The sequence below is a fragment of the Ictidomys tridecemlineatus genome, chromosome 8 (genome assembly GCF_052094955.1).
Source record: "Ictidomys tridecemlineatus isolate mIctTri1 chromosome 8, mIctTri1.hap1, whole genome shotgun sequence".
Classification (NCBI taxonomy): domain Eukaryota; kingdom Metazoa; phylum Chordata; class Mammalia; order Rodentia; family Sciuridae; genus Ictidomys; species Ictidomys tridecemlineatus.
This window is the reverse complement of record NC_135484.1, coordinates 84,467,913-85,621,345: the sequence shown is the minus strand read 5'-3', so window position 1 is coordinate 85,621,345 and position 1,153,433 is coordinate 84,467,913. Positions and strand designations below refer to the sequence as shown.

The window sequence follows — 1,153,433 nt, the reverse complement described above, 5'->3', positions numbered from 1 at the left end:
TTCATTCCTACTTTTAGTATATTTAATATCTTAGTATAGTCCTTTATATTTATTTTATCTGCCTTAAAACCTTTTTTTTTTCTAGTTTGTTTGTGTATACTCTTCACCTGTACTTTTAAAAGAGTGAAAATCTATTGGGGTTTTATGAAAAATGTCTCCCTAGTATTTACTGAGAACTGGAGGGTTGGATTCATACAGATCTGGATTCTTAATCTGCCCCTCACTATGAAAAAAACACTCCCATATTAAAATAGCTTATTTTGTTATCAGAACTCTTAAATATGCTCCAACATGTGATCATCAGCCATGTATATTTATATTTCTTATTCAACCATAAAATCCAAAGGAACTTCTAGATTAAAGAAATAAAAAGAACTCTATGGTTAATTTAATGTGTCATTACTGCTGCCAGCACAAATCTCTCCTGACAGCTGAAGTTTGGTTCTAAGGGTTTTGACAACAGAATGTCAGTGTGCTGTTTCCCATTTTTCTTAGTTTAACTATCAAGAAATTTTAGTTAGCAGAAATACTGTCTGTCCCTCATGTAGTTTGAAGATATCATTTATGCACTGAGTCCTCCTTTGTTTCTTTTCCCCTTCTCTTATGAATTAGCCTGTAAGTAAGTTAATCATAAAACTTAAATGAGAAAAATGACAGGAAACACTCAGTAGCTTCCCAATGTCTTTTAGTCTGTTATATCTGAATACTGAAACTTCTTTCATCAACCCATGGCACTAAAAAGTGCATTTAGCTGATCTATGATCGAGTCACTGGTAACCACCAAACTTTTGGGTTAAGCATTTAAAAAACAAGGATAATGATTTCAACATTGCCCTCTTCCCCAAATTGTGGCATAAGATATAGTACCTTGCAGGCCTGTCAGCTGTAAGTTAGGTTCAAAATGCTTCGAGAGAAAAGTTGAATTCTAAATGATTACACTTTCCAGTTGGTGTTCTTTTCAGAAATAATACCTGAAATTTTATTATAGTACAATTTAAATGTTTTCTTTAAATATAATTTTAATATTATTTAATGTAAAAATTTATAATACTTCCTGATTTTTTTTTCAAATAATTCCTTTCTGCATTGCTCTTAGGTGAAGCTGTGGTATGATAAAGTGGGACACCAGCTGATTGTAAATGTTCTGCAAGCAACAGATCTACCCTCTAGAGTAGATGGCCGTCCCAGGAATCCTTATGTAAAAATGTATTTTCTTCCAGATAGAAGGTAGTGAATAATTTTAGAAAAAATGCTAAAATATGTACTAACAGAAGAGATAGAATATTTTCTTCTGAAGTATATTTTCTAAATGTAACAGATTATTTTTTCAGAGGGAGCAAACTTCATTATATATGAAAAAAGTCCCTCAAGTTTTTTGTTTACTTGAAAATAATCTGGCAATTTTTAAACATGTCTATTACCTTGTTTATCCATGTCTTTGATAGCAGCACATCATTTAGAATATACCTTTGTGTGTTTGTGACTATAATCATAGCTACTGCTTACATTGAAGTTGAAATTAGAATTCTATCTAACTCTATAGTGTTTTCAGACTTTTATTTTATACACTAAAAGTAGTAAAAATACCAATGGCAATATTACATGTAATTGCAGTAGGTGGCGGCATATACTTGTTTTGCTTGTTCATTTACAAAACATCCTTATTTTTCAGTGATAAAAGTAAAAGGAGGACCAAAACAGTAAAGAAAGTACTAGAACCAAAATGGAATCAAACTTTTGTCTATTCACATGTACATCGTAGAGATTTTAGAGAGCGAATGTTAGAAATAACTGTGTGGGATCAACCAAGAGTACAAGAAGAAGAAAGTGAATTTCTTGGAGAGGTGATGTATATTGTACAGATTCAAGTCAAATGCTCAATGAGGTTTTTTTTTTAATACATGTTAATTATGATTACTGATATATTTTGTTTTGGTAAAGGTGCTTAAATTAATTTGAGAACCACCCTTTCAGATCCTCATAGAATTGGAGACAGCACTTTTAGATGATGAACCACATTGGTATAAACTTCAGACACACGATGAATCTTCACTACCTCTGCCTCAGCCATCACCTTTCATGCCAAGGCGACACATTCATGGAGAAAGCTCTAGCAAGAAGCTTCAAAGTAGGTCAAGATCTTTTTAGTTACCAGAAAATAATCAAGTTGTAATGATCTAATTGGAGATTAGCATGGAAGATACTTTTAAGGGTTTTATTACAGATTAAACTATTGGAAAATTGATCATCTATATAAAGAGTCTGGACAAAACTATTTTCTGCATTTTCACAATAAAATAACATATATATCATAGCAGAGGAATTCCAGAGCTAAGAGCTAAAATACTATGAGTTATAATTCTTATGCAAGACTCTTGAGTTGCTAATTGGTTAAATGATAGAGTAATTTCCATCATTATTAATGGGTTGCTACATGTCAGGTCTTAATAACTTTATAGTTCATGGATATTTTTAGTCTTTTATTAATAAGAAATATGCTTTTTAAACATAAAGTTTAAAAAGTAAGTTTATTGTTATACATTTGATGGTCAGGAAAATTTATTTTGCTGTAGTATCTAGTAATTTTTTGAGTTATAAATAAATTTTTTATTTAACATCCGGAATTAGAAACCTCATTTTGGTAATCTGGAACCAAATATTTTAGGTGTGATTGAATATTTCATGTTAGTCCTTTCTTTCAATCATTTCCCCACAATTAATGTTTAATGCCGTATAATGACAAATTCTAGAAACTAAACATAAATGTTTTAAAAAGACCCTGATGTCCTTTCAATAGTATGAGCTCCACAGAACTTCATCCAAGGGAGGTTATTTGAACTTTTCCACTCAGCCCCATCTTTCCTGAACTGCCCAGGAAAGTGATTGGCTGTGTGGAAAACAGTGCATATACATTGCTATTGGATTTAGTGTAGAATTTTAATTAAAGAGTAATCTGAAAGGTCAAAATCTTATCTTACAAGGTCCCTTTGCTTTTATGTCTTCAGTATGATGGTATAGTGAGGAAATTCTTAGAAAATATCCTTAGAAAACAAACATTAATTTCATAAAATATCAGCTCAAGTCTTTATACTATTCTTGTTTGAAAGTATTGAGTAGCAATGTATTTAGTATAAAAAATTGACTGTGTCCTTTACATTTCATAAACCAATCAGACACAGAGGTATCTGTTTGCCTTACTGTTGTGCAGGATCTCAGCGAATCAGTGATAGTGACATCTCAGATTATGAGGTTGATGATGGTATTGGAGTAGTTCCTCCAGGTGCGTTGGTGAAGAGCATGGCTCAGCTTCACTGTGCTTCCTTGCTTGTTTTCGCTGTTAACTTCTAGACTTTTTTGGGATACTGAACTGGAGATCTGTAGCACAGAAAAATCAGTATTTTATTATTCCATGGTGACTTGCATTTCAAATTGTTAAGAAAGTTTAAAATATAATAGTATCTTAATAAACATCCCTATTGACTTAATTTAGGTTCATTCATCGAAGTTTAACTAGGTGAAATCAATCATTATTTCACAATGCTCTTAGCAAAAGTGAAAATATGAATTTCATTTTGAAAGAATATGATGAATTGTATTGCATAAAATTCCATTCTTCCATGTTTCATATTGTATTTCTATGATTCTCTTTCCTCCATTTCTGAGAACACAGTAGCCTTCCATGGAATATACTGAGAAAGGTGCATGGCAGGGCTTATAACTGCATGTGGCATGGCTATAATTTTAATGCTTTTGTGATGTGTACACTACCGATTATACCTAGAATGTGTGTGTGTGTGTGTGTGTGTGTGTTGTCAAATAGAAAGTGCCTTAGAAAGATTCGATACTCATTTGAAGTCTTATCTTTTATTCATTGTATAAACTGGTGAGATTTTTGTGATATTGTACAGTCCAAATTTATGTTTTCTGTATGACTTTTGTCAAGGAAGTGTGTAAAACCAAGTATTAATGGTTTACTTTTTGGGGCACTAACACTATAGTGCTTTATTAATTTACTATGGAAAGTAAATATTCCAATAAGAATATATTAAAGAGCTAATCCTGGAACATATACATGTGATTATTAATAGCAGTTTGTTGGAATAATATTGTCTTAAGTCCCATAGATTTACATAATTTCTCAGATAGGGATTCACTTAATTTGAAGGCAATGATTTTGGCAAAATTCATAGACTCCACACCAGTAACTAAGTTGGCAATTTGGAGAGATGCATATAACTTAATTAAACATAGGAGAAAATTATGGAAAATTCTCTCAAATCAGATTTCATTTGCTGTCTACAAACCAGAGAAAATATACTATTTAATCATGTATAAAAAGTAGTCAATGTTGTTAAAACAATAAACCTAGTGCTATATACACCTACATACATTTATACTACTTTAATATCAGAGTATCAGTGAGAATTTTGAAAAAGATTGGATGACATTTTCTATTTGCTTTCTTTTTTATTTCTGTAATGATCATGGAAATTATGAACATTCTTGACAGAAATGTTTACATGAAGTATAATAATAATTTTCATACAATTGAAGGTACATGTGGTTATCAATTTAAATCCGTTGACTTATTCAAGTAGAATCAGATGATTCCTTTTGGGAAAGTCATCAAATATAACACAATTCTTGGCTATTCATCAGCGTTAATGGTATTGTTACTACTTATATAAATAAAATTTACTTCTAAGAGTGGTCCCCATATTTTACTCACCTGTAATTTCATATTTTTATAGGGAGGCAGGAGAGAATTAAGGAATAAGTTAATAGATAATGAAATAAATATTTACTAAAATAATGCATTTCTTCTCTTTTCTGTGACACATCACATAGATATCAGCATCTAAGAAGTAAAAATGAGTTATAGGACCCACTATAGATGGGATCAGTGCTTGGGTACCACCAAAGAACACTGAATTCTAAATATTCTTATATTCAGTACTGAAATATATTGCTCATACTATGTGTTTGTGAACACATAATCACTTGTATCATACAGAAGCAGTGTTTAAATTTCTTTTCAAACAATATTTTTCATTTTTCTTTAGTATTTAAAAATATAATATGCTGAAATTTGAAAGAATGTAATTAGTGATTTACATAGTAGCTAGTGATTTACATGAAACATAACCAATAAATAATAAATTATGTTTCAGATGTCATTTTATAAATTAGTAAATTGGATCATGATATTCATTTATAGTTTCAGATAACTCTTCATTGATCTAATGATCTAATATATGAATATATGGTACCTTCTAAAGATATATGTGGCAGAAGTAATATAATAAGCCACAGAGTGATAGATAGTATATTTTAAATAAAGAGGAAAGATGAGGCATTGACAAAATGGGCAAGAAGTTAAAATGAAGTGAGGGAGTAAGTTAATAAACACACATAATGTATTCCCCTATCTTTTAGCAGCTGATCACAAATTTGCTTCTATATTTTCCAGCATGAGTATGAAGAGAACATTTATGTAGATGTGGATGCTAGTTCTACATGTTTAATGCACTCTGTAATTCCTGGTTGCATATGACCTGAAGAAGCTTAAAATCTTAGTTCAAAGTGTTTTACCACAGCCAAATCTTAAGCTTTCCAATACCTTAACTTTTCTAGAATGTCTCCCACATATTTGCTATGTTTTTTTTTTAATAGAGAAGCATAGCAGATTCTGAAAGCAGTTGATACCTCCATGGCTAGAATTCTCAACTCTATAGCTTTGTGTAATTTAAAATAAATAATTATAGTGCCTTAAAAAGAATAAACACCATATAAAAAAAGGCCCTCATTTGAGAAGAGGCATCCGGTAACTTAACCTTTTGAATGTTACAATAAATTCATAAAATGAAAAAGAAAACCCTCTAATTTCTAACTCTGAGCCAACTAAAACATTGGGATGAACACTAAATAGCAATCCCCCCACTCGTGTTTCTGAAGGTAGAGCACATATTTTCAATGCTCAATTAATCACAACAAGAAAGACATGTTACTTTTAAAAGCAAAAAACTACAAATGCATATTTATCTATGATGATTTAGTATAGAGTCAGACATTCAGATTTTGAATAATATAGCATGTAAATGAAACTGAGAATGACTTTGAATCACCACAGTAATGTATGTTGCCTTCAATATCCTCTCTGTATAAAATCGGAACTTTCTAGTGAATTTTAGAAAAAGTTATATTAAATAATCTTAGTGTATGAAAAGTTTTAGGGTAATATTTTGTTCTCTAAACTCTTTTGTTGATGATAGTATAAAAGAGGCATTGCTCTCTATATAAACACCAAACCCTGCAAAAATTAATTATATATTTTAACAGCAAAATTCTTTAGAATTTCTCTCTTAATATTTAACTATACTACATCTAGTATATACCTTGAATATTAATTGAAATCTTGAAATTGATCATGTTTCTAATTCAGTATTGATGTTCCAAACTATTGTATAATTGATACCAAATGGTAATTTAAAATGTTAAGTAAGTCTAACCTTGGATTCCTTATCCATGAAAATTGTGACCATTTTTATAATGAGCTGTGAAGTTTATTCACTACCTGTTAATTTAGTTGGTCTGTTTCTCATCTTTATGTTACAATTTATACATCTGAATACCAAAAATATTTTCTACATAAAACTAAAAAAAAAAATGGATAGCCATTTATTTGACAACAAACTGAAATATATGCATTTACAAATTATGCCATTTATGGTATCATTTTTGGTCAGTATAATAATGTTTTTAACATTATAACAAAGTAGTTTGGACTTGTTTTATCTCAGTGTTATCATATTTCACTTTATGAGACATTTAAAAACCATAGTGATGTTTTAAAATTTAGTCATGAGATGATGTAGTCACAACAGATAAACTGCTGAGGAATTATTTGTAAGTGATGTTTTATGGCATATTTTTAAAAGGATGTGGGAGTTATCAAATAAAAAAATGAACAAAAGCATGAGCTCTGTCCAGTTAGATTTTCATGGTTCATGTACGTTTTATGTAGTTGTTGTAAATAGAACTGTAGTTGTAAATAGAACTGTATTACTACACATCATATTTTTAATTTTTCTTGCTCTGATAGGAAACAGTGATGCTTTTGAAGAACTTTTAAATTCTAAACCATTATTATGGATTTGAGATAACTATTTTATTTTAATCAAACCAGAGAAGATATAAACCTTTTTGCTTCATGGGAGAAATGGCCATTAGAATTTATTTTAATTGTATTTGTCTTAATTATATTAGCTTATGATAATAATTAACAAAATTATGGAATAGTTTTATATGTCATCTTATAGATTTGATGATTTGTTAAGGTTGATTTCTCTTCATTGCCATAATCATCTCTACTCATATAATTCTTAATTTGACAATTATAGTCTTATCTCTGGTTTGCAAAATTCACAATCAGTATTTGTAATAATAAAGAGCTGCTACCCTTCTTCATAAATTAAAATTGGCATGATATTATTTTCATTTTTAAATTAAAATTGATATGATAGTTTCATTTTTTTTAACTAGGCCATCTATAGTCCAACTAAAATAAAATAATTTATTATTTGGAAGAAAAATTTAAATGAAAAACTTAAATTGAAAGAGACATAAAATTTCTAAGCATTGATTTGTGTATCAACTATAATTCACTGTCAAGTTCTTCATTTATGTTGCTGAAAAGTAACTAATTCATTTTTTCTTTAAATTAAATAGTATCCCAACTCATCCTAATGTCTGAGGCATCATCTGTCATGTTTACATTCAGTTTCTTAATGGTAGCATAGAACCAAATTGCAACCTGTTCTTATGCATGTATTTATCACATTCTGTGTCCATATACTTAGTACATTTGAGAATAAGGCTAATGATTGCATGGCATTTAATATTAATAGGTCAGTAAATGCTTTAACATAATTTAATATGTCCATGTTAATGTGTGCATTATAAAAAAGTACTAACAATTTATTTGTGTATACTTTTTGCCAGTGGGTTATAGGTCTAGTGCTAGAGAAAGTAAATCAACAACATTAACTGTGCCAGAACAGCAAAGAACAACTCATCACCGCTCACGTTCAGTATCTCCTCATCGCGGCGATGATCAGGGAAGGCCGCGTTCACGTTTACCAAATGTGCCATTACAGAGGTAGGCTTAGTGTCCCTGTATTTTTTAATTAAAAACACATTGTGAATTTCTGCAAGACTCTTAACTGAAATGAAACATGGTTAGGTCAGTCAAATTATTTTTTTTCAGAATTGTTTGCAGGGAAATGCTTCTTTATTCTTTATCCAACCTATGCAGCAATCTGTTCTTTAATCTTAAGAAATTTTTCAGAGAGTGAAAGAAGTTTATGTTCTAAGGATAAGTTTTGAGAAACTGTTTATATTTGTGAGTTTTCCCTCTTTTCAGGAGAAATTTTATAGTAATCAATAAGAACTGTGCAGTGAAGTGACAAAGGATAAGGTTAGGAGACAGAATGTATTTTTAGGAGAGTTATTATTATTTCCTTGAAGCACTTTAAAAGCTTGGAGAAGTAGATGAAATATCTGTAATATATACTGTGTTTTATCTCACCCTGCAATACTCTTCAGTGGATTTAGTTAAGCAGATGAAAAATTGTGGTCCTTTTTTGATAAAGATGCTAGAGAAGGTTGAAGAAATGCAGCACAGCCAAAACCTAGAGAATAAATACTTTTAACTCATTGATTAAAATAGATTTGGAGAATCATGGCAGCACTTTTTAAGCCATGTCATTTGTTTACTATTGCTATCAGTTCCTTCCTCTTGGTCTGTCTGTCTGTCTGAGAAGATGATGCACTTTGACTAATACATTTTATCATCATTTTAGGAGCTTAGATGAAATTCATCCAACAAGAAGATCACGTTCTCCAACCAGACACCATGATGCCTCCCGAAGTCCTGCTGATCACAGATCCAGAGATGTGGATAGTCAGTATTTATCAGAACAAGACAGGTACTTGTCTAAATTATGATCTCAACATTACAAGTTTTTCTTTTTTCTGTTTTAATGTGCACAAATATTGTGGCATACTACATTAAAGAGTAAACATATGTCATCACTCAAAACACAACTTCTCTCAAGGAACAGCTGTTAAGATGTTCTTATAAAAATGCAACTCTACAAATATTTGGACAACAATATATTGTTATAAAACTTTTTTTCCCCAAAAGTTACACTTCATGTCTATCTAGTTGTAAAGGCAAAATTTGTTGTTGAGTTAGACACCGACCTAAATTTTAGAAGGGAGCCTACATGAACAAGTTTCAGATATTCATCTTTTATGGGTTACAATGGTTGGGATGTTATTTTTCTAATTATAAAGATTGTTATTTATGCAATTAAAAACTTTTTGGAAATGGGTCATCTGGAAATTAATATTGCAGAGTGTTGGAGAGAACTTCACTATTAATGTTTTTATCATATACCTCAATTTTTCTGAAATATTATTCCAGAAATGTCTATAAAATATTAAATGTTGAGATGGAGTCTTTTGAATAACCATGTAATTTAGTTCTGCACTTATTTATGTACATACATTTCTTGGAAATTTATTATAAGTCTACATTATGAATTTGTTTTCCCACACATTCACAGCCTTTCTCCCCAGAGTAACCACGTTTGTACTATAACTTGACCATAAGTTCAGGGTCTGATTTTTATTATCCCCCTTGTTGAATATTCTCTTCTGGCTTTTCAAAGTAGAGAAACTTTCCATGAGGAGTAGGGAAATGATGGTAGTGCTGAATGATTAATTGCCATGAAGACAAGGACCAGAGGCCAAGTTGAGCTTCTCACCTCCTAATTGTTACCCTGCTGTGGGATATGGTGCCATGCCCTACAAGAGGGGAGTCACCCTGAACACTGGGACAGGGAAATGCTCTGAGAAATAGGATTCCAGACCGTTAAGCTTGAACTGAGTTGATTGAAGGCTGCTTTGCTTTTTTGACATTGATTTAGCACTCAGTGAATTTTACTGAGGAGGAAAAACAAAGGGTCACCTGACTAAGGAAATCAATATAGTGAAACTAATTTGGGTAAAGAAAAAAAGTGTCAATTTTAAAAGAAAAACTCCTAATCAAGTACCTTCCTAATTGTTTAAAAAAAAAAAAAAACATATGGTATGGCATTTTCTGTGGCTATTAGAGCTAAGAAAACTATCTTAAGTTGCTAAAAATAAATAAAAGTTTTAGGGTTCCAATTAGAATCATAAAATCAAATTTTGTATTTTTTAATAAATATTTAAATGTCTACACTTAGAAATCACTTCCTTATCTTATTTGGGTAAGGTTTATTTTTGTTTTGTTTTTATAGTCTGTGAAATCATTTTGAAAGACAATAGCAAGTCAGTAATAGCTAGGACTTCAACCACAATGTTTGTACTTTATTGTTTAACTTTTTTAAATGCTGTCATGTTTATTTTTGTTTAACCTCTCAAGCAAATATGCTAGTGCAGACAATCTGGTTTCTTCCCCTTTCATGTTTCCATCTGCATACCATTGGCATAACCCATGTCATTTAATGCTTCATAATTTATCTGTTTCACTCACCACCCATCCTGTCTGTGCAGTGAGCTTCTTATGCTGCCCAGAGCAAAACGAGGACGAAGTGCAGAATGCCTACATACTACCAGGTAAATACAGGGAACTGGTAATGGTGATTGTGTGTGATGACTCTCTCCATTCTACTATTCTTCCATCTCTCCCTTATTGTTATTATGACATACAGGTAAAATAAATCTCCCAAGTATCCAAAAATTGTTTTCATTTTATATGGAGATTATGAAAAAATTTCCAAGCATATTTCAGTTCTAATCCAGGCAAACAATATTGCCATCTGTATATTTCAAAATCCAGAGACTGTTGAGCCTCTGTGAGACTATTTTCATGTTCATAAAACTGAGGGAACAGTTTCTAAAATGAAAATTCTAAATGAGCACCCCCACACACATACCTGTCTAGTCACAAGAGTTCTGATTTGTGCATGGCAATGTTACTGTTTTCATGATTATAATTTTGCTTTTTAAAATTTTCTTTCAGAATATACTGTTATTTAAGTTCTGTTTGCTTTTATTGCAGTGTTTATCCGTTCATTTAAAAAAATTTTTTTAGTTGTAGTTGGACATATATCTTTATTTTTTATTTATTTTTATGTGGTTCTGAGGATGAAACCCAGTGCCTTGCACATACTAGGCGAATGCCCCACTGCTGACCCATAACCCCAGCCCTACCAGTTCATTTTTAATGGCTGAGCTTCTGCTTCTTTCTTAAAAAAAAGAGTGACAATGTTTGTCATGTCAACTTCGTAACTACCCACCCCTGCCAGTTGGAAGTTTGTTTGCAATTTTAACTTTCCCTTAAAGGCATGCAACAGTATGATACCTCTTTAGAAATTAGGAGAAAAAGTATGTAATACTTGCCTCTAAATCGGAACTAAAATCTTGATGCTCATTATATCTCATTATATCTTGAATTTCAAATCCAAAAAAAAAAAAACTTCCATGTTGCTCATGGATTATAGTCCATCAATATTTATTATCAATCTAAGTCTTTAACAGAAAAATAAGAAAGTAATCAATCAAGAAACACACACACATACACACACAAAAAAAACATGTTTCAAATATTTTAGCCAATTAAAAAATAAGAGGATCGAGAAAGAAAGGAGTATAACTAAATGCAAAGACAAGTGCCAGATTTGTTGTGTCGGGCAAATGTTGTTCTGTTCAATCCAAATTAAATCCAAAAATTAGACACAATTTTTATGTGTCTGAAATTATTCTACTTTTTGGAGTGCCACAGGAAAAAAATATGGAAGTAATTAGCTCTGCTTGCCAACTGAGGAAAAATATAAAATTATAAATATTATAAAAATCACCTTAAATTACTTATGATAAACCATTCATGTTTATTATTAGATGTCCTTCCAAACAAATAGTTTGCTAATAGGTATGTTTTGTTTGCTAATTCTGGAGGTTTTCTCTTATTTCTGTTGGTGTGACTACAAATGTAAAAAAAGAAAAAAATAACTCAAAACAGATACACTCACAAACTCTTTATGTTTATTAATAAATATTGTATCTGCCTGACACCCAGTGTGTATTCCTAATATATTCATACCTGTAGTCTAAAGAGAATTGCAAAAAAAAATTTCTTATTTTTTTTCTGGTGAAAGTGAAATATTGGGATATACAAAATACGATATACTAGTAGTTGCATCATTTTACACAATCTATCCTTAAGATGGATGCTTTACTAATAATTCAGAAATCCATATATAATATCTGTTTAATACAATTAGTACATTCATTTTGCATGTTAGAAGAAAAGCTTGATGCTTTATGTTAGCCTCATTATATCGAATATACATATAACTGAATGTTCAACTGAGGCAGATAAAGCCCTGCTATGAAACACTGTTACAAAAAAAAAAATACCAGGAAGTAGAAGTAGAACTAACCAAATGTATAGTTCAGAACATGTCACTAATATCTCCTCTTTTCCACCCCTTCCTGATTTTTTAAATAGTAGCAGTAATTGTTTCATTTAACTGATTCCACAACTGTCAATTATATTTTTTGTTATAAAGTTGTAACCACTATCATTTTATTCCTTAATTTTCAAAAACTACCCTTTCTTTTACTTCCTTATGTGTAATGCTAAAAATATAGAGATAGAGAAAACATGAGTTTGAATATATGTATGTAAATGGAATCTCTTCTGCACTTGTACTCATGTATTTATAAAAGAATTTTATCTGTATTTGAATAAATGCATATATGTGCATATGTGCACATAAATAACCACCAATTTTTTGTGGATATAGCAATAATGTAGTTTGATTTCATAATAATTACAGAAATTTATTATTAATATAACTTTCATGGATGAATCTTAACTAGTGGTATAAAAACTGTCCATAACATGTTCACTTAGAACTTTAAAAAAAATAAAATCTAAGGATTTTATTATCTCCAATATACATAAGAAAAATAAAATTTATTGCATACCAAGCACAATGTTAAATATTTAATTTACTTCATCTCAATTTTCTACAGCACTTAATGTGCATATTATCTTCATTTTACAGATTAGGAAAATAGCTAAATTTGATACATAACAGAATAAGGATTTGAAATCAGATTGACATATTTTCCAATTAACTAGTTTTTCCAGGTATACAATAATTCTTCTTGTGAGATGTTCTGTCAATAAAAGAGTTAAAAAACTTTACAAAGTCCCTCCTTGGAGATTTATTAGGCATATGGTATTAAAATCATGTACTAAAGAAACCTCTCTCATGTTATTAATCCATTTCCCCTAAATTATTTATCACCAAATACTTGTTTTCATAAAACCTTTACTCAGGAAGTGCTCATGTAGAGAGTGTCATATCAGATAGAAATCTTTATATCTATCATCATATTTAATGCTCACCACATTTTGTTAAATAGATATTATTTTCCTCTTTGTAGATATAGAGATAAGCTTAGGGTCTTGACCTGAATTTTTCCAGTCTGAGCTAGTAAGTGGCAAAGTCAAGGTGTTTGTGCTCATGTTTTTATAAAAGATTAAGCATTCAGACTACAAATTTTGTGCTATTTTCCATTCTGTTTTTCATTCCATGTCAATCTCTGATTAGAATGATCCTGAAAAAAAATAACTTTTGAAACAATTGCTTAGAAAAATTTTGTAGCAACCTATTACAAAGATGTTTGCCCAATATTAGGGTTAGCAAAGACCACTCTGTAAAACTGGTAGAATCCTTTGTGTCAATAAACTTTTCCTGTAGTGTGTACTTGAAAATGGTCTTTTGCTAAATTTTCAAACTGAAGTTTTCAGGGGTTCCCTCTGATTTGACCATTGGCATAACCACAATTAAACCAGGACAGTGTTTGATAATTAGTATGTCCTTGGCAAATGTTTACTCCCTGCCTATTCATCATACTTTAAACTAAAGTGGGTCCTAAATACTCATAATGAGTAATTAACTTTGTAGAACATTATTATTTACCAAAAAATTAATTAATGGACTGAATTGCCCTTCATGGCTTATATAGTCCAGAAGCACTGATATATTTTAGGGGATTCAGGCAAAGTTGTGCCTTGTTTCTACCATTTTATGCCAATTCAATATTCAAATTCGAATTTATATCAAATGTCTACCTCACCCAATTTCCAGTGGTAAATTAGATTTGGATCCAGAAGCAGATAAATGAATCTTTTTCCTTGGCAGTCACTTCTTGGTTGCCTTTTTCTTTTTCTTTGTTTTACTGAACTCAGTTCCAAGTCCAGCCTTATTCCTGTAATGCTGGTCAATTCTTTGCTTGTTTTTAAAACAGAATTTTTACTTTCTTAGTTATATTTTAACTCCCAAATTACATAAACTATTTGATTTGTATTTTTAGCTATGAGATATTTACTTTCATAAAGGAACCATAATTTTAAGATTGGTTAATAAAATTCATAGAACTTAGCTAGCAGTTATTTTTCTAAATAAGACAATTATAGTTTTGAGTATGGTAAAGTCAGGTATCTATAATTTCACATTTTATTAATTTTGATCCTGGCTTCAAGTAATTATTGTGGTTCTTTGCAGAAAAAAATAAATTCATCTACATAACTTTGTTGGCCTCCTACTTTCTTTATGTCCTAGTAAAATTTTGCTTTATAAATATTTTTCTGTTCCCTGCATGTTTGTGTTGCCACTTTGCAGACATCTTGTTAGGCACTGTAAAACATTACCACCCAAGATGCCTTTATTACAGAACGGCTCTCACTGGGATATCTACAGGTAAGAGCCATAGAAGTGAGCCCTAGTTGTAGACTAATCTCTAATCCCTTGCCTACTAAAACTAGAAAGTTTACATTCTTATAAAGCATTAATATTCTCTTTTGAAATTATATAGTGAGAACCATTGATAATATCTACATTGTTTTAGTTATAAAACATTAATTATAGAATAATTCTCTAAATGAAATCTGAACACCCGTGTCAGAATTCTAGTTTGTTTCTTTGTCATTTATTTATTGTTTTACTTGTTGATTTTAATTACAGTAATTAATTTCATTTTGTTTTATTTGTGTGTAATTTTAATTTGTGAAGCTCAATTCTGCCTGCATATTCTAAGACCAAATCAGTGACTAGACAGGACATTCCCCTTCATCATGAAGGCTTTAACTCAAGAGTATTGAGATTTACTGATGAGATATTGGTTAGGTAAGAACATCTGGAAGTGCTGCCTTCCACTCACTTGTCTATCGTTGTGAAACCAAAAAGTTGAGCTGTATGATTATTTCTCCTCTGATGTCCTTCATTTTGTTTTGGTGTGGCATTTGTTCTTGGTAATGAAATTTTAGGCATTTTTGTTTTAGTGCTTCCTGTATCCAGTTTTTTCATAAGTAGGTGTGATTTAATGTCATATTTCAGTCTGAAATCCTCTTTTAAAATTATGCAAATCAATTTAAGCATAATCTTTGTTTAGTTTCATTTTCTAAACAAAATTTTGCACTGTCATCCTATCAACTATCTCACACCCTTATGAACTGAATCACAGTGATTCTACATTTTATGTAAAGAGAACATTATTTTATGCTTTACTCTCTAACATGGTCTTCCTTTCTTTGTTTTCTCTGTCTTTCTCTTCTACCACTGGATGCAATGCACTGGCACTAGTGAACTGCAGCCCTCCCTTGACAGGGCTAGGAGTGCTAGTACCAACTGCTTGAGACCAGATACTAGTTTGCATTCACCAGAACGAGAAAGGTATAAAATAAAGACTTTCTTAATTTCTTATAATTTGTACTGGTGATTTTTTTTTCAATCACTTTGTTTTGTTTCATGTGAGTCTCACAGGATTATTCATTCATGTTCACTGTGCTAATTGTCTACATCTCCTCCCCCCCTTATTACACATGTCTATACAGAGATACGCGTATGTGGATACAACTAAGAGTGCCCATACACGTATTTCTATGAATGTTGAAAATGGTGTGATGTAATTTGTAATTGCTTCTGGCTGCTGCTTTTCTACTTTTGTTGCTCCTCAGTCCTTTTATTTATATACTACTCAGGGATCCTTCAGTATGCTGATACTATTATAAGGTCCAGTCAATTTCTCCAGGGGTGGATCACCTTCCCATGAGTTAAGAGCAGTCTTCCATAAACTCAAAATAGGAATTTCCCTTATGCATCTATCTTCATTTTTGAATCAATGTGCTCTTTTATATATATCATATTTTGCATTAAATTATATTTTGACAAGAGGAGTCATATGTTAATCAGATTTCTTGATGCCTTACCAAATAAATACATACAATATATAATGTATGTATGCACATGTACTTTTTAAAAATTTTTAATTGCTTGAGTAATAATAATTCTGATTTTAATTCAGACTCACTCAGTGATTGTGTTATACTGTCTTTTAATTGTATCTCATTTTCCCATTGTAATAGAACTTTCTATTCCAGTAAATTTAGTTATAATTGGTAGTCTTGATTATAATTGCTATCTTTTTTATTTAGAAGTCATTTAAAGGATATTTGCATGCTACCTCTTTATAAATCCTGAAGAAAAATTATTTAGTGACGCTAATGAAAGCCACTTATTCTTTAGATGGTGCTTAAAGTTTTTCCTTAACAATTTTTGTACTCTATCAGTAATTTATTTCTGGTATTAAAAAATTGGTACAAATATTCATTTCTATTTTATAGCATCTTGATAAGATTTTACAAAAAACCTTCTTTTATTCTGTAATATTCATATTTGTAAAATTAATCATAGAGAGAAATTATTTTTTATTTTGTATTCCTTTGCGTTTATAATAGAAATTTTAGTTGAAATGACTATAAACTCCTAAAATCACAGTTGAAGTAGTTTTACCATTCTCTCTTTTCATATATCCCCCTCACACACAATAATTACAAGGGTAGTGGCAAAAAACTTACTATTTTTTCTATTATTATTTATATGTTTCTTATTAGCCTTATAACATGGGCAGAATTGCTCAGGCCAGTGGAGTCTTGTGATTATAAACACATCTAACATTTTCACCATCATCTAGGTCAGTGCTGATAGAAATATAATGCAAACCACAGGTGTATTTCAAATTTGCTAGTACCCATGTTGAAAAGGTGAAAGTAACACTTCAACTTAGTGTATTAAAAGTACTGTTATTTAAATATATCACTAATATAAAAGTATTAATGAAATATTTTGCATTCCTTTTTCATAACAAGTCATACATGCTAAGTGTATGATGTATTTATGGTACTCTCAAATTTGGACTAGCTACTTTCTTATGGCTACTGTATTTGGAAAGTGTGAGTCTGTTCTTATGGGGAAGCATATCTAGCATATGTATCCTCATTGAAGCCACAGAATTTACAAATCTGTAGGTTGCTGAATTTAACCTCTCAAATAATAGCCCTTGAAATGGGTCAATCTCTACCATTAAGCTGGCCACACATATTAATTACATAGATTAACATGAAGTTCCAGTGAGCATAATTACCATTAATATAAGAGGAAAAATTGGATTGAAAATATACTTACTCTCTATATTGAATAAGAAGAAATTTTCCATTAAAAAATCAAAGACAATATCAATGATTCTTAATTTGTTCAGATCATTTTGTCACCATGAAAAAAAAATGAGACAAATTTTCATCAAGTAAATTACAGAAATTATAAATGCTTATTGGTTTGGAAAGTTGGGACTACAAATGCCTTCTTGTGCATGCACCTATGAGAAGCTTTGAAGCAAAACATAACAGTATTGAAAACAAGACTCTTCCTTTTGGAGAACAGTTAAAGTCCTAGGCATGATGTGCAGAGAATAGGAAGAAAGCTATATAGGACTTTCCCAACTGCTTAATTTCTCTGATTGATCATGAGACTTGTGGTATTAATGTCTAATATTTACATAGTGGATAAGTGTCACCTCTTTGCCAAAATTAATTTTATATTTTTAACATAGTAACATCCTTATGAAATATTAAGTGTTAAGTTTCAATGATTTGAGGGTTCTGACTCATTTTGATTGCCATTTAAATTTTGTTATACCAACTCAATGGCCATTTTTTGAAGTATCCTCACTAACTTTTCTATTTTTGTAGTTATAGATGGACAGCATGCCTTTATTTTATTTACTTATTTTTATGTGGTGCTAAGGGTAGAACCCAGTGCTTCACATGTGCTAGGCAAGTGCTCTACCACTAAGCTACAGCCCCAACCTCCTCACTAACTTTTAAAACAAATGGTTTAATATTAGCACAAAGGGTGAAATTGTCAAAACAAACTCAATATCCAAGACTATACTTTACTGATGATTTGAAAGATAAAGAGGCAGCATCCTTTTCCTGAAGGAACTGGAAACCCTCAGATCCTCCTCCTCTTCTCTCTTATTAGATGTATGGCTCAAGTTAACATAGGTATTTTGAGTCATATCTGTAGAAGCATTGTTTGGAAGGGAAGTTTAAAAGCTCCTCTATTTTATATTTTGTTGGTTATATAAATAAAAAAATGCTGTTGATTACTACAGTTCTGTAAATTACACTAATTCTGCCCTTGGGGTGTGTTATAGGCATGCTATTAATTTCTCCAGGATTTTAAGCAAATTATTGCTTAAATGTTTAAAAACATTGATTTTTAGAGCCACTGAAAAATAGTTACTTTATCTTGAATATTTTTTATTCTCATTACCTTTCATAACAATTACAACCTTACTGAAGGCTTGTAAAAGGTTAGTCTGTACTTACTGCCTCCATTTTTTTCAAGCTTCCAGTAAATCCTGGAGTCTCACTCCTACCCCTACTACATTATTGCTACGGAGAAATTCCTCTGTGTGTTACATTACCTACATATTACCTTGTTCTCAGCATGTTGCAGCAGTTTACATTAACCACCCTGCCACTTGAATCGCTGCTTCCTTGAGTACCTCTTTTTCTTATGCCTGTCTCTTTTGTAAGTTTCTCTTCCTCCTCTATCTCATAATGATAGGTATTTTCCTACTTTCACCCTGTTTCCCCTTTTTATCCCACCTAAGCTGTCTCTTACATTGTATTTCTGTCAAAGTCTCTAAAACCTATGAAGACAGCTCTCTATTGTGACTCACTATGCCAGACCTTCCCTCCTGAACACTGGGCCCAAGTTTCTAACTGGGTGACAGACACTGAGTTCATAAAAATGTCCAACACTACTAGATTATTTCCTTTTCAATTCCTTTACAACAAATGCCTTCCTTTCCTAAAATTTCTTCTCATTTTATGGCTTTGACATATAACTAACTGCATAGTCTGGAAGCATTGATATTTTTGCTTCAAATTCAGTGAATCAGTAAACCCTATGATTTCTTCAAAGTAGATCCTCACCTTCATTTTAGCCCTTCTCCAGTTCCCTTATCACTTCTGTCCTGACTAAATTTCTAATAAGCTCTAGTAATAGTATTCATGTTTCAACTTTTATTCCCATTAAAATTTCTAAAAAAATTTTTTTCTTTTTTCATCTTTTGTCTGCTAGAAAATTCTACTCATTCTTCAAAAATTCAGGGCAAGTTCAGATATTTTGCAAGACCTTACTTAATCCACTCTCCACCCTTCCCTTCCTTTTGCCAGTCACAGTTTTTTATTTTCTGACGCCTACATAATTTTGTATACTTCAATTAAAACACATTGTATTTAATTTGGTATTGTATTTGTTTCTTCCACTATATCATAAACCTTCTGAGGGCAGGGATCCTATCATGTTTGTATTTTTCATGTCTAGTAAGAGTAATATTATTTTACTTAGTAAGAGTTTAAGTTGGGAAGTGGGGGACTTAGGCACTTTCTCTTTTCCAATCCCAAATTTGGATCTAATTGTGAGCTAGACCCAAGGCACTAGATAGATAGGGTATCTAATTATTACCATAAGTACAGTGAATAAGTTTGAAACCTGTGGCTTTAGGTCTGTGAGCCTGCAAGTTACTAATCCCAGCACTAGCCATTTAAATGAACCACAAGATACTTCTGCTACAAGGTCAGGCCTCATATCTCATGGCTGCATTGCAGGTTTATTTGCTATTGTCTTTTGTAGGAAGATGAATCAAGAAAGAGCTGAGTCACATGTGGCTGATTCTTTAATGTAAAGTCACCTATTGTACAAGCCACTCCTCCTTCCTTCTGGTGCAATGCAGAAAAGTGTTACTTATTTCCCTCAACATGCAAACATGGGCTGAAGGGAAACAAAGTTCCCACCTGAAAATCAATTGTAAAATTAATTAAAATAAATATTATTAGTCTCACTTCAAAGTATAGTATCTATATTAATTAAACTAAGTCAAAGTCAGTTTAACACAGTATTAAGAGAAATGTCTTTGAAGGACTGATGTGTTAAATAGGAATACACAATAAAATACATGTGTGTGTAGTCAGTTATCTCATTTGCTTTCAATTTGTATTATAATACCTCATAAGTATTTTTGATTTGTGCTATTTATGGAATGAATGATTCCCATACATTTTTTCTTTTAGATGATGAAGCTGCTACATTTTAGATAATGAATGTACTGCTAAGAAAAATGCATCAATAAAGAATGTGTATATTTATGCAAGCATGGATTAGCATATTTAAATATGCATTCACTGTAATGTTTATCAGGGCAAGGGTGGAAAGCCACAATATAACCATCATTTAATTGCTTACAGGGGCCCATGAGTTGTACTTCTTTATATCTCATCAGTGAGTCTCCAATGTATATCATCACTGTTATTTTTTTACTTACGGGTTCTCATTTCTTGCCTGGATTACCACAAAGCTTAAAGTCTTATTTATTGTCTATTTAAGCATTTTCAAATAATCATTCAACAAGTAGGTGTTCCTGTATTAATGAATTTAGCACACTTGACAAAAAAAGTACTAATAATTTACTAAAAAAAAGTAACCAACATAGATGGAGGATGGTTTGTAAAAGGAATCAGGAAAGGGTTCAACATCATGATTAAAATTTCCAACATAAACTGCCATATATGAAAATAGAAACTGAACTTGAAGCTTTGTATATTTATCAATAACTAGAAAGGAGGAGAGAGAATGGCATAAAGGTACTACTTTTGGACTTTCTATGTGATAGAAGAAAGAGAAAGTTTCACACATTTTAAAAGCATATAAAATATACTAGTATATTGGAAATTCCCAACTATGTGATATTAAAACTTAAGTGATATCTGTTGTTAGGACAAAAAATTAGGTATAAATAGATCTTGCCCTCATCATATCCACTATATGAGGGAAAAACAAAACATTTGTTATATGGTTTCTATATATCAGCATATTCAGAAGGACTTTGGGTATAGAGATATATGTATTATGCTAAATACTATTCAAAAATGACCTCTTAGTAGTTTGCCTTCACAGTTTCACAGTTGCTTGTTTCTGAATGTTCACCTTCCTCCTCCATAGCTTGCACTGCATGTTTCATAACTATAGCTGTGGTTTTTGTTAGTTTTGTTTTTTTACTATCATGTTTAAATAAACACAGGACTGGAATTTTGCCTCAGGAAGGAAGGTTACTAATAATCCTGTTAAGTTAAAATTACTACTTCACAGAAAAATATTAACCATTTTTATATTTTCAAATAATTTCGAAACACAGTTGAACATAACAGTATAGAAGGCACTGTAGTTATAATTATTTTCCAATTTTCTTAGAAGCATTTTGCTTTATTTCATCCCTAAAATAAAGCCAGTAAATTGCAAAGAATCATTTTAAAGCATTCAGATTGAAATAATTTAAGTAATTAAAAATAATTAAAAAATTAAAAATGAGTGCAGAATGTTTTAAATTTAACAAATACATAAAACATTTAAGAGTACGTGTGGCATAATTTTCTCTTTTGCTCTAATTCTGTTATTGAATGTTTCCACTTTCCTGAAGATTTCCTCAAAGCTCAGCTTGAATTATGCTGAATCTTTACATCTAAGTATGATTAAGTAAAGGCTTCCAAGGGGCTTTTAGAATTGAGTACCTGCTGAGCTCAAATATCCGGGGCTACAAGTTGATAGTCCTTTGCTGCTTTTATCCTATAGTTGAATAAATATAGTAAGTCAAGGTATAATGACATAAAGATGACTTTTTCTTTTTTTAATATTTATTTCTTAGTTGTAGTTGGACACAATGACTCTATTGGATTTATTTATTTTTATGTGGTGCTGAGGATCGAACCCAGATCTTTACACGTGCTAGGCAAGCACTCTTCCACTGAGCCACAACCCCAGCCCTAAAGATGACTTTTTAAAAGAATCATAAGGACTAATCTCCTTTTGTTATTATAGAATCTTATATGTAAATGAGCCCCTTGTTGTATATGGAAAAGACAATATCTAGAGAAAGTATCCTAAAATAGTTCTTATCTAATACATTAAAAAAAAAGAAATTTAAGCCTGGCTTAATTTGCCCTTAATTCCCTTTTTTTAGTTTTCAAGTAGATTTTCCTAATTATGGTTATAAATCTCATGGTACTTTGATAAAAGAATCAATGAAGTTTCAAACTTTTGTCTACCTGTTAGTCACAAAAAAATGTTGGTGTTAATATGAAACAAAATACAACTGTTTAACCAATTGAAAGACATTTTTGCACATAAAGGTTAGCAGAATTTTTAAGCACAATGCTAATTTGCCATTTTTTGGGGTCTGTATTCCACATTTTAATTTATCAATGAGTAATTAGCTGCAGTTTGGTACAAGAAAATTTGTTAAAACTTCCCTCAGAATCTTCCCATGAATTATTTCATGTCATTATTTCTATACTTAAGAGTATTTTTATTTCTTCCATGTAACTGTGTTCCTGTGTTAAATTCACATACCTGACATTTGCCATCAATACTTTCTCTTCTGGTATCAAATAAGCAGTGGTGGCATATTAAACTTATTTTATACAAACATAAGTGAGATTCTTAACAATGCATCTTTTGAAACAATTATATTCATATTTATGTATGAATATAGATATGTATACACATAGGTACATTTTTATGAAACAAAATTACACTTGATGGGTCCTAAACATCTTCCCAAACATGTTTTTCTGTATTCACTTGTAAGATTACAGATTTTATTTCCTTATAATATTATAACTAATCTTTCTGAGCTTGTAAAAGTGAAAGTTAAATTATAGAGCAAAGTATAAACACTTTGTCTTTTTGGGGTGTTATTCCAGTCCTGTTGTTCCATATATTCTTTTATTTTAGGAGTTACTAAATGTCCTGTTTTTTCCTGTCTTGTTCACTGGGCAACCAGGGGTAGATGGTCCCCCTCCCTAGATAGGAGACGACCTCCTAGCCCCAGGATTCAAATCCAGCATGCATCTCCGGAGAATGACAGGTACTAGTCATGTCCTAACAGACAAGTGGCTACTTGAGTCTCCTAGGCCACCAAGTGAAGGATAACCAAGAAAAATGTTGGTTGTGACATATTTGCTTTCCAGAACCAGAGTTAGATATGTTGCGATTCCGTTGGTAATTGCACCCAGCTCTAATAAAGCACCTCAGAATATCTTACTAAAATGAGAGTGGTATAGAATATGATATCATTTAAACACAGTAAAGTTGGGATCCATTTGAAAGAGTTCTATCTTGATAAGCATTTATTGCAGCATATTTATTGAATATTGACTATTAAATATTGATGTATAATTGTATATTATTTTTGCTTTTATGTAAATAAATAAAAATTCTCAGGTGCTTTAGAGTGTATTAGAATTTGTCACCCAGCCTATTCTTAGTTATATTGGTTGACAGTTTAATTTCAGTTTTCTTGATTTGTTATTGTATAAGCTTATTCAAGAAGTTTAGGCTGTGGGGTGTATTTAAAAAATGTCTGGTTTAAAGTAGGACACCCAGTTCTTTTAAGTTTTATGTATATCGTGTTTTTAAACAAAATATTTTCAAGGACTAGGGTCAGTCTATCAGGTAGGTCTTTAAAAATAGCATCAGTGCTTTCAATACACTTCAAGATAATCTTTAAGAGGTATCAAAATATGTACTTTTCCATTGCTTCACTTTTCTCAGTTTGCAGTTAACGCAATTTTCATATTTTATTGAGCTTGTTATGTATAGTTTTTACCTTTCAACATTTTTCCCAACTGATGGCTCAAAGTTTCTGAGATACTTTTCTGCAGTAGAAATTCAGTCAACACATGGGTAGTATTTATTTAGTAGATAAACAGATATGGTATCTCTGAAACAGAACACCTAGCTAAATGACATCTAGTCATATGGGCATACAGGGTCTGTTAAGTGTTTGAATATATATGGTGGTGTAATTGTACCCTTAGTGAAAAGTTGTATAATTCATTTTCTGTATTTCTACACAATCAAGGTAACTTGGGGATTTCAATTTGATAGAAAAACTAAACATTGTCACTTAGCAAAATTTACTGTCATTTTACAAATGTTGGAAAAGACCGAAAACTGATATTTTATGAAGGTTTCAGAATATTGTAGCATTTTAAATTTGTAAGACATTTACCTGTTCATGTGATTTATATTTATGTATTTGGAGTTTAAAATTAATTGCCTCTGCTACTATCTGGTTTAGAATTTCTGGGACTAGAAGAATTAGTAAAGTCTCCAATCTAAAATTTATTGTAAGTGTAAAGTCATTTAAACTAAATATAATGCAGTTGTATAAATTAGCTCTATATTGCTACTCATTTATTCAATAAATACTTGTTATTTCTTCCTATTATGCACACTATTTTAATAGCAGAGCAGTGATTAAGAAAGATAATATCCTATCCGGGTCAAAGAGGAACTTAGAATTTCCCTCTAAAAAATATAATTCTGGAAAGTCCTTGAATTTATTTTAGAACAAATAAAGCAACAGTTTCATCTAATGTAATGAGCAAGTATAGGACAATTACGTATGTTGGTCTTTGTAACATATATAAATGTAATTTTATCTGGACATTGATTGAGAAAAATAGAAACCAAATAATAGCTTCAGCTTTTACATATATAAGATATACATTAGCTTCATTTATGGTACATGAATAAATTGTGTTGCTTCCCTAGATTGTGTTTGTGTGTGTGTGTGTGTGTGTGTGTGTGTGTGTGTGTGTGTGTGTGTGTGTTGTAAGACTAATTTTTAGGAACAGAGGTGAACATTTTAGATAAGATTATTAAAGGGAACATAAAATGTAAAACTTTATACATTTTGTTGTTTTTTGTTTTGTTTTGTTTGTACCTGGGATTGAATCCAGTGGTGTTTAACCACTCAGACACATCCCCAGCCCTTTTTGTTTTTATATAGAGATAGAGCTGAGGACCTCACTAAATTGCTGAGGCCAGCTTTGAACTTGGAGTCCTCTGCCCTCAGCCTCCTAAGCCACTGGGATCGCAGGTGTACTCCACCACACTAGGAACATTTTGCTGTTTTTTTTTTATAATGACTTATTTGTAAATAATGCCTATTGTTCAATGAAAAGAAATATATTTGTGTGTGTGTGTGTGAGTGTTTGTGTGTGTGTGTGTGTGTGTGTGTGTAGTGCTAGGAATCAATTCCAGAGCCTCATGCATGCCAAGCGAGTGCTCTACAATTGGACTACATCCTCTGATATTTTTCAATTTTTATTTTGAGACAGGATCTCACTAAATTTAAGCCTGTGATCTTCTTCCCTCAGTCTTCCAAGTGTCTGGGATTACAGGTGTGCACCACCAAATCTGGCTAAGAAATGCATTTTAAATGACTTGATACCATGATTTATTACTGTAGAGAGTAGAAAATAGTTTAAAACAAAGTTTTATTAAGTTAAAATGATACATTCCCATAAAAATAAGAAATCATAATCAACTAGTTGTAAATTCATAGGTAGCCCTGCCAACCACATGATAAAGCTTAAGGAGCACTTACTTGCATGTCACCTCCCAGAAGCATTTTTACTCATTCATTCAGATCCTGCCAATTTTTAAATAAAATGAACACAGAGTCAGATTTTGGTATGCTGAATATTTATAAGTAAAATGAACATTAGTTGAAATTTATCCTGGGAGACTTGGAAGCCAGGGAATTATATATGCAGAATTTGAGTGTTTTGTATCATGACCACATTTGAGTATTTTGAAAATAACATTCCAATATTAGACTCTTAACATATTAATTTTTACGTGAATTTTAATAACTTCAGAAAAGCTTTAGTTACCAATGTATTCAGGAAATTACTCTAACTTAAATTAGTTATTGAAGAGAAAAGGAAAGCAGCAACAGCTTTTAATAATTATCTCTTTGGTACATGTTAAAAATCTGCACAATTAAGTTTACATAAAGAGGAATAATACTTTTAAATGGAGTTTCAAAAGAATTCAGTTTTAATTAGAAACATTTTCATTTTCTGATTATTACTCTTACTTTAATTTAACCATAAATTTTACATTTACATTTTAATGTATTTTCATAGCTTTTAAATAAGTTCATCAGTAACATATAAACTAGTAAGCATAAAGCTAAAATCATATAGCTGTTAACATTTTGAATGAAAAAGGAAATAAAAAATTCTGGTTCTTGTGTTTTTAAACCAAAGAAATATTATTTATGAATAATAAAATATTGATAATAATAGAACAAAAACATTTTTTTAAAGAACAGAGAAATTAAGGACATAAAGACATGAAGGCAGTGTCCTTACCAACTAATTAAGGCCTATATGACCTTGGATCAGTCACTTAAATGTTATGGAACTCAGTTTCCTTATCTGTAAATGTACCAAGGTGTAGATGGACCAACTGAATTCTAATATTTAATATGATCCTAAAACTAAGACTATGCTGCCTTGTTGTATTATGATTAAAACATATATTAGAGCCTAAATAATGACTGAAAATTAGTATGAGTAAGACAATAAACGAGAGGTCATTCATTATTCGTGGCATTTTATATTTTCTTTAGCCCAGAGAATGATGCATAGCTTTATTTCTAAACTGATCAAATGGGGCTAGATTTTATATTCCTAGTTTATTTTATGCTAATTATAATTTTTAAGTGTCAAATTCCATGATAATATACAAAATAAAACTTGTTAATATGTAAATTTAATATATACATAAAAACATAAAAATGCTACTTATTTGTGGGGTATCATGTGAAATTTTAATACATGTATTTGTTATATATATATATAAATGTATGTGCATATATATATGCATATGTAATAATATGTATATATTTATGCATGTAATATATAAATCAGAGTTAACATTTATTTCCTCATTTCTCACTTTTTATGGTGAAAACACTCAAAATTCTTCTAGCTTTTTGAAATATCATTTTCTGTGGTTATATAATTGTACAATAGCACACCTTAATTTTTTTCTGTCTAGCTATAACTTGGTACCTGTTGATCAACCCTCCCCATACACACACTCCCCAGCCTTGGACCCCACATTTGTTGAAACACTATGAACAGTAGCCAAGTAATGGAAACAAGCTAAGTGTCCATCAAGTGATGAATGGATAAAGAAAATGTAGTACATATATACAATGGAGTACTATTCAGCCTTAAGAATGATACCCTGTCATTTGTGACAATAGTGTTTGAACCATTCATTCATCTTTCATTTGAACTACTAAGTATTGATATCATGGTAATAACTCAAAGAGACCTGGTTCCGGACTACAAGAAACTTATGAGGAATAATATTAAGTGTAGGAGGGAGTTCATTCTACTATGATACCTTGTGTGTTTACATGATCAGTCTTTTCACTTGTATAGTACATGAATATAATGGATTTTTCTGACCTTTACTATTATTCATAACTTCAGCCTTTATTTACTCCAAGGGATAGTTGTGTTTTAAATGTACAATATATTCATAGCTAGGATTTAGGATTTAGGGTAGAAAAGACGTTAGAATTTCCTATTTTCTTCTTTGGTGTTGCTTGACACTCAATTCCTGCAATTATGTATCTATCATCTTAGTTCTATTTGAGGAATTCTTTTTAATGCTTAGAAGAATTATAAAGTCATGTCCTTGGTATGAATATTTAGAAGGATCTTTAATGCAATAAAATTTTAATGACATTTGAAGAATAAAAAGGAGTATCCTTAACTAGAAGATTAAAAAATAAATGTAAAAAGGGTACATGTATGAAACCCTATTTATTAATGCTTATAGATTAATAAGTGTCTTTACATTCAAAACCAAATATATATTATAATAAAAAACAATACTTTGAGCACTCTTAATCACTTGCTATTTTAAGGAATGCTGAAAATACTACAATGTCGATTCTGTGTCAAATTACAAAAATGACAAATAATATAATATAAATATAGGCAATATTGGACTATTTAGAATTAGCAAACCTACCACTTTGCATGTGGAAAAACAGAGAGGATAAAAAGCCACCCAGCTGAGATTAAATCTAATCTGATCAGAGTCCATACTTTAGTCAGCATGTTCCTATTTCATTTAAGCCAGAGATGCAATGTGATTACTTCTATTGAGACTCTCAGTTCACCTCTGACTTGACATTTAGTGACCATGTAAAAATAAATCATTTAACCTTTGCAAACCTCTATCTCATTATTCTTCCAAAGATAAAAGTGTTACCTGTCTCTTTGAGTTGGCAAGATTAGATGAGATAATGCAGTTAAAAAAAAATCATAATCCATCTAGTATATGACTCCAATAAGTTGTAGGAGATGAGAAGAGGCAGAAGAGCCTGAAAATTTTACCAAGGAAGTGAAATTTCAATCCAGTCTAGAAAATGAATAACATTTACCAGCATAAGAAGAAATGCAGGCAGCTTCTAAGAGATGTGAATAGCCTTTTTACTGGGCAGAGGTAGATTCACTGTGTTCTGTCCAGTCCCTCTCTCACCTCCCCCAGACTCTTCTCATCTAACTCATCTCCCTCAAATCCTGCTGTACTGGTTAATGTACTAGTCTCACATCTGCTTTAGCACCTGCCCTCTTGCTGTTGCCTTTGAGATTTTCTTTCCTTTAATATAAACCATAGCTAACTTCTTCATCTTCAGGTTTGCTAAAATGTCACTAACTCAGTGGTTCTTTTGTGGCCACTCTGCTTACAGTTGTAAATTGTAGCTGCTCCCAGTCCCCCAGATCACATTTCTGATTCTCTGGGCCTGGTTTCCATTTTTGTAGTTGTTATCATTTATTACCTTTTCCCACACTGTATTACAGAATTGTATGTGATTTTGTTGTTGTTGTTTACTTTTTTATCTTCTACAAGTAAAAGGTAAATTGCTTGAAATCAATGCTTTGTTCTCAGACATATTTCACACACATAGAGTAGACCCTGGCCCATATACATACTCAACAAGCATTTTTTTGCATTAACAAAAGACTGATTGAAAAATCCTTGATGATAATGACACCTGCTTTCCTTGTGCTGAAGATGAGAAAAGAAACATTTTTTCTCCCAGACAGTTGTCCTGGGGCACTGTTGGAACCAAGCATAAATTACCCATAAAGACTATGCTGCCTTTTCTTTGAACTCAGATACTCCTGGGCTACAGACCTACTTACTCTGCCTCTCATCCCCTTCTTCACAACTTTGTGCTGTGTCTATCCCTCCTTCGCTCTGCTTCAGGAACAAGCCTCCCTTGCCAGCAATGATAACAGGCATCCCCTGTTGATTTCAGCATGTTCTATGCACTTCAATTGTCGCAAAGTCTCCTCTCCTGACCATACACCAGTAAAGTAAATTCCTTTTACATTTCCTTAATGTGAGAAGGAGAATCATCTCTTTGTGCTTTCCCAAACCTTTACCAGATTTCATGGGTTCTTCCCTTCTTGAAGGATGCAACCTTAGAAAATGCATCAGAATTTACCTCCTCCACACACTTTTGGATGGAACCAGATAGACATGTTCCCAGCTTTGCTACTTTATTATTGAGTGGCCTTGCCCTGTGCCAGTTGCTTCATCTGTGATAATGGAGAAAATGGAGATGACACCTTCTTAAAGGATTGTTTTGAAGGTTAAATGAGTTCATACTCCTTCAGTGCACCTGGCATACCATTATCTTCCATTATATCAAACCCACTCTTTTCCAACTAATTTTTCCAACTTTCTCCTCTATTTTGTCCCTTTTTTCAACTCAGAAATGAGATTTCAGAATGGTAGCAGGTGAAGAACACATAGCTGAAACCCTGAATTGTAAGAATAAGATAGTGTGAAAGAGGAGCAGTCTCAATACTACACACATTGTGAAAACTGACTTCATTCTTTGACTCATTTAGGATGTCTGATACTGATAAGCAAAGACAGATATTGGTCTCGACATTATTGGAAGGAAGGTGTATCAGGAAAGAAAATAAGTATAAATTATAGTGATTCAATAACCAATGTAAAATGTATATTATGTTTTGTCTGATTTTTTAAAGGCATAAGTTCTAGACTACAGTATTTTGTATTTGTAGTTTTCTGCGGGTAACTGTGATATGATGGATATGTTAATTAATTCCAGTATAGTAACTATTTAATATGTATTTAATTTATAACATCATGCGTACCTTAAGTGTACATAATAAATTTTACATAGCTAGATTAGTTCAGACATTTTGGTCTAAATAGGCACATGTAAGTGCTTTAGGGATGTAGGATATATATTACATATATATATATATATTATTTATATGAAAAAACTTCAGATTCCAAATATTGAGTGTATATGTGTACTTTTATAAAATATATTGGGGACTTTATTAATTCTTTGATTTGTAACATATGATTAACTTTTTAAAATGCAACAGTATTACCAAGAAATCCCTATGACAATTTTAAAAATGCTTTAAATGGTAGATTTAAATACTTTCACTTATGTCAAAATCTTACACCTTAGCATTTTCCTTCTCTTTTCTCCATAATTTTGAGGCAAAAAAAGAAAAAAGAAAAGAGAAACTTTGTAGTAGCAAGTTTGAACCTTTAAGAAGTAGAGGGCACATCACCCCTCTTTGGTCTTTCAGCACCTAACCCACCACCATGGTCACATTTATCATCATTGTACTTCACCATTAAATCTGTTTATTCATCAAGGGGAGGCAGAGTTGCTAGCAGGTATCTGTGTTAGATCATTGCTGTAGACCTGTTTGTCTAGACTAATGAAACATCAGTATCTAGTGTCTCCTGTTGGCAACTCCTGTCTTCCATCCAGCATCAATTCTGATTTTTTTTTAATTTTTATTTATTTATTTTTTAATTTGAAAAGTATTGACTGACAAAACCATTTAGGTAAAATAGTTGTCATTTTCATGTCTATTGTTTCTATCATTGTATGATGTTGATGTAGCTTTATTCATCAGATATTTTGTATTTCTTTAACATTTCATTCCACAGGCACTCCAGAAAGTCTGAAAGATCTAGCATCCAAAAACAGACTAGGAAAGGCACTGCCTCTGATGCAGAAAGGTAGGCTCGGTGTTGTGCTGTGCTGCGGTCCTTCCTTCTTACAGTCAGGGCATTCCTCTCTCATGTCACTTATGCAGTTCTTAAACACAGGTTGTGATGTTTAAAGAATTTCATGTAAATAATTTTGCCCCTTTGTGGGAATAGTCTCATTGAAGAAATAAGGGGTATTTTGGAGGTTTAAAAGAAAATCACATTCTTTTAATGGTCATTCTGATTATTAATGAGGATTAAACCCACATTCATTTTTATATACTATTGGGACTTTCTTGTTTGAGAGATTATATTAAATATTTCCACGAACATAATGCCTGGAATATGCAAATCTGTTAAATACGTGTTATGTATATGAATAATGTCATCTTTGAAAAAGTCTCTTTTCTTCAAAAGGATAATCTGTGACTCTTGTGTTTTGTAACCATAGACAAATGCTGATTTCATGCAAAAATTATAAGGAATTACTGACTTGTGTACAATTCATCACATTCCACATATTTTTTTAGTAGTTTTAGGAACAATATTGCAGAAAACACTTATAAATCCCAAATAACACATTCGTTTGTTCAGATTAATAAAAATATGAAGTATTATAATATTATATAAGAATAATATAAGAATATGTTTAACAATAACATATTCAGTTTTTCATTTCATTCTCAATAATTGTTGATAGCAGGTATGGGGACATAGATTTAGAAGAATGAATGCATTCAGACATCACAGCTGTTACTACAGAGGTATGCACAGGTAGAGTAAAAACAGATATGTAGGGTCAAAATGAAATTAAACTGTTTGATAAATAGATATCACTTGAACTAAGTCTAGATAGATAAAAGCAGATGTGAAAAGTAGACTGTTTCATGACAAAGAACAATGTAAAAAAAAAACTAAAACTTGAAATATCTTTTTGAGTTTATAGAAAATGTACCAGTTTTGGAATGGAGAACAGGATCCTGGGAGTTGAAAATGGATGCTGAAAATAAAAATAGAGATATCCTGAGAGTTTAAATGAATGACAGGACTGCCTTGTTAATGGTGTACCAAAGAACCTCAACAACTTTATGAGCCATTGATATGCTTTAAACACAGGAGGGTGGAGATTGATTTTAACTTACAAAATTATAGATCACCTTAGGAACATTTTGGAAGGTGGATGGAAAGGACCAAGGTTGGTTTCAGGGCACCAGCTAGGTTATCATATCAGGCTTATTTGAGATAGAATCTGTATAGTTCAGGGATTTGTTCATTTAACAAGCATGTGCCAAGTTATGTGCTAAGTTCAAGGATCAATGTCCTAAGCAATAACAACAACAACAGCAACAGCAACAACAGAGAGAGAGGATGTAGAGGATATTGCCACTGAGTTAAGACCCGAAAAGTGAGAAGATATGGGATATGTCAGGTGATGAGTAAAGGAGTTGAAGTCTACTCCTAGCAGTGGTACATGGAGATGTTGAGTATTTAGGGGACTCAAAAAAGTCTTAAATTGGAAAAGGAATTGGACTTTGGGAAGAAAATGAAGCACAGAGTTCTGACAGTTACATAGACAGCCTGAAATTAAATAATACCAATTGCTTTTCTGTTTTCACATTCTTTAATCTCAGCCCAGCTCTCTCAAATAGGTAACACTAACCTTTTATACATGTAGGTTTGTTTGGTTATAATTAAATTTCTTAGTTGAATTTTAGTAGAATATTATGAATTACATAGGTAGCTTTAAGTGAATTATTGAATAGTTAGGTACAGAAGAATTAATTTGGATTTTCTAGGTTATATTTGTTTTCATTTCTTCAGAAGACAACATAGTTTCCATCTAACTACAGGTTAAGTAAGGTCATAGTGCTTTTCACATTCACTTTTTTTCCCCCTTACTATCCTGAAGATCAAACCCAGGGCCTCATGCATGTTAGGAAAGCTCTCTACCTCTTAGATACACTCCCCACCTGGACAGTGAATCTTTCCACCTTTGGGAGTTAACAACTTACAAACATGAATCATGCCACTCCATCATGCATTGATTTTTGGCAAAAATTACTGTGAAAATAACATGGTTTAAAGACCCTTTGTTGGCATGAGCAAACTGGCCCCATGAGGAATAGCTCATAAGAAAATATTTTGAAAAATATAATGGTCAGTTACAGATAGAAGACAGGCAGAACTGATTTCTGTCTTCTGTGCTTGGGAAGCTCTTTCATAAAAGTCTAGCTTTTCTCCTCCATGTAAATTCACCTCTGAGAACTGCTAGCATCCTTTCTACATTCTATTCTGGTGACTTTTCTTCTTTTGGAACCAACACTCTGCATCCTGACTGTGGATGGTTTGTTTAGACATCTACTTAGCCTTGCTTAAATGTATGCTTTATTTTGTGCTGTTGCTTTTGGAAAATGCCTGCACTGCTCTGTAAGGGGTCATCATAGGAGGAGTTATTTTGATGACTTCAAATACCACATGTATGTGGTATACCATCCTTTAATAAGTCATTAAAACAAACAAACAAACAAAAACTAAAACTGGACTTTTTTAATGTCAATAGAAGCAATTTCTGCAAGTCCTATTTTCAGCAATAGAAATATCTGACTAAGGCTTTAAAGTTTTGCTGAGAAATGTGTATAACTTAAGTCCAAGTTTTAGGTGAAGAACATAGGCATGGAACAAATTTTGTAGTTAAGTATTTAGATATGCATTTGAAGATAGTAAGATAGAGTATGCAGTATACATGTTTATATATTTGGCACAATGGGTTCTCGTTAGATGCCGTTTTCCATTTGTTTCTATCCTACAAATATCAAAACATAATTCTTTCAAGTCCTTCCAAACAACTTTATATGTGGGAATATATTTTATGTTTTGTACTAAAAAATTGATAGCATATCTGAGATGTGAAATTACTGTTTTTCATTTTATGGTATAGAAACAAATACTATCTCAATAAGCAGAAAAGAGAGCAAATGTTGGAGCACAACAGACTTGTGTGGATCCTAACTCCAACACATTCCATCTCTGTCTTTTTGCAAGTCACTATGATCCTCAGTTTTTCATTTGTATAATAGTAATAATTATAGTTCTCAGGGTGTAAGAATTTTAAAAAAGTATACATAGATAAGTATGTGTGTGTATACACACATAGCATGCACACACATTCAATGCCTGGCATTTACAGATGCCCTGCATTGATGATCAGTAAAGTTCTTACCATTTTTCTTATCCATCATTCTCTCCCTGCCATGTTCACTGACATGGTTGTTCTAAACCTCTGTCATTCTTTTTGCTTCCTCAAGTTCTTATCACACCCCATTTCATGGAAAAGATCAATGCATTACAGCCTGGATTCTCCAAGCTTTTCACTCAAATACCTTGGAATTTCTTGATTAATTTTCCTAAAACAAACCATACTTATATCCATTATCTCTCCTCTGCAAAATCCTACTCATCTCTCTTCAAGTTCTCCATTTCCTCTCTCCAGTTTCCCTTCCTATGATTCAGCTTGCTGCCACATCCCCTCTCTTCCTCAGGCAAAGTGGCTTTCTATTTATTCTTTGTTCTGTACTCTCCTGCTTGTCCACACTGGCTAGTTTCAGGAACTGCTTCATTATTGAGGGGCTTTTATTTCATGTGAAAGATAAACCAAATCTTACTAAATGATTAATCTCAAATATCATAGGCTATTTTCAGGCTCTGCAAGCCTCCATGTGGCTCAACAAATGATGCATTAAGTCACCTATTCTGGAACTGTACAATATTCAGCCAGGAAATTTACTTTCCCCTGAAGTTGCTTTTTGTATCTTTGCTATTTAGTTTGGTTGCATATCTAAATTATTCATATCTCATGCCCCACTCAAGTTGTTCTTTGGTACTTATAAATTGCATAAAGAAAGAGCACAAGATTTTATTGAAATTGTAATAATCATGAAATTTCTCATTACTTGGGTGAAAAACTGTATGACTGAATTTTAGACCACATTCAGTATGTGTAGTTTGAATAGGATTGTTAAAATTTCTAATCATGATGGCTTCTAAAGGAAAAAATAGATAAAACTCACTCAGTGTCATTCAAAAGGACTTTGTCATGTAATCCTTCCCTTATCAAATTTATACAGTTGAGTAATGTGAAAGTCAATTCAGAATGAATGATTTAATATTAAGTATTAATACTAATATTTTAATAAAATGGAAGATTGTCAGTTCCTTTTTATCTTCATTTGGAAATGGAGGTAATAATCCATGTTTCAGGATATAAAATAGGATCTGATAAAACATTAATCTATAACTAAAGAAGATGAAAGACCTGAGCTGTACCTTTTTGTTCTCTTCATCCTGATATTTGCCATTTTATTGTTCTAAAATGCAAGAGATACCCTGAATCAAAATTACTGTAACTATGAAAATTATTTTACTTAAAAAAAAGATTATAATCTAAATACAGATTGAATAAAGTACTCATTAATATACTTTTGGTAGCCAATATGTATTCTTTATTCTTATCCACTTCAAGTTACTTAGTATGTCAATTTTATAGCATTGCTTTAAAAGAATGAGATGTTGATCAGATGCAGTGGCACACGTCTGTAATCCCAGAAGCTCTGGAGGCTGAGACAGGAGGATTGCAAGTTCATAGACAGCCTCAGCAACGTTGAGGTGCTAACCAATTCAGTGAGACCTTGTCTCTAAATAAAATACAAATTAGGGGGATGTAACTTAGTGGTCAAGTACCCCTGAGTTTAATCCCCAGTCCCACCCCCCAAAAATGAGATGTTATTTAATTTCTTCCGGCATAATAGGTATTTTAATTATGAATTTTATTTAAAGTGTACTGAAAATTATGAAAAAGGCAAAAGTATCTGTTTTAAATATATCTTAAACATAAGTTTTTAAATTTTTTTTATTCTTAATCCTTAATTCAGAAATTGGTTCCATAAAAATTTTGAACACCATTTGGAGATAGTTGTCAATATATTGACAGATATCTTTTTAGATACTGTTATATCCAAAAACATGTTTTCCTCACATGTCAACCACTGGCACCTAATTATATAAATTAATGAGACATTCTGCATTTTTAATATTAGTCTATTTTTAATCTCCTTAGATTATTCTCAGAAGACATCCTCCTTTTGCTGTTTGCCATGAACTTGCTTATTGCAAAGAAACATTATGAACTTTGTAAAAATATACAAAGATTTCTACTGTGCATTATTTCTTCTTGAAGGCATGTACTTGAAGTATCCCCATGTTCATCATTCTAATTATTCTGACATATTCAATCAACATATCGGTGTCTAGCTCTTGCTGTCCATACAGCTATGTTTTAGCACTGGAGATAGAGCTCAGAAAAAGATGAGAGACAGAACTCTGTGTCCCTGTGGAACTTATAGGAGGTTAATTATTTCAGAGCAACCTAGACTTACCCTTTAAAAACTATATGACATTCACATTTGTAATAATAACTTGTCAGTTTGATTTGAATTTCATTTCAGTAATTGTGTGATGGGTTTTCTTCTGGTTCTTTAAAAATCACTGTCTTATGAGAGTAACCAGGTTTTCCTTGGACAGATGTGTTGGTATAAAGTTAATGTGAACCTGCTGACTGAAGATCTTTTTTGGCCCTAATGTTTTAGGGTTCTCCCACCATGTCTTTCTAGAAGGGGACACGCAGCCCCAAGAGCGACTGATCAACCAGTCATTAGGGGAAAACATCCCGCTCGCTCAAGGTCGAGTGAGCACTCTAGTGTCAGAACACTGTGTTCTATGCACCACCTTGCCCCTGGAGGGTCGGCGCCACCTTCTCCGCTTCTGACAAGGTTGCTATTCAGTGTCAGCCCAGCATTCATGTCCTGCCTCCGGGTGTTGGTGTGGTGTTGTATCTTCCTGAGCACTCGAAGCTTTCACTCATTATGACACCATAATTTTTAATTCTTTTTCTGTGGCACTTAAACCTCTCCACATCCTCTACTACTTGCATCTATCTTTAATTCTGCCAGTTAGCTATCATTGAAACTTAAATTGACTGTGTTATGTCCTTTCATCTGTTTGTGGCATATTCATATACAATTTATTAATTATGTGAAATTCTGTATGATAAATTATTTGGAATTAAATATGTATTTGCTTTTTAAAAGTGTAAGAGGAATTAAAAAACATAACCTTCCATGTGTTCAGTGAAGTCTTAGAGCATCTTAAAGTTCTTCAGTTAAACAAAAAGTTTGAATGCCAACAGATAGAGGTCAGCTTATTCCTGGACAGTAGTAATGTATCTGCATGCTTCTCAAATTCTCTTTTGTAATTTCAGTCCTTGTATCAATATATTTCATAGCATGTGTCCAGGATTATTTTAAATACCTTTCAAGGTTTTTTCTACTTAAAGTACAAGTGAGTGGTAATTTTGTAAAAGTATCTCCAATTAGAAATATGTCTGTCAGTTTTAAGTAATTCTAATATCAATTTAATAGGAGCACTTTAGGCAACAGCCTCTCATAACTAATTTTTCTATATTTTAAGATCTAAAGGCTGTAATTAGATATGTTTGTTTCAGCACTACCAAACAGGAATAACTTGCCCAGAAAGCACAACTTCATGGAAAGTTAAAAAGAAGTGAATGGATTCAGCTCCATTCAGGAATTTATTATCAAAGCTGTGTGTAGAAGACATTGATCTGTTCTTTTGAGCTCCTTTTGTATTATTCCTTTTACACATAGCATTAAAAAGAACTTGATTTTGCTTCCAATGACCCAGTTAGAGGTTTTATATCTGTTTTAGTAACAGGAAGAAGGGAAAGATTTTTTGTCTGGCTGAATTGGAATTTCATCCCTCCCTCTGTTTTATGCCTGCAGAATGCATCGACAAGGAAGTCCAACCCAGTCTCCTCCAGCAGACACATCCTTCAGCAGTCGCAGGGGAAGACAGCTCCCTCAGGTGCCAGTGAGAAGCGGCAGTATAGAACAAGGTATCCTATATGGAGAGATCCTTGTCCAAAAATCTTGGATTTGAGAACCTCCTCTTTTTATAATCCTTTTATTAAATGAATAATATTTTGGGGTAATATGTAGTTTGCTGAATCCTAAGAAGTTAAATTTCTTAGAATTTTATCCCCAATACCCCAGTGGTTCCTGGTTTTGTTGACCAAGTAAACCAACAAGTTTTAGCTGGTCACATGTCAGAATGGGTGGAGGCCTGCAAACATGGTTTTACAAAGGTAAAATTAGGAGAACCCCAGTGTGATATGGTATTTTACATATTAAAAGAAGATTTGCCTTAACCTATTTTTAAAACATATTTTAAAAATTAAACAGTCATTTTGAATGCTTTACTAGTATTTTTTTAAATTTTACCTTGATTAACAGTATTTTATATTTTTTTATATAAGTTTAAAGATGGAAAGCTGTCTTAGAGCACTTCCTTTAAAGATTCTCTCACTTTGAGCATGTATACATTATTTTCCTAACGGGAGGAGCGAGTGCACATGTGTGTGCATGTGAATGTGTGTGTGATTTGATAGCAGAAACTAAATTTTAAACTACATGAGCCAGATGACTTAAATAGTGGGTTAAAAGAATCAGTATTTATTGTACGCCCCATGTCTCAGTAAGTGACAAGATTTATTAGCATTCATTATCACATATTTCTTATCAAGGATTTAAAAATTATTGAAATAACTTTTATTGAGTGGTAGTGTAAATGCAGTGAACTGATATTTGAACATGCATTGAGAATCTTCCTCCCTGTGAAACAACTGAAAGGTTAACATTTTGAATATTTTTTTTCAACAGTGTTGATTGTTGCTGATATAAAACTTGCATTTCACTCCATATTGAGTGTGCTGGATACATTTCTCTCATTACTCGAAGTGCTTTACTGAATGTGTCACAGAAATGTTAAAGATCTGTGAAGATAAATACTTTGTCTCAAAGACTGATGTGGCATAGTTTGCCATGCAGAATAGTTGATTATAGAAATATAGTGTTGATTTTAAGAGGTATCAACTTATTAATAGAGTAATGCTGGTACAATAAACTCTGAATTTGTATTTTTTTTAAATCATACTTCCTGTTGATATATCATGCTTTAGTTTTTAGGGTTGTTTTAAAGGCATCAATTAATCTGGAAAATATGATACTTTGTGAAATCTGACTTTCTTTTCTAAAATGGCAGTTACTTTATTTAAATTATGAATTTACATGTTTAACAAACTTTTTTGTCTCTTTTCTGGGAACATTTTGAGAGAACTATCTATAATTAATGTTATTAAAACTAACCCAGATGAAATTATTTAACTTTTTAACAAATAAAAACTGGTGTTTATATAAATTATTCTTCCTGAACTCCTGTTGCACAACTGAAAGACTACAGATTTTGGTGTTTGGCTACAGACTTGTTGTTACTGGTTATATTGATACTGAAAAAGTCATGTGCTCCTAAAATTCTTTGCATTTCCTCTAGTTGCAAGTAAAACACTCTACAGGTTCAAAAGCATATAATGGTACTGCATATAATTCTCAATGACAAGATTATAGTTGTGTTACTTCCATAGAAATAAGAATTGCTTCTGCAAAATTGGTTGGATTGTATGTTGGATTTTTTTATTTTTAAAAGTTCATGTTTTGTTAAAATCAGTGTTACTCTTTATGATATTTATATTCACAGTTGTCTTTCAGAGAAATCATCAATATTTAAGGATTGAGATGAGGTGGGAAGAAGGGAATAATTGAGAATGACAATTACTAATTTTTTTGTTTTGCTGTTTAATATCACAAATACACTAGTGAACACTTTTGGTCATTTGAGGTTCTTGAAATATAAGATCTTAAAAGTCATATAGATATAGTTTTTGTAAAATGTAAAAAGAAGTATGTATTATATATAAGTGTTCTTTTTCTACAAACATATTTATGGTGTACTTTATGATGTTAATATATGTATTTGGGACTTTTGGTACATAATACCATACTGTCTGCCACCATATTATTATGGATTTATGTCAAACTGAACAGCTCATATGATAGCTATATTTGTCCTAAAATATATTTTCAAAGGTAAATTTTTAATTTGATTAATAACCTAGGTAAGATTTTAGCACATGCTATTTAAGATTGATTGCAATGTTGTTCTTGAGGCTATAGGATTATTGTTATTTTTTTATTTTCCTATTATTTGTTTAATTTAGTTTTATCTTATGTGAAGATCGATATCAACTGCAGTTAATTTGTAATTGATTAATTTTCTCCTGCATTTGACTGACTTTTTGTCTCTTTTTAATTTTTTTTTTTATTTTTAACAAAGAGTGGTTTTCTGATTTCGTTTTTTGTTTGTTTCTTTCTTTCTTTTAGTGGAGTTGATTAAAAGCTGATTGTTATGACCCAATATTTCAAATGGTTTATATTCCTGGATAGCTATACAACTTTTTGATGCACTTCTAAAATAACTTTTTTCATGTGGTTTCTGTATACTGTTATATATATATCATTGTTTCTAGTATGTATGTCAGGAAAATTTGATTGACTTGGTATGTTTTTTTCTTATAAATAAGATTTACTTTACACTCCTTGTACCCTAAAATCAGTATCTCTTATTTTAAAAGGCCAAAATAACATTTGAACAGATTGCTTAATTTTTAAATAAAAGCATTTTTAAAGTGTCTTTTAAAAATGGGGCAGTGGAGGTGGGCGTGGTGGCACATGCCTGCAATCCCAGTGGCTCAGGAGGCTGAGACAGAAGGATCTCAGGTTCAAAGCCAGCCTCAGCAACAGCAAGGTGACTCAATGAGACCTTGTCTCTAAATAAAATACAAAATAGGGTTGGGGATGTGGCTCAGTGTTGAGTACCCCTGAGTTCAATCCCTAGTTCTCCCCATCCCCAAAATGGAGAATGTTAGCCTACTTGCTACATGAAATGTCATTGTTACAATAGATTTGGGTGAAAAGCAAAGAGATGATTACAGTACATGTTTTGAGATAAAGATAAAGAAAATGTAGGTTGTAATATAGAAACTCTAACTAGTATGTGAAAATACAGTGGGAAGACTTCAATAAAATTTCCTCAATTGTATTTCAACATTGTATTCTAATATACTGAGAATACAATGTATTCTTATGTAAAGGGACTAATGCCAACATAATCAGTTATATAAAAATATATAGTTCTCTAGCTGATTTTGGTGGTGTACACCAGTACTCCCAACTGTTCAGGAAGCTGAGGCAGGAGGATCGTTTGAGCCCAACAATATGAGGCCAGCCTGGGCAACATAGAAAGACCTTGTCTCCAGGAGGAGAAAAAAAAAATGTATGGCTTTCTAAACCCAATCAAGTGATTTTTTTTTGCTTGTATGTTTGCTCAAATGGATGTCTTTAAAGACGTATTTAAAGATCATTCATAAATTAAGAGTGGTGTGCCAATTGTTTTATGTTTCATTATTACATCTGCTACCTGAAACTCTTATGATATTTCCTTTTATAAATCTCTAGATAGGATAGTAAATAGTGTACTGACAGTGAGATAACTTAGATATTATGAAATATCTGACAATAGTTTCTAAAATCCAAGTAATTTCACTTTGGGATATTTATATATAATTAATTTGAGAAAGAAGAAAGAATTACTTAAATTAGAATATATTTTTCTATGTAGAAAATGTTACAGAATAGTTTCCATAGTACAGAAAAAAGCATACTTTTAGTAGAACTAAGTTTATTTTACCATATGCAATTTCAAATCATATGAATTTATATCATTTTGTGATATAATTCTTATGAATATTAACTATGCTTTTAAATACATTTACATTAAAAGACAATGTAAATACATTTACATTAAAAGTTAAGAGTATTTTAGTAATATTGGTGCTAACGTGCAATACTTTAAAGGCAAGAGAAATACTGTTGCATATACTTTTCAAGTTATTGATACATACTTTTCATGAAAGCATATTAATATCCCAATTTTTTGTTTCATTTAAAATCTTTAAATTGCTGTATTCATTCTTCCTTTGATTGATTTTAGCACCATATTTGAGGTTTCCTCATGGTTTATCATTGCAATTGATCATGTCACATTATTTGTTATGCATTTTTATTATTCATGCCATTGTGTTAATTCACATTTCCATGTCTAACTATAAATTTGCTGATTTCTTTCTTTTGTTTCCATCATTATGTGCATGTAATTCATTGAAGAACAAGAAAAATATAACTCTTCCACAAAAGGTAAATATTAATGTAACTTTTTAAACATTTAATATTTTTACTTTTCTTTTATAATATACCAGAGTTATATAGCTGTATTAATGGAAATAATGAGAAAATTATTTAGTTATTTCCCTGAAATGATTTTGTAAGGGACTTGGTATTATTTTATATTATGTGCTGTTCACATCAAAGAGAAAAACATTACTTTAAGAACAGTTTTATCTACATTGACAACTAGAAAACAATTCTCTTTAGAAAAAATAATATATAATATTATATATATTGATATTATATAACCACATAATAAATTTTTTATTTGCTTATGTTTTTTTTTTGTTTTCATTTCCCTCTTCTCATAGACAAAGGATTTTATTCTTACCTTCTCTTCAGATAGTATCTGTTGTGAAGGAGCAGCAAATCCCTGGATTTTACCTTCCAGGTAGCAGGAACCTTAGTTAGTATTCTAACCCCACTGCAGTCCTGCCTCGGAAAAGCTGCTACCTAGGTAGGAAATATCATTATGATACTCATTGATTCCTTATTTCTGAGAGATGGAGGAAAGAAAACCTAGTTAGCCTGCTATATTAATATATCACTGACCTCTTTATTGTCTTTTGAATCACATTTTATGTTTAGTATTTGCACTTGAGTTTCAAAACCAACCAGTTGCAGGCCTCACCCACACTTAATACACAGCCCACACCATGTCTTGCTCAGTATTATGGTTGGCCTGAAAATATAATATTCAAATATGAGTTTTTAACCTAATGTAATAATGTTATAGTAATGCCTAAAATTATATAATGCTGCATAGTTTAATAAAGGTACTTTTATTCAGTATTTGAAAGGGGATTGATTTAATTTGTTATCCATAGTAATCCTCAGAGCTGGTGCTGATAATAGCATCATCTCTGTTTTGTGAATGAGGAAACTGAATTTCAGAGTGATTAAGCAATTTTCCCATTCACATTACTGATCAGTATTAGAATACAAGGGTGATGTTTTATTTTGACCTCCTTCCATTTCACATGGGTACATACAGTTTTAATAAGCACAAATTCCAAATATATTATCTCTAACTCAGTGAATCTGAGACTGTGTTATGTGACTCACAATTATAAAGGGAAAATTGCAAATGATATTCAATTACCTATTTTAGTTTGAATTCATTAAAATATAATTATATCTATTTTCAGACACATAATACATGTATGTATTCTGGCATAAAGTGTAACATACTAGACAATAAATAGATATTAATAAAAATAAAATATTATTCAATGATATCAAGATGTTTTAATACCTAAATGTCATAGACTTATGGCTAACATCTTAAGTTTTTAATTGAAGTGTCAGAAAGAATTTCATATTTAGTAATACAAAAGTGGGCAATGTATTTCTTCTTAGATTCAGAAGTTAGATTTCAAAGATAAATTTTAGTGTGATAAGAATTTTATATTGTAAATAGGTCACAAAGTAGTTTATTTATCCAAAAGAAAGAAAGTCTATAATTATTTATTCAGGGCTTTTTCTTTATTATTAGCCCAAAGCTATAATTAGCCAGTCAAAACAAAAGTTCATAAGTGATATGAAATTTGCATGAAATGTGCATATTTATGACCTTGCTATAGAGCATGGTAAATTGTTAGTTTTTTTATTCATAAATAAGGTAAGTATATTCTGTGTGAGAGGAGCTGTCACCCTGCCAAGTCTTCCTTGGAGAGAGGATGTAGCAGTGCCTCATAGAACAGACCATATAGCTGGAAGCAACATAAAGGGGCACATCCCAAATGCATATAGCAAGATAGAAAGCTGCAAAGAAGGCTGTACTTTCCCTCGGAGATTTAAGGCTACACAGTTAGTCACCAAAAGTGACTTTTAAAGCCCAGAAAGGGTACGAGAAAGTTCAAAAAAAATGTTCACAGTCATATTTTAGGCTCAGATATCTAAAGAATGAGAAGGTTCACAATATAGAAATCCCACTGCTATGAGCTGTGTCCCTCTTTTCTGACACTATCATTTGGAAAATTCAGGTTATTGTGAGTGCTTGCTCCCTGGATAAATGAGATTGGGACACACCATTCCTAGCTGACTGTATGGGCCAAGAATTTCAATAGTTTGGTTTGTTTTCGATGATATATAGATGAACTTGTCAGACAACCAGTGGCTCCAGTTTGTCAGTGATAGAAAGGTTTCCTGGGATGCAGGATAATATCAGGCAAACTGGATACCCTGACCACAGGGGAACAATTTTTTAATTTTCCAGCATATATTTGTAAGGTCACATAAAGAGAAGTATAAAATGCCATTAACATTATCAATATAGTATTCATTATTATATTAATAGATAGTATTGAGTATGTTTTATAAGTTGATGTCTTAGCTGAGAATATTATATATTTTTCTATTATATTTTCTCAGGAACCTGAGACATAACAATTAATATCAACATTTTCTAACTAAGAAATAAGCCTTCTAAAGATTAAAAACTTGGCCCATTATCGGTCATTCTTTTGGTAGATGGTAGGACAGGGAACTAGAAATAAGCCTCCCTCCAAAGGCTTCCTTTTTAACCACTTTGCTTTAGAGGCTCTCCAGCATGAAGACAGAGTTTAATGAGTACTTACTGTGCATGCATCACAATGTAATTACGGGAACACATGTTTTACAGAAATAGAGTCAAAGGGGTTTAGTAGATTGCCTAGGGTAATAAAGCATCTATGTGGAAGAATCAGATTTTGATGCCGCAGCCTATATTCTGTCCCCTGTACCATGTTGCTGTAGCATCCGCCTCTCACAGCACCAGGATTTTGGAGAAGGCCACTTAATCCTTACCTTTCCCTGATGACCCAGTTTTTCACCACTCAACACAATCTATACCTGAAGTGCCCTTAAATTGCCATGTAGCTTGAGAAACAAATCCAATGTATTTGAATAGACAGTACATCCTTGGACTTGATGAGTTAACTGAGGACCAGTCAACATTCACACAACTTCATTTACTTTTAACTTCTTTTATGGTGAAAATTGAGAGACCATATTATTTTAGGCTTCACAGACTGCTTTTAGGCCTATTTTAAATTATGCATTCTAAAAGTAAGCCAATTTTTCCATCTCTGCTACATTTCTTGGACAGTTTTAAAGAGCCCATGAATGTAGTTTGGGGGCATCGAATTAATGATATAAGAAGATCAAAACTGAACCAGAAATTAAATGACTTCAAGGTGAGAAAAAATGTTATTATCATAATGAATTTCTAATTTATATGCCTTAGATACTATTTCTTAAGTTCACTAACTTTTTGGCTTTTGGAGGCAATTTTAAATTCTAACAAAACATATTTAATTATCTTTTCTACAAATGTGAATTTCCTTTATTATAAAATATGTGTAATATGAATATTGACAGTCAGTTAGACTTTAAATTATTTTAAAAGGACAAATAGTAAGTAGCGTTTTGTTGCTTTTTGTTTTCTTTTTCACAAATAAAATATGTAATTGTAATCAGATCATAGGGGCTATTTAAGAATTGTCTCTAGTTAATTCTATTTTTAAGTACCAGCTTTCTATAATAGATGCTCAAATAAATAACATGTACTTTTCCACTTTAAATGTTGACCAAAACTGTTGGAGTCTATCTTGTGGAAATAAATTATCAGACTATGATCATTGACTTCAATTAGATGCATTTTATGTTAAAAAGTGAAAAACATGAATTTTATTAATTTTATGTTACATTAGTTATTATATAAATGAATTTGAACATTTATTTATTTTAATAGTGTACTGTGATGGTGAAATGTATAAAAACATATTATATGCTTGACTTTTGCTTAAATAAATAAACTAATTTGTGTGCTTTTAGCATCGGTATTGTCTAATTATCTTCAAATAGTACCAAAGTGTTTCAATTTAAATTACATTTTATTATTATTATTATTTAGTAGTAGAATATTGGACCAGGGGAATCATTTCTTTTTATTGTAAGTTAAGTCTTCCAAGGTTTAGGATATAGCTCTGTGGTAGAGTGCTTATGTAGCATGCATGAGTTCCTGGATTACATTTACAGCATAAAACAAAACTAAACAAAAAACTGTTTTAAGGTTCAAGTTTTTTATTCTTCCAAAACATTGCTTTTCTTGAACAGTGAATATGAATATTTTTGAAAAAATATTCAGAGCTCTACTGTTTAGAAATTTATTAGTAAAAGACTGTCCCTTTCTGTTTTTTGTTTTGTTTTGTTTTGTTTGCCACAAACCCACAAACACAAATGCAGAAATCATTCTAGCCTTCTCTTTAAGCATTGAGGCTCTTGTGTGCAACAGCCCATTTTGGAAATTATGGTTTTGATCTTATTTTCCCATTCTGCTAATTGAAACATGTCATAGTCTTTAAAGCTAGTATCATAGTATCATAGTCTTTAAAGCTTCCAGGATTTATCATGTGACCAATGACCCTTAACTTACAAGATACACCCCAAGAGGGATTTCATGACTTTCCCTTTCTTCCTGAGCTTTGTAGAGAAAGTACAGAAGAAACTAAATGGCAAGCAGGCAATCATTAGATGGGTAGGTTCTTTGATGTATTTTCTCTGAAATCGAATGTGTCCCCTAATTAATTTAAAATATGGGAAGAGATTGTCAAAAGTCAAAGTTGAATATAGCAAAGTTATGCCAAATGAAAATTTTCAAGATAGATCCTGTTGTCATTAATGTTAATGAAATAATAAAAAGTGATGGATAAACATGGTAGAGATCCCTTGGGTGAAAGGTGACTTCCTCAGTGTTCCCCCAGGGAAGCCTAATTACACAGGCCACTCTTTGTCAAAATTATATTAGGACTGTCTCTTAAGGAAAACAGTGCTCCTTCTCAAAACCTAAATGTGTTTTGAAGAGCTATTTAACCCAGAAAAGCACAACAGGTCAGGTAAATGACAGTTTCATTTCATTTTTTGTTTTTTTAAATCTACAGAGGACTAGAGTTTTTGGTATTACTCTGGACTTTGACAGTTTTAACAGGAAAATTGATACTTGGAGGTGGAAATTGTGAGCTTTGTTTAAGATAGCTTAGTTGAAATAAGTGTGCTAAAACAAGGCATGGTCTTGTAGTTCTCGCTGAAGTAAGATTTGAGTAACTGTGTATGCAAATATCCTCTTTCACATGTGCCATGTTCCATTTTCAGTTGTCTATTCCAAACTGACTATTTTTTAAATGTGCTATATTTGCTTAACATGTGTTATTGTTGCAATTTGTGTTCCTCTTACTGGATAGATATATCTTTTCTTTTATTGTTTATAATACTACTGCGTAATCCTTAATATCCAAGAGAATATGCAAGGGCACAAGGGTAACAACTTGAAACATTTCTTCTGCAAATTGAAATGTATTTGATTCCAAGAAAATGACCCAGTATGTGGAAATTTGAACATAGTAAAAATATTTTTAACATTTGATATTTATGTATGTGTAGGGGTTTATTGTCTTGTGGAAGTTTGAGAAATATATCAAAGTTGCTTACTTACTTGTATGACTTCAAAAATAATGAAAAAATATAAGGATGAGCGTTCAAGGAATATGTTACTTCTTAAATTAAAAAAATACACAATAGGAATAGTGGCATAAAATGTAAATGGTGAATTTTCTTCCTCTATACCTATAATTTTGGTAAATCATATATTGATGCTGGAAAATTAGATAATAGAGCAAAAGATAGTCATTGTAATTTTTCATTTTTGCAAATGTGAAAAAAATTTAAAGACTTTAATAATGCCTATTAAAATAAGATAGACTACAACATCAGAAATTACTCTTAAGAAATGTCTTCTCTTGAGAAATAAAAACTCTGAATGGAAGGATATAGCAGGAATTAACTGAAGGAATATGAACTAATGGATGAAAGATGATGAGCCTAGGAGTGTTAAAATTTAGACACAATTCCCATTCCTAGGTTCTTGCATTTTGCAACATTGTTTCTAGATGTATGGAGAATTGGTCCATATTAAAAATACTTATTCTTCTAAAGCCTAAGATAAAGTAATCAGAGACTAGTATTATCTTTAAAATTTTTCAAATATCAAACCATCTTACTGGATAGAATATTTCAAGATCTAGTTAATAATTAAATTGTCTTCATATTAGTCTTTGTACAGTTTATACCAACTGCAATTCAGTGAATTACATCTTTTTCATCTTTTATTACATTTTAATCTCTACATTAATTTATGCCTTATATCCAATTTTCCACTGTCATTGAGGTTATTTGTTAAAATATAGTACTTCAAATTATGTGGGTTTTTTTCCACTGCTGTCAGTAACTAAGACACTTGGTGTTTCATACAAATACTTCACTCCACTTGACAACTTCCATTGCTCTTCTTAAGAGATGCCTTGCGGCAAGGGTGTGGCTTTACTGTCACAATACTCTCATTCTATGTCCAAGCAGAAAGGAAGCAAGGATGTTAGTTTTCCTATTTTTAAATATGGTAGGTATCATACCTAACTAGATGGACTTAATTATCCTGCCCAGATATTATCATGAATCTCCTTTGACCCATGTATTAGCTAAAGTTCTTAAAATGTCAAATGCTCATAATCTTTTTACTGTAATGTAACTACTAGTATAGAAGTTTGTATTATTTCTATTCTCTTTAAAATTGTATTTTACCAAGAATACTTGAAAATATTAGGATTAACAATATATTGATACAGATTATTTTCCATTTAGATACAAAAGTGAAATTTTAAATTCATGTTAATTTCTCAATACATAGAGAAATTTGAAAGATATAGGAATTTTGAGATTAGAGCAAATTTATTTTTATACAAGTAAATTCATGAAAAATTTTAATCAAGTTTATGCAAATTTAATATATAAATTACAATGGTACTACATTACACTTAACTATGATATTTATAATATTTTTAATAAAGTTGTAAATGTCTAGCAAGTCAAAGAAGTTTCCTAAATAATAGTAGTTTCTTTGGATGTGATATTATAGAAATTTTTTGATGATTAGTTAAGGTACATTTATTAATTATGGTTAAGCTATTTAAAACTAAATTTTTAGTCATAGGCCTCTTTAATAAATATTATGAAAGACATCTGGAAAATGCATTATAGACACAAAATTTGCAAATGATAACAGCTTGTTGAAAAATTCATCAAAGAAAATCCATCTTTGACCATGGATATTTGCTAAATATATTAACAGGATGAAATCATTTACAAATTTTCTATCGATTAAGAATTCTTAGCAAAGTGTTTGACCTGAAAGGAGAAATAATTATTTTAATATGAGTCTTTTTAAATGTTTACTAATGCTTTCCATTATAAAATTAAATGAATTAAAGTACTCTATTAAATTATAGTTAATTTTCTTACCTTGCCTGCTCCAATCAGAGTTCTTTTTGTTGAGTTTTAGAAGATAAAAGATATTTTCAGGAGAGTGGTTTTAATTCGTAAAAGTTAAGTTCCAGTCTCATACTTTATTAGTTGTAGTGTGGAGTTGATTTTTGACATATGTAGATGATTATGAAAAAATACCAGCATTTGTAAAGAACAATGAATAAAATTGCCTTGAAGAAAAGGAATTTTGTTCAATAAATATTTTTGGTAAATTAATATGTGATTTTTTAAGGCACAATTTATTCAACATAAAGCATTTCATTCAACTGAAGGCTTATAGTAAATACTTTCAGTTCTTTAATCTTCTAAATATATTTTTATAAAATTGTGTTGTTAATTACATTTTAGGGGTTAGGGAAGCTAAAATGTTCAATAAAATATTTTGCTTTCTGGGATTATAATTGAAATACAGTTTATAATAAACATTATATCTTTTGACTGTCATATATAAGCTAAATTTTTATTAAAAAAACTAAATGAAATTACATTATTGTAGAAAATGGGAGGGGTTATTTAACTATGTATTTTCTACATTTATGAATTTTTTTATAAATGAAAGCCCCAAAGTCTCCAATTTTTTTAGTCTTTCTATAAGGAATAGTGATAGGCATTTTAATAACTTTGTTAGAATACTACCAGCATTCATAGTGCTTCTAAAGTGGGAATTCAATGCCAAGATGTAGGAGAGAATTGGAAAATATTTTATATTTTAATTTTGCTATTAGAATTAAAATTGATAAAATAAAAAAATTAAATGATGACCAGTAATCATTCTTCTCAAAGTAAGATATTTTAGCTCTCTGGTCTTGTGGTTAATTTTACTTATAGTAAACATACCAGGGATAATCACATTCCAAGGTTCTAATACATCTTTAATCATTACTATTTGTATAAATTATGTAAATTATTGGAATTATATCTTCTGATTCAAATTTATGATTTTGTGTTTTACTTGATATATTTGTCTTAATATTTAGCTTGACACACCTATAATTCAGAAATAATTTCATTTTATCTACAGTAGGCAGCTGAGAGATAAAATGGAAAACCACCAAAATCTTTGGCAAAGTTAGAGCTTCCACATTCCTACTGAAGGTTCTTCAATGGTTATGAAAAACTTTTTTCCAAAACATGATAACTTTTTAAATAATTATATCATTAAATATGCACTAAAAACATGCTGTCAGGAAATGAGAAATACTACAAAAATGTGTATAATATTATGTAATTATCTGGCCTTCTGATATGAATAAGTAAATGATAATGTATTTGCATTCTGCTTCTATTGTTAGAATTGGAGAAAAAGCACTAGGATAGCACAGCAACTGCAATTTTGCTGGAGAGTCAAGAGATCCACTCTTGATTTTGAGTCATAATATTAATTTAGAGGGGATTTTTGTCCTTAATATATTTAAAAGATGTCAGCTTCAACTCCTTTGGGTATGAATATAGTATAATAATCGTGTCTGGAAGGTAAAAATGAAGTCATTTAAAACTATTCTTAGATTCGTTTTAGTATACACTACTGTCTTATGATTTGGTCTGGAGCTTTGCAAAACGAATATTTAAAATCAACCGTATCACTAGCTAAAACAATCTATTTAGAGATACAAGGTTGTGTTTTGGCAAAATTCAATCACTGGAACAATTTCAAACTGCTTCAGTCCAGAAGCTCTTGGGAAATAATCATCATTGTCCAAGCAGTCATCAATCCTAAAAACTATATGATACTAAAAGTGCAGGTTACAAAGCTGTAAACTAATAAATGTCAAAACATTCTTTAAAAAATTTAGTATCATTTGGTGAGAATAGTTAACTTTATTAAATTTGTTTTTATTGGAAGTAGTGGTTACTTCAAATTGCTTTAAACTTTAATTACAAAGTAAAACTGAATATAGTTCATTTGATTTTCTCAATGATTAAAGTAAATGACTGAGTGTATATCCATAGGTATTCACACCTTGGGAAGAAAGCAGAGAGCAGATATTTGCATATTTTCTATATTGCTAGTGGCTTTCTATAAATATAATGAATATTTTTAATAACTCTGTCTCAGTTTCTAATTACTCTCACTTAGCACTTTGCATTATGATTTTTCCTTTTGACTATGTGTTATAAAGTAATAATTTTCTAAACTACTTTTCTCAAGCTCTCTGTTGAACCGTCTGAATTGTAATGGTAGTGACCATTAATTGTCTGAAGTCAGCATTTTCAAAGCAAGTGTGTGTCATTGCTTAATTCACATAACTGTAATGATAGAGATTAAGATTGTCTAATTTATTGAATTTAGAAAAGTGAAACATTTAATGATTTGGTGCTAAAAGTATGATTGAAACACTTAGGCATAAATTTCAGATTTTTTTATATTTATATCTTGGACTATTAGTCTGTACCTGGACACATAATAAAAGTTATCTGTTTACTTAATTTCTAAAGTGGGTGTCATGTCATTTATCAAAGATAATAGGCCACATTTAAGCACTTGCATTAGAAAAATCTGTCAGCATGTGCTTTTGTAAACTCTGTCAAAGAGATGAAATCAGCAATCAACTCAATCAGATATATCAACATTTCCATTAACTTTTCCATTAACTTTTAAACCATTAAGGTCACTTGGCAGAAACCTCACCACATTGGCCATCAAAGAAAAATTCTCTCTCTTTTCTCACCCCCCCCCTCTCTCTCTCTCTCTCACACACACACACACACACACACACACACACACACACACACAAGTTAAAAACAAATCTTAGCACTTGTTTCAGATATTAAGTAGTCTGGGAGTTTAACAAAAGAGAATTTGAAAAAGAAATTATTATTTCTCCTCAAGTGCAAGTATAAATTTTAAGTAGTTTACCCTACATATAACTATACCCTTAGGTCTTTATTCCCCTTTATTTATAAAACACACAAACATTAAAGACAATGCTTTGAAGCTAGGCTGTTTGTGATGGATTCTGACTTTAAAAATAACTCATACTTTTTTGAAAGTTGTAATTCTTTCTCTCTAAACAGTCACAGTTGCTGCTTAGGAGATTGATAAAGGCTTAATTGGAAAACATTACTTTGCATATTATAAATCAAGAAGCTAAAATAGTATATCTCACTTTCATAACATGAATTTTATGCATGTGGTTCAGACATAGCCTTCAGAAACAGAGCTAATCTTTTATCTAAGTCAGTCCATTTGTAGGAGTTGCAAATATTCATGAGAAGCTGTCAAAATTTATGAATTACTAAGAATGCCTCAAGATTAGATAATTAACAGTTAAGCAGTGTGTTTAGGTGACTACTGTTAGCTGAGGATGTTAAGTGAGTGTGTGCATGCATGTAAGCATGTGCATATATGTGTGATGTGTTAAGTACGCATATTTGTTTTCCCTATATATGTACATGCAACAAACAATTGATTAAATTGAAAACATTTTCACAATTAAATTTAGTTTCTTATAATCAGTTATGAAGGGAATTAAAAATAACTTGTGTTAGATAAAGACATAGACTCAGCTACTTATCTTTTGTTACTAACATTGTGTTCCCAATTCTGTGTAATTTTAATCATGTTCATCTTTAGATTAACAGTTGCTGGTATTGTATAGTTTACATTTTAATTTATTTATCATGTTATTTCTAAATTTCATTTAATTGAAGTCATTTCAAAAGCATTGAAATCTTAAACCATTCAGTTCCTTAAAGGTGCTTCATGTGTTTTAATAGGCTTCCATTGTGTGTTTTTGCAGCAAGCTTAGTAGTGGAGGAGCGAACAAGACAGATGAAAATGAAAGTCCATCGATTTAAGCAGACAACAGGGTCTGGTTCTAGTCAAGAACTTGATCGCGAGCAATATGCCAAGGTAAAATCAGTAGTATCCAACCAATAGTCTCCCTTATAGAAATTTGTAGTTTGTGCATTGGCCAGGATGAGCCAGCACTGTTACATGAGTTGTCACGGAATGACAATCTTACTACGTCATTTCTCCTAAAGACTGAAAAAACTCTCCCTCCTCTTGATATTTTCACAACATATAACTTTCTTGAAATATATTTTTAACTTGGAATTAATAGTTTTCTGAAATGAAAACATAAATACTTGATATTATAAGTCACTTATGGTTGACATTTGTCAAGTTTACAGAAACAACAAGATATGTGAAGCTGTTTTGTTGCTTGAATATCATTTAAATATTGCATTTAAAATATCAAATACATATTTATAGTCTTAACCACTTTTTCAGGCTGGTGTTGATTATAGAGATTTCTTAGTGAATGACTAAAATTATGTTGTGAGGTTTCTTACTGATTAGTCTTTTCAAAAATTTTTTAGTTGTAGATGGACACAATACCTTTATTTTGTTTATTTATTTATTTATTATGTGGTACTGAGGATAGAACTCAGTGCTTCACATGTGTGAGGCAGGTGCTCTGCCACTGAGTCATAAACCCAGCCCTTGATTATTAATCTTTAGTAAGGATAAATTACTGCTTTCAAACCCTTAGAAGCTGAAGTCACACAAGTGCCAGTAGTATTTATTCTACATCAAATATTATTTTCTAAGGAGTCTATGAGATGCTAATTACTATCTAGTAAGTTTAATTAAAATAAAAATTTTATACTTTAGGAGGTAAGTTTATGTATATTATCTGGTTTACTTAAAAATCTTTCTAAAATTACTGCAAAAGTAGCAGCATCCATTATAGGTCAACCTTTGTTATCATTTGATATAAAGAAATCTTTTTGGAAAGAATTACTGATTAGAAAGCAAAGTAAATAATAAGAAAACACACTAAATTAATACAGTTAGCCTGAAATAATAACTAGATAAACCTATTTATTTTTAAAGCTTAAAATATGAACTAGAAAAACCAATAATGCATTTTCAAAACTTGAAAGCTAGCCAATAAAAAACAAAACACAGTTTTTTTTTAAAAGAAACAGATATTCAGTGACTAATATAAAAAAAGTAAATATAGTTATAAAATGTAATTTGCTACCCATACTAACACAGTGTTATTCATGCTATAAAGTCTGTCACTTTACACTTTATGTTAGATGAAAAAGGGTTTTCAATATACAATGCATAGGGTCACTGTGATCCAGGGATGCCAATTCCCAAAGAGTTTATAACAATTTTTTAAAATGTAGATTCAGTAAAGGTAAAACACAAAATTGTTAAGCAGAATATCTTCATTTTGCATACAATTGCTGATTCCAGCTCTGTACATCTTTTCTGCAGCTTATTCTTTATGGTATTACCCCCAAGTCAGCTTACTTATCTGTCACTTTTATTTTACAACAAATGGGATAAGAACTAGAAGACAGAGTAATTTAGGGGTTTGGTTTCTTTGTGTTTTGTTTTTTTTAATCCTTCTCTACAGTTACAAGAACTTATTCAAAAGGTTTTTTGAACTGGAAGGACTTCATTAAAGCCAGAAATACTTTATTGATTTCTTAGCATTATGTCAGAGGTTAAGGTCAAATAGAACTGCAAGGGGAGTTTGGGCCCCCATAGCAAGCAGGAAGGAAGGAAGTAAAGAATCAGTAAAATACTGACAGCCTTTTGGATCATTCTGAACTAGGACTCCAATCCTTAATGAGTTCATCAAAAAATTTGCAGAATATAGAGCTCTAAAAGTCCAAATCATCACTAATATTTGTAGTCATGGTAAATCCAATGTAGGTTTTTCTTGTTTGGGAGCTACCCATTCTGTGGCTCATAGCAATTTAGAACTTGAAAGAACCTCAATATAATATTTTATTTCAACTTACTTATTTACCAAAATTTTGAACACTGAGGCTGTGAAGATAGGTGACTTACTGAAATTGATAAAGCCTCTCTGTGGTGTGATTTGGGACTTAATTTTTTATGCTTCTTATATTGCTAAAAATGCATGTTACTCCTGCTTGATTCACAGTTCCCATTGACTGCTAATTTACATTTGAATATTCTATCCTCCCTCCCCCCTTTGCATAGGCATCCTCTGTCTTTCATTGCATTTGAATATTTTAAAAACATTGCTTTCAAGTATATTACTGTTATTCTTTAGGAATATATTGATTAACTCTAGCACTTAATAAAATTACTATAGCTTTTAATGCCAGTAAATATGAGATCTAAGGTATAGTAGCTTTAAGAACTTGTAAGAATAGATGATGGGAAAATATGTAAAATAAAATAGCAAATGATTAGCTCATTTTTTACTTTATATGTCAAGTAAAATATACATATTCATATTGGACTAATACTTCCAATATTATTTTTATTAACTTTTTAATTGATACATGAAAATAAAAATTGTACATGTTAATGGGATTTAAAAGATGGTTTTAGTAGCCATTTCAGCTAGTTCAAACCTCCCTCATATACTTGAGAAATTATCTTTTTTGTTTTTCAAACTTTTGCACCAAGCATTTTAATATATTCTGAAATTATCTGTTTTTACTGCTTTAATTGAGTGTCAGTATTATCATAAATATAATAAATTAAATTTTGAACTTTATTCCTTTAATACCATTTCTATTTATTTGACATTTTAGATGAAGCAATACACCTTTGTTGAATGTATTGCCAAGTTAAAATAGTTAACTGTTCTTAAAATACTTTTAATTAAACATCAGAACTATGTATTTTTTCAGGGCATAAAATAATCTCATGAATATAATTCCTGAGATTTTTTTTTGAAACGTGGCACCTCTTTAAAAATATTAAGTAATGCTAACATTCGTCCTGAGTAAGGAATTATCACTAACTTTGCTTTTGAAAAGACATAAAACTGCTTTGGCATCCTTAAAATGTGTCTCCAGGTTATTTTTTCATTGATGTTAGTCAGAGTTGCATGCTTTAATGATGGGTTGAACTCATACTTGGAGGGTAATCACATTTAGGCATTCACATTTTGGAAACTGCTTATGTTTCTGTAACCCAGGAACAGTAGCCAAAACTGATGGGATGTGTTTTGTAAGGTAGCTGCCAAGTATTTATTATTGCTTACTTCTAAAAACAGCAGCCCTATATTTAGAGCCTTCCTTCTCATTAATGACTTATTTTTCTGCTCTGTGATCAGTAAAAATTCCTCCTGGGAAGATCCTGTTCTTCAAAATATAATTAATATATTTCCACTAAAATACTAAATTGTTTAATAAGAAATTTAACCATACTCCATGCAAAGACCTATATAGCAAATTGAGTAAAGAAATGGTTTGTAGAAAGGGAAGGTTTTGTTGGAGAAATACTTCTATTTACACTCACATATACTTGCTCTGTAGTCTTATTACTTAATGTTGGCATTTCCAAATAAAGGGAGCATTTCTTCTGGGTGTCAATACAATGCTAGAAAATCTCCTATAACTGGATAAATTCTTAGGGTATTAGGTCCCATTTATTTCCACTTCTTTCATGGAGAAGCTATCATTCTAATACATTTGGAAACATAGTCATTACATCTCTTTTATCTCATGATAATATATTTTTAAAAAATAATCTGAGAGCTTAGTTTGTACCTCAGCATATATTAAAACTCAGTTTGTATTCTACAGTGACATAAATTGTTACCATATCTACTCTACAAATTAAAAATAGTTCTGGTCAAAAATCAATCATGTCAGTCAGGATTGTATGATGAGATATGAAAGAACTTGCTTGGTAGATTGAATTATCACATTAATTTCAAAACATTAAGCCATATTAATTTCAGATCAAATAAAATTATATAATTAGCTTAGTTCAGAAAAATCATAGCATATGTGAATTTCCTTTGGATTATAATCTACCAAATGGCTTTTAAAGGTAAATACAATTATGAAAATACTTTAGAAGAATAATTTTATGCATATTTTATAATTTGGGAATTGTACTCATACCTGATGTAAAATTATTTGACCAATATATATACATGAGATGTGAAGAATTAAAACATATGTATTTTAAAACTAAACTACTCTTATATAAGGAATTATGAAGTAAATGTGAATCCTTTATCTAAGGTTATTTTTATAGTTTTTTAAATACATTTTGTATATATAAAGCCAGGTTTTAGCATGAGCTTATGTAGTATATTCTAGCAAGACAGTTGAGATTCATTAAAACTCCTGATATGGATTATCAGATGATAGATGACTTTTTTCTGAGGGTTCAATGAAGATTGATAGATAACAACATTATTGCTTATAAATCTAAAATCAGATTGCTTAGCAGGAAACTTAAATATTCAAGTGTTTAGTTATGCTTTCTTTTATTTTATATAAGAATTTATAGTATTTTACCTTCTAATACCTAAGAAAACTCATATATGTTTTTAGTTTTATATAATTATATTACCTTACCATTATAAGTATATTGCTTATATAATAATAAGCTATTTACTGTGTGGTTCATTGCAATAAGAGAGTAAAGTAGAAAGAAGAATAAAATGCCTCTCTTGATAAATGCACGTTTTAATCTTTTACCTGATGACTCCTAAAATCTTAGAAAATTCATAAAAGACAAATATCCAATATGTGTATATTGAAATAGTAATAGGGGTCACATTTTACTTTTAATAGGTAATAATTTAAATCCAAAAATACTTTAAAAAACAATAGAAAGAATGGTAAAGTCCAGTCATTGCTCTGTTGCTTTACTCAGTTTTGTCATGTCCCCTCAGCTTTAATATCAGCTTTTGTGTGTGTGTGTGAAGAGAGATATTTGTTTGAAGAAATTTGAAAGGTAGAGTATAATGTCTTAGAAGAAAAGTACACAAGTGAATTGAGTAGTTTTAGAAAGAATGAACAAATATGGGCAGATGAAAGCAATCTGTCCCATGAGTAGAGTGGAAAATGAACACAAGAGGCAACAGTGAAAACAAAAACAAGAAACTGATGTTCAAGAAAAAAGTGAATAATACAATTTTAGATTTTAATCATATACAAATAATTTACTGAATTGCCCATCCAAACTTTTGAATTTTGTGTTCAATCTTCATAAGCTATTTCTTATCATTGAGAGGATAGTAGATTTTTATATTGGAAATCATGTTAATGTTTGGATTATTTTAGATTCCACGCCTGCTTTTACAAAGGTACACTTTTATTTGATGTGGGTTAAGTAGTCATTTACCTCACCATCTGTGTCTCTTTTTTTCATGATCTCATGATGGAGCTCACCCTTTCTTGTTTTTAATCTTTAGTATAACATACATAAAGATCAGTACAGAAGCTGTGATAACGTCTCTGCCAAATCATCAGATAGTGATGTCAGTGATGTGTCCGCCATTTCCCGAACCAGCAGTGCCTCACGCCTCAGCAGCACAAGCTTTATGTCAGAGCAATCTGAGCGCCCCAGGGGTAGAATCAGGTGAGTTGGCAATGCTGTTTGTATTAACTGGATCTTTATCCATGGTATAAAATGTGACTAGCTTCCAGAATATACTTTCTTGGATAGAGTTTAGTTCAACTAGCAGAAACATCTCATTAAAATTTTAACTTGGTGGGTTGAACGTTTTCTAAATTCTGTGTAGTATGACTAACAAAATGTTAGGTTCTATCTATTATCAGTTACACTTCATTATTATAGTCATGAGTTTAGTAGTTTCTCAGTCACATTTGTACGCATTTCTTTTAAGATGATGAAATCCATAGAATATTCTTACATCCATTGTCAGGAACTATTTCTGTTAAGGACCACATGATAAATACATCAAGCTTTGCAAGACAGTATCAGCCATATACATAACTGTGTCATCCTAATGTGAAAACCATACAAATAAATGGATGTGGCTGCCTTCCTTCCTATCTAGCTGTCTGCAAATGCAGAGAGCAAACTATATTTTCCCCGTTAAGTGTAGTATACCCACCTCTACTTTAATCCCATGATGATTGGTCTATTTTCAGGATAGGGTGTACTGGATATGATAACAAAATACACATTCCTAGTTCATATTATGTGAGTTGTATATAAGAAATTTGCATCAGCTTCATTAATCACCCATAGTGCTCTTATGTTATCACAAGGCACATACCCTACATGAAAGGGAATAGACCTCAGACTTCAGATACTGTCTAAAGTAAAGCAGACTGATTGTAGACAAAGCATATTTTATATTTGTTCTTAAAAAGTTTTCAAAAATATATTTCATGCAAGGAGTTTTAGGACTGATGAGAATTCCAAATACAGATGTTAAAAATAGGAACAAATACATATTATTATTATTATTATTACAAATACCTGATATTATTGCACATTTTGATGTTCAAAAAAATATATTCCTAAGACTCTTTCTTCCTGGATTTCCCTACATGTATGTTGTCCATTGAAACAAATTAAAAGTAGCCGTCTTCCACTTAGTTAGCAGTTTCATAGTCTTATAAAAATCTACTTGAGAAGTTTCAACTGAGTTTTTAGGACTAAACAATAAAAAGGAACTTTAGGCAGTTTAACAAAAAGGGCCTATGATTTTGCAAAAAGAGAACAGGAAGAAACTACATGCTGGTGTATTGAAGCCTGTTTTACTCTGTGGAGAAAATGACAGTTTAACAAATCACGCTCTGTGTCATGACAAGAAGCAAAAGGTAGAGTACCTCTCACTTCTTTGATTCATAAGAATTTTTTTATTTGTTGAAAGTAGTGGAGAGAAATGCAGACCTAAAAAAGGGTACAAATGAATTTTTTATTGATAAGCCCATTTTCTTTAAGCATGTTCCTGTTTTCTACATTTCCTTTTCTGTAGCTTAAAATCCTCAAGAACTGTGAGTTTGTTTTATGTAAGTGGATTATGTATATTTCCACACTAAAGCTGGTAGCTAAACAAGTTTCCTCTTAAGGGAGATAGTTTTCCTGTAATCCCATTCTTTGTCATTGATTCTCCATGTATGTACATATTTGATCCTCTAAGAATAATGAGGATGAATAGAGGGAAAGTGAGATACTGGAAGAGATGAGTCAGACACTCAGAGGTTAGTTATCCTTTCATATACATTCTTCTCCCTATATATGCCCATAGGAGCAAAAGCATGGGCATGCACACACACACACACACACACACACACACACACACACACACACACTCACACACCCAACACACTTTACATAGCTATTTTCCTTCCAGCATCCACATTGTGGCAAAATACTGAGAGTTAATGGTTTTGGAATGGGGAAAAGAAGGCATAACAAAGTGACCTCAGTATAAAAACATCAAAATACTATGTCTCAGTGTTATTGAACCAAGACTTCAGGCCTTTCAGCTATAAATATCTCCTACTTTCCTAGCTAACACCATGAAGAATGAATGTCCTCAATGTATTACTTTATATTTTAGTACTTAACATCTGCATAGGTTTTATGATTTTGTAAATTCAAGTTTGTGGTTAAAATGAACAAAGTTGAATGTATTTATTTGTCATAATAAGTATCAGCACATTTTGAGTTGTCATCCTATGTAAGGACTTTTTTTAAATAAAATTACATTAAAATATAATATTTAGGACACATAGTAAAGCAGATTATGGCTTACTTAAGAGTTTAAAACCTATTTTTAAACTTTTTATTGGTGCATCATAATTATACATAATAATGGGGCTCATTGTGACATTCATATATACATAAAACATCTTGTTCCATTTCATTCTCCAGGACTTCTTTCTTCCTCTCTTCCTCCTTTCCCCAATCTCCTTTCTACTCTGATGATTTCCTTTCTGTTTCATGAGATCCTATCCCTCAGTTTTTTGTCTAGTTTCCACACTATGAGAGAAAACATGACCCTTGACCTCCAGTTCTATTCGTTCTCCTGCAAATCACTTAATTTCTTCTTATTTTGATACTTTTTAAAATTTGTTCTAGTTAGTTATACAATACAGCAGAATGCATTTTGCATAATTTCTTCTTTATGGCTGAGTAAAGCTCCATTGTGTATATATACCACATTGTTTTTATCTTTTCATCTATTGATGTTCACCCAGGCTGGTTCCATGACTTGGCTATTGTAAATTGTGCTGGTACAAATATGAGTATTCATGTATTGCTCTAGTATGCTGACTTTAGTTCCTTAGAATAAATACCAAGAGGTACTATAGCAGGGTCAAATAATGGTTTCATACCTAGTCTTTTGAGCAACCTCCATACCAATTTCTGTAGTGTTTGTACTAATTACAGTCCCATTAATAGCATACAAATGCTACTTTTTCATGCATCCTCACTAGCATTTACTATTATTGTATTCTTGATGATTGCCATTGAAACTCTCATGAGATGAAATCTCAATGTAGTTTTGATTTCCTGATTGTTAGTGACATTGATCTTTTTTTAAATATATTTGTTGACCATTTGTATTTCTTATTTTGAGAAATGTTCATCTGTCCATTCATTGGGTTCTTAGATTTCTTGTTGTTGTTGTTTGTGGTGCTAAGTTTTTGAGTTCTTCACATATTCTGGATATTAATTCTCTGTCAGAAGAGTGGCTAGCAGAGGATTCAGGCTGTTTTGTTCTAGCAGTTGCAGAGTTTCTGGTCTAATTCCTGTGTCTTTGATCCACTTTGATTTGACTTTTGTGCAGTATGAGAGATAGGGATTGGGTTTTATTCTTCCACATCTGAATATACAGTTTCCCATAACCATTGGTTTAAAACACTGTCTTTAATATACACACTAAAAAAAAAAAAAACCCTATTTTTAGTGTTTGGTTCCTTGTATATATCTGACATATATCACAAATGAAATAACAAGTGTTTTATTATCCATTGCTTTGAATGAACATTAATTTGGAAGACAATGAAAGTATTTAGAATATGGTATAGCATTCCCTAAAGCTGAGGTTTAATGCTTTAAAAGTTAATATGGTACCCAGTGTTCTCAGGAGGGATGGTAAAAAAAAAAAAAAAAGTATGACATGGCCTTATTCTTTTCTTATAATATCATGGTATGTAGTCACTCATAATACCAGTATTTTCCAAATAGGGCTTAGTACATTTTCCTCTTAATAGTTCACCCTAAATATTTTTGTTTTTAAGGTTTTGTGTTTTGTGTTTTGGATATTGGTTATTACATCAAACTTGTCCATTCAGGAAAGTTTTGTTTAAATTTAAAAATGACATCCCTTTTCTCCAGAGGCACCCACCCAGGGTGAACTGCTTAATTTGAAGTGGTTCAATGTTTTCCCCCGCCTTTTTTATTTATTATTATTATTTTTTTTTGTATTGGGAATTGAACTCAGGGGTGCTTAACCACTGAGCTATATTTAGCCCTTTTTTATATTTTATTTAGAGACAGGGTCTTGTGGAGTTGCTTAGGGTCTCACTAAGTTGCTGAGGCTGGCTTTGAACTTGCAATTCTCCTGCCTCAGCCTCCAGAGCCACTGTGATTGCAGACATGCACCACTGTGCCCGTCTTGTTTTTCACTCTTGGTTGACTGAATAGTTCGTTTAAAATGGTCCAAAACATATCTTAGGTTTTCAGTTTTAAGTTTACTGAGAAAGTTGTAGTATGAAAATACAAAAGAGCATAATGTTTGCATAGAGTAAGTAAACTTTAAATTAAAAATTATTCTGTAAACTTGTTGAAATGGAGTAAAAATGATTCACACAAACTTAAGAATGATTCTTACAATATATAATCAACCCTGGGTGCTTCAGAATAATAAGCATAAGTAAAGATTTGAGATTCTTAGTGGGTTTTTTTTTCAGATTTGTTCTTACAATTTGAATTCAATATTTGCTTAAATAAATATTTCTAAAAGAATATTTTTGCATTCAAATATAAAATATGTAGTGTATATTGGTAAATATGGCATAATTGATAATAAAAATGCATGTGTAATAAAAGCCAGAAATAATTATATTGTGTTTCTGTTTATTTTTATATCTAAAGAAGATTAAAAAAAAGATATTCATCTCCAAAATGAGCTTTTCATGGCATAGGTCTGAATTTTTCATCTTCATCATTTATCTTTTTCATTCAAGGCAGACAAATTTCAGGTTTTTAATAAAAAATCATGCCTTAAAAACAAATGTAGGCATAATCCTAAACTTGCTCTCAGACAATTATTTTTGAAGCTTTATCCAAAACCAACAATTTTTCAGCAGCATTTAAGTTTATAACACATGTTCTCCAGGCTTTAGCAAATTTCACTTGTATTCCTAAGTGAATGTCAGTAAATAAACTCATAAGACAAGTCTTATGCCATTAGTTTCATTTTCTTTTATCATATCCTTTGGAAGGAATATCATCAAAGCAATTACTACACTCATAATTTGAAAGATATGAAAGGATTAAGAGAAGTTATCTTCCATGGACAAATAGTAACCTTAAAACTATAAATTTACTAAAATGTGGCATTTGATGTCAGTAGGTATAATAATCTGTAATCATATGCTAGCAGGAATGTTTTATTTATTGGGGTAGTTTTAAACAGCATAGCTTACATTTTTAAAAAATTTTAAAGATTGTAGAAAGAAAATGCAATGGTTAATGTTAATGAAAAATGTTAGTTATGTTTGAAAATGTTATAAAAATAATTTCATATGCCCCTTATTTCATTATAATTCTTTAATGAAGTAAGAAAACACCAAATAACCTTTAAAATAATCTTTAGATGTTTTATTATTGTATATGGAATGAACTTAACTATAGAATCACTTGAAGTTGGGCCTTATACATGCTAGTCAATCACTCTACCACTAAACTAAACCCCAGCCCCTTTTTTTAAAAAAAAATTTTATTTTGAGGCAGGATCTCTCTATGTTGTCCAGGATGGCCTAGATCCTTCTGTTTCAGCCTCCTAGATAACTGGAATTACAGGTGTGCACTACTGTGCTTAACTATCATTTACCATTTTAATTTCTCAAAATGAATAAATGAAAATTTTATATGCCAATTAGTTTGCCTACTGACATCAAATGTCCTCAAGAGTAAACAAGAGGGGTTATGTTATTTTATTTTACTTTATTTCAACTATCCAGACTTAACTTTTCATGCATGCCTGTTATACTATGGAAAACAAAGTTTGTAAAGATCTGCAAAGTACTGAAAAGGAGAGGGTAATATTATGGAAGTTAGATAAGAAGAACATGAATCTGAACACAGTAAAAATATTGCATAATTGAATATCTAAGAAAAAATATATTTAGTGATCTTCTGGTGTCTTAATAGTTTAAGGTTGTTAAGCCATTGCCACCTTAATTTCCTGTGAATAGATTAAAGATGGAAAGAATATCATATATACCCTCTCAATTGAGGTAAACAGAGAAATAATTCACTCTACCATACTTATTGCTATATTATACAACTAAATCAATTATTGTGCTGCATACCTAAATTATTATACCATACCATATTCATGACAAAACATTGCTTGAACTATGAATATAAGTAAATAGTCTTGATAATAATTGGTTACAGAATATTTGAAATAGGTGAGTAACTTCTGGTTAAGTTCTTCCTTGCTAACAATTTACGACTATTTTGAAGTGAAGCAGAGCTGGTACAGTTTGAAACAGCCCCATCAGATTTTTTTTTTTTTTTTTAGTTATACATGGACACATCTTTATTTTGTTTATTTATTTCTGTGTGGTGCTGAGAATTGAACCCAGTTTCTCACATGTGTGAGTCAAGTGCTCTGCAATTGAGCCAACAACCCCAGCCCCAGCTTTGTTTTTAATCCTCGTATTCTGCCAGTTTATTATAGATTAGCTAACATGGTGATAGAAAAGTCAATGATTGTCGGGAACAGTGGTGCATGCCTGTAATCACAGCAGCTCAGAAGGGTGAGGCAGGAGGACTGCAAGTTCAAAGCAAACCTCAGCCAAAGCGAGGTGCTAAGCAACTCAGTGAAACCCTGTCTGTAAATAAAATACAAAATAGTTCTTGGGGTGTGGCTCAGTGGTCAAGTGTCCATGAGTTCAATCTCCAGTAACAACAACAACAACAACAGAAAAAAAGAAAAAAAAAGCTAGTGACTTACTTACTATACAGTACATATTGAAAATGGTCAGTTACATGAAGTTTTCAAAATTTGAAATAAACCAGGAATATCTTATCAATATGGTGTTATTTGCAGAAATAATAATTATATCTTAGTGACTACTTCTGCTTTTTAGGGGGAACATTGCTATAAATTGTTTATGGGATTTAAAAAATACATTGTAATGTTTCACTGTTTATAGAAATCTGCCTCCCTATAGCTTTATTTCCTTTGTTGCAAATGGAATTATATTATTTTTGTAACAATTTGAGTTTCCCATAAGCCAGTCATCCTGCCATAGGATAGTTAATAGGGTATCAAGCATCCTTAATATAGCTGGTTTGTGGTATAATTATAATACATTATAGATAAAGGGCAAATAGTGGTTCTTAAGGAAGTCTTTATGGGATTTGAAAGTTTATTTATACATTGGAGAACTGATTGCTAATTATAAACTAGCAGTATTTCATCAATTGATAAGTCATCATTTTAATGGTCCTATGCATGAACTTAAATTATCAACATTAAATACTTAATTCTTAGACAAATATTCATATTCCTGCAGCTATTAACCTATTATTCACAATGGCTAGAATATCCTTTCACTCTGAACCAGTGCTTTAAAAACTTCACCTGTTTCATTTGCCACTTTCATATTTTTCAGTAACATATATATTTAAAATATTGTAATTTATTAAATTTATCTTATACGTACTATTATGATAAGTGATTTATATGTGATTTACATTAACATTACATTAACAATATCATCTTTCTTAAAGAGTACTATCATATCATTGTTAATCTCATTTTCCAAATAAAGTTGAAGCAATAAAAAATAAAATTGAAGCAACCTATTAATTCACAGGGCCAGTAAGGAGTAGAGCCAAAATTGATAGCCTGCCAGCCCATTCCAAAACACTTTTTTCTATTTAACCTAAACTTTTTTGACAATTTATAGTATAACATTTAAGATACACATAAGGTATAAAAAATATAAAATGCTCATGTACCTATTGTCATCCCTAAAATGGCAAATATTACCATTATGACTGCATCTCTATTACTTCCTCCAGCCAGACCCACCTCCCTATGTCAGGAAAATCGGCCAGTTCTGTTCTTTGTTAAATCTTCATAAACTCAATGTCTGTATCTGGCCTTCATTTATGGGTCTAGCATCTATTTCAATACCAATAACATTACAATAATTACTAGTGTTTATTGGTAAAATTATAATGGTACCACAGTAGGTATGACAGTTTTCTTCATCTCATTCTCACTATCATGAGTAGTGTTATTTCGTTTTTGTACTTTAGTCTTACATAAATTTTACAATAAGTACAATAAGTTTTACAATAAACCCTTGGTCTGAACTATATTAAATGTATAAATTTGATTTGAGGAAAATTGTTATCTTTAGAAGATTGAGTCTTTCAATGTATATTTCTTCATTAATTTTTACTTTCTTTAATGTCTTTTCATTAAGTTTTAAAAATGTTCTCTAAAAAGTTTATATGTGAGTAACTGTTGTGGTAGTTTTACATACCATGTATTTTTATACTGTTATGAATATCTTTTTTTCATATTTTCTGCATAATACTCTTTTATAGGAATAAAATTATTTTTCTGTATTTTCTAATATTATTATGTAAGTCTTTTTTCTTGAAATATTGTTTTTTCTGTCTCTCATCAATTTTGATTTATAACATGTTCATTTTTGTATAATTCTAAGTATATTTAAATTTCATCACATTTTATTTCCTTTTTCGTTAATTATCTGGAAGTCAGTCTCAGTTTCCAAAGGTATAGATTTTTGTTGCTTATCTCTAACTTGATTACCTTTCTGACATTGTAATCAGTGTTTTGTCTGGCACTGATTATTTGAAGTTTTTGAAGTTCTACTTATTACCTTTGATCATTTTTGTAAACATTATATATATGCTTGAGATAAATGGCTATCTCTAATTGTTAAACATATGGTTATTTATATTTTCAATACAAGAAGTTCATTTACATTGTTCTAAATTTCTGTTGCTTTACTAGTGTTATTGCCTATTTCATCTGGTATTTACTCAGAATGCTCATTTAAAATCTTTTCAACTATGATTGAGAATTTGTTAACTTCTCTTTTATTCTATCCATTTTTCTTTACATAAGATTATATAATCAGGTTCGAGTTCAGAAGTCTTCCATCATATTTTAACTTTTTTATCATCACCTAGTAAATCTCTTTATCCCTAAGAATATTTTTTTGCCTTAAGTCTGTTTTGTCTTCCAGACAGAAACAGAAGCTTTTTAAATGTATTCAGTATAATTCTGCACATCCATCTTTTACTTCAACCTTTCTGTTACCAAATGTTTCAGTTTTATCTTTTAAACAACATTTGATTGGATTTAATTGTTTCCTTCAAATTTCACATTTTCCAATTGTGTAGTGGTCTAGTTTATTGATTTGTGTTTATATTGATTTCCAATGGATTTGAAATTATTTTTGCTGTCTTTTTTTTCTGCTTTCATTTTTTCTTATTATTCCAGTATTTCTTCTTTCCTAGTTGGTTTTTAATAGAATTATTATTTAATTTTTCCCCTTTATTACTCTAAAACTATAGTATTTCTAAGTTTTACTGCCTAATTTAGTGTCTCAAGTACTATATTTAGGGAGGTAGTAAATTCAAAGTTAATAAATTTCTTTACATCCTCCTAGAGAGGAAAAAATATGACTATCATACACTTTAGTTCTACTGGTAGCCCTGCACTATTTACATATTTTCTCAGTGTTTTAATTATAAGTTGTTTTCTTTCTTCCATTATTGCCTACTGTTTTTCTTTCAATTGTTTATATGGACCCACGTACTTTCTACTTTTTTCCCCCAAAACTGTTTCTGATGTATCTTAGACATTCATTCTGGGATCATTCATCTTCCTGAAAAATTGTTCATTAGAAATTCTGCCAATGAGGGTTCTGAGACTTAGTTCTTGGACTGAGACACATGTTTTTCCTTATTGTTCTTTAAGGTTCTGGCTCACGCAGGGATTTTGGCTGTAACTCCTCACAAGACATGGACCCAAACTCTAAACTTCCTATCTGAAAATTCTACCAAGATATTTATCATTCACTTACCAACCTGTTCTCAACTCCTTTTTGCTCTTTTGGTTAAGGGGATATGCCTTTCTTTCTTGTGTGCTCAAGTTTCTATTTTAACTGAGTCTATTTGAAATTTTCTTTCTTTCTTTCTTTCTTTCTTTCTTTCTTTCTTTCTTTCTTTCTTTCTTCCTTTCTTTCTTTCTTTCATACTTTCTTTCTTTCTTTCATACTTTCTTTCTTTCTTTCTTTCTTTTGAGAGAGAGAGATAGAGCTTTTTAATATTTTTGGTGGACACAACATCTTTATTTTATTTTATTTTTTATGTGGTTCTGGGGATCGAACCCAGTGCCCTGCGAATGCCAGGTGAGCATGTTTCCGCTTGAGCCACATCCCCAGCCTGTATTTGCAATTTTCCCATCACTTTTAGGCATCTGGGGATGAAAGAATTTTTTTTTTTTTTTAGAATATGTCATCTTCCGCCCTGCTAAAAATACAAGTTCATATTTAAAGTGCTACTGTTTTCCTGATTTTTTATAAGAACGTATTCACTTAAAAATTTTACTTATTTAAAAAGGAAATTAATACATAGGAAAAACATGTAGGTTTTCATGAAAAGTAAAAAGAGACACAGCCCAAGAGGCTTTATCTCAAGTTAGAGAATCAGTGCCAGGGCAGCACATGCAACTTGCGTCTTGAACTGGAGATGAGATCTATAGAACTAGAAATGAGATCTGTAGAAAAATAGCAATCAGGAACATAGAGTGGGTAGGTGAAGGTAGCTGGAGGTTCAAAAACTCCCAGGAAAGAAGGATGCTCCTGCAAAAAAAGAACAGTTTGAGTCATGAGGAGTAATAGAAGCTAGGGAATGGAGAACTAATGGGAGGGGGAAAAGTAGATATAGCTCATACTGAGGAAGAGATTCTGGGGACTCAGAGGATGTTGAAATTGAAAGTCAAAGAATGGAAGGATGTCTGAGACTAAAAGAGTTGTTAGTGATAACTGAATAAAGAGCATGATGCAATCAAATGTCCCATGACAAGGCAGTTCAAGGTCTGCCAGCTTTCTCCTACAAACTGCTCCTCACCTGGATGCCAATCTTTGGTTTGGCCAGCTATGACTTTGTACTATTAGAGTTACCTTAGGGACAGGGAAAAAGAACCCATGGAGGAAAAAGAAAATGCTACAGGATGAGAAGGACAATTAGATTGCAGTATTTCAGAAACTCCAACTAAAGCAGTTCTATTAATATTTGTTTTACATATCAAAGATTGGTGAAATATCTTATTTTTAGAAAGGGCAGTAATTGCTGCTTTAAAAACATAATTTCAAACCAGAATCTGGCACAATTAATTTTAGTGCCATGATTTTTAAGGAAAAAAAGTAAAATATGAGTTGTGGTTCTAATTTTTAATTTTCAACTTGAATTCAGATAGCATCATAATTTAACTGAAAGATAATAAAGTATATAGTGAGTCTTCAATATACTACACAACGTAACAACTATAATTTCAAAGAAGAAGAAATCTAGTATACGGGTCTGTATTGGTCTCAGTTGGTCAGTTTTCCTGCTATGTATTTTGGTGCTTGAGGTAAATGAAATAATTTTCACTCCCTTTTAAAAGTTTTAGTTTTACATAGTATGATGTAGATTGTTCAGAGAAATATATTTTATTTCCAAGCTCATTGCTTCAGCTTTCATAGTTAATAGACTTCATACCACTCTTGGAATCTGCTAATTTAAAGCAATACAGTAAAAGTTTTAGAATATCTTTTCTTTATCATTTTATTTATTAAGAAAATCATCATTTAGAGCTATTTTTTTTACTCATTTCAATATATGATTACCTTGATCTCAACTAGCCTGTCTTAAAGCATAGGTGTTGTAACCAATCACAGTTTAATTAAAATTCATTAACTGAATACATATTATAAATACAGCAGAATCAAAAAGGCAGAGACCCCAAGAGGATATAAATACTGCTTTCCTATAATTAGTGGAAATATTTCTATAGCTATCTAAACCATCCAAAATAATTACTCTTTTTCGTTCCTTTGTATGCTATAATAGATAAACTAAGAAAGCATTGTGTGTGTTCATCTTTAATTTTATGACTTTATCATTTGAAAGTCACTTATACAATTTGTGATGTATATGTTATTTTTTATGATTGGTTTTCACTGAATATTGTACACTGGCTTTTGAAAACCTGTATTTATGTGTATGTGTATATACATATGTATGTGTGAGTATTTGTAATAGCATTTATATTGGAAATACATGACAACATATATATTCAACTTCTGTAGTTATTAAAATTTCTAAAAAAACATTTCTTAGGACAAATATAAATGTAATATTGGCTTGTTTAGGACATGAACAGAATGATGATATTCTTTCCATGTCATTATCTATTTAGTTCCCAATTCAGAAACCTGGAAGTGAACTTAATTTTCAACTTTGCCCCATTTTCCTTTTAATTCAGTGTTTCTTAGTGTCTCTCTCTCTCTCTCTCTCTCTCTCTCTCTCTCTCTCTCTCTCTCTCTCTCTCTCTTTCTCTCTCTCCACCCCTCACCTCCTGCCCTCCCTTTCTTTGTTATCAACCTCATAAGGAGCATGTAGATTTTTTTTTATGATTGCCCTCCCCATCTGAAATTTAATACCATGGATTCACCATATCCATTCTGTACTGTAACTCTTTGGAGGACCACTAACCATTTCATTAGCAAAGATTTTTCATTTCCCTTCTCCTACCATGAATCCATAGTTAACATTTTGGGGCAATATTCAAGTATACAAATTCACTTGAGTCATCAAATCTTGTTGATTTTACTTCCCAGACAGACCTCATGACTACAGATTTAAGATTGCAAATGAGCAGTGTTTTAATCCTCTCTAATTTTGTAATAAATATCAAAAAACATCACTAAATGTGAAAGTAGGAGCCAGACACATCCCTAAATTGCAAATGATATAAAAAATAGTTTTCAAATTCAGTGTAATCTAAATCAAAGTAAGTGGAAATACCATTAGTAAATGATGACTTAAAGCAGCTATTTATGAATAGAATGTTCAGTTTTCTAAAATAAATGTCATCACCTTGAAAGCCCAATGAAAAATGCCCAGCTAGAATCTGTGACGACTGCGAAAAGTTTTCAGTCCTGGATAACCTTGAAACACACTTGTACACTTTGAATATCAAACACCATGGACTCTAACAGAAACATCCCAGGTCTGCCAGTCTGTGACAGAAGCACTGGAGGACTGTACATAGCAATTGAAGAGGCAAGAGTTATTCAACATAGATTGTAAAACAATGAATTGCTGTAACACAAATATAGCACATGCATCTTCATTACATTATTAACCATATGAATATTTTGATAACAATGTAACTAATAGATTTGATATTTCTATCTTTATTTAAATATAAGCAATTTTATGACAGTCTCGCAGATCCAGGCATGGCAGTATAGCTTGTATAAGACTAACTTTCCCAGGTATCAAACTACAAAAGACAGTTGAGATCAATAAACAAAAAAACTGTTGGAAGGTATTCGAGAGCAACAAAACAGGCAGGAATTTGACGAACTCCAGTCACTGAAAAAAAGGGGAAAACTTATAAGGTAAGTGTTAAGTTTACCCTAGTTTTCTCTGAAGGTACTTTGCAATTGTGAGTATGGGAAAACTGAAACAGAGAACAGTGGTACGAGACTGAAATGACTGAGTAGAAATTTTGAGTGAAGGGCTTCTAATTTTGCCAGATTCCCCTAAAGTACTATGTTGACTAATGAGTTAAGCACACTCAGGGAAAGATTCCAAGAAACCAAACAAAAACCAACTGCCAGAAGGCTGAGGAGCCAGGCACAGATTCCAGCAGCTCCCAGGTGCTATGGAGACATATTGAACTCCAAGTCCCACAATGTTAGAGAGGCCTGATAAACACACCTTCAGTTTCATGTACAAATCTGAGAAGAACCAAACTCTGAGAGTGACACTAATCCTGCAGAACTTTAAACCAACTCTATACAGAAAGAAGATTAGATCCATCTGTTTTTGGTACTGGGGATTTATTTAAGGAGCACTTTTACCACTGAGCCACATCCCCAGTCCTTTTTTTTTTTAATTTTTAATTTTTACTTTTAATTTGAAGTCAGGGCCTCAGTTGGTAAGTTTCTGAGGCTGTCCTTGAATTTGCGATCTTCCTGTCTCTGCCTCCTAAGCTGCTGGGATTACAGGCATGCTTCACCATGCCTGGCTTGGAATCAGGTTTTTTTTTTAATTAAATGACAATTATAAAATTTAAAAGTACAAAATAATTTATAATTTAATCGATGTCTTTGATGGAATATTATAAACAGCAAAAGAAAATTTAGCTGGTCAGTAGAAAGACTATAAATCAAGACACAGAGAAATCAGGAGACCAATTGGAGAAGACAGTAAGATATGGAATTGGTAAAAGGGTTCAGGGGGGGTCCCAGAAGAAAGGAAATCATAGATAGTACACCTGAATACTGAGAAAATGGCTGAGAATTTCCAAGAACTGTTAAGACATCATATTACAAATTAAAAAATAAACTTTAAAAGCCCCACAGTATATGAACAAAAGAAAATGTTACAGTATCACAACTGAAGCACAGAAAACTGAAGAAAAAACTTCTTAAAAGAGTCACATGGATTAAAAAGAGATATATTATCAGGGTAGCAACGAGAAGACTTTGGCTGAAATTTTATCAGATATTATGAACCCCAAAATTCAGTAGAGTAACTGAAAGAAGACTGAATGGAAAAAAAAACCCTCCAATTTATAATCTTATGTTTAATAATTATTATTCAGCAAAAACATCTTTCAGATAATAAAAGAATACATAGGTTGATAGATCAACTAAGAAATTTTATCACCACCAGACCTGCACTACAAATATTCCTAATGGGGGAGTTCTTCATGTTGAAAAAAAGTCTCCTGTTGGAAGCACTAAACTTGAAGAAAAATGAACATTGGGAAAAATTAATAATGATAAAAACATTTTGTGATAGTCAAAGCTTAGGTAAAGGTAAAACTATATAAAAACACCTGCATGAAAGGTGAAAGGATTATAAATGGGAATTAAATAATTGTGAAGATATTGCATTGTTCTGAAAATGATAAAATTACTATTTTTAAGATTATAATAAGTCAGGATGCATTTTTAAATCTTTAGTCACCTATTAAATGATAGTAGAATTCATAACTCAAATATTAATGGTGGAGCAATGTAAAGTAATAAAAATACCAAATTAACCAGTAGTCAAGAAGGAGAAGTAAAAGAACAAACACATGGGATAATTGAAAAGTAAACAGCAAACATATATAATATATCAGACATATAGTAACTATTTTATATACACACACACACACACATATGTGTATATCTAACACTAGAGAAAGAAAATAGAAGACATTAGGACCAAAAATGTTTGGATTTTGTTCCATACCCACAAGATTGGTTTACACTTTCTTTATGTAATGCATTATAGAATGAAAGAAGTCATAAGCTTGTTTCAATGTATTCCTAATACCTGATTAATCTGGTTAAGCAAAAAATATTTAACACTCATTTATGACTTAAAAAAAACCTTAGCAAACTGAGAATATTCTTAACATGAGGTTGAATGTTATCTGAAATAATCTTACAAATAACATTGTACCTAATAGTGAAATAGTGAATTAATGCTTCCTCCCCAAAGTCACTGGCCACTTTTACAAATTCTATTCAACAGTATTCAAATAACCCTTCTGGCCAGCCAGTGTCAGACCTGGCAATATAAAAATATAGTAAAATGAAATAAATAAATAAAATCTATAAAGATTGGAAATTAATTAAAACCATTATTATTTACAGTTTATATGATTATGTATATAGTAAACAAAAGGTTTTCAAAACAGATATTAGAATAGATGAATTTAACAAACTTATTGGATACAAGGTCCAACATACAGAAAATAATTTTATTTTTATTTACAAATAACAAGCCTTTGGTAATTAAATTTACAAAATGACATCAATCTAATGTAATTAAAAACATGAAATATCTAGAAACAAATCTAAGACCTAGGAATAAACTAGGAAAATATGTGTAAGACCACAACATTGAAGACTACTTACAACCTCACATAAAATCAACACATGTGTATTTGTTAGCATGAAGTTCAATAAAAATTACACACAGCCAATGGCTCCTGAAGGTCTGGCCTATTTGAAGGTATTGGATATATATAATGGTCTTATTTGAATAGGTTCCTCAGTTTTAACTGATGCTTATGTATCACATTAGTTCTACCAGACACCTATAGGAGTATTTGATGCCATCTTGGTTATCAATCCCCTGTCCTTGTATTATAAATTATGGAAATTGTGAGAAATTATGAGATGTATACCTGAGAGTACCTTCTTAATGTTGACCAGAAAGTTTCTGTCCTTATCTTCCATGTATGATTAGTAACTTGTGTCGTGATCCAAACTAATGAGTAGGACTAGCAATATCATAAACAGAATTATGAACCTACTGTATATTTCACCCTCTGTTATTATGCCCTATGTTACTTCTCCCCTTTTAGATTTACATGATAGAAGTCTAGGTTTCTTGGATGGGCTAAAAGTATAAAAATGGATTGGAATTGATTTTTAGCTGAATTTATCACTAATATAGGAGTAGTACAAATCTTTACATAGTCCCATACATCTCTCCTGAAACCCTTCTAATTTTCTGAAATAAGATATTTTAAGCCCATATATTTTCATCCTGTTTCATAATTTTATGCCAGCCACCTTACATTGGAATAATGGACTATATCTGTCAACTAAAGGTGCAGATTGATTGTCTTATATAATACATCAATTGAATATCTCTAATTAACAAAAGTCTTTTTAGTCTATGTTGGGGAAAGTGAGCTTATGTTGTTTTAATTTTTTTACCAATATTTTAGAAACTGTTTTTTGAAGTTAGTTTCTAGTGTATTTCCATAATATAATTCTAATATATGCAATAATTATTTTATCCTACCATCTAAGAAATAGTATGCATTTTACCATCAATGGCATGTCATAGTTGACTTAGTATTTTTTTCTTAAAAATGTACAAAATAACGACTTAATACTAATGACATATTCAAGATTATTGAATTTGCATAGATTTTCTTCTACCGTTGTCATTTTGTGGTTCTCTATATAATTGTACATATAGTTTACAGGGGGCAAGATGTGGCGGGTGCAAAATGTTATTATCACCAGACTTCCCTTCCACCACATATCAGTATGAGATCCCCCAAATTCTACTAAAGTTCAGGATGATAGACCTTCCTTACCACTTGTAGTTCTAAGATCCAGTAATCCATGAGACAAATGCTTAGCCAGTTTCATGTGCAGGTGTTTTAAGTGTTGCTTCTACATATGAGGAAGTACATTCCAACCAACTCAAATTAATAATGGAGGATGTTTTTATTTTTAGAATTATGATTCAATTTAGTTGCTACATCATTTTATATTTTCCATTATATTAAACATTATTGGAAGAAATGCTAGCTTATCCATTAAATAAAACAAGTGTAGATGTTAGGAAGAAATTCCAGGTTAACTTGTCTATAAATCTTCAGAAAAATAATAAAATTGTATGGTTATGTATGCTACACTGATAAAATCTAGGAAAAGACATAAAATTCTTTTTTAAAAGAAATTGAGTCAGGTGTGATGACACTTGATTGTAATTGTAATTCCTGCTACTCAAGAGGCTGTGGAAGACTGCAAGTTTGAGGCCAGACTGGGCAATTTAGTGAGTCTCAGTCTCAAAATAAATTTTAGAAAAGTCTGGACATGTAGCCCAGTGGTAGAGTGATTACCCAACACACATTAGGGCCTGGATTTAATCTTTAGTACTTAAAGAAAATCACTCTTTTAGAATATTTAATCTAGGCCCAGCACAGTAGCAAATGCCCAGTTGCTTGGGAAGGTGAACAGGAGGATCGCAAGTTCAAGGCCAGCAACTTAGCAAGACTCTGTCTCTAAGTAAAACTAAAAGATCTTGAAATGGAGTTCAATGGTAGAATGCTTGCCTAATATGCGCAAGGCCCTGGGTTCTATCACCACCGACTCCCCAAGAAAGCGTACAATACAGTAGTTTTCAGTACAGTCACAAAGTTGGGCAATTATCACTACTACCTAATTAAGTAACATAATTCTCATTCCCCCAGAGAATCATGTACCTATTAACAGTCATCCCAGTTTCTTCTCTAGCTGTCAACAACCACTGATCTTTATTCTGTCTTTATGGATTTGATTCTAAATTATTTCATTTAGATGGAATTGTGCCATACATAGGCTTTTATTTCTGGCTTTCACATGTTTTCAACTTCCATCTACATTGGTAACATCAATCTGTATTTCATTCCTTTTTATGGTTAATGTTCTAGAGTATGAGTATACCACATTTTGTTGAGTGGTCATTTGGGTTGTTTCTACTTTACTACTTTTATGACTAATGCTGATATGAGCATTCATATTTAAGTGGGAAAATACCTTTTTTTGTTATCTTGCACGTATCCCTAGGGATGAAATTGTTGGATCATATGATGACTGTATGTTCAACTTTTGAATGTAATTGTTGGATCCTCTGGCAACTCTGGGTTTCAATATATTTACATTTAACTAAACTGCCAAAGTATTCTCCTAAGCACTGGCATTGTTTTACACTCCAGACAGCATTGTTGAGGGTTCCAGTTTTTTTCAGATTCTCGACACTTGTTAAAGTTTCTTTTATGATAGGTATCCTAGTACATGAGAAGTGAAATCTTATTTTGGTTTTCATAATGACGCTCAGCCAAAATTATGAAAGTACTTGGATATGTACACTTTGTGGTTTTAGATTTTTTTAATTTTTTATTTGTTTTAATTAGTTACACATGACAGTACAATGACCTTGACATATCATGCATTTGAATCAGATGGGATATATTAAAGTTCTTCTAAGTTAGCAATTTTTTTAAGGATAGATTTTTCTTACAAATTAATATCAAAGTGGGAGATTTAGTTTCTTCTCTGAGGATCTTTTAGTTCTTCATAGTGGAATTATAGTGAATTTGTTAATCTATATAGATCAATCAGAATAGGAGCTTGTTAAATATGAGGTACATTGGGATCTATTATTTGTTCACTCTGATAGCTATCCCTAGAATACACACATAGTAAAAGATTTTTTTATCACCAATTAAAAAACTATTTTTAGTAAAGAGAACTAGAAGCTTCCGTTTTATCACTCAGCCATAGGATCAAAATTAACAAGGAAACCTAATCTCAGACTTTATAGGACTGTGCTCTTTTCAGTGTGTGCAAGACTTTTTCCGGAGTGATAGGATCTGAGCTTTTAGTAGCATACAAACAATCAGACATTCGAAGAACTAACAAACCAAATTTTCTGTCATCTGCCACCCGACTGTCAACATATGTCAACATATCCCTGATGTCTGTCATCCAAAGAGACTTCATCTGCAGATAGATTTCCTATTGTTGTTGACACCAGTTGGGAATGTATTATTAGCACAAGCAAAGCAAAATCAGAGCCAAAGTTACCAACCAGAAATAGAAACAAACACAACAAAAATAAAACACACATTATAAACCAAAGTAGGAAATAAGAAAACATAAACAGGAAACCTTTCTGTTGCCTTTTAAGATTAAATCTAGGCCAAAAAAAAAAAAAAGGGCAAGTGTGGGCTTGGAGACCTGAGCCCATGAAGACAACACAGCTTAATTTACTGCAGAAGGGAGTCCATTTGAACTGTTTTAATGGGACTTCCACAACATCAAAGCATAGTTCTCAAAATCAAAGCATGATTATCAGAAAAAAATAGCAAATTCTGAAGTTTTACTGAACATATTAGAAAACTACCAGAATGACAAGGTAGTCCTAAGGATGATTTGAGAAACTCACGTAATTATATACACAAATAGATTTAAGAATACTAATATAAGGTTGGTAAGATTCACAACTGGATAATGTGCCTTAAATCAATAAAACCTATCTGTTGGTCATTTTCTCTACTAGATTGGTGGCATTGATGAAAAGTAGTTTTAGTGAAGTGATAGAGACAAATGTGACTCAAATTAGTGCAGAAGAGAAAAGGATGAGCAGATGTATCACTAAAAGTCTCCTTAAAGAGACTTTTCAGCAAAATATTAGTAACTCGAAGGAAAAGGGAGATAAAATAATGACGATGGGATTTTTGTTTGAACTTAAAGTGAACTCATCTCAGAATTATATTTACGTACTAATAAATCACTTTATTACCTATTCTGAAATCAGCTAATTGAGCAATGGAAAGGGTGCTGCATATAGGTTATGATGTTGCATAACCTATATATACCGACATATATTAATCAAATCTTAGTGTTACTAGTAAACAAATAAAAAAGAAAGGGTTGGGTGACAATAGTCTTGATGTCAGAAAGACTGGAAAGCTTTATAAAGCAGAAGGCCTTAATTTTCATCTGAAAGGTTCACATAAATGATAGTAATAATTTTTCAAGCAATAGAAGCAGAAAAAAATTAAGACTAAGAAATGGATATACATTAGTGCTAAAATCATGACCTTTGGGTTATTAGATGAATCAGACTAATTCTTCTGTCTAGGTAGACAGAAGAAGTGAAAATGCTTTAATGTCTTATTATTGAATATCATAATGTGCAAAATTATTTAGGAAGTCATACTTGTCCTCATACCATATAAAAATGATTTCAAGCATCTAAGAGATATCTTATTTTTTGAGGAAAAATTATATCTCAAAATATATTCACAAAAACATTTTAATATAACTTCTTAATTCAGCCTCCCTAAATGGTAATGCTTGCTGCATAGATTACTCTCATAACTTTTATTTGTCATAATATTAGGATTTATTCTGACTCACACCTTGACTGCCATCATCACTGTTAAAGGTTCTCTGTTTGCTAATGTGTATTTTGCACTTTGAAACAGGAAATAGAAAAGGAAAACATGAGGTGGTGGTAAGGGTCTTATGAGTCAGTATTTGCAAGTATTTTAAGGAAACTTAAAAATAAGAGGTTCACTGGTCAGTAACACTTATCTCCCCACTGATAGCATTGGTTATTTCTGTTCACTGTTTTTAAAATGTCCATAGTTCACTCTGTTGAAATGGCATTGTCACAAGCTGTTCTTTAAACATTGCGGGGATGGTGATTTGATCTCAGAGTATCTGTGGCTGTAGGTCTAGTACTTGACTGGCTTTTCCCCATAAAACTGTGCCTGGATTATTTCAGAAATAAATAGATTTAGAATTTCAGTTATGCTGACCTGTAATTTATGGACGCATATATGTTTTTACTTTGTAAATATAGTTCATTTACCCCCAAAATGCAAGGCAGACGGATGGGGACTTCAGGAAGAGCCATCACGAAGAGCACCAGTGTAAGTGGAGAGATGTACACACTGGAGCATAATGACGGCAGCCAGTCAGACACAGCTGTGGGAACCGTTGGAGCAGGTGGGAAGAAGCGGAGATCCAGCCTGAGTGCCAAAGTGGTTGCCATAGTGTCTCGGAGAAGTAGAAGCACATCTCAACTCAGCCAAACAGGTAAGTGAGGTGCGTTCCACTTAAGCATCTCAAGTTTTTGCTGGAGTGACAAAAATTGACCTTCGTGCTACAACTGGTATTGGGAATATAGTGTGTATTTGTTTCTTCTTTGGCAAAGAAACTTTATTTTTTTTAACTCTGAAAATCTGTTCAATTCATGGGATTTTTTTTTTCTGCACAGCTCTCTGAAGAAGGTATCATTTGTTAATCTGCAAAGTGATCAGATATTTTCCTGTAAACTAAAAAAAAAATAAGGCCATGTCTACAAATGTGCAAGGAAATGCAAAGAAATATTAGAGATCCAAATTGAATTATATGCAAGAAAAGCAACAGGATTCTCTTTTTCAAAATGTTCCATAATTCAATTATCTACAATTCAGACTATATCTATATATTTTTATAGAAAAGAAGGTCAGTTGTGCAACTTGAAATATAGTCTTCAAGGTACTGTATGAAAATAATTGGTCTGTGTTTGGTATAGTTTCAATGCAAGTAAAAACCCAGAAGCGGTTTTACTTTAGAAAAATGGGTCAGTGAATTCCTGCAAAGAAAAATGTTTTAATACAAATTTGTGTTTCACATGTTTTCTGCTGTTTATGAATCTTAAAAGCTTTATGTCCTGAAGGTATATATAAAAAAAGCAAATGCAGAAGTTAGAGTGACTATTTGTTATTATAAAATATAATAAAAGACTGCTTTAAATTATGTAATATTTGAACACATGTATTACATAATTTATTACTGTCCTCAATACTTTGTAAAACTGAAGGTAAGTGAAATAGTGAACCAATTTAAATTGTCAGAACTCATTTCTCCTCTTGTAACCAATGGTTCCATTTTCTGTTCCTTAATAGCAAGCTCCCTGTTGTTACAAAATTTACTTGTGAGAAAGCCTCTATGAAGTCTTTTATATCTCACTCAGTATTCTGGGAAGCACATATTTTAAATTATACACTCTACTGGATATATTGACAAGTAAACAGAGTAGGAAATTTTGAGCCATTTATAAATTGAATTAGGGCATATGACATTTTTATCTGTATAAAATAAAAATGGTTTGTCTAAGGTTAGAATTAACCTAGTATAACTAGCATCCCTGTGATAGGTCTGCCTTTTTGCTACCCAGTAATATAAGGTGTTCTTCTCTTTTTAGTGTTAAGAAGATTCATTTGTCTTCCTTAGGGTCAGGTTTCTTTAGAGTAGGAGTAGGAGGTGTTTTTCCATTAATGTTGTTTTGTTGCTTGATTGTTTTTATGACCAGTGGTTCCTGGTTACTGGTTTTGATATAATTATGCTCTGCAGTATAGGATGTGGGATGTAGAGAAAACTTAGACTTCAGAATTCAAAATACGTTATTACCTGGATGAAACTGGGATGTTCTTCGATGTCACTTAAGGAAACCTAGGCTTCCTCAGTGAAATGCTGCAGGTTGAGATGGCTTATCTTCTTCCCCCAATACACACATCTCTGTTTCCTTTCTAGTTGTTTAGGGAAACAAATAACTGGTTTGTTCGTTGAGTATTGGATGAATAGAATAAAGTTCTCTTAGAGTTACATAGGAAGTATACTTGTGGTACAACTTTGTAGGTAAAAGGTTTAAATAATTACTATGGAAACACTCAGCTCTCTTTGCTTTATTAGTTTACACTGTATCTTAGTTATTTGACTTTCAAATAAAGTCATCTTTCCAGAAATTGCATGGCTAAAAGCTTCCATACTTTCAGAGATTGGGTTGCCACATGTGAGTGTAAAAAGGCCAAAGTAGCAAAACGGTTCTACCCTACAGTGACTCTGGGAATGAAGTTCAACCTCTCTCAGAACACAGTTTGCTTATGTAATGATGGATTAACTTTCCAAATGTAAAATTTTATGATTCTCTTTCTGCACCATAATTTTTACCTTTTGTCTGATAACCTGTTCATTCTTCTGATTTTTCTAGAGCAGATGACAAATGTTGATAATCTTCAATTATCATTTCCCTTTGTTTCAGAGAATAGCCTGATTTTTCTCTCTGTTTTCTCTTCTACTTGTGATTTTAATTTATTTTCCTCCATCTGTGATTATATTTCATCACTCCTGTAAATATTCACCAAAATTCAGAATTTCTATGAGGAGTCTTATTTTTTACTGCTTCAGCTTCTACATGTGGCCATCAAATCTGTATTTCTGGACTCTTCATCATTCAAGAAACAGTCCTTCATTTTTATTGCCCATTAGGAAGCTCCCCTTGAATGTCCCAAACTGGTATTTCCACATCTCTTAATTTCTAATTTGCTTTAAAATGTTTCAACTATAAATAATATTATTTTTTAAATCTCCTCTACAGTTCATAATGGAGGTGGGAATAACTTTTCTTTTTTTTAACGTAAGAGAGTGGAATAAGCAAGTAAGTCTCCAAACATTGACTCTCGTTGTTGATGTTAGTTAATGTCAGCCAGTCAAGCACATAGCTAAAATCCTATCATTAAACAGTAACTGGATTAGGTTGAAAGTATGAAAGTAGTGAGGGAAAGGGAAATTCTAAGGAAAGGCCCTTGAATCAGAAATATTTTGGAATTGCATGAGACTTTAGGTAAAGTTTGGACTGAAGAATGTACAGGAGAATTTAGTTTCGAATAGTTTAGTGACCCAACCTGTGTATGCAATATGAGAACTTGTCCCCTCGCTTGCTCACTAATTGTGTGATATTCCACCAGTGGTACTTCTCTCTTCACTAATGAGTGAAGGCATTATTTGGAAGGATCCACAGATCTGTGAAGAATCATCCCTAAATTCACTCTAGAAATTATGGTAATAAATATTATAGGAATGACATATTCAAGTGTCTATGTGAATAAAACTAATAACATGTCTATATTCCTAGACCTTTCACTTGCACTCTTAAGTTATGTATATGGATATGTGCTTGTAAGTTCACTCCCTTATTGGTCACAATAAACTTATGATCACTATCCCTACTTTGAAATTGAAGAAAATAAGACATAAAGACACTAGGTAAATTGGAAAAGGTCCAATAATAAGTGATTGGGTCTGGATTTATTCACTGTAGGTGTAGTTTTTTGTTTGTCTTGTTGTCATTGTTTTGTTTTGGTTTTCAGACTCACCCAGGCTGGCTTCAGATTGGTAGGTGGATGCTCTAGCAGTCCTTTCGCCTCAGCCTCCCTAGTAGTGGTATGCCACCATGCCTGCCTTGGGCCTGAATTTAAATCCCAGATGCCAGTGCCAGAGTCCATGCTCTTAACCACTATGATAAGAAATTTCAAATCAGGTTCAACAAATATTTATGAAACACCTGTATGGTTAGTATGTAGTGGGCACCATGTCAGGCCCAGGATTAAGAGCTGGGAATAAAAGGATGAATGAAATACTGTCCGTGCTCCCAAGGGTACACAGTATAATAGGGCAAGTCACATATATTATTCCAGGTGGAAAGGGAATTGTTCAAATGTCAGAGAGATGCAGGGGAAGCACATAAAAGGAGGTGATTCACTCTCTCATATAGTTCTGAAAGACCTTCCTGACAAAATGAGGCCTAACGAAAACATAAATAAATCAGGAAAATGACACTTGGAAGTACCTTCCAGGGCACAGGAAATAACACCCTGATTATATGTTGAAATTGTTGAGTGATTACTTTCCTGGGATATGGGAAATAAATCTGTGTGAATAATAAAACTATACGAAAGATTTCTGTAATTCTAATGGCTGCTCCTCCTATATACAAAGGATAGGTCATGTCAGGACAGATCTTAAATCAAATTAACACTGTACATCTGAGACCATGATTTCTGAATAAGGTTTTTTAGCTTCTATGAAGAAAATACCTATCGGTATAAAATATAATAAGTTTCATAAAATAGAAATTATTCAGTTTACTTTGTATTATGGATAAACCATAACTCTAGTACTATACCAGGTATGCTGAGTATTGAGAAAACAGAAGTACCATCAAATCATTCACATATGAGCCACATATGAGCCAAATAACTAAAGTGAGAAAATGTAAAATAAAATGCCAAACATAATAAAATCCAGGGCTGTTTATGTACACTTCCAGAGGAATTTGGAAGACAATTGATCAAGGACCTGAGTCTCCCAGGAGGAAGGAACATACAGAACTGATAGATGATTGTGCTCTGCCCACAGGCCAACCATCTGACCACAAGCTCCTCATTGCTTAAGTCATTATATCCAAGGATGTTTTTTGTTAAACGATTATTTTTTCTACATATTGGCAGGATTTGGGCAATTATACTCTAATTGTGGAAAATGTTACAGGACTTATTTATAATTTTCAAACCATCAGGAGTCAATTATGATATGCCAAATAAGAATGTACTAAAATTGCTTCTATGCATATTTAATAATAGATATTTTGTACCTTTTCAATATTTTTTTCTTTATCAACTTTTTTTTGCCTGTATTCAAAACCTTTTCTTTGAGACCATTCTTGGGATCCTCTAACTCTGTAAGTTGTCCCCTATTGTTTTGACACTCACCAGAATCTTGCTTTTCTTCCACATAGGTAGATTGAGATCTCAAACTTCATTGTTCACCTAATACAAACAAAATTTGGGGGCTACTTCCATGAGCAAAATAATAGGTACACATTTAAAGGTAAAGAAAAAAATCTCACATAGGCACAGATAAACAGAAAAGTTCCACATTCCCTCTTGGTAAAAGAATCTAAACCTAAAAGACATCTTTCAGTCATAATCCCTGATGTATGTTTCCTTTTTTGTGTGTTACCACAGCTGCATGGAGCAGGGCCTAGGTGCTTGCTCAGATGCCTGGAAAAGCCTTCTCTATCTGTTTTAGAATTGAGGCATTCAAAAAAGATCAATTCTGCCTTCTGGCTGCTTCTGTTTTCCTGTAAAAATTCTTAAAACAAGGAATAATAAAATAAATTTATGGAAACTATTAAAAAGCTAATAATCTAATGGAAAGAAGAAGGAATTATACTGGGAGAAAACCACAAACATAGTTCAATAAATTAATCCCAGTCCATTAGTACATTTTGGCTAGAACAAAGAAAAAATTATAATAGAGTTATACTGGGAAATAGGTTTGGGATAAGGATTTGAAAGCCCTTTAAGGATCTTTGTTCACCATTTGATAGGATACCTTTAATTAAAAGAATAGAAGAAAAACAGTTGCACTTCAGAAGGCTTGAACTAGAGGCAGTTGCAGAGAATCAGTGAGAAAGAGCATGTGGAAATAAGAAGGGGAGGTGAATACTAGTGGGTGAAATGCCAGATGGTTGTGTAGTGAGCTGAAGAAGTCACCACAGAGATGGAAAGAAATGGACTCACTTAGGAAAAGGAATGAGTCCAAGGCAGACCCAGCAGAAGACTAAGTGGAATACAGTATTCAGGGACAACTGATGAGGAAAGAAGGAAGACTATGGAGAAAGAGATGGGACAGGATCTGAAAAGAGACTGAGCCACCAAAGACAAGGAATAGTTCCAAGGGATATAATGATTTTAAAGAGAAGGTATTAATCCTACAGAAAGGTTGAACAGTAGATGTTTGGATTTATGAACTGAGTATTTTCCTGACCTTGGGTTTAGATAGACAGTGAGGAAGCAGCATAGGACTTAGCATGGCTGGAGCCCATCCCATTCTCCATCCTGTCATTTGCTTCAGCTCCTGCTCTAACCATCTCATCCACCTCCACATTGGAATCAGGATGAGGCCCTTGTCATGGATAGAAGGAACTAAGACACAGATGCTAAGCATAGTAGCTCAGTAACATAAAGTGTGTCTGCCCCACCATCTCTAAAGGCTCTTTACATGGATGGGGCTGGGGCTGAAAAAAATGGATAAATAGAGACAATTATTATGAGTTTCTTTTCCAGAAGTTTAACATTAGGAAGAACTGAGATTAACAGTGACCAGTACTTCTTTCTTCCATTCTAAAGACATTTACTAAAGAGGAATTTAAGGAGTAAGTGGTGTGTGTGTGTGTGTGTGTGTGTGTGTGTGTGTGTGTGTGTGTGTGCGCGCGCGCGCATGCGCGTACCTCAGAAAGAATGATGTCTGAGAATGTTTTCAGGATGAAGTGTAGGAAAAAACACCTCTAGATGGAGAGATTGAATGATGCAATACAGAAAGTTTTGGTTAATGGTGTAAAGTTCCAGACAGAGATAATTTAAGAGCACAAGTTTATTCTTAGAGAGTGCAAAGGATGATTCTTTTCCTGGGTTTGATGGAAAAGGAGAAATGTTTAAAATATAGACAAGTATCAAAATGGGAGTATTGAAAACCAAAGGAGCTTGAGTCAAAGACCCTTGATCTTCCCAATGCACATAAAGTAGAAGCAAATAGACAGAGTAAGGACATAGCATGAGAAATGTAAGAAATTAATTGAAACAAACAAAAATACTGCTGAGCCCCAGCATAGAGACACACACCTGTAATACCAGTGGCTTGGGAGCTGAGGCAGGAAGATGGCTAGTTCAAAGCCAGCCTCAGCAAAAGCAAGATGCTAAGCAACTCAATGAGACCCTGTCTCTAAATAAAGTACAAAATTGGGCTAGGGATGTAGCTCACTGGTCAAGTACCCATGAGTTCAATCCCCAGTAACCTACCCTCACCACACACACACACACACAAAAAAAAAAAAAAAAGTACTGATGAGAAGGCCTGAAGTTTCCGCTGATTTTGGATAATGCAAATTATCTGAAAAATAATTTTTAAAAAGCATTTTCTAGGGATCAAGGCCACCCTTGCAGATATCCAGTCCATATTAGCTTCTCTTTTCTTTCAAGAGTATCTTCCCTGCTTCTCTGAATCCCCAGTATCTGATATTCCTATGATCTTCTAGAGACTTTATATATGTATACACACACACACACACACACACACACACACACACACACACACACAATGTGTTAGGGATTGAACCAAAGGACTCACACATGCTGAATACCCACAGCCACTGAGCTATATCCCTAAACGATGGTCTAGGTCTTAAGCTTAGTTTAGAAGTTTGCCTGTCATGGGCTCATGGAATGCTATTTATTATTTTGACTCTTTAGATCATAAATATCATTCTCCTTGTTACAGAAATTTGATGCTCTGTCCTAGCTTTCTTTTATCTACTGATATTACCTTTCCCAATGCAATGAGCAAATTCCCTACTTATTTTGAATGTGGCTTTTATAAGATTTTTTCTTTTTCCTTTTGCATTTTTATCTCTATGAAGCATTTCAGGAGGTCTGACTTAAAAACTGTATAGTGTTCATTTTCCTACAAGGCTACATTAGGAAAAAATATATAAATATTCTAATTTTGAAGTACACTAATAAATGTTTTATTTCAAAATAGGTTAATAAAGAGTTTCTGAATTTTCAAGTTATGTCATTGACTTCTCAAGATTAAATCATTGGTGGAAACCAAAAATATTACCCTTGTTCTTCTGTCAAACAATAACATATGCTGATAAAACTATATAATTCACTTACACCTCAAGGGAGAATGCTTAATTAAGCTTATTTCCCCATGAGTTCAAGGCATTATTTTAAAATTATTGTTGTTCCTGTATAATAATTATGCCTCCAAATGCCCAAAATCCTAAATCCTCTTCAACTGTTCTCTTTTCAGTTTTCTTACCAAAAGTCACACAGGTGACACAAACCATAAAATAAATTGAGTGAGTACCTGCTGGGAAGGCACGTTTACCTCAGGGAAATGAAAGTCTTACATTTCTTATTTCTTCCCCTTCCAACCAGTTCACTCTACCAAGATATTCTCTATGTTTTAAGTGTAGAACTGTTTGTGAAAACTCTCTACCTTTAGCTTTACAAAAATAAGTTTATAGCTGCTGGGAAACAAAACTTAGGCAGACTCTGAAGATTTTAAGAAAATTTTCTTAGATCTGCTGATTATTAACAATGGAAGTAAAAAATACTTAACAAAGGATATGTGTCCCCCAAAATTTTCAGAAACTGTAAGCTACTGTGGATCGAAATCTTGCTTAGATCTAAATTCCTTATCTGTGCCTCATTTATTTGATTTATTTAACAACACAAGAAAAACATTCTGAGGAACATAATGTTTCATGTTCTTTGTTTCCTGAGCACAAAATAACGGTGCCAGAAATGATTCTCCTGTCTGCAAAGCCATCAAATGAATGTAAGCATGGGTTCTTTTATTTACTGTTTCTGTCTGGTGTTGGAATTCACTACTGTTAATAGAGATTCAATTCAGCTATAGTAACTCATCTTCTGAGCAGATGCCCTAATAAGGAGTAGTATTTTCAAACATACTCCAGCTGCTATTTTTGTTCTTCTGCTTGCTATGAACTATAAATCTTGAGTTTGGCTGACTAAATTGTACATACACTTTTAAGTTGAGTCGAAAGAAAAAAATATTGATTTGAATAGAATTTTTAAAAATTTTTGTAGCTTAGGATTTAGAGGAAGAAAGTAAATTTATCAAGTGTGCCTTGAAAAAGGCACAATACTAAGAATTCAACTGATTACATGTGGTGATAATTAATTTAACTTACTAAGATAATTTTTAAGTATGAGAGCAATTTCAGAATGGGTGTCATAAGATATCGTAGCAAAATATGGGACAAGAAATGTTTCTGATTATATATAAGCAGATGGCCAATTTTAGTACACCTTCATTTAAGTACATAGTGATTTTTAAGATATTTTCTTGATTGTTAATGTTTTCATATTTTTAACACAGAAAAGCAAATGGAAGATAAAATTCACACAGTCTTACCTCTAGTTGCAAATTCATTGTGATTGTATATTAAGGCTACACTTTTTACGAGTTTATATTAACAATGCTGATAACACCATTAGCAATAATAGTTATAAGTTATTGAGCAATTGTCATATGCCAGCCAGAGTTTTAATTGCTTTGTATATATTAATTATTGCAGTCCATAAAACACAACCACATGGCACCATTATTATTGCCATTTCACAGTTTCCATGACTTGTCTGAGGTCCCATAACTCTTAGAAACTGAAGTAGAGCTTTCATTTTTAAGCACTTTACCACAATCCCATTCAAGTGTATGTACACACAGAAATACCCTTTTATATGGATTTCTAAAACAACCATAGATTCTTATTTATTTATTTATTTATTTATTTTTACTTTTAAAGAGTAAACATTAGCCTGCTCTTTTTTTTTTTTTTTTTTTTTTTTTTTTAAAGAAGACTACTTAGGACACCGTCACAGGAGACTTGTGCCAGGAATTGGATGACTTTAAGATAGAGACTTAGGTCTTAGAATGAATTCTTGGTATGGGAGAGTTAGTGGCTAACAGGGTAGAGGGGAATGTCATATGTAAGAGGGCATGATGTTTCATCTACTAAAGAAAGTGATTACTGAGAAAAGACTATATAATTCTGTAAATTCTGACTAGGTGGAAATTGGAACAGTCAATGGAAAAGACTTTTCCAAGCAGTTTGAGAATCACTAGCCTATTAAAGGAAAGTGAAGTCAATGACATTACCTAGTAAGTATATAACATAGAAGGAGAAGATGATCCAGAAGAGACTCCTGAAGAAAAATAATTCAAGTCCTTTTTGAGCCCCATTTCCCCTACTGTAGAATGGAATAATACTTCAGAAGACAGTTGGGAAGATTAAATGAAACTGTTTACAAACAGTTTAGCAAAATACTTGCCACATAGTAATTGCTTAGCATTAGTAATAAGAATAAGCTCTTCTAATAATTCCAAGGAACAAATAAAAGGGCAGAAAAGAGCAGGTGTCAGTGACATCTTTTCATTGAGGGAAGTCCAGGTCATGTTAATCTGGCTGATAGTTTTATCTGTTCATTAGATGTCAGGTAATTAGTAGAATACAGATTCTTGAGATCTAATATTTGAGGTGTGTTTTTTTTTTTTTTAATCAGTAGTTCTCAAAGTTCTTCCTGGCAAGTCTCTCATCGAGGACCTGGTGAAATGTTACCCCTGGCCTCAGTCATTTGCACTTGCTGACATACTTATGGATTCTTGAAATATGTTCTTCTCTAATTAGGCAAATCTGCAAGAGCTTGATCTAGGCCCTCTCTTTACCAGCTACCCCACCCTGCCCTGTTACCCAGACTTTACTGTATTAGCTCAGAGGTAAGCAAACTCTTAGCTTAAAACCCATTTTTTATGGTCAATGAACTAAGAATAATTTGAGGGGTTTGTTACGGTTTAAGATAATCAAATAAAGAATAATATTTATGACGTGAAAATTATGAAACTCAATTTTGTCATCTATAAATATAGATTTATTTGAAATACAGCCATATCCACTCACTTACATGTTATCAGTGGCTGCTTTCATGCTGCATGCAGAGACCCCAGAGCCAAAATTATTTAGTTATCAAGTCCTTTCCAGAAAAAGTGTTATAACCTCTGCTTCTGGGCAAGGACTTTATACCAGCAGTGTAAAAGAAGATATTAATGAACAATGATCATTTCTGTCATTGTTCTCTGCTTCTCAGAGTTAGGAGCTAATTTACCTAACACTATGACTTTATTGTTCTTCCATTTACATATCCATGTTTACTCTTTTGCCATGTCCCTGTTGACATCATCTCTTATGATTCTCCAGAGTGAAGACTTATGCCCCCAAAGAAGACACTTTTCAACTTTGCTGTAAAATTTCAAGTGGCCCACAAAAAGTAATACAAGGAGTTTCCTCAACGCTGTTAGAAAAGGGAATCCAGGGACTATGTCTTTCATTTTATCATCCCTAGGGCTTAGCACATTGCCTGGATGAGACACTTAAAAGCTTGTTTGAATGAAGAAAAAAACAAAAATTAACTTTTGCAAGAGTTTTCTGTGTTCTTATTCTTCAAAAGCTGTTCAGTCCTCCTCTCACTCCAACCTGTTCCATCGAGTTCCTCCCAATTGTTCTTTAAAGTTCACATAAAAGTCCACAGAGATGAATTTATTGTGTAAAATTTAAGTTATGGTATAGGTTGCAGGTATGGTGCACTTGGGAAACCAATGAGATGTATAACAGAACGTTGAAAAGATATCTACTTTTTTAACATAAGCAAATAATTCTTACCTATTTCTTATTTCTCATACATGTAGATTTATTTCTCATTTTGTTGCAGTCACGTGCCTTCCTTGGGTTCATAAAGCATGCCTTAAATCTATTTTAAGTGTTCTTTCTTCGAACCTTTGAAAGTATCATCTTCCACCTGAGAAGTTCTTAATCTTTCTTCTTAGCTATCAAAATCCATCTTTTCATTCAAAGCCAAATTTTAGCTCTCCACTAGGGGAAAAATAAACTATAAGACTTTTTTTTTTTAATTCTCAAGTGAAAATACTTCCTTGTTTATAAAATAAGACCAAGTAGTAACCATGCATCATGCATCAGATTCCCCCCCCCCGTGGGGTTTTGTTTGTTTATTTGTTTTGATTTGGTTTTGGTTTTGGTTTTGGTTGTTGTTTTCTGATCTTGCAGGACACCTTATTGCTTATAAGTATTAACACTTCTATAGACAAGAGTAGATAACTACCATTTTAAGATTTTGAGGCAGTAAATAAATTGTTGATAATGGTAGCTATCATTGCATTGAAAGTCAAATAAAATAACATTTAATTAGAAAATTTGTGAAAGATAAAAATTTTCACTTACCAGAATTGATAGATAATTATTGATAAGGGTATTTCTGTATTCTTAATCTTCATAAGCTGTTTAGTCCTCCTCTCACTCCAACATCCTTTTACATTACATTTATTAGTTAATTTATTTACTTATTTTACTACATGTGTTATTTTACATATGTTACTTTATTTAGTGAAGGTTTTCCTAAGTTTAATAAAGATATTAACTGAAGCCAGGTACGATGGTGCACATTTGTATTCCCAGCTATTTGGGAGACTGAGACAAGAGGACCACAAGTTCAAGTTCAAGGCCAGACTCAACATAGCAAGATCCTGTCTCAAAATTAAAAAGAAAAAAGACTGGGATTGTAGCTCAATAGCAGAGTGCCCCTGGGTTTAATTCCCCAGTATTGTCCCGCACAAAATATATATATATTTTTTCATATATATATATATATATATATATATATATATATATATATATATGAAAATACTTACATAAGACAAGCAAAAATATCCAAATTTTTTGAAGATCATTTATTGGTGGGTAGAGGCAGAGGATTCTTGTGGACAAGGACTCTACTACAAATTGCTTTTCAAGTAAGCTTGTGAATTCTTTTTTGGGAAGTAAACCTCTGATATCAGGCCAACATATTGGGATACTTATTACAAATCATCTACATTGTTAGCATATTTTTCTTAGAACCAAAGAATGTAGTACACACAATGATTAGTCTTAGTTTGGTGATGCTTAACAGACTTGATTTTCAAGAACTACAAGACAATAAAAACATTCAGATTCCAGATTCAAACTTAGAACCTTGGAATGTTTTTGTAAATGCACATTCTCTACTTCTTTTATTTTGAAACTATAAACCATCTTAGAAGCAATCAGACAGCAATCAATCATTATACTTGGAAAAGTTTCAAAAGAAAAATATTAAAAATTGTGTATAACTAAATTTACTTTTATAAATAAACATATAGTTGTATTGGAACCCTTTGTAATGATTCAGTGATATAAAAGTAGAATGAATTGGGAAATATTTTCAAAATCAATATCTTAATTTTTTATCCCTCTGAATTTGAAACTGTAAGAAAGAATTGTTGATTGTCTACCTGCATTATAGACACTAAAAACAGAAGAAAATCCTTTAATGAGGGCTATTTCTAGAGAGGAAATGGTATTGATTAGAAATCCACAGGAAAATTATAGCTCAGAGATAATCAACTCCAGGTGATCCAGCCTGCTGCTAAAAATGCCAATTTCTATTTACAGCTTCTAGCTCAGGACATATAGCCAAGCAGTTGCTCAATTATTTTTACAAGGAAGAAAAATAAGAAAAAGAATCAGAAAATATCCTCCTGAGAAATAATTATATGAAATTTCATGCAGATTATTTTCAGAGTAGTGTAGGATTCTGTGATCTTCTATAAATCACTGAAGTAAAAATACTAATTGTAATATGTACTGGAGACCTACTGAGAAGATTGATATGAATAGCAAAATCAGAGGAGGAAAAATTTACCTTCCAAGTAATAATTTTACTCTCACTGAAGTTTTTTGACTTTCCTTACTGCTTAATAATAAAATTGTATCTTCCCTTGGATCATTCTTTATTGTCTTTTTCAAAATAAAGACTCAAAAGCATCATGTTGTTTGAGGAAATCATAATTAATATAATTAATTTAAATTGTTATCTAATTTTTATACAGAAAAAGAGGAAGAAAAAAACATGGAATTTAATATGCTATTTCATTAAATGCTATGATCAGGATTCTAAAGCAAAATTTATCCAGAAGTGTTTGAATTTAGTCCTAAATTAATTGCAATTATTGATTTTATTTATTTTTCTGATTTTTAATTAGAATATCATAATTTTATATATTTATGGGATACAATGTGATAATCTTATACATGTATGCAGTATATAATGATAATTTCAGGGTAGTTAGCATTTCAATATTCTTAAACATTTATCATTTTTTCACTAGGAACTTTCAGATTTCTCTTTTCTTTGTATTTTCAAGTATGGATGGATGTCTATATGTGTTTTTGTTTCCTAAGAATTGAACTCAGGGCCTCTTGAATGCTAAACACATTCTGCGTGACTTAGTTGCACCTCCTAGCCCAAATTTCTCTATGCTGGTTCTTTATAAAATATTTAATAATCCATGAGCTCTAGTCATACCAATGTACTGTAGAACATTAGAACTTACCCGTTTCAGTAACACCTTTCCCCTATTGCCCTCATCTCTTTCCTTCCTGACTTCTAGTGACCACCATCCTGCTCTCTACTTCTATGGAATCCACACTTTGGGCTTCCACATATGATTGAGAACATGTGACATTTGTCTTTCTGTGTCTGACTTATCTCACTCCAGTACTATCCACACTTGCCACAAATGATAGGATTGCAGTGCAACACTGATTTTAATTTCCAAGGTGTACCTGGCTTTGACAATGGATCCCTTGGTGAAGGTGTAGAATCAGAATAGCTGTGCAGTCCCTGAGCCCTGCTAGCCCCCTTCAGCAGATGGTGCTGGATGCACATGTGTGTCCACCAGAAGCCCCTGCCTGTGCTTTTCCCTTTATGCTCAGGACGTCCTAGATTCACTGGCCCAGATAGCAGTTTCCTGCACATCCATTTACTCTGTAAATGGCTTGGTGATATTGTTAAAGGCAATGCCAATTGTCTGTTCTTTTGTTCTGCTTTTACATTTTTATAGTTGTGACTCATTGCGAACCCTTTAGCTAAGCATTTAAGAGCCTGTGCCCTTAAAACACGGCCCTGAATTCTCTTCACGGTACACAGGAGTAGAAAGCATTTTCCTTGCCTGGAGTTGTTTAAAAGCTCCTTTACTAAACATATCAACAGGCAGAGAGCTGTCCTTTTTCCCTGGGACATTATAGTTTATAAAACCCTTTCATGATCAACTCTTGAGTGCAAAATTATTGAACACTTTTAAAATAAGAGCCTGATCAGATTAGAAAAGATTAAGAATGCATTATTGAGGAAGGTTTAGTAAAGAAGATGAGTTTTAAAGTTAAATGTTATATGCATGTATGTGCTCTTTATTCCTCAAAGTTTCCATAAATTTTTATATGTTCTTCATAATTTTTTTCCTCACACAAAAAGTAATTGTAATAACAATTCTTAAGGAGCACAAATATTTCAAATTTTACATGGATGGCACCTGAAATTTTGATTTTTTTAAGGATATATTTTCAGTGGTGTATCATATAGCATTTTCTTACTCATTCTTAGTTATGTTCTTGCTGCTTCCTCAAGGTATTAAAAAAAGTCATCATTTTATGTTTTAAGCTTTCCCTTTCCCTGACTACTGAATCTTCATGTGAGTAATGGCTGAAACCAGCAATTATTCACTACTAAATTTAAATGACTACTGCTTTTATTCCCACTTATCAATAATTTGTACATGATATCAATTATTTGTCATTCACTGAAGATATTTGTAAGGCAGCTAACAAAAGCTATTAAGAGGGGCTAGTACTAGTACCAGCCACATCATGTGACTAGGCCTATATAAAGCACATCAGGTGTGCTATCATATTTAGTTCTGTCAGAAGACGTATGAGGTTATTGCAGGAGCAATGGCTTGATGCAGCGATTTTCTCTGGATTTTCAAGGGAAAAACGGAAGCTGAGAGAGGTCATCACTTGGCCAAGGTCTCACAGCTAGTAAGTGGCAGAGAAAGAATTTGAATCTCTCTGTGCCCAGATTCAGTCTTAACCACCCTACCATGACCCAGGTATATTTAAAGTGCTGTTAGTTGCTAGTTAAGTGTATGATTATAAAAATCCATATTACTTAGTGCCAAAGATCAACATTTACCCTTTTCTACAGAAGTTAGTACAATAAGAAAAAATATTTCATTTGAACAACTTTTCCTTTATAAGGAGAAAATTAAATTATAAACTATATTCACATAATTTTATACCCTAAGACAGAGCTTAGAACACCTTTGTATTTTTTTTCTTTTTCAATGATAGGCCTCATTTTATTACTCTCATTTTACTTATGAGGAAACTGAAATAGCATTTAAATGACTAAGTTCACATAGTAAGGGCAGATCTGGAATTTGAACCCAGCAGTTGGGGTGCAGAGTCTAAGTAGGGCATGCCATCAAAGATGGCCTGGGAAGGGGCAGCGTCAGCCGGTGTCTGACTCTGACCATTTTGCTGAACTGCCACCCCCACAGCTTCATGGACTAGCTTAGCTTTTGCCATCCTTAGAATGTGCACAGACTTGAACACAACACAATTGCATTTCCTGTACATTTAACAAAACTGATGTTTTTTTGTCCAGCATTGGTGAGTTTATTAATTTCTACTAGGATTTCCTTTGGGAAGGAGATATATTAAAAAGAGATCATCCCTCAATTTATACAGTCTACACTCTTTAAAATGGGGCTGGTGTTTTCTCTGCACCAGGTGGCTCCTTCCTGAACAATGAGGAAAGACAAGATTCCCCTGGGTTACATGGGAAGGAGTTGGAAAGGGAAGTGAAGGAAGAGAGTTAAAAATTGTGTGAGGATGTGAGAGGTTCCCTTGGGTTCATTTGTGTGAACTGTGTAGTCAGGCACCAGGAAGAAGGTGTCGGGGATGTGGGGAAGACATTAGGGAGTTATTCTGAAGGGTCACCTAATATTACTAAGCTAAAAGCAAGTTGGCTATGTTGGAGAGAAGGAACAATATCTAAACAAGCCATTTCTATCTTGAAGAATGCATTTGTTTATGTGTAAGAAAACTGGATTAATTTGTTCTATTTGACTGATCTATCCACAGGGACAAACCTAATTAGAGATATTAATAAAAGCTAGGTTTATTGTGTATTTACTATGAGCCAGATGGGCACAATTCTAGCACTGTACTGTAAAACAGGAACCATTGTTATCACGTGACATTTTTTACATAAGGAAACTCAAGTTCAGAAATATTAATTTCCCCAGGGTCACCCAACCAATAACTGACAGGTTCAGTAATTGAGAGCTAGAATTTTTATCCTCAGCCATTATACTGTACTGTCATCCTCAATTAATTTGATGTATGAATTAACATAATTCTAGCTTTTATAAAAATTAACCTTATTGTGTACAAAGCCTCCAATACAATAAAATTCTGTTTATTGTTCATCTAACAATTCGGGACAGTGTTCATGGATGATAGTTCTTCCTCTCTGTGGTTGTCCAAGTACCTGGGTTCTTTACATTTTATATATTTTCTATTATATCAGAAGGGCACAAGAAGAACAAAGAATAAATAAAGAATGGAGAAGGTACCTTTAATTCTTTTTTGTAAGCTTTCTTTTAGTGTTACCAGTGTGTTATTTTTTTTTTTTAATTTTTAAAACATTTTGTCAGTGCATGATACCAGGACTCATCATGCATCTTTGTACATGCACATAAGATAATGTCATTAATCTCATTTCCCATACCTTCCCTTTCTCTCCTTTCCTCCCTCACCATGATCTGCTTGGTGAGGTACCACTAATTCCTAAAAGCCTTGTTATAGAAGTGCCACACAATGTGTCTGTTTATGTCCTTATTGGTGACAGTGACTCATACCACATGGCTGGCTATACTTAGATGCTAGAGTTGAGGGCTGGGAGATCACAATCTCCAGTTTAACAGGGATTAATTTAGTATCAATTCTATACAATGAAAGGAGGTACACTACCATCTCAATCTTATGCACACGACATAATATCTTTCATTACAATCAATTAAGTCATTGAGAGTTTATATTATTTTCTAAAATAGAGTCTTAAAATACTGGTGCTTTCTTAAGTTATTGTAAAATTTGTGCACTGTCAATGTAATCTGGTGGCCTCTTTATCATAGTTTCAAAGTCTATCAGATTTCAAAACTGGTCCAAGTTTTCTTTTCGTTCCTTTGTTTTAAATTTTCCTGGCCTCTCTGATCCTTGAAATCTAGCTTCCTGGGTTTCAACCTACATTGACTGGCTGAAGCTCAGCCATTTCTTTTTGTTTGTTATTTGGTTTCTTTGCTTAAACAAAACAAACAAATGAGTTCATTAGAAGTGGATGTGACTGAAAGGAAGTAGGCAATTGAGACGTGGTCCTATCACAAAGGACACAATATTTTGCTATCTTTTTTCACCTCTTCCCCCCCCCTTGCTGGTTATGTATCTTTCCTGACTTATTTGTTTCTGCAAAGAACTAGCACATATACTTACATATTATTGTACTTTTCCAAGTTGTTTTATTATTATTAATTTATCTAACCTTTAAAATACACCTATGAGATAGGTCCTTTGTCATTTTCCTGTTTACAAGTGAGGAATATAAGTTATGAAGATTAAGTAACTGGTCATCATGGACAGAGCTGGGATTGGAACCCAGTATGTTTAGCTATAGTCTGACCTCTAAGCCCCAGAGTTATTCTGCCTGTCAATGGGGGGTGGTTTTCTCACTAAGAAAAATTCTAGTGCCAGCTCAGGAGGTAGAACTCTGTTTCATTAAGTTTTATTTCTGATACTAGGCCAATTTTTCATTTAGCTGTTAAGTATCTGCTGTTATTACAATAATTATAATAGCTATGTAGCACTTCTTTAATAGAAAAGTAAAATGCGTTATGCAATCTAGCACTGGCTGCTGCTTACATTCTATGTCTTAGAAGCTCTGAATCCCATGCTCAGTATCAGTTCTTGAGAAAGAAAGTTTCCATTGATAGTTTAATTATAGGGGATTTACTCATAATTTTCTAGTTTTCTTTTGCTATTTAGAAAATAAGGATTTCAGTGGATATATTTAGTTTTTTTCTGTTCATATTTGTATACTCATAAAACATGTATCCACATCCCAGTGTACTTGGCAACCTCTTTAGTTCTTTAGACCTTTTTGGGACTTGTTACAAAAGGCTGGGCCAAGAAATAAATCCTACCATCACCTGCAGGCCGCCCTGCTGCTTTGTACACAGATCCCAGCTGCCAGTACTGGCTTGTATGTAGACATGCTCACTCTCTCTTTCTCCCTCTTGTTCTGTCTCTATATATTTCTATATCTCTTAAATCCATTATTTTGTGCTTAGTAGCATGTTCAACTATTAAACGTGAGAAAGGTCATAGACCTACATGGCCAAATTGGGGTGAGGTGGAACAAATGTGCCACCAAAGGGCTGCCAGCCAATCAGGTAGACCATATAATGTGGAACTAAGAGTGAGTACTTTCATTCTGTATTATTAGCTTAATTTTATTTTTGCTGTTTAAACAGTAGTCATGTCACTTTATAATTTTTGACAAAAAGCTAATGTGGAAAAGTACTGTAAAAGTATTATAAAAAATACTGTAAAGTAACATGAAATTATTTTCTGGTCAATCTGTAATGGATTTTATGTTGTCTATAAAGTTTACATATTTCAACACTTACATAAATTGGCTTTAAGTATTAGAATTTAGCATACACTTTTTTAAAACCCAGTCTATCATAAAGGATTTACTTGATGCCAATTTTATGATGAAAACTTAACTTTTCAAAACAAGAAAAATATATGTATTTGCATGCTAAATTACTAAAGCAAAAATAACCCAGAAAATAGTAGTGTCATAATATATTTGAACATGAAAATATTATTTATTTATTTATTTGTCTATTTATTTATTGGTACCGGGAATTGAACCTAGGAGTGCTTAACCACTGGGCCACTTCCCCAGCCCTTTTTATGTTTTATTTTGAGACAGAGTCTCACTAAGGTGCTTAGGGTCTCACTAAATTGCTGAGGCTGGCTTTGAACTCAGTAACCTCCTGGCTCAGCCTTTTAAGCCCCTGGGATTACAGGCCCACTGCCATGCCCCACCCTTAAAATGATTTTTTAATTTTTAAAATTATTGTTGCTTCTTTTTAAATTATATGCAAGAGCCTATTTATTATTCTTTTGAGCACATGAAAATGATGAAAAATACTTTCATAATAAGCAATTAAATTTTCAAACTTGTAAATTGTGCAGCAGTTATGTTCCTAGGTTAAATATTTCTACCTCATTGACTTCATGACATATTAATAAATAAGTCTCCCATCTATGGTTTCACTTTTTTTGGCTAAATGAATCTTGGAGCTCTCTGCTTATAGTTTTCTTATATCTTCATTTTTATACCCATCTTTATACATCTTTCCTTCCTTGCCCCATGAAACAAAAATGAGCAATAATGAGCATAATATCAGATTTGCTGATAAAACACACTTTCGGCATTCATGTCATATACATAGCTACTCCCAGTAGTGATTCTACAAAATAACATTGTGTTTTAGTCAGCTTTTGCAATGCTGTGAATAAAACACCTGACTAGATCAATTTTACAGGAGGAAAAGTTTATTTGGACCTCACATTTTCAGAGGTCTCAATCCATAGAAAGCCTGTTCCATTCTTTGGGGCTCAAGGTGAGATAAAACATGGTGATGGGAATGGTGGAGGAAAGCAGCTCACAGGATGATCAGAAAAGAGAGAGAGAGAGACTCCTCTTGCCAGATACAAAACTGTATCCCAAAGGTGTGTCCCCAGGTACCCACCTCTTCCAGCCACACTCTTCCCGCCCTTCTTTTCTACTCAGTTAATCCCATCAGAGGGATTGATTCACTGATTGGGTTAAGACTCATATAACTGAATCATTTCTCCTCTAAACATTCTTGCATTGTCTCACACGGGAGCTTTTGGGTGATATCTCAAATGTAAACATAACACATTGATATGTTCTAGATACCTTTTTGACTTAAATATCTCAAAAAGATCTAAAGAATATTGGGTTTCATCATTGATAGAATTTTTCCATGCACTCTGGAAGGTGATCCAAGCCTAGTATATTATGCTGTCCTGTGATACCCCACAAATGGGTTAACATTCTGTATTCAGTCAGCTGACACAGGGACCACTGACATATGTCCACTTTATTCTGACTCCAGACCTAAATGCTATCTTTAGAACATAATGGATTTGCATCAACAGAATATATGAACTAAGAACTACTTTAACCCCAAATAACTTGAATATTTTCAGGAATTAGGAAGTATACTGCTGAGGTAGGCTTAAAAAATATATTCTGTTTCCCAAACTCTGCCACTGAAGGGCCTATAAAGTGGTACAAGTCTTCAGGAGGACAGAGAACATAGTCTGAAACAGCAGCCAAATGAGGGCTGTATTAAATCTTGAATCAAGTCTTTAAAAACATGAGATAAAAAGAATTTTTCCACTTATCATATGCTCATGTTTTACTATAAACTTCTCTGGAATCTTTCAGTGCCTGTAGAAAAGTATTCTTAATAATCACTAAAACACTTCTTAATTCATCCCATGAATATTAACCAGATTTTTAAAGCCAGAATACCTACCCGGGGGTGAAACAGGAGGTTTTTCAGTGCCATCTGCAACTACAGAGTGATGTGTTCAGCTAATGGGACAGCAGAGATAGCAGACTTTTCATCTAGCACCAAAATCTGACTGGCTGAACTAATTCATTAATTCACAGAGTTCAGTTTAGCCTGTAAGCTAAAGAATAAAGATAATAATAGAGGCTCCATGGAGTCTCTAGAGCAGAGGTTTCTCTTTAGGCTTTCTTGTTGTAGGTCACTTTGATGTTCAATGCTCATCTAGGCTCAGTTGAAGGGCAAGCAGAACCAGCACTTTGAGCTGGAATGTTCTCATAGCAGCCCAAGGGCATCTTACAAAGCTGCCCTCCCTTTGCTCAAATGAAGGATCAGCTGTGCTACTGAATAGTGAGTGCATATTCAAGGAGAACCATGCTAAGACTCTGCACTGGGATAGGAGGGCTTTGTGCATTGAATATCTTAAAGTATAAAAAGATGCATGGGATTGTTCTGTAGATACGTCTGTTAGAATTTGTTCTGTATGTGGAGGGTCAACTGACCTGGGTTCTAGGCTGTCTGCCCAAGGCTGCTATGGGACTTCAGCATTGTTTTTCACCCTTTTGGACTTGGTTAGTATCAGCAACAGTAATAAGATTATGTTATATAAGACCTTTAATACTCCCAAGCTTTACAGTCTGTGTGTGGTTCTATAACTTGTTTTACATAACAATGACTTTGATCAAAATAACTTTGATCAAAACTCCCTTTACTTGACATATATAAATATATGTGTGTGTATTCATAATACATATATGTAATATTCAATGCTTAGCATTTCTATAAATTTAGAGCTAAATTCGCTAAAAACTATATCTCAGTTATAATCCTACGTTTATGAAATTGGTAATTGACAACCACTAAACAAAAGGTATAATTTAGATCTTAATTTTTTCTAAATAGAAAAATATATTGAGTCTGATAATTTGTAGAGATTGAGAAATAAAAAGAAAGAAAGAAATCATTAACAGAATTTAAGGGTGATGCTCATCTCCTTTATGTTTCACTGATACACAGCCCTGACTTTCACACATTGTGTATTGATTTTTCTAAAACACAGCAGCTGCCTGTTGGAAAACAGCTTGTTTTCAGCAGAATCATCCTCTTGTCTGTGCAGCACAGTAGAGTACAGAAGTAGTCGCTAGTTTTGTACAATCATATGAATTCATCTTTCCTTTGCCCTTCATAGAAGTAAGTGAAGGACACGGGGGAGAGGGCGGGTGGAAAGTGCTGATGTTGAGATGAGAAGTGTAGGTTTAATAAAATATGACAACAAAATACAATTCAAGACTATATCTAAGACTCAAGATGAATGAATGGAAGTGATGTTGAGATCTTTACAATTCTGATGTGAGAATTATTGTCTCTATAAGTTCTCAGTAAGTCTTTTCTAATGCAAAGTAAAGCTATAAGTGTATATGAGAACTGGTAGAAATATTTGGAAGTGGCTGCTGAAATTTCAGAATTTCTGATTAGTAAAAAGTCTTCTTGGATAAATTCAAAAGTAATTCATGTTTGCAAAATATTTAGTTTACTAGAGACTATGTGAGGACAAATAAAGAAAAAAATATTTAAGTATTATTCACAGTAGAGTGCCTAAAGCTGGTCAAGGAAGAGTGTAGGTCTTGAAATACTTAAAATCTAGAAAGGGAGATTTTAAAATGAAAAGATGTAGGAAGAGTAATTAATAAAGTAAAAGGCAGGAGTTACCATTTTGCATTGGGACAGGAGAGGAGGAGGGAATGGATGGATGTGGGCAGTTTAGGGATCTTAGGTTTGGATGATCTTTGGTCACATCTGATTCAGTCTAATGTTCTACCTAAATTAGTAGCAGGTCTTCCAAAAACACACTACTTCCTGCAGGTACATAACAGAGCACCAGCCAGGAGTACCGGAACAGAGAAGGCATCACAAACATAAAAGAGGTCACCTAAGGGTCCTTCTCACTACCAACTCATCTCTATTCTCTAAACTTTCCTGTCCACTTGAAGTTACATCATTGGAAAGCAGTTTACTCCCTCCCAAAGGAAGTGACCTTCCCTATGTCCCAGAGATGGTTAGACACATCTTCAGTGGTCCTCCTTAATATTGAGCATTTTTGGCTGAAGCAACAATAGCAAAGCTCATTAAATTATCATTTAGCACCCATTGAATCACCAAAGCTTCCCTAAAACAGGAGAATTTATTGAGTATTGTATTTAGACATGCATTTATTTTTATTAATATGTAAAATAACCAATGTTTCCTGTCCAATCAACAGAAATTTTCTTTCAAGGGTTACATGAGAGAAATAAAATTTATAATAGGTAAATCACAAAGTACATCCCAAGATTTTTTCAAATATATGTTACTATTGTTAGTATATTTTAAACTAACTTTTTTCCTATGAGTACATATCTAAAATATTGTCAAAAATCATAAAAATTATCCAACATATAAAATATTTTTTACATAACTTTCTAGAAGCATTTTGAATCCTGTCCTTTAAACTATATAAACCTTTACAGAGATTTAATGTGTACTATTTTTCATGGATTTCTAATACAAGCTGTATAAAATTTATCAGGTAGATTTGTTTGCCTTAATTGGAGTGAATGGGCTAAAAGAGAACAATTTACAAGTTAGAGTTTTGTTCATCCTCCAAATTCAAATTTTATAGCCATTCCAGATTCCCAAGCAGAGAATTATTAGTTCCTACCTAAGCACTGAGCAGCTCTCCTACATTTCACCTGCCTCCTTGCCATACAATGAGAAGTAACGGGTAGCATCACTTTGTTAGGTTTTCCAACTACTTATGTCATATATTGGATTTAAGCACCCTATCAGTAATCATATTTAATGCTAATTTCAAGTTCTGTTTCACATAGGATTGCTATTTATCACCTACCTTCTGATCAAACATTATTTTCATCTAAAATAGTCATCATACTACTTTCAAGCATATGAATAAATACTACTAGTCAGAATCCCTATTTGTGAGAAGGTGCAGTGAATGTGCAGTCAATGCTATTTAATATATAAATCTATAAGTATTAAGTTATTATAATATAAATGGAATAACTGCTGCTCTTTAGCTATTAAATTCTGTCCTGAGGATATTTTGTTATGTCATTTTCATTCACCCCAACAACCTGAATAATTTCTACTTTATTTAAAGTAAACTTAACTTACCAAAAGTCTTATTGGTGTTCATGTCTGGTTTGTGTAGAGTCTTAGTAAGGGGTAAAAATGTATGTATATGTGTATGTATATACCCAAATATACTATAATTTGTATTTACTATATGTAAAAATGTATTGTTGCTTCGTGTGTGTGTGTGTGTGTGTGTGTGTGTGTACACAGAGGGGTAAGATATTAAATAAATAAACAAAGTAAGGATAAAGATCATTTTTGTGTACTTCTAAGGTACTTAATGAATGTTTGACTCAATGGATTCAAATTTCAAATGTCTATTTATAAGATGTGAACTTAATCATGTTTAGTAGGTATGTTTCCTGGAGTTAGAAATATCCATTTAAAAGGTAAGGGTTTTTTTTTTTTTCAAAATTATCTGCAAACTTCTTTTTATTATTATGAAATAATCTTGAAAGTAAAAGAATTTTAGGGAAGTCCCTTTTGTAAAATGATGACTTTCTGTGTAATATCCTGTCAAGGGCATTGTATTAGTTTCTTACTGCTTCTATAATAAATTAGCAAAGATTTAGTGGCATAAAACAAAAGAAATTTTTCACTGTACAGTTCCAGACATTCTAAGTTCAACAGAGGTTGAAGTGTCAGAGGTGCTCCTGCTGGAGGTTCTAGGGGACATCCATTTTCTTCCCTTGCCAGTCTCTAGTGCCTATCTGCCTTCTTTGGCTTAAGGCACTTCCATCTTCAAAACCAGCATATCCCATCACTCTGACTCTCTACCTTTATTTCTCTTATAAAGATCCTTGAGATAATATTGTCCTTCCCCAGAACATCCAGGACAATCCCTGGATTTTAAAGTCAGCTGATTAACAAGCTTAATTCATCTGCACAATCCCCCTGGCCATGTACCATAGCACAGCATATTCACACTAACAGAGATTAGGGCATGAACAATTCCAGGGGGAGATAGGTTTCATTTTTACTTGCCACAAACAAATTTAGGTTTTGAAAATAAGAAGTTATGGGAAGTCCTCTTTAAGAAAATGAACAGTGATAAAATTAGACATTAAAACTTATGCATAATGATAAAAAATGACAACAAAATAAACTTTATAAAAAGAAAGTACATAAATATGTCACACTTTATCTAAACTGATTTTATTTCCATTATTTAATATGCCCATTAATAAACTGATAAAAATGTGTTATTCAACACATCCATAAGTATTTTGAATAAATTAAAAAGAAATAGATACACCTCCTTCCAAAACTTATGTTTTCAGTTTGGTTTCTAAATTCGTATGTATATCATTTTTACCATTTTTATGTATATCATTTTCTTCAATTGTCCATTTCCTTTTGTTCTGAAAGATAAAATGAATACACAATTTGGGGCTAAAAGACTTTGGATCAAGTTGCATATTCACTCATTCAAAATGATAGATGGATGGATAGAGATCTGATGGGTTAAGTATTATGGTATTGTGTTAAGTTTGAAGAAATGAGTAATGAGCAAGTTAGATGTGCTCCTTGCCTTCATAGTAATTACATTGTAACAAAAGGACAGAGATAGGATGATCATCTCAACTACACTGAACATTATGATGACTGAGGAGCCCAGTGAGAGTCCTAGACTAGTGGCAATGAGGTTTACCCTGGACTTGGGGGTTGAAGCAGTGTGAGCTAGGTAGAAAGGTGAAGCACAGGAAAGAGAGGGGGATCTCAGACAAATATTATGGACAGTATCTAAAATGGGAAAGCTGATAGTAATTTTGAAGAAGTAAAAGAAGGCAAGAAGTATAAGGAGAACAGGAGTCACTGATGCCAAACATTCATGAGAGAAAGTGGGACCAGGTCCAGGAAGGCCTTGTGATCATGCTTAGGATTTAGTTTTCTTCTTAAATGCAGTAGGATGCCATTAAAGGGTTCTGTGCAGAGAGCTGACTTGATCTGATTAGCAGATTTAAAACTTTTCCTGTCTGTTTTGGAGAATGGGGCTGGAGCAATGGGGAATAAAGCAAGAATGGATGCAAGGAAATTAGTTAGCAAGAAGGGGAGTGCTCAGATTTGAAATATAAAGACTTCAGTTATTAACTATCTTTTCCTCAGAAAGATGCTGGAGTGTGTGCCTTTTCATTGACAGTGACACCTTTAAAAAAGTGTTTACTCATTAAGCACTATTTAATACATATAAAAAGGAAAAACACATACCTGATTGGTTGCTTGTGTGCTGAGATTCATTTATACTCGTTTCTTTGACCAGGTGTTTGCATTTTATTTCTCACTGTGTAAGGAACCAACTTCCCTTCATACAAACATTTCAGGCATCAACAAACTGGTTAAGAGAATAATTTAGGAGTTAAAGCTTCTTCTCAAATCACACCAGTCCATCTTTAGCCAGTTGTAAAGGTTCTCTGATTCTGTATGTGTTTTGTTGGTGTAGGAGAGGAGGCGCACTCCTACCCCACACAGCTTCTCATTCCTGTAGGCTTCACGCTCGCTCGAAGACTTGAAGGCCGTGGAGGTTCCAGGAGCCTTTCTCAAATATACCTGTTTTTAGACCAATGTGCTGGCATCAAGTCCTGTACTCGAGTACTTTCCTTCTGCCCTATTAAGCCTGGCCATGGGCCAAGCTCCTCTCGTACTCCTGGTAATATAACTCAATTCTGGCTCTCCTGTTTTTCTGCCCTAAGATTGCAATTGGCATAGTGTGTGTTCCTTGTATGGTTTTGCTTATCTTTAAGTTGTCATGATCCATTTGTACTAGTTTAGTTGCCCCTTCTGACGTTGTTTCTACCTCAATTTGCTACATTAGGAGAGGGAAATGTATTGCAATGTCACACTGATAGATCTATAATTGCACCTTTAAAAATAGTCAAGATGGATAGTAACATAAGAATTATCACTCTGCCAGGTGTGGTGATGCACACCTGTAATGACCCTGGCTTGGGAGGCTGAGGACGGAGGATCACGAGTTCAAAGCCAGCCTCAGCAAAAGCGAAGTGCTAAGCAATTCAGTAAGACCTTGTCTATAAATAAAATACAAAATAGGACTGGGGATGTAGCTCAGTGGTCAAGTGACCCTGAGTTCAATCCCTGGTACCTGGTACACCACCCTGTCAAGATGCACTTCTGAAGGAAGCTCTATGATATGTGTATGTTCCCCTTGTTATCTGTGAAATATTAGGATTTTATAGTTTGTCAAGTAAAATGTATGTCATTTTAATCTCTATAAGATACTAATCAATTGATGTGATTAATTACATTTGTTGATTTCCGTATGTTGAACCAACCTTGCATCCCTGGGATGAATCCCACTTGATCATGGTGCACGATCTTTTTGATATGTTTTTTTAATTCAATTTGCCAGAATTTTATTGAGAATTTTTGCATCTATATTCATTAGAGATATTGGTCTGAAGTTTTCTTTTTTTGATGTGTCTTTGCCTGGTTTTGGAATCAGTGATATTGGCCTCATAGAATGAGTTTGGAAGGTTTTTTTTTTATTTCCTGAAATAAATTGGAGAGTATTGGTATTAGCTTTTCTTTAAACGTCTTGTAGAACTCGGCTATGTATCTGTCTGGTCCTGGGATTTTTCTTGGTTGGTAGACTTTTGATGGTATCTGCTATCTTGTCACTTGAAATTGATCTATTTAAATTGTGTATATCATCCTGATTCAATATGGGCAAAGTATATGACTCTAGAAATTTGTAAACTGTGAAACCAACCTACATGCCCTTCAATAAATGAATGGATAAAAAATATGCGGCTTATATACACAATGGAATATTATTCAGCAATAAAAGAGAATAAAATCATGGCATTTGCAGGTAAATGGATGGAGAAGATAATGCTAAGTGAAAGTAGCCAATCGCAAAAAAAAAAAAACAAATGCCAAATGTTTTATTTGATATAAGGAGGCTGATTCATAGAGGGATAGGGAGAATGGAGCATGGGAGGAATAGATGAACTCTACATAGGGCATAGGGGCTGGAGGGGAAGGGAAGGTGCATGGGTTTACTGATGATGGTGGAATGTGATAATTATTATTATCCAAAATACAGGTATGAAGACACAAATTGGTGTGAGTATACTATGTATACAACCAGAGATATGAAAAATTGTGCTCTATATGTGTAATAAGAATTGTAATGCATTCCGCTGCCATATATAAATTAAAAAAGAAAAAGTAAAAAAAAGATATTAATCAATTGGCTAATAAAGAAAAAAATTTTCTACATTTCCCAAACTACATAGCTCTCTGGCATTACAAAATGGAGTAAGCTTCTCCACAGAAATTTGGTTGGGATCCTCTAAAAACCCTAAGACAAAGATTTGAACTACTTTATTTAAGTTGTAGTGCAAGGAAAGGATGTCAGTATTAGGTGCTTTATATAACATTGTCCAAGTTACTACTGGACAATTGGAGTTTGATCCCTTTGGAGGTCTATGGGAAACTGCAGAAGTGTTTCCCTTGGGGTTGAGAAGGCTTTAGTGACTCCCATTTGCCACTGGCTGAGGAGTGCTCATGGAGTCATGAACTCCTGACATTTGGGCCGGCTTCCTTTGTGGGCCTAAGTGACTACAGTTGGAAGGAGCCCTCAATAGAAAGCTGCAGGTACCTACAGTCATTCAGCATCCTTACTTACAGGAAAAATAAGTGCCAAAAGGATATAGCCAGAGCACCAATAGCATCTGCCTCTGTAGCTTTCTAACCAGGGCCTCCACCTAGAGTTGTGTAGTCTGGGTTCTGCACAAAAGTGCCCAGCCAGTAAGGGAGTTCAATACTATAATGGTGCTCTTAGCTAAGCCACGAACAGTGAGGTTATTTTCATTTTTAATTTGTCCAAAGCCTTTCTTTTACTTCCTCTTGTGGAAACCCTTCTTTTTCACCTCCTTCTCTTTTCTGTGTGTGTGTATATATATATAAACATTTATGCACATTAAATGTGTGTGTATGTGTCTGTATACATACTATAAAATTTATTATCCAAACTGGAATATTTTAGAGAATATAAAGAAAGATAATTAATAATATCCCAGAACAATAGGCATAAAACAGAATTGTCCTGAAGTAAGCATTTTGTTTATAGTGGGTATTTGTTTTTCTCGTAATAGTCTTGCTGCCTACTACTACTGAACTCTCTGAGCCTCAGTTTCCATCCTTGTAGAATACAGCAATACCAATAATATCAATAATGAGAATTATGAGGAGGGTCACTGCAAGTGTCTATAAAGCATGGCTCGACCGACAAAGGTTGGGATTCTTACTTTTATTGCTTGGTGCCTGGCAGGATGGTGGGGATGTGAAAGGGCCTGAGGAAGGCAGCCAAAATACAGGAGTGTTTACTAAATTCTCTTAAAAGTGATAATTTTGACAGTTTTAAGTGTATTAAATATTTACGCAAATGCCAAGTGGGTTTGATGCAAGAAATTGATATGAAACCTTCTTCTTGCCTGTGGATAAGTACTTTAAACAGGTTTACACTGGAAATCATATATTAGTCCTTCACTTTACTTCTCTGAGGGATCTTACATAATCAGAGAAGCTATATGGTATTTAATAAAGTAAGCAACATATTTTTATTTCATTTGGTTTAAATGTGTCTTAAATTTTGTGGATGGATAGCAGTTTTCAAATTGTGGCTCTTTAGCAGTTTTAAAATTTATGAGATGATACATGGCAAATTCACTCAATGATTTTGCACTTCATAGTTTTATACTATAATAAGCTATAGAAAAAAACTCTGACAGAAGCACTTTAATCATACTGTGTGTCTCTGTGAAAAAGAGAGGGGGAGGGAGAGGGAAGGAAAAGAAGAGGAAGAGAGAGAGGGAAAGGCAGAGAGAGACTTCAGAGAGCCCTGATAAGTGTTCCACCCAGAGACAGAACAAGTTATTTAAACCGGGTCAAAGCTTTGTTGGCGTTCACTTTTCCCTGAGAACAATCTAGTGCTGATTCTTATTTTCTCAAGATAAACAAGGTAAGTCAATGTTCCATGCATGTATTTGGGAGATCTTAACAGGAATTTGTTGGTTAATTAATAACTTTTCATAAAATTAAAACAAAAGCCAAATTTCTTTATTATTTCAGTGATGTGCAGCAGTTTTGAAAAATGGTGTTATACTTGAGATTACCAACTATTGAATCAAAAATGAAAAATGTAAAATTTGTTATGCAGTGAATTAAGTGCTTATAGAAGAATTTTGCAGCTGCAGGTATATTTGCAAAATTGTAATGTCCAAATATGATTAACTTTAATTCTAGACTATAGGATTTTGAAGCTGCATTTGTAGTTGAGCACTTCTTGAGCTTATTAGTACCAAAACATAGAAAACATCTTAACATTATCACAAGGTTGAATTTCTCTTTAAAGCCATTTTATTTCTATTTTAAAATGTGAGGTATATTTTGTACAATGTATCACTTTTGTATTCATTTAAATTTAAGAACTTTATATGGACATTTCTTTTGGAAATTCAAAAGTATATGTACTTTGCATTTGAAAATTATAAATCACATTTTTCTAGCTGAGCTTCCAGATTTTTGCCTTTCATTTTGTTATGTTCAGACAAGGACCAGAAAAATATAACTTTTAAGAGCACAAGAAAATACCCATAGTAAGAGTTTGATGAAACTTCAAAATACAGATTTATCTTGTGCTTTTAGATCATTTATGGAGAAAAGTGTACCCAGTTAGTTTCTTCTGATTCCTGTTTTATTTTATTCACTCAAACACTGATGCGACATTCTAGGTGAAAAGGAGGATTTTGTTATCATCATAAGAGTTGTGACAGGCACTCTAAGAACCTTCTGTAAAAGGACAGTTTCACATTCAATGACAATATTACCCCCTAAGTGATAACATCAATATTTATCAGTAATTTCCTTTCTTACTTCTTCCTAAGAGTACACCAAATCAGAATCTGATGGAGGACACTTTGCATATGAAGGGTTTTTTAATATCAAAGAATCTTCTGCATGTAGCTTGTATTTTGTTTCTTTTTATTTTATATTCTGAGTAATTCTTATATGGAATTTCTAATTTTTAGTTTAACACTTAATATTTAACTTCAGAAGCAGGGATTATGCATGGAATGATGGCATAAATATACTTAGGATGACTGTAATACATTTGTGATTTATTTCTTTCCTCCCCTAATTCCCAATTTAGTTTCAGTCATTTGTCTTAAAAGGAATCTCAACATCTGTTTAGTTTTATGCCATCTTCGTGCTTAACCAAGTCAGTGAAATGTCCTCTTGCTCCTTATCTGTGCTTATTATTTGTAGGCAGCAAGAAGTAAATTTTTTTTACTTAAGTAAATAAATTCCTTTTTTTGTCTCTCCCATACTTTGAACTTAGTTAAAGAGCAATGGTACAGGACCAATGCTGTTGAGAATTTTTTCTTTTACCTAAATAACCAATTAGTAGCCACTTTGTGCATCTATGAAGATAGACACACAATTAACACACTAGGTTTAAGTTACTAAAATTCGTTCACTAGTTTACCCAGAAAACATTGTTGATGACCATGTTGATGACCACAAAACTTTGACACAAAAGTACAATGGAGAGAGATATAGGAGCATACATATTCAGTTTAAAAGTTAAAAATAAGTAAAAGAGTTTGTTATAAATCTATTACATTAAGCTAAGTATTTTCATAGAATAGTTCATAGTCCATTATCAGTGTATTTGCAGGGGAATAATTGATATAGGAGTTTAGAGAACAGAGTTTAGGCTGGTCAGACTAGGTGGCAAGAAAAAGTACTTTAAGCTAATCATAAAGGATTGGGAAAAGACAAGAAGGCTCTCCCAGGTAGGTAGGATGAAGGGGAGTCCTGAATATAGGAAATGTCAACAGATGAAGAAAGAACCAAATGTGATCAGTTTGGCTGGAGCTGAGGATTTCTGGCAGCCTCTTGGGAGAGGTAAATGTGAATCAAATCTAGAATCCCTGTAAATGGCATGTTAGACTGTGAGAAGGCCAGTAAAATTGGCACAGGGAACCAATAGGGCATCTCTATGAAAATATGTTCTGGTAGCATAAAACAAGTTGAAATGACAAGAATCTCTATGTGGGGAGATTAATTGGAATAATAAAAAAGAAATAGGTAGAGGAGATAAGGCAGCAAAAATAACAATCACATTTTCACAATGAAAATATAGCAATACCTTTATCAAATTGGGAAATTAGTAAAAGGCCAGTTTGGGATATAAATCTCTATTAGAGTTCAGCCAGAGAAGCAGAGTCTGCAGGAGATATATATTCTAGAGATTATTATAAGAAATGCACTTTACGTGATTCTGGGAGCTGGCTAGATAAGTCTGATAAGTCTGAAATCCATAGAGCAGGGCCTGAAGGACCTGTAGTCTAGTTCTCTCAGACACTGGCAGAAATAGCAGTCCAGGGTGGAAGATCTAGTTCACCAAGGAAGTCTCGCTCACCTCTGCCCTTTTCGGCTTTCACCTGAATGAATGGATCTTACCCAGATGATCTGAAATAAGACCCCTATTTAATACCAACTGATTTATGCACTCTAAGCACATCTACAAGTTGTCTTCCCAATTTGTTTTTGATAGAACAACTGGAGACTGTAGCTGACACATCCTAAAAATCTCAAAGTGCTATTAACTTGAGCATGCTGATAGAAAATTTACAGGTAAAAGCGGTCAGGAATCTATTGGACATTCAGAATTGAAATTTGGGAAACTTTATAGAGACAAGGAGTTCTCTGTGGAGAAATGATATCAACATGGTCAAGAGTGTTGAGGAGATCCTCAGAGAAAACTATAGAAATTTTCCATTGAAGATAAATTTTGAGGAGAAAACCTTTTTAAGGGGCAGAAGAAAGAAAAGTTAACCAAAAAATAATGACCAAGGAGCAGGCTAGAGGCATAGAATAGTTTTGAGGGTAATTCTTAGATACAAATAAAAGATAATAATATTAAGGGAAGAAGATTAAAGATCTAAGGAACAAACTATAGTAGCATAGAGCCTTTGCTGACCTCTCACCATGCTTTCTCACTAGCTTTCCAAGATTTCCACTGGAGCAGGGAACATTGCTGATGGTTCCCCTGATTTTCATCCTGGGTCTGGGGATCTTGCTGCCAGAGATCCCAACAGTTTGAACTGAAAGAAAGCTAGTGGTTTTTATTGTGAACTTTGAAAATGCAATTGAAGTGAGATGGATTAGAAAGACTCTGGTGTGCAGATATTTTAGGAAGGAGTGGAGAAGGAGAAATTAGAGGAATAGCTGTTATTATTGTGTAATGAAAAGGTCTCTTGTGATCTTTGTGTTAGAGTCTTGAATGCCCTTTACCTTCCTCATCTGTCTGCAGATGAGTTTGTACTCACAAATGCAGATTATTATACTCACAAGGGGTAGCTCAAGCATCTCCTCCTCTGTGGGAAGTTCTTTAACCCTACCAGAAGTGCCAACTTAGTCCTTTGTCCCATTACTCCCTTAGGCATATTTTATGCTTCTGATCCTCCTGAAATAGTATGGCTCACAAGTTTTCCTACCCCACCAGGTCGTCTGCTACTTTTAATTTTGAATCTACACTAATGTACAGCACCACCATTTAAATGCTTAATATGTATTTGGAAAACGAAGGTATGCATATTTATGCATGTATATGAGAAAAGAGTGTGTGTATGTTTATAGCTTGTGGAAGGAAGAAGGAGAAATTTGGAGATTCTGGAGTTTAAAGAGTAAAATTAATGAGAATAAGGCAGAGAAGAGAAGGAGTTTAAGTATGAGAGGAATGCTGCAAAAGAGGAGGAGGAATTGCATCCTCCCCGTATAGAAGATGGGGAGAAGAGGTTTGATGAAGATAAGCACGTAGTTGCAAGCAAGACTGGATGGAAGAAATCCGTCTTCCCAGGAAATGAAAGACAAATGAGTGTGAGAGAAAATGTACCATCTCCTAAGAAGATGAGATTTTTTTTAAGGCAAAAAAAAAAAATGAAATTTTGGAACTCTGTTTGTTAACTGTGATCTAACACATTTAAAGTGCTTGTAAAAATACAACACAAGTAAACCATAGTTAGGAGATGGACTTCTCTGTTGAGGCCGTGCATATCCTGAAGCACTGGATAGCATCAAAGGTTCAGTAAAAGGTGATGAGCTAGACTGAACTAATGGATATGTAGATGGACAAGCCCTCTAGCAGTCAACTGGTGAGGGTATGGTAAAGTGCAAACCATTTGCTAACTTGGCGCTAAAACCCCTGGGCTTAAGTTCTGGTCGTGCCACTTGCTAAGTCTGTGATTATGACAAAATTATAAGCTGTTATTCTTTTTCTTTTCTTGTGTGTGTATTGAGTGTGTGGTGTATAATCTGAAGAACCTTTTAGGGGCCTACATGCAAATTTGTTTAATTGCTATTTCACCTCTGCCCCTGGCCATATGCTATCCTACTGCTGATTACAAGTGCTAGTAAGTCAAAAAAAATGTGTCCTAGCAAAGGGCTCAAGGTTATTTTTTGTGATAAACTTCTGTTAAAACATTTAGGTAAGAGCATTTTCCTGGGGAAGAGTGTAATTCTGCACATGCTGGGGTATATAAACAGATGCTCCTTCTGTCTGTCCGTCCAACAGAACATTTTTATGACAACTTTAAGACTTGAAAAGTTTACACATATTTGAATTTTACAGTATCATGATTTGGGTTTTGTTTATTTGTTTTTTGTTTTTTGGTTTTTTTTTCTTTTTTTTTTTTTTTTTGGTCACAGGGAAAATACCTTGATCCCTACCCCACTGCTCAAAAATGTGTCTTTTCACAAGAAAGATTAAAACTTAAGCATGAATTAGCATAAATCTACTCTTATATTATTTTAAGATATTAGTACTGAAAAAGACATTCCATAACATCTAGTTCAGCATCCTTATGTTAAGGTTAGAGAAATTAAAACTCATAGATGACCTGTTTCAAGTCAAAGAGCTATTTATAGTAAAACCAGAACTAAATTTATTGCTTTTAATTCAGAGATTTAGTTTTGTATGTAAAGAAACTACGTATCACAGTAATATTTAAAGCATCTATAATTTTGGTCAGTATTCTGTCTTTGTTTATTCAGTACTTATAAGCACTAAATTACATACTATAAGAAATAAAAGATAAAAGAACTACAAAATCTTCACTAATAGAAAAAGTGACTGGTAAAATTAAACATGTACTCTATAAATATAATAATAGTTACCAAGGGGGGCTGGGGTTGTGACTCAGCAGTAGAGCTCTCACCTAGCACGTGCAAGGCCCTGGGTTAAATCCTCAGCGCCACATAAAAATAAATAAATAAAATAAAGGTATTATGTCCAACTACAACTATTAAAAAAAAAAAAGAGTTACCAAGGGAATAGCAAAGCTCACTTTTGTTCTGTACAAGATTAACATTTTTTATTGATTCTTTTTAGTTATACATGACAGTAGAATTCATTTTGATAAATTGTATAACTATGGAATTTATCTTATTCTATTGGGGCCTATCTGTATATATATTTGAAGTTTAATATTGGTATTCCCAGTGGTTGACGAATTTTTCTGTTAAGGCTACTAGAGAGCTAGAAGGAGTCAGAAATCAGGTAAAGCCTGGATTAGTAGAAGATAAACATCTCTGTTGAGGTCATGCACATCCTGAAGCACTGAATGACTTTCAAGGTGCAGTAGAAGACAATAAACAGGGTTAGGGCCGCAGCTCAGTGGCAGAGCGCTTGCCTAACGTGTGAGGCACTGGGTTCAATCCTCAGTACCACATAAAAATAAACAAATAAAGGCATTCTGTCCATTAACAGCTACAAAAAAAAAATCTTTAAAAAAATAATAAGCAGGACTGAACCAATAGGTGTATAAAGAGATGAGCTCCTTAACTGTCACCTGGTAAGGGTCTAATGAAGTACAAAGCAGTTAGCAACTTGGAGCTAAAACCTCTGGATTTGAGTTCTAGACCTGCCATTTACTGTCTGTAATTGTGGCAAAACCTTTTAACATTTCTCATCCTTGATTTGCTCATCAACAAGTTGAAAATATTTTTTTAATAGTAGTATTCTTTCTGAATAATATAATTGTTATTTTATTGTGGCAACATAACCAGAAAACAGTCTAGACTGTCCCAGGCCATAGCCTGTGAGCCAAGTGAAATGTTAGGAGAAGGGCAGCAAACTCAATAGCTGCTCCAAAACAAGCAGCTAAAATAGCCAGACCTAGGATAATGACCCTTATGGCTCTCGAAGCCAGTTCAAAATCACTACAGCAGACCTCACAGTTCATCTTGGAAGTGCTGTAGATATGTTTTGGTGATAATGATTTTCCATATCAATATTATATTGCAGTGCCCTTGAGAGAACACATGAAGGTTAAAGAGAAGGATCTCATTCTATAGTTGAAATTGCTGGTTTATATTTCTGTGGTATTTAACTTTTACAAAATTAGCTATTATTTCTCATCAGAATGCATTCTTGAGATAATTCTTTCCTTCTGTACCTTCTGGGGTTCTATCTTTAAAGTTTTTTTGTGTGTTAACGTACCAAATGGTAGGTGATACTTTCAAACCCATAAAAAATGCTCTTTTTTTCCAGATTGATTTAGAACCTGACTGCTTATTTTCTTTCAAAAAATCTGAACTTATTTTGTATAGAAATACAGCTGAAGTCCACTTGCCAAAAATTTAAAGTACCAGCACTTACAGTACTTCTCTTCCTTGTGTGCTTTTTAAGGGCAATTTCAAGAAGCATTATTGAGAGGCTTTCACTATCATACGCCAAGTTTAGGTTTGTAAGCAAAGTCTTCCTGCTCCACAGAGACAGCAGAACTAAGGGGCTTCTTTGAACTGTGTCAACGAGCAGCTATTGGGTTCCTGTTCATTGCAGGGACACTATGGCTGCAGCCAGGTTGCATAATGATTTTATTGAAGCAGGAAGATGCTGAAGTCAATAGCAGTCAGACTTGGCCTGTTAAAATGTGAGCAAATGGAGCATGACAACTTGTATTCATGCTGGATAAACAGTCCACTGCTTACATAACGAGACTTTCCTTATTAACAAAATGGGAAATCAACTTTCATCTACAGTAAAGGCCAGAGACTATGGAATAGAAAGATTTAGCCTTTAATTATCAATGTATTAGTAAGAATTTGTGGAACCAAAGGCAAAGGATTTAACTTTACTGCACCTTGGATCCTTTAATATTTTGGATGCTGTCAAACAACCCAGGGCTAGGTTTCAGATGTGTTCTACTTTAAAGTGTATCAATTTAACTTACCTATAATTTGCATTTCAGATTTTTCAGCATGGTATTTTTAATACTGCTTTAATATAACATAAGCCTCCAAACACATTAAGTAAATAAAGCCACTTAATATTCTTATAAATTTTAATCTGCTCTAGTGAAAAAAAGTGCCGAGTCTGTTTTTAGCTTGCATCTTAGTGTTTTCCTCCTTTTTAAAATTTTTATTTATTTATTCATTTTCAGTACCAGGAATCAAACCTGGGTGGTCAACCACTAAGTCACATCCCTAGCCCTTTTTGAAAATTTTTTTGGGGGTATCCAGGATTGAACTCAGAAACACTCAACCACTTAGCCATATCTCCATCCCTATTTTGTATTTTTATTTAGAGAGACAGGGTTTCACTGAATTGCTTAGTGCCTTGTTTGTGTTGAGGCTGGCTTCGAACTTCTGATTCTCCTGTCTCAGCCTCCCGAGCCGCTAGGGTTACAGGCATGTGCCAAGGCGCTTGACCCTTTTTTTTTTTTTAAATTTTTATTTTGCTAAATTGCTTAGGGCCTCACTAAGTTGCTGAGGCTGGCTTTGAACTCATGATCCTCCTGCTTAAGCCTCCAAAGCTGCTGGAATTACAGGTGTGTGCTGTCATGCCCATTCCTAATGTTTTCCTTCTTTAAAAGAGTTACCAGCTCCATAATCTGAGCCTTATTTATTTGCTCGAACTGTCAGTCAAATCAGGACAGTGTGTTAAGACTCATAATCAAAGTGTGGAAAGAAGAAAGGCAGAAAACAGTTGAGACTCCTCTAATGTCAAATTAGCATCAATGACATGTGCATTACTCATTTTGTTAACATTACTGTAAAGCTTCACACCTGTTTAGGCACATCCCTTCTTCACCCTTAGAATCATTAAATACTGTGTTATTTCATTAATTCCCTAAAATATAAGTGATACAGTTCTGGAGATTGATGACTCTTAATCCATCACGTTTCCTTTACTTTTTAGGCTTTTATAGTATTTCAAGTTCTTGTTCATATAATTTTCAAAAATGAAGTTTGCAGGACTAAAATTAAATAGCTAATACTTTTTATATTCTGTCATACCAGTTTTCACCACCAAGTGTTTTCTTCTTGCTTCCTGAGTTTTATTTCAGTCTTTGGATATGCAACTTTGTGTTTTATCACTTCACAACTGTTCTTACTATTGGCAGTGAAGAAGTAATAGCCAGCAGCTCCTCACATCTCATAGACACACAGGCACAAATCAACCCCTTTTATCAACCTTTTACGTGAGGTACCTTCTTGCCAGTATCAGAATCATTCTTCCTAGATGGCACACAATCCACTGCCAGGCCTCCAAAGCAGGGTTTTCTCCATGTGTGTTCTCATTGTCATATCTGTATTGAGGTGAGTTTGAGCTCGGTTCCAACCTGACATGAGTAGTCAGAACATTTTGCTTACTTGTCAGAATCACTAGGTGGTAATAAGTACCCTTGTGTTCTTTGCCTCTTAAAATTTGCTCTCTGTCTCTAATTCATTGTTCTCTTAGGTTCTGCAAAATTTCTCCTGAATTTACAAACTTAACTCTTTCTAGGTATGCTGAACAATCTTGATACCTTTTCCTTTCTCTTAAACCATTATAATATTTCTGATAGCTCAGTACTACTATTTTTTTTTAATTTTCATACCTTTCAAATAGGTATGTCTGTTGGATGTTAGAAATTCATTTACTGAACTAACTTGTGCAACCCATGTAGCTAATAACTGTAAATCCACATAAATATCCAATTGTGATAGAACAAATGAGAGTGAAACATTTCCAAGTGATAATGTTTTAGGAAAATGTTTTGGCCACCTAGTGTAGTTCTTCCTTTTATCACTTGAATTTGCTTCTTCTACAATCAACCAAAATCTCTCAGGGTTGCACACCAAGTCTTTGGAGGATGGAACAAGGTTTGGGTAAAATAGGGTAGTAAGTTTGGATTGTTTTGTAACTAAGATTTGGCCCAAATGGGATTTCTACAGTACTTTTTGTCTTGCTCCTGTTCATTGTGTCTTCCTCTTGTTCACTGCACGTTTGCTAGTGAACATGTATGTAATTTTTGTTTACTCAATTGAAAGTATTCTCTCATAAAAGCCTCAAAGTCACTCTTAAGAGAAATGTCACTATTATTATGGAAATTGGATTATTTTAAAGTTACAAGGATAAAGATATTTCTTTGACCTGCACTTCTTACCTTTTAGTTATATAAATGCAATATAAATAAGATAGTTGTTAGACAATTTACTCTTTCTCCTGAAAATTTCGAAGTTAAAAAAGACTATAGGGCTGGGGTTGTGACTCAGCAGTACAGCGTTTGCCTAGCACATGTGAAGCCCTGAGTTCGATCCTCAATGCCACATAAAAATAAATAAATTTTAAAAAGGTATTGTGTCCAACTACAACTAAAATTTAATATAAAAAAGACTATAATATTTTCAAATTTAAAGTTTTGAAATGAGTGACCTACTACCTCAATTTTCTTTGCAGTCCTTGCTCTAGCAAATTTTGTTTTCACATTCTACTAAAGACATGTAAAAGAGACACTCCATTATATGAGGATCATAAATGAGTCAAAACAATGTGTGCTAGCACATTTTGATTTTGTGCAGTAGAAATTTTGTTACACCAAATTTATCCGGCTGTTATGCTACTCAACTTCCATGAGGAAAGATCTATCAATTTCTATGGGTTTTGAGGTCCTCAGTGTACCAACATGGAAAATTGTCCCCCAGAGAGACAGCAATGACTGGGTCCCTAAGAGATATGTGAACTCAGTAGAACTGTTACTTCTACACATCCACTCCCTTCCTGGTCAGCTCTTAAATTTCTTGACCTGATGGGAGGAAAAGATCTATAAAAGAGAATAGGATTTTGCTATTCCTATAGGATTTCCTTGAATTTTCATCATCAAAATGTGTTGAAAATTTTCAAACCTCATAAAAGCTCCACACAGAAACACCCAACAGATTTGTTCTTACGATAATTCCTTTAAACTGATCAAAATAAAGGACTTAGTGATTATGAAGCATGGGGAAGTTATATACATGAGAGATTCTAGGCTTGCCCAAGGCCCTAAACAATACATGGAAACCCACACATTATCACATACTAAAGAAAAGGTCTTATAATATTCTTCTACCTGCCGAACTATCTTTGTGTTTGTCTCGCCCCGTCTCATTACGACACTCTCACTTACCCTCTGTTCCCATGCTTCCCCTCTCTTCTGCAAGTCAGCATCCCTTGCACATGTGTTTCAGATCTGTTTGATGCACCAGGACTTCAGCATGTGAATGTTGATGGTGCTACCTAACTTCAAGAGTGTGGTCCCTAGAAAGACAACTGATCCAGTCCGGGATATTGATCCAGTACCATTTGGGTAGGAATTTCTGTGATCCTAGGAATTTAATGGCTAGTTCAAAAGAACAGTAGGATCTTTGGGTGGGCATATTTTTTTAGCCCCTTCTTAGTTCATGAAAATAGAAAGGCTACATATTATATGAAGAACTGAGGCCTAATGAGAGCAGAGCAGGCCCTTTCAAGCCTGAGCAGAGTAGAGCCCTAGACATACGCTTAAGGGCTGTACAGAAGCTATCTTTTCATAGTACCTTGAATCTAACATGTTCTTATTAACTGTCTGTTTTGACTCATTAGCTCATTTGGTGATTTTATTTTAAGTACACTTCATATCTATCCAATCTTAAACTGGCCAATACTGATATGATACATGTGTACAACTAAAAAGTGGGGAGTCATAAATTCTTCTTGACATGAACTTTGCCTTTAGGAGATAATAAAACACATTTTTATTTTATCCATAGAATAAAATATCTGAAAATTACATCAAACCATAGTATTTATTCTTATCTTTCAGTAAATGTTTTTCCAGGTATCTACTTCTTTCCCCTGCACCACCACCTACAAACACTTACCCATAAGTGTTGACTATGGTCTAGGAAAATCATAAGCCCTCATAGAATAAATAAGTTCCAATTCTGCTACTGGTTCAAGCTATATTGAGTACCCCAAGCAAGCTCCCCCACTTCCCCCAGCCATTTAAAGTGCTTGATGCTGTGACTTTGAGATTGGGTGTGAGGCCTTCATCAATGGTGACAAATGACATATGCCAAGTCTCTTCTGGATTGGTTGTTTTCCTGTTTCAGGTTCTTCTTAAAATTTTCTGCCTGTCTCTTGGTTTGCCTTCTGGATGTCCCAAAAAGAATTTCACATGTACCACTTATATTTTAAATCAGATCATCCTAATTTTGTGGAAAGGCCATTTGGTTCATTTCAGAGAATGTGATGAGAAGAACAGAGAAACTACTTCTCTATTCTAAAATTAATTATTTTATTAGAGAATTATAATTATACATAATATTGGGGTTAATTTTGATATAATAGTACATGAATGGAATATAATTTGCTCCATTTTAGTCCCCAGTACTTCCCCTTTCTATTCCCTTCTTGCTGCCCCAGTTCCCTTTTCTTTTTCTCTACTGATCTTCCTTCTGTTTATTTATACCTTTTTAACTGGCATTTTATAAGTATATATACAGGTGAAATTCACTGTGGTATATTCATTTATGTACATAGCATAATTTGATCAGATTTATTCCATAGTCCTTCCCTTTTTTAAATCTATCATTCCTTCTTTAATTCACTGATCTCCCTTCTATTTTCATGGAATATCACCCTTTTATTCTACTTATTTTGCTCTAGCTTTTACATATGAGAGAAAACACTCGACCATGGATTTTCTGAGTCCAGCTTATTTCACTCTGCATCGTGCTATTTCCAGCCATTTCCTAGGAACTGCAATAATTTCATACTTCTTTTTTGGAAGGAGGAGGGTACTGGGGATTGAACTCAAGGACATTCAACCACTGAGCCACATCCCCAACCCTATTCTTTATTTTATATTTAGAGACATGGTTTCACTGAGTTGCTTAGCACCTCACTCTTGATAAGGCTGGCTTTGAACCCACAATCCTCCTGCTTCAGTCTCTGGAGCCACTGACATTATAGGTGTGTCCCACCACACCCAGCATACCATTTATCTATATCCATTCATCTGTTGATGGACACCTGAGCAGGTTCCATAACTTACCTATTGTGAGTTGCACTGCTATAGACGTTGATGTAGCTGTATCACTATAAAATGCAGATATTAGTTATTTTGGCTAAATACCAAGCAGTGGAATAGCTATAGAAAAAAATTTATTCATTTTCTTTGTTATCTAAAACTCTTCTGTCTGTAATCACTTGTACAGTACAGTCTTTGCTACACCATAATTAGAAATTTCACATATGCATGCTTGTTTCAGAACAGTGAACTACTAGGAAATGATTTTTCTTTATTGTACTCTGCATTGTACTTTAGACATTGAGGTTATTTAGTAAAGATTATTTGTTGCTAAAAATCTTCTCTTCTAACCCTACATTCTCTGAGACTGTATGGGTAAGAATAATTTTCTTTGTTTCTATTGCTAAAGAAGAAACTCAGTCTTCCAAATATGAACCTCTAGAGCACAAATTAGATAAAAAAATTGAAACAAAAGAATCTCCTAGCTAAAATTTAGAAAATTGAGACTACTCTTAGAAAAGCTACATTTTTTACTTTTTAAGTATGCATTGGATTTTGTTAGAAATACTGTCTACTGTGATATATGATCGACTATTATAACAAAACCCCTGCAGATACAGTAGCTTAATCAAGACTCTCACATAGCTCGATGCAGTGGCACACACCTGTAATCCCAGCAGCTCCTGGTGCTGAGGCAGGAAGATCATGAGTTCAAAGCCAGCCTCAGCAAAAGCAAGGCACTAAGCAACTCAGTGAGACCCTGTCTCTAAATAAAATAGAAAATAGGGCTGGAGATGTGGCTGAATGCCCCTGAGTTCAGTCACTGGAACACCCCCTACCCCCTGTCAAAGAAAAGACTCTCAAATAATTATCCAAGTCAACAGTCCAGTCCAGAGTTGTTCTGGTGACTCTTTCATGTGAAGGGCCCCAGCTCTTCCTGTTTCAGTAAGTACTTTCAGCCTGAGACCTGAAGTATCTGCTGCAGCTCCCACCATTATGCCCCTATGCCATCAGAAAGAGAGGCAGGAAGTAAATGGTGGTTAGAAACTCTTCCACTAAAAGGAAAATGTGAGAATGCCTGTTGGAAACACAAATAGTCTCTGTGACATGTTCCAACTCAATCTTACTGCATTCAATATTGTATTTTAAGTTAAACATGATACACAGAAGAAGAGCTATGAGTAGAGCAAGGTGAATTGGCATGATTCTGTTTGAAGACCTCATCTGTGCAAAATAATTTGAGTTCTTATTGTGTGACAATAGACAACTTTAAACAGGATAGATTATATAATTTAATATTCAACCCTATGATCTAAGCACCACTACCCACCATTTTCACAGGAGAGGAGAGTGAGGCAGAGTGGAGCCAAGCTCCCGCAGACACAGCTAGTAAGTGATGGAATTGGCACCTGAATCCAGACGTTCTGATCCCAGAGTTGCCTTGATCACTTCCTATCCACACACTTGGGATATCAGGCTACCTTTTAAGATTAGATAAGGAGGAAGGAGTCCCTAAATAGCAGTACATTGAGTTTGAATAATTTTTTAAAAATCTGAAACAGGCTATAAAACATTGTTGTTTTCCTAGATTTCAGTCTGAAGTATTGCTTTGATTTTAGTCACAGTGGTAGACGATAAGGATATATTCCATGTTTATACTTAATAAATGGAATCCAGCTGCATTCAAAGTAGCAACTTACACCAAAGGAGATAAAGAAAACAGATTAGAATGAAGTATGATTTATTTACTCCTGGGTAAATAAATCTGAGGCCTAACTTTCTGAGCATCAAGAGTTGGTTGTATGATTTAGGTATACCTATGTAATAATACTTCAGATCATCTGTAATCAAAGCAAGCTGAAAAACAAGGCTTTCCCAGCCCATGAGCCTGGGCCTCATCCTCAGACCACATAGGTGATTGTTCATCCTCACATATTTTAAGTTGTATTTCAATCATCACATTTATTAAATAAAATGAGAACTTCAGAATGTTAAAATAACATATTCATCCCCTAGATGTATTAGTCTGCTAGGGATGCCATAATAAAATGTGACTGTTACAGAAAGGTATATTCACAGTTCTGGAAGCTAGAGGTCTGAGATGGAATGTCTGCTGGGCTGGTTTCTCCAGAGGCCCTCTCCTTGACCCTCTGCCTATTCCAGGGCAGTCCCTCAGTTGCCCCTCTCTCTGGTCCTAGTCTATTCCTCATGAGGACATCAATCAGATTGGATTGGAGCCACACTAATGACTTCATCCTGTTCGAATGCAGTTCCATTCTGAGGTACTAGTGATCCAGGCTTCAACATGCATGTTTAGGGGACACAGCACTAGAAACACTCAGGAAATGTGGAGGCTGTGAAATTCACAACCAGCAGGAGTGAGAAGTCCATCCCATTAATGTTTCCTCCTCCCTGACTTGGCTTTGGCCAAAACTTAATGTGGTACAGGTGTGTATTTCAGCAACTATAAACCACTTTACTTGGATGTTTTAGGGCAGATTTATTAATTCAATATACAGATTATTTAAAACACATAAAAGGCCATCTTGAACTTGCCGCTGCTTATATTTTCACCAGCTGGTGGAGAGGAAAAGTCAAGATCATGTTAGCAAATATTTTGCAGAGAAGATAGGTATTATTGAGTGGTCAAAGAAGACATGACTGACCAGACATTATAGACACTTAACAATATCTGACTGCTACCAGAGAGCAGCTGTTAGCCGAGGCAGAGCGGGAATGAGTGGATATGGGTGTTCAGTACTTTTCTCAAGCAGTCTACGTAAAGAATTTAATGTTCATGACAGCAAAAGAAAACATCTCTTCTAGGTTACAGGAGAGGATACAAGAGCATAAACACATCATTGAAAAAGATTTGAAGTATTCTATTAAAATATCAAGGGAATTTATGTCATGCATCTTACAAAGATATTCTGAATAAAACTATTTTTTGCTACTTCTCCACTATATTTCTTCAATTGTGGATCTTTGTGGAACATGTTTAGACAAAAGCAAAACAGTGGGCTTTATGGTTTGTAGGAATAACCTGGAGAATAAGTAAGAGAAAATGAGAAAAACCATAAAACTCAAAGGACTCATGAAATTTTCTTAAAATAATCCTTAGACATATGAAATTTGTGTAAGTTGTATTTATCTGGCTTAGAATGAAATGTAGTAAAAACAAAACCTTGGCACAACACAAAAAGAATATTTTTGTTTATTTGTTCAAATGCCAAAGAAAATTGTGGCACCCTTAAGGCACCACAACATTGAAAGCACCTGACACTAGCAAAAGAGAACTGCTGGCTTTTTTTTTTTTTTTGTCCTCAGTACTTTCTGTGAATTATCTCGTTTAACACTAAAAATAACCTTATGAGCTAAGCATCATCATCATAGTTGGGGAAAGTGAGGCCTGGACAGGCTCCGTAAGCTGTCTGCAGGCACAGAACTGATGTAAGGTGGAATAATATTACTATACCATACTGCACATAATATGCACAATTTTATAAGGATAGTATTGGTATTAGTAGGACCAAGACCTCGTGATCCTCATTAATAATGATACAACAGCAGCAGCCCAGTGATAGGCCACCACACACCCTGGAGCGTTAGATAAAAGGTTTCATAGGGTCGGTCTCTCCTTTGCTTCCTTCCCTGGCTTCACATCTTACTGACTTCACTCACAGTAAACTAACTCTGGTTATTCAGGAAATGTAGTTTTCTCAAGGGACAGTCCTTTTTCTCATTTCAGGGCCCTTAAGTGTGCCACTCTCCTGGCCTGAAATACAGCCACACAATTCCCCTTTCCCTTCATTATCCACACAGTTAAGATTTCCTTTGAAAAGCCCTTGGATGCAATCTAGTCCCTCAGTAAACCCAATACTGTAGAATTTTATAGTTTGGCTCTGTTGCTGTTATTTTGTTTGAACACAAGACACAGTCATTAGTTTGCTTTTCGATGTTCCATTTTAGAAATCATAAACACTGAGTCACTTTCAGGAACTGAAGCCAAAGAAGGGAGGAGAAGATCTGCAGTTTGCACCTCATGATTTCTACCTGCTCCTTAAGTGATGATGCAGGCAGCAGTTTCATACTTGCTGTTCGAAATGTTCTCTCTTCCCTTCTCTTCCTGTCTCTGTAGGATTATTTTAGGGTAATCAGAAGATTACATAGTCTAAGTAGGACATTATTGCATTTATTTTTTGAACCTAATTTTTAAAATTTAATCAATTAGGTATAATTCTTTTAGAGGGAGAGTCCCAGGAGAGCTTTACAGTGAGCTATATCCCCAGGCCATTTTATGTTTTCTTTTGAGATAAGGTCTTTCTTGATCAATTGCTGCAGGTCTCACTTAAATTGTCTGGGCTTATCTCAAATCTGTGATCCTCCTGCCTCAGCCTCTAGCTAGGTGTTATTCTTTTACTGATTTTTCTAGTTAATTGGTAATATTGGCTAGTTATTATCTTTCTTTAACTTCCTCCCCAACTAACAATATTGTTCTCAATAATGTGTTTTTCCCCATCCATCTACATAGAATCAAACTTTGCTAACACAGAGCCTAAAAAATACACAACCTCTTGTAATACAATGTGGCTTTCCAAACACTGTCTTTCAATCATAACAAACTTTTTCAAAATAGTCATAAGAGCTATATCCCTTTACTCACCTCATTCACTCTTTTGACTAGCCACCCCTTTTAGGCTCCTAACTATTACTTCACTCAGTCTGTGATCTGCATGGTGTGAAGTACCAACATCACTACTGTGTGCACTACTTGCCAAAAAAAAAAAAAAGAAATCCAAGTGATAATCAAGCATTCTTTTTTTCACTTCTTAAAACACTTTCTTCTGATTTCCCCTCCATACCTTAAAAGGTCCTCCTTTTCTTCCTCCTTAATTCTTAATTCTTTTCAGAACCTCTAAACATGGTAATATTTTAGGATTTATTCTGTCTGCTCTTTTTATTTCTATCTCCATTTTCTCCCTAGGTGGTTACATTTAGCACCATAAATTATAGTTACATCTGCATGTTGCTGTGTCCTATCTGTCTTCTATCTGTCTGCCTATCTCTAGGTCTGAGCTTTTCCTTATGTCTTGATGCATACTCACATGTTTTGTATGCCCTGTTTCACACTCTTACTATTATATCTCTAGAATTATGTATATTATATTATAGACTTTTGATGCTTAAGGAGTATCTTTAAAATGAATTAAGTCACTGGAATGTTTCTAAATATAATAAATGCCTTCAACTATGCAGAGTGAGAAATAGTTCATATGTAACTATGACACCTTTTGGAACATTATTTTTAAGTTTGCTCTTCGACAACATAGGTAAAATGTTGCCCCCAAACATTATGGATTTTACTAATTTTTCATGTGTTTGTGACTATAAAATATAAAATGCACTATTTTGTAATTTTTCAGTTATTCGTAGAATACTTGGTACAGCATTTTTAAATCATATTTCATATCATAATTTGATAGTAGACTCATAGTCTACTATAAGGTTACTGATTCTTTGATTTTTACATTTAATTAATAAAGGTGGTATTCTTAAAAACAATATTTTCCAAATATTAACACTTTAACACCTTATATCACATTAATTTTTCATGTGTAATGTATTCATTATTATTATAGCACATGGAGACATGCTTAACACCTTATATCACATTAATTTTTCATGTGTAATGTATTCATTATTATTATAGCACATGGAGACATGCTTAACACCTTATATCACATTAATTTTTCATGTGTAATGTATTCATTATTATTATAGCACATGGAGACATGCAAATAATCACATACATTATATGTGATTTTTCACGAAGTTTGCAATGAGCTTGTAATTGTAAGTTTGTATATGAATGTATACATGAAAATATCAGTATGACTAAAACATTTTATGTTTGCTAAATAAATAAGACCATTCTTGTGTTTTCTTGAACTGTGGTATATTGGAATGATCACAAGACTGAGATTCAGAAAGTCATGTTTCTCATCCTGCTTTTGCTGCTGACATGATGTTGAGCCGTATTATCCTCTAGAATGTAAGCTCCACTTGGGCAGGTAATTTTGTCTGTTGGGATTACTGCTCTATCACCAGTATCTAAAAGAAACTGGACCTAGAATCAGTGCTGAACAAATATGTTGCATGAATTACATTTATCCAGATTTACAGTTTTCAAAAATATAAAACATGTGTAAAACAGAACTTCTGCCAACCCTCACATTCCAATTTAATATTAGAGCCCTTATGAATTTAAATAAGACATATTCAAAGCTGGGACTGTTTATTCAACCTCTACCTGGGCCTTGACATTGCTTAACCTGTCAAAGCTCTTCTCATTGAATATCTATTTATATGAATAAGACAACAGCTAGATAGCAGTCCATCTGCTGTCTCCCATCAGACTAAAACAAAAACTTTACAATTATGAAGGTACTCAAATTCACAAACTTAGGTAAGTACAATAGAAAGTTTAATAACTAACCTCTCAAATGGTGTTTATCCAGTGTGTGTAGCGTGTACACTTTGGAAAATATTAAGGCATAAAACCCAACCTAAGAATTTTGGGATGCTCTGTAGATGTACTCCTCTTTAAAAAATCTGGAAATCTCAATTTAAAATTACAAACAAACTAATAAAGATCATTCCATTTTAAAATGTTTCTTGTCATTCATTGAACAAATATGTAGTGAATGACAACCATTTGAAACCTGTGTTAGTAAATGCAAGAAAAATCAGGTCTTGACAGTCTGCAGTCAATGGTCATCTGGACAATCAGCCATCCATAGAGCCCTGAGATCTTTGGCAACAATCTCTGGGCCAGAGTGAACACCAGCAGTCATTAGGAAGACTGGAGAGGAAGCTTGGGAACCTGTGCACTACTGTAAGACAACCACCGCCTCCAGACCTCCAGGCCTCTCTACCAGTCGCCACGACTGTCCTGCAGCGCGCTGCTTGCCTCTTCCCTGCTTCAAGGCTTGTGTCCTCACTTCCTCCATACTCCTACCTAATGACACCTGGTTCTTTTTAAATAAAACCGTTGCTGCTTTACCCATCATACTCTACCCCCTCATACTGCCTAATATTTTTCCATAGCAATTATTACCACCCATATTATATCTTTAATTGTTCATTGCCTTTCCTGTAGAATGTAAGCTTCATAAGAGCAGGAAATTTTTCATTCATTAATATATCCCCAGTATCTAGGATGCTAATGACACATAGTAGGTGCTTCATAAATAATTGTTGGATGGATGGATTTTTCTAGCTAAGATTCTCATTATTTTTAGTAAGAATTGATATTCCACCATGTCTGTATTGCCTCACACTGGCTTTGGTAAACATTTGTTATAAGTGTATCTGGTTCAGTACTTTGGTGATGTACGTTAAGCATCCCTTCTCTGAAATGCTCAGGATCAGAAGCATTTCAGCTTCTATATTTTTTCAGATTTTGGAATATTTGCATACATATATAAAATGACATACTTGGAGACAGGACCCACATTTAAACACAAGTTTCATTTATGCTTTATATATACCATATATTCATAACCTAAAGTTAGAATACAGTATTTTCAGTGCACCTGCATTTTGATTGCAACTCATCACATGAAATCAGGTGTGGCATTGTGTCAGCACTCAAAAAGTTTGATATTTGGAGCATTTCAGATTTTTGGATTAGGGATGCTCAATCTGTATACACATGACCTTTGCCCTGTTGCTCACTAGAGTCTAAACATTGTATTATGGACATGAATGTAATGTTGCTCTGCCCACAGTGACTTCTTAAATGAACTACATCTAAGAAGAAGGAATAACATAAAAATGAATAACCACCAAAACTAAACTAAATTCTCTTAAAAAAAAAATGGCCATATCAGGCTGGGGCTGTAGCTCAGTGGCAGAGCACTTGCCTAGCATGTGTGAGGCACTGGGTTCTATCCTTAGCTCCATGTAAAAAAATAAATAAAGACATGCTGTCCATCTACAACTACAAAAGAAAAAAGAAAAAAATAGTTTTTTAAATGGCTCTAACTGAAGCAAGGCAGGAATTTCCTTGCTTTCAATAAGTTTATGTGATCTACCATAGCAAGTCAGATGGGCAAGCCGCACCAAAAAGGATGAACGGAATTCTTGAGTCAGAGGTGGGGAAAATTGAGACATCTATGTGAATATTGGTAGGACTGTAAATTGCTACATTGTTTTTAAACAACAACTTAGAAATCCCTATTAATATTAAACATTTCTGCCATTTTATTAGCATTTCAACTTCTAGGAATTTATTCTATAAAAACTCTCCTATAACAACTGGAAACATCAAAATGCCCATCAACAAATAGGTGGCTTAATTTTGAAACCACATAACTGTAATGGAGCAGTGCAATCTTATAAAGAATAAATACAGAACTGTTATACTGAATGGAATGAGAAAATTTGCACAGTAGAGTTTATAACCACTATTCTGGGCATACTCAAGTTAACAGGAAGAAATACTCAGAATGCATCAGCCTCATGGAAATTAGATTCTAACTGGGAAACATACAACAAACAGATGGTGGTTTGATGGCAAACAAAGCAGTGCTATGAAGAAAAACAAAGCACAAGGGAACAGAGAGTGATAGGGATCAAAAAGTTATTCTCAGGAGGTGACATTGAAGCAGTGGTCTGAATGAAGTGAGGAAGCAAGGCAAGAACAGAAGGGACAGCCAGTGAGTAAGAAGGGCCCTGAGAAGGCATGCTGGAGTGTTCAAGGACATGCAAGGAAGGTTGTGTGCTGGGAGAACAAGGACATGGAATGAGAGAGAGAAAGTGGTATCTGGAGCCAAATTATTTAGTACTTTGTGAGCCAACATAACAATTTGAGGTTTCCTTAATTTTGATGATGAGCGGTTATAAGATGTGCAAAGGAGTGACATGTTAAGATTCGCATCTTTTGAATCACGGAAACTATTTTGTGGACAATGTTCTGAGTAAGAAAAGAATGCAAGCTGTGAGGGTCGGATGGTGGATATTGCAGTTGTCTGAGTGACGAGAGTGGCTTGAAGTGGGACTGGAGCAGTGGTCTGAATGAAGTGAGGAAGTGGAGAGGAGGGAGAGTATCAGATTTATGATCTATTTGAATAAAAAAAAAAAGCACATGGATTAGCTGATTTATTGGACATGGGTTGTGTTACGAAGAGAAATTGAGGATGACTACAGGGATTTGACCAGAGCAATTGAGTGGAGGTGCCATTTGCTGAGGGAGTAGTTGGTGACAGAGGTGGGGAGCAGTCCCACTTTGTCTATGTTAATGTTGGAATGCCTGTCAGACCGCTAAATAGGTACTAGGCAGTCAGATTAATGACTGGCATTTAGGAGAAAGGGTAGGACTAGACTGCAGACACATTTGGAATGGCTAAAAGTTCTTGCTTGGGATTACTTGGGAAGCAAGTGTAGAAAAAACTGCAAATGTCTAAATGCTCAGTCCTCCTAAATCTGAAAGTCTTGTAGAGGAAGAGGTTCTCATATAAGATACTGAAGTGGAGCAACCAGTGAGAAAAGACAAAAAATTAGAGTACTGATCACAGAAGCAAAGTGAAAAGCAAGCATGGGCATAAAGAAAAATAGCTCCTAAATTATTAACCACCATCATCCTTTAGAGAAATGAAATGAGAAGGAATTTTCAATTTATGAAATACTTCAATATTTGATACCTATACTGATCTTGGAAACAAAAATAGCAATAAGAAAGTTAAGAGCAATAAAGCAATAAAAATTTAATCAACCTGCTAAAAAATATATAAAAAGCATCAATACTGAGTCTGTTATATATTTGACTAGACAATTTACAAAGGGATTTCACTGACCAAAAATCAGAGGAAGAAATGCTGCCTTTCAAATGGCATATCTAAGAGTGTACCTACTCTACAGAGGATTTCTGAGGAAAGACATTTATGTTTGTATTTTGTAGGTAACATTTATAGAGCATTTTCATATATTATTAATGGATATTGGATGATACTATACGGAAAACAGAAAGTAAACCCAAAATACTTATAGAATATGCAGATGGAAAAAAAGTCTTTTTGTTTGTCTGAAGTATTGGTGCTGCTCATATGTATAATCAAAGGTCTTAGTTTCATTTCCATGCTATGAATAGAATATTGGCTAGTGCATTTCACAGGGGGGCTCGAGGAAATTGCTCTGAACCTAGAGTGTATCAAGAACATGAACATGATGGGCCTGCATAATTCACAGTGCAAATGGAGACACACCCCAGAACTGCCAGTCAGAAGTCATGCAGCTGCACCAAAAGGCCATGAGATAAGCTATGTTGCCTTAGAATTAGGATGGTACCTTGTATCTACTCATGTTATCTATATGCATATGTAACTAGCATATGTTAAAATGTTGTGAAAATCATCAAAGAAATTACTACTGCTTCACTTTATGAGAATTTCCAATACCTCATGGTACCAAATCTGTTATTTTTAATACTTGGAAGTGTCTCTTTAAAGGACATGACCTGTTCCTTTAGGTCTGTTCCCACAAGCTTGGAGAGTTCCAGACTGGGAGAAACCCATTGGTTTGTTCAATATTATCTTTTCACCTAACCTGTTCGGTGATAAATCTGAATTTTCCCTGATGTTTTCAGCAACCATAATACACTGAGTTCATTTTGATATATTGACATTTGGGTTCTGTCTGGAACTATGGCCATGGTTCACCTTCTGCTGTACTTTAGCCAAAGCACCCTTTAGTAAAGAGATTCAATTCAGCAAATTCTTCTCTGACACTACTACTTTCCTGATTAAATGAATAATTACAAGGAAAATTCACTGTGGTATTTTTAGGACCTATTGACATTCAGGGCAAAATCTATCTAAAAATAGAACTTAGGGTTTCTTTTACTCTCTCCTGTCAGAGTCGGGCCACAAGAAGTTAAAAAGTACCATTCAGAGAAGCACAGAAACAGGAATGGCAGCGGAAATGAGGAAGATGGTGAGACAGCCCAGTCGGGAGTCCACTGATGGCAGCATCAACAGTTACAGCTCTGAGGGAAAGTAAGTGAGTCAGCAGTCCTATGAACTGGGGACCAGCCTATGTGTGGTGATCAGCAGAACAACAAAGTCCCCTGGGGTTACTGTGCTGCTGCTTCTTGTAACCTGAGTTTCACCATCCATTTCCACCAGTGTGACCTCTTTCAATCACCATTCTGCACCTGGTCCCTCAAAGGCAAAAAAAAAAAAAAAAAAAAAAAAAAAGCCAAGTTACTCTAAATAAGCCATTTACATTATCTAGTAAAGCTAATCTTTACTAGATGAATCTTCTGATTATATGGTATAGAAATGCTACATTTAATGGATTCTTTTGTAAGGAAAATTCATAGTATGCCCTGTCACCAAAATCTCAATTAAAATTCAGAAGTGAGGAACTAATTTCTGATTTTCCTAGATTTCTCCAAATTATTCGGACTCTATGTTGTTGTAAGCAACTTACAATTTCTTGATTTTAAAACATTGTTAACTCATTTTTATCCTAGGGGGAAAATACTCCAGGATCTATCTACCTCATTATTTTGATGGTTGAAGTTTTAGTTCTGAAATTAGCTAATTATGAAAAAAATGTATTTTGAGTTTATTTATGTAGTTCTTAACCATTTTATATGGATCATAAACAAAATCTGCATTTTCCTATGCTTAAGAATTTTTCTGGTAAAACTGAACTTTCATTTGGGTAGTAGTACCCGTAAATAAATAATTATTAGGTTCAGTGGGTTACATGGAGATTCTCCATGCACAAATTTTTTTATAATTATTCATCTATTACTACTAGAATTACTTGTATCCAACCTACTATTAAAATTTCATTTTCTTTTGCTGGAAACTTTCTATATTGCTTTTACAATGAAATAAAATTATGCAAGTTAACGATTATGATACTCTTTCCCATTCTTGAAACTAGTTGGCCCCTGTTTATTTGATCAAATGATTGATGTGCATGCTTCAGGCAAGGTATAGCTAAGAACATAAAAAAGCAAATGTGAAAGTTACTGAGATAAACTTGCTTACAAAATACCAAAATTTGATAATGTAGTATAACCCAATGTGCAAATGAAAGATGAAAGACACTATTTTCTGATATGAAAGAAAGAAAATTTATGTCTACCGCGTATAAACCACTTAAACTCTCAGAGATTTATTTTCTTAGTCTGAGTGGGATAATATTCTGTATACTGTTCAATTTTTTTGAACAGTAGGAAATTAATGTGTAAAAGCACAAAGAAAAAAGAAAGCCATGCCATAAAGAAATATGTTACTTCAAAAAGAAAGCCAGCTATGTAACAAGCATGGTTCTTGTTCCTCAGAGAGAGTTGCATTAATAAACAAAAAGAACACAGTCACCCCTTTTGTGTGGCTCATACACTTAGGCTTTTAGTCAGCCATATTGTTGAAAGAAATAGACATGTTTTAGCCAACTGATTTTCATTTGGATTAAATAAAATCCTCAAATAATTTGAACATTTAATTCATTCAAAGAATAAATTATACATTTTATTTGTAAAGAAGGACTCAAACTGTGATGTAATATTTATTCAAGAAATTATTAACCACTGTTTTAAATTTTTATATCATGTTACTTAATGTCCATGAGCAATTATCTATGTAAGATTGATAACATTAAAATTTACATCTTATATGTCAGTAATACATTTGTATAGAGATGTGGATATGGTTTTAGAAGTGTTCACTTAATATATTAAAAACTCTCCTGCCAGGTGTAGTGGCGCAAGCCTGTAATCCCTGCAGCTCAGGAGGCTGAGGCAGAGCATAACAAGTTCAAGGCCAGGTTCAGCAATTTGGCAAGGTCCTAAGTAACTTAGTGAGACCCTGTCTCAAAAAATAAAAAGGGCTGGAGATGTTGTGCCCAGTGGTTAAGTGCCTTTGGGTTCAATCCCCAGTACCCAAAAGAAAAACAACTCCTGAATCTGATCTTAAATTTAACTTTAGACCTTTTCTTACTGACGATGCAAATAGTAAGTAAACAGATTGTCTAAGTAGTGTTTATGTTTCATGATCAGAATTAGTCAAATGGAAACTAACAAAGAGAATCTAGATCAACTCAGGACTTTAGCCTGCACAAGGTCCTGAGTTGATCCCAGCACCACAGAAAAGAATAAATGTGGGAGAACTAACATTTTGTCTTTCGTTTTTTTATTTTGTTTTGTTTTTTTTGTTTTTTGTTTTTTTGTTTTTTTTTGGTTTTTGTCATTTTGCTAATAGCTTAATATTTCCTGGAGTGCGACTAGGAGCTGACAGTCAGTTCAGTGATTTTCTTGATGGACTGGGACCAGCCCAGCTTGTTGGCCGCCAAACCCTTGCCACTCCTGCAATGGGTAAGAATCATTCTCCTACAGAAAAGCTGATGTGTCATGGTTGACAAAATCGTATAAATTAGTGTAACAGTAATACAAATTAGAAACAATACTTTAGGGTGCTCCTGGTTACAAATGACTATTCTAATTTCTAGTGCACTTTTCTTATTTGAGAAATTAGACAAAATAAATAAAATGAGCCATAAACCTTAAATGACCATAAAACTCTATCAAGACAGATTCTATGGTAGATCCAAATATAGGATAAAGGTGCCATTTCACAGCATGCAGAAAAAGAGATGGAATACTCATAAAAATATGTTGGCATAACTGTTTATGTGGAAAATAATTAAAGAAATTGCCTCCATACTTTACAACTTATTAAAAAATGTGTAATATTTTAGAATCAATTGTTTAAAAAAGGTTAGACAAAGATTATTGGAAAAAACTTCATCTTGGAGTGAGCAAGAACTTCCAAAGGATCAAACTGAAGTTGGAGAGTTAAAAAAATTGAAAAGGTAATGTTTATGCTAAACAACAGATATTGGTATTGTGTTCATTCTTTTTATATGGTGGTCTCAGCACTGCCACAGTGGTTTAGGTAGTCCTAATACAAATTTTAGGTTTATGTACTCAGAGATAATTAATTACCTTTGGTTGCAAGGAGGATACATACATGCTATAGAAGATGGCATTAGACAATTATGGTTTAATAATTGCTGTTCCTAATAGAAAAGTTGAAACATATGTGTTTATAAATAATTGTGGCCTACTGTGTATATTTTTAGGTTTTTGTTTTTCCTCAGTTAAAATATTCAGGCTTCAAAAAAATAAAAATAAAAGGAAAGAAAACATAGATATCTATAAGTTGAGCATCTCAATATCTATAACAACTTCCAGATAAAACATAAGCAAAGTAAAAATATTGTATAAAATTACCTTCAGGCTATATATATATAAGATATACTTGAACATAAATGAATTTCATTTATGAAATAATATGATATATGTATATCATACATATGGTATACATATGCACACATTTCAAAATCTGAATATATATGAAATCTGAAACACTTCTGGTTCCAAGCATTTTGGATAAAGATCATTCAACCTGTATTAGCATAGTATACTCTGAAGTAAACTTTTTTTAAAAAGATGATAAATGGAGAAAATTATATGTAACAACTACAACAAATATTTTCCTGGGTGACATGAGATTCCAGCCCGATAGGCTCCATGGAATACCCAACAAACTGGATGAAAATAGATTAACTGAAAGATGTACATCATCGTGGAATTTTGCAACACTGGCAATTAACAGAAAATCAAGCAAGTTTCCTGAGAGACAACTTAATGCTATACAAATCTACCAAAAAAATCAGATTCTTATTGGACTTTTCAATAATAATACTGAAAACAGAAGACTGTTAAACAATACCTTCAAAATGCTGAATAACAACTGATTTCCAATCTAGAACATAAGATCCAGCCAAATTATCAAATAAGTTTGAGGATAGAATAATGCATACTTGGACAAGCAAATTCTCGAGTTATTCTCCTCATATCCAGCACTGATCAGAAAGCTATATAGAGGATTTACTTCAACAAAATGAACTAAGTGAACTTTTTAAATTGTGAGCCAAAAAAGAGGAAGATAGATCCAGTGAATAAATTCCTTTTCTCACAAAAAGGAGAAAATTATGGGATACTCAGCATGACAGTGCAGAAAGATCTAAAGATAACAGCATAGAAAGATTTTAATCGAATCTGTACAAACTGTAGCACGTCAGGTTTTATTAGGCAAAATCTATAGCCTACTTAACATTTTTGCTTTATGGAAGACAACAAGGAGAGAATAAGGATTTGAATTAGTGATAAAAATGTAAGAAAAGGCTTTTATAAAATGACACTTATTAAGTATGGAAGAAAGGAGAAGTAACCGTAGTGTTCTGGTTCATACAGCTATAAATAAGGTTACATAATCATAATTATATAAATGTTAATATTGGGATAACTGGAATGATAGAAATTGTCAGGTATGTGGCATAGGTAGGAAGACAGTTGAAAGAGATCAAAATTGGGAGTTAGTAATACTTAAAACTAGTGTTTAAAAACAGGAAAATGCTAAAAAAAATTAGATAAAAATATTGAAAATTTTGAGAAGTGACTTTTAGAAGGCCAGAAGTTGAGAGGGAATTGTTATCCATTATTTATACTAAAAATAGATCTTATACAGCTGTTTGGCCATGTATACTCTGTGCATATGATTAATAAAAACCTTTTAAAAGTTTAAATGAAAAAAATAAGAGACCTCTAGGAGCTAAAGTCTAAAACAGAATCATGAAGCTAATGAGAAAGTCTGGAACAATGAAGTTAATCAACTGATACATACGGCAAATAGAATTCACACCTGAGAAGCTGGTCAAGCCAACTAAAAATAACTTAGAAACTTAGTTATAATATCATTTTCAGAGATAAAGTTTCATATGTAATCCAAAGGAAACAAAGACAAAGAGATTGTTAAACAAAACCAAGAATATAGTTTTAAGAAAATGAATTGGAGAATGAAAACTATGATTAATATTTACAACTTGGTTCATGAACTAAATGATGTACTGAATGTAGCTAAAGATTGAATTAGTGAAATGCAAGGAGGACCATAGAAAAATCACCCCAATTCAGCCTGAATTTAAGAATTTGAAATGTAGGGAGAATAAACTAACAAATTCAAACTTTTGCTAATAGCATCCCAAAGAGAGAATAGAGAAACATTTTAGAAAAAACACAATAATGGCAGTGGAGCCACTCAAGAAAAATATTTCTAGAGGACTGGGGTTGTGGCTCAGTGGCAGAGCTCTTGCCTAGCATGCATGAGGCACTGGGTTTGATCCTCAACACCACATAAAAATAAACAAATAAAATAAAAGCATACATCTACAACTACAAAAAATAAAAATAAAGAAAGAACCTACTGAGTGCTGAAATGAAGATTATTGCAAAACAAAAAAGGATAATGCACTATTGAGATATTTTAGTACCTCAACTCAAGTCATGAAGAAGAGTCATAAGGAAGGTAAGAAGATTGCTTCGCCAAGAAACAAAGTAAATCAACAGGTTTTTATTTTTCAGCAATGCAAAATAAATAAATGAATAAATAAAAAGCCTTTAAAAGAACTGATTCTCAAAACGCTGAAGAAAAGAACTACCAACTTTTATTCAGGAATAAAGATGAAATAGAGGCATACATATTTACACACAGACTCAAAGTTTAGCACTCTTTACTAAAAGATATACTTTACCAAGAAGAATAAACTAAAAAGAATGAAATATAAGGAGCAATGATGAAAGAAATGAATGAAACTTGGTTCATTAATAAAATGAATTAATAATTATTATTTAACCTAAACAAAACAAGAAAAAGCACCCAGGAAAAAAAGCAATATAGAACAAAATAAAATGAAGATGCTGGTTAAAATCTACATGAGAGTTCTAAAGATCTTTCTCTTTTTTGGGAATAAGTAGAAACACTAATTTTGGATTTTGGTATAAATATAAAAATAGGAGTCCATGTGTTAAATATTTAATAGCCTCTAAAATAAAATAAATAAAATATTCCAATTCTATGCTAGTAAAGGGATGGACAGAATAAATAAATTAATGTGCTTATATGACAAAAGAAAGGAACAAAAATAGGTCAATTAAAAACAATACAAAATAATAAAAAATAATTTACTTTTAAAATTAATCTCAATACATGAAATAAGTTTTTCTCAAACATTAAAGGATCAATGATATTGAAGAAACAAAACAGCTATATGTTACTATTCACCAGACATATATATAAAGTCAAAAATAAATAATAAAAAGGTTAACAAAAAAGATACAGAGAATTTGGCTATACTGATGGTGAAGTAGGTAATTCATACCAAACCGCCTACTGAAAATACCTAGAATATCTACATGTTTGCTTCCGTGCCTGGCTCCTGGGGAGTACAGATGTCTTGGATAATGGTGAGCCTATGTCCACAGCTACTCTTGTACTTGAGGGATTTACTGTTTTGTGTTTCCCTGCAGAGGATCTAAGGAGCTGAGCTGTGTATCTTCTTACTTGTAAGGCTTAGGCCAAGAATTTAAGTTAGCCTATTGATCTGTCCTTGCTCTCTGTTAGGATCTGAAAGATCTCTATCCTGAAAATCTGTGCAAATTGGAAGTAGGTGGAACTCTGTAGAAGCTAGAGCTCTAATTACATAAGTCCTTGATATTGATTAAAGTGATCCAAGATTGCAGACACCTTGCAAAAGCAAAAATAAATCATTTCTGATAAAGACAACATCCTAAGTAACAACTTTCTTTTTTCTAAAAACAATTTTCAGACATCAAGCACAAACACCAGGCACACATGAAAGGAAAACCAAAATAATTTTAAATGTAGAAGCAGCATACAATGGAGAAAAAACTCAAATGATTCCAGATATTAAAGTTAATATTTAAACTAAAAAGACATGTTTCAAAGAGCTTTAAAAAAAAGATGGTGAATGACATTAGAAAATAAAAACCACTAAAAAGAACACAATGACAATTATAGATTTGAAAAACATAACTAAGCTTAAGAACTGAATGGTTGAGTTTCCAGTAGTTTAGGCAGAGCTGGGGAGAGAATTGAATAACTAGTGAATAAGCCATAAGAAGTTATCCAGAATTTATCACAGATGTAGATGAATGGAAAATATAAATAAGAAGTTAAGAGATGGGGATAAAAGGTGAGGTTTAATAATTGGGCAATTAAAGTTCCAGAACAAGGGAGGAGAGTATAATGCAGAACACACAATTAAAAATGCAATGATTAAGGCAGTAGCACACACCTGTGATCTCAGTAGCTCAGGAAGCTGAGGCAAGAGGATTGCAAGTTCAAAGCCAGCCTCAACAACTTAATGAGGGCTTAAGCAACTTAGCAAGACCCTGTCTCAAAATAAAAATATAAAAAGGGCTGATTTTATTGCTCAGTGGTTAAGTGCCCCTGGGTTTAATCAACAGTACCTAAATAAATAAATAAATAAATAAATAAATAAATAAATGTAATGTAATGACTGAGAAATTTTCCAAACTGAAATAAACATTAGTCATACTTTCCAAAGTCCCTATGAACCTTATGCAAAAATATCCAGCAATATTAAAAATAATAATATCACAACCAAATAGTATTTTTTCCACAAACACATAGCTGGTTTAATATTTGATAAACTGATATAACTTGCCACATTAATCTAATTGAAGACTAAAAGTGACCATCTTCATATATGCAGAAGAAATGTTTGATAAAATTCAATATTCATTTATGATTTTAAAATTTCAAGGCTTGGGTTATGGCTCAGTGGTAGAGTGCTTGCCTAGCACATGTGAGGCACTGGGTTTGATCCTCATCATCACATAAAAATAAATAAAATAAAGATATTGTGTCAATCTACAATTTTAATAAATTCGAGAAAAAAAATTCAGTAAATTAGGAATACAATGAAGCTTACTTAGTCTGATAAGAGTTTATACAAACATGTATTTATACATGTGTACACACACCAGATTCTACCAGGAAAAAAAAATGTTTCAGTATAAAGACAAATGCTTTTAGAAATACACATCCTCACACACGATTGTTGGAAGTTAAATATTGATTCAGTCCCAGTTTTTAATTATATGCCAATATTTAATAAAAATGAAAATGTGTATGTGCTATGACCAGTCAGTTCCACTTCTAATTATGTACCCTCAAAACTGTCTTTAAAGCACTTTTTTTTAGTTGTAAATAGACACAATACTTTTATTTATTTATTTATTTGTTTGTTTGATTGTTTATTTGTTTGTTTGTTTTTATGTGGTGCTGAGGATGGAACCCAGGGCCTCACTCATGCTAGGCAAGTGCTCTACCACTGAGCCACAGGCCCAGTCCCTGCAGCACTTTTTATAATAGCCCCATATAGAGGGGAAAAAAGACCCCCCAAAGGGAGATTATTTAAATAAAATATGGAATAGTCACACAATAGATTACCATATAGCTACTGAAAGGAAAGATCTAGATGTCTATACATCAACTTGGATGGGTGTCTGAGAAACATTAAGTGAAGAAAGAAAGTTGCTTACACAAGTGTCTAAAATTTGGAAATCTGTCTCGGGATCTATATTTTCAAAAATATAACCCATTAAATAATTTAAGAGGAAATAGAAGGTAGAAAAAACATGGATAGAAGTATAAGCATGGATAGGAGTATAAGAATGAAATATTCTACCCACTAAAAATTAGCAGAGGGGTTGGGGGATAGGTCCAGATGTTTTCACAGATGAATTCTAAAAAAATGTGAATGCAGGATACATGAAAATTCTGGAACTAACATTCCAAAGAAATAAAAATGAGGGACCTATCTCCTATTCTTTCTAATTGCTAACCTAATTTCATATCAAACTATAGGGGGCTACATAAGCCTCTGCCTCCCGAATAACCAAAGAAATGCAAATTAATATAAATTTTAAATCATCAGATTGACAAAACTTAGATATATTCCTCATACCAAAATGAGGATGGGAGGGGCTGGGATTGTGGCTCAGTAGTAGAGCGCTTGCCCAGCATGTGTGAGGCACTGGGGTCAATCCTCAGCACTGCATATAAATAAATAAAATAAAATCCATTGACAACTAAAATATTTTTCTAAATGAGCATGGGAAATTGGCAGATAGCTATTTCTAGTGATAGCCTTTCTAAAGAAATGTTATAGCTTTCTAAAGGATGTTTGCTGGTGTACATGAAATTTATGAGTGTCCATAGATATGTACACTTAAAATCCAGGAACATAATGTTCAAGAAATAATTGATCAAGTGTACAATAACTCTTCTAAAATTGTTCGGCAGAATGCTTTTATAATCATAACAATATAAATAACCCATATTTTCATCAATAGGGGACTGGTTAAATAGGTAAATACACATCCATTCAGTGGCCTGTTTGTCAATAAAATGAAAATGTATGATACAAAGATGATGATACATAGATGCAAAGACAGAAAAAGGTACTTACGAGATTACTATGATATTCACCAAAATATTAATGATAGTTTTCTATAAATAATGGAAAGACAAATAATTAAATATTTCACCAATAAGCAAATGGATCACAATAGAGGAAAGAGCTCATTAGAGTAGACTCATGCAAATCCTTCAGTGTTGTAGTTGGTGATTTTTTTTCAACTAATTCATGAAGCTTTTAAAATGGATTAGTACAGAGAAAGATCAAAATTTGATTTGAAAACCAGGAAGGAAAAGTGAGTTAGAGCAGGCCCTCCTAAAATTAATTTCTTTATAAAGATCATAAAGATAGTTGGAGTTTGTTAGGGGCCTCTGCTTTTTAATTGCTCATAACTGCAAAGAAGCTGAGACATTTTCCTTTGCCTCCACTTGCAGGTGATATACAAATTGGAATGGAGGATAAAAAGGGCCAATTAGAAGTTGAAGTTATTAGAGCACGAAGCCTGACGCAAAAACCTGGCTCCAAATCGACACCTGGTGAGGGAAAGTTCTGCTCATTAATAAGTACACAGACAACATCAGAGCATGGTCCAGTGAATATTAGGCAGAACCCTGAGACGTTTGCTGCATTTGGATTTTATATGCTTGCTTGTGCATCATCCAACTGATTAAAAAGACAGCTCCTCTGTGAACTCTGATTGTATAAAAGTGGACCTGAATTTTCTTTGCATGATTATTCTGCTAGAAGATACTAGAAGGGGTATCATCATATTTTTAAAAGTTTAAATACAGTTCATTCTTAAGTTGTATCAATTATTTTCTTTCCATATATTTGTAAATAAAAAGAAAAAAGAATTTAGTTCTAATTTTAAAGTGAGCTTTAAAATCTTTAAAATATAAACCTGAATTGTAATGCCTGCCATAAACCAGGCAAGTCAAAAGTCTTCAAGATAACTTTGTATACATTCGTTTAAAATGAGGAAAATGACAGCAGTGCTAATATGTAGGTGTTTAGATTTAGAGCAATGGATATTTCAAGTGATCTAAATAGTTAATGGGTCATAGTCAATAAGCATCTCTAATTCTCTAATAAGGTATTTTCTAATTTAAAAACAAAAAGTGCATCCAAATACTAATTTCTTTTTGTTAATCTACCTTTGTTTAGCACCATATGTCAAAGTTTATCTTTTGGAAAATGGAGCCTGTATAGCCAAGAAGAAGACAAGAATTGCACGGAAAACCCTTGATCCTTTGTATCAGCAGTCCCTGGTTTTTGATGAAAGTCCACAGGGTAAAGTTCTTCAGGTCAGTAATAATTTGGCCTTTGACATTATAATTTCTATGTTAACCATATAAATACCAAAGGCATGGACAAACATGAAAAGAATAAAATTCAGTAAAGGTAATATTATATTCTTGCACAGAAAAAATAACCACAAGTAATTAATTTTCAATACACAAATATATAGTATTAACTATCTGATGGATTAAGTGGAAAACAAAATTTTTATTTTTTCTCTCCCTTTTCTCCATCCTCTCCTTCTATCTTTGCCCTGACTCATCCTTCTCTTCTCCTCAACGGATGGATGAATAGATGGATGGATGGATGGATAGATAGATAGATAGATAGATAGATAGATAGATAGATAGATAGATAGATAGATAGATAGATAAGAATTACTGTGTACCAGACATGAACTAAAAAGAGGAAGAAAGGAGAATAAAAAGATAAGCATATAGGCACCGTGGTGAACCCAGGATAGATTTGATGGGTGCTCATATACCATTCTCTTTTGAAAGTTTGTAACTACCATGTACAATAAATATTGTTATCATTTTAAAGACTATGTCTGAGGAGCACAGAGATTAATTTGGGAAAGTTACTCAGTAAGTTGCAATGGCAGGATTCACCAACCCTTTTTGTGTAAAGCAGTCGAATGCATTCAGTAGAGAACCTTGATGGATAACTGAAGAATGTTCATAGAGCCTGGGCGTTACATGTGATCGAAAGCTTACCCAACAGCAGTGGGAGAGCATCCAGATTGCAATACCTATCAATGAGCCAACTACTTATTAACGTCCTATCAAATCAAAATTGTTAAGCAAATCCTCAAAAGGTACCACCAGCTCACAGTCATTTTTCAACCTTTCACCTTACTACCAAGTCTATAATATAAAAAAGTGAAGTAAATAATGTTATCATTTTTATATACCGATGGTGCATGCACTCATTGGTACCTTGAGTTAAATTGTTTGCTTTGCCCTCCAAGGTTAAAAATTTTACTTTTTAGACCTATATAGTCATTTACATTGCTTATTAGATAGTATTTATACAAGAAAGATGTTGAATTTACATAATTTTATATTTTTATTTGTTCTTATTAGTTATACATAATAGTAGAATATATTTTGACATATTTTACATATATGGGGTATATCTTCTCATTCTTCTGGTTGTACATGATGTAGATTACATTGGTTGTGTAATCATACATGCACACAGGATAGTAATGTCCAATTCATTCTCTATCTTTCCTATTCCCATTCCCCCTCCCTTACCTTCATCCCCCTTTGTCTAATCCAAAGTACTTCTATTCTTCCCTACCCACCCCCTTTATTGTGAGTTAGTATCCACATATCAGAGAATTTGGTTCTTTGGGATTGGCTTATTTTACTTCGCATGATATTCTTCAGTTCCCATCTGTGTACCAGCAAATTTCATTCTTCTTTATGGCTGAGTAGTATTTCATTATGTATATATAGACCACATTTTCTTATCCATTCATCTGTTGAAGGGTACCTAGGTTGGTTCTATACTTTAGCTATTGTGAATTGAGCTTCTATAAACATTGATGTGACTGTGTCACTGTAGTATGCTAATTTTAATAGATCTTTATTTCTTTAGCACAGCTTATATAGATAACACTTCTCACTGACTAGGATAATAATACTCTGATTCTTTCAAATTTGAAATTATTGCCAAGTGTTTCTAAGCACCATAACATTAGTAATTCTTCTTATCTATGCTTCCTCCTTGGAGTTGAATGCATTTCTTCTCCTTCACTGACTGGCCCATGTTTACTGAATAGATGTGTTGAACCCATCAACCATGTGAAAGAGAAAAAGTTCAATTATGTTGCATTTCTGTGTCTCTACAGGTGATTGTGTGGGGAGACTATGGCAGAATGGACCATAAATGTTTCATGGGTGTGGCTCAAATCTTGTTGGAAGAACTTGATCTCTCCAGCATGGTCATTGGATGGTACAAATTGTTCCCACCTTCATCACTGGTGGACCCCACAGTCACTCCCCTAACCCGCCGGGCTTCTCAATCATCTCTGGAAAGTTCAACTGGGCCTCCCTGCATTCGATCATAGTGAACTCATACCAGAGTCATTCCAATAAAACTCTACCTTTCAGGATACCAGATATTTCATGATCAAAAGCATTGTTGGAGACAGACAATCAACTTGTGTTTTGCTTGTAGTAGTTTTTCAATAATATGTCCCAATTGTTGTTTCAAACATGGCTTCATATGACAGAACAAGGCAATCTATCAAATTACAGTGAGAATCAACGTGCTAGTGAGAGTCACTGATGCTTCTAACAAATAGAAAAAGAGGAAACTTCAAGTTCATACACACACACACACACACACACACACACACACACACATACACACACTTGCACACACACATGCACATACACCAAATTGAACAAACTGGAAACTCTCACTCTGTGAAAAGTTGTATTTTACACATTTCTGCACAGACCACATGCAGTGTTATTTCCCTGGTGTTTAAGAAGGTTTTTTGTTCTTTTGTATGTTTTGGTTATTTGTGTGTTGTTTGTTGGTGTTGGGTTTCTTGAGTTATTGTTTTGATTTGTTCTCACTGTATTTGTTATTTCCACTGTTGTTGTTGTTTTTTTTTTTTTTTACTATATCCAAATAGGCTTTGTAATGCTAACAGAGACCCTTCCTTTCTTTTTCCAAAAGTATCCAAAAAAAGGGCTGAAGCAGTCTCTGTAGCATCTCCCCAAAGTGTTCAAGAGATAGATGAGGTGAGGCCAATTAAGCTTTCCATTGACTTTCATTTTATAGTTCTTCAAAGTCTTACGTGTGGAAATCCAAAAGACAAAAAGTTATCTTCCAGAATAAATTATCACAGAATTACTTTTTAAATGAGGAACATATCCGTTTGCATTCCAGAAAATTAATTTATGTTTTCCTTTGTTTCGCATGGAAGACTTTTAAGTCAATCTGCAACTAATGCTGGGGACTAAAACTTACCACATAATTGTACTTTGAAAACCCTCCTTGTAATGCCTTTTTCTTCCTGATATCAAAAGAAAATATGCTCATGTGTACAAAACGTACTTTTGACTTCCCAGAATGGTGACTAGAAATAGACTTGAGCCTAAGACACTGTCAGTTACACCCAGGCTTCTCAGCCATGCCTCAGTGTAGACACCTTCATCTGCCCTGGAAAGAGCACGGTATGAGCTGTTCAGTATGCCACTGGAAATTCCAGTTGAAATATTCTGCACTAAACTAATGTTTTTATTGAATTTTAGTTTACATTTCTTTGAGGTTGATGCAAGCACAAAGCTTGATTTTTTTAATGCAAAGTATCTTACTTTTTTGGGAGAAAATAAAACAAAGTCAAACTTCAACTTGCATTTCCTTCATTTGAGTTTTCCTTGGCCTTGATGTTCCCCTGTGACATTCTGTATATGTGCTACAAACTGCAGGCTCTGCAGGTGCATTGATATGTTCTCCCTCCTTTTACGAGTCATTCAGTTTTGTGATTACACAAATAGATCAGCATGACTTGGAACTGTTCAAAGCTGCATGCACGTTTTGTAAAAAAAAAAAAAGAGAAAAAAGAAAAAAAAAGAAAAGAAACAAAGGTTATTTAATAACGTATGTTAGTTCCACATAGGCCAGCTTGTATGTTGCATGTACTTGTACAGTTTGCTCGTTAATTACTATACTAAAATAACCAAGAAATCTAAGCCATCCATTTTTGTTATAGACATTTTGCAGGTTTTAGCAGACTCAGTCTGGGTCTGGGGTGAAATGTCTATAGATGGACTTTATTTTTTACCCTCTGGAAAACGTGATGTAGTATGGACCAAATTCCTTCTAATAAATATTTTGGTGTAGATTCCTACTGTGGGGCTGTAACACATGTAGACACTGTGTACACACTAGGTTTTAATCCATAGACATACTGCCTGCACCAAGTGAATTATTTATTATTATTTACACATGCCAGAATTATCTGCCCATCATTCCACAGGGCACAGATTGACCACTGCTCACCAGGCTGAGCAGGAGGAGCTGAAGCATTGGTGCACTTCTACTAGATTCCGTTCTGTCTTAGTGGCCAACAATCAAATGATTATAATTGGATAGTATCTTTCTATTTTGACCACTTGTCTTAACACTCCCCTGTGCTTTTAAATGAACTTCCAACTCATGTATGTAAACATGTTTAATAAAATTTACTTTTCATGTCAGTCGGTAGCCATCTGTGTTCTATGTTTTGCCAGGTTTCCATTGTGGGTTCAATGGTGCAAAATGGGAGCCAGAGCATGGGAAGGGGAGGCTGGGATTTGTTGTCTGCTGCGGGCATTTGACTTGACTTGTCACTGCACTATCTATGTCTTAATCTACGGCCCAAAAGGTACTTTGCATCACATACAAGTTTTCACTTTGTCAGCCTGTCTACGTGAGCACATGACTATAAACTTCTGAAAAGTGGCATTATTAAAAACAATAAATCTCAGTAAGAATCAAATGGAAGGTTGTTTTTCTGCTGCTGTCTGAATGTGTTAATAAAAGAGACAACTCTGTTGTCCAATTGCCAAATCATTTCTGGTGATGTGATATACCAGAATATCAATGCCTGCACCTCTCATCTTAGTACCTGGTTCCCTTTTCCATCTGTTCCTTCTGGGTCCTAAACTAGTTTATAGAATCCTGCCTTATAGTATGCCAGCTTAACAAGATGACCAATGCATTCACTCAGTCATCTTCAATAGACTCTTAGGGAGTAAACATATCTGCAAAAGTAGAACAATAAATTATTAGTTTTATTAATTTCATTTTATGACCTCTAGATTTCTCTAAAAGTGTATTCAAATGTTTCATAATCAAAAAATCTTGGTAAGCACTAACTTTATGTCACATTATAATAAAAAAACCTTGAGATCTAGTATCCACTTGCTATAGACCATACTTTATCTTCATAAAGTGAAATAAGCCAAATTTGAGACAAGGCAACAATTTAAGATATGACACCACCCACGTTTATAGTTTTTAAAACAATTGATTGACTTTTACCTATGAAGTCATCCAATTGTTTGATCTATAAGGTGTGAAATTGTCTATAAGGCCAGGTCAATGGGAGGCCAAAGCAACTGATGGTTTGTTTAAAAACTGTCAAGAGTAAATCTGTGAAATATGTATGCATTAAGATGGCACGTAACTGGGAGGGTGAGGGCATATCACTGAAATGGGGGGGTAACTACAGGCAGTTCCAAAATGTCTAGGCAGGAACAGAAAAGCAGTGATCTCATCAAATCAGAGAAAGCTGCACGGTGTTGAGATTTCAGAGTCTGTACCATGGAAAGGCAAAGCAATTTGCTAGGTCTTCATAGTTTCTTGCTCACTCTGGCAACTCAGTTCTTGAAATTTCAGCCTGAGGTACATGATTTGATTATAGTTAGCCAACATTATTAAGGGCTTAAGTGCTCAGATTATTTAAAAAAAAAAAACATTGAGCCTGTCTTTAAAAAGCTCCCTATTAAAAGATATCACTATAAAAGAAATAATTAAGATGACATATTTCATTTGTATATAAAGGATAATGATGTTATATTTAATCCTTCACATAAATTCCATGAGATCAGCACTATTCTGACCCCTACTTTACACATAAGGATACATAGCATAGAGAAACTGAGAGAAGATCATAGCTCATACTGCTGGACTGCAATAGCTGGTTTGACCAACTCAGAAGCCTGCCTGCTACACAATCTCTGTGTCCTCCCCCAACTGCTGACAGTTGAACTAGAGCTAAAGATTGAAGAGCCTGCCAGGTGGGAATAATTTTCAGGATAATTAATCTGAACTCAACACCAATCCATTCTTCTGCCACAAGGCAACTCTGGCCTTATCTGGTCTCCTATGTATATTACCTGAATGGCTCTACCATCACCATGGTGGTGAGAAGGGGGCTGATGGGCTCTTCTTCACCTCTTGAACCCCATTCCTAAGGTTTTTCTCTTCTGTCCACCTCTCACCATATTGCATTTCCAAACATCAAAAACATCAGAGCCGGGCACAGTGGTGCACACCTGTAATCCCAGCAGCTCAGGAGGCCTAGGCAGGAGGATCACGAATTCAAAGCCAGCCTCAACAAAAGCAAGGCACTAAGCAAGCCACACCACCAGTCCTATTTTGTATTTTATTTAGAGACCCTGTCTCTAAATAAAATACAAAATAAGTAGGACTGGTGATGTGGCTCAGTGGTCAAGTGCCCCTGAGTTCAATCCCCGGTAACCTGCCCCCACCAATCCCCCTAAAAGAAAACCACATTGGATGCAGGAACAGCATGAATAAAGGAGATGAAATTTCCTTTATCAAGGTCCCAGACTTATCCTTTGGTTTAAGTTCTAATTGTCTTTTGAGTACCCTTATGTGACTCCTTGTCCCAATGCAACAGTACCCTTCCATTTTGTATCTCTTACAAATCTACATCTGGGTTTGAACTGATCAGGCTGGAATTCTAGTCCAGTAGCATTCTGAGTATTTATTATGACTTTTATGTTGTTTGCTTCCAAAATACACTTCACCACTCTTCATCTCTGCACAGCTTTCCTTGTCCTCAGTGGCACTGAGACACCATCAGGCCTTTACACAGCCTGCCTAGTATTCCATCTGAGGCCTCTCTAGAGGAAGCAACACACCCAAGTCTGCACACTTCCCATGTGTAAGCAAAACATGACCAATGTCATAGCCATAGCATCATGACAGTTCTATAATTTTTCCTTATTTATGCAGGTTACTTTGAACTCAGACCTTGGGTCCAAATCTTCTTGTTGCTATTTAATCATCACAAAGAAGAAAAAGATGCTATTGTGCTACTGTGCCCAATTGTAGCCGAAATTTTATGTTATAAGCTCTCAGTATGGGAAGTGTTACACACACTCACACACCTTGAATATGTGGGATGGTCTCTGGCATTCAGAGCCAGGTCTTCACTGCCAATAGAACTCTTTCTAACTATTTAGACCTTCCAGCTTACCTCTCTTCTTCCTTCATCACTGACTTCTCCAAAAGGGTCTTTCCTACCCTGCAGCCAGTGCCCCACCTGCATCTCATTTGTTCCTCAGCATTAAGGTTTGCCAGATTAAATACAGGGTGCCCATTAAATTTGACTTTTAAACAAACAACAAATTCTTAAATTTAAATGTAATTTTTAATTAACTGTTTATCTGAAATGAAAATTTAACTGGTCATCCAATATTTTATTTGCTAAGTCTGGCAATGCTACCCTATTGCCATCTGGTCTGTGTTCCCACCATTTGCTGAAATGATCTCCTAAATGCTATCTTAACTGCTGACAAATGCCAAAAAAAAAGTCTTTTCTCAGCCTGGTTATTGACTCTTCTGTGTTTACTATGGAAGGTTTCCTCCTTAGAAAATTTTCTCTCCTCATTGTCCTATTTTCTAACTTTGAAGGAGGATGGATTTTGTTCTGAATCCATACTTCTTCTAATAGGATTCTACACCCATACCTGTCGCATGTGGTTTTGCAGTACCTCAGTAGAGCACACACTTAGCCACATGGTGTATTTCAATAAGTTAGTGGATGTGACATAAGCAAAGGCCATTCTCCATGGGAAGGACTTTGGGCAAGTAGGCACTGCTCTTCAACCTGGACCTTGAGTGAAGGACACGTAGGACAGACCTGAACCTAACTCCCAGCCTAAATCAGAGCTGCCCCAGTTGACCTCCAAATATGAGGACAAGATTTAAAAAAATATATTGTGTCAAACATCACTGAGATGTGGAGGTTTGTTACAGAGCTATACTATAGCAAAATTATTACGCCATCCTTCTTTACCTCAGGTCCTCTTCAGCAACCACGAGGTGTAATTATTGTGGGAGGCACTGAGTAAAATACCAAGCTGAGTAAGTTGCAGATTCCTGAAAAATCCTTGTTTTTGCTTACCACAAGATTCTAACCTTTTCGCCTTTTTCTTCTCCTTTCACATTTTATTTATCTCAAGACTTCAATTGTTGCCTCTATCTTCATCAGTAGACCTACAAATTCTCCACCTAACAGACTTAAGTGCCAAACCGTTTCGACATCTCCCAATGATCCAACACCTCAAACCGAACAAATACAAACAAGCTATGGATTACATACACCCAAAGTGACTTTATTTCTGCTGTGTACCACCATTTTCCAGGTTTCAAAAGATAATCTTGTGGCACAAAACGATATTTTAGATCAGCAACGGATTGCAAAACTGACAGTGTATACCACACAGCCTAGGTGTGTATTGGGTATACCATCTAGGTTCATGTAAATACACTCAATGATGTTTGCACAAAGAAGAAAGTCTAATAATTGCGTATCTCAGGACCTATCCTCATCATTAAGCAACACATAACTGTGTTCAGTTATTCTTGAGATGGATGATAAAAGTAGTGACAGAATAAGTAAGGAAAGTCCAGGAGGAGTTGGGTGAGGATGGATCCCCTTTAGAACTTATTTATCCAAAAAAATTGTATTAAATGTTTTATACTAATAAATCACCAAGTAATCAACCCTATAATGTCACAGAAAATGAAAAGGAGCCCTGCCCAAAAAGGGACCTGCAATTTGAGATACTGGTGTGGCTAGGTTGTGAAAGCTTTCTTAAAGAAGTAAAAATTGGAGTTGAGAGGAGTAAAGAGGAGTATAAGATGTTCCTAGCAAAGGAAGCCTGTGCAAAGGCGAGAGAGAGGAGATAATGTAGCACACTGTGAATGAATGAAAGAGGAGTATAAGATGTTCCTAGCAAAGGAAGCCTGTGCAAAGGCAAGAGACAGGAGATAATGTAGCACACTGTGAATGAAATACTGAGATCGAAGCTAAAAAAGCAGGCAGGGACAGACCATGTAGTGGTGGGGGCAGTTTGCAACCTTCTATAGCTCTTACCACTTATAACTCCTTTAATAAATGTGTAAACCTATCTTCTCACATACTTGGTGCTTGGTACTTTTTAGGAAGATGTATTTGTTGGGGGGAGGGTAACCACTATAAAAAGTAGGGCCCCGAATGTATCATAGCCCCAACTCAATAAAATTCACTTCTTCCTGGCAAACCCAATTGGAACAGTGAATAGATGAACAGAAATGACCCTTTTTTACACACTATTTGGGGACTCAGATGGAAGGTGACCCTGGTGTCCCTAATACATGACTTCTAGGCTCTGCACAGATTGGCTTCAGTGTAGCCATCTAGACTAAGAAAGCAGAGGAGCATGCTCCAAGGTTGATTACCCGCCAGCTCTGAAGCGACATATGTTAACATTCCATCAACAAGAATTCAGTCACGTGGCTTCACCTCATTGTGAGGGAGGGTGTGAACTCCCAGAAAAACGAACATGGATTCTAATGAGCCATTAACAGTGTCTGTCCCAGTGAATGAAGGAATGAAGGAAACAATGTACCAAGTAGTAGCGTCTGTCAGAGCTCACTTTGAGTTGGAAGGTGTTTGTGCTCAGGCCTAAAAAGCAGATACTTGTAGTTGCCATCAGAGACTTTCTGTCTCCCAAGAGCAACACACAGATGAAATCAGTCATGTTTTTCTATGCATTTAGTTTTCTGATTCATTTGATGAAAATTGATAAGTTATTACCCCTTCGGTAAACATCTGAGGAACTCATTTATTTTCCTTTGAAATACTTTTTTTTATTGGTTGTTCAAAACATTACAAAGCTCTTGACATATCATATTTCATACATTAGATTCAAGTGGGTTATGAACTCCCATTTTTCCTCAAATACAGATTGCAGAATCACATCGGTTACACATCCACAATTTTACATAATGCCCTATTAGTAACTGTTGTATTCTGCTACCTTTCCTATCCTCTACTATCTCCCCCTCCCCTCCCCTTCCATCTTCTCTCTCTACCCCATCTACTGTAATTCATTTCTCTCCTTGTTTTTTTTTCCCATTCCCCTCACAACCTCTTATATGTAATTTTGTATAACAATGAGGGTCTCCTTCCATTTCCATGCAATTTCCCTTTTCTCGCCTTTTCCCTCCCACTTCATGTCTCTGTTTAATGCTAATCTTTTCCTCCTGCTCTTCCTCCCTGCTCTGTTCTTAGTTGCTCTCATTATATCAAAGAAGACATTTGCCATTTGTTTTTTAGGGATTGGCTAGTTTCACTTAGCATAATCTGCTCTAGTGCCATCCATTTCCCTGCAAATTCCATGATTTTGTCATTTTTTAGTGCTGGATAATACTCCATTGTGTATAAATGCCACATTTTTTTATCCATTCATCTATTGAAGGGCATCTGGGTTGGTTCCACAGTCTAGCTATTGTGAATTGTGCTGCTATGTACATAGATGTGGCAGTATCCCTGTAGTATGCTCTTTTAAGGTCTTCAGGGAATAGTCCGAGAAGGGCAATAGCTGGAATACTTTTGATGAGAGTTTTCCAAATTACATTCTAAAGAACTAAGAAATAGTCTTTGAGCCTATCTTTAGCAGTGGTGAGAGGAGGAGAATGGAGGTAACAGACAGATCCCAGAACCTTTACTCTTGCTCCAACCACAGTTCTGAACTTTAATTTGCTTGGCATTTTTATTGAGTTTTGGGAAAGGTAGAAGTAGGTATGGGTCAGTGAGGCAAATTCCACTTTTGTGAAAAGTTACGTGGAGACTAAGGGTGATTCTTTTAATCTAGTAGTATCCACAGAACCAATCTGACTCTGGCTTATATAAATCTCCTTTCTCAGGAAATTAGACAATCAGAAACTTAGTTGGTAGAGAGTTAAACAATTAAACAAAAATCCACACATTGGAGGTAAGGTGGCCTTTTTTCTCCAAAGGTATTAGGAAGCCAAACAGCAGGTTGGTTATTAGCTAGCATCCTAAAATTATGACCCCCATCATCCCCTCACCCCAGAAGCCTTTCAGCTACCAGTACAGCACAGGGTGAACAGAGACTAGAAGAAAAATTACAAATTCAAAATAATATATCTAGCAGCATGTTTTCACCTCCTGGAGGTTGCATAATTTTTGTGCATTTCCACTGCTATATTAAGAGGCAAATAATAGTTGTATTGTATGGCTTTTCTCAATTTTCTGTTTCAAAAGAAATCTGTCTCTCTGCCGCACTTAGTAAATGCCAAAAGCTCAAAATTATACACCAGGGTTTCTGAGTCCCGGCCCTCTGTTGGTGAAAACTAGTACCATAGGAAACTAATCGGTGTGGTGATGCTCCCTGGCCACAAGATGGCAGCAGTACTTCGTGCAGCCCCTGGATGACTCCAAAGACTGATTAACCTCAGGGGGAAATACTACTGTGGAAGTCTTGGGTGTGGAAAAACAGATAGGACTAAGCCTTAAGGACAAAACTTACAGGAAATAGTGTTCTGCGTGATATAAACCATATGCATTAGAGCCTAGATATTTCGTGATTATGAACATGCCCAAATATTCTTCATCTTTTTCTCCATTAAGAACTAGAAGTCCTTATTGTTGAATGAATTCTTAATTTTGGCTCTCCTTCCTTAAGACTAGAGCAGTTCATTTTCAGTCATCAAATGTGCTTTGTCAGAGAACCCCTATCAGTTCATATATGTAGTTGTAAGTTATTCCTGTCCCCGGGATCAATGTCACTTGCCCCAAACACCACATAGCCCCATCAAGCAGAGGCCAAGTGTCTGGACACTAGCAGAGTTCAAGAATTAGCAGCACTGAGGAGGATTCTCAAGGCCAGATAATTTTAACTGTTAGAAGTTTTGTGAGAAGGAAACTAGTATACTAGTTTCCTAAGGTTGTAACAAATCACCACAAAATTTGTGGGGTAAAACAGACTTTTATCATTACATTTACATTTCTGGAGTCCAGAAATCCAAAATCAAGGTGTCAATAGGACCACATTCCCTCCAGCTTCATTGTCTTGTGGCAGAGTCAATCCAATCTCTGTCACCATCTTCATGTGCCTTTCTGCCTGGGCTCCTCTGTCTTCTCCTATTCGGTCTCTTAGAAGGACATTTGTCATAGGACATAAGACTTGCCCTAAATCAGGATGATCATATTCCAAGATCCTTGCCTTAACTATGTCTACAAAGAATCTTGTCCCACGTAAGGTCGCATTCTGACATTCTAAGTAGACTTATTTGGAAAGAGGCTATTCCCTGACATCTCTGTTCTCCTCAGTGTTATAGAATGTCAGTCATTCTGGACAAAAGTCAATAAATATCAGGTCAGAGCAGCAAAGTCTACTTGAGTATGAATGTGGAAGTTTCTGGAGATGCATCATCGGTAAAGAAAGACCCTTTCCACAGGTATGTCTTGTTGAAGCCTTTTGCAACTCCATAACTTCTAATGTATGTGCACTCATGCATTAATAAGAGTCATAACAATAATATTCTAGCTTGAACTATAATAATGACATTCTAATTAGATTAATATCTTGTGGGGAACAGAAATATATGTATGTAAAAGTGCTTTAAAGTATATAAAACCCTACAAGAAGGAAAGATGTGCTTTTCCTTCTTGTTCACTCAGAACCTGAGCCCTTCCTACTCAAAGCCCAGTCCTCTGAATAGCTGAGAAGCAGCAGCAGCAGCAACCATAGCAGCTTGGGAACTTTTCAGAAATACAGAACCTCAAGCCCCACTCCAGACTGACTGGATCAAAATTCACTGTTTAACACAGTCCCTGAGAAGACACTAACAAGTAGAGATGTCCTACTCCAAATGAGCCTTGCTTGGCAAGTTTTATTTGCTAAACAGGACCCTCAATTTTTCATTCTTAGTGCTTCTTAAGAATACCCCAGGTATGAACAGTGGTTGGCACAGGGAACAAAGTCCTGACCCCTTCTTTGGGCATCAGTCGGGTTCAGCTCAGATGACTATGGGAGATCAGTGGGGCCGCACTGATTGGAGAACTGTATAAAATCCTGTGATCTTGACTCTGGCTCTTTGGTTGTGTCATTTTCAGACAACTGAAAAGAGAAACTGCAAGAGGATGCCAGGAGTATTGGTTTAAAAAGAAAAAGACAAAAGAAAGGTGGGAGGAGATAAGGAGGACAAAGGAGCCCGTTGCAGAAATCCTTTGATTTTTTCTTCAGTGGAAATAACGATGACATTCATCTCAATAAGCTAAGACCCATGCCATGTGTGAAAGCATTCCTGCTTTGAGGCATCCAGATGAAAGGTGCTCTACAAATACAAAATGATGGCAGCAGGGTTGATATTTGTCCAGGACACGGAGTCTCCAGTGTGGTCTCTTACTATTTAAAAGCCAAGAGCTTCACATGGTCCCACTGCGAGTTGTTGAGCTCTCTGGACGGGCCCTGGTTGCCAAGGAAACTGCTGCAGGAGCGACCGGGGCTGTCTGGGTTCTTGGTTGACTGGTGGAGCTGAAAGCAGAATCTCACATGAAAGATGTGTTTTCGGTGACAAGGACAAAAGCAAATCAGGGTTCCTGGAAGGGATTCGTGTCTATCTTCTCCTCCAACGGAACTCATTGGGATGGAATCTCTTAGCAAGGAAAGAAGTAGCCTCAGGAACAGCAAATAGAAGTTAGAAACCTTAAATCTGAACGTGTGTGCTCTTTAGAGAGCTGTTATCTTTTGGACAGAGACATCTTGCCATTTCTCTTGCAGATGAACCTGGGAATGCAATGACTAGTCCAGCCACAGGTGACATTCCTGCTTTTAGCTGGCACACTGCTCATTAAGGACCAAAGAAATGCTGTCCTGTGCCCTTTTCCCTTGAGAAAGGGATACAGGATTTGGTGTGCCTTGCTCATGCACATCTGTAGAGCTTTTCTTGACAGCTTCCCAGTAGAATTTGTTTTTTTTCTTTGCTCCCATGGTACGTATGATATTCAGGCCTTTATTATCACATTCTATTGTAGTTATTTTGGGGGTATTTGATACTATTACCAGTCAAATAATCTCCTTGGGATCAAAGATTGTCTTTATTTTTCTACTGCAAGTGCCCAGCATACTGCCTGACATAGCAGGCCCTCAATTGTTATTTGAGTAAATTGCCCTCACTCGGTGAAAGCTGAGAGAAGGCAGGACAGACAGAGCCAAGCAACCATAAAATTTTCCAGAAAGCCCCATTAAAGACAAAACAATAAAAGACAATTAAAGACTTACTGGTTGCCACCAATTTACAGAGTGACTGCATCCGGTTTTAATGTTTCCTCCACCCTCACCTGATAGATGATGTTGCCCACAATTACAGAAAAGAAACTGAATCCCAGAAGTTAAATAAGTGACTTAGAAGTCACAACCATGAGTCAATATTTCAACCTGATCTGTCTGATGCAAAGCAATGTTCTTAGTCATTGCACTAGACCATCTCACAGCTGTACGGTGGACCATGTAGCATCTTGCATAAGGTGTTCCCTAGATCATGAAGGACACAGATCTCACATGGGGGTGAAACCATTCTAGGTGAGAAGACATAAGCTTAGGTTCCAGGCTGATCAGGATTCAACCAGAACCTAGTGATGTGTGCACAGCATTGCCAGCTTGGATGCCTTGGGGGCCAAATCCAAGCTCCAGCAATCACTAGCTTTGTAGCCTTTGAAGTAACTTAAACACTTTATTCTTCAAATAGCTCATCTTCAGACTGAGTTAAATAATATTAATTTTCTAAAAGTACAAATTTTGAGAATTAAATTAGACAATATATGCAAACTTGCTTAGTACAATTCCCAGCACATGGTAAGTGCTTAATGGAGTATCATTATCATCTTTATTACCAATACATCCATTCTAATTATATTCTTTTTATTGTAAAAGTGGTGTTTTTGTTTTCTGCTAATTTGGAGTGTGTGTGTGTGTGTGTGTGTGTGTGTGTATGCGTGTGCGCACAAGGGCGCCTGTGCATGCATACATGCATGGTGCTGGGGATTCAACCCAGGACATAACACATGCTAGTCAATGCTCTACCCCTGAACTATATCCCCAGCTCCAAAGTGGGTTTACCTTTTAAGATTTAAGCATCATGAGTATCATTTCAGAATCACTTCTTTAGAAGCTTACAAAAGACACAAAGGTGGTACCAAGAGAAGAGAAAGGATTCTGTCTGGTCAGTTGATATTCTCATCACAGCCTCCAGCAAATCATGGGATTTGCACAAGCCATTTGGCATTTTTTTTCCACCTTTGTGAAGGAAGGTAGTAAAAGTGAAGGAGAATTTGTAGAAGCACTTTGAAAATGAAAAGGTATCATGCAACAAGCTCTTTTTCTATGTTAATTAAAATTCACAAGCAACCATAAGATTTTCAAGAAAATCTCATTGAAGAGATTCACTTCAGTTTTTCTTCCCTATTTAACATGAACAGCTTGGAATCCTTTCGAGTAGCCTTACCTTTCTACTGTTCCTACCAGGTTCTCAGGGTCCCAGACGGGAGAAAAACTGTTATTCTTTCCATGGGACTCATTTTCAATTACAGTTTTTTAAGGACACAATTTGCATTTAATGTTTTTTGGTGTCTTTTCTAGTTCTATGAATTCATTGCCGTATGCTAATCCATGTCTTCCTAAGTAGAAGATTCTCCGTGGCCTGGGAAAGCCTTGGATAACCCATGAAACACACTTTGCTGGTTACTCCATAACCACTAGTTGCTAGAGGTCATGGTTCGAGCTGATCAGCAGCTGCTGAGCAGGAGCCTCCTAAGTGCCAGTCTGTAGTATTTGCCCCAGTCTGCCTCCTCTTTGATGAGGGTCTTTTGTTCTTACTGCTCAACAGCCACCTGTAGCAGATCAATAGCTCTCCAGCAACTATTGTTTTCCTGGCTATTATAAGATCATGGTGTTGGGATGTCACTGTAAATGTTTGTTTTAATTGGACTTCTTGGTAATATCCACAGAACACAATTTAATTCCCCTGTGGAGTGGTGGCCTCCTGATAGCTCCTTGGCCACCACTATTCGAGACTGCTGATTTTTTTCATTGTGTAGCATGAATGCAATTTGCTCCTAAATGTTCTTCAGTTGATGAATCTGTGTAAACAGAGATACTTCAGCTCAAATAGTCATTCATTTCACTCAATTAACACAACCTTTATCTTTCCAGTTATCCAGTTATTAAGATTAGAGTCCTGCTTGAGATTCCTGCTGCTTTTCCATAGGCAATTCCAGAAGGGCTGCGGTCATGGACGGAATTGTCTGAACATGCTCAGCATACCCAGGCTGTGTAGCTTTGAATCAAACAGGCTCATCTTGGCTTAGGGAAAGAACCATAAACAGAGACAGAAATGCAGTTAAAGCATTATATTTAGCATTGCATATGCTTAGGTCAAAATCAGACTTCCAAAATAGCAGTGCCAGAAATCTAGCTTAACTCCCTGAATGCAATTGAATCCTAAAATGCTGAAATCTAGAAGGAGATATTCATTTTAGAGTAAATAAAAAGGTCTAAAAAGGTAACATGACATTTGAGCTCATAGTTTGTGGCAGAGGCATGTACAGGACCCAGGTGTTAAGCCCAGTATGACTGTCACCATTGTCTTACGGCCTCTTGTCTTTTTGTGTGTGCTTTAGAATAAAGAAACTGCTCAAACTGTTCACAGGCATTATCTCATTAGATTTGCACACACGTTGAATTGATTTGTATATAACAACCTATTAAGGGAAATGGAAGCATCCTGAACTGATTTACAATTTTCTGTCCTGTGCCTCTGGAGTTCACTTCTCAACTGGAAAGATCTCAATTTGGGTCCATTCCGGAAACAACAAAATGCCAAAAGTCACCTCTCCATGTGCACAAGGTAGCTTTGCGCGCGCTCTCTCTCTCTCTCTCTCTCTCTCTCTCTCTCTCTCTCTCTCTCTCTCTCTCTCTCTCTTTTTTTTTTTCTGACACCCGCTCAGGGATTCAGAGTAATCTGAGCAGACTCAGTAAGAATTATTCAGTGACAGATACACAAAGGAAACAAAACAAAAAGAAGACAGCACATGAGAGATTTGTTTTGGAAGAGATTCTGTTGGTTGTTTCTGGCTTCTGCTGATATTCAAAGGGATTAAGACAAAATGAAGGAAAAATGACTAACATAGCAGCCTGCTCACCTCAGAGGGTGCAGTTCTTGGGGGTCTCTGCATTGCAGGAGGGAGCGCTGGCAGAGTCCCTAGGGAGTTCAGCCAGCAGAGCCACAATTGCCTGGACTGCTGGTGGTGAGGAGGTCTGGGTTCCTATCCAGCCTGCTAGAAGCTTGGCTACCTCACTCACTCCTTCAGAATCTCTCTCCCCACCATGGACATGAGAGAGCTGAACCACATCAGTGGTATTAAACATCGTTTTTATTATTGTTGCTGTTGTTACTGTTGCCATTATTATTGTTTGCAGAAGCAAAGGACTTTCTTCAGTGGAAACGAACAGCTTAACCTATCAAAGTCATTTTTTTTTTCTAATGGAATGATGTTCATGGTAGGTGGGTGAAAAATATTTCCTCTGCAGGCCCTCCCCTGCCCAGGCTCTACATCCTCTGTTGAGTAAGTCTGAAGGCAGAGGTCTGATTTCTTAGGGTCTTTAATGTCTCATCTTATGATTTTTCCTTCCATGTCAGTTTGTCCTCTGTGCCAAGTGCCTTCTAACACATTACCAGGAGGGTGAACAGAATCCAGATGGTTCACCTCATCCTCTGATCTCCAGAGTTAAAATGAACATTGCTATCCAGATGGCACGGAAAAGAAGAATACTGTGCCAACCCTACTACTGAGTGGTTTAAGTGGTTTAAGACTTATGGCTGACAGGTAGAACTTAAGAAGATTTTTTAAAATAGACCTGTAAATGCCTTGAACTTTCTAAGCAACTCTATTTAAAAAGGCTATTTCTCTTAATAAATACAAAATGTGAGCTACATGTAAATTGACATAAAAGTCCTGTTTATTAATAAGAATGATGTCAAATACGTGCATCTCTGTTTCATCTCTTGCCAATAAAAGTGCCTGGCCATTATTAGGTCCTGCATTTTCTGTGGGGACAAGAACCTTGTTGAGTGCGGGGTACTGGCATTTACCCCACCAATCCTTTTATTTCTATCCTTGTTTTCTATATTGGGTGTGAAAAAAGTTGAGTTCTGTATTGTGACTTAACAAAGATTTTTCTAGGCGATAATAGGCCGAGTGATAACAGGTAGCCTTTCCCCAATTCCCACTGATTTCTTTGGCTCTCAGTCCTTAAAATAACCTTGAGGCTAATAATTTGTAGATACAAATTGTCAGTCTTTTTCTGTAGCATCCCATGTTTCTCTATCAGCGTTGCATGTATAATGTTTGTTATCACCTAAAATGTGATTTTTATTGATTTCTAAGAGGTTTGACAAAACAACCAATAACACCATTTTGTAATATATTTGCCTTTTTTTCCCATGAAATGTCATGGGTAACATTGCCTTAAAATGATTGCAAATACAAGAAGAACTAACTGTGAATTCCCTGTTCTTTAGGATTTTGGCAGAGGCTCCACAGCTTGTAGGAAAGGGTGTTAAATATCCGTATGTATATTCTAAAAGAAGATACCAGAGAAAGGAGGCAACACTCACTGAGGGGTAATGCAAAACAGTTTGGTCACATTTAACCCCACACTCTTCATCTAGGGTATTTACCAAAAAAAAAAGGAGATTGACTAGGGGAAATTTAGGAGTAAAGATTTTCTCTGGGGAGATTGTTGCAGTGTCACTCTTTCGGAGTAAGAAAAGAGAATCTTTTTTTTTTTTTTTTTTCAACAGCAAGGCAGGTAAGGAGAAACGTCTAGAGACCCACTCATAGGACAGCAGGCACTTGCCAAAACTGGGGAGACCAAGTACCCATCTTGGAGTAATGGCCCAGTAATTAGCTGACATGTAGGGACCTGACTGTCCCCTGGGGAATTCTGCAGATTCCCTCAAGGTAAGGAGACAGAGAGTGCTCCATAATTCACTCCTGCTATGGGTCTCCCTGCTCTCTACAAATTTATTGGTCTTGAATTGCATTGTGTATTGACAAGGTCATTAACGATCCCTCAGACATGTCATTACTTCCCCCTGGGAATTAGGGCTTCAGGATTCTGAAAGCCTGTGAATCCCTGAAAGTAAACAGAGTTCTTCCTTTGGATACCTCCCACATGCAGGAGAGCAACCCCTGCCAGATTGCACCCTTCTCAGGCCCTTCCTTCTTCCTTCTCCTCCCAGCTTTTAATACAGCCCTGCAGCAGCCAGAAGCAACATAGAGCGAGGAGGAGTTGAGAAATGAGTGGAAACAAAAGAAAAACGAACCATCTGACCACGCTCCCCATATCTACTATAGATTTCTGAGCCTGCATTAGGGCCACATCAGCAAAGAGTGAGAAGCATAAACCATAAACCGGAGGAGAGGTCTCATTGTTAGATTGGGCTGAGTTTTTCAAAGACTTATGGAATTTTCAAACATAGCAAGAGAATGGTATAAGGAACTTCCTTGTCCTTATCACCCAGCATAAATGTCTATCATCTATTTATAGCCCCCACTCACACCCTTCCACATACTAAGTGAAAGCCAAAACTGCACTATCTCTTTTAACACCTAAAAATGAAGATTCCATTTATATGTCAGTGCACTGGCCATGTTCAGGCCCTCTGTTCCCCCCAAGTATCAAGCTTTGCTCCATCCAGTAGCAAGCATGAGATGTTCCCTCCTATGGTCGTTCAAGTTCCCTTTTCTAGTTTCTATTAGGCACTAGCAAATAGTATTGTTTCAGTGTTTTGTGGATGCCCAGTTAGGAGAAGACTCAATCCCCTACTCAAGCCAGTTAGGCCATTCAGATGAATGGTGACATTCATGCACCCAAAGGATGCGAAAGGTTTATTACTCATATAATTGCACTTTCTGGGGAGACCATGGCAGGTATCCAAGTTGTTCTAGAATGAATTGAGCCAAGTGAAGAGTAAGTGATCCTAATTTTTATTGTATTGGGGTGGAGGCAAAGCCTAGGTGAGTTTCATGCAGCTCAAAGAAGATCTCCGTCCCTGTGAGTCATCTCAGGATGTCTATGCACCCCTCCAGGCTGGCTGAGACAGAAGTTGTTGCAGACACCTTCCAGTGAGGGGCGCTGTGCCAGGATGCAGAGGCTGTCAGTGGTGTGGCACTCTTGCCAGGATCAGCTCTCACTGGGAACACTTGATGTACATCATGTATTATATCTCTTCACAGAGGAGTTTCTAGGAATTTTTAAAAAATATTTTTTAGTTGTAGGTGGACACAATACCTTTATTTTACATTATTATTTTAATGTGGTGCTGAGGATTGAACCCAGTTCCTCACAGATATTAGGCGAGGGCTATACCACTGAGCCACAACCCCAGTCCTCTAGAAATATTTTATTCCCTATTTTTTACTATGTGTTCTTCCCTACCAATGGATGTTAGAAGCCCTAATAGGATAAATAATTCAGCAAATCATCTAGTAACAATGTCAGAAATCTACCCTTAGTCTCTCAGTGTTCAGTTGGATAGACTCATATTCAACCCCCGAATTTTGAAATCAATTCATAACCTGAGGAACTATTTAGGTCCTCTTAGGTTTTGAATGGAATACTGTAAATTCTACCAAACAAAATTGCTTCTTCTCTTCAGACTTTTTTTTTTTTTTTTTTTTAGGAATGAGACTCATGTACCAAAAGTATTATGGAGCCTAAACATCTCAAACTTCAAAATAGTTTCCCTCTGAAATTCATGATTTCTCAATGACTAAGTGCCCACTGTGATGGGACACAAGAGGTGGTGTGCTGGAACCAGTTAACAAGAACTTGTGATTCACTCCTCTTCTCTGAGGCTCACTGAGAACACTGCATCCTGCAACAGATTGTTTTAAGAAGATGATGAGTTAATTTTGATCACATAAAAATTCACTACGTTTTCTTTCCTTCCCTTTTATGTTTTTGATGTCATAATTTGGTGATTTGCTGTCACAGTTATATCACATATTCTTTAACCAGTTATGATGGTAATAGTTAGTTATAATAGTTTTGTCTGAACATTTATACCAGAGATATAAGTGAGTTGTATGTCAACATTATGTAGTATTCTCAATTTGACTTTATTTTTTACCATTCTTATCATTGAGTTTTGTACTAGCGTATGTTTTCATGTTAATTAGCATCCTTTCATTTCAACTTAAAGAGCTTTCTTTAGCATTTCTTGTAGCGCAGGTAGAGAAGTGTTGAACTCTCTTAGCATTTGTCTGGCCATGTATTTTTTTCTCCTTATTTTTGAAGGAAAACTTCCCGCTTGTGCCAGTTTTGATTGGCACATGCCCTCACTGCCCCCAGCACTTTGAATATATTATCTCTACTCCCTCCTGGCTTGGGACATTTCTGTTGAGGAGTGAATAATTGTCTTCTGCAGTGGAGGGGTCTCTTGTCGAGTGCTGCTTTCAGGATTATTTGTCTTTAACTTTTGACAATTTGATTAGAATGTGCCTTGGAGTATTCTTCTTTGGGTTGATCTTGCTTGGGATCCCTTGGATTTCATGAATCCGAATATTCAATATTCCTCCCAACTCACATGGGTACTTGAAATTATGGAGTATATTTACCCAACAGAAAATGGCAAATGACAACTGCTACTAATCGTGATTTTTTTTTTCTTAAACCAGAGAATCAGTAACTCAAAACTTGTTAAGGTAGAATGGGGAGAGGGAGAAGTAAATGAAACTTTATTTTACCTAAACACCGCAAAAAAAAAAAAAAAAGCATAACTTTTAAAATGGAATGACTTGATTTTCTTCACTTTCTTTAGCTCTCACTTGACTTATCTTATAGCCTTGCTCTTTCCATATATGAAAATAAAATGATGAATTGTGATATATCTTCATAATTCTAGGTTTGATATCATATATGAAGCAGTATGACACATGATTGGGATTTGAGTCAGAATTCTGGCTCTGACACTTTCTAGTTATTTGCCCATTGGAATTTCATTAAGCTTGAAAAATCTGAGAGTTTCCTTATCAGAAAATGTCAATAATAAGAACCTTTAGTTCGTGGATTTATAGTGAGAAACAAATAAGATAATGCCTACCAATTGGTGGGCACCCATTAGATATTTGTTAAATAAGTGCTGTTGGTATGCATGTAAACTCATTTTGTCAATATCTGGTATATACCAAGTGCTTAATAAATATTAAATAATACAAATTAATTTCAGTTGCCTAAAATACCTTCAGTAATAATTTATTCATCTTCATAAATCTTTCCACATACATATTAGTCTCTTAAAATGATGAAAGTCAGGATCTGTTTTTAAAAATTTGATAAGTTGCCTTGAGATAAAATAACACATATTCATCTCTCAAAACAAAAGTCCATTCACTACTCAAACTTAAGTTGGAAAAGAAGGAGAGGCTAGATGGTAGAGAGCAGACAAAAACTGTTGTTACCCACATGTAACAGCTTGCAAATTCTAGGCATGCTATAATATATTTTCAAATAATATTCATTAGCCCTGCTGTGACTATTGCTTTATATATTTTGATCACATGCTCTTTTGAACATACCCATGGTAATATTCATTTTTATATTTAAAATTTTAATTCATTTGAGTACTCCAATGACTATTTTAGCCCTTGTTATCTTCAGCTATCCTAGCAATTTAAAAAATAAATTTTAAAAATTAGCTAAAGACTAAAACTCTGCTTAAAATTGCAACATTTTAAAGTATCCACATATTTCTTTGAGTGTCTGTCTTATCTGGTATTGGGGTAGATTTATGCCTCTCTATAAAATTCATTGGAGAGATTTGGAGAGATTAATGGTAGCAATAACAGTTACAGGAAATAGAGACAATAACAACTATTTGCTTTGGCCAAAAAGACGGGAAAATAGAAGCAAATTGAAAACTCAATGCACTAGTAGTCAGCTGTCAGAAGCAGCTGTTCTTTCATATACCAGTGAGTATATGGCATCTTATAAATCATATTTAGAACAGAAAGAAACTTCAAAAGGAAAAGTAACCAGAATTAATGAAGATCTATACAAATTTTTTTCTGATTGATTTCCACCACCACCTTCATTTCCTGTTTCTTCTCTACTAATTTAAGTGTCAGCAAATGAATTGCCTGAGCAGTTAATAGCCCCTTGGGCATGAAGATCTCAATTAATTTGTCAAGGTCATGCCCTCACTATGTTCCTCCTTCCTCTTTAACAGGCCTGTGGGAAACTGTAGGTAAGTAATATGCATGTGTTGAACATGTGCTCAGAATTTTCTTGGGGTGAACACTACAAAAGTATAAAACATGGTGTCTGATCCCCAGAGTTCACAATCTACATAGGAAATAGACTTAGAAACATGCCCTAACACTAAACAATATTGTATTACACATATTTAAATACTAGTTATACACAATTCACCAATTAGTGAAGTAATTCAGACAGAAGAGAAAACATTGAGACTATAGACTATCCCAGTTAAGGTAGAATTGAATGGGACCATGAGTAAGGGATATTATTTTGATATTCTGAGAAAAATAGAAGAGTTGTGACTTAGGGTGGAGGAAAAGTGCCTGTCATGGAAGGCCAGCAAGGTTCCTGGAAAGCAGAAAGACAATTTATTTGACCTAAATTTCAACCTTCTGGTGGGTGTTCTGCAGAATAATTCCGTGTCTGCATGGGGTTCACATCTCACTTTCTCAGTAGCTAGCTGATCTCTTAGTCTATATTGAAACTCCTAAGTATTGAGTTTTCTAGTGCCCTTCTATGTACTTAATACAATCTGATTACATTGCATTTACATCATTTTTACCTCTGTTAGGTGTGGATTTTCAGGAGACAAAAGACTAGTGGAAATCTGCTCTAGAAAATTAGCCATTTCAAAAAGCACCCATATTTTTCTATTTACTACTTAAGATGTGGGGGAAAAAATCAGAAATCTCCTTTTACCTTTTATATAATAGAGTGCTAGTAAATATTCTGATTGCTTCATTTAAATATATTATTTTTAATAAATATAATAGTAGAGAAAATAATTTCAAAACATGTAACCACCAGCCCCTACTGAAATATCCATAAAGGTGACAGTGTGTCCTTCCAAACCAAATTCACAGTTGGTGGACATTAAGATGCTACAATCAGGAGTATGTTCATAGTTAGAAGCATCTCCTTTTTATCATCAAATCTAGCATACAATTTTCACAATGTAAAAGAGACTTGGGGTTTTCATTTGCAACATCAAGGAACATTAAAACAGTGGTAAAGCTGAGAATATTGGTATAAACCATAAAACCAAGGATAGTTGGCTTGGACAGAAAAATAACCCAAAATAAATAAAAATAAACTTTCACAAGTGAGTGAGCTTTTAAAGCAGATTTAATAACAAAATCATTGGGAAAACTTTATTCTACTTCATTATCACAGTTCACTTAACAGATGGCAATTAAAGAAATAAGTAGAAACTTAAGGGCATATTAAAGTGGCAACATTTTGAAAGTTTTTTTTTCTTTTTTTTTGTAAAAGCTGTCCAAAATTTTAGTGCTTGCCAAGTTTACATTTTAATTAACCCCTGTTCAGCATATTTTGTTCCTCGGCTTCTTAGTCACATATTCACATTCACGTGTGCTAAGACTGACTCACTCAACCCATCCGCTCAGAATCCTTGACCAATTTCTCAAAACTCTTAAACTACACAGATCCTGAGTCCAAACAGCTATTATTGTTCTTAAGTCATTTGTGGGATATTTTGACTTCTTCTTTAGCCATTCCAGCAATCATAAGAACAAGGGCCGGGAACAGTAAAGATCTTCTGGTGTCTAGATCTGGGACTCAGCTCCAAGGGTCTTTTTTATTTTTAATTCAGCCATTTCTGGTTTCATTCCCATATGCCCCTAAGTTGCTATTCCAGTCCTCCTCATGCCTCCTATGCTAGTGCCACAGGTTCTTGAATTCTTGCTATTTCCATATTGACATGGACAGAGTTTTTGTCCCACCTATGTTGTTAACCCCCTAGGGCCAAATGAGTGTGACACCATTTTCACCTAACACCTCGATGGCCGTAACTCTTTTTATTTTACTTTAGTCTATCAGGTCATGAAATCTCTTCTATTGGAATTTATCCCATATTGGAAGCTGCCAGGAAAGATTAAGAGCCCTCAATTCCCCAGTCTTTCTAAGGTTCTCCTGTGTCCTGTCATCCTTCCTCCCAGAACATATCTCCAGAGGCTGATGATCTCTTTAGCCATTTCTGCCTTGAGAACCTCCACTATTAAGGAACTTAGTTTAATAGAACAATAGTCATATAAACCAATACTTAAACCCAGCACAGTAAACACTTACAGAAGTAAAGAGTGTACTATGGGAACAGAGGGCAAGAAAGTGCTGATTGTATCTAAAGGTGTCAGCAGAGGCAAGTGAGGACATTCACCATAAGGGAGAAGGAGCACAGGATCTAAGCAGAGAGGGAGACGTGGGCAAGCTTTGGCAGCCCCCCAAAACACAAAGACCCCATAACTGCAAGTGAGAAAGTTGAAATCCCTTCTATATTCAGGGAAATATTGTGAGAAAACACTAGGAAAGAAAAAGACCTCAGATTTTAAATTTTTTTTGTTTGGTTATGGAATTTGGGTTTTATTTTTTTTTATTTTTTTATTGGTTGTTCAAAACATTACAAAGCTCTTGACATATCATATTTCATACATTTGATTCAAGTGGGTTATGAACTCCCATTTTTACCCCAAATACAGATTGCAGAATCACATCAGTTACACATCCACATTTTTACATAATGTCATATTAGTAACTGTTGTATGCTGCTACTTTTCCTATGCTCTATAATCCTTCCTCCCCTCCCCTCCCATCTTCTCTCTCTACCCCATCTACTGTAAGTCATTTCTCTCCTTTTTTTTTCCCATTCCCCTCACAACCTCTTATATGTAATTTTGTATAACAATGAGGGTCTCCTTCCATTTCCATGCAATTTCCCTTTTCTCTCCCTTTCCCTCCCACTTCATGTCTCTGTTTAATGTTAATCTTTTCCTCCTGCTCTTCCTCCTTTCTCTGTTCTTAGTTGCTCTCATTATATCAAAGAAGACATTTGCCATTTGTTTTTTAGGGATTGGCTAGCTTCACTTAGCATAATCTGCTCTAATGCCATCCATTTCCCTGCAAATTCCATGATTTTGTCATTTTTTAGTGCTTGGTAATACTCCATTGTGTATAAATGCCACATTTTTTTTATCCATTCATCTATTGAAGGGCATCTGGGTTGGTTCCACAGTCTAGCTATTGTGAATTGTGCTGCTATGAACATCGATGTGGCAGTATCCCTGTAGTATGCTCTTTTAAGGTCTTCAGGGAATAGTCCAAGAAGGGCAACAGCTGGGTCAAATGGTGGTTCCATTCCCAGCTTTCCCAGGAATCTCCATACTGCTTTCCAAATTGGCTGTACCAATTTGCAGTCCCACCAGCAATGTACAAGAGTACCCTTTTCCCCACATCCTGGCCAGCACTTGTTGTTGTTTGACTTCATAATGGCTGCCAATCTTACTGGAGTGAGATGGTATCTTAGGGTGGTTTTGATTTGCATTTCTCTGACTGCTAGAGATGGTGAGCATTTTTTCATGTACTTGTTGATTGATTGTATGTCCTCCTCTGAGAAGTGTCTGTTCAGGTCCTTGGCCCATTTGTTGATTGTGTTATTTGTTATCTTATTCTTTAAATTTTTGAGTTCTTTGTATACTCTGGATATTAGGGCTCTATCTGAAGTGTGAGGAGTAAAAATTTGTTCCCATGATGTAGGCTCCCTATTTACCTCTCTTATTGTTTCTCTTGCTGAGAAAAAACTTTTTAGTTTAAGTAAGTCCCATTTGTTGATTCTTGTTATTAACTCTTGTGCTATGGGTGTCTTATTAAGGAATTTGGAACCCGACCCCACAATATGTAGATTGGAGCCAACTTTTTCTTCTATCAGACACAGAGTCTCTGATTTGATATCAAGCTCCTTGATCCATTTTGAGTTAACTTTTGTGCATGGGGAGAGAAAGGGATTCAGTTTCATTTTGTTGCATATGGATTTCCAGTTTTCCCAGCACAATTTGTTGAAGATGCTATTCTTCCTCCATTGCATGCTTTTAGCCCCTTTATCAAATATAAGATAGTTGTAACTTTATGGATTGGTCTCTGTGTCCTCTATTCTGTACCATTGGTCCACCTGCCTGTTTTGGTACCAGTACCATGCTGTTTTTGTTACTATTGCTCTGTAATATAGTTTGAAATCTTGTATCGATATACTGCCTGATTCACACTTCCTGCTTAGAGTTGCTTTTGCTATTCTGGGTCTTTTATTTTTCCAAATGAATTTCATGATTTCTTTATCTATTTCTACAAGAAATGCCATTGGGATTTATAAATGAATTCAGCAAAGTGGCAGGATATAAAATCAACACGCATAAATCAAAGGCATTTCTGTATATCAGCGACAAAACTTCTGAAACGGAAATGAGGAAAAACACCCCATTCACAATATACTCAAAAAAAATAAAATACTTGGGAATCAACCTACCAAAAAGGTGAAAGATTTATACAATGAAAACTACAGAACCCTAAATAGAGAAATAGAAGAAGATCTTAGAGGATGGAAAAATATACCCTGTTCATGTATAGGCAGAACTAACATCATCAAAATGGCGATATTACCAAAAGTTCTCTATAGGTTTAATGCAATGCCAATCAAAATCCCAAGGGAATTTGGGTTTTAAATATCAGGAAAGACAATCTTTCTGGAATAATTTAAAAAGATAAATGAGACCAACCTTATGTATTTCAGAAAGATAACTTCAATGGCAGTGTTAGAAATGTTATAATTTAAGGGTGTTTTGATTTCAAGCAACAGGAACAAATGGACCACAATGAACTAAAACAGGAATTTGTTGCAAAGTTCTGCATGACCTCACTTCATTGGAGAAATTGTTAGCTAACAACGGACAGAACAAGAAGAGCTACAGAAGTCCTGGACAGTCTTCCTTATGGGATATCACTAATGTAAGTTAGTTCTACCAATTCTTGATCACTTTGTCTTTCTATTCCAAGAATGAAAAATTCATATTGTAGGGAAAAATTTTGATTTTTCCAGCTTGGATCAATCATTCATGTACAAGAAATGGACTAGCTAATAGTGAAATGACCATTAATTGTCCCATGAGAGCTGTTAAGATACTTTCTATGAGATGAGAAGCCATTTACCAAAGAGAATTAAAAGCAATTGTTCTATACTAATATGAAATGCTTGAAATCAAGGAGGAAAATATAGAACATATTTTACATATACTTGCTAGAAGCAGTATAATTTGGTAAGTAATCAGATATAAGAAGCAAATTAAGTAAACTAGAATAGCCCCTTGAGTTTAGATAGGATAATGGAATTACTAGTCATTCATATAGAAAACAGAGAAAGAAGAGAAGGTTTGAAGGGGGAGAAGAGAGGTCTGCCCTTAACCTTTTGAATTTGAGATGCTCAATGCCTGTGCAGCACAGGCAGGAGAGAGACATTCATGGAGTGTTGAGATCTAATTTGAGAGCTTAAGTGAAATACCCACTCTGGATCCCTGGATGTCCTCAGTTTTGATGGCATACCTGGAAGCCATGGAAGTGGACGTCATCTTCCAGAGAGACCATGTAGAATAAGAGGAGAGTGAACATAAGAGTCATAAACTATGATTCATGACATAAGGAAGGGGTGAGTAAGAAAGAGGAGAAAGGATGTTGCATTTGTTATTTAGAAAATAGTGGTGGCTTATGAGTAAAGGGATGGCACAGTTGGACACAGAGATGGAGACACAGGACTGAATATAAATTAGAAGTGAGAAAGTAGAAGTAGAGGATGTAGAATGACGTCATTATTTCAAGATGTTTGCCTAAAGAGAGAGAAAGAAAGAAACTTCACATTGTTTTTGTATCTGGTGTCAAAGGCAATACATACCATCACAGAAAGGGTAGAAAATCATAAGACACATAAGCTGTAAACTTTAATGATAGCTCAGAAGAAATGAACATAAGCATATTTACTAAGGGAGGAAGAGTCATTTAAAAAAAACACAGAAAACTGATGACAAATATTTGGAGGAAACAGTAGTGTTAATGAAGGATTATAGGGGAAAAAAATACCCATTCTTGTGAAGAAGGCGGTCAAGGGAAATAGATGATTCTTTTCAATAAAGTTAGAAAGGCCATCTGCCAGGAAGGATGGGGTGAGGGGCTTAAAGTAAGGTGTTGAGTTGAAGAGAGTGGAGCCCCGAAAGGGATCTTTTCAAGAGTGAGGAACACAGAGCAACACAAAAGGCTCAGCTGACATTGAAATCAGACATTTGTGCAAACTCCAATCTGAAGAGCTTTGAGACTTTAGCAGGCTTCTCAATCAAGTCTTCATGCAGGAGGAGAAAAGAGAAATGATTAAGGCAGAACTGTGCTTTCTCAAATCAGGCAGGACAGAAGCACAAGTTGACAAGGCTTTGAGTGATTAGGAAAGACAACTAAAAAACATAGTCTTTAAGCCACAAAAGGAAGGAGGGAAGCTACTCTTCACTGATCAATTGGAATTAAAGAGAACCATCAAAGACCTATAGGACTCATTAATTAAACAGCAGATTTAATGGAAGTGGGAGAGAAAGAGGAGGGTGTGGTTGTAGAGAAAAATATCAAAGTTGTTGTTTTTATTTTAACATTTCAGAGGAAACAATATTGATTAATATCAAGATAAAGATAATTTCATTTAAAATGATCTTGATACTGAGCTTCATCTATGAGATGGTTTATTTCCCTTGGAAATTAAATTCCTCCACGTTTATGGAAGGAGTTGGGCGAGGCATAATATTAAAATCCTCAAAGTGTGTGCAAGAGAGACTTGAAGGATTGTGCATGATTATGTTGCTTGGACCAGAGAGTGATAGAGTTGCATGATACCATTCCAGAAATAAATCTCTGATGTTTAAAATAATGTGGGAAAGCAATGATCCCAAAGGATTAAAGAAGAACAACATGAATGTCTTTAAAATGCTATGTAATTATTGACATTCCCTATTAATAAACACAGCATTATCAAGTACACTATTTTTATAACTCCAGTGTTTCATTTTATATGTCCATTTAACATGTGGAAAATAGAGTAATAAGTAAATAAAACTACTAATGGAAAGTTTGCTGTCTTATAAGGAAACATATTTATTCAGGTTAAAATGGGGAGTTACGTTAGCAATAGAAAAATATTCTTAAAATTGCAGAAGACTTGTAGTAAGAGATTGTAAAAAGGAGGGGGAACAGAAAGAGCAGGAAGAGAAGAAAAAAAGAATGACTTCCAGAATACTCCTAAGAGCAGGTGGCGGTTCACTCTCCTCAGGTCACCATTTCACTTATTAGTTCCTTTGAGATTTCTGGGAGATGCAAACTGGGGCAAAATAGAACACCAGGCTTTCAAGAATTCCAAGTCCCAAAGGACCACAGCTCAACAGCAGCCGTGTGATTTCAGCCTGAGAAGGGCTAACTAATGTTTATATTGGTTATGTTTCATACTAAAATTTTCAAAATATTAGGAAATCTCTTGATCAAGTACCCAAATATTAGGAATCATTTTTCAGGAAAAAAAAAGGAAAATAACACATGAAAATGTCAACAAAAATTATCTCTGACTAGTGAAATTACAGGTGCTGTTTTCAGTAGCTTTTAAATTCTCTACAATGAACATCTATAAATAGCTTCTGGAGGTCATTCCCTCACATTTTCGTGAATAGAAACCTCGGGTAATATATGTACAGAACAGATACTGCTTGAATTACAATGGAATTACATCCCATTGAAAATATCTAAGTCAAAAATGCATTTAATTCACCTAATCTACAGAACATTGTGGCTTAGCAGCAAAGTATACTGGAGAGCATTGGTTAACCCTCCTGATTGCATGGCTGATGGACACTGTGGATTGCTGCCACTGTCCAGCATTTCAGGGCAGTATTTTTATTTGGTTTAATTAGTTACACCTGACGGTAGAAAGCATTTATGCACTTTGATATATCATACATAGATGAGGTATATATCATTAGCACAGGGAAAAATAAAAATTCAAATTTGAAGTGTGGTTTCTACTGAATGCTTATCACTGTCACACCACTGTCAAGTTGAAAACTTGTAAGTTAAACTATCACAAGCCAGGGAATGCCTGTATTCCTTTGGTCATTGGAATAAAAAATAAATGCTCCTATAATTAAAAATAACAATAAAAAATTAATGTATGTATGTAGAAAATTGTTCCTGGATCAATAGGCTGATTTTGCAATATCAGCCAAGATTTACCCTAACTTTAAAGTGTTTATAATACTTAATGGAAAAGAAAAAAACCTAGTTCAACAAACTAGGAGATATCTATGAATGATAAAACTTCTTCATTGTAAATATATGGGACTGGAGTTATAGCTAGACATGTTGAATCTTTATTAACATCTCTATGAGCACTAATAAACATAAAATTTACATGACCTGATAATTTAGCAAATAGATCTAGAAATTAAAGTATTGATTTCTTTCAATATAATTTATCAATTATCTGCAAATACTGGCATTAAGAAAAAGAAAAAAATGGGTGCTGGGGATGTAGCTCAGTGGGTAGAGTGCTTGCTTTGCATGCTTGGTTCAATCCCCAGCATGGCAGGAAAAGAAAGAAAAGGAGGAGGAGGAGGAGGAGGAGGAGGAGGAGCAAGAGGAGGAGGAGGAGGAGCAAGAGGAAGAGGAGGAGGAGCAAGAGGAGGAGGAGGAGGAGCAAGAGGAGGAGGAGGAGGAGGAGGAGGAGGAGGAGGAGGAAGAGGAGGAGGAGAAGCAAGAGGAGGAGGAGGAGGAGCAAGAGGAGGAGGAGGAGGAGCAAGAGGAGGAGGAGTAAGAGGAGGAGGAAGAGGAGGAGGAGGAGGAGGGAGAGGAGGAGGAGGAGGAGGAGGAGAAGGAGAAGGAGAAGGAGAAGGAGAAGGAGAAGGAGAAGGAGAAGGACAAGAAGAAAGGTTCAGCTGGACTGTTGCTAGGATTGTCATAAGTGATTCCTCCTCTTCCTGCTCCTTAGCCCTTGAGGAAGTGTCAAGGGGATCTTTATGCAGATACTTTCCCAAGTTCTACATGTGCTCACACACTTCCTACAACACTAGGAGGTAGGTTATAGTAATATCCCAGATGGGCAGAAACATAAAGAAACTGAGACCAAAGGGGTACAGCAACTTGCTGGAAGGTGTTGTAACAGCCTGTGGAGGGTACTAGGGTTAGAAAACCGGCAACCCTACTACTGACTCCAGCGCTTGATCTCAATTTCTGTTGTCTGAAGAATGATTTAGACTTTTTCCCCCCATTATAAAAGAAATTATGGGGCTGAGGTTGTAGCTTAGCAGTAGAGCGCTCACCCAGCATGTGCGAGGCCCTGAGTTCAATCCTCAGCACCACATAAAAATAAATAAATAAAATGAAGGTATTGTGTCCAACTACAACTAAAAAATAAATATTTTTTTAAAAAGAAATTACATACTCATGAAAATGCATATGTAAGCAAACATAAAATTTTAAAATATTTGGTTATATTTCTTCAGTTTAAAAAATAGAAAATACCTAAAGTAAAGCTATCTTTAAGCCCTTAGTTCTTTCCTGGCTCATTTTTCAAGGCCAATTTTGTCTCTCTTCTTTCCAGGACTAATTCAATTTGTTCTCAAATCCTGGCTACACTATGGCCTCAAATGTATCACTTAATTTAGCATTTAAGACTTGTGTTATTTTTAAGGGTAAAGGGTTTATAAAGCCACATACTCTTCTAGGTAGAAAATTATTCCTGGATAAATAGGTTGATCCTGCAATGCCAGACAAGATTTACCCTAACTTTAAATTGCTTTTAATACAAACATGGGAAAGAAAAACACAGTTCAACAAATAAGATACATCTATAAAATTATATGACTTCTTCATCATAAATATAGGGGGCAGAATATATTTACACACATACACATGCATGCACACATACGTGCACACCCATTTACATGGCACTCTGTTCTTCTTGACATTTAACCAGACAAAATACTTTCTGTCATCTACTTCCACTTCTGGGTTCTGATCATTACCTTTAAAACCATAACCAGCTTAGGACTGCCTCTGAGTTGAAAAGGGCCTACAGGAGGTTTTCCCCAAAGGTTTAAATGAATATTTTGCTCAGGAGAAATATTTTCTTATTTGCAGAGTTAACTCATTTACAGGACTAAGTGAAGATTTGTAAAAACGTTCTTTTTTGAAAGAAACCTGTAGATATGCCTGTATTTCTACTTAGATATCAATTTCTTTAAGACATCAAGAAAGGGATAAATTTTACAGGTTTTACATTCAGTATCAATCAGAACATTTTGAGAACCTGTTTATAGGATAAAATAATTCTTTCTAGGGAACTTGCTGAAATTCTTTCCCTTGATTGGGCAACCAAAATAATCATCCTACGTATATGTCTTTTTGGCAGTCTGACATAAGAATTGAGTTTTTTTATCCTCCCAAAAGAACAACATGGTGCCTTGTTACTGTGCACAAGCATGTTATTTTATAAAGGAAATATGGATTCATTAAACTTTTGTCTTTCAAATCACTTTCAAAAGGAGTAAGTATTCATTGCTTAGAAGATGTTTGGGCATTTAATTTTGTTGACTCATGTAGTCTCTAGAAAAGAGACATTGAAAGAGACATTGAAAGTTTAGATGGATCTGTTTTAGAATGGAGGAACAACATTTTTTAAGAGCTCAAGTAAAATAGTAGGAGACATCCAGCCTAACATGGACATGGTTCAGTTACAGCACTGGGGACTGGAGAAAGGAAATTTCCCAACAGCTTGTGTCCCTGATTAGATAATTGGAGAGAGATGGGGAAATGGTCTTGGAAATTCTCTTCTGTTTGATATGAATGTAAACCCTTTTTGACACTGTAGTGAGCCATTGCAGTAAAGATTTAAATTGCTTTTCAATTTTCCAGGATCTCAGATTTGTGGAGGTTTTTAATTTTTTTTCTGCAATGGCTTATTGAAATTGGCTTATAGGCTGCCTGGCTTCATGCAGGTGGTACCAAGCCATCAACTAGGAAAGCTCTTCCACTCATATGAAACTAAACACTGGAGAAGATGTCATCCTGCAGATAATGACTCTGATGGCACTTCCACCAAGAAGCAATTTTCCAATGAGGAATTTCACTGTGTGTGGCTTTCTGGGGCAGATGCAATGGTGGAAAGGTCTTAGGCAAATATAATGTATAATTCAAAGGTGGGGCACCCTACCAGAAAGAAACAGAGTAGATGGCTTCAGCCCAGCCTCATCAGCAAGGAACATAAGCTGAAACTGAAAAATCACATCCAAGGGAGGCCAGAGGATGGAAAACTAAAAGTCACAGGGAAGTGCTGGCTTTCTGGGAAATGACCAGGTTCTTTTTTGGTACAATGAATTCCATTCCTTAATTGAATTTAATTAATCTTGATTCTCTCCTGCTGTCTTGTTGGCATCTTTCCATAGTAACAGATAGTTAAATTTCACCAAGGCTGTGTCCTTGTAAGAGGTGGCCATTTTCTCTTATCCTTCTTGTTATTGAACCACTGAAGACATAGATGACATGTTACAAGATAAACTGAAATTCTTTCCCTTGATTGGGCAACCAAAATAATAATCCTACGTAAATGTCTTTTTTGACAGTCTGACATAAGAATTGAGTTTTTTATACTCCCAAAAGAAGATGGTACCTTGTTACTGTGCATAAGTAACAAAAGTAACTTTTCTCCATGGTCCTGTGATATTTCTTCCCTAACTCCCTAGGATGTGGCCTTTGTATTTTCCTATCCCAAATGACTAACTCATATCTCTGCTTGTCCATTTTCTCTACCACACAACCCTGCCCAAAGGAAGACTGCTGACATTCCCCATAAGGTAACTATTGACATCCTCACCTCAAATGAAGAATGGGTTCTTTTAATTTATCCAAATAGCATGAAATGATTTTTAAACATCACCAACAGGTCTTGTTGGTTTTTTTTTCCCAGAATACATATAATTTGGATAAGAGTCATAATAGAATTATCACAGATCATTAGCAAGAAGAGCATTTGGGCAAAAGACCCATCTTCAAGGACATCAGCAGTTTTTCACAGGGTGAAAATAAAAGAAATACTTCTAAAGAAGGGAGAAAATCAAATGGAAGTTATTCCAAAAGAGCACCATATGGCCTACAAGATGCGTGGGTATGGAAGACTCATGTGCTGAGGGAAACACAGATTCTGGAAATCCAAAATGAAACCCCTTACAAAGTAGGTCATTCCCATCATAATCAAAATTTAAGACCAAATTTCTCATCTCATACTTCTAATTTAATCTACTTCAATTGACATAAGTGTGTTTTTTTAAAAAAGTGAATTCAATTCTCCCCTCAGCACAGCTTATATTTCAGTGTAGCTAAGTGACTTCATCCTAAGGATGACATCATGGAGCATATGGTATTCAATTATAACATCATATTTTCATTTGAAAACAAAAAAAGATGCACTCACTTTGGAAGCAATTGTATGCAAAATTACTATCCTTTACAATAAATGTCTAGCATTGGCATAAAAACTGTGACTTCCTCAAGGTAAGGTTTCTCAAATTTGGAACTACTGACATTTGGGACTAGGTAATTTTTTAAAATAGTCTAGATGGTTTTTTTGTTTGTTTGTTTGTTTGTTTTTAGAGAAGCTTAAAAGTTGAGCAGAAAACACACAGGGTTCCTTTCCCTTTTACCATTGTACTCGATAATTCTTTCTGTAGGGATCTGTCATATGCATTGTAAGATAAACATTTAAGAGCCTCCCCGCCCTCTATCCACTAGATGCCATGAGTATCTTTCAGTTTTGACAACCCAAAATGTCACCAGACATTGCAAAATGTCCCCTTGTGGTCAAAATCACCTCTGGTTGAAAATTCTTATTTCAGGTTGGCTTTACCCCCATAGGAAAGATGGAGGCTACATGTGTCTTCCAGTCTCTTCAAGAGTCATCTTTTTTTTTTTTACACTTATTTGACCAAAATGAGAACTCAGCTAGATATTTTATTAGTGTATGATTTCTTCAGATAAAACTGTTACCATTGAAGAGTTCAGTTTAGGTCCTGGTCCTGGGTATTCCAAACAACGAATTGAGCAAGACACAAACAAGTAACAGGAAAAGTACAGATTTACTGAAGGTGAAGGTGAGAGTACCACTCTGTAAGGTAGACTACCTGTGGTGGGCTGAGGGAGAAAGAGAGGCTAAAGGCCTGTGACTTATATGCTGAGCTGTGAAACGTTCTCTTTCTTATAGGAACCAGATTGAAGACCTTACCCCATTTGCTCCATTGGTCACCTTGTGATACCCGATTAGAATATTGTCCAACTCCCCTCCCCCCATTAGAATACTGCTGAACGGGATTGTCATGGTAATAGGACTTACCATAAACAGGTGACTCCCCTTTCTGTCTTGTCCTCCAGAGGCATCTTTCTTATACTCTGCCTCCACCATCTTGGCATCTCTGAACTCCTACCTAACAAAACCATGATAAACTTATGAATGTTTTAGAAAGATGAGGCAATTGGGGCAGGGGAGAAGGGATTGGAAAAGGAGACCAGAAATATTCCTTAAGAAAGATCCTCAACAAGGTAATCCAACATGTTCAGAAGCTCAATATATTTCAAAGAATTATTAAATAATTGATCAGATTCAGAGTCCCAATTCAAGGAACAAAGCTCACAAAGTATTAAACAAGAACAACCATGGTAATTTGTTAATTTGCAATGAGATGCAATATAGTAAAAAGAAGCACAGTCCAGACTGGCTCTCTCTGCAGGTTTCTCCAGTGGTGTAGCCACAAGGAAGCTAAATTGCCTGAGAGCACTTGTGAGCATGGGGTGAGGGTGTGGGGGGGGCAGGGGGGTCAAAGTCAGGGAAGTAAAACTTGGGATGTGATTTTTTTTAAAGTGTTTGTGTAGCCTGATATACCCCTCTCCACACTGACACCCGTCCCCTTCTCTGAGCAGCTGTGCAGGTTGTCATGTCTGAATTAGTGCTGCAAATTAATGGAGCTTGTTAAAATCAGATTCATGGTATCTTTCCCCAGAGATCCTGATTTAGTAGGATTGAGGCGGAACCCAGTCATCAACAGTTTTAACAAACATTCCAGGTGCTAGTGAAACATTGGCCCATTGGTACCTTTGCATCTAGTTTTGCACTTTTGCTTCCCTGGGGCTCTGAGCAATCCTGAGCTGGTTAACAGACTTTCTCTGTACTTCCAGGCATTGCAGTTGCAGCCTGCAAGCCCGAAAAAGTCAGTTTCTGTAGGTAAAATGATGGATACATGGTTATTGATTTTCACTTGAACAAAACATCAGCATATATCCTCCACTTCCTCATTGGGAATGGAAGGCAGAGGGGAAGGACACCACAGTTCAACCCCATGTGATATGTGCAAATACTAAAACGATGTTTATTTGTTTTGTTTGTTTGAAGTATTGTTGAAGGAAATTAACTTGAGAAGACTTTTCTTTATTAAGAGAATTGAGACATTTTTGTTGCTGGTTTTAGGTTATTGTTTTTAGTGAAATTACCAAAGAGGAGAGCAGAATACTGAGTAATAGACATCCCCACTTCTCTTCCAGTCCCCCAATTACTAAACTGAATGTCCTGTTCTTCATATTATAAGCCCATCTGTCCATTCATTCTGTAAACACTTATTGAGTGTTTATTATAAGGCAGCTGTGATTTTCAGCTTTTCAGACATAAAATTTCTGCTCTGGGGTGCAGAGATGTAGGACTGGGGCTCAGGAGGGGGCAGAAAAATAAAGAGTAAAAAGGAACCTAACTCTAATAAGGTAAGGTAAAGGATGGGAGTAGAGGGGAAGTAGGCAAGGTTTCTCAGAGGAGGTTATATTTGAACGGAATAGAGAGGATAAGGAGATGCTCATTAAGCAGAACAAGGAAGATATGACATTCAACAAGATTAAATAGGATGTGCAAAGACTGGGTGATGTGAGAGCCTAGTGCCTACTGAGATCTCTCAGTTGCTGGTTTGGCTGGAATATGGGGTACATATGGAGATGTGGGATGTGATGGGAGGTAAGCAAAAACTACTCCATGAGGGGCCTTGAACAAAAGGCAGAGGATGTTTGACTTTGTGCATCAGTGTGAAAATGAGCCCTTAGATGCATTTAGGCAGGGGAAATGACATGAGTGGGTTTATGCTTATGAGAGATCATTTTGTAGCATAGTGGGGGTTTTCTAGAGTCAGACACTCAAGCAGAGGCTGAGAGTCTGGCATAAAGAAGGAACATGAACAAGGATAAGACATAGGATTGTCAAGCAGTGTTGAACATCTTGCAGCAGTTTTAAAACTTTCATGCTTTAAATAATCCATTTGCTTTGAGGACTTTTTTCTAGCAGCTCTCAGAAACAAGTTGCATAGCAGAAAAAAAGATGATAGTTGAATTAATTCACAGTTGTCATGTGAAAATTATTTAGACAAAAGGGGTGAGTATTTTTATAGGTTGAACAAGAGATATAGTGGAAGAGAATGATAGATGGGAAGGAAGAAGAAGACTTCAAATAATATGAAGTCAATAAATTTGAAGAAAATATTTGCAATGGTAATAATGAAGTGAAAAAGCTAGGGAGATAAGCTGTGATAGACACTGGAATATGGAAGATTGATATTTAAGAGGCAGAGCGATCCTAAGTGATGAGTCAGCATTGTAAATGACCATGGTAGGAAATCCCTGCCATAGATAGATGGCATTTCAAGTATTTTTCTATCCACTACTTCCCCCCTTTATTTTTACCCCCCTTTATTTTTATCATAGTAGGCAGGATGATATTCATATAGATAATGTGTGGCCCCCTTGACCAACTGGACCAAACCATTTTCTTACTCTTGGGGATCTAAAATCAGAATATCAGATACTCCATCTTGCTTGAATTTTGGTACTCTGGGGCATCATCATCTTTGCCTTATGCCTAGTTCAACAGAAAAAAAAACCTAGTAGAAGAGGAGAGGAGAGAAAAGGGAAAGAGGGCAGGGGGAGAGGGAGAGAATGCAAACGTGCAAAGAGAAACAGAAACAAGAACTGTTAAGTTGATGGAAGAGAAAGTCTGATTTTCCCAATGGTTTTCCAGTTCTCAATTCATTTTCTTGGACATTCTTCTAAGAATTTATTTTCTTGGTCTAGTCCTCCAAGAGTTCTTTGGGGAAAAAATGTGCACTTACATTCTTAAATTAGGCAGTTCAAATCTAAACGTTATTCACTTATGGACTGGCTAAATGTTATTGTTCAATAACTGTCAGCTCCCAGGAAGAGGTCGAAGTACTCTAATATTCATTTGGTAAGGAATATGTACGGGCACTTGGCAATAACTGTGAACATTTCATATATATATATATCTCACAGAGACGTGGTGTTGCATACCATCAAAAGTACACAAAATTATATATGTATTATTCTATCCCTTATAATATTGTTTGTAATAGCAAAAACAAATTTGAAACATGGTACATACCCACAAATGGATAAATAGTTAGTCATATTAAGATACATACATTATGATGTAATATTTGTACATACTACACAGTTCAAGGGTGATAAGGATCTCTATTTGCTTATATGTAAATGTTTCAAAGACATATAAATGAATGAAAAAAGAAAAGTACCCAAGAGTGAGTATGCCACAATTTTGTGTTCATTTTTAAAGTGTATATTTATTTGTGCAAATGTACTTACAACACTTTCTGACTGGATACGCCACTATCTGCTTACAGTGATCAATTTGAGGAGAAGGATTTGAGTGAACTAGGGGATGGAGGAGAAAAGAAAATTTTCTGTTCATTCTATGCCTTTCTGTACTGCTTTGTTCATTTGTTTAGTATGTCCATATGTTACTTTGGCTTAAAGAATAAAATACGCCTACTTTCTAATATGTGTCGGTTAGTCAAAGTACTGATCCATGGCAAACTCAGGTAAAAGTGTCAGAATGTAAACCAACACATTGCTCCCATTCCTAAATAGTCTTCCTATGAAAACATAATGCCTGCTGAACTACACCGTGTTTAGTGATGAAGTCGATTTACATTCCAGGGCAAGCTTTTTATCCCTCTCTGGCCAGTAGCACACAGTTCTCATGGGTTTTACACTGATTTATACTTCAATATGATTTTAGGACAAATTCTCACTTCTGCTAAGTATATTGTATGTTATGATTCTTTTCTTGCTTTGGAGAATAATAAATTTTTAGAAATATGTTTAAGCTATTTTCTATAGCAGAATGTTTTCTGCCCCTAATCCAACAGACAGGGACCCATGCTGACACTGACTCTACCATCTTTAACAATAGGTTTTAAGAGTAGTACTGGGTATCAGGATTGGCAAGAATGAGGATACAGTCCCCCCCTAGGGCAATCAGGCCTTAGATTTTCAGTCCTTTAGTTGACAGCTCTTTCTTAGCAAAAAAATCACACTATATGCAGTGATATAATATCTGTCAGAGAAATTTATATTCTCTTCTCCAGTACTGAAATGCAAAGAAATGGAAACTAAATGTGCTGTTCTCAAATAAGGGTTGATATAATAAGAGTTACAAATCTGACCATTAACTTTAAGTACATCTTTTTATACACATGGATAAAGTGCCTTCCTTACGAAACTGTGAAGGGAAATCAGTCTATGACATTTTCTAAAGTGTATTTAGCTTGAGAAAATAGGGTAATGTGAAAACTGGATGATGATGTCATGTGATACAGTTTGCTAACTTCCTCTTGAGGTTGACATGTTTTCTGATTACTTCTCCAGTCTATTCTAAGACCCGCACACCCGCCCAAGTGGTTGAATCCTGAACTCTTATTTAAGTTCCATAACCCAAACTTGTCCATTGCCTGAGGAGAATCTGAACAATCTGAGCCACTTGCAGAGATGAAAACTAGTTATTCTGTACTAGGCTCTTAACCAGGAAATGAGATAGGGTTGGGCGAGGAAGACAACGTTGGCCTCATACACACAGAGAAAAGAAGTCATTGGGCAAAGAGAAGAGAATAATAAAGGTGTCCCATAGAAAGCAGTGATAAGGAGAAGCTATGTGCACTCTGACAGTGAAGTCCACTGAGGAAGTTGTGTCTGCATAGCAAGGAATCTCCTCCTCTTGTTTCTATATCCCAAGATCTCATATTCCTTAGACCCTAATGATCAATTATCCCTTCAAGTTTCATTTAATAAGCTCATTGTAGCTCATTTATGTTATTTGCAAAGGGTCTTAGGATCACTGTTTATCATTCATTCCTTTCAAATTTCTTCCTCTTATGAATTAAGGGGTGAAGGAAAGTCTTCCCTGGCCCCATACAATCTAGATGTCTATAACTTCTTCAAGTTAGGAACTCGTGATTGATTTTTTTGAGCAGTTATCATATAGTGGTCTGTCTCTTTATATTTCTTATACAGACCTATCTCTTGCAAGAATGTGTGAGGCATAAAACACACAGTTGACAATTCCACTTTTAAAAATACATTTTCTGCTTTCTTACACTTTCATCTCTTAAGGCACTAGTAGCTTACCTAGTACTTTGCTAGTACTTATTAGTACTTTGCACATAACTCTCAATAATCATCCTAGACTTTAAAATGCATGAGCATGTACTTAATTTTTCATCTGAGGCTCTCTGCCAATTGTAGATTCAGAGTTAAAATGTCCTCCACATTTTTGCTGGAATGATAACCAAAATCAAATTGCTGATTTTTTTTTTAATCTGTAAGTCATAATATCAAACTTCTTTCCTTCCTAGGCTAACTTCTATAAGGGAAGAAAAATGTATGAAAAGCAATAACTTTAATTCTGTCATTGTCTGAGATCAATTCTTTTATATGAATCTCAAACATGAGAACACTTTTCTGTGACCTACTTGCCTAACTAGAAGAGTATTGTCCTAATTGCTTTCTTAGGAAATAGCTTGTACTTATTTCAAATATGCATCCAATGATTGAAAAGAGCATCAGTTTCATGACTTGATATTATAGACAAACTCCTCCTATAAAATAATATTCTCTCCTTATTTCATTCAGAACATCTATTTCCTCCTTTCCCACTCATAATTTCCAGGGAGCCTTCCTTTTAGCTTGAGAGACCCTGAGAAGGTAGCTATCATGTGTATGAACAGGCTGATTTCAAGTCATAATATGACTTGATAGAAACAGTCCCATCAGTAATTGGCCTCTACAGATTCCTAGCCTGAGATTAAGGTGTTAAAGTGTGAGCTTGGGAATGAGGCTCACAGAAAGAGGAGTTTCAAATCAGCATTATCCAAAGATGTTCTCAGTTCATGCTAATCCTTCCCAGGACTTTTCCATTTCTCCCCATTTATGAAAATATGGTAGTGTTATCTTTTCTAGGAGAACTAGAGATTTTGTTAAGAATAGAAGGAAATCAGAAGTCTCTGGACAAGGCAGGAAACATGAAATCAGCCCTCCTTTAGCCCATAGCTCATTCATTTTTATGATGCAGAAAGACCATTGTTGTTGTTCAGCATTCTTACCTTACATGACTTTTTTTTTAATGACATGAAACCCTCAACACTCATGGAGAAAGAGATTCTTATTTTCTTAGTGGGATTTTATATGAATCCATAAAATCCAGCCCTATGGTTTCCATCCTATTCTCATCTTTTGCCTCTCTGTCTCTTTCTCCTGATCTTAATAGCAATTAGTGCAATTGTCTCTTCCTTTTCAGTCCTTTGTGATGTTCTCTCCTTACATATCTGCAGAGCTGCAGCAACATGGAGATAGTTGTGTGGATATCAAATTCATTTATTCTAATAAAGGCTTTAATTAGAATGTCACTTGCTCTCAATCTTATGCTAAGTGACACAGTTCTCAATTTCTAAATTTCCTCTCTTCCAAAGCTGACTCTTTCTAGTCTTTTATATTTTATTGTTTTGTGCAATTGACATAGCCTATTTTAAAAATTTAAACTCTTAAAATAAACTTCTTATTGACCACTTAAATGTGATGGTAATATGCTTAATAATTATCTTCTGTCATTTATTTGCATCTTTAAAAATTAACTGGCATCCTAATTATTTTTTTGAAATATTCTTAGAGGATTTGAAGTACTTCAAGATAGATCTGGGCTTAGGGTTCATTCTCCCAGCCCATTTTACACTTCTATCATTCTTCTCATATCTTCTGATAATTCCTGGTGTGTTTTTCTTCTTGTTATTGTTTTAACTTCTTCAAATCTCAGTTTCTTCACCTGAGAAATCGAGGTTATTGTGAAATAATCGAGGTTATTTCACAATGCCTATTCCAATCCCACAATGCTCTTCACCTTGTTAGTAAATCAATGTTTTCTTCTTATTGCAAACATCTTTGGAATTGTCCCATAGAGGACTAGCCAAGAATATGTGTAAAGATTTTGATTGATTATTGATTAATTTCTCTAAATGTCTGTTTTCACATAGATAGAATTTGATGGTTTGTGGACCAATGTGGGGACCTCTGAGGCTGCTGTACATAGGATAGATTGTTACTGCCATATTAATTTAGGTTATTTTTGCTAAAGATGAATATATACATATTTTATTATCACCAGTAACTCTATAACTTCAGTGCCTCTCCTGCACATAAGAACATGTAGAGCCAAATTCATAGTCCAACATAATATGCCAGATGCTAAGGCTAAGGAAAGTATCTGTTTCTTTTCAGATGGATTTTGTTCTCTATTATCTTCAAATGTCTTACTTGAGAGTTTTAATTTGTAGGTGTGAGCAGAATGCAAGACGGAAATTCAATTCACAGTACAATCTTGAATTTCAAGCTGATAAATTTTCAGATTCTTGGTTGCAAATTAATCTACTCACTTGCAGTTGTTCATCTCCCAGTCTGTTGGCAGAAGCTATGAGTGGAAATTTCTTCTCCCCTATAGGCAGATCTGTCTGAGGACTAAAGAGCCATTTGGAGGTATTGAAGTGTGAGAACATGATCTCATAGAGGCTGCCCATGGGGAACAAACGTGGGCAAACTATCCAGAGGCTGTAGCAATTTATGCAAAAATCACCTGCTCACCTGTGCTAACATGGAACTGCTTTGCATAGGCAGATCCTGCAGATTTCCCAGGCCTGCAGAGTTCCCAATCTTCTACACTCCAGGGAATATCCCCAGTGCTGAAAAATATATTCTTATGTTGAAAACTGCAGCTATTTGGTTTCTTTCTAGCTCTGCAGGCTTCTTTCTCGGGGCAAGAATTCTGATCAAGTCAAAGAAGCTATATACAAGTTAATAACGCCCTAAAGATCTGCAGTGAACAACCTATACAACTGACCTATAGAGTGCTTTCCATAATCTGATTCAGGAAAGCTCATTTGGGTTCCAACTTTCACTTTGATAAGTCTCACCATCATCCCCAGATGTCAATAAACGTTCAGAATATTGGTGCTAACTACAGAAACTCTTGATAACTTTCAAAATCACACAATAGACAATATTAACTGAAATTTGTAACCACAAATTTCAAATTGAATTACAAATCTCCCATACAAAAAAAAATGAACTTGAATCAGTAAAGAGAATAAGGTGAAGGAGGAGGGGACAGAAATGGGGGCAGGAAATGGAGACTGAATGGAGTAAACAAAATTTCATGTATGTATGATTTTGTCAAAGTGAACCCAACTACTATGTATAACCATAATGCTCTGGGGGAAAAAAAAAAACCTTGTTAGGTAGCTCATCAGACATAAATGGTGGGCAAGGAAAGGATAATAAGGGTCACGAAAACCACAGGAAGCCTAAGCCTATCTAACAGACTTGGAAGATGGTGGGCTTGTTATGTCAAAACCTACCCAGACATAATTACATCTCCTTAAGAAACCTCTTGTTTCAAGATCACATCACACCTTACTGTGTGTCCTAGAAGCTCCCTTATGCAGAATCTATGTCACAACCCCCAATCATTCTGGCCACCAAAACATCAAGACCCTCACAAAGAAAGTTTTCTGAGGACTATTAAAAGGAAAATAAATCAATGAAGGGGGTAGAAGAGTGAGACAAAAACAGAGGGACTCAATTTCCTTAAAAACTCCAAACTCTGAACAGCACACCACGCACACCACTTGCACTTATACAAAAGTATAAGTACACTCTTCCAGGCAATCAATACAGTTCCTCTGCTATTGAATAAGGATTATCAACCATCAAGAATCAGAGAGATGGGCAGCAACTGAGGTCTTGTTCAAATTGCAGGGACCACACCAGGGGAATAAGGGTAGAAACATTAATGGGCCCCTTCAAGGCCATTTTCATGTGTGAAGACCAGGAGTCTTACCTGTGGGAACATTCCAGCCAACTCTTCTTCCAGAGCAGCTGGGGGAAAATGGAAGGTGGGGGTGAAGCCAGAGAGGAGTTATAAGAAGAATTAAAACTCAGAGACTGAAGCACCAAGCCAATAGCCTTAACACTTTTCCATTGCATGTTTAACAGAGATTTTTGACCAATGGCCTTGGTACTTTTTCAACGCTTCCTTAACATAGATTTTGTTCAGTGCTCATACTCAAAATCCATATGAATCCCTAGGCTAGCACACCAAACTGGATTTTCTAGCTATCAGTTTCCCTCCCACACGGGTCTCTTCTCACTCAAATAAATCCTACTGTGTTTACTCTTCCCTTCCTTATTGTTGGATTTTAGTCTTCAAATTTGCAAGACAAGAACCCAGAAAGAAAGTGGTGAAACAGAGACTCCAGTCTCAACTCAAAACTCTTATTTCACTATCAGTCAAGTTAAAAGGTGAATCTGGGTGAGACTGTGGAAACTGCCTTGTGACCCCATTAAAACTGAAGGGTGGGAGGGTTGTGCCCTCCTTCTCTCTGAGGACCCAATCTCCCTTGAGAGCATGCCCCTTCTCTTTTTCCTATCCCTTCTAATAAACTCATCCCTGCTACTCTGAGCAATACGTCTGAAATATTTCTGTCATGATCACAATAGGGCAACAAAGGAGCACTTCATCTGCCTTGGCTCAGCATAGACCCATACCCTGTAACAAACTCAATGGCTAAAAGTGGAAACCAAGTAATGTTGATTTGGGGATAACAATTAACAAAATAGAAATTAGTCATCTTTAAAGAATTCAAGAATCTACTGAATTACTATCAATTTTTAAAAATAATTTCCTAAAATAAGTCTTCATTAGTATCAAAAAAGCATATTTAATTTAATTCATAAATTTAATTTCATCTGGAAGAATTTAGTTTAGTTTAGATTCAGTCAAGCTATGGAAACATCCGGGGAAGATGTGGGAATGTCAATCTGGATAGTCCTTAAAAAGCAGATCAGATCTAAAAGGTGATTAAATGTGTATATGTATTACCTCTAAGGCTCCACATCAAGGTTAAACTTAGGGCTACAGAGATCTCTGCTAAATTAGATTTTCAAAATACTTATGTTCATCTTTATATTTTTTATATTTTTGTTTGCAATATTATAGTTTTAGGAGAAAGGACTACATTATCAAAGAGATCCTATTGGTGATTTTCAGAGGAAGTCCTAGGTCCATTACTCATTGAACTTACTGCCCCATCATTCCAAAAGATAAAGATTACTGAATGTTATTTGAAGCAGTAATGTTCTAGCATATGAAGGACTTAAACACCCATAAAATAGTCAGCTGTCTCAGTGTACCATTCTTTTTCAGCCAGGAACAAGAAAATGACTTGCCTTATAAGGAGTCTCAACAGTGAGAATTATAACAAAATAAACATTTTATCTGACTTCTAAACTGCTTTCCTTGTAACATAAGAATTTTGTGACTTTATGTGAACATATAAATGAAGCCTATGATCTCTGATTTGAAACTACTTAATGGAACACCTGAACTGGAAAAGAGGGATTTGAGGAGTTCACAGAAATATTCCCCACTTGCTGTTCTGAAGCTGCTCTAAACCTCAAGATTGCCCAGGCTTCTATATTCTGAGCAGGAGTCCAGCACTGAGAAATCCATTCGCTTTGTGAGGAATTTTTCCCGTCCACTCCACAAATCAGCGAACTGACCACATGGAGACCAGTATTCGGCAGTGCATCTTGCCTGAGTTTGTACACTCTCTGTCCTCCACGTTGCCTTACATATCTTCACAGCATTTATCACTGTCTGACAAGATTTAACTATTTGTTTACATCTCTCTTCAAACTCAGTATGGAAAAACTAGGAAGGCATCGATTTATTTTACTGTTGTGTCCATTGCTCCAACCGTAGCACTTAGAATTCTGAGTGCAGGATACATAGAAGTCATTGAATACTTTTTGAATTAATGAATACATGAGCTTTGGTGAGTTCTACTTGTGAATAGTCATTCACTCAACTTGATTAAATATCTGGGAAGAATCAGAAAGCTAGCTGAAGTGATCTAGTTTTCATGGCACTTTGGGTAAATGCCAATGAATGCTTAATACTTACTTTCATTATTTAAAATATCTTCTGTTTTCATAAGCATTTGCTAGTGCTTGACTTTTTGTTGCTTTTTTCCAAATTATTGTCAAGGTCCTAATTGAAAGATTTGAATCGAGACTATTAAAACCTTAACTTTTTTAAATAAAATATTTTATTTCATTTATCAATTTGGCAATATTATTAGCACTTATCATCATAGACAATCCATTACCAAAATGGAAATATTCAACAAAGCTAGACTCTGGGATTCAATTTCATTTTTCCTTCATTGGACACTAAACAGTATTTTTATAAAGTGCAAAGAGGTATTAAAAATTGGCAAGGTAAAGTTTCTGATTATCATTTTAGCAGATATAATGAGCATTCTTTCCTAAATTGGCATTTATTTAATATGAGATTTTATTTTATTCATCAGTTATTATATTTTAAGAATTTTGGTGAAACAGAATAACATACCTAGGAGTACCTATAGGATTAAGTAGTGGTTTCTTAAGACAAAAAAATTCCCTATAAACCTAGAAATTCCTCTATGTCCCTTTCCTGTTATTCTTATACCCAGTAGGAGCCATTATCCTGAATTTTATTATAATCACTTCCTTGATTTTTCTTTAAAACTTTATCAAATTTTATATCCCTAAGCAATGTAGCTTATTTTTTTCAAATTATTATAACAATAGAATCACACAGTATACATTCTCTTATGTACTTTCCTCAATATTATACCTTTAAGATTTAAAACTGTTGTATGGATATGTAATTGAGTCTATAATTTATCAATGAAAAATATATTGCATTTTATAACTGATGGTAATTTGAGTTGTTTCTAGTTTGGTTCTATCAACAACAGTGCTGCAATGAATATTCTTTAACAGGTATTTTATTGTCCTGAAGCACAATATGTACTGGGAATTAAATTGTTTATTATGGATTTGAATAATATAATTAGCTCTCAAATATTTGTCCAAATGGTTTTGCCAATGTATAGTTCCTTTTAAAAACATTTAAATTCTATTTTAACTTATATAAAAACATATAATTTGTAGTATTAAAGGTTACCATGTTATGTTTTAATACATCTACATATAATGCAATGTTTAAATCAGGTTAAACATATTATCTTCCTAAATAATAATTATTTCTTTACAGTAAAACTTTTCAAAATTCTTTGTTCCAGAAGTTGTTACTCAGTTTTTCATCACTATGATCAAAATACATGACAAGAACAACTTAGAAAATGAAAAGGTTACTAATAATCTCTAGACCATGCCCCTAGGAACCTGCTTGCTACAGCCATACCCCATCTGCCTACAGTTACTACTCAGTAGTCCAAATTATTAATCTATCAGAGGATTGATTAACTCATGAGGTTACAACTCTCATAATGTAATCATTCCACTTCTGAACATCCCTGCATTAACACATGAACTTCTGTGGGGACATCTCATATCTAAGCCACAGCAAAAGTATAAGTACATTATTATCTATCATCCCCAACTGTGCAAAAGCACACCAGAAATTCTTGCTTCTAACTCTAACTCAGTACCCATTGCTCAATATTCCCCTCACACTCTCCCTAGACTCCAGTAACCAGGATTCAATTCTCAACTTCTATGAGATCTACATTTTCAGATTTGACACATGAGTTAGATCACGAGGTACTTGTCATTATATGTCTGTCATATTTTATTTAACCTAATCATCTTCAGATCTATCCATGTTGTCATAAAATTTCAGATTATCTTCTTTTTTACAGCTTAATAATAGTCCACTATACCACACTGGACACATTTTCTTTATCCACTCCTCAGTTGATGAACATTTGGGTTATTTCCATTTCTTGACTATTGCGAATAAGGCTACAATGAACACAGCAATGCAAATGTCTTTCTGACATCAGTTTCATTTCCTTTATATATATACCCAGTAGTGGCATTGCTAGATCACATTGTAGTTCTATTTTTAATTTGGTTGAGGAACCTCCATACTGCTTTCCATATGACTGTATTAATTTACATTCCTACCAACTTCCACCAGCTTTAGGAAAGTATTCCTATTTGCTCTACATCCTTATCAACACCCAGGAGTATATGGCTTCTTAAAAGCTTTCAACATTCTGGTTGTTGGTAGTATATCACTGCAGTTTTTATTTGCATTTTCCCATGATTAAGGAGAATGGGAACATTTTTATTTGTTAATTGGGCATTTGAATTTCCTCTCTTGTGAAGTGATTTTTGCCCATTTTTCTTTGTTTTTAATGAATTCTATGTCAATGTATTCCTGGTATGCTGTTTTAAACAATTTTATGTACTACATATATATTTCCTTTCTTGTGTTTGCCTTTCAATGGTGTTTTCTGATGATCAGGTGTTCTTAATTTTAATGAGGTTAAATTTATCAGTCTATTATAAGGTTAGTAGATTTTTTGAGTCCTATTTAAGATCATTCCTCACTCTAAAGTCATAAAGATATTATTCTTTTTTCTTTTAAAATCACCTTTATTTAGTGCTTATTTTTCTAAAAAAATCATATTTCTGAGCATTTGTTTTCATTGCAATAGAATTAGTATTACATTCCATAACTGCATGTTAATACTTTGCAAGGCAATTTGCTTTGCATATTACAGTGAAGTAGATTGTTCCTTGATAGCAATAATTAAGAATATATTATAGTTTTATAAAGGAAAATTTCAACTTAGTTCTCAATTTTTGGTACATTATAGTCATAAATAATAGTGGGATTCATTTGACATATTCATAAGTGCATATAGAATAATTTTCTCCATTGCAATCCCCAGATAGTCCCTTTCTTTCTGTTTCTCCCTCCCCCAATCTTCTTCCTCTATTCTATTCGTCTTCTATAACCTATCACTGAGCTACATCCCCAGTCCTATGAAGATTTTATTCTACATTATTTTATAAAAGATTTGTGATTTTGGTTTTCACATTGAAATCTATGACATACCTACAATTTATTTTTGTGTATAGTGTGAAGTAAGGAGCCCAATTTTTTGCCCACATATGCTCAATTGTCCCAACTCCATTTATTGAAAATGTTATTTCCAACAACTCTGGGTGCTGCTTTATTATATATCAGGCGAATTTCTCTTTATCTAATCTTATTTCATATTTTCTTCCTTTTTTTCTTTTCTTTTTCTTTTTTTTTTTTCATACTGGGGATTGAACTCAGGGCAATAAACCCCTGAGCCATATCCACAGCCCTATATTTTATTTTATTTAGAGACAGGGTCTCACTGAGTTGCTTAGTGCCTTACTTTTGCTGAGGCTAGCTTTGAATTTGTGATCATCCTGCCTCAGCCTCTGGAGCTCCTAAGATTACAGGAGTACATTACTGAATCCAGCTTATTTCATACTTTCTTAGTTGCTATTAATTGCTTAGTTCTTAATTGCTAGAACTAGTGGAAGATCTAGGCACCGAGGAACACAAAGTTTATAAAATTTTATGTTCTTTAGAAGAAAAAATTAATAAATAATGATGAGTTTAAAATTAAGCACAAAAATGAGAAACTACAACAAATTATTTATTGTAGAAAGCTTATGAAAATATGAAATAATGAGATACATGAAAGCAATACATTTTTATTAATTGTTGCTTCATATATATAGATGATTTTTCTCTAAAATTTTGGCTACATTTATTTGTCTTCATATGTTGACAATGATGGTTTTGTAATGCAATTTTCTATAGCAAAAGATAAAGTTCTGTAGCAGAGTTAATAAGTTAATAAAAATTTATTTTTAATTTTTGTAAATTTATAAAAGTTTTGTTCATCTTTTCAAATCATCATTGGTAAAGACTGGAATAATTTAAAATTTCTGTCAAATTTGTACTAATTTCTACCCATTTTTTTCATATATGAGGTATAGATATACTCACTATTTGTGTACTGCTGCAAATGATGTCCTAAAAACATAATAATTTTTGTAATTTCTACTTGGCATAGTTTCCATTTAAAAATACATGCTGGATTTTCCAGTATACTGCTGTAACAAGAGAACTTTCATTTTAACTTGAGCATCAAAACAAACGAATTTCCCCCTTAATATTTTATATATGTTGTTGGAAAAATTCCAACAGAGTAGCTCTGGTCTCACTTTAACTCCTCCACCACCTGCACACTTCTAGTGCCAGATACCATAAGGCACATTCCTGGAGTGTTCTGGCCCACTGATCCCAATTCCTCAGGTCACCACACTGGGTGAGTCAGCACAATGGACTTCGGAGTATTCCTGGAAGTCATTCTTACAACTTACAACTGAAGGCTAGGAATAAAGTAACCAAATATGAAAGTGACTCATAGCCACAAAAGTATGTTACAATTAACTAGTATTAAATAAAAATCAGTATTCCAAAGTAGGAAACAGAACTAGGCAGCAATTCCTAATTTCCTTACAATAGAGAAAGGAGGCAGTGAAAGAACAACTGATCTTTCAAAATAAATGCTCTAAGACCCAATGTCACAAAATCTGAGACCTGGATAAGCTTGAAGATTGATGACTAGAATAGTTATCTGAAACTGGAACAGAATATGGAAAGTGGGGAGAGAAAACAGAGAAAGAGGGAGTGAAAAAGCATATAAGTTCATCCCCTTAACAACAAATGCAAAGAAGAGTTGACAAAATTAAAGCATGACAAGAGCAGTGGTATCCTTAAAGTAGATCAAGCAGTTTAAAACGAAATCCTGAATAGAAAACCTTGCCAGCTCCACAGCTAATCAGTCACCCTCTAAATCAATACGGCATCTTCTCACCTCCAGATATATGTAGTGGGATCTCTTAAGAATCCATCAAGAAATACCTAGTAGGGAGATTGCTATTGGCTGAAAGTTGATGAAATCTCCTCCCCCTTACCAGGAACAAGGGGAGCAAGGTGAAGCAGCCCACCTGGGAAATGCTCACCTAATCTAGTGCTCTGCACAGTCTCTGCAGGAGCCTCGGAAGACATGGAGAAGAAGCCCACAATTCTGGCATAGAAATGAGAGCTCAAATCTAGGGTGGGAGGAGTTTTGGACCCAAGCAGAGGAAAAGAAATTTGTCAGGTTTGCTGCCACCACTGATGATTGACACTAAGCAGAGACACAGTGAGAAGCTGCCTGAATCCTAAGAAGCATAGAGCAACTGTACCCCAGGTCATGGCTGCAGTCTGTGTGGGGCTTATCCAGGAAGGAAGCTGCCAAGGATATCCAATGACATAGAAGGAAAATCTCTGAATTGTGACAGCAACTGGTGGAAGGCCAAGACCAAGAATTTGCCTAAGTCCCAGGAAGTTTACAGGGAAAGTGACTCATCATTACCATAGTCAATGGGAGGTTGGACTAAGTAAAAATTTGTGTGGGTCCAAGGCAACAGAGAGCAATGGTACTCAGTCTGACCCATGGCCACAACTGCTGAGTTTTAGAGTACTGTTTGGACACGGTTGGATTCTGTCTCAGTCATCGCAGAGGGAAGTAGAGCCTATAGTTTACAACCTAGGGCAGTGGAAGCTAGAACCCAGGCAAACCAGCTGAGTGTCAGCCAGGGGAAACAGTTCTGCACCATACGTCACCCACAGAGAATCCACAATCATAGGACCTGTGCTTATAGACAAGTATCAGGCTCTATACCACTGTGAAAAAGATACTATAGAGAGGAGTAGTGATATGGTTATCCACAGGAATACAGACAGCCCAGAACTCTGCATTCTGAACTCCTTCACACAATAGAAACGACAAATAGACAAATAGGAGTCAGCCATAGGCTCCTAAACTGACAAACCAGAAACAGCTGGTGGGACATCCATAGCAACTTAAGGGAATGGCTTCTGTGTGTCGGCATCTCTGGAGGGATTCAGTGCCAAAGAATGAATGACATCTTCTAAATGTCCAAAATCCTAATGAAATCTAAACCAAGATTGAACAAGAATTTTCTTTCCTTTGGCATGGTTTACTATAAATAAATCTAATGTTAACTTTGATCATATATATTAGTCTTGATTGATAGTTGTTACCCTAATAACCAACATTGTACATTTAACCCATTGGAATGTATTTCTTCTAGTGGTTTAAAGCATTAATTGAAATAACTTTCTCTACCTTTGTTTTCCTAGCTCTGGTTTATATTTACTCCTTTTACCACTATTCTCCTTCTTACAGTGTCTGCTACTACTTGAAATCCTACCAGCCATTTTATTGTTCTTTTCTACCTTGGACTGTATTATTGTTTTCTATTTTTCTTTTCTATTTTTTATTTCTTTCTTTTTTTCTCTTTTGCTCCAATCTTGCTCTTTTCCTCCTTTCCTCCTCCATATAATGTTGTAGCAACTTTACTATTTTTAAAAACATTTTTTTGACTTATTCCAGAACTTCACTATAAGCTTTTACTTGGACTAGAAGAATTGTGAAGAACAACATCAACAAGTTTTTCACTTTTCATAAAGTTAATTAGTATGTGTCTAGACTCTGAAATGATTGTAGTAAATACAGTTCAGTGGAGCTTCTTTCAAAGTGGTGTTAATACTGGAATCAGCAGAGGCCACACATTGAGTTAAAGTATCGGTATTCACTCAATACAGGACTCTTCAAAGAAGCTCATGAACTAGTCCTTTGCTTAAAAGAAGTGGCAATCATCCAAATATATGGGTAGATATACAAGCAATATGAAAAATCAAGGGAACAAACCACACCAAACAACCCATAACACTTCAACAACTGACTCTGTCAACATTGCAGTGGATGAAATGTAAAAGAACGAATTTATAAACTTATAGTTAAAATTTTCAGTGATCTAAAAGAAAATGTAAGTAGTGAAATTAGAAATACAAGAGTGAAAGATCACTAAATAAAGGGATAGAGATTCTCAAAACAAATCAAATTAAAAATGCAATGTAAACCATCACCAACAGATAAGAACACTTTGAAAATAGATTTTCAGGCCTTGAAGACAAAACAAATAATCTTAAAAATAAAGTTTATCATAAAGAAAAGATATTAACAGACCATAACCAGACTGTTCAAAAACTCTGGAATAAATCAAGAGACTGAATTTAAGAATCACTAGGGTAGATGAAAGCTCTGAAATATAAAATGAAGGATGCATAATATTTTCAAAAAATAACATTAGAAAATTTTCCAAATCTTAGGACTGAGATGGAATTTCAAATTCAATGTCCATAGAGAACTCAAAATAGAATCAGAATAGGTCTTCTCCAAGACACTGTATAATAAACATGCCTAATATATAGCATAAGAATAGGATTTTTAAAACTGCAAGAGAAAATGACTGGTCACATTTGGATGTAAACCAATTTGGATTTCAACTGGTTTCTAAACCAAAACCCTAAAAGCTAGGAGAGCTTGGAATAATATATGCCACACTATTAAAGAAAATGAGTACAAACCAGATTATTACACCCAACAAAATTATCCTCAGAATTTAAGATGAAATAAAAACCTTCCATACAAAATAAAAAACAGAAACTAAAATAATTTATACACATAAAACCTGCATTACAGAATATACTCAATGAAATATTTCATGAGAAGAAATAAAAAATAAAAATGAAAACCAGCATAGGAATGAATTTTAGTAGAAGAATAGCCAATTAAAGGAGAGTCAAGTCTGAATTAAATATTACAAATAAATAAACATGGCCAGAAATAAAAATCATCTTTTTTATAATAACATTGAATGTAAAAGGTCCAAACTTTTAATCAGAGATATAGATTGGCAAATTGGATTAAAGCACAAGACCCAACAATGCATTTTTTGAAAGAGACACACCTTACGAACACATCCACAGGCCGAAGATGAATGAATGGGAAAAGTTATGCAATGCAAATGGTACCCATAAACAAGCAGACATAGCTATTCTCATATCAGAGTAAATTTTAAGTCAAAATTAATCAGAAGAGAAAAAGTCAGTCACTTCCTACTGATTAAAGTAGTCTTCCAATAAGATATAATCTTTGAAAATATTTATGGCCCAAACAATGGCGCATATACCTACATTATACAAATCCTTGTCAATATTAAGAATCAAATATACCATGATATATTAATACTGAGTTATTTAAACATACCTCTCTCGCCATTAGATAGATCATCCAGACGTAAATTAAGTAAAAATTCTTCAGAACTAAAGAATACTATTAATCAAATGATATAATAGACATTATTTTATTTACTAATAGACAGCTATAGAATATTTCATCCATCAAAGACTGAATTCACTTTCTTCTCAGCAACACATCAAACATTTTCTAAAATAGATCATCTTTTAGGTCACAGAAAAAATCTTAACAAATACAAAAAATATAGAGATAATTTCTTACATCCTATCAGATCAAGATGGAATGAAATTAGAAGCCAATGACAAGATAAAAAACAGAAACCACTCTAACACCCGGAGATTACATAACACATTTTTGTATGACTAATAACAGAAAAAAAATAGGAGAGAAATAAAAATATTCTTAGAAAGACATGAGAATAGTGAAAAAACATATCAAAATCTCTGGGACAGTATGAAGGCAATTCTAAGAGGACACTTTATAGCACTGAGTGTATATGTTAAAAAAGTGGCAAGATACTAGCTGGAAATTCTGGCACATGCATGTAATACTGGTGACTCAGAAAATTAGACAGGAGGATCACAGGTTCAAGATCAGTCTCAGCAACTTAGTGAGACCATCAGCAATTTAGTGAGATCCAGTTTCAAAATATTTAAAAAAGGTCTGAGGATGCAGCTCAGTGGTAATGTGCCTTGCGAGTAAATCCCTAGTACCAAAAAAAAAAAAAAAAAAGAAAAAAAAAAGAATAGGTACCAAATAATAAATAATTAATATAGTATTACACTATTACACCTTAAGGACCCAGAAAGATAAGAAAAAACTAGCACTAAAATCAGTAGAAGACAAGAAATTATTAAAATGAGAGCTTAAATCAATGAAATTAAGAATAAAAATAAATACAAGATCAGTGAAAAAAAGAGTTGACTTTCTGAAAGGATAAACCCTTAGCCGAACTAACTGAAAGAAAGAGAAGACACAAATTGACAATATTAGAAATGAGAAAGAAAATATAACACAGAAACTATTGAAATTCATAGGATCCGCAGAGACTACTTTGAAAATTTTAATTCTAATAAGCTAGAAAATCATAAAGATATTGACAAATTCATAGATATATATGACCTACCCAAATTGAACCATGAGGATATAGGAGACTTAACAGATCAATATCATGTAACAAAATTGAAGCACCTATCAAAATCTTTCCAACAAAGAAAACCCCAGGACTGGGTGAACTGTCAACAGAGTTCTACCAGACCTTTAAAGAAGAACTAATACAATTCTTCTCAAATTATTCCATAAAATAGAAAAGATGAGAAGACTGTGATTTTCTTTCTATGAAGCCAATATCATCCAGATAATAAAACCAGACACAACAAGGAAAGAAAAGGTGAGGCCAATATCATTGAAGAACATAGATGCAAAAATTCTTAATAAATATTGGCAAACTGCATAGAAAAACACATTAAAGAGATAGTGTGCTATGATCATGTGGATTTCATCCTAGGGATACAAGGTTGGTTCTACATATGGAAGTCAATAAATGTAATTCACCAAATCAATAGAGTTAAGGATAAGAATCACGTGATTATCTCAAGAGATGCAGGAAAAACACTCAACAAATACAGCACCTATTCCTGTTTAAAACACAGAGAAACTAAGAATAGAAGAAACTTACCTCAACATTTGAAACACTATATATGACCCACACATGATAATAAATGGAGAGAAATTTCAAGCATTTCCTGTAAAATCAGGAACAAGACAAATATGTCTGCTCTCACTACTACTAGTTAACATAGACCTTGAAACTAGCCAGAGCAATCAGGTGAGAGTAGGAAATTAAAGGGAAAGACCTCAAATTATCTGTTTGCTGATGACATGATTCTATATTTAGAAGACCCAAAATATTCCACCATAAAACTTCTAGAGCCATTAGACAAATTTATAAAATAGCAGGAAACAAGATTAAATACATAAATCAGTTGCTTTCTTATACTCTAATGATGAATTTGCTGAAAAAGAAATTAGATAACTACCCTATTTGCAATAATTTCAAAAAAATTAAAATACTTGGGAATTAATCTAGCAGAAAAGGTGAAGGACTTCTACAATGAAAACTATAAAATTAAAGAACACCTTAGAAGATGTAAAGACCTCCCAGGTTCTTGGATAGTCAGAATTAATATTGACAAAATTGCCATACCACTAAAAGCATTGTGCAGATTCAGTGAAATCCTCAAAGTATGAGTGACATTCTTCACAGAACTAAAAAAATCGTTTGAAAATTCATTCACAAAAATAATAGCTAAAGCAATACTGAACAAAAAGAATAATGCTGGAGGCATCACAATAACAGACCTCAAATTATATTAGAATTATGTTAGCAAAACCAATGTGGTATTGGTACCAAAATAGACATGAAGACTAATGGAATAGAATAGAAGACACAGTTGCTATTGACAAAGTCACTAAAAACATGCATTGGAGAAAAGTTAGGCTTTTTTAACAAATAGTGCTGGGAAAAGTGGATATCTATAAATAGATAAAACGTGACCCCTCTCTCTCACCCTGCACAAAGTCAACTCTAAGAGGATCAACACCTAGGAATTAGACCAGAAATTCTACAACTGCTAGAATAAAATGTTGGCCCAACACTTGGATATGTTGTCATAGGAACTGGGATTCCTTAACAAGACTCCTAAAGCTCAAGAAATAAAACAGAAAATCAACAAGTGGGATGGCATGAAATTCAAATGCTTCTGCGTAGCAAAGACAAGTAAGAATGTGAACAGAGAGCCTACCAAATGGAAGAAGATCTTTGCAATCTGCTCCTCTGGGCATTGATGTTCAGAATGTTAAAAGAACTATAAAAACTAAATATTAAAAAGTGATAAAGGGGATAGAAAACTAAACAGACCCTTTATTTTTATGTCTAATGATTTCTGAACCTTTATTGGTCCCTTGTTCCCTGGGGGTCCCCTTCTCCTGCTGACTCAGTGCCTCAGCACTTGGGTGTCATTGGTCTCAGACACTATTTTGCCATCCACAATCCTGCTGGTGGTGGTCTTTTGGATGGTTTGCACTGAGTTGCTGCTGTCCAGGGCATCATTGAGATTGAAGTCCTCTCCGTCTTCCAACAGGTGGCGGTAAGTGGCAAGCTCAGCCTCCAGTTTGGCCCTGATGTTCAGCAGGGCCTTATAGTCCTAGGCCTGGAGCTGCCTCTCTGCCTGGGTCTGTACAGCTTTGATTCCAGGTGCAACAGGACCCCATGGAACTTCTCCATCTGCATGGTGTAGCAGGCCTCCACTTCCTTCAGACTGTTCTCAAAGCTGATCTTCAGATTTCTCATCAAGTCCAGGTTAATCTCCATGGACTGGACTGTGCATCTCAGTTCTGTGAGTATCATCTCAGCAGCTTCCATCTCAGCTGGCTGCAAGGTGCCCACTCTGTGCTCTCTTCAATTTGCTGGGATCAGTACTTGTCCAGTCCCTCTCGGTTTTTCTGAGCTAGTTCATCATACTGGGCCCAGATGTCTGCCAGGATCTTGCTGAAATCCTAAGATTTGGGGGCATCTATCTGCACTGTCAACCCAGAGCTGGCAATCTGGGCTTGAAGGCCTTTGAATTCCTCCTCTTGGTTCTTCATGAAGAGCAGTTCCTCCTGGGGGAGACGAGGGTGGAGGGTGGAGGAGAGATGGGTACTGAGAATTGAACTCAGGGCACTCGGCCACTGAGCCACATCCCCAGCCCTATTTTGTATTTTATTTAGAGACAGGGTCTCACTGAGTTGCTTAGCACCTTGCTTTTGCTGAGGCTGGTCTTCCGGAGACACTGGGATTACAAGCCTCCCCCATGGCACCCGACTTGCAGCTCCTCCTTGAGAGTCTCAATTTCCATCTCTAGCTGTGACCAAGTGATATTGGTGTCATCAATGACCTTGCAGAACCCATGGATGCTGCTCTTCACAGACTGGCATATGGCCAGCTCTGTCTCATACTTGACTCTAAAGTCATCAGCAGCAAGATGAGCATTATCTGCAGAACGATGCGGGCATTGTCCATAGAATTTGCAAAGATATGAGCTGTAAGTTCCTCCATGGTCTTGAAGTAATGACCCTAGTCTTTGATCTGGGGTCCTTTCTTCTCCAAATGTTCTCGGATTTTGCCCTCCAGCCTCTCATTATCAGCCTCCAGTCCCCTCACTCTGTCCAGGTAGGAGTCCAGATGATCTTTCAGGTCTTGCATGGTCTTCTAGCCCTGTCTGCTTCCCATTCCTGCCAGACCGTCAGCCATCCATGCTGTCTGGAGCTGGTGGAGCTCCGACATCTGGAAGCCTAAGCTCCTGGCACCTGCATATATGCTGGTCGTGCTGTTGGTGGGTGGGACCCAGTGGCTGGGTGACTGGATGGACCCCAGGGACAGATAGTTGGTGGAAAAGGTGATGGAGTGGGTGGTGAAGCTCACTGCTATCCAGTAGGAAGGTGGGAAACCAGGACTCAGGTTCCTGCCCTAAACAGACACTTCCTAAAAAGAAATACAAATGGCTCATAAATATATGAGAAGTATCTACTATCTCTAGCAATTAGATAAATGCAAATCAAAACTACATTGAGGTTTCATCTCCTATCATAAGGGCAATTATCAAGAATATAAATAATAGGAAGTATTGGAAAGAATGTGAGGAAAAAGGTACACTCATACATTGGTGGTGGGACTGCAAATTAATGCAAGTACTCTGAGAAGCAGAGTGGAGAGTCCTCAAAAAACTAGGAATAGAACCCCCTAATGGATCCAGCTATCCCACTCCTCAGTACATAGCCACAGAGTCTAATAAGGGGATGCAGCCAAATCAATATTTATAGCAGCACTATTCACAATAGCCAAGCTATGGAACCAACCTAGGTGCTTTTCAACAGATGAGTATATAAAGAAAATGTGGTATATTTATTTACACAATGGAGTTACTCAGACATAAGGAAGAAGGAAATTAAGGCATTTGCCTATAAATGGATGGAACTGGAGAGTACCATACTAAGTGAAATAAGCCAGACCCAAAAGTCAAAGGTCAAATGTTTTCTTTGATATGTGGAAGTTAGTCCAAAATAAGGGCCAGGGTAGAGGTGGAAGGAGAGGAGTTGAAGTCCATCAAAATATAAGAAAGATCAGTGGAGTAGGGCAAGAGGATTGACTGGGAGGGAGGAGGGATGGAATAAGGCAAGAACAGTAGAATGAATACAATTTAACTTTCCTATGTACATATATAAATATGACACAGTGAATCTCACTATTATGTATAGTCACAAGACATTAATTATTTTAAGAAAATACAAGAACAGAAAAATCAGTGGAAAGAACGAAGGAAATAGTGGGAGTCAAGAGGGAAGAGAAAGAAGTACTAGGAATTGAATTAGAGTAAATTATATTTCATGCTTTTATAATTGTGTCAAAATGAATCTTAATGTTACATATAACTAAAAAGAACTGATTGAAAATGAAAAGCATAGGCCAGAGTTGTGGATCAGTGGTAGAGTGCTTGCCTAGCACATGTGAGACATTGGATTCAATCCTCAGCACCACATAAAAATACATAAATAAATAAAAGTATTGTGTCCATCTACAATAAAAACATATTTTGAAAAGCATTTTAAAAAATAAAACCACAACTTGACTTTTCCTCATTCAAATTCCTCAAATGCCTGTAGCCCTTCCAAAGTTGGCCAGTTGATGTGGATCTAAAATGGATGTTAGTTCAGTAAGGAAAGACAAGGCAATCTTAACTGACTATGATTAAATTATCTTGTTTAACAAATTTTCTAAAAGCACATTATCATGTAAACAAAGTATTAGTATATCTCAAGGTCTGAAAGAAGGAATTTCAAGCTCCATGGTAAGTCTGCTTTTAACTGTACCTTGCAATAAGATTTAATAAGCTTTAGAAGCTAACCTTACAGTTTGCTATTTGTCTTCAAGAGTGTCTGTACTACTCTTGGCACTCTGAATTTCTATGGAAATTTAGATTCAACTTGCCTTGTCCAGAGATACATATATGGCCTTGGACTGAGATTACATTGAATCTATAAATCAGTGTTAGGAGAACAATATTAAATCTTCCAATCCATGTGTATATCTTCATTTACTGTTAAAATTTTTTCTATTAAATGTGCATGAATTCTTATAGAGAGGTGTTAGACATATTTTCCTCATTTCATTACTTTGTGATATATATATTAATTTATGATATTTTTAAAATAATTTAATTTCCTTATATTTGTTGGTGGTATAGAAATATGCAGGTATGTGTATGAAGCCATTTTGCTAAATTCTATTAAAACTGGAAATTTATCTGTATATTCAACTGAATTCTTTCAAAATTATATACTTTGTTTAAAAACAACATTTCCCTTCTGATTCTTATATTTACATTATTCACAATAACATGTATATAATAGCATATGTATATATAATAATGCTTATATATATTTGTTTGTTTGTGTCTTATTTAATTTGCTTAGCTCCTTAGTACCCAGAAGAAAGGAAGTGGCATTTTTCCTCAAAATATACTATTAAGTACAATGTTTCCTGTAGAATTTTTCTTGGAGACATTCATTTCAACTTGAAGAAGTTATCTTTTTCCTATTTTTAAATTGTGAATTAATGAATATTGAATTTTGTCAAATGCTTTTCCTGCAACTGTTGAAATGATATCATAATTTCCCTCCTCTAAGGTCTTAATATGGGAAATTATATGTTGATTGATTTTTGAACATCAAACTAATCTTTAGCTCCTGGGATTAGCTCAATTTAATCATGTACATTATTCTTTTTATATATTTTCATGCCTTTGATAGTTTTTGTAAAGGATTTTTGCAGTCTATGTTTATTGGTGAGATTGGTCTATACAATTTTGTTTCTCTGTATATATATATATATATATATATATATATATATATATATATATATATATATACACATACATACTAGGTGAGTGCTCTACTGCTGAGCCACAACCCCAGCCCTCTCTGGTTTTATATTCAATGTTATATCATTCTCATAAAGTGTCTGAGGGAGTCTATAATCTTTTCTTTACTACTTAGAAAAGTTTTAGCAACATTCATGTTACTTCTTTTAATGTTTGGGAGACCTCACTAACAAAGCCATTTGGCTCAGAGTTTTCTATGTGGAATTATTTTTATTTACTATTTTTAAATAGTTGTAGATAATATTCAGGTTTGATTTCTCATAACAGGTTTAGTAAGTTATATTGTACTTTTAATAGGACCAACTTTTGAATCCTCTGATTCTCACTGTTGTGGTGGCTTCTATTTCATGACCTGCATTTCCTTGGCTTAATTTGCTCTTCCTCCTAGGACTTCTTGAATAGGCTGTTTACTTCACCTATTTTCAGCATTATTCTTTTCTAATAAGTGTATTTTTAATAAATATATACATAATTTTTGCAAACATCTAATAAGGGGTTAGTATTTAAAATAAATAAGAAACAGACAACTCAATAGCAAGCAAATAGCTCAATTTAAAAATGGACAAAGGACCAGAATAGCTTTTCTCAAAAGAAGACATACAAATCACTGACCAGTATATGAAAAAAAAAATGTTCCACATTACTAATCATGAGAGAAATGCAAATTAAAACCATAGTGAAATATTATCCTCTTAGAATGGTCTTTATAAGCAAGCTGAGAGCTAAAAAGTGCTGGTTAGGATATGGAAAAATGGAAACACTTGCGCACTGTGGATGGAAATGTGAATTTACGCAACCATTATGGAAAATAGTATGGAAGTCCTTCAAGAAACTAAAAATAAAACTGCCATGTGATCTAGTAGGTCCACTACTGGTTATATGTCAAATAAAATTAAGTTAGTATGCTAAAGTGATATTTACACTATCATGTTCATTGCAGCACTATTCACAACAGACAAGAAACAGAATGAACAAAAGTGTCCATCAATGGAGGAATAAAGAAGATGTAGTATGCACAAGGGAATACTATTCAGTATTAAAAATGCAGAAATCCTGTCATTGATAACATGGATGAACCTGAAGGACATTACATTAAGGGAAATAAGCCAGGCACTGAAATGAAAATATTCTGTGATTTCACTGATATGTGGAAGCTTAAATAATTGAACTCTTAGAAAAATAGAGTAGAATGGGAGCTGGGGATTGTAGTTAAATGATAGGAAATTTCAATTAGAAGGAATAAATTTAAAAAATCTCTTGTGCAATGCAGTGACTGTAGTTAAAAATAATGTATTTTATTCTTGAACGTCCCCAAGCCAGTATTTTTTCAAGTATTCTCACCACACAAAATATTATAAATATATGAGGTAATACACATTAGTTTCATTTAACAGTTCCATAAGATTACATATTTCAAAACATATTGTACATGATAAATACATACAATAAAAGAAAATACAAAAATGTTCTCCAGGGAATGATTTAGCAGCATACCCTATGTTTTGTAATGTTCTATTTTCATTATCATCCATTTGAAAACATTGTCTAATCCATTATAGTGTCTTATTTTAGCCATATACTATTTAAGGATTATTTCTTAGTTTCCAAACATGTATATTTCCTAGTTTTATGATGCTTTCTATTTCTAACATAATCACTTTGAGATAAAAAATACAACTTATGATATTTCCATTAATTAAACATATTAAGCCATGTTTTATGAGCAATATATGCTCAACTTAGTTCTAAGTTTCAGTAAATGCTAGAAGAGACTGAATCCTGCAGTTAGTTTTATGAACAAAAAAAATAATGGACTATCAAATATATCCTCATGTCATATAATACTACCAAAGATGGGAAAAAAACTATTCTAAGTCTTTCTTGTTTTTACTGTGCTATGTTCCTACAGTCCTTTAAAGAAGCTGTGGATTAGATGAGAAAGGAGCCAATTGTGTCGACATATCGTTTTTTCAAATTTTCTCAGCAGAGAGGCTCACAGCCCTGTAGTTATGTCCGATTTATGTTTTATTTTTTTCCCATGCGCCAATAGACAGTTTATTTTTTAGAATTTCAAATGTCAGTAAATAATGCACCTGGGAAAGAAAAGTTACTTGTTAGTAACACACACCAATTAATCCATAATGAACAACTCTAAATTTGAAGCTGTTCCTCAGGAAGGCATCTCAAAGGGTAGTGTTTGATTTTATACTTAACCTGGGCATTCACTTTTAGTTTAACACTATTTCAAAGAGCATGTTTTACTTTCCACCTGATATTCTAAGAATCTTTCAAAGGAAAATTCATTTCATTTTGTATTGATAACATTTCAAGAACACAGTGGTGTCAAAACAGTGAGAATGTTGTATTAGAAAAAAAGCCCAGAAAATCAAACCACCCTCCAACATTGAATTTTCAAGGAATTCATAGAACCAGAAGTACATGAAACACATGACCCTCATTGATGTCCGGGCAGCTCAAAATATAGTGATAGAACAAGGTTTTCTTTAAATGTTGTTTTAAGTTGTTCAAGTTCAGGTAGGAATCCCTGAAGACTGTAGCTTCACTTTTTATTATGCTTCCTATTATTTTGAATGAAAGGTCTTGAACTATATCCACCTAGGCAGCTGGTAGTAATTGAGGGGTGAAGACAGAAAAAAAAAAAGTGAAAAGAGCTATTCCTATTCCTTCCTTTCGTGGCTGTATGACCTTGAATAAGAGATTTAACCTCTTTTGCCTCAGTTTCTTCTTTTGTACAAAAAAATCATACCTACATTGCAAGACTATTATTCATTTACATGTGAGCATTCCTATATATTTGGCTCATTCTATGCACAGAGCTTTGAAGATCAATTATTTCTGTGGTTTCTAGATTAGTATTAGATTTTGGGGGAAGCCAAGCCTGTGACATAAGGGAAGGACTTACAAGTATTAAGAGGCAGGGATCTGAGCTTTTAAACACAGCCAAATCTCTCCTGATAGCTGTTTCCCCAAAGCAAAAATTTCCATTTAAATCTTCAGAAATACAAGGTGACGTGCTTTCCAAATGACAAGGTCCACTTCAAGACACTACTGACTATTACACAGACAATATCCGGATAATCAAAATAGCATCCCAAGCCTCCAGTCAGACATCATTCTTTCCTACTGTGGTTCATTTTATTTCTGGTACAGACATTGTGGTGTCATTGGGTGGTCTGGTTCTTTTGACATGTCTTTCACCTGGAAAGGAAGATTATTTTCAGACAAGGAAAAGCAAAATGCAACTAATTTATTCATAATTGTGTTCTGTTCAACTCAGTGAGGATATTTTTTAGCTTTGTTCTAGAAAAATAAAAATATGGCTGGCTCTCTTTGACAGAAGGATTTGAGAATATTGTTCGAATGTCATCCAATCAATCATTGTGTTACTTGAGGATGAGCCACTTAAGTTGTCTGTAGCTGACATACTTTTGTAGAAAAACTGATAGAAATGATCAGATTCTTCTCCTCAAGAAAAACAGACAAAAGCAAAGTCAGGACAGTAAATAGTAGCTAATATGTATAGATCAATACCTATGAGCCAAGTACTATTCCAAGCATGTCTCAGGTAATTAATGTTCCATCCTCACATCAACTTTATAGGGAGGCTTACAGAAGTCTCCCCATTTTCTGGTGAGAAAATCGAGGCACAGGAAAGTCACATAATGTGCCAGGAGTCACAGAACTAGTGAGTAGTATTCAAACCCAAGTAGTCTATCTCAGGTCCACACAATCATACCTTGTATGGTATGATTTTCTAGTGAAATGACAAATAAAAGTGTGTCAACAAAGGTGCCAAACTTGTGGGTGGTGGTTTAGTCATCTTTTCCGCTGCTATGACTAAAGGAACAGACAAGAACAATCTTAAGGAGGAAAAGTTCATTTAGGGGCTCATAGTTTCACCGGTCTCAATCCATAGACAGCTGGCTCCATTCCTCAGGGCCTGAGATGAGGCGGAACATCAGGATGATAGAGTGCGGCAGAGGAAAGCAGCTCAAGACCTGATGATCAGGAAGCAGTGTGATACTCAACTGGACAGACACAAAATATATACCCCAAAGGCATGCCCCCAATGATCCATCTCCTCCAGCCACACCCTATCTGCCTTCAGTTATAACTCAGTTAATCCCTATCAAGGGATTAATTTACTGATTGAATTAAGGCTCTCATAACCCAATCATTTCACTTCTAAGTCATCTCACACACAAGCTTGCGGGAGACACCTCACATCTACACTATAACAGGTGGGAATTACTCTACCAAATGTTTTGTTTGTTTTAAGGTAAGCTATTTTCCTCACGTCAGCAAAGGTGGATATATGGTTGCTTTCGTCTTCAGACAAGAAAATATAGTTCTCTGGACTTATCATGACCTAAAGAGGCTATATGCCTTACAATATAACTCCTGTGTGGTCCATCCTTTGAGGTCTAAGGCTGTATTTTGTACCCCTTCTCATAAACTATTTTTTCTATGTCTTGGTTCAGATTGACTTGCCCACATTTCAGCATTACCCACCCACATAGTTAGAATCTTTACAAAGCCAATTCCAGCTATGCTTCATAATATTCTTGCAGAACTCCCCCTACCACACACACACACACACACACACACATAAACACAGCACATCTTGCTTTAGGTTGTTTTATTCAACTGAACACAAAGCACTAACTTTTGAAACAAGTCTGCCAGGGCTGCTATCTCACTTGAGTCTCTTTTTCTATTTCATCTCTCATTCTGCTATCAGAGTAATTTCTCTTGAGTATCAGTTGGCTTTATTGATTTTAATTTTCTATCACAGAAGCTGAATGGATCATTTTCTTACAAGTCTCCTTAATCTCTGTTCCCTGATATCCAACCTTGCCATGCCATCACTGTTTTAAACCCACTTTTCATATACCTTGCTTCTCTTGCTCAATTTCTCTATAAATTCTTCTTGAGCACCCACTATGTACCAGGTTCAGAGATAGAGGCTGGTCAAGAATGAATTACCATTTGTCAGTTCTTACCAATATTTCCAAAAAAACTCACACTCACTCCTTCATTTCTACTAACATCACCAAAATTCAATGGTCTTTATTAATTTAGATCTATCTCCTCAATTGGGTCATAGCCACTTTAGGCTTTTAACCTCTGTGTCTGTCATCACCCTGAGTAGACGCTAAGTAAACAAAAAGAACTTTAAAAAAAAAAAAAAAGCCCTTAGCCTTATTAAAACTTCTATCTAACCAAGGTCTTCAACCTTTACTTAGAAAGTGATGATGAATTGTTTGGAAACTGATGAATTATTGTTGCCATCTGTGCAGATGTAAGTGAGGAACATGGAGTCACTTTCGCTCTTTAAAAACGGATGGTGTTGATGTGTGTCTGAGGACAGCGGGGGTGGGATACAAGGAGAGGAAAGGAATGTACTTTTATGTTACACGACCCAGTCCAAATCCTTTGGTTTTCTACCTTAGTATCTTTCCTCCAGTACAAAACTTTTCTGACATATTGTAGTTCTCATTTTCTGCATTTTCTCAGCACAGATTTGAGTATTCTTTCTGTTAGAATTAGGAATCAACCCAGCTCTCTGGCCCCTGCATTATAACTATAAAATCATACCTTCTAAAATTCTCATTTTATGCTAGCTCAATCCTAGCCTGGTATGCATGTGTTTTTTTTTCATTTATTTTATGATTTCTCTAGTCATTTCCAACATATTATCATACTGTAAACACTTTGGCTCACTCATTTAATCAGAAGCCCACTTTGTTCATTTTACTTTGTAATTCAGTCTCAACACATCTTTTGCAGCACAATTGTTATGAATTTTCAATTTATTTTTTTATCTATTTTTATATCTGCCACTTCTACAGTGTGGCAAGATTTTTTTCTTAACTTTAAAAACATCATTTCCGAAAGAAAGCTGTTCTAAAATCTGGCTTTTTCAGCAAACTGCACACCCACACAATGAAAATGAAATGACAGAAGTTAGAGGTGGAAAAGATGCATAAGGTCACCTTGCCTTTTTTTTTTAAGCAAATACAAAGATGTGTGTGCAATAATGTTTGAGTTTACATAACTTCCCATTTAAGCCTAGAGAATATTGTTGCCCCTCATTATATGTACTCTTATCTATGGGTTTTTCTAGAAACTTATACTTTGGTACAGTTCACATTTTCATTGAAATCAATTTGTATCTGTGTGGTAGAATGGGAGGCTGATTCCAAATTTATTTTGCCTTTTAAAGGATAATAATCACTTTGCATTTTTCTGTTTTTTTGGAGTCGTGTTCTCATCTATTGCTTCATAACAAACCAATTCAAACCCTTAATAATTTAAGATAGCAGTCATCACTTGTTTTTATTTTGTTGTTACTTGTCAGAGAAAGTAGCTCAGCTCCCTGCAGCTACAATCAGCCAGTGGCTGCCGGAGTCGTCTTAAAGGACATCTCACACACATGGCTCTTCTATAGAAGCTGAGCAGGGCTGCCGGCTGGAACACCTGCAGTTGGCGTCTCTAAGTGTCCTGGGCTTCCCTCACAGCACCATGGCTTGTTCCCAAGGTAAGTATCCCAAAATAAAGGTGGAACCATAGAGTCCTGTATGTCAGCCTCAGAGGTTACATAGCACCACTTTCACCAAACAAAAAGGACTGCAGGGGTGCAAGTGGGATGGCAGTAGAGGTTAAAGGTGAGAATTAGGAGAAGTGGGGAAACAGGTCCCAATTCTAGAAAATTCTGTAAAGAACACATGGGATAAAAGATACTCTTACTGCCATCTTTGGAAAACACAATCTTCTACAATATAATCAGCTCTTTGTTAGTTTTAAATGGATAAAGAATTCAAACTTTTACCTACATTCCAGTTTCAACCTATTTTCACACGGAACTACTCATAGCTGCCACTAATAGATCTATCAAACTGCAGAGTCTTTCACATTACTTATTTTGTCTTAACGTTTCCTGATTACGCCTTTAAGGTTGGATGCTGCCAGTGAAAAGCAATAAGAAGAAAAAGACTTGCTAATTCATATTTTGAATGATGGGTCCTAATCGTATCATTCAATGAGTCCACATTATTTATCTACTAGCTATGTGAACTTGAACTTCAGTTGATTTCCCAGGGCTTCAGGATGGTTAAATTATCCCAAATTTTCTTCAAGCTCTAAAGTTCTAGAATTCTGAACTCTTACATTCTCAGGTCTGAAACTCTATTTTCATCTGCTAAATAAACATCATTACCCAGTACTACTAGATAATTATCCAAATGAATGTGCATGTTTATTTTCTATTTTGAACCCCTTGAAAAACCATGAAATCAATTATTATCGCATGCTGCCTCTTCACAAATAAAAGGATTATGTTTCTACTTCAAGTTGAGTTTATCCAAATTATACATATTATTTTTCTTCTCCTTTTTATCCTAGAATGCTCCTTGAATCCTCAAAAATTTCCCATGAAAATAATAATACTATTCCAGCAATATGTCCCCAATAGGCTAGTTGATAACATCTTTCTCTATCAAACACGAACCTCCGCTAACACAATGAAAGAAAAAATCTGGATTCTTTCAGAAGCATGAAACTCACACAGGAAACTATCTGGTAGTGTGTGAGACATTCACAACACAAAACTAAATTGAAGGATTTATAAATAAACAGGAAATTCAAATCTCCAAAACATCTACCCAAGCTGTCTAAATCAGTGTCCCGCAAAAGTGACAAAATAGTGATCAACATACATCCTAGTATTCTTTGTCAGTAATAGCTCATTGTTTTCAGTCTTTCTGAATAAACATTTGATTAAGTATAGATCTCCTCTTTCTCTGTCAGTTCGATTGAGAATTTAATTTACACTTTCCTGCAATTCCTAAGAGATTTTCTCCCTCCTCCAATTCAAATGATTTCCCTTCCCTGTGGTTATCAACAAGATAGTTTTTCTAGTCTCACTTTTTTTCCCTCCCAATCAATAAGTCCTCGCCCCATCTTTTATACAATGTATTATTCTAACAGCTTTTTTTCCCCTTAATTTTACTCTGAATTCAAATTACAATTCCAGATCAAATCCTTTGGGAATCCTCTTCTTGTACGTTTAGCTCTACTTACAAACACGTGTACTGACATGTGTTAAACACTGCGGGGAATATTGCTTATCTTCCTATCATTGTCTTTTGGTAGTTCTAGCATCAGGCTTGACCATGTCTTAGTACTGACTTGTGGGAGCCAAGCCAAAAATGGCTGAGGAGATCTACAACCTTGGGTCTCCAGAAGCTGCTGATGGAGGCCAAGTGTGCTGCTGGAGTGACACAGGCACTCAGTTGAGAATACTGGCTATGAGGTCTCTCTTCCTTTGCACCACCGTGACTCATGCTCTTGAGGGAGAAAGTCAAAAGACTTGCTGGCATTTCTCTCCATCCCATGTGTGTCCACACTCCTAGTAACCACAACATTTCTAAAAGCAACTGCAGATTTAGGGGACAATAGGGACCCATTACTGAAATCACCACTGTGCTCATCAAAGCGTGTCACACAAATGAGCATTCGGAAAGTGGTTGAACTCAACACCCTATCAGTGAATCCTGTTTACTTAATGACCTTATCCAGAAATATGTGGCCAAGAAAAGGAGGAGAAAGAGCAGGGCTGCTCTGACTCCAGGAATCTATCACATACTGCACAGGAAGGCCACCTACCACAGCTGCCACATACTGCACAAGTCCTGCTGCAGAAGGTAGGCCAGATGCCCTTGCACACCACCGCAGCCCTAAAGCTGCATTTTTTTTGCTAGAAGAGACTACTTACTGAGAAGCTAACCAGGGAAAATGCAGAGTTCCCCCTTTCCTTACTTAGCCCTTAAAGAAAAATGACTGTTTTCAACATATAGGGAAAAAGGTTTAAAAATCATAAAAAATCAACTTTCTTCTTTATACTTCTTTTCTTCCATCTCCCCAAATTACTCTATATAGAATGACCAAGGAGAATACATAGATATAACAGGATTAAAAATTTGTTCTTCAAATGTAAAGAGAATACTCACAGTGTGAGAATCTGTCAAAAAGAAAAATAAACAAACAAACATGATCTTCCCAAAAAGCATGGTTAAAATAAAAACAGAGCGGAAAAATAGAAGACATATGCAGCATGTATGGAACCTAATTAAAATTCAAGTCAAAAGTATATTGGAATAGGCCAATAGGTCTGGCTAGTGGGTATCTTCATCTTATCATTAGATGAATAGTGGCAAGAAAATGGAAATGAAAAGGCATTTAGGAGCCTTGAGAAGTAGCTACATTTTAGATAATTGTCTCTTCTTCTATAAAACAATATGCTGCATAGTCAACATGTTTGCCTTGGTGGGAGGAAGGAAGGGTGGAATTTTAAAATAATTAAAATTGAGTTGTCATTTTATTGTTCCTGATGGGGATAGAACTTTAAAACCAAGATATGAACTTGCAGATGGGGCCCTAGGCTGTTGGTAACTTCTTGGCAACCCAAGATGTTTCTGTCCGGCCCACCCTACCTGACCAATGCTGTGAGCTAAATCGATGCTTTGTTCCTTAGAATTCCTGGTCTGCACTTAAGAAGGCAGACAAGGGCTGGCTGTACCTTTGGCCAAACACATACTCACTCACCCACAGACTTGAGTACATACAACCTCTATGTGTGCAGGTGGGATGGGGTAGAGTATAAATTCACACATCACAAGTAGTCATTACAGCACTTCTCTTCCTAGTACTAAGAGCACTTTATTCAAACTTTAAGATTTAAGTAGGGTATGATATTTACTTTTCAAATGTCAAAATCGCCTAAGTTTGTATTCTTGGATGGGTTTGAAGATTTCAGTTTTTAAGCTAAAAAAACACCCCTTAACACTAATAGTGTCTCAATAGTCTGTCTTAACATGATGAATGAAAACTTCTTACACAAGACAATTATACTGAAATGATAATTCTGTTCACTCAGAATTCTAATCAATTTGAGAAAATTTTATTAAGTAAAACTTCTTAAATAATGTCTAAGTTCTGACCTATGTTTACAAGATGATTTCAGATTAATTTTTAAGACCCAAATGTCCTATTTCATGATAACACATGTCAGCCTCTTCAGAGGGCCCAATATATAATGGTTAGAGTCTCTAAAAGAAGGCTGAGTATGAAACTGAAGTTCATCTGTCAGTTGCATCCATATTTGATGTCTTCTATCTCGATCTTCAGCCGCAGCTTCTATTATCCATTGTATTTGGCTACGAATCTTCATGCAGACCAAGGAAAGCTGACCATTACGAAAATATTTCTATAAATAACAGAGTGTGTTGCTCGACGTTTCCAAAGCTGCCAGTCTTTAGAATGAGGGAGTTATCTGGATTCTCTGAAGAGTTATGGAAAATGAAATACTCTTCCACCATCTACCTTTTCCACCAACTCAAACTTAGCTTTGTTGTAAATAGTTTCTCTCCAGTGCAGTTATTTTTCTCTACAAGAAAAATGTGTTGTTGTTTTTTTCCCTTAAAGTGAGAAAGGCACTGGGGCCTCCATTTCAGCTGTATGCTTTCCATTATCTGTGTGTAAACCAAACAAAGCAATTCAACCTTCTCAGAAGACTGCAATTTTTTATCAAAATAAAACATCCAAAGTAAAGGAGATGCCCAGTCTTTATCACTTTTACATTTAGAAAATAGTCAGAAGTTTTGAAATTATAGGTTCCCCTCTAGTTCATACCCCAACCCCATCAAGGCTCTTGGTCTAATTAAAGCTATTTATAAGCTACTATGTATTTATCTATTCACAGTACCTGCTAACACATGGTTTCAAATAAGAACCTAAATCTTTTCATGTTGACTTTGGATTCTGACATGATAGATCCTCCTGTAGGAAATCATAACTCTTTGTTCCAATGTTTGCAAAAACATCATGTTATAGAGAGACTTATCCTTCTCATATGTGAGAAAAAAGATACTTATATACAGATAATTCATTTCCAAGACATTACATGAATAATTATGGTTATCTGAGGGAAGAAAAGCATAACTTTGAGGTTTTAAGGAGAATTCTTGGACAAACTGAGTTTTTACTTAGGCCTTGACAGGCAGCTACAGAAAGGAAGAGCATTACAGGCAGCCCTGACATAATTTGGTGGGTCAAAGTCATGGAGGAGTTGAGAGTGAGAGTGAGTTAATAATTATGAAAGGACAATAAGAGAGGGATATTGTGAAAATGAAAGTGTTAATTGGTAAATCAAGTTACTGAGACACTGAGCAACTCCTAAAATATATGAACTTTATCTTCATTTAAGTGATTGCTTAATTTTTGGAGCAGAGGAATAATATGGTCAAATTTGGGTTTTCAGGAAAATATAAAACCTATGAAAAAAATAATTTATTAAGTAGAGAAAATGGGAGGGGAAGAATGTATAATAATTTTCCACTAAAAGAAAGGGACATTTGGGTGTTGTGGCCCATAACAACAACAATTTGGAAGGTTGAGGCAGAAGGATTGCAAGTTCAAGACCAGCCTTAACAATTTAGCAAGACTCTTTCTCAAAATAAAAAAAAAATATTAAAAGGACAGGGGGTCTGGCTCAGTGGTAAACCACAGACAGTTTCAGTCCCTAGTCATGAAAAAAAAATTCATTGATTTTTAAAAAAAATGTCCCCTTACCTTATAGAAGAAGGGAAAAAAAATGATACATATCACAGACACATAGACCATCTTGGTTGGCCACCACATGACACCCAATAGCAATGGCTTTTACTAGGAAATGGATACGCATCCCTGCTCAAGTTTAAATATCAATTCCTTTTTTTCCCTCTCTTGGGAACAGAGCAGAGACGATATGTTGTGCAAATTACAAAAGGTTAAGTAAACCCCATCTAAAACCAAACTGCCTTTAATGAGTCTGTTTTCTCCAAATGGTCTCATTATTTGTATAATAACAATCATTGTTCTTATTTGATTCAGTATGGACTTGTTTTGAGGCATATTATTTTGAACTGTATTATAGCACTCTAGAAATATTTTCAAAAGTATTGCCCCTTGGAATCAAGAAATATGTCACTTGGCCATAAACTTTGAGACCAGCTGAAAATTATCAATAACATGCATGCTATTATTCACAGGAATAATTAGGGTAATCATGTTGTAATCAAGCAGTCAGTCTTTGAGGTAAGCCTTTCCCCTGATGGTTTCATTATATGGTCAAGTAAGATAAAAGATGCCATCAGTGAAAGGTATATTCCCTTCCCCTAAAGTCAAAACCTTGGAAGTGAGGATACAGGAAGGCCAAAATAGCCAATTTATTGACAGGAAATTTTCCTCCTTACCAAATTATTATGGCAGGACATAACTTCAGATTTGATTTTAAATCAAACTTCCAGTTTGATTTTAAAAGCACTTCTCATAATAAAGTCACTCACTAGTTTTAATCCCATAAATGATGCCTACTGATTAACTCAAGCTATGCACACTCATCATTCACATAGTTCAAGAGACTGAAAGTATTAGTTTCTTGATATCCTGAAGATAATCCTCAGGCATTTATTGGTGATTTTATGGCTTTTCCATAGCAAATACTTTCCCCATACAGCTGCGGTGTTGTGTCTCTAATGCCTTCATATATTGCAAGCTCTATATAAATGAAAAACAAAACAAAAATCTTAAACTCACAGCAAGAGTCATCCAGCTGTGGTCTACTGCCTATTTATGTAAGGATTAAAAATAATCTAAAATAGTTTTTAGAATTTTTTAATTGTAGGAAAAATATCAAAAGAATAAGATATTGTGACATGTGAAAAAATATGAAATTCATATTTTAGTGTCCATAAGTGAGGTATTACTGGAACATAGTCACACCCATTCATTTATGTGGCAGCTTTTGAGCTACAACAGCAGTCAAGCAGTTGGAACAGAGACCAAATGACCCACCAAGTCAAAAATATTTACTATCTGGCTCTTTATAGAAAAATGTTGTTGAACCCTGATTCACAGCATTCCTGAAACAGAAACTCAAGAGTTATTTCTTTTCTTTTCTTTCTTTCTTTTTTTTTTTTTTAAGCCTGAAAGTATCCGACAGCAAAAAGTTTCCTTTAACAAGGTTTTGGGCTGTGTGACAGTAATGCCAAAATTCTCACATGGGTACCTGAAAGAATGTGATTTTTTAAATTATGCAGAAAAATATGGGTAAGTAAAATAATACCTGAAAGGACATAGTGTGGGCCTGAAATCCCTGCAAGGCTTGAGGAAACATACTGAATTACAGAATGTGTGCCTCTCTGCGTTTCTTTCTGGCAGGCATGTAAAACTGAACTATTTATAGTGAGGCAGGCAATGGATGAATGCATGTTAGCTAAAGAACACCTTAGAGAATAACAGGAACTGTTCTTTGAGGGAGAAGGGGCAGAAAAGGCTACCTTAAACGACCCAGAATAGAAAATAATTATAAAAATTTGAAAACATGGGAGGGCGTGTCTTGTGCCCCAGTTTGCAAACGCTTTGTTTGGATTCATGCTGCTGATCCAATGTCCCTTTCAGAGTTCAAGGAGCAGTGGTTACTGTTTCCATGCCCTAACCTGGGACCTTGAATACATTCTAACCCTCATCGCTAGTGTTCCCAATGCCTTTTTCAAGGCATGTCTCTGACAGATTGATGATATTTTCATTCAGACAATGTCCAATTAACAATCTCAGTTGGTAAATATATGAAGTTCAGTTTACAGCACAAGAGTGCTATAAACAGAAGAGGAAAAAAAAAACAACCTTGTGAGGTGTCTGGTTTTATTTGCGATTCCCTACAGATCAAGAAAACAGAACCAATCTAAATGGCTTTAGGCTTCCATGGCAGCGTGTAGTATTTATTGGCATCACAGTACAAATCAAATGAGCAAATAAAACCACTGCTGCTGTGAGAAGAGATGCAGAGCTCAGAGAGAACCATTCCCTGTCCTTCAACATGACACCATCTCTCTTGGGCTTCTAGAGTCCTGTGGATGTACTAATTTGAGCATATTTTAATATACATTACTAGAATTTATCTTTTCTTCTTTAAATCAAGGGACCAGTTCTGCACCTTGGAAATCAGACCTCCAGATGTCTGAGCCATGCCTCTATGGGGTTTACCTGGCATTATAGAATCAGAACATGCTGCTTTGGGGAACAGCTAGAGCTCTGGGGCCAGCAGCACATTATTGCTTTGCTCCCTTGGCCTATCCATTGCACTTTCACTACCTTAGCTTTGGGTGTTTTCTGGTTTTTTATTTGATTCCCCTAATTCATTGTTTTAGTTTATTGAATCTGAGCAGCTGCACCAAGTTTCACTCAAACTTTTCTTGCTATCTTCTATCCTTGCATATAGCTCTTTATTTCCTGAATTTGGAAAAAAAAAAGGAAAAATATTTTCCTTTTGATGAAATAAGTAAATTGTTCTGAACTAACTGCATAGGTTTAACCTGATAGATCTTATTCTCACATCAGCACTTTCCCTGACCTTGAGTCTACTATTATTCTGAGGTTTCTTGTTCCAGTTTTCACAACAGTTTACAGTAATTGAGCAAGCAACACGCTATAATTTAGGAATTCACTTGTAGCTGTGGGTTAACTTTTCTTCAAGTGTAATCCCTCAAAGTCTTAATTTCCCACTCACATGCTCAGTTAGAGCTTTCACTTAGAGCCATTATTTCATTGTACGAACCAGTAACATTTTTAGAAATGTCAGAAATTTGATAATCACTACCTAAAATGTAATGAAGATGAAAAAGGAGGCAGTCATAGGAGATGAAGTAAGTGCCAGAAGTTAGCAATCGATAAAAAGTACTCAGAACATCATTTGTGTCTCACACAAAAGCAGACAGAGTCTGAATAGAGAGAAAGAATTTTGTATCTATTGGGAGCATTAGATAATATGTAATCCTATAGAATGCTTAGAAAGTATATCAATCTTATTTTAGAAACACTTAAATACAGTTTTTTTTTAAAGTTGAACTTCATCTTTTTGCACTGTACACTCTAAAATAACACCTAGAATAGGCTATTTTAGCAAAATATCCAATACGTGTTGATGGGTAAGAATTAAATTATCTCTGGGAAAAGAGGGAATACAACATATTGAAAGAAAGTCATTAGAAAAATCTCTCTTCAAGTAATCAGTTTAAAAGTGGCAGACAGTGTGGAGGAGGGCCTATCTGGACAACTGCCATGCAAGGTCTAACCCATAGTAAACAGGTACTTGAAAACAGTCATGGTCATGGAAGCCAGAGAACACAGAATTTGGAATGCCTGTGCAATTTTGGACAAGTCACTTAAATTTCCAAAATTTCAGTTCACTCACCTTTAAAAGCAGAGGTATAAATACTGGTCTCTCCAGAGGACATTTTGAGAAAATGAGATAAACACATGCAAGGTTTTTAAACAAGATCAAATTATACTTTGGGAGAAAGCACATGAAGGCGATTTTGGTTAGATAAACTTGGATCCAATGCTATTGATATTAGTCATACATAGTCTTTACTTCTTGAGCACATGCTATATACCAGGCCCTCTGCTAACAACTTGTCATACATTTTCTCTAATTTATATGACAACCTTATGAAGGTGGATATTGTTATTACTATTCTGAGATGGCAGAACACATTTTCTATTGTCTTATTTTCTACTTATATCTATTTTCTACTTATATGTCTCATTCTCTACTTATATCTGCTGAATTACAGTTGTAGGACTAAGTCCTAGGCTTTATCTCTTTTTTTTTTTTTTAAATCGGTTCATAATAGTTACACAGAACATTAGGATTCATTTAGACATAATTATAAATGCATGGAATATAATTTGTTCCAAATCAATCCCCAGTACTTACCCTTACCCTCCCCCTCCTCAATCCCCCTGTTCCTTTCCTCTACTCTGTTGATCTATTTATTTACATTTATTTTTTTCCAAAAATTAGTGTCTTGTGGATAGACATAGTGGTAAGATTCACTATAGTGTATTCCTAGGTTATCTTAATCATATTTCAAAAACTGACTTGGAGCTGCGTGTGCTGGTGTGTGTCTGTAGTCCCAGCTACTTAGGACTCACTTCAGTCCCAGCTGAAGTGAGAGGACTGCTTGAGCCCACTAGTTCAAGATAAGGCTGGCAATATAGCAAGAACATGTCTTAAGAAGAAGAAGGAAGAGGAAGAAGAGGAGGAGGGGGAGGAGCAGAAGGAGGAGGAGGAGGAGAAGAAGGAAGAAGAACTGGCTTTGTTGTCACCTGTAGCCCCAGGACAGGCCCCCTTACCTTTTGTGAGAATTTTGATTAATCTCATAGGGATTTGTGGAGGGAGGGAGAAGTAGGACCTCTTCTGATTTCACATTTGTTTGTTCTAGTGTGAAAGTACTTTGCTGAATGCTTCACAGACTTAATTCCATAATTTTCAGGAGAAAGATTTTTTAGTAATTTTACTTATTTATTTATTTACTCTAATTAGGTATATATGATTCCCTGTACATAATTGCAGTACAACTTTTCATTTCTCTGGTTGTACACAATGTAGTATTGCACCATATGTGCAGTCAAACATATACCTAGGGTAATAATGTCCATCTCATTCCACCATCTTCCCTGCCCCTATGCACCCTCCCTTCCTTCCCTCCCCTTTGCCCAATCAAAGTTCCTTCATTTTTCCCATGGCTCCTTCTCCCCATTATGGCTCAGCATCCACTTATCAGAGAGAACATTTTGCCTTTGGGTTTTGGGGATTGACTTATTTCCCTAAGCATTATATTCTCCAACTCCATCCACTTACTAGAAAATGCCATAATCTTACTCTTTTTTATTGCTGAGTAATATGCCATTGTGTATATATACCAAAGTTTCCTATCCATTCATCTGTTGAAGGGCATCTAGGTCACTTCCACAGTTTAGCTATTGTGAATTGAGCTACTATAAACATTAAGGTGGCTGCATTACTATAGCATGCTGATTTTGAATCCTTTGGATATTGATCAAGGAGTGGAATAACTGGGTCAAAATTGTGGTTAATTCCAAGTTTCCTAAGGAATTTCCATACTGCTTTCCAGATTGGCTGCACCAATTTGCAATTCCACCAGAAATGTATGATGAGTGTGCCTTTCCCCCCACATCCTCTCCAACACTTATTATTGTTTATATTCTTGATAACTGCCTCTCTGACTGACATGATGTGAAATCTTAGAGTAGTTTTGATTTGCATTTCTCTAATTACTAGAGATGTTGAACACTTTTTCATATATCTGTTGATCAATTGTATATCTTCTTCTGAGAAGTGTCTGCTCAGCTCCTTAGCCCATTTGTTGATTGGGTTGTTTGTTTTTTTTGGTGTTAAGTTGTTTGAGTTCTTTATATATCCTGGATATTAGTGCTCTATCTGATGAGTGTGTGGTAAAGATTTGCTCCCAAAATGTAAGCTTTCTCTTCACCTCATTGATTATTTCTTTTGTTGAGAAGAAGCTTTTTTAGTTTGAATCCATCCCACTTTAGTAGTCTTGTTAAGGAAGTCAGGATAAAGATTTGGGCCTACTTTTTCCTCTATTAGGTGCAAGGTCTCTGATCTAATTCCTAGATCCTTGATCCACTTTGAGTTGAGTTTTGTGCATAGTGAGAGATAGGGATTTAGTTTGATTTTGCTGCATGTAGGTAAAGTTTTCCCAGCAACCTTTGTTGAAGAGGCTAAGAAAGAGAGATCTTAATGAAGACAGGGACACCATGCCTTAGAACAAACAACAGGTAGTGAGAGGTGCTCTTTCTGTGGGTGTGCTGGAGCAGGATTGAGGACACAGCCTCCAGGCTTTGCCTTGTAAAATGTGCTAATTTGATGCTGATTCAGGAGTCTGCACCTGAGTCCCCTACCTCAGGCTGCAGAATTTTGTTATGAAACAGAGCAGAGGCATACTGTGTTGAAGATGAACACCCTCGTGTTTAAAAGAAAAAAAAAATATGTCAGTCTTCAAAGAGACATGACCAGATGTGTAGAGAGAATAATAAATTTGTGAATGAGAAAATAAATCCACAGATAGGTGTTATTTTTCTCACAAATTACAGAGGAAATTTCTCAGGCTCAGTTCTGATAAAGCTAAGCAATGCCACAACTGTTATCAAGGCATCACTTAAGCAAGCAGGGCCCATCATGACATCCATGAACTTTCCAGTTTTGTGATCATTGGTCCTTCCCTCCACAAAAAAAAAAAAAAAATCAAAATCAAAATTACATTTCATGGCTGTATTAATAGAAAGACGAGTAAATTAAAATTGCATATTAAAATACTCTGTTTGATCTAAAAGTTCTTTTTCTTCTGATTGTAAAAGAAATAAAAACATTGTCAGAGGCTTCTAAAAATATGGTGGCTGCTAGCAACTCTCTTCCCTATGTCTACTCTTGCCCTGATATAACTCGCTTTTTAAACGATGAATATCTCTAACTATGTTTATAAAACTAAAGTGGTCCCTAGATTTCTTTTTAATTAAGTTGCTTTTATCACATTTTAACATTAAGATTTTACAACTTTGGTAAAAGGTAGCAAAATATGGGAATTTTCCTTTTATTTCTATGTTTGGGAACTAACCGTTGCAAGAATTTTCTTCCTGTTAAATTAAAACCTACCTATAAAGTTGTTTGAGCCTCGTTGTTTGAGGAAGAAAATATCAGGTTGTTCCCATTTCTTTCTTGGTTAGTAATCTATTCTGTGTTTTTTCTTCTATGTAAGCCAACTTTCCTAGAGAAGTTATCATGTTCTTAGTGTCTTTACTTTTATTAGCTGGAATTCATGCTTCTAAAATTTTTATCTGCTCTTAATCTGTGATTGTCTAAGACTTTTCATTCTTAATGTCCATATGTTTTCTTTCTTTTTCATTTCATTTGCTGTGCCAGAGAGGCAGTTATTTTAATTTTCCATCAAGTGAGATCTTTAAGGTTTTTTTTTTTTTAATTTCTGCTTTTAACGTTTTAAAGAAGTCCTTTCTTTTGTCTTGGGTCAGATGGTCTAAGGATGTGACTTGATGATCCAGGTTTTAGAAAAGCCTGAGATAATGAGGCTAGTTTACCAAGGAAACTGAAGTGACAGATGAAAAGAGAGTCCTGAAAGTATCATCCAAAGAGAAAGAGAGATACTACAAGCCAGGTCCCCATCTTTCCTTACATCACATAAGCTATTAAATTCTTTTAGTTAAACATGCTGTTATGATAGGTAAATACACCATTTGAATATCCATGTTTTCATTTTGGGTACTTAGTATAGTACGTGGTCTGGAAATCACAGATACTCAATAGGTGTTTGTTAAAACAATAGATGTTGTTAGTCTTTCAGCTTCTATAGGTGGTTACATATGTCTCCTTATCTCAAAACTCCAGCATTCAACAATTGATCTGTTTCATTAATTTTCTCCTACGTTATCAAATAACAAATAAAGATAGCAGTTCTCCTCAAAATTTCACTACTACAAAAGTTTATAGGATTAAATTAAGAAAATTAAAAATGTGTCTAGGGCCAGTTCAGTATTGGCCACCTATCTGAAGCCTGATATCTATTCTGTTCTTCTTTATATCCATCCCTTGCACAACTTACAACTTGAAAAGAGTGGAAAATATTGTGGCATAAAAACCAGACGAAGACATCTTATGGCATAGTTTCTGCCATGAGCCCTGGAGGCCGCTGGAAGCCATATAGACGGTGTGTCAAGTTCCGGGTACAGACTTAATTCCTCTATGAATTTACTGTAGGGCCTGAATGGTTGACTTCCTGTGCACGTTTATAATTTTTTATTAGGGAGTATAATGCTATCTGGAATAGGGAACTTTTAAAATTATTAGTTCTTAAAAAAGCAGAGTGAAAATGGCAGGACCTACAGATCATCTTGCTTTTGGTTGTTCACAATTTTCTTATTTGAAGAAACAGAATTTTAGTCAGATGATTTCTAAGTTTAGTATGTTTTGGGAATCTGTAATGAAAAATGTTTTACCAAAATGAACCTCATTGTGTGATAGTTATAGGACCATAGTATTTCTTCTATTTGTAAAGATGATTTGATATGATATGCATTCTGAAATATTTAGTACATTCTCTATCTATATATACTCTGATGTTTGAATGGCTAAGAGTACTAATTTCATACATTGCAAAGGGAATATTAGCTTGGAAAAATCATTCTTTTCCTATAGACATCCACATTAAAATAAAGGACTTGGCTTCCAGGAAGACATCACTCAATAACATGTCAAGAATACTTTTGGCAAATAAGGAATTAAATGGTGGACTATCACATACACAGGACAAGAAACCACTCTATCTGGGGTGTTTTCATTTTGCTTTGAATAAAGGTTCCTTTCTCTACTGTTAATAGTGCAACTGTGCCCTCAGAATTCCTCTCATCCCCGGAACCAGATCAATCTTTCTCTTCTTTTTACTATATCTGGAAAGTATTTTATGAAGAAAGATATAAAAAAAGAGGATATGTGCATGTGCAATCCTAGGCACTCTTATCAATTATTTTATTTAATGTTCACACAAGCTTTCTGTTCATGTTATTGTATAATGAAAGAAACTGAACTTCAGAAAATTTAATGGGCTAATAAATGACATAACAAGAACTGAACTCCAGGTGTGTCTGACTTAATTGTATGTCACATGTAAGATTCTAGAAGGTAATGGTAATAGATCCTTCCTTTGTAATTGGGAAAGATCAATACTTTTCTGCATGCTTTACAGGACATTTAAGAACCTACTACCATATCCATGTAGGGAAATAGCATATTGAATCCAATTAATATGTACAATTAATACACATTTTAATCCTTTTATTAAAAGAACCAACACTTGCTTAAAAATATATTTACAAATTGATTTTTGTTTTGTGAATTTTTACTCACAATAAAATAGTTACAATTTAGCATTTAATGATAGCCATACATCATACAAAATACTATATTGTGTGTTATCTTATTTAATCTTATACATAATTGTGCATTAAGAAATATTATTACCTTGGGCTGGGGTTGTAGCTCAGTGGTAGAACACTTGCCTAGTGTGTGTGAGGAACTGGGTTCAATCATCAGAACCACATAAAAAATGAATGAATAAATCAATAAATGGATAAAGTATTGTGTCCATCTACAACTAAAAAATTTAAAAAATAAAAAAATAAATATTACTATCCCATTTCTAAGACTCTGAGAAGTTAAGTAATTTGATTTATTCAAGAAGTAAAGTTAGCAGGTGAGCGAGCTGGAATTTGAATTCAGGTTCTCTGACTCAACAGCCCAATTACCCACAATGCTATAATGCCAGGTACTAGATTAAAAGGAGAGCTGAGGTCTGTGCTGGTCTTCTAAAAACTCACTGAGAACTTCGTAACAATTTAACTTCTTTTGACCTCAGTTTTTTCCTCTAAAAAATTAACTAGTGGAAACAGAGAATTTTGAAGATGCCCTTTTATTTTTTTTAAACATTCTAGAATTTCCCCAGCCTGAGGCTATCTCAAATGTACAAGGTCAATACTGTACAGATTTGTCTACCTTTTATTTTTCTTTGAAAAATAAGGTATCCAGCAGCTCGGGAGGCTGAGACAGGAGGATCACGAGTTCAAAGCCAGCCTCAGCAATGGTGAGGCACTAAGCAACTCAGTGAGACCCTGTCTCTAAATAAAATACAAAATAGGACTGGGGATGTGGCTCAGTGATCAAGTGTCCCTGAGTTCAAGCTCCAGTACCAAAAGAAAGAAAGAAAAAAAGAAAAAAGAAAGAAAGAAAGAAAAGAAAAAGATATGGTCATCAATCTCTGAATTTAAAACCTTATATGGAGTTTTAATTTGGGAAGTACCATGGGTTTGACACCTTCTGTGAAACAAAGATTCATAGAATTCCTGACTCATTCTGAATGGTTGACTTCCTGTGTAAGTTTATAATTTTTTATGAGGGAGTATAATGCTATCTGGAATAGGGAACTTTTAAAATTATTAGTTCTTAAAAAAGCAGAGTGAAATGGCAGGACCTACATCAAACTCAGAATGTTCCTTCATATATAAAAGTTTGGATAGGAAGTAGAATAGTTTCCTTCTATTCTCATTATCCAAATTCTTGGATGTTGGTAGAAATCACAAAGCATAATTTTGTATATTTCTTCTTGCAATTTTATTCTTACAAATTATGAAATATAAACATGAGCTTTGTGTATATATGTGCTATGTGTGTGCCTTTTCCATCTTAAGATACAGAATATGTTAGTAGCACCTCTGAATTCACCTGTGCCTCTCTCAGATCACATCCCCCTAACAGCCTCCCATCTGACTAATAAGTATTGAGGGAGTATGTATTAATTATTTCTTGTTCTTCCATTGTATGAACAAACAATGTACTGTTTAGGTTTGCTTGTTTTCAAACTTTATAAACTATATGAATGGAATAATCATACTGTTTTCTTTCTCCTATGACTTGATATTTTTATTCCCTTTTATTCTTTTAAGATCCATATACATAGAGTAGGTAATGTTGGCATTTCGTCACAGGTCAATAGTATTCCGTGATGTTATCATACCATAATTTATGTATCCATTCTGCTGTCAACTGTGAATGGATCTGTTATTTCTGTTTTGTTTGGGGCATTTTATTTTTATTTTTGTTTATTTATTTTATTTTATTTTATTTTTTGTGGTTCTGGGGATTGAATGAACCCAGGGCCTTGTGCATGCAAAGCAAGCACTCCACCAACTGACCTATATCCCCAACCCATTGTTCTGCTTTTACAAACTATTTTTTTTTATCTACTTTCTAGTATATACATGCAATAATTTCTCTACCACTTCTCTAGCACTTATATATGGGAAAGAATTCATGTATCTCATAACACTTCAATTCTGTTGTTAGATTTATTTAATTGATAATTTTAAAAAATTTAGAGCCTGACATGGTGGCACACTCCTGTAATCCCAGTTGCTCAGGAGGCAGGAACAGGGGATCATGAGTTCAAAGCCAGCCTCAGCAACAGCAAGGTGCTAAGCAACTGAGTGAGACCCTGTCTCTAAATAAAATATAAAATAGGGCTGGGGATGTGGTTCAGTGGTTGAGTGCCTCTGAGTTCAATGCCTGGTGCAAAAAAATTTTTTTTGATTAATCACTATGAATATTTTACATTCTATAACAGAAACAAAGGCATAATCCTGTTGTACTATAAAGTCTGGATTCCTGAGTGTAAATTAATCATAATAAAAGTTTATTATGGTCTTTGATTGTGGCTCAGTGGGACACTGGGTTTGATCCTTAGCACCACACAAAAATAAATGAAATAAATTTTTTTTTTAAAGAACATTGTACAGTTTTGAATCCATTCCATTTATTGATTCTTGGTTTTAGTTCTTGTGCTACAGGAGTTTAATTAAGAAAGTTGGGGCCTAATCTGACATGATGGAGATTTGGACCTACTTTTACTTGCATTAGGTGCAAGGTCTCAGGTTTAATTCCTAGGTCCTTGATCCACCTTGAGTTGAGTTTTGTTCATGGTGAAAGATAGAGGTTTAATTTCATTTTGTTAAATGTGGATTCCCAGTTTTCCCAGCACCATTTGTTGAAGAGGCTATCTTTTCTCCAATGTATGTTTTTGGTGCCTTTGTCTAATATAACTGAAGTTATGTGGGTTAGACTCTTTCTCCTCCATTCTGTACCATTGGTCTACAGGTCTATTTTGGTGCCAATACCATTGCTGTTTTTCTTACTATTGCTCTGTAGTATAGTTTTAGGTTTAGAATAGTAATGCGACCAGCTTCACTCTTCCTGCTAAGGATTGCTTTAGCTCTTCTGGGTCTCTTATTTTTCTAGATGAATTTCATGATTGCTTTTTCTATTTCTATGAGGAATGCCATTGGGATTTTGATTGGATTTGCATTGAATCTGTTTAGTGCTTTTGGTAGTATGGTCATTTTGTCAATATTAATTCTGCCTATCCAAGAGCAAAGTAGATCTTTCTATCTTCTTTAATTTCTTTCTTTAGCATGTTGTAGTTTTCATTGTAGAGGTCTTTGACCTCTTTCAATAAATTTATTCCCAAGTATTTTATTTTATTTGAGGTATTGTAAATGGGGTGGTTTTCCTAGTTTCTCTTTCAGAGTATTTGTCACGGATGTACAAAAATGCCTTTGATTTATGAATGTTGATTTTATATCCAGCTACTTTGATGAATTCATTTATTAGTTCTAGGAGATTTCTGGTGGAATGTTTTGGGTCTTCTAGATATAGAATCATATTGTCTGCAAATAGTGATAATTTTAGTTCTTCTTTTCCTATCTGTATCCCTTTAATTTCTTTAATCTGTCTGATTGTTCTGGTTAGAGTTTCAAGAACTATGTTAAATAGAAGTGGTGATAGAGAGCATTCCTGTCTTGTTCCAGTTTTTAGAGGGAATGCTTCCAATTTTTCTCCATTTAGAATGATGTTGGCCTGGGGCTTAGCATAGATAGCCTTTATAATGTTTAGGTATGTTCCTGTTATCTCTTGTTTTTTAAGTGTTTTGAATATGAAGAGATGTTGTATTTTAGCAAATGCTTTCTTAGCATCTATTGAGATAATCATATGATTTTTATGTCTGAGTCTATTGATGTGATGAATTACATTTATCGATTTCCGTATGTTGAACCAACCTTCCATCCCTGGGAAGAATCCTACTTGATCATGATGCACTATCTTTTTGATATGTTTTTGTATTCAATTTTCCAGAATTTTATTGAAAATTTTTGCATCTATATTAATTAGAGATATTGGTCTGAGGTTTTCTTTCTTTGATGTGTCTTTGTCTGGTTTTAGAATCAGGGTGACATTGGCCTCATAGAATGTGTCTGGAAGTGTTCCCTCTTTTTCTATTTCATGAAATAGTTTGAGGAATATTGGTGTTGGTTCTTCTTTAAAGGTCTTGTAGAACTTAGTTGTGTATCCATCCTGTCCTGGGCTTTTCTTGGTTGGTAGGCTTCTGATGGTGTCTTCTATCTCTTTGCTTGAAATTGATCTGTTTAAATAGTGTATATCATCCTGATTTAGTTTAGGCATATCATATGCCTCTAGAAATTTGTCAATGTCTTTGATATTTTCTATTTTATTGAAGTACAAAATTTCAAAATAATTTCTAATTATCTTCTGTGTTTTTATAGTGTCAATTGTAATATTTCCTTTTTCATCATGGATGTTAGTAATTTGAGTTTTCTCTCTCCTTTTCTTCATTAGCATGGTTACTGAATTATCAATTTTATGTATTTATTCAAAGAACCAACTTTTTTGTCATTTTTTTCTTCAAATTGTTTCTTTTTTTCAATTTCATTGATTTCAGCTCTAATTTTAATTATTTTCTGTCTCTACTGCTTTTGTGGTTGATTTGTTCTTCTCTTTCTAGGGCTTTGAGATGAAATGTTAGGTCATTTATTTGTTGACTTTTTCTTTAAGGAATGAACTGCATGCAATGAACTGTCCTCTTAGCACTGCATTCATAGTGTTCCAGAGATTTCCATATGTTGTATTGTTGTGCTCATTTACCTCTAAGAATTTTTTAATCTCCTCCTTGATATCTTTTACAACCCATTATTCATTCAATAACATATTATTTAGTCTCAAGGTGTTGGAGTAGCTTTTTAAAAATTTTTATCATTGATTTCTATTTTCATTCTATTGTGGTCTCAGAGAATTCAGGGTAGTATCTCTACTTTTTTGAATTTACTAAGATTTGCTTTGTGGCATAACATATGGTCTATTTTAGAGAAGAATCCATGTGCTAAGAAGAAAGTGTATTCACTCATTGATGGATAATATACTCCATTCAAACTAAAAAGCTTCTTCTCAGCAAAAGAAACAATCAGAGAAATGAATAGAGAGCTTACAGAATGGGAGCAAATCTTTACTACAAGCACATCAGATAGAGCACTAACCTCTAGGATATAGAGAGCACTAAAAAATCTTAACAGCAATAATAAATAAATAAATAACCCAATTAAGAAATGAACCAAAGAACTAAACAGACATTTCTTAGAAGAGGATATACAATCAACCTACAAACATATGAAAAAAATGTTCATTATTTCTAGCAATTAGAGAAATGCAAATCAAAACTACTCTAAGATTTCATCTCACTCCAGTCAGAATGGCAGCTATCAAGAATACAAACAACGTAAGTGTTGGAGAGGATGTAGGGAAAAATGCACACTCATACATTGTTGGTGGAACTGCAAATTGGTGCAGCCAATCTGGAAAACAGTATGAAGATTCCTTGGAAAACTGGGAATAGAACCACCATTTGACCCAGCTATTCCACTCCTTGGTTTATACCCAAAGGACTTAAAAACAGAATAGTACAGGGACACAGCCATATCAATGTTTATAGCAGCACAATTCACAATAGCTAAATTATGGAATCAACCTAGCTGCCCTTCAGTAGATGAATGGACAGGGAAACTGTGGTATACACACATAATGGAATATTACTCAGCAATAAAAGAAAATAAAACCATAGCATTTGCCAGTAAATGGATGAAGTTGTGAAATATAATGCTAAGTGAATCAAGCCAATCAAAAAAAAAATAAAAACCCAAAGGCCAAATGTTTTCTTTGATATGAGGATGCTGATTCATAATGGCAGTTGGGAGGGGGTGGAGCATAGGAGGAATGGAGTAACTTTACATAGAACAATGGGGAGGAAGGGGAAAGAATGGGGCAAGGGAGTAGGAATAATGGTGGAATGAGTTAGAAATCATTACCCTAAATACAAGTATAAGACACAAACGGTTTGAAAATATTTTGTGTACAATCAGTGTATTGAAAAATTGTGCTTTATATGTGTAATATGAAATGAATTGCATTCTGCCATCATGTATAAGAAATCAGAATAAATTAAAAAATAAAATAAAATTTTGGCAAAAAAATAATATTGTACATACTCACACCCAAATTGCTTTAACTGCTGGGCATGGAGACATGCTGGTAATCTTAGCAACTCAGAAGGATGAGGTAGAAGGATCCCAAGTTTGAGGCCAGCCTGGGCAACTTAGTGAGATCCTGTCTCAAAATAAAATATAAAAAGGGCTGGAAGATTTAGCTCAGTGGTAGAGAGCCCTCTGCATTTGATACACAGTCAAAAAAAAAAAAAGAAAAAAAACTTTGGCCAAGATATTAGCAAACCTGATAGATAATTTGTATGAACTATAAGAAAATCAGCAACAGGGTGGGGTGGGGGGAATATGAATAAAGAATGAAGAAGGTAGCAATGGGAGGCTATGTCTACACAGTGCTGTAGTCTGCATATGGTTGTACTGTGTCCTCCCAAAGGTTCATGTGATTGGAGTCTGGGTCCCAAAGGTGATAAGTGTGCAAGGTACCTGGAACCTTTAAGAATTTAAACCTAGAGAGAGGTTCTTAGGTCACTGGGATGTGCTCTCTGGAAGTGGTTCTCCCTGTGACTTACAAGAGGGTTGTAATTGAAGGGGCAAGTTGGCCCCTCTGTCCTCACTCTGCTCTGTTTCAAGATGTAATCACTTGCTTGATTCTCCACATGCTGCCGCTATTGCTATCTACCCCATGAGGGGATTAAAACCAAGGGTAGGCACTCACTGAGCCTGCACATGCCATTTGGATATTCAGCATCCAAAACCATGAACTAACTAAGCATTTTTTGTTTGTTTGTTTTAAGTAGCTGGTACCAGATATTTCATTATAGTGACAAAAAGTTGACTAATACAAATGGGCATGTATCATTTCTTTTCTATTAAGAATTAGGAATTTGTGTTATTTCAGCCCTTGGAAGATGACTAGCATTCTGTGAATTCTCTATCAATAATGTCAACTTACAAACCAGGAACTCCACGGAAGGGATCTGTATTAACTTTGTCTCAGTTATTCTTCTCCCTTCTCCCCCATGCCTCATCCTTCCTCCTTCCCATCCCTATTTCCTTCTGTTCCAGTTCAGTCATTATCAGTTCAAAGAATAACTCTCTACTCATACTCTTGATGGAACTCCACAAGAGTCATAATGTAAAAAAGAAAAAAAAAAGGAAATCTCAGGATTTTCTAGGTAATTGACATCCTAAGGAATATATTCTTAGAAATATAAAAGAAAATACAGAGTTCACATTTATTTTATGAGTGTATACTTTTTGTTTCCATTATGAGATCTTTGGGGATTCATTTGAAATGGGGCTCAAAAAGAATTCCATGAATGTTCCTCCTCAGTAGTTGTCCCTACCTCGTATGCCATGGACTTCCATGAGCACTGAGAGCTCTCTCAAGCGGACAGTGACCCCATGAATGAATGGTGAAGCACAGTGCATCTCAGGGGCCTGTAGACAATGGCTATTCAAATGTGTGCAGATACTGTGGCGATGAGTAGAGGACAGTTGTATTTAATACCACAAGTTAATCCCATTTGGTTTCTTTATCCTTTTAATCATGATTATATAGATTTCAACTACTGTCAAGAAAGTGGGTGAAAGGAAATTTTTTGTATTAAAAGCGGTTTTAAGTTCTGTAAGTTTGGTAACGTCATAACATACATCTGCATCTCTAACATTATGTGTGTGTGTGATTAGTTACATAAGCATACACACCTCTCTCTCTCTAGATATATTTTATATCCACCTCCAGAATGATAGGAGGATATAAACAAATTTTTTTCTGTGAAATGTGCATTCCAGCTTACTCTGAGACAACATTTTAAATTATTAAACAGAATATTTAACATTTGTACTTGAGTATCTTATTTGTAAACAGATAAATTAGACAGCACCATCCATTATTCAACAGAATTTTTCACATTGGAGAAAGGACATAAAGTCCCTTTCAGTTGCATCTTTGTAAACATTACTTATAAATCACTAAATAAATAATAGAAAGAGAATCAAAAAGCCTAGCTGATTAAATATGAATCAGAAAAAAGGGACGAAGCAACAGTTAAATAGTAGTAAGTATCTCCTCTTGATTATTGTTCAGGTTTTGAAAAAATTAAAGTTCATTTAAAAAAAATTGATGACTGTTTCATTACTCAAAACAGTTTCTTCCAGACCAAAGTAATTATAAGCAACCCTGAATATACATGTGAGTGTACTTATTTTTTCTTTGTTCAAACAAAATTTCCTTGAGTGGAAGAGACTTTTTAAAATAGCATAAAAATGACACCCCCTACATACAACTCAATTTTATAATTGAATTCTTCAAATGAAAATAAAAATAACAAGAATTATTCCTCACATGGCTAAGACTTAGAATAAGGATTTCTTGCTAACTCTCCTCAGAGAACTGTTATGGAAAATAACTAAACTGGCTTCTGACAGTGTTTTCATATATAAAACAAAAATATAAATGACAGTATGTTCATTACTGCTAATAATGAAAATATTGGTGTCTAAATATTTATACTCTGGAAAAACATGAAATGTGAGCTTGATTGAATATTTAAAAGTAGGGGATGAAAAATAAAACATATGCTCATCACTGAAATAGGGTTTTTAAAAAAAATTCATAAAACAATCAGAATCTAATATCCTATGTGTGGTTTCATCTTTTTTTTCTAATGTTACTTAAGGAAGAAAGTCAAGTTGAAAAAAAGTGAAACAAATATACCAAGGAAAATGATGGATTTAATAAAATTCTTAATTAGATGATTTACAAGATTCCTATTTCCATACCCCCTCATGGGTCAGTCAATAAATAATATACTTGAGAGAGTTTGCATAAATAGTGTCTTGGCATCAGGGAAAGGTAAGATTAGAACTAACTCCTGGAATAGATCCTGGCAACCTCACTGAGGCTGAGAGTAGTGTGAGTTGATACAAGAGATTCTGTGCAGGACAGTTTATCCTTTGTATCTGCTGTGTTTATAGATCTGAAAATATAGATACTGTCACGTACATACAGAAGAACAACCACTTGAGAACACCAAATTTTTTCAAGCTTGTAACACAATTATTTCTTGCTTTTGCCCTTTGGTGGAAACTTTCCTATTACCATATGGAAACAAAATGTTGCAATGCAAAGACAGGCTAATGAGAATTAGCTTTTGCCTCTTGGCTGTTTGGAGAATAAGTGTGGCCTCTGTAGAAGCCTTTGGAGTCTTGGCAAACCCTGTTTACTATTATATAGCAGATATCCATAAGGTCAGACACACTATAGGAGACTAATTTTTAATCTCAGTGGTAATTCCTCTAGAGGAATTCATGTATTCAGAAAAATGTAATTTCCTTCTGAACAGGCTATTCCCAGACAGTAATTATTTCTTATTCTGAAAGAACAATTGAAATCCATCTCTTTTTTCCTCTCAATGCTTCCATATTACCTCTGCATTGCAACCAGACCCCTTTAGCTATCAGATATCTATCTAGATTAAATTTATTTGTACTCTTTTATCTACTGGATTAAATTTGTCTTTCTCTCCTGAAGCAAGAAGATGTATCTTATTACACATTCAGATTTTGCTTGTACTTTAAAAAATATAACCTTGATTTACTCATCATAGATTTGAGTAGGCATAATGCACACCAAGACTAGCAATGCTTCACTTACACTTTCTGGAAGAGTATAGACAAGCAAACATCAAACCATTTCTGGTTGTCTTTGGCATTTGAGGTACTTGAGTATTAGTTTTGACTTCTTTATAGCAACCATGCAGATTCATGGCATTGCAATTTAGAATTTGTCTAAATATTATTTCAAATTGTACCATACAAAGCTAATATGAGCAAAATAATTTTATTTGGTTTAATTGAATGCACTTGGACAGAGAATTCTCTAATTAAAATTGACTCATGTTGTACAGTCCAGTAACTCTTCTGAAGTGATAAAAACTTTGTTTCTTAGAAAAATTATTCCCAAAGAATTTATTCTTAAAAAATTATAGAGATCTTCCACTGAGCACATGGAAGGGACAACTTACAAATAAAAGAGGTCTCCTTAATTGGTGGATATTTTCATAGTATGGATTCAGCTCCTCCTAGGAACTCTTGAAAGAACTTCCATTAGAACTTTGGATTACATGTGACAGAGAATCTGCTCAAAGGGAATCCCTCAAAAATAAATAAATAAAAAGGAATTCACTGGTTCATATAACTAAAAAAATCCAAGGAATGGGGACAGTTTCAGAAGTGGCATGGTACAAAGGTCAGTAGACATCTCCAAGACCCTCCCTCTGGTTCATACTTCCTGTGCATTTTTTTTTCTTGGAAGCAAGATGCCTATAGCATCTGTAGCCTCACATTCTTCTAACGTCAAGTCTAACCGAAGAGTACTGACTCTAGTATTCCCAGCTGAGCACTCTATTGTGTTTGATTGGCTCTGCTTGTGTAACCTACCCAATCAATTACTGTGACCTGGAAAACACAAGAATTGACACACTGTTAGCCTTAACCACATATTCCATACCTAAAGCTGAAGATGGAAGCCCATTCAGAGTAAAGAGAAGAGAATGGTGGAAATGGAACTGTAAACTAAAGCCCTTTGCCAGGAAAAGAAACTATAGGATTCACTAATTGACATTGTTGGAACCCTATACCATCAGATCATTTCACACAATCTCATCTCATCTAGATCCCGCTATCAAGGATATCTAAAATGTCAGAGATGGAAGTATAACATTATAGATCTAATAAGCCATCCTCAAATACAATGTATCATTGGTAAAATGATTGACTATACTAAATTTAGTGTTAACACTCCTTAAATGAGTTCTTCATACAGTGCACAAATATTTACAACTTGAATTCAGAATTAAAATTTTATTTTATTCAAGTTTAGACAAAAGCTAATATTTGGGTAATTTGTAATTGCATTTATGTAAGCAAAGTCATTAAACTCCTCCCTTCCTTCCATAGAAATAAGTATATGATGTTAACATTTAATTTCTTCTATTAAAGATAATAACATAGGAAAACCAAGGATTCATTTACAAATATGAGTGAAAGTAAATGAAGCACGTTACTAGGTACAAACACTCCAAATATTGCATTAAAGTATTATCATATTTAATATCATATAAGTACTAATTTTTGTGAACAAAAAGAACTATAGAGATCATTTTAATGCTAAAGTTTCCTAATGAACATATTTTTGTCAATACATTGTCACCTTTTTCTACAAAAAATAGTGCAGCCAGGAAGATATCATTCACATCAGCATATCTCTATGAAATAGATTAATTTGGGGCTATTCTATAAAGAACTCTCTGCTCATCCAAGTAGATGAAACTGCACTTTGACTCAGCTAATTCCTTCACAGGCTCTTCATTGATTCCAAGTGTCATTGAGTCTCTCCACATCCCAACACAGTGTGAAGTGCAGAGATACAATGATGGACAAGATAAGTGACCCACAGCCACATGATACTCTAATGAGAAAAACAATCCTACTATTACATGAATGAATCCACTATTGCATTCATCAGTACAAACTGTAATTGATTTTTAAAGAAAATTTTCAGTACTCCTGGTATATTCAGTACACTCTGGAGACCTAGGGAAGTTGCCTTTGAGCTAAGAATAAGAAAAGGAATAAGAAAGACTCTGATAACAGCACACCTATAGCACAGAGCAAGAAGAAGGAGTTTTGATGGGGCCAGGTCATGCAGGTATTTAGATTGCAAAGATTTTAGTCTTTATCCTAAACTTCATCCTAAAATTTATCTTAAAATATCTTCAAATAAAGGGTGACATATCAGATGTGCATTTGAAAAGTCACACTGTTTTATGTGTAAAGAACAGCTGTGAAGATGGTGTAAAAATGATATGGGAATGTGTAGAAAGCCAACAGAGTGGTCCCAGTAAGAAAAGATGATGGTGGTGGCTTGTCCTCAGTAGGCACTGTTGGAGTGGAGAGGCTTCATGACTGGAGAGGGAGGCAAAAACAAAATTAAGAAGACATATTGGCACTAACAAAATTTTAAGAGTTGTTGAGTTCCAGAAAGGTTGGTTTTTGTTTGTTTTTTTGCCTTAGTGTGCTTTCTGAAAGATCTCACAACCTGTGTCAGTCTTCCTAACAAGACTCAAGAAAGACTGCCATGCTTTGACAGCCGTGTTCCTTGTTTACTGTGATATGTAAATACCTCTAGGAACATGATGCCCATGCCCTAGAGCCTTTTGCTTATTCCAAATGCCTTTTGGAGGGTAGCCTGAATTTCCCATCTTGTAAATTCAAGTCTCTTTACCCTTGAATGAACCCATAGACACTTCAGATTTTTTTTTTTAACATAACAAATCAGGGTGCCCATGTGCTTTAAAATTTTCTCAATCATATCATAGTTTATTTCTAAATTTGTCATCCTAACCTGATCTGGAGTACACTAAAAGCTGGCAAATTTAGCGGATTTGACTTAACATCCTACGTGGATATTTTTCCTTAAGTAAATGCAATGTCCTGAATTTAAAATTCTAATTTAGGCTGAAATGAGGTTGGAACAATTATATTTTTTGAAAACCTCTCCTCCCTTCCTGTCTCTGATTTTCCTTCCTATCTCCTTCAGTTTCGGCTTTCCCTGTCTCATCATGGGCCAATGTCTCTTATTCCAAAGCAATGGTCCCCAAATCATGATACAACCTTTGGGCCTTTTGCCTTCAGTTAACAAACATCTCTGAGAGCTTAATTCTATCCAAATTCCCATTAAATATCACCAAGGCATCATCCTCCAACAATTCAAATCCACATATCTGAAACCAAGTTAATCATCAGACCTCCCCAGATCTGAAACCCTTACTTTCAGTGTTCAATATTTCAGTCAAGGTTACAAAGATGGACCTCCTTTAGCCAGACAACTCATTGCTTCACTCAGTGCCTGCTCCATCTCCCCCAGCTCTTACTATCCAGTCACAAGTTTTATTGCTCTGCCTGGTAAACCTCTCTCCAATCCATCCCTTTTTCCTGCCTTCACATATAAAGACTAAGTTAACACCTCCTGAGTTCTGGTTCACCAAGTTCCCATTGGATTCCTTTTCTCTAATCAGGCTTCCCTTGCCAATACATCCTTCCCATCTAAACCATCTGTTAGGAAGACTGGTCTAATTATGTCACTTTTGGATAAAACAGTATCCTTAGAAACGTAAATGGTGTAAAAATGATGAAGTAAGGGTTAAGATCCTTAGAAATGTGCTCTTTGACCTTTCAGTTATATGGCACCACCACCACCATTCTCCCCTGGAATCTACTTATAAATAAGTCCTTACTCTGCAGTTAGATAACATGTTCATATCTATGCATCTGCTCTTGTTCTTCCTCTACTATGACTCTTCACTTTCAAAAGTTGATACTAATTTCATTTCTCAGCATAGGATTTTCAGCATCAAACCCACATATATTCCTGCCATTGTACTTTGTCCATTTATATACCTTTAGGAACCCTCAGATCAGCTTCCTGTCAATATTTGTTCATACTACATTCTCAACCAAGCCTTCCTGCATGTACTATCTTTTTGTCCTCTAGGAATTACCACAGAGCATGGCATGCAATAAGTATTCAACAAGCATTCAATTTGTGCTGATAATTGTAAAACTTAAAAATAGGTAGTGATATAATGAGTCCCACTATTATTTATATTTATACAGCATCAATAAAAATAATGCAAATTTTGAGTAGTACTTAGTATGTGTTGCATGTTTCAGCAAGTTTAGAAGAAATGCAGACATATACATACACACAAACAATTAAAACTTGAGTGAGAAAACAAGTAGGTAAATGTAAAAACTCACTATGGGACTTTGCAAACAAAATCACTTTCAAGTATTGTTTTACAGGACCAATAACAAAATACATTTCATGTCATAAACCTTCACCATTCAATCATACATAGTGGAGGTAAACATTTTACAAAAATCAGTCTTTACCCTTACTTTATTGATGTCTTCTGGCATTTTCCCACAGTTATTTTATTTCTAAAATACTAGCTGAAATCCGTTAAAACTTATTTGGGGAAACACTACTTTAGTACTTTGTACCATATTTGATATGTATAAAGGTTTTAAGTCATACAGTTTCTGTAAATAATTAAGTATACTTGAAAAGCAAATAAGCAATTTTGCTAATTTTAGGGCTATTCTCACTACCAATCTCATCACCATATTTTAATAATAACAAATGACTTGTTATGATTGGTTCTGACATATCTCACAGAAATTGAAATCATTGGAAGTAGGCTGAGTGACTCTGAAGAAAGATTTGTAATCACTGACTGGACAGTTCCCATTTTCAATCTTCTGTGTTGAGTCTAAGTGTTGAACTCCCATTTCATATTGTAAAAGAGTTACAGCGGTCTGAGAGTGCTGTTTCCACTAGGTGTGGTTTCTTTTATGTTTGTTTATTTGTTTATCTTTCAAAAAACTGCATAAAATATAAGAAAGGGCCAATTTTCTTCAAGTGAATGGTAAAAATCAATTCAATATATACACATAAGGAATCATTCCATAATATTGTTTCCTTTCTTTCCTATTTCTGGATAATTCTATAACTGTGAATAAATTACAGATAGCTCTCCCATAGCCACAGCATTTGGCAAAGAAATTTGCAACATTTCAAAATCAGTTTAGTGAGCATATATCTGCCAAATTTTATGTTGCCTCATGAAAAGTAATAAATATTACACTTCATATGTCAGCAATTCAGTGCCCCATAAAGGAGAGCCTGTTCATTGTTTTTCAAAATGAAAGAGCAAAAAAAATTTCAGAGGGATTCAGAAAAATGGAGAGATATTGCCAATGTTTTGCTATAGAAACATTCATCTCTTTAAAAAAAAATCTGTTACAGGAACTATACCAGAAATGAGGATATTTATCATGATATATGCCTTCACAACTAAAGTTGTGAATATTTTAAATTGAGATTTTGAAGAGCACGCTTATATAAATAAGTGTTTTGTTTTTAAATAATTCATTTTTCAAAATAAGATTTAAGCTGTGTTGAGAAATTTGTCAAAATTAAATTTCTATCCCTACCCTCTGCTAAGTATAGTAGCACAGCTGCCATGAAGCCTATATTTGAAGGCCCAACTTGTATAAGTGGGACATGGAATGCCGCTTCTCAAGTAGAACTCGGGGTCCTCTTGACATGTTTCATGGCCATGAATATCCTTCCCACATTTAGTAGTTCCACTAAAACCGAAATCTTGAGAATGGTGCAGAGGAAGGAAGTTATGAAATATCCATATTCATATGGGTATTTTTCTAAAAGCATTTGATGAATTGGAGGATTGTTTAAACCAGGAAATGTCAAAACTATTTATTGCAAATTTTCCATTTTGTTTGATGTACTAAAAAAAAACCAAGTGAGGAAGACAACCCCACATGGGGTGGGGAGAACAAGTAGGATGAGCAGCATATCCACATGGGGAAAGGGGCATAAATCTTCACTGGTACTGCCCAACACAGAATACAGGTGTCTAAATTGGAAGCGACATGGGGGGATGGCAGCCACAAGGATGTAGGGGACTGCTCAGGGGACAGCAGGGACAAGGGCCTGGAAAGGGGCATCAGAGCCTGAATGGAATATGGAAGGCATCCATGCAATGCGACCAACAGTAGGATTGGTTATATGTTTGCTGACCAAATAAGAAAATGTGCTATGATTGACAGGAAACGGGTTTGTCATGGTCAGAGAGGGGAGGTACAAATAGGGAAAGAGAAAACTAGGATGAATCCTGAGATAACAGCAGAGATATAAATGTGAACTTTTGTTTTTCCATATATTTATACATAGAAACAAATGTAGAAGTATATGTGTTTTTATCAGAGTGCTCCACAGAAACAAAACCAAGAAAGTTTATCATAAGGAATTAGATTATGAGATTATGGAGATTGACAAATCCCACAATCTGCAGTCAGCAAGGTGGAAACCCAGGAGAGCTGATGTGTTTTTAGTGCAAAGACCAGAGGCTAAGAACCCAAGTACAGCTGATGTTTCAGTTACACTCTGAACGCAGAATTAACCCAGCTCAAAAAAAAAAAAAAACATAGGAGAGGATCAGATTATCCCATCTTTATGGAAGAGTAAGAATAGTTGTTCTACTCGGGTTGACAAACTGATTGGATAAGACCCACCTGCATTCAAGATGGCAAAATGCTTTACTCTGTCCACCAATGTGAAGTCTACTCATAACCAGAAATACCCTCACAGAAATTCCCGGAATAATCTCTGAAAAAACAGATGAGAAAGCCCTGTTATATTCAAATTGACACGTAAAATTCAGTATAACAATGTGAGTGATCTTGTGTTCATGTTTCAAATGCCTAGCACCCAGATCTTGGTAACTAAATACTGTTCTACCTTAAAAGGAATTAGAGAAATGGCTTAATCCATGGCTGGGCAGAGAAAGTACCAGATGAGCCTGAAACATTTTATTATGCCATAAAAACTGCTTGAGGAACGATGAGGACATGTCAAAAGGACACAGGAACCAGCTCCAAGAAACACCCACTGGCCAAATCCAGGACAACGTGAACATCAAAGCAATTAATAAGAGTAACAGATTGTAACATCAAATGTAATAAGAACCACAAGCCCATACTAAGTTCATTAATCAATTAAGAAGTTGATGGGAGATGAGATATTTACATAATCTCAAAGTACGTTCCCACTAAATATGAATTGATTACAGTAGGAAAAACAGTAACTTTCCAATGGAGAATCCTGGCAAACACTACCTTGAACAAGTGACAAACATTGACATCAACAGTTACAGAACAAATCAAATCATGTGCTAGCTGATTAAATGCAAAGAAATAAAGGCAATATCACTTCTATGGTATTCCCACGAGAAATAAAATACATTATGGAGAAACGCAAGACAAACTCACATTGAGGGATATTCTACAGAGTGAAAACTGATCTTTATCTTCAGCAAGATTAAGGTCATGAAGCCAAGGAAAGATGGAAGATCTGTTCCAAATGGAAGGAGAACAAAGAGACAAGCCATGGTGACTAAATGCAACATTTCATTCTGAACTGGGTATTTTTGTCCAAAAAGGACATTGTTTGAATAATTAATATAATATAAATGAGGTTTGTGAGTTATGGGAGTAATATATTTGTGTTAATTTCATGATGTTGACAGTTTGTGGTTATGTAGGTAATGTCTTTGTTTATAAAAATACGTATTAAAATACTTATTAAAGTATTGAGATTGATGGGCTGATCATCATCTCACTCTCAAATTCAGGGGAGGGAAATCTTTGTTCTGTTTTTTTGAAGTTTTCTCCATATTTTAAGTTTTTTTTTTAAAAAAATACGTGAGTATTTTATTGCATTGGCAATCAAATATCACATTTCTTTAAGAATATAGTTCTTTCCCTATATCATCTTCACTCTCACATCTGTTCATCTTGATGTGAAATGGCAATAGTTACTACAACCCCATTATTTTTTAAATTACTATATATATTTTTAAATCTTAGAAAACATTCTCAGATTTGGATTTTTATTTTGCCCAAACCTTAGCAAATAATGGTATCTGAGTATACCACGTCATAGGGAGGACATTCCCATGTGTCCTCCTTGGATGAGTCTCCTTTATTGAAACTTTGTGTGGTGAGCACTCCCTACCACCTCAGTGAAACTGCCTTAGCAATTGTTATCATCTCTATGTTAACTTTCGTATTCTTAATCCTTAGTTGAGGTCTCTGCAGTCTGATATACTCTTGGCCTCTGCCTCCATAAATTTTATCTCACTTGACTCTATGACCAGTTCCTTGCCCTCCTCCAGAAATTCCTTCTCAGTGGTATTCATAGACTCTTTTCCTTCTGACAGCCCCTAAAATATCCATGTTCTTCTGGGTTCTGATCTCATGTCTTATCCGGTCCCCCATTGCTCACATTTCCTAAGTCATCTCTTCAAAGTCTTTATCATCACCCACGTGCTGGAATCAAGTCTTTATAGCAGGAAGGCCCCACTCCCAAGCTCAGACCTGAAGAGCCCACTGCCTAATAGATGCATATACATTTGAGTACCTTGGGTGTCTCAAAATGAGTACAAAACCGAATCCATCGCCAAATTCTGTCCTCCTGGAAACTCTCCAAATAGTGTGGTGCTATTTTTTTTTAAATCCCTCTCAGTGAACTGAATCACCATTTACCTAGCAGCCAAGCACACAACAAGATCATTTTTAACTTCCTTACTATTTATCAGATCCCTACATTTCTTTCTCTCCTCGCCCACTTATAATGGTTCAGGCCACCATTATCTCTTCTCTAGATTTCAAATCATATTTGGTGCCCTGGATCAAATTAGAGATATTTTCGCCTTCTCCAATCTGTCACCATGATAATGCAATGACAAACTGTCAGTTGTGCCATGAAAACTTCTGGTTGAAATTCTGTGTTGTTTTTTCATCTTGCCTTTGGGCAAAAAAAAAAAAAAAAGTAAACTTCTTTGCAAGGTAGACCAAAATAGATTTTGGTCTTTGCATAATCCCATGCAATCCCAATACTCCTCACCTTTCTAGCTTCATCTCTTCTCATTCCCTCTCATTACTGCCAAGCCCCATGCAGTTCCATGATGAAGTCACGCTTCATCCAGCTTCCAGACTGGAGCACACTTCAGGCTTCATTTGCTTTCTCTTTATTCACCTAATTACCTGTCAGCCTAATTAAAAGGCAGCACATTTTCCAAAGAGCCTTCACTGACAGAGCCTCTGTCACTAGGTCATTTCTCGGAATCCTGACTGCCTCTTATTTCTATCTGAACACTTATCATACTATATTATTATTTTCTGTTCCCATCCTCTAAACAAGCCTAAAACCTTTCTGAGAGCTTTGCACAACTCAGAATAAAATCTAATTCCTTACTATGATCACAAAACTAGCTTATCTGACTCCTCTCTAAATCTCCCACCTCATATAGTACCTTTCTACTTCCCCCAGGGTCCTGAAGTGAAGCTAGCCTCTTAGCCCTCAGGAATAAGGTGTTCATTTTGAGGACTGCCTGCATCCCTGGTCTTTGTGTAACCAGCTCCTCCCTTTCTTCCATAAATATCATCTTAGCAGAAAGGCTCCTTGACCACCCAGTCTATAGGCTTCTCTGCCACTCCACATTCTTTTTGTTCTTTGCATAGTGATCAGCACTGTTGAACATTTTTTCTTAATTATTAATTTATTTTATTGGAGTATTTCAGCCAGAGGATAAATTCCAGGAGAAAATAGATTTTGGTCTGCCTTTTTCTTCATGTAGCCCAAATGCCAAGAAAAACACCTCAATAATTCCTTGCAGGAATGACTTCCCATAAGATTACAAGATTCCAAAGAAGAGACACTATCTCATTAATCTCTGGTTTTAGGGTGCCATCCTTGGCATATCAAAGCTATAATTCTATTAATTTACTCAACAAGTATTGCTATGTCCACATCCATGGCACTGGACTATGGGATACAAGTAAGAAGAACACAGTCCCATAAGAAAAACTCACTCTACCAGGAAAGACTCCAAACATAGAATTGTGACCCATTTTTCCTGAGTTGCCAACTTTTCAGGATCCCTATTTATTTTGTTCATATAATTCTAATGCCAAAGAAAATCTAGCACCTTGCTGATTTTTCTAGGAATTCATCAGGTGATAGCAGTGATTGATTTCAGAAGGCATTTGTCACCTCTTTCTCCAAATCCTGCTCTAAGCTCCACTCCTGGTCTCTTTGTGTTGTCTTCCTTTGGCTGTTGCCCCACTATCCCCTACAGAAGAATATCCTCGCCTTCTACTAAACACAAAGGGGGTATGTATAACTGACCTGTAGTGGATATTTGGGAGTTTCAGTGAAATTATATTTCAGAAGAGAACGCAGTCTATTATTGAACAGCAGTTCTGAATGGTCACAGACTTTCCCCAGCTAGAAAGTTCCCACTGCCCTTTCTCTCCAGCCTGCCACTACATTTCTAGACCCCCTACTCCTACCTACAGGGATTTTTCTTTCAGAACATTCCCATTTTTATAATTAAAAAAAATGTTGCTTCCCTTGAAGCACATTTTCTTCCCTAAATAAGTTCACATATCTCATTCATAAGGGGTCACTAATAAGTTTGGCTTAAAGCAAGCAAGTAAATAAGTAAGTAAGTAAATAAATAAATAAATAAATCTGTCCACTCCCCCTTGCTGGGCAGTCACCCATTTGAACAGAAGAGAACAATCATTTCCATTAAAAATGCCTAAAATTGTATTTAGTTTAGATTGAATGCACTGCACAATTGACTCATTGAAACTGTTCAGACTGAAACTTTTAAGTCTTTCACAAAGGTTGCCTTTCAACACCTCTCTCTCAGTCTGCATCTATTTAGTTGGAATTTTGACCAATGTACAGACACGTATCGCTGGGAAGTTTCATCTTATTACATTTGGCCCATCATTGCAGCCTGTCAAGATCTTTTAGAATCTTGATTCTGGCATGCAGTCTATTCACTCTCCCTGCCAAATTCATGTCAAGTGCAACTTACTTAAGTATGTTCTCCATCCTCACATAAGCCACCAAAAATGGCTAACAGGCATGTGCTGTTTTGTTACAGGATTCCAAGAACTAAAAAGAAGTTAAAAAATCACCAAATGAGACACGTAAGGAAAAATATCTTTAGATTGAGAATTAAGGTCTCATGTTCAGGCATGTGTCTTATTTTCTTCTTGCCACTTCCTTTACTGTTATTTTGAGATATGGGCTGATGTGGTGGGAGAATATGGCCTGAAATAAGTGGATGCCATAAAACGTTTTAACATAGCAGGGTCAGAGTGAGGGCAAGGCAAGGGAGAGGTTGAAGACAGAAAAGTTCAGGAGGTCTTGCAAGAGCAGGGTGGTATTTGCAGATGCTGGGAGGGGGTGCCCTCTTAAATTTTGTATCCAAGGTTTCTCTCTTGCCTTATCCTAGTCCAGGCCCCATAACGTTTAACTTCTGAATTTCTTTGTTAGAATTTGCTCCTTCAATCTGCGCCTGAGCTGGCATTTTACCACCTTCCTTGTTGTTAGCAGAAACTCCACAGTTAAAACCCTTAGCAAACACAGGTCATGCTTGAATTTGTTCTCAGTTCATTCCTCTAGTGAACCAAGACCAAGATTACTGAAGAGAGTTCTAAACATCAGAAACAATAAAGAATAAGTGTAACCACTCTTTTCTGTTAAAAGCATAAACCAAAAATGCCATTTTATTATTTAATATTTTGTAGCCCTATATTATTATTGTTTTCTTTGCTCTGCTTCCCTCAGTGATTTGCAATTTGGTCCACCAACACTGTCATTTCCAGGAAAACCAACTTCAAACTGATTGTGGCATTATTAGAAGGGGTCTTGAGATTCTCCTGGCAACCCTGTGATCCACATACTGTGGAGATATGTTCAGTCATGCTCTCTGGGGGGTCTGTGCTGCTACTCTGTATCCACACCTCTGCTCCCAGGACTGAGCCTAGTGGTCCTGTATCCCCAGGTCCTACCCTTTCTTGACCCTTATGTGCCTCACTGTCATACTGAGTGCTTGTGCTGTTTGTGGTCTCTGCTACAAAATTAAATGTTGCTTTGCCTATGCTGTTTTTATATAGCTGTTTGCCTGGCTCAGTACGCACAAATCCTACCTAAATTCTGTTCTCTAGGAATTCAACTTCTTTAGAGAAGTCCCTGCTGCCTGGGGAACAAAACCTGCTTTCCAGAATGCTTCACGGAGGCTAGAATGCTGAGGGCCATTGCCAAGTAGGACATTGCAAGAGAGGTGACCTTGCTGAAGGACCAGGGCTGATCAGGTTTTAGGGAGTATCCCGCTCCTTGGGTTTAGAGCGGTTCCAGGTTTAAGGTGTACCATGCCGGGAATAGGGCGTATCCTGCTGCCTCAGGCACGCCCAATCCTTGAGTTCCCCTTGAGTTCTGGTGGGATTCAGAAAGCATTTGGGATTAAAAGCCTGGTGGAGTACGTGAATTTTGGGAGAAGAACATGGATTTCCCCAGAACGTGTTTGTAGAGGGCCCGTGTGAGTTCTGGAATAAAGAATTGCTGTTTGAATCTGCAAAGCTGTGAGTGGCTCGTGATCTTGTGCCCAGCCAGACTGTGGCACTAGAAAGTATATGTGTGTGTGTGTGGGGGGGGGATCCACTGTTCCCAAACAGATATCCTGTTATCCCCCCTCCTCTTAGTCCCATGTCTGACTTTGCCCTTAACTGAATCTAGCATTTTTCAGCTCCAAATTCTTCATAAATTCATTGTAGATAAAGCTAGACGTAAGCCTTTCTATGTATTATTGGCTGGAGATTTCCTCTGAAATAATTCACCAGACACCACTTCTTTACCTCTTTCTTTGTTTTTGTTTGTTCAAATTAGTTATACATGACAGTAGAATGCATTTTGAAACATCATACATAAATGGAGTATAATTTCTCATTCTTCTAGTTGTACGTGATGCAGTTACACTGGTCATATAATCAGATATGCACATAGGATAATAATGTCTGATTCATTCTACTATTCCTCCTACCTGTACACCCTTCACTCCCCTCTGTCTGATCCAAACTACTTCTATTCTTCCCCAGGCTTTCCCCAACAGTGAATTAGCACCCACATATCAGAGAAAACATTCACCTTGGGTCTTTGGGATTGGCTTATTTCACTAAGCATGATGTTCTCCAACTTCATCAATTTTCTTCATCTCTTTTATATATGCTAAAATCACAAATATTCTAAAATTTTTTGTTGATGACCTATCTCCTTTTTCTAAAGAGTGGCTTATTAAAGTTTTCACAGGAGTCTTTGTTTAGAGATGGGACTCCATGAATCTTTGACCAAGTGTTTTGTTGTTGTTGTTGTTTGTTTGTTTGTTTTTGTTTGTTTGTTTTAAGTACAGGTTAATTCTATCCTACTAGTTCATAAACTCCAGAAGATAGGGGTTATGCATGTTTTCACTGATGAAGCCCTATAACCTATTTCTGTAATATCTAATAATTTCTGGCAGTATAGTTGCTGAAGGAGATATAAGGACTTGTGAAAATATCACAAGAAAATGAAAAAATACAAAAATTAAACCATTAAGTTGTAATTCAGGTGGATTAATTTGAAGGAGAAACATAATCTGCCTTACATAAACTAATGTAATTGATTTTCTCTGAAAATCTTCCTTGGTGGCTTGTTTTTGAACAATGGCAGGGTGATATAGCAGCAGATGAAAGTGACAAGGTGACTTGTTGTGGGACTTGCTGCCCTTCAGACTTCACATTTACTGTATGTTTGTTCTTGTGCACAAGGAAAGTGATAAAATGCTGTATAATTTTATAACAAGTGCCACATTTACTGTTTTTCTCTGAATCCCTGTTTTCCACTATATTTTAAACTTATGAATCATGATTTTTGCCAACTAAAGCACTTAAATAAATCACTGCTTTAAATGGTGAGGAGTAGCTGTGTATTGTTGCCATCTGCCTGACTCCCAGGTACTTGCCCCTGGTTAGTTAGGTTAACTGTTCCTGTCATCATTAAATGACGGATTCATTAACAACCTTTTAGGAGGAACAGTTCCCTAAGGGCAGGTAACCTTTGTAAGGGTAGAGGAGGAGGGGTAAGGGCTCAGTCTACATTTTTCCAGACCCAAATCAGCTTCCATCTTCTGGATCCAACCCAATTATTTATCATTTATACTGACTGTCTTTTTGTTCCTTGGCCTCGCTAATTAAAACAACAGTCACCAAAAATACTCACACATAGCATTCTTTCTTCTTTGAACATGCCATGATTTTTTTCTTCTCTGGTTTTAATAACTTGTCCACATATTTATGGCTCAAAAATTTCAGAACTGAGGAATCCCCATGTCATCTGCTTTAATTAATTGTCTTGATTTTCAGTAGACTCTTTCAATTTGGAGACTTTAATCTTTTAACTCTGAAGATTTACCTTTAACTGGTAATTTGATCCTTTCTCTCAGCTATTTTTACATGTTATTGATCTTTAGAGACTCTACTCTAGTAATCAAATGCTTAGCCTCCTGGACTGTTTCCTTCACATCTTTAGTACCTTTGTTTTGTAGGTGCATGGTCTCACAGATTATTCTTTTTTTCATCTTTAAATTCATCAGTGGTCTTTTTGATAGTGATGTATTTCACATATTGTTCCTTTTGTAGTTTCCTATTCTTGTTTTGTGCATTCCAAATTTTCTTGATTCTCTGAGGATAATAGAAATATCTGGGTAATTTATTTCTTTTTTTAAAGTTAATTTTGATGTTAATTTATTTTGGTCATTGTTTCATATTGAAAGTTTTCGGTGCTTTCCTGGTGCCTTTTTTTAAATTTATTTTTTAGTTTTTGGCGGACACAACATCTTCGTTTTATTTTTATGTGGTGCTGAGGATTGAACCCAGCACCCTGTGCATGCGAGGCGAGCACATTACCACTTGAGCCACATCCCCAGCCCCATTCTGGTGCCTTTTGGTTGTTTATTTTTCACAAATGAGCTGATAAAAATCTGGTATTTTTATATTTGTGGACTGTGGTAATTATTAGGCATACACTTTAGAATAGGGGATGGGAAGACATGGAGAGAACTCTACATTCAAGAGCCTTATGTTCTGTTTTCCTCAGTCTGTTGCAGTTGGTTCATCGTCATCTCCAGGAAAGTCAAATTCAAAGCCCATTGTGGCATAGTTAGAAGGGTCCTGGGGTCCACCTTCTGGCAATCCTGTGTTCCACATGCCGTCCACACTGCTCATCTGTGCTCTGTGGGCATCTGTGCTGCTACTCTGCATCCACACCTCTGCCCACAGGACTGAAGCCCAAGTGGTCATTTAGCCCAGGTCCTAGCACTTATCCCTTTCTCCTCCCTCACACTCCTCACTGTCCTTCCAGTGCTACTGAGTGCCTGTGGAGTTAGTGGTCTCTGTTGCAAAATTAAGTGTTGCTTTGCCTAAGCTATTTTTATACGGCTTCTTACCTGGTTGTACATTTGCAAATCCTACTTAATTTGCTTTTTAAAAGGTATTTCATAGATATTTAATGAATGGATGGTGAATTAATGAGAATGAACCATAAAAGAACTAGAGATACAGCACTCCAGAATCCATGATTTAAAGACATGAACAGAAGATGGGGATTCAGAGTAAAACAGTGAACATAGTAAAGCATTTTATCACTTTCCTTGTACACAAGAGCACACACACAGTAAATGTGAAGTCTTAAGGGCAGCAAGTCCCATAACAAGCCACCTTGTCACTTTCATCTGCTGCGGTATCGCCCTGCCATTGTTCAAAAACAAGCCACCAAGGAAGATTTTCAGAAAAAATCAATTACATTAGTTTATGTAAGGCAGATTATGTTTCTCCTTCAAGTTAATCCACCTGAATTAAAACTTAATGGTTTGATTTTTGTATTTTTGCATTTTCTTGTGATATTTTCACAAGTCCTTATATCTCCTTCAGCAACTATACTGCCAGAAATTATTAGATATTACAGAAATAGATTATAGGGCTACATCAGTGAAAACATTCATAATCGCTACCTTCTGAAGTTTATGAACTAGCAGGACAGAATTAACCTGTACTTAAAAAAAAAAAAAAAAAAACTTGGTCAAAGATGCATGGAGTCTCATCTCTAAACAAAGACTCCTGTGAAAACTTTAATAAGCTACTCTTTAGAAAAAGGAGATGGGTCATCAACAAAAAGAGATTTTAGAATATTTGTGATTTTAGCATATATAAAAGAGGTTAAAAAAATTGATGGAGCTGGAGAACATCATGCTAAGTGAAATAAGCCAATCCCAAAGACTCAAGGTGAATGTTTTCTCTGATTTGTGGGTGCTAATTCGCTATTGGGGAAAGCCTGGGGAAGAATAGAGGTACTTTGGATCAGACAGAGGGGAGTGAAGAAGAAGGGGGTGGACACATAGGAAGAATGGTAGAATGAATCAGACATTATTACATTATATGCATATCTGATTATATGAGCAGTATAACTGTATTATGTACAACTAGAAGAATGAGAAATTATACTCCATTATGTACGATATTTCAAAATGCATTCTACTGTCATGTATAACTAATTTGAACAAATAAAAACAAAGAAAGAGGTGAAGAAGTGGTGTCTGATGAAATATATCAGAGGAAATTTTCAGCCTATAATACATAGAAAGGCTTATATTTAGCTTTATCTTCAATGAATGTATGAAGAATTTGGAGCTGAAAAATGCTAGAGTCAATTAAAGGCAAAGTCAGACATGGGACTAAGAGTAGGAGGGATAACAGGATATCTATTTTGGAACAGTGTACCCCGCCCCCCCCAGGTCCCGAGACACACACACACACACACACACACACACACACACACACAGCATCTGCTTGAGAACAAAGGAAATCTAAACTGTATAAAAGAGGCAGGACACCCCACACTCATTTCTTTGGATATTCAGCTCTGGGGTCCCTTCTTCGTGGAGAAGTCTATTTCTTCTATCCTTTAAAATAAAACTTGCTTTCTAAGCTTGCCTTGGCATTTCTTTGGTGTTTAATCTTCACATTTGGAGAAACAGAACTAGGCCCTGATTGATTTTCTTTCTTTCTTTCTTTTTAAATACCTTTATTTGATTTATTTATTTTTATATGGTGCTGAGGATTGAACCCAGTGCCTCAGACATGCTAGGCAAGTGCTACACCACTGTGTTAATTCCCCAGCCCTCTGATTGATTTTCATCACTGTCAGTATCATTAGCAGCAGTGAACACTGGAAGATAATGAAAAAATGTCCTGGGAGCTCCAAGAGAGTGCTGTTTCATGACTATAGCTCTGAATGCTTAAGTTGTATAAAATAATTCAACAGAATTTTATAAATTTTCAGACATATAAGCAATAAAAAAAAATAATATTGCCAAACGAGAAGGTGAAAAGAAGTTCCGTAACACCAGATATGTATCAGATTCAGAGAACAAGTGTGGACAGGAGCTGAAGGATAGACATAAGTATGTATCTATGAAGAAAATAATTAAAATGGGTAGTGACATGGGATGTTTAAATAAATCATGGTTCATCCATAGAGCTTGATAAATGTCATCCAAGACTATTTCTTGATATGTTCATAGTGTCTTAAGTTTTTTTAAAAAAACTGATTACAAGATAATTTACCAATATGTATAAGAATGTGTGTGTGTGTTCTCTCTCTCTCTCTCTCTCTCTCTCTCTCTCTCTCTCTCTCTCTCTCTCTCTCTCCCTGTCTCTTCATTTTTATGCATAGAAACATTCTGGAAGATGGACTCTAAATTTTAAATATCAATAGTACAATGGTATTTCCTTTGGAATTATAAGTGCCCCTCCATCTCCTAATGAATATACATTACCTTTTATGGTAATGACACAAAGACACATTTGGTAGTAGTTTAGTTTGCTTTTATGTAGCCTACATATGCTGCCTCTATTTCTTTATTCTTTTCATATCCTTTTTAACCCTCTGCAATTTAGGTTTGTTCTCCAAGTCTTCATAAAAATTATTGTCCACCGTGGTAACAAATGGTTTTCTAGGAACAAAAGTCAAAGGATACCTCATTATTATTCAATTTTGTCTTAATATTTGATTTATTATTAGTTACTCTCCTATTATTTAATTTCTCTCTTACTTTGGCTTTCCTGACCCTACGTACCCCTTCCTTCATTCCTGATACATTATAACTGTCTCTATAATGGACTTTCCACTTTTGCCCTGTTCCTTTGGTATTAGGGACATCAAATAGTGTCATGGGAACTCTGAGCATTATTTCAAGCCTACAGCTATGTAAGGAGCATCTGCCTTAGACATGCTGGGACTCACTAAGTTGCTGGCCATAAGGAACAGCAGCCATTGAACTGCTTAATCATGACTTTTTGCAATTAATAAAGAGCTGTGAGGGGTGCTAGTCATAGGCATGCTTAGCAATAACTGGTTACAGTTGATAGAGAGCACAGCTCTATGGATATGCACAAAGAATATACACAGTTGCAATTATATCACCTCACTGGACATAACCAATGGACATTGAAATTCACTGGGTGTAACCAATCACCAGCTTGGAACTGTATTTAAATTTCTGGTTCTGCCATATTGAAGAGTTTTGATCCAAGGACATCAGTGAGACTGGCTGCCTTACTGTCCATCCCTGGACTGACTCCACCATTCCCTGATGTCCAGCCATCAGCTGGAGAGAACCACCAGACAAGGACAAAGTCTGCTCTTTTGCTAAGAGAAGCCACGTGGCATTAGAGGTATTTTGGGGCTTGAGTTTCTCTAGAATTGTGTGATTTTCTTATAGTGTTTAATTAGTGTGCATTGAATGCTAGTTGGGGTGCTCCAGAACACCCAACACTTTTGCATTAATTGTTTATATGTGATGATTGGCGTGATCCAATATACGCTTGCATTTAGAGACAATCTGCCTCTGAGTAATTATTAATAGTGCTGCTCGAGACAAGCTATTTCTGCAAAAATTGTACGAAGTGAACCAGTAAAAGTTTTTAAAATTTCAAACATGAAATTTTAAAATGAGCAATAGAAAAAATAGTCTTCCCATCCTAGCAAGTGAAAAGAAGTTTCCACTCTTCTGGACAGCCTAACACCTCCCCACCCCTCCCACCCCCTTACCCCCATCCCATACATAAGCTGAACCATTCATATGCTGTTTCCCATGAGCTAAAATTTACCTACTGTATACCTCTGATTCTGCATATGTAATTTCAGTTCTGATTTCTTTTGTGGTCTCCAATGCCTAATGGAAAATCCCAACCAAATATGTCCCTGTGGATGTGTGAAACTGGACTTATTATCTTCCTCTTTGCCTCCATGCAGACATAATTCCTCTTCATTTTCTACCTTAGTTTTACATATAGTTTCCCACATCGGATATCTCCATCTGCATTTCTCTCTATAACCACTTTACACAGGTGAGTATGGTGAAAACACTCCTAATTTCCCTGGGGTTGGCTCCTCCTCACTGTTTGTAAGCCATTGTTTTTGTTTAGATCTTTCATTACCTCCTGCCTCTTGCAATGTATTAGCCAGCGTCCAGTCAGGTCCAAATTCTCATACACCTCCCCAGACACTGCAGCCCACATATGACTCTAGAGTGTTCTTCTCCCACCCCAAAAAGATTTCCTATTCATTCTCTTGCTCTTTAGCATTTGACATTTCTCAATTGCACTCTGTAAAAATCTCACACATGAGAAACTTTTTGGTTTTATTCTTCTCTCCAGTCAAGACTCAACATATTCCCCATTGTCTTCTAGCGTCTAGATTTCTCTGGGAATTCTCTACCTGAAAAGTTCTGCTTTCCTGTGTGCCTTGTCCACTGGGCTCCTCTTACTCATCCTTTTAATATCAGCTTGAGCACTTCCTTAAGGAAATCTTCCCAAATCTTCTAATTTATGTTTATTGGAAAGTTTCTTTTACTAGATTATGAAGTCTTCATGGAAGAATCTGTATTTTCATTGTTAGATTGAATACAATGAAATGGTTGTTGGCTTAAAAATATCTATGTCATGTACTAATTTTGTGTAGCTGGATCACAAACACAATTTTGGGTAATTTGATATATCCCAACACTAAACATAATACCTTGCACTTGAATGCTGATTATATGTTGTTAAAAGAATGAATACTTTCCCCAAAAGGGAAGGAGGTTGTTACTCTTGATGTTTGGGATTGAGATTTACCTACATGATTTAAAAATGTAAGAAGGGTTCCATTATTATGGTATAAGACAAAAAAAAATTAAGATCAGAAACTAAACTGTCAGCATTTAAGTCAAGCACAATAATGATTTCATCTATATGACTGTGTTTAAAGCTCAATCACAAAATCACTCTTAGCCAAAAATCATTAGTTGAATATAGGACCCACTAAAAATCAAACAAAAAATGTACTTAAGCTCTTAATATCTAAATTACAGAGTTCTTTTTATTTCTATGGTCTACATGAAGAGAACTTACTCATATGAAAGAGAGAGATAAATTTGCTCTTGAATAGTCTATCTTTTGGCTTCCTGTTGCTAATTTTCAACTAACAGGATGTGGTAAAAATCAAACACTGTTTTTAGTCATTCTTCACTTACATGGATGTTTAAAAGAAGACTACCTGCTGAATTGGGAATGAAAAAAGTATTGATTGAACATACTGAAATCGATTGGACCTTTTAGTGTTTCACATCTGTTTTTTTTCCTATTAACTTTCAAATGGATTGACTGATTTTGATCAAATTTCCTGCACTACAATTTTAAGTATCAAGATGAAGGCCAATATTAGGAGAAATTTTCCAGTATATAAGATTTGTTTTCAGGAAACCCCTCATCTTTGCATTAGATGTGAGCAAAATCATAAAATGGATCCAGTATGTCTCAGATAACCATCTGTCTTTATCTACATTTTCCCCCTCTGTATGGTGTCTCTTTTCCTTCTTTCATAAGATCAGACACATTTCTAGTCAGATGTTCTTAATACCAACATCAAAAGCATAAGCATCGGCCATGCTTAGAAGAGGTATATATGCAGAGGCAGGAAGGCTTTCCCACCATTCCTGAGAGCATTACAAGTTTCACTGTACTCTGTGGGATGTGGCACTGCAGGACTTATGAAAACATAGGAAACTGATTTAACTCCAATCTTCTATTTTGTCACCCCAAAATGAACTAAAACTCTCCTATCTTGTCAATTTTTTAATAATGTAAGAATCTATAATTATATATCATAGCAGAATACCTGACATAGTTCATACTTGATAGCTGTTGATATTACTTTTATCTCCAAAAGGATGATGTCTGCCTTATCACTTAAAATGAGAAACAAAGCTTCCACACTCTGACTGAAGTCTTTTAAAACTTTTTTATTTTGAAATAATTACAGGAAATACATAGGAAGTTAAGAAAAAAAAAAGGTCCTGTGAGCTTTCACTCAAATTATAATGGTAATATTCTAACTCTTCACTGTGAAATCCAGGAAACTGACATTGGTACAATACACAAGATGTGACTTAGTTTTGCCAGATTTACTTACACTGATGTGCGTATATGTGTTTATGTGTGCATGTCCAGGTAATATGAGGGTCAACAGTACATCTTATTTTAGCCCTTCTGACAGGTATAGAGGGAGATCCCCTATGGTTTTATCCACTTGCTGTCTTTGGGTTTGAAGTAATATTCCTTGGTCTATTCATGATATTAGTGATTCATATTCTATTTTTTATCTGTCTTGCCAGAGGCTTGATCCTATTATTCTTTTTGAAGAAGTGACTTTCTGTTTCATTGATTTATTAAATTGTTTCTCTGCATTTAATTTCTTAGAATTTATACTGTAATTTTATTGTTTTTTCCTTATTCTTGATTTTAGTTTATTTTCCCCTTCTTTTTCTAGTTTCTAAATACAGGAGCATAGATTATTGGTTTGAGATATCTCCGTTTCTAATGTAAATATTTAGTAGTAGAAATTTTTCCCATAGGACTGCTTTAATTGCATCCCACAATTTTTTTTTCTTTTCATTCATTTCAGGGTACTTTCTATCCATCAAGATTTCCTCTTTGACCAAATTATTTTAAAGGCCTACTAACCAAGAAAAGCCCAGGATCAGACAAATTCTCAGCCAAGTTTTATAAGACCTTCAAAGAAAAATTAAAACCAATACTCCTCAAATCATTCCATGAAATAGAAAAGGAAGGAAGTTTTCCAAACTCATTCAATGAGACTAGTATCTCCCTGATACCAAAACCAGACAAAGACATATCAAGGAAAGATAACTTCAGATCAATATCCCTGATAAACATAGACACAAAAATTCTCAATAAAATTCTGGCAAATTGCATAAAAATATATCAAAAAGACGGTGCACCATGATCAAATGGGGTTCATCCCAGGGCTGCAAGGTTGATTCAACATATGAAAATTAATGAACGTAATTCTTGACTTAAAGACAAGAATCATATGATCATTTCAATAGATGCAGAAAAAGCATTTGATAAAATACAGCACCCCTTCATGTTCAAAACACTAGAAAAACTAGGGATAGGAGGAATATACCTCAACAGTATAAAAGCTATCTATGCTGAACCCAAGGCCAACATAATTCTAAGTGGAGAAAAACTGAACGCATTCCCTCTAAAATGTAGAACAAGACAAGGATGTCCTCTTTAACCACTTCTATTTAACATAGTCCTGGAAACTCTAGCCAGAGCAATTAGATGAAAGAAATTAAAAGGATACAAATAGGAAAATAAGAACTCAAACTATCACTATTTGCTGATGACATGGTCTGACTCCACCAGAAAACTTCTAGAACTAATAAATGAATTCATCAAAGTAGCAGGATATAAATTAAATACCCATAAATCAAACACATTCTCATACATCAGTGATGAATCCTCCGAAATAGAAATTAGGAAAACTACCCCATTCACAACAGCCTCAAAAAAAAAAAAAAACTTGGGAATCAATCTAACAAAAAGTGTGAAAATACCTCTACAATGAAAACTATAGGACATTAAAGAAAGAAATTGAAGAAGATCTTTAGAAGATGGAAAGATCTCCCATGTTCTTGGATAGGCAGAATTAATATTGTCAAAATGGCCATACTACCAAAAGCGTTATACAGATTTAATGCAATTCTTATTAAAATCCCAATTACATTCTTCACAGAAATAGAAAGAGCCATCATAAAATTCATTTGGAAAAATAAGAGACCCAGAATAGCCAAAGCAATTATTAACAAGAAAAGTGTAGCAGTAGACATCACTATACCAGACCTTAAACTATACTACAGAGTCATAGGAACAAAAACTGCATCATATCAGCACCAAAATAGGCATGTAAACCAATGGTACAAAATAGAAGACACAGAGAAAAACCCACAAATATACAGTTATCTTATACTAGACAATATTGCCAAAAAATCATTGTAGAAAAGATAGCCTCTTCAACAAATGGTGCTGGGAAAACTAGAAATCCACATGTAGCAAAATGAAATTAAACCCCTATTTTTCAATACACACAAAAATCAACTCAAAGTGGATCAAAGACTTAGGTACTAGAATAGAGACCCTGCACATAATAGAAGGAAAAATAGGCCCAAATCTTTTCCATGTCAGCTTAGGACCTGACTTCCTTAATAAGACTTCTAAAATGCAATAAGTATAATTAAGAATCAAAATAAATGGGATGGATTCAAACTAAAAAGTTTCTTATCAGCAAAGGAAACATCAGTAATGTGAAGAGAGAACCTACAGAAGGAGATAAAGTCTTTACCACTTGCATCTCAGAGCATTAGTCTCCAGTATACATAAAGAACTCAAAAAGCTCAACACCAAAAAAAAAAAAAAAACCAATTAATAAATTGGATAAGGAACTAAACAGACATTTCTCAGAAGAAGAAATATAATCAATCAACAAATATATGAAAAATGTTCAACATCTCTTGCAATTAGACAAATGCAAATCAAAACTACTAGAGATTTCATTTCTAGTCAAAATGGCAAAATCAAGAATACAAGCAACAACAAATTTTGACCAGTATGTGATACACTCATACATTGCCAGTTAGGCTGCAGATTGGTGCACCAACCTGGAAAGTGGTATGAAGATGTCTCAGAAAACTTGGAATGGAACCAGCATTTAACCCAGCTATTCCACTCCTCGGTTTATACCCAAAGGACTTAAAAAAACAGCATATTACAGGGACACAGCTACATCAATGTTTACAGCAGCACAAATCACAGTAGCTAAATTGTGGAACCAACCTAGATGCCCTTCAATAGATGAATGGATAAAGAAACTGTGGTATATATACATAATGGAATATTACTTAGAAGAATGAAATTATGGCATTTGCCAGTAAATGGATGGAGCTGGAGACCATCATGCTGCGTGAAATAAGCCAATGACAAAATATCAAAGGCCAGATTTTATCTCTGATATGCAGATGCTAATTCACAACAAAGGGGAAGTTAGGGGAAAATAGAAGTACTTAGGATTAGGCAGAGGAGAGTGAAAAGAGGTATCTGGGTAGGAAGGATAATAGAATGAAGATAGTAGAATAGTAGAAAGGACAATAGAATAATACATGTACATTATTACCCTATGTACATATATAATTACACAACAAGTGTGATTCTACATCATGTACAACCAGAAGAACGAGAAGTTATACTCCATTTAATTATAATGTGTCAAAATGCATTCTACTGTCATGAATAACTAATTAGAACAAATTGTTTTAAAAAAGAAACACGTTGCTTAGTTTCCAAGAGTTTGGGAATTTTTTGTTATATTTTTTATATTGATGTCTATTTAGATTATATCATGACAGAATACAAATTTTGATATTAATTATTTTAAATTTTTGAAATCTGTTTTATGGCCTAGATATGACCAATCACAGTAAAGGTTCTTTGGATTTTTCAAGGAAAATGAATTTTGTTTTTTTTGTTAAGTGGAGGATTCCATGAAAACCAATCAGATTCTCTTGATGGATGGTGGTGTTGAATAGCCTTACAGATTTTCTCACAAATTGTTCTATCCTTATTTAAAAAGAAGTGTTGAATTCCCTAATAATAATTATGAATTTGTCCCTTTTTCATTTCAGTTTTTATCAAGTTTTCTTCATGCACTTTGCAGTTCTGTTATGTAGTACATACACACTTAGGATTCATTAGTCTTTTTGGAAGATTGACTTCTTTATCATTATGTAATGCTTGTGTCTCTCCCTGGTAAATTTTGTTGCTATGAAGCATACTTTATGTGATATTAATAAAGTTATTCTTGCCTAGGTATTTTTTCCTTTTCTTTTTTTAGCAGTGCTGTTAATCAAACTACAGCCTCATACATGCTAGGCAAGTGCTCTACCACTGAGCTACACCTTCAGCCCCAACTCTGCTTTATTTTGATAGATGTTTATATTATATATTCTTCTTTTCATTTACTCACAACTTACCTATAGTGTTGTTTTTTAAGATATTTTCTTGCAGTTAGCATAAAGTAATGTTTTAATCCACTCTGCTAATCTTTATCTTTTAATCAATTTATTTATGTGTTGATATTCAATGTTACTATTAACATTTTAAGGCTTAAATCTGGCATTTTGTTTTTTGTTTTGTTTTGTTTCTTATTTCTTTTTATGCCTTCTTGAAGGTTACTTTGAACATTCTTTAGAATTTAATTTTTATTTACCTGTAGAGTTTTTAAGTGTATTAATTTCTATAATTCCTGCAAGAAGTAAATTATATATAATAAATTATCTGTCTATTTGTGTCATGCTTTTACCAGCTCTAATAAGACTATTAAAATAGGCTTTCCTTTATTCTCCTCCATCTATAATATTCATATCTTGAATATTTTCTTTCTCTTCATTACATACATTCAATATTATAGTTTTTCTTCAACCATCAAATACAGTTTTGAAAAGTTAAGAGGAAAAAAAGCCTATTTGAATTTTACTCTTTCTTTTTTCCTTTGTTTCAAGGTTCCTTCTTTTATCATCTCTTTGTATTTGAAAAAAAATAAATCATTCTTTTAGGTTAGGTATTCTGGAAAGAAATTCTCCTTGTTTTTATTCATCTAAGATTATTTGTCTTGCAATCCCAAGTTATAGGTTGACAGTCTTTCAGCCGTTGAAAATATTGTTTTACTTTTTTCTAGCCTCATGATTTCTGAGGAGAAATCCATCATAACTTGAATTGTTTCCTATAGGTAAGATTTTTATTTCTTGATATTTTTAAATTTTTTCCCCTGCATCTTAGTTTTCAGAGGTACGGTTTTTATTTCTTGATATTTTTTAAATTTTTTCCCTGCATCTTAGTTTTTAAAAGTTTGATTATGATTTGTCCTGGCATAGTTTTCCTTGGATTTTTCCTGTCTGGCATTTTCTTAGTGTCTTGAATCTATAAGTTTATGTCCTTTGCCAAATCTGAGAAAATTTCATCCATTATTTATTTGAATACATTTTCAACCCGACTTTTTTCCTCCTTCTCTGGGACTCTGATAGCATAAAAGCTATATCTTTTAATATAGTTCCCACAAATTCTGAAGGCACTGTTCATTTCTTTTCATTTCATATTCTCTTACTTTTTCTTATCATTTCTCTATTTCTACATCCTGTGTTCAAGTTCTTTTCTCTGACACATCTTTTCTGCTGTTAAGTTTACCCATTGACTTCACTTATCTTACTTTTTTAGTTATAAAATTTTAATTTGACTTTTTAGTGTTTTCCTATATTTGCAGTCTTTCTATTTCTTGACTGAGACTTTCTATTTTTTCAATTGCTTCACTCTTGTTGAAATATTTGTATGAGGACTGCTTTAAAATCCTTTTCATATGATTATAGGTTTCATGTTGGTGTTGTCTGTGCTTGTCTTTCTCATTTAAGGTGAGATTTTTTTTTTCAGTTTCTGTTTGACACATGAATTTACATTTTATCTGGAAATTTTGGTTATTATGTTATGAGTCTCTGGAGCTTATCTAAATAATTTGCTTTAGCAGGTGCCCTCTGTCATTGTAAATCAGCAAAGAGGTGGACGCTACCTTAGTATCATCAGGGAGCAGTGAAAGTCAAGGTTGCCCACCTAACTGCATGATACACACCAAAGGAGGACCATTTCTTGCTTTGGGGTTGGTGGGAAGTTCAGTGTCCCTGCTTTACTTGTGCTCGTGCCACTCTAATTTGGTGGGCATATAATGTCCCATTACTGCTCGTGGCAAGACTCACACTGCCACTGTGAGGGTGGGGTGGTGAGGAGCTTGCTAACTCTGGGAGGGAAGGAATATCTGGCTTCCCACCTATCTTCCCTGATTCCAACCCACTGTGAAGGGAGCACCTTGGCTGCAGCTTCACAAGGGCAGAGATTAGCGCTCCACTCCATCTTTGCTATTGGTGGTATGTATAGTTATAATTTGTCCATGATGTTTGCTGATTTAGAGAGGGATAATACTGTCTGAGAGTTGTTGGGTTTTTTCCCCCTTGCTAGGCTTGTCCTTTTCTTGTTCTTTGACTGAAGAATGGAGACATTTCTTGGGTCCAAGAAAAAAAAAAAAACTCATTGGAGTTTCCATGTTCCTTTTCTCTAGCACAGAGTGAGGGATGTGAAATAAACAGGGAACTCATCACAGTCTCATTTCTCAGGACTCAAACTCATCTTCTCTCGTCTCCACCTTTCAAATCCTTTCATATTTGTCAATACATACATGCATGTGTTTATATATAGACACATGAAATTGACATGATTGTAACTATATGTATACATACACATAAAACCATGTATGTATATATGTGGAGATATCTATTTATATATAGATATATATGTATATATATAAACCTTCCCATATATATATATATATATATATATATATATATATATATATATATATATATATATATATACTTTCCCCAAAATGTTTAACTTTTACTTATGAGGAGGAATAAGGAGATGTGAATCTATTCCATCTTGTCCCCACAACTTAACTGTATTTTTCATTATACCATTAAACTGTGTTTCTCTAATTGTTAACAATGTAGCACATCACTTTATGTATTTGCCATCTGCATAGTCTCTTTAGTCTCTTTGGTAAATCTGCCATGTCTTTTGTTATTTTCTATTTGAATTATTTGTTTTTTTTCTTTATTGCTGAGCATTGTCAAGAAGCATAGCTTCTGTCAAATGTGTGGTTTGCAAATGTGTTCTCCCAGTCTATAGCTTGAATTCTCATCCTCTTATCAGAGTTTTTCACAGAGCTAATGTTTTAAACTTTGATGGAGATAATTTTATAACAGTTTTAAATACTTAGACTATTAAAAAATTCTTCTACAAATGTTCTTTAATTAAACACATGTCAGGGAGAATTGTTAGAGATCTTTTTAATTGCCCTTGCTAAGAAATCTCTGGATTAAAAAATAATCATTAAAAGATCAGTCTCCTAAAAGAGAAGATAAACTATGAAACTGCGCACCTGGACATCCATCATTTATTAGATACATGGCCTTCGGAAATTACTTATTTAGATCTCAATTTCTTCATTTCTCAGAGAAGGATAATAATCAGAACTACCATATAGCAATATTATAAGTTAGAATGTTAAAATATGTGAAGCACTTTCTGGCACCTAGTAAGTACTTAAAAAATATTAGCTGCTATCATTTCAGTTGTTAACCATCATCATTGCTTCTCAGTCTACTGCTTGGTGCTGTACAATGGACCTTGAGTTTCAAGGAGCCCCAGGTAGTCCTTCCTTTGTCTAAAACATTCCTCTTTGGCAATAACTTTCTTTTATGCTATTTAAGAATCTGTACAGACTGATAAAACCCAATTAAACTTTGCTATTAAATAATATTTTATATATTGGAGAAAACTCATGTTATTTGTATAGGTTTCTCACATCAACAATGTTTCATACTTTCTATTTTCTGGACTAAAAATCATACCTGATACACTTAGAATATATATATGTTTGTGTGTGTGTATATGTATGTGTGTGTATATATATATATATATATATATATATTCTAAGGATATCATATATAATATATATGATACACACACATGCATATAATTCCAAAGTCTTAATAGCAAATAAAGAAAAACAATTAAAATGGGCAAGGATCTACATAGATGTTATCTATTTATCAAAATAATACATACAAATGATCACCAGGTATATTAAATAATTGCTCAAAATCACTAATCATCAAAAAATGCAAAAAAGATAATGACATATTGCATCATTTTAGTAATAATGTCTATTATCAAGATGAGTAATTAAAACAAGTGTTGGGGAGGATGTGAAGAAATGAAACTCTTGCCCACTTTTGGTAGAAATGTAAATTAGTCCAGCCACTATGAAAAATAGTATGGAAAAAATTAAAAATAGAACTATCCTGTGATCCAGTAATCATTCCATTGTGGAGGAATATCCCACTCCAAAGGAAATAAAATCAGTATGTTGAAGAGACTTCTGCAGTTCCCTGTTTATCACAGCACTATCCATAATACCCAAGACACAGAAACAACCTGAGTGTCCATAAACTGATGATTGGGGAAGAAAATGTGATATATAATCAAATGCTATTCAGCCATAAAAAATAATGCCATGTGTGCAACTTGGGTGGAACTGGAGATCATTATATTAAGTGAAATTATCCAGGCACAGAAAGATAAATTCTGCATGATCACACTCAATGTGAAATCATGTAAGTCAAGAGTAGAATGGTGATTACCAGAGACCAGAAGAATAAGATAGGGCCATGAGAAAAGGTTGATCTATGGATACAAATTTACAGGTAGATAGGAGCACGTTCTGATACGCTACTGCACAATAAGGTGCCTACAGATAACAATAATGTACTGTGCATTTCAAAAACTAGAAGAAAATATTTTGAAAGTTTTCACTGTAAAGAAGTGATAAATATTTGAGATAAATGTGCTTAATCTGATTTAAACATTATACAATACATACATATACTGAAGCATCATAATGTACTCCATTAATATGTATGAATTTAATAGTTTTATAGATCACTTTAAAATAAATAAAATCACATATGATATTCTTAACTTTTCATTAAAATCTTTTTATAATATAACAGTATTAAATTTAAAAAGTCATTATTATCATAACTGAAAAATTAGAAAATAAGAAAATCAAGGAGAAAAAGTTCCCAAACCCCATGACCTAAATTCTGAAAATACTTTTAGCTATTTGCAAATTTTTTGGCCTCCTAAGCAGAATTATAACTCATTTTTAAAATTATTTTACAACATAAGCATTTTAATGTCATTAATAGTAGTTTAATAAGATAATTTTATTGTATTATATTAATCCTCTGTGAGAAAATAAACTAAACAAAGTGACATGAACAGTTTAATGTCTCTTCTCTCTCTTAAACACAATACACACAAAACGAAACATAAACATATTGAATTGTCACACTGTACTCCATAAACATGTATAATTATTATTTTATGTTAAAAAATAAGTAGTTAAATTTTAAAAAATAATTTAATATAAAATCATGTAGGTTATGACAGATGAATAAATTTCAGCATTTTAATTTGAAAAATGTTTTTAAAGTGGTGTGGTTGAATATGTTTTCTTATAATAACTACCCATTGTTTTTACTCTTGTGAATTGACTTTTCCTATTTATTTTTGGAACCTTGTGGTCTTTTGAGTAGGAGGCTATAAAAAAATACACTCACTCTTCATCAAGGTCATAGGTGCAGATATTCAGGTTGTGCCCTGAATTAGAACACCCTGAAGAGAAGGGGAACAGGGAGGGACTGAAGTCTAATTAATTTATGTATGCACCTGTAAGTCTGTGCCCAGGTATATTTTTTTCCTAAACTGCATTAAGATATTAGACATCTACAATTAAGTATTAGGCTTTTCTATTCCAATTTCAAGCTTATATTTTCAAACTAACATGTCCTTTCTCCTCTAAATGTTTCAAGAACAACAACTTTAAATATTTCAACACTCTTTTTTTTTCCATAGAAACAATGTGAGATAAAAATGTTGATAGTTAAGTCTTTAATTCATGTGGATTTATTCTGATGTGGTATGAGAAACTATAAATAAGTTTTCTTCCTATGTCAATAGTCACTTGTTCCTGAACTATTTAGAAAATAAACCCCTTTTCTTATTCATTTTTTATTTTTGAAATTCCTTTTTATGTTATACAAATGATAAAATATCTTTCTGAGACATTTTCACTCAAGCACCACTGTTTAATTATTGAAATCTATTTTTTTAATATTTGCTATTAATACACTTATAATACTCATCTTTTAAAAATTGTCTTTAGTATCGTATTCATTTTTTCAGAGAACCTTGAAATCATTTTGCAGATGTGAAAACACAAGCTAATTAAAAATTTAAAATATAAATTAATTCAATAATTCTCCACTTTAAATATATTCCAAACTTGCTAGAAATGAGTATGTCACTTCTCTGATTCCTTCATGTTTTTGTCAGTAAGCCATTATACATGTGCTATCTAGTCTCCTCCATTAAATTTACTTCTAGAGGTTTTGTGTTCTTTAAGTTCTCCCAGCAATGTCTCTCATTGCTAATAATTTCTTCCAATGAGAGGAATGGAGTGACACTACCCTATGAAATAAGCCTCTCTTGGACACAATTCTCAAAGAAGGGAGTGATGACTGGTTTTCTCCTTTCTGTGTACCAGAATCTTATTATAAAAAAATACTCATTTATGTATATCTGAATATGACCCAATGAAACCAATCATTCTGTATAAACAATATGCCCCAATAAAAATTAAATAAAAAAGAATGAGGAAAGTGCACTGTTTCAGATAGCTACTTGCCATAATACCCAGAAATGCTATTTATCTTGAAAATATATGAAGCAATTAACATTTTGAAGCTTGTTGGACTCTCTACATTAGGAATTTACATAAACAATGTATTCCATATATGTGTATGTTATGGTTTCCAGATATACATTGGTTTTAGCTATGTGTCTTCAACTTTTCTTCAGTAATGGTGACAAACGGAATGGCTAAAATAATCTCTCTTCTTGTCCCATTTGTTTTCTCTATTTTTGCTCTGGTAGTCTGTTCAATTCTAGTGTACATTGTTGTATTCATTTCTGCATGTGCAATTCGCCCTTCATACACAACGAGCTGTATTGTGTGGCAATTCTGAGTGCTCACCCCAACTTGCCTTTCACCTTCCTGTTTGCTGAATTCTTTGGGTGGGGCTTTCTTCCTTATTCCAAAGCTGCTTCTCTGGCATGTTATAACAATTTAAACCAGCCCAGGATCTAACCAGAGACCTCTATTTGTATAATGCCATAAAACTTTCTCTGTTTTTCTATTAAACATACCCTTGAAATAGTTGCTCATATAACATTTTATTATTTTATATACAAGATCATGAGGATGGGACTATACTGTTATCATTTAATGAATAATATATGATTTGGGGATAATTATTAAACTACTTAATAATCAATCATTAAATATGACTTTTTCTCTATTAAAATGATAAATAATAAGTACTATATACCAATAAACATTAGGATTTCGTTGATTGGTTAATATACAGAATCATGAATTTTCTAGTAACCATATTTAAGAAGTAAAAAGAAAGAGATAAAATTAACTTTTAAGCTATGTTCTGTTTAGCCATTTTTAGGTTTCCAAGAAAGAGAATCAAGTTGGTCTCATTTGTCCCAGTTTGAGTAGTACTTCTATGCTAGGCCATTTAGCAGGCAATTGTTAAATATATTTGAAACTGATTCTTCCAAGGTACAGATTTGATCTTGGTGTGGTAAGACAAATTTATTTGTCTTTTCTCCAAAGTAGCTTTACCTGGGTAAACTCCTACCTTTCCAATCTGTTATATGTAATCCTTCTGCATTTTAACAGTTACTGAGAATAAAAATTTATTTCTGAGATGAATAAAAATTTATTTGCAAGGTGCATGAGTCAGTACTTATTCAATTTATACCTAGTGATATTTTATACAGTGAAGTTACACTCAGATGAGAGGGGGAAAAATCCATATGAAAAGTTGGTATCTGTCCATTATCTAGATTTCAGACTTCCATTTACCATCCTGAGATACGGAAATGAATTGTCGATTGTGAAGTCCTGGCCTTTGCTTTGCTTTACTGCATCATAATACTCCAATGGATGGAGAAAGAAGGCACTAATAAATTCAAAAATATAGGTTCTTGAGAATTTGTCTTACCAAACCAAGATCAAACTTGTACATTGGAGAAATCATTTTCAAACATGTTTAACTTGACTTCTGAAATTAAATTAGGACAAAAACCCAGAGTATTCTACTAAATTAAAACACATTCATTTGATGTAAATGTTTGACAATTATTTTACACAATTTTATCCACACTGTAAGACTTATCAATGTATATAAAGCAAAACAATGTCTGTATGGATTTTTAGGCCTTCTTATTCATGCTGGGCTAATTTTTTTTTAATCTTCTGCAAGGTTCACAGAAAAGGGAACTCAGGTAAGTAATTGTCACACTTAAATATTGAAGTCATTCAAGAATGATAATATGATTAAGGTGGTTTTAAATACTTTGCTATTTAAAATTAATCAGCTTATTTTAAAATAAGACTTTATTTTGGAGAACAATAGAATAACAAAAATGTATCCAACAATATAATTTCATAATTGCTGGGATAAATACATCAATAAGTTTTAAAGGCCAAAGTAATATAAATGCATCCTTTTAAAGGTCTCAAAATATATAAATGGAAACTAAAACTTAGTGAATTGATAAAAATAGTGAATTGTCGGAAAAAGTAAACCAACAAATTCTGGGCTCAGGGTAGCAGGTAGAAGAGGAAACTGTTGTCCTTTCCCCTGATGGCTCTTCATATCTCGAGAGAATGCCTGCATATAACATAGCCCTTAGTCAGGAAAGTGTAAGCTTAGACAAACTGACCCACCCCAGAGGAGAAACTTACAGACTCAAACATCCCAAGATCTCTATTGAAAGGGACAGTCTCTCTGATCACACTCATAGAGACCTTCCAATTCGCTCTTCTTCCAACTAACACTACCTTGCAGAGATCTGATTTCCATTTTCCAATGTTTATTGCTAATAAGATCCTTGGGTTACCCATCATTTCACTCCTAGGTTTTGGATTTTTGGATTTCCCTGGAATTTCTCACTATTTCCAAATATAAAAGCACTATTTACACCATGCTTGTGTAGACACCCTGTAGATTACCCATAGAATTTAACCCAAGGTCACCTTTCTCTATCCTAGAGAAGATAACATCAATGAAGAGAGGGAAGAGGTCCCTTGAGTCATTCAGGACCTCTTGAAGGTAGATTAAAATGACAAATTAAGACAGACAGAAGTGTTAGGGTCAGAATTCAGTCATCAGAAGCATCCTGTCCTTTCTGTTCTCTCTATAATTTCCTCCTAAAGTATATGTGGACATACAAGCCAGGCAAAAAGAGGACATAGGACCTGGAAAAGCCAAGGCCAGAACTCTACCTCCAGCTCTCCCAAAGGAATATGGATCAAATGAAATTCAGAGCCAGGCCAGGTTTTCCAATGGAAATATATGAAGTCTGAATATGGATCTTCTTCTAGTCCCTGTCCCTGGTGCAAATGAAAGAGGAGATCTGAGCTTGTATGTTGTACACTACCGCTATGGCACTCCCCCTGCAGAACACTGGTCCTGTTAGAGGCAGTAGCTCTTTCCAACCATAACGGAAAGGTCATCTTCTTCATTCCAATTTCTGGGAATGGTTCTTTCAAACCTCTCTGGGTTAAGATTATTTTTATAGATGTTTCAATGAAAATGTAAGGAAACTTTTGTTTGAGGGAACTAGTGAGCACCTGTCCATCTTGCTGGTGGTCAGAGAAAATTGAGTTATCTTATTGTACTGAATGTGTTTCAGGTATTTCCAATTATGTGATTTCCCAGAAAGTGAAATTTGTTGTGTTCTGGCTCTTAGAAGGTAACATGTAAATGAATCCACTAATTGATTTTAAAACTTAAAGGAACAACAACACAAAGCAGTCAACAGGCCCAGTTGGAACTAGCAAGGAGATGACAACCCAAAGCCCTTTGAGTATGCTTAGCCTGGGCTATGGAGTTGCAACAAGATTATTATTTCTGTCTAGAGCCTAACCACCTGTGTGAAGGGGAGCTACTTTGAATGCCAGCTTACTGAGCAAGTCCTACATATAAGTGAGCCAATACGGTCAAGGACCATGCTGAAACCAAGAGTAGGGGACTCACACACAGAAAACCTTTGAATCTACTCTTAGAAAAACAAGGGGGATCAAAAACTATGTAATGTTTTGAACAACCAATAATAAAAATTTTTAAAAAAAGAAAAACAATGGGGAAACACTTCAAGGTATAGGTATAGGGAACAATTTCCTGAGAAAGACTCTGATACCTTAGGAAATGTTAATAAGAGTTGACAAATGGTATGATATCAAATTAAAAATTATAACTAATTAGAACAAATTAAAAAAAAAGTTTCTGCCCAGCACATGAGAACAATCAACAGAGTAAAGAGACAACCTACAGAATAGAAGAAAAATCTTTGCCAACTATTCATCTGACAAAGGATTTAAAACAGAGAATATATAAAGAACTCAAAAATTGAAAATCATAATAATCCAGTTAATAAATAGGTTTGGAACTGAACAGCCATATCTCAAAAATGAAGAAATATGATTGGCAAATAAATATATGAAAAAATGTTCAACATTTTTAGCCACAAGGGAAATGGCAAATCAAGACTACATTGAGATTCCATCTCACTCCAGCCAGAATGGCTATTACAAAGAATACAAATAATAACAAGTGCTAGAAAAGGTGCAGAAAGAAAGAAACCCTTGCATACTGGTGATGAGAATGTAAATCAGGTCAGCCTCTATGGAAAACATTATAGAGGTTTTTCAAAAGATAAAAATAGAACTACCATATAATCCAGCTATTCCACTCCTGGGCATACAGATGAAGAGAATCAAAGTCAGCATTCTAAGAGATACCTGCATATCTGTATTTAGCATGATGCAACTCACAATAACCAAATTATGGAATCGATGAGGCTAAATGTTCACACCAGTGGAAGAATGAATAAATAAAATATGATTACATACACACACACACACACACACACACACACATATATACATACATACAACATAGAGTATTATTCAGACATACAGAAGAACAAAAACATGTTATTTGCAGAAAAAACAGATGAAACTGGAGATTATGTTATGTGAAATGTGTCAGACTCATAAAGATAAATATCACAAGTTCTCTCATATGAGACCTAGAGAAAAAAATAAAATAGATGACATGAAATAGAAGGGAAACTATTAGGGAAAGGTAAGGGAAGCAGGAGCAGTGTGGGAGAAAGAAACAGATCAAAATACATCATATGCATAGATAAAATTGTATGCATGGATGAAAAGTTACTTTTTAGGATTAATATACAACAATAATACAATTAAAAAATAAAACTCTTTGAAAGTAGAAAACACAACAGTTTCCTTAGTGGGTGAAAAAAGCAAACTCACAGGTGAAATGGGCACAAACCCTACAATTGCTGTATGGGCTGCAGGCTGCTAAAGTGTGGTCAGCCACCAGGGAGTTATGTCTGCTCTAGAATTGAAATATATCAGAAACAGGTGTCCCACCTGACTTCCTGGAAGGAGCATTTTTCATACTCCTAGACCTAGGTTAGCCCCCATTAGAAGGTGATTTATGCCAGCAATAATTGCCCAGGAAGGTGTATTGTGTATTAAGAATACCCCAAGACTTAGTGACCTCATCAGACATCCATGTAAGGACTTGAGGGTGGGAGGGATTAGTAAAATATAAATAAACTTCAAACCTTTTGAAAAATCATAGTCATCACCTAGTCCCTCCATGTCTTATCTGGTAGAAGAGAATAAAGAGCCTTGTTGTCATTAGTTTTTTTTTTAATTGTTTTGATTAATGCCCTTCATCCTACACAAGGAACATGTGCGGGGTTAAGAAGCTCCAAGGCATTCATAATGCCAGTGTCATCTCAGTTCGTCACTAGCACCAAAATATAGGCTCACCAACTCAATTATCTCTTTGCTGAATTAGGCAGGAGCCCAGGACTTCCTCAGTCTAAACCAGTGTCCTCTGCTCCCTGAACTGTCTCCAATCCAGGGGTTTATGTAGTAATTCTCATCCAAGAGTCCTGTGGACTTTCAGCTGGATGCTACCTACCCACTTCTGCAGCCAATACAAGGTATCATACAAATGTAACCCAAAATTTACATTCACACATTTTTCTATCTTCCTGTCTGTCTCTCTCTTTCTCTCCCCTATCCTCTCCCCTACATTGAGCCTGCCTGTCTCTGGGGAGACATGTTCACTGTCCGTAAGTTAAGAAAGGAAAATATTTCACTGGTATAAAGTTGCGAGTCGCCAGGGACTTATCAGTTCAAGATTCAGCACAGTGACTCAACCTAACAGTGAAAACAAAACCAGTGTTCAGTCTTCCCCAGGTAACAGTTTACTTTTATCTTTGGTCACACTGCCTGCTCTTTACATTTTTCCCAATGACTTGAATCAAAGACTGTATGCTGAGGCAAAATACTGAATATAAACAAACTGTCTTGGCAATAGGCTTTTTTTTTTTTAAAGAGAGAGAGACAGAGAGAATTTTAATATTTATTTTTTTAGTTACCGGCGGACACAACATCTTTGTTTGTATGTGGTGCTGAGGATCGAACCCAGGCCGCACGCATGCCAAGCAAGCGTGCTACTGCTTGAGCCACATCCCCAGCCCTTGGCAATAGGCTTTTATCTTCCAAAGGATTGGTCACCAAAAGGTTATTATTATGGGTATTAATTTGCAGTGAGAACTGAACAAATTTCAGAGTGATTAGAGGATGTGACTATGATTAACAGAAGCTAGAAAATATGTATGAAAAAGAATCTAGTGTTTCTATATACTTTTTCTTTCACTTTTCTTGGTCTCTTGAGAAAGTCATAGTGGAAATTATGAAGAGGAAGCTATTACTGAGCAGAATATTTCGGGGGAACATTCTGATCTATGGTCCCTCAGAGGAATTGATTACTAACAGCCTTTAAGTGAGAGTGACATTCAGTACATTTAAGACTCCTAAAACCAAAGTTTCTCTTCCATTTTACATATAAGAGATCTTATGATCACTCTGTTCATCTAAGCAATCATACTTCATAAGAGCCAGACCCAGACTTTTAATTCAAAGTATATCCCTCTTGGAAGGGAATCTTGAAAGGCGATGAGGAGAAAGCTCTATCTCCTGGCTTAAGTGCTGTTCAGCTCCTGGAAGGATTTCTTAATATTTTATTTTGTGCTTTACTGAGTATTTCTTGGTTCTCCTAATTCCAAAGAAGTGTTTATTTATTTCTTTTTTTTTTTTTTGTTCACCCTCTGCTTTTTCTTCCCTTGTCAAAAAGAAATATCACTCCCACAGTTGTTTCCTTCTTTTCTGCAGGGAGAGGGAATTCTAAAATTGTTTCATTGTGCCAGGTGGTAAGGTCTTTTCAACCTCTAATGAAATGCTGTTCGTGGAAATTAAGCCATTGTCACAAGATGTATACTACACAGATTCTTTCCCATTTGTGAAGTTGACTTTATTCTTACAATGTACCTTTCAACACTCTGTTTCTAGTTGAGCATAGTTACAAAAAGTCAAATAATGTTCCGATGGTGTAGGAAGAGCTCAGTGCTCTGGCACAGAAAACTGCAAATTTTTTTTCAAATGCTAAATATCTATATATATTTAGAAAAATGTAATTGTACATTCAAATGTCAAGGAAAAGCTTATTTACACAGAGAAATTATGGTCACTAACTAGATCAAAATTGGGAGGTGAATGAAAAAATTACACAAAAGGGACGTTTACTCTTTCTCTTTCAAAGGAGTCTAGCTATTACCTATTTTCAGAATTTATCATTGGTGAGCTTCATAAAAATTAAGGAAGCAAAGGCTTAAGTACTCCCAGATCCCTCAAAACTGGTCTTCCATCCAATTTTAAAGCACTTTTAGCAATTGAGAGCACTGTTTCCAAAGACTGCCTTTTTCTTTGGATTTCTGGTGTTCCCATGATCACTTTCGAGTCTCTAAGTATAAACATATCAAATAGCTGCTGCCGCCACCCAAAATGCCCACACACTATCTAATCATTCTTCATAGCCAATATGGTTCTTCTTAAACTTGGACCCATTGGTTCTAGCTTTGCCTTATTAAACTACACCAAAGAAATCTAATCCATCTTCTGTGTAAAAATATTATATACCAAAAGCTCACCCATCATGTAATTTTAAAGCATGATTTATCCTTCAGGTTTTCTCTCTATAAAGTAAACATCCCATTTCCCTACAGCCATGTGACATGGTTTCTAGACCCCTGGCTATTCCAAATACCTTACTCTGGGTACACCTCAGGAATCTCTTAAACTATCATTGGGCAGACGATTCCTTGTGAGGTCTAATTAACAAACAATCCAGCAAGACCACTTAGACACTTTCTATAAACCTAGCCTAAACCACAGGAGCTTTCTTGGCAGACATCTGCTCCTTATTCGTTGAACTCATAATCAGCTAAACCAAATGTCCTTTACCCAGAATTGTGCAATTTAACTTGTGAACCCAAACATGTAACTTTGCATTTAAACCTCTTACATTTCTTCATACTATACTTATTTCAGCATTCTAGTTTTTAAAGTAAATTTTTATTCTTTATGCTTTGCATCTTCATCTGACATATTAGTTATTCTTAAATTTTTTAATCTTTGAACTTGACTGATATGCCATATATATATTTTCTGAGTCCATTTATGTAAACTGTTGAATGGAGAATGAAGGAGTATTTTGTCTCTACAGAAACCTAATACATTGACATCAATCTAGTGGTCTTTCTCCTTAGGTATTACCTTTGTGGCCTAACTACTCCAGCCTGACCTTTATAAATAACCACTCCTCCCTGTTGATTCCTTTTATTAGGGAAGAAATAGAAAAAAGTCCATCAGCACTTTACCAAGTTTTTATGAACACACTATACATTACTCCAGGTATTCAAAGCCATACTAACCTACACAACAATGATTAAACCAATTCATACCATTTATGAAGAGCAAGATGAATACATTTAGGATTTTGATGTTGTTGTTCCAGAGTGTTTTGCATGGTGTATCCTGTACCTGTATTATCCCAGCTAGCCTGTAGTCTGTATGAGGAAAAAAAAAAGTGTATATTTGACCTTAAATCAAATTTCATGTGGCTTAAAGGGGTAAAGCCAGAATCACTGATTTCACGTTTTAGGAAAAAAAATACTGGCTTACTAAGAGGTGTGATCATTGATAATATGATGCAGTGTCCTTAGTGGAGACAGGTATAATATAATATTTTTATACTTAGATAATGAATTATTTCAGAGAAGGCAGACAACATATATCTCAATGCATTTTATTGTATATTGTATTAATGGTAGCAGCTATTCCATGTCCAAGAAAATAAAGAGGAATCCTCATTCTAAAAACAACCATTCTACCATGGTGTCTAACCTTGATCCCTCAGCATCAGATACTGTCATACACCAGACCTTATATTCAAATCAAGTACTTATAGCTCACATATGATATTCTCTTAAAAGATGAGCATTTTACTAAGCCAAACATATATACATTTGAATTAAGATATTTATGTTGACAATTAAAATACCAATATACCAACTCATATTTGCATTTTAACAAAGTCTGTCAATGTCCTAAACCAAACAAACAGATATTGAAAGGTTAGGCTCCCCCAAGATTCCTTTACATTATATAAGAAAAGAGTGATATTCATTTACTAACATGCAAAGCCAGCAATGAAACCAGAGTCATGAGAGGCTGGAAAGCCAAGTTATATATAGGTGACTCTTCCAAAGTAAAATTAACTGTTATTTTTATTTTCACTTAATGCATTAATAACCATTCCTGTTAACCTTTTTCAGTTAGATCTAAATAGAAAAAAAATAGTTTAAAACCTGCCTGGTTTAGTAAAGAGCTATTACACCCAAGGTTCAGTTTTCATCTATACTTAAAACATTCTAACTGAAAACAAGATGCTAGAAAGATTTCAAAGGCAATACTCAGAAAGCAATTATCCACCAAAACAATAGTAATAGCACCAATATTACTAAGGTTCTGTAGCAACCCTCACTGAATGTCAGCTTTTGTTTATAAATCTCAACTACTGCCTCTGAAGCTACACCCATCTCTATGTTAAAATGTAACCGTTTCAAACTGGCACAACAATGTGTGTTCCCAAATAGAAATTTACCAAATATGTATTAAATGGTTTTAATTATTTTATTTTTAGTGTATGCATTATAGTTGCATGTAATAGTGGATACATATTCTGTTTTTGTGAGATTCCCTTTTATCATTGCTTTTTTCTCTCTAGCTTCTACATATGAGAGAAAACATTTGCCCTTGACTTTCTGAGTCTGGCTTATTTCACTTACCATGATTTCAATAGTTCCATCCATTTACCAGAAAGTGACATAATTCCATTCTCCTTTATGTCTGAGTAAACTTCATTGTGTATATATACCACATTTTCTTTTTTTTGTGCAGGATTAAAGGTAGGATCTAGTTTGTTCTCCTACATATGGCTATCTAGTTTTCCCAGCACCATTTGTTAAAGAGACTAACTTTTCTGCCACTTATGCTTTTGACATTTTTGTCAAGGATCAGATGACTGTACTTACAATTTTTTTCTGTGTCTTCTAGTCTATTCCATTGGTCTTTATATCTGCTTTTATGCAAACACTATGCTATTTTTGTGACTATAGCTCTGTAGTATAATTTGAAGTCAAGCATTGTGATGCCTCCAGCCTCCTCCTTTTTGCTCAGGATTATTTTTACTATTCTGGGTCTTCTATTCTTGCATATAAATTTTAGTACTATCTTTTCTCATTCTATGAAGAGTGTTATTGATATTTTGATGAGGATTGAATTGAATCTGTAGATTGCTTTTGGTAATGTGGACATTTTTATGCTATTAATTCAACCTGTTCTATCCATAAACATGGTAGGGCTTTTCATCTTCTAGTATCTTCAATTTCTTTCTTCATTTTTTAATGACTTTTTGTTGTTGTTGTTGTAGAGATCTTTCACCTCCTCAGTTAGATTTAGTCCCAAGGGTTTTTTTTTAAATTTTTTATTGTGAATGGAATACTTTTCTTGATTTCTTTCTCAGCATATTCATTATTAGAGTGTAGAAGAGCTATTTATTTTCATGTGTTATTCTTGTATCCTGCAACTTTATTGAATTTGTTTACTAGCTCTAAAAGTCTTCTGGATGAGTTTTTTGGGTTTTTTTTTTTCTGGTTTTCTAAGTTTAGGATCTTGTCATCAGCAAACAGAGATAGTTTCTAAATTATTTATTTATTTTAATTAGGTATATATAACAGCAGAATGCATTTTGATTCATCGTACACAATTGCAGCACAACTTTTTATCTCTCTGGTTGTAAAACAGAGATAGTTTGACTTCTTTCTTTCCTATTGGTATCCTTTTAATTTTCTTCTCCTGACTGATTGCTCTTGCTAAAGTTTCAAGAACTAATGAATAAGAGGGGTAAAAAATGGACATTCTTGACTTGTTCCTAATTTTAGAGGAAATGCTTTCAGTGTTTCTCCATACAATATGGTGTTGGCTACGGGTTTGTCTTGTATACCCTTTATAGAATTCAGGTGCATTTCTTCTAAATCTAGTTTCTTTGGTGTTTTTAACATGAATGGGTACTGGATTTTGTCAAAGGTTATTTTTCTTCATGTATTGAAATAATTGTGTGATTTTTAAAAAATTGTTAATTCTATTTAAGTGATGAATTACATATATTGACAGAGAGCAATATCAAGCAAAGAGATTAAAGTAGTAATAAAAAAAAAAGCCTTCAAAGAAGGAAAAGCTCAGGACCAGCTGAATTCTCAGTTGAGTTCTAGCAGACATTTAAAGAAGCACTAATTCAAATCCTTCTCAAAATATTCCATGACATAGGAAGGGAAGGACATTCCCAAATTCAATCTATGAAGCTAGTAACACCCTGATTCCAAAATCAGATAAAACTGTAGACCAATATCTCTTATGAACATACATGCAAAAATTCTTAATAAAATATTAGCATAACACATTAAGAAGATTATACATCATGATCAATGGGTTTCATCCTAGACCTTGAATGTGTTATGATAGTTTTCACTTAACTGAATCACAGATGTATACTTGTTCACATAAAATTTTGGGAAAACTTTATTAGTTTCTAAAAAGTTTTGTAATGTAAGTAAGTTTAACAATGAAAATACTTGTTTTCGAGGCTTGGCATCAGGAGATTTTTTTTTTTTTGTACTAGGAATTGACCCAGGCTCCTTTACCACTGAGCTATAACTCTTGTCCTTTTTATTTTGAGATAGGGTCTTGCTAAGTTACTTGAGGTCTCTCTAAGTTGCTGAGGCTGGTCTTGAACTTGTGATCCTCCTGCCTCAGCCTCCTGAGTTACTTGGATTACAGTCTACAATTCTTGGTGCATCAAGTATTTGTTTAAAAAAAATTAGCATTAGAAATGTGTAGTATCAGGCTGGGGATATAGCTCAGTTGGTAGAGTGCTTGCCTTATATGTACAAGGCCCTCAGTTAAATCCCCAGCCACACACACACACACACACACACACACACACACACACACACACAATGTGTAATATAACTACAGTGATGCAGCCACATTAATGTTTATAGCAGCCCAATTCACAATAGCTATACTGTGGAACCAACCTAGGTGCCTTTCAACAGATGAATGAATAAAGAAACTGTGGTATCTATACACAATGGAATATTACCCAGCCTTAAAGAAGAATGAAATTCTGGCATTTGTAAGTAAGTGGATGAAACTAGAGAATATTAGCTAAGCAAAATAAGTCAATTCCAAACAACCAAAAGGTGAATATTTTCTCTGATATGAGGATACTAATTCACAATAGGTATGGTGGGGCAGGGGGAATAGATGTATTTTGAACTAGATAGAGGGAAGGGAAGGGAGGGGAGGCAGTATAGGGGTAGGAATGATAGTAGAATGAATTGGACAATATTACCCTATGTGCATATATGATTACATGGCGTGGGTAACTCTACAGCATGTACAACCAGATGAATAAGCAGTTATAATCCATTTATATATGATGTGTCAAAATGCATTCTACTGTCATATATAAATAATCAGAACAAATAAAAATATTTTGTAAAAAAATTAAAAAATGTATAGAATCAGGGCTTGGGATGTAGCTCGGTTGATAGAGTGCTTACTTAGCATGCACAAGGCCCTGGGTTTAATCCCCAGCACCATACACACACACACACTTAAAAGTATAATATCAGAGTGTTATGACTATTTAGAAGGAATTTTGAAAAACCATCTTAAGCTATTAACTCTATACACTTAATCAAAGATAAACTCATTGAGATGAGTAGTCTATCCTCTGTATGCAGACTTATACAAAAGATTTCACAATCAAGATCTCCCACAGGTGTCTTTATCCTTGCTTTTTAGAAAGAATTCCTTAGTCAAGATGGAGAATCCCAGACCTCCCTCTCTGACACTCCCGTCTGGTTATCCTGCCACTGGTGGACAGAAAAAGAGCAGCTCTTCTCTTCTAATGCATCACATATGTGGAAAACCTTATTAGACTATCCTGAACAAGGTTTTCTCAAACTCACTAGGGATCCAAAGAGAATTAGAGAAAAGATTTTCACAATTTTTACTCCCCAAAAGCTCTATTTCTGTGGGCTATAAGGTCTGTTTGCGATAATTCACTATGTCTCCAGTCAAACATTGTGTTTGACAGTGACCTTGGAGACTCCCCCTAAGGGCAACAGGTAAACAAGAATTTGGAAGCACATGTGTGAGTTCCAGTTATTAACTGTTTATAATACTGGTTAATTTACCAAGTCACGTAAACTTTCTAAGTTTATGTTTCCTCACTTATGAAATGGGGAAGATAATAAGGTTGCTCTGCAGACTTGATAATGGGATTGTGGGAGTTAGCCCCTGTATGTGAGAGCATTTCAGAAAGTCTATTCTTTATTCTCATCATTATCATTATCTACAGCAGCTAAATAAGTAACTCACTTGGGTCATAGACCCTTTCACTCTCAACTCCACACCCTTTCCCATACCATGCCGCTTCCATCACTTGTAAGCTTGAACTCCATAAATACATTAAAAAAAAAGGACAAAAGATAAAATAAGCCAAGCATCACTGAAGAACCCTTAAACTAACAAATGGAAAGCACCATTGGTCAAGAACTAGCAACGTCTAGTTAAGTGATTCTACTATTATGCTGCCAATGCATCATTTCATTACACATGGAAAGACAATAAAATCTCCAATAAAGTGATTTCTCATCCAACCTTCACAATAACTTGTCTCAGATAGAGCTGGTAGCACGAGCCCTTGACCATAGGTGGAGAAGTCAAATGTCTTTCCAGCTCACTGAGCTGAGAAATATAAAACTCTGGTCTCTAATTAAGATCTCCAAACTCAGGCTTGAACTTCAAGGCTTTTATAGCCACTCATTACTTTTGTTTTTTTACCACAAATCACTTATTTGAAGCCTAGCTTTACTTATTTTGTTTCCACAGTGTTGTGTGCATAGTGGGTTGATACTATTCAGTGAAATAGGCTCATTACATTTCTCAGAGGAGGACAGTATGTATGTAGAAGATTTTATTTTTTAGATAAACAAGACCAATTAATTTTAAAATTGGTTGTCAAAAATTGACTTTTATTGGTTGAAAATCATTTTAATGATTGAAAGCCATTTCCCCATTCCAAATAAAGGAAACCCTTCTGAGTTTTATGCTATCTGTAAGTTTTTAGCAGGTGCTAACTTGATGATAATATTAGCCTTACTGCTGATCATGATGGATTTGGCTCACAATTTACCAGATATGCAGCCACAGCATCATTTTAGTCAGCATCCCATACTACTGCAGTCTTGGCCTGAACTGTGAATTTCCTAAATAGCTATTATTTGGCTACATGCCATATTCAATTTCATGTCTACACCATGACAATTGATTATTTTTTTCTGCTACCTTTAGCAGCCTGTGTTTACAGTACATGCCACCCTCAGTAATTTTTTTAGTACAGGAGATTTGCCTATATAAAGACTCTGTAAACTTAGTAAAGACAGATTTTGTACAAAGTCAGATTATTTAGAGACATAAGTAAGAGCGTTCACAAATGCATTTATTAATATTTGATGCACTTAAAAAACCAGAGTAGGGGAAGCATCTGTGGTGAGATGAACATATGTAGCAAGTTTGTTCACTGCTTTCTTGAGACTTTTGAAATATATATATATATATATATATATATATATATATATATATATAGTAATTACTCAACTTGTGTTAAATCAAATGAATATGTTAAGAAAAGAAGCTCAGTGAAGTAGAGTAAGTTTGTATCGAATAATAGAGACTATATATATGTATAGAGAAATGTGTTCCCAAGGCAGTTTATAGTTACCCTTTTTCAACCATGGGGAAAAAAATCTATAGATATAAATTGTTTTAGTCATCATTAGAGTTTGCAAGAAAAGAAGGGGGAATAGATGATGTTATCATTCCTCATGACAAATCCTTCCTGATAAATTCTAATGTTAGTTTCCAAATATTATGCAAATGCACTGTGATCAATTTTGCAAAGAAACACAAAGTGCTATAGGACTATGCTAGGGGGAGAATGAACAAGGTACGGAAGCAAATATAAAAATCCATTTGGGGCTTAAATTAGGACAGTAAAAATAGATGTATGGTTATTTAATATCATCTTTATTTAACAGAATGATGATATCATAACCACATGAGAAATGTGCCTCTCTTAAAAATCTCTATTTTGACTATAAACTACCCAAATTTTTGGTTTTCAAATCAACCCATATACATGCACCAATAGCAACCCTATCTCTCCAAAGCCTATCTCTCCATCATCATATAAATTTGTACTTTATATCTAGTTATTTTTTAGAAAAATTTCATTCTTTGGCAGCATTGTATGGAATGATTCTTTAGTTAATCTTAAACTTTCTGTATTCACCCTAAGTGTTACTCTTGTGCAAATGCTTTGCAATTATTCTAATAGAATATGTGGCTATTTTTCAAGATGCTCTATTAGACCAATTACTCATAAAAAAATCTTTGTTGGCTCATTCCACTTCACAAGTGGGAGGCAGTTGGAAGTCTATCACTACCAGATGGAGTGGAGAATATACGCCCAGCTTGGGTAATGCTACTCTGACATGGAGGGATAGAAAAGTTTCTAAGAGACTTTCTAAAAGTGGAGGAAAGTGCTCACTCTCCAATTGTTATCATTTGTTTTGTCTTTCTTATATAGATTTTGTAGAGGAGATTGTATTCAAGCAATGTTTCCCACATTACCATCCCTAACCAAGGGGTGGCAGTAATACTGCACCAACAGTACTAATCAGTGTCCTGGCATCCCTCTTTTGATAGTGGAGCCCATGGTGGCTCACAACGGCATCATACCTGTTGTAGATTGATCCTGCTAACCCCTGTTGCCACAGTGATAATTTAGAAAAGCACCTCATTCCTGCTCTTAGTCCCCTTTGGCTTCTTATTCTCTCTATTGGTACTTTTACTGCCTCTCACAGTGTTCAAAAATGAGAGGTGCTGAGGGATCCATCTGGAGTCCCCCAATCCCTCCTCAGAGCTTCCCCATCTCCTCATGAAACACTGCTGACACCTGACCATTTGGTTACTCGCCTTCCTCTGATAACAGTGAACTTATTCTTGTATCACTCTCTGGACCACTCATCAGGGGTAAGACCTGAATTTCATCCTGAGTCTGCCTCACTAGGGTGATGCCTCTTCTGGACATTGCTCCAAGATGAATTTGCACCTTTTGAAGATTCACACATCATTTCTCCTCTTACATTTTAGGGGTTGTGCCTCCTCTCTACTGAAGAAAGCTAGGGAGAACTCTTCTTCAAAATTGACCTCAAAATTTGAAATGGTTGTTTTTTCTCATGCTTCTACCATGAGGTTACTTTCTATGACTTTCTGATTTCCTCTTGCTGCTTCTCAGCATCATAATCTAATTGTGCTTTTTGTCTTTTGAATTTGTTTCTTTCACTGGAAACCTAAACTAGACTTGCTGAAGAAAAGCGAAGTTAATTCAGCTACTTAGAGATAGAATATTAGCAGAGAAGTGGAAAGGAGTGAGAAATGAGAAAGAGATGGCACAGTGAGACCTCTTTTGACAGCTCTTGGGAATTAACTTTGAATGGTCCAAGGCCAGCCATAGAAATGTCTGTCTAGGCTTCAGAACCCACGTCTCCCTTTATTGTGTCAAATTTCTCCAGAAAAATAGGTTGTAGCATCTTCCCTTCTGTATTTTAAAGTGTGAAGCAACTGCCATTCCTGATATTGCAGAAGTCTCCAGTTGGTATATGGTGAGTTACTACTGATCTGCAAGTGTTTGCTTTGCCCTCACAGTGTTGCTTAATAATCTGAACTTTACTGCTTTTGGACAGAGGGTCAGGTTTTATAAATCTCCAGCAATTCCTATGATAGTTCACCTTACTAACTTCTCTTATTTGAATGATCTGGTTTTTTGACCTCTATAGACCACTGAGGTCCCATGAAAATCACAATTGCCTTTTTCACTGCAAAACCACGAGTATGGGCACACCAAAGACAATCAATATCAAATGGATGAAAAAAATTTGAGAAAATATCATGGGAATGAAGAAATAGATGTAATATATATCATAAAATTTACTTCAATAATAAACTGTACTAAGATTTGACAGCAGACAACTTAGACTCCCATGCTATTGCAACACCAATACATTCTTCAGCATCTCTGTGAAATTTAGTTCCTCTCTCAATATTACCATATTTTCTCATTCTGGTTCAGTTAGTTGTTTCTTATCTGTGCTCCTTCAATACTATATTCTTAAGGCTTACAGTTCATAGTACATACAATAATAGCTTATTTAGTTATCTGAATTCTTTACCGATTCAAGTTGCAAATCCATGGATGAACTGATCAAGGATGGATTGACAAACATATAGAAGGAAAATTTTTGCAATATTCTGAGTGAAACAGAATGAGGACATAAATAAAAGCAGAGGTTATGGACCTGAAAAAAAACAGTATTGATAATCTGAATTTGGCACTAAATTGCTTTCACTGATCACTAACCAAATTCTTGTCTTCAGTATCTGTCCCTTGTCTGTCAACTTGTGAACCCAGAGATCCATATGGCTCAATTCCAGGCAATGTTTTGATCATAAAAAGCTCAAAACTGTGAGCAAAGATATCTTTAATTTTAATATTGACACAAGGCACAAGAGTTTGCTTGCATCTTTCTACAACCATGAAGACAATGCAGCTGTATAGAGTTTAAAGAGCATGTTTAGATTCCACATCTCTCTTGCTCTTTTCCTCACACTTGGCTGCAGTCTTTCCCTTGAAATTCTCCAAATCCTGTTCCTGCAGCTCTTTCCACAGCCTGCTCTGCCTCTTGGCCTTTGCAATCCTTTATTTTGTTCCTTATCCCCAGCCCTTGACTATCTCCCCTACCACCACCCCTTTTTATTGATCACATGATTTCCTAAAGCTAGTTGGGCATCTTTAAATACTTTTTCAGAGAGTGAAGGAAAGGGAATATTTACTGGGTAAAGGACCAAGTTCCCTTTGGAGGCAGATTGTAAAAGCAGAGCTGGATTCAAATTTCTGTCCCAACAATGTAACCAATCTCTCTGACTTTCATTTCTTGAAGATTAGGTAGTATAGAGTAAAATAAGGTGGTGGGAGAGAGAGATGGTGGGAGATTGCTCAGAAAGCTAGTAGAACCAAGAGCATGATATTGATGCGTGGCTTATGATATTTGCAAGTGTAAACAAAAAACTTTTTGAATCCTTGTCTCTTGTCTCTCTTCCTAAGAATATTGGAACCCCCTGCAATTCTCTGAGTGTTTACTTGCATATTATCTTAAGTATCCATTACATTTCTCTCATTGAGATTATACAGATTTTTTTTAATATGGCTTCAGTATCAGTATGAGGACTCCCTGTAGATATTCTGAATCCAACATTGGTTTTCACTACCTGTGTTGTTGGTAAGACTGCAGACTGGCACATTTTCTCTGGTATCCTTCTAATTCTTTCCTGACTTGAATATGCATCCTTAATCGCTACAATTACTTAAATAATGCTTATTACATATCAGTGATGTTTTTAGAACTACACATTTATTAACTTACTGAATTTTCACAAAAATCCTAGAAAATAGATAAAGGCATATTTCTATAATACAACATATGACTTGGGGGTGGGGGAACCTCATGTTTGTAGAGTTACATAGTAATAACAAGCTTTATTGGAAAAATAGAGGACAGAAAAAAAATATGTGCATTATAGTAATATTATCATAGCAAAATTATCAGTATTGTTATATATTTGCACCTGCCTAACTGGTTTAAAAGATTTGTAATTATTTGCCTTAAGGGATTGTGATGATCACAGAACCCTTTTGAGTTGATGGTTTTCCTACAACACCAAAGTATCCAAACATCAGTAGCTAGGACCAAGCCTTGTCCTTCAGCATGGCAGATGTGAAGTCTTTTGACATTTCTCTCTCATTTATAATGTCCAATAAAAGTCCATAAAAATTCCTGCAGAGAACATTCTCTCCATTCCTGAAAATGTTACTGAGTTTTTCCGAAGGCTGCAGGAAGTTTCTTCCTGACCATGACAGCTCATCACTGAATCCTGGCATGTTTGCTAACAGGACACCAGTTGTTTCAGTGATTTTTATATTTTCAGAAATATCTTCTCTTCTATGAAAAAGACATCTTCCCTCTCTGATGCAGACCAAAATCTATGATGTTCTCACTTTTACAATTTCAGGCCTAGAAGTCAGAGCTGGTTTGGCCATAATGACTGCTTCAGACTCTGCACCCTACTCTTACACAAAGATTTCTCTTACTGATCAATAATAAATCTTGGTCTTGGCTTCTGCTTGTAGTTTGTTTATAATAAAGTTGCCTTAAATCAAATTTTGAACATTCACAGGTTTCATGAAGACTTACTAAATTATGTTTTTTATAATTTTTGAGTCACATGTATTTCATTCCAGAAAATGGAAAACAAAAAAAAAATATGCTTGGAAAAAATATTATCCTTAATAACCTCAAGCTCTTAAATAATGCTTATTACATACCAGGGATGTTTTTGTTGCTTCACATTTACTAGCTTACTGAACCTTCACAAAAATCCTAGGAAATAGATAAACGCATGTTTTTATGATACAACATATGTCCTAGAGGGAAAAAGCCCATGCTTGCAGAGTTACACGCTAATAACAAGTTTTATTGGAAAAAAATAGAGCTAGGACTGTCAAAATCTGTGTTTCATAGCACTATGTACTGTAACAGTAAGAGAAATGGTAATTGGTACCTTTGGGGACAGTTTGGCCAGCCCAGAAAGGCAGTGCTGCGTGGCTGGAGGGTCTCTCAGAGGAGAATTGCTGACTTGCAGACACTGACAATCCAGATAGACATGAAGCTCCCAGCAAACAGGGTGATGTGTAAAGGCATAGGAGGAAGTGTAACCTGCCAGGAGCCAAAAACTACACAACTGGGTACATGCCAATGATGTCAGCAAGGTCTGGGAGTTTCAGTGGGAGAAGTTTTTGATCACTAATTCAAACATTTTACTTGGTACAGGGCTGTTCAGACTTTCTTTTGAGCCAGTGATAGATAACTTGTGTCTTCCTGGAAGTTTGCCTATTTCATTAAAGCTGTCTAATTTGCTGGTGTGCCCTTGCTTGTTGTATAGTTTTAACTTATAATCCCTTTGTATTTCTGGAAAATTAATATTAATGTTCCCCATTTCACTTCTGATATTATCATTTAATAATTTCTCTCTCTCTCTCTCTCTCTCTCTCTCTCTCTCTCTCTCTCTCTCTCTTTCTCATGTCATCCTAGCTAAATGTGTGTTACCTTTGTTGATCTTTTAAAATAATCAAATTTTGGTTTCATTGATTTTTCTGTTTTGCTTTTCTGTGCTGTACTTAATTTATTTTCATACAAATCTTTTTTTTCTTCTTTTTACTTGCTTTGATTTAGTTTGCTTTTCTTCTTTTCTTTCCAACTTATTTGTTTGTTTGTTTGTTTTGTATTACTGGGGGTTGAACCCAGGAGAACTGTACCACTGAGCTATACCTATACCTCTCACTCTTTTTTTATTGCCATCCTCCTGCCTCAGTCTCTGGAATTGCTGGGATTATTATTATGCTCCACCATGCCTGGATTACTTTTATTTTCTTTAGAAAGTTAAATCATTGATTTTTTTCCCTTTTAATGTGTGAATTCACAGCTACAAATGCTCTAATGTATACTCATTTGGCTCTATCATAAGTTTTGATATATCTAATGTTTTCATTTTCATTCATTCCAGATTTTTTTTCCTTCTGATTTCTTCTTTGACCCATTTAGGAGTGTGTTATTTGCCTTCTGTACATTTGTTTGTTTCTAAAATATCCTTCTGTTAATGGTTTCTGTTTTTTTTTATTTTAATCAAAAATTATACATTGCATGATATCCAACCTTTAAGATGTATTGACACTGTGACCAAACTTATAAATACCTTGCAGAATGCTGCATGTACACTTCAAAATATGTGTGCCTGCTGTTGTTGAGTGCAGTGTTCTGTAGTTATCTGTTAATTCTGGTTAGCTTAGAATCCTGCCTAGTTGTTCCATTATTGAGAGTGGATTATTGATGTCTCCCAACTCTGACTGCTGAATTGTCTACTTCTCCTTTCAGTTTTGTCAGTTTTTGCTTTTCCATTTTGGTACTCTGTTGTTAGGTGAATATAGACATCATATCTTCTTGATCATTTTTCATCACTTTTATCTTAATAAATGTCCTTAGTAACATTCAGTCTACTTTGTCTGGAGTTAGTATACCCACTAACAGTTTGCATGATTCCATCCTCTACTTTCAACCTATTTATGCCTTTGATTTTAATGTGCCCAAATATGTCTACATGTCTATAGTTGAATCATGTTTTCATTGTTGTTGTTGTTTGATCTTTTCTTTTTGGTGTTGAAAATTGAACCCATGGCCTCACATAAAACTTTACCCCTGAGCTATAACTCTACCTTGAATCATCTCTCTAATGAATTCAATCTGCCAATTTCTGCCTTTTAGATTTAATGTGATTTTTCTATGTGTCTTATATCTTTTGGGTTCTACTAGTTCGACATTACTGCTTTATTTAAAGTCATTTGTCATTGGGGAATGACAAATTAAAATATCAATGAGATACTACTGCATACCTATTAGAATGGCTATACCCCAAAAACCTGACAATAGCAATTGCCTGGCAGGATGTGAAAGATCAGGAACTCTTACTCTTGCTGGTGGGAATTTAAAATTGTATAGCCACTTTGGAAGACAGTTTGGAAATTTCTTAAAAGTTAAGCACAGTCTTACTAAGTAATCAAGCAATCATGTTCCCTACATATTCATCTAAGTGTCTGGGAAACATGGATCCACACAAAACCTGACATGAAAGTATTTACTGAATCTTTATTCATAATCATCAAAATCTGGAAGCAACCAAAATGTCCTTCAATAAGTGAATAAATAAGTAAACTGTGATGTAACCATACAATGAAGTTGCTGTTTTTAATGTCCCCTCCGAAACTCATGCCGATATTTAATTGCCAATGTGGTAATATTGGAAAGTGGGGCCCTTATGAGGTGAGAAGGTCAGGAGAACCCTGGAAGTGGTTTGGCTCTCATGGTCGCTTGTTCCCCTTTATTCTTTCTTTATGTTGTCTATGTTCACTTGTCCTTCCATCAGGTTTTGATTAAGCATGAAGGCCCTCAACAGATGCTGATGCCATGCTTGAAGACATTTTAGCCTCCAGAGCCAAAAGCCAAATGAATTTCTGTTGTTTCTAAATCATTCAGTCTGTGGTATTCTGTTACTGCAGCAGAAAATGGATCAAGACAGGAATATTATTCAGATACCATATTTAAATGTCTAATAAAACTTAAATCACAAAAAGAAAGACATGAGTAAGTCTAAAATCAAAGAAGCCAACCTTAAAACACTATATATGACATAATTAAATCATGAAATTATATTATATGATATAATATGTCAATATATGACATAATGAAAAAAGACAAAATAGAATGATGGTAAAATATCAGTGATTTCCAGGAGTTCAGGGTAAGGTGGGATGGTTGAACAGATGAAGTGCATGGGATTTTTTAGGGCAGTGAAACTACTCTGTATGAAATTGTAGTGGTAGATTTATGCCACTAAACATTTATAAAACCACAAAAAGAGAATTTCAATGTATGCAAATTCCAAATATTTCAGAGGTCAAATGATCCCAGGGCATTTAATACAAAGTTATTGAACTAAAAATGTAGGAAACAACCCTACTGAAAAAGTAGGGAAAGAAGAAAAGGTGCTGACTTATGTAATTTTGGAAATGAATAGTGTCTTTAAAACTAAACACAAAGAAATTGAGCATATGCACTGTATTTGATTCAATGAACTTGTTTCCCATGAGGCATTGGTTAACAATTCTGAGACCATTCTGAGACCAGTATATATATATTGAACATTAAGAAAAAAGATGGTAGATGGTAGGAATTAGATTCTTGTTATTGGAATTAGAGGTTACAGAAAAGCAAGAAAAAAAAGGTTATCATGATCTATGTGGCAAAGGATCAGTGTTAGAGATTCATGAACATGAGCTCACATTCAGTTTAATATGCATACAGATGGTTAAACCCAGAAATATTTGTATACATTGAAACACAAGTCCGCATATATAGATTTTTTTGTGCCATAATATAAGAAGTCCTAGAAAAAATACTATCCCAGAAACTTTTATTGGAGGATGGTAACTTCAGATTCTATTATCAGTTTCCAATAAAGGAACCCAGTGCTCCAGGGAGAAATGGCTGAATCTAGGACTGGGGAAAAGCATATGCCAGATGATAGTGAATTATTCTAAAATGCTCCAAAACTCCCACAATAATTTGAATGTAGTTGGTTTAATAGAGTCCCTTCTGAATTAATGTTTCCCTACTACCTAACAATGTGACTTTATTTGGAAGTAAAGTTTTGCAGATATGGAAACAGTTAAGATGAAGTTATAGTGGAACAGGTGAGTCCTATACCCTGAATGGTGTCCTTATAAGAAACTATGAACACACAGAGAGAAGAACACCTTGTGAAAATAAAAATAAAGTTTGGAGTTATTCATCTATAAGCTAAGAAATTATAGCAACCAAAAGAAGCTGGAAGGGAGAAAAAGCACTTTACCAGCAGTCTTCAAAGAGAACCTGGTGGTACCAACACCATTGTATTGGACTTATTATTTCAGCATCTCTAGAAAACTGACCTAGGTGGTATGTCAAAAGGACCTGGCCAACTAAAAGAGATAACAACGGCCAAAACTGGGAAAACCTAAGCCACAAAATAAATAAATTAGTATTAGAATACAGACTAAAGTATTAAATAAATAAGTAAATCAATGACTGAATAAAATACATGGGAAGAAGATACAAATCTCCAAATGATTAAAGTAGACACTGAGGCCGAAGGACAAAGAGACAATCAGTGTAGGTAATAAATGATGGGGTCAGAAAGATGAAAGCTGATTCAGGAGGAAATAAAATATTAATACCGTCAGGACACTTCCCCCTCCTCCACCTGTTGCCAAGGTGACCTGTCTCCTGGGATTATTCCTCCCTACAAAGAGTTGTTAATGATTGAAGCCCATTGGGCCTCTCCCTTCCTTTCTGTCCAGGATCACTCCACCTTTGGCCCAATTTCTGGTCACTAGTCAAGCAGGATGGGGGAAGAAAGGCCATGAGAACAAAGGAATTTTAAAAAGTATAAAAGGGGCAGGACATCCTCCACTTCCTCAGACACTCAGATCTGGGGTTCCTTCTCTGTAGAGAAGATTATCTCTGTCCTGTCCTTTAAATACATCTTGCTTTCTACACTTGCCTTGGCGTTTCTCCAGTGTTCAACCTTCAACATCTGGAGAAAGAGGACTTGGCCCTCATTGATTCTCATCACCAGTATCAATACTACATTTTCAAGGACCTGGATCACAACTCCCCACTCCTTAAATATGGGATATGCATAAGATTTTATTCATTAGAGTACAGTGTAGAAGTGTGCATGTGCATGTGTGGGTGTGGGTGTGGTGTTGTGTGTGTAACTTTACAGTAGGGAACCATAACAAGTAATTCTTCAACTAGGTGGTTAAGTTCAACATTAACAGATGTAGATTTAATGTGATATGGTGAAACTGACACTTTTCCTTTGTGACATTCCTCCGAAGAACATAATTCCAGTCTAATTAGAAAAACATCAGATAATTGACATTCCACAAAATCCCTGATCAATTTTCTCAAAACGTACAAGGTTACATAAAAACAAGGAAAGTCTTGAAGATCAGTCATAGCCAAGAGAATACAAGGGAGATATGACAATTAAATGTAATTGGTAGTGTGGCCAAAAGCTCAGTCCTTGTCCCCAATGCCAATCCAATAATGAGGACACAGTTTTGAGAAAAAAAGAGAAAAGAAGTTTTATTGCTTTGCTAGCAAAGGAGAAACATAGGGAACTCCTGTCCCAAAGGCTGTGATTCTGCCCATTAGCAGGAACAGGGGGCTTTAAAAGAGGTGATTCAAAGGCTACTTTCCATGTGTTCTCTGTCTGGAGCTGTATTCATTTGTTAATATCAAAGACAGTCATTTCTGAGATCTTCTGGTATCATCCCCAAAGCCTGGATAACTTCTTTCATATAGTGGTTGTGTACTCAGGGACAGATGACTCTGCTTAGGATGGGGAAGAAAGGGAAGGCTGTTTCCCCTGAGATTAGAGAGGGGGAGAGATTAGTGAGGAGCAAGGAGAAAGAAACATGTCTATTTAAAAAATAAGTTGTAGTGGCAGAGGAACAAGGGTTGTATTCAAAGCAAAAAGTAGACCACTGTTACAGTAGCCCAGATGTTATACTAGAACAAGAAAAGGACACTAGGTAAAAGCTAAGGACTAGACAAAGGAGAATGAAGAGAAGAGAGGGAGGATGGGAATAGAAAAGACAGTAGAATGAATCTGACATATCTTTTCCATCCTTATATATGAATATACAACCAATGTAACTCCACATCATATGCAATCACAATAATGGGATCCTAATTGGAATAAGTTATACTTACTCTATAATGTGTAAAGACACACTCTACTTTCATGTATATTTACAAAGAACAAACAAATAAATAAATTTTCAAAACTAAGGAAATCTTGGGCTGGGGTTGTAGCTCAGTGGTAGAGCGTTCGCCTATCACATGTGAGGCACTGGTTTCGATCCCCAGTACATCATGAAGATAAATAAATAAGTAAGTAAAAGTAAAACAATCTTAATTAAGTATGGATTTCAGTTAATGATAATGTATCAATATGGTTAAATTATTAAAATAAATATATTTATGTGAGTTTGAAATAATATAGAAAAGTATATAGAAACTATAGGCATTACCTTCAAGATTTTTCTGTAAACCTCAAAGTATTCACAAATTAAAATGTATTTTAAATATTTAAAGGGCATAGAAAAATCAAAAGCACAATAAAATTAATTTTAAAATAAGATAAGTCCTAATATATCAATGATTATATTACATAAGTATTATAATGTAACCACTGAAGGAAAAAGACTGGGAAAGTAGATCTGAAAACATGACCCAAATATATAACTCAAGAAACTCATTTCAAATACAATGATATAAGCTGTTTAAAAGCAAAACAAAAGAAAAATTACACCATGTAAATATTAATCAAAATAAAGAAGTAGTGGCTCTAATAAAATTACATAAAGTAGACTTTAGAGGAAAGAAAAGCATTTGTGACAGAAAAAAAACCAAATTATATAATACTAACAGGTTCAATGCACCCATACGTCACAATCCTAAATATGTATGCAAAAGTAAAGCTGCAAAATATGTGAAAGAAATTGTGATAGAACTAAAAGAAGAACTAGACAAATCAATAGCTACAAATTACAAATGGAAACTCCAACACTCCTCTTCTAACAATTGATAGCACAATGAGAATCAAGGATATAAGTAAAAACCTCAAACAAAAGCAAAACAACCAATAACTAAAAAGGTAGAATGTAGATTTACAGAATACTCTACCCAAAGTAATAGGTTTAAATTCACTCCAGTGGTCATAGAATATTTGCCAAGATGAATTACGTTGACTGTGAGCAAAACTCAACAAATTATAGAGTATGCTTTTCTGACCACAAAGAATTAAATAACAGAAAGATAATAGAAAAATTTGAAAATTCAAAAATGAAGCTCTAAACAATCTTGAGTCAAAGAAATATCAAGAGAAGTTAAAACATTCAACTAAAAGAAAAGGAAAATAATACATCAAAACTTGTCATTATGTAGCCAATGCAGTTCTTAGGGACATTTATAGCCCTCAAATAAACAAATTAGAAAAGAAGAAAATATCAAAATAAGTCTTCTAAGTTCCCACATCAATAATATAGCAAACTAGCCAGGTGCCAGGGTGCACACCTGGAATCCAAGCAGCTCAGGAAGCTGAGACAGGAGGATTGTGAGTTCAAAGCCAATCTCAGCAATGGTGAGGTGCTAAGAAACTCAGAGATTGTGTCTCTAAAGGAAAATACAAAATAGGGCTGGGAATGTGGCTCAGTGGCCAAGTGCCCCTAAGTTCAATCCCCACATCCCTCACCAGACACCCCGCCAAAAAAAAAAAAATGTAACAAACTAGAGATTCAAGATGGCAGAATAGAGGAAGACTGCATGTTCAGTTACTACGTGGCTCAAGATTCAAGCAGTGGGAGTACTGCTTCTCAGCAAAGTAGGTGAAAAGAGGATTCATTGAAATTTAATATTGGACAGTCAGAGTTCTAGAGACTCAGAAATTCAAGTGCATTTAATAAAGAAAAAGAAAGAGTACATTGGAGCTAAAGTAGTTGCAACAGCAATGGCAGCACTGGTTCAGCACAGAGGGAGGAACAACAGAGAGAAACAGAATGAATAAATTTGTCATGGAAAAAACCTGTAGAACAGAAAAGAAACCTGAACTAAAATGATCGATAGGCTGCACAATGAACTGTGCTTGAAAAGTGCTCTGTGTTTCTCAGATGGCAAGCAGAGAGCTGAGAGAGGAGCCATCTTGAGTAGGTCATGCTGTAGCTGCTACTGCAGAAGCCCAAGAGATCAGAACAAATACTGCCCTACCGTCCTGGTAAGTATGCCTACCATGTCACCTAGGGGTTACTTAACAGAATGTGAATGAAACAGGCACAGATAAGATTGTACCCAGAAGGATTCAAGTCAAAGATACAGAGGGGACAGCAACTTACTTTCCCTTCAAGTCTGTCAACTAATGTGACTGGCTAAGGAGGATTGAAAAACTGAATAGGTGGGCCAGAAAACAGTCAGAGACTAAGCCTTGGAAGGCTGTATTCCTGGACAATGTGTGAGATTTATGGAGGATTGGTTCCTCTGCCCCAAAAGTAGAATTTTCAAGAGGTTAGTGAGATCCGACTCCCAAACTCCCAGAAGAGATCAGCAACTGCCCAATGCTAGGTGTATGTTGATCTAATCTCTCTAGAGAAGATATCATGCTACAAAGTCCCAAAGGCCTGATTAGGCTGAGCCCCAGATGCTAAAACCCCCACTTAAAACTCTGTAACAGTCCCACCCTGGGAGTGCATTGACCTGGTGTATCTGGAAAAAATTCCATTCGATGGTACTTCCCACTTCATTCTACTTTATACTGATGAGAAGGGAAGTTGAAAGCTATTTAAATCAGCTTCAATTTTAGTACACTCATCTGGTAGTGTATAACAATACCCAGCCCTTGTGTGTGTACTCTCTTTTTCAGTACATAGCCCAAGAAGAAATTAAATGAAAGACAGTTGGACATAAATAATAACCACCCATCCTCATTAACAGTTTGACTACCTCAGTGAAGATAATTCTTTCATTGTTCACTAAGAATATTTTTCTGAGGGGTGTTCTTTCTGTGCTGATTGGTTTGTAGTATAATGAATTAAAGACTCAGATCCTGATATAATAATACTGCATGATTTCAACACACCTCTTTCACCAATAGATACGTCATCCAGACATAAACTCAGTAAAGACTCCTTGCACCTAAAAAATATTATAAATAAAATGGATGTAACAGTCATCTATAGAATATTTCAACCAACAAGAACTGAATTCACTATTCTCACTTGCTCATGAAACCTTCTCCAGTATAGACCGTATTCTAAGCCACAAAGTCACTCTTAGAAAATACAAAAGAAATACATAATTTCTTGCATTTTATCTGATAATAATGAAGTAAAATTAGAAATCAACATTAAAAAATCATACTGAAACTATACAAAAATATGGAAATTGAACAATACATTTTTGAACAATGATGGGTGATAGAAGAGATAAGGGAAAAAATTCAAAATTCTTAGAATCAAACAAGAATGGTAATACAACATACCAGAACCTCTGGGACACTATGAAGATGATTCTAAAGGAGGTTCATAGTTATGAGTGCCTACATAAGAAAATCAGAAAGATCCCAAATAAACAAGCTAGTGATGAACTTCAAGGCCCTGGGAAAACCTGAACAAACTAAGTCCATAACCAATAGAAGGAAGGAAATATTTGAGATCAGAATCCAAAAATCATGAAATAGAGCATTAAAAAAAAAACATACAAAGAATTAATGAGGGGCTGGGGATGTGGCTCAAGCGGTAGTGCACTCGCCTGGCATGTATGCGTGCGGCCTGGGTTCAATCCCCAGCACCACATACAAACAAAGATGTTGTGTCCACCAAAAACTAAAAAATAAATATTAAAATTTCTCTCTCTCTCTCTCTCTCTCTCTCTCTCTCTCTCTCTCTCTCTCTTTAAAAAAAAGAATTAATGAACTGAATTGGCTTTTTTCAAAAGATAAAAAAGATTAATAAACCTTTATCTAAACTAAAAGAAAAAGAGAAAACCCACAGTAGTAAAAATAGAGAGAAAAAGGAGATGTTGCCACAGACATCACAGAAATACAGTGAATCATTGGAGTATAATTATTTTGAAAATTATACTCCAATATAGAAGGAAAATATAGAAGGATGGATCCATTTCTACACATGTATCACCTGCTAAACTTGAGCAGAGGACATAGAAAACCTAAACAGACCAATAATAAGCAATGAAATCAAAGTAGTAAAGCAAAGTCTTCCAATAAAGAAAACTCTGGGACCACATGTATTCTCAGCTGAACTCTACCGGACCTTTAAAGAACTAATTGTAAAGCTCCTCAAATTATGCCATGAAATAGAAAGAGTTGGAACATCATCAAGGCTATATATGACAAACCCAGACCCAATAGTGAATGGAGAAAAGCTGAAAGTGTCCCCTCTAAATTCAGAACAAGACAAGGAAGTTCAGTCTCACCACTTCTATTTTATGTAAAACTAGAAACTTTCTCCAGAGTAATTATACAAAAAAAAAAAGAAAAGAAATAAAAATGGGCAAGACGTCAAATTATCACTATCTGCAGATGATATGACCCTGTGTTTAGAAGATTTAAAAAAAAAGCACTCCACTATAAGCTTGCTAGAGTTAATAAAGAAATTTATCCAAGTAGCAAGATACAAAATCAACATACAAAAATAAAGAGCTTTCCTATACATCAATGAGGAATTTACTGAAAATGAAATCTGGAAAATAATCCCACTCACAGTAGTCTCAAAACAAACAAACATAACAAAAACCAACCAAGGAGGCAAATGACCTCTACATTGATAATAGAACACTGAAGAAAGAAATAGAAGACACATGTTCATGGATAGGCACAATTAACACAGTTTAAATGGTCATATTTCCAAAATCAATGTACAGATTCAGTGCAATAACTATCAAATTACCAGTGATATTCTTCACAAAACTAGAAAAAAATGGTTATTAAAATTCATTTAGAAGAATTAAAGATCAAGACTAGCCAAAGCAAGCAAAGCTGGAGGCATTGCAATACTTGGCTTCAAATTATTTTGCAGAACTGCAGTAATGAAAACTACATGGTACTGGTACAAAAACAGACACATAGGCTAATAGAACAGAAGAGAAGGCACAGACTAACACACACAGACACAGTCATCTGATCCTTGGCAAAGATACCAAAAACATATTGGAGAAAAGATAGTATTTTTAATAAATGATGCTGGAAAAACTAATTATTCTAGTGTAGAACAGCAAGTCTAGATCCCTATCAGTCACCCTGAACAAAAGTCAACTCAAAATGAATCAAAGACCTAGAAATTAGACCAAAAACATTTCAACAGCTAAAAGATAGAGTCAATATTCTAATACAGAGGCATGGGCAGCATCTTCCTTAACAGAACCATAAAGCTCAGGAAATAATACCAAGAAATAACAAATGGGACGGCATCAAATTACAAAGTTACTACACAGCAAAAGAAAATTAAGAATGTGAAGGGAGGACTGGGACTGTCAGTTCTATCCTCAGCACCACGTAAAAATAAATAAATAAAGATATTGTGTCCATCTACAACTAAAAAAAATTTTTTTTTAATGTGAAGGGAGAAGAGAGAACATATATAATGGGAGAAAATCTTTGCTAACTACTCTTATGGTAGAGGATTCATATCCAGAATATAATATATTAGTATCCATTAATATCAGGAACTTAAAAAACTTAACTCCAGAAAAACGAAAACCCAATTAATAAATGATCAAATTAACTAGACAGACATTTCTCAAAAGAATAAATACAAATAGCCAACAAATATATAGAAAAATATTAAAGATGCAGACCAAATCTACACTGAGGTCTTATCCTGTTACAAGAGTAGCCTTCAAGAATGTAAGCAATAATAAATGCTGGAGAGCATGGGGGAGGAAACAGAACACTTTTACATTGTTGGTGGGATTGTAAATTAGTATAAGCACAATGAAAATCAGTATGGATGTTCCTCAAAAGACTAGAAATGAAACTACCGTATGACTCCAGGTATACCCCGTTATATCACGTGTATGTACATGATATGTTGCAAGGAATATGTTGCAAGGAATCTCACTATTAGGTAAAATTATAATGATTCAATTAAAATATAGAGGAAAAAACTACATGATATCATTTGATAAGTCTTTCAGGCTATTTAAATTTTTACCATTTCCTCTTGGTTTTCCATGTTATTATTTCTATTATTTCTATAGCTCTAATTTCCAGGTTACTCTTACTTCTGCCATTTCCAATTCGTTGTTAAACTCATCAGTGAATTGTGTTTAGATATTGTTTTTTTTCAGTACTCAAATTTCCATTTAGACTTCTTCTTCAATTTCCCTTTCTCTGCCAAGATTCCCTATCCATAAATTCATTGACTGATTTCCTTTTCATTCTTAAATTTGTCTATTTTAACGTCTTCAAAGTTCTACTTTACTAAGTCCAACATCTGCATCATACTGGAGACTTTCTCTGAACTGTTTCCTCCCTTCTCTAGGAGTCACATTTTTCTATTCCTTCATAGGTAATTTTTAAATAATTTTTAAAACTTACATTGAATACTCTGGATAATCCATCATAGATGGATTCTATGATTGGCCTCGGAAGAGTACTGATTTCTGTTTCGGCATGGGGCCAATTAAGCGGGACTCAAATACAAATTTCATTTTCCTTGCATTGTCAAAACTGAAATAACACACTTTTCTCAGACTTGTAACTCATAGGCTCCTTGAAATCTCTCTCATGCTTGCACAATTCAGAGTTCAACCAAAGATTTGGACATATTTTTTTATTGTATATATTTTCAGGACTCCTCGTCTGTGAATCCTTCCTTTTTAGCATGTTTCCCAAATTCTCTAGTCATGATGGCAGTATCAAATTCCATCCTTTCACCCTGTGGCCAATGAGTGGGTTTCTGTTCCAGTTGTATTGTAGCCGATCACTAACCCAAGCCTGGATGCAAAATAAACTAGGAACACTGTCCTGAGAATTAGTGCCTGGGGAAGGCAGAGTTCTCCTCCACTTTCTAGTCAGCTTCTCCTGGAGAAACATGATCAGCCCCCTCCCCTCCTACCTTTTGGGTTATAAATGACTTCCCCTAGGATCTAACTGCTTTTCTTTAAAGTGTAAATGCTCCTGTCAAGGCTCCAGGCCCAAGGCTAGAGATTTATCAAAGGCCTTGTAAAAGGAGACAGTTCTTTCCTTTATCACACTAAATGATTCCAGTTTGAAACACTGTGTACAACTATGTATCCTTTAGACCAGAAAATTTATGACACTAGATAGGTTATAAATGTTGTAAAAAACTGATGATGGGCGCTCAGAATCTGGAGTCTGATCTCCAATCCCCCCACCTACCCCAAATGTAAAACAGAGTTTGGGGGTTCTCCTCCTCTCCTGCTTGCTGCTTCTGGACCAGGCTGTTTCCTGCAACACTATCTACCCAGCATTACAGCTCTTCAGCAGATAAAGAGGAACTTTTCCCAGTTTTCTTTTCTCACACATGATTCCCCCTCGAGATTTTGCCTTTTCTTTTACTTCTGTGCCTTCACATAATGGTTTTTAACAAGTATTTTATACAGTGTTTTTTTTTTATTGGTTGTTCAAAACATTACAAAGCTCTTGACATATCATATTTCATACATTAGATTCAAGTGGGTTATGAACTCCCATTTTTACCCCAAATATAGATTGCTGAATCACATCGGTTACACATCCACAATTTTACATGATGTCCTATTAGTAACTGTTGTATTCTGCTACCTTTCCTATCCTCTACTATCCCCCCTCCCCTCCCCTCCCATCTTCTCTCTCTACCCCATCTACTGTAATTCATTTCTCTCCTTGTTTATTTTCCCATTCTCCTCACACCTCTTATATGTAATTTTGTATAACAATGAGGGTCTCCCTCCATTTCCATGCAATTTCCTTTTTCTCTCCCTTTTCCTCCCACCTCATGTCTCTGTTTTATGTTAATCTTTTCTTCCTGTTCTTTCTCCCTGCTCTGTTCTTAGTTGCTCTCATTATATCAAAGAAGACATTTGGTATTTGATTTTTAGGTATTGGCTAGCTTCACTAAGCATAATCTTCTCTAGTGCCATCCATTTCCCTGCAAATTCCATGATTTTGTCATTTTTTAGTGCTGCGTAATACTCCATGGTGTATAAATGCCATATTTTTTTTATCCATTCATTAATTGTGGTTTGCAACACAGTCAGAACACATAGGACAAATCCACTTTTACCAGAAGAAGCATTTGTGCACATGAATGTCTGATGATACCTTGACCCTTTTTTTATTTCTTTAAACATCAAGCACACAGATTCTCCATTTTCACTTGATCATTATGATTCTTGAATATTTTATAGGTCTTCATTTTCTTATGTTACCTTTTTTCTTTCTTTATTAATAAATTTCTTAGTATGCACAATAATTTATTATTACTTTTTGCACTTGGAGTTTTATCTGCTTTTAATATTCTTTTCCTAAAAAGTGCGCTGAGCAAAAAAGATCCTTTTTAGGAAAAGAATACTCTTCTTTCACTTTCAGTTCTTTATTTGTTTGGGCTAGACATAGAAAATGACTTTCCAACTCAACTTTGTGGTTTGTATTTAAACTAAATAAATTTAAACTAAATTTGAATTTAAACTAAATTCTTACTTTTTTGGAGAAACTAAGTAGTAAGAATTTTGGTCTCAAATCATTTGGGAAGTTTTCTTCCATTTATATAGAGCTAACTCTGTGGGAGACTGGTTTATTCATTTATATGGTTCACTGCTTAAGCAGGGGTATTTGCCTTCAGGGGTTCTAGTGTTAGAGTAGGGAATCTTGTAAAGGTGTTAGTATTCATTTCCATGAAAAAGAAAATTGAATGATTTTCAAAGCAGTCATGCTTCAGTGATTGCTTACTATACTAAATTTATGCTTTACCATAGTTTTTGACTTTTTACTTTTCTTCAATTTCTGCTTAGCTCAACTGGTCATTTAGAAAGATACATTTTTTTTAAAAAGCCAGTTATTTAAATGCTTGATAAGTAAAAAGTATTTCAGGATACCTAATATGTAATGTCAGAAAAAGAAGTCCTTTATTCTAGTTCTAAGTAATTTATTTTTTAAAGGTTTTTAAGTTATGAGTTGTAGATGGATATAATATCTTTATTTTATTTATTTATTTTTGTGTGGTTCTGAGGATCGAACCCAGTGCCTCACGTGCGCTGAGCAAGCACTACCACTGAGCCACAGCCCCAGCGTGAGTAATTTATTCTTAATTATCTATTTACATTTAGATTTAATCCAAGTGTTGATAAGGTTGTGGGAAAAACAATTTATTGTACTTAGAAGAAAAAACCTTGGAGGTTTTCTTCAGGCTATCAGCCTTTATTACTGTGCAAAGAAAAAATTTAGCACTATGGATGTTTCCGTAGTTTCCCAGGCTGATGCTAAATTTTATGTTCTTCTCTGAAAGATAAAATGTGCTTATCAAGTATAGTCATGTTACTGGTTTTCTTGGAACTATATTAATGGTACCACCTATCTATAAAAATGGCTAAAATTAAGGCAGATTGTTAAAGGATTAAATTACATTTCTCTCAAGAGCACTTCTAAGATGTATGAATTCAGAGAGGGTTGTAATCAGAAGACCATGATTCAACTACTTCACCTAAATGAAAGAAAACTTGAGTGGTCATCTAATCCAGTCATTTCTCTTAAGCAAAATGACAATGAAATCGTGCTCTATACTTAAGAATATATTCTATATAAAGGTTTCCAGAAAAAAATCACACTTAAAAAATGTGGTTGTAAAAATTATTTTCTCTGATGCTAAAAGAAGCTTCTTTCATAGATAGCTTCAAGTCCATTTGTCTTACCTCTTAGTTACCTCACTCATCTTCTGAACTACCTGGAAAAAAAAAAAAGATAGCTGTAAATATTTAGGAAAATCCCTTTCCTGTCTTTGTCCATTAAACATTCAAAATGGCTGTGACTGTAAAAGATAAGTATAGCAGGTTTTGTTTTGCTTTTTTTTCTATCTGCTACTGTCATAGAATTTACTAACGAAAACCCCTCACATTGCTCAAATTGGCCTGTGCATTTTTAAAGAAGCTTACTAAAATGTGTCTGAGAAAAAAGAAAATCAAGATAGACACAAAAATCCGGCTTTTATTTTTTAGCACTTTTATTTCCCCCAAGTTGTTACCTTTAATAAAGTACCTGACTTCAGCTATTAAATCAGTCTTTAGTTTATTCTTCACTAGGCAAGTTGATTCCTATATTTTATTTCGTCTCTGCTCAAAAATCCAGTCTTCTTATCCTTTAATAATGTCAGTGGCTTTTCTCTAAAATCTCCTCAAGACTTGCTCCTCTCAGGATGAGTCGTCACCAGCATCCCTTTCAATCTAAAAAAAAAAAAAAATTATTTATGTTATTTGCTAACTCAAATTTCAGTTGGTATAGATTGCTGTTGCTGGAACTTTTAATTCTAGGCTTAACTTATGGATGGATAAGTATTTCAATGTGTTGACAGCAATAAGCTGAATGTTTTCTGATACTCAGAAGTGTTCCATCTGAGACAATACCAAAATGGAAATAGGCTGAATTGTACAAGTTTGGAGTTGGTAGAAACATATGCATGGGGTTTTCTTAATTATGCCATCTTTTTTTTTTCCTTCTTTTTAAGCAAAGTACACGTGATGCACCATTTAAACCACTTTAGGAGAGTTGTGCAACTCTCACCACTGTATGGTTCTAGGACATTTCTATTGCCCCAAAAGGAAACTTGTCCTGGATGTCACTAATCTGTTGGGTCTTATGGAACTTATTGTTCAATTATTTTAACTTATTGAAGAGCTGCCTTCTTTCCACGGCCACAATATCATTTACACTGCCACCTGTGATGTACCAAGATTCCAATTTCTTGACACACTCATCAGCACTTGTTATTTTCCTTTTTAAAAAAATTACAGTCATCTTAGTGTGTGTAAAATTGTGCATCCTTGTGGTTGGCATTTGCACTTCCCTAGTAACAAATGACATTGGGCATCTTTTCATGTGCTTGTTCCCTATGTGTATGTCTCCCTTAAGAGAAAGTCTACTTAAATCTTCGCCATATATAAATTGGGTTGTTTGTCCTTTTGCTATTGACTTTTAAAGTTCTTTATATATACTAAATACTAGACTCTTATCAGATATAAGATTTGCAAATGTTCTCTTCCAAACTGTGACTTGTCTCTTGATGGTGTCTGATAATATACTAAAGATTTAAATTTTGATGAAGTTAAATATATCTACTCTTTTCGATTTTGCTTTTGCTTTTGGTATTATTACTAAGCATTCATTAGACCATCCAACATCATAATGCTTTAATCCTATATTATCTTCTAAGAATTTTAGAAGTTGAATTCAGAGTTTTGATCCATTGGGGGGAGTTCATTATTATATGATATGACATATGAGTCCAACTTCATTCTTTTTTTTTTCTTTTTCTTTTTAGGCAGTGCTGGGGATTAACCCCAGGTCCTTGCTCATGCTAGACAAGCACTGTACAAATTAGCTACACCCTCAGCCCCCCAATTTCATTCTCTTTTGGGGAGGTATACCAGGGATTGAATTCAGGGACACTCAACCACTGAACCATTTTGTACTTTATTTAAAGACAGGGTCTCACTGAGTTACTTAGTGCCTCACTTTTGCAGAAGCTGGCTTTGAACTCCCAATCCTCCTGCTTCAGCCTTGAGCTGCTGGGATTACAGGAGTTTGCAACAGCATCCCAACTTCATTCTTTTGCATGTATATATCCAGATGTTCCAGCACTACTTGTTGAAGTACCTATTTTCTCCCCCACTGAGTAATCTTGACTTGTCAAAAATCAATTGGCCAAAGATATATAGTTTTATTTCTGAATTTTTAATTCTGTTCCGTTGATTTATATATTTGTTCTTAGGTCAATATCAAATTGTTTCAATTACTATGGTTTTGTACTAAATTTTGAAATTGAGGTGTATGAAACTTCTAATTTCATTATTTTTCAAAATGATTTTCACAAGGCTTTTAATGTGGACTTTTTTTCATTTTTGCAGAAAAAGAAAGCCATTGAAATTTTCTCAGGAACTGCATTGAATTTGCAGAGCACCTTGGATATATCTTAATTATGTTAAATTTTCCAATCCATGAATGAAGAATGCCTTTCCTTTAATAGTTGTTATTTAATTTCTTTTAACATTATGTTTTAGTTTTCAGTGTATATGCATTTTACCTACTTGGCTGAATTTATTCCTAGGGATTTTATTCTTTATGATGCGCTTGTAAAAGTAACATTTTCTTATTTTTTAAAAACCATTCCTTACTAATGTGTTAAAATAAAATTTGTGTGTGTGTGAATTGATTTTGTATCTCACAACTTTAGGTAATTTATTAGATCTGATAGTGTGTGTGTGTGTGTGTTCTTTACAATATGCTTTGTATAAGATCATTCATTCTATAAAAATATATTGTTTCACATTTTTCTTTCTAATCTGAATACCTTTTTTAAAAAATTCACCTTACTGTTCTAGTTAAAACTTCCTGTAAAATGTTACATAACCCTGGCAAAAGCAGGCCTTCTCTTGTTCTTGATCTTAGAAAGAATGGATTCAATCATTCAAGTATGATATTAACTGTGGGTTTTTTAAAAATACCTATTATAATTTTGAGAAAATTCTCTGTATTCCCAGTTCATTGAGTATTGTACTCATGAAAGTTTGTTGTATTTTTGTCAAATTTGTGGGTGTAATAATTGACATTATTGTTTTTTCTTAATTCTGTTAATGTGATGTATCATTTTGACTCATTTTTATATGTTGATAAATCCCATATCATTTTAATTCATAACCCTTCTATGTGATACAGATTTGATTGGCAAGCATTTTGTTGAAAAATTTTAGATCTATATTTATTAAAGTTATTGGCCTATCGTTTTCTTTTCTTCTGATGGCTTTAGTTTAGGTTTCAATGTAATGTTGGCCTTGTGGAATTAAGAAATATTTTATCCTCCTCTGATTTTTTATTAGCTTTCTAAATTCTTTTTACATTCTACTCCTCTGACAAGATAATTTCAACTATCCTATCTTCAAGTTTGGTGATTCTTTCTTATATCTGCTCAAACTTGTTGTTATCTTCCCATAAATTTTTCATTTTAGCTATGAATGTTTTTTTTTCAGCTCCAGAACTTCTCTTTGATTGCTTTCTATAATTTCTATCCTTTCTTGATACCCCCACTTGAAAATAAATAATTTCCCTAGTTTTCTGGGGTTTTCTCCCATTGTTTTATTTAGCTCTTTGTATTTATGTAAGACAGTCAATATAAAATCTTTGTCTAGTAAATTCAATATCTGGGCTTCTACAGGAACAGATTCTATTAATTTATTTTTGTGCATATAAATGTGTGATATTTCCTTCTTTCTTTACATGTCTCAATTTTAGTTGACAACTTAAAGTTTTAAAGATTATGATATAGTAAATTAGAAAGTCAGATTTCCCCCTCTCCCCAGAATTTATTATTGCTGTTTGTTTAATGACTTTTCTAGACTATTTTTTAAAGACTACATACTACGTTACATGAGGTTGCTGAAGTCTCTAAATGCTTGGAATAGGGAAGAGAGAGAGATGGAGGAATAAAGAAGAAGGGAAGGGAGGGAGGAAGTGGGGAGGAAGAAAGACAGAATTCTCCTAGTCTTAGCAGCTGGGCTCTATGTGTTTGTTGTTGGGACAATTTACCTGCAGCCCTGCCTTGCTTAAATAAATAGGATATGTCACATTCCTCATCAAACAACATGTTATTTGCAAGAGAAATGAAGACCAAAATGCTAACAAAAAGAACATAAGTTACTCCAAAGAAGGTAAATGTGTGATCCTTCCACAGACAGGTTCCTGATCTCATGGAGATAAAGGTAATTCCCACTAACTATAAAATCTCTAAGAACAAATTCCTATTAGAATCAGTCAACATGAACCAGTGGGACCTTGGAAGTTAGATGCAATTCTTCTGTCAGTCCAAAGTCAAGAGGTGGAAACCTTCCTAGGAGCCCCAATAAAACCAGAAGGCAGTGGTGGCATGTATGCCATCCTTCTTCTCTCTGTGAGAGTATACCATTTTTTCTTTTTCTGTCCCTTTTAATAAACTAATGCCTGCTGCTCTGAGTGAAATCTTTCTGGTATGATTACAAAAACATGTGAGAGAGAGCTGCTGTGACTGTCTTGGCTCCCACAGTAGGCCCTCACTTTGTAACACTTGTCATTTTCTTCCAATTTGCATGGAGTTTAAAGTCAAGGTGAGACTAAAAAATGACAAAATCATGGAATTTGCAGGGAAATGGATGGCATTAGAGCATATTATGCTAAGTGAAGCTAGCCAATCCCTAAAAATGAAATGCCGAATGTCTTCTTTGATATAAGGAAGGCAACTAAGAACAGAGCAGGGAGGAAGTGCATGAGAAGAAGATTACCATTAAACAGGGACAAGAGGTGGGAGGGAAAGGGAGAGAGAAGGGAAATTGCATGAAAATGGAAAGAGACCCTCATTGTTATACAAAATTACATATAAGAGGAAGTGAGGGGAAAGGGAAAATAAAAAAAAAACAAGAGAGAGAAACGAATTATAGTAGATGGGGTAGAGAGAGAAGATGGGAGAGGAGGGGAGGGGAGGGAAGGAAGGATAGTAGAGGATAGGAAGGGCAGCAGAATACAACAGACACTAGTATGGCAGTATGTAAAAAAGTAGATGTGTAATCAATGTGAATCTGCAATATATATACGGGGTAAAAATGGGAGTTCATAACCCACTTGAATCAAATGTATGAAATATGATATGTCAAGAGCTTTGTAATGTTTTGAACAACTAATAATTAAAAAATGTACTTTGAAGTAAAGCACAATTCTTCCTTTCACGCTGTTCAGGGGAGACTCACTCATCCAAACTGACTGCTGACAACAAACACATGTGATATATAATCATTGGAGAGTGCCTACAAAACCCATTGGTACTCATCCAATTCCAGTTCAATTAACACATAGGGAAAACCTACAGCATATTAGGTACTATGCTGATTTCACAGTAACCATCTCATTCAACCCTATTGCCTTTGTCAAGCAAATATTCTCTCTATTTTAGAGATGAGAATATTGAGAGGTGGAAGTTGACCTATCTAGGTTCATATAGTTTGTGAGTAGTAGTACTGGTATTTAAATCCAGGTCTCCAGATTCTAAACCCAGGTATCCAGATTCTAAGTGTTTTCTGTAAACATAATAAATGGCATTTTTTAAATAAAGAGTACAAGTCTGTGAAAAATAAATAAATAAATAAATAAAAATAAAGGTATTTTAAAAATAATTCTTAAATAAAAGATTAACCTTTAAAAGGAAAAAAGATAAAGTCAAGGTGAGAGCTTAGGGTCTTTTTCTTTTTTCTTTTTCTTTCTTTCTTTTTTTTTTTTTTTTTTTTTGAACATGATTCCAATCTTGGGCATAAACATGACCTTGTAGACTCCTGTATCACATTAGAATTTTTCAAAGCCCTTATTTCTCAAAGGAATCTCTGTTCCTGCCTTTCCTTCCAAGCTTTTACTAGACCTTTCAACTAATATTATTTGTCTTATGAGGCATCATGAAGCTCATTTGCCTTTGACTGTTTTGATCAGTGCCCATTGTATAGCCATGTTGCTGTTCCTCTGCCCTGAAAGCACTCTCAGTTAAAGAAACAAAGGCCATTCCTTCACAATAGGCTTCAAGGAGATGCAGGACAGTTCAAAACAGACAACCACAAGTCTTAGGGAAGGAGATCTGCTCTGCTGCCTCCAGCCTCAGAATCTCCAGTGTGAATGTGAGCTGTCATCTTCAAGACCACCGGGCAAGTGGAGATAGTCCAAGGATGAGTTAAAATGTCTCAAGATCTTCCCCCAATTTTCATTTGTCTTTTTTCTTTATTTAAATTTAAATCTTTCACTTTTTTGCAGAGTTCTGACAAAGTTGATTTTGGCAGTTTTTGCCACATTTTCCAATGTTTTGGAGACAGGATGTGTTCTTGGGGTTCCCTACTCCTTCATTTTGGCTGACATCATTTCTACCATATACTTTTAACTGCTTTTCCCATGTGAATAAAGTGAATTTGATTAACTATAGAATAGAAGCGTTTTTTTTTTTAACTCGGTGTACTTTTATTGTATACTATTAAATGCTAAAAAAATATCCTTAAAAAGCAATATATGACCATTAATAAGATAGCCTGAAACTTCATCTGAGGAGTTTATATGCTTCTGAAAACATGGCAAATACCAAAGCTACTAGATCAGCTAACTAACGCCCCATAGACTAGCATCAGCTTTTGTAAACAAAGATTTATGAGAACACAAATACACTCTTTGCTTTGTGTGTTGCCTGTCGCTACTTTTGAATTAGAACAGCAGAACTGAGTAATTACTACAAAGCTGAAAATATTTATTATTTGACATTTACAAAGAAGTTTTCAAGCTCCTGAATTAAAGTATAGATATTGAATTTTAAAAAGAGAAAAACAGTCCCTCTTGTATGAGAAAATGTGTATGTACATGTTATGAATATGTTGCACTTAAAATACATAGAAAAGAAAGAATAAATTATTAAGGGATACTTACTCGACTTAAACATGGGAATGAAATTTCTTGATATAGGAGCCCATATGGGGAAATATTGAAGAATTTACTTTCCAATTAAATGTATCTACAATTCAACCTTTGTATATGATTCTGAAATTCTTAATATCATCTGCGCATCATTCTAAAACTTTCCATATTGAAAATTATAGCCTTTTGGCAATACCATGGCCCTAAAATTTTGCAGCACCAGAGAAGATGTGTTTCAAGTTTACAGGATAGACTTAACCACAGTGAAGAGAAATTATATGTATTGCCCAGAGAATTACATAGTTTATTGAAATTATTTTAGAAGCATAGCCACTTGAGAGCAGTCTAGATATTGACTGCTGTACTCAAAAATATTAAAAATAAGCAAGTCCACCCAGAAAGACAAGGAAACTGGTGAGGATTATCTCATTGACCTCAGGAAAGAAAAGAATGTCATGCATATTTGTCATTAACATCATGTACTTCAGGGAGACACAGTTTCACTTATTGAAAAGAAGACATCAATATTATGATACTACAGGTGCAAAAATTGGATTTAGGAAACTGAGAAAATTAGTACTAGAAAAGTCATTTTAGCTGCAATTCTCTTCAACACACCTCTCTAATCACAATATTTTTCACCTATGGGCACAGAAATCAGAAATAAACATTATTTCTTAGCACCCTAGAGAATTGGTACCAGCACTAAACAGTTTCCTAGATGATTCTCAAAGTCACTCAGCTAAAATCTAAAAGCAATTACTGGAAAAATATCTGAGCTTTATATTGCCACAAACCTCTAGGAGCATAAAAAGTCACAAACTAATATGTTTCATACTGTCTTCCTTAAGCTCAAAGGAATTGCTGATTTAATTAAAACAAAACCTGTCTTTAGAACAAGACTCAAATAATCTACATATATAAAGCAATATGTTTCAACACCTAAGGATACTACATTAACTTTGTCTTTGAACACCCTGGAAGAATGTCATGTAAAATCAAATTAAATCTCAAATGAGCATATTAAATTCTCATCGGCTTGAAATATTTCATTCTGTTTATGGACATGTTCCTTCTTGAGATGTTTTGGTAATTATTAAATAATTCTTGTGCCTCTGAAGGTGAATCTTTTCCTCACATGTCTACACTGCTTTCCAATCATTTTTGTGTGGTAAAGTTGTAACTGGAAACCACGGGTGATATAAAATTGATAGAGAAGCTGGTCGAAGCAAGCAAAATACTGACACCTGTAAAATTAGAGACAAGATACCTTAACTAAGTGGCAACCGACAGTGGATACATATAAATGTTATTTTTGTGGTCAAATATTATTCAGGCCTATTTTGAAAACCTCTGGTTAATTGGCAGTTTAGCTGCTCAAATTGCTAATAATAACATACTTACAACGAGTTTACAAATTTACAGAAGGTAATTTCCATTGGACTTTTAAAATATAAATGTATATTTTTCATGAAGTTTATTTCTGTTTACTTTTGTATTTGTCCTATAGCTTTGAAACCAACAACAGTGAACTTGTACTGCATTGTTCTATGTTCAGCTCTCTGCATGAATCCTTCACTTCACTCTGCAGGACCACTTATCTCATCAGGCTTCATTTGATGTGGGAAGTAATAGCAAACCTGCTGGGCAGGGAAACTTAAGAAATGTAAGAAAATAATAATAAGTACAACAATGTCTTCATGCTGTTGATGCAGGGCCAGGATGCAGAGCTTAGAAAGGTACACTGTTGCTTAGATAATAATATCATAATAATTTATCGGATAGAGAACATAAACTGATCAAAGTTCACCTTCAAATGAAAGAGAAATCACAGACTTCAAAGGTGGTTTTAAATCACTTACTGATGATTTACTAAGAATAGCAGTGAATTTGCAGAAATAGAATTTGAGATATTAGGGGAAGGGATATAGATACTAATTTATTTGTGGCTCTAAAATAAGAGATAGCAGAATATCATATACAAGTTATCTACATTGCTCACCGAATTTGGAGTGATGGGGAATTTCAATAATACTTAGAACAATTAAGAAAAGGTGAATTTGATGTGAGTAAATACACTTGAGTTGCACAAAACTCATAAGGAATAAACTTGAGATGCTATAAAAGGCTAACTAACATTGTTGGATCTTCCCTCCTGGCCTATTTGAACCAGGCATGAGATTATTCATTTTAATCAGCTTTCACAAACAATAGTAGTTTGCATTCACAAAAATTATAACTAAATATCATAGAGAAGGACAGAAATCCTGCAACTGTTACATTAACACTAAAAATAATACATCAATAGAAACTGACAGCTAGACAAAACATTACTGATGTTTTTAATGATCACATTCTGGGTTGCAGATAAGAAAATCAAGGTGCAAAGTGGCTTGTGAACATTTTGAACCAAATTTACACATACATTCAGGACACACATATGCACACACACATATATCTTAGTCCTGAAGTGTCTCATCTCTTACATAAATTTTAACTTTGATTGATAAACCCAGTGAAAAAGATCTTTCAGAAGCAATTGTTTTCACAAATTCAGCGGGTTAATCTTGTGAGAACATATGCAAAAAGCAAAGAATCAAGTTTCTGTGCAAAAATGCACTTAAAATTATCTGAAAAATAAAAATTAAAATTAAAGATTAGTATTTTAGTAGATACATAAGTTAATGTTCACATATGTACACGCCATTTTTTCTTTCTCAGATTAATATTTCTAAAAACAAATAAGATAAAGATACACAATATGATAGAGAACACATATTATCATCTCCTCAATAAATATTTCCCAGATAAATTTTGTAATTAAGCACAGTAAGGGTCAGTTCTTTTTCTTTCAACTTTTACACAACTTTCTATGTTTTTTCCCATAGATTTAGATCCAAAGAGAATCTTTGAAATATTCTAATTATCTTACTTAAGGTGAACCAAGAATTTAAAGGTAATTTTATTGACTAAAAGTCACTTAGCAAGGTTGTGATGACTTCAACTGGTACAAATGTGCTGATTGGCATATGTAAATGTATTTTCTTACATGAAATCAAGAAGAAAATTAAAATTGTTGTGAGAGAGGTAGCCATCACAGGAGTTCGTTAAGTATTTTAAGATACACCAAAACAAATGCTTGCTTCTAATATGGAACTTTTTATATTTTCCTGTTTAACAAACCTTGCTTTCTCTTGGTTAATTCTCAGCATTGCCCAGTGCTTCCTAATTATAACTACATTTCTAAAGCTATTTCTTCTAGGTAGAGAAATAACTGAACAACTAGTCTCTTGTCAATTTCCCAATCACTCATTTTGTAAAATTTCTATTTTTTTGCCCTCCTCCTATGACTAAATCAAACCTATGAAGTTCTACTGAAAAATTCCCCTTCATCTTATGCTGAAAAGTATTCTTCTTCCTGTAACCCAATGTACAATTGAAAAATTCGAACTGCTAATAAACAGCATGGATTCCTAGGTTGGAAAGCAGACCATCTGTGCACCAAATACCTGGACGTAGAATGAAGCCTCCCTTTATTAATGATTCAAAAAATGAATATAAAATTGGAGAAACCTGGAATATTATCAGACGATCCACTGGAAGGTACTAATAAACTGAAAACCTCACACAGTGCCCTGTAAATGTTGCTTCAACTTCTCTTCAGTTCTTCTTTGCATTCCCTTATATGTAGATTTGCCAGAGTTAGCAAACAAATGTATAAGATGTCCTATATTGTGTGGGACATATTCCTATTAAAATTTCCTTTAATATTTTTCTGGAATTAAACTTTAGCTGGGTATTCCTATATTTTATCTGGCCAAACTGCTTATGTGTAAATGTCTTTGAGCTATTTCTAAAGACAATCTGGACTTTCCTATGAGTCAATGTGTAATTTTCACGTGTTTGGAGGAAATATTCAGTGAGTCACCATACCTAAGCTTTACTTCAAGACCTGACACAGAAATTTGCCCAAGAGTGTATGGATTACCAGTAGGCAAACATTTTCTCAAAGGATGAGACAGCAAACAGTTAAGTCCTTAAAGACCAAACAGCCTCTGTGAAACTGTTCTACTGTTCTTTTGTAGTATAAAATGAATATGGCTGTGTTTTAATAAAACTTTATTTACAAAAAGAAGTGTTAGACTGAATTTGACATAGAGGGTTTAGTTTTTCAACCAATATCACAATTGAACTGGTATTTAGATGATATTCCAGTAACATTAAATTGATCTTACTAGAAAATCAGTCCAACCTTACTGAATATAACTGTCATCAAAATACCAAGAATATTAAGGAGATTGGAAATCAGAATTTTTAATAAATACTTTACTGAATCCCTCTGCTATTAAGGAAAGATTAGACTGAATATAGGATAACTTGAAACATTAACTAGAACTAATTAAATTTAGCACATTGTACTATCATATAGTTGATTAAACAGAGAAACATTTGTCATTTAACCAAATTATAACATAAAAATAATAAAATATTTAAAATTTAAAAAGGTGGTGAGGGCTATCAATTCAAAGATAAGAATTTGAATGAGAAAAATAAAACTGAAGAAGGCAAGTATAAAAGCATCTCATTACACAAGGGCAGCTGAAAGGCAGACGAATAACAGGATCTGGCTGGAAGGATAGATAGACAAGACTTGAGTAGCTTCCATGATTCATTACTGAGCTGCAGTAACCAGAGAGGCACCAAGACTGAATCAAAATGGATACAAGGAAAGTGGATATGGCATGCAAGAGGAAGGACAAAAAGAGTCAAAAACCAAGAAAGGAGGAAACAGAGTGATATTTTGGGTTACCTCCCTGGTGAGATGTATGGAAAAGAAAGACACAGATTTGTTGTTTCTGATCTCTTGCCAGCTGCTACTTCTTTACAATATGAGGGTTCAGTCAAAGATGACAGTGTATCTGACAACAACAGGAAAGCCCTTTTTGCTGTAAATGTGGTTTGCTTTCCTAGAGGTTTAGTCTGGTAGAAGAGATTCAAGTACACATTTAAAATCAATCATGCATGTGGCAGCCAATGATGGATATCAGCTAATCCATTGAAACAAATGTTTCTCTTGCTAAATTTGAGACACAGATACAGAGATGCAAAAGCAAATTGAGCAGAAAAAAATCACTTTATTAAATTTTTTTTCCCTTTTCATCAGCGTCTAATCCAGAATAAACCTGATACAACAATAACTGTGCAAAATATTGAAATGAAGAGGATATTGTAATTGGGTAGATATCCTCATGGTAATAGGAACAGACCACAAGCAGTGAAAAGAATGACTGAATAATGAATAAACACAGTACGAATTCTGAGAGCTAAGAATCAGTCTGATGGCAATGAGGTGCACCAGAAGAGACACACAGGAGTCAAGTTATTAGAAATTACCAACATTTGATTTTGCTAGAACTCTATACTTTGTGAGATAAAATTCTACCCAAGTTAGAATGCAAATTTAAAGTAATCGTTCAAGATACCTTTAGCTACTGCCTAGCTATCAAAATGTAAATTGGTAACTGAACTATCTTAACAGCATAATCTGTATACTGCGATCAAAAAATTTTCAAGGAATCTTCAACTCCTATGTGATTTTTTTGCATTTATCATACTAAAATATGTAAGTATATCTTTATTCTAATGAAGTTCACTAAGTATCCTCAAAGGAAAAAGTTATCTTGTTGGACTTATAATCACTAACTTTTACTGAGCATTTTTTAAGTATTAGGTATAGTGATAAGTGCTTTGATGTAAGTTTAACAACATTTTTGGGGAAAAAATACAGAATTATTAATCTCTCTATTTTCATATGAAAAAAGTATGGCCCAGATATGTTAAGTATTTCCAAGATGTTAACAGTTCAGGGATTCTACCATAAGCTGTCTTACCCGTAAGCTTGGGTCTTGATCACAACTGTTTATGAAAAGATTTTCTCTATGCCCAGATTGAAATTTTTGGTCACACACAGCCCAAAAGAAACAGCCAGTGGCTGTTCATTAACTGGCTTTTGTGAATGAAATTTCCTATTCCAGGTCACAAACATCTCTCATCTCTCTACTTGAGGTACCAGCTTCTACCTAGGAAAGGTGATCCAACTGTGTCAGCTACCAGTGCATGAATTTCCAGAGGTGATTGCTGAGCTTACTGGTGAGGCAGATGTGTCCTTTCTCTCTATCTTCAGTCTTCGGACAGCCCTGGAGAGATCCATTCTTTGGTCATGGATATTCATAGAAAGTATTCCAGTTTCTGGATTTAATTAATAATTGATTAATCATAACTGCTTAGAACTGTTCTATTCAAAGTACTGTCCTCAAAGTTATAGAGCAGCAATATCTAGGAGCTTTCTAGAAAGGCAGCTTCTTAGGCTCCATCCTAGACTAATAATCTCAAAATCTTTGGAGTAAAAGACCAAATGCAACAATAATATAAACAAAACAAGATATTGGACAAAATCACCAGTTAGTTATACGACAAGCTGTGTGGAAGCCGAACCTACACAGAAGCTGGGTATTCTTATTCATTACCATGTCCCAGAAAATAATCCACGATTTAAAAAAAGAAAATTTAGCTTGAATTTCAGTCATCTAGAGCCAGGGATCCTCAGTATATATTGCAGACTGATCCAAACTCTTGATGTCTCAAAAAAAGGTTAATATAGATTTCCTTTAAATTAAAAATTAACTTTATTTGCATTATTTATCTTATACTAAAGATTTACCACCACCTGTCTCCATATCTCACTTTTTCCTTGTCTATCTCTGTATTGGTCACTCTATCCTTGAAGGTTTTGCAAATCTCTCTTGTGATCACACAATTTATTTTAGATCTGGCCACAGTTTCTTCAGAAGGTTCCAATCTGGACTTCTAGAACCCAGAACTTAAATTCATTCCACATCCTGAACAAAACAGGAATGAGAAACTTGTACAGACATACGTGACATGAAGGCAGATGCCAAACAATAGTGAGTGTAGGAATGATAGATGTCAAGAGGAGCAAAATCCAAGTAAATGAGAAATGAATCAATACATACATAAGCAGAAATCAAACTGATCAGGAAGAATAAAAATCCTGTAAAAAAAAAAAAAACTATAGGGCTTTACAAGATTTAGAAAGAGGACCTCAGTTAATAAAGATCCATGTACCTGAAATTTAGTACTTACATTTTACAGTTAATCACTTATAAATAAATACAATAATTATACTTTATAGTCATTTATAAATAAATAGAATAATTATGAAGGTATATATCTATACTTTTAAGTAGAATGGCCAAAATCATTATCTCAACACTTGAATTATATTTTATTATATATTATATTATATATTTTTTATTCATTAATATTCTGTTAACATCAGCAAAATTATTGCATAAACTCTAAGAATTTTTCAAAAAGCAAAGATAAAGAAATGCTTTTTCAAGTGGTTATTATAGAATAAATGGTCCTTAATTTAGTTTTCAAAGGCATTCCTACATCTAATGGTTGATCTCAGAAGAAGTAGATCTGCTAGTGTGCAGCCTGGTGATCTTCTAAGGGAAACCAGCCACAGAAGTCTCCATTTGGGCCCTCATGAGAGATTAAAGAAGTTTTATGTTTTGCAATATGTTTTCTTACTGGTTTGAAAGCAGAGAAGACATCACTCTGCCAAAGAAGTCAAAGGATACCTATCCCTTCTGTTTCTTGGCTATTAATGAATCTAAGAATGATAATTTTGACTTTTTCAAAAATAATTCATAATTGAGCTTCCCTAGAAAACACATAAGTTTTATGGATAGTCTGGAATTTACTTCAAAATGTAATGCTGGTCTTAGGGTACTATCTGTTTTAATTCTGTAATGTGACCAGGAATTAAAGAAGGAAATAAAAAATTCCTGTAAGGTGTTTTTGTTTTTGTTTTTTGTTGTTGTTGTTTTTCTTTGGTAACTAGGGATTGAACTCAGATGAACTCTGCCACAGAGCCACATCCAAAGCCCTATTTTGTATTTTATTTAGAGACAAGGTCTCACTGAGTTGCTTAGCACCTAAGTATGGTAAATACTAGCGATTGAGAGAGAGGGAGAGGGTGAGGGAGAGAGAGAGAGAGAGAGAGAGAGAGAGAGAGAGAGAGAGAGAGAGAGAGAGAGAGAGAATATTAGTAAAAGTAATATTGATGAAAAGATTACTCCAAAGAAAAATCAAGTATGATTACCAGGATGGTCTTAAAGTTCCCTCACGTTGACTAAATTTTAGATAGGATTCATCCTGACTCTGACCCCTGACCTTTTCTTAGAACATTTACTTGAGAAAACTTTCAATTGTGACTTCTTTCACTGCCCTTTTGAGATATAAAATTTCTCCCAGCCTCTGGTCAGTTTTACAACCCAGGAATGTCTTTTTCAAGAACCTGGGAGTAATCCCTGTGGAACAGAGTCATCAAGGAAGATAGTGATGTTTTCTCCCTGTTTTGGAGGGAGGGGGAACCCTGGGGTACCAACTAGCAAACAGAGGTGGCCTAATCTTAGAGCCTAATTATAGAACATTTGCAAATTGAAGAATAACTAATTTAATGTGCACAACATATCCCATTGATCAACCTCCCCCTAATATCCTCCAGTACTTTTCCTATAGTTCACTCCTGGGCCTAAAACCCCTCCAGCTTTTTGATTTAGCAAAATGGAATTCAGACTGAGGTCTCTCTTATATTACAATAATCTTGTATAAAATTTTCCATACCTATTTAACTTTCTCTAGTGCAACTTTTGTTTTCCCAGAGGCCTCAAGCTAAGACCAAGGAACAGAAAACCAGGCAAGAAACCAAGGTCTGGGAAGATGCCATCAACAAATACACATTTCCAAGTGCCTATTAGCAAGAAGCATAGCATTTACAGTCTAATGTAAATGTACAATAATGCATTGCCACAAAATTACCACAAATGACTTTAGTTCAGAGTTGAAAATGAAAAATGGCTTGAAAAAAATCATCAAGTTCTATCAAAGAATTATAAACCTTTATGATAATGTGAGAAACCAAAGGTCCAAGAAACAACAATAAGAGTAAGACAAGAAATTTTTGACATAGCTAATGAGATAGGAAGATAGGCCACCCCTAGGCAGCCAGGAAAAGGACTCAGAGAAGAAAAGGAGGAGAAAAGGATTCGAAAATCAAGCTTTTTTTTCCTATATTTTTTATTGGTGCATTTAGGTGTACATATTGATGGGATTTGTTATTACATATTTGTACATGCACATGATATAACAATATCATTTGGCCAAAATCACTTCCCAGTATTTCCCTCCTTCCTCTTTACCTCCCATTCCCTGGTCCCTTTTCTCTACTGATCGCCCTTTAATTTTTAGAGGATCCACCCCCACCTTTGTTTTCCTTTTTTTTCTTTCTAGCTTGTGCATATGAGAGAAAACATATAATCCTTAATCTTCTGAATCTTACCTGTTTCACTTAATATGATGGTCTCTAGTTCCATCCATTTTCCTGAAAATGTCATAATTTCATTTTACTTTATGATTGAACAAAACTCCATTGTGTATATATATGCCACATTTTCTTTATCTATTCATCCATTTGATGGACACCTAAGCTGCTTCTGTAGTTTGCTATTGTGAATTGTGCTACTATAAACATGGGTATGTGTGTATGATGACTTTAATTCTTTAGAGTAAATACTGAGAAGTAGTATAGCTGGGTCATATGGTGGTTCCAAACCTAGTGTTTTGAAGAGACACCATGCTGATTTCCATAGTGGTTGTACAAATTTACAGTTCCACTAATAGTGTAAAAGTGTTCCTTTTCTCCACATCCTCTCCAGCATTTATTATTATTTGTATTCTTGATTGTTATTGGTGTGAGATGAAATATCAGTGTAGTTTTGACTTGCAAGGAAATCAAGTTTTTGACCCCAGCTATTCCTAGCCCGAGGGACAGTTTCTTAGCCCTTAGATATGACCAACAGCAAAAGGTGCTGCTTCCTCTTGTGCCAACAAAACTTCACCCCTACACTTGTGCTAATGAAGGCTTAGAAAACACTTTTCTCCAAATTTTACTGAAGAACAAAAAATAGAGAGAGTTGATTGGCCCCTTTGTTAAATCCTGTATTTATATTTCATCTCACCAATCAACTATAGAGACAAATTAAGCCCATAAAATCCCATAGACAACAGATACCCATTGCACCCTCTCTTGGGGCCCCTCTCAGGAGCTCAGCTTTCTATTTTTCTAATAAATCCTTTTACTTTGTTCTCATTCTTGTATCCATGGATTTCATTTTCAAATATGTGAGACAAAGAACCCACCTGACAACACCATTTCCATGTTACGCTAATAGAGTGGCAAGAGCCAAATACCAGGCTTACATATTAGCAGAACTGTTGAGTAGGCAACATGGAATATTAAGCAGTGCAGAGACTAGCAGAGCTTGACTATCTTCATCTCTTATTTAGTATGTGGTCACTACAGGGAATACACACACACACACATACACGTATGTGTCAAAGAACTGGAGGAGCCAGGCCCAGTGGTGCTCATCTGTAATCCCAGCAGCTCAGGAGACTGAGGCAGGAGGATCACAAGTTTAAAGCCAGCCTCAGCAACTTAGTGATACCCTGTCTCAAAATATATATATATATATATATGTGTGTGTGTGTGTGTGTGTGTGTGTGTGTGTGTGTGTGTGTGTGTGTATATATGAGTTAGGGATGTGGCTCAATGATTAAGCTCCCCCAGATTCAATCTCTGGTACAAAGAGAGAACTGGAAGAAACAAGGACATCAACTACCTACTTTAATGATATAAAACTAATAATATCAACCCATAATTGCCATAATAAATGCTTCACATACCTTATACCATTTAGTGCTTCCTAAAATTGGAAAGATATTATTGTGCCCATTTATCTGATAAGGAATTTCAAGCTCAAGGAGACGACACAGTCAATAGAAGGTGAGACTGACGTTTAAACTACAACTGATGAGAAAAGTCATATACTTGTGTGATTAATCTAGTGTTCTCAATTCTAGCTAAATATTAGAATCTCCTGGAGTGTGATTTAAAATACCAATATCTGGATGCTATCCCTAGACAATCAGATTTAATTGGTTCATAATAAGTCTCAGGCTAGATATTTAAAAAGTAAAAAATAAAATTAACTCTTCTCAAGGTGACTGTAATATGCAGCCAACTTTGTGGCCTATTGTACTAAGCTATTCTGTTTCTCTTCTTACCCTTTGTGGGTAAAAATAATAGCATAAATCAATACCATCAGAGACAAAGCTGGCTTTTTACTACCTCCTCACCTCTAATTCACCTTAGAAAGTAGCAGTCTGACTTCCACATTCACCATTCACTAAAACTGCAACATGCTAAGGCGACAAATTAACTTCTACCTGACAAATCCACAGTCCTTTAATACTCAATCTTCCTGTATTATTTGACATGGTGATTAGAGGTTTCATTCCTGAAACCTCTTTTCCATTTTTAAAACATTCTACTATGAAATTGTCCTGTTCTCCCTGCTTGATTTTCTTCCTTGGCTCCTCCTGGTCATTCTGTGTTTCTCACCCTCTGCCCTTCTCTTTCAATACATTTACATTTCTGCAATTATCTCAAACCACTCCTCACATTATCAACTCCCTCCTAAGGAATTCCAGGTTTTCATCTCCAGCCCAGTCTCTCTCCTATACCTCAATTCCACATATCCAGTGGAGTATTCAGAATATCTTCACCTGCTTTGTTGGAGACCAAGGGTTCCTGGATCTTTGGGGTTACTGCCCAGGAGCAAGGGGTTACTTTTCCATACCATGCCTGTTGTCCTAAGCATAGTGTGTTTGGGATGGGGGGTGGCAGAGTACTCACCAACACGTTAACTCCTGAGGATGTGGTGAACCCATCCAGCCTCCCAAACTCACCTCCTGAGGCTCAGAGGGTGTTTATCCTGCAGATGTTAAAGCAAAATCATTTCTTAGAGCATTATTTATGGAACACTGAGAAAATAGAGCTTAAGAGAATTTTATTCTGGCAAGTCCTTTGACTGCTTCCGAGTTTCTCTATGCACAACTCCTCTACTAAACCACAAGCCCAAGGTGAAATTGCTCAGAGTCCGAGGTTGACTTGGCTGTTTTTCCTTATTCCAACTCTGTTCTCGCTCATTCCCTGCGTGGGTGAGGGAACGGGTACCTATCTGAGGGATGGGCTAGCTGCAAAATAAAAGCTATGAAAGTAATATATCAGAAATAAAGACAAAAGACAAGAATATTTTTAAAGAAGGGGCATGACCTGTTGAGCGGCCAGAGGGGACTAGCTTCTAACAAAGAAGATGCCTTCACTTGCTTCAAAGGGGATCCATAATTATAAGATTTCAGTGTGGGAGAAGTCTTGTTTTGGTGCTTGCTTCTAGGTGTGGCAGGGGTCTTGCTGTAAACACATTGTTTTGTTATTGGCGGATCACTCCCATCTGGAGGCTGTGTTTGAACTTGAGGTGTGAACTAGATCAGAGTTCCAGAGTGAGTTGGGCATTCTCAAACCAGGGAGTTCCTCCTGGGAGTTCCCAAAACAGCAATTTCCCTCCCTAATGGCTAGAACATCACTCAGTTCACACGTGGCTCATAGATGACCCCCAGCACTTTGTACTGCTAACTAAAATTTGTGCATTCAGTTTTCTTCCACTTTAAATATTTATGTAAGGAAATATAATTTATTTCCCAATTAGTTATGTATAGCTTGTGTCTTTTCCCTCATTTCTGAGATCACACTTGCTAAAACGTGCTGCCTTCAATAATGATAAATCTCTAGTTACATATTCCAATTTTGTGATAATTTAATTTTCATTGATTTTACTAAATAAGGTTCTACTACTCTGAAATGAAACACTTTATTATTAGTTATTTTTAATTTTATAGCATTATGCTTTATGGTTATAACACTGGTGATAATAGTTATAATAACAGGTAAGCTAATTTCTTTAGTGATTTTTTTTTAGTTTATATTACCTATTATTAGGACATCATTAAAAATTTTATGTAATTATCAATAAAATGTCACAGCACAAAACTATTATAGTATCCCATTCTTTATTTTTACTAGAGTTAAGGATGAGTAACAACTTGAAGATACATAAATTAAGCACCTAACTCAGTAATTGAAGTCCAAGTTTATATGAATTACAAGCACAGGAGGTGCTTACTAAATATTAAGTGAAAATTATATGAATATATGCACCATTTCATTTGCAGTAAAATGAAAGTTTTCTTGCAATTTATGCTAGACAAAAATCCAATTAAGAAGTTTGCAAATCTAGCCATTTCATTATGGAACATATAAACTTTGTCATATTAAAAGTATCTCCCCTAGGAGAGGTCAAATTTTTTAAATCAATGTCTGTCATAATTTTTTCTTGCTTACAATTTAATATGCAAAGTGTGCATCCTGGATACAATAACATTCAACAGATTCCACCTTTTGCTTCATGAGATTAATATAAAACAGTATTTTCACATTGCTCCATGTAAGGCTTGCTAAAACTTGCCTTTGAAGACAGAGATTCTCAAGATACTTTAATTTTTTATTTCCAAGTTCAAGCAAAGTCTAATTAGACTACAAATTATCTTATCTAAAATTTTCAGTTAAAAGTTAGAGATCGATTTTTACTTGTCTTTGCAAAGTGGAAACACAGTCTAATATGTAAAATAAAAAAACCTTGTGATAAATGTGACTGACTAATGGGGTTACAGTTATATTTCTGAGTAACAGTTTTAGGAAAGAACAAGAATTATCTATCGTGTGCTAGCTCTGTCAGTCTCAGAAGTCAGGCATTTGGCTCTTGCCCACCTGAATTTCTATGACTCACAAACATTTGCATTCACTACCAAGGAGTCTGTCACTTTGTTTTCTTGCAGACTATGGGCCACAGAAATGCAAGAGGAGACAGAAATTCTCTGAGATGTCATTGAAACTTCCATCTTTGGTTATGTAGCAGGAATTCGCATCTGAAATTAATAGTTTCTCATATCTATCCCAGTCTCACATTACCCCATTAATGTAATCTGAAGTTAAGAATGGAAAATTTTTAGTTTGATACAGAGAGAAAATATTAACAACAAAATAAAATAATTACAACAACAGAATTTTAAAGGTTAAGGCTAGGAATGTTGGTATTCATGTGTATATAGATTAGAATCTTATAGTCATGTGCTAAGGAAATAGAATATCAGAAGATGGTTCTATGGCTCTAACCAAAAGATGTCAGGCATAATGTGCCCCTTATTTATGAAACTGAACCTTGAGATTGCTAAGGTCTTTGTTTTCTGTGAGGAAGAAAAGTATTTGGAGACTTCTATTAATTAAAAAAAATAATCTATCAAGAAGAAGGTGAGTGCTCTGCATTCAATCTCTGCAGATTCCCTCCATGCTAAGCCCCCATCCTAGGTGCTTCTCCTGCTAGGTTGGTACAGGGGGTTTTGTTTGTTTTTGCTTGTTTGGGGTACCATGGATTGAAAACAGGGGTGCTTAACCCCAGAGCCAAATCCCCAGTGCTTTTTTGTTACTATTTTTTTTTTTTAATTTTGAGACAGCCTCTTGCTAAGTTGTTCAGGGCCTTGCTATGTTGCTGAGGCTGGCTTTGAACTTGCAATCCTCTTGCCTCAGCCTCCCAAGTTGCTGGAATTACAGACATGTGCCACCATGCTTGGCTGATCTAGGTTTCTAGATGTTCCTTACAGCAATTTTTTATACAATGGAGTTAGTATGCTATAGTGGCTAAGAACATGAATGAACTTTAGAGTCATTCAACATAGAACCCACATCATACTACCTATTAGTCAAGTAACCTCAGGAAGTTCATTTATATTTTACCAATCTTCGGGGTTTTTCCCCCCATCTCTAAAGAGGAAATAATAATGCCTAACTGTAAGAGTTGCTCACAGAATTGATTCAGAGCTCATGTGCAAAGTAAATTATGTCTTGCATATAATAAATATGTACATAGTAGATAGACTGCAATATTTTTGTATTCTTTGATGATTTTTATACTCTTTAGTAAACAACAGAGTTGGGAAAGAAGAGACTGAGCCCTTTTACCGTAATGTTCTAAATTATGACTTATTTTCTATCCCTGTTTGATTTTATAATGACCATTAGAGGGTTCTTCCCATTCCAAGTGGTTGATTTTGTAAGTTCAAAGGTGTGCTTGAGGTTGTCTCTTTAGTTCAGCCTCACTGCCCCCTGCAATTTCTATTGTGGAATATATTCAATCATCAAAGGGGAAACTTTAATCACACTTCAACTATAAAATATTTCTAATCCTTTCAGAAGAATTACTAGTGTTCTTGCTAGTAGTCTCACAAAGAGCACAGTATGCAATTTATTATCTTTGGTTGCTTGTGTATATGTCTCTCTCCTTTGAGAGCCTTGTAAGTTCCTTAAGGGAGCAGACCATGGCCTACTTGTCTTTATTGAACTTAACAGTGTAAAAACAGTTTTAAAATACATACTTTGGGAAAACAAATACTGAGAATCTTTCTGCCAGTGATGTCAGTTGGCATTTGGAGAGCCACCAGGGACAGAAAAGTATGGTCAGACATTCTGTTTGATTTTCTATAGAAATGCCACAGTGAAAAGTGGCAGGGCATTTGAGAGCCCTCCTGGAGTATTGCATTTTGAAACAGCAGTTTTTGAGTGTTCTTTTAGGACACATATTTACTCTTGATATTTTGTTTTTTCAAAGACTATGCATAGAATATTGTAAAATATCAGTAAGCAGTCAGTCCTTCAATTCATTTCTTTCTTTCCCCCCCTGAAAAATAGCAAAAAGATATCTTCAGTCTTTAAGATGTTAACAATAAGATTCTCAAAATACAAAAATAAATTAACTCAAACCCACCTTATATTTCTAAAATATAAAAACAATAAATAATTCATAGTAATCATGTTCATATAATAATCATAGTGCAGTCAATTCCATTAGTGATAGAAATTTGAATATTAATTCATGCTTACTGGATATGAAAAGACCAGCAATCCTTATTTTTGATAAAACTTGTTTTTTAAAACATTATTGGTGATCTTGCCACTGACTCTAATAAATACTTTGTTTACAGAAATAAAATCTTTATGGAGAAATAATAAGAAAATAAAGTTCATTAAAGCAATTAAAGTAACCATTTCAAGAAAGAATGTAGCTTGTCTCTTCAAATTTAGAATTCAAAGATCATTCTGCTCTCAAGCATAGCTTAATATTAATACAGAAACAATGTAGCTGGACTGCTAGAACAGGTTAACAGTTAAATATAAGACAGGGAAGCCTGTACTATCTTCATCTCCCCTAAATACAACTTCTCTATCACAATTTAAATGAACCTACAAGTGAACATTCCAAATTAAAATTGAAATAGCTTTTGAATTTTAACCCAAATAAGCCCAACCTATCAGTACATAAAAATGGTGGAGTATGAAATATGATATGTCAAGAGCTTTGTAATATTGTGAACAACCAATAAAAAATAAATAAATAAATAAATAAAACAGCAAAAAAAAATGGTGGAGCAAAATGTATGGTGCATAACTCTGAAGACTAATGACTTGCAAAGATGAAAATAAAACTTCTAAGGTTAAAGTTCCATAAATTTACTGGGCTTAGAAAGATCTAACCAAGCTTCATGTGAACAAGTCATTTTCTGCAAATAAAAACTATACTGAGGTTTCATCTCACACTGTTCAGAATGTCTGTCACCAAGAATACAAATAATAATAAATGCTGGAGAAGATGTGAAGAAAAAGAAAAAATCTTGGTGAGATTTTATATTAGTACAACCACTATGGAAATCAGTATGGAGGCTCCTCAAATGACTAGAACCACCATATGATCCATTTCTTGGTATTTATTTAAAAAATTAAAGTCATCATATTATAGTGATACGTGCATATCCATGTTTTTTTTTATTTTATTAATCCTAATTTGTTATATATGACAGCAGAATGCAATTCAATTCATATTACACAAATAGAGCACAATTTTTCATGTCACTGGTTGTATACAAAGTAGAATCACACCATTCATGTTTTTATACATGTACTTAGGGTAGTAATGTCTGTCTCATTCCACCATAATTCCTACCCTAATGCTCCCTCCGTTCCCCTCCCTCCCCTTTGTGATATCTAAAGTTCATCCATTCCTCCCATGCTCTGCACCTTATCCCCATTATGAATCAACATCCTTATATCAGAGAAAACATTCAACATTTGGTATTTGGGGATTGTCTTACTTAGCATTATATTCTCCAACCCCATCCATTTACATGCAAATGCCATGATTTTATTCTCTTTTTTTTTCTTTTTCTTTTTAAAAATTATTTATTTTTTCTAATTTATTATACATGATGGCATAATGCAATTCATTTCATATTACACATATGTAGGTCACTGATTGTATACAAAGTATTTTCACACCATTCATGTCTTCATAAGTATACTTAGGGTAATGATGTCTAACTCATTCCACCATCATTCCTACTCCTTTGCCCCCTCCCTACCACTCTCTCCCCTTTGCCTTAACTAAAGTTTCTCCATTCCTCCTGTGCTCCACAGCCATAACCATCTTGAGTCAGCATCTGCATATCAAAGAAAACATTGGCTTTTGGTTTTTGGGGGGATTGGCTTACTTCACTTAGCATTATATTTTTCCAGCTCTATCCATTGATCTTCAAATGTCATGATTTTATTCTCTTTTAATGCTGAGTAACATGCCATTGTGTATATATACCGAAGATGCCTATCCATTCATGTACTGAAGGGCATCTAGCTTGTTTCCACAATTTAGCTATTGTGAATTGTGCTGCTATAAACATTGATGTGACTGTGTCCCTGGAGTATGCTGTTTTTAAGTCCTTTGGGTATAAACTGAGGAGTAAGATAGTAGGGTCAAATGGTAGTTCCACTCCAAATTTTCTAAGGAAACTTCATATTGTTTTCTAGATTGGCTGCACCAATTTGCAGTCCCACAAGCAGTGTATGAGTGTGCCTTTTCCCCCCACATCCTCACTAACATTTATTGTTGTTTGTATTCTTGATAGCTGCCATTCTGACTGGAGTGAGATGAAATCTTAGAGTAGTTTTGATTTCTCTAATTGCTAGAGATGTTGAACATTTTTTCATATATTTGTTCATTGATGTATATCCTCTTCTTTGAAGTGTCTGTTCAGTTCCTTGGCCCATGTATTGACTGGGCTATTTAGTTTTTTTGGTGTTAAGGTTTTCGAGTGCTTTATATATCCTAGAGATTAGTGCTCTATCTGATGTGCATGTGGTAAAAATTTTGTTCCCATACTTTAGGCTTTCTATTCACTTTACTGATTGTTTCTTTTGCTGAGAAGAAGCTTTTAAGTTTGAATCCATCCGGTTTATTGATTCTTGACTTTAGTTATTGTGCTATAGGAGTCTTATTAAGGAAGTTGAGGCCTAATCCAACATGATGGAGATTTGGGCCTACTATTAAAGAGGACTTTAGAAGATGGAAAGATCTCCCTGTTCTTGGATAGGCAGAATTAATATTGACAAAATGACCATACTACCAAAAGCACTATACAGATTTAATGCAATTTCGATCAAAATCCAATGACATACCTTATAGAAATAGAAAAAGCAGTCATGAGATTCATTTGCAAAAATAAGAAACCAGAATAGCTAAAGTAATACTTAGCAAGAAGAGTAGGTAGTATCACTATACCAGACCTTAAACTATACTACAGAGCAATAGTAATAAAAACATCAAGGTATTGGTACCAAAATAGACTTGTAGACCAATGGTACAGAATAGAATACACAGAGGCAAACCCACATAATTACAGTCATCTTATATTAGACAAAGGCACCAAAAACATATATTGAAGAAAAGATAGCCTCTTCAACAAATGGTGCTGGGAAAACTGAAAATCCATGTGCAACAAAATGAAATTAATCCCCTATCTCTCACCATATACAAAACTCAACTCAAAGTGGATCAAGGCCTAGGAATTAAACCAGAGACCATATCCATGTTTATAACAGCATAATTCACAATAGATTAAGTATCCATCAATGGATGAATGATTAAAGAAAATGTGGTGTGTTTACACAATGCAGTTTTATTCAGCCATAAAAAATTGAAATCATATTATCTGCAGGAAAATGGATAGTACTATAGACCATTATGTTATATTAAATAAGCCAAACTCAGAAGGTCAGGGTTCATATGTTTTCTCTCATATGTGGAAACTAGAGAGGAAGAAGAAGAAAGGTGGTGGGGAGGTGAGGATCTCATTGAAATCAAAAGGAGATCAGTCAAGGAAAGGGACCAAGGGGTAGGAAGTGAGGAGGATGGGGTAAGTTCTGGGACTGATATTGGCCAAATTATAATGTTATATTGTGTGCCTGTACAAATATGAAACAACAAATCCCATCATTATGTACCACTGTAATACACCAATAAAAATTAAAAAGTGAGACAGAAAAGATCATTTTTATTTTACTTTTGTTCCTCAGGGAGATCTGTTAAAGCATGGAGTTTGAAAACCAACTTCATTTTGCTTTAGGAAGAATTCCAACATATTCTATATTTTTAAATAACTAGAGAGAAACTGATACCTATTTCAGATAAAATGTCTTTACCTTAAATTCTTAGAACCAGGATTTCTTTCAAAATTCTTATGGCTGGTGACATTCTTATCAATCTAGATTTTTTTCCTTTAAAACAAATTCTGATATTGAGATATTTAAACAAACTATTAAGTCTAAATATTTCCATAGCATCTAAAATTTTGCCATGAAGAAATAATCTCCCCCAAAAAAATTATGCCTAATGCTTTCCAACAACATTTTAAAAGCATCATATTATAGAAATAGTGGCATTTGGCAGCTTAAAAAATCATTAAGGGCAAACAATAAGGGAAATCAATTTTAAAAAGTACTAAATATGGTCAAATTAAGCAAACTATGTAAATAATTGTTTTATTTTATGTTATTTTTAAAAATTTAAGTTACTCAGGCTGACCTTGAGCTCATGCTCCTTCAGTCTCAGTCTCCTGAGTAGCTGGAATTACAGACATGTGCAACCACACCCAGCTCAATAATAATTTTAAATGTCAGTGATCTAAATACACTTACTAAAAGATCAATTGTTAGAGCAACCCAAAAAACAAGAGGCAGCTAAATGCTGTCTATGAGAAACCCATTTAAGATTTAAAGAAAAATAAATATTAAAAGTAAAAGAATAAAGAAAAATATATCATTCTAACACTGATCAAAATTAAGTATGAGTAGCTATATTTATTTAAGATACATTAGACTTCATAGCTGTTAGAGATAGGAAGAAGCAGTATATAATGATACAGGGATAAAAACTCCAAGAATAAATAGCAATCTTTAATGTGTGTGAATATAAAAACAGAGCATCAATATATATGAAGCAAAAACTGCAAGGAGAAATAGATGAATCCATTATTATAGGTCCTTAATCATCTCCCTTAAGAAGAGCAAATGAAATGTCTTTATCTTAAATTCTTAGAACTATGATTTATGTGAGAAGAAAATTAGGAAAAGAAGAGCAAATTAAATCCAAAGTAAGGAGAAACAAGGCAATAATAAAAATCAGAACAGAAATCAATGAAATTGAAAATGGAAAATAGAGAAAATTCAACAAATCAAAACCTGCTTCTTTTAAAAGATCAATAAATTCAGTAAGCCTGTACAAAGACTAAGAACACAAGAGACTTGACATGTACTATCAGAAATCATAATGAAAACACTACCAGAAATACCATAGATGTTAAAAGGGTAATAAAAGAACATTATGAATAGATCTATACCCATAATTATATAATCTAGATTAAATGAAACAATTCCTCGAAATTCCATTTTTGCCAAAACTCATATATGAAGAAACTATTGGAATAGGTTCTTCTAGTAAAGAAACTGAATCAATAATCAATAAGATTCCAAACAAAAAAGCACCAGGTCCAAATGGTCCATTGGTTAATTGTACTAAACATCTAATGATGAAATTACATTAAAATTCTACAATCTCTTCCAGATGAAAGAATTAGAGAAATACTTACTAATTCATTACACTGAGCAATACCAGAAACTAGAGCTCATTATAAGAGAAGAAAATTATAGATCAATGTCTCTTATGAAATATATATATATTATATATACAGATATATATATAATATATATATATCCTCATGAAAATAATAGCAAATCAAATTTAACAATGTATAAATGAGCAGGAGTCCATTCATTAGGATGTGAATAAAAAATGGTACAACCACTTTGGAAGAAATTTTTCAGCTTCCATAAAATTAAACATACTTGATCAGGAAATCCAACAGCCACACTCCTTAACATTTACTCACATGAACTGAAAACATATTTCCACACAAAATCTTGCACATTAATACTGATAGTGTCTTCATTCATAATTGCCAAAACTTGAAAGCAACCAATATGTCCATCAGTAGGTGAGTGATAAACTATGTTACATTCAGACAAAAGAATAACATTCAGCAGTAAAAATAAATGAATTATCAAATCATGAAAAGACACACCTGGATTTTAATGTATATCATTAAGTGAAATACACCAATCTAAAAAGGCTACATGCTATGTGATCCCAACTATATGTCACTCTGGAAAAGGGAAAACAAAGGAGACAATAAAAGGATTAAAACAGGTTGCACGACATTTAAGTTGGAGGGAGGGATGAATATGAGGAAAAAAGAGGATTTTCAGGGCAGTGAAACCATTCTGCACAATATTAAAATGGTGGATACATTTCATTATTCTTTTGTGCAAACCCATAGTAGGTAAAACATTACAAGTGAAGATTAATGTATACTATTGATTTAGGGTAATGATGTATCAGTGTAAGTTCATTGATTTCACCAAATGTACACTGTGGTGGCACATGTCAATAGTGGAGGAGGCTGTGCATGTCTAGATCTTTTCAGTTATTCTTTGTAGACTTGCACTTAGGAATTGAAAATTTTATCAAATCAATTGTAGAAAATTTGAAAATGATGGCTTTAGAAAATGTATACAAATATGCTTCTCACATAAGATATAAAATTTATACACACATTCCTCTCTTTCTAGTTTGCAGAAATTTTATTCATGGACCAATGACAACTACAAAATTGCTGTCCAGATTTACATATCTCAAACTTATTTGATACTGAAACTATTTAAAGCTGTTATATAATATCAGATCCCCAACAGGACATTATTGGTCTCTATAACCCATTAATCATTATATATTGGCAGATACCCAATGGGAACTCTTTAATCTATACATGTTTGATATGTTTTAAACATTCAAAAGATTATCATTATGTGTTTAAAGGATAAAAGCAGAAGATACCACATGAGCAGACAGGCAATGTCAAATCTTCCAACCCCTGGGTATTAGTGACTGCTGCCTCTACCTTAGCACATAGATTAAATGGTATGGTTAGGTGCTACCATCTTTTGTTTCCTTAAGAATGTTCATTCCTAAGAACATTCTAGGGAAGTTTTCTTAGAGATCAATGCAATGCAATTAATTCTTCAAAAATATAAATAGGATTGATACACCCTTAACCAAACTAACCAAAGAAAGAGAAAACCCAAATAAAACTGGATATGAAAAAGGAGATATCACCACAGACATTTCTAAAATCCAGAGGATCATTAAAAACTTCTTTGAAAACTTATTCTCCAAGAAACTGGAAAATTTATAAGACATTAACAAATTTATATACACACATAACCTACCCAAATTGAACCAAGAAGATACAGAAACTCTAAACAGACAAATATGGAGTAATTAAATTGAAATAGCAATTAAAAGCCTTCCCACCGGGCTGGAGATGTGGCTCAAGCAGTAGCGTGCTCACGTGGCATGTGTGCGGCCTGGGTTCTATCCTCAGCACCACATACAAATAAAGATGAAAATAAATAATAAAATTCTCTCTCTCTCTCTCTCTCTCTCTCTCTCTCTCTCTCTCTCTCTCTCTCTCTCTCTCTCTCTCTCTCTTAAAAAAAAAGCCTTCCAACCAAGAAAAGGCTAGGAGCAGATGAATTCTCACGTGAGTTCCACCAGATCTTTAAAGAAAAACTAACATTAGTTTTTCTCAGATTATTCCATGAAATTGAAAAGGAGGGAACACTCTGAAATTTATTCTATGAAGTCAATATAATCCTAATACCAAAACAAGATTAAAAACACATCAGGAAAGAGGACTACAGACCAATATCTCTGATGAACATAGATGCAAAAATCCCTAAAAAAAATTAGTAAACCACATTCAAAAACATATCAAGATGATAATACATCATGATGAAGTGGGTTTCATTCTAGGGATGCAGGATTTGTTCAATATATGCAAATCAATAAGTGTAATTCAAAGTACTAGAATCATATGATCATCTCAGTAGAGACAGAAAAGGTCTTTGATAAAATCCAGCACCCATTCATATTAAAAATTCTGAAGAAACTATGGTCAGAAGGAACTTACCTCAACATTATAAAAGCTGGATATAACAAACCCAAAGCCAACATTACACTTAACAGAGAAAAACTGAAAATATTTCCTCTAAAATAAGGAACAAGACAAGGATTTCCATTCTCATCACTTCTATTCAGTAGAGTTCTCAAAATTCTAGCCGGAGCAATATGGCAAAGAGAAGGAAATTTTTAAAAATAGAAATAAGAAAGTAGTCAAATTATCTCTGTTGATGACACAATTCTATATCTAGATGACCCAAAACCTCCACCAGAAGACTTCTAGAGCTGATAAATGAATTCAGCAAGAAAAGAAGAATACAATATCCATAAATAAATAGCTTTCTTATATTCCAACAGTGATTCTACTGAGAGAAATCAGGAAAAATATTCCATTCACAATAACCTAAAAAAAACTTGTGAATTACTCAAATCAAGGAAGCGAAATAGCTCTATAATAAAAATTATAGAGCACTTAAGAAAGAAATTGAAGAACTTAGACAATTGGAAGACATCACATGTTCTTGTGTAGGCAGAATTAATATTGTCAAAGTGGCCACACTACCAAAAGCATTACACAGACTCAATGCACTCCCCATCAAAATACCAATGACATTCTTCACACCACTAAAAAAAGTTCCTAAATTCATTTGGAATAACTAAATAACTAAAGCAATCCTGAGCAAGAAGAGCAATACTGGAGGCATCACAATGCCGACCTCAAATTATACTACAGAACTGTATATAAAACATGTTTTACATATTTTACTTATTAGGGTTGGCTAAAATTATTTAATCTCTTCTTATTAAAGATGAAGAATCTTCAAGAAATGAAGACTACTAAATCCAATGCTCGATATTCCATTTGTGTTATATTTGATAGCTGGGGTTCTCAGGATCTCTAATCCAATCAACTAATGACTGCCTTCTTCCTTCTCTACAATCATCCTGGAGAGAATATTTTCCACATGATTCAGAAAGGGACAAGATTTACTCTGTATCTCTACAACAAGAGTCATATTTACTTCCATTCATATTGCATATAAAAATTAGTTTGATTAAAATGTTCAAATTAAGACAAAAATCATACAAACCATTAGTTTTAGAAAATATGCATGACAGTTCCAGGGGGTCAAAAGAAAACAAAGCGTACTGTGACCACAGATCATTCATAGACACAGAAGGTCAATATATGATGCAGGGTCATCAAAATGCTCATGGTTTTGTATATCCATGTCCTCCAATTAGTAGACTATCTTTAAATAAAATTTCAAGTCCTGAAAGAGGGTTGTAAAAGCTATCTATCTTCCTGTCATGCAATAAATAATTTCAAAAGTACTCACGTTCTTTGGTTTTGATTTAAGTGTATGCTGTTGATGCGAGCAAAAGTATATAAACATTGTGGACAAAAAATTGATGTAAATTTCCACTGTGGATACAAAAAAAATATTTTCATAAAAGCAGAGCACTAATTTAGAAATTTGTTTGATTTTTAGTTTCCATTGCACACCTTAGACTTGTTCAGTCTTTTTCTATGGTTTAATAATATATAATTTGGTACCCAAATACATCATACTTAAACAATCCAATCTTACAACAAATATTAGTTTGCTGAAGAAAAATCACAAGGTAGAGACTAGTGGTCTGTGTTGAAAAATTCTCCAGTACTGCTTCAAAGGAAATACAGAGAAGGAAGCTACAAAATGAAAGCAGGGACAACACACTGACAAACAGTTACTTTGCCGTCTTTTGTGTGAAGCAGTTCTTTTCTCCAAGAAAATTACATCCATTTTATTTTATGCTTTCAAAAAATTAAAACAACGGAGTGCATTTACTCTCAGAATTTTAAAAAAAAAGTAATTATTATGGTAACTCTCACTTCAGAAAGTTTCACAACATCCTAATTCCTGGAAGAGGCTCAACATGGTGTTATCTATATGTTTATCCAACATAATATTAACTATAATGTTTATTTCGAAGATTGAGTGTTCTTCTAAGTGGAAAGTAATCTATGTGGAACTTGCGGTTTCTATTGTGTAGCTTGTCAAGGTGGTATTTATTTAATTAATGCATCTCACTTTTAAGGCAATTTTCTGACCTTGTGGAGCAAGTATGGAAGACCTCTTGGCTGCTTTGCTGAATGTTATTAGTGCCATCTGCTGCATGTTTCCGGCTACTGTAGGGGACTATTGTAGTTAATAGGGGTTCATGGAAATAGAAAGAGCTGATGTCATATTTATTAATTTTTAGTCCATATGTGGAAAGAAAACAGTAACGCTGTAATAGCTTCTGACACAGAAAACTTTTTAAACTATTTTGAAACAGTTACCAATAATGATTAACTATGTGATTCTTATGCTAAAAATAAATCATTAATGCACTCTATTTTTCTGTGTAAAATGTCTATATGTAATAATTTCATCTGATAAGTGATTTGGCATTAACTTCAGCTCTTCTAAAATGAAGCTTTTATCTTTCAGATTCCTCAGACAAGTAATGAATCTATTGTATTTGGAAGCAGCAAAAATAATTTAATGGTACTAATAATAAAGTTTATTAAATGATATTCACATTTTTAACTAAAAGACTTCTTCTTACTTAAAAAAGAAATAGGACAGGGCTGGGGTTGTTGCTCAGGGGTAGAGCACTTGCTTAGCACATGTGAGGCCCTGGGTTGATTCTCAGCACCACATATAAATTAATAAAATAAAGGTATATTGACAACTAAAGAAGAAGAAGAAGAAGAAGAAGAAGAAGAAGAAGAAGAAGAAGAAGAAGAAGAAGAAGAAGAAAAAGAAATAGGACATATATAAAAGGACATTAAAAAGCAGATGAACCCATTATTCTGAAGAGCATTTCCAAAGATACCTGTTGATAGCTAAACTATGACCCAAGTGGGGAGAAAAGATTGCTTATGATTAGATTATTCTTAAGAGTAGTGGAACTTGTACCCAAGTGTGCAACCCTAACTCCTTAGGCAACCACACCACTTTGTAGACATGTTCTTCAACTTTGCTGAAGACTGGTACAATTTTACTTCCTTATTTAGGCTTTCTTTTCCTGATATCACATCCATTACTATAAGATCTTGTGTGTAACTGGGCACGGTGGCACACACTTGCAGTTCAAGGGGCTCAGGACTGGGATGTGGCTCAGTGGTTGAATGCCCCTGAGTTCAATCCCCAGTACAAAAAAAAAAAAATCTAGTGTGACAGTTGTTGTCATGCTCTGTGTATGTCTTGGTTCCAATCTGTCTCTTTGTCCTAATTCTGAATCCTAAATTTCCTTAAGATTAAAGAAACTGGGTGGCCTCCAGTAACTTCATTGTTCAATGAGTGCTGCTACACTATTACCACTATTACCTCACCTTCTGTGTGATTCTTTAGATTACTTGCAAGGGGCATGGCAATTGCAGCTACATTTTCTCCTTGTTGTAATAAGCATGATGAAGTATATTCTGTTGAGATATTTCATCATTTGATCCTAACAGTCCAGTTTATTACTTAAAATATCTAGGTATAAAATGCCTGAAGAGGATCGCCCTTTTGTCTCTTCTTCCAGCTGTTACTCTATAACAACTCCTGAGCTAGTTGTTCTTTTTGTCCCCAAGAATTGTTTACCCCTATCTACTGACTGTTCTTATCTGGCAGACAATTATAAAATTTTCAAAAATTCTATTCCCCGTAGAATTCTAAGATCAGAGCTTCCTAAAAAATACACAAGTCATTTCCTCCACATTGAAAATGAAGCAGACTCTGTGGTAATGCAAAAGGTATTTAATTATGCATAAAACAAATAATAGTCACAAAATCATGAAGAAATTAGAAGCATTGGGGTAAAAGATTGCAAAGACAAATATGAACAAAAGCACAGCAACCTAATAACAAGTACATTGCAAAAGTGCTCAGAGTGTTAGGATTCTTGAAAGTATTAGTCATTTTTCCTAAAACCAATTGATTGGGCTTGATCAAAATCACTGTGAAAATAAAAATAGTAGATTTTTCTTCTTTAATCACTAAAAATAAATGTTATTTTGTGTACAAAGATATTTGCAGTGTTTAATGCCAATGTGAAGTGTGTTCCTTCCTAGAAATTCTTGTCATACATACCCTTAAATGATTAGGAAAGGAGCTATTCTCTTCCTAGAATGTCTACAATATCTACTTTGCTTCTTTCCAAGATCCCCCCTTTTATTAGAACTACCAGATAAAACCATTAGTTAATTATTGCTTTCTGTCCCCAATTTATCTTTCTCAAATTGCATCCAGTGTCCCAGGCTTTATGCTCTGCCAGTGCCTCTTCTTCTAGGTGCAGTATCTGATAAACTTCTTTCTCTATGCTGTGGAGACTTGATGTCTTTTCTTTCATGGGAAACTACACTGTAAGAAGCAGCTTACAGAGAAATGCCTTCAAAACGCTTGCACATGCAGAGTAAATCTGGCCAGGGGTATGCAACAGGCCAGTCTACTTCCTACTAGGATTTGTTTTGATTGAAGAATGGAGTTGGAATGTTTAAGTAACTGGCTCACCAAACCAAAAGTACTCTTGAAAACCACCAGGAGTACAGGAGAAAATTGCTTCTGAGAGAGTCTTTCCAGTATGTGTGCTGTATGTATAATAATGAGGTCATTTCTCTAGACATTATTTACCCCAATAATTGCTCGTGAGAAATTAAGAGTTAAACTGATAATTTAACCCAAATCTCCCTGGCTCCAAAACATATTCCAGTTTTGTAGAACTGAATATGAAGAGAGCTTTATAAAAACCAGGGACAGATCCAGGACATCTCATGGTTTTGTCAGTGAACTATCCTCTTATAAGAGTTTAGGTACTTGGCCAAGTCTTTTTAAAAAAACCTACCTTTAGTTTTATTTTTCCACCTGCATGTTCATTAACTCTTTAAAGCTATCCTTCAACTCAGTCACCTGCCTTCTTTATTGACATAATTCACATTTAGTCTAAATTGATGTGCATATTATCCAAGAACATTATTGTTGTAACATTAATGTTCTAGGCCCCATCTTAATATTTAATTCAGTCTTTCTTTCCTGGCCCCCCTTCAAGGCCCTCCCTTCTAGAAACTCTTTACTACATCTTTTATCATGCCAACTCCTCATTTACACTTCTTTTCTACATATCAGAAGAGGGAAATCTTAAAACCTTCCAAATACAAAAGACCTAAAAAGTTCTAGCAACAAATTCAGTCAAGTGAGGTGAATACAAAATAAAATTTGCAGAAATAAGTTGGGATAAAATAGAAAACAGGTTTGGGATTTGTTTTGATTGAAGAATGGAGTTGGACATTTCTAAGTAACTGGCTCACCAAACCAAAAGCACTCTTGAAAACCACCAGAAGCAGAGGAGAAAATTGCTTCTGAGAGAGTCTTTCCAGTATTTTATCAAGCATAAGATATGTAGTATCTATCAGCAAGAAAGTAAAAAGGTACTCGAAAAGATCTTCATTCTTTGCTCAATCTAAAGTTGAAAATTGAGTTCTGTCTCACAGGATCCTACACTCAGCTCTACTCAGAGGATTTGCTGGAAGGAGTCTTCAGCCCTCAGGAGAGACTGGTAGATAATCTCAAACTCTTCTGTGGCCACAGGATCAACCCTGCTAGTTAAGTATCAAACTCTGCTGTCAGTCTGTAGCAAGATAAATATTCTTTGCCCACTAAACGATGTTGAATCACTCAACATGCCAAAGGTGAGGACTTCTGTATATTTTTTCATCTATTGATTATAGAGAATATTATTTCAGGGTAGTGTAGTTGCTTTGGTTTCCTTTATGATACATTTTGATCACAATATTCATTCTTTTATTAATCAAAGTGGATCAGATTTTCATGATATAAGCAGTAGTATGGAACAGAAAACTACTTGTCCTGTTTTGTTGTATTACACATAACCCAATAAAATTTAGTATTGAAAGACATCTATAATCAGACTTTTAAAATTATTAATTGATATGCCTAAAAATATAAGGAATGCTTCCTGTATAAACAAGGGTATGAAAATCAGAGTTTTCACTTTCCATAGGACAACTTTTAAAAGCAACAGAAATAAAAACAAAAACCTAAATTGAGGTTTTTAATGAAAACACGGGATGAATACATTTGAGACTTAAGATTCATGTAAATCTGCCCCCAAACAAATATTTTACAATATTATAAGCTGTATGTAATAGTTTCATTTCTTCCAAAACTTCACCAATACCTGATATAGTAGGTCTTTTTAATTTGAGACATCAAATAGAGGTATACTAATTTGCTATCTCAATATAGTTGGTGAAGTGTCTATTAAAATATTCTGCTCATTTTTAATTAAGTAATTTTTCTTCTAATTGGGCTTTTTGGATTCAGATTTTACAAAACCAATGATAATAAAGTCTTGTTATCTCATGAAAACTTTAGCACTTTTATAACTATACATGAGATTAAACACTTTTTCAAATGTGTATCAGTCATTTTTACTTCTTTTTTAATAAAAGTGTTTATTCTTTTATTTTGTTCATTTTTTCTTTTGCATTTTTCTTTTCATTGTTGATTTGCAGGAGTTCATTGTATTTTACAGGGTTGCATCTTTTATTTTTAGCAAATACTTTTCCCATTGTGTGGATTATCTTTTAATAATTTTATAGTATCTTTTGATGAAGAAAATTCTTTTAACATAATATTTATTGATCTTTTCCTTCATGGTTAGTATTTTTGTGTCTTATTTGAGAAATATTTCCCTTCCCAAAATAAATTATCTAAACTTACTTCTTAAAGCTTTATCTCTTTGCCTTTGCCTATGCCATTTGGGTACCTCATCCACCTATGACATGCTGTGATATAGAAATCTACTTTATTTTTTTCCACATATAATTATCACATTGTTTATTTTTGTCCTTTTACAGTGCTTGCTACTGCTTAATCTGATGTCTATAGATGCTTGACTCCATTCCCTTTTCTGTTCCTCAGGCTATCTTAATTATTCTATGTTGTATAATGTTACTAAGCCTTGATATCTAGTAGAGACATACACTAACTCATCACATTGAATAAACTAATATTTGTATCACTTTGCTAACTTTTTATACCCTTACTCATATCAAATCTTCCATGTGGGGTCATTGTTATTAAGTAAATCCTTTAGAGTTTCTTTTTAGTGCAGTTTTGAGGTGGTAAGCACATTTGACTTTTTATCTGAAGATGTTCAGTTTGGAAAATATCATCACTTTCTCTCTTAGACTTTGGAGGATATTAGTATTCTTCTGACTTTTAGCATCTTTGGTTGCTATTATGGAGTTGGCTGTCAGTCAAGTTGTTCCTTCTTTGGAGACAATCCACCTTTATTTTCCTGTCATGTGTAAGATTTTCTCTTTGCCTTAGGTATTCTGCATTTCCACTATCATGTGTCTACATGTTTGTTTCTCCTTTTAGTTCAAATTTTATTAAGGTCATTATCCAAAGTGCATGTATGAAGACACAAATTGGTGTGAACATACTTCATATACAACCAGAGATATAAAAAAATTGTGCTCTATATGTGTAATAAGAATTGTAATGCATTCTGCTGTCATTTAATTTTAAAAATCAATTGAAAATTAAAAAAATAAAAAAGATAATTGTAGATTCACATATTATAAGAAATAATAAAGAACATGTATGCTCTCCCTAGTTTTCCTTAATTTAAGAACAATTTTTAAATGACAGTATAAAGGCACAACCAAGAAATTAACATCCATATAATCCACTAATCTAATTCAGATTTTTCAAGTTTTCCTTGTAATTATTGTATTATTAGTTTCATAACATTTGATTGCATATGTAAATTTCCATTTTCATTACTCCAGTTACAAAAAAATAGTTCCAATACCACAAAAATATTTCATGTTATACTTTTGTAACCACACTTCTCTCCCTCCTGTAGCCCATTGGGGAGACAAACTACAAAAATCAGTTTCTACCTATGTTATTTTGGATCTTTTCAGCCTATTTCTCTCTCTCTCTCTTGGCATTGACTTTTTAATTTTCAATCTTTTTGTCATGTTCATGCTGCATTCTGAAAATTTCATTCTAACCTATCTTATAGTGCACTAATTTTATTTTTTAACTATTTTAATGACTTTTTAAGATAGAGAGGGAGAGAGAGAGATGAGAGAGAGAGAGAGAGAGAGAGAGAGAGAGAGAGAATTTTTTAATATTTATTTATTTAATTTTTTTTTAGTTTTCGGTGGACACAACATCTTTGTTTGTATGTGGTGCTGAGGATCAAACCACACACATGCCAGGTGAGTGCACTACAGCTTGAGCCACATCCCCAGCCCTCTTTTTTTTTTTTTTAACTATTTTTAGTCAATTGTCAAATTATTCCATTTAGTTCTTCATTTATAGGTTAGGGTAAGAAGATTGATTTTCTTTTATAATCATTCTCTCTCTGTCTTTACAATTTTTTTGTTTCTCAAACTTGTTTTTTAAATATATTTATGACTTACATCATAAGTTGTTTTATAATAAGTCTGTTAATTCCAATACTTGAATTTATTATGGATCTCTTTCTATTGCCTATTTTCAAGAAATGGCTTCTTCTGGTTCACTTTTCACATGAGAATTCTGCTCTTTTCAGACTGCAGATGGGTAGAAAATGATTTTTTGAAGTCTTTCCAGGACCCAGGAGGCTGCCTGAAACATAGTTTGATTCCATAGCTGTTTCTTTCAATAGACAAATACCCTGTGGGAAAAAGCTGCTTTAGTTTTTTACTTAATCCTTTGAAAACTAAGATTTATTCTAGGTTTTGTCCAGGTAAGAACTGACTCTCTGATTAGTTTACTTATTTGAGGGGGAGGGGATGTTTTAAAGAGTTTATTTGGCTTTGTTAACTGTTATTTTAAAATGCTGAGAGCTCACTAAATATTTTACATTCTTTGAAAGTTCAAATCACATAAAATACTACCTATTTGGATCTCTCTCTCTCTCTCTCTCTCTCTCTCTCTCTCTCTCTCTCTCTCTCTCTCTCTCTCATACACACACACACACACACACACACACACACACACACACACCTTGTAGGATTCCAGAGATGCACTTGTAGGAGAGTAGTAAAATTGTGGAGAACGTTTTTCAGAGTTACCCATGTATGGAGTCTGTGTTTTGTTATTTACTTTTGAGATTTTTAAAAAAGATGTACAGATTGCCAAAATGTCTTGGCACAAATACAAGTAAAACAGAATGGAGCATGGGGTGAACTAGAACAGATTTATTTTCCATATTAATCACATAAGTTCATTTACTACTGAAAGTTTCTAAGGCAATTGAATTTTAAAATAGATTAACGGTTATTTTTTGCTTTAGTTTTAAAAAATTATGCCTTCAAATTAGCTAAAAGAAAAGGTGATAATGGCTACTGTCATGTTCATCTTCAGTAGCATGCTGAGCTCCAGAAAATTATCAAATGGTATCTGTGGAGAAGAGAAGAGAAAGAGGATTGCCCAACCCCAGAAAGTTCATGGTTTGATCTACAATTAATTCAAGGCAGATCTTTACAAGGGACCAGTAATAGTGTAGTTGAACAGCAGTAGTTTAGTGGATGCTAAAGGAGGCTGCTTGGTCAGCAATTATGCCTTAAGCAAGGAGTGATAGATCATAACTTCCTTAAGAGGAAAAAACTAAGACAACACTAACAAGAAAAGATATGAGGATCACATGAGATGGAGGGAAAAAACCCCAAGGCTATGTACTTGACAAAGATGTTCCAGTTTAAACTCTGTCAAATAAAATAGGAATGTTAGATAGTTAACAATGCTTACTTCAAAACACTAAGGCATTTTCACACAAAAGAATTATGATTAAAAATTAAGGCAAATAATGATGTGAAATGTCTATAAGGAAATCCCATTTAAAGTAGCACAAGACAACAAATCAGATCAAATTATGCTTTATCTTCAAAACCTTTTAACTTTACTCTTACAGAAATATTTAGATTAAGAAGATCAAGAATATTAAGATAATTATCCTGTTGTTTACCTTTTCTCCCCTATCAAAAATGATATAGTAATATCTCCTTTTTCATCTGCAGTTTTGTTGATTTGGTTTTTCTCTTTCTTTCTTTTGGTTAGATTGGCTAATAGTTTATTCATCTTGTTTATCTTTCCAAAGAACCAACTCTTTGTTGCATTGATCCTTTACATTGCTTTTTAATCTTAATTTCACTAATTTCAGCTCTGATCATAATGATTTCTGTCTTCTACTGATGTTGGAATTAGTTTGCTTTTTTCTAGGGCCTTTAGCTTTAACATTAAACTATTTATTGAGGATCTTTTATTGTTTTAACGTGCGGAATCAATGCGGTAAACTATTCTCTTAGAACTACTTTCATACTGTCTCAGAGATTTTGATACATTGTATCTCTATTCTCATTTGTTTCTAAGATTTTTACTTCTCTCCTGATTTCTTCTACAATCCATTCCTCATTCAAATGTATATTGTTTAATCTCTCCAAATTAAAATGGTTTTTGTTTTTTATCTTCTTGTTGATTTCTAATTTCATTCTATTGTGATATGATAGGATGCAAGAAATCATCTCTATTTTTCTGCATTTGTTAATTCTTGCTTTCTGCCCTAAGATACAACTTATTTGGGGGAAAATTTCATGTATCACTAAAAAGATAGTGAATTCAGTTGCTTATGAATGAAATAGTCTATAGATGTCTGTTAAGTTCATTAGATTAATAGTATTTTTGAAATTCAGAGACTCATTAGAAACTATTTTGAAAATTTATACTCCAAGAAACTGGTAAATCTAGAAGACATTGACAAATTTCTAGACACATATTACCTACCTAAATAAAACCATGAGAATATAGAGAACTTAAGCAGATGAATATCAACAAATGAGATTGAAGCCCAATTAAAATCTTCCAACAAAGAAAACCCCAGGACCATATTGCCAGTTGAATAATACCAGACATTTAAAGAAGAACTAACACCAGTATTCCTCAAATTATTCCATGAAATTGAAAGAGAGCTAACACTCTCAAGTATATTCTATGAAGTTGGTATAATCCTAATACCAAAACCAAAGGCATATCAAGGAAAGAAAACTACAGACCACTACCCCTGATGAACATAGATGCAAAAAATCCTAACAAAATTTTAGCAAACTACATTCAGAAGCACATCAAGAAGATAGTTCAGCATGATCAAGTGGGTTTCATTCCAGGGAAGCAATATTGGTTCAACATATGCAAACCAACAAATGTAATTCACCATGTATACAGAATTAAAGATAAGAATAACAGGATAATCTCAATAGCTGCAGGAAAGTGCTTTGAAAAAAAAATGTAGCACTTACTTATGTTAAAAATATTGGCAAAACTAAGGATAGAAAGAGGCTACCTCAACATTGTAAAGTCTAGATATAACAAATCCAAGGTCAACCTCATACTGAATGGAGGAAACTGAAAGCATTTCCTCTAAAACTAGGAACAAAATAAGCATGTCCACTCACACCATTCCTATTCAGCATCATTCTTGAAAGTCTAGGCAGAGCCATCAGGCAAGAGAAGGAAATTTAAAGGAATACAAATAGGAAAAGAAAAAGTCACATTATCTTTGTTTGCTACTGGCATGATCTTATATTTAGAAGGCTCAAAGAACTTCACTGTAAGATTCCTAAAGCTGATAAATAAATTCATCAAAGTAGCAGGATACAAGATTAACATTCATAAATCAATCACTTTCCTGTATCTAATAATGAATCTGCTGAAAAAGAACAGGAAAACTATCCCATTCACAACCTCAGTAATATAAAATAAAATACTTGAGAATAAATCTAAGCAAAGAGATAAAAGATGTCAAAAATTAAAACTATAGCCAGGCACGGTGGTGCATGCCTATTATCCCAGGGGTTGGTTCTGAAGGCTGAGATAGGAGAATCATGAGTTCAGAGCCAGCCTCAGCAAAAGTGAGGTGCTGAATACCAAAGAAAGAAATTGAAGAAGACCTTACAAGATGGAAAGACCTCCCATTTTCTTGTCATGGAATTAATATTATCAAAAAATCCATATTACCAAAAGCATTATGTGGGTTCAATGCAATCCTGATCAAAATATAAATGGCATTCTTCACACAATTAAAAAAAAAGTCCAAAAATTAATTGGAAGAATCAGACCCCAAATAGCCAAAGCAAACTGGAACTGGGAGAGTGATACTAGAGGCATCATAATATTCTGATCTCAGATTATACTATAAGTTCTATATTAACAAAAACAGCATGGGATTGTCATCAAAATAGACATGAAGATCAATGGAATATAACATAAGACACAGAGATAAATTCACATAGATACAGTCATCTGATACTTGGCAAAGTTGCCAAAAACATACATTGGGGAAAAGACAACCTTTTAAACAAATAAGGTTTTCTAACAAAAATTTATCAAAATGCTTCATCTAGAAGAATGAAACTGGATCCCTTTTACCTTACATAAAAGACATAGGAATTAGACCAGAAACTTTGCAACTCTTAGATGAAAACATAGGCTCAATACTCCAATATTGGCACAGAAACTGACTTTCTTAACAAAATTCCTGAAGCATAAGAAATAAAACCAAGAATCAGAAAGTGGGATGGCATCAAACTAAAAAGCTTCTGCAAAGCAAAGCAAAACAAACAAAAGCAAAAAGCCTACAGAATAGGAAAAGATCCTTTTCAACTGCTCCTCAGAGAGGGGATTAATATTCAGAATATATAAAGAAGTCAAAAAACTTAATACCAAATATAAAAACAATTTCAATTATTTGGCCAAAAAACCAGACAAACACTTCTCAAGATAAGAAAAACAATGACCAACAAATATATGAAAAAAAATATTCTACATTTCTAGCAATCAAGGAGATGCAAATCAAAACTACATTGAAATTCCATCTCACTCCAGTCAAAATGACAATTATTAATACTACTACAAATAAAAGCTGGTGGGATGTGGATGAAAAGTTACATTCATACATTGTTTTGTGGACTGCAAACAACCAGAGTACAACCACTCTGGAAAGCAGTATAGAGATTTCTCAAAAGACCAATAATAGAACCACTATATGACCCAGCAATTCCACTCCTTGGTATTTATCCAAGAAACTAAAATCAATATACTATAGTGCTACAGGCACATCACTGTTTATAATAATGAGATTGACAATAGCCAAATACTTGAACCAGCCCAGATGCCTGTCAACAGATGAATGATAAATAAAATGTGGTATATATGCACATTGCTATAAAAAAGAATGAAATTATGGCATTTGTGGTAAATGGATGGAACTGGAGAACATCATGGTAAGTGAAATAAGCCAAACTCAGAAAGTCAACGGTCAAATGTTTTTTCTCATATGTGGAAACCAGACCAAAATAAGGGGAAAGGAGTTGGGTGTAATACCATGAAAATAGATGGGAACTCAGTGGAGCAGAGAAATGAGATTGAAGGGGAGGAAGAAAGAATGGGGAAAAAGAGGAATTGTGGAGCTAAATTTGTACATATATGAGTATACCTATATGAATATCTACAAACCACTAAGAAAAACTATCAATAAATAGAAGAGAAACTAGTAGAATAGGGGAAGGAGAAGAGGAGGTGGGAGGAGAGAAGGGAAAGAGAAGTACTGGGGACTAAAATGGAGCAAACTATATTCCATGCATGTATGATTGTGTCGAAATGATTCCTAATATTGTCTACAACCATAATGTACTAATAAAAGCATTTATTTTTTTTATGACATAGTGAGATCCAAGGGTTTCTACATTGAAAAAATTTAAGAAATTACATTAGGGTTGACATACAAAATCAGGCCTACTCTGATAGCCCCTAGTGTGTCTTATAGGACACAAAGTACTGGGTTTCTCTAGTTATTGTATTATAAATGTGACTTTTCCCTATAGTACTTATAGAAGATAGTTTTTCAATTATTTTCATTACATATTGAGTAGATACAAAAATTTATGTAAAATATAGATAAAATATAAAAAATGGTAAAACAACACCTCAAAAAACAAATGTTTATCTGCAACCCAGTTTAAGAAATGCAACATTTCTATCACTTTGACTTGTAAAAGTCATTCTCCCATCTCATCCTGTTTCTTGGCCCTCATCCCCATCCCAAAAAACCATAATCATATTTTCTGTATCATTCCTTTGTTACTGAATATGTTTTTTTAAATAATTACCAAATATGTTTGTATATGCAAACAGCACATTGTTTACTTTTGGATGGTTGAGTACTGTATATAAAAGGAATTTTCAAGTACAACAAAATCTTGAATTTGGTTTTCTTTTTTTTGCTCCTGAGTTTTGTCAATGTTATATATGGTTTTAATTTATTTGTTTTACTGCCATTTACTGTTCCATTGGAGGAATATTTATTCAGTCTACTATTGGGTTGTTTCTAGTTTGGGGCTATTAACAACTGGCACTTCTAAAAACATTCTTGCACATATTTACTGGTATCCATGAGCATACAGTTTTCAGGAATATGCAGGAGTGAAATTGTTAAATCATAGGATTTATGCATATTCTTCTAAATTGGAAAACTTCAACTACTTTTTAAGTGATGGTTCTTATTTACATCTCCACCAAGAACACACAGTGGTCTGATGGCTTCACACTCAAGGCAAAATATAATGTTCTCAGATTTTGAAATTGCTGCCATTATAACAGGTACAAATTAACTTCTCATCATGGTCTCAGCTTCCATTCTCCTAATTCTTGTTGAGATTGAATGTCTTTCTATTTTCTTTCTGTTTCTCCCAGGTAAAATGACTATTGAAGTGAATCCTCTCCTACTTTGTTCTTTTAGTCCCATTTTATTGGATTGTTTATCTTTTTTCTTGTAGATTTTTGTGATATTTTAAATATATTCTAGACTTGGTTTTTATCAGTTATATACACTGAAAATATCTTCTTCTAAAATTAGTGTGACATTATTTATTTTACAGATATTTTTAACAGAAGTTCTTTATTTTAATATACCATTAATGCATTTTTGAGAGGTCTTGTTTTAGAAAGCTCTCTCTATATTATTGGCATAAAGATAATCTCCAATATTACTTTATTCAGATTTTTTGTTTGTTTATTTTAAGCCACTAAGTTTTAATGCAAAAAAAAAAGAGGACCAAAACAAATTTCACTGAGGTCTCTGTGACTTCATCTCCATCATTTCTTAACAATTATAGAGGTATTTTTTTCTTGACAACCATGAAGTGTGCTTTTTACTTTTCTCACCACTTGACTCTTTTGCTTTATGTTCTAGCTATTTGTATTTGCATTTTCTCTCTCCTTGAGGGTTGAAGACTCTAGCATTCTTAACAGTATGTACCCAGGAACTTGCTTTATTTGAGGATATGCTGGGGAATGACATTGGGGAAAAACTGCAAAAGATCCAACACCCCAGTCAACCAAGATGTCCTCTGACCTCCAGCAGTTACAAAGAACCTTGTACTTTTCTACTTTTTCAAGGTTTTTTATTTTTATTTATTTTTATTTTTTTACTATTCTTGTGTTTGTTTCCTCACATGCCCCAAGAGCAGAGATTGTTAAGGCACTATGAGGTTCTACATCATATCTGGCACAGGGCAGGGCTCATGAAATCTACAGTTGTCTGATAGAGATGATTCAGCACTGTGATATGAATGACAGGCTAGAGCAAGTTTTATAAGAGGACGCATTCTGAAGGGAGAGAGGAAAAAAGCAAACATAAGAAAAATTCTGGATTTAAAATTAACGTAAAAAAATGACGCTTCTGCAGTGGACATTATATGCAACTAAGAGTATCAAAGTTACCAAGGAAGTGAGCAACCTTATGTAGAGTTTATAAGGAGATAGGCATGTATTTGGGAATAAGCAGAATGATGTGTTGGATGGAATAAATTGAATGTAAAGCAATGCCTAGATGTTAGACTGGGAAGTTCCCTTGGAAAACTTGTTCAGTGTTCTGGACCTAGCTTGTTATTTTGGATTCCTCTTTATCACAACTACAAAATATATGTACCACTGCCATTTGCACAGGTGGCTTTGCTGCTGTGAGACTAAATAAGGCTTCTCCTCAGTGTCCTGGGATCCAGACCTGCTAGTGGATGACGATGACGGGAAAGGTTGCTAGGAGACAGATAAAAGGTCGCTTAAAATTCAGTAAAGCAATTCTTTAGCAAAAATGGTTCCTGAATGATAAAGAAATAAAAGTCTTTGTAGAAGTGTTATCTTAAACCTTGCCATATACTTGCTAGAAGGACCAATCATGAAACCTGTCAAGATTTCCAAATTCTGGCTGGGCACGGTAATCGACAACTGTAATCCTAGGAGTGAGGCTGACACAGGAGGATCACAAGTTCAAAGCCATCCTTAGCAAAAATGAGGTGCTAAGCAACTCAGTGAACCCCTGTCTTTAAATAAAATACAAAATAGGGCTGGGTATGTGTCTTAGTGGTCAAGTGCGCCTGAGATCAATCCTTAGTTACCTACCCCCACCAAAAAAAAAAAAAAATTCCAAGTTCTGGATTGGCAAAAAGATTGTTCCTCTGGTATTGCCATGGATTAAGAAAAATCCATAGTAATTCATATCAACAGGAATCAAGATGAGTAGATCTTGTTCAGTGTTGAGATTTAGTATTCTCATTTTTGTTCTCTGTTCTCTTTTTGTGTGTGTGTGATAAATGTTAATCATTATTATTTCAAGGAACTAAGTTTTGGAATCATTTGTTTCACAACAATGGAGGATGGAAACAAAAAGAAATCTCTACTTTTTCTCTGGCCACTTTTATAATGCAAAAATTATTTTTATGGTTAGGTTTAGGTCCAATACAATTTCTCACATAGTCATTCTAATGCTTTTTTCTTAAAATATATCTTTATCACTGTTAATATGAAATGCCAATTCATTATTTGAGTTACATATGTTTAATTCTGTTTCAGGGTACTCTTTGGATTTGTTGACTAAATTATTACAGCTTATAGCTTTACAATTATTCTTCATGATTTATTTACAAAGGCACATTTTTTCAGCAGTGTTTCAGCTATTTCGGGGCTTTTTTGCTTTTTAATACAGTGTTGTATATATTTTGGGTTCAGTGAGTATGTCATGCTCCTTAACAGAATAAAAAACAAACAAACAAAAATTTTAGCATTTCCACTAAATTTGTATTAAATTTAACTAAAGAGAAAACTGTTGTCTTTATACTTTGTTTTGTAAGAAGGTACTTTATCTTCTTATCCATAAATATGCTGTGTCTCACATTTAGTTAGGTATTGGTCTAACTTGGTGATGTTCAGTTAGTTCCCATTAATGTCTTAGATGTTTTTGTGTAATTCATTGTTGGTAATTTTTAAAGTATCACGCTAAAGACTGTGTTTGATTTCATTTTCTAACTCTTTGTTGCTAATGTATAAGACATGAAGTTTTCTTTATTGATTTAGGTATTTAGGAGTCTTGATAAATATGCAAGAATTCTTTAGAGGTTTCTGGCTTTAAAAATATTATACTATCTTGTGCAAAATATTAGTTTTACTTTTTACTTATAAACATTATACTTCTTTTTTCTTCCCTTGCTGCCCTGATGGAATGCCCAATAGAAGTTATCAGAACAGAAATGTCTTATCTTTTTTTTTTTCTGGTATCTTATAGTATCCTTTCTTTTTTTTAAATTTTTATTGTTGGTTGTTCAAAACATTACATAGTTCTTGATATATCATATTTCACACTTTGATTCAAGTGGGTTATGAACTCTCATTTTTACCCCATATACAGATTGCAGAATCACATCGGTTACACATCCATTGATTTACATATTTCCATACTAGTGTCTGTTGTATTCTGCTGCCTTTCCTATCTTCTACTATCCCCCCTCCCCTCGCCTCCCCTCCCCTCTTCTTTCTCTACCCCCTCTACTGTAATTCATTTCTCCCCCTTGTATTTTTTTCCCTTTCCTCTCACTTCTTCTTGTATGTAATTTTGTATACCCCCGAGGGTCTCCTTCCATTTCCATGCAATTTCCCTTCTCTCTCCCTTTCCCTTCCACCTCTCATCCCTGTTTAATGTTAATCTTCTTCTCATGCTCTTCGTCCCTACTCTGTTCTTAGTTACTCTCCTTATATCAAAAAAGACATTTGGCATTTGTTTTTTAGGGATTGGTTAGCTTCACTTTATCTTAAAAGAGAAACTGTCAAAAGTGTTACCATTAGGTACCCTCTGGGGCTTTAGATAATATCTCCAATTAGAGAAGTTTTTCACTTTAAATTTTTAGTATGATAAGGATTTTAACACAAATGAAAGTTTCATTTTATCAAATTCTTCATGTGTATCCACTTAGATAATTATCTATGTCTCTTTAATTTATTAATATGGTATATACTTGAAACTAATCTTATATTAAACCACCTCATATGCCCAAATGATTGCACATTTGTCAGAACATTAATCACTTTTAAGCAATGCTCATATTTTCTTTAAGATGTTAATATCTATATTTGTAAGTTAGTTTGGGCAGTAATTTCCTTATACTGTCCTGGAACATGATAAAATATCAAAATACTTCCTCTAGTTCTATATTTAAGGAGAGTTAGTTGAATCAAATTAATTCTTCTATTGAATGTTTGATAGAATTTACAAGTTTTTGAGCCATTTTGGAAGGATATATAAGAAGAAAGACTTAACTACAATTAGTTTCCTTAACAGTGAAATTAATATTCAGATTTTTTTCTATTTCTCCTTAAGTAAATTTTCTTTATATTTTAATTAAGTGTTTTTCATTTTGGCTAACATTTTTAATTCATTGGCATGATATGATAACAATCATAATATATCTCTTAAAACTGCAAAATACCTACTTATGTATTTTTTCACTGCTCAATCTTACTAGAGTTTGTCAATTTTATCATTCATTTCAAATAATTTTTTACTTTGCTGATCTCTCTATTGTTCTCTGTTTTCCTTTTACTGTGTTCTTTTGTTCTCTGCCTTCTACTTTTAAGGAGAGTGAATTCAGTTGTAGTTTTGTTTTTTATTTGCTCAATTTCTTAAGTTCATCATTTTGAGTTGGTAAAAATATTTCCAATACAACCATTCAAAGCTAATTCCTTCCAAGAATCACTTTAGCTTTATCACATGTTTGATACGCACCAGTTCCACTATCCTTGTGTTCTCAGCACTTTCTAATTTTCATTGATTTCTTCTTTGACCTATGTGTTCAGAGGCACGAGATGGGAGGGAAAGAGAGAGAAAAGTGGAATTACATGGAAATGGAAAGAGACCCTCATTGTTATAAAAAACTACATAAAAGAGGTTGTGAGGGGAATTGGAAGAAAAATAAGGAGAGAAATGAATTACAGTAGATGGGATAGAAAGAAAAGATGGGGGGGAGGGGGATAGTAGAGGATAGGAAAGGTAGCAGAATACATCATTCACTAGTATGGCATTATGTAAAAATGTGAATGTGTAACCTATGTGATTCTGCAATCTGTATTTGGGGTAAAAATGGGAGTTCATAACTCACTTGAAACTATTGTTCGAAGTATGATATGTCAAGAGCTTTGTAATGTTGTGAACAACCAATTAAAAAAAAAATAAAAAAAAATAAAAATAAAAATAGATATTCAAAAAAAAAAAATAAAAAAAAAATAAAAGACTCCAACGTGAATTTACATTAATTCTGTTTAAATAATTATAACTGCTTAGTTAATTTTAGTTAATGTATAACTATATATCAGGAGAACAATATTATACAGTGAAGAGAAATCAACTATATACAAAATTTGAAGCTAGCAATATAGTAAAAACAACGCCATTAACTATTATTTGTGTATTGTTTCACAGAACTTTATGATGAAGTAACAGAAATTATTGATAATAATAAAATAAATCAGTTTGATTTAAAAAAAAAAGAAATATTTAATTTCCAAAGAGTGAGTTTTGCTGAGTATTTTTAATCGCTTCTAACCATTTCACTGTAGCCAGAAAATGTGTTCTGTAAGACAACAGTAATTTTAAGTTTGGTAAATGTTGCTTTATGGTAACAATGTTTGGTTAATTTGATAAAGGACATAAATGTCCTTTGAATGGAATGAGCATTTGCTCTTGAATCATTAGGTTAAATTTGTTAATTGTGTTATTCAAATCTACTATATCCTCATTGCCTTTATGTGTCTGTGTCCTCAGCTACTAGACAAATATGCTAGAATCCCCCACTTTGATATGGTATTCATCTTTTCATTCTTTTGGTTCCATGCATATATACATAAAAGCTATACTAAAGTAGATGTCAAAATGAGTGAGAATTCCTAGATATTTCTAGTAAATTGGATTTTTTTCCAGCATATGCTCTCTTTCATCTACACTATGATTTTTGTACTCAGATAAAATAGCTGATATTTACACAATTTTACTGTTCATTTTATACTATTATTGAATCAATGTAGCTTTTATTTTATTGGCACATATCAGTTATACAGAATGGCAGGATTCATGGTGATATGTGTGTGTATGTACATATGTGTGTGTGTGTGTGTGTGTGTGTATTTTTGTTTTGTTTTTACTCAATCTCACTCCCCAATATCAGCCCCACTCTCTTCTATTCCTCACCCTGAACACCATCCTCTACCCTAATTGTTTGCCGTCTACTTCCATGGCATCCCCCCTTTTCTCTCTCTAGCTTCCATATATGAGAAAATAAACTTATTTTAATCAAAATTATGGTCTTTAGGCCATTCATTTTTTTCCTGCAGATGATCTGATTTCATTTTTATTTGTGGCTGAATAAAACTCCATGGTGTATTTATACCATATTTTCATTATCTGTTCATCTGTTGATGGATACCTGTGCTGTTTCCATAACTTGACCATTGTGATTGTGTTGTGATAAACCTGGGTATATGTGTATTTCTAAAGTATGCTAACTTTAATTCTTTTGAATAAATACCAAGGAGTTTTATAGTTGTGGCATAGGGTACTTCTAATTTTAGCTTTTGGAGTAACCTCCATACTGATTTCCATAGTGGCTGTACTAATTTACATTCCCATCAACAGTGTATAAGAGCTCATTTTCCTCCCACATCCTCACTAGCATTTATTGTTATTTGTATTCTTGATGATTGTCATTCTAACTGAAGTGCGATGGAATCTTAATATAATTTTTCTGATTTATATTTTCCTGATGGCTAAAGATGTTGAACACATTTTCATATACCTGTTGGCCATTTGTATTTCTTCTTTTGAGAAATGTCTATTTAGTTCATGTGCGCACTTATTGACTGAGTTATTTGTTTTTTAAATGTTGAGTTTTTTATGTATTCTGTATATTAGTTCTCTGTTGAAAAGAGTAACTAACAAATATCTTCTCCATTCCGTAGGTTACTTTTTCACTCTTTTGTTTCCTTTGCTAAGCAGAAGCTTTTAAATTTGTTGCTCTCTCATTTATTGAGTCTTGCTTGCTCTTATCTCCTGAGCAATAAAGATCGTATTTAGGAACTGTTTGCCTGTACCAATAAGTTCAAACATTTCCACTACTGTTTCTTCTAATAGTTGCAAAGTTTCTGGATTTGTACATAGGTCTTTGATTCATTTTGAGTTTACTTTTGTACAGAGCAAGAGAAAGGGATCTGGTTTCCTTCTTTTACATGGGGATATCCAGTTTCCCCAGCACCATTTGTTAAAGAGGCTGTTTTTTCTCCATTGTGTTTTTTGGCACCTTCATCAAGAAACTGATGATTGTACCTGTATTGGTTTGTCCCTGTATCTTCAATTCTGTTTCATGCCAAAAGTGTTTTTGTTTCATCTTGCCATTTTCAGGCAGTAAACTGAAATTTCAGATGCAGTTTTCATGTTTTAATCAAGAAAAAAACTCTTTGTCTTTTAACTGGGTCATTAATTATATTTTTTTAGTTTTATAAATCAAATTAGGAAATGAAATAATAATCATATAAAAATTCAGATCAACTTCTCCAAATATCACAAAAACACTCTAAAACTCACATAACAAGCCACCAAACACTTCTGCATTATATAGAGCATCGAAAACCCAACTTATCAAAAGTTTTAATGCTTTTCTTAATGATCTCTTTATGGAGATTACTGTGTCTAGTGTCCATGAGTATTGGATGCAAATTAACTTGGCTTTCTATACGTAATAACAAATATGTACTATTCTACAGGCAAAGAAATTGTATGCTAAATATGATAGGGGTATTATTTAAATTTGATCTAAGTGCTAATGCCCCAAGATAACTGGCAAAAGCAAATATAGAAATTTAAACAAGGAAAATAACATTAGCAAAAGACAAAACACTATCAAGAAAACAGCTGAGATCCTTCTGTAAGAATTTTAAAACCTCCTTACTGAACATACATAAAACTTAACATTTTTGCTTATGCATAAAGAAAGTAAATCTTTAGCAAAACATTTGCAAGTCATTATTTTAAATATCTAACTATTTAAATATTAAGAGCTCAGAAGATAGGGACATATCTATTTGTATTTTATATCTTCTTTTCTGTTTTTATACTTTCTATATCACCATCTCTCTTTGTTTTTTTCTTGGTTTATTATTTGTTTTTTTTTATAAGTATTTATTGGAGTTTCTCGTATGAGGAATTGAAAGTTAAACTTTCTATTTATATTCTTTAATTGGTTACCTTAATATTGTCAGAATACTAGTTAATTTATTAAAATGTGAAAATATAAATTTTGCTTCATTGCACAAGGATTATATTAAACCAGTGCTTCCTAACTTATATGTAATTATTGGATAGCATAGTTCTACCCTATTTTAAACCAAAAAAGAAGTATTTTTGTGTATTCAGTGTTGTTAACATTTACCCACATATTTACCACTTTCCTTATTCTTCAGTCCCTTTCGCATCTTCCCTGTGGAATTGGATTCATTTTGCCTGAAGTACATCTTTTGAATTTTTTTTAAAAGGAGTATCTTTCTATTACAAATTCTCTCCCTTTTTATTCATCTGACAGCGCCTTTTTTTTCTTTTTTTAAATTTTTCAAAGTTATTTTTGCTAAGTATATAAATCCAGATTAACAAGTGTTTTCTCTCATCAAAATATTCCATTGTTTTTTGGCTTTCTTTTCTATAGCTGAAAGGGTGATTATCAATCTAAACACAGTTTCTTTCTCTCTAGTGTTTGTTTGCAAAATTTTTTTGGTTAGTCTATAGAATTCCTTAGTTTAAATGAGAAAAAGAAATTTATGTTCACTTATTTTCATTTATTCTGTTATGATTCATGAGTGTATCTGATGTTTTTATCAGGTTACCAAATTTCTTTTTCAATTTCAATAGTGCCTTTCTCTGGTTCTGTACTTCTAAATTACTGATTATTTAGGTTCTGTTCTATTTATCACTTTTCTGCCATATTTTCTCTTTTTTTTTTCTCACTGTGCCACATTTCAGATCAATTTTTCAAATCCTTCACCAGGTTCTTTACACTTCCCATAATATATAAAATCATCCCTTAAATCTAACCATTATTTTTATTTCAATATTTTTTCCATAACTTCCATTTTATTCTCTTCCAAGTTGTCTAGTATAATTTTATACCACCAGTAATTATATTTTATTCCACTTTTTAAAAGCAATTGTTTTTAAATTGCTAAGTGTAGTCATTGTATAGTCTGATAAATCTCATATCTAAAAGTCTTACTAGTTCAATTCAGTTGTTTATTTACCCTGCTGGTGCTCATTCATGTGGACCTGTTTCTTTGGGTGGTTGTGATTTTGGCAATAAGTTCCCATTCACCAGAACTTTATCTCCAAGTATTCCTTGAAGCCTGACTTGATATTGAATAGAGTGTTTTCATTTTCCTCTTTTAAGTCCCTGAGGATAATATCAAACTCAGACACCTTCAAACTAAAATACTACTGATAGCCTTAAAAAAACAATTAAAATGTTCTTTACTGAGTAAGAATAAATATATAAAAGATAGTCTTAATGAAAAATCATGGGGTAAATAATAGATGATAAGTCTTCCTTAACCTTCAAGTTAACTGATTCTAACCAAATGAGGTTTTCTGTAAGGACATTAGAGTTCATTTAAATTCAGAGAAAATCACATATGGGTTCTTTTTAGTTATACATAACATTAGGATTCATTTTTACATAATTATAAAAGCTTAGAATATAATTTGCTCTAATTCAGTCCTCAGTATTTTCCCTTTCCCTCCTCTCCTCCCTCCCCCTGTGCCTTTCCCTCTACTGATCTTTCTGCTATTTATTTACAGGGTTTCTTTTGTAATTAGTATTTTGTGGATGTACATAATAGTGAGATTTACTGTGGTATATTCACATATGAACATAGGAAAGTTAGATCAAATTCATTCCACTGTTCTTCCATTATTCTATCTCTTCTCCCTCCCCATCAATTTCATGTCTCTACTCCTCTGAACTATCTTCTATTTTTATGAAATACACCCTTTTCTTTTCTTTTAATCCCCTTATTATGGACTAGCTTTAGCATATAGGAGAAAACAGTCAACCTTTGACTTTCTGGATCTGGCTTACTTCACTTAGCATGATAATCTCCAGTTCTATCCATTTACAGGCAAATGCCATAATTCATTCTTCTTTGTTCATTCATATATTGAAGTGCACCTTAGGATGGTTTCATAGCTTGGCTTTTGTAAATTGTTTTGCTGTAAACGTTGACATGGATACATCATTATAGTATGCAGATTTGGGATCTTTTGGACATATGCTGAGGAGTGAGATAGCTGGATCATATGGTGGTTTTATTCCTAGGTTTTTTTTTTTTTTTTTTTTTTTTTAGGTGTAGTTGAACATTTATTTATTTATTTTTATGTGGTGCTGAGGATTAAACTCAGTGCCTTGCATGTGCTAGATAAGCGCTCTACTGCTGAGCCACAACCCCAGCTCCTCATTCGGAGTTTTTTGAGGAAACTCCATATAGCTTTGCAGAGTGGTTGCACCAATTTATAGTCCCACCAACAACGTATGAATGTGCATTTTCCCCCCTTCCTTGCCAACACTTATTATTATTATTTGTATTCTTGCCATTCTGATTGAAGTGAGATGAAATCTCAATGTAGTTTGATTTGCATTTCCCTAATTGCTAGGCCCAGATGATATGAAAATCTGCAAATGTTTATTTTCTTACCTATTAAGAATAATTAGTATATATCACTCCCCCATAAATCTAGTGCAGTTTAATAACAGGAAATTATTCCTTCTTTCTTTTTTCCTTTAATTGAAGATCCAGTCCCCTGGAATTCTATACAGGGAGAATCACTCATTAGATTCCACCTTGAATAGCTTTATCTCCCACCACTATCTGCCCCCAGCCTCAACATTCTTTGAAAATTAAATTTTACATTCTTCTAATGATTAGTAAGTATTTTCAGGTGCTTCATTTACCTGTCAAAATTATCTTTTTCATTAGTATTTTTTGCTTCTAAGTGAGAATAGATTATTACATTTTATTCGACAATGCCAGAAACAGAATGCCAGTAGTATTTTTTTTATGTTAGTTAGATATGTACCTTTAATCAGATATATATGTGTGTGTTTATAAAAATATTTGCTCTCTACTATTCACTTAGAAAGCAAAATTATCCAAATTGCAAGTAATGCCTATATCTGTGCATAAAATTTTATATGTGTGTTCATTTAACAAGCATTTTGAATTACTTATGTAAGCAATACATCCTTTTCTGGCATTACCCACTAATAACTTTATAATAAAATAGACCTTTTCTTATTTTTCATCAATGTTTTTGGTAAATTATGATCTTCTGGTCCTGATTCCAAGAGACTGATGACATTGAATATGATTTTGTCCTTAGGCTTTAGAATTCATAGTCTGAGATTTGAGCTTTTTTAAGGAAGCATTCATAAGGTGTACCTCTCACTATTTGCAGTGAAAATTGATCACATGTTCTGACATGTAAATCTCTTCTTAAATTTCTTACTTTCAGGAACTCCTTAATGTAATAGTGTATGACACCAAGATAGAGGCAAAAAAAAAAAAAGAATTAGGATATTCCAATTTAAAACTTTGATTGAGGGGTGAACAACAGCAAAAAAGAGACCCAACTAAGAGTGACTGGACTTATGGAGTTGTGTTTGTTTTAAGATCAGCAGCTAGCTAGATGAAACAACATGTTGTTGGCAACTGCAGTACATTAAAGAAAAGTTCATCCAGGCATGGCGGAACACTCCAGTAATCCCAAGGACTTGGGAGGCTGAGGCAGGAGGATTGCGAGAACAGGCCTGCCTCACTACCTTAGTGAGACCCTGTCACAAAATAAAAAGTAAAAGGACTAGGTATATATCTCAGTAGTCAAATGCCCCTGAGTTCAACCTTCAGAGGAAGGGAGGGAGGGAGGGAGGGAGGGAGGGAAGGAAGGAAGGAAGGAAGGAAGGAAGGAAGGAAGGAAGGAAGGAAGGAAGGAAGGAAGGAAGAAAAGATAAGGAGGAAAAGAAAAGTCTCATAAAATACAGATTTTAACTATGGCATATTAATAGACAGACCAATTTTGCATGGTTTGGGTATTGTCCCAATGATTAGTCTTGGGCCTGGTACCCCAGTGATGTCTTCAATAATGTGTATAATACAATATTCTCTAAATTGACACCTTTTAATTAATCAGAGAGAGCTATTGCTTTCTTACCTGAGAACCAAATCTGAAAGAGATTGCTACCAGGAACATTACAAGTAACAGAGGGCCCAATCATGCACAGCCTGGAAATGATGAGTGATAGTTAGCTATTTGCATGCTTGACCTGGGATGAACACAGTTTGCCAACTGAGGTCTGAAATGTTAAATGAAATAAACCAAAAATTCATAATAGTCTGTGTTGTGTGGCCAATTTTCTACTTCCAAAAAAGTCCTATGAGAGATGAGGTCAGACTAGGGCTAGCAGGTCAACAACCAGAAGGAAGAGAATTCTGCTTTTCGAAGGAAGAAGCTCTCTGTCTGTGCATGAAAGGCTTTTGACAAGGTTCTTGGAAGTTTATCAAACCATCTTCTTTGGTACCTGAAATGAAAGCTAATGGAAGAAGATAGACCAAGCTCACAGTTCTTTCTGAATCAATTCTAGTAGGAATTTTCAGCTACATAACCCAGGTTGGCCGCTGGCAAAGATCACAGGAAGGATTTTTATTATTTTAAACTGCCTCAAAGTATTGACCAAAGTGTAGCCAAAGGGCTGGAGAGATGATAGAAAAGTTTCATGGTTTGGGGCCTTATAACTAATGCTGTAGACCAGATTTCTGCCTTTGGTTTCTTTCACACAGAATTCATTAGCAGCTAATACACTGGCCACAGTAGTTATGCTTGACAATAGCCTGAGGTTGTTCGGTCCTTAATGCAATCCCAGCACCCAAGTTTATATCAACAGGAATCAAATTACTAGAGTGGAGCAGCCTTCCATGAGTACATCCTCCTTTGAGTGTGACATCCCTAAATGTGGCTGTGCTAATTAATTAGAGAAGTGACATTCCTCCAGAGGCCACAAGCCAGGATAATGAGAGTTACTGTAGTTACAGAACAAGAAATTTTTCTCTTCCTGTCCAATTTTACTTTATTCTACTTCTGCCACTCTGTTTTCCTTCATCCTCTTTCCTTAATGGAAGATGATATTATTATTATTATTATTATTATTATTATTTTGTCTCAACACTTCTATATGATGTGCTCATGGCATTTATTTTATTATTTTATTTTTAAAAATATTTTTTAGTTTTCAATAGACCTTTATTTTATTCATTGATACGTGGTGCTGAGAATCAAACCCAGTGCCTCACACATGCCAAGCTAGTGCTCTACCACTGAGCCACAACTCCAGCCCTGCTAGGACATTTATTTGGAAGCATCTAACTTACCAGTCTACCAGAATCCAAATTTAGATCTGATAAAGCAGAGTTCACCTCATCCAGAAGTATCCACTTTGAGGTTGATTCAGTACTTTGATGAGCTTTGGCCAGGAGAGTAGAGTGTGTTCTGTGGTCATGAAGAGTTATACAGATGAAGTTGGGTAGTCAAAGGGTGAACAACTGTAGGCACGACTTGTTCTGTATTCCTCACTTCTTTTAATTAGGTGTATCAATTCTTACTTTTCAATGAATTCAACTAAAATAAGTTACAATGCATTTAAGACTGTACATGTGGTAGTTCTGGCCAATGAGAAATCCCACAGGAGGACATCATTTCTGAATAAAAGGCAAATTGCATTTTGCCCTTGAGCCTTCCCTGTTATTCTGATCTGGAAATCAGAAACAGTGTCTGGAGATAGAAAGGCCATGATTATGAGCATAAGAAATCAAAGACACATGCTAAGAAGGCAGAAGTGCCAGACAGAAAAGTTGAGGCCTTAATGGTTTAGCAGAGGGTCACCTTCTCTACTAAAGACTTCTCTGCTTGAAACAAATAAAATGTACTTAAATTAGTGTTTCAGGGAAGTTTTCTATTTGCAGCTAAACACATTCTTTTTTATTATTTGTCCTAATTAGTTGTACATGACAGCAGAATGCATTTGACTCATTGTACACAAATGGAGCACAACTTATCATTTCTTTGGTTGTACATAAAGCAGAGTCACACCATTTGTGCATGTACAAAAGGTAATAATGTCCATCTTACTCCACCATATTTCCTATTCCCATACCTCTACCCTCACTCCCCTCTGCCCAATCCAAAATTCCTCCATTTTTCCCTGTCCCCCACACCTATTATGGATCAGTATCCATTTATCAGAGAAAACGTTTGGCCTTTGGTTTTTGGGGATTGGCTTATTTCACTTACCATGATATTCTCTAACTCCAACCATTTACCTGCAAATGCCATAACTTCATTCTTCTTTAAGGTTCAGTAATATTCCATTGTGTATATATGCCAAAGTTTTTTTATCCATTCATCTATTAAAGGGCATCTAGTTTGGTTCCACAGTTTAGCTATTGTGAATTGAGTACAGCTAAATACATTCTTAATAGATATACTCATCATTTTAAGGTACAGAATCCCCCAGGAGCAAGACATCTATACTGAGAAGTGACTAATTCTTCTCTCTTGGTTTTTAAAGACCTTCATCAGTGTTTTTGTGTCTTTGCAGTTGTGTTCTTTGTTCTTTCAAATGTGGCTATTAGTAAAATTCCCAAATAAACAATACTGTATTCGTAAGAGCATTTACATGGGGGTACATTATGATTTCATTGTTAAGATCACAGTCTCTGGAGTCAGCCATTGTTTAAGTTCCTACTTTCCCATTACTGTTTGCTAATCCTGAATAATTGATCAACATTTCTGAGCTTATTTCTACATCTCAAAAATAGGAAGAACACTAATACTTCACATAATTTTTGCAGGACAAAATAAAAGAAAACATTTAGAAGGGTGTATATTGACTTTTTCAACAAAGAGTTAAAATTTCAAATGTCGAATAAATTTTAAAATGTATGCATTGATTCAAAGGGTTCTAAACCCCATCTCAACTCTAAAATTCAATGGCTATGTTAAATATATGATGTGTTATAGGAGTAGGAGACTTGGAACAAAAAGTTAAATGAAAAAAAAACAGCATAAGAAGTGAAGATTATTTAAATTCATGTACATAAGTATTTTTATATATTTATGTTAATGTTTACTTTAGCTTTGGAACTACTAAAAACATGATAATTTGTATGTCTAAGTAATGTTGAATTTGCCAGTTAATCATGTTCCTTCACACACACAAAAAAATTTAAATAAATATACAACCATATAAACATGTTGTAACTCCAAATTTTTTTCCTAAAATACTCTCCTTCTCCCACCAATAGCAAAACTGTAAAGGCTTCTTTAGGTGTTATTTAGCATTTTCAGAGCACCTACTGGTGTAAGGTACTTTGCATGTGTTATATAATTTAATTCTTTTCTCAGAAATCCTTTTTATTGTCTTCCATTTTGAAAAATGAGAAAATTGTGGAGCAAATAGACTAAACAATATATCCAAGTTTATTAATAGGTTAAATAGTTATTAGATAATAAGAAGGTAAAATCTCTGATTTTTCCAGTAGAATTCATAACAGAAAATTATCTAACACATGTTGAATCATTTTTGTCGAAAGCAAAAATTGGAATGTCATTGAAGGAATATTAAGGAAGTAGAAATATTAAGGAAGAATTTTTAATTCTAATTTGACAAGTAATTTATTTTCCTTAAAATAATAACTTTCTTTTCTAGAACAAAGAAGCTTAATGAGTGTGGTAAGCAAGTGAAGGTAAAAATAAAATCAATATTTTGGAGGTTCTATGTGCTCATATGTCTATATGTGTATATACATAAAAAAATAAAGAAGTCCAGAAAATAATCATAAATTTAGCAAAAGAGGTTAAAACATACAACTATAGGTAAATTTATTCAGTAAGAAAATGTATTAACTCACTTTTTTCCTTCTGATATTTTCTCATTCTAACAGATTTCCTTCTAGCCCAGAGACCATTGTTATGTGTGAAAATTACTTACTATGATACATTCATATATTATTAACTGAAGAAAAAAACAAATAATGTGGGTTTGATATAACTTGTGATTGCCACAAGAAATGTGTTTTCATTAAAATTCTCAAAAAAATACAGTAACCAAAATGGAAATATTTGCATTAAAATTACACTCAAATCAAATGTCCAATGATTGAATCTCTCAGAATACAACTCTAGTGAATTGGGGAATAGTCAGCTATATATCATAGTTATTCTAATTTGATGATTGGCACTTTATTACCATTCTTATCTCAAGAACTATTGTAAAAATTTATATGGAATTAGATAAAGCTTGAATAAAGCTATGGAGTTATTTGAAGGATCTATATTCTAATGCAATCAAGAAATAATGCTTCAAGGAGCCCTCAAAACCCTTACCAACTGTCTGTTCATCTGTTTCCCAGATGATCTGCTTCTTTCATTTATATGAGAATGAAATTTTTAGGTAAAAAGAATATTGATACTTTCTTAGCCTTCTAGAATAGTAGAGATAGATCTGGGACTTGTCAACCTTTTCTGGTATCTTACATTGAGGGATTTTTCTCTGAGTAAGAAAAATGTTTTTCATATGTTTTATATCTACCATCATTTCCCAGGCATATACTAAAATTTAAAATTCTAAATGCAGAAAATAATATTGTACTGACCAAAATATTTTATGAAATAACAGCAAGAAAAACTCCCCATCTCAATACCTTTAAATGTTATCAAGGTTGTTCAACTTTGGCACTATTGCCATTTTGTGTAGGAAAACTTTTCTTGTGGAAGATGTCCTATATATTGTAGAATGTTTGGTAGCATTCCTGGCCTCCACCCACTGAATACCGGTAGTATTGCTTTCCCACACTCTCCTACCTACCTAGCATAGTGCTAAATAAAATCATCTCTAGACATTACAGATATTCTCTGGGGACTCAAATCATCACTGGTGTAAAGAATTAATTCTAGATGAATGAAAGTTTATAAAACATGCAAGTTGGTTTTGAATTATCAAGTTTGAGGCCATCTTTTTAAAAAATCATTCTGTATTTTTATCATTATGTATTTACGTTTGCTTTGAAAAGGGGTTCAAGCTTTTCAAAAATTACAGTAAACAACAGACTACATTAGGAATAATGTTTGTTCTACACTTTTGAAACACAGCAGGACCTCAACAATTTTTGACTGAATTTATCAATGGATAAATGAATAAATTTTCACTGGGAGACTGAAATATGAGTCTGGTCTAAACTGAAGCAAAATTTTTCATGATCCAGCGAACCACTGTAGAACTGAACTTTGACAGTTCCATCTTTAGGAGCCCAAGCCAGGGTTGGGGAGAATAGCCCCATTGGCAGACTTCAGGGAGGAAACAGTCTGCTAAGCAGAAAGATGGGTTTTATTTTTGACATAGAGTTATTCAGTAGGTTATCCAACACATACACACACACACACACACAGACACACACACACACACACACACTCACTCACTCATATAAAAAACATGATGCTAGAGTCAAGATGACATCCTGAGATTCAAGTGGGTGGGTAGGTAGACAGCTGGCATTGCGAAAGCCAATAAATCAGTAGTAGGACTCCATCACCAATGTGGGACCAAGGGCCAATTCTTGAGGATGACTGACAAGAAAAAAGATGAGTATTTTCCATGACAGTGAAGCAGTCATACAACAGTGGAAAGAATTTAAGCATAGAAATGACTATAATCCATTTAACAGAGATGAGACCCTGGCTGGCCCATAATCTTCCCTCATACTGCATGGACAGATTCCTGATGCTCTGTAAGTTTTGTTGGACAATATTTTAAAGCACTGAACTTCAATTATGTCAATACATATGTTTATATGTTTATACACTAAACTATACATGCACACACACACATACACTTGAATTTAAAATATACAAACTTTGGAAGATTAATTTGGAATAGGAATATCATTACTCTGAGTGAATGTGCTCCTACACTGTAACCATATGAAGTGAGTAATAAGAATTCAAGGACTCATTTTAGTAGGAAGAGTCATAACAGAGATCCAGAATTTCATTCTATCAATTCAAGGACTTTATGATGACCACCAAACTTGTTGTTTTAAAACCCCTTGATAGAAGTGTCAGGAAAGTATTCCTAATTGAAGTTGGGGAGAAAGAGCATTGGCTATTCCAGGGAGGTGAACGAAGTTTGGACAGTCATTCATGCATCATACTACCTTCAAAGAGATAAGGAAGCTGGTGCTTTATTATACTAGCACCCTATGCCTGGTGCTAGTATAATAAAAATAAAAGATGCATTGAAGAAGAGAGGAAATATAGAGTTGCTGGCACTACTACTCTCTCAGCTCCAAACAGCTTGGAGAAAGATATCTTTTACTTGGGGGATGTTATGGTTTGAATATGAGCTTTTTGTACCCCCAAAACGCACATGTGAGACAATGTGAGAAGGTTCAGAGGAGAAATGATTGAGTTGTGAGAGTCTTAACCCAATTAATTAATCCTCTGATAGGGATTAACTGAGTGGTAACTGAAGCAGTAGGGTGTGGCTGGAGGAGGTGGGAATTGGGGCATGGCTTGGAGATACTTATTTGTATCTGGCAAGTAGAGAACTCTCTCTCTTCTTCCTGATCACCATGATGTGAGCTGCTTCCCTCTGCCACACTCTCCCACCATGAACATTATGATGTTCTGCCTCACCTGGAATATCAATGGAGTTAGCTTTTATGGATAGAGACCCCTGAAACTATGAGCCCTCAAATAAATCTCCTCTACAATTGTGTTGGTGGGGTCCTTTAGACACAGCAATGAAAAAAACTGAATTAAACAGGGGAGGAGGGGGCTGGGGTTATAGCTCAGTGCTCGAGTTCCATGTGGAAGGCACTGGGTTAGATCCTCAGCACCACATAAAAATAAAATAAATGTATTGTGTCCATATACAACTAAACAAGCATTAAAAAAACTAGAGAAGAGGAGAAGGAAATTAAGTCTATGCCTTAAGCATGAAATTGGGCATTGAGCCATCATGATGAAATTCGGTGCTGGACAGAGACCAACCTTTCCCTCAGGACAATACCCAAAGACTGAGACCCTAGAACTGATTGGTGAGATAGTTGACTGTCTCCTCCAACCTCAAGCAGCAGAGCAGGGAACAAGACTCCACCTGATGAGGAGCAGGGCAAGAATGCAAACATAGGACTTTGTCTTGGAGCTCAGAGACACACCTGCTTTGGTGCCAGACAGGATCAGGAAGAAGCCAAAGTCCTCTACATTTAAGTCAGATTACACAAACAAAACTTTTAGATCTGTTCCAGTATCAGGCAGAGACTTGTAACTCAGTAGGTACAGGTTATGCTCTACATCATTGCCAGCCTTGAAGTTGAGCTGGAGCATATCCCTCTTCCCCAGACTATACAAACACTTGGGACTATGAAATTCAGGTGTGACCAAGCTTAGCATTAGCCTTGATGACCAAGTGACTATTTCCACCACTAGTCCACCAACTGTGGGTAGCAAAGCTACCCCAGCCCTATGCTTGTAAATGAAGGCTCTAGACCAGCCCATAATTGGTGGAATGGACTTATGTTTTAGCCTGCATCACTACCAGTTTAGTTATGGTGTGGGTCTATTGTACCACTGAGACTGCAGGTTCTTGCATTTGTGAGACTTGAGCATAACCTGGTCCAGCATATGTTATGAAAATAAATAAATAAATAAATATATATATATATATATATATATATATATATATATATAGAGAGAGAGAGAGAGAGAGAGAGAGAGAGAGAAAGAGAGAGAGAGAGAGAGAGAGAGAGAGAGAGAGAGAGAGATACCTTTGCCATCACTACCCCAACATTAGGCAGCAGGCATGGATTAAGATTCCATTTCCTGGGAATAGGCTGGGGTAGTCATCCCAAGACTTTGCCTTGTAAATCATTGCCAGGATAGTAAAACCTAACACTGGGCAGATCCTAATGACTCCTACACCCAGGATAATGCTTGTAGATGTAGTCTCTGAAACATCCCTGAGCCAGGTAGAGACAAACATCCCTAGTCCATTGGACTTCTGTTCAGCCCCAGTCCATTGGACTTATGTGGCTGGTTGCAGGGGTCATTGGCCATTAGTCCACCTCAACAGTGGGCACTCCTTAGCAATGTGGGCCTTGGTTCTGCCCCAGAGCAATTTATGTCTTTGTAAGTTGTGAGCTCAGGATGTAATACAGCTTTACAGCATTGCTGGCCACAACAATGGCTCAGGAGCTTATGGCTAGTCCATATATGGTGATTCTGCCTAGTCAAGCATAATATCTCAGTGTCTACCATAGGCCATGAATGTAGATGAGTCACGTAGGCCAAATTCAATCCCAGGGAGAGGCTTGAGGGTATCAACTACTCTTTTCTAGGTACTCCCTCAGGTCATGTTGTACAGCACACCAACTATGAACTTTAGATAAACCCGGGCTTAAGTCATCCTTTAGTAGTGAAACAATGACAACATTCCAATGGTGAACTGATGGCAAACTTGGACTTAGGTGTGATCTAGTGCTGAAATAGCAGAAATATTTACAGGTTCAGAGAAAATAAACAGCTTGCTTAAAATTTCTGGCAAGACAGGCACAGAGAGAGATTACAAAAACTGCAATGAATACATAAATCCTTAAATGCCCAAAGGACATTGCATACCAAGCAAGAGCTTTCAGGAGACCATGACCTCACCTAATGGTAAAAATACAATGCCAGAAACTTAACCAGATGGTAACCAGTAGAGATGAATCCTCAGATGGAAAATTTAAAATGCTGTTTTATGGAAACTTAATGCATTTCAAAACACAAATAATTCATTACTCTGACAGAGAAACTTTTAGAAATGGAGAAAAATTCATGTAATGATACTGGAATCCTTAAACTAAATACATGCTCAGTGAAATTTGAAACAGAAAATATCAATAGCAGGTACAGGAAGGTCCAAAGTCAGTCAAATGTAGCTCAACCAAGACAGGTGCTGTGGTGCATGCCTATAATTCCAGCAACTAGGGAGACTGAGGCAGGAAGATTGCAAGTTCAAAGTCAATCTCAGCAACTTGGTGATACCCTGTCTCCAAATAAAAAGGGCTGGGGATGTGACCCAATGGTTAAGCATTCCTGAGTTCAATACCTGGTAGAAAAAAAAATTGCTCAATCAAGTCTTCTCCACGATATGTTATAATCAAGCTCTCAAAGATGAAAGGCAGAGAAGATGCTGAAGGCAGCTAGAGGTAAAAACAAAACATAGGGGTGTACCAATTTGCCTCACAGCAGACTTTTCAGAAGGAATTTACAGGCCAGGAGAGTGGCATGAGATATTTTGCAAGACTTAAGGGAAGAAAAACCCTGCCAACCAAGAATACTATACTCAGTAAAGCTATTTAAACATGAAGGACGAATAAAGACATTCTCAGACAAACAAAAATTGAGAGAATATGTCTCTAGCAGATCTGTCTTAAAAGAAATGCTGAAGGTAGTGCTTCAAACTGAAAAACAAAAACAATCAATAAGAATAAAACATTGGAAATTGTAAAGCTCACTAGTAAGAGTAATTATGCAAAAAAAAAATTCAGAATGCTCTTATAAACATGGTACATAAACCTTTGATATCTTTAATATGAAGACTAAAAAACAAAACTATTCAAAGTAATAATAATGACTACACTGGCAATATGGAAAGATATAAAGTAAGATATTGAAAATTTAACATGTGGGAAAGAAACGAGTACATGTCTAGAATTTTTATTAGAATATTTTCTGTTTCTTTTTTTCTTATTTTTATAATCACATTAAGTTGCTATAATTTCAAAATAGTTTGTTATAATTCAAAGATGTTTGTATTCAGCCAGACCAAAAAAAAAATGAAATCCTGTCATTGTAACAACACAAATAGAAATGGAAATCATTATGTTAAGTGAAAATAGGCTCAAAAAGAAAAGTACTACATGATCTCTCTCATATGCAAGATATAAAAAAGTTGGTCTTGTGGAAATTGACAGTAGAATGAATGTTACCAGAGGCTGGGGAGAATAGGGAGTAGAGAAGAATGGGGAAAGTCTGAAAAATGGATACTAATTTGTAATTAGAAATAAGGAAGTTGGGGGCTGGGGATGTGGCTCAAGGGGTAACACGCTCCCCTGGCATGCCCAGGGCGCTGGGTTTGATCCTCAGCAACACATAAAAATAAAAAAAATAAAGATGTTGTGTCCACCGAAAACCAAAAAATAAATATTAAAAAATTTCTCTCTCTCTCTCTCTCTCTCTCTCTCTCTCTCTCTTAAAAAAAAAAGAAAGAAAGAAGTTGAGTAACTGTAGACCACAATTGTGTCATATAGATAGCAAATGCTTTTGGATGTTTTCATCATAAAGAATTAATAAATGTTCAAAGAGATAGATATGTTTAACCTAATTGTGCTAATATACATTCAAAACATCACATTGTAACTTATTAATATGTATAATCTTTGTGGTTTTCTGTATCAGCTAAAAATTTATTTTAATTAAAATATATATATATATATATTATATATATACACATACTTTTTAAAGAGGTGGGCATGTGGCACATGCCTGTAGTCCCAGCTAGTTGGGAGGCTGAATCAGAAGGACTGCTTGAGCAAAAGAGTTTGAGGACAGCCTGGACAACATATGGGGGCCCTGTCTCATGTGTTTGCTAAGGCCCTTACATAAAATATTACACATAATTCTCACAAAATCCCGTGATCTAGATGTTATTACCCCCATTGCAAACATGAAACATAAATAACTAAATTAATATTTTTAAGAAAAATATAATAATACTCTCATAATCTAAGAACCACAAATCTCAGGTTTTACTAATTATTTCCAAGGGTCAGTGACTCTTCTAAGTTGTATGCAAAATTATAAGCATGCTTTTTTATTTTTCTAAGAATTACACCAATTCTCAAACCTCTGTCATCCAGAGACACTCTAGAATCATAAATTCACAGATATTCTGGATTAATGAATTCAACCATATTGTCAGATATCTAAAATATATATTTTAAAGGGAAAGGATTACCACTTGAATATAGTTGTTAGAAGCAGAGTAACATCCTAAAGCTATATACATTAAGGTTTCCTTTGTTGGTGCAGCCAATTTGGAAAGCAGTATGGAGATTTCTTGGAAAGCTGGGAATAGAACCACCATTTGACCCAGCTATTCCCCTTCTCCGTCTATTCCCTAAAGACCTAAAAAGAGCATGCTACAAGGACACTGCTACATCGATGTTCATAGCAGCACAATTCACAATAGCAAGACTGTGGAACCAACCTATGCCCTTCAATAGATGAATGGATAAAAAAAATGTGGCATTTATATACAATGGAGTATTACTCTGCATTAAAAAATGACAAAATCATAGAATTTGGAGGGAAATGGATGGCATTAGTGCAGATTATGCTAAGTGAAGCCAGCCAATCCCTAAAAAACAAATGCCAAATGTCTTCTTTGATATAAGGAGAGTAACTAAGAACAGAGTAGGGACGAAGAGCATGAGAAGAAGATTAACATTAAACAGGGATGAGAGGTGGGAGAGAAAGCGAGAGAGAAGGGAAATTGCATGGAAATGGAAGGAGACCCTCAGGGGTATACAAAATTACATACAAGAGGAAGTGAGGGGAAAGGGGAAAAAATACAAGGGGGAGAAATGAATTACAGTAGAGGGGGTAGAGAGAGAAGAGGGGAGGAGAGGGGAGGGGAGGAGGGATAGTAGAGGATAGGAAAGGCAGCAGAATACAACAGACACTAGTATGGCAATATGTAAATCAATGGAAGTGTAACTGATGTGATTCTGCAATCTGTATATGGGGTAAAAATGGGAGTTCATAACCCGCTTGAATCAAAGTGTGAAATATGATATGTCAAGAACTATGTAATGTTTTGAACAACCAACAATAAAAAAAATTTTTTTAAAGTAACATTTAATAAAATATATATCCATGAATGTATAGCCTGATATATTATCAGGTATAGTTGCTTTCATTTGTTTTTAAACTTTCACAATAGTAAATACATGCTTGGTTAAATTTAAATACAATAGTACCCTGGAAGCAATCATCTGCAAAGTTTTAAGTTTCACTTCTGCATTATCGCAAGGTTTACTCTTTTTTTTTAAGTTCATATTTCTAATCTTTTGTGACTGTCCAGTGTTAACATTTAGCCAAATGTTAACAATTAGAAAATCTGATGCTTAAAAAATTAATCAGCTATCATTTCAAATTACAGGCTACTCACAGGTTGGATCTAAAATAAATCTTGATAAGCATGAATATAAGTAGCAGTAGTCAACATTTACTCAGCACTTAGCATGTGTCCACATATTTATTTATTTATTCGCTTATTTGTAGTTGTAAGTAGACAGCATACCTTTATTTTATGTGTTTATTTTTATGTGGTGCAAAGGATTGAACCCAGTGACTTACACATGCTAAGCAAGCGCTCTGCTGCTGAGCGACAGCCCTCTCCCGCATGGGTCCACATTTTGCTAAGGCCCTTACATCAACTATTACACTAATCCTCACAAAATCCCTGTTGTCTACATATTATTATTGTCAAATGCATATTTAGTCAGATTTAGGAACCAGGTCCCACAGTTTATGCTTTTCTGACTCCAAATTCTGAGCATATTTAAAAATATCTTTAACGCACTAATTAAAATAATAATAAGGTTAATACTACTATTACTAACAATGGTGATCAGTTAGAGTCCATGAAGCAGATCAGGTAAAGGCAAGAAGAGAAGGAAAAGGAAGGCACTAAGAATGAGATAGACCAAAATTATGTTATGTGCATGTACAAATATGGCATAATGAAACCCACTATTATGTAAATTACAATACACTAATACAAATACATTTTTTAAATACCTAAATACTTATTGTTACTTATTCCTCCATTTTCAATTCTCATTACCCAAAACAATATTGTGTCTACTGTTCCCTAGCTTCTTCCTCATTTTTGATCTTCCTATTCACATTAGGAAACATCTTCTTCCTTAAAATAATTATCAGCTTTGTCCCTCTATTTCTCAATATGCTTCAGCCTCAAGTGCAAAATATCATGCAAAAGCAAAAACAATTACCTTGAAAACACATTCAAGTAACATTCTCTCTACTTCATTGAACTTATCTTGTTATATCTTCTCAAAATTTTACACCAGTCAGGCAAACTGCAGCTTGGTGGCAACCCTACTTTCCTCTGCTCTTCCTGCTAGGCACATTAGCCTCTTGCTCTAAATTAGCTCTTTTAACTAACAAGATTCCTACCAGAAGTTTGGTATGTTCTTGTAGCATTTTGATCCTAACTCTTGCCATAATCTACAGTCCACCCAGAGTGCTGTAGAACTCAGGATGGCCAGAATCTCAAGCCTGTCACCTCTGTCACTGGCCTTTTCCTTTTGCTCCAGTAGGCTATTAATCCTTTCATTTCGTTTATGAGCCAAGTCTCAAAAGGACAGGATGTGCTACTCTAAGAATCCCAACAAAGAGGCATATTCTTTTGTTGAGTGGTTTTCAAACATAATTTTTAACAACCTTTCTATTAATATAATTTTACACAGAAACCTCATATACAAAAGAAAAAAAACTAAACGTTGAAATTCTAAGAACTTGAAAGTCTCTGCTTTTGCCAATTCCTGACCTACCTGAGGGACTCTGAGTATCTCTTCTAGCTCTTAGCAACACATTTTGATAACCCTGTTGAACAATTTTTTTTCCTGAATGATCCAGTCAGTTCCTCAGCCTCTTATTATAGCTAAAATTAAGCAAAAAGGTATAGTTTATCCATCACACATCTTTATTCATGATAATTTAAACATAATAATGTGTTTTTATCAACTTGAACTTTTTGGAAAATGTTAGGTATAAAATGGTGTTTTTTGTTAAAAAATATCATACTACATATACTCAGAAGATATTTAAGTTGTCTCAGACCTCACAATTAAAAGTGAAATAGTGTAAATCAAAATTGTCACTCAGTTATTCAAATGCCTATGCTAACTCAGCCAGGACCTATGAGAGGGCTGAAGCAGCCATTCAGGTCTTGGGTGGATGAACATTGTATTTTTTGTCTAGAGTCTTCCTCAAACCCAAGCGCTCTGCTTGCTACTTCCTCTTCCTTACCTTCAAAATAACTATCCTCCCTCCCTCATCTTCAAATTTTTCCTCTCTCCATTCAAACCTGATTTGTATTTCTATAATTCGGGAATAAAACAAAAGCAACTTCTTCAAATTACATTTTTCTTGATAAATCCAAAATGCCAAATTCTTTCCAGAATTTTTCTTTTAAGCTGGAGCTGCTAGCTTCCATATCTTAAGTACTTGTGTTCATCAGGGATGGGCCTTCAGGTTTCTTTTTAAAAAAAAAAAAATACTTCCCCAGGTAATCTTATCTCAACCTATTGATTTCATCCTATAAATATGTTAATGATTCTCAAATTTAAACTCACTTCTCTGCAAGCTGCAGATCTGTTTATACAACCATCAATCCATCATCTCAACTACCAATTGGCATCAAACTCAATGCCAATTCAACTCAGTATATTTTCCTTCCCCAGATGAACTCCCCTTGAATCTTTCCTAATTATGTATGTGATACCACTACCCACTCAGACACTCATGCCTGAAAATTGGAAGTTAGGTTTAGGATATGGGCTTGGATTGTTAGGGAGCTCTCACTAACTTTCAACATAAACACTGTACCATTTTATCTTTGATTCCCCTGTCTTAGAGAAGTGTGTACCTCTCATGGGTGCTCAATCCACATCAACATTTTTCTCTGAAAGTAGAAATAAGAGTGTGACATGTCTCTTGCTTAAGATTCTCCAGTGGCTCTCAATTTGTCAGGATAAAATCCAAAGTTTTGCCCAGACCCTTAGCCATAGAGTCCTGCCCTACTTCTCCTGCTTCTTCCTTACAGATACATCTTAAAAACGTAACTGCACTCCAGTAGAATCCTACTACTCATCATTCTCAAAGCATGATCAGCTCTCCAGATTGCATGTTTCCTCAAATGTCTTCTCTTTGAGTGCTCTGTCTTCAGTATTTATCAAAGTCTAGTTATTAAGACTTAGCTCATTTATTACATTCTTCAAGAAATGCTCCACAGGTTCCTATGAGATTTTGTATGAACTTTTCTGAACTCATCACCAAATTATGATTACTTACTTGTTTATCCATCTCTCACACTAGTCTGTGAGCATGATGAGGTATATTTCCCACCTCTATATACTATATACTAGCAGGACTGTTCCTGCTAGTATTGCACCTGATGATTACCGATTGCCCATTGAAGGGATGAATATGTTTTGGGAGCCTCATAAAGGATGCTTCCCTAACTTGGAAAAATAATGGTAAAATGTAAGCACCACTAGAGGGCACAGAATTATAACAAAATTTTCCAGGACACTAGCTCAGAGGAGATCTTCTGTTTCAACTTACTCAGTTTCTAAATATATGGATCTTAAAAAGATCAAGTAACTTATTCAAAGTACTTCCTGAATGATGTGTTTAAATAGCTGACTAAAAGATAGTCATACTGTCATATGAACATGCCAGAAAAAAATTAAATCAGGTACAGACAAATACAATAAATAGGGTTTTATTAATAAAACAGAAAATAGTATTAGGAAAGATAAAATGTGAACATAATCTCAAGAAATTCATACTGTGAGGCCCAGGACTGTTTTTAAAATATCAATAAAAATAGTATAAACACATTGAAACCCTTATAGCCACAAGAACAGTGAAAAGGAAATTGAAGCTATTTCTGTGCTTGAAATGAAACCCCCAATTTTGCTTTAAAACAACACAGAGAAACTTTCCAATACTTTTTCATTTGTAAAGAGAAACTACAAAGATGCAGTTATTTATGTTTTAATTTCAAAAGTTTAAAATAAGATCACTAGTTAAAATCTGGGTTTTATTTTTGTGCTAAAACTTTGCTTTGTTTTTGTACTAAATAATAATGATAAGAAGAAGAAGAACAAAAAGAAGTTTGTATAGTCTAAACTCTTGACAGTTTCAAAAATCATTAACTATCTTAACCTGAGTTTCTTCTCCTATAAATTGGGTATGATTGTAGTTTATGCTTTTGAAGTTATTGTCAGAAACAAGTGAAATAATTATTTAAGCCAAAGTACCCACCACGTTCTAAACAAATACTAAGTGTTTGCTATTATTTTGCTTTGAAAAAAGTGATCAGCATAATATTTTAGTAATTCTTAGACAAATAAATTTTGGTAGCCACTGAAATAAAGAAGAAATTTTGAGGCTCTTTTCTTTCCCTCCTTCTTCTTCTCCCTCCCTCCTTTCCTTCCTCTTTCCTTCTCTCTCCATTTCTCTCTGGATCTCTCCCTTCCTTCCTTCCCTCCCTCCCTCTGTTCCTCTTCCTTTCTTATTTTTAAAGAAAATTTTGTTATAGGTGATTGTGATTTAATCCAGGCGCACTTTACCACTAAGCCACACCCTGAGACCTTTTCTGGTTTTTGTTTTAAGACAGGGTCTCACTAAGTTGTTGAAGTGCTTTCTTTTTGAAGCACTATTTCTCTGCTCTCCTACCAGCATTTTCTTTACAGCTACACACATTCACACACACATTTTTTCTGTATCCTTAGTGAAAATGCTGTTCTGAAGGGGCCATACCTCATTCGCTGTGTGATGTAGGCCCGAGATTCTGATTGTGTTGCCACCTTTGTTCAATCTAGCCAGCCTCAGATGATCTCTGAAATTGTCCTGGATTCTCTGTTTGAGAGACTTCTTGTGAAGCTTGTATCATATCTCTTAAAGATAACAATTCTTGATTGACAAAAAAAAATGGTACTGTGGTACATTGTACTGATACATTTAAAATATTAGGAGATGAATATGGACTTCTAAGCAAATGGTTACAATAAGATACCTATAAAACATAACATAAGAATCAACAAGTGGGACAGCATCAAATTTAAAAGCTCCTGCACACACAAGTAAATAATTAAAAGCATGAAGACAGAATCTATGGAATGGGAGAAAATCTTTTGAAGGTTAATCCTCTGATGGTGAATTAATATTCAGAATATAAAAAAGAACTCAAAAAACTTAAAACCAAAATAAATAAATAGACAAATAACCCACAAGATCAATAAGTAGGCAAAGGAATTAAACACATTTTGTGAAAAAAATAAACACAAATGACTAACATGAAAAAAATGTTCAATTTTCCTAGCAATCAGGGAAATACAAATCAAAACTGCACTGAGATTTCTTCTCACTCCAGTCAGAATCAACAATACAGGCAGTCATCAACAATACAAATAACATGGGGAGAAAAGTAAACTCATATATTATTGGTGGGACTGCAAAATAATACAACTACTCTAGAAACAGTATGGAAATTCCTTAAAAAACTAAGAATGGAACTGCCATGTGATCCAACTATCCTACTCTTCAGTATTTACCCCAAAGAACTAGAATCCATATACTATAGTGATACATCCATATCAATGTTTGTAACAGCACATTCCCATTAGCCAAGTTATGAAACCAGCCCACGTGCCCTTCAACAGATGAATGGATTAAGAATACACACACACACACACACACACACACACACACACACACACAATGGAGTTTTACTCAGCCATAAAGAAGAATGAAATTATGGCATTTGGGCTAGTAAATGGATAAAACTGGACAACATTATGCTGAGTGAAATAAGCCAGACTCAGAAAGTCACAAGTTTTGTCTTTTATTTAGAAACCAGAGCAAACTAAGGAGAAAAAATAGGGAGTGGGTGGATAAGGGTAAATGAAAGACCAGTGGAGTTGAAGAAGATGAATGAGGGGGAGGGAGGAAAGACAGGAAAGGGGAGGAAATGTGGAATGAATTTGACAAAATTACACTATGTGCATGTACAAATATACCACAATGAATTCCACCTTTATGTATATCTATAAATCACCAATTAAAAATAAATAACTAGATGGAAGGAAGACCAGCAGAGTAGAGGAAGGAGAACAGAGGGAGGTAAGGGAAATACTGGGGACTGAAATAGAGCAGATTAAATTTCATTCATGTATGATTAAGTAAAAATGAACCAAACTATTATGCATAACTATAATACACTAATAGAAGCATAAAGAAGAAAGTATAACTGCTTTGCTTATTGGTTTATGATTTGATGGAAGGGTAATAAAGACTAACAAGAATGATGTAGCTTAAAGGACACTCTAGTTAGAAGTTTAGAGTCTTCAGTTCCACTCCAAGACTACATGGCAAATTGTTGAATAGAAGCCAACCATGAATTTTCATTTTTGCAACAGTTAATTATTTTTTTGCTCTAAGGTTTAATGATTCTGTTTATTCTTACTGCTTTGATTAGCCCAGGAATCTCACACCATAACAAAGTGCCCCTGTATTACTTAAAAGCGGCACTTACATAATTCACCTGTTCATCAGAATCATGAACATCACTTGATGGTAGTGTACATTCTGTTGAAAGGACTGGGGGAAATTGGAGGACATGGAGAAGAAAGAAAGAGAGGAATGGGGTCACTGACATTTTTGTGAACCCATACCAGATCTAGTTATCCTGTCTCCTTTGCAGGCACTGAAAGTCTTTGTGTGCATCTCTAGCTCATGTATTGCATTTTCAATATTACTACTCCAGAGTACCTTTCAGAAGATAAATACAATAGGGTACGAAACACAATGAAATCAAATATTTCTAATCATTATGCTCAATTGAAATCACCTTCATACAGACTTCAGAGAGTAAGTTTCCAGGATCATTAATTTCAGGAAGGCATCACACAATTTGTAGAAAAGGAATGGGCAAAAGTAAATCCCTCTCAAAGGATGGGAAAGGCCCACGTAATCACAAACTGTGTAGTAACAATTAACATATGCCTTTGAAAAATCTGGTTTTCATTACCTTTACCTTTACTTCTTCATAATGCTCTAATATGATTTTTTATATGAATAGACTATATACTATATTGTTTTACTCATGGATCACTATGCCTATCCTCTTTACTGATATTTCAGCAAAAATAAAATAAATAATAAAAATCGGTTTCCTAGCAACATCTGTATTCAAAGGAACAACAAAAGCTTAATCACCAACACTTTATTTTCCCCCAAAGTTAATTCCTGTCTATCCAGGAAAGTTAGTGGGTGGCAAAGAAAATATGGCACAAAGAATCTCTCAGAGAAGCAGCCTCACTTGGCCTTTCTTTCCTGGGAATGAAAAGATAGGATGGTAATGGTTTGCAGCTAGACCAGTCTTCCCTAGTGGGAGCAGGCAGAGGTGTTTGATGCCAAATTGTGTGCTGTTTTGTCTGACCACCTCTTTTGAAGATGCAAACCTAATGGAAGGAACATTTAAGGGGGAAGCGAGGTTTCTGGGTTCCTAGCAACCCTCACACTAAGTATTGGTGAATTCGGTGAATACATGGGCGGATCCTCATCTCTGCGCTGTGTGTCTAAGCTCTAAATCCCTATCAATCAGCGGAGCTAATTTTTTGAAGGTTTATTGGCATTTACTCAATCAGCATCACAATTTCACTAGTATTACTGTTGCGCCCCAGGAAAGCATTATTTGAAAATTAAGCAGCTGGCTCTCCTCCAGAGAAACATGTCCCTGTGCCTCGCGTTCCTGAGACTTCCTGCCCAACTGCGACGTGAGATGGAAGTAACCTGACCGCTGTAGTAGAAGTCTAACAAGGAAAACAGCTTGGGTTTAGAGGAAGTGGCTTTCATTTTACTGCCTGCGAAAAACCTTGGTTTTCAAGTTTAAAGCGGGTACACGAGTCATTTTAAGTCTCTAGATCCTTCACCCTGAAAGCCCCTGCACAGAAACTCCATGGGGAATCTAAATATAGGAACAGCGAACTCCCCCCGCCTTCAGCCTGGGTCCCCGCGCAGCTCTAGGATTGGAAAGCTCGTTCCAGAACGCGATCTGCATCTGCCCAGAATGGCAGGGCACGGAGCAATCTCTCTCGCACCTCCACAGTGCGTGGGTGTGAAGTGTATTAGGGGAAAGCAAGAGTGGCTCTGAGTGTTGGTGCCTGGCTCACAGTCACGTGGCACCGCTGCCAGCTGCACGGAGCTGGGAGCTAGTGCCTGCTGCTCAGAAGCTTAGGGGGAAAAGCGAGGTCCTGAGGTGACCAGGAGCGATAAGAATAAAAAATAAAAGCAAATCGTTTAAATGAAGCGATTACCAAAAGCAGAAAATAGTTGCCGCAGGCGTGGGTGTCTGTACCAGAGGGAGTTGGTAGAGTATTTATCTCGAGGAAGGGCGGGGATAGCTGAAGTAAGACTTTTGCCTTATTATTGGTTTAGATTTAAGGAAGGAAGTCACACGGAACAACCCACCTTGCAACTATCTGCCATGGCGTTGTGGTGGAAGCTTAGTTGGGCTTAACTTGGTGATTGTTTTCTTTCATATTTGAAAGGAAAGCTACTCTCTTGGAAGAAGTCCCCAAGCCTGGCATCCTTACGCTGAAGGCGATGTTTTATTACCGACACTGTTTTTGAAAGCCAGAGAAACTGTGGCGTCCCACTCCACCAAAAGCGTGGGTGTTGGGCCGCCCAGGTGCCAGAGGTGGTGGGAGACCCAACCGGTGGCTTCTCACTACACGTCTCTAACCATGTAAAATACAGCATATGGGGGTAAGGTGGCGCGCCCTGGGCTCCCACTCTCTGAAACTCCTCTCCCAGACACTGGGGCCACTGTCGCCACTGCCGAGACTTAGCAGTTTTATGACTTTCTCGGATTAAAATGGAAATTTCTTGACGGAGAGAACTGAGTTCATTCTCCCAGCCTTGGCTGTCAGGCGGAGCCCCGGGCAACTCGCTCACCGCCTAGAAGAAGCCACTTTGGAGTTTCACGCCCCCCCCCCCCACTTCCACCCCACCCCCGAGATGGGAAGGATGTTCAGTTACTCGGGGGCATGCTGTCGGATGCTACGATGGAAAGTCACAGCCTGCAGGCTGGAGTGAGCCGAGGGAAGTCGGGTCCCCGACTGGCGGACTAGGCAACAGCTTCTTTCGGTTGTGCCCACTGAAATACCGAAGACTTGCTCCCTGCGCGGGAACCCAGGCGCCACTGCCCGGAGCGCTGCCTCGCTCTCTTCCAACGGGCTAGCTAGTACCTGGAGGGCAGGACAGGGCTGTTCCTGTTCACACCCCCTGAAGAAGGATGTCAGGACTTGGCACGGCGGCGGCTTAGCGGCGGGTGAGCGCAGCGACCTGCGTCTCCAGTTTCTCCACAGGGCACACGGCAGACTTAACCTTCCGGACAGCTCCAGATCCCTGGGGAGAACCAAATCAAACTCCTGCCCCGGAGATTGGCTCAGGAGGCCGGTTCTCCGTGGGGGGAGGGGGAAGACAGTCTGGGCGTGGGGAGTGGAAGGAGAGAAGAAAGGGGGAGCCTGCGGCCGGGTGTGCGCGCGTGGGAGCGCGCCTAGGAGCGCCCCTCACACCCCCGCTCCAGGCCTGGGGCCGCTTCGGGAAGGAGGTAGTGGTAGCCGCGGGAATGAGAGGGAGCAAGATAAACCCTCTCAAAGTGACGCCCCAAACACTTCGGATTTCGAATTCGAAGCTAAAGGCTGCTAGAAATTGAGACTCTTCGGCCTCCTCCGAACACCCCCCTCGGCCCCCGCCCCAAAGACCCGGTGGTTTGCTGGCTGCCTGCTTCCCGCCCCCGGCTCGGAGGTCTCTGGCACGCGGGCGCCCCGTCGGCCGCCGGCTTCCTCCTTCAAACCCGCCGGCGCACATGAGGCCACTGCCCCCGCCGCAGGCGCTGGCACCCCCCTCCCGGTGCCCGTGGTGATGCCATGCCCCGCCACCACGCGGGAGGAGAGGAGGGCGGCGCCGCCGGGCTCTGGGTGAAGAGCAGCGCGGCGGCGGCGGCGGGCGGGGGGCGCCTGGGCAGCGGCATGAAGGATGTGGAGTCCGGCCGGGGCAGAGTGCTGCTGAACTCCGCGGCCGCCAGGGGCGACGGCCTGCTGCTGCTGGGCACCCGCGCGGCCGCGCTCGGCGGCGGCGGCCTGAGGGAGAGCCGCCGGGGCAAGCAGGGGGCCCGGATGAGCCTGCTGGGGAAGCCGCTCTCCTACACTAGTAGCCAGAGCTGCCGGCGAAACGTCAAGTACCGGCGAGTGCAGAACTATCTCTACAACGTGCTGGAAAGACCCCGGGGCTGGGCGTTCATCTACCACGCATTCGTGTAAGTACCCGCGCCCCCCGCGCGCTCCCGCCACGCCTGCTCCGAGAAGCCCCTGCGCCTGGCCCCCTGCGGCGGGTTTGGCGCCCGCGCCCTGACCTGACGCGCGCGCACGCGTGTACACACACACACACACACACACACACACACACACACACACACACTCGCGCGCGCGCACACGTGGTGGTTTTTATTTCTTTGCACGTGTTTGTGGTCTTCCTCCTGGAGCCTTCCACCTCCCGCAGCTCCACCTCTCCCACCTCCCAGTTTGAACCTTCTCCCCGAGGGCACCCAATGAAGTGCCCTGCAGCTTCAGGCAGGCATGGGGCGGGATCCTAGCGGGTGCGTGACTTCAGCTTAAGCAGTAATTGGGAGTAATTAGGTCCTGAGATACATAAACTTCAGCTGAGCCAGGAGCCCAGGAGTTGGGATATGCACCGGGGGAACACGAGTCCGTGTGAGGCTTGAGTCTATGGGAGAGGTTAGGAGGTGATGGCAGGGTTGGACCCCGTTGAGAGAGGAGGCAGCCAGGGCTGGGTCCTAAGTCCTAGGGGCGGAGCAGGGGAAGCTGCTACTTGGAGAAAGCTGCTAGGTTTTAAGTGCGCCCGGAAACACGCCTTACCACCACTACAGCTACCACCAACGGAAAATCTGTCAGTGTGTGTAGCCCTTCTTGCCTCAGAGAAGGTGGTCAGGGCCTAGAAGAGGCTAGCGGCTAGCGGGCCAGGCGAAGCAGCGCTCCCGCGCTGTGGCCAGGGCTGGTGGCGCGGGCGATGGGAGACCAGCGGCGAGGTAGTGGGGCCAAGGTGCTATTAGCTGAAGCGCAAATGAGCTGTCTTTGACCGGGATCAGGCTGTGGGTTAGGTCGGCGTGTAAGGCGCCAAGTCAAAGCCTGGGTTTTAAGTTAGCGTTTGCCATCTAACAGAGAATGCTTAATGAGAAAATGATTGGAAGCAAATGTTTATTTTTCCCTTAGGCATTTAAAACCTTTCAGTGGCTTTAAAAGTTTACTACTGTTTTTCCCACAACGTCCATTCATTCAATCTCCTGTTAAGAGTTAGATTTATCTGGACATTTTATGGTTGTTTTAATGCTTTCACACTCTGTCTAATGCATTCCTTTTTTTCCCCTTCTTTTCTTCTTTTTTAGTGTCCCGCCCTGATCCTTTATGTTAAAATGATATATAAACATGTCAGCCTTAGGAGACCCATAGGGAAAGTCGCAGGCACTCACTGATTTGTTCATTGTTTCCTAATAAAATATGTTTGGAATACACGAACTATGTTTCTTTTAGAATGAGGTGTGTTATCTATATATATATATATATATATATATCCCTCATCTGGGATGAAGCATTGGCACCAATATTGGAATTTTTTTTAATAACGTGGAAGAAGGGAATGGTTTTGTATATAGGTGAACCTGAAATTTGACCACGTAGAAATCAGGAAATTGGTTGAGTCTACAATCTGTGGGGCCCTGGTGTCTGGAAAATTTTACAGTCCCAGACTGATATGAATGTGTAGGATTAGGTAGAATATTCCAGCCAACTTTCCATTTTACAAAATACACAAGGAGAATGTTGTGTTGCATCATTATTATATTAAAAGATATAACATTATTCACTATCTCGCATTGATTCAGATGTGGATACTGTAATTAATGATAGACGTAAAGAAACACTCCTGACACTTTACATGTTCATCACCTCTGGTTTGATATATAATTAATCCTGTTATTTAATTAGCCTAGTAAATTATTTTGACGTGTCAAGATACACTAAAAATGTTTAGCAGTGATGATGCTTGATTTGGCAGCAAATATACACTGTATGGAAATGATTTTTTTAACAATAGGCTCAAAATATTCATTGCTTTGAATTCTCAATATGATACATAGCATGTATAGCCTTTCAGTTTTGGTAAATTATACACTATATAATTCAGAGAGGGTTAGAGACAACTTTGATTGGACTACCTACTTTGTATCTCCTAAGCATTGTTCTACAACATGTATGAGAATTTCTCACAGTGCAACATTTTCTGTTTAATATCCTGGTGCTTAACAAGTTTTTGTGGGCTTACAGAAATTTTACACATTTTGATGAATTATTTTTTAAAAGATTAAAATTTGGACACTTCTCTACTCATCAGGCTTTATCAGTCTAGCTGTGTCTTTAGTGGTAGGTAGGGAATAAATTGTTAATATGGTGTTGCTGATGTAAACTTTAGTGTTATACACCTCTAGAGACTGAAGCTGTAATTTCTGAGCAGTTAGATAGGGGTGCTAGATACACATCAACATACAAATAGAATGGATAGTGTCATATTCTGGGAGATTGTATGCAACTACAGCAGACCCTGAAGAAAAGAGGCCATCATTGGCAATTGCTGCTTATGAGTTTGAAATAACTGGACTTTATACATATTAAATTAATAAAGCAAAGTTGCTTTGATCTGTAAGCCTAATAAGATCATTAATTATATAGGAAATTATAAGAAAATACTTTCTAGAGAGGTGTAACTAACTAATTCTTGCCAGCCTGGGAATCCCCAAATCTTACTTTAATAACAGTGTTTGTAGCATATTAAGGTTCCTGCCAAGAACAAGTGCATTGTGATTAATGAGGTACTTCAGGGATGACTTTACTTGGTAGATCAGTGTTTTCATTGCCAAGAAACAAGGGTATGTTTAAAGTTATGCTTCAGGTAAAGACAATTTCTGTTAAATATACAAAAATCATCATTATTATTCTATTTTAATAATATAGAGTGTGGTTTCAAGAATACATTCCTAGCCTACTGACGGCATGACCATAAAAGATTACTTAATTTAAATATGTTTTTTTCAATCTATAAAGTAGTGGAGTGTAGGAGATCTGTACCCTTACTGCTGTTTAGTGGTCAGCCATGTTTTCTATCTGTTCCTCATAGTTGAGCTATTGAACTATGAGGTTCTTTCTTTGAATGTTGTTTGTCCCTTTTTAATTTCCCCCTTTAAAGGAAAGTTTTAGAATTATAACTGTGGAGGCAGAGAAATACATGATGGGGTTCCATATATAAATTTATATTGATACAGCAAAGGTGGTTCTGAGAAATTACAAAGCAAACAATGTTGTACAGATATATAACTCATAACTTTGTCAAATATATCTTTGGCTGGTTTTATAACATGATAGTAATTGTGAGTAGACTAGAAGAAATAGTTCAGCTACTCAAGCTAGGCACCTGAAGTCATCATTTTTTTCTCATATTTCTCATATCATTTTTCTCATATTTGCTCTTGCTAGCCATCCAAACAGACATTAAATTCTGTTTCTTCACTAATATTTTTGAACATATTTGCCTCCTTCTCTTGCTATTTCTACTATTTCTTCCTGTTTCTCTAAGCCTTTTTGTAATATTAATAATTTATAATATTCTCCTAATTATTTGGCATATGTTCATAGCTTGCTTTCCCTCTGATACCACAGTCTTAATTTTAAAATGCAAATCATATCATATCATTGCCCTTCCTAAAATATTTCTGTGACCCATGTTATTTACTTATTCATTAATCTATTTATCCATCTATAAATTTTTGAATGTCTAGTGGTGCTAATTCACAAATTAATGATACAGAGGCCTCCTCTCTCAAGGGAAAAATTTCACCATGGGGCAATTACAAACATAAAAACAAGTTTGAAACAGTATTACTGGTGGTGTTACAGAGGAGACAGGTTAGAAAGATTTGTGGGTAAAATAGAAGTGTAGGAGAGAAAGAAGAAAGCTCAGCATAGTCATTGAAGGGGAAATGAGGTATGAGCCAAGTTTGTCCAAATGAGTTGTTAATTTTCAAGTGGATAAAGCAAGGAGGAAATGAGCAATCTTGATGGAGAAGAGATATGGAATTGTGAACCAGCATATTTACTGTTTTAAGTATGTGCAAGCTGAGGACAGCAGCAAGAAAAGAGGGTTTAGGGAAAGGCATGTATGTGATCTTTGATAGTCTCAGATGCTGTCCATAGAGTCTGGTTTTTATCCTATAGTCAGTACTGGTCAATGAATGGTAAAGAAAAGTTTACCATGGGAACAATCTAATTGAATATGAATTTTGGAAATACCTCCATTTTACCAGTTTGGAAACTGAATTGGAGGATTCAAAATGGAGTTGGTATGGACTATAATTAGGTGGTAGCAGTTCTGAAATTTCCATTCATTCTTGCATTCTTTTATTCATAAATTTGTTCTTCAAATGTGTCTTGACTCTCTAGTATGTGCAATGGACAGTTCTAGAAAAATGAGAGATGATTGCCTAAGAACTAAGGCAGTTAACTGTGAAAAAAAGGGTTTAATAAGAAAAATGTTAAAGATACAGAATTGGCAGATTGTTTTCACCAGTTTGATATGTGGTATGAGCAGGATGACTCTGACCTGGATTATTTAGGGAATGGAAGCGTGCCCTTCACTAACATGGAAGGCACATATTCATGAAAATAAGAGTTCACATTTGGGCATGACTTGAAGATATTTTTGTGTTATTCAGGTGGAGAGTATTAGTTGCAGGAATATAGCAATGAACTAATCTCTTTCCAATGGGTCTTGGATCAGCAACCAAAACTATTCCTGCATAAAGGGTATGCAATAAAGATAATTTTGAATGAATGAATGCATCTAAAATTGGAGGTTAATCTAAATGCCTAATCACACATTTAGATTTAAAAGCCTGTAGCAGTTTCATGGTAATTAAAGCAAGGAGCAGAAAATATGAAATAGTCCAGGAAATGGACTGGTGGAGGACAGTCTTGGGAACATTAACATCAAATAGTGAATGGAACAGTGAGACTCCAAAGAAAAACCTGGAAAACCCATGATAAAGCAACCCAAAGGCCAAGAAAAAAAGCCAGGAGATCTTATCTTTCTAAAAATAATGGAAATTTTGGTTAACTTTTCATTGTAGTGGCCAAAATACCTTTCATAAACAACTTAAAGGAGAAAGACTTAGTTGGCTCATGGTTTTCAGAGACTTCAGTCCATGGTTGGCTGGCTCCGTTGCTTTGGGCTTAAAGTGAAACAGAACATCATGGCAGAAGGGCATGGCAGAAGGGAGTGGCAAAGGAAAGCTTCTTGCCTCATGGCAGCCGGAAAGCAGAGAAAGAAGAAGGGAACAAGGACAATATATTCCTTCCATGGGTATGTCCCCAAGGACCCACTTCCTCCAACTAGGTCCCAACTACTATATTTTCTACCATGTTCCAATAATACTATCAATGATGACGTCCTCAGTGGATTAATAATAAGAAAAATGTTAAAGATAGAGAATTGGCAGATTGTTTTCACCAGTTTGATATGTCCTCAGTGGATTAATTCATTGATGAGGTCAGAGCACAGCTGATATTATAATCACTCCCCAAAATACCACCTCTAAAAGTTACTGCATTGGGGACCAATCCTTGAACATGCGAGTCTTTGGGTGGCACTCATATCCAAACTAAAACAGAAGATCATACAAAAAGGAAGTTACGGTTAGTAGTTTCTGCTGCTGAAGAAAGGACTAAAAATTTGGGTAAGACTTCATTGGACTGTTGACAAAGAAGGCCACAGATGGCCTTTGAGACAGCAGCTTCAGTGGAGTGGTGGGGTAAAAAATATAATTTTAGTGGGCTGAGGGGTGCTTAGAGGTGGAAAAATGGACACAGTAGTGTCAGTTGAGCTCCAGATTTCTTGGAACAGCTCAGGAGAACCTCTGCCCATCTCTTTGGCCTCATTCCAGCCACTCCTCTCTAATGTGCACCCTGGTCCCAAGACTTACTAAACTTCTTCCTCTTGTGTCTCACTACTATTCCTTTATTCATCTGTGTTCTTGGACCTTTCTCACTTCTTGCACTCTGGCTTTCCATCTCCTACTGGTTTTCGTTTGTTTGCTTGCTTATTTAAAAACAAAATGCAGGAGTGGCTTCCTTTTGGGTACACTTCTAGACAGTCTTACAGGATGGGTTAGGTGCCTCTTGACTCAGATTCCATGGCACTCTAGAAGTGTCATCCTAATGATGTTTCCTACCTACTGTGTTATTATCATGGGATACTTTCTCTGTCCAGCAGGAGGGTGAACTAAAATTTCCTACTTATCTCTGAATCTCAAGTACCTAGTAAGTTCTCTAGTATCTAGTAGATCCTCAATAGATGCTTGTTTAATGAATAAGTAAATAATTTTCCTTGGAAATCTTCCACAAAAGAGATTTGGGTGAAGGATAAGATGAAGGAACTATCAAGTGTTTTCAGTTTAGTTAGAGGTAAGCTACTGATGATTCATTTAAAGGGAAAATATATGGGGCTAGAAATAGGACACTAATGCTCTTCTCCCAGATTTTCAACTAAGTAGCTTTGTGACTTGAAATAAGACATGTTAGACTTTTGGTCCTCCTTACCTTCACTTGTGCATGGGCACAACAGTGTTGTGATCCAACCAAGATGGTGGAAGATATTGTTGAGTCTAATATGCTATCAAAAATGAAATGAGTATTTGGAATAAAAAGTTTGTGTTTCCCCTCCTCATCTCTGAGCTGGAGGTTTGCTTTCTAACCAGTTGCTCTCACTTCACTCTGAACGCCCCAAGATCTATGTTGCATAGTAGCCAAGGTGATTTTTCCCAAGTCTTCCTTAAGAACACATTTCTCCTCTTCTTGGGGGGAGAAAGCTGTTTATTGATTCTCCTCTCCAACACACACAATCATTAAAAGCAGGGTTTTTCTGTTCACTGCCATATTACTGTCACCCAGAGCAGTGCCTGCCACATAGAATATACTTCATGCGTGCCTGCTGATTTACTGAGGGACACCCCAGATCTCCAAAATACACTATTGGTTCTCTCGTGGAAGATGGAATTTCACCCTATTGGCCACTCTACCAGAATGCATTAGATCCAATGAATTGCTTTATTATTTAGATATATATTCTGTCCTGAGTTATGTGTGTATCTATAGAAATTGATATTTGCATTTTATTTTTGCCCCTGCATTCCTTAAAAAAACACTGATTTTCCTTAAGTGCAGAGAAATCTTATATAATTTATACAGCTTTCTATTAAGCTCAGAATAGGAACATAAGATACTCCACATCCTTCAAACCAATCAGTTTTTAGAAATGCCATAATATTTGGGGACTACATTGAAATTATTAATGTTGAAAGTGTTAAGATGTTAGTATTGGGACTATTATGGCCTAAAAGAAAAAAATGTGAAGAAAATTTCAAACTGGAATAAAGTCCTGATACAAGAAACAGTATAAACAAAGAAGACAGCCAGTAGCTTTTGATAATTACTTGCAAAGAAGTAATGCCAGTTTTAATTTTTAATTGCAAATGGCTATTTTGGCAGATGAAAAATGCCAGCAGAGCATGTTTTATCCTAGCCCAGTGGTGTGAAACTACTAGAAGCCCAATTGTTGAATAACCATAGCTCATCATTGTGTTTAATGATTTGTCAATGTTTCCATTTTAATTCCTTTTTTCTTTAACCATTTATGAGTATGTTATTTGAAGTTTTATTTGGTTGCAACCTGGGATACAGATTGGCTGTACAACTGTATTTTTTCATAATTATTGAAATTATTTGATGGGTCTCAGAGGTTCCAGGTGATCTTTTAAACGCTTTGCAATGATTCTGTCTGATGAATGAGTTTCCTAAATACTATTGAAGTCATCAATTTCTAAATTTAAAAATAGTTTGAGCATTTCCATTGCATATATATATGATATTAGTGCATATATCTTTCATAATCACACACAAATATACAATATAAACACACACTATATACTTAAATGAGAAATTATGTCAATGTAAATACTCATATTTCCCTTTGTTTTGCTCCTCTTAAAGTAAATAAAACACTTGAATAAGGTATTCAAATAAGAATTAAAAATAAAAGGAGTCTTAAATGTACTTTTGATAATATGAAAATTATATCATTTGATTATATAATATATTTAAATATAAATGGATAAAAAGAGACACATTATTTTTCAAATTCAGCCACAGGGGCCATTATTTCTATTTATAGTTCCTATGAGGTAATTCTGCAATCTCTATTTCTTCTTCAGTCAGCGGCAGGGTGATTCTTTTTATAATTATAATGTTGTAATCCATCTTTTCTCCTGTTTTTCAACAGTCAATTCAGTTTAACATTTAATTGACTGCTATTATATGTACCAAGTAATGTGTTAAATGCTGGTGGTTCTAAATAGGGAATGAGATGGACTGAAGGAAATTCCATTGAGAAATATAATTAGGTTCAGATTCAATTATCAACTTCATTTCTATTGATTTGATTTCTATAAGCAAGTTGAGTCCAACGCCAGTTTCTTAATTTTCAAAGTATGAATAAAATATTACATCAAGATATTACAGTATTATATATGAGAACTATGCAAATATCTTTTATATATACATATTCCATAATTACCATACTGGCTGTTGATTGAAAATGGAGAGAAAAATATAGAGATAATGTGGTAAAGGGATAAATTTCCAAGTTAAAGGATTAGAATTTTATTCTTTAGGTGATCTTGGAGAAAGACAGGACTTAGGTTATAATGTCATTTATGGTCAGCTCTATGAATGATGGCATAGAGGGACCAAACTGGAGGTTGGGGATCAGTTTTGAAATTGTTGTTCCAGCTTAAGCAAGAGATGATTAGAACATAGACTAGGGTGATGGTAGTAAAGAAGGAGAATAAACACAACAGTAGAGTTGAAATGTACTAATGAATGATTGAATGTAGAAGAGGAAGAAGAAAGACAGATTGTTATTTCCAGTTTTTTGACTTGAGTGACTATATGTAGAGTGGAGCCATAACTTACATCAGTACAGGTAAAACTGAGGGGAACAGTAGCTTGAGTTTAGCTTTGGAGATACTGAACTACTGAACTGAACTAAGTGCTTGTGGAACTTTCAATTGTACATGTTCAGCAGCTTGTGGATGATGATTTGAAATATAAGAGTTAAACCACAAGCAAAGTATAAAAGAGAAAGGGCCTTGGGTCAACAATGGATACCTGAAGAATACCAGAATTTAAGGGGTGAACACAGGAAATGGGGAATGGAATGATGTAGACAGCAATATATAAAGAAACACTAGACAAAAAGAAGGGCAGGTGGTTATGGAAACCAAATGTGCTGAAAGTTTCACAAAATAGTCAATTATGAAATGTAGAGAGTAGGTTAGCATGATAAATGCAGGGGTCTACCATTGCATCTGACAAGATAAAAATTTTCAGTTATTGTTTGACCTCACCAATGTTAATCTTTAGTGAAGCCAGACTGCTGTTAGTTCAGAAATAAGTCAGAAAAAAGGTGGGGAGGGGAATAGTGAACTTAGGCCATATATTCAGATAATGTGAGAATGATAAAAGAGTGATTGGACACCAGCTAGAAGATAAGATTAAGAGGAAAATCAAGAAAGGATAAGGCTTTATTACCAGTATAATAGTCATATTTATTCTTGATTTTATGTTTGATGTGATTCTAAATGCTTTATAAACATCAACTTCTTTGATCTTCAGAATAACTTAAAGATGTACTATTATTATCCAATTTTTCCTTAAGGTTTTCCCTGATTTATTACATGATTTATTGCTTTCCTTTTTAATTTTTTAATCTCCTGTAGTTTTTATTAACTGGATCATGTATTTTAGTCCTTATTTATATTATTGCATTGTTCTCTAATTGGATTTTTTAAGGGATGAAGGAATGAATTTCTTTTATATACCTTTATTTAATTTATTTATTTTTATGTGGTGCTGAAGATTGAACCCAAGGCCTTGCACATGCGAGGGCAAGCGCTCTACCACTGAGCTACAACCCTAGTCCCCTTTAATTGGATTTTTATCTTAGTTTGTGAGTATCTAAATAAACTAAAATACTCTTTTTGTGTCTTCTATGATGTCTAGCTAGAGTTGTATGCTTTATTTTTAACCAAAATTCAATCTTGCCACCAGTTGGACTGCTGTAATGTTTTAACATTTTCTTTTCCAAACAGGAATTTCCTTACATTCTCCAAGTTTAAATTCTAAGACAACTTGTATTGATGATCCAAACAATAGTTTTCTTAATGCCATTTCCATGAAGATTAAATTTCAAATGTATACCTTCGTTTAAAAATATCTAGGATTCACTTCAAAATAGCAGCAGTGGCTCTAAGTATGTCTCAAAATGACTGAATTTAGGACATTTTTGCTTCAAACTAATTTCACAGGGTTTTCTGTCTTTCTGTAAAATGATAAATAGCTCATGTTTTGTTCACACTAGTAGAAATATATTCCATTCACTTTTCATACTCTCTTTCCTCCCATATATATATATATATATTTTCCTGACCATGTCTTTATTTTTCTCATTTTTTAAGATTCCCCCTTTCCATTAAAGTAGTCCTAGTTTTTTTTTCTCTTCCTTTCTGTGCATCTGTCTCGCTGGAATGGTATTTTTCTTTCTTTATTTTTGTTATGTTGTATAATTTGATTTCTCTTCCTCTGGAAGCTGTCTGTTCTTAGTCATAAGATGCATTGATCCTCTAATTACTCATGTCTTCTAAGTGTACTACCTAAGTAGACTGATACCTAATTTACACATTACTCTGTAGTAATTAACAGAGATTTCTAGAAAGTTGTGGGAGTTAGAAGTAAAAGGAGAGGCCACTACTTTTTTTGTTGTTGTTGCTTTTGGAGTTTCATTTAGGCTAAATTTTCTTATTCTCAATTCATTATTTCTAAAATATATGAGTACTTAGATATTTAGCAAGTAATTTTTTAAAAAAATAATTCTTCCCATTTTGAAAGTTCACTAGATGGTAGAGAAATAAATTAGAAATCAAATTTTATTTCAGATGGAATTATTTTAGGAAAAGGTATGTTAAAAGTCCAAATATATTTGTAACATATAGATAAATAGCACATACTTTAAAAATGTTTATCACATAAACTTTTCTAGTCACTGGGAGTTTCCTTGTTCACTGAGTCAAGAAGTAGATTTGTGATCTGGCATTAAAGAGGTGCATTTTTTTTTCTGTGTAATTGGAAGGTTAAAGCATGACCTCAAAATGCAAGTATAATATAGGAAAACCTATGAGATAGAAAGCCACTTGTCCCCTTTTCTAGTTGGAAATTTTTCAAAACATAGACTCTGTGAAAGCTATTCCCATAAGCTTTTGTAGATAGGAAAGAAGTTTCAGGGCTCCTATTCCTCTTACCTTATTATTTTTCACACCTGAATGCATCAGGAGGATTGGATGGGATTGAGATTTTAGAGCCTTCTCTCCATGTTTTGAGACATTGGATACATTTTGCAACTTTCTGATTTGTAAAATCAGGATGCACATCTTCAGTGTTTGTTTAATAACCTCAATTCAGGATATGTTTAGACCCTGTGGTAGGAACTATAGGGACTTAACATTCATAAGACATGGTGTATTCCCTTGAGGAATTTTTATTCTGGAAGTATATTAGTTAACTATTTCCTGAGCCACAGAAACCATCTCTATGAATTGACTTAGAATAAAAGGAAAAATGGGCCTTTCTCTAGCGATATTTAGCTACTGCTTCTATTGAAAGGATTTATAAGGTAGACTCCAGGAGTGCCACACACATTACCATTGGTTGCCAGTTCTCTTGACCCTTGGGGAACTTTGAAGCTGGGTGTTGAGCTGCTGGTGCAGGTGGGTGTTCTACTCAGGGCATTCCCACACAGACACCAGGCACAGGAGTTCCCACTGATCACAGTAATTTTTAAAGAGTAGTAATTAAACTAGTTAAACTAAATGTTCTAGTTAATAAAACATTCTGAGTATGTTCAATTTGCTCCAAAGTATTTTGAAAATAGAAAAGAAGCTCAGGCCACATCATAATAGTGTGTTGGGGATGTTATATTTTTTTCTCCCCGAAATGGCTTATGAACAATAATAAAAACAAAAAGGTTGTTTTTTTTTTGGAAAAAAATCAAATCAAATGGCTGTTTATTTTCAGTGCCTACTTTTAAAGCTTCTGATATGGTGAACATTTTTATTCTTGCACACAAAGGAAAATATTACCTAGTCTTCCTGAGGGCCTAGAATTCACACATTTATTTATTTAATAGTTGAGTGTCCATGTCCTTGGAACACTTTGGAAATACTCCTCCCCATTTGTTCAGCTACCTACAGGGATATGGAAAATGGCTTTTTTTTTTCTCCAGCTAGACAGTGGTACTTCCCAGTATAGCTAAGGTCAATATCAGGAATGTGTGTTCATTGAAAACCCTAATGTGTACTTTCTCCATCTCTTTAAAATTACCTTCTTAACCTAGTTTTTGAACTAGATCATCATCAGTCAGCTTAAAAACACGCAAAGTAAGGTTGGTTTTAAATTTTTCATACCAGATGATAAAATTCTATATGTCTATTATGCTGCATTAAATGGATAAGGAAAAGAAGTTGAACAACACAAATAACTTTTGGGTAATACATTAGCTTCTTCAGGATAGAGTTGTGAACCCAGGAATAGTTTGTTATTATTCATGTAATCCTTGAAAAGAAATGACACATTGTTAGAGACAGCAATTTTAGCATCCTTAAATGTTCAGTCAGTCATCCAAATATTTTTCTATAGAAGAAAGCCAGGTAGGTTCCTTTAGATTCAGATCCTCCAATGGATAAACAGAAGGAGATAGGTTTGAATGTTCTCAAAGGAGCCAACTACTCTAGTTTAACACAGCCCTACGTTAGTCTTGTACTGAGATAGATGTACTTGAAGTTCTTCCAAAATTAGGACAGTCAAGAGAGTAGAAAAGGAAAAGTATCCAGTTGTCATATTTGTGCCGATCCTATTGACTTCTAGACACTCACTAAAGCCACCAGTTTGGTTTGCGCAGGCTCAGTAGTTCCTATTGTCTTCTCTGTAGAATGGCCTCAGTCATTCCCTTGAAAATGGAAATGAGAGTTTCATAGTATGTCTAGCAAGAAAGGTTCCCTTACATGGTTTCAATTGTTGCTTCCAGTGTTGGCCTTGATGAGTTACTTTATAAATTACTGTTCTTAAACTGGTTGGGTCATGCTGCAGAGAGCTTGTGGTATGGAGTTTTATTCCAGGCTTCAGGGCAGGAAGTAGATAATAAAAATAAGTTTATAGATGGCACTAAGCAAGGTAGCCTAGACAACCATAAAAAAAGAATAGTCAATAAACTCTCACATTATGCAGGAGAAAACAGAATATTCCTCTAAGTCAAAGACAGATAACACAATTCACAGTTAATCACCAATAAGAGATCATAGTCCCTCCAAAAAAAGTCAAAGACAAGTACCTGTTCTTTGTTGTTGTTGTTGTTTCTTGTTGGTTTTAAGTCCCTTTCCACATTGCAATCTTAATATAGATGTTCAAAGCACATGGTATTACACTTAGGAGACTTACCCATGATCAATCTATTATGTGTTTTTATACTTGTTTCAAGGGCTGCATGTAAAGTTTGTGAATGGTCACTCTAGAATACCATCTGACAGTGGGGTAGTGACATGGCATGACAAGAGCCTGGCCTGGAACATTCACTCTGGGAATGTGAAGGAAGGGAGAATGGGAAAGAGTTAAAATGGAGAGCTGGACTTATTTGCCCTTGACTGGCTTCTCATAGGCAGAAGTGAGGAAAAGAATAAAAATTGTTAGGGTTTCAAGGAAGTGTAACTGTTACCATGCAATAGTTGCTTAATCCTGTTTTATGTATAGACAGGATACACAGGTGAACATGTAGTCTGTTTGGGCTTTGAAAGAGGATGGACGGTCATCAGTTATCAAGGTAGAGGTGATGAAAGAAGAGATAATAAAGGTGCTGGGCGAAGAGTGTAGGATAGAAGTTTAGTGAACACCAGCATTTGGGGATGAGAGGAAAAGAGAGAATAGAAAAACTAGGGCAATACAGCATCTATAGAAAGACTTGATCTTGATGGTGTGAAAGCATTACGGAGAAGGGAGAGAAGATAAGCATATAAAAAGATATGCATATACTAATGTAGAAAGCCAGGATTAAAGAGGAGGAGCCAGAACTTAGAGGAAAACTTGGCCATCTAGGAGTGGATAGCCTCTGTAGTCCCATATGTTAGTAGAGCATCCAACTTCAGAGAAAACAAACAAACAAACAAACCTGATGTCCTTAGGGTGGGGGGATGGAACAAAACAACTTAGCAAGTAGGTAGTGTACAGATAAAGCAACCAGGTTCTCAAAAGGCACCTCTAGGCCGAAGGGTGTCCCCTAATGTATAATTGTATAACTAGAATAGGATTTCAGGAGAGGGGGTGATAAGGAAACTCCCCTGCAAGCTGGGAAATCTGGTGAGAAAGCAGTCCCACCCCCTCCCCCCCCAGTCTGAAAGAGAGACACTGATAAGTGCAAAACACTTCTAAAAAGTTTGAGATAAGGCACCAAACAGTGTTGGAGGGAAGAAGGAGGAGACTGATTAGGCTGCATAATTGACAAATGGATGAAGAGAGGAGAATGGTAGATTACGAAGTTATCACCAATGAGAGTAAAGCTGCAGAGAAAAGCTAAACCTTTTTTTTTCTTTCCTCCAAGCAGCTAGGGGTCTTTGCAAACATAAAATCCCCAAAGAGTGCTGCCCTATAAGGGGAAAGATTCGAGTAATTGAGAGGAACAAGATACTGGACGAAGAGAGATTGGGATTTAAGATATCTAAAGGTTTGGAGTGGGAAAAAAGAAAAAAAAATGGGATGGCAGCATTGGGATGTGCCTAAAAGTAGTGCTGGGTAATAACAACATCATACATTGATAACAGCAAAGACCCTGGTGGAGCTTTGGCATCACCATGTAGAAGACCAGTGTATGAGATCCTGAGAATTTCTCTAACAGTGGTGTGTGGGAGAAATTTGAAAAAGCAGACGGAGCCACAACCTTGGAGTCACAACTCTGCAGCCATCAAGGGAAAGAGAATGTCATGTAAGTCACACACACTTAACATGTATGACCTTGGACAAATTGTGAACCTCTCTAAATTATGACCATCTGATAAATGTAGAAATAAAGAGACAAGGTATTAAAGCTCATTAATATAATTGCAGATGCAAAAACTGTTAGTTTTTCTACTCCGTAACCAAATAGTCTTAATAACCAAAGGAGAAAATACCACAATAATAGGCACATGTAAAAAAATGCATTTAATGAATAAATGAGTGAATAAATGAATAAACATCACAAGTATTTTTACAACAGCATTATATTTGGCACCAAGATTATATAGCCACACATTTACTGTTGTGTGTACAAACTCTCTGAGCTTGAGCACATATTTTCCCCTAGAAATCTGGAAATATAATCTCTATTTTTGAATGCATGGATAAGAACTCATTCTTAAGGTTTAAACTTGAAACCACCGTCAGGGACTCCTGCTTCAACACATTGAAGCAAAAGGAATGTAGAGCTGGAAGGATGCTTGGGGATTCTACCCTAACACTGTCCCTTTTTATATGGAAAAAATAATCTGAAAAAGTGATAAATAATTTGCTCGGGATCAAACACTTACTTGGAACCAGAGTTGGTGGTCAGGGCTTCCATTGCCTGTAATAGAAAGGAGTTCACTTGTAGTTTTGTGACTTGCTTTAATCTTCCTCTCCTCTCCTTGAAGGTGTTGTATAGTTTTAAAAATGAATACTTACGTTCATTTAAAATACTATTGTTTGTTCAACTGCTGTATGAAGGACATTGTATAACAAATGTATTGGTACCTCTACACTATGTATAATAGGAGGAAAAAAAATTCTCCCTCTATGAAACTCCTAATAAGTAGCAGAAGATACTAATTTCTATGACTTTTCTTCCTTCTAACGAAGTTGAATTTTGAACAAACAACTTCTCCTTGAGTTAAAGCATATATTGACTTGGTCTTGAAAGGCTTTAATAAATGAATAGATCAAAGAAGCAGCAAGTCAGTATTCAACCCATTCAGTCACAGCACTTTGATTTGTTTTTAGATATGAAAATTTTGTGAGAGTTAGCTCCAGAATTCAAACAAGTAGGAGTGGGAAAGAGTTTTATAAACACACACACACACACACACACACACAAAAAAAAAAAATTTCATTACACTTTGTAAACTCATTAGGGCAAAGCAAGTGAATTTATCCAGAAATTTAAGTGAGTACAAACATGTATATTTACATGTGTCATAATAAATAACCCTAATATCCTATTTACAGGCTCTCAGAGCCTAGGTCAGCACAGTTAGACATGGGCAGGAACAGCAAGAAGAACTATCTTGCTTGTTTGCTTTCTTCCTTTCTTTCTTGCTTTCTTTCTGTATGTGGTTAAAATTAATTTGAATTTAGTTTCTATGCTTCTGATTTTTCATTTTCTATATCTAATATGCTTTTCATTGTTAATATTGTCATTAAAAGGTAATGGTTTTATTAATGAATTATGGGGGAGAAAAGAGTTAGGTGGTGGCTTTAAATTGTTAGTCTCTAAATGCCATTTTCTGCCTGGGTCTTTTAGATGCATAGACAAATTGAAGTATACGATAGATATATACTTCAGGCATTATCTTTTGATCTAGGAAAATTTTGAAGCATAGAAATGATTGGAGAAATTAGAGTGCTCCTGTTTGTTCATGTGAACAATTCAGCATGCCTTATTTCTCCCTTGATTTTTGAATACCTGTAAGATTCTCTATGTCGTCATAGGCTCCACACTGATAGTCCTGAACTACCCCATTACTCAAATAGCATTGGGGGCAGGTAAGATGTAAAGAAGAACCTCAATTCCTATTGGCATGTGGCCGTTACTTTTTACATTAAGGAAGAGGGTTAGTTTGACACTACTAGATAAGGAGCACTTTAAAAGAGCCTCCCTTCTTCAACGGCAGATTTGTACTCACAGAACACTTACCACTGGCCAGCTGAGACAAAGAGGAACCCTGCAGTTATTAAACCTGACCTTACCCACCAAAAGAAAATCTATTTGACCTTTGTTTGACGTCCTCAGCATGGTGCTGCTGTTGCACAACATAAACTCACAAGCCAAATCTATACCTTGTGTAGTAATATTAGTCTAATGAAAATCTTCAATGGTTCCTAAGACAGCTAAAGCAGTTGGATATTTGTTAAGGTCAGAATTTTCTTTAAATCAGAGACCTGTATATATAGTTACAAAAAGCACAAGAATCTTACTTAAAGCATGATTTTGTTGTTTAAAACATCCAGAAACTATGTAAAACTAACATCATTAGCAAGTAGTTAAGTCAATAGTGGCAAAATCATCCAAGGGATAAGTGCATCCTTTGAAAAGAATGAGATAGATATGCATGACATCGTGTAGCCTGGTTTCTAAAATGAGTCAAGGTATAACATAGTGTATAACATAGTATACAAAAACAAGTACCCACTTTTGTAAATGAAACATACATACACACAGGAGATTCTTGTTATTTATGGTAGTTAGTTACTGTAAGATCATTGCAAATACTGAATTAGTGAATGCTGAATCATTGCTCATAGTGGAAATACAGGATTAGGTCTTGAAACTTGTGATCATAACATTTTCAATCATCAACGAATACATAGGTTGTTTTAATTATGTTTCTGTTTAAAGACACATTATTTAATACATATTGTTAACTTTTTAATGTAATTAATGCCTGAATAAGAAGTTTAATTTACATGTATTTTCTCTGTAAGACACATCCCAGCCCTCTTGTGATTTGGAACATTGAGAAGCCTTTCAATGGTTGCACATGTTCCCAAATGTTTACTTTTAAAATTTTAACTGCTCTGCACATGTCTACAAATGATTTCAAAATCACTATATTGAATTTCAGGGCTACAAATCAATTTTTAATAGACAAAGATGCAAATAGGAATCTGTGAATAGTGAGTATTAGTGTGGGTGCATGCATGCACGTGCACCCGCTCCCATATATACATGTACATAAGTGAAAGATTTTTGGAATGAATACAAGAAATCACTCCATAAAAGTTACCTTTGGGGAGTAGGACTGTGGGCAGGAGTGAGATAAGATGTACCTGTTATTGTCCTCTCTGTTCTACATGACTTGTTTACCATGTATGTACCTTCTTATTCTTTGTCCTCTCCCACCACCACCATTGAAACTATTCTTAAGCAAGACATTTACATTTTTCTGGGGTGCTACAATGACAAGGTTTTATTTGAGCCAAATTGAGCAGAGTGACTACATACTGAATCAACTCTTGAAAAATCAGGTTACAAAATTTTGCAAATGAAGACTCTTTTATAAGTACTAAGCTTGACATTTTAGAACATGAGCTCTTGTGGTAATCTGTGTCAAACAATATTTCCCTATCTCCCAGGACCTTGGAAAGTCCTGAACTTTGGTATACTTAAGGTCTTTCAAATATACTTCCTTAAATTCTTACCACTGGTTGTCAGTGGTAATGATATAGTAATAATGGTGAAGTAATATATAAAGTATGGCATGGAAATTATTCCTGGTAGATTCCAGTGTCTGGGTTCCCTGCACCTCCTTTATAGTGGCAGAAGAGGTGATCATTCTCTTGGTTTGGTCCCTGCTGGCTTCATAAAGGATTCAATTAAGAGTTTTTGAGTCCCATCTCTCCCATGATATCCAGACTCAAGAACATCCATTTCTAGCCTCAGCATATGTAGTGTCTTGAATTATTTTTGAAATACTGTCATTCATAACTCATAACTTTAGAAAATCTTTAATTTTTGTTTAATGTTTCCCACCTTGCATGTGTCATGGTGTTCTTTTCTTTTGTTGAAAGACAAGCCTGAATAGAAAGCAAATTCTGGCTTCCCTGAAAGACTTATTTCCCCCATCCAATGCATACATTTCCACATCCCTCCAAGTACTTTCTGTGATGTACTATATCCCTGGCTAAAAGCAAGACAAAGCTAAGCTGACAGTGAATAAAGAAAAAAATACATAAGAACATGTCAATATCTAAACATAGCTTATATACACATTAGTGTTAATGACTTTCTCTGGACTGTCAGCTAGATTAGTCTGTAATCTGAAATAATTCAATTGTTTGTATAATTGGATTTTGACAGCAGTATTCATCTATCATTCTATCTCTTATCAAATATTGAAAATACTGTCTTTTAAATATGTTTGCATGCATATACACATACATAATCAAAATGTGTGAAAACATCCCTTTGGAAAAAAAAAATCAACAAGACTTGTAAAGAATAACTTTAGCAACAAATGGCGAGTTTATTTTAAGAATGCATTTTGTAAATGTATGTTCCTCTAAAAATAAAAATAGTAAAATTTCTAAAACATTTACTTTCCTAACTAAATACAACAGTACCCACAAGTAACCCAGATTGTAATTATTGTTGATCTTATCTCTGAAAAGCCACAAGTGTTCTTGGGGAAAGCATATATGTGTCCGCATACTTCACTGTTGCGCCTGTATAGAGAGTCTTAAGTAAAACTAAAGGGAACTTTTATGATCAAAATCTGGGTTGGATGCCTCACCAGTTCAGGTTTGCTTTAGATTGAAGGTACCTTCTAGCTGGGACCAAATTCTCTGTGACTGATTTTGTGTCAGTTGCTCTATGAGTATGCAATGTGAGGCGCACTTTTGCCCAAAGACAAGTGCCCATCTTCAGTGCATTGTTTGCTTTACAAACCACCATCTTGCCATGTCTGTGAACATTAAGATACAAGTGATTATTACTGTGTATACTTTACTCACATTTGAAATGGTTCTTTTTTTAATTCATCCTATAACATTCTTAAATGAGTTACAACCCTTGAATCCATGTGACTATCCTATTTTTTCCCAGGAAGAAGAGCTATCTACAAAACTGAACCATCACCAGATAGATGATGACTGGGTAAGCATAGCATAGATTAATCAGGCTCTGGTCAAGTCTAATAGGCTTGGGGTCCATTATAAATAGTTGTATTGAAATACCATCATCCACATTTATTTATGTGTTTTCTTGACTGTTCTCATGCCACAATAGCAGGGAGGGGTAATTGCAATAATGACCCATTACTCCCAAAGCTAAAAATGTTTACTATCTGACTAAGGCTAGAAAACTACATTTTATATCATGTGTCCTTGTGCTGTAGGCAGGTGACTTATGGAAAACTGGGATGAAAAATGAGCATGGTGAGTTAATCATCAGTAGAGTTGAAATAGGAAGGATACCACTAGTTGGATTAGATACTTGGTTACGTGAGGGAGAATGCAAGGAGAAGTTATGAAGGTAATAATTAAGCAGAAGAAACTTGTCTGGAGACAGTAGGATGTAGAAAAGATCCAGAAAAAATGCAGTGGTACCTCAGGGAGAGATCAGATGGCCCTGAGACAAAGATTAGCTTGTTTCTCAAGCTCCCTGGGTTTCTGACAGTTGTCCAGCCCACAGGTGTACTTACACAACTCTCCTCTGTCTCTAGAAAGCAAGAAGCTCTTTTGTGAAATCAAGAGAGTAACTAAAATGAACTTTATGTTTTTACCATCATGGGGCAAATTTATTTCTCTTATTTCTAAGTTCCTATGGGAATAAATGACTATCCCCATTAGATCTCAGCATGGATAATAAGCATGAATAAACTCTATGGGTAGAAAATCTACTTGGTGTAGTAGATAAAGAATCATGGCATTTGAAAACTTAAATACATTGTTGACTAGAGTTAAGATACTGCACACACACACATCATGTAATTAAATAACAAATAACATTTTCTTTTGATTTGTTCATTCACTCTAAAATATTGGAACCCCACTAAGTGCACAGAACTTATATAAGATAGCTCAATGGATAAGAGCATATATATAACAAATTCCATTCCCAGAAAACAAACAATTTCCTAAGAAAGTTGAGACCAGCATACTGACAACTATTAATAAATATTTATAACAGATTCATTTTGTACTGAAGCATAATGAAAGGCACCATGGATACCAAGATGGATGAGGATGAATCTTTGACATTGGAGACACTGTAATATTGTGCATGAGAAAAATGGAAGATCACTTTTTGCCATTGAGATCAGGCAGGCCATCATGGGGCAGTGGGTAGATGGGTACATGAGATATATTTATAAAGCCCACTGCAACATTGTTGATTATAGTGAAAAATGTCTATAAAAATAACAGGTAAAGAACTTGCAATTCCATGTAGTAAATCACCATACAGTAGTTGAAAGGAATGAACTAGAACTGCTTGAATCAATATTAATACATATCAGACCTAACATTGAGTAAAAAATAAAGGTCCAAAAGCATTTTTATAGTGTGAGAAAACAATATGATGTTCAAAAACATAGAAATCAATACTGTGTATTGCTTAGATCAGTATGTATATGCTATGTAAGTATTTTTCTTAATATTAAGAATTGATAGATACAAAGATAATTTAAATTCAGGAGTGGGAAGAGAAAAATGAGATTAAGGAAGAGTAGGCAGTGGTTCCAACAACATCAGAAGAATTTAATTCTTTTTTTTTCCAAAGATGATTTAAGCCTGAGGCAATACTGCAAAATAGGTGGGGGTACATGGAAATTCATTTTTATTATTCTCAGACATTCTCTGAAATATCTCAGAAGAGAAGAAAAGAAAAGCCTACATGTGTTTGTATGGTGGCAATCCCAAAGAAAGAAGCATGAGTGATTTTACTCAATCACCTGAACTAGATGATACTGTTTTACTTCTGAGTGCCCAATTTTATTGTGTCCTGAATTGTATCAGTCAAGGTTAGCTTTATAATGGAGCCAAGGCAGCACATCCTGTGGTCAAACTAATAATCAAAGACTGAAGATAACTTTATTTGAGCACTGACCATGCTCTGTTGACTGGGGTACAGCGGGATACGTGGACAGCAGCAGATGGATGCTGAGAACTCTGAGTGGCACATAATTCAGAAATCTCTGGACAGTAACTATTGGTGCAAAGACTAAGTTTACAAAATCTTTTGGGGTCATATCCCCTTTAGGAGAAGTAAAACACAACCATGAACCTTAGACAATCATTCACACATGTGTGCATCTGGATGCTGGTGGCATATATTTCCATAAGTTCATAGACCATCAAATCTGAGAACCTTGGTTTAGAGCCTCATGTATAGACATTGTCTTGGTTAAATTTGGTCAAGTCTTCTAGTGGAGATAGCTAAAGATGAAGTTTCTGTGTATATACTCAGGACTCTGGAGATGGACCCTGCAGACTCAATGAAGTCTGTTCAACCCAAGGAGACTTCATAAGCCAATTGATTTAGATACCCAGTTAACCACTATCCATCTTAGAGCACAAATGACCAAAATGTACAGAATCTGTCCTTACTTACTACAGTGGTTTTGTAATACTTGAACACTTTTTAAGGAATGGACATGTTGGGCATAGAAAATCCTTCAACCATTTTTGTCACCTCATGTGCCGCCATTTAGGATGGTGTAATTTAGCTGAAGCATTTTATGTGAAAAGGAAACTCAGTCAGATGACAAGTAAATTCTTGGCTTTAAACCCGACCACCAATACAGAATATGACTAAGGAATGAAACTTTTAGTGAAAGGTCACAGACAACATGGACTTCACACATTTTTATTCACCAGGTGGCAAATAGAAATGAAATCCCAGAAGCTTGGTTTGTTAAATAAATACTGCACTGACTGACATACCCAAGTATATTTAATACAGACCTCCTTTCTCTGCAAGTGCTGTGCCTTTTTCCTGACTTACCTATTTTTTTTGTTTTTGACTCAAATATTTAATGACTTTTCTAAAATAGTAGACTTAATTTTCCACTCTTCTGAAAGGGTATTTTTGTTGTTATTGTTTTGATCAGATGACTAAAATGTACTTACATGAGATAGAAACTTCCTTTTGTGGCCTTCTTGTGATCCAATGTGCATTAGATCATTCAACTAGTAACTGTTATTCTAATAATTTACCCTAACCATATTTTGTTCTCTGAACTGGCTGACTAGCTAGCTAAAGTATATAAAAATAGTGATTCATGGATATTTTGAAAAAACCAATATAAATAGGTGCAGTCTGGTTATGCCATCTTTTAAAACAACTTCCTAGTCAAGTGAAATATTAAAAAAAGTACTGCAAATACTTTGAAGTGTGTGTTTCAAGCTGACTTTCAGATTAGGTCCACATTTATATAGCTGTGTGAAAAACAAGGAAAAGAAACCAGAAATTCCAGAATATTTTCAAACTGGCTAAGACATTTTGACACTTTATTGTTTTTCTCTGCCAGGAGAGTAAATGAGTGGTTTGCCCTCTGGGTAAAAATCCATTTAAAAGAGAAAATACTTTAAATTCTTACCTTTGTAGAGGAAAGATAAAAGAGTACTTCTTAGGAATTGGGCGAGCTGTTATGTGTGTACATGGGAAAGCACAGTGCAAGATGCTGGTCTAGTGTCTTCTGTATGGGTAATTAGTTGTCCTAATTACCTGGAGATTGATTAATCTACTGGAGATTGATTCCAGGAATCCCGTGAATACCAAAATCTGCTAATGCTCAAGTCTCCTAGTGATTGTATATAACCTATACACATCTTCCTGTGTACTGTAAATCATCTTTAAATTACTTGTAATACCTAATACAATGTAAATGCTCTGTAAATTTTTGTTGCACTGTATTGAGAATAATGACAAGAAAAAAGTTGATCTTATTCAGTATGGATGCAATTTTTGTCTAATATTTTCAATTGGTGATTAATTGAACCCAATATGCAGAATGACATTTGGAGGACCCACTGTATTTTCTTTCCTTTTTCCATTTATTATTAATTTACACAATGAGCATTGGTGATATGAAGCTGAAAGAACCAATCCTTGCCTTCGAGTAGCTTCAGTCCTAAGGGAGAAACTTCAGGACACAACACTGTGGTGTCACCTTAGAGGTGCTGGAGAATGCAGTGTGCAGTAACTAATTCCATGGAGCATGAGGGAAAGAATAGACAGCCTGGTTGAGGGGACAGTGAGAAGGAACAGAAACAGATGGAAGAGAGAATATTTTGTCAACTGCATTTGTGAATTGTAAATTTTACCTTCTGTGTGGAGGTGAGGTAAGAGGCATGATTTCTGCCCTTATAGGCTCTTGTTCTCTTACTTTCGTTCATATATTTAATGTAACTGTTTCTTTATTATACTGAAATCACCTGATTACCTTTTAATCTGTTCAAAAGTAGGAACATTCTGTCTGTCTCTATTCCCTAGTGTTTAATATAAGACAAGGCATCTGGTGGGTGAAAAATGACTGCTTTTTTGGTTGAACTGAATACATGAATGAAAGAATGAATGGATGGACAGATGGATGAATGGATAGATATTCTGTATTTAGAAAGAAATGTACTTGGGCTGTGACTCCTTCAGTGGAAAAAACAACATAGGAAATAGGAAAAAACTATAACAAATGAGGTGTGGCAGAACATAAAAGAATTTTTACTAGAAACACTCTGGGACTTTATTATAAATTAGAAACTTTTTCTTCCTATGTCTGGACCTTCCAAAATTTCACATTTATGCATACACAAATATACTTGTCAAATTATTGGATCAAAACCTCGATTGATTTAGAAGACTATTCTTTCAATTGAGATTTTTTTTTAACTAGTAATGAAAGTTTTCTGATTAAAACACTAATTTTGTGATGTGAAAATATGTTGCTTAGTCCATTGGAGAAATCTTAATTTCTGTTAATCCCCTTAAAATGCCATCATATATCAAAGAGTACACCAATGGAGGAAAAATAAAATAGCTCTGGAGACACAAGGAGAGCAAGCAGACAGCTGGAATTTTTGGGAAATGTCTGTGGTATTTGGGTTTACTTTTAAGGGAAAGAAAATTTTTCCATTAAATTTTATAACACAATAACATTTTAAAAACTTACACTCAATAAGAACCTTTATAGTGCTGATGTAAAATTCAGATTATATTTTACTCACGAATTACAGATTTACTTTTTGATGAGGGTGGATAGTGTAAGAAACAGGCTTTTATATGCTTCTTCCACCTCCTTTAATTACCTCCTCCTCCTGTCTCAATGCACACACTCACACACGAACACTCACACCTTTTTATTTTTATTTTTCATGGTATCTATGTGTAAACACCACCACACCACATATAAATTAAGAAACACTCCGAATATCCACTGGGACATTAAAAGGAAATCAAACAAAACATTCTGTAATGTGTAGGCAATTTTAAGTGCGGAGATAGAAGCAAAGAAGAAAAAGGGGAAAAAAAGTGAGAGAGGCTGTCTACTCTTGTGTCTTTTTAGTTAGATGTTTCAGAAGATGAAGAAGTTTTAATTATGTGCTTCCTTAGAAGAGTGGGATAGTGATTCCTCTGAATCATTCTCTCCAACTTTGAGTCCCACTCTTATTTTTTTCTCCTCCTTCTTTGCACCCCAATTCCCCCTTTCTTTTTCTCTTTTTTCCCCCCTTCTTTCCCTTATCTCCTTTCTTCTGTTTCTGCCTTATTCAACCTGGGTATTATTGGATCCTTACTGATCGGTGTCATAGCTCACATCTCTCCTCCCCCTGAACAGCGTCAGGGGCTTTAGAAAGGCAGAAAACATATTTGTTAATATCAAATATGCTGTATTTCTGTATTATGGTTAAACCCTGGGCTATAGAGGAAAGAACACTCAATCCTAGTCAGAAAAAGAGTTCATTTCAGCCTCACAAGTTACTTTGTGATTTTTAACAAGGAAATCTTCAGGTCCCAGTTTCATCATCTATAAAATGAGAATGATTAGAGCCACATCCCTAAAGTGTGGTGAGGATCACACGAAATGTGATATAAAAAGCCAGACTCCCCCAAGTGGAGCCTAGTGCAGGTTCCAGCCCTCCGTGCTCTTCACAACAGCATTCTGGGTGTGCTCCCTCTTTCAGTTGGTACTATTTATTCAATCACAGGTACCCATAGATGCTAAGAACCACATTAGCAGCTGCATACTGCTAGTTTGTTTATTCCCCAGGAGTGGCTTTGATTTATTTTGAAGAAAGAAGTGTCCCTTGGGTTTTCATTACAATGTGTTTCATCTGCCACATTTTCTGAAACTTCCATGTCTTGAAGCCCTTGTGTTGGTGTTTCATAACCAACCTGCAGGTTGTCAGAATCAGTGGAGCAAACCATTTACTCCTTGTCTTAGATACAAGAATGATTCCTTCTTTTCCTCGTGCTTCAATTTTCTGCTGTAAGGATCCTCCTTTGTTTGAGTAGATTCTTCATCACTGCCTGCATTTATAATTTTTATCTCCACTTCTAGTTATGATTTTTTTTTTGTAGATGTGAATTTTCTTTCAGTACTCTTCAGAGAGGAAAAGATAATGGATGACACTCCAACGAAGAAGCTAAAATAATGCCTTTTTTCATTATTATCATATTTTGGTGATTTTAGCAACCTCATTAGTTTATAGTTGTGGTAATAATTCATAATGTTTATTAAAAATAGTTATTCAAAATTATTGCACTGATCTCAACCTCTAAATAACACTTGCCAACATAACCTTTTCTTTTAAGAGAACAAATATGTTCTAAATAACAGTTTATGTTACTAAATGTGGTTAATTCTCTTGCTAAGGATACCCATTTATCAAATTAAAGTAATATTATCTTAATATTTTTCGGATACAATTATTTCTAAATAAGTTTATTAGAGAAACTACTAGGGTAAAATTAAGTTATAGATATTATGTACTTAATTCTGAGATGGAAACGTCTAGAAACTTGGACACAAGACAGTTTCATATATAATTATATATCCTCATATTCAATAAATATTTGAAGGGCTTCTCATTTGTAAAATATGAGTAAAAGTAGCATCTTCTAATTGAGTTACTTTGAAAATCAATAAAAATGATGCATGTAAAACTTAGTGCAGCATCTGGCATATGGTGAGCATTTAGTGAATAATAAATATTATGTTATAAACATAGCCCAGAATAAGACCCTAGGGACATAATAATGGGAATAATTAACATTTAAATAAAAGAAAACAGAAGGAAATAAACAAATAATTTCATTGCATATATCATGCGATACAGAACAGGAATAGAAGGGAATTGGATTTCAGGGGAGGGAAACTGGAAGATTTTGGAGGCTCAGGGTAAAAACAGCCACACTAAGTTGTGTTCGATATAGACTGAATTTAAAGTGATGGAGGTCACTGTGGTGAAGACATACTGTAATAAACCTCATGGATTGAAATAGATCTTCTTTGCTGCTGTTGTTGTTCATCTGATTTTTCAAAAGATTTCTATAGTGGGCCAACTATTTACCAGATACTGTGCATAGGTGAGAAACCTAGAATGGAAACAAGTCAGTTTGCTAGTCGATTTTCTGAGGGAAAGTTAGACATAGGGAAGAATGTGGTAGGCATGGCTAATGATTTCCAATACAAGAGAAAAAGGAAGAAGTCCCCAAGGAGGTAACGTAAGAGGCTGTGAACATACCAAGAGAGTGCAGTGTCAGGGCAAAAGACAACTTCAAATAATTGTAGCTGTTCAGAAAAATCACTTTTATATGAATTTATTTATTTTTTAGAGTTTATATCATTCTTCATATAGAAAATGAAGACAAGTAGATTTTTATTGGCATTTATATACCTTAGTTACAGATGAAAACAACTACAAGTATTTATTCCAGCATGAAATAATTTCATAAAATTAAAGGTATTGAAGCAGTTACTCAATTAATAATGAAAACTGTCTCATTATCTAAGTACTAATTAAGGATGCTTGAATACTGGAAGATGCTTAGTTCTGCAATTTTTCTGCACAATTTGTAACAATCCAGACATATTTCCGAGAAATAATGCTTTTATCTTTTTTGTTGTTATGGTTAATATCCAGGATGCTTTTATTTGTTTATTTTTTAAGAAAAAACTGGTTGTGCTCCCTCTTTCAGTTGGTACTATTTAGTTTGGTGCAAGTGTGCAAACAAAAGGGGGAAAATGGGGGAAAGTCTTCGAATAAACAGTGACAGACCTCAAGCTTTAGAACCCCACACCCAGTCACTAAAGGAAACCTCAAATACTGCTAGATTCAGTTCAAAGTGACAAATGAGTATTGAGCACCCATTTTTGAGCAATATGTTAGGTTCTACAAACCACAAGCTCACAGTCTTTAAGTGTAAGGAGATAACTATGTAAAGAATTTATGACACAAAGGAGGGTTTGTGGATCGCCATAAGACATTTCTGAAGGACTGTGAAGATTCACAATATGTTGACAGACCAAGGAAAGGTTCATGGTGAAAGTAGAGTTGGAGCGGAACGAGGAGTAGGGACGCAGAGGGGTGCCATGCTCTCCACCATGGGAAGGACATCATGAGTGAAGATGTGGAGACACATGTGGTGTGCAGTGTTGGGAGGCAATTATCATTCTATTGGCTAGAGAAAACCAGACATGAAATTGGGGGGTTAGTAGGAGATTGGGATACAGCCTGAGGTGTGAGTACCTACTGTTAGTACTGTCGTGAGGGGATTCTGATTGATTTGGTAGGCAATGAAAAGCCATTAATGGGTTCTAAGTGGGAGATAATATTACCAAAGCAGGGATTCACAAGACTGATATAACAGCAATGCATAAAATGCTCTGGAATGAAGACAAATAGGAATTTGGGAAACTGGAACCTTTTGTTATGGCTTAGCATTTAACGAAATGGAGTGGGATGGAATGAAAAGGAAAGAATCTATATATGGGGCTTCCCAAATGCTAATATTTGGAATCATTCCATATATTTAGAACATATGTCTGTGTTTTCAAAGTTTTCACATTGCCCTCGGATATTTGGCAGATTGAGCTGTGGTGTGATTTGGCACAGATGATGTCAGCTGCAGAACACTACTTTTGTCCTGTATTGATGGTGTCTTCTCAACTTTATAAGGCCACCAGAATGGATGCATAAGTAAAATTAGTCACTGTTTCTACACTGCTTGTCTTGGACGCTCACACAATCAAATTTCATCAGGGATTCAGGACCATACCAAATAGTATAGTGTCATGAATTGTCTTTCCCGGGGAATTTTAGAGGCTTCTTATTTACTTTAGAAAGGCAGCTGCTCTTCTCACCCACTATGAGTTGGACATTCCGTGCTTGTCCTCTGGGCCAGTCTTCAAGTGCCTCTCTACTTGGTATTCCATAGGGAGCAACTGGTATGGTTGAAAGTGTGTTGCTTTATTTATTTTTCATAAGGCTCAGTTTCCTACTCAGTTAACAGAATAAGCTCTGAGTGAAGAATATTTCAGTTACTGTTATCATGCTGTCTATTTATCTATTACATATTTTCAACATTAATATACATTCAGTTGTGAATAAAACTTTTAACACAAATAACTATGAAATTAAAAGTCTATGTCAACCATTTTAGCCTTGATTTTCCCCTCCTTTTCACCTACATCTATTCATGTAATAAATATCATAGACTCAATTTCCTGAGATTTATACTCCATGAAATTACCTCCACCATACAAGTGTATAAAGACTGTGGGTTTATATTTCTTGCTGTTACACATTTTGGCCTGGACCTAATCATTTCCATTGACTACTGTATCTAGAATACATATGGCTCTGTCACTAGATGCTTCAAGACATTATTACACAATATCATAAAAATATTATTTTATTTTTAACCCAAATCCTGTGATTGAAGGTACATTTTTTAGCCTAAAGAATAATGGGAGTGGGGAAGACCCTGCTTTCTAAAATCCATTCCACAAATTAGTCTTATTTTCTATTCAAGTACAATAAGAGATTAAGTCATATTTTTTAATTAAGTGAGGTCTTAGAAATGTGGTTATAATTCTCAGTATTCAAAAGAGAAACTTCCATATTTGCTTATCCTCGGTTGAAATCAATCCCCTGATTAACTCACCCACTTAATAAATAGGGCTTTTTCAGTGAAATAGATTTCAGTATTATAATGTACTTTCTCAGAATGAAAGAGGTTATTTTACTTCTGAAGGTGTTGGAGTTTGCCTTATGGACTGTTCATTCCTAAGGAAAGAAACAAGGTCTTGTTCACCTACAGCAATTCCTGGGAGATGCTAGAGAAATTTTCTCAGTTTCAGAATGTTCCAGGACTATTAAAATTCTTTCCTCATATTAAAGCCCATATTAAAGCCTTTGTAGATCGAAATTCATAGCTTATTTCCAAATTATGTTATTATATAGTTACAGTTAACTTTTATATTTTATATTTGTCAAACTTATCTAAGAATTTAATGCAGTCTCTAAAGTAAAGTAAACATTGGTTTATCTTTGATATTCTTAAGTCTGCTCATGGTCAGTTATTATTTTTGCCTCACAACTTGTCCAAGTACACATTTTGGGGGAAGGTCCTCAGAATTTGATACTGTCAGGCCACATTAAGATATAAATGGTCATCAGACTTCTTGCAATGTTTATTTATATTTTAATCCACAACTTAGGATTCCACTGTCATGGCTATTTCTGGTATCCTGGGCATATGAAGACCAGAAAGAAGGATGGACAGCAAGAAGTTTTCCTGAAATGCCCCAAATCCTTTTCTTTTTCCTTAGAAATGGATGAAGATCCAGTCTACATTCCAAAATGTCTGTTTCTAAAAATTGATTTAATTTTTTTAAAATTCATGATGGCAGAATGCATTATAACTCTTATTACACAATTTTTCATATCTCTGGTTGTATATAAAGTATGTTCACATCAATTCATGTCTTCATACATGTACTTTGTATAATGATATCCATCACATTCCACCATCATTGCTAACCCCCTGCCCACTCCCTTCCCCTCCCACTCCTCTGCCCTATCTAGAGATCATCTATTCCTCCCACACTCCTACTCCCTACCCCACTATGAGTTAGTCACCTTATATCCAGAGAAAACATTCGGCATTTGTTTTTTGGGGATTGGCTAACTTTACTTAGCATTATCTTCTCCAACTCCATTTACTTGCAAATGCCATGATTTTATTCTCTTTTATTACTGAGTAAAATTCCATTGTGTATTTATGCCACATTTTTTAAATCCATTCACCTACTGAGGGACATCTAGGTTGGTTCCACAGTATAGCTATGGTGTATTGTGCTGCTATAAACATTGATATGGCTGTCTACTGTTTTTAAATCCTTTGGGTATAGATCAAAGAGAGGGATAGCTGGGTCAAATGGTGGCTCCATTCCCAGATTTCCAAGAATCTCCATACTGCTTTCATATTGGCTGCCCAATTTGTAGTCCCACCTGCAATATATGAATGTGCCTTTTTCCCCACATCCTCACCAACACTTATTGTTGTCTTCTTAATAGCTGCCATTCTGACAGGAGTGAGATGAAATCTTAGAGTAGTTTTGATTTGAATTTCTCTAATTGCTAGAGATAATGAACATTTTTTTCATATATTTGTTGACTGATAGTATATCCTCTTCTGAGAAGTGTCTGTTCAGTTCCTTGGCCCATCTATTGACTGGGTTATTTAGGTTTTTTTTTTTTTTTTTTTGGTGTTTAGCTTTTTGAGTTCTTTATATACTCTACAGATTAGTGCTCTGTCTGACGTGTGAGAGGTAAAAATTTGCTCCCAAGATGCAGTCTTTCTATTCGTCTCACAAATTGTTTCTTTTGCTGAAAAGAAACTTTTTAGTTTGAATCCATCCCATTTATTATTGATTTTAATTCTTGTGCCATAGGAGTCTAATTAAGGAAGTTGACTAACCCATAAAGTTACACTTATCTTATATTAGACAAAGGCACCAAAAACATGCACTGGAGAAAAGACAGCCTCTTCAACAAATGGTGCTGGGAAAACTGGAAATCCATATACAACAAAATGAAATTAAACCCCTGACTCTTACCATGCACCAACTCAACTCAAAGTGGATCAAGGACCTAGGAATTAAATCAGAGACTGCATCTAATAGATGAAAAAGTAGACCCTAATATTTATCAAACTGTCTGTTTTGAAAAGAGGGAATCTTTGGAAATAAAGCATGTTGTTCTATAGATTAGATACATTTATTTTTGTCAGTTTAAATCTTCAATTGCATCATGTTAGTGTTGCAAAAACAGCTCAATTTTTAAAAATAAGAATATATGGAACTGAATTGGGGGCTGGGAAGGAAGTAATGAGTTCCATGAGGAAGTGTCTTTCCTTGTATAGTTCTTGCCGAAGTCTGGCTTGGCACAAATCAGGAGCCACTTGTCAAAAAGAAACTAACTTTATTTTTAGAACTACAAACGCCAAACAAAACAGCTCCAGAGAAAAACCCTCAGAGCCCAACTGCCACCACCGGCTTCCATAAGCCTCTCCCCCACACACCAGCCTCTCAACCTCCCACAATCCTCCTGCTCTTGAGGCCGATTGGCTGGGTTGCGTGGGCAGAGCCAAAGAAGTCACCCAATGAGCAGCTCCATGGAGGAGCCAATCAGCTAGATGTTGCTGGGGCCGCTGTGAGCCAATCATCAGCTGGCAGTCTGAAGGGCAGGGAAACAGCCCAATGAACATCATCGCAGAGGAGCCAATCAGCTAGATGTTGCTGGGGCCACTGTGAGTCAATCATCAGCCGGCAACTGGAAGTTTGCTGGCAGCTGGATCATCAGCCGGCAGCTGGAAGTTTGCTGGGGCCCCTTTGGCTGTGGCTCTCAACAGTTCTTCTTCCAGTGTGCTTCCCCATTCCATAGTCTCAATCTCCTAAGTACCTAGATTCCTGTAGGTCCATCTGTAAAGTCACCTCTTTTCCAAAGTTTATTCAGAAACTTCATTTAGCCTGTCACTGGTTCTACCCATGTGCTTCTTCAGCACCCTGGGAAAGTGGTTAGTAGAGCATATGGTAATTTCTCACTCAACAATGTTAAGTAAGCTCCTCAGGACTCAGGCTTTGTCTTTTCCTCTTCATTTCCAGTGTCAAGTGACTGAATATCCAGTTGAATAAATACTGAGTTATTAGAGAATATAACTGTATGCCTACTTCAAATGCAAGGAAGTTATTTTAATGTTTTGAATCTTGCAATTAAGCAGTGAATGGTATGTCTTAGAGATAGTCAATATCTGTACACTAAACTGTTTTCCCAAGTATTGGCCACTTCCTGTAATCTTACCCAAATATATTTCATGACAAACAGTTCTTGGAATTGTGAATTAAAAAAAAAATAATCTGTGTATTCAAAGAGTGTGATTTTTCTAAACATGTAATAACAGCCAGACAATGTCAAAGTGTGATGCACTAACAATGTAGCAATTATTCACATATTTAAGAGTTTTTAAAAAATCTCTCTTGGGGAAAATAGCTTATGTTATGATTAACTGTTGATTTGGAAGTGTCTTCTTTCAACTTGCCATATCACATTTGAACCCCATTATGCACAACATAATCAATACCAACTCTGCTTTTAAACCTCTTTACCTTTTGTTTTTGCAACTACTTCCTTGACATCTCCAAGGATATCTGATAGGAATCTCTATCTGAATGTGTATGAAACCAAATTTCCAGTTGTCTTCATTTCCTTATTACAAACCTACCACTGTATTATTGTCCCCATTTAAGTATCCTGTCACTCCAAAATCTGTCCTCCAGTCACTTAGGAAGACAAAAAAAAAAAAATCTTCCATTAAAAAATTAACGAATATATTCCCCCATCTTATTTCATTTCTACTGCTATATCAAAATAACACAGCCTGGGTAATTTGTAAGTAATTGAAATGTATTCCTCACTGCTCTGAAGGCCAGGGCAATCCAAGACAAAGGTTCCAGCAGATCTGATGTCTGCTGAAGGCTGTTTTTTTCCTTATAAGATGGTGCTTTGCTCCTGAGTCCTCGGGAGGGGATTAAACTCCACTTCTTCATGTGGCAGAAGGAACATTGGAGCAAAAAGGGAACTGGAGTTTCCCACTAGGAAATCCAATTTTGAATTATCTTGTGCCACAGTCTGGCTGGGCACAAATCACGAGCCACTGAAGCAGGAACAAACTTTATTTCTGAACTCCACCAGCACACTCCACACACACTCCCCGGGAATCCTCCTGAACGCCACGTGTGGCTTGGGAACTCTCTGGGAATCCCAGGGAGAGCTCAACTGGAACTCAATGGGAACTCTGCGAGAACTCACTGGTGTCACCTCTCAACCACTACTTCTGGCAAAAATGCCATGCATCATCCCGACTTGCCTGTGGCCCTCAACAATCTTGACTCTTTCCTACAAAATCCAAGTCCAGTCAATAAAGCATCTTTGATGCTATCTTTCTAGCATTTTCATATGTCACCGCTCCCTGCACTCTTATCTTGGTAGTTACTGTGATGGTTGCCTACCCAGCTTTTCTGCTTCCATTCTAGTCTCCTACAATTTGTTCTTAATACTAAAGCTAGGGTGTGCCTTTTGAAACCCAAGATAGATCCTATACTTCCTCTGTCGGAAACCTTGCAGTATCACTAAAATGTTATGAGTATTGGTAATAATAACTTAGCTAATGTGTTGATCACTAACTATGCAGCAGATCCTATGTTAAAAGTATACAAACCTATTCTCATTTTATCCTTACCACAACCTTTTATTATTCCTGGCTTATACATGAGAAAACTGAAATATGGCAAGATTAAATCACTTTCTCAAGATCACTTGGATAGTACAGTGGCAGAACTATGCTTTGTCTCCTTCCTTTGTAACTATTTAACTTCTTAACATATTATAAACAAAGTCTATCTTATAATCCATTTTTATAGAAGAAGAGCCAAAAAGAATATGCACTATATATATATTCCTTAAAATTTTCGAAATTCAAACATAATAAGTGTACATATTTGTGGGGTATAGTGTGATAATTTGGTACATGTATACAATGTGTAATGATCAAATCAGAGTAATGAGTATTTCTGTCTCCTTAAACATTTATTATTTCTTGCATTTTCATTACATTGCATTTGTAAATTATGTTTTTCAAGAGAATCAGCAGGAATTACAATGAATGTAATTATAGGCAAAAAAAGAATTTACCAAATTAGAAAGCATAGTATATTTGGTCAGACTAATATGATGACTGTAACCAAAGTCATAATAACCTTAATATGAAAATATAACAAAAACACTATTAAATGTATAAAAGCCCATTTTTGTGGTTGACAATTTTTTAAAAAAATCATATTTTTTAAATTTAAACAGGTATAAATTTCATTTACCGTCCAATCCTAATATATTTCTTCATTTCCAATATTTTTAAGGTACCTGGTCTAAATAACTGTCCAAAGGAAAGACATTGTAAATAGTGAGAAGAACATTTTATATATATATATATATATATATATATATATATATATATATATAATAGAGAGAGATATTTAATACTCTTACCAAAAACTAAGCCACTACTATGTTACTGAGTCCTTATTTTCTTAGGAATATAAAATTCTTCATGATTTATTATAATTTATATTAAAATTATAATTATCATATATTCTGAGGTTACTAATTGTCTAACAAAATAAAGTTGGCATGACTTTACATATAAAAATATTTCTAATACTTGGATAATGTATTTTTAGTCTTTCTATACAGGCTTACCAGCTTTGTTAGCATGATCCCCATTTCAGATTTATATAATCAAACTCATCAAAAGAGAATGCCTGCCTGGAGGTGCTATTTGTAAATCAAGTGTTGCTTTTAGAAAAATGCTAATTTACTTACTATCCAAAATATTATCAAATTATTCTAACATAGTTAAAAGCACATAAAGGATTTTTTACCCCATGGGAGTTGGTTTCTTTACATATGTTTCTTACTTAGCTTCATTGTTTTATATTGACTTATGCTTGGAAATTTAAAAAATATCGTTCTATATTTTGAATGATTCACACACCATTGTGGGTCAATCAATTGAATAGTGATACAATGAGCTTTAGAGATGTGAAGATTTAAAAGGCAGGTGTGTGATGTGGCAAGTTTTGTTGGCATTTTCATTTGGTCAGATTATTTAATCTCTGTATGCTTGTTCTTCCTGGGTTCATGTATGTAGAGTACTCAGCATACTACTTGGCTAATAATGAGCTTTTTTTTTTTTTTTTCGGATTAGCAGAATTGTGTCATAGTTTGGAATGAGCTTCTTAAGATGAAGAACTGAACTGCTCCCAAAGTACTTATTTATTCTTACCATCCAAAACCTGATGTAATACAGAGTGCCATGTTCCAAACAGGCACACGACAGAAGTACCTCCATGCATGTGGTTTCCCTTGCATTGGACCTTTGTTCATTCAGTGCTTGCTTCATATTTCCTTCCCTTTTATAAACCTCTCCTTTTGTATACTCTTTCTTCCTATTTCTCTCCTCATCTCATGTCTAATTCCTACTGAAAAAGTAGTCTTTATTATCACATCTTTTCCTCTCCATACAATTTGTACACTGAGCCTTATTTTTTGGGGTGAAGTTGAGAAGAATAAGTTATTTTATTATGTAAGCACATTTACTTTAGTCACAATCACCATTGAACATTTTTAATGATTAAAAGTTCTAGGCATGAATATAGATATTAATATTCTAGGAATAAGAGAACAATAAAATTTTGTAACTTTGTTTTGCATAGAAAGACATCTACAGTTTGTTTCTCTTTTCTTCTTTTAAGTCTCAGTAGCGTGGCAGTGATGTGATAACATAAATAACTTGTCTGGAATGTTTTTATTTATTGAAAAGCAGGTGTGCAGCAGCTACTAGATGGATAATCTTACACTATGCCCATGGGAAACAAAAAAAGAAATTAAAAATTAAATAATGCTCACAAATAATCAAACTGCACTATCAAAGCTATCAGAAACATGGGTTTCCTCCTGGGAAATAACATTTTTTTTATATACCTAAGGGGATATTTTTCTTTTACCTTTAAAAAACTCTCAATGTCATTAAGTAAATGTAAAATTTTGAACAATTTAAAAACTGAATTGTTCTTCATTTTTCTAGGGGATTACTTTGTTGTTATTGCTGTCATTGTTCTGGTTTGTTTAAACCCCTCTACTTATTAGTAAAAGAGAAACAAGGAAAACAAATTTTGACAGCTCAAACCTAAAACTAGGATGATCTGCAATAATTACCAAACAATTTCTGAACTTATAAGGGCATCTAGAGTAACATCAGTGAATTTTGTGTTGCTCTTTTAAAAACCTTTCAAGATGAGATATTGTAAAGGTCTTCAGGAAACAGCATGCATGGAACAGTAGTAGTTGCCTAATCATTAAAATAGTCGTGTTTCCAAGGAGGCTTAAAGTTTCATTTCATTAAGATTTGTCAAGGATTGAAGCATCACATACTGCAATTATAATCATAGTTGGTATTTAGCATAATTTACTTCTTAAGGGATATCCTTTTGGGTCAGTAGTTTAAAAATATTTTATCTTCTGCATATAAATGAGGACACGGAGCTGTGCCAAACTGTATTTCTCTTGAGTCCTCTCCCTATTCTGCTATTTACCACCCATGGCTTCCACTCTGCCTCTGTGTTCTCCCATCAGCATTGGCTGTTCCAAGCATGGAGGTGATATGATTCCCATGCAGAAAATACAGAACAGCAGAATGGGGACAATTTCAGGATGGCAAGTTCTCAGCACCTTCAAGATCAAATAACATTTTTTATTTAGTTTAACCCTGCTCCCCGCCCCCCCCGCCCGTGCCACTCATTTCTTTTTAGGTTGCTCTAGATTCTCCTAGAAGTATTCTGTAACTACTAATACTGACCAAAAATGTCATGGCTCACCAAGGAATCTTGCAACTTCACTCTTGAGAAACTTTTCCTCTTGGTCTGAAGAACAAAGAGCTCTCATTGGTGGGCTGCCTTGCGTTAATTCATCACAGTCCAAAAGTGGAATCAAAAGAAAGCCTCATGAGCCATCACCACACCTGAGTAGTGTAAGAAGGCAAGTAAGGGATGGTCTAATGGTGGGTCCTGTGGAAAACACTGCTTTGGGTTACATGGAACAGTAATATTGCTCTTCAGGGAGCAGTGTTGTTTGAACACTTCTTGTGTGGCCTGGAAGAGGAAGCCTTGAAGTACATGGCAATCAGTTTTGAATGTGGCTTAATATTACACTATAGGTAGTTGGCGTAAGACAGCCAAGCATAGTTTGGTTTTGTACTTGACACTTAAGAATTTATAGAAGACCATTTTTGTAGGGAGAAAAATAACAGAATGTGTAAAGTTTCTAAGTATTTATATGAAGGCAAATTTACCACAAAGTGAATGAAACTTAGTTTTATGGTTCCTCATATGCACAGCCCCTATTATTTAAAACTCAGTGGTCATTATTATTATTACACATATTATTAATTTCATAAATTTCCCCTGCTGAATGCATACAACATGAAGTAATTAGATATATACTTTATCAGGGAGATAACCAAATTGTGCTTTACTATGTGCAAATATATTTTTAGAGTAATTTTTAGAATAAAACAGTCATTTTAAATATCAGACCATGTATTGTTTATAAATAAAAATATGATAGTATTTGTATATTACCTGCGGTAACAAACTTTCAATTTTTTGGCTATGATTTGAGGATAAAATTCAAAGGTTGAATGTTCTTTCTGATATATGGATACTAACTCACAATAAGGGGGGTGGGTAGAAAAGAATAGAAGTACTTTGGATTACACAAATGAGAATGGAGGGAAGGGTGAGGGAATGGGAATAGGAAAAATGGTAGAATGAATCACACATTACTTTCCTATGCTCATGTATGAATACATGACTGATGTAATTCCACATCGTGTACAGCCAGAAGAATGGGAATGTTTGTATAATTATGTTTGCATAATACATTCTACTGTCATGTATAACTAAAAAGAAAAAAATTAAAAAATCCATATGTATAGTAAGTAGTTTGAAATTACCAGTCTAAATCTCTGTTTTCATCATTTAGATCCACACAGTGATTGCAAAGAATTTCATGAGAGACTCAGAACCATTTTTTTAAACCTCTAGCTACCTTTATGTGAATTATTCAAATTGCATATTGCCAGTAAGAAATCACTTTCCAAATCAGGATTCATATGAAGTCATCTGAACCATGTTAACTTCACCCAGAACAATCAAGCTGCTTCCTTTTCATGTAATTATATTTCTCATGGATAGTTCACCTTTCACATTTCTACTCATTTTTCCTCCTTGGCACATATCACTAAGAGCTGCCTGTGTAGGGGTGGTTATGGTATGCCAGAAGTTATGTAACCCACACCCTTGAGGTAATATCCAGGCAGCCACACTGGTATATACTGTCAATTGGGAGACTGCTTCTTAACCACATTGAATTGCTTTCAGAGTCACCTCATGAGTTATGTAACAATTTCAATCCCTGGGCTTCTGGTCATGAATGAAATTAGCCCAAACCTTTGACCCACTATACTTAGCACTCTTGGCTTTTAATGATTTTATATTTCTTCCCATTATAAAAAAAATTGAGCTACAAATTCCATAAATGGGTTCAGCTGTGGGAGTATAACAGGAGTAATTTCACATTTTCTCCATATGATAGTGCCTTACCCATGAATATAGAGAACATCGTTCTTTAAAGATTGATGAAGTTTTTGCTACACTTCAAAACATAAAATTACATATTCATTTTTCAGAAGTAACAATAAATAAAAAGTAGAGGCATAATCATGATATTAAAAAGGACTTTAATGTTATTAACAAAAAAGTTCTAACTCTAAACTTGTATTTATTTTACCAGTGTATAAAAAGAAAATTACAAATGGATAAATGTATATATTGATTTTGTGAAAAGTCATGCCTTAGCTCAGTGTCCTTATGTTGTCAACTCATCTTTACCAATGACATAAAACAGAACCCCTAATGAAATAGTTAAGCTGGGTGTGGTGGCACACTCCTGTAACCCCAGTGGCTTAGGAGGCAGAGGCAGGAAGATGGTGAGTTCAAAGCCAGCTTCAACAACAGTGAGATGCTACGCAACTCAGTGATATCCTGTCACTAAATGAAATACAAAATAGTGCTGTGGATGTGGCTCAGCGGTTGAGTGCCGCTCAGTTCAATTTTTGGTACCCCACTAAATTAATTTTTTACAAATTTAATTGGCTGATAAGTGATTTACTTCTTTTTAATATTCTTAAATTTGTAATCTTGGATTTCATTTGTGCTTTTTAAAAAGATTCTTTAATTTCCTTTGAATAACTTAAGTATTAAAATTGTACATAATGATTAATGTATAATTACATGATTCAGAGTGTTTACAAATATTGCCAGGAGGTGATCTGAAATATAGATTTGTTCAACATTAATATGAAGTCATGAAAAATATGTTAATAAGGTAAATATAATTATTTTATTATGAATATTTGCACTTAATTTTTAAAGTGTATTATTATAAATTTAAAAATATAGTGAAAAGCCCAATAAAAAATTTTGTAGGTGTATTCATGATATGGAGATGAACTCTTAGTTATATATATATATAATTAGTAAGTTTTTATTTCTGTTTTCAATGATAATATATTCCATTGTTTATAGATACTGCAATAAACATTTTTAAAATATTGGTCATGATCAACTATTAAATATGTTGATTAGACAATTTTTAGAAAATATACACTATTATAATATTAGTAAAGAAATTAATATGATACAATTATGAAAAAGATATCAAAATAGCTTCTCATTAGAAATATTCGTTGCTTGCTCTACAACCTTCTGCTCCACGTCAGTTTTCAGTTATGTGTAAAGCAAACCTTTAAGCAGGCTAAGCTCAAAAACTGATCTCATCAAGTAAAAAAAGTGAGATGGACAACCTGTCAAGTCAGACATCAAAGCTGATTGAAGCCTGACATCTGCCTCCATGCTGGATTTGGGCACCATTAAGTATACTATTGTAGAGTTGTATTGTTCCTTCAGACTGTTGTCCCAAATTCACCCTTCATCTCATTATCCAGGGAAGTCTGGCTTTGTTTTGAAAGCTGACAATACAGGCATAAGAATTGAAAATCAGAATTAGGTAAATACCACCAAATTAATATTGGTAGTAAAACCTGCCAATATATGCTAAAATAAGTGGATAGAAGGTGGAGGAGAAACAACATTTGAATAGTCTCTAAATATCTCCCCCAAGATATTTTTTAATTACAAAGGAAAAAACAGAGACTTTACAGTAGAGAAATTCAACAGAAACCATGTGGTTATCTGGATAATATCACCAATAACAAGATACACCTGTGTGAGATGATCAACATTAATTTATAAGATAGCTCTATCATGCCCCTGATATGATGTAATAAGACAATGAAATCATGTATCCTAACATATGAAGGCATCCATGTTAGTTATGTGTAAGTTAATGAGAAAATATCAGAAAATAAACCAAAAGTGAGCAACTTTCTACAAAATAATTGATCATTAATATTCACAACTTTCAGAGTCATGAAAGGCAATGAAAGACTAAGGAACTGTCACAGATTGGAGGAATAAATGCAATGAGGAATTTTATTCTGAAACAGATGATCATTAGCAGAAAAACTGAAATTCAAATAAATCTCTAATTTAGGGACTGCTAGTACAATAATTTCTGGGTCTGATAAATGTCTAATTATATAAAATATATTAGAAAGGCTAGGTGAGGATTACATAAGAACACTCTTATATGCCCTATGATATGGGGCATATTATTTTTGCTTCTGTAATTTTATTTATTTACTTACTTACTTACTTACTTACTTGCTTATGGTAATGAGGATTGAACCCAGGGACTTATACATGCTGGACAAACCCTTTACCACTGAGCTACAACACTGGCCCTTTAAAAAAAATTATGTCTGACACAGGATCTCTTACAGGGTTGCTAGGGCTGGTCTTGAACTTACAACCTTCCTGCCTCAGTCTCTTGAGTAGCTAGGGTTGCATTATACCTGGATTTTTTTTCTGTAATTCTTGAGTAAATGATCTCAAAATTTAAAGGGTTTTTTTTTTTTGTCGTTGTTGTTTTGTTTTGTTTTGTTTTTAATAAGAGAAGTTAAAATAGAGAATAGGCCCTATAGCTGTCCCTAAATCTGTCTGTGTTAACTCAGGACACCTTAACAAGATACCTTAGTGGTAATAAATAATAGAATCAATGGCTTAAACAACATAAATTCATTTTCTCACAGTTCTGTAGGTTAGAAGTCCCAGATTGAGGTGCCCGCCAATTCAGCCCCTGCTTTCTTTTTGGCTTGTAGACAACTTCTCATGGTATACTCATATGGCAGAGAAAGAGTATGATATCTTTCATATCTCCTTTATTAGAACTTGATCAGATTCCCCACCTTGTGACTTGGTTGAATTATAATTTCCTCCATAAAAGCTTTTATATTAAGTTTGTAACAGCAGGTAGCCTTTACTTTGGAAAAGTGGGATGAATCATTTGCTGAGAGAGTAAGGAATGGGGGTATTGCTGAGTCTCATAGGGAGTCTAGGTGAGGGCTTGTAGGACTGTGGAGGGCTTAGAGGTTTTTCTTGTCAGAATAATCAGAAGTGTTTCCCACAGTTGTATCACCAGGGTTTAGATAGTCTTAGTATTTAGGAATACTCAAGTTTTCACAAGCCTTATCCCAAACCAAATGCCTTGTGTTTTTTCACTGGGTTTTGTTTTCTAGAGAGAGAAGATAACAGCACTGAATACATTTTTATTCATCACTTTAAAATTGTGCTGCCTCTTGAGCTTAAATTTTCTAATATCATTTATTCAAGAAATTGCATCAATTTTGTACAAATGTAGTAATTTCATCTTTATACATAACAAAGTATATGAGGATTATCAAAAAAGTAACCATGACAACAGGCTTTCTTGCAACAGCCATGCAGATCTTTAGCAGAAAATATTTTTCTGTGGTTCTATGTCTCACACACACACATGCACATCACCTGAAAATTTTATATGTACATGGACATATGTTAATAAGTTTTTTTAACATAAGAAAGGCTAACCAAGGTTCATAAAGATTGTATCATAGACATGAGTATGCAGTCTAGTAGTTTTAGAAATAAATGAGAAAAGTTTTGGTGTTTGAGTTCTGGCTTCTAGTTTGAAGTTATTCATGTTTCTTTTTTTTAATTTTTTTTTTAAAGAGAGAGACAGAGAGAGAAATTTAATATTTATTTTTTAGTTATCGGCGGTCACAACATCTTTGTTTGTATGTGGTGCTGAGAATCAAACCCGGGCCGCACGCATGCCAAGCAAGCGTGCTACCGCTTGAGCCACATCCCCAGCCCAAGAGTTATTCATGTTTCAGGAAACTAGGACCTCCTGAGCTTTCCATTTCCTCATCTGAAGAAAATGTATATTCCATCCCCTTCCATACCTACCTTAAAAACTCACCAGAATCAAAATACATTGTGCCCAAGAAAGGATTTTGTGAAGTGTTATATTTATTTCACTTGTTATTTCATTACCACACTAATTATTACTTTCTAATATTTGTTACTTTCAAGTTCCATAATTAAAGGTGATAGGAAAAAGTCTGGAGATATCAGTGTTATAATAAAAAAAAAAAAGAACAAGTGGCAAAAAACACCTGTGAAAGGTTAAATGAGCTGTAGCAATTATGCATGAGGAAGAGATGCCAACAGGTGATCTAATAATTGTGTTCAAGCACTCCTGAGAGATAATAATGATGAGCAGAATGGGAAAGGTCGGCATGAGCTATTTAGGCTAATTTAACAAGATAACTTTCCAATAGTGAAAGAACCCTTCTGGAGAGGCTATAGCGTGCTATTTTGTGACAGCTCCCCCTTGAATGGGAGCAGTTCAATATCAGCCTGAACTGGAGTCAGGGACTTCACTCCTCAGGCCCAGAGCTGCCTTTCAGAGTTGTGCCCTATACTTCCATATGGATCTCGGGTGCTGTCATAATAGAAAGGGGACTCTTATTTTCCGGGTATGATTATTTAAAGAAAAAGAAGCAAATGATGGAAACCCACAAACAAAATACACAGCATCAACTGCATTTCCTTCCTGGAGAAAGTGTCTAATTTTTATTTTAAAATATTGAAAACAATTTTATTTAATGAATATTTTAAATAGTAGAACATACTTCTTTCCAAGATTATGTTCATCTAAGGTGATTGAGATGGGAAAGAAGACAAGAAAAAGGGAGCGGACCAGGAAGAGAGGAGGAAGGAAAGGAGCCCGGGGCAGGGGTGGGGATACAGATGGGCAAGCAGGATGACATGGAGGGGAGGGGAAGGAGGACATGGCATTGGGAACAGTTCCGGTTTAATGCAGGGCTCACCCCACTGTCCATGTATACAGTGGGGCTGGGCAGTGTCACCCTTCATGTCCTGCCTCTGCAAACAGGAGTTAGCTGATTAACCTCTGACACCTTTACTTGAGTTTAGTAAAACTTAAGAGGGCCACTAGAGTGGATACTGGAAATTGTTTTTCTAGACCGTGTCAGCGGTGACAAAGCAGTTTTATCCAGATTCCATCAAACCAAAGGTTCTCCAACCAGAAGGAAGTTCTCCATTTCATTTCCAAGGAGAGGAGAGCATGATTCACTTTACACATTATTTACTTTATCCTAATGAAGCATCATCTTATTAATTACGTTTCTAACCTTAAAGACTTAAAGATTAAAGCTATAGAATGCATAAAATATCATCACTGATCCTTTTTTGAAGTGAGGGAAGAAAAATCTGTATATATCTATTCAGCAATGTGTCACCTACCTACCTATTTATCTGTCATCTATCAGCCATTCATCTATTTATCTGTCTTGTCATCTGTCCTGTCATGTATCATTCAGTGTTTTATTTTTTCAGAAGAAATTATTTTTCACTTTCCCAAAGTCTTGATAATAATTACATTTCTTAGGTAGATGGATTAGAGAATGGATTCAAGAGATGACGCTTGATGGAAATTCTTAACAAGGTTGGAAGTGGGAGTGGCACATTGTCTTTTGATAATCTGAGAAAAGACTTTGCTGTCCACTAATTTTGACTCCAAGGAAGAGCTCTGTCTTGTTTAGTGAGGAAATAACATGTGTGAGCTCAACTGTGTGGATGCCACTAATCTCTTACTTTACGTAATGCAGTTATTACATAACGGCTATTTTGTAGAAAGTTCTTTGCTAAGTTGTGCTTTAGATTTTTCATTACCACTATAGGTCAGTCTTTAAAAAGCCCAGTAGTTATTTTTGCTTTGCTCAGATCTTTCTGAGGCAAACAAAAAACAATGTTTTAAAACCTTCTCTGTTTATATTTCCCAGAAGATGTTATATATTGATACCTGGGGACCACTTGATTTTCAAAATTGAGTATCCAAAACAATCTTAGGGATCCATAAGGCTTAGTCATGAACTTACTTGTTAGATTATCAAGTTAATTGTACTTTCTATCCAAGAGCTTTCCAAGAAATTATAAAATTGTTGTCTGTGTAAATGAAATTTTAATTCCCAGAGAAAATTAGAGAAAGCAGTCTCAATTATTTTAATTTATCTTGGAATTGAAATAATGTTTAAATTAAAACATTGTGCCCTTGATTTCTATTGTAGAAAGCCAGTGTTTATCTATGGCCCCTGATTTCAATTTTCAATTCTGGCCCTGATGTCTGCAGTCTTGCTTCTTATTTAGACAAACAACGGCCATCTGAGATTAACCACCAGTGGTTAGGATGGAATGACTGGACAATAGTGAGAACTGCCAGGGAGATAATAACCATAAACTTCCTTGGCATGCTTCTCATACCAGATTTGTGAAGGAATATGTCACAGTTTTCCAGAATGACCCCTAGTGAAACACTACCTTTATGGAATTCATCTCCTTTATTTCACTAAAGGTTGCACATTAACCGAGCCTTTGCATTTTATGTTCCTGAAGCTTCGTACTATTAATTTTCAGGATTTTCCAGTGATTATATGAGATTAGAGCAATGATTTAGAAAAATTGATCCATTCTAGAATTAAGGGAGTAAATTACTGGACATTTTCACCTAGTTTACTATAATAGTCTTTTCTTTGTTTATAACATATACAAACTCTGAACCTCTTACTGATTTTGAAATGGTGTGCTGCTCCTATTTAACTGAAAATTTTAAGTAAACAGAATTTTAAGTAAATTCTGAGAATTTATCTTTGGAGCTATGACCAGAAGATCTAATTTCATTAATTCTTACATACATCTTCTGACTTTGGGAATTGCCTCTGTGAGACAACTAAGCTGCCTTCATCTGCTGTTCATCCTACTTACCAGTCCATGAATAGGACTGGTTATTCTCTACTCTTATCTTGAATACAAAAATACCTCTGAGAATGTGATCTAGGAGTAGGAGACTTGTGTGGGAATGCAGTCCTTCCAGAAAAACTGGAAAATTTGTCTTTTTTTTTTCCAAGATTGTTTAAATATGGTTTGTTTGCCCTCATAAAATAATAGAATAAAAGTCCCATCATAAAGTATTTCACCCTAGTATTAACTCTGTTTCACCAGTCAGAATGCATCCATGGCTAATATGGAGGGACCGCGTCTTCCTGTTGTATGGTCAATCTATAATGAGTCAGGTTGATAACCACATCCCAAGATTTGAAGTAAAGTTTTGGAAGAAGCATTCTCAAACTTTTCTAAATGAGAGAAGAATATATAGATTCCTATTTGGAAATGATAGAAAACAAGACTTGCAATTAGAAAAAAATTTCATATTTCTTTGTAGTTGTAACATCAATTGACCATCATCATCATTATCGTCGTCGTCGTCATCATCATCATCATCATTATTTGCATGTTGTATGGTGCTGGGGATGGAATCCAAGATTTTGTGCATTCAAGGCAAGCACTCTACCAACTATATCCCTAGCCCAACAATACTTTTCAAAAATGCTTTCACTTAATTTTTTTATCCTACTTTAGTTTTTTTCCCATAAATTTGACATTATATTTGCAAACTAGCTATAATGCTTGTTATACTAATTTTGTCCTGATTCTTGTCTGCTTCCATAACAAACTTTGGATTTTAAGATTATCCTCTTAGATTACCAAATCAAATTAGTACAGTAATTGTGGTCTCAATTCATTTCACTTCTTAAAAATGGGTCAGCAAAAACTCAGTTCACAGAATCAATGCACATCCTGTCACAGGAGTCTCTGACGCTGCCATTACCCTGCTCCCTGTGTGATATGCTGTCAAGTAAGCCAGGGCTTGCTCACACCACTCACTCCTGTCCAACACATCAGTAACCAAGGTGAAACTCCCGGTCTTTCAGGTGCCTTCTCTCACAAACAGGAGCACCAGCCTTCAGCCTTAAGATCACATATGAGATTATCTCCAGGAAAGGAATGGTGCTTGTGGGATAGTGCCCAGATGATTTGGGAACCTCAGGAATGGAAGGTTTATGACATAAAGGAGGTTTATGACATAGGTGACATAAAGTAACATTTCCCCAGGGGATGGGGGGATGTTGTGTTTAAGATTAGTATCAGTGCTTGCCATACCATGAACTTTTCTAAACTATTTATCTTAAATGTAATCTGTGTTTAATGTCAGAGAGAATAAGTATATCTGGTATTAATGTTTTATTGATAGTAAAACTTACTTTCACTAAACCTTATCTTATAATTGAGGAGCTTGTATATTTCTAATTCTAAATACAATATGTCTCAGAATAAGGTTTTCAGGTTTAGGTTCCATGAGGTTTAACCTTCATTTGTGTCTGTGACACCTTGCACAATGTTAAAGAATTCAACTGAATGGGAAATACATTCTGTGTAACTATGTTCAAAACATTAGGGAGTACCCAGAATTACTTACAGAATAGATGTAATGTCACTGAACAGTGAATCAAGCAAAGTTGAATGAGCACACTGTTTGCCTCTTTTCATTTTTCATTACATTGATGGATGCCACATGTCTATTGTAGGTGATTTTTTTTTTCCGGGTGACTGACAATTATTGCCATTATTATCTGTAATATAGCAGTACTCAAATAGCAGCTCTTCTGCTTATAAGCAGCTGAATAAGATATTATGTTTGGCTTTGTTTATGGAAAAATAAGATATTTTATGAACTTGTGGTTAGAGGCCTGTTAGCAAAAAGGATGAATGATTTCTTGGAATTATAATTTGAATATTTTGAGAGAAACTGACAAAAAGTGTCTTACTATGGGCTGCATTGGTTTGTGACCTTGCTTCTCTAGCTGAGATCCATGCAATCTATCAAAAGCATCCATGGAATGAGAAATGATCCTATAAAACTACATTAAAAATAACTAAAAAAAGATGATGATGATGATGATTTTGATCATGGTGATAATAATAATGTCAGTTTATCATGTGCCTAGCATTATATTAAAGCACTTTAAATACATTAAAATATTGAATTCTTAGAACCCTATACTATTATGCTTATTATAAGAATGGAGAATTTGAAACCCAAGGAGATAAAGAAACTTTCTCAAGGATGTAACTAGGGAAATCAAGATTCAAATCAGACAGTCCAACTCCAAGTCTTGTGGTCTTAGCTACCACATTGCTACATGTTATTGTCCAATTATTAAATAAAATCTTTCATCAATGCCACTTCCACATGCATGATTTTGAAAAATAAATAAAAAATAATGTTGGCTATATGAATGTGTACATTGTTTATAAAAATTACATTCTTTTTCTTTTGGAATTTTCCATGGCATTAAGTTATTAAAATATCAAAATATAAAGCTTGGCATTTTTGCAACAAATGTGTATTATGTTCTAATAAATGTTTACAATATCTTTGGAACAACATTTAATTTGCAAGTTTTTCTTTTATTAATGTGCTCATTTAAGTAATTATCTCTTCACTACTTTGGGTGTATTCCATGTTTGATATTCTGCTGGCTTCAAGGAACCACACAATATAGTTCTTATTTAATCCCATTTTGCCTCCACTTTGTCACAGAAACAAAGACAAAAATGAAAGATGTGAAACACTTCTTTTATCTTATTAGAAAACCTGATAAAATAAAAGAATTATCTAACACAATTTTTTTTTCAAAATTTAAAATTGACAGGAAATGTTGTTTAGAAGTCTGTGGAAACCAAACTGAAATTAACTTACAGGGATTTCGAAACTTATTTTGCTAATGTGGTGTCACTCAGGAATTCACCGAACCTCACAAGGTAAACTCACAGGCATGTTTGGGAAATGATGATGACAGGCAAGAATTTTCTAGATAGAAAATTGAGATATAATCCACATAGATACAGTCCATCCTTTTAAAGTATAAATCTCAGTGTGTTTTCCTACATTCAAAGAATTGTACAAGCAACACTACTGTGTAATTCCAAGATATTTCTGTCACCCCAGAAAAGAAGTCCTAGATCCATAAGCAGTCACTATTCATCCCAGACCACCAGTTCCCCAGCCCTAGGCAACCACCAGTCCATTTTTCATCTCTATGTGTTAGCCTATTCTGGATAGTTAATAAAAATGGAGTCATAGATGTGTGGTCTTTTGTGCCTTCTCTTTTAGATGATTATTAAGAATTTTTAACATCTGTTTTAATTGTTATATATGACAGTAGAATGCACTTTGATACATCATATGTAATGGAGTATAATTTCTCATTCTTCTGGTTGTACATGATGTAGAATCAGGCATATATATGATATAGCTTAGTATCCATTGTGTAGACATACCACATTTTTTATTCATGAGTTAGGTGGTGGATGTTTGGATCAATATATTTCATTCATGTTAAAATTCTAAAGAAGGGTAGATAGAATAGAATTCATGCTAGTTTCTTACTGGAAGGAAAAATTAAAATTCATGACTTCTCTCTCATATTAAACAACATTAGAGCCTATTTTAAAAAGGATACTTTTAGAAAGAAAACCCCTGACTTCTGTGGACATTTAGCAAGTAGCAATAGAAGAGAGGTCTCTAGATTGCAATTATATACTGCCAATCATAAGCTGCTAGAAATACTGTTTACTGATTGTACTTTAAAGAGCTGAGTGGAAAAGTGTGAAGTGGCTGTGAATAATTTGCTCAGCCTGTTACTTGCTTCTGTAAACCATGATACATGTTGAGTGACCTGTGTGTTTATCACAGGTCACCCGGAAACACACAGGTCCTGCATGTTGGGGAAATTACAGCACTGAAGATGTGAGAAACGAACATGGGACTTGCTGTGTGATGATACTTGTCACAATTCTTATGATAACAGTAACAAGAATGTATGACAGCCTGGTGCAGTGGCACATGCTTTTAATCCCTATAGCTCAGGAGTCTGAGGCAGGAAGATTGCAAGTTCAAAGCCAGCCTCGGTAAAAGCGAGGCACTAAGCAACCCTGTCTCTAAATAAAATACAAAACAGAGCTGGAGGGGCTGGGGATGTGGCTCAAGTGGTAGCGTGCTCGCTTGGCATACTTGCAGCCTGGGTTCGATCCTCAGCACCACATACAAAAACAAAGATGTTGTGTCCGACGAAAACTAAAAAATAAATATTAAAAAAAATTCTCTCTCTCTCTCTCTCTCTCTCTCTCTCTCTAAAAAACAAAACAAAACAAAACAAAAACAAAAAAAACCCAAACAGAGCTCGGTGGTTGAGTGCCCCTGAGTTCAATCCCTGGTACTCCCCACCACGGGGGGGGGGAGGGCCCGGAAAGAAGAGTGGCTGTCATTACTTGAATATTTTATTATCTGCTAGGCACTTTGTGACTATGCTTTACCTCTTAATTTCACAACTCTCCAAGATAAGTTTTATTTTTACCATTTTATAGATAAGGAAAATGTATCACTGAATAGAGAAGTGCTTTCCCCTTGTCTCAGAGAGCTAATTAATAGCAGAGTAGGAATTCCAATACTGATCCAAAGGCTCTCTCTCTCTGTTTGAACCAGTAAAGATCTGGGCCAGGAGTGTTTGATGTCAAGACTATAGACACCACATAATGCAACATTGACGATATCACAGCTGCCCCTGTAAGCTTATCACCATATCTTATCATCATCATGCATGATCTTAGGACAGTCACAAAATGTGATCGAGTTTTAACAGAATTAACTCATGAACCATCTTCTTTCAGTAGCTTCGGTGCCCTTGTCTGACTTATAGAATCTTGAATCACTCTACAATATTTTAAATTTTTCTTGAGGAGTCAGTCTTCAGATGTACCTTGGACTTGCTCCTTGCTTGCCTTGGAGAATGAGGGATTTCTTAGCTAAGGGGGAAACGGGAAAGTTCCTGGAGTTCCCCAGGATTTCAGGATTTCCTTGAGTGTCAGGAACTAACCTCCTTCAGATTCACTGACCCAGATTTCTAGTCTTTGGAGAAAAGAATCTCAGTTGACACATAGACACATTTTAAAATGTCACCTTATATTTTAATGCTTAAGCAATTCCATCTATAACATTAAAGGAATTAGACAAATTCCTCCCATAATTATGTTCTTTAGCTCAGGACAGTATTTTTTTTTTTTTTAAAGACATTAAACCTAGCGCAGTGGTGCACACCTTTGATCCCAGCGACTCAGGAGGCTGAAGCAAGGATCACAAATTTGAGGCCAGTCTTGACAATTTAGCATGATCCTGTTTCAGAATAAAACATAAAAAGTGTTGGAGACAGCCATCTTGCTCCTTGGTATTTTCCTAAAAGATCTAAAAACTTTTTAGATTATCTTTTTATACAGCAGTGATTCAGTCACCTCATTGTTCACACCAGCACAATTCACAATAAATTATGGAATAAACCCAGGTGCCCATCAATAGAAGAATGGATTAAGAAATTGTGGTATATGTGTACAATGGAGTTCTACTCGGTCATAAAAAAAGAATGAAATTATGGCATTTGCCGGTAAATGGATGGAAATGGAGACTATCGTGCAAAGTGAAATTAGCCAAACTCAGATACTTGAAGCTAGAGTAAAATAAAGGAAAGGTGGGGGAGGGAAGAATAGGACAACATAAAGATAAAGTGCAGATCAGCAATGTAGAAGAAGGAGATCCAGAGGCAGAGTGGAGGGATGGGTAGGGGGAGGAAATGCAGAATGAATTCTTAGAAAATCACATTTTATGCATATGTAAATATACCACAGGAAATTTCACCTTCATGCATAAGTAAAATGAACCCATCAAATATAAATAAATAGTTGAGTGAAAGGAAGTCTAGGAGAGTAGAGGAAGGAGAATGGGAGAGAGGAGGGAGGCAGAAGGGGAAAGGAGGAGGGAACTGAAATCGATCTCCATTCATGTATGTTTGTTGGGATGAACCCAACTTCTGTGTATAAATATAAAGCTCTAATTTTAAAAAGTGGGTGGGGCTGAGGAAGCAGCTTAGTGGTAAAGCCCCCCTAGGTTTTAATCCTCAGTACTTAAAAAAAAACAAACGTTGTTTTTAGGTATGAAGCATGTTTATTTTATCACATTGGCCAACTTCCCTGATTAACATTGCCTGTCTGATCCCTGAAGGCAATTGCTTTTCAAGCCTCCTGTCCTGATAATCTTCTAAATTTCTTCCAGCTCTACCATTTCTCTGATTCTCTTATTATTTAAAGTTTATATAACAGTGCAGCTGGGTTTTCCCCATTGGCCCCATGCTTGGACTGTCCCTGCTTCCCCATCCATCCCATTCTTCCTGTCTTTCCTCCAGTGTTCAGACATCCAGTGGCTGCTGGCTATTTGAGGGAATGTCCATAGTCCTTCACACACACCTTGTCCTCTCTCAATGCCTCAGCCTTTTTATTAAATGGACTTTAACTATGAAGAATCATGAAAATAATCGTTTCAAACTGATTCTTACTGAGAGTAGACAACTCCCAGTACCTCTTGTTACCAGCAGGAAGAGAGTTGGATATGGGAGAGGAAATGCATCTGAAGTCCAATGAATCTTGAATCATCTGAAGTCCAATGAGTCCAGAAAGAGAGAAAAAAGAGGCTGTGGCCCCTCCCCACTTCACCTCCAAGAGGCTCCTCATTTTCTGGGTTGGAAGGAGGAGCTGATCAGTGCTTCACTTACAGACATCTCACTCCCTTTCTCTCTGGCGCACGCATAGCCCCTCCTGGAAGAACTGATCTGCTTGCCACGGTGCATGACCTCAGTGTCTGCCTTGTCCTAGATGCAACAGATGGAAAATACTGTCATTGACATACTTGTAGTCAGAAGAGGGAGAAATCTGCACACATATTCCTAAGCACTCCTGGCCTCTGGTCTTTATGTGAGCTTGAAGCAAGCTCATTATACACATGTGTCACATGCCCAGGGATCGTTCCTGCACATGCGTTTGCTGTCTCTTAAGAATGCTCTTAGAGATATGGAAAATTGTGCTGTATATGTGTAATATGAATTGTAAGGCATTCTGTTGTCATATATAACAAATTAAAATTTAAAAATTTTTAAAAATAAAGAATGCTTATACTGTACCTGCTTACCAGCTTACCCAGTTAGGATGAGTGATTATGTCAGAGTGTTCAGATTAACACTGTTTGGAGCTTAATTATATAATTATTAACAGGCTTTTCTTTAATGTTTCTATATAAATAATCCATTTTCTGTTCTCAGAAAATTTTACTTGTAAGAGAAACTTTAGTATCTCTATTTTTCTAGTAATGAGACTGAGTCTTAGGGTTTACTGTTCTACGTGATCATTGTCAACACACAGGCCTCCCAGTTCCAAACCCTTAACTAAACTTTGTTCATATATGTCTGGTGTCATCATCTATTATGTAATGACATGATCACCTAGTCTCTATAAAGCAAAGAAAATAACCCCACTGTGGCTCTCTCAGCACTCCTGTTCTGAATGACCATGTGCCCTCCAGCCATATGCACCAAAGTCGTTATTTATTTAGCATCCTTCTTAGGTCACAACTTGGATCTTTTGTTTGCACTAACAGAGACCACATCCTATACACCCCAACACGGGAGATTACTGACAAGCTCCTAACCACTCTCCAAACCAAGTGAGAGCCTGTACTTATAAAGTATTTTGGTTTCTTCCCAATGTGTTACTTGACATTTGTCTGGAAAATTTCACCCAGTGTGACAGTAAAAGTGTACAAAAACTTCTAACAGTGTCTTTTGGACAGATCTGCCTTTCCCATACATGTTAATATAAGGATTCTAGATATTATTCTATTTTTCCTCTACATAATTCTTTAAAAGCATTTCTACTGGGCTGTGTTTCTTGACCTAGAACATGATCCTTCCCTCTGAAGATTGTTTTTACACAGGACTCCAAACAAACAAGCACAGCAAACACACAGAACAACAACAACAAAAAGATAAAAAAAAATGATGAATATGAGATGAGGTAGGGGACTATAAGGTGAACATTGTGCAGAATAACTGAATTCAGACAAATTCTAATTTGGCTTAAGAAAATCTATTTTATCTACTTTAGGAATATATCTTTTTTTTTTTTTAAGTAATGGTGCTGGGGATTGAACCAAGGGCCTTGTGCATGCAAGGCAAGACTCTACCAACTGAGCTATATCCCAGCCCCCTATTTTATCTACTTTAGTAACCTGTACTTAAAAAAATCTGGGCCTAAAGAGTTGAAATGAATCTAGTAATTTCTGAGATACACAAAGTTTCTGACTCATCAATAAATAGTTTTCTTAGAATAAATCCCTCAATGAAGTAAAATATACTGTTTTAAGTTAAACTTAAAGTTTTTCATTAGCCAGATGATATACATTCCATCATATATACTGCTCTTTTGCTTTGACTTTGTGTATATATATATACACACAGATACCCACACACATAACATGAAATTAAAAGGAACCCATTAGTTAATATTGGGAAGTCATCTACTCATTACTGTCCCTCCTGACAACTGGTTTCCTTCCCATTAGTACTACTGTCTTGGCATTTTTGGTGTCCTTCAGACATGCTACATGAAAGCCAGGTGTGGTGGTGCATACCTATAACCCAGAGACTCAGAAGGCTGAGGAAAGAGGATTGCGAATTCCAGGCCAGCCTCAGCAAGTTAGCGAGGATTCCCTAAGCAAATTAGTGAGACTCTGTCTCAAAAAATAAAAAAGGACTGCAGATGTAGCTCATTGCCAAGGTGCCCCTAGGTTTGATCCCCAGCACCAACCAAACAACCAACAAACCAACCCCCCCCCCAAACATAGGTTATCTGTATTATCATTAGAGATATAAATTCTACTTCTTATCATAAATGTTAGCATATCACAATATCATATATACTGTTCTTTTGCCTTAGTACATATAACACTGCTTAATTTATTTTTATACTACACAAAATTTCATCAAATATATATATATATACACACACACACACACACACACACACACACACACACACATACTAATTTATTTAACCAGGTTTCAGTATTTTCAATATTGCATATCCTATTTCTCATAAAATACTTAGATGAATGTATATCACTTGTGTGTTAGTGTGTTGAGAGGAGAGCTGCATATAAGTGTCTTAGAACAAATCAAAAGTGTCTTAGAACATGATAACCAAATGCTATGGGCTGGAAGGTTTAAATAACAGGGCATTTATGGCTCATAGTTCTACAGACAGAAAGGTCCAAGATCAAGACACTATTGTGTATGAGCCTTCTTCCTAGCTTGTAGATGGCCATGTGATAACATGCATGCTCACATGTCCTCTCCTTTCTGTGCACTCAGAGAGAGCCCTGATATCTCTTCCAAATCCCACTACAATGACTCCACCCTCGTGACTTCATCTAAACCTAATTCCTCTAAAGGTCCCACTTCTTAATATTGTCTTATTGAGGGGACTTTGAGGATTTTGAGGGGATGCCAGCATTGAATCCATAATACAACTGGATCAAACAGTATAAAATGTTAGTTTTTTTCCATTGCTCCACATTGGGTCCTACCCTTTTCCAATTTAAGGGTAAGCTTTTGAACCTTTCCAACAAAAGTGTGTTATCAATTTTGGGGTGTTTCTTGAGCTGACAGGTCAAAATGGTAGGTCAGTATAGTTTTAATGTATATTTTCTTGTTAATATCTGAGGTTGAAAAACAATTTTTATGTTTAGTAACTATCAGTACTTTCTTCTCTGAGAACCAGTCTGTTATAGTCTTTGCTTATGTTTCCATTGTGTTAGTGATCTTTTCCTTATTTTCTAGGAAACATGTATTTACTAAAAATGTGTCTTTTGTCACTGATACAAACTTTTCAAGTTTTTTGTATATTTTGATTTTTTTATAATGGTGGGATTTTTTTATGCTGAATCCAAAAAATTATTTTCTTGTATTGAATATATCTAGGATGAGATTACATATTACTGCTCCCATCTTTACTTTTAGAATATTTATAACTTTATTTTCACTTTTAAGTCTTTAGTACATGTGGGATAATTATGCTATGCATTCTGAGATAAGAAGTAACATTTTTGTTTTATTTTATTGGTCTTTTTTTCTTTTCATGAGCCATGTTGTATGTTCACTTACAGCATTTCTTCACATCTATCTTTTCTTATTTGCTGTTTTTTATTGCATATTGTTTGGAGAAAACAGATGAAGCAACAGGTCAGAATTATACCTAAAAAAATAATTTATAGAATCTCTATGGTAGTATGGAATTTCCTCTTACAAATAACAAAATGAGCATTCGTGACAGAACATGTGCAGGCAGTTTTAATTGTCATCAAATCTGTTTAAGTTGTTGATTTCTTAGCAATGCTTATATAGTTGAATTTTCTGGATAACTTTTCTGGGTTTAGATGGGGTATGGTCATACATAAAAAAATAAAATATAAAATGTTTCCAGAGACATTCTTCATACCCTGATTAAGATTGCATATTTATTGATAGACAATATTCATCATAGTTTTCCAACTTTTTTAATGTTATTTAATACTATAAAATGTCTATAATTTTAAAAAATGCTAGTTTATTTTAAAGTGTCAGTTTGTGGTGAATTGCTTTTTTTTTTTTTATATTCAAGTTGCCCAAAATTATAAGATTAGTGACCTCCCAAAATACTTCATGACAAAATGGTGCACATTTAAAAGTAAAAATTTTAGTTGGATGAAATGGCATATGCTTGTAATCCCAGCAATTTGTAAGGCTGAGGTGAGAGGACCACAAGTTTGAGGCCAGGGTGGGCAACTTAGCAAGACCTATCTCAAAATGAAGCTTACAGGGTGGGAGGATCTGGAGGTGTAGCTCAGTGGTAGAGTGCTTGCCTAGCATTCACAAGGCCCTGGGTTTGATCCCAAGAACCCCTCCCTCACACACACACACACACACACACACACACACACACACACACACACTTAGAGAGAAAGAAATTTTGTAGAAATAAAGAGTTTTGACCAATAGAAATGTCTCATTGTCATTAAGTATTCTTTGCTCATTTAAAGTTCTTGCATTTGAGAACTGAATTTACTTATGGTCTGTCTGCAACTAATTTTGTAGTTTAGAAGGAACTTCATAGAGACAGCTCTCTGGAGTCCTCTGGTTAGAATACAAACCACACAACAATTCTCTCTCTCTCCAAATGTGTGGAACTGTAACGTCAGCAACAGGAACAGAGTGAGTGAGGGCAGTGATGGGGAAAGTGACTAATGGAATGGACCTTCAGTCACGATTCTAATTCCCCCATGGTCAAAGCTGGCCTTCACACAGGAAAAACAAAACAAAAAAAATCTCCAACAAAAAGAGACATTCCACAATCTCAGGCAACGTCCCCAACTCATCCAGTCCTCTCACAAACATGACCATTCATACAGAGAGAACTGGGTGAGAGAGCATTAACCCAGGAGGTCAAGGAGCATCCGGTGGATGGAGGTCCAGAGCAGTATCCTTGCTAAGAGTAAAATGCATTTGTGGCAGACCCACACCAGATTCCAGTCCCCTCAGAAAACACTTTTCAGAGGTGATAGACTTTCTCAGAACTGAGAATTTGTGTTTAAATAAAACTGAACATTAAACATACTCCTGCTTACATGTCAAGTATTAAGCAAATGTTAGTCTGTTTTCATTGCATTAAGTATTTTTGTGGGAAGCAGTAAAATTTACATTCATGAAATACACTGCAACTCAATTACATTGCATGCAGTTTTAAATTGGTTTTAATTGTGTTTAGTTTTTCTAGTTAAATATAACAGGTTCTGATAGAACCCCAGTGTGGCAGGAAAATGATAAAGAAAAACAAAACAAAATCACATAGTAAGTTGTCAGTATTCTGGTTCAGTAACTGATCTTCTTTTTGAAGACTTCATTAAGAGTAAAGAGATACAAGATTAAATTTATAATGTGAATTTCAAAACTCAATTGGAATAGCTTATAGAAGCATGAAAATAGGCTATTTCCGCAGAATCTTTTCCTCATACAATCATATATAGTTGCTGCCCCAGGTCTATTAATATAATTTAAAGATCATCCTCATATTTACAAATTACTTTCCATATATTTTTGACCTGTTTTTTGATTCTCTGTGCTTTGGTTCCCACTCTTCTATAAGATAAATAACTCTGGATAGAGATACATAAAATAATCTCCCTGACTAAATTGTGTATTCTATGAACAAAAGGTTTATATCCTATTTAGAGTTTGGATAGAGCACTAATAAAATTTCATTGTCGAACTGAATTGACTTAAACAATGTAAAACATTGGTGTTACCAATTACTTGGCATCTTCTTACAAAAGAGTTATAATGAAAGAGGCAAATCTTGTGAAATATCAATGTAAGAGATGCTGTTAATGATCCTGATGTCAGCATTCATTTCTCACGCACACACAGGGCTCTGATACTGGTTAGCCTGTGACATCTACAATCTGTTGTCAAAGAAGCCTAACATTTCTTAAGGTACAACATTAGTGGAACTGTAGGTATTTTTCTGTAGTATTTTCATTCTTCATAGGAAGGATATTAATGTTTATGGTACATATGAAATGTTAGAGTACTATACATAAATTATTTAAAAATGGGGGTTTTTTAGTTGTAGATGGACACAATAACTATTTATTTATATATAGTGCCAAGAATAGAGCCTAGTGCCTCACATGTGCAAGGCAAGTGTCCACAACTGAGCCACACCCCCAGCCTCTAAAAGTGGGTTTTAAAGAACATAAAGAAAGCTATATTTATCCTTTTTTTTCTCAATAATTTTCCTTAGCAAATGTTATTTTCATATAATAATTCCAAAATATTCATAGTCATTAGCTTTTTAGTCATTTCATTTACTACTTTAAGAATAGATAGCAAATTTGCTCTGCCTCTTAGAATCAGTTCTTAGAAACTTGAACTCAAATTAAAAACCAGTGAATTAAAAAAGAGCTACAGTTTCAAAGTACTTGGCATAACATTTGAAAAAATTACTATTTCCTTCACCTATTTTTCTGTCTATTTGTGCCAATTAAGTAGTTCATCACCATAGCCTCAATAATAAGGATATTTAAAGTTGGAATGCTTAAATCCTATTTTTGCAAATGTCACTTAGAAACCTCAATTTATAAACCCCATGAATTATGAAATATTGTGAACAAAACTCCTAATGTCATTGGTATAGTACAAATGAAAGAGGGTCTTATATTGAGCAATTTTCCAGTTTAAGACCTGCCTTTTACAATTGCTCTGCAGTTGACCCTTCAGTCCTATTTTGAGTAACCAGATGAAAATAAAGTTTCCATTCAAGTTGTGGTTGCTAAGAGCAACTAGTACTGATGCCAAAAGATGAATACTGTACCTTCTTAGTATAATGCCTACTTTGTAAACTAAATAAAGAACTAAATTATAGAGAAGAAAGTTATATTAATGTGAAATATCAGGGAAGGAATAGAAACATGAATATTAGAGATGTGGAAATAAGAAAAAGAATTATTATTGGCACATTTTTGTAACTGCTAGGAAGTTTGGATAGATGTCCTAATCTCTAGGGCACTCTGTATTTCCACCTGTCATGCCTGTGAAATTAGCATTGTTCACTGGGGCAAGTCTCTCTTTTTGTAACAAGAATTTATGTCCTTAGTTCTTAGGGGATTTTGAAAAATGGAAACAAGATTGCTTTGAGATTGCATAGGGAAATATTTGCCAACTTTTTTTAGCTTGAATTTTCAAGCAAAATTATTTTTGCCATTACAACTGCTTTATGGTGTCTGAGAACTTGTAGTGGATAGGGTCAGTTACCTCTAATTGCATTTTACGAACATGTCATTTTAATGAGAGAGACTTCATAATGTTATATCAGCAGTCATAATTTCTGTGACCAAATAGTGCTATTTTTAATATAGTCATCTCTATGATTACAAGAATTCTTTTAAAAATCAACCTTTTCTTCATTGTATCCTAGGCATTGCTGTTCTTGAAGGGTGAGTTCATTACTTCTTTATTGGCATCTGCTGTATGCCAGGTGTTCTGCTTATCTACAAGGAGTTCACAGACTGGGAAGATGGACAGAAAATCAAGTAATTACATATAAATATGCTATGAGTTACAGTCAAGCCATAGACTAGATTTTATACAAACATAGAGGAAGAAAATATTCATGGAATAAGTCAAATTTAGCTTGCATAATGAGCTGGATATATGAGAACCATTTGCCTGCAGCAGAGTTGCTTCCTCGATGACCAGGGTTCATGCGATTGGTCTGTTATATTGCACGTCTCTTTCCTCCCTCTCCAGGTCTGAAACTAATTTGTTGGTTAAAGAAAGTAATTCAACTTGAAGAAGAGTCTTCCTCCTGAAGTGAGGATCCTAGAATGTGGGTTCATCTATACAAGGCTTTGTAAATGCATACTACATGATGAATGGTTTTTTTTTTTTTTTGACATTTTCTAAGATGACAGAGAATGGACTCTGTAGGCAGTTTGGAATGGCTTCTTCAGGAAGACAAAAACTCTACGTTCCAGACTTGTCAAGACAGTTTTGACTGAATGAGACCTTTTACCCTGGTTTTAAAAAATCTGCCTATCAGACTGATGAGGTCTTAATGCACTTGATCCTGGAAATATGGGCACTACAGCAAGAAACAGATGAGTGAAGAAGGGTTGAAGAGGTACTGCCGTGATATGCTGCAGGGTTATGAGATTAGAAAACCATATAGGGACATACAATAGATGGATATATATATAACACTAAGAAATTTGGACTTTATCATCCAGGTCAGAGGAGCCATGATATTTTCAACAAGTGGCAGATTTTTTTTAAGTGAATAATTCTAGTAGCAATGTGAAGAATTGGCTTGGATTTTTGAGACAGAGACCGAATTTAGAGATATACATTTATGGGCTAGTAACTTATAGGTCATAATTAAAATTATGGGAATGAATGAGAGTACCCAAGAAGAACATGTAGAATAAAGATAATCAGGAAGAAGGGAGTAATTCTCAGAAGTTTATGTGATTGATGAAAACAAAAAGAGAAAGAACATTCAAAGGAGACTGAAGGCATATTTAGAGAATTAGAAGATGTTTTAGGAGTGAAATGAGAAGAGCATGTTAAGATTAAGGAATTTATAAGGAACATTAAATGCTGCCAAGGGTTAAGCATAATGAGAATTGAGAAAGTACAATGGATTGGAAAGGTAGGTTGTTTGAACCCTTGAGCTGTTTGGGTTTACTTCATGACATTTTGGGGAGACATTTGCTAGAAGAAAAAAACACTGCTACTGTCAGGGTAAAGGATTCCTTGAGAGTCAGAGTGTGGAGTAAAAGTTTTTCTTTGGAGGTATAAAAAGAAAAGATTACAGAAAAATGAAACTAATCATATATCAGTTAAAAAAAACCCTAATCATAGAATTGTAAAACTGGCTATGACTGGTTGCTTAAATTATGCCATCACAGGCCAAGACTCTGCCTAAACTATTCTAGAGAGGTGGCTATTTTCATTGCTTATATTGAATTGTAATTATAAACTAATAAGAAGAGGTATTACAACTAGCACCCCACTGATTTCATTTTGAGAGAAACATATATATTAACTGTTTTAAGACTTTTCTTTCTGCCCTCCCCATACCATAGATATTTTACAATTGGCTCTCAGATTTGAAAGTAAATTGAAGTAAAAAGAAATATAGCTTCAGAAGTTTTAGTTTCTGAAGATGTCAGAAATTCATGTTTTCTTGTATTTATCCTCTTCACTGATTTTTGTAGAACATTGATTAACTTAAATTTTTAAGATTTAATTTCTTCCTTTGGGCCATTGCACATAAATGCCAGCTGCCTTCTGCCAAGCAAAAACTAGGACAGCCCCATTCCAGACTACCTTGTTTTAAGCTGCAGGGTTACTAAGGAAGTAGTGAGAAATTATACATTTTGATTGTGTAAAATATGGATAATTTTTCTGGTGATTACCCTTTTCCAAATTTTGCAGACTATCATTTCCATGAAAAAGATAGAACCCCAAAAGTATGCAGCATCTGTGCACCTTAGATGGAGCATCTCCACTGTGACCCTCAGAAAGGCCAGCACCAATTGTGTCCCCTACATGGACAGGAGGAGTCTGTCTGCAGATGCACTAGCTGCATACCTTAAAATTTCTATTATTTTGTTCTAAAGGCTTGTCATGGTCACAACTTCATACATCCTCCTTATGTGTCTGACCTTTCATCTCATGGATTGAGAGGTATAGAGTTTTTGTGACAGAGTTAGGTGAGAGAGCCTAGACCTAGGAAGTATTCCTGGGTTCTGATACTGACTTGGACCCAGATTAACTCTGTAGTTGCTCATGGGCACATCAGTGAAGCTTGCTGAGTCCAATTTCTTCACTTATATGATGGATTCATGCCAGTCTGTCTCAGAATGGCTGTGAGGACCCAAGGAGGGAACACCTGGACATTAGATCTACACTGTTCTCTGTTCTAGGACAAGTGTTATTGAGGTCGTTGTACACATCAGTGATCATTGTTTTAAAACATGAGTTTGCATTTCATGACTTCAATACCATTTCAGAAGGACATTAATTTCTATATAAGTTCAATGTTTCATTTCTCACTTTCCACTAATTTTTAAGCTCAATTACAGAAAATAATAATTATTTTTCTACTCTTCTCTTATATAAAATGAATTAACATTTACCACATTTTCTCCAGATTTTCTTACAAAGAACTGAAATTTATAGATGGTGTTGGGGGTCCCATATCCCCATTCTATTCCCATTTCCCCCTCTGTAATGCCATTTTCTTTAAGTGGATGTCTGTTCCACACATGCATGTTTTTGTATTGTCACTACATGTGAGTTTTTCTATAAACTATATAATAAATATAACATGCATATCCACCTGGGTACACATACACTTGTTTGGGGGGGGATTTAAAATTGTATTTATTTTTGTTTCATTCAAGAATAATGTTTTGAAAGATTTATATATATATTGATACATATAGTTTTAGTTTATTTTAACTTGAAAAGAGAATGCGGGTTTTCAAGTTGCCACTACAGATGGGTATTATGGTTTGGATCTGGACTTTCCCCCCAAAGCTTATGTATTGAAGATTTGGTGCCCAATGCAACAAGTGTCCAGAGGTGGGTCTTTTGGAAATTTATTGGAACATGATGGCTCAGATCTCATTAGTGGATTAATCTATTCGTAGTTGAATGGACTATTGGGAGGTTGGAGGATGTAGGTCACTGGGAGCTTTCCATTGGGACTATATCTTGTCCTTGGCTCTTCCTCCCCTCTGTCCCACTCTCACTCTCTTGTTCCTGGCTGCCATGAGCTGAGAAGCTTTTCCACTATGCTGTTCTGCTTCACTTCAGGCCCAGAACAATGAAGCTGCAACCATAGACTAAAACTTTTGAAACTCTGAGCCAAAAATGAACCTTTTTTCCGTGAAGTTTTTTGTGTCTAGTATTTTGGTCACAGTGATGAAAAGATGGCTAACACACAGAGTCAACTTACAGAGTAATTTGCAAATATAGGACAAATTTGAAGGAATGTGTATCCTATGACCCAGCAATTCCACTTTTCTATGTAATCTTGAAAATTTGTCATGTATTTGTACAAAGATGTCTAAAAAATTGTTCATAGCAATAGCTATAAGAGTAAAATGTGGAAATAATCCATGGGTCTTTCATGAGTGAAATGGACAAATAGCACAACACTGTGCAGCAGCTAAAATAACATTGTTATAAAGCAAATTATGATAATTTTAGAAAAATTAGCAAAACTATTAACAACATATAGATCTGGTAAAATGCTTGATAAAATCTAGGTGTGAAAATTTTAAATATTAGACACTTTATAAATCTAGTTATTTTCTTTTATACCCTGTTCATCATAATTTAAAACAGAAATAGATTTATTATTTCTGTTTTAAATCAATGTATTGGGCTTGTATGAGATAATTACAGTAAAAAAAAGAAGACATCTTCAAAAGTGACTCACATTAATAAATAGGCAAGATCTACTATTTTTATGCAATGCTAGGTGGTAACTCTGTATTATCTCTTAGTGGATCACAATCAATATCCTTTGAATTAATGTTTAACCCAGCCCCATTTGTGGAAGAAGCTATCTTTTCTCTGATGTATGTTTGTGGTGACTTTGTCTAGTATGAAATAACTGTTTATAGGTGGGTTTTTCTCTGTGTCTTCTATTCTGTTCCATTGGTCTACATGTCTCTTTTAGTGCCAAAACCAAGCCGTTTTTGTTACTATGAGTCTGTAATATTATGGAAGGTCTGGTATGGTGCTGCCTCCTGTTTCACTTTTCTCACTAGGGATTGCTTTGGCTATTCTGGGCCTCTTATTTTTCAAAATAAATTTAATGATTGCTTTCTCTATTTTTAAGAAGAATGTCATTGGAATCTTAATAGGAATTGCATTAAATCCGTAATAAATAAATAAATAAATCTCTTATAGATGGTCTGCCATTCTATTCCTAACAACTATTTCAATAACTTTATCTGCATGCCAGTCTTCATTCATTCATTTGCTCAATGAGTAACTATTGAGAGATCTTATCAGAGCCAGAAACCCTCAAGAGTGCTGGTTCTATTGTGGATAATGTGGTCCCTGCTCTTGCTGAGCTCCAGTCAGGGTGAGAGACTATTTGAGGCTGCTTGAATTCTGAAGGGTCAGTGATGTGCAGTGGAGCAGCAACAGTACTAATCATTTCTTAATTCTTACTGCAAAATAAGATTGGTGCTCTAAGATGTCAGATAGTAACATTATATAGCATGTTATAAACTATTCTCCATTACTATATTAAATACAATCTAATGGTTGAAAAATAAATAAATAAATAAATAAATTTGTGTTATCTAGGGCATTCTCTGCTTTAGAAAAATCTGCTGTGTTAAAACATGTACTTAACAATACAAAGCATATTTTTAGGATTTTCTAAAATAGGAGTATATTTGGATTTACATTGGGAAATACTTTTACTTAGGAAAACCCATAGCACCTTAAATATGATTCAGTATGGCAAATTTATTTTTTTTTCTCAATCTTTAAAAGTACATCTACTGCATAAAGAGGAAAGATATATCTATAGGTCAAAAGGTAATAAAATTGGCACTGAACACTGATTGACACTTCAGTACCAGATAATAATTAATAACTTTATGATAAGATGTACTGAAGCTGAGGATGCTGAGGATAATCAGGTTACCATTCAGTCTTCCAAAGCTTGATACCTATTTGTAGTCAAGCATGGCATCGTGATTTACTTCCATATTTTGCCAAGATCGTCACTGTGAAGCTGAGGTAATATTGTTTTAACTTATTTTTTGAAACTGTTAAATCAGGTAATCATTAAAGTCAAACAGTATTTAGGTTTTTTTCCTTGTCACTTGCTTGCTTGAGACAGGGTCTCACTATGTTGTCCAGGGAATGAGCTTAAGCATTCTCTCAGCCTCCACAGGTATGCACCCGCTAACTGTCTGGTGTTTAGTTTTTTGATTCCATTTAACTCAGAATCACTGACTCACATTTTCCCTGTAAACTAGTATTTCAGAGAGCATTGATTCCATAGCTCTAATAGGATGGTTGTTTTAACAGGTCATTCATTTTCACCAAAGATCTTACCAATTATGCATTTTTAGGCACTATTTGAATTGTGGAGGGAGCAAGTGGGATGCCGGGGTCGGGGAACAACCATGTAAGATAGTTATACAATCTAATAACTCATGGTGGGCCACAGCTTGGTTTATTTCAGTGGTTTCTTCTGCTGAGATTTGAAATAGAAATTCTAATATTTTTTTTCACAAAAGCACTTTTCTCTAAACCATAGGCAAAGAAAGCCAAGGGACGTTGATAAAATAAACTAATCCAAGATGAATTTAAGAATCACAAAACTTATAACAAAATAAGATTTCTTAGACTTGTGTGAAAAATAAAGCAGGAGGTGATTAAGAAATATTTGATGCTGACTGCTAAAATTATCAACACAAAATAAAGTTTTAAGACATGGATACAGTTACTTCAGTTTTACATTGAGGTTTGCATTTTGAACCATTTTATTAGTCACAGCCGTCACCTTTTATCTGTTTTATTAAAGGGGTTCTTTTTAGTTTTATTGAGGAATAGTTGACAAATGAGCATATTAATTGTTTTTTTACGGTGATTAATTTGCAATGTGTACACATATCAAAATATGAAGATGTACCACTAAATATGTATAGATTTTATCAAAGATGTTGATAAAGCAAAATTCTTTTTAAAAGTGTGTTCATAGATATCTGTAAATCAATTTCTTCTCAAAAATTACTGAAGTCGGTATTTTTAGGAAAAAGTTAGTCTTTGTTTTAAAACTCTAATGTGTAAAGCATCGCTAAAAATGAACACATTTACATATTTTTTGTTTTTGTTTATGTTGCAATTAGGGGATTCTCAAAGCACTATCTGAACATGTTGACAGGTGTTAATATAAATGAAAGAACAAACGTTCCATGATATTCAGGGAATAGAATTCTGGTTGTTTTTTGTTTGTTTGTTCTTAGTTTTTATTATAATTAAAAAGGCCAAATAAAATTAATGATAACACAATGTCATAATTAAAGAGCATATTGATTTCTTATTGGAAGTGGCAGAAGGCACCCATTTAAACACTGTTTTGGCTAAAACTTGTATATAAGGATAGCTCTTTGGAAAAACTAGAGGTAAGAGTGCACATTAATGGGCAAAATCTAGATCAAGTATTAAGACAGAAATCAGGTAGATTCTCTGAAATTTTAGATTCAGATCCACTTTTAAGGAATAAGAAGGGAAAACAAGGAAAAGTTGCTCTGGACTTCTTTTTCATATGAGGTAGTATTTATCAGATAATATGAACTTGCATTTAAATTAACAATGATTAAATATGCGATCAGTGATTAAATGCTGACAAACTGTCATTTAGAAATTTACAAAATGCTCCAGTGAACAAAGAAAGTGTAACAATTCTTTTATTCATGTCAGCTGAGTAAGAACTTCCTTTTTTTTTTCTTGATTCCCCCAAAATTTATGATTTAGGTCAAAAATTTTGTTTTTGCTATGGGAGTTATATTATCCTCCTTAGCTACTTATATCAAGTCAATTAATTAGAAGATTGCCAAACCTCCCACTTTGTTGTGAATTATATAAACACCCCAACTGAAGAATAGATGATGGCTCTGTTCATCTTAAGAATTTATAATTTGATGAGTTGAAGTTTTATTTAATTGAAGAATCCTTAAACCACATTATTTTCATTCTTACCACTTACTTTGGTTTATGTTGAGATGAAATGACTAATTTGAACTTTCATTAATTTGAAAATTTAGCTTAATTTTGATCAGGCTTAAGTATTCTTATTTTGGAGTACTATTCATTACTTACACCATTGGTTTAAATTTCTGTAAGCAAAATAGTTAACATTTATTAAATCTGTGTTTTAGACATCATGCTTTCCATGCAACCCACTTTAATTTTCATGCATAATTAGTTATTTCTTAATTCTTCTTCTTCTGTAAAAAGGGCATAAGAGCCACATCCATCTCAAAGGCTTGTGGACTAAATGAGTTCATTTATATAAAACACTTGAAACAGCATAAACACTCAGTAAATGTAAGATATTAATACCAGCTATTTTGATAATCAGGGCAGTTATATTTTGTCATATTGTTATTATGTTTAGACATAACTATTCTTATCCTAATTCTCAAAAGTACCGTTACCTCAGGCAGCTAACTGGCGGTAATTGGCAGATCTGAGGTGCAAATTGATTTCTGTTTGGTTTTGGGGCCCAGTTCCTTATCTGCACCCCAAAAGCTAAATAGATGTAACAATTTTACTTCAGTTTAACATATTCCAAATTTTTCAAACAATTTCTGCCATGATTAACCTCATTCCTATGATCATAGTTCTTGCTCAGGCCCATTTAACTCTCTCCCACTGAGGTTTTTTTGTTTTGTTCTTTTAAGACTTATCAGGTTTAAGCAGTGCCTGCTTTTACAATATCTGATTATGTGGTTTTCAACCAGTGCCAATTGCTAGGTGTCTCTTAATTAACTTTACTCATAACAATAAAATAGTACAATAAAGAACTAAATTTTTAAAATGGCCTTTTAAATATACATTCTAGCAGATCCAAGATTATTCCTAAACAAACTTCTATTCACTTTTTACAATCATATGTGCTTCCTTGAGAAGGAAAGCAAGAGTGGAGTTGCAACCAGTTCTCTGGAAATCTTACACAAAGCACAGCCCAATAGTCTGCACATGCCCAAGAGAGGGTTTTGCATGTCATCCATCATGACTGCCAGGTTGAAAAACTGACCTACCACCCCTCAGCTAAACCTCTGTGGAGGTTTTCAGGTACGAACTAAGTAATATCCAGAATTACATTCTGTAAATTCAGGAAAAAAACATTGTTTTTATTCTTCTATTATGTGACTACCTTACTATTTCCTAAATTCATTCATGGTTTCACTCATTTCAGACAGAACAATAGCAGCAAGGACATCAGCAACAAAATTTTGAGGTTATACTCTGATGTCAAAAATATGAAGGGAAATTTTAGTAGCCTCAGTTACTAAAATGACTCTCTGAAAGATAAATAAATTATTTTTGGTGCACTTTGTAGAGTGGGCTATTTGTTCAATACCAGATCAAGGTTAAAAAAAAATCTACAATTAAAGCTTTTGTATTATGAATTTTTTTCATTTTTTTTATTAGTTACACATGACAGTACAATGATCTTGACATTTCATACATTTGAATCAAATGGGGTATAATTTCTCATTCTTCTGATTGTATGGGTTGCAGAATCACATTGTTATACATACAGCAATAATAATGTCTATTTTATTCTGCTGTCCTTCCTTTCCCCCTTTCCCCTCTCCTGCCCTCCCCTCCCATCACTTCTCTCTACCCAATCTAATGTGACACACTTCCCCCCCCCCTCACAACATCATACATGTATTCTGTATAATGTTGAGGGTCTCCTTCCATCTTCTGTGCAATACCCCTTTTCCCTCCTTTCCCCTCCCACCTCTCTTCCCTAACAAAGCAATTACTCAGGGTTTTTTTTTGTTTGTTTGTTTGTTTGTTTTTTAATGTAGTAGAGCAAAGGCCGAGTGAAGAGTACATAATGTTTAAGGCTTTTTACCCCAGCTTCAGACACTTCTTTTTAACTTTTGAAAAGTTAAGTTCCAAATATAATAATATCACATTTACAAATAAAATACTCAAAATTAGTAAAAAAAATTTGGTAATTTTATAAATAGTAGTATACATTTTTTAGCTAGGAATCATTTTGTGCTTCCTGCATAGCAAGAAAAAAAAAATCTTGTAGGCTGGTTTTTGATGAAGCCAGTAAATTCTGTGTTACATTACACTGTTTCAGAGAATGTTCAACAAATTGTTAAAATTTTTCCCACAGCACATTAATATTATAGAATACAGTAATTCAAAGGAAATACAAATTATTTTTTTTTGTCATTTGTCTTAGTTTGTACATGTCCTAGAATACCCTTTCAGAGGAGAGTTAACATGCACAAAACAAATGACTTTTCAATAAAAATACATTATGAGGGTGAAGTTGAGCAAAGATGAGATTTGAAAATCTGTTTAGCAGTGTGAAGGGCTGCTGGGATAAAAAGTGGAAGCCAAATACAATCACCAATTCATGTGGCTCAAGGGAAATAACATGGGCATTTTTGAGTTATTGGCTCAGCTTCAGGAAATACAGGTTCCTTTTTCTTTTTTTTTTTCTTCAGGAGCATATGAAAGGGTTTAGGAAACAGGTACTTTTTTGCAATTGATAAAAAGTATTAAATTCTTGGAATGTTGCAATAAATAGCTATGGTTCAAGTAGAGAAAGATGTGTTTTCAAATTTCAAAGAACAAAACTCCCTTTGTTTGGTTCTACTCTCTGTGGAAATACTTTAAAACTCAGCCTGAGGACTGCACAGCATCAGATAAGCGGTGATGTTGTTCTCCCCTGTCCTCTATGTGTGACCTGTTCACATAGAACTTTCAACACAAACATAGGTTCTGATTATCAGGTTGTGTACAATTCCCCAGAATTTACTGCAAATGAAAAAAAAAATGTGGCTTTGCAGAATGATTTCACTCCATGAAGCAACACTTTTGGCAGATCCAGGTGAAATCATTCATATTTATTATCATTTCAAGTGTCTCTTCCCTTCCTTGGGTTCAGTGTTGATTTTTCTAAAAAATATTTTACTAATCTTTCTCATCTTCTCCATCATTGCCATCTCTGACCTGCCTTAGGCCCTATTCAACTCTCTCCCAGTCTCCTCCTGGATTGTTCCACTCCATTCTGTCCTCTGCACAACCACAGGGTGATCTACTTAGGATGCAGATCTGCAGATGTCACCCCCCTGCTGGAGACCTGCATTGGCCCCCTGCAACCAGCAGGCAAGAGGACAAGCTCTAATCAGGTCAGATTACACCCCTTGTGGACAGGAGCAGTCCTCATTTCTCCATGCACTCTACCTCAGACTCTAAACTCCATTCTAGCTACCTTTGAACTTGTTGTGTTGTCCTGCTCTTCCCAGCCATCTGCCTTTGCCCATGCTGCCCTTAAATCTCTCTTTGTATTTACTCTAACTTCTCCTTTTAATCCCAGCTCCATATCACCTCCTGAAGAGATTGCTTAGGTAGCACTTGCCTCTGCCCTGGGCATCTCTTGATTATTGCACTTATGCCTTGTTTTGTAATTATTTGTTAAATGTCTGTTTCCCCCAGGAGATTGTTAATTTTTGAGGGATAAGAATTATGTCGTACCAATCCAACAAAACCAAAAGGACTGAAAATAGCTAGTTAAACCATTACTTTAAAAATATTTTATTTGGCCAGAGCTAAGGTACCCAAACTTAAAATTCTTACAAAGAAGCATTTGCAGACAAATCAGCTCAGTCTATAAAGCAACAAATTCAGGTGGTTTAGATGTACTGTATGTGAGCATTTTTAGATATTTTCTCATTTGGTCTGATTTTTTAAAAAAAAAAACCATGTTTTCCATTTATCCAATTCTGTTTGTAATATGTGCTTTAATTTTCAGCTAAATTTTAAGATTGTACATGGGTCTGAAAAGGAAGTCATTATCTAGGATGAGGACATTTGATGTATTTACTGTTCCTATGAAACTTTTAAAACTGCTCATTCTAGGAGACTTCCTCTCAAAATAAGGTTTAAAAAAGGAAAATTCAATAAATGATTTTGTGCCTGCTTTTAAATGTTAATATTTATGCTACATTTTTGCATGTCTTAAAATAGGCCCCAAACATATTTTCTATGAAAATAAAAGTGAATTGTAACTTACTTCTCTGAATTCTTATAATTGCACATGAGGTGTTGTTTTAAATTTTTAAAATTTTTATTCAATAGTTTCAGATATATTTTAATTAGGTTTTAAAAGAAGATTATTTCCTGTTTACTTATTTGTACATACATAATCACAAATGTTAGAAAATTATTTCTTGATGTTTATGGAGTGATAGTGGAAGCATGTGAAATTTAATTTTTTAAAATGGTTTCTAAAACTCATAAAGACCAAACTGAATTATTTTCAAGTTCATTATTTAAGCTCTTACATAATACATTCACAACATTCATGTTCTTTTTATGCCTTTATAAACTTCTTTTTTCCCCCTAATTTCCCAGTGAGAAGCCTGCAGGAATTCATGCAAGATATGCTTAATAAATTCTTTTAGGCAAATGTAATAATGACTTTCTTCACTTAGTATAATATATTAAGAATTTTTCAAAAAATAAAATCACATGTAAAATGAAATCTGATAACAATTTTATAATTTGAGGGTGCCTTCTTAATTAAAATAAAATATAATATGAGCTTAAATTGTCCATACACCTTGTTTTTGCTTTTTAGAAATATCATCTTAGCTTTTCTGAAAAATTATCGTAAACAATGAAATGTTATTTCTTTTCGTATGATATGTAAAATTCTTTCTTTTGGGCATAAGAAAGTATTTTTTCAGAGTTTCTTTTCATAATTTTCACTTTTTTAAAATTTATACATGACAGTAGAATCTATTTTGATATATTTATATAAGCATTTAATATATCTTATTCTAATTAGGACCCCAGTCTTGTGGATGTACAGGATAGTAAGATTCATTGTGGTGTATTCATATATGTACAAAGGAAAGTTATGTCAGATTCATTCACTGTCTTTCCTATTCCTATCCCCACTCCTTTCCCTTTATTTGCTTTTGTCTAATCCACTGAACTTCTACCCCCACTCCTTATTGTGGTTTAGCATCCACATAAGAGAGAACATTCGCCCTTTGATTTGGGGGGATTGGCTTACTTAGTATGAGAGTCTGCAGATCCATCTATTTACTGGCAAATGTCACAGAGTCATTCTTCTTTATGGCTGAGTAATATTTCATTGTGTATGTATACCACATTTTCTTTATCCATTCATCTGTTGATGGGCTTCTAGGTTAATTTCATACCTTAGCTATTATGAGTTGTGCTATTTTAAACATTGATGTGTTTGTGTAGTGTGCTGATTTTTAAGTCTTTTGGGTATATACTGAGGAGTGGGATAACTGGGTAAAATGGTGGTTTCATTCCTAATTTTTTGAGGAATCTCCTTACTGCTTCTCAGAGTCGCACTAATTTGCATTCTTCAACAATGTATGAGTTTTCCCTTTTCCCCACATCCTCTCTAACATTTACTATTACGTGTATTCTTGATAATTTCCATTCTTGATGGAGTGAAATCCCAGTATAATTTTAATTTGCATTTCTCTAATTGCTAGATATGTTGAACATTTTTTCACATACTTGTTGACTGTGCATATTTCTTCTTTTGAGAAGTGCCTTCTGGTTTCTTTGCCCATTTATTGATTGAGTTTATCCATTCTGTAACTAGAACTCTTTTAAAACATGAAATGATATTATTTGATCTTTCTGTATCTTTATCCCATTGTACATCTCTGGATTCAGTAATAATAAATAGAACATGCTATTTCTTTTCCTTTTTCTTTTTGATTTTAAAATGATTATAATGCTATTGCATTAAGTCTATAAATGACTTACAGAAAATGTATTACAGTAGTTTTATCATGTACCCCTCAGTTCCAAAACTTAGAAGCAACCCACTGCCTTCATAATAGCTTAGCCTGCCTTTCATGTTATTTCGGGATTGACTTTTTCATGGTGTCTTTGTTCCAAATAAACTGAACTAGTCAGTATTTCTCCAGGGATTTCTGTTCCTTACTGTATTTGCTTGATTTTTTTCTCTCACCAGATATTCTTCCCTTGGTTTTTGTTTAATCCCATCTCTCAGCCTCATAGGGAGTAGGTGGTATTCTTGAGACATGCTTTTGGAGGTGTACTGATTACTTATTCACTTTAATCGATAGGACAAATTGTGACCGCAGATATTCTGCTTCATCAGAATTCCTTGTGGGACTGTCATCAATTAGGCCAAACAGCGGATGCTAAAGCTAGAATATAAATATGCTTGTATACAGTCAGTTTACTGCTTTTCTCAATGTTTAACAAGTATGAATAGGACAGACTGCATTTGCCAAGGTATAAATGGTAGAATTGCCTCTACAGAATAAAAGAAACACTAGTTACTTCCTTGTGGAGACTACTTTCTTAAAAAGAGGAAAGTTTAGGTTCTTAAAAAGAGGAAAGTTTAGGTTCAAACTGAAGTATTGTTGCATTTTTATGTAACAATTCTTAAAAATAAGCCTAGAGGTTTTACTGTCAGAGGATTTTTTAATAAAATGTAGACAATAAGAAATGAAAATTTGTAAAATCTAATTTTTTCTCCTATAAGATTTTGTGTTCCTTTAAAAAAAATAAGGTGAAGGAGAATTTTCAAAGCAATTATCAAACTTAGTTTGATAATTGACATAAAGTACCTGTCAGGTTTTATACCTAAATTGCTTCAATCTGGGAGGTAATTTGTTATATTGTTTAGTGTCCACAGGGTCAAATTCACTGAAATATATTATCAAAATACAGAGTCTAGTTCAAGGTTTTTTTATTTTTTTAGGCATTGTTGTCTTACCAAAAAAAAAAAAAGGTTGGTGTGAAAAGTTGAACAAAAGAATAGAAAACTATTAAAATTAGCTATTATGTTTCCCTAAATTGATTTGAAATACATATTTGACAAATGTTTACTGTGTGAGAAGCTTGTTTAATTTACTTTGAAATTTAGGTTAAATGTGACAGCAGAAATCAGAAATATTAAAAATTATAAAAATTAAGTTTAATTAAAATGCCACTCATAATACAGTTGCATTTTTTCTTTGTATATGAATTGTTGAGTGGTTCAAAACAGAAACACCTTATTGGTCATTGTAAACATAGCTATTATGATCTTATTAAATCGGAAACATAAATGCACCAAGTAAAAACTATGAAATGGAAAGGATATTTCCTGCATAAGTTTCAGGAATCTGGTAAATTTCATATATTATCAAATATCTTATTGCAATTGAAATTTAAAATATGTCTTTTTTAAAGTAAGATAAAAATGATGTTATCATTCATCTGTTAGAGATTTCTTTGTGTTTCCTCTTTCCCAGAAACTGTGGTAGACACTCAGAATGAAGAGATGAATTATAGCTATCAATCCTCAGAGATTCACAGTACAGAGAGAGTAAAGAGAGCTATAAGTGAATAAATGCAATAGAAGTATTTAACATGTAGAGGTGTATAAGGAATATAGCAAAAGCACATAGAGATCAGCCTTTCTTTGCCCATGAACTTCTGGTGGATTCTAAAATATTTATATACATACATACATATGTATGTATGTATATATGTTATAGTCATATGAATGCATATACTTGTAGTTAAAAAATATGAGTACATACCTGAATACGTATGTGAGTACATATATAAACAAGTTTTAATCAGTTTATGAATATCAGTATATAACCATTTTTTTTCTTATTTTTTCTATGCCTGAATTACTTTTTGATATTAGATTAAGTTAATGAGAAAGCATTATTAACTCCTATTAAGCAATAGATTCTCTATTTTAGTTAATTCCTCATGTGGCAACCTAAATTGGTGTCATGATAGCCTTGAAAGCATCAAGGTGCCTTCCTCTTGATGCATTACGCCAAAGCATAATTCACCAAGGGAAATATGACTACTGCAAATGCTTGTAAAAAGAAAAATACAGAATAGCTTTCTACAGTAATCCACACCACCATTAATTGTAAAGTACATATTTATCTGTTCCCTTGTCAAAAGAACAACTCTTAGAGCCACATGCAATAATTTCCTATGTTCATTCATATTCATAATATGAAGATACCTACACCAACATAATCCCTCTACCTGTATTATACTTAGGATACTTTTAGGAAAATTTGTTAACTTAATTGTTTCTTGACTTCCATGCCAAGGACAGAGATGTCTAGTTAACATAGTCATATAAGGTCTCCAGTGGGAATGACAATTAGCTACTTCATAAAAACTTTTAAGATTTTCATGCATATTACCAAACCCACTGGCTTTTTAAGTGTATTAACCATTTCCATTACTGAATGCAAATTTTTGCATCTCATGAATGTGTCCTGTCCCACTAGAGAACTGTGTTGATGAATATTCCTTTAAATGTAAAGGCAGGAGGTCTTAATTAAATTAAGAAAGATCAGTATCAATTTATCTTGGTAAAAGAAGTGTTCTGTATGTGACTGTTAATCTCTATCTTCAGGTTTTATCCAGTTCTGGGATATATCTATGTTTATCTATATCTATCTAGGAATTATTTTAAAGTGACATACTTTATACCTTGATTCAGTAGGATATGATATGAAGTTTATGTTTGTTAAGTGAAATTAAAAATATTGAAAATCATCGAAAAATAGCTCTTGAGAAAAATTATAGCTAAGATAAAATGCTTAAGTGTTCAATTCATTCCATGATCCTTGAATCTCCTAGAATTTAAATTATACATTTGTCTGATAATAACTAATTTAGGATAGAATTTTAGCTAGATATCAATTATAATTTTATATGTGCATGTTTAATCATTAAGCAAACACAGAATATCTTAATAAATCTGAATGAAAAAGATTTTGTTTCCACTAGAGCAGGTGGACACGTCTTCAGGGTCCACAGTCGGCATTCGACTATGCTGGCTTTGTGTAATCAGCCATCATATTCAAGAATCTGGCCCTAACCTGGCCTTTTATCCAAACTCAGCTCCCAAGTTGTAGTTCTTCTGTCTTTAAGATTCAGAACTTCCAGGTCAGATCCAACCATATAGAATGAAATTACGGCATTTTCTGGTTTATCAATGTAAACAGGATAACAGCACACTAAGTGAAATAAAATCAAGGGTTGTATATTTTCTCTCATATGTGGAAGTTAGACCAAAATAAGGATGGTGGGAGGAAAAAGAAAAAAAAAAAAAAACTAAGGGAAAGAAATCCCATGAAGATATCAGAGAGATCAGTGAATTAGAGACAGGGGATTGAGGGGGAGGGAGATGGGACAGGAAAAGTGAAGAACAGTGGCATGAATCTGACCAAACTTTTCTATGTACATATGTGAATAGAGCGCAGTGAATTCACTTTTATGTATATCTACAGGGCACTAATTAAATAATGATGAATAAAGAGAAGGAAGACTAGTAGGAGTAGAGGAAGGGGAATAGGGAAAGAGGAAGGGAAAGAAAAGGGAGGTATTGGGGATTAAACTGGAGCAAATCCTATTCTGTGTTTGAATAATTACATCAAAATGAACACCGATATTATGCATATCTATAATGAAATACTAAAAAAATAAATTAAAATAGAAAAAAATTTTAAAAGATTCATATCTTCTCCTCCATTTCTCTTTCGTCAGTTCTAAAAATATAATTCCCATCCTTAATTCTTAATTATTCCCATCATCTGTGGTCCAACTGCTAAGGGCTCCTCACTACTCTGGACAGTCTCTGAATCACTGAAATATCTATTATCAATAGGGGACATTTAGATTCATTGATAAGGTCTTCCATTGTAGTCTGATAATATTGTTACTTACCATGGACTCCTTTTTATTTATACATTGTTGGACCCTTCTTTTTAAGAGAAGAATCCATGACTTAGTCTTCTGTTGCTGCCCACATAGAACACAAAGAGACACAGGTGCTCAGTAATGCACATTAAATTAGTAGATTACAAAGATCATTACGAAAATTATATGTCAATGGTTCTCAGTTAGGAATGATTTTGACTCCCCCAGGGCACATTTGGCAATATTTGAAGACATTTTTGATTATCAGAACTGCAAATGAGTTTCTACTGGCATCTAGTGAACAGAAACCATCGATGCTACTAAAGGTAACCGTCTGCCAGTGCACAGGGCAGCCTCACAACGGGACAGTTATCCCCAACCTCCAAAATGTCAAGAGTACCAAGGTTAAGAAATCCTGCTTAAATGGATGTGGAATTTGAGTGTAAGCAATGGAAGATCTTCTCCTTCTCCTCTTCCTCTTCCCCATTCTTTCCCCAACCCTTTCTTTTCCCCTCCCCTCCCCCTCCCCCTCTCATCTTCCTCCTCCTTCTCCTCCTTCTTCTCTCTTTCTTCTTAAGGAAGATCAGAAAAATGTTCCAGAGATAGCTAGATGTGATTTGAAAACTTAGTTCTTTAAACCTGCATTTGGCTTCCAACAGAAAAAATTCAAACTAACTCTGTACTGTATTTGTCAAAACATAGAGGGACCACCTTAATCCTGTGATCTGTTCTTGCTAAATTTACTCTATAATCTGGGTTGTTCTTCAGTCTTTACTCTTTCTTATTCATACAACTGCCTGCTCTAAGGTTGTGGTTTTGTTTTGTTGCCAATGTATTTACTTAAATTCTAATTACAACTAAATGACAAAACATTTATGTATTTTATTTTTTCCCAAATAGTTGTTCATATTAAGGCATATTTTGTATGTATTAAGACATGAAATGGAAAGAAATAGAGAAAAAATTTGGAAAAAATTTGAAACTTCTTTTATATGTTCTTAAAGATAAGAACTAATTTGGAATTTTACCCTTTGGCAAAAAGAAAAAAAAAGTTATATTTGAGCTAATTTGTTTAATAAAGCAAATACTTTTCCCCCTTTTCTCTAGGTTGAGAAATAAATGAAAAGGCAATAGGTATTTTTACCTTTTGGTTCATGCACTTTTCAACAAGTACTCAGATTCCTGTGAGGGTCTTTGGAAGAGAACAAACACAATTCTGTAAGGATGCAAATGTAACATACACAGTTTTAATTGAATTGCATCTCTTTTTGACCAATACCAAATAATAAATTAATTATAATATTGATTAGTTTTCCTTATTTTTAAGATTCTTTAATAATAATAATAGGCATAAAAACATCTACTTTCTTAGTAATATTTAGTTTAGGGTAGGAAGCTTTCCAAATTTGTGCTTTTATTGCTTTGTTTTTAACACATTTATTTCAATCTACACAAAACATTCAAATAATTTGGTCCTGGTATCCCATTCATTGGTGAACTTCAGTATCACCCATATAAATAATAATCTGGGATTACACTTGGTCCTTGAAGGGGAAATATTTCTAGAAATAAAAATACTGTTATTCTGTCTCTCCTATAATTTTCATAGCACTTTGATGGCAGTTTTATGGTCCCTAACAGAGATTTGGCCCAGAAAAAAAATATGCTTAAACTGAGGGCGTACCCCTGCTAAACCAAAATGAATTGTGAAATAGCTAGAAATGCTACAACTTCTCTTCATGTTCTGCAAATTATTTCAAGATGTTTTCTATAAACTTTCACTACTTTTGCTTTTTTGAAAAATTCATTCAGCAAATATTCACTGAAACCATACTATGTATTTGACACTAGGTCTTATGTGCCTGGCACTGATGAGCAAACCAGACATTCTTCTTGTGCTATGAAATTAGAATCTGGTGAAGCAAACAAATAGGAACCGACTAATCATACAAATAAACACATTTGTTAATTCATTCAAAAAAATAAGCATTGAGTGCTCCCTGAGTTCTGGATCTGGTCTAGACTTGTAAGACACACTGCCTGAACCCATTGAGATGGGCTTTTATTCTGGTAGCAGATAAGGTGATATGCAAATACAAAAACAGTAGAAATTATCATGGCATGGGATACTGTGAAGAAAAATAAAACCGTGCAAGGACATGTAGACAGTTTTAGTATTTAGGATAATATGTTTGAAGACACAGTGGTTGGGGAAGGCCTCACCAAGGGGTGATATTTGAACGTAGACCTGATTGAAAAGCTCTTGTCCTGCCCAGAGAAGAGGCAGGAAATACCTGACATGTTGGCACATTAGCAAGAGAAATGAAGTGAGTGAGGGTAAGAATGGAAGGAGATTAGATCATAGAAGTAGGAAGGGTCCAGATCTTATCCATGGTAAATACTGTTGATTATTACAAACTCAGGAGACTGCACAGCAACAAACACTGGATGTTAAGAGAAAAGATAACAGGGATTATACCCTCCCTCACCTGGGAAGCTAGGGAAAGGTTCTCTTTTGGAATGAAGTGTGTCTCCCCCACAAAAAAAAAAAAAATTTAAAAATTCATTTAATTCCCAATGTGAGTATATTTGGATATAGGATGTTAAATGAAGTTATAAGGTTGTAATGGTAGCGCCCTAATCCAATAGGACTGGTCCCTGCTTCTAAAGAGAAGAGGTGTGGAGGATGTGTTTATATATAGAAGAAGCTACATGAGGACCAGTGACAGGAGGGTCATCTGCAAATCAAAGAAAGAGGCCTCAAGAGAGACTAATCCTATCTGCACCTTGATCTTGGACTCCCAGCCTCCAGAACTGTGAGAAAATAAATGTGTGCTTTTGGGGGGCACCCAGACTGATTTTTGTTTGTTTTTTGTTATTATTGTTGTGACACCAATAGCAGACAAGTATAATATCTCTGAGGAGGTGACCTTTTGGCTGAAAACTAAAGGTTAAATGGGAGCTAATCGCATGTAAAGAAGTTTAAGGGAAGAGCATGTGTATAGGGTCTACATTTGGAAAGTGTTCAGCATATTTGAGAATTCAAAAGAAAAACTTTTGTCTAAAACTGAAGAGTAATCGTGAGGGCAGCATGTGGAAAGATGAAAGAGGTTAAGGAAGCCAAGTCCTGTCAGGCTTGATGGGCTCTGTGAAGGGTTTTGTTCATTAGCCTAAAGGGGTTGACAGGATCATATTTGCATTTTAAAAACATCTTCTGGCTGTGAAGAATTGGAGTAGAAAAGAAGTGAGTTCAGAGAGCTGAAGCAATCTAGATAGAGATGATGGTGGTGGAATTGGATCAGAATGGATTGGTAACTATGAATGAAGCTGGCAGAAGAGGGATTGCTCCCACATCTGTTTTTTTTTTTTTTCAAATAGAAGGAAGTCGATGTCATTTTTGAGGTGAAGAACACTACTTATAATTTTACCTGCCACCTGATCAGTTCCATTTGGAACACAGTAAATTTGAAGTGCATCTGAAACCTCCAAGTGGAGAATCTGGAACTCAGAGAACAGATTGAGACTAAGGATACAAACTTGGGAGCTAAAAGTATATTTTAGTCATCAAAGCCTGCTACAGTATAAATTCTTCATAGACAGGAATTTAATGTTTTGTTCACAGATTTAGCCCAAATGCATGGAACAATGCTGACATACAGAAGGCATTTATTCTATACCTATTTGTTGAATGAATGAATGAATGAACAAACGAATGAAACAACTACCTAAAGAGGGCTTGATATGGAGAAAGAAGCAGACTTAGAATGAACTGGGGGGATGTCAACATTTATAGGCTGGGTAAAAAGGAATGAGCTTACAGAGGAACAGCAAAGGAGCAGTTAGAGAAAGAAAGCATTACATTCTGATATTTGGAAAGCCAGAGAAAGAATGTTTTGAGAAAGGAGAATTTGTCCTTTCGAGTGAGTGACATACAGCAGCAAGCCTAGCACATGAATGAACACTTCTGAATCCTAACAGCTAGATGGGCTTTAAAACACTTGAACCTGTTTATCAGAGTTGTCAATCTTTGAGTCTAGGAAGATGTGATTTCTTGTGTGTAAGATTTATTCACATAATAGCCATTTGGAACTACCTTTGAAAACACATCTCTGACACATTCCCAGCATGGGTGCATACATAATTACATCATCATTCTTTGTATTAAATTATGGTTTCAGTGACAGTTGGAAAAAATGTGCTCAACTAATAGAATACCGATCGTTTTTCTTGGCAAGTTCACTTGGAGTATTCTCTCTGGACAAAAAGGCAACGTTTTATTTTCCTCTCCTGTCCTTTCACTTAACTCTGTGCTTCCCTGCGTTTTGGCACCTGAATTAACTTTGTGTATAACTACACAATAAATCATAATTAAGATCTTGCTGAAAAGTAAAAAATAATCTTATTTTGCCACCCTTATAACTGTTTTTCTTTTAAAAAACAGATGAACTGATTAAAAGAAAAAATGATTTTCTGGTAAGGACTGTAATTAATTCTCAAGGTTTTGAATGTAAATTGTCTAACCCTGGTTGTTCTCATATGGTTCTCTGCCTTGCAGCACAGCTGTGGGTCCTTCTGGAGACTGTTCTGCACACTCATGAGCATGCTTATCTTATAAATAAATTGGGGTCACAGCTCTCAACCTAGAGATTAAGGGTGTTTACTAAAAAGTCCTGCCAGTCTCTCTCATCTGAATGGCCTTTTCCTTGAGACAGATAATCCACTTGGGGTTTTAGATACTATTATCTGCAGTGGAGACACTAGGAGAAGAGCCATTAATTAGTCCTTGGTTTAAACCTCAATTGTACCATAAATATTTAGTTTAAAGAATACTACTTCCTCTCCCTCCTTTCCATATTTTTCTTCAACGAAGTTATTCTACTTGATATTTTATTACATGTTTATTACTTATTTGGCTTTGGTAAGTCTTCCCTTGCAAGATAATCTGCATGAGAACTGGAATACCGTCTCTTCTCATTTGCTATCTCCCTGGACCCAAAATGATGCCTGACATATTGTAGGTGCTCAGTAATATTTATAGAACAAATAAATGAATAGATGCTTAAAGTCTGATGGCAAGAGGTAAATATAAAAATGTTGATTGGGTTTGCAATTTAGTTGGAGATGCAGCTCCTGAAAACAAGTCAAAGCCAAACAAACATCTTTGCTTGCTAATCTCTAGCTGACTTGCTCCAGCCTCAGATTGGATGTTTCCACATGAAAGTCAAACAGGTACTTCAAACTCAAAGTATTTGAAATGCAGTTCTTTAATTTTTCCTTTTTTTCACCTCAAACCTTGACATCAGTTCCTCCTCAAGGCTTATCCTTATCTTTGAGGGACGTGTCACTTTCACCTGCTCATTTGAGTTACAAAATTCTTTTCTCTCCTCTCCATCACATGTCCAAAGAGTTGCCAAATTCTGTTAGTTCTGCTTATACAATGTGTTTCTATCTACCTTCCAAGCTACTTGTCTTGGTTCACAAGGTGACTTCCCTTTCTGATGCTTTCAACCTGTCTTTCGTCCAGTTAGTATTCCATATTGTCAGCCAAGATTTGTTACAATGATATGATAATTAGTCAATGTGATGTTCACTGATCAATAAGCAAGTCTCTTTTATGTGTCTATTCTAGGCCTAAGCAATAAATACTTCAAGTCCACATAGGGCTTCTTGTCTTACACAGTAGTGCAGAGATTTGATAGGCTTATGTCAATGCCCTTCTCAAAGTTGTTCAAAGACTTTTTGTCTCCAGCAGAAGAAAACTTAACCCCGATATTCCCAGACCATTATGTGTGAATCCACTTACTTTATTATCTTCATCTCAGACCATTCTCAAAATCCTAAACACAAATGTTCTGTAGACACCTACTGTGTCCTTTCCAGAGAGATATGCGCTTCATCCTAGGTTGTTCCTGTTTTCTTCTCATCCCCCTAACTGGAATGAACTTCCCTTTTTCTGTACACACAAAAAAATCACTTTTATTCTTGGAAGTCCAGCTCAAGTGTCAGCTTACCTATGAGCCCTCACTCTGCTACCCTAGGCAGAATTAAGCCTTTCTGTTTGCTTATTGACTCCATTTATTCCTCCATGAGATCATTTACTTCTGTGGAATAGATTTTAAGTGCCTTAGAGAGATGCTCTGAGTGAATTTTTGTTGTTGTTGTCTTTAAGGCCTCTTATTACTAAGTCTTAATCTCTACCTAATTACCTGTTTGAGGTATCCAGGTCATACCCATGACTGCATTTCTAAGGAGTTTCCAGATTCCCTTCAGTATGTTCTATGAAGTGCAAGCCATGGTTATGCAATGCTATATAGTTGTTTTGCTGTTTTTCTCTCTGAAGTCCTCTGTCTCTGATCTATAACAAGGAGGGAGTTTTCTGCAGCACATTTGGTAGGAAGGTTCACACCCTCCTTGGAGTTCAAAATGGAAATGAATCCTCCACTAAACTGAAAAAAAAACCACTTCATAGCACAGTCATGTAATATCATTAAATGCTTTGCTTTCCTTTTCTCTCTGATACAGCTCAGGAGCAGTCACTTGTGTATTCCATGCTTAATATAGTGTGGGTTACAAAAGGACATGAAAATATCTTTTTATGGATATTTATGGATAGTGGTTGCCTTGGGTATTGTTTGAGAGCTACTGTGCTTTCACTAATGACCATCAGACTCAGAGTTTAATTGTCAACTGCTACATTTCAGAATTCCTTCTTATACTGGCTAATTTCCATCAGTTTCTAAATGATAACTGCTAATGTCAAGTCAGTTCAAAAATAGCAAAAACTCTATTTCTCCTTAATATCCTGAGAATCATATTCATGGGCACCAGGGAGTCTAGGCATAATTCTGATAGATTTTTTTGCCATCAGATTTAGAATAAACAAATTAATGCTAGAAATAGTTTTCTAACAGGAGATAACAAGGAAATGGGCAAACAAAAAGTCAACGTTTCAATGAGGAAAAATGCAGTCTCAGTGACCAGATTAGTGGTTTAATTTTTTTCTTTTGTAAACTGGATGGAATTTTTTAAATGTAGGCAAGAATTTAAAAATCATGCAATCTGACTAAATATTTGTCCCTATCTTTAAATAGTTGTCTTTCTATTGGGGCCAAATTTGATATTTAAATGTGTTTTATTACAAAGTAACACTTGCAAGATTATTTGCTAGTGACTATTTCTTTAACTGGACTGAGGTAAGTGTGATTCATCTCTAGAGGAGCTAGTTTCAGGCAGGTCATTACAGGGTAGGTGTGGAGGATTAACTCCAATCCCTAACCCTGCAATGAGATCACTGAAGAGCTCACTTGGTGGATTGTGGTGCACAGTGTGGCCATGTGCCAGAGTATGTTCATGGTGCAACACACTTCCCAAATCTCTGGGCCTGACAAACTTTGGCTCTTAAGCACAGTTACAGAGCCTTGTACACTGTGTGTATATTCTTAATAAAAATTTTTGTCTTTTGATTATTACAAAGACTTTCTTGGTAAGGAGATTCAGAAAAGTTCATGATATGTAGGTTGAAAACCGAGACAGGAGCAGAAGGAGCCAATTCTAAACTTGATTGAAGTCAGCTCCTGCCTTCATATAACATTGAACATCTTTGGTTCCTCATTAAAACTTAAAAAGGACAGATATGTAATTTACTTTGAAATATAGTAAAAACATTTAAATTTTTAAAAGTCATAAGATTACATTTATAAAGTATCTTTAAATAACATTTGGTTTATAAAATACTGTTATATTTTAATGATGGTAGGCTAATAATCTAACAGCATAAAGTTCTAGTGATATTCTATATGCTAACAATGTTCTTGAAAAGAATAATTATTTCACAATATCTCAATCTTCTAACATCATCTTATTTTTTATCTGTGTTAAGAAATCTCACATCTAAATGACTTTTTCCAGTATATATATCAAAACTTAAAATTTTGTGATTGATTTTTAGGATATAATTACTTTTTAAATTATGTGTAAAATTTTGAACATATATTTGAGATCTTAACATTTTTAGTTTTATGGGAACTGGTTTGTACCATGGACAGGTGATAAGCTCCTTTTAATGTTCTCACACACATTTGTTCTCAAAACTTTTGTGCTCCTGAACTTACCATATCCTTTCTGACCTTCTTTTTAATACAAATCCTTTGTAACAGATAAGCACCTATTTGAAGACAACATTATCATATTTTTAATAATTGATTACTATAATTCTGTAAATGTCACCTAAAAAAGAAAATTATTTTCTAAGGAATATACAAATGATATTAAACATCAAGGAGATGTGCTATCTGAGATTTGATATAAACAAATTACATAACAAACTATATATACCTATTTGGAAGAAAAGACTTCCAGCTTAAAGAAAATGATATAAAGACTTAACTTTGGCCCAAGTATTACTACATTAAATTTAAAGACACAGATGAGATCAAATGGATCAAATCTTCCTTCCTGTTAGACCATCTAGAAGATATAGTTTCCATTGTGTTTTACATTTTGGCATATGGTATCTGCTTGTAGTGTATTTTAGTACTATCATTAAAATTATGTTTCTTTTCAAAATGTAGAGTTTTTTTGGCAACATCTTACATGTGATTTCTTTAGGAGATAAAAATAATATAATAATAATTTGATGAAATAAGATTATTCTTTAGAAATGTATCTTTAAATGGTAAGTACAAAATACTGAGATCCTAGAGCACATACTTTTAAATTAGACAATGGGGATTTATCTTGACAATGACCAACCTAATAAAATTTCCAGTTGTTCAAATGGTATTGGTATTATTCAAAGATATTCTGAAAGTGTAGCTCAGTGATAGAGCACTTGCCTAGCATATGCAAGACTCTGAGGTCCATCTCTAGCCCATCAAACTCTTGTTTTGGATTTGTCCTTCCGATCAAATTATGAACCACATAAAAACTCCTAAGATGTTATAGCTGTGTCTTATTCTTAGCCCAAATGTTGTTGTCCATCTTGATTATTTATATTATTTATCATAAAGGACTCCAAATGAACGTTACAGCACCCTAGAAATGAAATCCATCCTTTAAATTTATTCAAAAGAACAGAATACAGTTTTGAAGAAAATTAAAATGTGATTTTGAAATATTTAAATGACTTTTTATGAGAATAAATGTATAATCTCACAAAGTAACTGTTTCATGATACATGTAGGCTATGGTATGTGTGGTGTTATTGGTTGTACCCATTGATTTTGAATGAACTACTATGGTAATATGAAAACTATTCTTAGCATCAAGGAGACATTTGAAATTTTTCTATTTTGTTTTAAGGTAATTTGGTGGAGTATTCATTTGGCTTTTGTAGACATGAAAGCAGTGGATAAATCCCTGTTTTAGGGGCTTTCCTTGATCTTTAATTGCTAACTTCATCATAAGCTTGTTTTCTTTTTAACCAGTTGATCTGGGGTGTCATATTTGTAAAGACTGATCTAAGCCACAGGATTAACTTTATTTTCATATCTTGATGTCATGAATAAGTCCACATCTGTTTGCTTCACTAGCTGTATATAGTAGGTGTTTAATTACTGACTGTTAAGTGGATATTAGGTGTCAGACACTCACCCAATCCTGTTTAGATTTCCTGAAATTTGAGAGAAGTGTTCAACTTTGTTGAGAGGAGAGAAAATTGCATTTTAACAAAAGCAACCTTCAGAGAACAGATTGTAGGGTTATTCATAAGTGACACATAGACCTCTTTCCACTTCAACCACTGTTATCCCAGTGCCATCTCAAAGCAGCAACTTAAATCCCTTTGTGCATTTGATTATTGCAATGTTTAGTAGGCACATACTACATGTAAAAGAGTGTTCTAGGGACTGGGAAAATAACACTACACAAAACAGAACTCCTGTGGGCTTTGCATTCTGTAGGGGAGAATGACAATGATTCTCAAAGATCCTATGAATAATTGTGAGCATTGTTTCTGATTATTGACCAAATGTGAGTAATGGTCTCTGTGTGGTGGAGTCTCACTGGCATAATTTGATGAGCTCCCGTAACTATGTCATAGCAGGAAGTACTGATTATCCAGATTTGAGCAGATCTAGACAAGTTGGATGCCTAATACCTAATATTCTTTTACTGATATTGTAAATGGACTGTTAAGAGGAATAGTTGACCACCCTAGAAACTCCTAGATTTCCCAGGAGTTATTAAATAACATAGGAGAATTTTTTTGGATGATATGTGCTTTAAGAATATAATATGCTGGGCTGTGGATGTAGCTCAAGCGGTAGCGCGCTCACCTGGCATGCGTGCAGCCCGGGTTTGATCCTCAGCACCACATACAAACAAAGATGCTGTATCCGCCGAAAACTAAAAAAAAATATTAAAATATTCTCTCTCTCTCTCTCTCTCTCTCTCTCTCTCTCTCAAAAAAAAAGAATATAATATCTGTGAAGTATCAGTACCTATTTAGGGGTTCATCTTTAATAAAGACAGTAGGCTTGGGAGCTGTTGGTTTTAGCATTAACTACATATTCAAAGGGTAATAGGAACAACATCAATTAAGTCATTACTTAAAAATTCCTCTCTGTGAGGCTGCCTATAGATTTTTTACCATTCATCTAAACCACAGAAATAAAAATTTAGTAAATACTTTTGTTTGTACTCTTGAATGAGTTTTCACAAAAGCATGAAAAAGATTCATAACACTCAAGAGATATTTCAAAATTTCATTTTTTATTTCATTTATTTTATTTCATTCTCATCATATTCCTAATGTGAGCAAATGTATCTAATATCTTTTTTTATTAGCTACACATGACAGTACAATGATCTTGACAATTCTTACATTTGAATCAAACGGGATATAATTTCTCATTTTTCTGATTATACAGGTTGCAGAGTCACATTGGTCATACAGTCACCTATATACATACAGCAGTAATAATGCCTATTTTATTCTGCTGCCCTTACTATGCCCCCTTCCCTCCCCTCCCCTCCCATCACTTCTCTCTACCCAATCTAATGTGACACACTTCTTTTTTTTTTTCTCCTCACAACATCATACATGTATTCTGTATGACGATGAGGGTCTCCTTCCATCTTCCATGCAATTCTCCTTCTCCCTCCTTTTCCCTCCCACCTATTGGAAAATCCCATCAACCCTTAAACCCATCAATGGTGGGCGTGGGTACCAGCGCGGTTCTGCAGCTGATTCAGGTACCTGGTTTCCAACTCCCCCACCCTTAGCTGCGATAACTCAAAACTTTTCCCACAAGCTTTTGGGGGGGGTGTAGCTATCAACGCAAAACAACAACTGTGCAGGCACCTGGTTTCCATCTCAGAGATCAGAGTAGGGAGGCTACAGGTGGAAGCTCAAGTCCTTTCATTTATTTTTAAAAAGCCATTTGTTTATTATTCACTCAGGTTTTAGAACACAGTAGCACCAACAGTAGTGGGAATCCTGCCTTGGAGTCTCCCCCAGCATGACCTCAAATGACTCCTCCCAGTCAAAGTCACATTGCTCATCACTAGTTGTGTATCTCTCTGACGACAAGGATTGTACTTTATATGTGCCTGCCTTTCATGCTCCGTGACCACACCAAAGCATATACAATACCTCATATGTGAAGCACCCTTGCATCTTTATGAATTGAGTTTGGAAAGAAGCTGTGAAGAGCCCTTTCCTTTTTGTCTTATGTTGTTTAAAATTTGCCATGAGTGGCTCTTCTGAGAAACACACTTTTTCTAAATTCCTTTAGAGAGCCATGTTCTTGTAAGAGATTTCTTCCAAATTGATCTCTACGAGGGTACGAATAGTTAATCACGTTCTGAATGTGTGCCTGGTCCTTTTCGGGGGCAAGTGCTCTGCCTGCCTGTTTTCCATCAGCAGTTGGTGGCATTAAGCAGCAGCTGCCTTCTCTTTATCTTGCTTTCTACTTGCAGATTTGGGAGGTAAGCCAGGTCTTGAGACTCTTCCCTCCTGCTCCTTCTTATGGTCTTATCTGAAATCCTTTTGCATATTTGTGAAGCTGAGAAAAAGGACTAAACAGAATGACAATTTCTCCTCTCTCCCCAATAAAAGTCCCATTTTAGTCCTGGCTTTGTATGTGCTCACATTTTATCAGTTGCTCTTTTTGAATTGAAATGTGAAAAATTCTAGCTTTGTTTTCTAAAAATAACTCCTAAGAAATAGTTCAAACATGGTTGAATTAAAATGCTTTCATTGGAAAAAAATGCTATGGGGATCAGAGAAGGGTGTTTGTTGGGCATTTATTTATTCTCTGGTTGAATAACTATTGACTGAGCATCTCCTATTTGTTAGGATATGTGGGACGAAAAATGATGAATAAGACAGAACTCTATTTCCTTAGAACATGCAATCTAGATGTAAAAAATTGTAATCCTGCCCTGAATCGGCAGGAATGCGAACTCCTACTTGGATGCTTAGACCCCTACTATGCCAAGTGTTCTGATGGAAAAGTGTTATTCTGTTTTCACATTGAGGAGTAGTTTGAAAGATGAACACAGTGTGCATTGAGGGGGTCAGTAGAGGCAGAGATATGTCAAGACATTCGGCATCCTTGTGGTTCCATTTTACCTGCTACTTCCTCCACTCAGAAGACCCTCTCATGGATTCCTCTGATTGCATCTCAGATTTCATAAGTAATAATAAAACAAATGATTCTCAATTAGCCACTGTCCAGCTACATGTGAGTAACATCTCATTCAATTATAAGAACAATGAGATGATGAAGAGATTTTACTAGTGAAAAACCTGAGTATAGAATGTTCAAGTTAAACTAGGATTCAAAGCCACCTCTGTGGGACTCCAGCCAGGGCCATCCACTTTTAAAGTTATAACTTTGGTGCCTCCTACTTCGAGATCCTTCTCTGTGAAGGTGCCATCTGTTTTGGGCAATGGTAGCCCAATAGGCTCTTTGTGGGTGGCTCTCAAGTTCCTCTCTCAGGTTCCTCTCTTGTCTCCCTCAAGTAGCTCCTCAGGAATTGGACATCACTTTGTTCCGCTATTGGCAACATCTACAGAATACCCTAATGTCAGCAGCAGTTTTCTGGATCTCTTAAGGCACTTACTCAAGGACTGACGCTCCAGACTCAAAGCATCCTGGCTTGATGCCATACATCCAGAGTCTATCTCCAGTATCCCAGACTCCTGAAGGATTTGGTGAGAATTTCTTCTGTTCATCCTGATCCTTCCCATACCTGATATGTAGCTAAACTCTGGTGGTAAATCAGTAAATGTTGAGTCAGCATTAGAAATATTATCTTCGCCTGTCCACACAGAAGGCAGCGCTCCTTATCACCCTACCCTTTGTCCTTTAGTGGGAAACTTCACACATTTTGCTGTTGGGGCATTGTGTTAGCTTTGAATAGTTTTTTTTACCTCCTGCATTGCCTTTATAGTGCACACTTCTCTTAACCTTCTGGTACATTTGCTGCTTCTAACCTGCCATGGAATGGATCATCATATTTTACATGGCATTTGCAGATTGTACATAAAATAAGAGATGACAAACCTTCCAGGGAAGGACTCCTATGTGAATTAGTGCGTCCATTTACGCTTCTGAATCTGTTTCCTAAAACTTTTGCTTACTCCATGTCTTTCATCTGTACCATGTTATTATGTCCTTGAATTCTTGGTATGATTAGTAAGGACATTACATTTGTTGTAGGGTATGAATCTCTTAGGCTTTTAGGGTTTGCTGTTGGAGTAGTACTCACACTACTAAACTGTGTGGTGGGGCTGGGGATGTGGCTCAAACGGTAGTGCGCTCGCCTGGTATGCTCGGGGCACTGGGTTCGATCCTCAGCACCACATAAAAATAAAATAAAGATGTTGTGTCCACCAAAAACTAAAAAATAAATATTAAAAAATTCTCACTCTCTCTCTCTCAAAAAAAAAAAAAACTGTGTAGGAAACACATAAAGGCTGCCTGGGCCTGGTTGTCTGTCTTCTCCCTCCTTTCCTCCTCCCTCCCTCCCTTCTGTCCTCTCTTCCATCTCAGGTAGTTGTATGAAAAGTTGGGTATTTAAAGTACTTTTGAAATATTGGATTTTGGAAGAATTTTTGCAAAAAAAAATCTGTGATTCAATACATTGCCATTAATCATTACCTTCTCTTACAACCCTTCATGCTATTTTGGTGCAGATGAGAGCTCTCCTATCACAGCTAATTTGAATTCATTTTTCAAATGAGATTTCATGAGCTCCTATGCTAAAATTAAGGTCTGTTATATCTTCTGCACTTCCTTTGTCTGCTAACGTTGTAATATGATTTTTAAATAATTGAGTTACTTCTGACATGCTTTCTTATTTAGAAACTTGGGCTTATTTGTAAGTCTTTTATCTCTAAAGATGTTTCTATATTTTATGTAGATGTTTTCTCTGTGGTTGACGCTCTAATTATTTTAGAGACTTTGAATCATTCATTTTTAAGCCATATAAAATAGCTACATGCGATCATGGTCACATGATACAAGAATGCTAGCAAAAACTGTCAGTAATTACTACTTTTATCATTAGAAAAGAGGAAGGCAAAAATCAATATAATACCTATGAGAAAAAGAAAACAAATACTTGTATATAATAAATTGATGCCTTGGAATTTACCCTTTATTATTACACTTAAAGCAAAGAAAGATTACCTTCTCTTCTTTTTCTTTTGGCTTCTTTTATTCAAAGAAATAATTTTATCAGTAATGTAGAGAACTAAATTTACCTGAAAGGTAACTGAGAATTTCCCCTGTGACCTGTTGCGATAGAATATTCTTTTGGTATTCTTTCTAGAATACAAAAAAAGGCAATCACAGCGGTTGTAGGCTAGAAACTGTCGAGTAGCTCAATGCATTCGAAAATTGTTCATTTTTCTCTGAGGAGACATTCTGACTTAGACTCAGATGTACATCACAGATGTCTTTAGTATTAGAAATGGAGAACTCATTTGTTCTGTTGAGAGATTTATGCCCTTTGTTCCTCCATGGCCATCGTGCATGAATGCCATGCATGACAGAGAAGTAAGAGTCATTGCACACTGAAGCTCATGCTACTTTATAGACTTGGTGACATGTGACTTTACTCATGAATAAGCAATAGCTCATGTTTGTGCAAAATGTGCTCTCTCACTGTGGGTCTCCCTCAACTAAAATCAGACATTTGAAATCAAATAGAAAATATATTGTTTAGCTTATTTGTAAACTCAGTGCAGAAATACAAGTTATATTTTACCTTATAACCTGATTGCATTAGAGATGGAAAACAATATAAACAACTCAATACAATAGTTAATGCACTGACACATCTACAATGAAATTAACAATCAATCTTAAAGAATATACTAAAAATGATTTATTATATTCTAAAGTAAAGATGTATTTTTAAATTAGTTATACATGACAGTAGAGTCAATTTTGACATATTTATACAAAAATGGAGTATATCTTACTCTAATTAGGATCCCAGTCTTGTAGATGTACATGATATGGAGATTCATTGTGGTATATTGAGATATATGTACATAGGAAAGTAATGTAAGATTCATTCCATTGTTTTTCCTATTCCTATTCCCCATCCCTTCCCTTCATTTCCCTTTATCTAATCCACTGAGCACCACTGAACATCTATTCTTTCCCTCCCACAGGATGTATTTTTTCTTATAATTTTCCCTATTTTTCATGCAAACATAATTAATTTTTAGAAATTCCATAATTCAAATAGACATTTTAATGCATTAACAAATTAAAATCTGGTGACAAAATGACATTAAATTATACTATATTTTATCTTTCTCATAAACATTTAGAGAGAATTTTAGAATATATGTATGTATTAAATCTATAAATTTTTGATACATTTAATGACATTGAAACAACAATAATTTTCTTAAAAACTTATTAATCATATTAATTGCTATTTTGAAATTTTTCAATAAAATATAAAAGTAGCATATGTGGTATGGCATGACTTTTCTCTAATAAGTATGGAAAGAAAAAAATGTCCTTAAAGAATTATTTTTAAATGTGGTATATATACACAATGGAATATTATTCATCATTAAAAGAGAATAAAATCATGGTATTTGCAGGTAAATGGATGAAGCTGGAGAATATAATGCTAAGTGAAATTAGCCAATCCCCAAAAACCAAACGACGAATGATTTCTCTGATTTAAGAATGCTGATTCACAATATGCTGCGGAGAGTGGGAGAGATGAGAGGATTAAATAAACTCTAGATAGTGCAAAGGGGAAAGGAAGGGGCACAGGGGTAGGAAAGATGGTGGATTGCAATGGTTATTATTACCCTAAGTATATATATGAAGACATGAAGGATGTGACTCTACTTTGTGTACAACCAGAGATATGAAAAATTGTGCTCTATATATGTAAAATGAATTATAATGCATTCTTTTGTTATATATAACAAATTGAAATTTTAAAAAATCATAGAAGTAGAAAGTAAACCGAATGGTGATTACCAGAGGTGGGTTGGGGAGGTAGCATGGGAATGGGCAGGTTGATCAGGTGAGTGTAAAGTTTTGCTTATTCAAGAAGAGAATAAAATTTAGTGATTTATTGCTGTAACAATTCACTGTATATTCTAAAGAGTAGAACATATGCTAAAAGAGAAGATTTAAATATTTTCACCACAAAAAATCATTATGTATGTGGAGTGACAGGTTTTTTAACTTGCTGATTTTCCATCCCCACAATGTAAAAATGTCTCAAAACATCACATTATATCCCACAAATATATACAATTATTTGTCAATTAAAAATAAAAATGAATTATTTTAATCACCAAAGACAATACCATCTATTTTTTTTTCTTATTACAAAGCTCCATTTTGGAAGAGGATATTTGAATTTTACAGTGAAAATAATCTGTGAAACCAACCATGCCTTTATCACATAGTTTACTATATAACCCAAAGGGATGAATCATAGCCATAGCTTTCTTAGCATAGTTGCCCAGAATTCCTGACTCTCAAAAAAATCCATTCTATTATAAAAATTCTCATCTCACATAATGTAAGAAAAAGACTTGAACTTTGGTAAAAAAATAAATTAACTGACAGGAATAAGTGATACTATAAGTGTATCAGAATAACAGGTATGACTAACTATAGATAAAATTTTATTTTTAATATTGCCACATTCTCATATTTCCATTTATCTAATCCACTGAATACCATTGAACAATAAATGACTTCCTTTCATAAAGTTTAATGTTAAATATAAACAAAACGCCTTTTAAATTCTTGTCAAAGGTGACTCAAATGACAAACATAGGCAGATGATTGGATGATTAGGAAAATGTATGAATGTACAATAGATTATGAAATGTTATTGAACAAATACAAAGAAAATTCAGTGCTCTCTTTTTAACACTTGTATTAGTGCATTGTCATTTTGCATAATAGTGGGGTTGTTTAGACATATTAATGAATGCATATAACATAATTTCTCCATTTTAACCTGTACTGCTCTTTTGTAGAATGAAGGAACACTGTAAAAAGTAAAACAGAGGGAGGATGCGAAAAGCCGGAGAAGACATGAAGGGAGACCTTAGGTTCTGAGGCATGTTTATAAAAAAATAAACTCCTCAGATTACACTTAGTTGTGACCTTCAGGAAAGTGATTTAAAAAAAAAATAGAAGTCAGTTGATTAACTACTACAGTGTAATAATTGAATACTTAAACTGAAATGTTTTCTTGAGATGGAGCCAATGTAACCACTAATACTTAACTGTGGTAAACCATATTTCCTAGGTGGCACAACAGGGTCCTGGTGTGACCTGCCATGGATGCAGGATGGATGAGCAGTGTGCTTTGTTCTGAGCGATAATATCTCACATAGAATTACTTTTAGCTCATAGAATAGAGATTTCTCCTTTTCATCTTGATCGAAATTTATGGGGAAATAAAAATTGCAGAAAATGTTGAGCCCATCTCTGAGGTAATGGCTTCCAGTTTATGTAAAATTTTCATTTCATAATATCTAAACATTACTCTTTTTTAATATTTATTTATTTATGTATCTTTAGTTTTAGGTGGATACATTAGTTTGTTTTTATGTGGTGCTGAGGATCGAACCCAGTGCTCATGCATGCTAGGCGAGCACTCTACCACTGAGCCACCACCTCAGCCCCCTAAACATTACTCTTAATACTAAATAAAATGTTTTCATATGAAATCCAATTATGGTTGTATTTATGTATTCAACATACCTCCCTCCCAGAGAATGCTCCCATGATTCTCTGTGGGTAGTCCCTTTAGTTCATAGTTTTTCTAGATCTTTTTAAACTTTTGTAGATACATTAGTTGAATAGAAATGGTTTCCAAAAAATGCCTCCAAAATAAGTTGGAGTCAATATCTAACAACTGCTATTCCTCAATAATTCTTCAGATTCCTGGATTGGTATGTTAGTTAGCTGTTGTCCCAATAATAATGCTTAACAGATTTACATAAACCCGAGGACCATTCAGGAAGTATTTGTTTCTTCCTCACAGGTTGTTTGGGGTTGGCTGGCGATTTAGGTTGCACTCAGTGGGGATTGGCTTTAAGTTGAAAATTGCATGTAGATCCTCTGCACCTCCTTCAGTCGTCTTTGAATCAGGAGCTACATGAGACATCCTGGCACAGCAAAAAGCAGAGTAGATGCATAAAATCAAACATGGTAAAAAACGTTTTAAAAGTTACCCTATTTGTTTCTAATTGACAATATTTATGCATATATAGGGCATAAAGTAATGTTTTGATCTATATATGGTGGTCACCGTGCAGTGCAATACATCTCTAAAACATTTTTCTTCTAACTGAAACTTGTGCTCTTTGATCAACATCTTCCCTGTCCTCATTTTGTCCCTTCCCCTCTCCCAACTTTTGGTAACCACCTCTCTACTTCTACGAGATTATTATTATTTTTTTTTTACATTGTACATGTAAGTGAGATAACACAGTATTTGTCTTTCTGTGACTGGCTTTTTTCACTTAGCATAATGTCTTTCAGTTCCATCCATATTGCTGCAGATGAGGGAATTTCCTCCTCTTATTCACAACTGTTTAGTATTCCGTTGTCATTTAGGTTGCTTCCATATCTTGGTTTTGGGAATAGTGTTGAATTGATCAAGGAAGTGCTTATATTTCCTTAATAATTCTTTTGGATACATACTCAGTATTGACATTGCTAGATCGTATAGGAATTCTATTTTCAGTGTTTGAGGAAACTCCATATTACTTTACAACATGGTTATAACACTTTACGTTCCTACCAAATTATATGAGGTTTCTCTTTTTTTTTATGCCCTTACCAACCCTTATCATTTCCAATTTTGATAATGACTGTTTTAACAGGTAATATCTCATTGTGGTTTTGATTTGTATTTTCCTGATGATTCTGCACAGCAAAGGAAACAACTAATAGAATGAAGAGACAACCCAACAGATTGTGAGAAAATATTTGTAAACCATACAGCTGATCAGGGGTTAATATACAAAATGTATAAGAAGCTGAAACAAATTAATAGCATAAACAAACAAGCTAAGCCAACCCTCTTCTAATGGTTTTTCAGAGATCTCCCTCTTTTTTACTCCTCCTTCTTAAATTATTCTAGGTGCTGCTCATAGTGGTATAGAGATTCTGATAGTAAGAAAGAAGGTGAGAATGAACTTCAGGAAGGCAACTTATATTCCTTGACATAAGGAGTAAACATCTTTTTTTTCATTTTCTTCTCAAGTGTGTTGACAAGAAATAAGGATAACAAGGGGAAAATGGGAAAATAAATAAAGTGAGTACAGTTCAATTATTTTTCATGTCTTTGGATCTTTTAAGACATTCTGTTGCTCAGAAAAACTTTAGTTGTAAATCACCACTTTGCTCTGGAGGTTTCTCAAACGACTAGGAATGGAACCAACATATGACCCAGCTGTGCCACTTCTCAGTATCTATCCTAAAGACTTAAAGTCATCCTACTACAGTGATATATGCATATTCATGTTTATAGCAGCACAATCCCCAATAACCAAACTATGAAACCAGTTTAGGTGTTTGTTCATCAACAAACAAATGCATAAAGAAAATGTAGTATATATACACAAGGAGATTTTATTCAGGCATAAATAAAAATGAAATTATGTCACTTGCAGGAAAATGGATGGAATTAGAGACCATTATACTAAGTGAAATAAGTCCAATTCAGAAGGTTAAGGGTCTTAGATTTTATCACATATATAGAAGCTAAAAAGGAAAAAGGAAAAGAAAGATGGGGATAGGTCTCATGACAATCAAAGGGAAATCAGTAGAAGAAAGCAACCAAAAGGTAGGAGGTAGAGAGGGATCAGGGAAGTGCTGGGGAGTGATTTTGGTTAAATAATATATTGTGTATTGTGCGCATGTACAAATATGTAACAACAAATTTTGTCAGTCTATCCAACTATAAATGCACTAATTAAAAAAATGGGGGGGAGAAATCACTGCTTTTATTTTGTAGTTTCTCAATGTAAAAATGTTTTCAAGAGTAATAAATTACATGTTCTTTTCTTCCTCAGAACTGAGGAAACTCAGTAAGGTGTGCAAATTCAATCCCACAAAAGACATACTTTTACAGGGTCAACAAAGTAGATTAAGATATAGTTCTTTCCTTGAGTGATGTACAATCTAGCATGGGAGATAGATAAAGAAGTACTTCTAGGGCAAGGTGATGAGTGATTTGACAGAGGTGAGCACAAGGTGAGAGGGGATACATACAAGAGGCACCTGACTAAAACTGGGTAGGAGAGTTATATCAGGAGGTGAAAACTGAGCTGAGCCCCATAGGACTTGTTGCAGGATACAGTATGGATTGGATGCATATGTGGGGAGGGAAAGAGATGGTAGGAGGATAGAACTCACTGGGTATTATAGAAAGCCTGCCCAACAAGAACACAGCACAAGTGAAGTCTTAGAAATGAAAGAGAACTCTTTCATTTATGAGCTTTCCCGGCTCTTTATACATTCCCAACTGGGAGTGACTGAAGAGATGAGAGTGGACAGGAAGCCTCTAGGACTAGATCATGAAGCTACTTGTGCCACTAATTAACTTTTATATTATTCTTTAGGGAAGGACTTGGAGGACTGGATGTAGGAAGTGATGTGCTCAGATCCTCACAGAGACATTGGTGAGAATGAGTTGTAGATCAGCAATATCCAAAGAAAGGGTGGTAAAGAGGCACATTTGGCCCAGGCAAGAAATGTTGAGGGTTTGAACAATGCAGAGTGGGCAGTGACAAGTCCTTAGGAGGGAGGAATCTATAGACTTGGAGCTGACCGAATCAGTAGGGAAGAAAATGGAAAAAATAAAGAGGGAGATGCCCTAGTTTCTGTTCTATTTACCTATGTGAGATGCATGATTATTCACAGAGATCTGAAAAACAGGAAGTGAGGTAGATTTTTGTATGGTAGATAAGGTTTGTTCAGTTTCTGAAAGATAAATTTAAGGTGCTACTTAGACATCCACATGGGACTATCGAGAGTTTGAACTTGGGGAAAATATCTGGACTGGATAAAGGAATTATGCCATGCTGTGACTCAGCCAGGGTGAGTGTATAGAATAAAAAGAGGACAGAACTCTGAAGAACATGACACTCAGCATGAAGAGGGTGAATGAATAAAGGAGACAGAGAAAGAACCCAAAATAAGTGGAGTAAAACTAGATGAGAACAATATTGCAGAAATTGAGGAAGACATTTCAAATACTACAGGTATCAAATAAATTAAGGACCAACATATGGACTGAATTTCACCACAAAAACAACAGGGAGGACCAATGTAAGATAGCTTTGGTTGAAAGGTAGTGATGAGGAATGAATGAGCACTGAGGAGGATAAATATAAAATGCTTTCAAGCAGTGATGCTCATTGGATTAGGGAGAAGCAAGACTTTGTATCCACCTTTTAAAAGGGAAGAGTCTTAGCCAAGCTTAAATGCTGATGAGAAAGAGAGAGACACAGAGGAAGGTAATACAGGAGAGAGAGGCAATATTGAAGTGAGCTTCGAGAAGTCAGAAGAGGAATTTAGAGCATATGGAGAAACCTTGAAGGAAGGAGGAACAGATCTTTTCAGTGTCAGGGGTGGGAAGGAAACCTGGATAGGCATCACCAAGAGGCTTTGGTACAGAGGGAGCAGCAAGGACAGCCACTGTGATTTCCAACAGTTTCTAATGTTAATTAAGGTGACAACTAAGTAGGAACAGATTGTGAGGTTGGAGACTTCAAATTTGTAGTTCCTCTATTCTAGGTGTTTGTATCATTTTCTGCATTAGGGCTCCATAATTCATGTACAGCATAGATGAGTGGGTAATCTGATTTTCCTGTGGTTGAAATTCTTCCAAATGTGTCTGAAGAAAGGACAAAGACTTGTTGGTTTGGGCAATAAGATGGTTAGATTGGAAAGGGAATGAAGGCAGAAAGAGATCAATAGAGGAGAACTCAGTCACACATAAGATTAGATTTTGTTGATATTTTTAAAATTAATGGTTGGGTGTGGTGGTGCATGCCTGTAGTCCCAGCTGTGCTCAGGAGGCTGAGACAGGAGGATCGCAAGTGTTCCTGGCCAGCCTCAGAAACTTAGAGGGACCCTGTCTCAAAATAAAAAAAATTAAAAAAAAAAAAGAGCTGAGAATGTTGCTCAGTCGTTAATCACCTCTGGGTTAAAAGATAATAATAATGATAGTCAAAATGAGGAGGGAGGACTGGAAGTTTGATTGCAAAGGGGCTTTGCAATACTTTGATGTCTTTCTCAAGTTCAAGACTGAAAAGTGATATTTAAGTGAATATTAAATTGTCATAGCTTGCTCCATAAATTAGTTCACTTCAAATATGAATAGTCAAATATTATCATAAGATATTCATATTTAAAGCACTTTCTAAATGGCTTAAAACATAAAACTTTAATCAAGTCTAATAATTATAGCTGATTCCATTTGATGTTTGAAACTTTTAGCTGTGCTCTGGTTTAGAATCTCCCTTTTTGATATCCAGTATCAGTCATTCCATTCATAGGCATATAGAGACCAGCAAAATTGGTGGTTGGAATTACAATTTACACATCATAGACTACAACAACTTTAGACACCATTAGATCATTTGGATACAATTTTGTATTTCCAGGACTGGGTTACTGGGTCAAAAGCATTGTTATAATAATTGACTTCCCAGTATTTCTCTTAAAATAATTATTCCTCTTAATGTTGAATGGTTGCTGCTCATATATTTAATTTCTTAATACATACCAAAGTGTCTTTAAACTTACCTTTTTATAAAAAGTGACTGACATCACTATTCATTTCTTGTTAAAACTCAAACTTTTGAGTTTGTGAATTTCAAGCACTGTTCAGCTTGTTGATCCTTTAGGTTTAGAGTTCAGTTTTTTTGTTGATGACTTTTAGTTAGAGTTCTCTTCTTTTAATAAAACTAAATTATTTTTATTTTTAAGGAATTTATGAATACAGTCTTTTTGGATGCTTTGAAAAATAAAGAAGTTTCTACATTTTTTGTTATGATGTATCAAGTAGAAATTTAACTCATTTTGCCGTGTTTTTCTAAATTTTATTTCTTATTCTAATTTGATATATATGACAGCAGAATGCATAACAATTTATATTACTCATATAGAGCACGTTTTTTTTTCATATTTTTATTTGTACACAAAGTATATTCACACAATCCGTGTCCTCATACATCTACTTAGGGAAATGATGTCCAACTCATTCCACCATCTTTTTTTACACCCCTTCTCCTCGCAGTTCTCCCAGCATCAATTGTTTAAGAAGGCATCTTTTCTCCAATCTATGTTTTTTTGCTATGTTTTATATCTTTTTGAAATAGTATTTAGTTGAAGATTATTATTTTTTGTATCTATTTAAGCTAAGTAACTGTAAGAAACGAAAAATCTTTATGGTGGTATGTATATACTCAATGTAGGAAATTCGAAAAATATTTCTGACTTTTTTCTTTCTATTATTAGTAATTTAAAAAACATGAAATTCCTCTACTATCCCCCCTCCCCTGTGTCTGTAAATCAGTGGATGTGTAACCGATGTGATTCTGCAATCTGTATATGGGGTAAAAATGGGAGTTCATAACCCACTTGAATCAAAATGTGAAATATGATATATCAAGAACTTTGTAATGTTTTGAACAACCAATAATAAAAGTAAAAAAAAATAAAAAACATGAAATTAATAATTTAAGATTTACTTCACATATACATACACATACACAGATTTTTCCAATTCAAATTTTTAATACAAAGTTTGTGACCCTGGAGGTTTTGGTAGAACATATCAAAATCCATAAAATATCTAATATCTTTGATCCTTAAATTCTATTCCCAGGAATGTACTCCAAGGAAATATTGCAAAAGTAGAAAAAGTTTGTGTATAAAGAATTTTGGCAGTGTTATTTATAATGTTAAAAATAAAAAACAATCTAAATGTCCAACAATGGGAACATAACTGAGTAAATTATGGTATAGTAGTAGTGTTGATTATTATATTGGCAAAAAGATGATAATGTATTTAGTAAGAAGGAATATGCATATCTTCTTATGAAACAATATTAAATGAGAAAACATAGAAAAAACATAATAGATTAGCTTTCTCTTTTGGCAATACTAGGGATTGAATTCAGGGACACTCTAACACTAGTTACACTCTCAGCATTTTTTAGTTTTTATTTTGAGATAGGGTCTTGCTAATTGACTCAGGCTGGATTTGAACTTGTGATCCTCCTGACTTGGCCTCCAAGTTGCTGGAATTACAAGTGTGGACATTTATGTGTAGATAAAAATTTTAGGGAAAAAAATTAAGTAGGCCATAGGTAAAGGTGAAATTCTTATCATTTTATTTTTTAAATATTTTAAATTTTTGCAATGATAAGTGTATGTGTGGTATAGAGCTTTTAAAGTATATTAAGCTGAGTGGTAAATAAAAGGAGTTTTATCTTAGTATATTACTAATTTAACTTTAATAGATTATAAGCACTGTTAAGTAGTGGTCAACTTTCATCACATGTTATTTATTATTAATGAAATATTTATAATAAATAAAGGGGAAAAATGGATGGCTACAATAGACTCACAAGGCTTGCACTGCCTCTAACAGGACAATAAGGTACAGAAGTAGGAAGATGTGTATTTTCACTTCCAGAAAACACAGCTGACATTTTTCTCTTCGAGAGGCACCATCAGCTTCTTGGGGATGCCCAAGAGAAGGCAGGAGGGAACATTGGGGGGTGATTTCCATCCTATTCATCCTGAGCCATTAGTAGGGCTTGGGATTAATTTAGTGCATAGAGAACTACATATTTACTTTGGTTTATTTGTAGAAGAGTATCGTTTATTTTAGGAGGTTTTTCTCTTAAAAGTTCAATTAAATGCTAACAATATCACCTTCCCTATGGACTCTGTTATAGTTTTATAATCCTGATAGGTGAGTCTTATTTCATGAAACTTGTCTTAGTTTTATTTTTAAGGGAAAGTAGAGGAGCCAGAAAGGGAGAGGGTGGATGGACAGAAGGAGAAAGAATAAAAATTGTACTACTCATTATCTGGTAAAAAATTTGGAAAAATATTACCTTAGAGGGGAAAAAATCATCTGTTGACAGGAGAGGGCTGAAGAAGCTGACTTTACAAGTCCCTAGGATTCAACAGCCTCAGGCCCCAGTAGCCTCACTCACCTGGAGGAGCTCTGAGGTAGCTTTCAATTCTCAGAGACTTCCTTTTAGATTTCAGATGCTCTAGTATATAAGACAATTTTATTCTTTAAGTGACTATTGAGTATAGCAAAATATCTTGTTAGGCTTTAGATTATCAACCCTTCCCATTAATATTTTTAAATATATCTAATATAATATGCAAATAAAGTGGTAAGACTTTCAGCTCATATGTTGCTTGAAATACATTGGGTTTTTTTCTTTTTTTAAAAAAAATTGCCTTTTCTATTGTTGTATTGACTTATTATATTACTTCCATGGTCAATTATAAGAATTTGCATGGTAGCATAGAAAAAAAATTTTAAAAATTAGGATAACTGTTTCCAGTAAGGAGGTGGATCAATAAACTGTGGTATGTCCAGACAATGGAATATTAGTCAGTAATAAACAAGCTATCAAGTCATAAAAAGACACAGAGGAGCCTTAAATGAATATTAAGGGCAAGAGGCCAATATGAAACACTACATACTGCATGAATCCAACTATATAATATTTTAGAAAACAAAGAACTATCTGGAAAGAAAGACTAGTGTGGTTTTTAGGGTCCAGGAGGGAGGGAGATCTGACTAAGCAGAGCACAGAGGATCCTCAGAGCACAGAAACTTTTCTGGTAGTATAATGGTGAATGCATGTCATTACATATTTGTCCACACCCATAAAATAGACCATACTAAGAGTGAACCCTAATGTAAACTATGGCCTTTGGGTGATGATGACGTCTCAATGTAGGTTCATCAGTTGCAGTAAACATTCCACTTTGATGGGGAAATCATCACAGTAGGGAATACTGTGAACAGGGGATATGTGGGCTCTGTTCACTTTCTGATCAGTTTTACAATAAACCTAAAATTGATCTAGAAAATATGATTTATTTTTTTCAAACTTTTAAAAGAAATTAAACATTAATTTCTTATGAAGATTATTCTTATAAAGATTAATTGCTTATGAATTATGAAGAGGATACTTTGGGCATTCTAGATCTCAGTTCTTTATTAGTTACAGAGTAACTGCTGAAAGTCTATAACAGCAGTGCTACTTTGCAACTACCAAAGCTGCCATTTGTCCTACGGTGTGTAGGGCTGACAAGTAAGACACAAGGGGAAAAAAAAAATCTAAAAATTTACCAGTCTGTCTGTCAATTGCCTTTGTACGAAGTACTCATTTTGGTTTTATTCTTCTTCATCTCTATTGCTTATAAACTTCTTTCATTTCATAAATAAAACTCTGAGCTCTTGCCACTTCACTAAATTTCATTTTAAAACCCATTCTTTTTTAGAAATGATAATACATACATCACTTTTACAAACACATTCAAAGAAAGTCATGGTTCCCTAAATAATTTGTTTCTCTATCAGAGAAGGCAACGGTGCTACAGATGGTATATTCAATGAGCTGAGAATTTAGGACTGAGAAGCTATTAATTTTCACAGCAGCTCTTCCACTAACTATTTTATGGTCCCAGGAACCAATGTCATTCAAAGTCTCTTCACAGAGTATAAATCTATAAAATGAAAAATAAAGTTGATTCTTATATTTTAGGAATATTTATAGCAACTACATGTTTAGGCTATTCTATTTCTGGGTAACAAATTACTGTAAATAGTGGCTTTCCACAACATTTATTACTTCACAGTTTCTTTAGTCAGGTATCAAGGCAAGGCTTATTTGGATTTACTCGTCCATGACCTTCAGTTGAAACCAAGCTCCTTACAAGAGAAATTGTTTTTCTAAAATTTTTACTACAGTAATCCCATAGCTTTCTCAGTAAGTTTTAGTGTCTTCCCTGGATAGTGATGTCTGAAGAAAGCCACTGTAGTTTTTTCCAGCTACCTTCAGTTCCAGAATATTTATTGAGTACCTCTTGTTTTTAAGTTCCAGTCTTTGGAAATAAGATTGAGTACAAGGCCGTGACCTCAGGGAATGTATGATCTACTAGTGAAGCAGACTGGGGAAAGATGTTAAGGAGACCAAGCTGGAATCATTTTGAGAGGAAGAAGGGAACTCAGAGTTACTGCCAGGATTAATTTGTCTTGAGAGAAACTTCCCTACTAGTGAGTAACTGGAAATTTCTCTGAAGATGATAGATTTGCTATGGATAACTGTTGTATTCAGCGACTTATGAAGCAGTCTGCAGAGGTCATCTGAGTTGACAAAGGCCACTTGTTTTGGCAAAGCTAAAACAAGATTCTCAATGAAAGATCAAATCTAAGCAGCAATTTTGTGAAACTGTAGAAGATGCTAGGGGGAGATCTCAAGCAAAGGAAACGCTGAGGAGATACAGCTTTATTTTATAGGGAGATGTTTATAGGGAGATCTTTTATAAGGGAGATCAAATTCTGATTAAAGTGTTGATGACTTTTCCAAGCATAGTTACGCAGATAGAAAGATTCTAGTAAATTGGGTTGTGTGCTATGTGAAGCTTTTGTGCCATTTTATGCTTTGAGTCTGAGATAGAACCCTAAGGACTTCACTTGCTAAGTCCTGTCAGCTCTTGTTTCTTTCTCCAGTCCTTTAACAGTGCCTCTGATTATGACTTTATGGATGCTTCAGTTCGGTATGGTTGAGGAGGAAAACCTAGAGATTATTTTGATTTGGGTGATTATGGAGATCACATTTCAGTGCTTGCAGTATAATGAATTTTGGTGCTAAGGAGCTCTAACAGGCTCTCTTTTCGGGGAGGGCTTAAAGGGGTGGGGATAACGTTGGCCACCCATAAATGAGGGAGGAGTGTGCCCAATGGGAGTTCATGTTGAGGCATTGATGTCTTGTCCTTTCCCTGAGTGTGGGAGAGGAAACTGCAGAGGCAATGAGTTGAACCTCAGTTGACTTGAGCCTGACGTCATATTGCCCAGAAAATGGATTCTCAAGGGGAGCTCGTGGTTAACGTCTCAAGCATCGCGTCAGGTCACACAGTGTTTCCTTTTCTGTGACTTGTCTAAATATCATGAGTACCCAAGAAGGCTTTGCAGTTCAGTTAAAGAGATGATGTTCCTTGACTTTCAACCACTTTTAGAAGTTAACCTATAAGAGAGTCCCAAAAAGTAAATGAGACTCTTTCTCACTTAAAGAAGTAAAGATGAGAATGCCTCCTAGGACCATGTTTCTCGAATTTATATGAGTATATAAATCACCTGGAGGTTTATTAAAATGCAAGTTCTGATGCAGTAGGCTAGAGAGGGAGAGGGGGTGAGAATGTGGAGAATGCGTACTTCTTAAGTTTCCAAATTATGCAGATACTGAGCATTAGAATAGGGAAGATCTACCTTAGATGATGTCACAGAGCCACAAGAGTAGAGGAAACAACTTATGCAGCTGAAGTAGGAATTATAGAACTCTTCAGGAATATTTAAAGATCTACAAGAAATGAAAATTCAAAAAAACAAATACATTTGTAAAGCCAGTTTTTGTCTTCACTAAAGGATGTGTCATGAAAGAACAAGAAATGAGGTAGTTACTAGAGAAGTAGAGACTTATAGCTGTTATCCCTTAACTCTGAAGGGTACGGTCTTCTGTTCTGTTTTAGGGTCACTCAGTACTGCCTCCCAAACCCCACACCACAGCTTACTCCCATCCTTCCCTCCTCATGCACTGCCAGTGACCTGTGCCTACCACTGGCCCTTGATTGCTTTCATACAATAGGGGAGCAACTGCAGGTTGGCTTGTGGATGAATTCTAGACTTGGCTCTCAAGTATTCTACCATGATTGTTTTTTGGGGGCAAAGGGATTAATATCTCTAGGGATGGAATGATGGCGGAGGGCTGGTTAGAAGGTAGTTTTTTTATTGTAATAGTCATTTGAATATTTAATGTAATGTAATTCAAGTTCACCAAAATTTGTATCTCTCCTAAACTTAATAAAATGAAACTTAATTTGAATTAATAGAAGCTTTTGTAATGCAAGCTTGGAAATAGTTTTCAAAGTTTACAGTGGTTGCAAAAGTGCTACTGGATCTGCTCACATACACAAATGTTTCTTCCCTGCTCCTCTTTCTATTGCTATTTATATCAGCTGTTCTACAGGAGATCAGCTTTCTTCTCAGTATCTGATATAAATAACCACAATTCTCTAAGTATGATCTACTCAAGATTTTCAGGTAGTTAATTGACTGATATGTTGTTATTTATATTCACCATTTGGTTTCTGTAACTAATATAAATTAATACTTTTTCATGTAAAATGCAATAAAAGTTGCACCTGACTTCAATGATGTTTTTATAAAAAATGTCACTATTAATGAACAGGTAAATGGAGTTTGTACACTGCAGTGACATTCAGAAATAAGAAACAGGGGTAGTCTTTGATGCCATACCCTTGAATTGAACTTTTCCCTGAGAATTACATCCAAATTCAGAAATGAACATGATGTACTCAATAGGGTGCAGCTTTCTGATTTGCTCTGTTTTTTATGATATCTTTCATACCTAGCAAGTGTAGGCACCTGTTTATTTTTATGCCCCTTACACTGTAACTAAAAGAAACACAAAATATTCTTTCTTCTTTGAGATAAAAAGGTATAATATAGAACTCCCTTTTTAGGGGTGAAATCAACCAATATATTTTTTAGCTTAAAATTGCCCATGTTAAAGGCAACTCAGTCTAGCTTCTACATAGAATTTTTCAAAACTCTTTGATCATTTTAAACATTTTAGATGTATCTTGAGCTAAAATGTACCCTTGACTTTAGGTAATGTGATGGCAGTCATTAAACCCTTCCAAGATGTAAAGATCAAAGTGTGGAATAGAAATACAAATTTAACTATATCAATATAAACATTAATAAATAAGTGAGTTTAAATATTATTAAACCTACCTAATGAAATGTTTCATAATATAACTAATGCATTTTATTAAGTATTTTTCATAACATTAGTCATTGAACTGTAATTTAATTATGTTAATAGAATTTTAATGGGTTTAAGATATTACCTTTCAGCTTCATAATTCAAATTTTAAACTGAATTTACAGTAAATAAAAACCAGTTTTATTTTAATTTTTCATTGCATAATTATAGTGGATGAAAGTAGAATAAAAAAGGTAATTTGTCAGGTTCAATTTATTAATGTCTCTGGTAGTGACCATACCAAGATTATACTGCAATAAATCTCCCTCCCTTATGTTAGGACTATGCTTATATAACTTTATATCTATTACAGGTAACCTAATTAAGGCAACACTGTGGCTCCAGATTCAACTTCTGATATGTCTTTTACCAGCTCTGTTCACAATGAGCCTTAACTTTCTCTTTGGTGAACTGGTGTATCTAATCTGTGCCTTGTGTACACAGAGCATTGTTAACTGAGGTAAAAATAAAGTATTGGATGTGATCTAAGCTTTTTGTTACTGTATCTTTCATTATTGACTAGGTCTTTCTGTATTAACAAACAGAAAAACAAGGCCCAAATCTCAGTGCACATAAGCCTAGTCCCTATGTAGTTTATTTTTCATGCTTCATATCTGCCTGCACTTGGCTGGTTGTGATACCTGAGAAGCAGGCCAGTGAAAACTCCATGTTAGCATGTGCTTTCACAATCACCAGGTCAGGGGAAAGATGCTGACAAATCACATCCTGTCAATTAAAATGTTCTTGCAGAAATGACACTCTTAATTGAGCTCACATGTCATTGGCCAAAGCAAATAACACAGCCACACCTAATTTCAGGGCAAGTGAAGAAGTACGGTTCTTACCGTGTGTCTTATGAGAGATTGGGCACATTTCTGATGAACTCTAATCATTATCATGGTGTATAAATGTGGAATGGTAATCTGTTTATCCTGAGATGAATTTAGTGAAGAAATTATTTTTGCCTTGCAATGATAGGACTGTTATATCATTTTCTGCTATCAATTATAGATATGGGCAGCCAATATCTGAGAAGGGAAGATGTTCTGATATGAAATAAAGATCAGGCATATGCACTATTATATTACTAGTATGAGAAACATAAGATGAGAGAGAGATACACAAATGAAGTAGAAAAGTGGTAAGAAAGACAGAGGGACACCTGACTTGCAGGTGAATCCTATAGCTATAGTGGGGAAGGGTTACTGGGAAATGTAAGATAAAGATAATATTGAAGAACGGGAGGGATATTGATTTTCAGAGAGGATATGAAAAACTATAATACAGAGAAGTAGAATTCACACTTAAATTCTGATTTCTGGTCCATTCTTAATGAGCACATTTATTTATTTATTTATTATTTATTTATTTTGCTAAAATATCAGGACCTTTTAATCTAATGACTCAGCTTTTCTGTGTTTCTGTTTCTGTTGCACTTTGTCTTATTGCTTTGCCATTTAAAAGCCATGAAAGAAATTTTGGAAACTATGTTTCTTTCTATGCACACAATTGCTCCTTAAAAGTAAAAAGATCAGTTAGGATATTACTGGCTCCTTGGTACTTCTTTTGTCGCCTCTAGTCAATTAATTGCTTGAATTGGGCTTTCTAGATTCAGCTCCTCTTATAATATCAAATCAATAATGATTAAATGTCTAAATCAAGTGAGTGTAACTGTGACACTTCTTGCAGTTTCTAGGAGCCACCCCCAAAGGTTCAAGATTGTCATTCAACAACAGCATCAATCAAGGCTAGGATGGGTTAGTGAATTTGCAGCTTTTACTCTTTTTTTTCCCCCAGAGTTTAACCTGAATTTATGGAAACAATAATGCAACTGTGTGCTCTCTCTTTTTTGTTTTTTAATAAATTTTTAGTTGTCGATGGACCTTTATTTTATTTATTTATTTATATGTGGTGCTGAAACTTGAACCTAGCATCTCACACATGCTAGGCAAGCATTCTACCACTGAGCCACAACCCCAACCCCCAGCTCTGTGCTCTTTAAATTTAATGTATATTTTGTTTTGAGATTAAAGCTGGTTTTTTAAAAAAATATTTTTTTCAATTGTTGATAGACCTTTTATTTATTTATATGTGGTGCTAAATATGTATGTGTACTTTACATATCTTTTTATAACTAGTGTGAGTGTGAGTTGATCACAAATATTAATTATTTAAATATTAAAAATTAATATTAATTAATTAAGTTAATTAATTAAATATTTAAAAATACTCCTGAATACCATTAACTCCATAATGCATCATTCTCAAATCTGACTTCAACCTATGTTGAATACTTATTTTTTATACTGAGCCCAAATCTCGCCAGATGGGTTCACTAACTAAATTCTGTATGAAATAGAATCATATTTGGCCATATAGTGTAATTTATATTATGAAATATCAGTATTGTGGCTTTTTAAAAACTGAATAGGCTTATAAGGCATTATGTTATGACCTTTTGAAAACTTAACAATCCTTTAAAAAAATCATTGTTCTACAGCTAAGTCTATAATCAAAATATACTGTTATTTGATTTTATTGTTGATAAGATTAACAAATCACTAAGGACATTGATAATTCATTGAGAGTTATTTTAGCTGAGTAATGTTCAAGAAGCCTGCATTTCCAAATAAATTATTTTAAAATTATCTGAAAACTAAATTTCAATATGACATAGAAGTTAGTTTCTAGAAAATTTTTATTTCTAAGTAATTATTACTTATCAGATTTCACAGATTATCCATTTCAAGGCATGTTTTCACTCTGGATAAGAGTAGTGCATTTAAACTTACATAATACTCTTTAGGCAATGTGCTTGGGAGTTCCCTTCTAGGGTTTGCCAATGACTCATGGTGGCCATGTTATGTGCTGCTTTGTCTCCATATATTAAAAAGTATATAAAATTTATATATAATTTGCCATGTACCATTTTGGATAGCATTTTGACACCAACATATATAGATCAAGGTTTTATAAAATTTAACTTCCATTCTATGTCCATTTCAATTAAAAATTGTAATCACTGAAGTAATTATTATTTTAAAAAGGTTTTTACCTTTACCTTCTTCTTCTTTTTTTTTTTTTTTGGACAGTATTGTCATTGTAATTATAATTTGGACCATGAATGGTCAGTACTTCTTGACAGGCTACTTTAATTTATATGTTTGCTTTTAATTAGATAATGTTTCTGAAGAAATAAATAAAGAAGATTCTATGAAAAGAAAAACCAAATACCCAATGGCATGTCAAAAACAACCCTAAGTTGATTGCATAAATGGAAATAAAAATATTTTTAAAAAATAATGTCAGTGGCTGGTCAAGGCAGGATTATTCCCTATGTGGGCTATTTGTGCCTTGTATTTTTCCATCCACCTACCTGTGGTTGGACCTTTTCCCTGCCCATTTTCTATGGAACAGAAAGCAGAGCAACGCAAGAGAAATAAAATGTAATGAAGTTCAAATCCTTCCTTTTGGCTACTTGTGAGCAATTGAAGGCAGTGGCTCATTGTGAGATTTAATAGCAGGTATTGCCTAAACTGAAGTTTGAGGAATATTAATGGTTTTAATTTGTCCACATTATTCCATGGCTAGATGTATCTGAAGATTAAGTGATTAATCAATGGTATCTAAAAGCATATTTATGAATGAGAATAATTCCTACCTTCAATTAAAAATAAACACTAAGGTAAGACACCCCTGGTTAGGGGACTTTAAAATGTAAATAAAAATCACCTTTCTAGTTGGCTGGATAAATTGATACTCTGTCTGAACTTTGAACAGTATTTCAATCTAAATACCAGAACAAGGATTTGCCTTTAAATTAAATGCTTTTGGAGTGTTAAGAATTCTTTTTGCGGTTTATTCAAACTTCTCTGATTTGTAAGGTTCTATCATAGCAATGAGCAGTGAAGAGAAATATGAGGAGGAAGAAAATAAATATGTAATTTAGAGTTTGTTCAGGATCCAAGAGTTAACTCCCTTTATTCAAGAAAGTTGAGTCATGGGCAAACCACAGGTGGTCAGGGAGTGGGTGAACCATGACACATCTGTTTCTCATAAAACCCGACTGTGCCATTCTAGAGCCTTTACTTTTTCTGAATGAAATACATTCATGTGTGAACATGTCAGAGCCAGTGCAGGAAAAACATTAGTTTTGCCTGGCACACTATGCACTTCTGATTTGCCCAAGTGCAATATACTTGGGCCTTCTTGCTCCCTCGGAAAGTGAACTTTCCTGGGATGTCTGTGGTTCCAACACGGGCTGGTTTTTCTCATACGTGGTGCTATGATGAAATCTCTTCCTAAAATCTTTAGAAACAAATGGTCTGATTTAATGAGATTTTAATTGAAAGAAATTAGTAAATACATTTTTATTAGTATAAACCTCAGATCCCTCCATGAGGGTAGAAACAGCAGCTGGAAACTCCTTAAACAATGCAAGACTAAGTTATGAGAAACGTACAGTCATTTCTCAGTTAAAGTCATCAGTGTTCCTCAAACTTGACAGTGTAATTGGACCACTTGAGGATATTGTTAAAATGCAGATTCTGATTCAGTAAGTCTCAGATGAGCTCAAGATTCTCATAACAGGCTTCCAAGTAAGTCTCTGACAGAACCTAGGACACGGGTCTTGGACAGGAAGATACAACCAAGCAGCTGATATTAAAGCCAATTTGAGTTTATCTCAATTTCATTCCATATCTTTTCCTAGTTTTTGTGAGAACAGTATTTGCATTTATGAATAGGTTAAGATTTAACAAACAATGACAACAACAGCCAATGATTACACATCTACTGTATTAAAGTTTATGGTCAGTAGTTACTTCCCTTCCTGAGATAGCTCTATCTTATATAATCAACCCACCTTATTCCTAACAAGCCATCTTACATGTTTAGTAAATGTGTAGATCACACACTTACATGCTGAAAAGGACAAGAGAGTTTTCTGACAAAGAATTTTTTCTAAGGAAACAATGATGTGAAATGAAAAGTCCCACCGAACTACAATTTGGAGTAACTGACCATTTTCTTGCTTCATCTGTCTCCTGCTTAAAGGGAAATCACTTTTATTTATTAACCTGATATGATCTTTCTTTACCAACTTAAACAACCCTGTTGATGGTATCCACTGAGTTCTTAAGTACGACAGTATTCTGAGAACATTTAAAAAAGCATTATACTACTATAAGAAATCATTTTAATATATGATGTAAAAAAAGGTGTTCTGTACAATTTACTAGACCACACTGTCACTGAAGACAGAATTATAATATACTTTGTTTTTATAATCCTGTATCTTTAGTTATTTAGTCCATTGTTAGTTACCATAGGATTATTTTTAAAAGTTCAGATGATTAATGAATTGGCTAACTGAAAAAGAAATAAAAGTTGTAGTACTTAATGCCAACATTTAAATATTTTAATCTGTCACTATGAAATACAAGGTACTAAAACTAGCAAAAAAGTTATTATCTAATTTTATGTCATGGGCCACTTTGGCAATCCTATGAAGCCTGGGGAAATATTTTTTATAGCATAAAACATTACAATGAAATATTTAAATGAAAATGACCAAAATATTAAAATAATTCTTTACTAATATGTTAAATAACAAGATTTAGCAGTAGTTCTATCTAGTAGTTAATATAATTTTGAAGGGATGTTGAGTATATATTACATTTGAGATGTTCAATACCTGTGATGTAATTTAAAACTAATCTGTGATTTCAAGAGGTGCTAATGCAGCTTTGGTTTGTAGCTTAAGTATCAGAGTTAGTAAAACTAAAGGTGTAATTGTTTTTGTCTGAGTTCTGGACATTAGGTTATGAACACCTAACCTAAAGAATTATGATATAATATAATCTTTAAGAAATCTCAAAATCCATACCCTTATTTCCTTACAAGCAAGGTTTACAGTACAACATATTATCTTTTGTTACCATTATAAAAGGCTTGCAGTTCTGCCAGATAGAATCATGTAGTTTTATGATGTTTGGTAACTACTACATTAGTATACACAATGTATGGTATGTCTTAATTTAACACAGGAATGCAGTACAATGTAAAAGAATGCTGTTGACACTTAATTCATTATCTGGTGCTTTTCGATTTTAATACATTATCCTTAATGGAATTTTCTAACTTTTACCTTTTCCTTGCTCAAAATTACTTCCTTTATTCAAAATTATATTAATGTTACTTTGAAAGAAAAGATGGTGCTCTGAGATTTGGCTTAGATTTTTTTAAAAAAAGCATTTAGCTAAATATATCCCATGTAGTTGTTGAAGAGAAAGAAGGAAAAATTCTAAGTTATCTTTGTTAAAAGTGTTACAACCCTTGGTTTCTTTCACATTGCTTCAGATTTAGTTCAATGACAGCAACCATTAGTATCTGTCAGCAAATCCCTGACAGAGGAGGGAAAGAGTGACTCACCCTTGATCACTAGCATGTCTCCTCCACTGCATCTGAACTGCCAACCAAGACTTTTTCAAAGAAAGCCGAGTTTGACAAGTACTAAGAAAATCGTAGAAAAAGAAGAGCTGCTCTCAAGGAACCAGGTCTTAGGGCAAGTAAACAAATATGCAGATTTATAAATAAAGTGGCGATCAGAAGCAAACAAAATGATCCTGATGATAGTGGAATTTGGGAGCTGGGAGGGCAATTATTCTACAGAATTCTTACAAGGGGTTGCCAGAGACTTACAGAAGTATCAATAATACTGTTATTGCAGATTGATCTGTATCTCCTTAAAAAGATACATTGAAGTTCTCACCTCTGATATCTGTGTGAATGTGATCACTCTTGGAAATAGACTCTTTGCAGATATAATTAAGAGAAGGTCACATTGGATATCAGTGGAACCTATCATTTCTTACACTTGTGTAATGTCCTTACAAGAGAGTGAGATATCCAGAATCAGACACAGGCATGGAGGGAAAACAGCCATGAGATGACAGAGACAGAGACTGGAGTGACGCACTACAAGGCAAAAAATGTTAAAGATTCTTGGGAACTGCCAGAACCTTGGAAAAGGTAAAGATGAAGTCCTTCCTCTTGCCTTCAGAAGGAATAGGACTTTCTGACACACCTTGACCCCAGACTCTGGCCTCCAGAACTGTAAGCAAATACTTTTCTGTTGTTTGAAGCTGCTCGATTTGTGGTAATCTGGTATGGTATCCCAGGACAACTCTGTGGTTGTATACAAAGTATATTCATACCAATTCGTGTCTTCATACATGTACTTTGGATAATAATGTCTATCACATTCCACCATCATTTCTAACCCCATGCCCCCTTCCTTCCCCTCCCACCTCTCTGCCCTATGTAGAGTTTGTCTATTCCTCCTATGCTCCTCTCCCTTCCCCACTATGAATCAGCCTCCTTATATCAAAGAAAACATTCAGCATTTGGGTTTTTGGGATTGGCTAACTTCACTTAGCATTATCTTTTAAGAAGGTTTAGGAATTCACTACAACTACCAACAGGGCAGCATCCTTAATTTTTGTCTCAAAAGCAGCTTATAAAATTATTAAATAGTTTATACTACTTAAAATTGCCATTTTGAAAGTTAACAAGAGTCAGATATCATCAGTTTTGTATGGTTAACCTTCACACTTGATCCTAGAATCAGAAATGTACATTTTATCATTGACTTGTTTTAGGAGAAGATATTTTTAAAATGTAACATAGTCATCACTGTGGTTTAGTACAAAAAACAATGGATCAATTCTGCAATTTTTTGACTACCTACCATTTCTAAGCACATTGTAAGGCACATTAAATACCTTGATTCTTTCCTTATTATTAGACCCATTTTAGGAATTAGTGATGGTCAGAATGCTTATGTAAGTTTCCCCAAATCATCAACAGTAAATAATTTTTTAGTAGAAGAATGAAGCTCAGAATATTTACACAAATTTCACCAAATCATTAGCTAGGGGATGATGGTATTGGGTTTTAAGTAACTTTATTGTTTGTTTGGTTTGGCTTTAAGTTTTGGTTTTGGCTTTTACTACACTCTGTTGCTTCACATAGGGGTAAGCTCTCTGCAGTGTGACTAGAAGTTTTCCAGTGAAAAATCAAATTTTTGTTGAGCAAGTGACTGTAGTGACCACCAACACAGATATTGTCCTCTTGCTTATAAGCTCATATTTGAGACAAATACAAAACACTAATTACAAGCTAATTTTTTACTGAAATTGTGCTATATGCAATGAGAGAATATGCAATTGTGTTCAGAGTGTATAAGCGGAGGAATTTGATCCCCAGGGCAGGAAGAATGATCTTAAACATTTAAACTAACACCTTAAGAGGGGTAGGAGTTAACTGGTAATAGAGAGGAGAGGATTTTAGGCAAAGAAAATAGCCTAGTGAAGATTTTGGTGCTCCTTAAGTAATAACAAAATATCAATTCCAGTGAGCTTAGAAGTAAAACCAGGATCTTAAAAATCATACTTTCACTCAGGCTATGCCCCACATATTGATATGGAAATTCATCTTCAAAGTCAATACCAAATATTTTTTGTTTTAGTCCATTGCACAAATAGGATCCTCACACCCTGATGACCTGTTAAATCCTAAATTGTGCAAAGTTCATACAGACAAACTGGAACAGCTAGTTCATGTTTTAAATAAAAGATTGGACTAAATTCTTCCAAAGCTCTGTTTCTGTCCTAACAATCTCTATAATATTGTGTTTCTGTTTTCTTATGGCAATTGATATTGCAAAATTAATGCCTCGTTCTTATTAGAAACAGAGCATAGTGAACGTGTACAGTAACAAAGGATGGGACATGAATGAAGAGTCATTCTAGATTCGGCTAGATTCTAGAATGCTTCCTAAGGAAGCAGAGAAAAATCATGTCCCTGTCAATGTTGAAATGTTATTAATAACTTTAATAATTAAAATTCAATGCAATTCTTACTTGCTGAGATTTGTTAAAAGAAAATTAAAGCCTAACCAGCACCACAATTGAGCCATAGAATATTTCCATCATCCCTCAAGTTCCTCTATTCCTCTTCTCCCAGTCCTCATTGCTAGCAATCACTGGTCTGATTTTTGGTCCCATAGTTTTGCCTTTTCCAGAATATCAAATAGATGGAACTGTATAGTATATGGACTTTGGTGACCGATTTTTTTCTTTTTTACTGGCATAATATTTTTGAGATTTATTCATTTTGTTGTTTAATTTCTTTATTCCTTTATATTTTCAAATTGTATACTATTTCATGGATGTACAATAATTCAATTTTTAACCAATTGGCAGATATTTAATTTTGGTCATTATAAATAAAATTGCTATAAACATCCCCATATACGTGGTCCTTTTGTGGATATTGGATTTGGATAGATACACAAGAGAGGGAATCTTTGGGATGGTAAATGTGTGTTTAACTTTATAAGTTAAAATTTTAGCCACTCCTGTTGAAATATAATGGTATCTAATTATAATTTGATTTTTCATTTCTCCAATATCTAATGATAACATCTTTTCATGTTATTATCTACCAAAAACTCTTCTTAGGTATACACATTTTAAATACTGTTCTCATTTAAAAATGTTTTGAGTTGTTTGTTTTATATTGTTGAATTGTAATGGTTCTTTATAAACTCTAGATGGAGAGTGTTTTATGAGATATGAATTTTGCAAAGATGTTATCAAAGTGAGTAGCATGCCTTTTAATTTTCTTAGTAGTGTCATTCAGAATTGTGTAGACTTTGATATTTCCTGCTTATGCGTTCATATGGTCTATAATTAAAAGATAGATGGCCTACTTGCTTGCCCTTTCTTTCCTTCTTTCTCCCTCCCCCTCTTTCACCCTCCCCTTCTTCCTTCCTTCCTTCCTTCCTTCCTTCCTTCCTTCCTTCCTTCCTTCTTTTCCTTTTTTCTTTTGTGTATACTTTGATTTTTGTCATTTTCCATTGGCTAGGACCTCCACCATGATGCTGAATAGGAGTAGTGAGAACAGTCTTACCATGTTCCTGGTCTTGGGTAAAAGCATTCATTGTTTCACCAGTAAGTGTGAAGTTAGTAGTAAGTTTGTTTTAGATACCCTTTCTCAAAAGGAGGAAGTCCCTTTCTATTCCAAATTTGCCAGGTTCTTTTCCTTTCCAAATTCATATCATAAAGGATGTTGAATTTTGTCAAATGTGCCGTATACCGAACCAACCTTGAAATTCTGGGATAAACTCACTTGGTCATAATGTGTTCTCTCACTTAATTTTGATTGCTAAAATTTGTTGTAGTTTATGAACATACTTTATATTAATGGTTCATGACTCTGGACAACTTTGCTTTCCAGAATATATTTGGCAACATCTGGAGACATATCTGGTTGTCACATCTGTTAAAGGGAGAGGACTTTCTACTGGCATCCAGAGGTAGAGACCAGGTCCTGCTAAATATCCTAAATTGCACAGGAATGCTGCACACAACAAAGTATTGTCAATAGGGTCAAGTTTGGAGAGATCCTTCTTTCTGGGGTTTTAAATCTTTCAAATTTATTTAGATTTATTATTTTATGACCCAGAATATTGCTACCTTGGTGAATATTCAATACATACATGAAGAGAATGTTCATTCTCTTAGTTGGTAGGAATGTTATATAAATGCCAATTAGGTCATGTGGATTGGTAGAGTTCAAATCTTTTGTATTTTTACTGAGTTTTCTGTTTTCTCTACAGATTACTGAGAGAAGAACATTGAAACTATAATGGAGCATTTTCACTCTTGCTTTTATGTTGATTAGTATTTGCTTCATGTGTTATGAAGCAGTGTTGTTAGATACATTCAACTTTATGTGTATTCTTAAAGAATTGACTTCTTTATTATAATGTAATGTCCCTCTTATTCCTAGTAAAATTTCTGCTGAAGCCTACTTTCTTTATTAATGGTATAGGCTCTCAAGCTTTATTTTGGTAGAGCTTATGTGGCATATTTTTTAACCCTTTAATTTTTAAATTATGTCTCTCTATTTACAGAATGCTGATTGTGTATATCACATAGTTGGGAATTTTTAACTCTTGTTGAAATTTTCCATCTCTTAAATGATGTATATAGGACATTAACATCTAATATGCTTATTTATATAGTAAGTTTCAATGTAGATTATAATCTACACATTGCTAATTGTGTATTGACTCATATAGTCTCTATTCCTTTCTTCTTTCTTGTCTTAGATTAAGTCATATTTTTATGACTACATTTTTTTGTACCAAGGATTGAATTCAGGGGCACTTTCAACCCCTGAGCCACATTCCCAGCCCTATTTTGTATTTTATTTAGAGACAGGGTCTCACTGAGGTGTTTAGCACCTCACTATTGCTGAAGCTGGCTTTGAACTCACAATCCTCTCGTCTCAGCCTCCAGAGCTGCTGGGATTACAGGTATGTGCCACCATGCCCAGCTTTTATGACTACATTTTATCTCCAGTATTAGCCTATTATTTACTTATCCCTTTAAAACTTTTAGTAGTTATTATAAGGTTCACTGTATACATCTTTAACTTATCCTATCTACCTTCAAGTAATTTCATGTCATTTCATCTCTAGCATAAAAACCTTACTATACATTCCATTTACTCCTTTCCATCCTTTGTGTTACTGTTATAATCCATTCCTTCTCACAAAACATTGTTATAATGTTTGTCTAAAGACATTTTCTTTAAAAAATGATTAAAAGTAAGCAAAATATCTTTTATATGGACCTTTATTTTTACCATTTTCAGTGTTTTTTTTTATTTGTACAGTTCCAGATTTCTATCTAGTGTCATAGAGATAAGCTTTTCTTATAGGATAGGTCTGTTGGTTTTGTCTCTATCCTACAGCAGCATTCATTCACCTCCTACATGTCTCTGCCACAGCAAGGACCTCTCTCTAATTTCCTGCACTGCATATTTCTCACGAGCACTTGATGAAGGCCCATGGAAAAGAGCTTATAAGTGTGGATTACTTCGTGTCTGGAGTTTAGCTAATTTCTTCCTACCCACAAGTGTAGAGGCCCCCTCCTTCTCTCATTGCTTTGCAAAAGTGAAGTAGTTTATACATCCTTTTCAGAGAGCTTGTCACTCTTTGGAATTTAGCTGGTTGCCTTGACCCTCAGCTCCCTAATAGCCTTAAGGAGAGTTGTGATTTATATATCTTCTGGCTTCTGTATATTGTTTGAGGAAGCAAAATTCTTGTGTCTTTCTACATTCTCTATTGATATAGAGCTCCCTTTTTTCACCTCTTAAATAAATATGTTTTAGTGAATTTTAGATTGAAATGATTGGAAACTTTTCAAAATTCCATTCTGCATATCTTAAAATGGAACTTCAATAGCCCTACTTTATCTTATGATCTTAATTGTAAATTAAAAGGTGGCTATATGCCACCTTTTAACAACTTACAGAGCTGTATTATTACTATTTATCATGGCTCAAAGAGTAATTTCTACATAAGCATTAAAATCATTTCTCTAAAAGCAGGTAACTGTGAAAGTGTCATGTGTTCCATGGCTTAAGCCTAGGAGTTACGTGGAGCTGATGGCAGGATGAGATGAACCTTATGAATTGCCTAAATTCCTGCTTACTACATTTTACTTGTTTTAATTTTTACAAATATTTATGTTGGACATATTTATCATTCCATGTTCATATGTGCTTAAGTAATTGAAATACACAAACTTGATTGAAGTAAATCCATTTAAAAAAAATCATTGTTTTTAATTCCTTTGAATTTGGGCTCATACAAAAACTAAAATTTCAAAATTCCCTTAAAATTGTTCTGTGCCATTTAGAATTCAGGCAAGCTTCCATATTGAAAACTGCCTTCCAAATTTGTGGAATTGAATATACATTTCAAATATAATGAATCATTGATGCCCATGAAATACTTTCACCCTCATTTATGCAGGGATCACATATTGTGAAGAAATTTAACATTATATATGGACTAATATGAAAAGAAACTAGATGAACTGCAATAAAGCATTCAAACTGAGTTTTTAATGTAGTGTGTTCATATGTTAGCCCATGAAAAAATATGAATCAGACATCATCATAAGTAGCAATAAGTGAACATGCACAGTTTACCAAGTGAGGCACCTGAGGAAAGTGCTATTCATATAACACTGTCTAATCAGTGTGCATTTAAGCATCTTTCAAAGAAAATATAGAATCTTTTATGTACAGGCCTTTGTTATTTTATTTTTTATAATTTTTTATTATGAAAAAATTAGTGAAGTTAGAAAAAAATAATGCTTGATTTAAATCCATTTCTAATAACAGAAGAAAACTAATAAGGAATTGATTATAAAGCTATAAGCCCTATCAGTGAAATTTTCTTGCAGTTGGAGGAGTTTTATATTTGAATCAGAGCTATCCAAGAAATATTTATTTTCCAGGTACAGTCAGGTATGTCAGTGGCTACAAGAGCACGGTCTCTGCTTCCAAGTAGCTTTCATTCTGGGAAAGGGACATGCAGAGCCATGAGTTCAAGTACTGCAAAAGGCAGGCTGTAGAAGCATTGTCCGGGAGATCTGCCCTACAGCCAGGCAAGGGCTACACTGAGGATGAGGATCACTGGAGGAAGAAGATAAAAAAGGTTCTCCTCTTCTCTTCTTATAGTATTCTTCATAAGACTGTGGCTTCAGAGCCAGAAAGTTTTCTTATTATCTTTAAGAACATGGAATTCCTTGTGAAATTCACTTATATCTTCTCAGCCCTCAGTTCTTTCCTTAGCCCTCACATCTCAGTATGTTTTTATTTTGCTGTTCATGTGGATGCATTTCAAGATAATAATATTTTATAAGTAATATTTTAATTATTAAGATATTTGTCTTATATTGTGTTTCAAGATTTTAAGACATTTTTACTAGAAGATTTTAGTAATTTATGTGAATAAAGCATAACTGTTTAAAACATGTAGCCACAAATAGCCCAGGGGAGAGTTCAGATTAGAACTGAGGAATCAGATACAAATTTTCTCCTAACTATATACAAAGAGTTTAGGTTGAACCTGAATTCAAAACAGAAGAAAGGTAAAGCCTTCATTAAGAGATAGCATATAGAAAGAAGCCAGCCATCAGGAAAATAAGAGAAAAGGCACATGACAAACTTGTGAGTAGAAATGCAATTTGTAGCAATTTTGTAATGTATTTATTTATTTTTAAATTTATTATTATTAACTCAATTTATTCTTAAATGATTATTAATTCATATGAATTGTACAAATTAAAGAGAAAATGATATTTCCATACATGCATACATCACACATGCATTGATAATGTTTGGCCACTTTTCTGCTGTCCTACCCCCTTTTTTTCCCCCCAAGACCCTCCCTGGTCTTCAGTAACTCCTCTTCTACTTTCAGGTCCACATTTTTTTTTTAGTTTTCACACATGAAAGAAAATGTTTGTTACTTGTCTTTCAGCATCTGGAATTTTGCTTATGATGATGTCCTCTTGTTTGATCTGTTTTGCTGTCAATTGACAGGATATCATTCTTCTTTATGGCTGAATAATGTTCCTTTGTGTATATAACATAATTTCTTTATCTGTTCTATATCTATATATACCATAATTCTATATATGTTGATGGACATCTAGCCAGATTCCATGTCTTAGCTATACATATGTGTGTGTGTGAGAGAGAGAGAGAGAGAGAGTGTGTGTGTGTGTGTGTGTGAATTTTGTTTGGCTATATACCCTGATATGGGATAAATGGATAGGATAGTTTTGTTTTTAGAGGAATCTCCATACTGTTCTCCATAGTGGCTATACTAATTTACATTCCCACCAACAGTGTATACATAAGAGTTCCTTTTTCTGTACATTCTTGCCAACATTTGTTTGTTATAATAGCCATTCTTACTGGGGTGAGATAGTATCTCATTGTAGTTTTGATTTGAACATTCCTGATGGCTAATGATATTGAGCATTTTTTCATATTATTTCTTGGCCATTTGTATTTCTTCTTTAGAAATTTGTCTATTCAGATCATTTGCTTTTTTTTTTTTTATTGGATTACTAGTTTGGGGTTAAGTTTCTTTTTTACGTCTTTATGTATCCTGGATGTAATTTTCTGTCAGATGAATAGGTGGCAAATATTTTCTCCTATTCTGTAATTTGTGTCTTCACACTCTTGTTTCCTTTGTTATACAGAAGCTTTTTAGTCTGATGAAATCCCTCTTGTCAATTTTTACTTTTGTTTACTGTGCTTTTAGAGTCACATCCAGAAAAGTCATTGCCTGTACCAATACCCTGAAGTGTTTCTCCTATGTTACCCTCTTGTAGGTTCAGAGTTTACCGTCTTACATTAAAGTCTTTGACACATTTTGAGTTGATTTTGGTACTGGTTGAGAGATACGGGTCAAACTTCAGTCTTTTGCCTGTGGCTATTCAATTTTCCCAGCACCATTTTTCAAGAGGCTGTCCTTTCTTCAGTGTATATTTTTAGTACCTTTATCAACAATCAGTTGGATGTAGATATGTGCATTTATTTGTGGGTTCTCTATTCTTTTCCATTGGTCTGTGAATCTATTTTTATACCAATACCATGCTGGTTTTGCTACTATGGTTCTATAGTATGTCTTGAGATGAAGCATTGTAATGCCTTCAGTTTGGCCCTCTTTTCAAGATTGCTTTGGCTGTATAAAGTTTTCATGTTTTCATATGAGTTTTAGGACTGGTTTTTTTTTTCTAGTTTTTTGAAGAGTGACATGGGTATTTTGATGGAGATCCAATTGAATCAATAGATTGCTTTGGGGCAGTATGGACATTTGAATAATATTTATTCTTTCAATTCATGAACTTGGGAGGTCTTTCCACCTTTTAGTATCTTTTCCAAAGATGCTACTGCTTTTTGTATATTGATTTTTGTACTCTGATTCTCCAGTGAATTTGTTTATCAGTTCCAATAGTCATTTGTTAGTGTCTTTATGATTTTCCATGTTTAGAATCATATCATCTGCCAACAGGGACAATTTTACTTCCTTCTTTTCTGTTTTTATGCCTTTTATTTCTTTCTCTTGCCAATTTCTCTGGCTAAAAGTTCAAATATCATATTGAATAAGAGCCATGAGAAGGCATCCTTGTCTTGTTCTGATCTTAGAGGGAATGCTTTCATTATTTTCTCATTCAGAATGATGCTGAATATGGGTTTGTCATATGCAGCCTTTGTTATGTTGAGCTTTGATCCTTCTATTCCTAATTTATTCAGGGTTTTTACCACTAAGGAGTGTTGAGATATATCAGAAACTTCTTATACATCTGTTAAGTGATCATGTGATTTTTAATCCTTGATTTTATTTATGTGGTATATTCACATTTATTGATTTTCGTATGTTTAATCATCCTTACATCCCTGGAATGAGACCAACTGATCAAGTTGTTTGATCTTTTGATGTATTGTCATTGAGTTTGATTTGCTAGTACTTTGTTGAGGACTTTTTTACATCTGTGTTCATCGGGGATGTGGGTCTATGGTCTTCTTTTTCATTGTATGTTTATTCAGTGATTTTAATCACCTTGGAATGTGTGCTCACTTGAGTGTATACTTTATGTTGTTTATTTATTCATATTTACTTTAGGTTTGTTATTTTAAAGAAAATACCAAACTATGTGTCTGTAAGAAGTAGTCATGTCAGGCTCAGTCTTGCCCACAGTTCTTTCTAACTGGATTGGCCTAAAGGATAGAATCTAAGGAATCAAAGTATATTAGAAAGAAGTGATTATTAACATCACCCAAGGTGTTCATAAATTTCAACATGAATAATTATAAGAGAGAATCCACAGAAACTAGAGATTTAGGAAGTGGGAAGGAGATCATTGGCCTTCAAGAACTCTGTACTGGAGAAAACACCTTAAAGCCAATAGGAAACCACAGGCCATGTGATGCTCCTTATTTCAGATACACCTGGTTCTTCTGTTTTTATATTTATTCTAATTAGTTATACATAACAGTAGAATACAGGGCTGGGGATGTGGCTCAAGTGGTAAGGAGCTCGCTTGGCATGCTGCGTGCTGGGTTCAGCACTGGGTTCAGCACCACATAAAAATAAGATAAAGATGTTGTGTTCACTGAAAACTGAAAAATAAATATTTAAAAACTCTCTCTCTCTCTCTCTCTCTCTCTCTCTCTCTCTCTCTTTAAAAAACACAGTAGAATACATGTTGACACATCATACATAACTGGAGTATAACTTCTCATTCTCCTGGTTGGACATGATGTAGAGTTATACCAATCGTGTAATCATATATGCACATAGGGTAATAATGTCTGATTCATTGTACTATCCTTCCTACCCCCATATCCCCCTTCACTCCCCTCTGTCTAATCCAAAGTACCTCTGTTCTTCCCTACCTCTTACTGTAAATTAGCTTCCACATATCAGAGAAAACATTCAGCCTTTGTAAACCTGGTTCTTGAGTCAGAAAAACAGAGATGGATAGAACCCAAAACCTTAGGAGATATATATGAATATGAAGATGCTAATTCATGAATTTTTTGATCTTTAAGTCTCCTGGGAATATGAAGATGCTAATTCATGAATTTTTTGATCTTTAAGTCTGAGGTAAAAAGATATAACTCTTAACAAACAAATTTCCTTTTCTTCAGTCCTTTTCCCACTCCTGTTATAAGCAAAAAACTATTATGGTAGAAGAATGATCAATTCATGTTGATTTTGGCTCAGGTTAAAGGAGGACAGTATGTAAGTTCAGCTTCATGCTATAACAGTCTGCCTCCTGTTTTTATTTATCTCTCAATAGAATAATGACTATGCAGCAGAACATTTTGGAGTAACTGTGTCTATTAGAGGCACTGCCCTGATCTTACCTGTACACAAGAGGAAGACAGTGTCCTTATGGGCATGTAACCATGCCTCCTAATTTACATGGTACAGCACCAGTTTATACCCCATTTGTTTTCAAAATATCATGATTTCGATGAAAATGTAATTGTCACTCTGTTAATGAGCCACTCCTCTAGAGACAGATTCTCTCCAGAAGGGAAACTACATATCTGAAGATACCCACAGATAGTATTAAATATTACTAAAAAGTGAGCTTTAAATACTTTATAGTCACATTAAAGAACTAAAGAGGCACAATATAAAGAAAAGGATAAAGCTTCACAAGTGTGCCCACACACACCATTCAACAATCTTTTTTTCCAAATTGAAATACCTATGAGTCTTAACAGTATAATAAGAAAAGGGAGAAGTGAGTAGATAAGATATGCAAATAAGACAGCCCCAACTAACAGGGCAGAAGGACAAGAAGCAAGCACAGCTCTTACTAAACAGAACTCACTGAAACACTCAGCACTTCTGCCCCAGGATAAACTGGACTCTTCTGAGCAACCAATCTCATAAGAAGGAGAAAGGAGCCCCTTTCCAGATGACAGGCTTTCTCTTCCCAATGAGGGTGTCTACACTTGATAACTTTTATTAATAAACCAAGTCCAGCAATTCATGTGGTACTAGGAAAGGATCTAGTTGGAAGAGCAGCATTAGTATTCCAGATTTAGGTCTAACTGCGTAGCAAGGTCTCCTGGGTAAGGTTTTAAGAGCAATTACAGCTAATTAAAAAGACAGGCTTGTCAGCACCTGAACAATGTGGAAAAAAAAGTCAGTGACTTGGCTTTTGATTTTTTTAAGCTGCACCCAAGTTAAAGCTGCATACAATTGTTTTTTCAGGAGTGTGTATATGTGTTTGTGGAGCATGTGTGTGGGGTGAGAGGGTTGATAAACATAGATACAGTTCAGCTTTGGAATAAAAGTGAAAGGCATTCTTAGTTGCTTTCAAATCCTCTAAAAATAGCCACAAGTCTCTCTGCCAAAGCTAATATAGACAGGATTCCCATGGAAACCCTCTGGGCTAGAAGGGGCGGGCATTATTTTTTCACCAGTTATTGGTTAGATGACTCTTATCCATGTTCTATAATGTGGAGACTTATGAAGCAAACACTAAATGTAACTGCTTATCTGGTCTGCTTATCTAAAGGAGAGGGTTCGGCAGTGTCTAATAATTCAAAATTGTCATAAGGAAAGCTTTGTAGAAAAAAGAAACATGCCACCTTGCTTTATGTTTTGTGCATGTGCTTGACGTTGCTTTAGTTTGGAACTATATTTTTATGTTATTGGGCTCATATTTTTTATCTGATAGCTGGTCTCATATGTGCCCTTAACCCAGTTCTAGTGGTAAGAAGGAGTTTGTAGGTGATCCCTTGCAAAGGTAGCCCTTGGGCAGTCATTATTATTTTCTTTATTTTCAGATCATGGTTAAGAATTTCAAAACATATTACATGCCAAGAATGATCAATTTATTTCTCTTTTCTCTAAGTATTTTAACAACTTTGGAAAAAGTATTTAAACACAATAATTACCTGTTAAAACTACCCATTGTAAAAATGCAGAAACATGAAGAATTTAAATATTTTTAAACATCAAAAGCAAAAATATAATAAAATCACAAAAGTATTTTCCATGTATGTTTCAATATAAAAATCATGATTAATGACTAATTAACAATCATTTTTTTAAAAAATGAGATCTATATTATTTTATTTTTTTCTTCTTTTACTTTCTAACAATGTGTTTTATAAACCACATTAGAAATCATAATTACTATATGTACATGAACCTTACTAACCTACAAAACACTTCCATATAAGACAGATTTAATCATCATAAATGTAAAACTTGAAAGGTTATAAAGTTAAAACTTTTATAACTATTTGACACTTATAACCATTCTTAACATGTCATTTTTATTTCCTCATATGGTTAATATCATTTAACCTATAAATGTACAAGCTCACAAAATGTACCTTAGAGCTCTATTTTAGCTATTCTTATTCCCAAATATCAGCAGTAGTGTCTAGAAACAAGCCTTTATTGGCGGAGGTCACCAAGGTTCCCAGGTTGCATCTGCAAATTCCAGGGCCAGGTGCTAAAAAGGTCTGGGTTTCCTCTCCTGTCACATTGGCCAAGAGGCGTATGCAGAGAAGCTTGTGAGTCCCACACAGAGCCCTCCTCATCACTAGAGCTTGGTGAGGGGCACATCCGGGAATCATTTTCCTTCTTCTCACCACCATCTTCAGGAGATATTTACTGTTTCCCAAGGGAATACAAGTAGAGCATCTGACCTGTTTGAAATGTCTGTGAGTGTTCCACATCTGAAGAATTTTAAAAATCGCATTAAATGTTTGTGGGAAAATAAAGGGTAGGACATCACAATCAGGAAATAATGCTTTGTTTGTCAACTTACAGATTTAAAATGATTGTCACATTGTTATGGTTTGGAGTGAAGTGTCTCTCAAAAGCGCATGCGTGAGACAATGCAAGAAGATTTAGAGGAGAAATGACTGGGTTATAAGGGCCTTCACCCAATCAGGGATTTAATCTAGGGGACTGAGTGGTAACTGAAAGTGGGCAGGGTGTGGCTAGAGGAGGTGGGTACTGGGGACATGGCTTTGGGGTATATATTTTGTGTGTCTCTTTCTGCTTTCTGATCATCATGTGAGTCACTTCCCTCTGCCACACTCTTCTGCCATGAAATTCTGCCTCATCTGGAGCCCTGAGGAATGAGCCAGCCTTCTATGGACTGAGACCTCTGAAACTGTGATCCCCAAATAAACTTTTCCTTCTCTAATTGTTCTTGTCAGATCTTTTAGTCATAGGAGTGAAAAGTTGACTAAAACACACGTGGTTTTACTTTTGTCATCGAGGCACAGAGAGGGAAGGAGGGTACGGGATAAAAAGTGCAGGTCTTCAAATTACTCAGAGCTGTGTTTGAAACATAACTTTGCAACCAACTAGCTGTGTGACCCTAGGATCCTCTTTTTTTTTGAGGAATTCAGACCCTACACACATTTTGATTGATGGCAACACAGTTTAGGATATGAGATTTGACTGTTTATCATTTTAATCAGGCATCAGCATTCACAATGGTCATTCACTCATGGCTTGGGCACTGAAGGATTTTGAAAACATCAAGACCAAAAGGTGGTGTCTGCTGGCCCAAAGTATGACATTGTTGTCATCTACTATAAAGTTAATTTGGAATAGCATCTAAAGTCAGGCAGTGTTTCCTAGGTAAGAAAATCAACACAAACTATTATCCAAATAAGAAGAGGATGACATTATGTCATGATTAAGTGAGAAAGTAATACTATGCATTGTTTGCAACTCTTTAAACAACCTCAAATTTACTGCTTTGAATTACAGATTATTTAAGTACATTCATCCATTTTAGTCAAATTTCCTTTTTATGCTTTCTGCTAAATTGGCCTATCATTGTCATTTGAATCTAATTTAAATATTTAGTCTTATCTCAAGATATAAAAGCAATTGAGTAGCACTGAACCATTTTAATGGTGCTTCTAATAAAAACACATGCACACACACACACACACACACATATACACACGCACCCCACACCACAGACACAATCCTACACAGTTATGTTGTTGAACTATTACCCAGAATCAGATGTTTTTATACAAAACAATAATAAAAATCTTTTCACAAATGGTAGATTTTAGTTTACATATAAACTGTGAACAATGTAATATATTACTTATTTATTATAATAAAAAATTTATTTATCAATATATCTATTCTTACTATTTTTCTGAAAAAGCACTGGTGCCCTAGGCCCTGGGTAGGTCACGTCTATAGCACATAGAGTAGTATTAACAAACCTTACATTGATTATTTTTTAAAACAGGCTTAATAGCCCCACAGGCAGGATGTGTTGGCCTTAAAGGGATGAGTTATTATAAACACTATCTGTGTAGACATTTGAAAGAAACAGCGTGGGAGTTAAAATTACAGGTTCAAGAACCTATTTTTCGTCTTTCTCCCACACATATACTCATCTTCTGTCATATTCTTTCCCAAAAGTTTGCAAATTTTTAGTGTTTTTCAATAAATTCTTCCTTTAAATAAATGCATAAAGTATTAGTTACAGGTCATCGTGATGCCCTTTATTGTCTTGTGTCAAGATTCTTCATATCTGAGTGCTTAAAAATACAAATTCCTATGATCTAGTACTTTACTACCAGAACAAATTTTGCTATCAATAGAAAGGTATTCATTTCATGCCTGAGGCCTTATTATTTAAAAAAAGGCTTTATTTTTAAGAATAGGCTTTACAGTAAAAAAAAAATAGTATACATAAAACATAAATTTTTTAACCTAAAGGAGGACTCAGTTAGTTATTTCTCTCAATTCTACAATATTCTAGATCAGGTGTGCTAAGTAAGGAGAGAGGAATCCTAACGGGAATATACGTGGAAGAACATTTTCAGTGTTCCATATTTCTAAGTAGTTTTTTATGTGGGAAGTATAAGATATTTGAAAGAGAGGAAAAAAATGAACTGAATTCTGGATCTACTTTTTCCTTATCTTGTATCCTTAGGAAAGTTATTCAATCTTTTTAAATTCTGTCTCCAACTCAGTATACAACACCAATGAAAACAAGTTTGTTGGTTTGTTTGTTTTTTAAAGAAGATCCAGAACTCTGTTTTATAAAGTGAGTATAAACCCTTAGTTATTGTGTAAGCATAAGGTCTTATGTTCATCATTTTAAAATGCTTTTTATTAATTATTATAATTATACATATTGGGGTTCATATTTACATATTATTTATGCATAAAATATAATATGTTTCAATTCAGTTCTCAGCACTTCCTGTTTCTCTACCCTCCTCTCTCCTATTCTTTTCTTTCCTCTTGCTCTATTGATCTTTCTTCTATTTATTTTCAGTTTTTTTAAATTGGGACTTTATAGATATACATCAAGTAGAAATTACTGTGATGTATTTATATAGGTATATAACATAATTGAGTCAATTTCATTCTGCACTTCCTCCCTTTTCCTGTCCCTGCTCCTTCCTCCTCTATCCCCTTTCTCTATTCCACTGATCTCCCTTCTACTTTTATGGGATATCCCTCGTCTTTTTCCCCACCTCATTTTGCTCTAGCTTCTGCATATAGCGAAAACATTCAACTGTTGACTTTCTGAATCAGGCTTATTTCACTTAGGATGGTGTTTTACACTTCTATCCATTTACCAGATAAGGCCATATTTCATTCTTATTTATGGCTGGGTAAGACTTCATGGTGTATATATTCCACATTTTTAATCCATTCATCTGCTGATGGGAACTTGGGCTGGTTCTATGACTTGGCTATTGTGAATTGCACTGCTATAAACATTAATGTGGCTCTATCACTGTGATGTTCGGATTTTAGTTCTTTCGGGTAAATACAAGGATAGACAATTCCAGTAAGCCTAGCCACTGGGAAGGTTGTATTTTCCAAAGTAATACTCAGAAAATGTTGTCATTAGTGACTTATAATCATGAGGAAACGCTCTGCTAGTTTATCTGAAAAATTAGACCCAATTGAAACTGCACTTATTTGGAATGACAAAAACAAGAAAACCAAAAAGCTTTGTGAGCCTAGCCCAATGACGCATACCTGTAATCCCAGCGGCTCAAGAGGCTGAGACAGGAGGATCAGAGATCAAAGCCAGCCTCACCAAAAACAAGACGCTTAGAAACTCAGTGAGACCCTTTCTCTAAATAAAATACAAAACAGGGCTGGGGATGTAGCTCAGTGGTGGAGCGCTCCTGAGTTCAATTCCTGGTAACCGCCCCCCCCCCAAAAAAAAGCTTTGTGAAACTTTATCAGAATATATTCCTCTGATGCTTTAGCTGGAAATTGGTGTTTGATATCAGATAAAGTGAAAGAACATAACCCATTTGATGTGACAAATAAATACTAAGCACCTATCATGTGCTTACTATGGAAAGTGCTAGAGGTGCAATTTTTAATAAGGAAAACACAAAGGCCTGATCTCTTGGGGTTTATATTCTAGTACGTATGAGTCAGGGGTAAAGACAAAAAAAGGTAGACAATCAATCATGAACAAGTAAGCAAAATATCAGATAAATATAAGGGCTATGCAGAGACTCAAAACAGAGTGATGAGTCAAAATGACTGGTGTCTTCTTTACACTGTGGTCAGGAAAGTCCCTTCTGATAAGGTGATATTTAAGCTTAAGTCTCAGTCACCAGAAACTAGCTCTGTAGAGACTGCAATAAGAATATTCTATGAAGAGAGACCATCTAGACAGAAAGAAAAGAAGCAGGAAGGTCTTAAAAGAAAAAAAACGTGAGCTAGGGAGAACTAAGATAGTGACGAATGCATAGGAGGCAGCTCATGTCAACCTTCCTATGACACAAGTACAGAGACGGGGTTCCATTGTCAGCATGGAAACTTAGCACTTGGGAGTTTTAAGCAGAAGAATATCTTGATCTGATTAGTATATATATAAAACACAATGCTATCTGCTCTGTGGAGATGATATTGTAGGAGGCAAGTGTGGAAAGGGGAAGGCCTATTAGGAGACTGTTGAATTGTTAGGCGAGAGACCAAAGTGGCTTCGGCTAGGATGGTGGTAATAAAGACATTTATTCCTTCATTCTTTCATTTGACACCTATTTACTAGTAGTGTGCTAATGCCAAATTCTATGGTAGGTGTTAAGCTTGTAGTGAAAATCAAAAGCAAGGGACCTGCCCTCCTGTGGCTTAAATACAGTGGAGCATATAGACATCAAGGGAATGAGGAGCACTGAGGCTACTTTTAGACAGGCTGTTGGGGAAGACCCCTGGGCAGACCTCAGCAAGGGAGCAAGAATGACAGCTGCCTGGAGAAAAGACTCAGGAGGATATCGAGACCCTAGGATGGGACTATGTTTGGAGCACAATTGAGTAGGAGGCAAGTGCCAAGTCAGGGTCTGGAGGACAAATAGGGACCAGGTCATTCAGGGTTACAGAGACCACATGAAAAGTTCTTGAGGGGTTTTGGATGGTGGGATGACTTGATCTGATCTATATTTTAAACCAATTACTGTGGCTGCTGTATGAAGAAAAGACAGCTGATGTGATGGGAAAGGAGGCAGTGGGACCTGTTTGGAGACTGAATGAATGTTTGCTTTTGGACATGTTAAGTTTGAGATACCTATTAAATAATCAAGAGGAGTTATCTAATAGAGAGTTGTATATATGACACTGGAGTTTAGAGTAGAAGATGGAACTAGAGAAATTAATCGGCTTATCAAAACATGCAGGTAAAATTTAAGCCATGGGAAAGTGAAGTTAGGAAAGAGTAGATGAGGGGCCTGTGGCTCAGTGGCAGAGCGCTTGCCTAGTATGTGTGAGGCAAAGGGTTTGATCCTCAGCACTGTATAAAAACAAACAGATAATATAAAGACATGGTCTTCATCTACAACTACCAAAAAATAAAAATAAAAAAAAGAAGTAAAAATGAAAGAGGAGATGAAGAGAATTGATTTACAATGTGTTTTGAAGATAGAGACAAAATAATTTGCTGATGAATTACAGAAAGAAAACAATCAAGGATAAATTGTTGGCTTGAACAACTGACTGGATAATTGTATCAATCACTCAGTTGGAAAAGCCTGGAGAAGGAGCAGTCATCACTTTATAGGAAAAGAATCAAGAGTTCTCTCCCAGTGTGTTAAATTTGAGATGTCTGTTAAACACACAAAGGAACTTGTTTAATAGGCAATAAGGTATTCAGAACCCAGAAGGGGTGACCCATATGTCACTTCAGGCAATGGTGTTAGGACAACTGGATAACCACATGAAAAAGAATGAAGTTGAACCCTGACCTCATAACACATGCAAAAATTAAGTCAAGATGAACCAAGACCTAAATGTAAGATCTAAAACTATAAAGGGCTTAGAAGAAAGCATAGGGGTTAAAAAGCATGACTTTAGATTTGGTCAAAAAAGAAAAAAAGTTCTTAAACATGATACCACGTGCATGAGCAACAAGAAAAAAAGACAGATTGATTGGATTGACCAAAATTTAAGACTTTTTTTTTTTTTACTTCAAAACGTATCATCAAAAAAGTGAAAAGACAACCAAAATGGGAAAATATTTGCAAACAATCTACTTGATAAGGGTTGAGTATATAGAATGTATAAAAAACTCTCACAACTCAATAATGTAAGACAGCCCAACTTAAAAAGTGGGTAAAGGGGACTAGGGTTGTAGCTCAGTTGGTAGAGTGAGTGCTTGCCTAGCACATATGAAGCACTGGGTTCAATCCTCAGCACCACATAAAAATAAAATAAAGTTATGTCTCCATCTACTGTAAAAAGGTATTTTTTAAAGAAGTGAGTAAGGATAAGTAAACATTTTTTCAAAGAAAATATAATATGTATATTTTCAGGTGCTTATTTGCCACATATAAAAAATATGCTTGATATGATAAGCCATTAGGGGAATGCAAACCCAAACTATGGTAAGATACTACTTCATCCCAACTAGCATGGCTATAACAAAAAAAAAAATTCTGATAAAGACAGATATTGGGAGGATGTAGAGAAACTGGAATCCTCATGTACACTGCTGGGAAAATAAAATTGTGTAATAATATTGAAAATTACTCTGGCAGCTCTTTAAAGTCTTAAATGTATTACCATATAACCTTGCATTTATAATCCTAGATATATACCAAAGCAAATGAAAAAATATATTCACACAAAAACTTGAACACATTCACACAGTATTATTCATGATAGCTGAAAGTGTAAGCAGCACAAATATCTATCAGCTGATGAGTAGATAACTAACTTGTAGTCATACAGTGGAATATTATTTAGAAATAAATAGTAATAAAATACTAATATATGTTGCAACATAGATGAACCTTGAAATAATATAAATCACAAAAGACCTCATATAGTGTAATTGAGTTTATGTGAAATACCCAGAATAAGCATATCTGTAGACCCAGAAAATAGGTATGTGGTTGCTTAGACCTGTGGTGGAGGGCAGGGCAAAATTAAAAGGAAAAGGTAGAGGGGTGATGATTTTTTAAAAAGATTTTTGAAATTTGTTCTTTTTAGGTAGACATATCATACAGATATGGAGGATAACTTCCCATTCTTGCAGTTGTATGTGTTGTGTCATTACAGTGCTCATATATTCATATATGAACAAAGGAAAGTTATGTCTGATTCATTCTACTGTCTTTCCCATTACCATTCCACTTCCTTTTTAAGGTTTTCCCAATATCCCCCTGTCCAATTTGTTAAACCTCCACCCTACATTCAGAACATTCAGCCTTTGGTTTGGGGAATTGACTTATTTCACTTAACATTATAGTTTCCAGTTCCATCCATTTACCATCAAATGCTATAATTTCATTAATAAGGCTGAATAATATTCCATTGGGTATATGTACCACATTTTCTTTATCCATTTATTGTTGAAAGGCATCCAGATTGGTTCCACAACTTAGCCATTTTGAATTGAGTTGCTATGAAAACTGATGTAGCCACATCACTATAGTATGCTGATTTTAAGTCCTTTGGATATATACTGAGGAGTGGGATAACTGAGTCAAATGGTGAATCCATTCCAAGTTTTCTGGGGAATCTCCATACTGTTTTACAGAGTGGTGCACCAATTTGCAGCCCCACCAGCAATCTATGAGTGTACGTTTTTCCCCACATCCTCACCAAAATTTATTGTTATTTGTATTCTTGATAATCATCACTCTGGCTCGACTGAGATGAGATCTCTGTGCAGTTTTAATCTGCATTTCTCTAATTGCTAGAGATATTGAACATTTTTTCATATATTTGTCGACTGATTATACTTCTTCTGAAGTATCTGTTCAGTTCCTTTGTCCTTTTATTGATTGGGTTATTTGTGGGTTTTGGTGTTAAGTTTTTGAGTTATTTTTATATCCTGGAGATTAATTCTCTATCTCAGGTGTGTGTGGTAAAGATTTTCTCAAATTCTGTAGGATCTCTCTTCATGTTCTTGATTGTTTCCTTTGTTGTGAAAAATCTTTTTAGTTTAATACAATCCATTTATGGATTCTTGATTTTATTTTTTTCGCTTTAGGAGTCTTGTTTAAGAATTCAGTTCCTAAGCCAACATGATGGAGATCTGGACCTACTTTTTCTTCTGCAAAATAAAGGGTCTCTGATCTAATGCCTAGCTTCTTGATCCACTTTGAGTTTTGTGCAGGGTGACATATAGGGGTCTAATTTCATTTTATTACGTGAATTTCCCATTTCCCCAAAACCATTTGTTGAAAAGGCTATCTTTTCTCCAACATACGCTTTTGAAGCCCTTGTCTATTATGAGTCAACTGTATTTATATGGGTTCATCTCTGTGTCTTCTATTCTGTACCATTGGTCTTCATGTCTGTTTCGTGCTAATACCATGCCATTTTTGCTACTGTATCTCTGTAGTATAATTTTAAGGTCTTGTATCCTGATGTCTCCTTCTTCACATTTCTTGCTGAGGATTGCTTTTGCTATTCAGGTACTCTTATTTTTCCAAATAAATTTCATGACTGCTTTTTCTATTTCTGTGAAGCATATCATTAGAATTTTAATGGGAATTTCATTAAATATGTACAGCACTTTTGGTAGTATGGCCATTTTGACAATATTAATTCTGCCTATCTAAGAACATAGAAGATCTTTCCAACTTCTAAGGTCTTCTTCAATTTCTATTTCAAGCGTCCTGAGGTTTTCATTGTAGAGGTCTTTCATCTCTTTTGTTAGACTGATTCCTAAGTATTTCTGCTATTGTTGTTGAGGCTATTGTGAATAGGATAGTTTTCCTAATTTCTCTTTCAGTTGATTCATCATTGATGTGTATGAACACAGTTGATTTATGGGTGTTAATTTTATATCCTGCTACTTTGCTAAATTCATTTATGAGTTCTAGAAGTTTTCTGGTAGAGTTTTTTTGGGTGTTCTAAATAAAGAATCATATCATCAGCAAACAGGGATTGTTTGAGTTCTGTTTTTTCCTATTTGTATTCCTTTAATTTCTTTCTTCTGTCTAATTGCTCTGGCTAAAGTTTCCAGGACTATATTGAATTGAAGTGGTGAAAGAGGATATCCCTGACTTGTTCCAGTGTCTAGAGGAAATGCTTTCATTTTTTCTCCATTTAGAATTATGTTGGACTTGGGCTTAGCATAGATAGCTTTTACAATGTTGAGGTATGTTTCTACTATCCCCTGTTTTTCTAATGTTTTAAACATAAATGGATGCTGTCAAATGCTTTTTCTGCATCTATTGAGATAATCATGTGATTCTTATCTATTGATGTGATTAATTACTTTTATTGATTTCCATATGTTGAACCAACCTTGCCTACCTGGAATGGGAACAACTTGATAATGGTGTGCTATCTTTTGCCAGTATTTGATTAAGAATTTTTGCATCTATGTTCATCATGGATATTGGTCTTAAGTTTTCTTTCCTTGATGTGTCTTTGACTGGTTTTGGTATCAGAGTGATACTAGTCTCATTGAATGAGTTTGGAAGGGTTCCCTCCTTTTCTATTTCATGGAATAATCTGAGGAGGATTGATATTAGTTCCTCATTGAAGGTCTAGTAGAACTTGGCTGAAAATACATCTGTTCTGGAGCTTTTCTTTGTTAGTAGACTTTTGAGAGTGTCTTTAATTTTATTTCCTGAAATTTATCTGTTTAAATTTTCTATGTCCTCCTGGTTCAATTTGGGTAGGTCATAGGTCTCTAGAAATTTGTCAATGTTGTTAAGATTTTCTATTTTATTAGAGTATAAATTTTCATAATAGTTTCTGATTATCACCTGTATTTCACTAGTGTCCATTGTGATATCTTCTTTTTCATCATGAATTTGAATTTTCTCTCTCTTTCTCTTCATTAGCTTGGATAAGAGTGTATGAATTTTATTGATTTTTTTTCAAAGAACTGACTTTTTGTTATGTCGATTTTTTGGATTCTTTGTTTCAATTTCATTGATTTCACCTCTGATTTTAATTATTTCCTGGCTTCTGCTGCTTTTGGTATTGATTTGTTCTTCTTTTTCTAGAGCTTTGAAATATTATGTTTCTATTTTTTTTAATGAGTGAGATCAATGCAGTTAACTTTTCTCTTAGTACTGCCTTCATAGTTTCCCAGAGATTTTGATATGTTGTATTGCCATTCTCATTTACCTCTAAGTATTTTTTAATGTTATCCTTGACCACTTCTGCTATCCATTTGTCATTTAATAGCATATTGTTTGGTCTCCAGGTATTAAAGTAACTTCTATTTTTTATTTTATTGCTGATTTATAACTTTATTCTATTATTATCTGATGTGATGCAAGGTATTAATCTCTATTTGTTAAAAATTTGCTTAGAGTTGCTTTGTGGCCCAAGAAGTGATCTGTTTTAGAGAAGGATCCATGTGCTGTTGAGAAGGAAGTGTATACAGTCATTGATGGATGAAATATTCTATATATGTCTGCTAAGTCTAAGTTAGTTGTTGTATTTTTTAGTTTTATAGCTTCTTTATTTAGTTTTTGTTTGTAGAATCTATGCAGTGGTGAAGAGTTGTGATAAAGTCACCCAGTATTATTGTGCTGTGGTCTATTTGATTCTTGAAACTAAGAAAGGTTTGTTTGATGTGCATAGATACTCCATTGTTTGGAGCATAAATATTTACAGTTGTTATGTCTCATTGATGTATAATTCCCTGAAGCAGTATGAAATGTTCTTCTTTGTCCCTTCTGATTAACTTTGGTTTGAAGTCCAGTTTGTCTGATATGAGGATAGAAACCCCTGCTTGTTTATTATATCCATGTGAATGATATGTGTTTTCCCATCCTTTTGCCTTCAGTCTGTGGTTGTCTTTGCCTATGACATGAGTCTCTTGGAGACAGCATATTGTTGGGTCTTGTTTTTAATCCAATCTGCCAGTCTTTATCTTTTGATTGGTGAGTTTAGGCCATTTACATTCAGTGTTATTATTGAGATATGATTTTTCTTCCCTGTAATTTTGATTTATTTCTGGTTTTTAATTTGAATTTGTTTCTCCAGTGATTCACTGTTCTTTTAGTGTAATCCCTCCCTTTGCTGGTTTTCACTTTTATTTGTCATGAAATATCCTATTGAGTATGTTTTGTAGTGCAGGCTTTCTTGTGAATTATTTTAACTTTAGTTTATCATAAAAGGATTTTATTTCATCATTAATTCTGAAGCTTAATTTTCCTGTATATAGATAGTATTCTTTGCTGGCATCATTTTTCTCTCAGAGCTTGGTGTATATGGTTGTAAGACCTCCTATTTTTTAGTGTCTGGCTTGAGAGATCAACTGAGTTCTAGATTGATTTCCCTCTATGTGTTTCCTGTCACTTTTCTCTGGCAGCCTTTAAAGTTGTATACTTATTCTGTATGTTAAGCATTTTTATAATAATGTGCCTTGGTGTGAGTCTTTTCCAATTTTGTACATCTGGGATCCTATAATCTCTATATTTGATTTTCAATTTTATTATTTATGTTTTGTAAATTTTCTGATATTATTTCATTGAAAAAAATTGTGCATTCCATTGGTTTGTATCTCCAAGCCTTCATCTATCCCAATAAATCTTAAATTTGATCTTTTCAGCTTATCCCATATTTCTTGGAAGTTCTATTCATGGTCTCTTAACATCTTTTCTCCACTGTCAATTTTGTTGTCAAGATTATACATTTTGTCTTCATTGCCTGAAACTTTGTCTTCCAAATGATCTAGTCTGTTGGTAATGCTTTCAATTTGAATTTTTAATTTGGTTTATTGATTCTTCCTTTCAAGGATTTCTACTTGGTTTTCTTTTGCAGAATCTCTATCTCTTTATTGAAGTCATCTTTCACTTCCTGTATTTTCTCTCTAATTACCTCACAGATTACTCCTCTAACTAGGTACATTCTAACTCCTTCTCTGACATTTCTTCCACTGTGGTGTTGATGGATTCTGTTATTCAAGTATCTTGGTTTCTTTGGGGTGATTTGTTCTATTGATTTTTCATGTTGTTTTTTGTGTCTACCTATCTAACAGTATGGATCTGAGGTAGTTGAGTTTTTACCCTGAGGACTTATAGTGTCCCTGAAGGTTTCCAGTACCTCATTGTTTAAAGGGAGACAAATAATAACAACTACCAATGCAAACATTGTACATCACTAAAACAAATAGTTCCTACTGTGATGTCTACAATGTCAGTTATCACAATAAACAGAAATGATAAATCAGTTATTGCCTACAGTAAAAATAGCAAGTTTGTAAAAGTGTTTACAGTTTCAAATGGTGGACAGGGAGAGATCAGAAGTAACATAGGGGGGCTGGGGATGTGGCTCAAGTGGTAGCGCGCTCGCCTGGCATGCGTGCGGCCCGGGTTCGATCCTCAGCACCACATACCAACAAAGATGTTGTGTCTGCCGAGAACTAAAATAAATAAATAAATTCTCTCTCTCTCTCTCTCTCTCTCTCTCTCTTCTCCTCTCCTCTCTCTTAAAAAAAAAAAAAGAAGTAACATAGGATGTGATGGTTATGGGGGAGGAGGAGAGAAGATAGAAGTAAAAAGTTAAAGGAAGAGTGAAAGAGGGAACAATAGAGATTGGCTGTGAGCAGCAGATGATAAGTGAGAAAGAGAATCAAAGGAAACAGGTGAGAGAAAAACATATATATTTTGTATCTATATAGTAAAAAAAGTTAATTAAAAATAAAAATAAAAGAATTCAAAACAAAACTGAAATATACTAATCAAACATCTTACTTCTCCACAAACTGATCCATGAAATATAACTGACTTCAAAAATGCTAGAAATGAAAAAAAACCAAATATGAGTATGTATAATTGTCCATGAATCATTAAGGTCACAATTAAACAGAGAAAAAAAAAAGAAAGAAAAGAGAAAAAAAATCTCAATGAAAAGTTAAAGAATACTTTCCTTTGGAGTTCAAAAGATTTTCAGCTTCTCTTCCCAACAGTTTTAGGAGGTGTCATCTGGAGTGTGATGATCTACCCTCTGGATTGCTGGAATGAGGGAGGGAATCCCATAGGCAGAATTCCTGGAGGCAGGGTTTAGGCTTAGGTGGGCTCCAGGCTCTTTGCTGAATGCCAATTTTTCTGGATATTTTAAACCAGTGTACCTCCAGGGCCTAGCAATTGCTGGTCCACACTGGAAGACTGTATGTACCCCAGCATCCACCCCAGGTTCCACTCATGTGGTGCAGGAGCCAATTCTTAGTTCACGACATCACCTGCAGACCCCTGGTCTTTGGTACAGTCTCCAAACTCAATTGTTCCTGCTTCTGCCTCTCTGAATTCCTGGCCAGGTGTGTCTCTCCCAACTAGTTCTGTAAGCAGCTGGATTGGAGTGGGGGAGGGGATTAAAGTTGGGTGGGTTTCCATATCCAGTTGTCCCCTGTGTGAACCTCTCTCCATGTTTGATTTTCTCCTGTTCACTTAAGCACACTCTATGCCATGCAATGTGTATTTACTGGGCCTGCATTTCAGGCCAAACTGTGATTTGCCAGTAATTGGCTCTCTTAGCTGCTGGTCTCCATGCTGTGGCTGCAAAATGTTCCTTCTTTGTCCTCTGCACACCACCTGGAGACATGGCAGCTTCTTTCCCACAGAAGGATTTTGTGCAGTGCACCTTTCAGTTTAGTTGGGCAATGTCCATACCCAGATAAATCTCAGGCTTCCTAAAAATACTGGTTCCTTTAAATCCCTTATCCCTCCACTTTGTTCACAGAGGATCTGCTCTGGCTGGGGCTTCTGACCCAACCAAGGCAGCAGCTGTGTCATTGGGGATTTCTTCCTTATTTTATTACATCCAACTTGCTGAGTCCCTGATATGTTTTAAATGTCCAGTTTAAATTCTAGTAATGGCCTCTCACCCTCTTTGCTTTTGTTCACCCACCTTGCTGAGAAACTGCCTGTCTGCTTTCTTGGTTTCATGCCATGGAGCAGTTAGAGTAGTGACCTCCTGTATTCCTGATGAAATGCTTGAAAATGGATTATGGTGATGCATGCATACCTCTGAATATATGGAAAAAATAACATTTAATTATACACTTGAAGTGGATGGACTTATGGATATATTAATTATATCTCAATAAAAACATACCTCCCGAAAAGTGAGGGAAAAAAAAAAAGGCAACAAAGTGGGGAACAAATCAGATGGGAGTAGAACTAAAGAAATGCATCATCAAAGTTGCTGACAGTGAGCTGCTAGAATGGGGTGAAACGTGATAAAGGAAGTTGAATATGAAGGGACCAGAGGATTGTCTACTAACTTGAGCATTAAAGCAGCAATTTGTGGAGAGCCTTTCTGCTGGAGTAGAGGAAGAAAGTCCAACTTGAATGGATGAAGGAGAAAAAAAGGAGGCAAGGAAAGGAAGATAACTGATGATAGCTTCTTCAAGACATTTTGCCTCAAAAGTGAAAAAGATATAGGACAGGAGCTATATTTCTTTTGTTTTAGAGGTTTGTTCTCTGATGTGGTTTGTTCTAATAAAGAAAGAGAAACTAGTGCTACAAAAGGGAGATAAAAAATAATTGCCAAAGCAAAGTCTCAGAGAGAATGAGATCCACAATACTGGTGGAAGATGGATGAATCTTGGATAGTAACTGGGACCACTGAGCCAACATAATTGAAGGGAAGCAGGTCATGAGTACAGATGAGTGACTCCAGTTATCACATCACAGTTTGATACATGAAGGTTAGTGGACTTCTTCATGGATGTCTTGTTTTTTAAAACATTGCTTCTGTCTGTGTGAGTGTGTGTGTGTGTGTGTGTGTGTGTGTGTGCAGCGCGCGCACACTCATGTGTGTACTTTAAGTATCTTGTAGTTGTAAAACCCAATTTTTGGTTCTCTGTAATCATGTCCCAATCTGGGACTATCCTGCTTGGCTTACATTTACAAATATTTCACTGTCCACCTCATTGTTGGAGCTATCTGTTGGGCTTTAGTCAACAATTCTTGTAGTGCAAAAGGGAGAAGCATTTTATCATGTGGAAAAGAATTCCTTTCTAAATAACCAGTTACCCTAGCCCAGAACTCCCCAAATACTCTCCTTTCTCCAAATATTTTTTTCTTTTCCTAGTTCCACTCATGCAGTACTCAGAGGATAAGCCACAGGAGAAGTACAGAACAGAGCTAAATAATTTTAAGGCAAAACAGATATACTATGCCATGCTAACACATGATAGGGAAGCAAATGCACATATTCATAGATTTGTTAATATTTTCAAAAGAAATTTTGGGTTTTTTAAAGCACTATGGGAATAAAATCAGTGATATAACATTTAATTCTATGTACATAATGAAAATACCTTTAAGATAAATGTATTGTTTTGAGTTGTTTGATAAAATTATAACCTATTCAAGTAAATTTATGTATGATCAAATACAGAATCATAGATACATTTCCAAATGTGAAGAGCTTTCTGTTTGTCAACTCTTTTTATCATCCTGGGATATTTTTAGATAAAATGCAATACCTAAGTTTCACTCAAGATCAATTAAATCAGAAATTTGGAAGGACACCTGAGCATAATTTTTTTAAAAATCCCTCTCCAGATTCCATGTGCAGCCCAGGATGAAAACCACTGGACAGATCATTGAGACTTTTTTTAAAAAATAATTTTAGTTGTAGATGGTCACAATGCCTTTATTTTATCTATCATCTATCTATCTATCTATCTATCTATCTATCTATCTATCTAATTATTTTATGTGGTGCTGAGAATCAAACCCAGTAACTCAGGTGTGCTAGCCAAGTGCTCTAGCACTGAGCCACAACCTTAGTCCTCATTGAGACTTTTTGAAGAATGCCCAACACCATTGCCTGACCTTGTGTTCTGACACTGTGAAGTGCCTACTGTTGACACATGGAAGGAAAACAACACTACAATTAATCCTACAATTTTTGAAACTTTTTATGTCATAGCTTTGTTTGAAATTAATTTGTATAAAAGACAAGAAGTTAAAACAATAGATTTTTTAAATTGGTTTGTTTCAAGATGGGGAAGTAGAATAAAAAATGCACCAGGCTTCAGAGATGCAAAGGACTCTACAGCTGTTAATTTGATTGAAGTGGGAAGTCAGCCAGATTATTTATAATCTGTTTTTAGGCACTGTGCTGACAGGTGTTGTACCTTCTATCACACCCTCCTGCAGAGGGCTTGCCTAGAGTAGATCCAAAATTTAAAATCACCTTCAACAAAAGGAACAAAAACCTATAAATTTATAAGTGGAGGCAACAGCATGGACACCCTCTCAATATTATATCAAGCTACATTTCAAAAAAAACTAAATGGGAGATATGGTGTAAGATGGATTTTAATGGTTCATCTGACTTAAAAATTATTTTAGGGAGAAATAAATTCTAGAATATATATGTGTGTGTATATATGTGTTGTATATATATGTGTATATATGCATATATACATATATATGTTATATGTGTGTGTATATATATATTTATATATATCTATATATATAATGTCACGTCTTTTTAACAATAATTCAGAAATGGAGGAAATAAGAAGAGAGGAAAGAGGCAGAGGATAAGTGGATGTAACTCTGGATATAATGAGCATGGGCCTCAGGAGACACCAGAGGAACTTCTCACTGTTCTACCTTTGTATTAAGTAGATTAATGCTTCAGTGGATGATTGTGAGAATTTCAGTGATGGCCCAACAGGTAGATTTACTTCAGGAATCTGATAGGAAGAATAAAAGAAACTAAATATTGTAATCTTTGAAAAGAATAAAACAGAATGCACTAAATATTATGTTGTAGGGAATAATTTTATTTTAAAAGCCGTAAATGTATAATGTCTTATTTACCAATTGACAGTGTTCATTATGAACTCAATCATTGTTTCAAGTAGGAAAGAACTACCTATGTGGGTCAGTTTCATTTTCTTTATTTTTGGGTGCTGTATTGCATGTGGACGTTATGATTTCTTGTATACAAGTATGATTCATTTAGTACTTCCATCTGAATATCATATAATAAGCTGACAAGCTAAAAATAGGTACTGAAGAGCTAGTGTTTGTATATGATTATAAAATTGGTAATATTAACCTCTAACTGAGCTTTGTCAAAGTACATTGCCACAGGAAAGATCCCTTCATTGAAGTATTGATCCACAAACTTTCATTGCTCGCTAATATGCTAATTGCTATATCAGGCATTCAGGTACATGGGTGAATATGAAATGCCCTCAAGCTCTCAAATGACCCTCAGACTAGAAGTGGGCATGGGGATAAGGGCTTAAAATCAAAACATGGCAATAAATCCAGTGTGCTGGAAGAAGTTCTTACAGATCTTTAGAAGGAACAGATAAAGGAGGACAGGTGAGAATGTAAGAATGAGAAAAGGCTTTGTTGAGTGTACTAAGTGTGGCCAGGAGGAGGGGAATGGTGAGGTGGGAGGCGGGGGAGGACACTAACAATAACAGGTCTCAAAAGGTCAGTAGGTTTTCAAGCCTCAGACCAGATGAAAAGGTATTAAATCATTTTAACTCAGGAAGATAACAATATATTTTGACTTGCATTAAATTTAGACTTAATTTTTGGAATAAAGGACTTGAAGAATGAGAGGACATTTAACCTGTTATAAAACCAAAATATTTTATAGTAACTTCAAAATGGTTTCTAAAATCCCACCAATAAATCAATTACTTTTTCTTCACACTCTTATCAGCACTTGTTATTTCTTGTCTTTTAGCTAATAACCATCCTAGCAGACAGGAGATGCTGTCTCATTGTGGTTTTTATTTGCATTTCCCTGAGATTAGTGATGATGAGCACTTTTTTATACTTATGGGCTCTTGCCCCCCTACACATGTACAATGAGTAACATTGTGAGACACTGGACATGTTAAATTACTTGACTACAATAACCATTTAACAGTGTATATGTATATTAAAACATCATGTTGTACAACTTAAATGCATGTAACAAAAATTGCTTTCAGTGATAAACAATTTATAAATAGGAACTTATTTTTCAGGTTTCATTAAAACAAGATGTACAACTTTGATAACAGATTTAATAGTCCCTGCTGAGAAGCATGGGAGGGAGATATAGAGGAATAGAGAATAGGATCTATGGATGGAATATATATGGTAGGAAACAGGACTTTGAGAATACCTAAATATTATATGCATAAAAATTATTTATTTGTGGAGATAGACTATAGTCTTCAACAAATACTAAGATGACTCATAGCTTCAAATGGTTAATATTTTGCCTTAAATTAAGACTTATTTTATATATTTTATGATGTGGGGGTTTTACTCATTCAGTATCTTTTTTTATTCTGAGTCTCCGAAATGTATTGTACTATATAATTTGACCCTAAGTTATTAAATTATATATCTTAAGTTATATTTTCTCTGATACACTTTTATTTTCTAAATAGCACACATCTTTTAGAGACTTCATTGCAGAGAATACATTGATGCAAAAGATTATACACAAAATTCCAATGTAGGCTTGAACTTATAATCAACTATTTTAAAAGCCTTTAATAGCTTATCTGATGGCAAAGTGCAATGAAAAAGGTCTTAAAGTTAACTGTTGAAAGGAAAAATCAACAGATTTTAGAAAATGGATGCCAGTACATAACATGTGCATAGTTCATTATAAAATGTCACATGGTTTTAGACACTAAGCAGCAAAATTCTTTCTTATTCTGATAAAATAAATGGCTTCATAGAAGTGAAAATTGTTTTTGTGAAGACATTGGTATTCTGACAATATTAACATGAATGCTCAGGAAACTGGCCATTCCCCATCTGCTTCTCTCCAGAGTTGTTAAAATTATCTAATGAGATAAGGTAGGGAGGGAAGGTAATGTGCAGGTAGCATGTTATCCAATGTCAATTTAAAACTTGACTAAATATCACTAGATTTATGGAAGAAATGTACAGCATCCCTATTTCAGAAAAATAAATAGACAGAGAGATAAATAAATGACAGTGAGACCTGAAAACACCGAGGAAGGAAGATGCAAGGAGAGCTTTTTCATAAGAACTCAGCAGTTACCAAAAATTTTGTCTCTATTGAAAGGATAATGTACATACACCAACTACACCTGAATTGTGATAGTGATCTACTGAATTTCTAAAAGGTATTTTAAAATTGAACTCCATTACCAAGAATATCTTATGTCAATGTCACGGATCCTCTAGATATTACCTTATCGATGTTGCACTTATGAAACATGATATTGAATTAAATAATAAACAAAAATGATACTTTATAGAAACTATTTGCTACTGTACATGTTTACATTCCAAGTTTGAAGTATTCTTTTCATATGTGAAAATATGTATTTAAAAAATGGAAACCTATTTTTCTGCTTTCTTAACAGTCAATATATTTTGCAAAAGCAACATTAACTCTCCAAAATGCATATGAAAATGTAAAGGACCAAGAATAGCTAAGGTCTTATGGCAGGTTTATAATACCCGATGTCATGCCTATTAAAGAAGTATAGCATTTGGGACCATGCAGTGTTGGTGCAAGAATAGATCTCAATAAATTCAGTGGGACAGAATAGAGACAGAGATCCACACATGCAGATCACTTTATTTATGACAAAGTTGACACAGTGGTACAGTTGGAAAAGGATTTTTTTTCCCAATAAGAGCTGAAAGTTCAATTGGATAGCCTGAGGAGGGAATCATGAATCTTTTAATCTTCATCAAAGTGTGCACAAAAAGTCAATTCTAGAGGAATGGCAAATCCAAGTACAAAAGTTAAAAAAAACCAAACCCTTCTAGAATAAGTGTAGGCAAACTTATTCTTAAGGGGCAAATAGTAAATATTTTAGACTTTGCAGATCATGCATGTCTGTTACAATTACTCAACTTTCTGCACTAGTATCATGAAAGCAAGTCACAAACAATATGTGAGTGAGTAAGCCTGTCAGTTCCCTAATAAAACTTTATTTACAAAAACAGATGGCAACTGGATTTGGCTTGAAGGCTATCATTTTCCAACCCCATTCTTAGGAAATCCGTCTAGGAATAAGCAAAAATTTTTTAAACTGAAAATAAATGGTGATTTCAAAAATAAAATTTGGTAAAATAGATTACATTAAAATTTTAAAAACTGTTCATCAAAAGATGCTCTTAGGATTGTGAAAGGCAAAACCGAGAGACTGGAAGAAGATTTCTAAACAAGACATTCAACAAAGAATTCATATCCATAATATATAAGTGTGTGTGCGTGCACACACACGCACACACACACACACACACACACACACACACACTCTACAGATTAATAAGAAAGACAATCCTCCAGTAGTAAAAAAGAATAAGAAATTCTGAATGAAAGTTCACAAAAGAAACTCCACAAAGATAATATCTAAGTGGCACTTAACATATGAAAAGTTTCTTGGTTTCAATAGTTGTCAGGAAAATAAAAAACATAACTTCAATAACATCCTACCATATTCACAAATGAAAATGTGGGCTATTTCAAGGATTGTGAAAGAATGTAGAACAAATAGAACTCTCATGGTCAGAGTGCAAATTGGTATAGCTCCATTGGAAAACTTCATCATCTACTTAGATCATAGGATAATTTCATTCTTTGATATAAAATCAACATAATATGTATTTCACTAAAAGCCATATGCTTAAATGTCCATAGTGGCAATATCCCTATTATTTCAATGCTCATCAACAAAGAAAACATAAATACATGTGGCATATTCACACTGTGAGTGATTTAGATATACATTCATATATAGTATAGTCACACTAAAAGACCTTCAGTTATACAGCAGTGAGAATGAAACACTGTGATATATCGCCACAGAGCAATGAGAGTAATCTACAATGACATGCAGCAACATGGATGAATCTGTCCTCAGCTCTATTCCTCGTTAAATATGGAGTAAAAGATGCCAGGCACAATTAAATACAAGTGATAGAATTACGTTTGTATGAAGTTCAAGGCAAAATTGCCTCTGTGTCTGGAATTGAGGCTCATGATGCAGGAGGTGAAGAGGACACAGTCACTAAAAGGGTACAAGCAAAAGGAGAGTTCCCTGGTGACCAATAATGTTTTATTTCCTGAACTAGTTACCGTTTTTGCAGAATTATTGTTTCTAAAAATTAGTTGAAAATGCATATTTTAGTGCAATTTTCTGTGTACTTTGTACTCTTCCGAGGTTTTCTGTTCAGGGGCTTCAATCAGCTGAAGAGAATTAGATTAGCGACAGGATGATGAAAATAATGGTTCTTGGCTCCCTGTCCCCATTCCTGTTTCATGTGAATTTTGCCTCCTTTTACTTCTGTTTAATGTGTTATTTTTTTTAAAAAAATCACAATATATAGAAAAAAATCATAATATATAGATCCATGTAAGTATAAATAAAATGATTGGATACAGCCATACTGGGGGAGAAGAGACAAATCTCCCAAGCAAAAGAATTTCAAATAATTCATATAAATACTTTGCCCTCAAGGAGGGAAGCATATACCTACCCTTTATAGGAAGACTGCACATGGGGTGACTTCCTTAAAAGATAACAGTATGGAAAGAATGGGAAAGATTGACATTAGAGTGGGAATCCTACCAATACTACCTCAGCCAGGTGATCGAAGCAGACTACAGGCAACCTTGATAGGGTGTGATGAAAATGGCTCTTTGTGACACGGGTCTTCTTCCCCAAATCACAACCTCAGACTAATCAAATGAATATCAGACAAGCCCAAACTGAGAGAGATTCCACAAAATAGTTGACTCAGTGCTTCTCAAAAATCATGAAGTCCATCAAAAATGAAAACCTGAGAACCTGTCAGAGACAAGAACAGTTTAAGGAAATGTGACATCTAAATATCATGAGGTACCCTGATTGAGATCCTGGAACAGAAAAAGGACATGATTAACTGATAGGAAAAGGATAGATAAACATGAAGGAAATTTGAACTATGTTGGGCTGTTGATAATAATCTCTCAATATTGTTTCAATAATTACAATAATGGCTCCTACTTAAGTAAGATGTTAAGAATAGGGGAAACCTGGGACAAAGTTTTTTAACTCTCTATAATATCTTCTCAACTTTTCCCAAATTAGAAGTTTATTTAAAATAAAAACAACCCACATAATAAGTATTGGTTACACTTAAACTGGAAAACGTGACCTACAATATTAAGTTGCTAATGATAATAAAATATAAGTGCAGGAAACAATGACTAGTTTTATAATCCTGTAGCCAGTTATAATGCAGTAATTATCCTTTGCCTTCTCCGAAAGTTTGAATGGCTTTCTAGTGATTAAACTTTATGAATAAGAATTACTTCTGTTTACTCCAACACATTAAGGTGGGAACTTTATGAGCTATTACTTACAGATATTTTAAATTAAACTCTTTATATATCAAACTTCATGCAGAAGAGCTGAGTGATGAAATAGGGAATGTTTTGTTAGTAATTACTGACTATTAAAAATTAATTTTCACTCCATTACACTCTTTCAACAAATATAATAGAAGCATCATAGAATGTTGGAACTGAAAGGGACATTTAAGAGATTAGTTCAGCTCCTTAACTTTATATGAAGTAACTGAGTACCAGAGAATTTGGGACTTGCCCAGGGTCATAATAAATTGGAGGGAAAGTGGAATTCACTTATTCATTTGAACAAGAATTTACTGAGTATTTATTATGTTTCAAGAACTGTGATAGATGTTAGAGATTTTTTAAAATGAGTAAAACTTTATTCTTCAGCAGGAGGAGGTGGGGAGCAGGGAACAGCAGGGAATTTGATGAGTAAATATAGTACCTTGTGAAAGCAAGCCAAAGGATATGGGTACAGAGTACCTGGAAAATGAGGGAGCAGATCACTTGATACAGCTTAGGTATTTGGGCAGAATTTGTGCAGGTAAGAAGGTTAGGAATAGATACTCTAAGTACAGCTCATCTCATGAGTCAAAGGTAGAAGAGGTAAAATAATGTACAGAAAACTTGATTCTCTTCCCATATTCCCTCTTTGATAGGCAGCACAATCATCCACAGTCACCAAAACTAAAACAGGGTGTTTCAGGTAGGAATCCAAGGTGGCACACTTTATGGAATATACTTGAAAGTTAGGGTGGGCTCTCTGTAACTTAGGAGAAAAGAAAACATCATTGGGAGCAATTTCTCTTAGCTCTTCAAAGAATTGCCTCAACTATCCCTATTGATTATGCATGCATAGTACAGGAAGACTACTATAATCTGTACATGAAAACTGCCCAAAAAATGTCCATCTTGGGCTGGGGCTATAGCTCATTGGTAGAGCGCCCGCCTCACACGAGTGACGCACTGGGTTCAAGCTTCAGCACCACATAAAAATAAATACAGACATGTGTCCAACTACAACTAAAAAAAATAAAATGTCGATCCTAAATCTCACCCCCCCACACACACAGACTGGATATATTAATTCTCTTGACTGTAGTAAACATTTCATAATGTTTACATATATCAAGACATCACATTGCATATTGAAGGTATATATAATTTATATTTGTCAATTATATCTCAATAAAACTATAAAATATTTTTGAAAAAACAGAAAATTCAACAAAATAGTCATAAATGTACCAGAAAAACTAGGAGAGTCTTATCCCGGAACACAGAAGTTTATATAATTTTAGAATGCTCACTTACATTGCATATCGAAGAGGAGCCTCTAAAAACAGTTCCTATAAAAAATGTCTATTCAACTTGGCAGTGAACAGGATGTAGGTGACTTTAGTGAGAATGATTTCAGTGCAGTAACTGTCCTTAATTGCACTGAAGTGGATTGATGTGTATGCAGGTGGTGAAGTAGAGACTGCTTTTCTCAACTATTCTGTGAAGGTTTGTATGAAATCAGGAAAAAAGCAAGACAGTATCCAGCGGGAGGGTCAAGGGAGTCTCTTCTCTTTTCTGTTTAATTTGGAATGAGATCCTTAGTACATTTGTAGGCTACAAGGAGAGCCATCCACTGGAAAGCAGATGTTGATGAGACAGGGCAGGAGCAGAGGAGTTCTGGAGCACCAGGAGTAGGGCATGCAGAAGAAGAGCTGGCATCCAGCATTTGAAGGGGTGTTTCCTTTTCAAACCCAGAAAGGAAGGACACAGCAAAAATGGATATGTGGACAAGTTTGTTGAGGGGAGAGAAAGAGGGAAAGAGAGAGGGAGTGAGTCCCCCAAATGGGGCACTGGGGTACTAGGAGGAGATCATGCTTGAAGACATAATTGTTATTCGCTTAGTTATGTACATTTTTTTTCTAGCAGGGAGTAAGGTAAGCTGCCGAGAATGAGGTTGAATAGAGTCCTAGGAGAACAGTGAGTATTTGGATGAAGACTGAGAAGAGTGGGCAAGGGTTCAAAGGTTCAAAAATAAGAAGATGAAACTGAAGGAATTAAGAGTGGGAAACTCTTCATTTGAGGCAGTAATCTGAGGGCTTGTATGATTTTCTTTCAAGTGTGATCAGCTATCAGAATTCTTAAAAGGTATTTGTGAAAAATTCTTTACTATATATTTGGCATTATGCATCACAAACCTTGCTTCAATCCCAGTAGGCAGGCACATTTATTACTCCAGTTTACAGGTTAAGTAACATCTCCAAGGTTGCACAGTTGGTTAAAAGGCAGAGCACAGGTCTGTCCAACTCCAAAACATATGCTGTTAACCATATGTTACATTCCTTCCAAGGAATTGGAGCTTAAAAAATTGATAAGACATTTTGTCTAACCTCAGGGAACTCCTAATGCACAAAAGAAAATATGCTAATAAATAATCACAAGCATATGTGATGAGAGTTAATCCTCAAAAAGCAAAAAGCAAAAAAAAAAAAAAAAAAAAAAAAGCTCATCACTCTTACTAGGTTTCAGGGAAGCCTTTTCAGGGACCCAACACCCCCATCCTGACCAGATCTGAGTCAGTATTCACCAGTGTACAGGGAGTCTGGGCATTACCAGACCTGGGGACTGTGTGTGCGAGAGCAAGGAGGCATGAGAAGGCACATGTTTTTGCTTTTTGCAGCTGGGAATGGAGTGACCATCGGGTGAGGAGTAAGAGACTTGGAAAAGATGAGATCAGATAATAAGAGGCATTGTGTCTACTGAGAACTTACTTTAATAATCAATTGGATGGTGTATAAGATTTTATAGAAGAGAAATACATCGGATTTGACTATTAGAAATAGGACCCTGGCAGTAACTGGCAGGATGGGTTCCAGAACAAGGGGACTAATAATTATAGTAATTACTAGCTGTCACTCTGAATCTGGCACTGTGTGAGAGGTTTTCATAGATTCCATGATTTAATCATAGAAAACTCTATGAGCAAAGTACAATTATTTCCAGTTTGCAGGTGTGAAAAAAACAAGACCCTGACAGGATAAGTGATTTGCCCAAGGACTCACAGCTAAAAGAGGTTGAGGCAGAACTGGAACCCAAGCAAACCGGCTAAGGCAGAATCTTGGTTAGAGAGCTGTTAGGATGACCTTGGGTTACAGATGCTGAGGATGGAATGAAGGCAGTAGCAATGGAGCTTGTAAAGAAAGAACCAGCCTCAGCTTTGTATCCTTGAGGCCAGTGTTCTTTCCTCTATTTTCTTATTTTTCATTGTTTTATTTAGATACAAAAATAGATCTTATGACATCTGTAGTGGGGTGGATAGTGCCCCACCCAAATTCATGCCTGTGTAGAACCCCAGAATATATTTTAATTTGGGAACAGGGTTTCTGTGGATGTAATTGGTTGTTCATATTAGGTTAAGAGAGTGGGCTCTAAAGCTAATGATTGATGACCTTATAAGAAGAGGCAAATACACACAGATAAGAATATCTGGAAGGAGACAGAGACTAGAAAGATGCAGCTACAAGCCAGGGATCACCAAGGTTGCCAGGACTCACCTGAAAGTAGGAAGAGGCTGGAAGACTTTGCCCCTAGAGCCTTCAGAGGGAACCTTAATTTCAGACTTTTAGCCTCTAGGCTGTGAGAGAATAAATCCCTGCTGTTTGAACACATCAATTTTTTTTTTTTACAGCAGCCCTAGGAAACTCATTTATTCAAGTTAAACTTCCAGTTAGAGCTATATTCCCATGTATTTATAATTGCATACAAAACAAGTAAATGGTTTTGAGGGAAAGCCCACTCACCAATGATGGTCTGATGGGCCCACCAAGCTTATCTTTATTACAGTTCACTGCCTTTTGCCTGATAGATAAAAATCACTTGGATTCCAGGTGGCAAACCTGGCTTTCACCGGTACATTGATATTGTTTCCTACGCTTTCAGTATTTTGGATTACAAGAACAGAATTTTCTTTTCACCCTAGCTTGGCAGAAACATGAAGTTAAGACTTACATGATATCCAGAACAACCACCTTTGAGCTTGAAAAAAAAGACAAAAGTGCTCAAGCCCGCTTTAGAGTTGGCTTTCACCCTGACCCAGGAATTGACAGTCTGCACTTTTTCAAGACTGGAAATATCAGGAGCTGTTTGCAAAGTGCATGATAAGCCAGATAAGCAATGCAACAGGAAGGGAGTCTTTTCACATCTTATTTGAAACACTGAGTTCTCACAGTATAGAACTATAGAATTTTAGAGCTAGACAAATCAAATTGACATGTCCTTAATAGGAGTTAAAGTCACTTTAATTTCTATCAAAATAGTGGCATTGAAGACTTTAACCCAATGTCATCTGTCCTTTTCTCTGCCAACCACTTTCTTGTTGATATGGCACATAACATTAGTTACTTACTTCACAAATGCTTCTGGGTTTGCTTCTCTTTGCCATTCATTTTTTTTTTTTCACAAAGAAAAGCTGGACACAAATGTGCCTGAGATTTTCTAGGTGCCCATTCAGACTCATAAGTCACAAAGACAACCCTGTGCACACACAAAGCCCCACAAGGGTTAAGGGATATATCCTGAGGGTAAAAAGGGAGGCTCTGTGACCTGAGAAACTCTGCTCAGAACATCCCAGCATCTGCAGTCCTGACTCCATACAATTCGGTTCACACCCTGCTTCGCCATGAATAGGAATATGTTAAGTTACATTTGCACAAGGAAGTGATTATCCTCTCCTTCAGAACACAAATACACTGACACAAAGCATGATCCACTTTCCTTTTAAAATTCACTCCTGTAATGTTCTTGTGGCTGTTTTGATGAACTAACAAAGACATAGGATGCAAATCTTAGGGTCAGTGAGAAGAAGGTTCTTGACATTCAGGTTTCATTTGAAATGTCTCCTCTTCAGAAAAATCCCTGTCCCTCTACCGACCATTTTTATTTACTACAACACTTACCTGGTTTTGTTATTTTTAAGTTTATTCTGTCTTTTGTAAACTCGCTGACTCTTATCTGCTTTATCCACCTTCTACAAAAACCTAAAACTATACCTGCTGTTAATCAAAAGTTTGCTGGATGAATGCAGCCTAGGTAAGGAGTAACGATTCAAAGAAAGGAGCAGTGACAGGTGATAAGTAGGATCTGTAGCAGAGAAATAGAAGCAGGGATTCTGTTGAGATCCTAGGGAAGAAACTTTGGGTCCTGTGCAGAAGGGATTGACTTTGGAGTCTACAGAGACAAAGAATGAAGGCATTCAGAGCACAAAGTAGCTGTCAGTTAGGGTTGGGGGTTGAAGTGAAAAGGCAAGTCCTAATAGTGTGTCCTTCACCTGGTCATGCAGGGAGATGAAGGGGTGTAAGCTAAGCAATTCTAGAGCTTGTGAAGGGGTGTAAGCTAAGCAATTCTAGAGCTTGTCTAACATGTGACAAGTAAGTAACACCCTCAAAAGAGGAAAATGATGAATTTATCCTTTAGCTCTTGTGGGGCTTTGTGTGTGCACAGGATTGTCTTTCTGATGAGTCTAAGTGGGCACCATTTTCAGAAGGTTTACAATAAAAACATACATTATGAAATCCTGTATTCCTGCTAACATATAAATGCCTAATGGAAAACGACATTATAAGATAGCATGGGTGTGCGGCGCAATAGTATGGTGGGAAAAAAAGAACCTAATTGGTACTTTGAGGCAAATTAGCCAAACTAAAATACATGAGACACACTCAAGCAACTCCTCAGGTAGAGTTACCTGGCAATGGGATGTGCCTTTGCCTGTCCTCTCTGCCTTCAAGGCCACACCACTTTACATAGCAAACAAGAGAAGCTTATTTCACCCAACGTCTCCTAGGTATTTATTGCCAAGTGAAATTTGTGGGAGAAAGCAGAGGATGTTGTTGTGTTGAAAGAAAAGTAGAAAGCTGTAGCTGTATCAACATTACCCAGTGTCACCTAGTTACATCAAAAGTTCTGAATAAACAGCTCCGGGGGAAAAAAGACATTTTCCTTTTCTGAGTTCATATGTCCCCGCTCTGTTGTCTGGGCGTCTTTTCAATTTTCCTTTGTTGACTTGGCTGCTTTTGGATGGAGGCTTCTTTTTCTTATCTGTGGGGAGGAAAGCTTTTCTAACGAGAGCCTGATGACTTTGCCAGGATGACAAGGCTTGTGCGGATTTGACCACAGAACACAAAAGGCTGTGTAGCTCAAAGGAAACTGAGATGTGTTCCTGTGCCCAAGGGCCCACCAAATGGGGAGAGGAGATCAGCATTCCAACACGGTCCTGCCTCATGGAATAGGTAGCCATTACCCTCCCTCCAGTCTTCACCCCTATCAAGGATCTGGGCACCCATTTGGCAATCAAAGCAGCTTTGCCCAAGACAAATGTAATGTAAATCCTATGGGTAATTTTAAATTTTCTATTATTCACATTTTTAAAAAAGACAAAAACAGGGAAAATTAAATTTAACAATATAGCTTACTTAAACCAGTATATCCCAAATGCCATCACTTTGACATGGTGATTACTATTACATATAACAATTACAAGTGATTGATCTTACATTCTTGTTTTCATGGTACATCTTTGCAATCTAGTATGTGGTTTTGTTTGATTGTTTGTTTGTTTGTTTGTGGTGCTGGGCAAGCACTCTACCAACTGAGTTATATCCCCAGCCCCAGTGTGTGTTTAAATATAGTCAATTTGGACTAGCCACATCTCCAACAGTCAAGAGCTGCATGTGGCCAGTGGCTGCCATAGTGGAAGGTACTACTCTAGATCTTACAGATCAGAGTGACTCATTATAAAATTTGTTAGTTATGCTTAAGTGATGCCTAACAGAGTTCATGGCATGAGGTCAGGCACGAAGCTGTCTGTGTGAAGAAATCCAGCTGCTTCCCTGTCAGCTCCCCATTGAAGGCATTTGTCTTAGTGATTACACCACTGCCCAGAGTCTAGGTCTCAGCCACAGGGGTTTAGAAAAACTTTATTTATTCAAAGTTATCTTGTTAGATTTATTTCAGAATCCTGCTCCTGGTGACCAAATTCTGAGATTGGTGCATAAAAATGAGAATCTTAGTCTATTTTCAATGAAACATATCAGGAGATCTCTGCATTTTTTTTTTTTTTTGTCTTCTCCATAGACCCTGGTTGGACTGCCCTGGCTTGTGAGATAAATCCAACTCCTCTCCCATCTGTTTTTGTGTAGCTGCAAACTAAGAATGATTTTTTACATTTTAAAATTTTTGAAAGGAAAGCAAAGAAAAAAAGAATAAAATTTTGTGATAGCTAAGAAATGCACAAAATTCAAATTTTATCATCTATGAAAACATTTTGTTGGAACATGGCCACACTCATTCATTTAAGTATTATCTATAGTTGTTCTTGTACTACAATAGCAAAGTTGAATAGTTTCAACAGAGACCATATGGCCCACAAAGCTTGAAATATTTGCTTATCTGGCCCATTTCAGAAAATGTTTGCCAATCCCATGTTGTTGTGTATGTAAATCACTTGAGGAGTTTTTTAAAAGTACAAACATCTAGTACCCTCAAGTAATTCTGATTTGGTAAGTATCTGAAAGTGGAGCCTACCTATCAGTCTTTAAAAGAAATGAAAACTCCTAATACCTTATAATACCAATCTATTTTGAAGACCAGCAGGTTATATGGAAAGCATGGCCTCAGGTCAAGGAGTCAGGAAAGTAGCTTGAGGATTTATCCTTACCATCAGTCTGTACCTGTCAGCAGTGGAGCCACCTGAGCCAGCATGCCAAGGCACATTCTTCTGAGTCAGCGCTCATCCTGTTGGTACTCACCTCTGTGACCTCGATGTTCCTAGGCTTCCAGCTTAACTAACTCCTCTGCTGATTGACACATTCTTCCTGTGCATTCACCAACTAATCCAGTCTTACCAGCCTGGGGCCATTGTTTCTCTCCAACATGATTGTGTTTATCTTTTACGAGTAGCTATTAGCTACCTTTGTAACTTGTTCAAGACCAATCTGAATTTTCTTTTCCAAATATTTCCTGGTTGCCTCAGTGCCTGTGCCTTAGACAACTTCCACCTCCATTGTTGCTTTGCTTGGGTACCTGTGAGTCTTGAGTCTGACATGCACTAAGCTACTGAAATGTTTGGTGATGGGTTCATTGGTGGTTCAATGAGAAATGAATGGGGAGAAAAGTTTAAAAAAATATATGGAGGAATTTTGCACGCTATGTATTGTGGGTTGAGTGAGTTTAAAATTAGAATGCCCAGACTTGAATGTCATCTGTGTAACTTTCCCCAGAAAACTCCATTGGGAAGATCCCTCGCCTTCCTAAGAACAAAGCTTTAAGTGCTTTGGGATACCACTTCCTTGACAGGATAGTATAAAGAGGCCTTACCAAATGCAGTCGCACCCAGTGTAGTGGCTGACCCATTTTTAATGGAAAGCATCCTGCTCCTCCTTGCTTTTGCTGAGCTACCACATCCTTTTGCACTTAAAAATGTTCTAATTGTTTATAGTTATAAATAGCTTGCAATCATTTATAAAATTATGCAGTTGATAGCAATATTATTAAATATAGCTTGGTAAAAAGATTTTATTATTTGTACATAAATTTTATAGTACAATGTAAAAAATAATTCCAGATAATAAAATTTTATAATTAACCATGACTCTAATAATTGATTTTTGCCATAACAAAAATATTCATTTAATCCTATTCACTTTGTAGGCTCTATTCCTTTTTGTGAAACATTACATTTATTTTCTCTTAAAAGGTTTTTAAAATTTTCAGATGGGAATTTACTTCATTTAAACCCGTGTCATATATTTTATATGCTTAGACAAATATAGTTCAACCTAAAAAATGTCTTTTTCTATTTGTTGGTTCTAAAACAGTCGTGCATACTGAAGGATCAAAATCTTCTGACCTTAATTTCACATTGGAACCACCAGAGGAGATGCTTTTATGCTGAGGCCCAGCCCTGCCTGGGTCACAGACTCTGAGGGTGGAGCCAGAGCATCACCTGTTCTCTTGTAGATGGTCAGCCAAAGCTGGAGGCCACTACTTTATTCCACCAGCTGTATTTAACATATGAGGAGAAAAGATGCTGTAGGGTCTTGAAGGACCCACTGCTCCTTGGATGATCTGGAACTGAAACCCAGTCCCCCATCCAGGTCTGTGTTCCAGGCTCATCCTAAGCCAAGAATTTTAGACTGTGTGGTTTTCTTGATGCATATAAAAGCATCACTATGTGGAATATTACTTAAATTAATCTAAATGTGTGAATACATAGAAAATATCAGTGATAGAAGAATTAAAGTATATGTGTTTAATTCATTTCTAAAGTTCATTTCAGCACATTTTGTATATTAGGTGGGGTGACTTTCATCTTTAGGTCACTTTCATGAGATAAATATAATTCCTCTTTTTTCCAGTAATACTGGACCCATTTAATATGTCTTCATATGTTATCACACATCATTGAATGCTATTTCATTATTAAAAACATTCCTAGTGGCTATCTCTCTTGTTAGAACTTCCCAGCACTTATTCCTCCTTCTTTGAATAGCTTCCTTGTAATTTTTCTCTGGGACACTATGAGGAAATTAATGCACAAAAAAAGCCAATAGACTTTTGTTAGGTCACACAACTAATGGCTGTCAAGGTCAAGAAATGAACCTAAATCATAGAGCATTTAGTCCCATCTTCCTTTCCCCTCCCTAAAAATAGAATATATAATTTGTACAGTCCTTTACCTTTTATGATTTTTTTCCCTGAAGACATTAATATCTCAATTTATTTGAGTCAATAACTTAATCATCTCAATGGCAAACTGAAAGATAAATGGAGAAGCGGGAGAAAGATACGTAAAGAGGTGAACTTATAAATGGCATGATCTGCACCATATAGTGAAAATTCATCTAAGACTTCTCAGTAGGATTCTGTAGACCATTCCCTGATACATGTAGTGAGTAGAATAGAGAGAGAGGTATTTTGTTTTGCTTTGCTTTTTGGAGGTGCAGTGGAAAGGACCCATTGGATAGGAAAGATGAGCACGATATACTCACATTTCACAAAGGGCATTTTATAATGAATTTGGATGGGTCCCAACACAAGAGAATAGAAGAAGAATAGTATTGAGATGAGGGGATCCTGCAGTGGCCAAACAGAATCAGAACTTGACTTGACTTGTCAAGATAAATACTTGATAGAACTTGCATGTCTGACCAGAACTCATTAAAATGTTGATTTAAACATTAACACTTTCTCAAAGCAATACAGTTGGTGCTTAAAACTCTACACTAACAAATTTTTCTATATGCTTTCTTGAAATCTAGTTTTTTTTTATGTTCTATAGAATGATAGTAATCACAAGATAAGCTCCCATGGTAGTGAAAGTTTCTCCATACAAATAAAGAGGCTAGGGAAGCCCAGGGATGCCACAGATAACATCACAAGAACTAGAGGGCAATGGAGATGAATATAGTGGCTAAAATGTTAATTTGAGCTACAGATTAAGTATAGGAAAATAATTTGTATAAATTTATTTTTTCTGTTTGGAATACTAAAGTCATGGAAAGCTAAGTAAATTAAAAAGAATAAATTACAGGCATTAAACTTAAAGAACAAAATTTTTAGATCCAAAGGATTCTATTCAGTGTTGTTTATTCAACAAAAAAATTTGAGCATCCTCTATATGCCAGAAATGATTCTAGGTGGGGCTTAAGAATGATAAACAAGACAGTCAAGGATGTTGCCCTTGTCAAGCGGCTTGCTTTCTAGTGGAGGGAAGTCATCAAAAAACAATCATTAAGTCAATAAACAAGATGACAGTAGTTTTTTTAGTGCTCTAAAGAAAATGAACAGGGTATGGTCTTGGAGAGTGTTTTAGCCAGCTTTTTGCTGCTGTGACTAAAGTACCCAACCAGAACATTTGTAGAGGAGGAAAAGTTTATTTTGGGGGCTCACGTTTTTTTAGGGGTCTTAGTCCATAGAAAACCAGCTTTATTCCTTGGGGCTAAAAGGTAAGGCAGAACATTGTGGTGGAAGAGTGTGGCAGAGGGAGGCAGCTCTCATGGTGATCATAAAGCAGAGAGAGAGAGAGACAGACTCCCCTCTCCAGATACAAACTATATATCCCATAGCCATGCCCCCAACTAATGGCTCCAGTCACATCACACCTGTCTCTAGTTACCACTAAGTTAACCCCATCAGAGAGTAATTCACTGATTAGATTAAGGCTGTATCCTAATTATTTCTCCTCCAAACCTTCTTGCATTGTCTTGCACATGAGGTTTTGGGGGACAACACATCTAAACTATAACAGAGGATGAGAAGGACCACACACAGCCAATGGTGGGCGAGAATAGATCCTTCCATAGAGTCAGGGAGGACTTCTCAGAAGAGGTGACATTGGAGGTGAGATCTGAGGCTGAGGAAGACACAGGACAAGCTAGGGGAGGACCATGGTAAGCAGAGGGAGTGGTATATATGTATATGCCCTAGAGAGCAGCTTTGCTGTAGGAGAACTTAGGCAATATTCACATTGCACACACATACACACATATGCATACACACACAATGATGTGAATGAAGATAAGGTGCAACAGCTAGATTAATATCCAGTAATCAGGATGGCTAAATTTCCTTGATGTTATATTTTAAGGTATTCTAACTCTATTCTTTCTCATCCCCATTCCCTTTCAACTTCCAAAGTATACCCATCTAACTTGGGGAAGAATTAAAAACATTGTCCTCCAGAGAGACGCATCTTTATCTCTAGTTCAGACTATCATAGAAAAAGCCTCCTGCCTGTGCTTGGTCAAAGGATGGTTTTTATAAATTCATCTATTTGAAAACTACTTAAAGTGTCTCAGGAGGACTAGAATTCAGTAACAACAACAAAAAAGGTCATTATATTTTCAAGGGGTTTAAAATCGAAACTCCCAATAATAGCTTTTAGATAGCATTGAGTACAAAAGTTTGTTTTGTGTTAAGCTTTGCTACTTACTCATGGCAGCAAATAAAGTCATTGAATATGTTTGCAACTCTTTGATTATTGAGAAAGATTTATTATTATTTATTTGTTTTTGTTTGTTTGTTTGTTTTTGTGGTGCTGAGGATGGAACCCAGGGCCTCACACCTGCTAGGCAAGTGCTGTACCACTGAGCTCATCCCCAACCTCCAAAACATTTTTATATTCCCCAAATCTTTCAATTTGTGGGGTTTTTTTCTTTTTTCAATATCTCATGTTCTTGTCTGTTTGTTTTATCACATCCATTTATTTCAGTGGACCACTGTTCATAAAACTTCTCAAATATATTTTTAAATTTAAGCTTCTTATTATTGATGTTGTTTCTGATTTGGCAGGCGAAATCTTGCCATGCAGTTCTTTTGAAGCATAATAAAATGGTACAGGGATTGTCTTATATGAGTATTTTGGAATCAATGTTTTTCTAAGTGTTCTACAAGTAAATCAACTCCTGTTTGTTTGTTTGTGGTACTAGAGAGTGAACCCAGGGGCCCTCCATCATAGAGCTACATCCCAACATTTTTTATTTTTTATTTTGATACAGAGTCTCCCTAAGCTGGTAAAGCTGGCCTCAGACTTGTGATGCTCTTGCTTCAGCCTCTAGAGTTAGCTGGAGTTATAGACATATGCCATCATACCTAGCTGGTAAATCAACTCTTGAATGAAAAAGATCTTTAAATGAATGTGGCCCTTAAAATGGCTATATTCTGGAAATCATAAAGTCGTGAATTAGAACATTTCTCTAATGGGTCATGTGTTTTTATGTTAATTTGCATTTTTTCCAATTGACTTTGAGATTCTGTTACAATTCATCCTGTCTCTGGTATTTTATGTGCCTTAAAACTTGTTGCTACTGTATAATAACTAGGAGAGAATAGCTGCAGGGTTCCAATTACTCTGGCAAAGAAACCTTATTACATTGTCTCCGACTAGGCATGTAATTAATGTCTCTATTTCAAGGCCATTTTGGCACATTCAAAAGCCCAAAAACTATCCATACATATTTAGGAATGCATAGGATCACTTGTGATGTCTTCATTGCAGCAAAGGGTAATGCCAGAGGAATTTTGGAGGAATGTGGTATACATTAGCATGGGTTGCAATATTTTATTATAACTAAATATGTGTCTCAACATTAAATATATATTTCTAAGAAATCTCAATGAGGATAGGATCAACCTCATTAGAGAGAGTTTTTTAAAATGGGTGAGATGTTTGTTCCCAAGTAATTTGTGTAAAGCCTACTGTCTGCAATATACTTTGAACATCCAACTGGACATTTATGTAAGTAGAAAGTCTGCTTACAATCATCTGAATTCAACCCTAACTCCATTTTGCAAATAAACACAAAGTATTTTTGCATAATTTCTATACCTGCTGAGTCTTGTAGGAATGTAGCTGATGTACAAACCAAGATTCTAAATATGTCAAAATATACTCTACTGTCATGTATAACTGAAAAGAACAAATAAAAAATGTTTTTAAAAAGAGACAACTATAGTTAGTTTTGTTCAGAACTTTACAAAGAGTTGTTCATCATTTAAAAAAAAATCATACCATGGATGGCAGCACAGCTTGTGGTATTTGAGCTGCCAATAAAATATGCCTATATTATTATACATTTGCAGCATTTGCAGTTGAGAGGATTCTGTGTTTAGGGGCCATAATCCAACAATTTAATCATTTTTCTAATCAAGAAAGAATATCATGCCCAAACATTTACCTACTGAAATATGTTTTATTATGAATGAGTTTCCTTATAGTTTTCCTTGATATTACATATAGATTGGTGGGGGAGGAGGTTGTGTGCTTAGGCAAGTTATTTTATTGTTGGAACTTCTTTCCAGGATATCAGAGAGGCATCATTAGGAGCATTCAGTGAGACAAGGTTAAGAACACTTTGTTTAAATATATCATTCTTCCAAGCAGAAGGGGGATGATGTATGTGTGCATGCGTGCACTTCAGGAAGGAAAGGGTACAAGAGAATTGGCCTTGATTTCAGCCCCTATTGTGTGTCAGGCCCTGTGCCCAGCCCTTCTAATCCATGATCTCATTTTTTGTGCACGGTGCTGAGAAATGCCATGTGTGCTTTGAATCTCATGGCCCTGTAGTGCCACATTCAGAGCTGAATTTTTGACATTTGGAAAGCAGAGAATAAAAGGAGATGAGCCGATGAATATTCTTAACATTGCTGGAATGTTAGAATTATTTAAAAGTTCTGTTAAATCAGTGGCAGTCTCAGAGCCTGATTTATGGTAGTTAATGAAATTTTCACAAAGAAATATTACCATGAAATTTGAAAAAAAAAGCATAGTAGATGCACACAGGAATTCATATGCATATGAATGTCAGTGCACGTTGGTGCCTCGTGCTTCCTATTTATAGCTTGCGGGACACATCCGCAAGTGATAAATGAACATTGAAACACTACACATATGTTTATATCCACTTTTAGCCATGGAGTTGTTTCAAAAAGTGTTATCTCCTCTGAGCCAAATCCCAGGCATTTGGAAAGAACAAAAAATTTAAAATTTTTAAGATGAACCAAAGAGAAGAAAAAGGAGAAAAAAAATACAAACCGACATATACAGCAATAGTAAATCTGACAGAAAATTATTTTTAGCAGAACTGTATTAGAAATAAAAAGTATCAGAATTCATTAGTTATCCTTTGTTCCTTGATTGTAGTTCTTAAAGACTGACACAAGGACCTTTCTGCTACATAGATACTGCCTCTAGACTTTTTATCCTTGAAGATACTTTTATTTTTAATAATATTTCAGAGTTGTTAATTTAAAGGATATTATAATTTGGATAAGTGACAGATTTCTTTCAGTTTTAAAAGCTAGAGATTAGTATTTAATGAGGAATGTGTGTCTGCGCATCCAATTTTTTACTGACCAGAATATTACTGTGAGAAGGAATTAAGCAAAGTAGGTGGGCCTGAGTTTGAAGAGAGGATACTTGTGTTGAACACTCAGGCATTCTGCACCCACTACAATAAAATTGAAACTCTCCTTCTTAGGTTTATGTTGGTTGCAAATTGGAGATACCCGAATAAACTGATTTGAGCCAGAAAGAGAGAGAGAGAGAGAGCATATGTTAACTCACTTAACTGAAAAGGTTGAGGACCTTGCTTGCTTTGGGCATAGCTAGATAACTCAAATTTTGTTATCAGGTCTGCCTCTCTCACCGCCCCTGCCCTCTCTCCCCATCTCTTGATCCTCCCTGCTTTCTCTGAATTTACTTTTCACCCTAAATAGACTCAACATGTTGGTCAACAGACATCCATACCTAAATTATCCTTATCCAAGCAGAATAAAACTAAAACAAAAACTGGGATGTGTTTTATCCAACCAACTTGGGTAACATGTCCAATGTTATGATTTGGAAGTGAGGTGTCCCCCCAAAAGCCCATGTGTTAATGCAGGAATGTTCAGAAGTAAAGTGATTGGACTGTGAGAGCTATAACCTAATCAGTCCATCTGAGTTTGAATGCCTGAGTGGCAACTCTAGGCAGGCAGAGCATGGCTGCCCTGGAAGGTTATACTTTCCCTGTAGCCCTTCCCTCTGCCCTGATTCCTGGTAAGGTGTTTTCTCACCTTGGGTCCTGAGCCACGGAGTCCACCATCCATGGACTGAGGCTACTGAAGTCATGAGCCCAAGATTCATTTCCCCTCCTCCAAGTTGTTCTTATAAGGTATTTTGATCACGGTGTGGTAAACATGGGTAGCTAAAACACCCGTGAAGTAAGTACTGGGGGCTGGGGAATACTGAGTGGTCAGGTCAAGGTTTAGTGCCTTTTAAGTGGGAAACGGTGGTGATGTCAGCTCCACCAGAACTTCAATCAAATCTACTAAGACTGAAGGAGGTGAATTTTAACACTCTTCAACTGATGGCTGCAGGCAACCTAACCTAGGAGGAAGTGCCAGATACTGAGAAAATTTGTTTTACATATACTACAGTCATATAGATTCTAAATTTGTTCCTCTTTTTCTTCAGATGTAAGAAGGCACAGTTAGGGAATGACAGAATTTTAGATCTAAAAGAGACCTTGTAAATTATGTAGTTGAACATTATCAATTTAAGCATTTGGAGGGAGTTATGTTCATCTTTAAATTGAGTCTTGCTGATTGTAAGAACTGGTTATCTTGTATCTATGCAAAATACTTGAGGAGAGTAATATAAAATATGAATCAGAATTTTATTAAAAGTATTCAGCATATATCCTAAAGACAAATTTTGAAATTACAGTTTGACATAAACTATAGGAATTATTAACAAATATTAAAATTGAAAAAAAAAGCCATCTTTTCCCCTTCCCAGCTATGTTATCATTTCTAAAGTTTCTATTATTGTTGTAAATTGTTACTCAGTCTAAAATGTTTAATGAAAAGTCATTCTAAATTTTCATTTATATTTTTGGTTGTTCTGACCAATATCTGTCCTACTTACTGCAGACAAGCACAGTTGGTATGCCTTGTTACAGAAAATAATCATTCAATCAGTGTATCTGAGTGTATAAATATTTATATCTACTATTATAAGCAAGCCATTATTAAATATAAGTTATGGAAGCAGTTTTAAAATATTATATATTTATATGTTTATGTTTTAAAAATATATTTTGAAGTTATTGCCGAGTTCCCTGTACAGAGGAAAAGACAACTGACCCCAAACTCATAAACTCCCATTATTCAAGGTTTTATCATTGTCAGTGTTGACTCCACATTTGAAAATTTTGTGGACTGTCTATAATCCCTCTGCCCAACTCTGACAATGATGTGAAGCATGTGCCATGTTTCACAGCCAGCCAGGACCACAGGGGGCCAGAGGAACCTTTGTAATGTCTGCATCTGGTCACCTCAATAGAGTTGGTGATAATGAGGCCAAGGTCAGGGATTTGACCTCTCTTAGAATGCCCTAAGCACTCTGGATCTGAGGCTACAGACCACAGCACGATCTCTTTCATCTCTTTCGTTAGGGGAAAAAAAAATCTTGAAGAATGTTGGTTGAGCAACACAAAACATCCCTCAACCCTAGGAGCACTCCACAGTTTGCTGACCTGTGCTAGTGGCCAGGCTCTTCATCCCAAAGGCATTCACATTAAAAAGGAGACATACAGGATGACTGGGATTTTTGCTGACCCATGGAAGCTTATCTAAGGTTTCAATATAATTAGATGTCTTTGTCATATTTAAGACAGTAAGATTAAAGTTTGCAAGAAATACTGATTTTAAGAATTCCAAAGGTCAAAATTGAAACACAAATATATATGGTAATAGGATTAAAGGGTAGAAAGAGCTGATGGTGAAACTGTTCATTGAATATAATGAGATTATTCTCAGGCAGATGAATCCTTAATTTAAACAAGAAAATGAGCTCTACAGAGTAAAGATGTTATATTGCAATTTCCATGAACACATTACCTTTATATTTTGCTAATATATATTATTAATACCAATTACTTTTTGGAAAACAAAAATACTTACTATAATCTCAAAAAAACTTCATGAAAGAAACTAAGTTCTTGTTTAAACCTAAATATATCTATAAAAACTACCTTATTAACTATTTCAGTTAGTTAGAACAGCATATAAAATAAAAATTCATAATGATTTTGAACTATACTCTTTTAAAAAATATTTATTTGTTTTAGTTGTAATTGGACACAATACCTTTTTTATTTTCTTTGTTTATTTTTATGTGGTGATGAGGACCGAACCCAAGGCCTCCGCACTCACCAGGCAAGCACTCTACTGCTGAGCCACAACCCCAACCCCTATATCATTTCTTAATTTATCTAAATTTTAAATATAAATTCTCTTTGTTATAATTACATTGACAGGTACTCCTAATATGCTATCACTGCTCAACCAATTAAGTTAATGCAGTCTTTAATAGGTTATTATAGTGACATTATTGAGTTCAATTGAAGTTTTAAAAGTATGAATAAGATACCTATCAAATTAGGAAATTTAATTAGATTTTTATAGTATAGTAACTTACTCTATTAGCTATCAGATTGACTTATTGTATGAATAAGTAATAATAAAGTAAAGGTCAAATTTTGGCAAGTGTTATACTTCAGACATTGAGTATTTGCTAAGGTCCATGAGTTAAAGGATTGGTCTACAGGATGGCACTTGGGATGGGTGGAGTGGGTGGAATCTTTAGGAAGGTGATACCTTGCTAGAGGTCATTAAGTCATTGGAAGTGTGCCCTCCAAGAGGATTGTGGATCCTGGTCTCTTCTTTCTCTTATGCTGCTCTTATGAGCAGTTTCCTATGTCACATACGCCCTGCCATTGCCATCCCATAGTCTACCACAGTCCAGAAAGCAATGGATTTGCCCAGTCACGGATGGAACCTTTACAACTGTGAGCCAAAATAAAATTTTTCTCTTTATGTATTAATTATCTTAGGTATTTGTTATAGTGATGATAGAAAGCTAACAGCTACTATTTTTAGCTGGGAAAAAACCCCTACATATTAAATAATATAGAGATAATATTAAATCATTATAATTCCATTTGAAATTTTAACTTCTCAATTATTAATTAAAATTAGACCTTCTATATTCAATGTTAGTGATCTCTAATCAATTTTCAAGTACCAGAAGTATGAATATGACGATATATAAGATGCTAAGCCAGTCACTGTGGGGAAATAAATATAAAAATCATTGATCTTGGTCTTAGGTTCTGGCTTCCAAGGTACAAAAAAGAAAAAACAAGTTGTGCCAAAGTGCTGTGGCTACATGTAGCCTATTTGCCTATTTTTTGCACCTACTTCTCTGAGTGCACACCCAAGGACAAGGCCATAAAGAAGTTCATCATTGGAAACTTAGTAAAGACTACAATTATCAGAGTAATTTCTCTTTTTTTAATGTTTATTGATCTTTTTATTTGTTCTAATCAGTTATGCATAATAGCAGCATGTTCTTCTATTCATTGTACACAAATGGAACATAATTTTTCACTTCTCTGGTTGTACATGCACCATTTGTGCAATCAAACATGTACCTAAGGTAATGATGTCCATCTCATTCCACCATCTTTCCTATCCCCCATGCCCTCCCTCTTCCCTCTGCTCCCTCCCCTTTGCCCAATGCAAAGTTCCTCCACTGTCAGAATCATTTCTGAAGCAAGTGTCTTCCCAAACTCTGTATGAAGCTGCATTACTGTGTGACATGTGCCATTCACAGCAAGGTGGCCAGGAACCAATTTTGTAAAGCCAGGAAGGGCAGTCACCCTACTCCATGGGATGCTACCTCTTTTACCTCCACCAAAGCTCATGTAAGAAGCTGGACAGAAGAAAAACTCTCCTCTGGAGAAAATAAAAAATTAGAAGGAAATTATATTTTTAAAAAAAAATCATTGATCTTCTTAAAGAATTTATAGTCTAAAAGGGATGGATACAAGATATAAAATCCTTAGAATAACAAGGAACGGCATAAAGCATTTAGTGATACTCACTATGTGATTTAGAGATGAATGCTGTAATAATTCAAAACCAGAGCAAAATCATCATGAGAACTGAGCTAGATCTTGAGAAATGAATATACTTCAGATCAGTGCAATGTGTCTGAAAGTTCACACATATATCCAGATATTTCTTTTTTATTTGTTGTTTTTAGATATACATGTCAGTAGAGTACACTTTGACACATTATACATACATGGAGAGTAATTTCCCATTTTTGTGGTTACACATATTTCCTTAGGTGTAAGCACTCTGCATCTTTGAAATATCTTTTAAGCCAGTATTTCTATTTCAAGCATGAGGTTTCACCTAGGCCTATTGTAATTCATCATATAATTTTTAAATTGAATATTTGCAGGTGGGATAAAGAGATTGATCAAGCTCTCAGTTCATGGAACACTGATGTTATTAATCTGAAAATTAACTTCCTTTTCATACAATATTTAATTTAAAAAATTATTTGTCTATTTTATCTTCTATTTTCAATGCTATTTCTCTATATAAGTACACTTTGTGTATGTTTAATGTAGGACTTTTTACTATATCTTAAAATTATATACACATACACACACACACAAACATTATAATGTAGGTATAGCTTTACAATTTACCTATACAGAAAAAAAATGTGTATCAGCCAAGGGTCTCCACAGGAACAGACCCAGGAGGATACTCTATATAGAAAGGGAGGGTCGGGACATAGGAGAAAGACATGGACAAGACAGAGACAGAGGGAACAATGGAGAGATTGATTTCAGGGAACTAGTTTACATGATTGTGGGGACTGGCAAGTCTGAAGTCTGTAGGGCAAGCCAACTGGCTGGAAATCTCAGGTAGGAGAGAATGCTGCAGGTGTAGGGCAGAACTTCTCTGTTATGCTCCTTTGGACTTTCAACTAATAGGAGGAGGCCCACCTATGCTATCAAGGTTATCTCCTTTACTTAAAGTGCACAACTTATAGGTGTCAACCACATCTATAGAATACCTTCACAGCAAAACCTAGATTGCTATTTGATTGATAACTAAGTACTGTAGTTAACCAAGTTACTACATAAAACTAGTCATTGTACATGACTTCTGCTTTCTTAATCTGCCTAAGATTTTCCCTGCCCCAAAACGTAACTTCATTCAATAAGAGGATATCATTGTGAACTTAACTGAGCTGTATAACTCTACTTTGACTCGTGATGAAGACAGAATCTGTATTTTCTACACCTAGTCTAGTAACATTTCTTTGAGCTCAAACATGAAAACTCCAAAGTTGAATGTGGAATGAATATGAGGAAGGGCTGGAAACTAGTTAATGGATAGTAGTATTTAATTCTCTGACTTCCCCAAAGTCCTGTTCCTGAATAAGATTGATGATCAGCATTCAATGAGCATGTTTCACACAGCAACCCCATAAAACTTCCAGAGAATGGAATAAAGAGTTAGATTTCTGATCTCCAGAAGATCTTTATTGTATCAAAATGTTCTAATTACTGCGTGTTTGGGGCCATGCAGAATAATCCCAATTAAAACAGGGAATAAAAATCCAATCTACTTTGACTATTATCACATTATCATTGTGCACTTTGAATAGTGTATTCTTAATAACCAGACTAATAAATAATTATGAGAGAAAACCTACCTTTATTCGCATCATACCATGCTCTATGATTTACATTTGAGTTTCAGGGAGTGCAGACACACTTCTTGATGAAGTCTTTTTCTACCTTTCTCATCCTTTACTGAAGCAAAACAATGGTAGCAATTTTTTAACATCCAAACACTTTATACAACAAAATAGACGATTCTGTTTTTACTTAATCTGTTGAATTTAACTGTTGACTCAGCTCTGCCAGCTTTTTAGCAAAGCAAAACTCAACCTCATGATTATTTTAATTTCTAAAGAATTTTCTTTTTGTTAGTTTTAGTTTCATTTTAGTAAGAAAGAGCAATGTAAGACATTTCTGAAGATGAGATTTTTGTCTATTCCTGAATGAAAGGTACTTGGCATAGAAAACCTCAGCATCCATACAATAATCCACATGTCCATGAGTACATGTCCTGTCACTAGTTGAAAGCAAAGCTGAAACCAGAACTCAATTGCCCTACTCTCCTATGACAGCTGCAACCTGGTCAATATACCACATCTGGTCTTATTAGTGCCCAGTCTTATAAAACCCATTTGTTCTTGTGAACTCTTTACTCATATAAATGTGCATCTCTGCATTGAACTTCAGGAACTACAGCATGACCGCTGTATGACGGTGAAGAACCCTATTTCCCTAGGCTGCACCAGTGCCAACACTTCTGTAGATAATTAGGGAGCTTTGCTGAGGGATTGCACCTGGACATTTGTTCTGGATTCTAACTGCAGTATCTGACTTTATTCTTGAGACAAACACAGTCCATTCTCAGTCCAACCACAATCAATATTTGTCTCTTAGGCACAGTCTTTTTTCCTATTGTCATTACTCCCACTGACTCTCCCTATATTAAAAGAAATCTCATTTCAAGAGTAAAAGGGAATATGGGATGCCATTGCATTCAGGCTTACTCAACACTTTAATCTTCATGTGTAAAAATTTGAATATTATACTCAAGAAAAGTCTGGGCCAGAAACAGATACTTTGTGGGGGAAAAAGTCACCACATGATCTCCTTGCTAAGACCTTAGATCTGTGCATTCCAAAATCTGGTATGGGGATTGCCAAGTATGTATATTTTTCCAAGGACTTTAACCATCTTAGGCTTTTCCAAGACTTTTTTCTTAATGGTTTCAGTTTCCAAAAGAGGAGGTTATACCAGAGAGCTCTGCCTAGTGTGTCCACACCTACAGGCTCTGGATGTATCCTGTAAAGTGAGTCACATACCAAATTTCCCCTGAAAATTTTGGAGCTTTGGCTATGTTGTTTAAATGCTTTAACTGTTTTATGTATTTTCAAGAAAGATAAAAGATATTCCTAATATTATGAATCACAGATTACCACCACTGGAAAGCTTTGGTCCTATTGCATTGTCTCTAGAAACCTTTTACTTAGCTGATTTTTTTTTTGACTATGTGCTTAATGCCACAGTTTTACTCATCTCCTTTTATTTTCCTGAAGTGGCTCTTCAGAGACCTTCTAAGAAAAGTTTTTCTTTATTCTTAGAAATAACGATTTTGTTTGTGAGTAATATAAGCCCAATAATCTTCCAATGAATAACTTAAGTAGATATAAATAGAAACATTTTAGGAAAGGAATAAAACACAGCAAAATTATAAAACAGAGTGTTGAATACAAGCAAAAGCATTTCTAGGTCAAATTTACGTGACTTTTGTCTTCTGGGTTCTCAAGAACATTACTGGTTACTTCTTCCTGGTTCCTGAAATCTGCAACTGTTGACAGAGACTAGAAGAAAGACACAGAGGAAGTGGAGTGCAAAAATACCTTGGATTTTGACTTTCTCTCTTTCTTTCATGGTGTGCTGCAGTTTTAATTTATTAATTTTCATGACCCTGAATAAGTTTTAGTGGGCCCCTAGTAATTGGGGATCTCAGCATAGAATATTAAATTCTTAACTACGTTTAAAACCCTAAAAGAGTATAGATGCATCAATCCAGACAGTGTTGGTAAAGAGTTGTCACAAGAAATAGGAAGGAAAAAAGGTGAAAAAAAATGCAAAAACTAGGTAAAATAGAAAGAAGAAAGTTTGCTAGTGATCCCACTGAGTACCACCGCTCTTAATATGTTACTATTTTCTTCTGATCTTTTTAGAATGCACATGTCTCGTCATTTTTGTCATACACGTTCTGCCTACATTCACTTAACTTTGCCACATTATCATCTAGCTGCAATGCTGAAAATTATTCACAAAACTTATTCTTAATGTCTTGGTAATCATCCATCATGTGGAAGTTCTCTAATGATTAACAACTTGGTGATTTCCCATTTTTTACAATTACAAATTGCATAGTGGTGAAGAATTTTGTGCTAAAACTATTCTTTGTATGAGTGTGTGTGTGAATGTGTGCTTGTGTGTGTGTGTGTGTGTGTGTGTGTGTGAGAGAGAGAGAGAGAGAGAGAGAGAGAGAGAGAGAGAGAGAGAGAGAGGCCCTAAGATTATTTCCTTAGGATAGACTTTCAGAAAAGGACTTATTGGTTCATAAGGTTATTTCCCCACACATCATAAATTTGACCAAACATTTGTGGAAACTTATAGATTACACATTCTCCATTCTTTCTTTTCTACTGGTGGCTTAATTAAAAAATCTCTTTACAGGAAACTGGGAGATCTTCAAGTACTAACATCAGAGTGGATTTTAAAAAAGAAGAATTTGCCTAAAACTCTTTGGTGATGAAACTTATCTGGTGTGCCCTTTCAGTGTGACATAATATTAAATATGGAAATGTTAATATTAAAATAAGCACTAATTAATGGCTGAATACCACTGATTATCATTAGTGAATTGCATTATTATATCCATGGATAGAACTCTGAAGCTAAAAGAATTTAGTACCAACTAATGAAAAATAGCTCTCTCTTATCCTCTTTTTGTCACTCTTGTTTCTGTTTCATAGTAATGGTTGTACAGCTTCTCTAAGCATCTGAGAGAAAAGGACAAAGTATATGCCTTTTTTTTCTTCCATAATGTTCATCCATAGCCATTAATCATTTTTCACATGCTGCTCTCGACTTTGAGGAAGACTGTGAGCTCCAGTCCAGGTTTAACAGTACAAGAAGCAGAGAAGGAACTGACTTGGGAAAATAGAAGTGTAAACCCAGTACTAAAGTTAGAGGTAAAATAAAAATTAACCCCCTAGTTACAGGAATATTGGCCAAACATCACAGAGGCCTGATATGTTTGGACAAATTTTACCTCTCATGGAGGCCACCCGAAAGAACTTCAAGCATCTTCTTTGCATATTGTCTTATTTTGTTTTTGTTAATTTTTTCCCCCCAATTTTGGTTTTTAAGGCTTTGGCTGAACTGACCCTAACTCCTTATGTAAACTTTATAAGGATTCATTTTCTTCTTTTGAATTTCATATGTTAATTTTCAGTCCTATTTTTCCATTATAGGGGAATAAGATCTACAAATAGCTGTATTGTTTGAAAATAAGTAATCAACATTATTTTGTAATAATTTGCTTTTCTATGAATAATGAACATTCAGGAATATAAAGAGCCTTTGTCTCTCTTTTTATTATATGTTTCACTTCCCAAAGATATTTGAAAATGAGAATTCTCTCTCAATCTGCATGGTAAGGATCTCTCTTCCAATTATTTATTTATACATTTTTTTTAATATCAGGGCATCCTATAGTTCTAGTTTTATGGGTTGAATTATTTAATCAGGGGAGGGAATAGTATTGAAATAGTGTAGATTTTTATATCTGAGTTCAATCCTAGCTATGCCTTCCCATTACATATAATCTTCACAGCATATGGCTTGGTTCATAGTAAGTACTAAGTAAGTTCATGGTGACTTCACATTTACAATGTGTATATCAATACAATAGGTGTTTCAAAGGTATAATTGACTTACGCAAAAGTTATCTTTTCTTTCAAAGGAATTAAAGATGATTAGACTATAAGTAAAGAATTATCATCTACAACCAACATCTTTTCATGGAAATTATTTCTGTACTTATTAACTTCTACCCTGATTTGTTTTGGGGTGAAGCTCTGGTTCTCAAAGTGTGGACACATCACAGCCACCTGAGGGTAGGTGCCAAATAAACGCCCAGGATGTACCCCACATCATTGAATAGTGGGGCTTAGCAAAGGTGAAGCTTGCCAAGATGCACAGACCACCGAGACACATCATTATAGCCCAGCATTTTTGTGTGGGCTAGTGGTGTTAAGTTTCTAACATGGCACTTGCTGTTCTTGGGCCCTCACCAGCATCAGCCTTGCAGAAGGGGCATCTAAGATAAGACCTGAAGAATAGTGAAAAATTGCTCCATGTACGAGGCTGGGATAGGATGTGGAAAAGTGCTCCAAGCAGAGAAAACTCTAAGTGCAAAGGCCTGTAGAAGAGGAGACATGGTCTTTGGGGGTAACTGGAAGAAGAACAATGTGGCTGTTGTCTAGGAAGGAAGGGAGGCAAGCAGGTTAAATAACTTGGATCTCACCCTGAGGGCATGACACTGCTGCAGAAGAATTGGCAAGATCTTAATGTGATCAAATATATGTTTTAGTGACAGCAGACTGACTGGGGTACAGAAACCAAAGGACAAAGCAAATAGCCATCTGGGCTAGTAGCAGAGAAAATGGAGAGGAGGACTGATCTGACAGACACTTAGGTATATATGAGGACAACGAAGTAACTAAGGAGAATTTTGAATATTCAACCTCAAAAGACTAAATATATGGTCCAGACAAGAAATATAAAAAGAACAACCACTTTGGGAGTGGGAAAAGTAGAGGCATACAATATAAAGAGGCAGAAACTGGGTTGATTTCTTTTTGTTTGCCTGGAATATTCAGTTTAATATGTCTATATCTACATCAGCCAAATAAAAACATCTTAACCTCCATGTCTCCACGTGAGGGGTAACTGTCATCAAAGCTTATTGTCTTTTAATTAGTCATAAATTTTCCCCTATTTATTATGTCACCCATTCGGACAATCCACTGTATCTATTTAAGATAAACTGATTTAAAACGAGAAAAATAAAAGGCCCTTCTTAATTGTTATTTTTATGTCTTGTGCCCTGGCACTTAACAAGTAGCCTTTCCCAAGCCAGGTGGTGAGTGAGAAATGACCGTAAAAGTGACAACACATCTTTTGAGTCATATCCATGTTAACTAGTGAAACCCAGAACACAGGGCACATATAAATACACTCCTCTAAGTGGGCTGGATGCTGACCGTGTTTGATGGAAACTCTACACCCAACACTTCTCTACAATTTGATCCTAATGATGTCAAGGCAAAGGAGCATTTAGTGACAGTCTGCCTAGATAACAGAGACACACCGCTTTCTAATGCTTCCTCTCACTTTCACTTTTTTCTGAAGTTCACAGATGTGCCCTTGATGTGGTCTGGGTATTTTTGTGAACTGCTGGAAAATTTCACTCACACACTAATGGTTCCAACGAACACAAAATACCTTTTCCAGAGAGCAGTTGCCAATAAGCAGTATTTTTAGAGGCACATGTCACAGTTTCTGTTTGCCTCTGTTGTGACTATTAATGGGCTCTGAATGATTAAGAAATAGCCTCTGATAAAAGGCATTACCCCACTGCTTCATTACATAGTATGGGGCTGTAAATGTTTACTACACATCAGGCTCAAGCTAACATGTCATTAAACTGTGTTGCAGTTAAATCGGTTCCTAGCGCATAGCTGTTACTCCCTTGAACATGTTTGTCATATCCCTGTGTCTGAAAGAGCAGATTGTTCCTTTTAGCTTCCTATAACTAAATGTCCCTTAATAGTGATGTCATATCATTTATGCATGCTTCCTTAGAGAGGTATTTTAGTGAGCTTTCTGAACTGTTTGATGGACTTTGCCCTTCACTCAATTATCCCTCTTTTCAATAATTTTCTCTGATGTGTTGAGAAAAGTAATCCTTTCCAGAGAATAAAAAGAAACTGAATGATACAGGTATATGATTTTTTATTCGGATACGTCACCAGGACTAGTTTTCCTCTGGAGATTGGAGAAGTCGAGTTTCTGGTGTCTGATCAGAGAAGAAACCTATTTTCCTTTTCCCTTGTAAAAATGGTGAGAGTATCGAAATTTCTCATAGCCACCACCCCTCCTGCAGCCAGCTCTGCAAAGAACCTTCCTGTTTCTTCTACTGTGTCTGGAAATGAAAAAGGAAGTGCTTGCTTTTGACAACACTCCCAGCTACTATAATGTTAGTACTAGAAATTATGACTGCTAGCAATTAGAGGGAAAAGTTATTCAGGTGCCATTTTGGCTTTCCGTAAGCATGGCTATAAAAATAAAGTGCCTCTTTGGACATGCTTAGTCACTACTTTGGGGTTAAAAAGGGAAAACAGGAAAAAAAATTACCTGAAACATAAACATGTGTTTTTTATTCTGACATACAGTGTTAACATTGTTTTCCACAGCTACAACTCTGAAGGGTTAGTACCTTTTCATCTGTCTCTTTTCTGAAACAGTGAACAGTTATGCTGCTAACCTAGAGGTGCTAAGAATATGCTGTGTCTGGTTCTCCTTGGTACTAAATATCCACTTGTGTAAATTGATGTTTTTCATGATGAAGACAGGAAAGTACGTTCTTGTCTTAAGCTCACACAAAGCATCATTGCACGTGGCGCCACTCAAGCATGGATCTCTCCAGGTGGCTCCAAATTGCAAGGGGAGTTAGGACTTGCCAGGGTCAGAGCCTGTGTGCAAAATAAGCTGCCACGGTTGGCATTAAATGTTGATTATTTCCTGTGCTGGGTTTGCTGCAGAGGAAAATTCTGTTGGTTAGTTCTGAAGAGGATATTTCTGGTAGAAAGGAAGAAACGTGGAGGAAGATTTTATTCTTTCCTCCTCTCCCAGAATGCTTTGCTTATGCTTTTTGAATCAGAAGAAGTTTAATAAATTCTGAATTCCAGAGGATAAATCATGAAGATTCATTTGATGTCATCTGCTGCTCAAGTTCTTTGCATCCCCTTGTAGGAAAGAATCATAATTTATTTTCCATTTATTTATAGATAAATATACTATAAATGATATTTCCAAGCATTTCTTTTCTAAAACAAAAAATGCCATATTCCAAGAGCAGTTTTCTTTAAAGAGATTCTTCTGAGAATTAATCTTCCATACTCCCACATCTCTGTGGCAGCAACAGCATTTCTCACGGTCGGCATGTGTTAGAGTTATTTAAGGATGATTCTTTTTGCCCTACTAGATTGGGAGCCTGTGGGTGCTAAGATCCAAGTGTTCTTGGTCTCTTGGATGTGCATAGGCCATCATTTTACCCACAGTAGGCGCCAATATTATGTTCATTTATGTTTATTGAATAAAAGCATATTGAACAGGGAATATCATGTACACTTACTAAAAAGTATTTACTGTCAGGACTGATTTCATGGCAAAACCACTGTGTACTCTCTCTTGGATGTCTTGATAAAATTGTGCACACAGAGTACATTTGAACTTTGTTGATAAAAATTATTGCAAAAGAGCTAAAAAGCCATATTGTGTGACGAATATCACTCCTGACCAGAAATGGAGGCAGAAAGGCTAATTAACTGTATGTGGAATGGAGCTAGGTGAATTAGACTGGCTTCAGAAGCTAGAACTACTCAGAAACCCATGTAAGTGGCACACTAAGTACACTCAAGTTGTATTTCTAGCTGTAAGGAACAATTGCAAAGGTTTTAGGAACAAGTGAGAGCAAATTACAAAATAAGTGGCAAGCCGAGGCTTACCCTAGTATATTCCTTTCATGACATATCCCAATCAAAAGGAGGGGCATTTTAAATTAGAAGCATTAATTTTTTTATTTATGTAGACTAAAATTCCTATTTCCCTGAGTGATTAATAATCTAATGAAATTTTATTTAAAAGATGATGTTGCAATGTAGCACACACTGGGGGATATTCCATGGGAGATTACTTTCTTAGTCAAATAAGCACTAATTCTTATTTTTTTCTTTTTATTCCTTAATTAGAGATGCTGTTTTTTCACCTGTAAAGAAATATGCTATTTCATCCCCTTAATTTTTCAGTTTATTTTATTTGTTTCTGTCAGTTACCTATGACCAAAGTGAACATGGAGAGAGAGAGAGAGAGAGAGAAAGAGAGAGAGAGAGAAAGCTTATTTCCAGAATTCTCCCAGCCTGAAGGTCTTACCCTAAGAATATGTTAGACTTACTAGGGAAACATTTATTTTCAAAACCTAATCAGGTATAGTTATTGGTTAGTAACAGTGATATGAATTTACAAGGTTTTTCATCAGTTTAGTAGCATGCTACATATATCTGGGAATAGAGGAATAACTATTTGTACCCAAATGAGTCTCTTCCTCTACTTTCCACAATTAGTAGACTTTATCTCATTTACCACTTTTTAAAGTGAAAATGTTAATTTGAATTACCTTATACCAAAGCATTCAGGAGCAGTTACTGGGCTTGCTGATGGGTTGTTCTAGCTTCTGAGTATACGGAGCCTTTGTTAGTGCCACTGTAACCAGAGACTGTGGGACCAGGAAGAATCAAAGCAAAAAAGAGGGCAAGCAGGATTGCTGCCAGAATAAGAGCAAGTTTAGCACAGAGCCAGGCCCACGGCCACAGTTACACTTCAGGGTGAAGGGCAGAACCGAAGCAAAGTACAGAGGGTGGAAGACAAGATAAAACATGACTTGGTGTTACACAACAACTAAAAGAGCAAAAAAGTGGTGGGTTCCCTGGGTGAGAAAGGCAAAGCTGTCATCCCTGAAGATGGTGGCCCTGTCCACCACAGAGAGAAAATGCTGGACCCTGTCAGATAGGTTGAATTAGCTACATGCCACTGCACCTGTCCACTACAGTGTTAATGGCATATTTGACTCCCTACAGTTTGTCTTCCTAGCTTCCAATCTTTACTAATTGTGCTGTTTTAAGGAGATACTCAAGATCTCTAGGCTCCTGTTTCTTTATAGGTAGAATAAGAGTTATACAACCATTACCAATATCATAGGTGCCTATGCAGATTACTGGATAATATAAAATACTCTTAACCCTCTAAGAGCCCTACCTGACACAGGAAGTTGTTTACATTATACTATCTGTTGCAAGTGCAAGTGCATGCCATTAAACTCTAACTTCTGTGTGACTCTCTTCCTTCCATTTGCCACCATCTTTGTTTCCTTGTTGAATCCTTTTCAGTAAATTAATTTTTAATTTTAAAATCAATGGTTTACTCATGTGGCACATCTTAGCATAGAAGTATAATTCTGGTCTTTTTTTTTTTTTTCACCTTGTTAGTTGACAAAGGAGATGTGAACACTACCAATCCGGGGCACAGTGACAGTAGCAACTTTTTCTTGATTGTTTTTGTGTGTCTTTCCTTTGAAACAGAATATCCTTACTTAGCAGTTCTTAGGAGACAATTTGACAGAATAGAGTCTTTAATTAGAATTTAAAGTAGGAAACAATTTAGTGTGCTATTCATAATTTTGCATCAATTTTCACATAGAATCTTGTCAACTGAATTCAGAAAACAAGGAGTACATCTCAGACAGGGGAGTGTATGGAAAGAAAGTGGAAAAGTGGACCATGGTCAGGAAGTGTGGTATTCAGTTTTCCATCAGCCATTTTAAAATACATGGAAATGCATGAAGTCCCAGTGTTTGGTGTTCTAGAAGATGAAAAGAAGAATCCGACAGTTTTGCTTTCAAGAGGCCTACAGAGTCATTTGGGTGGCATGTGACATGTATATGGGATCTTCAGAACCTCAGACACCCTTCATACTTGGGAATGATGAATTGCTTGCTTTTTCTCTACAGTACACAACAAAATAAGGAAATGTAGGAAAAGGTTAGAAACACATTTTATAAGCATCTCAAGAGAGCTGTAAAGTTCAAGAGGTGAAAAGAATGGAGCGATAAGGGAAAGATATGGAAGGGCAAATACCTGAGCTGGTTATTCCTTAATGTTCGGGGTCTATGGCTTTGTGGGAGAAAAGCTGTGAGCAAAAGGGAGCAAGGAGGGACAAAAAATTAAAATGGATCAGCAAATTTAAGTGATGAATCCAATGAGAGTTGAGAGTTGAATCATTTGGCAATGAACTTAGAAATTAGAAGGCCAGTGCAAGAGGCACTTAGGAGATAAAATTAATATGACTCATTTTGAGCATCTAAACGACAGATGATAGTGCCATTAGCAGAGCCAGGCAACCGAAAAAAAAAAAAAAAAAAAAAAGAGAGAGCGAGCTGGATTTACAGGGGAGATGATGAGTTGAACTTGGGGCGTATTAAGTTGAAAGTGCTGGCAGGATACTCAACACTGGAACTCATGATAGAGTTCCAGTGGAGAGAGCAGTCACATACAGGAGAAAACTGAAGCCTTAGAATTACCAAAAAAGAAAGTGCCTGGGAATAGAGGATTAAGGACACTTCCCTAAGGAACATCCCATTTACAGAGTAAAAGCACACAAAGAGGTAAGGGCAAGAAAGGAGGTGAACACCTTGGAATGCTAAAGAAGTCACGGGGAGAGGAAGTGTTGGAAAGGAAAGACCAGACAAGAATTTTATTGTTGCAAATAAATGTGGAATCTGAGAAGAGATGCCAAATTTGGTGACTAAAAGGAAACTGGTGACCTTTCATGAGACCACAAGTATAGTGAGGGCCAAAGCTGTGCTATAATTGATTAGGGGAGAGAATAGGTGTTGAGAAGATAGAAGCAATGAGCAGAGGACTTAGTTTGGGGGGATGTTTGGTAATAAAAGAAGAAAGAACTTAGAATTATCTTCCTTTTTTTAAATTTTTATTATTGGTTGTTCAAAACATTACATAGTTCCTTGAATCGAATTATCTTCCTTTTACAATTTCCTTAAACGTCAACAGCTTCATTTGGAAAATTAATGGACTAGTAAAATTGAAGTCACTTCCTAAGAACAGAGAGATTTCAGCTAGCCTATAAACTGAAAGAAGGACTCCAATGCTCTGGAGAGAGTAAAAGTGAAAACTAGACGTGTGTGGTGGGAAATCACAAAGCAAATGGTAAATATAGGATCAAGGCCATAACTCATGTGTTCCAATTTTATAAAGTTCATGTTGTTTATCTAGATTATTGTCATCATTAGCAAGGTCTCCAAAACAGCTCAGGACTGGCCAGAAAGACAATCCCAGTGGAGGATGAGCCATTTTATGACCCAGCCATGTGGTCATGCATAAATGTAGCCTATCTTCCCAAGGGTGAATTACCTGATCTTTCTGTTACCATTATCTTAGTAATATCAGAGAATAGACTGATTTCTCCACAAGAGAGTTCCTCCAAATTGGAAAGGATATAAGATTCTTAGTAGTTCCTTCAGCAAGGAGTAGGAAGAAACAGTCTTAAAACCTGCCTTGTACATGAAGGACAGGAGTCAGGTACAAATATTTCACTGACCAGAGAAATGCAGGAGGATATTTAGGGTATTGTTTAAGTTCTGCTGGGATACATGAATACCAATGTTAGTTAGGCAATATAAAGATTTGCATACTTGTACAAGAAGAAAAGAATATATACAGATTCCATCTTTGTTTTTGTTTTTGGTACTGAAGATTGAACCCAGGGGTGCTTTACCACTGAGCCACATCCTCAGCTCTTTGATTTTTTATTTTGAGACAAGGTCTCACTAAGTTGCTTAGGGCCTCACTGAATTTCTGAGGCTGGCTTAAATTTGCAATCCTCCTGACTCAGCCTCCAGAACCACTGGGATTACAGGCTTGAGCCACCTTGCCCAGCTGCAGACTCCAACTCAAAAAGAAAATCACATTCAAATACTACAAATGAATATGGTAATACGGTTGCTGTTAATAATATAATCATCAGTCCCAATAGAAATGGTGAAAACATACCTTTCTACTTGCTACCATGTCAAACTGAGAACTCAGTTCTGGTTCAACAATGGTATAGTTCACAGGAGAAAACTGAACTGTAGTATGTTTGTTAAGTGCCTTAAACACAAAATAATTTTACTGTATATTATTCAAAATTAGATTCTAAAAATATTAAACAAAGGAAACTGAAAATTTGGTTTTAAAGTCAGGCTAATTCTTCAGAAGAATGTATTAAAATTGAGAACAAGATTAGGATTACTCTATGCAATCATGAAACCAAAACTGAAGCTGGGCATCTTGAAGTTTTCTCTGATGAGTTCATTGTTTTATAATTAAGGAAACTGAGGCCCATGGTGTTCTAGTACCTCATTACATAAATTCCTGGAGATGAATCAAACAAAATCTATTCAATAAACAATAAGACACATTAAATTGTGACACATATTATTTATTTATGCTTGACTAATTTTTTAAAAATTCTAAGCTCAGTTTAAATAAAACTTGATTTACAGGCAACATAATTAATTCTTTAACAATATCAGAGAGAAATATTTTCATATGCTTAGACTTGTATTAGGTGTGAAGAAATCATGATTAATAAAAAGAAAGTTTCATTGAGAAGTTATACATCAATTTCAGCATAGTTAAAAACTTGCTTTCTCTGTTTATTAGAACATAAATCCAATTCAATAAATTTTATGAACATTTATTAATATGGCCTGCATTAAAGATATTTTTATAATTTTAAGAAATTGCTATTTGTTTATTACACAAAGTAAGCATATTCAAGGAGAAACCTGCTTAGGAAGGGTATTTTTCTCAATGAAATACATTTTAGTTGTGTTTATGACTATGTGACTCATATAATTATTGGTTTTGTGAAAGCTAAGGTAATCTAATTTGAAATTTACATAAGCATTACTATTAATATTTAACTAAAAATCTATGTATTAATTTAAATATATGACATTTTATTTACATTTCATAGAAGTATAAATATTATGCATTTGGGTGAATCTCTTAATCTTTATGAGTTAACAATTATTGGAGAGTTGTAATTTGGATTATAGAAATATATTTTGGAATTTTTACTAGCAGAATCAGATAAGTCTTTAATACATAATTATTAAGGTATTTTAAATATATTTTATATTCTTAAATACTTTAACTTTCAAAGTATTTATATTTAAATAATATTTATTTTAATTATTTAATAAAGAAGAATTATTTTAAATAATAATTTACATTAGTATAATTTCCTGTTTCTCAGTGATTTTTCAGTTGGATCCATTTGTATACTTCTTAGACATGACATGTGCTCTGAAAAGAGCTGATGTCTGTTATGTGTTTCTTGGGGTTAGAAAGTTCTTCCTACTATCAGTACTCTGATGCCCATTACTTTACAATTTGAAAAGCTAGGAAGTTAATAAAATATGGAATAGATATAGGGAATTAATATTTATCTAGCAATAAAGTTACTTAAAAATCAGCATACCTATGAATAAAAATAATGGGAATTTAAAATTAAATAATAATATTTTATAACTTGATTCATATTTTTCATAATTTAAAGCTTTTTAAAATACAATTGCTACTAAAATCAAAACTGTTTAATATTTCTTCCAAAATTAAGAATGATCTAATATTCCCAAAAGAACCCAAGGAAGAAGTATCTAAAGTGAATCCATGGTAAAACTGAGTCCTGAGAGTGGATTCCCTTGCTTCAGGTAGGATTACTGTCCCTCACCTCCCATCTTCTAGCCCCAGCCCAGAGACTCCTTGATTAACAAGCTGCAATGAGCTGTCACTCCTTTTTGGCACATCTCACTCCCTGGAGTAACTTCTTACCTATCATGTTTTGTCATCTCAGCTTTTGGCCCAGTGGCTCTAGAGCTTCTCTCAGGGTGACCTAAGCCTCCTGTTTGTCTGCCTTGTTGTAGCAGCACCTGATTTTCATTTCCTGGGCAGCCTGTTGTCTTAAGAGTAGAGGTCCACACTTGCTTTCTGCCTCCAAATCTTTTCTGTGCTTCCTCTCTTATCTCCTCTGTTCCCATTCCTTCCTCTGCCTATCAGCTCCCCTTTATGAAATCTCTTCCATCTGGGCATTGCACTATTCCATTTTTCTTACTTTCCACATCTGGGCCTTGAGTCCAGTGTACCAACACAGGCCAAGTAGAGGCTGGTGCTTTGTCTCTGTGCCATGAAAAACATGTCTCAGATCACTTTTCTCTAGGGATACCTGTTAACTTCTCTAGTTATAGTGTAGAGAAGTTTAGGTAGACCAGTAGAGGACCTCATGGTTACCATGTGAGGGTCCAGATATTATGGTCATTAACTAGCTATTTAGAGAAACTGAGACACAAAGAAGTTTAAACCCTTGGACAACCCACCCAGCTGTAAGAAAGAGGTGGAATTCAAACTCAGAGACTTAGAATGCACAAGTCTGGGCTTTTAAACACTCACCTTGACTTACCAGGGTAGGCTCTGGTGTGGAATCTGAAGAAGTCTACTAACAAATCCAGTCACTCTTTCCATGTTACTAGCAGGTCTTTCTTTTTCTTTTTCTTTTTTGTAAGTAGATTTAATAGTTCGTGAGTTCGCACATAAATTCCAAAATGTTAGCATAGTCTTTAATAAGTAATGCATTTGCATTTTGCTATAGTAGGAAGAATAAAATAAATTTAAACAGAGTGACAGAGTAGGCCTGGGGGGAAAGCACAGAGAAGATGGCAGTTTTTTTGGCTCTCTCTTACATCAGATGAAAGAGACTCACAAAGAAAAGACAGGCAACCCTCAAGATATCAGTGAGATGTATCATTTCTCTCTATAGTGAGGCACTGCCTCTGCTCACCAGTAGAGCCTTAGGGCCATAACACATGTAGTGTTTATGAATTTAGCTTTTATAGATGCATTATAAAAATTGTCATTTTCCAAATAGCATTTTGTATGTTCAACTTGTGCTTACAAGAACATTTTACGAGAACATTTATAAATTGTCTCGCTGGACATTCATTGGGCTTCTGGAGAGAAGTTGATGTTCAGATAATGACTGTGCATGTTGTGACATAAGCAGAAGGGCAGAGAAAGGAAAGTGGCAGGCATCACCAGTGCCCATGTGACCTCAGAGGCTGTTGGAAGAGGGACGACGATATGTGAGATGCTGAGATAAAAAGACTGATAAAAACCACCAACTGTGAGGGACAGATGCCAGAGATGGGTCGGGCATTAGAACAATTTGTAAATGGTAGTGGATATTCAGCTACAAAAGATTAGTGTTCTCCTAAGCCATCTGAAATTTGTGCACAAAAGCTACTTTTCACTAAAACTCCCATTCCACAAATTCCTCCTCTCCCCTGAAGAGCCATTTCAAGGAAGAGATTACCAGATATCCATCCTGGGTTCTAATTCTCTTCTCTCTAACATTTCAACACTTACAGACAATGATCTTTTTCCTTGAGCTCAACTGCAGCATGCATATAAATGAGAGACAAATTTACTTGTCTGCCTCCCAAATTGCCTTTCATTGAGCTCTGCATATTATGTTCTGTCACTGTGGAAGGCATTTTGAGCTAAATATTCAATCTCGACTGAAATGCCACAGTCATTTGTCTCCTTTTTCTGAAGAGTGTTTGTTGCAAGGTGGTCACTCGTGATTTTTCAAAAGATTTTTTTTTAAAATATATTAGTGGTTTCTCCACATCTAGTAATTTCTAAACTTACTGTCCCTTTCAGTCTTTCCTCCATCTCCTTTGCTTCTGTGTTTTTAGAAAAGACAATGATTCCTGACCTAAACTACTGTATTCCTCTTCTGTTCATTTGTTGGGTCAGGGTCCCAAGTACTTTCTCACTGTGGTGCCCCCACATCACTGTCAAAACGGATTGTTTAGTGATTGCTAGTGTTTCTTTCCAGGCCCTTTTGCCATGCTTCTCATTGCCTAATAAACCAGGAACAAGGATTCAGTCTGTGTTCATCCTCTCATCACAGCCCCTGAATAGCCCTATCTCCTCCTTACTGCTGCTCTCAGAAAAGTTGATTTTCTGGTCAGACTTTTTCCTAAGGACCTTGATGCACAGTGTGCTGCTTATTACCCTCCTGTTTTCCTTAAGGAAAATCTAGCCCCTACATATAACCTTCCCTGACCAACAGGATATTATCAAATCCCCAAAATGATTAAGAATGCAACTCCCAAGCCGTCCCATCCCCTAATACCAATTTGGCATTTTCTCCTGTGAAACATTGATATTTTTCAGTCAGTGCCTTCTTATATGCATAGTCTTTTGACTGAATGCATTCCTGAAAACCTTCCACTAGATAGATACAAAAGATGTTTGTAATAAACACTTGAGGATTCACTGATATATATATATATAATCATTGAACAATGTGCATGTTTTCCTTAGAACTTTATTTCCAAACACCTTTCCTTATGTGTTGTCTTCTGAGCTTTTTCATAAGGATAGTCTTTATCATGGTGTTCAGGGATTAAAATCACCAGGTACATTAAGAGGAAAGATGAAGGATGATTCTCTAAAGAAAGCTTACTTTCTTAATCTGTGCACATGGGAATTTGCAGGTGTTTCAATTTCTTTATTTTTTTCCTTAAGTAAATTTTATCTTCTGTTATTACTGAACATCTAGCACTTATGAATGGGACAACCAATCAAGAACCAATCAAGATATAAACTCTTATTTATTATTTCCTATTACTGTTGTAACAAATTATCACAAAATTAGTTGCTCAAGACAATACATATTATTTTATAGCTTTGGAGATCTGAAGTCTAAAATAGGTCATGTAAAGCTAAACTGAACATTTATTCAGAGCTTCATTCCTTCTTAGGGATCTAGGGAATAATTTACTTCCTTTCCTTTACCAGATTCTAGAGACCATCTGTATTCTTTGGCTCATGACCCTACATCACTCAGACTTCTGACTCCAGAAATTTTTCCTGACTGATTCACCTGACTTCCTTTTTTAAGAACTATAATGATCACATTTCGTCCATCCTGGTGACTCAAGATAATCCCTCCATCTCAAGATCTTAACTTTGAATCATATCTTCAAAGTGTTCACAGGTTCCAGAAATTAGAACATGGATGTGTTGGGGTGGGGCGTTATCCTGCTTATCCCTCTCTACATGATTATAAACTTGAACCTGCATATAATATGTTTCATACATTTAATCGAAAATGGACACACTAATACTAAAATGAGGAAAGGAATTTTTTTTAAGATCACACCAAACTTGATAGTGCCTTAAATTGGAATTATTGTTCTTGTTGATTACGTTATATCAGTAATCTATGGTATCAAAATTAGCAAGACCTAAATTTTGCCAGAGTCCATTCAATACAGGGACTTATAAGAAATTCCTAGAATTTTCACTTGTAAGAATATATCTGTCACATTTCTGAAAAATTCTATTTAGTGACATTTCTTATCCCTATCCTTTTTTTCTAGCACTAGTATTTAGACATAAACATTTAGCCCTGTAACAACCTCTGAACTAATCACAGCTGCAGAAGGGAGCCCTGCAGTTGTTGGCAGGTGCTGGGCTTGCTGGAGTCCCTGACTCAGTTCTTTTCACGGTCTACCAGATGTTGCACACTTCTTTGCACTGTGCTCCTGTGACACCACTGAGGTTGCACTTTATATTCCAAACTGTATGCCAAATGAGGGGTTCAGAAATAAAAAACATTGAACTAAAAACTTTTTACTAACTTTATAAGCCAAAATACGCATGTATAGATTATGTGGATTTATAAAGACACTACATTCAAAAACATTTCATATGGAGAAGTCTGACCAGTTTCAAATCAAGTAGTGTGATATGCTTCATCCACTAAATTTTCTTCATAATGTTCATAGATACAAAATATTTTGATGCATTTTTATTAAATTCACTTTGATATTTACAAATTACTTTCATTAATAAGTGCCATTTTGAATGTTCTCTTCTGAAATTTTTGCTTTTATCCAGGATCCCTGTATTCCAGTGAAAAGATGTTAAACATTAGAAGTTCGGCTTTCATGTTGTTTAGGAAAATTAGTTTCCTTTTTCATATAATTACTAACACTTGAAGATTATGAATCATAAACTAATTGCAAGTTCCTTAACTACCCTTTTGGAAACAATCGAGTAATAGAAAAAAAGTGGCCTTCAAATTTGATCAGTTTTTGACCTATATGAAATCAAGAAAGGGAGACTGTGAAATGATGAAGAAAAAGTGAATTTTTAAAAAAAGAAAACAAAAGTTGTAACTAAATTGGAAAATTGTTAGTTTTACTTCACATATCAAAATATTTGATTCAGTGGTACATGGCTGTAGTCTCAGAGCTTATGAGGCTTAGCCAGGAGGATCACTTGAGCCAAGAGTTTGAGATCAGCCTGGGCAACACAGTAAGAACCCCATCTTAAAAAAAATTACACACACACACACACACCCATATATATACACATATATACACAAAAATACACATATTCAATAAGTTTTATTTATATTATATGTTCTTGATTTTTTCTCATCAGTTTTAACTTTTTTACTAGATAATTACTGATATTTTCTGTTGCCTAAGTAATTAAAGAGTCTGCAAAATTAACCTGCCTTTCAATTTACATATGTATTTATGAAGGTAAAAATCAATATTTTTACCCTAGAATCGATCATGTGCTTTGCAGTCTGATGGTAAGAAGCAAACGTATCTCAGAAGGCCAAAGCCATTTCATTTATCAGCAGTGCTCTGCAGGCAGGTAAGGAAGGGTGTCACCTCACCTAGATATAGACTGCAAGCAGCTTCATAAATACAATTATAGGGCTGGGATATAGCTCAGTTGGTAGAGGGCTTGCCTCAAATGCTCAAGGCCCTGGGTTCAATCTCCAGCACCACAAAAATGGAGGGACAGGATAAACCTGTGTTCAGCATCTCCCCCATCTTAATACTATAGTTAATGACATTGGGATACAGAATAATCACCCCACTTGTTTCCAAGATGATCCTGTAATAGTACTAGTTTGCCAGCATCTAGACCTTTCATTGTTTTTAAAGCGCCTTTGTAGCCATTCTCTCCTTTGATCCTCACAACAGTTCTAAGAGGTGGGCAAGAGATACAGTAATATTCCCCTTTTGACATGAAAAACCTCTTTAAGTTAAGGACCTTGGGTAATGTCATCATATCACACCAAGCCTATGTGAACTTTGCTCTAAAAGTAAACTAGGGGAACAAAACAGGTTTGCTTGGTGCACATTTGACATATCCTGACTTCTTTTACCTTTTGCCTCAGGTATAATGTTTACCCTCTCCTTCAAATGTCCTGTGCCTTTGGATTATTTTCTCTCATTACCCTTCTAAAAACTATTCTGCAAAGTGAATGACACCTACCCTCCATCTCCAACCTGTTCCCCCTTACTGTTTTCTTCTTTCTTTTTCCATAGCACTTATTTCTGGGTTGTTTTTGTGGGTGTTGTGTTGTTTGTTTGGGTACAGAGTGTTTAATCCAGGGTGCTTTACCACTGAACTATATTCCCAGACCTTTTTTTTTTTTTTTTTTTGGTACAGGGTCTCACCAAGTTGCTGAGGGTATCACTACACTGCTGAGGCTTTCCTGGAACTTGTGATCCTCCTGTCTCAGCTTTCTAAGTTGCTGGGATTATAGGCATATGCCACCATGCCCAGCTAATTATTGCTTTTGAATGTGCTGTATATTTCATGTATTTGTCATCCACATTCCCAACTAGAATGCAAGTTCCTTGAGGGTTAGGATTTTCATTTATTTTGTACATATCTTCCCAGCACCAGAATAGAGTCTTTGCAAAGGGCATGAAGAAATGCCAGCTTGAGTCACAGGGTGCAGACTTGAACTAGGTGCAAGATCCATCAGCTGGTGCTCTACTTGGAAAGTTCTCTCTTATTCATAGGTGAAGGTGAGAAGAGTCTTAAAAGCAAGATAGAGACATCTCATCCTAGAGTAATAGTCTGGCCTTAAGTATCAGCCCTTCTCAGATGCTAGAGGACTCCACTGTGCCACATGTAGAACATTAAGGGCCCTCAGTAAGCTGAGTTTGGGAGCAGGCCACTTGCTCAGGAAAAGGGTGTCCTTCAGTCCATTCCTGGGCAACCTACAAGCAAGTATCAGGGTCATTTCTGTTTGTCTACTTACACTGGCACATAAGAAGGCATTATATTTTTTGAAGGTATGACACGAGTTGTTTGTATGTTAAAGTAAAACATTGTCATTGAATTCTTTAATTATAATTGTGCAGTGAAAGACTTAGACAACTCAGCAAATAAAGTGGAGGATTTGAGATCTAGTAGGCTAACCAGTTGTCCAATCATAACTACCTTCCTGGGGTCAGCCTTCGATGTTATGCCAGTAAGTAATCCTACTTCCCTGACTGAAAAGCTACTATGATTCCCACTTGCCTTCACTGATCCATCGCAAAGAACTTTAGCCCCAGAGAATGCATGCTGAACATACCAACTGAGGGAATTGAGCAAAACTACAAACTCCCGAGATAAAGATACCAATTCAATCTGTTCTGTCCATCAAAAGATACCTATACACATAGATGACATGAAGAATAATTCAGTCACTAGTCATTCTTCCTGTGAGATTAGTCATCAGATCCCCTGATTAGCCTTGTTAATGCCTTGGGGAAAATCAGATAATTATAATGGGCTAAACTTAGAAACAATAGTCATTTTTGTGGATTAGTAACAGTGAAAGTCCATGTCTGTCAGTCTTTTCAACTCAGAAGCTATAAGAAAATAATAATGATGAATAGAAATATGATATGCTTCTAATTAAAAAATGGATTTTATTTCAGCTTCCTATATGCCTGTCTGCTTAAATATAATCATGTTTATGTTCAATATTATCTCCTAAGTATTCCTACCATGATCATAAAAAATTTTTTGAAAGTGTTCCTGCTATAATAAAATCAACAAAATTAATTGATGTGAGTATGTAAGTGTGTATTTATACACATATATACACACATTATACATATAATTATACACACACATACAGTCGTATGTTGCTCAACAGCAGAGATGCATTCTTAGGACTATGTAATTAGGCAGTTTGTCTTTCTGCAGACATCATAGTGTACTTACACAAACCATGATGGTTACAGAATCATTAAGCAATATACCTTATAGTCCACTGTTATATATGCAGTCCACCATTGACCATCATTATGCTGTGGATAATTTGTGAATGTGTGTGTGTTTGTGTGTGTGTGTGTGTGTGTGCATTATATTAATGTAAATTAAGTCAGCTATGGTGTGGCCCATGTCTACTTGTTGCATCCCACAGTCCTATGACTTACTATCCAGGAATGCTGCTTCCAGAGACCCAGTGTGTGTCCCTTTCTTCCACAGGACCTCCTATTGAGAGGCTCTTACCAAGTAACTTTTGCTTACTACAGTATGTGCATGATATCTGAAAAAACAAGACAGCAAATGTATTTGTTTGTAAAGTGGAATTTTCTGCTGTCATTAGGTAGATTAGAGATCATTTTGGCCCAAGGCATTTTTTTTTTTTTTTTGTAGCTCATACCATGTAAAGGAGCCTGTTTGGTTCCATTTATAATAGACTTTACAATAGTGTTCAAGTTCTCTCCCTCCCTCCCCCCACTTCATTTATTCATACAACACATTTTTATTGAGTATACTCTATGTGCAAGGCACAGTACTAGGAACTGTTGGAGAGGTTTTATACTCATAAGACACATACCCAAAACTTTATAGTATGAATATGCCACATGAATAATTTGATTATTCTACAGGTAATATAAGGTTCAAGAAAAAAAGTAAGTTTCTGTTCCAAAGCATCAAGGAGCATTCATAGAGGAGGTAGCATCTGAACTGACCATAAGATCAATAAAATAAAGTTTAGTAAGCAGAGAGAAGGTGAAGGGAAAACATGATTAAAGCACATTTGTAAACAACCATGGTGGGGCACACCTATAGTCTCAGCTCTCAGGAGGCTGAGGGAGGAGGATTGCAAGTTCACAGCCAGACTGGACAACTTAAACCCTCAGCAACTTAATGAGAACCTGTCTCAAAATAAATAAATAAATAAACAAATAAAAATTAAAAAGACTTGGGATGTAGCTCAGTGTTAAAGCACCGCAGAGTTAATTTTTTAAGTCTATTTGTAGGAAAATGAGTAGATGACTGAGACCAGGCAAATTTTGAATGAACATTTTTTGTTTATTCAAACAGAATGTTTCTCTAACAAAGTGATGGGAGTATAGCCTGGGGAGAGGGATAGCTGGGTCAAATGGTGGTTCCATTCCCAGTTTTCCAAGAAATCTCCATACTGCTTTCCATATTGGCCACACCAATTTGCAGTGCCACCAGCAATGTATGAGTGTCCCTTTTCCCCCACATCTTCACCAACACTTATTGTTGTTTGTCTTCATAAAAACTGCCATTCTGATTGAAGTGAGATGAAATCTTAGAGTAGTTTTGATTTGCATTTCTCTAATTGCCTGAGATGTTGAACATTTTATCATATCTTTTTTGATTGATTGTATATCCTCTTCTGAGAAGTGTTTCTTCAGTTCCTGGGCCCATTTATTGATTGGGTTATTTGTGGGGTTTTTTTTTTTTTTTTGGTGTTTAGCTTTTTGAGTTCTTTATATACCCTAGAGATTAGTGTTCTATCTGACGTGTGAGGGGTAAAACTTTGCTCCCAAGATGTAGGCTCTCTATTCACCTCACAGATTGTTTCCTTTGCCAAAACGAAGCTTTTTAGTTTGAATCCATCCCATTTATTGATTCTTGGTTTTAATTCTTGTGCTATAGGAGTCTTATTAAGGAAGTTGGGGCCTAATCCCTCATGATGGAGATTAGGGCCTTCTTTTTCTTCTATTAGGTGCAGAGTCTCTGGTTTAATTGCTAGGTCCTTGATCCACTTTGAGTTGAGTTTTGTACATAGTGAGAGATAGGGGTTTAATTTGTTGAAGATGCTATCTTTTCTCTAATGCATGTTTTTGGCACCTTTGTCTCATATAAGATAATTGTAATTTTGTGGGTTAGTCTCTGTGTCCTCTATTCTGTAGAATATTCTCCTCTAATTAGTCTACCATGCTGTGTAGTATAGTTTAAGGTCTGGTGTAGTGATGCCACTTGCTTCACTCTTCCTGCTAAGGATTGCTTTATCTATTCTGGGTCTCTTATTTTTCCAGATGAATTTCATGATTCTATTTCTATGAGGAATACCATTGAGATTTTGATTGGAATTGCATTAAATCTGTATAGTGCTTTAGGTAGTACATCAATGTATATAGGAGCACAATTCACAATAGTTAAACTGTGAAACAAACCTAGGTGCCCTTCAATAGATAAATGGATTAAAAAGTGTGGCATATATACACAATGGAATATTACTCAGCAATAAAAGAGAATAAAATCATGGCATTTTCAGGTAAATGGATGGCATTGGAGAAGATAATGCTAAGTGAAGTTAGCCAATCCCCCCCAAAAAACAAATGCAGAATGTTTTATCTGATATAAGGAGGATGATTCATAATTGGGCATGGAGGGGTGCATGGAAGGAATAGACAAATTCTAGATAGGGCAGAGGGGTGGGAGGGGAAGGGATGAGGCAGGAGGTTAACAAGGATGGTGGAATGTGATGGACATCATTATTCAAAGTAAAACACAAATTGGTGTCAACATTCTTTATATACAACCAGAGATGTGAAAAATTGTGCTGTATATGTATAATAAGAATTGTAATGCATTCCACTGTCATTTATTTTTAAAAAATCAATGGAATTTTTTTAAAAAATTAGAAAAAGAATAAGAAGAAAGTGATGGGAAAGTGGGAATAGAGGAAGATTTGTGGTGGACAGATCATGGGCAATTCCAAACATGGGCCGAGGGTCTCTAGATTCCTGTATTAGGAGGTAGGGAGGGCCATTCAGTATGTCTCTATAGAAGTAGCCTGATGTCAGAGCTCCTTCGGTAGGGTTAAACTGATACTCGAGATGATTGTTGCATTAGTGAGGTAATGTGGGACTGATTGCAAGAAGTAATGGGCAGGTATTGGTGAGGGTGAAGGTGAGGCTAACCAACAAGTAAGAAACAGGGTGACTGAGGTGTTAACTACAGTGTCTAGTAGGACTTATTAGAAGCCTGAATGGAATCAGAAAATCAGAAATAGGGCCATCTCAGCTCTCTACAGATGACCAGCTGTCCATGGGGAAATGTCCTGCAGGAAGTACAAAAGACAGGATTGGGCACAGGAGAGAATCTGAGCTTAAGGATCTATTTGGGAGTCTTTTAGAGAGAGGAAAATTGATGAGATGTGGCAAGGGATGAGATGCTAGAAAGGATGAGAGGAAGGTGGATAAAAGAGCAGAATTTTATTTTTACCTAAACCTTAGTGATCATCCCTAGCTTTTACTTGTTATCCCTGTTTGGGATGACTACATCAGTAGCTATCGACAGACTGATTTTGTTACCAGTGTGGGAAAAGGAGAGTGCAATGCAATGACATCCAATGGGCAGAGGCCAGGGATGCCGCTCAGTATCCTATAATGCACAGGGCAGCCCTCCCCAGAAAAGAATTATCTGTTCCCAAATGTCTATAGTTCCAAGGTTGAGAACCTCTGCTCTGTGTTTGCAAAAAGAAATCCTTTCAGCATGTTGTTTAGTCCAACAAACATTGTCTCCCAAATGCACTTGTCTCCTATAAGAATCAAAAATAGAAATCCTTTTAGAACCAAAAAAACTCTCCTAAAATGGTCTCCAACTCTTCCATCACTTTTTTCCATAAATGAAAAACTCTTCTCTCTCACTCCCCATATATGAAAACCTATATACTCAACATAAGAATGAGAGTTAGGGAAAAAATATTTTCACAAAAGCAAGCAAGAAACTCATCCACTTTGCAAATAACTTCAACTGAACACATCTGTATATGGGAAAACCACTGGAATAAGCTTACATTTGTTATTAGTTTGGGGTATTCAGAAATATGCATGATCAATAAACAGCACAACTGTATGCTTGAACAGCTCTACACAGCCTGCCTATGAGCCTTCCTGCCTCTTGCCAGTCGTGGCATCAATTTATACAGACTCTGTTGGGGCTGTGCTCCATCAGGCAGGGTTTTGCACTTGAAAAAAAAGATTTTATTTTTGTAACGTTTCTTAAGAGATACTTGAGTCATTGGATAAAATTGGAACAATAGGTAAATGTGAAGGAGTCAAAATATCCCTGAGCCACTTAACTTTCTCTGCATGAGAGCAATTGAGTACCTTGTTGCAGGGAGGAACTTGTGTTCCATCCTGTCCAGATCTACATGTCAGTCACACTTGTTATTAAAGTGAATCTCCTCCTCAGTTTCCTCATATGTAAAGTGAGGATGGGGAACATGCCCATCTCACAGAGCTATTGTGAGGCCTGAGTGGAGCAAGCACCTGGGATATTAGAGATCATACAGTCATTGTTAGCATTCACAATTAATCAGAATGACTATGATTAAAAAGCTACTTGTAAGAATTAAAGGAGAAAACACTTGAAACATAGCAGGTGCACAACAAGAAGTATTATATCAATTTTCTTCTAACCTCAGAAGTCTAAAATTCATATGATTTTAATATGTGATTGTAAGTTATCAGAGCTGAAAACTACAAGAATTTAAATATTTCTCAGACCCTAGTTTATAAATTATTAACCAAAATCCAAAAGAAGTGGAACCATCAGAATGACATTATTTAGCATTGCTGAGCCTGTCACCAAACCAAAATTTTCATCTTTTATCATATTTTATGCTTTGAACAAATATGTGCCACCACACATGTAAAGAGATCTCTGTAAAACACACACACATATACAAATCATTAAATTTTATTTCTTAACATTGAAAAAGAGGCTTGCTCACTGGGATATCATTTTGCAAAGATAAGCGTGTGTTTAGGGAGCCCTATATTGAAAGTATTGATAGAAATTTAATTTTCATTTAAGTTTCTAAATAATGAGATTGAAGATTTTGTTTGTTGTGTTGTCTGTTTCTAAATTGCATGGGAAGTATTTTAAAATTCAAAATTGGAAAGCAATAAAATTTCAAAGATGACATACTGCATCTTTTTGTTTTAGGAAAAAATTCTTAAAACCCATCCATAGGATGGAGTTGAAGAATATCACGCTAAGCCAAGTAAGCCAATCTCAAAAAACCAAAGGCCAACCAGAGAAATGAAAAGTTGTGCCCCGTTTGTGTAAGATGAACCAAAATGCATTCTGCTGTCATATATACCTAATTAGAATAAATAAATCTTTTAAAAATTCTTCCATAGGAAAATAGAAAATACATGTGACATATTTAGATGATGGATCAACTGTAAGTTATTTAAAAGAATGGCATGTCTATATTTGTCCACATCAATAGATCTCAAAGTTGAATGAAAGAATCAAGTTACAAAATAATGTGCAAAATTATCATAGTTTTGTAAATTAGTAAGAAACATTATATAATACTATAAATGGATTACAAATAACAAATGTATCAGGCAGTGGAGGTATGGCAATGGGTTGGGTAAGAAGATAGTGACTCAATTTTATCAAAAGTTGTGTAGTTCTTTTATAAAGTCAAATGAATATATAAGAAACAAAATGACAAAATAGGAACATTTGTGAACTAATGGGTTGAATACGTGTTTGTTATATTATTCTTTGTACTTTTCTGTACTTCTTAAACTTTAAGAGAGAGAGAGTTAGTTTCATTAAATGGGGCTTGTATAACCCTGAAATTAGGATAATTGGCCAAGACCTGTACTTCCCAAAAGTAATTCTTATTCCCAATCAGAACTTTAGTACTAAATATTATAGATGTTCATTTGACGTGAAAGTATATACCTAAATAGGATAGTGATTTGGGCTTTTTGAAGGCAAACTCTAAAAAGAATGCCTCAGAAAATGTTAGCAGAATCTAGGAAATGGTTTTTGTAATTTGAGTAAACCTGATTATAGGTAGACTGACATATGTCAAGAGTGTGATACAATTAGTTTTGCAGAATATGAAGATGTCTGTTGTTAAGGTCAAGGCACAATTAAATCCTACACTGTTGACTTAAGGAACTTTAGAATTGGTCCTCCGTTGCAAGATCTTTCTGGACTTGCTTCTCATATGTGGAAATTAAGTTGTTATACTGCTTGGAAAACCAAAGCAAGGCCTATAATGTTTTCTTAACTTCCATATATACCCCACGTTAAGGAACATCCCAAACAATATCCTAGCATTGCTATTTGTGTTATATGACTCTCAGATAGAATATCGAAAAGGAACCAAAAACGATTTCTATTTGTTTTCCAAGTACCATTTACTTTATATCCTTTTCCATCTGCTCCCATCAAACAAACAAAACAAAAACTGAATTGAATTGAGCCAGTTTTGTTTTCTGGCTTTGTGACTGTATATTTCATATTTTTTTTACAAAGTTATCATCATATCTTAGTCAACCTTCATTTCAAATGTGTGATATCCTCAAGCTCAGGAATGTGTTCATAAGGTGTTTTCTTTTCTTTTTTCTTTATAGCTGAGGTACAAAATTAATTTTCTTCAAACACTGTAAGCATAGGCCCAGATCAAGGACAGTCAATAGACACAATGATTTCTTTCTCCCTACCACTAACCATAGGCATGATGCCTTACATGTTAAAAGCATGCTTCCCTGCCAAACCTAAAAGCAGCCTCAGAACCTTTCTCAACATGATGATCTGTTAATCAGACTTAATACATGAGAAGAAACCTATTTAATCTTACTGCAGATGTATTCTAAAATGTATAGATATAATGCCTTTCTGCTCCCATAGCCAAGCTAATTAAATATCACATTAATCATTTTGGTTAAGACCACTTTTTACCTTTTAATTTTCAGTAGTATACTACCTTCAGCTGTCTGGGAAGAAAAATTATGTGAATCTTATATCACACAATAATTGTGTTTTTTCATCAATAAAATTTCACTTTTTTTCAGGAGTAGCAATTTTTCAACAATGTACTGTGTCAGTAAAAATTTATAATCATTCATGGATTGAACTATTATTATTAATTAGGATGGAGTAAATTATTATTGTGAATTATGTTATTATAATATTTTGGACACTGTGCTAAGTGTTAGACATGTAGTTCTTTTTATCTTTGCAATGGCTTTACTCAGTAGATATAATTATATAGATGAGATCACTGAGACTTAGAAAGATTAGGTAAATTGACCAGTAACACCTGAAAGTGGCAGAGTCCAGCTTCAAATCCATATACCAGGCCCTTTACCCTTACTTCTGTGGTCAGTGTTATGTTGGAGTCAGCTTCTACTGGCTTACAAGAACCAACCTGTTGGATTTTGAGACATTTTTCAAGCCAATTGTTAAGCTTGACCATTGTTAGAATTTAAGTTACATAATTTCTATCTTTTATATTCTCTCTGGATAATGCATTATAAATTGGAGATACTGATAAACGTGGAAATTCATGTGGCCATAAGATTCATAACTGGCATTCTCTTTATAAATATTATGTATTGTATTCCTGCAAGTATGTTAGAATAGGGAATTGAAAGGAATTGTCTATTTTCACCTAGGATTTTTAAATAATGTCTTTTAATTCACTTTAATATAAATCTTCAAATAAACTACTTAGCATCACCTGGAGATTAGTATGAGATAAAATTTTCAAGTTGATAAAATTATGTCATTCATTCATTCAACAAACATTTGGTGGAATGCAACAATTAAGTATAGTAACTACTATTTATTAAGCACTATGTTCCAAGTTCTAATATACACACTTTAGTTACTCTATCCTATAAAAACAGAAACTGCATGAGGTAGTTCTTATTGTTATTCCCATTTAAATTATGAAGAACCTATTGTTTGGAAAGTTCAAGTTATTTGTACAGATCAGAAGCTAGATGACTGTTTCTTAATTATGAGCAACCAGTTGCCTAGTACCTTTCCTCTACATTTAATAGCTATGCTGGTTGTACTGTAAAAGGTCAGAAAAACATGTCATGTAGGCATGAATATTAAAGAATATTCAGCCCTATTGTAAAAAAGGCACATGGGAATTATTATATTTAAAAATTTAGTATATATTCACACACACACACACACACACACACACACACACACACACACACACACCAAATATAAAAGACCTACTTCTCAGTAATGTTGAGTTTCCTATGCAGTATGGTTTCCTTTCTCAAGTATAAAACATCCATATTATTATTACTGACAAAATGGATTAAAGAATAAACTACAGATTGAGTGAATGTGGCTAAATAGAAACCTAAAAATATATATTATGGATAATAAGTTTTTTGATAGCCTTTTCACTATTTCTTCAAATATGGGTCTCTATCACCAATTCTCTGAATAGGGTGTCACCATCCAATACTTCACGAGCTCTTTTCCTACCCATACCATCATTGATTGAGTAATTCCTTTGCTTCTGTTGAAGTATGCTACAAAGTTCTCATCAAAGTAATTTACAGACCAGATCTCTGTATTCCCCGGGGTAGTAGGTAGTTCTTTGTAAAAGGAAGTGATAAATGAAGTAGATAAATGTTCAGTAATTACTCACAGATATTCCCTATCATCTTTACTATGACTAACACAGGTGGAAAAAAAAAACATTGTGAATGTATTTATTTACAGGATACAGTGTGATCTTTTGATATATCTATAATATGGAATAATTAATAATAGCATATTCATCAACATTTTACCATTATTTACCAGAAGCACCTCGAAATAACATATATACTAACGTGGTCTGTGGTTCAATTTGTGAATTAGAAATGTAAAAAAATAAACAAAAAATAAAAGCATTCTGAATGGAGACTTGAGTTTCCAACAATGGGAGGGAGGACAGTTTGCAGTTTGATTCCAACATGGGCAACTGCCCACAAAAGTAAAAATGAAACACCCTTTAAAGTAAGGTAAGAGAATCTAGAGTCTCCACAACACATTCCTCACAGTGTCTGAGATAAATTCAAAATTATTTGACACAAATCCACGAAGACATGATCTATTTTCAAGGAAAAATAATCAACCGATATCAACCTCAAGATAATCCAAACACTGGAAATACAAAACAAATATTTTAAAGCAGCTATTATCATATGCTCAATGTGATCAAATAAGTGTATGCTTATGATAAATAAAAGACATACATTGTCAGCAGAGAAAAAAGTAGATTAAGATAATTTTTAAACTCAAATGTAAAAATTATCTGAAGGAAAGGGTATCATTTAATTTGCACAAAGTACTATGTGGGGCTATTCGTCAAATACAATTTCTTGAAAAACTACCTAGAACTAGTTGCTCTTGGAGGCTATACTATAGTTTAAATTAACCCAAGAAAATTTCCTTGTAAGTACTTGAATTCAATCCTGTATAAAAAATAAACTAAAACATATTTGAAAACACTAGGTGAGAACAGAAATATGCAAATTTCCCACTCAGCTCCATTTTCTATCCAGCCTCCAGGAAGAAACAATATATAATAATAATTTCTGTGGTTCAAGTGGCTCACTCTAGGTTTAGACAGGACATGGTCTTCTGTGTGTAGCAGCCTTTATCATGTGGGCATGTGATGTCACTCGTACACATAGCTACTTGATACCATCATACCATGAAGCCTCCGGGCTGCTGATTCACCCCCAACAGAGGGCTGTGTTGTACATTCGTCCCTCATCCTCACCTCCACTGAGACATGGATTTCAAGTACCCAGACCACTGCAAATCAGTTTGCTCAAAGTAACTGCAGAGAGTGCCTTTCTGTAGCATTGTAAGTCACGGCAATACTTAATATAGAAAACCAAGAGAATCTAACTTAAATCTAACCCACTGCCCCAGTCACCGCCGCCACTTACAAACTAAATCCTACACATCTTCACATCCTCCCTTTTCAGTCTCACTTCAAATTGCTCTGCAATAACTTTTTGTAAAACTGCCATTAGTTTTATAAAAGCACTCTTTGGATCATGAAGCTTTGATGGTGAAGACCAGCAAAGTACTTAACATATTGAATCAAAACTTATGTCTAGCTTCAAAGGACCTTGTCAGCCTGAATCTACCTCATCCTCCCAACTTCCTGTACTAGTATATTTTGGGCATACTCACGTTCATGTCCATACCCTGTTGAGCCTGTCATGGATATACAACATCACTCTGCATCTAGACTTTTTTTTAGGGGGCGGGGATGGGAATAGTGGGTATTGAGTTCAAGGACACTCAACCACTGAGCCATATCCCCAGTTCTATTTTGTATTTTATTTAGAGACAGGATCTCACTGAGTGGCTTAGTGTCTTGACGTTGCTGAGGTTGGCTTTGAACTCAGGATCCTCCTGTCTTAGCCTTCTGAGGCACTGAGACTATAGGCATGTGCCATTATGTGAATCTTATATCACACAATAATTGTGTTTTTTCATCAATAAAATTGATTAATGCACATAAAGTATAAAAAAATTAAATCAAAAGTAATTTAGGAATAGAACAAATAGAAATATCATTGGATTAGCAAATTTTATTAACTGGAGATTTTCACACATCATGAAGCCAGGATTTCTGAGAAACCAGGCTGCAAACTTTTGTGGTGTAGGAGGGCCCACTGTAAGAAAAATGTTTGAAAGTTGAAGTGATGTGGAAAGGAGTGCCAGTATCTTGACATCATCTATGGAAACGACTTCCAGAGAGAGAAACACTTTTCTCTGTTAATAAGTCCATTGTCAAGTCTCTGCTATCCATTCTCCTTTGGCCTCTGTCTATACAATAGCTGGAAAGCATTTGCTGTGCCCACAGGGCTGCATCTCAATCACCATGACAAGAACTGACAACTAGGATTCATTAAAGGCATACTGTGTACTACATACAGTGTGCTCACTCATGAGGCCAGACAACCTGCAACACGGTTATCATAACTCATTTTTTCGAGGAGGAGTCTAGTGCTCAGAAACACTACGTTGTTTACCCAAGGTCACACTGATGGACATGACAGGATTGGATTATGACATGCATCAATCTAACTCTCCCTCAGTGTAGAGCTGGTAACCTCTGTGTGACAATGCCTTTCAGAGAGGATGAGCTCATCTAATAAGAACACACCCTGGGAACGCTCTCTGCAAGGGTACAAGTTTTAGATGTGGAAAAGCTTTGAAAGCAAGAGAATGCTGCTGCAGAGAAGCAAGGCATTGTTCCTTCCTGTTGGCTCCTTTTTCTTTGTTTTCCTCTTATCCTGTCTCATCACACTTGGTAAATACATGAGTCATCCTGAAAATGTGCACTTTGCTTTAGTTTATTCATTTCAAGATCTATTCTATATTGAAATGCATTCTTTGGTAACTGAAGATAGAATAACATAGTAGAATTATGATAGAATAAACCCCTGCAATTCCAATGCTACAGGGTAACTTATGCTTTCTATCAATCTTACTTTCTATAAGGATTAACCACAATACAAAAACATAGGAATCAGCTAATACACCTGATTTAGGTCTTTACTTTCCAGTACTGCATAAAAACAAAATTATACTGATTGAGCTAAAAATCTCATTAAGCATAATTCTTTTAAAAATAAAACAAATTGTAAAGTAATCTGTTCTATAGAAACGACATGCCTAACCTTTTCCTAAATCACATGAAGGTTGTGACATTTTGTGGCCATTGGCACAGCTAAATATAAACAGATTATTCTGTGCTTGCTCCCTGTGCTTTTGCTGACTGACACAACAATTAAGGAAACAAGTTTCCTTTGTAAATTACAGCTCCATGCAGCTTTGAGTAAGCAAAAGTGTACATTAGAAATATTTTTAGCTTGAAACGAAACTTTCCAAAGGCTCTTAATTAAGCATTTAAGTCCAAGAAACTATAATTGCAACTGCCAAAATAACTGGGAAATCATACCTTTGGTGGGATCAATCTTAAACGAAAACTATTGTTTGGAAAACCTTATGGAAGGGCCTTATTATTCTTCAACACCCTCTTAAACAGAAGGCTATTTCTAATATTACCCACCTTATGACAAATTCAGGCACACTGTTTATATGCAGGAGTAAATACAGCAAGTATGTAAACACATATGAGTGAAGAGTGACTGCAAACCATGGCCACTTGTGACTAGAGAACAAACCTCTAAAATCTTGTCCTGGTGAACTCTAAAGCAAAACTTTAGATGTACACGTACCTGCAGGTGAGACATGGATTCTTGCCATAGAATTCAGCTATTAGAAATAACCCAAAGAGGTCTTATTAGAACATTACCTCACTTATAACTTGATCCCAAAACTATTAAATCTCCATGGATGTGTCACATTTTCAAAAGAATAGTATCTTAATGTTGGGCAGAATATTTCTGTAGAGCTCACACTTTCAATATTATCAAATGAAGATGATATACTTTATTATAATTTAAATGCTACGAGCTTTTACATGAAAACATCAGTTGCTTTAATGAGGATGTTCAGAACCACTAGCATATATCAACTTAAAATAAGAGCCATCTAGTTACTCTTATCACAGCAAGTCATGTTATGGTCATATGAATATGTTTTAAGATTTTTATATCCATGCAATTTTTATTTTTTATTTTTTGGACCAGGGATAAAGATTGAACCCAGTGGCATTAAACCACTGTGTCCCATCCTCACCCCCTTTTATTTTTGATTTTTAGACAGGGTCTTGCTAAGTTTCTGAGGCTAAGTTGCTTGGTGATGAAGCCTTCAACACATGGCCTTTGGGGGACATTTAAGATCCAAACTAACTGGGTGTTGTGGTGATACCTGTAAAATTCTAGTAATTCAGAAGGCAAAGGCAGAAGGATAAAATTTGAGGCTGGCCTGGACAACTTAGCAAGACTCTATCTCAAAATGAAAACTAAAAAGGGCTGAGCACTCATGGGTTCAATCCTGGTACTATAAGTAAATAGATAAATACATAAGTTAACTTAAAAATCCAAACCATAATGTGGAAAAAAATAAGCCACAGCCTTTACAATGCAGCTTGATATCTTTATAGCCCCACAACTTTTTTTTTTTTTATAAAAAGGGGGATTTCCCTGCCTGAGTAGTTACCTTCTTCACCAAAACTTATCTCTGAATGACATTTGGGGATTAAGAATTAGATCTACCCTCAAAGGGCAAAAAGGTGTCAACTGTCAAAGTGTCCAGGTTTTGTTGTAGTTTATTTTAATCAACTCCAAAAATGTGTTGAGTAATGAAGATATTATTATAAAGGTACAGTCTTCTGAATTGGAAGCACTAATAAGAATCCTATTCATTTAGATAAAAATAGTCTCCTTAGAAGACCTAAAAATGGAGCTTGTGCCTTTAAATCTATGTGTGAAAACCTCTGCCTTGTTCCTTGGCCTGTGCTAGAGAATAAGGTGGAACAGAGCATAAGGAAGATAGCTAGTGACCTTCTCTAGAACATGTGAGATTGATGTCTTCGAAAAAAAAATTCCTTGTCCTCCAGTAGAATCTTTTAATGATGATAGAAGGCTAGTTAACAGCAATTTACCAGAAGAGTTAGAGTAAAGGATCTTGATTGAAAGTTGGCCTGAGGCAAAGCTTAAATTTAAAAACTTTGGCTTTTTAACCTTTACTACATTCTTCCTACACCTCTATTTCCTCTTCTAATGAGCTTACCCCTCCACCCCAGCTTGACATTACATTTATAGCCAATAATTTATATTTGCATTTTACAAAGAAACTTTCAGAAAAGGAAAAGCAGCCCAACTCTGCCTGGGAGGAAAGCCTCCATCCTCTGCACCCCTTTCTCTTTACCAGAGAGAAATCGATGGAGACTTCTAAACCAAACCGTCTCTGAAACTTAGAAAGGCTGTCATCAATGACCTTCCTTAGAGGAGGAAAGCTAAGTAGCTTCAAGATTTAAATTAAACTTGCTGATATAATCAGAATAACACATCACAAGCTGTAAATATCTAAAGAGAACCTTGCTAGAAAAGACAACTCGAGCAGAAATCATCCAGTGTTCAAGGAAATATCTCAAACTGGCGCAGTCCATGTTCCAGAAGAGGCAAGGGTTCTACAGTTGGGGTATTTGCTGGGCACTTGAAAGACCATCAGTAGCTTCCTTGTGTATTATCTTCGTAATAAACTCTCAGGAAAACTTTTTAATACTGTTAAAATTGACCATCAATAAAAAAATATTATGTTGAAAGACATTAACATTGACTAATGCTCATTAATAACAAGAGTACTCACAGTTAACAAGATTAAAATTAAAGTTTTCCTTTGCAATTTGGAATGAAGACAAGGAGATTTTGATCTGGCTTTGTCACTCAAATAACTCTTCTTCACCTTCCCCAAAAGTCTAACTTAAAAGAGATATGGCCAGAAGGAAGCTTATAAAAACACCATTCCAGTCTTAAGATCCCTGATAGACATGTTAAACATCTCTTCTATGTTAATCAGCTTTGTCACTGTGGCCAAAATACCTGACAAGAATGACTGTAAGGAAGAAAAGTTTAGTTTGGCTCTTGGTTTCAGAGATCTGAGCCCATAGTTGACTATCTCCACTTCTCTGTCCCCCAGGTGAGGTAGAGCATCATGGTAGAAGGACCCATCAGAAGAAAGTTTCTCAGCTCATGGTAGCAGAAAGAAGGGGATGATGTAAAGGGTCATAGGGAATATGCACCCTTCCAGGGCATGCCCCCAGTGGTCCTACTCCTCTACCCATGCCTCACCTGCCTACGTGGTACACCCAGTCAGTCCATTCAAACTAGGGTAGACTGATTAGGTGACAGTTCTCACAATCTAATTATTTCACCTCTGAGCATTCTTGCATCTACAAAGAAGCTTTTGGAGACGCCTCATATCTAACCCATAACACTGTCCAAATCTGTTCCACTGTAAAACAGCCAACAATGACTACAAAGGAGTGACATGCCAATTTAACTAACCAGCTATGCATCAGAATTTGAAATTGAAATTGTTAAATTTAAATGACCCCAAAGTGATCATTAAATATCCAAGTAAATAGAGGAGGACAAAAACAATGATCATTGTTATTAAGGTGTGGAGGAAGATGAGGGCAGATATTTCTTTTTCTTTATTAAGTGTGATTTTATTTTTGATGAAAAATGGAAGATTTATCACACACAAAAATGGAAGACTTATCACACACACACAAAAATTCACCAATAATAAAGTAACTAGAGATGCATACTGTACAGCAACTGACAAAGCAAAGCACAGGTCGCAACTGAGTGAACACCACTCTTCCAGCCTCTGAAGGCAGATATTTCTGATTCCTCAAAAGGCACACTATTCTAAAGCAGGTATGAAAGATACAGATGAATCATGATCTAGAGCTGTGAGGCTTCATGCCAGCATGTGAAAAGCCATGGTGTGGCAAGACTCTAAAAGCCCACCAAGCATATTCAGAGGAAAAGAGCAGGGAGAGAGGCCTGAAAGATTCCAGCAACTTCTTTTTACGTAGCCTTTCATGTTTGAAGAGGGAGAGGCCTTTTTTGAGTGTCTCATGGGCACTGCGAGTCTTGGAATCATCGGTTCTGTCGTGCATTCCGACAGAACCTTCCCTTCCACACTCTGTGGGAGATTTATTTCCAGTAATTCACAAATAGCCCAGAGTCTCCAACTCCTTTGAATTTATAATAAACACTCAGAACTAAATCTTAAACACTCCGATGTTTAAAAACATATTTTCTGAATCAAACATATTCTTTATCCAAATGTGTTGGTCTACAGGGTCTGTGTTTTGATCATGTCAATTTTTGCTGGTTTTCTTCTTGTAAGCTTAATCAATTTATGATTTCTTTTATGGCAAGAAATTGTATAACATCAGGGTTAGTTACCCACATAAGAAAATATTTATTTAGAAGTACTTGTGATTTCTAAAGAGGTTTATTGTCAGATGAGAGATGAAAGGCTGGATCTGTCTAGAAGAGTCAATTTCAGAGAGACCAGAATTGCCATTCAAATGAAATATGAGTCAATGCCTGGACTTTTGTTCCCATCTAAAGTAGTTTACTTATCTGAGGTGGCTTGCACAGTTGGCAGGACCTATAATGACATTTATTTCAGAGTTGCTTGAGGTCTGCTTTCTGTGTAAAAAGAGTGGTCTCTGCACTCAGGCTCTGATTCAGATCCATAAAATGGTATTCATTGTGAGCCTTCTAAGGGCACAGCAGAAGCACTCCTTCAGCTTCATTGTGACACCTGGCAAACATATCTCCTAGATGACTCTTGCCCCCAACTCTCCTGTGGGAATAATAATTTTTCACACTTATCTAGTTCCTGGAGATGCTGTGAAAATTGACAAGTGAATGCTTACGAAGTGTGTGAAATCCTCAGATGAACAGGTCAGATGAACATTGTAGACTGTTGCCTTTCCAGGCCAAGGCCTGGAGCCTCTCTGCAAACCAGTTTTTCTTGGGTGAGTGCTACTTTCTGGAGGGTCACCTGATCTGGGGTAGCTGCTATGCCGTATATTAGTAAGTATCTCCAACTCATAGCCTCATAGGAGACAAGTATATAAAGAGCAAATTATATTTTCCTCAAATATGGACTAAATGTCTCCTAATCTCTTCCATTATTTTTAAATGAAAAAATCTTTGTGACTCATTATACATTAAAAAGAAAGAAAACTTTTGTTGGTCCTTGCCTAACAAATATTCCTTGTATTCAGGAAGATTTTTGCAAAGACATTCAAAAACCCCAAACTAAGTGATTGCTTAGAAGTTGGCTCATAAATAATTGAAGAGAATAATTTCTAAAGTTCGACTGTGTTCCAAAATAATTTAAGAAGATGTTGCATTAATACAATATATTATCAGATTGAGGACAATGTTGTTACCACCTTTTCAAGTAGTCCATTAGAAAACAAATCATATGAAGACTTTAGTGGACACACTGAACATCTTGCTGAAAGTCTCTGCTATTTAAACTTGTCAACATACATTGGAAATTATTAGTTCAATGACAACTTTCTGAAAAATACAATTTTGTGCCTCTTGTAATGTGTGTCAACAGTTAGCAGTATTCATTAGCACTCAGCAGTCAGGAACTGAGCTCATTTCCAGCTGTTAATCTGGGACCAACTCAACAAAGACACCTAGGATCTAAACAAGTCTGGCTACTGGTCCTTCAATTTACAGTATGTCACAGTTTTCTGAGTAAGCTTTATTTCCATTCTTTAAATACCATAACTATCATCATTGCTTGCAATTTATTGAAAAGATTACTTTCTGAAGACATTAGTATGTTGAAAACAAAATATAAAATCTTACCTTAAGTAGATTTCAGGTTAAAATATATATATATTTACCTATATTGAATTTATCTGTGTTCCACCTATCTCTCTCCTATCTCTCTCTAACCTCAATAGTCATTTACATAAAACATAAGTTATTCTTTAAAGACTGTGGGAATAAAGTAATACATCAAAAATTATCTATGATTACTAATGGAGTTAAGAATATGTATGATTAGTTTTATAAAATTATATTTTGCAGAGCTGTTTCTCCTGAAATTAATTGAGATGCTTCTTCCAGAACATACTCATATTTATATATAGATAAATATAGATAAATTTCACCATTTTAAGATAGATAGGAAAAGACAGATAATGTAAATACAGATAGAGATGAAGATACTCCACTACATACATAAATACACATACACATAGTATTAGTTGATAATGAACTACTTCTTCCATTTCATGGGTTTTTTTCCCCCAGTAAAACTAGTTATTAAGTAATACGTTTCTCTGCAGCCTTCCTAATAATATTTAAAATGAACTCTTTAACAATATTAAATAGAACACAAACAATAATTTAAGCATGAGTAAGTAGGACATATTCATGATATTTATAGAAACATAGAAGTCTGCATATCTTAGGAGTATGCTGGAAGTAGTTCATACCAGCTTATGAGAGCTGGATGTAAAATTTTCAGGAATTTTGTAATCCAGGTGTAAGTCATACGCATTACTGAATTATTCATTGTATAAGTTTATAATTAAATAAATTATATTAAGAACAAAACAATCAAAATTCATCACCCTATTTTGTTTATGTTCTTGAAATTACAAATTGTATCTGCATAATAGAAATCTTAATTAAATCGTGAGCTACTGAGCGTTTTGCTCCAAGCTCAAGTTCAGTGACACTTCATTGGAAGCTTGAAATCAGCCATAGTGGAGGTATTTACACCACAGAAATCAACAAATTCTACACATGACGAATCACCCCGACACACATACTAACAACCTTGCCCCCCAACCTTGGTGAATTAGTTGTGAAACATTCACTGGCACACCACCTACTTATTCTAATGTAATGATTGGATAAATATTTAATTCTGTTGATTCTTTATAGGGACTTATCCTTCTCCTTCTGACAGATTTTAGTCCAAAGTGGGAGAGGGACGATATTTTATATTGCAATGAAATGAGCATTTGTATTATATTCTATAAAAAGTGCTTTGAGATTTTGTGATTTCAAGTCCTCTTACTAAACTTCAGATGAAATCTTAGACAACATTGAAAATTTCACCTCAAGAGTAGGTTGGCAGATTTTTGTTACCTTCTATTCCATCAGCCCTGCCTGATGTGCTGCAGGGTTGAACAGCCTGTCCTATGTCTCAGATCAGGACTGAAGCTCAGGTGGCATCCACTGAAATGAGGAAGGAAAGCAAGTTTGGGAAAGAGTCTTGGTCTAAACGTAGCTCACTAAAGTAATTCACCATTAGTGCCCTTTCCAGCAATACCCCTAAATCTTCCCAATTCAGTTTCCACTCATTTTTATTTTGTAGTATATTGTCATGTTTCATATATTTAGAGAAACATGCAGTAAGAATATGTACACCAAACCCTTAAAGTCAAGTTGTACTTATGATTGACTTCCACACCTTCTGAACGCAATTAATTTCTCTTTTTGTGTAAACCACTTCCAAGAAGGCCACAATAGACGAGACCATGCCAGTACATACTTTTAGTAAAGTATCTCTGCAATGAAATTACCAGAATATATTTAAGGGAAAAACCATAAGAATGTTTTTTAAAACTCTGCATGCAGCATTACATGACATCTACCAAGTTATGCTATGTACATGTATGAATATACCACTATAAATTACACCTTTATATCTATAAAGCAACAATTTTTAAAACTATAAATAAATAGAAGGAAGACCTGTACAGTGGAGGAAGGGGAAAGGGAGAGAGAGGAAGAGAAGGAAAGAGGAAATCCTGGGGACTGAAGTGGGGCAAATTATATTCTGTGCATGTATGGTTTATGTCAAAATGAACCCCAATATTATGTATAAATAAAATGCACCAGTAAAAACTCCTAAAATTAAAAAATAAGAAATAAAAAGAACTGGGGATGTGACTCAGTAGTAAAGTGCCCCTGGGTTCAATCCCTAGTATCAAAATAAATAAAATAAAATTTATTTAAAATAAATAAATAAAAGCAAATCCCAGGCAAAATTTCCCCTTCCAAAAAAAGATTTAAATTGTTTTTGTTGTTATCGTACTCCCTGATATTTGTGGGTTTGTTTTTATTAACATGTATTAATTGCATATATTAATAAGCTCCTGTATACACATATATATGGCTAGCAATAATCAAATCAGGGTCAATAGCATTTCCCTCTCCTCATCATTTCCAAACTTTTATGTTTGGAAATTTCAGCTCTTTTAGATTATATAGTGACTTCTAAAGTACAGAACAGATATTTATAACAGTAGAGAACCAATCATGCTTATCTCAACTGGTAAGATTAGAAAAGGGAGGTGCATGAAGTGAATTTCTTTATAATCTGGTTGTATTAAAATTTCAACTTAATGGTACATATACGATACTTAAAATCACTTCACTTAGGCAGCCCTAAATATGGAATGATCATAATATTATGTATGGTGGCAAAACGGTTAGGTAATTAGGTAACTTTATTTGAGGAAAATTTTTCCTTTTGCTCTTAATTATGTATTCATTTGTGTAAAAAAAATTCAGTATTGCTTTAAAATTCTGTCATAGCTTTTTTAGTAATCCAAAGAAAGTTTACAATGTCTATTATTAATTCTTAAAAGAGAATAAACGTGAGTATAGGTTAAAGGATTCTTTTATTATATTTAATTCTTTAGTCCTTTGAGATGCTGTATTTTTTAATTCACCACTTTTATAATGACAAAACATTAACACAAATACTAAATGACTTGCGAAGAAGTTGATAACATCCTCCTTCCCTCCCTCCCTTCCTCTCTCTCTCTCTCTGCCTCTCTATATAGTGTGCGTGCACACACACACACACACACACACACACTCACAAACACACACACACCACTTTATGTGAGTGATTAGAGCAAGTGGACTAATTTACCATGCCAGTTGAGAAGTGTCCTTTATGAGTTCACAGGCAAACGGTTCTCCACTGACATTTTGTACCGTAGATAATAATACTTTTCCTTCATGAAGAGGAACAAGCAGTGCTGTGCAAGCATCACTCATCAATGGCCATTGTTTTATCATCAATTATCACACATTAGAGAAGAAGCAGCACCAAGCTTTACCCAGTGTAAATTATTATGTTCTCACCAAGTCTCACCATTGTTAAGCTTTCAAATTAAGTTCACACTTTTAATAGGAAGATAAGAACCTATGTCATTATAGGCCAAAAAAAATTTTTTTATCAATTCTAGCATTTGTAACAGGATAAATTAAAACTATTTTAAATTTGAATGTTTATTTTTAAGGAACATGAAAGCCCTGATTAAAATCAACTAGCTACTAAAAAAATGAGTTTTAGCTACAGTAAATGCATTATTTTATTAAAATGCTGAGTTAAAACAAATTGTTAAAATAAATTGCAATGCTATCTGAAAAGATAATCAGTGCTTTCATGTCAGTATGCACATGCGTGCCATACATGCCCCTGAAATGACTTAAGTAAAAGTAATTGGGTCTTAATTTTATACACCACAGTCCATTGTATTTGTAGACAAATCTAGAACACAAACATTTCATTCAGTTTGGTAAATGATTTTCAGTAATTCTGATAAGACACCAAGGAAATGATGTTCACATAGCTTAATATAGTTTGGAAAGGCACTCTGATGAAATTTTGGCTAATGTTAGACTAGGGGTATAAAGAACTATTATGGAAATCAAGGGCTTGGAAGTGGCTTATGAGTCAGGAGCATATTAAGTGGTAGAAATAATGAGTGCTACCAGCTAAGATATAAAATCCACCATGCAGATTTCACCCTCTGGTATAGATGAGATTTTAAATTAGATTTTAGCTAAAGGTCCATTTTCTGAAAATCTTAACTAAAAATGTTGCATCAAATTTGTCAGTACAGGCAGACTCTCCATATTCATAAGTTCTGTTTCTTTGGATTAAACTAACTACAGATGGAAAATATTTTTTTAAACGCCAATAGAAACATATATAGATTTTTATGTCATTAATCCCTAAACAATGCATCATAAAAACCTTTACGTTGCTTTTACTTTGTATTATTTATTTTTTGTATTGCATATTATACATTATCTAGAGATGTTTTAAACCATATAGGATAATGTATGTAGTTTATATGCAAATATCATTCCATTTTATATGAAGGACTTCACCATCTACAGATTTGGGTATCCACAGGAGAAGAGAGTCCTGGAACTGGTTCTCCAAAGATACTAAGGGATGACTGCATATAGTATTGAGTATGGTCCATAAATAAGCCTTTTAATCTCATCTAATGACACATGATAGCAGACATATGTAAATTAATAAGGAAAATTTAGATGAACTTTCTTTTGATTCTAGTTCACCCCTTCTTTTAAATAAACTGATTTTCCAAAGATTTGTCATAGAAATTTTTAAAATTAATGAGCCAAACTACAGACAGGTCTCACTTTACATAGTTCTAATATTCACAAACTTAAATTACTAAAATCCAGTCAAATAATAGCAGACCCCATAATATAGAGTCAGATTTCTGTTAGCATAGTATTTGAGGTATGAGGAATTGTATAAAACAAAACCTTCACTGGTAGTTCTTCTGTCCGCTGATAAGTGTGTAAAGGACAAATTTGCATCATCACTGACCAATTTCAGTTTGATCACTGCTATTCTGTTATTCAGTCCACACACATACATCCAACTATAGCTTTATTGTTTGCTTGTCCCCCACGTTTAAACCATAGAGACTTCTTACACAAATGATTCATCCAAAGAGAACCATGGACACAATAAGTAATAATGCCAAAAAAGAAATTTAAATCAAACATAAATGGAGTTATGGAAGAAATAGACATGTAGCCAGAAGAATTTGGGGATGGCTAATCTATTAACACACATAAGAAAATTTTGGTCATGATGAAAATGATGACAGTGTCTCAGAGAAAGGGACATTAGAAGAAAAAAAAATCCACATTAAAGGAACTCTCGGAGGTATGGCATGCCATAAATATTCAAAGGACAAAATGTTTGAAGCCAATCCAGACTTATAAAGGAGAATGACAATTTTTCAAGTCATAGAAAAGTTGCTTATTCCATATAACTCAATATTGATGGTGGTCAAACCATGTAGCTAAATTTAGAGGGCAGTCAGATGCCTCCCAGGGAAGAGATCAGTGAATCATTCAAGGTTATTGAGAATGGACAACACCACACTCAACTGGGACCACATTTACATAAAAGAGAAAAAAGACAATGTACAAGATCTAGCCCCCACCAATGTGATGGTGGTTCCTTGGCCAGTGGCTTCACTTGGCAGCCAATATGGGTGATGTAGTACTACATATTCCTATTTGAGCTGCAATAAAAGGACCCCAGACTTTGACCTCTTCCTGTGGAATCTGAAATACAGGAAGTTCATGGCATGCCTGAGGGCCATAGACACACATGCCTAAACAGAACAAAGTGGTATACCTCAAGCCCAGAATAGGGAATGATACTCCTTCACAAGGCAGCACACCCACCACAGGCTTTGAGGGCTCTTAATCTTCCAATTAGGAAATGTTCTGGGCCTAAAGCCAATCTTATGTGGCAATGCAGGTAGCAACAAGCTGTGCATGACTCTCTTTCCTAGTAGTAACTATATGGCCAGAAGAAAACAAGCATTATTCAAAATACTTTCTTTGTTTTTTCTTTTTTTATTTTTGATTAACACATAATTATACATATTTATGAGATAAAATGTGATACTAAGATTTGTAAGTACATTTTACAATGATCAAGTCAAGAAATAATATTAAATGAATAAACCAGGCACAGAAAGACAAATACTGCATGATCGCACTTAGATGTGGAATCATACTATTCTTAAGATTATTTTTAACTTTTATTCTCAATGTTTTTTTAAAGTGTGTGTGTGTGTGTGTGTGTGTGTGTGTGAGAGAGAGAGAGAGAGAGAGAGAGAGAGAGAGAGAGAATTTTTTTTAATATTTACTTTTTAGTATTTGGCGGACACAACATCTTTGTTTGTATGTGGTGCTGAGGATCGAACCCGGGCTGCACACAAGCCAGGGGAGCGCGCCACCGTTCGAGCCACATCCCCAGCCCCTCAATGTTTTTAATATTTTAAGTTACAGTGTACTGAACAAATGTTAGTTTTAATTGTTTCATTTCTTTATACATTTATAACTAACCATGATAGCATTTTAATGTTTTTATTTTAAAAAACTTAAAATTTATGGATCAATCATAATTTTGCCCATTGATTACTATCATCACTTTGCATGGTTTCCATCTCAATCTTTTTCACAGTGCCTCACTACTATGCAAAGAAAAGACTGCCTACCCACTTCTAACACTGGCATCTTTTACAAGAAGGACATCTTTACATACAGAACAAGTTCACAAAAGCCTTTACAATTGCCTCAACTCTGGCCTTGATATTCTATCTTTGGGATTAAGCACAAACTTAAAGACCTCAGAGTATATATTAGCATCTGTATAGTAAAATAATTTGTATGTATTGCATATTTACAAGTCAAGGAGAGAAAATAGCACCCAAGAGGGTCACACGTGACATGAAATAATGGGACTTCTCAGTATGTGCTGTATCATCCAATTTGATTATTAACAGTTACTTTGCTAATAGACCCCTATGTTGCAGGAGAGGATACACAAGAATATGGCATAGACCTCACTCTTGCAAAAGTTTACAATTTAACTGGAGAATAAAAAATATACTCATTAATTTACTCAATAAACATTCTTGATGCCTACTATTTACCAGGAATTCAGCAAACTCCTGGGATACATAAGAAAACAAAATGCATAAAGAATTCTAGAAGCAACTCCAGGCATGACAATTAGGAAACAGAGAGAGAGCTCCACTAACCAAGGACCAAATATAAACCCCAGAGGCACACAGACAGGGATTCACCTCCTCCAACCAAATGCTAACTCCCTACATTTACAACACAGTTAATCCCTACCAAGGGATTCATGTACTGGTTAGGTTAAGGCTCCCATATTTCAATTATTTTACTATTAAATTTCTTGAATTTTATCATACATGAACTTTTGAAGGGCATTTCAAAATCTATTTTTATTATTTCTTTTTAGATATATACATGACAATAGAATTCAACTTAATATAATTATGTAAGCATGGGATATATCTTATTCTGATAAGGGCCCCATTTTTATGAATGTACATGGTGATTGGATTCACTATGACATATTAATATATGTAAATACTATCTCGTAGAACTTGCATTCCTCAGTGATAAGAAAGATAGAGGAAGGAAAACATGATATGAATCAAAATGGAGAACAAATAGTAAAGGCTTCAGAGGCTTAGAGAAGTCTTTGGAGAGGGTGGAATTTAAGCTGAATCATAGCTAGTAGAACTATAAATGGAGTATACATTTGAATAAAATTATTCTAAATTTTTCCCATGGCATTTAACTTTAAAAATAGTCTTTTGCTTTGAAAAATTCATACATACATATAGAGGAAAAATTTGCATGCTTTAAAGTTATGCTTTAAAATTGTTTCTATATTTAGATTAAAATATATAGCACTAAAATATGTATATATGGCAGCATTTCTAGTAAGGTAGATATTATGAAGTTTTCTTTGCTGATTAAATTCATGACAACTATTGAACAAAATCATTTATATTGGTCAAGTTCTTCCCTTTCAAAAGGCATGGTTCAAGAGTGATGCTCTTAAATCATTGTTTCTCAATATGGACAAACAACTTCATTCTCTAGATGAATGTATATTTTTGGTAAAAACTGAGAATGGCATTCCTAGAGAAAACTCTAATTCCTGTATTTACAAAATTTTCTCCTTTCAAGGAAAACACCACAGAATCACATTTTAGATAGATAGATAGAGAAAATTTATATATCATTGTCTTGCTGCAAACAAGACTAACAGAGCAAGTTCAATTTCTGTCACAGGAGATGGGTTCTGCTTGGAGAAAAAGAAACCTGGAAAATGGATACTCTCTGCAGCATTGACATAGACTATGATCCATATAACCTGATGTTTCCATTTGAATGACTTTATTCTTTATGGATACATTCCTCTTCAATATTTATATCTCTATATATGAAGCACATATACATATGTATCATGAATATGAAGCATATAGATAGAATCGTTCATAATCATAAATCTTCAAAATAGCCTTTCACTTGCCAAATTAGACCTAATCTCTAAGAGTTCCAAGTTCTGAAGTTGAGAAATATATTTAATCATCAAATATATTACAAAGGAACACTCTCTTAATGCCATATACATTTTTCTCTTTAATAACTCCAGTTCCCTTTTCATATCTACCTTAAACACCAATAGCCCCCGAACCATGAATTGCTTGGTGTTAAAAAAAATCTTTTTTTCCATCTCCAAGAAACTATTGACTTCCCTCCATTGGCCATTCTTGGATTCTGGTCATTTCTATTCCATGTATTCATAGACATTTCTTTGGAAAAAGGTATTAATGTAAAGGCCATAGTATAGAGCTTCACACATAATAGGCATCTAGTAGTGATTATTGCATTCCTTTGTGATCCTTAGCTGACTGAATATCAGGATGCTTTTGTACTCTGGCTAAAGTAATAAGGTTTTATTTATCACATAACTGGAAGCCCAGAGACAGAGTATATCTAGAATTAATTCACTGGCAAGAAATATTGTTCTCCTTTTCTGTAATCTTCTTGTCCTTGCCTTATGTTTGTAGAATGGCTACAAGAAATCCAAGAACCATCTCTTCACAGAATATCAATAACAGGAAGTGGGAGAGGGATTTCAGCTCTTCTTTTTCAATCTAGCAAAAAATTCTTGGAAGACTTGCTAGCATGCTTTCTCTCAAGTTCCATCTGCCAGGATGGATTTTATATCAATGTCTTGCTGGAAACAAGATTGACAGAGCAAGCTCAACTTCTGTCACAGAAGATGGGTTCTGTTTGAAAAAAAAAAAAGAAGCCTGGAAAATGGATATTCTCTGCACCATTGACATAGACTATGGTCCGTATTGCCAGTTGTTTCCATTCAAATGACTTTATTCTTTATGAATGCATTCTTCCTCAATATCTTTATCTCTACATCCACATAAATCCATTAGTGAATACAAGTTTGTAAGAAAAATACAAATTATTTTGTATTTTCACAGTGAGATCAGATGTTCCCATGTTTCAGTCATCGCATACCCTTGTTTCAACAACAACAACAAAGCCATTTCTCTAACACATGTAAATTTTGGCATTGAGGGTGGACCATTCTTTCATCATGCTAATATATTTATATTTCTCAAGTCTGTTGAAAGTTATAGCCTTCAAAATATGGGGTTTTTTTTTTTTGCTTACCAACATTTATTTTTATATTTTCAGTGTCATATTTCTTTCCTTCATAGTTAATGTTTCCATTTTTTTTAAATCATCTGGTCTTATATTCCATATACTTACCTTTCTTAAAATAGCTTTCTTATATAGTGTAACTCTATTAGCTGAACAATAATATCATTTTTACCAACTATGAAAATACATGACTTTTTAAAAATTCTGGTTATAACCATCATCCATATCACATCACCCATGTGTCTCCATTTGAGTCATGACTTCATCCTTCATGTTGACATTTTCTTCCAGGGTGCTCCCTTCCAGAGTACCCTCCAGTTCTGTACCTTGTGTTCCTTGGCTTTCTAAAGTTCTCAATTATGGCAGTACTTACACAAATCTACACAAGCAAGAAAATTTTATAAAAGTCTACACACATATTCAAAAGGCTGCAAAAAGTGAAATCTGAGTAAGTTCTGTAGTTTAGTTAATTATATTGTTCTGATGGCAATTTTCTGGTTTTGATAAAATACTCTAGCTATGTAAATGTTATCACTGAGAGAAGCTGGATGAAGGGCACAGAGGACCTCATACTAGTTTTGCAACTTATATAGTTTATACATTGCTCAAAATGAAAAGATTTTCTTAGAAGGTGTTCCCTAGTTCCCATTTCTCTGCAGATTAGCCTATTTATGCTGTGTAAACATAAAAGATTTATATAATGACTGTATAAACTTCCTCATTAAAATTTCCCAGCTTTTCCCTATGATAATAAAATTTTATTATAATAGAGTCCTATGATAATAATAAAACTTTTCCTTTTAACTCCATATGCTCTCCTATTTCATAATGTTCTGAGGGGGGAAAATCCCATTGAGGCATTTAAAATATCTAAAGATAGAAATAATACTGCTTTTTTTAATAGTAAAGATTAATTAAACTTTCTTTAATATTTACAAATGGTTAACAACAATTTATAATCGTTTTCCCCACATTTTTTGTTTTTCTTTCTTTTTGTCTATGTCATACATTGCTTATTCCAACTGCCATATTCTTCTATTTTTCTCAATTTAAACTCTGTACTCATTTTTAATATCTTTGTGCCTGACTCTCTTACTCCTGATTTTTATTTTGTTTTAATTGAATTTATTTTAACTGATACATAAAAATTGTACATATTATTGAGTTTCCATGTGACATTTTGATACCCGTATATATTATATATTGTACAGTGCTTAAATGAGGTTAAATATATCTGTCTACTCGATTATCACTTCTTTATGGTAAAAAGTTTCAAAAACATTTTCTTCTAGATTTTTGAAATGTACAGTACTTTACTGATAATTGTCTTTAGTCATCCCACTACACCATAGCACACAAGAACTTCTTATTTCATCTAAGTTAGTACCCATTGATCAACTTTTGCCTATCCCTCCCTTCCTTCTACTCCTGCCAGCCTCTGAAAACCAGTATTCTAGTCTCAGCTTCCACGAGATCAACTTTTTCCCTCTTTCTTATATTTTATTTAAAGACAGGGTCTTTCCAAGCTGCTGAGGCTGGCTTTGAACTCATGATCCTCCTGCCTCAGCCTCTAGAGCCACTAGGATTATAGGAGTGTACCACCATGCCTGGTGAGATAAACTTTTTTAGATTCCACATATGAGTGAGATATGTGACTTTTCTTTCTGTGTCTGGCTTATTCACTTAGTTTAAAGATCTGTAGCTCTTGGGGGGAGAGAAAGGAAGAGAGAAGGGAAAACATACGGAAATGGTAGGAGACCTTCAGTGATACACAAAATAATAAGAGGTTATGAGGGGCAAGGGGGTGGGGGGAAAAAAAGGAGAGAGAATTGAACAACAGCAGAGGAGGTAGAGAGGGATGTTGGGAGGGGAGGGGAGGGGAGGGGGGATAGTAGGGGATAGGAAAGGTAGCAGAATACAACAGTCACTAATATGCCATTATGTAAAAATGTGAGTATGTAACAGAAGTGAGTCTGTATTATGTATTTGGGGAGTTCAAAACCCAATTGAGTCGAATGTATGAAAGATGATATGTCTTGAGCTCTGTAATGTTTTGAACAACCAATAAAAAAAAAAAAAAAGATCTGTAGCTCTGTCCATGATGACACAAATAACAGGATTTTGTTCTTTTTAATCACTGAATAGGACTCTACTTTGTATATGTGATACACTTTTGTATCCATTCATCAGTTGACAAACACTTAGATTGTTTCCATTTCTTTTGACAATAGTGCTACAATGAATATGGGAGTGCAAGTGTCTCTTTTACACACTGATTTAATATCCTTTCATACTGTAGTTCTATTTTCAATATTTTGAGGAACTTCCATACTATTTTCCATAATGGCTATACTAATTTACATCCTCACCAAGAGTAGGCAAGCTCTCTCTTTTCTCCACATCCTCGCTAGTACTGGGTATCTTTTCTTTTTGATAATACCCATTATTTCACTATAGTTTTGATTCGCAATTCTGATCATTAGTGGTGTTGAACATTTTTTTTTTACATTCTTGCTGACCATTTGGATGTCTTCTTTTGAGAAATAACTGTTTAAGTCTATTGTCCATTCTTTAATCAGGTAAAATTTGCTTTTCTCCTCTTGAGTTTTTGGTATTCCTCAGATATTTGGCTGTCAATTCCTTGTTAGATATATACTTTGTCTTCTCCTGTTTTGTAGGTTGTCGCTTCACTTTGTTGATGGTTTCCTTTGCTGTGCAGAAACTTTTTTGTTGGATGTAGTCCCTCTATCTATTTTGGGTTTTTTGTTTCCTGAGCTTACTGGTTCTTGTCAAAAAATCCTTGCCTATTCCAATGTCCCATTTGTCTTCTTTTGCTGTTTCTTTAAAACTATGCAGTATTTTGTTTTTAAAAAAAAAAATGTTTTTCCTCTGTTTGTTGTCTCTGCCCTCAAAAAGCAGTCACTTTCTTCTGTAAGACACTGGTTAGGACACCAAAGGAAATGTGCTTTCCTAAAAAAAAAAAAAAGAAAGAAAGAAAGAAAAAAGAAAAAAACAAGAAAGCAAGCCAATGGAGAGATAAAAGACACAGGTGCAGTGATTCAAATATTCAAATAAAATACAAAGGACATGAGAGTATGAGGGTGCTACTCCTGAAGTCACAAGCATGGTGACATTTTCCCAGCTCTGTTCCCAGATTTACTCTAATTTTATCTTCCTCTGAGTCTTTTCTCCAAGGTGACCCTTCAATCCTGCTTAAGCTTTATCCCAAATCTGATCATTTCAACAGAATCTTTCTAAGTACTAAGTCTTTGATGGAGAAAAAGTTTTAAAGGCCATGGTATTCTGGAATCAGAGTCCTGACTGCACTGGCTCCAGCCAAAGAGGTGTGAAGAGTTGGGCTTCCTTAGCCCTTTGTAAGCTTCGGATTCCTCATCTGTAAAATGATGGAAGTAATAGTAATGGGAAAAGACAAATAAATGGGATATAAGAGCAGAAGAGCTCTTCTGAAGCATATGTGAGATAATTCATGGAAAGTACTTAGTGTAATACTAAACAATTAATCAGCACAGTGTGTGTTATCTTTTTCCTTTATAGATTATCAGAGTCAATGTCTTATAATCAGTTTATTCATTTTCTGCTATCATAAATTTAATCACCTAATATCCATTTTCCTTATAAAACTCTATCCCCCCCCCCCGAAATAGTTCCTCCTTCAGAAACATTATTATAGTTTTCACATTTGGGGTATGAATTTAATTCCTGTGATCCTTATTTTTTATTTGTCTTGCTGTTAATGTATTTATGGCTCACCACTCTTCTGCTATGGGGTGTGTGTGTGTGGGGGGGAAACAGATAAATTGGGAAGGTACTTGAACTGTACTTTTTGCTCATTTCATGGAGGCTAGTATCCATGTACACAATATTAGAAGCTATATCTGAAGTTTCCTGTGGAAACTGAGGTTAAGAGATCACGTTTTTAGATAGTAACATAAGTATTGCTATCTAGACTCCTAAATTAATTACTTCCAAGCTGCTAGATTTGGAGAAGTGGCCACCAGGCAACATGAAACCCTTCAAGAACAGGACCAGAATAGGGAAGTCCAGCCAAAGAGGGAAGCAACATGTGCCTTGTGAATCTTCTTCTTTAATAATGACTCAGGAAGAAAATAGGTGATTGTAATGATGCAGACCAACCATCAATATTCCAAATACAGAAAAAAAATTAGAGATTCCTTTAAAGGAGAATTTAAAATACAAATAAATTCCCTAGTGGGCCAGTACCAAAACTAGAAGAATAGGAGGACGAGTAAGATATGTAGAGAATTAGAGAATGAATTGTGAGTGGAGCCTCCAATATCTCAGGAGTATATAGGCCAAAAGAATGAATTTACCAGAATGGCCTTAATTCAAATTTTCTTTTTTAAAATTGTTTATTGATTTTATTTTTTAAATACATGACAGTGGAATGCATTATAATTCTTATTACACATATAGAGCACAATTTTTCATATCTCTGTTTGTATATAAAGAATGTTCACACGAACTCATGTCTTCATACATGTACATTGGATAAAGATGTCTATTCACATTCCACCATCCTTGCTAACCCCCTGCCCCCTACTTCACCCCCCCACCGCACCCGGCTGCCCTATCTAGAGTTTGACTATTCCTCCCATGCTCCCCCTCCCTACCCCATTATGGGTCAGTCACCTTATATCAGAGAAAACATTCAGCATTTGTTTTATGGGGATTGGCTAACTTTATTTAGCATTATCTTCTCCAACACCATCCATTTACCTGCAAATGCTATGATTTTATTCTCTTTTATTGCTGAGTAAAATTTCATTGTATATATATGCCAAATTTTTTTAATCCATTCATCTACTGAGGGGCATCTAGTTTGGTTCCACAGTTTAGCTATGGTGAATTGTGCTGCTATAAACATTGATGTGGCTGTGTCCCTGTAGTATGCTATTTTTAAGTCCTTTGGGTATAGTCCTAGGAGAGGGATAGCTGGGTCAAATGGTGGTTCTATTCCCAGTTTTTCAAGGAATCTCCATACTGCTTTCCATATTGGCTAGAAAAGGTTTTCTTTAAAAAATCAGTCCAGATTCCTTCTAACCTACTGCAAAATTTCCTCTTGGTGTGTTTTGGGATGCCTTTATCAGAAACCACTCCATGGTAAACAGAGGTGAATGTAAAGTAATAGAACCCAAGCTTAAAGGCCCCTCACTGAAGAGTCATGGTTCCTTGTACAGAATTCTCTGTTGTAATTGCAAATCCTCCTGAATAAAGGCTCCCAAGGAGCAGATGGTCCAGGCCCCCAAAAATTTTCATCCAGGCCCAGTTGTCAAAAATATAAACACGTCTTTAAATGAACTCTAGTAACTATTTTCTCTTGGGATCTCTCCCCATAAAAAAAATGGTGCAGATCATTTTCCTGCATTTGGCAAAAAGTTTTCTCAGCCTACGAGTAGCTTCCTGGCCCTACTAAATCTTTGGCTTCCATGTAGTTCTGGCTGGCTGTGGTGCAACATCACGTCTGGCTCAGACTCTATCTGAGCTTTCAAATCAAACCCCTGCAGGCAAGTAACGTATTCCTTCTCCCCATTCTAAATTCCCTGCAGAGGGGCCTGATGGTCCAGTTCAAGTCAGTCAGCACAGGCTGTGCTAATTGAGGGAGGGTCCTGTCATGGGCTAAGAGAACTGCTCAGGAGGCAATGAATGTGGTGTCTCCTGTACTTAAGAAGGAAGTTGACTCAGTGTTCTCAATTCACTCAAGATATACTAATAACTGAACAGGGAGGAGCAATGGCAAGAGACTTGCTTTCTTATTATGATTCACAGAGTTCTCAGAAGCCATGGTTTAACTGCTGTATATATATATATATATATAATTTTTCTTCAAATTATAATTTTCAAATCTCTTTGGAGAATACTCATAAGCTCATTCTGATGTTTCACCATCCTTATACTCAAGACGTCCTACCAGTGACTGCATTGTGCTAGAGGGAAAAAACCTAGACAATGTCTTTTACATATCTAAAAATAGCACATATTTTTGTTTTTCTCTTAGCTGACTACTTTTGCACTGTTATTTATAGGAACATACACACAAAAAAAGAGAAAATGATATTGTTTTTATGGAGAACATAGGCTAAAAACTGGAAGCAGCTTATGACAGACTAATTGACTGGGTTGATATTATGTGTATAAACCACTCTATAAGGCATAAAAGATGCATTTCTTAGCAAGCAGTAATGCATGTGATGTCTATAGGAAAGCATGCCCTCAGACTTTTAAGAAAAATGGGCCTTTTTTCTCATTTCCTTGTTTGTATGTCCAAACTTACAGCCACATAGAGACTATAGTCTTCTTAGACTCTTAAATGTTAATCCTTACAAACAAATTACCAGGTAGCTGAATACAAACAAGGTTAAACAAGTCTCCGAAGGCCAGATGTGTCATCCTAACACCACAGATCACACTTTACAAAGAAGAATTTCTTTGACCAATTGCCTTTTTTCCCAATCATGTTGTTTTAGTCAGTTTTTTTATTTGGAGCTCATGGTTTCAGATGTCTCAGACCACAGATGGTAGCAGACTCCACTGTTCTGAGCCCCAGGTGAAGCTACACATGATGGTGGAAGGGTGTGGTAAAGAAAAGCAGCTCAGGACTTGGCAATCAGGAATCAGAGCGCTCCACTCACCAGGGACAAAATATAAACCCCAAAAGCATACTCTCAGTGACCTACCTCCTTCAACCACACTCTACCTGCCTACAGTTACCACTACCCAGTTAATCCACTGTCAGTCCACAGATTGCAACTCTAATCATCTAATCATTTCACCTCTGAACCATTTTGTGTTATCTCAACACAGGAACTCTTGAGAGACACCTCGTACATAAATCATAACAAGCACATTCCTAGAATTTACTTTTTTAAGATTCCTAATTTTGCATGTGATTATGCAGTACTTTTTTTAATTAAACAAAATTTTATTGAAAATACCTCAGAGGGCTTTCTTAACTGCTAAAAAAAGCCAGCTAGATTACTGGTCTAAAAAATAATCAAAACTATTTTTTAAAATAGTTTATGGTAGATAAGCGGGAGTAGATAGATCCAAACAAAGTTAGCTTCTATCTGTACAACAAAATAGGGCATTAGAATCCTTCAGATATAGTTTTTGGAAACAAGTATTTCTTCAGAATTTTTTTGTTAGAGTGTTTTATTTGTTTAAAAAATAAGTGATTTAAAACTATGATTGAAATGGATAACAAAAATTATAACTGAAAATATTAAATATTTAATTTCTTATTACACAAATAATAGTAAGTATTGCATATTATAGGTGAATCATACAAGTATGGATTTGGTGGATCAAAAAATGAAAGATAAAGATATAGGGATCCATTATACATAAAGTAGGAGAAAGTTGTAGCTTCAAGTAGGAGAAAGTGGTAGCTTTCTTCAAAGCTACCACTTTCTCCTATTTGATATATAATGGCTCCCTGTGTCTTTATCTTTCTTTTTTTTTCCACCTTTTGATTGGCATTGCAGGTGCCCTCTGCAAAGTAACTCAATGCCCAAATATCAAGACTATATCTGGATTATGCTGTATCCTGTATCTCAATATATCATTTTACTGGTTGCTTTGATTTTATTTATAGTGGTTTTATTCTTCTGTCCTTTTCTTTGTACTCCCGATTTCACTCACACTGGCCTTTTCCATATCTTAGGAGTGCTAACTCCAATGCTACCTGTCCCCCACCCCAGTTGCATTTCTTTTAGTCATCAGTAAAGTAATAATGGGTCATCAGTATTACTCAGGACACAAAGTTCCCTAGTGAACTTATATAATCAATTATTAAATATTATTCTAGCAGCCTTACTAACTTCATGCCAATCCCCAAATCCCAAACTCTTTTCCCAGAATCAGCATTTGCTCACTAAGAAAATTTGGGTCAGCACACAATCTTAATTATGCTCCTTATCTTTTCTTTTCACTTTCCCCTTGTTATTTGCCAAATAACCTAACAGTCTTATAAGGTGACTTTTATTAAATATTAAAATGTCGACAGTTATCAAAATTTGAATGGATTTGATTTTGTGAAGCCACACAGAATTATTTGCAATCAGTAATAAAATCAATGCATAGTTTCATTTCACACACACATACACACATGCATGCACACACACACACACCAAGAGTGTTAGTGTAGTGTAGTCTTTAATTACTTAGACTTCTTTTATTTACTTACTTTTGGGAGTCTTGATAATAAAATAGTTTTGATTTTGTTGTTATTGGTTCAGGCTTATGCTACCTTCAATAAGAGGACATGGTATATATTCCAGGGAAATGGGAAAACTAGCGTCCCAGGAATTACACAGAACTTTTCACAACTGAGTCAATAATTGAACATGATTTTCATTAGCACTAAGAATAGGTTCTGCTATTTGGGGAACTATCCTCATGATAAATAATTTTTGTCTTTCATTTATTAAGCACTGGTTGAGAAATTTCTTCTTTGAGGGCCTACATTTCATGAGTTGTGTTTTTTCATTTGATCCTCATAGCATCTTTGGAAGTGGATATTATAACCCTCACTTTGCAGATGAGAAACTGAAGTCTAAAGTAGTGAAATAACTATACTATGCTTAAAAATTGTCTATGGAAATCTGGGTCTGAATCCCAAATCTTCCAGATCTTAATCTCAAGGTGTTTCCATACTATTATGTCCTCACACTCCTTTGCAATGCTCTCCGTATAGACTCCATTATAATTCAAGCATGGGTATATCTAGAAATCATCATGAAAATGTACATTGAAAAATAGTCTTGGCCAATATATAGAAAATTAATATACAAAGTACTTCATAGATATAATCTCCTTTATTCACCATAATGAAAGGTACTAAGTGGAATTAGTGAATTCAGTACACAATATTGAACCTGTCTCAGGGTCATACAATGGTCCTGTCACCACCCTACTCTCTGTAAGATTCAGTGCATTATCCCTTTGATAAGATAATCCCTTTACGGAGTTCTTTTGATCATAAGGGATCCTGGACAGGATGTTTTGCCATTCAGAAAATTAGCGCTACTGGGATGCCAGCTGGAGATGTCATGAAAGCTTGGCCTCAGTTCCAAAACCAACAGTGTGTTGAAATTAGAGCATATTACTTACATAGTTCCTGGCTACATACTTTTCAACTGACAACTAGAAGTTACTAATAACATCCTGCACACATATGTACTCCTGGTCCTGGCAGATTCCAAGTGTGTAGCAATCATTTTGCTCTTCATTGGATGCTTTAAGGTCTTAGAATCATTAATGTAGAGTGATGGGAAGAAGAATTTTGTTTTACTGTAGAAAAACACCACTGTACACAATGGTAAATTCCCAGTATGAATAGAATTTGCAAAGCACATCACAGCAAAAGTGAAATAAAGCATGGCTAGAGTTTGTAACAGTGCTGAAACCAAACAAAAAAAGTATGAATTAAAGATCTAAACCAAGCTATATACTCCTTTAGCCACCTCCTGGAGCCATATTGCCTGTGTCAATTTTCCTGATAGACAGAAAGATAATGATAAACACCTTCAACATATACTAATAGCCAAGAGATTTAAATAATATAATCTTAATTATGGCAACAATACTTCAAAATATGTACTATTATTAAACCCATTTTATAAACATGAATACTAAGATAAATTAGAAAACAGCCCAAAGTCACATGATATAAAATGATAATCAAAACTGAAACTGTAACTATTTGATTCTGGAGGTTCTGTGTTTAGAAATTTATTATGCCATCCCAGAGTTTCCCCTCATGCTGATTTTAGTTCTTTCCACCTTGCTTATTTCAGTTATCTCCCTTTTGATCCTCCTATATGAAGATTTTAGTCTCATCTACAAAATGAAGCCAAGATAGATGATCCAGATGTGTGCTAGTAGTTAGTAATGTATGTCTCCAAACCACACATTAGTCAAACCCTTTGGTTCCAGTCAATTCTTGCCATGCAACCACTTTGTCAGTCAATTAATTTAAAAGCATGAAAACTTTCAGAATTCAGACACTGCTATAGTGTAACTATATACTGCTAAAGAACTTTATAACCTTTATCATTGACATCTTCAGTACCTCTCAAGATATACTTTAGAATATCCTTCCTTAATATGAAAACTACTTAAGCTTCTCCATTTTTGCCACCTCCTCTTTCTTTGTATGAGTTCAAATTATTTTTTCCCAAACTATATTTTTTTCTCTCTAACCTTTACAAAATTATTCTAATCCATTAAGCTCTGACACTGCTATAGCTGATACAGGCATTGATTGCTTATTAATTAATAAATGAATGATAAATACATGTGTGTACATAGACTTGAAGAAAAATAGTTTGAAATTATGTCTGTGAATCAGAATTTGATTTACAGAAAGAAAGAAATTTCTAAACCCCAATCGAATTAAACATATCTCACAAAATCATCTTAGCTTTTGCTTTATCAGAGTTCCTCACAGCTTTTTTTATAATCCTTTCTTAAAAAGTGATCTTAAGAAAACACAACTTTGGCTTTGTTGTAATAGTTATTTAACCTGGAACTCTTGATAGTTAAAACCCAGAGTATGTCTTACTAGCCTATTAAAATTCTCTACAGTCGTAGAGTGCTTTAAAAGAAACAGAATGGTGGAGAACAATGGAAATTATAATTTCACATTGGTGAAACCAGCCTGGACTAGTGCTGTGTTTCATTTAGATATTTGAAGAACAATATAGATAAATGGAAGTATGCTCCAAACAGTCAATAGAAGATTTAAAAATAATTTATGAAGAAGAATAAATGAAAAAACTCAATATATGTAATCCAAAGAAGGGAAATTGCAGAAGGAATACAGTAACTGTTATCAAATAATTGGAGAAATCTGTTATCTGAGACTCTGAAGAGCAAAACCAGGACCAATCCATGGACCCCCACAAGAATTACATGGACTGTGTCTTGCACAAGATTGACTAGGAGATAAGTAAGGTGAAACTATATTCAAGCCCTGTGGCCTGAATTCAGCTGTGAGATATGGAGGTCCTTTTTAAAATCGGTCTATCTAAAGAAAAATTTTTTCTAACTTGTGCATAAGTACTGTGTTATGTTGGCCCCAGTGTTTTAGTTCATAGAATAAAAACCTTTCTGTTGGTCATTAATTTTATCTTTATATATATTTTGAGGGTGGAAAGTACCAGGGATTGAACTCAGGGGCACTTAACTGATGAGCCACATCCCCAGCCCTTTTTATATTTCAAGACAGGGTCTCTCTCTAAGTTTCCTAGGGCCTATGTGGCTGGAGCAAGCTTTGAACTAGGTTATCCTCCTGCCTCAGCCCCCTGAGCTACTGGGATTACAGGCATGCATGACCATGCCCAGCTGGCCATTAATTTTATAAGATAAAATGAGCTTCCTCAAACAACAGTGGGTTCTTGAACGTCTGTGACCCAGAAATTGGATAACCACTTAAGAGAAATTTCATTCTAATCATGAGACAGAGATGAGCTTCAATTCTGACGCTGACAGCAGCTGTTGTGAAAGTAGGCCTTACTGGAATGGTGCAAAAATGCCTTCAGTGAGGACTGTGATAAGCCACAGGTGACTTTGTAGGTGGTATCAAGGAGGACCAGGCCAGGGTAATAGGAAGGTGGAACACAGTCAGGGGAGAGACAGGAACCCACAAGCTCTGGCAGCCCACATCAGAAAAACAGTGCCTAGAGGCAACAGAACCCCCATAAAAAGGTAGTGTCCTGAGGGGAAGGAGGTACCCCCACTTCCTAAAAAAGGAATGAAGATGGAAATCAACTATAAAACACAATGACACGAGCTCAATTCTAGTCAGGACTTAGTCTCTGATACTCCCGAAATACCATGTTAGGATTAGTGCTTACTTGGAGAACAGGATTTCAATCTTTCCAAACCAGAATTCCTTTCATCCTCACCATCTGGGCATTTGAGCTTGGTACAGACATTTGAGCTGGTAAGGGTCAGGTGACTTCTACCTGAAGAGAGCAGCCTTGAGAGAGCAGGGGACCGGGGAACATGGAGTTTCTAATATTTAGGTCAGCATTGTAACCAAATTGGTTTTTCAGGTGTTCTCCAACCGTAAAATATCCCGATTTTATAAGGACACATGCACTTTTCTGCACTGAAGGATGGGGTTTTCCCCCCATTTTTACATCTGCTTCAGGCAAACCCATGAGTTCCTTTTCTTCCACAGGCCTCCTTGTTCACCTTTAATAAGCCTCGCCCTTACAGAAACAGAACATTTTGACACAGCCTTTCTGACATTCACTGTAAGATGAAAAATTATTTTTTTAAAAAAATTCAAGGGGGTGGTGTTTTCAAGTAATAAGTACAAAAGATGTGCATCACCCCTGTGCCATCCTTCAGGATGTGCTCCATGATGTGAGTGAGGCCCAACACCAGGTCAAGGCTGGACACAAGTTGCAGAGCAATTTCTGGATGCCCACAAGCCAGGGCTATGGTGATGGTCAGAGGGACAATGTGGTGACTTTTGTGCAAAGAACTCCATATTTTCAGAAGTCGAAAATTCAGTGACTTTCTTTCTAGGGCATATCAAAATGTTCTCTTTCCAAAATTGCTGCATTAAAAAGTCCACACCATCAAAATGGTTCTATCAGAATTTCACCTGCACGTGTTTTAGAGTACCACTATTTCTGAAGTACTGGCATTTTGACTGTAATTCTACTTGACTACTTCTTATAAAAATGTTAAAATTTGGAATCATGGTAAAATTATTACCTTATGTGGTCAGATACTTGGACTTTTATTATGATTAAAATGACATCAGCATGAACAGCCCTGCTACTTGCATGATTTTTTTCTCTTAATATCTCGATGTTGATATTCAAGCTAGGCAAAAAATAAATAAATAAATACAAGAAATTTCTTATGCCAGATATTTAAAGCCATCATCATTTTTAAAATCAATTTATTATAATTCTGTTGTTCTGAAAAAATTATATTACTCCTTTGCCCTTTTATCTAACATATAATCAGGTAGAAATTTTATACCCAGGGAAAAAAGTTATATGAAGTACAAATAATCCAACAGTGAAGATTTCTTACTTATATCATCATAATGACTGTAATTTATGTTTAATGCATAGGCTTTTAAAAGTTAAATACTCAATAGAAAATTATGATGGTTATTTCTCTGCTGATTAATTTTTTCTTTTACATTTTAATGATTTGAGGATGATATGTTGAAAAGCTGGCACTTCAGGTAGATAACCCTGAGATTCCACACACCGGGCCAGGAATGAACTGACTTTGAGTACTATCATAGTCACTGGATGAGCAACCTCTATACCCCAGCCTAAGTACTCTACCCACTATGTTCCTGTCATCACCATACATTTCAGAGACAAGAACTGTCATCCACATTTAATAGACAGTAAGTTACAGCAAAGAGGGGATTTATTCATTATTTTTTAATTTAGAGGAAGAGATTATTTAAATATTTATCATATCTTTAGTTTGACTTTTAATTTTTTCATTTGACCATGTTACATATTCTGATTCTGAATCTGCAAGCCTATTCTGGGAAACAAATAGAAGGAGATTGCTAACTGCTGGTTTTTTCCTGCTATTTTCCTCTCTTTACAATGCATTTACATATTTATGTTGTAAATGCTGTTATGATATGGCTGCCAACTCCTTCATCATTGAATCTGTTAAATAAATAAGTGTGTGTTAGAATCAGTCGATAAAGAAATAGCTACTCACTCAAGCTGAAGATTTGTTTTACTTGGGTATAACTTTCTTGCGGTAATAACTAGAAAAAAATGAAACAAAAATATTCACGATTATGCTTGACATATAAATCCAAAAAGAACAATATTTAATGTAAATGTAAACTAAAAGTCACTTTTTTAATTCATTAAATACAGACCAATAAAAGCCAGAGTGAAATCAAAAAAATTGCCCAAGGTTCCACAGAGTGCAATGTGATTCTATAAATGAAGTTGCATCTTCCCTTTGTCCCACTCCACTGAGTATGAGTCCAAGGATTCTCTCCACCAGCAGCATCTGGGGACTGGTCCAGCATTCACTCACAACTTCCCCCCACCCACCACCTCAAACAGGCCATTGAAGAGAAGAGTGTTCATTCTGAGGGTGGTGAGAGAAAATTTAATCTTTTCTTCCTCTGGTCTGAATGGGAAGCTCCTCTAAAAGAATGAGGAAAAAAAGGGCAACTGCCAAACAAACAAATCTAGGTTTCCAGGAAATGGCACAAGCTTCTTATTAAAGTTTCCCCCAAAGTCTATTTACCTGCCCCAGTATCTATTTGCAGCCCCAAATAGATCTTCAATAAATATTTAATGACTAGAAGGATGAACAAATAGATGGATGGATGGGATAAATAAATGAACAGGTAGACAAATGGATAGAAAAGATTTTAATAGAACTAGCGGTATCTAAGCATATATCTTCTGTTTCTCCGTATACCTCTCTCTCCCGTCCCTTTACTTCCTAAAAGAAGTGCTCTGGGCACATGTCTGAGTCATGCTCTAATGTGTTACTAACCTGCTTCTAAAATTAAGTTCTGAAATTTTTAAATCATTTCTTATTTTAAGTTGAAACATGGAGAGTTACCCCTGTGATAACGTCACTCTTGCTTATTTTGATCCCAGAATATTTGTCATGAGATAGGATAGGAGGGCAACTCATAGAAAATGGACCAAAAGGGTAGGTATGCTATACATATGGCTATTATCTCTCTGGAGAGTCTCAGAAGAAAAAAAAAATGCTAGGAACTACTCTGCAGTAGTAATAATAACAGCTGATACTTTGCATAATTTGAATGATTTCTACATGCCAGATACTTGTCCAAGAACTTCACATGTACTGTTTCACTTGATCTCAAAAGCTGTGATAGGCAGTACTGCTTTCTCTCCCGTGTAGCCGCATTCCATTAAGTAACTAGCAAGGCCACGCAATGAGGTATTGACAGAGCTGGCATTTGAACCCAGGCCTTCTGTGCTGTGACCTTTGGAATGTTTTCATTTCCAATTTGTGCAAAAAAAATGTGGAGGTTACACTCCAAGCAGCCCTAATGAAATTTTCTCCATTACTGCTATGTCTGAGGACTATTAAGAATTTTTGTTCTATGATAAAAACTGGGAAAAGAAACTTTTGTAATTGGAATCCATATTTTACATTTAATTATTGTTATGTAAAATTATTCACTCATGCAGGTATTGAAGAGTCTATTCCTTGTAGACTTAAGCAGATAGCTCTTCTAATAAAACAGGATCTGAAAGAAATGTATGACTTTACTGCTCTGAAAGTCTCCAGAAATGAGAATGCTCAAATTTTTTCTTAGATATCCCTCAGATGTCATACACACTTAGGGAAATAAGTTTCATTTTTATCTAAAACTTAATTATATTTTTCAGTATATTTTTAATCAATGACACCTAGTTTTTATTCTCAATTGTTTATATTTAGATAATCTTTCTATTTTATCTATTCTGTCTGGCACTAACATTACGAAAACTTAAGTAAAATGCACTGATTGAAGATGATATTCAAGTTTTAATGTTTTAGTTCTATTACTTTATTGGAATTTGTAAGTACGCACTACACCTGGGGTAATTTAAGAATAATTATTAAAGTTTATGATGATGTTACACCTGTCACAAACATGGTATATCTCTTCTTAAAAATATACCATTGATTTTACAAAACCTCAAACCACAGTAAATAAAACAGTTCCGCAGGTATCTGTACAGTCTGGGGAGATTTAATTTGACCTCATCAAAAAGCTTACTCTAATACAATCCTCCAACCTTTTATGGACAGGGAAAGAACAGAACTGCTTACATGGTATTTCTGCTTCCAGATATCAGATGTGATTTATTACTGAGTAAAGCAACCGGCACCATGGTTTTAACTGGCTTAGAAAAGCCTAGCTGTACTTTCTTCTTAATCATGTTAGTAGCCATTTTAGTATTTAATTACATTTTCAGAGCATCTCAACAGAACAGTGTTTTTAGTACATTAAAAATAATCTAGAAAAAACATTTTTTCTTCTTGATATGAGCCAAGTATGTTTCCTCAGACCAGAAGCATTCTAAGATAGCAATTTAATAGGTACATGTTTATAATTTTAAATTCTTCCCCTATATAGGTGCATATATGTCTATTGAAAAACTTTAGTGACAACAAGTATGTTGATATAAAAGTTGAGAAATTAATGTATAAACCATTAAATCCAGTAATGCATGGACTTTTAAAATGTATCTTTGGATTAAAGCTCCTTATTACAAATAAGTAAACCTAAATCTAATTGACATTATATTTAATGTATTAATTATTATATCACTTCAGCATTAAAAAACATAGTTTACATCACAAAAGAGAATGCCTCTCCCAGTATGAAAGAGAAAATATTTTAATAAAATTATTTTTCTTTGCTGTATTCAGAGAGGGGAAATAAAGGAATATCATGGTTTTAGTTTTCTGGAAAACTTATTATGACTAATTTTACCACGTTGGTTAGATAAGGTAGTTCCTATATTATTTATTTAGGAAAAATTTTATAAAGTGAATTTGTTTATCTTCCTAGAGGAAAGAAGTACACACTGAATTGCTTAGAGTAAAGAAGGCAGTAAAGTCGTAGAAATGGGGAGGAATGAAGTTCTGGGCCCTAGATGTCCTATCAACACAAATATTTATTGCAAATGAGTTAATAATCACATAATGAAATTTCCAGGGAAATATATTTTTACTTCTATTACGGTTTATATATTAGATGTCCCAAAAAGCTCATGTGTGAGACAATGCAAGAAGGTTTAGAGGAGCAATAATTGAGTTATGAGAGCCTTAACACAATTAGTGAAACCCGAAAGGGATAAACTGAGTGCAAACTGAAAGTGGGTAGGATGTGGCTAGAGGAGATAGGTCTTTGGGGGCTTGCCTTTGGAGTATGTTTTATGTATAGCAGTGGAATCTCCTCTCTCTCTCTCTCTCTCTCTCTCTCTCTCTCTCTCTCTCTCTCTCTCTCTCTCTCTCTCTCTCTCTCTCTCTCCCCTTCTCATCCTGTGAGCCATTTCCCTCCACCACACTCTTCCACAATGTTGTTCAGCCTCATGTCCAGTGGTGAGGAATGGAACCCGCTATTTCTGGACTGAGACCTTTGAAACTGTGAACTCCCAAATAAACTTTTCCTTCTTTAAAATTGTTTTTGTTGTAATCTTTTAGTCACAGCAGCAAAAAATGCTGACTAAATCAACTCCTGTTACCGAAATTACTAAAAACACCTGTATTAGCTAGTTGGGAGGCTGAAACAAGAGGATTGCAAGTTTGAGGCCAGCCTGGGCAACTAAGTAAGACCTTGTCTCAAAAAATTAAAAAATAAGAAAGGCTGGGGATGTCGCTAAAGCATTGAGTGCCCCTGGCTTCAATCCCCAGTACCAAAACAACAACAACAACAACAACAAAAAGTTTATAAACAGTAAAACCAAAACCAAACCAGAGAAAACAAAACTATTCTTTCTCAAATCTAATAGGAGTGGCTTAATAAAAAATAAAAAGAACCAACTAGTCTCTTGTCAAATTACTAATAATAGTATTAATAATAACACTTGTATCATAATAGCTACCTTTTGAGCGACAGCCACAATCCAGGAACTGCTAGGTACTCCATATACCCCTGTTCTTCATGGCACCCGGAAATGTGAACCCCTCATCCTCATTTTATAGAAAAGTCATGTTTTGTAACCAAACAGCAGAAAAAGAAATCAATTCCTAGTCCATGTGCTTCATTAAAATATAACTCCCAAGGGCTGGGGTTGTGCCTCAGTGGTGGAGCACTTGCCTAGCATGTGTGGGGCACTGGGTTCAATCCTCAGCACTGCATATAAACAAATAAATAAATAAAGGTCGATCAATAACTAATAGAAATATTTTTTTAAAAAAGATATAACTCCCAGGTCTGGGGCTGTAGCTTAGTGGCAGAGCACTTACCTAGCATGTGTGAGACCCTGGGTTTGATCCTGAGCACCACATAAAAATGACACAAATAAAGGCATGCTGTCCATCTACAATCCCAAAATTGAAAGAAAGAAAAAGTCTTTGAAAATTATATAGTCTTCTGGTTCTTTATTTAAAAAAAAAAAAAAAAGATATAACTCCCGTGAAATTTCACTAAAGAAAAAAAGTATGATAAACAAATTTCTCAAAAGAGCATAGCAAGGTTTAAAGTCAAATATTATTTTTTTTGGGGGGGGGAGATAAGGGTGGTACTGGATATTGAACCCAAAGGGGCTTAACCACTGATCTACATCCCCAGCCCTTTTTACTTTTTATTTTAAGACAGAGTCTCATTAAGTTGGTTAAGGCCTTGCTAAGTTACTGAGACTAGCCTCAAATCTGTGATCCTCCTGCCTGAGCCTCCAGAGCCACTGGGATTACAGATGTGTGCCAAAATGCCTGGCAAATATTATTTTCTGTAAATTTTGCTGTACATATTTCTTCTAATAACATTACCATTTATTAAAATGCTTTGGGAATCAGGTTCTGGAATGGCCTACAAATCTCACAATATATTCCCTTTGAGTATCTTCGTTGTGGGAAAGATAATTTTTGTCTGGTAAAGATGAATTTCATTTTTAGAAGCAGCCTGAAAGCGTTTGGAACCTTGTTCAATGCAAATGGGATGATTGAAGTGGTAAATGTAGTATTACTCAAAACCCCCTTGAAGAAAGCTGTCACAGCAGCATCACAGTAAAGTCAGCCCCAGCCAGCCAAGCCAGCCCTTGGCTTCGCGTTACACAGTCTGAAGGTGCATCACAAGTTCCCCTCCACAATAAATTAGGCTAAGTGATCCAATAATATGAATTCTCCATGAATAATATCATTGATTTTACAGGAATAAATCAATATTCGCTTAACTTAGATTTTGGCAAGTAAAATTTTCTCCATGTTGGAGTTCTCACTGCAGACTTTCTGGTTTATTTCCAAGTTTTATTGGAAACAACATATTTCATCTCCAGGCACTGTTTTCCTCAAATTCACATTATTTTGTCCATTTCACTTGAGAGAATACAATAAATGTCAAGTCCTCACTCTGTTTGCTCATCTTTCATAATGAGTGAGACATCTTGGAAGAAATTTCCTTAATTCTTACATTGTTTTGCTTTGAATGAAAATGTTTATTATATAATTGTAATGACTCAGCCACCATCTTCACAGTTAATTTAAATTGCTCAAGTCTATGTCCAATTTACTCTTTCTATTGGTCCCACAAGTTCTTCATTTATTTTTACTTAAATCTTTACACCAGAAATATATTAATTGATAAAAATTTAAAATATAATAAATAATCTAACAACCACCAATGTGCATGATACTAACTAACAAATTCTTCTGGTTATAATAATTTGTTTTTTGACAAAATTTCAGATAAAATTTTATTGCCCATCTCAATTAACATTTTTATATTTGTATTCCTATTTCTGTGGCAATCCATCTATATATATGGATATGTATGTATATGTATATACATATATACAAATATATGATGTATAGAATTATTTATGTTATGTTTCTTAATTTGTAAAAATTATATTGTATGGCATATTATTTTCCATAGATTTTTTAAAATTTAACCCAATAAGGTGCCCCTTTGATGTCTTGGGAGAGATGGCTTTTTTTTTAATATAGAAAATAATACTGTTTAATAATTGTTCTTTAATATTTTGTTTAATAGAGTTTTAATTTTAAAACTTAACTTTTCAAAAGATTTTAAAGCAAACTTACAAGTTCTATTTTACCTTTTTGTGTGTGTCTGCCAAATACTATTTTATTGAACTCTTGAAAGAGAAATAAAATTATTTCATAAGCCACTGAAATTTTGTGGTTGTTTATTGTAACATTTGCTGTACCTTGTTTGTATATCTCAGAACTAGGCTATGTTATAATAACAAACCACACCAAAATCTTTAATATCTCATTGTTTTAATTCATTAATGCCACTATAACAGAATCCATAGACAGGGTAATTTATAAAGAAGAGAGATTTTTTCCTTATAGTTTTGGAAGTTATGAGATTTAAAATCGAAAGTCACATCTGGCAAATCCTATTTTTCAAAACTAGCAATTTAATGAATAAGTTAAAATAGTTTTACATGGTTATTGAATTAATGCTCACTTTGTTTATGCATTTAATATATTAAAATATCCAAATATTTGAAAATATTTAAAGAAAATTTAGTCAATCTCTCTTAAACATATAATTAAAAACACAAATTTGATATATCTAATTTTGGCACTTCACATACCCAGGAGACAGATTCAAATACACACAAGAACAACAAAATCTTCCTAAACACTAAAACACTGCTTATAAATACAAGAAACCTAAATAAGTACTTCTAATAAATCAGATTGACTTGAAAATTTTAAAACTGGTTTAAAATTATATTACATCTTTCTATATATTTTAGTAAAAATCCCTTTTATGTGAGAATCCCTTAAATGCCTCTTTAAAAAGCAGCAAAAATACAAATTATCAAAACAATTTGGGGTCATTACTACACTTGCACTTAATACAGAAGTATTAGTACTGGGCATTTATTGTATTTCCTCATCTTCTATATATGCTCATGGTGTACATCAAGCGCCAAAGTCATTTGCCATGGAATTGAAATGACCATCTCATAATGGCTGTGAGATTGAGTTCAGTTTACAGAATTAAGACCTTAGTAAAGGCATAGATTGATTTCATTAGCTAGAGATTTGACCAGAACACAGGAACCTGGGCCTATTTAGTTAGGCAGATCATTGAGATTTTTGTGGGTTGTTTTTTTTTCCACAATACCATCTGCTGCTCTGTTAATGGGTCTTTCAGGAAGAAAGAACTGCTTAGCCCATGGACATCTCTTAATTGTCACCCTCTCCCATTCCTTTTTAACATCTCTCATCATATCTTTTCCAATAACTTCTTCCTTAAATTTTTACCATATGATTTTTCCTAATGGGACAAATGCAAATAAAATACAAGTATTTAGTTTCAGTTGGTAAATGTGTTTTCTGTAGACAACACTGGAAATCTATAGATGCCTTTGCTTCCACATACTTCATTTTGACGAATAGTTGAAAAATGTGGGCTTGGACAGAATCATTAAGTATTTTGGGGGTTCTCAGACTGTCACATCCCCAGGAGGCATTTCCCCCTCTGCTCCCAGACATCTTTGGAGGCACTCCACGTTCTGGTAACTACTAATTTTCAATACAATTTTCTTTGCCTACTTCATGACAGGGAATTAATTACTCGTCAAGGAGTTCTTGTTTCCTGGAATATAGAGGCCAAAATCTGGATAGCAGGAGTGCACATCCCATTGTCATGAATGAGAACTGAGATAGACATTGTGATATTTTTCCAGACTGCTTAACAACAGAGCTAACTTTTTTTTGAAGTTCAAGTTCATGTGCATTCATGTAGTTTATTTTACCTTTAGATTCAATTTTATTAGTCTGTTAAAATGGTTTGCTCTAATATAAACTTTCTTATATAGTTTGTTTCCTTTTCTATCATTCTTTCACTGCTCTGAATATGCTATTTTATAAGTTGTCATATCAAATTATATGATTAAATTATGAGAATGTCTAACTTTTCTATGAGTAGATGTGTTTTGCTTAGAATTTATAACCGTTTCAGCTGCAATTGGCTCTTCTCTTTCTTTACATAAGTCATAATTTAACAGTCATTTTTAGATGAGCATTATGTTTTTAAAACCTTTTCCTGTTATACCATATAGTTTGACTTTTAGAGACAAATCTATAAACACACATAGCTTGTATAAATCTCTGTCGTCGTGTGCTAGAATTTCTTTGGGATAGAAGTCTGATAGAAAGTATAATTATTAGGTTTTATATTCTGTTCACTTTTAACTTTATTGGATTTTGATGAAGCACCCTTTAAATGGATTGACAACTTGCACTGTTACTAGGAATATATGAAATTTCCAATTTCCCCTCTTTCTCATCATACTTGATATTATCAGTTGTTTTAAATTTTTGCTACTTCTGATAATGAAAATGGCTCAACTTCATTGTTTTTAATTTCAGAACCTTAATTACAAGTAACATTGAATATCTCTTCATATGTTTGCAACTTAGAGTTCTGTTTAATGAATTTCTTGTTCACTTCCTTGACGATTTCTCTTTTGTATCTTTTTCTAAAAGATGTTATGTATTCTAGATATTTGCTCTTTGTTATATATGTTACTACATATCTTCTCAGGCACTTTACTTTTCACAATGCAGTATTTTTATTATAGAGAAGTTGTATGTTTCTATACAGCCAATTCATCAGTTTTTTTATTATCTTGTTTTTGTGTCATATATGAATCCTTTTCATCTTGCCCTAATATAATAAGGATACCTCTAAGAGTTTTGATTTATTAAGTTTATTTTTTATTTTTATATCTTCAAATCATTTTGGAGTTTAGTTTTATATATGGTATAAAAAGCAAATCTAATTGATTTTTAGAAGCAAACATTCCCAAACCATTTTCCTTTTTTTTTTTTCTAAATTTTAATGCCTCTTTATCTATGCCAAGGTCCATATAAGTTCTAGAGGGCTTCTGAGATATATAGTCTTTCATGGAGTGCTTCTTTTCATCTATCCCTATGTCCAGTATTCTTTTTTTTAAGATAGATAGAGAGAGAGAGAGAATTTTAATATTTATTTTTTAGTTATTGGCGGACACAACATCTTTGTTTGTATGTAGTACAGAGGATCGAACCCAGGCCGCATGCATGCCAGGCAAGCACGCTACCACTTGAGCCACATCCCCAGCCCCAAAAACTTCAGTCAGTACAATGCTAAATAGTATAATTAATCATTTGCAAAGAGCAAATGACAAGAGCTTTTTTTAAAAAAAAAAAAAAGGGATAATTGGATTGATACATGTTTGTTGGAACAGAGAGAGTTAAAGATGTTGATAAGATTATATTTGAAACTCCTGGCTGTTTAGACTACATTACTTCTTGAGACTCTTCCCAGTTGGTCATTCTGCAGTTTGATCTTTATTTTTATGTTTTTTATAGTATACTCAGTGATAAAATGAAGTAAATATATAGATGGATGAATTTCTCTAAAGGCTTCTCATGCACTTGATTTTTTTAATGAACATAACAGAGGAAAAAAAGAGTATACTTTCCCATTAGGTAATAATTTTATAAGATGTACAATTGTCACTTCAAAAGGCAAAATATCCCAAATTCAATTTTAAAAAACCAATGCTCTTAAAGATATATTTAATCTCTGAATTTTGGTCCTGCTGTACAAAGAGAGCATCATGTTAAAAGTGGACGTGGGTGGTTCTGGGATTCATTTGCATAATTGTTAGTGGTGCAGATCAGGGTACAGGCATCAACTGGGAAATAGTCTTTTTAAAAGTCCTGAAGGGCAAAGGAGTAGCTCAGTGGTAAGCATATGCTTAGCATGCTCAAGGCCCTGGTTTCCATCCCTACAGCCACAGTCATGATCATAATCAAATTATCAAAAGCCTGAATTTGATTAAGCATATCTTGAGTGAACTTCTTCTAAAGACATCAGATGTCCTAAAAATAAACAAAGATGTCCCTAACTGCAGTGGGAAAAAAAAATGAGAGAATTCATCAGTTGATCATGTGTTCAGGGAAAGCTCAAGACTCCATCATGATATAAAGCTAAGAGAATTAAATTTAAAAGCTCAGAAATATTGATACTGTTATTTGGCTCATCTTCCACTTTCAAGAATTCATTTTCTCTAAAAATCAGTGCTTTAAAATTGTATTTTGAGGGGTCTGAAGTAATTATGTACATACATAGACATATTGATTTATTCTTTTCTTTTTATTGGCACCCAACACACACTTTTAAGGATGGTTTACTTCATTTCTCTGCTTTCTGCTGGGTTGATGTTGAGTGTGAGATGTCTTTCCAAGCAATCAAGGGAAGTTTGACAACACTGTATGTGTCATTGCACTAGCATTATGGTCTTTAATGTTGGAAGCAAATTTTTTTCATGTAGGTAAAATAAATCTATATCCCATTTTGTTTTCAACTTGATTTAGATGGAATTTTAATGTGACTAACAAGTTGTGACTCATGTGGTTGTTGGTCTGTAATTAATCATAGGCCTAAGATCCTTTAAAAACCCACTCTTGTGTGAGATTTCCAGCAGTTGTAAGCCTTAGGCTCACCCGTCTTTCTTCTCTACCCTCGAGGTATATCAGGTAATCATTGTCTGACCAGAGGGGCTGAAAAATAAGAACAGCACCTGTGCTCTGTGCTTCTCAAAACATTTAACAAGATGATTTTTCTTCTTACACTGTTTTTGTCTATTTTCTTATAACATCATTTCTTTCTAGAATAGTTGCTGCCTCCCGTTCTCAAATGAACACTATGTTTTTCTTAGGTGTACTCTCTTTGTAAAGCAAAGTGAGAAATGATAATGTAAAAAGTCCCAATAAGACTACTTTACCACCGCTGAGCTCATGCTCCATTAAAAATCCCCAAAGCAACCAATGTTGGATTTTATAGACTCCTCTTGAAAATTCAAAGGCAAAACTTTTTAAAGTATTTAGGGAAAGAAAAAAAGAAGGAAGAGTACAACATGAAACAGATGCACTTAGGATGGAGCTGTCATGGAAAGAAAGAACTGATCAGAATAGAACATTTGCAAGCAACAGGGAGAGAGAGCGTCAGGAAGAGCATTATGTGTGCAGAGAGGCTGGGGGTGCAGGAGAATTGAATAGAAGGTTCCCATTGCTACCTCTGGGGAATCTCATGCTGCACCTCATCACACAGCTGGCAGCGAGTGAGAATAAGAGGAAACCATGCAGCCGCCTGGGCTGTCAAGAAAGATAAGGAAGTGGAAAGAACGAAGACAACAAAAGGCTAGAACCTAAAATTAGGCAGATTAAGAGGAGTGGAGGGGGTTCTTAAAATGTCATAGAAGTACAATAAGGTGAATAAAGTACAATTTACTACTGAAAAGATGTCACTGGTAAAATTAAATGCAACTAAATATTGCATAGTGATTACTATTGCTATTGCTTACTGCATATTAAGAATCAATACCCTAAGGGCACATACAGTATGTCATCTTCATTTTCTCAGAATTCATGTGATGAGGTGAATCTCTGCCACACCAAGTAGATGTCTGAAGATCTGACTCAATTAAAAATTCTGACACATAAAAACAACTGGGGTTTGAATTCTTTTGCCAAAAGGTTTCACACAATGGTGTTCTTACCTGAGTGTACTCACTTCTCAACCCAGGACATAGAGTACAGCCTGTGATTGGCTCCATCTTCAGGGATGCTTTGCCTGCTTTCCTTTCGGTATGTTAAAGTGAATCTCTGAAGTCATATGTAATATTAAGTCTATAGCAATAAGTAGCCATTACTGGAATTCAATAGAAAGATTATTTAAAATGTTTAAAGATTAGGTCATGAATATCTTATTGCACTACTCTTTTACTATATATGAGTTACTTCTCTCAACCTCAGTTTATTTATCCTTAAAATGAAATAATAATAAGAACAAATTCATATGGTCATTTGAAGATTAACTTCAGACAATAAACATAAAGCATTTATGAGAAGAACTAGGCAGTTTGTTGAACTAGCAATAATTCAAGAAATGATTGCATTTCTTACGTTTAACTTATCAGCTTCTTAGTATACCATTCAATTTCGACAACTTCTGTACAACTAATTCATCAGTGCATAGTAAATAATAGAAGCTGAAATATATATTTTTTTATTGTTGATCGTTCAAAACATTACACAGTTCTTAATACATCATCTTTCACAGTTTGATTCAAGTGGGTTATGAACTCCCAACTTTACCCCGTATACAGATTGCTGTATCACATCAGTTACCCTTCCATTGATTGACATATTGCTTTTCTAGTGTCTGATGTATTCTGCTGTCTGTCCTATTCTCTACTATCCCCCCTCCCCTCCCCTCCCCTCCCCTTTTCTCTCTCTACCCCTTCTACTGTAAATCATTTCTTCTATTTGTATTATCTTGTCTTACCCCTCCTTTCCTCTTATATATCATTCTGAAATATATTTTTGTCTGAATAAATTAGTACATAGTAAAACAACAGCTCCTGTCCTCAGGATGAATGCAGTCAACATGGAGAGATAGCAAATATAATTAACAATTACCAAAGAATGTACTGTTATAAAATGAGAAATTTGGAACACTGTAAGAGGGACTTATCTTTCTAATAATATGATCAAACAGGTACCCTGAAAATCCCTCTTATAACATCACCTTAAAAATGCATAGCCAAGGTAACAAGAAAATAATGAAGCTCCTCAAAGGCCAAAAAAAGGAGGAAAAATCCTGACTCCAAAAAGAAGACAGCTTTTGTTAATGCCTCATGGTCCAGAGCTTAGAGTACCTATGCACAGGGGAAAGGAGACAGAGCCCCAAAGGGCTAGTGAGAGTATCCCACCAAGTAGAGCAAAAGCTATTTAAGGATAAGTGCTATGATTGAACAGGAAAATGAGGTGGGGGAACCACTTCACAAAGGGAGAGACTAAAGAAAGCAATGTGCCTCTACTTTGACCCTCACTAGAGAGAGGAAAGAAGTTTTCCAAAGAGAAATACAAGCCAGTTCACCAGTGAGTGACTTGGGTTCACTCTGCTGTGTGTTCCTGAAAACCTAAGTCCCATACCTGACATAAGCAGAAGAAAATTCTCTCTGAGAGAAAACACTTTACACCAGGACCCCAAGAATTCTCACAGATAAATGCCAGTGAGCATGAGCTGACAATGAATGAAGGTCAATGACAAATGACAATCAGATGATTAAAGATTGTGTCAGAGTATCAAGCAATTTCAGAGCATTAAATAGGCAACTGCAATCTATTTGTAGAAATAAAAGATCATTCCACATATGGATGAGGAAAAGGGAATGCTTTCCAGGCGTCATATCATATTTGAAAGAATAATTAATTAACCTGTAAAAATTGTAGTGGGTGTGAATGTGTGTATAGTAAACATGAGCATGTTACACACAGCTGAGGTTATCAAGGAAAAGAATGAAAATGTATGAAAGAGGCTAAGTACACATTTAATCAGAATTGTAGAAAGTATGAAGTACATAGAGAAGAGGAAATAGTGCAGAATAGGATTGTTGAGAAATTTGCAAAATTGAAAGACATCAATTAGCCAAGTCAAGCAGTCAAATTTATTCCAAAGTATCTAATGATAACAAGTCCATACAAACTATAAGCAAACTATAGAAATAGAAAATTTTTATGAGAAGCTAGAGAGAAAAGCAGATAACCTAAAAAAGAATGACAATTAGACTGAAAAAACTGACTTCTTAAGACAACAATGGACTACAGAAGACAGTGAAATAATTATTTTAAAGTTCTGAGAGATAAATTACTGACAAGTATAATTGTATGTCTTCCAAGAACAGAGGCAAAACAATTTCATTTTCAGTCATTCCAAAAAGTAAATATCCAAAACCAAAGCTAAAGAAGTATTACCAAGAAACCCTCAAACATGTATTTCCCTAAAAGATGTACCTAAAGAAAAAAGTAAATTATCCTAGAAGGTCTGTCTTATCTGAAAGACAAGAAAGAATGATGAACATAATTTGTAAATATAAGCAAATACATGGGGGGAAAGTGAATTATCATGGTGTTAAAAAAAACTACTAAAAATAATAGCTAATAAATTTTGTGGGCATTATCAAAATAAGAAAAAAATCCAAGGAAGAAGTAAAATTTCCTCAAAGGAAGATCTGAAATGCAAGAAAGTATGATGAGCAAAGAAAAGAGTTAACATATAAGTAAATCTAAACATTGATTACAAATGATTGAAAATAATATTTGCATATTAAATAAAACAAGTGAAAAATGGGGCAACAGCATTTCAGTAGTTGTTAGTGCATGTTCAAAGGTCATAATTCAAAGAGAAAGTAAATATATTGATTAAACCTTGTTAAGTTAAATTATGCATATTAGAAATGAGAGTAAACACTAAAATAATAGAATTAAAGAATACAATTCCAAAACTAGTGGACTGGAAAACTCAGAAGACAGAGAAATCTAATTAGCTGAAAAAGAATGACAATGAAAATTTGTACTAAAAATAGCAGAAATGTACCCCTTACCTAATAAGTGAAAATAGACTAAATAGTCAAATAAAAGACAAATATTGGCAGATAATAGATTTTTAAGTAAATATATTATGTTTAAAAGAGCCACGATTAAAAATATAGTTGAACCTTGAAAAACACAGGTTTGAACTGTGCAGTTCTTTTTATGTGTTGATTTTTTTCAAAAAATCAATTTGAAAGCTAAGAAAGTAAAAGTTAGATATGTCTTGAATGCATAAAACATATATAGATAGTAGTTTATTTGATCATATACCAACACTAAATATACATTAATAATCAAAACTTATGCATACACCGACCCTATTTCACATCATTTGCAATTGAGAGAAATGTAAAACAAAGGTAAAGATGCAGTATTAAATCATAACTGCATAGAATTAGCTAGCACATACTACTACTACTGTAATAATTTGGTATCCACATCCTATTGCTATTGTAGTAAGCTCAAGTGTTGGGAGTATCCTCTTAAGATAGCCTTTGACTCCAGGTAGATTGCAGTGAAAAGCCATCTCTTGTGTAACTTTCACCATATACAATCCATAGAACATACAAAAGTGTTTTAACTAACTGCTTATGTTATCAGTAAGACTTCTGGTCAACAACAGGATATTGGTAGTAAAGTTTTAGGGGAGCTAAAAGTTATATTAGGTTTTTCAAACGTGTGGGAGATCAGTATACTTCCTAAGTTATTCAAGGGTTGACCATATGACACACTAATATTGGAAATAGAATCTTGAGAAAATATACATGAAGAAAACTAAACAGATGAAAGTTGGTAGACAAAATAATATTTAAGAAAAAAAAAAGAAATAAAATGAAGCATTAAAAATTGGCAGAACTATAAGAGGAAATTTCAAATCCAATATGCTAAGAAGTAGAGGGTGAGTTTAGGCATCCCAGGCAGTTCACGGAATTTTCTAAGGAAAATTCTTCCATGAAGAATTCTTGTGGGAAGGAGAGGTCAGGTGGAGGGGAGGTTGAGGGTAGGTGACATTAGAAATAGCCACTGCCAGGCACAGCAGGGTATGGATGTGTGGCCTTGGTTGCCCTGTGGGAGGCTGAGTGTCCCCCCATCCCCCACTGCTGCTATGTGAATGAGTAGAATGCTCCAAGGTACCAGCATCAAAACCATTCTCCCTCAGTTCTTACTCTTGATATAAACAGCTATGTATTTCAGAAATTATCAGATAGAGATCTTCATGTCTTAGACAAAAGTGAATCGACTTTGGACCACACATCACATAAGCACATCACATTAGAAGACTCTGGAAAGACTGTTGAGCATCAAGATTGACACCAAACATCTGGTCCTTGTAAGAGAACATGTAGCTCTCCTAAGGGAATTCTAGTAGTTGTAATAGAATGAACTCTAACCTAGTATCTACAAAACTTCTGGGTGAGATTATAAACCATTGTTCCCAATTGGAAGAATTTGGGAAATGGAAAAAGTAGAGACAGGCAAATGCTACTGCTGATTTTACTTTTGGGAATTTCAGGAGCAAGTGTGCTTCATGGGATCAAAGGCAGTATTCTAGAATGGATTATTTAATAGATGAGCATAAGTATTTTGAAAAGCAAGTGTCCTTGGGATGTATGAGCTCACCAAGAATAAATCACCCCAGACTTGATTATTTCCCAGTTTGATAGATTTACTAGAACTATAATTATGGTATTATAGTTAAGTATGATTCAGTAAGCAGTTGGCAAAATCGGTCACAAAAGTCTTCAGAAACGGTTCAGTTATTTAGTTGTATATTAACAATATGTATAAATGGTTGGATATGAACATATTTTAAAAGTGTCAATTCATATACTGTAGAGAATTAACAGAATTGAATGAGGATATTTGGATAAAGCACACTCCATACCCAGATAACCCATGATTCCGAAACCCTTTCTTACCTGATTATGTTACCGCTCTTAATCATGGGAAAAAGCTTTAAAAGGGTGACAAATTAAAGTGATTTTAACAAAACACCTGTAACTGAAATTATCTGCTCTACATGACCTTCATTATGGTTATGTAATCCACAGTTATGTAATGAATGCCTTAAAAATAAGTCGTAAAATGTAGCCACTGATGTTAGACTGCAGCACTGATCTAAGATGTATTCCCACTACCTTGTCCAGTTTTTGCCAAAATGAAGAACTACATTAACCTATCCAAAGACTCTAGAGGCTTAATTGTAAAGCAGAATAATGTAATTCCTACAATTAAGCAAGAACATTCTAGAATTCTCTATCTATCTCCCATTCACCTCAGAATCTGGTAGTAATCTAAAAGGCAAACAAGTTTGGATATCCACACATTTGCAAATAAACTTTCAGGAGTTCTCAGTATGGGGGTAATATTATTGCTATGTTAATATCATGATTACTTTATGGTCAAGTTAAAAGAAATTAAACATCATTTTTACTGTTTTTAATGGTTTGTCTTTCTCATTAGATTTATATCCTAATCTCCACATAAGGTTCTACTTTATATGTATACATATATATACACTGTCAAGGAATAACAGAAAATGATCCTCTCCTCTCCCACAAAAAGGAAAGCAATTAACATTTCCTAGGTACTTGCTGTATGGAGGGCACTGTGTTTTGAGTCCCTGTGTTCTTTCATTAAACACAAAGGCTTTCTTCAGAAGATCATAAGTCAAATCCGTCAGCAGCATCCCCTTATGCACATCTGGAAATTTTAAACTCAGTACTACTCTTTCACTTTTAAACTCATACTGCTCTATCTTAGGGAGCCAGGAACATGGATCCTCTATTGCATGACAGGTCTAGTATAGTCTGAGTCCAATCAGGTAAGTTGCAGTGTTGGGACCTGCCAGTCTCTTGACTTTAAATGAAAGCCCTGTGGCAAACGCAGGGCTTCCCTCTAGCTGTGAGGAGGAATGTTGCTAATTCACACCTGTGATGAAAGTTCACACAGACACCTGTAGCCAACAGCTAGGCCATTGGCTTAACTACAGTGGTCCTCTGGCAGATTTGGAGAATTTGTGCAAATGTATCAAAACTCTAATGTTCTACAACAGGAGGATTTCCTCTACCAATCCTAAGAATTAAGATATCTGAAACTATTATTCAGTGAGAAGCAAAGCTTCTTCAGCTAAAAAGCAATTTGCAGACTGACACACATGCCACAGCAAGTTTGTACTTTGTATAAAACCTGCCTTTACAAGAAAAAAAAAAGCAATGCATTTGTATTATGGCTTGTCTATATTTTGAAACAGAACATCAATAGAAAATATTTGCTTTCTAAACTTCATTTGCTTTGAATTAAAATATCAGGATTGTTTTTTTTCTGCAAGAAAAAGTACAGTGCCTTTAACAAATTCTATTGGTAATCAATCATGATTGCTGATGAAATACATAATTCAAATGGAACATATGAACACTATATCTGTAAAGTTATAATAGGAAGAATAACCTATGGGCACCCCATGGAAAGAGAGTCTGGTTTTGTTTTTTGTTTTTGTTTTGTTGTTTGGGGGGTTTTACCTATATCATAATTTTTCATATTGAGCAAAATTTTCCATCCTTGTTTATCTCCAAAAAAATGAAAATAAAAGTCTTAAAACAACTCTCTGAGCATAGTGCAATCAGAAGGGGAAAGTAGGGTTAAGTGGAATATAATTAGCCTTTACATGTGAGAGGAGCTGGGAAGCACTGTAGGGCCATCAGAGCACATGGGAATTTGGAGACAGACTTTAAAAATACTGGAGACTCAGCTGCATTGGAGTGAATGAATCAGGCTTCTGTACTTTTTTTTTCTTTCTTAAAGACTAATTCTATACATGTTTTTTCTTTGTAAAAATAAGGCTTAAAAAAGAAAAAAGAGGAGTGACAGAATGTTTCCTCTAGTAAGTGGGCATGTACGGCAATGGACAGGGAGCCTAGCTGTCCTCAGTAGACAGAGTGGGAATCAACAGGAGACTTGAGGAAATGCTTTTGCAAGAAGTCTTGAGAAAATTTTGGCACATATCCTCCCAATCTAATCTGAAATTCAATGCTTTAGGAGAATTAGGTGCATTGTGTGCAATGTGAACATATTAGCATTGTGTTAAACCAAATTCTGTCCTTTTTTTTTTTTTTTGTCTCTAAGTAAACACTGACTTTGTGTCTTGTGAGAAAAATGCTATCCTTTGCCTGTGAATTTGTTCTATTCTTTGGAGGACTTTTTTCTTTGGCAATAATGATAGATTTATAGGTGTTTATCCACACAATTTTGTTACCCAGGTAGACATTTTCAAGAAAGCCCATTAAGGTTAAGTGGGCAATCCAAGATCATTCCTCTATTTAATTAATTTTCTTTAAGCATCTACTATATGCCAAGCATAATGCTTAGCACAGTCAATAAAAGTATCACCTCTACTTTAAGCTCCTATTTACTGAAACTGCATCAAGGAAGCTTAATTTTCCCAGGTCATCACAGAACTCTAACCCAAATCTCCTGTAACTGCATCTTTCCTGTACTTAGGAGATTTTCCTCCTCATCATCTGGTCCTACTCTGGTTAATAAAGCAGTTATTCCCATTCTTCCTGAGTTCCAGTCTTGTATAAGTACTAGGATTGTAAAACACTTTCACATAAGCATTTTAAGTGTTTGGCCTATAAATTGAACCAGAAATAATTTGTTTTAGAACTTTGAAGTATAGGATAACCAAAAATATTCTCAAATACTAAAATTTAAATAATAATTCCGCCAAAAAAATGCATCTTTTCTGAGTCCTTTCAACATTTATCATCTCTATTGACTCAAATGAGTCAAAGCAGTTATTCTGACACTTGAAATTATACTTTTAACGTTTCCCAGGAAACATCATTTCTATTCACCCCTACCCTCACATGGAACCAGCTAAAGAGGAAATACAAGGAAACAGCCATAAATGTGCACAGTTCCCTACTGCCTTGATGTTTTCCCACTTCTCCACTGCCATTCAACCCAACAGCTGTCACTGTTGCCTCTGTAGGAATTTGGTTCTTGTATGGCAACTTGAGTGGCATTGGGCTTTGATAGAAGGTCCTAACATCTTTGTTAGAAATGATGTGCAAATTTTTCCAAGAGGTTTTGTCTCAACTTTTTATTCTGAAAGCAAGAAAAGCTGCAAAACAAATTTCTTTGTAAATCAAATATTAAAAGGTGATAAAAATGAATTGCCCTCTAGCTTTTGTCTTGGTTGACAATTCTTCTGGGATAAGGTTGATTATTTTTATAATTCCTCATGGAGACTTGTCAGATCTGTCTGATTAAATTAAAACTAGCATAAGGAGATTGTATAATGGATGTTATTCATATAAAATCATTCCTTTTAGGGACTAACGAAAATTTGTCTTACATAAAGGGAAATTCAAGCACTTTACCTTGGTTGTCTTATTTTGATTACTGAAAATCATATTTTGAACCCTGTAGGATAATTCTCATATTTTAGAGGAGCAATTACTGTCAGAGAGAATAAGTAACATGGTCACACATTTATTAGGTGGTCAGATAGAAATCTGAATTAGATCTTCCCCAGAAACTAAAGCCCAAACTCTAAAACAATAGGACACAGACTCCTAGTTATCAATGGTTCTCTTCATAATGGGGAAGGACACACTACACCTCTAACTTGGGGATGCCCAAGAGAAAACACACACACACACACACACACACACACACACACACACACACACACAATTTCATGTTTCAATTCAGAAGATTTAAGGTGGAGCCCTGGAGGCTACATTTTTTAAAAGTTCCACGGAGGATGGTAGAATGTGATGGACATCATTGTCCAAAGTACATGTATGAAGACACGAATTGGGTGTCAACCTACTTTATATACAGACATATGAAAAAATGTGGTATATATGTGTAAAAAGACTTGTAATGCAAAAAAAAGTACATGTATAAAGACAAAAAAAAATAGTTCCACAGGTGATTCAGATGCTTATGCCTAGTTGAGAACCCCCATGTACATAATATGCTACTTTAATTTAAGCTGGATAGTGAAATGACAAAAATGCCTATCATAAATTCTGGCTAACAACTCAGAAGCATGCCAGTGAGAATTTCATATATATTTTTTGATTACTGAAAATCATATTTTGAATCCTGTAGGATAATTCCCATATTTTAGAGGAGCAATTACTGTCAGAGAGAATAAGTAACATGGTCACACATTTATTAGGTGTGTGTTACACACACACACACACACACACACACACACACATATATATATATATATATATATATATATATGGAGAACCAGGGTTAGGAGGAAGAGTCATTGAGACTTTGAATTATTCATTACCATGTATTGTATAATGAACTCAATTTACATGTTATTCAACCACGGAGGATATTTTTATAACCTATCCATAATAGGCCTAATGCATATATTTAATGTTCAGCTATGTGCACCGATACTGATAGTCTTTTTAAAGAATGGAAGAAGGACTTCAGAGGCTTTTCTTTTACATCCAGGTCAGAAAGTTTTTATATCTACTCCAGAAAACCTAGTTACTTAGTTGATGAGGTCTTTAGTAGGTGGTTTGGACTCATACTAAACTCTAGAGATTTGGCATTACAGGAAATTTTTTTGTTTTAAAACAATGTGCGTAAGTTATAAAACCTCGTAGGTTCAATATAGACAATGGATTGAGTTACAAAAGTCCATTTCTTAGCAAGTCTAGTCAATTATAACAAGATTATTTATACATTATAAATATAGTACCAACGAGAGTTTGTAAAGGGGTCATAATGTAATTGCAATGTCATATATTTGCCCTGAAAAAATACTTAATAACAATACTTCCATAATTATTAAACAATACTTAAACTGGATCTTTGAACTGGGTACCTATACTTTGTATAAGTGCATTATTAGAAACAACAGTTTGAAAGCAAGTTTTAACTTTGTGTACTTCCATAAAGGCACTTAATATTAATTATTATAAGCTACATTGAAGATGATTTTTATTAAATATTTAGAGGAAGATTATTGAAGTGAATCACAAAGAAATACTTAAGTATTTTTAAAAATCTTTTAAATGTTGTGGTTCTCAAACCTTAACTAATAAGCAACTGAGGAACCTGTGTTACATGCAGATTTCAGGCTGTAATTGCAGCGATTTGAACTCAAGACGGTCAGAAATCCAGGAGTCTATATTCTTTACAAATAAATATACAATAAAAGGCAGAAAAATTTATCCAATTATCCAGTTGTTGTACTTTATCTTGTAAAAATTGTCCTATGATTTTTAATAATACACACTTTAACTCAGTGTACTAGTTGGATGATAAATCATGGTCAACTCAAGTGTAGAGTACCCAGAATTCCCTAAAGTCTCCCAAGATGTAAAAAGTGATGCTCCTGGCATTCTTAGGACCCTGCATCCACAGACACTGGAACCTTCCCCATCTGTCAAAATTTAAGCATTTTAGAGCCAGGCACAGTAGCGCATGCCTATAATCCCAGTGGCTTGGGAGGCTAAGGCAGGAGGATTGCAGATTCAAAGCCAGCCTCAGTAACAGCGAGGCTTGCTAAGCAATTCAGTGGGAGCATGTCTCTAAATAAAATGTGGCTCAGTGTTCCAGTACCCCTGAGTTCAATCCCTGGTACCAAATGAAGGGAAAACATTCCTAAGGCTACGATTAAGATTAAATGAACTTCCTGGAAAACATGTTTATCTTATCACTAATAATGTTTTAGCTGTGTGTGGTGGCACACACCTGTAATCCCAGTGACCAGGGAGGCTACATTGCTTTCATTAATTAATGAAATTAATTAATTAATGAAAGCAATGTAGAAACTACCCCAAAAGAAGCCTCTTGCTGGAGAATCTTCAGAGTTTTGTTGTTTTTCAGTAAATTCTCGTTAATCTATCATATTCCAATATTACAGTCATCTTAGGAGGTCATTCAGAGCAAAATGGAAAGTAAGAGAGTCAACCCAGAATGCAGAGCGCACTTGGATAAAGATGAGATGGACAGAGTATTCTAGGATTAGAAGGAGAAGAGGTGAAAGTATAGACTGACCCACTTTGAAGCTCAGGATGACAAGGAAAAGCACTAGAATTATACTGCTTCTGTCATGGAAATCACTGGAAAATAAATTTATTTTAAAAATGAGGCCCAGTCAGGCCTGAAACTATTGACTTTCTTTTTCTTGGTTAACTAAAGAGAACTCATATGAAAATACTTGATAAACAATAAAGGCTTATGAACCATTATCAGGGTCACTGGAGACTCAAGAAAAATAGAAGGCAAAAGACAAAATAGCAAAAGAAAAAGCAAAAAGGATAAGAGGAAGTAGGAGAGGTGAGATCAAGCTATGGCTTCATCAGCACAGGCCCTGGCAGGGGAAGTAGAGGCCACAGCCTAAAACTCGTGGCTTTGTTGTGGGGTGACCGGATGAAGGTAAAACATTCCTAAGGCTAAGATTAAGATTAAATGAACTTTCTGGGAAACATGTTTATCTTTTCATTGATAATGTCTTAGCTATGTGTGATGGCACACACCTGTAATCCCAGTGACCAGGGAGGCTAGGGCAGGAAGATCACAAGTTCTAGGCCAACCTTAGCAACCCTGCAGGGCTTTGTTTCAAAATAAAAAAATAACAAAGGCCTGGGGATGCAGCTCAGTGGTAAAGTGACCCTGGATTCAATTCTTATTACAAAAAAAAAAAAGAAAAAAAAGAAAGATAATGCTTAATTTTCTAAATGAGACTTTGTTATTACCCTGTTTACACTATAAAGTTCAGTAAATCCTGTCCATACTACCAAAACTGAGCAAGGCTGGAGTATTCTCCTCCAATACTTTGTTCACTTTCAATGATAAATTAAATTATAAAGTTCAAGTAGTAACAATTTGCTATTTAAATTAATATGTGTGCACAGTTTGTTTTCTGTTTGTTAATGGGTAATGACACGAAAGGGAATACGTCTGTATGTTTATATATCGAGACATTATTGGGTAGTTAACTCTGTGTCTTGACTTTTCATTTACCTTTTAACAAAAGCATTTTATCTTGACACTTGATGTTCTCAAAAGTTATCTTTAATAACCATCTGCTCTTCCAACTTGTGCATGCACCACAATTTCCCAGCAACCGTCACCCTTCCTTGGTAGATTTCAATATTCTTTTCTGTTGAGTGTCACCGTGTATTTCCTCATCTCAGATCATTTACTAAGGATAGACTCAGAAGTGTACGAATACTGAGCCAAGCATCATGAGCATTTTTGAGGCACATAATACATATTTCCAAAGTATTGTGGAAACAGATTTTTCTGCCGTGTAGAAAATTGTTTATTTATCACAAGCTTATTTTGACAGTAAAATATTATATATATTTTTCTTAATTTGCTTTGATTATTAATCAGGTGAAACATATTTACCCATAATTTTTCCTTCTTTGTATGTTTTCTGGTTGTGTTACTACCGATTTGCTAATTGGGATCATAACGTTTTCCTTAAAGATTTGAAATTTTATAGTCTATGTTATATTATTATGTTATATTTATCCCAACTAGATTGTGGTGAACCTTTGGCTCACACAGATGTTTTAAAATTTTATTATTTTTACTTTGTTGTTCTGCACATGCTTTTTAAAGTCCACCCTCAAATTGATTTTTCTATAACTAATTAATTAGGTTTACTTAGAATGAGGGGCCTAATTTTTACAGCTAACTACAATATACATAGAATTTCTTGTTGGTGAATGCAGTGAGACAAAAGATTTCAAATTTTCTTTTCTTCATAAATAACCACTTGTCCTGCAATAATTTGTGCATCCTTCCTTTCTCCACTAACTATGGTATTTCTTTCTTCTATTATAGGTAAAATAAGTTTTGTGTATATTTCTTTCTAGGTTATCTATTCCCTTTATATATTTACCTATTTTTATGACATTGCATACCATCTAAACTATTAAATTTTATATTTTGATAAAAAAATAAACTTTCAAAACAGTTTGTAACATATTAAGATAAATAATTTTACTTCATTTGGAGAAGAAATTCTAACCAAACTTTTCTGCAAAATATGTCACTTAAAGTTTCTTAGCAATTCAGTAAAGACTTTTCGTATAAGTGAGTTTTAGGTACTTTTGTTTTTAAAGAGAAGGAGGTCACGTGAAAGATATAGTGTTCCAGACCTACATCATTAAGAGAATAAAGGCTTAGTGATACTTTACTCTGTTAATTATCTCTAACCATCTCTTATGCTGTGACACAGAAAAAGATGTAGGCTTTTTCTTTTCCTGAGTGATTAGTACATACAATGAACCATGATAAATAATTATCATGACCTTTGAAATTTTAATATATAAGAACACTGCCACAGTGTTATTTTTAGAAAGATTTCCTAAATTGTTTTTACCTAATCTTTTCAATGACATATATGGTAAAAATGCTTAGCCTTTGAGTTAATTCTAACTGTAGCTGAGTGCGGGTTGTATCTCTCTGTGGAGGGGGAGGCCTCTGTGTGCAGGGTACAGAGTTCTACACAGAATTGGTTTGGATCTAGAAATCCAAGAAGAGTCTATGTCTCCTGAATCCCATTTCAATCCTCTTTCAACCCTATCCTCATGACTTTCCTCTATTTCTGAACCATCATTTCATTGTTTCATTAAGGCAAAGTCATACTATATTGTCACCATTCACGTTTTTTCTGGTGCTGGAAAGTAAAAATATTTCACAGCCTAGTCTAAATCAGTAATACCGATAGAAATGTGTTAACAAGCAAAGACTATTTCTTCCACAACTACCTTCACCAAGTATGTGCATTAGTTCAACATTTCTACCACCAAGAATTTGCATTTTTTATCTTTATTTTCCCCTAAGCATTTAAAAATATATGAAATAATATACCTTGTCCACATGCACATTTTCCATACTCATTTAAACTATGTCTGCAGAAAGCATTTATCAAACAGAAACTAAACATATGGACTTTCTAAAATTAAGAAAACCTTTTTGGAATTTGTTTTGAATAGGGCTTGATGCAACAAGCATCCAGGAGATCAACCAAATAGAGGAAACAATTTTGTGCTAGGAAAGCAAAGCTCTGTAGATTGATAAATGATGATAGGTAGAATAATTTTGTGGTCTGGAAGAAAATGAAATGAATTTAAGAAATTCTTAAAAATATTTCTATCTTATAAAATTAAAGATATCTGCTGATTTGAATTTGCCACTGTTCTTTACTCCAAAATTCAACAAATTCTTTTTATAAATTGAGAAAAATGCATCTAATTTACAAATAGTTTCCATTCTCTGCAGTTAGAAATGTATGCATATAATTTGATAATCCTACAGAGTTGAATATATAAAATAGAAAAAACCTGAGACCGACCTTACTTGATGACCATGCTTGTGAAATTTAAAATCTCCAGGTATTTTTTAATTGAAACAATAATATTTCAATGGAGAAGTTTTCAACGGGTAAAGCTATGGAGGCACAGGCAGATTTTAAATCACTTGAAAGAAAAATGTATGTGTAAGGGAAAAAGTTACAGGTAATAAGATTTAATGGTTGTGGGAAATAGACAAAAACTGATAGTGTTCTCTAGAGAAAATAGCTTTAGGGCAGACAAGAGAAATGAAATGTGATAGTGAGTGAGGTTTTAACAATAACAGAAACAGTAATAACAGAGAAAAGAAAAGATTGAAGAGAAGATTAAATCAGAGGGTAGTATATAACTAATTCCAAAATTTTTTCCTTGATCAATCTGATGGGAAATTAAAGCACCAAGAGTAAATTTTTCCTAAGTGAGAACAATGATCTTTGGCAAGAACTGGTTACATTGCTTCCATGGTTGGGGCTCAAGAAAGGTGGATATTGTAGCAGCTTAGGTTGAGAGCCAAAGGGATGCTTTCCAGCCAACTCAGAACTCTTTGCTCCTAATGGAAACTCAGTCTTGGAGAAATAATATCCAAAATAAGGTGATAGGGTCTCCATGCTTCTATAAAGAGGTTTCTCAGCCTCTCAATGTAGAAGACAGAATTTTAAGCAAAGATATCTAAAGGAATATATGGGAGATTTCTAAATGAATAGACTGACTACAACTAATGCAGAAAAGATAACATTTCAAAAGGATAACCATGTGCAATTTTATCTTCATCAGGATTAAATATTTAGGACATCCCCTCAGAAGAATATTAGAAATCAAGTTCATGTTTACTAGAAAAAAAATGTGATTATCAGTGAGAATAGACCCAGGTTGTTCCTTTCTGCTGAATGTTACTGAACTTCTTTCAAGAGTTATATCTTGAATAATAAAATGTAATAAAATATATGAATCCTTTTCTCAAATATAACATGGTGGGTTTTTTTTAATTCACTTTGTTTTTATTTGAATTGTATGGTACACCACATTCCTGCCACCTGTTTGTGATACAACTGCAGGAAAATGATTTGCTAATCTAATTCTTATTTATAATATTAAGCTCTAAGATTCATTATGATTTTATGATTCAAGTAAAATCATATTCTAAGAAAATGCCAAAATTTTCTACTTGGCATAGGCAGAAACTGGTTAAGGACAAATATGAGGATTTGATGAAAGTGAAATGATTCTAGGATCAATGGATTGTAGGTCCCAGAGAGGAATAAATGTTAATTTCTGAGCTAGAAAGGAGAGTAAGATGATTGAGACTAAGAGGCTCTGGGATGTAGCTCAGCAATATAGTGCTTGCCCCGCATGCACAAGGACCTAGGTTCAATTTTCTACACCAAAAAGAAACAAAACAAAATGTTGAGACAAGATTTTGAAAGCAACTCTCTAAAAAAATTCTTGAATTTAGAGATAGAACATTAAAGTTGGTTGCTTTAAACCTTGTCATATTACAACTAAAGAAATAAAATGATGAAAGCTAAATATATTCATTGTTAGTAACATAGAAATGAATTGTCTGCCAGTGCCTATGACAATTACATAGAATATTATAAGAATTGAATTTTTATTCCTGTCACCTGTAGACCGTTCCCTCATCTATTCTTCTTTACCTGATTAGCTATTAATATTAGACATACATAAATTTAAACCCTTACCTTTGTAATCCTTGGGAAAGGAATTTGTGTGAGAGGTTGATTAATTATTGTCCCTGTTATGATTTGGATCTGAGATGTCTCCCCAAAACTCACATGTGAGACAATGTGAGAAAATTTGGAGGAGAAATGATTGGGTTATAGCTTTTGCCAAATCAGTAAATTAATCCCTGATAGGATGAAATGAGTGAGTGGTAACTAGAGGCACGTGGGGTGTGGCTAGAGGAAGTGGTTCATTGGGGGTGTGGCTATGGAGTATATATTTTGTATCTGGATAGTGGAATCTCTCCCTCAGCTTTCTAATCATCATCTGAGATGCTTTACTCTGTCGCACTCTCCTACCATGATGTTCTGCCTCACCTCAAGCCCCTAGGAATGGAGCCAGCCTTCTATAGACTAAGAACTCTGAAAACATGAGACCTCAAATAAACTTTTCATCCTCTATGATTGTGCTGTTGGGTCTTTTAGTCACAGTAGTGAAAAACTGACTTAAACAGTCCCCTGTGTACAAATATGTTTTCACCCCTTCTCTAGATCTCCTACTCCTCTGAGTCAAATACCCTTGAATTCTAAATGTTATTGTTCTGAGCCTCTTGAACAATTTGCTAAATGGGAAGCTGAAGCAGGATGAGATTAATATGAGTAGCAATTTGTATATGAAGTGGTAAACATGAGTGTGACTTAGTACTCACTCAGCAGCACTGAAACAGGTACAGAGATTCCTTAGCTTCCCATCGGGTGACTACCCAAAGAAGCTACAGATGGAAGAAACATGGTCTTAAACGCTTGCAAGTGGGGAAAGGTGAGAGAAGCCTGAGGAAGGAAACTCATATCTGGGGTCTGTGCCCACAATCCCAAATGGGCCAAGGTCAGGGTTGCTCACAGCTTTGTTAGCTATACTAAGGAGTTTTAAATTGTATCCTTGAAATAATAGAAAGCCCATGCGAAATTTACAGCAGGGAAATGATAAGACCAGATTTAGGTTTTGGAAAAAATCCTTCTAGCTTCAACGTGAGAAACAGAAATCACTGTGCGATAGATAGAATAGTTGTGACCATACAAAATTCATGTTAGCACCCTAACCCCCAATGTGACAGTATTGGGAGCTGGGACCTTTGGGAGGTAATTAGGACCTCTGGGTGGAGGCATTTTGAATGGAATCAGTACCCTTTGAAGAGACCAGGGAGTGAGCTGCTCTTTCACCATGTAAGGATTAAGTGAGAAGTCACTACCTACAACTCAGAGAAGGGTCTTCACCAGAATCCCACCCCATACACACATACATACATCCTGGCCCCTGATTTCAGAGGTCAGCCTCCAGAACTGTGAGAAATGAGTTTCTGCTCTTTATAAGCCACCCAGTTTATGGTATTCTGTTATTATAGCCAAATAAAAAGACAAGAGATGAGCGGTTAAGTGGTGAAAAGCCCAACACCTACCATGGTGCTTGGCAAATAGGAGGTGATAGGTAAAATATTGCTGATTTTTGAGGTAGCAAGAAGACCCATTATGATGCTGTTGCAGAAATCCAGGCAGGAGAGGGGTTTCCAGGTCAGCCTGATAACTGTCAACAAAAGTATACCAAGTGTCCAACGTGATTCTGCAAAACTTAAGAACATCATATGTATTTGTGTTGTATGCTGAATCCAGAGTAAATAAAAAAGTTTTTGATTCTGTTTGTCAAAACAGCATTTCACTTTTAGCAGTTTCCTTTCCTTAAAGATGCTGTGCTCTCTCACCGCTGAAGCTGCATTACTTCTGAGCTGGCAGTTTTGCTGATGGCTTCTGTGCTCTGGAAGCCTTGCCCATTCATTTTCCACTTCTCCATTTGGCAGTGCACATTTCTGCCCTCATTCTTCACGGCAAGGTTCAAATACACAAGCTTTCTAATTACTAACAACCAAGAGAGCAAGAAACTGGAAAACAAACAAGCAAGGGTAGACAGATGCACACCAGGTGAGTTTACACGAGAGCAGCGTTTCTCTTCGTCAATGGCACTATCATCCCAAGTGTTGACAGACTGAGCTTGGACACGATCCAGAACACTCACTCTTACTGAAAACAGCTAATTACTTGGGGGGAAATCGTGTGGACTGACAAACAGGGCTGTGTACACAGAGGCAAGTGGAAAAGACTTGGTGGGTTTATTATTCCATAACTTTTTCATAGTGAGTATTAATGGATTACAGGTATTTATTGAATTTATAGAAAATGTCCACTAGTGAACAAAGCTTTCTACCACCTTTTAATACAGAATTTTTTTTTATTAGTTTCGGAGCTGTTTGTGATTTTCCAATACTGGAACCTGTTTCCCTTTCTACTGAGTTTACCAGAGAGTTTTGTAGCCTCACAAAATGAAATGCAAGATGCTCAGACTTCGTCATCTTACTGATAAGGGTTTTAAAATCATAGGATGCTTCAGCTTGGCAACAGTAGTCAAGTTGTTAACCTCTTCTGACCATGATATAAAGAGGTGCTTGAGAGGTTTAATTAAATTGTTTATTTTCTTAAAAGTGTAGCACAATACCAGACACATAAAAGGAACAAACACATAAAAGGAACAAATTTTCATGACTATTCTATCAAATGAAAAAGTTCTCAAAAGGTATCTTTGTATCTTTTGTTGTGTTTAGAAACATTAGATGAAGTAAAAATAATAGAATCTCAGAGAGAGCCACACTGATATTATTTGAATTCTATAGTACTACATGGAATATTTCATTAAACTATTTTAAAAGTGACACATACTTTTTTATTCTTTATTTATGATATATGTAAGAAGTTAATACTAAATTAAGATGTTTGGTGTATTAGCTGCACTCTAAAATTATTGGTATATCTTTCTGCTTTTCTGTTTTTTTAACCAGCAGATTTGAGTTTGATCTTATTCAGTGACATTAATGATGTTAAACAAGCCTAGCAAACTCTCAAGTTACCCTCTGAGGTAAAATTTAGGAAATTCAGGCCTAATATAAACCTTTGAGGCCACTGGATCACCATGAGGGTTTAGAGTGACAACAGCATCATGTCAACCTAGGTATTCCTTAGAGCAGTGGTTCCCACTGTACCCTGAAGATGCCTAGGAGACTTGAAGTCATGACAGGAATGGTTGTATCCATGGAAAGTCATATTAAGTATGATTGGAAAAGATAATCAGTGTTAAATGCTCTATATACAGATACATTGGTTTTTCAAAAATACACAGATGCCATTGTGATTGGAAGAGAAATTAATCAGAAGGCATTACTGAATTTGAGTAGTGTTTTATTTTGTGCTTTTCCCCACTAATATTTGTGTATAATCTGTCTGCTCCCATGTGAAAACTTTGGGCATTTTAAATGGTGTCAGGAAAAGGAAATATCTTTTCTTCTCATCTTGGGCTCATGGCTCAGGCTCCCATAAAACAAAACACAGATTAATAAAGGAAAATATATGAATTTATTTAAAATAAATTCTCCTGGCATGGGCACCTTCAAATGAAAAACGAAGAACTAAAGAAATCGGTAAAGCGTATTTTTGTGCTTAGGTTTGATGAAGAATGAACAGTCATGGAGAAATAATTATAAGGTAAAAGGGCGTGCAATATATGAGCATGAACTAAAGTCAGGCTTATTTGTATTTTTCTCCATGTCCCTGTATTCTCAAAGATGACTGTGCCTTTCCTCTGGGTGCAGGGAGAGCAGCTCTGGAATGAGGGTTTTACAAGATGCTTCAGGAAAGAAGAGCAAGGGAAAGTCAGAGAGTGACCTTCCTAGGTTTGATAGCCTGCTTTGGCATAAAAAGTCAAGGGAGATGGGGAAAGCAACCTTTTGCATCTGCTGTTTTGTCTGATGCCAATGCGCCATATTCTGGGGTGGACTTGAACTTGAAGTTCTGTACTTGAAGGTCAGGGGCTGGGAGTTATTCACATGGATATATCAACTTGGAAGGGAGAAACCAACTGGTACATCCAGATGGCATTTGGCAAGGTTTCTAACTCAGTCCAAGCTGGGGAAGAATGTAACAAGGAATTTGATAAAAGAGTGTAATAAAGATACTAGAGAAAAACTAAGAAGGTTGCATAGGCTTATTTTTTTGTCGAGAGAAATACAGTTCTTTTCAGCCTGCAGATGTATTGATTTATTAAATTACTAGAATGGGACACTTCAGGGTGGGGTTCACAATGCTCAATATGAATGCTCAATAGATTGGTCTTTCAGGACCAGGCCACCCTTGTGAATTCAACCTCCCCAGCACTAATTAAGGAAGGGTAGGATGGAGGAGCTGGTCTCCAGCTTTGAGGGACCACTAACACATCTCCCATGCTACAGGGCTCTTTCTTGCCCATTTTAAATGTGAAAATAAAAAATAAAACTACAATGTAAAATACAATAAAAGCATATTGTACAAAGTAAAATACAACAGAAGACATTTTATTGCTATGATAAAAGAAGCATCAAGGTCCTAAAGAGATGAAGAATAAATTTTGGTTTCTCTACCTAGGGTCCTGTGAGGCTAAGTCAACGTTTGCCAGCCGTTAGTGGTACTGGAAGAGCCATTGGCTGAGTCTTTACACATAGGTCTCAAGCCAGAAACTTGGACAGTGGTGTATTTTTAGATGGGGTGGTGTGGCGGGGGGGGGGGGGGGTGGAAGAATGCAAGCTCAGCAGATCTCCTAGTCAAGGAAATATGCAAAACCCAGACCAAATAAACTCTGCTGCCTGGCTCCGACTCTCTCTCCAACCCTCTCATAGAGAATGTTGCCTTTTCTATTTCTCCAATGTGAGGAGAAAGTTACAAGAACGTCTAAGAATCAGAAAATAGAACCCATAAATTTGAAAAAGTGAAAGGATTTGGGTTATTTGGTCAAGAAGAGATGCCAAAAAGATCAACTTAATAATGGCTTTTTAGCAAACAATATATTGCAATGAAGCTGCAGATGTATTTTTTTCCCACTAAGGCAAAGTAAGGAGAAGTAGTAAGAGTTGGAAGCAGGATATATTTAGATTAGATATGAGGAAGGACTTCTCAGTCATAAGGAGTGTGTAGCTTGGCTGCTTAGGATATGGTCTGACTTCACAGATGTTTTGCCTCTTATTTTTAAAAGTTTAAACAACTATTGACTCTTTACTCCCAAATAGAAAAGTCCATATTTTTTACTCCTTTAGAAAAGCCACCACAGGGACCAGAAAAATGAGTTAAATGACTTCCACATTGAGTAATTTTCCTTAACTCCCCCCAAATGAATATTACATGAATCTCCTTGAAAATAGCAAATTTTGTCCTACGTACTTAAATTTCATAAAATGTTATAATTAAAAATAAAAAATATGTGTGTTTAAAGCTTTAAAGAATAGCAGACCTCTACTGTGTGTGCTTCACCTGTACACAAACACACTCATACACACAATCACACACAGGCACAATGACTGAGGTTTAAATACTGTCAAAACTCTCTAACCATTAGAAAAATAACAAGTTTGTTCATTGAACTTCTCTTCTCACATCTAACCCTTTGTAATTATTTATGTAGAATCCTGTATTTGAATACTAACACATTAAAGAAGCTGGCTTGAAAGGTGAGATCCATGAAATACATAGACATTATTAAAACTCATAATCAGTACTAAAATCCTCACAATTTGCATGGAGTGCAAACAGAGCCCCAAACATGAATTTTCTAGTTGAATTCCTCCTCTGTATACTGTAGATTTTAGGTGCCTTTGGTTTTTATCCCTGATAGATAATCTTGGGGAATTGACTCATCACTATAGAATTGGTCTTTTGGGGAAAATTTTCATTTATAATGTTAAATTACTAAAGCTAATCTCTCCAATGACAGTGCAAAATTGTTGGAAATTTCTTTATCTATTCTCATTTTATGCTGTGTCCAAGCCACTTTGTTGTGTACACAGGACTAACGGGTATTAATTTCTAAAACAAAGCAAAAACAATTCAGGTTTCACCCCCTAGTACAACATGGATATAGCCTAACACCTACATATATCATTCCTGCTTTAAAATATTGAAGATTCAACTGATATTAGCTCATATCCCCTTAGACTTTTCAGGGGAGTATAGCAGAAAAAAAATCTAAGTGAGACAGGGAGAATAAGAAATTAGGATTGTGTTAATATAGAGGAGGTGGGCCAGGCATAGTGTCACACACCTCTAATCCCAGTGACTTGGGAAGCTCAAGCAAGAGTATAGCAAGTTTGAGGCTATCCTTAGCAACTCATCAAGACCAAGTCTCAAAATTAAATTTTAAAAAAGGACTGGGGATGTAGCTCAGTGGTAGAACATTTGCCTAGCAAGTCCTGGGTTCATTCTCTAATACCACAAACTGGGAGGGTGAGGGTGGGGGGAGGATTACTTTGAGATTCCAACAATGCCAACTCATTCCTACTTACAATTGGGAGTTTCCTAAACACTATCTGAAAAAGAGAGCATGAACATATTCAGCTTGACTATTCCACTCACGTTTTCCCTTTGATTCCTGAAAACATGGATGAAATAATCCATATTCTCAAGTAAGAAATAGAAAACTTTTTTTCTGTTTTTACTTCCACTGAGGAGGAAATAAATTCTTCTCTTTTTTATCTCACCCTCAAGTAATTTTCTTCATCACTAAAGTCTTCTGCAATTATTTGATTTAATGATTTTGCTTTCATTTACAAGGAAAAAAAAGGTTGACCTTAGCTGGACATAGTGGTGCAGGCCTATAAATCCAGAGGCTCAGGAGGTTGAGGCAGGAGGATCTCAAATTCAAAGCCAGCCTCAGCAATTTAGGGAGGCCCTAAGCAACTTACTGAGAACCTGTCTCAAAATTAAAAGGGTTAGGGATGTGACTCAGTGGTGAAGTGCCTCTGGATTCAATCCCTGGTACCAAAAAAAAAAATTTGAGGTTAGTAATTATATTAATGATGACAAATGAGTAGATTGAAAAAATGGTCTATCTTTATTTTACAACCGTTGACTTAGCCTCACAGGACCCTTGGTAGAGAAATCAAAATTTATTCTTCATCTCTTAAGCGAGAACAAACATGAGAAATATGTAACCTGTCAGTATCCTCATTGTCTGGGCCATAGCTTTTCAATAGTGGGTCAGCTCCAATGGTCAAGCAGTAACTGCAAATAACCAGGAGAAATGTACCGTAGGTTATCTTGGGCAGGGGCCTCCCACTGCAGCCAGTCAGGATGCTCCTCCCAGGCACCTGAATTACCACTCCAAGACAAACTGGGGAAGACCATGGGTTAGGAAGACTAATGATGTAGAGAAGGAGGCAGGAGGGAGTGTCCCAATGTTGTTCAGTGAGAACAGGAAACCAATCCACATCCCTGTCCTTGCTGGACCACTTCTGCCTTTGGCAGTATTTCTCAGTAATGAACAATGCCTGTAAAGGCTTGCTCAACTGATGGAGGCTTCAACTCCAATAGTCACTTCTACAGAGTGGATTTGTGAGGCCGGCACTGTGCTAAAGCAGCTCCCTACAGATGCCTTATACTTCCTTGTGAATATTCTTTTCTTTGTCCTCTTCCTGAACCCTGAACACTTTTCCTGACCATGGAGGAATGAGATTTTAGTGTTCTTATGCATTCACAGAAATGCGTTCTTCATCCAGGAAGAGAGACTAGGCAAAAGGAGCCCAGGATGCTGAAGGAAGAACTGATACAGAAAGAAGGTAGGGAGGGGACAGTGGTTAAAATTGCCTCGCAGTCTAACCAGGGACACCTCTGCTGCTGCTTATCTTCCACAGCATGTGGTACAAATAAATTAGACCCAGTAAATCTTGAGAAAGCATGAGGCTAGAAAAAAATTACCAATACTTATTTCACTCTTACTTTCCCTTTTATGTTGTAAATCTGAAATATTTTAAAAGAATGAATATAATAAGACTGAAAGACATTTTTTTAAAACAAGCTCTTTGTTAAACTGGGAACATCAAGGACTTGCAGAGAACTTAATCTATTACAGATTCTGGGAGATTTAAGAGCTCCATTTCCATGAAGCATTCTACCTAGAAAGGAAGGCTGTGACCAGGGAAGTCTGTGGCCCACCCCTGACCCCACCCTGCAAGTTAATGTTAGTATTACTGACCAGGTTCTTTAATCGGGATCAGGTTCCCACAATCTGGAAAAGGAATTGAATTCTTTGTTAAGGTGGTTTTTTATTATAAGATGTTATTCTTACAATAAGATGTTCTGCAGCATACCAGCCTTGGCCCACTAGTTACAACAGCACCCCCACTTCTGAGTTGTGACAACGAGAACTCTCTCCAGACATTGCCACATTTTTCTGGGGAAGAAGGAGGGGACTAATAGGGGAAAATCTTGTATCCAGTTTAAAACCACTGATACATATTCAGTTTTCCAAACTGGGTTCTCTGCATCTCTGAGCTCCATGAAAAAGTAACATCATGGGAACTGGCAAATGCTCTCTCTTGCTCTTAAAATTCTGCACATCAGCATATTAAAGTCTCTTAGAAGTCCTGCTCAGCTCTGTTTAAATCCAAGACAAATTCATCAAAGCATAGGAATCTTATTTTCTAACATCCTATTTACTAACATCTATTAGTATTTTATGGAACTTTTGTTTTGAAACGCTCCTTGAATGGGCTTTGATTAGTATAGAAATTAGTGGAAGAATTATTTGATTGGTTCATGTACTCCAAAGCTCTTAACCTGAAAATAACTATTTTTGTGAATATGTCTGAAGGTCATGAGAGAGGAGTCTTTATGAGGAGACTAAGTTTATTCCTCCCAGAACTTTAAGAATTTGAAGAAGACTCTCAGAGGAATAGAAAAGAGAAAAAGATGGAGCCAATAATAAAGTCCCTGATCATGACTTCCAGGGAAATTGAGTGCTGGCTGCCCTACATTCCTTTAGCGTACAGAAAATCACACCAAACCAAACAAATAATACAATGAGAGGGAGATACGTGACAATACCTGGCCTAGATAGCTACCAAATGAAACTTTGGGGCCATGGGGCTGATGGTGTAGCTCACTGGTAGAACACTTCCCTAGCATATGCAAGGCCTGGATTCAGTCCTAACACTGGGGGTAGAGAGAAAGGAAGAGAAACTTCAGGATCCTATCTACAAATTGGGAATCCTTGTGGATTTTTATGATACTATAATATAGTATAGCAAAAGAAAAAAAGTCATGCAAATAAACTCAAGTAAACAAGTAACAAGCATGACATCCAGAAATGACTTACTAGAGACTAGAGTTGGAAACCAGGAAGATCTGGGGAACTGAAGTGCTATCGCTTCTCCTCTTTCCCACTCCTCCTCATTCTCCTTCCCACCTCACCCCATCTCTATCTCTCTATATACATGTATTCCCACCCCCATTTATTTTTTTCTCTTCATAGACAGATTTCTGCTTCCTAGTGATTTTGGTTCTCATAACTTAAGTGAGCAAGTGACTTGTTCTTCCCTGTGGTTAACTTTGGCCCAAAATCTAGATGACATGTTTTTCAAATGGCCTAAATGTCCATGGTCAACCAGTGACCAGCTGGCCCTAGATCAAGTGTTTGCCCACGGTCCAGTCATCTGAAGTCAGGGAAAGGGATACAGTCACAAAATGTTTATAGGGTCACAGAGAATACCCATTCAACAGTCTGTAAGGGTTGAGGCAGCGCAATTAAAAAAAAAAAGTCCTGGGTAAGCAGAAACCCTGAAACACATCTATCACAACCCATTGCTCTTTAGTTTACAAGGGTAGTTCAGACATACACCATAATAATAATGGTAACGAGCATTCATTCAGCTGTTAAGCGCTAACTTGCATCTCTGTCAGGCATTTTCCCAAGTGCTCTTTGGTCATTTGATCAACGTTTTATAACAACATATGTGGTGGATAGAATTAGTTTTCCTATTTTTCAGCCAAGGAAACAGAGGATCAGAAAGATTTAGTTCCCAAACAACTGATAAATGACAGAGCCAGGATTCAACATTAGGTGTCTGGCTCAGAATCTAGGCTCATAATTACTCTGCTTAACTTCCTCTCTGGAAAAAAAATGTAAATATAAAATACAATTTCAGGCAATTAGATACCTCAATTTTGGCAAATTGTCTTGTGTGGGCTGATATTTCAGAAAAAGTACCAACCAATATTAAACATGCCTGTAGTTATAGATCAGTCATGTAATTTGTGTCTAAATTTCCATGCCCCGGATGGATGCGTTCTATGGGAGCTCACTAGTCATTTACTTCAGAGTTTGCCTGTTGCTTGAAACCAAAAGCCTGAAGTTCACCCACTATCTACCACAAATCAGAATTGAGTCCCAGCTGTTCACTGAAACTGGTTTGTGGTAGTGCTGTCTTCATTTCCACCTATGTAAGAGGAGACGAGGCATGGTGGTACTCACTGTAACCCTAGCTACTTGGGAGGCTGAGTCAGGAGGATCACAAGTTCAATGCCAGAAAACAGGCTTATCTCTGATGGTGTTTTGAGCTTACCTTCTTCTTTACAGTTAATTAGAAGAAAAAAAAAGATCCTTTTATATGTGATGGAGCATTCTGAACCAGGATATTGGGATATACACCTGTAAAGATCAGTGACCTCATGCAGATCACTTATATTACCCAAGGTTCGCTCTATTATTAATAAGGTGGCCATTAATGCTGCTTCCTAAAAGACTTTCGCCAGTTAGGTGTTATTTCAGAATCAAGTCGCTCTAACCTTTAACATTTTCTTGACATTTATTTCAGCAAATAAAAAGGTCAATGCACTTTTCTTTTTCTGTATTCTACATTTTTTTCTTAGAATAATGTTAATCGTCCTCATCCCTTACCCTATTTCAGTCTGTCTTTCAAAAGTATTTTTCTTATAAAGTCTTAACAAATTCTTTTTCTTCTTGGTATTTAGTCTTATTTTTTTAAGTGTAGTGATACTGCTACACACTAAAATCTAGGTAAATCGACCACCTTCTTTAACTTTGAGTCAAAGGGTTCTACTTTTACCAAACTATTTATCTGGCTTCCAAAGAATTTATCTGAAACCCTATGTTTAATTTGCATTCAAGTGAGACAAAAATTTTCCTTTAAATGTTATTCGGAATGTCTTGGATTAAACTCATTTTAACAAACATCTAATGAAATACCTGAAACATGAAAAATCAAATGAGGTTGCCTTAGTGGAACTCAAGGAATAGTGAAAAAGCCCTGTCTCAAAATAAAAGATAAAAAGGGCTGTGGGTGTAGCGCAGCAGTAGAGCACCCCTGACTTCAGTCCCGCGTATCCTACACACACATACATACACTAAAGAACGTAACTCTGAAGGGGCAGTGGGAGACCATGCCAGCAAAGTCTGTGCACTGACATCTTACTAAACAGTAGCAACGGTATATAACTACCAATTCACTCACAGATTATCAGAGATACCAGTCCCACTTCTGTCTTAAGACTGACTTCATACTTATAGCTATATTTTATGTATAAACGTCCTAAATAATATGAGCATAGAGCAAACAATCATCTAATTCTAGTGGATCTTTTAATAGGAAAGCATTGTCTTATCTGTGGTTAATCATTACGTAAATATTCTACATTTTATATGATCTTTATTTTTCACTTAATTTTTAATAGACATGAAATTATATATATTTGTGGTATAAGACATGATGTTTTTTATATGTGTACATTGTGGAATGACTATTCAAAATAATTAGCAATCCATTACTTCACACAATTATCATTTTTCATGGGAACTATTTAAAATCTGCCCCTAATAATTTCTAATCATCTTGAAAGTACACAGTTACTAACTCTGGTCACCATGTTGAACAATGGATCTCCTGAAGCATATTCATCTTCACTGAAATTTAATTTCTTGGGCAATTTTTTCCCCAACCCCTCCCTACTACTGGCTACTTTCTGCTTCTAATATTTCAACGTTCTGAAATTTCACTTTTAAGTGAGATCATCTCTTTCTGTGCCTGACTTATTTTACTTAGCATCATATCTTCTAGGTTCATCCATGTTGTTGAAAATAATAGAATTTCCTTCTTTTTAAGTCTGACTAGTATTCCATTTTATATACAGAGCACGTTTTCTGTGTCCACTGATGAGATACTTAGTTTAACCTTATATCTTAGTTATTGCGACTAAATTGCAATGAATATGAAACTGCAGATATCTTTCTGACACATTGATTTCAAAACTTTTGGATACATCCCAAGAAGTGGAATTGCTGGGTGGTGTGATAGTTATATTTTTAAGACTTTTAGGAACACTTATTCTGTTTTCCATAATGACTGTAATAATTTACACTCCCACCAACAGTGTGATGGGGCTCCCTTTTCTCTACATTCTTGCCAATGCTTATTATCTCTTGACTTTGAATAATAGGCATTCCCACAGATGTGAGGTGGCATATCATTGTGATTTTAATTTGAATATCCCCGAGGATTAGTGATTCAAAATATTTTTTCATATCCTTCCTGGCTGTTTGTATGTTTCCTTTTGAGAAATGTCTATTCAGATCCTTTGTCTATTTTTATTGGGTTATTTGGGTTTTTTGAATGTTATTTGAATTATATAATATGTAAAGAGAAATATAAACATTGCCCTTATCTTTGAGAATAATTTTGAAGAGTATGGTTTCCTTTTCCAGTTAAGATGAATCTGGAAAAAGGAATTGAAATAACTCAATAGGAGTTTACTAAAAAAAATTTTTTTAAAAAGAACATTTTGCTAGTATTTCATGAGTCACATAAGTAACATTCAACTTGGTAGATTTTTATACTATTTTCCATTTTAATTCCTTTTTAAAAATAATTTTTAATGTGAAAACAAGTTTTATTATAGTTCATGTTCTGCTAATAATTATACATCTTAGCATGCTCATCCGAGATCTACCAGTCATTTTCATGACATCTTCCAGTGTAGCTGAGAGATGAACTTATAACTGATTCTTTTAGTTTTTAAGCTTGAAGAACAGATTTCAAAATAACACATTGAACAAATCAGAGGAAACTACAAAGCCAAAATAGCAATTTTTTTCTGAGCAGAAATTAATATTGGAACTATCAAGTCAGTAGTTTTATATAAAAGTCAAAACTGGAGTCTCAAAATTTCAATGTTGAGGTCTTTGCTTCTCTGAAGAATTAGTGAAGGTGCCTTCTTAAGTTGGTTTCCTCAATTATGGGCATCATCCTGTCCTTCAAACCCAACAGCTAAATTGTCCTCAGCTGCTAATTTCCAGCTCTGTGATCAGTGCAGTGTATGATTTTGAAGTCTGCTCTTCATGCTCAGAGCCTTCCTTCAGATGGTAGAGCCTTGTCTTCCTCTCCCAGGCCATGTAAGATCCTTCTCTTCTCTCACCTTCCCTCCTCTTCCCTCCTCCCATACGACTATACCTTCATCCCTCTGGCCTCCCTTGAAGGGTGAGCCGCCATCCTGCTAAAAGATTCCCTTGGATATGAAATTATCAGTACTAAATCCGGGATAATTGGTTTCATGGCAAGAAGTGGTGAGGGGAGAGGAAGTGAGGGATCCCAGCAGTCCCTGATCTTTCTTACTTTCTTCCAATATTCTAAAAACCTATGCTCATGTCTGAATCAAATTTCAATTTATTTTGTTTCTTAAAAGAGTATTCATAGGAATGCCAGGTATGGAGGTGCGCACCTACAATCCTACCACTCTGGAGGCTGAGGCAGGAGGGTCAGTTGAGCCTAGGACTTTGAGGCTAGCCTGGACAACACAGAGACTCTGTTCCTAAAATAAAATCATATGAAAATAGAAGAAAGAGTTCTTAATATTCAAATAGTTCTATCATAATTTATCATTTTGGGGCATGATTCTCTGAATCTATCAATTAGCCATTTTGTGACAAACTTTCTTTTTTCTTTTTTAAAAAATGTTTATTGGTTTATTATAATTGTACATAACAATGGGATTTATTCTGCCATATTCACACATGGACATAACATAATTTGATCCATCACATTCCCCAGTACCTTCCTTTTCCCTTGTTTCCTCCCTCCCCCATCAATGAATATTTTATTTGATAATGTATAGCAGGAACAGAGGGACCTACTGTTGAAAATTATCTCTCACTAAAACATTAGCACCTCTTAATAAAAGGAATGATTAAATAATTTTTCAGAAATGTATATGAATAAGTATGCCCAGCACTCTGGATGAGGATGTTCTCCAGTAGCATGCTGTGAATGAGAGGTGAGCTATCAGTGCATGCAGAGCTCTGGTAATCTAGAGGAGTTTCCAAACGGAGCTCTTCAATCCAAATCTGTTGACTCAGTAAGGATGTTTATAAAAATCAGTCAAAACAGCTATCTTGCATCTGAACCACTTAATTAAAAGCTTTATACCTCAACTGGTTGATTTTGAATCTTGTAATTATATCTCAAAGAGGCCAGCATCATCAGAATAGATCTACAAATAGTCATTCATTTATATGTTTAACCATTTCACAAGTCAGCATCTACTCCCTGTTAAGCCATACTCTAAGCAAAAAGAGTCTCAGCACCTGGCCTCATGAAGTTTATAATACATTGTTAGCATAAAACAAACAAATAAATAATTACATGAATACATACTAAAAACTCATGATAAGGGCTTTGGAGAGAAAAGGTACACGGAGAAAAGGAGAAAACAAGATGGCCCTATTGAATATGAAGGCTGGCTTCATCTAGGCAGAGGTGAAGGGTGATTCTGGGTAGAGAGAACAATGTGTTTGAGGGAGAAGCTGAGTAATTCAAGGAACCCGAGAGAGACAATACAACTGGAGCTTTGCAAGCAAAGGGAAGCTCCTGCTGAAGATGACAGAGGACTCTGAAAGCTGAAGGCAAAGGCTTGCCTCTTACATGAATTGTAATGAGAAACCATCTAAGGGTTTTATGCTGAGATGCTTAGATGTGTGGTCCAGTTGATGTCGTATAAAGAATACTCTGCCTCAGTGAGAATAGACTTGAGAATGCCAGAAAAATAGTAGGGAGCCAGAAGAGTCTGCATGTCAGCAACATTGTGAGTCCAAGAATTATTCTCCTCTGCAGTTGGGCAGTGGGGATTGAGAGCAGAGAGGGTCTGCTTGCCGGGTCTCCTGCCCTCAGGGATGCAGCCTCACTCAGGATCTTGCCTGCCAAGGAAAATGATAAAGTGCTCTGCCCCACAGAATTTTATTGGTGTGGGACACAGATCTGGTTAGAAAAGATTGATTAATATTACAGCTGCTAGAAATTATCAGCTCATGAAAAGCTACCCAATATTAAAAACCAACATGCTTACGTTGTTTATGGGAAACATCTGTCCACAGTCTACTGAGGCATCATTTCTCCCCGCTTCTCTCCTGCCTGGCATTTCATTCTGATTTCTAGAAGGCGGTCTATTGTTTATCTTAATCATTACTAATGATCACGTAACTGGTTATATAAGCAGTATACCTAGTAACTCCCCAAGCCTCAGATTTTATCAGCAGATAAGAACAACATCTAAAGGGAGCCAATGGTCTTAATGTTCCTTAGAATCTTCAATTTAATTCTTTGTAGGGGGAAAAAAAACTGTAATTGTGGAAGTTCGAAATCTTCATATAATATTTTCAGGGCGTGCTTAGAAGATTTGTATTTTTATTAAAAACAAGTAGAGACAAATGATGGGCTCTGACAAGTTTCTCTCTGCCGAGGAGACTTCTTGCATTTTAAGTGCAGCAAATCATTTCTAATACTCAATACATGTTGAGATAGAGTCGAGATCCAAAGGCTTTGCTTAAAAAAAAAAAAATCAAAGTCTCACAAAACATTGACACAAGGAATTAAATTTTACAAAGCTGGCTAACTTTGGTCCCACTGGGGAAAAATTTATGGTTGTTTCAGTAGTACTTAGTGGTTCTTTATTAGCCATGTGGAAATGCTAAAACTTTTACTACCAGAATTCTGTAGTTTTAATATGTGGCAAATATCCCTGGACTAAGTCCCACTGAGCTTCTCAAATACTTCAACTATGACAAGCTTAAATTTTATTTTTCAGAAAATATGACTTGCTCATATCTCACTTTGGAAAACTGACTTGATTGTACTGCAAATCCAAGAGACAGTCATTTTATTTACAATGAATTGTTTATGTCATGTGTTCTCTAGAGAGTCCCCCATACAAAGGCTTTTAGCGAATATGATTCACAATGAGACTAACATGAGAATTTTTAGATAAAAAATTTGCTGTCTCAAAACAAAGGCATTCCAGTTCAGAGAAATGAGAAAACAGAGTAGAACAGAAAATGTTTAAAGATCATCATGTAAATGGTATGGAGGCCATCTCAACCACTCTATATTTTTCTTGAATGCTGCATGCTTATTTTGCTTTTGTTAGTCGAATTTTCTAAGATTGCATTGAATTTGTCAAATTTTATTATTTTATTAAGTATATATTAATATCAATCTGGGCTAATGTATAACTGAACAATTCAAGTGTTTTTTTTTTCCCACTTGCTTTTACAAATGATAATTCTGAACTCCTAGATCTCTAGGCACTATTCCTGGTCACAGCAGGTATTCAAAAACCATTAGTTCCCACACTTTTATCTGAGGACATCTAAGCATTGCAGGAAGAAAATGTGACCTTTGAAAATTTTAGGACAGGAAGCAAAATTATGAAAAGGAAGAAAAATAGAAAATTTACATGTTAAAAATGTGCACCATTTGAGAACTCTTTTAGCAATAAAGGTGCTTTCTCTATTAAAAGTAAACAGGTTAGCTTTCTTAAGAAAAACCTGATTCCTTTATGTTCATTGCTTTAACGTGTCAGGTCCTTGGATACACAACAGATTGTGAAGTTTCCAGTTTGTATCACTTTAAATGGCTCAATAAGAAGTATAATTGGATAAAAGCCAATTACATATATTATTATATATAAGTTAACTAATATAAACTTAATATTTGGGGGTGGGGGTAGGAATACCAGGCATTGAACTCAGGGGTATTTAACCTCTGAGCCACATCCCCAGCCCTATTTTACATTTTATTTATTTAGAGATAGGGTCTCACAAGTTGCTTAGTGTCTCGCCTTAGCTGAGGCTGGCTTTGAACTCATGATCCTCTTGCTTCAGCCTCCCAAGCCACTAGGATTACAGGCATGCACCATCTTTTCCAGTTTGAACTTAATTTTAATATAAAAGAATGTAAGCAGAAGGCCTCATATTGGTAGCCTGAGAAATCTTCGTTTTATTTTAAAATAAGCCTCAATTTAGAAAAATGAAATCCCTTGGATAGTTGGATAGTTACAACTTGAGGTAAATAGGCATGGAGTCTAATATATGTCTATATGTGTTTCTAAAAAGATAGATTATTTTTGATTGAATTGCTATAAAATTACCATTAGAATAAATTGCTCATATACCCAGCACAGTTCCCTATCCTGAAGGTACCAGTAAACTGTTAATTTTCCATTCATTGATTTTTCACCCAGTCAACAATATCTGTTAAACATTCTGTGCCATGTATTTTGTCAAGTTTTGGAGAAAGATAAGTAGGCCTTGTTCCCTGTGTTTAAAGACTCACAGGCATCCCAGGTTTGCTCCCAGTCCTGAGTCATGTATCGAGAAATATAGCAGGATCATTATGATTATATAAATAATCAGTTCCACAAATTAATTTCGAAACCCTAACATCACAAATGCTTACTCACAATGGTTGTAAAGCCATAAGCAAGTTTTTTTTTAACCTCTCAATGCATTGAGGAGTTTGATTTGTAAAACTATGGTACTGAAGTTGAGATACCTTCTGGATTTGTAGCATTGAACTGGGAGTGGCTACTGATTAAATAAATGCCCTGTCAATGTTCATGAGGAGAGGAGTTAAAAGATTATATAGGGTTAACCTAAAGAAAGAGGAAATGGAGTTCAGTGGAACAAGACCAATGGACAATGTGAACTACCCACTCCTCCTAAGCTTCCCAAAGACACATAAAATGATTGCCATAAAATGCCCTCTTGGTTGTTGTCTGGGCTCAAGGAAATATCTGGCATAGTCTCTTATTCATTAAAATCTTAAATACACTAATTAAGAACATTGTAGTTTAGAATTACAAAACCAATTCCATGTGTTTCATGTGGTTTCAAACTGCAAAGTTGTCCATTTATAAGCCTGCAGTTGTGCCAAATGGAATGCATAGAATACATTAAGTTGGACCAGAAATTTAATAGTATAGAGAAGAATAGTCTAAAATAAGAATACACAAAGTCCAGAGCATTAAAAATGTTAATTTTTTCCAGGATGATTTAAAATGAGTGCAATTTGCTAAATATAATTATTGACAAAATTAATAAAGAATATCAAGAAGATATTGATAGTTAATATTACTCACAGTTTTTTGATATGAAATACAAAAGGCAAGAACTGCATGTTACCTTTTATTTATACAAGACTCATGTAATTTAACTTGCTATTTTTTGGCCATTGCTATCAGAAAGTTTTTTATCAAATGTGATTGATGCTCAGTCATGGTAACTGATAACTGTTTGTTCTGATTTTCTTACATTTGATTTTTTTTTTGTTCTATGTTGATTTTTTAAAATTTTTGTTGGATGTTGACAGAACTTTATTTTATTCATTTATTTATATGCAGTGCGGAGAATCAAACCCAGTGCCTCACATGTACAAGGCAAGCGTTCTACCATTGAGCCACAACCATAGCCCCTATGTTGATATTTTATAAGTGAACATTTAAAAAATTTTTCTTTAAACATCTTTGGGAAAAGATAGCATAGGAAAAATGCATAACTTTGTATCAACACAAAGTTGAACAGAGTTCATTCCTTATGCACGCACCTTCATCACAGTAAGTATTAATTAATTTGTCGGATCTTTCGTAACAAAGTAAATAAAGATGAAAAGACATCAACCAGTTAATTAAAATATTTCAACAAAGTTCATCTGAGAGGAGCAGCTATGTTTTATTATATTAAAACTTACAAAGGGAAGTTTTTCTTCAAATATAAAATATTATCCCTTTATTCCAGAAAGTCAGTTTCATTTGATTTGTGAATGTAAGCCAACCTTGACTTTTTAAATCATCTTGAAAATAAATAGAACATTTGAGCCATGTTTTCTGTTAACTAAGTAATAAACTTTGAGGGTTTATGCTAATTTTCTGAAGTCATTAATATAATTTAGTTAATCACCTTAGTTAAGACATATGGGCATTTTGCCACTGGTCCTTGAAATAAGGTTAAATAGATCTAATTTATGTTAAACTTTAATTAACCATATGCACTACTACGTGATAATGTTCCTGCATATGTTGCTTACGTTAATTGCTTTCATAAGTTAATTACTTCAACACACTTTGGCTTCTGTTCACTTGAAACATAACAAATGTTCACACCAGCTGTGGAAGTGATTGAAGGCAATAAATGAATGAGTAAACCATTGGTTTACTTGTTTAAATTAAACCTGCTATCTCAATCTGTCCTATGTCTTAATATATTAAAAAAGACACCTGAGAGTCAATGATCATGTAATTTCTAATTTAATCATTGTTCAGTCATACTTATTTAAGTAACAGAGACATTGGACCTTTGCGTTAATTAGCCTCTGCTCACGGTAGGTAACTGAGTCATCACTGACTATAGCTTACATTTATTGTAATGGAATTGATTTGTACTTTTATATAAGCAGAAATACATCTGGTCCTTGTGCAAAAATATACAAACCATCATTCCTGATATCTTTTTATTACCCACTTTAATTAGATACTAAAGTTTGCATTCAGAGAGACAATTCATATAGACAAATGACATTTTTAAATAATAGAACACATCTTTTATTAAAACCAAAGTTTACTTTTTGATTACATTAGTTTGCCTCCCTGAATCTGTACCATGTTGGCCAATATTGTGTGAAAATAAGTTACTTCCAGAACAAGAACTGTATTTTCCTTAAATACCCTTTGAATTGCTTTTGTTAAAAATCAGATTTCAGGATGTCTGCTTAAAAAGGTGGATTGAACACTGGCATTACTCTCTGACTGTCTTCTGAAGCTCAAATAAAATGAGTATAAAGAGTTTTTTCAAAGACCCTAAATCACTGGGACACAGGAAATAAGAAAGAGAACACAAAACAAGCCTGGATAGCATATGGACAGGGGTAACTGACTTAGCAAAACCTAGGAAGTTAATTCCTAAATCAGCAGCTAGGAAAGCCAAGAAGCAACCTGATTTATATTGCAGTCCAAAAGGCTCCGAACTGGTGACTGTGGAAGGGCAAGAATGGGGGCTCTACCAAAAAATTTCTTATAAGTTTAAGAGGCAGTTAGGCCCCAGTGTCCCTCCCCACGTCCACATTATCAGAGTTGACCCTCCCATAATCCGGCAAAAATTGGAGGTGCATTCTCCAGAGAGACTACAAGAGAGAGCTTCCAAACTGTGGTCCTCAGTCTAGCTGTGTGGTGAATACTGGACCAAAGCAGGCAAGTAAAATAACAGTTAATACATGCCAGGTATGCTCACCCCCACACAGCTCCCAAAGCACTGACAAAAAGATTCTACCCTCTGGGAACTCAGAACCTTCTCTAGGGAATTTCTGAAATCCAAGAACAAAGACCTGCCTCCACAGAAATAAGGCTGGAGACAGAACGCAGAAAGAGCATAAAAATCTTAAAAGTCCCTGCCAGGTCTCCTGACACCAAAGTCCATCCAACTCACTGTGCTCCCAGTAGGCTTCTACTCTCTTTAGCAAAGGATAGAAATTCTGTGGTCCTAATAATAGAAACATTGAACATGGATCCGACCCAAACTATATCATGACTCTATTGAGAGAGGGAGAGTGGGGCATGAAAAATATGTGTGTGTGTGTGTGTGTGTGTGTGTGTGTGTGAGAGAGAGAGAGAGAGAGAGAGAGAGAGAGGTGGCAGGGAGAAATAGCATGTCGATAGATGATACCTACACCAATAACTAAGAAACAGAAAATAGGCATGCTGTTTAAGTTTTTCCTATTAAATGAAACTTAAAAGCAGTTGGCTTAGGAGCAGGGAATTATGTGACTCTGTTATATACATGCTACGCTGACAAAAATAAAGACTACATTAAGATTACACATAATAGATGCTATATAGTTCTAATTTGAAAAACAAACTTCAAAGAAAGGTAAAATAAAAATCTGTTTTTCTTTCTTTATCAGTTTCCTAGGCTTAATATTTTATAGCTTACTATCATGTACAGCCTCTAGACTCTCTGCTATTTTAAGACCTGTACAGCCCTAGGAATTATGTCCCATCCTACATCATATCAAATAGCCTAAAATGCATCTATATCTTGCATTAAATAAAATTATATGTAGTATAAAATTCAAGGTTTTTATATTTTGCATTTTAAACTATTATTTATTTAAGAAACTTATCTGCTATATGAGTTGTTAACATTATCAACTTTTCTGTACTTTACACTAAAACTGCTTTCAAAAATGTTTCATGAAAATTCACATAAGTTCAAGTTTCATGAAAGTTCAAGCCAGGCGCAGTGGCACATGCCTGTAATCCCGGTGGCTTTGGGAGGTCAAAACAGGAAGATCATGAATTCAAAGCCAGCTTCAGCAAGGCACTAAGCAACTCTGTGAGACCCTGTCTCAAAATAAAATACAAAATATGGGGATGTGGCTCAGTGGTCAAGTGCCCCTGAGTTAAATCCTCCGTACCCCCCAAAAAATTTTTTTTTAAAGTTCACATAAACTAGTATATAGCAGTATCTTTCTCAACAAAGAATATAAATCTGTCAACTGATTATGATTTATATGAAACATAAATTTACTCTGTTGCTCTCAAACAAGTTTGAACATGAAAGATCTAGTGACATTCTTAACTGTCCTCAATAAAGCAGCAAAAAGGAAAAATTTGAATTTTTAATAAGCTAATATATTTTAGCATATTAAATACAAATTACCATCTGATGCTCAGAATGGAAAGAATTCTGAAAAGAATTTACTATCTTAAGAATTTTAAAGTTTTAATCACATTAAGATTTTTCCTGAAGAATTATCTGAACTTTAGATGAAAGTCCTGAATTCTGGTGGAATTGCACTTGTAATTCTTACAGGATGGATATCCCAGTCTGTGGGCAGTGGGGTAGGAGGTGGATGAGTTGGGAAGTAGCACTCATGTCCTTCTGGACACTTGTACCTTACCACTAGCCATGTTGTGTGAGTTTAGTCTTTGCTGTGAGTACCAATTAGTGATCTTCTGTCATCTGTCACCGGTAATTAATTCTACTTGATTGTTTCAAGTCAGCTCTAATGAGATGGCCATTATATGTCTTCTTCTCTATAAGCCTAAATCTTGAGATTAAAAAAAAATCATCATCATCATGCTTCAAAAATACAATGTGTAAAAAAGTGCTTCCTCTACAAACTTTAAAGTGATTTCATTGAGGTCATGCATCTCTTCCCAATAAAAACAGTAACTGTTTATACATAATTTCAAAGTTTGCCTTTTCCTTGATTCATCATTGCTCTAAGCCAATCATTGTTCTTGTTTTTTAAGCAAGGTCTTTGATCTCATAGAATTTTTTTCTTGAAAGAGGCAATGCAAACAGTAAACAATTAGGTGGGTGATGTGGCATGCACCTCTAGTCCCAGCTACTTGGGAAGCTGAGGCTGGAGTTTCACTTAAGCCCAGGAGATCAAGACCAGCCTAGGCAACATAGTGAGATTTTATCTCCAAAAGAATTTTAAAAATAATAGTTGATTAATAACGATAAGCAAGCAAATAAATTAATGTATAACATCTTCCATTGAAAATATATCCCAGGTAGTCTGAGTAGAATAAGGAGTAAAATAGCTTTTTTTCAGACTAGAACATATTCAGAGTGCAGGGGGATCCTTCTTTAGTCTGAGTGGTTGGACTTCTTGGAAAAGGTGGCATTTGAAAGGGAGACTGAATACCCCACTCAGCAAATTTCTGGGGACAGAGCCAGTACAAAGGCCCTATTTAATTATGGCAATCTACATATTTAGCAATGTTGATGCTGGTAATGGAGAGTAGGAAGAAGATAGCGGTGGCTTTGGTTGTAGTGATAATAACAATAGTGTTAATGATAATAATGGTGGTAGTAGGGATACCTTACTTTTACAAATGAAGTTCAACAAAACTAAATAAGATGCCTATGGTCACACAATAAGTAAATTATATAGCCCCCCCAAACCCCAGTATTTAGTGACAATGAAATTGCAAAAGTGACCTGAACTTTGATCTTTTGACTGTTTTATTAGAAGTGCTCTTAGAGAATTGGCATATCTTTACAGGACTCTTAATTTCAAAACTCCTTATTAAGCACTTCTCAAACTATGGAAGCTAATGCTGTCCTGAAGGACCCAATCCTTCACTGTGATTGCAAGTTGCTCTTCCTTTTGGAGGGTCTTCGTGACCTGTATCGCTCACCTATATTGTTTCACTTGACTGATCAACAACACTACTAATTCCAAAAACTTGATTTTTAAGCAATTCACTGACTACCCTTGCATCTTTACTTTGATATTCCCAATTTCACGAAGTCTTCCATCCATTGGAACCTCTAATCCAGGGACCCTAAGACTTTATTCATCAATGCTCTCCTGTGCTCATTCTCTTCTTCTAACTGGTATAAATTCCACAGATCTTCACTATGACATTCACTTGCAACCCCCACTCACAAGTCTCCAAATCTTGACTAAACCCATAAATGATCTTTCTCCTGTCCTGTCCCTGAGAAGATAAACTGCATTTGAGAAATCTCATGCTGCTGGTCTCTCTTTAAATTTATTACCATATGTCATAGACAATTCCACCCTCCTCAGCAAAGTGTTTCTCCCAGTACTCAGAGGTAGCTCCTTCAGGTCTCTCCTTGGCAAGATTAGCTGTATCCCTTTACTATATCATTCTTATCAGTATTTAAACATGATCTAATATCTCCCACTAAAAACGAACACTTTGATCTTCTATCCCCAAGCAATTTATGCCTATTTCTCTGTTCTTCATAGCAAACTTCTCAAAGGGATGTCTCTCCCTTCTTATCCCCCACCCATTCTAATTCACTCCCATTAAACTCGAGTCCTTACCTCTTCACTGAAAGTGCTTCACAATGCCAAATTCAATTGAATTTCCTCTGTCTCACATTAGTACTCCATATAGATGATCAGCCTCCTTCTTGAAATTTCCCTTCCTTGCATTCTATAGCTTTGTGTTCTCCTGGTTTTCTCCACTCTCCTGGAAGAAACTTTTTCAGACTCCTTAATGGCTTCTGTTCTCTAACTTACTTTATACTTGGAACTGTTCTGGGATGTAGCACAGGAATTTATTTTAACATGTGCCCTAAATAGTCTTCCCTAAATGCCATGCCTTCAAATCCCATCTGAATGCTGATACTGACTCTCTTATTTGCTACCCTGAACTCTACCCTGAACTCTAGGCTCACACAACTAAAAGCCTCTTTGACATTTCCACTTAACTTTTCTGAGAGTCATCTGAAACAGCGTGGCCAAAACTCCAGAGTTCATAATGTCATCCCTCCAAATACTCCTTTTCCAGCAATGTACTTCTCGGTGACCTTCAATTCTTGATTCTTTCCCTTTCCTTGCTCCACACCCAGTCCATCAGCAAATCCTGTCATGGTACTTGAGTCAGTCCATTTCTTTTTTATTATTATTATTTTTTAGTTGTACACAATACCTTTTATTTTGTTTATTTAATTTTTATGTGGTGTTGAGGATTGAACCCAGGGTCTCGCACATGCCAGGTGAGCGCTCTACCACTGAGCCACAACCCCAACCCATCAGTCCATTTCCTTAACTCTGTCACTGCCTCCTCCCTTCTGCTGTCGTCCCAAGCTTCCATCTTTTTTCGGCCTGGATGATTGGGATAGCACATTAACCTCTCCCCCCACTTCCACAGTTGCCCCAGATCATCCATTCTCCAAACAGCAACCAAGATAATTCTTTAGAAATATACATCAGAATATGATTCTGTTTTGCTCAAATTCCTCATGACTTTCTTTTGACCTTAAAATAAAATCTCAACTCCTTATCTTGACCTGTAAATAAAAGCATTATGTGGTTCCTGGCTTTTCTTTTTCTTTTCTTTTTTTTTTTTTTTTTAAAGATCTTCTACCACTTCCCTTCTCCCTTACTAATTTCTAGCCACGGGGTTTCTCTCATCTTCAAACACATTGTTTGTTTTAAACACATTCAGTCTTTGCTGAGCATTCCATACAGAAGGCCCTTCACACATGGTTTTCTTCAATCCATCTTCTCCATTCAGGTCTCCTCTCAGGTGTCCTCGCCCTAGAAAGATTAGTTAGATCACTGTATCGAAAATCATCTCCTTGGCTATTTTCTATCCCATTACCCATCTTAACTTTCTTCACTATGTGTGTCATTCTCAGAATTCTTTCTTACTTATTGATTTTGTTGTGCACAATCTGCTTTCCCACTGGAATGTAAGCTCCAGAGGCAACGTGTTTGTCTGACTTACTCTGGCTTTAGTGTCAGAACATGACACAGTGCTGATTCAGAGTAGACACTCAACAATACTTATTGTAAAGACATTGACAAAATGAATGAAACAAAGAATGGACACTTCAACTTTAACACAAAGTTTAATTCAAAGATCTATGTGAAGCGTTTTCCTAAAATAAGAAAGGTATCAAAGAATCAGATGTGTTAAAATGAGTCACATGCAAAGTTTGGAACTGAGAAATTTATCATTTTTACATCATCTGAAAAATGAAATTATAACCATGGCAAATATCATATTTGGTATTCTTTAGCTTAGTACCAAAATTAATATATTTTAACTTGTCTGAATTTTTTTTTTTTTTTAGGGATTTCAAATTGAACTCAAGGGCCATAAGTACCTGCTATATCACTGAACTACACCCCCCCAGCCACTTACCTAATTTTTTAGTTAATAAATATACATAACTCATTAAAATATAAATTCTGTAAACAAACTCAGCTTTTGTCAACAATCCTTGTCTCCCTCTTGCTCCAATTACATTTCCACATTATTTAGTCTGCCTAGACCTTGGCTTTTTAGTCCTTGAGCTTGGAGACTTCCAACTTTTGAACTCTGGCTCCATCTTAACTCTACCATCATTAGATGCATTCTCATTCATTTGTTCCTTGTCTCTACAACTCCCTCATAGTTCCGTTTGTGTGCTTTGCATAGTTGAAATAGAACTGTGGCTTTAACTGTAACTGAATGTGAGAGTCTCCAGAGAGCTGAAAGTATATGCAAAATAGCTAACCCATAAAACAACTATTCACATTGGTAAATTATACATACAAGTTAGGGTTTTAAAGGAATAAAGGAACATTTTATTGTAGTAATTTGTAACTAAAAATGCACCATAAAAAGGAAGTGTCATTTTGGGTATCCAGAGAAATTTTTAAATTCTTTAACGGTTCCCATCTCCTTGATTTTTTTTTTGGATATTCAAGGGTAACAGGACTTGAAGGGCTTGTATGATATTCTGTAAGTCCAGAACAAATTCAGCTGCCAACTGAAGCCCATTTCACTAAGGAACTATGTCATCCTTTGCTTGAACCAACAAGAATTTGCCCTTAGGGACAGGGTAACCAACTTTCAGAGCATGTGCCAACCAGAACCACTTTTAAAGGAAAGTTATGTTTGCTTTCACCAGAGTCATATGTCCATGGAATATAGCACACATTGCCAAAATAAAGATAATGGAGATCAAGTTGAAGTATGTTTTAATAAAAAGTAATTTCTTTTTCTTTTGTACCCCTGTTAGTAATTCTTTCCCATCTCACTTTGGTTATGTAAAAGTGACTGAGTCCCTCATTGTTGCCCACAATGAAGGGCAAGATTAAACAACCAGCCACAAAAAGGGGTCCTCAGAAAGCTATGTGCTCTCAGATTTTCCAAATAGCATGAGAAAACATGTGTTTTTAGAAACTCCAAAGAATTTCTTCAGTTCTACGTGTTAGTATGTATGTATACACATCATTTTAAAGTAAAAATATTTTGTTGTTCTATATCAAATAAATTCATGGTTTAAAGATAATGAAAGTTTTAAGTTCTATGTAAAAAGTCCAAATGTATCTGTGTAAACCTCAAGTATTCTCAATATTTTATCATCCTATTTTAACAATAATGGAGTGAAACCAGCTATGTAGTCAAAAAAGCATAACTTTATCACTTACAGTTGGGAGATTTGAACATGTCACTCATCCTCTCTAGGTCTGTTTTGTCATTTTCAGAAAGCATCATCCTGACCTGAACTCTCACAGGTTTTTTGATGAAATGGGATGATGCCAGATTAAAGTGCTTGGTATACAAATGGAAAGTTGGATTTCGTTAGCAGAAAGTGCTACATCCCTAGTATCCAATTAATTTAGAAATCGATTTAATAAACTTTTATTGAGTGCCTACTAGGTGCCAAGAATTTCCTGAGGCACTGGGGCTTCAGAAATGAACAGGGCTTCAGAAATGAACTGAAAATAATTTAGCAGCTGCATGAAATCAAGTGAGTATGAGATTTCTACTTGGATTGATAGAAATGATTTAAGATAAAATTGTAGTAACTTTCACAATTCCATAAATTTATTAAAAATCAGAGTTGTACATTCAAAACAGGTGAATTTTAGGATATGCATACTATACCTCAGTAAAGCTTTTTAAAAAAAGTAACACACCCCTACCCTCAAGAAGCTAGCTTATAGTCTAATGAGGGAAAACAACACATAAACAAAGAAGAGTTGTGAGGGTCAGGAGAGAGATGGATGTTGTTGGCCTACATGTCCAAAATTTTAAATGATTTGAGTTGAAAAAGCAAAATTAAAATCCTGCTAACATTAGTAATATTATTTCAAACCCAGGACAGATTTTATGCTGTATACAGACAAACAGTATCTGAAATTTGCAGAAACTCATTAATCCTTGTACCAAATTTGGCATGTATGAGACTTTATTTTAGGAAACAAGGCCTTGGCATGTCTAGAAATGTTGCCAGTATTGTTGATTTGATGTCCGTTGATCATCACAGAATCCTCAGTGCTGTTTGGAGAGCGGGTGGAAGCCAGGCTGAAGAGGAACAGCTGAGCCCTGGCACTCTAGTGCACTTGAGCAGGGCCCCTCAGGGACACTGGCTGACTGAGCTCCCAGATTATCACAGCAAGCAGGATGGAAGTGGTGGGCAGAGCAGAGACTGCAGACCCACCACAGCCAGGGCTTCTGCTTCGACTCGGAAGGAATGAGTCTGCAAATCCAACCCAGGCTTTCTAGCCCTGCCCATGATAGTTTGCACTAAGGAAAATACAAAGGAAATACACCTTTGCTCTGGGTTTAAAGTATGGATCTCTTATCATGCAAACTTTCTTATATTTCCAGTACTTGCCCTGCTTTAAATCCTAAGTCCTCAAACTGCTTTTCAAGTTTCAGACAGGTCCTCCTTAAAGAGGCATTTCTCTTACTACTAAGTGTCTGCCTCTCTGAACAGGTAATGGACATTATCTTCTTCCAGCCTGATCTGTACACCTCAAATGACAGGAGATACATACATGTTCCTGGTTGACCCAGTTATACATTCTTTCATTCGCTCAGCAAATACTTATCAAGCCTCACTATCTATTTAAAGTTACTCCAAGCCTGAAAATCAGACTGCATCGAGTACCAATACATAAACCTACATGCACGTCTCTGAACGGGACCCCTGGTGCTCTTCCCCTGATGACCCCTCAACCATGTGCTCCCTTAGCAGAGAGAGGTTCTAATTCTTTACATTCATTCCTGTGGAAGATGAGTGAAAGTTGAAAATGAGAAGGAAGATAAAAAGCAACCATCATTTACTGACTGGTTTTCTCAGTTTGGTAACTAATAGGGAAGGCAGCACAGGAAAAAAAATGCTATTCTCCATGGTGTCTTTCTCTCTGAGTCATCTTACCGTTACAAAGAAATATTCATTCTTCTTAAACTGCTTCTCTGGGCCTCAGTTTTGTCTCTTATAAAATGAGGGCATTGCATTCATGACCCCCAAGGTCTCTTTAAGCATGAACATTCTTTGAAACTCTGAATCATACCCAAAATTCAGCCCTTAGTTTCACAGTAAGAAGTGGAAATTTGAAGTCGAGCCAAATGGAACTGACTATTCTCAACAACAAAACTTAATAGTTTGACCACTTCAACCAGAGGAAGTAGTTTATCAAGCTGTATTACTTATGCATTCAGTCAAATTATTAAGGTTTCAGCAGGATACTTTTTGCCTAGCTCGGATATTTATTTTCATGGGTAGAATGATTGTCGCCCCCAGTCCAGCCTCCATCTTATCTGACTAGAGCATCTCTGTAGCTCACACCCCAGCTGGGTCTGCAACAGTCACTACTGGTGATACAACACAGGACCTGTGGGAAAGCAGACCAGGGTTCTGGGATGTGAGTCAACACTCCACATGGGGTCAGAGATGATGTGAGTGTATATGTTCAGGTGAACCATTTTAGTGAGATTAATAAAGACCACTCATTTGCTCACTAATCTGTTTGCTCTATGAAGAGACAGTTTAAGGGCATAATTAGAGCTGACCTCCATATGATTCACAGTTTCTGCATGAACTGGCTCCATGGCTCTGAGCTTTAGTGTTGCCTGTTGGCAAAACGGGAAGAACAATAGGGTTGTTTTAAGGATTAAATAAGGTAAGGTAAGTAAAGTATTTAGAAAAGTACCTGGCACATAATCAACACTTAGTTTTGTTATCTGTGAACTATCTGTTATACCTCCGGGTGGGAAAAAAGTTGAAATTAAACCACAAATAAAAGGACATTTAGATGAGTGAAGAAAATGTAATATAGTATGAAGGTCATTGGAAGAAGATTATCATGAGACTAAAATGTTTATAAAGTATAGAGGCTAAGGTATTTTCCCCCTGCACCCCACCCCCCACGTGCCTTAACTAATGGTTACTCATTTCCTTCTCCATATCATGTAGTCTGTGGATTCTGGTGATAAAATTGGAGAATAAACCAACTGTCTCTTGTAGTCTAATGAAGGAGAAAAGTATTTATCAAATCATCCTGATGATGAATGCATAAATACAAACATTAGATAAGTATCCTGAGCAAATAGAACACTGCTTTGTAAGATCATGTATCTGAAGCACCTGCCCTCTGAGATGGTGAGGACAGTGAGGGCAATGAGGGCTGTGACCGAGCTGACCAGGATGGAGGCTCAAAGGTATGGAGGACATTCTCTGCAAAGCAGTAACTCACACAGAGAACTATGTTCAGAGTAGTTACAAGAATGTGACTGGAGCTCAGGGAGGCACACAGCAGTGCTACACCTCTCACTGGAAAGATCTGGCAGAAATACAGTAATATCTAGTGAAAAGTTGCTCTGCCTTAGAGATAACCACACAGGATCGTGTGATTTATTTCTAAATAAAAGTTTGAATATACAGAAAAGCTATTTCTGTAAATATCAAAATCAAACCTATTTCTATTATTCTTTGTAAATTTGTGTTAACATAATTATTGATAATTATCCAAATACCTAGCCAAACATTCATCAAAGATTTTATGATTATCTAAAAAAGCAGAAGTAGAATCATACTTGACACCCCTGCTCTGGAGCTGTCAGGGAGACACCAGAGAAAAACTCAAAAATGTATTTCACAGATAAAAAATTAAAGAGATTGACAGATAAAAGAGGTAAAGAAATCATAACCTCAGTTGCAGAGAGATTCTTTCAGTATGCTAATTGCCTTCTAACTTTTCAGATTATTTGGGGGAATTTGAATATAGAATTCATGCTTCAGAACTGTCACTGAGACTTCTAAGTAGAAATATAGATTTCTTTAAAATGATTTTCCTCAAGTGTTCATTGCGGTCCTGAGCGCCTCTCAGGTGATGTAGAATGTGCACTAAGAAGGAAGCACTGAGACCAAAAATAACCAGTTTAATTCACCAAAAAGTTCATGTCAGCCTTCTCCTATATTTATGTGTATCAAACTATTTGGCTGATTTCAAAAATGAAAATGATTGTAAGTATTAATGGAAATAACCATTACAGAGTTTCAATCTTCTACTTTATAGTGTTGTTGGCACACCTGATTAGGTTTTCACAGGCTGTTTAATCTAAAAAAGTTAAATTGCTCAGAGGAGAGATTTGCAAAGTAGATAACAATTTGTATCCTTTCATGATCATTTCTCTATAAAGGCAATTTCACATTAAACAAACACAGTTTTTCTCATTTACCATTTAAATATAGTCTACACTATTTTCCCCACTTATTTTTTTTAATTTAATGTATGTTTAAGCATTTTTCAAAAGCACTAACCTCTTACATATCCAGAGAACAATAATGTTGACCTTGCTTATGCCATATAAAATCTGCATGAATACATCCTAAACTATAGCTCTTGTTGAGGCTCCACCATTTCAGATGGAGAATTCAACATAAAGAATTGGGTTAGTGTCAAATGGATGCAAAGCTGGTCTCAATGAGACAAGGTTTATTTTTAGTTACTAACACTTTTTCAAGAATAAATTATAGAAAATAGCAATCACTTTTTAGTGCATTGGCTCTTAAAATTAATCAGGAGTCTGGGTTAATAATAGCATATTTTTAATAACCTACAGAAACACCTGTACTCATTCATCAGAAATCTTCAAAATGATATTCTAGTCAAAGAATGCCAAATTACCATTAGAAAATTCTTGAATAAATTCTAGGAGCAGTTTATTACTAAGAGTGATTTAAATACCTTTTCAGTAAATTCATGCTGGGGAGATATAGTGGCCTAAAGGTTAACAGCATAAGCTCTAGAGTTAGGCAACCTAGATTCCAACCTTAGTTTTAGTAGTTACTAGCTGTGTGATCTTGAGCTAGTTACTTCTCTGTGCATCACTTTTCTCATCTGTAAAATGGGAATAATGGTAATGCATCTTGATTGCTAACATTTATATAGCTCCTACTTTATACTGTTCTAAGTGTGCTTGCCAGAGAAAAAGAGAGGGGTTGGGGGTGGGGAGAGAGACTGATTGCATGGCTGTACTATTCTAGGATCAGTTATGAATTTAATTTTCACAAGAACTCTATGAGGCAGGAAGTATTATTTTACCCTTTGTACAAGAAGGAAACTAGAGGCAGCTCAGTTTCAGAGCCTGAATTTAGACCCAACAGTTGTCTAGCTCTGAAGTGTCCTCAGTCACTACTCTACAATGCCTAACATACCCAACACTATGGGGCTGTTATTTAATGAGATTAAACCCACAAACCACTTAAACCATTATATGGTTCTATCAAATATCCAGTAAACATTTGTGACTATCACAGTTTATTAAAATTTATATACATACTCTAATATATATTCTTTTGTTGCATTGAATGTTCAATTTTCCACTAAAAGTTTCTTTTTTTAATGCCACCTTTTAATAAGTTTTGTGAGATTTCATAAGATTATCTTTGAACCAATATATATTAAAAGGCATCACACATTTTTGTGCTGAGGGCCATTACCAAGTAGGAATGACGCATCGAAATTTCCTTGCCAAGCGTACCCCATGCTGCTTAGAGGACATTCGATGGGACATTGCATGCATGCTTTAATAAGGTGACCTTGCTCAAGGACCAAGGCGGATCTGGGTTTAGAGCTGATCAGGTTTGAGGAAGTAACCGGCACCTTGAGTTTAAGGCGTTGCCAGTTTAAGATAATGGGTTTTAGGGAAGTTGGAAGTTGAAGGTTATTGCTGGGATTAGGGTGTTCCTGCTGCTTGTTCCCGTTGAGTTCTCGTGAGATTGAAATGGGATTTGGAGAGAGCCTCGTGGAGTAGGTGAATTGTGCGGGAGACGGCAGAACACGTTTTGCCCCTGGACCTGTGTGGAGGTGGTGTGAGAGCTGGAATAAAGAATTGCTGTTTGAACCTACGAAGCTGTGTGGTGGCTCGTGATTCTGGTGCCAAGCTGAGACATTGGCCTTTGGCATTTTTGGTTTCTAGTAGCTTCATACATCAGAGTATGAAATGATGGAGGTCAATTTTCAAAAAATATTCGTTTTTATCTATAAATACTTACCGGAGCACCTACTATAACCCTGGTATTATTTCAAGACCTGTTCTAGGACAGTTTTCAGAGACTAAGACAAAATCCTGTCCTCACAGAGTTTACTTCCTACTCAATGATTTTGTCATTGACTCAATTCAAACTTGAGCCTTTAATTTTGGAAAATAATGGCACAATTAAAACTGAAACATTCTGTTGTTAAATGCTTGGGACATTAGTAGAAAAAAATGTATTACACATCCACAGTCCTCTCTATCACTGGCTCTTTCTCATATGCTTAAGAAAACTGCTTCAGAGCCAACCTCTGGAGAACTTTCATCCCATGTGTACAGATGCCCTCAGATCAGCAGCTCCAGGGCAAAGCAATGGTTCTCCAGGACCTTGAGAATTGTGTCGGTAAATAAAGCCCCATCAGAAAAGATGCACCAGTATATGTGCTCCAGTGGCACACAAGTGAATGCTTCATAAATCACCCATTTATCTCCTTACCACGTGGAAAAGGGCCATCACAGTCACAAAATAGAAGCTTCAGTTTTCATACTCCCAAGAACAAAATTTGACTCCATCTCATTTCTTCACAGTCTTTTTTTTTTCTTTTTTTGGCAGCAAGTATTGGACCCAGGGCCACTTAACCAGTGAGCCACATCCCAGTCCATACATATATATATTTTATTTAGAGACAGACTCTTGCTAAGTTGCTGAAACTGGCTTTGAACTCCATAGTCATCTTTTTAAACATTTTTTCCTGTCCTGCTACTATTGATTTTTCATAAAACAATTATATTAGTGAAAGATTTTAACATGTGTTTATGTCCCTTGGCTATACACTGAATAACAATATAATTATCCAGTATACTTTTTTCAATCATTTTATTATTTCAGAGGAAATGAGTTTATAAACAGATGTAGCTCCCTAAAATTTTAAAGGAAGAGCATATGTTTCTTTTTTAATTTTTATTTTTAATTGACCAATAATAACTGTTCACATTTATGAGGAGCAACATGTTATTTTGATATGTGTATACACTGTGGATAAATTATATCAAGCCAATTAACATATCCATGTTTCTTTATTCTGCAAATCTGGTAGTCTATTCTAAAGAGATTAAGGAGAAGAAAGGAAAGTTATATATATTGACCACTCACAAATTTGATATATTTAATCTCATAGAATTCTCACAGCTCTGGAAGTAATAATGTTTAACCTCCATTTAACTCAGTGCAAATAGAGATTCAGGAAAGCCTGTAACTGGCCTCTGTCCACTGAGATAAAGGACTAGACCAGCTGTGTCCAAAAGTCATGTCTTTGCCATGAAATCACAGTGTTCTCCATCAGCAGAGATCATGCATATGACTATAAGACCATCACTGTTCTAGAGAAAGTGATTCTGAATAGGCTTTTATACACTCTGTTGTACACATATTATGCTAATATTAGCATGAAGAATCCTCTAAATGTGTTCATAAGCTCCATCTAAACACATTGGCTCAATAGCCATGTGAAACAATTTTAAATCAATTGCACCTCTCAGATGAAGTGCAACACTTCAAACATTACTTGATGATTTCATTAAAAGGAATAAAAATAATCAGCATAGATGATATTAACACCTTTACCCATTCATTTTTTAAAATTTTTTTTAGTTGTAGATGGACATAATATCTTTATTTATTTATTTATTTAAATGTGGTGCTGAGGATCGAACCCAGTACCTCACACATGTGAGACAAGTACTCTACCACTGAGCCACAACCCCAGCCCTCCCCATTCATTTTATGACATACTTTTTTAAAGTCATCATCATCATTAATGCACAATGTAATTCCTAGAAGAGCAGCATATAGACTGGAAGCCATAATTGAGATACAAGCAAGATTTACTGCTTATTTAATAGGTCATGAGCCATTAGCTGCAATTGAAATGCCTCCTTTTTATGTACTCATTAGAAAAACCTTTGCATTCATTTGTAAAAAGAATGGAGAAAAATCAAAAGTCATGAATATTTTTGAACAACTTTGAATTTATGTCTCCTGAGAAGCTAAACATACACTTCTTTCTTCCCTACCATTAAATCTAATTGGAACGGCAAGAAGAAAAGGAATTAAATATGGAATTGCTTATTGGCAAAATGGTTTATCTTGTTGTGATTATATCTTGTCTATAAATAGTAACTTGCATTGGAAATCATAAAGTATTCCAAGTATGTTTATCTCATAAAGTATGGGAGAGGGAGCTTCCTTGCTCTCATTTTCCCCCACGAAAATGAAGAACCACCAGATGATGTGCATAGAGTTCCACAGCAATTGGCAGAACTGCCCCAAATTTGAGACTGATGATCTTTTTTTTTAACTGTTTTTTTCATTGATTTTTTTTAAAAAATAAATGACAGCAGAATGCATTACAGTTCTTATTACACATATACAGCCCATTTTTTCATATCTCTAGTTGTATATAAAGTATGTTGACACCAATTTGTGTCTTAATACATGTACTTTGGATACTGATGTCCATCTCATTCCACCATCCTTGCTAACCCCCTGCTCCTCCTTTTCCCTCCCACCCTTCTTCTCTACCTAGAGTTTGTCTATTCCTCCCATGATCCCCTTCCCTACCCCACTATGAGTCACCCCCCTTATATCAGAAAAAACATTCAGCATTTGTTTTTTGGGGATTGGCTAACTTCATTTAGCATTATCTTCTCTAATGCCATCCATTTACCTGCAAATGCCATGTGGCTGTGTCCCTGTAGTAGGCTGTTTTTAAGTCTTTTGGGTATAGACCAAGGAGAGGGATGCTACGTCAAATGGTGGTTCCATTCCCAGATTTCCAAGGAATCTCCATACTGCTTTCCATATTGGCTGCACTAATTTGCAGTCCCACCAGCAATGTAAGAGTATATCTTTTTCCCCACATCCTCAACAATACTTATTGTTGTTTGTGTTCATAATAATTGCCATTCCGACTGGAGTGAGATGGTATCTTAGAGTAGTTTTGATTTGCATTTTTCTATTTGCTAGAGATGCTGAACACTTTTTCATATATTTGTTGATTGATTGTATATCTTTTTCTGAGAAGTGTCTCTTCAGTTCCTTGGCCCATTTATTGATTGGGTTATTTGTTTTTGTTTTTGTTTTTGGTGTTTAGCTTTTTGAGCTCTTTATATACTCTAGAGATTAGTGCTCTATCTGATGTGTGAGAGGTAAAAATTTGCTTCCAGGATGTAGGCTCTCTGTTTACCTCATTGATTGTTTCTTTTGCTGAGAAGAAACCTTTTAGTTTAAATCTATCCCATTTATTGATTCTTGGTTTTAATTCTTGAGCTATAGGAGTCTTATTAATTAAGGAAGTTGGGGCCTAATCCGACATAATGGAGATTTGGGCCTACTCCAATATGCTTTTTTTTTTTTTTTTAAGTTTTAATTTTGCTTTTTTTTTTTTAGTTGTAATTGGACACAATGACTTTATTTTATTTATTTATATGTGATGCTGAGGATCGAACCTAGAGCCTCGTAGGTGCTAGGTGAACGCTGTATTGCCAGCCACAACCCCAGCCTTAAATTTATGCTTTTGATGCTAAGTCAAGAGAGGAAGTTTCGACTACCTGAAATTATCACCATCATCAACATATTTACTAAAAATTATACTTCACAGAAGGGCAAACTTTGGACTGGTAAACACATCTGAGATACAAGCAAGACTCTATTTATTTACTAGATCATGTGCCATTTAACTAACATAGAGCAATTAAGTCTGTTCTCATCTACTGATCTGAAATATCTGAAACTCACTAGCATATTTCTAATGAAACAGCGTTAAAAATGTTAAAGGGTTTATCACTCTCAATATAAAATCCTAATGGAATATTGACCACTTCCACATTCAGAAACACTACCTGTTTATCTCAGTATTTCAAAACAAAAAATGTTATTTATCTTTTCTACAGTCATCATAGCCTATATCTCAGTCCATTCATCTATATATAGTTACCACATTTTTTCTGACAAATATTAAATAATGAGATTTATTATTGCAGCCAAAGAAGATATAGCTACTTGGAAAGTTATGCAGATATGTGACATGGAGATAGTTGATAATTCATTTTGTTTTACAATTAGCTTCTGTACAATTTAGATACAGTAAAAATATAAACCATTAAAAAATAATGACTTTTTGAATCTTAGGGATCCAATTATACAATATTATAAAAAGGTACCAGCACACAGGTGTTTTATAAGAACACCCCAAATTTTTTTCAAAAAAAACTCAGTTAACATAACACCACTTTAGAAAGCAATTATCAACTCTCCCTACCAACCCAGGGTCAGATTTCATGGTAGTCAAATACTTAATTTTAAAATAATTGCTAGACTGAACTTTGTTTAACAATACCATGAATTTACTGGTAGGAATTTTGTTAAGGTTCCTTGGGGTCATTCCTATGAGATTTAAAAAAAAAAAAAAAAAAAAAAAGCATTGGCTTCACAAAAAGCCAAGATGTTTTTAAACCAGCTGGCTTACAAAGCTCAACTGACCTGCGGCTACCATACAGTTAAGAGTTATGAGAACAACTTGTTCTGCTCCTTCCAGGCGACTCCCCACATGGAATAAGCATTGGTATCTTTTTAGATTCATACACACACCATTTTGTTAGGGTTTGACTTCTTTTCTCTTATGGAATGAGCAGGGGTTTTTTTTAACTGCATTTGTGGTCAGTATTAATCTTTCCTCTCAATGTATGTATTACGAGAAAAGAGAAATGGAAACTGAATTTATGCTGACTTTATATATTTGAATCTACCCCCATGTAACTTATTTTTATATTTTTGAAAAATATTTCCTTAAGATTTATTTTTCTGTATTTCAATAGTTAAGTTACTTGTTATGCTAGTAGGATAACACATGCCAACAATTCATTTTACTTTTCTTTAAATAGATTTGAAGGAAAGCCTGAAAGAGCTGGAGTTTTATGAAGAGATGAGATATTATATATGTTGACCTTAATAATCAATGTTACCAACATTGTCTTCTTGAAATTCCTTAGGGGAGAATAATAACCGATCCATGGATCAAAGCAGGTTTTGACAACCAATAAGAGCCCATATTCTGGTTGTTAGGGCCCCTGCCAATCCCCTGCCCCTCCCACCCTCCAAAAAAACTTTTTTTTATTTTTTTTCCCTACTCTTCTCTGGTTAGTGTATTATTTGTTATTGGGTCAAAAATTAAAGAAGTTTTATCTGATTGTCAGTGTTCATATTTACTTATGTCCATTCAGGAAAAGGCAGAAAAGAACACTTGTTTTTATCACATTAAAATTAAAATAGAGGGCTGGGGTTGTGGCTCAGCACTAGAGAGCTCACCCAGCACATGCAAAGCTCTGGGTTCAATCCTCAGCACCACATAAAAACAAATAAATAAAATAAAGGTATTGTGTCCAACTACAATTAAGAATAAAATTTAAAGAAATTAAAATAGAATTCAGACACAGGCTTTGACAAACCCCTTTCACATGGGTGCCCAAGGCTGAATAGTTGAACCCTGGCTTACTATGACACTATACAAATTTTCTGCCTGTGTCATCTCACTGGAAGTATGAATAGTACAAGTGTTATTTCCTCTCTTGGAGATATTGTGACACTTGGTTTTCATGGTCTGGAGCCAAAAGGTACAAAATAGAATTACATGTGGCAAAAAGCATTTCTAAACATGTCAAGTGGAGCAGGACACTTGGACCCACCATGTTGGAACAGGGCCTCCTGCGTGCAGTGAAGGGCAAGAACAGCTGTAAATATCTTTGTATTTTTGTGTCTCTCTCATTTCTTTAAAATAGATTATGAAACATCAGCACCAATTAATGTGAGTTTTCTGAGTTTAGATTCCATATGGATATTGTTGCATTAATATTGCTAACTGTACAGAAAAATTTAACTTCATTGATATCGTTTTTAAATTATTCATATTGCATTCATTTTCATATATAGCACAAATCAGAATGTTAATATTTAGTTTGGGCATTTTTTTCCTCAATGAACTATGAGCATTTCTTTAATAATAAGTAGTCTTTCTATTCTTTTTCATCAATTATGATAGGAATAAATCTAACTGCTACTTTCAACAAAGTTACACTAGAAAACAAGTATATCTGCCTTACCCTCCCAACTACTCCAGAAAAAAATCCTAAATTTGTTTTTTAAAATGCATTTAATTTAATGCTATATTTAATTATGAGGAAAAACAAAAGTTTTTTTAAAAAAAACACTCTACTCTCTCAAGTGTTTTCTATTCAAAACCCTCTTGCACAATCATTTTATTCAAAATTCTCTACCCTTTTCAAATTCCCAAAAGAGATGCAAGAAATCTGCATCTGTTCTTTTAGGAACAGAATTAGTATAAGGATACCACAGAAATTTCTCTTGAATATTTTTTTCAGCAAAGATTCTGGTTATTCACATCACTAAAAATCAAGAATAGCTAAGAAAAACTAAAAACTGTGTTTGCAAGGCCCTCTAGAAATTTCATCTATTATTGCCTTTATTGCTTTTTAAAAATCTCTCTTGATTGTAGTTTGTAATAATAACTGGTAGAATATTCAGTATTATTTCTTTGTGACATAGTAGTAGCAGCCAATCTTGGTAAACAAACCAATTAAAAGATGATCTGTCATCCACATTTCATCATTCCCAATACTGATTCACTTGTCTGGAGTTAGGATGTAGTCTGAAATCACTGAATGGAGTTGATGAGACTAATACTTCACCAAATAGAAAATTAAAATTGTTGTCTGAAAACCAGGCAGAAAATCCTCCTGATTATTGCCAAATTATGTGATGTATGAAAGAAAAGTGAAACTGTTTGGTAAGAATCCAACTGTATGGTCTCCGTTCATGACTCACAGCAACCACAGGTTGCAGCAGAGCCTCTCAGCTGTCACTGCCTCAGGTGGCGTAAGCCAGCTGCTGTCCCCTGTACTCACCTGGTGACAGTGATGACTAAGATAGTCTCTTGCTGCAGCAAAAACCACACTGACGTTCTCAGTGAATCCACAGTTCTGTGTGTATTTGGAGAAGTGGTGAATTCCAAACACAGAGCACTAGAACAATTCCAAACCAGTGTAGTCCATCTTGAATTCTAAAGATATGTATCTTTAGATTTGGAGAAGGGCCATATCATGGAAGGGGGAAACCCAAATATTGACTCTTTTGCCTACTGTGATGTCATAAGGATTAATGATCCAAAGGTAACTTTCTGAGCTCTGTAAAAGGTCATGTGAAATTAAGTTGCTATTAATGATTAGATTACATATCTGATCCCAAGACTTCAAAACAATCCTGTCTAGCCTTTTCTATTGCAGCTGCTTAGATCTGAGGAGGCAAATTGTTTTTCTGAAAACTGAGCTGATTTCCAGTTCCTTGGCTTCTCAAATCCTGAAAATTCAATGTTGAGAACTTGAATATTTTCACATGCAGAGGAAGCATTTGAACATGGGAACAAAAATGTGCATATTCTCCCAATGATCAGAATTTTCATTTTTCTTATTTTTCTAGTGTCCCTTTTCCCAAAAATATTTCTCATCCTCTCTCTTTCCCTTCCTGTCTCCCCTCCTCTGCCCTCTTTCTCAATTTAACACCTTAGCCTTCTATTATAGAAACATCCCCTAATATATGTAACCTATCAGTAATCCTGAAAGTTCATATCTATGTGTGGTTTTTATTTGCTGATTATGTTGCTTTTTTTCCAATCCACAGATATTTCTCAATATCCCAGATAACAAACATTTTTAGGGATGAATATCATATAATAAAGGACAAAGTTTAGTTTATGCCAAAGTTGATCTCCTTCCTGTAGAGTGTGAAGTAATGCACTTTTAGAACTTCATATTCTATGCAAATTCATTGAATTAAAAGATAGATTGAAGAACCTGAGTAGAAAAGTAATTAACATTTTACTAAATAACATTAGGATCATTTTTCTGTAATTAGTTTGGCTTATTATAAGTCTAGTGAGATGTGAAAGGATAGTGTTTGGGCCTGGCACACCAAAGTCAATACCAAAGAATCATCTGTGGATGCAGGGTGTGAAGTGACCATTACAAGTTTGCCAAGTTGGAGGTAAAAAGGATGGGTGGTGAAACGGATGCAAAGAGGAATGGTTCAGTGAAATCAGTTAAGTATTCTTGATGTATCAAAGAACCAACTTCAAAGTTCAACAACACATCTGTGTAAATACATATACTCAGTGTTTTCTCCCTTTTACTTGTGCCAACAACATTTCCATTCCATTTAGTCTTAAGATTTTTTTTTCATTTCTGTATGTATCATTTGCATCATTGAAAATAAATTTTATTAGCCATGATACTACATACAGGACAGGATCTTGCATTGTATATTTCTTTGACATAGCTCATAACTTCTCTTTCTAGACCACAATATTCTAGAAGAATAGACCTTGCAACCATTTTACAAAGCAAGAACATATTTTATAGTAGTGTGAAGTCACCTTAATAAAATGGGAAATTTCACAAAATACCGTAGCTCTTTATAATGCTTAATCCTAAACCTCAGTCCATTTGGTAAACTGTGTTCCAGCTTAAACTGAATTTAGACATTGAGAGACTCAAAGCCAATTATCTTATTCCATCTTATTTGAAATTCTCTATCTCCCATCACTTCTTGGTAATTTTGTGATTAGCAAAGCTTTGGAAGACCTTTCTCAAGAATCTTCCCTTCCATTCATTCCCTCTTTTACCCCTGCCAAAAATCATTCCTTAACTAGGACGTTTCTCTTTAAATAGCTCAATTTTGTTGTTTTAAGTCAAAAGTCATAAATCTGTATGCTACATCTAGATTGTAAATTCCAGAAAAAGGAATCTGCTCTCTTTCCTGCTTTTTTATGTTTCTTCTGAGGACCCAATAATGTCTCCTAAATGCAAAATAAACTTCTTGTAAACTTTCCAGGAGGCTATTTTCATTTGATCCTTTTATCCAACCTGTGATTATTTGTTAAGTACCTGGTGTGCATCATGCATGGTGCTGGGCTCTAGAAACTCTGAGTGAGTAAAACAGGTCTAATGCTCAACCTCATGGATCTTACAGTCCTGTGATGAAGTTTAAATAGTGAGAATTTCTCCTGACCCACATTTTATCCAGTGTAGATACATGTATTTGTGTAAAACATTTTGATTAACTGATATTTTCCTAAGTGGACATCAGCCTGACTTGCAGCAACTAACCATATACCAAGATTTGTCTTCTTCCAATCCCAAAACCAAAGGCTGAATGTTTTCTTTGATATGAGGATGCTGACTCATAATGGCGATGGGGATGGAGGAGGGGAGGGGAACATGGGAGGAATAGAGGAACTTTAGATAGGGCAAAGGGGAGGGAGGAGAAGGGAGGAAGCAAGGGAGTAGGAATGATGGTGGAATGAGTTAGACATCGTTACCCTAAGTACATGTATGAAGACACAAATGGTGAGAAAATACTTTGTGTACAATCAGTGACTTGAAAAATTCTGCTCTATATATGTAATATGGAATGAATTGCATTCTGCCATCATGTATAACAAATTAGAATAAATAAATAATTTAATTTAAAAAAAAGATTTGTCTTCTTATGAATAACAATTTCAGTTGGAAATTGTGAATCATAAGACTTTTCCAGCCCCCAGAGTAAGAGCTAGTAATTTATCCTTTGTTTCTCAAAGTAGGGGTTAGCAAGTGAATGATGACCAAAGCTATTTGTATTGGGCTCACATGTATTTTAGTTGTTATCTTTCTTATATTATAGGAAATAACATCAACAAATTGTAAAGTGTTTAAACAGAATTGAAATGCAATTACACTTAAATCCACTTCAAAAGAATCATACTAATCTGTCATCTCTTTTCCTCTCTACAGTGTAAGAGCTTCTCCCTTAGGGTAGCCTCCTCCTCCAGCCCCTCTGTTCTTGTAACTAAGGAATCTCAGACAGGTTGTACCTGCTTCAAAAATACAAAGAGAACACTCATTTTTTCAGTTACCTGTGGAGACAGGAGCAGGGCAAAGAATCAGGAGTGGGACGAGACTTCCTCAAATATGTACATTGCAGGGTTGCAGCTTCTAAAGTCTGAAAATATATTATCCATCCATACAAAGGAGACCCTTATTGTCATACAAAATTACATATAAGAGGTTGTGAGGGGAATGGGGAAAAAAAAACAAGGAGAGAAATGAATTACAGTAGATGGGGTAGAGAGAGAAGATGGGAGGGGAGGGAAGGGGGGATAGTAGAGGATAGGAAAGGTAGCAGAATACAACAGTTACTAATATGGCATTATGTAAAAATGTGGATGTGTAACTGATGTGATTCTGCAATCTGTATTTGGGGTAAAAATGGGAGTTCATAACCCACTTGAATCTAATATATGAAATATGATATGTCAAGCGCTTTGTAATGTTTTGAACAACCAATAAAAAAAAGAAAAATAAATAAATAAATAATGTTTAAGTAAAAAAAAAATATATTCGTTATCTCAGGCTAGGGAAAAGGATCTTATTTGAAGCTAAAGTTATATTATTATCTTGTGGGGTTTCAATGAATGTATTACATATGTGCTAACTATATCATAAAGATCAATGATGAAGTGATACTCAATGAATTTATATAGCTGCAAGATTTCTGTACTTTATGTGAAATAGTAAAAGTTTACTCTAAAAAAAAGAAAAAAAGAAAAAGAAAAAATAAAAATGGCTGGGGATATAAAAAAAAAGGTGAACCAGAATTAAATAAAGAAAATAAAGAGAAGTAAAATGGTGAGAAAATTTAAATATCTCTCAGTACAGTCAGCATTTCATTTTTCTGGACCTCAGATGTTTCTCTGGGTTGATTTGAGATTCCAATCAGTCATACACCAACAAATATCAGTAGCAAAACTGAGCCAACCAAAGCTTTTGCCACCTAAGTTCAAATTCATTGGCAATCTTTAGAATTTTTCTTTGGCAGACCTCAATACGACCAAGTAAAAATGTACTGTCTTTGAGTTCATGTCCAGGGACTTTATCCATCTTCCTTATCTGTGACACTAAGATCATGTGAGCTTCTGGTTCCAACTATCAATTTGTGTTAGAGTGTCTCACCTGAACAATCAAGTATGTTACATGCAGACCTGTATGGCTCAGTTCTGTTAGAGAAGAAACTTTGTGTATTGAGCCCAGGGGTTTGAGGGGAAAAGGAGAGAAGGATCCAAAGGCTTGATGGATTTGGAGGTTGATGCAGAAAAATGAGTAAAAATAGTACAAAATAATGCAGCAGGAAAACAATTTGAGATAACTAAAGCAGCATTCTGTGCACCCACTTAAGAAAGTGTCATTAGTGCAGTTACACTTTTATGGATAAGGAATTAACTTAGTATATAAATGTATTCTCAGAGTTTTTAAGACTTGTGTGGATGTGTATATTGATAAAAATTCTCACTTGCTGATATCTCTCATTGGTTATAAAATGTTACCCTGTAGTCAACGGTAGCAGGAATTTAAGTTGAAAAGCATGATACAGCTACAAAATGTGCTTTTCTAGATATACAGCTCTTTCCCAGGCTTGGCACAGTCAGTGGATTTAAATGGTTGGTTCCATCTGTGTGATAAAATTGTATTTGACATCTGTTTAAAATAAGCACATGATGCTTGAAAAAGAAGGACAACCCTCAGTATTGAACGTGACAGAATCTGGGGGTCATTGTGTGTGTGTGTGTGTGTGTGTGTGTGTGTACACGCACAGGCAAGCCCATGAGTTCACACAGTTTACCAACCTTGTCAGCTGTTACTACCTTTTTATCTGGATCCTGTTAACTTGAGATTTGTTCTTAGTTCATGGAAAAGGTCTCCCTTTGTTTTCTTCCTTCAGATAGGAGAAGTCTCTTGGCAGAGTTCTTCAAAGGCAGTTAAGTCAGTAGCATCATGGAAATTTGGCAGTGAGCTGAGTACTAGGGCAGATCTAAACATTAGTTTAGGTTATTTTCACAGGCAATTGTTCCATGATTTTTCATCCTTTTATTTTAGCAGTTAGCATAATCATTCACGAGCATCCTTTCAAAGTGAACCCGCTAGTCCATTCTTATCATTGTGTAGTCTGAGTAATTTTGAAATTTAAATTTAAATTGGATACATAAACATGGCAAAACATGAATAAATCATTGAAGGGCCTCTGAATTGTTCAGTTTACACCTTTTTAAAACTAATACAAAAAGTCAAATTCAGGTCTTTGATTAAATAAAAAATTGAACAACTGGATTACTTTGATGTATTTCATCTCTAGTCATTTTGTTCTTTTGCCTTTTAAATCATTTTTAATTGCTTTGAGTATTGCCAAACTGCCTGTTAAGTCTAATCCATTATAACTACAAGTAGACGCTTTGTGCCTCTAATATAAAGAAGAAAGCACATATTCTAGGTGATTTAGTCCACCTCATGTGGGTTGGATTACTTAGAAAGTGGAATAGGTTGATATAGAAGGAATTAGGTTTCAGTCCTTGAATAAATGGCTCATATATTGACAAATACAAAATGGGATTATTTTACTTTTTGTGTTTTGGAAGCACTATGATCCGCCAAAGTCATATGAAAATGGGTCTTCTGTGACTATGTCTTCTACAGGTGTGATGCCAAAACAATAGTCCTCAAAATTAAACATACCTTAAACAATTTTAGTGCCTAAATTCTTTAGCCTGTAATCTCATGTCACCATTTAATCAAAACTTTTCCATAGCTCTCAACTAAAAGGGAAAAAAGAAAGGAGTGAAACTAATGCTTCATGTTGGATACATTCTGTGCTTTGCATTTGTATTTTTGTGCTAAGTCTTTTACTACTCTCATTGTTTTGTGTAATACCTATAATAACCCAGTGACAATATCTTCATTTTACATATTTTTAAAAACCTAAGGATCCGAAAAGTTGCTAAAAACTGTACAGCAAGTCAATTACCAGAAGATGATCCAAATGAGAGCTAATTCAAAAAGTCAAATTCAGGTCTTTATCCTTTAGCTAAATCCTTTAGCAACTTCATAATTAAATTGCCTTTAGGGTCAATTGCCTTTAGTATCTACCCCTTCTTTGTGTGTAGATACCCCTAAAAGATAGGAGAGATACTTCAAATAACATCTAAACAAAAACTCAAGTTATTATGGTTCATTGTTGGAGGAAGATCTTAAATTGGTGGATTTTGAAGTCCCTTTCTAGATTATTTCCTGACTGAAGCCAATATATTCAATAGATTAAAACTGAGATCATCTGGATGAAAGAGGAGGAACAGGTCAGGCTGAACCTCTGAAACTCCATGATGGGCTTTTGAGATCTTAGAGGGCAACTGATTTATATCAGATGTTCTGAATGAATAAAAAAATTACTCGCAGTAGACCATCCAAAGTTTCCTCAAAAGTTAGAAGCAGGTATCTGGAGCCCTAGATGCTCAGTCTCATTACAATGTCCAGATTCCCCAAGTCCAGGCTTAGCTCTGCATCTACAGTATAACCTTGAGTGCACAACTTAACCATGTGGATCTGAGTTTTCTAAGCTTTGATATGAGTGAAGGTTGACCTGGGCAGTATATCTCAACTTTGGCTCTATATGTGTAAGAAGCTTTTTTAACACCTCGGCCCTACTCCCATGGATTCCAATTTACTTTCACTGTTGGATGAAGCCTGGACATGATTATTTTGTAAATACCCCCCAGATGATTTTAATATATAACCAGAATGGAAAGGCAATGGTCAGGGTGATCTCTCTCTTTCTTTCCATTTCTAAACTGATTTTTGTCATTGGAATGCTAATGAGTAAATTCTTAAATATCTCAGTCATCCTATTTCATAGCATTAGGAGTTTAAAGAAGGTCATTCTTAAAAATGTCAGTCTCTTTAGTGTCCATGTTATTCGTGAATTGGCATTAATCACATGACTGTTCTTTTCCATAGAAAACTTGAGAGGAAGGCTAATATCTCAAGGGGTTGCCCGGGAAAATACTTCCATTGTGTTATCATCTTCCTTTCCCAAGTCATGTCAATGTTTTCTAACAATCACTCTTAAAAGCCATGTCTCACATACTGCAAAAAAAGAAAAACCCCAAGCCCTCTTTCAGAATGACTACATTGTTTTACTAGATTACTTAGGGCAAGTTCTGTGTCTTATGAACTCATGTGTCCCCAGTACCTAACTCAGGGAGTGCCCAACACATAAGTTGTCCATTTTTGTTGTGTTTATGTTCATTTTTATTTCTATTTTCTTTTTATAATTAATGAAAGGTATCGATTCCATCCAATAGAAATTTGAAAGCCAAATAAGGTTATATGACAAGGTTATCCTATGAAGCCTCCAAGTAACCATTACAAGAACACAATTTGACCATAATATAAAACAAATGGGCAATTGAAGTCAACATGCAGGAGTCTCCCATCTCCCTTTCCCAGTTTTGCTGGTTGGTCAAATAAGTGTATGATCCGATAGAATAACAATACCAAGAATGTGGGTTATTTCAAAAAGCCTATTTTTAATACATTACTAGTAGAAGCACACAACTATTGTTTTGTTCAATTTATAAACACTATTTCTCAATTTTTTATGTGAGGTTTAATATCCTGCCAGACTAGCCCCCAGAAGCCCAGTCTGTATTTTCTCCCAACATATCCACTAACACAAAGCATTTTCCTCTATCAAAAACTTGCTCACTTTTGAGGTTCTCGCTTTAAATTGTCTGTAAGCTATTAAAGTCAAACACTGCCTCTATACTGAATAATATGGTAAGGGAATTGAAGTTATTTTACACAGATATACTAAGGTACGACAAAATATCAAAACCATATGCGGCCTCACACATGAGTACCCAATAAGTATGTGTTCAATTGATGTTAAACAGGCCTTACACTAAGGTTAAGAATCAGGTAATAATTCCAATGGCATTAATAGGAGAATTGCCCTAATTGGTACCATTGAAACATGCTTTTTTTACGTTTTTAAAGTGCAGTACATTATCTGAAAAGAGGAAAACATGTGGTAACCATCCATTAATACCACATTAGTTAGAGATGTTATTGTTCCTATAAGACACTAGAACCCATTTTCCTAACATCTCCAACTAATGTAAAACTTCATGAAATCCTATATATATGCTACCTGTTTACTACAAAGTGAAGCGGGTTTGTAAAGTGTTTATCCTTCTCTTTTCTCCTATATGCTTTCAAGTTATATTTTAATACTTAGGATATTACCAGTCAGCCAGTACTCTTCACTTCCCCTTTTGAAAATGTGAACTTTAAATCAGATTTTTGTGGCAGAAAAAAATGAGTTTAGTAATCTCTGGTCTTGTTGTGAAGCAGAACATGCATCCATCAGCAGAATAAACTGCATTTAACTTTCAGTATAGGCCTGGACAATAATGAGCCTCCAAATGAGAGCTAGAATTCTAGATGTTCTGCCTGGGAATCTTGCCCAGGGCCTTTTTGGCTCTCGTTTTTGCTGTTTCATGTTTGCTATTTCATTTCAATACATCAAATTAACACTAACTTTCATATTTGGGCAAGAAAATGAAGTTTTTTGTAAGTTACTAGAGAAAGAATTCCAAAGAACTCTGTAAGGAGCATAATTCCTATTTGAGGTCTCAGGTTTCTATATTTCTAGGAAACATACATATACAATACATGGGTAACCTGCAGACATTTAACATACATCCTTGGTTCTAGAAATTGTGCTACCAACTAAGGAGGCAATGAAAATATTTTGGGAGACATGGTTTAGTACAGTATAGATGAATGTAAAGAGTAAGAAGCAATATTCATTTGGTTATATAATGTGCTGGGTAGCCCTGAGATTCAGACTTGTTAAAGAAAACAAGAATTCTTCCTCATAAACGGGAGGCATGAATAAATCACACCTGTTCATTTCAGAGTTCAAAATGCAAAATGATAGTTTTGTATTTTTCATTTTCTTTTTTTAAGCAAGTTGCTTTGGAGGAAAATCAGACTGAAATTCTTATTGAATAAAAGTTTATAAACATAGGGATCTAGGAGATGCACAGTACAATTCAAATATAATTACAGGAGTGACATCCCAAAGCACAAAGGTAGGGGAAGTATATTGAATGTTTAAAATATATAAGAATTTTTTAACTATACTTTTAGCCGTCACTTTTTTTCATCTAACTCTCTGTTGTGGTTTGAATCTGGACTGTCTCCCAAAGCCTCCTGAGCTTAACAGATTGGTCTTCAATGAACAATATCCACAGGTGGAACTTTAAAGAAAGAATTGGATCATGGAGGTTCTAACCTCATCAGTGAATTAATCCATTTGATGGATTCATAATTCAAATGGACTGATGACTGGGAGGTGGGACCTTGTTGGAGGGAAGTAGGTCACTGGGGGCATGCCCTGGAGAGGTTTATCCTATCCCCAGTATTTCTCTCCCCCCACTCCCCCCCTTTCCTTCCCTGCTGCCAAGAACTGATCTGAGCTGCTTTTCTATACTACACTCTTCCATGATGTTCTACCTCCTCTCTGGCCCAAAGCAGCAGAGCCAAGGACCAGGGACTGAAACCTCTGAATCTGTGAGCCAACGTAATTATATTTTCCTTCGAGTCATTGTTGTCAGTTATTTTGGTCATAGCAACAAAAGCTAACACAGACTCTAAATGAATAAATATAATATGGAGTGATTTTTGTGCTGCTAAGGATTTTTGAAAGCATGCCATCTGTGGGTCAGAGTGAAAAGGAATGGTTAGATGCACACTATTGTGTGTGTGTTGAGTCTTCCTCTGTGAGAGGCTGGGATTACAGTGAAAGAAGCTTGACCAAACAACCCTTTTGTTGGCATTGTCATAACATCTGACAGAGAACATACTGTCAGATATTGAGAATTACAAGCATAAGACTAAATGGTGAGAAAGTGCCCAAAAGATTCCATAGCATTAAATCACGTTATCATTAGAACAAAGATCTAACAGTAAGCAGCTAAGAGGCCCTCTTAACTTTTCATGATGCCAGTTTATAAAAATATGGATTTATCAAATTCCTTATCCATTTTTTCTTAACTTTTTGATAGATACTTAAATGTTTCCCTCAATAGTCCATTTCAGTGCTCCTTTGTACATTATTTTTATACAAAAATATCATCATAATGAAACAAAAAAGTGACTCTTCTAAATGGTTAATAATTTAATACACTTCTGAAGCTGATGTGATTTTACAAACTGAAACTATATCATACTGACCCACATCATCTATTCGTGGACAAGAATATTACAAATTAAAAGTTAAATAGCAAAATAAAATATATGTTTATAATTACACATGGAACTATAAAATCACAGGTATGTTTTAGGAGAAGTGAAATTGACTGGAGTAGGCACAGCTAATTGGACTTGGGACAGGCTGAGATGGAAAGATAAAGTATTCTAGGCATGAACTTGAGAAAGAATACTAAAGTCTGAAATTGGTGAGACCCACCTGGAGCACTTTGCATGCGGACAATAGTGGTCAGAGGAAAAGAGAAACACCCTATCTGGGTCATGCATGATGAGCATGAAAGGCAACTGAAACAATGTTCAGTTCTGGAAGCCATAGGGAACCATTGATGACTATCAAAGGGAAAAAGTAAACTGAAAAAAAAAAAAAGGAGAAATATAGGAGCAGTAGACTATATAGCAGCAGAGAAAAGGGGAGCCAGAGAGAATAATGAAGAGCCAATCACAGCATCACATTGTGAGACTATTGGAGCCTGCTACTGGATGGATACAATTTAATTGCTTCTCAGTGTCATACATTGTCCATCTGCAAAGGTCTTTAACCTTTTTTATTGTGTAATACCCAACTACAACCAATAACTATCTTTCATTCAAAAATCTTGTTATCTGAGGATTTAGATGTATTTTAAAGGCATTATTCTTTTTTCTCTCTAAAGCAATGAAATCCATGTCTTACAACTTTTCTGAGAAAAAAAAATGTTTCATCCAAGTTTTAATTTTTATGAGCTAAAACAATATGCATATTACAAAAAACAAAACAACAAAAAAAAACAAGCCCAATTTAGTTTAGATATTTATAAAAGCAAAAAACACTGTGGAGTTGGTTTAGTTTATATGACTGAAATATTTTCAGACATTTTGCAGTTAGCTTTCTTTGGAGACAGGATATTGTTTTAAAATGCAAAGTGGAATGTTTTGGAAGGTTCTTTACCTTTGATAACTAACAAGCAGAAAGTTAATCAATGGAGATGGGAAAGAAACCTTGGTTGACCAATGCAATACTTGGGCTGCATATAGGAACTTTACACTTGTGAATAATCTGTTTAGAACTTGAATGAAAACTGGAGTTAGCTAATATATTTACTTCTATTTTTCACAGAGCAAACTTTAAACTTATTGTAATTAAATTTATTATTTAAATTTTGACTATTCTTTCTTACTGAATGCCATAGAAAACCAGTTGACACCTACATTTCTAATAATGTGAAAATGCCTAAAGTCTAGAAGGAGTATTGTTTTAGCAAAAATACCTTACTTAAATGATAATAGAAAGCATTTACTTTAAAGCCCGAATTGAAGCCTTCATTTAGATTGCTATAGCTATTATTAATCACAGCTTTTATTTTTAAGATGGAGAGCTTAGTATATTTCTTGTCAAGTCAGTCATAATGAGTTTCAGTGCCTCATTTGAGCTCCCACAATTTTTCATTGTTTGGGAAATTAAAAAGAATATATATTAATTTAAGTGAACTATAATGATGTTGTCTTTTGTGGTATTATGTTAGTTCTCAAGTCCATGAGTGCCTTGGCAGCTTTGTATTCATTCAAATCAATAAATAAGTACTTGTAATTGTGCACTGATAGACTTTTAAACATAAGCTGTGAAATGTTAAAAATGACAGCATCACCTAAACTGTTCCTTTTACTCTTTTTGGTAACCCTTGCAATTATATATGTATTAGTATAAGGATGTGATGAAAGGATTTATGTTAATTAATATTAGGAGCAAGCCTCATTACTTTCAGGTTCCTGAGAGTTTTTGCAGCCTATGTAGTTTTGCATGTTTGTAACTCCTGTTTATTTTTATTCTAAAACAAATTCCTTTTATCAAGTGAAAATGTGCAGTAAGATACAAAAGACATTATTTGTATGTGAACTATAATTATTTTTTAAATTTCTTTTACTCTGCATTTATAAGAAAGTATTAAATGTTTGAATTTTCAGGCTGGGGCTGTAGCTTAGTGGTAGAGTGCTTGCCTCAAATGTTTGAGGCACTGGGTTCGATCCTCAGCACCACATAAAAATAAATAAATGTATCTTTAAAAAAATAAAAATATTCATTTAAAAACCAAGTTCATATTTTCTATGAATTTACAACAGCTATACCATTACTTACTCATAAGATATAGGAACTTGTGATGTTTAGGTATTTATATTTTGAAATTTATATTCAGCTTATACTTACAGTTGACCCTATTATTCATGGATTCCATATTTACAAATTTGTTAACTCATTAAAATTAGTTTGTGAGACAAAATCATCATCATCATCATCATCATCATCATCATCATCGTGGAATCTTCATGATCATTCAGAGTGGTGAAAAAAACTTAGCCTCCTAATACTGCCAGCTGAGATGAAACAAGGTGACACTTTGCTTTCCTGTTTTAGCGCTCAGCCACTAAACATGCATGTTTTTCAAGGCCTATTTACTGCTATGATTTTTGCATTTTTGTGCTTTCTGTTGATAATTTCACTATGTAAAATGGTCCCTGAGGGCTATATAATGTTCTTAAGCACCAGAAGACTGTGATGTGCTTCATGGAGAAAATACATGGTAAGCTTTTTTCAGAATGAATAGAGTGCTCACTTTTTGCTGTGAGTTTAATGTTAATGGATCAACAAAGATATTAAGTATATTTTAATAAACAAAAACACACATTAAACAAGCTCATGCATTGATCAATTCCTGAAACTGTTGTGGCCAGAGGATCACAGGGCCTACCTCTGTATTTTCCCTAGGAGTGGTGGTTTGGTATTGGCTAACTCAGTATTTGTGACAGCATTATAAAACATACAACTGCAAGTAATGAGAATGAACTGTGTTCTTTTATAGAAGTCATTTCCCCAGTATTTCATCATGAATTATTGAGGCCTGATGGGGAACATGAAAAATGTGTGGCTTGAGCAGATGTTCTTATTGCTGTACTAGCCACTGATGCTAAGCATCAAAAAAATTATAGGCAAAGTGTCCCCAAAGTCTTCAGAGTTATTAACCATTGGAAGATCATCTATTTTATTTTTAAACCCAAACCTCAATAGTTGGCCTGCTATTAAGGTTGAATTTACTAGATTTAGACATTGTCATTTAAAATTTTAAAAAGGGCTCATAACTGGGTTAAATACATACAATACAATAATGCTTGAGAGCTAGCAGAACCTAACAATATGCTTCTATAAAAAAATAGAGAGTAATTTGCTTTGCCTATGTATGAAACAATTTACAGCACATTTTTATGAGGAATAATACATGGATTTAGATTTATGTGGAAGTGTTGTTAGAGCTTACAGCAGATCAACCTCTTGATTTTACTGAAAAGAAATGCCAGTCCCAGGGAGGTTAAGTGCCTGCCCTAGGCCACCTGCTAGGACAGAGCTGGCGAGATGTGACCATCCAGTCCAGTGCAAATACTTCCTTCCATCAGATCTCCTTTCCTGTGAAGTCCTATCAACTAGTATAAAAAAAAACAGCTATTTTTGTACTACTTTGAAATATCAGCCCAATCCTACTAGAATTTCTTCTTGCTATTGTACAAATATATTAGTTTCCTTCTTCATTAGTTTAGGCATATTTGTAAAGAGAAGTCAAATATTACCAGTAAGCATAGTATCAGAAATGTTATTTCATCTTTTTATTATAAAAAGGAAAGCAACATTTTGGAAGGAACCCTTCCCTTAAATTTATGGTGACAATCAAATAGTTATACTAAACTGAACTTGCGTTAGGAAAATAGAAATTCAAGTGTGTTCAATTTGAAACTCATGACTGTATCCTCGAGCAGGAGGATGAGCTGTGGTGTGAGATAGGGGCATATGCTTTGAGAAGAATTTCCTCCATACAGACTATGCCTGGGAACTGGACACTTCCTCTGTAACTCAATAAGTAGCACAAATGATTAGGAAGGACTGCCGGCAGCTGATTTCAATAAAACCCCCTCTCTTGTGCCTTGAAGATTTACTTATAGAGGGAGTTGGAGACATTAAGGAATGAGATATGATTCATCTCATGTATTGCAGAAATCAGAGGAAGAAACACAAAGATATAAATTGATGAGGCTACCTGGAACTTGTGATTCTCCTTCCTCAGCCTCCAGAGTCACTGGGATTACAGTTATATGTCACTGCGCCCAGCCACAAAGATATATTTAAGATAATGTTTTCTTTTATTGTATATTTCATTATATGGAGCAAAAATTCAGTTTGGCTTCCCTCAGCTATGACAAAGGAGAAAGCCCACAGTTATGAAGTTTTCCATCATACTCTATTCATATATAGGAAATGAACTTCCATAAATGTAATGATATTGCTCTTAGAGTTTCATTTCTACCTTTTTTTATAACCCTCTTTAGGATAAAAACATTTCAGGGGCTGGGGTTGTGGCTCAGTGGTAGAGTGCTTGCCTCGAATGTGTGAAGCACTGGGTTCAATTCTCAGCACCACATATTAATAAACAAAGTTGACTGACAACTAAAAAAATAAAAAACAATAAAAAGTATTTCTTACCCTATAAAAAATTAATCAATAAAATTTTCAAGTTCTTGTAGTGATTTGATCTCCAGTGCCCAGACCCTTCCTCTGTAATGATTTAGCAGTACAGTGAAAGATAATGGCTTTATGTAATTTTAAGATGTAAATCTTAAACAAAGGTGTCAAGTTATTTAATTAAAGATAAAGGATCAGTGATGAAAGTCGTGAAAGATTGGTGTACATTTATCTTTCAATATGTCTCATTCTTTTTTTACTTACCTTCAATTACATGAAGTAATCTATGAGTATTTATTGAGTGCTTTGACATTTTCAAAACTATCCTATGTACTACCAGGGTATCCAAAGGAATGAAGAACATAGCCTCTACTTTCAAGAATGTAATGTTTTTTAATGTTTAAGAAACATTAAGTGTACCTAAGATATCTTAAGAGGGTGCGTAGGATGGTGTTCTTTAAACCAAGTTTTAGAAACTTGGTATACTAAAATCTTCCCCTAAACCTTCACCATTCACATTAGGTATTAGAGGTGTCTCAGAAATCCTGTGACAAAGAGACACAGTGACTGTCATTAAATCCAGTACTTCTTACATGTATTTTGACAAGGCAACATTTTCTTTGAGGCAAACCTATAAAAATCTCTTGGGATACAGGCATCCTATGGGAAATGGTTGGGGGAAATGCTGAATTAGAGAACCATGCATGAAATTTTATTTTTAATATTTTAAGTCTAAAACCAAAGTATTGAAAGTGTAAAGAAAAGAAAAATCATTATAATCTAGGCTGATGAAGAAAATAATCTCAAAGGTTAGATTTCAGAAGAAACAAAAATGTAGTTAAGAAAAAGAAAAATTTTGGTCCAACAAACAGAGGTTATATCTCCCAAATTGTTAACACTGATTATTTGGATTACTGGAGGCAAAAGTGCAGACAATGATTACTAGGGACTTTGACTAAGTTATACATCTCTCTCTTGTTACGTGCTAGTTTTTCTAAAAAGTGAGACTTATTATAATCAGGAGATATTTTTATAAAACTCACTAAGTTTATCTATCAGATAAGTTAATAATACCTTTATTAAAATAATATCTCTTTTCATAACTATGCATATCTGTATAATAGTTACAACAAACAAGTGCAGATGCAATAACTTGGCCAAAAATAAATTGAAGCATCAAGGTCAACCTGTGTTTTGAACTTGAGTAGCACCTGCTGTTTGTTCATCTCTCAAGTGTGACTGACTTCAGGAATGAGAATAAACAATGTACTAAGTTTCCCTTTTGGCTAGTCACCTCATGGGTATGTGCTGACTCTATGACTGAAACTAAGGAGTTGAGGAGTTAGCTGAAAATAACCAACCTGAACATCTTAATTATAGTTTGGCTTGTGTAATAACTTTTAATTGTACCTTAATTTCAAAGTATTTAGTTTTTAAATTAGGTTTTGTTTTTAAAATGGAAAATTTAGGTATTCCTTAATAGTTAATAAACTACTTATGCCCAAAATACAGGATATGTTTTTAATGTGAAAACATAAACAGATTTAAAAGAAACTAAACTGATAATCCTCTAGATAAAAGAAATGTTTTATAAATATGACCTTGGAAAACCATTTTTCCCCTGAACTCCTTAAGAAATTATTCTTTTTGAATCTGGGAAGAAGATATACTTGACCTTTCTGTTGGATATAAATATGTACACAGGAAAGTCTGAGCATGATGCCAGTATACACAAGGTTAAATCATGTAAAATTGCTCAAATTTGACTGTTTCTGACCCCAGTAATGATGATTTCATACAGTTGAACCAGATGGTTTAACTCACTCATTAGTTAGTGCTCCCTTTTCCCTTGTGTGGAGAATTTGCCAATTGTATTGGGGTAGTATTTTGATTCTCACCACATTCCCCACTTGATTCAGAACTCTCTCTTTTCCTTCTCTGCTTATATATCATTCTGTTCTATCATTCTCCTAGATATTACCAGACTGCTTATTTATGTTAATTCATCTCTCAATTGGAAATGCACAGACATGAGACCATAAAAGGTCAAAGAGAGATCCTGCTTGAGTTCGGTAACATATATGTAGAATAAGTCAACTATTGCTGCCCTTCCCCCAATTGCCAATCTCTATTTCTTTTACTCTTAATACTGTCTAAGAGTCTCTCATTGACCCCAGAAGTTCAGGTGCCTAACAGGACTCTATCTAGATAACAACTTCTGATTGTCTGATGCCCTGCCTGTCAGGAGTTATAAGGCCTGCATAGAAGATGGCTTTTCCTGGCAAATGCTAGAAAGAAAATATTCCCACCCCCACCCCCATAATCAAGCAGGCTTATTACTATCTTGCTTCCTGTATTTCACTCTTTGATGTCCCACCACTATGATTACAGATCAAAATGAACACCAGCTTCATAGATTCAGTATCAGAAACTTCACATGACTGTTCAATAGTTTGTGACCATGTACATGTATACAATACTAGCACAATAACCCAGAATTTTTTAAAAAATCACCAAATGTTTTTTCCATATCTATTTTCAGTGAAACCAAATCTAAATATCCATTTGAGGAGAATTAAGTGTTATAGGAGATGCTAAATATGTTCTAATGAGTTTGGTAGCTGAGATTTATAGAGGGAAAAAAAGGAAATATTTTAGTCTGCTTTTGTGTCACTGTGACCAATATGCCTAGAAAAGAATAACAGAAAGAAACAAAAGTTTATTTTGGCTTATAGTTTCAGAGTTTTAGTCCATAGACATATTCCACAGTTCTGGGCTCAAGGTGAGCCAGAATATCATGGTGGAAGTTCAAGGAAGAGGAATTCAGCTCAGGATAGAACAACAAGGAAGCAGAGAGAGCTGAACTCACCAGGAACAAAAAATAAAACTCCAAGGCCACACCCCCAGTGACTGACTTCTCCAATCACACCCTACTTTTACCAAGCAGTTAATCCCTATCAGTGATTTATCCATTAATTAGGTTATAACTCACATAATCTAATTATTTCACCTCTGAAAATTCACACATGAGCTTTTGGGGGATATCTTATATAGAAACCACAACATTCCACCCAAGGCCCCCAAAAGCTAATATCCATCTCACAATACAAAATACATGTAGTCTATTTCTAAGAGCCCCCAGAGTCTTAACAGTTCCAGTATTGTCCAAAAGTTCAGTCAAAGTCCAAAGTGTCCTCTGAGACTCAAAGCAAACTCTTAGATGTTTTTCCCTATAAAGATCAAAACAAGTTACATATATCCAATGTTATATAAAGGCACAGAGTAAACATTTCTCCCCAAAGGGAGAAATGGGGGCATAGAAAGAAGACATATAACTGAAGCAAGACTGAAATTCATCGGACAAACAAGTGCTGTAACTCCACATTCAGGATCCAGGGCCCGAGGCATCCCGATGGTCTCTCAAAGGGCTTGTTTAACTCTGCTGCTAATGATTTTTCTGGTTACAGCACACATGGCCTTTCTCTTGGCTTGTCTCTGCTTAATTCCTTCAGCTTGTGTCCCATGTTACTCAGATCTCTTAATCTCCAGGATCTCCACTGCAGCTTCAGCTTCCTTCTCCTATCTTCACACATTGCCCATTCTGGGGATACCCACAGGGATACCAACCTGCTACACTTTGCCTGGCCTCCCAGACCTTCCTTTGAAATCTCAATGGAAAATTCCATGTCCCCCTAACTCCAGCATCCCATGTTTCTGCAGAACTAGCACCATGTGTTTGCTGCCAAGGTCTGTTGCCATTTTGAGCAATAGCCAAGCTTCCTGATACCATGATTGCAGCAGCTTGTAAGTGACTGTGTGGTTGAGCTTGGGGAAACAACTTCCTAGTCTCCCTAGTGCAAACACGGTGAATTAGTCTCAGAGGAATTTTTACTTTTACACCCTTGAGCCTGAGATGAGTGTAGTTCTTGCCAATCCCTGAGATACCCTCGAGCCATCTTTCTTATTATTTATGGGTGAAGAACTTACCATCTCTTTAGTATTTTATCTTTAACAACCACACCTTCTTTAGCCTCAATTTTTCACACTGTTTTTTGACCAAAATACAAGTTTTTCAAATCCTTTTGCTATGTTTTCTGCTGCTGACTATCACAGTAAACTTGAGTAAAAGCTGCGAGCAATGTCCATTTTACCACCTGAATGTTGTGCTGCCTTGAAATTTCCTCCTCCAGATAATTAGTTCATCACTTTTAAACTTAGACTCACAGAAAGTCTTAGGACATGGGTAAAATTTAGACAACTTCATTGTCAGAGCATAACATGATTGGCCTCTAGTCCAGTTTCTAATAGAGTCCTCCTCCCCTGAAACTTTCTGAGTCCAGTCTTTACTGTCCTTACAGCATTCTGGTCTTTGGAGCTGTCCCCAGAATTGATCACTAAGCTCCACTTACAAGATTCTAAAGTTTTTCCAGCCTACATGTCTAAACTTTTCAAAATTCTTACCCCTGGAAATCATCTCCAAACTCTTCTGAACCACATGGTCTGGTTAGTCACAGAAATGACCCCACTTCTCAGTACCCATTTCTATTTTAGTCAGCTTTTTCGTTGGTGTGACCTTTTGTTGGTGTGACTAGGGTCAGATGGAATTTCAATGTAGTTTTGATTCGCATTTTCCTGAATGCTAAAAATATTGAGCACTTTTTATATGTTTATTGGCTATTTGTACTTATTTTAAGAAGTGTCTGTTTAGATCAATTACCAGTTTATTAATTGGACTACTTATTCTTTTTGTTGTTAAGCTTTTTTAAGGTCTTTATATATTCTGGATATTAATCCACTGTCAGGTGAATAGCTGGAAAAGATTTTCTCCCATTTTGTAAGTTGTGTTTCAACTGTTGTTTTCTTTGCTTTGCATTGAAGCTTTTAATTCAATGTAATATATAATCCAGTTTGTTAGTTCTTTTTTTTTTTGAGAGAGAGAGAGAGAGAATTTTTTAATATTTATTTTTTAGTTCTCGGAAGACACAACATCTTTGTTTGTATGTGGTGCTGAGGATTGAACCCGGGCGGCTCGCAAGTTCTTGCTTTTGTTTCCTGAGATGTTGGAAGTCCTCTTCAGGATGTTGTTACCTGTACCAATATTAATTGTTTCTGCTGTTTCTTCTAGTAGTTTCAAATTTTCGAGTATTACATTAAGGTCTTCTTTGATCCATTTTGAGTGGAGTTTTATACAAGGTGGAAGATAGGGGTCTACTTCCAAACTTCTACATATAAATATCAGTCTTCTCAACACCTTTTGTTAAAGAGGCTACCTTTTCTCCAACGTGTTTTTGGCACCTGTGTTGAGAATCAGGTGACTGGCTGCAGATGTCAGAGTTTATTTCTATTTAATTCTACGGTGTGCATTCCTGTTTTTATGCCAGAATCATGCTTTTTTGTTATTATGTCTCTGTAGTATACATGATTTGTATTTTCAGATCAGGTATTGTGATGCTTCAATATTTGTTGTTTTCTTTCTTCTTCTTTATCCCTCTCTCAGGGTAACTTTGACTCTTCAGAGTCTTTTGTGGTCTCGTATGAATTTAGGATTGTTCTTCTAGTTCCGTATTTTGATAGAGACTGTATTTAAAATTATTATTGTTTTGTTAGTATGACTATTTTAACAATATTAATCCTTCCAATCCATAAACACGAGAGGTCTTTCTGTCTACTAGTCTCTTCTTCAAATTCTTTCTTCAGTGTTTTGTAATGTTCATTGTAGAGATTCTTTGCCTCTTTAATTAGATTTATTCTAGGTTTTTTTGTTATTGTTTTTGATGATGATGATGATGATGTTATTGTTTTGTTTGGTTTTTTGCTTTTTGAGACTATAATGAATGATAAAGATTGCTTTCCTGATTTCTTTCTCAATGAGTGCATTATTGGGTATATAGAAAAGTTATTGATTTTTGTATGTGGCTTTTTCTATCCCTCCACCTGGCTGAATTTGTTGATCAGTTCCAAGAATCTTTTGGTGTAGTCTTTAGGACTTTGTAGGTATAGAGTTGTATCATCTGCAGAGATAATTTTAAATTCTCCTTACCTATTTGTATCTCTCTCATATCTCTCTCTTACATACTTGCTCTAGCTAAAATTTCAAGCATTGTATTGAAAAGTACAAGTGGTGAATAAATACTCCTGCCTTATTCCTGATCTTTGAGGAAATGCTTTTAGTTTTTCCCCACTTAGTATTATGTATAGATTCATCAAATGTAGGCTTTATTATGTTGAAATATGATCCATGTGTAACTAATTTATTCAGAGCTTTTATCATGAAGGGATGTTGAATTTTATGAAATGCTTTTTCCGAATATATTGAGATGATTATGTGACCTTTATCCCTGATTCTATTTATGTGCTGTATTACACTTATTGATTTGCATACATTGAACTATCCTTGCATCCCTCCCTGGAACAAAGCCAACTTGATCATGCTCTATAATCTTTTTAATGTGCTGTTGATTTCTACTTACAAGCATTTTATTGAGGATTTTTGCATCTATGTTCATCAAGGACATTGGTCTATAGTTTTCTTGTTGTTGCATCCTTATCAGATTTTGGTGTCAAGTAATTTTGCCTTTGTAGAATGAATTTAGAAGAGTTTCTTTCTGTTCTATTTGATGAGATAGTATTATTTCATTAACTAAAAAATAAAATATAAAAAAGTCAGATAAAATTCTATGGGGAATCATCTGTTCCTGGTTTGGGTTTTTTTGTTTGTTTGGTTGGTTGGTTGGTTGGGTTTTTTTGTTTTTGTTTTTGTTTTTGTTTGTTTGTTTGTTTTGGTTAGGAGATTGTTATGGTTTGAATGTGAAGTGTCTCCCCAAAGGGCCTGTGTTAATGCAGGAATATTCAGAGGTGACATGATTGAATCTAAAGAGCTGTTACCTAATCAATCCATCCTACTTTGAAGAGGATAACTATAGGCATGTGGAGTGTGGCTGGAAGAAGTGGGTCACTGTGGACATGCCTTGGAAGGGCTCATTTTTTCTGGATCTCCTCCTCCCACTCGCTGCTTCCTGACCACCATGAGGTGAGCTGTTTCCTTTACCCTGACCTTCAGCCATGATATTCTGCTGACTGGGGACTCAACCTCTAGAAACATGACCCAAAGTTATTGTCAGGTATTTGGGTTCCAATGATGAAAAGGTAGCACAAGAGATTTTATTGCTACTTCAATCTCATTTCTTATTATTGATCTATTTAGGCTTTTTACATTGTCTTGATTTTAATTTCATTAAGTCATATGTGTTCAGAAATTTGTCCATTTCTTCTAGATTTGTCTAGCTTTTTGGCATATCATTTTTCAAAATATTCCCTAATGAGCCTGTTAATTTCAATGGTATCTGCTGTAGTATTCACTTTTTCATCTATTTTATTTATTTGGGTCTTCTCTGTCTTTTGGTTAGCATACCTAAGGGTTTGTCAGTGTTTTTTACCTTTTTAAAGAACCAACTTTTTGTTTCATTGATTCTTTGTATTTTTCATTTAGTCTCTATTTATTTCTGCCCTGATCTTTCTATTAATTGTGGGTTTAGTTTGTTCTTGTTTCTAAGACTTTGAGATACATCTCTATGTTATTTGAGATCTGTTTTTCAAATGTAGGTAATTGTAGTTCCCTCCTAGGACGACTTCTTCCACTGTATCCCACAGTTTTTGTCTGTTGTATTTTCATTGTAATTTGATTTTGATTTTTAATTCCCCCTTTATTTTTTCAGTGACCCATTCATTCAGTGACCCATTTCTGTTCATTCAAAGGTATACAGTTCAATTTTCATGGTTTGTATACTTTCTGTAGTTTCTCTTGCTGTCAATTCCTAGTTTTATTCCATTATAATTTGAAAGTAGAGAGAAATTATTTTGAATTTGTTTTGATTAATCACATACAATTATCAACATTATGTTCTATTTTTGGGAAAAGTTTCATGTGCTGATGAGAATTCTGTAGATGCCTATTAAGTTCATTGGATATATAGAATAACTAAACTCTAATGTTTCTTTGTTGATATCTTTGTCTGAATGACCTAGTTATTGGCAAAACTGTGGAGTATTGAATTCACCCACTATGATTGTTTTGTGGCCTCTTTCTTTATGTCCAATAGTGTGTGTTTTCTAAAATTGGGTGAGCCAGTGTTCAGTGCATGTATATTTATAATTGTTATATCTCATTAATGAGTCATTCCCAGTATATAGTTATTTTCTTTGTCTCTTTTGATTTTTTCCTAGAGTACATTTTGTCAAATATGACTATGGTTATTCCTGCTTGCTTTCAGATTCTGTTTGCTCGGAATATTATTTTCCATCCTTAAACTTTTAGTCTGTGTATGTCTTTTCAGAATATTGTTGGGTCTTGTTTTTCAATCCAATCTACCAGTTTGCATTTTTAAATTGGAGAATCAATACTGTTTGCACTCAGGGCTATTGTTGAAAGGTATATGCTAGTTCCAATCATTTTGTTGTTTTTCTTCTGGTTGCTTTGAATATTCTGTTTGTTTCTTCCTCCTTTATTTGTGCTAGAAGTTTGATGGTTTTCTATATTAATAATGTTTGATTCTTTTCTAATTCTTATTGCTTATTTACTCTTCAAGTGAGATTTACTCTTTCTTGTGCTGTCATTACTGTATTTAGATTTTTTTCCTCTTCTGAATATAGAATTTTCCTTAAGTATTTTCCATAATTCTGGTTTGGTGGTCATGAATTTTCCAAGTTTATGCTTATCATGGAAGGTATATTTCTTCTTTGATTCTCAAGGATAACTTTACTGGGTGTAGTTAAAAAGTTGGCAATATTTTCTTCTAGGATTTGAAATACATCATTCCATGGTTCCCTAGCCTTTCAAGTTTTTGTTCAGAAATATATTGTTATTCTGATTTGTCTTTAAATGTGACTTTGAATTTCTCTCTTGCAGATTTTTTATTAGATCAATATAGTCACACATAGTAGCTATGTCTATCCCAACAAAATTGAACATGTATGGAATTTTATTTCAGTTCACATTCTCCACCCCACTTTTTTATCTCTTTCTTCCCCATTCTCCTTCTTCAACCCTACTGATCTTCCTTTTGACCACCAATTTATTTATTTTTGATTGATTCTTTGTACTTATAAAGGTAGAATTCCCTGTTAATTTATATATGCAAATAGCATGATTTTTTTAAAATTAATTCTTAACTTCCTTATTTTTCCCATCCTTCTTCTCACTTTCTAGATCTCCTTCTGCTTTACTGATCTTCCTTATATCTTTATAATATCTGATCCACCCCTCTTTCTTTCTTTCTTTCTTTTTTTTTTTTGTACCAGGATTAAACCCAGGGGCACTCAACCACTGAGCCACATCCCTAGCTCTATTTTGTATTTTATTTAGAGACAGGGTCTCACAGAGTTGCTTAGCACCTCAACATTGGTGAGGCTGGCTTTTAACTGATAATCCTCCTGTCTCAGCCTCCCAAGCTGCTAGGATTATAGTTTCTTTCCCTTATTTTACTTTAGCTTCTACATTTGCAAGAAAACATTTGACCCTTAATTTTGTGACTGACTTATTTCACTTAGCATGATTTTCTCCATTTACATCTATCTACCAGCAAATACCATAATTTTATTCTTCTTTTATTCTTCTTTATGGCTTAATAAAACTCTATTGTGTGTGTGTATACACACACACAAATCACACACACAAATATATACCACAATTCTTAATCCATTCATCTATTAACAGGCATCTGAATTAATTCCACAATTTGGGTATTGTGAATCATGCCACTCTTGTGGCTTTTAATATTCTTTCTTTCTTCTGTACTTCTGCTAATTTAACATAATGTGTTATGGAAAAATTCTTTTCTGGTCTTGTGTGTTTGGGTTCTAAATACCTCCTGTACCTAGATGTTTATGTCTTTCCTAAGATTTGGGAATTTTTCTGCTATTATTTTACTGAATAGGTTTTCTATGTCTTCAGCCTGTAGCTTTTCTCTCTTTTCTAGTCTTATTATCTACATGTTTAGTCTTTTAATGGTGTCTCATAGATCTTGTGTGTTCTGCTCATTCCTTCTTACTTTTTTCTCTATTATTGTCTAAATGTGATAATTCCTCAAACTTGTCTTCAAGCCCTGATATTCTTTATTCTGTTTATTCTAGTCTACTGGTGAGGCATTCAAGTGATTCTTTAATCTGACTTACTGAGCTTTTCATTTCAGAGATTTCTGTTTGGTTCTGTTTCAAAATGTCTAATGTTTTATTGAATTGCTCATTCATATCCTGCATTGTCTTCCTTAATTAATTCATCTGTTTATTTGTAACCGCTTAGAATTCATTGAACTTTAGAATAATCACTCTTTTGGACTCTTTGCCCAGAATTTCATGTCCTCCAATCCTTAGGATGTTACTAGAGAATTATGAACATTAGCAGATGTCATGTTTTTCATATTTCTTGTGTTTCTATATTTATATTTGTGCATCTATCATGATGCCTATCTCATTCATTTTTATATGAGGGCCTTCTTAGTAAGCAGTCTTCTCTTGATGGTATGTCCTTGAATATCAGGTTATTGTGTAGTGTTAAGTTTAATTCCAATTGGACTTTATAATTAAATTTCCCTGAAGCTTCTTTAGCCATTATTAGTGGGTTTTTATACAATGTATAATGTGTCAGAGACTGAAAGACCCACTTTTTCTATAGGTATCACAAGAGTGGGATCCCTCTGGTAATTCAGACATATATAGTATAGTCAGCATAACATATGGGGTGTACCTTCTGTGACTACTACTGCAGTCTTTTCAGCAATATGAGGTCTGTTGGGGTCTGGAAGCACCCTATGCTGAGGTCTCTCATAAATATTGAGCCCACAACTCCTGTTCTCTCTCTCTGTTATTGCTATGGGTTGAATGTTCAGAAGCAGGCCCTCAGTATCTCCCCATCCCCCACCATCTACCTACTTGGGAACAGTTCATGATTTGAGACTCTTATCTCTCCTAGTTTTAAAGTTGAAGTGTCTGAGAAGGCTCAAGCAGGGGTAGGTCATGAATGGAATAAGGTACAGTTTCTCTGAGCTGAACTGGAAGTGTAGCTCTGGGGCCCAGCACCTGCACAACATACTCAAAGTGACAGGTTCAGTCTGTAGAACTAAAAACATATAAAGAAGACAAGTGACAGAGACAACAACTACTACAATTAAAAAAAAAAGATGAAGAAATAAAGTCCAAATAAAACAACCACCACTACCGCAACAACAGAAGAGAATGGGGCAAAAATAATATAGAATAAGCTAAAAAGCTTAAAAAGTAAATTAAATTGATTTTTAAAAAATTAAAAGGAAGAAAACTGAGAAGGGGAAATTTTTGAAAGTAAAAAAGATAAAAAATGAAATGAAAATGAAAAAAAAATAAAAACAGAAGTAAAGAAAATTTTAAATAAAGTAGAAGCAAGAGAGAAAAGACACACACACACACACACACGAGCAATAACAAGAAAATCGTCAATAAAAAATAAAAAATTTTCTCTTTACCGAAGTTCTCAATTGTGTGTGCAAGAATTAATGATGACAATGTGTGCTTGATCAGATCTTCTTTCCTTGTCTTCTTAGACTGTGTGCCCCTTGGAAAAAGTGGAGGCTGGGGGTTATTCACCCCCTTCTTTATTTTTTTGTGCTCACCAGGTGACCAATGGGAGAGATTTGTGGCCAAAGCTGCTTTGAATGCCTGCCAATGCCTGCATTGCACACAAAAACAAGATAAGGAAAAACCCAAAGCTCCCCAGGCAGATTGACTCCAGAGCTCCTTGGGCTACACAGTCACATAGTGGAGCAAATACCATGTTGCACTATGTCAAGGACCTTGTTATCTTTTGTGCTGCATACTATACTCTGAGTTTGAAAGACAATTTGAAATTGCAACTATCTATGCTGAGAGGGATGGAAGCAGGCTCCACAGGGTGCACCATCTATAACTGTGGTGTTTTGAGACTTAGCTCCCAAGCAAAATTAACACTGACTGCTCATTCTCCTGATTCCTGATTTCAAGAAGCTGTGGGCTTCTTGAACCACTAGTCTTAAAGGGGAAGCATCCTCCATTCCCTTCCACATTGCAGTCCAGTTTCCCACAGGATAGTATTCTTAGTGGGTTTGGTCCCTTGTGACCAAACTGATTCTCAAGACAGCCGTCCCCTGAGCCAATGTAGTAATATTGCCGTGGGGACCTAGAGACAGAAAAATGCAGAGGCCTTTGACTCCCAGAGCCACAAGCTCATAAAGGATCTTTTCAAAATGACTCCCTGTGTTATCACCATGAGAATTTTCTGAGAAGTGCAGAAAACCTCTCTAGATTCAGTTTGCTACACTGTCTGTTTAGGTCTACTGTTCTGTTTAGACCATATTTCAGCAAGGTGCTGATTCCTACACCAGTGGTGCTCACTGGGACTCTCCCTCTTTTCACCTCTCTCCCTGTCCTCTGATTAATGCTGAAGTGCTAATTTTACCTCTGTTCCACTATCCCAAGTCTCTGGGTTTCGCCAAATCTCTGTCCACTTATGTGCTTCAGCATTCTCCCACAGGCACCCACCTTGACATGCAGCTGCTCTCCTGGTGTTTTGATTCTATCTTGTGGAGAAAGAGGCAAATGTTGGGTGCCTCTCATCCACCATCATCTCACTCCAGGTCACAATTCTTCATATGGCTTTTTGATAGTGTCAAAACCTATACTTCCTTTCTAGCTACTGGTGAAGACATTTTCTTTTATTTTAATTTTTTATTCTAATTTGTTTTTGTTTTTGTTTTGACAGCAGAATGCATTACAGTTCATATTACACATTTGGAGAACAGTTTTTCATATCTGTGGTTGTATACAAAGTATATTCACACCATTCATGTCTTCATACATGTACTTTGGATAATGATTTCCGTCTCATTCCACCATTATTTCTAACCCCTTGCCCCTCCCCTGTCACTCCTTTGCCTTATCTGCAGTTCATCTATTCCTCCCATGCTCCTTCTCCCTATCCCACTATGCATCAGCCTCCTTATAACAGAGAAAACATTGGGCATATATTTTGGGGGGATTGGCTGACTTCACTTAGCATTATATTATCCAACTCCAGCCATTTACCTGCAAATGCCATAATTTTATTCTCTTTTATTGTTGAATAATATTCCATTGTGTATGTATACCACATTTTTTAATACATTCATCTACTGAAGGGCATTTAGATTGGTTACACAATTTAGCTATTGTGAATTGTGCTGCTATAAACATCGATGTGGCTGTGTCCCTGTAGTGTGCTGTTTTTAAGTCCTTTGGGTATAGACCAAAGAGAGGGAAAGCTGGGTCAAATGGTGATTCCATTCCCAGTTCTCTAAGGAATCTCCATACTGCTTTCCATATTGGCTGCACCAATCCAGCAATAGTGTATGAGTGTGCCTTTTTCCCCACATCCTTGCCAACACTTATTGTTGTTTGTCTTCATAATAGCTACCATTCTGACTGGACTGAGATTAAATCTTAGAGTAGTTTTGATTTGAATTTCTCTAATTGCTAGAGATTATGAACATTTTTCATATTTTTTTTACTGAATATATATTATATCATCTTCTGAGAAATGTCTGTTTAGGTTCTTGGCCTATTTATTGATTGGATTATTTGTTTGTTTGTTTGTTTGGTTTGGGTTTTTTTTTGTTTTTTTGTGGGTTTTTTTTTTTTTTTTTTTTGGTGTTTAGCTTTTTGAGTTCTTTATATACCCTCGAGATTAGTGCTCTGATGTGTGAGGGGTAAAAATTTGCTCCCAAGATATAGCCTCTCCATTCACCTCACTGATTGTTTCTTTTGCTAAGAAGATTTTTAGTTTGAATCTATTTCATTTATTGATTCTTGATTTTAATTCTTGTGCTATAGGAGTCTTATTAAGGAAGTTGGGGCTTAATTTGACATGATGGAGACTTGGGCCTACTTTTTCTCCTAATAGGCTCAGTGTCTCTGGTTTAATTCCTAGGTCCTTGATCCATTTTGAGTTGAGTTTTGTGCATGGTGAGAGATAGGGGTTTAATTTCATTTTGTTGCATATGATTTCCAGTTTTCCCAGCACCAGTTGTTGAAGAAGCTATCTTTTCTCCAATGCATATTTTTAGCATCTTTATCTAAGATAACTGTAATTATGTGGGTTAGTCTCTGTGTCTTCTATTCTATACCATTGATCTACCAGTCTATTTTGTACCAATACCATGCTGTTTTTGTTACTATTACTCTGTGGTATAGTTTAAGGTCTGGTATAGTGATGCTACCTGCTTCACTCTTCTTGCTAAGGATTGCTTTAACTATAATGGGTCTCTTATTTTTCTAGATAAATTCATGACTGCTTTTTTCTATTTCTATGAGGAATATCATTGGGATTTTGATTGGAATTGCTTTAAATCTGTATAGTGCTTTTAGTGGTATGTCATTTTGATAATATTAATTCTGCCTATTCAAGACCAAGCTAGATCTTTCCATCTTCTAAGGTTAGTGAAGACATTTTCTAACATTTGTCCTAAACCTTACCTCTGTCACTCTGAAAGCCAACTATGATGCCAGAAAGCCAATTTTCATATGCTTTCTTTCAAAAATCTAATGAATACACATAGTCTTATAAAGTCTTATATTTTTATTTATTAATGAATAGATGAATATCTGTTTTTCATTAAATATACCTTTGAATTAATACAAGTCAACAAGTTATCATTGAACTACTTCTTTGTATAAGGCCCTGGTGGCTAATATTTATACCTAACAGGCATTCAATGAATTTTTCTTAAATTCAAAGGAATAAGACAAAGACCTTCTCTCAGGAACATTATAATCTCCTCACAATAATACCATGTTCTTGTTCAAAGCTTTCATTTCATCACAGACATAATCAAATCCTATCTACAGATAGCAGGTATTAGATTTCATTTTATAAGTGGAGAAATTGAAACTGAGAGGAGATTTTCCCAAAGATTCTAAGCTAGGAAGTGGTGAGGCTCAATTGAACTCCAGGACTTCTAATGCCTCGTGTAATGCTAGTTCCACCAAATTGCTCTTGTTCACTAAATCAAACTAAAAGAGAAGTACTCTAGCCAGGCATGGTGGCACACACCTAATGACTTGGGAGGTTAGGGGAGGAGGATCACAAGTCCAAGGCCAGTCTCAGCCATTTAGTGAGACCCTCAGCAACTTAGCGAGATCCTGTCTCAAAGTAGTAGCTAGGTTCAATCCCCAGTACCAAAAAAAGAAAAAGAAGTATTCTAGCAAAAGAAAATAAGAGCCATTCATTCACTCATCTATTGACTCACAAATGCCCCAAATGGGTTGAAAAATTCAACCTACTTTCTGCAATATGTGTCCCTCAGTTAATAGTTTCTTAGTGATAGGTTACTGGTTACCAAAGTCATATCATATTGACAGGGTTATAAGTTCTTAAAGTAGGAAAAAAATCTTTAAAATGTTTTATGTTACCCAGTTAAAAGAAAATTTTAAAACTTTGAGGTCATGGGAAATCTTTATACCTCTCTCTCAATTTTGGTGTGAACCTAAAATGGCTATAAAAGAAAAAAAGTCTTGGGGTGGGGAACTTGAGGTCAATAGTAATTTTTTTTAGAGATTCCATGAATTTTTTTCAAGCATTCAATGTTGGAAAGTTTTTCTCAGAAACATTTTAAAAGTATGTATGTGTGTTTGTGTGTGTGTGTGTGTGTGTGTGTGAGTGTGTTTTAAAGTATTTGCATTTTCAATTGGAGACAAAGCATTTTGTAGAAATCCTTTAAAAGACTAAACTCTTATGAAAATTTATTTTTAAACCATTAAATTATTTTGTTACCAAAGCTTCTGGAAAACTTTTCAAGCACTTAGAATTTTACATCAATACAGAAGTTGCCTAACGCTCATTATAGATAGTATTACCTGGTTAATTTTCTATTGCTTTTCTTTCTTCCTTCTTTTCTTTATTTTTCTTTATTTTTTAAATTTACTGGTGCATTCCAGATTAACATAATAATAGGATTCCTTGTGATATATTTGTACATGCATATAACATAAATTGTTCTGTTTCATTACCCCATATAGCCACTTCCCCTCCTCCCCTCCCTCCTGAATCCCCTTTCTCTTTTCTACTGGTCTTCACTTCTATTTTCTTGTGGCTTCTCTCTCCCCACCCCCTATCTTTCCTCTCCTTCTTCTTCCTATCTACTCCATATGAGAGAAAACAGATAACCCATGGCTTTGAGTCTGACTTATCTCACTGTGAAGTTCTCCAGCTCCATCCATTTTCCTGTGAATGCAATAATTTAAATTTTCATGGCTGAGGAAAAGTCCACTGTGTATATATACCACATTTTCTTTATTCATTCATCTCCTGATGAACACCTAGGTTGGTTCTATACGTTAGCTATTGTGAATCATGCTGCTATAAACATGGGTATGCATGGATCATTATAGTCTGCTGACTCATTCTTTAGGATAAATATAAAGGAGTGTTATAGCTGGGTCATGTGGCATTTCCATTTCTAGTCTTTCAAGGAACCTAAATATTGATCTCCCATTGTGTTTGTACTAATTTACAAATCCACCAACATTATATAAGTGTACCTTTTTTTCCACATTCCCACCAGCATTTTTTTCTATTTTTAATGAACGCTATTCTAACTGAAGTGAAATGAAATCTCAGTGTAGTTTTGATTTGCATTTCCCTGATTGCTAAAGGTATTGAACATATTTTCATATATTTTTTGTCCATTTGAATTTCTTCTCTTGTTAAATATCTGTCTTATCCATTTTCCCATTTATTGGTTGGGTTATTTGTAAAGTTTTTTCCTTTTATTTTGTAGTTACATTTTTTTTAGTTCTTTATATGTTATGGGTATTAATCCCATAACATATAAAGAGAACAAGCTGACAAAAATTTCTTTCATTTTGTAGGTTCTCTATCTTCATGCTTTTAATTGTTCCCTTTGCTATGCAGAAGGTTTTTAATTTGATGACACCTCATGTATTAACCTTTGTTTTTATTTCCTTGACTTTAGGAGTTTTATTGAGGAAGTTGATGCATGCATCTCTATATTAGAGTGTTGAACCTGTGTTTTCTTCTAGCAGTTGTAGTTTCGGTTCTAATTCCTAGGTCTTTGACCCACTTCGAATTGACTCTTTTGAAGGGAAAGAGACAGGGATCTGTTTTCATTCTCCTACATATTGCTATCTTGTTTTCCCAGCACCATTTTTTAAAAAGGCTGTCTTTTCTGCAACAAATATTTTTGGCACCTTTGTCAAAGATCAGAAGTTTGTATCTGTGTGGGGTTTTCTTTGAGTTTTCTATTCCATTGGTCTTTATGTCTACTTTTATGCCAGTATCATGCAGTTTTTGTTACTATAGCTTTATAGTATAATGTGGGATATTGTAATGCCTCCATCTCGGCTCCTATTGTTAAGAATTCCTTTGGCCATTCTGAGTCTTTTATTTTTCCATATAAATTTTAGGACTTTTCTTTTAGTTCTGTGAAGAATGCCCTAGGGATTGGGGTTGTGGCTCAGTGGTAGACCCTCATATGCATGAGGCACTGGGTTCAATCCGGCAGCACATAAAAAAAATAAATAAATAAACAAAATAAAGGTACTGTGTCCATCTACAACTAAAAGCATATTTTTAAAAAATACTTTTAAATATTTGGGGATTCATTGGATTGCAATAAATCTGTATATCACTTTTGGAAATATGGTCATATTAATTAATTAATTTATTAATTCTGTCCAGTCAAGAACATGGGAGGTCTTTCTATCTTCCAGTGTTTTCAATTTTTTTCTTCACTGCCTTATAATTTTTGTTGTAGAGGTCTTTCCCCTTTATTAGATTAATTCCTAAGTATTTGGTTTGTTTGTTTGATGTTGTTGTTGTAAATGAAATTGTTTTCCTGAATGCTTTTTCACTGGATTCATTATTTCTGTATAGAAAAACTTTTGCTTGTTGTATCTTGACCTTGTATCCTGCTATTTTGTTGAATTTGTTTATCAGTTCTAGAAGCCTTCTGGTGGGGTTTTGGATTGGGAATGGGGGTCTTTTAAGTACAGAATCATAAAATCTGAAAATAGTAAGTGATAATTTGCCTTCTTCCTTTCCAACTTGTATCTTTTTTCTTTCCTTCTCTTTCTTACTTGCTCTGGCTTAACTTTCAAGTACTATATTGAATAGGAGTGGTGAGAGTGAACATCCTTGTCTTCCTCCTGATGTTAGAGGAAACACTTTAAGTATTTCCCCATTCACTGTGATGGTGGCTTTGGATTTGTCATAAATTCCTATTACTTTTCATTCAAATATGGTTTTCCACCAAGCAGCACTAAACAAAGAAAACAAAGACCAAATACTAAATACTCCTCAGATCAGCTCATGTTCCTTTTGTCCAATAAAAATGACAAAACAGAAATAATAATGGGAATGAGAACTTTAGCCCTGCCAGAGACATTTCAAAATATGTAACATCTCTTCATCTGCCACTATCCGTCCTTTGGTTAATTTTCTTTTATTTAAAGAGAAAATAAAGTACATACATTTTTCCCTATGCTTTAAATTTATTTTTGAATGATAATCTTTAAATCCACAATAAATGATAACATAAAAGATTATATTCTTGATGAATTCTTTTTCACAAAGACTTGAGTAGAAAGTAGTACACACTCAATGCCTTTCTAGGGAATGAACTATAAAGCAGAGTAACCATTGTTTTACCAGATGAAAGTGAAAATCATATTTTTGCCTTTTATAATACTCTAAAACCAAGAACTAGCAAACTACAAGCATCGGACCAAATCTAGCTCCCCACCTGTTTTTATAAATAAAGTCCTATTAGAAACAGTCACACCCATTCATTTACAAACTATGATTTTACACTATAACTACAGGGACGAGTTGCTGGAGAGACAAAACAGCTCACAAAGCCTAAAACTTTTACTATCTGGTACTTTGCAGAAAAAAGTTGCCCTTGGCTGCTGTGAATCTTTGTCCTTTCTTTTCTCCTCTTACAGATGTCAGTAACTAGTAAGAAAAGACATAGCCCAGATTCTTATGGCAAGAAATGGAAAATAATACATTTTTTCCTGGATCCTGCAGGTAATATTTCTGGGTCCATGCCATTCTTATGCATTTTGAAGGGCCCAGGAATCAGAAACTATTTATGGTTCTTCAATAGCAGGGTCTTTCTGACAACAACTCTCTGATTAAAAGCAAAGATAGAAGAGTACCCCCCCCAAAAAAAAAACCTGAATTTTTAACTGATGAAGACATTAAGGTTTACTTAGTGCATCCCCAACATGTACAGATAAGAAAACTGACTTATGTTTCCATGGTAAGACAGAAAAAAATTAATGAAGATATAAAATTAAGTGCTCATGAAAACTGAAAATTGGGGGCAAAATATCCAGACAAATAGCACTTTCTACTTGTACATCTTCCATCACATTTAATATGTTTTAGTTTCAACAGTGCACAGGAAACAATAACAAAAATAATTTACATAAACACATCTAGAATTTTCAGTTAATAGTAAAATATAATATATAGCTACTTTATTTTTCTTTTTTCCCCCTCAATGTCCTTCTACCTACATGGAATGGTCAACTTCAATATTTTAGTCACAAAAAGGGAGCAGGGGATTTTTGATGTCTGTCACTATTACAGCAACAGGATAAAACACACCCTTTCCCTACTTACCAGACCTCCAAGGAGTGTCTACAGTGTTTAAAGCTGACTGACTATATTTTTGGACAGAGGAAGTACGTGTTGTCTAGGGTCTGTCATTGCTTGCCAACTTCTCTGGTCTATAAAATACTTCAGTGACTCTACACGTGGAAGCTGACTTCGAACTTCCTTTCAGCTCTGGTCACTGAGATCAACAGGTGCCACTGTAGGTCAGTCCCTAGAGAACCATCTACCATCTCTAATCCATGGGCAGTTCTTACACGTGTAATAGTTTCAGAGTTTATGGTTATTGCTCTCTGGAGACATCTGTCTGCTGGGTTTATTTTTTCCTGATGTACCACATCATAAAGTCTACTGCCAACAGCACTTTAACTTCTCAAGGTCTTGTTTTCTGCTGTTTTAGTCACTTTACTACTTTATTTCTGAGACTAAAGAAAGTGGAAAAAATCAGTAGCAATTGTGCACTCCATAGGCCATATACATAGCATAACCTGGCTTGATTCCAAGTTCTTGCTCTTTGTCAGCTTTTAAAAATTCCCATTTCATGACAAGATTCATATATATATATTAGAGATGCACCAAGATTTTCCATGAGTTGTGAATATTCTCAGAAAACCTTTCAAAGAAAATATGGTTTAAAGTAAGTGGATTATGTGAATCTAATCAGTTTATAATAACCAAATTTATGATTGATTTTTATTACCAAATATAAAACTATAATACCAAATATTAAAAAGCCTTTAAATAGCTTTTCAGACAAAAACAACACCAAGCCTATTTTTACCTTTGTTTCCAACAATATTTAAATAAATTTACTTCAGAATTTTAATTTTCAGATAATAGATGGTAATCATATAGTCATAAAAAATTGCAATGAAGACATTATTTGTCTAATAAATTTCCAACCCTTTTTAAGGAAAAATGATTCAGGCCAGACAACTATTGTCAAACATCTTTTAACATGTTTTCAACACTTACCATGGCTCACTTTCAGGCATAAACAGACCCTTCAAAACAAAGCATGGAAAATTTAATCCACAGAGTCATATTATCAAAACTATTAGACTGTATTATTTTCTAGGGTGTCAGCACTGACATTAATCTCTTTAGAAGGTGACTTTAATGGAAACACATAGATTCTACAAATGTCTCTTCCTGACCCTCACAGATAACTTTTATTCTGTTCATGGCATAATTAGCACATTGTTCTGAGGGGCCCCCTTTCTCATCTTGGATGGTCAGATTGTCAGTTCATTAGCATAGCAGCCTAGGTCAGCAGAATTACTAGGGGTCGTTCTAATGAGGAATTGGAATCTCTGCCTGGTCAGTTTAACCAAGGCTCATTCTCGAGTCACTGCTGCCACCAAGCAGCTTCGTGTAGGGCAGCTTCTTTAGGGCTCATTCACTTAGGAAAGCTGGAATAGTTTCCCAGGACCTATAGTCATGAGGGGCTAAACACAGGCCCAGCTCACCCAAGCTATTATGTATGGATGAGACAGGACAAGCCAGCCTTCAGTGCTTCACCACACACATTCAAATACAGTTCTCACGACATCACTCTTCATGCAGCTTTGCTTAAACCAAATCATAATCTGAGCATCTCTAATCTTGCTGGGCTTGTTTCATATTTTACATTTTCACACGTCTTGCTTTATAGACAGAGATTCTAAATGATATGTCCATTTAATTCATCGTCATAATTATGACCTATGTTGATGAAGTATCATTATTATGTTAGGTCACAGGATTATCAGTCTGATGCTCTCATTTTTTTCCTTAAAACACTACATGAGAGGCAATGAGCATGGCAAGGAGGCTGTGTGCCTGTGCCAGCAGCAGACAGAGCAGCAGTGTGGGATCAACTGATGTCTGACTTGCTGACGTGACTGCAGGCAGGCGAAGCAGCACACAGAACCATGAACTTCCGTAATTATATCCCATTATATGTTCCATCATGATATAGTGCAGAAAATAGAAAAGAGACAGCCCTGCCCAGAGGGTCTACTCAGAAGAAATGGAGGAATTAATGTTCTTGAGCAGATCTTAAACTCTAAATAAAGAAGTTTGGATGAGATAGCAAGAGAGGAGCCATAATTTTTAAACAAAGAATTGACGTGATAAAAGCAGTCCCTTAAGGAGCAGGGTCTGCAAGATCTATGCAGGTTGAACTCCGAATGCACCATGGCTTTGGCTACATAGATAAATGGTATTTCAGTTTTGAAACTCAGTAAATGCCACCTTTTCAATGAGATACTCCCTGACCACTTTGTCCAAATATTCAACTCTGCCCACTTCTGCATCTTATCCCTCCCTGCTGCAGTTTCCCCTCCTTCACAGTTATCACTCTCTAACAGTATACATTTTATTTATTTACATTATTTATGTCTCACCTCTCCTGATAGAATGTAAGTTCTATAAGGGCAGGGATTTTGTTTTATTCATAACTAGAACTTTAGCACCTAGAACACTGCCTGGCACATAGTCGCCTCTAAAAAATACATGTTACATGAATAAGTGAATTAACCAGTACCTGTTCCAGGCCTCATTCTTGATACTGGAGTAAAGTGATTAAAAAAGAGAGACAAGGTTCCTGCTCTCATGGAGCTTACATGCTAGTAGAGGAGACCAAAATAAACTTGTATGTAATTCCAAATGGTGTTATGTGATCAGAGAAAAACACAAAATGATAAGAAGAATATATAACAGCAGGCAGAATGTTTTTCTATGTAGCAGAAAAACATTGTCATGTCATTGAATACATGATAATAGGAAAGGCTTCATTTTTAGCTCTTCATTTTAATCTCTGAACAATATGCACTGGTTTTCAACATCAGTTACATTTCTGAGAAAGGGCACAGAAACAGAGTACTTGCAAAGGCCAAGACCCAAACTATGATGAATTTCTAAATTGCAGACCTCGGGCCATTTAAGAAATAATGCTGTTGCCTTGTTTTAGTCAACAAGATCATCCTTAACCATTGCATTCAACCATCTTGTAGGATAAGAATGTGCTTTAAAAAACAAAACTTGTGGGCTGGTATATAGTTCAGCAGCAAAGCCCTTGCCTCACAAGGAAAAAAAAAATCATTATCATAATATGGGATTTTCAGTTTAATTTTTAAATTAGATTTAATTTTAATTGATACATAAAAACACAAAAAAGGTTTTAATGATACAACTTGTGATGTTTCAATACATTTATACATTATGTGATCAATTTAATTTTGAAAGGTCACACCCCATTCAGATCAAGTGAGTGTCTTCAAGAAGCTCTGACTGATGACTGACACCCAGAGGCAGGGCAGTGACAGGTCAGACTAGACCTTCCCATTCAAGGCCTCTTCTCAAGAACACAGACTGACATGGACAGAATAAGACAGAGATAAAGAAATAAAGAGGTTAGGAAAAGTTGTTTTAAAAAAAAAAAAAACAGCAAAAACAAAACGAAACCCTAGACAGAGACCAATCAGAGGAACTAGAAAAAGGAACATCAAAATAAACCAGTCTTACCCAGAAATTCTCTGAAGAACTCAGATTTTTTGGCCTCTGTATTTTTAAACAGAAAATGGAAGCTCTTTTAATCAAGAACATACTTGTTAAAAACACACATTTGTTAAGAACAATTTCGGATGGGCTATAAGCCAGACAAACCACAACTCACCTCCCTCAAAAATCACCTTTTCTTAAAGACAGAAAACAGGATTAGAGAAGAAATGATCAAGTGATCCTACTTCAGGGGTCATATTGTTAAAATTATGCAAAGAATCAGAGCTGTTCAAACCCAAAACTATTCTTTCTTTTTCATCAAAAAGCATGATTTCAGACTAAAAGGGGTTTCATTTTTTAAATGTGATTAAGAGAAAATGAAAAATAATATGGGCAAACTCTTTTTTATAATAATTTTTTATGCCTTCATTTTATTTATTTTTGTATGTGGTGCTGAGGATCTAACCCAGTGCCTCATGCATGCTAGGCAAGTGCTCTACCACTGAGCCACAACCCCAGCCCTAAGCAAACTCTTGACCATTAATGAGTTCATATTTCTGAACCTACATTTATTACAGTATAAGGCACTGAAGTATTTATAAAATTGAAGAACTTTTATTAGCAACTTCAATAAATCTTGGAAAAGTGTAATGGCTGCCAAATGATCAAAGAGAAGAAAACATTCTGATTGTCAAAAAACAGTAAAATAGGAAGTTCTGGACTTTGTATACTAATAAGCTCAAAAACAATTCCTAGAAATATCTCAGACAGAATATTAAGCCAATGGTTTATAAATGTGGGCAAACAACTGTGGTTACTAAAAAGCTACACAAGTTTGCCAAAAGCAAGAAACATTAAGTGATATTTATTTCTTACTTGGATAAGTTTACCAGCATTGTTATATCAGGGAAACAAAGTAAAAGATCTTTATTTCAGGAAAGCACTATAAATGTTTTATACAATCCTTGTGAAGTAAGAAGAAAAAATCAGGCAGGATGATAGGATTGTCCTGAGAACATGTACCTGGTATGACTTCTCCAGAGACAAGCCACAGTACTTATAAGAAAATCCTGAAGACAAGTACAGGACATTTGAAGGTTCTTAGAGTAGGGAGTTGATAGTTCATGCTAGGAATAAAATAATAGGCATAATATATAAAAGTAATAAATATAAGACTTTTTAGAAACCAAGTAAGCAAAAATCAACTCATTTTTTAGTTTACTTTAAATAGATCCAAAGGGTGTCATTTGATTATTTTAAAAGAATGCAACTTTAAGCTGCATCAATACTCTCAAGGAAGAGTAGTAATAAAAGCACATATTTATTGGTTTTGTGCTTAGTCATTCAGTCAAGCATATCCTGTATGCTCTGTATCATAGAAAAAAGATTTGAGGATATTAACAAAACATATATACTGCAAGAAGATAAAATAATCTTAGGTCTGTCTTCTTACTGAACTGAAGTGTACAGTTCAGTAGACATCAGAGTACAGACAATATTCGGGTTCCCAGTGCCTGGTAGAGTGTCTCTAAATATTTATGACTAACAGAATACAGGGAAGATAAGATAATGATAGACTAGTTAAAAGCAATCAAGAGTGAAGTTCACCATAAATGCATACAACTGTGTTAGTAATGGATCTGTGTCATCGTTAACATGGATTACAGAGCCACCTCTGAGCTTCCTAACAACGCAGGCAAGGAAACAAATATGTTAAAGATTACTTTTCCACACTAAAACATCTTCATTTTTTCCAAAAGCAACATATCACAAATTCTTGCAATAAAATACTGACAGAAATTTCACATGGAGGCCTCACTGAGCAAATGCAAAGTGAAATACTAAGAAACGCGTAAAGTCGAATGAGTTGGCTGAATACTCTCTCCTCCTTCTCCAGGTAGTGGCAAAGAGCTGGGGTTTAACTCAGTGATAGAGATCTGCCATAGCACTGAGAAATCAAAACAGGTAATTACTTTAGGGAGCAAGGTAGGGAGACCAGTGCTCAGGTTTGCTCCAGGCCCTGTGATGTAGTAGGAAAAATAAAGAAAATAAGTGACGGCATATGCTGGAGATAGTCCTTTTTTGAAACCAAACTTTTTGCTAATAGCTGGGCAGTGGAAAGTTTGAACTTGTGTTTCCTGGCAAGAATCAACAGTGCAGCTATTTTATGTTGGTGATTAAATGCCAAATCATTTGCTTACACTGGAGGATGATGATGGGTCTGAGTCTCACTTGGAGGGATACAATAACAAACTGGGCAAACTTAAAGAACAGTGACAAGGAAAGTGACAGACCTGGACATTGTTTCAAAAGCAGACAGCAAAGCAGACAGCAAACTGGGCTTGGTATATTTTATCTGAAGACTGAGAGGAAAGCCATGATATAAAACCAACGTTGTTTATCTGAAGAAGCATCTTAAGGAAGTGGGAGAACACGTCTTCTGTGGGTCAGAGCCTGACAGAAGGGGAGTGAGTAAGGTCCCAGATAAGAACAGTTGACTCAGAGGAGAAAATAGCTTTCCAACAGTACAGCTGTCTGCAACAGCCCTGTGTTGCCTTAAAGTGGGAGGAGGGTTCTAGACACTGGAAGGATTCAAAGAGAAACTGTTTAACTGTCTATCCGTGATGTTTTTAAAAATAACTCCTGTCTTGAAAGGGAGGCTCAGTCAGAAATCCATCTATCACACAGATTCCCCCATCCTGGAGGAGGAATCTGGCTGAACATGTCCTAAGCTGGTGTCAGCGAGGTCCAGCCGCTGCTCTAAGGGAAGCCTCTTGAATGCTTATGGATTTTCTTGCCATGTTCTAGCTCAGATCCTTTTGCCTCATCTTCCACAGAAACATACTGAGCAAGCGAAAACTGCTCTTTCCCACACCTTCTAATTTCCCCTTAACACTACATCTAAAATGCAGCATTTCATTTTTTAAAACTGTCAGCTGGTGACCCTATTTTTAAAACTTCACAAAGATTTCACTGATCATTCTTATTGATTATGGTCTTTATTAATATTTAGTACTCATTGTACTTAAGCAGAATTGTGCAGCATTTCCAATCAAATATTCTAAATCACTGTTGAAGATGCCAAAAATGTCATGCTAAATTTTTATTGCTTTGCAATGGAAAGTGGGGTGTGCTATGAATAGATTTCAGGTGCAAAATGCACTTCTCTTACAGAAAAGTTACTCAGAAAGGACATTTACAAACTACCAAGTTTAGAAAGACAGATAAATTTAGGATGCAGGAAGCCCTTTCCTCTGATGATGAGCTTTTGATTTCACCAGGCAGGGTGTCTTCCAAGCCAGTGCATGTCTGTCAGCAGGTCACTGTGGTCACCAATACCAGCAGGCATACCACCAACTCCAGCCATCAAAATTTGTGGTGCCTTAGCAAGGTCTCCTATCAAATGTTCTAAAGTGCATAGTTGATCAAAGCAATACTTAGAAATTCATGAAAAGTCAGATGCCAGGCTGAATTTCCTTTGGAAGTTATTTCTAAAGAATTGCTCTCTGCAAGGGCTGGAAATGTAGCTCACTGGAAGAATACATACTAACACGTGCAAGGCCCTGGGTTAAATCCCCAGCACTGCAAAAAAAAAAAAAAAAAAAAAAAAAAAAAGAAAGAAAGAAAAGAAAAGACTTGTTTCCTTCAAAGATTCTACATCTACTTCTTGTTGCATCCTTTATTTTAATCCCATGATTCCTTTCCTTTGAAGACACTTAAGATCTCCCCTCCTCCAAAGCCCTCTCAATATGTATAACTGACTTACATGGCAAGTTGCATTATGCAAAACTTATAGTTCACCAGAATATTGCAGAGAGTATCTTCTGGGTAGAAATGTATGCCCACTTACAGCTAAGCTCAGTGGGATGGTCACTTTATTTATTTTTTTAATTTGTTCTTTTTAATTATACATGACAGTAGAATGTATTTTGACAAATCATACATACATGGTGTATAAATTCCCTTTCTTGTGGTTGTTCATGAAGATTATTTTAAATACCAGTTCTATCTCTTCTTTCTTCATTGCATCATTCACAATTGTTTGAAGATGGCTAGAGTTGTTTCTGTGAATGACAACAATGTAACTTGTCACAACTTTTCTTTTTCTTTTTTTAAATATCTTTTTAGTTGTAGATGGACACATATTTTATTTATTTATTTATTTAATGTGGCGCTGAGGAGCAAACTCAGTGCCTCATGCATGCGAGGAAACTGCTCTACCGCTGAGGTACAACTCCAGCCCAGCAAAGCTTTTTTTAATGCTCTATTGTGAAGTTGTTTTAATTCTAGCTAAGTGAACCTGTGCTTCAGGTACAAGCTTTGGGAGCTGGACATCATCTAATCCACAAGAACCAGTGATCTTTCCAAGTCAAGCTTCTTACCAAATTGATCCTGACAAACTGATTCTTAATTAACCCACAAGAAGAGTTAATGGTGGTTTTCTTGACTAAATTTAGAAAGCTTTTTTGTTTTTTACATGCCCTTCTTTTCTTCTTACACCAATCAGTGCCTTCCAAAAAAAGGTTTGGATGAAGGTTTGGATCAAAGTGAATTTCCTCAGAAACAAAATATGAATGAATGGATGCTTTAGGCAAAATAAAGGCCAATAACTGTTAGAGGATGGCTTTGAAAGAATATACATCATATGATACCTTAGGATTCGTGTATAAAAGACAAAATATCTATATTTGAAAAACTGATCAAAAAACTTACCTGGGTAAATTATTGATGGCTGTCAAAATGGGCCATCTTCCCGCTTCCAGCTCTGACTTCCTAATCCTCCACCAAAGGCATCTTCATTGTGTGTGCAGTAGACCTTCAGCAGTTTGGTGAAGCCTATTTCTCAGAAGAATTTTTATTTATTTATTTGTTTATGGTGGTACTGGATATTGAACCCAAGGGTGCTCTGCCATTGATCCACATCTTCAATCTGCCTTCATTTTTATTTTGAGGAAGAGTCTGGCTAAATTGCAATTCTCCTACCTCAGCCACCTGAGTAGCTGGGATTATAGGTGTGCACCATCATGCCAGGAAGAATTATGTTTTTAAATGCATAAAATACATGTGATCATATAAGAACATTTTATATTGAAATGCTATTATTGAAATATTAAATATATTTTTACATGCTAAATCATATCCTTCTTTCTACATGCATTAAAAATAGCCCTAGCAAAGAGTCTTATGACTACACAAATCTCAAAATAGTGATGAGAAAAATCACTATTCAGTAGGAAAAATTATGATTTTATCTACACTATAAAATCAGATATAAAAATATTTAATTTCTATTAGTGACAAAATCACAAGTGCTACGGATACTACCAGGATTTGTGGCCATGGGTTAGCACAAAATAAAGACATTGTGGTTTTCCCACCCATGTGCACAACACCCTAAATTTATGCACAGATTCCTTAGACACCTGTTGACCCAATATAAGGCACCCTAAGTCCAATGACTCTTGCCACTGTTCCCACTTGTATTCAGCCACCAGAGAGAGGCAACAGGGTGATAGCAGGTCACCAGCATGCACATATACACAATGCATAGGATCTCCAGAATCAATGATGTCAGTAAAACCCACTCACATCACAGTAGTGCACCACATCACTACCAATGAGCCCAATGTCTGATTGTCACATCAGAAGGGTGATTGTGTCAAATCAGTGCCTTCTCCAACCAAGAAGTCTGCCCCTGAAAATGTTCCAAGAGCTAACTCATAGAAGAATGAACTGTTTTTCTCTATGATGTCATTCACCAAGTTCAGAAAGTGATCCTCAAATATCCTTTATGCTTCTTTACCAAAACTTTATACATTTGGTCTGTACTGTTCTCAGGATAATAGGTTTTACACATTTATATCCTTTGGGGGAAAAAAATGCATCCATATCTCCAACCTAACTCTGTGCCCAAAATTTTGATTGACATTACCATGTGGATGTCTAAATCTGGGATTGTCATTGTGTCCCCAAAATCAGTTTCTCCTCCTGACTTTGCTAATTTTTCTCTTCCTAACTTATCAGGAGCATCACCAATAACTATGTATGCAAAGTTCCCAGCTGCCACGCCCCTTCCCAATCTCCACTCCCCAGTTCACAGCAGTCCTCTAAGCTGCCTCTAATCCTTTCTCATTTCTACTTTGCTCCTGTAGGGATAAATTTCCACAAGAGAAGTTTCTGGAGACACACATTCCAGAAAGAAGGTACAATAGAAAAAGGCAGCAAGCCAGAAAACAAATAAGGCAAAAATATTTGCTCCCTGTTTCATGGAACAAAAGTAATCAAGCTTGCAGCACAGAGTGAAACAGGCAGCTGAATTGTAGTCTGGAGCCATGTTGGGGAGAGTTTACTCTCATTAGAAACTCTAATGATATTAGTACTCTGTCGAAATTTATTCAATGGCTCCCATTGTCCACTGAACTAGATACAGACCCTGCCCTACAAGCCTCTCATTTTTTTTTTTTTTTCTGGCTTGCTGCCTTTCTTATATCGTACCCTCCTTTGGAATGTGTTTCTCCAGAAACTTCTCTAATTGAAATCCTACACTCCAAAGACCATCTCAAATATCATCTATTTTGGGAAACCGTTTCTGAGTCTGCTTCTACCTTTGTTACCTTTCCCAGTTGAGTAAAATCCCTTCCTTCTTTCCGTCTCTGAAGCATTTTTCTTAGTGTTTATCTGCTTCTGCCTTTTGTTATGATCCAATATGTTCATCTTGTCCATCTCATTAGATATGTACTTCCTAAGTTTGGGTCTGCTTAATTTATCTTTGTACTCTGTTGTGCTTGACATAGTGTCTTTCACAATAAGAAGAGAATTCAATACATGTTTTCAATTGAAATGAAATGATTCCTATGCAAAAAAAAATGGATTTGCAGTACTGACCTGTCTGATGCTTTTCATGTATCAGGCATTTACTAACTATAATTCACTGATTAATTAGTAAATTCTAGTGATACTTTGCTTGCATCTGACCTTGACTCACATGATCTCATGGACTAGAGTAGTCCATCTTTCTAACTATTCTCCTAACTAACTCCTGCTAGGCCTCCAGGACTCAGTTTTTCCAGAATTTTCTTCAAGAAGTCTTCCCTAATCCCAGTTCAGCTTCATGGGCATGCAGTCTGTATAGTCCCATGGATTCCCACACTTAAAATGGTGCTAAACTTGGATTCATACTCTGTTGTTTCCATCATGAAATTCTTAATTTTTAGCAAAATGCCCATATCTTCATTTTGCATAAGAAACCACAAATTTAGCAGCCTAATTCATCCTTTACCACATGCTCCCCTCATCCCCAGTACTTTCCCTATCATTGCAATCATCAATACGAATTTTTTTGTTTATATCTGCTTTTCTGTTTACATCTGCTTGCCTCTCTGTACATTCTAATAGACTTGATATTCTGTGAAGGAAAAAAGAATGAATTTTGTTCATTGTTACAACCCTCACAGTTCAGACTAGCATTATATGTTTAATCAGTATTTACCAAATGGATAACTGGATGAATGATAAAAGGAAGGGCGAGGGAGAAAGGGATAAACTAATAAATATATTTGTCCATCCATAGCTTCTTGGGCAACCAGAGCAATAGAGGTCTTTGGCTTGCAGTCTTCAGATGGGCCTCTGTAGCAATGACAATACTAGTATAGAAACTACTCTCATTAGAAAGGAAGGTAGTATTAGTTCAAAAAAGAAAATGGGAAAAGTGGTAACATGAAGAGGAAAGACTAAGCAGATCCAAATGTTAGTGAGGAAAGAACTAGCAAAAAGTTCTGTTTTAGACACAGACATAGAGATTATGAGCCTATCACTGAGATCTCTTGGAGAAGAATGATATTTTGTGATTAAATAATTGGCCAGCTCACTTTTCCTAACATTTTCTGGTAAACCTGGACTCAAGGAGCATATTCAGATAATGGCCACTCATTAGAGAGGAAACATCTGCCATCATCCTTTTTAGATGCCACATCCTGTTCCCAGCCACCTTAATGATCCCTGAGTTTTATTTTCTCATTGGTAATTTGACAGTGAGGTAGGTATGAAGTTTTGACCATTAGTTTACAATTCTAGTCTATTGGGATGAGTTTAATATATAATCAAAAGTATCTTGATTTGTTAGATGTATAAGTCAAGGATCAATGAGACATTATTAATATTGTGTGCTAGGTTTGTATCACTAGTAGAATCCTTCCCCTTGGAGCCATCTTCTATCTGGAACAGCAACTACTTCTGTCTTGTTTTAAAGCAATAGAGGGTCAGTCTCCAAAGTCTTGTTGAGCCAAGAGCATGATCACCATCCTCATCAGGTACATGGAAGCTCATCCAGAAATTCAGTGGGAAGGCTGACTGCACAGGGTACTCAAACTCTCCTGCTACACAACCTTGGACTAGTTACAAAAGATTCTTCACCCTCAGTTTTCATAAGTGTACACTGGAGACAATGACATTTCTACTCCACAAATTTGTGAGAATAATGAGGGAGAATGCAAGCACAGGGGGTTTAGTGCAGTGTCCAGCCTATAGGAAATGTTCTGTGAATGTTGGTAATTATTATCATCATGCAGAATATGAGCAATTATGTACTTTCACTCTAGTTATCTTTGGGATAGATACAAAGAAAGAAGTAATAGATGGTATTAGTCAGGGTCAGCAGATTTATTCTCTTTTTGAGTGCACATTATTTATTTTCATTACAATTTAATACACCATTATATAATAATTTATCATATTTCTGATTATATATAAGGTATGTTGACACCAAATTCACATCTTCATACATATATTTGTATAATGCTGAGAGTCTCCTTTCACCATCCATGCTATTCCCCTTCCCCCTCCCTTTCCTTCCCACCCTGATTCCCTATCTAGAGGTAATCTTCCTCCCTTGCTCTCCATCCCAACCCCATTTTGAGTCACCTCCCCTTATATAGCAGATTTATTCTCTAAAGGGCCAGATAGTAAATATTTGTCTTGCTGGTCATACTGTCTCTTTTGCAGCTACTCAGTTTTGCAATTGAAACATGAAAACAGTCACAGACAATACATAATGAATGGTAATGGCTGTGTGCCAATAAAACTTTACTTACAAAAGTATGAGGGGCCAGATTTGTTTCCCAGACCATAATTTAGCTAATCCTTGGCTATAAGCCATTAGGCACTCTCAGTGAAGGGTGGTAGAAAGACTTTTCAGGGCAAGCCAAAGAGAGGCAAGAATTAACTCCACTATTACACAGAACACAAAAATTTATCTTTTAAAGGACCTTATTATATGAGTTTCTCGGAGATGAGTAGAAGTTGAAATTGTCCCAAAGCAGGTAGCTTGGGTGTTTTGTTTTGTTATCTTGTAAATTGACTTTGAAACAAAGCCTTGTCTTTTATTAGACATTTTCCTTGGGAACTCTACTCCTCCCTTGATTCTGCAAGTTCCATCTTTCTTGAAATAAAAAATCTATCGATGGATTGGTCGGAAATGGTTGCCCCTGACTTCCAATCCCTAGTAGTATCCATGAAGTCTCTCATGATTGCTAAAAACTACAGGGGAAGAGAGCATTTTCTAATAACCTATGAGGAGACAGAGCACAGAGGTCATTTTTCTGTTAGTTTGACTACAAGGAAATTGAGATGCACAGGTAGCAGAGTAGATCACCCCTTCCCTTTTCTATTCTTCTTATTCATATAAAAGAATTACAGGGCTGGGGATATAGCTCAGTTGGTAGAGTGCTTGCCTAGTATGCACAAGACCCTGGGTTCAAACCCCAGCACCACAAAAAAAAAAAAAAAAAGAATGACAAATGAGAATTCATGAGCAGTATCAGACTCGAACAATGGGCCAGTGTCCTGGTAACAGTGATGTAGAATACCTGACTTTTTGCCAAAGCTGCCAAACATGAGGTGGATACTGCTTCTTTGATAGGAGAGTGGCTGCAGTCTGCTCCAGTCGGAAAACATGACCACTCTCTCTCTCTCTCTCTGAACCTTTCTCAGGATCCCTGCTTGGAAAAAGATTTGTATTGGAAACTTGTAGATTATTAAATGTGAACACTTAAACACAGCATCACACACACAAATTCATACATACAACCTTTTCTTTATCAATAAAATTGTTAAGGTGCCTCATTTCCACCCTATATCATACTGTATTTTGATATTCAAAATGGCTAGTGTCTACTAGGGCTTTTATGATTTAACCTATGCCTTTTCAACTGGGTCTGGTGTTTTATTCTTTCTATAATGATAAGGCAAGTTTCTTATCAAATTCCTCTTTTTTACTGTTGTTTTACAGTTTCCTCCTTGTCTTTGGTTGCTTGATTTTGTCCGTGTTTTCTACCATCCCTGAGCACACGAAATTGGCCTCAAGTTGCCTCTTAATTCTGGTAAGTGAAATACATGAATAAGAATATATATAAATTTTATGTCATATAATAATAACTGTCTATAACATTTATGCTATGCATTTTATCCTACAGAAATTTCTAGCTAGAAAAAAAGAATATTACTAAGAAATATGAAAGTTTCAAAGATAACTAAAGCATTTGCCTACCAGTTTAACCTATAGTCAATCTTCAGGAATATATTTTTAAATTCAGGATTGATATTATAGAGCAATACTTTGTGTTATAGGCACATCATAAATAGAAGGAAGTATTTGATAGTAGTTTTAATTATGTTTACCTATGCTAATAAACAAATTATAAGAAAAGTTAGTATCCATGAAGTCTCTCATTATTGCTAAAAGCTACAGGGGAAGACAGCATTTTCTAATAACCTCATTTTAGCAGTAGCTAAGTATAATTCGCCAGGAACTGTAAGAATATGGCACCTCATAAGAAAACAGAAGGCTCCTTCATGTTCTTTTCAACTGACAGACTATATTATGAGTTTTGCTGCTAATGCAGTTACCTGGTGAAAAATTCTGCAGTTTGCTCTGTTTCCATTTTGCTGTCGATCCTCAACCACACAGATTCATTTTAAAATGGAAAAAGTCCCCAAGATATTTTAGTGTGAATTATTCTGGGTCTTTTAAGCTCTTATACCTTCTATTACAACTGAACTGTAGCTCTATGTACTCAAATCACATATGATTGAAAGTTTGATTCATTTACATCCATTTTAGCCTGCTCACTTCATCCAAAATTATCAGAATTGACAGTCTCAGAACCATCTAAATGAACTGAAATAACTCACTTCTGTAATGCTACTAGACAGTGGAGGAAGGAGGGGAGCCCAATTAAGATGGTTTGTGTGCCCTAATAAACAGAGTTTCGTTATACAGAGCAATAAGCATTTATTATAGAAAAAAAGTTATTGCTATGAAGGTGGAAACTGAAAGATTTCAACTCACATAACCTGAGAAGAGGGCAGATGCTTTTCTTACTTTTGCTTTTAGATGGCTAGTTTGTGCTTGAGGTTGGCAAGAAATCATCAAGTCTTTGGGTTCAGTATTAGGGGAAAAAGTATTTTTTGAGTCTGGAACAAATCTGTCTCAATTTGTTTCCATAAAAAATGTGCTCAGCAGTATATTTCTAATGTTCTGGTCATTGTTTCAAGACCCAAGACAGAGAACAGATAGACCAAAGAGCACATTGGAGAACTGTTCCATTTACAAGGTTTACATTTGAGTAGCAAGTGGGCTTTTAGCCTTGTCCACCCCTTTGATTGCAACAAGTGATCTGATCCCAAGGTTTAAAGCACAGCTGGTTTTATGTCCACATGCAGAACTGCCAACAAAAATTTCAGATTTAAAATATAAATCTGATTTTCAGACTTGGGAACATGAAAAACTGGATCCACTATATGACCATTGATACATACTAGGAATAAATAAATCATTATTAGGAATCTCATAAAAAAAGGTTTCTTTCATAAATCAAGAATCCAAAATGCATGGGAAGAAAAGAGAAAAATACTGGGGGGAAGTGCTGGGGAGTGATATTGGCCAAATTACATTGTTATATTGTGTACATGTACAAATGCATAACGATGAATCCCAGCATTATGTAAACTATAATGCACCAACAAAAAATATGACAAAAATAATTCAAAATGTTAGGTTGCATCCTACAAATCTCCAAACTATGTATTTACTCATTGCTAATTAATTTCTAAAGACTCTAAAGAAACTCTTAAAACTTCAAAGACCAAAATTGACTAAAACCTTGACTTTTTAAACATGATGAGCAATGAACCACTGATCAAAATTTAGTAACTAGAGTGCATTTTAATTGATAAAATATAGATATTGTCAATTATTTTTTCCAAGTCAGGGAAAATGTTATGTTGCCCATGCTACTCCTTGGGCTTAAGTGATTCTCCCATCTCAGCCTCCTAAGAGGCTGGGATTAGAGACATGCACCACTACACTCAGTTTAAAGTCATTTTTGTATACTTTGGAATTCATTGTTGTGAACAAACAGCAGAGGAGTAATTTAGAATTACATATAAATCACACATCACAATTGTGTATTTTTTCATAGCCTGTCCTTTTAAGGTTTTTTTTTTTTAATTTTAAATGTGCTCAGAGATTTCCTATAATTCTATTTCTGGGCAAAAAAAGATACCCATACTTCTGGCAGGGAGCAGACTACAAGCAAACCTGGCCCTCAGACAACCTCCCAGGACCTCTCTGAACTCACTCTTTTCCACACAGTTGTTTCCTTGAGGGCACCAAGATATGGCATGCAGGCCATTTGGATATTGTCTTGCTCACCTTCTGAGGCCCTGTGAACTCTTCAGCTCTCCATCCCACAGATTAAAGAGGCTCTTGTCATCCTCATCCAGAATTATATGCCCAAAGCTACTTTGTAAATTTGAAGCTGCATATTTACTTCAATTACAAGCCAGATTGATTGCTGCCTATGCTAATTTGCTCATTCTTTCTTTTCAGTTGGGTGAACTAAGGTTTCATTTTATATACCCACTCCCTTTATTTCTTTCCACAGAAATAGCAATTTGTGAATTTAAGAATGTGATATAGTCTATGTAGCCAGGCACCATGAGTCCAAATTCCATTTCTGCCACTTTTTACCTCTGTGATTTGGGGAAAAAAAAATTTCTCTGTGTCTTAGTTTTCTCATTTGTTAGAAGTGGATAGGAGACAGATGTGAGAACACACGTCTGTAATCCCAGAAATTTGGTAGGCTGAGGCAGAAAGATCACAAGTTCTAGGCCAGCCTGTGCAATTTTCCAAGGCTCTGTCTCAGAAAAATAAAAAAAGGTTTGGGGTGTAGCTCAGTGGTAGAGTGCCACTGGGTTCAAAACCTTCCCACAAAAAAAATAGATAGGAGGCTTAAGGTGGGGGCACATACCCATAATCCTTTAGTGATTCAGGATACTGAGGCAGGAAAATTGCAAATTCCAGACCAGCCTCAGCAACTTAGTGAGGCCCTCAACAAGTTAATAATACCCTGTCTCAAAATAAAAATAAAATAACTAGATCTGGGGTTGTGGCTCAGTGAGTGATATAGAGCACTTACCTCACATGTGTAAAGCCCTAGGTTCAATCCTCAGCACCATATGAAATAAATAAAATAAAGGTATTGTGTCCATCTACAACTAAAAATAAATAAATAAATAAATAAATAAAGTATAATGTAGCTCAGTGGTAAAGTGTTCCTGGGTTCAATCCCCAAAACCAAAAAAAAAAAAAAAAAAAGTGAATAGGAGGATTTGGGAAAGAAGACCTAATAAAAAGCACCAGGACTGGATCTCCCTACCTAGACAACAATTGCACTGGCAGAATCTGATGTAACTGTTTTTGGAACTCTGGGTTCTATTGACTGCTTTCAATTTCTAGAGGAAGGGTTGGACAGTAAATTATAGTCAATTTCAGCTCTAGCACAGTAGCAGCTACTGGTCCCTCATCCCAGCCCATAGTAGACAACTGTGCCTGTGTTCCAGAAACAGCCTGAACACTGCTTGTAGGAGCCAAGATGGGCAAAAGAACTCTGTCCTTCAAATATCAGAGACATGTGCTATTATTGCTGATTACTGCTTCTGATCACAAAAATTCAGAAAAAGGTGGCAGCTATTCTTGTTATGCCTCCTATATTATTACAATCTCCTCCAGCCAAAGGGACTTTAATGGAACTTGAAGGGTAACCTCCTCTTTATTTTTATTTTTCCTCTTTTTGAAACCAATCTACAAAGATAAAATTTTGTGTCAGCAATAACTGAAAATAGTGGAGATGAAGAAGTAAATTATCAAAGTTGTGCTGGTATTAATTCAACTTAGAGTGATATAACTTTAATATGTTAATAATCCCTATGGTAACCACAAAGAAAATTATTACAGGATATACACAAAAGGAAATAAGAAAGAAATTTAAACATTTCACTGCAAAGAAAAAAGAAAAAAAGAACTAAACACAAAAGAATACTGTAATGTAGAAAATGAGGGTCAAAAAATGCTTTAAAATATATAGAAAATAAATAGCAAAATGACAGAAGTAAAATTTTTCTTATCATTAATAACTTTAAAGGTAAATAGGTTAAAGTTCCCAATCAAAAGACAGTGATTTGAAGAATGGATTAAAACATGATTAAATTCTATGCTGATAACAAGAGATTCTACTTTAGATCCAAAGAGAAAAAATGGAAGTAAAAGGAACAGAGAGCAGAGGTGGCCACCATGCCAAAATCTGACAAAAAAAAAAAAAGTTTTAAATCAAATGTGGTTTTGAGAGATAAGAATAATATTATGTAATAATAAAAGTTCTGATACAAGAAGAAGATATAACAATTATAAATATTTACATACATTATAACCAAACATCAAAATACATGAAGCGAAAATAACAGAATTGAAGGGAGAAATAAACAGTGCTACAATAATAGTTGGAGATTTCAACACTCCACAATCAATAATGAATAGAATAATCAGTCAGAAGATCAGTGAGGAAACAGAAGTCCTGACACAGTGAACAAACTAGACCTAGCAGACATGAACAGAACACTCTACCCAACAACACGCACACACATCTTCCCCAAGTTCATATGGGACACTTTATAAGACAGACCATACGTCAGTTCACAAATTAAGTCTTAGTAGACTATAAAAGATGGATATCACACAAAGTAACTTCTCATACAATGAGATGAAGTTAAAAATCAGCATCAGCAATAAAACTAGGATATTCACAAATTTGTGAAAATTAAGCCAATAACCTTACATGACCAATAGACCAAAGAAGACATCATGAGGACAATCAGGAAATATTTAGAGGTTTGAAAACACCAAAGATCAGTTCAACAGCCTAACTTTACAACTTACGGAAAAAGAACAAGTTAAACCAAGGACTAGCAGCAGGAAAGAAATTATAAAGGTTAGAACACAGACAAATAAAACAGAACAGGAAAAAAATAAAACCAGTGAAACAAAAAGTAGGTTCTTTGCAAAGATCATCAAAGTCAATAAACATTTAGCTAGATAGACTAAGAAAAAGGGAGGATTTGGCAGAAACTCAGTGATTCTATAATAATAGGAAGGATTATAAGAGAATACTAAGAATAAATTTAATAAATGAAACAAATGAACTCCTAGAAATACAAAACCTACCACGAACAAATCATGAAGAAATATAAAATCCGAATAGACCTATCAAGAGCTGGTAAGGAGATTCTGTGAATAGTCAAAAATCTCCTGAAAAAGAAAAGCTTGGGACCTATGACTGCACTGATGAATTCTGACAAATATTTAAAGAACTAATAGCAATTCTTCTCAAACTTTTCCAAAAATTTAAAAGTGAGGTAATACTTTCTGATTCTGTGGAGTTGTAACTACTTTGATACCAAAGCCAGAGATACTACAAGAAAACTACAGACTAACAATCCTATGACCATGGATATAAAAGAAAATCAAAAATATATTAGTAAACCAAATTCAACAGCATGTTAAAGAAATAATATACCATAACCAAATGAGATTTAATTCTGGACAGGAAGGCTGGTTCTACCTGGTGAATACACCACTTTAAGGGAAACAGCCATGTTATCTTTTTAATAGATGCAGAAAAGGCATTTGACAAAACACAACACCATTTCATGATAAAAACGAAACACTCAACAAAGCAGGAATAGAAAGAAACCACCTCAACATAATAAAAGCTTTATATGAAAAACACACAACCAACATCATATGCAATGATAAAAGACTCCAAGTTTTTCCTATAAAGTGAGAAACAAGACAAAATGTCTGTTTTTACCACTCTTATTCAACATATTACTGTGAGTTCTAGCTAGAGAAATTAGACAAGTGAAAGAAATAAAAGGCATCCAAATTGAAAAGGTAAAAGTAAAATTAATTCACAGATCATGCAATGTTATATGCAAAAAAAATCTTCCATAAAAAAACTATGAGATTATAAGTGAATCCAGCAAAATACCAGGATACGAAGTTGACACACAAAAATCAGTTTCATTTCAATATACTAATGCTAAGTTAGTATATAGAAGTTAACCAATCCAAAAAAAAAAATGCCGAATGTTTTCTTTGATATAAGGAGGCTGATTCATAGTGGGATAGGGAGGGGAGCATGGGAGGAATAGACAAACTCTAGATAGGGCAGAGGGATGGGAGGGAAAGGGAGGGGGCATGTGGTAATTAATGATGGTTTAATATGATGATCATAATTATCCAAAGTACATATATGAGGATATGAATTGGTGTGAGTAAACTATGTATACAACCAGAGATATGAAAAATTGAGCTCTATGTAATAAAAATTGTAATGCATTCTGCTGTTATATATAAATAAAAAAGGAGAAAATATTTGCATGTCATATATCTGATACAGTATTAATATTCAGAATATATAGAGAATTTCTAAAACTCAACAGTAAAACAACCTGATTTAAAAATGAAAAATTCACCCAAACAGTGCTGAACTGCTCAACTACAGACTTTATACTACATTTTTTGTTAATGAGCAAAGAACATCAATAGACTTTTCCCCAAAGAAGATATATAAATGTCCATAAGCACATAATAAGATGGTCAAGTACAAATCAAAATTTAAATGAGATACCACTCACACCTATTAGGATGTCTACTATCAAAACAATCGAAGCTGGGCATGGTGGTACAGGCATGTAATCCCAGCAACTCATGAAGCTGAAACAGAAGAATTCCAAGTTCAAGGCCATCCTGGGCAACGTAGCAAGATTTTCTCACAATAGAAGTAGAAGGGCTGAGGATGTCTCTCAGAGGTAGAATGCCCCGGGGTTCAATTTCCAGGAAAGAAAAGAGAGGAGGGGAAAAAAGGAAGGAAGGGGGAAGAAGGGAGGAAGGAAGGAATTACTGAATGTTTGCAAGGATATGAAAAACTAGAATACTTTTGCACTATAAGTGTAAATACGAAATTATATAGCCACGGTGGGAAAGAGTATGACAGTTCCTTATTATGTAGCAAATTCACTTATGGGTGTACAGCTAAAGGAATTAAAAGCAGGATGTTGAAGAAATATTTGTATATCCATGTTCATAGCAGCATTGTTTACAAAAGCTAAAATGTGGAAGCAAAACAAGTGTCCATTGAGAGATAAAAGAATAAGCAACATTTATTACAAACATTCAACTACTATTCAGCCTTATAAATGGAAGGAAATAGGGACATGCTACATATAGATGAACCTCAAGTGAAATAATTCAGTCACAAAAAGAATATTGATGGATGATTCCACTTACATTCGATGTAGTCAAAGATCCACTTACATTCGATGTAGTCAAAGATCATAGAGGTAAAGTAGATTAGTGGTTTCAAGGTGTTGGGAAAGTGAGGAATGGGGAATTATTAATATGTGTAGTGTTTCAGTTTAATAAGATGAAGAGACTTGCAGAGTTGTGTGATAGCAATGATTACACAACATTATGCAATTATAAAACCACTGAACTGTATTTTAAAATGGTTAAGGTGTAAATTTTCCATGTGTTTTTATGACAAAAAAGTGAGAAAGAATTAAATGAGATTTAAAATTCAAAAAAAACTGCTAATAATAACATACCCTATTTCATATATTTATTATTAATATTAAATAAATTGAACTCTTAGAACTGGAGCCAGCACAGAGAAAATACTTGGAAGGCTAGCAAGTGTTACAATCACTGGCTTTTTCATATATAAGGACCTAACAGACACAAGAACAAGTGAACTGTGGAGTATTTTTAAATGCTACATGAGAGAAAATATTATACTTTTATAGTGGAAACATCTTTATAAGAGTCTTCTTACCACAATCAAACTCTGTTAATTGTGGCGCTTTTCTCCACAAACACACTCATCTAACTAAAGTGACTCAATGGTACATGTATTCACAATAACCACTTATTTCTGGTGAGTAATGAAATGGATTTTTATTGTTGTAGCTTTGTGGTAAATGTATCTGATAACAGTGCTCATGGTTTCATAAGCTCTTCTCTCAATGTCTACATCTGTTGAGTGGAGCATTAGGCAGGGATCACTCCAGGTCTGATAGAGTTGCTGCTCTGCCTTCCTTCTGGGGATAAAATTTATGAACTTAAGAACATGTCTGAGGGGGGGCTGAGGTTGTGGCTCAGTGGTAGAGCACTCGCGTAGCACGTGCAGGGCACTGAGTTAGATCCTCAGCACCACATAAAAATAAAATAAAAGTATTGTGTCCAACTACTACTAAAACAAAATATTTTTTTAAAAAAGAACATGTCTGAGGCTGTGTATCCAAATTCCAAGGACAATTTGAAGCTAATGTTAATTTATTTTGCAAAGCTGTCAAAACCTAAAGGGAGCTAGCATTTAAGTACATTTTATTTATCAGGATTATTGATTTATTGTTTAACAACAAACAAAAACACCTTACAATGTGTTATCCTCCCCACCCCCATTTTACCAAATGGCTAGATATATTATGCAAGATAATATACCAAGTACAAAAAAGAGCCGTGATTTCTACCTAGACCTTGATGACTAAAAGCCCAGGCAATCTTCAAGACATTCAGCTACTTCTCGTTCTCTTGGTTCTTTCAAGGTTGACAAATGCATTTGCCACCACTCAATGAAGCACTAAGGTATAAGATGTCTTTTTTGTCCCCTAATCCTCAAGTGATGCTTACAACACTTTCACCTAAAATAAGATAGTTTCGTTTTTGTTTTGTTTTGTTTTGTTTTTTCATAAAGAAATCCAGTTACTACCGGGCAGTACCGGATGGTACTCCTGTAATCCCAGCTGCTCTGGAGGCTGAGGTAGGACGATCTCAAGTTCAAAGCCAAGGAACTTAGTGAGACCCTGTCTCTAAGTAAAATGCAAAATAAGGCTGAGGATGTGCCTCAGTGGTTAAGTACCCCTGATTTCAATCTTTGAGAAAGAAAAAAGGAAGGAAGGAAGGAAGGAAGGAAGGAAGGAAGGAAGGAAGGAAGGAAGGAAGGAAGGAAGGAAGGAAAGAGGGAGATCCAGTTACAAAGTTATCATGAAGGGGTTATCAGTTTAGACCAGTGGATGTTCTTTGTATCAGGAATTCTAAATAATATTTTGCAAGCAATCAACAGCCCAACCCACCATGTAAATAATCAAGTGTAAAGTTTTCTCTTCTAGCCTCAGCTCACATCGCTCAGATAAGCATTAGCCTATTAAATTTAACTCCTCTATTTCCAGGTTAGACTATTGTGGAAAATTTTGCCACGGCTATTTTTATTTTAGTAGCATGATATTGTATGTTTTAGCATTTCATTTCCTGTGTTCTTGAATAATACTCTTGGTTAACATCTTGCCTTCCAGGTTACTTGCAGGGGTTGGGGTTTAGCTCATTGATAGAGCAGTTGCCTAGCACCTGCAAGGTCCTATTTCAATTCCCAGGACCAAAAATAAATAAATAAATAAATTTTAATTTATTTTATTTTAGGCTTTTAAATGCAAATTGTTCATCACATTGAAAACAGACAACCCCTTCATTTAATGAAAGTGACAGATATTATCTGCAAAATTTTCATCAAAGGGGTAATTTCTAAAATTGCCCACCTATAAGTAATAGAAGGAGTACACTATCATTTTTTGTAAAATAGAGAATATGTCATGTATGTGCTCCTCCTGCTGTGTTAGAAAAACTTCAGACTCAAACATATCATGCTAAGCATTTGGATGAGTATTTGAACGCATGGTCAAGTACTCAGGTTTTCCCAAACATCTGGTTGTTTGACACCTTCTAGATAGAACATATGCATATTTGCTGCTTATGCTTCATGTAGCAAAGCAAACATAGATTTGCTGTTTCCTTGCATAGTGAATCAGTTCCTGAAATGTGTACAAATCCAATTTAAGCAGATCTAATTATATCTTAAGTACACTAGTAGAGCTTAGATTTTCACTAGAAATTCTGTAGTGAATCCCTTTGTAAAAATGAAGAGTTTCCTTGAATAGCTAAAACAACTACGTAATTAATCTGTGCTACATGTTTGTTTTCTTTTTTTAATTGGGAGCATGTGGGGTTTTTTTTAAAATTACTATGTCACTATACACTATATAACATGGTATCGAACAACTAAAGACATCGTTGCCATTTCCTGTCTACCAGTATTAGATGGGGGAAGGGAGAGAAGAATCAACCACAAACACATTTGCCAGTCCTTGCAAAGTAGGGAAAGTTGCATATGGAATTGTACTGATTTGATGAAGAATATGATTACATTATTCTTTACATTTAAAGTTCCTGGTACTAAACAGTGTAAGAGAGGATAACAGTGTAAGGCTAAGAATCCATTCAAGGGTATTAAATCTTATGTTTGTAAGAGAAATGATAGAGTATGAGATATTAAGCAATCACATATGAGAAATGAGTGATGCCTCTTTAGGTTTCTCACATCCCTATAATTTACTGTAGAAAACTCTCAGAATATCCCAATGAACATTGAAAACTGCAATTATTTTCCTTTGCTTTTCTTTCATCAAGGAAAATGCAAATAAGCTTAAAATGATTCATGGAGACTAACGACCCTCATCAATCTGCTGATGACTGAAAAGAAAAGGCAGGAGTAGTTAAACACCTACACTGAATCTTAACTGAGGGATAATAATATAGTAAGTCAGTTTCCCTGTGAAAAGTACTTCAGATGTGAGAGGGAAGAGTTGTTCGAGTTTAAGAAAATGAAATTGTGTCTGACAAAGGCAAGGACTGGCACTGCTGCCTGGTCCCACACTGTCAGCTCACAGTCTTCATCATGCAGCTGCCCCCACTGAGACCTGAAAGTCACAACCAGGTGAAGTCCCAGCTCTAAAACAAAACAAAACAGAAATTTCCTATGTATAAGGGTATGTCATTCAAAAGCCAAGTGGTGGCAGGGACAAACTTCATTGAGCTTAGTGTTGGTGGTGCTCACAGTGTTCAGAAGTCTCCATTATGAAAGCAAGCCCTTGACTTTGTCTGACTCCATACCAGCAAGGCCAAACATCATGAGCTGACCTATTTCCATTTCCTCATTTTGAAAGAGGTCCTTCATCCATGTTTCAAATACTTACACTAATGCTTTGGAGTCTGCAGCATGTGTTTGGGACCATGAAATAAACTTCCTGTCTCTGCTATGCCATTCCAGGTAGAAGGGGCAGTACTAAGCAGCTTCCCTTATATTTTGCTTCCAAATTTAATTGTATTGAATTTTTTTCTTCCCAATTAATGATCTTGATTACTCACAAAGAGAACTTTGCATGATATATTTTAAAGCCTTTTTTTCAAGACAAGGAAAGACACTTCCACATTTATGCTGCAAATATTAATATCTAACCAAATGGTCTAGTCCATCACAGAACCTCTCTACAATATTTGTTTCAAGGATGAACAGCCCAGCAGACATCCTTAGCATAATCAATGAACCACCCTCAACCAGGTCTCACAGATGCTTAGTTCTGTTTGAGCTCCACAAAAGTATATTCAGCTAAGAGAAAAAGGAAAAAGGTAATCTTTACAAGATTGCTTTAGAAAAAAAAAATCAGAATGCAAGACAGTTGGCAATAGGAATAACACCATTACTTTACTACCACTCCATCCTTAAATCATTCCCACATTGGAAACTCCAAACACCTCTTCCTTTCAAGTATAAACTCTTTCCTCTTTCTTTAGCACTATTTTGTATTTCTTTTATTATTTTTTTATTTAACAATATTTATGCAGTTCCCGATGTGGACAAAGCTTCTTTTAGGAGCTGAGGATATAGTAATGAACAGAACAGTCAAAATCTCTTATCCTCATAGAACACACATTTTTTTGTGAAGAAGTTATACGGTAAACAAGCAAATCAATAAATTAGACATTACAGTAAAAGGAAAGCAAGACAAAAGTAGAGATGATGAAGTCATATTTCATAGTCTTTTTGAAAAAAAAAGTCCACTGAAAATGGGCATAATTATAGCAGAACCTTGAATGAAGCGAGGCAACAAGGTTTGCAGAGATTAAGAAGAATATTCTGGGCAGATGGAGCTTCAAGGAGAAAAGCCCTCAATAACAATGTACCTGCTGAGACAAGGAAAGACAAGACGACCACAGCAACTGAAGGAAAATGAGCCAGAACAGAGAGTATAGAAAAATGAAGCACCTATTAGACTATAAATTTCTTGAGGATAGAACCCAGAGTTGATTTAGTGTCAGCATTTAATACAGTAGAATTGGGTGGCAATTGCCAAAATGCTTGATGAAAGAATACCCAAATTTAAACTAGCCAACATTGATATTGAGATCATCATAGTATCATGGTTGTGGCATTAAATTTAAAACAAGCCAGATGTGGCGCACACCTGTAATGCCAGCAGCTCCAGAGGCTGAGGCAGGAGGATTGCAAATTCAAAACCAGCCTCAGCAACTTAGCAAGGTCCTGACTCAAAATAAAATATAAAAAGAACTGGGAGATATACTCCATGTTTGTATAAATATGTCAAAATATATTATCTCCCATCTGATTCAAATGTATGATATGTCAAGATCATTGTACTGTCATGTGTAACTAATTAAAACAAATTTTTAAAAAATGTAATCATAAAAGAAAAAAAAAGAAATATACTGTCATGTACATCTGAAAAGAACTAACAAATTTTTAAAAAAGGATGTGGCTCAGTGCTAAAGTGCCCCTGGGCTCAATCCCTGGTACAAAAAAAAAAAGTTAAAACAAGATATAGCACCTGACTTTAGAATGAACTGAGTAGGGAAGTTATAGGGTGGATACCATGTAGGAAGCAGTTGAAGTCATTCCTATAAAACTCAGTGGAGCCGTAAACCAAACAAACAAGCATGAACCAAAAAAAGGCCACACACTTGAGCAATATGAGCAGGTTGGAGGTTAAAGCAAAACTGTAAGTCTGTCTAATTGATCTGTGCTTTTCAGAGAGTCAGGAGGGCTTTTCTCCTCGTAATTGAATTATTCTGCCTCTTTGGTTACTATCCAGCTGCAAGTCACTTGCCTCTTGTTAGACCGGCTGCTTATCTTCTGTGCAGCTCCATCTCTCTGTTGCTCCTGTGGTTGGGACCCGCTATCATGCTCTGACCTGTGTATCCAGGCTGGATTTCCAAGGTAGTCTCTGATCCTATGGAGTTCCATCAATTTCGGGTTATTTCCCTGAGTCCTGCGTATCCCCATCCCTAATTTCCCCAGGCTCAGTTCTTAACTCACTGTGATTTTAATTCAAATACACATTAAGTGTTTCCTACATTCCAGCCCCTGTGGTGGAGATTGGAGTCACAAATATGAGCAAGACATTGCCTTGTACTGGAAGAATTCATTTTCTAAATGATGTTACTATTTACAGCCTCTGATTCTAGAGAAAATCGTGGGTTTATAAAAAATAATAATTAATGATGAAATTAGGAAATGAGAGAGAAATGAGCTTATCCTTTTAAAAAATTCCCTAAGGGGCTGGGAATGTGGCTCAAGCAGTAGCGCGCTCGCCTGGCATGCATGCGGCCCAGGTTTGATCCTCAGCACCACATACAAACAAGAATGTTGTGTCCACCAAAATCTAACTAACTAATTAAATAAATAAAAATAAATAATAAAAAATTCCCTAAGACATATCTGTGCGAGTCAATAGACCTTTCTCATCATCTTTTTTCTCCTGAAGATTACAAATAAGATGATTTTAAAAGCTATTTTTCAATATATATTACTACTACTACTACTACTACTAATCATGCTCATAAATTAAACATCAGTCTGGTACTGTACAAAACCAACAGCTAGGTAGGGTGAGTTCCACTGTTTCTCGTGCAGACACACACCAGAGTCACAATTAAGGTGAGAAGACACACCAGGCCTCTGCAAAGTAGATTAGAGAAGAATTTTCCAAGCTATAAATGGCAGCTTGACAAACAACATTACAGGCTGGATTCAGTGAAAATGCTGCAGACCTGGCCTCCTCCAGGCCTATAAATCACAATGAATCCACAGAACATTACTGGAAAATGGAGAACAGAAAAGAGTCTGTGCAAGAGTTACAGGCCTCCAGCCTTGGCTCACAGAAGACTAATTGAGGAAGATATAGGGCTGCAAAATCTCAGCAACATGGGAAAACCTGGAAAGCCCTCCTTGCAAAAGAACACCGAAGAACAGCTTTAACAAAGAAATGGAAACTGCAAGAAGTAACAATCTTCAGAAGAGGCCTTGAGGATGCATGGAAAGTGGCTGCAGGGCAGGGGAATGACTAACTCTTATTCTCATTTCCTACCCCTTACCCTCCTGAACATTATTTTTCTTTTCTTTTTCTTTTTTCTTTTGGTGGTGGCGTAGGGGTAACCAGGGATTGAACTCAGGGGAATTCAACCACTAAGCCACATTCCCAGACCTATTTTGTATTTTATTTAGAGACAGGGTCTCGCCAAATTACTTAGCACCTTGCTGTTGCTGAGGCCGGCTTTGAACTCAGGATCCTCCTGCCTCAGCCTCCGAGAAGCTGAGATTATAGGCGTGCATCCCCTTGCCTTGCTCTGAACACTATTTTTCAAATCACATGGAATCAAGAACAAACGAACATCAAATGCAACCTAAAAAAAAATAAATTCTGCTGGACACAGATTACATGCCTATAATCCCAGCAGCTCAGGAGGCCAAGGCAGGAGGATTGAAAGTTCAAAGCTACCCTCAGCAACTTGTGAGGCCCTGAACTAATTAGTGATACCCTGACTCAAAATAAAATATAACAAGGGCTGAGGTTGTGGCTCTGCAGTTAGACACCCCTGGGTTCAATTCTTGGTACAAACAAAGAAAAGAAAAAGATAACAGGCGCTGTTGTGCAGAAGAGAAGCTGGTGAGCATTCCCATTCTCTTTGAATTAATGAATATTCCCTGGAGAAGTTGTGAGTTGGTCACACATCTATGAATCTGGAGAATTTTCTGCCCTGAGCCAGTCAGCACATCTGCTTATCTCTAGCAAGCTGAGTCACTTGTCTCTGGTCTTGACCTGTAGCCCAAAGCAGGGGAGAATTGGATTCCCAGGGTCACTGTTGCCAGACAAGGATGGCATAAAACTGGCTGAGGCAAGTGGGCTGTGTGATGAGGTCAGGAAGCTTGTTTGTCTGCAGCATCCTAGAAAGAGCTCTAAGCTGGAGGTCAGCAATGTGAAACATCAGGCAGTCCATTCAGAGGTCCACCACTGTAAAGACAAATGTTTCCTGGAGTCATCTCTGCAGAGTGAAGGAATTTTTTTACTACTATTTTGAACTCCTCACTGATTGATTCATTCTTCTATTTGCCCATCAGATATTCAATCTGCAACTACAAAACCTGCTATGGCCAAAGGCATGACACACATTCTATACCAGCTGTGCACTGAGATACTCATATGGTCCCATCCTTGCCTATGATGGATCTTAAAAGTATTTTCCTAGGTAAATCAAGCAGACAATTTACAGTATTATGCAAACGTAGGCCTTTACAGCCTTTCAGCAATTGTTGATAATGATGTCAATCTAACATGGGAGTGAGGAATTTTTTTTTTCCTCCTGTTACAGCATCTGAGCAGAAAGCACATTGTCCTAGCTGAGTGCAGCAAGACTGAAGAAGTGAAGTCTTCTCTATTTTGGACACTTGCTCTGCCTTGGAATTGACTTTTAAAACCATTCTCCCCACTCTTTGTGCAAAAGGCATGAACATAAGATGATAAACAGAAATGATCCGTTTTTAGCGTCACTACACTTTGTGCTAAGCTAGCACTTCCCTCTACCTACAGTCCATAACAGGGTGCCCTTGACCATAACCCAGCAGCCTGGACACTTCCTGACATCCAATCTCCTCACACCTTCTTCACTTCCATTTAAGTGCAGGCCAGGATTGCTGTGCGTTTTATCATTAGAATTTGACATCTCTCTTTAACTGTATTTTTATTATGATTGCTGTTTTTCTTGTAACTCTGTTTAGAAGTTCCACAGTTAGAGTGACTTGCCCTACTTTAGTCATAATCCCCGTGCTGCCTATGTGAAATTTTGCCTATATCCAGACTTTCTGCTGGGCACAGTGATGGTCACCTGTAATCCCAGCGAGTTGGGAGGCTGAGGTGAAAGGATCACAAGTTTGAGGCCAACTAGACAACTTAGGAAGGCCCTAAGCAATTCAGCAAGATTCTGTCTCAAAAATTAAAAAGTACTAGGGATGTAGCTTAGTGGTAAGGTGACCCTGGGTTCAATTCCCAGTTTTAAAAAAAAATTAATAGATAAATCTTCAGGCTTTTCAGCAATGCAAGAATTGTACCCCATCAATGTTTAAATAGATGGGTGCATCGTGCTTATTCAAAAGCAGACATTATATTCTCCTTGACATTGGTCTTTTCAAGAGAAAGGGATTAGCAACACAAATTAAGTTTGAGGTTGTCATCCTTATGTCAAATAAAAGGATAAAAGCCTATATCAGATCATAGTTTGAAGTATAATTCATCTAATCAAACTTTTCTACACTCCCCTATTAAGCTGTGTTAAAGAAATATTTAAGCTTTACAAACATTCAAATTTTTTAAATTAGCCTGACTTTTAATAGGGGAAACTTTCTGGTAGCTTAGATCAAAAAATAATAATATATGAAGTTAGAAACAAATTTTAAAATGCCATAAAGCAAATTGACAATTTTATAAAATATTTTTATAAAATTATAAGACAGTCGTCTTTTTTTTTTTTTTTTTTTTTTTGTACTGGGGCTTGAACTCGGAGACACTGAGCCACATCCCCAGTCTTATTTTGTATTTAGAGACAGGGTCTCATTGAGTTGTTTAGTGCCTCGCCATTGCTGAAGTTGGCTTTGAACTTGAGATCCTCCTGCCTCAGCCACTGGGAGATTTAATAATTTTTAACTTCCCTTTTCACTTTAAGTATTTTGACATCTCAGTGTGTAAAACCTATAACATTTGGAACATACTATTTTTTCCTGTTTTTAACCTACAGTAAAATTTCAAACAATTATCAGAAATAAAAGGGTCACTTCCTTACCTAGCCACATACAGGCTTCTCATATCCTGGTCTTCCTACAACTCTGGCTTGATTTCTGTACCAGTTTCCCCTGGATGTCCATGCTTGTACTAGTACTTACACAGGTGCATGCATGTGCACACACAAACACATATTCATAGTTACATTCTACACTCCAGCATCACTAAGTCGTTTATGCTTTACCATGCACACTACCTGACTGCCTTCAATGATGTTCGTTCTAGTGAAGGCCCAGTTCCACCATTTCCCCTTGCCACCTTGGTAATCCCTATTTGTGTTTAAATTCTCAGCTTCTGCCTTCTCTGCTTGAAAATTTTCTCTGATTCTCCAGAAGTTGTTACACTTCTTTTGTGTGTGTGTTCTGGGGTCCAGCACAGCTCAGAAGGATTGGTCTGTAGCAGCAGATGGTCTTTAAAGGCATTCATTGCACCCTAGTACCTCTGCTGGTTTCCATGCATGTTTTATTTCTGCTAGACGGAAAACTACATAAGAATAGGGACTGTATGTTAGTTGTCTTTATTTTCTAGTATCTATCACAGTGCTAGAATATAGAACATAATAAATATGTGAAAAATATTCTGTGACCAGAATATAACCTTCCTAACCTGACCATCTAATCTAAAGTAGCCAGCATGTACTCTTGTTTTAGTGTCACTATAAGATTTACCACTACTTGGTATTTTCTTAAGTATTTGTTATTCCATTTCATTATTGGTTTCTGTCCCCAGAATATAAGCTCCTTAAGAGTCTGCCCTTAATGTTTTGTTCACCACTTTATCCCTCATACCTAAAATAAAATAAAATATTCAGAGCCTAGAACAAAAGAAATCTGAGATAAAACTATAAATTGCATGAAATGAATGACTAGATTCAGTTTTTGCTCTCCTACACTAAGACCAAGCTTTTTAATAAATTACTATATAGGTTCATTGCCTCCAAGGAGACATTAAAATACTCTGGTTTCAATTAATCTTGTAATTTTAGCAGTATTAAATTCCAAAAATAATGTTTCACTCATTTGGAAGACTATAAAGGCAAGTATAATTAAGTAATGTGGAACATAAGTTTCAAAATCTAAAATGAAGTAATTATTTGCTCATTTTTACCTCTTTATTTCACTCTTCCTCATTTTCTTCTGAGTTTAATTTACCCTTCTGAATCTGGGCTAATCAAGCATTTATGTTATTATAGCAAATACTCTTATCTAAAATCAAAGTTGCCTGATCATTAACATTAAAGAATAATAGTATAACATGAGTCTGCAGCCAACATTAAAAATGAACAGGATGATATAACAATAATTACTGCAAAGACCTACCTAGCCAGTTACTCAATACTAATATATTTTAATTAAAAACTCATTTAGTAATGACTAAGTCATTCACTAATGATCTCTAGAGGAAAAAAAAGTCTCCAAATAGCTTCCTATGATAACATTTTAGATTAGCTAAGCCTAATCAAAGTAAGATGTAGTTACCACTCCCCCCTCAGATTTCATGCAGTACTTTATTATATTTCACATTTGATGCATATTCCACCATGCATGAAACAAGCAATTTCTGAGCAACTGCTCTGTTCTAGATCTCATTCCTGATGTTATTCAAACTTAAATGAGAGAATCAAAAGAAATAGAATTAGAGGCTATGTGATTCATAAATACGATAGGATAATAGGAATGTATAAAAGGACCAACTGGTTACAACAGAGGAAATGATTCATTGTCCACTGGGAGTAGGAGAAACTTCCAGAGGTGGGGACATTTAAGGAGGATCAAGCATCACAAAGATCTGGATCTGTCTGACTAGATTTTAAGGAAGCCATGTAGTTGAACAGAAGCTCAGAGGACTGTTTGAACCAGACATAGAAAAACCTAGGTTTCCAAGAACAATCATCCCCACCTGAACCCTGACGCCCCCGCGCCTTTATCTGTAGTTTTGCTTTCTGTGGTTTCAGTTATTCACAATCAACCACAGTCTGAAAGTATTCAATGGAAAATTCTAGAAATAACTTATAATTGTTAAAATGCATGGCGTTCTGAGCAGCATGATGCAATTTCTGACTGCTAAGGACATGAAGCATCATTTTGTCTAGTGTATCTACTGTGTATATGCTACCTACCTTTCTTAGTTATCAGTTCTACACTCATGGTATTACAGTGCTTGTATTTAAGTAACCCTTATTTTATTAAATTATGACCCCAAAGCACAAGAGTAGTGATAGTGAGAATTCAGGTGGGCCAAAGAGAATCCATGAAGTGCTTCTTTTAAATGAAAAAGTTCTTGACTTAGTAAGGGAAAAAAAATCACATGCTAAGATCATGTGCCTTTAATTCACCTCTCTTAATCTCATCATACAGACATTGTATCATCTCAAATCATCAGAAGAAAAAAGGGGAGTAGAGAATAATAAGATATTTTGAAAGAGCAAGGGAGACAGAACCACATTCATGTAATTTTTATTACAGTGTATTATTATAGTCGGTCCATTAGTAGTTTTGTTGTTCATCTTTTACTATGATTAACTTATAAATGAAACTTTGTCATGTATTTGCAAGTATAAGGAAAAAAACAGTATATATAAGGTTTGCTGCTATCTGCAGTTACAGGTACCTAGTAGGGGATAAGGAAGACTACTATGAAGTCATTTTTTTATTTTATGCTGCCATGGAAATTGAAAGGAGATCTTCCAGTATAATAACCTGCTCAAATTTGGTTTTGAGAGGTAATTCTGACTCCTTTGGGGAGGATGACTGGCATGGAGAACTGTGGAAGACAGGAGAGAAAGGAGGCTCCAGGAGCTACTTAATTAGCATCTGCACTAAAACAAAATCAGAGCAGATGAGAGGAAAGGCTGAGATCAGGGCACATTTCTGAGGCAAAGTCAACAGCAAAGGCTTGTGCGGTTCGATACTGGATGTGAAGAACTGAGGGTGAGGATGCCTATTCTGTCTTTGAAGTGTGATCAGGTAGTGATGCCATCAACCAAGACTGAGAATATGGAGCCTTCAACAGGTTCAGAGGAATTCAGGCTGGTTGAAGATCCACTAACCTGACTCACTTGGAGACCATCAGGAAGATTAGAAATATTTATCTATAGCCCAGGAGATGTGGAAGTCTGCATGTGGAGAGAAGAAGATGAACCTTGAGAAGTGGGGAATGAAAAAATTGGATAAGAAAGTAGCAGCCACCAATATAATAAGCAAACTACTCTGAAAACGAATCCAACATTAACCATCTTTTCCTTCATGTCATGCGCCTAGAAACCTAGTGTCCACACTTCCTCTGTTAACATTTAGACTTAAGACCCTTCATCAGGTGCCTCCCAGAACATGGCTTACCGCCTGCATCTCAGCCTTGGCATTTGTTAGAATCTCAGTTTACAGCAGTCTTCATCCATATTCTTGGGGTCCTACATGATAGAAGCAAAATTAGTGTTTTGGTTAGCTTTTTCACTACTCTGTGGCTAAAAGATCTGACCTGAACCATTTTAAAGGAGGAAAAGTTTAATTGAAGGCTCACAGTTTTAGAGGTCTTAGTCCATAGAAGGCTGGCTCTATTCCTCAGGGCTCACGGTGAGGCAGAACATCATGGCAGAAAACTGTGGTGGAGGGAAGCAGCTCACATGATAATCAGAAAGTAGAGAGAGAGAGAGACTCCACTCTCCAGCTACAAACTATATACCCTATAGCCACGCCCTCAATGAACCACTTCCTTCAGCTGCACCCCACCTGCCTCCAGTTACCACTCAGTTAATCCCATCAGGGATTAATTTACTATTAGGTTAAGGTTATAACCCAATAGTTTCTCCTCCAAACCTTCTTGCATTGTCTCACATATGAGCCTTTGGGGGACACTACATCTAAACCATAAAAATTGGGAATGCAGTCTTATTTCTTTGCATAAGCTATGGATTGACACTGCATTGAGGACCCACTGGAATTAATTTTTAAAAGCAGACTTTTAAAAAGGATTTACCAGGAAACATTATTTAACTTAAATCTAGGATTGAAATTGATGAAGTTGTAAGATGATTGAAATCACATGCTGTTACCCAGTTTCTTGCAGGATAGAGAGATGAACTTCCCCAAGAAGTATAGCACCTTGTAAAACTTAGTTTAAATATCCAAGGGCGTATGGGATCAGTGCTTTTCAGGAATCCAGCATCCTCCTCAAAAGTCACTTCTCATTTCACCATCTTTCCTGCCCCCATACTCCATCACCACTTCTCCCTCCCTTTTGCCCAATCAAAGTTCCTCCATTTTTTCCATGCCTTTCCCCATTATGGATCAGCATCCATTTATCAGGAAGAACATTCAGCCTTTGTTTTTTTGGAATTGGCTTACTTCGCTCAGCATAATATTCTTCAGTTCCATCCATTTACCTGCAAATGCCATAATTTTATTCACTTTTAAGGCTGAGTAATATGCCATTGTATATATATACCACAGTTTCTTTATCTATTCATCTACTGAAGGGCATCTAGGTTGCTTCCACAGTTTAGCTATTATAAATTGAGCTGCTATAAACATTGATGTGGCTGCATGACTATAGTATGCTGATTTAAAGTCTTTGGGTATAATCCAAGGAGTTGGATACCTGGATCAAATGGTGATTCCATTCCAAGGTGTCTGAGGCATCTCCATACTGCTTTCCAGATTGGCTGCACCAATTTACAATCCCACCAGCAATGTATGAATGTGCCTTTTCCCCCACATCCTCGCCAACACTTATTGTTTGTATTCTTGATGAGATGGACATCATTACCTTAGGTACATGTATGACTCCACATAGGGTGTGAGGCTACATTGTGTACAACCAGAGAAATGAAAAGTTGTGCTGCAACTGTATACAATGAATCAAAGTGCATTCTGCTACCATATTACCTAATTAAAATTATTTAATTAATTATTTTTTTAAAAGTTAAAAAAAGAAATGTGCTGAATTTTATTTAAATATGAATAGATCTCAATATTATAGAACTATTTTTCCTAATTCTTAACAAATAAGAATTGTTTCTAATTCAATAATTTCGAGAGATAAAAGGTGAACAATAACTGTTGTATATATTTAAGTTTACTTTGTAACTTTCAACTATAGAAAGAGGAAAAGAAAGTGATTGTGTGAAGTGTTAATTATTGAAATCAACATGATGGAACTACATATGAGTCTATAGATATTGGCTATAAAATATTTTAAACTTTTTTATATATTTGAATTTTCTTAATAAAACATAAAAGGTTTTACTTTTCTATGAAAAAATATATATAATAGAATAGTTGTTGATGATAAATTTAATAAAGTTTGTATTCTGCACTTAAAATCATATAAAACAGATACATAAACCAAAAAAAAGAAGTTCTCTTTCCAATAATCATTGAGTCAATCAAAATTGCCTTCTACCGTATCATAGATAGAAGAAGGTCCTGCCCCTTGAGAACCACTCACCTAAGTTGTTATGAACCGTAAGTAGTCGGTCCTTATCCTTAAGCCTCTCACCAAAATAAGTCTGATCCTATACCCAAGCAGCAAATGCCAATATAGGAGTTCAGTTACCACCATAAACATCTGCATCATAAAGGCAGAATAATGCAAAGGATAAAAGTGGTTAAATAAATAAGCAAAAGGCCTAAGTTTACCTACATATACAAACTTCCCTTGAAATAATAGCTGGAGACAAAAAACAAATCAAAGTTTGGAATTTTTTTTTTCAGGAGATAGGTGCAGGAAGGCAAAGAAAATTAATTGCTCTGAAAAATCTCCAAGAAAAAAAAACATCTGTCTGAAATGAGGGATCTCTCTTTCTTTTCACTCAGTAATATTCAGAAATATAGAGGGATGAAATACAATTTTAACATAATTTAACCTAGCCAGAGCCAGGATTCATTTTTATGTTTCTGTAAAAATCCAACAACTTTTCAAAAAATCATAAGATGGAAATTTGCAACCTCTATAGTGACTAGCCATTTTTCATAAGACAGACATTTCAGGCAAACAAAAACAGTAAATTCTGTTTCCAACTGACAAACTATTACCATAGAAAATAAGCACGCTCAGCTTATCTGAGTCAGGGCCTGGCCTATGAATGTTGAGTGCATTCTGCGTGACAATTCATCCCAGCCTCTGACCCACAGCACAGTGCTACTCAGGACAGCATCTCCCCTGGGCGCTGAAGGATCTCAACATGAGGCAATAGTATCAATGCACGCCATATGCTTTTCTTAGCACTTGAGCACCCAGCATTCAATTGAGAATCAGGGAAAGGTACTAAAATTTTGTCCCTGACCTCGTTAGTGTTCTCACTGTATGGTCACTCCTTTACATGCATCCCCAAAGTCAGACAATAAGAGAATCTCAAAGTTTCTTGTCCCCAACTTTGCCAGAAAAGGGGAGATGATAATGTTCTCACAATCTTCATGGTACCTCTTGGCCAGCTATTATAAAATTTAGATTTTTTTAAAATTATTTTACCCAAACTGTGGCAATATAATCAATGCTCTAGATTTCTCAATTTCCAGAATAATAGTTTGTTTTCTTTCTCCCCCTGTCCCCAGGATGGAACCCAGGGCCTCATCCATGCTAGGAAGTGCCTTTCCAGTGAGCTACATCAAGAAGAATGTGAGCCGTAGAACAGGATAAGCAGGCATTGTAGAGTTTTATATCCCACAAATTCATTAATAAAAAACATCTCAAGTATTCTAAATTTCCATTTAAATTTATCTTAGAAATTGTAAAAATGAAGTGTGAGAGGACTCTTCCCTCATGTACCATTGCCCAGTCCTTTAATGCCAATAAACTATATCAAGTCTAACACTGTCTCCCATCTCCTCAAAGCCACTCTCTGGAAGCTTGTCAGTTCAGGGCCACATTGAAGACAAGGACTGAGGAACTGTGGGTAGCACTTGGCAGTGATCAGATTATTGAATATTAACAATTATGGAAACTAATGAGGATATGATATATTTTCAAGCTTCTGCTTTTAGCATGTATGGGGAATGCCTTGTTCTTAGCTTAGGCTCATTCCTATTCTCCTGCCCAGAATAGACCTACATATATAAGTGCTATCCCAATTGCCCCTGCTGAGGGGCAAGAGCAGCTGTGTGGTGACAGAGAACCCAGACTGGCTCTTCTTGAGACCTTTGTCCTGGGGCATATGCCTCATTTCCATCAGAATAAAAGCAAAATTCTCAAAAGAACAGAGAAGACCCTACCGACCATGGTCCTCCATTCCTACCTCTTTCACCCCTGCCCCTCTCCCTTACTCAGTCTCCTTCAGCCACCCTGGTCTCCTATTCTCCATTCACACCCCAGAGCTTTTGCTGCAACTGATACCTCTGCCTAGATATCTCTTACATCAAAGAGCTGCTTGACTCACTCCTTTAACAACTTCAATTGCCTCCAGAAAGGTCTACCCTAAATCTCCAAGTATTTAAGACTGCCAGCTCCTCCCAGCACCACTCTCTCATCAGTCTCTAGAGTAGTCATCTCCCAGTGTTCTGTAAAATGTAATTGTTTATTATCTACTTTACCCTACTAGAAGTACCAAGTGGGCAGGGATTTTTCACTCTATCCTTATAATCAAAAAAGTACCCCACACCTAGGAAGAACTCAACAAATATTTAATGAATGCATTTATTTTATTTAACAGTTTATAAAGTGATTTCTGTGTATCAGACAATGGTTTAAAAGCCACACAAACATTGACTTGTTAACTTATTTAAAATCTGATAACAAACATTAATAAAGAATTTTTTTCTTTTTTTTTTTTCTTTGTACCAGGGATTTAACCCAGGGACATTCAACCACTGAGCCACATCCCCAGCCCTTTTATGTATTTTTAGAGACAGGGTCTCACGGAGTTGCTTACGACCTCACTGAGTTGCTGAGGCCAGCTTTGAACTCTCAATCCTCCTGCCTCGGGCTCCCAAACTGCTAGTATTACAGGAATATGCCAGCATACCCAGCTAATAAGGGATTTTTATCCCTATTTTATTGAAACAAAAATGAGGCACAGAGTGGTTAAGTTAAATTGTACATACCTCATAAGTGGCAGAGTCTCTCTGTGCCCTGGGTTCTGCTAAATGAATGAAATAGTAGAATGTCCATTTTCTGCACTTTATCCTGAGCATCCTACTATGATAAGATCCCACTATTTGACACTAACCTAATCTGGTCACTGTATTGGCCTTCTACTTCCCTGAAACTTGCAGTTAAGCATCCAGGGGCCAGTATCAGGGAAAGAGGCAAGTAAGTATATCAACTGAGGCAAGGCTATGTATCTTTTTATAGTTCTATGAGAAATATCAGATCACAATATTCAAATTCAGTGCAAAGAACTAATGAACACAAAGCTTTAAAAATGAGTCTCAAGCCCCTTAAATTAGTATAGACTTTTCCTTCTGATCCAGCTTGTCATGCCCCTCCTAGGCTGGGGGCTGCCTCCACAGATCACAGGGGCTTGGAGGTACCTATGGGGCAGACTAACACATTTGCATTCTGATTTATGCAGCTAGCTGTAATTTATTGAAATGATAACCTCAATGTTTAGAAAATATTTAAGAAGATTGAAAGGGGGTAATTAGAATTTGGGAGGAGGAATATCTCTTACCAGCTTTCCATTGAGTTGATACTTAGGGAATCTCTGCTAATAAACTGTTGCCAAATAAAGATCCTGCTGGGTTTTCTTTAATTAATGAGATGGCTTGGTTGTAATTATTCCATTAATTGTTTAAATGCAAATAACTGCTATTAAGGATCTTCAGAAATGTTTGCTCTCAAATATGTTAAACTCCCCCCCTCGTCCATTCTTTTCTGTTCTTAATTTTCCTAGTGAATCCTTTTTTAATAAATGGTGCAAAAATATGTGTTACCCAAACTCTAGTGGAATTGTCGCAAACTCTGAACTAGTGCAGTCTGAATGGAAGTGATGAATTGTGTTTGTGCTCTTGAAAAAGATAAGATTCCATTGAACCCATATTTACCATGCTAACAAGCAGAGTAAAATATTGGAAGAATGACAGAATAGGAACTTTCAACAGGATAGATAGTTCATTCTTTCTGATGAAATGCCAATCTTGGATATGAAAAGCCCGTCTTTGAACACTATGTTCTAGTAACTTGTAGACACTCTTTATCATGGGGAGGGTGCTTCATTGTAATTCTATTCCCTACCTGCAAAGATAGGGCCTAGAAAATAGAGGCAGCAGAGAAGAGTCTCTCCCAGTCTCCACAGATTCTTGGGATTTCTGTCACCATAAATGGCTATGATGAATGCAGCTGCACAGGCAGGTTACCTACCAGAAGTGGGCCTGACCCAATCTCTTCCAGAGAGGATTCATGGACTGGCCTGGGAAAGGAAGCCATGATGGAAAAGGGGGTTGCAAATGAGAGAGAAGAGCTGTTTCCAACCAAGGAAATTCCCCAAACCCTCCTTGGTTCAAGAGGAGAATCCGCCCCTGTTAAGTTCCTTGTTCCTTTTTCCTCCAGCCCACCACCCCACTGACGCTAGTCAGACTGTAAACTTACTTCCAGTGCATGTTGCTCTGGAGACTTCTTTTGTCTAGATTTTACAAAAGGTCAACTTGACACTGCTGTATCATTTTACCTCTATTCAGGCATCCAGGCTGCTTAGGAAATGGTAAGAAGTGCACTTTCTCTCTCCAGTGCATTCTTCCCTGGGGCAGACTCCGACTTCTAAACAGAGAGTTGGTTTTGCCCAAAGCCTCCTTCTTGTTAGTCCTGTAAAGTCAGTCAGTATGTGCACCTATATTTCCATGGCTTTGATCTCTAATTGTGTACAGGATACTTTATTAGTCAAAACTGTGAATCAGTCCTCTCATATAACATTATACTACTACTTTGGTCTCCAGAGCAAGTGTCAGGTTGCCAGCTAGGAATAGGCCTACAACCAAATAAAAGAGCAGGAGAGCAGAACAGAGTTTCAAGTTACTGTGACAGATAAGTTCCTTCCTACACTAAGTGATTTTCCAAATCAGTCCAAATGATGGCAATTCATCCTATTGATGGAGGCCATCTCCCGTCAGAGGCTGTTTGGCAGGTGCTCATAATGGGTGCAAGTGAGTAGTGGTGTAGTAATTAAGATACGTTGATGATATGAGTTTGGCAGCAATAACATCCCAAATACTATTATGAGCAAATAAGAGTGATGGCTTCTGTACAAAAGGAATCCTCTCTGCCTAAGATAAAAGTTACACAGCAAGATGAGTCAATTTCTCTCCAACAAGGAAACTTCAGAAAAACAAATGGGAATCAGTGATGTGGTGAATAACAACACAACAGAGAAATAGATTGTGACTGAAACAATGCACACCCCATGTGTTCCCTGTATTCTTCTGTCAGAATAATTCACCATTAAATTAAGTTGACAAATATTTGCTAAGTGTGGTGTCTTATATTTAGGGATATCCAAATGTAGCATTCCAAACACCTGAAAATTTCCAGGTAGTTTACTGTCTATAATATCATCTCAGTTTTTTTTTATTTGTTTTGTTTTGGTTTTTGGTGGTGGGATGGAACCCAGGGCCTTGTGCATGCAAGGCAAGCACTCTACCAACTGAGCTATATCCCCAGCCCCCAACTCAGTTTTTTTTAAAGAGTAGGTATAGAAGACATACTTATTCTTAATCTATTGTTTAATGATTCAAATGAACAACAGGCAAAAGAACTCATATATTAGTTCTAGATTGTCTATGAGCAGGCCCTTCATCTTACTCAATTTAAGAGTATACTTGATTTATAGCCTAAGCAGTCTTGAATAACATTGATGGATGACTAGAAACAATTAGAGATATAAATAGATATCTCAGAATCATGACAGATTTCATAAAGAATATACTGTGAAGACTCCCATAGTTAATAAAATTGAAACTTTTAAAATAGATAGTCTTATATATATTTGAAATTTCTTTCAGGTCTAAATGTTCCTTCAATTTAGAAAATGTTATTAACCCATTTTGTTCCATCATTCCAGATGTGGGACACCTATAAAAACTTAAATGTAGTATATAATATAAAATTATATAATATATAATGTAGTTAAATAATAATAAATTATAACATTAACATAATATATGAGCCATAGATTATTATTTCTGACCTATTTGCATGTATCTATGTTAGTCCCAAGAATCAAAAACTAGGGACTTAATGGTTTAATGGAATATTGTTACAATACTACTTATGTATGTACTTTGGGGATAATAAGGTGTTTTATGTCAATCTGAGCTTGCACTGAGAGCTAAAGTGCACTATTTGTGTAGTCTATTAATAGGGACACCTGTAGAGTCTCATTTTTGAATTTTTGTCTCTCTTGCTTTTCTTTTTTTATTTGTTCTTTTAGTTATACATAACACTAGATTCCATTTTGACATAGTTATACAAGCATGGAATAGTTTTGTTCTAAATCAGACCCTAGTTCCACTCCTTCTCCTTCTCTCTCTCCATCCCCTGCTCTTTTCTTTTTGTTGGCCTTTCTGCTATTTGCCCATAGTCATTTATTTTTTTTTAATTAATTTCTTGTGTATGTACATGATGGTGAGATTCACTCTGGTATATTTGTATATGTATATAGTAAAGTCATGTCAGATTCATTCCACTGTCTTTCCTTTTCCTAACCTTGCTCCCTTCCCTTCATTCTTTTTTGTCTACCTCACTGAACTTGTATTTTCCAACCCCCCTTATAGTGTGTTAGCATCCACATATCAGAGAAAACATTCAGCCTTTGGTGTTTGGGGATTGGCTTATTTCTCTTAGCATGATAGTCTCCAGTTCCATCCATTTACTGGCAAATGCTATAATTTCATTCTTCTTTAAGGCTCAGTAGTATTCCATTGTGTATATGTACCATACAATCTTTATCCATTCATCTGTTGAAGGGCACCTCTGTTGGCTCCATAGCTTAGCTATTGTAAATTGGGATGCTATAAACTGATATGGATGCATCACTGTTGTATGCTGATTTTAAATCCTTTGGATATATACAGAGGAGTAGAATCACTGGACCCCACCCAGCACTCAGCAACTTCTGATTCCAGCATGCCCTGGGTAACCCTTGGTTCACTTTCCTATGAGGCTTGACTAGCCAATGATTTATCTGCCCTCTCTCCTATTTTTCTATATGAACCTAGTTGTCTGAGTCCCAACATCAAGTTCTGAAAGGTTTTGTGAAGAAGACATACAAGACAGTTCTGATTCCTGCTGCACTCCAGCACTACATCGCCCATAGCCTTTTCAGCCCTGAAAGCCACAAACCTAGGTTTCTATTTCTTCCAGGCTATGCCTGCTGTTTTCCCAGTATACCAACAAGCAAAATATAACTCCAACTGACAGCCTTACTCTGATATTCTTAGGACTCACAGGCCCTGCCTTCCTCTTGTATGAGTAAACAGAATACAGGCTGCTTCTGTCTAACCTTCAGTAGCCACTTTGGCTCCACTCTGAATCTTCATTTTCTCCAAAACCCAAGACATTTGGAGATTCTTCCTAAAACATGCATAAACGAAAAGAATAAATATCTCTTACTTTCTTTCCCCCTTTCTTAGGCTATCCTCAACACAAGCATAACCACTGGTGAAAAAAAATCCTATCATTCTAGTAAAAAAGTAAAAAAAAAAAAGAGATATCATTTAATGACCCCAAATGGAAATAAAATTGATCACTGTATAAGTTAGAAGAGGGATATTCAGCAGCTAATTGTCCTATAGCTTGATCAAAATAGGCACACACACACTAATACCATGACATCTGGTGGTAAGAACCACTCACCCTCTCATTGTAATTAGTGTCAATAAAGCAAAATAGGCAGGTTAAAAAAATTACAAGACAATTAACTTATTCAGATTTTTTAATAGCTAGTTGTTTTTCAGAATTTTGATCTTAATGGATTAATAAAACAGTATGTTAATTGGGTTTCACTAAACCCAAAGCCTTGAACTGAAAGCATCACACCCAGTGAGCGCCTGCCTTAGTTAGAGAAGCCACAACAATGGGAAAGGGGTTTCTCTGGAACCACCACCCCAGCAGCACTCAGGGAACTGCACTTCGTGAGTTTTCTGGTTGTAGGTCTCATTTTTCTCTACTCAAGGGTGGTAGAACACAGTGTTCATCCTGCATGTTTATGGTAACGGTATACATTTGCAAAGTGAATTCATGAGAAGCAGAACACCCATAAATAAAATGAAACTTGCAGAGTAGTTAATTATATGGAAATATGTAAATACCCTAAAGGAAGGGCAGATTTTTTTGGAACTCAAAGTATAAGACCAATTTCTTTGGTCCAGAAAAGGGCAGCTCTAAGAACAGAGATGTAACTCCCAAGCAAGAAAAGTTCTCCAAGAGCAAAGCCCAGTCCTGACTTGACTCAGCCCCTCAGTAGCTCAAAGACTGTCCTCCCTCTTGGCTTGTCACAGGTTTCTGCCTCAGCCCATGGGACAAATATCACCAACAGGAGAAGATGATCAGTTGGCGGGTGTGCACTGGTCTTACAAGCCCAGGGATGTCTCTCTCAACTTAAATACATCATTTGTTGGGTTCAAGGAATTCTATTTAAATTTGTATAAATATCTTAAATTCTAATTTTAAATCCTTATAAATAAGAAAAGCCCATTAGCTTTGTATGTACCTTATTAGAAAACAAAAATAATGGTCTGGGGATGTAGTTCAGAGGTGGAGCTCTTGCCTAGTATGTTTAAGACCATGGGTTCCATCCTCAGTACTGCAAAAAACAAAACTAAGAAAAAGAATGGCCTAATTTTATTTCTGGTAACAGTGTTCGTTTTAAATTGTCAATCATATAATATGGGGGAAAGCTTGTACAAATCTTAAGAGAAAGAAGAGTCTATATGTTAATGAAAAATAGACAAATCTGCAATTTAAATCAAACAAAAACTTGATTTGTTTATTTTGGAGATTTTTTTGCTGTTTCCATTTTGATCTGATTTAGGGTTCTCAGCTACTGCTCTAAGTTGAACTGGTTAATTTGTGATTATTTCACAAAATTATGACAGAATACATTATCTGGGCGCAGTTCAAGCTGTAGCAACCTATTATCAATTTTTTCCAGCTTATAATTCATGACTTAGAGATTTAGTTCCAATCCTTCTATATGCACATGTGGTTAAATGCACACGCCCATAACATCAACTTCAAACCAATTAAGGTGTAAATTAGGTTTTGTGGGTAGGGTAGACCACCAATAAGAACACAGTGAGCCTGTTTCTGTTTTCATGGAGAGAAGAGGGAAATATGTGAGAATTTCCATTGCATGCATTGCCAACTGAGGTTCCTTCCCAGAGGCCACCGTCACAAACTGTCCTCATGAATCTATCCTCCCTATGGTATGTGAAGGCCTGAGACATCCACTCTGATGCAGATGTGAGCAGGATAGAAGTGATCACTTGGGTGACTAACATATACTAAGCAGGCATGATGGCACCTGTCAGCGACCAACCATCCTAAGTGTGTAAAATCACTACAAGAGAGGGTAGAAGTCCTCACTGTGGCATCCCAACTAGTAACAGGGGCACATGGGACCAACTAGGATCAACTCCTGGGGTAGGGGCAGGGACTAGGGATGTTCCAGTGTTCTCATATCTTGTAATGCTATTCTTCTCCCCAAAAGGGGGACACCCACTTCCTGCCCCTGACACACATGGTCTTAACATGTGGCCCCAATATCTGATAAAAAATCTGGCCAGTTCTTCTTCAGTAACAAAGTGTAAATCCAACATTTGGAATGGGGCATTTTCAAACTTCTCCCTTCCGTATTCTCCTCTGAAGAACTTCTGGGACAAATGAACATTGCCATACAGATATGGTTAAGCAAATCGATTTTCAGAAGGAGAATTGTATTTTAACAGGTGTGAAAAACTTAAAGGAATAAATCATGTTTAGGAAAATTTTAAAAATAAACTAACAAAAATGGGGAAGACCTACAGAGGCAATGGATTTTCAAACTAATTCACCCATCAATGTCTTCCTAAGCCTTCCAGCTGGAGAAGCTAGTCCCAGTTACACTGTCCTTCAAAACTCTCAGTCATTGCTTCCGAAGGTATAAAGTATCAATGTTCCTTCATACTGTGTTCTACATTCCCCATCTCCACTTAGCTCCCTATACCACCCCCTGCAGTGCCTGCTGAGCACCTTGGTAAAGTCCTCTTGTATTCTTATCACCATCAACACAGTGCAGGCATGATTCTGAAAGTATTGATGTGTCTTCAACAGTAAGGCAAGTCAGTCATTCTTTCAAATTCTCTTCCAATACACTAATAGTTAATGTATCTGTAAAAAAAAAAAAAATAAGGAAAACTTTGAAAACTAGATTGATGCTGGTATGTGATTGATGCTGGTATGTTAGTAAGCATATTTTTGAAATATTTTTCTGCTCTTCAGAGAAACAAAATACAGAAAGCTGATTTACTTTTATATATATCTTTCTACTTTCTGATTAAAGCGAGAAGCCATTTCTAGGTCTTAATTTCATTTCCTTAATATGCATTATACTGGTGGAATTTTCTAAATTACAAAAAATTACAACTGCAACTCTTCTGACTGAAACTGTTCTTTGCAATTTACAATGTGGTTTACATCACAAAGTCTTTTCCTGCAGGGATTGTGTGAGGAGGCATGCTGGCCTGCTAGCCCTGTGCTACTTTAAGTATGTGCACACACAAAAAAAGGAGCAAAAATAGCTGGAAATTGATTATGTTGATATTGTGGATAAAGGCAATAGTTCCAATTTTGTATGTCTAATTAGCCACAGCTCTTCAAGAATTGGTGCAAATGTCACGGAGCTCATAATGGTGGCATTTCATCTTCACAAAAATACCATTTGATGGCATAACACGGGAAAAAACTAATAGTCACAGCAGACAGCTTGTAGATTAGACAAAGGTCACTGTGTTTTAATGAACAGTGCTGTTAATTAATGAGAAAACAACTAGAACAATGTTTTAGGCATTGTGAATTTGTACCGGACAAAAAAAATCAATCAATCTTTACCTAAAAACCACTTTAAGCAACTAAAAAATAAAATAACTTCAAGAATAGAATTTAAATCTCAAGTGAAACAACAGTTATATCTACCAATGAAATAGTGTCAACATTCTCTGGTGTGACATATGAATAAGCTTATTTAATATCTAGAAAAGATGTTTAATGTTAGATTAGTAGCCTTAATAAACATTCTAGAAAGTACTCGGGACTAACTCTACCATGGCCTCTTAGGTTTCTTAATTTCTACATGCATTTCCTTGTCTTTAAGAATAGGAAAAGTATTCTATGTTTTCCCAAAATTATGGAAGGACTCATGAGGAAGCACTTATTTCTTCAAAATCAGTGATAAAAATAACAAACATTGCCTTTGGTTTTGTAGAGGGTTGCCAAAGCCAAACTTTTAGCGGCTTCTATAAAATAGAAGTAGGATAGAACCATTATTAATAACACTAGCTTTACATTACAGCTTCTCTCCAAGTAGATCAAGTACTCTGAATATAATTCACTAATCTCTTCAGCAGCCATTTAAGTAAATACTATGCAATTTCTTGTTCAAGGAGAACCAAATGAGAGAAAGTGAACCAATTTATCCCAAGGTATAGCAATGAAAGCATCAGAATCTATCTCATTTCTGGCGAAATAAAGATCAGAATAACCGCCACTAATCTAAATAGTTTCAACTGAACCCAACAGATTTCTAGCTCATTTGAAAAGAAAATAAGGAGACCTAGGGAAAGGGGTGATTTAGAGAGCACCACTAAACCAACACACAGTGAGATCAGATCTAGCCTCTGGACATGAAGCAAAACATATTTCCTTGGCTAGATCACTGGTGATGGTTTTGCATTGAAATTTTTATGGATATAATTGTAGATTCAAAAGCAGTTGTAAGAAATAATAAAGAGATATCATGTGTACACTTTACTCAGTTTCCCCAACTGATAACCTTTTGCAAAACTATAGCATAATATCCCAATCAGAATGATAATATTGACAAAATACACATATCTTATTCCAATTTCTTTAGTTTTACTTATACTCATGTGTGTGTATTTAGTTCTGTGCAGTTTTATCACATGCAGAGTCAAAATGCTCAACCATTCTGTCACCACAAGTTGCCCACCTCCTCCCTCCCATCCATCCACCCCTTCTCCCCACCTGACCAGCTCCTAGCAATCACTAATCTGTTCTCTATTTTTAAATGTTTTCATTTCAAAAAATGTGATACAAATGGAACAATATGGGACCTAACTTTTAGGATTGGCTTCTTTTCACTCAGCATAATTCCCTAGCAATTGATCTCAATTGTATATACCAATATTTCATTCATTTTGTTGAATAGTATTCCATGGTATGTATGTACCCCACACAGCTGATGAAAGACATCTGAGCTGTTTTCAGTTTGGGGTCATCATGGATATATTTGCTATGAACATTCATGTACAGGTTTTTGTATAAGCAGAAGGATTTTTTTTCCTCTAACATAAATGCCCAAGAATACAATGACTGAGTTATATGGTGATCATGTTTTATAAGAAATTGATAAACTGTTTTCTAAAGGGACTATACTGTTTTACATTCCCACCAGAATGTTTGAGTGATCCAGCTTCTCCACATCCTCCTCAGCATTTTGTGTTGTCACTATTTTCCGTCACTATTGTCTGTATTAGACATTCTGATAACTGTGTAGTAATATCTCATTGTGGCTTTAATCTGCATTTCCTAATGGCTAATGATATCAAGTATCTTTTCATGTGCTTATTCAACAGTAATATATTTTCTTTGTTTTCACATTTACTAAAAATATCCTTTTCGTATTTTTTGACAATTTTTTAATTGAATTTTTGGTTTTCTGTTGAATTTGAGATTTCTTTATATATGCTAAATACTAATGGTAGATATATGGGTTGCAAATACTTTCTCCTAGTATATAGTTCATCTTTTCATCTTCTGTACATGGAATTTCACAGAGCAAAACATTTTAATTTTGATGCAATCTAATCTATCAAATTTTCATTTTTATAATTGTTATCTGGGTGTTAAGTCTAAGAACTCTTTGCTTACCCCACTCCCCAAAATCTTTTATGCTTTTCACAAAAAAAAAAAAAACTGTTTTCTATATAAAAATTAAGCCCAGGACTCTTCTTAATTGACTTTTCTTTTTATGTACCAGGGATTGAACCCAGCGATGCTTAACCACCGAGTCTCATCCCACATTTTATTTTGAAATAGGGTCTTGCTGAGTTGCCGAGGCTGGTTTTGAGCTCATGATCCTCCCCACTCAGCTTTCCAAGCCTTTGGGATTTACAAGCATGTGCCACCACCATACTATGCCTTAATTGATTTCTGTACAAAGTATAAGGTATAGATTGAGAGTTTTGTTTGCGTTTTTTGTTTGTTTGTTTGTTTGTTTTGGGGGGAGGGTGTTTTGTTTTGTTTTGGCATCATTGTTGTTTTTGCCTATGAGTGTCCAGTTCTCCAGCATGTGTTTGAAAGGTTGTTCTTCCTCCATTGAATTGCTTCTGCAACTTTAACAAAAATCAGTATGTCTGTGTGGACCAATTTCTGAGTTCTCTATTCTGATCCACTGTTCTGTATGTCCATATCTCTCCCTATACCATCCAATCTTGGCTACTGGAGTTATATAGTAGACCTTAATATCAGCTAAAGTGATTCCTTTTGCTTTATTCTTCTTTTTTAGGATTATTTTAGCTCCTCTAAGGCCTGTGAATTTCCATATCATTTTAGAATAAGTTTATTTCTATCTCCCAAAAATGCTTTGCTGACATTTTGAGAGAAACTTCATCAAATCTATAGATCAATTTGGGAAGAATTAGCAACTTTAAGTATGTCAAGTTTTGCAATTTATGAAAATAGTATCTCATCCCACTTATTTAGGTCTTCTTTGATTTCTTTCATCAGCGTTTTGTAATTTTCAGCACATATAAACTGCACATGTTTTACTAAGTATAAATTTAATTATTATTTTTATTTGGCAAAACTGTAAATAATATCATGTTTTTAATTTTCACATGCTTTTGTTAGTATACAGAAATGTGATTGACTTTTTCATTTTGGTCATATATCCTGCAACTTTACTGAACTCGCTTATTAGTTCTTAGAGTGTCTTTGTAGATTCCTTGAAATTTATTGACAATCATGTTATCTGCAAATAGAGACCGTTTTATGTTTGCCTTTCCCAACTGTGTGCCTTTTATTTGCCTCTTGCAAGGACAATGACTTATTGAACAATGTTGAATAAAAGTGTTGAAAGTAGATATTTTGCCTCGGTCTTGATTTTAGAGGAAAGCAGCCAGTCTTTTGCCATTAAATATGATATTAGCTGTAGGGTTTTTATGGTATGATTTATCAACTTGAGATTATTACTCTCTATTCCTAAATTGTTGGGAGTTTTTACCATGAATATGCATTCAATTTTGTCAAAGACTTTTTTTTGCATCAATTGATAAGGTTATATTTTTTCTTCTTTAGTTTGTTGATATACTGCATTATATACATTGATCTCAAATATTAAACTGTCCTTGAACACCTGGAATAAATTCGACTTGTTTATGGTATATATATTTTTATATATTGATGAGTCCAAATTGCTGAAATTTTGTGAAGATTATTGCTTCTAATTTCCTTAAAGATATTGGCTTGTTGTTTTTGTTTTGTTTTGTTTTTGTATTCTTTAACCAAATATAGAGGCACACACCTATAGTCCCAGCTACTGAGGACACTGAGGCAGAAGGATTGGTTGAGCCCAGGAGTTCGAGGCCAGCCTGGGCAACATAATAATGAGATCCTGTCTCTTTAAGAAAAATGAATCCAAAAGTACTTTCTCCTTTACTATTTTTGGGAAAGAATTGTGTGAAATTGGCATAATTTTCCTTTAAAAATTTGGTTAACTTCAGCAGTAAAATCTTTTGGCCTGAACAGTTCTTTTTTGAAAGCTTCTTAACTACAAATTCAATCTCTTTGGAGATTATAGGACTATTCACATTATTTGTTTCTTCTTTATTGAGTTTCATGGATTTGGTCAATGTCTTCAGATTTGTGATATTTATTTAGCTAAATTTATTCACAGTATATTATTTTTGAGAGCTGTATTATCTACAGTGAGATCCTCTGTTACTTTTCCAATATTGGTGATTTTTGTCAGCTTGTGAGAATTTTACCAATTTGAAATTCACAGAACCAAAACTTTTGGTGTCAGGAATCTTCTTTTTGCTTATTTTCTTATTTCATCAATTCGTGATTTATCTACATCATGTCCTTCTTTCTGCTTTCTTTTACTCTGTGTTTCTAATTTCTTGAGCTAGGATTCTAGATTGTTTGTTTGAGTCCTTATTTCTTTCTTTCTTTCTTTCTTTCTTTCTTTCTTTTCTTTCTTTCTTCTTTTTTTTTCTTAAAGATAGGGTCTTGCTATGTTGCCCATGCTGACCTCAAACACAATTCTCCTGCCTCACCTCCTTACAAGTAACTAAGATTACAGCCAAATACACTGTACATGGCTAGACCTCTTCTTATTTCTAATACAAATATTTAGTGCTAAAAGTTTCTTTTTCAGCACTGCTTTAACTGAATCCCTTATATTTTGGTATGCTGTGTTTTCATTTTCTTCCTCTTCTATGCATTTTGTGATTTCCTTTAAGACTTTCCTTTGACTAATAAATTACTAAGAAATGTGTGGTTTACTTTCCACATGTTTAGAGATTTGTCCTTTCATTGTTGATTTTAAGTTTGATTTCACTGTGGTTTGAACACAGTCTGTATGATTTCATTTTTTCAAACTCTTTGGAATTTGTTTATGACCTAGGATTTGATCTATCTTGGTACCTATTCTTTAGAACATTGACAGAGAATGAAAAAAATCTGTATTCTGCTGTTGTTGGGTGGAATATTTCATATCTGCCAATTAGATCCTATAAGTTATTATTTTATTCAAATATTATATAAGCTTGCTGATTTTCTTACTACTAGTCCTATTCCAGCAGTTCTGAGAAGGGGAAGTGATGAAATCCCCAAATATAACTGTGGATTTCTATATTTCTTCTTTCAAGTCTACTAGGTTTTGCTTCCTGAGGTGGAAAAAAAAAAAAGAATGTTGCCATTTTTTCTCTGATCTCTTTTAAAAACAAAACCAAAAAAAAAAAAAAGCAGCAACAAAACTGAAATAACCAAAACTCAGAAATGCAAAAGCCAAATGTTTTCTCTCATATGTGGAAGCTAGAGTAAAATAAAGAAAACAGGGAGGAAAGGATAGGATAATAAAAAGGAAAGATCAGTAGCGTAGAAGGAGATGTAGAGACACTACTAGTAGAGGGATGGATAAAGGGACAATGCAGAATGATTCTTTAAAAATCATTCCATGCACTTATATATAAATGTACCATAGAGAACTTCACATTTATGCACAGGTAGAAAGAACCCATCAAATATGAATAAATAGACAGCAACAAGCAATATTTTTGAATAATGGGCCCCAAGAAAATAATTTGCAAATTAAATTTATCCTACCTTACTGCACCATAGAAATAACACAGAGACCTTGGCATACTTTCCTTGAGAACAATGGTTATACATCTATTGGTGCCATCTGTTTCTGTGGAAAATAAAAATCATTACATGGTACTACAGGGGGCTCAGGTGACATTTCAGGTTTTCTTGTGTCTCCTTCACAATATGATGTCTCACAACCAGAGTACCAAACTTCCTGGCATGTGTAGGAGTCAAGGGCAGGGATAAGGGGGAAAATGGACCTTCCATTAAACTTACATTGGACCAAAGTACAGCTAAGTGGGCATTTTAGGCCTTAGCATGATTTCTATATGTGGAAAGATGTGCTGGATGAAAACAGATGATCAGACACCTTTTGAAACCTTATTAAACAAATAGACTCAATTACACAGATATGCTTCCAAAACAAAAACAAAAACCAAAGGCTGAATGTTTTCTCTGATAAGTGGATGCTGATCCATAAGGGGGTGATGGGGGATGGAGGAAGTTTGGATTGAGCAGAGGGGCAGGGATGTAGAGGGGGAATGGTGGAATGAGATGGACATTATTACCCCTATGTATGGGTATGATTGCACAAATGGTATGACTCTACATCATGTACAATCAGAGAAATGAAAAGTTGTGCTCCATTTGTGTAAAAAAATTTTCAAAAATGAATTAATAAAAAAAATACCTCTCAGTTCTTCAATCAGTAAATATATTGACCAGAGTTTTGGTGATCAGTGCATAAAGTTGTCTTCAGATATTTATCCTGTGAGAAGTTCTAAGTCACTGTGAGTAAGGAGTGATGATATGGAATATTTATTTCCCATCATGAGAAATATTTGCAGAATACTTAGTACAAGATAACAGAAGGATAGAATGGTGTCTCTACTAGATGTTTCCAAAGTGCAACACATCATCACACGCTCTAACTAAAGAAACAGACATTTGCCTGAAACTTGCAACAAAAATGCCATTTTTATAAATTTGGTAACAGTTTTTGTCTTGGGAGTGGGATGAGAGAGTGAGGAGTGGATTGCAGTCTTTATATAATGCTCTGCATGGCTGTGATGTTTGGAAGTTTCAGTAAAGAGTATGTACCACTTTTAAAATTAAGCCATTGTAATAAAAATCAATTAACAAATGATGTCTACATTGTAAATGCTGAGTCAATCTTGTTTAAAAACTAGAAAGGTAATTATTTTTTAAAAACACAATTTTAATAAATTCATTACCCGTCCCTATAGGAACAAGTAACTCTGCTAAGTTTGCTCCAGAGATACTTTCCTTTTTCAAATTCCGTTCAGTTTTTTTCTTCTATGACTGACTGTTTAATGAGCCACTGTAGCTGGCCTTTCCCGAGGGTTAACTCACAACTCTTCCTAAATAATCTCAAAGTCATTTTGCTGGCTCAGGTGTTGTTTTTCAGGCAGCTGTTGCCAAAGGGCAGCATAATAATTAACAAGCTTCAGACTCAGAGGATTCAGGGTCTCATTTCTGGCAATGGATATACGTGCCACACACGGTGATACTTTAGAAAAATCAGTTTTATAAGGAGATTTTGACACTGTAACAAAAGAGCTCAGTTACTCCTAAATATTTACTTCTTGTTCTCTGAGAACAACTTGCAAAAGTTTAAAGATGGTGTCATTCCTTGCACAAAAGGAAGCTTTGTTTTCGGTAGAACTTGCAATTATATTTTAGGGTCTACTCTTCAATTCAGCTATTTCATGTTACTAAATAGCTAACATCAGCTACACTATATATTACAGAGGAGACAGAAACATTATTTGGCATGCATTTTTAGTGTTGAAACTGATTCTTAAATGTTCAGTGTTAGTGACTTGAAAAGGAATAGTTTCCCATGATAGTAAATGCAGACAATATGAGGATTCAATGTTCTTCATGTTTAGTTGGTGGATATGGAGGATATGTCCAGAAATAGTCACAGAGATTCCTATTGTGGTTTGCTCCATGGTGCTTCTCTCTTACGTGTCTTATCTGATATTTTAGGAGTTCGTGATGATTGTCGTCTTTGGCTTGGAGTTCATCATTCGAATCTGGTCGGCAGGTTGCTGTTGTCGGTATAGAGGATGGCAAGGAAGACTGAGGTTTGCCCGAAAGCCCTTCTGTGTTATAGGTGAATATGAAAGTCCCAGAGCCTGGATTTATGATCTGCATGCTTGTCTCCTGTACTGTAACATTTGTTTAATATGAAATATTTATACCTGTGGAGTACTTCGCACAAACCAGATACTAGTGTTTTAAGTGATCATTCATTTAATCCTCATCACCACACCGTACAATAGATTTTTTTTTTTTTTTTGGTACTGGGATTGAACTCAGGGGCTTGAACCACTGAGCCACTGAGCCAGCCCTATTTTGTATTTTATTTAGAGACAGGGTCTCACTGAGAGTGAGAGTAGCTTAGCACCTCACTATTTTTGCTGAGGCTGGCTTTGAATTCGCAATCCTCCTTCCTCAGCCTCCAGATCTGCTGGGATTACAGGCATGTGCCACTGCACCAGGCTAGATATTTTTATATCCACATTTTACCAATGAAGAAACAGAGGCAAAAAGAGGCATGGTAAGGTACAGAAAGTCTTACAGGTAGTGAGTGGTCGAACTGGGATTGAAGCCAAGTTATCTTACTCTAGAACACACATTCATATCAAATAAGTTATATTAATAACTTGTATTCAAGGTAGTGTTTCCTTATATTAGACAAGCATTAACTTCAGTAAGTATTTTAAAAATTCAGAGTTTTATTCAGCTATAAAGTAAAAGGGAATTACGTCATTTATAAGAATGGGTGTGACTTGAGACCATTATGTTAATTGAAATAAGCCAAACTCAGAAGGTCAAGGGTTGAATGTCTTCTCTCATAGGTGGGAGCTACAAAGGAAAAAGGAAAAGAAAGATGGGGGTGGATATATCTCATGGAAATCAAAGAGAGATCAGTAGAGTAGAAAAAAGGGATAGAGAGGGAGATGGTGAGGGAGGAGGGAAAGCACTGAGGAGCAATATTGGCCAAAATATATTGTTGTATTTTGTGCATATATAAATATGTAACAATAAATTGCATCATTATGTACAACCATAATGCACAAACAAAAAATGTAGAAAGACCAAAAAAAAAAACTATTTCATGTCTAAAATAGGGACAACAGGTTATGCTCTTGATAGGCTGGAATGGATACTATTGTATTTTTTCTAATAATGCTTATCAATTAGCATACTTTAAGAAAGATTACAAGTATGGTTTACTTTTTGTTTTGATGACTTTTGGCTTAAGTGTCTGGTTCACCCCATCCCACAATTCCCGAATAAATAGCAGATCTCTGCATATCCCTTGCTACTGTCATTCAGAGGAACTCCATTCTACTGGGTTCTGACTAGAAATTTTACTTCTCTATGAAGACACACTTTGGAGTTAATGTTTTGCATCTCCCAGGAAGATAATCCAGATATAAAGACATCACAAAATTGAAAACTCTCTATATTAAATCTATTATTATTATTATTATTATTATTAGACAGCTAAATTTGATTTTCTTGCTCTTTTATCTCTTGTGCTTAGTCAGTCACTCAAACTCAAATGCTAGAAGTTCCTGTGAGGCTTACTTACTTCAACTATTTCCGAACTGAGAATGTGGAGTTTTAATTTACAAGGTAGTATAGACTATCTTATTCATCCACAATAGGTTCTCCACTTTGTTTTAGAGAGGGTGAGTCATCATCTTAGCTTCCTCCTTTACTTGTGTTCCCTGTGGTGGGGACAAAGTGGATTCAAGAAGGAGACTGACACCTCATTCATGAGCACTATTAGAAATAAACCTTTATTCCACACTTACTTTACAGTAGGCACACTTTACGAGAATGCAACGGTATTTATGAAAATTTGGATTTTAAATAGTGAATATAGTGAAATCAATCTTAAAAATACAATATTTGGCCTTCATGAATGCAGTCTATTTGCTCAGCTATCTCTCATCTGTAAGCAAAAGCTGCACTTGATTTTGGAAGTCATTGTGCTGAGGTAGGAGGAAAGCAGGTGGTAATTTCCAGCCTTGTGGGTCCATCCAGCTCCAAGACATATTGGTGAAGGCATTTGATTTTTCTCCCAGGAGACTTTTTCTCTTTCAAATTCTCCACTCAAGCAACATTATGAAGGACTGCAACTTGATGTAAAACTACCGCACAGCAAGTACTCTCTGGCCCAAACAAAACAATTCACAAGGCAGATGGTTAGCCAAGATTCACTCAACTTCTACAGGATAAGGTCGGTTCATGGATGACTGCAGGAATGTTCCATTCCAGATTTTAAAACCAATTAAAAATTGATTTTGTTCCAATTCCAGAGGCAATGCCAATGTATTTCTGGCCTACAAGCTAAAAAGAGAGTTCTTTCCCAGATGCCTGCAGCCTTTTGATAGCTGTTTTCAGGGATGGGAATATAAGAACATCGTCATCCTTTAATCTTTCTCTTCATGCCTCAGATCCTGCAGGTCTTGTTCTAAAAATGTTATCTGTAATCTTACTTGCTTTTACACCTATCAATAGTGACCTCACAAATCTAGTATGACATTGTTTGGGCATAATTGCAATTTTATTAAGTCTCCAGGCCTTTTCTTCCATTGGGTATTTTATATCAAGTAAATTAATTGCTTTGAAAGAAAATTTCAAGGGTAAATAATGAATTATCATTAAAACAAAGACCAGATATGTACTTACAGTTGGAATAACCATGCCTTTTTCCAAACAGACAAATCAAATGTCACCTGTTTGAAGATAGGAGATTAGACTAGATGACCGTTAAAGGCCCTTTCTAGACTTATTTAGTTGGTCCATAAAAAATGCTTGATAAACTGGTAAAAATGGTAAAGTGAGCCCTAGAGTTCCCTTGTTTGGCCAAATTTATACTAGCAAAATGAAAAAAAAAAGGAATAGCACATCTCTCTCTCTCATCTGTCTATAATAGCTGTTCTGAGTGGGAGTTTGGAAATGTAGCTAAAACTTCTTAAGATTTCATCTATTTGTAAGATTTGATTACTCTGAACATGCAAAATACACACCCAAATATTTTTAGAATTCTTGAGGATTCAAGAAAAGAACACAGAAAGACTGTGGTAGGCTGGATGTTATGCGTTCAATGTGGGAAGTGCTTTCTGTAAAGTATGCCAGTGTTATGCCTCCCCACAATAGAGGACCCCTCCTGGACTGCCCACCCTCCTCAACCCTAAACTCGAGCCAAAACCAAGAATGTATTTCTAAAATTCATTGACTTTTTAAAAATCATAAAATCATCATATACTTGTTTTGGGGAAACATTTTAAATACCTTTGGCCTAAGGGAAAAGTCTGTTTGATTCTTTTTAATTAGGAATTTTCTTTCATTACTATATTGAATTATTGCTACTTGGTTTGAATTGAAAATTAGCAAAAGCTTATCTAGAATATAAATTTTTTTTCCTTCTACATGAATTCAATTTATATAACCCCTCTAATATTCTTCATAATAACATTTCTACATCTGCAGGCAATGATCACTGCATTACTAATTTGGAGAGTCAAATATATTTTGTAATGACTGCCTGAACTGTGCTTCACTTACCTGGGCTGAGTGCTATATGATTTTTTTCTACATTCAAACACAAGTCATTCACCCCTTAACATCAGTGTCTAGAATGTACAAATTATCTCAAACACCGATTTCGTAGTCATTGTTTTTTTCCATTGTTTTTTTCATTAATGACCTACCCAGAAAAATAATACCAAAGGCTGATATTTAGATCACAGTAATGAGCCTGAGACGTCAGAAAGCCAACAAATTACTTCTAACAGTGGCTTTTTTGGGATTCCATGGTGACTCCTTCTGAAGACAGATATAACAGGGCCATATTTTTTCAGTCTTGCAGTGTGTCTCAGTGAAGCAGAAAATACCAGCCTGTTATTAATCTTGGATCAGTATTTGATACTAAATGTAAGCTGATTTCTTATTGCTATTTTAAGTTTCCCTTCAGTGTAGTATTTCCACAAGAGGATAAAGTAGGCAAATCACAGCATGATATCTCCCTAGTGAACTGAGCAAAGATATCTTCAGCTTGAGATAACCGTTCCTCAGAAAGTACCAACAAGTGTATTTTTTTAATAGAAAATGTAGCCAGTTTCTAAGTTGACTACAAATAAATAAATAAAGATTTCGTTGAGGCCAACCACATTACAGGCTATACTAGTAAATCTATGATTTCATTTTTTTTCTTTCTTATTTGTTCTTTTTAGTTAGAACACACAAAAGAATGTATCTTGACATATTATACATACATGGTGTATAGCTTTCCACTCTTTCTTTGGGCAGGGGGAGGTTACCAAGGATTGAACTCAGAGGCACTCGACCACTGAGCCACATCCCCAACACTATTTTTGTATTTTAGTTAGAGACAGGATCTCACTGAGTTGCTAAGCACCTCGCTTTTTGCGAAGGCTGGCTTTGAACTTGTGATCCTCCTGTCTCAGCCTCCCAAGCTGCTGGGATTACAGGTGTGCACCACCACACTCAGCTTAGCTTTCCATTCTTGTGGTTGTACATGATGTGGAGTTATACTGGTTCTGTATTCATATATGAATACAGGAAATTTACGTCTGATTCATTCTACTGGCTTTACTATTCCCATTCACCCTCCCTTCCTTCTATTTATTCCCCTTTGTCTAATTCGATGAACTTTTATTCTTTCCTCCCCCCTCCACCTTATTGTGTGTTAGCATCCACATATCAGAGAGAACATTCAGCCTTTGGTCTTTTGGAATTGGCTTATTTCATTTAGCATGATAGTATCCAGTTCCATCCAGTTACCAGCAAATAACATAATTTCGTTCTTCTTTATAGCTAAGTAATATTCCTTTGTGGTGATTTCATTTTATTAAAAGGAGAGTTTAACTGATAATGTGTTCAAAAGTTATATCAGAGACTCTCAGAATTGCCATTAGCTTATAAACTAAAGATTCAAGACATTGTATTTCCACTTCTCTGCCTTCTCCATCTTCTGTTCTGAGAAACCTGCTCTTGAACTGCACCATTTTCTACATTCTCAAATCTCTTTTTACCTTTAGTAAAAACTATATTCTCCAGTCAGATGATAGACCGGACCACATGAGGACAATAAAACTGCTGTTTACTGAGAACTACTATATGCTATTTACTGCTCTAACTACTGTATCAATATTATCTTATTTAACACTATGTAAGTACCATAATATCCCATTTTATAGATAAGGAAGTATGGTAGGGCTTAAGAAACTTTCCCAAAGTTAGAAAGGTAGATGGCAGAAGTACTAGGATTTCTTTTTCATGATTCCATTCTAGAAAATTTAACCAGCCCAGTTATGAAAAATAAATTGTCCTTATTGCTTGTTAGAAATTTAAAATTAAATTTAATTAAACTTGTTCATTATCACCAATTGATAAATAAAGAACATGGTACTTTTATGTGATTTAAGATCTTTGAATAAGAAAACAGATTTAACAAAATAACATTAATAGCAATATCAACCTTATTGATAGCCACCATGTCAAATTACTTATTATTGCTCTCTAACCTGAATGAGAAATTGGGGAGTAAATAGACTTATATGTCCTACATGAAATTACATATGCTCTTGAGCAATGTTATCATGAAGTTACCTTGGTATTTTCAAATTGAAGACATGTTCAAGGATAAGTAATATTACTCCCAGAAATGCCTTCAGATATTTCTTAACACTAATGGACTATCGGTAATTTAAGACATTGTTGACCATATACACAAACTTGAACTTATAAGGTAGTTTTATTAACTGATATGTTTTGACCATACAGAGAGTCTCCTTAGAGGAAAATTAATAACCAAAGATTATTTCCCGCTCCTTCTATAAACTATGAAATATTTTACTAATATTTTGTACTATCACATGTTATATAAGAAAATTCATTCACAGAGTACTTATGTGCCAAACACAATCATAGTGCAAAGAATACAAAAACAAACAAAACATGGTCCCCATGTAAGAGTCTGTAAGAGTCTAGTTTCCTGTGCCCTTAAAGAAAGGCAAAATCAGAGAGGAGAATGCTAATTATGGTGATACAGAGGAAAAGTGATAGAGGCTAAAATAATGATGGTAAATGTTGTAGAATATCATGAATAATTGCATAAGACAAAGGAGCAAAAGATAACTCCCAGGTTTTGAACACAGTCATCAAAAAAAAAAAAAACATTTATACAATTTCTATTATGTACACACATGGTTCCGGATGCTAGGGAATGAAACCGTGAGTAAAGGCGACCTTTGATTAGGTGATCCAACAAAGTGTTTCTATGAAGTGGACACTCATTTAACCTCAAGTCTTAAAAGGCAGACAGCTGTGAAAATAGTTAGGCACATATATTTCCAGGACAAGGAAGAATAATTGCCCAAATTCTTGAGACCTGACAAGCTTGGCTTGTACAAGGAGGAGACATAAGGTATTGCAGCTGGAGCTCGGAGAGAAGTGGGGAGAATGTTAAGAGGAGATAGAGGAGACAGGTTGAGGTACTGCCCTGAGGGCCATGTCCACTAAGATGCAAGGCAGCTTCTAGGGTCAAATCTCCAGGAGGTTGCTGTCAAGCCCAATATAAATGAATATGTAGGTTAAAAACAAGGACATTAATTAGGCAACAAAAAGCATGCCTACTTGTACTTCCTATAAGTAACATGAAATGCATTACCCATTCTGAGGAATAGAAACATAAGTTATAAGGGAATAATAATTCTGAATTTTCCATGTGTCTGTATTTCCTTCCTTAGAAACATGAATTTTTCAAATTTAAAAATAAAATGTGTTATTTCCTATGAGCTACTAGAATTATAATGTGATGGAAACTTTTTTATAGCCCCATTGGTAGCTATCACCAGAAAGCAATTCCTGAGACCTTCTTACCAAAAGACTGTTCCAGACTCTTATTAGTTATAATGATGGCAATACAGATTTATTTCATTAAAGATTATTTATTTCCTTTGAGAAATTGTCCCTTTTTGCCTTGAGATGTTGTCTGAAAACTTATGATCAATAAGAAGCATTAAACTGTCACTATGGGGTAAATTTTCAAAGTGGTGCTTGGAATTTGCCTGTATGAGTCCCATTAACTTCAGTGAAAGTCCTACAGTTAAACTGCGGCATGAGGCTTTGAAAATGTTCTATAATATGTCTTTGCGATGTTTTTTTTTTCTTTAATAAACATCACAGTGCACAGCTGATTGCAGTATTTAAGAATGTGGATAATGTACTGTGCAGTAGGAGGCTTTTAAAATTAGATTTTAAAGCTTCATTTCTATTAAGAGTCACAACAACAATATAAATACATCTTAATTCTTCAAAGAGTACCTTTCTATAAAGGAATTTGGAGCTCAATTAGAAAATGGAGCTCATAAAGCAGAACTATGCCCCTCTGAGACATTGTTTATCTCACTCTATAGATGGAAAAATTGAGGCACCATGAAGTGGGTGCTTTGTCCTCAGCTATAAGCAGCAATGAAGCTAGGAATAGAAGGCTGGCCTCCCAGAGCTCACTGCTCTGAAGCATTGCCTCTCGTTAGAGTCAAATTTAATTACAGTGTAATCCGTTTAATCTACACATGGAAGAATAATGAGGGAGCAGGAAAAAATGAATTTATTAACAGATTAGTGTTACATTGAGTGCAGCTTTCTTTTTAGTGTCCAGATTTTCGGCATTTTCTAGAAAATGTTCAAAGCCATGAAAGAGGTTATCCTAATTCCACTGGCCAGAATTGGTAAAGGACTCTTGATTTTCCTCACTTTAAGGCTAAGTAAAGATCCTACTTGAAAATGCTGCAGAACCATCTTCTTTGTGAGAAATAAAAACTAAAAATATTATGGGAGGAAGAGTGCATAATTCCCCTTCACACCTCTTATGGGTTAAAAGAAAGAACTACAGAAAGTTAAAGGTTCAACAGCTTTTAGGAACAAGATGAGTGTGCCTTTCTTTAACTTTGGGCTTTTGATCACTTTTCTACTAATTCACTATAATCCATCCAATGTCTGTTTATTACATCTACATCTTAGAAAAGGGACTATAGTTTAAAAGCCATATTTAGATAAGAAATCTTTCCTTGAAATTGAGCAAAACAGAAGGTCAGGAGATGGACTACCTGGTGTTACATCAACAGGAACAAAATTTTATGATTTTAATTGTGAATCATATTTATGGGTTACCTCACATACCTCTCCTAGCAATTTTATTAAATTTGCAAGATATTGTGTGAATATGTGGGTTAAAAACAAGACAAAGGAGCAAAAGATAACTCCCAGGTTTTGAACACAGTCATCAAAAAAAAAAAAAAAACATTTATACAATACCATACCTTAAAATACCGAGAATAGGATTAAGAGCATTTTCAAAGGTCATACAGTATCTAAGCTAAAGTGCCAGGAAAGAGAGATTTGCTCATGTCATATCTTGATTTCTTTACATGACGGCCCCCCCACCTTCTCTCTCTGTACCACCCATGTGCAGCACAGGAACAAAGTAATAAACCATATGATGAAGTCTGAATCCTAGTCACCAAATCTCACTCCTCCCTCTAGGAGACATTACCTAAATTCTGAAAGTAAATATCAGCATCAAAAAAAAAAAAAGAAGAAAAAAAAAGTAATTCCCTCCATACTCTTTTTCCCAAGATCTGGCCTATATTTTAACTTTTTATTTTGAAATAACTTTAAACTTACCTAGAAGTTACAAAAATACTACAGAGAATTACCAAGTTAAAGGTCCCCTTCACCGAGCTTCCACCAATGATAACATGTCATTGAAACGTAGTGCAGTGAACCAAACCAGGAAACTTATGTGAATATAGACTGTTGACTAAACTATAGACCTTACTCAGATTTCATCAGTTTTGACACACACTCAATTTTTACATATATTCCTATGAAATTTTATCACGTGTACAGATTCATTTACCTACCACCACAATCAAGATACAGAACTATTCCATTGTCCTAAAGAAACTTTGGAAGCTATCCCTAATGTTATCTTTTTGAGTCACTCCCTCCCCCAAGTCTTAACCCCTAAGAACCTCTATTTTCCAACACTATAATTTTGTTATTTTTTAATGTCATGTAAATGTAATCATACAGAAGTATGATTACATCTTTTGAAATTGTCTTTTTCTCTCAGCATGATACTCTTGAGGTCCATTCAAAATTGTCATATGCTTCAACAGTTCATTTCTTTTTATTGCTGGATATTTTTCCATGATATGGATATAACACAATTGTTTATCCATTTATCCTCTTACCCGATAAAGGTCATTTGGTTTGTTTCTAGATTTTGGCCTATTACAAATAAAGCTGCTCTGAGCATTCATGTACAGTTTGTTTTGTTTGTTGCAGTACTGGGAATTGAACCCAGGGTCTCATATACACTAGGCAAGTGCTCTAACAATGAGTTACATCCCCTCCCCTCATGTAGAGGATTTTGTATAAACATAAGTTTTTATTTATCTAGGATAGATATTGGGAAGTGAGTGACACGGTAAGTGTTTGTTTAACTTTATCAAATACAGCCAAACTGTTTTCTAGAATGTGGCCAATCCTTTTTAAACATAGGCTTAGAATATTTGATGGTAGTAAATTATATCTATGATGATTTAAATGACATTTTTTACAGTGCTGGGGATCGAACCCAGGGCCTCAGGCATGCTTGTCACTGAACTACACCTCCAGTCCTTCAATGACATTGTTTATTTTCATAGAAAAGTATGTGTGTGATGCTTTTTCTGCTTTTCTATGAAAATTATTTTAATAAGCAAAAATTGATGAAATAAATATTTCACCATTCAGGTCAAGATACAAACAAAAATATAGAAGAAACAGCTCTTGGGCTAGGATTGTGCTCAGTGGCAAGAGCACTAGCCTTGCACGTGTGAGGCACTAAGTTTGATCCTCAGTACAACATAAAAATAAATAAATAAAGGTATTGTATCCATCTACAACTTAAAAAATAGTTTAAAAAAAGAAGCACTTCTTCACGCTCTGATAAATAAATGTAAAGTCAATGTTTATGTATATTAATTGTTGAGAGACCAATTAATTTTAAAGAAAGCCAATACCGTACAAATTCCTGAAGGACCATTGCTTAAATCTGACTCTACTTTGTAGAAAGTTCTTACTCAAGCAAGCTTTCCTGAGACCAATACTAATTACGCTTGCCTGATAAAGGATTCACATAATCACATTTGTTAGAGCCTCTAAGCTGGACTCCAACAGAGTAACATGTATAAAATCGCCACCAAGGCCCAATGGTGCTTTATGGAGAGTTGGGCCCAATATTCATAGTTCTTATATGTTCAAAAAAGAGGTCAGGGGAGGGAGAGGATGGGAGGCGGTATGGGGGTAGGAAAGACAGTGGAATGAGATGGACATCATTATCCTAAGTACATGTATGAAGACATGAATGGTATGACTCTAATTTGTGTATAACCAGAGATATGAAAGATTGTGCTCTGTATGTAAATATGAATTATAATGCATTCTGCTGTCATATATAACAAATTAGAATAAAAATAATTTTTAAAAAGGAGAACATAAAAAAAGAGGTCATTTGTTCTCAAACACATCTAAGAAATTCTCCTATTCTTTTAAAATTAAGAATCCCCTAGTCTTATGTCTAAAAGTCTACTTTTCCTCCAAAATTTTCTTTGATATTTGTCGGTGGATCCTTCATAAATCAACACAAAAGTCTTTTTCCTTCAAAAATTAATAATAGCCCTATTAGGCCAAATTTATAAATTTCAACTTTATCTTCATTCTGGTTATAGAAATATTGGAAAAACTGATCCCTTACTTGGAAAGTGGTAATGTTAGATACCTATCTATCTTATCATATTATAAGATAAATTCCCAAAAAAATCAAAGATGCAAATCAAATAAAGTCAAAAATATGGTAAAGTAGAAATAAGTAAACTCTCTGTAAACTTGGAACCAGACACCCCTTTTTAACTATAACTAAAAATACCAAAGGAAACACTGATAAATTAGGCTATCAAATAAAAAAAATACTGCCTGATAAGCAAAACAAAACAAGCAATGTCAAAAGAACAACGTGGAAAAATATTCTCAACTCCTACCGCAAACAAAGAACTAATCACCTTAAGAATGAAAGAGTTTTAAAGATCAAGAGAATCCAACAACTCAGTACAAAGTAAAAGATGAGAAGTGGAAATGAACAGAGAATATACACACACACACCAAAGAAATACTTGCATGCCTCCTAAACATTCTCAGTCTCATTCTTAAAGACATTCAGATAACATTTTCTTATCTATAGATAAGACTGACAAAAATCTGCAGTTTTGACCACACAGTTTTAGTGGGAATGTGTGGAAATAGACAGACATATGCTCTTTCCTGCTAAAACTACACAAGTACTTACTCTTCCACTCAGGAATCCCACTTCCCAATAGCTCCATCCATTTACAGTAAATGTTAATTATAACTGAATAAACCAAGTTATGTCTACATAACAGAACACAAGGAAGAAGATCTCCCTGTAGCTGTAGAAGGAACCCAATATGTAGTAAAAGAAAAAGAAACTAGGCATGGTGACATATGCCTGCAACTCTAGCTACTCAGGAGACTGAGGCAGGACAATGGCAAGTTTGAGGAGAGCCTGGGCAACTTAGGGAGACCCTATATCAAAATAAACATTTAACAGGGCTGGGAATGTGGCTCAGTGGTAGAGTACCCCTGGATTCAATCCCCAGGACTTCAATTATTATTATTATTTAAGGAATGTTGTCTATTGTACCTAAAGGATATTGGGGTATTTAGAGGATTTTTTAAGCTTTGTTTTTAAGACTGATTGTTAATTAGAGCTTGACCCACATTTCTTCTAGAAGGACTTCCCTGGCCTTGACTAGGATAACTGCCCTTGCAATGTGTTCTTGGCTTTTCTCCTGTCATAACTCTTGTCATAACCCATGATTGTGGTTGCACATTGTGGTGTCTTCTCTGCCACCTGACCTTTTTACCCCTGTGTAAATAGAGAGCATCTCTCTTGTGCACACCTTTCATACCTTCTCCAAACACTTTACTATTGTATACTCAGGTTCTAGCAGTTTCTACCACATGAATGTGTAGTGGATGAATTAGAATGTTAGAAAATGGTTGGCTACTAGACATTCACTTGCAGAACCTCTCCCCCTACCCACGATAGCAAGCCCCCCAAGCGCAATGTGGAAAGGACAGTCAGCATGAGCCAGAGAAGGAATAGCTTGTGGCAGCTATGCGAGCAGTACAAAGCGAAAAACAGCACCTTCCCCTCAGTCAGCAGGAGTTGTCAGGCAAATACATTTGCCTCCTTTTTTGTAATCTAATTGCTTCAATTCTCTAATTTGCTCATGTGAATGTAATTTTTTTTTAATAAAGTGCTTATTTGGCAAGCTCGTAAATTCAGGCTCTTTCAGGAGGCTCTCCTCCTATGCTGCCTTTTTGTCATTTTTATTTCACTTCTGTCTTTTGCAAAATGCTTTAAATATTTGATTTTAGCCCCTACCGCAGACTCCAAATCTGCTCTTGGAATTTGGAGATCAAAGTACTGTAGCTAATCCTTAGGACATTTGCCATCTTGTGATTTGAGAATCTACTTCTTATCAAGTTTCTGTGGTTTTCTGGAGTATTTACTGATCATAATGTTAAAATGTGCACATCTGAAACTCTTTTTGAATTACGTTTTCCTGCTACTTTTCCATATTTAGTTATTGGGAAAGTGTCCAGCTCCTGAGTGGTACTGAACTCTGTTAGGCCATCTCCAGCCTCTTTATAAAGGATTCCTAGGTTTATTATCACATGTTTCCAATAAACCTTGTTTTTTGTTCTCCTTTAAACAGAGCGTGTCTTATTCAAAAAGCTCACAATGGTAAGAAAGGAATTGATAATGAAAAAAAAGTATGCAAAGGAGGATTTTTCCTGGTAGCTTTAGGATTTCTTAATGATAGTATATTTCAGTTTGAGCTATTGCTTCAGGGGTTGGCTACCAGGAATTCTAACACTGTCTCTTGAAGCAATTTTCTGCATTATCTTGTAAAGACTCTCTGAGACACTGTTTCTTTCCTTTGAAGCTCAGATAAGAACAGTAATACCCTTGTAGGTTTCGTAAACAGTAGCACATGAAAGCAATTATGAAATTAGAAAGTTCTAAAAACTGTCCTTTCGTGTCAAAGATGGAAAATCTTAGCAAGGATTTTATAAATAAAGATGGAACATTAATGGGTAATTAAATAAAACCTATTTGGTTAATAATCTCACTAAAAATAGGTAGATATAACCTATCTATTGTCAAATGGCAGCAAGTAGGTTTTTCAAAATTATGATGAATGCCAGGTATTTATCTGCAACTTGTATTTACTCAAATTAACTTCTTTAAAGCACTATCTTTTCATTCTTCACAGAAGGAAAAGTCCATTTTCACACCCCAGCGTTTATCCCTGAGGATTAGTCGAGTGCCTAAATGGTATCCATTTCTTATTTCTGAAAATAAGAAATTGTGCATTAGAAAAGATTAAGAGAGCCAGGTGAACTAGGTAATTCTCAATTTCCTCAGATTATATTTAAAATAAATTCCCATCCTTGGGTGTCTTTCACTTAGACGCATCTGAGCTCAAGTGTCCCCTCCATTGCAAAACTCTATAGAGTCTCATCAAAGAATCTCCTGTAAGATATCTTTTCAAAAACTTTTAGTTGTAGGTGATGATTAATTATAACCTGCATGTCATCTGAAAATAAGTAGCAGGTTTCCCAAAGAAAGATGACATATTCCAACACTACTAAACACAGCCAGCCACCAACATGCAGAGTCACTCATCATTCAACTGCTGAGTGCAAGTGCAAAAAGGGAGAATTGAAAGTGAGGAATTTGTGTTTTGCTCTGTAAATTTAAGCCCTTTGCGATATTGTTTGCCTACTGGTGTATAAAAATTCAGGTTATGACCCTAAAATAAGATAGCCAAGCATTGAATTTCATCATAGGCTGTCAGGGGATTTCCAGTAGAAGTTTCGACTTTGATCATTCACTGGTAGCAACTGAACTCTTTTTGTTTTTTTAGATCTGTAGTCAAATACTAGTCTGGGGCTCTATTTAGGAATCAAAACTGACTGAAGTTTTGCAATTTGGTAGATATGGAAATAAGTGCTAAAAGAAAATGATAAACACCTGGACACTAAAGGAGGACATTGAAGTACAAAACTGCTGCTTTTAAAAGCCTGTCTTGGGCCAGGGCTATGGCCAGAGCACTTGCCTAGCATATGTGAAGCACTGGGTTCGATCCTTAGTACCACATAAAAATAAATAAATAGAATAAAAAGTTATTTTTTAAAAAAATCCTGTCTTGTACTTTCTGTATAAAAGAATGTAATGTAAAGCCACCCTGTCATTGCCTTAAACCATGTTTCAAATCATCAAAAAATACACACGACTTCTCATCCTTTTGATTTATTAAGGACTGATGGAATTATACCCAGGTAATTTGCTCAGGATGCTGTATTATGCCTTAAAGAGGATGTGTTTGCCTCCTACTCAAAATGATTCTCAGGGGACAAACACTTCTTTCCTGTGTTATAAAACAGAAACACAGCTTCCTTGCATCCTCCGGTCTATAACCCACATCTGAAATTAAATGTTTGCAATCACACTTTGAAGCAATAGTTTCAGTTGATCGCTGATACCAGACAGGATTAGTCCTGGCGTTAAAAAGCAAAAATCTATTGCCTGGATACACACACAGTGGCACACACCCGTAACTCCAGCTACTAGGATGCTAAGGCAGGAGGATCACAAGTTCAAGGCCAGCCTGGACAACTTAGTCAGACCACTGTCAAAACTAAAAACTAAAAAAGGTAGAGCACCCCTGAGTTCAATCCCAATACTGGGGGCAAAGGAGGGTGGGGTGGTAAAAAAAATATATATATATTGCAGGCCTGACCTCTGCCCTGAACTCCAACCTCAGCACCACCTACCAGATGTCTAGTAGGCATCTCAAGGCTGAAACATACTGTGAATTTTGCCCTGGAAGAGCAGTCCTTTCTTACCTCTCCTCCCAAAGTGTTTCTCCATCTTGGAAAGCAGCACTTTGTTCATACAATTGTTCAGACCCCAAACCCCAAGGTCAGCCTTAGCTTCTCTTCTTAGTCTCACATCTCACAATCGGTCCTTCCTCAAATCTCGGCCTCTTCATCTTCATTTTGTGTCCTAAATCCAACTACCCACTTTATCCTCACTTTTGTCAAGCTGATCTCACCCTCTGCCCAGACCACGGCAGAGGCTTCTTAACTGGCCTTTTGGCTCCCTCGCCAGCATCCAGCCCCTTCTTGATCTGTTTCCCAAAGGGAACCACCATGATTTTGTAAAATACAAATCTGATTCTGACTTAACCCAGAAACCTTTCATGGCTGCTGTCACACTCAGAGGGACATCTAACTGAGTGCGATGGCACACATGTGTAATCCCAGGTACTCTGGAGCCTGAGGCAGGAAGATTGTGAATTTGAGGCCAGCTTGGACAAAATTGTGAGAACTTGTCTCAGAAAGAAAAAGAAAAAAATAAAGCAAGAAAAAAAGGACATCAAAAGTTATTACCAAAATCTCCATGATCTGACCCACTCCTCTTCCCCTTCCTCACTCCACCCAAGCTCACTTGACCTTGCCTCCTGTTAAACACACAGATAGTGCTTCTGCCTCAAAGTCTTTGCATATTTTGCTTGGAACACTTTCCCTTTATAACTGGTCCCAGCCACCCACCCCTTTACTTCATTAGGTCTCAGCTCAAATGTCATCTCCCCCAAAATGCTTTCTCTGACCATCCCAGCTTAGACGGATCCACTGGCTTCCTTCATTCTACAGGGTATTTCTCCAGGGCCCTTGTTGCTACCTAACATATTAGTTCAACATCCACCTAGCCCTTTAGAACATAAGTTCCAGGAAGACTTCCTCTTCTTCTCTTTTTTCATTGTCCTCCTCCTGGTGCTTGGCTCATAGCAGACATGCATCAGAAGCTTTTTTTGAAAAAACTAATGAATGAATGAATTTCTTTCCACTTAATTTGAGAAAAATTATTTGCAAAACCCTCTTGCTGATGCTTTATCATTCAACCAGTGTCCAAAATGAGAAGTACACTTAGAATTCTAGAAATTCAGATTTAGAAAGAATCCTTGCCAGTTCCCTGTTCAGTCCATCTCATTTTAAAGTATGGAAAAAAACCTGAGAGATTAGTGGTGGAGAACCTAGAAAATGGCAGAACCGATAGCTAAACCACACACACATGGGTCAATGTTCCTTAGGCTTCCATACACATCTCTGTTTCTTTCAGAGAGTTAGAATCATGTATACATAGGCAAATATAATATAACCACAAATTTTCAATTTCTCCTTATCCTGCTGCTCTGTTGGTAGTACAACATCTGCCACTTGATACCCAGGGGACAATACAAAATTGTACGTTCTTGCAAAAATGGTCCCACATAGACAAGACAGGTTGACCATTCTGATGTCCCATTGAGACAACCTAAAATATAAAAATGTGTTAATTATAAATTTTTTACTATTTTTTATCTGAGTAACAACCATTTGTAAGTAATCACATTCCCTATTCTTTTTTTTAAAAAGAGAGGGAGAGAGAATTTTTTTAATATCTATTTTTTGGTTTTCGGCAGACACAACATCTTTGTTTGTATGTGGTGCTGAGGATCGAACGGAGCCGCACGCATGCCAGGCAAGCCTGCTACCGCTTGAGCCACATCCCCAGCCCCACATTCCCTATTCTTAACACTTCACTTCTTGGAGTTTCATATTTAAGCCTTACTGTTGCCTACATGCCTATTAACTGGTCATTATCTTAAGTAAAATTTACCAAAAGAGAAGCATGAAATGAAACACAAGTACTCTGGAATCAGACAACTATGAGTTTGATTCTTGATCCCTTTTACTAGCTAATGACCTTTCTTAGTATCAGTTTTCAGATCTATAAAAGTGTAGGAAGAGGCAGATATAAATATAGATAATTCTTTGTGTGTGTGTGTGTGTGTGTGTGTGTGTGTGTGTGTGTGTATTGAAAAGTTAACATGATGCCAAGCACACTAACTCAGACTAATCACTTTATGGGTATTATCTCATTTAAGCCTCACAACTACCATATGAGAAAAATGGTTCTACTCTCTATTTACAGGTGAGGACTCCAAAACTCACCAAAATTAATAGACCCAAGATCAAACAATCAGGAAAGGAGAGAACTAGAAACCCCTATGCTGTCTTACATGAACTCCACACTCATAACCTCTGTGCCTTTTTGAAGGGCAATTATGGAGAAATAATGAAATAGAGTCTGTGTACTGAGCACCCTCAAGGCCTCATATATCAGAGGTACTCAATAAATGTGTCCTATTTCCCTTCTTTTTCCCCACAACTGACTAAATAAATTACCTTGTGCTAACCTTCCAGAACCATAGCTTTTCATTTTAAATAAATAATAGTTCTCCCTTTTCTCATTATAAAGTAGTACGAACTTGCTATAGATCATTTTGGACAAAAGACATACATGTAAAAAAAAAGCTAAATTTTACATAATCCCACCACCCAAAGATAATCACCATTAACCTGAAAGAATGTGTAATTATAGTACTCATTCTACTCATTCTTATATGTAATATAAGAATACATAATTCTTTTGAGAGGAAAAAACTTGGAATCATCCTATGCATTCTGCTGTATAATCAATTCTCTACATAGTGGCATATTGGAAACATTTTATCATCAATATTCTTATAAACCATGATGTTTTGTCATAGTAATAATAAGCCAGCTAAAATTTATATGTTAGCACTTGTTCAATTCTCAAACAACATAGTTACTTTTATTACCCTCACTCTACAGATAAAGTAAGCCATAGAGAGGTTCAATTAACTTAATCCAAGTGTCCAGCTAATAACAGGTAGAACCAGGATTAGAATCCAGGTAGAAGAACTCTACAGTCCTTGCTCTGAAAAGGAAAACCATGTTGCTTTCCATTAATCCACTTTTATTAGAAATCTAGGTTGGTTCTAATTATTATATTATTAATAATAGTGTAATAAGCATTTTAATGCATACCTTTATTGGCATCTACAATTTTTCAATAGAATAAATTCCTAGAATTAAAATTACCAAAATAATAGATATTCGAATTTTAATACCTTTGGCAAATAATGCTAAGTTGCTCAGACACACACCAAAAAAGAAAGAAAACACTTTATCATTATAGAAAATCTTCTTAAAAGAACCTTCTGTTCTCCTCCTTGCCAATATTAACATGATTTTAAACTTTGTTAGCTTAATAGATTAAAATGGTAATTTATTAAATTTCAAAATTAGAAACTGTAAAGAACTTCCTTCTGTATATTTATTGGCCACTTTTACTTATTCCTGAGATAAATTTGTATTTATAACTTCTATCCAATTTTCTTCTACCATGTCTTCCTATCACTTTTTTTTCATATAGTAACTATATTAACACTTTATCTGTTATCATATATATTGCAAATTTTTTTCAAGTTCGTTTTTTGCATCTCAGTCTGTGTGGTATTTTTAACATATAGAATTTTTAACTTTTACATATTTGTGGCTTAGATTCTCAACTGCAAAATGCAAAAAAAAATCTAGTTCTTTGTTTATTACTATAAGAAAACAAGTCTACAAATAATTCCATTTAAGATGTTCTGAATATCTATAGTGTAATAATTACTAATCTAGGCAGTGATGGTACAAAAAAATTAATAAGCACTTCCTCATACTATCAATTTCTTATGGTTCACTACAGAAGAGACCAGAAGTGAACAGACTACTACTGCAACAGTGAGAAGTGTTACAGCTGGAGAGTACCTCAGAGCTTTGGGCACCAGTGATGTGAAAACAGGTTTCTTCAATGAGTTGTGTTGAGTTCCAGAAGCAAATAGAAGTTAGCCAGACAGCAAAGGAAAGCGCTTTCCAGGCAGGGCAGAAGCATTTTGTAGAGCCTTTGAATGACAGGCAGCAGAATTTGACTTGATTTTAGGTTTTGGAACTTCAGGGATTTTTTAATCAGAGAAACTTCTCAGATAAACAATCTATTCTCTACATAGTGGTATTATAGTGACACTTTAACATTTTAATCTGTCAGTGGATACAAAAATGATTTAAAAAGGAAAGACAGAAGATAAAGCCCAGGTCAGAAATTGCAGAAAGGGCCAGGAAAGAAGTAACATAGGCCTGAACTAGAGAGAAGACAGATGACTTCTAAATGACATGAAATCCAGAAATCTGCTTTTAAAGAAGGGCATAAGGGGAGTAGTTTTACCTATTACACTAAAAGTTTACAATGTCCTGGGTGATACATGAAAATTCTTGAAACACACTAAACAGCAAATTTTAGCTACTACTATTTTTAGCATTAGCATTCCTTTTCATTATCAAGGAGAAAGAGAAATAAGTATTCTGATACATTGTTCATGAGAATTAGTACAGTCATTCTGAGGGCATTTGATATCTATCACATTTCAATATCTATCACAATTCAGAATGTGCCGACAATTCAATCTCTAGGAATTTATACGCTTAAAAAATCCATAAAAATAAATGTACAAGCCTGTTCATCTCAGCATCATTTTAATAGCAAAATTCAAAGTAAACTAAAAGTTCATTAATAGCTAAGTTGGTTGATTAAATACATTCACTTCCTATCTTCTATCTATTTGTAAAAGTTTCTATATTTTGTAAGAGCTATTAATTTTATAACATATTTCATTAAAATTATTCAAATTTTAGCTAATACCAAGGTCACTAAAAATAGCTCAATTACCTGGAACATAAAGGGAGAGTAAGAAGAGATATGATTTGGGAGAACATTGTATTTATTGGGGAATGAAGAGAAGGTAGGGGGATGGGCAAAGGAAAGAGTAGAATGTATTGGACATAACTTTCCTATGTTCATATATGAATACACGACCAGTGAACCCCACATTGTGTACAACCACAAGAATAGGATCCTAATTAGAATAAGTTATACTCCATGTATATATAAAATGTCAAAGTACACTCTACTGTCATGTATATCTAAAAAGAACAAATAAAAAATAAAATTCAAAACAAATGCAAGAGGAAAATTTTTCTGAGACTCTAGAATAAATTACAAAAAAAAATTGAAAACCCTGACACCTCTGAAATTTTCTAGGAATCAAAATGTACTTCTCTGTAGTTTACCTCTAGAAAATTTATCTGCCCTTACTAACTAATAGTTTAAACATGGTCAACCGAGCTTTTCACAATCCTTGTGATTTAATTCTCCCCCCTGTGGTTTAGTTCTAATGGATGCATTATGTAGTATAATTGTGACAATGAAATATAGCTTTTCAAGGTCAGATGTACAACTGGCCTTGCTTTAACCCAATCCTTGGGTCCACCATTGGTGGATTTTGCTAGGAATTTGCCTTATAAGAAGAGCTTTTTGGTATTTCAGCAACTAATACTTTTAGACAGGATCCATGATGATCAAAACCATTCATGTTGGTTTTACTGACTAAATAATACTTGAACAAAGTTCCAGTGGAGTCTAATAATAAGCTCTTTCAGAATCCCTTTGTGTCTTATATATCATTACAGTATTTATTTTATTCCAATCCTTGCAGTCTCCTCAAAGCTCAAAAATTCATCCATAAATCATTCTGATTCAGTAGGTTTGTGAGTCTACTTCATAATACTGTATAAGACTATATTTCACATTTCTACCAGGCTACTTATAATCAATAACTATTTCTTCGATATGTCCCAACTTGTTCACATCTGTCTCCTTTGGAAAAGGCAGATTTTAGGGCTCAAGGATTGCATGTTTTTTATGCAATTTAGAGCTCCTACTTATTTATTAGCAGTTCTATTTCTTTCTCTGGCCCCATTTTCTCTTGATACATCTATAAAAGTACCATCTGTTCTTAGCATCACTTTATTTCTGTTTTATCTCCCCTGCACTCTCTCTTCCCTGAATGCTTTGTGTGATAATGATTTATTCTTAATTTGTTTTCCACCTGCCTTCACTGTCTTCTCCTTTCTCTTCCCCCAACCCATCCTGTCCTGGATTCTCTATCTCCACAGAATGGAATAGCATAAAACTCTTAAAAGCACAGTTTTAGAGTCAGGTAAGGACCAGCATGACAGCTTCTGGATGTAGGGCCTTGATTATTTGACCACTGCACATCTCAATTTCTCCATTTGTAAAAAGGATATTTTTTAATACTATCTGCAACATACAGTTGTTTGAAGAATTAAATAGAATAGTGTATATTAAGGTTTCTCAGTCTCGATAGTTCTTACATCCAGTGCTGAGTCTTTCTTTGTTCTAGAGATGTTTCTAAGATATTCAGCAACAACCCTGGCCACTAACCACTATATATGCCAGTAGCAACTTTCTCTCCACTTAAGGCAACCTAAGATGTCAAATGACCTTTGGGAGGCAAAGTCATACCCCTTTCAGAACCACTGAAGTATATAAAAGATGTAACATATTACCTGGTACATAGCAGGCACTTGATGGATAGTCAGATAGATGAATGAATAGTCATTTTGAACATAGGATCCAATATAATGTCTGCCAATCAGTTAACTACTTAATACATAAATGGATAGACAAATGAACCTGAAGCCACTTAAATGAAACTGAGTACTTTCTAATAGTGTTGTATACTACATAAAGCATCTACTAGCAGATGAGCTGCAAGGGCTATCTATAGTTTCTACCTTATATTAAAATGTAATATCTTCACAAAACACAAGGCTCCTACATTTCAAAAAATATTTTAGATGAATAACTACTTGCACATCATAACCTACCCTAACGGTTCAATGCATATGTATTCTAAATATTAATGGATAATAACCATACTTATCTTTCATTAAAATTCAGCACTAAATATTGAAGTGATTCTTTAATTAACTTACATAAGTATTTTAGGTTGATACTGCAGTTATTAAGCCATGGATGTGTAGGAGAACAAAGCCCAAGCTACTTTTAAGTATTTGTTAATCTAAACTCATTCTATGACTTTCACATTGCAGGAGCTATGCTAGGTCCTTGGGATCCAAATGTTTAGTAATCCAAACCTGTATTATTTAAAGTGTCAGACCACAAAAGCAATAAATATACGAACGTGAAAGTAAAGGTTACTCATAGCTTTGAAAACATTAGCCTAGGAAATACTCCAGGTGATACTGACAGCAAAGTTCCAGTGGATGACTGGAACCAGCCCGAAACATTTTTGCAACTGCATCCACTGCTTGCCATTTGGGTGCTCACCTATGATTTTCATTTTACTGAACTCTGACTTTCTCATCTGACCTGAATTACAATGAGGATATTAAATCAAATTCATTGTTGCCTCTACATATTTGTGACTTCAGACATTTAGACTCTAATTCACTATGGGAATAATTTCCTAGATTGTCTCTAACATTGTTCCTTTTACTTTCTATAGTTTTTCTCTAATGAATTAACTTCAGAGCACTCTTTTCCTGTAGCAGTCTATCAGATCAGTAGTTAATTTTTTTAAAAAAAAAGTAATATAATATATGATTTGTATGCCTCATTTTTTTATCTACAAAATGGGACCTGTAGAATGCTTAACTCATTGTATTTTGCTAAGGATTAAGAAAAGTAATGTCTTAGAACTATAGAAAAAATGCCAGGAACAATAGTAATTTTTCAGTGCTGTATTTTCTGCACCTTTACTAGCTATTTACTTATTTCTGCTGTTCTAAATATTTTGACATAGTAAATGAAGGATTTTAATGCTTTCTCTCCTTTGCATTCTTGGGAGGCTGAAATATTACAATAAAATTTTTAAATTTTATGTATTTGTGTGTGTATATATATGTGTGTGTGTGTATACATTATGTATGTGTCTGTATATATATCTCAAGTAGGTCACATAAGAAACACTTTTTTGTAAGTAATAAATAATAAGTCCCTCCACATGATAAAAATCATGAGCTGACTTGTGCTAACTCTAACATTTTTTTCTATTTTTCAAAAATAGACTCATTTTTATGAAATTCTAACACTACATAAATTAATAATTTGGAAAAATAAAAGTCCATTTATCTACATACCACCCCAACCCTCTACCTCTACAGATAATGGTAATAATCTGTATATATTCACATGTTTTTCCCAGTCATATACTAATATATATTTTCTGAATAATATTACATTGTATATTCTGTTTTACAACCAGATTTTTCAAATGTTTCATTAATTCATCATATTTATGCATCATATGAGAGTTCATTTTGACGTATTCATACATGCACAGAATATAACTTACTAGGGACATCTCTGTCCCTAGTACTTCCTCTTTCCCTGCCCTCCTCCCTTTCCCTGTTCCCCTTCCTCTATATTACTGGTCTCCTATTTATTTATTTTTTTAATTGGTGCTTTATAGATATACATAAAGATAGAATTCACTGTGGTGTATTCATTCATATACTTAGCATAATTTGGTCAATTCACTCCTTTTTCTCATCCCACCTCCTTTCCTCTCAATCACTTTCCTCTATTCCACTGATCTTCCTTCTATTTTCATGGGATTAACCCTCCTCTTTTTTCCCCCTTATTTTCCTCTGGCTTCCTCATATGAAAGAAAACTTTTGACCCTTGACTTTCTGAGTCTGGATTATTTAATTTAGCATGATATTCTCCAGTTCTGTCCATTTACCAGCAAATATCATAATTTTATTTGCCTTTATGGCTGACTAAAACTCCATTGTATATAACACAGTGTCTTTAACCTTTCATCTTTTGATGGGCACCTTGGCTGATTTCATAACTTGGCTACTGTTAATTGTACTGCTATAAATACTGATGTGCCTGAATCATTATAATGCTCTGATTTTTAGGGGTTTTTTTTGGATAAATAACAAAGAATAGGATATTGGGTCATATGGCGGTTCCATCCTAGTCTTTTGAGGACTGTCCCTAATGCTTTCCAAAGTGGTTGTACTAATTTGAAGTCCCACCAATAGTGTGTGAATGTACCTTTCCCCTGCTTCCTCACCAGCATTTATTATTAGTTTTATTCTTGATGGTTATTATTGTAACTAGAGTGAGATGAAATCTCAGTGTAGTTTTTATTTGCTTTCCCTGATTGCTAGAGATGTTGAACATTTTTTCCAAATATTTGTTGGACATTTGCTTTTCATCTTTTGAGAAATATCTTTTACTTTTTGCTCACTTATCGATTGAGTCGTTTGTGGGTTTTGGTGTTAAGTTTTTTGAGCTTTTTATATAACCTGGATGTTAATTCCTTGTCTGAGGAGTAGCTGGCCAAGATCTTATCCTATTCTGTAAGCTCTCTATTAATACTCTTGTTTCCTTTGCTGTGCAGAAGATTTTTATTTAATGCCATCCCATGTTTTGATCTTTGATTTTATTTCTTGAACTTTAAGAAAGTCAATGCCTGCACCAATATATTGAAGTGTTGAACCTGTGTTTCCTTCTATCAGTTGCAGTGTTTCTGGTCTAATTCCTAGGTCCTTAATTTACTTTGACTTGACTTTGGTGCAGAGTGACAGGTAGGGATCTAGTCTCATTGTTCTGGGTATGGATATCAGTTTTCCTAGCACTGTTTGCTAAAAAGGCTATCTTCTACAATGTGCCTTTTGGGCACCTTTGTCAAGTATCCTAAGACTATATCTATGTGAATTTTTCTGTAGATCTTAGCTCCTCAGTATAATTTGAGATAAGATATCATGATGACTCTTGCATTGCTCCTCTTACTCAGTACCATTTAGCTATTCTGGAACTTTTACTCTTCCACATGAATTTTAGAACTGTTTTTTTTCTGGATCTTGAAAAATGTCATTGGCATTTGATAGGGATTGAATCTGTATATTGCTTTTGGTAGTATGATCACTTTGACAATATTAATTCTATTTATCCAAGAATTCGAGTGGTCTTTCCATTTTCTTAGATCTTCAATTTCTTTTTTTTAATAAATCCAGAAGTTTGTTTAATATCTTTTAAGTCATTGATGGACCTTTATTTTATTTTTATTATTTTTATTAAATTATGTATTTATTCTAATTTGTTATACATGATGGCAGAATGCAATTAATTTCACATTACACATATAGAGCAGAATTTTTCAAGTCACTGGTTGTACACAAAGTATTTTCTCACCATTTGTGTTTTCATACATGTACTTAGGGTAATGATGTCTAACTCATTCCACCATCATTCCTGCCCCCTTTCTCCCTCCCTTCCCCTCCCTCCCTTTTGCCCTCACATGCTCCCTCCCATCACCATTATGAGTCAGCATCCTCATATCAAAGAAAACATTCGGCCTTTGGTTTTTTGGGATTGGCCTACTTCACTTAGCATGATATTCTCCAACTCCATCCATTTACCTGCAAATGCCATGATTTTATTCTCTTTTAATGCTGAATAGTGTTCTGTAGTTTTCATTGTGTATATATACCAAAGTTTCCCTAGCCATTCATCTACTGAAGGGCATCCAGGTTGGTTCCACAATTTAGCTATTGTGAATTGTGCTGCTATATACATTGATGTGGTTTTGTCTCTGTAGTATGCTGTTTTTAAGTCCTTTGGATATAAACCAAGGAGTTGGATAGATGGGTCAAATGGTGGTTTTATTCCAAGTTTTCCAAGGAATCTCCATACTGCTTTCCATACTGGCTGCACCCATTTGCAATCCCACCAGCAGTGTATGAATGTGCCTTTTTCCACACATCCTCGCAAACACTTATTGTTTGTTGTTCTTGATAGCTGCCATTCTGACTGGAGTGAGATGAAATCTTACAGTAGTTTTGATTTGCATTTCTCTAATTGCTAGAGATGTTGAACATTTTTTATATGTTTTTTGGGTGATTGCATATCATCTTTTGAGAGGTGTCTGTTCAGTTTCTTGGCCCATTTATTGATTGGGCTATTTGTTCTTTTAGTGTTTAGCTTTTTTGAGTTATATAAACCTTAGAGATTAGTGCTCTATCTGATGTGTAAGTGGTAAATATTTGTTCCCAAGATGTAGGCTTTCTATTTACCTCACTGATTGTTTCTTTTGCTGAGGAGAAGCTTTTTAGTTGGAATCCATCCCATTTATTAATTCTTGGTTTTAATTCGTTTTTTGTTGTTGTTTGTTTTGTTTTGTTTTGTTATTTTTTATTATTTTTATTTTGAATTCTTGTGTGATAGGAGTCTTATTAAGGAAGTTAGGGCCTAATCCAACATGATGGAGATTTGGGCCTACTTTATCTTCTAATAGGCGCAATGTCTCTGGTTTAATTCCTAGGTGCTTGATCCTCTTTGAGTTGAGAGATAGGGGTGAGAGATAGGGGTTTTATTTCATTTTGTTGCATATGGATTTCCCAGCACCATTTGTTGAAGAGGCTATCTTTTCTCCAATGTATGTTTTTGACACTTTTGTTTAATATAAGATAACTGTAATTATGTGGATTAGTCTCTGTGTTCTCTGTTCTGTACCATTAGTCCACCAGTCTATTTTGGTGCCAATACTATTCTGTTTTTGTTACTATTCCTCTGTAGTATAGTTTAAGGTCTGGTATAGTGACAGCACCTGCTTTACTCTTCTTGCTAAAGATTGGGTTTTAGTTATTCTGGGTCTTATTTTTCTAAATGAATTTCATGACTGCTTTTTCTATTTCTCTGAGGAATATCATTGGGATTTTGACTGAAATTGCATTAAATCTGTATAGTGCTTTTGGTAGTATGCTCATTTTGACAATATTAATTCTGCCTGTCCAAGAACAAGGAAGATCATTCTGTCTTCTAAGGTCTTCTTTAATTTATTTCTTTAGTGTTCTGTAGTTTTCATTGTAGGGGTCTTTCACCTCTTTCATTAAGTTGATTCCCAAGTTTGTTTGTTTGGGGGTTGGTTTTTTTTTTTTTTTTTTTTGGTTTGTTTTTGGTTTTGTTTTTGTTTTTTGAGGCTATTGTAAGTGGGATAGTTTTCCTCATTTCCCTTTTAGAGGATTTTTCACTGATATACAGAAAGGCCTTTGATTTATGGGTGTTGATTTTGTAACCTGCTACTTTAATGAATTCATTTACTAATTCTAGAAGTTTTCTGGTAGAATTTTTTGGGTCTTCTAGGTATAGAATCATGTCATTGGCAAATAATGCTAATTTGGGTTCTTCTTTTCCTATCCATATTCCTTTGGTTTCTTTCACCTAAATGCTCTGGCCAGTTTTTCAAGAACTATGTTAAATAGAAGTGTTGAAAGAGGACATCGCTGACTTGTTCCAGTTTTTAGAGGGAATGCTTTCACTTTTTCTCCTTTTAGAATGATGCTGGCCTGGGGCTTAACATAGATAGTTTTTATGATGTTGAGATATGTTTGTGTTATTCTTAGTTTTTCTAGTGTTTTGAACATGTATGGGTGCTGTATTTTGTCAAATGCTCTTTTTTTGCATCTATTGAGATGATTATATGATTCTTATCTTCAAGTCTATTAATGTGATAAATTACATTTATTGATTTCCATATGTTGAACCAGACTTGCATCTCTGGAATCAACCCCACTTGAACATGGTGCACTATCTTTTTGATATGTTTTTGTATTCAATTTGCCAGAATTTTATTGAGAATTTTTGCATCTATGTTCATTAGAGATATTGGTCTGAAGTTTTCTTTCTTTGATGTATATTTGCCTGGTTTTGGAATCAGGGTGATATTGCCCTCATAGAATGAGTTTGGAAGTGCTCCCTCTTTTTCCATTTCATGAAATAATTTGTAGAGTATAGGTATTAGTTCTTCTTTAAAGGTCTTGTTGAACTCAGCTGTGTATTCATCTGGTCCTGGGCTTTTTTTGATTGGTAGGCTTCTAATAGCAACTTCTATTTCCTTGCTTGAAATTGATCTGTTTAAATTGTGTATATCATCCTGATTCAATTTGGTCATCATATGCCTCTAGAAATTTGTCAGTGCCTTCAATATGCTCTATTTTATTGGAGTACAAGTTTTCAAATCATTTCTAATTATCTTCTGTATTTCCATAGTGTCTGTTGTGATATTTACTTTTTCATCATGTACATTAGTAATCTGAGTTTTCCCCCTCCTTCTTTTTATTAGCATAGCTAAAGGTTTGTCAACTTTATTTATTTTTTTGAAAAACCAACTTCTTGTTTTGTCAAATTTTTAAATGGTTTCTTTTGTTTCAATTTCATTGATTTTGGCTTTGATTTTAATTATTTCCTGTCTTCTACTGCTTTTGATGTTGATTTGTTCTTCTTTTTCTAGGGATTTGAGATGATGTAATGTTAAGTAATTTATTTGTTGACTTTTTCTTCTTTTAAGGAACGAACTCCATGCAATGAACTTTCTTCTTAGTACTATCTTCATAGTGTCCAAGAGATTTCGATACGTTATATCAGTGTTCTTATTTACCTCTAAGAATTTTTTAATATCCTCCTTGATGTCTTCTGCAACCTTTTGTTCATTCAGTAGTATATTATTTAGTATCCAGGTGTTGGAGTAGTTTTTATTTTTTATTTTATCATTGATTTCTAATTTTATTTCATTGTGATCTGATAGAATGCAGGGTAATATCTCTACTTTTTTGTATTTGTTAAGAGTTACTTTGTGAAATTCAAACCCAGTATGTCTGGCTCCAATCCTGGTGCTTCCAATCACACCCTTAAATATTGCAGTATAATATCACAGCTTGCCTCCCAAATTGCTCCCTTTCTCATTTAATCTAACTCTTCATGTTAATGACCACTTAAGAAATACAAATACAATATTATTATTACTCTCCTTTGCTTACTTTTCCTGTTTCATATTATTCATACTCACCAGTTCTTGCTTTGTATTTTACTCTTTTGAAAAAATATATATATAAAGAAAATAGTAAAAATAAGTCTTAAAAAAAAAGAGTTACTTTGTGGAATAATATATGATCTGTTTTAGAGAAGGATCCATGTGCTGCTGAGAAGAAAGTGTATTCGCTTGTTGAAGGATGAAATATTCTATATATGTCAGTTAAGTCTAAGTTTTTGATTGTATTATTGAGTTTTATAGTTTCTTTGTTCAGCTTTTGTTTGAACAATCTATCCAGTGGTGAAAGAGGCATTTTAAAGTCATTCATAATTATTGTGTTGTGGTCAATTTGATTCTTGAACTTGAGAAGAGTTTGTTTTATGAACATAGATGCTTCATTGTTTGGGGCATGTATATTTATAATTGTTATGTCTTGTTGGTGTATGGTTTCCTTGAGCAGTATGAAACTACCTTCTTTGTCCCTTTTGATTAATTTTAGCTTAAAGTCTATTGTATTTGATACAAGGATGGAAAGTTCAGCTTGCTTCCACAGTCCATGTGAGTGGTATGATTTTTCCCAACCTTTCACCTTTAGTCTGTGGATGTCTTTTCCTACGAGATGAGTCTTTTGGAGGCAGCATATTGTTGGGAGTTTTGTGTGTTTTTTTGTTTATTTGTTTGTTTGCTTGCTTATTTGTTTTTAGATCCAATCATCTAGCCAGTGTCTTTTGATTGGTGAGTTTAGGCCAGGGTTGTTATTGAGACATGATTTGTATTCCCAGACACTTTTGCTTATTTTTGGTATTTAACTTGATTTGGTTTCTCCTTTGATTAGATTTTCCTTTAGTGTAATACCTCCCTCTGCTGATTTTCATTGTTTTGTTTTTCATTTCCTCTTCATAGAATATTTTGCCAAGGATGTTCTATAGTGCAGGTTTTCTAGCTGTAAATTCTTTTAACTTTTGTTTATCACGGAAAATGTTTATTTCATCATCAAATCTAAACTTAATTTTGCTGGATACAAAATTCTTGGTTGGCATCCATTTTCTTTCAGAGCTTGATATATGTTGTTCCAGGATCTTCTAGCTTTCAGAGTCTGGGTTGAAAAATCTGCACACAAACTAATTGGTTTCCCCCAATATGTAATCTAATTCTTTTCTCTAGTGGCTTTTAATATTCTCTCCTTATTCTGTATTTAGGCATTTTCAGTATAATGTGCCTTGGTATGTATCTATTGTGATTTTGTACATTTGGTGTCCTGTAAGCCTCTTGAATTTGGTTTTCCAATTCATCCTTCATGTTTGGAAAATTTTCTGATATTATTTTATTGAATAGATTGTTCATTCCTTTGGTTTGGAACTCCATGCCTTCCTCTATCCCAATAACTCTTAAATTTCGTCTTTTTATGCTATTTCATATTTCTTGAATATTCTGCTGATGGTTTCTTACCATTTTCACTGTGTGGTCTACATTTTTTTCAAGATTACATATTTTGTCTTCATTGTCTGAGATCCCATCTTCCAAGTGGTCTACTCTGTTGGTGATGCTTTCAGTTGAACTTTTAATTTGGTTTATTGTTTCTTTAATTTCAAAGATTTCTGTTTGGTTTTTCTTTTTTTTTTAAAGAGAGAGTGAGAGAGGGGAGAGAGAGAGAGAGAGAGAGAGAGAGAGAGAGAGAGAGAGAGAGAGAATTTTTAATATTTATTTTTTAGTTCTCGGCAGACACAACATCTTTGTTGGTATGTGGTGCTGAGGATCGAACCCCGGCCGCACGCATGCCAGGCGAGCGCGCTACCACTTGAGCCACATCCCCAGCCCTGTTTGGTTTTTCTTTAGAATCTCTAGCTCCCCATTGAAGTAATCTTTTGCTTCCTGTATTTGCTTATGTGTTTTTCTAAATGATTTTTGCTGCCTGTATTTGCTTTCTTATGTCATCCTTCAATTCACAGAATATTTTAATATGTACATTCTGAACTCCTTCTCTGTCATTTCATCTGCTGTGCTGGCCATGAATTCCAATAAAGTGGTATCTTGATTTGTTTGGGGCACTTTCTTCCCTTGTCTTTTCATGCTGCTTGTATGTCTTCCTTTCTAGCTCTGTAGATCTGAGGTGTTACTGTTTTTACCGTATAGGCTTCTAGTGCCTTTGGAGGGTTCCAGTACTTCTCCTTTGAGGTGAAGGACAATGTTAACAGATCCCAATGTGAACAAAATACCACCTAAAAACAAATAGTTGTTATTAAGATGTTTACAGTTTGGTCACAATGTACAGGATTGGTGAATTCAATTATTATCTACAATATAATCAGTAGGTTTGTAAAAGGGTTTACAGTTTCTGATGGTGGACAAAGAACCAGGAGTGAGGTGGAGGATGATATGCTGAGGAGGTATGAGATGAGGATATAGAGTTATTATATTTTGGAAAGTGTGAAAGAGAAATCTAAAGAAGAAGTTTAGTAGCAGGAGAATAGAGAGGTAGCAATTTGGGGTAGACAAGTAAAGAGGGAAGACAGTAGAGTACATAAGACAAAAACACATACATATTAAGAAAAGTTAAAATAGTAAAAATGGGAGAGAGAAAAAAAGAATATACAACACAACTGTAATATACTATGCAATCGTCTCTCTCCTCAATATCCTAATTCATGCAAAGTACTTGGTTTCACATATGTTGGGGATATGAGGGCAGAAGAATAAAGAGGGAGAAGAAAGAAAAAAATCTCAAAAGAAGAAACAAGGATTGTCTTGGTTGAAGGTCAGTGTCTTTCTTGCTTCCCTTCTCATCCAATGGTGGGGTTGTTTGTTTTTAGTTGTTATCTCCACCCTCTGCATGGTGGGGGTTACCAGGGTGTGAGGGTTGGTCTTGGGTGCAGAGCACTTGGAAGTGGAGTATGGCACCCGCTGGTCCCATTCGGAGACTGCACCTCAAGGATCTCCTTTGGGGTCTCCTCCTGTGATGTGGGAGCCAGGTCTTATCTCCTCATCTCACCTGTAGACCTAACAGTTCCTGCCCTCTAAATTAGTCTCTAAAGTGTATCTCCCTCACTCTCTCCCTTCCTAATCAGGAACCTTTCTCTCCGGGGGTCTTGTGTGTTGTACTCTGGTGGCTGCGCACCTGTCATGGAGGACTATTTCGTATTGGGCAGTCACTCTGCTGAGTTAGCGGCTGCTGGGGATTGAAGGTGATTAGAAAACTATGGGTACCCGGCTGTCCAGTATTCCAAACTGGTAACTGCACATACTAAAGATGGTGATGGAGGTGAATCAAGATGAAGGCAGCTGTTTTCAACTATAGGGTGTCAGATCAGGTGGGGGGAGCTGGGCGATGTCACGGTGCAGTGCACTCAGAGATGAACTCTCTATGGCATGCAGTCTTGTGGCTATCAGCTTTCTTCAGAGCCTGGGATGTCCCCAGCTGCAGGCAGGCTACAGTGAGTAGGGGACTATGGAAGTAGCTGCAGAGTCCCAAGATGGAGTTGACCAGGGGAGCTCCACGTTGGTAGATGGGGGTCCACACAGGAGTGGCAGCCGGAGTTCCTGCATGTGGGTAGTGGCTGAGTGTCCAGGAATTCTGCACCAGTGCTGATGCTGGTGATCCTGCTAAGGCATTGCAAGACCTCCGTGGGCAAGTAGTTGGGAGTCCTTTGCTAAACTTTTTCAATTTCTTTCTTTATGTTCTTTAGTTTTCATTGTAGAGGTCTTGCAACTCCTTAGTTAACTAGATTCCCAAGTTTGTTTGTTTGATTGTTTGTTTGTTGAGATTATTGTGAATTGAAATAAATTTTCCTGATTTCTTTCTCAGCAGATTCATTATTGAAGTATAGAAATGCTGTTGATTTTTTTGTGTGTGTGGTATGTTGCTCTTGTGTTTTAGTCAGTTTTTGCATCATTGTGACCAAAAGACCTAACAAGAACAATGTAAAGGAAGAAGGAGTAAAATTTTGTTTTGGTTCATGGTTTCAGAGATTCAGTCCCTAGATGGTCAACTCCATTACTCTGGTCCTAAGATGAGGCAGAACACATAGAAGAAGGGCATGACAGAGGAAAACAGCTCAAAACATGGCAACCAGGAAGCAGAGAGAGGGCTCTGCTCACCAGGGGCAAAATATAAACTCAAAAGTCACACCCCAGTACCCAACCTCCTCCAGCCCCACACTATCTGCCCACAATTACCACCCAGTTAATCCATATCATTTGATTAATCCACTGATTATCATAATTTGATCTTTTCACCTCTGAAAATTCTTGTCTCACGTGAGGTTTTGGGGGGACATTGCATATCTAACCCATAATATCTTGTGTCCTACAACTTTGCTGAATTTGTCAGTTCTAAAAGTCGGCTGGTGGAGGTTTTTTGAGTCTTCTACATATAGGATCATGTCATTAGCAAATAAGAAACTGAATTTTATTTACTGAAAATATGTTCTCAGTGTCTGTGTCAATCCATTTCGTTCCTTATTATTTCCAACAGTTGCCTAGAACTGGAACTCAAGGATGCCTTTGGGGTTCTCTGGCACCTATCCACAAGTTACATAGAGTTTCGATCTGACTGGGAAAAGCCCTTTGACTGATGCATGCACTGTCAATCTCAGACTCCCTTTCTTCATGCACTGGCTCAAAAAAGGGGGCACCCATACAGTTCAGAAGATGTTGACAATTGGCTTCAAGAGACCAGATCTTTCTGAGTGGAGGAAAAAGTATGAGCTGAATGAATTGTACACATTTACACAATAGCCAATCCTGAGAATTATGAAAACATGACAAATGCAACACCTTTGAAGTGGAACTGGTTCTTTGGTGAGTGGAAGTACAGTAATGCACAACTCACTTGAAACAGGAAAGAAATTTTGTTTGAAGATGTTAAGGTCAAGCTAAGGAATTAAAATAGCCACAGGTGGTCATTCATCCCCACTTCATTTTGCCACTTCAAAATCTATTTCTCATCACTCAGATATTTATTCATGGAGTGGTTAAGTCCTCTTTTATCTTTTTTATGCTTTCATTAGCTGTTCTTTGTCTCTTTCTTGCTTACAAAAGGGCAGATATTTTTTAAGCCAAATGTCAACATGTCAAACATTGAAAGTCCATTCCCAGGAAATGCCGTTTGTTTATAATTACATACTTTATGGTAACAAATGTAATATTATTCAATTTGTGCGCCAGACTTTCACACACTGACAGACCAGGTATACTGTATAGAGACGCCTGAGTATTCAGCTTAGTGGAGGCCTTTGTTTAACAATATCAAAATTGCAGACTTCACAACATTAGGAATTTGGAACATAAAAGAGATACAAAGTGTCTGGCAAGAAAATAAGCATTACACCAAGCAAGCAGCATTTTACACCTGGATTGGTTGTCCTGCCTCTACCACATGAAAAGGGAGAGGTGGAGATGATAGGGGCAGAGGCAGGAGCTTCTTTCTGCAGACATGAATGCTAATGAGCTCAGAAGTCTTTTGGAAGACTGCCCACAGTCAGTGTGGAAACACTGAACTGCCTGAAAACCATTGTTCAGTTCATTAGAGGTTACAAAGTTTGTAGTTCAAAATTGCATGGGTAAAGCTCAAGGTGACCAAAAATCAGAACTTAGCATTAGGTGAGTCCTGTCACTCTCAATCACTAGGGAAAACCCAAGTAGCTCTAGAAAAGGCTAGGGTTCAAGATCTGTTTATCTATTTGTGCCTCAAACAGGCCCAAGTGAACCTTTTGGAAATAATGTTTTGAGAAATAAAAATTCTTAGTCATGCAACTGATGGCTGTCTCAACCTGTTTCTTTCAGATACCATTGTTCTTATTGCTTCAATCGCAGTTGTTTCAGCAAAAACTCAGGGTAATATTTTCGCCACGTCTGCACTCAGAAGTCTCCGTTTCCTACAGATCCTCCGTATGGTGCGAATGGACCGGAGGGGAGGCACTTGGAAATTACTAGGTTCGGTAGTTTATGCACACAGCAAGGTAAGATTTGTTTTCTGGGTTTTAGAACAAAATTTTTGAAACAGTTTATTGATAACTGTAATAATATTTAATAAACCTATCACAAGCAAACTTAGTCATTTCAAAGATAGTTAAAGCAATTTAGGGACATGGTAACTAATGGATTATTTAAGAATAGCATAAGTATCTAAAAGGTAGTAAAGTAAGTGAAATTATGTATAGATCTCCCCCTTTTTTCAGTTTTTTGCTTCTAAAAATCTTTCATTCCTTTTATATTTAGGAATTAATCACAGCTTGGTACATAGGATTTTTGGTTCTTATATTTTCATCTTTCCTTGTCTATCTGGTGGAAAAGGATGCAAATAAGGAGTTTTCTACATATGCAGATGCTCTCTGGTGGGGCACAGTAAGTAAAAAAAAACTGTTTTTCTTATTGGATATCATGAAATGTTTCTTTTAAAAACAATGTAATGACTTCTATGCGTGGTTTCAATGAAAATATAAACCTCTGAAAGGGAGGCATGTGAAAATATATATATTACTTATAATTGTCTTGAGAGCTTTCAGACCTCTGATGCAACAAAGTTCTCTCATAAATTATTACTATTTTTTTCCAATACTGGGATTGAACCCAGAGGCACAGCACCACTGAGCTACATCCCCAGCGCTACTTTTATTTTTTTTATTTTGATACAAGATCTCACTAGCTTTTTAAGTCTGGCTCTGAGCTTGTGATCCTCCTGCCTCAGCCTCCCAAGTAGCTGTATCATTAATGTTTCTTGAGGATTAGGTTGTTGCCAAAATAAAAATATAACATTTTTCAATGGTGGTTAAAAACTGACAGGCTTGTTTGTGCATTTTAACCTTGGGGAGCACGGATTTACATTGTCATTTGTTGCATTGATCTTCCACTCATCGAAACACTTATTTGGAGTTAAAAAAAGTAAATGGTAGAAATGGTGGCAGAATGTGATGGACATTATTATCCAAAGTACATGTATGAAGACATGAATTGGTGTGAATATACTTTGTATACAACCGGATATATGAAAAGTTGTGCTCTATATGTGTAATAAGAATTGTAATGCATTTGCTGTCATAATATAAATTTTTAAAATAAATAAATAAAATAAAATATCCAGAAAAAAAAATAAATAAATGATAGCTGAATGAAAGTTAAAAGAGTAAAATAGATCACAGAAAAAAGAAAGAAAGAAAAAGAAGCTGGTAATTCACCTGTGAAATCAGCAGTAATATACATTTGATTTCAAAAATTTAAATTCAAAATCCTACTTTTCCTTTATATTTTTATTAAAAAATAATTTTTCAAACAACTAAAAGTAAAATCATAATATAAATAAAAAATAAACAAGTGCTAATCATTGTATTCAATTTATTTTTTTAATTAAGTTATTATCATTAGTAAGATATTACCACCAATTCAAATATCTATCCAAAGAACAAAGGCATCTAAAGATCAGGAAAATTTAAATGATGTACAAATAGAAGCAAACCTGGATTTTTCTATAATATTGGAAAGAAGTCAGTTGAAGCTCCACTAGACATAATTTATTTCTGTCTATAGACAAAAATTATTTTGCATTACTATTTGTTATCTACAACTTACAGAGTTGCAAGTAGCTCAAACCATGAAAGGTGTAGAGTCCCATAAAATCAGAATTCAATAAGCTGGATCAAATAACTGAACAATGGATAGTTATCCTTTGAAGTAAAAAATTTCCCTACATTGTAAAGAATTTATAAAATAATCATTGGAACTTGTGCCCTAATAAGAAATTTACAGGACATAAGAGTGCTTTATACAATCTATAAATTACATTTCTTTTTATTTTATTATTTTAAGACATTCCAAAGGGAAGTTATATGGAAATACACAGTATTTATAATTTTCTAAAGAATTTCCACTATCTTTGGTCCAACAAAGAAAGATTCTTTTATAAATCATCAATTTATATATATTATATATAAATTACATATATAATATATATAAATTGATGGTTTATAATTTATTTATTTATTTTAGTACCAGGGATTGAACTCAGGGGCACTCAGCTACTGAGCCACATCCCCAGCCTTATTTTCTATTTATTTAGAGACAGGGTCTTACTGAGTTGGTTAGCGCCTCACTGTTGCTGAAGCTGGCTTTGAACTCTCGATCCTCTGGTCTCAGCCTCTGGAGCTGCTAGGATTACAGGTGTGTGCCACTGTACCCGGCATCAGTAGCATTTTTTGAGTGCTAGATTGTTGCAAAATAAAAATATATCATTTTCACAAACATAGATGAAAATATTTTTTGTTTTTGTTTTTCGTTTTTTGTGGAAGACAGATTGAAGTTACCAATTGTTCATTATGCCACTACTCATCACAGGTTCAACAGCAAGATGTAGAACTTCCTACCAGGAACAAGGAAAATTTGTCAGGGCTGAATTAAGCAGAACTTGGCATATCTGTGGGTTGCATAGAAACAATAAAATGAATAAAAGTTAGAAATACATTCACCTAAAGATTATGACTTCTTAAAATTACCTGTGTAAATGTCTACAAGATTATGCCATTGGTAACAAAACATTCTGTTGCATTAATAATTTGGTTTCCAACTCTTCCCGACCCACAAGCAATAATAGACATTTTGAAAGGAAAAGAGTGGAAACGCAAAAGAGAGCAGTCATCTGACATTCTTAAAATACTTTTTTATATGTAGAGAGCAAATGAAAATCTGTTACTCGTGGTAGGATTAACTATGTAAACTGAGAAAACAGAGGCTTTTCTTGCTAGCGAAGGGAAAGCAGTATCCTCCCAGCCTTTGAGGGAATGGCTTGAATTTAAGCTTAGTTTTTGCTTCTCTTGGATAATTCTAATGTCTTTCAATTACTGAAGCATTCATGTGCACTTTTCCCATTTGGTCCAACAAAGAAAGGTTCTTTTATAAATCACCAGTAGCATTTTTTTGAGTGCTAGATTGTTACTTGGTCTGCAGTTATTGGGGAATTCAGCCTGGCAGCTCTCTGTCCCTTTTTCCATTTGTCTTCCCTTTCTCCTTATTACTAATAAGAAGTACTGTATTGTGTATTAAACAGTGTGTAGGAAACTCTTAACATATCTCTTATTTAGTCACCAGCTAGTTTCTTCTGCCAGAGTAACACACATAACAGGTTTTCAAAGATCGTAATCTGTGACTTTCAGGGGAAAGCAACATATTTTCAATGATTTCCATTTCAGTAGTACTCTTTTGATTGACATTTAACCTAAACTTAACAGGTTTCTAAATGCCTTAATTATGTTTCTGTTTAAAAACTCTAGATTTGATATGAGAGTAAAAATTTTCTTATATATCAAGCTTCAAAGGAAAAAAATTGTTGGTCCACAGCATTTTTTTGATATTAACTCATTAATGAAATTGTTTGATGCTAAAAAAGAGAGAGAGAGAGAGAAAGAGAGAGAGAGAAGCAAGAAGACTTATTATTTCTATTTATTGTAAAAAGAATATACACTAGATCTCAGTGTTAAATGAAATAAATTTAGACTATTATACCATATGTTATATATTAATAAAAACTTTCATGAAAGGTTTGTCTAGATAATTTTTTATTAAAATCATCCAGATTGGCCAGGCATGGTGGCTCACACCTGTAATCCCAGTAACTCAGGAGGCTGAGACAGGAGGATCACAAGTTCAAAGCCAACCTCAGCAGTTTAGCAAGCCCTCAACAACTTAGTTAAACCCTGTCTTAAAATGAAAAATAAACAAACAAAAAGCATGTAATTCAGCAGTAACGCACTCTTGGGATCAATGCTCAATACAAAAAAAAAAAGTCAAGTTTGCATTAATGAGCTCCTAATAACTATGGAAGTATAAAAATTAAATAGGAAAATTAAAGAAAACATTCTGAGTTGGAGTATTTCTAAGTACTAGGCTTTGAGGGTGGTGGGGGGAGAATAAGAAAAATAAATCCCCTTTATTAAAAGAGTACAAAGTATCAACATAAATTACCAAAATATATTTCATTTTCTACAGACACATTGTGCCAGTGAATTCCAAGTATTAAATAGTAAATTCCTTCCATGGAGGCAGGAGGATCATGAGTTCAAAGCCAGACTTGGCAAAAGTGAGGCACTAAGCAACTCAGTAAGACCCTATCTCTAAAAAAATACAAAATAGGGATGGGGATGTGGCTCAGTGGCCAAGTGCCCCTGTGTTCAATCCCCCCAAAAAAGATTATGAGAACTGTTTCCAAAACAAATTTTAGGGGGATACTGTGGTGTGATCAACACTGCTCATAGCAAATAACAATTTAAAGAACTTTGATCCCTGAAAACAGCTCCATACTAGGGAAGGAATGCATCTAGTTAACAGATTAATTTAGATAACAGATCAAGGGGCTTTCTACCAAGAATGTAGGAAGTGCCCAAAGATGGCAGCTATTGCAGGTCTACACCAGCACTGTTGCGGATGTTCAATGGAAGGGTCCCTATAACAAAAGGAACAAAACAAAACTATAGGCTTTGTTGCAGACCCACCCTCTAAGCACAGAGGAGCTTGGGAATTGGAGATTGTGATGAAAAACGTTCTGGGATCTGAAGTGAGCAACTAAAAGGGCCTTGTAGCAGACGGAGTAGCTAGTGGAAGTGGCTGTTAGATGAGGCACTGGCCCCTCCTGGAAAAGAGGATCTTCTGGTTGCAAGGTGGAGCTCCATTTAATGTAATTTTCTGTGTTTTCCTCCTTAATTGCTTCAGATTTATTCTGAATAATTTAAGAATGGATTTTCCTGAAGTTATTTTCTATTATTATCTCCTCCTTTCCTGTTGTTATTTTTTTTTCTCCTTTAGATTTGCTTTAAATTTATTCTAAAATAACTTGCAATTGGGTTTTCCTGAAGCAATTTTTTCTGGTAATGACTTGTTCTTGAAGGCCAGTTGTTTTTTTTTTCTTTCTGTTTGCTGCTATTCTTATAATGATCATACTGTTATTGGTTTAAAAGAAAGATGCATGCAGCAGCAGATAGTGTAAATCTGATCTTGAGTCAACATCTGCATACAGATTCCACTTGAGTCTATGTGCTTGAAATTATTACCTCAGGTATATAGAAAAATTTTCATCAGCCACATTTAGCTTCAAAAATCATGCCAAAATCCTTATAGTCTTTCTCAAAGCAAGCTTTATATGTAATATGATATACTCAACAACTTGACATCCCAAATATGCCCTTTTATTCCCCTCCAATAAGGCTTTTCAGCCATCATTTCCCTCCTAGGAAACATACTGACTGAGGCTTGTAGCATACCAAGTGCTATTCAATATCCACAGGATTCTGTTCTCACCATTGTCTGAATGTTTGCAGAGTTCAATGTGTTCATTCCAAAATATTTTTACGGCAGTCGTATTTAAAATATAATGGCATGCTTAAGTTCATATTGTTGCATAAGCTGATGATATATGGTAGAGAAAGAAAGATGGATGATCCTATTAAAAATGGAATAGAATGCCTTAGAAAAATTCAATAAATGCAAAATTATATATATATATAATATATATATATATATAATATATATATATATCTGTGAAACCAGAAGTGAACATACAATTACACAGGGGGAAACCCGAAATAGCTAGGACTCTAAACTCAAATATCTCCACTGTATTCATTCTCCACTAAAAATACAACTTATGAAAAAAAACATTAAAAATTAAGAAAAACAATTTATTATGGGTGAGGTTTATGCAAAGAAAATGAAGCATAAGTTCAACTGCAAACTATGCCTTTCATCAAGAATACTAGGAAATAAATATACATTTGTGGGTTTTAAGTTGAAATAATATATTTAACATATTTACCTCTTTGTGATGATGTACTTTATTCAAATTTCTAAGTGGCCAATTAATCATCACAGAAGTTTCAATCAAGAAAGCTTCTCAGAAAATCATCTCACCTACATAGAACACCAGGAATCTCTCATAAGAACATTTATTTTATTTTACATTAATTCAATTGCACTATAGTTCAGTCCATTCCTTTGACATTCATTTGCTTTACAGAGTAAAAGTTTACTGTATCGTGATTCACTTTTAAGGCTATATCTTGGAAGGGAATTAAATGCCTTGACTCAGGAATTATCAAAAATGTATTAGTACAGGGAGAACCCATTAAATGACCAATTTTCAGTTCCTTCTGCCTTCCTGAACCAACCCAGTCCCTGTCATTCCCACCCAGCTAACCTGTATGCAGTCATGAAGCATCCCCAGAGCTCATCCAAGATGAACAGAAGCACTGGATTTAACTCCAATATAAATGAAGGCATTGGATTTACCACTATCCACTGTGCTCAGTTCTTGCACCCTAAGTTGTATGCACATTTATAAGTGGCAAGGAATTAACACAAGGGTGATGAAGGTATCTTCAAAGAAAATATATTACTTACTCTATTACTTTGTCAGTGTGGGATCCCTAAAGAAACTGGTTATTTCAAGGGATTTTTTTTTTGTTATAATAGTACTTCATTACTAGATTTCAGTTTTTCAAAATCAACTATTTCTCTACAAGTTCATGCAGTCCACATCACTATGTTACCTGTATACTGTAATTAATAATCACCATCCGCCCTTCTGAGTTGGAGTCACCAATGAACTTGGTGTGGGAGCTGCTGCATACAGAGATAAGATACAATAAAACTCATCATACCATGTCAAGCTACAAAGGATCTTGGAGGTGTGTGAAGAGTTTTTCCAGAAGATAAGTCAACTGATCCATCATCTAATTCAACTGTAAAGTCCAGGTATGGTCTCCCCCCAACCCCTGAAGAGCTTACAGGTGGCCTCAAGTTTCTCTGAAACAAACCACTGTTCCAGAATCTCCCCCAGTGTCCTGAAGGGTCTTCAGGGTCTTACATGGGCCGGCCTTCCTCTGACTCTGAACCTACATGAAAGTAATCATTAATGGGCACATCCAAGGAAAGATTCATGAGATTTATGAAAGACCGAAGTGGTTTATTGTTTAGGATAAGCACACAAGAGGCTTCTGCTTCTCACTTCATGTGCGAAGGATCAACTGATCGACACCTTTCCAGTGCTAGGAAAAGAAAAGAAATAGAATGCAGCTGTACTGGCCCAAGGAGACTTACTGGTACTTCAAGGGGAGCTTCACCTGAAAGTACAAAAAGAAATCGGTCATCTCTATGCAGGGCTCAATCCAAAGATGGCTTTATTGAATGCAGCTGGTCCTTGCCTTAGAAAGCTGGCAGCTAGATCAACCAGATGGGTCATTGTGAATTCCTGGAGAAGATTCACATCTTTTTATTCTAAGTGCACCTTAGAGACTTCATAATTCGTCTGGTGCTCTCAGTTCACACAGGGAAGCCCAGTTGCCCCCTTTGCATCCACAGAAGTGAAGTGATTCATTCTCTGGGCAAGAAACAAAGGCAACTCCCGCCACCTCCCTCCTTGGCATGAAGGAGACAAACTTCCACCTGTTGCCAAATCTTTCTCAGGCCTACCCTAGAGACAAAGTGCGCCTGTGCGGCCAACCAAGAAATTCTTGGTCCTAGCGACATCAGAACAAAAGAAGTTGAGGAGGTCAGGGGATCCGCTGCTGGCTCTTCAGGTTTCTGCACTCTGAAATGTGGTCATCCCAAAAGCTGGGCCCAGAGTACAGGGAGAAGGTAGGAAGAGTCTTCACCCAGCCAGCAGGTCCCTAGGCTGCTACACTGTCAGCACTTGAACCAAGAAGAATAACTCAAATGTGTTATTTTTTAGGTTTTTCAAACCATGAAAGATAACATTTTTGCTGTAATCAAAACATGAAATTTCACCTTCAGTAGATAATTATTAATAAGCTGTTATAAAAAATATTTTAAAGAAAAGGTATAGTAGACTTAGTAGATTAAAATCTTTCCCACATATTTGAAATTAGAAATCTATAATAAAATTGTCCCTTTTTTTGACATTCTTAAAGAAATCAAAGGTCCCATACTGACACTTCTAGTGACATATGATTAACTTGACAAATTCCATCTCTCTGACCACAGATGAACCCTTTCACTCCAGAGGCCTCTTGTCAACTTGAATTTGATGCCCTCTCGCCCTCACAGCCCCTTTCCAGGATGAATTTCTTCTTAATTCAACAGATTACCATTGAAAGATTTTTTTGAGGAGAATAAGAAAATGGTACTTCTTGCAAGTATATAAAGAAGGAAACAGAGGAAGACAAGAATAAAAACAGAGAGAGCAGATACTGTAACATTCTGGCCTACCAGGGTGGCAGTGGAGACAGAGAGAAGGGAATGAATTTGCAATAACTGAAATAAATACAAACAAACAACAGGACTTGCTGATTATTTCAGTGAGGAGGGGCATCCAGAAAAAGGAGTAAGAAGGATGCTTGTGAGGCTTCTGACATGAGCCACTGGATGGATGGTAGTACTCTTGATTAAGATGAAAGGGGAAACATTTGGGAATTCACAGACTGGAAGAAAATAGGAGTTTGGTTTAATGACTCTGTGATATCCAAATAGAAATATCAACAGGTATGTGAATTTAAAACTCAGAAGAGTGGCTTGGCTTAAAAATATAAATCTGGTGGGTTCAGCATAAAAATGGTACCTAAATCCATAAGAACATTTAAGATCACCTAGGAAGAGAGAGAGAGAGAGAGAGAGAGAGAGAGAGAGAGAGAGAGAGAGAGAGAGAGAGAGAGAGCGCAAGAAAAAAGAAAGTCCAAGAAGAATAATTTTTAAAAGACCTAAAGTCAAATCTTAGAAATCCAATGGCCCAAAGATGGAAAGGAATAAGAGGGAGCCACAGAAGATGAGCTACCAGACACACAGGAAAAAATCATGGAAGTGAAGAGAAAAAAGTTCTCCTAGGAAGGATTTCCTGCTCAGCTGAATGCTTCTGCAAGGTCGTGTCCTGGAGTCTATCTCCTTTAATCATTTCTGTCTCTCAGAATGGTACCTACCCTCCCCTTCAAAACCCGGGTGAGATGGCATGACATGAGCAGTCACTCTCAGGGCTCCTTCACAACTGTATCCCCAAGATGTTGGTACTTTTTCTCAATCTTCATTCTCCTGATTCCCTATTACTCTGCAACATCAGGAATTTCCTGATACTTTGTGACGGTCCCTCTCTTCTCCAGTAGGGTTTCATTGATATGGGCTTTTTAAATTGTTTCCTATTATTGAAGAACCATATTTTTCTTTCTTTTCCATCCCATAAATATCTCTTTCCTATGGTGTCCTTGAACTTTTTCTTTTCTTACTTTGTAATGTCATTTATGTGCGAAGCTTCAAGGATCATTCTGTGCCAGATTTCAAAACCCAAATATCATGCCAAACCCAATCTTTCTCAAAATCAAACTCTCATTCTCAAATTCCTGCTAGACTTGACTACATCCGTCACACTGACATTTAAAAAACCATTATTTGCAAAAACAAACTCTTCACCTTTACTCTAAAACCTTCTCTTTTTCATTGTTGTAGTTTTATTTATGCCAAAAACATCTTGCCACTTGAACTATTAAAGTCATTTTTTAGTCTTTCCCTTTACCCCAGACATGCAGTAAACGTATTTCTATTGAACTTCCTAAACATTTCTCTCTACTTTTCATTTACATACAATCTCTTAACCGGTTTCTCCACCTCTCATTTCTCCCTGCTCCAATCCATTCTAAACATTTTCTGCTAAAATTTCAATTTCTAAAACCAATATAATTTCAATGTACACTGCCTTAGAAACCTTTCATAAGTATTTCCTTGCTTCAAAACAGGAAACAGAATTCTTAACCCACCACCTAAGGGTTTTTTAATTCATTCAGTGCATATCTATTGAGTGACTACTACTGTATACCAGTCACAGTGCTTGGATTCAGCAGTAAGCAAGACACAGCCACAGCCTACGTGATTTTTACATTCTAGCAGGGAAACTAGTGAACAAGTAAATTTAATCAATATATACTATTTAAGATATTGATATTATCTATAAATAAGAATGAACAGAGTACAAGACTCCTAAAGCTCAAGAAATAAAATCAAGAATCAATAAATGGGATGGACTCAAACTAAAAAGCTTCTTCTCAGCAAAAGAAACAATCAATGAGGTGAACAGAGAACTTACATGTTTAGGAGCAAATTTTTGCCACACACACACATCAGACAGAGCACTAATCTCCAGGATATATAAAGAACTCAAAAAACTTAACACCAAAAAAAAAAAAACCCAATCAATAAATGGACTAAGATGAAAATTTGATCAACACGTATATTAAAAAATGTTCAACATCTCCAGTAATTAGAGAAATGCAAATCAAAACTACTCTAAAATTTCATCTCAAGCCAGTCAGAATGGGAGCTATTAAGAATACAGAACAGGGCTGGGATTGTGGCTCAGCGGTAGAGGGCTTGTCTAGCACGTGCGAGGCCCTGGGTTTGATCCTCAGCACCACATAAAAATAAATAAACGAAATTAAGGTATTGTGTCCAACTACTTCTAAAAAAATAAATATTTTTAAAAATACAGAACAATAAATGTTGGTGAGGATGTGGGGTAAACGTTACACTCATACATTGCTGGTAGGACTGCAAATTGGTGCAACCAATCTGGAAAGTAGTATGGAGATTCCTCAGAAACTTGGAATTAAACCACCATTTGATCCAGCTATCCCACTCCTCAGTCTATACCAAAGGGACTTAAAATCAGCATACTATAGTAATGCAGCCACATCAATGTTTATAGCAGCATTATTCACAGTAGCTAAACTGTGGAAGAAACTTAGATGCCCTTCAATAGATGAATGGATAAAGAAACTGTGGTGTATATACACAATGGCATATTACTCAGCATTAAAAGAAAATTAAATTAAGACATTTGCCAGTAAATTGATGGAGTTGGAGAATATCATGCTAAGTGAAATAAGCCAATCCCAAAAAACCAAAGGCCAAATGTTCTCACTGATAAATGGATGCTGGTCCATAACAGGGAGGGGGCAGACATAGGAAAAATGGAGGAACTTTGAATGCAAAGAGAATGGAAAGTAGAGAGGGTGCATGGTGGCAGGAAAGATGGTGGAATGAGATGGACATCATTACCCTAGGTACATGTAAGACTGCACATGTGGCACGAAGCTACATCATGTGCAACCCTAGAATTGTAAAGTTGTGTTGCAATTGTGTATAATGAATCAAAATGCATTCTGCTGTCATATATACCTAATTAAAATAAATTAACTAATTTTAAAAAGAAAAAAATCTTTAAAAAATGAACAGAGTAAAAATTTAGGGAACAATTGGCCGGGAAAAATCTTAAATAAGATGATCAGGGATAGTCATTTTTAGATTTGTTTTTATTTTTAATTGACATATAGCAAATGCACATACATACACACCCTCAATGTATGATAATCAGAGCAGGTTAATTGCCATTTCTGTTGTTATGGACACTTATCATTTTTTGTGTTGGAAACATACTAAATCCTTTCTAATATTTTAAAATATTTAATTGATTATTGAAAGCTCTAGTTATTCTCCTGTGCTATAAAACATTAGAAGTTACTCCTCTTATTCAACTGTACCCCTGTCCCCATTAATCAGAGTTGGTCTTTCTGTGGAGCTAACAGTAGAGCAGCTACCTGAATGGAGACCTGGGAGTAAAAGAAATCCACAAAGAAAATAGCAGGTGCAAAGACTCAGAGGCAAACAAAGGATCAGTGTGCTGATGAGCATCAGGGCAGGCTTAATGGATGCAGTATGAGATGGAGAGTGATAGAAGAAGATGCCTGAGAAGTGGGAAGAGGCCCAATCATGCAAAACCCTGAAGGCCTTGGAGAGGAGCTGGGACTTTGTTCTAGGGCTATAGGGGCCCCTGGAGCTGATTGACCATGGGAGAGACATGCTTTGATTATCATTTTCAAAGACACTTCCTGGGGCTGAGGATGTGGCTCAGTGGAAGACCTTGGTTAGCATGTATGAGGTCCTGGATTTGATCTCCAGAATGATAACCCAAAATAAAAAGAAATCTTGAGCAAATCTATTTAACCCCCTGTTCTACTAATGCTCTTTGTTTTTGTTATATGTTGGTGGATTATTATTGTACATATTTATGAGGTACAAGAGATGTTATGATTTATGAATATAATATATAATAATCAAGCTAATTCACGTATCTACCACCTCAAACATCTCAAATCATTTTTGGTGAGAATTTCGAAATTTACTCTCAGCAATTTTGAAATATCCTGTGCACTGTAATTAGCCATATTCACAACATTGTGCAATCGCTCTTTAAAGAAAAAAAAAAGCCACATTCCATTCTCCCCAACTCACACCTCTGGTAACTACCATTCTACTCTCTGCTTCTAAGTTCAATTGTTATAGATTCCACATTTAAGTGAGACCATGTGGTATTTGGTTTTTTGTGCCTAGTTTATTTCACAACATCTCATTTGATGCAGAAAAAGCCTTTGAAAAAAATCAGTATCATTTCATGATAAAAATTCTCAATAAATTAGGTAAAGAAGAAAGGTAACTTGATATAATAAAGATCAAACATGACAGTCCACAGCTTACATTATATTCAGCAGTGAAAATTTGAAAGTCTTTCCTTTAAGATCCAAAATAGAGCAAGGATACTCCACTCCTGCCGCTTCTATTTATTATAGCACTGGAAGTCCTTGCAATTGGGTAAGAGAAAGAAATAAAAGCCATCCAAACAGGAAAGGAAAAAGTGCAATTACTACTGTTTACGGAGTACATAGACTTATACATAGGAAAAAACTCTAAAGATTACACACACACACACACACACACACACACAACCTGTTGCAATGAAAAATTCAGTCAAGTTGCAGGATACAAAATAAACACACCCCACAGTCCTTCTGTTGTTAGCTTCTATATGTTTACAACAAACTTTCTGAAAAAGAAATCAGGAGAATGATCCCATTTTTGCAATAGCCACCAAAAAAAATGAAATAAAAACTTGGAATTTTTGAATAAGAAGGTGAAAGACCTATACACTGAAAACTATAAAACAGTAATGGAAGAAACTGAGGAAGTCACTAACCCTTTTCAAATCCACCATGCCCGAGCCCAGAGAACCACTTATACTTTTCAGAATGTCCTGTATGTTCTCACTGCTGTGCCGCTGGCCTCTCCCCAGAGGCCACTCTTGATCATTTCTGTCTTTCAAAATATTACCCCTCCTTCAAAACCTAGCTATGATCGACATCTCCCCAGTAAAACCTATTTAACCTCCACGCCGGTAACAATCAATTGTTCTTAAAATCCCACGGCAGTTTATTTGAGCCTCCATCACCATCCCTGCTTTGCCCTATTTTTGTGTTTTAATTATTTGTGTGTGACACACACCTCCTTTAATATCTTAGGCCAAGAACTGTGTACCTCTCATATTTGTTCCACTACAAATCATGACATGTACCTTGCATACACCAAGCCTTCAGGAAGTGCCTGCCAAGGTAATGGATGGACAGTCTTAATTAACATAAATTATTGTTTGGGGTTCTGATCCAGTCCTAAATCTACAGTGCTATCATTTCTGTATCACTGATGATTATCTGCTTACTTAAATAACCTTTCCCTGAATACACTTGGAAAAGATGGAAAACTGTTATACGGGAGGAACAACTATGTAGGTTATTCCTTTCCTTAAACAAAGCAAAGTTCTGTTATGCGTCATGGAAAATTAAAGCACAGTAATAAAATGCGCCAACAAGACTTGTTGAGTAATGATTTAGTGGAAATGTTGCTTTGTCTCCTGTTCATGGGTCCTAACTTCCCTCTCAAGTACTTAAGCTGAAAGTTCTGTTTATTTTGTTTTTAGATTACATTGACCACTATTGGCTATGGAGACAAAACTCCCCTAACTTGGCTGGGAAGATTGCTTTCCGCGGGCTTTGCACTCCTTGGCATTTCTTTCTTTGCACTTCCTGCCGTGAGTATCTTTGCATCAATAAAGCAGCTTCAATTAGGTCTTAGAGGTTTAGTGGAGTCAGCTTTCACACATTGGTATGCTTGGGAACATATCTATGTCACTGACAAATTTAATTTTTCTAATATAATGTTGACTTTTCTAAATATATCTAGGTGGATAATTTATAAAATATGGTCTTCCCTCAGAAGCACTTAGACATTAATACCAGATAGGTCTTTAGGATCAAATAATAATTCAGATGGCATCACCTTTTCAATCAGCATGCCCCCGAAACATTTTAAATATTTGTGAAGATTTAAAGATGTCTTCATTTTAAACTGATTGTTTTGATTTGGTTTTATAACATGTGCTACTAAAGAGACGGCTATGCACAAGTGGAGATTCATTTGAATGAAAAACATATGATCTCAAAGGGTTTTAAATGTGTCCAGTGATTTATTCTTTGTGTCACTGTCATTGATTTTCTTAATGAGCTGTTTCTGCATCTTATCAGAATGAAGAACACATTTTTCTTCCCACAAGTTTCTGATTATTCTCTACTTAATGAATGAAGTTTATTTTTCTGATCATTTTGTCCTCTTGTTTCTTTGCTGGCAGTTGAAGGAAATATTATAGTTCCTGTTTCCAAGTTCTAACTTTTGTCCCCTCTGCCTGGGAGGTGGGGGAGGCAGTCAGCATAATGGAGTGTTGAGGTGGTAGTCACAGGTGTACCTGAATAACATAGTTGTGTCCTCCAGACACACACAAATGCCATTGCACCGTCTCTGCCAAGGAGAAACTTGAGAGCAACCCTCCAAAGAAAGCCAAGGGAGTGGGTCAGAGGGATCTTTCCAGCTCCACTGTATATTTCATGGGGATCCTCCCTTTCCTGTTAATAAATGCAAAGGGCATTCTTGGTCCTTCTGACAGCCAATGCCCAGCTCCATATTGACCAGCTGGTTCTTCCTCAGAACACTCAAACTCACAGAAAAGAGATTTAAAAGACTGTGCACATGCTTGGGCATTAGACCTGAGTTTGAATTATTTGTCACATACTATATGACTCTATTGGTTTGCTACGGCTGCTATAACAAGCTTCCACAGACTGGTTGTCTTAAATAATAGAAATGTATTGTCTCACAGTTCTTGGAGGATAGAAACCTAATATCAAGGTATTGGAAGGATTAGTCCCTTCTGAAAGCCATGAGAGAAGCATCCGTTTCAGGACCCTGTCCTTGGCTTGAGGACGACATCTTCTTCTTGTGTTTTTATGTCTCCCAGGTCTAAATTTCTTCTTCTTATAATCAGTCATGTTGGATTAGGGACCACTTGAATGACCTTATTTTAACTTGATTACCTCAGGAAAGTCCCTATCTTCAAACAAGGTGATATTCTGAGGTTTAGAAACTAAGACTCCAACATATCAACTTAGGGGGAACATAATTCAGTTCAAAGAGTGACTTTGAATATGTTTCTGCATGGATACAATGGAGGAAGAATTATTGAACCCAGAGAAATTTTGTGAAGAATAACCACTATGAGATAGTAGAATGAATCAGATATAACTTTCCTATGTTCATATTTGAATACACAACCAGTGTAACTCCACACCATGTACAATCACAAAAATGGGAAGTTATACTCCATATATGTATGTATGATGTCAAAATTCTACTGTCATGTGTAACTAAAAATAACAAATAAAACATTTTTTTTAAAAGGGGAAAAAAGCAACCAATATGATAATGTAAGTCAAGGGCTTGTTATAAAGAAAACTTAAATGCTACTTCCCTTTACTTCATGAATATAAAAAGACATGTTTCCTACAAGATGATGACATCAAAGAGAATTTAAAAAAAAAAATTTTTTTCACTTATCCAAAGCCAACTCCTCTGGCAGTCTGAACAATCCAGAACAAGGCAGAGACTCGCTGAACAATTAGATTCCTGCAGGAAAATAACTTAAGAACAGTGAAACACAGTTTGTGATTTTTGTTCCTAAAATAATGGCCCCAAATATCTGCTTCTTTTGTGTTTATAGTTCCCCTTAGCTAACCTAGATAGCAGATGGAATTAAATAGACAGGGGTGTATCTGCTGTCTTGTAGCAAAGCCACTTGAGACCTAACTCATAACCCAGTCTTCTTCATTATTCTATAAAATGACCCATATAGTTTCACGATTCTTTAAGGATTAAAAACAACAAATATAGAGGAAAAGTGATAGAACAAACACTACAATGGGGAGAAATGGTGAAAGGTTAACAGCAAAGGAAGGAAAAGAATATCTGTAAGAAGTGAGCAGACCTAAGAGTTCAAAGTGTGTGAAGACCTGGGGCCAAGTAGTGTTAGGGTCATCCTGCCCCTGGAAGCTGGCTGCCTCCAGCAACGTGAAATGCCTCGTGCCCACTGTTGCAGGGAGTTTAAGCTGTGTTGCTCTTAGGTTAAAGGTCAGAGACTAGCCATTCCTGGGAATGTTTCTGGTAAAATGATTACAATTTTATATGCAAATTAAAGTAACACAGGAAACCTGAAGAATTTGCTCACACAGAACAGAACATTTCTTAACAACGCCAAGAAAAGTTGCCTCTGTTATGGATCTTTTACTGCAACCTGGCAGGAGGTGCTGAGTTATCATTTTGTTATGTGCACCTGCCAGCCAACAGTGTTGTCTGATGGAAATTTAGGAGGACACTTTGGCATTTTGCTGAGAAAGTTAGAGATGGATTGTGATCACTCCAGTTTCAGGCTTTTCCCACCCAGTAAACTTGAAGAACAGGGTGTCCCCATCTTACCTTCAATGCTGAAGGAGTGTCTTGCACATCAAAGAGTCATACAGGTCATCCTGCATCCTGGCATCACCCTGATGAGCAGGTCTCTCTCCTCTTTGGGGTGCTGCCTCCCTCCCACTAATACTCCTGCTACAGGTATCTTTTTACTGATGAAGAAATTTTTGCAGATTGAATTGCTTGAGACATTCAACTAATAAGTTCAATGCAAGGACTAGTTCTGTTTGACTCAGGACATTAACCTTTCAAAAAATAAATATTAACCTCTATAATCATTAACAATATCAACAAATAAAATTATTATATAGTAAAATATTAACAACTGTTAAAAAGTCTTTTGGCAGAGGTTGTTTTCCAAGTGTGGGATACAAATTAGGTTCATTTAAGCTGGAAGATAAGGAGGGATAAATATTTAAAATGTTTAGCAAAACATTTTTTCTACTTAGTATTTATGTAGCACTACTCAGACTAGTACTAAAACTTAAAACCTAAAAAATTAAGCCTTGTTTTCCTAGAAAATGAATGAGAACAAAACTCAGTTTCTAAGAATCTGTATTATTGGTGTCAGTATTTGAAGGGATAGCACATATGTTGAAAGATTAAGCCATGTCGTGTGTGTGCGTGTGTGTGTGTGTGTGTGTATCATAACAGACTTCACTTAGCAGACTTCTATTTAGGTGCACTGAGCTGTATACTTAGAGAGAAGTGGAAGAAAGTTGGAATGGAGCCACAGTGAGACAGTGAGCAGACCTGGTTTAATAACTGCTGTAATGTACAATCTGACGCAAGAGATATGTAGCAAACAGTTGCCACCTACTAATATAGGTTTCTAAGCAAAGCCAACATGACTTTCAGCAAATTTTAGTCTGTTTGGTAGATACTTAAGTTGTGCCATATAAGGCCTGACTTCATTTTCTAAACTCATAACTACACAAGTGCTCAAAACTGGCAGTTATGGCTGTTAATTCAACTTCTACAAAATCTTATGTTCCATAAGAATTGGTTATATACAATATATATATATATATAATGTACATACATCTAATACATATTATAAGTAAGTGCTATAAATTTTGAGGTTTTATATTCTCTTATATGTTTTTACTGCATGGAGAGTAACATTAGAAGGAAAATAAATCAATTTTTCTTAAATAACTTTACATAACAAAAAATTAGGAATTACAAATGACTAGAGTTGATCTGGATTTGGAAATGGAAAGCCATTTGTATAACCTCCAAGTGGAGGTAAATATTGTTTAAATCTGCAAACCAGATCACAGAAACCAAGTTATTCTAAAGCTTAGTTTGTATAATCACAACCTGTATGAGATGGAAATCTTAGACAGCATGAGGCATGCACTGAAAAAAAGAGATGGAAAGCAGAACCTATGATGTCATTGCTCATTACATGGGACAGTCATTTATCTAATTAGTAATGGAGTAGGTCATTGCTCATTAGTAGCAAATAGTATTATTTTATAATTGTGTATTTTAAACATGATTGCATTACTGATTGTCTGGTTATTGTCACAGATGTACTCAGAATTGTGGAATCTCAAGATAAGAGGAAGGTTAAAAGCTATCTAGAACCCAAAAATATCTTAGCCAAACTGTCACCCAGTCAAAACTTAACTAACACCTCCAAGAGATGAAATAAACCCACCACCTCTCCAGACAGCCTGTATCATCCTTGAACTACTTAAAAAAACATAAAGAAAAGGAAAGCAACCATTCCTTACCTATGGCAAATAATGACTTAGTGCTTCTAAGATGTCCATCTCTAACCTAAGGGTTAGACTCCTTGAAGTTTAATAAAAAGCTAATAATTTATAGCTAGCAAATAAAATCCACAAACTTGAAAGCAGTGGAGTTCCAAGTCTCATACCAATAAAGTTGAGAGTATAGACAAAGCCCAGAGACTGAATGTAGCAATCTCTGAAAGCCAATGCAAGGCTGAGACGAAAAGCATCCTGATTTCACAAATGTTAGACCAAAGCAAACTGAAAGGAGAGGGGAACATCAAAGAACCAGGATTTTGGCAGATCAAAATGATAAGCAGACAGAAAGAAAACTAGCCAAAAACTAACATAAACATGCTAATCTTACTAACCCCAAAATCTGAATAGGTGAGCCAAAACCAAAAGGTAAGGAATTCTAATAGTGTGAGATGAAAACAGGAAGATAGGAGTATGCTTTGCAATGACCCATGCTCCTATCTGTATCGTACAGACAGGCAAAATGGAAAACCTCGTTCTTCAAAACTGAGTGCCTATTTGTCTCATCTGGATAATTTTCCACTCTCTTTTACTTTATTTGTAAAATTATAGCATCGTGAAGGATTGTAACTAGGACAGACTTGAAACACGCCCTCCTCCATTTCATGGATCAAGAAAATATAACTTCAGAGTTTTGTCAAATGGATAAAGTCCTCCCATATCCACAGCAGTAAGATTTTAATTCTCTCAAAGTCAAAATCCAGAATTCATGTCCTCAAAATGCTATCACTAGATAAGACCACTCACTCCAATTTAGACACAAAGAGATGTCACAGAGAAGGCCACACACACACAAAAAAAATTTAATAGCAAATTATATTTGTGTTTATGATGCCTATTACTATATCAGCAAAGACAAGAAAAAGGCAAACTCTAGTTGATTTGCTAAAGAACAGAAGTTGTTATATCTCTTGACAATGTTGCCTAACAACTTGCCATTAGCTGACGCTATTATAATAGAGATAAATAGTGTTTGTTTTAGTAAGTAACGTGTTTATTCTGGACAGGTTACACACTGTTTGTCTTCTCAGACTCATTTTAGCAGTTTTTTAAATACTTGTATTATTTAACAGTACTTTTGAAATTTGTTTTTAAAAGTGCTATTTTTATATTTTGTTCCAGGGCATTCTTGGCTCAGGTTTTGCATTAAAAGTACAGGAACAGCACCGCCAGAAACACTTCGAGAAAAGAAGGAACCCAGCTGCCAACCTCATTCAGGTAAATGGCAATTCAGTAGGTAGACCACAACATCTGTCTCCATCAATGCTGGATGGGTCATTTTCAAATCTCTGTGCTTCTTTGTTTTGTAGAGCTACTATTTTGTCTGCTTTTTAAAAAATAAAGTCAGGACTTAATGAACAGTCTTGGGTTTGGGCAGGTATTTCCTCTCTCCCAACAGAAATATATATTTTTCAGCAAACGATCTAAGCATTATCCAGACTAATTAACCTTACCAGCAAGACCATGTAGAAATGAGCAGTTTGGTTTCTCCTGGAATGATCTAATGTGTCTTATGAATGATTGGTGAAACATAACTGATCATTAAGTAATGAAACAGAACATGGCCTTGTTCCCTGCGTGACAGTTAGCTTCCTCCAGCCAGATGTATGCCCGGGCTGAAGAACAACAGATGTGTTTAGAGTGTCAAAGCATAGTGCCCGTGAAATTGCTTTTAATATTGTCTAGGGCAATCCCTTGAAAGAGTTATCTTATTTTAAGAGCTGGTGGGATTATGAGTTACATCCATGATGGAGGATATGAAACAATAAGCATATTACTTGAGGCAAGCTCATCATATGTTGATGTTATTAAGCATTTCGTTTTCTTTACGATAACTCAAGAATTTGCTTTAGCATTAAAAGAAATGAGCTATCCTTTCGCTCTCCATATCTTTTGGGTATGGAACCATCCTAGAACCAGGTTAAGAATCACAAAATATATTTTTTGCTAGACTCATAATGTGAAGTTGGTACTCAATTATAGGTAACATAATTCTACAATCTAAAGTTTTTTCCCCATTCTGCCAGGGACTTAAGCTCCAGAACTTGTAAACTGGAGGTGTTGGGGATGGCAGTCCCAGGTACTTGGAGGCTTGTCTTCATGTAATAGGAAGCAACCACTTGAACCCTTAGCCTTGCAGTACCTCCAGTACAGGAGGAGCTAGGGAAAGGGGTGGGGGGAGAACATCGGTTATACCATGAAAGAGGTCTGTTCGTGTCTAATGGCTAAATAAGAACATTAATTGTTAAATCGGCCTATTCTGCAACTATTGACTCAAAAAAAAATGGACCTTTCCACATGACTTCTAATACAAACCACTGAGAGTGTCTACTTTTTTAAATTTCCAGCTTTAAAAGAGCACAAAAGAGAAAGAAAACTTAATTTTCTTAAAGGAAAAGATACCCTAAATACTAAAAATGTATGAGCTGATGCCAAACAAAGATCAGCAGAATGAAAGGAGGCCACACATAAAACACCCAGCCCCCAACTCCAAGCCTTTCATCCTTTAGCACTTAGCCACACTTCTAATAAAATCTTCTCTTTACATATTATTCTCTTTAATATCCCTTCCCTCTAGAAAAATGTTTCCAACCTGTGAGTGAAAGGTTATTTGATAGGTTTCTTGCTTCCATCTGGGCACCAAACCCTGTCCTTGTAAGGAGCCAATAACACATCTTACCTCTTACATCTTAAAACCTCTTAGAATATCGACTGTTCTGTTAGCAAGTGAGCCGTTGTAGAAATTTCTCTGCATATATCAATTGTGATGCTATAGGGCTATTCTGCCCAATACAATAACCACAGACTCCATGTAGCTACTTAAATATAAATTAATTAAAATAAAAAATCCATTCCTTTGTAGTACTAGATACTTCTCAAGTGCTCAATAGCTTTAAGTGGCTATTGGATACCATATTACATAATACATATGTGGAGAAAAACAGCAGGAACTTTTCTGATCTGACTTGTCATTATCAACTACTATACTGTGCAAAAACAATTTCCAAATGAACTTAAAAATAAATTGCTATTTTCCTGCATTAAATCACTGGAGCAAGGCATTTATATGTCCACAGCCTAACTAAGGCAAGGCCTGCAGCACAGGTAACCTATAAAAGGTGGGGAAGATGCTGATTGAACAGATTTGCTTGGAGGCTTAGAATTTTACTTTATGGAACTTGGTTATATAACATGTATCACAATCAGCAATTAAACTTGTAAAAATTGAGGTAAAAATAGAGCAAAATCATGAATTTTTTTTACTTAAATTTCCAAAGTATATATTGTTCTTAAGCAGAAACTAATAGAAAATACAGTACTTGAAGTGTTGAAGAACGCCTTTAAAATATAATCATAGTTTCATAAATCAAAATAGAATTTACTAATTTAAAAAGTAACTGCTTGCTAATTCAAATGCAACTTATTTATTTATTATACGTAGGAATAATATAACTATTAATTCATTGCTTCTCCTTGATGTAGTTTTTGGACAGAATTCAGGGCTTTAGGCCTTGATTATGTCTTATAGAAATTTATTTTTAAGGATGCACTAGATTGAAAAGCAAGCCTCATTTGCTGATCATTCATTTTCTTACCCAATAAACCTGACTTGATTTACTGAACATACAAAGCATCAAGACCCAAAGCAATCTCATTTGTTTTAAGCCAGAGCCACTCTCATCCTACAAGGGCAAGTGAGATGCCCAGATTGCTTTGTCATTTGGTTGGTGATAGAACTAAATTAACCAGCATTTCAGGGTTTTAGGGAAAAGCTTAAAACCCCAGAAGTTTGCAGCAAATTTAGCTGTGTCAATATCTTTGCATGATTCATTTAAATTAACTTTTCATTTCAAGTGGAGCAGTCTGGGAAAAGAAATCAGCTCTCAGTAACGTTTTGAATACCTGCCCAAATGTCACAACTTTTATTAATAATGCCTAAGACTCATGAAGTGCTTTTTAGTTTGCAGAGTGCTTCTAATACACAATGTTACTTGATCCTCAAGATAAGCCTAGGAAAATCTAGGACCAAAATTCTTGCTGTCTGAATCCAAATCCATTACTCTTTTGAAAAAACAACCTTGCACCTTCATATAGGCATTTTTGAGCTTTGGGATTAACATTTAAAGACTCTCCCAACCCATGTCAGAGTTTTGCCTCTGTAGAAAATGGACCAATTCAGGGTACAGCGAAGACACTTTCCTAGAAACAGAAGCAAAGGAATTGAATAAAAGTTTGAGAAATCAATGCTAATAGAATTCATTTCCTTAAAGGAGTCAACTAAAAAAATGTTGCTTTTGAGGATGCTAACTGTCCTAAAAGAAATATATATACATAAAAACTGGCTTCCTCTAATGGCATAACTTGATCTTTACCAAGTTATCCTAAAGTAAGGCTGCCAGTCCATAAGCTCAAGCCACTTATACAGACAATACATCTTTTTTAGTGCTTTGACCATAAATAAGAACAGAATCAGGAAAAAATTCCATATGTTAAAAAAAAATGATAGCAGAGAAAAATAATAGGGAAGATAAGATTGTGAAAATCTCCAAGAGGGCACCTTAAATAGAGTACAGGAAAACTGAAGAGGGGAGATTTTACCAGATAAATATTACATTATTCTCCAGAACTGGGTGTCAGAAGTGGCCACCATAAAAGAGTATACAAAATGCCCAGCACAGTAAACCAAAAACTTCATACCAAGATTATCATAATGAGATATCAGAACACTTCCAACAAAGAAGATCCTAAATGATTTCTGAGCAGGACATATCCACAGGAACAAGAATCAGCATGGCATTGAATATCTATCTCATTAGTAACTCTAAAATTAGAAGACAGTGGAATAATACATCCAAAATTATGGAGGAAGATTACTTCCAACCTAGAATTCTATCCCCAGCCAAACCAGTCATGGAGAACAACAGTAGCACAAAAGCATTTTTAGACATAAAGATCTCAAAAACTTACCTACTATTTTTCCTTACCCAAGAAACTACCTGGATAGGACTGTCCTTCCAGAAGAAGATGAACCAAGAGAGGAAGAAACATGAGATTCAGGGAATAAGAGTCCCATCTCTACAGCGATAAGGAAGGGAAGCCCCCCCATGGCAACAGGCACAGCAGGCTGGATAGCAGAGTGAGCAGGAGGCTGAGTGATCCAGGAGAAAGATCTTCAAGGACACACAAAAACAGAACTGACAGATTCCACCACGCATTTGACGTGAGAAATTTTATAGTTCTGTAGGAAACAGCAGGAATGTCTTCATAATAGTTACATAAAATCAAATCAATAAACTAAAATAGGGCAGTGATAACTCAAGAAAAACAAAAAAAATTAAGGAGAAAAGAATGATTATTTATAGTCTGTTACATTGCTAAACTAGGAAGAGTAGTTACATGCTTACAATAATGAAAACACTAATAACTAAAATTGTTGTAAGGATGAGAGGAGGGGAAGAGGGCATATAAGTGGGCCATGTTATTATCTTTCATGATAGGAAGTTAATTGATGCCTAAAACTGAAAAATCAAGAAATAATAGTATGATGGTCTTCTTCTTGTGCTCTTCTTCCCTAGTCTGTTCTTAATTACTCTCCTTATATCAAAGAAGACATTTGGCATTTGTTTTTTAGGGCTTGGCTTGCTTCGCTTAGCATAATCTGCTCTAATGCCATCCATTTCCCTCCAAATTCTATGATTTTGTCATTTCTTAATGCAGAGTAATACTCCATTGTGTATAAACGCCACATTTTTTTTATCCATTCGTCTATTGAAGGGCATCTAGGTTGGTTCCACAGTCTTGCTATTGTGAATTGTGCTGCTATGAACATCTGTATACGGGGTAAAATGGGAGTGCATAACCCACTTGAATCAAAATGTGAAATATGATATATCAAGAACTATGTAATGGAGGGGTAAGACAAGATAATACAAATGGAAGAAATGATTTACAGTAGAAGGGGTAGAGAGAGAAAAGGGGAGGGGAGGGGAGGGGAGGGGGGATAGTAGAGAATAGGACTGACAGCAGAATACATCAGACACTAGAAAAGCAATATGTCAATCAATGGAAGGGTAACTGATGTGATACAGCAATCTGTATACGGGGTAAAGTTGGGAGTTCATAACCCGCTTGAATCAAACTGTGAAATATGATGTATTAAGAACTGTGTGAGGTTTTGAACGACCAACAATAAAAAAAAAAGAAATAATAGTATGAGCATAATCCTTCAGAATAGAGATTCTTGGGCTGGGTTTGTAGCTCAGTGGTAGAGCACTTGCCTAGCACATATGAGGCACTGGGTTCAATCCTCAGCACCACATAAAAATAAATAAATACAATAAAGGTATTGTGTTCATCTACAACTAAAAATTTTTTTAAAAAAGAAAAGGGATTCTTAAAAATAGAAATGACAGCCGGGCTTGGTGGTACATACCTGTAATCCCAGCATCTTAGGAGACGGAGGCAGGAGGATCGTGAGTGCAAAGCCAGCCTCAGCAATTTAGTGAGGCCCTAAGTAATTTAGCAAGATCCTGTCTCTAAATAAAAAAAAATATATAAAAAAGGGCTGGGGGTGTGTCTCAGTGGTTAAGTGCCCCTGGGTTCAACCCCCATTACCAAAAAGAAAATAAATAACTTCCATACTAATATATCTTTGTATGGTCAGCTGAAACCTTCTGAACTGTTTCCAGAAATGGTCAAGCTTGCCATAGGTGTGCTACTTCAGATAGAGCAACTAAATACTTCCAAAGCTGAATTATATTACATAGTACTTTTGATCACAGAAAAAAAGTTCAACTTTTTTAGCTACCTAGAGCACCACCTTCACTTGATAACTAGCAAATTTGGTTCTTACTTTTCTTCTTGTTAACTTATCCTTTGGAGTAGATACACCATGTAATTCAGCCATGGGAAAGTGCTGTTTTTCTCTTGCCAACCACTATGTGATTTGGGTTTTAAAATGTAGGAACATTAGGTACTGGATCCTGCAAATGTGGACTTGAATTTCAGCTACTAGAAGCAATCAGCTGAGATGGAGGGCAGGACATAGTTATTAAGAATTCTTAGAGCAATGGAGTTACACTTCTCTCTGCCTTTTTAACCGTTGACTAATATCATCCCTGGAATAGATGCCACTTGCCCCTTCTGTACTCCTAATTTACAAGGCATTTTTACGAGAACAGTAATGAAGGGAAAAAGAGCTTAGCTGTTGAGATCAATTTTATTAAAAAGAGCAAGAAGCCAGGTTCTATTGTAAAAAGAAAGAAAGAAAAGAAAAGAAAAAAGTCTTCAATTTTCTCAGCATAGCCTCTTTTGGCCCCAATTCTCTATAACATTAACAGATAGTGCCTCGTCCCATTTTTTGTTGTATTGTTGCTTTGGATTTTTTTTTCCACTGGTTTCAGATAATGCACAGACCCTGCTGTATACATGTAGTTCTACATGAGCTCTGCTTTTAGGGTATCAAGAGCTCACATATATATCATACCTGCTACAGAAATTATTTAACTAAAGCAGCCAACCATATCCTGACAGCATCAGAGGATCTCTAGGCCCCACCACTACAGAAGCTGCAATAACAAAAGTCAATGGATTTTCATTGATTATTCTAGTCACCCTAAAAATTGTATATGTGGTTTCAAACACTATCATTTCAAGTTGATAGGCTAGTAATTGCTTTATTGTCTATAAGATGTCAAGATGCTTACCACAAATTTCCATAGATTTATTGGTTAAATCAACATGAGCCATGAGAATGAAGCTTCAGGCAAGGAATCCTGATTGAAAATATAAAAACCTTTCTTGGAAACATAAAAAAGTCCCTCAGGTTCTACTATATATTTTTCTAATTTTTCATGTCATTTCCTGAGCATTTTACTGAAGTATAATGTGCATGCAGAAAAGACCACGTTTCCTACAAGAACTCAGCACCCTGCATCACTAACACTCAGATAAGCAGAGCATGACCTCCTGTGTGCCCTTTCTCAGTCACTGTTGCACCAGGGTAGCCACTGGGCCCCCTTCTAAGGATAGATTAGTTTTCCCTAGTTTTTGTACGTAATGTTAAAGTATTTATTTCTGTCTTGTTTCTTTCACTCAGCATTATTCATATGACGTTCACCCATATTGTTGACCATAGTTAGAGTAAACTATTACCATGTAGTGTTCAATTGCATGACCATACCACGAATTTCCTGCTTTTGCTACTGTTGATGGATATCTAAGGCATTTTCAGCTTTAGTTTATGAAGAAATTAGTGCATATCTTTTGGTGAATATATATATAAACATTTCTGTTAGGTATTTACCTAGGAATGAATAATTGTATCATAGGAACTGTATATATTCAACTTTAACAGATCTTCCAGACAGTTTTTCAAAGTAGTTGCGCCAATTTTTGACTTTTTATTCAGCTTACTTTTATTCAATGATATGCTGCTCAGGAAAGGGAATATAATTAGATCACTTTTTTCCTTCATTGTAGGTTTCAAAATCATGACTGATGGTTATATAGCAGGGATATGACCCATTTAAATGAATTTGCCACACAAAATAGAATACTCTGAGTAATGAATCATAATAAAAACTTTTCTCTGAGGAGATTAGTGCAAACATTTGATCATTAGAGATGCTTGCAGGGCCATTGCAAAGGGATAAATTTACCAAATTCTACATAGGAAAGTAAGCTCAGGCAGTCTCTCAAATGGACAGTTCAAATAGAAGGTCTTTCAACCACAGTGATCAAGCATTTAGTAAAATCCCCACTGGAAGACTGTCACCAAGAGCCAGGCAACAGGGGGTGTTGTCTCAACCCCACCAAGCTTGTATAAATCTCTTCATTTATCTGAGCACTTTTGTTCTCATCTACAAAATGGGGATCTTAATCCACACTTTGATTGTAAGGATCATATGAAAATATCTCATTTTATGAATGTCAGGAATGAGTGCATGAAGTAGACAGAGCTTATGTTTTTACATCACAGAGATATAAATATATTCTTAGTTCATGATATTAAACCCTTTGGTGTTTTCCACTTATATTCCTAGAGATACATCCCTCCCAATCTTGTTTTGGCTCTGTTCTGGTTATCACTATTTTCATTTTTAGCAATAGAACTACTTTATGGTTCATCTTCAGGGACTTCACTAATGAAATCATTATCATACCCTGGAGGTCATTAGTTTACAAGTTAGTTCACTAGTTGAATAGTGGATTTTTGGTAATTCTTTGCCTCTATCTTTTCAAATATTGCTCAAAGATCACTCCCTAGAATGCATATCTCTGCTCAGGTACTTTATCTAACTAGTATCTTGGATATCAGTATGTATTGAATGAGTTAATCATTGCTGATTTTGTTTTTGGATAATATAGTATTTTTTCCTAACCAATTCAAAAACTGAGTTATGATATACTTTTTGACATTTTTGCTTTTTGACGCAAGTTGTTTTGAAAATTATTTTGATGTAGCAGAATCTGTGCAGCAATCAGCTGAAAATACCAAAGTAGACTTCTTCTTCCTTTGGGCATTTATTAGGGATAAATATGACAAAGAAAAAACTTTTTTTAGTTTGTTGATGGACCTTTATTTTATATATATATATATATCTGACATTCGAACCCAGTGCCTCACACGTTCTAGGTAAGCTCTCTACCACGGAGCTAAAACCCCAGTCCCAAATAAAAAATTCTTAATGTGCATAACTTAATATTCTGCCTGTTGTGTCATTCTATTTCCTACTCTTTTTTGTTTTCTTTTTCATGTCCCCACGTGTGCCACATGCAGTGTGTTTGGCGTAGTTATGCAGCTGATGAGAAATCTGTTTCCATTGCAACCTGGAAGCCACACTTGAAGGCCTTGCACACCTGCAGCCCCACCAAGTAGGTATCTATGTGACAGCTGGTGCTCTAGTTGAGTCTTTTCAAGTTTGTTAAACAAACCTTATACACAGAGAATGTCAATTTTTGGCTTGTTATTCTCTATTGCTCTTAAAGAGATTTATACCTGTTTAGCAAGTTAAGCACAAAACTGTATGGAATCAGTATCATTCCTCACATGCACAGGCCAAGATTAAAGATTAAAGGAATGTAAACATTTATATAGACTTCTTTCTGCTATTTCATGCTTTTTCATCTTATAAAGTCCACCAGAACCCTAAAGGAGAGCATCACAGTCCCTGAAAGCAAATTACTTATCTTCTCCTCATCACTTGTCTTCAGGAGGGGAGTGCCTTGAGAGCAATATATCGCCACATATTTAAGTCTGTCAAAGTCATTGCTCATCTGGATCCACTTACAGGGTGGTTTGTGAGCTTTCAGTTACAGATCAAACTAATATCAGCAAGGGAAAAAACAAAGGAATGAGAAGAAGTCCAATAGAATTAGAAATTTCAAGTGAGGCAATGGGACCAATCAGATTAAAATTTGGAACTAACATTCAAGATTTTAAAGTCATACTATTACTGCCATTCCATTTTCATGGGCCAGAGCCAATCATCCAGTCATGCCAAAACTCAAAGGTTTGGGAAAGTATAACCCTACCATGTACCTAGAAAAAGGAAAGAACCTGAGACATTTGAGCAGAATTAAGGATTACCACGAGGATCTTTAATTTTAAAAAGTCCTCAGTCCTAGAATCCTAAACTCCAGTTCAGCTCACAGAGCACATATTAAATCATAATTGCCATCTAATTAAAGAAGCCCTCACTGAAGCACCAAAGCAAGTAAGTCCTGACAAAGACTCCCTGTGAGTCCCTCAGCTTGATCCAAGGTGTCAGTCCTTCAGATTGTTCCAAAGGTAGTAGATTGTTCATCTGGCTTAGTGTTTTATGACACTAGCCATTTACCTTCATAGCCCGACAAAACCTTAGTCTCAATGGCTTCATGGGATTCCAGGGGCTCACCACTGTGACTCAGAAAGGCCATGTTCTTATTGATTGGGAAGGGAGAGAGGCAGCAGAAATCTTCATGACTTGCCTCTGGGCATGGCTGCTGTGTGGAGGCAGCACCATGCTTAGTGTTGGGGTGCATCAACCCAATCATTAACTAACAGGATTTGTTAAGTGACTTTCCTGTCTTGCTCTGGGCCTCAATTTTCCTACCCACAAAGAAAAGGACAAGAGCTGTCAAGGTGGTTCCTAAGTGCTAATGGAACACATAATATCCTAGAGGTCAGTAGCTAAAACCATCAGGACAGAGATAGTCATAGAAACACCCCCACCCACCCTTCCTTCCCACACTGCCTCAGGATTTTAGAAAGGATGGAACCGTATCAAGGACAGAAGCCTGGATGCTGTTGAGTGAATGTGCAGATGAGACTCCTTTCTTCATTTAGATCTTGAAATTTAGTTGAAGTCCTTTTATTAAATAGTAGATCCTTTTAAGCTGTTGGTATAGAAATTCAAAAAAAAAAGGAACGCAATTCTTGTGTCATCTATTCCTTGGAATATGAGTAAAAATGGGAATTATATAGACATTATATTTCTTATCTTCTTAAAGATTCTAGATAAAGATAAAAGAATAAGGTTAGTAGGAAAACTGATAAAGGGTTCTCAAATAACAGAAGAGAGTGGTCTGTTGCCATATGTGACTATCCCACTTACTGCAGTTTGGGATTAAAAGTCATTCAGAAGCCTAGAAAACCCAGGCTGCATCAGTTATTATTTTACTCCTCATTTTTTTCTTTTCCTCTGATATTTTCTGTTTAAAATGGGAGTGGAGGTAGAGAAGGATCGACATCTGTGCCTGCTTCCCCTCTGTCCTGTTGTGCCCCTCAGCCCATGTCCTCATTCACCTTTCCCTGCAACCTCATTGGCCTCTGAATCTCAACCCATTTACTGAAGAGCATTTATATGTCCTGAATGCCAGCAGTCTCTAGTGCAGTTTATAGAAACCTGGGTATCTGAACATCTCTCTTTCCAGTGATACTTCCTTGTTCTCATGGTTCTCGCTATTGATGTTATTGTTGTTCTTTCAATTGGTGTTGTGATGGAACTTAAGGGCTACTCCCCAAGAATAATATTCATTGCACAAAAAAAAGTCAAAAGCTTGCCCACAATTTTAATGTATTCAGAACCTTTGCTTTAGAAAGAAAACCTAGTCAGGCTTCTAGGTTCTTGAGAAGAATAATTTACAATGACTTAGAGGGATATTTTTACATTTATAATTAGCTGGCTTGTTGAATGCAGAGTAATGTTGTAAGAAAAACAGCAAAGCTTTTGTTATTTCTATAGTGCCCTTCCTTTATCAGCAGCTAAGAACTTCTGGAGAGAAACATAGTATGTCTATGTATCCATTCAACAAGCATTCCCTGAACACCTGTTGGGTGCCAGGCACTGTTCTAGGCACTGGGGAGTTGGAGAGAAAAACAAACATGATTGAACCTCAGGGCTTAGGAAGTCTATATACAATGGATACTGGAAATAAATTTAAAAAGTAAAATATAAAACATGTTAGATAACAAAAAGTGCTAAGGAGGAAAGAAAAATAAGGAATTTAGGGAGTATCAGGGGCTGCAATTTCAAATGAGAAGTCAGGGGAAAGAACACATTACTAACATCATCATCACCAGCAGCAGCAGCAATGGTAGTTATCACTGAAAATCAGCAGCCCCATGCTCTGCTTCCCCACAGTTTTAGAAATACAGTGGGACGTTGTGACTCCACAAGCTCCTCCCAAGGAGTAGGATGAAAGAGTCTAAGAAACAGAGGTGTCAGGGAGAGAGGCAGGCAGCGGGGACATGCCGCACCCACTCAATTCTGTCAGGGGTACAAACCAGCAGTTTCCTACTCTCTCTTTTTCTGGCCTGGATGTCTCTTATGTACACCTTAGAGATCTGAGTTGCTACTTCAAAGTGTTGTTCAGACAGAAGGATTTATAGAAGGAAAGATTTGCCTTGATTTTTCTTCTCAGAGTGAGCAAAAGCTGTGCAAAGGGTGAAACGTGGGTAAATGTGCTATTTTAGAGGATGAGTCAGACATATTCTATGAAGCTGTAAGGAATTATCAAACTCTAGGGATGCCACAAGTTTCCTTAAGAAGTCAGAAGTTAGATTCTAACATAAGGCCTTCCCATCCGTCATGACAAATACGAAGACCCCCAGGGAAGAGAGGTGCCTACCAGAGGCCCAAGGCTCATTTGCTAGGAGTGGTGACTCTGCACCGTGCTGCCTAGACCTGAATTTGCTCCCATGAATTATTTAAAATGCTACTCAACAGTAGACTAAAAGAGTTCTAATGTTTTGTTTTGTTTTGTTGTTTTGTTTTGTGGAACTGGGAATAGAACTCAAGGGCACTCAATCACTGAGCCACATCCCCAGCCCTTTTTGTATTTTATTTTAGAAGACAGGGTCTCACTGGTTGCTTAGTGCCTCACTTTTGCTGAGGCTGGCTTTGATCTCACGATCCTCCTGCCTCAGCCTCCTGAGCTGCAGGGATTACAGGTGTGTGCCACCATGCCCGACACTCTAATACATTTTTTTATGTATCTTATTTATTCCAAGCAAATTCATATTTTATACTATAGAAAAAAAATCTACCTCAACAAGTGGCTGAAGTAAAAGGCCACAGTTACTGATTAATGAATCCAAATTTAGAACTCAAATGTGTCCCTAAGGCACAGAGACTGGAGCTCCTTTGTAACTTGCAACCTTCTAATGCCAGTCGGATCAGAACCACTTTTTCTTACCCATGAATAACCTTGGTTAATGAAGAGCTTTGGGCTATATGTGGGCAGTATTAGATTTGCTAAGTAAATGTGCTATCTCAGATCTGTACCACAAAGAACATATGTTGGAAAGTTGAGTATATTTATTATAAGTGAATGCCTTTGTGGCTTGTACTTGAAAAGGGCTACTGAAAGTACTTGATTCCCCAGTCTCCAATTTGGCCATTATCAAGTGCTGTAAATGTATTCACCGGTTTATCATCATTTCTCTTCTGTCTGCACGCACCTGAAGGAAAGAACAAGGGGAAGCATCAAGCAGGTTTGTGATTTCTCTTTTGCTACATGTTTGTTTATAAATCTGATGCCTAACAGATGTTTTAAATGTGCCTCATGAGTAAAATCGATCAACAAATTCAAGATGATTAAAAGTGACCTTTCACAAGATTGCCTGCAAAGTTTGCTGGGTTTTATTGATTGTTCTCCCTTTGGGAGCTGAAGCATCTTTCCCTAACTCACTCACTGCTTTTAACAATCTGCAGGACATAGAACACTGGGTGTGGGGAGGATTATGGTCTTTGATTGCTCCTTGCTACCATCTTCCTGGTCTTATCCAAGTATTCAAATACAGTAATCTAGATAGTTAAGAAAAGAAAAGAAAAAAATTCTGATTGTTTTGGGCTCAGAAAACAGTCTAGGATACACTTTTCTTCATTAGAGTCCTTCTTGGGATGTGAAAATTTTTTATTTTGTTATTTTTTGGCTAGAGGTGAGAACCATTTCTCTAGGATATCCCCAGAGCATTCAGCGGTGAGGTTTACCCGGGTTTTATAATTCAAAAGAAGAACCTTCTCCATCCTTCAGGAAGAAGACAGCCCTCCAAAACTTCTCCAAATAATTCATGTTCATTTTTGTGTGTGTGCTCTGGAAGGAAGTGCCTGAGTGGAATTAGACCTAGAGGGAGTAGAAGATAAAAGAGAACATTTTTATTTGTTTTAATGAATACCAGGAAGGGTCTAGATTCAGGAGCAAAGCCCTAAAGGACAGAGCCAGTGGACCCCCAAACTGATGGTGTAAGGAGTGGCAGAGTCTAAACAAGTGCCCGGGAGGGAGGAAGGGGTACAGTTTTCTTCCTATCATTGCCACTTGTTTCAAGAAACAGGAAGCAAAAGCATCTCCCACACACACACCTGGGAGTTGGCTTCTAGGTGGGAGCCACTGTAAATCCAAGGATTGTTTCTTTAGCTTTGTATTGTTATAATAATGACATTAATTATAAAATATTTGTGCAATATTTAAATTAGTTTAGAAAGTTCACTTGGCATAATAAGGCTATAGGCTTTTATTTCAAGACATGAATGCATGCATCTATGACAGGAGACAGATAGGGTAGGACACACAACATCGAGCAGTCCTTTGGGGTACATGGGCCTGTACAGGCATGGCTTTAAGGATCCTCTCTTACTTGATAGCCACAGAGTTAGAGAAAGGGACATTGAGTGTTCCCAAGTGATACTTCCAGAAAATGTTAACTGCCTGAAGAGTTGTTCTCTTCCACCTTAGAAATATTTCTAACCAGGGAGAGTTGTAGTCATCAGTCTCAAAACTCTCTTTATACAAACACTGGAAGGGACCAACAGACAAATTCTAATCATTTGCCCTTTTTCCAGGTTCTGTGCAGACCTTTCCATCCTTCTATTGTGACAAATTTACTTGGAAAAAAATATATACAAAACAAATCATGGCCACTATAAGCCATTTTAGCCTCTCTGGTAATATTTTTTAAACTTACCTTGTCTTTGGAGTTATCTACTTACAAATTATCTCCAAGGGTGATTTGTCTCCAGATTCTAAGGGCAGCGACCACCTTTGGCATGAATTACAGCACTATTTGAGAGTAAGATCACCTGTCTTGCTTTCATCCTCCAAAACAGAGCTGTTGACAACCAAAGGGGAAGTTTATAAATCCTGTAGAGGTGAGTGAATGAATGTGACCTCCATGGGCAGGGCTTTGTGGGGGTCACTTCTAGCCCACAAGCTTTCCAAGACATCAAAGAAAAGATAAGATAAAAGTGTCACTATTGAGCTTCTGCTCACTACTCCAAACATGAGTCTCCTCATCAGCAATGCAAAAAGACTACCAATCAAATTTTATAAATTTCACATGTATCTAATTAAATGTATTCTGCTTGTTTGGGACTGAGGTTGTCAAAGATAACTTATCCATGAGTTTGAATATATACTGCACCACAGAACTGAGTTTATGACTTAGAAAATTTCTTACTTCCCTGCAGTCATTGGACACCTGGCAAAACTACCTCGAAACAAATCTCATACCACTACTTAGCCTGGATACCTTACTCCATGCTTCATTCTTCATACATTTAGGTCTCCTACCTCCAACTATCTGTTGCACCATCTGTGTAAAGTTAGACAGAGAATGTGCTCAATTAATAATTCTTGGATAGAGTGATATAATGTCACTGACCTCATGTGAGGAGAGAAAACCCAAACAGAAATGGGAAATGAGAAATATTTTTTAAAAAAGAGACGATGATCAATTAAAAACATTGAAATAATCTGAATGAAATAAGCTAAAGGCTCTCATTTTTTTAATTGACACATAAAATTTGTACATATTGAAACTCCCATTTTAATATTGCCTTAGCTTTCACCTTGTGCTCCACAGGCAATGGAATTTATAATGCTGCATAATGAATGCAGAAAAACTATTGTAATGATAATAGCAATAACACCATCTTAGAAAATAACACATTTGTCCTTATCCAAGCAAAATAAGCATAAAGGAAAATGCATTTATAATGAGAGTTCTCCCTTAGAGAAGAGCAGCTCTGGATCCAGAATACTGATAATTAGTGCTTGGCCCATTTCAAATGAACCAATTAGCACCACCCAATTGCAGAGTTCTGTTACTGTGCTTGGGGGCCCTTGGGTTATTGATAGTGATTCAGGTAAAAAGAATAGACAAGTTTCAGCCCAAGTAGGAACTTTCAAATATCTCAGATCATGGAATCTGCCCAGTCTTTCCTTTTCCTGGAATCTCCCCAGCACCTGACACTCACAGCCAGCAACTGTAGACGGGGCCATCCACAGAGAAGCTCTGCTCTCTGCAGAATGGATGGAGGTCAAACACATTCACATAACCCTTACTTAATTATATTCCTTGCTTTGGAGTGTTCCTGATTTTAAAAAAAAAATGTCTTTCTATACGGAAGCTAGGAAGTTAAACAAAATTCATCTGTGATTATCTCAGGCTAAGAAACAGTGTCATATTGTTTATGACAGATCCAAAATTTTTAAAAAAAAATACAAACCATCGTCTCAAGAAAAGCTTTTTAAATATAGCTCAACTGAGCAATAGTTAAAATAATGTTTTTTTAGCTCTCTTCCGTACAGGGTTGGATACAAATTACTGTTAGTCTCAGCTGACCCTGCTGTCTTCTTCCTCAATTTCAACCATGAAAACAATTTCTTGAGCATCATTTTAGTACTTATTTTTCTTCCCATGAAAATAGTTTTAATCTCATAATGAGATGGCAAATGTGTTTATTGATTTTATTCAAATTAATCATCTCATTAATAATCTTTCCAACCCATTTTTTTAAGTGGAACAGTTTTTCTCTATATGGTATAAATTGACATTTTTCAGAGAATGGAATTTACCTGTGAGCCTCTCTGGCCACTTTAGGATTCTCACCTTGAGGTCCTATATTTTTTCCTCCTTGACCAGGTCATCAGATAATGGTCAGTGAGTTGCATCACATGGTAACAGAAGGATTTTACCTCTTCTTACCAGGGTTTTTAATGCTACAAGAACAAATCATGCCATCTGAGATGTGAGGGATTACCTGCCATCCTCTGCCTCCATGTACCCTGTCTGCTTAGTCACTAATGGTTGGGCGGGTGCCAGCTTCGTAGTTACACTGTCTTCCTTAGCAGCTGTTTTCAAAGCAACACTAGAACCCCCTCAGACTTCTCAGACAGCACACTATATAAACTGCTTTCACAGGTACTTGTGAGACTTATAAAGATGTATGTCTTAAAAGTTAAGGCACAAATAATATTCTTTCATTACATGAAAATCTTGTGCTATAGTCCTCTGAGTGCTTTGTCCAAACAGCTCCAGCATGGTTGTTTTACTGGGTTCTGAGACTGTGTGTGGCTCCTGGGATAGAACTCTAGAACACTTTGGGAAGAAATTCTTACACATCTCCTGCATTTATTTTCTGCATCTATTTTCCATTATTTACATTTTCTTACGTGTGCAATGAATGATCTGCATGTTTTGTTAAACTAAGCTCGATAAAACTGGACTTTATTTTTTCCAGCATTGTCAGCTTGAGTCATTATTGGGAAAATGTTCAATTGTTTAAAACAAAAATCTTTTCAACACCATCTCTCCTTCTGTTCACATTTATTGTACATTATAATGTACAATAGTGTATATTATAATGAACACTTCACCGAAAGGAATTAATTCCCTTTTTAAAAACATCATAGAATTTAAAATAAGAAAATTTTTTTTCAAACTAGCAACCTAGACTCTTTTCTTGTTTTTGTTCATGTAGTTATTTGACAGTTGATTACTTATATTATCTTTAACTGCAGGCATTTTGCAGAAATCAAAATCTGTTTGTTTGGTTTTTTACATTTCAAAGCAATTAATGTTATCTACCTCATTGATATCTATAAATATTTATTCTTAAAATTTCTGAAGTATTTTATTCCTCAATCATTTATACTATGTTGTTTGATATTTACTAGGGGGGTTGCTATATTCTAAATTATCTGTGTTCTTCTTTTCTAATGAAACAGATGCTAACACATAGACTACCATCATTTATATTGCCTATTTCAAACCTAATTATTTCAACCTAACAATTAAAAGCATTGAATATATTTCAAGCAGCACAATTAAAGTACATAGTATTTACTGCTTAAGTAGTTTATGTATTTATATATAAAACGCAATAAAGCCAAGTGGCTTTGTTTTTAGAAAAAGAAAGAAAAAAAAATCCCTAAGCACTTCCCTGGTGGTAAAATGCTTAGTAATGTGCTGCTCTATTTCCCTCACTCCTAGTAAGTTCTGTAGTAATAAGCAGAAGCTCTTCAGAATGTACACTTCACGGAAGCAGAGGTACCCAGCATCCCAGCTATTGACATGAGATTTGAGAATGCCAACTAACCTCAGGTGCATGACCAGGCTACACCGCCACCCCACCTGAGCCCTGTTCACAGACTCACTACTCCTAGGGACTTCTTGAATGAGATTTTTCAGCCCGCTTGTAATTTTCCTTGTTGCCTGTTGCCTGCTTTGATACTCTCCACCACTGGGACAAATAGGCAGGGTCCCGCATAGTACTGGCAGTCAGCCCCTTGGCGCCTCCTTGTGGTTGGACTACTGCTGAGCTGCTGCACGCCTTGAATTGTTATGGCTTAGTTGCCATCTTGTGCCTGAGGCGAGAAATTGTAGAATGCTTATCCTATGAAGGGCTAAAACCCTAATTAAGTATAACAATAACTACAGCATTCTGAGTCCCAGAGGATTACTGTGGGGTATGATGCCACACAGTTCCCTGGCAGGGAGCATCCGGTAGTTCACTGCATGCTGGGGCTATTTGAATAACTTGTACATCTGGTTCTAGAGGGAAAAATTCCCTTCCAGAGCAGTTGTGCAGGCTCCCCTGAGCATGGTCTTCAGCTGGGAATGTGGGATTATATACTAAGATGGTCCAATCAATGACCATGGTGACCTTTTTTGGTTACTTTCTCCAAAGAGACCTACTTGTTGGTCTCCTGGGGATCATCCTTGGCATTCTTCCTAAAAATACTGTTACATAAATCTTCCTCAAAAATGATGCTTCTAAATGTCACAAGAAAACGGAAAATAATGGAAACTTTAATGTACCCATTAAGAGTCTATATTTTTAATCAATGTGTGTTTTCAATAACAGCTACTTAATCAGTTTGTCATCAAATCAAAATGCTGTGTTGATTTCCAAAGGGGAAATGAAGCAGAACAACTAATAAAAGTGGGCTTTTTGTGAGAGAACACAAGAACAGATCTTTGTCTTGTGGGGAAAAATGAATGCCTACTTAAAAAGTTCTGGGTTAGGGTCTTATTTTTACCTTTCAAACAATTCTGAAAAAAGAGAAAGTGAAACATTACATTTTTTCCAATTTATTGTGCAATATATTGAGTTTATTTTAAAACGGTTTTTGAAATTTTCTAAAATATTAGATTTAAGCAAATATGCATGTAGTTTAGAAGTAAAAAAGGGAAATGGCAACCAGAATTTATTTATACCAACTTTAAATGATTTGAATGGAACTTTACATTAAGATTCAGAGAACATTGTTCCCACTTTCCATGAATCCATAGAGATAATCCCAAAGTGTTTCATAGGGACAGTTTTTTAATATATTTTATCGGAGCAATTTTTAAATATTTTTTTATTGTAAATAGACCATGGTGGATAGGATGTTGGTACTTTCGTTTTAGGATTTTCCTTTAACGTTTTTAGAAATTGAAATGCTTTAAAATTAACAAAATGAGGCTCACATTAAATAGTTGCATGACTTTTATTTGTACCTTGTTCATTTAGTTGGCATAGGAAAGAGATATCTTGAAAGTTTGAGAAAATAATTTTAATATTTACTGAACCCAACCTTATACAGGAATTAGCCTCTATTGGTTCCAGAAAAGATAAGATCAACTATAGTGAGGACTCCTGTATTGATAGCTACATCTGCTTTTCCTTCACTAATCTAAATAAAGTTGCAGATAGGAGCATATGGTCCCTGAACCAGATCATCATAAATTTAAATTACGGAGCAGGTGTGTTGAAATCAAGAAGAAATCTGAAATTTTACTATTAAAAAAAATTAAGAAAAGTAGGCCTTTGGGGCACTATCCCTTTGATGGATTTGTTTAAATAATTGAAGGTTTTGGGATGACACAGAGAAACTAGTCTGAGAATAAAAAGATGCAGTTTTATGATGTTATTGTTGCTCTTGTTTAATGTAATCTACCATTTAATCACACATTTGTCAAGTACAGATAAACCTTCCGACTGATGGTACTGTCGTAAAGAACTCTTGAACTCACCTGACCTCATCACAAAACTGCCCAGCCTGTTCTCTGCATGTGCCTTCAGCTAGTCATGCTAGACTTTGCTGTGTCTGCATTTCAGAGGGAGCTGTCAGTTGCATGGTCAACTCGTTTATTGTTACCAGAACTCTCTGACCACCCCAGTTCATGAAATGATTTGTTTCCATGTAAACACACATAAAATGCGGTGCATTTTTAGAATATCATTTGTTAAGCAACTAGGCATGGAAAAATAAATGTTACTGTTTCTTGTTAGCTATAAAACACATATCCACTAAACACATTTGCTGTTGGCATGCTGCAGTTGGGGACAGTGGACACTGCGGTAAGTGGAAAAGACAAGGCCTCCACTTCGTATCAGATAATCCTTATCCATGAGAACACTGCCTTCATCTCCCACAAGAGCTGCAGCATGACTTAGAAGAGCTGCTCTGGGTGACTCCCCCATAGACCCATTGCCCCATTATTTCTTCAGTCCCTGCTGAATCCTGGGCCTCTCCCATTGATAACAGTGTTTTGCCTGCTAATAACTAGCACAGTTACTTAAAGAAGCAAGAAAACAAACAAAATGGAAGCATACTTCCTCCAGTTCATTTGATTACCACAAAAATCTTTTAGTTATGTTGCTGTTTTCATCTCCATGCCAGAGATGAGATTCCAAAACTCATGTCTCTTTGGTTCAACCTTACCTTTACCGGCACATCACACCACATCTCTTGATTAGGAATGTGTGAAGATGCATTTGGGATTTTGTTGTTGTTAATGCTTCCTTGAACCATCCACAACAATTTAATCCTGGCCAGGACCAGAGAACTGAATGTTTGAACAAATATAATTTACCAGTAGCTGCCACAGCAAATCAATAGCCTGTTTAATAGCAGGAAATTGTGTTAGTGAACATGACATCTCATTCTGTTAATCAGTCATCTCATTCATTATATGTTGAGGCTGTCCTATCTTGGTGTTTTTTTGTCTCACACGAATGAATGTAAGCATAAAAGAAATGTAATGTTAAGTGTTGTATGTTTAGTATTGTGAATGCAGTGCTACCAACTGCTATGAGATTGCATGAATGTATGGATATCATAATCTTGCCTGGAATAAAAAATGCATGCTGAATGTAGGTATATATGTAACTGTCATCCCTGTTTTCCTTTAGAAATTACAAAGAGATATGCTCTCAAACAAAAAATAAATGAAACTCTTTTTAATTTAAAAGTTGAGGCTAACGCTAAAATCACCTGAAAGTTTTTAAAGTGAATTCCAAACCAGTTCTTGTTTATCTCCAGTGTAAGTGTGTACAAAATGTTCCTGGTCGCAGTCATTTCTATGATGAATCCAAGAAGGGTGTGTATGCCTGTGGAATGAGACTGATCTCACGTAAATGCAAACATATTAAATGAAGCTCAAATTTTCAATAAGGATAAAATACATTCCTGTGTTCCTACTTGCTGAAAACACTTTATCTATAGAAATACATGACCATATACAATTTCATCCAATTATGTACCCAAGTGAGATTAAAGAAATTGCTTGAAATGGAATAATCATGCCTCTGTTCTCCACAGTCAGAAGCTAAGTTTTAAGGAGCGAGTGCGCATGGCTAGCCCGAGGGGCCAGAGTATTAAGAGCAGACAAGCTTCAGTAGGTGACAGGAGGTCCCCAAGCACCGACATCACAGCCGAGGGCAGCCCCACCAAAGTGCAGAAGAGCTGGAGCTTCAATGACCGCACCCGCTTCCGGCCCTCGCTACGCCTCAAAAGTTCTCAGCCAAAACCAGTGATAGATGGTAAGCTCTGCTTTTCCATGACCATTTTTAATTTTGATAGGCTATAGTGAGTGAGATTATGAAGTAATTAATTCTCCATGGTACCACTTGAAGATAGAAGGAAACACTCCAGAGAAAGAAATTGCTTGTTTGTTTTGTTGGAAATTTATTCATTGCCTTGGGCAAGCGTACAGAACATAAGTTAACTTTTGGAAGCGACTTTGGCAGTTAAATTCGCATTTCAAGGAAGCCACTGGACAGATCTGTAGTGCAGTGGAAGAGCTTAGCATAGGCAGAGGCCCAGGTTCCACCCCCAACACCACCAACAACAAAAACCAAAAAAGATTTTATTAATTTTTCACTCATATCTACAATCTATTTATTGTGAGATCAGCGTGGCTATCTTTCTGACATATATTAAGACTGACCAGCAAAGACTTATGGACAACCTGGTGCTCTGAATACCCTGAAACATAAGCAGAGTGTGACAACACCTTTCTAGTCAATGAAGAAGGTGCTCTTCTCCTTCCTCACCCTCACATTCTCCGTCTACCACAGGTCAGACCAGAAAAATCTCTTCTTCCTCAGAAAAATTCCTGCTGAAAAGTTCTTAAATCTCCCAATGATAAGTAAAAGTCAAGTTCTTCTCTCAAGCGTAATTAACCTACTTTATTTATCATATTACGTGGCAGACGTTTACTTGCTAACACACTTTATTGAGTGCCACATCATTTTCATGTTTATGAAACAAAACGTTTATTTTTCATTTAAAGATTAGCTTGTTTTCCCTTTTAAATGTGCCCTCTGGGATCTCTTATACTGGGCAAAGAACCAAAATCGAATAGCATCTGCCATTAATGCATTAAAAATGCAAAGGCTATCAGTCCTTCTGTTCTCGTTCCCTAGAATAACCTGTATTTTCCCAGGCCCTGAAGGCTCAAGGGATAAAATTAACAACCAAGGGTCATAATCAACAGTGATCTCAGGCTCCCTGCAGTGAAATCCCTGGAACCTCAGTCCAGGGCTCCATCCAGTTTACCCAGAGATCTTTGGGGATATGCTTTCACGCTCAAGTGAGTGATGCAAGTCCCCTCTTCACACTTTTCCATTCTCCACAACCCCAGGAGGGCTATACTCTCCAGACTCCTAGCTGCTGACCTGATGTGGTCCCTCCTGGCAGAGCTTGTGGCTCCCACCTCAACTTCTGTACATGCTGATCCTGCCACGCTGCGCCTCCACCTGTTGCTTTGCTAAGGTGGGAAATGCCTCCTCCTTCAACACTGGACACTCCTCCATCAAGCCACTTGGAATGCCCTGAGTCACTGGTGGCAGAGATTTTCAGTGTCCTCTAGTTTCTACACTTTCCTTCCTTGGAATTTGGCTAAAAGCCCTTAAGCAGCTGAGTATGGAGTTACTGGTGACAAGGCTTTATGCTGCACTTGAAATAGATTCACTGACTATAAATGTGTGCATCCTTTCTGAAGGTAATTCAGCAAAATATATCAAAGACTTTACAAATGTCTGAGCCTAGACCCAACCCGCTCCCCAACTCTACTTCTAGAATATAATTGATAGAATGTAATAATATCAGATATGAGAAATGAATTATTCCATTTTTGCTTATATATAGGTATGCATTGTACATATAGATTTGTGTGTTTACAGGGAAAAGTCTGGAAAGACAACAATATATGAATACTAATCTTAAAGAGGTGAGATCCTAGTTATATACCATTTATTCATTTTCTTCATCTGTATCTCCTAATATTTCTACAATGAACATGTAAATCTTTTGTAATAAGAAAGCAAAAGGAATTTTGGGTGGTGTTGTTAAAAAATAATTCTTCCTTGCACACACTGCTCTCTCACCCTGCTGTACTCTAGGGCCCTGGGACCAACCAATACTCACAAACCCCCGTCCTTAAGCTGATTTTCTCCCATGTGGTAGAGGTGGGGATCAGCATGCGCTGAGTGCAGTCATGCATTGTCATAGATGAGTTTCTGACATGTTCTTTTACAAATATAGTTTGTATAAATTTGCTTGGACTTTTGTAATAAAGCACTACAGATGTGGTTGTTTAAAGAACAGAAATTCATTTTCTCTCAGTCTAGGAGCTAAAAGCCCAAGATCCAAGTGTTGGAAGAATGGTCCCATCTAAAGGCTCTCTTCTTGACTTTCAGATGGCCACCTTCTCTCTGTCTGTGTCCATATTTCTTCTTCTTAGAAGAATACTAAGCATATTGGATTCAGGTCCACCATAATAATTCATTTTAGCTTCATTACCTTTTTAAATATTCTATCTTCAAATGCAGGATCATTATGAGGTGCTGGGGATTAGGATTTCATCACATGAATTGGGGAAGGGGGTCACAATGCCTCCTGTGACGGAGCTCCTGCTCCCCGCATCACAGTGTCCCTGGTAAACTGAGGTGCATTCATATCTGCATCCCTGACCCTGGGTTCACAATGTACTAGAAACACATTAATGATACATTACAATGGGTCTGTATTCTAAAGTCGGCTTCAGCAAACATTCAGCTCCTTGCTGTGACATCCTTACAGTTGGCCGAGCATATTCAAACATAAAAATTATAGAATGTGGATTCTAAGCATGGAAAATGAATTCTAGTACTGTTTGGCCAGAGGGAAAAAGAATTTCAAAGACTTGATAGAGTCAGCACTATCCATCACAGTATTCCCAGTATCTGCAAAGATGTCTCAGAGGTGAGACATAAAAACAGATGTCTTGTCTCTACCATTTCACAAGTTGGAGAGGCCTCCTGTCACCCACTTTCTAGATCATTTCATACAAGTGCAGTTCTGTTGGGTTGGAAAGGAATTACTGTTCGCTGGCTGATGCCCATCTCGATGGATTCTGAGCTCCTCAAGTCATGAGAGGACTGACTACTGATCTGCCGAAGTACCTTCTGGCTGTCCACCTGCAGGAGATGGGGGCTTCTGACTGCTCATTTAAGCCAGTAGTCCAAAAGCATTACCTCTGATTAGCATGATATTGAGTCTTAGAACATTGGAAATCATTTTTTAGAGAAAAGAAAAAAAACTGAAGTAGCTATCGAGTAAACATTATACATTTTTATTTTTAGTGCCTCTCCAGGCTTTAAGTAGTTCTAAAATCCACTTACTCCCCTTAGAAAATAATACAGAACACTACAGCCAACTCCCAGTTATTCTAGGTCCTTTAGTTCATTCACTTCTGCAGTTCTTTTCTTCTACTTCTCTCTTTTCTTTATATATATTTTAGGCATTTCATTGCCCATTAGCATACTCAAGGAGATTGAATGAATAAAAGAAAGAATAATGGAAATTCAGTTTAGCCTGTAAATTAATAACCAGAGCTATATTTCAAAAGTAATGGGCCTATAACCAAAAAAAAATATATTATAAAGGAAAAGCAAACAAATTCAGAGTTAATCTATAAATATAATAATGCCCACTAAATCTGATACTCTTTACCACAGATGGCAGTATTTTGTAATTTAATGGCTCTTTCAAAAGCTTATTAGATATCCATGTTGCTTTTCTTTGTTTGTTGTAACTTTCAATGAGATTACTATGTTACACTTTAAAAGGACACAGTTATCTCCTAATATTCCACACTCATGTGTATCAGAGAAGTAGAAAGTAGCAGGCAGATGATGGAAACCAGAAATGGACAAATGGCAAAAGAAGAAAGTTAACTTTAAGGGCTGGTGTGATATTACCATAGCAAATTTATTTTGATCAATATGATATGATTGTAGTTTTAGTTCATATATCAAACTAAAATTGCAATAACAAACAGAAAGTCAATATTTAAGTATTTGAGTCACTTTGTGTAATTTTAGAAATTAAGTAGCACAGAAATGATATTTTATCATGAGTACATAAGAACAATAATGATAAAACTTTGATTGAATCCTCTGTGACAGGCATGTTCTAAATGCTTTTTCCCTGTTATCTCATTTAATTCTCCCTGTACCCCTATGAAGTTGTGACATTATTATCCCCATTTTATGCATGAGGAAACAGAGACCTAAAGCTAAGTCATGTGTTCATGTAAAGGACCCACAGTGCACACCAGGCCATCTAATGTCACAGCCCTCCTTCAGTCACATTGTAAATTGTGCTCTAGGCAGTCACATCAGTTTCCCTTCAGCATCTTTCATTTCTTCCCTTCCTTGCTGCCCACCTTTCACTCTTCCATCTTCAGTTGGTCCAGATCCTCCGTCTCATGCAAGCCATTTTACCTTGCTACTGCTCCACACTGTCTTGCAGCCCCAGCTGCCATACCTCTTAACTGCATCATCTTCAAAGGATGCCAGAGATAGAAGATTAGGCAAATTGGGGAAGTGGCCTTTTGTTGACCCTTCTCTGTTTTGATCAGGTATCTAGGAAGAGATCCAGGATAATAGCTATGCTGGTCTGTGTCCATTTACCCCAGGCAAGGAAGCAAATGATGAGGTTATCTGAGGTCTGTTTCAAGATGCAAAAGGTAATAGTGGGAGATGGACAGCTGTTGTCAACAGATGAGCAAGTGGAAGGTAGCAGATTGCAAGTAAGAAATAGCAAGCCAAAATCTACATGAGTGAAACTAAGGTAGAGCTGGGGAAAGTTTTCAGATTCTGGGTGACTAGTTTGCTATCGAGGAGAGCTATTACTTTTCAGACCCTGCTGCACAGTGGGAATGCCTTTCAGAACAGCGCTTAAAGAATACAGTAACTTGGATAGAGAAGGACAAGGAGGTAACTTGAGATAGGTCCACTCTGTAGTGCTTAGTAATTTGATATTAACTTGAGAGTTCTAGAGTAATTAGCATCTGTTAGTTCCAGAAATGTTCATAGATTTAAAAATATAACTCACACATAGATTTAAAAATGTGACTCACCAGTTCTCCACCCCCACTCCATCCCTGGCACGAGGGATTGAACCCAAGGGCTCTCTAACACTGAGCTATACACCACCCCCCAGCCCTTTTTATTTTTATTTGGAGACCAGGCCTCACCAAGTTACCCAGGCTGGCCTCACACTTGTGATCCTCCTGAACTCAGCTTCCCAAATCACTGGGATAAAAGATTCGCACCACTGTGCTAAGCATCTCTAGGATTTTAAAGCATAAAAGCCAGATTTAGAATCCTTCTTTCCCCCCACCCCTTATTCTTTCATCCCATCATTTCCACAAGACAACGAACAGACTGGCCTAAGTCCTTGAATTTAAAAAGAAGGGTACAGCAGGTAAAGGAAAATCTAGACAAAAATAAATATTAGTATTTTGATCATGTAATCCCTTCTCCCATGCGGTCAGCACATCCATTTCCTGTCTGCATCGCCACCACTGAAGGAAAGCTGGCTCGTATGCCTGTTCCCCACCTGCTCTGCAGCCCTGCAACACCCGTTGCTCTATCTATTTTCCTTAGTCACTCTCCCTTTTGACATTAACGATAACTAACCAGATCTCACCTAAAAATAGCAAACTGGTACAAATACACCATGTGAGGTGCCAGAACCCCCAAGTCCTCTGGAAGATGGTCAGTTCATTATTTTCTCTCTTCTTTAACCTGGTCCTGGGCCCACTGGTCTACTAAAACCCTTGCTTGAGACTTATCAGTTTAAGGTCACTGAGGATACTGATAAAAAGGAAGCATTTTAACGCAATTGTTTTGACAACTGCTGTATCTGGACTGACAGTTTCCTACATCCACTTCTCAAAATTCTGGATATTTTCTTCCAAGCAGCATCTATCACAAAACGTCAACATTTCACGTGCCTGGTGAATGCACATGGGCTTTGATCTTCTATAATCTTCTTTTATGTTTGTTTTCCAAATGATATCTTCTTCCCTCGTGCTTTTCTCAGTCTTCCCAGGTGACATTTTTGATGTTTCCCCAAAATGCCAAGCACTGCACTGCATGTAATGTTTTCCCTGACTTTCCATAATGATGGCCCCACTTCATCCAGATCTTGATTGTCATTTTTTTTTCTTCACTATATGTTGTTTCCTGGCACTTTCTGAAACTGCCCAATAATGAATCTACATTGTGATGACAGAAACCCTATAGTTCAAGCAGCATTCTATTAGGGCTTCTAGTTAGACAGTTTGTACACATTCTGTGTCTGAGATTCTGACTGAGGAGCGTACTCATTCCTGTCAGCTTTGTTTGTAACAAAACCTGAGGGTTTTCTTTAATGATAAGGACAAAGGGGGCTTATTGAGAATGACTGTATCTGAATTCTGACAATTTACATGCCACATTTCACTCTGACTTCAACTTGGGATCATAATTCTTTGCAAAAGCCCACTAGGTGTATGCAGTAGGATTCTAAATCACGCTTTCAGTACTTCACTAAGTTATTAGTGGAAACCATTAAAACCATTGCCTGAATGAATTGTCTCAATTCTGGCCCATGGGTGTTTGGTTTCTGGGTTGTTGGTGGTGGTGGTTTTAGCTGTCCAGGTTCTTCAATCTCTAGTTATAGATTCCAAAGACTAAGTGTTTATTATTATTTCTGAGAAAGGTTGTGTCTTTGTCACTTTGAGATGCTATAACAAACATACCATAGACTGGATGGTTTATAAACAGCAAACACTTCTCACAATTATGGAGACTGAAAGTCCTCCATAATCTGGCAGATTTTTCATCTGGTGAGGGCCCACTTCCCCATGCTGAAAGGGGCAAGGCACCTCGTAGGTCTCTTTTTTAAAGGTGCTAATACCATTCATGATAGCTCCACCCTCATACCCTGTTCACCTCCCAAAAACTCACCTTTTAATGCCTTTGCCCTGGAGGTGATGGTTTCAACCTATGAATGTGTGTGGAGTGAGGTGAGGGGAAGCAAGCACTCAGACCACAGCAGGTTGCTCCTTTCTAACTTTTTGTGCCCTATTCGTAGCTCTTCATTACAGGGGAAATCTTTTCTGTTTTAATTGGACTGAAGTTCCTCCTAGCTTTCTGCTCTCATCCAAAAGCTCCTTGTGTTACTGATCAGGACTTCTGTTAGATTTCTCTAGGTTCTGCCCCAGTGTTTCTTGTCACCCTATAGTGTCACTCTATCTCAGAAAAAAAATAGCTACTTGTTTGAAGTATGACTGAATCTACCTCCTCCCTTATAGCAGGAGCTAAGCTCCCAAATGACCTCCAAGTTTCACCTTAAGCCACACCTTTTGACTTTTATAGAGAAACCCAGATTTGTGAACTGGAGCTCACTATTTTGTTTTACCAGCAAAATGTATGTGTGCATGTGTATACTGCTGCTTTAAAATGAATCCAAATGCTGTATTAGTTATCTAATGTTACATAACAAATCCCCCCAACTTAGTGATTTCACACACACACACACACACACACACACACACACACACAATTTGTAGTCTGAGAGATTTTGTGTATGGAATCCAGGAGCATTTTAGCTGAGTGACTGTGGCTGAAACTCTCACGAGGTCACAGTCAAGCTCCTGGCTGGAGGTGCCATCATCTCAAGGCTGAGCTGGGAGAGGGTCTGTTTCCAAGCTCACTTGAGCATTTGCTAGCAGGACTCATTTCTTCACTTCACCAGCCACTCAGTAAGTTGCCTGAGTGTTCACACAACATGCACCTGGCTTCCCCCAAGCGAGGGATAGAGTATCCCAGGGAGAAGTTGGTCTTTTACAACCCCACCTTGGAAGTGCTCCACCAGCACTCCTCCCACATGGAGTTGATCACACAACCAACCCTGATACAGTGTAAGAGACTATCCAAGGGGAAAATGCTAGAAGGTGGGGATCATTGGGGACCGTCTTAGAGGCTACTGCAAATGCCCTGTAATCCTATATATCTCAAGTTGCAAATGTCCACATTACCTGTTGTTTTCCAGGAACCCTAACCATCAGCTCCTCATCTCTTTCAAATATTTCCATGACCTTGCCTCCCTCTAGAAGCATTAAATCTTGTGACCTCATGTCCAATATCCTTTCTATTCTATCGGGGGGAGAAAAAATCAATTCACTTCCTGGTCCTCAACTTGGATCATAGAATAGCTATATGATTATATTTGACTGTTAGTTGCCCTTTTGAAAAGTAATTTCAACAAAATATTGAGCATAGGATGAGTGCAATATAAATAAGTAAATTAAATGAGGCAGTGGGAAACTAGAAATTCAGGTATAAAACCAAGGTATTCTAACTTCTAAGCCAGCACTGTTTCTTGAACAATGTACGGCCCCCTTTCAAATACATCAAGAGGCTAAAGGTAATTCTGGGTAACTTCAAAGGGTAGAACCAGAACCAAGAGCTATGTGGTATCAATTTTTAGTGCAATATAATGATGGTCTAGCAATCAGAGACCTCAACACCAGTGGAATGAGTTCCATGATTGGAAGCGTTCAAGCCAATCGTCAAGAACTTGTAGACCCATTCTAAGATCAAACCAGATAATCTAAGAAATTTTCTTCCAGGCCTCAGTTCCAAAACCTGCTCTTCTCATCTGGTGGAAAATAACTTCCTTAGTCATTCCTCTTATCCTTCCAAACTGAGAAATGGAAGAGGGAATGAAGAATTGACTGAGGAATACTGGAGAGAAATTTTCTGTTATTACCCTGGTTTCAGGTCACTTTGACACACAAAAAAAGTGCTTCCCATTGCTTCCCACCACTCACTAGTCCCTCTTTATTTCTTCCCTTTCCTGTGTTAGTGTTAAGCCACAATATTCTGAGAAGTGTGAAAGTGTGTCCCATCTATCACTGAGGTAGATGTATGAGATCCACAGTGGACCACTCATAAAATTTGAATAAGCCCTCTATTTGCAGATTTCAATCCAAATCAGAAGTACTCAGGAGATGCTGTTCAGGGATAGCATTTTCCTAGACACTTAGAGGGCAGTGAGTAAATACAACTCCACCTCAAGGAACGTGTTGTTACAAATTTTACTGCCTGGACCCCACCTCAGCTGCAGTATTGATTTGCACTGGGGAGAACAAAAGACACCTTCCTCACACCTCAAACTTCATACTTTTCAGAAATAACCTGTGGGTGACCTATGAAATTTGCACAAAATAAGCACAAAGTTAACCATTACACAATCACAGAATCTAGCCCATATTTAAGAGAGGCACTTTTCAGCATCATGGTGATTTTTCATTCATCTGTCTCAAATTATTTCCTTTAAAGGCACACTTAGTTTTATGCTTCACAAAGAGAAACCAATATGACACAATTTTAAAATTATATTTAATCGCATTCATGGTGTGCTCTACTTGGTAAAGAGGGAGAAGAAAATAGTTAGGTAAAGGCTACCATCCTTTTTCTGCAATGGACAACTGACACAGGAAAAAGACAAGTTACCCAGGCTTTGTTTTTTTCTATCTGCAGTATGAAACTTTGTCCCAATTTTATTTTATTTTATATTCAATATTAATTTTTTCCTGTTTTTTCCTTCTCTTGCCATCATCTTTTTCCTCTGTTGCCATGCACAGCACAAAACAGTTCCCTGAGTCCAAAAATACAGAAAACTCAGAAAATACTGCCTGGGGAAAATTAATCTCTGTACCTCCAGTTGCAAAGAATCATTTGCACATGAAACCCTCAATCCCCACTAGTGAGTGATTTGCATCTTTCATTCAACTACAGCAGTAGCAACTGGTGCATCACATCATTCCATTGGAATTGGTAACTAATCATTTCCAAAATTGTTTCAAGCCTCTGTTCCCATGATTTTGTTTTGGCTGAAAAATATCATGGCCCCATATCTCCTCACATTCTTATCAATTGTCTGCTCCTGCATAACAAACTCCCCACCCCCACCCCCGGATTTAGTGGCTTAAAACAGCAACCATTCATTTAGCTTGCAGTTCTATTAAGCAATTCTTCTGATCTTGGCTGTACTCACTCACAGTCTGTGATCAGCTGCTGAGCTGACTGGGGGCTGCCTGGCCTAAGGGAGCCTCCGGTGGGATTACTCATCTCTCCTCCACATGTTCTCTCTTCACCTTCCATCAGGCTGGGCTGGTTCACATGGAGGGTAGGTTTCTAAGAGCTGTAAAGTACAGATGGAACCTGCAAAGATTCTTGAAGCTCAGTCTCAGTCACAGTACACAGACCAAAGCATCCTGTTGTACAGAGCAAATGACATGGACAACCCTAATGCAAAGGATGAGAAACAAGAAAACAGGAGAGGAACTCCAGGTACCTTGGCCAGTCATATGCAGCTGACTCAATTTTTGTATCTTCAAATCCTACTTGTTCTATGAAGACAGGGATTGAACCCAGGCTCTTTCTTCCACTGAGTTACATCCCCAACCCTTTTTATTTATTTTTTTTTATTTTTGATCAGATATATTTTGTAGTCCTCCCTGAAAGTTTCCTTCACTTTCAGAGGCTGAGAAAGAAAATAGCACTGAGAGCAAATAGTGTCTTCCAGGACACTAGGAATTTACTAGGCATTTTCTACTAGTTCATGTAATAGTCACCTAGCCATTTAGCAGATAAGGAAATTAAGACTCAGAAAATGCAAATAACTTGCCTATGTACCTCAGTGTTAATGCTGAAGTTGAGTTTGAAGTTACTTAGGTCTCATTTCAAACATTTTTATGTTCTATCATGCTGCTTGGCACATTTTTTTTTTGCATAATTTACATCAATGAATGAATGAATGTTGATGTAAATCCACTATATATATAGTGTTAGTGGAACAATTTGTCTTCTTTTGCAATAAATATGGCATATCTGCTTAATCCATGCCCCTTTATCATTATTTACCCTTCCTGTGTCAATTAAGGTAATACACCAGTGATTTCCTTTTTGTTGTTATTGTAATTGTTTTGTTGTGGTACTAGGAATTGAACCCAGAACCTTGCACAGTGCTAGGCAAGTGCTCTGTCACTGAGCTATATCTTCAGCCCTCCTGTTATTTTTTTAAAGCAACAGTTTTGTTACCATGCCTGGTCAAGCTGGTTCAAATGATATCAGGATTGATATGTAGGCATTTCCCGGCAGTATCATATTAGTCTAATAAGAGTTTAAGGTTGAGAAAAATTATCTGATCTATTTAGAATTCCTCAAGAGAGCTGATGAAAGAATAATGTCGATTTGTAATTCCACAGTGTTTTTTGTTTTGTTTTGTTTTTGTTTTTGTTTTTTGGAGGGGGATACATTATAAAGCATGACTACTTTGATTAAGGCTGGGTATCTTTGAATGTGATTCAAAGGAAACAGATCTCATGCCTCTAAAGATAGGAGTAAATAAGACCCTGTAAGTCATTTGCCATTGACTCAAGAGTATTTCTGCTGTGGCAAAACATTCTGAAATGTTTAAGTGTAGAATGGTAAATGTCTAAGTTTAGAATGGCAAAATTCATTGATGTCTTCTAGTGTGATCTAGCCCATCACTGACCATGTGAGGGCCTGTCATGAGGCTCAGACTTTGTAGCAACAACTGTTGTAGTGGTCCCAATGGAGTTGGCCACTTTGCCAGGATTTCCTCAACATTTCTTCTAATAAAGACAGTCCTTCTAGACAATGAATTTACCTTTGCTTTTGTTACAAACACCTTGATGATTTGTTATGGTTAGGATATGAGTTGGCCCCCAATTTCTCATGTGTGAGACAGTGCAAGAAAGTTCAGAGGAGAAGTGATTGGGTTGTGAGAGTCTTAACCCCATCAGTGAATTAATCCCCTGATAGGGATTAACTGAGTGGCAACTAAAGTGATAGAGTGTGGCTGCAGGAGGTAGAATTTGGAGTATAGCTTTGGGGTATACATTTGTATCTGGCAAGCGGACACATCTCTCTCTCTCTCTCTCTCTCTCTCTCTCTCTCTCTCTCTCTCTCTCTCTCTCTCTCTCTTCTGATCAACATGTGAGCTGATTCCCTATGCCACCCTCTTCTGCCATGTTATTCCACTTCACCTTGAGTGCCAAGGAATGGAGCCGTGCTGTCCATGGACTGAGACCTCTGAAACCGTGAACCCTCAAACTTTTTCTCCCCTAAAATAGTTCTGGTTAGATCTTTTAGTCACAGCGATGAAATACCTGACTAAAACAATTTGCAAATAAAACTATAAAATCTACAAAAACTGATTCTTATGCCAGGTGCCTTGGCACATGCCTGTGATCCCAGCAACTTGGGAGGCTGAAACAGGAGGATTACAAGTCTGAGGCCAACCTGGGCAACTCAGAGAGACCCTCATCAACTTAGTGAAACCCTGTATCAAAATTAAAAAGAGCTGGGGATGTAGCTCTGTGGAAGAGCATATGGCATATCTGCTCAATCCATGCCCCTTTATCATTGTTTTGATACTAGGGAGTTCAATCCCTAGTATAAATTTTTTAAAAAAGTTTTATGTTTGTGAGTAAAAAATGTTTCCACAAAGCTGTGAGTTTCATTTGGGAAGCCTTAAGACTGTTGTGAATTCAAAAAAAAAAAAAAATTCATGAAAATTGAATTAATCAGACACAATGGCTAGGATCTTGGTTTTAGAGTAAACTTGTTTCAAATCCTAGAACCTTACTAATTTGAGTAACATAAAGCAAATGACTTAAATTCATTGCTCTTTCTCTCTCTCTCTCCTCTCTCTCTCTCTCTCTCTCTCTCTCTCTCTCTCTCTCTCTCTCTCTTTCTCTCTCACCCACTCACTCTAACAGGAATAATACCTACTTAGCAGGATGTGTGAGTAATAATGAAATATAACATGTATAAAATTCTCATAGAATGCCCAGCATAGTATAGGTGCTTAATAAATTGAATGCAATTATTATATATTAATGTTAATTTCTACACTAACATTGATGAATGAAATCCAAAATTTAATTAATTTTCATGTTTTCCTCTTCTTTCTCTCTGTGGCAAATGGAAGGTTAAAATGTAAAAGCTCATACAAACTTTATTTTTTTAATTCCTTAGAGTGAGTTTTAACAGTCCTCATACTGAATAATTCATATAATCACAGAAAGAATGAAGTTATCTTATTATATCCATTATCTTACTATTTATCAGGAATCACTGACTTTATTAAAGGTGACAGGAATAGTTCTGTCACTCTGGGAGGGAGCATTGGTATACAACATGATAGCACAGTGCATAACACACAATGGTTACTTAGAAAAATTTATTTTGAGCAAATAAATAATGAAAAGATTATGAACAAATAAATGATTCAGTATTTACTTATTTGGGAATCAATTAATTAAGCTTTTTTCATAAAAATTTCTTTGTGGGGGGCCAGGATTGTGGCTCAGTAGTAAAGCACTTGCCTAGCATGTATGAGGCACTGGGTTCAATCCTAGGCACCACATAAAAAAATTAATAAAAGTAAACTAAATAAATAAATGTATTGTGTCCATTTACAACTAAAAATATATATGTATTTTAATTTCTTTGGGGTTATAAAAAGCCCAGTCAGGACTGAGCTGCATTACTGAGTCAGAGAGTGTATTAGTAAAATATTGGTAAACCATGGAATGCTGAGATATTCCATGAAGATATTGGAGTGATTTTAAGAAAATAATTAAATTCCTGTATAGCTTAATTTGTAATAATTTTTAAAGAACATATAAAAACTAGTTAGTGTTCCATTTGAATAAAGATAAAGAATATAGTAACATGCAATTAAAAAGAAAACAAAATTTTTATATTTTTACCTTTTATGTTACAGGCATTTATTAAGCCATTTTTATGGTATGATCAGCAATTTTAACAGTAGGGACCATATTAATTGTTTTTGAAAACTCTCTAGTGCTTCATATCATCAATCAAAGCAGAAAGACTCCTTTTAATTAAGCGCCAAGAACCATTCCATGAAATTTTGCCAGCATTTCTGCTAGCCAGTGAGGTTAATTGACAATCTTTAATAGAGAAGCTTAGAGAAATTCATATCATAATTAACATAATTTAAGATGCTGAGGATGCATGAATTATCCCTAAACGGCATCTTTGATCTTTAAGAGAAAACGCTCAAGTGCAGTACAGTCTTACATAATAGATCCCCTCATTAGTGTGAATTAGTATTTCTGAATGTTGCTAATTGGCAAACCTGAGAACAAACACAATAAAAATCAACATCACTAATCATCAGTGAAATGCAAAGCAAAATGACAATGAGATATCTCCTCTCTCTTCAATTAGAATAGTATCAAGAAAAAAAAAAGATAAAAAATGTTGGTGAGAATGTAATTATTATACACTGTTGGTGGAGATGTAAATTAGAACAGCCACCAAGGAAAACAGTATGAAGTTCCTCAGAATACTAAAAATAAACCTACCTTATGATCCAGCAATCCTACTACTGGGTACAAGCTCAAAATAAATGAAATCAATATGTAGAAAGATATGTCCGTGCCCATGTTCATTGCAGAATTTTTCACAGTAGCCATGATGAGTAATGAACTTAAGTGTCCAACAATGATGAATGAATAAAGAAAATGTACTCTACATACACAATGAAATACTAGTCAGCTATTTGCAACAGGGATAAGCCTAGAGGACTATATGTTAACTGAAATAAGCCAGATACAGAGAGATCTTGCTCATATGTGGAATCTAAAAATGTTGAACCCATAGAAATACAGAGTAACATGATGGTTGCCAGACACAGATATGGGGAAAGGTAGGTCACAGGACATATAATTACAGCTAGATAAGAAGAACTAAATCAAAGCCCTAGTTACAGAAAGATGAATGTAGTTACTGATGATATACTGTATTCTTTAAAAATGCAAAGAGAGTGGATATTAAGTGGGTTTTTTTAGATTTTTTTAGTTGTAGATTGACACAATACCTTTTTTTTATTTATTTATTTTTACATGGTGCTAAGGATTGAACCCAGCGCCTCACATGTGCTAGGCAAGCACTCTACCACTGAGCCATAACTCCAGCCCAAAATTAAGTGTTTTGTACTACAAAAATGACAGTGCATTTAATTAGATTTAACCATTTCTCAATATATACATGATCCAAAACATCATGTTGTGTGCAAATAAATATATACATGTTATCTGTTCACGCTTTTAAAAGTAAATAAAATTAAATAATTAAAATAAATAAATTAATTAATTAATTAAAATGTCAAATGATATAAACCCTTTATAACAGAATATGATGGCTTAATTTCTCAATTCTCCCACTCTATCACAGACTTCCTTTCCAGAGGCAACTGTCTATTGTTTTAGTTATTTCTTCTGATATTTACATATCTCTATATTTTTCCAATAATGTGTATAGTGTTAATTCCTAATGAATCAATTTTAAACATTATGTATTTACTCCCTACTCTTGTCACTTGGAATTTAGCCCCTTTTTTTCACTGTTTCCATTCTGAAGACCCTCCCATCCTTTCAATATAAGATACAATACTTTTTAATAAGTCAAATTGCAATATCTGCCTTATATCTATGTGTTGCATTGTACTACAATCATTTACCTTTTGCTTTTCTTATAGTGTACTAATAATACCTCATTTGTAGTTATTGTTGTTTTCATAATTCTCCCATATCCCAATAATCTCTCAGTTAAATTTCCTCAGGGTTCATTGCATCCGAAACCAACAAGTTTCATGTGACCTTTCTTGGGAACCCATCCTGGAAACCTCTATCCTTCTTTTAGCTCAGTGAGCCGCTCTTAGACCTACTGCATAGCCATTATCTTTTAAGTTTCATTTTCTTCTACATTGAATTTTCAGCTCAGAGGTTATTACAGTTTTGTCTGTTTAAATGTACCCCATTATATGAGAATATAAAACTCTAATACTTTTCTCATATTAAAAAATGGTGTGATGACGGAAGGCAGATAATGAGAGCTGCCAGCGTGCCCATCCCTTGCTTCACACTCATCCCACTTCAGCTGAGTCCCACCCCACCTGCTGCCCTGTGTCACACAGTGATGTCCTTCTCCATTGTCTCTGGAACCCACTGTGTCTCAAATGCCTTTGACACCTGTGTCCTCCTCTCTCTCAGTTTTCCGACCCATGTTGATGATGTATGTCCCCCCACAAATTCCTAATCAGTGACTAAAAAGCAATTTTTTTCAGATTTTCATGTCTTAAATTTTTTTTTCATTCTGGAATGACTTTATTAATTATTTTTGCTTTTTATTTGTTTGGCAGGAGGGGCTTTTCTGCTTTCATTTTCCCTGTTGTCTCTTTTTTTGTTCAACTATTTAGGCATTTGGTTAACATTATCATCCAAACCTTTTATTGAGGTTTTCATTTCTGGGATCTTTGTTGTTGTTGTTGTTTACTAAGAGTCCCTTTGTTTTGGCATCCTATTATTCGTGCCTGGATATAGTATCTTGCCTTATATCTGAGAAAATAATTATGATAGTGTTAGGAATATTCTTTTCCTTGGTTTCTTCGAGTTGCTTTTGTTCTCTATTTTTGTATGGGAACTTTTTCTCAGATATTGGGTAAACCCTGGGTGCCTCTTCATAAATGAAGTAGGAAAGATTGCAGGAGTGGCTGAAATTTTTTAGTTCATTACAGGAACTTATTAACTTTGATTTTTACCACAAGTTGATCTGAGCAAGTCATTTCTCTGGGAGTTCCTAGTATCTTTAGCACTTTCTTCAGAGGCTGGTCATGTTCCCTAGAGAGCACTTATCCATACTCCTATCTAGGGAATCAAGGGCTTGTTATGTTGGGGAGCAGGTGGTAGTGTGTTCCCAGCATTCAGTCTACATCCGGTCACCTAATTCCCCAGCGTTTGTTTTAATATCTAACTTTCAACTGTGGCTGATGACTCCTCATCTAGAGGAGTCAGAAAGGATTAAGTACAGTCTTCCTTTTCATAGTTTTTGCTCCTTTCCGCCTAAATCTAGAGATACCTAATCCTGCCAATTTCCAAGTCTTTTGAGTTCTCTAAAGTGTGAATCTTGTTTTCCCCAATTTGGGCATAGGACTTCCTCTCTGGTATCAGCTAGTCAGTTACCTAACTCATCCACCTGCTTCCCTCTTCCAAACTTATGTTGTTGCTGCCTCTTCTATTTGGTCCTTCAATGGGTTTATATTTCTTATCTTGTCACTATATTTTAGTCGTTTTTTTCAGAGGGACCAAAATTAGATGTGCATTCAACTCACCATTAGAAGGGAACTTCTCTCTGGCTGGGGCTGTATCTCAGTGGCAGAGCACTTGCCTAGAACATGTGAGGCCCTGGGTTCAATCCTCAGAACCACATAAAAATAAATGAATAAAACAAAGATATTGTGTCCATGTATCACAGATGTATCAAAAATTTCCTTACAACTAAAATATATTTTTTAAAAGGGAACTTCTGTCTTAATTAATGTGTATGTGCACATGTTTGTGTGTGCAAGATTATGATATAAAATGTGTTTCATATTGTGGATGGAGTTCAAGAAAGTTTGAAAGTTAGTTTTTATTAGGCCAAATCAACAAAAGGTAATCAAGTCCAGTGAAAAGCTAATCATATTTACTCTTTAGTATGAAAGCATCCCATAGATCTGAAAGAGTTTTAGAGATATATGTGGTCATTTTTTTTTCAGAAAGTGGCATTCACTGGAAATTCTAGGTCTAACTTTTTAAAAAATATTTTTTAGTTGTCAATGGACCTTTATTTTATTTATTTATATATGCAGTGCTGAGAATTGAACCCAGTGCCTCACACATGCTAGGCAAGCACTTCACCACTGAACCACAACCCCAGGCCCTAGTTCTAACTCTTTTAAGGGTGGGGGGGAGGTGCTGGGCATGGTGGCGCATGCCTATAATCCCAGTGACTGGGGAGACTGAGGCAGTAGGATCACAAGTTGAAAGCGAGCCTCAGCAACTTAGCAAGGCCCTAAACAATTTAGCAAGACCCTGTCAAAATAAAAAAAGGGCTGGAGATGTGGCTCAGTGATAAAACACCATGGATTAAATCTGTGGTACCAAATAAATAATAGATAAACTAGACTTCCCCTGATAGTGCATTTGAATGGTCCTCTTCAGTTCTGTTTTGGGTACTAAGACTGTTTATTCTGTCTGAGTCCCAAATTTTCTGTTTCTTGTCAACAACATCATAACACTAAAGAATAAAATAAACAGGAAGCCCAGTTAAGTCACACAATCTCTGTCAATCTGTAAACTGGAATTCTGCTAATGTTTGCTATTTAAATTGCATCTACTTTGGTAAAAAGCATACACAAGAAAATGCAGTTACCTGCTTAAAATATTAAAATTAGCTCTTTATCTAGAATATTGCTTTAAGAGATCAAAAAGTTATTTTATTTTTAAACTAATATTTGCTGCAGATATGAATGCTTAGACTTTTAAATAAAAACATTTTTTCTCTCCACTTTCCAGAATGTTTTCCAAATATTGGGTTATTTTAATTCTCAGCCTAGAAAAAAAATTAATGGAAACATGTTCACAGATGTATCAAAAATTTCCTTACAACATTATCTTTTATGTCTGTAGGAGCTCAGTGAAATGATTTCTTAACTCTTAATAAGAACTCATTTATAATCTATTTACTCCAAATCAGATTCAGAATTGAAAAAACAATGGCCTCATGACTGAAATTTCAGTTTGTCCCCACAGTCCCACAGTTCCAACAATATAAAGTACTGGAATAAATATCTCATTTGGAAAAAGACACAGGAGTCAATTATCCAAAAGTGATATGAAGTAACACTTTATCTCACTATAATATATTTACATATTCATTAGTATCATCTTGTTCCTAAGGAGAAAAATCACTCTGAATGGTCTTCATTGTTATTGTAATATGAATGATAACTAGTGAGAGAGATTCTCCTCTGCTTTTTGTACTGATGTTATTTTTTTTTTTACAAGGATTGAACCCAGGGGGGCTTTACCACTGATCCACATCCCCAGCCCTTTTTATTTTTTATATTGAAACAAGGTCTTGCTAAGTTGCTTAGAGTCCCACGAAGTTGCTGAGGCTGACTTTAAATTTGTGATCCTCCTGCCTCAGCCTCCTGAGCCACTGGGATTACAGGCCTACAGCACCGCACCTGGCCCTAATGTTAAAATTCATCTATTATTTACTAATTATAAACTTTATAGACCAAAGAATTTAAAGTATACCTAGAGGTAGCATTTCTAACTAAAAATCAAGGTGTGGTAGACAATATTTATTCAATACATATTGTCTGAGTTCTACAATAGAAGTTATTCATTCTTTCAGATTAAACATCTTTTTCTTCTTACGTATTTTCATGAGACAATGTGGGTAAATCCTACTCAAAAAAAATGGCACCCAGAGATTGCCAAACAAAAAGGGAAGGATGGATGAGGGCAAGGCGGGGAGAGAGGGAGAGGGCAGGGCAGGGGGTTGAGTATGTAGACAATACCACTTAGGACACTTTCCCATGGTGTTTATGCTTAAACATCCCCTAGAAAAACCACTGGTAGCTTAGCATAGCTGAAACATGGGACAGAAAGACCACAATAAGTTGTGGCTGAATGGGGGCTTCTGAGCTATCAGAATAAATTTCTTACATGGCACTCAAAGATGTTTCACTTTCAGTCTGTGTTGAGTAAATGACTTTGACATTAACCATCAGCTGATGCAGAGGAATATGCCAAAATTTAATAGGATTTTCCTCAGAGTGTTAGAACCACAGGCAAACTTTTTCTCATTCTTTATGACTTAATTTAAAATTCAAGGAGGGAGGATGGGGAGAGATTGGTAGATAGATACAGTGTTACAGTTAGATAGGAAGAATAAATTCCCATACTCTGTGGCACAGCAGGGTGAATATAGTTAACAATAATGCACCATATATCTCAAAATAGTTGTGAGGATTGCTAAATGTACTTATTATAGAAAGAATAAAAATTAAAGTGATGGGTAAAGTAATGACCCTGATTTGATCTTTATCCAATGTATACCTGCCTCAAAACATTACGTTGTACTTCACAAAAATGTACAAATATTATGTGGCCAATCAAGAAATAAAATTATATTTTTTAAATATTAAAATTTAGATTTTCAAAGTTTCTATAATGAGTATATATTATACTGAGAGAAAACAGTTAAAATAGAAGTATTTGAAAGGAGAAATTCTACATCAAAAATAATGTATTTTCTAGTTTTTTTTTTTTTTTTTTTTTTTTTTAGTTTCCTTATTAGAGGTGCCTTGGGAACCAAGTATGTCCCTTAGTGACCTAGCCGCATCTATCAGAACAGTAAAAAAAGGCCCTAGCCAAGAACATAGTGAAATGAAATTGTGCTTCTGTATCCGGGTCCAAGCAGTTACTCTAAATTCTAGTTGGATTAAAGAAGTTAATCCAACTAGACTAGCACATGTCTAAAATGAAACTTCTAAATTTAGGATGATATTTAAGGTATTGGGAAATGATAGCAGAGGGGGGATGAGGTGGGGAGGAGAGCAGTTGAGATACAACTAGCAGCAGAAGAAGGAATACTTGGAAAATAAATTATAATTCATGACAGAACGTAACCAATTAGTCATCACTGCCATTAATAGCAGCCATTTTAATGTGTGTTCCCCATAGAATAATGAAACAGAATCGTTGCATGCTTCATTGCCATGGCCAATGTCTTGGCTTGGCACCAGAATCACGAGGCACTCACAGCTTTGTAGGTTCAAACAGCAATTCTTTATTCCAGCTCTCACACCACCTCCACGCAGGTCCAGGGGCAAACGCGTTCTCCTGTCTACCGCACAAACCACCTACTCCACGAGGCTCTCTCCAAATCCCATTTTTATCTCACGAGAACTCAATGGGAACAAGCAGCAGGAACACCCTAATCCCAGCAATAATCTTCAACTTCCAACTTCCCTAAAACCCATTATCTTAAACTGGCAACGCCTTAAACTCAAGGAGCCGGTTACTTCCTCAAACCTGATCAGCTCTAAACCCGGATCTGCCTAGGTCCTTGAGCAAGGTCACCTCATTAAAGCATGCATGCAATGTCCCATCAAATGTCCTCTAAGCAGCATGGGGTACACTTGGCAAGGAAATTTCGATGCGTCATTCCTACTTGGTAATGGCCCTCAGCACTTCATTTAAATTCCAAAAATAAAAATATATTGTGGGCTTCTAGCCTTCACACTCTTATTGTGAGAAAAATATTACAATCCTGGTTGCTTTTAAGTTCTGGAACTTTTAAATATTTTTTCTTCATTCTAATTATTTTTCTAGTTTTAAAATACTCTGTCAAAAAGTATATATTATCAGGAGCCATGGGTGTGGCTTAGTAATAGAGTGCATGCTTAGTATTCATGAAACCCTGGGTTTAACCTCTATCAGTGCCCCCCCAAAAAATATATATATTATTTTTTTGATGGAAAAATGTTCTTAAATTCTTTAAGGAATTTTAAAGCAATTACATATAATTTTTAATTTCATGCCCCAGTAAGCTAACTTATTTTGTTGTTTATTAATCTTTTAACTCATTGATATGTAATAATTACATATTATAGTGAGGCTCATTATGACATATTTGCATATGCACACAACATAATAATCTCACTTTTCACATCATTGTACATAATCAACATGAGTATTTGGTTTCATGTTATAACTTAATCATACACTTTTAAATAGTTTCATGTTATTACATACTTTCCATAATTATCTTTTTTAGCTGCATAGTACACTTCCATAGTCAAATAATGTAATTTATGATAATTCCATTTTCTACTTTGGGACATTGAAATTTATATGACAATTTTCTATAGCAGGCAACAATATAGTAAACATTATTGCACTAACCTTTCTTTTTGAAATTATTTTGCAAAGAAAATTTCTGGAATAAAATTATATGATTACTGATTACAATTTTTTCAAAGTTTTTGTTGCCATAAAAATCTGTTTCAATTTTTATTGCCACCAGCAATGTAAAAGTGTACAAAATTCACCTCAATTTTCTTATGAACCATTATTATTCTTTTACAAATTACATAGCTGACATCCATACTTTTAATTTATAGATTTTTATTATCTACTAAAGTTTAATAGTTTTAAATCCTTTTTTATTACTCCAAGTCTCTTTAGGATAAATATAATTTTTGTTCTTTGCAATCCTAGGGATTGACTCAGGGCCTCTTAAATGCTAGGCAAGTGCTCTACCACTGAGTTAAACCCTGAGCTCTACTCATCTCTCTTGACTAATGTATCTGTACTTTTATATTTTGTATCAGGATTCATTCAAATAAACTCCTCATACATTTATAGGTATTAAGCCTTTTTATACTTTGTGATTTTTTTTCTTTCCTAATCAAATTTTTGGACATTATGGTTTTGTCACTCAGAGTAGTAAAATTTTCCATTTTCTTATTCAGAGTTCTCATTTTTCTCCTTTATAATTTGTTCTATTGCCCCAAACCTGAGCACACCATCATTTTTCCACACACACAAAAAAAGCAAGCAAATGTTTTGTGCTATGTTTTTGGAAAATTTTTATTTTACTTTGGTATGTGGAAATGTAAACTTCTCATTTATAAAAACAGCAGTGACTCCTTTAAAAGAAGAAGGATGCCAAAGCCTAAAAAGAGTGAGGTTTCAGATAGTAATGGGAAGAAGACAAGAACTAGACCCCAGAAGGCTGAGGACTTCAAGCTGAATTAAATGATGATTAGAATGTCATGATAGAACAGACTTTTTTATTATTACTGATTTGTCAAAGGACGTTTTTTCTATTTTTTTTAATGATGTGGTCATGTCCTGTTGTTGAGGCACCTATATTGTCTCAAATTGCTCCTCTCAAAATACACCAGTAGCACCAACAAAAAGAAAGCAGATCAGTCAAACACTCTTCAACTCTGGTTGAGAGAAAAAAGAGGATGTCATCTCTTCATCTACTATCATGGCCTTGCTGTTGGCTGCCCTTGAACTACTTTGGAGAGCTTTAACAAGAACTCTGATGCCTGGCTCTATTCTTCAGTTTCTAATGTTGGTCCTGAAGGCATCCTGTGTGTTGGTATGTTTTTAACACTCGCCAGGCGAATCTAACGTGCAACTAAGGTTGAAACCCACTGTAGTCATTTCAAGAAATGCCAAAAGAAATAGAATCTGTAAGAGGAGGGGTCTAAGAAAGAACTTGAAAATTCCTGTCCTGCTTTCAGAAACGCCTGAATCTGGATGGCAAATTTTCATAAGGGAAACAGAAAAAAAAAATAGTCTTTGGACACAGCAGAAGTTTTTAGCACATCTTCTTTAACACCTTCTACCTTTATCACCTAAGGGCCAAGTGGTTCTCTCCAAACACTATGAAAAATAGCAATTTTAAGTAGCATTTTTTCCAAAATTTATATTAGATTTCCCAAACTATATCACGGGGAGGTTTGGGAACCATTCCGGGAACACTGCTAATTCACAGGAAACAGGGCTGGGAGTATAGCCCAGTGGTAGGGTGTGATCCTAGCATGTATGAGGCCCTGTGCTCCATCCAGAGCCCTTCAATCAATCAATCAATCAATAAATAAATAAATAAATAAAAAGAAAGGAAGGGAGGAAAAGAGAAAGGAAGGAAAATGAAAAGAGGGAGAGAGGAAAAAGGCTACCGGAAAGGGATGGAGGAGACAAAGACTTACATTTTATTCTTCTTTTTTCTCCTCCGTGCCAAGTATGGACCATGCATGGAGTAGGCCACCAGGAATAAGGGGAGCACCTCCATTGCCATTTTTGCCTTTTATGACTAGATTTTGTGCAGATCTGTGCTCACATGAGCTTATGTTCCCTTAACCCACATCTCCCAAAATGCCAGGGCAAAAAGCCAGACATCTGGTTAGGGGACAGAAAGCCAGCCTCAGCTGAAAATTTAGTCCCACCCAGGTGTTTTAGTATTCACAGAAGGTTTAAAGCCCCTGGTAATCATAAGAAAGACATTTAATTGGGGCTCGGGATGTGGCTCAAGTGGTAGTGTGCTTGCCTGGCATGCGTAGGGCACTGGGTTCGGTCCTCAGCACCACATAAAAATAAAATAAAGATATTGTGTCCACCTAAAACTAAAAAATAAACATTTCAAAAAAAGAAAGACATTTAATGTGTTATTAACCTTGCTAAAAAGAATATTGACATCTCAAGCAACTTCTTTCCCATTTTTCTGGCTTCAAAATAAAGAGGACAAAAATCTTTAATTCAGCCTCTGCCTCAACACATGCCAGCAAAAATATACTTCCTCTTCATTTGCTCTAACAAAACCTACCAAAATGTAAAAAAAAGAAAAAGCAGGATTGAGTGTTTAATTTATGCATTGAGTAATCAAGTTATAAATTGTTACAACAAAACTCCCCAATAAGATGCATTTAAATGTAATACAGTTGGTGTCTGACTCCCATTCCTGTCCAGCCTTGTTCCCAAACAAGAGGAATAGATGAATCTCCTGTTGGGAATAAGGCAGTGCAGCACTGACCTAGCAAGTAGTTGTCCCATAACCATGTGGCCTGTTCCCAGCTCCATTTACAGTCAGTTGTGAACATTAGTTTCAGTACTAGCACTACAGTAGACACCTGCTGAAAAACCAGTTTTTCATCAATCTTACAATGAAAAGGCCCTGCATTTTATGCTATTTAGCCATTGAGACCTTCATCATCATGTTATATTTGGTTATACTGTCTTCACGAAAAAAGATCACCATATAGGTATCCCAGGATCTGCCTTCCCTGAACCCATTCTGGTGTTCCCCAGTTTCCTAAGGTATAAGATAGCTATTCGAGGTAACCTCTCACTAGAGTTCAGAGGAGGGAAAGCAGTCAATTGGCTCCGTTTTGAAGGACAGCATAGAACACTCTCATGAATTCTATACTTGTACAGAGAATCGTCACAGAGTGTGTTATTTGATATTTCCTTTGTGTAGCCAATATCTGGGCTTCTCACAGGGCTCCATAATAGCAGCTGGTCACCTCAGCTCTGTCCACCTCCTACCCTGGTTGTGAGCACCCCCTCTACCTATCTTCCTCTTCTACCCCTCATACACTCTCCTGAAGTTCCAGAGTATGTGTATTTCCAGGGATCCCTTAGAGTGTGGACTGGCTCAGCACATGTCCATGGTAACCACACTGCTCCAAATTGGATCCTTTGTCCATGATGTGAAGGAAAATATAATACAAGAGAAGAAAACCCAGCTGCCAAAAAGAGACAAGGACAAATCTGGAAGGTGTCAGAGGTGAAGTTCAGGGTCAGGTAGCTCCAGACCCCAATTACATGGGTTTAAATTCTGGTTGTATCATTCACTCTCCAAGTGTCCTTGAGGGAGTCTCCTTACCTTCTATTCTTCACTTCTATAATCTGTAAAACAGGACAATAATAGTACACACCTCATGGGGTTTTATAGCAATCAACTAAAGTTCTTGGTTCATAATTAGATTTCTCTAAAAAGCTCTTATTACTATTATAATAATCATTACTGTCCTAGAGTGAAGAATTGGAAGTGGAAAGTGGTGAATAGTTTCCCAAAGGCATTAGTTTCCCAAGCTACCACAACAAATTGCCACAACTTGGGTGACTTGAAGCAACAGAAAGGTAATGTCACAATGCAGGAGTCCAGAAGTCCAAAATCCAGGTATTCCTAGGCTAGTTCCTTCCAGAGTCTCTGGAGAAGAAATGATCCTTAGTTTTGGGGGGTTGCCAGCAATCTTTGGTATTCCTTGGTTTGTAAATGCATTGCTCCACTTTCTTGCCTCTGTCTTTTCTGTATCCTTGTGTCTTCTCCTTTTCTCTCTCCCATAAAGACAACTTCATTGTATTTAGAGTCCACCCAATGTAGCATGCTTTTATCTAAACCTTACCTTTTATTACATCTGCAAAGCTCTCTAAGTAAAGTCAGACTCTGATGTTTCAGGTGGACATAAATTTGGGGAGCAAAACTAATCACCCCACTATAGCAACTAAGCAGGGTGAGATCAAATCAGAGGAAGAAAACATGAACAGTTTCTGAAAGAATGTCATCCCACCATGGGCATGATGTTTCAGGGCTGTAATGGCTGGGTGGCATTGGTGGTCAATCAAGCAAAATGAGCCAGCCACCCTCAAGGTCATCACTGAGTCAGAACCAGCTGTCAAACAGAGTTAATCATGTGCTGTCATTTAAACTGTAGCCAACTTCTCTAGAGAAAAGTTAAAGGTACCCAACTCATCCAGCAACACATTATAAGCTCTTTACTCTGTTTCTCCCAACATATTATGTGTCACTATTGAACACTGAGTGCATTCTGACACTGGGAGATGCAATGGAAAATGTATGAGCTTTGGAGCTTCAGAGAAATGGATTGTAATGCCATGCTTTGCAATTTACTATCTTCACTTACTCACCTTCATGGCCTCAGACAAGGCATTTTCCCTCTCCAAGTCTCAATTTCTGCATAATACCACTGCCAACTTGTGGAGCTATTCCACATAAGAAAATAATGTATGCAGAAGCTTCACCTATGGGCTGGCATAAATCTCAGTGAGTGGTTGATATCTGCCTTAATCCATTTGTGCTGCTGTAACAAAACACCTGAGTCAGGGTACTTTATAAAGAACAGAAACTTACTGTTCATAGTTAGGGAAGCTAGAAGGACAGACCAAGGCACCAACAGGTTCCATGTCTGCTGAGGACTGGGGTTCTGCTTCCAAGAGGGTGCCTTGTTGCATTCTGCAGAGAAGATGAACCTTGTGTCGTCACATGGTGCAAGAGACAGAAGAGTCAAAGGGCCTTACTAGTTCCCTCCAGCCCTTTTATAAAGTTGCTAACCTTATTCATGAGGAGTCTGCTGTCCTAACTTAATCACCTCCCAAAGATTCCCTAGCTCTTAAAACTATCACATTGGTGATTAAATTTCAGCATAAAAATTTCAGGGGATGAATTCTGACAATATCCCAGTTACTGTAACAATTGCGAGGTGATAGTTCCATCTCTCCTCCTGATTAGGAGAGAAGGCCAAAGGGACCATGAAGAAGAATGTGATGACTCATCCACATACATATTCCATCATCTCTTCCCCCACCACCACCTCCACTCCAGCACAATGTAAATGGAGTGAATACGCAGTGAATATTACAGGAACTAAATGACACAGCAACAGCATTCCAAGTACAAACTGTCTCAAGGAATGAACCTCCAATAGCCTTTTGGATTTTGAAGCATCCAGGACAGTGCATAAACAAAGTCTCTCCCTTTCTTGGCTTACCAAATGAACACTGCACAGAGCAAAGGCAACACAAAGTAGTGTCAGTGCTGTAGTACAGGTCAACACATAGAAGCTCGGATCATATAAATCCAGCATTTAGAGGCCACACAACCTGTTTCTCATGAGTGCATCTTTATTATTTAGTTTACATGTGTATTACTGAGGTAATATATATGCGTTGTAGAAATTTTAGAAAATATAGCCAAGCAAAAATAATAAAATCGCTCTTAATCCCAGAGAAATATGAAGACTTTTTAAACAATATATTGTACAATGAAACCCACTGTTTTATACAGTTAATATGTACTAATGATTATAATAAAAAATAATATATCATTACAGCTTCCTAATATTCCATGATGTAAACCTATCCATATTCATTTATCCCGTCCCTAAATGGATGAAACTTCAAGGAATTTCAACTCGTTTTCAATATTTTGTCAGTGGAAAAAAAATGTAAATATATGAATTTACTTCTGATTCATCTTACAAACCTTTAATGATTAGCTATTTATTATAACTCTTCCCCTTTTCTCAGTGTTGAACCCCAAAATAAATTTGCTTGATTTATGAGGAACTGATTTTCTTATCTAATCTGAAAATCTGCTCTCAGCTTTGGCTGTATTGTCTTAAGCAAGCTCTTTCCTGGGCCACGCCTGCCTGTGTGCAGTAACAAGTAGCCAACATTTCCTGGGTCTGGCTGCTTAGCTCACTTGTTCAGGGCATAGGGCTCATGGGGTCAATGTCACGGGATTAGAGCTCTACATATGCAGGCCAGTTACATGTTCAAAGACTGTTTTCTAACTCCAAACAGCTGTTGTTTAACTCTGGCTGTTAGTTTCCAAGGAACTGTGCAAAAGAGCATGGGTAGATGAACACAAATACTCACCACTATCTTCCCCATGAAGAGCAGTTCAGGAAAGTATTCATGTCAAATCACACAAAGCTGGTGAGACTATAGAAAATGAGAAAGAATAACGTTGGGAAAAGAGTCGCTGACCTGATACGTACCTTGGTTTATAAACTTAATCTGTGAGTACCTACTGTTCCTGTGAGATAATTCAGCATCATGTTTTTCAATTGCTGTCGTTGGTGTTGACTGGCGTTTTTCTCTTGCAGCTGACACCGCACTTGGCACTGATGATGTATATGATGAAAAAGGATGCCAGTGTGATGTATCAGTCGAAGATCTCACCCCACCACTTAAAACTGTCATTAGAGCTATCAGGTTAGTGAAAATTTGGAACCAAATGATTCAGAAGCAAACCTCTGATTATTTGAATTACTATGTTGCTAAGTTCTACTTTAGCAGATAAATCTCCTAGAATAACTACTTTTCCTAATCATTCACATGCCTATTAAGTTGTGAAATATTTTTTTCTAAATCAAAATTCTATAGCATGCAACACAAAATATGTTCTAAAAGGTGAAAAGCCGGGCCATCCTGGAGAAATTACATAGGAATCAGCATGCTGTGTGTATTTGTTCCTTTAAGGACATTTCGTTTATTGATGCAACTGGATTTTTAAATGGTACTTAGGATGTGATGCTCCAATCTACATTCTGTATTTTGTATCAAAGATAAAGTCCTCTGGGTTATTTTAAAAGAGATTGAGTTCTGAAAATGAGAAACCCAAATTACAATGCAGTGACTTGGTCTTGTCTTCTGAAATGTAATTGTTAATGATTAATCTTAACTTCGCTTCTTCTATTGATGGCAGAAAGCTAAAAATGCATCCAAAGCAACTTAAATTTATATTTACAGGCCCCTCTTCCCCTTCACAATAAAAACAAAACACAAAAAAATTTTCAGAATGTGGACTAAATGAACTGTTGCATTCTCAGCCTGTCTCGTCAAATCCCTCTGGGAGAATTTATATCTGTAAGGGAATGCTGAGTGAATGTAATGCAAAAAAAAAAAAAAAATCTCTGATATTTTTTGGCACTTTCTGCCTCTTATCAAAAAGCAGAAGCAAAATTTAAAATATTCAAAACAGCTTAGCTATTCAGATGCTTTGTCTAATCTCATGTCAGCATGACTGATTTTGTCTGTTTATTTGGTCAGTTAGCATCATGTTGGACATGGCTTTCTCTATGGTTGGGAGTCACTAGAAAAGCAGAAATGAATGAAAAGATTTTGGTGAATGTGGGGACAAAGAAAATCATGGTATGGTAAAAATACATAGTGCACATTGTTTTTATGTTTAACCTATCTTTAACAGCAACCTCAGAAGAAATTAAGTAAAGCCTAGTTATTTCCCAATGGAACTATTCAAGTGTCAAGTCCTACAGGAGAGCACATCTTCCTATTTGGCCTGGAAAATCTCAGATTATGCCTCTTCTCTCATAGTAATCGTTAGTAATATTCCCTGTTTTTCTCAAAGTATCCCAGTTTAGTCAACCAACTATATTATCATCCTACCCTGGGGAAACTAGAAGTCTTGGATGATATTTAAGCCCAGAAAATCCAGAATATATAGTGAAATTATGTCTGAAAACCTTAAGTTAAAGAGATGCAGAGGATCTAGAAATGCACTTTCCAATGCAGTAACCATTAGTCACCTGAGACTATTTAAATCTGAACTGATTGAACTGGAATACAATTTAAAATTCAGCAGCTCAGTCTCACAATCTACATTTCAAGTGCTCAGTACCACAGATGGCTAGTGGCTACAATATTAGACAAAGAAAATATGAAACATTTCTTTCACTGCAAAAAATTCTGTTGGACATTGGTGGTCTAGAAGTCACCTTGAGATTCCTTACATGCATTGATTTTATCCATGAAAGATCCTAAAGTGAAGGGGTGAGGGGACAATTCATTCTTCAAATTAATCTAACTTGCAACAAGAATAGAAAATTTTATCTAGTGGAAGCAGATTAGTTTTCCTAAAAGTCATATTTAACCTGGTCTGTGTCATTTCCCAAGACCTTCTGAAGATTTCTGCTTTTGCTTCACAACCTATAAAATGGATTGTGAGCTGCAAGAAAGAAAATGAAATAGGTTTATTCTGCTAGCTAAGCGCTTTAGCAACAGTTTAAGATTTACTTTGCTCTACCTTCTTGAAACCTGACTGATTTTTGTAATGTCCTTTGTAGAATTCCCTTGATTTTCAGAATTCTTTCTTCATCCTTATTTTTAACTTAATTGAATTATTTATCTGTCTATCCTTGCTGTGGATTTCTGAAACTTTCTGTGTACTATGTGACACTTGAGGAGGATGTTTTTCTCCGCCATATCCTGATTTTGCTTAGTGGGACTTTTTTTTTTATCATTTTCAAGTTTCAGCTAAAATTATTGGATTCTATAAAAATCTAATAACTATACTAAATAGTTTAATAACTTAATTGGAAGTCTTTTATTCATGGTAGTACTTAATTTCTAAAGATATGTAATTAAAAGACCAACCCATATAATTAACAGTTATGAAAATAAGTTTGCAGGTATAAGTTCCTAAATCATATGCAAAAGTGTTCTTTTTTTTAGAATTTTAATTACATAAATAAGTTCAGCAGCATCAGTTGACTGAAAGATTTTTTTTGCCAGAAAATGTCCACCTTTTGCAACTCACAATAATAGTTTACATATACATTATTAATTCAAGTGTAAACTACATATTATTAATCTCTAAAATAACAACTTGTCTTGGCATTTTCTTTGTTTTTTTTTATTGTTTGAATACTTAATACAGGTGCTTGAATATGCCTTTTGTATCCCAGTAGCTCTTACAATAATAGGTTTTCTTATCTAAAATGTGTAATAGAAAATATGTATTCCACTACAAGGATGATAGTATAGAAAATGATATTACTACACTTACAAAGTAGGAATTCTCATTTTCAGTTATTAATATTTATTAAATATCTAACCATTTTCTACTTACTTTTGAGAGTGAAAATTCTCAGGCAATGAGAATATTAAGACCACTCTGGGGCTGGGGTTGTGGCTCAGTGGTAGAGCGCTTGCCTCACACATGTGAGGCACTGGGTTCGATCCTCAGCACCACATAAAACTAAATAAACAAAATAAAGGTATTGTGTCCATCTACAACTAAAAAATTAAAAATAAAAAAGACCACCCTGAATTTGCCTGGATTCTATTATCCAAATGCACTTTCTGCCTTTTTAATGAATGATGCCACTTTTTATAGTACATATAAAATAATGACTATTCTTAGACTATTGCCAAAATATGTCTTTTACTCAGAAAAAAAACTTAGTTTTGTATTTTTCCTTTAAAATTTTCACAGACTTTTCTCAAAATAATATTTTATGAAAATGTACAAATTTTATGGAATATTTTTTCAAATTCACCTCTGAGATTAGAAAGAAATTTGACTTTTTTTTTTTTTTTTTTTTTTTTTTGGTGCTGAGATCCAGCCTTGTGCATGCTAGGTACTCTAACACTGAACCACATTCCCAGTCTGAGATTGTACTTTTTTTTTTTTTTTTTTTTTTTTTAGTACCTGGTATTGAATTCAAGGGTGCTCAACCAATGAGCCACATCCACAGCCCTTTTCAATTTTTACTTTGAGACAGGGTTTCATTAAGTTGCTTGGGGCCTCTCTCTGTTGCTGAGGCTGCTTCCAACTCCTGCCTCAGCCCCCTGAGCTGCTGTGATTACAGGTGTGTGCCTCTGTGTCTGGCTTCATGACTCAATTCAAACAATGTTAAGTTTGTTTTCCTCCATTCAGGGAAATTAGTATCTAAAGAGAAAGAAAAAATTAGGAAGGAAGTAAACAAATCAATCTAGACATTCTACAAACAAATCTAGAGCATTCATCATACCCGCTTATCCCTGTCTCATAGTAGGACAACAGTTTTCCTATCACTGTTTAAAAAATATAGCCCATAAGTTGCTTGGGTGTGTTTTTCTCAGAGATTCTGAGTTCTCTGAGTGGATTCTGACTGTGACTGTTCACACACTAGGACTTGACATTGTAGGTCACCACGTAAGTATGAGTCTTAGGCAAATTTTCACATAAAACATTAACATATACTTTTTTAAAATCTGAGATAGCAAGTGTTTGAAAGTTATATCCACTCCAAGTAAATATTTTTAGAAGAGTCCAAGAATGACTTTTTAAAACACAAAAGAAATTAGGTAACTTGTTTTCCTGTACTAAACTGGTTAGGTAGTTTCTTAGATATGTACACCAAGGCAAAAGGTAAGTATGTTTAGGGCAATTGGGAAGAAGTACTTTGTCTGTTAAAATAAGGGAATATGCTTCCTACCAGTTCTGTTTTCACATCTAGGATCAAGGCCACTCTTAACAAGAACTTCATTAACAATTGTTCTATCAGCTTGCTTTATACTGCCATGTTTTCCACCATCTTCAAGATCACAATATCAAGCAACTTATTTTCCTTGTGAAGATAACCAGGAATACCAGTGCAGATACTCATTATTCTCAAGAGAAATGAAAGAGAAGTTATTGATTATATCAGGTTCTTAACTTCTCTTAGTACCTTCATGCTGTAATCACCATGCCTCTCATGTTTTTCTACATGCAACCTTTCATTTCCCAAGTCACACCAGCCTTTTAGAGAAGCAAATAAATTTTTTTTTTAAAAAAAAAAAGGTCTAGGGTGAAAACTCAAAGAATGTACCAGAACCCAGGGGTACTTGACCACTGAGCCACATCCCCAAACCTTTTTATATTTTGAAATAAGGTCTCACTAAGTTGCTTGGAGCCTCACTAAGTTGCTGATGCTGGCTTTGAACTCACCATCCTCCCACCTCAGCCTCTAAGCAACTGGGATTATAGGTGTGTGTCACCATAAACCAGATCAAAGAAATTTCTTTCTTTTTTTTTTTTTTTTTTTGGCTTGAAAGAGCATAAGTTTATTTTCTCACAGTTCTGGTGGCTAGAAGTCAAAAATTAAGGTGTCAGCAGGGCTGGTTCCTTCCTGAGGCTCTCTGAGGGATAATCTGTTCATCCTCTTTCCTAGCTTCTGATGGTTCTTGGCAATCCTTAATGTTTCTTGGCTCATAGCTATTTCTACCTTCACATGGCTGGTGCTGTCTCCCCCCACCCTCACTCCCTCTCTCTCTACCAATTTGCCTGCACCTGTCTCTGAAAAAGACACCAGTCTTTGGATTTAGAGCCCATCCTAGCCTATTCTGACCTTGTTTTAACTTGATTGTATGTGCAAGCCTCCTAATTCCAAATAAGATCACACTCACAGGCCCCAAGGATTAATTAGGACTTGGACATAGCTTTTGGAGGGACACGCTTCAGCCCAAGGGACAAGGAATAAACATTTTTTTAGTTGAAGCTGCAGCTGATTTTACCCTAACACCACAGGTTAATTCTATTCTGCCACCCCCCTCCCCAGTGCTGTGTAGGAAAAGTGGTCCACAAACAGTACCACCTCTATTGGGCCCTGAGTGGCTCATATAACCACTCTGGGCCTGTTTCCTCATTAGTGAGAAGGGTATGGCAATAATATTGTCCTAGTGGTGTTGTGGAGAGGATTAAACGAATTAACATTTACAATGCACCTAGAGCGGTTGCTATCACAAGCTAAGAACTATATAAGTGCTAGTTGTTATCACCCTTGAGTTGTTTGGGCTCTTTGGTGTCTCCTTAGTATGCTGCCACCTCTACTGTTCATTGTCTGCTAAGAAAGTGGATTTTGATCTTTTTCTCTCCATGACAAGTCACCTAAAAGGAGCAACTTGCTGCCTTCCCATTGACCTTTTAAAGAAGTCAGGACAGTAAGAGGTAGAAGTTACCTCTTCTCTCACCCTCCTTCACCCTTTCAGAGTCCTGACTACAGACTCTCTGAAGTTCCTCCCAGAAAGTCAGTGCATGCACTCAGAAAATATGTATTGAGCCTCTACTCTGCATAGAGATAAACATTAGCAGGAAGAAGAGAGAGCCCCACTTGAAGTCCTGAGGGGTTAGCAGAAAAGTAAAGAGTCAATCATGATGCAGAGCCACACATCTCTACAATGATACAAGTCCAGGATGTTCTGGGTCAACATAAATCAGCACTTCTTTGGGAGATGGCATTCAGGAAGGCTTTCTGGAAAGAGAGAATGAATGGAGAGATCTGGTAGATTCATAGATATGAGGTTATTAAGGAGGGAAGGATTAAGGAGAGAGGGAATTGCAATTGCAAAAAGAAGTGAAGGTGGCATTAGAAAGTATGTGTTAGCCTGGCACCCTGGCGCACGCCTATAATCCCAGTGGCTCAGGAGGCTGAGGCAGGAAGATGGTGAGTTCAAAGCCAGCCTCAGTAACAGTGAGGCTCTAAGCAAAGCAGTGAGACCCTGTCTCTAAATAAAATGCAAAATAGGGCTAGGGATGTGGCTCAATGGTTGAGTGCTCCTGAGTTTAATCCCCAATAACCCATTCCCCCAAAAAAGAAAGAAAGTATGTGTCAATATATGGTGGAAACCTAGAAAAGCAGAGGTGAAGCTGAAGAGAGGACTGTCATAGTGAACAGGAACATAAGGAAATCTTTATGTTTTATATTTATCAGACTGGTACATTGCACTGTAATCTATTTTTTACAGTATAGTAAGTCGTCATTCTTGTTTTTGTTTTTGTTTGTACTTGAAATTTGAACCCAGAAGCATTTTACCACTGAGCCACATCCCTATCCCTTTTTATATTTTATTTAGAGACAGGGTCTTGCAACATTGCAAACTTTGGGCCTTACTAAGTTGTTGAGGCTGGCTTTGAATTCGCAATCCTCCTGCCTCAGCCTCCTGAGCTACTGGGATCACAGGCATACACCACCATGCCCAGCTGTCTTTCTAAATTATAAAACAAAGAACAAATCAAAAAAGACTTTGTTGTTACAGTGCCTGGATCTGCTGGGGCCTGAGCCACATAGTCATGATGGATAATAGTGGAGGAAGGATTTCAGAGCTTTGTGGATATTAAAAATTATAAGATTTGGATATATACTTATGGGAAAGGATGGAATGAAAGAATAGAAGGAGGACTGGGGTACAATAGTGGTACCAGTGATACAATGCTTGTTTAGCATGTGTGAGGCATTGGTTTCAATTCTCAGCACCACATTAAAAATAGATAGATAGATAGATAGATAGATAGATAGATAGATAGATAGATAGATCAACAACTAAAAAACACTTTTAAAAGAGTGGGAGTAAAAAATATGGAATGAGACAAACATGGTAGCCATCAACACAGAGATAAAAGGCTTATACAAGTCTCACCCAGGAAGTGAAGAGAAGATGGTCCACATAGAATTCTAAGACTCACATACATGGAAGGAGCTACAAAAGGAAGAAGGCTCTCAAGGGGACCAACTCAAAGCAGCAGATAGGTGGAAATCAGAAGATGTGGTGAAAGAGAACCTAGAGGAGGAACATGCTTCAAGCAGGAGACAGAGGTCAACTGCAATAAGCTCTGCTAGGAGGTCAAAGAAGACAAAAAATAGGAAGATCCTTTGAAAGTGGCAACAAAGAGGTCATCAGGACTTTGGAGGAAAATTCAGAGAGGTGAAAGGATTTGAAGCCAGATGTAAACAGAAATTAAATTATCAGAAGCTTTCAATCTAATATGAACATAGATGAAGTGTCAAGAATTTCTTTGTAACTAGGGAAGACTCATCGACTCTTCTAAAATAGCTCAGATCTGATCAGAGCACTGAAGAATCACTGATGACATTTCAGAGTTTCCAAGGTGGATATGCAAATCAAACCCTGCTGTTAATCCTGGCTTGGGTGCTAAGGTTTTCCAGTTTTCTTGCCCTGTTATTCTTCCTATTCTGAAAGGCAAGCTTAAAATCATTGTCTTGACCCTTCCCTAAAATTTGATGTCAACTCTGACCCCTTCTTGAATCTCACTTTATATGTCAGACAAGAATACTCCACAAATAGAGAAGAGGCACATGTTTGCACATGTTTCTGCTAAATCTACAAGCTGTTTAATCATCACCAGTTCTTAACTTTGCTGATGACATCTCTGCTATTCTAGCAGAGGTGATGAGTCTTTGTTTGCAAGTCACTATTAACAGCGAGGTCTATGACATATTACAGTAAAAGATACTACTAGAAGAGCATTTTATGGATCATTTAGCACGTATTGTTTAAATCATTTAATACAGTCCCTTGAAGATCCTTATTGTTTGCTTTTGTTTTGAAGATAATTACATGTAACCACATTTTTCTCTGAGGCTACATTGTTTCCACAAAAAACACACTTGGTAACATCTGAGTTTTTTAACCTTTCAATTGGCTATAATTTTAAATGAATCTCATATTTATTGCCATGACCAAAAATGTTTAAGAGTAACTAAGATGTATGAGCACTTTATTTATTTACTTGTTTATTTCACACTTTAAAGTTTATGAAGGATTTTATACTCCTAAGAGAACAAAATCACAAATTTAGTTACCACAGAATCCTGGTGGGAAAGTTAACCATTTACAGACTTGCTTGGATCTGGAAGTTTTTGCTTGGGTCTTACTACTCTTACCCTTTTGAAAGAAAATCTAACAAAATCTGCAATAGAGCCTGCAAATAAGGGACCATAATAAAAATCAAGAAAATAACAACTTCACTTCCACTGGTGGAAACAGTGCAGCCACAGAACTTGTTCTAATGTCCTAAATCAGATAAATGGGTATCTGTTTGCCCCTGCAGTGAGGACATCAGACAGACTACAGAGCTGGGGCTAGTGTCTCTATTAAAAGCCAAAAGCAAGAAAATGAGACTGGTCAGCAGATTTAGCAACTCCTGGGGTTCCTTAGTTACTGGCTAGCAGCTCAGTCTGAGATGAAGAAAGGGTGGAGGAGTCTTAACTATAATTCTTTGGCCTTATTTTATTTTATTTGTGTGTGTGTGTGTGTGTGTGTGTGTGTGTGTGTGTTAGAGAGAGAGCGAGAGAAAGAGAGGGAGAGATTGGAGATTGAAACCAGGGGTTCAACCACTGAGCTTCACCCCAGCCTTTTTCTTTTCTTTTTTTTTTTTTTTTTCATTTTGAAATAGGGTCTTGATAAGTTACTTAGGGCCTATGTTGCCAAGGTTGGCCTCAAACTGGCCATCCTGCCTCAACCTTCTGAGTTGCTGGGATTACCAGCATATACCACTGTGTCCAGATTTGGGTGTATAATTCTTTAGTTTGTTTTCAGGATCTAAATACTGTGTACACAAATGTAAATTTGTATTTTTGAATTATATTCATGTATCAACAGGAAAACAACATTAATACATTCTAAAAAGTCATACACATGCCTTTAATAGTAACCCAAATTAGCCAGTTCTGTAGCCCTAGTTGTCTGCTGAATTTGTTCTATGATCAATATCCCTGAACTAATCTCTAAAAGTTGACAAAGATTTTATGGGGGAGATTCAGTGATGGAAAGGCCCTAGATCATCTCAAGAATGAATCCTGGGAGGCTAGGGATGTGGCTCACGCGGTAGCGTGCTCGCCTGGCATTCGTGCGGCCTGGGTTCGATCCTCAGCACCACATATGTTGTGTCCACCAAAAACTAAAAAATAAATATTAAAAAATTCTTTCCCTCTCTCTCTCTCTCTCTCTCTCTCTCTCTCTCTCTCTCTCTCTCTCTCTCTCTCTCTCTCTCTCAAAAAAAAAAAAAATTCTGTATTGAGTATGAGACACTATTTAAAAAAAAAAAAAAGAATGAACCCTGGTACTCTTGGTTTTAACGGAGCTAGACACTGTATTTCTCATGAAGAGTCAGAAATCAGAAGATAGAGTTTTGCAAGTGGGAGAAGAATATGGATGCATATTGGTAAAGTAAATCAGCCCAATTAGCCAACATAAAACAAGGAGAGGGACTGGGGAATCACACATCTAGCCCAAAACATAAGATCTGGCATCATAAGACCACTTTGTAGCCTTGAGAAATTTAGTAATATCCCCAGAGATGAAGGTGAAGAGCTAGTAAAAGACAGTTCACTCTTCCATAAATGGTTGCCTACCACCTCTGCCAGTATGGGCCAAATCTTCCTTTCCTGCACTCCCATGGTAACCTGTGCTTCCCACAGTCCTGCATCCATACTAGACTGGATGTGCTTCAAGATTTATTTCTTCATCAAAGTATCCCTGCCATCTAACACATAGGCTAGTGCAGAGTAGGTACTTAATAAATGTTTGGTGGATGAGTGAATGAATGGATGGATGGATGGATTCCCAAGTCCTGCTCATCAGATACACGGTTGTCATCACTTAGAGAAGCAGCCACAGGGAGCTCACATGGACAGCTCCAGGCTCTGGGTACATGAGGCCCTCAAATCCTATCAGAATTCATAGTTGCAGCAACTGTTGTCTCAGTGGGGCTGAGTACTCCTTGACATCATGTGGGAGGCTTCCTCAACTCTGCCCACTCCCTCCTAGAAGAGCTGGTGCTCCTCCCAGCCTAGCCCAGTGCCCAGCACAACAGCGTAGGTGCTCATGAATATGCATTGAAAGAATGTATGAATCAGTCACCTTGGCACTCCCTTCCCTTTCCAACAATCCTTTGAAAAATTAATAGAACTTCTTCACTGCTTGCATGAAACTTCAGACCTCATCAAGGAAGTGGAAAACAGGAAGCTTTGAGGTTCTGATTAGAGGCCTGACATCAATGCACGTTAACACTTGGCCGGTGTGTCAGTATGACATGTGTGACTTAGAAGATTTATGCAAACTGGAAAAGTCATGATCGATTCTTTGAATGGGAGCAGAGACTTTCCACTCCCAATACTCTGCACCACCACCCCAGACCCACCTCCTCCTCAGTGGTTCTTAACCTTGACTGAATGATTGCATATTTTGATGCTTTTTATTTTAAAAATCTCTGGGCTACATGCTGAACTAATTCAAATAGAGTTTCTGGAGGTAAGACTTAGGCTCCCTGGGTGATCCCAATGAGCAGCCAACCTTGGGAAGTTCTGCTGTCTTCACAGTCAATCAAACTGCCTCTTCGGTGCACGGTCGGCTGAGCCCTCTCCACCCTGCACATGGTTTGGCTGCTGGCCGGACCCATCCATCTGTTTGGTGGTGGCAGCAGTTACTGCTGCTTCTGTTTTCTCATCATTCTTAACTCTGCATATTCATATGCAATGTTTTTGCCCTGATTTAGAGGACTGGAACAAGACTTTTGCAAGATTTTATAACTCATGGCAGCAAAACAAATGCACCTACATTTCCTTAGAAATGCACATGTGTTTGTGTATATATATAGATATATTCTACCCAGAGTTTAACTTTAGTTATTTCTTTGTACTCAGAAAATTGTATGAGCAGAGTTCTTCAGTTTCAAGTTGACAGTTTGGGTTTGTGATGAATCTTTTCCACCCTCTAGTGGTACTACAGGGGCATGTCGATTTTGTTTTATAGGTTTTCTAGATTTCCTATCCTTTTAGTTATCAACAGCATCAAAAGAGACTTGACAGTACTGAGTTTGGCTTTTTGTTCTCTATTGACCAGATGATGCTATTTACCCTCGTGAAAAAAAGAAGCCAATGAGTGTGTCAGTCACTCCTTAGCCTCTTGATGGCTGTACAACAGACCATCTAATTATTGCAATGGTACGGGCCTTTCACTTCACAAAGGTTTATTAAGCACCTGCTTGTGCCAGCCACATGTGAACCCTAGCATATTCAAAGCATCTTAATACAATAAAGTTTCTTAAGACAATAATGAGTATTATAATTAAGAGCTCAACACTGGAACCAAACTGGTTCATTTCCTAATTCCATACTGACTTTATATAAGCTCTCTATTTACATTTGCAACTGACTGGGTTACAATATCATTTGTTCCTTACTTGAACTTTAACTTGTTTTGGCCTTTCTCCTTACTTCCTTATAATGACATTTTATTGTTTGTGATTCAGTTGTTTTGTAAGATCCTAATTACAGTAGCAATCTAAGAGAAAAGAATATTATTATTTTCATAATTTTCAGAAGCAGTTCTATTTAAATTATTTTTCTGCACTAGGCATGTTCCTGCTCTCAAACATCTAAGCATTTGTTTTATTTTAAGAAGCTTCTTGTACCTGTGAAGGAGAGTCAAAGGGTATGTTGTTTCTGAAACGTGCCTGAAGAACTTGAATCTAACCTAAGACATTCTTTTTAGATTTCTACAAAAGACTGCCTTATCGCAGAACAAAAGCTTTAAACAACTATGCAATAGTAAATCCTCATTCATTTCTTCAGCTAGCATTTACTGAACTCCTAATACTTGCCAGGGATTGTGCAGGATGCTAGGATAAAAAAACACAGTCCCTAGTAGGGCACAGTGATGCACTCCTGTAATTCCAGTAGCCTGGGAGACTGAGGCAGGAGGATCCCAAGTTTGAGGCCAGCCTGAATAATTTAGTGAGGCCCTGTCTCAAAATAAAAACAAAAATGGCTTATGATGTTGCTCTGTGGGAAAGCACCCTTGATTTCAATCCCCAGTACCTTCAAAGCAAACAAACAGTTCCTGACATTAATAAATGCCAGTGGGTGAAATACACTGCCACATATTTAAGTACATGATAGCCCACTTGAGGGCACAAAGAAAGACTATCTACCCCAGTGGGAGAAGCTGGAAAAGACTTCCTAAAGAAGCTTATGATTGAAAGATATAGGGATATAGCTCAGTTGGTGGAGTTCTTGCCTCACATACACAGACCCTGGGTTCAATCCCCAGTACCACGCACACACACCAAAAAAAAAAAAAAAAAAATCAAGAAGCTTATGATTGTGCTGAATCTGGAATAGTTATCAGTTGAAGTGGAATACAAGGAGAGAACCCTAAGGAATGAGCACTTTGATGACAAGAAAATCAAAAAAGAAAAGAAGTGGGCTGGGGAGATAGCTCAGTTGGTAGAGTGTTTGCCTTGTGTGCACAAGGCACTGGGTTCAATCCCCAGCATCACAAAAAAATAAATAAAAAGAGAGATAAGAAGCAGTAAATAAAGTGATAATTGATTGAATGGTGTTTTTGTGGACCTACAAATACTTACTGAAACCTACATTCCAAAGAGGAAGAGAAAGGTGAGGAGGTAAAAGAGGTAGACAAGAGACCACCACTCCATGAACATCCCTAGAGGGTATGCTAAGGAAACTGATATTTACCCAGTAGGTCATATAACCCAACAGAGGATCCTAGGAGGGATCAACATGGTCTTACTTACATTTTGAAGTTTTTATTCCAAGGCTATAACAGGTCAGATGGTCGAGTGCTTGCCTTGCATGCAGGAAACGATTAGGACATGCTTTGTCCTAATAACAAGTAAAATGTCAGGGCCATCATTCTTTATATAAATTATTGATTTCAAAAAATATTTATGTCTTTAAACATTCCCTCTGCAAACATAAAACATAAAATTATGAGTTAAAATTTTCATCTTAAACTTCTCTTTTTTTTTTTTTTTTTTTTTTGAGACAGGGTCTCACTATATTGCCCAGGTTGGTCTCAAATTCCTGGGCTTATTCCTTTTCCCACCTAGGCCTCTCAAGTAGCTGGGACTACTGCTCCATGGCACCAAGCCTGGTTTTACCTCAAACCTCTTTTCAGTTTTTGTTTTCAACCCACAATACAGCCAGCTAAGAAAACCTATTTGATCTCCATCTTAGAAAGCTTAATCCTTAGTAAGATGGACTTATGCCCTCAGCAGTGCACTAGGACATGCTTACCAACCAGCAATCCAGGAAAACAAAGTGCTGGTTTACATCTTTGCCAAATTTCTGTACCGTAAATACTTTTACAATCACTGGTTTCAAGCTTCCAATGGGCTATCCCTAATCCTGGAATTGAAAAGAGATGTGCAGCATTATATCATTAGGTAGGATTTCTACCACAGTGATACAAAGATGGGAGGAACAATGCAGGACCATAAAAGAGCAATATTAATAAAATAATTAGAAAATGGTGAGTTTTGAGTATGTATTGTCTTTGTTTTTAATACAATGTATTTGACTGTAAGTTTATAAGATTTAAATTTTAATATTGGCTATATTTAACAACCATAAAAATTCCTAACAATTTCAAGAATCAGCTCTTAGGAGTAAGTACCAGCCTACTACAGTCCATCACTGTATATATTACTCTTTTCCAAAGAATTGAAATGATAGGTATTAATCCAGTTTTCACCATTTCATTCTGGTACATAAAGTATGAAAATCTGTAAATAAAGCACATAAGACAAAGCAGTACCTCCTGAGGAATTGTATGATATGTAAGAAATAGTAAGCTATTTAGGAATTTTTAAATCAACTTTACATAACTATCATCATATGGCTATACTGAAATAATTATAAATGGTAATCAGTTTCTTTTTTAATATTGATCAAAATGATAAATATTGATCAAAACTATAAAATGGATTTTCATTAACGTGGCTAGCACATAAATAATAATTATCTAAGTAAAAGTGAAATTATTTAAGGGCTATATAAAATATGAATGAGGGAGAAATATTGTCTGTCAAATGTTCTTCTGAAAGAAAAAGAGAAAAGCATTTTGCAAACTTCATCTCATAAGGGTAAGATATATCCAAAATACATTAGGAACTTTAAAATTCAATAACACTATATATATGTAATATGAATTGAAATGCATTCTGCTGTCATATATAACAAATTAGAATAAATTTTAAAAATAAAATAAAATTGAAAAAAAAATACCAGCCATGTGTGATGATGCATGCCAGTAATCCCAGCTACTCAGGAGGCTGAGGCAGAAGGATTGCAAGTTCAAAGCCAGCCTGGGACTGACAAGACCTTATCACAAAATAAAATTTAAAAAGAGCTGGGGAGGTAGCTCAGTGGTAGAGCACCCCTGAATTCAATCCCCAGTATTGAAAAAATAAATAAATAAAACTCAATAACAAAAATCAAATCATCCAATTTAAAAATGTAAGTAGACAGTTCTCAAAAAATTAAGCTCAAATAGTTAACAAATTTATGTAAAAATGCTCAACTTCATTAGCCTTCAGGGAGATGCAAGTCTAAAACCACAATGAGCCAGATACAGTGGCCCACGCCTGTAATCCTAGTGGTTCAAGAAGCTTAGACAGGAGGATTGCAAGTTCAAAGCCAGCCTCAGCAATGGTGAGGCGCCAAGCAATTCAGTGAAATCCTGTCTAAATAAAATATAAAATAGGGCTGCGGATGTGGAGTTCAATCCTTGTACCAACCAAAACTAAACAAACAAACAAAAAAACACAGTGAGATATCATTTCCCTCCAGTTAGAAAGGCCATTATCAAAAAGTAAAAAAAAAATAATAAATTCTGGTAAGGATGTGAAGAAAAGGAAACTCTCATATTCTCATATAAGGTTGATGGGAATGTAAATTAGTACAGCTGCTAAGGAGAACCATTCCTCAAGAAACTAAAAATAGATCTACTATATGATACAGCTGTCCCATTTCTAGGTACATACATTCAAAGGAAATTATATCAGCAAAGCAAAGAGACATGGGCTGGGGATGTGGCTCAGGCGGTAGCGCGCTCTTCTGGCATGCGTGCGGCCCAGGTTCGATCCTCAGCACCACATACCAACAAAGATGTTGTGTCCGCTGAGAACTAAAAATAAATAAATATTTAAAAAAAAAAAAAAAAGCAAAGAGACCTGAGCCACCATGTTTGTTGCTATACCATTTGCAATAGCTAAGATACAGAATCAACCCAGATGCTCATTATGGATGAATGGATAATGAAAATGAGACTCAAGTACACAATGGAATAGTATCCAACCATAAAAAGGAATGATATCTCATCATTTGCAGCAAAATGAACGGAACTGGAGGACATTATGCTAAGTGAAATAAGTTAGACACAGAAAGACAGATACCACACATTCTCCCTCACATGTGAATATATTTTTCTTTAGTCAATTAGAATGTATAATAGTGACTACTGGAGGCTGGGAAGAGTGGAGAGGAGTACATATATGCAAGTTGGCTAACAGATACCCAAACACAAGTAGATAGAAGTAACATGTCTACAGAACAGTGGGGTGATAAGTTTACAATGACCTATTACATGTTTTACAAAGAATAAAAAGAGAGGATCTAAAAGGTTCCAATCACAAAGCAATGATAAAAAAATAGAAATATGAATCTCCATGATTCATTCAGTACATATACTGAAATATCACAAGGCACACCATAAATATGTTTAGTAATTACATGTTAATCAAAAATATCTTCAAATGTTTAAGGAGACAGAAATATTAACTATCCTGACTTGACCATCACATACTGTATACATGTATAAAATTATCACATTGTACACTGTCAATTCATATAATTAAAATAATAATTTTTAATATCATGCTAAGTGAAATAAGCTAAACTCAGAAACCCAAAGGTCAAATGTTTTCTCTCACATGTGGAAGCTGGAGTAAAGGAAAGGAAAGGGGAAGGGAAAGATAGGATAATGTAAAGAATCAATCAAACAAATTAATAGATGAACAAAAGGAAGTCAAGTAGAAGAAAGAGAATGGGAAGGGGTAGGGAAGATAGGAGGGATGGAGTGGGGGATCGTGAAGTGAAATCAATCTCCATGCATGTTTGAGTTTGTCAGGATGAACCCAACTACTATGTATAACTATAAGCTCTAATAAAATAATAACAATAATGTTAATTTTTTTTAAAAAAAGAGAAAAGCAACCTGCAACTTTGAAATGCATTGTCATACAGAACTCACACAACACCTGACCAAGAAATAACTGTGAGCCTCTTTAGGGGGGAAAAAAAGGTAATTCAGTTTGGAAGAATGGGGGTTCACTCTTGCCACTGGACAGACATGCCACCATTGCCTGAGCTACAGTCAGTGGGAACATGCAGACTTGTGCTAAAACTTGTCCCTTCACTGCCACAGAGGGAAAGAAGGAACTGCTGAAGGTCCCAGGCCACCTTCTTACTTCTCTGGAGTTGCTGCCATGGAAAACCAGGTCAGGTGGGCACGAGAACCAGACGGGTGTGAGGCAGATCCTGGCTTTACATTGTGCTGGTTGCAAAGGGGCAAGTCACTTAAATTCTTTGAATCTCAGTTTCCTGAAATATAGAAGATAAAAAAGAATATCTTATCAAGTACAGCTGAAGATAAAACACGCAACACACTTCACTCGGCAGAGGGTCCACTGTTCTAACTAAAACCATAAAACCACCTAGGGATGTATGAAGACGAGTTTCTTTCCTGCTCACCCAGGGACAAATAGCCACTTTGAAAATAGCAAAGAAGGATTCTGGACTGTTCAATTAGATCTTCTCCCAGTTTTGTTGGTAACATGATCCAGAATAGAGGATGTTTTCTGTATTGGTTCCCGTCCTTCCTCCTGCTATGTCAAGAGCTACACTAAACTCCAAACACACAACGTTGAAGAATAGCCGTGGTAACAGCTGCAATAGGAATAGTGATAGTTTTAAAAAAAAAAAACTAACTTATTATGCACTGACTGTTGGATAAAAGAAAGGCTTCTGCCTATACTAATTGACACTTTGGTGTAGGGGAACATATTTACATAGTAATTGCTTGGGTAGAATTTTCACAGGTTTTTGCCAACCCCAGAAACTGTGCCCCAATGGAACCTAAATTGGCAAACAAATTCATAAGCAAATCTATATATCAAAAAGTTAAATTAAAACAGATTTCTTTTACTTTCTCTGAATAATTCTGTCTAACTGTCTTTGGGGTGTGTGCAGGGGCAGGGGAGAGCTTATCCTGAATGAAGTAGACATTGGTGAAGAAAATGTGGTCAAGAGAGGGAGTAAGAATATTACAGATAAGTGATTTGACAATAGTTGGGATATAATTAACTTGAAGTTAACAATACAAGGTAGAGTTTGTGCTCTTTAACTTATAAATCAATTTAGATTAGTTGAAATAAGCTGTCACTTAGGATTGGTAATGGATATTTTCTTTTTAAACTCTAATCTTCCTCATCTTTCCACTTTTCACCAAGGAACAATAAATTTTAGCCTGGTAACCATGAATTTGATAATAGAAGTGTATGAGTCTTTAAATAGTTGAACAACACCAATAGGTATATATAACATTTTCCTGCAACAAGACTGCATAGGCTAACTTAAGTTGACAATGCTTCTTTGCTTTCATCAGGAATTTTATGAAGTTATTGCAGTAACTGATTATCTTAAGCAGATTAGCTATCATTAGCACCATGGAGGCTACTGATGAAATATTGTGTCAAAACCAGGGGCTCCTGTTAAGGGGAGGGAGGCATTGTAATACAAGACCTCTGGGGCTGGGGTTGTGGCTCAGTAGTAGAGAGCTTGCCTAGCAAGTGAAAGACACTGGGTTCCATTCTCAGCATCACATATACATAAATTTTAAAAAAAATCCATTGACAACTAAAAACTATTTTTTTTAAAAAAGGCCTCTGCTTAAAAGCTTAGATACCAAGCTTAGTTGCTAAGTATGTTGTGTTTGACATAAAATAACTTAGCTAATCCAGCAATATAATGCAGAAATAATGTATGAAAAAAAATTCACAAATTTCCATGCATCAGTGTACATTGCTTCAGGAGAATAAAAGAGTTTTCAAAACACATTTGTGTTTCAAAAATGCATGTAGTTATATAAAAGTCCATTTGAACAGCCTAGGTGTTACATCTTGGACTTGTGGGATCCCAGAGAAAGAGTACACTTGCATTTCAACTATAGTTTTAATCTGAGGTTTCAATGGACAATACTTTTTTTTTTTTTTAGTGTATTGTTTCTACTCTTAAGGTGTGTCTGACAAGAAATGTTCTTAGATTGTCCTCTGTAATCTCAGTCTTATATATGTCATTTCTGTAGGGGCTTAAAATAATTTGATGCATGACTTTTTCCCTCCAGTGTTTCTTATATTTCTCAGTAAACTATTTTGGTCCCTTCTTTTAGCAAAGTCATGAAAATTAATACATAATATGTTGTTCATACAGAATTATGAAATTTCATGTGGCCAAACGGAAATTTAAGGAAACATTACGCCCATATGATGTAAAAGATGTCATTGAACAATATTCTGCTGGTCATCTCGACATGCTATGTAGAATTAAAAGCCTTCAAACACGGTAAGCAACAAAAACGTTATTCATTGTAAAGGAACAAGCATGAAAACCATCTGGGAGCAACTTCTCTTTAGCAGACAAAACCTCTGGATTCCATATTCCTAATTTATTTTTAGTGGGCAACTGGACTTTTGTTTTAATGTAGATTTTACTTTGCTTTTAACATAGATGTAAATCAGCCACTAAAAGTCTCCTGCCATCTCAGTCTCCTCATCTGTAAAAATGGAGAGAACGATAGTGCTTACCTCCTGGGGTGATTCTTAGTATTGAACAATTTAATACATGTAACTCATATATGTAATAGCCCTGGCACTGAGTGTTCAATAAAAGTCAATGAATGTTGCTGATGTATGAATTATTGCCGATGTTGCAATCCTTTTGTTGTTTTCAAAATCAATCAATATTAAGCTAATCTTTCTCCTTCACTAAGTTTTACCCAACTATCTAGCCCAGGAAGACATACCTTTCTCTTCTCTGACCTCTTGCAGCACTAAAGTCTAATACAGAGCCAAGGCCCACTCATAATCTTGGTGTGATAGACCAGAGAGACTCAACCCCTGTACTGTTATTTGGTTGCAACCGTACTCCCCCTGGCAGTCCACTTAGGTAGGGCCTTTTCTTTGTTGCCTTCAGGTACAGTGATAGATAAATGTTTTTCTTCCAGTGAGCTCTTATTGAATGATTGAAATGAATGATGAGTTCAACATGTTAATTCCAACCACATGTGGTTGATTGTGGCATCTTCAAGCCAAATATTTAGTCAATTCAGGTTTTTTAAAGAATCTTACTTTATATTCAGACAAAAAAAAAAAAACATTTGTGATTGAACAGCTCTTAAAGTGCAAGGACCTAGGATTAAATGGTTTTTGCATCCCCACAGAACACCTTAGCTTAGAGTGAATCATATACCAGAACTTTAGTAAAATGCCTGCTGATCTATTATAGAAATCACAACTTGCACATTCATTCAGCAGATAAATATTGAGCCCATTATGTTTGCCAGGCATGCTGGACATTTAGTGATTAAAAAAATAATGACCCAGTTCTTGCAGAGCTTATAGTGTAATACATTAGATATCATAACAGAAAGAAGTCACTGCCTATGTTTCTGTGCAAGCAAAGCAAACTGGAAAATTGAGTCAATATCCCTGATAATTAAATTCTAAAACAAAAAGAGGAAAGTGATTCCCATTTCAAGGAGACTGATCAAGTCTCCTTGAAAATTACTTTAACTCATTGTATTCTAATCTCTGCCTAGGCAGCCATGATCTTACAAGTCCTTTAATAGAACTATCTGATGATTTTTACAAAGTTGAACTGCTACAGAATTTGTAGAACTAATCTAGAATGTCTACCTCATGTATATTCTCTCATTCAAATTCTAAAAGAAAGAGACTGTTGCTTTCTTATCTGCTTATCATCCAATATCAGATATACAATAAATCTTTAATGGACAATCTGTTCTATAATACAAAATCATCATAGTTATGATTTTTTTCATATTTTGAGGTGGTTGAATTAAGAAACTGCCTGGTCCAAGGTAGAAATGAGCAAGTTACTTTGTTTAAAAACAGTTTTGCCTCCAGAAAATTACCCATAGGTGACTTCATCATGGACTAGAATATTGAGAAAATTAATCTCATATGTAACCTCATGTTAAGAAAATAAGCACATCAGCCTGGCACAGTGGCACATGCCTGTAATCCCAGTGGCTCAGGAGGCAGAGACTGGAGGATCACAAGTTCCAGGCCAGCCTCATCAACTTAGATTATAAGCAACTTAGTGAGACTCTGTCTCAAATAAAAATTAAGAAGGGCTGGTGGTGTGGCTCAGTGGTAAAGGCCCCTGGGTTCAATCCCCAGTACCAAAAAAAAAAAAAAAGGAGAGGAAAAAAAGGCATATCAACTACAACACACTCAACTTACATGAATTAAAGATACTTGTATTTAATTCTTCTATTGAAAACACTTTACTCTGGCCTAGGACAATCTTCATCTTCAGTGTTAATAATCAGATATCCTCTTTCTCTGGTAGTGTTGATCAAATTCTTGGAAAAGGGCAAATCACATCAGACAAGAAGAGCCGAGAGAAAATAACAGCAGAACATGAGACCACAGATGACCTCAGTATGCTCGGCCGCGTGGTCAAAGTTGAAAAACAGGTACAACTCAACCACACTAATTAACTTCTAAGCCAGATTTTTTTTATCAAAATATATTACAGGCAATTGGATCTTTTGTAATGATTGACATATTTAAAAGGAATGAAAATAGGGCAAAAGAGGTTGCTTAGTAGTAAAGCACTTTCCTAGAATGTATACACCTAGGGATAAGGGATAGATAGATAGATATAGATATAGATATAGATATAGACAAAGATAGATAGATAGATATTCTCTTAAAAATACATATATATATATACATAATTTTATATATATTTTCCACAAGGAATATAGATAGATAGATAGATATTCTCTAAATAATACATATATATTATTTTATATATATTTTCCACATGTATGGAAATATAGTTTATATATTTATATATATAAAGGGAAAAAAATAAATGAACAAAATAAAGAATGAATGGTGTTAAACTTCCTCAGTACATTGACAGTATTCTCCAAAACATCTCTTTGGATTTCCATATAAAGAATATAAAATTTTATGAAGCAACTATAGATTTTCAGTAGTAAAATAGCAAAGATCTACTTGTCCTTTGTGTTTTGGTTATTTTTATTGGCCTTTAGGTCACTCTTTTTAAAAATAAGGTAGAACATGTGATAACACATTGAATTTTTGGTAACCCCGAGTGTAATCTTCTCATATAAAAACAATTTTTCAGGGCTGGGGATATAGTTCAGTTGGTAGAGTGCTTTCCTCCCATGTATAAGGCCCTGGGTTCAATCCCCAGAACCACACACACACAAAAAAAAAAAAAAAAAAAAAAATTCCAGAAATCAAATTGTTCTCCCAAAAGAATCATAAATACTCCAAGTATTAATCCTGAAGCATTTTGTGCCTTTATTTTTAAACTCAGACTCACCTGGATTGATACTTAGGTCTTAATTTCACTATAGAATAAATTCCTTATTAAAATGCAGTCAGGTTCCAGAAAGTGGATCAATGGGGCTGGGAAAGGCAATCTGACTGGGTTGGGGAACCTTCAAGTCACATTTTTATAGTGCTTATATACCTTTTCAGAACACCAATCATCCATTTTAAGGAAGTGGAGGGGGCTGGCCAAAGGGAATTATATGGAAGCCGAAGTATCTCTCCCCCTTTTTAACCTTCCCTGCCCCATCACTGCCAGATGCTACATTCACTGAGTCCAAACTGCATTTCACTTTACATTCTATTTATTTATTTTGTATTGACACACTCTGTGATTTTAATTCCAGAAGTGAGATTCATTCTTCACAGCAGGTCGTCCTCATATGTAACCATTTCCCTCCTTTTAGGTCCAGTCCATTGAGTCCAAGCTGGACTGCCTGCTGGACATCTACCAACAGGTCCTCCGGAAAGGCTCTGCCTCAGCCCTCACTTTGGCTTCATTCCAGATCCCATCTTTTGAATGTGAACAGACATCTGATTATCAAAGCCCTGTGGATAGCAAAGACCTGTCCAGTTCTGCGCAGAACAGTGGCTGCCTAACCAGATCAGCTAGTGCCAACATCTCTCGAGGCCTGCAGTTCATTCTGACGCCAAATGAATTCAGCGCTCAGACTTTCTATGCGCTTAGCCCTACTATGCACAGTCAAGCAACCCAGGTGCCAATGAGTCAAAATGATGGCTCCGCAGTGGCGGCCACCAGCAACATTGCAAACCAAATAAATGCGACACCCAAGCCAGCAGCTCCAACAACTTTACAGATCCCGCCTCCTCTCCCAGCCATCAAGCATCTGACCAGGCCAGAGACTCTGCACCCAAACCCCGCAGGCTTACAAGAAAGCATTGCTGACGTCACCACCTGCCTTGTTGCCTCCAAGGAAAATGTTCAGGTTGCACAGTCAAATCTGACAAAGGACCGTTCCCTGCGGAAAAGCTTTGACATGGGAGGAGAAACTCTGTTGTCCGTCCGTCCCATGGTGCCCAAGGACTTGGGCAAATCTTTGTCTGTACAAAACCTGATTAGGTCGACAGAGGAACTGAATTTACAGCTTTCAGGGAGTGAGTCAAGTGGCTCTAGAGGCAGCCAAGATTTTTACCCCAAGTGGAGGGAATCCAAATTGTTTATAACTGATGAAGAGGTGGGTCCCGAAGAGGTAGAGACAGACACTTTCGATGCCACCCCGCAGCCAGCCAGGGAAGCTGCTTTTGCATCAGACTCTCTAAGGACTGGAAGATCCCGATCATCTCAGAGCATTTGTAAGGCAGGAGAAAGTACAGACGCCCTCAGCTTGCCTCATGTCAAACTGAAATAAGCTCTTTGTTTTCTTTCTAGGCATAGCAGTTCCTTTAGCCATACATATCATTGCATGAACTCTTTTGAAAGCCCTCCTAAAAAGTTGAAATTGCAAGAATCAGGAAGAACATGAAAGGCAGTTTATAAGCCCGTTATCTTTTAATTGCATGAAAATGCATGTTTAGGGACGGCTGAAATTCCGAGGTGCATCGACATTAACCCACTCATTTAGTAATGTACCTTGAGTTTAAAAATCATCAGAAACCAAACACTGCTAATGCTATGGGGTATATGAAAACGTCAAGATTAGGTGATTTAGAAGTTTCAACACTGTACTTTGAAATTGTGGAAGAAAACACTTTCAAATTTCAGGCATTTCTGCTTTGTAACTAAATACGAAATACATTTTCAAAATTAGGCCATAATGTGTATTTAAACATAATGGCTCTCAATAGCTGCTAACAAGGTATCAAGTAAAACAGAATTTGGGAATAACAGAAATGGCTGCTTATTTCAAGATATATTTGCCAACCCATTTCTATTCAGTCATTTTATTATTAATGTAATTTGAGTGTCAGTTTGTACGCTTTTGGTGATTTAGCGCTGTGGCAAGCAATTTTGCACATCATTTTCATGTTGTTCTTTATGACAAGAATGTTTTTCATTTAGAAAATTTGCAAATAATGAAATTCAGGACCAGCAGGGCAAATAGACTCACTATCTGACATATTTGACTTTGTGGAAACATATTCCCTGATGGCAGATTCAACTCTAAATGAGTGGTCAGCTTCTATACACATGCATGAAACACTGATGAGTAGAATAGCCAGTGTGACTGGGCATCTCTGCAATGGCACCAACCCCAGGTTTGCCAATCCTGGCCACGTGAAGGGCAAGTGTGAGGAGCTATTGCTATTTAGCCAACACACAGGTGGGACCCTGGGGAGGGGGACAGTTAAGTGGAACTGAGAGAAAAAAAAATGCTTAAAAAGAAGCCAGAAATAACACCAGGAAGTAGACAATGTTCAGAAAATTACTTCTCCCTTAAAAGGCAGTGAGAGGGAAGGAGAGAAACAAACCAAAATAAAAGAAATCAATTTCTTGGATAATGAGTATTGCTAGGGAATTCAACTGCCTAAGCATCCCTTATTCTTATATAGAAACAGAGAATTTTGCAAGTTATTTATTTTTTAATATACCCTGAATGTCTTTTGCTATTATGTCTTACATTTTTGCATATGAAAGGCTAAAACTAAAGGTTCCTTTACTTTTTATACTGTAGTAAACACTTTATATTGTCCCTGAGAATGTTGTCCCAAATCTAAAATTACCAGTTTGGTTTCCTTGTATAAACATTCACAATTAAGAAGCCAGATAGCACTGCAGGGTCCGCTAATCACCACACTTAATAATATATCAGTGCAGCAAAAAGATCAGGGAAAGGAAAATTAAAATGCATTTAGCAGAAAGTGAAAAATGGCCAGGTGCTGTGACGCACTGTATTCTCAGCAACTCAAGAGGCCGAGGCAGGAGGGTCGAAAGTTCCAGGTCAGCCTCAGCAATTTATTGTGGCCCTAAGCACCTTAGTGAGACCCTGTTTCAATATAAAAAAAAAAAAAAAAGAATTAAAATAACTAGAGATGAGGCTCAATTGTAAAGTGCCTCTGGGTTCAATTCCCAGTACAAAAAAAAAGAAAGAAAGAAAGAAATGCAGACTGGTTTTTAGAAACCTAGCTCTCTCAGATGATCAGAACCTGGGCCACAGACAAAGAGAGGTAAAAGAACATTTCAAATCAGTTAAACTCAAGAAAGGAAAGGAAGAGTTTTTCCCTTGGCAAACCTCTGAGCTGCCTCCAGGCAAACTTTTCCAGCAGCCAGGGAAAATGACCAGGAATAGTAACTGGCCATTCAAAGAAAAGAGGCCCTGAAATCCAGCAATCCTTCCCAAGTCGCCCCTAACAGAAGCTTCTCTATCACTGACTATCTTTTCTTCTTCCTGGATTGCTTATTTATTCCTACCACTATTTTGCTTTGAAATTTCACTAGGCCTTACCCAGCACCCATCCCCAACTAAACCAGTTCTGCTCTCTACCTAAAAATGCTTTTCAACATTTTTAAAATTTTTGTCCCTTTTGATAAACACTGAAATTTTAAAAGCTTCCTCTTCTCACCCCACTTGGATCCTAATACAATCCCTTGGAGTGTATCATTCAGAACCTTCTTGGCTACTGGAGATACACAGAAGATAGAATCTAAATTTTACACTCCAGTTAAAAATATTTTGTCAAGCTTTGAAGGTTATTATTTTCATTTGCCAAACATAGAATGTTAGTCAATTATTAAATGCAAATTTTCATCTACCCTTGTCTCTACTCAACCTGAAGTTCTGACATATCTTCCCAAGGACATTGCACACACACACACCCATCCACAGACCTAAAGCCAGACACCTGCCCTGTACTCAGCAGGTTCTCTCCAAATATTAGCAGAGGAAGAAGAGGTAGGCAGCGCCTTTCAGGTAGCACTGATTCTTGGACATACTCTGTCCCAGGTTGAACCCCACTGGCAGCAGGAATTCTGAATGTATCAGGGACCCCTTCTTAGGCCTTCTTAGGCCTCGAACACAGAACAGTTGATCCAGCATTGCTAAAGACTGAAGATTCAGAAACAATGCCTAAACACATCACTGAGGTCTTAATCATAGCAAAATGTGATAAATTATATTGTGGAAAACTTTTATGCATCTAAGCCATGACCATCTTACTCTCGCACAAGGAAAAAAATCTCTTGGATGTTAAGATAGTTGTATAATGTGAAAACTGTAGATTGTCTGTTGTGTCACTCTATGGAAATGAGAGGGGTCTCCCATTTACACTTAGCAAAACCCCATTGGTCAATCCCAAATGGTGTCTTGAAGCACAATTTTGCTGAGTACTGAGTAGCCACAAGCTTTCTCAGTTCAGGTTTGTCTGCCTTCTTCAACATGTAGGCTTGATCAAGCTAATAATTAATTGCAAATATCCCATGTATGAGGTTAATTAAAAATTTTTGCTGTGTCTTCTCTAAATGTTTGCATTTTGTTCAATTAAATTGATACCTGTAGATTGCAAGTTTTGTTTAAAGTAAGAAACTTTCCTCAGTTTTTAAGTCCTTATCTCTTATTCTAAGGTGCCTTTCTCACCTCCCACAGACTCAGTGATTTCGAAAGTTCTTAATTTGAAAGTCAAACAAGCCTAATAATGAGAAGGAAATCAGGCACTAAGTGATTAAGTCTCCTACCCATGTGCAAAGCAAACTGCAAAGAATGAAGAAACCTGGGCGACTAAATATATGGATCATTTCATTCAATCACATTGAGGAAATATTGCAGATATTAACTTAACTCCCCAGAAGCTGATATTTTTTGCCTTAAATGACATGGTTGTGTTTTTGTAAGAGAAACTTAATATAATTATGTGCATTTAAGTGAGCAATTCTAAAAGTCATGTACGACAATGCAATTGTCTGTTTCCTGAAAACAAATAAATCAGGAATATGGTATCCATTTCAAGCTATCATTAAAATGTAATTTCCTTTGCTCTCTTTTACTGGGATTATTTGTTTTAAAGTAAAACATTAAAAAGATGTCTATAAACGGCTAGTGTAAACATTTTATCTGGAACTAACTGGTTGGTTCTGATCTCATTGATCCAAGTTAACCAAACTGATTGCAATTTTGGTACTGAAATATAAAAATTAGCTTTTTGTAATGTTGCTAAAGAAATCTTTGGTAATTTGAAAGTGGAGGAGATTTTCATGTGCTCTTTAGAGTATTATAAGAAAAATTCATTTGCTATAGATCACGTAAGCTTTGTGTTAATTACAAGTTGAGTATCCCTTGTCTAAGATGTGTGAGACCAGAAGTACTTTGAATTTTGAATTTTCTCAGATTTTGGAATATTTGTATATACATAATGATACGTCTTCAGGATGAGATCCAAATCAGAACATGAATTTCATTTATGTTTTATATATACCTTATATGTAAAGCCTGAAGATAGTTTTATACAAATTCTTTTTTTTTTTTTTTGTACTGAAAATCAAACCAAGGGCCTTGCAAATTCTAGGCAAGCATTCAAGCATTCTACCATTGAGCTACCATCCCCAGCTTTTTACAAAATATTCTTAATAATTTTGATAACAAAACAAGGTTTCATGATATGGAATTTATATAAGTGCTCAAAAAGTTTTGACATATTCTGGATTCAAGCTTTCAGATCAGGAATTTGCAGGGGAGGGGCATGCTGTGGATTGAACTCAGGGATGGTTTACCACTGAGCCACACCCCCAGTCCTTTTTATGTTTTATTTTGAGACAGGGTCTCATCAAGTTGCTTAAGACCTCCCTAAGTTTCTGAGGCTAGCCTAGGACCTATGATACTCAGTCTTCTGAGTTATTGGGATTGCAGTTGTGTGCCACCACAGCCAGCCAGATTAGGGATATTTAACCTGAGTAATAAAAAGGTTTGCTAAACAAGTGATAAGAAATGGAAACCAGGTGAGTGCCCAAATTCTGCCATTTCTGGTTACTAAGAACTACTATTTTTAGTTCCTAACCCTATCTTACCAGGGAAGGCTCCTGCTCCAAATGGGACTATATCCCAGTTATTTCTGTTGTGCTAACAACTTTCTGCTACATGGCTAGGATTAATTCCCGTGGAATTATTCTCAAGAAGTCCCAGGATATTGGAACTCTGAATCCAAAGCCAGAAAGCTCTAACTGGTGTTATAGACAGGGGGAAGAACAACAAAGGACTACTACCTTGAAGGAGGAAGGAGCTTCCCATTATGGCTCTAAAAACATCAGAGGTGTGTCTGTTCAATCAACCTCTAGACAAGTGAAAATAAAAATGTGTACAGAACATGCTTTCTTGACCAACTTGTAAATGCAAACTGATTCCAAACATTTTTAGAACTACTTTGTAAACAGTAACATTCAGCCCTAACTCTTAAAAGCAAAACATATTTTACCCCAACCATGGATTTAAAAAGATGTAGGTTTCTAGACCTTAAAGTGGCAATTTTTATTAGCCTGGTTTCAAGTGCCTCAATAATCAGACACAATTATTTCTTTAAAAAAATTTAAATTTTCATTAGCTATAACAATACTTCTCCCTCTCACCAACCTAATTCCATATTATTGATGGTTTCATTATATTTCAAAGCAGATGTTTTTCAAATACATTATATGTACTGCCCTGGAAATCACAGCACCATAAAACTGTCAAGTGACAAAATTTTTCTTTTCAAATAAATAGAAAAACCCAAAAGAACATTGGTTTAATATGTTATTCTGCCCACTCATGGTTCGTGTCAGTTCTGCCATAATTTTGGGTGACTACTGAAAGTAAATATGCTCTTGAAGAGATGTCAGGGTTCTACGGCTCCCATATGTGGTAAGAGCACTCACTCCTACTTTTAAACATTTCCACCTTTATGCTTTTTCTCTTTCCTTAAGTGACTTTGCGTACTAGCTTTTTCTTCCTTCTCTTTGCCTGCATTGTTATGACTGGCTTCATAGATTTCCAATCCCTGCAGATCCTTATAATCCCAAATAACTAGGCACTCACATTCTCCTTGCTGCAGCTGGCAGGGCCACTTGCCCTAACATACGTCATGAGAATGGCATGCCACATAGACTCCAAAAGCAGAGATGCTTTGGGGAACCAATGGAACTCCTCACCTGAACCCTCAGGGTAATGCTCTGATGCCCTCTCCTGTTTCCAGGCATCCCACTGCTGGGTGGCAGGGGAGGCCTCCATCACTACTCCAGGATGGGAACTCTTTGCCTTTAGAAGAGACTATTTCTGCTCTTGGGTTCCCAAGACCATGGTTGTCCCATTAGCCTTTCCCATTCCCATTGCTGCAGCATCTAGCTCTCGCTCTTTCCCCTCATATGCTTAGCCTCTGGTTACCAGCAACTTTCCAGTCTCCTCCCTTCCGCTTCATTGTGCTCTATACCTCATCTTCACACAGCTCTGTAACTAGTAACAGCATTTCAGTTACTGACGAACCAAATACACCACAGTGGACCCATAATATTTAAATGCAGCTGAAAAATTCCTATCACCCATTGACATCATAACCATGATAATGTGGTAGCTCAATGAATGCATGTTCATGGTGATGCCAGTATAGACAAACCTAATGCACTGCCAATGGTACAAACGTATAGAGCATACAGTGAGGAATAGTACATAACATTTGAGAATGATAATAAACAACTACATGACTAATTCTGTATTTACTATATTAAACTTTTATTATTATTTTGGAGTATACTTCTATTTATAAAAATGTTTACTATAGAACACTGATATATGATAATGCAGCAGCCTCAAATATGTTCTGTTTACCATGCTTCTTGGTTGCATCAAAAGGCCACATTGAATGACTGACCTAAATACATCCTGTGATGTTTGCATGATGAAATTACCCGACGGCCATTTCTTAAAACTTAAGCCATCATTCCAGGTGTGGTAGCACATGCCCATAATCCCAACAACTCAGGAGCCTGAGACAGAAGAATTGCAAGTTCAAGGCCAACCTGGGAACTTAGTGAGACCTTGTCTCAAAATAGAAAATAAAAAGGACTGGGATGTAGCTCAGTAGTAGAGTACCCCTGGGTTCAAACCCCAGTACCAAAAAAAAAAAAAATCCCATCATGAAGGTATGTGTGATTGTGCTTATAAAATAAATGATAGAAGGAACTTTCATTTCCACAGCATCCATATACTAAACATGGCAGTCAGACTCATCCCCACCCTTCACCACAGAAAAACTGCTTTATGAATTCATCCATGATCTTCTACAAGTTGATTCCATGGACACTCACCCTTTGAGGTCTTTCTATAGTAATTGACACCATAACAAGAGCTGGAGATGTAGCTCAGAGGTAGAACACTTTCCTAGCATGTGCCAGGCCCTGGGTTCAACTCCCAGTAGTGCAAAAAAAAAAAAAAAAAAAAAAAAAAAGCAGCACAATTCACAACTACTCTTTATCTTAAAACGCTCTCATCTTTCTGAATGAAAGTCTGTCTCTAAATATAAAGGAGGGAAAATGTTTTTCTGTTCTCTCACTCAAGGATTCACACAGAAGGCTCCTATTTCTCCCCACCAACAACCAATCAGTCCATTCTGCAGCGGACACCAGCTGAGCCTCTTCCAGTTCTACTTAGTAGAACTCCAATCACCCTGGAGATAGCATCAGATCCCACAAGGTGACAGCTCAGTTCCACAAGACTGCCCCCGCTTCAGACGCTCATCACAAGTAATAGTGCCATAGGTTAAAACTTACACCTGCTATAGACTGGAATTCCTGCTACCCTGTACTTAGGTTTCACTAATTCACAAAAGTCAGAGAAACAATTTATTTACATTAGCTAATTTATTTTAGTGGATATTCCAAAGAATGCAGCTGCCAGTTTATTTTAGTGAATATTACAAAGAATGCAGAAGAAGAGATTCATAGGACCAGGATATGTGGCAAGGTAAGAAAACTCTTCCAAGAATCTCCGTATGCTTGGCTCTCCACCATCTCCCAGAACTCGATTGTTGTGGGCGTTTTTGTTTTTGTTTTGTGGGGAGGGGAGAAACAGGGATTGAACTCAGAGGCATGCAACCACTGAGCCACATCCCCAGCCCTATTCTGTATTTTACTTGGAGACAAGGTGTCACTGAGTTGCTTAGCACCTTGCTTTTGCTGAGACTGGCTTTAAACTCGCAATCTTCCTGCCTCAGCCTCCAGAGCTGCAACGCCCAGCCAATCCTTGGCTTTTTATGGAAGCTTTATTACATTATGTAGATGTGATTGATTGATTGAATGCTTGGTCTTTGGTGATCAGTTTAACCATTAGCATCCCTGGGGATGGAAAGGGAAATTAAAAATTCCAACCATCTAATCTCTCTTGTCCTTTTCTGCCACCAGTCCCCACCCTAAACTATCTAATCCTATCTTCATCAATTATTAGTATACAGAAAACACTAAGGGGCACAGGGCTGTAATCCCATCAACTAAGGAGTCTGAGGCAGATTGTCTCAGCAATTTAGAGAGACCCTGTCTCAAAAATAAAAGGGGCTGGGGATTCAGCTTAGTAATAGAGCACCCCTGGTTTCAATCCCTAGTACTGAAAAAAAATAAATAAAAATAAAGATAAAACACCCTCACTGTGGAGATTCCAGTGTTTCAGGAGCTGTATGTCAGGTGACCACTGGACAATATCAGAGTCCCCTACGTCTCTGGCTTGCTCATCTTTGACTTCTCTTTATTGATCTTTGGCTCGTGACAGTCTGCATTCAGTGGATTTCCTTCCAACGTCTTCTCTTTCCTCCTCACACTCATGCTCTCCCCAGGGGTCTCACCCATGACCTCAACTATGAGATGATCTTAGCTAGTCACGAGTCTCCAGCTCAGAGTTCCCTCCTGCTCATGCATCGCTTCATTAGAACACAGTGTCACCTCAAAAATCCTAGGGCAAGATGATTTGAGAGCAGGAACATTATACTCACAAGGTGCCTTTGGCTTCTCACACCTCCTGCAAAAGGCACTCTATATGTTAAAGAATAAAAGTTTCTTGTTGGCTCTGGGCTCTTTATTCAGCTCAACTACTTCCAAACTCCTAAATTCAGAGGCCTTCAGCCAAGTGATTGTTGTGAGCGGCTTACTTGAATAATAACTCAGAGGCGGATCTCCATGCCAGCAAAAATCTGTCACACTCCTTAGATGACACCCACACCTAGACTCTGCACATTTATCACGAAGACTGATTACCCCCCAGACTTTGCTATAGACTCTAAGGGAAAAGGGAGACTATTCTCCCTTCCCCTGCCCCTGAGCCCTAGATCACTACATTCCTGCTTCCCCCTTGTCTTGGCTCTTTCCTACCAGGGCCAGGCCCATCCTATGGAGTCTTGGCTTACAGTAACAACCCATGCCTAGTGACAGCCCTGTATTATGTCAATACATGATTCCCAGTTATTTTCTCACTTGATCCATCTTACCAAAGGTTAATGCACCAGTTAGGATGGATTTGGCTAAAGGTATAAAATTAAAAACAAAAAAAAACCCTGGCTGAAAACATGTGGTAGCATATGTTTTCATATGGTAGTACATGCCTGTAATCCCAGGGACTCTGAGGCTGAGGCAAGAGAACTGCAATTTCAAGGCCAGCCTGGGCAACTTAGAGAGGTTCTGCCTCGGGTTGCTAAGGCAAACTTTAACTGAAACCTGGAGGAAAAGGAAGACATGGTCGGAGCACTCTTGAGCAGGATGCTGGCGCCTGGTATGAAAAAGATGTTTAATGAATGGTTGTGGTCCCATGCTACTCTGGAGGTGAAATTTGTGCCTTGATATGGCAGACGGTGCCTTCTGTCTTTGGTTCTACAAGGATGACCTTCCAGACAGTCTTTTTCTTATCTAGGGACTTTCTTATATTCTTATACTAGAAGTCCAAGCAGAGTACAGTTTGCTCAATTACATCATCAAGATTCCAGGTTCTTTCTGTCTATGTTGTTTCCTTATCAGTAAATATAGTATTGGTGTAGCACAGAGCTGTGGGGTTGGGTTTGGTTTTGTTTTGTTTTGTTGATACTAGGGATTGAACCCAGGAGAACTCGACCACTGAGCCACATCCCAAGCCCTATTTTGTATTTTAATTTAGAGACAGGATCTCACTGAGTTGCTTGGCACCTCACCATTGCTAAGGCTGGCTTTGAACTTGTACTCCTCCTGTCTAAGCCTCCTAAACCACTGGGATTACAGGCGTGGGCCACTGCAGGAAAATCAAAATTTCAAGGCCATCCTCAGCAACTTAGTAAGGCACTAAGCAACTTAGCTGACTCAGTCTCTAAATAAAATATTTTTAAAAGGGCCGGGCAAAAGAAACAATCAATGAGTGACCAGAGAGCCCACAGAATGAGAGCAAATTTTTACCTCCCATACATCAGATAGAGCACTAATCTCCAGGATATGTAAAGAACTCGGAAAACTTAACATCAAAAAACAAACAACCCAATCAATAAACGGGCTGAGGAACAGAACAGACACTTCTCAGAAGAAGATATATAATCAATAACAAATATATGAAAAAATGTTCAACATTTCTAGTAATTAGAGAAATGCAAATCAAAACTACCCAAAGATTTCATCTCATGCCAGTTAGAATGGCAGTTATCAAGACTATAAGCAACAATAAGTGTAGTCCAGGATGTGGGGGGAAAAGGCACACTCATACATTGCTGGTGGGACTGCAAATTGGTACAACCGATCTGGAAAGTAATATGGAGATTCCTTTAAAAACTTGGAATGGAACAATCATTCGACCCAGCTATCCCATTCCTCACTCTATACACAAAGGGCTTAAAATCAACATACTACAGTGACTCAGCCACATCCGTGTTTATAGCAGCACAATTCACAAAAATCAAACTGTAGAGCCAACCTAGATACCCTTCAATAGATGAGTGGATAAAGAAACTGTGGCATATATACATAATGGCATATTGTTTAGCAATAAAAGAGAATAAAATTATGGCATTTGCCAGTAAATGGATGGAATTAGAGAATAGCTTGCTAAGCAAAGTAAGCCAATCCCAAAAAATCAAAGGCCAAATATTTTCTCTGATAAGTGGATGCTGATCCATAATGGAGGGGGCATGGGATGAGTGGAGGAATTTTGGATTGCCCAAAGGAGAGGGAGGGATAGGGAGGGAGCAGGGGGATAGGAAAGATGGTGGAATGGGACAGATATCATTACCTAGGTACATGTATGATTGCACAAATGGTGTGACCCTACTTTGTGCACAACCAGAGAAGTGAAAAATTGTGCTCCATTTGTGTACAATGAGTCGAAGAGCATTCTGATGTCATGTATAACTGATTAGGACAAATAATTTTTTTAAAGCGGGTGCTGGGGATGCGGCTTAGTAGTTAAGCACCCTTGGGTTCAATCCCTAGTACCAAAAAAATTAAAAATCCCTAGTACCAAAAAATTTTAAAACTACCTAAGGTAGTTACTATTATTATCTTCATTTCATAGATGAGAAAAATCAATGCACTGTGAAATTAGTAATGTTCCAAAGGTCATAAAGTTTTTTAGCAGTAGAGTTAGGATTTAAACTGCATGTAGTCTCACTCCAGTATTGGAGATATCAAATCCTAGGTTAACTCCTAGGCTCTGACATTTCAGAAACCATTAGAAGTCAGAATTACAACCTGGAGAAAATAAATGTTAATTTGATAATTACTGGTTTGAAACTTAATTGAAGGAACAAATACTCTTTTTGCAAGCTTTTTTGTTTGTTTGTAACTAGGGATTGAATGCTGAGGCACTTTACCAGTGAGCCACATACCCAGCCCTTTTTATTTATTTATTTATTTATTTATTTATTTATTTTAGACGGGTCTGACTAAGTTGCTTAGACCTTTGCTAAATTACTGAGGCTGTCCTGGAACTTGAGATCTTCTTTCCTTGGTCTCCTGAGTCACTGGGATCATAGGAGTTCACCACCACACTCAGCTTCAGGCATTTTTTTTAAGAAGTTTTTTCTCTAACTGTGAACACACAAAATTTTAAATTGCCAATTAAGAAGTAAATATGACGTTTCCTTTGAGAATAATGTGGTTTGGTTGTTCTTTTCCTCCAGTTAGATTGGTGGTTGTTGTTGTTTACTGTGAATCTGATCTAACTTTGGTTTAGCAAATGGCCATGTAAAAATCATATAGTTTGCCAGATTTGGTGGCACATGATGATAATCCCAGCAATTTGGTGAGCTGAGGCAGGAGGATCACAAATTTAAAGCCAGCCTGGGCAACTTAGCAAGAGCATCTCAAAATAAAGTTTTAAAAATGGCTTGAGCTGTAGCAAAGGCCTCTGAGTTAATCTTCGGTACCAAAAACAAATATTTTTTTTTACATAAAATATAAAGCATGTAGTTAGCATTTTTTAAAAATACATATTTTTAGTTGTAGATGGGCACAATACTTTTACTTACTTATTTTTATTTTTATGTGGTGCTGAGGATGGAACCCAAGCCTCACAAGTAACAAACAAGTGCTCTCCCACTGAGCTACAACCCCAGTCCATAATTAACCTTCTTGTTGTCTTCAAAATACATTTCAAAAAATTCCACCACTTGTTGACATTTCTACTACTCCACTCTGGTCCAGGACAACACTGCCTTTCCTCAGAAACTGCAATGGCTTTTGTAGAAGATAGACTCCTGGAGAAGGAACAGGTTTGACAATGAAATGTTCAAGAAAAGGTATGTTTAGCTTGCCATAACCTTGGATGGAGAGATCCAAATGTATTTTGGCATTCAAGAGAAAGTTCTGAAGTAGAGATTCAGAAAGACTTACTAGTCAGCTTATTCATACTTCAAAGGGCCTCAGAATCCTTTGTTCCTGGAAAACCACCCCCTCAAAGCTCACCTTCAAAGCTTCTGGGTGGTCAGGGACAATGCTGGCTAATTCCCATTCACCAGGCTTGGCTGGGTTGCCCCCTTGCCTATTCCACCAGGCAGTGAAACTGAGGACATCTTTAGTTTCCATCTGGACCTCCCAACTTCTCACTCTCCCCTTTGGTTTGCATTTTCAATTCAGAAGAATCCTGAGCCTTCTAGGAAGATCCCTTCTTTTCAGAAGCCCTCCCTGCCCCCTCCCAACCACCACCCCTCCCTCCACTGCCCCTCCCCCCTCCCGTTTTTATTCATCTAAGAGCTTCTGGTCTGAGAAAAGCAGTTCATTGAAAGATGTCTTATATCTGGCTTTTTCCCTGGGCTGGGCCTCCCCAGAGGCTGTGGATGCCATCCACAGCTCAGCACCAGGCTGAGACTAGACCCTACTAGACTAGATAAGCTTATCCAAATAAAAAAGAGGCAAAAGCATTACATATTAGGTAGCATGCTTTATTAGGTATCTTTGCCAGTGGAAAGCTTTCCAACACTTAGGAAATTTCCTTCAGATCCACACCTAGAAGCTTGAGAGATGAGAGGAGCCACAAATCAAAACTTCTATCAGTCTTTCATGTTTTTCTCAACAGGGCTGAAATAAGACTTCTCACATCTCAGCTTCCCAGAAAGTCAGTCCTTTATTATGGATACAGCTAATTCCAAAACAACCTAAAATAACCATGCAATTGGTGATGGGAACCCTGAGATGGCCCAAATCATTCTGACGGCCAATGATAGAAACAAGGTATCTGATTCCACGATGGTGGTGGCAATTAGCTCATGATCGGTCAGGGGCTGGCTCCGGACACGCCGTAACATCTCCAGGCCTGTGGAGGGAATAATTAGAAATGGTAAAGTAGAGTTCATTACTAGGAGGCTGCAGTGCAGGTGAGGATCGCCCACAGGAGCATTATGGGAAAGACAGTCATCCTAACCCAGGCCCCCTCAGACAACCCATTCATGCCGCCTCACTACCTTTTTACTCCCTCAGTGACTTCAAGTCACAAAAATGGTGTGACTTTGTCCCTCTACTTGTAATGAACTCTGGGGAGCACCTAGATTCCCAACCACTTGAGCAATCCTTCAATGCCACAAAACTCTACCAGGACTATCACTTCATTCTTAACCACAATTTAGTAAGGATACCTACCTTGGTCCTGACAGCACCAATCCCGGCTCCCCAAACTCCGGATCATACTCAGCAGCCACTTTCTTGCTCTAGGTGGTCCAACCACTATAACTCGAGTCTGGCCTGTGGCTGTGAACCATGGCTCCAGCTGAATGAGAGTGTGGCTATGCACCTCAATACTACGAAGGTATTCATCTCCTTGACCTGTGAACACAGGAGGGGAGAGAGAGGAAAAGTAAATGCCCTGTACTGAGTGAGACAAAGAGGTGGCCTTGAGAGTAGGGACCTGGGACGGACAGAGGAGGAGAGAGAAAGGTTGGAAGGGAAGGATGGGGAAGGAAATGTGGGCAAGGGCTACCTACCAAATATGTGCTTCTCTAGGTCTTCTTCCATGTAAAGTACCAGTGGAGAATGAAAGTTTTCAGGTAAGGTCCACCACGCCTTCTTGCCAACGGTGCTCATTTCCAAATGGTGCACTGCTCTTCTTGATTCAGAGTAGAGCAAGTCCAAGCAACTGGCTGGAAAATGTGAAAAAGGCCTGGACCCTGTGCTATATATGGGCACTCAAACAACCCACCCCCTGACACACCCTAGGGAGGATCTCCTGTTACTGTAGCCTCGTGGAGAAGATCCAATCCAGCAATATCCCATTCAGGTCTTAATCTCTCCATTCGAAATTAGATTATCAATCAGTGCTTGCCCGGGGAACTCCCAGGGATCCAAAATTTTCTTATCTCTAATTTCAAAGGATTTTGAAGCAGATTCATTGAGCATCAACCAGGTCAGGGGTTGAGGGATGGAAGGTGCTAGAACAGGAAGTCTCCGAGTGGCTCCCTGAATTTTGACAGGTCTTGGCAGTCAATCAACGACTGTACATGTGCAGACAAACAAAGCTGGGTTTATTTAGTGTGCTGTACTAGAGAATCAGAAGCCAATTTCCTAAAATGTGACAATTAGATAATTATCTTAGCAATCTTCATCTAGGAGGTAGGGTGATTGATGTAATCTGAATTGTAGAGTATTATCTTTACCGAGTTTCCAACAGTTTCAGAGTGGCCTTTGTCTATCAGGTTCCATCACTGTGACTAAGTGGTCATGACTGATTAAGCTATTTTTTAAGAGCCAGGTGCAATGGCAAACTCCTGTGACCTCAACGATTTGTGAAGCTAAATCAGAAGAATCCCAAGTTTGAGGACAGCCTGGGAAACTTAAACAGACCCTCAGCAGCTTAGCCCCAATTTCAAAGTAAAAAAAAAAAATAAGTAGCTGGGTGTGGTGGCACATGCCCGTAATCCCAGCAACTTGGGAAACTGAGACAGGATTGCAAATTCAAGACTAGCCCTGGCAATTTAGTGAGACCCTAAGCCATTTAGCAAGACCCCATCTCAAAATTTAAAAATCAAAACGGCGGGGGGGGGGGGGGGGGGTGTTACTAAGTGCCCCTGGGTTCAATCCCCAGTACTGAAAAATAAAAAGTGAGATATTTATATTTACTAGGGAAGATTAGAGTTTATCTATCCAGCCTCAGACTCTAAGTTCCTGCCTGGTTTTTCCCTCTTCACCCTCCCCTTTTGGCCAAAACAACAAAGTCAGTCTTCATGGTTTGAATTGGCCAGGTTTGGATCCACACCATTGTCAGAAGTCATTAACAAGGTTACTCAGAGAACCCAGCCTACAGCGGTGTACAGTTGTCTCTCAGGCCTTTTGATGGAAAATGAGATTTTGAATGATCTGAAAAGACAATAACTTCACAGGAGCATTCAGCATACTAAACACACTGATCAACTACATAGTCATTAAAAACTAAATGACTATGAATCCTAATAAAACACTGCAAACACATCAAAACCAGGCCAAGAAAACACATTCCCCAATCCATCTAGAGATCCAGGGCATCTTTTCTTTCAATGGAGCCACAAAACTATCCGACCTGACCAATAATGTTCTAAGAACATGCTGCAGACAGTGTTTGTGACCAAAGTTCTTGGCTAGCCAAAAGTTTTGCAATCACCCATAATTGCCTTGAAACTTAAGTTGAAACTAGTTTGTAGAGGTTGTGTCATTTGTAACTTCTGCTAAGGGCCAGAGACATGTTTTGGACCCCATTAGTTGCACTATTCCTGCCACTGGATTGGGAGCCAATGATCTCTCCTTGGAGCCTTCCTCCACAGTCCAGGCTTGCCTCATTTTAGGTAACTAAGTATATTTCTCAGAAAAATATAGTTTCTTATAAGAGTAGGTGATTAAAATTGAAAAATATTTTTAAAGTTAAAATGTTTTAATATTTATTAATAAAATATTCAAAAAGCTGCAACATATCACATAAGATAGGTTTGTGTAGTGATCAGATGAAACCCTGATGTCCACATGAACTGTGGTAGTTTAGTGTTACACAAATCGTACGGGGGTAAAGTCTCACCTATCACAATGAGACTGGGGTGCTGGGCACGGTGGTAAATGCTTGGAATCTCAGTGACTCAGGAGTCTGAGGCAGAAGGATCAAAAATTCAAAGCCAGCCTCAACAACTGAAAGAAAGGACCTAAGTACCTGATCAGGACTGTCTCAAAATAAAAAATAAAAAGGGCTGGGAATGGGGTCAGTGGTTAAACACCACTGGTTTCAATCTGTGGTACCAAGAAAAGAAAAGGAAAAAAATGTGTGTGTGGATAGATAGATAGATAGATAGATAGATAGATAGATAGATAGATAGTCAATGAGAGTGAAGTGACCTGTAGGCCCTTAAATGTGAAGATTTCTAGAATGGAGGCTGGGGAGTCACAGAAGATAACATACTAATGCTTCAAGGATGCCCTCCATTTTTTGTTGCAATAATGTCAGCAGAAGTACGTTATTTGGGGGTCAGTGTCCAATTTTGATAGAGTAAAGGTTAAAATTAACCTTCAGGAAAATTCAAGTTACAGAAGGGCCCACAAAAGAGAATTTGCCTTTTAAACTGTGGAAAAGAACAATTATTAGATTTTTTTTTAGTAGAATCAGATGAAGGATGAAAATTTATTAATCAGTTAGTTTTAAAACAATAGATAGAGTCTGATAAAAACACACAAGAAAGCTTTGCTCTTCCTTAGGTGAAGAAAAACACTAGAGTTAAGAATAATTATGAAGATTTCTGAAACACACTTGAAATTATGTTGGCCTCTGGAAGCCACCAAAGAATGATAACAAGCAGAGCAAAAATTTTTAATTAGAAATTTTTTTTCTTGTTTTATTCTCTTGGGTAGAAATATCTGTTTGATGCCATCAGCTACTTGATCTTCTTCCAAAGTTTGTTTGTTTCTGAAAGACATTTAAGAAACTTCAGCTTATGGTTTCTGAATGAAGTATTTTCCACTGAGTCCAAGGGTAGATTTTCTCTGACTTTTAGAAGTTTAGATTCTTCCCAAAACTTAGGAGGAAAGACGCCAGGCGCCCAGCCAGACCGGAGGAGGAAGTCCAGCCCCGCCCCAAGTGCTAGTCCAGAGGAAGCCCATCAACCCTTAAAACCCATCAAAGGGGGTGTGGCTACCAGCACGGTTCTGCGGCTGATCCAGGTACCCGGTTTCCAACTCCCCCACCCTTAGCTGCCATAACTCAAAATATTTCCCACAAGCTTTTGGGGGTTGTAGCTATCAACGCAAAACAACAACTATACAGACACCTGGTTTCTACCTCAGAGACTAGAGTAGGGAAGACACAGGTGGAAGCTCATTTCCTTTCACACTGGCTATACCCACCATCCTGAATACAGAGGCTCAAGCTAGGAATAGGCAACGCCACCTACTGGAAGCAAGGAAAACAGTGTTCTGAGAGACCTTTTTTTCTCTCTCTTTCTCTCTTTTCTTCTCTCTCTTCCACAACTTCAGCATATGTGAAACCAAGAACTGTGCATGAACAACCGAATTACCAAAGTAATATAATATAGAGGAATTGCATATACCCCACCTTCCCCCCATTTTTTTCTTGATTTCTATCTTACTTTCCTTTTCCTTCTCTTATTTCTCTTTTCTTCCTTGTTATTTTTTTTCTTTTCTTTTTTTCATTCGTATTCTCTCAATCCCACTTTCAATCTCCTAACTTTTGCTATCTATACATAGGGTAACTATCTAAATAGATAGGAGGTTGAGTCTATACATTCTTCCATAAATTACCAGTCTAGTGGTTAGAGTTTTCCAAAGGTGCTAAGTTAGTTTAACCTCATACCCTCACTCCTTTCCGTCTAAGTATAACATCCTTCATCTGAAATTAAGTTTTCTATATACCACCAGATATGGTACACCTTTTATGAAACTAATGAATATATTCTTAAGTAATAATTAAAACCAATATCTATAGTCTTAGAATCCAACTATAAATGTATTAATAATGAAAACTTGTGCTTAGATAATGTACTGTTGATATTGGGAACTGTTAACGTTGTCTTTCTCTGCAAAAGAGGGATTTTGGAGCTATACAACAACAATACTAATATATAAGGGGAAAAATATTAGCACAACAGTTTTACAAAGCTACAAAGAATTATGAGCAGTATGAAAAGACAAGGAAAGAAAGGACCACAAACAATACAGGCCAATTCAACATTAGATGAGGTAATATCTGCAGCTGATGGAATGTCAGACAAAGAGTTCAGGATATACATGCTTCAGATGATCTGGAGTCTCAAGGAAGACATTATACAGCAAATTCAGACAATGAAAAATCACTTTGACAATGAATTAAATAAACAAATCCAAGAAGCAAAAGATCAACTCTATGGGGAGATAGAGGATATAAAAAACAAACAGAAATCCTGGAAATGCAGGAAACAATAAACCAAATTAAAAACTCAAATGAGAGTATTACCAGCAGAGTAGAAAACTTAGAAGATAAAACTTCAGAAACGAAGACAAAGTTTTTCAACTTGAAAAGAACATAGACAGCTCAGCGAGAATGTTAAGAAATCATGAGTAGAACATCCAAGAATTATGGGATAACATCAAGAAACCAAACCTAAGAGTTATTGGGATACAAGAGGGTACAGAGGTCCAAACTAAGGGAATGAGCAATCTATTCAATGAAATAATACTAGAAAACTTCCCAGACTTAAAGAATGAAAAAGAAATCCAAATACTAGAAGCCTACAGGACACCGAATGTACAAAATCATAAGAGATCCACACCAAAACACATAATAATGAAGATGCCCAACGTACAGAATAAGGAGAGAATCTTAAAAGCCACAAGAGAGAGGAAGCAGATTACATTTAGGGGTAAACCAATCAGGATAACTGCTGATCTTTCAACACAGACTCTGAAAGCTAGAAGATCCTGGAACAACATATTTCAAACGCTGAAAGAAAAAGGGTTACTACCAAGAATCATGTATCCAGCGAAATTAAGCTTCAGAATTGAACATGAAATAAAAATCTTCCATGATAAACAAAAGTTAAAAGAATTTACAGCTAGAAAACCAGCTCTTCAAACATCCTTGGCAAAACACTACAGGAAGGGGAAATGGAAAATAACAATCAAAACCAACAGCGAGAGGTAGTACAGTAAAGGAAAAACTAAGCATAGAGGAAAAACAAATCATGTTAAGTAACATACATAACCAAATATGGCTGGAAATACAAACCATATCTCAATAGTAACCCTAAATGTTAATGGCTTAAATGCACCAATCAAAAGACATAGGCTAGTAGAATGGATTAAAAAAAGATCCAACAATATGCTGCCTACAGGAGACTCATCTGATAGGAAAAGACATACACAGATTGAAGGTGAAAGGTTGGGAAAAATCATATCACTCATACGATAGTGAAGACATCGATAAATTTCTTAAGTCATATGATTTGCCCAGATTGAGTCAGGAGGATACACACAATTTGAACAGACCAATATCAATGGATGAAATAGAAGAAGCAATCAAAAGACTACCAACCAAGTAAAGCCCAGGACCGGATGGGTATACAGCGGAGTTTTACAAAACCTTTAAAGAAGAATTAATACCAATACTTTTCAAGTTATTTCAGGAAATAGAAAAAGAGGGAGCTCTGCCAAATTCATTCTATGAGGCCAACATCACCCTGATTCCGAAACCAGACAAAGACACCTCAAAGAAAGAAAACTACAGACCAATATCTCTAATGAACCTAGATGCAAAAATCCTCAATAAAATTCTGGCGAATCGGATACAAAGGCACATCAAAAAAATTGAGCACCATGATCAAGTAGGATTCATCCCTGGAATGCAAGGATGGTTCAATATACAGAAATCAATAAATGTTATTCACCACATCAATAGACTTAAAGATAAGAACCATATGATCATCTCGATAGATGCAGAAAAAGCATTCGACAAAGTAGAGCATCCCTTTATGTTCAAAACATTAGAAAAACTAGGGATAACAGGAACTTTCCTCGACATTGTAAAAGCTATCTATGCTAACTAAGCCTCAGGCTAGCATCATTCTGAATGGAGAAAAATTGAAGGCATTCCCTCTAAAATCTGGAACAAGACAGGGATGTCCTCTCTCACCACTTCTGTTCAATATAGTTCTCAGAACACTGGCCAGAGCAATTAGACAGATGAAAGAAATTAAAGGCATAAAAATAGGAAAAGAAAAACTTAAATTATCACTATTTGCGGATGACATGATTCTATACCTAGAACACCCAAAGGGTCTACAAAGAAACTACTAGAACTAATAAATGAATTCAGCAAAGTGGCAGGATATAAAATCAACACGCATAAATCAAAGTCATTTCTGTATATCAGTGACAAAACTTCTGAAACGGAAATGAGGACAACCACTCCATTCACAATATCCTCAAAAAAATAAAATAAAATACTTGGAAATCAACCTAACAAAAGAGGTGAAAGATTTATACAATGAAAACTACAGAACCCTAAAAAGAGAAGTAGAAGAAGATCTTAGAAGATGGAAAAATATACCCTGTTCATGGATAGGCAGAACTAACATCATCAAAATGGCGATATTACCAAAAGCTCTCTATAGGTTTAATGCAATGCCAATCAAAATCCCAACAGCATTTCTTGTAGAAATAGATAAAGCAATCATGAAATTCATATGGAAAAATAAAAGACCCAGAATAGCAAAAGCAATTCTAAGCAGGAAGTGTGAATCAGGCGGTATAGCGATACCAGATTTCAAACTATATTATAGAGCAATAGTAACAAAAACAGCATGGTACTGGTACCAAAACAAGCGGGTGGACCAATGGTACAGAATAGAGGACACAGAGACTAATCCACAAAGCTACAACTATCTTATATTTGATAAAGGAGCTAAAAGCATGCAATGGAGGAAGGATAGCATCTTCAACAAATGGTGTTGGGAAAACTGGAAATCCATATGCAACAAAACGAAACTGAATCCCCTCCTCTCACCATGCACAAAAGTTAACTCAAAGTGGATCAAGGAGCTAGATATCAAATCAGAGACTCTGCATCTGTTAGAAGAAAAAGTTGGCTCCGATCTACATATTGTGGGGTTGGGCTCCAAATTCCTTAATAGGACACCCATAGCACAAGAGTTAATAACAAGAGTCAACAAATGGGACTTACTTAAACTGAAAAGTTTTTTCTCAGCAAGAGAAACAATAAGACAGGTAAATAGGGAGCCTACATCATGAGAAAAAATTTTTACTCCTCACACTTCAGATAGAGCCCTAATATCCAGAGTATACAAAGAACTCAAAAAATTAGACAATAAGATAACAAATAACCCAATCAACAAATGGGCCAAGGACCTGAACAGACACTTCTCAGAGGAGGACATAAAATCAATCAACAAGTACATGAAAAAATGCTCACCATCTCTAGCAGTCAGAGAAATGCAAATCAAAACCACCCTAAGATACCATCTCACTCCAGTAAGATTGGCAGCCATTATGAAGTCAAACAACAACAAGTGCTGGCGAGGATGTGGGGAAAGGGGTACTCTTGTACATTGCTGGTGGGACTGCAAATTGGTTCGGCCAATTTGGAAAGCAGTATGGAGATTCCTGGGAAATCTGGGAATGGAACCACCATTTGACCCAGCTATTGCCCTTCTCGGACTATTCCCTGAAGACCTTAAAAGAGTGTACTACAGGGATACTGCCACATCGATGTTCATAGCAGCACAATTCACAATAGCTAGACTGTGGAACCAACCCAGATGCCCTTCAATAGATGAATGGATTAAAAAAATGTGGCATTTATACACCATGGAGTATTACGCGGCGCAGCACTAAAAAATGACAAAATCATGGAATTTGCAGGGAAATGGATGGCACTAGAACAGATTATGCTTAGTGAAGCTAGCCAATCCCTAAAAAACAAATACCAAATGTCTCCTTTGATATAATGAGAGCAACTAAGAACAGAGCAGGGAGGAAGAGCAGAAAGAAAAGATTAACATTAAACAGAGACATGAGGTGGGAGGGAAAGGGAGAGAAAAGGGAAATTGCATGGAAATGGAGGGAGACCCTCATTGTTATACAAAATTACATATAAGAGGTTGTGAGGGGAATGGGAAAATAAACAAGGATAGAAATGAATTACAGTAGATGGGGTAGAGAGAGAAGATGGGAGGGGAGGGGAGGGAGGATGGTAGAGGATAGGAAAGGTAGCAGAATACAACAGTTACTAATAGGGCATTATGTAAAAATGTGGATGTGTAACCGATGTGATCCTGCAATCTGTATTTGGGGTAAAAATGGGAGTTCATAACCCACTTGAATCTAATGTATGAAATATGATATGTCAAGAGCTTTGTAATGTTTTGAACAACCAATAAAAAAAAGAAAAAAAAATAGAAATGGGAGCTTGTACCACTCCTCAGTATTTAGCCAAAAGAATTAAAGTCAGCCTACTATATATAGCGTTGCGTGCATCTCCACGTTTATAGCAATGCAATTCACAAGAGTCAATTATAGAACCATCAACAATACGTATCCACCAAAAATAAATGCATTTTTTATAATGTGGTATATATACACAATAGATTTTTATTCAGCCATAAAGAAGAACAAAATTAAGTCATTTGCATGGATGGAACTTAAGAGCATATTAAGTTAAGTGAAATACAGAAGACTCAGAAAGTCAAATGTTATGTGTTTTCTCTCATATGTGACACCTAGAGAGAAAAAAAGAATGATTTTAAGTAGAAGGGGAATCTCATAAAAGTATAAGAGAACAGGAAGGAAAGGAGAGGTACTGTGGAATGAAGTTGACAAAATTATGTTATATACATGTACAAATATGGCACAGTGAATCCCACTATATGTATAATTACAATGCACTAATAAAAAATAACTTTAAAAAAGAAAGAAATGTGAGCTTGTGATACGACAGAGTACACTTTCAGAAGTGTATTTCTAAATGTTTGGAGTAGCCTGAAGATTCCAGGAGGAACTGATTGTATTGTTATCAAGGTTAGCAGCAAGTCTCAGCCACAGATGTCTTGGAGAGTATTCTCGACTTTAGTTTTAGAATTCATTGTTTTCTTTCTAGTTCTCCTAAATATTCACTTGGGACAGTGAAAGTTAGTTATTAAAATAAATTTGGGGGCTGTTCTTTAGTAACAACAGCAGGAAAATGTGTGCCCCACATCACTGAAGAATAAATTGAAATTCCTTAGGTTCAGAATAACAATCAAGCAATCTAATCATCAGAACTTTGATCTGATGCATATCCTTGATGCATCCTGGAAATAAACACCAGCCAGAACATATTTGCAAGACATCACTGAGGCCACTGCATTGCTAATGTTACTTGTGTAATTAGTATAGCAGTGAACTGTTATTTCCTCAAGATTCTGGGTCATTGCACTTTGAATGAATTTCCACTCTTTTATATGGCTACCCCCCCCCTTTTTATTTTTAGTGGTTTATTGTGTTTTACAGTGTAACAGTCTTTCACTGATAGAAATGAAAAAACTAAACAGAGTCCTAACAGGTACTTGGAAAACTGAAATTGATAATGGAAAAACAAATGCTACCAATGAAAACAAATAAATGGGAAAATATACCAGAGGGACTTTAATTGCCAGGAATATAGGATAAAGGGAAATCCATGCCTCTAATCACAGCAGTTTAGGAGGCTGAGGCAGGAGGATTGCAAGCTCGAAAACCTCAGCAACTTAGCAAGACCCTGTCTCAAAAGAATAAAGAGGGCTAGGGGTGTGCTTAAGGGTAATGTGCCCCTGGGCTCAATCCTCATTATCCCCCACCCCAAGAAAAATCAATTAACATGCGAGAATGTTTTAATATTTATCAGGGAAATAGATGAAAACCGTAGGCAGTACACCGGCCTGCAGAGGGTCACGGCCTCGTAATACTGAGTGTCTCCAGGGCGCCGGGCACAGCCCCTGAAAGAGTTTGTGGGCAGCATCCACGCGAGGAAGCGCACCCAGGAACACCCAATTCACTCCTCGACTGGAAACACTGGAGACATCTCCCAGGTGACTCAAGTGGGGACAGGTAGCCAGAATGCAAACCTGTGGGACCTGCGGGATGTGGCAGGGGCAGAATCACATATATTCAGGAATCTGATTTGTCCATGTCCTCAAGACCACCTTCCTCCACAGCTCCAGTCTCTGGGAGGCAACCAGGGCCTCGCGGGCCTCCACCCCTGAGGTTCAGAGGCACTGGGGCCCCCAGGGTGGGTGGCGACTGCTGGGAAGCCCTCCTGGACGCTGCCCCCCGGGTACCCACAGGACTGGTGTTTACTGGAGAAGCTGGGTTTGTCCTCTGGGAAGAAGTTCTAAGGACTGGCACTTAAGTCGCTCATTGCTTAGGGGTATGTACCCCATGGAAGTCTGCTGGCTCAGGCGCTCCTCACGACACAGGCGACATCGGCGGTGAGGCCCCTGTGGCGGGGCAGACTGCATTTGGCCTGTAGGAAGGCGGGCGCGGACGCTGCTCCCTGCGAGGGTGTGGTGGTGCCCAGCGAGGGCATAAGGCCTGGTGCGCCACAAACCACGTCCGCACATGTCGCTCCTCCAGGTCGAGCCTAGCGGCTAGGGCCACCAGGGCACTGTGGGACAAGCGTCCTTCAGCAAGTGTTTCTCCAGCTCCTGCTGATGCTGCTGCTTACTGAGGATCATAACAGGGCAACTTGGGGCCTCTGAGCTCAATAAATGATGAATTTCTTCCACTGCAGCTGCTGCTCCGTTCAGGGGAATGGCTGGCTACCTCTTTTGTAATAGAAAAGTTTCTAAAGTGTTCTTTAATTTCTTACCATTTTGTTGGTGTCGTTTGTTTGTTTTAATAAACCAATCCAATTGCATATCTACTGCTTATACAAATATTTGATTTTTTTCAGTCTCATTAGCTGGCAAGTTTGAGTGATGGGAAACAATTCAGCTTTTTGAGCTTATTTAACTTGTGGGAGAAGGTTATTCTAATGATAAATTTAGATCGGTGGTAGCACAGAATGTTTGACAAACTTTATATTTTTAAATATGAATCATTAACAAGCAATATTAAATACTTTTTTTTTGACGCTAGAGATTGAACCCAGGGGCATTGTGCCACTGAGCTACAACCACAGCCTTTTTTATTTTTATTTTGAAAGGAGGTTTCACTAAGTTGCAGAGGCTGTCATTCCTACTGCCTCAGCCTACTGAGGTGTGTTTCCAAAATATTTGTAGAGATTGCAAATAGCTCCCTAACACCAAATAATGCTCACTCTCCCTCCCCAGTGAGGGAGGCAGAGTTGCAATAGGAGTTAATGAGAGTTCCTCTATTTCCTGCTGGAACCATGGAGGGTTTGAGGGTGCTGAAGAAATCAACACATATATGAAAAAATGTTCAACATCTCTAGTAATTAGAGAAATGCAAATCAAAACTACTCTAAGATTTCATCTCATGGCAGTCAGAATGGTAGTTTTCAAGAATACAAAGAACAATGAATGTTGATGAGGATGTGGGGGGAAGGCACACTCATTCATTGCTGGTGGGACTGCAAATCGGTGCAACTAACCTGGAAAGTAGTATGGAGATTCCTCAAAAAATTTGGAATGGAACAACCATTTGATCCAGCTATCCCACTCCTCAGTCTATACCCAAGGGACTTAAAATCAGCATACTATAGTAATGCAGCCACATCAATGTTTATAGCAGCATTATTCACAGTAGCTAAACTGTGGAAGAAACCTAGATACCCTTCAATAGATGAATGAATAAAGAAACTGTTTATATATACACAATGACATATTACTCAGCATTAAAAGAGAATAAAATGGATGGAATTGGAGAATATCATGCTAAGTAAAGTAAGCCAATTCCAAAAAACCAAAGACTGAATGTTCTATCTCATAAGTAGATGCTGATCCCTAATAAGGGAGACATGGGAATAATGAAGGAACTTTCATGGGACAAAGGGAAGGGAGAGGTGGGAAGGGACATGGAGGTAGAAAAGATGGTAGAATGAGATGGACATCATTACTCTAGGTACATTGTATGATGCACATATAATGAGATTCTACATCATGTACAACCATGGAAATGTAAAGTTGTGCTGCAATTGTATACATTGAATCAAATTGCATTCTGCTGTCATATAAACCTAATTTTTAAAATTAAAAAAAAAACTCAAAAAAAGTTCCTGCTGTGCCAGAAATCCTTAAGAAAAAGTGATGCAGAATTCAGGTATGACAATGTGAGGGGAAAAAAAAAAAAGTAGGTCACATTACATTGAGTAGAGAGAAGTGATGGGAGGAGAGGGGAGGGGAAGGACAGCAGAATAAAATAGATATTATTATTGCTGTGGGTATATATGTGACTGCATGACCAATGTAATTCTGCAACCTGTACACTCAGAAAAATGAGAAATTATGTCCCATCTGATTCAAAAGTATGATATGTCAAGATCATTGTACTGTCATGTGTAACTAATTAAAACAAATATAAAAAAAAAGAAAAAGTGAAAGCCTGGTTTATTTCACTTAGCATGATATTCTCCAGTTTCATCCATTTACCAGCAAATGCTTTTCTATAGCTGGGTAATATTCCATTGTTATGTGTATATATATATATATATATATATATATATATATATATATATACACACACACAATATTCCATTGTATGTATATGTGAGATAGATAGATAGATAGATAGATAGATAGATAGATATCACATTTTCTTTATCCATTCATCTGTTGTAGGACACCTGTCTAGGTTGGTTCGATAGCTCAGCTGTTGTGAATTGAGCTGAAATAAGTCAGTACCAAAAAAACCACATGCAGAATGTTCTCTCTGATATGAGGATACTAACCCACAACAAAGGAGGTTGAGGAGAGGAAGAATAGAAGTTCATTGGACTAGACAAAGGGGAATAAAGACAGTGGGGATGGGAACAGAAAAGACAGTAAAATGAATCTGAGGTAAACACAATAATGGAGTCCTAATTGGAAGAAGTTTTACTTCTATGTATGTATAGTATGTCAAAATACACTCTTCTGTCATGTATCTCTAGAAAGAACAAAGAAATAAATAAATAAGAAAAGTGAAGGAATTTCACAGTGCTGAGAGCCACAGAGTCTGGATGGCGCCAGAAGGAGTGGTTAAGAGGTGATGCCAGCGAGCCATTAAGATGATGATAATTAAGTTATAATTGCTGTGACTGGATGATGCTGGATTGGGACAGGCTGTGTAATAGGGTGGCTCCAGGAATAGGGTGGTTCCTGCTGCCTCGGGCACCTGCCACTTTGGAGTTCCCCTTGAGTTCTCACGGGGTTTGGAGGGAGAGAGGGCTCGGAGCCCGGTGGAGAGCTGGGAGAGATCCTAGGGGAGAGTTCCCGGGGAGTGTGCGTGGAGTGCTGGTGGAGTTCGGCAATAAAGAGTTGCTGTTTTGAACCTACAAGTGCTTCGTGGGGGCTGGGTTATTTGTGCCCAGCCAGACTGCGGCATCACAGAGCTGAAGGTAAATCATCCAAGAAAGAAGTTTGCCCAAAAGATGTTATAAAAGTCAAGGAGGAAACTTATCTATAATTTAAAAAAAAAAAAAAAAGCCAAGCATTGCCACAAAGATTATAGGCACATGTACAGAATGGAGATTTGAATGGCTAGAAAATCTGGCAACTTCTGTGTACCTGCAGAACCAAAATTGGCATTTGTCATCAAGATCAAGTATCAATGGTATGGGTGCAAAGGTTATTAAGGTGTTGCAAATTCTTCTCCTTCACCAGATCTTCAATGCCACCTTCATTAAGCGCAACAAGGCTTCAATTAACATGCTGAGGAACCATATATTGCATGGGGGTATCCAAATCTGACGTTAATGAATGAACTAATCTACAAGCATGGATATGGCAAAATCAGTAGGAAACAAATTGCCTTGACAGATAACGCTTTGATTGCTTGATCGCTTGGTAAATATGGCATCATCTGCATGGAGGATCTGATTCATGAGATCTACACTATGGAAAACACTTCAAAGAGACAAATAACTTTGTGTGGCCTTTCAGGTTATATTCTCCAAGAGGTAGAATGAAAAAAAAAAGACCACCTATTTTGCAGAAGGTGGAGATGCTTATAACAGGAAGACCAGATCAAGAGGCTTATTAGAAGGATGAACTAAGGTATCTACCATGGTATTTTTGTAATATGGTCATTTAATAAAACAGTACCTGTTCTTAATGTAAAAAAATAAAATAAAAACCTTAATGAGAGCACTAATGCAGGGGCTTTAATTTATCCCTAAAGTATATTATGAATGTCACTAATTGACAACTGATAAAGAATTTTTCTTTTTTAAAATCAATGTATTGACTTATTTTTTCAGTTTTTACAAAAGAGGATCTTTTTAAGTTTATAACTACACAATCATCTTATTATAATTAACCTCAGAAAACCCAATTTTTATTTTGTCAGGTTTCTTTATGTTATTCTGTTTGATATCCAAAAGAATAGTCACAATATGTTTGAATTCTCAAAATTTAGAGTGTCAACAAACCTTAATATTTCTTTTTTAAAAAAATATGATAACATTTTTATATGCCTTTTTTTGTATTTACTTATTTTTATGTGGTGCTGAGGCTTGAACCCAGTGATTCACACATGCTAGACAAGTGCTCTACCACTGAGCTACAACCACATTCCCAAAACCTGAATATTTCTATTATTTTTCCCTTTATAAATTATCAGAGCAAATATTTTTGTCAATGATGGTCATTCCAAGAAACCCAAATAAAAGACATTTTAATGTTTTGATGATTTTGGACTTGGAATCTAGATTTTAGAAAAGAAAATAAAAACTTTTTTTTTATGTTACTTGGGATTGAACTCAGGGCCTCACACTCATCACCTAGCTATACTCTCCCCCACCCCACCCCAAAATAAAAAGGTATGTCTCCGACTAGAGTACTAGTTGGTTAAAATGATAGAAAATGTATAAAACGGAGGTGTATTTTGAAGTTAGAGCCAACAGCAATTTCTGATTTCAAGATTTGGGGCAAGTGTCTCAAAAAATGTTTCTAAAAATTAGATTAAAGACTGAGAACTACCTCAGTTTCTTTCTTCCAGTTCCCTCTGCAGAACCCTGAAGATCAGAAACAGTAGCAATTTGACGCCTCACCTAGGACAACCTCCTGGGAGGTACCCAACTGAGGTAAGCTTCCACCACTCCCATCAAGGGCCAAGTACATTGGACAGCCAGGTGGGACCTGCCGGTGGCCATGGAAAGAATCCTAAATACCCACCCAATCATTTTTCACTGCAGGCTGCTGTGCCAAGAGTGGATGCAGCCAGGGAACACTCTGGTACCTCCTCCCAGTCTTCCCCCGAGGTAAGACAGTGGGAGGAGCCATGTTAGTGGTGACTGTATGCTTGAATCTACCCACAGGATTTTCTTCTCAGAATACTTGGATTTGGGTGATGGGAGACGTAGACCTGAGAAGGGAGCCCCTGATGACCTTTTCTGAAGACACACGTGCACCTCCTGGGAAAGTATTTTGCAAGATTTGAAGCCTGGAGTTTCCCCCTTTCTTTTTTTTTTTTTTTAATATTTATTTTTTTAGTTTTCGGCTGACACAACATCTTTATTTGTATGTGGTGCTGAGGATCGAACCCGGGCCGCACGCATGCCAGGTGAGCGCACTACCGCTTGAGCCACATCCCCAGCCCCTCCCCCTTTCTTCTTGCTATCTATCTCTCCCATCTCTTCTATCTCTCCTCTATCTTCTGCCCCATTCTCATTCAGCTAATTAATCTCTCTCTTTTCCTCCTTTTCTCCCTTCCTCCATCCTAAGCCCAGCACAAGATCCCTTCTTCCTCCTGGAGAAGTTTACCTTTGCTCAGAAGAAAGAAGTAGGGTAAAGAGAAAGATTTATTTCTGCTCAGGAGTAAAAAACAAAATGAATACAACCTCAGAAAATTATAAAGAATTTAAATTGAAAAGGGGAAGTTGATAAGAAGAGATGAGATCCAGACCATCCTGTCAGAAAGCAAGCATCCAGTGTGACTTGATCTTGTTGCCAAAGCCCTGTCTTTCACTCAATTCTTTTAAATGCACAAAAACTAAGCAACAATGCATTCTGCTATCATTTATTTTTAAAAAAATAAATTTAAAAAAACTAAGCAACAATCGAACCCATTTTTTTTTTTTTTTGGTGCCAAGAATTGAATTCAGAGACATTCGACCACTGAGCCACATCCCTAGCCCTATTTTTTGTATTTTATTCAGAGACAGGGTCTCACTGAGTTACTTAGCACCATGCTTTTGCTGAGGCTGGCTTTGAGACTGCAATCCTCCGGCCTTAGCCTTCTAAGCCACTTGGATTATAGGCATGTGCCACCCTGCCTAGTCCAACCTACTTTTAACTACTTAATATTATTGCTTTTATTTATTTATTTGTTTGTTTGTTTATTTATTTATTTATTTGGGGTACTGGGGATTTAACCCAGGGGTACTTTACCACTGAGCCACATCCCCAGCCCTTTTCATTTTTTATTTTGAGACAGAATTTCAAGAAGTTCTTGAGAGCCTCACTGAGTTGTGTAGGAGCTCACTAAATTGCTAAGGCTGACCTTGAACTTATGATCCTCCTGCCTCAGCCTCCCAAGTCACTGAGATTGCAGGTGTGCACAAACACACCTGGCTGCTATTGCTTTTAAGTACCAATCATCTGCCTTTCTGTTTCCATCTGTCCTGTGGAATATTTGATGTTGTATATCAGTGTTAATGACTGAATTTTGAGGTATTTTGTGAATAAAAAAATATTTAGAAATAAAGTATTACTTTTCTAAGTTTCCTTAGTATGGTTTTTATGTTTGGAAGTGAAAAAAAAAAGGTGAAGTTTCAAAATATGTATAAGTTGCACCTATGTTATCAGGAGGCTTAAATTTTTATTCTGAGAACAAATCTAGTTAGTGTACATATTGATATAGAAACTGTCTAACTTTTGTGTTGAAGATAAAAATAATCATATCAATATATAAAAATTATCTTTCAGGAATAAAATCACCTGTCAATTTATTCATGTATAATTATAAAAATGGTATTACCCAAAGTGCCACAATAGGACCAGAAACATAGAATCAAGATAGCGTGCAGTGGGTAACCTAATGCTAATTATGCACAATCTTTGCTACCTCATATTTTAGAAAATAAGGGTTGCAAGCCTAAAATTGGAGTAAGTAAATGTTTTATTTAACATATTCATGTGAATGTGCACTCACACAAAGTGCAGGATTCTTAACAATCTTAGGTTTGCCTGTCTCCTACTGGATATGGACTCATAGCAAGACAGGCACATCTGAAACCAAAAGTATCAATACTTTTCTGATAGCAGGAAAATATGCTAATAAATGTGCACACAAATAAAATATAGTTTCTATTGCCTCCTACATGATATTTAGAAGATTTTTTATACTTGGGCAAAGAAACAGACCATCTGTGAGAAACATCTTCAGATTTACAGGTTTCATTTAGTATGACTTCTCAGATTTTTATCAGAAGTTCAATTCATTTTTTTATTTTTTGACTTGTAGATGGACACAATACCTTTATTTTATTTATTTATTTTTATGTGGTGCTGAACATTAAACCCAGTGCCTCACACATGCTACACAAGTACTCTACCACTGAGCCACAACCTCAGCCCCAGAAGTCCAGTTCTTATTCCATAGCTCTCCCACCCTGTCAGTCTCTGGATGACAGTTAAAAGTTTCAATCTTCAATGCAAAGAACTCAAAAAACTTAACTAGAAAAATAAATAACCCAATCAATAAATGGGCAAAGGAACCAAATAGACACTTCTCAGAAGAAAAAATAAGATTGATCAACAAATGGGGATGGGGATATAACTCAGTTGGTAGAGTGCTTGCTTAGCATGCACAAGATCCTGGGTTCAATCCCCAGCATCACCAAAAAAAAAAAATAGAAAAAAAAAGAATGTCAACAAATATTATTTAAATGTACCACATCTTTGGCAATTAGAGAAATGCAAATTGAAACTACACTGAGATTTACTCTTTAGTCAGAATGGCAATTATCAAGAATACAAGTAACAATAAATGTTGGTGAGGATGTGAAGGAAAAGATACACTCATACATTGCTGGTGGGACTGCAAATTGATGCAACCACTCTGGAAAGCAGTATGGAGATTCCTCAAAAAAGTAGGAATGGAACCATCATTTGACCCAGTTATCCCACCCCTTGATGGGTGTATATCCCAAGGATTTTAAATTAGCATACTACAGTGACACAACCCCATCAATGTTTATGGCAGCACAATTCTTCTTTCATCAGAAAAATGGATAAAGAAAATGTGGTATATCTATCAACCATGGAATATTACTCAGATGTAAAGAAGAATGACTTTATGACATTTGCCTTTAGCATGGAGACTATCATGCTAAGTGAAATAAGCCAATCCCAGAAAAACATAGGTCAAATGTTTTCTATGATATGTGGAAGCTAATCCACACTAAGGGGGCAGGGAGAAGAAGAAGAATAGAAGCTCACAAATTAGACAAACGGAAATAAAGAGAAGGGAGGGGGTATAGGAAAAGAGAGTCAGTGGAATTAATCTGACATAACTTTCATATATATATATATATATATATATATATATAAATACACCACAGTGAATTTCACCATTGTGCACATGCACAAGAAATTAATTTTAAAAAAATAAAATAATATAAAATAAAAAATAACTATGGGTAAATGACAGAAAGATCAACAGAGGGAAGGAAGCAGGAGATGGGGAAAGAGAGGGGACAGGAGAGGTACTGGAATCCTAATTAGAATAAGGTATATGCCATGCTTATATAATTATATCTAAATGAATTCTACCATCATGTATACCTAAAAAGAACTGATAAAAATCTTAAGATAATAATTTAAGACAAAAAAATCTCAATGCTCAGATTGAAAATACAGGGAAAAAGATTCATATACTGGTGATGGAAAGTAACTTCCTATCTCATTTCAACTTCAGATATTAGTTTAGACTGATTATGGTAATCCCATTACCCTTGCCAGGTGCCTGGTTTAGGAAATGGTACTTATTGTGATTTTGAAATGAGACAAAACCTAGAGAAGTCTCCCAGAAGAGGTTATCTCACTTCTGAAAAGAGATTTTAAAAAGAAAGAAAGAATAGAAGAATTTGCCTCTTCTCTTCTCCTGGTAGTTGTGCCAGAATGAGAATTGGTAAACAGCAATAAGCATCTTGCAGCCACCAGCCTGAAAGGGCAGCCAACACAGGTAGAAAAACTGAGAGCCCTTAACAAACCATGCCTGGACTTCCTTCTATTGACAATAGTTCCTCTGTCTTTCTTTTTCTTTTTCTTCCTCTTTTTAAACCCCTGGTACTAGGAATTGAACAGGGGATACTCTACTACTGAGCTACATCCCAGTCATCTTTACTTTTTATTTTGAAACAGGATTTCACTAAGTTGCCCAGGCTATCCTAGAAATGACCATCCTCCTGCCTCAGCCTCTTAGTTGCTGGTATGAGCCATGTGCCACCACACCCAGCAGCAATAATAACTTCCTGACATCCAATTTGACCAATATTTTCTGTTAGTTGCAGTTCAAAATGTGTTACTTAATACCTGTTCCTTTCCTATGCTATTTATTTTGATAATTGGGCTCACCAATATTCTACTTTTTGAAGGAAGGAGAATGAACTATACATAACCAGTATTTTTTCACATAATCTCTTTTTTAAAAAATATATTTTTTAGTTGTAATTGGACACAATACCTTTATTTTATTTGTTTTTATGTGGTGCTGAGAATCAAACCCAGTGCCTCACACGTGCTAGGTGAGCTACCGCTGAGCCACAACCCTAACCCCTCACATAATATCTTAAGATCAAAAAGCACCATGTATGCTCCATTTGTGTGCAATGTGTCAAAGTGTATTCTACTGTCATTAATTAGAACAAATCAAAAAAGAAAAAAGGAAAGCACAGTGTATCTTGATCAGTTTGATTTATAAGCACTTACCAAAATGATATATTGACATCAAATATGTCACAATTGAAATGCATATGTAGTAGTTCTGGCTCTATTGAGCACCAGAAAACTAATGCTGTAGAAAAATTCAATTTATACATTAAATGGTGAAACTGTTTAGTTGGAATTCTTTCATTGTGCATCTTGCTGGGGAGAAACTCTATTAATGCAACTAGAATGAGAAACTTCAGTGTTATTTCTATCAAACCTGTGAACTTATACTGGGACCAGGTGTGGTGGCACTTGACTGTAATCCCAACAACTCTGGAGACTAAGGTGAGAGAGTTGCAAGTTCGAGGCCAGCCTCAGCAACTTAGCAAGACCCCATCTCAAAATAAAAAGTAAAAAGAACTGGGGGTGTGGTTAAGTCCCCAGCATTAAAAGAAAAAGAAAAAAGAACCACTATAGAAATTACACTGGGGATAAGTCCAATAAATGTAATGAAAGTTAAAAAAAAAAAACACTATACTTATTGCTAAATCAGAGAACCTATAGTAGAGAAAATTACTATAGATAATCTATATGGGAAAGCAATTGTTTCTTTTCTAACCTAAACATGTATGGGGGTCGGCAGGGGTGAGGGAGTGACTTTTACATTTAATCCATGGGAAGTTTCAGTCCCATCTGAATTTACTAAATATCACTGAATGCACACTGATAGACCCAACCTGATTTTCTCTTAAAATTGGGAGCCATCTCACCACAAAGCCATGAAAAGATAATTTCGGCTTTATTGCAAATTCTGAACTAGCTTGGAATACCTGCCCGTGCCTTGAACCTACCCATACCTGGGTCTCTCTGACCAGATAGCCCTCTCTGAAACTTTAGTGAGGCCTCATAAATATTGGCCTTCCCTGGCCAGATAACGACCCTCTCTGAGGCTCTAATGACCTTCATAAATTCTGATGCCGGCCTAGCAAAAATGTTATGTTCATCAAAATTTTGTTATCTCTAACCCCACTTTGTGTAACTTTCTGGACTATGAAGCTGAGCTGCAAGAAAGTGTGGGGCTGTCTTGTTCCCATGGTTTTTGTTGAGAGAAGCAGCCCAGCCGGTCGAAATAATAAGCTTGCTTTAATTTGATTTTAATTGGAGTCAGTGGTCTTTTCTTGCATCTTGGTCTAACAACACCAGAAAAAAAATACTCTATAAACATAATCAAAGATAAATGTTTCAAAGTCATTTCATCTTTTTTTAAGTTAGAACTTTTATTTAGCGGAAAATTGCAGTCTCTCTGGTTAGCATTTTAACAAATATTCAGTATTCACTTAAAAACTAATTGCTAGATTGCAAAGACAAGTATTATGATCTTTTTGTAATCATGAGAAAACTTACATTTAAATAAATTGAGTTTATTATCAATATACAGAGAGAAGCCATAAATTCAGATATTTTGCACTCAAGGAAGCACAAACTTTAATAATGAAATTTTTAATTAAGTTACATACATAAGCAATCATTTTGTTAGAATTTTTTTTTACAGATATCAGGTCTGAAGAAGATATCTTAGTTCTTCTTGGTAACTTGGAGCAATAGTCAGGCAAACTTTTCTAAAAAGGACCAGAAATTAAATATTTTATGCTTTATTTTCATGTAGTCTCTTTCAAACTATTCAACTCAGCTATTATAGTACAAAAGTAGTCAAAGATAACTCATAAATGATGGGTACAACTGTGTGCCAAGAAAATTTTATTTATAAAAACAAAGTGAATTTTATATAATTTTATGTGTAATGGAATATTATCCTTCATTGGATTTAAAAAAAACAAACACTTAAACTGGGTATGGTGGCACATGCCCATTATCCCAAAACTCAAGAGGCTGAGGCAGGAGGATCACAAGTTCATGGCCAGCCTGGATAATGTACCAAGACCCTGTCTCAAAATAAAAGTTAATAAATAAATAAAAGGGCTTAGGGTGTAACTCAGTAGTAGAGTACCCTGGGTTCAATCCCCAGTGCCCCCTCAAAAACATTTTAAATATAAAAATTATTCCTATCTCACAAATTGTACAAAAACAGGCATGAAAAAGAATTAGTCCTATCCAGGTACTAAATATTACAAAACTTCAATAAATAAAAGGCTACATTTATTAATGTAGAAATAAAAGAGATATCTCAATGGCATAAAGTAGAAAATCCAAAAACATACTCAAAGTATATATAGAAATTAAATATTTAAAATGGATACAATTCAGACTAATGGAGGAAAGATCACTTAATCAATAATGTTGAGATAAGGAGATAAACCATTAAAAATGAATTTAAGCCATACCTTGCTGCTAAATCATATTACATCTCAGGCATATCAAATATCTAAATGTGGAAAAGAGAACCTAACTATACCAAAAGAAACCAAAAGCAAATATTCTATAGTCATGAAATGAAGAGGTCCTTACCAAGAATGAAAAAATCCAGTGACTATAAGTAAAAAGGATTAATGAATATCAAAAATACTTTCCTCTTACCTCAACATTGTAAAAGCTATTTATGCTAAGCCTCAGGCTAGCATCATTCTAAATGGAGAAAAATTGAAGGCATTCCCTCTAAAATCTGGAACAAAATAGGGATGCCCTCTCTCACCACTTCTATTCAACATAGTTCTCGAAACCCTGGCCAGAGCAATTAGACAGATGATAGAAATTAAAGGCATAAAAATAGGAAAAGAAGAATTGAAATTAGCACTATTTGTGGATGACATGATCCTATACCTAACGGACCCAAAAGGTTCTACCAAAAAACTTCTAAAACTAGTAAATGAGTTCAGCAAAGTGGCAGGATATAAAATCAACACGCATAAATCAAAGGCATTCCTGTATATCAGTGACAAACCCTCTGAAAGGGAAATCAGGACACCTACTCCATTCACAATATCCTCAAAAAAAATAAAATATTTGGGGAATCAACCTAACAAAAGAGGTGAAAGATCTTTACAATGAAAACTACAGAACACTAAAGAGGGAAATAGAAGAAGACCTTAGAAGATGGAAAGATATACCTTGTTCATGGATAGGCAGAATTAATATCATTAAAATGGCCATACTTCCAAAAGTACTCTATAGGTTTAACACAATGGCTATCAAAATCCCAATGGCATTCCTTGAAGAAATAGAAAAAGCAATCATGAAATTCATCTGGAGAAATAAAAGACCCAGAATAGCTAAAGCAATCCTAAGCAGGAAGAGTGAAACAGGTGGTATAGCGATACCAGATTTCAAACTATATTCTAGAGCAATAGTAACAAAAACAGCATGGTACTGGTACCAAAACAGGCAGGTAGATCAATGGTACAGAATAGAGGACACAGAGACTAATCCACAAAATTACAACTACCTTATATTAGACAAAAATGCTAAAAGCATGCAATGGAGAAAGGATAGCATCTTCAACAAATGGTGCTGGGAAAATTGGAAATCAATATGCAACAAAATGAAATTGAATCCCTTTCTCTCACCATGCACAAAAGTTAACTCAAAACGGATCAAGGAGCTAGGAATCAAACCAGAGACCCTACATCTAATAGAAGAAAAAGTTGTCCCTAATCTCCATCTGGTGGGGTCATGCTCCAAATTCCTTAATAGGACACCTATAGCACAAGAGTTAAAATCAAGAATCAACAAATGGGACATATTCAAACCAAAAAAAATTTTTCTCAGCAAGAGAAATAATAAGTGAGGTACATAGGGAGCCTACATCCTGGGAACAAATTTTTACCCCTCAAACTTCAGATAGAGTGCTAATCTCCAGAGTATAAAAAGAACTCAAAAAGTTAAATAACAAAAAAGTAAATAACCCAATCAACAAATGGGCCAAAGATCTAAACAGACACTTCAAAGAGGAGGATATACAATCAATCAACAAGTACATGAAAAAATGCTCACCATCTCTAGCTATCAGAGAAATGCAAATTAAAACCACCCTAAGACACCATCTCACTCCATTAAGATTGGCAGCCATTATGAAGTCAAACAATAACAAGTGCTGGCGAGGATGTGGGGAAAAGGGTACACTTATACATTGCTGGTGGGACTGCAAACTGGTGCAGCCAATTTGGAGGGCAGTATGAAGATTCCTTGGAAATCTGGGAATGGAACCACCATTTGAACCAGCTATTCCCCTTCTCGGACTATACCCAAAAGACCTAAAAAGAGCATACTCCAGGAACACCGCTACATCAGTGTTCATAGCAGCACAATTCACAATAGCTAGACTGTGGAACCAACCCAGATGCCCTTCAACAGATGAATGGATTTAAAAATGTGGCATTTATACACAATGGAATATTACTCAGCATTAAAAAAATAACAAAATCATGGCATTCGCAGGGAAATGGATGGCACTAGAGCAAATTATGCTAAGCAAAATTAGCCAATCCCTAAAAAACAAATGCCGAATGTCTTCTCTGATATAAGGGAGGTGACTCAAAACAGAGAAGGAAGGAAGAGCATGAGAAGAAGATTACCACAAAACAAGGAAAAGAGGAGGGAAGGAAAGGGAGGGAGGAGGGGAATTGCACTGAAGACGGAAGGAGACCCTCATGGGTTCACAAAATACATATATGATGGTGTAAGGAGGAAGGTAAGGAAGAGAGAGAGAGAGAGAGAGAGAGAGAGAGAGAGAGAGAAGTGTCACAGTAGAATGGGTAGAGAACAGTGATGGGAGGGGAGTGGGGGGATAGGGAGGGCAGCAGAATACAACTGACACTAGGATTGCTGTATGTATACACATGGATGTATAACCAATGTGATCCTTTAATCTGTACACGTGGAAAAATGAGAATTCTTACCCTATTTGAATCAAATGTATGATATGTCAAGATCATTGTATTGTCTTGAGCAACCAATAAAAAAAAAAACACATTCCTGACAAATACCACCAAAGTGAGTGAAAAACACACAACAGCCAGGCATGGTGGTGCACACCTGTAATCCCAGCCACTTGGGAGGCTGAGGCAAGAGTATTGCAAGTTTGAGTCCAGCCTGGGCAGTTTAGCAAGATCTTGTCTCAAAATGAAAAATACAAAGGATTGGGGAGGTAGCGCAGTGGTAGAGCACCCTGGATTCAATCCCCAGGATTGAGGGGAAAAAAAGACAAACTGGAAGAAATATGTGGAACTCACATTACAAATAAAGCACTAATTTTCATAATGCATCAAGAGGTACTACAAATCAATTACAACTTAATGCACAACAGCCTCAATAGTAAATTCACAGGGCCACCTCGGGAATTGCTTCTTGAGAATTCACTTCCTGTGTTCAGTTACTGAGGCAAGCAAAGGCCACTGCAGCCACAGTTCAAGGGGCCCCTTACAGCTCGCACAAGCAGCAGACCTTGATGCCATCCACATAATGCTAGTTTAGCCGTCCTGCAGAATGCACGACTTGAGGGGTTATTGGAGACTTCCACTGAGATTTCAAAGGACAGCCTAGGAAGCAGTGTGTCACAGGGTAGGAGACCCTTCAAACAGTCTCTGAGACAAATGCACTGGTACATGACTTTAATCCCAGTGACTCTGGAGGCTGAGGTAGGAAGATAGCAAGTTCAAGGCCAGACTCAGCAACTTAGGGAGGCCCTAAGCAACTTAGTGAGACGCTGTCTAAAAAAAGGGTAGCGGGCTGGGCACAGTGGCGCACACCTGTAATCCCAGTGGCTCAGGAGGCTGAGACAGAGGATTGAGAATTCAAAGCCAGCCTCAGCAATGGTGAGGCACTAAGCAACCCAGTAAGACCCTGTCACTAAATAAAATACAAAATAGGGCTGGGGATGTGGCTTAGAGGGTGAATGCTCCTGAGTTCAATCCCTGCTACCAAAACAAAAAGGGAAGTGGGGAGAGGGGCTGTGGGGATATGGCTCAGTGCTAAAGTGCCCCTGGATTCAATCTCTAGTACCAAAAAACAAACAAACAAATGAAAAGGGGAAGAAAAAAAAAAAGACAGGATGATACCAGGAAGGTGGATTCCTTATTGAGATAAACTGCAGGCAGCAAGCAAAACTAGGACAATATGGCTACATGGGGTGGGGCCGCCCAAGCCCTTCAGAACTCACATACTCCACTTACGTCCCAGATATAGAACATGGAAACTTAGGATCTAAAGTTTGCCCTGCTGGGTTTCCATATTACTTTGGTCTGATCCTTCCATCCTATGTCCCTATGTCTCCCTTTTAGAATGGGAATGTTTCCTCTGTACCATTACATCTTGGGAACATATAACTTACATTTCATTTTGTTTTGTTGTTGTTGTTTTGCAGATTCTCACAGTTGAGTTTGCATTAAGTCTCATAGAAGACTTTGAACTTGGACTCTTGAGCAATGCTAGAACTGTTAAGCTTTGGGAGATTCTTGAAGATGGACTTAATGAAGTTTGAGTTCTGACATGTGTTTTGGGACCCATACGCAGAATGCTATCATTTGGATAAGGGCTCGTGTGTTGAAGGTTTGGTCCCCAACTCATGGAACTATTGAGGAAATGGTGGAAATTTTAAAAGATGAGTCCTAGTGGAAGAACTTTAGGTCATTGGGAGGATTTCTTCAAAGGGTATTGTGGAACCCTGGCCCTTTCCTCTCTTTCTCTCTCACATTGTGGCCAGGAGGTGAGCAGTTTGGCTCCCCGCCACCCCAAACACACACACATTTCCTTATATGCTACTTTCGCTATTAGCACAAAGCAACAGGGTCAATCAATCATAAACGTCTATCCTCTAAAACTGTGAGTCAAAATAAACCTTTTCTCTTTATAAGTTTATTTATCTTGAGTATTTGATATAGTAATAGAATGTTGACTAACACAGAGATAGTATCAATATATCCATCTCATAGTGTTGGGTATTAAATGAGCTAGTATACTTAAAGAGCTTAAAACAGTAACTGCTACATAGTAAATGCATAGAATCTGAAAGCTCAGCTCTTGTCCCTACTGCAATACAAGAACAAGACTAAGGTTTTGTTTTATGGCTTTGTTAGCAAAGGAGAATGAATACACAGAGGACTCCTGTCCAGAGGCTATGATTCTAATTTCCTAGGGGAACAGGGGAATTTTAAAGAGGGGATACAAAAGGCTGTACCTGTCAGGAGTTATAATTCATTTTCGACCTTGATAGATAGCCATTTCCTACATCCCCAGGTGCCAAGTCTGGATTCCTTCATTCCTGTGGCCTGTGAGCCAAAGGACAGATAACTCAGCCTAGGACAAGAATAAGATTAATCTCAATTTCTCAATGTTAAGGGACAAGGAGAGAGAGAATAAGGGGAAAAAATCATGTTAGTTTTAAATGAGTAACAGTGGCAGAGCAGCAAGGGTTAGATTAAGGGCATGCAGTGAACCCCTGTTACACTATGTGTTAACCCTTTCTGTCCTTTCTCTCTGTTCTTCCTTTTCCTTTTTTCCTACTATAGCATTCCTGTCCCCCCACCACAATGGATGTTGAACCAGGGGCTTTACCATTAATCTACATCCCCAGTCCTTTTTATTTTTTTTTTTTATTTTGAGACCGGATCTTGCTACATTGCTTAGGGTCTCACTAAATTGCTGAGCCTGGCTTTGAACTTGTGATCCTCCTGTCTTGGCCTCCCAAGCCACTGGGACTACAGGTGTGTGCCATAGTATCCAGGCAGCATTACTTACTTTTCCTTACTATTTCCTCACTATGCTTCTCTTGAACGTGAGCCCTCCAAGAAACTGCTGACCCAAACCAGTCAGCATTTCATGCCATTATTTTAAATGACTTCAGAAAAATACAAACATAGCAAAACATAATGGCTCACATTTTAAGGCTGGTAGACACATTTTGTCTTGAGATGTGTCCATAGAAACCCATTTTTCTGTTTTGTTGTGTATTTTTTCTTAGTTTGAGATGGCCCCCAAATCAATTAATGACAGAATGGAAGTTAGGGTATCTGGTTTAATTTTTCTCGTTATATAGCTAAGTATCTTGTTTTCACTAGTTTTTCCCCAACTTCTTTGGAGCTCAATTTCCTTATCAGTAAGATATTCTTAGGGATGAACTTAAAAAAAAAATGGGCAAGATGGAATTGAAGACCTACCAGAGAGGATGCTCTCTACAAAACCATAAGTTACTGGCTCAACCAACGGGGAAATTATCACACAAGGCAGATAGCTCAAGGAAGACAGAATTCAGGAATCCAGAACTGAGCATCTCAGTGATGCCAGCCATGTAATAAAGCAATTTTCCCCCAGAAGGTGTTAAAATTATTTCCTCCTCCTCCACCAACTTCTTACCTAACGTTCTCCCACCCCACTTTAACAACCCATTTTTCTGCACAAGATATTCTAAACTATAAAAGAGCCCTCTGTTGTGCCTCCTTTCCTCTGCACAAAGTCATCTGTCTATCTGAAAAGAAAACGCATATGCTGGCCCCAATTATTCCCTTTGATATGAGAAGGCAAAGGAGACCCAGATGGAGGTGCTCTTAGAACAGAATGACAAAAGGGTCTACTGCCTTTTGTCCCACTGTGTCTCTTGTCTTCTTATAAAAACTGCCCAGGAAAAGTCTCCTCTGCCTTCCTCAGAGCCGGCCCAATCTCTGTGGACCGAGCTTTGCTTGAACTTCTAGCAGCTGAACCTTGGACTCCCTAACACTGGGTCCCAGGTTTCACTGGACTCTCTAAAACTAGACACAAAGCAGGGGTCAAGTTATCAAGCTAGGCTTAGAAGTCAGATATAACAGAGCCATCATATGGAAATGAACAAAGGGCTTTAATCACGCTTCTTCCTCAGTAAAAGAAGAAAAACTGGGCGTGGTGGTGCATGCCTGTAATCCCAGCCATTGAGGAGGCTGACACAGTTCAAAGCCAGCCTCAGATATTAGTAGACCCTAAGCAACTTAGTGAGACCCTACCAGGAAGGCCTGGCAATGTGACCCAGTAGTAAGTGCCCCTGGGTTCAATCCCCAGTACCAAAAAAAAGAAAGAAAAAAAAAAAAAAGACTTCGATTCCCCTGGTCAAACTGGTCAGACTTCCTGCTCCTTTCCTTTAAGTTCACCAAGTTATCTTTATCATCCAGGGTGTTCTGCAAGCTTGTTATTGAACCTTAGATTGCTCAGTGCTCCACCAGATGTCCACTAGGGCCAAGAAGTCTGAAAACCTTTATTTTTATCCAAACTTGTGAAACTACCATCCCGCCCCCAAGACTCCTCCTAAGCCCTTTTCCTTTGTATAACTGATAAATTTGCGGGCTCGGTAATACGGGTTCGAGGCTATGCGCCGCCTTCTCGGTTGCTATATTTCCGATTCAACTTTCTGTAAGGCAAGCACCGGTGCTCGGTGGTGATTGGTGTTTGCTGCACCTCGGGCACGCGAATCTGATTTTGGTGATTAGTAACCCCAGAGGAAGGAGGTGGGCGTGGCCGCGGCGGCGGAGGCCCACCAGGAGAATGAGCTGCGCCCCGCATCACCTCTCCGAGGCGCGCCGACCCCTCCCGCTGACCTTGGAGAGGGAGCCCAGGCAGATATAGCCGGGACCCTGCCAAATGCATACGGCTGCAGCGCAGGGAATCACCGGGACCCTTCTGGAGCACGTTATGCGGTTGGAGCCTAGATGCAAGGGCAGCCAGCCCCAGGCCTGCAGAGCCCACTACCCGCGCCGCCGGAGCCCAACTGCCCCTGAGGAATCCGCGGAGAGAAGAGCCTGCGGCGTCCACCCAAACCTGGACGCCCTTGGAAACTAGGTTGGCAGAGCTGCGTGATCAAAGACCTCCTGGCTGCGTCTTGGATTCCAACGATTTCCTGGGCACCCAGTCGAACGAACTGCCCCTCGTCGTCGTGCTTGGTGCTCACTCCAAAATTGGTGAAAGATCCTAAGGTCTCTTGGGAGTCTGACCAGGAACATCGCCTGGGAAAGATGCCTTCAGCACTTCAAGGGGGTTGAGAGGGGACATTATGTCCTCAGGGGACATTAGATGTTCCACATCCAATGAACAGCCTCTTACGCATCCGACAGTTGTCTGTGGAATACCATCTGCCAATTAGGCCAGGGGAAATTCGTATCCTTGGGTTACTGTTATTTCTTCCAATGGGTTTCATTTTATCCCTGTTGGTTAATGGCCTCAAACAAGAATCAGAAGAATTTTTTTTTTCAATAAGAGCATTAATGTAGGCAGGGAATGTTCAAGTCAGTACCAGTGATGAGGGGACACAGACAGCAACTAAAATTTCAACTTTGAGAACTTCTTCAGTATCCTTATCATCCTAAAATATATGGTATATCAGCTACTTCAGAAAAAAAAAAAAGTCTTAAGCCAGAGCATGCTCAAGGAGGCAGATTGCCCACTTGGGCAGAGCTGTGTTTTCCCCATTGATGAAAAAGGCCTATGGGCACCTAGGAACTGCTAGTAGTCTGAGACCTAAAGATATGAAGACTATGACGTGAGTATGGGCAGTGCCTGATAGGTTCTCCAGAACAGGAATAGGTAGCGACTCTAGGAGCATTCCCTTGGCAAACCTAGTCCAGGGTATACAGAGGCAGAAAGTAAGAAAGGGATCCCAGTCCTGGGAAGGAAGCAAGTTACCACAGTGGAACAAGGACCATCCAGGTATAAGGACAGGAAAACCAACATTGACCGGGAAAAGGGCAAAAGCCGAGAATAGTTCTCTTCAAAGATGATGTGGCCTACTGACAAAGGAGGCCAGTGATATCTGGCCTTTGAGTGGGAAGGGTGGATTTTGGAATGAGCCTGCAAGCTCAACTAGACTAAGTCTTGATTAGTCTAGTTTCTGAGACTCCTGGAGGCAGAATCACCAAAGAACTTATAGGGGAATGAATCCCTGTGAATCCAGGCAAAAGCTCATTCTATGGCAAGAGGACCCATTCTTCCCTTACTCTTGGGTATGTGCAAGGTGTAGTATACTTTACATTAAATGGCACAGAACAAATTTCTAAGATCCTTAGGTTAAGTAGAGGTTAAGGCTTGTCAAATAGCAAATTTCTAATAAAGTACCTTTTTAGTTCTGTAGAACTCTGAGATATGGAAAGAAGATAAATTCTCCCCAGGAACTCTAAAACAATTATAATGTAAGGAAAATAAAAAGTACAAACTCTGTACCAAAGAAGGAATTGAATGGGTAAAAAATAAGTAAAAGATCACTGTGAGCTAGGTCTGGGGGAGGTGGGAATGGAGAATAATGATTGTCACTAGATGAGTTTAAATAGACATTTTTCCAGTATCTCAAATCTTTAGCATTCACAACCTAGTCTTAATAACTGGGCTGAGCTGGGCCTGGTGGCACACACCTATAATCCTAGTGACTTGGGAGGCTGAACAGGAGGATCACAAGGTCGAAGTCAGTCTGGGCAACTTAGTAAGAGCCTGTCTCAAATGTTTAAAAAATAAAATGAAAAGTGCTGGGGGTGTAGCTCAGAGGTAAAGCTTTCCTGGATTCAATCCCTAATACTAAAAAATAAAAATAAAAAACTTTAAAGTACTCACTTCATTAGCACATATATTAAAATTGGAATGATACAGAGAAGATTAGCATGACTCCTGCACAAGGATGACATGCAAATTCATGAAGCGTTCCATATTTTAAAAAGGACACTACTCAGAAGGGGCCTGCTCAGATAGAGCCTGCTCACACAGAGGTTCAGAAGGGAACCGTTCAACTGGAGCTGCCTCCTTCCATAGGACCCTCCTCTTTATTATTATTATTATTATTATTATTATTAGTCAATGCACCTTTATTTTATTTATTTATATGCAGTGCTGAGAATCAAACCCAGTGCCTTGCACATGCCAGGCAGGCACTCTCTACCAGTGAGCCACCGCCCCAGCTCCAGATCCTCTTTATAACAAGCCAATTCCCAAAAAGACTCCTCCTTAAAAAGGTAACAGAAAGTAAAAGTCCAACATGCATAATGAAATGGCACAAGCCCTTACTGAAGTTGGCTCAGGGCCTGTTAAAGATGGCCTGCTGCTAAAGGAACATAGAAGCACACAAGAACTTTTGGCACCATCACCAATGCTGCCGAAGGAAAACTTAAGAGGAGGCAAAAGACCAAACATCATTCTCTGAAGATAAGGAAACAAAGACCCTCTTCTACAAGTGGGAGCAGAAGAGGCAGAGAGGAGTGTAGCTGATGCCTGTACCAAGGCGTCTACTAGTGTTTCATTTTCTGGACAAAAGTTGAATATACCAGAGGGTGAAACTTTAGATGATAAGCATCAGACTGATTCAGCTGTGTTTTGTGATATGGAAATGGACACTGATCAGAACCCAACAGAAAATCTCCCAGGTAAAGACTCAGCAGTTGAAGAAGCAGTTTACGAATGGCTTCTTCCCCCACCACAAGAAGAAAACAAAGCGGTTTTCTGCACTGGCTTCACCTTCTGTTACTATGACAGCAAATGAGTCCCAGGAAATTGATTAAGATGAAGGCACCCACAGTCAAGATGGAAGTGACCTAAGCGACAACATGTCAGAGGGAGTGAGGATTGTGGACTGCATGGAACTTTACAAAAGATGCAAAGGACTTCTTGGCAGTCAAAATGACTGAGGGAGATTTTATTTGTATCTTCTTGTGATCATTCTTTTAGAAAGGAAAAAAATTACATCAAACACATCAATTACCACTGGTTAATGTGTACTTCCTTGAAAAGGCAGCTAAATGTCAGGAGTAATTAAACTTTGGACTAGGTTGCAGTTCTTCATTTGTAAGGGCTATGACTTTTTATGTTCATTTATAGTAGTGGAACAACCTTTTATGATTGCTTTAATTAGTGTCCAATGTTGATTGTTAAGAGGCATCCTTTTTCTTAGAACTTCATGTATAACTAACTATTGATTATTGTATAAATTGTAGCAAATCCAAGGTAATTCGTGTAGTAAAACCTGCAGTTATGTAAATCTATTTAGCTTATGTATTCTATTGAAATGAGAAGGCCCTGATGGGATAATAGTATTCAATGGCTTTGTTACAACTTGTCAGTTTTTTTCTCTGTCTTATATATCACTTTAAAAATTGGCTTAATAACAAATTACTTGAACAATTTGAATGCTTTATATAAAGTTATCACTTTAAGATTTTTTTTTCAAATATTTATTTTTTAGTTGTAGTTGGACACAATACCTTTATTTACTTATTTACTTATTTATTTATTTTTATGTGGTGCTGAGGATCAAACCAGGGCCTCCCACATGCTAGGTGAGTGCTCTACTGCTGAGCCACAATCCAGCCCACTTTAAGATTTCTTTAGAAATGAAAAAATACATTTAAATTGAAGAAAAATTCACCCAACAACAGATATCATATTAGTCCATGTATTTACTTTCTGAGTTTTGATCAATATTTTTTGTGTTAATCATCATGATTTTGGTGTATTCTTTTGTTTTGGTGCTTTAATAGCTTAAGATGTTGCACATTTCTTGTAACCTATGCAGTTATACTTTTCTAGAAATAGCATTTGTGGTGATCAGTAACACTTTATACTCATGTTTATTTTGACCTCATTGGAGGGATGCTTTTAGGCTTGTTTGCAAAAGGCAGTTTTCTTTTTTGCAGAATAATAAGTGTATGCAGGTTTGTGAGCAAATGAAACATGCAGGTTCAATCCATTCATTATGATTTTCATATCTTATGTCTTTGTCAGGATCTGTATTTCACATTAAGTTATTTATTTTGAATGAATATAGTAAATTCATAGAGCTCTCTCTCTCAATTTTGCAATAAATGAACCACTGGAATTAAAAAAAAAAGTAAGCTGTCAGTTGGGCATCACCATAACTGCAAAGGAGATCTACCCTCTGAGAGTACACTTGGACAATCAGTCTGAAATGAAACTTTTTTTGGTATAAGGTGGAAGTTTTGTTAGCTTAATTTTACTGTGTGAATTGGGGGTTTAAAAATACATTGTCATCAATAGTTAGTAAAATATTTGTTCTAATAAAATACTTCTAAAATCAGAAAACAGTTTTATGGGCACAAATGCTCATCTCTTTTGTACTCTTAATCAGCTAAGAAGAGCCCATAGAAAAAGTAGTGAGAAAAATATGTCATGTGTGACAATCAAGAATTGTCTTCAAGTATTAAGTGCAATAATCATCATGAGATGCCGCAGGCTGGCTGGCTGGGCAAAATAACCGGGGGTTACGAATAACTTGTGCATGTTGATACAGCAGGAATGGGAGCCGTTTATTGTAGGACAACAGAGCTATTTATACATTTTGCACAGCTTATCTTAATTAGCATAAACTAGATACATCAGTCAACCAATAAGGAATCTCCACACTTAGTGGCTCACTTTTGTTACTTTTCAAACCACTCCCTCTGGCATTTTGCCAGGCACCATCCAAACTTGTTTTTCGAACTCTAACATTCCCCTGGCAAAATACCAGGTGTTATTTTGACTTGTTTACAGACCTTAACAATGAGAAGCAAAACAAACTTTGAAGCAATAGAGAGGATGAATAATCTGTCCTGAGGAAAAATCCAAAGATCAGCTGTGACCAGTGTGAAGTACCTTATTTACTTACAGAGAAACTCCACTAAATGTTAAAATCTTTAGCAAAATAAGAGAAATGTTGGACAGTAATGTCATTTTCAATAATGTAGTAGCCAATGTGAGTTCTTACTACTTGCCATACTTTCTAAATTCTTTATTTTCGTTAGTTCAGTTCATCTTTGCTTATCAAATTATAAGCACTACTGCATAAACATGTGTCATTTGCTATAGGAGCAGTTACCAAGAACCTGACCAATAAGCTGAAGAATCTGAGCTGACTTAAGTTCATCTGTATTTTGACAAGGGTGCCAAAAGCATTTAATGGGGATAAGGACAGTCTTTTCAACAAATGGTGCTAAGAAAACAATATCCACATGCAAAAAAATGAAGTTGGACCTTTACCTTACAAAATATACAAAAAAAAATTTTTTTAGTACTAGGAATTTAATCCAGAGGCACTCTACCACTGAGCTATATCCCCAGCCCTTTTTATATTTTTTATTTTGAGACAAGTTCTCCCTAAACTGCTGAGGATGATCTTGAACTTGCAATTCTCCTACATCAGACTCCTGAGTCACTGGGATTACAGGTGTGCACCACTACACCTGACAATGTTAGCCTTCTTAACCTATTGACATATTTCTTACTACTCTCTCATTTATTTATTTTGATTACTATAATACCACATTATTACAAACTGATCCTTTTGTAAATTGACCTTAGTGGTCAATTAATGAATGATTGCAGTGTTTTTCAAACTGTAGGTTGTTACTCATTAGAGGATGGTGAAGTCAGTTTAGTTGATGACAATCAATGCCCTTTAGGGGCTGGGAATGTAGCTTAGTGGTTAGAGCATGAGCTTATCATGTATGAAGCCCTGAATTCAATCCCCAGCACTACAAAATAAAAATCACTATCCTGTACATCAAATCAAATAGAATAAACGTCTATTATTTTAAGATACCTAACTGTAATTTAAAATATATTTTTAGGGGCTGGGATCATGACCCAGTGGTAGAGTGCTTGCCTGACATGTGTGAAGCACTGGGTTTGATCCTAAGCACCACATAAAAATAAATAAATAAAGATATTGTGTCCATCTACAACTAAAAAAGTATAGAAACTATTTTTTAAAAATAAAATAAAATATATTTTTTACTATGAGTCCAAGTTTTTAAAAAAAACATAAGAAACATATATGGGGTATTCAGATCTTATATTAATAAATAATCATTAAGAAAACTGTCAGGACTGGAGTTGTGGCTCAGTGGTAGAGCACTTGCCTGGCATGTGTGAGGTCCTTGGTTTGACCCTCAGCATATAAATAAATAAATAAATAATCCATTGGTAACTAAAAAATATTTTAAAAAATAAAAATTTTAAAAAAGAAAAGAAAACTACCACCTACCCAGGTCAACCACCTACCCAGGAGGCTTAAGTAGAAGAATCCCAAGTTTGAAGGCAGCCTAGGAAACCTAGCAAGACCCTACCTCAAAATAAAAAATAGAAGGGATTGTAGATGTAGCTCTGTGGTAGAGCACCCCTAGGTTCAATCCCCAATAGAGTAAAGGAGGAGGAGGAGGAAGCCATAACTAAGGTACTTCTTAACTACTGACAGGGATGTTCTTGCTACCACTAAGCTACATCCCCAGCTCTTTTATTTTTTTGAGTCAGGATCTTGCTAATTTGCCTAGACTGACCTTGAACTTGTGATCCTCCTCCCTCAGCCTCTGAGATGCTGGGATTATAGGTTGCCGCAGTCTGGCTGGGCACAAAATCACTCACACCTTGTAGATTCAAACAGCAACTCTTTATTCTCAAACTGTCACCGGCACTCTACACACAGGTTCTGGGGAAAATTCATGTTCTGGGCAAAATCCACGTACTCCACCAGGCTCTAATCAGCAGGATACGCCCTATTCCCAGGGTACACCTTAAACCTGGAACCACCCTAAACCCAAGGAGCAACATGGTGTAGGCTGACAAGAAAATTTCAATGCGTCATTCCTACTTGGCAATGGCTCTCAGCAATAGGTGTGCACCACTATGCCAGCTGTTAACTGGATTTTTTTTTTTTTTTGGTACCAGGAATTGAACCCAAGGGCACTGGACCACATATCCCTAGGGCTTTTTATTTTTCATTGAAATAGAATCTCACTTAGTTGTTCGAGGCCTTGATAAATTGCTGAGGCTGGCTTTGAACTTGTGATTCTCCTGCCTCAATCTCTGGAGTTACTGGGATTAAAGGCATGCACCACCACACTCAGCTTATTAAATGGAATTCTTAAAAAACAAAATCCATTATCAGATATTAGGATAACCTGGGATATAGCTGGGGAAAGTGCTTGGTGCTTTGATCAGCTCTTGGAGTAAGGGGGTGCTCTGTGAGCTCTACCTAGCAGACTGTGCTTCCACTTGGGTAAGCAGAGGCACCCCAAGTTGAGAACAGAGAGTTGTTACCTCTTCCTCAGCAAGCATGGCCACCTTAAACTGCTCTCAGACCCAAACTCACTCACCAACACCAGGACTTGGCTCACTCTCAAGTCTCCAACCAACACAAAGGGTGTGGACAAAGAGAGATTCTGTTGCAGTGCTGGAATGCTATTCTCATCTGGCAAGGAGGAAGTCCTGACCCAGCCAGCTTCTCAGCACCACCTGCCACCCAGCACCAGGCACAAGCATGGAGCTGCCAAGCAATCAAATCTTATAAACAGGGCCTGAAAGTAAAGGGGTCTGGGTAAACAGAACAGTCTTAGGTTGGCAGCATCTCCATGGCCCCACGTGCAGGCACCAGGCTGGTGAGATGTATCCAGACTTGGCCCACATGCTCAGAAGCAGAGATTCCAATTCGGCCTTTACACCCAGACAGACAGCTTTGCACCCTCCACCATAACCCTGGGAACAGCCTTCCCAATCACATCCGAAGAATTCGAATAATCAGAAGCAAGGCATAATACTCCTTTGCTAAAGATCCAAAACCCAAGTCACTTTCAGTCTGAGAGCAGCATCAAGGGAGAATGCTGAGGCCATGGCTTTAACAAACTTGTGACTGTCCACCTGTCTCATGCTGCCATGAGGCAGACACATTCCCACATGCAGTGTGCCAGGCATCCTGGCTTTGAATTCAGGTTCCTCTATAACCTTTAAACCAGCTGACAATGCCACAAGGTGCTCATTTCTGAGTCCACCTCTTGAGTTATAGAAGAGGTTTTTGTTTCTCTGCAAGCACCAAAGCTCTCTTGCACAGACGGAAGAAAGACAGATGGACAAAAGGCAAAGGAGAGAGCCAGGAAAGAAAGAACGTTAAAGTGCACATGAGTGACATTCAGGATGATGGCCAAGTTCCTGGGCTAAAGCAGATGTTGGTGGCTCTGTGTAGCATGCGCTTGGTACACCTCCACAGCATGGGCACCGTGGGAGCAGTTGCTGCAGTCTCTGCCTCTTCTCCCCAAGGCAATTTCCTGGTAGAATTTCTTTGGGGGTTCGTGGAGCTTTGAACTGCTGCTTGGAAAACCAAGCAGCCTTCTTTCCAGGCTCAAGAGCAATGGCCAGTGTAGCTCTTCCTCAAGGCCCAACTCTCCATCAAAGGTGGAACACCCAACAGGCCCTAGGCATCTATACCTCGCCCAACCTGTGAATCCTCTGATGCTGCATGAAGAAGCCAAGGTGATGGAAGCTGTCCCATAGCACTCTCACTCACAGAAGGCCTCTCCCCAGTGTGCACAAGGTAGTGCTGGAGAAGGAAGAACTAATGCTTGGAAGACTTCCTGCAGACTGCACACGCATAGGGCTGTGAACTCTTTATGTGAACTCTGTGAAGCTGTGCTAGACAGTCCTTCAAACTGAAGGCCTGTCCACACAACTCATTGATGAAGGGTTTCTCATTCGTCATTCCTCTGGTGGCACAGGAGTTGGAACACCACTGGAAGGTCAGGCCTCAGTGGAAGCCCTCAAAGGACCTGGTCCCTATGTGCACTGTTTGTCAGTTCAGGGGCATCCTGTATACCTCACAGATAAATGCATGACCTTCCCCAGGGCTTTTGGGCTGATCCCTGAAACTTGGCTATTGCCTGCAGGTTTTGTCTGTTTTCCTCCCTTCAGTGGTCCCAGGAAGCTGCACATTACCCATGGCTGGGAGGAAGCTCTTCTTGAGGCCAACTCCCTTCTGGATTCTTCTCTGCAGGTGAACTTTCTCATGAGCCCAGGCTAGCTGATCACAGCATCTCTTTCAGTCAATCGGCTTCCTTGACCCTGGGAAGGAACCCCTCCATGCTTCCTGAAACTCAGGTCTGTCCCAGTCTTCAACTAAGGCTCATCCCACTGTTCCAGGTGAGAGAGAAGATCTGGTGGGGGCTGCAAAATCCCAAAGCAACCAAGCTCCTAAAGTGGTCCAGGATCATGGCCTGGTATAGGGCCCTCTGGCTGGGGCCAAGACACCTGCAATCTTCTCTAGAGAAGTACATAGTCATGTCCTCAAAGGTCACTGGCACACAAAACACACATGGGCTCCAGAACTATCCACTCTCAGGACACATCCAAGAGGACTGAAGTGGTCTGGGAAAACACTGGTGTCAAGAAGTAGATGGTCTGCAGTCTGAGAGCCTCTCAGCAAGTGGCAAACCTAGAGCCACACCCTCTCTGCAGCAGGACTCATGTACTCATGTATCAGTCCTCTGGGGCAGTGCAGGTGGATCCAGGCTTAAGCTGGTCTGAGCAACAAGGGCTTCTGGATCTGGCTCTAGAAGATACAGCTGTGTCCCACAGGCCTGGAGCATGGATAGTGGTGGGCACCCAACCCAGCATAGGAATCCACTAGTGCTCTGACCCTGCATTGCATGGACTTCAACTTCTATAAAAAGTATTTCTCTCAGGGCCTGGAAGGGAGAGTGGACCACATCTCCTGCCCTATGGTCCTTGAATTGTGAGGCCATCCATTTTCCAGAAGACTCTTGTGGTTTATAGAGTTACCTCAGAGTAATTCCACAGCTTTGAGGATTCAGCTGATGTCGGAAAGGAAAAAAACCCGTAGGCCTCCCAGGAGAATATCTGCAAGGTTAGCCCCATCTTCTGGGATAGAAACAGACTCTATGTTGAAAGAAGAGAAAATCCCTAAGAAGGATGAGACAGTCTGCCGCCTACCTGCATCTATTGTGGAATTGCTTCTCTAACAGTCATCCTCCCTACATCCTCCCTTTCACTAGGGTACAGGATGCTCAGACCTGAAGACGCCATGAATAACATGGTTCTTATTCACTATAGGAGTTTCCCAGCACTATTTAAGGTACAGGGAGGGTGTGGGCCAGGGACCTGAGCCTCGTTTCTGGAACTCTGATGACCCAGATTAGAACCCTGCTCCTGTATGTGAAGTAATCTGACGTAATACTGCTAAGAAATCCAAGTAAGTCCAAAAATATTCTAAATAATTTTAAAAAGAGTTAAAATTTAATATGACTACAAAGGCTATATATGAGAAGGCAGCAGTTGTCAAGACAACTGTAAAATAGTGGGGATTGTTCTTCCTCATAATTCTCCAACCACTTATCTTCCATTTTGACAAAGCAGAAATTTGTCAGAGACCACCAGAGTGCCCCTAATCCAATAGAGAACTTGATGGGATAAGGAGACTCTCCATGGGTGTTTTCTAATTTAAAAGCCATCTCCATGGGTAAGAATGACAGGACTGGGGGAAGGGTGTGGCTTCTGAAGATACAGAATTCACTTGATCTACGTGGGAAAGAGAGGGTGCCCTAGTCAGACCACAAGTTACTCCTTCCTGGAAGAGTAACACCCTAATCTAGAGGCAAAGACGCCTCTAGATTCCCTGTTTGGGAATCCATGGCTAGTATATGATAAGTAATTTTTTGTTTGTCTACAAATGTATAAGAAAACTGAACTCTCTGGTATTCAGATGTGAAGTGGTTGTCACTTTTTTTTTTGAACTGCCATTCAGTTTGTTTTTTGTTTGTTTGTTTGTTCTAATAAACTATGCATGACAGTGGAATGCATTTTGACATATTGTACACAAATGGAGCACAACTTCTCATTCCTCTGGCTGTACATGGTACAGAGTCAATCCAGTATTGTAATCATGTACACATACATAGGGTAATAATGTCTGTCTCATTCTACCATTATCCTTCCCATCCCCACAGCCCTACTCCTCTCTTTACTCCCCTCTACACAAAACAAAGTGAGTTCATTCTTCCCCACCAACCCAGCATTACTATGAATCAGCATCCAATTATCAGAGTAAACATTCAGTTTTTGGTTTTGGGGGGATTGGCTTATTTCACTTAGCCTGATAGTCTCTAGTTCCATCCATTTACTTGCAAATGCCATAACTTCATTCTTCTTTAATGCTTCATAATATTTGATTGTGTATATGTACCAAAGTTGTCACATTTGACTCAGCTATCCAGAAAAGTACTATTCTCATGTATGTGCATGCACATATGCACACACAATTGTTTCCATTAGCTAAAGAAGTTAAATTGTTTTTTTTAACAAAAATAAGCCTTTCGTAGCACATTTGAGGCCTTGAGTTCAGTCCCCAGCACTGCAAAAATAATTTTTTAATTAAAATTAAGTTTATCCAGCTGGGTGTGATAACACATGCCTGTGATTCCAGTACATTCCAGGAGGCTAAGTTCAAAGCCAGCTTCAGCAACTCAGCAAGACCCTATCTCAAAATTAAAAAATTTAAAAAGGACTAGAGATGTATCCCAATGGTAAAGTACCCCTGTATTACATCCTGTACCAAACCAAAAAAAAAAAAAAGTTAAGCCTAGATACTCAAACGTCTTTCTTTCTTCAAAAATGAATATAATAATTATTTTTTTATTTTTAATACCTTTGTTTTTATGTATTTATCTTTATGTGGTGCTGAGAATCAAACCCAGGGCTTTGCACATGCTAGGTGAGCACTCTACTGCTGAGCCACAACCCCAGCCCATAATAATTATTTTAATTAGATAATTTTCTAAAAAAATGATTAAAAGAATCAGAAATAGTTGCAAAGTCATGATAAGATAAAATTTTCATTCTAGAGAGAGTGGGAGACAGCATGAGAGCTAACTACCTCATTGAAGTATTGTTATATAAGAAGCCAGTAATCAGTTTCAAGACAGATTTTGGCTCAAAATGGAGAAGAGCTTTCTAACCATTAGAGCTTTCAACAGTGAATACAGTGTGCTGTGGTTGAGTAAAGTAAAGGATAGAGTGCACTTTTGTAAGGCATTAAGTTCTAAAGACAGTAGCTAAGTGGACCTCTTGATAGTTGTTAAGCCATTAGAAACCAAGACTGACCAAAGGGAAAACAGTCACCTCCCCATTTTGTACTTGGTCACCGAATGTAGTAACAGAAAGAACACTTGCACAGTTCAAATTATTTCTTCTTGAATTACCTCCTTCCCTCCTACCCTTCCTTTCTTTAATCTCTTTTACTTCTTGTAAGTTCGAATATAATTGAATTCTAGTAAATTTGAATGTACATATGATTCGAATTCACTTTATATGCACATAAATATTTATATTATATGCATAGAATCTTTCTGAAAAGACAGACAATAAACTAGCCGTGGTTGCTGGTTGACTGGGAAATGGAATTCTAGAGTGAGAAGATGTAGGATGTTGCACATCTTTTTAAGCTTTTCACCATGCCCTTGTATTTTTTTTTCATATTACTAAGCCTCTTATTTTAATAGCTTCTGTGAAGAGAGTTAAACTTCTTGACTTTTTAAAAGCGTTGAAACTATTGTTGTTATTTTCCAATTTTTCTTTGATGAAAACAGCTTATAAAAGAGTAGAAAGAATATGACAGTAAATATCTACAAACTTTTCATCTTTATTCAACAGTTTTATTACCTTTTTGTTCTATTGTTTTACATTGATTTATATATTTGTAAAAATCTTTACTAAATCTCTTAAAAGTTGCTAACATCATGATATTTCCTGCCTAAACACTGTAGTATGAATCTCCTAAAATTAAAGTGGGGGGGGGAGGGTTATTCCGATAAGACCTCAGGTACTCAAAATCTAATCTTTAGGACCAAGGATGTAGCTTAGTGGTAGAATATTTGCCTGGCATGGATGAGGCCCTAGGTTTGTTAAGGTCTGTAAACAAGTCAAAATAACACCTGGTATTTTGCCAGAAAAATGTTAGAGTTCGTAAACCAGTCTGGATGGTGCCTGACAAAATGCCAGAGGGAGTGGTTTGAGAAGTAACAAAAGTGAGCCATTAAGTGTGGAGATTCCTTATTGGTTGACTGATGTATCTAGTTTATGCTAATTAAGATAAGCTGTGCAAAATGTATAAATAGCTCTGTTGTCCTACAATAAACGGCTTCCATTCCTGCTGCATCAACGTACACAAGTTATTTGGCACCCCTCGGGAAGGTTCAATTGCAGTACTGGAAAAAAAAGAAAAAACTCAAAACAATCTAATCTTCTGACAATGGCTCAGTCTGCTCTACAGTCTGCAGTGGCAGATGGCTCAGGGCTTAGAATTCAGCTGCCCACCCAGGCTTTTGGTTAAACATACAGTAAGATTAAATATTGACATCCATCCATTGCTTAACAGTTTATATTTTCTCCTGTGTTAATTCATTAAACTATACCATATTCTTTTGTAATAAAATATTATCTCCTAGATTTGTGTTTAAATAAACTGAAGCTGAGAGTGGGGAAAATAACTGAGAACATTCAAATATAAGCAATGAAATCAAAGCCAGACTTCAAGTCTCCTGCACTAAATTTAGAGTTTTTTTCTATTAGGGTCGTAGTTGTCCATCTTCCTAATTCTAAAACTACTTTATGTTCTTAAACATTATAGAGAACCCATAAAGAGCTAATATGTATGACTCGAATCTATTGACTTTCACTGTGTTAGAAATTAAATGGCTCAAGAGGCTGAGGCAGGAGGATTGCAAGTTCAAAACCAGCCTCAGAAACTTTGTGAGGTTCTAAATAAGTTAGTGAGACCCTGTCTCAAAATTAAAAATAATAATAATAATAATAATAATAAATAAAACTGACATTTTAAAATATTCATTTCTTAATTCCTATAAAAATAACAGACACTCATGTGGACCTAAATGATATTTTCCATGAATAATAACTGTAATTCTAAGAATTTTGCTGAGAATAGCATCCTTTTATTTTTTTTTCTTTTCATTTTACATTTTTACAAACATGGGTTGCCAACCTACTATTTAGATTCTCATCCCAGTCCCACTATCTCCACTGATTAGCTGGTGAACTGCAGAAAAATCTTCATATTAGTGTGCCCAGGATTGCAAGAAATTTTGAATGTTAGTGAAACTCTGTGCCTTTGATAATTTCTCACTTTTATAACATTTGTTATTAGAGAAACAATGAGACTCAAAGGATTATATTCCAACCCACCTGGGGTGTCTGGAGATTGAAGGTGGGCATTGCTCAGACTCTGTATTAGCTCTGCAGGAGCAAATGAACAAGCATCCGTGGAGCAGGCAGGGCTTACCAAAAGACCTCATCTGGCACTGTGGGCTGGTCCAACAGTCACATCTTGCCTTCGATCCACATGGGATAGTAATCTCAGATCCCAGCCCGGGTGCAGATGATGGCACCCAGTCTGATAATAACCCTGTACTGAGTGCACCAGAGCAGACGGGAATGTTTGCATTCCAGAAAGGGATAACTTTCACGCACTTGTCTCATTGGTGCCGGTTTAGGTACTTTCAGAAAACATCAAATATTCATAGGGAGGCTTGTCTGCATGAAAAGATATTTGGAAAGTGTGCTAGAGTCCTTGCCACCCCTCCCCATCACTGTATCCCAAACTTCATCTTGAGCTACCCACCTTAGGTCTAAGGTAGTGTGCAGTATCCTACTGGCCAGGATCCCAGAGACCTTCTTTCCCTTCTTCCCTATAATCCCCTTATAGCCTCACCCCATTTGGTCACACCTCAGGAACTTTCTTTTCCACATAGGCCCAAGAAGAGCTCTCCTCTATCTAGAACCCCAGGGCAAAATAAGATCCTCAACTCTGGGGAGCACTGGTGCCAGAAGCACACCAAAAGGCTGACGAGGAGACTCCCAAGGAAACAATTTGGAGGTCAGGAGCTTCATGCACCCAGGCTCTGGGTGCTGCAGATCTGGGCTATGCTCTCTTGTACTCTCCTTCACAACCTGGGATGCCAGGACTACTGGGTTTCCCAAATAATCCTGGAAGTATTAGAATAAGGCACTGTGGGAAACAGAAGGAAAATACAAGGAAGGAGGACCTTTGGGGATCTTCTAGCCCAACCCCTTTCCCCCAATCTACTTAGGTAAATCTGTTTTCAGGGATTGGAAGGAATCCACCTGACCTCTACCTTCTGTGAAAAAATTCCAGCCTGGAAGGTCCTGTACTCAATGATTCTCAGATTTAGAATCAGCCCAGGAGCATTGTAAAAACTCAGGCTGCCCAGCATGCCCTCCCTCCCATCCAGGAGTTAAACACACTAGCAAGCTATTTAACCTCTCTGTTCTTTAGTCTTCCCATCCATAAAATGGGATTAGTAGCCAGGCCCAGTGGCTCACTCCTCTAATGCCACCCAGCAGGTTGGGAGGCCAACCTCAGCAACTCAGTGAGTGCTTAGCAATTCAGTGAGACCCTGTCTCTAAATAAAATATAAAATAGGGCTGGGGATGGGGCTCAGTGTTTGAGTGTCCCTGAGTTCAATCCCTGGTATGTACATACATACATACATAAATACATACATACATACATACATACACACATACATAATGGGACTAGTAATAATATCCTACTTACAGTTTCTTCCCAAGGTTTAAAGAATGAATATGTTAAAGCACTTAGTCATATGGAAAGTGCTTGATAAATATTAGCCATCATTATTTTATTAGTATTCTTAGTTGTTCTAATGCAGGTGGTTTTCTCTAGGGTGACAAGCAGGGTAGACTTACCAATGTGCTGGGGTGGGGGTGGGAGTGTAATTTTCTCTTTTTATCCCATAGGTTCTGCAAAGTGTACCTGCTCTGTGCCTTTCTTCCACATATAGGGATGCACAAGCTGGCAGCCACGAAGTCTCTTGAACAGATGATGCTCATTTCATTGGTTTTCTCTCAGCCACAGTGATGGACAGTCTAATACAACCATGTAATCACAGGAAAATAGGTCAAGAGACTTCCCAGGAATCTGTTACCAAAGCAATGTGATCTTTGAGCTCACGACCTCTGTGCAGGGAGGTGACTCTATACTCAGGAGCCTTGACCTCAGAGACCCTGTCTGAATCCCACCTTTCGTGCCGACAGCCAAATAGAAACAAACGTTTTCAGTGCTCTCTCTTGCCACCTTCTGCCTACAGACTTGTTTAAAGATTCAAACATTAGCTCTAATCAAAATAAACTTTAAAAATCTATATTGGGATTAGTATTGATTTGCAAGAAAGTCTTTTTTTGCTTTGTTTCAAGATGGGAAAAGGCTAAAAATTACAAAAGATTGATTTGGCTTTTTATAGTTTGTAGGTATGGCTCAGCTTTTTAATGTCCCAGGAACTTTTGAAAATAGGGAAGAACATTCCTGTTTATTCTTTCATTAATGCTCATTTTGAAAAAAATAAATAAATAAATAAATAAATAAATCAAATTCTTGAGTGTTTAAAAACTGACAAACTGATATGCATTTCCCCCCCTTTTTAACTTTTAGTTAAAAAGAGTAAGTCCAGGTTCTGGGATTGCCTAGCAACGTGTGAGGCCCTGGGTTCAATCCTCAGCACCACATATAAATAAATAGATAGATAGATAGATAGATAGATAGATAGATAGATAGATAGATAGATAGGTGAATGTATTATGTTCAGCTACAACACATTATATATATAACAAGTCCATCATGTTTATCTTTTTTTATAGCTTAAATGGCAAAACATTACCACTATAAAACTTATACAAACTATAGCAAAGGCATTAGTATGCATTTCTTCATCATCTCTATTATGCTGTATAGAATAGAACAGTTCTAGAGTAAATAATTTTGTTATTTTACTCTTTAGAGTATTGCTGTAAATAAAAGAAAAAGGATTCCATCTCAAGACCTATTGAAGATATATGTCCAACTCACCAACCAATTACTTCTAGGTCAGATCCCCAGACCTAAATCAGTCAAATATGCTCCTCCCCTCCTTTTTAAAATTTTTAAAGTATCACTTATTTAGTATGTGCAAGGTTCTCTGCTCAGTGCTTTGCACACATTATTTGACTTGATCTTTGAAATAATCTTATGAAAGTGGATATTCTTATGCCAATTACAAATGGAGAAACAGTGGGAGAAATTCAAATGTGTGTCCTGCCTTTACCACTTTTCTTTCTGTGTGAACACACTCTCTCACAGGAGTCCATAAACTCCTTCTTGGCAGTAGGGATGATTTGTCTATGTTCTCCTACCCCTGAGGCCCTAGATACATAGTTAAACACTGGAAGATTGACTGTTTTAGTAATTGCATATTTTCCATCCAATTGGCCCTACTTAAGGAAACCCTATTAATGAATAAATACCAACCACATAGATATTTGACCATATAGGAATCCCTATATGTGCCATACAGGGTCAAGAAAAAGTCCCTGCTAAAATTGTATGTTAGTTATTGGGAAGACTTGCAAAAACATCTTTCCTATCTTTCTCTCAGTGGTAACATGGGACTCCAGACTCTTTTCAGCCAAAAGAACCAAGTCTTTTTTTTTAATATTTATTTTTTTAGGTATAGATGGACACAACACAATGCCTTTATTTTTATGTGATGCTGAGGATTGAACCTGGGTCCTGCCCATGCTAGGTGAGCACTCTACCGCTGAGCCACAATCCCAGACCAAGAACCAAGTCTTTAAGGAAATCTTTTTTTTTTATTGGTTGTTCAAAACATTACAAAGCTCATGACATATCATCTTTCATACATTTGATTCACGTGGGTTATGAACTCCCATTTTTACCCCAAATACAAATTGCAGAATCACATAGGTTACACATCCACGTTTTTACATAATGCCATATTAGTGACTGTTCTTTAAGGAAATCTTGCCTCTGGGCTTGAAATTCCTTAGGTTGTACATGCCTAGACCCACTCAGACAGATATGAAGAACTGCTAGGGTTGGTCATCAGCCAAAGGAAGAAGAGGAAGAAAAGGCTTCAGGAGGCCCCTAGGGCTTTAGATTAATTGGTGTGAGGAAAGTCATCTAGGAGACACACCCAGGCTTCACTTTTGATTAGGCCTACAAAGCTGGCCACAACCTGCAAATCAGTCCATACAGGCCCACCCATACTCACATAGGACATGTTCTTTCTGTTCCTTCTATACTGGAGCACGGTCCTCTGTCTCCATCTGGAACTCAGCACATCTTCTCTTACAAATACTATGCCCTGCTCCACCACCTCTACTACCCCTAGTGCTAGCTAGGATTAGGAGGAGGCCTATATTCAGCTTGAGCTGCCTGGGTCCCTTTTTATACCCAATATTCGCTTGTAACATACATGAGACTTGTTTTTCTCCTAAATGACTTCAGAAATAAAAACTAAGATAACTGCAGTTTGGTCAAGAAGAGAAAATAAAGTTTCCCTGTGAGCCTCAGAAATCATGTCTGGCAGGTTGCCTTTTGCTTCACAGACACAAGTACCTCAATTTTTAACTTCTAGATAAGGAATGCTGTCTCAAAAGAATGTGCTTGCAAAGACTATAAACTGTGAGAGTTTCCAGTCTTGGACCTTCCACTATCTCAAAAGACTTTATTGCTTCTGATAATCCCTTGAGATAGCCCCCTAGCAACCAGTCAGGTATGACTAAAGTATAGACAAAACCCAACCAATCTCAATTGCCTAAAAACAACTTTTTTTAAAATTTTTATTTATTTATTTTTCGGTGGACACATATTTTTATTTGTATGTGGTGCTGAGGATTGAACCCGGGTCGCTCACATGCCAGGCGAGCACAATACCGCTTGAGCCACATCCTCAGCCCAACAACTTTTGTAACTAACATGACAAATCAAAAATTGTCCAAAACAAGTTACTTCACCTCATTCCATTGTTCCCCGTTTTTCCTTTAAAAACCTAGTCTCCGTACCCTTGAAATCTTATTCAGTTTCTAATTGAAACTGTATATCCCAATATGCAAATCTATTCTGTACCCAAACTAAAACTATCCTTGCATTTATTTTGACCTTGCTTATAATTTCTCGGTTTATATGAAATTTTGTTGGTCAGTGTTCTTGTCATAATATTGTCTTAGTTACTCTTATGTATTGCCCTGATTGTTAATATGATGGAAAACTTAGATCTTAGTTGTATTTAATTTAAATTAGAATGGTCAACTAAAAGATTCTTCTCCAAGAATTATATGAACCAAATTTGCATGGTGGGGGCTGGGGTTTGCTCAGTGGTAGAGTGCTTACCTAGCACATGTGAAGCATTGGGTTTGATCCTCAGCACCACATTAAATAAATAAATAAATAAATAAATAAATAAATAAATAAATAAATAAATAAATAAATAAATAAATAAATGTATTGTGTCCATATAAAAAATATGTTTAAAAATTTTTTTGCATGATTGCTGTTTTCTTTGGACATTTGGCTAATTCATCATTATTGGGAGGTACTATCAGCCCTCTTTCTACTTAGTTCTTTTTTTTTTTTTTTTTAAGAGAGAGTGAGAGAGGAGAGGGAGAGAGAGAGAATTTTTAATACTTATTTCTTGGTTCTCGGCGGACACAACATCTTTGTTGGTATGTGGTGCTGAGGATCGAACCCGGGCCGCACGCATGCCAGGCGAGCGCGCTACCGCTTGAGCCACATCCCCAGCCCTAGATCTTTCATCTATGATCATCATTGTTGCTTGGCTTTTGTTCTTGGTATAGATCCAACTTTTTCTTCATTTTTTGGGACCTATTTAGAGTTTACTAGATCCGCAGAGAAAATGTGGATATCTTTATTTGATAGCCAGGCCAATACTTCAAAAAGAACCTAACACCCAGATAGTTATCTCCCTGCCAATTAAAATTTTAAAAAGTTAAGCATACCCTTTTATTTGTCTTATTTGTGAATTACAATCATTCTTAAACGTATGGGCTTTTGAGATAGAATGAAATTATACACATCTGTCTATCTCCCATTTTCTCCAGAACTCCCTTCTGGGATCTTTGTTCTTTTTCCTAATGTACATCCTTTAAGAGTTCCATTTATGCCAAACACAGTGGTGCATGCCTGTAATCCCAGCAACGCAGGAACTGAGGCATGAGGATCACAAGTTCAAGGCTAACACTAGCAATTTAGTGAGACCACTCCCCACCCACCCCACCCCTGCCTCAAAATAAAAATAACAAAGGGGTGGGGCTGTAGCTCAGTGGTAGAGTGTCCTGCCTTCAGTCCCCAGTACTGGGGGTGGTAGGGGAATCCATTCATGAACATCCATTTATACTGTAAACTCTTTACTTTTTTTAAATTTGTTCTAATTATTTACACATGACAGTAGAATGCATTTTGATGTATTGTACAGAAATGGAGCACAACCTCTCATTCCTCTGGATGTACATGGTGCAGAGTTACTTTGTGTAAACTCTTACTTTTTATACCCTGAAAGTACATTTGTTTCATCAGGTTTTTTAAAATTTTTTTTATTTGTTTTAATTAGTTATATATGGCAGTAGAATGCAACTATGCACTTTGATATATCACACATAGATGGGATATAATTTCTCATTTTTCTGAGTGTACATGTTGTAGAATCATATTGGTCATGGAGTCTCATATGTACATAAAGTAATAATGTCTGTTTCATTCTACTATCTTTCCTATCCCCCCATCCTCTCCCCACTCCCCTTCACTTTCCTCTACCTAATCTAAGGTAACACTATTCTTGTCTAGTGCCCTCTGCATTATTGTGAATTAGCATCCACATATTAGAGAAAATATTCAGCCTTTGGTTTTTTGGAATTGGCTTTTTTCTGCTTACATGATATTCTCCAACTCCATCCATTTACTAGCAAATGCCATAATTTCATTCTTATTTAAAGATTAGTAATATTCCATTGAATATATATACCACATTTTCTTTATCCATTCACCTATTGAAGGACACCTAAGTTGGTTCCATAGTTTAGCTATTATGAATTGAGCTGCTTTAAATATTGTCGATAAACATTGACATGGCTCCATTTCTATAGTATGCCGATTTTAAGTCCTTTGGGTATAAACTGAGGAGAGGGATAGCTGGGTCAAATGGTGGTTCCATTTCAAGTTTTCTGAGGACTCTCCATATTGCTTTCCATAGTGGTTGCACCAATTTGCAGTCCCACCAGCAATGTATGAGTGTATCTTTTTCCCCATATCCTCACCAACATTTATTGTTGCCTGTATTCTTTTTTTAATATTTATTTTTTAGCTATAGGTGGACATAATATATTTATTTTATATTTATGTGGTACTGAGGACCAAACCCAGTGCTAATGTATCCTAGGCGAGTACTCTATCTCTAAGCCACAACCCCAGCCCCTGTTCCTATATTCTTCATGATTGCCATTCTGATAGAAGTGAGATGAAATCTTAGTATAGTTTTGATTTGCTTTTCTCTAATTGTTAGAGATGTTGGATACTTTTTCATGTGTTGAAGAGTTTTGTTGGATACATAATCCTAATTGACTAATATTCTCTCACAGCTCCTTAAATATGTTATAGAACTAAAATCCAATTGCCATTGCTATTAAGATTTCTGTCTGGCTGGGCATGATGGCACATGCCTGTAATCCCAGCAATTTAGGAGGCTAAAGTAGAAGAATTCCAAGTTCAAAGCTAGCCTCAGCAATTTAGCAAGGCCTTTAGTGCCGGGTTTCTATTCTCACAACTAAAAGGCTCAGGGGTCACTCCAGTAAACTGGGCTAACTGGGCTGCGCAAAATAACCACACAAGAGACCTTTTTCGTTGGGGTCACTGTGACGGCTCCTCTGACCTTAAGGATCTGCAGGAAGAGAGAGAGTGACCCCTTTTATTGAGGAGAAGCTATTCAAATGAGGCAAGGGGTCAGGTTTCAGGGGGCGAGTCTATCTTCATGATGTCCACTGTCAGCAGGTTGACTGACACCTGGGTAGGCCATACCCAAGGGCACAGTAAGAGAAGGGGACACACACAAGACACTTCCATGGAAGATTCTATCCTAAACAGGGCAAGAGGTTATATTACAAAGAAACAGGTAAGCATAGCTTCACCCATGGGGCTGTAGCAAGACACACCCAAGCACGAGACACTGTCCCTTGAACCCAAGAAGGGTGGGGAAAGCTCTGCCACATTTCTATGACTGAGCACCTCAGCACCCAGCCGGGGAGTGTGACTCAGTCATATGCAAGGTTGGTCTCCCTCACTTAAGCAACTTAGTGAGACCCTGTCTCAAAATTTAAAAAAAAAAAATAATTAATGTAAGGATGGGGATGTATCTCAGCGGTTAAGTGCTCCTGGATTCAATCCCCAATACCAAAAAAAAAAAAAAAAAAAATCATAGGTTCAAGGCTAGCCTGGAAAGTTAGCAAGATCCTATCTCAAAATAAAAAGTGTTAGAAATGTAGTTCCATGCTAATGTACTTGCCTAGCATGTTCAAGGCCCTGGGCCCCATTCCTAGTACTAGGGGAAAAAAGAATTCTGTCTGGTCTAATTGTATTTTAATCCCTGTTGTACCTGTTATTACTTACCCTTCTTCATTCTATATTTTATCTATATCTTCCATCTTTGTTGCTTAGAAAAGCTTGCCAGAGACCTTTCTTACTAGTTGTTGTGGTTTTAGTATGGATATTGTCCCCCAGAGGTCCATGGTCTTGATCCCCTGGTGGATGGTATTTGGAGGCGCTATAGACCTTTGGGAGGTGGGACCTTTTAGGGAGCCTTTAGGTCATTGGGGAAGTATCCTCAAAGGGGATTCTGAGCACAGTCACTCCCTGACTTGTGATGCTAGAAGTTTCTCTGACACACGCTCCCCACTATCTGGCACCTTCACCAGAGGCCCAAAGTGATCAGCCGCCCACTCTTAGACTGAACCCTCCAGAACCATGAGCTAAACAAACCTTGTGTCTCTCTCTCTCTTTTATGGTGATGGAGATTGAACTGAGGGCCCTGTGCGTACAAGGCAAGCATTCTAACCAACTGAGTTATATCCCCAACCCCAAAACCTTGTCTATAAGTTAACTGACTCAGATATTTGTTGTAGTAACATGAAGCTACTACATTAATCTTTTTTTTATATAGACTTAAATGTTTAGAATAGTTTTCGATTTATAGAAAAATTGGGAATAGTACATAGTACCCAGTTACCCCACACCCAGTTTCCCTTATTATTAACATCTTATATTAGTGTGTTTGTTACAGTTGAAGAAACAATACTGACACATTATTAACTAAAGTCTAGACTTTATTCTGGTTTCCATAGCTTTTACCCAATGTTATTTTTATTTTCTTCTGCTGTAGGAACCTATCCATGACACCACAATATATTAGTCACTGTATCTCCTTAGTCTCCTCTTACATATGACATATGCTCAGATTTTTCTTTTTCTGACAGTGTGGAGGCATATTGGTCAGGTATATTATATTGTAAGATGCCCCTCAAGTGGAGTTTGTCTGATGGGTTCATGATTAGTTGAAGGTCATAGGTTTTGAGAAAGAAGAGCTCAGAGGCAAAGTGCCATTTTCAGCATCCATATCCAAGGTACATATTATCAACATGACTTCGCTTTTTTTTACCAAGTTTTTTTAATGTTTACTTTTTAGCTGTAAGTGGACACAATATCTTCATTTTATTTTTATGTGGTGCTGAGGATCGAACCCAGTGCCTCACACGTGGTAGGCGGGCGCTCTACCTCTGAGCCCCAGCCCCAGCCATGACTTCACTTTTTGATGTTGGCCTTGGTCATCCAGCTGAGGCTGTCTTTGTCAGGTTTCTCCACGGTAAAGTTGCACATCCCTCCCTTTCCATACTGTGCTCTTTTAAAGGAAGCCGCCATATACATCTCACGCTTAATAAAGGAACTAAGTGATGCCTCACCCACAGGAGGACAGAGTAGTTAACCAAATCATCTGGAACTCTTCTACATGGGAAATTTATTTGTTCTTCCTCATTTATTCTATCACTTATGTGTAGCAATATGGATCCACGTTTTACTAATTTTTTTTAAGAACAAACTTTTATTTATGTTCATCCTATTTTGTGTTTCTTATCCCCTTGGCTTCTTCTTTAGTCATCTTATTTCCTTAGTTTATTTAGGATTATTTTATTTTCTCTAAATTTTGTACTTGAATTTTTACCTCATTTGTTTCATTCTTCCTTCTTTTTGACAAATTTAGGACCCAAAGGGGCAATGCTTTCCCATCCACCATTCACTCAGGAATCCTTCTCTGGTGCTTTGGACATTGCTGGGTTGACAACAGCCTCCTCTGCTGGGCTCAGACTTCAAACTCCACATCTACTCTCATAGCTGCCCTTTCTCTCGGAATATCAGGCTGCTTTTCCACCACTCTTGACTTTCTTCTTTTCAAGAACTAAACAATCAAGGATCATTTCTGTAAATCTGCATCTTAAATATGGTCATCCTTCAAAATCTGCAGGGGAATAGATCCAGGATACCAAAATCCCAAGATGTTCAAGTTCCTTATATAAAACAGTATACAATGGAAGGGTAACTGATGTGATATAGCAATTTGTATACGGGGTAAAGTTGGGAGTTCATAACCCACTTGAATCAAACTGTGAAAGATGATGTATTAAGAACTGTGTAATGTTTTGAACAACCAACAATAAAAAAAAAACAGTATAGCATTTGCATATACCTAAGCACATCCTCCCATATACTTTAAATCATCTCTAGATTTATTATAATGCCCAATAGAATGTAAATGTTATGTAAATAGTTGTTATACTGCATGGTTTAGGGAATAATTAAAAGGGAAAAGTCTATACATGTTCCGTATAAAAGCAAACAATGTAGGCCTAACATTTTTTATTAAAGTCAGTTGAATCCATGCATGTGGAACCTATGGATACAGAGGTAGGGTCAATTATAAGCCTTTCTCTAATTTTCCATAGGGTTTGTTTGACCATAGAAAGACATGTTGCTTTTTATTCATCTTTAAAGTCTTGGCAAGAATCCCACCGACCCTGCCAAAGACTGTGTATTAACTCTGGCAGTTTGGCCTCTATGTCTTTTCCATGCTTGTTATGATTTATATGCTATTTTTTATTCAAATTTGTTATACATGATGGCAGAATGCAATTCATTTCATATTACACATATAGAGCACTATATGCTATTCTTTATGAGAACTGAGCTATTTTCAAATCTGGTTGGTTATTAGTTCTAAGAGTTGATCCCAAAGTTAATCACCAGAAGGACCTCAATATTATTGGGGGGCATGAAAGAGGAGAGGCACTGGATATCCAACTGAGAGCCTAGCACAAAATAGGCAAGTACTTTATCACTGATAAGATTGAGCTTCTCAATCTTATCTGAATTCTATTTCTAGTTATTTCTTTAAAAGATAAAATGGAGCCAGGCACTGGCCTGTAATCCCAGAGACTCAAGAGGCTGAGGCAGGAGGATTCAAAGCCAGCCTCAGCAACTTAGTTCAGCCCAAGCAATTTAGCTAGACCCTATCTCTAACTAAAATACAAAAAAAAAAAAAAGACTGGGGGTGTGGCTCAGTAGTTAAGTGTCCCTGAGTTCTATCCCTGGTACCAAAATAAATAAAAAGATAAAATGGACAGGCCTCTTGCCTTCATTTTTAGGCTGATTTCCACAACACTACATTTTTTTTAATTTCCTAAACATAATCATATTCAGGAAAGGAAGGTGCAAATGGAACAACTATTGAGCTTATTTATCCACATAGTTCAGAAAAACTATCTGCTCAAGAAGGCAAGAATTAGAGCCATCTGAGTAGCCAGTAAGAATTCTACATCCACCAGGCAGGTAGAGGAGAGCCTTTAGGGTGTCTATTTTGTATCTAGCAAGTGGAGTCTCTCTTTCTCTCTGCTTCCTGGTGTGATGTCTTAGAGCTGCTCCCCTTCACTCTTCTGCCCTGATGTTCAGCCTCATCTCTGGCCCAAGGAATAGAACCATCTATCCATGGACTCAGACCTCTAAAACTGTGAGCTCTCAAATAAACTTTTCCTCCTCTCAAATTGCTCTTGTCAGGTCTTTTTATTTTGAGACAAGGTTCACTAAATTTTTTTAGGGCTTCCCTAAATTGCTGAAGCTGGCTTTGAAATTGTGACCCTACTGCCTCATCCTCCCCAGCCACTGGGATTACAAATGTGCATCACTGTGCCTCGTGTCAGTATCATAAGATCAACTTTTCATTTATTAAGTAAGCACCGAGAGTCACACCTCTTGTATTCTCTAAAGAAAAAAAAAATTACCAAGATGCATATGCAGGATTTCTCCTGACAGAGAGCAATATGTAAATATTTTGAAGAACCAGATGGTGCTTTTACCTTCCCACTCCCCTCCCCTTGCTTACCGAAACTTGTCTAAACAATCTGTCATGCGTTGCCCATCATAAATCTAGATTTTTCTAGGCTCTGTTGGTGACATCTAATCAAGCTTGTCTTTGTCCCAGATGAAGGAAGTGTATGAACTGTGAAGAGAGCTTGAAACAGAACACCCCCAGCTATAGGAGCCCAGCCTCTACTGAGGACAGCTGCCTCACCAGGACATGCCCCCTTCCCCAGGTACCCACTTCCCCAGGGCTCAGGAAGACCCTGCCACTTAGGAGAAGTCTGTCCACATTAGATCCCCTCTATGCTAAAAGAGGCAGTAGTTAATTTTGATGGAAACAGACACATATTCTAGATATGGGTTTGTCTTTCCTGACACAGGACCTCATTCAGCATCGCTTGTAAAATGCTAGATCCCACATAATATCCCTTCAGACCAGGGAGCCTACTTTATATCAAAATAGAAACAGGGGCTAGGGATAGAGCTCAGTTGGTGGAGTGCTTGCCTGGAATGCACAAGGCTCTGGGTTCAATCCCCAGCAAAAGAGAAACAGGAATGGGCACATAACAGAAGGATCCATTGAAGCTGCCAGCCTCATGAAGTGACAGAACAGCTTTTGGAACACACAGCTGAAGTGTCATCTCAGAGGTGACACCATCCTCCTGGAAGCAGTTGGTTCATAAATCAATTGCATTTATATAGTTCCATATGACCAATAGGTAGAATACAAAGGTTGAAAAAATGAAGGGGCAAAAGGAAGAATGGCCATGCCCTGTCCAAGTGACCCATGAGGGGAATTTGTGCTTCCTATCTCTGCAACTTTGGCTTCTGATCCTGGATTTCAAAGATAAAACACTTCATCCAGAGGACACGGCAAGAGTGCCATTGATCTAAAAGCAGCAGTTGGTACCTGAGCCCTTTGGCTCCTGTGTTCAGCTGTGAGCAGGCAAGAAAAAGAATCAAATTCTTGACAAGGATAATTGTTCCTGACTACTAAGAGTAGGTAGAACTATGTTCATGAGAGTAGGGAAGGATATATTCCAGGGTTCTACTTGTATACCTCTTGGTACTTCCTTGTCCTGTTTTGTTAGCAAATGAAAAAGTACAGCAAGCATGACCATAAAAGGGTATGGTGACCAGGGCATGGACCTCTCATGACAACATTCTGGGTCATACAACCAGGAAAGACCTTGAGGCTAGCAGAGGTGACATGTGAGAGTGATGGGAATCTAAAATGGAAAAGAGGAAGAAGATGAGTGTTAATTGTATCTCATTCTGCTACCCTTTCCTTTCAAACCTAATCCAAGAAATGAGGCCCACAAGAATCCTGGAGGTGCTACTCCCAGAACTTATATTAAAAAGTAGATATTAATAATGACACCTAGGGCTGGGGTTGTGGCTCAAAGGTAGAGCACTCTCCTGGCATGTGTGAGGCACTGGGTTCAATCCTCAGCACCACATAAAAATAAAATAAAGGTATTGTGTCCACATATAACTAAAAAATAAATATTTAAAAAAATAATGACACCTAGATTTCTGCTCAGAATTGAGGGACATATGCTGTCATCTTTTAGAAGTAGAGATGCCAGGCAGCCTTCAGTGACCAATCTCAAGAACTGCCTTGTCTGAAAAGAGCCATCCTACCCAGGTCATATGCACTCCTTGGAGCAACTCACATCCAGCAAATGACTAACATGGGATATAAAGGCATGGCCCTCTCACCTCAACTCTGTTCAGCTCCAAGGGCCCATCCATTCCAGTTCCCAAGATTCTTCATGGGGGTCAGCTGACAACTTCACACAGCCTGCATCATGGTTCAACGTTCCCTCTTCCCAATCCAGCTACATTGATCTCTCCCTCTACAGATGCTGATCTCAAACAGGCATCCTGCAGGTAGATATCCAACTCAGAGTCTGCTTTCCCAGGAAACCGAAACCCATTTCATCAAAATAGAAAGTGGCCCACAGTCTCAGTCTACTGAGGCAAGACTGCCAAAGTTTGCCTGACACCTTCAGCAGCCACTCACAGTTTCAGATCTGCCAGAGAAAATCTAATGATCATGGAGGTGTCACACAATCCCAGCCAAAATGGGGAGAAAACAACAAAACTTGGCATCGTCTTCGACGCCTTTTCATTCCTTACCTCATGATAGAATGTTACAGAACAAAAGACCTGGGAACAGCCACCCTGCCTGTGTCATGCTCCTTCTAGTAAATTAGAAACCAAACCCTGGAGACTAAATGAACTTAAGAATGTTGATGGGGAACAGATTTTAGTGGATGCTCTTGAGCCACTTTCTATGATAAAGCTAGAAAAAAAATAATGTGTGCATTCAATATGTTTCCAATAGAATAAGGTGCCATTGACCCTAAGATTTTAAAACTTCATCAACATGTGGAGAAAGGATGAGAGAAATGCAAACTAGTGACTTCTGTTTCTCAGAGAAGGATGAGGCAAGGACAGTAGCTGAGCATTACAGGAGAAAAGATGAGAAGTTCTGGAGAGAGAAGGTACTAAAACAGCCTTAGGCCAGGCATGGTAGCACATGCCAGCAATCCCAGCAGCTCAGGAGGCTCACAAGTTCAAGGACAGCCTCAGCAACCTAGTGAGGCTCTAAGCAACTTAGTGAGGCTGTGTATCAAAATAAAAATAAAAAGGTCTGGGGATGTGGCTTAGTGGTTAAGTATCCTGGGGTTCAATCCCTGGTACCAAAAAATACAAATAGCTTTAGGCAAACTGGGGTGCATTTGAGATGGATGATCATGCAATACCAATCAAAACACCAACAGGTTCTTTCATGGAAAATGACCAAGCTGATTGTAAAATTCACATGGAGAGTTTGCGAGTGTAGCTTATAGTAGAGTGCATATTTAGCATACACAAGGTCCTGGGTTCAATTTCTAGCCTCAAAAATGAAAAGAAAAAAAAATTTTATGGAAAAAAGGGGCAAAGAATAGCTAAAACATTTCTATAGAAGAAAGATAAGAGAAAGAAACTTTTTCTACTAGATATCAAGACTATTTTTAAAGCTGCAGTAATTAAGACAGTGTGGTATTGATATGAATAAACAAATAAACCAATGAAACAAATCAAAGATTCCATTCTAGATCTATGTGTATGTGAAGAGTTGATTTGCAGTAAAAGTGTCATGTGGAGAAGTGGGGAAAAGATGATATATTCAATAAATAATGCTAGCCAGGTGTGGTGACACATGCCTATAATCCCAGCGACTCAGGAGGCTGAGTGAGGCAGGAAGATTGCAAGTTCAAAGCCAGCCTCAACAATTTAGTCAGGCCCTAAGCAACTTAGCGAGTCCCTGTCTCTAATAAAATATTTTAAAAAGTCTGAAGATATAGGTCCGAAATTGAGTGACCATGGGTTCAACCCCCCAGTACAAAAAAAAATTATATATATATATATGTGTGTGTGTGTGTGTGTGTGTGTGTGTATACACACACATATACACAAATATATATATATATACATACTAAATATATATTTATACAAAATATATATGCATACTAAATATATATATATGCATACTAAATATATATATATGCATACTAAATATATATATATGCATACTAAAAATATATATATGCATACTAAAAATATATATATATATATATATATATATATATATATATATATATATATATATATATCTCCAACCCCAATCCCTGGTGCTTTGAAACCACTTCAGCATTTAGGTTGCTCCAAACTCTTCTGCTTCACCAATTTGGGTAAGGGAATAAATAAATTGGCACCCCTGAGACCACTTATGTTGTGGTCCAAGAACCTGAGCTACAAAAAGTGATAGGACACTGAAGCCCCTGCCTGCATCTCTAAATTTGGTGGCTTCTGCCTGACACATGTAAAGAAAAGAACTGTTCCACATGCTTCAGCAGCCTTCACATTTCATCAGGTACCTGTTGAGAAATAGGAACAAATTAGGGTAGGGAGGTATTATGCAGAATAGTATCAGGCTGGCTTTGGTTAGTCCTGATTTGCCATTACAAGTTGTGTGGTCTTGGGCAATTTATTTATATGAGCCTACATTTTCCAGATACAAGAGAAAAATAGTCATCTTTTCCTTATAAAAATTAAAGAAAATATTTGAAGTATTGAGGGTTATTAGGCATGAATCATTGCTGGTATTATTTTTCCCTCTTAATGTCTCATTGGAAAATGCTCACCACACCCATACTTTACCTCTGTGCTGATCATGAAGGATGGAGGCAGTGACAGTCACTTTCCTCTTAAGGTACCTCCTTTGACACTTTGCATCTATAATAGCTATATTTAGGATAAGAGCATGCCTGAACCAAAGGCACTGAAACATATTTTCTTTTTTATTTTTTTTGGTAGTGGGGATTGGACCCAGGGCCTCACATGATGCTCTATCACTGAACAACACACCAGCCCTTGAACCATATTTTCAAAGACTCATTTTTCTGTTATTACTGTTTGACATTATGTGGATTAATGGGTCTAGGACCCAAAGTTCAGGACAATCATAGAATTTTATATACTCAGGGTTTTTTTTTTTATTAATTTCAAGGTCAGACAATGATGCCAAAGCATAGTAGGGCATACTAACTAAAGCAAGGGATTTATCCTGAGATCCATGCTAGCTTTATGGAGTCTGCACTTGTCAGTCAAGTGTGCTTAGCTTTCTGCTTAGCCTTCAACAAATTCACTAAAATAGCACTGTTTGCAGACTTTTCTACAATGATGGAAATATATATTTGGGTTGTCTAATATGATAGTAGCCACTAGCCACATGAACTGTTGAGCACTTGAAATGTGACTAATAGTAAGGATTTTAATTTTTAATTTTGTGAGCCTACATTTTCCAGATACAAGAGGAAAATAGTCATCTTTTCCTTGTAAGAATTAAATAATTCAAGTATTGAGGGTTACTAGGCATAAACCATTGATGGTAATATTATTTTATTGCTGGTATTTAATTTTAAATAATCTGATTTAAATACTACATATGACTGATGGCTTCTATATTGGAGAGTACAACTCTAAGGAATTCATTTGCAACCCTAATATAATAAGTACAGATTAGAACACAGCAGATTTTGTCAATAACACAGAATAAATCCAAAGCCAAGTATCAAGATATTAAACTGAGTTGGTGACACAGGAAGCTGAGGCAGGAGGATTTCAACTTCAATTTGAACCTAAGCAACTTAGCAAAATTCTTTCTCAAATTTTTTAAATTAAATTAAATAGGCAGTGGTACAGCACCGCTGGATTCAATGCCCAAGATGGAAAAAAATAATAAAAGATGTTAAATTGAAACAGGAATTATTTAAACATTATTACCTACTGAATGAATTATGGATAGGGTCAAGAATAATAAGAAGAAAAGCTGATGAGGGCCAGGCAATGGTATGATCCTGTAATCCCAGAAACTCAGAAGGCTGAAGTGGAAGGATCACATGTCCAATGCCAGCCTGGACAATTTAGCAAGACCCTGCCTCAAAATAAAAAACAAAAAGGGCTGGGGATGTTGCTCAGTGGTTAAGCATCCCTGGATTCAATCTCTGGTATAAAAAAATATATATATTCACTAAAGGGGAATGGGAGAGTTCTGACTAAGTAGCTTTGGAAAAGGAGTCCATAAGATAAAAAGAAACTGCACATAAGCTCTGTACTCATCTTGATAAAGTTGTTTCCCAGGGAGGTACAAGTTAATAATTCTGATACAGCTAAAGATACATACTGGAGTTGATCACTGTTGGAGTCGGAATTTACAAATAAACAATGACCTATGATCTGTTTACACAAAATGGCCTATGTGGTGATAATAGAGTTGGAGATATAAGAAATCATGTTTGGTTTAATACAGACAGTTCATAAAACACACACACACACACACACACACACACACACACAAAAAAAAAATCATGTTTGGTTTAATACAGATGGTTCATATAGAAAACACACACACACACATACACACACAGGATAGTAAACACATACATATTTCTTCATTCTGTCAGCTGAGATGGTCTAAAAGAAACAACATTCCATTAGCAACAAGCACATCTCGTGCCCAGATTCTGGGTTCTAATACCATTCTCCATCAATACGGATCTCTAGAGAAATGATTGCTTCCGGGGCTGAGCAGGAAATTTACAAGATGAACTTAAAAGCACATTTTAGTGTCAGAAAATAAGAATAATACAAAAAAGAATTGATAATGGTATGTTAAAAAAACACAGGATTTAACTGAAAGAGCTCTCAATGGCCAAAGTTCAAATTATGTGAACAACAAAATAAAGAAGTACTGGATCATGGCCACACAAGTCCATACCTGTATAAACAATTGAAAAATTAATAAATGCAGAAAACACAAGTCTGTGCAGAAAAATTCCAAATAAATTATGTGGTTACTGCTGCCTAAAAGAGGGGGAGAATAACTCCTCCTTCCTTAGAAGCAGAGTCTGCCTAGTGACTTCCTTCCAAAGAGCAAAGTATGAAAGTGGGTGGGAAGAGTAATTTTATAGTGGAGAATCATACATTTGTTGACAATGTATATAATACACTTTATAATAAGGGATTTGGGATTTGGGGGTTGTTATGGTTTGGATATGAGGTGTCCCCCAAAAGCTCAGGTGTGAGACAATGCAGGAAATTTCAGAGGAGAAATGATTGGATTGTAAGAATCTTAACTTGATCAGTGAATTAATCCCTGATGGGATTAACTGAGTGGTAGCTAGAGGCAGGGGGGTGTGGCTGGAGGAAATGGTTAATTGGGGGCATGGCTATATTATATCTAGAGCCAGAGTCTCTCTCTCTTTCCTTCTTGATCACAATGATGTGATCTGCTTTCTTCTGCCACTCTCTCCCACCATGATGTTCAGCCTTACTTCAAGCCCTAGGAATGGAGCTGGTCTTCTCTGGACTAAGACTTCTGAAACTGTGAGTCCTCAAAAAAACTTTTCCTCCTCTACAGTACAGCAGCTGAAAAAGCTAAGTCAGGGGTATAGCTCAAGTGATACAGCACTTGCCTAGCATGTATGTGCACAGCCTTGGGTTGGATCCCAGCACTGCAAAAAAAAAAAAAAAAACATATACACATACATATTATATATATATATATATATATATATATACATAGTGTATATACGTGTAATACTTATGTATATATATATATGTACATTACATATGTAGTGTACATATGTAATGTACATATTTATTATAAATTGATGTTAATGAATAGAGGAAACTATGGGTGATACAGAATGGAAATTGACTATCCACTCAATTTTTCTGCAAAACTAAAACCTATAAATAAAAATTGAATAGGAAATATTTACATATGAATGAATGTCTAGAATTTTCTTCAAAATAATCTGGATATGGAACATATGATAAAACAAGATTATTGATCATTGTTGATGCTGGATTATAGGTATATTGAATTTATTATAGTTTACTCTACCTCTGCTTATATTTGCTTTTTGGGGGAAGGGGGTACTTGGAATTGAACTGCGGGGTGCTCTACAACCATTTTTAAAATTTTTTTGAGACGGGTCTCATTAAGTTGCTTAGGCTGACCTCAAACTTGCGATCCTTCTGTCTCAGTCTCCCAAATCATGGAATTACAGACTCGTACCACCACACCTGGCTTACATTTGAAATCTTTCATGATAAAAGCTTCAAGAAAAAAGAATGCACTCAAACTATATGCCCACATATGGGAGGGAAAATAAAAATCTGAGAGTAGGTTAGGAAGAAGAGTGGGTGAAGGGGATTTTACTTGTCATATTCTTCTGCACCGTGTGTGTGTGTGTGTGTGTGTGTGTGTGTGTGTGTGTATGTGTTTTAAAATACAGCATTATTTAAAGAACCTGTACATTTCCTAGAAAGGAGAAAAAGCCTATGTTCAAATTACATCAATTATATTTTCAGTTTATTCTCCAAATCCTAAGGTGTCTTTTTAAATTCTTTAAACTCTGGGCTGGGGGGTGGCTCAGTGGTAAGCACTTACCTAGCAGGTGCCAGGTCCCAGGTTCAGTCTTCAGTACCACAAGGGAGAAATAAAATCCTTAAATCCCATTAACAAAATATAGGCTTCCTATGTAGCCAGCAGACCATAAACCCCATGGCTTCCTGCCTTATATTTTTTTTTTAAAGAGAGAGTGAGAGAGGAGAAGAGAGAGAGAGAGAGAGAGAGAGAGAGAGAGAGAGAGAGAGAGAGAGAGAATTTTAATATTTATTTTTTAGTTCTCGGCAGACACATCTTTGTTGGTATATGGTGCTGAGGATCCAACCCGGGCCACACGCATGCCAGATGAGGGCGCTACCGCTTGAGCAACATCCCCAGCCCCCTGCCTTATATTTTAGCAGTGCAGCTGACATACCCAGCACATGCCTGAAACAGTGTGGAACTCATTTACGGAATGAAAACTAAATAAATAAACCCTTGTTTTTAAACAGGTAAATAAACAGGTTTTGTTTCTTTTTTTAATAGAACACATCATTTTTAGCTGCAAAGGATATATAAATCTTCCTACCTGCCAGCTTAGCTAACTGCTTCATAAATTGAGATCCATGAAGGTTGTGGTGAAATCTTGGAAGACATTTTAATAACTGTAAAAGCCCAACAGATATATATTTAGCAGAGAATAAAACTGCCTAGGATAATAAACATGCCAGTTAGCTGTTCTTCATTGTTGCTAGTTGTTGTTCCTGGTGTTCTTCTTGCTTAATGTCTGTCTGCAGTTATGCAGGCTGCCGTAGTCACTGCTTCTCTCTCACAGAGCTGAGCTTCTGAGTGGCTGTTGAGCCAGGAAGTCTTTGGAGCAGCCAGACATCAAGCTGGCCTGTAGCCATTCCCCATGTGACAATTGTCCATATCAGAAAAAGAATGTGGTAAATGGCAGCTCAGAGATCATGGCACTCAAGTGTTGAGCTGTTCCCTTCTGAAAGAAATTTACACAACTTACAAGCCACAGCACAGAGGGCAAGGGGAGTGAGGAAATTAAGTGTTCTTCACAATCTTTACTTGCCCTATATCATATCACTGACCACTTTGCAATGTTCTCTTAAATGTATGTACAAAGAAAAGTAGTGCATCAATGCCCAGGAAGGAGATAAACTGTTGTTATGACTATCATCATCTCAAGTAAGACAAAGGGAAGCAATCTTCTCATTCCCATGGGATCTCTGACCAGGCTGTGTGCTTGGAACATGACCATCTACCAACCTTCCTTCCTACAGACCTATATGTATGAGGAAGAGACAAGATCTTAAGCTTTTTAAATTCACAGTTCAAGTCAATAAAAAACCTCATCAGCAGAAGGCTGAGAAACCAATGTGAGTAAAACTGAATAGACTTAATAACATCTTTTAAATTTTTTATTGGTGCATAATTATTAATAATAGTGGGACTTATTATACCATATTCATACATACATATAACATAATTTGATCAATTATTTGCTATTACCTTTCCTTTTCCTCCCCTGATTGGCTTGCTCTGCTCTACTGATCTCCCTTCTATTATTATTATTTCAAGAAGTGCATTACAATTACACATTTATGTAGATATGTAAATAAACATTTATATTTCATTGGTATATTTATCCATGGTATATTAATGAACATAGCATAATTTGGTACATTTCATTCCCCTGTACTTCATCATGGCTTCCCCCTCCTCTCTCCCACTTGATGCCCTCCCTCTCTTCTCTTGGTCTCCCTCTAATAACATCTTGAGTAGTCAAAAAAACCTTCACCGGAAATCTTTTTTTTAATAATATCTATCTATAGAGTTTACAATCTTATATTCACCGATATTTCCAAAGAAATGATTACTCAACTACTCAGAAGGCTGAGGTAGGAGGACCACAAATTCTAAACCTGCCTGGACAACTTAGCGAGTCTCTGTCTCAAAAATAAATAAAAAGGACTGGGGATGTGGCTCAGCGGTAGAGCATGCCTGGACTCAATCCTGAGTACCACCAAAAATAAAAATAAAATAAAATAAAGCAATCAATCACTTTGTGCCCTGGTAAAGAAAGAAAAAGAAGTATTCTTAACATTTGGCTGCCAGGTACTCTAAAACATCTTAGACCAACTGCAGAAGGAGAATGCACTCCCAAGTTGCCCAGCTTGTCCTCATGTCAATGATAGTTATGCTGAAAGACAATTGGTACATGAACTCCCCTTTCATCTTTTCCTTTTATGCATATGATGATCTCTGGGGAATTTTATGATGAAGACTGCTTTGAAAACGTGTTCTAAAACTTCTAAGACAAAGTGTTCTTTACCACTTAAAGGGAACATCCATAAATAGCAAGCCTAAGAATCACTATAAATGAGAGTCTAGCTCTACCTAGTGGCCAATAATGGATTAACCTCTGAAACTAGGAATTTGACAAATTCTCAAAAATATGAGGAATCTTAACAGAAAATGGGGAGTGGGGAGGCCCCAAATATTAAGTTCAAAGGGTTACTCACTGTCAAGTGTTCCCTCCTCAGCAGTTCTTATTTTTTTTCAAACAACTATGCTCTTAAAAGAGAACCAAGCAGCAGGTGCTGTGGAACATCCCCCAGACTCAGGAAGCAGAGGCAGGAGTATCAGGATTGCAAGTTCAAAGCCAGCCTCAGCAACTTAGCAAGACCCTCAGCAACTTAGTGACACTCTTTGTCATGATAAAAAGTAAAAAGAGCTAGGGATATGACTTAGTGACTTAGTGGAAAAGCTCCCCTGGACTCAATCCTCAGTACCCACCCCCCTCCCCCCAAAAAAACAAAAAAGAACCAAGGACAATTGACTATTATCTATTTAGTGTAGACTTGGTCCCTCACTAAGAATAAAGAGAAATTTGGGTATTTACAACACATACAAGCATTGTAACAGAAACAATCTTTTATAGGATCTTCAAATTCTTGAAAAGAAGAAGTTATGGAATGGAAGAAAACTTCCTAACCAAGGTTTTCAGATAGAATACAAGATGCCTAATTAAATTTGAATTTTAGACACAAGTGTTGGTATAACTTTGTCTCAAATACCTAAAACTTAAGAATTTCTTTTCAGCAAATGACATCACAAAATTTATATTGATGACAAATTTGAAGATAATTGTTACACCAAAATTTCCTATGAAATATTGATATGTAGATCATTTTCTTATAAATAAAACAAAAATTGATTGGGGGGGCGGGTATATAGCTCAGGTGGTAGAGTGCTTTCCCTGCATGCACAAGGTCCTATGTTCAATCCCAGCACCACACACACCAAAAAATATATATATAATTTAGGGATCCCAATAGAAAAATGGACAAATGAAATGATTAAGCAATTCACAAAAAGGGAAAACAAATGACTTACAAGCATAAGAGATGATCTACCTAATTATAGGTAAATGCATTGTAAAACAATACAAAACAGGACAGACACTGATTGATTTCAAGCCTTTTACAGTACAGCTATCATAATCAAGACTGTTGTATTGGGCTAAGAGTGTAGCTCAGTAATACAGCACATGCTTAGCAGGTGCAAGGCCCTGCATTCAAACCCCAGCACACACACACACAAAGTAGAATACAGTATGAATAAACAAATAGATAAATTAAATGGAATATGGGGTCCAAAAATAGATCCATAAAAATATAAGCATTGATCTTGACAAGAAAACAAAGGCAACATAGTGGAGAAAAGATAATCTTCTTAACAAATGGTGCAGGAACAACTCAATGCCCATATGCAAAACAATCTAACTAGACACAGTTCTTACTCACATCCCTAGAGCACTCGCTGATTCTAGGCCAAGAACAGTAATAAGTGATAGAGCAGGGAAAGTATGTGATGCGCATGTAATTAAGGACACAGGTTCCAGAACAAAATAGTACTAGGATGTAGCTCAGTCAGTAAAGTGTGAGCTTAACACAAGGAAAGCCCTGATTCCATTCCAAGACAGAAAAAAAATTAATTTAAACGGTTTATAGACACAAATGTAAATGTCTATAAACCATTCCATAACCTCTTCAAGATAAAATTTCTAGAAATAACATAGGAAAGAATCTAGACAACTTTGAGTTTGCTCTACCACTGAGCTATACCAGAGTTCCACTAAAATGCTGCGTGCTGGGCTGTAATACTCCCATCTCTTCCCGAGTAGCTGAGATTATAGGCTAAGGCCACCACAGCCAGATGGTAATGACCTTTTACTTATTAGTAGTACCAGGGATTGAACACAGGGCCACTTAACAACCGAGCCATATCCCCAGCCTTTTTATTTTTTTATTTTCCAACATGGTCTTGCTAAATTGCTGAGGTTGGTCTCAAATTTGTGGTCCTCTTGCCTCAGCCTTCCAAGTCACCAGGGCTATAAGTGTGTACCACCCCATCCAGCAGTGATAACTTTTTAGATACAACATCAATGGCATGATCCATAAAAGAAATAAATAATTGATAAACTGGGATTCATTAAAATTTAAAACTTCTGCTCTGTGAATGACATTCTCAAGAAAGTGATAAGTTATAGAGATGGAGCTGGGTGCAGTGGCACAAGCCTATAATCCCAGCAGCTTGGGAGGCTGAGGCAGTAGGATCACAAGTTCAAAGCCAGCCTCACTCAGCAAGTTATGGAGGCACTAAGCAAATCAGTGAGACCCTGTCTCTAAATAGAATACAAAATAGTTCTGGGGGTGTGGCTCAGTGGAGTGTTCCCAAGTTCAATCCCTGGTACACCCTGCCCCACAAAAATAAAAAAATTTTTAAAAAAGCAAAAAAAAGTTATAGATAGGAAGGAAATATTTGCAAAAAGACATATCTTAGACCTTGAAGTTATCTTAAACTCAACAACAAGCATTTCAATTTAAAAATGTCCAAAGTAGCCAATTAATGCTCAAATTGGAAAAGAAGTTCAATAATTCTTTTGCAGGTGACATGTGGCTCAATGGTCCAGTGTCCCTCAGTTCAATCCCTAGTACCTCCTCCCTCCAAAAAACACATACTACTACAAAGCTATAGTAATCAAAGCAGCATTGTACTGGGACTTTTAAAAATCTGCAATATAGGAATGGCTTAATAAATTATGTTACTGCCATATGATGGAATGCTATGCAACTTCAATAAAACAAAAAAGAATAAGTATAATCATTTAACTTGTTAGAGTGATTTCCAGGATGCATTATTAATCTCAAGTAAAAAAAGCATACACACATACATACAGCACTAAAAACCAGATCTATCTATCTAGAACACAGATCTTGGTTTCTAAATACTGTTCTCCATGAAAAGGAAGCAGGAATCCCTAGAGCACTCACTGATTCTAGGCCAAGAGCAGTAATCAGGGATAGGACAGGGATGGGCATGTAATTAAGAACACAGGTTCCAGATCAGAAGATTCCCGTTGCCAAATCTTAATGTCAAAACAAATACCAATAGTAATGAATTCTAAACCCTGGACCAAATTAGGGAACCACAAGGACCAGGTTTTTCCTCATAGTATATGATAAATGTGAACAGACAGGGTGGGGGAAATCACCATTTTGAAAGCATATTATCAAAAATTGGGTTGGGCAAGATCATCAATTGGATTCTAAATCCAAGGAGAACATTTGATGACAAGTAGGATTTTTTTTTTTTTTTGAGAGAGAGAATTTCAATATTTATTTTTTAGTTTTCGGCAGACACAACATCTTTGTTTGTATGTGGTGCTGAGGATCGAACCGGGCCGCATGCATGCTAGACAAGCGTGCTACCACTTGAGCCACATCCCCAGCCCCAAGTAGGATATTTTTGTGGTTATAAAGTTTTTTCGGGGCTGGGGATGTGGCTCAAGTGGTAGCGCGCTCACCTGGTATAGGTGCTCCCCAGGTTCGATCCTCAGCACCACATACAAAGATGTTGTGTCTGCCGAAAACTAAAATGTAAATAAAATATTAAAAAAAAAAGAAATAAAGTTTTTTCCCACAAGTTAATTATTAGTTTCAAGGGGGAAAATAGTAACTATACAATGGAAAAACCAGATCACCAGATCATCAAATTTAATGTCACCAATGAGGGGCAAAAGAACATCAGGATGTAATGTGCTTCCAGATGTACTGACTCGAGAAGGGGACAATATTAAGAAACATTCCCCTGACCCTCCAGAAAAACCTCATTCTTAAAAAAAACGTTTAGGGGCTGGAGTTGTGGCTCAGTGGTAGAGCACTTGCCTAGCATGTATGAGGCCCTAGGTTCAATTCTCAGTATAAATACACATATAAATAAATGAATAAAATAAAGGTCCATCAACATCTAAAAAATTTTTTTGAAAAAAATTTTTTAAAAAAAATGTTCATATCATGAAAACAAAGAAAGTTTGAGAAACTATCTCAGGTCAAAGAAGACTAACAGGACATAACAACTAAACAGTAAATATATGATCCTGAACTCAAGGGAGAAAACACTGTAAATAACAATATTGGGACAGGTAAAAAAAAATTGGAATATAAACTATATATTAAATTAAAATATTCCATCAGTCCCCTCCATGTTTGCCTGCCTGGAGCTTTACTGTTCCTGAAGCCAAGACAGAATGTAGCCTAAGGTGGGCAGCTGGGGCTGCCCCAGGCTTTCATGAAGCATTGGCCAAAAAAACTATGTGTATCTTATTTCCTAAACTCAATAACTTAGCTGTGTTTATGTAAAAGGAGTCCTTGGTCTTATGTAAATGAACATAATACATTCAACACACTACACTTCAAAGTTAATCTTTTTTTAATTGGGTGATTATTTCTTGTATTGATTTTATTATTATTTTATTTTTTTTGCAGTGCTGGGGATCAAAGCAAGGGCCTTGTGCATGCTAGGCAAGTGCTCTACCACTAAGCCACATCCCCAGTCCTACACTCAAATGTCTAAAAAAATAATGTATTACATATACATGTGTGTGTTTGATTCAGAGATGAAATAAAAGTGAGAAAACACATATAAAATCTTTAAAGGGGGACACAGGAGCTCCCTGTATTATTTTATCTGTGAGTTTAAAATTCTTTCAAAATAAAAGTTAAGCCTGGTATGGTGGCACATGTCTGTAATCCCAGTTACTCAGGAGACTGAGGCAAGGTTGCAAGTTCAAGGTCTGCTTCCACAATTTAGCAAGGCTCTGTCTTGAAATGAAAAATAAAAAGGCTTCGCGATGCAGAGCATTCCTGGTTTTAAACCCCAGTATCAGAAAAGCAGTAAAAGAGAGAACTAAAGTGGAGTATGGTATTTTAAAAATATGTGGATTATAATAATATAGAATTTGTTTTATAAAAATGAATGTCATAAACTTAAAATGATATAACTTCATGTTTTTCATAATTTTAAACCTTAAATAACTTAATAACGAATATCTTTTATTATGAAAAATACTTATTTGAAATCCAAGCATTTCTTCAAATTTACCCAGTATGTTTCTGCACTATAAAAGTCAAGTAAAATTAAATTGAATCTTATCTAATGTCAGTGGTGACAATTTCTAGTGGTAATGGGACTTGGGTGCTATTTTTACTTTCATCTCATGCTTTTCTATTCTGCTTGAAATCTTTAAACCAGCATAAATCAACTTTACAAGAATAATTGAGTGATCGTTACATAAAGTGTGGGGGGGGTAAGCAAGAATCAGTGTCACTCTGCTGTCCTTGGTGACCCCACAGATCTCCAACATCCATGGACAGGCAGGGCTTGAAGAAGCTAAAGCAGCAGGTAGCCAGGGGACTCCAGGAGGCAGAGATAGTGCCAGAGCCCCAGCTCAGCAAGTGGTAAATCTAGGTCACAGAGTCCAGACAGAAAGCCATTAGCCAGGTGGCCAAATCCACCCAGGAAATCAGACTGCTAACCAGGCCTCTCAGATCTCAGGGGTAGGGAGGAAGAGGGAACAAATATTTAAATGTATCAAGTTTTAAAAGTTGCTGTTTTTTGATGTTAGAGATGATCTTTATACATAGGGGTATGTCCCTGTCTGTTTTCAATGAAGAAAAAGAAAGTATCGAAAGTATATATACGGTGCTCTAAACAAGCAATGCCTTATTAATCCCCACACTAAAATGTGATCCTCCAGATGGATGTTCTTGTCAATATGGTGACAAAGAATCCTTGGCATGTCCCAGAAAGAGTCTAACCACGCCTCCTCTATGCCTCTCAGAAGCTGCTGCTTTTGCTTTTAGCAAAGTTACTAGCTACCTCTTGTGCCTAGATTGAAATTTCAGGAGCATATCAATCCTTTTCCACATTGAACTGCTATGAATTGAGTCAAATCAACATGGGGCTCCCCAACCCCAGTGGTGTCAGGGAACCAAAAACCAGGGGCATGTAGGAACTAGGCAAGCACTCTATCACTGAACTACATCCTCAACCAACTTGGGACATATTTAGGATATAGAAAAGAATAAAAAAGGTGAATATTCATGTGTTTGGGCTGGGGTGTAACTCAGTGGTAGAGTACATACTTAACTATGAGCGAAGCCCTGTATATGATCCCCAGCACTGCAAAGAAAGAGAGAGAGAGAGAGAGAGAGAGAGAGAGAGAGAGAGAGAGAGAGAGAGAGAGAATATCCGTGAGAACTCTAATGTTAAATAAAAAGTAATATTTCAGTAATAAAGCAGAGCCAGAGCCACAGGACCTTTCCAAGAGACCATGATAATTACATGACAGATCCCTGCAAAACACACACAGCTGACTTCCTAATACCTGACTTTACAATGTTACTCCCTGACTTCAGTACTGTGCTATGTTCACAGATGGCTTTTCTGCCATAGCTTCTGGAGTAGTGATTAGAATGACAGTAACCCTTAAAAAAAAAAAAAAAAGCACTGAGTGAGATGGTGCACACCTGTAATACTAGCAGCTCAGCTCAAGAAGTTGAGGCAGGAGATTGCAAGTCAAAGCCAGCCTCAGCAACTTAGTGAGGCCCTAAGCAACTCAGCAAGACCCCGACTCCACCAAAAAAAAAAAAAAAAAGGGCTAAGGATGGGCCTCAGTGGTTCAATTGAACCAGAGTGCCCCTGGTTCAATCTCGAGTACCAAAACAAAACATTAAAATAGGGTAAAGGAGTTTTGGCTCAGCAGAACAAAATTGAGGATAGTTCTCACAACAAGAAGGCAGATAATATAGAACCTTGCAGGTTACTTGTATAACTTTGCACTAATAAAATATTCCATAACCCCAATCTCCATTTACCTTCCATGACCTTGCTACCCCTTTACAAAACCAGGTTGTCTAAAACAGTGACAAAACACACAGAGCCCACCTCCCTCCTCAAGCTGGTCCCATGGTTTCAGTCTCTTCTGTTCCTTTGTCCACTCTTCTCTCTCCCACCCTGCTCTATGCCCTGAAAGGCTGACCTGCATGTATGTATCAGTGGCCTTCTTTTTTCCATATTTTTTATTGGTGTATTATATTTGTACATAATGGTGGGATTCATTGTTATATATTTACACATGCACGTGACATAATATAATTTGACCAATAGTATGATCCCCCAGCATTTCCACTTACCCTTCTCTCCCCCTCCCCCTAGTCCCTTTACCCTACTGATCTCCCTTTGATTTTCATCTGATCCTTGCCCCCTACCTTTTCCTTTTTCCTCTCTGGCTTCCATATATGAGAGAGAACATCCAAACCTTCTAAGTTTGATTTATTTCACTTAAAATAATGGTCTCTAGTTCCAAGCATTTTCCTGAAAATGATAAAATTTTTCTTTTTTACTGAATAAAATTCTACTGTGTATGCATGTATCACTATGATATGACTTTAATTTTTTAGGAAAAATACTGGGGAGTGGTATTGCTAGGTCATATGGTGGCTCCATTCTGTCTTTTGAGACAACTCCATACTGATTTCCAAAGAGACTATACTAATTTACAATCCCACAACCAGTGTAAAGTGTTCCTTTTTCTTCACATTCTCTCCAGCATTTATTATTATATTCTTTATGACTGCTATTTTGACTGGAGTGAGATAAAATATCAGTGTAGTTTTGATTTGCATTTCTCTAATTGCTAATGATGTTGAACTTTTTTTATATATCTGTTGACAATTTGTATTTCTTTTGAGAAATGTTTTTTTAGTTCATTTGCCTATTTATTAATTGGGTCATTTGGTTTTCTGGTGTTAAGTTTTTTGAGTTCTTTACATATTTTGGAGATTAATCTTCTGTCAGAAGAGTAGCTAGCAAAGATTTTCTCCCATTTGGTAGGCTCTTTCTTTACATTCTTAATTGTTTCCTTTGCCGTGCAGAAGACCTTTAATTTAATGCCATCCCATTTATTAATTCTTGGCATTATTTCCTGAGCCCCGGGGGTCTTATTAAGAAAGGCATTTCCTATGCCTATATGCTGGAGTGTAGACCCTAAATTTTCTTCTAGGAGGTACATATGGTTCTGTTCCTAGGTCTTTGATCCATTTTGAGTTGACTTTTATGCAGGTTAAGAGATAGAGTCTTGTCTCATTTTTCTACATGTTGAAAACCAGCTTTCCCAGCACCATTTGTCTAAAAGGCTATCTTTTCCCCAAATTATGTCTTTGGCACCTTTTTCAAGGATCAGAGAACTGTAGATGTGTGAGTTTGTCTCTGTGTCTTCTGTTCTGTATCATGGGTCTGTGTGTCTGGAATACACCTATTTTCTTCACTAATGTTTGTCTCCCAAATTTTAGTGAAGCCAAATGGTGGAAGTTTGTTCCTGGGTTTTGAGGTCTCAGTCCATAGACAGAAGACCCCATTGCTCTGTCCCCAAGTGAAACAGAACATCATAGCAGAAGGGTATGGTAGAGGAAAGCAGCTTCAACACATGATAATCAGGAAGCAAACTGCTCAGTGGCCTTCATATTCTCTTTCATATTAGGTTCAGTCAATGAGAGGCTCTGACAAGAGATAGAAATCAGGAATAAGAGCAGGGTATTTATTCCCTGGTTCCCTCCCTCTCCATTGAGTCAAACAGGTCACTGGGGAAAAAATATATTTGAAACACACAGAATTGACAAATGATTACAATCTAAAATTCTTTATATCTTATATTCTTTATATTATTTATTTAATTTATATCTTTTATGATATATGAGATATCTCTATTAATTAGGTTTTGAAAGTCATCAAAAAGAAGAGCCCATGGGTCTGGGACTGTAGCTCAGTAGAAGAGCATTTGCCTGACATATGATCCATTGCCTGGATTTGATCCTTAGCACCACATAAAAATAAACAAATAAAATAAAGACATGCTATCCACCTACAACTACAAAAAAATTTTTAAAAGATCATGGTTGCACATACCTTTTAATTCCAGCAACTAAGAAGCCTGAGGCAGGAGAATCACAATGTCAAGGCCAGCTTCAGCAATTTAGTGGGACTTCATCTCAAAAATAATAAAAAGAGTTGGGGAAGCCAGATGTAATAGTACACACCTGTAATCCCAGCAGCTCAGGAATCTGAAGCAGGAAGATCATAAGTCTGAGGCTAGCCTCAGCAATTTAGTAAGGTTCTAGCAACTTATGAAGACCCTATCTCAAAATAAAAAGTAAAAAAAACCTGAGGATATAACTCAGTTGTAAGATGCCCATGGGTTAAATCCCCAATACCACCGGGCATAGTGGCACATGCCAATAATCCCAACAACTCAAGAGGCTGAGACAGGAGGATCATGAGTTCAAAGCCAGCCTCAGCAAAATCAAGGTGCTAAGCAACTCAGTGAGACCCTGTCTCTAAATATAATACAAAAACTAGTGCCCCCAAGTTTAATCCTCGGTACCCCACCACCACCACAAAAAAAAAAAGATTTAAATACCCAGTACCACCTATATACATAAATGCCCTTAATACAATAGAAAATAAGCAAAAGATATATATATAAGCATTTCAAAGAAAAAGAAAGACAGGACAGGCATACACATGCCAGGAAACCCAGCAACTCCAAAGGTTGAGGCAAAAGGATCACAAGTTTAAAGGCAGACTTAGCAACTTAGGGACCCTCAGCAAACTGGCAAAACCACTTCTCAAAATAAAAAACAAAACCAAAAAGAACTGAGGATATAGCTCAGTGGCAAAGCTCCCAGAAATTTAATTCCCAGAACTAAAAAATAAAGATAAAAATAATAATATACCAAATTCTGGCAAGAAACTAAATTAATAGGTTAATAGGTTTATGAAAAGCACAAATAATAGCAACCCCCTCCCTACAAAAAACTCTTCTGAGAGAGTAAATATCCTAGCAATATCTTCCCAGTACAAAATAATTACAGACTTTCCTAGGGGGGGAAAAAAAAAAACCTTTAAAATGATGTCAAAATAGGATTCTATGTAGTTTAGTCTGAGGCCTTAAAGCTGAGGAAAAATAGGTACAAATACACCCGCATTCTATTAGAGAAAGCTAGAGCATCTATGGAGGGCTCATGAGGGGGTTGCTTTGGCAAAAATTAGTTCAACCACCCCATCACCTAACTCCAGGTATATCCTGAAGGCTAAGATTTCAATGAGGATTTTTCTTTTTCTGTGTGTGTGTGTGTGTGTGTATGTGTGTGTGTGTGTGAGTGAGAGAGAGAGAGAGAGAGAGAGAGAGAGAGAGAGACAGAGAGAGAGAGAGAGAGAGAGAGAGAGAGAGAGAGAGAGACCCAGGACTGAAGCCAGGGGTGCTTGACCACTAAGCCACAACCCCAGCCCTTTTCATTTTTTTAAGACAAGGTCTCACAAAGTAACTTAGGGCCTCACTAAGTTGCTGAGTCTGGCCTCAAACTTGCAATCCTCCTGCCCAAAGCCTCCAGAGTCACTGGGAGGCTTCTACCATTGCACCCAGCTGAGGATTTCTTTCTTTTTTTTTTTTTTCTTTTTAGCTACACATGACATTACAATGATCTTGGCAATTCATACATTTGAATCAATCCAGCTGAGGATTTCTTTAGAAAGATTTGGGTCTACTCCCTCTAGGAGTGGGCAACAGATACATACCCAACCCCCTCCCAAACCCAAAGAAGGATCTCTCCAAACACCAAAAATAGATTTTATTTGTCTTCTACAATTGATGGAATACAGAGACTGGTAAGTAATTGACACCTGAAAACCTGGAATAGAACCACCATTTGACCCAGTTACCCCATTCCTGGGTATATGCCCAAAGAACTTAAAATGAGCATATCACAGTGACACAACCACATCAACATTTAGAGCAGCTCAATTCACAATAGCTATATGAAACCAGCCTAGGTACCCTTCAAGAGATGAATGGATAAAGAAAATGTGGTGTATATATATATACACACAATGTAATATTATTCAGCCATAAAGAAGAATGAAATCATGGCATTTGTCTTGTAAAGGGATAGAACTAGAGACTGTCATGCTAAGTGAAATAAGCCAATCCTAAAAAAACAAAAGTCAAATGCTTTCTCTGATATGTGGATACTGACTTAAAATAGGTGAGGGTGGGGAGGTTCACTGGATTGGACAGGGTAGAAATGGGGAGAAGAGAGGGATGGGAATGGGAAAAACAGTAAAATGAATCAGATATAACTTTCTTATGTTCATATATGAATACACAATCAGTGTAACTTCACATCATGTACATCCACAAAAAATGGGAAGTTATACTCCATGTATGTATATCAAAATACATTCTGCTATCATGTGTAACTTAAAAGAACCGACTTTTTTAAAAAAAGAATCCAAGGGCTTATAAACCTCTTTTCAGGGCCCCATACCAGAATATCTAGTTCCGATATCTGAAATGGATCTGAGAGTTTGCATTTCTAAGAGTTTGTAGGTGATGTTTAGAGAATGACTATATTCAGATGCTTAATCTCAACTTCAATTTTCCCATTGGTAAAATGGGCATAATATACTGATGTTGTCTTTCAATGGAGACAAGTAGACATTTTGTTAATTCTACTACACTAGGGAAACACTGTTAGCAATTACTATTGCTACACATTTGACTTCAGGAGTGAATGCTAATGCTGAGTGGTAAGAAGTGTTCATGCGCCAGACGTGGTGGAGCCTCCCTATAATCCCAGTGAGTAGACCCACCGAGGCAGAAAGATCACAAATTCAAGGCTAACCTCAGCAATTTAGAAACCCTCAGCAACCTAGCAAGACCCTGTCTCAAAATAGAAAATTTTTAAAAAGGCCTGGGGATTTGGCTCAGCAATTAAGTGTCCCAGGGTCCAATTCCTGATGTAAAAAAAAAAAAAAAAAAAGAGGAAGTATTTATGTTTGAATCTTTCAGGCTTTACAACTACAGTCCATATTCAAATATAGGAGCATGATAAGAAAATAAATATCAAATGGAATAAAGGGGATAACACCTTCCTATGCTAGACCCATCCAATTTGTCAGGGCAATAAGCTTTCTTACCTGTCCTGCCAAGAATGTTTCACCTGTACACACTCATATACACACTACAGTTGCACTAGCTACCAATTTAATTTATCTAAAGATTAATGAGAATTCCCTTCAGCTACACAAATATCCCACTAGGCTGAGCAGTAAAGATATATATCCCTCCAAAACCATGCACTAATTGCAAGCAAATTAATTCATTTCATGTTCAACTTTTATAGAAATTTCTATCTTGAGTAATATTGGGTACTTTTGTACTCACTGTATTTTTGCCTCAGTACCTTTAAATTAAATCCCCTTTAAAACACAAGTGCATGGTGCCTCCCTTTAATCTTGCACACAAGATCACATTAAACAGTTCAATTAGAAAATTCTTCTCCACATTAAACTAGAGTTGTCTTCCATAAAACTTCCAAATACTGGAACTTGTTGTAGCTTCTAGGATATCACAAAATAAGCCAAATTCATCTGTTGTTAATGATAAGATTTCAAGATCTTAGACAAGCAGGTCTGGTAGCACAAGCCTGTAATCCCAGCTGCTCAGAAGAGTGAGGCAGGAGAATCACCAAGTTGGAGGCCAGCATGGGCAACTTAGTTTAATTGTATAAAAGTAGTGTAAGCAGCTGGAGACATAGCTCAATGAGAGAGTACATGTATACCATGTACCAGGCCCTGGGTTTCATTCCCAACACTTCGGGGACACAGGAGTATTGGGGGGGGGGGATGACCAAAGAATCAATAAATGAATCCAAAGGAACAGTGGGGAGAAAGGGCAAAATGCTTAGAGAAAAACCAGGATCCTGCCTAATAGAAAAGCAGAGAGAACTAAACATTTATTCTGGGTGGTTAGGTAAGTTACCTCCTGTGATGGTTTAGATATGAGAGGTTCCCAAAAAAACCTCAGTGCAAGACTGAGGTAAAATGATTGGGTTATGAATCCCTTAACCTAAACAGTGCACTTATCCATTTGAATGGATTAACTGGGTGGTGACTGTTTGCAGGTAGAGTGACTAGAGGAGGTAGGTCACTGAGCGTGTGACTTTGAGGTTTTCTTTGTTGTTGTTGTTTTGTTTTGTTTTTGTTTTTGTACCAGAAATTTAACCCAGGGGTGCTTTACCTCTGAACCATAACCCCAGCCATTTTTTTTTTATTTTTTATCTTGAGACAGGGTATCACTAATTTGCATAAGGCCTTGCTAAATTGCTGAGGCTGGCCTCAAAAGTGATCCTCCAGTCTCAGCCTCTCTAGCCTCTGGAATCACAGGCATGAGCCACAGAACCCAACTTGGAGCCAAATCTGAGCTGCTTTCCTCCTCCACACCCTTCCACCATGATGTTCTGCCTCACCTTGGTTCTCAGAGCAATCAAGTTGGCATCTATGAACTGAGACCTCTGAAACTGTAAGCACCAAATAAACTTTTCCTCCTGTGATGTTATTATCAAATTTTTTGGTCATAGCTACAAAAAAGGAAAAAAAATCTGACTAAAACAGCTCCTGCTTCAAACTCTTGGATGGCTTCCCACCTTAGTGAGGTCTGTAGGACTGGGTGGTCCTGCCTCCCTCAGGCTCCCATTGCCCCAACCATGCTTCTCTTCCACCAGTCCAGATCTTAAGTTGGCCTTGCTTAGTTTGACCTCTAACTGGTCATTTCTATCTCACCCAGCATTAACTTTCTCAGGAAGCTTCTGTCAGGTTGGTGGCTGTGACTTAGGAACAAAACACCAAGCAGCCTAATTCGGGGAAAGAAACATCAATCGGGCGCCAAAGGAAACGCCTGTCAATCAGCAGTATCTCCTGGCTAACACTTGTCAATCAGCAGGGTCTTCTGGCCAATCCTGGATTTTAGCCAGCTCCCGCCCACCACCAACTCCAGCAGGACAAGGGACTCTAAAAACACCTTTTCCTGTCCCAAGCCCTTCCATTCCTGCTGTAAGCCCCATAAAATTCCAGTCCGGTGGAGCCTCCACTCAGTTTCTCCTCAGACCCTTCTCCTGTCCACAATGTCAGTCTGATCCAGTTCTGCCTGAGAGTGAGACTCCATAAAGCCTCATTCGAGGGTCCTTTTAAATCTGTCTCCTTTGGTCGCTCCTGGTTGCCTGATCTCACAGATTCCTGTATAGGTCCCCCTGATTTTCCTGCCCAGGTCTAGTCTCCCACATTATACCCTCCCAAGCTTCTTGTCCAGTTTAGTACAGTCATCATTTCATGGATTCTTAGATCCACAGAATTCCCAACCAGGCTGGAAGCCCCTGCAGGCTGGAGCCAGCCTGCCTGCCTGCCTACAGAGCCCATCTGAGAATGAGATAGGCATAGGCAACCTGCCAGGCTCTGCCACAGAGCATCCACAGTCAATAGGGAGTTTTCCACTTCCCCAATCCCACTGTGTCAACCCATCCCATGAGTAAAGGTTCCCGATGGCCTTCAAAAATTTACAAATTTTCAAAAAAATTACATAATATTTAGTGCACTTCTATAATCCTAGCAGCTCAGGAGGCTAAGGCAGAAAGATCAAAAGTTCAAAACCAGCCTTAGCAAAAGCAAGGTGCTAACCAACTCGGGGAGACGCTGTCTCTAAATAAAATACGAAATAGGGCTGGGGATATGGCTTGGTGGTCAAGTGCCCCTGAGTTCAATCTCTGGTACCTCTCACCCCCCCCAAAAAAATTACATAATATTTAAATAGAAATATATAAATCCTGGGAAGGTGATATGATTGATGGGGCCTCAAGTTGCTTAACTATACAAAGGAAGTAATACTGCTGTGTTGAGAATGTGCGGAGTTAAATGAAAGGGTGGGCTCTTTCATTATGATTAGCCTCTTTGGGTTTGGAGGATTTCACTTGACTCAATTTTCCTTTATTGGCTTTAAGTTTTCATGGACTTCATCCTTGTTTTATCTTCAAAACTCTTTAGTCACTTTGTCTAACCCTCATTAGCTAGACCCCTTCATCTTCACAACAATGAGGTTTTTTGTTGTTTTTCTCATAATAATCTTTGCATTTAACCTTAGTGGAACAGAGATCAAGAAATTGAAATTCAAAAAAGGAGCCAGGTATGTTGGTACAGTCACATAATCCCAGTTGATTGGGAGGCTAAGGCAGGAAGACCTCAAAGTCCAGGCCAGCCTCTGCAATTTAGTGAGACCTAGTCTCACAATGAAAAATAAACAGGGTGGGCTGGGGATGTGGCTCAAGCGGTAGCGCTAGCCTGGCATGCGTGCGGCCCGGGTTTGATCCTCAGCACCACATACAAACAAAGATGTTGTGTCTGCAGAAACTAAAAAATAAATATTAAAAATTCTCTCTCTAAAAAAAATAAATAAATAAACAGAGTAAGAATATAGCTCAGTGGTAGAGTGCTCCTTGGTCTATACACACACACACACACACACACACACTCTCCAAAACAAATACTGGTTTTAAATTTTCTTTTGAGGGGGTGGTGGGTAACTAGAGATTGAATTTAGGAGCACTCAGCCACTAAGCCACATTTCCAGCCCTATTTTGTATTTGATTTAGAGACAAGGTCTCACTGAGCTGCTTTGCACCTTGCTTTTGCTGAAGCTGGCTTAGAACTCGAATCCTCCTGCCTCAGTCTCCCAAGCCACTAGGATTATAGGCATGCACCACCACCCCTGGCTGGTTTTAACTTTCAAACTATTACTTCTGCAACTTTTCCTTTAATTTTTTTTTTGAGAGAGATAATTTTTAATATTTATTTTTTTTTGTTTTTGTTTTTCGGGGGACACAACATCTTTGTTGGTATGTGGTGCTGAGGATCGTACCTGGGTCGCACGCATGTCAGGCAAGCACGCTACCGCTTGAGCCACATCCCCAGCCCTAAAATATTCTTAAAGTCTTTTGTTGTTTTGTTTTTATTTTTTAGGGTTGAAAAGTCTTCAGTTTGCCATACGCATAAAATTTGTGGCATATTATTAAGTTTCCCACTTTGGCTACCTAACTGACAGATTCTCCTGAAATTGACTTAAAGGGCAAAATTAATTTTTGTTGTTCTGTGGTATTGGGGACTAAACCCAGGCCTCAGACCTCAGCATGCAAGGTCAGCTTTTATGTATTTGATTCACACTGCAGAATTAGAATTCAGAGCTGGGCATGGTGGTGCATGCCTGTAATCCTAGCAATGCAGGAGGCTGAAGCAGGAGGACTGTAAATTCAAGACTAACCTCAGCAATTTAGTAAGAACCTGTCTCAAAATTAAAAATTTAAGCCGGGTATGGTGGTGCACACCTGTAATCCCAGTGGCATGGGAGGCTAAGGCAAAGGACCGTGAGTTTGAGGCCATTGTCAGAAACTTAACAAAGCTCTAAGCAGCTCAGAGAGACCCTCTTTCTAAATAAAGCATTTAAAAAGCTGAAGATGTGGCTTAGTAGTAAAGCATCCCTGGATCCAATCCCTGGTACAAAAATTAATTAATTAAAAAATTAAAAGGACTCAGGATTTAGCTCAGTGGTAAAGAGCCCCTGGGTTCAATTCCCAGTACCACAGATAATAAAAAATAATTGGGCCAGGTGTGGTGGCACGTGCTTGTAATCACAGAAACTCGGGTGACTAAGGTGAGAGGATAGAAAGTTTGAGGCCAGCCTCAGCAACTTAGCGAGGCCCTATGTAATTTAGCACAGCCTTGTCTCAAAAAAGGACTAGGGATGTGGCTCAGGGACTAAGCACTCCTGGGCTCAATCTCCAGTACAAATAAATAAATAGGATTATTGGGTGAGGCAATGGGAAAATAGGCTATCTCATATATTACTGCTTGGAATAAAATCTTTTCAGCCCCTACTGAAGGCAAGTGGGTAATATCTAGCAAAATTATATTTTTGCCCATTGGACCAATAAATAATTCTCCCTCTGGTAATTAATCCTATAGACATACTTAGAAATTCATAAAACAATGTCAACTCAATGTATTCACCACATTTTGTAAAAGCAAAAGGTTGTGAATAATCCCCAAAATCCCTTTGTTTAAAAAAAAAAAGCCAACTAATTAAATGTAATAATATATGACTGTAAGAAAGAAGGACAGTAATCTACATTTATAATTGCTTGTATTTGCATTAAAAACTAATTCTGAGCTGAGTATAGCAGCCTACATCAGTAATCTCAGCTAGTCAGAAGGGTGAAAGATCTCAAGTTCAAGCACAGCCAGGGCAATACAGCAAGACCACCATGGTTTCGAGGAGGGAGGGGGAAGGAAAAACAAAAACTTTAGGATGGCACACAGGAAAATAAAACTATTGTTGGGGAGTAGAAAACACATGAATATGAAATGAGATAGAAGGGAGACTTTTCTATCACTTTAGGATTTTGATTTGTGTGAATGTAGTATTTATTTAAAAAGTAAGTAAAGCCAGGTGATTGATGCATACTGTAATCCCAGCAGCTTGGGAGACTGAAGAGGAAAATGGCGTTCAAGGCCAGCCTCAGTAATTTAGTGAGGCTCTAAGCAACTTAGCAAGACCCTGTCTCAAAATAAAACATAAAAAAATGGCTGGGGATGTGGTTCACTGGTTGAACACTCCTGGGTTCAGTCCCTGGTATCAAAAAATAAAACTAAATGTAAGTAAATTTAAATACTAAAAAGTGGAGGAAAAAAATCAGTTTCACTTTTCCCACATCTCTATAAAATAATTGTATCTTTGATTTTGAAAAACAAGATAGGGCTGGGATTGTGGCTTAGCAGTAGAGCACTGGCCTAGTATGTGTGAGGCCCTGGGTTCAATCCTTAGCACCACATAGAAATAAATAAAATAAAAGTATTGTGTCCAACTACTTCTAAAAAAAACAAATATTTAGGGCTGGGGATGTGGCTCAAGCGGTAACGTGCTCACCTGGCATGCTCGGGGCACTGGGTTTGATCCTCAGCACCACATAAAATAAAATAAAGATGTTGTGTCCACCGAAAACTGAAAAAAAAAATAATAATTCTCTGTCTCTCTTCTCTCTCTAAAAATAAATAAATAAATATTTTTAAAAATTAAAAAAAAAGAAAAAGAAGATAAATGAATTTTTTTCCTATTTCGAGTATCAGGGGCATTTCTTGCTACATAAGGAATGCTTTTCATTCAAGTTTAGCAACAACCAGTGTTCCCCCTTTTCTGCTGTCCCTGTTGTTGACTCATTATATTTGCAACTGACAGATCTCCAGAAATATCCAGCCCAATACTATTCCATTCAAAAATGTGTCCAAAGCCACAGGAGTCCACAGGCAGCCTCTTCCCTAGAAACTGGAATGTCCTTGCCCATAGCCCACCTCTTTGCAACATGACCCAATCTGTGGACCCCGGCATTGCCTCTGGCTCTGGCAACCAGTGAGTGTATCTCAAGAGACCATATGACTTTCCTCCCCAGGAAGAATTTTGCAAGACAGACTAATCTTTTTATCAATTGTAACTTCTTACCACATAGCGCTAAAGCAAGATTTGTTCCTGACACTCCAAATAGAAAGAAATACATTATGTTCTTTCTAGCTATAGATTGTTGGTGCACTCACTCCTGTAATCCCAGCAACTCAGGAAGCTAAGATGGGGATCTCAAGTTTGAGGCCAGCCTCAACAACTTATCGAGGTCTTGTCTCAAAAAAACTAAAATAAAAAAGGCTGGAGATGTAGCTCAACAAGGATGGAATTGTGGGGGGATAGTAGGGGATAGGAAAGGTAGCAGAATACAACAGTCACTTATATGCCATTAGGTAAAAATGTGAGTGTGTAACCAATGTGATTCTGCAATTTGTATTTGGGGTAAAAATGGGAGTTCATAAATCAATTGAGTCAAATGTATGAAAAATGATATATCATGAGCTTTGTAATGTTTTGAACAACCAATAAAAAAAAGGATGGAATTGTTTTGGCAATTATTTTGTGGGGATTTTGGGGGAAATTAAAATGACTTTTTTCCTTCAAAATATGAAATGGCAGCCAGACTATGTGGTCCAGGACCTTCAGGCCAGAATTTTCAAGGATGAGGAAGGAGAGAGGGAAGTGTCAAAAAGCCAGTGTAGTACATGACCAGAATCTTTCCCTCCATTCCAAATGAACCTGAATAGCATGACTAATCTGCCCGTCTCCCCAGTGACTCACAGGTTGTATGGCATCTGGTGACCCCCTAAAAATTACACATGCACCCAGCACTTTCAGCAGGACAGAAAACAATGCCTTACAAAACTTCAATAAGCCAGGTGTGGTGGCACATGTCTGTAATCCCAGAGACTCCTGAGGCTGAAGCAAGAGATACAAATTCAAAGTCAGCCTCAGTAATTTAACAAACCCTATCTCAAAATAAAAAGGACTGGAGATGTGGCTCAGTCATTAAGCACCCTAGGTTCAATGCCTGTTACAAAAAAAAAAAAAAAAAAGACTTTAGTGATAGACACCTTATAGGATAAAGGACTAGAGGCTAGAGTCCTTCCTCTTTCAGACCTCCACAGTCCATGAAGTTTAGCTCCAATCTTGCACTGAAATAAGAATAGCCTGTTATTCATGAATTCAAGAAATATTCATTCAACATCTATTATGTCAGATATCTTTCTAAGACTTTACCAAGGCTTAAGATGATCTTAACTCATTTAATCCTCATTACAACCCCATAAGAAATTTATAGATGGATAACTGAAGCTCAAAGGCTAACACACTCTTCATTAGGCTAACGAGTGATTGAGCCAAGATTCAAACTCAGGCAGCCTAGTAGGTGTTGTCTAATAACACTACTGTTAACTATTCTATATTGCTCCTTTTATTTAAAATTAATATCCAGAACCTGGTGTGGTGGTACACACCTATAATCCCAGCTACTCCTAGGCAAAAGGATCCCAAGTTTGAGATCAGCCTGAAAAATTTAGCAAGACCCTGTCTCAAAAAGAAATAAGAGGGCTGGGTGGTAAAGTGCTGGCCTAGCATGAGTGAGGCCCTGGGTTTGATTTTCAGCACCACATAAAAACAAATAAACAAAAGTTAAATTCTTTTAAAAAATGAAATAAGAATGTCTGTGATGTATCTCAGTGATAGAGCACTAAACTAATGTGCCTGAGGCCCTGGGTTTGATCCCCAGTACCAAAAAAAAAAAAAAAAAAAAAAATTCAATATCCCTGCCTTACTAAATTTATATGCTAGTGAAGGAGAGGCAAGAAAGAACAGCTAATGCTGTCATCAGGTTTACAAATGTCATAAAAATAAAGATCAAACAGAGTCTGTGGAGGAGAGGTTAATATATATTGCCTGAAGGAAAAGAGCAAAACTAATTCAAAAATCTGAGGAAAATAACTATAGTGCTCTAATTAAAAAAAATTTTTTTTTAAATCTAAGGAGGGGCTGGGGTATGGCTCAGTGGTAGAGCACTTGCCTAGCATGTGTGAGGCGCTGGGTTCGATTCTCAGCACCACAAATAAATAAATAAAAGTCCATTGACAACTAAAAAATATTTTTAAAAAAATGTAAGGAAAAGGTGTTCTAAGCAAAAGAACAGCAAAACCAAAAGCCGTGAAGTAACAAACTTTGTGTTTTAAGGGCATCAAGTGGATGAGTTAGAGCAGAGAGCAAAGGGATAAGAGTTTCTATTTGTCAGAGGTCAGATTATCTAGTGCCTTATAAGTCAGGGTAAGGACTGTGGGTTAAGTTGAACAGACAACTATGAAAAGTTCTGAGGTCCCTTTTGGAAGAGGAGCCATGAAATTTACATTTTTAAAAACAAATTCAGCTGATGTAGAACATACTGAGATGAACCAAAGGAAATTATCAAGCCAGGCATGGTAAACAACTCCTGTCATCTCAGCAATTTGGGAGGCTGAGTCAGGATGGCAAGTTCAAGGCCAGCCTGAGCAACTTGGCAAGATCCCGTCTTCAAATTGGAAAAAAAAAAAAAAGCTGGAAATGTAGCTCTGTGTTAGATTTCCCATGGGTTCAATTCTCAATACCCAAAACAACAAAACAAACAAAAAAACCATTATAAATTAGTAGTTGTGACAAATAGTATGGAACTGGAGATGGTGGTTATAGGAAGGACTAAATTCTGGTGTTCAGCCTAGATGTCTGTCAGTGGATGAACAGATAAAGAAAATGTGGTATATAAGTGGGACACAGTGGTGCATGTCTATAATCCCAGTGAGTCCTGAGGCTGAGGCAGGAGGATTGCAAGTTCAAAGCCAACCTCAGCAACTTAGTGAGACCCTGTCTCTAAATAAAAAATATAAAGGGCTGGGGATGTAGCTCAGTAGTTAAGCACCCCTGGTTTTAATCCCTGGTACCAAAAAGGAAAAATAAAGAAAATTTGATTATACAAACACAACACTTTTATCCAGCCATAAAAAGAATGATATTATTATTTGCAGGAACATGGATGGAACTTGAGTACATTATTTATGTTGAGTGAAATAAGCCAAATTCAGAAGGTCAAAGTTCATGTCTCTCATGTGAAAACTAGAAAGGAAAAAGTAGAAGGTAGGAGGAACCTCATGAAAATTGAGGAGCAATCAATAAAGGAAACGGGGAGGGGAGGACAGGAGGTAGAGGAGAAAATTAGGGAATATTAGCCACATTATATTGTTATAGTGTGTGCATGTATGAATATGTAAACAGATCCACATTACGTAAAACTATAATGCATCAATAAAAAATATGGAAATAATCTGGTTTTGCTAGGTGCCATGGCACAGGCCTGTAATCCCAGCTACTTGGGAGGGTGAGGCAGGAGAATAGCAATTTCGAGGCCAGCTTCAGCAGCTTAGTGAGGCTGTCTCAAAAAAAATAAAAAGGGATGGGAATGTGGCTTAAAGGGAAAGCACTCTGGGTTCAATTCCCAGTACCAAAAAGAAAATAAAAATCTGGCTGCTTTTGTTTTTGTTTTGTTTCTTTCAATAAGGCCAAATTGGACATGTTCAAGGATTTCATATTGGGAGTGAGACATCAAGATGACTAATTTTTACCTTAACCACTGGATCAAAATGGTGGTGCCTTCAGTTACTGATTGCTCCCCGCTTTACAATTATTTTTTGGTACCAGGGACTGAACCCAAGGGGCATTGAATCACATCCCCAGCCCTTTGAGACAAAATCTTGCTTAGTTGCTTAAAGCCTCACTAAATTGCTGAGGCTGTCTTTATACCTACCATCCTCCTGCTTTAGCCTTCTGAGTCACTGGGATTACAAGAATGGGTCACCACCACTTATTTAAATTATCTGATAGACATACTAGACTCCTCTTGCAGAAGACCCTTCATCATTATACATGCTGTTATTATCCTCAGAAATTGAGGAACTTGGGGGGTTAAACAACTGGCCTAAGATCATAGGGCCAGAGAACTCCCACAATTAGGATTCATTTTAGTTTGAGTATCAAACTCCTCTCTACCAAAGAAAACTATAGTACCTATTTTGGTTGATCTTCTACCATCCAGAGTGAGCCTCACCTATGGCAACCAGACTTTCCTTTTGGGTGCCTAGTGAAGAACTGAAGTGTCCTTAATAATTCCAATTCCTTTCTCATCTGTATAAAGCTGAATTTTTCACATGCATCAACCTAGGTAAGATTTAATAGACTGAATGAAAATGAAAACCCAGCTGTCTTCTATTAAGAAATGCACAAGGACACAAACCTGCTACACTGAAGTTGGTCCTGGCTCTTCCATAGTTTTGTTTTCCAGAGCGGTTGTTTTTCATTTTATAGGTTATATTAGCCTACCTTAGGTTGTTTTTGAATAAGTCGAGGTCACTGCCTGGTGATATCATACATCCTGTGGGGTTTTGTTTCACAGCTGCATCTCAATTCCTAGACCCTTTTGCCACTTGTCAAGTTGAGCTTGGACCTCATTCCAATTTGGGGGTGGGGTGGGGGGTGTCCATATAAAATAAAGCTTAAGAACCACACTTCCACAGTGCACTGGATATCTAAGGTGTTACTCTCAATCCATGAGCCACAATGTCAAGGAATTTTATTTGAAACTTTATGAGGCTAGAGTTGTAGCTCAGTGGTAGAGCGCTTGCCTCCTATGGGTGAGGTACTGGGTTCCATCCTCAGCACCACATTAAAATAAAAATAAAGATATTGTTTCCATCTACAACTAAAAAACTACTTTTAAAAAAAACTTTATTTCTTCATTAGCAACCTTGGAAAGAGAAATTCACATCAGAACTCAGAGCAAGGCAAATACCCCCAAATATTTGGCTATAGAAGTCAGATTGGCAGAATTTAAACCAAGTCAGACCCACCCTAACTCTGGCCACAGCCTCATCTCTACATCCTGGACCCAATCACATGGGCTGGAAAATGGCTTCACTTCATCCAAGGGCTTAGTTCCAGAGCATTCATTGCTTCCTCAAGTTTGAGCATTCCTAAACCAGAAAGAGCAACAGTGAGATAAGAATGTGAGCGGACTGAGGGAGGGAGAGAGAGAGAGGATAACAGCCCTGACTGTTCTCCAAGTCTTTCAGGGTTGTCTTGTGGACTTTCTGAACCAAGCGTTCTGGACCTGAAATTCTAGGGACCCTCCAAAAACTAGATCCGTTTTCTCACCCTCCTAGAAGTCTAGGGCAGGGGTGGAGTCTGAATTCAGATATGTCAGATAAGAAGACCAAACTCCCAAAGAACTTCCAGGAACAGCCCAGACGCCCTGGGCGCTCCCGGTGATAACAGAGGTTGTTTGGGGCAGCGAAGGAGAGAGAGAGGCAAGAAACAAAAAGGACTGCTGGAGGAAAGGGAAAGTGAGGCTCCCCCCCTCGACTTCCCCGCCTGGAGCACTTTGTCACGGCGTCTCTTACCTCGCTCCTGTCGCTGGCGGTGCCACTCAGCCAAGGACTGAAGCATCCATCTGGTCCGGAGCTTCGACAAGTAGGAGCCATAAACCACGACCTCGGTGAATTCTGAAGATTCCAGAGTCTTCAGCTCGAGCATGGCCTTGCTCACCTGCTCGACGTAAGGGATCCGACATCCGCGCCGGCCTGTTCGGGAGGGAAGTGAGCGCTCCATCCAGGCCGCGGAGACCGCGACGCTGGGGACCGGGCAGCGGGGCCAGGACTCACCGAACAGGGCTTCCAGCAGTCGCGTCGGGACCTGGAACACCTCTGGGTCTTTCAGGTCTTCGGGAACTTTCAGCCAGGGTGGGATATCTCTACGTTCCGCGAGCTCAGCCATCTTGAGTCCTTAAAAATTACTCTCCAGCGGAGATGAGTCCCAACAGTGCTGCCCGGAGCCGCGGCTCCCGCAGGGTCTCAGCCGGGCGGCCCCGCCCCCGGCCTGCGGTCCAATCCCACCCTTCGGCTCTCGGCCCGCCCCGCCCACCTTTTGGCCCCGCGGATTACAAACTCCTGGGCTGGGCACGTGGGTACCACACTCCTCCCGGCTCCCCGACCCAGCTGTCTCCTAGTAAACTAGGGTTTCCACCATCATTGATCGAGTCTTCTGCGCGGAAATAACCGAAAGCTTGAGCTTGAGTAGGAAGAAGATGCTGTCTACTTTCCCCCCGCAGAAAACAAAAGGTTGGACATATTCCCAGAAAGTAAGAATGCAGGCTGGACGGTGCAAGGGCTCCCCAAAAACAGCCGAATCCGTTCCTCCTGCCTCTCAGGTTCCAAATGAGGGTCGTTTCCCCTAGTTCCAAAGGAGCTTGTCCCGGTTCTTCACTGTGCAGGTGACTCCGGCGACGACCAGGAACTAAGCAATAATTCCTACCATTTAACGGAGAGGAAATCGGGATTCGGAAATTCATTATCTTACTTGAAGGGACCAGAAGGTGCTCGAAAATGCTCCCACAGTCCCAGTCTTTGAGGCCTCTGTTACCTGTTGTGGAGCTTTTTGAACTGACTTGTTTCAAAGTTCACTAGGGCCCTACCCGGCCACACAGCCCAAATGGGTGAGGGCTTCCTAAGTGAACTTGATTTACTCGTTTTTTATTTACTTTTGGTATTCGGGATTGAAACAAGGGACATTTCATCACTGAGCTACATTACCAGTCCTTTTTTAAAAAAAATTATATTTATTTACTTATTTATTTTTATTTTGAGACAAGGTCTTGCCTAATAACTTAGGACATCGCTAAATTGCTTGCTGAGGCTGACTTTGAACTTCCAATCCTCCTCCTTCATTGGAATTACAGGCATGCACGCTGCTACTGTAAAAAAGGAATGAACAGGTGGTCACAGAAGCTCATGCCTGAAATCCCAGCAGTCTGGTAGGAACTTGTAACACCTCTGGCAACTTTAGGGAGACCCTGTCTCAAAAGATTAAAAGAGCTGGGGATGAAGCTTAGTCTCTGAGTTCCATCCCCAGTACCAGTGGGAAAAGAAAACAGAAAAACAGTAGGTTGTTTTACAGGCCACTGTGTAATCTATCTAGAAAAGGATCATCAACAGCTGAAACTATCAGATGAAAGTTATTGAAGACTAGATATTTAAAAGATCTGGAAGTCCTAGCCCTCAAATTATGAGTTACAAAGAAGAAAAATCATTCCTTTATAATACCTAGAGAGCACCACCATAACCAAAGTTAACATCATAAGTAATGGGGCAAATGGATGACTGGTCAATGTCATCAAAACAAAAAATCAGAAGACTGCTATTAACAGACTAAAGACAACTAAATGATCTGTATGGTTCAAGTAATCTTGAATCAGAACATTTCAGAACAATGAAGAAAATTTGAACATGGACTAAATTGCAAAGTTGTGTTTTATTAATGTTTAGAAATTTCTAGAGTGTATACAACTTATACAAGATAAAGTCCTTGTTCTCAGGAGACTCATACTGATAAAAAGTAATTTGTTATATCTGCAGTTTATTTATTTATTTGTTTGTTTGTTTTTAGTACTGGGGATTGAATGCAGGGGTGCTTTACCACTGAGTTACTTCCCCAGTGTTTTATTTTTATTTAAGATGGGGACTCACTAAGTTGCTTAAGGTCTGGCCAAGATGCTGGGGCTAGCCTCAAAACAACCTCAAATCCTCCTCCTCAGTCTTCACAGTTGCTGGAATTACAGGCAATCGCCATTGGGCCTGACATATCTGCAGTTAAATGACAAATATTAAACCCCCTTAAAAAAAAACTCCAGAATTTTATATGTATATAGAGAGAGCCAATGTGACAAACATTAACAGTTGGGTCTAGCTGACAATTTTTTTTCTATAGTCTCTCATCTTTTCTGTAATTTTATTAATAAAATTCAGAAGATGAAGTATTATAGTGTGTTGAGTAGCTAATAAAAAGAAACTTTTCCAGGGGAGAAAATGTAATACATCTCTTCAATGAGGACTTCTATTACACTTTCTAAGTTATCTTCATCTCCCATTCCTTTGATTGCAAGTTCAATGTAACATTTTTTTAAATTTTTTTAGTTATACATAAGCACAATATCTTTATTTATTTTTATGTGGTGCTGAAGATCAAACCCAATGCCTCACATGTGTGAGGCAAGTGCTCTGTCACTGAGCCACAATCCCAGCCCTCAATGTAATATTTTTTAAAGCACTTGCAGAAAACTATGGGGTATAGCTCAGTGGTAGAGTGCTTGCCTAGCACATGTAAGGATTGTATTCTTCACAAGCACGGCAGTGGGGTAGGGGATTGTGAGGACATGGGAAAGCATATTAAAAGGTACTGGAAACTGAAACATAGGACGCTGCACCATCTTATCCACCATAGACTCCCTCTCTTCCACGTGGAGTGTTTAGGTTGCTGAGAGGCACTTGGAGAGCCTCTGACGCAGGCCTAAGTGGCTAATCAGGTAAACCCTAGGTAAGCCTAACCAGAGGTGCCAGAGACCTCCAAGACACTCCCGTCTTGCCTCTGGGGGCCCTCTAGGAGGGACTTTTTTGGCTATACCCAGTCTGGGATTCAAAGGCTTCCAGCCACTATAAAGGTAGATGCTGGGCCAAAGAGTTCCAGGATAGGATGGCTTAAACCAACCATCAGGTGGTCAGGCCCTCCAATGTGGAGTGGTCATACATCAGCCTTTGGTCCAGAGCACCAACCAGGAACAACTGCAGAATGCTTCTGCCATGTACGAAATCGTTGAAGACGTTGCCTTAGAAAAAGTTGTTCTGACAACACTCATTACACCCCTCGCCATTTCTTCGGGGAAAAGGCTGCTGATTCCCCATGCCCAGGTCAGTAGAGACATCTCAGACACCACAAGTGGGTCGTTCTTCTTCCCCTGTCCCTCCACCCGCTGTGGGGTAGAGTTCTTCTCCCATCCATTCCAATTTTCCCGTCAACTGGTAACCCAGAAGCGGGTCAAAATCCTGGTGAACTGCGCTCTTGCTCCTAGAAACAAACAAGTAACAAAGCTGAGCTTCCATCAGTCCACTCGCCACTTTGGCTTCCATCTGAAGTCTCCATACGGATCTGGAGAAATTAACTGCTTTCATCAGAACCGTTAAAACTCAATCGCCGCTGGGCGCAGAGACGCATCCCTGTATGCCTCAGTTATGCAGGAGGCAGAGGCAAGTGGATCACTTAAATCCTGGACAACATAGCGTGACCCTGTGTAAAAACAAAACAAAGGGGGGAGTGTGCTGGGGACTGATATTGGCTAAATTGTATTATTATATTGTATGCATTTGACGAATACATAACACCAAATCTCATCATTATGTACAACTATAATGCACCAATAAAAAAAAATATGGGGGAGGAGGGCCATGTGTCCCACGCCTGTGTCCCCAGCGGCTGAGGAGGAGGATGGTGAGTTCAAAGCCAGCCTCAGCAACAGCAAGGCACTAAGCAATTCAGTGAGACCCGGTCTCTAAATAAAATACAGAATAGGCTGGGGATGTGGCTTCCTGGTCGAATGTTCCCCCAGTCTTTTTTTTTGGGGGGGGGGGGACAAAACAGGAGGAGCGCAAATTCATGGCCAGCATGGGCAATTTTAGGAAAACCTGTCTCAAAAATTGTTTTAAAACAGCTGAGGATGTAGCTGAGTGGTGGGGTGCTTGCCTAGCACCCCTGAGGCCCTAGATTCAATGGAGGGGAAGAAAGAGGCAGGGTGAAGAAGGAGAAGAAGACGATCACATCACAGAGAGTGCACATGACTCAATCACGGGAGCGGGAAATCCACGTGTGTCTCCACTGGGGAATAGGGATCAAAGTAAAGGCAATTTCGCTCCAATGCTCCTGGGAGGCGGCACATGGAAGTTCCCCCTGGGTCTAGCCCCTAGGCACGGCCATGGAGAGTACATGAATTGCTGTGTTGAAGATGTTTCCAGGACTCAGAGTTCACCCAGGAAGCAATTACCCTGCGGTTCCACGGTTCCCTCAGGCCACCACCTGCAGCACCAGAACCACTAGACCTGCTTCCCATTGGGCTGTCAATAGAGTAGACTGAGCATCAACCAGGTAGTCTTCTACTTTCAAGTCCAGAAGCCAGAGAAATACAATTCCCAGGCCAGACTAGGGAACGGCAGAGACTGGCCTAGGCTGGCCTCAAATTTGTGATCCACCAAGAGTAGCTGGGATTGAGAGTAGCTGGGATTACAGGCTGCGTCAAGACACCCGGTATAGACTAGATTGCTTTAAAATAAGATTTATATAGCTATAGCTATTGTTAAACTGTGTGATATTAACAAAAGGATAGACACAGATCGATGGAAAAAAACAAAGAACCCAGAACCAACCCCACAAATATTCCTGATTCTTGATAAAGGAGCAAAAGAAATTCAATAGAGGAGAGATAGCCTTTTCATTAAATGATATTGGGGCAATGGAACAGCAATAGACAAAAATAAAAAATATTGAACCTCAATGCATATCTCATTCTCTAAACAAAAATTAACTCAGGTTGATCTCATTGCTTAAATGTTAATTGCATTAATTATAAAGGCATTAGGGTCTAAGAAAAAAATTAGGATTTAGAGCTAACGAAAGAACGAATATATATGTATGATTATATATCTCATGTGTATATCCAGGGGCCCTTAAGCACTGAGCTACATCTTCAACCCCACCCTCTTTTTTGTTTGTTTGGGGGTTTTTTGTTTGTTTGTTTTGTTTTGTTTTGTTTTGTTGTTGCTTGGGGGTTTTTTGTTTGTTTTTTGTTTGTTTTGATGGAGTTTCCCTAAATTGCTGAGGCTTGCTATACTCCTGCCTCAGCCTCTCCAGTGATTACAGGTGTTTGCCACCATGCCCAACAGAATTCCTAGATTTGTCACCAAAAGCATTATCCATTTTTTAAAAATTAATTAATTGGATCGCATCTAAAGTAATAAAAATTAAAAATGCATCCCGGACACTCAGGAGGCTGAGGCGCGTGCGCACACACTCACACACACACACACACACACACACACACACACAAATTGCTTTGTGGAGGTTCTGTTTAAGTAAACGATTATTTTCTTCCGGTAACGGAACTGCCCGTGGAATAGCACTTTTATCCGTGACTGGTCTAGAACGGTCATTTTCCCTCCATAAGGGAGGAAGGCCATGCCCATCATTGAGGCCCGCGTTCAACAGAAAGACCAAGAGTCTGCAACGTTTTCGCTGAGAACTCCCCTACTATGAAAGGAATGTGGGCCCCCGTTTTTCCTTAAAAATGCGCCAACTATCTTCCAGAACAAACTTACGCCCCAGGAGCGGAGCACATTCCGACCCTAGCCTTTCTGGTTGCTTGGGTAAGAGTCCGCTGCAATTTCCCTTCTCTCTTCCTTTCCCTCCCATCCATGTAACTGATGTGATTCAGCAATCTGTATACGGGGTAAAAATGGGAGTTCATAACCCTTTTGAATCAAACTGTGAAATATGATATATCAAGAAAGATGTAATGTTTTGAACGACCAACAATAAAAAAAATAAATTAAAAAAAAAAAAGAGTCCGCTGCAACATGCACCTTCACGCCAGCGAGGTTGTGCGCCCTCGCAACGGTTTTTTCTCTTTTTTCTCACCGGAGTCAGGGACCTCCCGCAGAAGCCCAATTTTGAAGACCCTGGAAGCTATCGGCCTCAATTCACAATTCCTGGCCAGAAGTGGTTCACTATACACTGTCCCTCTTTATGGATTTAGGCTTTTTACAAGCTGCATCTTGTCACTTCCCTCACTCTTCCCGCTAAGGAATATAATGTGCCTTTAGGAAAATTTGCAAATTACAGGGTTCTCCCGGGAGAGGAGCTCAGTCTACAGGGAAGATTCTTCTAAATTCAGGAGCTGTGCATGATGGTGCCAGCTGCTTAGGAGGCTGAGGCAGGAGGATTGCAAGTTCAAACCCAACCTTGGCAATTTAGCAAGGACCTAAGGAATTTAGTGAGACCTTGTATCAAAATAAATAAATAGAAAGTGCTGAGGATGGAACTCAGTGATAAAGCACCTCTGGTATCAATTCCCAGTACCTGCCTCCCCCCAATATATATATGGAGGAATTCTTGCCAGCGGGAAGAGGATTGTTCAGAAATGCTGCACACAGGATACTGTAGCCTTTCCATTTATGTCAAGTGATCCTGGATAAAACCCACTCTCAATCCTCCAAGTATACAGTGTGTCAACTCTCTTCTTGGTTCCCACCACTTAGTGGTTACTGATGCCTGCCTTATTCCCTTTCTACTTCTCCCAGAGCCTGGTTTCTGTTAAATTGGCTGCTTCTCCACATATCTCAATATTTTCCTGCAAAAGGAGATTTTTGTGGGGAAAGCAAGAGGCAGAATTTCAGTTTTAGTTTGAGACATTTAAAAGGTTAACACCTTTTTTTATCCTTTGCAATGTTAGAGATCAAACCCAAGGCCTCACACAAGCTAGGCAAGTGTTCAACCACTGAGCTATATCCCCAACTTCTGAAATCTTTATTACCAATTGTTATGGTGGTTGTAATAGCCACACTACCCAAATCGATCTGCAGAATCTTTAGAATCCAGTTGAAATATTATCCTAGATGACAACCTAGAAATTCTCAACATTTCATGGGCTCTGTTTGCCACCTAACCTCACAGACATTTTTCACTACATTTTTTTCAAAGAAGGAGCACTTAAAAGTATATCTATTAGTTTTGTACAAAAATAAATTGCAAATTTTCTTATTATAATATTAGCAATAAGACTAATGATATATAAATTGGTTCAACCTCAATGGGACACCATTTGGCAACTTTTTTTTTTTTTTTTTGTACCAGGGATTAAACTCAGAGGCACTCAACCACTGAGCCACATCCAGCAGCCCTATTTTGTATTTTATTTATAGACAAGGTCTCCCGACTTGCTTAGATGCCTCGCTGTTACTGAGGCTGGCTTTGAACTCCCAATCCTTCTGCCCCTGGGATTATAGTCATTTGCCACCATACCCATCTTGGCAACCTCTTATCAATAGAAAAGGAACAAAGCCTTTGACCTAGCAAGTCTACATTTAGAATTTTATCCTATAGTTATACCCTCACACATAAGGATATTTACTGAAATAGTATTACTTTTTAAAAGTACAAAATAGAACACAAGGTAAGTATTCATGAAAAATATATATTTTAAAAGCACTGAAGAGGAAGACAAACTGTATAAGACATGAAATTTGTATTTTAGTGGGAGAAATAAAAGTGGTAAGTAAATTTGTAGTATCTTATGAAGTAACTGCCAAATTGAACAATACTTAGATACATTATTGAGGGGAGAAATGGTGGAAACTGTGTATATTGTATGCTATCTTTTATGTTAGAAGTATGTGTTTGTTCTGAAGAAATTGACAAGAACACTGGAAGGAGAAAAAAACCTCCATCTGCATGGATTAGATGAAACATATTGTTAAATTGGCCATACTACCCAAAGTGATCTACAGATGCAATGCAATCCCCATCAAAATTACTAATGACATTGTTTGCAGAACTAGAAAAAAAAATTCTAAAATTCATATGGAAGCACAAAGACCTTGCATATGCAGAGCAATGCTGGAGGCATTACAATACCTGATTTCAAAACATAGCATAGAAGCATGATGTGGTGACCCATGGCTGTAATTCCAGCTTGGGAAAGCTGAGGCAAAAGGATCTCAAGCTCATAGGTCTGCCTGGGCAGTTTAGGGAGACACTGTCTTAAACTACAAATTAAAAGGCGGGGGTAGTAATGTAGTTCGGTTGTAGAGTGTGCCCTGGGGTCAATTCCCAGTACTACCATAAATCAATCGCCATCTTATATTCAATTTTTTTTTTTTTCCAGTGCTGGGAATGGAGCCAGAGTCTCACACTTGCATGCTTTCTACCATTGAGCTGCACTCCAGTACTCTGCTGAGCAGACAGCTTTTTTTTTTTTTTTTCAACTGATATCTTCTATGTTCAGGGAAAATCAGCTCTTCCTCTGCTTCCACCAAAGTCTGGTTTCTGGCCTCCAATCGCTGGGGGTCTCCATTGTCCCCATCTGAAGGGTCAATAAAACCATAGCTAGGATTAGGGAATGGTTGAGGATACAGTCAACAAAGAGGGGAACCAGCCAGGCCTCAGAGTCTGTCCCACTTCTACCTATCCCCAGGTGGAATTGTCTGGGTTTTTTCTGTAAAACACCTGCCGTGATGATCACCTACATTCTGCAACTTATCTTATTCTGCAACCACCATCTTAGAGCCTAGTTGTAAAGTGTCTACCTGGTTTAGGGTGCCCCCACCACTAAGAGTGGGATATACAGGGCTAGGGTTGTGGCTCAGTGGTAGAGTACTTGCCTCGCCACACATGTGAGGTACTGGGATCAATCCTCAGCACCGTATAGAAATAAATAAATAAAGATACTGTATCCATCTACAACTAACATAATTTAAAAAAAAAAAAAAAAGAGGGGAAGGGGCTGGGGATGTGGCTCAAGCGGTAGCGCGCTTGCCTGGCATGCCTGCAGCCCGGTTCTATCCTCAGCACCACATACAAACAAAGATGTTGTGTCTGCCGAAAACTAAAAAAAAAAATAAATAAATATTAAAATTCTCTCTCTCTCTCTCTCTCTCTCTCTCTCTCTCTCTCTAGCTCTCTCTCTCAAAAAAAAGGAGAGGAAGACAAACACTATTTGCTTGTGCAGTACAAAACTTAAAAAAAAAAAAAAAAAGGTTTTCTTCTAACCTCAAATAATGAAGGGAACATGAATAAAATGCTTGTGCCCAAAGACCAGAGTAAGGAAATGGAGGGGCAGTAAGAAAAAACATTGGCCACACTACTGCAGCATTAAGTATCAAGGGAAGGTAGAAACAGTTGATCAGCACACAGCTTCAGCTGGGTCCTGCCTCAGGAGACCAGCTCTGACTACACCTCCAGAGTCTGCTCACAATTGCCAGTCTCAGCACTCTGGCTCCAGGGTCAATCATCAGATTGGTTTCAGGTTGGGTCAACTTTGGACACACCTCTTGTTTAGGACTCACTGTCTCAACAGAAATGGTATGGGAAGAGAGGCATTCCATTCCTCTCCTAAATGGACCATATCCAACTAATGGGATGGGGTGGGGACAGAGGCCTGGGCAGCTGTCCAGAATTTTGGGTGCATCATAAGGACCTAGAACATGGGCCAATTTGGCCCTTTGTGGTACAGGTTGAGTGGAGGGTGGGTGGGATCCAGGTCAATTCCTGTCTTCTCCTTGCTTTACCTTTCATCCTTGAAAGCTGCCATCTGCTCCCTGTGCCCTATACCCTGCTACCTGAGACTGGCTTTGAGGGTATAGTCATGAATAGTCTATGGTGCTTCTTCAGTTTCACCTGGAAAATGGTTTTGGACATCAGCTCCAAGAGAAGCAGAGATCTATCATGAGTGGACAGGAGGATTTCCAGAACCCCCAGGATTATGGGTGGGACTCTACCCACAGTCACTCAAGGAGGGGACTGAAAAGAAGAGCACCTAGATGAAAAGACCTAATGACACTGCATAGGAGCTCTCAAGGAATGGTCCTCTTGTGAATGTAGAGACAGACTAACATGCTCAGAGTTTCCAGTTAGTTTTTGGTTTTGTTTTGTTTTGTTCAACTCCCAAGCCTTCATAATTAGGGGACAATATAAGAGCAAAGAGATGAAAAAGAAGAATATCAGTCAAGAGGAACCAACTGTTCTTTTCTGGATCTAGGGATCGAACTTAGGGGTGCTCTACCACTGAACCACACCCCCAACCCTTTCTATTTTTTGAGATGGGAGCTCTCTAGTAGCCCTGGCTGGCCTCAAACTCAAAATTCTCCTGCCTCTGCCTTTTAAGTGGCTGGAAATTATGCATCATTTTGTAGGCTCAGATAGCCAACTTTTTTTTTTTTTTGCACTAGAGATTGAACAAAGGGGTGCTTAATCACTGAGCCATATCCCCAGCCTTTTTTTTTTTTTTTTTTTTGAGACAGAGGGTCTTGCTAAGTTGCTGAGGCTGGCTTTGAACTTGCCATCCTGCCTCAGCCTCCCCAGCAGCTGGGATTATAAATGTATACTACTGCACCCAGCTAAGAGGGTCAACTTTTGAGTAACAGAATTCTAGAAAGAAAAAAAAAAAAAAAACCAGAATGGCCTAAAATTCTCAAAAGGATTACTGTGAGTTAGGGGAAAATCAAAGCATGACACTTTCTTTTTCTTTTTATTTATTTACTTATTTATTTTTGGTGGTGCTGGGGATTGAACCCAAGGCCTTGTACATGGGAGGTAAGAACTCTACCAACTGAGCTATATCCCCAGCCAAAGCATGAAATTTTGAAGGAATCTTTTCTTTTTGGGGTGGTGGGGGTGTTAGAGATTTAACCCAGGGATAATTTACCACTGAGCTACATCCTCAGCCTTTTTTATTTTGAGATAGGTTCTCACTAAGTTGGTTAGGACCTCGCTAAGTTGCAGAGACAGGCCTCAAACTTGTGGTCCTCCTGTTTTAACCTCCCAAGTCACTGGGATTATAGGCATGCATCACTGTGTCTGGCAATAGAAAATTTTATTTCTAATGAAGAATTCTATGGCTACTTTGATGAATAACTGAAGTACAATAAACTGCTTATATGAAAATGTGTACAATTCATTACTTTTGACACATACAAATACACCAATTACTGTTATCAAGACAATGCACATTTCCATCATCCTTAAGAGTTTTCTACTACTTCTTTCCACTCTATACGTTTCTCCATATCCATTCCCAGGCAGTTGCTCGCTGGTTTCTGCACTATATATTAGTCTCCATCAGTTAGAATTTTTAACACAAACTAGTTATACTACAATTCTAATTCTCTTAAATATTTCAACTCTATTTTGAAGTTTCAGGAAGGAAAGATAATCTACATACACCAAAACACACATGCATGCAAAAGAATAATATGCCTGCAAAAGAATAACATGCCTAGAATTTTAAGTACCCTCTTACAACAACTAAGGAACAATTTATCATTGTGGTATAAGAAATAGATTTTAGACTAGAAATTTTCGTGCAAATGATAGATTAGCTTCTTGTGGGTAACACTGACAGTACATCAAATTTCAATTTTCAGTTGTATGTCAATGTCTCCATCATCTCTAGGTGGGATGATTATGGATGTAGAGCCCAGATCCTTGAGTTTCTGTTATATGATCACCTAATTGTTCTGCCTACCCACAGGAGTTTATTACTCCATCTTTTAATGTTTTGTTTTGTTTTGGTTTGATTTGGTTTTTTAAACAGGATCTTGCTAAGTTGCTGTTGTCTTGAATTTGAAATCTTCACCTCCTGAATAGCTGGGATTACAGGTCACCACACCTGGCCTTTTGACTCTTAATTCATATTCTGTTTAGATTTCAAGACTTTTGATCCTATTAGATAGTTGCAATTTCTTAGGTGTTTCCTAGAATTACAGAGTTCCCACAGAGAATACAAGAAGCAGACTGACAATTCTAGGAATCTCTTCCCTCTGGGTTTGGGCATTACACCCCTCCTACTGACACCAGAATCATAACTTCATCTCTTGAATAACAGTTAATAAACAGTGCTTTAAGTGGAACAGGAAAATAAACAGAAATAATGTTGTTTAGAGAATGGAGACACTAGAAAAGTTTCAAGCACTTCCCCTTCTAGTATCCAAACCACGTGAATCATCTGTTGTCGGGCTGTGTTAAAGGTACGCACGTAACCGTTGCCTGTGCTCTGCTGTCTCAAAAAGATAAGAGAAGAATCTAGAAATGTGGTGGCCAGAAGGAGAGAACTCGGTGGCCAAAGGTCAGAAGGATGTGGAGGTTTGAATTTAGTCCTTTAAGTACATATTAGTCCCACAAGAATCGGTACGTTTTTTCCGTAAGAGATTCTGTGCAGGCGTTGGTTCTCTCCTACGCCACTGGAACTGTCCTCACTTTCCTAAGTCCCAGATTGGATGTCCCAAGTCCAGAGCCCCGCTTTCCCTCCAGGCGCCAGAGAAGAGCGCGGATCCAGAAAGCCCAGATACCAGGGCTTTGGCCTGGGGTGGAAGTGGGAAGCGAGGCCTGGGATCCAATGAGAAGAGCTCGATTGGGAGGGGCTAGCCGAAAGCCCTTGAAATAAGACTCCTGGGAGAGCCGCAGCTCCTTCCAGCTATCTCCAGCACAGATTTAGGATCTCCTCGGACACTTTCGCCCGCCCCTAACTCTTGCGGCATGGCCACTTCCAAGAAGTTCCACACGCTTGTGGAAGTGCAACAAAAAGGAGGGAAAATTTTTGAGGTCCTGGGAGACCCCACCGAGGTACCTAGCTGGTTCCACTCCCAATATCTAAAGTGTCCAAGAGTGGTGTGCCTGGAGGCGTGGCTGGTGGAAGCAATGTTCGGTGAGTGGGCCAGGAAGGGACGGGCGATGGAGCCTCCTTTCCTGCCACTTCTACCTACGCCCCTCACAGTCCCAGCGCGTCCCAGGGAAAGGCTCTCCAGGGGCCCAGATCCCAAGTTCTTGCCCTTCGCCCACCACCTTCCCCTCCCAAGCCCGGTGAGTCATTTGTACCCTCTCGACCTCCCCGCGCAGGCCGGGACGGAGAGAAAATCCCGCACGTCGAGTGTGTGACCCACACTGTGCTTCACGTGAATCAGTGGAATCCTGAAGGCGATGCTAAGATCTTGATATTTGGGAGGCCTAATTTCCAACTGGAGGTATTCGAGATGATCGAACACCTGGCTAACTACTTCCGCCTGCGCCGCGGGGTGCCAAGTACGTGGGGGGGCCCCCCCGGAATCGGGAGGACCATCCCCCACAAAGCCCCTCCACTTGGGAGGGACCCTGAAGTTTTCTGAGAACCCGGGCGGCAGTCTTGCCCTCTCGGTCGGGCCGGGAAAGGGTTTCGTCTTTGCAAGGATTCTAGAAAGCCAAATTCACTCAGCGCTCTGGGACTCTGGCCCCACGTCCTCAGCCAGCGGGAGTGACGATACATTTGTGGGGAGGGTGTGGAACCACAGGTGCAATCCCTTCACATTACTTTTCTTCCAGGCTCAAAGAAAGCCGTTGCCCAGATGGCTGAGACCCCGGAGACTGGGACTCAGAGATCTCCACACGAGATTCCTGAGGCCGGGACCCAGCTGTCTCCGGACCTGAAAGTCCCAGAAGCCGGGACTCAGCAGCCTACCGAGGCAGCCCAGGACCTGGTTACCAGGTTATGAAGGCATCTTTGAGTCGGGAGAGCCAGGAGTTAAAGTGGAAGTCTCCGAAGAAGTCGCATTCCTAATAGTTCTCCTTCTACCCTAAAAGCTGGGGAAAGATTGTGTGATATGGTTTGTTTCCCCCTATGTTAATGTAAACATGAATTTAAAAAGTTCAAATAAAAAAATCAAATTTCTAGATTTTGGTTTTTTTTTTTTGTTTGTTTGTTTTTTAATATTTATTTATTTATTTATTTTTTTAGTTCTCGGTGGACACAACATCTTTGTTGGTATGTGGTGCTGAGGATCGAACCCGGGCCGCATGTATGCCAGGCGAGCACGCTTCCGCTTGAGCCACATCCCCGCCCCGGGCTGAGGATGTGGCTCAAGCGGTAGCGCGCTCGCCTAGCATGCGTGCGGCCCGGGTTCGATCCTCAGCAGTACCACATACCAACAAAGATGTTGTGTCCGCCAAGAACTAAGAAAAAATAAATAAATGTTAAAAATTCTCTCTCTCTCTCTCTCTCTCTCTCTGTCCCCCTCTCTCACTCTCTCTTTAAAAAAAAAAAAAATCAAATTTCCCTAAGGACTGTTCATTGGAAGGTAGAAAGAGAATAACACATTCCTCCCCAAATTCTGTGTGCTGTTCTCTACCCCAAGGCAGTTGAGACCTTTTGGATTGCTAGCTGCCCAGGACCAATAGTCCCCAGCTGAGGTCAGGTTTCTCTTGTGCTCCTTAACGCAGGGCACCTGACTTTGCAAAAGGTAAGAGACTGTACCATTGAGTCAGTCCTTGTATGGAAACCTCTCCAAACCGTAATTCTACTCAAAGTGACTTGGGATTTAGAAACCTAGTAACTGGGATCCAGTGGCTGCTATCCAGCTGAATATGAAAGGCCCCACTTGGGTGTACCCCCACTCTGCCACCCAATGCTTCCCAACTGGGGCAACTGAGAGGAGGGAAACTGCAAGAGTCGGGAGGCAATGCTGAGATCCTTAATCCTTGTCAGGGTCAACCAAGCTTTGGTGAAATTGGACATGAACCAGCCCCAGGCAGAATAAGGTTAATCTCCTTAGTTAAATTAACTAAGCAACTAGAAGATGGGAGACATGGGGGAGACCCCTCTTGATTCCCTCTAGAGTTCTAGAGCCCAACGCGGTACAGGAATGCCAGTCCTGGCTTGTGCGCATTAATCTGGAAGTTTGCACGCTAACGGTTTTGTATCAGGATACCAGGATTTTTTCCTTTATATTGTTTTATTAGGATACTAGGATAAAACTAACACACAGGAATCTTCGTGACATGAAATGTTTCATTTAAAACATTCAAGGAAGCCCAGAGCAGTGGCACACGCCTGTAATCTCATTGGCTCAGGAGGTTGAGGCAGGAGGATCGGAAGTTCAAAGCCAGCCTCGGCATCTTAGCGAGACCCTGTCAGCTCAGTGGGACCCCATCTCTAAATAAAATACAAAATAGGGCTGGTGATGTGGCTCAGTGGTTAAGTGTCCCTGATTTCAATCGCCGGTACAAAATAAAAATAAAACATTCAATGAGGAGAGGAAAGCAGAGCACAGCAGCTGGAAAAGCGTTCTGGATTGAGGGCATAGTGCCAAAGTTAAACATGGAGAGAAAACGGAATTTTCGTGAGGATGCATTTCCTTTTACAATTTCCTCACCTGTGTGGCCCTTTTGCAACTCATTCCTATGTCCTTAAATTGTACAGCATATAAAGCATCACATATAAATATGTAGTACGATGAAGAACTTGGTTGGTTTCTAATCTATTCCTATCTGCAAGTGAATACCCTCAGGATGATGAAAGAGCTCACTGGTAAGCACTTGCCTAGCATGCCCAAGGCCCTGGGTTAAACCCCCAGCAGAGGTTGGAGGGTATCTACTCTTTAAGAACAAGTTTGGCTGGCACGGTGGTGAATGTCTGTAATCCAAGCAACTCTGGAGACTGAGGCAGGAGGACTTCAAGTTTGAGGCCAGCCTCAACAAATTATTGGGGCCCTAAGAAACTTAGCAAGAACTTGTCCCAAAATAAAATTTAAAAACCAAGGATGTATGTAGCTCCGTGATAAAGCACTCCTGGGCTAAATCCCCTACACCAAAAGAAAAAAAAAAAAAGCATGTTTGGCTTTAATAAACTATGGTGCTACATTAAACTTCCTTGATTGGAGGCTGACAGAAGCTAAGGGCAAAAGAAAGCAGAATTTAAATAATATCATGCTTACATGTTTTTTAAAAAAATTTTAATGTATATAGATAAGTTTTTGTAGTACTGGGGATTGAACCCAGGACCTGTAGCTTAGGAGACAAGCACTCTACCAACTGAGCTACACACCTAGACCCTAGATAAGTTTTTTTTTTTTTTTAAAGCAATGCTTTTGGAGCTATGGTGGTGGCTCAGTGGTAGAGAGCACTTTCCTAGCATGTGTGAGGCACTGGGTTTGATCCTCAGCACCACATATAAATAAAGGTATAAAAAACTTTTAAAAAAATTTTTAAAAGCAATATTTATTACAAATCTTGACAAAATAGAAAACATTTAATGGACTGAGGGACAACTTTAGCAAGCCCCTGTCTCAAAAAAAAATGAAAGAATTAGCCAGGCATGGTGGTGCCCACCTGTCTCAGTAGCTCTGGAGGCTGAATCAAGTGGATCACAAAGTTCAAAGCCAGCCTCAGCCTGTATCAGATTATAGAAAGGGCTGGGGATATGACTCAGTGATTAAGCACTCCTGGGTTCAATCTCTGAGAAAGAAAGGAAAGGAAGAAAAGGAAGGAAAGAAAGGAAGAAAGAAAGAAAATTAAAGTTCTGGGGATGTAGCTCGGTAATGCAGTGCCCCTGGATTCAGTCCCCAGTACTGCTGAAAAGAATTTTCACTCAGACCAAAATCTCCAGAGCTTTTCTATTGCCCTCCCAAACTCACTCACTTCCTTACAAGACATCTTTTAATTTTTATTCAACTGTTAATTGTTATACCTTTTTTCTTCTACCACAATTTTCCTAAGAATGGTTATATTCAACTCATCCCTTACTGCCGATTCATATGTTCCCAAATATCTCAATTACAAACTGGTGCATCAAATTTCAATTTTTTCCCTCTGTAACAGGAATTGAACCCAGTGGCGCTTAACCACTAAGCCACATTCCCAGTACTTTCCCCTGATTATGCAGAGTGGGGTCACTGTAGGAGAAGGGGTGGTGGGTCCCTCATAGCTATTGGTACCAGTCCTAGCTTACTGTCTCATAATAAAGGATGGTGGGAGGCACAGGACTCCACAGCACTTCCTGACTTCCTGGAGTTTCTCAATTAGGGGACGGGGTGGGAGTGCACAGCAACAACTAATTACAGTGGGAAAGAAGCAGTCCAGCCTTGCCTGGGTAGAGGAAGAAATCTCCCACACCTATCCCCACTCCAATCAATAGCCAGAAAAGGGTTCATCCACTGGAGGGTAATAACAGTTGGGCCAGTAGTCAGGAAGAACCAGGTCCCCAGCCTCTGATCACGCAGGAAAAAAAAAATCAAGATAATAAACATGAATCCTCACACTAAGAGTAAGGAAAGGGAGGGAAAGGGAGTGAAACGAAGTTCCAACCCCCACTGCCTACAGGCTAGAAAAAGGCAGCCCTTGGCTTATGAAGTGCTGTGACCTCAAGGAAGACAAATCAGGAATAAACCAGGTTTTGTGTTTTAAGGTACTGGTGATTGAACTCAGGAGCGCTTTACCACTGAGCTAAGTCCCCAGCTCTTTTTTATCTTGAGGCAGGGTCTCGCTAAATTGTGAGACAATTTGCAATCATCCTGCCTCAGCCTCCGGAGTCACTGGGATTACTGGCGCGTGCCATTGCACGGGCTCAATTCCTCTCACCAAAACAAGGCTTTTTTAGCTGGTTGCAAATCTGTAATCTCTTTACTGCCGAGGGGGAGAATCACAGGAGTTAAACCGAAGCCAACTTTGAAAACAAAGACCTCTAGGCACCTTCTGACCCAAGAATTCCGCTTCTGGAAAGTGCGGGATACCATGAGAGGGGAATGTCTTGGACAGACTGGTCGTTGCAGTGTGATAGGTAATGAAAAAACAGCTCCCTCATCCTGAAATAAACACCTGTGTGGCATCACATAAAACCTACAGACGACTCAAACAGGACGCCCTCCGCGGACGAAGGACCTGGGACACTGAATCTTGTGGGAATCTCAACCAGCCCAGAATATTAAGGGTGGACCGACTGAGGGTTTGAACGCCACCTGTGCTCAAGCCAGGTTCCAAGAAATCGCACACCTGGTGCTCCGCGGGAGTCAAACTACCAGGTTTAGAGCCCCTCAAACCTAGACCAGGAGCCCTGGGTAGAACCGCTCACCTGTATTCCCAGGTACTCAAGGAGAGGCACGGGAATTGCAGTTCTAGGCCAGCCTCAGCAACTTGGAGACACCGTCTCAAAAATAAAAAGTAGTGGAGATGTGACTCATTGGGAAAGCACTCCTGGGTTAAATTTAAAGTACAAAAATACTCCAGATACTTCACCATTTGTGAAATTAGTGAAATCATCAGCATCCTGCCCTTGAGGACCCAATTCTGACCATAAGATCCAAAAAAAGGATTAGGACTTTCAAAATGATAAGCTAAAATGTAGAAGCAAAACAAATGATCAGCTTCTATCCACCCTTCACATCAAGTAAAGTCAATGTTTTGTAAATTTGCTTTATTTCACGTGAAAAGACTTTATTCCAGACAAAAATTTCATTAGAATAGTTCTACAAATACATTTACCACAAAATAAACCACTATTCAAAAGGCACAGGAAAAAGTGATGTAGAGATTTAAGAATACGTGTCTTCCAGTCTCTTCAGCTGGCTGTCCTCATTGGTCTAATTATTGCCATCTTGTTTGTATTCAACTGGATGCTGGATAGTTTCTGGATACGGTGAACTAGCCTTCAAGAACTCCTCAAGGCGTTTTATCTTCTTAGCTGGAAGGCAAGCAACTGATAAGCATCCACAAGGACTGGGGAGAAGTTCTGCGACAGTTTCTCAGCGGAGTCCTGAAGCTGAGATCTAGCTCTAGTGATCTGCCCCAGCTGAGGTTGAATTGGACAATGTGCGCCTGAATGCATCGGATCTCCGCTGTCTTTCCCAAGGATCCTTCGCTAAAGGGATCACCAGGGCCTCTGCAGCTTCCTGGGAGTTAAGAAACTACAAGAAGTTGTGAGAAAGAGGAGGCTAAGGAGAAGCTGTAAGCCTAACGCCATCACCTGTAGTTCCTCCACACGTAGGTTCACAAAGTCCCTCACCTCGTTGGTCACGAAGTTCTCGGAACCACACTGCCAGGCTCTGGATAATGTTCTTCACCCGAGTCTTCACGCCGGGCTGCCCAAACACGGTGATTTCCACTAGTTCCCCGGTGTCCGTTGGGTCCACCCTCAGCAAGGCCTGGCTCATCCACTCCATTTCCGAGAGGACGGTTCCGTCTCGGCCTAAACAGATAAGGAGAGACTTTCAGGAGGAGCTAGATTTGGAGGGGCTGTGGGCTAGGTAAAGGGCGAGCAGGAGCCGACGGGCAAATCAACGCCGATGACCTGCGAATTTGGGAAAGAGCTTGTGCAGTCACTAGCAGCCTGTCCTACACGGGAGGAGGCGAGCCCGAGGATACCCCGGGTCAGGATGGCTCACCAAAAATTGGTTCTACCAGCCAGGGGTCCAGGTGAAACACCAGAGGTTCGTTCAGTTCCTGCGCGGAAAACCACCACGGCCGGACACGAATCGGTGGTGGCGGAACGTGAAACCCGAGCAGCCTATCCAGGGAGTGAGACGACATCCCTGACATCCCTTCGGCCCCAGCAGCTTCATCTGCACCGGAGTGGCCGAGCATGACAGACCCCAGAGAGTCCGCAGCCCAAAGAACGTGCTCCCAATGGCCGCCTCCGGCTTCCTCCAGTCCCAGGTTCCCCCCCACCCAGCCGCGGGCTCCTTTATATAGTGCTCGACACCCCACCCATCCCGCACCCTCCCGCTGCGCAGGCCCACTAGACACCGAGCTTCCCGCGCTACTCGCGACCCCCAGCTACTTTTGACTTGAGCTGGGTTTTGATCTCAGACGCCCTGGGGTCCTCCTTTCAGCCTTGGAACGCGTCCCGTATTCTCAAAAGGCTCGTGATTCATTAACGTGTGAATTTGATTTGATGACCCTTTGACCCTGAATCACCTGTGCCAAGGTTAAGGTTTGCAGATCACCTTCTAAGCACTAGTGGGTAGATCAGACCTAGGACGGACTCCTCCAATCTGTAAAAACTTCTCAAGTCCTCCTCGCTGCTGTCTTCTGACTGTCCGGGTGGTTACAATTTTAGATTTTTATTCCACTTGAACACTTAAATGTTCAGCCCTCTGTGAATTTACATCCAGAAGTCTTAATATTGCGCTTCAGTTTATAGACGAGCCATTCTCTTATTGCAAATATCCAAAATGATCAGTCTCTTCAGGTGCAATTAAAACGAACATTTCCAGATGGTTCTACGGTACTTCAGAGCTAATGTTTAATCTTGATGGGCATCAAGTTTAGTGCAAATAAAATTCTATTTAGAGACTTAGGAAAGTTTTGACAGGGAGGCTTCCCTAGAGTGAAATCATTCCCGCCTTTCTGTCAGTACCAACGTTGGCCATTCAAACCTACTGAAACTATTAATAACAATTCTGTTTGTTACACAGGGAGTTTCCCTGAAAGACGGTTTCAGTCATTATGCAAACGAGCCGCATGCTTTATACACTGGAAAGTTCTCTTTGGGTTTACACAAAAAAGCCGGTCCTGAACGCCAGTCAGTTCTCTAGGGAGTTGGACCTCACCTGCCTAGTTCTCTTATCAGTGAATAAACCCAAAAGAGGCACTCATTTCTTTGTGCATTAGCCACCACACATTCAACTGAGAATACTCAGGCTCAACTCTGAGAAATTTCTTAAATTCTACTCACCAGTAATAATTTCATCACACTGATTTAATGCCAAAAAACATAAAAAAAAAAAAGAATCAGAATATTTCAAGCCACTCTATCATGTTTTCAACAAAACATCAGAGGTGGTCATTACAGAACAGGAAGCAAGTTAAACAAATTGTGTTTATTTCCACCATCCTAAGTAAACATGTCAATGAATATTTCCTCCATATGTTCTTAATTTTAATTAAATTTTAAATTATAAAAAATTTCACACATTCAAAAAACCATGTAACACACCCAGGTACCCTCCTTCAATTTCACAGATGTTGACATTTCCCCACCTTTGCCTCAGTTCTCTTCTTTAAAATAGTATAGCTTTGAAGGTTGAGGCAGGAGGAGGGCAAGTTCAAAGCCAGCCTCAGCAACTTAACAAGGCCCTAAAACAATTTAGCAAGACCTGGTTTCAAAATGAAAAATAGAAAAGGCTGGGGAATGTGCTCAGTGGCTAAGCATCCCTGGGATCAATCCCTAATATCCCCAGTACAAATATATATACATATGTATAAATACACATACACACACACAAGTTGAAACACTGAATCTTATTTAGTGGCTATTTCTACCTCTAATTTTAAAAATCAACACAATACATATTGTAAAAAGTCTTGAGGATATACAATAAAATATGAAAGTTCTCAGACACAATCTTCCTTAATCTCTTAGTATTCCTTTTTCAATTATGCACATTATGAATTTCCTTTTCCAGTATAAATTGTCTTTTTATCTTTAAGCTGTCTTTTGTGTTTTTGCCAGGTTTAGGTAGTGCATGCCTGTAATCCTAGCTAGTCTGAAGCCTGAAACAGAGGGATCCTGGGTCACATAGCAATACTTCATTTCAAAGAAGAGAAAGAGATTGGGGGCAGGGGGAATGAGAGGAATCCTTCTTTATTATCTGAAGAGATTCCCTCTACTTACTAAGAATATTGAAATTTCTGTCTTAACATTTAAGACAGAATCCTCAAACCATCTGTGTTTTGTTGTTGTTGTTGTTGTTTGTTTGTTTGTTCATTTTAAATAGTGTTGCAGAACTACAGAACCTAGGGCCTGACACAAAGCTAGGCAAGTGTTCTACCACTGAACTACACCCCCAGTTCTGGGGTTAATTCTTTTAAATTAGGGATAAGATAGAGATACAATTTCATCTTTTCATAAAATTAATACTTTTTATTTATTTAGTACTTGGGATTGAATCCAGGGGTCCTTTACCACTGAGCTACATCTCCAATTCTTTTTATTTTGGGACAGTCCTGTTAAATTGGTGAGACTGGCCTTGAATTTTCAATCTTCTTGTCTCAGCCTTCAGCACCACTGGGATTATAAGCATATGCCTCTGCACCTGGTAAATTGGTGTGTTTTTGTTTTGTTTTCGATACTTCGGATGGAACTCAGGAGCACTTGACCACTCAACCATATCCCCAGCCCTATTTTGTATTTTATTTAGATACAGGGTCCCACTGAGTTGCTTGGCAGCCTTGCTGTTGCTGTGGCTGGCTTTGAACTTGAAATCCTCCTGTTTTAGTGCTCCCACACACACACATACACACCCCACCCCCCCCACCCCCGTCTGGGATTATGGGCATGCACCACTGCACCTGGCGCTTTTTTTTTATTGTTTGTTCAAAACATTACAAAGCTCTTGACATATCATATTTCATACATTAGATTCAAGTGGGTTATGAACTCCCAATTTTACCCCAAATACAGATTGCAGAATCACATAGGTTACACATCCACATTTTTACATCATGCCCTATTAGTAACTGTTGTAATCTGCTACTTTTCCTATCCTCTACTATCCCCCCCTCCCCTCCCATCTTCTCTCTCTACCCCACTTACTGTAATTCATTTCTCTCCTTGTTTATTTTCCCATTCCCCTCACAACCTCTTATATGTAATTTTGTATAACAATGAGGGTCTCCCTCCATTTCCATGCAATTTCCCTTTTCTCTCCCTTTCCCTCCCACCTCATGTCTCTGTTTAATGTTAATCTTTTCTTCCTGCTCTTCCTCCCTGCTCTGATCTTAGTTGCTCTCATTATATCAAAGAAGACATTTGGTATTTGTTTTTTAGGGATTGGCTAGCTTCACTAAGCATAATCTGCTCTAGTGCCATCCATTTCCCTGCAAATTCCATGATTTTCTCATTTTTTAGTGCTGTGTAATACTCCATGGTATATAAATGCCACATTTTTTTTATCCATTCATCTATTGAAGGGCATCTAGGTTGCTTCCACAGTCTTGCTATTGTGAATTGTGCTGCTATGAACATCAATGTGCCAGTATCCCTGTAGTACGCTCTTTTAAGGTCTTCAGGGAATAGTCCGAGAAAGGCAATAGCTAGGTCGAATGGTGGTTCCATTCCCAGCTTTCCCAGGAATCTCCATACTGCTTTCCAAATTGGCCACACCAATTTGCAGTCCCACCAGCAATGTACAAGAGTACCCTTTTCTCCACATCCTCGCCAGCACTTGTTGTTGTTTGACTTCATAATGGCTGCCAATCTTACTGGAGTGATATGGTATCTTAGGGTGGTTTTGATTTGCATTTCTCTGACTGCTAGAGATGGTGAGCATTTTTCATGTACTTGTTGATTGATTGTATGTCCTCCTCTGAGAAGTGTCTGTTCAGGTCCTTGGCCCATTTGTTGATTGGGTGATTTGTTATCTTACTGTCTAATTTTTTGAGTTCTTTGTATAGTCTGAATATTAGGGCTCTATCTGAAGTGTGAGGAGTAAAAATTTGTTCCCATGATGTAGGCTCCCTATTTACCTCTCTTATTGTTTCTCTTGCTGAGAAAAAACTTTTCAGTTTAAGTAAGTCCCATTTGTTGATTCTTGTTATTAACTCTTGTGCTATGGGTGTCCTATTAAGGAATTTGGAGCCCGACCCCATAATATGTAGATCGGAGCCAACTTTTTCTTCTAACAGATGCAGAGTCTCTGATTTGATATCTAGCTCCTTGATCCACTTTGAGTTAACTTTTGTGCATGGTGAGAGGAGGGGATTCAGTTTCATTTTGTTGCATATGGATTTCCAGTTTTCCCAACACCATTTGTTGAAGATGCTATCCTTCCTCCATTGCATGCTTTTAGCTCCTTTATCAAATATAAGATAGTTGTAGCTTTGTGGATTAGTCTCTGTGTCCTCTATTCTGTACCATTGGTCCACCCACTTGTTTTGGTACCAGTACCATGCTGTTTTTGTTACTATTGTTCTGTAATATAGTTTGAAATCTGGTATTGCTATACCGCCTAATTCACACTTCCTGCTTAGAATTGCTTTTGCTATTCTGGGTCTTTTATTTTTCCATATGAATTTCATGATTGCTTTATTGCTGCGCCCCTCCCCTGACTCAGGCAATGGCAAGGCCCTACTGAGGTGGATGGCACAAGGCGTCCATCCTCTGGAGGAGCGCAGTATGTTTCTGGGAATGGGCTGATTTGTTTTTGTATTCCTTTAATAAGTATAGTTGCGATTTCTCATATGACCATTAAGTATGAAGGAAAAATCATGACTTTCCCAATTAATGCAACTACTTCTAAAGCATAGATCTGTTTGCTCTAAATGCAATGATTCAGCTGTGGAGTATAAATTGTTAATGTCTAAAGAAAAACTCCCTGTATTCCTGTCAAGAAAGTTTTTGAGAAATTAAATTAAAATCTAGAGAAGAAAAATTAATGTTAAGAAGATAGATTAGTGCTTAGTACTGGGCAACTTGTTCTTGTTCCTGTGCACAATGGTTTGTGCTCTTACTTTTGTTTGATTAAAAGTAATAACAAATCAACTACTTGCCGTAACCATGGCACCGGTTCCAGTCAGTAAGTCAAGAAAGAATAGTTAAGGTATAGGCCAATAGTTTGGGACATTTGTAACTATTATTAAAAGTAAACTAAGTAGAAACAGCTCAAAGCAAAACTCGAACTGAAAGTACAAATGCTTGCTTATGCATAAGCCAAGATACATTCTTCTATTCTAATTGTAGCTACGTAATATTTTGTTTTGTTTGAATAATGATTCCTGTTTTGTAACCACAAAGTACTGTAAGCCTGCCAAAATGAAAAGTATATATGATCAACTTCACAAGTAAAGATTGGGATCAACACCTTCACTTTGGTGTCTGTGTTGTTTCTCCACCCCCTCTTTCCCTGACTCCTCACCATCCGTTCGTCTCCTGAGACCCCCTGTTGGAGCTGGTCTCCGACACTTTATCTATTTCTATAAGAAATGCTGTTGGGATTTTGATTGGCATTGCATTAAACCTATAGAGAGCTTTTGGTAATATCCCATTTTGATGATGTTAGTTCTGCCTATCCATGAACAGGGTATATTTTTCCATCTTCTAAGATCTTCTTCTACTTCTCTTTTTAGGGTTCTGTAGTTTTCATTGTATAAATCTTTCACCTCTTTTGTTAGGTTGATTCCCAAGTATTTTATTTTTTTGAGGATATTGTGAATGGAGTGGTTTTCCTCATTTCTGTTTCAGAAGTTTTGTCACTGATATACAGAAATGCCTTTGATTTATGCGTGTTGATTTTATATCCTGCCACTTTGCTGAATTCATTTATTAGTTCTAGTTTTTTGTAGACCCTTTTGGGTCTTCTAGGTATAGAATCATGTCATCCACAAATAGTGATAATTTAAGTTTTTCTTTTCCTATTTTTTTGCCTTTAATTTCTTTCATCTGTCTAATTGCTCTGGCCAGTGTTTCGAGAACTATATTGAATAGAAGTGGTGATAGAGGGCATCCCTGTCTTGTTCCAGATTTTAGAGGGAATGTCTTCAATTTTTCTCCATTCAGAATGATGCTAGCCTGAGGCTTAGCATAGATAGCTTTTACAATGTCGAGAAAGTTCCTGTTATCCCTAGTTTTTCTAATGTTTTGAATATAAAGGGATGCTGTACTTTGTCGAATGCTTTTTCTGTGTCTATCGAGATGATCATATGGTTCTTATCTTTAAGTCAGGGTTTCATCTAATCACTACACAAACCTATTTTATGTGATATGATGCAGCTTTTTTAATATTTTATTAATAAATATTAAAACATATTAACTTTAAAAATATTTTTCAATTTTAATCACCTACTCTTATAAGAAACTATATTTTTCTGAGAAATATACTTAGTTACCTAAAATGAGGCAAGCCTGGACTGTGGAGGAAGGCTCCAAGGAGAGATCATTGGCTCCCAATCCAGTGGCAGGAATAGTGCAACTAATGGGGTCCAAAACGTGTCTCTGGCCCTTAGCAGAAGTTACAAATGACACAACCTCTACAAACTAGTTTCAACTTAAGTTTCAAGGCAATTATGGGTGATTGCAAAACCTTTGGCTAGCCAAGAACTTTGGTCACAAACACTGTTTGCAGCACGTTCTTAGAACATTATTGGTCAGGTCGGATAGTTTTGTGGCTCCATTGAAAGAAAAGATACCCTGGATCTCTAGATGGATTTGGGAATGTGTTTTCTTGGCCTGGTTTTGATGTGTTTGCAGTGTTTTATTAGGATTCATAGTCATTTAGTTTTTAATAACTATGTAGTTGATCAGTGTGTTTAGTATGCTGAATGCTCCTGTGCAGTTATTGTCTTTTCAGATCATTCAATATCTCATTTTGCAACAAAAGGCCTGAGAGACAACTGTACACCGCTGTAGGCTGGGTTCTCTGAGTAACCTTGTTAATGACTTCTGACAATGGTGTGGATCTAAACCTGGCCAATTCAAACCATAAAGCCTGACTTTGTTGTTTTGGCCAAAAGGGGAGGGTGAAGAGTGAAAAACCAGGCAGGAATTTACAGTCTGAGGCTGATAGATAAAATCTAATCTTCCCTAGTAAATATAAATGTCTCACTTTTTTTTTTTTCAGTACTGGGGATTCAACCCAGGGGAACTTAGTAACCACCCCCCACCCCCACCCCCTGCCCTTTTGATTTTTAAATTTTGAGATGGGGTCTTGCTAAATAGCTTAGGGTCTCACTAAATTGCCAGGGCTAGTCTTGAATTTGCAATCCTGTCTCAGTTTCCCAAGGTGCTGGGATTACAGGCATGTGCCACCAAACCCAGCTACTTTTTTTTTTTTTTTTTTTTTTTTTACTTTGAAATTGGGGCTAAGCTGCTGAGGGTCTGTTTAAGTTTCCCAGGCTGGCCTCAAACTTGGGATTCTTCTGATTTAGCCTCACAAATCGTTGAGGTCACAGGTGTTTGCCATTGCACCTGGCTCTTAAAAAATAGCTTAATCAGTCACGACCACTTAGTCACAGTGATGGAACCTGATAGACAAAGGCCACTCTGAAACTGTTGGAAACTCGGTAAAAATAATACTCTACAATTCAGATTACATCAATCACCCTGCCTCCTAGATGAAGATAATTATCTAATTGTCACATTTTAGAAAATTGGCTTCTGATTCTCTAGTACAGCACACTAAATAAACCCAGCTTTGTTTGTCTGCACATGTACAGTCGTTGATTGACTGCCAAGACCTGTCAAAATTCAGGGAGCCACTCGGAGACTTCCTGTTCTAGCACCTTCCATCCCTCAACCCCTGACCTGGTTGATGCTCAATGAATCTGCTTCAAAATCCTTTGAAATTAGAGATAAGATAATTTTGGATCCCTGGGAATTCCCCGGGCAAGCACTGATTGATAATCTAATTTCGAATGGAGAGATTAAGACCTGAATGGGATATTGCTGGATTGGATCTTCTCCACAGGCTACAGTAACAGGAGATCCTCTCTAGGGTGTGTCAGGGGGTGGGTTGTTTGAGTGCCCATATATAGCACAGGGTCCAGGCCTTTTTCACATTTTCCAGCCAGTTGCTTGGACTTGCTCTACTCTGAATCAAGAAGAGCAGTGCACCATTTGGAAATGAGCACCATTGGCAAGAAGGCGTGGTGGACCTTACCTGAAAACTTTCATTCTCCACTGGTACTTTACATGGAAGAAGACCTAGAGAAGCACATATTTGGTAGGTAGCCCTTGCCCACATCTCCTTCCCCATCCTTCCCTTCCAACCTTTCTCTCTCCTCCTCTGTCCGTCCCAGGTCCCTACTCTCAAGGCCACCTCTTTGTCTCACTCAGTACAGGGCATTTACTTTTCCTCTCTCTCCCCTCCTGTGTTCACAGGTCAAGGAGATGAATACCTTCGTAGTATTGAGGTGCATAGCCACACTCTCATTCAGCTGGAGCCATGGTTCACAGCCACAGGCCAGACTCGAGTTACAGTCGTTGGACCACCTAGAGCAAGAAAGTGGCTGCTGAGTATGATCCGGAGTTTGGGGAGCCGGGATTGGTGGTGTCAGGACCAAGGTAGGTATCCTTACTAAGTTGTGGTTAAGAATGAAGTGATAGTCCTGGTAGAGTTTTGTGGCATTGAAGGATTGCTCAAGTGGTTGGGAATCTAGGTGCTCCCCAGAGTTCATTACAAGTAGAGGGACAAAGTCACACCATTTTTGTGACTTGAAGTCACTGAGGGAGTAAAAGGTAGTGAGGAGGCATGAATGGGTTGTCTGAGGGGGCCTGGGTTAGGATGACTGTCTTTCCCATAATGTTCCTGTGGGGGATCCTCACCTGCACTGCAGCCCCCTAGTAATGAGCTCTACTTTACCATTTCTAATGATTCCCTCCACAGGCCTGAAGATGTTACGGCGTGTCCGGAGCCAGCCCCTGACCGATCATGAGCTAATTGCCACCACCATCGTGGAATCAGATACCTTCTTTCTATCATTGGCTGTCAGAATGATTGGGGCCATCTCAGGGTTCCTATCACAAATTGCATGGTTATTTTAGGTTGTTTTGGAATTAGCTGTATCCATAATAAAGGACTGACTTTCTGGGAAGCTGAGATGTGAGAAGTCTTATTTTAGCCCTGTTGAGAAAAACATGAAAGACTGATAGAAGTTTTGATTTGTGGCTCCTCTCATCTCTCTAGCTTCTAGGTGTGGATCTGAAGGAAGTTTCCTAAGTGTTGGAAAGCTTTCCACTGGCAAAGATACCTAATAAAGCAAGCTACCTAATATGTAATGCTTTTGCCTCTTTTTTATTTGGATAAGCTTATCTAGTCTAGTAGGGTCTAGTCTCAGCCTGGTGCTGAGCTGTGGATGGCATACTTAGCCACTGGGGAGGCCCAGCACAGGGAAAAAGCCAGATACAAGACATCTTTCAATGAACTGGTTTTCTCAGACCAGAAGCTCTTAGATGAATAAAAACGGGAGGGGGGGGAGGGGCAGTGGAGGGAGGGGTGGTGGTGAGGAGGGGGCAGGGAGGGCTTCTGAAAAGAAGGGATCTTCCTAGAAGGCTCAGGATTCTTCTGAATTGAAAATGCAAACCAAAGGGGAGAGTGAGAAGTTGGGAGGTCCAGATGGAAACCAAAGATGTCCTCAGTTTCACTGCCTGGTGGAATAGGCAAGGGGGCAACCCAGCCAAGCCTGATGAACGGGAATTAGCCAGCATTGTCCCTGACTGCCCAGAAGCTTTGAAGGTGGGCTTTGAGGGGGTGGTTTTCCAGGAACAAAAAATTCTGAGGTCCTTCGAAGTATGAATAAGCTGACTAGTAAGTCTTTCTGAATCTCTACTTCAGAACTTTCTCTTGAATGCCAAAATACATTTGGATCTCTCCATCCAAGGTTATGGCAAGCTAAACATGCCTTTTCTTGAACATTTCATTGTCAAACCTGTTCCTTCTCCAGGAGTCTATCTTCTACAAAAGCCATTGCAGTTTCTGAGGAAAGGCAGTGTTGTCCTGGACCAGAGTGGAGTAGTAGAAATGTCAACAAGTGGTGGAATTTTTTGAAATATATTTTGAAGACAACAAGAAGGTTAATTATGGACTGGGGTTGTAGCTCAGTGGGAGAGCACTTGTTTGTTACTTATGAGGCTTGGGTTCCATCCTCAGCACCACATAAAAATAAAAATAAATAAGTAAAGGTATTGTGCCCATCTACAACTAAAAATATGTATTTTTAAAAAATGCTAGCTACATGCTTTATTTTTTATTTAAAAAAAAATTATTTGTTTTTGGTACCGAAGATTAACTCAGAGGCCTTTGCTACAGCTCAAGCCGTTTTTAAAACTTTATTTTGAGATGCTCTTGCTAAGTTGCCCAGGCTGGCTTTAAATTTGTGATCCTCCTGCCTCAGCTCACCAAATTGCTGGGATTATCATCATGTGCCACCAAATCTGGCAAACTATATGATTTTTACATGGCCAGTTGCTAAACAAAAGTTAGATCAGATTCACAGTAAACAACAACAATCACCAATCTAACTGGAGGAAAAGAACAACCAAACCACATTATTCTCAAAGGAAACGTCATATTTACTTCTTAATTGGCAATTTAAAATTTTATGTGTTCACAAAGTAGAGAAAAAACTTCTTAAAAAAAATGCCTGAAGCTGAGTGTGGTGGTGAACTCCTATGACTCCCAGTGACTCAGGAGACCAAAGAAAGAAGATCTCAAGTTCCAGGACAGCCTCAGTAATTTAGCAAAGGTCTAAGCAACTTAGTCAGACCCATCTTAAATAAATAAATAAATAAATAAATAAATAAATAAATAAACAAATAAATAAAAAGGGCTGGGTATGTGGCTCACTGGTAAAGTGCCTCAGCATTCAATCCCTAGTTACAAACAAACAAAAAAGCTTGCAAAAAGAGTATTTGTTCCTTCAATTAAGTTTCAAACCAGTAATTATCAAATTAACATTTATTTTCTCCAGGTTGTAATTCTGACTTCTAATGGTTTCTGAAATGTCAGAGCCTAGGAGTTAACCTAGGATTTGATATCTCCAATACTGGAGTGAGACTACATGCAGTTTAAATCCTAACTCTACTGCTAAATAACTTTATGACTTTTGGAAAGTTACTAATTTCACAGTGCATTGATTTTTCTCATCTATGAAATGACAATAATAATAGTAATTACCTCAGGTAGTTTTAAAATTTTTTGGTACTAGGGAGTTTTAATTTTTTTGGTACTAGGGATTGAACCCAAGGGTGCTTAACTACTAAGCCGCATCCCCAGCACCCCCTTTAAAAAAATTATTTGTTCTAATCACTTATACATGACAACAGAATGCTCTTCGATTCATTGTACACAAATGGAGCACAATTTTTCACTTCTCTGGTTGTGCACAAAGTAGGGTCACACCATTTGTGCAATCATACATGTACCTAGGGTAATGATATCTGTCCCATTCCACCATCTTTCCTATCCCCCTGCTCCCTCCCTATCCCTCCCTCTCCTTTGGGCAATCCAAAATTCCTCCACTCATCCCATGCCTCCTCCATTATGGATCAGCGTCCACTTATCAGAGAAAATATTTGGCCTTTGATTTTTTTGGGATTGGCTTACTTTGCTTAGCAAGCTATTCTCTAATTCCATCCATTTACTGGCAAATGCCATAATTTTATTCTCTTTTATTGATAAACAATATGCCATTATGTATATATGCCACAGTTTCTTTATCCACTCATCTATTGAAGGGTATCTAGGTTGGCTCTACAGTTTGATTTTTGTGAATTGTGCTGCTATAAACACGGATGTGGCTGAGTCACTGTAGTATGCTGATTTTAAGCCCTTTGTGTATAGACCGAGGAGTGGGATAGCTGGGTCGAATGGTTGTTCCATTCCAAGTTTTTAAAGGAATCTCCATATTACTTTCCAGATTGGTTGCACCAATTTTCAGTTCCACCAGCAATGTATGAGTGTGCCTTTTCCCCCCACATCCTGGACAACACTTATTGTTGCTTATAGTCTTGATAACTGCCATTCTAACTGGCATGAGATGAAATCTTAGGGTAGTTTTGATTTGGATTTCTCTAATTACTAGAAATGTTGAACATTTTTTCATATATTTGTTATTGATTATATATCTTCTTCTGAGAAGTGTCTGTTCTGTTCCTTAGCCCTTTTATTGATTGGGTTGTTTGTTTTTTTGATGTTAAGTTTTCCGAGTTCTTTACATATCCTGGAGATTAGTGCTCTATCTGATGTATGGGAGGTAAAAATTTGCTCTCATTCTGTGGGCTCTCTGGTCACTCATTGATTGTTTCTTTTGCCCAGCCCTTTTAAAAATATTTTATTTAGAGACTGAGTCAGCTAAGTTGCTTAGTGCCTTACTAAGTTGCTGAGGATGGCCTTGAAATTTTGATTTTCCTGCAGTGGCCCACTCCTGTAATCCCAGTGGTTTAGGAGGCTTAGACAGGAGGAGTGCAACTTCAAAGCCAGCCTTAGCAATGGTGAGGTGCCAAGCAACTCAGTGAGATCCTGTCTCTAAATTAAAATACAAAATAGGGCTTGGGATGTGGCTAAGTGGTCGAGTTCTCCTGGGTTCAATCCCTAGTATCAACAAAACAAAACAAAACCAAACCAAACCCCACAGCTCTGTGCTATACCAATACTATATTTACTGATAAGGAAACAACATAGACAGAAAGAACCTGGAATCTTGATGATGTAATTGAGCAAACTGTACTCTACTTGGACTCTAGTATAAGAATATAAGAAAGTCCCTAGATAAGAAAAAGACTGTCTGGAAGGTCATCCTTGTAGAACCAAAGACAGAAGGCACCGTCTGCCATATCAAGGCACAAATTTCACCTCCAGAGTAGCATGGGACCACAACCATTCATTAAACATCTTTTTCATACCAGGCGCCAGCATCCTGCTCAAGAGTGCTCCGACCATGTCTTCCTTTTCCTCCAGGTTTCAGTTAAAGTTTGCCTTAGCAACCCGAGGCAGAACCTCTCTAAGTTGCCCAGGCTGGCCTTGAAATTGCAGTTCTCTTGCCTCAGCCTCAGAGTCCCTGGGATTACAGGCATGTGCTACCATATGAAAACATATGCTACCACATGTTTTCAGCCAGGGTTTTTTTTGTTTGTTTGTTTTTAATTTTATACCTATAGCCAAATCCATCCTAACTGGTGCATTAACCTTTGGTAAGATGGATCAAGTGAGAAAATAACTGGGAATCATGTATTGACATAATATAGGGCTGTCACTAGGCATGGGTTGTTACTGTAAGCCAAGACTCCATAGGATGGGCCTGGCCCTGGTAGGAAAGAGCCAAGACAAGGGGGAAGCAGGAATGTAGTGTTCTAGGGCTCAGGGGCAGGGGAAGGGAGAATAGTCTCCCTTTTCCCTTAGAGTCTATAGCAAAGTCTGGGGGGTAATCAGTCTTCGTGATAAATGGGCAGAGTCTAGGTGTGGGTGTCATCTAAGGAGTGTGACAGATTTTTGCTGGCATGGAGATCCGCCTCTGAGTTATTATTCAAGTAAGCAGCTCACAACAATCACTTGGCTGAAGGCCTCTGAATTTAGGAGTTTGGAAGTAGTTGAGCTGAATAAAGAGCCCAGAGCCAACAAGAAACTTTTATTCTTTAACATATAGAGTGCCTTTTGCAGGAGGTGTGAGAAGCCAAAGGCACCTTGTGAGTATAATGTTCCTGCTCTCAAATCATCTTGCCCTAGGATTTTTGAGGTGACACTGTGTTCTAATGAAGCGATGCATGAGCAGGAGGGAACTCTGAGCTGGAGACTCGTGACTAGCTAAGATCATCTCATAGTTGAGGTCATGGGTGAGACCCCTGGGGAGAGCATGAGTGTGAGGAGGAAAGAGAAGACGTTGGAAGGAAATCCACTGAATGCAGACTGTCAGGAGCCCAAGATCAATAAAGAGAAGTCAAAGATGAGCCAGCCAGAGATGTAGGGGACTCTGATATTGTCCAGTGGTCGCCTGACATACAGCTCCTGAAACACTGGAATCTCCACAGTGAGGGTGTTTTATCTTTATTTTTATTTTTATTTTTCAGTACTAGGGATTGAAACCAGGGGTGCTCTATTACTAAGCTGAATCCCCAGCCCCTTTTATTTTTGAGACAGGGTCTCTCTAAATTGCTGAGACAATCTGCCTCAGACTCCTTAGTTGATGGGATTACAGCCCTGTGCCCCTTAGTGTTTTCTGTATACTAATAAGAAGATGAAGATAGGATTAGATAGTTTAGGGTGGGGACTGGTGACAGAAAAGGACAAGAGACATTAGATGGTTGGAATTTTTAATTTCCCTTTCCATCCCCAGGGATGCTAATGGTTAAACTGATCACCAAAGACCAAGCATTCAATCAATCAATCACGTCTACATAATGTAATAAAGCTTCCATAAAAAGCCAAGGATTGGCTGGGCGTTGCAGCTCTGGAGGCTGAGGCAGGAAGATTGCGAGTTTAAAGCCAGTCTCAGCAAAAGCAAGGTGCTAAGCAACTCAGTGACACCTTGTCTCCAAGTAAAATACAGAATAGGGCTGGGGATGTGGCTCAGTGGTTGCATGCCTCTGAGTTCAATCCCTGTTTCTCCCCTCCCCACAAAACAAAAACAAAAACGCCCACAACAATCGAGTTCTGGGAGATGGTGGAGAGCCAAGCATACGGAGATTCTTGGAAGAGTTTTCTTACCTTGCCACATAACCTGGTCCTATGAATCTCTTCTTCTGCATTCTTTGTAATATTCACTAAAATAAACTGGCAGCTGCATTCTTTGGAATATCCACTAAAATAAATTAGCTAATGTAAATAAATTGTTTCTCTGACTTTTGTGAATTAGTGAAACCTAAGTACAGGGTAGCAGGAATTCCAGTCTATAGCAGGTGTAAGTTTTAACCTATGGCACTATTACTTGTGATGAGCGTCTGAAGCGGGGGCAGTCTTGTGGAACTGAGCTGTCAGCTTGTGGGATCTGATGCTATCTCCAGGGTGATTGGAGTTCTACTAAGTAGAACTGGAAGAGGCTCAGCTGGTGTCCGCTGCAGAATGGACTGATTGGTTGTTGGTGGGGAGAAATAGGAGCCTTCTGTGTGAATCGTTGAGTGAGAGAACAGAAAAACATTTTCCCTCCTTTATATTTAGAGACAGACTTTCATTCAGAAAGATGAGAGCGTTTTAAGATAAAGAGTAGTTGTGAATTGTGCTGCTTTTTTTTTTTTTTTTTTTTTTTTGCACTACTGGGAGTTGAACCCAGGGCCTGGCACATGCTAGGAAAGTGTTCTACCTCTGAGCTACATCTCCAGCTCTTGTTATGGTGTCAATTACTATAAAAAGACTTCAAAGGGTGAGTGTCCATGGAATCAACTTGTAGAAGATCATGGATGAATTCATAAAGCAGTTTTTCTGTGGTGAAGGGTGGGGATGAGTCTGACTGCCATGTTTAGTATATGGATGCTGTGGAAATGAAAGTTCCTTCTATCATTTATTTTATAAGCACAGTCATACATACCTTCATGATGGGATTTTTTTTTTTTTTTTGGTACTGGGGTTTGAACCCAGTGGTACTCTACTACTGAGCTACATCCCAGTCCTTTTTATTTTCTATTTTGAGACAAGGTCTCACTAAGTTCCCAGGTTGGCCTTGAACTTGCAATTCTTCTGTCTCAGGCTCCTGAGTTGTTGGGATTATGGGCATGTGCTACCACACCTGGAATGATGGCTTAAGTTTTAAGAAATGGCTGTCGGGTAATTTCATCATGCAAACATCACAGGATGTATTTAGGTCAGTCATTCAATGTGGCCTTTTGATGCAACCAAGAAGCATGGTAAACAGAACATATTTGAGGCTGCTGCATTATCATATATCAGTGTTCTATAGTAAACATTTTTATAAATAGAAGTATACTCCAAAATAATAATAAAAGTTTAATATAGTAAATACAGAATTAGTAATGTAGTTGTTTATTATCATTCTCAAATGTTATGTACTATTCCTCACTGTATGCTCTATACATTTGTACCATTGGCAGTGCATTAGGTTTGTCTATACTGGCATCACCATGAACATGCATTCATTGAGCTACCACATTATCATGGTTATGATGTCAATTGGTGATAGGAATTTTTCAGCTGCATTTAAATATTATGGGTCCACTGTGGTATATGTGGTTCGTCATTAACTGAAATGCTGTTACTAGTTACAGAGCTGTGTGAAGATGAGGTATAGAGCACAATGAAGCGGAAGGGAGGAGACTGGAAAGTTGCTGGTAACCAGAGGCTAAGCATATGAGGGGAAAGAGCGAGAGCTAGATGCTGCAGCAATGGGAATGGGAAAGGCTAATGGGACAACCATGGTCTTGGGAACCCAAGAGCAGAAATAGTCTCTTCTAAAGGCAAAGAGTTCCCATCCTGGAGTAGTGATGGAGGCCTCCCCTGCCACCCAGCAGTGGGATGCCTGGAAACAGGAGAGGGCATCAGAGCATTACCCTGAGGGTTCAGGTGAGGAGTTCCATTGGTTCTCCAAAGCATCTCTGCTTTTGGAGTCTATGTGGCATGCCATTCTCATGACGTATGTTAGGGCAAGTGGCCCTGCCAGCTGCAGCAAGAAGAATGTGAGTGCCTAGTTATTTGGGATTATAAGGATCTGCAGGGATTTTTTTTAGTTCTCGGTGGACACAACATCTTTGTTTGTACGTGGTGCTGAGGATCTAACCCGGGCCACACGCATGCCAGGCGAGCATGCTACCGCTTGAGCCACATCCCCATCCCAGCTGGTAACTTCTTAAAAAAATTAAATTAAATTAAAAATTAAAAAAATTAAAAAGCACCTTCTAGGGGTTAGGGTTGTGGCTCAGAGGAAAAATGCTCATCTAGCATGTGTGAGGCACATCCTCAGCACCACATATAAACTAAATAAAGGTATTATGTCCACGTGTAACTAAAGAATTTTCTTTTTCTTTTTCTTTTTTTAAAGAGGGAGAGAGAGAGAGAGAGAGAGAGAGAGAGAGAGAGAGAGAGAGAGAGAGAAAATTTTTAAATATCCATCTTTTAGTTTTTGGCGGACACAACATCTTTGTTTGTATGTGGTGCCGAGGATCGAACCCGGGCCGCACGCTTGCCAGGCGAGCGCGCTACCGCTTGAGACACATCCCCAGCTCAAGAATTTTCTTTTTTAAAAACACCTTCTATGACAAAAAAATTCTTTAAAATCTTTTTTAAATAAATAAAATAAAGCAAAGGAGCCACGCATGTGTAATCCAGCTACTCAGGAAGCCAAGGTACTTCAGGCCAAGGCCAGAAGTGAGCTATGCCAACCAGGTACCTGCATTACATACCAGTAATGGGGATGTAACTCAGTGATAGACCACCCTGGGCGGGTTCAATCTGCAATATATTAATTAATTGATTGATTGATTGATTGATCGGTTTCATTTCACCTTAGACAAAATTATAAGAAACTAAGTCCCAAGTCACAGTGACATTATTCAGAAACTGAAAATTGTGAATCTTTGGTCTCCAATGACTTTTTTGTTGTTGTTTGTTTTATTACTGGGGATTGAATCAGGGCCACTTAATCACTGAACCATCACCAGCCCTTTTTAGTTTTCCTTCTGAGACAGAGTCTTGCTAATGTTGCTTAGGGCTGCATTTGAACTTAAAATCCTTCTGCCTCAGCCTCCAGAGCCTCTGAGATTACTGGCATGTACTACCACACGTGGCTATTTTTAAAAAGTGACTTTTTAAAAAAAATTACATTCCTACTCTGTCTGCATTCTAATTCATGATTTTCTGAAAATTAATTTACCATATTTTCTTTAATGTACCATATTTTCTTTCTTGGTTTCTGAGTATCCCTCATTTTGTTCTCCTTTATCACCAGTTTTTTTTTTCCTTTAACTATTTTTATTTTGCACTATAAAAAAAACAATAACAACCAGTAACATACCCCTTTTCTTCACATTCACATGGGTTTTAAGAAATTATTGCCTTTTCCCCTGGAGAAATAATCTACAGACAGAAAAGTAGTACCACACTGCAACAATCTGCAAATCCCAGAATTCAGTAGCTTGAAGACAATCCCCAGGGGCTGGGAGGAAAACAAGTGTCACAAGAAAGGAGACAGGAGCACACAGAAGGACAGCAAGCAGAGAAAGGACTGTTTTCAATGCCACTGACCCAGAAGACACAGCAGGTACCCTTTTTCTCCAGGCACCCACTGCCACCTCAAAGGGTGATTTTTGATCTATGGTCTGAAAACCCTTTTCAAATGACACCAGAGTTTTAAGAAAGTGGCAACGAGACTGGTTCAAGTATGATGAAGAATCATGCCAAAGTCCAAGGTCAGGAAAGAACCCACAGTGAAACCCAGAAGAGTCAACATCCTGCAACTTCAACCAAATGTTTCCGTTGGACCCAGAGGGCATCTCACAAACATTTCAGGGTTCAAATCAGCATATCCAGGGTGTCCCTACCAATCCGGCAGGGTAACTTTCCTGACTAGGCGGTGATCAGCTTATACCCGAAGCAACAGAGAGACTGAGACTGTCAAAGTTCAAAAAAATAATATGGAGATTGTGCTTCCTTTCAAATGAATTGGCTTCCTAACTAACTGCCTTTTCTCCTGGTCCAGCAACTTCTCTTTCTTGTTGCTGTAGGTGTTTATTGCCTATGCTTGAAATGAAAAGGCGAACTTTGAGGTGCAAGGACTAGGAGGTCCTGAGAGGGCAGGGGGTCTGGAAGTACAGTAGTCAGCACACACGGTGCTCTCATAATGGCTTGGCCTTCCTTCAGTCCCGAGAACCTGTCTGTGAGGTCAGTCTGAAGTTTGTCTGCAAACCTGATAACCGCTCAGTGTCTTACCGGGGCAGTGAGACAGAGAGAAGTCTTCAGTATTGCACAGGTGAAATGTCCACGAGTTTAAAAAGCAAAATCACAGTTGCTCTGGGGCTGGGCTGGCACCCCACCTCAGTCTTAGCAGGATGTGGCGGTGGCCACAGGGCCCCTGTGGAGCTCTGCAACGGTTGAGTGGGTGGGCACTGGAGCCAGCCCCAGAGGTAGGGAATGTGCAGTAGGTGCCCAGCACGTCAGGGCTCAGTGTCTGCAAATGGTCTATAAATGAGGAGCCTGCTGCCTCCCCTTGGCAGGAGAGAGGCTGCGAGGTTGGGCGTGGAAGGCAGGATCTCAGATTCATACTGCAGGAGCTGGCCCATGAAGCCGAAGTTGGGTGAGATCACAGTCCTCCGCTGCTTGATGTAATCGAAGGCCTCCTTCAGGGGAAACTGCTTGGTCTTCACGAGGTAAGCCATGCAGATGGTGGGCGACGGGGAAACCCCAGCCTCACAGTGGACCAGGACCTTGCCTCCCTTTTCCCTGACACAGTCAATGAAGTCTATTGCTTCTTGAAAGTGGGAGCTGATGTCGGCAGTGTGACTGTCTTCCACTGGGATCCATTTGTAGTGTAGGTGGGTCGTGCAGGCCTCCTAGGTCCGCCGGGAGACATTCAGCAGGGCTGTGATGTGCAGGTTGGCTAGGAACTCGCACTTGGATGCATGGTAGGCACTTCCAAGGCAGAGGAAGGGAAGGATTTCCACAGGGCTGCCCTGGTCATAAGCTGGCCTGTAGTTGATGCTTAGCACTAGTTTCCCACACTGGCTGATGAGGGCTCTCTCGCTTTCGATCTTGTGAAACGGATTTTACGTCTACACAACACTCAGGATATTCCGAATAGAAGGTCTCATATCCCCCTTTGAGGAAGTAGACCCGCGGGCCCGCGGGCAGGCAGGCCAGCAGCGAGTTGAGCACTACGCGTGCGGCGCTCTCCTCCCGCAGCTTCTGCCAGTGGCGGCTGCCCTGGCCCAGCACTACCACTGCCGCCGCCCCGCCGCCGCCTTCCTGCAGCAGCCGCGCGCGAGCCGCCTCGTCGGGCAGCACGTAGCGCGCAGACACCGCGCCGCCCCGGGCCCGCCGCAGCACCCCCGAGTTGAGGTTGACACTGAGCGAGCCGCGCACGCTCGAGGCGGCGAAGGCCAGGTAGGGCCTGCAGTCGAGCACCACGCAGCGCGCCGCCGCCTCCTTGCAGAGCATCTTGCGCAGCTGGCGCCCGTCGAGCGACGTGACCTTCATGCCTCCACTGCCCAGCGGCCCCGCGCCGAGCGCCCCGCCGGTGCCCACGGCCAGGGTCCCCGCGGGCTAGGCACGGGAGGGCCACTGCGGGGCTGAGGCCGGCCGAAGGAGCCCAGCGCCGGAGGGGGGCCGCTCAGTACTCTTTCCTGCCCCGCACGCTCGGCACCCGGCCCGGCCACTTGCTGCCCCAGAAGCCCCATTATCACCAGTTTTGACTTCACTGCTTACCCTTTAAAATGTAGAATTCTGGAGTTCCTCTAGTTCTCTTTCTCCTGTCTACATAATTACTCTTTAGGCAACTTATCAACAACAAAATGTGGCATATCACATATATAATAAATTATTCATGATCCTTTATCTCCTGTCACACCCTTTCTTCCAGGAACTAGCAAATTGGCCAAGTAGGAGGTCCCCAAGACATTAAAACTCTACAGGTTCCAGTGCAAATTCAGCATCTCATTCTTCCCAACTTGCTTTTTAGAATAGATTCTCAAATTAATGATTTTGAAACACTTTCCCTTTTATCAATCCCACATACCTGGCAGCATCTTGAAGTTCCTGACAAGCTTCTCCTGGAGGGTGCTCTTCACCAACCACATTTTTTTAAGTTGCTTAGGCTGGCCAGGAACTTGAGATCCTCCTACCTTAGCCTTCCAAGTATCTGGGATTACAGGCATGTACCACCATGCCTGGCCTCACAACTTTTTTAAAAAAAACATACTTTAAAAAGAAAAAAATAATAATAATTTGGGGCTGGGGATATAGCTCGGTTGGTAGAGTGCCTGGCCCTGGGTTCAATCCCCAGCACGGAGGAGGAGGAGGAGGAGGAGGAAGAGGAGGAGGAGGAGGAGGAGGAGGAATCTGGCCAGAGTGTGGTGGACCCTGCCTATAATCCCAGCCATGGAGAAAGCAGATCGGGAAGACTGCAAGTTTGAGGCTAGCCTCAACAATTTAGGAAGACTCTGTCTCAAAATAAAAATAAATAAATAAAAGGACTAGGGATATAGATCAGTGGTAAAGTGCCCCTAGGTTCAATGCCAAGTACCAAAAATAAAAATAAAAAAAGAACTGGGCTGGTTGTGGTGGTATAGGCCTGTAATCCCAGGGATTCTGGAAGACTGAGGCAGAAGTGTAGCAGGTTTGAGGCCAGCCTCAGCAATTTATCAAGGCCCTAAGCAACTCAGTGAGACTCTGTCTCAACATAAAAATAAAAAGGACTGGAGATGTGGCTCAGCAGTAAAACACCTCGGGGGTTCAATCCCCAGGACCAAAATAACAATATTTATAATAATAATATAGACTGAATGAGCTGACTCCAAATATTTTTTTTAAGATTTTAACAATGTTTATTGTTTATTTCTATCTCCACAGAACCATTTCCCACACACACAATGAAGACGTTACTCGTTACTCGGAAAGGGTCACCAAGTGGAGTGTGCATTCTGAAATCCTAGATGTCCAATTCCCTCATTTTGTGGTTTAGGTGGGGGTATGGTCTAGGCAGAACTGAACAATGCAGAAGGAAGTGGGACCTAGGCATACCCATAAAGGTGACCATAGCGTAAGGGTTAGTTGGCAGACTGGAAGGCAATTCTCCCAGTAAAGTCACTTTTATCTCAATAGGAAGCTAGGAGTTGGTTGGCAGGGAGTGTTGTTGTGGGGTTTTTTACTTCCAAATTGCAGAGAGAAATGAGGGGAGTTCACCTAAATCGGACCATCTGTAGGATAAGTGGAAGCTGCTGTATGTGTTTTGAAAAACCAGCCTCTACCTCAGAGCAAAGCCTGTCCAAGGAAGGGACATGACCTTTGTCCTTGGAAAGACCCACAGAGCACCTGCTAAGTTGTTTATCTACAAATAACAGGAGAGATCTGCTGCGACAGGTGTCTCTGACTCAGTCGGGCTAGGTGGGGATCCATAGCAACCCCCTAGCAGCCACCAATCAGCATAAGACAGAGAAATATCTGAGATGCCAGATGACCCTCCCAGTCGTTTATGGTGGTTGATAACGTGTTGGGAAACCATGTAGTTCAGCATGTACACCCCTCTTGGCTTAAACCAATCAATTCAAATGAATCCCCCTCTTGTAGTAACCAATCACCCCTACCCAACTTGTTCCCGCCAGTGAATGTGCTAACCATGTTTTAGGATTGTTGTTTGATTTTCCCGCGTGTGTGATGATTTTCTAAGAGATGCTATGATGTATGTGGGGGTCCTTGCCTTCTCCAAAGAATGTATAAAACTGCTGCAAACCCTGGGCTCCGGTCCTCTCAGCGACACCAGTTGCTCTGTGTGCCCGGAGTACCGAGCTAGCAAGCAATAATCACCTCTTTGCTGTTTACATCAATCTTGGTCTCTGGTGGTCTTTTGGGGGTCCTGAATTGGAGCATAACAGTTTGTTGCCAAAGAGAGAAGATGAAGTAGGCATCATAGCTAAAAGATGTGTGTAGCCCTCAGTCCCAGTACCCCTTCTGCTCTCAAACAAGGACAAAAATGGAGGTGATCAGGGTCGATGCTATGAAAATTAGCAAGAAATCATTCCAGGGCCAGTTGATGAATGCTGTCTTGGCTTGCAGGCTACTCGTGTAAATAACAAAGAAGACAGCGGCAAGGAGCATCTCAATCATAGAGAGGCATTCCCTGATGTGAAGCCACTGAGTCGCATCAGAATCACCAGGCACAATAGAATCTCAGCAAACAATTCCCTTGCGGGTGCAGAGGACATACCAGCCTGGGGCCAAGATATACTGGGAATCCGCCACTCTGTGGGATGGAGTGCCTGTGAGCGCAGAGAATCCGCTCGCTGGCTCTCGGTTCGAGGACTCTGCCCCGAAAAATTATCTTTGATCAACACTATAAGAAAAGAGCAAGTTACAAATTTGAACAGCATGACCTCAGTTTTGTATGAGTACTCAGTAATACTCTGCGACTAAGGACTCCACGGCGCGGAAAAGACCTGGCAAGAGAGTGGAGCCAAGGACTAGGTTTTGTGAGTGTGGAAAGGGGATACCATAGGAAAAGAGAAGCAGGGTGCCGGGAGCTAGAGTATCCTGGTTGTAGGTGCTGGAAAGTCTAAAGAAATAGAGCGCCTTGCGTGTAGCCCATTCTACCCGACCCAACCTCCCGGGATTCTGTGAACAGAGGCTTCCCTGCGCAAGAAGCTATCTATTGCAGCCATCTCCGAGCCTTCGCTGCACCCAGGACTAGTCATTACGGAACTATTGGGGATGTGGAAGCCCTTCATAAGCTCTGGGGCGCGTTACTGAGGCCGGACCCTTCCCGTAGGGATCCCTGATCACAGAAGACTACATAGAGAAGATGGATCCACGACCTGTTCACTCAAGCACTCCTTATTTGCGCAGGATGAGTCTCCGCCTAGGGGCCGCCGCCCTCAACTTCACGCTGCGCGGATTGGGCGGCCCCGCCTCGCCTGCAGACCAATGAACGGCCAGGGGCGGGGCTCTGGAGGCTGCAGACTTTCCACTGCGGGGTCTCTTTCAGCACTTTTCTGTGTTTAGGTGAGCGGGTCTTTGGTTTCTAGTTTGAATTTCTGATTTAAACTTACTTCCGCGCGTCGACCCAGAAACCCAGAAACCTTGCAAGTGGTGTTCTGCCTGGAAACCAAACTGGACGAAATGGTGAGCAGAGGAGATGATGCTCCGTGAGACTATTTCCTCCATCGCCCAGCAGTATTCCGAGCCTCCACGCTCTCTCCCCGAATTGATCTTCAGGTTGTGGAGTCACCGAATTTCTCTTTGGTATCCAAGTTTTTCCGAACGTAGACCTCAACCTTGAGAGAGTCCTAACGATTGAGAAAGTGACCAAAATTCAGGGATAGGGTTGTAGCTCAGTGGGCGAGCGCTTGCCTAGCAGGTATGAGGCACTGGGTTCCATTCTCAGCACCACATATAAATAAAGAAAGAATGAAAACAAAGTCTGTGAGAGTTCTTCCTTCTGGTCAGTCCACATTAGGTCCTGGAATGGAGAAGAGAATGATTGGGGATCCGGAAGAAATGAATAAAGATTACAATCAAGAATCTAGATCCAAACTCGTGGAAGTCAGCTGCTTTACCTCTGAGCTAATTTCCCAATTCTCTTTCTTTTACAGGGTCTCACTAGGTAGCCCAGGCTGACTTTGAACTTGTGATACTTCTCCCTCCTTGAGTAACTATGATTACAGGCACTTACACATATAGCACAAAGCAAAACTATTTTTTGAGGCTTGCCCTTGTTATGTTGTGCAGGCTACTCTTTTTAAAATTAATTTATTTATTTAGTTTTCGGTGGACACAACATCTTTATTTGTCTGTGGTGCTGAGGATGGAACCCGGGCTGCATGCATGCTACCGCTTGAGCCACATCCCCAGCCCGTGCAGGCTACTGTTGAACTCTGGGCTCAAGAAATACTTCTACGATAGCTTCTGGAGTAGCTTAAACTACAGGCACAGGCCACTGACCCACTCACTGTTTTAAAGTTCTCTTTGGTGTTTGGGACTGTAGCTCAGTGGTAGAGCACTTGCTCAAGGTTCTGAGTTTGATCCTCAAAAATACACATGCCCATTTCACTTAAACAGCTTTCTTTCCCAAAATACTAAGAAAAAGAAAATAATGTTTTTATTGTCGGTGAGATGTCCTTTGGTTTTCTGTTATGCAGTCTCCTCACTGGAATGAGTCAATAAACCTGGTTGTGTCAGACTACAAGTCCCTAATAATCTTTAAGTTGACTTTTTAAGCTAGAATTACTTATTTTATTTGTGTTGGTTTTGGGGATTGAGCTCAGGCACTTTTCCTCTGAGATACATCCCCAGTACTCTTTTATGTTTTAACATGAAACAGGGTCTGGCTAAGTTGCTAAGGTTCTTGCTAAATTGCTGAGGTTGGCTATGAACTTGGGATCCTGCTGTCTCAGCTTCCCTGTCTCTGGGATTGTAGGCATGCATCACCCTGCCTAGCAAGGAGGTTCTATTGAGGTTTGTACAAGACCCTCAATGCAGTAGATGTAGATCAGGCCCCTCAACTTGTTAAAATGTGCTCATCAAATTCAAAAATTCTTTGTTTCTCTTGGATACAATTGCATGGGGGAGGTTGTCTTTCTGTATTTTATTACTTCTTTCTTTCTGTACAAACATGAGTGCTGGGAAATAAACCCAGGGCGTCATGAATACATCTATTCATGAGTTGCATCCCCATTATCAATTGGATGATCAGGGGGTGCTGGAGATGAAACCCAGGGCCTCCTGTATGTGGGGAAGAACTCAAATCTTAGAGATAAAGTGATTACAACTTTAAACCAGCCTTTATAGAAACTTTAAAGGCACATAATAGTTTCTATTGCAATCCTACTTGCTGAACATACAGTTCTGTGAAAACTATAAAGATGTGCTGGGGGTGTAGTTCAGTGATAGAGCACTTGCCAGGCATATACATAATCTGGGTTCCATCTGCAGCATAAAACAACAACAACAACAACACCGCGTCTGTGATCTCAGCTACTCATGAGGCTGAGGCAGGAGAATCACATGTTAGAAGCTAGCCTGGGCAATTTAGGGAGTCCCTATCTCAAAATAAATAATAAAAGCTCAGTGATAAGGTACCCTCTAGGTTCTATTCTCAGTACTACATTAACAAATAAATAAATGAAGCAGAACCTGGAACCTTTGTTTGTTTGTTTATAAGTACTAGGATTGAATCCAGAGGTTCAACTGAGTTACATCACCAGTCCTTTTATGTTTTATTTTAGTTCACAGCCTCTTTAAGTTTCCCAGGCTGACCCTGAATTTGTGAACCTCTTGCCTCAGCTCCCTGAGTAGCTGGAATGACAGACATGCACCACCACATCAGGCAAGATCTCTTTTAAACACACTCAAATAGATCTTATTATGTTTCCCTAAGCAACAGAATTGAATGTGTTTAATCATTATATGTTTATTTTAGGATATATCAAAGTTTTTCTTTTTCTTTTTTTCTTTCTTTCTTTCTTTTTTTTTTAAGTACTAGGGATTGAACCCAGGAGTGCTTTACCACTGAGCTATATCTCCAGCCCTTTTTAAATTTTTTCTTTTGAGACAGGGTCTCTCTAAATTGCTTAGGGCCTCCCTAAATTGCTGAGGCTAGTTTGGAACTGATGATTCTTCTGCTTCAGGCTCCCAAGTAGAGTTGCAGGTATTACAGGTATCAGATATGAGCTATCACACCTGGCTATACCAAAGCTTTTGTTAAAACATAAAACAAAACTTTTCAAGAAAGCACTGGGTATGGTGAGGCACACCTATAATCCCAGGCTGAAGCAGGAAGGTCACCAGGCAGCCTCAGCCCTGAGTTTTCTTTTTCTTTTTTTAAGAGAGAGAGAGAGAGAGAGAGAGAGAGAGAGAGAGAGAGAGAGAGAGAGAGATAGAGAGAGAGTTAGTTTGATACTCGAAGTTTGATACTCCTGCCTCAGTCTCTCCAGTGCCTGGGATAAACAGGCATGAGCCACCACGCCCAATTTGATACTATAGTTCTGAGGCAGAATTTCACCTTCTAGGAAATCTGTTTTTCCTTAAAACTCTTCAAGTGATTGAATGAAGCCCAGCTAGATTATTGAGGGTAATCTCCATTACATAAATTGATAGTACGTGTTAGTTACATCTACAAAATATCTTCATAGCAGGATTTTGATTAGTGTTTGATTAAATAACTGAGTTCTGTCCAGGCGCGATGGCACACTCACGTAATTCCAGCGATGTGGGGAAACTGAGGCAGGAATATGGCAAGTCCAACATCAGCAACTAAGTGAAATCCTAGCTCAAACTAAAAAGAAGTGGGAATGTAGCTCAGTGGTAAAGTGCCCCTGAGTTCGATCTCCAATACAAAAAAAGAAAAAAATGTGGGTGTGGCTTATTAAAATTAACATTAAAAAAAACATTTTCTTGAAAAGAAGTGCCCAGATGGCCAGGAATACGCTCCTCCTGCCTCAGCTTCTAGAGTACCTGAAGATCGTAGGCATGCGCCACCGGCCCAGTTGCGACTTGCCAAAATCACCTTGGAGCCGGGAAACATAGTCTTACTTAGTGGAGGCTGAAAACAGAAAAGGAAAGGTCTCCAGGCATTCCTGAAAAGCAACAGTAACCCTACCACAGAAGTCACTAACCCCGGAGGAGTTGCCTTTTTCTGAAAAAAAAGAAAAAAAAATCCTGAATAGAACAAAGGATTAAGAAAAGGCGAATTTGCTCCCCGCGCAGCTCCCGGGTACTGGCAAATTGAACCCAGGGGTACCACTTAGCTACATCCCCAACCCTTTTTATTTATTTATTTTGCGACAGGGTCTCATTAAAATGCCCAGGCTGGACAGGAACACGATCCTCCTGCCTCAGCCTCTAGAGTACCTGAAGATTGTAGGCATGCGCCTCCAGGCCCAATTGCGACTTGAGCTACGGTATCCGTTTTTTCCTGCCTTTAGACTTTGGAGCCCGGATTTCTCAGTCCTTGGGACTCAGATTGGATCACACCACCAGCTTTCCTGGTTCTCCATTTTACAAAGTACAGCTCATTTATGAGCTGCGCCTGCTGCTTCTTCTCGGGATCCAGAATTTGCCCTTGCAACAAGATTTTGGTCAGTTTCTCCAAGTGCGGCTTGTGGTGTTTTTGTGTGCCTAGTTGGGAGTTCGTGGTCATGAAGGTGGACGCGGGAGGGGAAGACCCTGGCAAATTTTTGTACGGGGATTGGGGGAAGGGTAGAGGGACTGGGCAGTTTTGGCCAAGGGTGGGCTGCATCAGAACATTAAAGACCATTTCCATTCTCTATGGGTAGGGGAAACACTACCGCATTTCCCAAAAGCTCCTCTTATTTTGTGCTTGGGGTTGAATTCCGAGTGTCATGCATGCTAATCAACTGAACTATATCGGTTCAGTAAACGGGTCACAGATCATCCTGGCCAATTCTGACCTGGAGTTCAAGAAAGGGAAAGGAACCAAAGAATTCGCCTCGCAGCAGGCAAAAAGCCGGGCTCACCTTCTGAGATCGAAAAGGTGGAGTGGAAATGTCGCAATTGGGCGGATTAGTCTGCAATCAACCCACTCTGGTTACACCCGAGGCAAAAGTACCAGAGAGTGGAAATTTTTCTGCGTGCTTACTGAAAAAAAAAAAAAAAACCCACAGCCTCAGGGGGCTTTTAGATCAAAATTGGCTGTGAACTCTTAATCCTTTTTGGTGCTGGGCCGTGGTGAGGGGGTGGGACCCGGTGAGCCAAGCAAGGTGGTTGAAGGATCTGAAAATCCTACAGTCGCCAGGATCTGGGATAAGAGATCCTACCGCTTTTTCTAGCAAACGGTTTTGCTATCATAGATCTGGGGTGGGGGTGGGGGGTAAATAGATTTTGCTCTATTTTGTGAAACTTATAAAATATAGAAGAGTACAAATATTCGTATTACCTGGAATTAACGTTTTTTATACTGTTTCTCACTGCTCCTGGCACTTCAGGAAAACAGTAACAAAATGTCATTTACTCATCCTTTTCCCCAGCCCAAGGAATTACCCGATTCAATTAAAAACAAAATGAATCTGGGCGTGGTGTCTCACGCCTGTAATCCCATAGAGAGGAGAGAGACTGAAGCTGGTGAACTGCAAATTCAAAAGCCAGCATTTTAGTGAAACCCGGTTTCAAAATTAAAAAAATAGAAAAGCTTGGGGATGTGGTTCAGGGGTTAAGCACTCCTAGGTTCAAACCCCAGAACAAAAAAGAAAAAGAAAAAAGAAAGATGAAGTTGGTTTTTTTGTTTTTGTTTTTGTTGTTGTTGTTGTTGTTGTTGTTTAGGGGGAGATGGAGGATGTACCGGGGATTGAATTCACGGGCACTGGGGCACTGGACCACAGAGCCACATCCTCAGCCAGCCCTATTTTGTATTTTAAATAGAGATAAGGTCTCACAGAGTTGCTTAGCACCCTCTCGAGCTCTAGGATTACAGTACGGTGCATCCCTAGCCCCATTACTTTGGGATAGGATTTCGCTAAATTGTCCAGGCTGGCCTCAAATTTGCAAACCTCCTGCCTCCGCCTTGGGAGTTGCTGGGATTACAGAATTGCGCTACTTGCCATGGGCTCAAACTAGGACGTTTGTGTTTGGGGGAGTGATGGTGGATGATGGTACCAGGGATTGAACTCAGGAGCGCTTGACCATTGAGTTCTGCGCTCTCATAACAGCCTTTTTTTTTTTTTTTTTTTAACATTGAGACAAGTTTCGCTAAATTGCCTATGGCCATGTTACATTGCTGAAGCTGGCTTTGAACTTGCGATCCTTTTGCCTCCGCCTCCTGAGCCACTGGGATTACGGACGGTAGCCACTGTGCTTGGCTTCAAGACAATAATTTTTAAACTGTGGGTCATTAAATACATTTTTTAAAAATTAGGGCCAGTTTTAAAAACAAAGGTTTTTGTCATAAGTGTTAGATTTTTATAATGTTATTATTTTTAAAAATACATTTAAATATATGAAAGCAGTGGTTACATAGCAAGGATACTTTCCCAACCTTTTGTTTCAAGAGTTTTATTGTTTTTCTAGGGAATGAACCCAGAGGGAACTACCATTGAACTACATCCCCAATCCTTATTTGTTTGCCTCATTTTTGAGACAGAGTCTACTAAATTGCCCAAGCTGACATTGAACTTGCGACCCTCCTGCTATGGCCTCCTTTGTCACTGGGATTATAAGTGTACACCGCTTTTATCCAGCCTTGTTTCCAAGTTTATTTTGTTTTGTTTTTTTCTAGTGCTGGGGATTGAACCCAGGGCCACTGTAACTATTTTGAGACACAGTCTGGCTAAGTAGCCCAGGCTGTGTCTCAAACTTGCTATCCTCTTGCCATAGCCACCCTAAATCCGCTGGGATTATAATCTTATAATTATAATTTTATAATTCCAAGGGGTTTTGTTGTTGTTGTTTTGTACCAGCGATCGAACTCAGGGGCACTCAACCACTGAACCACATCCCCATCCCTATTTTGTATTTTATTTAGAGACAGGGTCCCATTGAGTTGTTTAGCGCCTCGTCCTTGCTGAGATTGGCTTTGAACACGCGATCCTCCTGTCTCAACCTCTCGAGCTGCTGGGATTAGGGGTGTGCACCACCATGCCTGGTCCGTGATTAGCTTTTTGAGGCACGATTAAAAATGTTTCCAAGGATGCTGAGTAGTCAAGGTGGGTGCTAATAGGGCAAGGCGCAAAGAGCGACATTGGGAGAAGTCCCACGCCCCGAAAAAGAACCCACACAGGATCAACGCCATCGACTAGGTCAAGGCACGCTCCCAAGATTAAGAGACCTATTGGATAAAACGGCAAGGTTCCGCCCACAACGCTCACCAGCCAATGACTGTGCGGCAAGGGAAGGGCAGGGCGGGCCAGGGGCGGGGCGAGCCTCGCGCTGACTCCTCAAGTAGCGGCTGCGTGGGTGCCCTAGCTGAGGGCTTCTACGACGGCGCTGTTGGGTGGTGCAGAGCCTGATAGGTCCGGCGCGCAGAATCTTCGCAGAACCATGTCTAGGCAAGAAGCAGGAGCTAACGCTTCCTCTTGGGTCGTTGCTTCGCGGCGAAACTCGACTGCGCCCCGGGCTCCGGAGAGGAGGGGGGCGGAGGAGCTGAATCGACGAGGTCGGGGAAGTAGTAGGGGCGGCAGAGGTGGCGGCTGGAGAGACTCCTCTGGCCTCCCTGAAGCTGTGGCGGCTGGTCGCGGGGAACCGCCGCTCTGCTTTGGATTCAAGAACGACTTGGTCGGAGCGGTGATCGGTGAGAGCAAGAGAATGGATGTGGCGGGCAAGGGTAGGGAGAAATATGGGTGGGGCCCAGGCAAGGGTACCCCTCCGCAATTGCTCTTCTGCCTATCAGCTGCCATCTAATGAGATACAGATCTCTGCCTGGGATAATTTCTAAAACCTTGGGCTAGAATAAGTTAATGCATGTTTTAGTATTTTATAGAAATGGTTTGGGGGAGCAACTCCCAGAAGACGTAGATTATCTTAGGGGAAAAGAGGGATGCTTAAAAGATCAGGCCTGAGCCTGGTGGCTCATGCCTGTAATCCTAGCGGCTGAGGAGGGTGAGATATGGAGGATCACAAGTTCAAAGCCAGCTTCAGCAAAAGCAAGGCACTAAGCAACTTAGTGAAACCCTGTCTCTAAATAAAATACATAGGATTGGGGATGTAGCTCAGTGGCCAAGTACTCCTGAGTTCAATCCTGGGTACCTAAGGAAAAAAAAAAAATCAGGTCTGAGGACAGACAGCTTACTCCCAATCAATTCTCAACACTTAACAAGTAGGTGTTAAGTGAGGCCACTGTGCTACACTGCACTTGCTTTGTTGAATCTGTATCTAATACTGTGTGTGTGTGTGTGTGTGTGTGTGTGTGTGTGTGTATGTATAGATGGATGCATGGATAGATAACGTGTGCTGGGATTGAACCCAGGATTCAATGAATGCTAAGCACACACTGTATCACTGAGCTGCATCCCTATCCAGATCTGATTTTTTAACTGGTGCAAAAGTGTGACAAATTATTATTATTATTATTATTATTAGCAGTGCTGGAGATATAATCCACTGCCTCATGAATGCTAAGCAAATGATCTACTAATCCACAAACCCAGCCCCAACTTAATAAGTGTACAGTACTATATTAACAATAAGAACAAAGTTGCACCCCAGATCTCTAGAACTTGGTATCCCACATTCCCTTTCTTGGCAACCACCATTCTGTTCTGGTTGAGTTTGGTAACTTTAGATATATAAATATGTAAGAGTTATAAAGTAATTGTCTTTTAGTGATTGGCTTATTTTATTTAGTGTAACAATGTTCTCAAGCCTCAATGCACTTTGTAGCATATGACAAGATTTTCCTTTTAAGGCTGAGTGTGATACTCCATTTTATATATGTACCACATTATATTTATCCATTGCTGAATACCTGGGGTTCTTGAGTATTATGAAAATACTTCTATAAACACAGGAGTGTAAATGTCCCACCCTCCTTTTTTTTTTTTTGCCAGGGATACAACTCAGGGTGCACATGACCACTGAGTTACATCCCCAACCCTATTTTGTATTTTATTTAGAGATAGGGTTTCAGAGTTGCTAAGTGCCTCACTTTTTGTTGAGGCTGGCTTTGAACTCTGGTTCTTCTACTTCAGCCTCCCGAGCCACTAGGATTACAAACATGAGCCACTGTGCACACAAATATCCTTTTGACATTTCCAGTTTCAGTTCTTTTGGATGTATACTCTGAAGTGGGAATGCTGGACTACGTCAGGATCCCACAAAACCCCCACTGGGGATTGAACTCAGGGTGTCACCTATGCTAAGCAATTTTTTTTACAGGGCCTCACTAAATTGCTAAGGCTGGCCTTGAACTTGTGATCCTTCTTCCTCAGCCTCCTGGGTCAATGGAATTGTAGGTATGCAGCACCATACCTAGCTTTTTTTTTTTTAACTCCATACTGTTTTTCATAGTGGCTATAATATTTATTTTACAATCCCACCAAAAGTGCACAAGAAGTTCAATGTCCTTACAATATCACTAACACTTGTTATTTTTACTTTTTCATAATCACCATTCTAACAGGTATAAGGTGATGTATCTTGTGGTTTCAATTTCTGTCTCCATTTACCTGATTAGTGATATCAAGCATTTTATTCCTTCCTATTGGTCATTTTGGGAAGTGTCTACTCAACTCCATTATTTATTATTTTTATTTTTTATTTTTATTATTTTTATTATTATTTATTCTTTGCTGGGCTAGGAATTGAACCCAGAAGCTTTACCAGAGCTACATCCAGAGCCCATTTTATTTTATTTTATATTATTTTTTGTACCAGGGATCGAACTCAGGGGCACTCAACCACTGAGCAACATTCCCAGTCCTATTTTGTATTTTATTTAGAGATAGGGTCTCACTGAGTTGCTTTAGTGCCTCACCATTGCTGAGGCTGGCTTTGAACATGATAGTCCTGTCTCAGCCTCCCCAGCTGCTGGGATTATAGGCATGTGCCACTGTGCCCCGCCCTTTTTTTATTTTGAGAAAGGGTTTCACTAAGTTAGAATCTTGCTGAATTGTTGAGGCTGGCCTTGAATTTGCAGTCCCTCCTGCTTCAGTCTCTGTAGTTGCTGGGATTACAGGCATGCTCCACTTTGCCCAGCTACTGACCATTTTTTATCTGAATTTTTGTTGTGGTGGTGAATAGTTGTTTCAGTGTTGATCCATTAGTTTTTTTCATAGGTTGGAGTAGGGTTCTTAGATTCCACTGCTGAGAAAGAAGCCTCCTTCTACCACCCACAAAAATTTGTGATACTTGGAAAATTTGTAATAAAAACCTTCCCTCTTTCTAGACAGAAAGTGTTTACTGCACCCTAGGAACTTTCTTGGAAAAATTTGGGGAAGAGCTAGACAAGGTTCTTTGAGGAAAGTAGGTAAAATCACTTTTGATTTCAACTTGCAATCATATTCCTTCACTCTGTTACTTTTAAAAACAGGTCGTGGAGGGTCAAAAATAAAAGAAATCCAAAATATGACAAATACAAGGATACAGGTAAGTCATCTATTTGTTTTGTTTTTGTTTTCATAGTGGGGATTGAACCCAGTAGTGTTTTTATCAGCAGTACATCTCCAGTTGTTGTTGTTGTTGTTTTAACACAGAACATGCTTTAATTTCATATAAAAAGAAAATAAGCAACTAAATACAATGGCTATTTTAATCAGCTTTTTGGTTTGGTTTTTTTTTTTTTTTGTTTTGTTTTTGTTTTTGAGATAGAGTCTCACTAATTTGAGGGTATCACTAAATTGCTGAAAGTGGCCTCAAACTTGCCATCCTCCTGCCTCAACCTCCTGAGTCACAGGGATTATAGGCCTGCATCATCATGCCCAACTGTCATCTGTGTCCTTAAATCCTAAAAGCATAGTTCATTCCAAAAGGAAGACTTACCTCTGTTTCTGCTCAGTTATTAACATGCTGTCATAAGTTGCCAAAGTTCTTCATGATTGTCAAGATCATTATGATCCTTTTACTTGAGCTATGTTCTGTTCCGTGTATAGGTTTTGAGACTTTCAGAGATATAGATTTTTTTTTTTTTTTTTTTGGTACTAGAGATTGAACCCAGGGGCACTTAACCACTGAGCCACATCCCTGGCCCTTTTTATATTTAGAGACAGGATCTCACTGAGTTGCTTAGAGCCTCACTAAATTGCCAAGGATGGCTTTGAACTCATGATCCTCCTGCCTCAACCTTTTAGGCCATTGGGATTACAGGTATGCATCACAACACTTGGCTAGATCTTTTTTCTTTAAGGGGGAAAGATATATTTTGACTTCTTGTTTCAGAGGTTCCAGACTATAGTTGCTTGGTCCCAGTGCTATGGGCCTGAGGTGAGACAGAACATCTTGGTGGGGCAGGTGTGGTGGAGCAAAGCTGCTCACCACCTAGCAGCCAGGAAGCAGAGGGAGAGGGTGAGCCAGAGGTATAAGTCTTTAGATTTAAATTTTTTTTAGTTGTAGATGGATACTTTATTTTATGTGCTGAGGATGGAACCCAGTGCCTCACACGTGCAAGGCAGGCACTCTACCATTGAACTATAGCCCCAGCTGCAAATATTTAGTTTTGATCTTCACTTAAGAATTATATCTGTGAGGGCTGAGGATGTGGCTCAAGCAGTAGCACGCTCGCCTGGCATGCGTGCAGCCCGGGTTCGATCCTCAACACCACATACAAACAAAGATGTTGTGTCCGCCGAAAACTAAAAAATAAATATTAAAAAATTCTTTCTCTCTCTCTCTCTTTTAAAAAAAAAGAATTAACATTTTTTTAAAAAAAGAATTATATCTTTGAGATATTCATCATGTCCAAAATGACTCCCTGTCTGAACTCCTCCACTCAAACCTTGGCTGCCTCCTGTGTTCACAATATTAGTACAAGAGAATGATATCATTTACTGAGTTCTGAAGCCAGAAATCTGATTATCTTTTGTGGTTCTTCCTTCTTCACCATTGAGTCTTGTCTGTTCACTGTACTTCTCAAGGGGAAATGTCATTGTTAATATTCTCCCTTCATTGTACAGACTGCTTCCATTCTGATCCCCTCTAACAATTATCTAGTGGAGTCTGAGCAGTTTTTCTAAAACACAAATTGTGGTCTGCTTACACCATGTACTTCTGCTATGATGTTCTGCCTCATCTCAGACCCAAAGGAATGGAGCCAGCTAAATGTGCACTAAAACTTCTGAAAGCATGAGCCAAAATCTTTCTTTATCAGTTGACATTCTCAGGCACTAATCATTTTTAACCTCAAATCTGAAAAACAGGCTGAAAAAGAGGCCTTGAAAATACAGAGAAATGATCAAAAATGGGAGAATCAGAAAAATTCTGAATCTGGAGAATCAGGAGAATCAGAAAACTGCCTTTCCCCAGAGCCAGAACAACTAAAGATAAACAGACAGAAAAGTGAACATCACTTGCCGTTAACCAAGATCAACTCTGCAAAAAGGCATGATAATAACTTTTGGCAATATTCTACTTCACCGGATATAATCCACAAACAGGAAAAAAAGCCTTTTAAAGACACTAAGAAGATTAAAAATAGACATTGGAAGAAATCAGCATTTCTAACTGAAGTGAGCCAAAAGGACTATTATGCTGGGGCAAAGTTTAGTAATTCACCACCTCCTAGTATTCTTCCAAAGCCTCCTAATCACTGGCTTGAAAGAAGCACTTTTAAAAATTCCAACCAAAATAGGGAGCTTTTGGAAGCAAATTAAGGCTGCTAAAAATTCAAACTTAGATTTGTATCGTATATGTATTATATGTATGTTGTACTTGAAAGGTACATTGTATTTTTGTTATGAAAGTATGTATTTTGACCTACCAACGTGGTAAGTATTTTGTGTATTCATACAGTGGAGAAATTTCAAGTTGTTCTAGGGCACATGAAAGACTGATTATTTGCATAAGGTACTGAGATTTTTTTCAAGAAACACCTCTCAAATCTCAAAGTGAAGATTTAAATGTGCAGTTTACTAATGCAATACTGAATGTAAATCTGTGGCACAATCATTGTAAACATGGGTTTTGTCTGTTTCTTGAAATTTATTTCTGCCTTCTGATCTGTAATTACTGGAAAAATATTTTTAATATATATTTAAGTTATAGGTGAACACGATACCTTTATTTTAATGTGGTGCTAAGAATCCAACCCAGTGCATCACACATGCTAGGCAAATGCTATACCACTAAGCCACAATCCCAGCTCCTATTCCCATTTTTGCCAAACTCAATTTCTTAATTTTGCTATATAAGCCATTATTCAAATTTAAAATGCTTCTAATTTTAATGCCAACAAATTGGTTGTAATCAAGTTTTTAAAGTAATAATAATTTTGGGCTAGAGTTGTTGGTCACAGTTAAAGTGCTCACTTAGCATGCGTGAGATGCTTGTTTCGATCCTCAGCACCAAATAAAAATAAATTAAAGATTGTGTCTACTTATAGCTAAAAAATAAATTTAAAAAAATAATAATTTCCCCCTCCAATTAAAACATTGTGTTCATGTTCCTTTCCTACATAAAATCTATCATGGCATCTTAGACTTTAAGTCCAGACTCCTCAGCATTGTCCAATGACCTGGTGTGTTTAACTTCCCTTACTGTCTTGAACACTATCCATTTCCAGATGCTCTCCTATGATTGGTATCTTACTAACTCCTACTCATTCAGGTTAGCTTAGTTACCACATTAGGGATGTCTAAGGCTTCCTGCTCCCTGTTCCCCATTCTATGAAGGTGTCCCTTTTCCATTGCAGCATCTATGACTGCCTATTTCGGTACTTACACAAAGTTGTTTCTGTAAACCCTACGGAGGATAAGCACTGATTCACCAGCCCAAGACAACATTTAGTGTATAGTACTTTCTAGATAAATTTTCAATGAGGTTATCTGCTGTTGGACACCTATAAAAGTGTTATAAATTCTATCCTAAATGTCATAACATCAGACTTTGAAAATTTACCTTCAGCTGGGAAGGGTGGCACATACTTGTAATCCCAGAGGCTCAGGAGGCTGAGGCAGTGGGAGTGGAAATTCAAGGCTAGCCTCAGCAACTTAGCGAGGCCCTAAGTAACTTGGTGAAACCCTGTCTGAAAAACAATGGGCTAAGGATTTGGCTCAGTGGTAAGGTGCCACTGGAGTCAATCCCTGGTAAGAAAAAGAAAATCTTGACCTCCATAACAGTATACATGTCTGAGTAGAGAACTGCATGAAATTAAAAATGTACATAAGTAACTTGGAAGTTCAATAAATTTTTATTTATTTTTCTAAGCTGGGACCAGTGGCATATGCCTGTAATCCCAAGGACTCAGGAGGATGAGGCAGGAGGTTCACAAGATTGAGGCCAGTATGGGCAACTTAGACCCTGTCTCAAAATAACAAAACCAAAAAAAAAAAACAAAGAGTCAGGGATGTAGCTTAGTGGTAGAGTGCCCCTGGGTTCAATGTCTAGTACCAATAAAATAATAAAGTAAACTTTTATCCACATAATATAGTGTAATCCACCTCAGCCCTATAATTCTATAAGATAAGCCTAACAAAACAGTCCCGTCTTATAAAAGAAAGAACTCAAAGTATTGTCACCTGTCAGATTGATGTTCTGATTTCCCCCCTAAAACTTGCTGAATTGTTTTGTTTTGGGCCATACTGGGGATGGAACCCAGTGGTCTTCTACCACTGAGCTATATCCCCAGGCCTCTGTATTTTTTATATTGAAATAGGGTCTCACTAAGTTTCTAACACTGCCTTGAACTTGAAATCCTCCTTCCTCAGCCTCCTGAGTTCCTGGAATTAGAGGGCAATGCTACCATACTCCCCTTGAATTAATTTTTCCAGCTGTCAGTTTTTTGTTTTTTTTAATTTACAAATTATCTTGCTTCTCCTCATCCAATCAGGAGGTAAATCCAGAGTATATTAACAAGCCTTCTCTTTAGAAATGTAGATATTGAATTATAGTAATGCTATGTACTATTATATTATTTGAAATTGAGTGGTTGTTTGGGATAGGTGTGAGGGGACTTCATTCTCATCTATTCTTCCTCCTATATTCAGATAATAAAAGGAAATCCTGAGGCAGAAGTCAAAATTTTTGGCAACAAGGCCATGCAAATAAAAGCAAAAGCAGTGATAGAAAATTTTGTTAAAAAACAAGAAAATAATAATTCTGAACGCAAAGTTGGTAAGTAATTTTTACCCACTGAAGCCCTTTAAAAATTTTAAAATTTCTTTGTTATAATCCATTATACTTGAGTCCTTTCTTGAGACATAGGTTTAGATTTTCTTAAATCTAGTAATTTTCTTTTCTACAGAAGCCCAGATTACTTTCATTCCTCAAATTGAAACTGTAGTTTAGTTTTACTTCTAAGTTACACATAATAGAAAATAACCCTTTAATACATCTTCTTCAACATAAATGGTGAGGATTTGTCTTGGGCTTCTGACTCTGGTCTCTTCCCTAGATCAAGGAAGACTTTGAAAACTGCTTAGTATTTGAAATATTAAAAATTTGATATCTATCTAGAGAAAGGGCCATTATTGAACCATACATAGATGTGAGACAAAAGTAAAACAGAAACTTGGGTTCTGATGGCCACATTTCCCCTCCTTAGTGTTTCTTGGAAAGGAACTTCACCTCCAAGGTGACATGATTTTTATCTGTCAAGCTGGGATAATATCTACTTTACGGGAATATTATAAAGATTAGATAATGGGCTGGGGATGTGGCTCAAGTGGTAGTGTGCTCACCTGGCATGCATGGGGCGCTGGATTCGATCCTCAGCACCACATACAAATAAAATAAAGATGTTGTGTCCACCAAAAACTAAAAATAAATAAATAAATTTTTAAAAATTCTCTCTTAAAAAAATTAGATAATGACATGACAGTATTTCAGCACACACTAGACTCTTCATAATATTTTCTTTTATAAGTAAATTTTTTCATAAGTTAATAAATAACAAAACCCATGCAACTAGATCATCATGGTACTATAGTATGATCCTCCCCACCCCATCTTTTTGTGGTGCTGGGGATCTCCTTGCACATGTTAGTTTACAAAAATAAATTTTATATTTCAAGAATTGGTTTTTGTTTTCAATTTTTTGTGTGTTTTATTTTGTGGCACTGGGGATTAGAATTCAAGGTTTGGTACTTGCTAGGCAAGCAGTTTAACACTGAGCTACATCCCTAGCCATTTTTTAAAAATATTTTATTTTGACACAGAGTTTTACTAGTTACCCAGGCCTTTCTTGAACTTGATGCTCCTGTCTCAGCCTCCCGAGTACCTGGGATTACAGGTGTGCACTAACACACTCACTTCCAGTTCTTAAATATAGTATAGAAAAATAGCTTTGAGGATTTTGTGCAGACAGAATTTATTACAAAACTAATTTGGTAAAAAATATTTTTAAAAGACATTGTCGCATTCCAACCTTCTGCTGGAAGAAATGCAAGCACAAATGACAGTGTTACAGAAGATCAGCCATTGATAGACTGGGATCAAATTCGAGAGGATGCTGTGAAATGGGAAAAAAAAAAGTGGGCAGGTCAGTGCTATGTCCTAAGATTTACATATGCTATTGATTATACTAGTTCTTTTCTGTAAGATATCTGCCATATTTTTAGCAATGAAATCCAAATGAAAAAATGGAAAATTTGTCATTGATCTAAATCATAATTATTTTTTTTCTTTTTTTTTTCATTTATTGACTCTTTTTTAAATTTGTTTTAATTAGTTACACGTGACAGTATAAGATCTTGACATATTGTACATTGAGTCAGATGGGATATAATTTCTCATTTTTCTGAGTGTACAGGTTGCAGAATCACATTGTTCATGCAGTCACGTATATACAAACAGCAATAATAATGTCTATTTTATTCTACTATCCTTCCATTCCCCTCTTCCCCTCCCCTCCCCTCCCATCACTTCTTTCTACCCAATCTAATGTGACCCACTTCTTTTTTTTCCCCTGACATCATCATCATACCTGTATTCTGTATAACAAAGGGGGTCTCCTTTCCCCTTCCATGCAATTCCCATTCTCCCTCCCTTTCCCTCCAACCTCTCTTCCCTATCTAGAGGTAATTTTCTTCTCATGCTCTTCCCTACCCCATTTTGTGTCACCTCCCTTATATCAGAGAAGACATTTGGCATTTGTTTTTTTGGGATTGGCTAACTTCACTTAGCATAATCTGCTCTAATGCCATCCATTTCCCTGCAAATGCCATAATATTGTTATATTTTAATGCTGAATAATATTCCATTGTAGTCATAATTATTTCTATAATTCTATTTTATAAATGGAAAACTGAATATTAAGCTTATGCATTATTTGAGGTAACTCACTGTAAAAAGTTTAAGAAAAAGGAAGAAAATCAGCCCCAAGAATTAAGTGTGAAGTGACTAAACATGTCAACCATAAATTGTTGTGGTGGTTTATGAAAAATTTATTTTGGAATGACCTAGCTAACAGTAGTGAGAAAAAGGGAAAACCATTAAATCATAAAAAGCATAACTTATGGAGACGGGTTTTTTTTGGATTTTTTGACCAGGCTGCTCTCCAACTGTGATCCGCCTGCCTCAGCTTCCTGGGTTCACTGGGATTATAGGCATGCACCACCCCATCACACATTTTTTAATTCATTTATTTACTTATTTATTTGGGGATTGAACCCAGGGGTGCTTTAACACTGAGCTAAGTCCTCAGCTATTTTTATTTTTTATAAATTGCTGAGGCTGGCCACGAACTTGTAACACTGCCTCACCCTCCTAAATCATTGGGGATTATAGGCAAGTGCCATGCACTTGGCCATTTTTGAATTTTAAATGAAATTCCACACATGGTATATTAAATCTGGGTATGTTTTAGATAGTAATCTGGGCAATTAGAGTGAGGCAGCAATACTGCATCTTTTATATTAAATTAAAAAGTAATGCACTGGAATAGAATGATCAAATTATAAGTGACTAACATCATTGTTGGTCAGCACATTTGCATGTTAAGTTTCCAGAGCTACCTTGACATTGTGAGATTTGCTATGGGAAGTCAGAGGAAGGATTTAAGTTCGGAAGAGGACTCAGGCATATAAGATATATTGCTCAGAGCAGAAGAATGAAAATTTTTTAATTTCCTAAAAAATAATGGTATGAAATGTTAACTATGTTTGAGGGCAAACCATCATAAACTGGTTTTCTGTCTTGTAAAGCATGCTTTACTTTATTTGAAACTTCAGTGATAAAAGTCTCTTTCTTGGATGAAAACCAAAAGGAAATCGCCTAGTGTGGCAACTCTTGGTTGTAAAGTATAGAACTGTCTAAAATTATCTAAACACATGGTGAACTTAATACATATTTTAGTTTGTTTTTGTGGCTTTGAGTAAATGTTAATGAAATGTAAAATCTTATTACCAAAGTTTGGATTTTCACCTTTATATCCCAGATTTACCTCCAATTAAGAAAAACTTTTACGTTGAATCACCATCAACTAGTTCTATGACAGAAGTGCAAGTAGACAACTGGAGGTATGTAGTTTATTGTTAATTTAAGTATGCTTTTGTATAATTATGTTATTAGTATTAACTCTTTAGGCAAAGATTGAAATGATTGCATATGAAGCCTATGCTTGCTTTCCATATTTATGTTCAAATGAAAATAGACTGTCCATATTTATTCAGATGAAAACTTGGTTGCATCCTACATATTAGAAGACTGGTATCCAATAATGATGGAAAATGGTTTTTGTGTCTAGAGTAGACATATTTCTATTGAACAATAAAATGTGACTAATATAAGCTGAGGAACTGAATACAGTCTTGCTGCTAACAATGGATCAGTCACCAATGGACTACATATATGAAGGGTGGTCCCATATGGTTATAAGATTATAATGGACCTAACCAGGTGCAGTGGTATACACTGACTCAAGACTGAGGAAGGAGACAGGGTATTTAGGACTAAAATGCTGAGGCTGGCCTTAAACTTGTGATTCTCCTCTTTTTAGACAGGATCTTACAAAATTGCTTAGGGCCTCACTAAGTTACTGAGGCTGACCTTAAGTTTAAGATCTCCAGTCTCAGCTTCCTTAGTCACTGGAATTCCAGGCATGAGCCACTGCACCTGGAAAATAGCAACTTCTAAAAAAATTGTTATATAAAAATATATCTGAGTCTAGCATGTGTATGCTCACAATCCTAATTACTGGTGAGGCTGAGGCAGAAGGATCACAAATTGGAGGCCAGTCTGGGCAACTTAGTAAAACTATAAAATGCAAAGAGCTAGGACTATAGATCAATGCCCACCATGTGGGATGCCCTGTGTCCAATTCCTAGTACTGCAAATAAATAATTTTTAAAAATCTGTTATAAAACTAAGAATGGTATAGCAGGAGTGTGGAGGTATGGGGCTCACTTTGGGACAAATGACAAATTTTAGGATCATGTATTAAATTAAGAAAATATGGGGGGCTGGGGATGTGGCTCAAGCGGTAGCGCACTCGCCTGGCATGCATGCGGCCCGGGTTGGATTCTCAGCACCACATATAAATAAAGATGTTGTGTCCGCTGAAAACTAAAAAATAGGGCTGGGGATGTGGCTCAGGCGGTAGAGCGCTCGCCTGGCATGCGTGTGGCCTGGGTTCGATCCTCAGCAAAAAAAAGAAAATATGGAACATCACAGTCCCTCAAATGTTTTCCCATTCTGGTTTTGAATTATGAAACATGATTTTCAGGTTCTATTTATAATTTTGCACATGAAATTTATGGGTCCACTCATAATAGTGATTATCGCCTTTCTTCTGAAACTATCCTCAGATAGGAGGAAGATGGGCTTCTGTTTCTATTTCTTAGTATATTTCACTCTAAATTTTATGGTAGTCTGATTTTAATCATTTACAGTTGAATTTCAAAGTAAAACTTTTTTTTTTTTTAAATTTCTTTCTTGTGAGTAAAGTGACCTAAGCCACTAATCCTCATTTGTTTTTATTTTTCCTGTAAAGGAAGGAAAATTTTAATATAACATGTGATGACTTGAAAGATGGTGCGAAGCGCCCTATCCCCAATCCTACCTGTAAATTTGAAGATGCCTTTCAATGTTACTCTGAAGTTATGGAAAACATTAAAAGGGCAGGTTTCCAGAAGCCAACTCCAATTCAAGTATGCTTTCCTTAATTCTAGTGTTTCACTGAATGTTTTACCTCAGCAATATTGGATATATATTAAATCACCATAGAACAATTATCTCTTATGAACATTCTAGTTCTTCCTACCACTACCACCAATGCCTTGCATTCAAAATTGTTAAATGAAGTGTGGAGCTGGGAGGAAGACAGAAAGACATAACAAGAAGAGATATGCTCTTTTAGTGTTTATTATTCTTTTTCAGTCACAGGCATGGCCAATAATTCTACAAGGAATAGATCTTATTGGAGTCGCACAAACAGGAACAGGGAAGACACTATCATATTTAATGCCTGGATTTATTCATCTGGATTCTCAACCAGTGTAAGAAATCTTTTCGCTGCCTTCTGTAATAGTGTCATAGCTATAGACACCAAATATGTAATGAAGATTTCTTTATCTAGTACATTAATCAAAAAGGAATGCCTTGTCTCCAGCAAGTACATGCTTATACAGTGCTGATGAAAAAGTATAAATTGGCAAATATTTTTAGGAAGCAATAGGTAGTGCTACAAAAGCCTTAATAGAGGAACACTGATTCAAATTATTTAAATTATCATGTTCAATCCAGTTCTCTTTTCAATGAGAACATGTTTCACATTTTAAATGAATGTTAATGAAAAGGCCATATTAAATGAAAATGTTGGTTATTTGGGACACTGGGTTTTTTCTTTTGTTATTTATGTTTTGTAAGGAGGACAATTTATTCCAGGCCAGGTCTAAAATTGCATGCTGTACCATTCCCTATTATAATCCACACCGACAAGAGAACGTGCCTTAACACCAGCTCTGCTGGAAGCTTGCTATTTGTGTAAGAAATCTTTTGGCTGCCTTCTTTAATAGTTTCATAGCTATAGACACCAAATATGTAATATGGTTACTATCGCTATTTGGTTCCTATGAGTTCATTCAGTCTTCTCCATTGGTACACTTAGCAAGGCTCTCCACCTTCATAGTACAAGACCCCTTAAACATAAATTCATTTTGTATAGAGAAGAGAAAAGACTGGTATATTGATTGTTCCTCATTTAAACCATGACTTAAACCCTGTCAGGATTTAACTATGTTATTTGGATTTTTTATTTGTATGACTTCTTATATTTCCCCAATTTATGGTTAATATTGCTTTTGTAATCAGAAAGAATTTACAAAAACTTGTCATACCATTAGCTTATTTTATCTGGTATGTAATAAATAGTAAGCCAAAGTCTATTGAAGGACACTGTAATATCTTTTTTAAAAACTTCTTTAGCTGTAGATGAACACAATACCTTTATTTGATTTATTTATTCTCATGTAGTGCTGAGGATTGAATCCAGTGCTTCACACATGCTAGGCAAACACTCTACCACTTAGTCATAACCCTGGCCCTTGTAATGATATCTTACAAGGTACAAATGTCTCTCTACACACATACATCTTTGACACTCATTGCTATAAATTTCTGAACTAAGTATACCATGCATCTGAGATAGGCAATCTGTTTTTCTTTCCAAAGAGATAGAGAGAAAAGGAATGGACCTGGAATGTTAGTCCTTACACCAACTCGGGAACTGGCTCTTCAGGTTGAAGCTGAATGTTCTAAATATTCATATAAAGGTCTTAGGAGGTAAGTAATTTCTTTGGTCAATTCTGTGCCAGTATAGTATTTATCTATTTGTAGTACTGGGAACCTAACCAAGGTTTTTCATATAATAGGGAATACTTACCACTGGGCTATTTCCCCAGGCCCATGAACTGTATGTTAATGGGGTACCATTGTAAAATTTCAATGCATGAATACATTGTATAACGTTTAAATCAGAGCAAACATCTTTTCTCAAATATTAATTCATTCATTTATACATTTATTTATACTAAGGATTGAACAAGGGCACTTTACCCCAAGGCTAAATTACAAGCACCACCCCTACTTTTTAAAAAATCTACTTAGTTGTAGATGGACACAATACCTGTATTTTATTTATTATGTGGTGCTGAGGATCGAATCCAGTACTTCACACATGCTAGGTGAGTGCTCTACCCTTGAGCCACAACCCAGCCCACAGCCCTTTTTTATTTTAAGACAGGGTCTTACGAAGTTGCAGGCTCTGGTCTGGAACTTGCTATACTCCTGCCTCAGCCTCCTGTGTCACTCAGATTAATAATTTATATATTAGTAAAGTGTATATTTATGCATCTTCTTGCTTTTCACCTATTTAGAAGGTGAAGAGCTTAACAAGGATCCTGCATCTATTCATTGATCCAATCAATAGCAACTGTGTTGTATGATTAAGTTATGATACATGGTTCTTTAATTTTTACCACTGTGAATTGGTGGTTGTGGATAGTTCTTAGTCATCTGACACTTCATCTTATCTATATCCAGAATGCATAGATTAATTGGGATTTTCAGTTATGATGGGATGTCTAACCATGAACCTCTGAATTTTTTTTTTAAGTGTTTGTGTATATGGTGGTGGAGATAGAGATGGACAAATACAAGATGTTTCAAAAGGTGTAGACATCATTATTGCAACTCCCGGAAGACTGAATGATCTGCAAATGAATAACTTTGTGAACTTGAGAAGTGTAACATACTTGGTAATCATGTAGACGTTGGGAATGCTGGGGAGGAAAACGACTCCTTCTTAAAATATTTTTAGGATGGTTTATATAATGGTTTTAGATTCTAGGAATATTTCCCCATTTGTTTAAGAATATTGAAATAAGGATTGAAAATGTAATTAATTACAAAGGAATTATTAAAATCTACTTGGTTGGTTTAGATATTTATTCTCATTAAACAGATTTAGAAGATACGGGAAAGGCAACTAAAACAAATCTTTTTGTTGTGTGTATGTGCAGGGGATTGAACCCAGGACCTTGTGCTTGCAAGGCAGGCATTCTACCAGCCCACAGATCTGTTCTTATGACTTCAAATGGCTTAATTATTTTTATCTCTAGAGAAATGAGGGATTTTTTAATTTTTTTGGGGGGGGGGGTTAGGGATTGAATCCAGGGTGTTTTTTTGTTTTGTTTTGTTTTTTGAGACAAGGTCTCAGTTACTGATTATCTTGCTAAGTTGCTGAAACTGGCATGGAAGTGACAATATTGTTGCAGCCTCCCAAGTTGCTAGGAATACAGGCATGTGCCACCATGCCCAGCAAATGGTTATTATATTTGTAAAGAAAGCATACATATTAGCTAACTCTCATCTAATCAGCCACATTCTTAATTTGTGAATTCAGGTTTTAGATGAAGCAGACAAGATGCTAGACATGGGATTTGAACCTCAGATAATGAAGATTTTGTTAGATGTACGCCCTGACAGACAGACTATTATGACAAGGTAGGTATGCTTAATTTGTGTAAAATAAAAGTCTGTGGATTAGAAACTCACCTTAGTTGATTCTTCAGAATATTTTAGAGCATCAGTAGAAATTATTTTGAGATCCTTTGGTGAAAGAAGATATCATCACTTAGTTTAGCAACTCAGTATAAGCATAAAGATGACTGCTTCACTCCTGACTACTCTTAAATTACAGATAGGGGCTTATGGTCTTTTTGTTTTTGTTTCTGTTTGTTTTGTGGTGCTGAGAATTGAACCCAGGGTCTTGTAAACATTTACTTCTCATGGAAAGAGCTACATTGACTAATGCATCACTTGTCCTTAGACACTCTACATTTATGTAATAGTTTCTATTGATTCTATATATTTTGTCTTTATTTGCATTAAGGATCGTGTAAAATTGAGGAAATACACTAAATCTCACTTTTTTCTACAATCTTGCCATTTCAAGAAAAGTGAAATTCAATTTCATTGTAATTACTCTAAAAGTACAAAATGTGGTCACTTTCATTTTATATATGGTTGAAGAAACATTGAAATTTATACCCTTTGACCACTGTACTTAATGATGTGTTTTTTGTTATTGTTGTTGTTGTTGTTGTTTTGGTACTGGTGATTTAATCCAGAGGTGTTTAACCAATAAGCCACATCTCCAGTCCTTTAAATATTATCAACTATCAAGTTGTTCATATTTACTTGTATTTCCTTATCAACCCTGTTTAGATCACAATCTAACACAAGTCTACATATGTATATATATATGGAAGTCTAGTATTCCCTTTTTATAAAGTTAAAATGATCACTGAATTCAAACATTGTTAGCCCAGCCCACATTAAAAAGGTTTGGATATTATATATACATATATACTTTTTGGGGGGATACTGGGGATTGAACTCAGGGGCACTCAACCACTAAGCCTTATTATCCTCAGCCCTATTTTGTATTTTATTTAGAGACAGTGTCTCACTGAGTTGGTGAGGCTGGCAATCCTCCTGTATCAGCCTCCCAAATTTCTGGGTTTATAAGCATATGCCACCATGTCTGGAAAAATATTTGCATGTGATATCAACAAAAGCCTGACATTGTATGAAAATTACTAGTTTATGTGTGTTGGTTAATGCTAATTCCTTTTTTGTTCCTTCTGATACTAAGGATTCAATGGGGTTTCATGCATGCCAGCCAATCTTTCTACCACTGAACTATATACTACTATATACTCAATCTTTTTTTTCTTTATTTTGAGACAAGGTCTCATTAGGTTGACAAGGCTATCCTTGAACTCTGGATCCACTTACCTCAGCTTCATTAGTAACTGGCATTACAGGCATGTAATTACCATGCCAACCTATAAAAACCTTTTTTTAAACTGGTAATTGAAGCTAGAAATGCTTTACCACTGAGCCACATCCCCAGTCCCACCACTACCTTTTTTTTTTTTTTTTTGAGACAGAGTCTCATGAAGTTGCTTAGGGTCTAAGTTGCTAAGGCTGGCTTTGAACTTGTGATCCTCCTTTCTTAGCCTCTTAAGCTGTTGAGATTACAGGCATGTGCCACCATACTCAGCGTGTAAAAAAATTTTTAGTTGAACCTATATAAGTTTCTAGTAGTTTTACTATAGCTCAGTAATTCATTGTCAATTCTGTAACATCTGCCTTATTGAAAAATAGGAAATAGTAAACTTTTCTTTCACCAGTAACTTGGTTAATATTAAGCTTAATAAATTGTAATTTTAAAATGTATTTATAGTAAATGTTTAATGTTGATGTGTCTTTATTTTCAGTGCTACTTGGCCATATGCTGTCCGTCGACTTGCACAGTCTTATTTGAAAGAACCAATGATTGTCTATGTTGGTACTTTAGATCTCGTTGTAAGTTTGTTTTTTATTACTAATATATTGATATGTTTATTAAGACTTTTCATATGACATTTAAAACACATAGCTAAATGGCTAGTGATATTTCTGTGAACAAGAATGGACAAGGCCCTGAGTTCAATCCCTAATAGCAAAAAGTCCAAAACAAAAGCAAATCATAAAAAATAGCTGATTTTGGCATATCTGCTCTGCCCACTCAATTTCAGAACTGATCCCAGTTGCACATAATCTTACCCATATATCCATATACTTCAGTGTATATGTCTAAGATTCATTTTATTATAACTACAGTACTTAGTATGTGCAAGGCATTCCAAAAAAGGAAAGTGAGTCTTTCCTAGCTCTGTATTTCATTATAGATTTGCAGATGGTGATCAAATACTTTTATAAACCATTAACCATTCAGGAAAGGCTCTATAACTGCTGGATTTCACCACCCTTCATTAAATGCTTAGTAAAATATTATCTATGTAAACAAATATTTTCATTATGGGTAGAATGGTACCAGTAATATTTTTAATTTTTTTATTAAATGGTCAAAATCAAAATACTCACTGAATTGTGAATCCTCGATTGTAATGTGACCACCCTTCATTCTAAGTAGTACCCAGGATTCAGGATGATATTTTTCAAAAGCTTGACATTCATTCAGTTATTTTCCTAAAGGGGTAATCATTGCTTTTAGCATTCTCTGAACACTATTAAAGTGTTGTCAACTTCAATAAATAAGTGAAAGGGTGAACTAAGCGGGAACAGATAATTTTACTAGGATCTTTGCTTTTTGTTGGCAAAAACCTTAACCAACATTGCATTTTGAACTAATGATGTCTCCTTCACACATATGTGCTATGATCTTTGAATCTTTTAGGCTGTAAATACAGTAAAGCAAAATATAATCATCACAACAGAGGAAGAGAAGCGAACTCATATTCAAACTTTTCTTGAGAGTATGTCACCTAAAGATAAAGTCATTGTGTTTGTCAGCAGGAAAGCAGTGTAAGTATTTTCTCATGCTTGCATTAAAACCAAACAAATTGATTTGCTTAAGATATTTCTGTTTGTATATTTTCAAATAGGGGCAACCTGTCCTTTACATTATTATTCAATGTTTTGCTAATAGAAGGAAAGCTAATGAGTTGATGGTGTCATGAGAATAAGCACTTAAGATCACTGCCCTATCTTTTCTTTCAGTGCTGATCATTTATCAAGTGACCTAATTCTCAGACACATATCAGTAGAGTCTCTTCATGGCAACAGGGAACAGAGTGATCGTGAGAAAGCATTAGAGAACTTTAAAACAGGTACATATATAACTGTTTTCTGTTACAGTTTAAAATAAACCCAATACCTGGACTTGGCTGAATGACAGCGTCTTTTCATGGAACTCATTTGTAAGTGCATATACTGCTCCAAAATATACTTACTAGAGCTCTAAATATTAATTTGCTTCTTACAACTAAGTGGCCAAGCCCCCAAAAGACTAATACTTAAACCTGTGTATCAGTGTATTACTTTGTGATGGGAGCTGTGTCGCAATTTACCTAAAGGCATATATCTTTTTGATATTGGCCAGATGGTGGAGTGACCACTGGCTCAAGTATGTTATCTATTGTGTTGTAATTTGCCATCATGTAAAGAAATTCAGTTACCATTTTCAATGAGCTTTTCAATGAAAGTTAATAATAGTTCACCTGATTAAGAATTAATGGGAGGGCTGGGTCTAGTGGCCCATGCTTATAACCCCAGATACTAGGAAGACAGACATCATGATCCCAACTGAAGACCAGCTTGGGCAACCTAGTAAGACCCCATCTCAAAATAAAAATATAAAGGGCTGAGATGTAGTTCAGAACACCTGGGTTCAATTCCCAGTACCAAGAATAATAAAGGAAAAGGCACTTTTCATTTGTCTTGGATTGGTTTATATCAGAATGATTTGATATTTATTTGGGTTCACTCTTTAGGTAAAGTGAGAATATTGATCGCTACTGATTTGGCATCTAGAGGTCTTGATGTACATGATATCACACATGTATATAATTATGATTTTCCACGGAATATTGAAGAATATGTACACAGAGTAGGGAGAACTGGAAGAGCAGGGTAAGTAAGCATAATCTACCCTTGAAAAGGTCAATTCTGGATTCTCATCACAGACTATTCCTCCCCAGAAAACCATACTTTTCTCTTCCTTATAAATTCTGTTCCTCCCCACAATCTGCTTGGCTTCTTCACCTCTATTCATTTGACCTATGCAGATTCAACTATACCATGTCACTACTAGGTTCATGTAATTGTTTCTGATACTTTGGTTTTATGTCTATAATGTCACAATACTGAGCTATAACAAGTGATTACTTCATTTACCAATTATTCAAATTGAGTCAGTGTGGTGGTCCACGTCTGTAATCCCAACAACTCAGGAGGCTGAAGCAGGAGGATTGTAAGTTCAAAGCCAGCCTCAACAATTTAGCAAGGCATTAAGCAACCGTACCTCAAAAATAATGACTAGGGATATAGCTCATGGTAAAGCACTCCTGGATTCCATCCCAGTACCAAAAAAAAAAAAAGTGCTCAAATTGGTAATGGTATGAGAGAGGATTGTTTTTTCCCTACTGTTATACCCTCTTGTGCAATTTGAACAACTATAGATTATAGTCATTTCTTATCATTCTCTAAAACAATGAAGTAAGCCTGGTGTAGTATAGATTAAGCCAGGTGCAATGGCACACGTCTGTAATCACAGTGACTCTACAGGCTGAGGGAGGATTGATTGCAAATTTGAAGCAATCTAGCAAGATCATGTCTCAAAAATGACCAGGGATATAGCTCAACAGTAGATCACCCCTGAACTTAATCCTGTGTAACACCAAATAAAAATATTTAAATTGGAAAATATTACAATAACTAATTGTAGTTCAAAAAAAATTTTTTTCAGTACTGGGGATTTAGCCTAGGGTCTCACACATACTAGCCAGGTGCTCTACCACAGATTACCACATCCCCTGCTATATTAGTACAGCATTTGTATTGTATTAGGTAATATTTAGAATATGTCAGAAAAATTTATGTACTGAATATGTTTTTCTTTAACCAATGGAGTATAATAGCTATTCATGTGATTTACATTGTATTAGGTAATGTAAGTATTCTAGGGATGATTTTAAAGTATACAGGATAATGTAAATGTTATGCAAATGCTATGGTATTTTATATAAGGGATTTTATTATCGTCAGATTTTGGTATCCTCAGAAGTTCCTTGAGCCATCTCCTTTGAATACTGAGGGAATGACTGTTTTTATGTTCTAAAATGCTATTTGCATAACGTATTTTAACACATAATATATATTTGGTCTTTGAGCAAAAAAAGTTGTTGTACCTATTTTTACATTACTTTCTATGTTAACTAAATAATGAATACATACTATAAAAGAAATTACATGAGGTTTTTTTTTCCCTTCCCATTAAAGGAGAACGGGCATGTCAATTACTCTTATCACTAGAAATGATTGGAGGGTTGCCACTGAATTGATTAATATTCTGGAAAGAGCAAATCAGGTGAGAATATGCAAATCATTAGAAATCTATACCTTTGTGTTTTAGTCATTATGCCCGACATTGAATCACACAGTTTATAGGGGCAAACAGTTAAAAACCAGTTTTTATAACATGAGGGCTTGTAAAATGGCAAAGAATAGGAGCTATGGGAAATATAATTGGAATCTACACTAATGTTAATGAGCAATGAAAACCCTGCTGAGGAAGCAACCAGCTGTTGGAGGTGGGAGTTGTACAAGATGGGGTGAGTGTTCCAGGAGTGGAAACAATTAGGAGTAGAGGTAAGGCAACATGTAGGAAGTGGTACCCCAAAAAGGAGTATTAGGACATTGGGAATAAGTTGCAGGACTATTCAAGCAGGGGAATAGCATAATGATGGGTATATTTTAAATCTGTCTAGTTTAGGGGTTAATAGGCAAACATTTCTTTTTGGAAGATGTCATTTAATTTGTAGATTCTTGAAATGATTTGGAGGCATGTTAGTATATTAAAAGAACTCAGAATCCTAATCACACTTTTAATAATTTCAGAGTATTCCAGAGGAGCTTGTCTTAATGGCCGAGAGATACAAGGCAAATAAACTGAAAAGAGAAATGGAAAAAAAAATGGGAAGACCTCAAGGAAAGCCCCAAAAGTTTTATTAATGACTAAATGCTGAAAAGTGGTACTTACCTGCCAGAGGTAAAAATTATGTAACAGACTTTCAAGCTCCTGCCTTTTGAAACTAGATTTTGTTAGTATATTTATCAAAATCAGCATTATTTCCAAGAGCCTCGAATTATTAGGTGTTATTCTTTCACCTATTAGCAAAAGTCTAGTTAATCTATCTACAGTACCTTAATTAAATGTAGAGTTGGGGCACATGCCTGTTAATCCTAGAGACTCCTTAGGCTGAGGCAGGAAGATCAAAAGTTCAAGGCCAGCCTGGAAAACAGCAAGACTTGTCAATAAAATAAAAAGGGCTGGGATGTAGCTCAGTGGTAGAATGTTTGCTTAGCATGTGCAAGGTCCTGGGTTCAATATTTTATGTAAATAAATATACATATTTACTAATTCAATGTTGACAATAAACTAGTTGTTCAGAAAAGTCATTGAGTGTAAAAGATCTGGAGACAGAACCACCTTTGAGATGTATAAATACATACCTTTTTTTAATTAAAGAATTTAACCTTTATTGTTTTTATGTGGTGCTGAGGATCAAATCCAGTGCCTCACCTATGTTTGTTCTGCCACTAATCTACAACCCCAGCCCACATATAACTTTTGATCTAGTAATACTTCTAGGAAAGTATTCTGTTAGTGTGTGTGTGTGTGTGTGTGTGTGTGCGCGTGCATGTTTAAAAAATTCATAAAAATATTTGTAATTGCAAAATCTAATATGTCCTCTAAGGGATTAGATGAATAAGTAATGGTAGATCAAATGCTACACAGCACCACCTTTACTCTCCAGCTGTTCAAAAATATGTGAACCATCCTTAGATGTCTGGTGTTCAAAGCGAAATTTTTCCCTAGGACAATGAACTGAGTTAACACAAGACACCCTTCTTTATTTCAGATTCAATAGAAATATTGGATATATTTTAATACTTTAAAAACTCAAAAGAAGTTAGAACTGACAACAGTTGTTGACAAGATCAGAAGAAATCATGCACTGCCTCTGATATACAGGGAGAAAATAGAGCAAAGTTCAGAAATAATGTTTAAAGTATCCTCATTTTTTTTAACATTTTAATATAGGTTTTGCATAAAATCACAATTACCAGTGTTGGCATCTAGTTTGTTTTTTCGTTTTATCAAACTCACTGTGTACCCAGAGTGGCCTCCCAACTCCAGGGCTCAGGAGCTTCCTGCCTCACCTCCCAAGCCCCTGAAAGTACATGCTTCATATGCCACAGATCCTGGCTTGTACCCAGTTTTACTTTTTTACCCAGAGTGGCCTCCCAACTCCAGGGCTCCAGGGCTTCCTGCCTCACCTCCCAAGCCCCTGAAAGTACATGCTTCATATGCCACAGATCCTGGCTTGTACCCAGTTTTACTTTTGTTTGAAAATATTAACCAAGAATAACCTAAGATTAAATCATTAAAAAATACCAGAACAGAACTATGACTAGTAAGAAGGCTGAATCAGTGTTAAAACTTCCCCACAAAGGAAAACCTAGAATTAGATGGCCTCACTGAATTCTGGCAAACGTTTAAAAATTAACACTAATCCCCTCAACCTCCATTTTCAATCCCCCTCTATGGGGCCCTTATCACCCTGACAATAAGAACAAACACTAACACCACAGAATAATATCCCTGAATACTGAAGACTCAAAATAATAGCTAAATGATTCAGTAGTACTTTAAAAAGGTTAATTCCATAACCAGGTGGGATTTATTCCTGGGATGCACACATTGCTCAGTGTACAGAAATCAAATATTCCAACATTAATAAAAGGGGGGAAACAACATGACAAGTGCCTATTTAAATTGACATAGAAGAATAATTTGATAAATACATTAACAATGATCACGATGAAAACTAAAAACAGAAGGAAACAACCTGAATATAATAAAGCCATAAAAATGGTCCATGGGCGGAAGAATAGAAGTTCACTGGATTAGAAAACCAGGAATGATGGGAAGGGAGTGGGGATGGGAATAGAAAAGATAAAACTTTCTGTATTCACATATGAATATACCACTAATGAAATCCATATCAGGTGCAACTACGAGAATGGGATTCTAGGGCTGGGGATATGGCTCAAGTGATAGCGTGCTCGCCTAGCATGCGTGCGGCCTGGGTTCGATCCTCAACACCACATACAAACAAAGATGTTGTGTCCGCCGAAAACTAAAAAATAAATATTAAAAAATTCTCTCTCTCTCCTCTCTCTTAAAAAAAAAAGAATGGGATTCTAAATGCGAAGTTATACATTATATGTATGATATGTCAAAACAGCTTCTACTGTAATGTATAACTAAAAAAAAATACTAAAAGAATGGGTTCTAATTGGAGTAAGTTATACTCCATGTGTATATAATACATCAAAACACTCTACTGTCATGTACATGTAAACAACAAATTTTTAAGTCTGTGGTAAAAACAAAGGACTATGACAAGCAGGCTGTCATTACTTCCGTTCACCATAGTTCTGGGAATTCTAGCTGGAGCAAGGAGGCAAGAAAATGCAAGGACCTCAACTGGAAAAAGGGGTATCTTTACAGAATACATGAGCTTAGATGTAGAAAGTCCTAAACATTCCACAAAAATCTGGCAAGTTGTAGAATGTAGACTTAATAAATTAGTTGCATTTCTGAAATACACAAATAATAAACCAAGAATTTAAGAAAATGATTCCGTCTTATAGTGGTATTAAAGAATAAAACATTCAAAAATAAACCAAGTACATGTACTCTGAAAACCAGAAGTTAAATAGAATGGTAACCCTGTCTGTAAACCACAGTATTTATTTTAATATGTATAGTATTTCTGGAAACACTACTACTAAGACTATATGTAAATGTAATTTGTAAATTATTTTACAAATAATTTCTTATTTTCCTTTATGTATCAGACATAATCTTAGATCCTGCTCTGCTGTTTATGTAAATGTAATGATCCTGGCAAAATACTTGTCTCACTGGTCAATCAAAAATATTTTACAAATGTTCTGGGGGAAAAATGCTGATAGTCACATAAGAATTATGAAAATTTAGGCAACACTTCAAAGTTGGTAAAAGTTGGTTGTTTTTTTAATTTTTGTAGGGTACTGGGAATTTAACCCAGGCCCTTGCACATGCTAGACTCCTTATAACTCCTCAACTTTTTGAGGATGAAGTATTTTTCTAAGAAGAATTATTTTACAAATAATTTCTTATTTTCCTTTATGTATCAGACATAATCTTAGATCCTGCTCTGCTGTTTATTCTTAAGATGTCAATACTACCCAAAGCAATCTACAGATACAGTACAATTTTTATAAAAACCCCATTGCCTTTTTTTATTTTTTCCCAAAATGGAAAAAGTTGCTGGGCGTGGTTGTGGATGCCTGTAATCCCAGTGACTCTGGAGGCTGAGGCAGGAGGACCATTTCAAGCCCAGCTTCAACAACTTATTGAGGCCCTGAGAAACTCAGTGAGACCCTGTCTCTTAATAAAATACAGCAAAGAACTAAGGATGTGGCTTGACTGATAAACACTGCTGGGTTCAATCCCTGGTACAAAAAACAAAAGAAAAAATTTATCCTAAAATTAATATGGGATCTCAAAGGACCCCTAAGTACCAAAACAATTTTGAGACAATGTAATTGGCCAGGTACACACACCTAGTTCAGGACTTAGGAGGAAGAAGCTGGAGGATTTTGAGTTCAAGAGCAGCCTAGGCAGCAAAGGGAGACACTGTCCCAGAAATTTAAAAATAGACAGTTGGAGTACTCACTTCCTCATGTCATTTTATAAAGCTATAGTAATTAAAACAGTGATATTAGCATAATAGATATATATCAATAATATAAAATATACAACCCAAAAATACACCCTTAAATAATTTAAAACCTTGTATTATCAGTTGATTTTCAACCATGCATCAAGACTACTCAATATGGAGGGGGGATAGGAAGGGCAGCAGAATACAACAAACACTAGTATGGCAGTATGTATAAACGTGGCTGTATAACCAATGTGATCCTGCAATCTGAACACGTGGGAAAAATAAGAATTCATACTCCATTTGAATCAAATATATGATATATGATATGTCAAGATCATTGTAATGTTTTGAGCAACTAATAAAAAAAAAAAAAGGCTACTCAATAGGGCAAGGGCAGTCCCCTCAACAAATGTTGCTGAAAAAAATTGTAGAACCACATTCCAAAAGAAAGAACATGGAGCCTTAAGTTACAACATACAATAATTAACACAAGATGGATTAAAGACCTAAAATGTTAAGACCCAAACTATGAAACTCCTAGGAGAGAAAAACAGGAAAAACTTAACATTGGTTTGTTAGTAATTTCTTGGGTGTAACATTTGTGCACAATAAGACATAAAATGAAAAGGCAGCCTATGCAATTGGAGAAAATATTTTCAGATCACATCTGACTAGGAGTTAACATCCAAAAGAACTGGTATGACTCAACAAAAACATAAAACATCCTAGTGAGAAAATGGGCAAATAAATATGTATTTATCCAAAGATAATATACAAATGGAAAATAACCATATGAAAAAAATGCTCTCTATATCACTAGAGAAAGTTAAAATAATAAAAGAACAATGAGATTTAAAAAAATGACAAGTGTTGGCCAGCAAGTCCAGAAACCAAATGGATGAGCCTTAGAGCTATTATGCTAAGTAAAATAAAACAATCACAAAAAGGTATACCCACTTATGTCTAAAATAGTAGGAACAAAGCAAAATGGTGGTTATCAAAGACTGGTGGGGTTGCAGGAAAAGCAAGAGTTATTATTTAATGGGTAAGAATTTCAGTTTTTTAAGATGAAATGTTCTGGAGATTTGTTGTATACTAACACTACTGAACTGCACACACAAAAATGGTTAAAATGATAAATTTTATGTACATTTCATCACAACCTTAAACTTTAAAAACAATGTTGGGAATAGTGATTGTTTTTCTCTGCTTACTTTTCAGAATTCAAGATATTTTAGAAATATGTTATTCGAGATGAAAAGAAGTATTGAAACGTCCAGTAGTATGAAGAGACAGCTGATTCTTAACATAATAGTGTTTAAAAATGTAGAATCCAAAAACCCCCAGTACTTCAAAAAAAATGTAGATTTCAATATTTTATACTTTCTTTAATAAAATCAAAAGTATTTAAACTTGAGTTGAAATTTTTTTCATGAATATTTATAAAGGATGATGCAGAAGGTTTTCCTTTATTTAAAATATTTTTATTAAAAAGACTTTAAAAATTCTCTGTAATGTTGTAAGGTCAGTCTTTAAAGAGTTCTTGTTCACATGTTATGACAGTAAAAAAGATAACTGTTAACAAAATAAATGTTAATTTCTGTGATAAAAAGGACAAGTTGAACTTTGTCTCTCTGTGTAGTACCTTAGTTTTGTATTTGTAAGTAGTATTTTATTTGTGTGGGTTTTTTTCCTTTTCTTTTTGGTACAAAGGATTAAACCCAGGGGTGCTTAAGTATTGTCACATACCCGGCCCTTTTTATATTTTAATTTTGAGACAACGTCTTGCTAAGTTGCTCTGGACCTTTCTAAGTTGCTGTGGCTGGCTTTGAACTTGAGATCCTCCTGCCTCCGTCTCCCAGGCTTGCTCCACCATGCTTGGCACATATGCTTTTCTTAAATGATTATACTTTACTTATTTGGAAATATGAATCAAGCAAATGAATTGTTTGAGACCAAAAATATGAAACAACCTGTTATCTTTATTTTAGCCCATCGAAGTATGTTAACATCCCAGAAAACCAAATGGCATTTCCATAAACATTCCTTGATCACATTAATTATATTTTTCCCTTATACTTTTATGTTCTTTTCCTCCATACATAAGTTAATATATATTTATTAATTTCTAGAATTTGTGCATTTATAATTATATTTGTATATAATTAGTTTAGGCCTTCATTACAAATTATTCATTCAAGTCATGAGTTTCCTGGTGTTAACAGTAAGATTAACAAGAACTTAAGAGAAAAGGGAATAAAATTAACAAATGAATAACTTAGGAGACAAATTAGTGAAAACATAACAGCTGATTTTTTAAAAATATTTTTTAATTGTACGTGGACACAATATCTTTATTAATTTTTATGTGGGGCTGAGGATCAAACCCAGTGCCTCATCCATGGTAGGGGAGTGCTGTACCACTGAGCCACAATCTCAGCCCCATAATAGCTGATTCTTCAGTAAGACTGATCAAGTACACAAGTTTCTGGTTAAGTCTAGGAATTGGGGGCTTAAAAGCATCAAATGATAAGAACACTGAGCATAATTATTGCCAACAAATATGAAAATTCTTCGAATAGATCATTTTGTGATTTCTTAATTACCACAATTTACTGAGGAAGTTTAACTGAATCAAGACAAAACAAACATGAAAGGCAATCAAGGACCTTCAATAAGAGGATAAATTCCTATGTGCTAGATAGAACATTCAAAAAGATGAGTTTCTCCCAGGCATGGTGGTGCACGCTGTTAACCCCAGCTACTCAGGAGGCTGAGACATAAGGATTGCAAGTTTGAGGTCAGCTTCAGCAACTTAGCAAAAAATAAATAGGACTGGAGGTGTAGCTTAGTGGTAAAGAAACCCTGGGATCAATTTTTAACAAAATTTTTAAAAGTTGAGTTTTCCAATTCATTCTATAAAGCTAAAGTTAAGAATGTTAATTTAACTCCGTAAAATATAAGCATATCCTCAGAATGTGATACAAGAAGGTAATGGTAATTGCCTCTGGATAAATGAGTGGCTGAATAATAACTGGAATTGATACTTTCATTGTGCTTATATATCCTTTGAATTTTGGCATTTGCATGTACCACTTATTTGAAGGGGATGCATCCAAAGACCCTCAGGTAACTACAACCAAATAATACTGAACCCTATATATACCTGTGATTAAGTTTAATCATAGGCACAAGAAGAGATGAGCAACAATAACAAGAAATAGTACTACTAAAGACTTGTTTGGGATGGTTTCCTTTCTTCTTGATCAACTTCAACGCTGTCTGAAATGTGGCAGCATTTTCTTTACTGACAGATTCAGCCTCTCCAGTAATTATTTTTCAGTCCAAATCTATTCCTGAATCTATCTAATAACCCTTTCCTTGCAGTAAATAGCTTGGTGCTGCTTGTTTCAGGGGTCCTTTACTGAGGTCATTTTATAGGAATAATGCTTTCTGTTATAAATGTTGCCATCATTTGAAACACATTTTCTGTTCATGCTTTCCATCACAATTTAATAATGTCTTTCCCATCTTATCTAATCACTTATTATGCACTGTGGCCATACCTTTGCATTTTTAGGTGCAACAGCAAAACCAGCATGATTCTTTTCATGACAATTTCACAGATGATTTGTTCTTACTGTAGATCTTAGCAACCTCCATGTATAATTTTTTTCTTTTCTCATAGAGACCTTTAGGCTTAAAATAGCATTTCATAGCCAGGCAGGGTGGCAGATGCTTGTAATCCCAGCGGCTTGGGAGGCTGGAGGCAGGAAGATTGCAAGTTCAAAGCCAGCCTCAGTAATGGCAAGGCACTAAATAAGCAACTTGGTGAAACCCTGTCTCTAAGTAAAATACAAAATAGGGCCGGGGATATGGCTCAGTGGTTGAATGCCCAAGTTCAGTCCCCAGGACCAAAAAAACAAAACAAAACAAAAAACACTTTACAGCTTCACTTTTGTGTGTCCAAATTACCAGCATCACTATTCTTGCACTTTATAATCATTATTAAATGAGGGTTACTTAAACACAAGTATTGATAACATTACAATTGATGTGATAACTAAAAAAGCTATATGACTATTGGAGGGATGGCATATACTGCGTAGATATTCTAGACAAAGGGATGATTCATGTCCCATGCAGGATGGAGTAGGATGACCCAGGACAGAGCATGATGACACAAGTTTTATCATGCTGCCCAAAATGACAGGCCAATTAAAATTTATGAATCATTTATTAATTATTATATTTATTAATTATTATATTTATTAATCATTTCTTTATTATTTTTTGGACTAGGGATTGAACTCAGGCCTACTTAACGACTAAATTTTATCCCTAGCTCTCTTTATATTTTGAGACAGTCTTGCTAAGATGTCCAGGCTGGCCTTGAACTTGGGATCCTCCTACCTCAGCCTACTGATTACAGGCATGTGCCACCATGCCAGGCAAAGAATAAGAATTGGAAGCTAGAAAAGAATCCAGATTGCAGTACAGAATGACAAAAAAAGTTAGAAACTACAAAGAAGGGGTAAGATAATAGAAAATTTGGTTAGATGATAGCTTTGAAGAATTAAGTTATTATCATGGACTTCCTATGTTGAGAGGCTCAGGTGGTAAGGAACATGGGCAACCTGCAGCTGACAGCAGAAATTAAAGCCCTCAGTCCTACAAATTCTGCCAACATGAGTGGCTCTTTCTCCTGTCTCAGATGCTGCCACAGTCCCAGCTAGTATCCTAATTATAGCTTCATGAGACCCTGAGCAGAGTCACATCCAGAATCCTGACCCATAGAAACTTTGAAATAATGAACATACATTGTTTTAAGCCACTAAACTTGTGGTAACGTGTTACACAACAACAGGAAACTAATACAATCTGTTGTCCATCTACCACATTATCACCTTACAAGCACTCAGCCAGCTGTCCTATCTTCCCCATATAGTGATAATCATAATGTGGAGAAGGTTAATATAGTCAGTAGAAGATGAATAGTCAATTGTCATATGACAATTTTGCAAATAATTGAAACTCAACAATATTCTCAAATCAGACTATGATTTTTTTTTCCTTTCTCCTTCTTTCTCTTTTGTGTTTGTGTATGTGTACTGGAGATTGAACCCAAGGCCACATATACTTTTCTTTTTTTCTGTATATTTTTTATGATGTTAAATATAGCTTGAATTTTTTTGCTTGTTTGCCATTTCTCTTAGTACGTTCAAACACAGTAGGTTGTTAAGAACAAAGCACAAACCATAAACACAACTGATAAATTCAACTACACAAAAATTTAAAGCCTTGTTTACTAAAAGATAAGAAAAAAGATGGGAGACAACCCACATATAGAAGAAGTTATATACATAAACAGCAAAGGATAAGTATCCAAAACACAAAGAACTACAAAACAATGAGAAAAAGATAAACCAGATAATGTGTAAAATGTACCAACAGAAAAAGTTAAACATCAGTGCCTCTAGGTTGAGTGCTACTTGAATATATGTTTTGCCCCACACCCCTTTCTCTGAGTTTGGTAATATATGTATAACCCTTCCAGAAACACAGAAAAGTATTACTGAAAGTAAAAATAAATAAAAGAAAATAAGTTTTATATACTTGGTCACATGTAGTGAAATATCCTACATTTTCCTTCCTATATGGTTATGTACTGAGATACATAGAGACAAAATAAAACTTAGTTTTTCATTTTCTTCTTTCTTATCCTAGCATATAGGACCAGACCAGACATTGCTTCCAAATATAGTAATGTGTGTACACATACACACATACACACACACACACACACGTATTTTTGTGTGTGGTGATAGGGATCAAACTCAGGACCTCCTGCACACAAGGTAAAAACCACCTCCCCAAAGTCCCCAAAATATTTTAAGTTGAACAAAGCCTACCAATTTTATGGAAGCAAAAATCATTTTTACCACTGTTTCACAATCTTCCACATACCTATGCTAGGTAAGAACTGGTATTCAATAAGTGCTTGATGAATTTAATTATGGATGATATATATTTTATTCCTTTTCCACTTTCCAATCTGATAAAGTTTTTATTTCTTCATTTAATTTTATTATTTATTTATAATTTGAGACAGGGTCTCCCAAGTTGCCCAGGCTGGCCCTGAACTCCTGTGCTCCTCCTGCCTCAGTCTCCTAAGTAGCTGGCATTATAAGTATGTATAAGTGCCTAGTCTGGTAAAGACGTTAGACTTTAAATACTTGTTTTGCTTTTCATTTCTTATCTAATCTCTTTTCTAGGATTGGCAATCCTTCACACTTTGTCTACAACCCTTTATATTAGGGTCATTTATGACAAACTGAGAATGAATAATTAATTACATTCATTCTAGTCAATCATTGTTGGGCAATCCCAATTACTATAGTCACTTTGATTCTTATTTTTTTCTTAAAATAAAATTTCAAAATTCATTAAAAATTGGAAATCCATTGTTTCTTTCATATTCAATTTGTTTGCACAAAAATTCTTTACTTATTTTGTCAATGTGGTTTCGAGAGAATAGATTGACTACAGGAATAAAATAATGCTCCAGTTGTTCTGCCCTAAGACACTCAAGAAAGAATGCCACACAGTTATCAAAGCAGACTACTAGATTTTTGGGGTGCCACTGACTATCCTGTGGATCCTTGGTACATACATGCAGGAAGGCAGTTTTCACATGATAAGAACAGAATTTATCCAGTTCTTTTCGGTCTTCAAACTTTTTTTTCAGCTGTTCCAAAAGGTATTTCATTAGTTTTAAACAATCTTTCCTGTCAAATAAAAAAGAAAGCCATTTACTTTTACTTATATACAACTTGTTTATTTCACAAAGGACCTCAGAATCTTACAGAAAAAAAAACCATTTAAACAGTAAAGATATATTAATATAATTAAATATAATATAGTCACCTAAGCCTGATTATATTTTCAAATATATGCTTTGCCAAAAAAAGAGTCAAATATATGTTTTGAAGTTTCAAAAGCACATATTTCTTCTCTCTTTTCCAATCCTAGCTTAGACATTTTCTTCTATCATTGTTAATTCAACTAGGGCTGAGGATGTGGCTCAGTGGTAGAGCATTTGCCTGGCATGTACAAGATTCTAAAGTTCAATCTCCAGTAAAAAAACACACACACACACACACAGAATTAATTCAACTATGTAGAACTGACAGATATTTATATGACTCTTCTATTCCTTTGGTATCTATAAAACTTTTGTTTTGATTTTTATAAAATTATTTTATTTTGCTGGATTGTAAATATTTATCTTTATTTTGTTTATTTATTTTTATGTAGTGCTGAGGATCAAACCCATGGTCTCACACATGCAAGGCGGGCGCTCTACCGCTGAGCCACAACCCCAGCCCCTGATTGTAAATATTTATAAATATTTATTCAATTATTTAGGAGATGACAAAACTTAATATTATAAAATTACTTAGCCACGTCAACAATATACTTTCCCAAATGCTTGCTTCAAAGTCTGCATATAAGGCTTTAAAGAACCTCTGTGCCTGAATGTTGGCCATTCATCATTTGAGGTTTTCTCGTTTATGACCTTTAACTGGTCAGCTTTAGAAACTCACATAAACAATTCTTTTTCCATCTCAGTTTTTTATGGTGTGTATGCTAAAGAGAAATAACTATCTATTTAGCATGATTTCAAGTTTGGCCAGTCAGTTCCTAGCTTTCAATGCAGTCAAACCATTCCAAAGCAAGCACTAGTATCCAATAAGAGTAATAACCCTCTGCCTCCTCCCATTACATGGCATTAATATGCTCACACTTTCCCCAGGTCACCAAGCCCTTCCCTGGCCCCCAACTCAATAATCATTTTTATATGTGAGCTACAGAGTCAACAAAAAACTAAAAATATCACATACAATCTGCCATTTAACAAAATAAGGAAATTACCTGCAACATTTAACTCCATCAGTTTCACAACATGTTTTAGATTGTCCATGGTTGTTCAAAATGTCTTTTTCAATGTGAGAGAAAGAGAGCCGCCATGTCTCTTCTTAATTTCAAAAAGAAAAACAGAAAAGCACTTTATCAAGAGAATTCAAATCTAGACAACATGATATTTAAGTGTTTCTCTATTAAGATATTATTCTGAAGAAATCTAGAGAAAGACAGACCAAAAGAAGTGAACAAACATATAATTTAATTATACATTAAAATAAAGGCAGTGAAGCAAAGAAATGGACCTAAATGGGAAAAAAGTGGGAGAGTCCAGGAGGAAGTAGGGACTTAAAGCCAAGGTAAGATGTATTGCTTATTGATATAATGCCAAATTGAGTTTTGTTAATATTTTGTTTCAATAGTAATTTGAATCAACTGATTCAGTTTTTTGTATCATCCTTGCAAGTTTGGGTATTAATATAAAATGAATTGGGAAATATTTTCTTTCTATTCTTTGTGAGAGTTTGTGTAAGAGTAGAATGACATTCCCTGAGTCTTACCATGGCTTGCTCTTTTATTTAACTACTTTTTGGTACAGGAGAATTGAACCCAGGGGTGCCTAACCACTGAGCAACATCCTCAACCCTTTTAAAATTTGTTTTTAAATTTTAAGACAGTGTCTTGTCAAGTTGTTTGTCTCACTAAGTTACTAAGGCTGGCTTTGTACTTGTAATCCTCCTGCCTTAGCCTCCCAAGCCGCTGAGGTTACAGATGTGTGCCACTGGCTTGCTTTCTTAAACTCTAATCATTCTGGTACCTAGTTGTTTTTGTATCAGTAATGCATGACTGGTTTATAATTAGAAAAATCAATAGATAAAATCTATCATATTAACCGAATAGAGGAGAAACATCACATCATCCTCTCAGGAGATGCAGAAAATATAGCTAATAAAATTCTATATTCGTTCATCATTTAAAACAAAAAATACTTCTCAGCAATTTGAGTTTAGCTGAGAACCTGATCTAATAAAAAGGAGATTTTAGAAAACTAGAGCAACATGATAAAATGAGGTCAAAATTTGAAGGTTTCCCCTTGAAGTTAGAATAAAGGCAAGGATGTCTGCTATTTCTCCCCCCTGGTACTGGGTATGGAACCAGAGCCTTGTACACACTAGCCAAGCACTAAGCCACATCTCTAATGCTTTTGTCACAGTATCTCACTAAGTTGCCCAGGTTGGCCTCAAATTTGCAATTCTCCAGCCTTAGCCTCCTGAGGAACTGGAATTATAGGGGTGTATCACCATTCATGGCCTGCTATCCCTATTTCTGTTCAACATGGATGTCCCAGAAAACAGAAAAATGGAAGGAAAAACAGGGTTATACCACTTGAAAGAGAGAAACAAACTATCATTATTGGTAAATGATACAATTGTACATATAAAAATATAAGAAGGTATAAATAAATTTACAGAATTTAAGAATTACCATCATAGCTGGACATGGTGGTGCACACCTATAATCCCAGCAGCTCAGGAGGCTGAGGGAGGAGGATCAAAAGTTCAAAGTCAGGCCCAGCAACTTAGCAAGGCCCTAAGCAACTGAGCAAGACCATCTCTAATAAAGAAAAAAAGCTTTAAATAGATCAATTACTCTAACAAAAAAAATAACAGTATTTTTGTAGAGAAAACTCAATACTTCAATTAAGAAGTATTAGAGGTAGCAAGTGTGGTGGTGCACCCCTGAAATCCCAGCTACTTCAGAGGCTGAGGCAGGATGTTGGCAAGTTCAAGGCCTTCCTGGGTAATTTAGTGAGACTTTGTCTTAAAAACAAAATAAAAAGGGCTAGGGGTGTGACTTAGTGGTAGAGTCTTAACACCTAGTAGGTATGAGGTCCTCAGTTTGATGTCCGGTACCACCAAAAAAAGAAGCACTTGAGGAAATTCAAATAAATGGAGACATGCACTTGTTCACATGACCAAAGAGTCATTATTTTTAATATATCAAGTCTTGACAATTTTATCTACACATATAATGTTATCTTAATCAAAATACAAAAAATTGTTTTTGTGGGGAACTTGATAAGCTGATTCCAATGTATACATGAAAATGCCAAAGGTCAATAATATCTAAAATACCACTGAAGAACAAATTTGTAGAACTTTCCCTACCAGATATTAAGGTCAATTATAAAGCTATATTATGTATGACAAAATGGTACTAGTGCAAGGATAGATCAAAGTTTTTTCTCTCTTTTTTTGTGGTGGTAAGTGTCAAAGCTAAGACCTGGTGCTCTACCATTAAGCTATACCCCAGCCAAGATGTTAATGGAACAAAATAGTGCGGGCATAGCTACCTAAACATTCAGTCATATGTGCTCCTTGCAAAACAGTAAACAGATCAGTGGTCGCCAGGGGTTTGGAAGGGGAAGGGTGGAAATGATGAAGCACAGGACTTTTTAGGAAAGTAAAACTATTATAGAGGGGCCAATACATATCCAATGTATTTGTCAAACTTTGTGCTGTGTTTGACTCAACACAGAGTCAACCCAAATGTATGCAAATTTTTTTAAAAAGCACTTGACAGCTGAGCACCATGGTACATACTTGTAACTCAGGAGACTAAGGCAGGAGGATCTCAAGTTTGTGGTCAGCCTCAGCAATTTAGCAAGTCCCTAAACAACTTAAAGAGACTCTGTCTCAAATCTTTTTAAAAAGGGGGTACTTTACACTGAGGCTGTAGCTCAGTGGTAAAGTACCCATGTATTCAGTTTCTAGATGAACAACAACAACAAAACAAAACAAAAAACCACTTAGGATGTCAGGATAGGTAATAACATAATTCAGGGTGTGCTCTAATTATAAAGAAAGAAACTCTAATTATATTAGATATATGAAACAACCTGGGGGAAAAGATGCTTTTCTTTATAAATTAACTCAGAGTCTAAGACTAAAGGCAAAAGGCACTACACAAGCTCTATACTGTAATCATAACTGTTTCCCATAGGAGAACTGTTTCACAATTCTGAAACAAGTATATCTGTATATTAGAATCGAAGAATTAAATAATCGAATGGCTCATAGTGTGGGCCAGTGTTTTCAATGTCAGAACGAGAGGTTATAGATAACAGAGAGGGACAGAAAGATCCATGTAGCAATGGATTATAGTTCAGATATCAGTATGATTTCATGTATAACTTAACAATACAGGGGGCTACATATAGAAATATTTATAGATATGTATAAATACAAGGGTTAGTGTGCAAATGTTTCCTTGCTTCACCAAGTGAGGGGGATGACACCCTAGTAGTGATAAGCACACCTATCACCCAGATCTTGGTTTCTACCACATTCTCCAATAAAAAGATCCAGATGTCCTTGGGTTCCAGGACAGAAGCAGGCCATATACAAGATAAGCCTGGATCTCATAGTGCTAGAAAGTGAAGAAGTGTGCAAAAAAGAGTGAGGGGATTACGTCAAAAGGACCCAGAAGTTAACTAAAAGAGCTCCTCACGGCTAAAGCTGGAACACTCTAAGCAACAAACTAAATAAAGTATTATTATATTATAGCCCAAAGTATGAAACAAATATCCCCTTGTCCATCCTGATAAATAAATAAAAAAACTGAAGAGACAAATCTCCATACAGAAAAATCCCAAATAATTCATGTAAATACAGATGCTCCTTGACTTATGATGAGATGATGTCCAGAAAACCCATTGTAAACAGAAAATATCATAAATTCAAAATGCATTTAATAGCTCCAAGTGAATATGATGGCTTAGCCTAGTCTAAGAATACTTACATTAGTCTATTTTTTTAAAAAAAGGTTCAAGGGCTGGGGTTGTGACTCAGTGGTAGAGTGCTAGCCTAGCATGCACGAGGCACTGGGTTCGATCCTCAGCACCATATAAATGTAAAATAAAGATATTGTGTCCACCTAAAACTTAAGAATAAACACTTTTTAAAAAAAGGTTCAAATGAAGCTTACTACAACTGCTTAATAATACGACTATAACTACGCCTTTTCAGTTCTTTCTCTCACTCTCGTCTTGTAACCTATTTATCCTAATGGCTCTTGCAATGCCAACAGCATTAGTTGTCTGTGGGTCTTCTACTGTCCCACCAGAAGACATTTCCAACTCCTTTATAAGTTCATGTTTAACTTCACATTTAAAATACCTTGAAAACCGTTTCCTTTTTTTGCATGCTTGGGTACGAGGTAAAATGGCTGTCGTCTTAGATTGGTCCTAACTTTTGCTCCAAGCCAGTTATTGATGGGCAGACCTTTCTGTGTGTTAGCAGGCCAGCTACTTTTTGATTCCAAAGCCAGAATTATATCCACAAATATTTCTTCAGATTTTCTAATAACAAGTGTTACAGCAGGACTCCCTGGTTTTTTCTTCTCCATAGTGATGTCTATATCTGTTTAAAAATATAGAAGGAAAGAAAAGGCTTATTGATCCAATTTTCCCTGGAAAAATCGGGCAAAGTGATATAATTGTAACTGAAGATGAACATTAGTTCTAAAACATAAAATTACCCCACGAGGCAGGGTGTTTTACTCATTTAATCCATATTTATTAATACCTATGATTGGTAGGTGTTGTCAAGATTCCGTCTAGCACATATGAGGAGGGGCCCCTAAAGACTTGGGATTTGAGAGTGTTGTAATTGAATTTTCATTTAGAATTGTGGATACCAGTTTGTAAGGAAGCCTGAAAAGGAGACATGTGAGTGGCAGGGAAGAGAGAGACCTGAGAGCAGACCACGCCAATAGCCAGGCATAGAGCAGTGAGCATCAAGAAGGGGAGTAGAAATGAGAGCAATTAAAGAGGTTCAAATCAGGGCTGGGATATAGAGCCGTGGTAGAAAGTTCACCTAGCATGTGCAAAGCCCTGGGTTTGACCCCCAGCCTCCCTCAAAAGAATGTTTTTTGAGAGTAGCCTGAGTAAGTAATGAGATCCCACCTCTAAATAAATAGAATAAAGAGGTTTAAATCAACAGAACTAGATGGTAGATACACTGAGTGTGTGAGGTGCGGATGAAAGCAGGAGCCCGGGATTCTATCCTAGATTTTGGCCTGAGAAAGGGCTGATGTTGATTCCATTCCCCAAAACAAAAAGCAGGGGGAAGAAAAATCAGGCCAATATGAAATTCACTTTAGACATCATGAGCTCTAAGTGCCCAATCAGATATAGGCACTGGAAAGGTGGCTGTTGGTGGTCCTGCTTTAGCCTTCCTGAGTCGCTGGAATCATAGTGTGCACCATTGTGAAAATGCTTGTAGTTTGGATCTTTTTTTGGGGGGCGGGGGGTTGCTGGGGATCAAATCCAGGGCCTTGTGCATGCAAGGCAAGCACTCTACCAACTGAGCTATATCCCTAGCCCCTATAGTTTGAATCTTAAGGATCCCCTAAAGATCCATGTGGTAAAGGTTCAGGGTGGTACTATTTGGAGGTGGTGGAAACTTTAGGTGGTGGAGCCTTGTGGATGGTCTTTAAGTCACTGGGCCATCCCCTTCAGGTGGACTGTGGGACCCTGCTACCTTTCTCTTTATCTTTTTTTACTTCCTGGGCAGGAAGTGACTGGTTTTGCTCTACCTCATGTTCCTGCCACATTGTACCACCACAGACCCAAAGCAACAGGGACTGAAGCTCAAATAAATCTTAATCTTTATAAACTGATACTCTCAGGTATTATTATAATACCAGAAAGCTAACCAACAAAATGTTCTTCCTCAGTTCTTCTGGTCCTAGAAAAAAGGTACGATCTAGAAACCTGGGAACCATCTTAATTTAGTCCTCTCTCTCACCCCCTACGATTAATCTAGATGCAAGTACTGCCACAGTTTGGATCTGCTTCCTTTTCTCCATCCCTAGCACCCAATGCCTATACATCTAAGCTACTTCAAGTATTAAAACATTTTCCTATTTGCCTTCTCATATGTCTCCATGGAAGCCTGAGTAAACTTTTTTTAACTTTATTTTTTGTATATATATGTGTGTGTGTGTGTGTGTGTGTGTGTGTGTGTGTGTGTGTGTGTGTGTGTATGTCTTTTACGTGGTGCTAAGGATTGAACCCAGGGCATCAGGTGCTCTACACCTGAGCCACAACCCTAGCCCCCGAGTAAACTTTTAAAGATACAAAGTCAATCATTACTCCTTGATTAAAACCTGGATTCTCAATGAAAACAGAGTAACATCTAAATCCTTTTCCAGGGTTGTCAAGTCTTTCCTGAATGTTGCCCCTGCCTGTCACTCCTCCCCTATTCACACATTTTGTTCCTTGAGGTGGCAGGTTCTTTGCTGCCTCCAGGTCATGCTCCACTCCAGTACACACCTCAGATCACTCACTGCAATTCAGTGTTATGTTATTTATACTGTGGCTCTACTAGATTATGAGCTTCAAAAGGGGATCCCACCAATTTTACTCAGGCACATTTATCCAGTGACACAGTAAGTAAGTACTCAATGGAAACCAAAAGAGAGCCAGTCAACACTTAAGAAGAATACCAAGAAGATGCATCAATGAAAACCAATGGTAAAGAAGCTGTTTCTAGAAGGAAGTAGTAATCAACAGTCTGTGGCAGAGAAGTTAAAAAAAAAAAAACAGTCAGGAGAAGGTAATTTCTGAGTAGTATTAGACCTTTAAGAATCAAAAGCCAAAAATCTTACCTTTAATATTTTTAATTTCATCTTTAATGATTTTCCTAAACTTTAACAGCATCTTAGAAGCTGACAATATTTCCTCTTCTACAAAGTGCTTCAGAGGATTTCCTTTGGGATTTCTTTTGAACTTCACAAAGTAATGAGCACCACTATCACAATATTCTTCTAGCTGAATTCTGGGGACTTCCAGTTTAAACATGACATCAAATTCATTAGGTGCAGAAATCTAAGAAATAAAAATAGAACTGAAATGTATATTTGTGAATATGTTCCAAGTAAATGCAATTTTTTTCTTGAAATTTCCACTTGGAATCCTACTTTGAAAAGCAATATTTTTAATATTTATGCCCTTTGGGAGTGGGACTACTGAAGCTGTCGATAGATGGAAGAGTATTACTGGTTTTAGTATGTAGGTTCTACTCTCAATTTTTTCTTTTTTCTTTTTTTTATCATAAGAAAGCATTATTTTTATAATTAAAATAATTTTAAATGTAAGCTTTTGGAATCTATACCAGGTGAGTTTTTTTACTTTGAAGCTTAATAAAATTACAAACCTTTAATGTGCTACCTTTTATACCATAAGATAGACACTGCAGCCACCCTCCTGTCACAATGTTTTCAAAAATGTGTATAACTACCTCCTGGCCACCTAAGCAAGGGCTGTCTCTTTGGCTGCCAGCCATCAAATGAGTGTGAGCTCCAAGTCATGCACTACCTATGAACTACAGTATTGCAGGAGCCTCAAAGAATCTTCTTTTTCATCCTTATAACAATAATTACAGCAATCATAATAAATATTTTCCTTTGTTAAAAATATCACAAGTATTAATTTAGCTCATGTCTTTAGTTTTAAGTACTGCGATTAGACTGTACTGTTCAATACAGAACAGAGTAACCATGTCAGACCTGGTGGCACATGCCTATAATCCCAGCTACTCAGGAGGCTGAGGCCAGAGGATCACTAGTTAGAGGCCATCCTGGCAACTTAGCGATACTAAAATTAAAAAATTGAAAAGGCATGAGGAAGTATCTCAATTGTAGAGCATCACTGGGTTCAATCTTCTGCACACACAAACACACACAAAATCAAGTAACCAACATGTCTATTAATCACATGAAATGTGGCTGGTCCAAAATGAGATATATTATGTAATGGACTCCCAAAATCCATATGTTGGAGCCCGAACTCTGAATGTGACTCTATTTAAAAATAGAACTTTTAGGAAGTAATTAAGGTTAAATAAAGTCATAAGAGTGGGGCCCTAAACCTGACAGAATTGGTGGCCTCTTCAGAGGAAGATCACATGCACACATATGCACATGCACGGAGACAACCATCTGCACAGCATTAAGAAAGTCCCCACTGGAACCTGACCAGGCCAGCATGCCGATCTCAGACTTTCAGTGTCTAGAACTGTGAGAAATTTATATTTCTGTTGTTTAAGCCATCCAGTCCATGGTATTTTGTCATGGGCAAAAAGCTGAGACATACTGTGAGGTGAAACAAACACTTGGAGAACATGAGTAGGCATGGTGAACAGCCTCCCCAAATCTGCTCTTCCATAAGAACACAGGAAGAAATCATAAAATTCATCTTTTTCAGAACTCTACAAATTAACTAAAGGGTTACAACAAACCAAGGAGGATATATTCAAGAAAAAGAATCCTGAGCTTCGAAGCATTCTAACTTGCCTGTGTCTATCCCCAGCACCACAAACCTTCCCTCCTCATTCCTACTTCCTGTCAGTTACTTTCCACCAAGGGTTATTCTGACTTCTAGAAGGGTACATTCTATATGATTCCTTTCTTATGACTTTGCCTCCTTGGGAAAGTCATAAGAAAGGAATAAAACAGTATGTACCCTTCCAAATCTGATTTCATTCAACATTGTGAAATTCAATGTTTTGTTGTGTTTATTGGTAATTTGTTTTTTTTCACTCCATATAGTATTCCGTTGAAGTAATATCAAATATGTTCACTCATTCTTTTGACAGATATTTGGGTCATTTTCACTTTTGTTTTGGTGTTAGGGATCAAATCCAGGGCCTGTCACCTGCTAGGCAAGTGCTCTACCATTGAGCTACACTCCCAGCCAATCCAGTTTTTAATTATTACAAATAATACTTTTCTGAGCATTCTCTTATATATCTTTTGTGGACATGACACTCGTTTCTATTGAATGTATGCTCAGGAGTGAAACTGTTGGACCAGAGAGTAGACATTACTTTAACTTCAGAAGAAATTACCAATTTTCTAAAGAGGTAGTACCAAAATCCCCTCCCATCAGTGTTAAGAGAATTTCTGTTTCCCCCATATATTCTCCAACACTGGAATTGTCAAGTTTTTGTTGTTGCTGTTGTTTTTAATTTTAACCATCATTATGGCTTTAATTTGCATTTTCCTAACAATTACTGATGTTATATACCTTTCACGTTTATTGCTATTTGTATACTAACCTATCTGTTCAACTCGTTTGCCAATCTTAAATTGATTAATCTTTTTTTTTTTTTTTTGTATGGGGCACTTTACCACTGAGCTACATTCCCAGCGGGCCCTACCCCTTCACCCCCACCGATTTCCCTCCCCCCCCTTTTGGAGACAGAGTCTTGCTAAGTTGCTCAGGGCTTCACCAAGTTGCTGAGACTGACCTTGAACTTGAGATCCTACTGTCTCAGCCTCCTAAATTGCTGGAGATTATAAGCATAAGCCACCGTGCCCAGCCTGGTTAATCTTTTTTTGTTGATTTGTATAAATCCTTTGTCAAATATATGTATTATAAATATCTTCTTCCCAGTTGTGTGAGTTTTCACTTTCTCAGTGGTCTTTTTGATGAAAAGTTCTTTAATTCTAATGAAGTCCAAAATATTTATCATTTATGGGTAGCAGCCTTAGTGTCCTGTTTAAGAAATATCTTCACATCCCATAGCTAAGAAGGTATTTTCTATGCTTTCTTTTAAAAGCTTTATTGTCCTTATTTTTCACTTTTAGATCTATGTTACATTTCAAATTAATTCTAGTGTGTGATGTGCAATAGGGGTCAATGTTCATGGATGTTCCATTTGGATATCCAGCTGACCCAGAACCACTTTTTGAAAGGTCACCCTTTTCCCTATCGAATTCCTTGATGTATATTTTGTGTGCTATACTCAATTACATGTGTAGGTCTATTTCTGGACTTTCTTTTCAATTGGCTTTCTGTTTATTATTGCACCAATTAACACCTGGTTATTTTTTTATTATTTTTAATATTTATTTCTTAGTTCTCGGCGGACACAACATCTTTGTTGGTATGTGGTGCTGAGGATCGAACCCGGGCCGCACGCATGCCAGGCGAACGCGCTACCGCCTGAGCCACATTCCCAGCCCAACACCTGTTTAATTAGGATAGTTTTGACTGTAGTAACTTGTACTCTTTAGAAGGTAAATCCTCCAACATTTTCTCCTTTCGGTTGCCTTGCACACTAAGTCCTTTGCATTTCCATATAAATCTTTTAATCAGGTTGTCAATTTAAACAGAACAGTGAGTGGATTTTGACTGAAATTGTACTGAATCTATAGATCAATCTAAGGAAACGTGAACATGATATAACTTTCCATTATTTAATTCCTTCTCAAATGGTTTAAGTTTTGAGTATCTTCAGATAAAGCATTAATTTGCAGAATACACAGAGAACTCAAAAACCTTAACAGCAGAAAAATAAATAACCCAATCAATAAATGGGGAAAGGAAATAAACAAGCACTTCACAGAAGAAGAAATACGAAATGGTCAACAAATATATGAAAAAAATTCAACATCTCTAGCAATTAAAGAAATGCAAATTGAAACTACACTAAGATCCCATCGCACTCCAGTCAGAATGGCAGTCATAAAGAATACAAGGAACAGGGCTGGGGATGTGGCTCAAGTGGTAGCGCGATCGCCTGGCATGCGTGCGGCCGGGGTTCGATCCTCAGCACCACATACAAACAAAGATGTTGTGTCCGCCGAAAACTAGAAAACAAATATTAAAAATTCTCTCTCTCTCTCTTAAAAAAAAAAAGATACAGGCTTTTTTTTAAAGAAGAAGATGAATACAAGGAACAGTAAATGTTGGCGAGGATGTGGGAAAAGGGTGTACTCATACATTGTTGGTGGAACTGCAAATTGGTGCAGCCACTATGGAAAGCAATATGGAGGTTCCTTAGAAAACTTGGAATGGAACCACCATTTGACCCAGTTATCCCATACCTTGATCTAAACCCAAAGGACTTAAAAATAGCACACTACAGTGATGTTTATAGCAGCTCAATTCATAATAGCCAAGCTATGAAAACAACCTATGTGTCCTTCAACAGAAGAATGGATAAAGAAAATGTGAGATATATATAATATATATATGATGGAATATTACTCAGCCATAAAGAAGAATGAAATTATGGCATTTGCCAGTAAATGGATGGAACTGGAGAGTATCATACTAAGTGCAATAAGTCAATCCCAAAACACCAAAGGCTGAATGTTCTCTCTGATTTGTGGATGCTTACCCAAAATGAGGGAGATTGGGGAGGGAATAATAGAAATAGACTAGACTAGACAAAGGGAAACAAAGGGAAGGGAGAGGGGAGGAGAATAGGACAGACAGTAGAATTAATTGGTCATAACTTTCCTAGCCTTGTATTTGTATACACAATCAGGATAACTCCACACCATATACGACCACAAGAGTTAAAACCCAATAGACTAAGTTACATTTTATGTATGTATATTCTGCCAAAATATATTCTACTGTCATGTATAACTAAGAATAATTTTTTAAAAAAATTTGAGTGTCTTTAGGAAGATATTCAAAGATGAGTATGGATCCTGAAAGATCCTGGCGCCTAAGCCTCAACTTCTCCAGCACAGCCAGGGGCTCCCATCCTTTCTTCTGGAGCCCATTTATTTATTCATTGCCATGAAATGCTTGTGTTAAGCCTTAGAAATAAAATATGCATAATATTAACCTGTTCTTTCTTGTGTGCTTTTTATAAAAACACCAAAGAGGAAAGGAAAGAGTTTAAAATCCTAAAACTGTAAATCTAGCTTTTATAATCATCCACCTACTGGAAGAGAACATCAGTTGCACAAAGCTAATATATAACTTTAAAATAAATTATGATTACTTAATGAACATATATTATCTCTGTTTCTGTACATGATTTTACTGAGTTCAAGGAGATACATAGGGGCTGGGGCTGTAGCTCAGTGGTAGAGTGCGTGTCTAGCATGTGTGAGGTACTGGGTTCCATCCTCAGCACCGCATAAAAATAAATAAATAAAACAAAGGTATTGTGTCCATCTACAACTAAAAATATTAAGAGAAGAGAGAGAGAGAGAGAGAGAGAGAGAGAGAGAACTTACTGGCCAGACCAAAAACACAATCAAAGGAATCTGACACTGGTCAGGAAACAAACTTCTGGCAGGAGCTTGCTCCCAAACCTTCAATTTATAGCAACATGTTACTCTAGTAACTCAACTATCCACCAACAAATGGAGTTGTCGAAAACACACTTAAAAGCAATTATATCAGATATGTGTTTAGAAATTATGCTTTCTAGTAGATGTAGAACATTTTTTCTTCTTTTTTCTTTTTTTTATTGTTGGTTGTTCAAAACATTACATAGTTCTTGATATATCATATTTCACACTTTGATTCAAGTGGGTTATGAACTCCCATTTTTACCCCGTATACAGCTTGCAGAATCTCATCAGTTACACTTCCATTAATTTTAAAAAAATATCACTCACTATGAGCTTTCTACGACATCTGTACAAGATTTTGGAAAGAGGCGCTAAGCCCTGGGTTCAATCCCCTGAAGCGGCAGTGAAATAAAATTGAAGAGAGAAGGAGGGGTTGCTTGGAGTGGGAGTCTGTAGGGATGAGGGAAGACTGAAGATATTTTTCCACCTCATAGGAAAAAGTTTCTTAAGTTAATTTGGTGAGATTTTTTTACAGACAACTTCAAATGATTCAAGTCGGACTTTGACTTGGGACCTCAGATCAACACCAACCACACATGGAATTATTAAAGGAACTAACTCAGTATGTATCTGTTGGCATGAATGAATCTATAAATTTGAATTCCTTCAAAGCAGTGTCTTGAGAGTAGCTGGCAATCAGTATCTGTGGGTTGCATGGGAATGTAGAGATGAATAAATGAACCGATAATGGCTTGTGGTTCTAATTAGAGCTGTGTCACAAGCCACCGAAGAGCAAGAGTCTGAGTTACCTCCGAAGAGAGGTAAGGGATCCCGAGTCAGGGGGAGTGGGGAATAGAGACTGGGGGAACGGGTGAGGAAGTCGCACCCCGAAAGCTGTGTAGCTCACCTTCACGCGCTCGTAGTAGCTCCCCGTGCGCAGCAACTCGACACCTTTGAACTCGGAATCGAAGTCCTGCAATCTCCGAAGCAGGTGGTCCATGACCTTGTTCACCACCTCGGCTGCGGCTGAGATTTCCTGGCGCCTGAGCCTCAACTTCTCCAGCACAGCCCGGGGCTTCCAGCCGCCAGGCGCCCCTTCCTTCCCTCCCAGACTCGGGGCCCGGAGCGGCGGGACGGAGCAAGGCACTTCCGCGGGTTCAGGCTGGGGTCTCTGTTCCCGAGCCGAACGCGCGCCTCCCTCGCGGCGAGACCCTGCCCTGGGAAGGGGCGGCCCCAGGGCCGGGGGAAGCTCCATTGCCTGGGCTGGAACCGTGCGCGACTCGGCTCGGTCCGTGCTACTAAAGCCCGAGGGCGGCGCACCCTTCGCGCGCAGAGATGGCTTTTTCGATCGGGCTCCGGGAGCACGTTCCAGCAGCTTCTCCTGGGAATCCCGAGCGCTCTGGGTCTGCAAGGATCGGGACTCCCGGACAGGGCCGCCCTTTCCCACGGGTCGGGCGGCCCGGGAAGCAGCGGGAGACTCGCCAGGCCGGGTCAGGGCTACCCTCGTACCCGGCTCCGAAGCCTTGCGGGTGGCAGCTCCGGCTTTCGAAGTTATCGGAGTCGCCTTTCTGCGTCCGGGGTCCATGGCTGGTGCTCTCTGTGGCTCGAAAGAAGAGTCGACTTCGGGAAAAGGCCACGGAAGGAGGAACTTGCAATGACTGGTAGAAATGAAACTTAAAAATGTGGCGCGAACGCAGCGTCTGCGGCCTGGAAGCTGGCACTGGGAGGAAAACCACACCGGGAGGTCACGCGGAGCCACGCCCCCGCCGGGAAGTGGCGGGCTCTCCATCGCCAGGTCGCCTGGCAAGTGCAGGCAGTGCCGAAGGCTTAGGGAACGCAGGTAACTTCCTCAAGGACTTTGATGACCAAACACTTTTGCTGGCACACAGTTCAAAACTATTTTGAAAAACTGCATATTTTTTAACATTTTAAGTTGACAGAGAAACTTTTTCAATGTAAGTTTAAATAAAAGTATCTTGTTATTTTTAGTGGGAAATAGAAAATATTAAAACTTTACAAGATAGAATAAGGATTGAAGTATTTCACTTTTATTTGACTTTGTTTTACGACATACTTTTTGTAATATTTTCTTTTTAGTTGTAGATGAACGTGCTATCTTTATTAATTTTTTTTAATGTGGTGCTGAGGATAGAACACAGTGCCTCACATGTGTGAGGCAGGCACTTTACCACTGAGCTACAGCCCCAGCCCAACTTTTTTTTTTTTTTAAGCATACAAAATCTTAAAGTTTCTACCCACAAGTCCTGGCTTTTTTGATTGATTGGTTGATTTTATATGAGGTTTAACCCAGGGCCTGGCACCTTCTTGGGCAAGTGCTGTATCCCTGAACTACATCTCCACCTCAGACTCTCTGAAGCCCATCAAAACAACCTCCAGGCTGGGTTGGGGCCCAGTGACTGGGGTTGTGCCTCACGTGTGAGGCACTGGGTTTGATCCTCAGCACCACATAAAAAATAAATAAAATAAAGGTATGTATCCATCTACAACTAAAAATAAATATTTTTTAAACCATCCAGACTGCTTCTGCTATTTTGATTCCAGAGTATCTCATTGTAGGCTTTCAAATATCTATTTACAAAACTAAGCTTCCTCCTTTATAGAAATACGTTTTAGACAGGAACCTCCTGGGTTTAGAAAGCCTTGATTACTTTGTAAAAACTATCTTAACCACTTTTAAGTGTACAACTCAGTGGCAAGTAGATTTACATCATTGTGAACCATCTCTATCAATCCATATCCAGTTGGAATCCATCTGAGTCCAATTCTGTCTTGAAAGACTGAAATTCTATAATCTTAAACAACTCCCCCTCCCCCAAATTCTTGGAAAACACCACTCTTTCTGTGATTTTACTACCCTTAGTACTTTAAGTCAGTGGAATCATACAGTATTTCTCTTAAACAAAATTATTCTATATTGTAGGATATATGAGAATATGCTTCCTTTTTATGGCTGAATAATATTTCATTGTATATACATATCACATTGTGTTTATCTCTTTATCTGACAATGGACAAAAATGCCTTGATTTCTTTTCTTTTCTCTCCTTCTTTCCTCTTTTTTTTTCTGCTTCCCTCTCCTCTCTCCAAGTCCCACAATGGGATCCCTGTGGATCAAGCCCGTTTAAGTTACCTATTGACAAGAAGGCAGTACCAGGTACTGTGGTACAGGCCAGTAACCCCAGTGACTAGGGAGGCTGAGGAAGATGGATAGCAAGTTCCAAGCCAGCTTTAGCAACTTAACCAGGCCCCCTGCAAATTAGCAAGACACTCCCTCTCAAAAAAAAGAAGAAAAAAAAAAAAAAGGAGGCAGCCATGCATCCTCTAGAGATGAAAAAAAGGAGATCTGGAGCAGGTGGTTAGTCATCGTGGAAGGTGGCAGTGTCAGGGTGCCCCCATCCTACAGCCTGTTCCTACTTTCCCAGAAGAGATGAACACCTCCAATGCCATGACCCAGGCTGGAACAAGGCCCAACTTCCCATTTTGCCCAAACTCCAAACCCAGAAGGTGGAACCCATGGGGAAGGGCTGCTTTCATGGAATCCTGTAAATGATTTCACCACCAGTTTAAAGCTCTCTTCCAACAATCTCTAAAATCCTCTTCAGTCCATTAGTATTTGCTCAACCAAAAATGTGTAAGCAACAATTCACCAGACCAGATCAAATAATAATTCTACTGCTGGTCTGTCAAAAGAGGAAAACTCCAGGGAAAAAAAGGAAAACTTTTTTTCAAATATTCTTAGTTGTTAATGGACCTTTACTTTATTTATTTGTATGTGGTGCTGAGAATCGAACCCAGTACCTCATGCATGCTAGGCAAGCACTTTACCACTGAGCCACAACCCCAGCCCAGGAAAACTTTCTTTGCTCAATCTTGCCACAGAAACCAGTGTCCAAATCACAGTGGGAATGACTTTTTTAATTGAGTCTTGATGTGGAGCTTGGATTTTATCTAGCAAGAAAATCCATGAAATTAGTTTATGTGTAATATAATTTATTTGATGTTTACATCTTTATTCTGTGTGAGGAGGCGAGTGCTACTTAGAATTGAACCCAAGGGCACTTCACCACTGAGTTACATCTCCAGCCCTTTTTATTTCTGAGACAGGGTCTTGCTAAATTGCCCAAGCTGGCCTCTAATTTGCAATCCTCCTGCCTCAGGAGTCTCTGGGATTGCAGGTTTCAGGCAAGTTATGGGTTCTTTAGCTCTTCAAGTTTTGAGGTGGGTGCCTGTGGCCCATGCCTGTAATCCCAGCAACTCAGGAGGCTGAGGCAGAAGGATCTCAAGTTCCAGTTCAATCTTGGCAACATAGAGAGAGCCTCAGCAACTTTAGCGAGACCCTGCCCCAATAGAAAAAATAAAAAGGACTAGAGATGTTGCTCAGTGCTGAAGTGTCTCTTGGTTCAATCCTCATTACCACCCTCAAAATAAAGTGACATTTAACTCTACACTCTTTTGTATTTCTGTAAGGTTTAAACTGCACATAAAGAATGTTTATTTTCAATAAGATTACAAAACGATATATTTGAGAGGTTTTTTTTTCCTGGTACTGGGGAATAAGTTGGTTTTTGTTGTTATTGTTGTTTTAAGACTTTTGCTAGATTGCCAGAGCTGAATCCTGCCTCAGCCTCAGGATCAGCTGGGATACAGGCATGAGCCACCGTGCCTGGCTTTATATTTGATAATTTTAATAATCAGAGCAGTAAAACTGCAACATGGATTGCTTCTCTGCCTAGTCAAATTTCCTATCTGAGGAAGATTTTTAAGAATATTACATTTCAAGCCGGATCCCAAGGACTGTAACTCCAGCGGCTCTTATGTCTTAGGCCAGCCTCAGCCACAGGGAGGCGCTAAGCAACTCAGCGTGACCCTGTCTCTAAATAAAATACAAAATAGGGCTGGAGATGTGGCTCAGTGGTCAAGTGCCCCTGTGTTCAATTGTCGGTATGGCCCACCCCACCACTCCCAAAAAAATTACATTTCATAAGCAGGACATTTAGTCTCCAACCATTTAATCCACTAATTGGCCACTATGAGTCTTTCATCCATCAATACATTTGAACTCCTTTCGAATCTATTCGTATTTTCAGGCTCTAGTTTTTATAGACAAACTGAAGTCAAGACGATAATGTATCAGAAAATTCAAAGAACATGGTAAGTCAAACCGATCAAATTTATTGTGCGAGGGTGGCCATCTAGTAATAATGACTGCAACTCCCGGAAAAGCCAAAAAGGGAACTTCCGTGGGAACCCCCAACTCTGAGCTGTAAGTAATCATAAAGACTGGAGTTGACGGGAAAAGAATGCACCCACCCGCTGGGTCACGTCCGTCGTTAGGCAGTGTCTCTGATCTTACAGTCGCGCCAAACAGCCAGTCAGTGGTGACGCTGGACGTAGAGTGCTACGCCGTGACGCCAGAGGGAAGATGGCTGCGCCCTGTAGATCGTCTGTCCCCTAGATTTTTTTGCGTCTCGCTCGTGTTTGCTTGAAAGTCTGGATTTTTGTGGTCTTCTCTCAGCATGTTCTCCTTCCGGCGCTGTGGCCACAGGGTCGCAACTTCTCTCACCAAACAACACCTTCCGTTTGCCGGGTTAAGCCGAGACAGCGCCGCGCCTTCCCCTCACTTCGATGTGGTAGTTATAGGTGGAGGACATGCTGGGACCGAGGCAGCCGCTGCCGCCGCTCGGTGCGGCTCCCGGACCCTACTTCTCACGCACCGCGTGGACACGATAGGTGAGGAGCGTGAGTGGTGTGGAGCCTGGAGTAGGACGCAGTAGTCAATACCCGCTTCTCTCCACACCCCCGTGGGCGAGCTGTCTCTTCTCCCAAAGCTATTGAGAATCCCAACTCCTGTGGTTTTAGCTTTTTTTTTTTTTTTAATTGTATGAGAGATTGAACCGAGAGGTGCTTAATTGCTGAGCCACATACCCGGCCGTTTTTATTTCTTATTTTGAGGTAGAATCTTGCAAAAGTGGCTTAAGGGCTTGGCTAAATTGCAGAGACTGATCCTGAGCTTGCGATCACTACTGCCTCAACCTACTGAGCCGCCGCGATTGTGGCGTGCCCTACCGCGCCCGGCGGTATTAGCTTTTATTAATGTGTCACAGGGATCACGCTGGCCCGCCCTAGAACTCTGTATTAACCTATTCTTCGGACCCGCGGAGTGTTGCTGTTGACCAAAGTATTCATTTGCGGGGATGATGGAGAGAGGGAGAGCGTGGTGCGTCCAGGAAAGGAGAAACTTCAGAAATATTGATGGCAGCTTCTTAGTTCATTGTTGAGTTTACCCTCTACTGTCTTTGTTACTTCAGATCAAGGGTGGACTGACATTATTCACAATCGTTTATTAAAGAACAGTTAATTTTTTATTGAAATTTTATGAAGCCCTTTGGATAACAATGCTATTTACTGCATCATGTATTTCTAATGGATGTGTATTTCTCAGTTTTGCGCTTAGGACCTGAATACTACTACCCTCTCCCCTTGTAACGGGTATTGGATGGTCAGGCCATCTTTTACAACAGGACTACTATTCTAGCATCATGGTAGATGCTTGCTGAAACATCATCTTATAAATTATGCGTGCCTATGCCTTTCCTCCTGCCTTTTGCAGGAGGAAATGAGGAGTAATTTAAATATTTACTGTTTTTGTAAAAGTTGTGAATTTAATCCCACCTACTCAGAAGACTGAGGCAGGTTTGAGGTCAGCTTGGGCAATTTAGTGAGGCTCAGTCTCAAAATAGAAAATAAAAAGGGCTGGGGATTTGGCTCAGTGAGGGAGTGCTTGCCTAGCGTATGCAAGGTCTGGGTTCAACCACCAATACTGCAAATATAATAAATAAAATTGTGAACGAATCCCATATTTTGTATGTGCTAAAATACTTTTTAGAAATTATTACTCAACTCATAACTGGAGAAATATACACCTTTCACAGGGATTCTTTTAGGGGAGAAGAGGCTTTATGATTTCCAAAAAGATTTTACTTTGATTATTACACATTCTAATGTTGTTTGCATTTTTTAAAGCAACTTTAGTAAGACCCTGTCTTCAAAGAAAAAAATTAAAAAGGTGGGGATGTGGCTCAGTACTGAAGTGCCCCTGGGTTCAATCCCTAGTACAACAACAACAAAATTAAATGGTGTATAATAAGAGTTAAAAGCTCTCATTCTGATAAGTAACAATATCTAAAACAGAGACCACAACTTCAGTGTTCTCGGAGCCAAACATGTAATTTAAATGTGTGAAGATGAGTGGATATAAAACAACATGGAATAATGGTAACAGTGGAGAGCTAGAAAGTAACGTTTCCATTCACCAGTTTTATTTATATTTAATAAAATTTATGTTTTCCAAGCAGAATTTCACAGGTAAACCACTGGATCTAAAAGTATCTAAAATGTGTCTTTTCTAAAGCTGGGAAGATTATTGCTTGAAAGTGGTACAGAGTAATAGGGGAAAAAAACCTTCACAATATCTTTCCATATTTCTAGTTTTTATTTTGTTACTAATTCATTAGCAAACAGTTCAGAATTTTGTGTGTGATTAAATTATTTTTGTATGTGTATTTTGTTTATTCTAAGCAAAAAGTGCTTGTCTGATATATATACAGTTAATATGTTGTCTGGGAGTAGGGAGGGAGTAGAGTGGTAAATGGTGTAAGATTGCATCTGAATTGATAATTGGGAATTAATTATTCTCTCTAGTTTTTCATTTTCATGTTTGTATAATAAAATATTAAACATTTTAATGTGAAATAATATATTGACTTGAGCACTTGGGGGTACAAATTGATTGCAATTTATTTATCTACCTGGCAGTACTGGGGATCAAACCCACGACACAATAGGCAAGTGCTCTACCACTGAGTTATACTCCAGCCCTTTTTCTTTTATTTTGAGTAGGGTCTCCCCAAATTGCTGAGGTTGGCCTGGAAATTTACAATCTTCCTCAACCTCCAGAGTAGCTAGGATTATGTGCCTGGCAAATTGGTTACTTATACAAAAACTCAATACTATGAAAAATGTTCACTGTGCTTATTAATTTTATGCAAAGTGTGTGTAACACCTTTCTAATGTTCATATAAGGGCATAAATTGTAAATATTTGTATACATTTTGAGAAAATGGTCAGTATAGAGGATTCTTTAATGTAACTGGTAATGAAAATTATCTTAGAGTAAAAATAATTGTAAAAAAATTGATTATAAGGGCTAGGGATGTAGCTCATTAGTAGAGCACAAGCTTAACTTGCACACGTCCCTGGATTTAATCTCCAGCCCCACAAAAAAAAAAAAAAGTGAAATTATGTGAATTTTTTTAAAAGTGAAGAATGATAGGCTAAGAATATTTTACACTGATCTGAGAAATAAAATTAGTAAATTGTTATTGCTTAATCTGCAGTAGACACTGTATTAAATGTATTGTGTACATTTTCTTATTTTGAAAGTAGCAAAATCCTTTTTCAGTTGATGGGTAAAAAGAAGAATTTGTGCTGTGGCTCCGGAGGCTGAGGCAGGAGGATGGATGGACAGTTCAAAGCCAGCCTCAGCAAAAGCAAAGTGCTAAACAACTAAATGAGACCCTGTCTATAAATACAATACAAAACTATGGTTGAGGATGAGCCTCAGGGGTTAAGAGCCCCTGAGTTCAATCCCTGGTACCAAAAAAAGTGGGGAGGAGAAGCTTTGTAATTTAACAAGTTTGCACATTGATTACCTCTAAGGTTGTTAATTCAGCAAACCAAAAATGTCCAAGGATTCAAATTTTTTCCTTTTCTCCATTACACCACATCTGGCTCGTCTTCAGGATAGCTATCCTCATGGTTACAAAATGGCTGCCAAATAGTTCCAGATATCACATTTAGATATAGTCATATCTATATTGAGGGGGTGGAGGGTAACAGGGATTGAACCCAAGGGTGCTTAATCATTAAGCTACACTCCCAGCCCTTTTTATTTTTTTATTCTGAGATAGGGTCTTGCTAAGTTCCTGAGGCTGACTTTGAACTTGTGATCCTCCTCTCTCAGCTTCTCAAGCCCCTGGGATTACCAGCATGTGCCATCATGCCTGGCACCACATTGACAACTTTTAGAAGGGTATTTTTTCCCCTTTTTATGTCTTCAAAGAGGGGTGGGGGCTAGGGGTGTAGCTCAGTAGTAGAAATTAGGTATGTTTAGCTTGTGTGAGGCCCTGGGTTTGATCCCCATTACTGCAGGAAAAAGGAGAGAAAAGAGAAAGAGATAGCCCTTTCCTAGAGACCTGAACAGCTCCCACTTCATGACTTATTACCCTTTATCTGGCAAAGCAGGTATTGCCATGATTATACTAATAAAGACTTACTCCTAAACTCAGATGGGTCATACTCCCTGAGCACAGAGTCTCATGGATGATGGGGAGAGGAGTTACCTAAACAAAATTATTATTCTATTTCAGAGGAAAATGGTCTACTACCACTATCATTCCTGTTTTTACAGTAGGAAAACAGAAGTATAGAAAAATAGGTATCTTGCCAAAATCACATTGCTAATAAGTGGTAGATCTAGAAATTGAGCCAGATCTCTTTAACATATTTCTCCTAGATACACTCAAAATGCTCCTAACCACAGCACTATTCAGCCTCCCCACAGAGACCATTAAAATTTTTTGAAAGCTTAATGGTGACTCCAATTAATGTACAGATGTTGTGAAACTTTCCCATCCCTGAACTTCCCATAAAAATCTTTGAGGTAATCATATACGTTTAGACTTCCAAATAAGACTGAGTAGATTTAAAGGGAAGGCATAAGATATGGTCTCTACTTATGATTTAATTGTTTCTAAGAAATAAAAGGAAAGCAGTAGATGGCATTTATGAGACATAATTGATGATAACAATGAGCCAGTGCCATGGAACTTCTTAAAAGTGTGATTGATTTAGGAAGATTTTATGAGATTCCATGTTTTATTGGAAAAGAAAACCTAATGAAACAGTAAAAATGTGTATCAAAGAAAAAGATTTTAAAAAAAGTTCAGGTAGTTGTTTGTTTTTGTGGATACCCTAGATAACTGTTGCATCCCATTGGGACTTCGGAATTTTCTTTATAGCATGTTTCAGATTTTCTTTTTGTGTGTGTGTGTGTAAGGTGATTTAGTCACTTATATGAACATGTCCTTATTAAACACTCATTATATGCAAGGTGCTCATGTGTGTTTTGTTTGTTCTGTTTAGGTCAGATGTCCTGTAATCCTTCCTTTGGTGGCATTGGAAAGGGGCATTTAATGAGGGAAGTAGATGCCTTGGATGGCCTGTGTTCTCGAATCTGTGACCAGTCTGGTGTGCATTACAAAGTTTTAAACCGGCGTAAGGGACCAGCTGTTTGGGGACTGAGAGCTCAAATTGATAGGAAACTCTATAAACAAAACATGCAGGTAAGAATAGGACATGAAAACAGGAAAGAGTACAGTGATTATTTAACCACTGTGTTTCAATTGGCATTCTCTTTTTACAGAAAGAAATCCTGAACACACCACAGCTTACTGTTCGGGAGGGAGCTGTAGAAGATCTTATTCTTGAGGAACCAGAACCTGAACATGCTGGGAAATGCCGTGTCAGTGGTGTTGTTTTGGGTAGGTATTGTACTAGTTAGAGATGGTAATAACATTGTATCAAACTCCATGTGAGAACTTTATTATAGAGCAAAATATGGAAATATTTCTTTCATTGTTGTGTTTTCTCTGTTTGGATTTAAAAAACTACATAAATGATCATATTTCTCTTTTAATTTTGAACATAATGAAGCTCAGTCAAGTTCAAGTGCTATGTTAGCATAGAACTTCATAGCCTGCTTAATTGTCTTTTTTCTCCTGGTTTTTTTTTTTCTTTTTTTTTTTTAATTAAATATAATTCTTGGGGCTGGGGATGTGGCTCAAGCGGTAGCGCGCTCACCTGGCATGTGTGCAGCCCAGGTTCGATCCTCAGCACTACATACAAACAAAGATGTTGTGTCCACCGAAAACTAAAAAATAAATATTAAAAAAAATTCTCCCCCTCTCTCTCTCCCTCCCTCCCCCCCCCTCTCTGTGTATATATATATATATATATATATATATATATATATATATTTCTTTGGAAAAGTAATGAAAACCACTACCTCCCTCTCTATAGAGAGCTACTTCAACTTTTTTTTTGTCACTTCTGGAATATATACACCCATATTTATTTTCTTTTGATATTTTTCATTTTCTTTTTGGTGACCAAGGATTGAACTGAGGGGCACTTTGCCACTAAACTATATACCAATCCTTTTGTTCTCTTCTCTTTTTTTGGTGCTGAGGATTAAACCAGGGTATTATGCACACTACGCATGCATGAATTCTACCACTCCTCATAGCTCCAGTTATGCCACAATTTTTGATAAATAAATGGTATTTACACTGTTGTGATTATTTAAATATTTTTCACTACCCAAATGGCATAATATTGTTTACCTTCCTTTATGTTTCTTCCTCCTTTTTTTTTTTTTTTTTTGGTTGTTTTCCAAGACAGGGTCTCACTCACTGTGTGGCCCAGGCTGACCTCATATTCAAGTGATCTTATTATTTCATCTCCTCAGGTATCTGGGATTATAAGCATGAACTATCATGTCCAAATATCATTTTGTTAATACTTAAATATCAAGTAATCTTCCCATTCTAATTTTCTTTTTTGATGCTTCGCTCCCAGAGAAATCTATTTCTTTAGAAATCTATTTCTTTAGCCCCTGAACCCTCTTTTCTATAATCAGGACTATTGCTCCTGAGGCCTGCGCAGATATATTTTGAGATTTCCTTTCACTACTTTGCTGTTATATCCCTTGTTTCTTAGAGCTCCTGTCTCTTCCTTACTACCTCATTTTTACTGGAGCACATCTTCTAGGAGCTTCCTAAGAAAAGATGCATGGGAGGTAATTTTTTTTTGTCTTTATATAGTCTAAAAATATGTTATTCTTCTCTCAGGTATGACTCTTAATTTGGAGCTAGTAGAGAATTCAAGGTTAGTCCTTTTTTCAAGTTTGTTTGTTTGTTTGATAACTTTGATTTGTTTATTTTTTTATTTGGTGCTGAGACTCAAATCCAATGCTTCACATGTGCTAGGCAAGCTCTCTACCCCTGATCCACAACCCCAGCCCTCTCTTCAGAGTTTTGACAGTCTGGCTCCACTGTCTTCTAGCTTCTGGTTTTGCTTATTGAGAAGCTTAATGCTATATTGATTTAAATTTTTTTCACGTGTAGGTCTTTTTTTCTCTCCCTGAAAGCTTTAGTGTCTTATTTGTCTCTGGTGTTCTGATATTTAAAGATGTTGTCCCTCAGTGTACTCTGTTTATTCATTGTGATAGGGGTACTTAGTGTTTCCTTTTAATGTATAAGTCTATGCCCTTGTTGGGGTATTTCTTCTCTGTTTTTTTCTTTTTCTATTGATTCTCTGGGGGTTTCATTTAATATATAATTCTATTTTCCTTTTTTTGTCATTTTCTTTTTTATTTTATTTTATTTTATTTTGGCAGTACTAGGGATTAAACCAAAGGCGTTTTATCACTGAATACATCTCTAGCCCTTTTTATTTTTTATTTTGGGAAGGGTCTCCCTGAGTTTCTTAGGGCCTTGCTAAGTTGCTGAGGCTGTCTGAACGTCTGATTCTTCTGCTTTAGCCTCCTGAGCTGCTGGGATTATAAGCATGTGCTACCATGCCTGGCTAGCCAACTAGTTCTCTATCTCAAGAGCATCTGCTGCTATTAGTTTCCTGTGTGGTTTTTTTTTTTTTTTTTTTTTTTTTAAGTTGTAGTTGGACACAATACCTTTATTTTATTTGTTTATTTTTACATGGTGCTGAGGATCAAACCCAGGGCCTTGCATGTGCTACTCGAGTGCTCTACCACTGAGTCACAACCCCAGCCCTTCTGTGGTCTTTTTGTCTGCTTATACACAATTGACCCTTGAACAACCCTTTCTAACTCCTAAGCAGTCAAAAATTCTCAAATAGCTTTGGACTCTCAAAGTTTTATTGGTAACTAGTAACCAAAAGCTTTACCAATAAGTAAGCAGTTATTAACACATACACACGTATTTTTTCTGTTACATATATTTTGCATATGGTGAAAAATAGAGAACTACAAGATATCACTTTTTATTGCCAGATACAATTACTAAAAAGATGAACTACTCATATGAATTGATTAGCCTCACCAAGTTCACTTCAATAAATAGCAATAGGAGGTAGCTAAAAATTAATTTTTCTCAATTATGATTTAATACTGCATCTTTGTTTACATTTTTCTTTACTAAGAATGATGCTGTGTATGCTGTGTAAAGGTTTGTGTGTATGTGTGTGTGTGTGTGTGTTGCTAGCAGTTGAACCCAGAGCCTTACACATGCCAGGCAAGAACTCTACTCATGAACTGTACCCCCATCTGTGTGTGGGTATGTTTGGATAAATTTTAACTTTTTATTTATATATATATATATAATTTTATGGTAGTAAATGATAAAATAGACTATTATATACATTATATTCGTGGATAACTTTTTCTTGGTTTGTTTTAATTTCTAAGCTATAAGGTTCATCTGGTATATTTTTCAAACCAATTTTTTTTCACTTGATTTATATTTGTTTTGCTTTTGAAGACTATATTGTTTCTAAAATTTGTGGTTTTGTTTGTTATAGGGATTACATTAATTACTATGATTTATTTTTTTCCTTTGTGGTGCCAGGGATAGAATCCAGGGTCTTAGGCATGCTAGGCAAGTGCTCTATCACTGAGCTGTATCCTCATCCCAGTAACTATGGTTTTACATAGTTTGCATAAATTTCTTTTTCAATTAGTGTTTACTGAATTCTCGCTGTGAATAATTACTAAATTAGCTTTATATCCTTTCATTTATTTCCTTTTCTTACCCCCACTTCCTTTCTCCTCTGGATTTAATGATTACTTGTATTATTATAGAACAATCTACCTGTAAGTCATTTGTACTCCTGTTATTTAATTTTTATATATATTATTTTTGTCTATATTTTATAGGCCTAACAATACAGGGGTTTTGTTTTTGTGGTATTAGCGCCCAGCTAATACAGTTTTTCTTTATACTGTCTAAATTAACATAAAATTTACCATTTTAACGATGTACAGTGCTGCATGCCTTTAATCCCAGCTGCAGAGAGACTGAGGCAGGAAAATTGCAAGTTGTAGGCCATTCTGGCAATTTAGCAAGACTCAGAGTCATTAAGTACATTTACAATGTTGTGCAACTTTCACCACTGTCCATCTTTTTCATCATCCCAAGTTAAATCTCTGTACCCATTAAATAATAACTCCTGACTAGCTTAAGTCTCATTTCCTGAAAGAGAAATCTGGAGACAAATCTTCAGTGTGTAGATTTGAAACTATTTTTTATTTTAGCCTCAAGAATTATTACTACATTCTTAAGTTCTCATTCTTAGTTCTGCAATTTCTGAGCCTTTGCAGGGCAATTAGTTCATTCTTACTGGTATCTTCTATCAGCTGCTTGAATTATAGCTTTCTTCCCTCTACTAAGTCAGTTACCATTCTTCCAACTAATTTCTTTGGGGGTTTTGTTGTTGTTGTTTGTTCGGGTTTTTTTTTTTTTTGGTACCAGGGATTAAACTCAGGGTTTTTAACCACTGAGCCACATACCCAACCCCTTTTTTTTTTTTGAGACAGGGTTTTGCTAAGTTGCTGAGGTTGGTTTTAGGAACGTATGAGTTGGGATAACACATTGTCGTTTCCCTACCAGATCGCAACCTGGTATTGAAATGGCTTCAGGAATAATGCACCCCGCTTAGAGGATGTTAAAAATAAGTTGGGGTTATAGCTCAGTGGTAGAGTGCTTGCCTATCATGTGTGAGGCACTGGATTCAATTCTGAGCACCACATCGAAAGAGAGAAAGGGAGGAAGGGGAAGGGAAAGGAAAGGAAGAGAAGGAGAGAAGGAAAGACAGACCCATCAACAACTAAAATATTTAAAAAATAATAATAAGTTAAATCTAGGTGTGGTAGCACTTGCCTGTCTTCCCAGTTACTTAAGAGGTTGAGGCAGAGGATCAAAGTTCAAGGCCAGCCTGGGGACAACATGGCCAGACAGTCTTTAAAAAAAAAAAAAAAAGATAAATATTCTATAGAGATCTAATGTCCAATACATGATAACTATATAATTAATAATACTATATTTTATACATAAAATTTTCTAAGGGACTGGATTTTAAATGATCTTATCACACACTCAAAAATTTATAACTCTGAGGTAGTAAGTATATTAATTAGCTTGATTATGGGAATGGTGACACAGACATAGCATAAAACACCATGTTGTAGACATTAAATATGTAGTTTTTTATTTATTAATCATACCTTAATAAAACTTGGAAAAGAAACAGAAGAAAAGCAAATATTAAAAAACTAGTAGCAGTGGTGCACACCTGTAATCCCAATGGCTCAAAGGCTGAGGCAGGAGGAATGCAAGTTCTAGGCCAAGCTATTCAACAAAGCGACACCCTGTCTCAAATTAAAAAGTAAAAAGGACTGAGGGTGTTGCTCATTGGTAGAGTACTTGCCAACATTTGTGAGGTTCTGGGTTCAAACCCTAGCACCACACACATACACATACGCACATAATTCTCAAGTGTCTAAATTGAGAAATTTTTTCTGTAGTTCCAATGTAAAATAATCACATTCCATTTGATCTGTGGTAATTCAAAAACAATTTTACTCTTTCTTTTCTGTCATTTAGTGGATGGAAGCATAGTATATGCAGAGAGTGTGATTCTGACTACTGGAACATTTCTGAGAGGCATGATTGTAATTGGATTGGAGATGCATCCAGCAGGACGTTTGGGGGATCAGCCTTCTATAGGGTTGGCTCAGACTCTAGAGAAGTTGGGTTTTGTGATGGGAAGGTTAAAGACTGGGACTCCACCCCGAATTGCCAAAGAGACCATTAATTTCAGCATTCTAAATAAGCAGACACCAGATAATCCATCTATCCCATTCAGCTTTGTCAACAAGGCAGTGTGGATTAAGGTAAGATGATTTATGAAAAATTCACTTAATTGATATTGGCTATTTGCAGCAGGAAGTATACTAACTTATTTTCTTTTTTGACAACAATTTGCATCACTATTATTACGGTATAAAGAAGCAATCTTATTTATTTATTTATTTATTTTTATGATGCTTTTTATTTTGCAACAATAAAGTAAAGAATAAATTCCAGTTAGTGAAAACTCAGGTCTTTGATTTCTGTTTCTCAAGAAAGTTGCTCATACACACGTTATTCTTGCTCAAAGTGTCTACAGCATGAGTCATCCATCGAGGGTGCTATCACTACTGTATGAAAAGCAGAAAACACAAATCTGTTGAAGAATCACTGGCATCTCTCAAAAGCTAGTGGTTATTTTTAGGAATAAAGAAGCGATTTTTAAAAGTATTAGCTAATTTGGCTAACTGGTATTTCCCTGTAAATTTTTAAATTTTATTACTTCTATAACTTTACATATTTTGTAAATTAAACTTTTTGAAGCCATTTCAGACTTACAGAAAAATAGTAAAATGATTATAACAAACTCTTATAAATCATTAAAGTTGCCCATTGGGAATATTTTGCTATATTAATCTCTGTACGTATAGAGGTAGACATGTAGATATTAATGCACATATTTAATGTATAAGACAGTAATATACACATATATTTTCCTCCTAGAGAACATTTGAGATTAAGCTACAGAGATTATGAGCCTTGGCCTCTACTTCAGTCCATATCTGAACTAAACACAAAAAACATCCTTTTATAACCTCAGTGTAATTTTGAAATATGAGGATTTTTTTAACACTGATATAGTACTGCTATCTAATATAAAATCCATAGTCAAATTTTGATGATTTTTCCAATATACTCCAGTGACCTTTTTATTTTTTCCAATCTAGGATCATGCATTGTTTTTAATTGTCATTTCTCTCTATAATCTCTTCAATGTGACCAGTTCGCCAATCTTTATGAAACTGACATTTTTGAAGAATACAGGCTGCTTTTGCTTATCTTTTGAGTTTTGGAAAAAAGTAAGCTGTTTGAGGTGATATATGCCTGTAATCTCAGCTATTCGGGAGGCTGGATTAGGAGGATTGCATATTTTAGGCCACTGTTTGCAATTTAGTAATACCTTGTCTCAAAATAAACTTTTTAACTGGGTGTAGTTATACCCACATGTAATCCCAGCAACTTGGAGCCTCAGACAGGAGGATTACAAGTTCCCACTCCACACCTTAGCAAGTTAGCCAGTTCCTAAGCAATTTAACAAGACCTTGTCTCAAAATAAAAAGGGCTAGGGATGTGGCTCAGTGACAAAGTGCCCCTGAGTTTAATCCCTCAATATCAATATTTATCTATTTATTTATTTATTGGTACTAAGATTGAACCCCAGGGCACTTTACCCAGCCCTTTTTTTTTTTTTATATTGAGACAGGGTCTTGCAAAATTGCATAGGACCTTGCTCGGGCTGGCCTCAAACTTTTCTTTTTCTTTTTTTTTTTTTTCTTTCTTTCTTTCTTTTTTTTTTTTCTTTCTTTCTTTCTTTTTTTTTTTTTTTTTAAAGAGAGAGAGAATTTTAATATTTATTTTTGGTTTTCCACGGACACAACATTTTTGTTTGTATGTGGTGCTGAGGATCGAACCCGGGCCTCACGCATGCCAGGCAAGCACGCTACCACTTGAGTCACATCCCCAGCCTCATCTTTTTCTTTCTTTTTTTAAATTTTTTATTTGTTTTAATTAGTTATACATGGCCTCAAATTTTTGATCCCCCTGCCTCAGCCTCCCAGATTGCTGGTATTACAACCAGGTGCCACCATCTGTGGCAAAAATATTTTAAAAGGGATGGCAATGTATCTCAGGGGAAGAGCTCTTGCTTAGCATATAGTAGGCCCTAGGTTCAATACCTAGTACTGCCTCCCCTACAAAGTGTATATTGTGAGTTTGGAATTGAGGATTAACAATTGATTGTCCCAGTTTCTGGTGATGTCCTGATGAGTGGCTTCAAATATTCTATTATTTTAACCAAGTCACTTTTTATATTTTTGCTTTGGTAAAGTACAATATATACTTTCTTAGAATGTGTATCCCCAGCCCCTTTTATTTAAAAAAAAAAAGAGAGAGGTGTAGGGGGATGCCAGGGATTGAATTTGGGTAGGATACTCAGCCACTGAGCCACACCCCCAGCTCTATTTTGTATTTTACTTAGAGACAGGGTCTCACTGAGTTGCTTAGCATCTTACTTTTCCTGAGGCTGGCTTTGAACTTGCAATCATCTTGTATCAGCCTCCCCAGCCACTGGGATTACAGGCATGCTCCACCATGCCTGGCTATTTTTTAAATTTTGAGACAGGTTATCACTAAGTTGCCCAGGTTGGCCTCGAACTAATGATCTTCCTGCCTCCCAAGTTGGTATGATTATAACATGTACCACTGTACCCAGCCTCTGAAATAATTTTTACAGTTATTTTATTTGAACCAGGTCCACACATGCATTGAAGGATGTTTTATTTTATTTTTTAAAAAATTTTTTAGTTATAGATGGACCCAAAGTCTTTATTGTATTATTTATTTTTATGTGGTGCTGAGAATCAAACCCAGTGCTTCACATGTGCAAGGCAAGCAATGTACCACTGAGCCACAACCCCAGCCTAGGATGTTTTATAATTACTTCCTTGTTTTCTTTTTTTTAGTTGTAGATGAATACATGGTATCTTTATTTTTATGTGGTGCTGGGGATCGAACCCAGCAGCTCACACATGCAAGGAAAGTGCTTTACCACTGAGCTACAGCCCCAGCCCCTCCCTGTTTTCTTTATAACATTTATGTACAGAGAAAATTTGCTCTCTAGAAGCTCCCATCTTCTTGATGTATCTGATTGCATCCCTCTGCTGCTTCTGTCTTTCCTATAAACTGGTAGTTAGATCTAGAAGTTTGCCTAGATTTCGGTTTATCTTTTGGGTTATTTATTTATTTTGGGCAAGAATACTATATAAGTAGTACTGGTCATCATGCATAAATTTAATAAATTTAATGCTTAAAGTGAGTAAATATCAAGTAGAATTTATTTGGATAAGAGGCAAACTAGTAGAGAAATAAAACAGTATTCTGATTATTGTTTTTTAGCCAGAAGATCAGCTGCCATGTTATTTGACTCACACAAACCCAAAAGTGGATAAGATTGTGCTTGAGAACCTTCACCTTAATAGTCATGTTAAGGAAACTACAAGAGGACCCCGGTAAGGACAAAAAATCAGTGCTCAATTACTTTAAGGAATGATGTCACCACTTTTATGTTCATTTTATTATATATATATATATATATATGTAATTTCTAGATACTGTCCCTCCATTGAATCAAAGGTTTTGCGTTTTCCGAATCGTCTGCATCAGGTTTGGTTAGAACCTGAAGGAATGGATTCTGACCTCATCTATCCTCAAGGTTTATCTGTGACGCTACCAGCTGAGTTACAAGAGAAAATGATTACATGCATCAGAGGCCTAGAGAAAGCTAAAATGATTCAGCCAGGTAAGAGGGCTACAGCCACCATTCAGTGTTTACTCAGCATTGCTTTAGTGATTAGTGAGGAGGTCTTTGCTGCTCTCATTGTTAATTAGAGCTTCAGAGAATGAAGCGCAACATGTACAGATGTTAAGTAGTCTTTAGTTTTTGAGGGACATTTAATAGTAATCTTTATATCTCTACTTTGAGGGCAGTTCATCTGTTTTTACTTATTTTATACCATTTATTCTTTGAACAGGGTATGGTGTTCAGTATGATTACTTAGATCCTCGTCAAATCACTCCTTCCCTTGAGACTCATTTGGTTCAACGGCTCTTCTTTGCTGGACAGATAAATGGCACCACTGGTTATGAGGAAGCTGCAGCTCAAGTAAGAGCTTTATTCAGATGTTACTGGAAACCCAAAGGGACTATTTAACTGGTGTTTCTCTTTGTCATGTTAACTATATAAATCTTAGGTACAATTCATAATTATAGAAGTCTATCTTTGTTTCAGGTTACACGTAGATGGCTATTGTATATGATAGGATTTTTAAAACACTTGTGGGTTATTATTCTTTTTTGAGTTCTTAGATCTGATGTGTTTTGATTAGATGAATTAGATTGCTTCTAGAGTTTAAAAAAAAGAAAATCTAGTTCCTTTAAGATAACTTTATTGAAAATTGTTATTATTCCTTATTAGTGGAAAATTGTTACTTTTAAGTGAGAAAGGCTAAAAAGTTCTCACAGGTGAGTTTAAAAAAAAAAAGAGTAGCCCCTCCCCCACCCCAGGCTTTTCAGAAATATTAGGCACTTCTGGGTTGGGGATATAGCTCAGCTGGTAGAGTGCTTGCCTCATATGCACAGGGCGCTGGGTTCAATCCCCAGGATCAAAAAAATAATTAAGTATTAGATATTTCTGAAAACAATAACCATGGCATTCTAAAATGGTACATTATACATATTCTGTTCCTAAATGTGGATCACATTTTGTACCTCTAATATATCCTTTAGGGGCCTGCTTTCTTCCTGTCCCATACTACTCTTTCCAAGTATTGTTTTGAATAGGATAGCTCTTCATTCAGTTCATAATGGCCTTTTAAACATTTTAGTCCTCTTGTAGGGTGTGATAGCTGGAATCAACGCCAGTCTTCGAGTCAGTGGCAAACCACCCTTTATTATTAGCCGAACAGAAGGCTACATAGGAGTTTTGATTGATGACCTTACCACACTGGGCACTTGTGAACCGTACCGCATGTTTACCAGCCGAGTGGAGTTCCGTTTATCACTGCGTCCTGATAATGCTGACAGTCGGCTTACGTTCCGAGGTAACTCTTCACTAAGAACTGTAATCTAGTTTACTGTTTTTTAAAACCTCTCTCATTATAGTCTCTCTTTCTCCCTAGGATATAAGGAAGCTGGCTGTGTGTCCCAACAACGATATGAAAGAGCTTCCTGGATGAAGTCATCTTTAAAAGAAGGCATTTCTGTGTTGAAATCCATTGAATTTTCAAGCTCCAAATGGAAAAAGTTAATCCCACAGGCTTCTATAAGTATTGTAAAAAGTCTGCCCATCAGGTATGCTTTTTTTTTTTTTTCTTTTCTTTTGTGGTGCTGGGGATTGAACCTAGGGCCTTGTGCATGAATGGAAGCACTCTACCACCTGAGCTATATCCCCAGCCCCCAGGTATGCATTTTTAATATAGACCTCTCTCACCACTTTTTACAGAAAAATGTCATTATTTTAGAGAGATATTACCTACAGGTATCCTACTTGTACATTTTAAGTGAATATAGTTTGCTGGTGACTTTTTTTCAAAATCCTTAGATATAACATCTATTTAGTCAGTATTAAAAAGACATATGGCTAAAGGGGTCACTTGGTACTAGAACACATGCTTAGCATGTCTAAGGATCTGGATTCTATTCCCAGCACCAAAAAATAAATATGTGTGTGTATATATATATGTATGTTTATATATGAGTTTCTAAATTATTTCTTCTGTTTTGTATATAATTTCTCTGTGGTCCCTATTGAATTCTTTTGATTTTCCTAAGATTTAGAGGACCAAAGAAAAAATTATGATTACTTACTTTATTCACTAGGCTTGGAGCAATTGAAGTGGCCTTACATTATCCATGAGCTATAGCAAGAAAACCACTTTAATAAAACAAATAAGAGGGGACTGGGGTATATATTTCAGTGGGTAGAGTACTTGCCTTGCATGCACAAGGCCCTGGATTCAATCCCCAGCACCACCAAAGAAAATTTCTAAATTAAAAAAATAAAACAAATTAGAGTGTTATAAATTATTTGGATGTGAAAAGACCCTTGCAGTATTTCTAATTATATAGACTCTGAGTCTAAAGGTCATGTGTTGAGCATTTTTGTTTCAGAGATATATTCCTAAGGACCTTACATAATATATACTCTGTATATCTCATCATTGGTTTTTTTCCCATTTTGGGGGGAAAAAAAAGTATAATTAGCGTGGGAAAAGATGCCAAAGGGCCACAAATCAACAGTCTTTTTAATTTAGAAGCACATTGTAGAATCATAATGGCATTGATCTTTTTTTATATCTTTTTAATTATAGTTCGACACAATAAAATTTTATTTATTTATTTATTTAATGTGGTGCTGAGAATCAAACTCAGTGCCTCACACATGCTAGACAAGTGCTCTACCACTGAGCCCACAGCCCCAGCCTGGCATTTATCTTATATCTGTGTTTCCAGTATATTTTTTCTCTTTTCAACCCCAAGTTTGCTTGTGATAGTTTTTGTGAACTTTAAGGTATACCATTTTAACACAGCTCTATATCACCTCTAATCTTTCCAGTTTTCTTTCCTTATTTACAAATAGGTTGTTGTTTAGTTTACATTTCATCAGGGTGTTTTATTTTTTCCAACTTATGTTCCCAAGCTTTCATTTTTATGGGAATTTCCCAGAGCACTAGCTCCACTATTATAAGATATTAAGCAGATTTTGTAAAAATTAGATCTTGCTGGTGCAGTGGTGTAGGACTGTAATCCCAATGGCTTGGGAGGTTGAGGCAGGAGGATTGCAAGTTCAAAGCCAGCCTCAGCAATTTAGTGAGGCCATAAATAACTCAGTGAGACCCTGTCAAAATAAAATGTAGGAGGGGCTGGGGATATGGTTCAGTGGTTAATCACCCCTGGGTTCAATCCCTGGCACCATAATTAATTAATTAATTGATTAAAAAATGAAAACTTAGAGCTTAGAGTATAGCTCAGTGGTAGAGCTCTTATCTATTGTGCATGAGGCCCTGGGTTTGAACCCTAGAACTGCAGGAAAAAAGGAAAGAAAAATCTTTGAATAACTTATAAACAACAAATTTATTGTTCACAGTTCTAAAGGCTGGTAACTCCAGTATTTGGTATCAGATTTGATATTGGTGAGGGTTTGCTCCTTGTTTCTAAAATGATATCTTCTCTAGAGAGGAAAAAAGAAATGAAAGGTGGGGGGCAGGGATCTTATGAGAATCAAAGGGAGATCCCTACAGGAAAGCGACCAAGGGGTTGGGGGCAGGAAAGGAAGGAGAAAGTGCTAAGGAGTGATATTGGCCAAATTATATTGTTATATTGTGTGTATATACAAATATATAACAGCAAACTCCATCATTATGTACAACTATAATGCACCAATAAAATATGTGGAAAGAGAAAAAAAAATGACACCTTTCTGCTGCATCCTCATGTGGCAGAAGGACAAACAAGCTCCCTGATGCCTCTTTTGTAAGGGCACTGATCCCATTCATCAGGGCTGACTCTGCTCTTAATAATATCACATTGGTGATACTATATTTATTAGGTTCCAAAGTATAAATTTTGTGGGAGACATCAACATTCAGGCTATAGCAGTTAATATATTTGCTTACCAACTATATTAGTCAGTTTTTAGTACAATAATAAAATACCTCATGTAGGATACTTTATATAAGAAAAGAGATTTATCTATTTCACCATTTTGAAAGCTGAAAGATTGGGCAGCTCTATCTTTCTGGCCTATGGTGAGGGTGTCATGGAAGTATATGGTTTCACATTGATGATTGGATGTGCTAAGATCACACATTAAAGCTGAAAGCCAGAGCTTCAGGACCCACCTTTATTCTTAACAACTCTCTTATGAGAACAAGTTTCATGAGACCAGCATTAATCTCTTCTGAGGACAACACTCCCAGTGACCTCTTTACCTCTCCTTCAGTTCCTCTTCTTAAAAAGGTTTTACCACTACAGCACTGCAACACTAGGGACCAAACTTCCAGCACAGGAATTTTTGGAGGACACACTGAAACCATATCTAAACCATAGAACTAGCTAGTGGCTCTGGAAAATGGTAATAGTGTGAGCAGTTTACAATGTATTCAGCTACTTATCTTTTGTTTAAATTTTAAGTTTTTTTTTTTTTTAATATGTCTTTGGGAGATCTGTGGGAAGAACTGTGTTTTTTTTTTTTTAAGAGAGAGAGAGAATTTTTAATATTTATTTTTTAGTTCTCGGCGGACAAAACATCTTTGTTGGTATGTGGTGCTGAGGATTGAACCCGGGCCGCACGCATGCCAGGCGAGCGCGCTACCGTTTGAGCCACATCCCCAGCCCAAATTTTAAGTTTTTTAAGTTATTTGAAAAGTTGGACAAAGAATTTTTAACACCATACTTCATTTTTTAAAATCAATTATTGCTCTATTTCAGTATTTTATAATTGGAACCTAGATTGAATGTGATTAGTGTGAATTGAAGAATACTGAATAGGGAAAGAGATCATTTTCAACACAGTCTAAAATGCTAATTAATTAATAAAAATGCAAAAGGAAACTATCAGCTTTGTATGTTTAACAAACTAAAAATGTGAGTAGCCATTTTGTTTAAGTGATTTTTTTTTTAAGTAGTTCAACCAATGATTTCTTTTTTTAACTCAGGTATCTTTCCCTTCAGAAGGATATATTTCACATATTTGATTTCTGGGGAATATTTATAGTTTAGGATTCAGCCTCCCCAAATGGACACACTTTCTCAATATTTAGATAAAACTGAAAAAGATAGAAAATTTATTCAAAATGCATTTTTTTTTTATTTACTACATGTGTCAGACTCTGTGCTAAATACAGAAAAACTGAACCAGACTCCAAATAGTCCTTTTAACAGAAAAAGTACATAAATGTACATACACATTTTTTGTTGACACTGTAGGTACGTTATGTTAGGCAGCTCAAAAATTCTCTCAGATTCTTCTGCAGTGTGCTGACTTATCCTTTCTGTACCAGAGTTCTGGAATCCGAGGCTTAGACTTGATTCAAAGCAGGTCTTGAAGTTTGGGATTGAGATTAGTTTAAAATCTTGTAAATGTGTTATTTTTAAAAGGATTTATTGGGGCTGGGATTGTGGCTCAGTGGTAGAGCACTTGCCTAGCATGTGTGAGGCACTGGGTTCAATCCTCAGCACCACATAAAAATAAACAAAATAAAGGTATTATGTCCATCTACAACTAAAAAGATTTTTTAAAATAAATAAATAAATGAAAGATTTGTCAAGGATATTGCAGATGTTGCTTTTGGGCTTCATCCTGCATAGATTCCAAGATACCTTTTTTTTTTTTTTTTTTTTTTTTTTTTGGTTACTCATTAGGAAGAGTGCTCCAAATTTCTGTTTTTAATTTTTTATTAGTTATTGATGGATCTTTATTTATTTATTTATATGTGATGCTGAGAATCTAACCCAATTCCTCACATATGCTAGGCAAGTGCTCTACCACTGAGCCACAACCCCAGCCCTATGTTCTATAATTTCTGAAAAGACAATCATTTCTGCTTTCAGTTATATGGTTGGTTTGTTTATAGTTTATCTGATAAGGCCTCTGCAATGAGTTGACTTGTTTCATCTACTAGAGTACGACAAAACTGACCATTTTCTGTGGTGAGAGAATTCTGAGACCTTCTTAGAGTAGACCCAATTGAGAAATAGATGAGGAATCAAGTATTTGCATAGGGTAATAATACATGATTGTGATAATAGATTTGTCTATAGGTATGGTTGGATAGAAGGCCTAGGAAGACTTGGGAGGGCAGTATTGACATTCTTTTGACTTTGTAATTAATTTAATTGGTTATGGGTGGACAAAATTTATCAAATAATAGTTTTTTAAAAGAGATAAAAATACCAAAATTGGTAAACATATATAAAATGAATTAAGGCAATAAATTCATGGGAACTATATAGGTCAGTGAAGCCTGTGGAGAACCAAACAAAATTAGGATATTCTGCAATCTTGAGACCATAGGAATGAGGTAAGCCAAGGGTAATTGTCAGGGCTCAACCAAATAGAACGAAAGTCTTGGCAAACGTTGAACTTATTATGTACCACTCTTAGTCAACCTTTTATTTTATTTTATTCTATTTTGGCAAAAAACAAAGTATACCTTCTTTTTTTGTGTGTGGTACCAGGGATTGAACCCAAAGGTGCCTTATCACTGAACCACATGCCCAATCCTTAAGTGTGCAGAACAATTGTGTTAACTATATTCACATTGTTGTTCAACAGGTTTCCAGAACTTTATTTTTCTTTTTTGAGTCAGGATATCATAAAGTTGCTAAGAGTCTCACTAAATTGCTCAAGGTGTCTTGAACTTTTCAGTTTTCCGGCCTCAGTTTCCCAAGTTGCTAGGATTATACGTGGTTTCCACCATGCCTGGCACCAGTACCACAATGTTTTGATTACTGTCCTTTTATAATATGTTTTGACATTAGAAAGTATGAGTCCTTCAACCATGTTCTTTTTTCAAAATTATTTTGATTATGTGGGCCCTTGAGATTCCATATAAATTTTAACTTGAAAGTTCTTTTTCTGCTAGGCACAGTGGCATGCACGTGTTATACCAGCAGCTTGGGAGGCTGAGGCAGGAGAATCACAAGTTCAGAGTCAGTCTTAGCAACTTAGCAAGGCCCTAAATAACTTAGCAAGACATCTCTTTAAAAAAAAAAAAAAAAAGGGCTAGGAATGTGGCTCAGTGGTTAAGTACCCCTGGGATCCAACAATATGCTGCCTACAAGAGACGAATTTGGTAGGAAAAGACATTCATAGACTGAAGGTGAAAGGTTGGGAAAAATCATATCATTCATATGGACTTCGGAAACAAGCAGGAGTGTCCATACTCATATCAAATAAAATAGATTTCAAGCCAGAGTTAATCAAAAGGGATCAAGAGGGACACTACATACTGCTCAAGGGAACCATACACCAACAAGACCTAGCAATCATAAATATATATGCTCCAAACAATGGTGCAGCTATGTTCATCAAACAAACTCTTCTCAAGTTCCAGAGTCTAATAGATCACCATACAATAATTATGGGAGACTCCAACACACCTCTCTCACCACTGGACAGATCTTCCAAACAAAAGTTGAATAAGGAAACTATAGAACTCAACACAATTAATAACCTAGACTTAATTGACATATATAGAATATACCACCCAACATCAAGCAATTACACTTTTTTCTCAGCAGCACATGAATCCTTCTCAAAAATAGATCATATATTATGTCACAAGGCAACTCTTAGACATTATAAAGGAGTAGAGATAATACTATGCATCTTATCTGATCATAATGGAATGAAACTGGAAATCAACGATAAAAGAAGGAAGGAAAAATCATGCATCACTTGGAGAATGAACAGTAGGTTACTGAATGATCAATGGGTCATAGAATACATCAAGGAGGAAATTAAAAAATTGTTAGAGATAAGTGAAAACACAGACACAACATATCAGATCTGTGGGACACAATGAAAGCAGTTCTAAGAGGAAAATTCATTGCCTGGAGTTCATTCCTTAAAAAAAAGGAAAAACCAACAAATAAATGATCTCACACTTCATCTCAAAATCCTAGAAAAAGAAGAGCAAAACAACAGCAAAAGAAGTAGAAGGCAAGAAATAATTAAAATCAGAGCTGAAATTAATGAAATCGAAACAGTTGAAAAAATTGACAAAACTAAAAGTTGGTTCTTCGAAAAAATAAATAAGATCGACAGACCCTTAGCCATGCTAACGAAGAGAAGAAGAGAGAGAACTCAAATTACTAGCATACGGGATGAAAAAGGCAATATCACAACAGACACTTCAGAAATACAAAAGATAATTAAAAATTATTTTGAATCCTTATACTCCAATAAAATAGAAGACAGTGAAGGCATCGATAAATTTCTTAAGTCATATGATCTACCCAGATTGAGTCAGGAGGATATAGACAACCTAAACAGACCAATATCAATTGAGGAAATAGAAGAAGCCATCAAAAGACTACCAACTAAGAAAAGCCCAGGACTGGATGGGTATACAGCAGAGTTTTACAAAACCTTTAAAGAAGAACTAATACCAATACTTTTCAAGCTATTCCAGGAAATAGAAAAAGAAGGAGAACTTCCAAATTCATTCTACGAGGCCAACATCACCCTGATTCCTAAACCAGACAAAGATATTTCAAAGAAAGAAAACTACAGACCAATATCTCTAATGAACCTAGATGCAAAAATCCTCAATAAAATTCTGGCGAATCGGATACAAAAACATATCAAAAAAATTGTGCACCAAAAAAGAAAAAAGAAAAGTTCTATTTTTGTAAAAAAAAAAAAAAAATGCCATTGGCCTTAACTTTTTAATCAAATTATAACCAAAAAAAGGCTACATGTAAATGAAGTAAGAAAATAATAGAGCAAGAAGTGATCTAGTTAGCTCCACCTTGGGGTAGTATCTGGAGTCAAATTAGAGTTAAAGGTGGGTGATACCAAAAGGGAAGGCCCAAGATCAGTATAAAGGTGATTAAACTGACCAGAGAAGCATCAGTATTTCTCATGACTAAATGCACCTGAACTTTCTCCCACTAATTTGATATCAGCAAGTGCTAGTAAATCAAGTTAATGGAAATCTCACCTGATCTACCTGTAGCATTAGTGTTTAGGCATATTGTTTTGGTCATGTGTGTAAACTAATTAGAAGAAAATATCAGATTAGAAGAATACTTTTTAAACTCTTATATCATTTTTGTCCGTTTGTTTTGCAGAGATTTAAACATACAGTGTCTTCTTGTTCTTCCTTAAGGAGTTTTGTCAAGAAGCAGGAGCTGGGCTCTGTGGTGCACGCCTATAATCCCTGCGGCTAGAGAAGCTGATAAAGGAGAATCTGTTCAAAGAGTTCAAAGCCAGCCTCAGCAATGGCGAGGCACTAAGCAACTCAGTCAGACCCTGTCTCTAAATACAAAATAGGGCTGGGGAGGTGGCTCTATGGTCAAGTGCCCCTAAGTTTGATCCCCAGTACCCAAAAAAAGTGGGAGGCATGGTTGGGGGTGAAGCTCAATTGGTAGAGTGCTTGCCTCACATGCATAAGGCCCTGGGTTCGATACCCAGCACCACACAAAAAAAAGGCAGAAGATTTTCTTTGTGCTTCCCAGCATGCAAAAAGATAACTCACAGGATACTAGGACTTAGCATAGCTTAGATGTGAAGCACTTTCCTTATTCTTTAGAATTCTTGAAACCCTTGTTATTAGAAGATATTCTGTTATTACACAAAAGGAAGGACAAATGAATTATAACCATGCTACTCTTATCAACATCTTAATTCTCATGATAAGGATTTAAGGCAAATCAAATAGTAAATCCTACTGAAGTTATATTGTTCTACAGATAGTGCTGTGTTTGCTCAATGTACATAGAAAGAATTAAGGTATTTTTTGGTTATTCTGAGATTTGGTATTATTGCAAGGAATCTTGTTCTTATAATAGATACTTATGTTAATGATCTTTTTGTATATTTGCAGAGCTCTAGATGTTCTAAAATATGAGGAAGTTGACATGGAATTACTAGCTAAGGCTGTTCCAGAATCCTTGAAGAAGTATACTCAATGTAGAGAACTGGCTGAAAGACTGAAAATAGAAGGTAGAAAATAATTTGTTGGCTGGGGATGTGGCTCAATCGGTAGCGCGCTTGCCTGGCATGCGTGCAGCCCGGGTTCGATCCTCAGCACCACATACCAACAAAGATGTTGTGTCCGCCGAGAACTAAAAAAAATAAATAGTAAAAATTCTCTCTCTCTCTCTCTCTCTCTCTCTCTCTCTCTCTCTCTCTCTCTCTCTCTCTCTCTCACTCTCCTCTCTCACTCTCTCTTTAAAAAAAAAAAAAAGAAAAAGAAAATAATTTGTTACTTAAGATATCTGTATATTCTTCCATTTGTGCAAATTATGAATGAACAACAGATCAATTAAGAGCTATTGCCAGGTACAATGATGTACACCTGTAATCCCAGTGGCTCGGGAAGCTGACACAGGAGGATCATGAGTTCAAAGCCAGCCTCAACAAAACTAAGGTGCCAAACAATTCACTGAGACCCTGTCTCTAAATAAAATATAAAATAGAGCTGGAGTGTGGCTCAATGGTCTAATGCCCCTAAATTCAGTCCTTGGTACACAAAACAAAACAAGGCTGGACGTGGTGGCATACATGTGTAATCCCAGTGACTTAGGCTGAAGCAGGAGGATTATATGTTCAAGACCAACCTCAGCAACTTAGTGAGGCTTTGACCAATTTATCAAGACTCTGCCACAAATTAAGAAAAAGAAAATTAAAAGAGCCAAGAATGTAGCTCAATGATAAAGCACCCCCGAGTTAAATCCCCAGTACCAGAACAAAACAGACAAAAAAAAACTTTATCAGGCAAAGAAATTCAGAGTCTGCCCCTATATATTGTAACACATGATATGCTGTCCTATTTTTTTGTTCAATTTGTTGACCATGAAAGACACAATGTCTTTGGATTTCTTTTAAAGTTTTTTAACACAAAAATACAGAGAATTTGCTTCTGCATTTTGATAGATTTTTCCTGGAAAATTATGTAATTAAAAAGTACAGAAAAGAAAAAAGAAAAAATACATAACAGGATAATATGGGGAGAAGGGTAGGAAAAGCTGGATGATGTATGATGGTGTGGTATTTACATCAAATTCTAGAATCATTTTTCCAAATGATCCAATACAAGTAATAATATATTAGGGCTGGGGATGTGGCTCAAGGGGTAGTGCGCTCACCTGGCATGCGTGCGGCCCGGGTTCAATCCTCAGCACCACATATCAACAAAGATGTTGTGTCCGCCGAGAAATAAAAAATAAATATTAAAAAAAAATAAATAAATAAAATAAATGGACAAGAAGTAATGTTGGATGGACACTGAGGTACATTCCTGTAATACCAATGACTTGGCAGGCTAAGGCAGAAGGATCACAAGTTTGAGGCCAGCCTCAGCAGCTTAAAGAGGCCCTTAGCAACTTACTGAGATTCTGTCTCAAAATTAGAAATAAAAAGGACTGGGGATGTAACTCACTGCTAAGCACCTCTGGGTTCAATCCCCAGTACCCAAAAAAAAAAAAAAAAAATTTAATAAAAAGTACAGGAATATAGCACAGTATACATGGCCCTAGGTTCAATCTCCAGTTCTGCTAAATAAGTTAAGTGTTGTCAACTAAGAAGCTGTACTTTAAAAATTATAGTTTTGGAGGCAGGCATGGTGGCATATACCTGGCTCATAATCCCAAGTACTTAGGAGGTTGACTCAGGAGGTTTACAAGTTTGAAGCTAGCCTGGGCAACTTAGGGAGACTTTGTATCAAAATAAAATTAAAAGGCTAGGGATACAGCTCAATGATAAAGCACTTCCCTAGCATGTGTTATACTCTGAATTCAATCCCTTCAGTATTGCAAGAAAATATAATTAATCTATTATAGTTTTATATGGAGGTCATTCAGAGAACCATTTGTAGAAAAATATCTTACCATTAGGACTTAGAATTTGAACCCATAGCCTATTGAGGTAAATGCTTCAACCAAGATTTGCACTGACAGGAAAACATTTTTTTTTCCTTTCTTTTTTTGTACTGGATTAAACCTAGGGCTACTTTGCCACTGAGTTACATCTCCAGCCCTTTTTATTTTTATATTGGGACAGGGTCTTGTAGGGTTCCTTAGGGCTTTGCTAAGTTGCTGAGGCTGGCTTCAAACAGTGATTGTGCTGCGTCAGCTTTCCTGGTCACTGTGGTTACAGGCATGTGCCACCACTACTGGCACAAATTATTTCTTAACTTAATTTTCCATCTTTGAGGGCTGGAATTGTGGCTCAGTTGGATAGCACTTGACTAACATGTATGAGGCACTAGATTCAGTTCCCAGCACTGCATATAAATAAATGAATGAAAAAATAAAGGTCTATCTAAAAAAATAAAAATAAATTTTTTTCCATATTTGAAATAAAAAGATATCCATTAAACTGCTAGACAGAATTTTGTTGTTAGCACACAAGACGCTCCCTTTATCTTGGCCTCAGTTTCTTCATCTGCTCCACCTCTCTCTCAGTGTTGTGATGTATTGAATGAGATGATACTGCAAAAGCTCTTTACAAAAGGTAAAAGGCTATATAAATGTAGGTTATTAGTATAATCTGAGTACATAACATAATTCTTTTTTTTAAATATAATTCTAATTTTGTTCCCCAGCCACTTATGAATCAGTATTGAACCATCAGCTACAAGAAATAAAGGAAGTTCAACGAGAAGAAGCTCTCCAGCTGCCAAAAGACCTAGACTATTTGACTCTCAGGGATGTGTCTTTGTCCCATGAAGTTCGAGAGAAACTACATTTCAGCCGCCCACAGACGGTAAGAAAGCAAGCAGTGGAATAGGAAAAAGTTATAAAGAGCTAGTATTTTAATCTTTTTAAAATATGTGTAAGTGTGTGTGTGTGTGTGTGTGTGTGTGTGTGTGTGCATGACTTAAAGGAAACTACCATGTTAAAATGTAATACGTTTTAGTGGTTCTCAAATTACTACTTGATCCGTCCCTTGGAGTTCCATAGTGTTGCCTTAGAAGCAAATAGGAGAAAGGGGAGTCAGCCGTTTCCCTGCCCTGTGCTTCAGCTTTACTGGGTGTGTGTGTGTGTGTGTGTGTGTGTGTGTGTGTGTGTGTGTGTGTGTGTAAAATGGAGAACAGAAGCAAAGTTTAAAAAAAAAAAGCTACTTTGTTATGGTATAAGGATTCTAATGTTTAAAGACATCTGAGATGCCCTTTTTTTCACATATTATCATCTCTAGATTAGGTTATGTCTTAAAAAATTGATAGTGTGTCATAGTTTCCTGGGCAGTATATTTTTTCATAATGGTTCACAAAATAAAAAGGCTCTTTACTGAACTATGATGTATATAAACAAATGGGGTGGGGCTGTTTTTTACTGGGAGGAGTGATTTCATCAATGTAATATGATATTCTTAGCAATAGACTTCATGGAAACTTGATAAATGGGCTTTAAATTCCAGAACTCTCCCTTCTCATTGATTTTAGGTTATGGGTATTCATAGGTTACAGTGTCCAGCATGATAGCCGCTAGCCAAATGTGGCCATTTATGTTAATTTAATTAAATTTAAAATTTAGCTCTTCAGTCTTTTTTTTTTTTTTTTTTTTTCCTTATTTTTTATTTTTCGGCGGACACAACATCTTTGTTGGTATGTGGTGCTGAGGATCGAACCTGGGCCGCACGCATGCCAGGCAAGCGTGCTACAGCTTGAGCCACATCACCAGCCCTAGCTCTTCAGTCTTATGAGCCACATTTCAAGAGCCCAGGAGCCATGTTATTAATTTGTACCATATTACACAGTTCATTACTACACTGCAAATGTTGCAGAAGAGTTCCATCATCACAGAAAGTTCAACCGGGCAGCACTTACCATAGGAGTTTACAGCTCCTTAGTCTCAGTTCCAGAATACAAAAAGCTCTGACAAAAGTTTGCCACAGGTGCAGAGTGTACCTTAATGATGGAGCACTTGCCTAGAATACTTGAAGCCCTGGGTTCCATCTCCGGTACAAAAACAAAACAAGGGCTGGGGATGTGGCTCAAGCGGTAGCTCGCTTGCCTGGCATGCATGCGTGCGGCCCGGGTTTGATCCTCAGCACCACATACAAACAAAGATGTTGTGTCCGAGAAATAAAAAATAAATAAATATTAAACAATTCTCTCTCTCTCTCTCTCTCTCTCTCTCTCTCTCTCTCAAAAAAAAAAAAAACAAAAAAAAAACACTTTGCTCCACACTTATTTAATAAGTGAGATGAAGCTACTTGGTCTTTTCACCACTTAGAATGAATAGTCATACATTTTCTATTAAAATATACTGTTGAGGGGGCTGGGGATGTGGCTCAAGCGGTAGCGCGCTTGCCTGTCATGCTTGCGGCCCGGGTTCAATCCTCAGCACTACATACCAACAAAGATGTTGTGTCTGCCGAGAACTAAAAATAAATATTAAAAATTCTCTCTCTCTCTCTCTCTCTCTCTCTCTCTCTCTCTCTCTCTCTCTCTCTCTCTCTCCTTCTCACTCTCTCTTTAAAAAAAAAAAAAATATATATATATAAAGTGTTGATCTAAATGAGATCTTGTCTCAAAATAAAATAAAAAGGGCTACATTTGTAGTGTTAGCCTAGCTTGTGCAAGGCCACAGATTCAATCCCCAGTACTGCAAAAGAAGAACTAAAAAAAACACTACCAAAGTATTAATGGGACTAAAATTCTAGGGTGTTACCTACATTCACCATTGAGGATATTACCTTATATATAATATTACATTTTAGTACCAAAACCTATGGCCTCCAGCATTTCAGTTAAGGAACTATGGACCTGTATTTGAAGAAAGGAACTCTATTGCAATTTTTCTTAATTTAATGAATAGAAAAAGTAGATAATCTAACATGTTAGTTTTATGAACTTGTACAAATCATTTTAATTTCTCTGAGGTGAAAACAAATAATAATCATATTTCTTAACTTTACAAGCTTGTTTTGCAGATCTATTAAGATAATGATTATTACCAGGTGTAGTTATATATGCATATAATCCCAACTATTCAGGAGGCCAAGGCAAGAGGATCACAAGTTCAAGGCCATCCTGAGCAAAAAAGACCCTGCCTCAAAGTAAAATAATAAAAAAGGGTTGTAGTCGGATATTGTGGCACACAACTGTAATCCCAGTGTCTTGGTATGCTGAGGCAGGACAATTCCAAGTTCAAAGCCAATCTCAGCAAATTATCTAGACTCTGTCCCAAAAATGAAAAATAAAAAGGGCTGGGGATATAACACAGTAGTAGGGTGCTTGCCTGGCATGTATGAGGCCCTGGGTTCAATCCCACTACCAAAAGGAAAGAAAAGAAAAAAACAATGATTATTTAAAAAAGGAACTGGGCATGGTGGTACATGCCTGCAGTCCCAGCTACTTTGGAAGCTAGACAGGAGGATTACTTCAGCCCAGGAGTTTTAACATAGCCAGACCCCATTTCAATCCCTAAATTTTTTATAGACTACACTTTAAGGTTGTTAGGAGGAAGATAATTTGATTTGATATAATTAACTTATAGTTCTCTTGTTTTCTTTCCTAGATTGGGGCTGCTAGTCGCATACCTGGAGTGACACCTGCTGCTATCATCAATCTGCTCAGATTTGTGAAGACCACTCAGCAAAGACAGGGAGCTATGAATAAACTGCCTCAAACAGATGAATACTTACATGATACAGACAAACTTCAAGAAACAGAATTATAGCTTTCAATTCATAGAAGACTTTTAAAGAGTATGTAAATAATTTAACCTATACAAGATCATAAATAGTAAATAAGAATGATTTTAATACCCATGAAAATAGCCTTAGTAGGTTTTTATGGGTTTGTCATTAATTTATGAAGAGGACAGAGATTATAATTGTGTTTTTGTTGTTGTTGTTTCTAAAAGAAAAATGGTCAACAACAGTTCACACTCTCTCAGGAGCTATAATACAGTCAGCCTACTCATATAACTATTAAAATTATGCATCAGAAACTTCAACTTGCAGATCTGTCTGCTCATAAGGACTTTAACTGTGAAGAATCCAAATGAAAGGTTTATTTTTAACTTGTTTTGAAAGTTAGTAAACTTTTGCCTAATTATATTAGGTTAGGAAGCAATAATAAAGCCCTCTATTTGTTAGAGCTAAAAATTGAGACTACATAAAATATTCAGACTTGTATGGTGATGCACACCTATATTCCCAGTGGCTCAAGAGGCTGAGATGGGAGGATTGTGAGTTCAAAGCCAGCCTCAGTACAAGCAACGCACTGAGCAACTCAGTGAGACCCTGTCTCTAAATAAAATACAAAATAGGACTGGGGATGTGGCTTGGTGGTGGAGTGCACCTGAGTTCAATCCCCAGTACTGCGTCCCCTCCCAAAAAAAAAAAAAAAAATCCAGAATCAGTTAATTTCTAAGATTTATGTATTTCTTCAGGAAATTTTCATCAGTAATAGTTTTTGAGCATTGATTAGAAATCATCATTGGTTCCTATCATCCACAGTGTGGAAACTTATTTGGTAACCTGGCTAAGGAAGACTAGCCAGGCACAGTGGCACACACCTGTAATCCCAGTGGGTTTGGAGGCTGAGGCAAGAGGATCACAAGTTCAAAGCAAATCAGTAACCATTAAAAAATATTTGCAATCCTCAATCATTTACAAATGGTGAATTCTTTTTGATCCTTGATTAATAATTTCAAAAGGTTATAAGTTTTCTTTTAGTCATTTTAGCTACTTTGGGGAAAAATTATAATTACTGAGACAATATTAATTCAATACCATATTGTGTGTATATATACACTAAAAATATCTTGTGGTGCCTGTTTAGCTCAGAAGTAAAATCACTGTTTTAAACTTTTCTAAGAAGTTAAATATAGGTGTAAAAGTAGTGAACGGATGCCTATTAAATGGAATATAAAGGGCTGGGGGTGTAACTCAGTGCTAGAGCATGTGAGAGGCCCTAGGTCTAATCCCCAGTACCATGGGGAGTGAGGCAAAATTAAACAATATAATAACAGCTTTGGGAACTCTTTGACAGCCATAATCCAGGCCTAGTGACACTATGGGTATAAAGGAACTTCAGAGTTGTAGTGACATCCATTACAATATTAACTCATTGAAAAAATATTTGATGGAAAATGTTTGTTTTAGGTTATTGGTTATGCCATTTGCTTTATTTTTTTATTATTATTTTTTAAAAATATATTTATTTTTTATTTTTTAGTTTTCGGCAGACACAACATCTTTGTTTGTATGTGGTGCTGAGGATCGAACCCGGGCCGCACGCGTGCCAGGCGAGTGCGCTACCACTTGAGCCACATCCCCAGCCCATGCCATTTGCTTTAGAATGTAAAACCTCTTTCAGTAGTAGACTATGTCCTATTATGAAAAAAAAAAAATGAAGTCTCTTTAAAATTATAAAACAGTCTACATTCTGGTGCTAATAGCCAAAAAGTGCTACTATGAAAAAATAGGCTGGGGCTGGGGTTGTGGCTCAGTGGAGGAACACTCACCTAACATGTGCGAGACCCTGGGTTCAATCCTCAGTACTACATAAAAATAAAGTTATTGTGCACAACTATAATCAAAAAATAAATATTTTAAAAAATGAGCTAACATAATTTTAGTCAATCCATTTACTTCATAAAAATCCCCCATTATTGACAATAGTCAGCTTACAACAAAAGTTGGTCACACTTGTGATTTCCTGTATTTACTACAGGCCATGCATGCTGCCTGCTAGTTGGAAAAGCCTGGTACTGGAGTTCATTTCAACAGGAGCAAGGAAAAAAATAAAAATTTTGTACTAGGGATTGGATCTAGGGGTGCATAACCAGTGACATACATCCTTATCCCTTTTTATTTTTCATTCTTGGGACAGGGTCTCACTAATTTGCTGAGGCTGGCTTTGAGGGATCCTCTTGCCTCAGTCTATCAAGACATTGACATTATAGGGGTTCATCCCCACGTACAGTTTGATTTCACTTATATGAGTTACCTGGAATAGTTGAGTTCATAGAGACAAAATACAATGGTAGTTGCTAGAGTCTTTGGGGAAAGGAAATGGGGAATTAATGTTTAATGGATACAGTGTCAGTTTTACAAATTGAATAGTTCTGGAGATTGTTGATACTGATATTTCTACAAATTGAATATATTTAATGCCACTGAACCTGTTTCATTTATTTATTTGGTAATTTATCCCTTTCTTTTTTCATAGAACATAATTAAGACATTTTGAAGTAAATCAGAACAGTTCAAGAGTAAACATCAGCTTAGGAAAAGGCAAATTACACTTATATATTAACAGCTCTGAAGTTCCTGGCAGTAATATAGTTCCCTCTATTTCAAGGGAACTGGGGAAAAATTTTTTCTAATTACTGAAATCTAAGAAATTTATCACATAAACTGTACCTTCCTTAGTAATTAAGTAGCTCCTGCCAGCTAGACGTGGTGGAACACACCTGAAATCGCAGCTACCCAGGGGGCAGAGGCAAGAGGATTTAAAGTTCCAGGACCACCAGGCAATTTAGCAAGACCCTGTTTCAAAAATAAAAGGGCCTTGGTGCAATGGCACATTCCTATAATCCCAGTGGCTCTAGAAGCTGAGGCAGGAGGATCACAAGTTCAAAAGGCCAGCCTCAGCAAAAGTGGGGTGCTAAGCAATTCAGTGAGATCCTATCTGTCTCTAAATAAAATACAAGGGGCTGGAGATGTGGCTCAAGCCGTAGCGCGCTCGCCTGGCATGTGTGCAGCCCGGGTTCGATCCTCAGCATCACATACAAACAAAGATGTTGTGTCCACCGAAAACTGAAAAAAATAAATATTATAAATAAATAAATAAAATACAAAATAGGACTGGGGATGTGGCTTAATGGTTCAATGCCTCTGAGTTCAATTCCCAGTACTTAAAATAATAATAATAATAGAATGTATGGTTGGCAGACTCTTGAGCAATGATTCTCAATCCTGGTTGCACATCAGACATCAAAATTCACAATTGTTTGCAAAAAAAAAGTAGATGGTCAAGCTTTATCCCAACAATTCTGATTCAGCTGGCCTGGGAAGGACTTGGAATCTATGTTTAACAAGCTGTATAAATTATTCTGATGTCCAGCCAACTGTAAGAATCACTAGCTTACTTCCTTAAATATCCATTTATGCCAAAAGCAAAAACTAGATTGCAATTAATTTAACAGTGTGTGCTGGCTCAACAACCTAGAATATAAATAATCTGTGTTATTGATTGATGTACTAGAGCTTCAGTTGTACAGAAAGTCAAATTCACATTGTTATAAAAATTCAGGTCTAGATCAGGCTTGGTGGCACATAACTGTAATTCCAGTGATGTAGGAAGTTAAGACAGGAGGACTGCAAGTTTGAAGCCATCCTCAACAATTTAGTGAAACCCTGCCTCAACATGAAAAATAAAAAGGACCACAGTATTGCTCATGGTAAAGTGTCCCAAGGTTTAATCCGCATTTCAAAAAAAGAAAGAAAAGAAAAAAATTATTTCTAAAAGAAAGCCATTTATTTCATCTTCCAACAAAAGGTGGGCTGTGACAGTTTATGGGCAACACCAATTTTTTTTTTTCAAATGTAAGCTTTGGGACTGCTTGAATGCCTAAATAGGTGTTGAGACCCTATGTTTCATGCCAAAGGAAAAATGTGCAGTTATTTTGACCTAGAATCTCATTTGAGTTTTTTAAAATTTTTTAAAGATATTTTTTCATGTGTAGATGGACCTTTATTTTATTTACTTATACATGGTGCTGAGAATTGAACCCAGTGCCTCACACTTACTAGGCAAGCACTCTGCCACTAAGCCGCAACTCCAGACTTTATTTGACTTTAACTGACCCAAATCAATATTTTCCAAACTGCAGGCTACTGTTCATTAGTAGATCATGAAATTTTTTTTGTCACAGGTGTAAGTACTATCGTCTGACATTTTTATTTAGTAATTCAAACACAAATTATATTTACAAATTTTCCTCTGTTTTGATGTGTCCTAGCTGAGATAAAGGTGATGTCCCTGATAACATCATTTGCCTGGCCTGGTCTGAATCTTTTTATTGAAAAAGATAACATATTCATGACAGTTCCTGGAAAACTATCACGGTACTCTAGAGAATAGATGCCCATGCCTGATGTGGTGGTGCCCACCTGTAATCCCAGCAGCTCCAGAGGCTGCGATAGGAGGATCACAAGTTCAAAGCCAGCCTCAGCAACAGCATTGCGCTAAGCAACTCAGTGAGACCCTGTCTCTAAATAAAATACAAAAAGGCTGGGGGTGTGTTCTGTGGTTAAGCATCCCCTGTAGACTGCCCCTCCCCCGCCACCAAAAAAAAGAGAATAGATGACTACCCAACCCCATTCCATAGCAAGCATGAGAATTCAGAACTTTTTGTTTTTAATCTCTAATACTTTTAAAATATGAAATATTTTAAACAAAAAAAAAGAATAAAGAAATATAATGAACATACACGAACAAATATTAACATTTGCTGAGCACAGTGATGCACACCTGTAATCCCAGTGGTTCGGAGGTGGAGGCAGGAGGAATGCAGGTTTGAGGTCAGCCTCAACAATGTAGCAAGGCTTAAACAATTTAGTAAAAGCCTGTCTCAAAATACAAAATTAAAAAAGGGTTGAGGAGGGGCTATGAATATAGCTCAGTTGGTACAGTGCTTGCCTCGGATGTACAATGCCCTGGGTTCAATTCCCAGCAACAACAAAAAAAAGGGGGTGGGAAGCGGGTTTGGGGATGTGGCTCATATGGTTAAGTACCCTTGGGTTAAATCCACAGTATTCCCCCAAATAATTTTTCTTAACATTTTGTTCAATATGCTTTAAATGTTTTGTTTCACTTTAAGGGGTTAAATATAGAAGAAGTTGAAAAAAATAAATGGTGTGTTCTATAATCGATGGCATCTTATATTATAATTGGCAGTATTTGCAATTTGGAAAACACACTGCAATGAAATAGTTTGTGTGACTAGGTTGCAGTAATAATTGTTATCGTGGATCATAATCAAATGTTTGAAAAACACTAATCTGAATAGCATATACTCTCATGGGAAAAATCCAATACATTGGGATTTCTTTTACATCTAGGTATTCCTCAAACTAAGAATTTTTTTTAATATGTATTTTTTAGTTGTAGTTGGACACAATATCTTTATTTTACTTTTATGTGGTGCTGAGGATCAGATTGTGGCTATTGTGGCTCAGGGCCTCGAAAGTGCTAGGCAAGTGCTCTACTGATGAGCCCCAATCCCAGTCCCCAAGAATTTTTTATAATAATTTTTTTAAAACTTAAAAGTCTTGGGCTGGAGATGTAATTCAGTGGTAGAGGACTTGCCTAGCATGCAGGAGGTCTGTGTTCATTCCCCAGCACTGAAAAAAACAAATATTTTATTGCATCTACAGCTACATATGTTTATATTGGTGAAAATGCATTAGAAACTGTAAACTCTGGAAAGAAAAACAGCAAGGGAAGAATTTAGAAGCCATGTGACCTAAGATTAAGAAACAGCTATAGGAACTGAAAGTATTTAACACAGATCTAAGGATATCAGTTAGTGACACTGTGGAAAAGGAAATGAAGTCATTTGAAGAAAATAGCCTAGGTAAAATGATTGGAAGTGACCAGAAGACAAAATTACCTGTTAAGGGAAAAAATCCATTTATTGATGCGATGTTTTAGGAGAAGGTAACTCCTCATACTTAACCTCTCCATGCTTCAGTGTGACACCTGTACCATGGGTATACCTGCCCCCAACAAAGGTGGTTGTGAGGATAAAATGAGATATATGTGCCCTTCAATGTATGACATAAACATCTAAGAAGAAATTTAAGAAAAAAAGATTTCAGTGAATATATTCAAGGTTGATTTGAATAGATTAAAACATTTTAGTTTTCTTCTAATCAAATTTTCTGATTCTGTTTGTCATGAGGCCAAAGAATACCTCATGCATTCTGAGATGCGATGTGTTTAAAAAATAGTATAACTAGGCATGATGATGGATGCCTATAATCCCAGCCACCCAGGAGGCTAATGCAAGAAGATTGCAATTTCAAAGCCAGCCTCAGCAATTTAGCAAGGCCTTAAAGCAACTCAGCGAGACCCTGTCTCTGAATAAAATATTAAAAAGGGCTGGGGATGTGGCTCAGTTGTTAAGCGTCCCTGGGTTCAATCCCTGGTACCCCTCCTCCAAAAAAAAAAAAAATAGTTAAAGTACAAATTGGGCATGGTGGTGCACACCATCAGCTTAGGAGGCTGAGATAGGAGGATCACAAGTTTGAGACCAGCCTGGGCAATTTAGCAAGGCTCTGCCTCAAAATAAAAAAAGATAAAAAGGGCTAGAGATGTAGCTCAGTGGTAAAATTCTTGCCAAGCATACACTTGGAGGCTTCAGAAGTAAAGCACCCTTCAATTCAGTGCCCAGTACTATATATATATATATATATATATATATATATATATATAATAGTACAGTGTTTTCACATTCTTCAGTACTGACTTCTCCTCCAAGTCTCAGCTATTCCTGACAAATAACCTTATCTGGCCAATCTAAATTATGTCCCTTTTACTCTTTTTCCTCAGAGTCTCTTTTCCTTTATAGCATCATCACAAGTCTATCTCCCCTACCAACTAGAAACTCAGGGCAAGAACTGTGTAGACTTTATTCACAGCTCTATCCTCTATGCCTAGAATGATGTCTGGCAACATAGTAGGCACAGTACTTTCAAACAAAATATTGCTTCACTGTCCTATAGAACTTCAGTGTAACACTCATTTAGTTTTATTGTTTCTCTTCTTTAAACAGTTAATCTCGGGCTGGGGATGTGGCTCAAGCAGTAGCGCGCTCGCCTGGCATGTGTGCGGCCCGGGTTCGATCCTCAGCACCGCATACAAATAAAGATGTTGTGTCCGCCGAAAACTAAAAAATAAATATTAAAAAATTCTCTCTTAAAAAAAAAAATTAATCTCTTAGCGGGGCCTGCCCTGTGACACACACCTGTAATCCAAGCTACTCAGGAGGCTGAGATTGGAGAATGGTAGAACTCAAGACCAATCTGAGCAATTAAGCAAGACCTGTCAAAAAAGAAAGAGAAACAGAAAGGAGGGAGGGAGAGGGAAGGAAAAGGAAGGAAGAAAGGGAAGGAAAGAAAAGGGGAAAAAGAGGATGGAGGGCATGTAGTTCAGTGGTAGAGCACTTGCCTGGCATGTGAGAGGCCCTGGATTCAATTCCTAGTACCACACATACACATTAATCTCTTTACTAAATGGTTTAACCACTTTGGAAAAATAGTTGGGCAGTTTTTATAAAGATAAATAACATTTGCCATACAACCCAGCAATCCCATTTCTAGGAATTCATGCAAGTAAAATGAAAATGTATGTTACACATAAACCTATAGCAGCTTTATTCATAATTATCCCAAACAGAAAGAAAACCAGATGTCCCTCAGCTGAAAACAGACACACAAACTGACACACATCCATTAAAAAGCAACAGATTTCTGATATATGCAAAATGGATAAATCTTAAGTGTATCCTACTAAATGAAAGAAGCCAGTCTCAAAGCCTATATTACTTAGATGTCCAGTTTTAGGACATCCCTGTAAAACAGTTACAAGGACAAAAAATATATCAGTGGTTACAAAGAGCTGATAATGGGGGGTTGACTACAAATGGATATAGGAATTTTGTAGTGGTGACATGATTTCTGTATTTTGTGGTTAACTATATTCATTTGTGAGAATTTACAGAACTATATATTTTTATTATTTTATTAATTTATTTATTTTGGTACCAAGGATTGAAACCAAGGATGTTTAACCAGAGTCACATCCTTACCCCTTTTTATATTTTGAGACAGGGCCTCCCTGGAATGCTGAGGCTGCCTTTAAATTTGGGATCCTCCTGCCTTAGCCTTTCAAGGCACTGAGATTATAGGCATATATTGCCATGCCCAGTAGAACTACATATTTTTAAAGGATGAATTTTAGGCAGGTACAGTGGTGCATGCATGCCTGTAATATTACAGCTCTTCAGGATACTGAGGCAAAAAGATGGCAAGTTCAAGGCCTTCTTGGGCAATTTAGCAAGCTCCTATCTCAAAAGGCACAGGCCTGTAATCTCAGAGTCTCAGAACACTGATGTAGGAGGATCGAGAGTTCAAATCCAGCCTCTGCAAAAGTGAGGCGCTAAGACCCTGTCTCTAAATAAAATACAAAATAGGGCTGGGAATATGGCTTAGTGGTCAAGTGCCCCTGAGTTTAATCCCTGGTTCCCTCCCCCAAATAAATAAATAAATTTTAAAAAAGAAAAAGGGCTGGGGATGTAGCTAATGGTAGAGAACTTACATGCAAGGCCTTGCATTCAACTTCCAGTATAAAAAAAGAAATTCAGTACATAGAACTATCTTAATGAAAATTGGGGAAAATTTGAATCTCTTGCTTATTTAAATTTTCTAGTATTCTTTTGTATACTTAGGGACAGAATTACTACAACATTAAAATTCTTTGTTGTCATATCTCCCATAGAGACCACAAACTGAACTCTAAACGCTTAACTATCCATGAAGTGCTAAAAACAGTCCAAAGTAGATGTCAGTTTTCCTTCTATTCATTTTATCTTGCTTATAACTAGGGGTAAACATTGGGTTAAAGCACAACTACTTTTTAGGAAACAATAAAATATATATTGTTTCTCTGAGATTCCCATTTGATAAGAAGTTAAACAATTCAATAGTCAGGTAGCAGTTTCCTAAAGTTAAATCATTTTCCACTTATAAATTGGTACTCAGAGCAATATATTTGAGTTATACTTCAATTCTAGTTTGCAAGTCTCATGGAAATTCCCAGAGACTTGCAAATTATGGAAATGACTTTGATGCCACCTAAACAATGTTAGGTAAAAGATCACATATGGTTTTGGAAGTAAAAAGGGAATGGAACAGAGTTATGAAAAAAACAGATAAAATATTTCAGGAAGAAATTATTTCTGAGAACATCTCAAACTGGTATGAGACTTTTAGAACAAAGGTGTTTTGTTTTGGATGTGAGGTGTCCCCCAAAAGTTCACGTGAGACAATGGAAGAAGGTTCAGAGGAGAAATTATTGTGTTGTAAGAGTCTTAACCCAATCAGTGATTTAATCCTCTGATAGGGATTAACTGAGTGGTAACTGAAATGATAGGGTGTGGCCTGAGGAGGTGGGAATGAGGGTGTGGCTTTAGGTATATTTTTGTATCTGATGAGTGGAGTCTCTGCTTTCTGATCATGATGTGAGCTGCTTCCCTCTGCCACTCTTCTGCCATGTTGTTCTGCCTCACCTGAAGCCCTGAGGAATGGAGCCAGCCTTCTGTGGACTTAGACCTCTGAAACTGTGAGCCCTCAAACTTTTCCTCCTCTATAAAAATAAAAAAGAAGAAAATCTTCAGGAAAATAAAAGGCTGGGTGAGGGGTGTTATTCTTCCCTCTTCTCTGATATGAGAGCATCCTCTCTACTACCCATCATAGAAACTCATGCTGTTCACTCCCATCAGGATACTGGTTATAACTGCAGAATGCAAGTGTAATTCTCAGAGGGATTTATTTCTGCAGCTTTCCATGATGACAAAGGAACCAATACTACCAATCTAAAATATCTGGAAGGTCATCTTTTGACACTCAGGTTGTTGACCCTTGTTCTGAAGAGTTCCCCATTTCAAGAATTATAACTCTGGCCAGAAGCTTGCTTTGGCATCACCTCAGTGCTCAGTTCAGCAGAAAAGGTTACTAATGTAAATAATTTTATTTTGAAACTGAGTCTCATTCAGGCTGGCCTTAAACTGGGCTCAATTGATCCTCCTGCATCAGTAGGTAGGACCATCAGCAAGTGCCACCACACCCAGCTAATAATTTTAATGAAACTAAAACCAAAATATTTGTAATATTCTCTAGGATTTTTATATACTGAAACCAGAATTAGGCAGATAGGCAAGAGTCAGATCCAGAGAATGGAGAAATTGAAATGTTAATTCCTTCAGAGGCCTTCCCTCACCCTTATCTAGATAACTTGCCCCTGCTCAAACCTGTTGCTAGGTCAACCTGTCCCAGGAATTGTTCCTCCCTATAAAGTTATTAATTAAATGTGTCCTGGGCTGCTCCATCCAGCCCTTCCCCCGTCCATCTGCTTCTCATCTTTTGGCCATCCCTCCAAGCATCTTCTGGGCCTAGTCACATATGTATGCAGGAAGGAGAGAGATAAGGGAAAGAGAGCAGGAGAACAAAGGAAGCCTAATACCTATAAAAAGGCAGAAGAGCCTCGCTTCTTGGGATACCAGGATACCAGCTATGGCCCCCTTCTCCCTCCTGGGAGAAGTCTATGTTACCCCTTTTTAAATCAACACTGCTTTATATGCTTGGCTCAGCATGCTTCTCTAATTCTCTAATGTTATACTTTCAACATTTGAGGAGCAGAACTCGTCACCAGTAATCAGCAGTATTGTACCATACGGAAAATCATTGAAAAAATCACAAACTCTTTACCATTTAAGCAGTCAATTGCTTTTGTTGGGTAAAATCAGTGCCCAGATAATGTGCAAAATTGATATTTTTTGTGCTTGTGAAAAAGTTTTTGCTTCTATAATCGCAATGCCACATCAAACTTAGCCTTCTATTTTGACAACTGATCATCTTCGAGATGCTTTCCTACAACAAATGCTGTGGACAACTTACAATTTTTGTCATATAAAAGGAAAATTTAGGTATCAAATACTCAAAAAAACCTAAGGTGAGTTTAGCTGTGTGTGTGTGTGCGAACCTAGGAGTAATTTAATACTGAGCTACATTCCTAGCAAAAAAAAAAAAAAATTGAGACAGGGAATTTTTTTTTTTTTTTAGAGGAGGGACGGGGATCAGTAACCAGGGATTAAACCCAAGGGCACTTGATCACCGAGCTACATCTGCAGCCCCTTTTTTAAATTTTTGAGACAGGGTCTCTTAAGTTGCTTTAGGGCCTCACTAAATTGCTGAGGCTAGTTTTGAACTTGTAGTCCTCCTGCCTCAGCCTTCCAAGCCATTGGAATTATAGGCATGTGGCAAACTTGATTTTAGTAATGTTCTAGAACTGTGGGGAACTTGAGTTTTTGAAGCTGCAAATAATCAGAATAAGGGACAAAACATTTTAGAATTACCACAGTGAAAGTAGTAATACTCCCTTAAAATCTTGTTTGAAACATTAAAATCATGTTAACAAGTCAGGAACAGTGGTGCAAGCCTCTAATCCCAGCAACTAGGGAGGCTGAGGCAGGAGGATCATGAGTTCAAAGGTAGCCTCAGCAGATTAGCAAGGCACTGAACATCTCTAAATAAATTAAAAAGGGCTGGACAAAGGAAAAAAAAAAAAAACATTAAAAACCTCCTTCAGGGGCTGGGGATGTGGCTCAAGTGGTAGCGCGCTCGCCTGGCATGCGTGCGGCCCGGGTTCGATCCTCAGCATCACATACAAAGACGTTGTGACTGCCGATAACTAAAAAATAAATATTAAAATTCTAAAAAAAAAAAAAAAAAAACTCCTTCAGCACTACCAAACCCAGCCCCCTTCAGTGCTTTATATTCTGACATAAGCTGTCAATGTTCTTTGCAGAAAGACTGGGCTGATGTTAATTCAGAACAAATTGTGTCCCAGAGAACAAGCAGAGTTCTTTGGTCATGAGACCTGATGCACATATTTATAAGGCAGTATTAGTGTGGGAATAGTTTTTTTTTTTTTTGAGTTCTGACCTGGCAAAACCCAAGTAATTTTGATCTCCTACTATAGCAGAAGGATCAAGTTCAAGCCTGGGCAACTTTCCTGAAACTGTCTCAAACTTTTTTTTTTTTTTTTTTTTTTTTGGTGCTGGGAATTGAATCAAACTTAAGGGTTGGTAGGGCATGTAGGAAAAAGTGGTAAGGCACACGTACAGCCATAGTACTGCCAAAAAAAAATAATTACATAAACAAAGGAGGTGTGCCTTAATGGCAATCTGTTTAACTCCCAAACCAGAACATCCTCACATTTCATGTTCTAAAATCATACCAAATTCTCTGGGGGAAAATTTCAGTGAAGTTACTAAACAGCTGATCAACCTAATTTTTGTCTATTCTCAAATATTTTAATGTAGAAAAAGTATGCTACTTTATCGCTAGCCAAAATTTCATTTACTGCTTTAAGCCAATTTATCAACTGCCAGTAGATGGTGCTCAAACCAAGTAATTATCTTACACATTCACATAGAGGGTGTTTCAGAGGAAGTGAACCTCAGTATACAACTGGCTAAACCAAAGCTGACTGGTTTACTTCTCTCCTGTCTCTATGGTGGCAGACTTTCCAGGTGGCTAAGTCTTGGGGAGTGGAAGTCATCACTTGATGAATCTCATTTTATTGGTTGTCACTTATTGGTCAAACATCTATAAACCGGCAAATCAATCCCTATGAAACTGAAGACAACTTTCAGTGTTCAAAGCCTATCTCACTGTACCAAGTTGACATTTTACTCACCTTCTAACTTATTCCCTTTCTACCAGACTAGGATGTTTATAGTCCTGGCACCTCAACAGGGTAATAATCCTTTGAACTGACCTAAAACAGTTTACCAGACACTTGAATCAGAATTTAAAACCCACTCGCCATAGATGAGCCTTATGAAATTTACATCTTATGTAATTTTGTCCATCTTCCCAGGCTGGAACCAAAACTTTCTGGACATGGTGGCTGTTTTTCAATAACTAGCTACTTAGGAGGCTTAAGAATGATCACCAACTTGTCTTCAATAGGGGTAGGGTTATTTAGCCCAAAGGTCGCCCACCATGTGCAGTAGCTTGGAGTTTACAATCCCAATTCATAATTTTGCAGTCCTGATATTACTTAGGGCCTCATATATGCCAAGCTCATGTTGTACTGCAACTAAGTAATCCCCAGCCCAAGAATATTTTAGGAGATACTCTGCCATTTTCAGGGTTACTGTTAAAAACTACATGTACTGTTAAAAATTATATGTACAGGTTCATGGCAAGTGTTTCAACTATTCAAATGCTCACATTTGCCAATTGATCAAAACTAGAAATTTAAATTAAGAGGCTTTCTTCCTACCTAACCATTTGCACTGCCAGTATTACCAATTACCCTGCCCAAGCCCGGATCACCTTATTGAAGGAAGCTCACCCTACTCAGATTTGTAACCGTGCCTCTTCAATCTGTGGGTTAGTCTCTGACCTGTTAATGTTACCCAGCCTTGCTCAGATAAAATTTCCTATTGAAAATCCAGTTCTTCATACTATTTAATAATCCTCACTTAACTACTCCAATGCTTACAAATGTAAAGCACATTTCAATAGAAAACTTAAAGATTATCAGTACATTATTTAGTATTAATGGAGCTACACAAAATTTCAGAAGTAACAGCCTTTAATATTACAGGATTTGGTCCTCTAAAGTAAATTACAAAGTTATTTTTCTACCCTAACCAAGTGTTGTAATCAATACACCCCTCCCAGATATTCACTAAGTACTTGAAGATCCCTCCCAGTTTCCCTTAACTAAATTCCCAACCAGAAAACTTAATCATACTTAAAGTTAACAGATTCTCAACACCACAAATAGGTTGAGGAACTCTTGCCTAACATTTGTATTATGTTCATGTTGACCAAAGAAGACACAGGTTTCTCATTAAACTTTGTTTTAATGGGTCTCAAAATTCTGTGACAGATTTTTGGTCAAGTTGTTTCCATTAAAAAGTACTGATTTTAAAAACTAATAACTTAAAACTGCCACACACAAAAAAACAAAATGGTCCACAAAACATTTTCCTTTCCTTCTGAAGGTTTTACGATGCATTGTTATCATTAACCAGTCTTTTACTATTAAACTTAAATGGCCAATTGAGACAAACAGTTCTGAGACCGTTCTTCCACCACTGATTAAGACTGGGGTGGCAGGTATTAGGGGTAATATTCATTTAGCCTTCTGAGCTTTCTGGGCAGACTTGGTGACCTTGCCAGCTCCAGCAGCCTTCTTGTCCACTGCTTTGATGACACCCACAGCAACCGTCTGCCTCATATCACGAACAGCAAAACGACCTATAAAAGAAATTTGGTATTACCATGAGAAACACAAAGGAGAAATTTGTGTTTTCTAATGCAATTTTTCTAATTGTACTTAGGTCTTTCTTACCCAGAGGAGGATAGTCAGAGAAGCTCTCAACACACATGGGCTTTCCTGGAACCATGTCAACGATGGCAGCATCACCAGATTTCAAGAATTTAGGGCCATCTTCCAGCTTCTTACCAGAGCGGCGATCAATCTTTTCTTTCAGCTCGGCAAACTTGCAAGCAATGTGAGCTGTGTGACAATCCAGTACAGGAGCATAGCCAGCACTGATTTGGCCTGGATGGTTCAGGATAATCACCTTGGGGAAAAGATAATGTAATTTAATGCATCTCAAAAGACTTCAGGCTCTAATCAGGATAGAAATGCCACATTTTTATCTTTGTTACCTGAGCAGTGAAACCAGCTGCTTCCATTGGTGGGTCATTTTTGCTGTCACCAGCAACATTGCCACGGCGAACATCTTTGACAGACACGTTCTTGACATTGAAGCCCACGTTGTCTCCAGGAAGAGCTTCACTCAGAGCTTCATGGTGCATTTCAACAGACTTTACTTCAGTTGTGACATTGACTGGAGCAAAGGTGACCACCATGCCAGGCTTGAGAACACCAGTCTCCACTCGGCCCACAGGGACAGTACCAATACCTAAAGTTATAGCATAGTATCAAACACATTCTGCCGGAAAAGGCAAAGGTATTGTGCCTATCAGAAACTAAGGCTATGACATTGTATTAATATCCAACTTACCACCAATTTTGTAGACATCCTGGAGGGGCAGACGCAAAGGCTTGTCAGTTGGACGAGTTGGTGGCAGGATGCAATCTAAAGCTTCAAGCAATGTGGTTCCACTGGCACTGCCATCTTTACGGGTGACTTTCCATCCCTTGAACCAAGGCATCTAAAGCACAAAATTGCCTATTAATGTTACTATCAACTTACCACTAAGTTTTCTTTTAAGAAATGTCTTGGAAAAAAATCACTTACATTAGCACTTGGCTCCAACATGTTGTCACCGTTCCAACCAGAAATTGGCACAAATGCTACTGTGTCAGGGTTGTAGCCAATTTTCTTAATGTAGGTGCTGACTTCCTTGACGATTTCCTCGTATCTCTTCTGACTGTAGGGTGGCTCAGTGGAATCCATTTTGTTAACACCAACGATTAGTTGTTTCACACCCAGTGTGTAGGCCAGAAGGGCATGCTCACGGGTCTGCCCATTCTTGGAGATACCAGCTTCAAATTCACCAACACCAGCAGCAACAATCAGGACAGCACAGTCAGCCTTTGGGGGGAAAAAAATGTTAACAAAAAATTTGTCCTCACAATCTAAGACCCCAGTTCTAGTTGTTTTTTAGTCATTTAGTCGTTTCATCCCACATACCTGAGATGTGCCTGTAATCATGTTTTTGATAAAGTCTCTGTGTCCTGGGGCATCAATGATAGTCACATAATACTTGCTGGTCTCAAATTTCCACAGGGAGATGTCAATGGTGATACCACGCTCACGTTCAGCTTTCAGTTTATCCAAGACCCAGGCATACTTGAAGGAGCCCTTTCCCATCTGTAATGATTTAGAAGAATTACAGTTAGGAAAACCAACTAAGTTGAAATTCCATGCCCCCACTATTTTGCACAAATGGTTCCGTTTTCCAATCTATAGCCTTTGTTGACTCTACACTGTCAGAGCAGAGCTAAGCAATTAAGAACTTTAACAAAAAAATAACTCCACTTCTAAATCACTTCTAACAGTATTTTAACATTTTCCCTTCTTGCCATTGTACTTGCCTCAGCAGCTTCCTTCTCAAATTTTTCAATGGTTCTTTTGTCGATCCCACCACATTTGTAGATCAGATGACCAGTAGTGGTAGACTTGCCCGAATCTACGTGTCCAATGACAACGATGTTGATGTGAGTCTTTTCCTTTCCCATTTTGGCTTTGATTTAGCGGTGGTTTTCACGACACCTAAAATGATATTTAAGGATTAAAAACAGCACCTTTGAACTACTGTTCGAGAAGGTTGAGGGTAACCCTTGGTCCAAACTCAAAAGGGCAAATTCCAGGGAGAATTACATCCAGTGCCAGGCTGGCCTAACTCTTCAGTCTCCACCCACCAAGTGTGAGGAAACTCCATCGCGCAGAAGTCCCCTCCCCCAGCCGAAAGAAGCTGAGTTCCAAAGGCTGGGAGACAAAATAGAGGTGCCTGGACGGCACCCGGTACGCCGCGGGGTCACAGGAAGCAGCGGCCAAGGAGGGAAAAGCCCTTTTCCTTTGTGTGGGTGACTCACCCGCCCGCTCTCCCGGGCGGCCGCGTCCTCCATTTTGAGCTCCCTGCAACAGGGCCGGAGCGGCCATCTTTCCGCGCACGCAACTGGTGCGGAGCGGGCCGGCCTCGCCACCCAGGGTGGGGCGACCTGAGCCAGAAGCCAGGCACCCGGCCCGACCGGCCCGCTCCTCCGAGCCCACGACCGCCGCCTCGCAGGGCCCCGCCTCGCCTCCCCGAGGCCGGGCTGGACATGTGCGCCCGACGGGCGGGCCCCGCCGCCGCCCCACGACCAAGAACCGGACGACGAGCCCGTGGAGACTCGAACCCACACAGGACCGGCAGGACACTCTCGGCAGACAAAAAGGCCCCAACGACTCACGTGGAAACTTAAGCCTTAAAACTGGGCAGCTGGTGGGCGCTGGGCGCTAAGGTGCGACCGCATTCGCACGCGGCGGCCCGGGCGCCCCAGCCAGGCCTCAACCCAAGCACGAGGCGAAGGGATTCTTGAAAAAAATCTCAAGACCTCGAACTCTCCCAACCCCCAAATAACCCGAAATTCGGGGTAAGAACCTCGTAAAGTGGCCCAGTAGCATGGCGGTAGAGAAAGCACGCGAGGGCCTCAACCCACTCAAGGCGGCCAGGCCCGCGGAAGCCACACCCGGAGCTCACCTGTGTTCTGGCGGCAAACCCGTTGCGAAAAAGAACGTTCAGGGCGACTACGGCACTTATATACCGTTCTCCCCCACCCTCGAGGAAAAGGGCGGAGTCAGCACACGACACCACTTTCCCAGCTTACCCCGCGCCACCTCCACTAGGCACCGGTTCAATTGCCATCCCCTCCCCCCACCACTTCTCGGGGACTGTGGGCGAGGTGCACTCAGCCCACTCACCGCACACAGCTCCCCGCGCATGCTCCTCTCGATCCCGCTGATGCTGAGAACCAGAGGCTGGGGGCGGGGACGAGGCGATCGGTCTTGCATCTAGGTTAATGGGAGTTTAACGACGGTCCCTGGGATTCCCTTAGGCAGAGGCGAATCCCCCTTTTGTATGAATTACTCTCCGCTTCAGCCGGCGGGTGGGGCAGAGAGGAGGCAGTCAGGAGGGGATGTCCAGAATCTTCCCTGTACCATTCCTGGCTTAACCTCAAAGGTCATATGGAGATTGGGCTATCCCCCATCCAGCGTACTCAGCCTCGCCTTCTTGCTCGCCTGGGACAACCCTCTAGAGCCGCTTCCCCTGCGGGTCGCTCCGGGGTCCGGGACTGGCTCCTCCTCCGCCCCCGCCTTTCGTGCTCCTACTCCCTGGAGACGAGTACGAGGTCCCTGGACCCGAGGGACTTGGGGCGGAGGGCCAGGGTTGGGGGCTGCCTTCACGGCTCAGGAATCCTGGAGGGCTTTCAGCTCGGTGGCCCTGAGCGCAATCAGTCTGCTCCCTAACTGGCTTCTTGGTTTGTGCCATTCAGAACCAGCTGTTTTTACCGAAGCCTGTAATGTACTTCACCTCCCGGGGCACTCCTGATGTCCACTATTTCAGTTTAGAGTAGACTTTAATCCTACAATTAGCTTTACTTGTAA

At 36.1% G+C, this 1,153,433-nt stretch overlaps 10 protein-coding genes, 1 long non-coding RNA gene, 2 other non-coding genes and 3 pseudogenes across 65 annotated transcripts in view; 8 read left to right on the top strand and 8 right to left on the bottom strand.

Annotated features, from left to right (window-relative positions):
* The window catches only part of Rims1 (regulating synaptic membrane exocytosis 1), a 443,971-nt gene extending 294,962 nt beyond the window's left edge, over window positions 1-149,009 (top strand). For 6 of the 50 annotated variants that reach the window (XM_078019736.1, XM_078019734.1, XM_078019729.1 and 3 more), the window contains 23 exons: window positions 1,097-1,227; window positions 1,673-1,844; window positions 1,975-2,128; window positions 3,209-3,280; window positions 8,002-8,158; window positions 8,862-8,987; window positions 10,603-10,665; window positions 14,748-14,825; window positions 15,138-15,251; window positions 15,708-15,797; window positions 23,311-23,394; window positions 31,368-31,439; window positions 37,052-37,234; window positions 38,264-38,376; window positions 42,599-42,628; window positions 53,755-53,867; window positions 59,176-59,342; window positions 80,409-80,644; window positions 134,021-134,159; window positions 136,380-136,492; window positions 143,922-144,023; window positions 144,652-144,791; window positions 146,645-149,009. In XM_078019736.1, the coding sequence (XP_077875862.1) occupies window positions 1,097-1,227; window positions 1,673-1,844; window positions 1,975-2,128; window positions 3,209-3,280; window positions 8,002-8,158; window positions 8,862-8,987; window positions 10,603-10,665; window positions 14,748-14,825; window positions 15,138-15,251; window positions 15,708-15,797; window positions 23,311-23,394; window positions 31,368-31,439; window positions 37,052-37,234; window positions 38,264-38,376; window positions 42,599-42,628; window positions 53,755-53,867; window positions 59,176-59,342; window positions 80,409-80,644; window positions 134,021-134,159; window positions 136,380-136,492; window positions 143,922-144,023; window positions 144,652-144,791; window positions 146,645-146,863 (2,868 nt within the window). In that variant the 3' untranslated portion in view covers window positions 146,864-149,009. Of the gene's footprint in view, window positions 1-1,096; window positions 1,228-1,672; window positions 1,845-1,974; window positions 2,129-3,208; window positions 3,281-8,001; window positions 8,159-8,861; window positions 8,988-10,602; window positions 10,666-14,747; window positions 14,826-15,137; window positions 15,252-15,707; window positions 15,798-23,310; window positions 23,395-31,367; window positions 31,440-37,051; window positions 37,235-38,263; window positions 38,377-42,598; window positions 42,629-53,754; window positions 53,868-59,175; window positions 59,343-80,408; window positions 80,645-110,578; window positions 110,742-134,020; window positions 134,160-136,379; window positions 136,493-143,921; window positions 144,024-144,651; window positions 144,792-146,644 lie in introns of those variants that run through there. The other 44 variants (XM_078019776.1, XM_078019732.1, XM_078019777.1 and 41 more) reach the window with 42 other exon arrangements.
* A 54,247-nt stretch (window positions 149,010-203,256) lies between these two features.
* Window positions 203,257-252,933, bottom strand: LOC101957935 (keratin, type I cytoskeletal 18 pseudogene; annotated as a pseudogene).
* Window positions 252,934-382,369: 129,436 nt separating this feature from the next.
* Kcnq5 (potassium voltage-gated channel subfamily Q member 5) lies at window positions 382,370-903,445 on the top strand. 3 transcript variants are annotated; one of them, XM_078019727.1, is made up of 15 exons: window positions 383,564-383,677; window positions 463,582-463,748; window positions 731,899-731,989; window positions 772,554-772,680; window positions 807,194-807,369; window positions 807,629-807,754; window positions 821,193-821,303; window positions 826,966-827,061; window positions 835,625-835,719; window positions 839,795-839,821; window positions 848,200-848,420; window positions 876,583-876,691; window positions 895,336-895,467; window positions 897,499-897,625; window positions 898,925-903,445. In XM_078019727.1, the coding sequence occupies exons 2-15, from the start codon at window positions 463,645-463,647 to the stop codon at window positions 899,885-899,887; spliced, it is 2,505 nt and encodes an 834-aa protein (XP_077875853.1). In that variant the 5' UTR covers window positions 383,564-383,677; window positions 463,582-463,644; the 3' UTR covers window positions 899,888-903,445. The 3 variants fall into 3 exon arrangements, with proteins under 3 accessions (XP_005334495.2, XP_005334494.2, XP_077875853.1); XM_005334437.5 differs by lacking the exon at window positions 463,582-463,748 and having other exon boundaries at window positions 382,371-383,677; XM_005334438.5 differs by lacking the exons at window positions 463,582-463,748; window positions 839,795-839,821 and having other exon boundaries at window positions 382,370-383,677.
* On the bottom strand, window positions 814,332-824,283 carry LOC144366156 (uncharacterized). The gene is made up of 2 exons (XR_013425050.1): window positions 824,075-824,283; window positions 814,332-814,509 (listed from the first exon to the last, which is right to left on the bottom strand). It is a non-coding gene; the product is annotated as an uncharacterized LOC144366156 (long non-coding RNA).
* Window positions 903,446-912,949: 9,504 nt separating the features above from the next.
* Khdc1l (KH domain containing 1 like) lies at window positions 912,950-914,096 on the bottom strand. Its single transcript, XM_078018588.1, has 3 exons — window positions 913,845-914,096; window positions 913,504-913,686; window positions 912,950-913,180 (listed from the first exon to the last, which is right to left on the bottom strand). The coding sequence occupies exons 1-3, from the start codon at window positions 913,942-913,944 to the stop codon at window positions 913,023-913,025; spliced, it is 441 nt and encodes a 146-aa protein (XP_077874714.1). The 5' UTR covers window positions 913,945-914,096; the 3' UTR covers window positions 912,950-913,022.
* Window positions 914,097-927,424: 13,328 nt separating this feature from the next.
* On the top strand, window positions 927,425-928,094 carry LOC101969459 (large ribosomal subunit protein uL30 pseudogene; annotated as a pseudogene).
* A 3,669-nt stretch (window positions 928,095-931,763) lies between these two features.
* On the top strand, window positions 931,764-931,836 carry Trnaa-agc (transfer RNA alanine (anticodon AGC)). Its single transcript has one exon. It is a non-coding gene; the product is annotated as a tRNA-Ala (tRNA).
* A 13,533-nt stretch (window positions 931,837-945,369) lies between these two features.
* On the top strand, window positions 945,370-945,476 carry LOC120889405 (U6 spliceosomal RNA). The gene has a single exon (XR_005733301.1). It is a non-coding gene; the product is annotated as a U6 spliceosomal RNA (small nuclear RNA).
* A 57,902-nt stretch (window positions 945,477-1,003,378) lies between these two features.
* Dppa5 (developmental pluripotency associated 5) lies at window positions 1,003,379-1,004,396 on the bottom strand. The gene is made up of 3 exons (XM_005342642.4): window positions 1,004,240-1,004,396; window positions 1,003,979-1,004,158; window positions 1,003,379-1,003,552 (listed from the first exon to the last, which is right to left on the bottom strand). Exons 1-3 carry the CDS (start codon window positions 1,004,349-1,004,351, stop codon window positions 1,003,494-1,003,496), a joined length of 351 nt encoding a protein of 116 aa, XP_005342699.1. The 5' UTR covers window positions 1,004,352-1,004,396; the 3' UTR covers window positions 1,003,379-1,003,493.
* A 12,306-nt stretch (window positions 1,004,397-1,016,702) lies between these two features.
* Window positions 1,016,703-1,017,691, top strand: Khdc3l (KH domain containing 3 like, subcortical maternal complex member). Its single transcript, XM_078018515.1, has 3 exons — window positions 1,016,703-1,016,871; window positions 1,017,063-1,017,245; window positions 1,017,522-1,017,691. The coding sequence occupies exons 1-3, from the start codon at window positions 1,016,703-1,016,705 to the stop codon at window positions 1,017,689-1,017,691; spliced, it is 522 nt and encodes a 173-aa protein (XP_077874641.1).
* A 4,857-nt stretch (window positions 1,017,692-1,022,548) lies between these two features.
* Window positions 1,022,549-1,023,548, bottom strand: Ooep (oocyte expressed protein). The gene is made up of 3 exons (XM_005342643.2): window positions 1,023,350-1,023,548; window positions 1,022,971-1,023,153; window positions 1,022,549-1,022,649 (listed from the first exon to the last, which is right to left on the bottom strand). The coding sequence occupies exons 1-3, from the start codon at window positions 1,023,546-1,023,548 to the stop codon at window positions 1,022,549-1,022,551; spliced, it is 483 nt and encodes a 160-aa protein (XP_005342700.1).
* Window positions 1,023,549-1,042,324: 18,776 nt separating this feature from the next.
* LOC144365881 (dual specificity protein phosphatase 5 pseudogene) lies at window positions 1,042,325-1,043,545 on the bottom strand (annotated as a pseudogene).
* Window positions 1,043,546-1,053,949: 10,404 nt separating this feature from the next.
* Window positions 1,053,950-1,081,340, top strand: Ddx43 (DEAD-box helicase 43). Its single transcript, XM_078019725.1, has 17 exons — window positions 1,053,950-1,054,283; window positions 1,057,020-1,057,075; window positions 1,061,626-1,061,752; window positions 1,062,987-1,063,118; window positions 1,065,015-1,065,096; window positions 1,066,569-1,066,725; window positions 1,066,955-1,067,073; window positions 1,068,248-1,068,358; window positions 1,069,191-1,069,332; window positions 1,069,980-1,070,080; window positions 1,071,862-1,071,949; window positions 1,072,824-1,072,951; window positions 1,073,147-1,073,256; window positions 1,073,920-1,074,058; window positions 1,075,427-1,075,514; window positions 1,076,045-1,076,195; window positions 1,081,150-1,081,340. The coding sequence occupies exons 1-16, from the start codon at window positions 1,054,034-1,054,036 to the stop codon at window positions 1,076,156-1,076,158; spliced, it is 1,944 nt and encodes a 647-aa protein (XP_077875851.1). The 5' UTR covers window positions 1,053,950-1,054,033; the 3' UTR covers window positions 1,076,159-1,076,195; window positions 1,081,150-1,081,340.
* A 3,876-nt stretch (window positions 1,081,341-1,085,216) lies between these two features.
* Cgas (cyclic GMP-AMP synthase) lies at window positions 1,085,217-1,101,866 on the bottom strand. Its single transcript, XM_078019726.1, has 5 exons — window positions 1,100,867-1,101,866; window positions 1,094,524-1,094,743; window positions 1,092,030-1,092,272; window positions 1,087,864-1,087,966; window positions 1,085,217-1,086,716 (listed from the first exon to the last, which is right to left on the bottom strand). Exons 1-5 carry the CDS (start codon window positions 1,101,746-1,101,748, stop codon window positions 1,086,365-1,086,367), a joined length of 1,800 nt encoding a protein of 599 aa, XP_077875852.1. The 5' UTR covers window positions 1,101,749-1,101,866; the 3' UTR covers window positions 1,085,217-1,086,364.
* A 3,501-nt stretch (window positions 1,101,867-1,105,367) lies between these two features.
* On the top strand, window positions 1,105,368-1,136,105 carry Mto1 (mitochondrial tRNA translation optimization 1). Of its 2 annotated transcripts, XM_005341264.5 has the most exons (12): window positions 1,105,368-1,105,710; window positions 1,110,184-1,110,383; window positions 1,110,464-1,110,581; window positions 1,115,736-1,116,025; window positions 1,119,156-1,119,268; window positions 1,119,368-1,119,558; window positions 1,119,791-1,119,921; window positions 1,120,654-1,120,858; window positions 1,120,937-1,121,108; window positions 1,129,370-1,129,488; window positions 1,132,091-1,132,251; window positions 1,135,011-1,136,105. In XM_005341264.5, the coding sequence occupies exons 1-12, from the start codon at window positions 1,105,497-1,105,499 to the stop codon at window positions 1,135,170-1,135,172; spliced, it is 2,076 nt and encodes a 691-aa protein (XP_005341321.1). In that variant the 5' UTR covers window positions 1,105,368-1,105,496; the 3' UTR covers window positions 1,135,173-1,136,105. The 2 variants fall into 2 exon arrangements, with proteins under 2 accessions (XP_005341321.1, XP_021576478.1); XM_021720803.3 differs by lacking the exons at window positions 1,129,370-1,129,488; window positions 1,132,091-1,132,251; window positions 1,135,011-1,136,105 and adding an exon at window positions 1,128,615-1,129,123.
* A 13,045-nt stretch (window positions 1,136,106-1,149,150) lies between these two features.
* Eef1a1 (eukaryotic translation elongation factor 1 alpha 1) lies at window positions 1,149,151-1,152,684 on the bottom strand. Its single transcript, XM_005341263.4, has 8 exons — window positions 1,152,529-1,152,684; window positions 1,151,381-1,151,558; window positions 1,150,977-1,151,156; window positions 1,150,581-1,150,877; window positions 1,150,344-1,150,494; window positions 1,149,985-1,150,241; window positions 1,149,662-1,149,896; window positions 1,149,151-1,149,567 (listed from the first exon to the last, which is right to left on the bottom strand). Exons 2-8 carry the CDS (start codon window positions 1,151,522-1,151,524, stop codon window positions 1,149,443-1,149,445), a joined length of 1,389 nt encoding a protein of 462 aa, XP_005341320.1. The 5' UTR covers window positions 1,151,525-1,151,558; window positions 1,152,529-1,152,684; the 3' UTR covers window positions 1,149,151-1,149,442.
* Window positions 1,152,685-1,153,433: the final 749 nt, after the last annotated feature.

Coding starts and splice junctions, on each gene's coding strand:
- Khdc1l (XM_078018588.1), bottom strand. CDS start 913,944: ATGAGCACCGTTGGCAAGAAGGCGTGGTGGACCTTACCTGAAAACTTT. Junction 913,687..913,844: donor CCTAGAGAAGCACATATTTG/GTAGGTAGCCCT, acceptor CTGTGTTCACAG/GTCAAGGAGATGAATACCTT. Junction 913,181..913,503: donor TTGGTGCTGTCAGGACCAAG/GTAGGTATCCTT, acceptor TTCCCTCCACAG/GCCTGGAGATGTTACGGCGT.
- Mto1 (XM_005341264.5), top strand. CDS start 1,105,497: ATGTTCTCCTTCCGGCGCTGTGGCCACAGGGTCGCAACTTCTCTCACC. Junction 1,110,582..1,115,735: donor TGTCAGTGGTGTTGTTTTGG/GTAGGTATTGTA, acceptor TCTGTCATTTAG/TGGATGGAAGCATAGTATAT. Junction 1,116,026..1,119,155: donor ACAAGGCAGTGTGGATTAAG/GTAAGATGATTT, acceptor ATTGTTTTTTAG/CCAGAAGATCAGCTGCCATG.
- Kcnq5 (XM_005334437.5), top strand. CDS start 383,289: ATGCCCCGCCACCACGCGGGAGGAGAGGAGGGCGGCGCCGCCGGGCTC. Junction 839,822..848,199: donor CAAGGGGAAGCATCAAGCAG/GTTTGTGATTTC, acceptor TGTTCTCCACAG/TCAGAAGCTAAGTTTTAAGG. Junction 895,468..897,498: donor ATTAAAAGCCTTCAAACACG/GTAAGCAACAAA, acceptor TTTCTCTGGTAG/TGTTGATCAAATTCTTGGAA.
- Ooep (XM_005342643.2), bottom strand. CDS start 1,023,548: ATGCTCGGCCACTCCGGTGCAGATGAAGCTGCTGGGGCCGAAGGGATG. Junction 1,023,154..1,023,349: donor GCTGGTAGAACCAATTTTTG/GTGAGCCATCCT, acceptor TTATCTGTTTAG/GCCGAGACGGAACCGTCCTC. Junction 1,022,650..1,022,970: donor AGAACTTCGTGACCAACGAG/GTGAGGGACTTT, acceptor CTTGCCTTCCAG/CTAAGAAGATAAAACGCCTT.
- Cgas (XM_078019726.1), bottom strand. CDS start 1,101,748: ATGGAGAGCCCGCCACTTCCCGGCGGGGGCGTGGCTCCGCGTGACCTC. Junction 1,087,967..1,092,029: donor AAAAGGAAACGGTTTTCAAG/GTATTTTAAATG, acceptor TTTGAAATTAAG/AAGAGACATGGCGGCTCTCT. Junction 1,086,717..1,087,863: donor GATGGAGTTAAATGTTGCAG/GTAATTTCCTTA, acceptor TTTATTTGACAG/GAAAGATTGTTTAAAACTAA.
- Dppa5 (XM_005342642.4), bottom strand. CDS start 1,004,351: ATGGCTGAGCTCGCGGAACGTAGAGATATCCCACCCTGGCTGAAAGTT. Junction 1,004,159..1,004,239: donor ACTGCTGGAAGCCCTGTTCG/GTGAGTCCTGGC, acceptor CCTCCCGAACAG/GCCGGCGCGGATGTCGGATC. Junction 1,003,553..1,003,978: donor CCGCCAGCGACAGGAGCGAG/GTAAGAGACGCC, acceptor TTTCTGGTTTAG/GAATGCTCAAACTTGAGGAA.
- Ddx43 (XM_078019725.1), top strand. CDS start 1,054,034: ATGTCTAGGCAAGAAGCAGGAGCTAACGCTTCCTCTTGGGTCGTTGCT. Junction 1,063,119..1,065,014: donor GGAAAAAAAAAAGTGGGCAG/GTCAGTGCTATG, acceptor TTTATATCCCAG/ATTTACCTCCAATTAAGAAA. Junction 1,074,059..1,075,426: donor GGGAGAACTGGAAGAGCAGG/GTAAGTAAGCAT, acceptor TTCCCATTAAAG/GAGAACGGGCATGTCAATTA.
- Khdc3l (XM_078018515.1), top strand. CDS start 1,016,703: ATGGCCACTTCCAAGAAGTTCCACACGCTTGTGGAAGTGCAACAAAAA. Junction 1,016,872..1,017,062: donor GCTGGTGGAAGCAATGTTCG/GTGAGTGGGCCA, acceptor CTCCCCGCGCAG/GCCGGGACGGAGAGAAAATC. Junction 1,017,246..1,017,521: donor CCTGCGCCGCGGGGTGCCAA/GTACGTGGGGGG, acceptor CTTTTCTTCCAG/GCTCAAAGAAAGCCGTTGCC.
- Eef1a1 (XM_005341263.4), bottom strand. CDS start 1,151,524: ATGGGAAAGGAAAAGACTCACATCAACATCGTTGTCATTGGACACGTA. Junction 1,150,878..1,150,976: donor TGATTACAGGCACATCTCAG/GTATGTGGGATG, acceptor TTCCCCCCAAAG/GCTGACTGTGCTGTCCTGAT. Junction 1,149,568..1,149,661: donor CTCTGACTATCCTCCTCTGG/GTAAGAAAGACC, acceptor TTTCTTTTATAG/GTCGTTTTGCTGTTCGTGAT.